Source organism: Ahaetulla prasina, chromosome 8, assembly GCF_028640845.1.
Source record: "Ahaetulla prasina isolate Xishuangbanna chromosome 8, ASM2864084v1, whole genome shotgun sequence".
Classification (NCBI taxonomy): Eukaryota; Metazoa; Chordata; class Lepidosauria; order Squamata; family Colubridae; genus Ahaetulla; species Ahaetulla prasina.
Genome location: NC_080546.1, coordinates 52,910,468 through 54,063,900, shown reverse-complemented (window position 1 = coordinate 54,063,900; position 1,153,433 = coordinate 52,910,468). Strand labels below are relative to the sequence as shown.

Here is a 1,153,433-nt window from a genome sequence, read left to right as displayed (position 1 = left end):
GACTCTGGAGAATTATGTGTGTTGGTACAATAAAGCAAGTGCTCCAGGTGGTGGGTCAAGAAATAAGTAGTTAGGGTCTCAGCATCAATTTCCCGCCCATTTCCATCCACCACCTAAAGCAGTTGCTTCATTTCCCTAGATCGGGGTGTCAAACTGGCGGCCCACGGGCCGGATATGTCATTTGCAGGCCACACCCACCCCATCTCCACAAAGGGAAAAAATGTCATGATACATGATGTGATGGCAACGTGACGCCACAAGTTTGACACACGTACCCTAGATGGTTAGATTCTTTAAACTCTAGTCTCTGAAAATGAATTAAGAAGAAATGCATTTTTATTCCTCACTTACTGCAAGCAAACAATTTGTTTCTTTGTTCCTGGATTGTAAATGTCAAGACAATTGACACTGAAAAATGAAGAAAGGAAAAGCCAACTAAATTCTTCCCGACAAACTCCATTCCAAAATAAAAACTCTTTTAACATTTACCTCTTTAGGAGTATTTTAACCACTCCTTTTTGCTTCTGGAATTACTTGTCACAGTTGGGGAAGGTATTTTGGCATAAGGGACAAATTGAATTCAGGCAAGAGCATCTGCCATCAGTAGTAAGGAATACCCCATTACAGCCATACAGACCCAACTGTATTTGCCTGGAGACAAGCACATACAAATGTTCCCATGGCAATTTGAATTCACTGACATCGGGTGGAAACTTGACAGCAGCACAGGGGCCATTTTCTTTCTGAGTGGAATCACAGAGGTGGTGAGAAGAGAGATAAAGGTTTTCTCTACAGAAGTATTGTCTCTTAATTAACCCTTAAAGCAAGCTTTTGTGACAACCACTGAAAAGAACAAGCTGTATGTGATCAAGGAAAGCTCTCATTTCTAATCAGCTATTAAACAAAAATATGTCTTCTATTTTTAAACAGCTTTAAAAAACAGTGCATTATATTCAGCCCATAATCCACCAGTTGGCTAGTCCTAAGAAATTCCAGGGTTACTGTATTATGAAAATTCACCTTAAGGAAGAGAAATTTCATGCACTTAAAGACAGAACACTGACATTTATGATTTTTTTTGAAAAAGTATAATTATTTCTGTATATTAAATAGAGGCTATCTTATAAAGCAACTGGGTGCTTTAACGAATGCCAATGTTAGTTAGTTTTAGTATGTTGCAACAGGTTGGTGATGTACAAAGTTAGATTAACAAGTGATGGAATTTATGTGATTTGAGTTTGTTTTCTATCAAGCCTGGCTGATGCTGCTATTTGTTGCCGCAAATTGTCTTCCTTGTTAGATTATGTAGTGGCTTGGAACAGAATTGCATGCAGTGCCTAGAACTCCGCTGTTATTTGGGCTGTTGCTGGACTGTTGGTTGGATTGTTGTCTACCTTGGAGCAACAGTTGGATAATTGGATTGCTGGGTGCATCAGGCATGTTGAACAGCTGAGTAGCAGTTGGTTATGGAATAATGGAAAGTGGTGCCTCTGGGGAAATAGAGGATGCCTGCAGCTGACTTGTGCAAAGTTGGTGAGCTCCAGGCTGGTGGCCACTTGGGAATTAATATAAAGTAGCATTTAGGAATAGTTAATAGGCTGAAGCAGTCCCAAGGACAGGTCAAGATACAATTTTTGACTTTGTCTTTGTAGCTATGCATTCATTCTCCTGTTCACCTGTGCAAACAGTTTGTCTTCTTCTGTGAACAGAGAGACTGTACAAATTTTTCCCTTTTTTAGTGAAAATTTAGAGAAAGTGATCATAGGGCAACTTCAAAAGGCCCTGATGAAGCAGTTTATCTGGATTCCTTTCAATCAGGATTTATGTCAGGATATGCAACTGAGATGGCATTGATCTCGCTCTTGAATTACCTCTGGCAGGAGCTGGATGGGGTAATGCATCCATCTTTGCTCTTCTTGACCTTTCATAGCCTTCAGTACCATCCACCATGGTATCCTCTGGACCAGGCTTGAGAGTTGGGAGTCGGTGGCAGTATTATACTGGTTCTCCTCCTTCCTCTGGGGCCAGTCCTAGTTGTTGTTGATGGCAGGGAGAGAGGCTCAGCCCACAGTCCCTGCTTTGTGGGGTGCCATAGTGCTTAGTCCTTTTTCCATTTTTATTCAACATATAGATGAGACAGCTGTAAGAGGTTATCAATGGTTTGAGATGAAATATCATCAGTATGCTCCAGTTCCATTAGACAAGAAATATTAGCTTGCGGAGATTGAGAGACAAGCCTTATTTGCCCTAGCACCTGCCCAACGGAATCCTTCCTCCTGAGACAATGATCCCCTGACCCTGCTGGCCTTTTGGAAGGTCTGGAAAATGTGATTATGGACCCGGGCATGGGATTTTGACTGTATGAAGGGCCACATTTTCTAATTATGTTAACATTTACAGATTATAATATTCCTTGGCTGTTATATGTATCTATTTTTTATTCTGCTTTAACTGCTTTAATTGATTTTATGATTGATTACCACACAGACTCACTTATTTGTGAAGGACAGATATGCAAATTAAATAAATAAATAAATACCATAAACTTTTCCACACAGTGATTTTTGCAGGTGGAGTAATGTATCAACTGTGCTAAATATGAGGAACTCAGCTGTTTATATTTTTCCATTGAAAAAATTCTCCACTTATTCTTACTTTACTTTCTTTAGTTACTTATTTCTCTAAAACAAGACTTCTCTTACCCTGTGACTGCTAACTTTGCTCTGAATCTTCTGTCAAAAGTAGTTTGAATTTCTAAAAGAACAATAACCACTCCTGATCTGACATAACAATTGTATATGTATGTTTAAAAGGAAAATTAAAGAGGAGTGTTTAGAGTTTTAAATTTTTATATTATGGTGTCATTTGAGACCTTTCACTAAAAAAAATAAAAAACTATAAATGGAAAGATTATCTATAAGAACTTGAATGTAGGATTATTGTAGGTCCTGTCAAAATAAATAGGAAAATATTTTTCAGTGTGTAATTATATGTCAAGATTTGGTAGCTAATGGACTTTTTGTAGGCACATCAAGGTCAGAAGAGCAATTACTGTTTATGAATTATTTGAAATCTTTTATAGCTTTTTCCAGTTTTATCGCATCTGTTTATATTAGACATCTTTGCCATTTCACATATTTCTTCCCCATTGTTTTCTGTAAGAGCATTGTAGAGCATTTTGTCAATTTTGCACTTGTTTGCAAAACCTTCCTTTATTTCACCAAAGAGCTTGCAATTAGCCCACTTCTTCCTATTGAGAAGCATCTTTGTAATAACAGCTTTCCTGGCAGATCTTTTGTTAGGCAGATTTTAAAATCAAGAGGCTACAAAGGATTGGGGGGAGGGGGAACCAGCCTTAGAAAAGTTCAGCAAATCCCCTTCAAGGTCATATCAGTGAAGATTATAGAGATTTTCTACTTCAGTAGGCATTGCAGTTTTGGTCTTTTCTAGGTGCTAATTTGGAACGATCAAATTAATAGAATAGAGTCAACTTTGCAGAAGATGATTCCTAAATCTAAGGAAGAGCCTGAAATCTTATTTTCCATGTTTAATAGTGTTTATTTTCTGTCTTTTTTCCCCCTGCAGCTTGCTTTATCACTTCCTTTGAAGCAGTTCACAGTATATACTTTGACAGCCACTGGTTGTGAGAAGTGTAAGACTGCAGCAAGCAACCCCATAGCCTAATCCATCCAGTCGCTGTTGGTCACTGATCCAGCTGCATGCATCAGCTTAGTACTCAAAAGGGCATGGTAATTCCCTCCTTCTGCTTTTTCTTTCTTCGAAGGCAAAATCTTCACCTGGTGTTTTTTATTCATGCATTCTAATTATGATGGTTGCCATCATCAGCCCTGTGGGTGACAGTAGAAATTCTGTGAGCCAAGACCTAATGCCACTGCTTGTTAAGCGACCATGTCAGACTGATTTTAGGGCCCATTTTGCAGTTCACCACAGGCCTATCTGAAAGCATCAGGAGCCTCTGTCTAGCAGGACAGACTCATTGTCTTTCTAAATGTCTCCTTCTGATAAGCAGCTCCAAATATCGTTTATTCATTGTGGATTTGAAGGCACAGTGGGGAACTTAGCTTGCAGAGCAGATACTAGAAAATGCTTAATATTTTCACTTGGTAGAAAGATAAATAATCCATTTTGAGATTGAATAAATGCAGTGCTATACTCTATTTCACTCTCACACAAATAAACTCTGCTTAGGTTGAAAAGTTTGAAATTAATATCAGAAATTTTAGAAGGCAATATGTTATTTAAAGAAACCGCTTTTACCTGCTGAAAGAATATGCTGGGAATTCTTATTTACAGCTGTTTGTAGATATTTTATTACAAAGATTCAAAAATTCCCTTATATTAGCATTTGAACTATGAAGGCTGCTTTATTAACAACAATCAATTTCAGGTATTGCTTTTTATTTATTCAAGTCCTATCAGCTTTTAATATTTAATATTTCTCACCTCTCCTTTAAAAAAGTTCATGAGAGTGGTGGGTGAAAATTACTTAATAAGATTCATTGTATGTATATTTTGAAGATGCTTAGAAATAATAGTCTTCATGTACAATACGTCATTTGTTTTAAAACTGGATGCATAAATGTTTTGATTAAGAGGAAAGGGTATTTGACACTTGTGGTGTGATTATGTTACAAATTCAATTTTGTCTAAAAATAACATAATGCTGCCACACTGCACAACTATACTCAGAATGAATGCCTGTGATCCACTGTGTAATTAGATGTAAGTTCCTCTGGAAAGCAGCCAATGGAAGTTACAGCATATCATTATGGTTATACTTAGGGCCTATTCTTTTGACCAATTCAGCCCTTTGGCAACTACACTTTTTAGGCAGCCTGAGATATCTTCCAGCCGTGTTGCCACAGGCTGAGCTGCACATTCATGTGCTGAATTAGCATAAAATATTAGCAGTTAAAAATGATGAGAAAATTCAACTGAGTTTAGTTTTCAGTTTGTGCTGAATTTTGTCCATAAGAATCTTATTAAAATCTGTTCTTATTCACCAAGTGTCTGAGCGCAGCCCAAAAATTCAGTTATGCATTAATTAATGTTATGCATTAATACTAAGCAGACATTAGCAAACAAACTTTTCATTATATCACAAGGGAAATTAGGATAAATGAACAAATGTTTGTAATTTAATACAACACAGCACTGATTAAAAGAGTCAGAAATGTGAGGAACTTTGATTACCATGAAAGCGTTTTTGGAGTGTCCCCTTATATAAGGAGTGATGCTAATTTGTATTTGTTGGTTCTGTCCTCTTGTGCAACACAGACATGCATTGTAGGAAGAAAGATTAAGAGTTGGCAGTTCTTCAGAGAAGATGGATACTTTCATCTTCATAGCAGTTATAAGTGCAATTATAAATTTGTCTCTTCCTCTATAGTTACAACATAACCGTCTCTATTCTATAATCAATTCTGTGTACTCATCAAAATCATGAGTTCATCTTTTTCTGTTTTACTCAAAACAGAAGGGCTCCGTAAGAGATTTCCAGTGAGCCATAAATGCAGATATTGTCTTTTCTCTCATTAAAGAAATCAATTTAGCCATCTCAGGATGTTAATTTTAAGAGAAGTTTTTATGACAAAAATAATGGGAAATTACGCTACTATTTCCTGGTGAATTGCTATCAAATTCTCTGCATGATTTCTGGTGCATTTTCTTTAAAAGGCATGTTCGGATCAGAAAGTACATGCACTCCACAGTTTATCAGACTGTGTTTAAAGGCTTCATCTTGCTGCAGGAATATAAAAACAGAATGAGACTATTGCCTTATACATTGTAAGCCGCCCTGAGTCTTCGGAGAAGGGCGGGGTATAAATGTAAAAAAAAACAACAACAACAACCTGTCCCAGTTTTTTAGCTATATGTGTTATCCACCAAAATTAAATCTATCATGATATGAATAGGCATGTAATGCTAGTTTCCATTTTCATGAGAAGTATTACATTTTGGAATACAGTATTAAATAAGCAATTGCAGATTTTGAATGAAGGGTTCATGACTGAGCCTTACCAAATCAGTATCACACTGGATATAAACTACTGCGCAGATTTCTGTCTACACATACAGAGGAGGTTTCCCATTAATAGGACAAAAAGTGGTTGGCATATGACATAAACAAGTTGAAAAACAAACATCCAATGTTGCAGTCAATATGAAACAGAAAGCAGTGATAACCGAAGTCCTGTGCATAAGCCTGGCTATTATAGGGGATAACTTTTTATTTCACCAGGCTGAACATTAAGTGCTATAAAGAAGTTCAAATTTGATTTCTTTTAATTTCAAGTTTGTATCCCTGAATGCCAATGCAAATCCCACTTTGCTCAATTTGATGTCATTTTAAATACATGATCAGAGAAATAGTCCCTGGCCCATAGCTAAGGTTCTCCATATACACTTATTTAGAAATAAATTATTGAAAAACATGTTTTCCTTCTCTACCCTTGTGATAGATTAAGGATTGAAAACCCTCTGAGCAGAGAGACTGCATCTGTGTTTTCTACAAATATAGGCATAATATAGGTGTACATATCCCAATGTCTTTGCCTAGGTGATGAATGAATGTATCTCTCATTGCTACAGAAGAGCATTATCTGTCAGCCCTCAGCTTTCCTGTAGAGAATTTGGGAATAGGTCCTTATGCTTATTTATGGTTTTTGTTAAGATTCATTAGATTTCAGTCCAATCAATTTTTAACAATCATTGTTTTTATATTGATTAGCAAAGATGTTGGACAATACATCAAGCAAGTCAGACATTTTACACCAAATTCCTTCCTTCCTTCCTTCCTTCCTTCCTTCCTTCCTTCATTCATTCATTCATTCATTCATTCATTCATTCAATCAATCTCTATAGACACCCATCTCAATCAAACACCTTGATTACAATTCCAAAAACAAAAAAACAGTAAAGATAATTTTAAAAACAATAAAAATGTCCCAAATAAATATATACAGTAGCCAAGATACTTGGCCAGTTAATAGTAAAACCAAGAAATAGGGCCCTTAACATTTTTAGCACCCCAGGCTCGGGAACAGAGCCAGGTTTTTAAAGGTTTATGAAAGGCCAACAAGGTTGGGTCCATTATAATCTCTGTGAGGAGGATATTCCACAGAGCAAGGGGCCAGATTAGAAATAGATTTGCTCACTCATAATATATGTTACTGCCTGAACACATTGCCTGAGTACAAGTTATTCTAATTAGAGAATGTTATTATATTTGAAATTAGCATTTAATACGAAGGCCCACTTTTCACTAGCATTAATTCATCTGCCTCAAGAGACATATGCATTTCTATTGAAGATACCTAAGTGCAGGTTCTTTTCCCATAAGTATATGTAATGCTGCATGAAATTTGGGCCATCCATCATGTATATGTAACACCTTCTGTTTATTGACCATAACTTACATTAATGAGAAAGGTATTTGCCAGAAGAAGAAAAAAGATGAGCTTCAGCATCTGTACCTGAATCTGAGCCACAGGGTTCAGATTATTAGTTGGCTAATTTATATAAAAATGTATTTGAATGTACATGTTATTAGTATAGTTACAAGCTTTTTGCTATCTATATTTCTGTAATGGAAAAAATATGAATCACTGTCATTGAATGTACATTTCTTTCAACACCAAAACATGCAATATACAAAGCTCTAAGACAATCGTGAAATGCGAAGGCAAGATGCAAACAGTGCTCTGGATTAATGGATGATTCATGATGTAGCTGTCCTGTGAATCATGCTCTCTTTCACTGCCCATTTCTGAACCTGCTATTTTCCCTCAATTATGTCTATTATGTACTCTACACACGCACAGACGCACACCACACACACACACACACACACACACACACACACACTTGTATACAAATACATAGGCATATTTAATTTAATGTAGGAGCAGATATTAAAAAATATTACATTCTCTCATGTGGTTTAATTGCTACTGTATCCTGTAAAAGAATTATTCACTAATCTTTCACGTTTAGCTTCATTCTTTTAATAGTTTTTCTGGTTGGCTGGTTGGTTAGTTAGTAAGCTTGTATATTTTAGGGAAACTACCTCTGAGTTTTCTGCTCCTAGTCAGAATTCACTCTCTCATAGCACTGTGAGTGGGCAAACTGTGATTAATTTTTCCCTGTGTTTTCAAGGTAGATCTGCCAGTCTATCTTAATCATTGCGCTTACTTTTTAAACTCCTCACTTTAAAATTTACGCCCCCCCCAAAGAAAAACCAACCCCAGAAGATATAACTAGTACCTGTTTTTTAAGAATTTGTCTGACTACATTGCTATAAATCACCTGTCTACAAAATAGAAATAGCACAAAATCCTTGTGAACATCTCAGTTCTGTTACCTTGTAACACCACAACATTGTCCAATGCAAACAGTTTTTTTAGTATTCACTCCCTGGCCAAATATGGCACATAATCCTCTTGTGAGTCACAGAGATTAGGAATGAGTCAGTTTGCATTGGAAACTGCAAAAATCTTAATACTCAAACTTTGTTGTATTCCTTTCTTTCCTTAAATTCAATTTACAAATATATCAAGGCAATATATCTTACCTATATTTTATACAATAGCATAATAGTACAGACATCTGATTTTGTGTACTAGTGGTATGTAATGAAAGTGGAAAAGTGCATATAATTTATCACAGTGACTACCTGGGAATTTTTGGCATTGAAACTGAATAAGCATAATTAAGTTCATATTGTCATCAGCAACTAGTCCAGTGGTGGGATGTTACTGGTTTGCATCGGTTCAGGAGGACCGGTAGCAGTAATTTGGGCTGGTTCGAAGAACCGTTAGTAATTGCTGGGTGGCCACACCCATGAATCGGCCCCACTCGCTCATCCCAGCAGCCCAATGCTTGTTCACCCCACTCCCCTCCACCCAGTCACTCCTCACTTATACTGTGTGGGTCCTCACTTGCAGCTTGCCTGCCTGAAGCACTGCGCTCCAAATGAGCGGCCCTGATCTGCCTGTCAGGTAAGCCTGCAAGTCGCAGCCTACCTAGCTGCCCCTGCCCACCCCCCATCCCAGCCTGCCTCCCCTACTCCCTTCCCCGTAGCCCTGCTATGCTTCCCTGCCTTCCATGCAGCCTTCCCAGTGTCCCTGAGACCAGCTTTTGAAGCCAGGCAAGCGGGCCTAGCCACGAGGACTGCCAGGAAGGCAGGCAAGCATGACAGGGCCACCTGGCTGTGGGGTAGAGAGCTAGCAGCTTACTCTCTTCCCCAAAGCCCTGCCATGCTTACCTGCATTCCACACTGCCTTCCCAGGGTCCTGGTGGCCAGCTTGCAAAGTCAGGCAAGCAGAAGGCCACATGGAAGGCAGGTAAGCATGGCAGGGCTGTGGGGAAGGAGCTAGCAGGCTTCTCCCTTGCCCGAAGCCCTGCCATGCTTGCCTGCCTGCCACACTGCCTTCCCAGTGTCCCCATGGCCAGTTTGCCACCCACTCCCACCCCGCTTCCCTTTTACCTTTCTTTAATGCACTCCGCTTCCCTCCCTAAACCTTAGGAGGCAGCATCCTCCACACCGCAAAGCCCTTAAAGTGGCTGCAGGAAGGGAAAAAGAAAAAAAAAAGCCTTGGCTTCTGAAGCCTCTCGAAGGAGACCTCCGTGTGTGTGTGTTTGGCAGCACTGAAGTGAGCCATTCAAAGGGAGCCTGCCAGGTAACCACGCTGGCTGCGATCGGCCCCTTGCCTTCCATTGCCACTGCCACCTCTGCATCTTCCTTCACTCTTCCAACAGAAGTTGGAGAGAAAAAGGCAGTTGCTTCACCAAGGGTTTTTCTGCGTTTCCATTCCAAGTCAGCTGCCTTCACTGGAAATGAGGAGAAACGCTTGGCGAAGCAACTGCCTTTTCCTCTCGACTTCTGTTGGCAGAGAGAAGGAAGATGCAGAGATGGCAGAGAAAGGTGAGGGGCTGATTGCAGCCGGCATGGTTACCCAGCAGGCTCCCTTTGCATGGCTCCCTTCAGCACCACCAAACACACACACAGAGGCCTCCTTCAAGAGGCTTCAAAAGTCGAAGCTTTTTTTTTTCTTTTTTCCCCTCCTGCAGCCGCCTCGAGGGCTTTGCGGTGCAGAGGACACCACTTCCCAAGGTTTGGGGAGGGAAGCAAGGCATGTTAAAGAAAGGTAAAAGGGAAGCGTGGTGAGGTAGGATTTGGTCCCCCCCCCTCGCGATCCTCTTCCAAGCACAGATGGTTCCTCATTTAATACCTGGTCCTGCACTTGACCTGGCCAGACAGAGCCCCACACACACACACCCTCCCTTCTATCCTTCCTTCTCCTGACAGGCTCCAGCAATTTGTCATGGGAGCCCTTAGCATACCTGCTCCCTTCCCAAGGTTATTTGGCCGCGTTTGTGTGCTGCAGGGGCTGGGTGGTTTTCTGGACTGTGCCACCCTGAGAGTGGGCCTTCTGATGTTTCAAAAGTGTGAGGGTGAGGTCCTTGCTGTGAAATCGGCCCCTAAAGCAGATGAAAGGAGTCTTTGGGCGCCAGGGTTACCCAGCCACCGAGCACTGGACTAAGGTCTGCCTTTCACCCCTCTGGTGAAGAATGGGGCTGCCTTCCCCGGTGCTTGGCTCTCGGGTGAAATTCCAGGGGGGGCATAGTGGCAGTTGGAGGAGCTGTTGGCTGGATCAGGTGACCCAGAGGGCTGCAGAGACCAAAGGTCTTTGTGGGGGGCGGGCTTTGTTGCTCAGGCCGAGAAGCGACGTGGGAGAGAGAGAGCCAGCTTTGCTGGCTGAGGAACTCTGGGAGTTGAAGTCCACAAGTCTAAAAGTTGCCAAGGTTGGAGACCCTTGCCCTAGACCATTTTAGGAGCAAAGTGGTGGGTTTTGCTGGCATTTCAGGAGGGAGGGAGAGAGAAATAGAAAAAGAGAGAGAGAAAGAAAGAGAAGGAAGGAAGGAGAGGGAGAGAAAAGAGAGAGAAAGAGACAAAAAGAGAAGAAAGAAAGAAAGAAAGAAAGAAAGAAAGAAAGAAAGAAAGAAAGAAAGGGGAAGGGAGAGAGAGAAAAGAGAGAGAGAAAGAAAAAGAGAAAGAAAGAAAGAGGAAGGGAGAGAGAGAAAAGAGAGAGAGAGAAAGTGAGAAAGAAAGAAGGAAGAGGAAGGAAGAGGAAGGGGAGGGAGAGAGAGAGAGAGAAGAGGAAGGAAAGACCACAAACCCTGGTACTAGATGTGGCTTCAGAAGATGCTTTGAAACAGGAAAGCAATCTAGGGCTGGAAGGGACCTTAGAGGCCATCTAGTCCAATCCTCTGCTCCAGCAGGAAACCTTACATCGTCTGAATTATTTTGGTGCCTCTAACAGAGAGGAAAATTGACAGAAAGGAGAAGGAGTTTACTAGGACAAGGCTGACATGCAGAGGAAGGCAGAGATAGTCCTTGACTTAATACCAGAATTGAGTCCAAAATTTTGGTTACTAAACAAGAGCATTGTTAAGTGAATTTCACCACATTTTACTCAATCCATGATCTCTCCTGGCTCTAACAGGCATGTGTAAGTTAGGGAAGAACATCTGAAGGTGTGCATAATATTCTAAATGTACAGAAGTTATAGTTAAATGTGTGGCAGAAAGTAGACTCTGGGTGTGTTTTTCTAAATGCAGTAAGGTTGAATGTGTATAGTTTTAGAAGAGGGGTGTGTGTGTGTGTGTGTGTGTACATACACATACAGTATATATAGTAGATAATGTATCTTTTTGTGTGCCTATACACACTATACTATGTAATATGTATGTACACATATGGCATATATACATAGGATTAAATAGTATATTTTGGATGTTCAATAGTAGTAAATAGACAGGGAAATTGTATCTTGTTGAGACCTTTGAAGCGAGGAGAGGCCAGGCACCCTAACCCTAACATTTGACATGAGTGACATCAAGTTGGCCACACCCACCCAGTCACATGACCATCAAGCCACACCCACCAAACAAGCCACGCCCACAGAACTGGTAGTAAAAAAATGTGGAATCCACCCCTGAACTAGTCACACAAAATTTTTGATTTTAACTCCCCAACCATTATTAAAGATATATTCTACAAGGCTTGTAGAATTTTAAAGCATAATTTGCACCCCTAATAAAACCCTCCTCTTCCTCCTTAAATCTCATTTTTTTCTCATTTTAGGTGAGTTTAGGTAGGTAATAAAATAGAGGCTTGAAGTCTTTACAGGGCCACAGTGTCACCAGCCATGCCCTCTATGACCTTCAAATACAACACGAAGACAAATTGCTGGCTAAGAAAGGTTGTTCATCCCTATAGTATATCAGAGAAACAGGACTGACTTTTCCATACAATTTCATTTGTCTTTCATGGCCATGTTCAAAATAGTATCCATTAATCTTCGTACCTATCCAATGCAGAAAGCACACTGGAATTTGTTAAAAGGAAGAAGTTGATGCTCAGGAAGATCAGGTATCCTAAAGGTTTTCCAGCATACCTTTGTACAAATAAGTGATTAAGGTAAAGGTAAAGGTTTCCCATGCACATATGTGCTAGTCGTTGCTGACCCTAGGGGGCGGTGCTCATCTCCGTTTCAAAGCCGAAGAGCCAGCGCTGTCCAAAGACTTCTCCGTGGTCATGTGGCCGGCATGACTCAACACCAAAGGTGCACGGAACGCTGTAATAAGTGATTAATGATCTGCAAACAAAGAGAAAATAGATGCTTCCAGTATCATGCCCATTGAGTTGGGTGAATTCCCTTTAAGATTTCCCAATTTTTGTATTAATCTTAAGGCTTTCTGAATATGAACATTGATTTTTTAAAAAAGGAATGCAATAGTGTCAGTGATCTGTTTTTCCAATAGAAAAGAAGACAAACTACTCAGAAGTTCTGGAATGAAATATTCATTCATTCATTCATTTCACTACTTACAATTAAATAAACTTTGAAGGAATAACTATAATTCTCAGGATGAGATAAATTGCCTGGTATTCTAAAATAAAAATGATAAATAAATAAATAAATACTGGTAATAAGAACTACTTTATAAATGTGGTGGAATTAAAGAATAAAAATAATAATAAGCAGCTAATGGCCAAATCTTTAAAGAATTTTTCAATAAATGTATTCAGTTTAAATCAACTTGTATCAAATAGCAGATATTCTAACAAATTGTGTCACATTTAAATTATGAATGATCTAGCTCAACAATGTTATAGTTATTTAATAAAAGAATTATCATTATTTGACCATTACTTTTACAAAGTTCCATAAAAATGTGATAGATATTATTTTCCATGTGTATTAGCTAAGCTAGGCAAGCAAATGATAATCCTGTACTGCTGTCCAGAGGACTTAAAGAATCTAGAAGAAATTTGCTGTAGTAAGAAAATAATACCTCTGAAGTACATGAGGGAATTAAAGTTTAACTAATCTAAGTCATGGAGAAGAATTCCAATTGCAAGAATCACAGACAATTAAAAAATTGAGGGAAAAAGTCTAAATACAGGAAATGTGTGGATTTTCTCTAATATAGACTGTCCCTGAAAACTAACATGCGTGGACCAAAACATTAACTAGGTTTCTATGATACTCTTATTTTCTTCCTTGTCTATGATTGGTTCTAACAATCATGATTATAAACTCAATTTCAAACTTAATCCACAGTAGTAAGAGAGCAGCAGCTATATTTCTTCTTCGATTCTGCATTATTGTGCTAGAAGCCAGTTACCTTTTTCAAGATGACCAACTCCCCATTTTTTAAGTTGGGCAGCTCTGCAGGGGTAAATAGTAAAGTTATCTAGCACTCGTGACTATTTGCAAACATTTTGCTGCCAAAGTTGCTTAGAGTTACCAAAGGTTTGTCACGTGGTGGAGTTCATGGTGTTCACTGGTAAATGTTTTCCTTGTAGACCAATTCAATAATTAGGATGGTCTATAGCATGATGCCACCTTTGGTCATGGCACATATCTGTTCTAATTCTTGCATAGGGATGGGTGATGCTGTAATTGGCTGGATCCAGAAATGGTCTATGTTCCACGTTAGAAGGTTGAATTGCCTGTGGCCTTGAATGAATTGATAGTTGGCAATAATCAGGAAGGAGATATCTATCCCATGACCATTATTTGTTGAACATCACAAGATTCAGTACTCTATTCAATACCTTCCGAAACTACTGGTGAGGTTATCCATAATTTCAGGATACACTATTTCCAATATATTAATGATACTAAAAGGTACATCATAGCATGGACCCTGCCAGTTACGTAGTGAAGATCTTGAATCCAAATGCTTGTTTTATCAACACTGTTTGCTCTGGAGTTCTTTCTTGAAGAAGTAGTACTCAGTGACTTGGGAAGTCCCTCTGGAGAGAGATGGAGGTCTTTCATTGGGAGGTACTTAATAGAATCTTTAATGTAGTAGAGTAGCTCAACAATTTTCTCAACAATTACATTTTCATCATTATCTCGCTGAACAACTACCATCCACTCTGCATAGGGTTGAGTTGGAAACTGGTTGGTACAAAATGCAGTTACCTACTTATTAACGAGAACTTGATGCCACAGATACATTAAACCTATGATGTGGCTCCTGCATTGGTTACTAGTATAGGTACATAAAGTTGTGACTTGGGCCTATAAAAACTCTGTGTGACTCATTGCTGAAGTATTTACAGAACCATTAGAGATGTCCCTGGGGGAGGGAAAGCAGTCAGTGCATCTTTAATGTGTATGTAAATATGAAATGTAAATAAATAAAATAAAATAAAAAGTAGGCTTATATAGTATAATAGCAATAGCAAAAGCACTTAGATTTATATACCGCTTCACAGTGCTTTACATCCCTCTCTAAGCAGTTTACAGAGTCAGTATATTGCCCCCAACAATCTGGGTCCTCAGTTAAATAAGTTACAGTAGTGGTTTCTTCCTCTGCTCAACATCCTTGGGTTCTTCTCTCACTAAATAAACAGACTGAATAAACAATTTGATGCAAATTATAGTTGCTAGAATAGCATATGTTTTGGTCTTAGTCCTTTCACAGAATTATTGTTGTGGTCAATGACTATTTCTTCTACACTGAAAGTTCTCAGTCAATGAAAAAAGTCCTGTCTTAAAGTCCTGTCTTAAAGTGGCCTGGCTCTAATAGGACAAAAAATCAAACCAAGTACTCTGCTCATTGGAACAGTTACATCACTCTGTCAGTGATCCGCCATTTTATAAATTCTCCCAACTATAGGGTTGAAGAATAGCAAAATGTTTTTCGACTGGGAAAAAAAATGGGAGGGGGGGGGAATTGTGACTTGAACATAGTTGGCACCATTACAGAATTTATACATTCAAAAGTGAAAGCTATAAAGTAGTCCTGAGCAAGAATTCTATTTCTTTTTATTACTATTTTGTAAGAATTTATCATAGTCATGATAAAAACTTGAGGCTGAATGAAGAAGTAGCAGAAGTGATAGAATTTTTATTCAGAAATAAGCTATGAGTTCAAAATGAAGAACACACTTTTTAAAATTTTATTTCAAGGTAAAGCAAAATATACTGTTTTTGTTCCACCTCAGGAACAAAACATGCTTTCTAAACTGTGCTACCTTCACAAATGCTTTATACTGTTCTGAGTACTGTGATTTGTGGCTTCTGATTTAAGATTCTTAAAACAAATCCTGCCTGGGCCAGTATACCAGTAGGAAATTGTTTTTGTCCCTATTGCTATTGGCTTAGGCTAGATGAGATGAGGGTGAAGTGCTGGAGTAAAGCAGTCAGCATTTAAAGGAGCATGAAGAGACATTCTGGATTCATTCTGTGCTGCAGAGAAAAAAAAAGGAAACTGCTGCGATAAATAGTTGTGACTAGACCAATACTACTCCTGCTGCTGCTGCTGCTATGGTAAGTGTATCTGGAGATTGCTCACCTCTGAAACAACATCTACTCAATTATAATTCTACTGCTCGGTTGTAGTTTAATAGTATACTGGTTGGTGGTTTGAAAGAAAAGAGATAAATTTCTACTTTCCGTTGTTCTTCAAATCATACTGAGCTGCTCAATCTTGTTTATACATGTTTAAAGCTGGTTATCATAGGAGCCCAACTATTTGCTTCAATTTCTGTGGCCATCTCATCATCATGACTCTGGGCAATTAACAGCAATTGAAAATACAAACTACAGCAAAATAATGGTTTCATGGTAACAAACCAAAAGCAATCTGTCAAACACAGTTCCTCAATATCAGCTGCAATTGTTCATGAATTGCACTTCATCATGTGAAATAGCCTTGACAGGCCTACACCACGTTTATTCTTTTAATAAATAGTCTCCCGTGGTCTTATTAAGAAATGTCATAGATTTAGTTATTATTTCTATTATATTGTGAAAATGAAGTGGATTCTAGACTAATTCTAGATTGATTTCAACCAACTAATGTTCTATTACTGGTACTATGACAAACCTATTGTTTGAGTTGGCATTTGATCTTGTTAGCAGTTTTTTTAACTGCCAAGAGAGTCAAACTCAATGATATTATACCCTTACTTCTTTTTTAGAAAAATTCATGGATGATCTCCAAGAAAAAAAATGGACTTAAAGGACAACCAAGTTCTGGAAACACAATTTTACATTGTAATAATGTGATGGATGAAACCATTGGCTAATGAATATGCATTATGAATATCAGCCTATATGACCCAAGTGTAAAGGAGATCATAAATACAATAATTTATTCTATTAGAAGACACTCCTGATTGTAGATGGCTCTTGTTAAAGAAGGAATGTCATACCTAGAAGAAACAGGTTGATATGCTCAGTAGATATTCAGCTCCCAGCAGCATGAATAGCTAAGATCTGTAAAGGGAATATGCTAGGCCAAGAATATAGCTCCACCCAGACTAGATGGTCTACCCCGTGAGGGGAACAGTAACGAGCATATATGGGTGTCAGGTGAAAGGTAGAGAGAAAAAAGACTACAGAGGTGGATCGAGCATACATGATAAGAACATGAGGGAGTATGTACCAATATAACGGGTGCGACCAAAGGCCTTAAAAAGAGCAAGTAGGGAGGGGTGGTTCCAGACCATTGAAATTATCTTGAAGGTGTAACCAGCGGCCTTGGAAAGAACATCAAGGGAGGAGTTACAATATATGGACGTGAGAAGCATGACTGTATGCTTGCGGTGGAAGGATAGAGAGTTTCACGGGCAGGGTTACAACATGGGACACCATTTGGAACAGGATAGTCATGGTTATTAATAACGGATATTCTCCCAGCATAAGATTCTTGGCAAGCCAAAATATATTAAACACCTTTATTTATTTATTTATTTATTTATTTATTTATTTATTTATTTATTTATTCAAATTTGTATACCGCCCTATCTCCCGAAGGACTCAGGGCGGTTCACAGGCACATAAAACATTTATATACAATTAAAATAACTATTAAAAAACTTATTCTAATGCCAAATATTAAAAATATAAATATAAATCTTAAAACCAAATTTAAACCCCTGTAAATTTAAAAATCTATAAATTTAAAATCTAAATTTAAAATCTAAAATCTAAGCCAGTCCTGCACAGATGAATAAATGCGTCTTAAGCTCATGACGGAAGGTTCGGAGGTCCGGAAGTTGACGGAGTCCTGGGGAGTTCGCTCCAGAGGGTGGGAGCCCCCACAGAGAAGGCCCTTCCCTGGCGCCGCCAGACGACACTGTCTAGCTGACGGCACCCTGAGGAGTCCCTCTGTGAGAGCGCACAGGTCGGTGAGAGGTATTCGGTAGCAGTAGGCGGTCCCAGAGATAACCCGCCCTATGCCATGGAGCGCTTTAAAGGTGGTTACCAACACCTTGAAGCGCACCCGAAGGCCACAGGTAGCCAGTGCAGTCAGCGCAGGTTAGGTGCCACGCGGGAGCCACGAGGGGCTCCCTCTATACCCCGCGCAGCCGCATTCTGAACTAACTGCAGCCTCCGGAGGCCCTTCAAGGGGAGCCCCATGTAGAGAGCATTGCAGTAATCCAGGCGAGATGTCACGAGGGCGTGAGTGACCGTGCATAGGGCATCCCGGTTCAGAAAGGCGAACTGGCGCACCAGGCGAACCTGGTAAAAGCTCTCCTGGAGACGGCTGTCAAATGATCTTCCAAAGACAGCCGCTCATCCAGGAGGACGCCCAAGTTGCGCACCCTCCATCGGGCCAATGACTGCCCAACAGTCAGCCGAGGACTCAGCTGACTGTACCGGGATGCCGCATCCACAGCCACTCTGTCTTGGAGGGATTGAGCTTGAGCCTGTTTCTCCCCATCCAGACCCGACGGCCTCCAAGCACCGGGACAACACTTCGATAGCTTCGCTGGGGTGGCCCGTGTGGAAAAGTACAGCTGGGTGTCATCAGCGACAGCTGGTACCTCACACCAAGCCACTGATGATCTCACCCAGCGGCTTCATATAGATGTTGAACAAAACGGGCGAGAGGATCGACCCCTGCGGCACCCCACAAGGGGGGCGCCGCGGCGCCGACCTCTGCCCCCGTCAACACTGCTCATGCACCGATCGGAGAGATAGGAGGAGAACCACCGATAAACGGTGCCTCCCACTCCCAATCCCCCCAATCGGCGCAGCAGGATACCATGGTCGATGGTATCAAAAGCCGCTGAGAGGTCTAACAGGACCAGGGCAGAGGAACATCCCCTATCCCTGGCCCTCCAGAGATCATCCACCAACGCGACCAAAGCCGTCTCAGTGCTGTAACCGGGCCGGAAGCCGGACTGGAACGGGTCTAGAGACCCGTCTTTAGAGACAACATAGTTGCTGCATTACTCAGGAAAAGAGTAATGCCTCAGTTAGTAGGATCTGTGATAACATTGAGCAGGAAAAATGTAAACCAGCAGATCTACTCTTCTTCTGGTCACTCAATACTTGCTTTTTGCAACAGTGTCCAAAGTGAAAGATTTTCCAGGTAGAGAGTGAAAATCCAGCTGAAGAAATTAGTAATAATGTTATCTGGAATTCTTATATATCAAATACACAAAAACATCCATGTTTGAATTATCTAGATAACTTGAGAATATTTTTACCTTGATCAGGGCAGTGAACTTTTTAGCTTCATGTTCAATACCATTTGCATATGATATAAAAACATCCAAAGTTATTAGTCTAGTCTGTATCTTAAATGAAAACTGGTCAGTTTTCCAGGTGCAGCTTTCCTTTTGTTGGCCTGCTATCTTGACACCAAGCTGGCCATTTGTTGTTAAATTATGGTACAAGCAGTTCTCATTGACTGAAGTTTTAAAACCACTTTTAGGCTCAGTTTTGGCCCCATGGTTTCTCTGTGGCTATACAATTGAGAGTAGTTTCATTGATTAGTATTATTATAGCCATTGTGTGAAGCTGAATGTACTGCAGTTATTTCTTTGTACAAAATGTCTCATGAAATTACACACAAGATATAAATCACAATTATACTTAGAAGATTGCTTGTATATTTGTAGATTTTTATGGTTATCACTATTTAGATTCAAACATAGAATCGACTGTAGAAATATCAATTATTTTTGAGATTTTATGAAATGTAATCATTAAATGTCACCCCAAATTAACTTAGATCAAGATATTGCTTATTAATGCAATTTAACAGGGATATTTCCTTATGCACTCTTGCTCTGACATAAATTTGATTTTTCATGTCATGGTGATAGTATTGTCAACCCACAAATCATAATGTACAATATTTATTAGAGTCCATATTATATTTTTATACAACATATTTCTATGAACAAGGAAGCATATTAGAAATAAATATTGGACTATCCTAAAATTTGCATTTTTCAATCCATTATTTCCAGCCTCTAAGGCTCTATCAAATATTGATGAAAATCTACTTTTTAAAAAATTAAAATATGTCTGAAAGGTAGCAAAAGATATCATAAGTTCTATTTGCATGAGATTTGGTTTTCCAGTCATCTGTCTTCCATAATTCTAAAAGCCTTAATACTATTATAACCATTTATTATCATAATGCCTTACCACTTCTTCATGGCAAATGTATCTTCTGGGGACTGGAATATTGTCTGTACATCCTCATAAGAGCTATGATGTGAAATATTTAGACTTACTGTGAATAGATATTTCAATGATTTACTGCAGGACAAAAATGTAACAGCAAAAGGAGGGCAATACTTTTAAAAACATGGCAAGAAAAGATTTTTAATTCTCCAGAATTCTTCACTGGGCAACAGTGAAGTTTCCCTATTGCTGATGCATAATCTGAATCTTGCTCTCTTTTAAACCAGATTGGTTTTATTTCCATATCCCAAGTATCACTTTTATATTGAATATATGGCAAATCTCATGCCCAGTTTAGCAAGTGCAATTTCTAAATCAAGGCAGTAAAAAATTAATTTGAGCAGTTGTTCTGTTTTGTTGTGCACTCTTTTACATTGCTATTTTGGTCAGTGTCTTTAATGTGTTTCCATGGCCATTGCAATGCATAAAATGGAACATTAATTTCCCTATGTGTTCCTGCAGGAAAAGGAAGGACTGAGATTGCCCTGTATCTAATTTCAATTGGTTTTATAGTGTAAGTAGGTTGCCTGATTCTCCTGCATTTATAAATGTCTCAAATATTAACTGTAATATAGACACTTGCATGAGCTAAGTTAAAATACAAAATTGGGGAGCAGGAGAAAAAACAAGCAAGTGAACCTTAAATGCTGACGATAAAAATAGAAAACGTGTACAAAAATATATATATATCATTAACACTTACTCTATATATAAAACGTCTACCCTGGTTGAATGCTGAAAAATATATCTAAAATGTCTGATGCGTTCTTCCCCCTCCCCCCACCCATTACGCAACAGGTGTGCAAGTAATTAGAATCTTTCCCATCTATATTTAATAAAAATAACATGTTGCATAGAAAAATATCACTAATATGGAAATCTATTGATCTATCAATCCATCAACCATTGATAGGAAATAAAAATGCCAACTTTTCTATTAATTTACATGATTTACTTAAAAGATCCTGTAAAATCCTCTGGAGGCCATCTTGCTATAGTGCTTTTAAGGCAATATTCATTCTTAACATCTACAGTCCTACTAACCATCCATGAGTTTCAAGGTAAAAATTTTTAGAAACTTGCTTATCTTTTATAGATAGTCCTCAACTTACAATAGGTCACTTAGAGACCATTTGGTTATGACAGACGCCCCAAAAGCTACTTATAGCCCATTCAAAGTTATGGTGGCTGTAGCACCTCCACAGTCATTAACCTTTACAACCAACTGTAGGGATGCTGCAGAACTCATCCACACATCCATCTCACCCAACTGGATCCCTACAGCCACACATCCTTCAAAAGGAGATCAAGCAGCTATAGCAGGGGCAAATCAGCTGAGACTGGTAAGCCTTCAACTTCCTTCCGACCCATCAAAAAAGGGGAGATCAGGCCATCTGGAATTTGCAAATTCTAACAAACAAGGGGAAACTGGATTGTGCAAACTCCAGCAAGCAAGGGAGGTTACAAGTCTCCAGCTTCCTTCTCTTTCAAGAGCTTGCAGGACTCAGGCTGTTCCAGGCCCAGCAACACCCAACTTACCATTTTGGTTTTTTTTGCACTTTCTAAGAAAGGCACCTAATAATATAGGATCAGCTTTCTTACAGACCTAGCTTCATGGTAAAATGTGTTATTCTACAAACCTGTAGGGGCTCCACAAATAAAGCTTTCTTAAAAAATGGAGCCTCAAAAAAAAAAACCTCTCTACAACAGGGGTGTCAAACTCAAGGCCCACCGGTTGGATCCGGCCCACGTGGTGCTTAGATCTGGCCTGCAGGGCCACCCTGGAAACAGCAAAGGACCAGCCCGTGGTGCCTCTGCCAGCAAAAACAGAACCATTTTTGCTGGCAGAAGGTTGCAGGAAGCCATCACATCTGGAAGTGAAGCTTGCCTGAGCTCCATTTTTGCTGGCAGAGTGCTTGGGCCACCATGGGTGCCCCTGACACGAGTGACATTGAGCTGCCTATGCTCACACTGGCCATGCCCATCCCAGCCCTCCAAGATCAAAGACTACCCTGATGCGGCCCGCAATGAAATTGAATTTGACACCTCTGCTCTACAACATAGTGAGTCCAGGGGTGAAATGTTCCCACTTCAGACCAGATTGGCCGATCCGATAGCAATGGCAGCGGATGTTTCGGAGAACCAGTAGCAAAAATCCCTGCCCCGCCCCATGCCCAGCTGAGCCACGTGATCATCAGAGGCTTTTTTTTTTACTTTTAAAAGCAATTTGTAACAACCTCTCCGGCCGAAGAGGTTGTAAAAAAATGCTTTTAAAGGGTTAAAACAAGGCTCTGACGATCCCAGCTGAGATGCCTGATCATCAGAGGTGTTTTTTTTACTTTTAAAAGTATTTTTAAAAGGTAAAAAAGCTGAAGCCTGCTAGTCAAAAAAAGGGGGGTGTAGGCAAAAAATGGGGGGGGTTCGTTTGAGAGAGTGTGAGAGAAAAGAAAGAGAGAGAGAGAGAGAAGGAAGGAAGGAGGGAGGGAGGGAGGAAAAAGGAGAGGAAGAAAGGACTATAAACCTGGCACTAAATGCAGCTTCAGAGGATAATTCAGGGCTGGAAGGGACCTGGAGGTCATCTAGTCCAACCCTGCTCCAGCAGGACATTGTTAGTGAATTTCTGTCTTTTGATCCCCTGGTCACATAGCCATGCCCACCCAGTCACATGACCCCACACACACCAAGCCACGCCCACCAAGCCATGCCCATAGAACTGGTAGGAAAGAAATTTAGATTTCACCACTGGTATAGACCCTATTGGAAAACAGGAGTTTGCCATAAGGCTGAGTCTATATGAAATTGCTCCTGTATTAAGCTAGCTGCCTCTCTTCAGAAGCTGCAGAAATCAGAAAGATTCTGTTAGGCCCCTGAGCAGAAGTACATTAACTATCCATACTAAATGAAGTATTAGGAAGCAAAGCAAAGCGGTACAAGTAAGACAGAAAGCAATGAGACATTCTTGGCCCAACTTTCCCACTTACAGTACACCTAAGTTTGGATATAACATCAGGCCCAAATCCAAATTTTTACCCTGACAGTCATCTTCCTGCCTGCAGCTAGCAACCACCAAACTGGCAGGCCATAAGCAGGTCTAATAAAAACAGGTCACAAGTTTACTTGGCAAGAGAAATCAGGGACTGAGACTGCTTTCTCCTCAATTTAGCTGTTTGCCAGGATCCACTGTTCTATTCTTGCCATCTAACAAACTGGCAAAATTGCTAAGCTGTGCACATGGCCCTTTGTGGCTTTTGGGGCTAGATCTGTTGAAAATAGAAAGGGCTTGTGACAGAACAGTGGAGCACGGCAGGGGATTAAACTGAGGAAGAAGCAGTCTTGTGGACTGACACAATTTATTGCAATTTGCAAATTACTATTATTATTTAGGTTTTTAACTATAAAGTACATCCAGCTTCTATTATCACAATGTGGAATTGAAACATTATAATCCAGGACAATCTTACTTCCTTCTAGTCGTGTTTAGAAAAATTACATAGCTTCTCTGCTGGTAATCAGCTAACACAAAACATGATTCAAAAAGCAGATTCGATTCTTGTACTCTAGGCTTGCGGTAAGGTTATTTGGATGTTGCTGTCCACAAATTGCTTGATATTAAACCAGTTGTTTGCCACATCAGCCCATGATCAGCATACTTCAGGAGACTGATCCTGGTATTCATGGACAACCAATAATAATGACTTTAAAGCAAGGGTGAAATGCTCCCAGTTCAGACCAGATTGAGCGATCCGGTAATGATTGTGGCAGGTAGTTCAGAGACCTGGTAGCAATGGTGGCACGAGGTTCCACCCACCCATCCGGGTGTCTTTTTTTTTAAAAAGGTAAAAAAAAGGCTCTGAAGATCATGCGCCACAGCTGTGATCATCAGAGCCTTTTTTTACCTTTTAAAAACATTTTTTTACAACCTTTTCAGAAGGAAGAAAGGAAGGGAAAAAGAGAGGAAGGAAGGACTACAAATCTGGCACTAGACACAGCTTCAGAGGATAATCCAGGGCTGGAAGGGACCTGGAGGTCATCTAGTCTGATCTGGCTCCAGCAGGACATTGTTAGTGAGTTTCTGTCTTTTGATCCCCCAGTCACATGGTTATATAGCCACACCCACCCAGTCACATGACACCCCCCACCAAGCCACGCCTACAGAACCAGTTGGAAAGAAATTTACATTTCACCACTGCTTTAAAGTATATTTTAAAAAGAAACAAAAGAAATCCTCATCTTAACATTTCATTTTATATTGTAAAATCAGCAAGTAAAAGGGAAAACTTCATTTCTGTACTTCTATAAAATTCAGTAGGGAAATATTTCTCTTCTTAAACTTGTACTAGTTGAGCTACTTGTAATATGTTCAACATTATATGCCAGAAGTTTTAATGGAATGGAATGAATGAATGAATGAGCTGGAAGAGACATTGGAGGTCTCCTAGTCCAGCCCCCTGCTCAAGCAGGAGAACCTATACAATTTCAGATAGGTGACTGTCTAGACTCTTCTTAAAAACATCCAGTGATGGAACACCCATGGTTTCTGGAGGCAAGCTGTTCCACTGGTTAATTGTCCTCACTGTTAGGAAGTTTCTCCTTAATTCCAAGTTGCTTCTCTCTGGTTAGTTTCCAGTGGAGTCCACTTCCATTGTTACTTGTCCTGCCCTCTGGTGCTTTGTAGAATAATTTGACCTACCTTCTTTGTGGCAGCCCCTCAAATACTGGAATACTGCTATCATGTCACCACTACTTCTTTTTTTCCTTAGACTAGCCAAACTCAAATCCTGCAGTTGTTCTTCATATGTTTTAGTCTCCAGGCCTTTGATCATCTTAGTTGCTCTTCTCTGATTTTTTTCCAAAGTCTCAACATCTTTTTTGTAGTATGAATCTTAACACATTTTCAATATTAAATGGTTGTGGACCTCTTTCAAATATGTTGTAACAAGCTACTGTACATTTTTTTGCCTTAAAACAAGCCTTTAAATGAATAAACACAATAAAGTCTATATCTCATACTATGTTGCATATCTTACCAGGTTTCTAAAAGGTAATCTGGCCTAATGTTCTGGTAAATTATGTTCTTTATTAAAATCAGCTATTCTTACAATTAGACGTTTGTAAGCAGATAATCTTTGTGTCTTCTTTTTTGTATTCTACTGTAAGCAAAATGCCAAGAAAGAAATCTAAAAGTTTAGAACAATAATATAGATTGACCAATTTCTTGATCAAGAGCACTGATTTGGGAATATCTGGTATTGTGTCCCTCTTTTTGACGTTACAGAATAAAAATCAGAGCTATAGCTGAAGTGGTGAGAACTTTAAATCCAAATAATCCAATCCTTTCACAGATACCCCACCCACCCACCCAAGAACAAGGCAAAAATTGTTGCTGCTGGTGGTGTTCTTTTATGTGATTTATATATCTGCCCATCTTACACAAGTGACTCAGGGTAGCTTAGAAGACAATAAGCTTGAGTGAGACAAACATCTACGCTCATTCTTTATTTATTCAACCTTAATGCAGAGTAGGTGAACAAAATGCATTGGATTTTTTTTTTAATTGGAGGAGGAAAATTTATTTTTATAGCCAGCCATCTCACAATAAAGGATCAAAATCAAGGGCAGAAACAGCCTATAATAACAACTAACAGCAACTGAGTAAACCATAGAAATATGTGTGATATCTAAACACGATACTGATACTGCTCTAATAGCTAGAAATGCAAATGATCTGCAAGCTCAAGTAATGGAGCACAGAGAAAAAGGTCCAGTTATAATGGCAATTCATTTGCCATTGGAAGGCCTGAAGGACCAGGATGGTGACAGATCACAATCTGGTCACAAAGACGTGATGTAAAATTAATGGCACATGATCAAATAGTAGTCCTTAATGGGTCTAAGTCTACATGGAGAGAAGTAAGCAGTGGAATGCCACAAGGTTCTGTCTTAGGCCCAGTACTCTTCAATATCTTCATAAACAACTTAGATGAGGGAATAGAAGGGGAACTCACCAAATTTGCAGATGATATCAAGCTGGCAGGAATAGCTAACACCCTAGAAGATAGGCTCAAGATCCAGATGTATCTCGACAGACTTGAACACTGAGCCCTATCTAACAAAATGAAATTCATTGTCAAGTCTTACACTTAGGTAAGAAAAAGCAAAAGTACACATATAAATTGGGGGAAACCAGGCTTAATAGCAGTGACTGTGAGAGGGATCTTGGAGTCTTAGTGGACAATCAGCTAAATATGAACCAGCAGTGTGCAGTGGCAGCTAAAAAGCCAATGCAATCCTAAACTGCATTAACAGAGGGATACAATCAAGATCAAGTGAGGTACTAATACTACTCTATAAAGCCCTAGTAAGACCTCACCTAGAGTACTGCATCCAGTTTTGGTCACCACACTATAAAAATGGTTTTGAGACTCTAGAAAAAGTGCAGACGAGAGCAACCAGGATGATTAGGGGACTGGAGACTAAAACATATGAAGAATGGTTACAGGAACTGGGCATGGCTAGTCTAGTGAAGCGAAGGACCAGGAGAGATATGATAGCTGTCTTCCAATACTCGAGGAGCTGCCACAGACAGGAGGGGGCCAAGCTGTTTTCCAAAGCACCTGAAGGCCAGACAAGGAATAATGGATGGAAACTGACCAAGAAGAGATTCAACCTAGAAATGAGGAGGAATTTTCTGACAATGAGAATAATCAACCAATGGAACAGCTTGCCTTCAGAAGCTCTGGGAGCTTCATCACTTGAGACTTTCAAGAAAAGATTGGACTGCCATTTCTCAGAAATGGTGTAGGGTCTCCTGCTTGAGGGGGGTTAGACTAGATGACCTATAAGGTCCCTTCCAACTCTGTTAATCTGTTAATCTATTAATCTATTATTAAACAATTATTTTACTTAATTCACTATTTCTATCTCAAAATCTTGGGTAAAAGTATTTTATATGGGTTTAGTTGGATTGGATTATATTTTTTGTTTGTTTTTAGCATACCACATCCAATATTATTCTGTATATATTTTCTAATAAGCTCCTAATTCAATAGGGTATATTGCTACTGTGTTGCTATAGTATCCTGGCCTAAAAGCATAGTGTCTAGGCTGTGTTGCCCTTCAGATTTGATTTTAAAAAGTGTTTCCAGTAAATCTAAAAGTATTGACACTGCATCTGTTGACAACTGCATCTTATTCTGAGATTGTGGGACTCACATCTGTAACTGTGGCACAATTCCAGGCATAGATATATTTAATTCCAGGATTTGGCAATAGGCATCATACATGTGTTCTAAAGCACTTCAAATTCAAAGGACTGCATAAACTGAATTTTCAGAATGCTTAAAATGGGCACTACTTCTTTCTCAATTGCCTTTATCTATTCAATTACATTGCATTTTTCTTCCTTTTTCTTCCATTTTGAATTCAAAATAGCATATATTTATTTCTGAGACAGATGTCCCAATTATTCTTCACTGTCATCCTACTTATTTGAGTTAAAGTTGGCTACATTTACTCCAGAAAGGAAAAATTATGCATACATTATTTGTAAGTTAGTCATAATATATGTATGTGATATATGGATAGCAGTTCTTAGATTCACAGTTGTAGAAAACACCCCCCCCCCAAGGAGCATCATTTTACAATATGGCCCTTGTAGTAACAAACTGTCAACAACTTTCTTGAATATTATTATGCCTATTACCATGCTAAATTTATCTGAGGATCATACAGTAATTGTGCATATAATTCAGTATTGGACAAATGTTTTTTCCTAAATAAGAAAGCCTTACCATGTAGAAATATTTACTGGTTTCTTACTTTGATAAGAGATAAAAAAGGATGATGCAAGCTATAACAATTCAATAAAATCTATTGCCTATGACACTGTTTCTTAATATTTTTGCTTTCAGGTACCTTTTCTACTTTTAAAAATTATAGAGGACCCCAAAAGAGCTTTTATTGATATGGGTAGTGTTTACCAACATTTATCATATTAAAAATTAAAATGGATATTTGTTGAATATTTATTGAATATTTATTTATAGCAAAAATATGATTAAATCCATTTGATAATCATAAAATATTTGGCTATTATATATTTGTGTGTGTGTGTATATATATATATATATATATATATATATATATATATATATATATATATATATATATATATACACACACAAATATATATATTTGTTTTCTGAGGTTTTCGCGGGTGTTTGTATATAGGTCTTTGGTTGTTCGGGTTTTCTCCGTAAAATTGGAAGTGTCTTGGCGACGCTTCGACGAAGTCTCATTCGTCATCTTCAGGCTTCAACCGTGCTTCTGGGAGCAATGTGTGATCGCAGCTGTTTCTTCCTTTTAACTGCTAGTGGGGTTTGAACTGATTGGGTGGGAGCTTGGCTGTGCTCTGATTGGATGGGGTTTTCTGTGCTCTGATTGGCTGGGGTGTGTCCTGTGTTGGTGGGGCTTGGTTGTGCTCAGTCTAATCTGTGCTGCAGGGGATTTGAGCTGGTGAGCTGCACTGCTGCTGTTTGGTTTCGTGGTCGTGCTACATCTTCGTAGTGGGTGTCAGTCTGCTGCATGTATGGATTGGAGGGGTTTGAAATGGTTAATGTTGCAGCTGCGGTCTGGCTTCTGGTCCTTGGTCGTGCTTCCTGATCAGTGTGGGTTTGGGTGTGCTTTCTGGGTGGATGTGGTGGTGACATCCTGTGTGGACCTCGTGAGTGTGGGTCTGGTGTCATTCCTCGTGTTAGGGACACGTTTGTCAATAAGGGCAGGTTTCCAAATGGCTGGTAGGCGGAGGTATCATCTCGTTTGTTCATGCTGTGTGGGCGTTTATCTCGATGGCTTCTCTGATTATTCTGTTGTTAAAGTGTTCAGTTTTGGCGATAGTTCTGGTCTTTTAAAGTCAATATCGTGTCCTGTGACTTTAAAGTGTTGGACCAGGGAAGAAGTTGGTTCCTCTTTTGAATGAGTTCTTGTGTTCTTCAATGCGTGCACTTATTCTTCTGTTGGTTTGTCCAATGTATGTGGTGGGGCAGGCGGTGCATGGGATTTCATATACTCCTTGATTTTCTAACTCAATTTTGTCTTTGGGGTTTCTTAGGATGGTGGGTATTTTTTGGTTTGTGCAGAATGCTGTCTTGATGTTATGTTTGTGGAGGATCTTGCTGATTCTGTCTGTGGTGCCTTTTATATATGGGAGGAGGGCTTTGCCATTTTCTTGTTCTCTGTCTTGGGTTTTAGTGGGGGTTCTTTTGGATTAGTTTGGTAATCTTATTTCTCTGGAATCCATTGGATGTTAGTACGTTTGTGAGAGTGTGTAGTTCGGTTTTTAGGTGTTGTTCGTCAGCTAAGCATTTTGTTCTAGAGATGAGTGTCTTGGCTACGGAGTTGATCTGTGCTGGGTGGTGGTGTGAGAGTGCATGCAGATAGCGGTTTGTGTGAGTTATATATATATCCATTTGATAATCATAAAATATTTGGCTATTATATATTTGGCTAACACGTTCTATTTTTAACAAATAAAAAATAATGAAAAGACTGACAAGTGTTTTGATTTTTTGCAAATATCATCCATATCTGGCTTATCCTGAGTTGAGAGGTCTTGGGGGACCCCAGGGGTGCTCAAACTCCACTTTAAGAAGCACTGGTTTGTGTAACAACTGCTTCAGAGTGATATATAATAATCCTCATGTGGGAAGTTAAAAAAAGAAGAAGAAATTGCTGGCTTCAGAAAGTAATGATTTTATTTACTAAGCTACAGCATGACATGAAAGTATAATCTTGTACAATACTATCCATGCTTTACTGGCAGTTGATAACAAAATTGCTTTGCTATATTTCTCACAGCGTTCTTCTACTGTGTTAATGGTCATCTATGGAAAGACAAATTTCAGTTTGCATTAAATCTTGCCATTACAGCAGGATCTACTGCAGTGGAAAGCATCCAGAGATGTGCAACTGATTGGTAATAAGATCTAGTTTACTTTATAGACAGATTGGAAGCTGCAACTGATAATTCCCTTGGCCACAATTTCATTTATATTATACAAAGATTTACCTTGATATTGATTTATTTAAAAATGTATATGCTGTAGACCAGTGATGGCTAACCATTTTTTCCTTGGGGGCCAAAACGTGTGTGCCCACAATTCAAGTCAAACAAGTTTAACCCTTGATTTTCTAACTCAATTTTGTCTTTGGGGTTTCTTAGGATGGTGGATATTTTTGGTTTGTGCAGAATGCTGTCTTGATGTTATGTTTGTGGAGGATCTTGCTGATTCTGTCTGTGGTGCCTTTTATATATGGGAGGAGGGCTGTGCCATTTTCTTGTTCTCTGTCTTGGGTTTTAGTGGGGGTTCTTTTGGATTAGTTTGGTAATCTTATTTCTCTGGAATCCATTGGATGTTAGTACGTTTGTGAGAGTGTGTAGTTCGGTTTTAGGTGTTGTTCGTCAGCTAAGCATTTTGTTCTAGAGATGAGTGTCTTGGCACGCCGACGAAGTCTCATTCGTCATCTTCAGGCTTCAGCTTCGTGCTTCTGGGAGGTTTCAGCTTCAGGCTTCAGCTTCGTGCTTCTTCTTGCTCCCAGAAGCACTAAGCTGAAGCCTGAAGATGACGAATGAGACTTCGAAACATCGCCAAGACACTTCCAATTTTACGCGGGAGAAAACCCGAATAACCAAAGACCTATATATATATATATATATATATATATATATATATATATATATATATATATATAATTTGATAATCATAAAATATTTGGCTATTATATATTTGGCTAACACGTTCTATTTTTAACAAATAAAAAATAATGAAAAGACTGACAAGTGTTTTGATTTTTTGCAAATATCATCCATATCTGGCTTATCCTGAGTTGAGAGGTCTTGGGGGACCCCAGGGGTGCTCAAACTCCACTTTAAGAAGCACTGGTTTGTGTAACAACTGCTTCAGAGTGATATATAATAATCCTCATGTGGGAAGTTAAAAAAAGAAGAAGAAATTGCTGGCTTCAGAAAGTAATGATTTTATTTACTAAGCTACAGCATGACATGAAAGTATAATCTTGTACAATACTATCCATGCTTTACTGGCAGTTGATAACAAAATTGCTTTGCTATATTTCTCACAGCGTTCTTCTACTGTGTTAATGGTCTTCTATGGAAAGACAAATTTCAGTTTGCATTAAATCTTGCCATTACAGCAGGATCTACTGCAGTGGAAAGCATCCAGAGATGTGCAACTGATTGGTAATAAGATCTAGTTTACTTTATAGACAGATTGGAAGCTGCAACTGATAATTCCCTTGGCCACAATTTCATTTATATTATACAAAGATTTACCTTGATATTGATTTATTTAAAAATGTATATGCTGTAGACCAGTGATGGCTAACCATTTTTTCCTTGGGGGCCAAAAACGTGTGTGCCCACACCCATTATGCAATGCCCCCTTGCATGCCCTGCCCCTCTGCACAAGTGTGAGCAAATCCCAACTCCTGGGATGGGCGGGGTGACATGGGCATGCACACACATCTCCCGCATGCATGGCAAAGACCCAAAAATCAGTTGGCCAGCAGGAGGCGTGCACGCATGCACGTTGGAGCTGACCTATGGGGACAGCTTGTGTGCCCACAGAAATGGTTCCGCGTGCCACCTGTGCCACCTGTGCCATAGATTCACTATCACGGCTGTAGACCAAGACAACCCAAGAAAGCAACAAAAATATGAAAAGAAAAAAGGTTTAATCTTATAATAAATTTAAATACAATACTAAAAAAACCAAGTAATATCATATAAAATAATACATGTAATTCAGCCATTCTAAAATATATTCCTTGGAAAGGGGTTCTTTGTGGCATTGACACTGCTGAAATTTGAAACTCTTCTAATTAAGAAACAGCTTGTATTTACTGTGTGAACATTTTTGGAGCAAAAAAGGATCATTATAAATGGACAGGGAACTTTTATTGTCAATTGTTGGCTAACATATGAAAGAGGAAAATGGTAGCAGTGGTGGAATGGAGTATCCTGTTGAAACATTAACTTGGTATGCTGAACTACAGAAAGAACATTTCTGTTAAGTGCAAATGCACTTCAACATTTTACTTCAGGAGTTGCTTGAGAGATTTTATAGTAATAGCTTATTAAAACCATGTTTTCTTGTTATATAAAATTGAGAATCAACAAAAATGTGTCTTATGTAGAATTGCTCCATTTCAGAAACTACTTAAGATGCACTAGCAAAAATGTTTTACAATTTGGGAGGCTGCAAAATTAACCATATTTATTGAATTTTAGATTATGGTCTGAATTACAAACCACATTTGATGCCTTACTTAAAACAACCATTCTTTTGTAATCATTAATGGCATTCTCAGTCTCATTTTGTATTTAATTTGTCCTGTCTATTAAAAGATATATCAAGGAGAAAATTGCAGTTCTGCTACAAGCACAAATAGGTAAATGGCAATTCTGATAAAATTGGTGCATTAAGAAGCCAAGGGATTCATATTAGCATACAAGACAATTCTGTATTTTGTTGTAGCACGAAGAAAAGACTTGTCATACACGTACCCAGAACAAATTCTAACTAGGACCTGCTGTCGATGTGACTGATGAAAACAACTTGACATTTAAATATTTCAACTGCCAGTTTATCACATGAGTGGATCCAGTGATTAGTTTCTTAAACAGATACTTACAAAGACAGAAACTGAAAGGGACTCATGTACTCAACAGAGTAAGTTGCAAAAGGAATAACAACATGTACACATTTGCTTAGATGATACAAAATTAGAATTATTTCTGTTTCGGGACAAATGATAGCAAAATAATTCCTGTCTGCCCTGGAGTGGAACTTTCCCTATAATCATGCATGTATAAGTGAGTATGTGCACACACACACACACATACAAACACACACACTTAAATCATAACATTAACTTACTGTTACCAAATATCACACTTATAAGGGTTAACTTACTTTATTTTAAATTGCTTTCTACACTACATATCAAATAATCTGTTCTAAGGTAGACTGAAACCATTTAATTTGCTACTTAGACAACCTGTGTCCTATTGTGTTATCTTTTCAGAGATATAGCCTTACCTAAACAGAAAAACAGGATGAAAAGGAAGGGCAAAAAAACTGTGGAAGCTGGAGTAACTTCCAACTTCTCACCAGCTTCCCCATTGAGTTCCCTTATGGGAATCTGGCAAGGAACATCAGAAATTTTCCTTCTTCCTCTCTCCATTTCCAGCAGGCAGGTAAGCTACTGTTGCTGGGTGGGAGAGGAAGCAGAGAATTGCAAGACTGGTTGGGAAACTGTCACAGAACGTAGAAAGTAAAGACCATAGCAGTATGGCGGCAGCAGCAGCCAGTAGCACTGAAGCAGCCATGACTTTTCCCAATTTCATTCCTTTGGGAGAAATGGGTCCTGGATTTTGGACATATTCCATATTAAGGTACCTTGGTTCAAAAATAGTTGCCCTTTTATGCAGCATTTTGCCCAGTTAAAGGTCATAACAATGAGATTTTTAGTAGTATATAGATATCTCAGTGCTATTAATCCACTTTAGGAATGAGGTGAAAGCTATATGCTGTGTGTGCCATTCCATAAAATTATAGAATACATCTTTCATATGTATACAATGTTGTCATCTCAATATAGGCTTTCATCTATGCTCTAAACTGTCAATGACTTAATAATGCAGTTATAATTCATCAATAGACTAGTCATCAGTTTTTTGTCAGGTCACCTCCTTCAACCAGTTGTTGGAGTTTTGGAAAAAAACAAGATGCATTATATATTCATGAACTATTAGACACAAGGACTTTAAGGACTGCCTTAAAGTGAAGAAATCCAGAACATTCATTCTTTTCCAATTTAAAAAACATTAATATGTCATTAAGGGGCGTGCATAAGAGCACAAAAGTGCCTACCGTTCCTGTCCTATTGTTTCCTTTCATTATATATACGCTTATATGTTGTATAGTTATTTCATGCTTATGCTTATGTTTACTGTTGTGACAAAATGAAATTTAAAAAAACACACAATAAGTCTCAATAATTTATTAAGTCTGCACTATTATTAATCTCTCATCATTCCTATCACCCATCTCCTCCCACTTACAACTGTATGACTGTAACCTTGTTGCTGGTATCGTTGCTGGTAAAGTGACTGTTTCCTAATATGATTTGATTGCTTATTTGTAGCCTATGACTTATCATTAAGTGTTGTATCATTAAGTGTTGAATTTGTACCCTAAGTGTTGTACCTTATGATTCTTAATGAATGTATCTTTCTTTTATCTACACTGAGAGCATATACACCAAGACAAATTTCTTGTGTGTCCAATCACACTTGGCCAATAAAGAATTCTATTCTATTCTTTAAAAAAATACATAAATGTATTTTCTTAGAAATCAGTTAAGGCTGCATTCTCACAATGTAGTTGCAAAATCATAGATAGACCATAATAATTACAAAGCAAATGTACTGGTAGAAAATGTATTAAGGTACTCTGAGTACTCAAGCGGATTGTACAATTGTAGGAAACTTTAAACAGAAGCATTATTACTTCTTACCTGGATACCTGTAGAGAAGAGACTACAAACTTATGATTGGTTATAGCTGAGAATATATTATCTCCTTTGTAAGCTTATCTAAGACCTTAAAAAGGGACACTCAATCTATGTGCAGTTGCGGCTATCTTTTTTATAGGCTATGACTAAGTATTTTTTATTTATTTATTTATTAGATTTTTATACCGCCCTTCTCCCAAAGGACTCAGGGCGGTGTACAGCCAAAATAAAAACAGTAACAAATACAATTAAAATAAACAATTAAAAAACTTATTATAAAGTTGGCCAAAAATTTAAAGCATATTAAAATTTAAAACCCATTTAAAATACATCCAAAAATTTAAAATTTAAAATTTAAGCCAACCCCGCATGGGTAAATAAATACGTCTTCAGCTCGCGGCAAAAGGTCCGAAGGTCGGGCAATTGGCGCAAGCCAGGGGGAAGTTCGTTCCAGAGAGTAGGAGCCCCCACAGAGAAGGCTCTTCCCCTGGGGGCTGCCAGCCGACATTGCTTGGCGGATGGCACCCTGAGAAGTCCCTCTCTGTGTGAGCGTACGGGTCGGTGGGAGGCATGAGGTAACAGCAGGCGGTCCCGTAAATACCCAGGCCCTAAGCCATGGAGCGCTTTAAAGGTAGTAACCAACACCTTAAAGTGCACCCGAAAGGCCACAGCCAGCCAGTGCAGTCTGCGCAGGAGTGGTGTTACACGGGCACTGCGTGCGGCTCCCTCCATAACCCGTGCAGCTGCATTCTGGACTAACTGAAGCCTCCGAGTGCACTTCAAGGGGAGCCCCATGTAGAGAGCATTGCAATAATCCAAGCGAGAGGTAACAAGAGCATGAGTGACCGTGCATAAGGCATCCCGGTCGAAGAAGGGGCGCAACTGGCGAACCAGACGAACCTGGTGAAAAGCTCCCCTGGAGACGGCCATCAAATGATCTTCAAACGACAGCCGTCCATCCAGGAGAACACCCAAGTTGCGCACCCTTTCCACTGGGGCCAATGACTCGCCCCCAACAGTCAGCTGCAACTGTACCGGGGTGCCAGCATCCACAGCCACTCCGTCTGTGTAGGCACTGTCCGAGAGTACCAAAGCTTAGGTTACACCAATGCTGTCCCTTCTTCTGTGCTGCCCTTCCTTCCAAATCATTCTGAAATGCACAAATCTTCACATAAGCAATAATGCCCTTTCGGGAGAAGGGCGGTATAGAAGTTTGATAAATAAATAAATAAATAAATAAAGTGGCACCATCAGTCAATATGGCCTAGGAGCACCATATACTGATGACACTGGTTAAAGAGCATAAATGTTTTAGTTGGCTTCTCAAATTATGTTTTTTAATATTTTCATTTCTATTATCTTGAAAATGCCCTCTTATCTTACGGAACATATGTGCTCAGATCCGCTGATGCTATGAAGATACAAAATATATAATTAAGTTCATTTTGAAATAAGTATGAGAAGCTGGGGGTGTGTTGCATGTTTTTAATAAAAGTAAGTGTGGAAAAATAAATCACTACTCTCTCCACCACCACCCTTTTTTCTTCTTTTAATTAGGCATTGTTGCTCACAATAAAAAGTTAAGATGCATATAAACTTTAATATTGTGTATTTCTATACAATATACAAATATGTACTATATTTCATAGGATACTCATGACTCCATTTTTAAGTATGGCTCCATTCCAAACGTCAGATAGCTGTGATATATCACTTATATTTTAGACATCCTAGTCTAGTTTCCAATATTCTAGATTTTAAAATACAAACTACAGATAGCAGCATCAACAAGGTCAAAAAAAGAAATGAGGACATAGAAGAGAATGACTGTAGAAGTTTACCTCTCATAACAAGAGCAAATCATATGGGGACAGAGTATCTCTAAGTGCTATGTTGTTATTCAGCATTGTTAATGTTAGCTGTGGATATACACAACAATGAACAGTATATTGGTTCCACTGTCCATATACAGTAATCCTTGACTTACAGAAGTTCATTTAGTGACCATTCCAAGTTACAACAGCACTGAAAAAAGTGACTTATGACCATTTTTCACATTATGTCAGTTGCAGCATAACCTGATCAAAATTCAGATGCTTGGCAACTGACTCATATTTATGACGGTTGCAGTGTCCCAGGGTCATGAGATTGCCTTTTGCAATCTTCTCAAAAGGAAAGTCAATGGGGAAGCCAGATTTACTTAACAACTGTGTTACTAAGTAAACTTCAGTGATTCACTTAACAGCTATGGCAAAAAAGGACATAAAATGGAGCAAACCTCACTTAAAAAAGGTCTCACTTAGTAGCAGAAATTTTGGGCACAATTGTCATAAGTTGAGGACTACCTGTAATTAAAAGGGAAAGAAAAGAAAAGAATTTAGCGAGAATTTTTAGAAAAAGGATTTAGAGATTAGAGAAGCTGGTAAGAAGGAATTTTCTTTTTAAGCTTTCAATGGTCTCTATTTTGTTTTCTATGTTTAAGACTGAATTTTTATCTTTGAATCTAAGATGAGTTGGGTAGATGCAATTTCTACCATGCCCTTGCTTTCTTAATATAGTTAATATAATATTGCATCGCAACTATTGCCCCTCTGCATTAAGTAGTTAACATAAAACTCTATGAATTTACCTCAGATATGATTTACATGTAGTCTTCATTTAGTAACCACTATTAGGACCAGCAACTCAGTCATTAAGTAAAGTGGTCATTAAGTGAAATTGTGACTATGCTTATGACTCAACTTTCCTTTGCTTTACAGACCTGAAAATATTATAAAAGTGAGGACTGGTCACAAAGTTACTTTTTAATCACTGTTGTAACTAAACAGTTGCTGTACAAGGCAGTCATTAAATGAGGATTTCTTGTCTCAGTTACTTTTTATGAAAGTTGAAACATTGATCCCTATATCTGTTCCAGTTTATATAAGGGCCTCTTGTGGCTCAACAGGCTAATGCAGTCTGTTATTAACACAGCTGCCTGCAATTACAATTACTGCAGGTTCGAGTCCCACCAGGCCCAAGGTTGACTCAGCCTTCCATCCTTTATAAGGTAGGTAAAATGAGGACCCAGATTGTTGGGGGGGCAATACAAGTTGACTTTGTATATAATATACAAATGGATGAGACTATTGCCTTACACAATGTAAGCCGCCCTGAGTCTTCGGAGAAGGGCGGGATATAAATTCAAAAAACAACAACCAAAAAACTGATGATGGCAGCATTCATGGCAAATGAAACTGGCTTTAACTTCTTCATCTGTTGCCAGTTTATGATCTATGCAGGTAGAAATTTTATCCAAGTAAAAAATAATTCATTTCATACATTTGCCTGTATCTGCTGAATAACACCAGCATTTTACATTCACAATGAAAATTTATTTTGCTTGTGCTTCAGTTCATGAAAACTTGGTTCAACCCAATTCACTTTTGAATTAAGAGCATTTCAGGTGGGCAGTCCTCTGGCGCCCAATTTCTGTTCTGTGCTTTGCAGTTCACTTCGGGATATGCATCAGTGGGCTTTTCTCAAAGAAAAAGTAGATTTCAGCTAAAGGGAAATTGGAGTCTTCTGAAGTATCCAAATGAATTGAAATCTTATTGCAACTTGTGAAAAATTTCAGAGAAAATTTCAATAGAACATAGTCACTATTTTTGCAAGAAGTTGATAGCTCCCTGTTCAGATGTTCCTTAGAACACCTGTAACACTGCACATTCCGATGCTGTTAGTAGTTGTACTATTATGGAAACCCAGTGTGTGCCCACAATTCAAGTCAAACAAGTTTAACCCTTGATTTCTGTAATTATTCCATTATGAATAATAACTCTTTACAACTCAGAATAGAAGGACATTTCCAAAATTTCCAGGCTGCTAGGAAATGTCATTTCAAATGAAGGGAAGCAGGAATACGGATGGTCTGTTTCCTCACCATATTTCCTTTATTTCTTTATTTTTAATTGCAAAATAATGTTAATTAAAGGTTTTAGTTATTCTGAAATTCAGCACATGCATCTCTACCGGAAAGAAAATAGGAAGCTGCAGTTCTGACAATTTTATAGGCTTACAGAAGCACACTGTTGCAAAAGTATTACTCTAATATTGGTTATATTTGTAGTGTGCTTTAAAACCAGATTTTGATAATTCCTTTATTGGATGGAAAAGGAGCACCCACTTGAGAAAGAATAATACTGATATTTTACTTTAATCTGGAAAACTAGAAATGAATTTAAGTCCACAGATTCCAGTCTCTGACTATTGTCATCTTTAGTTGTCTCATATCTTTATAGAGGTTGGCTAATGATAATGTATAATCCCTAAAGCAGGTTCATAGAAATTTATCAAGAGACCACAACCTCCCAACCTGTTCCACTTGTTGGTATCTATTGTGATACTGGTAAGAACACTAGACAAACAATTCCAATATGTAGGAGCCAAATCCTATCTGATCTCTATGTGAATTACTCTATATAATAACATGTATTAGTAGTATATGGGAGAGATCTTGGGAGACATGACAGAGGTAAGGACATGCCTAAGGTATGGAAATAGCATAGCCTGCAGCTGCATACTGGGTAGAGCAAGAGTCTCAGAAGGGACCCTCTCTGTTTCTCAGACTATATAAAGGTGACAATGGGAGAAATTTACTTTCCGAGTTGCATCATTTTGCTGTTGTGGTGGTGTTGATCTCTATTATAGTCTTCAATTTCATTACTCCATATTGAATAACTAATGATATAGAAACTACAGCCTGATGCATAATCAAGACTGAAAATGTACTTGAAAATGTACTTCAAGGAGCTCTACAATGGGCTTATTTATTAACGAGTTCTTATTGGTCAAGTGGGTTTTATGATACTTCTGAAAATTCTTTTTATTGGAACTTATATTCAAAAACTTCACATATCTGAAAAATATTTTTTCATACGTGGTTGCTAAGTTGCAAGGGAAACTTTTTTTTCTGTGATGTGGTGCACCTAATCCCTTTGAATGGACAGATTCATAATTGATAGACTTGAAATTGAACCCTTTCCAAATAAAAAAAATATGTAATAATTTTTTCTATATCTAGGTAGAAGGTTCAATTTCAAGTCTGTCTGAGTCCATTTAATGGTTTATGTACTCAGTACTCAGAAAATAGGTAGGTATATCTGTATTTTCATTGGTTGAAGACCCTTAAACATTTTATATATGAATATAATCTCGAGTTTTCTTGCTTGAGGAGCTTGCCATCTTGATTCATTGATGGGGAAACCCAATATTACTATTGTTGATAGTAAACTCCCTGCGAAAATATTCTGCGCTTCTATATTCTTACTAGAAATATTGGAATTCTTGAAAAGTTACAGAAATTGAAATTATGAAACCACTGAAGGAAATTATTGCATGTAATCACCATACCCTTTTCCTCACAGCTGGACTCTATGACAGTTTGATGGGTTTATTGCAGTTGGCATGGATTGCTTTGGCTAAACTAAATGGCAGCTAGTTCCCTTTCCTTTGATTGTGCTAAGATTAATGAAAAGCTTTTGAAGCAATAACTTTTTGTAGCTAGCATAAAAAAACATTTCCTAAATGGGTTGTGTTTTAAATACAGTATATACAGATTTTTCAAGATCGCTGGGCTATGGTAATGAAATTCTGTTAGGGTATTATTATTTTCCTACAGCAATATGAAAATTGAAACACAAGTTGATGGGAGTGATGTAGCTCACGTGCTTTTTTTCTTTCCACCAACAAATTTCATCATATTTTCCCAAACTATTACTACGTAAGTACTTGCAAACACATGAAAATAAAAGTTTTATAAATGCAAAAAAAAAAGTATCATAAGGTTTATATTTAAAATTACCTGTATTATTTATTTGTTATAAATGTATAAAATTATTATGCAAACTTTACTCTTCAAGTGTTGTTACATTGTAAGTTTTCCTATTATGTATCATTAAAAGCAGAAAATAAAGTACAATTACTATTCAAATTTTAGAATAGCAATTTCCCCTGAAAAGGGAATTAAAGATAACCCTGGCCCTATCCACTTATATCATGTTGCACTACATGCCTCACTTTATCACTCTACTCACTACAGCAAAGCATTCCCAAAGAAAGGGGTTAGAAAAAAAAATAATCCAATGCATAGCAGCTTTTTTTTTTTTTAAGAAAAGTGAAATCATTTGTTTGTCTCCGACTAAAGAACAAAATATTCTTGGTCTCCCTCACAGGCTAATGATCCTGTCAGGATCACTGAGGATCGTGAGGCCAGCCCTGAAGAGGGCACTTATTCTGGCCACAAGAAAAAGGCCAAGGCAGTTTCTAACAAGAACAAGCCTAACAAGCCCAGCAAGGCGGAGGAACGCCGCCACAGGGCACTTGAAAAGGTGATTGACAGGGCTCAATTCCTTAAGGATAATGCCCTATATAATTATTCTGGGCCATCAACTGCTCCATTAAGGGAGCTTAGTCCAATTGGAAAGGTTTTTCCTCAAACTGCTTCTACTGCTTGGTCTCCAGACCGTTCTATTAGGTCTGACCAGCGCTCTTCCACCAGTGTGGATGCACTTTTTCAGTCTGTCTCAGAACCAATAATCCATCGCTCCATCCATCCATTCGAAAATCCATAATTTTTTAATTCAGTGGCGTGCCAGTCAGCTGTAGATAAAAGGCTTGAGCCGTGGTGGGGAAGCTATTCAGCCTGGCGCGGAATAAACGTCACGCCTGAAAACTGCTGAGCAAACGCTCCTATGCAGTTGCAGATGCCCTCCCAGCTGGGATGATGGGCTTGGGGAGGAATGCTGCCCCCTCTCCCCTCAGGCACTGACAGCTGTCAGCCCTGTGCCGTCACAAGCGGCCTTCGGCGGCTACGGGCAAAAGCCCTCCTCGCCGGAACGAATCCTCCTATAAATCAGAAAACTCCACTTGCAAAGAGGCTGTATCCAAGGTACTAAAAAAATCAATACTTAGTAAGATAGTCTATCAAGAGAAGGTCTTAGCAGGGGTAGACACATCCAGTCCACTGCTTAGACCGAGTCGAAAAGCTGGAAGGCAAGAGAGGCGGGGCCAAAAGAAATAAGCAGACTCGGTCCTGATTGGCTAGACACGAGAGAAACCCAACCTGACCGGTGTTCCCACTGAATGGGAGAATAACTAGAACTATATCAAATGACATTAGAGCGAGTTAGTTCAAGTATATAGTCACATGTGGCAGTAATATACCTTGCTCCAACATTATGTATGCTTTCTTCAGAGCTTTTTGAATTATTGATTAGTGGAATTATTGCAGGGAGCATCAGTGTGCTCATCTATTTCAGTAGAGAGGATCAGACTTTCTATTAGTTCTTTTCATAATTCTACTAATTCTATCAGTTATTTTCATTGACATCAACAGAAGTTAAAGAACAACCCTGAATTCTGAGAAAAAGTAAAAAGCTATAGTAAATGTCCATGGTCATTAAAGGAAGCTGTCGTCATTCATTGAATAACATCATACATTTAGTTGAGAGATACAAATTTAGTTGAGAGATACAAATACAAAGTACACATATAGATTTATTTATTTTATTTTATTTATTTAAAATATTTTTATTTTTTATTCATTTATTTATTTATTTTATTTTGTCATAACAATATACACAAGCATCACACAAAAAGATTATATAATATGTAAACATATATGTGATGAGAAACAAGGCAGTATAAGCATATATATATATATATATATATAGGGGAAGAAACAATAGGACAGGAACGGTAGGCACGTTTGTGCCCTTAAAGTCCTCTTAGGAATGGGGTGAAGTCAACAGTGGATAGATTTTGGTTAAAGCTTTTGGAGTTATGAGAAGAGACCACGGAGTCGGGAAATGCATTCCAAGCACAGACAATTCTGTTACAGAAATCATATTTTCTGCAATCCAAATTGGAGCGGTTGACATTAAGTTTAAATCTATTGGTAGCTCTTGTATTATTGCAGTTGAAACTGAAGTAGTCATTAACAGGAAGGACATTACAATGGATGATTCTATGAGCTAAACCCAGGTCCTGTTGAAGGCGACGGAGTTCCAAGTTTTCTAAACCCAGGATTTCAAGTCTGGTGGGATAAGGTATTTTGTTGGTTACAGAGGAGTGGAGAACTCTTCTCGTAAAATACCTCTGGACACGCTCAACTGTATTGATGTCAGAAATGTGGTGAGGGTAATCAAGAATTGGCCTAGCAAATGTTTTATATATTCTAGTCAGTAGTTTGGTGTTTTTAGAAAAGAAGCTACGTAAGATTAGGTTAACAACTCTTAGAGCCTTTTTTGCTATGTAGTTGCAGTGGGCTTTGGCACTTAGATCAGTAGATATGAAAACTCCAAGGTCTTTGACAGGGTGGGGGTCATCTGTAAGATAATGTCATCAAGCATGTACTTAGTATTTGTTGTTTTTTTTCCAATATGTAAGACTGAGCATTTGCTGGTTGAGATTTGTAATTGCCAAATTTTAGACCAAGCGGTTAGATGATCAAGGCCTTTTTGAATGGTAGATGTATTGTCAGTGGTGTTAAACAGTTTGACATCATCAGCAAAGAGAACACAGTTACTTGAGATATGGTCACAAAGATCATTTATGTATAGTATAAAGAGAGTTGGTCCAAGAACGCTACCTTGAGGAACATCACTCTTGACAGGAACAGGATTTGATAGAGCATTACCAATTTTAACCACTTGTTGTCTGTTAGACAGAAAAAGAGATATCCAATTGTGTAGGGGTCCTGAAATGCCATAGGATTTTAATTTTAGAAGTAGTTTATCATGTACTACTGAGTCAAAAGCTTTGCAGAAGTCTATGTAGATTGCATCAATTGTTTTGCCTAGATCAAGATTTGTAGTCCATAAGTTTTTACAGTGGAGAAGTTGTAAGTTGCATGATAATTTTTTTCTGAAACCAAATTGTTTATTTGAGAGTAGGTTGTGTATTTCTAAGTGGAAGGTAATGGACTGGTTGATGATAGATTCCATTACTTTGCAGGTGACGCAGCATAGGGAGATTGGTCTGTAATTTTCAACTAAGCTGGGGTCGCCTTTATTGAAGATTGGAATGACTGTGGCTAGTGACCAAAGATTGGGATGGGAACTTCAAAGATTGGGTGAAACCTGGATTAATAGCAGTAATTGTGAGAGGGATCTTGGAGTCTTAGTGGACAATCAATTAAATATAAGCCAACAGTGTGCAGCAACAGCCAAAAAAGTCAATGCAATCCTAAATAGCATTAAGTTGCATGAATTAAGTTGCTAGTCTAGTAAAGAGAAGGACCAGGGGTGACATGATAGCAGTTTTCTAATATTTGAGGGCTGTCACAGAGAGGGAGGGGTCAATCTATTTTTCAAAGCACCTGAAGGCCAGTCAAGGAATAATGGATGGAAACTGATCAAGGAGCAATTCAATTTATTTATTTATTTATTTATTTATTTATTTATTTATTTATTTATTTATTTTATTAGATTTTTATACCGCCCTTCTCCCGAAGGACTCAGGGCGGTGTACAGCCAGAATAAAATACAGAATATATACAATTAAAAGAATTTAAAATAAACTATTACTAAACGGCCGATAATTTAAAAGATTTAAAAATTTAAAATATTACTAAAACCCCAATTTAAAATCAACTATTTATGCCAGTCCTGCTTGAATGAATAAATATGTTTTTAGCTCACGACGAAAGGTCCGAAGATCAGGCACTTGACGTAAGCCAGGGGGGAGTTCATTCCAGAGCGTCGGTGCTCCCACAGAGAAGGCCCTACTCCTGGGGGCCGCCAGCCGGCATTGTTTGGCGGATGGCACCCTGAGAAGGCCCTCTCTGTGAGAGCGTACGGGTCGATGGGAGGCATAAGGTAACAGCAGGCAGTCTCGTAAGTACCCGGGTCCTAAGCCATGTAGCGCTTTAAAGGTGGTAACCAGGATCTTGAAGCGCACCCGAAAGACTACAGGAAGCCAGTGCAGACTATGGAGCAGTGGTGTTACGTGGGAGCCACGAGCGGCTCCCATTACCACTCGCGCAGCTGCATTCTGGACTAACTGCAGCCTCCGGGTGCACCTCAAGGGCAGCCCCATGTAGAGAGCATTGCAATAATCCAGCCGAGACGTAACCAGAGCATGAGTGACTGTGCATAAGGCATCCCGGTCAAGGAAGGGACGCAACTGGCAAACCAAGCGAACTTGGTAAAAGGCCCTCCTGGTGACGACCGCCAGATGTTCATCAAAGGACAGCCGACCATCCAGGAGGACGCCCAAGTTGTGAACCACCTCCTTTGGGGCCACTAACTCGCCCCCAACAATTTAGAAATAAGGAGACATTTTCTGACAGTGAGAACAACTAACCAATGAGACAGCTTGTCTTCAGTTGTGAGTGCTTCATCACTGGAAGCTGTCAATAAAAGACTGCACAGCCATCTGTCAGAAATGGTATAGGGTCTCCTGTTTGAACAGGGGTTGGACTATGTGACCTACAAGGTACCTTCCAATTCTGTTATTCTATTCTATTCTGTTCTATTCTATTCTACTGTTCTGTTCTCTTCTGTTCTGTTCCATTCTAAATTGATTGTTCACCACTACCCTGTTTTCCCCAAAATAAGACATCCCCTGATAATAAGCCCAGTCGGGCTTTTGAGCGCATGGCAATAAGGCCAAGCACTTATTTCAGGGTTTAAAAGAATATAACATAAGGTAATCATATCACTAAAAAAAGAATAGCTTCTTTAAAAAGGGAAAATGGATAATTCAAGCAGTGCCACATTGCATTTTGACCTTCTACTCAGTTATTAGATATATCCTTTCAGGATATTAAAGGATATCTAGACAAGAATTAGAAGATTCAACAATAGAAATATAGACATTCTTCCCCCTAATCTTCAACCTTTTATTGAGTAGAATGAACTTATACATTGAATAGACAGTACCAAAGTAGATATCAGAGAACTTTGTGATGTAGTTAAAATGCTCTACAGTCAGAATGCTCTGATCCATATAATACTGTGTCAGATATAGGTTGCAAACTGAAACTCTTATAAGACCATTTAATATTTGGATGCCCCATCACAGAGTAGTCTATTAAAAAAGATTTTCCATCCCCCAATCCCCAGTCTTCTACCATTTATGTAAAATTCATCATCTTCTCTCTCCCTCTTTCTTTTTTTTTTTTTTTTTTTTTGTAGCAGGTAAATATATTGATGGAAAGTGCTTGGTAATATCCAAATAAGGCTTAAATAAACAAATAACAATAGGCATGCAAAAAAGAACATTCTTAATCTGTTGGCAAACATTTGAAAGTTTCTTATTACCATAATATTTTATAATGTTGTGATAAATATTTCCTATATATTTGATAATTTTTATAGGAAATGTCCCTGCATTCTCTTAAGTCAAGGGGCTTCACCAAAATAAACAGAATTAACCCTGTATCTAGAATCCCTTAATATGCTGTTGGAAAATCTATTCCTCAGAGTTTCCTTAATTCAAAATTTCTCTATTTTCAAAGACAGTTTTTCTTCATTTTTCTTGTACTTAATTTAAAATAATCTAAAAGGGCTTTTTAATCAATTTTTTTAAAAAAATGTGGTTTTCAAATATTTTTACTTTCTTACATTTTTCTTCATTTTTTATCCTTACACCCCTTTTTGGGGATCAGTTCAACCAGGATCAAAATCCTCCAGGCCCTTTCTACCTGAGAATCTGATAAGACCTCAGACACAGACATTCTCAATCTCTGTTCCATGCTTATGAACCATGTTTTAATCTGTTTAGTTTTATGGTGTTATATATTATTTTAACTATTGATTGGGTGCTTCCCAGAGATGGTTAGAAGATGACTGGCTATATAAAGGTACTAAATAGATGAATGGATTAATTAAAAATAAACTCCTTCCTTCCTAGGTTTCAGGAGAGCAGTTAACACCACTGGTTATTTCATCTAGTCCAAGAAGAAGAAATGTTTTGATTGTTAGGGCAAACTGGCAAACATAAAACTATGTTTCTTTTGCTTTTGTTTATTTATGTTGTGAATTTTGTCAATTTTGCAGTGAGTTTATTTATTATTTCTGGAGGGTTTTTCGTCTTTTTATAAAACTACTGATTGCTAGTCTCTAAAAATCTTCAGGAATGGGCAACGTAGAAATAAAAATATAATTATGGTAAGCATCTGACTTACATAGTTAGGAGCCTTGTGCTGAGGCTTTTAAACCACTATTTCCATTAACCCCATTAAACACAATAATTCCTCCTCTTCTTGTTACTGTTATTTTAAATGTTTTATAGCTGCCCATTCCCATAGATTCTGGGTGGCTTACAAATACAAAAACAATTAAAAATATACAACATCCCAAGCAGCATAGACTGCAACAATCATAAAAATAACAAATCAAATCAAACCCAACCGAGGACCCCACATACAACCCTCTGGCCTAACACCAAAGCCAGGCCTTAAGGCATTTTTTGGAACCCAAGGAAGAAGTCACTGCTTTTGTATCTTTGGTGGATGCTTTTTCAGAGGGTTGGAACCACAGCCGAGAAAGCATGTTTCCATGGTCCAGGAGGTCTTGGACACGACACTGGAGAAAACAGCCTGAGACCATATTCAGTGACCTATATTAAACACACTTGAGTTGCCAAATCTAGTCTTGACTCTGACATCTACTGATAAGACCTTTCTCAAAATGTCACTTGATATGGTGAAAGTTAAACAATATTCTACAGATATAAAGAATTTGGTATAAAGAGGAAAAAAAACCTCATTAATTATTTACGGAAAATATAAAATAAAACATTGTGTTATTCTACTCTCTGTATTCAAACCAAATATGTATTTCCATTAGTCATACTGAAAAAGAGTAAATGACCTTTAACTGACTTTATTGCTTCAAATATTTACACTTTTATCAGCTTAATTTCACACATTTATACTTTGTCAGAATCATTAATGTCATAATAATTACAACAATTATATGAATAATTTTTTTATGCATCACTGAAGAACTACTGTAAATGATAGGCGAAAACATGTACTAGAGTGACCTAGGAAATCAGTTCCAAGTTGTTCATTAGGAGCTTAAAAATATTTATTTTGGATGGATAGCATGTATTTCTGTATCCTGCTGACATATGACAGAATTAATAATCCAACACCAGTTTATTTAATGAGGGAAATAAATCGATATTTCATGTTACCTCCTCTGGGCAATTGGCAAAATGTCAACTTCTTAAGCATTTAAAAATACATTTGATTAATATGTTTAGAAATGAATGTTATTTTTCTTCAAATACACTTGATGCCAAAAATATGATTAAAGAAATGCAAGCAAGGCTAGAGATGTGATTGGTGCTGACCAAAATGTCAAAGTAAGGATATATGCTTATATAACGTATACTTATTTCATGCTTATGCGATATTGTTATTTGTTGTAACAAATAAATAAATAAAAATAAATAAATAAAATAAACATATAATAGGGATGGAAGAAGGGCAAGGAGAGTCATCCTAGCAAACACAGGTCCAAAAATCCAGAAGATAGTCACAGTTTAAGTGAAGGCTGTTTTATCCAAGAAGAGAGTTCATGGTCTCAAATTCCACTATGAAAGTTCAATGCGATGGAAAATAACATTATTTCCAGCAACTATCTCCACTCCCTTATAAAGCTCTCTAAAACCAGACCCTCAGTTGGTGTTCATTGTGGTTCTGATTCCTATTTTCTTTATACATGAATACACAATAAACATTTAATAAAAGCATAATATGGTTCAGTATATGTATTATTCCTCGTTAGTTTTTTAGACACCTAGACTGTTAGATTCGGGCAATAACGAGGCAGGAGACCAGGATAGTGACAACAGCTCTTTACTATATGGTGAACCCAGTGGCCAGTGCCCTGGAAAACCTCTCCTTATATACAGTTTAGCCGGTGGCTTCAACCAATCAGCAACGTGCTTTTTTCCCGCCAAAACTTTTAAAGATACATTACACTCCTTCCCTCCCAGAAAACACTTTACCACTATTTACATAATATTTACATCTTATTTTTCGACGTAATCACGCAAGTAGACTGGGCGTCTCCTGACTCTTTCAGACCTGCGCAATTCATTCTCTGGGAGTGAGTCGAGCTGGCCGGAGGGACTGTTTGTTCCTCTCAGCTCCTCCTCTAGGCCATCCGGCCCTGGATTATTTGCAGAGTCTTCTTCAGGATGAACCAGTTGGCGTCGCTGGACCTCCCGGCACTCAGATAAGTCCCGCGTTAGCCCCGGGTTTGAGTCAGCTGTGGATTCCAACATTGAATAGTCAGGGCATGTTTCGTCTGATTCTGTATTACCTGTTATGCGTTTTCTTATCTGGTCTATGTGGCGCTTCCATACCCGGCCATCCCCCAACTCTATTAGATATGACTTTGGTCCTGTTATTTCTAGGATTGTTCCTGCTAACCAGGTCGGGCCCTCGCTGTAGTTGTGTGCCCACACTAGGTCGCCTGTTGCCATCTCTCTTGTTTTACCGTGTGCCCCTTTGTAACCGTCTGGTGTGTAGTTTGGGTTTAAACGGTCTAGTGGGCACCTAAGCTTCCGACCCATTAATAGTTCGGCCGGGCTGCGGCCAGTTGTGACACAGGGGGTTCTGTGTTGGACTGCTAGGAATGTATCGATTTTTGTTTGCCAATCGCCTGGCTTGATTCTGGACAATGCTTCCTTTGCGCTCCGAACGAAACGTTCTGCAAGGCCGTTCGTCGCAGGGTGGAAAGGCGCCGAGAGGACGTGCCGGATGCCCTCCTCTGCCAAGTACCCCTCAAACTGGGTTGCCGTGAATTGCGGGCCGTTATCGGAGACTAAAGTGTCGGGCAACCCATGGGTTACAAATAGGTGCCGTAGGACTGAGATCACGGCCTCGGCTGTCATGGATCTCATAAGAATGATTTCCAGCCATTTGGAGTAGGCATCAACTACTACCAGAAAGGTTTGGCCGTGGAAGGGGCTGGCAAAATCGATATGGATCCTAGACCAGGGGCCCTGGGGTCTCTCCCATTCCCGAACCGGGGCCGTTGGGGGTAGCGGTCTGGACTCCTGGCAGGCCTGACATTTCCCTACCCTTTCAGCAATTTCTGAGTCCATTAAGGGCCACCACACATAGCTTCTTGCTAGACCCTTCATTCGCACGATCCCTGGGTGACCTTCGTGAAGGAGATCCAATACCTTTTTCCTCAATTTCTCCGGGATCACCACTCGATCCCCCCATAGCAGGCACCCCCCTTGGGCCGAGAGTTCCCCACGTTTTTTTACAAACTCTTTAAAACGCTCACCCGGCGCAGCGGGCCAACCTCTTTGTACCCAACCAATTACAGTTCTTATTGTAATGTCCTTATACGAAGCCCGAGCCACCTCTTTGGATGTGACTGGGCCAGAGTCCAAAGAGTCAATTAGCAGAACTGGTATCCCCGGAGTGGGGTCTTCGATAGTCTCTGGTAACGGGCATCTGCTCAGGGCGTCTGCATGCCCTAATTCCTTTCCTGGCCGGTGTAGTAATTTGTAAGAATACGCTGCCAGGAAGATAGTCCATCGGGTCAGTCTTGGCGAAAGTGCCACGGGCGTTGGCGGTCGCCTGCCAGCAGACCTAGCAAAGGTCTATGGTCCGTGATGATTTCAAAATCACGACCAAATACATACTCATGGAATTTCTTTACTCCTGAGACTATAGCCAAGGCTTCCTTATCAAGCTGGCTATAATTCCTTTCAGTTGATGACATGGTTCGGGAGTAGTATGCAATAGGGGCTTCTGTGCCATTTGGTAACCTGTGGCTGAGCACAGCCCCCACCCCATAGGGAGATGCATCGCAGCTTAACACTAATGGCAGCGTGCCATTGTATTGGATAAGGAGGCTATCACTCGTTAGGAGATTCTTTACCCCTTCGAATGCCCTAGCTTCCGCCTTTCCCCAAGACCATGCAGCCGTCTTTGCTAGTAATTTATGCAGCGGCTCGGCTACTGTTGCCTTATTCCTTAAGAATACTGCGTAGAAGTTGACCAGACCTAAGAATGCCTGTAACTCCGTTTTGGTCTTTGGAACCGGGGCCTTCCTGATGGCCCGTACCTTGCTCTCAGTGGGGTGAATCCCTTCCCTGTCTATCCGGTAGCCCAGGAATTCCACAGACTCAACCCCGATCTGGCATTTGTTTAGTTTAACCGTGAGACCGGCAGACCGGAAAATGCCCAAAACTTTTCGCAGCCTTGCCCCTAATTCTTCTAGATTCTCAGCGGATACCAGTACATCGTCAAAGTATGGTACCACCCCTGGTAGGCCCTGCAATAGCCGCTCCATCAGGTTCTGAAATAACCCTGGAGCCACACTAACCCCAAACTGTAACCGGGTACACTTAAAAGCCCCTCTGTGTGTCACAATTGTCTGCGCTTCGGCTGTGCTGCTATCTACGGGCAGCTGTTGATAGGCTTGGGCCAAGTCTAGCTTGGCAAAAACTTGCCCTTGCCCTATTGAGTGCAGTAAGTGCTGTACCACCGGAACGGGGTAAGCACTCTTTTGCAACGCTTTGTTAAGCGTTGCCTTGTAGTCAGCGCAAATCCGGACCGACCCGTCCGGTTTGACTGGGGTGACTATAGGGGTCTCCCACTTAGCATGGTCAACTGGCACTAGAATTCCCTGGTTTACTAGCTTGTCCAGTTCCCGGTCAATCCTGGGCTTTAGGGCGAATGGGACCCTTCTAGCCTTTAGACGGATAGGGGCAACTTGGGGGTCTAGGTTAAATGAGATAGGGGTCCCCGTGTACTTGCCCAGGCAGTCTCTGAAAACGTCCCCAAATTCTTTCACGAGTGCGTCTTTGAGGTCGACTTCGTTTCTGAAGATTCCAGTCACTCCCATGCCCAATGCTCGGAACCAGTCCAGTCCCAACAAGCTTGGCAGGGTCCCATCGACGATGGTGATGGGCAGAGTTTTCTTGTATTGTCCATACTCGACGTGGACGGACGTTACCCCTCGGACGGGGATGCGATTCCCCTGGTAGTCTTGTACCTTTAATTTCTGTGGTTGCAGTTTGCGCTTTGCGATGGCGGGTAAGGCTCTCACGAGAGTGTCCCAGGACATGATCGTGATCGATGAGCCGGTATCCACCTCCAATCGGCACGGCACCCCCTCAATCTTTGCCTTTGTAAAGATTTTTTTCTCTAGGCGAGTTGATGCGTGACCCACTCTCACGACAGTCTGATTCAACTTCGCGCCTTTTTTAAACTGACCACTCGCAGGCCGCTTCGCCGTTCCCGCGCTCTGATTGGCCGGTTTGAATTTTGGCGGAAGGTTGGGGAGCTCGACAGACCTGTGCTAGGTGCCCCTTCCTTTCGCATCGCCGACAAGTTGCATCTTTAAATCTGCATTGTTGTCGTTGGTGTTGCCCTCCGCAACTCGCGCAATCGCCCCGGTCGTCTTTCTCTGGCCTCCCGGTGTGGAAGACTCCTTCCTCCTCCTCACCGTCCGATTCGGCCTGGACCTCTTCATTGTGGACCGGGGTTGATTTCGCGCCAGCCGTTGGTGCGACCTGCTTTTGTAGGGTTTCCACCGCTTGGGTAGACATCTCGTGAGCCCTGGCTTCGTCCAAGGCGTTTGCCAGCGTTAGGTTGCTTTTAGACAGCAGCCGCCTCCGCAAACGGATGTCCCTGACCCCGCGGATGAGTTGCTCCAGCAATGCCTCGTCCAAGTCTCGGTACTGCAATGTTTTGAGGCTTTCCTCAGGGCGGCCATGTATGCGCTGATGGACTCGCCTTCTTGCTGTCTGCGCTCCCGAATTGAACCGTTGCACATACTTGGATGCCATTGGTGCAAAATGGGCTTTCAGTAAAGTCTGCAGAGTTTGCCACGGTACCGACTGTACCGGCGTTGGCTCAGCCAGGGATTCTGCGGTGTCGAAGACTTCTGGACCGCAGTGGCTCAGGAAATAGGCTCGTTTCCTGTTGTCTGAAACTCCTTGAAGTTCGTTCGCCTCGAGGAAACACTCGAAGCGAGCTATGTATGACCCCCATTTTTCCTTAGCTGGGTCGAATGGCGCTGGCGGTGTGTAGCCGGACATCGCTGCTTCCCGCCCTTGTTTTGCTGGGTTCGCGTCTTCCTGGTGAGTTCAGCTCTTTTCCTGGCGCTCTTAGCCTCGAGATCCCACCTTCGTCGCCAGTGTTAGATTCGGGCAATAACGAGGCAGGAGACCAGGATAGTGACAACAGCTCTTTACTATATGGTGAACCCAGCAACCAGTGCCCTGGAAAACCTCTCCTTATATACAGTTTAGCCGGTGGCTTCAACCAATCAGCAACATGCTTTTTTCCCGCCAAAACTTTTAAAGATACATTACACCCCTCATGATCCTCAGCCAGAGTCTCCCTTTCTCTGGGTGTCTGGACTGGAGGGGGCAGACTAGATGGCCTTCCAGTTCCCAGGGGGAGTCCAGGCTGGGGCTGCCGAGCCTCCGGAAGAGCCAAGTGGAGCCAGAGCTTCAGGGCTCCTCCTGGGCTCCGTTTGAAGTCCCCCACTGCATGGGAGCTCCCTGGGGAGGGGGGAGCTCTTGACACACACACACACACACAGAGACTCCCCTTCACCGTCTGAGGCAACCGACGCCCACCTTTCCTGGCCCTGAGAGGAAATCTCCATTTGTGGGTGGGGGCCCCAGTCCCCCCTCGGGGCTGGCTCTGCTAGACCACCGACCCCTGGAGGGAGAGGCTCCCCTGGAGGCCCCCCTTCTCCCCTCTGGCTCTTCCTGGGAGTTTCCCCCTTGGCTTCTCCCACTTTCAGCCCCCCCCCCGAAATAGAGCGGAGGAGCGGAGCTGGGTCGGGGCTTCAGCCCAGAGCCGGGAAAGTCCCCCGCAGCTTCTTCCCTTTTACAGCCGGTCCCAGCCTCTCCCCCCCACCCCAAGGCAGGAGGAGCTGGGTGGACGGAAGGCTTCGATTGGGGGGAGAAGGGAGAGGCAGACTCAAAGGCTGGAAGGGACCTTAGAGATCTTCTAGTCCAACCTCCTCCCACAAGGCGGGAGCCCTTAGACCAGCCCGGACAAACGGCTGTCCACTCTCTTCTTGAAGTGATGCAGCCCCCACAATTCCAGGTGGGGGGGTCGCTCCATTGATTAATCATTTCTCACGGTCAGGAAATCCCTCCTGATCACTTGAGGTCGGATCCCCCTCGGAGGCTTCGGACGATCCCATTTCGCCTTCCGGGCTGGTCGACCTTCTCTGGGCATCGGCTTCCGTCAGCTGAGGGGCCATCCTTGGAGACCCTGCCCAACTCCGGGATCTGCTTGTGAGATCCCAAGTGAGCGAGCGAGATCCCAAGGGCAGGAGCGGGACTCCAGTCGGTCTTCTCCTCTCCAGGAATGGTCGCAACTGGAGTTCCCCAAGCCGCCCAAAGCCCAGCCAAGACCCCCGATCCAGTGGGGAAATTGACATTCTTTTACGACCAGTTCTGTGGGCGTGGCGTGGTGGGCGTGGCAGGCAAGGATACTGCAAAATCCCCATTCCCACCCCACTCCTAGGGGAAGGATACTGCAAAATCTCCATTCCCTCCACACTCCTGGGGAAAGGATACTGCAAAATCTCCATTCCCACCCCACTCCTGGGGACAGGATACTGCAAAATCTCCATTCCCTCCACACTCCTGGGGAAAGGATACTGCAAAATCTCCATTCCCACCCCACTCTGCGGCCAACCAGAGGTGGTATTTGCCGGTTCTCCAAACTACTCAAAATTTCCGCTACTGGTTCTCCAGAACCTGTCAGAACCTGCTGGATTTCACCCCTGACCCGATCCCCCTTCTCTTCCGAGTCAAGCTGAGAATTCAGGAAGATCCCCCGTGTGAGCAGCGTCTCTTCCTCACCCCCCTCCCCAATTCTCAGCCAAAGGACCCTCGCCTCATAGTTTTTCTTCCCTCTAAAGTTTGTGCGTTTTTGTCCACAACTCCCTCCAACTTCCGTATGTGTGTTTGTACAAAACGTCTTTTGAACAGAAATATCCTTTCCAAATAAATGCAGCTTTTCCCACCTTTCCAAAGCTCTGCCTTGATTTGAAACCAACACTAACAACCTCCCTGACACGCCAGGAGGGAGAAGAAAAACTGCCTCAAACTCAAGTCCCCTAAAAGGATTTAAACTGCAGCTCCCTCAATCTCAAAAACATCTCTTTCCACTTATGACTGTATGACTATAATTTTGTTGCTGGCAATCCTTATGATTTATATTGATAATGTTATGAGAAAATATACGGCTAGAAAATGGTTCGCATTAAGCAAAGATGACTAGATAATAAAAATAATTATTTTAACCACTGTTCATGGGTTTTTACATGAAAATCTGATAGCACACTTATTGATAGCTGTTTCATGACCCTGCAAGTTAATTTTCCATTTAGAGCTGACAGTCCTATGCATTTTAAGCACTCCCTTAACCAAGAGATATAACTTTTACACATCCTTTAGCGTAACATGAAAGGGAGAGGATGGAAAGTGAGGAGAGGGTTGTTTATGAAAAATAGTCTATTTGGAAAATATACATACAAATTTTCCTTAACATACATTTTAAATATATAACAAGTGACCAGAGGAAGCTAAGTAATCTGAGTACAGATATAATGTACAATTCTGGCAATGCTTTGCATGGGATTATCCAAACATCGTAATTCTATCAAAGGTTGTAGGAATTAATATTGGGCAACAGACTTGTTTATTTATTTAAAAAATATTGAACATGGTTTCAATTGCATATAGTATCTTATGATAGAAGTGAAATAGGAAAAAATATAAAATGAGCCTACTTTATAATTATTGGTAGTGAAAAGTAATATAATACTGTTAATGAGTGAAAAATAGTATAAGCCCAAATAACATATATAATGAAAAAGAGGTGTCCCAAATGATAGACATCACTCCCAGAGTTTCCTTCCAATATCTAGCTCAGATACAGATTAAGATTCAAGAAGCTGGCATCCAGTACCTTAATTGAAAATACAAAAATTCTCTAAGCAAATGCTAATGAGAAGCGTGAAAGTACAACATAAATGCAATATCACTTCACCATTTATATTCCTAGCAGTTAGTCCTGAGAGAAATACTGCTTCCATTGCTGAAAGTAATCTATAGCCATTATAATTATTCCCCATGAATTTGTCTAATTATTGTCCCTGAATCTCTCTATATTTCACAGTTAGCTATACACTTTCTCAAGAACTGCCTTTTATCCATCTAGAATTTGCCAGTATTTAACTTGTGTGATTGACCTAGGGTTCTATAATTCTGATTAGCAAATAAAGAAGTATTACTATATATTTGCCCACATCACAAATGGTATAATTTTATATACATTTATTGTTAAGTTCGGGAAGTAACGAGGCTGGAGACCAGGGTAGTGACAACAGCTCTTTAATATAGGGTGAACCCAGCGACCTGGCTGGGGAAAAACCTCTCTTTATATACTGTTCCACTGGCGGCTTCAACCAATCAGCAACGTGCTTGATTCCCGCCAAAATATTTAAAGATACATAACACTCCTCCCCTCCCAGAAAACACTTTACCTCTATTTACATATTATTTACATGTTATTTTTCGACGTAGTCACGCAAATAACCTGGGCGTCTCCTGATTCTCTCAGACCTGCGCGGTTCAGATCTTGGTAGTGGGTTGAGCTGGTCGGAGGGGCTGTTTGCTCCTCCCAGCTCTTTTTCTAGGCCGTCCGGCCCTGGATTACTTGCAGACTCTTTTTCTAGGCCATCCGGCCCTGGATTACTTGCAGAGTTTTCCCTGCTGTTTCCATCGGGAACCTGATGGCGTCGCTGGACCTCCCGGAATTCAGCTAAGTCTTGCGCCTCCCCCGGGTTATGGTCAGCTGTGGGTTCAAAGAATGAGTGGTCATGATCTGTCTCATTTAGCTCGTGTTGTTCGGCTATTCGTTTCCTTATCTGATCTATGTGGCGCCTCCATACTTGGTTGTCTTGTAACTCGACTAAGTATGATTTTGGACCGGTTGCTTTTATGATTTGCCCTGCGAGCCAACTTGGGCCGTCCCCATAGTTGCGGGCCCACACTCGGTCGCCTATGCCCATTTCTCTCGTTTTTCCCAGTTCCCCCTTGTAACCCTCTGGTGTGTAATGGGGATTCAAACGGTCCAGTGGGCACCGGAGCTTCCGTCCCATCAACAATTCGGCTGGACTTCTGCCTGTAGCAGTGCTTGGGGTTCTATGCTGAATGGCCAGAAAGAAATCTATCTTTGTTTGCCAGTCCCCTGGCTTGAGCCTGGACAATGCCTCCTTAGCGCTCCAGACGGAACGCTCTGCAAGGCCATTCGACGCAGGGTGGAAAGGCGCAGAGAGGGCATGTCGGATGCCCTCATCTGCCAAGTATTCCTCAAACTGGGCTTCCGTGAATTGCGGGCCGTTGTCGGATACCAGCGTGTCAGGCAACCCGTGGGTTGCGAATAGGTGGCGCAGGGCTGCGATTACTGCCTCGGCTGTCATGGATTTCATGAGTATGATCTCCAACCATTTAGAGAAAGCGTCGACAACCACTAGGAAAGTTTGGCCGTGGAAAGGGCCAGCAAAATCAATGTGGATTCTTGACCAGGGCCCTTGGGGTTTTTCCCATTCCCTGACTGGGGCCGTTGGGGGTAGAGGTCTGGACTCTTGGCAAGCCTGGCATTTTCCTACCCTCTCAGCAATCTCTGAGTCCATGAGTGGCCACCACACATAGCTTCTTGCTAGCCCCTTCATCCTTACGATCCCTGGGTGACCCTCGTGGAGGAGGTCCAATACCCTTCCCCTCAATTTCTCCGGGATTACCACTCGATCGCCCCATAGCAGGCACCCCCCTTGAGCCGAGAGCTCCTCACGCTTTTTTACAAATTCCTTAAACCGTTCGCCCGGCGCAGCGGGCCACCCTCTTTGTACCCAACCGAGTACAGTCCTCAACGTAATGTCCCGGTATGACGCCCAAGCCACTTCCTTAGATGTGACTGGGCCAGAGTCCAAAGAGTCAATAAACAGGATGGGCGTCCCCGGAGTGGGGTCTTCGATCGCCCCTGGTAGTGGGCATCTGCTTAACGTGTCCGCATGCCCCACTTCTTTTCCCGGTCGATGCTGCAGCTTGTAAGAATAAGCGGCTAAGAAAATAGTCCATCGAGTCAATCGTGGCGAAAGTGCCACAGGCGTTGGGCGGTCGCCAGCCAGTATTCCTAACAGCGGTCTGTGGTCAGTCACAATTTCAAAGTCTCGCCCAAAAACATATTCGTGAAACTTTTTTACCCCTGACACAATTGCTAGCGCTTCCTTATCTAACTGGCTATAGTTCCTCTCTGTGGAGGACATCGTTCTGGAGTAGAAGGCTATAGGGGCTTCTGTGCCATTTGGCAGTCTGTGGCTGAGCACAGCCCCCACCCCGTAAGGGGAGGCATCGCAAACCAGCACTAATGGCAATGAGCTATGATACTGGATGAGGAGGCTATCGCTCGAGAGCAGGTTTTTTACTGCTTCGAAAGCCCTACTTTCCGACTTTCCCCAAGACCAAACAGTATTTTTCCCTAGAAGCTTATGCAGCGGTTCAGCAACGGTCGCTTTGTTTTTTAAAAACCGTAAAATTCACTAGCCCCAGGAATGCCTGTAGCTCTGTTTTGTTTTTGGGCGCTGGAGCCTTTCTGATTGCCTTGACTTTGCTCTCAGTGGGGTGAATTCCTTTCTTGTCTATTCGGTAGCCCAAGAATTCGACGGATTCTACCCCTATCTGGCATTTGTTCACCTTAACCTTTAGTCCGCTGACCGAAAATGCCCAGAACCTTTCTCAGACGCTCCCCAATTCCTCTCGTTTCTGCTGATATCAACACATCATCAGTAGGAACTACCCCTGGGAGCCCTTGCAGAAGTCGTTCCATCAAGTTTTGGAACAGCCCCGGTGCCACACTCACCCCAAATTGTAATCGGGTACACTTGAAGGCCCCCCTGTGAGTTACAATCGTTTGGGCTTCGGCTGTGTTGGCGTCTACGGGCAGTTGTTGGTAGGCTTGAGCCAAGTCTAACTTTGCAAAGACTTGCCCTTGCCCCAAAGAGTGCAGCAAGTGTTGCACCACGGGAACCGGGTAAGCGCTTTTCTGTAAGGCTTTGTTTAGCGTCGCCTTGTAGTCAGCGCAAATTCTAATTGACCCATCTGGTTTTACTGGGGTGACGATTGGCGTCTCCCACTTTGCGTGATCGACGGGCACCAAAATCCCCTGATTTATGAGCTTATCTAGCTCCTTGTCAATTTTTGGTTTAAGGGCAAAAGGGACTCTCCTTGCCTTTAACCTAATGGGAGCTACCTGGGGGTCTAAGTTGAAGGAAATAGGGGTCCCCTTGTACTTGCCCAGGCAGTCCTTGAAAACATCTTCGAACTCGTTCATGAGTATGTCTTTCAGGTTACAGTCACTTCTGTAGATGCCAGTCACTCCCATGCCCAGTGCACGAAACCAGTCTAGTCCCAACAAACTAGGCAGGGTCCCTTCGACGATCGTGATGGGCAGGGTCTTCTTGTGTGGTCCGTACTCGACTCGGACAGAGGTGGTCCCTCGAACAGGGATGCGATTCCCTTGGTAGTCGTGGACTCGTAGCCGTTGTGTTTGCAGGTGGCGCTTCGCGACTGATGGCAATGACTTCGCCAAAGTGTCCCAGGACATGATGGTGATCGCTGACCCGGTGTCCACTTCGAGTCGGCACCGTACTCCTTCTATTTTGGGTTTGGTGAAGATCTTCTTCTCCACCCGGGTTGAGGCGCGGCCTATGACCACAGTCGTTTGGTTCGAATCCGCGCCTTTTTTGTTTGAGCCAATCGCGGGTCGCCTTGCCGATCCCGCGCTCTGATTGGCCGATTTGAATTTTCGGCGGGAGGGTTGGGGAGCTCGACAGACTTGAGCTAGGTGCCCTTTCTTCTCGCACCGCTGACATGTTGCGTCCTTGAACTTGCAGCGTTGGCGCTGGTGTTGACCTCCGCAACTTCCGCATTCATCCCGGTCCTCTTGGCCCCGTTTCTCAGTTCGGCAAACCCCTTCCTCATCCTCACCGTCAGATTCGGTTTGGATCTCTTCTTGGTGCACCGGGGTTGACTTTGTGCTCGCCTTTGGTGTGAGAGGCTTTTGCAGGGTCTCCGCCGCTTGGGTGGACATTTCATGTGCTCTGGCTTCGTCCAGAGCGTTTGCCAGCGTCAGATTGCTTTTTGATAGCAGCCGCCTCCGCAAACGCATGTCTCTGACCCCCCTGATGAGTTGCTCCAGCAGCACCTCGTCCAGGTCTCGGTACCCACAGTCTTTGGAGGCTTTCCGCAGGGCGGCCATGTAGTCGCCGATGGATTCGCCCTCTAGCTGTCGGCGCTCTCCAAATTCAAAACGCCGCACGTATTTGGACGGCGTTGGCGCGAAATGGTTTTTTAGCAGGGTTTGCAGAATTTGCTACGATACCGATTGTACCGGCGTTGGCTCTGCCAGGGCTTCCGCGATGTCGATGACCTCGGGACCGCAGTGGCTCAAGAAGTATGCCCTTTTGCGGTTGTCTGGAACTCCTTGCAGCTCGTTGGCTTCTAGAAAGCTTTCGAAACGGGTCATGTACGTTCTCCATTTCTCTCTGGCTGGGTCAAACGGCGCGGGCGGAGTGTAGCTGGCCATCTCTGCGTTTCTGCCCTGTGTTTGCTGGGTTTGGTTCTTCCGTGCTTCAGCTCGGTTCTGGTGCTCCTTAGCCTCGAGATCCCACCTTCGTCGCCAGTGTTAAGTTCGGGAAGTAACGAGGCTGGAGACCAGGGTAGTGACAACAGCTCTTTAATATAGGGTGAACCCAGCGACCTGGCTGGGGAAAAACCTCTCTTTATATACTGTTCCACTGGCGGCTTCAACCAATCAGCAACGTGCTTGATTCCCGCCAAAATATTTAAAGATACATAACATTTATCATGTCCCTCCTTTCTCATATTTTCCCTAAATTAAACTCCCAAATGTCATAATCATTTTAGTTAGTTTTTTAATGTGGAGCAAACAAACTCTATGCATTATTTTAATATAATTGTATTATTTACTTATAATTATAATATTGGCAGTTTTATTTTACTTTTCAAATCCCTCAAAATAAAACAACTTGCCCTTTTTGTAAAAACTGTGTATGGATTGCTTCTAGGTGAAGAGATTGCTTACTTGGGGGAGGGTGGAACCAAGCATTCTCTGTAAGTAATCTCTCCTGTCCTTTATTCACTTTTTTTCCTTTTTCCCTGCTCTTATACGATGGAAATATTGAAGAAGAAGGGATTACAAGAAAGCACACAATCGGGAAGACACTAGACTGTTTGCATAGCATGCTCAGGGCTGCAGGCACCTACCCTATGTACTCTCCATGGTGTATTCTCCATTATGTGCCTTGAGATCTCTTCATCTCCAATTTCTCCACTGTGCAAGGGTAGAAAAAATAAAAACAACAGATAAGGCATAGGACAATACATACTTACAATAAATGTTGAACATGTAACTAAGTGATGCTGCAAAGGTCATAAATGCTGGCATTGATTGACAATTTATTTTTCAGTACTCTTGTAACTTTAAATCGTTACTGAACAAGGCAGTCAATGCAGTTAATGATTGCCAAAATTGGACTGCTCTGTGAGTTCCATATACAACTTCTTGTAAAAATATTTTTAACATTCAAATATGGTATCCTAAATGTTGGGAGTGCAGAGAATAAGGAAGATTATGTTGCTACATAAAAAAAAAAATTGTTGTCAATGCAACAAAGAGTAATGTAGTTGTTAAATCCAGAATACCTAGATTGGCTCAGACAGACATCTGAGGTACAGGTGCAATACAACTAGAAGGATTGCAGGAATGAATTCTATAGCATTTTAATAAAAGGTATGTAACAATTTCTAATGGCATATATATTGCATTAGTTATATTAGTTTCCCAAGTATTTTTAATTTTGTATCAAAAATCCTAAACACTTTGAGTTCAAGTTCTTTGAAGGGAATGATGTGATTTGTATCAATGATTCTATATTTTAAGATCAACAACAATGATTTTCTCAATTTTCAATTTCCTCTCTTCAGGTGTGGGATATGTACTAGAAACTTAATTTGTGTGAAGAATACTGATAGAATAGTTCTTTTTTCATGTAACATTTATACATTAAAGTTATATGTATCAAATAAATCATCTATGTATCTTATAAATATACAATACATCTAATACATGAAGTTAAATCCTTTCCCAACTTGCTGCTTGGGATAAATAAAAATATTTTAGGAATAGTTTTAAAAATAACATCTTTGTATCGATTAAAATATTTAAAATTATCACCTAGGTTTACTGCGAGCATTTCAGTTATATTGATACATTATATAGTAGTCTTTGGCTGATTATTCTCTCAGCATATTGCACTAGATTCCATTAGTAATTTTCAGTTTTGTGCTAAATTTTGGAATGTATTAGTGTTATGGAGACTAACAAACTATTATTTAACATAGATATACCTTATTATTCATTTTTTTCCATGTGATCTAGTATATCTGTTAGGTCTACAAAAATTAATTATACGTTCAAATTATTGTTATTTTAAAAGAAATATAATATTTAGACTGCAATTGTACAAAGCTTTGAAAATGTGTTTTAATTATATGATGATCCATTATTGAGGGAGCTTTATTGGTTGAGCTTTAGGGTATAGTTAAAGTGTGATTGTCACCTAATAATAATATATGGCTTGGAATAAAATTATTCCTGCAACCACCTCCTTTGAGTGTAATATTTATTTATTTATTTATTTATTTATTTATTATTTAAATTTTTATACCGCCCTTCTCCCGAAGGACTCAGGGCGGTTCACAGCCAGATAAAAAATACACAATACATTATAAATACAATTAAAAGACAATTAAAAAACTTATTAAATTGGCTAAGATTAAAAATTTAGGATAAAAACCCATTAAAAACCCATAGATTTAAAAAACTAACCCAGTCCAGCGCAGATGAATAAGTGAGTTTTAAGCTCGCGGTGAAAGGTTCGGAGGTCCGGAAGTTGACGGAGTCCTGGGGGGAGTTCGTTCCAGAGGGCGGGAGCCCCCACAGAGAAGGCCCTTCCCCTGGGCGTCGCCAGACGACACTGTCGCGCCGACGGCACCCTGAGGAGTCCCTCTCTGTGAGAGCGCACGGGTCGGTGAGAGGTATTCGGTAGCAGCAGGCGGTCCCGTAAATAGCCCGGCCCTATGCCATTTGCACTTTGAAAATGTTCACCAACACCTTGAAGCGCACCCGGAAGGCCACAGGTAGCCAGTGCAGCCTGCGCAGGATAGGTGTCACTCGGGAGCCACGAGGGGCTCCCTCTATCACCCGCGCAGCTGCATTCTGGACTAACTGTAGCCTCCGGATGCCCCTCAAGGGGAGCCCCATGTAGAGAGCATTGCAGTAGTCCAGACGAGACGTCACAAGGGCGTGAGTGACTGTGCACAAGGCATCCCGGTCTAGAAAGGGGCGCAACTGGCGCACCAGGAGAACCTGGTGGAAAGCTCTCCTGGAGACGGCCGTCAGGTGGTCTTCAAAAGACAGCCGTTCGTCCAGGAGAACGCCCAAGTTGCGCACCCTCTCCATCGGGGCCAATGACTCGCTCCCGACAGTCAGCCGTGGACTCAGCTGACTGTACCGGGATGCCGGCATCCACAGCCACTCCGTCTTGGAGGGATTGAGCTTGAGCCTGTTTCTCCCCATCCAGACCCGTACGGCTTCCAAACACCGGGACAGCACTTCGATAGCTTCATTGGGGTGGCCCGGTGTGGAAAAGTACAGCCGGGTGTCATCAGCGTACAGCTGGTACCTCACACCGAAGCCACTGATGATCTCACCCAGCGGTTTCATATAGATGTTGAACAGAAGGGGCGAGAGAATCGACCCCTGCGGCACCCCACAAGTGAGGCGCCGCGGGGTCGACCTCTGCCCCCCCATCAACACCGTCTGCGACTGGTCGGAGAGATAGGAGGAGAACCACCGATAAACGGTGCCTCTCACTCCCAATCCCTCCAACCGGCGCAGCAGGCTACCATGGTCGATGGTATCGAAAGCCGCTGAGAGGTCTAATAGGACCAGGGCAGAGGAACAACCCCTATCCTGGCCTCAGAGATCATCCACCAACGCGACCAAAGCCGTCTCAGTGCTGTAACCGGGTCGGAAGCCGGACTGGAACGGGTCCAGATAGACAGTTTCCTCCAGGTGCAGGGGAAACTGATATGCCACCATACTCTCTACAACCTTCGCCGCGAAGCGAAGGTTGGAGACCGGACGATAATTACCTAAAACAGCCGGGTCCAGGGAAGGCTTCTTGAGGAGGGGCCTCACCACCGCCTCTTTCAAGGCGGCCGGAAAGACTCCCTCCAACAAGGAAGCGCTCGTAATCCCCTGGAGCCAGCCTCGTGTCACTTCCTGAGTGGCCAGCACCAGCCAGGAGGGGCACGGGTCCAGTAAACACGTGGTGGCATTCAATCTACCCAGCAACCTGTCCATGTCCTCGGGAGTCACAGGGTCAAACTCATCCCAGACAACATCACCAAGACCGCCCTCAGATGCCCCGTCCGAATCGCCACAATTTTGGTCCAGACCGTCCCTAAGCTGAACGATTTTATCGTATAGATAACCGTTAAACTCCTCAGCACGTCCCTGCAACGGGTCATCCCGCTCCCCCTGGTGAAGGAGGGAGCGGGTCACCCGAAACAGGGCAGCTGGGCGGTTATCTGCCGACGCAATGAGGGAGGAGGCGTAGCAACGCCTCGCTTCCCTCAGTGCCACTAGGTAGGTCCTAGTGGTAAGAATTTTGGTAAGAATCAACTGAGAGACCATGTTGTGGTGCTTTCTTTTTGAGTTTGATGAAAGCGGATCCAAAGTCAAACCTTTCCTGTAGAGTACTGGTTAGTTGTTAGTAATAGGTTTAAACAGTTGATCACTTTGGGGCCTAAATGATACGACATGATCTTGGCCTCAAAGATAAAATAAATCTGAGCATCTGAAAGTATTGCCCGGCTGAAATATGCAAGAGGCCCGGAACGATAATAGCTTAAATCACATTCTAATAGGTAGCTTTAAAAAATGAAGACAATCCAACACTGTATAAACTGCAAAATTCTGAATTAAATCTAAAGGGTAGAACGAAAATGAAGAATACTCTATCAATAGGAGAACATTTGATCAGTTGTGAGTTGTCCTGAAAAGAAATAGGATGCAAAAATAAAGTAGAACATGTATGGATGGTATGAAGAGAGGACAACAGAGAAGAAATAAAAACATTTGGCATAATGATCCTACTATCTTTTATTATAAATATGTAGCTAATTTATATCTCATTTAGCCTTCCACACCTCTAAAAGAGTAGGTAGAGACAGTAGATGATCTGGTGTTGGGAGACACTGCGACACTGCAACAAATGAACCTGGGAGGAAAAGTTCACACTGCACAATATGTTTATTTAGTTGTATCCGGATTTATAAAAGAAAACAAAATCCACCGGTTTTCCGTACTTCTCTACTGCCTGTGTACACAATCTATTCATGGAAAGCATATATCATGATTAAGAGTAAGCCCTTCTATGTGCAAGGTATACAGGCATGTCATAGCTAATGCAGAAGTATGTGGTAAAAAAAGAATATTGGGTTTGCTGAGGAGACAGATTTTTGGTTTCCTTGCAATACACCTTTTACAGAATGCCGGAAAATCTCCAGGGACAAAATTCAGATTTTTCATAGATGTCATACCACTTATTATTTTATGGTATGGCCATGCTCAGAAAATTTGTAGCTCTAGAGTTATAATACTATGCCATAATTTGCAAAACTGTACTTCCTCAATAATCCTTATCTTCAGTTCTGCCTGTTCTTCAACCAGTGTTAATCTCAGGCAGTTTGATGTTGCTGCATCTTTCATATCCCAATTCCTGACTTTGTTTATCCTTTACTCATCCTTTACTCCACTTAAATAATATGGATGAAAGGACCCTTTGTTAATCTTCTGGAACAACTCATAATAGCTTTCTGATCTTTGGTGGCACTTTTAATTTGTTTTTTATCTTTTTAGACAGGTCAATATGCATTATGATTTTATAAATACATCACAAAGGTTTCAGCGATGATTATTTCTTTTTCTAAAGTTTCTGGATATGAAAATGATGAATATCATTTCTATAATATTAAAAATCACATGAATTAAATAAACAATGGTATCTCTTGTTTAAAAGTAAAACAAAAATTTGGCAGATCAAATGATTTCTTTGATTCCTATTTAAATCGTATAAATCTATTTGCAAACATTCCATTGAGGCTGTGAATGAAATATTTGTAAAGGGCATTGTCTCTTGTAATCGAGTCCTCCTCCTATAATAGTCACCACATTTGACTCTAAAAGGTCTCTAGGGAGAAAGATTAATTAGATTTAAATTGTGTTACAGAAAAATGTACTTTACATAGTTGCACTCTAGAAAGCATTATGGTGTTTCTTTAATGTGTTTAAAAATTCAAAAATGTTTTTAAAAGCCACTTAAAAAGTCAAGCTAAAGGCAAGCTAATGGAAAATCGTGTCATCCTTCAAATTGATGTATGCTCAGTTTCATGAGGCCTTACTCGTTGTATGATGTTAGGCAGATGCAAAAGAAATCTTTGTAAATGATCACTGAAGTTTTTCAAACAGGCCATTAGAATCAACAGAAAACTAGAGAAAAAACTCTTGCTGTTCTGCCGTGAATCCAGATTAAAGAGACAAGAAATATAAACACATTGAAAAGTAAGATCATGCAGTACATTTCGCACTAGCAGTTTATGGATTGTCTGAATGTAATTTATTTTTACATTTTTCATTTTTTTCATTCTCTTCCTTTTCTATGTAAACACAGATCATTCAAAAGGTGTCTTATCAAACTTTTAAAAATCTCAAATATTGAAGAAATGAAAAATTCCACCTAAAATCTCGCTGTGATCTTCTGCTATCTAATATGTTGTTATAGAAAGGTTCTGAAAGTCTAGCACTGATAATGTTACTTAACTGGGTAATGAAATGTTTGCAAGAAAATAACCAATCTCAGAGAGCACCAAGGACTCCTCAGTTCTGAAATAGTTTGAGCAAGTTTGAATGTTTTCTTGCTATAAAAATGCCATGTAGGTCTTTCAAACTATTATTACAGAAGAAGACCATTGTTGCTTTCCTCCCCCACAGTTTTCCTTACCATCACATGAAAGCAATCAGTGAATGTGCTGCTTTCCAACATTCCAAGACAGACATGTCTCTCCTATATATACAAGAACTTAGACCCATGTTTGGGGAATAAATACTGTAGAAATAATGGATATCCACTTCAAGAATTCAAGAGCATCATGTGACTGAAGAATATAATCTTCTATTATTTGAAGCCTGTATCTAACTTTACAAATCTATTTTTTTTTCCTGACAGAATACCCTTATGTCAATAGAGGTAGATGTAAAATTAGAAGGCTTGGCAAATTTAGAAAAGATGATTGTCTGTGACTTTGATCCCAGATCTTGGGTGTAAAATATATTGTTTGGGGCACAGAGTATGCTCCTGTATGCTGCTCTTGGAGGCAGAAGGTGTCTGCCTCATCTGCACTTATGGATCAGGGAAATGCTATGAGCATAGTTTACTTAGACTCAGTAAGGCATTTGATAAAATAGACCACAGTTTACTTCCTGGTGGGAAAGACAGTCCCACCAGACGGATTCACAATAGGCTGACTAACCAACCATATTAACCATGCAATCCTTAATGAAACTACATTTACATGGAGTGCAGCATGCAATTGGGTACCTCAAGTTTCTGTCTTAGGCCCAATAGCCTTCAATATTTTCATAAATGATCTATATAAGGGGGTAGAAGGGGAACTCATTAAATTTGCAGACAACATCAAGCTAGGTGGACTAGCTAACACTTTGGAAGACAAACTCAAGATTCAGAAGGATCTTGATAGATGGTTGGACTGTATCAAACCAAAGTAAGGTCCTATACTTAGACAAGAAAAATCAAATGCACAGGTATAGAATAGGTGGTACTTGCTCAACGGTAATAACTGTGATAAGTATCTAGGCATTCTAATGGACCACTACCTAAGAATGAGCAGTGTGGTAAACTGCCAAAAAAGCTAATGCAGTCCTTGGCTGCATAAGCAGAAGGATAGTATCAAGATCACATGAAGTGATAGTGCCTCTTTATTCTGCACTGCACTGGTAAGGCCACACTTATCTGTGTTTAGCTCTGGTCACTACAATAAAAAAAAGATGCTGAAACCCAGAAAAAGTACAGAGAAGAGCAACAATGATGATAAAGGGTCTGGAGGCTAAACTGTACAATGAAAGGTTGAGAGAACTAGTTATATCATTAATGAAGAGAAGAATTAGGGGTAACATGATAGCAGACTTCCAATACTTGAGGAGCTCTCACAGAGAAGACATAATTGACCTGTTCTGCAAAGCAGCAGAGGGCAGGACAAGAATATCATTAAAAAGATATCCATCCTAGAACTAAGGAGAAATTTCCTAATAGGGAGAATAATTCATCATTGGAAAAGGCTTATCTCCAGAAACTGGTGTTCCATCACTGGAAGTTTTCAGGAAGAGATTGGGCAATGATTTGTCCTGAATTGTATAAGGTATTCTGTTCAAGCAAGAGATTGGATTAGAAGACCTCCAAAGTTCTTCCAACCTTGTTATTCTATCTCTTATTGAAAACACCAAATGTCCCAAAACATTCATATATCTGAGAATTCTTCTGGACCCCAGGTAGATCCCTGAAGTGAATTTAGAAAGTGAATTTATTTCATTTTCTAAATTCACTGTTCAAAAACTATTCATTGTTTCAAAATGGGTTGTTTGTGGTCACAACCCAATGCCCCTTATCAGGTATGTCAGAAAAACATATTATTGCATGTGATAGATAGAAAGCAGATCAAAAACTTATATGAGGAACTGAAAGAAAGAAGGTGATGAGAATTGAAAAGATTCTGTAATTTTGGCTTTGTTATCTATATAATCCATTGGTCTGTTTTATTATGACACATGTTTTACCTGTCTGCCTTTCTCTGAAATCTAGAATTTTAAGGGGAATGAGATTGTAAGTAGGTGTTTATATGTGTGCATATTTCTCTGAATATTTCCAATTTGCTTTCTGTGAAATTGGTTGCTACTTTTTATGGGGGGGAATACATAATTTGAATTCCTATCTTGTTCTGATTTTTATGGCCATGTATCTTGTGTCTGCACTTTATCAATATACTTCCTGGGAAATGAGTATTGAAGTAGAAAACAGTAGATTTGAAATACTGGAATTGTATTATGGAACTCACATCATATTATTGCCTTATATTTTTGACTTTGGGGCAGCTTGTTTTTCTTTTGGCCTTCAAAATGTGCATTTTGAGAAATTAATGTTTTGTAATTCATTGCTATAGCTATGTTGTGAATAGATAAGCCTTTATGTCAGCCATTTTGTGACACTACCCACAATATTATTTCAGCATTCCTCCTTATGGACTTTTACTTTAAAAAAGAAAAAAATGAACTTGTAATTAATAGATTTCATTATTAGAAAGGGTGGACTATGGAAAGAAGGAAATTATGTTATAACCTTAGAGAGAGAGGATAATATTTAATATAAATATAAATGTAACTGCTAAGAAAATCAGACGTCACTTTTTTATAACTTTTTTCCTTCTATTTTTTATTTCTGTTCTCTGTTTCTTTCTCTGTACTTTTTTCTACTTTTCACTTTTCTTTACATTCCTTATTTTTCTTGTTAATTTTTCTTTGCTTTTATTCTTTTAAAAAATTTATTTAACAAAAATTATACACAGCAAATATTATACAAGCCTCATCATCCTAAAAGTGGGGGAACTGTATAAGACGCAAAGACTTTTCCACCCACTTTTTTGGGGGAGGGTGGAAGTGCATTTTATACTCCGAAAAATACGGTATTTATAACTTTTGGGATGACTTGGGATAGATAAGATGCCATGGTAAACTTTCAACTAGTGGATTATGATAACAGTTTAACACAGATTTTTGAAACATTAATTTTGTTTTGTTTTAGTATTATTATTCTTTCTGTTAATTACTTTGTCACTAATATATAGAAGACAGATCAATAATTTGCAAATAGATTTAGTAGTTTATTTTTTTTGGGAGGGCCTGTTTCACAAGGGGTGGGAAATAATGTTGTAGTAATGTATTAATTGGTATTCAACTAAAGGTGTATAGGGAGGGGGCTTGATGCATCTTTTTTTAATGTTTTGATTGTTTGGGGGTTTTGCCTTTTTTGCCCTTTTGTATTCATTTGGATTTTATTTGGAGTTTTTTTATTTTGTATTTTAACCTTGAACAAAATAAAATATACAATAATTTAAAAAAGAATCTGAATTAATAGTCAAAGCAAATATGTAGTAGATAAGAGACAAAGAGATTCTTGTGGGAATGAAGGTACCTGAGATTGATGATGCCTGATGAGGCATTTGATGCCTCCCTTGGGCTCAGCCTGATCATCTCCTATAATTCCCCTGCCATTAATCAGCTAAATCCATTCTTTAAACTTTATTTGTTCTTTTTTTTTGAAAAAGGCTACTTTGGTTCCTAAGGCTAAATCAAGCGATTTGGTAGGTAATGTAAAGGAATGTAGACACAACCTTTGGGAAGAAATTAATCAGTTAAGGGATGAGAAATGGCTCCCAAATCTATGAAAACAGAAAGTATAGGAAAGAAACATATTCTTTTGGGGCAGAGTTTTATCTTGCTTAGCAACAATAATTGGGATTGGGAACTCTGTCACTAAGCAATGCAACCATAGGGCACAACATTAGGTGACCATGCCAACTTATTATGCAGTTGCATAATAATATTATGGATGTCTCAGTTGCTGTCATTAGGCAAATCCCATATAGTCACAGTTCCCCACAACCATGTGATTACTACTTGCAACTTCCTGCAAGCCTTTCCATTGACTTTTTTGGCTGGGAAAGGGCAATTAAGGTCACAAATGGCAATCACATGACAGCAGGATGTTGTCACATTGTAATTGCAAGCCAGTTGCCAATCACCTAAATTACAATCATGTTATTGTGGGGATGCTGTGATAGCTACAGCTGTTATAACTCAGGTCATCTAGGCAGAAGCAGGCATGATAGAGTCCTTATTGCTCTGTTAACTACTACAACAAACAACCCTATCAACACCTGATAAGGCTCCACCCCACATTTCCCTGAAGACAGCCATCCTCAGTCCACCAAACAAAAGTCAGTAAATAATAAAACCAAGTTGCAAAGGCAGAGAGGAAGTCCAAAGAGAAGGTGCAACTCACGGGGCAAGATCTAGTCAAGGTCCAAAGGGCAAGGCAAGTCCACAGGATAAGGCAAGTCCACAAGGCAAAAGGCAGTCTGCAAGGCAAAGACAAAGCACAAATAGAAACACAAGTCAAGGCTGAGTTTTTCCAAAGCTGGGGGAGGTAAGGCAAAGCAAACAATTGTTCCTGACAGACACAAACTCCTCCGGCTTCTCCTTAAGTCAGCCAATGCTAGGTCTTCCTTATGGGGAGGGGCAGGGAGACCTTTTCCCGAGCAGCCTCACCCCCTCCTTTGAGCTTGCATCTAGTCTACTCTCCGTACCCTGAGATTGAGTGGGAGAGGCAGATATTCCTCATCAGAGGGGATTTGCTGCCTCTCAGCACCACTCCCTTTCTGCAGATGATCCTCCCCTGTATCTGTAGGGCAGGCAGTTTTATGTCTGATCGACCACCTCCCCCAATGCCTGAGGGCCTGGGAAAGCATCATCCTCAGTCCCTGGATTCTCCAAATATTCCCAGGGGCACAGGCCATCCCAGTCAGGCAGTCCCAGTTCCAACTCCAACTCTGAACCGAGATCTAATAGTTCCATGACTGCAGCTATGAGGATCAGTCATAAGTATTTCTCATTTAGCGCCATTCTAACTTCAAATAGCCATTGAATGAGTGGATGTTAAATGAGAATTATCAGCAGATGAATTTGATTTTTAGAGATACTTTATGATACTTGTTCAAAATTATTACACATAATCAAGCTTCACAAAAGTATGGCAATATAACCCTATTTTCTGATAACATTTCTTAAATATTTATTACTGACAGATCAATCTGAATGGATGTTAAGAAAGCACTGACTTATATATATATATATATATTATATAAGATCAGATGTGAATATTCTCCAAAGTACTTCTAAAACAAATATGAGAAATTTTAAAAATTTAAATGCCTATGATATCTATAATAAACAGAACTTTAATTAATATTATTTCATACTATGTGACAAGGTTGTTGTCATATAGGTTGCTTTAAAGGTTTTCATATTTAAGGGCATGTTGTTTTAAATATAGGTTTCCCACTGCATGTAATATTTCTTTCTACAGTACATTAATGAACAGTTGAGCAATATTCATAAAGAATATTTCATTGATATGTTGAAAACATAAGATGGTCATTATACGTGATTATAATAAAGTATTTACCAGATTTTAAAAACAGTAAACCACACAATACTCACTTATTACATAAGAAAACATGTTTTTAATATGAAATTTTAGAAATCGGTATATGTGCAACTAATATTCAGAAAGTAAATGTTAATCAGGGCACAAATATCATTATTTGAAAAATTACTAATGGCACAATAATATGAAAATCACCATTGACTGATCATCAGTCACAATCACAATGCCTATGATCTGCTGTTCAAGTGTGGGGAAGTGTTATTTAAATTGACTTATGTGTAATACATTGAATTTTGATAGTACATTTGAATTTTGAACTAATGTCCATCTGGATTTTACTTCCTAAACCCATTGCTTTTTTGTTCTGTCTTCTGCATGTAGCCCTTCAGATATTTGAAGATAGTTATAAGTTTCCCCACAATTTCCCCTCTCCAGGTTAACATACTCAAGAACTTCAACAATTCTTCCTTAATTATTTTTTAACTCCTTCCAAGCTCCTTATATTCTTGATTGTTATGTTCTGGTCATGTTCCAGTTTGCAGTATTCTTTGTAAAACATGACACCCAGAACTGAATCCATTTTTCCCTTGGTGCACAATAGAAAGGAATAATGATTTCTCTAGAATCAAAATATAGGATACAAAGGAAGTACAGGTAGTCCTTATGCTTAGTGACTACCATTTCCCCATGAGAAAGATTCATTCAATTAATTTCAAAAACCCATCTAGATCCTCAGTCCACTTATAACTTTCCAAAAACAATACGTATTCCTGGTCACTAATCTTTGCTGTAATGCCATCCACACTCATTCAAGGACATCTAGCTTTCCATGTCCTCATTGGAAATTTGCATATTACATAACATACCTGCATGAAGTGCAGTAGGTTTAGCGAACCTAGGGAAGACCATGACCAAATATCTAAAGATTTTTACCAGTATTCAACTACTGCATGTGCCTTCTAGTCCACACTGCCATAGTCAGCTTGTTTCAGAATATAGGTAGTCATTCTATAAAAGGACAAAGGAAGAGAAGAACATAACAAGCTACTTTTTAAATGGAATGAATAAGAACTGTTAATGATTTTTTTTTTACCTTTTTCTTTATCACAATGTTTCAGAAGAAAAGTTTATTGATTTTTTTTTCTCTTTTTGGTAGATTTTACAATTTAAGAATGGCTCTTAAGCAAACAGAACTAACTACTAAAATCTTGGAAACTTCTTCATTTCAAATATGGATATTTTTTTTATAGGAACTTTTGGAGGCTCATCTTTTCTTAATAAGTTTTTAAACAAGAGATTTTTACACCAATATATTAAAGATTGAAAATTCTTTATTGTTAGATGTTAAGCTGATTGGTGAGCAGATAGTGGAAAATGTGTAAGATAGAAGACAAGGGGAAGGAGAATGCTTAAGATGTGATTTTGATGGTATTTTTTTTTTAATATATATATATAGGGTTTAATTTTTACAACTGACTTATTTTGGGTATAAGGTGTTACTATTTGATATATGTGAGGTATAAAGGAATGGGAAGATGGAATATTGTTTAACTTTTGGAGGACAGATAGAAAAATTTATGAATGTAATATTGGTATTTGGTTAAATAGAATTTAATTGTTATAATTGATATATTTTGGATATAAGTTATAATTTTAATAATGTTATTTGACAGATGTAAAGTAAATTGAAGAAATATTAATATTAGCAATGTTATTTGATTTAACATAACATAACATAACATAACATCAGAGTTGGAAGGGACCTTGGAGGCCTTCTAGTCCAACCCCCTGCCCAGGCAGGAAACCCTACACCATCTCAGTCAGATGGTTATCCAACATTTTCTTAAAAATTTCCAGTGTTGGAGCATTCACAACTTCTGAAGGCAAGTCGTTCCACTTATTAATTGTTCTAACTGTCAGGAAATTTCTCCTTAGTTCTAAGTTGCTTCTTTCCTTGATCAGTTTCCACCCATTGCTTCTTGTTCTACCCTCAGGTGCTCTGGAGAACAGCCCAACTCCCACTTCTCTGTGGCAGCCCCTGAGATATTGGAACACTGCTATCATGTCTCCCCTGGTCCTTCTTTTTGTTAAACTAGACATGCCCAGTTCCTGCAACCGTTCTTCATATGTTTTATCCTCCAGTCCCCTAATCATCTTTGTTGCTCTTCTCTGCACGCTTTCTAGAGTCTCAACATCTTTTTACATCGTGGCGACCAAAACTGGATGCAATATTCCAAGTGTGGCCTTACCAAGGCATTATAAAGTGGTACTAGCACTTCACGTGATCTTGATTCTATCCTCTGTTTATGCAGCCCAGAACTGTGTTGGCTTTTTAACAGCTGCTGCACACTGCTGGCTCATATCTAGATGGTTATCCACTAGGACTCCAAGATCCCTCTCACAGGTACTACTATTGAGCAAGGTACCACATATACGGTACTGGTGCATTTTGTTTTTGGCCTAAATGTAGAACCTTACTTTTTCACTGTTGAATTTCATTTTGTTAGATAGCGCCCAATGTTCAAGTCTGTCAAGATCTTTCTGTAACTTGAGCCTATCTTCTGGAGTGTTGGCTATTCCTGCCAGCTTGGTGTCATCTGCAAATTTGATGAGTTCCCATCTATCCCTCGTCCAAGTCATTGATGAAGATGTTGAAGAGTACTGGGCCTAAAACAGAGCCTTGGGGTACTCCACTGCATACTTCCTCCATGTGGATGTAGTTCCGTTGAGGACTACACGTTGAGTGCGGTTGGTCAGCCAGTTACGAATCCATCTGGTGGTGGTGCTGTCTAACCCACATTTTTCTACTTTATCTAGTAGTAGGTTATGGTCTACTTTATCAAATGCTTTACTGAAGTCCAAGTAAATTATATCAACAGCATTCCTCTGGTCTACTAATTTTGTCATTTTGTCAAAGAATGCGATAAGATTAGTCTGGCATGATCTGTTTTGACAAACCCATGTTGGCTTTTGGTTATTACTTTGTTTGCTTCTAGGTGTTCGGTGATTCGTTGCTTGATTATCTTTCGAGAATCTTCCCCGGTATTGAGGTCAGACTGATAGGTCTGTAGTTTCCTGGATCTGTTTTTTTTCCTTTTTTGAAGATGGGAACTACATCAGCTCTTTTCCAGTCCTCTGGCAGCTCCCCTGTGCTCCAGGATCTTTGAAAGATATAGTTCAGTGGTTCTGAGATCACGTCTGCCAGTTCCTTCAGAACCTTGGGGTGTAATCCATCCGGTCCTGGTGATTTGAACTCGTCTAGGGTAGACAGGTGTTCACTTACCATTTTCTTCCCTATTTTAACTTGTGTTTCTAATCTGTTTTTTGTAGTGCTGTTTATTTATGTAAGTGATATTAAAGATATGAGAAGATAGAATATTGTTTATTTTTGGAGATTGGATAAAAATTTAAGAATTTAAGCCGGAAATATGAATTATATTTGGGAGACTGTTTAAGGAAGAAAGGTATATTATAAAAGAATTTCTGATGAATACTGGAAGATGGAATATCGTTTTGGTCTTGATCGATGAAGATTGGATATTAAAAACTATAAGATTCTGAAGACTTCAGGAGTGGAATGGATTGATATATATTTGGTGTTAATTGATGAAGATCGGATATTAAAAACTATGTATTTTATTGATGAACTGGAAATACTAATTTAATTGGAAGATTCTGAAGGTTTTAGGAGTGGAATGTACTGATATATAATGGACTGGAAGAAGAATGTACTTTTTTGTTTCTGGAAGGGGAGTTAAGGTCTTAGAGAGAGGAGTGACTATGGATTATGACTTATGTTGTATTTTAATTTATGATTGTTAATCTTATACCCTGTACTTTGTTCTGGGAAGTCTCGGGGGATGGGAGGAGGGAAGGGGAGAGGGGAGATGAAGGATCAATGTAAAGGAATGATTGAAGATATGTAATTAAGAAATAGAAATAATTTGAAATGAAATCGGGGCTGCTCAGCTGCCATTTCAGAAGGGAATGGAAAGGGAGAGGAGAGAGTGAAGGAAGAAAGTAGGTAGGAAAGAGAGAGGTAGAAAAGGGGGAAAGGAGAGGAAGAAGAAATGGGAAAGAGAGAGGGTTAGAAAGGGTGGAAGAGAAGAGTAGGGAAGGAGGATAGGATGTAGAAAAGTGAAGGAGAGGAAGGATGAAGAAAGTAGAAGAAAGTAGAGAAGGGAGGAGGAAAGGTTTGTTAAGGAAGGAAGTGGTAGCTGGGCAGGTCCGAATAAGTAACAAATGAAAGTTAATGACTAGTGTTGAATAAGAGACTGTATATTGAATAGGTTGTTTGAAAATGGAAATAAAACTTTTTTACAAAAAAAAAAGAATATAGGTAGTCATTGTTGAATGAACACTTGTTCAGTGATTGTTCAAAATTATATCAGCACTAACTGAGAGGAACATATGATGGCTCCTCTTATTTGAAGCTCTCACAGCATCCCCAGAGCCATGTGATTGCAATTCAGGCACTTGGCAACTGGCTCACAATTAAGACATCACAGTGTACTAAGGTCATGTAAGCACCATTTGTGACCTTCAATGTCAGCTTCTGACAAGCAAAGTCAATGGGAAAACTGGCAGGAAGTTGCAAATGCAATCATATTACCACAGGATGCTGTTACTATGCAGGATTCATTAATAATGGTAACTGGGACTGTGCAAATGCCATTAGTCAACCTAGTCATGTGACATTGAGCTTTATGACATCATTTAATGACAGAGTTGTCAGTTCCAATTACCGTAGTTAAATGAGAACTACCTGTGGTTGATCTCAAGTGCTTCCTCAGAGCAATAATTGATTAGGGTACTCAGGGTTTGTTGATTGAAATGTTTTTGAGAAAAAGTGGGTGTCAAACTCGGTTTCATGGGTGTCAAACTCACAGTATCACATTGCCATTATGTGGCATATCGCAATGTTTTTTCCTTTGCGGAGCTGGGGTAGGCATGGCCTGTGTGTGACGCATCAGGCCTACGGGCCGCCAGTTTGACACCTCTGGTCTACATCATCTACATACAGTAAATTGCAATTTGTAATTGTAATTTCTGAGGATAGTGCTCTAATTTAGTTGTTTTGGCTACAACAGAATTAATATAGAGATGAAACAAAGAGGGAAAATATTGTACAACCTTATTGCACTCTTGAGAATTCTCATAAAAGTCATGTATTAACAATAGTAACTTTTCATCTACAAAAAGGTATTTCTCAATTTACTCCACAACCTTTTTCTGGCAATAAAACCAAATGCAAACCTAAAGCCAATGAATGTTGTTATATAATGCAGAACCTGGCTTGGACAAATATTTTTCAGTCAAAGGTTGCAGTATGAGGACAAGGACAAGAACAGAATGCCCAACTCTACAGCCTGACAAAATATGCTCTAAATCGATCCAGTCAGCCAATTTATTGCATAGTTGTTTAGCATAGAGGTTACTTATAAGCAATTAGTACTGATGAACTAATTGCTTATAATCATTAAAAGATTGTATTTTATCCATTTGGATTAGTATTTTGAAAAATGTAGCCAATGAATCAGTGTGGAACAAATGTTCAGAAAACATTGCCCTTAAAATGCTGGCCAATTCACTTTCTTGGCACCACAGGCAGTTACAAAGTACAGAAATGTAAATATAAAAACTCCTAGATAATTTTACACTCATATAACAGTTATTTATAAATCTAAATAAAAAACTGTCCTTACTTACATAGGATGAAGATTCTCAGCATTGTATCAAATTCTGGACTCAAAATAGTATATTGTAGCCCTTTTTAATCATTTATAACTTAGTAGTTGTAAGTATAAAGGAAGAAATTAGCACATGCTATGTCCCATCTCCTCAATCTCTAAAGTTAAAAATGTAAATATAGTATATTTGGCTAAAAGAAGTTACAGTCCTCCATGAAATCAGAATTCTTTACAACTTCTAGTCCTGTAAGTGATCTTAAACTCATTCAGTTGGAGTGATTACAGAACATTCCTCTTCATGGTTAAGTTGGAGTGTTAGGTTAAATACCAAACTACATAGCTTTATCTCCCTAAACATCTCCATATGGCTACCCTGTTGTTTTGAAATCAATTAAAAGAAGCCTTACTGCTTTCATTTTGTGGTCCCATCTTGTCACTTTTATTCCCTCATAAATATTCAAGAAAGCAATAGGAGACCAAGTGTCCCCCCCACCCACCCAAAGAGCTTAGTGTTTTAGTAGCTCCCTATTTTGGACTACTTGAATGTTTTAATTAGACCTGTTCTTCTTTGCTGTTATTCAAGCATCAGATCATGGTTCATGGTTTGACTAAATCAAATTCTCATAAATTTGGTCTGTCAGTACCAAGACCTCAATGGGGAATTGTTGAATGAAAGAATGCTTCAGAAAAGGAAATGACTATGAATAAATCTATTTATTATTGCTTAGAAACTGGCATGTGGGACAAAGCTACTATTGACCTCACAACTTTCCAAGCTGTAAATATAAGACAATGACAAGGAAGAAATCAGTTTTGTTTAATCTTTTCTGATAACTTTTTATATATCTGTGCTTTATAGCAATATGGCATGCATTTGGATGAATTATAAGCAAGCTCCAGAGTAAGTAAAACCATGTCATTAAAAACAATTTGGACATGGGCTTTAAAACCCATCATTCCTAAAAAAGAAAATAGGCAAAAGGATTTCCCCCCCCTTTGAATTACATAATTTTTTCACTGTCCCTGTATTGCAGCCCTAACCTTTTAACAATTGTCCACCCCTGTATACATGCAGAGAATATGTTCATGAAATATAGATGATGCATCATTAATGAACAATTTCATCATAAAGTTTCAATATCCTTGGTTATTTTTTCTGTTTCTAATAAGTTACAAGTGTTTGGATGGACTACATTACACTTTGGTCTGTAGCAATATTTATATTCACATGCAGGTATAAGCAAAAATAATGTCTACGACAAATTAGCTTATGTAAACATTATAGTCACAACCCATGAGAGTTAGTTGCATCAAAGTCTCCCTTTGAAAGCAGTGGAACTAAAGTGCTTGGTTAAACAAGTTAAGTCCCATTGATTTCATCTCCTCATTACATGTACTGCTGTGCTAAATATCCTTGACCTTATACAGGCTCTGTGGGTTGTATCTTTTGCATACGGTGGTTTTTCTAACAACCTTTCTAGCCTGCCAGGAGCTCAGAACATTCAAATGATTTACAATCTTGTCTTCTGTGCAAATTGGAATCCTAGTTTTAAAGATGGGCAAAACTATTAAAAATATTTTCTAATATTTATACTAAAATGCCGCCATGCTCCAGGAAACGATACAGACAGCATAGATCATTATTGTGAGAAATGGATAAAGATACTCTGATACGACTGGAGAAGAGCTTTTTAAAAATGATTTTATCCCTAACACAGAGCAAAGTGGGCTGATCAAGTTTGCTCAGCAGGACTTTTTGGAAGAAGATTTTGAGGTACATTTAGTATCAAACTAGAATCAGATAAGATGCAACACTATTTATTGATACAGGATAGATTTGCATAAAATGAAAAAGAATTCTTAGGATAAATGCAGAATTTATATTTCCTATACATGTTTACTGTTATAAAATAGATAAAATTCTTATTTGTAATTACACATTATTAGTAAGAAAGGAGCAGAAAGACTTACTGCAATTCTGTCTGTTCAACTTGATGTTACCTTGTTGATTAGCACCCAACTATTTATTACTTACCTTTATATATACTTAGAAGCAGGACCTGATCTAGTTGTTCAGACTGCTCAGGACAAGTGGTTGTTATTATTGCTGCTGCTGTGTTGTTATTGTTATAATTGCCACTTTGTTGTGTTTTTATGTTGTTCACTATATTGTGAGACCATTCTTTGTTTATTATTTTTTCTCCTGTTTTCATGATTCTGCTTTGTGCAATCCATAAGATAATATTTTCTGGTAATCAGATAGCGTTAGAAACATACAGGCCTTCCTGCTTGTGATTGATTCCATCCTGTAATCCAGGCAGTCTGATATCTAATTTGTTCTCTTTTTTTGTTTATGAGCATGACAGAAATATTATGGTTATTCATTGTGTCTGTTTTCTCATTCTTATTCTGGCCATGTTAAACAGTTCCACTTATTCTTTAATTATATAAACCAAGAAGTATTTATTTATTTCCTAATAATTGCATATGATTATTATCATGTCAGGAAGAAACTATAAATAGTATTAAGGAGGGTAGATCATATTGATATTATATCATCACCACTGCAATTCTGTCACTTCTATATAGTCTTTGATATTGATACTTGATGGACATTATTACATTGATAGATACTTGATGGACATTACCTTACAGATGACCCCCACCCTGTTAAAGACCTTGGAGTTTTCATATCAAATGATCTAAGTGCCAAAGCCCACTGCAACTACATAGCAAAAAAGGCTCTAAGAGTTGTAAACCTAATCTTGCATAGCTTCTTTTCCAAAAACGCTACACTACTAACCAGAGCATATAAAACATTTGCTAGACCAATTCTAGAATACAGCTCACCTGTCTGGAACCCTCACCACATTTCTGACATCAATACAATTGAACGTGTCCAGAAATATTTTACAAGAAGAGTTCTCCATTCCTCTGAAAACAACAAAATACCTGTTGTGTCTTGTCCGCTCTCACCACAGCCGGGGTCTGCTTATCTGCTCCTGAACACGGAGGAATGTATGCCTCCCGGCCCCAGTTCTGGCTCCATGCCCAGACAAACTGCAGAGGAGGGGGCACCTCCCGGTCCCAGCCCTGGCTCCATGCCCAAGCAGGCTGCAGAGGAGGGAGCATCCCCTGGCCCCAGCCCTGGCTCCATGCCCAGGCAAACGGAGCAGCTAGACCCTCCCTCCTCCACAGCATGTGAGCCTGAGGAAAGTTTACTTCCAACAACAGCTGATTGGAGTGACCCTCGCATCAGAAGATTGGATAGGCGGAGGCAACAGAAGAAAGGGAGGGGCAGGCCTTAATGAGTGCTGAGTCATGGAGCCACACCCCATGGCCTATATAAAGGATCTGCTTTCTGGCAGTCTCTGAGTCAGGCAAAGTCGAACTTATCTTGCTGAAGTCACTTACTGGTCTCCTGCCTGCTCTGAGGACTTTGCTAGGACTTTGGGCAGAGCTGCAGAGGCAAGCCTGATTCGGATTTCCCTGACCCGGCCGTCAGCGGAGGAGTGGGACACGACAATACCTTATCCCACCAGACTTGAAATCCTAGGCTTAGAAAACTTGGAACTCCGTCGCCTTCGACAAGACCTAAGTTTAACTCATAGAATCATCTATTGTAATGTCCTTCCTGTTAAAGACTACTTCAGCTTTAATTGCAATAATACAAGAGCAACCAATAGATTTAAACTTAATGTTAACCGCTTTAATCTAGATTGTAGAAAATATGACTTCTGTAACAGAATCATCAGTGCTTGGAACACTTTACCTGACTCTGTGGTCTCTTCCCATAATCCCAAAAGCTTTAACCAAAAACTTTCTAATATTGACCTCACCCCATTCCTAAGAGGACCATAAGGGCACAAACGTGCATAAGAGCACAAACGTGCCTACCGTTCCTGTCCTATTGTTTTTTTCTTCTTCTTATATATATATATATGCTTATACCTACTAATATTCACTCATATATATGTTTATATACTATATAATCTTCTGTATGATACCTATATATATTGTTGTGACAAAATAAATAAATAAAATAAATAAATAAATATAAAAGACACAGCGTTCTTGATAATGTGCAAGTTCATTCCCTACAAAAAGTGTAACTATTCTGAGTGTTAGAATAGAATAGAATAGAATTTTATTGGCCAAGTGTGATTGGACACACAAGGAATTTGTCTTGGTGCATATGCTCTCAGTGTACATAAAAGAAAAGATACGATCATCAAGGTACAACATTTACAACACAATTGATGATCAATATATCAATATGTCAATATGTTTCAATATGTCTTAGATTTTAAGAGAAGAGCTAATAATCAGCCCTTCCTATAGGATAAAGTTTACAATCCGACAGCATGTGAAATGTCTTCAAAAGCTGTATCAGTACCTAAACACAATCTTTCTGCAAAAAAGAACCTTTAACATCTCTCATATCGTAATATAGAATCAAGTTGTTACAACCATACTCTAGAAAAATCTCTTCTAAATTGTGGAGATATGTAAACTGTTAAACATTTTTTAGCTGGAGCACTGATTAATGTTGTGCCACTCACTTCAATGTGCACATTTAAGAGATGTTACGTTGTCCTACTCCCACATTTTCATTGTCTATAAGAACAGAATGAAGCTCTATACCAGGTGAGGTAACTATTGATAAAAGAGAATATTTGTAGCTCAGGGTTGAAATGAGGGACCCTTGGTGCTCGCTGAGTTTGGTTGTTTTCTTGCAAACGTTTCATTACCCAAACTACATAACTTCTTCAACATTAATGGTGATTCAAAATTTGGATAATGAAACATCTGCAAGAAAGTTTCCAAGCTCAGGAAGCACCAAGAACCCCTCATGAGGAAACTATGTCTGTCAAAGTCAGCACTTGCTCAGCAGTCATATATTTAACTGACTGAGTCACATATATAATCTAGGATTCTACTTGATTTTCCTCAATGGTAATTAAGATAACAAAGTTTTGATTCTTATCTCCTAAGATTTGCATACGGGAGCTAGTAGCTATAAACTTGTAGCACTTTTCTCCGGTTGCCAAAAGGTCACAAAGGAATTATGGAGAGTAGTTGTCCGTTGATTGCTGATAGTGATATAACCTTTTATAGTTCTGCCAAAGGTAAGATAGCTTCTTCCACAGGTCTTGCACCATTGATTTTACTAATGTAATTATATCCCTAATATGTTGAGCTTGGATTGACATAATATAAGTCAGTTTCATAGTCCTGTTAACACAAATCTCCTCCCACAAATTGTGAGTTCAGTGCAGAATTAGGTATTGTCACTTAAGTATGAGTTAAAAAGCTGGATGTTATCTATATTGGCCATATGACTCCTGTCTGTCAGGAATTTGTGAGCACTGTTCTGTACAATTACCAATATGACTGAGGTTGATTTACATATTGCCTATCTTACAGCAGGTTTATCATACATGAAAACGGCTTCTGTAAACAAAGGGCTGGGATACTTAAATCCCAGATTCAGAGCAGTTTAAGGGATAAATATCAGTCTTATATATACAGAAGCTGTTGCCCAGAATTATGTAGTCCAAAAGGCATAGTTCAAGCCAGTTCTAGTATTCCATTATGATCTAAAGACTCTCCATACTTTATTTTCCATCTCTGAATTAAACATCCTTAGACGGGATTGGGGATTGACTGGGAAAGTCATAACAAATAAATTGAGATTGTGATGCATGTCAATATCCCTTACTGCCTTCATCTTTACAGAGTCCATTGATCATTATGATTAAAGAAAGTCCTCCCGTATATACTAAGATCCCAAAAGCAGTTATTTGCAAACATTCCTTCTTACTGGTACTGCCTGTGTTCTATTTTTCCCACTGAATTTTATGAGGCATGAACAATTATATTTTTTAGGAACTGCTGAAGTCTTACTATTCTCCCAAACCTTTCCTGTATATCATAAACCACGTATTAATGGTCTTCATTTGTTTCTGCTTTCTTTCTTACACTCACTTTTAAATTGAATATATAATTTTGCACTGTTTTAATTTACTGTTTATATTTTGCTTTTTCATTGCTGATGTAAAACACTTATAGATTTGAAACAAAAGGAATTTTTATATTTTTATTGTTATCATCAGAAGCTGAGAAGAAATTATGTTCCATGTATTAGCCCTACAGAAGTTATATCTTGAGACCTAGAATAATATAATTTTTATAGTAGAAAAACAAACTGATCTGTTATTTGTTTTGAATATATTCAGTAAATCTGGCTATATTAAATTATGTATTAGTTTAATAAAGGCAGGAAGATTCTAGAAGCATATTGTGGTAGCATGCTTTTTAATAAATATTTACCTAGAATAGCTATACCTTATCAATAATCATTGATAAGGTCAATAATCAATAATCAATAATCATTGATAAGGTCATCAATAATATTTTCAACATAATCTAAATTATTTTTGATACATATTTACATAGAGGTAATAATTTGATGCAATTTATTATTATTAATTTCTGTTTTAGGAATATTGCATTAATTTCTCATAATTTGGAAGTAAAATTTAAGTCAATCAATTTACAATCTCAGCATATGAATGTATTGTCCAATATGTCCTAGAAAACTTGATCAGAGCCTCATTTCAAAGATAGTTTTGAGCTGTAACAATATTGTGCAATGCAGTATCGCTCTATCGCTCTTTCTCTCTCTCTCTCTCTCTCTCTCTCTTTCTCTCTCTCTCTCTATCTATTGTATTGTGCATTATTGACTGACATCTCAATTTTAGATACATTCCTTGGACTTGCATTTTGCTTTCATGTAAATGTTTATGGGACAGCCATTTTTTTAAAGGCAACTAATTTCTTTCCAATGACATAAATATAGGATGTAATTGTTTGTCTGATTGATTTCAGTGGGACTAAACTGGCTTTAATCCAAGAAGTTTGACTTAATTGGGTCGCAGCTTGGGCTGCTGTTTTTCTTATATGCAACTCTAAATTCCATGGGTGAAAGTGATTCAATCTGTTTATTTCACTAATGCAAGTCAATCCAATTTTGGCTAATTACCAACGTGAAGCTCTCCAAATGACAAGAATTGTGTACATATTCATAGCTCTATTAGGCAAAGAGACTGAGTGTAATAAGACTCCCTTCATGTCTTTCTTAGATCACAGCTTGCAAGCTTTTGTTCAGTGTTGACACAGTGCTGTCTATGATTGATTTTTGGCATAGTATAAGTTTTTATCTATTTGGACCCTCCATCACCCTCTTGCTCACATTCTTTGTTATTCCTCTACCTCCTCCACTTTTTGATCAAATTGTCCCACAAAAGAGAACCATTAAAAAAAATACAAATTTGGAATAGAAGGCTTCACTTTAGTCATACCAGACGATAGTAAATTTGCTTTATAATTTGATGATAGCAAAGAGATACTTCCATGAAAAAATATTACAAAGAAAAAATAATAATATGAGAATGTTGACATACTGTAAGAATTGAATTTACTTACTTTAGAGAACTAAACTTTTTTTTATCATGTCATAATAGGTACTACGGTTGATTATCTAACTTATGGAGGTGAAATCCCTGAATTTTTACATTTTGCTTAAATCTCTGCAAGGATAAAGTAACAAAGAGTCTTGGACTTTAAGAGAGCTAATTTCAATAAACTTAGAGAGAGCTTGAGAAAGATTCCATGGATGAGAATCCTCAGGGGGAAAACAACTCAAGAAGCTTGGGAAATTTTGAAAAGTGAGCCTGGTGTCTCATGGGTCTCTTTGGACAGCTTTCTGGGAGTGATGGTTTCCCGACGGCGGTTGACGTCGTAATGAGGGCGACGACTGCGGGGATGACCCTCTACCTCCACATAAACATTGAATCATCTGGCCCTTCCTCCACCACCTGGGCCGTTGTCTACCTTTTTTGTCATCAAGGATTCCTTTCAGCCGGTTTCTGTCCCGTGTATTATATCATCTTTTTGAACAACTTGACCGACCAGGACTGCTTTTCCACCATTTCTCGTGATTTCTATGATATGATATATTCGTGGACGCAACCCTTTGGTTTACCAGACTTTTGTTATGCGAACATTTACAGCGGTCGACCTTCTTGCCCAGTGAGATTCCTCTCTCGCGCGGGTTTGGCCCTCCACATTATCGAGGGCCCATCTTGAGGACGGGTTTTGGAACCCCGAGAGGTGGCATGCTAAAAATAGGAGACTTAGGGGATTTTAAATTAATTGTTTTAACCAATTTTTTAAGGGGAGTTTTAATGGGAATTTTAAGGGGAGGGTGGAGATTGACGGGTTGGGGTTGGGGGGAGGGGAAGAATGGGGGGGAAACCTGTCGGGGAGGGAGCCAAGTCCAATGTGCGCTTGCGGCGTTAAGTCAGGTCCGAGGGTGGTGGGGGAGAGTTTCGTTCCAGCTTATCAGGGTTGTGCTATTGACACGGTAAGTGAGAGAGGCAGATATGGCAGAAGGGGGGGGCGCATCAGGTTTTGGGAGTACGGCCTCGCTATTTGAGAGCTATCCAGCCCCCCTGCTTTTTCCCGTTCCCCGGATGGCCAGAGTACTCGGGACTTGGGCCTCCGGCTGATGTTATGTAATGCAAGGTCCATGGTTAACAAAGCCCCCCTGATCTCAGATCTAATTCAGGAGGGGACCACAGATGTTATGGGCATTACGGAGACCTGGTTGGGCACGGAAGGGGGGGTTGCCCTAGTGGAGATGTGCCCACCAGGTTTCCGAGCATTCCATCAGTCGAGGGCCCAAGGTAGGGGTGGCAGGGAGGCGGTTATTATTAAAGAAAGCCTGGAACCGAGGGAGACCACTGTGCCTCAGATAGCTGGTTGTGAATCCCTCTATGTGAAGTGGGGCCGTAGGACTCAGGTGGGCTTGTTGATCACGTACCTGGCTCCTTGCTGCATGACAACAGCCCTGCCCGAGCTGTTGGAGTTGCTGGCCGGGTTGGCAGTTGAAACCTCTAGACTGTTGGTCATGGGGGATTTCAACTTGCAATCAACTGGCGTGGCATCCTCGACGGCCTGGGAGTTCATGGCTTCCATGACGGCCATGGACCTGACTCAATTAGTGGACGGCCCTACCCACATCGAGGGAGGCACTCTAAATCTGATTTTTGTCTCTGACCAGTGGGTGAATGATCTGATTTTAAACGATTTAGCTATCGAGCCTTTGTCATGGTCGGATCATTCTCTCCTTCGTCTGGACTTTTGGACCGCTACTCACCACTGCAGGGAGACAGAACCAATGCGTTGGTTCCGTCCCAGGCACCTGATGGACCCAGAGAGGTTCCTGATGGAGCTTGGGCCGTTACCCGAGAATCTGGCCTGCGGCACGACTGAAGAACTAGTCGCGGCCTGGGAACAGGCCGCGGCTGGAGCTTTGGACCGTGTTGTGCCTTTGCGGCCTCTGACCCGGCGCAGGTCTCAACCGGCTCCTTGGTTCTCCGAGGAGCTGAGGGAGATGAAACGCCAGAGAAGACACCTAGAGAGTGCCTGGAGATCCAGCCATTCTGAGGCTGACCGGACACTAATTAGGTCCTATAGTAGGACCTACCTAGTGGCATTGAGGGATGCGAAACATTCTTACGTTTCCTCCCTCATTGCGTCGGCAGATAACCGCCCAGCCGCCCTGTTTCGGGTGACCCGCTCTCTCCTTCAACAGGAGGGGCGGGAGGACCCATTACAAGGGCGTGCCGAGGAGTTTAACGGTTATCTATACGATAAAATCATTCAGCTTCGGAATGGATTGGATCAAAATTGGGTAGATCCAGGCGAGAGTTTCGAGACCTGTCTTGTTGAGACTGTTTGGGATAGTTTTGACCCTGTGACTCCCGAGGACATGGACAAGATGCTAGGAAGGTTGAATGCCACCACATGTTTACTGGACCCGTGCCCCTCCTGGTTGGTGCTGGCCACGCAGGAGGTGACACGAGGCTGGCTCCGGGGAATTACAAATGCTTCTTTGCGGGAGGGGGTCTTTCCTGCTGCCTTGAAAGAGGCAGTGGTGAGACCTCTTCTCAAGAAGCCTTCCCTGGACCCAGCTGTTTTAGGAAATTACCGTCCAGTCTCCAACCTTCATTTTACGGAGAAGGTTGTAGAGAGTGCGATGGCACGTCAATTACCCCAGTACCTGGATGAAACTGTCTATCTAGACCCATTCCAGTCTGGCTTCCGGCCCAGATACAGTACTGAGACGGCTTTGGTCGCGTTGGTGGATGATCTCTGGAGGGCCAGGGATAAGGGTTACTCCTCTGCCCTGGTCCTATTAGACCTCTCACCGGCTTTCGATACCATCAACCATGGTATCCTGCTGCGCCGGTTGGAGGGTTTGGGAGTGGGGGACACCGTTTATCGGTGGTTCTCCTCCTACCTCTCTGACCGGATGCAGATGGTGTTGACAGGGGGGCAGAGATCGACCCCAAGGTGCCTCATGTGTGGGGTGCCGCAGGGATCGATTCTCTCGCCCCTCCTGTTCAACATCTATATGAAGCCGCTGGGTGAGATCATCAGTGGTTTTGGGGTGAGGTACCAACTGTACGCTGATGACACGCAGCTGTACTTTTCCACCCCGGGCCACCCCAACGAAGCTGTCGAAGTGCTGTCCCGGTGTTTGGAAGCCGTACGGGTCTGGATGGGGAGAAACAGGCTCAAGCTTAATCCCTCCAAGACGGAGTGGCTGTGGATGCCGGCACCCCAGTACAGTCAGCCGCAGATGCGGCTGACTGTTGGGGGCGAGTCATTGGCCCCGATGGAAAGGGTGCGCAACTTGGGCGTGCTCCTGGATGGACGGTTGTCCTTTGAAGACCATTTGACGACCGTCTCCAGGAGAGCTTTTTATCAGGTTTGCCTGATCCGCCAGTTGCACCCCTTCCTGGACCGGGATGCCCTATGCACAGTCACTCATGCTCTCGTTACTTCTCGCTTGGACTATTGCAATGCTCTCTACATGGGGCTCCCCTTGAAGAGTACCCGGAGACTCCAGTTAGTCCAGAATGCAGCTGCGCGGGTTATTGAGGGAGCAGTTCGAAGCTCCCATGTAACATCTATCCTGCGCAGACTGCACTGGCTACCTGTCGTCTTCCGGGTGCGCTTCAAGGTATTGGTTACTACCTTTAAAGCGCTCCCGGGATACTTACGGGACCATCTACTGCCGTCCTCTATCTCCCAACGAGCGGTACGTTCTCACAGAGAGGGACTCCTCAGGGTGCCGTCAGCCAAACAATGTCGACTGGCGGCCCCCAGGGGGAGGGCCTTCTCTGTGGGGGCTCCTACCCTGTGGAATGAACTTCACCCTGGACTTTGACAACTATCTGACCTTAGGACCTTTCGCCGCGAACTTAAAACCTATTTATTCCGCCTTGCTGGACTGGCTTGATTTTTAAAATTTTTAATTTGATTTTATGGGTTTGAAATTTCTGTCAATTTTATAGGGCGTTATTATATTTTAAATTTGGCCATTTGAATAAGTTTTTTAAGGGTTGTTTTTTAGTATTGTATGTATCGTTTCTTTTGTATTTTATTTTGGCTGTTCACCGCCCTGAGTCCTTCGGGAGAACAAATACAAATTAAAATATTATTATTATTATTATTATTATTATTATTATTATTATTATTATTATTATTATTATTATTATTATTATTATTATTATTATTATAAAAGTGCAGTCTAGCACAATACCAATGAAGAAGAAAAATAATAGATCTCAAAAGAAACCAGCATGGATGCATAAAGAACTATCTGACAAATTGAAAGACAAAAAGGACGAATATAAAAAGTGGAAAGAGGAGTAAATAACTAAGGCAGAATATCAGCAAATAGCCCGAGCCTGTAAAGATGAAGTGAGGAAAGCTAAGGTTCACAATGAACAAAGGCTAGCGACAAAAGTAAAAAATAACAAAAAAAGCTTCTTCCAACAAATTAAAAACAAGAAAAAAGTCAAAGAAACAATTAGCCCATTGCTGGGGGAAAGTGGCAAGAAGATGACAAGCAACAGGGAGAAAGCAGATCTACTTAACTCATTTTTTGCATCTGTCTTTACACAAAAGGAAAAAAATCCAACCAATCAAAAACAGCACCACAAAAAACAGATTAGAAACACAAGTTAAAATAGGGAAGAAAATGGTAAGTGAACACCTGTCTACCCTAGATGAGTTCAAATCACCAGGACCGGATGGATTACACCCCAAAGTTCTGAAGGAACTGGCAGACGTGATCTCAGAACCACTGAACTATATCTTTCAAAGATCCTGGAGCACAGGGGAGCTGCCAGAGGACTGGAAAAGAGCTGATGTAGTTCCCATCTTCAAAAAAGGAAAAAAAAAACAGATCCAGGAAACTACAGACCTATCAGCCTGACCTCAATACCGGGGAAGATTCTGGAAAAGATAATCAAGCAACGAATCACCGAACACCTAGAAGCAAACAAAGTAATAACCAAAAGCCAACATGGGTTTGTCAAAAATAGATCATGCCAAACTAATCTTATTGCATTCTTTGACAAAGTGACAAAATTAGTAGACCAGAGGAATGCTGTCAATATAATTTACTTGGACTTCAGTAAAGCATTTGATAAAGTAGACCATAATCTATTACTAGATAAAATAGAAAAATGTGGGTTAGACAGCACCACCACCAGATGGATTCGTAACTGGCTGACTAACCGCACTCAACATGTAGTCCTCAATGGAACTACATCCACATGGAGGGAAGTATGCAGTGGAGTACCCCAAGGCTCTGTTTTAGGCCCAGTGCTCTTCAACATCTTCATCAATGACTTGGACGACAGGATAGATGGGGAACTCATCAAATTTGCAGATGACACCAAGCTGGCAGGAATAGCCAACACTCCAGAAGATAGGCTCAAGTTACAGAAAGATCTTGACAGACTTGAACATTGGGCACTATCTAACAAAATGAAATTCAACAGTGAAAAAAGTAAGGTTCTACATTTAGGCAAAAAAACCAAAATGCACAGTTACCGTATATGTGGTACCTTGCTCAACAGTAGTACCTGTGAGAGGGATCTTGGAGTCCTAGTGGATAACCATTTAGATATGAGCCAGCAGTGTGGAGCAGCTGCTAAAAAAGCCAACACAGTTCTGGGCTGCATAAACAGAGGGATAGAATCAAGATCACGTGAAGTGTTAATACCACTTGGTAAGGCCACACTTGGAATATTGCATTCAATTTTGGTCGCCACGATGTAAAAAAGATGTTGAGAATCTAGAAAGAGTGCAGAGAAGAGCAACAAAGATGATTAGGCGACTGGAGGCTAAAACATATGAAGAACGGTTGCAGGAACTCGGTATGTCTAGTTTAATAAAAAGAAGGACTAGGAGAGACATGATAGCAGTGTTCCAATATCTTAGGGGTTGCCACAAAGAAGAGGGAGTTGGGCTGTTCTCCAAAGCACCTGAGGGTAGAACAAGAAGCAATGAGTGGAAACTAATCAAGGAAAGAAGCAACTTAGAACTAAGGAGAAATTTCCTGACAGTTAGAATAATTAATAAGTGGAACGACTTGCCTGCAAAAGTTGTGAATGCTCCAACACTTGAAATTTTTAAGAAAATGTTGGATAACCATCCATCTGAGATGGTGTAGGGTTTCCTGCCTGGGCAGGGGGTTGGACTAGAAGGCCTCCAAGGTCTCGTCCAACTCTGTTATTATATTATATATTATAAATTTACAATTAAAGGTTTTTTTAACTTTCTTTCTTTCTTTCTTTCTTTCTTTCTTTCTTTCTTTCTTTCTTTCTTTCTTTCTTTCTTTCTTTCTTTCTTTCTTTCTGAAACCACCAGAGATTTTCATTCACATTTGAATGAAACTGCATAAATATACCATAAAGTTCCGGAATCTCTAGATATTTATGTATCCTATAAAAAGGCTAACCTTTTCAGAGAGTACAGTTGATGTAGTTTAACTTGGGGTTGGCAAAGATGAAAAACACCATGCAAGAATCTTTGAAGTACTTCAGATTCTCCAACATAGCATCAAATGCCCTTTTAAACATGTAATTAAAAAGGGCTTGGCAGAACTGCCTATCCTTATGTTTATCCTTAGAGATGGTCCTGTCTTTAATACAGATACTTAGATATATATAGCATATGCCTGCATTAATCTGATATTGGTAATGCGTCTCTGACATTGTAAGGCTTGGATACAGCTTAGATGCCAAGCAGCTTAATTATCAATTCAATTTCATTTTCAGAGAAATCTTTGAAAAATGAACTTATTTTGTAGTTCTTTAGAGCTTTGAGACTAACAGTTTTCAGTTGCTGAGAGCCATTACCTTATCTGGCTACCTACAAGCAATTTTTTTAACCAATTTTCCCCTTCCTTTCACAAGGCAAAATGCCATGATGTGTTACCACTTTCCACTCTGTTCTCTTTAGTCTTTCTGATTAGCATTGTTGTCATTTCCCCCCTTTCCGTGTGATAGGCAGTTGATGTTCATTTTTTTAGCTTGCTCTGCCTATGTATATGGCAGGGCACAATGAAGGTAGGAGCAAAATAGCTGGTGGCTGTCAGTTTTTCTGCCTTTCACTGACTAGCTAGACACTACTATCTAGCAATATGGGAGGATAGAATGCCAACAATAGTGACATTTACAAAGCAGGACAAATTACAGAAGAGTTTATGAAACACAAAACTGGCAGCTGGCAGAAATGTTAACAGGACCAAACATGATTAAAATTTTGTATCTTATAAATAGAAATTTATTGATTTTATTTCATACAATGTCAATTTTACTACTAAATTTTTCTCTTAATTTTGGGGAGAAATCTTCAACTTCATTTGTATTAGAGCATGCTTATCATTATTATTTTAAGACCAAAACTCTGTTTAATATAGATGAAAGACATAAAGTCTATCTTTGTTTTTATTAGTTTTTACAACTAACACACTGACTGTACTCCAATGGCTGATGCTTTGTGTTCAATTAGAATGCCAAAGGAGTATTAAAAATGCCAAAGATATTCATGCTGTCAGGTTTCACTATAATCTAAGCACTTTTGTGCCGATTTTACTTTGTAATTCATCCAGCAGCAATGAAGTCATAGTGGGGAAGGAATATCTAATCAATTCTATTCTAGCAACATCGACATGGTAGCTCAGATATATAATGAACAGTGGTGACAGACATTCTTCTGTTTGTTATAGAACCACTAAGACTTCACAAAACTAACATATTGCATAAAAACATGTGAACATGCAAACATTTTAAAAACTCCCAGGTGATATTTCTTTAGAGCCCAAACAAATTGAGACTTAGAAGTAGTACATAGAAACCAGATTGTGAAATAACCCTGTAGAAACAGCTGCACTAAACATTTCTTGGAGTTTCCTTATTAAACAGTGCTATTAAGAGCAACTAGAAATGCTAAATAATATAAGTCCTATAAGTAGGTAACATCTCATTTGTACCTATATAATACCTATATACCTATATACTGTAATACCTGTATAATAATATATACTTTTATACCTATCTGGCCAACTCAAATGAAAACACATTAGGTTCTACTGTAGAAAAATATTAACATTGGATTAATATTAACATTGAACCCAAATTATTCATACAATATTAGAGCAGGTTTACTACCTTTTAAACAAAGATGCTACAGATAGAAATTCAACTTGAATAGAAAACAGAGGAAGAGAGCAGAGAGATTTAAACTACCTATATAGCAACTAATGTGTACGATGTAGAAACGATAACAACTAATTTATAAGTTCATAAATTAGCATAAATTTGCATGGAGAAAAAATGGATTTTTCCCCTTTTTTTCTATTTCCAGAGTGAAAGGAAACGGTAATACTAAACCTCCATCATGATATTTGTATTATTGATGATTGATTGATTAATCTCTAAGGCTACCCACTATTTACTAAATCTGCACTATTAATCTTCTCATCGTTCCCATCACCCATCTCCTTCCACTTAATGACTCTAACTTGTTGCTTGTATCCTTACGATTTATACTGATATTGTTTCCTGATTGCTTATTTGTAGCCTATGACTATCATTAAGTGTTGTATCATAAAGTATTACATTTTTGCCCTATGACTATCATTAAGTGTTGTAAGTGTTGTACCTTGATGAAGGTATCTTTTCTTTTATGTACACTGAGAGCATATGCACAAAGACAAATTCCTTGTGTGTCCAATCACACTTGGCCAATAAAAATTCAATTCTATTCTATTCTATTCTATTCTATTCTATTCTATTCTATTCTATTCTATTCTATTCTATTCTATTCTATTCTAACCAAAGAACTTGAGGCAGCTTGCAAAGGTTAAAAACAGTAAGAACCCCAAATAAGCATCAAAAGTCAACCATTTGTGTAGTAATATAAGAAAAACTTGTCATTTTAATTGTCCAAATTTAAGGAAGATTAGTATACCACTTCATAAATAAAAACAACATTTTTTTTATGGTTAATTTCCAGTGTTATGATGTTGTAATATAACTCAGAAAGTAAAGGTGATTAAACACCTAGGTATCTATTTTCACTCTTCTTTGTCCTGGAAAGTTCAATCCTCTAATCTTATGCTCTATGCACAAGAAAAACTTTAACAAAGTAGCTGTTAAATATTGTGTTCATCTCCAAGCAAGTATTATGTGATCACATTTTGTGGATGTGAGGGTATTATCATCTTCATTTTGTCATGATCAGATCACTTCCTGGTTCAGTTGTAATTGACTGCTGTGGGGCTGGACCATTTGGAAGGCCGACCCTAGGTTTCTTGTTACTCCAATTTGTTCCAGTAATTGCTTGGGGATCATTCAAATCCAAAAAGTGCCCACTAACCAGTAGTCTTTTCCTTTTTGGAAAAGGTGGTTGAAATGGTAGTTCGGTATCAATTACGGAGTAACCTATGGAAGTGGATTATTTGAACTGTTATTAGTCAGGGTTAAGGCACAGACATGGAACAGATAGCATTGGCTACTGTATCATCCTTTTAGACCTCTCAGTGACTTTTGAAACCATTGACTATGGTATTCTTCTGGACCAGCTATGTGGGTTGGGAAATAGAAGCACAGGTTTCCATTCCTTCCTCAGCAGCCATATCAGTTGATTGGGTAGAAAACATCAGTATAGTCCTGCTGTCTTGACATAAATCAGTTCTCTCTCCTCTGTTATTTGACATTTATAACTTCAGTTTCTGGAGAGGTAATACAGAGGCTCAAGTCTAAAGTCTTCAGTATGCAGAAGATACACAGTCATATACTTCCCAAAATCCCCAAAGCTTTAACCAAAAACTATCTACTATTGACCTCACCCCATTCCTAAGAGGTCTGCAAGGGGCGTGCATAAGAGCACCAGCGTGCCTACCGTTCCTGTCCCAATGACCCCTTTGATTGTATCCAATTCATATAGTTATTTTATACTTATGCTTATATATATATGCTTATATATCGTATAGTTATTTCATGCTTATTTTTATATATACTGTTGTGACAAATAAATAAATAAATAAAAATAAATAAATAAATTCTGTGTCCCTATTTGTCAAAGTCTTATCGCAATGCCAGGAAGCAGTTGATCTGGGTGAGACAGAACAAGTTCAAATTGAACCCTAATAAGATGGAACCATTGTTGGTACATCATCCCTTTAGGCCCTTAGGTTGTCTTTGGATGAAACTGCATTGCCATTGAATAACCAAATTCACAGCTTTGGGGTTCTGCTGGACTTGTTATTTTTACTTGATCTGTAGTTAGAGGTTGTATCCAGGATAGATTTTGTCCAGTGTCTTCCCTTGAAGGTAGAGCAGACTAGGAAGCCAGTATGAATGCGAAAAATACTTTTATTTTACAATGACACAGGGGTGAAATGCTCCCGGTTCGCACCGGATTGCCCGATCTGCTAGCAATGGAGAACCAGTAGCAAAAATCCCTGCCCCCCCCCATGCCCAGCTGAGGCGTGTGATCATCAGAGATTTTTTTTTTTACTTTTAAAAGCATTTTAAAAGCTGAGTTGCCTAATCACCAGAACCCTTTTAAAACATTTTTTACAACCTCTTCGGCTGAAGAGGTTGTAGAAAAAATTCTTTTAAAAGTTAAAAAAAAAAGTTGGCCACACCCATCCAGTCACATTACCCCTCCCACCAAGTGAGACACACAGAACCGGTAGTAACAAATTTTACATTTTACCCCTGCAATGACACCTTGCAAATTGGAATAAGTTTCTCTCCTTCTTCCCTTTTTCTTCATGAGAACTAGGTAAAAAGGTAAAGGTTCCCCTCGCACATACGTGCTAGTCGTTGCCGACTCTAGGGGGCGGTACTCATCTCCGTTTCAAAGCCAAAGAGCCAGCGCTTTCTGAAGACATCTCCATGGTCATGTGGCCGGCATGACTCAACGCCAAAGGTGCACGGAACACTGTTACCTTCCCACCGAAGGTGATCCCTATTTTTTCTACTTGCATTTTTACGTGCTTTCGAAACTGCTAGGCTGGCAGAAGCTGGGACAAGTAACGGGAGCTCACCCTGTGTTGTGACTCCGGCTCCCGAGCCTGTCCTCATGGAGGAAGATGACTCTGAAAGTGAAGGGGAGGAGCTGACAAGGCCTCCTTCTCCAGGACCCTCCTTTCTGGCAATGCCTCAGGTTCCAGCTGAAGGGCCTCCCTCTCCAGGACCCTCTTTCTGGCAACGCCTCAGATTCCAGCTGAAGGCCAGGAGGAGGGCATGTCAGAGCACCCACTTATAGGGAGTGATGAAGATCAATCTTGGATTGATCCCAGGCAGCGTCGGAGGGAGAGGCAGCGCAGCAAAGGAAGAGGCGTGGAAGGGCCAGAGATTGCTGAGTCACTGAGCTATGCCCCACAGGGGATAAAAATGGGTGGGATTGCTCTGCAGGCTCTGTGATGGACAAAAACTGCATATCATGAGTTTCAGATGGAATATTTTTCGGAATTAAGGCTTGGATTTTGTGAATGACTTCTGACTACTCTTTGAACTCCTGGTTGCCCCAGCAATGGATTACAGATATGTTGACTCCTGTTTCTAGAGGTGATAAGAAACTTGGCAGGCATTTGGAAAGTACCTGCCAGAACTTTTATCTGCTAAAGGTATTCAGGTCGGCTTGTAAAACTAAATTACTGGTAGACGTCGTTTGCTCGTGTGTCATCCTATGTGAGGTGGGGGGGACCCAACACCCTGTTACACAGCAGCACTAGGTATTCGAACCGCTGAGCTGCCAACCTTTTGATCAACAAGCTCAACATCCTAGCCCCTGAGCCACCGCGTCCCTTCATGGGAACTAGGGAGGGTCAAAACTGAGAATCTTTCTCAAATTACATTTTTGCTCTGGACTCAGATTTCATTTATCTAACCATTTCCTTGTTTGTAGCTTGGTAACTCTTCAAGATAGCCTAGACAAGAAACATGATCAGAATGATCAGCACTATTTTTTTCTTCCATTCAGTTATGTCTGTTTCTCGGAGTTTGCTTGGATAAGTCCTTGCAGTTTTCTTGGCAAAGTTTTTCAGAAGAGGTTTGCCATTATCTCCTTCTTATAGCTGAAGGAAAATAACTGGCCCAAAGTAACACAGCTGGCTTGATTCCCAAGATTGGACTGGAACTCCTGGTTGCCCAGTTTCTAGGCCAACCCCTTAACTACTACTATAAAGGCTCTTATTTTTCTTGTAACGATTACATTAAAAAGAATCCTGTAAGAGTGAAAGTTTTTCTCCTTTTAGTTTCTAGAAAATTAGTGAGGCTCCCTTATGAAATGCTTCCCTTGCTTTTCCCCACCTGCAGGCTGAATTGCCTCTTTTCAAATTGAAGGTTGTAGACCTTCCTCTGTCTCCCAGGGTCATTCCCATATACTATCATTTTGTTCTTCCTTTTGTTCCTCAAAGTTATTCCTACTTCCCGTTATATCCAACTTTAGCTGATATTCCAATACAACTTTCTTAGTTGGAAAGGAGGATATGACAACAATAGGAGATTGATTCTCTCACCACCACATGTTTTAGATTGGAAAACATTCTACACCTTTACGCCATAAGCACCAGTTGATACAAAATGTGGCAGCAAACCAGCTCCTGGTGGGCACATATTACACCTATCTTGTGTATATTGACTTGGCTTCCTATTAGCTTCAAGGTACAGCTATTGCTTGTTTAAATCTGTAAAGCCCTATATGGCTTGATCCTGGGTTACTTGCAAGGCTGCATCTCTCCACTGGAGTCAGTCCAACAAATTCAATCATGCAAAAAGAAGAAGCTAGTTGTCCACCATTTCCAGGAGGTCAAGAAGGCCAAAACATTCACACAATGTGTTTCAGTACTGAGAACCTAGGAGGACACTACCACTGGTACTTATAGACACTTCCGCACTAAAAGATATAGGGCAGGAGAGTCAATAATGTCCTTTTTCTGGAATGTTTATGTACAAACACATTCAAACTGAATGTGAAACAGTTACATGTCTTTTTAACATGCTGTATCTATTATCTTTGGAGGAAACACTAATCTTTCTTCTAATCATAAATTACTAAGACTAAGGCATGTATGTGTTCCCTATTAAATGACCAAGAGCAAAAGGGACCAAGATCTCTAAGAAGATTGCTAAATTCTGTGCCATACAATAGTGGTTAGAAGCCATTGGGTCTGAACTTGATATAGGTATTTGATAAAGGTACTGGAATAAACTTACTTTTTTATACTGGATATTTTAACATTGTTTTCTTCCTTATCTTTTTAACTTGTGACTATAAATTCTTTAATAAAGTGTTAGTCTCCTTGAGAGCCATCAGTGTTGGAAGATTTGATATGAGTCAATCAATTTTTAAAACATCATTCTTATGTCCAAAAGTAAATGCCTTTTTTGAGAATGGAGCCTATCTGATAACAAATTAAAATATAATAAAATATAATTTTAATAAAATTAGCCAAAATTAGTGGTTAGGCTAATGAATAAAAAAATGAATGACTAGAAATGTGCCACTCTTACTAAACGTAGGCAACCAGGAGTTCCAGTCCAATCTTAGGAATCTTAGGCATCAGCTGAATGCTGGATTTAAAAAGGGTAATTTTATTTTTTATGACTCTCTCATACAAAGGAAACCCATTTATTTATCATAATAATAGTTTGCAAACAGTCTGTTCTAATCAGGGCAGAAGACTCTATTGAATTCCTCAATAATTAGTTTATAATTTGCATATACTGCAGAGTGTGTGTGAGTCCCAAAAGACAGTCAAAAACATGAAATGATGGAAGTCTTACATAAGAAAAAGATAAAATATTCATAGTTCATTGATTAGTGCACACTGAATCGGTCTTAATCAGTTTGTTATGACATTTACATAGTGAGTTTGCCTCTGAATAAAAGAGGCCAAATGCTCATGAGTTGTTGTGGATAAGTGAATAAATTAGCTGTTAATTACTAATACTGACATTATTGCAAGTACCTGTTTTTTTCTACTTCAGAATCTTTTTGAATTTTAGACTTGACTAATCTGTTTCAGAACTGTATTAACATCTGTCACCTATACAATTAATACAGTAGCTGAGATCTTGTATTATATAAGCAAAATTATTGAATACAACTAAAGTCTATGAACTTGTGTGTGTGTTAATACGGTTTATCACTATAGAGAGGTGGCAATTTGATATGGCAAATGAAATAAGTTGCTACTTATGAGCAAGGAATAAATTATGAGTATGAGAGAAAATAATAAAAGCTATATAAATAAACATAATTGAAAAGTAGAAATCAGACATCCAAATTAAATAGTCAAATATATGGTGTGGCAATATAAGGCTATAATCAAGGACAAGCTATTTCAGGAATTCCAACAGAGCAGATGGAAATTTACCTTTATATGAATCATTGGTTAAGTTTCCTATCTGAAAGTCAACTAGTCATTTGGAATCTGTAAGAATTCATCTGTGTTTTGGATATTAAAAGGAATATGAACCTTGTACTAGGAATATCAGGTCAACATAACCTTTTATTAAATTTACCAAGCATGTATAGCCTTAAGGTTGTAAATTATGCACACATTAGGGACTGAGGGTAGATATCAGCAAATCTGCTTTGGACAAAGACTTGATCCTTTTGATTATACTGAGAGTGAGGATTTTCCCCCAATACCTTTTATACTACTCATTATATTTATCCGTTTGTGAGAAATGTATTGAAAAAAAAACCTCTCGTAACGATCTCGTAGCTTAATTCAGATGAAAAACACGCTTGTTTCACTTTACCTGAATGACGAAGCTCTGTCACAAAATGTGGTTCTATTTGTACCATCTGCACAAGAGATTTGTCTTAGTCACATAGAAATGGAAAACTGTGGCACTATGGATTTCCTTATTTTAATTGCATTATAATTTTTAAGTTGTTTTGTTGTTTTATTCTTTGTGATACGGATGGCAGTAACTTCCTATGTTTAATAAGTAAACCTCAATCTCTATCACATGGGGGATGGTTGGTACACGTTTTTGAACATTCCATATATGACATAGTCTTTAAGGGTGCAGTACTGCTGATAGGATGGCATCCATCAACAGAATGCCATTTTACTTGCTTCTATTTATCTCACAATTTGTTCTAAAGTAATGTGGCATCTTCCAGAGCAGCATAGAGGCCAAAGGGCAGAGAAGTAGAATAAAGCACAGAAAGAAAACCAGTTCCTCAAGCAGATATCCATATGGAAAGTGTATTTAGAAAATATTACTATTTTCTATTGCTGCTTCCGCATGCCCCATTTTTGGCCTCTGCGCATCCTATTTTCGGCCTCTGCATGTCCCATTTTCGACCTGTTCCAGGTGGCGGGGACAGGTGGCAGCAGCAACCCCCCACCGCCTGGAACGGGCTGAAAATGGGGCACGCAGAGGCCAAAAATGATGCATGGAGGCTGAAAATGGGGTGCATGGAGGCAACGATAGGCAGCAGCGGCAATGGGTGGCGACAATGGCAATGGGCGGTGGTGATCTCCATAGCCTGGAACACCTGATAGGCAGTATTCTGGGAGGCAGATCCAACCACCAATCAGGCTGTGCTGAAGCTGACCACGCTGGTTGCTCAAGGAGGCAAATTGCTGGGAGGCAGAGGCTGAAGGGTGGGAACTGGCAGGTGGGTAGGGCTTCTGTAATATTTGTATGGACAGATATTTCCACCCACTTTGGTGGGGGGAGTGCATCTTATACACCGAAAAATACGGTATACAGGTTATAGAAAATGGAGTTTAGCATTAGAATTGAGTTACCAGAGATTTTCATATATTTTTTTCACAAAAAATCCTTATCACCACTTTGACAATATAACAGAAATCTCTACATTCCTAATGCTTAAATATGGCATTTATGTTTATAACATTTTCATTATCAATTAACATTTTCCTTCATACATTTGTTATTCAGTCATCAAGACTCAACAGAGAGCTGATGTCTTGGACAACCCATGAATTACACATTTCCTTAACTCCATATTTCCTTGATTCAGAAATGGTTCATTTTAAATATTAAAGTCAGTATTTGTGTATGTCATACCAACCTATAACTTATTACATTGTTCCTGATAATTGCAATTATAAATATTAATTATGGAGAACTTACAATTCAATTACATTTAACCCAAAACAAACAATTCTGAGACAAGAAATATTTTAGATGGTGGTATCGGGGCTTCCTTCCAGGTATTGCAATAAACACTTTCTTTCAATTCCACATTCACAAATAAATACAAGAAAGATAGATTTTTTAAATTTATTTTTTTGCTGAATTTACATTCTCAGGATCATATTTTTCAGGTAAACTGCTCAGGATCAAAATGCTTGATTCATTATATAAATGAACATTCTTGGCATATAAAGCATGTAAGGATGACTCTGTCTTCCAAAACCCAAATAATTTACACTTAAGCAATAATATTATTCTGAATTTTTTTTTTCAAATATTCCCTTCTCCCCATCCCCTGATGAGTACCAGCAAATTAAACATCAATCTCTCTCACTAGACTTCAGAGATCTACTAGGGGTTTTTTGTTGTTGCTTATTTATTGCTAACATAGTGTAAGCCGCCCTGAGTCTTCGGAGAAGGACGGGATATAAATGCAAATAAAAAAAAATTAAATATTTGGCAACAAAATAGCAAGCATTTTGCTGTTTGCTATAAAATATTACACTATGAGTGCAACTGGACCAAAGCCTTTGAAAAAGCCAGACAAAATAAATTAAAATAAGTTTAATTTGATCTGAACTACAGTCTTTTTTTTTTCATCAATGTAAAAAATTTTGAAGAACGGTGCAATGGAATAATCCAGAATAAAATGGCATTTCTTCACTTTATTTCATATGCAAAATTCGGCTATTCGTTTAAAGGAGTAAGGTTCTTCCTTCGTGGAAGAGCAACAAATTAATTTTCCAACACAATGAATTAATGGTGGGACAAGTGGGAGCAATTCCCAGTTTTTCAAGACATCTACAGTATGGTTTAGTTGCATGAATCACTGTCCCTAATGTAAGGAGAGCCCTGTTTATTTTGCCTTCAATCTGATTAACCTTGGTTTAATACAACTTTTGGGAAACAAATGGCACTTTTTTCACCCAACCAATAGACAACATAATACATAGTAGATTGTATTTCATCTGTAATCATTTAGTTCAATCTGTTCTAAAACCATATATTTTTTATCTACATCTTCACTAAATTAGACACAACAATTCCTTGTTGTATCCATTCAAAGTGCATTTATCACACTCAAGAGGAATGTTAGTAAAACAGTAATATCTGTAATGTCTTTTCCCCAAGATCCAAGAGATTGCTTCACCGATAATATACCTCCCTTTACTTTTGAAAGTTAGTAAGAATTCATTTTCCCTCCCATCCGCCTGCTCCTTCCATAATTATCCCCATGGCTTACATTCAACCTTTTAGTATTTTAGTTTCCTAAGGCTATGCATATTATACCAGCTTTTCCATCTTGGATAGAATCACCAGAGCTATCTTTGCAGACTGAGGTCTAATGGATCCACTCAGAAATTGAGATTCTTCCCTTGAGGTTATAGTTTGTCCAGTTATTACTCCAGAATGGCATACTTAATCTGTATCTTGTTCTCTCTGAAATCTTCTTTTATATGCTCTATGTACTTATATGTTTGCTAAGACAAATACCAGAATTGAGTATGTCAGCTAAGAAGGAAGTCAGATCTTGTAACTTCTCCTGTTTAAATATTTGTCATCTTGCCTAGAAGTGAACTGAGACACTTTGTTCACAAAGGTTTGACATTTGATTGCATACTGATGTAAGAAGCCTGAGTTTAGCTTCATTTAAGCGATTGCAGTCTTTATGACCATTCCAAATAAGTGAAATTTAAATGTATGTGGATTTCCTTTATTTATACAATAGATTAACAACGCACATTGAAGTTTAGATTTTTCATAAACTGTAAAGAATCCTTGATGTTGAATCAGACTGTTGATTACTGGCATGGACAGAGTTTTCTTGGGTGACAGTGTGGAAATACTTTGTTTTCATTTTGTTTTCATTTTCATCAAAATACTGTTTTAGAATAAATACATGTTGTATTTAGAATAAATAAATGTTGGATAACCATTTGTCTGAAATGGTGTAGGGTTTCCTGCCTGGGCAGGGGGTTGGACCAAGGTCCCTTCCAACTCTGTTGTTGTTGTTGTTGTTATTATTACTACTACTACTACTACTACTACTACTACTACTACTACTACTATTACTAGATTGTGCTGAGGAATGTGCTGCAGGAAATCCTTCTAGCATTTTCTTCCCATAGCTATTGCTTTAGGCTTGTGTTGCCAAGTAGATCTGGAAATGATGCAGTTTTTGAGTGAAAGAAAAGATGAATCCAATACTTTTAATTTTAAAGCAATTGTCTATTACATGTAGAAAAGAATTTGTACATATCCCAGATCCCCCCACAATGTTGTCTTTATGCAGCTACTTGTGTTTTCATAGTCTCCATTTTAGCTCTTAAAAATGCTAATTGATGTAGGGTTATACCATAATTCATGTTCATATAGTTGTTCTATTTAGTCATTTTCCAGGATAGGTATCTTTTAATTAAGATATAAACAATGTTCAAATACACATAGAACAATCAATTTTCACTTCACTAGCTGCATCTATCCCTCATCTTTAAAAGGTTAATCAACTAAAATAAAATTCGAAATGTAACTTTTAATCGGTTGCTATAAAATTATTTCCTCACTTCTGATTTTTATTAACTGTTTATTTTCCTCCTAAACCTTATGACATCAGACATAGGTTTCATTTTTAATGTCATTTATAATTTTATTGCATTTTTATTGTCTGTTTTGTTTTGTTTTGATATTATATTTGATGCTTCTCTTGAGGGCTGACTTAATGCTGGTTGTCCTTTCCAGTGATAAAACAAGTGCTCTCATGAGCAAATAAGAATGAAATCTGATAACTGGAAAAATGAGGAAGTTATATCTAAAATGTACCATGGCAAGTCAGAATGCTTCAAATTTTCTGTTCTTTTTTAAATAGACAACTGCAATAGAATTGTCTTTGAGGTAGCCTATATTTACTCTACAGTTCTCTCTCATCTTTTTCCACTACTCTGTGGTATACTTTGGATTGTTACCACTTGTAAAATGACATGTTTCTTTATGAAAGACAAATAGCCCTACCAATTCACTAAGCCCTAGTGTTTAGGAAATGTAACATAGTGAAACCATTTAAGGACTTTCTTTGGTGAGTTGTAGTTCTGGGGGAAAAAACTCATTTTCTAGCACAAAACTACTGCACAAATGTTATGGGAAAAGTTATAGAACTGAGATGTCTCTTTTTATATTAAAATTTAAACATAAACTATCTTCATCTATCTCTTTACTGACTGTCAATTATCTTGCTGCAAACGTTGTATCTGTTGAAAAGTCAGAGGACCATAGCAAATTAGTATATGTTTTCTTAAAATGCTGAGTCACATATTTCCATCTCCATGAATAATCTCGGCAATACAATTATTTAGAAACGGAGTTTCTAGAGCTAAGCCCCCTTTTGAAAAATGGAAGTTTGATGGATGGATGGATGGATGGGTCAATGGATTAGGTGCCTTGAAATTGATGTTAGCTCTTACTGACCATATAGATACCTCTCTCCAGGACAACTTTGTACAGTTCACTGTTGTAATTTAGTTCATCCACCTTATTGCTGGTCATCCTTCTTCCTACCAAATAAAATATTTTTACTTTATTTATTATTATGCATCTTCTCTTTTTCCCCGGAAAGGCATTGAAAACAGGTAAAACTGTTCATGTGTGCCTGTGTTTATATGCAAATCTATACTTATTTTGGTTGCAAAAGAATATTATTTAAAATGACTTCATTTTTCCTGGAAGAAAGACTAGCAAAATTCTTGTTGCAGCAGTGCACATTACATTTTCTCAGAAGGATGTATACTATTAATTTTGTGCTGTATTTTATTTATGGAATAGAAAATTTTCCCTGAAGTTCCTATTGAACAATTTTTATGCCAAGCATCCTCCTACAAATCTTTTGAAAGATAGAAAAATCTTTTTTTTCAGACAGGCATTCAGAGTGAGATAATAAGCTAAGTTGTGAATTTCCCCCCTGTATGCATTAGATTTTAGAAGACCAGTGTTAATGTTTTATATATTTTATTTTATTTTATTTTTGCAGTTTTATGGTTTTTATCTTAGCCTTTTGAAGTATATAAGAACAAGATTGAAATAAATAAAATATTGTTTCAAACCATTGCAAACATTCACTTATCATGAAGCAAATAACACATTCCTAGGCTTATGACTGAGAGAGCCCATATCCTGGTTTGATGGATGGATACATAGCATTCACTATGGGAATATACACCATAAATTTACAGAAATGAGGACAATAATATGTTCCCTCGATTTTTTTCATTAGAGCTGCCATAGGGAAAATGTTAACTGGGTTATACAAGTTGCTTTGCAGGAAATGGAAGGTTATCTCACATTTTTGAAAAAAGGATTATATTAAATCGTTCCTGGGAAAGTTGTCATTGCATCCCACAGTGCCCTTCGTAATTATTAGCCAGTTTAAGACAGCAATTTAACTTCAGGCTTCCTTAAATAATACTGAGTATCTAGATTCTTCCAATTTGATACAATTCTGGTTTTAGAAAGAAAATTGTATTTTTATTCAACTGATATTCAAAACTGAAATAATGTGTTAATAAAGGCATTTCTGGCTAAAATGAGACATGCCTTTAGAATATCAATGGACAGAAGACCAATCAAAGACAGAAAGTGTACACTGAAATACCATACAATATATATTTTAATATTCAAAATATCTCAGAAAACATTTCCTAATTACAAGAACTTTTAATAGCAGAAAATGAAATTAGATTAGCTTTTGGAAGCCTGCAGGGACTGACATAATAATACAGAAGTATAGCAAGCAACAGAAGAATCAGTCAAAGTTCTAATTAAGCTATGTCAGCAAATCTGGACAAAGACACTGTGGCCAAGAAGAGGTCAATCTATATTCCAAAATAAAGAGAGAGAGAAAAACAATTAGAGAATGTGAAAACTGTTACACAAAACTCTTAATTTCACATTCTTTGGGATCATCCAATAGAGAATAGAGCCATACATGGAAAAAAAATTGCAGATGTTCAAGCAGGCTTTAGAACAGATCAAGGAACACAGTATATTATTGTTGATGTCTACTGAATAGTTGATAAAGCTAAAAAATATAAAATCAGCATGTGCTTCATCGATTATAAAAAAAATCCTTCAGTTATGTAAAATGTAAAGCTGTGAGATGTGCTTAAAAAGGAGAGTCCCAAGAGTTCTCATTGTCCTCATGCAACACCTATGTACCTATGTAGTATAAGTCAGAAAGTCACGGTACATACTGACTGTAGGTTGTCAAAGGAATGAGACAAAGATGCTGTCAGTTTTGGAAGGCAATTTTTTTTATTTTTTTTATTTATTTATTTATTGCTTCTTAACTGCCACATATTCCTTGGAACCCTGACAGATGCATTCTCTCTCCTTATCTATTTAACCTATATTTTAAAAAGCTAGATTGGAAGAAGGTGAGCATGGTTTTAAAATTCAGGGGATCAGTAATCTGCACTATGGTGGTATCATTATTCTGATAGCCAAAAAAGAATCTGCAAGCTCTTGCAATAAATGTCAAAGAACACAATGAGAAAACGGAATTAAAATTAAAGATAAAGAAAATTAATAACAAATGCAGCATACAGTCTTAATTTACAAGGAAAATATTAAAGTGGTAGATAGCTTCTAATCAAGTAAAGGAGCTAGCAGCCAAGAAATGCTGCCACATATTAACACTTGGTAGAATAGCCAAGCCTGATGTCAGCTGGGTCTGCAGGCATGGCCTGTTGGGGGAAAGAGTCAGGAGAAGGAGGCCTCGTTATCACTATCGCTTGGCCTGCTTCTGGCTCCTGGAGCTGATCCAGGGAGGCCGGTGCTTCCGAGGTAAGTCCTGATGCCCTCCCCCCTCACTGTCCAAGTCACTTTCTGGCAGCAGGCCTGGCTCCAAGGCACTTTCGGGCATGGGGCCAGGTTCGGGGGCGGGAGCCACAACACAATGTACTAAAATACTTCTTATTTGTTTCTGTACCCAACTGGGTTGTTAGCTGTACTGTGTAAAGCTCTTGATGGTTTATGATCACGAGTTGTGGTGGCATAGTGGTTAGAATGCAGTATTGAAGGCTAATTCTGCTGACTGCAAGCAATTCGATTCTCACAGGCTCAGGATTGACTCAATCTTCCATCCTACCGAGGTCAGTAAAATAAGGACCCAGATTGTTGGGGGCAATAGGCTGACTCTGCTTAGAGAGGTCTGTAAAGCACTGTGAAGCGGTATATAGGTCTAAGTGCTATTGCTAATATAATTGTATTATGTTCATGAGAATCTTCCTATCTCTTTGACACAACAAAATTGAATGGTGGCTCAACAGACTAAGCAGTCTGTTATTAACACAGCTGCTTGCAATTACTGCAAGTTTAAGTCCCACCAGGCCCACGGTTGACTCAGCCTTCCATCCTTTATAAGGTAGGTAAAATGAGGACCCAGATTGTTGGGGGCAATAAAAAGTTGACTTTGTATATAATATACAAATGGATGAAGACTATTGCTTAACATAGTGTAAGCCGTCCTGAGTCTTCGGAGAAGGGCGGGATATAAATTCAAATTTTAAAAAATGTTGATGCATATATTCTTTGCACTACAACCTAACTGTAGGATTCTCCCTAGAAAGGACAAATGCTCCAATTTCTGCTTATTATGAAGCAACTGGGGGGGGGGGTTTGTCTGTCTTTTTTAATTTTTTTATCTGAGATCGTACTACAGTACTTCTCTTTCTGATTTTTCTACTTTTCTGATCATTTTATTGTATTACTAATTCCTTTTGTCATAGACTTATGTTTTTAAAATTATATATTTATCATATTTAGGGTCTTAACACAGAAACGGCCTTGGACTTTACATCAATTCTTATCTTGAGGCCTTCCCATAAAAGTTTTGAGCTAACTTATTTTCTATACAACCTTCAGAGATGGAAGTAAACATAGAAAATCTAAGGCTACGTACAGGTTAAAGTTGGATATGGCTCGAGCCAATGGGGTAATGTGATATTGTCTGGCTTGACACTCAGTTTAGGAACCAAAGTATTTTCACCAGAGAAGATGGCTAGGAGATGGAAAGGAATATGGGTGTCAAGCTGATGGCCCATGGGCCAGATGCGTCATGTGCATGCCCACCCCAGCTCCATAAATGGAAAAAAGTCACAATATGTCACATGATGGCAATGTGACACAGCGAGTTTGACATCCATGTGATAGTGGGAACACTCATATTCTCCACAGAGAGCTCCTCAAAAATAGTTCTGTTAAAAATACTTAAAAGGAGGCAGGAGTTTTCTTCAAAAAAGAACCTGGCTGCAGAAGAGTTCCTTACAACATCCTGGCTGGAGCTATTCCCAATTAAAGAAAAAAGGAAAGACATATTACTGAAAGAGATAGTAGCTATTGTTAACACTGCAGGGATAATATTCCCAATAAAGGTAAAATTCACAACAAACAATCCAAAACTATCTGCAGTGAATTAAGTATTTCCAGAGCTAGGGATACAATCTTTACAGGATCTCAAGTGGTCACATATAGCTTTAGTTTAGACATTATTTCTCTCAAAGAACAAGTACAAAAACATGTCTTTGCTGAAGGAGGTTACTTTATTATCGTTCAAGAATCAGAAAGCATCTGAAGGAAGACGATAACTGTACAATTGCTACTAAGGCAAAGCAATCTAAGCAAAAAAGTATGGAGGAAAAGTTTGGGGAAATGTAGTTACCTTAATGATTTTAATACAGGTATTTTGTACAGCTCCCATGAACAAAGCACTTTGTTTGAAGGATTGGCACACTCATGGCACAGCTCAAGTACAACTGAATTGAAAATTAGCTATTTGACTTACCTGTGTAAACTTACAAGCTTCCATTGTTCTTAGAGTAGCAATATTTTGTTTATAAATAATAAATTACTTTATCCTTTAGTCTCCTATACTGTATTTCAGAAAGTTAAACACTTTCTAAATTGTCATATCCAGGAAAAAAATGGCACATTTAATATATTGATACTCTGCATGATCAGTGCTTGGATTTGAACCCATTTGAGAACACCAGCATATTACAGTAATAACCTACAGAGCACTAGAGTTCTTAAAATCAAAAGAACATGAAAAAGGAATCTTTATCAATTCCAGCTGTGGATAGAAGACACATTTTAAAACATTAAAAGAACTTCCTTTCAAGACTACAGGTTCCTGCCTGTGTAGCAGACTCCCTACCATGTTCTCATTTAAGGGTCTGACATGACTGACTTCACCTGGAAAGTTACCCATTATTGGTTGGCAGTAGATAAATCCATCAAAAGATATTACAAATAAGTAGGAATATATCAGAAAACTGGGATTATCCTAGTTGTATCAGGGTGGAAATCAAATAGTTATCCGTTAATAGATTTTAAAAAAGGAAAACTATTTGGAAGTATATATTTTTTAAATTAGCATATTTAATCTGTGGCAGCAGATTCATTCATAAATTCATAAATGGTAGAATTTATTGATCATCCATTTTGGTCACTCTTTTTTTTCTCTTTTACATACAATGGTATTAAACCAGAGGAAAAGGAACTAGAAGATACCTTGTATTCAGTTGCATTCATTTATCTTTTTATTATTATTACTGGCAATTGCTAACAACCAGAGACAGCACAAAATAGTTTTGAAAGAAAAAACAAATAAACTCAAGAAGTGGAACCCAGTATAATGATAACATCAAAGAATAGAAGCAGTTTCTGCTGTCCTATATATCTTATCTTCTTATCCCAAATATATTCTTTCTTCAGTTTTGCCCTTTTCCTTACTAACTAATGGGTTCATCTACATGCTGGCAACAGGAAATCTATAGTGTGGTTACTAATAAGCAATGATACCAGTACTTTCAAGAAATTGTCTTAATATCTGCCACCATCTACACAGCTGTTAGTGTCTGGTTTCTCTGCCAGCAATGTCTGTGGAGCTGCCAGATAATTATATATGCTGGGACAAACAAGAAGGAAAATGGATATATTTTTTATTCCCTTTCCTGCTTTTCCTACATTTTCTTCGCCCCACACAAATCCTTATTTTTAGAATGATTTTATCTGCCTTGTCAGAATCATGAATCTATTCATAAAGACTGCTTATTATGAGGGGGTTGTTGTGGAGGCTTCCAAAGGTAGGCATAATATGCATCAGACAATAAACCTTGTAGTGGCAGCCTGCATTATATGATGAGTTTTGCCCTATTTGTGAACCAGCCAAAACATGACAATGTAGGTACAGTAGTTTGGCTAGCTATGAAGTTTTTATACCTAACTCAATTTTTAATAATCTTGCATATTTGTATTTATTTTCTATGTTCTTTTTGTTCTGACTTTACCATAACCTGCCCAAATGTCCATTTTAGCTAGGAGGCTATATTATAGATAAATAAGTAATCATGAGGTTGGAAACAACTATTTAAATCATAAGTTTAACCACAACAACTATGCTTTCTTCTTGTTGAATCTGCCTTCCTGTAACATAATGCATTCTTTGTATTATCTTTTTGGATAGTACAAAATAGAACTTCTTTCTACTTAATACCAGAAGGAAGGAAGTCTTATACCTTGAAGAGTGCTATCATGTTCTAACTATAGTCAAGGATGGACATTCCCAATTCTTCAACCTCTTTTTGTAGGATTTTCTTAGAACTTGATTAGATCTTGAATTCTCAAATTGTTTCTCAGAACTTCTCATTTTTTGAATGATTTGTAAAGTGTACATAATATTCAAAGTAACATATGATCCCTGCAGAATAAAGTGAAACTGTGCTTTCTCTTGATTTAGAACTTGCATTTCAGATGAGTCTGAAATTAAATTTGCCTTTACGTAGCCACATCATATTGCTAAATCCACCCATAAGCCAATGTTTTTGGATGAATCCAATGTTCAAGCGGAAAATACATTCTATGTAATTATATTTTATGTTTTCAAATTTTTTACATTTGTTTTATTAAATCTGTTTCTGTTATTTCCAGCCTTGTCCTCTAACTTTTATCAGCACCATTTACACACTTATCTCTTTATCTGAATGTAAATACCTCTCATGAATCAGGCCAAAACTTATCGTACTTCAAATGTTGCTTCTCTCAGCAACTACTCAGAATCTTCTGGGGTGATTTCAAGTAGCACATGGAAATATATATACATCTCTCCTTGAACAACAATAGAAAAGAATAATGCCCTGAAACCAAAATAATTTTGAATCTTCAATATTTCAGAAATTAGTTATCCTAGTCAAATTTATTCACAAATTTGATAGCCATGCTTTTTCCAACATTTCTTTTAAAATGTTAAAGATATAGCACCCAACTCTGAAGTTTGCACTACTCCATTTAATATCTTCCTTCAATTCAGTGAGGAACCATTTATGAATATTCATATTTTCAAGCCTATGAATCATGTATCTAGCTCATATTAAACGAGGTTGACAATGAGAATTTCATTAGCTACTTTGTCTGGAGTTTCATTCATATTGAGAAGTATTGAGCCTATAGTACTCTGAAATTATGGAAGTTAGTCAAAGAAAGAAACATGATAAAGTTCATCTAACAAGACTTGTTCTTGACAAGTTCATGCTGAAGTTTGGTAATTACTGCATTGTATTCAAGGTCCTTAAAGATCAGTAACTTTATGATTTGCTTGAAGAATCTTCTCAGGTATTAATGTCAAATTGTCTTTGGTTCCCCATATCTTTTGCTTCTCTTCTTTGAAGATAGAGGAATGCTCTTTTTTAGTAATTTTACTCACAATTCTCTATGCTTTTCTTAATGATACTACTTGACGATGGAGCTAAATTATCAGTTAATATAATACCCACAGTACAGTTCATGTGGGCCATTCAAAGTTTATAAGGATCCCTTAACTATAGTTTCTAACAGTCTCAGAATGACAGTCTTGCTCTGTCATTCTGCTTTTCAAAATTACCTGATGGCAATATCTTCTTCTCATAGGTGAGTGAACAGAAATAGCTTCTGAATATTTCCCCTTTTCTGTGTTATCTGTTTATCATTTGCCACCTTCACTGAACAACTGATTTGTTGTTCTTTTCTCTTTCTTTATTCTGAAGGGAAAAAAACAAAGACTCTTCCTAAATTTAGTGTGACAGCATCTTTATAGTTCCCCTCTATACATATCTTTCCTCAGTAGTCTTTCTATTTCCTAAAATATTCCAATTTTTTTTACATTTTCCCTAACATTTTAATGTAATTATACAGACATTTCCCCTTATTTTCTTTTCTCCTCTCCCTGGTATTTTTTATAGTAGTGCTTTCAACATATTTATTTATACATTTATTGTGCAGAAAAGAGCAACAAAGATGATTAGGGGACTCGAGGCTAAAATATATAAAAACCGGAATTGGGTATGCCTAGTTTAATGAAAAGAAGGATAGCTTTTTTTCCAAAATCTCAAGGACTGCCACAAAGAAGAATATGTCAAGCTATTCTCCAAAGCGCCTGAGGGCAGGCCAAGAAGCAATGGGTGGAAACCAGGAGTGGGTTCTATTTACCTTTACTACCGGTTCGCAATGGGACCGCACACGTTCTATTGGGAATATTTTCTCAATATTCCTGCCACTTTCAGTTCATTGATTCAGTCTTCCTATTGTAAAGTGTCAAATCGGAACTCTCAAATTGTCTTTTACCTTCTTCTACCTCTGAAGGAAAATGTCAACAAGTCAATCCAGAAATTTCAAGGAAATACCATGCTTTACAGAATTTCTCTTTCAACCTCCTTTGGGTATGCTTTATTAAGTTTGTTAAAGTTAGCTATAAGTTACATATTTAGCCATTATATTATCCTAAATCCAAATCAAATTAGGAATAATGACACATTATTACTCATATAGGAACTGTGAGTGAAGCAGTCTACAAGGAAAGGTATGATATCAGAAACTTCAAACAGCTGCATGAACCCATTTAGAGAGCACAGTTCCTTCAATATTTTGAGAAGAGAATCATTTTGCCAATGCATCTTGAAAAGCACACCAAATGTTCACACAGTTCTACAGATTTGTAAAAAAAAAAAAAAAGTCACCCCAGAAGGGTGGCAAAAAAATCAGAAAACTAGCAACAAAAAGACTGCATGTTTATAATAGTACTGGAGAGACAGAAGAGAATTCAATGGCCACCTCAATCTGTTAGGGGCTTAAGTCTTTTCCGCCTTCACCTTCTCCTGGAAATAGAGGAGAAAGGGGAGTGAAGATCTCTAAATGTAAACAATTTTGCTTTCGTTTTTTTTTAATATAATGAAGTTGAATACTATAATTTTTTGTTACATATTTTGCACCAGATTATGTTACTCAGACCATGTGCTCAGTGTTATAAATGCATCTGGCTATTTCACATTGTGTTAATTCTCCACTCCTCTGAATACAAAATACCTTATGCCACCAGACTTGAAATCTTGGGTTTAGAAAACTTAGAACTCCGCCGCCTTCGACAGGACCTGTGTTTAACTCATAGAATCATCTATTGCAATGTCCTTCCTGTTGAAGACTACTTCAGCTTCAATCATAACAATACAAGAGCAAACAATAGATTTAAACTCAATGTTAACTGTTTCAATCTTGACTGCAGAAAATATGACTTCTGTAACAGAGTTATTAGTGCTTGGAACATACTACCTGACTCTGTGTTCTCTTCTCAAAATCCCCAAAGCTTTAACCAAAAACTCTCTACTATTGACCTCCCCCCATTCCTAAGAGGTCTATAAGGGGCGTGCATAAGAGCACAAACGTGCCTACCGTTCCTGTCCTATTGTTTCCTTTCATTATATCCAATTAATATAGTTATCACATAGTTATGCTCATATATATGCTTATATATTATATAGTTATTTTCATGCTTATGCTTATATATACTGTTGTAACAAATAAAATAAATAAAAAAATAAAAAAAACACATCTAGGTAATGAATCTATCTATCAACCATAATATGAAATAAACACTGTGGAGAGGACTGCCTAAACGGGAAAGTTTGAACATTCCATTGAAACAAAGTGTTCAAGAGTTCTGTCATGATACAGATCCTTTAGGCCACTGGCTGAAATGGAAAATACTGCCATATGCCCTTTCTATTTCTATGTCTGTTTCATAGACACGGGTGATAAACACTGCTTCATCTTTAACCGTAGTGCAAAGAGAGCTCTATATGGGGACCAAAATGACACTATAGACAGATCTGAAAGGCTTCTAAAAATAATTTTTAAAATAGTGAAACTCTAAGAAAGGGAGAGAAGAATATGCAATCTCTTTAGACTCGCCCCAAGGTCAGTGGAATATGTGAATGACATGTCATATTTTGTGTGGGTATATCTTGTACCAGATAAACATTCTCAAACTTTAAACTGAGCAGAAGATCGTAGCATGTTTGTAATACAAATTAGTCTTATATACAAATCATAGAGAAACAGTAGCAGAAAAAGTTTGTACTCTGTAATAAAAGTATCCTCTTCGATCTGCCCACCCAAAATCTATGGTGATTGCTACAAAGGAAATCCACAAAAGGAAACATTTAGTGATGCATGGGTGAATATCAAAGGAAGAATAAGATCATTTTGAAAGTTATTCAGTGCTTGTGAGAAACTTTTGTTCCTTACATCCTATCTTTCTCTCAAATCGTCTTTTAAATTTGACCCAATTTCTGTATACGAGTACATTCAGATATTCATTTAGCTTTACATCCTTTACTCTATAATACTGAGCCTCTCAACATATGTCTGCTCACATAAAAAAAACCTGTCTATTGCCATTGCAAAGTGAAGGAAGAAAGGGGAAAGGATGCCTTATTGCACACTCTCAATTCTTCACCAATTCTGCAACATAGAATTTATTCCCTATCTTGGGAGTCACTTTGTATAAAGCCGTTCGCTTTTCAGATAATTTTTCTTCTCCATTTACTTTGGACAGAAAAGGGCTTTTCTTTCCCACATTGATCTGCTGAATAGCTGACAACATTCTGTATTGCTACGCATAAAAGGGAAGGAGTACCCCTGCAATGATTTCAATTCTCTACATAACTAAAGAAGTAATTGTTCTATACATGAATACACACCACTGCAACTTGAATCATTAAATAAACTAAATACTTTTATTTAGTTAGTTTAGTTATTTTATAACACTTCTATTTTTAAAAAACCTGAGTAGCTTGTTAAGATTGGTAGGTGTTCTTTAAATGTCTGGTATAACAATCACCCAATTTTTACAAGACAGTAATTTTCTATTATTACAACACAAAATATTTTAAATAACTTTTCTTTAAAAACTCACTAACATAATGCTGTAACAATTATACATGAATAATATCTTGAAGACAACTGAACCAATAAATATTTATATTAGTATTTTAATACTATATTTCAGAAAATAAGGACATTGTTTTCAGTCTATTTCTTATATGATATTTTGGTGGCAAACTTATCCTTTAACATTTTATGTTCCCCAATCCAGAAAATGCAGGTTTAAAACACAAAGCTGTTTAGTATTTTCTAAATTAGCTTATTCATTGATAGTTGCAGTTTTGAACAAGGCAGCTATCATAACCCTTACGTGGTCTCGCATATTTCTTGATCTTCATTATCATGCAGAACATAGAGCAAACTTAAAAATATCCCATATGAAATTAATGATTGATATATTTACCAACTGTAAAAGAACTGGGGGGGGGAAATCCTATGTATTATAACTGTTGGGGTGTGAAGTGTTGATTTGTTCTTCACGAATAGGTTTTTTTTTAATCATTTAATTATTCTTTTCCTTTTTGTCATATTGAAAACTTAAATTTAGCAGACATTTTTACAGAAGCCCTTTAGGACAAATCCAAGGCTTTTGAGATTTGCTTGTAACCAAGGCTGTACTCTTGGTCTATGTGTGTGTGCTTCTTCCTGTCCTTTATCAACTAACTGATCAATTAATTTAATTTGAATCAACTATGTGCTTCGATCGATCAGAATAGAGCTGGAAGGGACCTTGAAGGTCTTCTAGTTCAACCCCCTGCTCAAGCAGAAGACCATATACAATTTCAGACAGGTGGCTGTCCAGTCTTTGCTTCAAAAACCTCCAGTGATGAAGCACCTACAACTTCTGAAGGCAAGCTATTCCACTGATTGATTGTCCTCACTGTTGGGAACTTCCTTCTTAATTCTGGTTGCTTCTCTCCTTGAGTAGTTTCCATCCATTGTTTCTTATCTTATCTTCTGGTGCTTTGGAAAATAAGTTGACCCTGTCTTCTTTGTGGCAGCCCCTCAAATACTAGAATACTGCTATCATGTTACCCCTAGGCCTTCTTTTCTCTAGACTAGCCATACTCAATTCTTGCAACTGTTCTTCATATGTTTTTGTCTCCAGGCCCTTAATCATCTTTGTTGCTTTTCTTTGCACTTTTTCCAAAGTCTCAACATCTTTTTTTGTAACGTGATGACCAAAACTGGATTATCAATTACCATTACTTCTCATTACTTCTAAATGATTTGGCATAGACTATAAATTTTTCTGATATTCTGATTGGAAAACAAACGAATGTACAATTGAACTCATCCATACTACCCTGTACAATGCTGTTACAAATCTAGGTCTTGATCAACTAGTAACTAACAATACAAGACTTAACAACTGCCTTGACCTCATCTTCTGCAACAACGCAAACTCAATTTATGGACTACAAATAAAAGAACCCTTTTCCAACAGTGACCACAGCATGATAGACTTTTGTCTCAATATACGCCCTTACAATAATCTCCATAATAATGGTATACCAAACTACAATTTCAAAAAAGCCAACTATGATCTTATAGATACCGACCTCTCATCTCTTGACTGGCAAACTCTATTCTCTAACTGTATCACTGCTGAAGACCACTATAGCGTTTTCCTACTTGAAGTCAATAGAGTCATTAAACTATGCCTACCACAAACCACCACCAAAATCAGGAAAAACAAATTACCCATTTCAATAAAAAAGCTCCAATCCAAAAAAAAAAATCCCTCTGGTGAAAAAACAAAACTGGCTATGTAGCCAACTTTAAAAACCGCTACAAAAATATATGCCACCATATAAGGATTGAATGCACCAATTACCACATCAAACAAGAAGACGACCTTCTGCGCACAAAATGTTGGAAAATTGCAGATATTACAAGAAAGAATCTTGTTGTTCTCCAATTCTTTGGGAATAAAAATGGCAAAATGACTTCTGTACTTTAAATTATATTGTTGATTTAAAAAGTATACACACACACACACACACACACACACACACACACACATACACACATATATATATATACATACATACACACACACTCCATCTACCAATCAGGATGCAACCACAGAGCCAACCAACCCGCTCACAGCAACACTCCCCACCTCCCCACCAGTATTGATAGAGAGATGGCAGCTCCGACCACTCTTTGCTCGAGACGCACGAAGCCAAAGACACCAGCCTGAAGATGATGAGTGAGACCTCGTCGAAATATTGCCAAGGTACTCTCAACCTTACACGGGAAAAGACCCGAAAATGCCAAGACCTACATACCTATACCCGTGAAAACCTATGAAAACAAATATATATATATATATATATATATATATATATATATATATATATATATATATATATATATATATATATATATATATATATATATATATATATATATAATATATATATATATATATATATATATATATATATATATATATATATATATATATATATATTTATATATATATGTTTTCTGAGGTTTTCACGGGTGTTTGTATGTAGGTCTTTGGTTGTTCGGGTTTTCTCCCGTGTAAAATTGGAAGTGTCTTGGCGACGTTTCAACGAAGTCTCATTCATCATCTTCAGACTTCAGCTTCGTGCTTCTGGGAGCAATGTGTGATCACAGCTGTTTCTTCCTTTTAACTGCTAGTGGGGGTTTGAACTGATTGGGTGGAAGCTTGGCTGTGCTCTGATTGGATGGGGGTTTTTTTTGGTGCTCTGATTGGCTTGGGGTGTGTCCTGTTTGGGTGGGGGCTTGGTTGTGCTCAGTTTAGTCTGTGTTGCAGGGAGATTTGAGCTGGTGAGCTGCATAGCTGCTGTTCGGCTTTGTGGTCGTGCCACAAATATATATATATATATATATATATACACTTTAACAACAGAATAATCAGAGAAGCCATCGAGATAGAAAAACGCCCACACAGCATGAACAAAGAGATGATACCTCCGCCTACCAGCCATTTGAAACCTGCCCTTATTGACAAATGAGTCCCTAACACGAGGAATGACACCAGACCCACACTCACGAGGTCCACACAGGATATCACCACCACACATCCACCCAGAAAGCACACCCAAACCCACACTGATCAGGAAGCACGACCAAGGACCAGAAGCCAGACCGCAGCTGCAACATTAGCCACTTCAAACCCTCCAATCCATACATGCAGCAGACTGACACCCACTACGAAGATGTAGCACGACCACGAACACGAAGCCAAACAGCAGCAGTGCAGCTCACCAGCTCAAATCCCCTGCAGCACAGATTAGACTGAGCAACCAAGCCCCACCAACACAGGACACACCCCAGCCAATCAGAGCACAGAAAAACCCCAGCCAATCAGAGCACAGCCAAGCTCCACCCAATCAGTTCAAACCCCACTAGCAGTTAAAGGAAAAAGAGGCCTCTGACTGACGCTTTGCTGGGAGTATTGGGGAAGGAAACAGAACATTTTGTCCAAGACCTGACTAAAACATCTTCCACCAAAGATGGACCAGCAGCAGGTACAGCAGCAGTTACAGCAGCTACAAGCGGCTAATCAACAGCTCCAGCAGCAAGTGGCTCACTTGGCAGGCCAACTTGCTGCCAGGAATGTGCCTGCAGCCCCCCCCCCATCCTCCCACTCCTCCTCCTCGTCGCAAGTGCCCGATAACCGTGCCGGATAAGTTTTCTGGGCAGCCTGAGATGTTCCCGACCTTCTTGGGACAGTGCCAGCTCTACATGGCTATGAGGCCAGAGGATTTCCCAGACGACCGGGCTAAGGTGGCCTTCGTGATTAACCTTCTTTCCGGCTCGGCTGCTCGATGGGCCACGCCCCTCTTGCTCCAGGACAGCCCCCTGCTGGCGGACCAACAGCGTTTTTGGCAGCACCTGCGCACCATGTATGAGGACCCCGTTCGAATGCTGATGGCAACCAGGCGCCTTAAGGAACTCCGTCAAGGGAAACGCCCCCTGCAGGAGTACATCGCCGAATTTCGTCTTTTGTGCCAGGACTCTGACTGGAATGATGCAGCGCTGGTGGACGCGTTCCAGGAGGGACTCTCAGAGGAATTGCAAGACGAGCTGGCCCGGGTGGAGGCGCCGCGGACCCTCGACAACTTGGTGCATCTTTGTCTCCGCCTCGATGCCCGTCTGCAACGGCGACCGTCCCGTCGCACCCCCCGGGACCCGCCGTCGACATCTGCACCCCCACTTCCTGCACCACCAGCACCCCGGGTCGCCCCACGTTTTGTAACCGCTGCAGAAGAGCCCATGGAGTTGGGAGCGGCCAGACCTCGCCTGACAGCCCAGGAGCGGAACCGGAGGCGCCAAGGGGGATTGTGCCTGTACTGTGGGGAGCCCGGCCACTTCGCCGCTTCTTGCCCCAGAAAGCGGTGGGGCACGACGCCGTCCCCGAATCACAGCGTGACCAATCGGAAGCGGGCAGGCCCGACCGCGGGGAAACCCTAGGTCGAGCATGTACTAAGCCTCCACTGGACGTTGCGGAAGTAGACTCTGGGCCCCCTCGGCATCTGATTCTGGACACACGGATATGGTTGGGGAACCAGTGGGATGGGCTCCAGGCGCATGCGCTGGTGGACTCAGGGGCCACAACAAACTTTATGGACCAGGCCTTTGTGACCCAGTTTGCGGTCCCAGTGGTTCCGGTGGACCCTCCGATGCGGGAAGAGACAATTGATGGACGAGAACTGGTGTCCGGCCCATTAAATTTGCCACCCAGCCTTTGCGCCTGGCTATTGGGGACCATGAGGAGGCGATCCAGTTTTATGTCACGGCGGACCTTCATTTTCCCTTGGTCCTTGGGTTGGCCTGGCGGACCCACGATCCTCAGGTGGCCTGGTCGCGAACGCCATCTCTTTCCCGAGTCTGCAGTGCGTCGATCACATCCGCCACACCTGTGCCGGCCAGAACGTCCCCACCGCTGCCATCACCTTGCCTCCTGAGCTGATGGACTTCGCCCGGCGTGTTCAGCGAGAAGGAGGCGGACCGACTACCCCGCATCGGCCCCACGATTGCCCGTGGACCTTCTGCCCAACGCACCACTGCCTGTGGGACGCCTGTATTCCATGTCGGGCCGAGTTGGCCGCCTCAGGGACTTCCTGGACAAAAACCTGGCCCGAGGGTTCATCCGGCCTTCAAAGTCCCCTCTCTCGGCCCCGGTCCTCTTCGTGAAGAAGAAGACAGGGAACTTGCGCCTATGCTGTGATTACCGCCGGCTAAACGCCATTACGGTGCGGAATCACTACCCCCTGCCGCTCATCCCGGAGCTACTGGAGAGGTTGCGGGAGGCCACGATCTTCACCAAGCTCGATCTCCGGGGCCTACAACCTGGTGCGGATGCGAGAAGGAGGCGAATGGAAGACGGCATTCAGCACCCGATACGGACTCTACGAAAACTCTGTCTTGCCATATCGGTTGTCCAACGATGCCGCCGTTATCCAGCACTTCATGAACGGCTGGTTCCGAGACATGTTGGATCGGATCGTGGTTATCTACCTGAGCGACATCCTGATTTACTCCCGGTCCAGGGAAAGCCACCTTCGACACGCCGGTCTGGTTCTGCAACGCTATGGAGCAACAACTCAATGCGGCTGAGATATGCGTCTTCTTCCGGACTTCCATAGAATTCCTCGGGCATATCATCTCGCCCGAGGGCATAGCCATGGACCCATGTAAAGTAGAAGCTTTGTGTAGCTGGGAAGCCCCTCGTCGGGTGAAGGATGTTCAGCGCCTGCTGGGCTTCGCCAACTACTACCGGACCTTCATCCCGGGCTTCGCCACACTGACGGCTCCACTTACCCAGCTCCTCAGGAAGAAGGTTGCGTTCCGGTGGGGTCCCCCGCAGCAAGAAGCATTCACAGCCCTCAAGAAAGCCTTCATCACGGAACCCGTCCTGAGGCATCCCGACCCGCTCCGGCCTTTTGTGGTGGAAACGGACGCGTCCAATGTGGCTCTGGGAGCGGTGCTGCTACAGGCTCCGACGAATGGCGGCACACTTTTTCCCTGTGCTTACTACTCCCGGAAACTCAATCCTTCCGAGCGCAACTACACTATCTGGGAAAAAGAGTTGCTGGCTATCAAGGCTGCATTCGAGGCTTGGCGACACCATCTGGAGGGGGCCCGACATCAGGTGGAGGTCCGAACGGACCATCGGAATCTCGAGCACCTCACCACAGCTCGGAAGTTGAACCAGCGGCAGATCCGGTGGTCGTTGTTTTTTGCCCGGTTCAACTTCCGCGTGACCTACATTCCCAGCGGTCACAACCGGAGGGCGGATGCCCTGTCCCGCAAGCCAGAGTACCTCTGCGCCAAGGACCCCCTTCCTCCACGGACAGTGCTGCCGGCAGAAGCCTTGGCTGCAGCACGGGAGCCAGTGGACTTGCGGGCCCAGGTGCGAGAGGCGCAGCGCCAGGACGCCTGGTCGCAGCAAAGGAGAGCGGAGGTGGGCCCCACGTCTCCTTGGACCTTGGAGGAGGACTTACTCAAGTTTGGGCGATTATATGTGCCCACAGGACCACTCCGAGCCCTCGTCATGACCCAGTGCCACGACAACCCTGCAGCAGGACATTTTGGGTTCTTCAAGACCCTCCACCTGGTGACACGGACCTTTTGGTGGCCCCCAGTGCGGCATGATATACATGCCTACGTGACATCCTGCGTACCGTCCCGGCAAGCCAAGACCGCCACGGGGCACCTCCCGGCCCCTCCAGCCCTTGCCGACACCCGACAGACCCTGGGGGGCGATCTCTATGGACTTCCTGACAGACCTGCCGCCGTCCTCTGGGTTCACCACGGTGCTGGTGGTGGTGGACATGCTCACCAAGATGGCACACTTCATCCCATGCCGCGGGCTGCCCACAGCCGCAAAAACGGCCCGTCTCTTTCTGCAGCACATCTTCCGCCTCCATGGTCTACCGGACAGGGTGGTTTCGGACCGCGGAGTTCAGTTCACAGCCCGCTTCTGGAAGAGCCTGATGGCCGCGTTGGAGGTGCAGGTGTGTCTGTCGTCATCGCACCATCCGGAGACCGACGGGGGTACAGAGAAGGTCATCGGTATACTGGAACAGTATCTCCGTTGCTTCATCAACCAGCAACAGGACAACTGGGCCGACTACCTGTCCCTGGCGGAGTTTGCTTTTAACAACTCTCAGCACACCTCTACTCAGATGACCCCGTTCTTTGCCAATGTGGAGTACCATCCGCGGCTCTTCCCTCTGGCACTACCGGACTCTCCTGTTCCCGAAACGCAGACCTTCCTGACGGAATTGCATGCGGTCCAACAGTTGGTACGTCAGCAGCTGAATCGGGCAAAGGAGGACTACAAACGGTCCGCCGACCGCTCCCGACGGGCAACGCCCCCGCTGGCAGTTGGAGACCGGGTGTGGCTCTCCACCAAACACCTCCCGTCCGACCACCCGGTAAAGAAGTTGGACCACCGATTCATCGGCCCGTTCCCTGTCGAGGCAGTCATCAACCCGGTAGCCTACCGACTGACCCTGCCACGATCCATGCGGATCCACCCCGTTTTTCACCGGTCCCTTCTGGTTCCTGAGGCCACACCGAGTCCCCTTCGGTGCCCAACAGCACCCGTCACTGTCGCCGGGGGCGGATCGGAGGAATACGAAGTCCACAGCGTACGAGACTCCCGCTGGCTGAAGGGTCGTTTCCAATATTTGATCGCGTGGAAGGGATACGGGACTAATTTCTCCTGGGTAGATGCCTCCGACGTTCATGCCCCTGACCTGGTGCAGGCCTTCCATGAGCAGAACCCAGCCCGACCGCATCCCGATCGTCAGCCCCGGGGGAAGGGCCCTGCGGTGAGGGATAGTGTTGTGACCCAAGTTCCTGGACCCGGACTCCTGGACTCGGATGATTCAGAAAGTGAGGGAGAAGACCTGGCCAGCCCTGCTTCTCGTGAGCCCTTTCCCTCCCTGGCACCCACTCAAAGGGAGGAGGAGGGGCCGGCAAAGCCTGATTCCCTGGAGCCTCCTTCTGATTTGGCAACGCCCCAAGAACAGTTTTGGAGTGATGCAAGATTACGAAGACGTGACCGGCGTGCGCAGCAGCGGAAGAGTTGGGACAAAGCCAAGTCATAATTGTCATGCAGTGACATCTGCAGAGACTATAAATAGGAGGCGGGACTTCCTGGTTTTTTGTCTTGGACAAAGTAATGAATTTGCGCGGGCAATCTGTATCAACGGAGGGAAGAATATATTCGTGAGTAATTCTGGCCTTATCTGTAATTTCCTTGTTATCTCCAGAAACTTGGCAGGCCTGTGGGTAGACGTAGCCAGGACATTTATATATATGTAAATAAATCAGAAAAGAGGCCTCTGACTGACTCTTTGCTGGGAGTATTGGGGGAAGGGAAACAGAACAATATCATAAAGCTGGTCTCTCTGCTATGATTTATGCAATTTCTTATTTCTTGGTATTCCTCATTCCTATTTCATCGCTTCTTCTTCACCTTGCTTCTTTTTATATGGCTATATATGTCATATAACTTTCTTTCTATATCTAGAAGAAACATCTAGAGGCCACAGTGAATGGACAGTGAAGTAAGAAATGTGGTAGAATGGTACTGATAGAAAAGATATAAGGTCATTAAAGTAATGACAGGTTACACTACGAAATGTTCTTAATATCAATAAACATTTTACAGTGTAAGCATCTCTTCAATTGTTTGCTGGTCATTCCAAAGTTATTTTGGAATTTTGCCAAGAAGTCATTTGGATCTGTTAATGAAACCATCAGTATATCACATATTACGCTGGAAATTCCGGTAAGATTTACATGGGTTTATGCTACATTTCTAGCATGTTAATATATTCTTCCATAACTAGCTGAGGATGGTGATACATGGACATGCATACAGTTATACAAGAGTGGAATACGTTACGTGCAGATACTGCATATGATACAGATTGCAAATTAAATAATTTAATATTTAAATTGAACAGCAAGTAATATTTTCCTTGGCAAAGACAGCAGTTTTCTGATGAATGTTTTTAATTTAAAGAGATGTGTAGTACACAGTATAATAAAACTGACAGTTTGGGTTAAAGATGTTAGCCTCAATTCACATGAGGCTTTTGGAAAATTTCCAGGTTCACATTTATGGGAAAGAAGTCCACTAATTAACCCAACCAACTTTCTCCTTGTTTTAAATGATATCTTATTCCCAATGTAGCGGCTGTACTGCATGTTTGCCAAATTTTGGCATACTCAGAGTTATTATCCTAGTTAATATAATATTTATAAAAGACTCAAATATATTTGGAATGTAGGGAATTATAACTGCATTAAAATTAAATTGACAATATATTTCTTTCTACTGAATATATAATTAAGACATTTGAAATAATTTATTTTCTACCTTTAATACTACATTTTCTTTGTCCTTCCTTCCTTCCTTCCTTCCTTCCTTCCTTCCTTCCTTCCTTCCTTCCTTTCTTCCTTCCTTTTTTTTCCTTCCCTCCTTGCTATTTATTTTTGAGTCTTTAGGATACAGAGAAGATACTCTCAACTGGCAGGCAAGGAGCATTTACATTTCTTTCCATCCTGAAAAGATTGTTAGTACTACATTGTTGTTCGTATTTAATGTGGTTCCTGTCCCACTTCAGTCTCTTATCTACCTTTATTATTTATGAAATAACTGATAGTTTATGATGTAAACATATAAGTGTAAGAGAAGAGCAGGCAGAGTTGGGGGGGGCAGTTAAATGTAACATCAGCTTAGAGTCATTGCATTCCCTCAAGCACTCCAAATTCAACCATTCCTGAATTCAATTGGTGCCAATTTAGTGTGAACTTTTTGTTGACCAGATTCTTGTGTATAGGCTTGAATAAATCTTGAATAGGACGTAAATCTTGAAAAGTAAAGCAGAGCAGTATTTTATTTTGACTGATCACAGTATATGTGTGGCCCTCTTATCTGTGCTGGATGGATAAAATCATTTTCCTTTATTTCATTAAATTATCTTAAAACAGAATTCTTAAAAGTGTTTTACTTAATATATGTTACAAAATTAACTTTTTCAACTTATTTTTCTGCTCGTAACAAATTTAAATCTGGAAGGATCGTATCTCATGTTGGATAATATATTAATAGGGAGTTTAAAAATCTAATTCTCCAAAGTGAAGGAAACAAATACCCCTTGTGGGTTTTTCTATTTTTCATTGGCTAATCTTTGCCAATAATATGGAGAAAGAAAGGGAGTACCTGTTGAATGAAATAATGACAGAGAAAACCTTTTAAAAGATAATTAAAAGCATCATTACTGCAGAATGGCTAGTGATCTGGGAGTGTCTTTTAGGAAAGTCAGAGCTATTTCAATTAGCATTTTTAGGCATGAGAGAAAGAAATTCAGACCTTTACTATACAGATGAATTACAATTTTAAAAAAGAAAGTAAGCAGCTAATGAGTGCAACTGCATTTCGAGAACAGTCTTGGTCATTTCTTTTCTTTGAGATTAATATATTCTTCCCACTTTATTTTAGCATTCCATTCTTTACTAAAAAAAAATCACAGAAGTGTTTTTTAGAATTTTTAGAATTCTACTGCAGAAAATACTTTTATTCACAAATCATACTCAACCATAAACGACAGTGAGCAGATTCATACTTTATACTACATTAAAACCAACAAACCATAGGATGGCTTGGTGTAATGTGTTAATCCAGCCATAAAATAATAGGTCTCAGATTAATAACAGTAGGGAGTTCTGATAGCTGGTTCGTTAACAGAGGAAAGCCTAAAGCCTATAAAATGGTCCAAATCAGGAGAATAGTTCTTAGAAGAATGAGGTTAGACAGATTGAGATGAGCAGGAAGGAAAAAAAGAGAAAAATAGGGAAAAGAAAGTTATCTACATTTAGCTATTTAAACAGATAATGGATGGCTTTGAGTAAGATTCTGCTACCGTAGCAAAGTCTGGACTTGACATGGCTATATTTTGAATGAATGGCTTCTATTGTCATATGCTTCCTTGGCGAAAGAGGAATGTCTTTGCCATTTAGTACCTTTAGTTCTTTCCCCTAACATTCAATGAGCAAGAAGTTGATATCTTGTTCTCAGTGCTCCTTTGATGAGTTCTTTGACAGAAACCTACCCACTATATTAACCGTCTTTGCTCTGATTAATACAATTGGACCTTCTGCTTATTCTTGTCTCAGAGAAAGGAGAGTCAAAGGCCACTTGGAAAAGCATATTTTTTACCTGGACTAAGTTATAATTATAAAAGCTCACTAAGTGATATTAATGATTGGATTTAATGAATTATATCAACTCCGAGCAACAATATATTCAAAGATGACATGTTTAAAAATACTTGTCCAATCCAGGGGGAGAAAATATAGAAACAAAACAGGAAAAAAAAGAGGAAAGGGAGAACATTTCCTAAAATGAAAATATAATGCTTCCTTCAGGTTGAAATTGTCTACTTGGGACAGTATGGATATTAAACCATTAATTCTGAAAATATCCTGCTATATACTGAAGCTATGTGACACCATCTGACATTCTGGACACTGATTGAAACTGTTCTTCCCATACAGTCCTGTGGTAGATGGAAAAAAGCTTTTTCTATGCTCTATGATCTCTTGAAGGGGGTGCAATGGCTTGGCAGTTAAAGCCTGGGTTCAAGTTCCAATTGCCATGTAATGGGGTATGCTCCCATTACTTGCCCCAGCTCCTGCCCACCTAGCAGTTTGAAAGCATGCAAATATAATGAGATAAATAGTTACCACTTTGGTTCGTAAGGTAACAGTGTTCTGTGCACCTCAGTATATAGTCATGCTGGCCACCTGTCCACAGAAGTGTCTTTGGACAATGCTCAGCCAAGAAATGAAGATGAACACTGTGCCCTAGAGTCAGACATGACTGGACAGGGGAAATCCTTTACCTTTACCTATGATCTCTTGAGAAGAGCATAAGAGAGGAATATTCAGTTTTGGAATCCAGGTGAAATAATCTTACTCAGATAGATATGGCCTTGTCTACCATTCTGTAAACAAGAAATCCTTTATTTATATACTTTATTTGATCCCTTTTTATTATTGTCATTATTTTATTGCTTTTATTTTATGCTTGGTATAATCATTTTATATATTTTTCCAAATATGAGTTAATTTTTATATCTCATGGCTAGTTTAGGTTCACTGAATGCATGCATAGTCTAGGACTTTCTTAGTAATGGCATTTTATCTGCAGAACTCTTTCAGCTAATATTGAGTTAATTATTTTTTCTGCTTCAGCTTAAGACAGGATGCAATTATTTCAGTATTCTTTAGGGCTTAACTGTAGCTGACTTTCTGGACATCTTTGGGTTCTTTCTTTTTTTGAATTTCCTGATCAGTGATTATTTTTATTTTTTTGACATATGTAAGATTATACATATGTCTCTGGGTGTATGTGTTTGTACATGTGTATCTCTGGGTGAAAATATACTGAACATTTACATTACTGGTTCGTCAAATATTTGTGTTAAAATTAATACATAGAAAGAAATATAAACATACATGTAGTTGAAATTTTTTTGACTTTTACCGAGGTCTAATGACAAAACTACAAATCATCATATTTTTCAAATAATTTTGTTGTTGCTTTTTTATTGCAATTAAACTTTGATTTCATTGTTTTTCTTTAAATAAGAAAGGCCATGGGAATTGAGAATCACCTTTTTTATTTTGTAGCATATCCAGAATGCAATCAATTAAAAAAAATATTTTTGAACATGATTCTTCAAATATACTGTAATTTTCTTGTTTCATGTTTAATTGCTTATTATTTTATAGTAATTCATATTAATAATTATTATTATAGCAATGTCATTACTTTTTCCCATAATATTCACAAAAATACTTTCTAGGAGGCTTTCAACCTTGGTATTATGTGTTTCTGTACAAGTACAGTAATCCTTTATGTATAATGCTTCTGCTCTTTTGCTTGGTCTATTTCTTTTGAACAAATGATATCCCACCAATTTTTGCTAGTACCAACAATATTATACTTGCCACATGTACTAGGTCTTCAATTTCTCCCCATTTGTTCCCCATACTTTGAGCATTAGTGTACAGGTTTCTGATCCTTTTATGGCTCATCTTGTGTTTACATGCTGTGTCTCCTGTTTTTATATCTGAGTGCCCCTTCCTTCGTTGTTGTCAAATGTTCTTGTATTTACAATATATCATCAAAGTATTATGCATAAATAGTTCATTGCTTTTAATTTATTTGATTCTTTGCAACCAACACAGCCATAATGTTTCTCAGTCATCAGTTCTTATAAGTATTTGGTACATTCTATATAAATGCACTCTGCCTTGTTGCAAGCTTTGTATGTTATAAGCCTTGACATCCCCAGACAATTCTGAAAGGATAAAGCAAACTTGAATGTTTAGCCACTTTATCTTCAAGGACAGCATGTGTTACGATTCTAACTTAAAAACAATTAGTTTTCTCTAGATTTCAAACATAGCCTTGAAATATACTGTAGAAATCTTTTTATCCTTGCCTCAAGTAACTTTAAATGCCTTGAATAGTTCAACATCTTTTTGTTCATTTGATATAAATAACCTTATATCAATTATAACTTTCTCACTTTTGAGTATTGGCAAATTAAATTATCAAGAATAAAGACTGGCTAATCTTAATTTTTAAATGCTATTACAAATTTCCTTTAATAAATTTGATGGCAAAATCTCTCTTTTTGCGCTTTGTGTACTGAATAACATAATAAATGGAATATGATACTCTTACAGAATTCAGATATATTGTGAGTAAAATAATAAAATCTGAAAGAAAATATCTGTGACAATATCTGTATACTTCTTTTCATAAGAGAAAATCATGCCATGCACATAATAGCCCCTCTAAACAAAGAGACAGCTAATGCCCAAAGAATGAAGGCTGTGTGTTAAAAACATAAAAGGAAGTGGAATTTACATTGCAAACTCATTCAGAGTAGCTGCAGCCTGTGTTCATTCCCTTGATGTGCTACTGATATTAGTAAATCAAGTAAACCATTTCATTAAAATATTTTGAGTTAAAAATGCAATGTATTGAATTTATAGGAAATGTTTTGATTCAATTCTGTTTTTCACAAAACAGTTTCAAACTTGAAACAGTGGATAGGATTTTTGGGTTTTATTGAGTAGATTGATTTCTTGTTATAGAAATGGCTAGTTTATAATATTATGGAAAAGTAAAAAGTTGAGGTTTGATATTAATGCTTTATTCTACTGCAAGAGAGAGAATTGGAAGTCAGTGCTTTTCCCCCCCTTTCTCCCTCCCCTTCTCACTTTCCTTTCTCCTTCTCGTCCCTACTGCGTCCTACTATTTGCTTTTGTATTTTTGTATTCTATTCTATAATATAATAAAATGTTTTAAACAGGTGGTATTCATTTACTGGTTTGCAAATGTGAGTGCATGCTTGCGCTCTCTTTGCTTGTGCATGCCACGTCTGTGTATGCGCAGGACCTTCTGTGCATGTGCAGAGCATCAAAAATGGGACTTCATGATGTCTGGGAGGGTGGGCAGAGCCTCCCACAGCCGCCGCTACTGGTTTGCCCGAACTGGATAGAACTAGCTGAATACCACCACTGGTTTTAAACATTGAAACAGTGAATATGGTTTAGAACAGATAAGGAAGACATCCCAAACAAGACTTCTGAGATTCTTCCACATCCATTAATAATAGCTATGCTCTGGGCTAAGCAAAGGTGGGAGGCTTAGAAAGAAGAAATCAGAGTATTCCAAAGCACATGATAGACTTATTGAGGCATGATGATGATAATGATGGTGGTGGTGGTGATTACGATGATTTTACCTTATATTTTTTTTAAGTTGCAATCTCTTGTGTACAGAGAGCATTATGTAACTTAGGCTTTCTTGAGTTCTGAGCACTTTTTTAATTAATTTCTTTCCAACATGATACTGATTTTAAAAACATCAAAGTTATTACAGCTGTGCAATTCTTCAATTGTGTGTCATTCAAGTAGCAGGTATTTGCAGTGCTTTAAAGAATTCTAGCATTGTATATTTGCCTTCTGCAGCTGCCCCATGATCCCAAGGGGAAAAACACAACAGTGTAGATGCTGTTATTTTTATGCCCCACTTTCTCTGAAACAGGAGTAGAATCTAAAACTGGAGTAGATCCAAAGCTCTGGACAAACCTACTTGTTTCCTCAATTCTTCATAAAACATTTTTCAAAATTCATGTTGTGATGAAATGAATTCTCTTTATGGCAGAATTTCCAAAACTCTTCTTTGCTCTGCCCTTGTTAACTTACAATTCAACAACAGCCAGAAAGTCTCAGTAGCATCAGCACACCATAATTAAACTTTTTTGAATTTACATAACTACAATACAGAACAGTTTTCTTTATATCCCGTGTCCTGTACCCACTATAGTAGTATGCAGAACTTTGGATTCAAAAGGAAAGATTGCATTAAAAAATATGTGACCTTGCATGGAGCGCTTGTTGGCATTTCTTTAAACCAAGCATATCTTTTTTCCAGGATAATACTACAGTGCAGTCACACTATGCCAAGAAACTAAACCCCCATAAGGATTTCCCAACAGATGCTGTATACATTCCTTTCTCCAAAGCATGTTTCTTCTTGAAATCCAAAGTGTTCCACAACTCTAATGCATATAATTATTTAATAGAAAGCAAATGAAACACAAAAGACTATTTTGAGAACAATTAAAATTAGAAAAATTAGTTTCATTAGCCTCTGACTACAGATAAACTTAGCCTCAAAGATTCCTGAAGCTCGTCTGGGTCTCAGAGTTCCAACCTTTTCCTATAAGAATTGAGATTGCATTATAAAATTCATAAGTGATTTTCCAAGACTTTTTAAAAAGAAACATATATTGATGTTTAAAACGGAAATAATTGCTTCTTGCTTAGCAATGGTTTTCATTTATGAGTGTTTATCTGAGGCAAATCAAAAGTATGGTTAATCTAAGTTAAAAATGGGATCTTTAAATAGTTCTAATTATATTTTCTTTATATTTGTACATTTTAGTCACTTTGAATTTAACCAGTAACATTTCTACCAAAACCTAATGTTTATTGGCTGGTTTAAATTATTGTTATAAAATATCAGTTGAATGAAAAAATAAATTATGCTTTGGCTATTATTAAACTACATAAGTAAAAAGAGACCAGCAATGAAAAAGAGAATAATAGAGTTTATTTTTCTGTCAGGTCCCCATAGATCCCTATTAGGACCCTGCCATTCTGACACGGAGGGCCAGGATGGGCCTTTACAACCTTTTCCTGTTTCTGGCCTTTCTATCAGGGGTGAAATGCTCCCTGTTCGGACCGGCTTGCCCGATCCAGTAGCGATGGCGGCTGGTGGTTCGAAGAACTGGTAGCAAAAATCCCTGGCCCTGCCCCCTGCCCCAGCTGAGCCACGCCATCATCATTTTTTTTTTACTTTTAAAAGCATCTTTTCTTCAGCCAAAAAAAGGCTTTTAAAAGTAAAAAAAGCCTTTGATGATCGCGCAGCTCAGCTGGATCATCAGAACCCTTTAAAAGTTTTTTTAAAAATAATGTCTTCGGCTGAAGAGTTTGTAAAAACGAAAGGATTTAAAAGGCTCCTCTGGCGATCCCAGCTGAGTTGCCTGATCACCAGAACCTTTAAAAAACATGTTTTCTACAAGCTCTTCGGCCGAAGAGGTTGTTAAAACAATCATTTTAAGAGGTTCTGGGATTGTCAGAGTAGCTTTTAAAATCTTTTTTTCCTCTGGCGATCCCAGATGAGTTTCCTGATCATCACAGGCTTTTAAAATCATTTTTTAACAACCTCTTACAACAGCCCATGCCCACGCCCACCCAATCGTCCCCTCTTACCTAATTACTGCTCCTTGCTTTGTTTCAGCTGCTGCAATCAGTTGCATCAGCTAGCAACTGAATCTGCCTGCCTGCAATCCATTTCCTTGGTGAGCAACTCAATCTGCCTGCCTCCAATGTAAGTAAATGGGGGAAGCTTTAAAAAATATTTAATTGGGTTTTTTTTTAAGGAGTTGTTTTTTTTAGACAGCAATTTAAAGTTAAGGAAGTTTTAAATTTAGCTGCTTTTATCTAAAACAGGGGTCTCCAACCTTAGTAAATTTAAGGCTTGTGGACGTCAACTCCCAGAGTTCCTCAGCCAGCTTTCCTGGCTGAGGAACTCTAGGAGTTGAAGTCCACAAACCTTAAAGTTACTAAGGCTGGAGACCCCTGATCTAAAAAATATAAATAAAATAAAATAATAAAATAAAGTATTTGTGCAGCTTTCTGAGATTTGGTGTATTTCTGTAGTGTTTCACTCTAACTACACAAACACACAAAATCTCACAAAGCTGTATGTGGCATTTTGCATGTGTGTGTGTGAGCCAGTTGTGTTGTGTTGTGTATGTGTAAAGTGTGAAAGTTGGTTTTTGAGCTTTTGTGGCTGTGTGAGTTTTCTACTTGTTGCAGGGGCCATTTTGGGTGAAGTGCAGCTGCTTTTACATTGTGTGTGAGTCAGTTGTGTTGTGTTGTGTTATGTGTGTGTAAAGTGTGAAAGTTGGTTTTTGGTACCTCTTATTGTTTTGTATACTACATTTATTATTTTTATTATTTATTGTTATTGGCCATGCCCACCCAGTCATCTGACCACCAAGCCACGCCCATCAATTAAGCCATGCCCACAGAACCAGTAGGGAAAATTTTTAGATTTCACCCCTGCTTTCTATCACTTGTTGATGTACCTTCTTGGGAAAGAGATGGGGAGGGATAGGCCTGGGGCCATCTGTTTTGTCTCGGCTCCCAAGGAACTGGCAAAGCGGCACCTGAGAACAACTTCTTATCAGCTTCTCACAACAACTTTGCACCTGTGGATTGGCTCACCTCAGACTGGACATAGGGGAGGGTTTCTGCAACATTTAATCTAACGGTTCTGAGTGGGAATTTCAGATCCTGCCTTACTCTTCTTGCTATCACTATCTCCCAATAAAAGTTTCCTTTTGAAATATTATTTGTTTCAAGAGTTCTGCTTTCTTGTGGAGAGAGGAGAGGCAAGTCCTTACATTTTCCTTTTTTCAGATTAAACACAAGTAAAATCGAAGTCATTTTAAAGGAAAGATAATACTTTCAAGAAGATTATTATTATGGTTTGTCACACAGTCAACCAAATGTTTTGGCATTTTTATCTAAGGGCCAAGGATAGGTAGATGTTTTTGTGAAACATCTGGTGTGAAAGGTATTGTCACAGGATGTAGGCTGTTCCAAGTAAAGCTGCCTTTTGAAATTGACTAATGATGATTTGGTCAATACTAATTGTTATTCTTTTTTTTTTTTTTTTTTATTCAAAAAGTTTTTATTAGTCAAAAAAAGGTTTATACAAATACATATCAGGTATGGTAAATTTTCATTTTTCTTATCTAAAATAAGAATTTTACTCAAATTTTTTAACACATACAACAGCCATATGGCAAACAGGTGACACGAAGTAGCTAAGTTTACAAATTTTAAATACGTAATAAAGAAGAGTCAAGAATAAACAGAATATCGTACAAAAGAGAATAAGGAAAACCAACACAATCCCAAATATCTTTATCACTTCCTAGTTTTGGATCTCAGAACTCTGGGTTCAGCCTGACCCAACTCCAGGGCCGCAACAGCGGCAGCCGCTCGCCCCATGATCTATAACCTCCCTTCTTCAATTCCTGGGTCATCTGATTCCAGGAGGCTTTGTGTTCCTCCACATAGGCCGTAGCCTCCATAATTGTACTGATTTTTTCGTAATGCCCTCCCGGAAAATCATCAATCCCTCTGGCATCAGCCATCTGAAGCCCACTCCTTCTGGTACAATTTGCTTGACAAAAATAATATTTCTTTCTTTTTCACGTACCTGTCTGGGAATCTGCCTCAGAATGGCTATCTCCTGCCCCTGTAAATCAGTGCCCCACTCCTATGTTTTCTAAGAATTTCATCTCTCGCCTCTTCTCACAAATTTGACATGAACCTCTCTGGGAACTGCATGCGTGCGTGCATATTGCGAATTAACTCTATAAACTCGATCCACATCCCAATTCATGAAATCAACACCTCTCCCAAGAAATTCTCCCAACAATTTAGTCACAACATCTCTCAAGTCTTCTTGGTCCACTTCTTCCAAATTTTGAAACCTAAGGAAATAAGACATTTTATCCATCTGTAGTCCAAGCACAGCATTGCCTGTCGCCTCCTCTCTTTTCTGCACTGCCCGCATCTCACCCTCCAAACCTTCCACTTTCTGCTTGTTTTCTGCTGAAACTTGTTGAGTATCCTTTAAATCCTTTTGGATAGTCACAATTTCTGCTCTTATTTCATCCAATTTCTTGTCCATATTAGATAACTTTTCCAAAATTCTCTCCATCTCTCCAGCAGTTGGTCTCTGACCTTTTGCCATTAAGGAAAAAAAAATACAAAATCCTCAGGCAGGCACGGTATCCTTGTAATTTCCTCCGGATCCACCAGGGGGCACTCACAGGAGCAACGAGTCCAGAGTACAGTTAGTCAACCAGGAAGTCAAGGAAGTGATGCCACCAAAATTCTCATAGTGAAGGCGGAAGCTGGACGCCACCACTGTTCCCCAGAAGGAGGGGGGGCCTCAAACCTTCCCTCCTAAATTTCTCCATCACCTCTTCTCCAGAGCTCCACAAACCGGTAATCTTCTTATTTTAAGTTCTCCTCTCTCCAGAATAACTCGTGCTCTTCCAACCGCAGGGGAGAAAACCCCCGCACCGGAGCACTCCACCACATTTACCGATATTCCTTCCTTCTCCTCCTCAATTCTTCTCCGTTCCTGTTCACCACCAGGCTGCTGCAGTTATAATCCAATGCCCCGTGTCACGGCACAGCGCCCAGGCGACGACCAAAATAATGGCCGCGGCCTGTGGCCTCCAAACCCCGCCAAGCCTAGGACGCGCCAGCATCGGGTCCCCACAGTCCTGTATGTCGGCTGGGAGACCCTGGCGAGCCGTCTGCAAGCGGCAGGTGTCCTTTTCGGAACACCTGGCCCCTGAGGGCCTCGGCGGCGGCCGGATTCGGGCGCTGGAGGCAGGAGAAGCCTTCCAGACGTCCGTTGCCGCTGGACACCGGAAGTCGTCTCCATACTAATTGTTATTCTTATTATTGATTAAAACTCCAATTCGATTCACAGTTTGGGACTGGTAAAAACTTAATAGTTCAAGTCCTAACCAAGGACCTACGAGCTGTTAAGGTAGCATCTGAGTATATAGGCAGTTCCAAGTAGGGTGGTTTTTTGCAAAGTCAAAATATTTAGGTCTAATAAGTTCAAAAATTGCATGTATCTAGACAGCCCTTTGGGTGTTGCTCCAAGGGATCCTATTACTATTGGTACAACCATTGATTTCTTCCTCCATAGTTGCTCAACTTTAATTTGCAAATCACAATATTTTGTTATTTTTTCTAGTTGTTTCTCTTCAATTTGTGCATCAACTGGCATTGCAATATCAATCAACCAGACTTTTTTCTTTTTCATAATATTAATGTCAGGCATGTCATTAGCCAGATGTCTGTCTGTTTGGATCTGAAAGTCCCACAGGATCTTGAGTTGCTCATTTTCAAGAACTTTGTCAACTTGGTGTTTCCAGTAGTTTTTGCTGCATTCAAACCCAAACTTCTAGCAAAGCTTCCAATGTATAATTTTGGCAACTCGTTCATGATGTTGTAGATAATCAGTCTGTGAAATTTTGCTGCAGCCACTGATAAAGTGATCCACTGTTTCATCTTTCTTGTTGCATAAGGGCATTTGCTGTTGTTGCTGACATGTTAAATTTCTGTTTTCATGGAATTGGTCTGCAAGGCTTGTTCTTGGGCTGTCAAAATGAAGCCTCCAGTTCTTTCTTGAGCACCCCTGATTTCAACCATCTCCATGTTAGTTTTGTATCTGCCTTTCCTTCAATGTCTTTCAGATATTGACTGTGCATAGGTTTCTTTTTCCAGTTAAAACCTGATGCTCAATTATTCCCTTTTAATATTCTGCTTTCAATCTTGTTGTTTTCAATAGGTTTCCCTCATCCAGCAGAGGCGCTTTTGCTTTTTTTATGTAGTCATTTAAGCCGTGTTTTTCCTCTTCGACAGTTTGTTTTACCTGTAAGAGTCCTCTTCTATCCTGAGATCTAGGCAAGTACAATCAATCAACATCACTTTTTGGGTACAGAGCATGGTGCATTGTCATTAGTTTTCTTATCTTTTGATCTAACTTATCAAGTTCTAGCTGAGTCCAATCAATTGTTCCAATTGAGTTTCATTTTATAGGCACTGCCCAGGTGTTAATTGCCTTTATGATATTTTGTCCACTTAGCTTTGATCTCAAAATTTTCCGGACTCACTTTATGTATTTTGTTGAAGTAGCTTCCTCGACTTGGTTGTGCAACAGATCAGAGGTTTCCAAAACTCCTTGTACCCTTCTTCTGCTGTTACTGCTTTTATCAACGCTTCATTGTCAAATTCGAATCCATCATCTTCAACAATCTTTCCTGCCTAGAATAGAATAGAATAGAATAGAATAGAATAGAATAGAATAGAATAGAATTTTTTAATTGGCCAAGTGTGATTGGACACACAAGGAAATTGTCTTGGTGCATATGCTCTCAGTGTACATAAAAGAAAAGATACATTCATCAAGAATTCTAAGGTACAATACTTAATGATAATCATAGGGTACAAATAAGCAATCAGGAAACAATCAATATCAATATAAATCATAAGGATACAAACAACAAAGTCATACAGTCATAAGTGGAAGGAGATGGTGATGGGAACGATAACAGTAATTGTTGCATGTTTGTCAATACCAGATTGCATTTCAATGTCTCTGCTAAGCTCCTTTTCTTCAGTGAGCTCAGTTCAGCTTTTGTTATTCCAAACAATTTTAAATCATCCATGTAGAGAAAAATCAACCCAATTCATTAGCCATTGTCTGTTTTGTTCAAAATGCTTGTTAGTGGTACCATCGAAAGTATAAATAACAGAGGTGACAAATTTCTTCTCCATAGGCCCTCAGCTTAGTTTGCCATAGTTTCTTTTTTTTTAATTGAAAAAGTTTTACAAAAAATTTTTTACCACTTAATTCTACCCCATCCCCCCACCCCCCACCCTCCTCCCTCTCCCTTTCCCCCTCCCCTCCATCCTTCCCACCCCAGGACTTCCCAGAGCAGAATACAGGTTATTGCATGTGTAATGTATTACTGTAAGTTTTGGCGGGAGTTTTAGGCGGGAAATATCTCGTCCCTGATTGGTTGCAGCCTCAGGCTGAAGTGTATATAAGGAGAGGTTTTTCTCCAGAGTTTTGCTGGGTCACACTATATTAAAGAGCTGTTGTCACTAACCTGGTCTCCTGCCTCGTCAATACCCGAACTTAACATTGGCGACGAAGGTGGGATCTTGAGGCAGAGCACCAGAACAGAGCTGAACTCACTACGAGAATCAAACCCAGCAAGGTGATAGCGAATGCAGCGATGACCGGCTACACGCCACCCACTCCGTTTGACCCTGCCCAGGAAACATGGGGAATATATATGACCCGTTTGGAAAGTTTCCTGGAGGCAAGCGAGCTACAGGAGTCTCCGACAACCGCAAACGGGCTTACTTCATAAGCCACTGTGGGTCCGCAGTCATCGCCGTCGCAGAAGCCCTGGCGGAGCCAACACCGCTACACTCCGTGTCGTGGCAGACCCTTCAGACCCTCCTGAAGAATCACTCGCACCAGCCCGTCCAAATACGTTCGACGTGATGCGAGTTTGGGGGCGCAGGCAACAAGAAGGCGAGTCTATCAGCGACTACATGGCAGCCCTGAGACAAGCCTCCAAGCATTGCAGTACCGCGATCTGGACGAAGAGCTGCTGGAACAACTTATACGGGGTCAGAGACATCCGTTTGAGGAGACGGTTGCTAGCCAAGAGCAACCTGACATTGGCAAACGCCTGGGCGAAGCCAGAGCCCATGAGATGTCCAACCATGCAGCAGACACCTTGCAAAAGCGACTCACGCCGATGGCGGGCGCAAAGCCGAGCACAGTCCACCACGAAGAAACCTATCGTGAGTCAACCAGCGAAGAGGAGGAAGAAGTCCACTACACCGGAAAATCGACAAGGGAAGACCCGGAGGAATGCGGAAGCTGCGGGGGGCGACATCAGCGCCAAAGATGTAAGTTCAGGGACGCCATTTGCGGCGGTGTGAAAGGAAGGGCACCTGGCCCAAGTCTGCCGAGCACCCCAACCTTCCCGCCGAAAATTCAAATCGGCCAATCAGAGCGGCTCTGAGTCAGAGATGCAAACCCCACATTCCCGCCGAAATTTCAAACCAGCCAATCAGAGCGCGAAATCGGCAAGGCGACCCGCGATTGGCCAGGAAAGAAAGAGCGCGAAGTCAAACCGAATGACTGTTACCATAGACCACGCAGCTACCCGCATCGAAGAAAAGATCTTCACTAACCCAACAATTGAAGGCGTACCGTGCCGGCTGGAAGTAGACACAGGATCCGCCATCACAATCATGTCCTGGGACACTTTTGTGAAAGCCTTGCCGCACATCGCAAAGCGCAAGCTACAGAAACAACGGCTCCGGGTGCAGGATTACCAGGGCAACCGCATCCCTGTTCGAGGGACAACGACCGTCGAGGTCAAGTATGGAACATACGAAAAGACCCTGCCCATCACGTTAGTCGAGGGAACCTTGCCAAGTTTGCTGGGGCTAGACTGGTTCCGGCGTTGGGAGTGGGGGTGACTCGCGTCCACCGGAGCGGATGCACCCTGCAAACCGCCCTAATGGAGGAATTCGCAGACGTATTCGAGGACCGTTTAGGCAAGTACAAGGGGACCCCTATCTCCTTCAATTTAGACCCCCAAATAGCTCCCATTAGGTTAAAGGCAAGGAGGGTTCCTTTGCACTCAAACCTAAAATCGACAAAGAGTTAGATAAATTAGTCAGCCAGGGATACTAGTGCCAGTTGACCATGCCAAATGGGAGACGCCAATCGTCACCCTATAAAACCAGACGGGTCCATAAGAATTTGTGCTGATTACAAGGCTACCTTGAACAAAGCATTGCAAAAGAGCGCCTACCCAGTTCCAGTAGTGCAACACTTATTGCACTCACTAGGGCACGGACAAGTTTTCGCCAAATTAGACTTGGCACAAGCTACCAACAGCTACCCGTAGATGCTAGCACAGCTGAAGCCCAGACCATTGTAACGCACTGGGTGCCTTTAAGTGCACCCGGTTACAGTTTGGGGTGAGTGTGGCCCCGGGCTATTCCAAAATTTGATGGAGCGACTCTACAAGGGTTACCGGAGTCGTGCCCTATTTCGATGATGTGTTGGTATCAGGGAAGATTTAAGAGAACTGGGAAGCGATTAAGGAAAGTTTTGGCCATTTTAGGTCGGCAGGATTAAAAGTTAAAGCAAGCAAGTGTCAGATAGGGGTCGAATCTGTTGAATTTTTGGGTTATAGAATAGACAAAAAAGGGATTCACCCCACTGAGAGCAAAGTCAAGGCGATAAAGAGAGCCCCAGCACCCAAAAACAAGACAGAACTCCAGGCTTTCCTGGGTCTGGTAAACTTTTACGCCGTGTTTTTAAAAGACAAGGCAACCGTTGCTGAACCGCTGCATAAATTGCTTGGAAAAAACACTGTTTGGTCGTGGGGGAAGTCAGAGAATAGGGCATTTGAGGCAGTAAAAAGTTTGCTATCAAGCGATAGCCTGTTAATACAATACAATAACAGGCTGCCGTTAGTATTGGTTTGTGATGCGTCCCCCTATGGAGTAGGAGCTGTACTTAGCCACAGACTCCCAAACGGCACAGAAGTCCCTATAGCGTTCTATTCACGAACGATGTCCCCGGCTGAGAGAAATTACAGCCAGCTAGATAGGGAGGCTCTCGCAATAGTGTCAGGGTGAAAAAATTTCACGAATACGCTTTTGAGAGACTTTGACATTATCACTGACCACAGACCACTATTGGGCTTACTGGCTGGCGACCGCCCAACGCCAGTGGCACTATCACCCGACTGACCAGATGGACTATTTTTTGGCCGCCTACTCTACAAACTACAGCATCGACCTGGAAAAGAGCTGGGGCATGCGGACGACTGAGCAGATGCCCATTGCCCGGGAAATCGAGGACCCTACTCCGGCACCCCTGCTCTACTAATTGACTCTTGGGACTCTGGGCCAGTCACATCGCAGGAAGTGGCTCGGGCCTCCTACCGGGACGTTGTCTTAAGAACTGTAATCGGTTGGGTTCAAGGGATGGCCGCTGCGGGCGACCGTTTTAGAGAATTTGTAAAGAAAGAGGGAATTGTCTGTGCAAGGGGTGCCTGCTCTGGGGGATAGGGTGGTAGTTCCAGAGAAGCTGAGGAAAAAGTCCTGGAACTACTGCATGAGGGTCACCCAGGAATTGTAAGGATGAAGGGCTAGCCAGGAGCTATGTCTGGTGGCCCCTAATGGACAGGGAAATCGGTGACAGGGTTGGCCGATGCCAGGTATGTCAGGAATCCAGACCACTACCACCCACGGCCCCAGTGTTGGAGTGGGAGAAACCCCAAGGCCCTTGGTCCCGCATTCACATTGATTTTGCCGCCCTTCCACGGCCAAACATTTCTAATTGTGGTGGATGCATTCTCCAAATGGCTGGAGATCATCCTAATGAAATCCACAACCGCTGGAGCCGTCATCTCAGCACTAAAACACCTTTTCGCCACGCACGGGCTACCGGACACCCTCGTGTCCGATAACGCCCACAGTTCACCGCAGCATTATTTGAAGGGTACCTGGCTGAAGAGGGCATCCGACATGCCCTCTCAGCGCCTGCTCCACCCCGCGCCGAACGGCCTTGCTGAACGCTTTGTTCGAGTGCGAAAGAAGCGCTATCACGAAGCAGCCCCGAGACTGGCAGGCACAAATCGACGCATTCCTAACCGTCCAACACAGGACCCCTGTGTGGCCACCGCCGCAGCCCAGCCGAGCTATTAATGGGCGGAAGCTACGGTGCCCGCTAGACCGGCTACACCGAACTACGTGCAGGACGGGTTCAAAACAAAACCAGATAGAATCCGGAATTAAACATAGGAGACTCAGTGTGGGCACATAATTACAGCGACGGCCCAAACTGGAAGAGGGGATAGTCATAGACAAACGGGCCCCAAATCTTATCTAGTGGAAATAGACGATGGCAGAGTTTGGAGGCGCCACATAGATCAATTAAGAAACAGATTGAGCGATAAGGCAGAATTAGGCGAGAACAGCCCTGACTATGATTTAATTAACCCCACAGCTGACTGGAACCGAGAACAAACAGAAAGCATAGAACCAAACAGAGACTTATCTGAGTCAGGCGAGGTCCAGCGACACCCTCAGGCCCTCTAGAGGACAGCAGGTCCGAGCCGGCGACAATCCAGGGCCGGATGGCGGGAGGAGGAGCTCAGAGGAACGAAAAGTCCCTCCGGCAAGCTCGACTCAACTCCAGAAAGTGAACTGCGCAGGTCCGGGAGAGTCAGGAGACGCCCCACGTACCTGCAGGACTACGTAGAGAAGTAATATGCAAATATTGGCAAAGTGCCTTCTGGGAGGGAAGGAGTGTAATGTATTACTGTAAGTTTTGGCGGGAGTTTTAGGCGGGAAATATCTCGTCCCTGATTGGTTGCAGCCTCAGGCTGAAGTGTATATAAGGAGAGGTTTTTCTCCAGAGTTTTGCTGGGTCACACTATATTAAAGAGCTGTTGTCACTAACCTGGTCTCCTGCCTCGTCAATACCCGAACTTAACAGCATGTAACAAACATCAGCTAAATTACACCAATAAACCATAATCCATAATCTCTCCTCTCCCTTTGAAACCTTAACTCCCCTTTCCCATATAAACAAGTACATTAATACAATACAATTCTTACAATCACTCATAAACTATTTGGCACTTCAGTCTAATATTTGATTTAAATATAATCAATCCAATTTTTCATTCCAGTGTATATTTTTCTTGTAGGTAGTCTTCACGTACACGAAGAATATTCTTTTGAGTACACTAAAGTTTCTGTTTTCTTTCTTAAGTCCATTAAAGTTAGTCCAATCTTCAAGTATAAGCAGTATTCCATCTTCCAGTGTTTCAGTAACGAAAGTCCAACTACCAATATTAGATTTAAAGTCAATTTAGTCCTTATTATTCTTCAGAGTAATGTCTTATATAATCCACCAAGTTTAAAATTCTATCATACATATTAACAAATAATATTTTTAATCCTTAATACTCCATCTCTTATTCTATTTTTATCATTACCTTATTTAACCCCAAATCAAATTTTATCCAAAATAATTTATAGTACTACAATCACTCAGGTATTTAAATTATAAATTCAAACCATACCATTTAACTTTAATCCAGATTCTTCCCCATATTTCTATCACTATGTATTACCAAACCTTCGAATTATAAATTCAAATAATACCATTTACATTTAATCCTAATTATTTCCCCTATTTCCATCACTATAAATTACCAAATATTTTATAGCCATTTTTCATACATTCCCTAATAAAATATTTCTTTTTCTATTTTTATCAAGACACCCCCAGATCAAATAATACAGTTGTTAACGATTCAACCATATATAAACAAATAACCTCACATTATAAATTCAAACAAGTACAAATAATTTTTTTACAAATTCCAAATAACTATTCTTACAAAAACCATATATAAATTAATCTTTCTTCTTATATTATATTCAATTTCAATTATAATTTATCCTTTCCCATAAGAAAAAACTCTTTTCACGTAACGCTGTTTTTATTTCCTCTTTGTACCTCTTCAGCAATTACGGGCCCATCTTTATCTTGTGTTTGTTTTTCCTTCTCCCACCCTTTTGCCATCTCCTCTCCTGTTCTCATCTTAGCTTTTAACAATAAAGGATTTCCAGCCTCTAATACATTAGTATAAAAATCTCTTGCTTTGAGAACTGTACTAAGATAAAACTTTCTTCCTTTATAATTCACTGTTAATCCAGCTGGAACATCCCATCTATACTGTATCTGATGTTTCCTAACTTCTTCCACCAAAAAGGCAAACTCCTTTCTATTTCTTAACATTTTAGAAGGAATTTCTTTCATCACTAATACATCTTGTCCTAATATTTGAATTTTATTTTTATAAAATGCTTGTAAAATTCCATTCCTAATCTTCTTGTTTGTGAAATAAATCACGACATCTCTTGGTAACTGCCTTTGTTTAGCAATCCACGAGTTAACTCAATAAATTTTTTCGATATGAGCTTCAAGATCTACTGGATGCTCTCCATTTATACATGTAAAAGCCTGTACAAAAATCTCTTTTAAGTTCTCCTGCTTATTTTCCTTCAATCCTCTAACTCTCAAGGCATACTCCATCAATCTATATTGCAATATAACAATTTCTTCATCTGCCCTATCCATTTTACTCTGAACTTCCTCTGTTTTATTTTCCAAATTCAAGTTAAGTTGATTATTCTGGGCCTCCTCTATTTTCATTTCCAAATTCAAATTAGCTTGATTAATTTCTTCTATTCTTCCATCCAACTGAATCGTATTTTCTGCAATACATCGCAAAGCTGCCAGCACACTTTCACTCATATCCTTATTCCAAGGTTCCACCATATTTTTAAGTTCCAAGATTGCTTTTTCAGTTTTCTCTATTTTATTTCTCAGATTCAAATTAATTTGATTATTCTGAACCGCCTCTATTTTCTTTTCTAAATTCAAATTAACTTGATCAGTTTCTTCCATTCTTTCCTCCAACCAGATCATATTTTTTGAAAAACAGTGAGCTACTACCCCCACACATTCAGTCATATCTTTATTCTGAGCTTCCAGTGTGTTTTTAAGTTCCAATATTTTTTTTTCAATTTTACTAAATTTTTGATCTATGAGATCCTTTAGATATTCTTTCATATCTTCTTTTAGCTTATGTATTTGAACTGGCAAAACTTCAACGTCTTTAAAAGCACTTAACTTAGTTTGCATAAAAGCCATTTTTGTTAAACTTTAGGCTCTACAAAAGGAGAAGAGAAAAAAAAGGGAAAAGAAAAAAGGAAATCTTCAAATCTTCTCTTAAACACTGTAATTAAATTAATCAAATCATTTAAAATGATTTGGCTTAGCGTCTTCATGTAACTCCAGTGCAGACAGCTTAAACAAGCACTTCCTTTAACTTTTGTTTTCATGCCTTGTTATACTAGAGACGGCATTTCCTTTCTTCTTCTTAAATCATTCCAACCAAAAAAAAAGAAGAAAAATACATAATATAACTCGGTAGTTAAAAAATTGATACTTGCAACTGCCGGTACTCCTGATTTTGCTCTGTCTGCTTATTAATCCATTCCGAGTTTAAAATTGATGGCAGATGTGGTTGCGGCGTTTTGCTCTGCCTTCTGCAGAGGAGTCCCGGATCCAGAGCTTTCCGAGCTTGGGAGGGAGCCCTCACCCTCAAGCCTCCAGTATCATTCCTGGGGCTTTCCGGGGGCTCTACCTCAATTCGGTTGCTCATCTTTCCCTCTTCGCCCGAAGGAAAGGTTTCCGAGCTGCCAGACAGCTGATTTGCGCTGTCTGAGCGGCTCTACGAGATCGTGGGGCTGGTGGTCTAAAAAAGACCACCATCAATGACGCAGCGCCACCGGAAGTCCAGTTTGCCATTGTTTCATGGAAGTCTTCAGGAATTTCTGGATGTGCTGCTAATTCCAAAAATGTCTAAGCATTTCTCAATCCAGCTATGTGGAACAGAATCAAATGCTTTCTTATGGCCACGAAAAAATTCTTCGTCTTTTCTTTGAATTCTTCAAAATCACTTTATGAATTTATTGCTGTTGTTGTTGTTCATTGCACAGTCAGCCAGATGTTCAAATTGGGTTTGGCATTTTTGTCTACCTGTCAAGTCCTTACCAAGACTTGGGATAAGCGAATCTGGATGTTTGACAATGTTACAGATATCGTAGCAGGATGGATGTGTGTTGTGTCTTGCCCGCTCTCACAGCAGCCGGGGCCTTCTTATCTGCTCCCGAACACGGAGGAATGTATGCCTCCCAGCCTCAGTCCTGGCTCCATGCCCAGACAAGCTGAAGAGGAGGGGGCACCTCCCGGTCCCAGCCCTGGCTCCATGCCCAAGCAGGCTGCAGAGGAGGGAGCACCCCCCGGCCCCAGCCCTGGCTCCATGCCCAGGCAAACGGAGCAGCTAGACCCCTCCCCCTCCTCCACAGCATGTGAGCCTGAGGAAGGTTTATTTCCAACAGCTGCTGATTGGAGTGACCCTCGCATCAGAAGACTGGATAGACAGAGGTAACAGAAGGAAGGGAGGGGCAGGCCTTAATGAGTGCTGAGTCATGGAGCCACACCCCATGGCCTATATAAAGGATCTGCTTTCTGGCAGTCTCTGAGTCAGGCAAAGTCGAACTTATCTTGCTGAAGTCACTTTCTGGTCTCCTGCCTGCTCTGAGGACTTTGCTAGGACTTTGGGCAGAGCTGCAGAGGCAAGCCTGATTCGGATTTCCCTGACCCGGCCGTCAGCGGAGGAGTGGGACACGACAATTTTGTTCCAAGTAAAGCTGCCTTCTTCAATTGACAGATGGCAAATTTATCAATGTCTATGTTGTTCACATGGTGCTCTAGCTCTTGTGTGATTGCTACATTACTATTACTATTACTACCCTTACTAGCCTTTGCTATTTTTATTTGTAGGCAGTGGTGGGATTCAGCCAGTTCGCACCACTTCAGGAGAACCGGTTGTTAACTTTCTGAGCAGTTTGGTGAACTGGCTGTTGGAAGAAATCATTAGGGCAGAGAACCGGTTGTTAAATTACTTGAATCCCACCACTGTTTGTAGGTCTTGGTATTTTGTTATCTTTTTCAGTTCTTTCTCTTCTATTCCACTGTTTCATCCACTATCAATACTTTTTTGTCTTTCTTATTGACAACTGTTAAGTCCAGGGTGTTTTAAAAAGTTATGGAATTGACTTTGTAAAAAAATGAATTAGAAATTGTACTATGTGGCAATGATGAACATAATATTCCTATATTTATAAACTGTTAATGAAATTGAATTTGGACAATTGAGTATGTAAAACATTGCCTGAATCATTGGGCAAAAAATTTGGTGATAGTATAGTACTTGAACAATGGAACAAGGATTTTAAAATTTACATTAAGTTGTAACTTTAAAAAAAACTTTTATAAAATGATGTAATGCTGATATTTAACACTGGATAAATTGTCAAAAATGTATAAAGGTACTTCAAATATATGTTGGAAATGTAAATGTAAAGGATGAACTTTTTATCATTTTTGCTGGATCTGCAATAAAGGAAAGAAATATTGGGGTAGGTTTCATAACTTAATACAGATTAAGGTGAAGAGTAAGTGAATTTAAAGATAAAACCAGAGACTTTTCTTTGGGGCTTAATGGACAAAGAATTGAAAAAAATGGAACTTGTTCTGACCCAGCCTTAGCAAGTAATGATAAGCCACTTATTCATGAGTAAAAACAACCTCCTTTTAAAACAGGGTAGGAACAATCTTTTATTCTTGTGGATAAACAAAAATCAAACATAATTAGTACCAACAGACCTGGCCATGAAATCCCAATTGCTTGCTGTATCCTAAAAGCAAATGGTTGTCTGTGACAACTGGCCACTCCCAAACCCCTACTATTTATTTTCCAGCCAGGGAGGAGCTGACTAACATTCACATCTGCTTTTCCTTGAGTCAGCTTATTAATAATAATAATAATAATATTTTAATTTGTATACCGCCCTTCTCCCGAAGGACTCAGGATGGTGAACAGGCAAGTAAAATACAAACAGAAACATACACAATATTAAAACAACCCTTAAGAAACTTATTAAATTAGCCAGGAAATTTAAAATAACATTACACCGTATAAAATTACATAAATTTAAAACCCATTAAATTCAATTAAAATTTAAAAATCAGGCCAGTCCAGTCATACGAAATAAATAGGTTTTAAGTTCACGGCGAAAGGTCCTAAGGTCGGGTAATTGTCGAAGCCCAAGGGGAAGCTCGTTACACAGGGTGGGAGCCCCCACAGAGAAGGCCCTCCCCCTGGGGGCCGCCAGTCGACACTGTTTGACTGACGGCACCCTGAAGAGTCCCTCTCTGTGGGAGCGCACCAAACGCTGGGAGATAGAAGACGGCAGTAGACGGTCCCGTAAGTAACCCGCTCCTAAGCCATGGAGCGCTTTAAAGGTGGTAACCAATATCTTGAAGCGCACCCAGAAAACAACAGGTAGCCAGTGCAGTCTGCGCAGGATAGGTGTTACGTGGGAGCTCCGAACCGCTCCCTCAATAACCCACGCAGCCACATTCTGGACTAGCTGAAGTCTCCGAGTGCTCTTCAAGGGGAGCCCCATGTAGAGAGCATTGCAGTAGTCCAAGCGAGAGGTAACGAGAGCATGAGTGACCGTGCATAAGGCATCCCTGTCCAGGAAGGGACGCAATTGGTGGATCAGGCGAACCTGATAAAAAGCTCTCCTGGAGACAGTCATCAAATGATCTTCAAAGGACAACTGCCCATCCAGGAGCATGCCCAAGTTATGTACCCTCTCCATCGGGGCCAACGACTCGCCCCCGACGGACAGCCGCATCTGCAGCTGACTGTACCGGGGTGCCGGCATCCACAATCCGTCTTGGAGGGATTAAGTTTGAGCCTGTTCTTCCCCATCCAGACCCGTACGGCTTCCAAACACTGGGACAGCACTTCGACAGCTTCGCTGGGGTGGCCCGGGGTGGAAAAGTACAGCTGCATGTCATCAGCGTACAGTTGGTATCTCACCCCAAAACCACTGATGATCTCACCCAGCGGCTTCATGTAGATGTTGAACAGGAGGGGTGAGAGAGTCGATCTCTGCCCTCCTGTCAACACCGTCTGCGTCCGGTCAGAGAGGTAGGAGGAGAACCACCGATAAACGGTGCCTCCCACTCCCAACCCCTCCAACTGGCGCAGCAGGATACCATGGTCGATGGTATCAAAAGCCGCTGAGAGGTCTAATAGGACCAGGGCAGAGGAGTAACCCTTATCCCTGGCCCTCCAGAGATCATCCACTAGCGCGACCAAAGCTGTCTCTGTACTGTATCCGGGCCAAAAGCCGGACTGGAACGGGTCTAGATAGACAGCTTCATCCAGGTACTGGGGTAGCTGACATGCCACCGCACTCTCTACAACCTTCGCCGTGAAGCGAAGATTGGAGACTGGGCAGTAATTTCCTAAAACAGCTTATTGTTTTCCTTTGCTGTCCTCTCCTTTCCTCTCTGAGTATTCACATCTGGGATGGGCCCCATCTGTTCCCCCCACTCACTCAGCTCAGGCCCCAAAGACAGTTGCCCCTCCACCTGGGGGAGGACAGAAGGCACCGGCTCTGCCTCTGCCTCTGATAATGTTTCCTTATCAGAACTTTCCAAAGGCTCCGAAGCTGGCTCAGGCTCTCCCTCCACCTCCTCCTCATCTGACTATGCTAGCTCTGCTGGCAGTTAACAGGCCACAACACTTTGTTGTTATATATGCTGACAGCAGCAAGAATGCTTTACACATAAAAATGGAAAGACATTTTAATTCCCACTATGGATGACTGGCTGGAAAAACTTATGGAATTAGCAGAGATAGACAAACTGAATATGTTAATCAAGAAAATAATATATCTAATTTTGTTTGTATTTGGAAACCACTTCTGGGCTTTGTGCTTGAGAGGGAGAGAAAAAATGAAACTTTAACTTTAGGGTTTGCTGATTAGATAGGTTTATTGTTACAGAAATGACTAGTATATACTACTGTGATGGTCTCATCAGCCCAATTATTCTGGCTGGCAGGGTCCTAGAGGAGAGCCTTCTCTGCTGTAGCTCCTGCCCTCTGAACATCCTGCCCCTGATGTGAGGATGGCCCCAACCCTTCTATCTTTTCATAAGGGCCTAAAGGCATGGCTCTACCAATCAGTTTGGGGCCCCAGTGGACAAACAGCACAATGGAGGTAGTTGATTGAGTAATAATAGATCCCACCTCCCCACATTCCACACCCTGCCTTCCCCACGTGTCCTTGGTTTTAACTTATTAAACCAAAAATTTAACAAATAAACAAAAAATTAACAAATAAACCAACAATTTAACAAATAAAAAAATAAATACTATGTAAAAGTAAAAAGTTGAAGCACTACATTTTCTTCTCTTTTCTTTTCCCTCTCGTACTTTCTCATTGTTTTCAAATTTTTTGTATTTTATATTTTAATAAAATTCTTGAAAAAAATAATAAAATAAGTACAAATTGTCATTAGATGATCAGTGGTAAGTTGAGAACTACATATAGTTCAGAAGCTTGGATTGTCTTACAGAATGTGAAAATTCAAATGTACATATTTTATTAGATTTCTTTTATCCTGCCTTTATTTCTGTATAAGGTGGTAAACATACATAGTTGTCCTTCCTTTTCTCTCCTACTTTCCCAACAACAGCTTCATGAGTTGAACTGAGCTTAGAGAAAATGACTGGCCCAAAGTTATCCTGCCTAAAGCAGAATCAGAACTCGCAGTCTTGTGATTCTAGGCCAACACCTTAATTACTACACTAAACTGGCTGTGATTGGGGCTTTCTTGGGAAGGATTGAGGGAATAGTGATTGAGGGAATAGTGTCATTTTATCAGTCTGTTGTGTATAAGTTAAACCATGTCCTTGACTTCATAGTAGATTGTGTCCAGTTCCAGTGAACTATTAATAGTTCCTTCATTTGAATGCCAGATTTCCAGGAAATCTAATTGTTCTGCTGTCTACATAATCCTTTATTTCTGTATTTTCCAAGTTGTTCATAGTGAGGACATGACTGACTGTTAGGTATTTCTGATCTTGGTTCTTTGTTACAGTTAGGCATCCTCTGATTCTTTGGTACAATTGGTATCATCTCTACATGCTATAGATTTGACTATTAGGGCAGTTTTTCTGAAGAAGTGTATCTTTAATGTAGTATTTGAAACAAGATTAAATGAATAAATGAATGTGTTAAATCTAGTACCATGCCTTAAATAAATCATTGTTATTCGCTTTTAAAGGATGAATGGAAAATATTTTCCTAATAATTTACATTATAAAGTATAATATTCATAAAAATCAGTCTTTCTTCTGTTTATGCTGGCAAATCCATCTAAATCTTATGTAAACCAAGACATTCATAAGTGCATGCCAAAATGCAGATGGACTATGTTAAGCCAAAATGCAAAGAGGAGTCTGTCTAAAAATTTATTTTGTCTGCGTGCCATGTTACACTGAATCTGGACATAACTGTGCGTAAGGGGTTTTGAATACAGTCTCTGTGGACTTCATCCAACATCACATATGCAAGTTAATGACCAATTGTTATGTTTGGATGTTGCTAGCTCTTTTTGTTTTAATTGCTATTCTAACAATAAAATACAGGATTAATTAAACTCAAATCCCAGTTAATTGTGCAGGGTTCCTTTTTTTTCTTTTCTGGTGACAGTGATATTTTTTTTAAAACAACCCTACCCCATCATTCCTATGTTTGTTATAGTTTGGTAAAGTAGAACTTTATTATCTGTTTTATTTGGAATTAGGAAAAAGAGAATGCTGCAGAATTTTAATAGTGCATAGATCAGCAACTTAATCACGTTTATAATTGCTGTAAGTGACACTCATTTACAAAAATGATTAAAACTCCTATATCAAAATCATATGACAGTGGCGATGTTAGTTTATTAACCTCTGACCAAATAAATTGATCTGTGCAAATGAACTGAACTTAGGTCAGGAAAATGCATTATTTTAAAAATCTGGGATTTGATCAAGAAAGATAGGCAAAGCATAACAGTTACACAATATATTAAGAATTTTGATGAAAGATTTTAACTTAATAAGATTGTTTCCATATTTTTTTACAAGGTGCATTGTTTGTTCTGCAACGTCATTACTATTTTATCTAATAATTATATGGCCTTTTTCTTTATCTATCATTAATATTCATAGTCAGTTATGCCCTGGTCACCTCTAAGTTGGACTACCACAATGCACACTACCTGAGGCTGTCCTTGAAGAGGTTCAGCTGAACTTCAGCTGGGCCCAAATGCGAGAGCATAAGCAGTCTCTGGTAGAATTATGTTACATCTCTGCTTAGTGAGCTCATTCATTACAGTCTCTTTCTAAATTCAAGATGCTGTTGATGAGTTGGACAGGATTAGTTGAGGGACTGCTTTTCCCGGATTTAATTTGTATTACAAGATCCAGCAGAGAGGGCATGTTGCAGCTTTTATCAGCTAGGGAGATTCATTTGATGAGCCCTAGGCATTAGGCCTTTTCTATAATGTTGCCTATTTATGACGGATTTGTCTGAGTGCCAAGCTTCCAGGAATTTGTTCCCATTTTTGGATTTAACTTGCTCTAGAATGCTCACAGTTTCTCAGTTGAAACTGTGGTTGAGTCTGTCTATGTGTTGTGAAGTTAAGGAGTTTTCATCATGTCTCTGACTGCTAGTTGGTCTTCATAGATGCTCTCTGCTAGTCCTCTGCCTGCCATGCATAATGGCTGTTATAGTCCTTACGCTTTATGTTGTAGATGACTCCTGGTTTTTCTTCTTGGACTACTGGGTCTTTTGTTTTACTTAAAATGTTTTGGAGGGCTTTAATTGGTCATCTGCTATAGTTATGTTTTGTTGTAATAGTTTGTTCATTGTTTCTGAAATATTTTTGATGAATGGCAGTGCTATCCTTTGCATAGCTTGGTTGGTTATGCTGTGATGGGTTGAGTACTCAGGCACTTTTTGATAGTTGCATGGATATCCATTTTGTTGTACAATGTTGAATAGGCAGTATGTTTCCTTTTTCTAGTGTTCTCTATTGCTCAGTGCATTTGTGCTCATCCAACAGAGCTCATGTTATGGGAAATAGATAGTGGAGCACTTGGTTAGTATGTAGTTTTAAAAAAAGTAATTTTTTTATAGACTAGTGTTTCTAATTTGCCATCATTTCCACTGCTGATGAGGATATCAAGGAAGGATAGTGTGTTGTTTTATGACCCTTGTGAGTTTTATTCCTTTGAACATGTCAGTTGTTTTATGGATCTTCTCTATTTTTTATTAAAATGGAAGTGTCATCTATATACCAGATCCATATGTTTAGTTGTATGCATAAAAGTGCTACTGTTTCTAGATGTAGAATTACTGTTTATGCTGAGTCTTGAAAGTGGTGATTCCATAGGTGTTCCCCCACCCCTTTCGCTGCCTGCATAGATCTCGAGCACCTGCTCTTGTGCCATGGTGGCGGCCCATCTGCTCTCGCCCAGGTGCAGTGTCTGCATAGCGTGCGCTACCAAGGGCCTGCCACAGCAGCCCCAGCGCAAGCATCGCTGCCCGCAGCTTCCTTGGCAGGGTGGCCACCAGCGGCAAAGAGGCTTTTAGGCTTGGCTGGCAGTCGTGGAGGCCTGGCATGTCCTGCAGCTGGGCATGGGTCTCAGCGGGAATGGCTGAGGAGCTGCAGGTGTTGCTGATGCCACCGCTGTCACCTGCTGAGACCTGAGGCAAGAGTCCTGCAACGAGTTAGTGGCAGCAACAGATCTTATCAATTTCTTGCAATAATTGCAAGGCTGTGAGCTCCCAGCCAAAAGGCTGCAAATTAAGTTCTGGCAAGCAGTCTTCCATGCATGAAACACAATGAGCAAAATCTCCAGAAATACCAACTGTTGTCTCCTATGACAACCACTCCCCTTTCCTTCTATTTATTCCCCAGCCTGGGAGGGGCCTGGCACAGTGTCCACATGTGCTTTGCTTCAGGGGTGAAATCTAAAAATTTTCCCTACCGGTTCTGTGGGCGTGGCTTAATTGGTGGGCATGGCTTGGTGGTCAGATGCCTGGGTGGGCGTGGCCAATAACAATAAATAATAAAAATAATAAACAAAGTATAAAAAAACAATAAGAGGTACCAAAAACCAACTTTCACACTTTACAACACAACACAACACAACTGACTCACACACAATGTAAAAGCAGCTGCACTTCACACTTCACACAGCCACCAAAAGCTCAAAAACCAACTTTCACACTTTACACACACACAACCAAAACACACACACACACACACACACACACACACACACAATATGCCACATACAGCTTTCTGAGATTTTGTGTGTTTGTGTAGTTAGAGTGAAACACTACAGAAACACACCAAATCTCAGAAAGCTGCACAAATATTTTATTATTTTATTTTATTTTATTTTATTTTATTTTATTTTATTGTGGATTTCAAATCCCAGAGTTCCTCAGCCAGCAAAGCCAGCCAGTTGATCACCGAGGAAATAGATTAGCTAAGCGATTGATTCTGTCTGGCTGAAACTGAAACTGCTTTGCGGCTGGAAAGAGAGTCATGTGTTCATCAGTAATCAGGTAAGTGCCTTAGAATCTCTACTCTTACTTGTAGAAAACATGTTTTCTACGAGTACAAGTAAGGTTCTGCTGATGAGGAACTCAGGTGAGATTGCCAGAGGAGACTTTAATTTTTTTTTTTTAAAGTTTAAAGTCTCTGCCGATCTCAGCTGAGGGGTGGGATCCTCAAAGGCTTTTTGTTTTACTTTTAAAGGCCTGTTTCGGCTGAAGCAAAATCGGCTTTTAAAAGTAAAAAAAAATAAACCTCTGCAGATGGTGTGGCTCAGCAGAGGCGGGGGGTGGGGCCAGGGATTTTTGCTACCGGTCCTCTGAACCAGCAGCTGCCATCGCTACCAGATCGTGCGATCCGGTCTGATCCGGGAGCATTTCACCCCTGCTTTGCTTCCCGAGTCAACTCCTTGTCCTCTTTTGTTCACCTCTCCTAACTTGTCTGCCCATACATGCATCTGGAACAGGCCTCAGCTGTTCTTCCACCTCACTCATATCAGCCTCTAAAGGCAGCTGCCTCTCCAGTGGCTGGGAAATGTTGGACAGCCCTGGTTCTATCTCTGCATCCAGTGCAGAATATCCATCAGAGCCTTCCCCAGACTCCAGAACTGGCCCAAGTTCCTCCCCAACCTCCTCATTGTCCAAATCTGTTGCCTGGCAGCTGCCAGGCCACAACAGGAACTTAGTGGACAAGTATACCCTATCCCTACTTTGAATGGCTTAGATTCTACTCCCTTTTTGTCAGCTTGTGCTTTAAAGACTGCTCGGGCTTCGAGTCCTTTTCTTACTACCCTCCAGGTGTTTTACAGTTCTTGTATCCATGCTGTAAGGGATGGTATTGTAGCCTCCTCCACAGGTAATTCTGGCATCAGGTTGAAGTGGCCAGCTAGTTTTGAATCATGAGAATTTTGCATAAGGTTAAGGCTCTGACTAGCTGGGATGTACAACTTCCCTCCCAGCCACACCAGGATGTTTTTTAATAAACTAGTGTCTTTATGGATCTGGAACCATGTGTTGGTGAGAAGGGCATTGTCAGTTGGGAGATCTGTTTTTGCTTGTGCTCTGGTCATTACTTTGGCTGTTAGCTGAGAGGCTGGGAAAAGGGGTTTAGCTACTTCTGATTTTATGCTATTATATTGCGGCAATCTGGATAAGGCATCGACTAGGAAATTCTTCCCCCCAGAAAGGTACTTGAGGGTGAACTTTGGGGATAGTTTCTGTGGGGTCTTAAGGGCCTCCAGATTCTTGTGATTGATCCACAGCTGGAAAGGATTTTTACTCCTTTCCAGTAGTAAAATTCTACAGAATTTTACAGAAAATGCCTCCATGTGAAGAGGGCCCAGTGGACTGCATATTCCTCTTTCTCCCAGACAGCCCACCTCTGTTTGGTCTCTGTTAATTTTTTGGAGGTGTAGGCACATGGCTGTAACAGGCCCTGCTTGTTCTCTTGGAGGAAGACTGCCCCGACTGCTGCATCACTGGCATCTGCCTGAATGACAAAAGATTTCTCTGAGTCTGGGTGCTTCAGCACTGCTTCTGCTGAAAACAATCTCTTTAGCTTTTCAAAAGTCACTTGGCATTCCATGGTCCAGTTCACGGGTTGCCTCAATTTGGATTTATCACCCCCCTTGGCTTTTAACAGGTTGGTGATTGGGAGTGCAATTTGGGGAAAACACCGGGATAAATTGCCAATAGAAGTTAGCAAACCCCAGAAAACTTTGTAGCTGTCTACACATGCTGGAAGAGGCCCATTCAACCACTTCCCCCACTTGCTCCAGGTCCATTTCCACTCCTTCATGGGAGATTCTGTAACCTAAGTAGTCTATCCTTTCCTTGTGAAATTTGCACTTTGACAGCTTCACATAAAGCTTTGCAGCATGGAGTTTGTTTAGGACCACACGGACAAGTTTTACATGCTCCACATTGATTTTGGTGTAGATTAAAATGTCATCTAAATACACCAAAACTCCCTTGTAGAGGTGCTCATGGAGCACTTTGTTTGGTGTATTTTATGTGCACTTGCACGTGTGGAAATATGGGCCCATTGTTTTTCACCTGCCACTGTTCTTCTTTTGTGATTTGACCTTTCTTGAATAGACTATGGAGGGATCTTTGCATCAAGTTATCTGGTTTATGTATTGCATTAGTGTTCATTGGAATGTAGGTTTCTTTCACTTCCAGTATTTTTCTGGCTTTTTGTATGTATTATGATCTGTTCATGATAACCTTGGTTCAGTCTTTGTCTGCTAGGAGCATAATGAGAATTTTGTCCTTCTTTAGATTTTGAGGGCTGCTTTGTCCTATGCTTTGAGTTTGAATCTGAGTTCTTGTGGTTTGTGGTATGACTTTCTATACAGTATTTTCTTGTGTCTCTGTGAAAAATCCTGTGGTCTTAAATGTTGCTACTAAGGCTGCATAAAATTTTAACTGATCAACATCAACTGCGTTGTACTTGAGGTCTTTCTGGAGGATATTGTGTTCTGCAATGAATAGTGGTGACTGAATTTGTTGGCTACCTATTTAGCCACTTTAGATACTTCTTTGCTTCTTGGGTTTAACTTTAGCAGTTTGGTTAGTGTTTTATTTCCCCCTTTTCACCTTGTGTTAGAGACATAATCTTGATGGCGGTTGTCAGTATTTCTGTGTGTTCTGAGGTTATGTTTGTGCCGGTTGCTCCTTGAGATTATCTCTGGTATGCTGGCATTTGTTTAGTCTGAGGTGAGCATCCATGATCATTAGCCATTATCACTTTTTCAGCTGCTTTGCTAAGCTATTTCTCACACAGCTGTGCAGTTTGTTGGAGGTTATATCTAACACTTGTGGGCAGGGCATGGTATCTTAGCAATTTGTGCAGAAAAAAATAGTTGTTTCTTATCTGTGGAAAAGGCATCACACAACAAAAGAAAAGACCTTGTTTCTTTTTATTAAACTGATTTAAAATCTCAGGTTCAGATTTGAAAACATTCTTAATGTTTCTCAACACTTCAAACTGAGTTTTAAACAAATAATTATTTGATGTTTATTCAATTAATACTATGGTGCTCAGGCTGAAAAATAATAAAGTTCAAATGCAAAATAAATTAAAAGTATTGTAAAAGAAATAACTTTTTAACAAAATTACAAACCTTAAGAAATACAATATTATTATATAAAACATTTTATTAAATTCTAAAATAAACTTTACTGTAATAACATGTATTTTTTAAAAAAAGAATGCAGATATTCTAATTATGTTTTCTTGTTTTTGTGACAACAAAAACTCTTATGAGTTCCTTTAAAAGGGCCTCCTCTGCAGATCTTAAAGTTAGAATCCTAACAAAAGACACCGTTACTCAGATATTAATAATATAAAGCATTTGAAGCTTTAATTCCATACCTTGAATTGTACCTAGGATGTTTTTCCATTTTGGTATGATGTAGTTTGTAGCCTAGATGCCAAATTTTGCACCAGATAAAATCTCTTTGAGGATTGATCTTTAAAGAGTATAAAATAATAGTCTAAAAAAAACCTAAACGTTTGTGTACAAAGGTTAGCCAGTTCAAAGGATTCAAGTCCATAATGTTTTAACAACTTTCTGAAAAAAGTTTAGCTTTAAAGTAATTTTATTGAAAACAGTCAGATCATTAGTCTATACCCACAATTCTCTGAATAATATGTTCCTATTCTGATGCTCTCCAGATGTGTTCAGCTGTAACTTCCTCATTCTCACCCACTTTAACTTTTCAGATTATGAATGAATTGTTTAAAAAATCTATATTTGGTTACCTGCTAGTTAAAATACAAAATAATAAGCCCCTAATTAAGCTGCTCTCCTGCCATTATCCTGATAAATAAAAAGAAAATTATTTTAAATGTCAACAGCTAGTGAACCCAAACTTATTCAAAAGCATATATGTGCATTATGTTTTAAAGATTGGTCATGATGTCTAAAATATTATTGTCAAAGTATGCCTTTGCTACATAATTTGATTTATTCTTGATATAAATTTTAACAAAATGATTCATTGTGCATTTTAGTTATCATTAGCATTTGAGCAATTCTCTTCCTTTTGCAAATGACAAATAATACAAATTATACAAAGTGTCATCCTTTTAAAGTGAACTCTGTGTCTTTTTCCTAATTTAATATCTCAGTTGACATAACATATTTTCATATTATTCAGAAAGGTTTTAGAAACATATGACTCCAAAGCTAAGTACATCAAATGAATAATTCTGTGTGTTGAAGACTGTCCATCATTTGGAGGAATATACTGTCAATATGACTGTTCACAAAACTGTTTCAACTTGTTTGTATGAAACATTTAATATTTTGCAAAACATTTAATGTATTGCACATTTTGATACATTCGCAGTCTCTGATGAGAAAACATGCAATGTAACACATGCTAGCAATCTATCATCTAGATATCTGTAATCATGATCTTAGAAACTAATCTTGCCAATCAACACAATTTTTAAAGCCAGTCATTCATCTCCAATATTTTTCTTTTCTTAATCTGTCATATTCCATAGATAGGAATCTCATCTGAGCCCCCCATTCTTTAGCTTCCTTCCTTGATCTTGAATAGGCTGGGATGATACAATTATAATAATTTTTGGCGATGTAGTAATTGTTTCTCCCTGTGTGGATCAATATGAAGCATAATTGTCAGTGGACTTACTAAATCTCAGAAGTTATCATAGAATCACTAAGTTGAAATAGTCATTTAGACTATTCAAATTCAACTCCATTTCAATGCAGGAATTCAAATTAAGTCATCCCCTAATCTCTACTTTAAAATATACAGTGAAATAAAGTGGTTTCCTGGGAAATTAGTTCCACTGTTGAACTGCCCTTACTGATGGAGGGGTGTGTGTTTTCCCTACTGTTCAGTCAGAATCCGCTTCCTGTAATTTACACTCTAATTCCATTCTATTCCATATTCTGGAATGAAACTGTCTAAATCCTTACATTCTACAGGTATTATAACACCTGCCTCCTTAATTGTCTTTTCTCAAGATTAATCCTTTCCAACTTTTTCACAATTTCTTCATAAGATTTGTTTTCAGTTTCCTGATAACCTTCACTGCCATTATTTAAATTTACTCAAATTTCTCTGAATCTTTGAAGACTTGTGGTATCCATAACTGAATGCAACAGTCAAGATAGGATCTGATCAAAATAGAGTAGTACAAAATATTTAGCAAATTATCTTTTGTTGATGTAGTCTATATTTGCACTTGCCTTTTTTCACCCATATAATATTGCTGGCTTATTAAATTCAGTTGACAATCAGCTGCTGTTCAATATCTTTTTTCATAAATACTATTATCAAGCCAAGTATTTCATCCTATCTTTTTTTTAAAAATAGTACTTGTCTCTGTTAAATTCTATTGCATTAATTTTTACTCATTCTTTGAATTTATTAAGATCATTTTGAATTTTATTTCTGTCTTCTATGATAATAGGTATTCTACCAATTTTATAATCATATGTAGATTTTATAAGCATCTATATCTTGTCATCCAAATCATTAACAAAAATATTAATCAATACAGTATCCAAGCTGATCCTTGTATTGCAACACCCCATCTGATATTTGTCTTCAATTTGGAAAGGGACCACTGGTGAGCATTCTTTGAATACAATTTTGTAAGTGGTTATATATCTACTTAATATTCATGCAATCCATCCTACATTTAACTATTTTGCTAATCACCATGTCAGCATGTCAATAGGTGGGTTTATAAACTGCTTTGTTGAAACCAGTCTATGAAGAAAGTTAAGTGATTACAATTGAAATATGATTATTGTGGCAAGATTTGTTCTTGAGAACACCATGTTTAATTCTTGCAATTACTACATTGTTTTCAAGATAATTTCCGAACAATCTCTTTATGATCTATTTCAGAATTTTTAGATATTGATCAAACTGATTGGTTTGTACTTTGCAGGAATTTCTTTTCAAGATAGGATTTGCTCTCCATCAGTCATTTGGAACTTCAACAATGATGATACTCCTCAGATCCTTTTATACCAATTTTTCATTGGTGGATTTCAGGAGTTTAATAAAAAGTAAACTGATCCCATTCTGAGATTGATTTAGTTTAGTTTGCTATGTTTAGCTTTTTCATTTTATTACCTTTTAGTAATTTTACTAATAATTCATTTAACTGTATACAACCCTTAGATTTTTTTTAAATCATTCTTCTTTATTTTAATAAATGCTAATTTAAATGTGCTATTGCTGCAGTTATAAAATAGTGTGATTCTTTTGATCTTGATCTTTCAACAGTTTTCATTTCCATCAATATAATATCCTTTTGAACACCTCCAAGGATGAGAGGTTTGGAGCGTTACAGTCACAGTTTGTGGGAGTTGACCAGTAGACCCTTAATGGGAATGTTACAGAGCTCTACAATTTCCACACCCAATAGCCACATGAAACTGCCAAATAAAATATTCCATCAGCATGGAATCAGATTTCATGAGTATGTTTATGATGTCCAACTACCGTGTTTCCCCAAAAAGATAACTTACCCTAAAAACTAGCCCTGCAATGGCATTGCTCAGCCCCCTGCTCCATTGCGGCAGTGAGCAAGGAGAAGCGGGCTAGCAGCCACACGGGACCCTACATGGGGTTTCTAGAGACACCACCACAAGGCCAGATAGTTGTCAGGACATTGCTGGTCTGGCTGCGACCCCTCAGGTAACCTGGTGTGGAGTGTGGGCGGGCAGCTCTGTACCCCATGCCTTGCTTTGTCTTCCACCATCACCACTGCCTTGCTTTGTGCAAGCCCTAGAAGATAGATATTTTCAGGGAAACACAGTAACTTGCCATGTCCTCACCAGAAGTTGGAAGAAATCAGCTTTCTAAGTTCTTTCATGGGATAAAATGTGTTTCTAATGTTGACTTTCATCTGGAGCAGATCTTATAAAAATGGGGAAAAAGACTTGGTAATATGTATTTAAATATTAGCTAAAGATTAATTTTCATCCTTAAGATCTGATATATTTTATGCTGACAAATATTATTATTCATGGAAATGACAAATAGAAGTTACAAAAAATATGATTGTCAGCTGAAACACTGAAATCCCTGGGCAAGAACAGCTGTCATAGTTCTAAAATGAAAAATTATTGAAACAGAATTACCAACATATTTACGAACAGTAAGTTCCAACCAAGTGTACGATTGGGTCATACCAACATTTATGTTAAATGAGGGTTGTATCTTGACAAACTTACAATAATAAATTTCATAGAGTTTAATACTGTAGTGGTTTGATAGCTTGCCATCAGAAAGCTGTAGTATAAATTTCAAATAATCCTCTATGAAGAAAAGTTTTGCCCTTGCAAGGATGTAAGTATTAAATCTCAGGATCATGTTTTACTTTAATTTTTATGGTGACATTAAGTAATTAATACTAACACTTCTTCTTCAAACATTTCCTGGACAGATGGAATTTTATGTGTGGAAGCTTAGGATACTGAAATACCACTTGTTATTGCTAATTTTGTAACTGTACCTATGCAATCCAAGCTTTGCTAATAGGAATGGAGACTCAGCAAAATCATAGGCCCTTTTATTGCACATATTATATAGTGTTTTTGTATGGTCTGGGTCTATGACCTGTAATTGCTCCTTGCTTGCTAAGCAAATGTTATATTCGTTACTACAGTACTGAATAATATCATTTGTAACAGTAGCTGTGGCAGACATTAGGGAGCCTGTGAAAACTAGGAAAATGCAAAAAGAGAACTTTTAAAAATCTGTTTGCTTTACCTGAATATATGTACATTTTGATTCTGTAAATGAAAGGAACTCATAAATGAAAATAATTGACAACTGATTTTCTGGTGCAGAGGTTTGACGCCAGAGCAGTGAGAGAATTTTCCTTTCAAGTCTTCAATAGTTGCCAGTTTGGATTGAATCCCTGATAAACTGTTACCAAATCTTCCAATCCACAAAGAATGTTGTTAAACTGGTTTAGAGTCAGTGTAATGATGGAAGACGAGCAAGTCCAATATTGAGGGTACAATATAGAAATGTCTCCATTGCACATAAAACTAATAATAGGTAGGGATATTCAAATGAGGATCACAATTGAGCAGTTTTTGTCTTAGAAAGCTATAGATCCAATGGGCAGCAGAAACCATAAGCTGCAAAACTACTTAATGCAGGACATACCAGAGCAGAGCAGAACAGCTATGGTCTGTAAAATTAGTGTATAATAATTATGTATATCAATATCGGAGAATGCCTTCAATGGATACAGAATAAATGCAATCATATATTGATGCGCATAGTGCTTGCTTACTATTTTCAACAAACAATACTTACCGTGTTTTTTTTTAATGCTATAAAATGTAAAATTGACCTATTCGATTCCATTAAACATAGAATCATTAGTAGCATTTTTGCATATTTTAATTATGGAATAAAGCAGAACCTATGTGAAATAATAAAACTGATGAACTGCAGAACAGCTACCGCCATTATGTATCATTTATGTAATGGTAATATTAAATCTATCTATCTGTAAAGTGCACTCTAAACTAAAGCTAAGTTGCAGAGATTTTCCACAACTACAATAAATCTAAGACCAAAACTGAAGCCAAATATCTCATTCATGCCATTTTTTTATTCAATGAGTACACTCTACAATGCATTAAAATTTCCTATTACATACTTTATTATTATTTCAAAATTTTGAGAAAATATTAAAAATGACTACACAAAAAGCATTCTCATTGTTTGGTGGCAATATATTTCATGATGTCTGTGCTCACAGCTAAGACTTTTAAAGCAAACTATGGTAACTATATTTGCATTGTTTGCTTGTCTAAGCCTGATGACTCTGTATAGAATATCTATCTGAGATCCATTCAACTTCAAGAAATTGCTTATTGTGCCCTTCTTGTCACTAATGTGTCCAGAAAGCACAATATCATAGCTTTTGTTTCCACTATGTCTACCAAAAGATTTGTGTACTGATGGCAAATTCTGAATACAAATGAATTTGTGTCTTATATGTAAGAAATTGCCCGAATACCTGTACTTCATGCACTGCTGACTATTGTCAACATCTGACTGAATCTCAGCTATAAATCTTGAATTAGATACAGATCAGAGAATAAGCATAGATATGGCAAAATGTTCATAAAAATATGAATACTAAATAGTAAAATAAGGTCAAACTACAGTGAGTATTATAAAGCTATCACATGTTAAGTACCTAATTATATGACAGAGACAGCAATTGAATATAATTTTGCAGAACTCATTAATTCAAAGTATTATAGATTTATAATAATGATAACTTATTATCAAAGTTTTACTTTGACATTCAGTGTATATAACAAAAATAGAAACAGAACACTAAATAACAAGAGGGTTCAGCTGAGATCGAAAAGGCTAAATAAATAAGCACTTTTTATCTAGAAACAAAAGCAAAGTCGAGAACAGGCAATCTTACGGTAGAACACCTTCTGAAGTCATAGTATAACACTCCCAGACTCAGTTGTTGTTTAATTGATTGATTGATAGACTACCTAATTCCCAAACAACTCTAGGTGGCTTACAGTTAAGAACCAACATGTATAAGCATATATACTTAAAGAAAAGGGGATGCGGTGGCTCAGGGGCTAGGATGTTGAGCTTGTTGATCGAAAGGTCGGCAGCTCAGCGGTTCGAATCCCTAGTGCTGCCGTGTAACGGGGTGAGCTCCCATTACTTGTCCCAGCTTCTGCCAACCTAGCAGTTTCGAAAGCATGTAAAAATGCAAGTAGAAAAAATAGGGACCACCTTTGGTGGGAAGGTAACAGCGTTCCGTGCACCTTTGGCGTTGAGTCATGCCGGCCACATGACCACGGAGATGTCTTCGGACAGCGCTGGCTCTTCGGCTTTGAAACAGAGATGAGCATCGCCTAGAGTCGGCAATGACTAGCACGTATCTGCGAGGGGAACCTTTACCGTTACCTTATACTTAAAGAAAAGTCTTCAGGAAAAATCATAATATACGTGGATTTTTAAAGCTCAAAGTAGCACTTTTAGTTGTGACTAGAAATTGAAAGCAAGTATGTGCAGCTATTTCCACAATATTGAAATATGCTTGAAGTCAAAATTAAACGCATACAGTAGTTGCTGTGATTTGAGATAATTGCACTTTCAAAGCAGATTTAGTAGGCACTCCATGAAATGCCTGTGGCAACCAGGTGTTATAACCTTTTGTGAGTTCTTGGGAATTTGATTTAACACAAAGCATACAAGACAAATATTATTTTCTATATGTTTATTCATCAAACAGAGCAACACAAATCTCTAGTTTGAACCTAGGTAGCATTCCTTTAAGCCCACTGTTCTGCCTCCTAGCACAGATAACATCAGTAGTAAAGCAATCAGCAGCAGTAGTTCTACGGTTTAAAGTCCGTTATTTCTCTACAGGAAGCTTCTCTGAAACTATCTGCTCATGATAAAATCTATCTTGTTGTTTGTGTAGTGTACAGTTTTGGCTAAATGTGAATATTATTTATTTACCTATTTTCTATTTCAAGTAAGGGCAATTACACCATATGAATTTTTCTCTTTTAGGTGTCAGTATCTTTATCTGTCTGGCAGAATAAGGGCTCTCTGTCTCTCCACAAAAGCCATCTATGTAGATTTGTCCCACCACCGTCCCCTTTTTCTTTCAGTGAGTTTTTGGATTTTACCTTCTCATAGTCACTTCAGCAGTTTTTCAATATCTGGAAACAACAAATCTTCAACAACACCCACTATCTGGGTTCATCTTGATTTGCCAGCCATTACAATTCCATCTTTCCGCTTTCATCCCAGAAGCTATAACATCTTCATCTGTCATTTCTTTCGCTCCTGGTTAACTATAGCTACCACTTTTCATATGTGGTAATGCTGCAGGTATGAACATTATGAGAACCTTTTCTATCTCTCTTTACACTTGAATTCTGCTTCAAATACCTATGATAAATAGTTGTGACTAAACTTTTCCTAAATTGAGACAACAGTTAAGATGCTGTGAGTTCATTTCATCCGTGCTCAGTTTTTGTGACAGAATTTTTGTTGCTGCAGGACCTTCAACTGGGGTGATTATTTTCCTTTTCGTTATCAGTCTTTTGTATATTAGAAGTAAAGGCAATCACATATTACCTTTAAATTGCTTCTTGGTGTTTGAAGGGGATGATGTGAAACTGCTCTTGATTGATTGAATTAATTATCTCAGAATATAATCTAAATCACAGGATCATTGTGAGATTAAAATTGGAAGAGGTAATATACACCCAGAACAATTTCTTCTTTAGTCTTTCTGTTTCCTCTGGTTTCAGGTTAATTCAGTCTTTCAGTTTGATCAAATTTCTTCTTTCTAGCTTTCCTAAATAGGCTCTACATGAAATTTCAACATCATCTTATAGCACAGCTTGCTTATAACTCAGATACCAGTTCTAGAGGTTTTTTAGCTGTGTTCTTTCAAATTCAAAGGCTTCCTTGTGCCTAAGTTTTGTTCTCTTCAGCTTTAAAATACACTCCTTCTACTTATTTAACATTTCCCAAATGGCTGTCTAGCTGTCTTTTCTTATTTTAAAATATTCTAATTACCAATCTAATTCACTAATTTAAAAATATCATGTTTAAAGCAGAACCTTGAAATTACCTTTTCAGAGCCTCTATAACCAAGATAGCCAATTATTTCACTATAGAATAACATTATGTAGTAGCCAAACTAGATCATTCTCAGAAAACTAATACATTGCCAAAAAAAAAGAAAGATAAAATGTTTCTTCACAAGTTTATGTAGTACAGTATATGCTCTAACAAAGCAAATGCTGTCTTATTCCTTTTTTTTTTCCTTAAACGGGTTCTAGTCATGAAACATAACAGACTTCATGGATTGTTGAGGAAGATTATTATATGTGAGGTAGCCTAATCCTAAATATCCAAAATGACCAATATTTAACTGATATTAAGATGGCTGAGTATTATTTATTTCAAACTCCTTTCAATCAGAAAGAGATGGGATGTTTAGAGTCTCTTGGGTTTCCTATATTGGACTTTTCCAGACATTTTTTTCCTGACATTGTGAACATCCACCAATGGGAACCCCAAGATTGCCAGCACTAAGCATGCCACCTAGGCCACTGTCCAGATGCACGTCAATGTGCCTTATATTACCTGCACATAGCATGTTGAGGCAGGATATTTAGGGAAAACAACACTTCTAGAGTAGAACGCCTTAAACTCTATCTTAGCTGCAAGAGGAGATATAGAGGGGCATGCATTCATGTGCTTGAGAATTGGTGAACTGGAATCTTTGTACTAAGGTAAGGAAGCTGTGGATATTTGCACTAGGTCTCTCCTCTGCCTAGATGTGCATCCATTGATATACAACTACTTCCCATTTGAATTTCATTTTAGATAGGCAGGTAGTTTTCTTGGAAAACGATAGGTACACCCAGGGTGATTTTTTTCCCATATAATAAATTCCAGATACTCATGCTGAATTTCAAAGCCCAGAAATTTGTGTTAAGGATGGACATAGATCACCAGCTGATAAGAGGCCATTTGGACACAGCAGTATGCCTTGCTAACTTACCATTTGCTTCCACTTAGACATTTCAAATATAACTTCAGCATTTTATGACCTAGATATTCTTTCATTTTTGCATGGTTTTATAGCTTTGGGCATTTTCCCTAAGAAAACAGGGTTCTGGAATTTTATTATGTTGTCATATTATATATTATTTTTCCCCATATTCCATTTTTTCCTCATTCCATTTCACTGATTTTTACAAAACATCTTGGTGTCACTTTAATCCTTCCCTATTTTCATCTTCCTGTTCTACCAGCTCATTTTGCTATTCTCTTTCTGTCAATTCCCCTGGGAACCATGCTACCTCCAGCTTAACTTCGTGCTCTTTTTTTCTTTTCACCTAAATGTTGCTGATGCACAGACATATTAAACCCAAATAAATACATAGGAAGCTATTTTCATACAAGTGTATATTTGAAGGAGCATTTTCCCTCAGTCTTCAGAAGACTACAGATGCTCTTAGTAGAATTATCATTAATAAAATTAACAGTTTTATTAGTGAACTGATTACTCGTAAAGTGAGAAGTCATTTGCATTCATGCTGAGATTGTAATGTACTTATTTTCCATTTGTACAGTTGCAAAGAGATTGATTTTTTTTTCACCCATACTTAAATGCAACCACATTTACAGTACAATGGATACAGTTAATTCTAATAGATATTACTATGTATAAGGAACTTAAGTGATGTTCTTTACCCTTAAAGCAATCGAAATGTGACTAGTCTGGCTGTAGGGAAATGACAGTAGGGAACACAAGCTTCACATAGGTTTCCACTGCTCATGAGACAATTAATTTCCTCTGAGCTGGATTGGATAAGTAGGCTGAACAAAACTCTATTTGGAACCCGTTGCTTTAGATCAGATGAGGGCAAATGGTACATTGGTCTCTAACTATATTTGCAATGGATGAGCAAAAAAAATCTGACTTCCCGTTGTTTAGCAGTAGCAATAAAATGATGGTAAATTAATATCACCCTGGATTTAAATGAACTTTATATTTACTCTATGTTCACTCATAGAACCCTGTTTTAATTCACAGACATTTCCTTATTTCTAACCCCAGTTTACTTTGATGTTCTTAAAAAAAAAACACAGCAGAGATTCTGAATAGTTCTATTTAGAAAATCTTGTACCTAATCAGAATCAGTAATAACATAAAATAAAATACATTGATAAGCTGCAGTAGGATATAGTCAGCCTATACTTTATTTGATCTACTGCTATTCTCTTTTTGAAACAGTGTAAATATTTTTCCCCATGAAAATCCATGTTTCAGTGTTGTTTAAACTGAAACTGAAGTATTTCATATTCTGGTTTAATCACTCACCATTTTTTCACATAAAAAATGTTCATTCTTGCAAACAATTTATATTCAAGCTCTGAAGGACTACTATCCATCTTTCCCTAAATATATAATCAAAATGAATTATATTTGTTGGTGCTTGAAAACTATCCAGAGTTTTCAGATACAAAGAGAATCTGGATGTATTGTATCCATAACTTTGAGCAGCACAACAAAGCAAGTAAGAATACATTTAAACCTACTTTCAGAGCAGAATCACGTAGTTCTATGTTTCAGAGAGAGATGGATTTTTGCTGAAATAGTGAACCTCTTCAAATAATATTAAATACCTGATAATAAAAAAAATGAGAAAGAAAAAGACATAAAATTAGGATGGGCTACTTAGATATAAACAATTTTTTCATACATGATATATTTTAGTTTGGGCAATTGCAACCTATTGATAGCAGTGGAACATTATAAAATTTAGGGATTTATTTTTTAAAAAAGAAAGTTCATGCATAATGCCAAAAGCAACTTTGGCTTGCTTTGTTTGCTTTCACATTGAATGTGTATAAACAACTAAGCCATTGAAGGTATAATTTTAAAACCAAAAGTATGATCTAACCATTTGTTCAATGGTTGCTAGAAATAAGAAGTTTAGTATACAGGTAAACACCATAAATATATTTAAAATCCATTTATATCTGCATTATTTCCAGAAGCTTTCCTACTCTGGAACACAATTTTCTGTCTAAAAATTAAGGGAAATAATGTTTAGTAATGTTATGAAGAGTATCAGCTTGATTACACTGATTGTGGGGATACCTATATATTGTATGAACAACACTCTAGCCATTTCTTCCTTATTACTCAGGCTTCACTGTGCTATAATATTTACACTGGTTATCATAAATATCTTTGATACCTCATCGATAACATCTTCCAATAAGATATGCCTACAGGTGTGAACATTTTCCATTTCATAGCAGACACTAAAGTACAATTCAAAAGTGATACACCTGTGCAAAAAAGTATCCTATAGAGCTCATTATAAATTCAAATAAGATGAACTATATCTTAAATTCAAAGTGTTGTAGCTGTCTTTTTATTATTAAACATACTTTACATATTTACAACAGTCTGCCTTTACAAATTATATGAGTTTAATCTTTTAAACCTTTTATTAATGGCTGCTTCTCATGTAATTCTTTACCAACCCTGTTCTTTATAGATAATTAAAGTTTGATATTCCTACCCACAGTCATCAGCGCTCCTATTAAGAACTATTCTCCTTTGTTCTTGCTACAATAATCAGATGTCTATTCAATTCACTACTATTATAGATTCAGTATCAAATCCCATTTCCATATTTCCTCCAAGAATTATACATGGGTTAAATTATTGTATACACACTTCTTGCCCTTATTATTAAAAATATAGTTGTAATCTTTACCTTTCTCTTTTAAATTATCTAACTGTACCAGTTACACCATTGTACTCCTTTCTCATTGTGACTTGAGGAGAAAAGCACTTTTAAACTTATTTATTTATTTGCAATCTCATACTAATAAAAATAATGCACAAGGTCCTATAATTTTTTTTTTTAATGGATGGAAGTAATCCTTGATTGCAGCTGTAACGGTGTCTTACTAATGTCATTTTGTTTAAAGCTAATGGGAGTTGGAATATTACATTATCTAAAAGACTGCTTATTTCTAGTTTCAAACTTAGTGTGTGAATAAATAATAAAAATTTAAAAGGACACCTAATGGATTCAACTAGTTTCCAAAGGGTTCTTGGGAAAATTCCTAGCCCTATAGCAGACAATTCTATGTATTGAGTAATGAACATCTGACAACAGGAAGCAAATCAGATGCTGAACAGATGCCCCTGACCAGACCCTCTTTCTGGGTTTGGTTCACAGAAGCCCTTTGGGGAAAAGAAGCACAAGAAATGACACCTGGGGGGCCAGTGAAGAAGATAAAAAGTGAATCCAATTGAGCATGGGTACATGCCAAAATTCAGGGCACACTGTAGTGATAAGGGGTATGAAGCACTCGCATTCAGCAGGGTGGCAGTGAAGGAGCAATGGCTGGAGGCCGCACAGAGGTAGACCAGCTGAGCACAGAACAGAGCTCCCAGAGGAGCAACGGGTGGGGCAGCTAGTAAGACTGGCGGAGCACAGAACAGCCGGTGAGGAGCAGAGGAAGGCATAGAGGAAAGGGATAAGTATGGAGCAATTGAAGACAGGGACGATAGGGATAAATTTAAGGCAAGGAATAGAGAGCTAAAAGCAAACCATATAGTATCTTCAAAAAGCAGGCTGAGATTTCCTGCAAAAAGAGGTGTGACCCCCATTCAGCAAATATCAGATTTCTGTTCAGCATTCCCTTCCTTGCTGGGAAGAAAGCAGCCTTTGTCTTTGTTAAGCAGCCCTATCCTTTGTTATGTTGATGAAGCACAACTGTACTCTTTTAAGTTTTCAACATAAACTGCAAAATTCTTTTTTTGTTTTAAAACCAAGGTACACATTGCTACATACCTTTACAATAACTACAAGCTGATATCACATTTTTATTTTCAGCTGAAATATCTTTTTTTCTTTTAGCTGAGATTTTTTTTCATCTTTTATTCATCTGTAATTTTATATATTCATCTGCCATTTATTATACATCTGTAGATTACAAACTATACCTAGAGAAGATTTCAAACTATACCTAGAGAGCAATCTCTTGCATTTAAGCCCTACTCAACACTGAAAATTTTTAATTTGTTAATGAACGTTTAGAATTTTAAATTTTTAAATTTGAATTTTTTTCTAAATCTGTGATTAAATCTTTTACATTTTGAACATTTATAAACTATTAAAATACTTAATCCTTAAACAAACTAGTAAATAGAAACATAGTAATGAAAAAGAGACTGACACTGTTGTGATTTCTAAAATATATTTCATGTATGTGCTTATGCCCATAGAAGACCCGATTATACATGAACAAGTGTAAACTAAATGAATTACTGGAAGAACAAATAGAGTCTAGAGGCAACTCTATCCACTCTGAAATTCAACCTACAAAATGATTAACTCCAACCTAAATAAGAAAACTACATCCAAATTGAATATAATAAGGAACAAACAATTTCTAAAAGAAATTAATCTCTATATCAGGAATGTCAAACTCAAGGCCCATGGGCTGCATCTGGCCCACAGGGTGCTTAGATCTGCCCACAGGGCAGCCTGGAAATAGAAAAGGACTGGCCTGTGGTGCTTCTGCTAGCAAAAATGGGGGCTGGGGGGCTGCGTGCAACCCCCATGCCCCATTTTTGGCCTGGACAGCCTCCTGCAGCACTCTGCCAGTTTTGACCAGCAGGGTGCCACAGGACACATCTATTCCATCTTCCCCTGGCCAGCCCAAGGAGGACAACCATAATGCTGATCTGGCCCTTGAAGAAATCCAGTTTGATACCCCTGCTGTATATGAACCTTTAGAGGAAGATGGATGGAAACATGTCACTCACAGAAGCAAACAGCAACCAAGAACAATTATCCTGCTTTCTAGTCCAGTTCATTCCAATGCAGCTCCTTTGGAACTGAGCAATCAGTTTCACAGCATCCCCTTGCAAGAAAGCATAGAGACACGTAAAAAAGTGGCATCATCAAATGTTCCTGTGAAAAGAAGAAAAGTAGCCCAGACTTCCCTAGGTAAAAAAAGACAAGTATTGGTGATAGGAGATGCAATCTCAGGGGAACAGAACTAGCCATCTATAGGCCAGACATTCAATCTAGGCAGGTATGTTGTCTCCCTGGAACAAAAATCAAAGATGTGGTTGAGAACCTTACTAAAATAATCAAGCCCACAGATTACTACCCCTTTTTTCTCCTTCACATAAGGGTGAACAACCTGACAATGAACTTGAAAACAATGTTGAGTAGCTAGGCATGAAAGTTAAGGAGCAGACTAAAATACATGTGGTGTTTTAATCTGTACTTCCAACAAAAGGTCGACATCCAATGAGGAAACAAAGGATTTTAGAAATAAACCATTGGCTTAAGAGTTGGTGCTGTCAAGAGAACTTCAGATTCCTAGACTATGGTCTGCATTGTCTACATGAAGGGCTTTTGGCAAGGGATAGATTGCACTTCGCAAGAACTGGGAATAATTTATTTGGAAAATTACTGGCTCAATTTATCAGAAGGGCTTTAAACTCAAATTGAGGGGAGAGGCTGACCAATCCTTAGGATCTTTAGGACCTAATCCCCAGCATAAACCCCAAACAACCAAACAACCAAACAATGAGGTAGGAAGTGATAAGGAGGAAGAAAAACTCTGAAATAAAGTAGGAGATATAGGACTCATACTCAGGGTCTGCCATACAAGATTCAAATGCTCAAAGTTTGGGGAACAAACAGGGTGAACTTGAAGTACTAGTACACGAGGGCAGGTATGATATAGTTGCCATTAATGAAACTTGGTGGGATGAAGCTCATGACTGGAATGTATTGGTGGAAGGATACAAATTGTTCAAAAGAAATAGACCTAACAAAAGAAGAGGAGGAATCGCATTATATGTAAAAGATCACTACATCTCTACAGAAATGCACAAAATCAAGAATGAAAACCTCCTAGAATGCATACGGGTCAATATAAGAGGAAAAAAGTATGACATTGCCATAGGTGTATGCTACAGGCCACCCAACCAAGCAGAAGAAAGAGATGAACTTTTTGCTAACCAGTTACATGTAGAAAATACTAAAACTAAACTAGAATTAAAAGATTCTACGGAAACTGAGAATCTCTGTCCAGCCTGGCTATTATGAGCAGCAGGTGAAAAGATAATGGTATGTAGGAAAAGAGCCATAGCCTGGGGAATGGTTAGATAAAAGTCAACTTAGCCCACAGAAGAAATGGATATAGCTAACATCTCTGAAGGGACCCTTTCTAGTTTCTTGAATTGCAAGGGTATGAGGGGAAAATGTACTTTGAGATTTACAAGATTAATGATGTAACCCAGACAGAAAACATGCCCAGATGAACTAATTCTACTTTACTCTAAAGTTACATTAACAAAAATTTGCTTTCCTGTACATGGATGTTTCAAAATTTTCAAAACTTCCAAGAGTCATTTGATTATGTAAGATAGAAATCATATCAAATAACTAAAATGCATCTTTTTGTATCTCTTATTTTCATTATTTGGTGGATTGCGATATATGAGTATCTATATTTACAATAAGAGCATTAAAATCCTAGCAGAATATGTTTTACATGCAAATAGAGTACTGGATTGGTGTAGAAAATACACCACAGTAATAATGGGGGACTTTAACTACCCTAACATCAAGTGGCAGACAAACTTTACATCAAGGGGGAGATCCAACAGGTTCCTGACCAACCTAGTTGACAACTTAGTTATCCAAAAGGTAAAGTAGGAAATTAGAGAGACAGCTATACTGGACCTAATTCTTACTAACAGTGAACAAAGAAATAGACCTAATTATATTTTATCAATTCTGACATCAGTTCCAATTGGAATATATATGTAGCATACAGACCACTCATAGAATCCTCCAATCTCCCACCTGCCAGTAAGCTTTTTTGTTGTTGTTTTGTTTGTTTTTTCCTCATTATCATCACCAAGATGTGTCACATTCCTGGGCTGTAACTCTAGATTCCAGGATGGCCAACGGCAGATGTCATGAAGAATTTCATTATCATTCAGGCAGTAAAAATAAATTTGAAATATAGTATTGAAACTTACTTCTTTCAAAGTAATCAAGGAACAAATTAATTTAAAGTTGGAAAAGATAGAAACATCAACTGAGTTAAAAGTTGAACAACTTTAAGAGATAACTCAATTTAATTTAATGTGAGTGGGAAGATTTGTGTGCCTATATGTATATATCGGGTATCTACCTTGGCAACATTAAGACCTGTGGACTGCAACTCCCAGGATTCCCCAGCTATTTTCCTGGCTGGGGAATTCTGGAAGTTGAAGTTCACAAGTCTTAAAGTTGCCAAGTTTGGACTCTCCTAGTATATATGACTGTGTAGCTATATTTACTGCATCTATGTGATTATATACCAAATGCAGTCCTTTTCCTGTAAAGGATTATTATCTATTATCAATTACATCCTGCAAATGTCTGTCAAAATCTGATTTATGAACCTGAATTTCTAGTTCACCAAATCATAAATAGTTAAACTTTCTGATCAATGATTTGGTGTGACATCTGAAATAAATGTTTTGGATTTATATAAAAAGTAAAGTATCGTGGAAAAATGCTGATTTTTTTTCAGTCAACGCAAAAAAATCCATAAAATTACAAAGGAAAAATGAATGATTTTTTTCAGTCAACGCAAAAATCCATAAAATTACAAAGGAAAAATGAATGTTAACAAATGTAGAATCAGGCTGCAGCATTACAAAATTAACAAAAGTGAAGGGGGTCTGAATACTTTTTGAATGCACTGTATAAATAGATAAAGTGCTACATTATCTTGTGAATAAAAAAATACTAAAACTAAACTAGAATTAAAAGATTCTACGGAAACTGAGAATCTCTGTCCAGCCTGGCTATTATGAGCAGCAGGTGAAAAGATAATGGTATGTAGGAAAAGAGCCATAGCCTGGGGAATGGTTAGATAAAAGTCAACTTAGCCCACAGAAGAAATAAATAAATAAATAAATAAATAAATAAATAAATAAATAAAATAAACATCTCTGAAGGGACCCTTTCTAGTTTCTTGAATTGCAAGGGTATGAGGGGAAAATGTACTTTGAGATTTACAAGATTAATGATGTAACCCAGACAGAAAACATGCCCAGATGAACTAATTCTACTTTACTCTAAAGTTACATTAACAAAAATTTGCTTTCCTGTACATGGATGTTTCAAAATTTTCAAAACTTCCAAGAGTCATTTGATTGCGGTAAGATAGAAATCATATCAAATAACTAAAATGCATCTTTTTGTATCTCTTATTTTCATTATTTGGTGGATTGCGATATATGAGTATCTATATTTACAATAAGAGCATTAAAATCCTAGCAGAATATGTTTTACATGCAAATAGAGTACTGGATTGGTGTAGAAAATACTAAAGCTTTGTAGAATTTTGTATATAAAAATACCTCAGTTCAGCTATCAAGTAAAATTATGTTTTGATAACCATAAATAGTGGTTTGATTTCCAGTTTACAGAAAAACTGCAGCTAAAAGCTATTTGTCTCTTTATTTCCAGTCAGTTGATTTTTTTAATATTCAAATGATTTCTGACATAATAGACCTAATTATATTTTATCAATTCTGACATCAGTTCCAATTGGAATATATATGTAGCATACAGACCACTCATAGAATCCTCCAATCTCCCACCTGCCAGTAAGCTTTTTTTGTTGTTGTTCATTTTTGTTGTTGTTTTTGTTTGTTTTTTCCTCATTATCATCACCAAGATGTGTCACATTCCTGGGCTGTAACTCTAGATTCCAGGATGGCCAACGGCAGATGTCATGAAGAATTTCATTATCATTCAGGCAGTAAAAATAAATTTGAAATATAGTATTGAAACTTACTTCTTTCAAAGTAATCAAGGAACAAATTAATTTAAAGTTGGAAAAGATAGAAACATCAACTGAGTTAAAAGTTGAACAACTTTAAGAGATAACTCAATTTAATTTAATGTGTGAGTGGGAAGATTTGTGTGCCTATATGTATATATCGGGGTATCCTACCTTGGCAACATTAAGACCTGTGGACTGCAACTCCCAGGATTCCCCAGCTATTTTCCTGGCTGGGGAATTCTGGAAGTTGAAGTTCACAAGTCTTAAAGTTGCCAAGTTTGGACTCTCCTAGTATATATGACTGTGTAGCTATATTTACTGCATCTATGTGATTATATACCAAATGCAGTCCTTTTCCTGTAAAGGATTATTATCTATTATCAATTACATCCTGCAAATGTCTGTCAAAATCTGATTTATGAACCTGAATTTCTAGTTCACCAAATCATAAATAGTTAAACTTTCTGATCAATGATTTGGTGTGACATCTGAAATAAATGTTTTGGATTTATATAAAAAGTAAAGTATCGTGGAAAAATGCTGATTTTTTTTCAGTCAACGCAAAAAAATCCATAAAATTACAAAGGAAAAATGAATGATTTTTTTTTTACTTTTACCATTTTTCTTTTTCCTGTTTATTCAATAGTTTCAGTTGTATCTCTACTACTACTAGTTACTCAAGTTCTGCCATTCCTGAGGGCTGTATTTTTAAAATATAAAGCATTAGGTCATGTCAATTCAATATTTGTAAATTAGTAAGAAAACACACAAATTATTACCTTCCAATTTATTTTAAATATTTCATATTTTACTCTCTCATAGAGCCAATCTGGTGTCTAGTTGAAGTGCTGGCCTAAGAGCCTAGAAACCAGGAGACTATGAGTTCTAATCCCATTTTAGGCATGAAAACATGCTGGGTATCTTTGAGCCAGTCACTCTCTCTCAGCCCAGCCCCTCTTGCAAGGTTGTTTAGTAGGGAAAATAAGTACTATATTATATAAAGGAATATTATGTATATTTGTGACCTTAGTTACTTAAAAAGTAGTGAAGGTGGGATAAAAATATGTCATTTTTCTCAGGCTGTAATCCCTTTAAAGTGGTTTTGGCACTGCATATGAAATTAATTTTGGATGGATTAAAATATGCTTTAAATAATTTCAATTTTGTAAATTTATTAAAAAGAAAGAACCGGAATTCTTTCCAAGCCCTCTCTAAATTAACTCTTCTGAAGTCAAAGAGACTGGTTTTTGATGTTGCTTGTATCTGTTGCTTGTATTTGCATTGTACTGAATTCCAGTATAACATGGTCACTCTCCCGTAAAATTCTGGCAACTTCAACCCTCTCTATTTCTTTGTTCACTGTTAGTAAGAATTAGATCCAGTATAGCTGTCTCTCTAATTTCCTGCTTTAACTTTTGGATGACTAAGTTGTCAACTAGGTTGGTCAGGAACCTGTTGGATCTCCCCCTTGGTGTAAAGTTTGTCTGCCACTTGATGTTAGGGTAGTTAAAGTCCCCCATTATTACTGTGGTGTATTTTCTACATGTAACTGGTTAGCAAAAAGTTCATCTCTTTCTTCTGCTTGGTTGGGTGGCCTGTAGCATACACCTATGGCAATGTCATACTTTTTTCCTTTTATATTGACCCGTATGCATTCTAGGATCTTCAGATTTCTTTTACTATTGATTTGTGATTCTGTAAATCCTATGCATTTCATTTTCATTGCAGAAATATATTGTGTAATTTAATGCCCAAGGATTGTATTTGAATATATATTCTATAAATTGTTTTCAATGATTGCATTAAGGGCTACTATTTAGGTCTTGTTTTAACGATATTATAGATTAACTCAACTTGATTAAGATTTTGTCTTCATGTCAAAAATATGCTAGAAATCAATACAGTAGTCCCTGGAAATAAAATGAAGTCTCAATTATAAATTGTACTCTCAAACATCTGTGCTGTGGACATGCTCATTAATCTATTGTTGTGACAAAGAAAATGAACATTTTATAGAACAAAGTTCCTCTGGAATTTAAGCTTGCTATTCAGTAAAATATGAAGGTTTAAACGCTGCAAATGTTTGTGTAATTTCAAAAAATTTTGGTATGAAAGTTTCATTAAGGTATATAAACTAGTACTGTTGTCAGAAATGGCATTAAGTATTCAATAAGAGTAGACTTTATGCAATTAATAGCAATTAAAATTATACTTTTATGATGTCAGCCACCAACACTGGAAAGACGTAACTGCCCATAAGGACTTTTGTACCATAGCTTTCCCCTAAAACTGTCCAATTTATATGAAAAATGCCAAAAACACATCCCATACGGGTGCTATTATCTTCTAGGATTTCAAGAAGTAATCTATCTTATCCTGCATGTGCACATTAAGCTAATTTGCTTTAATTAGTTTTTTACCCACCCCTATTATGTTGATGCTAACCTTTGGAGATAGAGTTGTTAAATTTTTATTATAAAATCAGTACAAACATTCCATGCAAACCGTCTTGAAGGGAGACTGTTTTATTTGACTTGCTTCTCCATTCAAACTGCAGAATTTATCAACTGCCTTGAACTACTGTGGAACTTTAATAGTTAAATAGGAAATATTGAAAGTTTAACTTTCAACCATTGCAGGGAATTTCAGCCTGATTATAAATAATCAGTCAAGTTAGAAACATGTTACACTTTATTTGTATCAGTAATATAGGATGGAATGATAGGTTCTTTTTTGACTATCAGTGCTTCACTGTTAATCTGGTCTTTTAGCCAAACTTCATTTTTTTGTTACTGTATATTTGTCAGGTGCTGCAGTACAATCAAACATTCTAAATCTCACTAAACCCAGTGATACAGATTAGGAATGTAGAAGATTCTTTTCTTTATCTTCATTAATATCATTCACATTAAAAGTAATATTTTACATTTGCCAAATGATTTTTACATTTTTTCCCCTTCATTCAGGAAAGCAAGAACTCCTATGGAGATACAATCAGAAACAATTAAATTCAACAAACACATTTCAATCAACAATCAGTATAATACTTTGATAGAGAGCTTAATGAACAATAGGAATAGGATAACAATGAGCAATTTTGCATGAGTTCTTGTATCAGTGCATTGGAGTGAGAACATATGTTGAATTTGTTGACATAATGTTTGAATGTGTTTGTGAAATTATACATGGGTGTTATTCCACTAAATTAAATGAGAAATACTTGCATGGAACAAAATGAGAAACTAGGGATTTAAAATGCATTACTAATAGTTTTGCTTTGTCACCTTTACAAAAGTTAATGTATGTAGTACATTAAAACAGAATTGTCTTAAGGATCCTCATTTCTGGAGTTCAGGTACAAGAAAAGGGGTTTTTGTTTTTGTTTTGTTAATGAATTGATATTCTCAACAGCAGGCAATGAATTGGTTCACTAGATGAAACCACTAGTAGCTACAACATGGCCCTCAAGGGAAAATGGAATTTTTAGCTAGCACTATTCAAGTGCCTGATTGCTGATTAGATAGTTATCTGGGATGCATTCAAACTGCTGACATCAGTAGGGCAACTATCAATTAGCAATTGTGTGCTTGTATAGTGGTGCCTGTAGTATCACCTCTCCCTGGTTCTTAAAGGTAAATAGCTTCTTCCCCCCACCCCTCCTCAGTTGCTAAGCAGAGACTGCCAAGTGTTTTCTCAAGCAAACTGGTTCACTGATTACCATTCAGTCTCTTTTTAAAAGAGACTCACTAACTTTAGAAAACCTTCACCGTGACATAATTTGCCTCATCTGAAACTATGTTAGGGCCACATTTTTCATTTTGTTTGATAAAGTAAACTCTTTTTGTGTACAGCACTGCCAAGAAGAAAATCTGAAGTTTATTAAATATATATCAAGATCTTTTTTTTTTCATTTTAGAATAAGAAGATATATATTTATATAAGATGCCATATACATTTCATTGCAGAAAAAAAGGAAAAGAAAAAGTCCTGTCAAAATCCCTTTAAAAGTTATTGCAGCATTGTCTTCCAATTGTTGTTTTTCCCTTATTGAACTCAACACACATGGAAAACCTAACTGCCATCCAGGTGCAGCAAAATGTCAGCTGTAATTAAATCAGTTCAGTCATAGACTCTAGAAATATATAGTTAAATCTGCAAGAATCCAAATAAAGGGAAATGGTGGGGAGAGACATTTTTTTCTGGGAGATGGGTCATGAGGAAAGATTTTCTGAGAAAGGTTTTCTGCATGAAATCTGATAATAATATTATATATATATATATATATATATATATATATATATATATATATATATATATATATATATATATATATATATATATATATAATTATATAATATAATATATATAATATAACTATAAGGGGCGTGCATAAGAGCACAATAGTGCCTACCGTTCCTGTCCTATTGTTCCCTTCATTATTTCAAATTAATATTATTGATGCATATTTTTACTTATATATTTTCTTCAATACATGTTGTTTTATCTATGACAATTGTTTGTGTATACTGTTGTGACAAAATAAAAAATAAAAAATATTCTGTCCTTCTTTATATGCCACTGATGGGATAACTTATATTCAACACCAAAGTATTGGGGGGCGGGGTGAGGGCTAGAGGAAAGATTCATGTCATCCGGCTCTGCGTTTTGTGGCTAAACAAATGAACAAGGGAAAAACCTCATGGTTACATTTGTTGACTGTTATTTTATTTTTATTTATTTATTTATTTATTTTGTCACAACAATATATGTAAGTATCATACAGAAAGGTTATATAGTATATAAACATATATATGGGTAAATATTAGGAGGTATAAGCATATATATATATATAAGAAGAAGAAAAAAAAGCAATAGGACAGGAACGGTAGGCACGTTTGTGCGCTTATGCACGCCCCTTATGGGGTGAGGTCAATAGTAGAAAGTTTTAGGATAAAGTTTTTAGGATTATGGGAAGAGACCACAGAGTCAGGTAAAGTATTCCAAACACTGATGATTCTGTTACAGAAGTCATATTTTCTGCAATCTAGATTAAAGCAATTAACATTAAGTTTAAATCTATTGGTTGCTCTTGTATTATTGCAATTAAAGCTGAAGTAGTCTTTAACAGGAAGGACATTACAACAGATGATTCTATGAGTTAAACTTAGGTCTTGTCGAAGGCGATGGAGTTCCAAGTTTTCTAAGCCTAGGATTTCAAGTCTAGTGGGATAAGGTATTTTGTTGTTTACAGAGGAATGGAGAACTCTTCTTGTAAAATATTTCTGGATCAGTTTTAGAAGAGACTGCGGGATGGAGAAGTATAGAGAAATGTCCATGTATTTCTTTGTTGATTCAACTTTGTAAGTTTTAATCTACAAATATTTCAGATGATCACTTTATCAAACATTCCAGATGCCCCAATATGCAACATTTACTTATCCTGATGATATTGATTGGGTATAGTATAGGGTCATATGTAACTTTCTCACATGTTTTTCATAATTGCAGGAGGTTAAATGTCTGGACAAATTAACTTTCCTATCTTTTTATGAGAAAAACAGGCAAGACGCTTCCATGCTAAGATGCTATGTGGGACAGACAGTTTGGGCAGCAGGATCATTTACTGACAAAGTTGTTCAGCATGTATCTCACCTATTGCAGTCGATGCGATATAGGATAGCAGACTGGCAGCTACATGATACAGATATTTGAAAATTAATCTAATTGCATTTAATGCAATCCAAGCTTGGAAAATAGCAGGTGCTTCCTGCTGCTGCTGCCACTGCTGGTTACATATTTTGCTATCCCTATGAAACAATTGCTGCTGTTATCCCACTAAGAAGTAGGCCATGCGGAACGGTTATTGCCCTGTCATATCCTACCACAAGGAAGGCCAGCGGAAAGCAGTAGCACTTAATGGCCATGTAAGATTACAAAACACAATGCAAAGCACAATGTGTGAAATCTGTGATTTGGACAGAAGTTGGGGAGAATGAGCTGCTGTTTTAATAAGTCACCAATTATACATCCCATTTTTAATTTCTCCTCTGGGTCATAAGTTGGTTAGGGTGGGGTGACTAATTCTTATACCAATCACTTTCATAATATAATACCAAAAAGAGAAAAACTATTTTATAAAGTTGCAAAGTACCTTTCATATTTGTTATTTCAATGTCTAGGAGTAAAATTTTGAGCTTTAATAAAAATAGGCAAATGCTTCATTTTCTTAAACGTCTTTCAATGCCTTTTTACAATAGATTTTTATTCAAAGCTTTATTTTCTTGAATCTACAATTCTGGGATTCCTAGCATCTTATTGATTTAAGAATTAGTATTTTATTATTCTGATGCATAATGTTCTTATTACTATACTTATAAAAAGACATATTTATTGTTTCAGGGAATTACCGTATATACTCGAGTATAAGCCGAGTTTTTCAGCACGTTTTTTGTGCTGAAAAACGTCCCCTCGGCTTATACTCGGGTCTATACGGCTTATACTCGAGTTTTGTTTTTTTTTTAAGCCCCTCGGCTTATACTCGAGTATATACGGCTTATACTCGAGTTTTTTTTTTTCTTTTTTTCACATTTTTCCGGACAGGGAAGCCCTGCGGTGCAGTGAGAGGCGGGCGGGGAGCCGCCAGCCTTCTCAGCTGAGGGAGGGAGGGTTTCCCCAACCGGTAGGTGCCTCATTTCCCACCCTCGGCTTATACTCGAGTCCCCAGTTTACCCCAGTTTTTGGGTAAAATTGGGGACCTCGGCTTATACTCGGATCGGCTTATATTCGAGTATATACGGTATATGTTAACTTGTTGTACTTACATTCATAATACGAACAATTGGGTTATATTTCCGTTTCTGCAATGTGTAAATAAATAAAAATGAGACTTCATCAATGTACTTTTCATTTGTTAGAGCTAGCTGAATCTTGGTCTATAGCTGAGCCTAAAGGTAAAGTACTTTCTTTTACAGAAAATATATGAATGCCTAAAAGCAAGTTTGGCAACCTTAAAAACCAACGAATTAGATTTTATAAGGGGAATTTTGTTCAAAAGAGACACAATTTCCACAAAGACCAGTCCCACATTTTTGGGGTGTTCCATTTGATTGGTTCTAGTCCCCCAACTGCCATTCAAATAATAATGCACAGCTCTCTAGGGTAAGAACAAAAACTATACTTGCCATTATGGATAAAATTCTTGCCAGAAGAAATCAGGTTTTGAAAGATGTGTTAATAGTTCAAGATTCTCTAGGTTTTTTGTTCACTGCAAACCACAAGGGAAAGAGACCAATCTACCTTTTCTAATAGCTGGTGTTGGTTTTTGAATGTTGCTCTTTTGATAATTCTCACATGCATATAACCTGTTATCAGTCTGTTGTAATGATGATGTATCATCTCCATGATCTGCTTCTTTGCAGCCTAATATATTTGATAGCTAAAGTGAGCTTCTCTGCTTATAATTGGATGTTTGCTATTGATATGGATAATGGATCTCTCCTATGAAATGCAAACAGCAAATATGTGCTCAGCATGGAGGTAAATTAAGTACCTATGCTACCTGCGAATCAGCAGGTAGCTCAGCCTCATGACTTAAAATAAGGATGTATTTTTCGGGCATCTCAGCATATCTCTAATTGCAATTATATTTTATGCCCTTCTTGTCAGAATTCATAGAGGAGAGCTGTATGTATAAATACAAATATAAGCAGATGAGCATGAAAGGTTTTACTGACGATATAGCTGTGCTTAAAAATATACTGTATATTTATCAGTATCCAAATTCAAATCAGTTAATTTCATTTTAAAAATAATATTTTTATTAAACTAACAAAATACCATTTTAAAAATTATGAGTTTGCTGAAATATGTATTTTTATATTTTCACCTGCTACGATTGTCTGGTGGCTGTTTGTTGGTAGAATAAAATGACCAGTTTACAAGGCAAGAATATGCCAATTAGCAAGTAAAAAAGTATTGCCTTGAAATTTAGATTTCATTTAGCCATCAGATTGTTGTGAATTTATGTAAATTTGGGCTCCGTATATTATTTTATACATCTTGCATTTATAATAGAAAGAGCATTGTGTTTCTTCCTAGGGAAACTGCATTACTGTAGAAAAAAATAAAATGTTTTCACAATTACAAGTTACATTGCTGCCTGATTTTCATAAACCTTTCTTTTGCTGTCATTAGCCTTAATACATTAGTTAATAATAGACTGCCAAATCAAGTTTTCACACAATACATTTGGTTTTTGGGGGATTTTTTTAATGTAAAGATAGAAAGATGACAGCTATGTGCAAACCTGGTAAAATATTGACTTTATTTCTCAGGTTCTCAGTTCACTTTGAGGTCAAGGTTGAGAAGGGCAATAATATCTTGTAATTGTTATCAGTCATCATACTTGTCCAGGGCACTATTTCTCCCCCCCCCAAAAAAAAACCCCTTTATTGGATTTACAGACATTCCTCTTTTTGTTTGCCTTGCATCTCTCACCTTTCACAAGAAGCAAGAGAAAAAAAATTAACCCCACTGTCCCTAAGTGGTAGTAAAAAGATTCTTTAAAAATAGATGGACATGCATTTGATAATTAGCATAAGCTTTTCAAACATATCCTTGGTTTCGTTCAGCTAATCCTGTCACGGATATTGTACGGCAAGCCATCAAATCTTTCAAGTCTTATTCCTCACCCCACCTCCTTTTTTTCCCTTTAGCATTCTATAAGTGTGGGGGGGGGGGGAAACGAAGACTTGTCCCAAACCAAATACTTTCTTTTTTCTGTGAGGGTAACGTTTAATTTATTTTAGTAACCTGATTAGAACTGAATAGCCTATAAAATTAAACTCTGTTTGCTTTATATTAACTTTTACTAAGATATCACTATTAGCAATTTATAAAAAAATAAATTCTAATGTATACTAATTGGGCTTAATGTCATTACTGCAATTCTCCAAAGGCAAAACATTACCTCATTTTGTACTTTGTTCAGCATTTTGGAGGTGAACTTTGATTTAGGAAAAATGAATTGAAATAATTCTGCAAAAGATAAGAGTTCAGTAATTACAGTTAAATGATATATGCCAAATATTACAATGGACTATCGCATTTTCAGGACATATTACATGAAATGCCACTATCATTTAATTTTATTTAGTTTATATTTTTAATTTATTTAAGCCTTTTAAAATATTTTATTTAGTTGCAACTGTGCAAACAGTTGCTTGCCTTTGTTTCCAGAACTTTTTTATCTTTAGTCTGCCTACAAATTTAGTTAAGCTTTTCTTAACTAAGCTTTACTTTCATTCACTACCTTAATTCCACATATTCTAGGAATATACATTGTTCTTGGATTGAATTTTAAAAATATACTTCAGAGTCAGTTAAATACAAATAGAACACCTGGTCTACTGCTCTTTAAAGCAGCTTTCTCTTCCTGGGATACTGTGGTAAATGCAAATGATAACTGCTCAATCCTGTAAAAAAATGGCTGCTTTAAAAAGTTATAGCCAGGTACTAAGTTTGTACTGCAACGCATCTGTTTGCAGTTATGTAGCATATTCCTTAGAAAACATTTTAAAAAGCTAGAATCTTCAGTTGTATTTTCTCTTTTGGGAAATATATTAAATGGGAACATAATGGAATTTAATAACATCTCATAAATCAGTATTAAACAATGGGAATCTGAATCCCACTCCCCTTTTTTTCTTGCAATCCTTTTAATCAGTGGTGGATTTCAAATAATTTCACCACAGGTTTACTGAAAATGTGAGTGCGCATGTGCACAGCTTCCGCGCATGTGCACATACCCGGTGAGGCTCAACTGAGCAGCCTTTCGGGACCTGTTCCCCTCCATCTCTGCTCTCAGGGGCAGTGGCTCCTTCTCTCTGCACTGCTGGGAGAACGTCTTGTGCAATTTAGCAGCTGTGAATTTGTGTCTAAGCCCCATCCAGGCAGCACTGTGGCACAAAGAAGCAGCAGCCATGTTGAATGCTGTTTCTCTCAGCTCAGCCACAGCGCTTTCCAGATAGGACTTAGAGGAAAGCGGCGGCTCACAGCTGCTAAATTGCACAAGACGCTCTACCAGCAAGAGCAGCAGCAGAGAGAAGCAGCTGCCAACCCAGAGAGCACATGGAGCATCTCCACGAGAGACTGAGGCTCAGCAAGGGATGGAAGAAGTGGTTGCAAGATCTCCTCTGCAGAGCTTTCCAGATGGACTGTCCAGTCCATTCCCAAGCCACTTTGGCCCTTCTGTGTCCATGCTGCTGCCCCCGGCCACTCTTTGGCTTAGTGCAGCAGGCCACAGGCCAAATAAATTGCTTTGGCCTGGTGGGACATAGTTTGAGGCCAGAAGGGGGCAACTGCATGCGGGCAGAGGCCTGGGGCAAGGCCAGAACGGGAGAATGGCACATTCCTCGAGCTGACTGAGACAAACAGCGAGCAGGTGGAGGCTCAGGGGCAAGGCTAGAGCCAGGGAATGGCACATCCCCGGGCCCCGACCTGAGGCACAGGGCAAGTGGGCAGCATGCTTACCTTTGGTGAGCAGAGTAGGTGAGGAGCAGAGGCTCAGAGATTAGCTGGATCACATGGCAAAGACAAGATATATAAGGCATGGGGGTGGGTCAGGGGGCGGGGCCAGATGGTGGTGCGATTTGCCGGTTCTCTGAACTACTCAAAATTTCCATTACTGGCTCGCCCAAACCAGTCAGAACCGGCTGAATACCATCTCTGCTTTTAATCCTCTAAAATCATGATACTTAAATTCATAAGCAGATTGCAAAAGCGAGATATAAAATAGAAAAGTGTATTGGAACAACAGAGGACATGAGGTGGACCAGAGTACAGAAAAGCAACATATAAACTCATTATAATGTTCAATAAATGCAACATATTATAAAGGTACATATTAAAATATAATAATTATATAGATACATAAAATAAATATTTTACATATGTTAGTACCTAGATACTTAAAGTGGCCTAGAAGAGTTTTAGCAGAACAGAATACATCTTTGTCAAGATAATGCTGTGGTCAGCCAGCAGCCTGCGGAGCTGGCAACGGAGTCAGACAGTGATGAGGCTGAGGAAGAACATGGGAAGGCCCGGATGAGGGCTCTGTGTCGGAGGCAGAGATGGCGTCAGGGCCATCTGGGAATGATGTGCAGATTCCAGAGCCTCCAAAGGCTGACAGTGAGGCAGAGGAACAGGAGGAGCCTGTTCCTAATGCATGCATGAGAAAAGCTGCCAGAAGGCAAGAGCAGCTAAAGCAAAGAGGACGACTCGGGAGTAGGGCCAAGAGATTATAGGCCCCTCCCATAAGGCTTAAAAGTCCAGCAATGACGTTTGGGCTCTTTGTCGGAAAACAACGTTAATAGTCTTGCTCCTTGTCTTGCTGCATTTATTTCTTGTTGGTGTCTTCTGCTTTTGAACTTTTGCCAAGAAAAGCCTTTGGCAGTTTGCCTAATTAGACCAAGGTTGGTGATAAGACTGAAGAATTGTGTTATGAAGAATTTGCTTTGATTTAGTTTGGACGACGCTGAGAATGAGTTAATTCTCAGCTGTTCTAATAAAATCTGTTTGCTTTTGAACTGATTGTGTTTACTACTACCTGCTTGGGCCTGGGCCACAACATATAATTTGTTAGATTGCTTGTTCTGTCCCCCCCACCTCAGTCTGGGAAGCACGAGAAATGACTCAATTAGCCGGCAATTGAGTCCACGGCAGCTATCAGCTCTGGCAGCAACCCAGCGAGCGTCTGCCAAGGTTTTTCTGTTATCTTTCTTGATGCCGGTGTGTCAACCAGGAAATCAGGAATAAACAGCACTTCAGCTCAAGTTCTCTCTAGGCAGTTTGATTTATTCATCACGAAGCAGTATAGCAGCCCCTCCTGTTTTTATACCCTGTGGGGTGTGGCTCTGTGACTCATCACTTTCTAGGCCTGCCCCACCCCTTCTTCTGTTGTTCCCGCCTCTCTTGTCTATGAAACCTGGGATCTAACCAGGACTGATTGTCCTCAGCTGGGTCTGGAAGTTTCCTGGGTGGGGGGAGATACAGGAGACAGAGGCCTCGTCACCTCTTCCACCTGGCCTGCCTCTGGCTCCTGGAGCTGAGCCAGGGAAGCCGGCCCTGCAGAAGGGAGCCCTGACGGCCCTTCCCCCTCACTCTTGGAGTCACTCTCTGGCAGGGGGCCAGGCCCGGGGGGGGAGTCTGGAGCCACAACATTGCTAAGGTTTTTCTTTAAAATAAAAACCACATAAATGTCTGTGTATGTGCATGCATGTGTGTGTGTGTGTGCGTGTGTGTATATATACACATATACATATATGTATACATACACATACTTCATACATGGTATTTCCCATGATTTTACATAGAGGAAAAAAGAAACGAATGCTTGAATGATTACTGGAAAGAAGTACAGGGGAAAGGAGCTACAGGTAATCCTTGACCTATGACCATTTGGTCAGTGCCAGTTACAATGGCACTGAATATGGTGGCTATGATTGGTCCTCAAAGTTCCAGCCATCCCAACAATCACATGGTCACATGATCATGATCTGGGTGCTTGGCGACTCACTTGCACCTACAACTGATTTCTAAGTGCATCATGGTCACATGTTTGTCATTTGCACCCTTTCCTGCGAGCTTCCTCAGAAATGGTAAGTCTCTTCTACCCAGGCATCTTTCCACAGCTCTTGTGTGCTTGTCCTGCACTAACCATGTGTGCACCCCAGACACAACCTACATGACCATTGCCACGACTCCCTCATTCCTGTGTACCCTCCTTGACCTTCTTTATGCCCCCATGTGCTCTCACTGACGCGCATAGTATTCTCAAGTACCCTACTCAATTCACATGGCACATGCACTCCCTCACACCATTGCATATCCCTTTCACCCCGCGGCACTTCTCACACACCCTTCTCCAGTCTTCCCAATCTGTGGAGCACCTCTTGCTTCATTACACACATTGTTCAGCCTGTACTGTGCTTCTCATAAAACCCTTTGCATTCTTATACACCTTTCTCAATTCTTGTCAGGCACCTCTTGCACACTCCCTTTCAGTATAACACACGCTCCTTCCCAACCTGTGCCACATCTCTCATGTACCTTCTCATTGCTTAGCATTGCAATTGCTTAGGATGGAAATTCTCAACTGCCATCATAAATTGAAGTCTACTTGTACATCAAAACTATACAATTGAAAATTGTCTTAAAATGATATAAAATAAAACACACATGCTGTAAAGGAAGAAAGAAAATAGGAAAGGGGGAAGGGATAATTGCATTAAAAACTAAACAAATTCATATGAGAATGTGTTAGGCAAGAGTGGAACTAAAAACATTTTTAAATTAAATTAATTGACAACAATAAGAGAGCCAGGGAACACAATCACACAGAACCAAGATATGCCTAGGATTCGATAAGGTGTAACTGAAACAGCTATACACCAGATAAAATGGATGTAGAAAAAAAGCGCTAATAGTGGTCTGATTGAAGGTTTCTTCTGATCTCAGAACTGAGCACATATTTCCAGTATTTCCACTCTTGCCTTCTCACCATCTGTTATTGCAGATGACAAATTATGTTTTTCAATCTCCTTTTGTATAACTGCTATGGTGCTACTCTTTCAGTGTAGTGGAACCCCAAAACTGAATGTGGGAGATTGGTTTTATGGAGGACTTATGTTAGGGCATACTGGGTAACATAATATTTGTTCTGTGGAATCCTATGCATTATTTTGATTTTTGAAATAGGGAATAAAATTAAAAGCAAACACAGAACTTTATGCTTAAAGCAATTCTGTCAGATGTTGGTGGAAGAAATGTATTTTAACAGATTTTCTAAATGCAGAGAGAATGGGACCAAATATAATCCCAAAGAGAGTTTTTCATAATTTATGAGCAAGAGAGGAGAAGGCCCTCTCTTGCACGCCAGAAAACCTTGCCTCTAATCTTCTATGGTCTCTCCTGTAGCTTTTATGAGCCAGATTCATAACAAGAAACTGTTCTTTAATTATTCAAACTTCTGCCAACCTAGCAGTTTCGAAAGCACGTAAAAATGCAAGTAGAAAAAAAAAGGAACCACCTTTGGTGGGAAGGTAACAGCGTTCCGTGCGCCTTTGGCGTTGATTCATGCCAGCCACATGACCATAGAGACATCTTCGGACAGCGCTGGCTCTTCGGCTTTGAAACGGAGATGAGGACCGCCTCCTAGAGTCGGCAATGACTAGCACGTATGTGCGAGGGGAACCTTTACCTTTTTAAACCAGGGGTGTCAACCTCACGTCATCACGGCCATGTTATGTGACTTATTGGGACTTCCCCCCCCTTCGCTAAACCGGGTGTGGGCATGGCTAGCGTGTGATGCATCTGGCCCATGGGCCGGGAGTTTGACAGTCTGGCTCTAAACCAATTGGGGCTTTTAAGATCATTGCCAAGGCTTACATTCTTCCTGATAAAGTATTTCAGCTTCATATAATTGCTGCACCTTGCCCCCATCATCATCCTAGCTGTTCTATTTTGTACCAATTGAAAATTTCAGACATTTTTGGGTGATACATGGTGGTGGCCTCATCCAGAGTGTCTTACAGATTTCAAAACAGGATATAACCACTATGTGGATAACTTAGCAAATCCATATCAAACTATAGCTCCGTGATGGCAAACCTATTGCATGCGTGCCAGAGGTGGCACCCAGAGCCCTCACTGTGGGCATGTGCACCATTGCCAGCTGGTCTTCTGGTTTCTGGTGCACACATGCGCACCAGCCAGCTGGTCTTCGTAGATGCCGAGGTGCTGGAAAATGGCATGAAATGGCATAAAAAACAGGCTGTTTTCAGGCCATTTTCACATTGCTTTTCATGCCATTTTTTGGGGCCAAAAATGGCCCGAAAACACCCTGAAACGGCCTGAAAAATGCCCAAAAAACAGGTATCTGCACAAAGACCAGCTGTCTGGCACGTATGCATGTGCCAGAAACCCGAAGACCAGCTGGCCAGCTTTGGGTTTCCCACGGTCTGGTACGTGCGCACACACACATGCAGAAGGATGCACGTGGGTTCCATTCGGCACTCGGTGCCAAAAAGTTTCACCATCGCTTCTACAGCCCGTTTTATCATGAACACTGTTATCTCCCAAGAACAAGATCATGAGATATACCAGGTAAGCACTTAAATCAAAAAATAAATTCTGTATAATAGATACTTTACCACTACCACAATTTATTAACACTAATCAATAAATAAAAGAACTTTTAGGCTTAAAGAGGCCACCTTCACTTTCTTACTGCCATTTGATAGGAGAAAAGGTTTAACAAATCCTTTTCCAGCTACACACAGGATTACCAGATATCTGAACAAGCCAAGGGGGACATGGACAATTGGAAGGAGGACAAATCAGGAGAAAAGGAGGACATGGTGATCAACAAAAATTACAGCAAAAAACTTCCCCCAAAATGTACATGAGCCTACAGGTACCTGAAATTACTTTCTCCAGCATTAGAAAGATTGTTTTTTCAATCTCACAATGTGCTAGAGCCAGTTATAAGGCAAAAACCTTACACATGTAATTGATTAAGGTCTTGTCAATTTCAGGCAGCAGTATAAGCTGGCTGGAGAGTACTAATCAATTAATAGGGGAAGTGCTGTGCCACAGAGAAAAGCTGTTCAGGAAAACAGAAAATATTGATTTTAAGGGTATGCCTGTTAGACAGAGGACTTGAGAGGGAAATGAAATCCTTTTGCTGGACATCTAATAATTCTAGCTACATGTAGAGTGCATCCTGCACTATTACCTCCTCTTCACTTATTCACTGAACCTTCAGCTTCAGAGTTTTCAAGGGACAACTTCTTTTGCAGTTGTTTCTTCTATAGTAACCCCAACTATGGTAACTGCCATTCCTGGGTAGGGCTCATTTGAAGACTTAAGTCTAGGAAGTGGCTAGGCAGACAGCCTCTGTTGGAACATTTATTTATTTTTATTTTTATTTATTTATTTATTTTATTTTGTCACAACAATATATGTAGGTATCATACAAAAAATTATATAGTAAATAAACACATATATGGGTAAATATAAGGAGGTATAAGCATATATATAGGAAAAAGAAAAGAAAAACAATAGGACAGGAACGGTAGGCACGTTTGTGCGCTTATGCACGCCCCTTATGGTCCTCTTAGGAATGGGGTGAGGTCAATAGTAGAAAGTTTTTGGATAAAGCTTTTAGGATTATGGGAAGAGACCACAGAGTCAGGTAAAGTATTCCAAGCACTGATGATTCTGTTACAGAAGTCATATTTTCTGCAATCTAGATTAAAGCGGTTGACATTAAGTTTAAATCTATTAGTTGCTCTAGTATTATTGCAATTAAAGCTGAAGTAGTCTTTAACAGGAAGGACATTACAATAGATGATTCTGTGAGTTAAGCTTAGGTCTTGTCGAAGGCGACGGAGTTCCAAGTTTTCTAAGCCTAGGATTTCAAGTCTGGTGGGATAGGGTATTTTATTGTTTTCAGAGGAATGGAGAACTCTTCTTGTAAAACATGCACACAAAGGTCTAATCCTGCAAAAAAAACAAAAACAAAAGTTTTCTACAAGATAATAAGCAGGTGGGCTGAGAAACTGCCAGTCAAAAAATCCAGTACATTCTACTATCTACCTGGATTATGTAATAGACAGACTTCTTCTCATTATACATTTAAAGCAGGGTGTTACTTCAAGGCAATGTTCCTTTTAAACCCTGTTTTTTTAAAACACCATGCTTCAGGCCCTGACAGAAGACAGTTTATTCATTGCTTCTTAGCTATTTCTACATATGAATGTCCACAAGTTAAGGTATTTCCTTTAAACGAAAAGCAAATTATATGCTTTTATTTTATTTATAAACTAATGTATTTTCTTCATTCATATAAATGTGTTATGTTGAATAGATTATATATTATTACATAAAAACGCTGTTTAAGAATTAGGAATTTTCATCTAAAAAGGAAAGAGTGCAAGTTACTTTTTAAAATGTCATATGAACTGCATTTTATGTATTTATATTCTTTGCTCTTTTTTAAAGAAAAACTTACTAAATAATATACAAATTATCTATTTGCATTTTTATTCTTGTATTTTTGCTATTTTCTAATATTAACATATTCAGTTACTTTCTAGAATTCATGAAGTTTCTTGTAGACACTTACAAGATAATCACTAGAAATAGTAATGTTGCACAACTTTTTAACTTCAGTTAATCTAATTAGTAGCAAGCTACACATGAAAATGGAAAAGGCAAAAGGTCTTGATTATTCCTTGAATATTTTTGAACAGGTGTTCATACATATATCACAGGAAGGACAGCTCTTTCATGTTACCCTGTCATATGATACCAATTATTTTAAACGTGTGTGACAAATCATTGAGACATTATAAATGGGAGGTTGCATCTCAGCAGGTTTTACCAGTAATCCTGGTGAACCAGAAAGAAAGTGTGTGGGCAGAGCAGTATTGCAAGGAACAATATGCTGTGAAAATATTCTCATTCCTTAAGGAGACTTGCATTTTACTCAATGGAATGTTGTCATTAACTTTATGTATTTTGATTGTACTCTAACACAGAACCCTATGCATGTTTATGGAGGATTACATGTTTTAACATTTAGGGCAACATCACTACCTAAAGATCCAAGAATTTATATTTTTCTATAACATATAATTGCTGCGTAAAATGCTATTGTATCTGTAATCGGTTCCCTAGCTATTATTATGGATGTTTGCTAGCAATAGCTTTAGTAAAAGTATGCTAAGGAAGAAGAGAATTTTTGAAGCTTATTAAAACTGTATACACAGGTATGAACATTAGTAGAATGTAACCTACACAAAAGCAAAAAGTGAAAAAAAGAAAAAAGTTAAAGAAAAATGGGAAAGAAAAACAGATACAAAGAACTGGCTTCCAATGTTCTTCATGGAGCTATAAGTGCAATTATATTTTAGGTCTCTCTAAACTTATAGTATGATACTCTTCTTTGTTTAATCTCTCCTGCATAATCCTCAAAACCATAAATCACAAGGTGTTTTTTTTCATTTTTATGTAAAAAGTCCGTAAGAGCCTTCCAGTAACCAGTAAATGTAGATAATACCTTTTCTTTTTTTTAAAAAAATGTCATTTATACATTTTAGCAAAACTATCAACTTCACCAACCAGTCCTCCAGTGGGTAGTATCAAATCTTTCCATCTCTGTGCATGTAATAATCTCACCAGAGTAATTATATACTATATTGAAATAATACAGTATATGACTATATTCCATGACTTTTCATGACTTTTTTCTAACTATTTGTCCATCGTGCCTAGAAGGAAAATTTCTGGCTTCAATTGAACAATAATCTTGAAAACCCTCTGAATTAATATATGTATTTAAATCCTTTTACATGTACACCAAGCATGATAAAATATCCCTTTTTGTTATTCACATTTCCAACATACATTTGAAATGCCTTTATACATGCTTTTGCGTAATTGTTCTGGTACCAGTTTGGCATCAGAACCAGCTTGGTCTGGTAGTTAAGGTACCAGGATAGAAATTGGGAGACTGTGAGTTCTAGTCCCATTTTAGGCATGAATGTCAGCTGGATAACCTTGGACAAATCCAGGGGTCAGCAACCTTAAACACTCAAAGAGCCACAAAGGTCCTAACTAAAAGACCCCTGTGGAGCCGAACCCCACCATAGAGTCTCCTCCTAGCACAGCATCCTTTTTCCTCTACCTGTCCTAACTGAAAGCCCTATCAATTGTGGAGTGACCGTAAAACCCACCCCTTGCCATAGAGTCTCTTCCTGGTGCACCATGCTTTTCCTCCCAATAACCGGAAGCTCATCTCAAAATTGTGACAGCGACAGGGAGCTGCAGCAGAGGGATGAAAGAGCCACATGCAGCTCCAGAGCCACAGGTTGCTGACCCCTGGACTAGTCTCCCTCTGTCTCTCTGTCTCTCTGTCTCTGTCTCTCCCTCCCTCTCTCTCCCTCCCATAGTTTATTAACTCCCATAATTCTCTCCCCTTATTTTATATCTCTATTCAGCACCTCAGGAACTAAAGTAAACAAAAGTGGAGACATAGGACAACCTTGTCTTGTACCTTTTGAAATTCACAATGTTTTGTTAGTTTTTTATTTACAAGTATTTGTAGTTTTTGAAAAAAATATAAGTTGATCTTACCCATTCAATAAAATTGTTTCCAAGGTTCATGTGTTCCAGAACTCTAAACAAAAAAATCCAGTTCAAATTATCAAAGGCCTTCTCTGCATCTAAGAATATCAATGCTGCTTGTTTTTCATTATGTTGTTCCAAGTACTCCAAAATATCCAAAACATTTATTTTGTTTTGCAATTATCTTTTAGGTAAAAACTTGCAATGATCTTCGTGAAAAAAAAGTCTTGTAAAATTATCTTTAACTTTTCACCCAAAATGGTAGTAAACAATTTATAATCATTACTCAATATTTATTTTTAAAGTCATATCTGTGTCTCTAGATATTGGTGCTATATTAGCCTCTTTTTTGCTATCAAGCTTTCCATTCTTTGCAATAATATTCATCATTTGTGTAATGATTGTAAAAGCTCATCTTCAAAACATTTATGATAAGAAGCTGGCAACCCATCTGGATCAGATGTTTTTGTGTTTTTGTGTTTTTAATAGCTTCACAAGGTTCTCATATTGTTTAAAGTCAATTTAAAATTTGTTTCTGATTCTCTATAATCTTGGTAAATTCTTTGTTTTGCATAGTTCATCCTTACTCATTTATTTTCATCTTGCACTTTTAACATAGATAATTGCTTCTGTAAAGCTTAGTTTGGTGAGTAATAGGTATCATCCCTTGGATTTTTAAAAATTGTTTTTCCATTTTTTTTATTTCATCCGATTTATACTTTCTCTTGCTTTTTCTTTTAAATTTATTAGATATGTTGTATAAAATACCTTCTTACATAGCTTTACTTGTAACAATCCTTACTTCTGTGCCTTTAATAAGATTATTCTAAAAAAATTCCTTTAACTTTTTTTTACAGTCTTCCATGATGATTTCCTTTTGTAACAACATCTCATTCAATCTCACCTAAAACATACATTCTTTCTTTTCAAAGTTAAATTTATTGTATTCAAAGTAATGTAATGGTAATGTTTCCACATAATAAACATTATTAGCCAAAGTCTTAGACATCTTGAAAAAGATTTTTTCTGTCTTTCAGAAAAATAAGTATATTATTTTGAATCACCTTATTTATATCTCCATGCATCAACAAGCTATAAATTATATCCATTAAATTTTAAAAAATTGATAGTTTGCCCTGTGTATTTTTAAAAAGTTCTGCTTTTTTATAGGAAAACCATTTCATTCCAATCTCCCATGAAACATCAATTTTCATAAGAAAAATCCAATAATTTATCCATAAGTCCTTTGTAAAATACTATTTTATCTTCATTTAGGGCACAAATTCACAATATTAAAGTCTTAGCCCCCCCGTAGATTACTTCCACCCCAATTTATCTGCCATAATCATCAGTCAGCATAGATTTTGAATATAGCTGTATATATATATATATATTTATATACAAATAACTCCATTTTTCCTTCCTGCTAAAATAAATTCTTAAGTCAGATTTCTGTGATTCAAATGTTTTATAACTTTTTTTTTTCTAACACAGGTTTCTTTTAATCAGATTATGTCTTGCTTCAGCCTTTTCAGATAATGAAATTTATTTTTTCTCTTTTTGTTCCACTTATACTCTATGTTAAGAATTTATAATCCATGGTTAGGCCAAGATTTTTAAAAAGTCAATGCCTGTAGCATTCAACATAGAATTTTCTCATTGTTGTCTTGTTATATCTGTTGCGATATATATTTGTGAGTTATGTGTATTTATTAAAAATTATTTTCTGCATAGAATAATACAAACTACATTTGTGTTAAATATATCTGATGTGTTTAATATATCTTCTATAAATATTCCCAAACATACAAAAGATAGGCACTTTACACACTTATATAAAGCGTAATTATTAGTGGAAGGTAACAAGGGCAGATGATCAAAGCAGCATCAGCTAATTCAATTCAAGTTTCACCCCCTATTGTACTTGCAAACAAAAGGGGCAGAGCTTGTGTTGTGATGGTATAACAGAGTTTTTGGCATTTTGACAACAGTGATGGATCCTGCAGACATCTCCATAATTTACACAAAATGTTGTCTTATTAGGAATAATATTAGTTCTTAAAAACATACAAAATAAATGCAAAATTTATCTTTCAAACTCCTTGATGTTTTTTCCCTCTCTGTGTTAATGTATTTTACAGATTTAATGAATATAAGTATCTCAGAAGATACCTGGCATAAGCAGAAAACAAAGACAGAGTGAAAGGAGAAAAGGTAAGCTGATATTGATATATTTCAAACTGAATTATTTTTAGTAACAAGAGGCAAATCATAAAACTATGAAACTATTAATCCACCTTTAAAAATATGACTTTGCTTTATTTTCATTTTAATAACTGACAATCATTTGTGAAAAACAGATACGACTTTAAAGAGGAGCTAGACATTGTCAGTGAGTGTGATAGAGATAGAAGAAGGTTGGCTGTTTCAAAATAGAAATTTAAGTATTTAAGTATTTAACGGGCAAAGAAGACTTAATTGTTGACAACATGAGAATTCAATCAAGAGAAACTATTGGAAAAATACAGTTTAGAAGAGGAGAGGAATTTAGCAGTTTTCTCCAAACCATTATCCCAATGTAAATTTTTCTACTCTAGAACAGAATTTTTATGTTTCCCCCTTCAGGAATCACAGGGCAGAAAAATGAGTGAACATCATCATATTTTAATCCTGTAGGCATCTAAGTGGAGGAGAGCAATTTTGATCAGGAAACTAAGATAGAGTTTTTTCCCTTGCTGGATTAGGGCCCTTTGCAATTAGATTGAACTTGCAGGTCTTGATTATGCTGAGCAAAATTTATGAAATAAATTTATGAAATAACCATGGAGATTTGAAGGTGGTTTTATGATCCCTGCTCCACTCTCAATTAGTTTTCTCAAAACCTGACTAACTTAAGTGCAAACCTTGTGAACCTTGATAAATAGAATTCTATGAATTCAGTATATTTACTATTTCATTAACATATTTTTCAAAGCCTTATTTAAAACTGATGCAGAGTTTTACCTTCAAAAGTCACTGTAATTTCTGCATTGTCTGTTATTTCAATCATTCATTTTATCTAATCAACCAAACAACAAATTAGGTTGTTGCAGGAAAGTGAAGAAATTATTGATATGGGATTTTAGCAGTTCCTCCTCAGCAATATCAGCAGCACTGTTATTGCTGGAAAGATTCAGACTCCGGTTATTATTATGCAGATGAAATTGTTTTGTCAGAAAGTAGCTTCTTGGATGTGCCTATGCCTATGTTTGAGTATGTTCTTCTCTCTCTCCTCCCTCTCCCCCCTCTCTCTGTCTATCTTGCTGATTTCTCTATCCCTTCATTAGGTCTTACTGTTACGTTTAAAAGTAGATTATGGATGCACTGTGTAGTAGATATTATCCAACGGATGTTGAAGAGCAGATTTTCCATATATGCTCATGCTCTTATCCAAAGGCACCACTTTAATTTACGTTAAATCTTCTATTTTACAGTAGAATTATGGGTTGTTTTTTTTATAAAATGTGGATTACTGTGCCTCCCTGTTGTTGTGTTAAAATAAAATAAGCTTCACAAGGGAATGTTGCTTTCTCTATAAAATCTTTGACCACTAATTTTGCTAAATTGTATAGAAATGTAGTAGTTGATTCCTATAACCTAAAGATGGACAGGAGGTACCTGTCACAAACATATTGGACAAGAACTTTGTAAAGGAGTGAAATGTTTTTTTGTAAATAATAGAATAAGACTACAGTATTATAATTCAAAGATTAGAGTGGACAAATAGTTCTTAATTTAGCAACCATTCAAAGTCATGACAGACCTCTACAGGGGCACTTATAGTCCTATTTGGAAGTAGCCACCCGATCGCATGACCACATGTTGGGCACTTGGCACCCAGCCTGCATTTATAGTGGTCTGTGGCATCCCATGGTCATGTCACCATGTTATATTTCATTTTTGCCAAAAGCAAGCATTTGCTTCTCCTTTTTTTGGCAAAACTGGCCCATAGCAAACAATTGGTCCTTAACAACTGCAATGTTTGCTGAAGAACCACCACAAAGAAGTCATAAAATTACATGGGTGACCCGCTTCACAACCATCATGACTTAGGCTCCATTATTGTTGTAAATCAAGGATCACCTGTATTGAAGACATATAGTCATATCTATTCTATATTCATTTTGTAGCATTACTTACCCCAGTTTGGAAAATGAAATTTTATCACAATGTACCATGTTAGACTTTTTCCTGCAGATGGCCTAATTATACAAAAAGAATTTGTGCTTGAAAAATATTGTTAAATTAGGAGAAAAATTTCTTCAACTATCTATTCTCAATGTAACTCTGAATCTTGTAAAAAAATGTGTTTTCTAGTATTAATATTACATTATACTGCCCCGCAGAGCAAATTTCCTATAGAATAGTTTAAAATTATTGATGCTTCTATACTTACTAATAGGCATTATTGTACTTAATTTGGAATATCCTCTTTTAGGGACATTAGTGTTTGTGCTGCTATCTATATATTACTATATACTACATATAGAGTTCATCCAAAAACCAGGACCCATGTCTTCTATGGGATTGGGATTTGCCAAATTTGCGTCTGGTTTGGCACCATCATGGCTGCTTTAACAACATTTCCTAGAAACCTGTAGGTTGTATAACGCAAAGAAGGGGTATATCCCCATTGCCTTTTCACCTCCGTGCAGCCCCTGTTCCAAATAGGCTGGTGGGAAGACCCAGCAAACAAGCAGCTATTAGCTGCTTTGGAGTCAACCCAAAATTTGAAATCTCTTTAGAATAGAATAGAATAGAATAGAATAGAATAGAATTTTATTGGCCAAGTGTGATTGGACACACAAGGAATTTGTCTTGGTGCATATGCTCTTATGATGGTGCCCAGTGAAAAAAGAACAAGAAAACAACTCTACTGGCAAGTAAAGCTGGGAATGCTGGCATTTAACAGGTGAGCCTTCTTCCTCCTCAGAGAGATGAGGCCCTTGGCACAAGCCAAAATAGAGAGAGAGTTCACAGCTCCTTTTGTTTTCCCTTCTCCCCCCCCCCCAGCAAAAATGGCAAACAGTTCGGAGGAGGAGGCAGCTTTATCAGGGCTATTCTTAATATAGACATAAGCCTATATTATATGTGGAAAGAAGAATAACCTAATGAATCATGGGCTATCTAGTAAAATATATATTATATATAGAAGTACTTTCTTTTGTAAAACGTTATCAATAATACCTTCCATTTCCTTCATGCTTTGTCTAGTGACTATTTGTTTCTTCAGAAAAACAGCAATTTGTATGAGCACCAATATAAAAAGCATGTCGATCTTTAACTATCCATTCTTCAAACCTATCTCTTGTCAGTTATTGGAAAATTGCTCCTGTCTTATAGTGAATTTTCCTAGGGTTAGCATTTAGATTTAATAGCTAATGTAGAGACTTGAATGTTCTAGTGCCCCTGTGAGAGGCACATTGATCAGTAACTATTCATAACTGTCTACTTTCTGGGATGGATAAGTAGTTACATAGATATGCTGCATCCTAAGAAAATGAATACTATACAATCATTTCCTTACAAAAAAATAAAACTCAAAAATTTAGCTTACATCTGTCAGCCATAACAGCATAGAATTTTTTTAATTGTTACTGTGAGCTTGTGTATGTTTCTACTGTCACATATTTCTTTTTTAATACATATGTGGCTCAAAATCAAATATGACAGGGCTGAGCAATGTTTAAATCTCTGGTTGAAGTGAAGCTGCAATCCATCATAACCCTCCCTCCCTCCCTCTCTCCCTCTCTCCCTCTCTCTCCTTCTCTCCCTCCCTCTTCCCTGAATGAATTCTGGGCAGTAACCAGAAATAAAATATAATCAAACTATTTAAATCCAGTGCAAAAAATTGAGTCAAATCCCTTAAAGATCACATTGTTAATGTTCCAGACAAAACTATGCCAGAGCTCCATCAATATCCTGATCCCAGTGCTTGGTCTTAATAATCTTCTGAAAAGTTAAGGCGATTCCTCATGAGAGAAAGACATGCTTCCTGGGGCCAACTAGGTGACTCTGCTTCACTAATAGGACTTGGGGCATGCCGTGCCAGAAACAGACTTAGGAGAACCTAACCATATGTCCGCGATGGCGAACCTATGGCACATGTGCCACAGGTGGCATGCAGAGCCATATCTGTGGGCATGCGAGCATTGCCCTAGCTTAGCCAGCTGATTTTTGGGCCTTCTGGGTCCACCAGAAGTTGGGAAATGGGCTGTTTCCAGCCTCTGGAGCCTCCAGGGGGGTGAAAAAGGCTGTTTTGCCCTTCCCGGGCTCCTAGAAAGCCTCTCGAGCCCGGGGAGGGCAAAAAATGGGCCTTCTGGTCCTACCAGAAGTCAGGAAACTGGCCATTTCTGGCTTCTGGAGGGCCTCCAGGGGGTTGGATAAAGTCATTTTTGCCCTTCCCAGCCTCCTAGAAAGCCTCTTGAACCTGGGGAAAGCGAGAAACGGGCCTACTGGGCCCACCGGGCCATCGTGTACCAAAAGCAGGGGGAGCGGTGGGTCACACACACATGTACGGGGGCATATTGAATTATAGGTGTGGGCAGGTGCGCACGTGACCCTCCCGCGGTCCCCTCGTTTTTGGCATGCGATGGCAAAAAGGTTAGCCATCACTGCCCTATGTCTTTAAAGAGCTTTAAAGGTGACACTCTACCATAAACCAGTGCAGCTTGTATAACCGCAGGGCATCTCATGGTGAATGAGATAGTTTTCACATGCAGCCCCATATAGAGCTCATTACAATAGTTCAATAAGGAAATATGAAGATCATAAACTGTGCTTCCCAATTTCAGGATCAGATAACGTGTGATTGTACAAAAGCCCTCATGTCCATAATCTAGTCCTTGAGCAGAGCTATGAGTCCAGGAGAACCCCAGATTGCACACCAGCTTTGCCTTGCAGAATGTGATCCATCCAGTTAATAATGGAAAATCACTAGCTACAGGAGATCCTGAAAACTAAAGCCACTCAGTCTTTTTTATAATTTTTTTTCTTTTATCAACAAAAATAAAATAAAAAACAAAAAGGAACATCTAACACTAAGAACAAGAACAAAAATTCTTGTAGACAAAAAAAGAAAAAAACCCTCCAAATATCAAATAGATCTCAGATTGAACATAAAAAACCCACCCAGCTATATGCTGAAAAGTAAATTTTAAAAAATGGATAAGTTCTCCTCCCCTTACATAATGGGTCCACAAATAGTTATAAGCTTTCCTATCCTTATTTAACAAAAATAGTATGTTAAATAAACAAATATTCCAGATGGGGAAGTCTCTGTCTATAAAAAGCTCTCCAACCACTTTCAAGAGTCTTGCAAAGAGATGTTGACCTCATCCTAGATCCAGGTAACTATCTCCTCACAGGCTTCCTGTAGAAGCCAGAAGGATTGAGCCCACAAGTGGCAGAGGACATCCTAGATATCTACTTCATTAGGGGTTATAGGGCAAAAAAAAATAATCCCCAGTTAACATAGAAAGACAGCTCCTCAGTTATCTCCTGGAATCTAGCCATGTGGAATCAAGAACTGAGTGAATTGCCAACAAAGCAGATCACAGCAGCCAGATGGAGATCTTTAAATTGGCTTCTCCCCAAAATGAATTAGCCATGCTTAAAAAAGACTGTTGAATGACAGGATGCCAATGCAATAAGAGAGAAGTAAACACAGTTTGCTTCTCTTATCACGGTCAGATCCACTTTTTGTTTCCCTGCAATAACACTCTAAGAATTGTTTCTGTTTCTTCAATTCCCACAGATGCTTGAAAAACCAGTAAACCTTCAAAGATTGTCATCCACCACCTTTCTAGGGTAATTAGGCTGCTTGTCACCATTTTTGTTCTTAAAATGATTATTTGGGACATTCAATCAGGATATGCCTTTCTTTAAGTTAAATCTATCCTTTCATGTTCTCGCAAAGAATTAGTGAGCAATCACGTGATTACTCTTTAATTAGACATATATCTGAGGCAGCAGATCTTAAAATATTGAAACTATAATGACAATAATCTCACGGTACAAAATAGTTCATAAATAGCTAGAGAAGGGATAGTATAACTTGGATTTAATCTTTTAAATATTGTTAGTGTCTGGGTTCTTGATTGAATGCCCAGCTATAAAAATATACTGGGTCAAACATTCTGTACTTGTTTGGATTAATTACAAATGAAACTGGAAAGCAAATCACCAAATTCAAAGTTACTGCAACATGTAGATTCATTCTTAGAAAAACTTTCAGTCCAAATCTTTCTTTGTTTTCACAGATATGAGTGTTTTTATCATTGGCCATACCCACCACACCCTCGGTATAGCCAGTAGGTATCTTGGCAAACATCTTATGAAATTGACCATATCACAATCTCAACTTTCCAAGTATATGCTCTCCCATAAAAATGGTTGAAGATTCGTGCATTAGAAATGATAATATAGATTAAAAAGCCAGTAAATATACATTTTAGAATCACTCTTTAAAATATATTCATTGTTGTAAGACTGGGTGCTTCTTGAAGTGAATATTTTCATCAGGCTGAAATCATAGCTTTCCTCCATGTACTGTATGCATCCATTCATACAATATAGATTGTGCTACCACTGGTTAAATAGGTAATGGTTTGTTGCCAAAGTGAGTGAACCAAGGGCAGCTGTCACTGTCGTAATGGAGACCAGGAATTATCAAAGTGGTTATTTGCCCTGGGTATACCATATTAGGCAGCTGAATATGTGAAAATCTGTTTTAAATTCCCATATTGCCTCATTATGTTACTAGATTGAGCATTCAGAGGCTTTGTGGGAATTTAAAATGATAGCTCCCAGCCAGCTTTTGACTGTGTTTTTGCCACCCTGCCAAGAAAACCTGGCAACTTCAGTAGTGGCCCACCAGAGCACAATTTGTCCAACACCCCTTAAGCCTCAGTATCCACAATTTATTATTAAGACAAATCCTGTTTCTCTAAAAATATCTTCCAGTTCCTTGATTTTAAATCATTCTTTTGAAAAAGTCACATTCATTATAAAGGATGATTTTCATTATAACACATAGGCAAATTTTGTGAATTTTAGAAGAACTAGAATAATTAATAATCTGTACTACAGAAATGATTCAAAACCATATAACAGAAACAAGGATATGAAGATGCTGCAATGATCAAAACAGTCCTCCATTTAAAAAAAAATCCAATGCAAACATTAGCTTTGAGAGGATATAAAATATTGCTGAGAGTAAAGTACATGGCAAAGAATTAAACTTCATATCTCACCAGTGATTTCCTTCTACAATCTTTTTAAGGGTGTATTTGTGTATTTAATATATTTCTTATTAATAGTAGTATTTCTACCAATAGCCATTTTTATGGGATTTTTATTTATTTATTAATTATTTTAATTACTGAGATATTCCGTTTTGGTTTTTGATATACACAAATCAAAGTCAATTAGATTGGGGAAATTTATAAATAGTAAAAAAAATAACATCCATTTGGGACCATCTCTTCTTTTTAAACTTAAAGAGTAAGAGGCTACCACTCATCAAGTCTGAAAATGTTTTGACTGAGTGTCTTCTACTGTAAGTGTCCCCTCCCTGTTTGGCAGTTGCAGTTTTCAAGGAATTTCAACAATGAATGGTCCAATAACAATAGCTAGAGCCTTGCTAGCCATGGGGAGCCATGAGACACAAATGATAGAATCAAACCCAGCTCAGAGCTCATGACAGTATGGAAGGAAACTTTTTGGAGTCATTCAGGAACTGTGAAAAGCATTCTTAAGCCCTAGATGTGTTCTAGCAGAAGCTAGTTAGCATCTAACCAAAGATGCTTTAATTTGAATTCCTACAAATCAAATAAACAGATGGTTAGAGAAGATGCCCCATATATCCCTTCCAAGAAGATGCCCTATATAGCCCTTATGTTTCTTTGAAATTGTTAAATGCCCACAATTTCATATGTGAGCTGGAAAATTAATTCCTCAACTAACTTCATATTCAAAACAGAAATAATACAATGGAATTTAAATTACTGAAACATTTAATGTTTGCTGTTATCTTGTTAAGATATTTCAGCATGGTTACCAGAGAAAACTCTTAATCTATTCGGATATTTTTCAATGATTTGGATACTCTTTTTAATTGCAGAAATCCATCAATTACCCACTGGGTACTGGGAAATGATTTAAAGAATGTATTATATTATAGTTGGGTTCATAAACCCTGTGAGAATTTCTTAACACATGACACAGATTGAAAGATTATATACATACCTTAAATGCAGGTATAAAAAAGGGTAAAGTAGTTCAGAAAATATAAGATAAAAAGACTGCATTCAGGGGCTAAAAAAGCAAAATTTTGAAAGTTGTAAAATAGTTTATGTGTATAATTTTCATGACATTTCTCTTCAAGCAATAAAATTTTGTTTGCTTATCAAGATTTTAATCTATATTTTTTGCACAGGCCACCCTGCCACTCCTTCCCTGTGCCATTAAAATATTAAAATACAGTCAGTCTGTGTGCAAGAAATGAAGGTGACGGGGAAAAAACCTTGAAATCCACAGCAAAGATTAGTAATATCTGAAAGTGGTTTAGGATTCCTAGTGGGATTTCTCCCTCTTTTAATAACAAAGTGCAAAGGGAAAGAATATGCACAGCTTACTTGTCTTCTTATTTCTTTTGATCTGAAAGAACAATCAGATAAGGGTGATTTCTGAAGACAGTTGCCCCCAGTGATAACCATCATCATCAACAGGAGGCATTCAGGTACTGTCACTGGAGCCTTCCATGTTCAGAGGACGGGTATTTTATCTTTTTATAGTTAAAAACTACTGCTGGGTTTTCTGTTTATAGCATACATGTGGATGATGAGTGTGTAGAAGTAAAATGAACTTTGAAAAAGGAATAACGTCTGAACTTCAGAGACTGTCAGAAGCAAATCATAATTTAAGGTTAAGGTAGGAAATATCATGCACACACACAAAAATGCCTGTGTCCAATAATGGAATAAATAAACTAGTGTTATACAAAATACCTTATCCAGGATTTAGCTGACATTTTTTTCTTCTTATCTCAAATGTAAAAAAAAAAAAGGTGAACTCTGATTGATATTTATCTATAGACAACATGTAGATTGTCAAATGTTAGTGTCAGTTGAACTGAGAAAACTGAACATTGAAAGATTTTGCCAAGATAACTCATAATGTCCTCAAAATAGTGTTATGCGGGATATTTTCCTTGTTATATAGTCTCAGTATTAGGCATAGTTTTTCTGTTATATTATAGGCAAAAGTTAATTGGATTTTGTGTTATGATATGTATTGTCTATCCTACTCAACTTGCTACTTCAAAGCAGACATGCATTCCATTAATGAAAAAGATTTAGCATGTAAATACATATATTCCCACATTTATCCACATAACCAGCCAGCCACAGAATCGGACACTTCATTTCAGTCAATGACTGATAAAAATACTTTCAATAAAACAAACAAGCAAAATTAACCTGTAACATCAAAGACTGTTGATAATCATTGGCGGGTGAAACTTAGATATAATATAGCAGAATTTTGCTACTTTTACAGAAAAAGATTTGTCCTAGTTATTTAACAAATAATGCAAGTAAAAATTATTAAAGCACCCTGGAAATTTAATTTAAAAAGAACTAATCAGACTGTTGACAAGTGTCCTTGTAAAACTCTCAATCAGAAGACCATGGGCAGTATCGAGTTTTCTAAGGGGAACCAACCATATCTTGAATGAATTAGCCTTCATGCAACCATGTTTTCAGTCTGGAAGTAGCTGCAGAGCTCCATCACTACCATCGTATGTTAGATTATGTTGGATTGGGCAGACAAGAGGGCAGACATGTGGCAGTACATGGCTTAGTTCGCATCACAATGAAATGGAAACATGTTAAGGAGATATGCAATTCAATTAGACAATATCACAGAATTAAAACATTGAAATGTGCCACAAATGTATTTATTTTCCTTTGTACTATTGCTTATTTTAGCAATATGTGGCAGAAAAATAACTAGAGAAAAAAAATCCTGCATAATTATCTAGAGCTTATTCTGGTCCAGTAGAGATAACTTAATCAAGTAGTTATTTGCGACTTTTCTTTGGAGATTCTCAGTCATCCAGGTCATGGTTGTCCCAAGATGCTTTTCCAAGAGGCAACTGGACTTTCTTGTTTTTCTTTGAAGACGTTTTGCTTCTCATCCAAGAAGCTTCTTCAGCTTCCATTCCCCATCATCCAGTCAGAGCTGAAGAAGCTTCTTGGATGAGAAGCAAAACGTCTTCAAAGAAAAACAAGAAAATCCAGTTGCCTCTTGAAAAAGTACCTTTGGGACATATTTGCAACTTGATTTAAATCAGTTGTGATATGTTGACCAAATGTTTATGTTGTGTGTGTTTTTGTGAGAGTATGTGTGCTTGTGTGTGTGTATTCCATGACGATGAAATTACCATCTGCAATCTTCCCTGATGGCTTCCCATAAGCAAACTCAATGTGGATGCCAGCAGTCACTCAGGTGACTCTATCCCACCCTAATCTCTCTCATTTGCATACATTGTACCCTCTTATCACATTTGCTTACATGCGCATACACACTACCAGTGCCCACCTTCTCTGGGACTCTCTGGATTTGCACATGCTCCATGTGTTCCTTCCCCAGCCTCCTTGTGCTCACATTTGCATGTTCCTCCATAAACACCCAGTACCCTTCTTCCAGCTGTCGCTATGCTCATACACACATACACCCATGAGGCCCTTCCTTCCCGCATTTCCCTGGACTCACACACATGCATAAAACTGCAGTGACTTTCATCCCCAGCCTTTCTATGCTATATTGCAGCATCCCCTTCCCTAACACACACATGCATCACTAAGGAATGAAAACACGTGACATCACATTTTATGACAGCATTACTTATTTTTTAAAAATCCAGTTACAATTGACATCATAATTCAAGGATTGCTTTATTTAATTTGGAATCTTTGAAATGTGCCATGATTATTATTAACATTCCTTCTATTGTAATTTCATTCTTAGTTAGAATCCAAGGATGAAGTGATCCATTAGAGATGACCTGGGATCCAACTTAGCTAGTTATTTGGGAGCAATTTGATCCTGTTAGACCTGAGGAAGTGCACATGGTCTTCAGGGATGTTAGGGCAATGACTTGCTTATTAGATTAGGTAGTGGGAAAAGTTGTACTGCAACTTCAGATAATCCTGGATGAAATGGATTAACTGGATCCCTTTCAGTTAGAAAACAGGCTTGATTATGGGTCAGAGATGACATTGGCCACACTTGTAGGTGATCTCTGGTGGGAGCAGGATGGGGATAGTGCATCTCTCCTTGCTCTTCTTGACCTTTTGGAAGCTCTTGATACTATAGACCATGGTATCCTTTTGGAATGACTGCGGGAGTTGGGGCTTGGTAGCTCAGTGTTGCATTGGTTCATCTCCTTTTTTGAAGGCTAGTCCAAATCAACCAATAGGGAGTAAGATGCCCAGTTCACAGCTGCTCCTTTCTGGCATGCCAGAGATTTGGCACTCTCTCTGCTCCTTTTTAAAATCTACATGAAATTGTTGGGTAACAGCATCATCATAAGATGAGATATTATCAATTTGCCAATAATACCAAACTTTATATTTTCATCCTTAGTGACCCAAGTGATGATGCAGCTGTAACTCATGGTGCCTGAAGGCTGTGGGAGTTTGGATGGGGGACAGCAAGCTTCGGCTGAACCCTGATAAGATGGAGTGGCCTCGGGATCTGAGGGTTTATCATCCTTAGTTCTGAATCGGGTTGCACTATTCCAGACAGACCCTATGTGCAATCTAGGGATTCTCCTAGACTCACAATTCCTGCTCAAAGAAAAGGTGGCAATCATGGCTAGGAGAGCCTTTGTGCAACTTCATGTTGTTCACCAATTTCTGAATTTTGAGGCCCTGTGTGCAATCACTCATGTCCCAGTCATCACTCAGTTGGCTTACTGCAATGCATTCTACATGGAGTTACCCTTGAAGAGAATTTGGAAGCTACAACTGATGCAAAATGCAGCAACACAGGCAGCTCTGGAGGCCTCTTGGGTGGCACATGTGACACAGCTGCTACGCAGGATGCACTGCTTGCCAGTTTGCTTCTGGGTCCAATTCAAGATGTTGGTCATTACCTTTAAAATCCTTTATGGCATGTGTGCAGAATATCTGAGGATCTGTCTTATCATGATGGGATTAGCCTGCCCCATTTGTTCCAGTAGAAAAGGCCTACATTGGATCTTGTTTGAATAAAGAATTTCAGCTGACAAGGTCCAGGAAAAGAGCTTTTTCCGCTATGGCAGTATTCTCTGGAATATTCTCCCATTGGAAGTGAGGTCTGTCTCCATATGCCAGGCTTTCTGAAACAACCTGAAAATGTGGCTCTTTGTCCTGGCCTGGGGCCCTGATTTTTTATTAAATTGTAAGCTGTCCAAAATTGCAGTATTATTGAGATGGGCAGCATAAACATTTTATCAATTGGTCAGTAAAAATATTTGTTGTACCCTACTTGTTTGGTGAGATGGACAACTATTATCAGAAAATTGAAAACCTGGAAAGTTGTCTACCATCTCATGTCCCCAGTGCACTCTACGGTGTATCAACAAATACAAGTTCAGAGTAATATATAATGATTCACTTGTAATTTAATGAATTTTATCTTCAGGATAAACTGAAAAATCTTTAATACTTTGGTCCTGAAAGGCAACATTGTCAAAGACATATCTAAACTGTTACTGAAATTTATTTTCCTGAATATGTTTGGCCACATCTAATTCATAAAAATTACAGTGATCCATAGTAAAAACTAAATATTAATCAGTGGCTAAGCATTGCTTTTACAATTGCTTTTATATTGTTCTACAAAATCTAATTATCTGTTACTTTATTTGAAGCACAATACACATGAGTATCTATAGTCTACCATTCAATTCCCATTAAAAGTGTAGAATATTGTGATGATGAGAATCATGACACCTTACGGGAATATGCAGGTGTTCAATTGTGTGTATTATACACAGTCTGTCATTCCAGCAACATCCCACACTTAATTGCTCATATTTCTCATATCACACCTCTACTCATAGCTTCATTTATAAATCAGTACTATGCTCTCCGAAGGAATGGGCATGTAAACATTTTCTGATTTGCTAGTTCAGAAACACTGTGATATAATATGCTTCTGTGAGTTTTCTACATTTGTATCAATTGCACTCTTAAAATATTGTATTATACAAACATGAAACAGAATTAGATGACAATGAACTGACACAGTGTTTCAAGTACTACTATTAAAATAGAATTTTTTATCAGGTTCTATACTATAAAATAATGCTTATCAGAAAATAAACTATAGGAGGGAATGAGTTTCAAATTTCCCTTCATGGCTTGTATGAGCCTGATCACTATTGTACCACAGCTGGTGCTATATACATTTTTTAAAATATTTACATAAATTGCAAAGATGATGTTATCCCATTTGATTAAACTCTCAGTTATCCAGATGTGTACAATGGCCTCTCAAAAAACAACAGGCCACCTATGACAATTGGGTTGCTAGTGAATTATCATAGATTGAGTTATTATCCTGACATGTGACAAGTTTAAGTACTTAACAATGTACACTTTTCCTTTTCACTTTTCCCTCTTTGTCTATTTTTTAAATAAATTTTATTAAAAGTCTCAGAAAGAACATAAAAACTAACAAAAACTAATATGAATTCAAAAGAGCGAAAAAAAGGAAAGTGCAGTGAGAAAGAGTAAAAAGAAATAAAAAGAAGCTTCTGATTTCCTCTACAGAAAATACAAGTATTATTTCAAAATTATCTTTATGATTGTTTTAAAAGTTCACTTTTTTCTATAATCTATTTTTTCTACTCTCAAAACTGTAAGTGATAAGTGCATTTTCCCCCATTTCCTCCAAAAAGTCTGTAAGGGGTTTCCAATGAGCCATAAAATGTAAATATTATCTTTCTCAAAGAAATATAATTTATTTATTTATTTTTATTTATTTATTTATTTTATTCGATTTTTATACCGCCCTTCTCCTGAAGGACTCAGGGCGGTGTACAGCCAAATAAAAATCAACAATATACACTTTAAAACAAAACTAAAACATAACATATTGCAAAATGGCCAGAATTTAAAACAATTTAAAATACTAAAATATAAATAACCCCAGTTAAAATTAGTAAAACTTCTAAGCCATCTCTGCAAACTCAGTCATCATTCCTCTGTTGTGGTTAATATCAAAATTTCCTATTTCCCAATATTTTGCAAATAGTCAATAAAAAAATATATTCCTTCTCTTTTTCTTTTTCTTCAAGTGTTTTAAAAGGATGTTCCTACAGTTTAAAATATTAAAACTAATGAGGACAATCAAACAAGAACACTGAATATCATAAATGTATCACTTTCCTGCCCAAATATCAAATCTTGCATTTAGTAAGACACAGAAGACTTGTCATTCAACCATTGCTGATTATTTTGCCTGCCCCCATCGCACCCTGTTGAAATTTATACAGTACACAAAACTAAGTCAATTCTCCAGCAGTTATTACAATTCCTAGTCTCATTGAGTTATGTATAGATAAATGGATAATAATACTCAGTATAACAAAGATCATTGCAAGAGAGAATTATAACCTGTTCTGATATAATTTATAGACATGTATAATTCTGGCTTGTAAGCACTAAATTTCCATGGTATATAGTGCTTTGATATAGCATGTCTGACAAATATCTTAGAAAGTTAAACATGCATTTTGTAAAGAAAGACAATATGTTCTTCATTTGAAGTCTAGAGAAGCAAATCCTGGTATACATTTGAGATATTGATCTCATGTTATTTCATACCTTTATTTCTAGTACTAAATACTGTATGTGTCCTGCTTCTGACTTTAATTGCTTGTTCACTTGCACAGTTGCTATGAAACTTCACAATTTTCTCAAGGTTCAGAGATAACAAAATAATGCAAACAAGAACAGAATTTCTGACAGTAGCTTGTTCAAAAGATTTACTTGTACACAGAAGAATAATCCAGATTCATTCCAAGAGCCATTTTAGGATTGTCAGCAAATGCAAAGATCAAATGGCCAAGGTTTCTTACACAAATAAAATTTACAGAAACAGCAGGCAATAGCCAGATATCAAACTGTTGTTTCCAGAAAAGGAACATGCATCAGGACTCTTGATTAGCAACAGCTGGCTGCAGCCTGATTTAAGTTTAACAAGAAATTTCAGAAAATGTGTCTTCACTGCTCTGTATTCCTCACTACTTGGAGGAAGGGAGGCCTAGCATTATCCACATCTGCTGCCTACCATCCCTATGTTTGATCAGACTCAGATGATTCCTGACTTTGTGTCTCCTAAGGCTAGAATAGAATAGAATAGAATAGAATAGAATAGAATAGAATAGAATAGAATAGAATAGAATAGAATAGAATAGAATTTTTTATTGACCAAGTGTGATGGGACACACAAGGAATTTGTCTTGGTGCATATGCTCTCAGTGTACATAAAAGAAAAGATATGTTCATCTAGAAGTCTAAGATACCACACGATAGTCATAGAGTACAAATAAGCAATCAGGAAACAATCAATATCAATATAAATTGTAAGGCTACAAGCAACAAAGTTACAGTCATACAGTCATAAGTGGAAGGAAATGGATGATGGGAATGATGAGAAGATTAATAGTAGTGCAGATTTAGTAAATAGTTTGACAGTGTTGAAGGAATTATTTGTTTAGCAGAGTGATGACGTTCTGGAAGAAACTATTCTTGTGTCTAGTTGTTCTGATATGCAGTGCTCTGTAGCATCATTTTGAGGATAGGAGTTGAAACAGTTTATGTCTAGAATGTGAGAGGTCTGCAAATATTTTCACAGCCCTCTTTTTGACTTGTGCAGTATACAGGTCCTCAGTGGAAGGCAGGTTGGTAGCCATTGTTTTTTCTGAAGTTCTAATTATCCTCTAAAGTCTGTGTCTGTCTTGTTGGGTTGCAGACAGACTCAATAATTCCTCTGTAGAACTGTATCAGCAGCTGCTTGGGCAGTTTGAGCTTTCTGAGTTGGCGCAGAAAGAACATTCTTTGTTGTGCTTTTTTGATGATGTTTAGATGTTAGCTGACCATTTTAGATCTTGCGATATGGTAGAACCTAGAAATTTGAAGGTCTCTACTGTTGATTATGTGTTGTCTAGTATTGTAAGAGGTGGAAGTATGGAAGGATTTCTCCTAAAGTCTACCACCATTTCTACGGTTTTGAGTGTGTTCAGTTCCAGATTGTTCCGGTCACACCACGAGGCTAGTTGTTCAACCTCCTGTCTGTATGCAGATTCATCATTGTCTCGAATGAGACTGATCACTCTTGTGTCATCTGCGAACTTCAGTAGCTTAACAGATGGATCGTTAGAGATGCAGTCGTTGGTATACAGAGAGAAGAGAAGTGGGAAGAGCACACAGCCTTGGGGGGGGGGGCTGTGCTAATTGTATAGGTATCTGATGTGATTCTGCTTAGCTTCACCTGCTGCTTCCTGTTTGTTAGGAAGCTTATGATCCACTTACAAGTGTGTTCCGGTACCTGTAGTTGGTTTAGCTTAGTTAGAAGAGTGTCTGGAATGATAGTATTGAATGCTCAACTAAAGTCTACAAAGAGGACTCTCGCATAGGTCTTTGGAGATTCAAGATGTTGTAGTATGTAGTGCAGATCCATATTAACAGCATCATCTGTTGATCTATTTGCTCAGTATGCAAATTTCAAGGGGTCGAACAGCAGATCCGTGATAGTTTTCAAACGGTACAGCACTAGCATTTCAAAGGTTTTCATGACTACAGATGTTTATTTATTTATTATTTATTTTATTAAATTTTTATACCGCCCTTCTCCCGAAGGACTCAGGGCGGTGTACAGCCAGAATAAAAACAAAATATATACAATTTAAAACAACATTTAAAAAGAGCAAATTTTAAAGGCTGATTATTAAAATTTAGATTTAAAAATTTAAAAATATTAAGAATACCCAATTAGTTAGAGCAACTAGTCTGTATTCATTCAGTTCCTTGATGGTGGGCTTCTTCGGTACTGGGATGATAGTACAGTGTTTGAAGCAAGAAGAAACATAGCACATCTCTAGTGATTTATTGAAGATTCGGGTGAAGATGGAGGCCAATTGATCCTTTAAGTAAGGAGGAGTTATCTTGTCTGGGCCTGGAGCTTTTCCTGGCTTTTGTCTGTGAAATAGGTCTTGCACTTCCTTTTCTATGATCACTAGGGGTTGTGAACCCAATGGGTTGGGATCAGTTGTAGGAGGCTTGGCTGTTGTTGGTGTGTCTGAGGTGGGGGTTGTAGAGATAGGTGGCTGTAGTTTCCTTTCAAACCTGAAGTAAAACATGTTCAGGACATCTGCCAGTTGTTGATTTCCTTCAGCCTGAGAAGGAGGTTTGCCATAGCCATTGATATTTTTAAGAGTTTTCCACATGTTTGCTGATTTATTTGTTGAGAACTGATTCTTTAGCTTTTCAGAGTAGCTTCTTTTTGCTGCTCTGATCTCCCTTGGTAATACATTTCTGGCCTGATTGTAGAGTGTTTTATCACCTTTTCTGTAGGCTTCCTCTTTGGAACGACGTAGCTGCTTAAGTTTAGCTGTGAACCAAGGTTTGTTTTTACTGTATATTCACAAGTTCCTGGTGGGTACACATAGGTCTTCACAGAAACTGACATATGATGTTACAGTATCTGTGAGTTCATCTAGGTCTGCAGAGGTATCTTCGAAAATATTCCAATCAGTGCAGTCAAAGCAAGCCTGTAACTTTAACTTTGCCTCCTCAGTTCAGGACTTCATTGATTTAATTGTTGGTTTTGTGTAAGCAGGTACAAAGTGAATCATGCAATGATCAGAGTGTCCTGCAGCTGCTCGTGGTAAAGACTGATAAGCATCTTTTAGTGTTGTGTAGCAATGGTCTAAAGTATTCTTGCCTCTAGTGGGATAATTGACATGCTGAAAGTGTTTTGGTAGCTTTTTCCTTAAGTTTGCCTTGTTTGGATCTCCCAAACTAATGGCCAGTGAATCAGGGTATTTGGCCTCAGCCTCCATAATTTGGTCAACTAGAGTTCATAATGCCTTGTTTACACAGGCTTGTGGTGGGACATAAACAGCAATTAGAAGAAATGAGGAAAATTCACGAGGCGAATAGAAAGGTTTGCAGTTGATCATTAATGTATAGTGTATATAATATACAAATTCGTCACAGAATTTGTATATTATAGTTATATCCTAAGATCAGCTGTTGTTGATATATAAGCAGAAGCCTCCTCCCTTCTTCTTACCAGCTGTTTCAGTAATTCTGTCTGATCATTGAATCTGAAACCCTGGGATATGCAGGCTGCTATCTTTGATTGATTCATTTAACCAGGTTTCAGAGAAGCATAGAACTGCTGAATTGTAAAAATCAGAATTGTATCTGTTTAAGAGGAGTATTTCACCCATCTTATTAGCAAGTGAACATACATTGGTTAGGAAAATTGAAGGCAGAGGAGTTTTATTTCTCTTATTTTTAGCTTGCTTAGAATTCCCGCCCATTTACCTCTTCTCCTTTGCTTTCTCCGTTTGGTTTTTTTGGTAATCCATGGCTCCGGGGAAATTGCTTCTTACTGTGTTAGAATCTCCTCCGTGTTTGTAAAGACAGGTCGGGGTGAGATCACAGAAAGCTGCTCCTTAAAGAAATGTTGCTTAATTTTTAGCAGATGGTCTCTTGAGTAAGAAATCCGTAGTGAGTCACAGAGAATAATTAAAAATAAGAAAACCATTAGAGAGCATTTCACCGTAGCAGCCTTCAGCAGTGCCATCCACTTTCTTCTAGAGCAGCTTCTTCACATGCAGAGCCCTGGGCCATAACAATATGTATCAGTACACTGATCAGAATATTTTTTTCTTACAACTGAAATAATTATCCATAATTTTATTTCCAAGTATTCCATGGTGAAAGATTCTGTCATCCTTTTGTGATAGAGCATTATAAAAACATTTCTTATCAACAGATATTTTTCCTGGAGAACTGTGACTTGAAAAATGTCTCTTGAATCATATTTAGGCAGAATCTCAGAAAAATGTATTTACATAGGTTCTTTGGACTCCAAGAGGTGAGTTCCTTCAAGAAGACTCATCCAGTGTGATTTCAGACTTCCAGGGAAGAAAAATAATGAATGGTAAACTCTCCCCAAAACAAAACTGACAACTATGGTGGGGGTTTTCTTTTTAGTCTTTTATTTTTTAGTATGCATTATTTTTTATTTATGTAATTGTAATTTTTAGTAAAATTACTAATACAAAAGAAAAACCATCAAGTTTTATCTCAGTGCATGAATATTCTTAAAATTTTGTATTCTTGAGAAAGCTTATATAAAGTTTACAGGTGAATATCATTCAGATAAAATAAAAGTGTTATTATCATGCTAAAATAACATGCCTTCTTTTTAAAGAAAATTATTTGTTTTGACATTAAAACTCAAAGTAAAGAAAGGAAGGAAGGTAGTTATGCAAGTCATGAAAGGAAAAATCAGAACTGATATTCAGGCAGTACTATTATTAGGTCAATGCAGTTACCACAGTACAGGATATACATTTTTCACTGTGCTGAAATCTCTTAATCAGACAAATTGATTTGGAGGAAAAATAAAAAAGCACCTAAAGTTCAAGCTATGAAATTTCCATATAGCCACAGATTTAAAATGAAATGTAGAATTAAATCACGTTAGTCTCTAAAGTAATTTCACTTTTTGCATAGATTTTCAAATGTCTGCTGGCTTGAAAAACAAAACCTGATTTAAGTTTGCTAGCTGGCATAATGAATTGTTCAATAATGATTTTTCTATTATATTATTATTAGCTATCATATAGCTGTTAAGTTTTTGTTGTTGTTATTATCTTAATATGCCTCAAGCCAAAAGAATTCTACCAGTGTCCGAGGATGAGCGCACAAAATGTGCAAAAATAAAATCTTGCTAGATAACCCTTATGTGAATTTCAGTTCTTTTTTATGGATTTATTAGATGATGTGAATAGTCCTAATACTAGTGAATAGCCCTAGTCTGTTAGGTTCTTGTTAGAAGTACGTTAAACTACTTAGAGAATAGATCTTTGGATTGTAACATACTTTTTAAATTGTTTTATGATGCATTTTTAATTGCATGCCACCCAGAGTCATGTTCTGTGAGCAGTTATATAAATGTGATTTATAAATAAATATAACGAAATATTACAGAAATGAATAAGTAGCATTATATTTGATAACATTATATTATTGCAAGGTAATATTTTAAAACCAAGCACACTAAGCATTTCCTTGCCATAATGAGTGTGTATTGCAAGTTTAATGAGTTAAATAAACAGAGTTGTTAATTTTGAATTAATTATTCTAGGGGAGTAATTTAAAATCAAGCATTAATGTGGAATATGTGGCAACATTTTGGAATCTGCAAAGCACAATGAACTACATTTGACAGAGAGGTCTGATTTTACTCTGATACCTATCAAGCATTCAGACCACTTAAAAGATGTACACTTACAGGTAGTCCTCAATGTATGAATGTAATGGAGCCTGCTCATTCAATTTGTAACCCAAGGATTCATAGGAGTGAATTGCATAACTTGAACATGATCACTCCCTCCTTTTTCCCTCACATTTGCTAACTGAATGTGCAGCTCGTTAAGTGCATATGAGGTATCTAAGGGTGGGGAAGGCCATGGGAGGGGATTAGTGATGGAACAAGACACCTGCTTCAGACCATCCAAGGCTTCCCCCAACTCACTGAGATACCTCATTCTCCATCCCCTGCGGTCCCCATAATTGCTCCCCCCCCAACCTGCTGTGGCAGGTCACTTACCTTGTGAAGACCTGTCTCTTCTCCAGCCTCTCAGTTTCTTTGCCTGCTCCCAGTGAGTGGCGTTGCTCTAGGGGCTCCATTCTTTTCAGCAAAGGCCCTCCATTTTCAGCAGCAAAGGCTTTTTGCAAAGATGGCAACTATACTTCCTCCCAATACACCAGTGATGAAATGTAAAATTTGTTACTACCGGTTCTGTGGGCATGACTTGGTGGTGGGGGGGTATTGTGACTGGGTGGGCGTGGCTTTTTGTTTTTACTTTTAAAAGCATTTTTTCTACAACCTCTTCAGCCAAAGAGCTTGTTAAAAAAGGCTTTTAAAAGGCTCTGACGATCCCAGCTGAGTTACCTGATTGTCAGAGACTTTTGTCTTCTTTTAAAAGCATTTTTTTGCCTTTAAAAGAAAAAAAGGACTCTGACGATCAGGTAATTCAGCTAGGATCATCCGAACCTTTTAAAACTGTTTTTTTTTAATAATTTCTTCGGCCGAAGAGATTGTAAAAAAATGCTTTTAAAAGGCTCTGACCAGTTCTCAGAACCACCTGCCGCCATCGCTACTGGATCGGGCGATCCGGTCCAAACTGGGAGCATTTCACCCCTGTTGTGCACACTTGCTCCGTTTCTCTTCATCTCATTCAATTTAATTTTAAATGTATGGTCTCTGTTTATTGGTTTATGTTTTATGTGGTACTTTTACTGAATGTTTGTATGCTGCCTAGAATCAGCTTTAGTGAGATAGGTGGCATATAGGTTTAATAAATACATTTATAACTGAAATACATAATGACGGCAAATTATGAATATAAGCAATCAAGTTAAACTGTCTTATTAAAAAAATTAACTGCCCACAGAAATGTTAATTTGACTTCAATATTATATAAGAGACTAAATTAAAGCATAAATAAAAATGTGAAAGGAAATAACTATGATGGAATGTGCACCTGGGGAAGCAGCAGGCAAAGGGAGTTTTGGAAAAACAGAGCTTTTCTAGAGAAAAGCCCAGATCAAGAAACTGAGCTGGATGGGGGGAAAGAAGAGGTTCAAGATAACCATACCTTAGGGAGGCGTGTCCAGCGTCACGACGGAACGGACAAGAACCCCGAAAGCTCCAGGGTGAGTGCCGATAATCCCCTCAAAATGGGGGTCCGTCTCGGACCATAGTGCCCTGCAGGGGCAGCGAAGAATGAGGGAGCCGCTGGAGCGGACAGGGAAGTTGCAAATTCCCTGTAGCTCCGGCTTATTTCCCTCGACCCAGAGAGGAGGACCACAGCCACCACCAGCTGCTTGAAGTCAGGACAGCCACAAGAACGGGTAGGAGGATAAAGCACAAATATTGAATAAGATATTGAAGCCGGGTGAGTTAACACCAGCTCAGGAAGAGGCACTTAAGGCAATTATGCCAATAAGCATTAAAAGAAAAACTGGGAAACAGCGGCTAATTTAAACAGGAAATGAAAATGGAAGGAAATAATTAAAAATACCTAAAACCTGATAAAAGGTGGCTTGGAACTTATTTTTAGAGCTCTAATTGAATAGAAAAAACAGAGAAAATATGTTTTTCATTTAAAATTGACTTTGGAGAATTTTGGAAGATTTTATCAATTACTTAAAAACTTATAATCAAGAAGGAAAAAGAGTGGAAATAACTAGGATTTTGAAAATGGATTTTAATTGAGCTTTTCCCAGCTCTGCTACTCTTCACAAATTTGGATTTAAAGAATTATAATGTAACTATTTACAGGACTGAAAAGAGGCAACAAACTGAAACAAGTCTAGCTCCAAAATGGATACTTTGTTAATTGTGGATTGTAACTGCAGATTAAAGACTGACACCTAAAGGCAGAAAAAGAAATGCAGGAGGGAAATTCTTTGTGATTTCAGGACAATTTCAAAGGAGGATTTTAGTAACTAGATGGATGACCTTTAAGACTGATAACACCTAAGAACAAAATAGAAAACAACACTAAAGACTGACACCTAAAGGCAGAAGAAGAAATACAGGAGGGGAATGTCTTTGTAATTTCAGGACATTTCAAAGGAACACTTCTGCATCCAGATGGTTGACCTTTAAGATCAAAGAATAAAGTTGAAAACAATGGACAATAAGGGAAGTAGACAAATGTCATTTAAGCAAGAGCTGCTTGCAGCAATGATAGAGAAGAATATAAAAAGCACATTATAATAATGCAAAATTAAAATTTGTATTAAAGATTAGAGAATTATAAAAATGTTGAGGAGAGGAGGAACAGGGCAAACAAGGAATTTAATAAGTTAAGAAAATATGCAGATTTTAAGCACATCTAGTGAAATTGAAATACTTTGAGATAAAACTTCCAATAGAATATTTGAATAACTATGTGAGAAATGGGATAATGTTTGTTCCTTTTTATTTTGCTCTTTTTGTTTAGTTTATTATTTTAATACTTTTACTTGGAATGGGATTTTGAAATAAAGAAGTGATGGGAGACCTTTTAATTGAGGTGAGACTTAAAACAGGAGAGATTTTTATAGATAGTACTTTGTTTTTATTTCTTTTTGTTACGGGTCTTTGATAATATTAGGGATAAATATGGCTGTATTTGTTTAATGAAGAAGGGAGGGGCAAGAAAGGGGACAAAAATGTGGGAACTAGATTTGATTAAATGCTATTCAGGATAAAGGAGTGGAATAAATGTTTTGATAGAAATGGGCTATAATAAATTTGAAGAGGGGAAAGGGAAATATTGGATAAACAATACAATGAGGGGGTGAAATTTGAAATATGTCTAATTATGTACCTGACTGATATCTTATTCAACAAAGATCTGTATGTGGTTTTTTCTTTAAATTTTTTTTTTAAAAAACTGTTTTCAAAAAAAAAAGATAACCATACCCTAGAACAGGGGTCTCCAACCTTGGCAACTTTAAGCCTGGTGGATTTCAATTCCCAGAATTTCCCAGCCAGCAAAGCAATTCTGGGAGTTGAAGTCCACCAGGCTTAAAGTTGCCAAGGTTGGAGACCTCTGCCCTAGAATATCTCAGGATTGATTGATTGTTTGATTAAATTTGTGTGCGGTGCATCTCACTCTGTAAAGTGATTCATAGACTTCAGTTTGGCAAAATTCTGTCCATTAAATATAAGCAAATAAAGGATTGGACTCAATTGGATATAGCTACGTCATTTTTGATCTTAGGCCTGACAATATCATAGAATTAAAAGTAGTTCTAAACAGTTTTTTTTAAATCAATTTAGATGTTGTTTTATAAATGATTAATATTTATTTTTATTTTCCTAACGATATTGTTTTATTTCATAGAATACAATAAAAGTATTAATGCAAATAAAATTACAATATCAAATTAATGTTTAAAAAGCAACTAAAAACTGAAAAGATCATCAAAGACTTAACTGTAGTTACTAAAATAACAAGAAATAAATAAAAGATTTCATTTTGAGCCAACTATGAGCCAAGGTGGCACAGAGGTTAGAATGAAGTACTGCAACCTACTTCTGCTCACTGCTGGCTGCAGTTTGGCAGTTCAAGTCTCACCACGCTCAAGGCTGACTCAGCCTTCCATCCTTCTGAGGTCAGTAAAACAAGGACCCATATTGTTGGGGGCAATATGCTGATTCTGTAAACCGCTTAGAGAGAGCTCTATAGCACTGTGAAGCAGTATATAAGCCTAAGTACTATTGCTATTGCTTCTTTAAAAGGGCAGTTGAGCATGGGGGACAGAAGTCTTTTGTTGCTATCTTCCAAACCTCTTGGCTAAGGAATTTTTAAGATTGTCTCTACAGTTGTCTTTAATGAGATGACTGGTTATATAGCAGGATGTTGCTATATGTTTAGATATAACACTGAAGAAAATTTACAGCATAGCAAGATGCTGTTCATCAAATTCTGAGATTGATTGATTTTGATGACTTATGTGACTGCCTATCTCATACAATGACCCTAGATGGCTCACAATAGTAAAATACGTAGAGAGGATATTTTATATTAAAAGAGATTAGGTGTAAGATCTTATTAATTGGGGTAAAACTTACAGAATTAAATAGTTTAATGCTGTTAATAGCTTGTTGATAGGATTTTTTTGTATTTCTAACAAATCTCAACTAAATTGCAATATGAAAAAGATTAATCATCAGTGACAGAATTAGCATTTGAATTAGGCATACTGTAGTGTGATTTGGGTGACATAGAATAAGTGCGTCCATTAGATAGGCTTTATTTGAAATAAGTTGAGGAAGTTGTCATCAAACAATTACGAAAGAAAATAGTTACACAATACTGGTCATGCTCAAAAGAATTTAATATTTTTATATTTCCATGGTAGCAATATGCTTGATAATATTGTTGCACCCTATAAGTTCATCAGACTGATTAAAAAAAGAGGGAGACAATTTAAGATTAAAAGTTTAATCAGTAAAGTTTAATCCGAACTAAAAGTTGTATTTGAAAGGTGATAAAATACTGCATTGCTGCAAATCACTAATACTACAATCAGTGGTGAGTTGCTACCAGTTCTTCCCGGTTCGGGCAAACAGATAGCAGCAGTGGCAGGAGGCTCCGCCCACCCACCCAGACATCATCAAATATAATCTGCACATGTGCAGAAGCTTTGCGCATGAGCGAACCGATAGCAAAGGTAAGTGAAACCCACCCCTGACTACGATGGAGTTATTACTGTATTATGATAGTCATATTTACTAAATACATTTATTAAAGTCATATTTAGTTGGTGATATTTACTAAATACATATTTACTAAATACTAAATATTTCCTAAATTCCTTCTTTCATCCTTCTTCTTAGCTTTTTGAGTTGAAATATCATATGAAAGGATTTTTCTTGATTTAACTTTACCTAGATTTTAAAGACTCCAAAAGTCACATACTGATTGCCACATTCTGAATAATATTTTTATTTAATTGCTTACATAAAATTGGCAAAAAGGTGGATGTAAAGTAAATTTGTTAGTTGCAGCAAACACAATATTTTGGCAGCATGAGGTATCCAGAATTTTAGATAACAACTTTTGAAGTTCCCACTTCAGACATATTGTAATGTTAGTACTGTAGAAAAGTTTCATTCAGAGTATATTTCAAGTAATGTTTCTAGAGATTGGTGAATTTAGGAGACAAAAAAATATTGTTAAAACATGCAATTAATTTTTTAACTGATTTGTAAAACTAGTCTTCATGATCTTCAGTTATTAGACAATTTTTGACATGGACATTATTTCTCCAGGATTTTCTGTCAGTAGCTGGTTTTTTGAGTCCCTATAAACTAATGATTGTCATTGGTAATAGTATCTAATCATTTTATCTTCTATGACCCTCTTTTTTTGATTGCTTTCTATTTTTCCAAGCATCAGAATCTTTTCTAAGGATTTTGCATCATGTGTATTTTAGCTTTAATTTCATTATTAATATTTTCAGCAAGTACTCTGATTTTATTTCATCTACTATAAAATTATTTTTTTTTGATGTCCATGTTATTCTCAACAACTTTCTCCAGCAGTACAGTTTAAAATCACCAGATAAATTTGTTTAGCCTTTCTGTTGCTCCAGTTTTCCCAGCCATATGTAACAAATTAATGCAAAATTCTATTGAAACAATTACTTTTTTGTTAGGGAAGAATTAACATATTTTGAAGAAGTGCTATATCAAAGTAAATGGGATCCCTCCAAGGTTTTTACCTTCAGATTGGGTGAGTTACAATTAAGTGATCCAATCAGAAGTGTTGGAATTAGATTTGCAGCCAAATCACTTAAGTTGCTATTGTCTTTGAACTCAACTGGAATATAACACAGCTGTTGCTTTGGTAGCTCTTCACAGTAGGTTTCCAGTGCTGACAAGCTGAACAACTTATTTTCACCCTTAGTGTTCCGACACTGGTAGTGACTTTAGTTGAATAACAATTAAATGTGAATATGGTGTCATTTAACTTGTAATAACATAGACACACATTATCATTGCAATTCTAAAGAAAAAAAGCAGAAGTGTGATTTTGCAGACTTAAGAATAGTTTTGTCTTGTTGCTATGTGATATAAAGGTTTACCTCAGGGGTATATAAAAGATATAGTTGGTCCCATTTGAAATGCCAGATGCTACTTTATTATAACAAGAAAATGACAGTCAATTCCAATCAGAATTTACTGTGAACTTAAAGGCTGGAAGGACTTTGGCTAATCACTTATAATGTCAAATGAAAATTAAAGTATAAGGAAATTGAGTTAACACAACTTAAAAGTTTATATTCTTACTGGTTATATTAGAAGACCTACAATTTAATTAAATTATATGAAATGATTGGCCTTACTTGTATTACTACAATACATTCATATAATAGTTTTCTGATACATGCATATAGGTGGTAGCAGGATTCTTCGAGTTACTCTTTAAGAAAGACCTTTGGGAACTAAAAACAGGCTTGTAATATTAACCGGCTAGTTTTGTTCTGAGTATATTAGTTATGAAAGCCAAAATTTGCATATTGTTTTTACTTAAACCATTGAAATATTGTCAGTTTACACTACTAGGTCCGATAGTTGACATTCTCAGTTTTCTCTTCTTAAAATAGGATCTTTTCAACTATCAAGTCCTTCTTTTATTGATTATACTGCTTCTGTCTTTGGCTTAGTCTTTTTTCCTTATAGCTCAGGATTTTCTTCTCCTCCTCCCCCAGCCTTACCAAACAATGAAAGCAAAGAGAGCTGATTTATATTTATTCATAAAATGTTTCTAGTGGCCCAATTTCCCTTTATTTTTTGATAGGAAACCATGTGGAGCTTGCTCTGTAGCCTAAAATAAAGATTGGCAAGAAAATGAAACAAGACATAGCAAACTATATGTAACTAGAATTATAATAAAGCTATGGATCTAATATTATATACATAAAAAATGTGAATAAATAAATAAATAATTCTTTACTGATTATTGAAAGAATATATGAAAATTGTTTTGATAAAGTTTCAATAAAGTTAATTGGAATTTGATTATTTCCATGTCAGTTAAAACATCTAAAGGATATGAAAATATATATGATAGGAAAGAAGCAAAGCTATCAAGAGGTTAAGATTCTGTTAAAATAATACGTAATGAAAGGATCTTCCTACACTGTAGTTACAGGAGATGTGTAATGCTGGAAAATCCTTTCATTTGCTTGCAATACATTGGGTTTTTTTTCTGTTTAGCATAAGGCATTTTGCATTTCTTAGTAGTTTCTCCCCTCCACTCACTCTACAGCCATTTGTGTTAAGAAAACAAATTGATTGTTGGTGGATAATGCAAACATCGTATATGATCCAGGCTAATTTGAAGTTTCATTTTAGATTTAAATTGATGTTAAAATAAATATTGTGCATTGCACAAAAAGTATTTATATGATGCCTCAAAACATAACATCCTACTTTCACGTAACAATAAGTATAGAATTCTGTAATTAGTTTTAAATCTGGAATTTTTTTTCACAGACTCCCACCTTAGCAAGGGTGAAATTTTATATGATGTTTTGTTTTCTGAGAAGATCTGATTAAGCAGAGGAATTAATACTATACCTTTTCATCTAACATTAGTGGGAAATGAATTTATTCAGCTCTGCAAAGTGGCCTGAGGGGGTCATTTGTAATAAAATAGGTTTTCCACTTTTATGTGGGGATGGCATCATGCTGAAAACTAGATGTAATCTACATGAGGTTATATGCGCCATGTAAAAATATTTTAAGTCTCAGTTTGATTTATAGCAATAGATGTGTAAAGATATGACCTCTTGCCAGTCTCATCAGGTAGACTAGACAGGAAACACAACCAGATAAGCTACTTCTACTTTATTTTAAAACTGCATTAACAGAAATTTGAAGTCTGAAAGTACAATTCTCCTGCCATCTCATTTACAACTTGAGAAACTAGGGAGTATCCTTTCTGGACTTCTTGCCCTGCCCACAATCTACCTGCAGGCTATGCTTTCTCTTATCTGACGGTTCCCTAGGCAGCATCTCTTTGCCCCATCTCCCAAGGTCTTTACCACATACAGCTTTCTACCAATTTGTTTTTTGCAGCTTGCTGCAAAAAAGTGAAGCTTTGTAACTCCTAGAAGAGAATTAATTCTCCTATGAGATGAAATGTTCTGTCCAGTCTTGTTTCACAGTAGCTTTTAGAGCCTGACTGTACATTATTTGATTGTTCCTTGTTGCCAGAAGAGCTAGCAATTTTATTTAAATAACAATCATCCCCAAGCCTGTAGACCTTAAGCTTTGATCAAATATGCAGTGCATAACTTCTCTAATAGATACTGATGTAGCTCATATAGTCATGGTTACTGAAAAGTAAACCCCGTGAAGTAACTCAATAATTCCAATTTGCATTGGTGAAGGATTGTAAATCTCAGCATCTTATCCTGGATGTTAGATGGAACTGATAGGTGGATAGGCGTGCAATAGCAATTATATTCTGATTCTGTGCCATTTGAATCACATTCAGGTAATGTTTCTTATGTCTATAAAAAGCTGGATTGAAATAATTGCTTAGATTTGTATTAAAATAATTTTGATGAAATCTGATAAAATCATTGAGGAAATCAGATTAACAAATGAATTTTCACAGTCTTTGGCTTATCTGTTGTTGCCATTGGATTTCTGGAATTCTAGAGTTTTACATATTTTTGCAAAATACTTAAAAGTTTACCAAGTTTAACATTACCAAGTCTATTTTCCATTCCATTTTCTTTTTTCTTTTCTTTTTTTATATCCAGAAAGTACAGAATAAAGTATGCAGATAAAGTAGCTTTCCAGAAATGTGTGGAATAGATGAATAGATTTATTTATTAAAGTTGATGTATATATAGTTTCATAAATTCTTCAGTCAAAACTGAGTAGAAGATAAAAATCTCTTGAAATAGCAAATAACTCCAAAGCCAATCAATAGGATATAACAAAATTTAGGGGAAGTTATAATTTACCATTGCAACAAAATGTAAATAAAAGTATCTGGCCAGTCTAATGTGCTTAAAACTCATTGAACAAAAAGCAAGGAAAAGAAAGGGAAAACAAATGTGCATTATACATGGATTTCTGCAGTGTTTTGAAGTACTTTGTTGTACACAAAAAGCAATTGTCTTTTTTCAGTCTTGCTGTAAAACAGTTTTTTGATTAAACACTGTATATATTGTGTCTTCAATCTCGAGAATTGATTCATATCACATATATTAACATTTTAACTTCCATAAGTCTATTAAAATTAATGATGTCACATTGGGTTTAAAACAAAAATGGGGAATAAACAGTGGTGTTTCAGATCTTAAAACAGCATGAAATTGTCTGGCTGAAAGCTTCCAACTGCTAAAAATATTTTGAAGAATGTTATTTGATTCTGCTGTTTCTACTATAGGTTCATATGGTGTTTGCATATAAAGGCTTTCTTTATGGTGGTTCCTACAAAGTAAAATTACCCTAAAGTCCTCTGTCGTTTAATACCACAAGTATATTCCCTATACTTTTCTGGACTTAATATGCAAACTGTTTCCAGGTTCAGAGCTATAGTAATTCTAACGTAGGAACTGTAATATAGATGTTTTATGATATGTGGCTTATATTAAAGCAATAGGAAATAACATGTCAGTTTTCTCATTAGTAAATTGTTATAATAGCTTACATAAAATGAGACAGCCTATTAATATTTTCCTTAGATTCACATTTAAAAGAAAAATACTGCTATCTCTGTAAGTATCCTTACGATACAACAAAGAAATTCATTATATTAAAATGATCTGGCATGTCTAAACTAGCTTGAGCTATATGAAAATTTAAAGATATTGCTGAATATCCATTTTTTAATTTTAGTAAAATAATGAAAAGCATATTTTATTTTAACTTACAGTGTAAAAGCTAATTGATATGAAACTTATAGTTCTGCATATCTGTTGCAAGTTCTTTTGTGGTATTAAAAACCATTTTTCTTGTTACATATTTAACTTGCATTGGAAAAGCAATTTAAAATTCCTATCCAAACATCTACATTTGTGTTACCTGTCTAATCATGTCAAAAAAGCCTAGCCCAATTTTTAAACAATCTACTGCCAGGTTATAACATTTGCATTTTATTTTTACAGGCAATATAATGCAAATTAAACGAATTGGAGATAGCAATATCACAACATAAACTAGTTTTTTTTAAAAAAAGATTTTTACTTTGATAAAATAACTGCTGTATAGTATGAAAGAACATAGTGCTTGATCATTATTTAGGAAAATACTAAACGATATCAAAGATTTGGTCAAAAAGCAACACTAATTAATCTAACATTGTTCATGTTTCCCATATGTCTGTTATTCCTTTCTTGTGAACACAGAGTTCTTTGAAAACAATTATATAGTATTTGTGGTTTTAGTTCTCACTTGTATACTATATTCCTATTGTATTTCTACATGTTTCTCATATGTTTCTACATGTTTTCATGGGAATTGTACAAATAAAATAGGAATATAGTAGTTTATATAATTATAACCTACTATAGAAGTTTATAATATATGTCCATTACAGTTGGAAATACGTTCAAGATGGCTAGTTAAAAAGGAGAAAAGAAATAGCATTTAAAGAAATCTAGAAATGACATTTCATTTAAACACTTCCCACAATATCTGGGAAAAGTCAACAAATACTTTCCTTTTGCTGTAATTAAGTTGCATTTGTCTTTTAATTTTATTTTATTCTCACATTTCTACCTTACGTGTACTCCTTAGTATATCATTTTTTAATTTTATTTTTGTTCCCATACTATCAATCTATTGATCTATTGATTTCTTTCTTTCTTTCTTTCTCTCTCTCTCTCTTTCTTTTTTTTCTCGTAAATCTGTTTTGCAGAAATATATCTTCTTGATGCTTATTCTTAATATGTATTAGAACTTAGCGCAAAGAACTAAAAAACCCCACTGTGTTGCACACTATATTGTTCCGGAGGAATTCTTATGCATACTTCCCATTGTCTACCAGTTATGAAGCAAAGCTTTTCAACTGTAGTATGTTTCATCTTTTAAGCAAACCCACATACCAACATAACACAAGCACTTTGTCCCATAATGACTTTTTAGCTTCTACAGCACCTATATACTATGACTGCAGACTATATTAATATTAATGAAAAAATGGAAGTTTTAGATTTAGTGACTGTTGTTTCCTCCCTGCACCTCTCTTATGTTAAATCCATTAGCAGAGATGCATGTATATTAATAAATTAAAAAAAGAACAAAATGGGTCTCCATTCAGAAAATTGACCTTTGCAGTATTATGCCTTCATATGATCACAGTAATGTTTGAAATTGACCTGAATGCTGTTGTTATCTCATATTCAGCCATATAAAATTCTTATTTTATAAAATGCGTTTAATTATATTGATCTGCTTTTTATGTTTGATAAAATGTTTTGAACATTATTTTTATGAATATTATAATTACTAACAGAATTTAATAAGACACTTCTAATTATAAGTTTATTTTATTGTTCATTCAAAAAGTTCAACTCATTTCTATATAACCGTTGCAAAAAATAATAATAGGTGACGTAATCCCAATAGAGTTAATTTCCTATAGTTTACTTTCATAATTAGAGTTTACTTTAGGCTCTCAAAATTATGAAGCCCACCTTATGGTAGCAATATGGCATTAATTCTTAAATTTGGTAGATATTCAAATTTATGTTGACAACTGTAAAAATAACACCTGCATAATTGCTCCATTTATATTTCTTTTCATAATGAAGTAAGTAAATCTTTTATAGCATTCGCCACCACTTGTTTGCAAAATCTTTTATGTCAGTCTCTTGCTATTAAAAATGTGTTCACTATTAATTTTACATAAAGTTGTTCAATTCATAATTCTTGAAATTATATAAAAGTCACTTCATTTAAAAGCATTTTACAAGTGCAATTTTCAATGTGCACAAAATATATACATTGAGTGATAGTATATACATAAATATAATAGACAAAAGTATTGTAAAAATGTGCATTTGACTATAATTATGTGTATTAGGAGAAATGTACATGAAAATGTATCATGATTTTTGTATCATTTGTTTTAATTTTTAACTCATGCAGACGTAAGCTAAACAAAATTAATTGAGAAGTGAATTAAATAAAATGCACAGATTTGCCCACCCATATACTATAACAATTAGAATACAAATCTTCTTGAACCAGAAAACAAACATCCACACGTATGTACCTATATTTTAATTCCAATAAATATTGTAATGGTTGGAATAATGAATGCAAAAACAATGATGTTTTATAAAGTACCTGACCAGTTCCTAGAAAGAATAAATGCAAAGAGGTTTTTTAGTCACCAATATTTGGATGCACTAAATATACACAAAAAATTATATTATATTTGTGCATTTTCTCAAGGTAACTATTATGAAGTTGTTATATTTTTTTAAAAATCCTTCATATGCTCATGTTGTCCAGGTTATTTGGACTGGTTGATTCTGCCTGCTGTCCAGGTAGGTCAGAATGAACTCATATTTTTAGAAGCACTTTTTGAAAATTAAATGCTTGGGAAATTGCAATCTAAGTTGCATAATACTCAATGCATATGTTGAATATTATTTTTCTCTTGGTTGATATTCTCTTATTACTTATTGAATGCCTGACATGATACAAGATTTTCTTTTTACTTTTTGAAAATAAATTGTGTCAGTAGGCTATGATTTTGAACAGACAGGTTACATGAAAAGAGGGAGATTCCCCCCCCCCCCCCGTTGGTTATTTTTCATTGTATCCGTCTTCTGTTCAATATTTTTTCTTCACAAGTTCAAAAAAGGAGTTTAGGATTAAAATAGTCACCAAGGGTACAATGACATCCCCTTTCAATTCCCCCACTGAAATTGCAATCTTAAATAAGCTTGTAAGCCTCATTAAATATTTGTGTTTGTTATAAAATTGTATATTGCCCAATTTCATGGATTTGGGGTAGTTTACAAGCAAACCTTAACTGCTCTCTTCTGTATAATCTCTTTTGTTTCTAGTTTTTTTTCCCTTGATAACAATATAAAAAGCATTGTTTTAATAATGCATTATTATTATTATTATTATTATTATTATTATTATTATTATTATTATTATTATTATTATTATTATTATTATTATTATTATTATTATTATTATTATTATACTTGACTGAATTTCAATTTTATCTCATTAATCTTTATATGACTCCTAAATATCAGTACATGTTTTCCAATCTATGCAGAATCCTGAACAAAAAGGGCTACTATGATAAATAGCAGACAGGTGTTATGCTTGTGTGAGATCCAAAGTACTTCTAAATCCTTTTGAACTATATACAGCTGTAATTTATATTCATTCCTACCTACAGATCATACTATATTTGCTTGGCAGTTTGCCAACGTAAAAAACAGTCATCAAATTATATGATAAAATTATTCATATGTTTTTTATATATGTATATAATGGACTGGTCCTATGATGTATGTGAAATATTTGCACATCCTAAAGAGATTAATTGAAACATTTATGTATGAAGAAAACTTATTAATGTAAATAATTAAAATCAAAATCAGTTTCCATTAATTAAGTACCACTTGACTGTATTTTTTCTTTCCCCTACAATTCAGTAATTCTGTTATTAAGAAGCCACAGTTAAGATATTAAATATAATTATAAATGAAAGTGTAGAGAATTGTTCTTTACATGTTAATAAGAATAGAGCTCTTGACTATTTCCCACTGCTTATGCTGAACATACTATCACCTCTTCAAGAAAGCCTTTGGCTTTGAGAAAGTGACTACTGCTCTCTGCCTGCAGTCTTACCTTCTGTCTTCTGTCAGTAACACCAAAGGAAAGAGGCCCCTTCATACAACCTGGGGAAAATTCAGTCTCTTGAAGCTTATTCCTTCCTCTTAAGGACTCATTAGGTATTATACTACAATTAGAGCAATACTTATGTGAGCATATAATGGTAATTGCCTAACTAATAATCTGTATTAATGGAAACAGAAAAAGAATGTCCCCTTTGATACCTGAGTGATTTCTGTTAATCCAGGATATTTATAGTATTCTTCCCATCCACCTTTTTTTTTCATTCATTTTTTCCCTTCTCTTGCTATATTTTGCTTAAAATGAGTAGGTATGGTTCCTTAGCACCAAACAATAATACATTGTTTATAAATATTGTGACCCAGGGGAATCTACAATGTATGATTACCTCTATCAGCAAAGACAGTTGTTCTTTTTCTAAACCCTCTTTTTCACTACTTCAAACTATCTGTTCACATGTAAGCAAAATAAAATGTCTTAGCTCATTCAGGCTTCACAAGTTATTTTCATGTTTTCTGTTTTTTTATCCATGCTGTACTAATCATTAATGTCTGAGTAACCAAAAATAGTATTGATAGATTATCATAATAGAATTAAATAGTGAATCCCCCAGTTGTACTTATTAACAGCCACACTTCTGTTATGGAAAATAAATGTTCATATTAAATAAATTATTTGTTGACCATTGTGTTTTGAAGCCTAAGTTTTCAATATAAAAGTTTAAATGCTTTTATTTATAAATGAATACATTAGTAGCACTGTGTTAGTGTATGTTCATACCTGAAAGAAAGTATCATAATTAATTGAGATTCTTTTCTGAATAAACAAGTATAGATTTGTGTTCCGAAGCAATATCTTCAAAGCAATAGCAGGTGGCTCAGTGGCTAAGACACTGAGCTTGTCAGTCAGAAAGGTCAGCAGTTCTGACGTTCGAATCCCTAGTACAGGTCTCCTGTGTGAGCAGAGGGTTGGACTAGATGACCTCCAAGGTCCCTTCCAACTCTGTTATTGTTAATTTAAACCTGCAATTGCAATTAAATTTAATTTTTAAAACTTGGAAGTAACTATGATCTGTAAAAGTTCATTGATAGTACTGTTTTGATTAGCTTATCAATGAATATCTAATATGTTAAACAAAAGTGAACAGTTACTCTTATTTTTTTCTTTATTCAAAATATTTGCTAACTTTTGTGATCACTTGCAATCATAATTCTCTCTTATAGCCAACGTGTTTTTTCCTAGAACAATAATTACAGTAATTGCTGAATAAGGGGTTAATACAAAATGTAAACTATGGTATTTAATGGAGTAATTTAAGACCAGATAAAAAATATAGCATCCCACATATTTCTCCATAATTGTACAGTCCTCCAGAGATAATGGATATCATTATCAACGGCGCCTGTCCTAGGAAACTTGGCAAGGTTATGATTGTTTGTTACAGCTTTGGTTATATTAACATACACATTAATATTTATAAATATTTGATGTCATGTTAATTTTTCATATAAGATGATTTATGTAATGTTGTTGTGTTCTGTTAGAGGGCATTTACTGTAGGCTTCAGAACGGAACTGGATTGATGCATGTTCTTTAAGGGAACTTGACTATATATTACTGTACATATGTATGATGAATCATTCCAGAGAAAAGTGACCCAAAAATAAATTATATAAATTGTAGAAAAGTGCCATTAACATTTTAAATAAAACATCATGAAAAAGACCACACTAACTATTTCATACGTGTTATTAAATAGCATGCTTTTCTATCAAAAAGAGCTGAATTTAGTGATTTTTTTGTTTAACTAATGTATTACAAATATTTCACACACATTTCTTTAAGGTGCTGAAAACTTAAATTAAATTAATATAAAACAAGAATAAATTCTATTCTGATAGGATCCAAAGGAATGAATAAAATAATATCTATTGTTTCAACTGAATTACTTATTAATACTAGAATAGTGAAAATCATAAAAGTATGAAAAATGTACAATGCTCAGTTTCTCATTACTCCATGAACATTAGCATTTTACAGTAGAGTTAGAACTAAGATAGTTTGTAGAAAGTTGGGGAATTAAGTCAGTGGCAAGAAGACTGGTTTTAGTCATATATTTATATAAACATATTAATCATTTTACATCAGGCAGGAAACCTGATGTTTGAAAATTATTTTTATAGTATTATGTTAAAAGTAATGTCAAGAAGCTTCCAGCCTATGAGCCAGGTGCATCTCACCAGACCTCCTCATTATTAAATATGCTGATGCCCGACTACATATCCCCCCTCTTGAGAGTCTCTCGGAAGAGTAAGGGAAACTTTTCTAGATCATACAGAGATCTTTAAATCAGCACTTTCCAAAAGCTTTCTTTGTGCATTGCCTTTGTTGCTTGCAGTGCTTCCTGAAGAAATTATTTCCTCTTTATTGCTCCTCAGCAGCAGCTAAAAAAGAAGGCTATATAGCTAGGGCAATTTGTCTCTTCTCGAGACTACTTTCTCAAGAAATGAAATTCGATTCCTCAATTAAAATTAGGCATTTGATAACCAGGAAACAGAGAATAATACAGAACAAACTGAGGGAAATTTAGCATTTGGCCCTGGGGTTCCTGGTATTATTGAGAACTATGAACTGCCCTTGATTGTAAGTGTATGTATTTGAGTGAGTTGGTCTGACACACTTAACTAAAATTAGCATGTAGTTTCAAGTTTTCTTGAATAAAATTATTTTCCTTGAGTTAAAAAGTTCCCCAGTTTTGATTTAGAAGGCTCTATACAATTTTTGCATCTGTATCTGTTATAGGTTGCATGGAGTGGAGGGAGAGGATGCATCATATATATGCACCATAATGCTATTACACAAATGATACATTTGATGTACTTGAGACTAGATATGATACAATGGCAACTTATTTAGTTTTTGTAGTTTGTTTAACTTTTTAAAAAAAGTTTAATTATTTTCTAAATACTAATATGGTTTTAAAACCAAATTCGGATTGTTCACATTCTGAGCTCTAAATAAGTGGATAAAATGCAGCATCCTTTTTTGGGTTGAAGACTATATTCTTTTGAGAACAATTTTGATAGGATCATGTCAGTGATGGGGTAGAGTGGAAAAAGTGGTGGGGTGGCAAAATCAAGATGATCTCAATAACTTTTGTTCTCTTTTAACACCCAGCTTTGTCATTCTGACATCCCTTTCTGTATCTTTCTGATATACAGCCTACTCTCTTGTATCTTTTGTCTTAAGGCAGTACGCTGCCAGAAAGGACAAATAATTTTTTTGTATTATTTTTAAGGACTACATAAAATTAGATCTACATCCACAGGATGCCCATGCTTTAATAATTCCAATTAATGGAATTCTGTGCTTCTTTATGTGTAAGATAAACACTATTCCTAATCAACATCAAGAAAGAGCTTTAAACCCCATTCCCTAACAATCAAAATTGCTCATTTCCTGCTGTTTGTAGAGAGGGGTGGGGGAAATACCTTACCCATAGGGATAACTGACTGGGTAACCTGAAAGCCTCTCTTCCCACTGATTATGATTGGATTCACTGGTAAAGAAAACTGCCTCCTAAAAACCTACTGAAAATTTCAGCAGCAGTTTGTTTAATTAATTGCTCTATGTGTATTTGCCACCAGCCAAGACAGATTTTTTTATCAGGATCCTTTACAACAATCTGAAACAGGTTTACTAATCTAAATACTACTTTCTAAATCTAAATGTCCACTTTCCATCTAATGACACACTGAAAATGTAATAAGTAAAAGTGTTCTAGTGGTGGTGTTGGAATGAGAAAAGTACTCATGGTAAATGATAAAATCACCTAACAACAGTAATAAATTGGTATCAAAGACAACTGTCTTTCTGCCTTTGTCTTCTGGAAAGATGATAATGTTTTGATCCCAAAGCATTAAGGCTTTTTTTTTCTTTTGCTTTATGGTGGCCCAGTTTTTGTTCTTGTGGGGGGGGGCGGTTACATGTATGAGGGACATACATTTTCATGGATCTGATTGGAGAATTCAATTCTTTTGAATGCTGTTTCTAATGCTGCAAATAATTCTTCACAGGACTAGTTTCCTGGGGCATGAAAAATCCAAGACAGTCTATGACAATGTACACAGCTGCTCAGACACAACAGTATAACAAAAATGATGCTTGAACCAATAGGCCTTCTCAGCAGGAAATATCAATGTAAGCATCAGGTACTGAAAAGCCTTGATATATTCATGTAGATTAGCAAAATAGGCTAAGATTCAAGCACTCAGAAAAGGCTAAATTATATTCAAATAATATGCTAATTTGGGTTCCAATATTGGGATTTTTTTCAAAGACTTGAAAAGAGTGGGAGAGTCATGAACATTCCCTTCTATCCACATATTTTTGCATATTTAAATAATATCTGCAAGAGAAGAATTGTTTGTTTTCCTTTTCTTTATGTTTTAGCAGTGTTCATATTCTTGTATGCATGGGGAGATATAGTAGTCATGATTAAGATGTGTCTATACGGAAATAGCCTCCTGGAAATTGAACATGCCGGTTTGGAGATAACTAAAAATTTGTGAATTAAAGGGTGAGAATTTCTTTCTGCCCGGTAACCAATAATGTAAGCATAGTTCATAAGAACTAGTATTTTCAGAATAAAACTATCAGCAAAGAGCTGCAGGAATTGGCTCTCCAGGAATCTCAAGAGAAAGACTTATTTCCTTCTGCTTGCCAAATGGATATTCAGAATAACCATATAATTAATATTCTGAATTGCCTGCCATATTTATCTGTCTTTCCACTAAAAAGCTTGACTTCTATTAAAAAAATACCAAAATCTCTTCTTTTTTTGACTGGATTATAATCCATATGTTGAACAGTCTAAATAAATAAAACTACAAATTTTCTGCAAAAGGAAGGAAGGAAGGGAGGGAGGGAGGGACGGAGGGAGGGTGGGAGGGATAATTAGATAATGTCAAGAGTAAATATAGTCTTTGACATACAACCCGTCATTTAACAACCATTTGTCACAATCGCCTTGGAGTGGGAGCTTTTAGCCCCCTGATCTAAAATGTTGTGCTGGTCATGACTGCATTTTGGGTACTTAGCAATCTATTTGCATATACAATTGGTTGTCAAGTGGCCTGAGATCATGTGAATGACATTTACAATATTCTCTGCTGGGGGGGGGGTTTGCAAGTGAAGGAGGTGTTAGATTTGGGCCTGTCAGAAAGGTTCTGGAGGAGAGGAGAAAGTGCTAGCAAACACCAGCATTCTTTCCAAAAGCCGGTGCTGGCATTTGCTGGCATTTTTACCAGATTTGGGCTCTGGGGACTATTTTCTGTAATAGTCATTCAATATTATTTGTAGTCACACCAATATAAGTTACTTGAATTAATATATCTGTCCTATTATGTTCTGTTCTGTTCTCCTTTCCTACTTTATAGGAATACTGAAAGAAAAGCTACATTCAGCAGTGTCCACAGATATGGGCAAAGGGGTCAGACTGACAAAAGCAGTGTTATGGTGCTTCAACCTGTTTTCCATGTATATTGAAACATACGTAGAAGAGGCAAGGCTGGCAGCAGGATGCTGTAACACTTGTTTTTATCATTCTGAAAAAAGCAGTGTGATCCTGCAGATCTAACTGAGGTTAGATTTGCTGGGTTTTTTTAATCATTTTCTTTAGTCAAATATGTTAGTGGGATGTCAGTAGAAATACAATTCAAAACTTATTCAGACATATTTATAAAAAACACATACCATAGGAGTGCAGGAACACATGGCAAAGTTATAAGCAGTTGTGGAATTCAGCCAGTTTGCACAGTTTCCGGAGAACCGGTTGTTAACTTTCTGAGCAGTTTGGCAAACTGGTTGTTGAAAGAAATCATTAGGGCAGAGAACCAGTTACTAAATTACTTGAATCCCACCACTGGTTATATAATAAAAAAATAATTGGTGTGGTATTTCCAATTCGTAATAGGATAATCGTGCTTCTGTAGATATCTGTATGTTTCTAATTCTTTGAAAGAAGAGAGCAACTGGTATATGTTTATGGTATAGTAGTAACTACTAATGACATGCAATCTTATCTTTCCTCACTTTTAGCTTCATCATCTATTCCCTCTTTTACACATAATCTAATAGTTGATGAATATTCAACACAGTAAAAGTTTGTTTATTGCGTACTGTAAAATATGACCCTTCCAGCCAATTGGCAAGTTGCATTGCTGACATTCATGTTTTCTAATGGAAGCAGCAGATTTCTGTGCAGAATAACCTTTATAACTTTCTTCTTCCATGATCAGTATGATTATAGAAATGATTGCCCCGTTCCTTGAAAATACCGTTTCACAGAATATATTGGTTTTTCAACTGGATTTGAATGAAAGAAGGAAAAATAAAAATAAGGCTGCATTTTGCTTTGATTTTCTTTACATAATGTTTCTTACAAAGCAGACACAGAGAAGTCTTCAATAAAAGCTGGTAAAAATGTAATCCTTCTATCAGTAAGACCACCCTATTACAGTATTGCTATGTAAAGAAAACAGCTGCTATTAATTTAATAAAATATTTACATTTCAGAAAGAACTTTTAGATGATAATACATTTTTTGGAAAATACACCTCTAAAGTTCCACTTAAGCTCATCAGTTTGCATTGTTGTTGCTATATGTGTACATTTAGAAAAATGATATTTTATTAAAATATTTGACTACTCAAGCTAATTTCATCTATGTCGGGGTGTCAAACTCAATTTCATTGAGGGCGACTTCCGGTTTGGCACCGTAGGTGATGGCGGTGATCTTTATGATCACCAACCTCTGGATTATGTGGAATCGCTAGGACAGCTTAAATCTGCTGTCCAGCGGTTCGGAAAACCCCCTCTTCGGGAGAAGGAGAAGGGGTGAGCTGAGGGCAGAGGTTGAATTTCCCTAAAGCCCCTGAGAAAAAAGGGGTTTGAAGGGTTAAGTTCCCTCCAGTAACCCGAAGTGCTCCAGATCCGAGGATTCTTCTGCTTTGGCGGAACCAATCACCACGACCAAACGCCGAGATTTATTTTGGACAATAAAGGATTATACCGGACAGAACGAAAGTGGGAGAACTTTATGCAAGTAGCCAAGCCGATTCCCCGATACTTTGTAACAAGCTTGAAAACAGTAAAAAAATGGAAGCAAATTGTTAACAAGTTAACGAGTGGAAAGCGAAAGTGATACTTTCAGCGTTTGTCTGCAGTTGGTAATTTGCATGTTACTTGCTGCTTTTACTCTTTAACTCTTTGCTGCCTGCTGATAGAATCTAGGGGAGATTTTTAAATACTGCTTTAAAAGACTGTGTTTCTTAGAGGTTAAGAAGATTTAAAGTGAATATTAAGTTGGAAATAAATAAATAAATAATTTTATAGAAGATGGCAGCCAAACAATTAAAGTCTACTGTAACAAAGAGCTCTGGAACTTTATCAGCTGGTGCCTCTCCAGCTCATACAGCAGAGACTAGAACATTGAATTTAGAGGCGTTACAAGAGAACTTAAAAGGCTTTATAGAAGAAAAATTTAAAGTAATAACTGATGAGATGTCTGAAATGAAAGAGCAGATATCAGAAATTCAAGTGGGAAATAAAGAAGTTAAAGAAGGATTTGTAATGGCAGTACAAGTTTGGCAACGAATGTGATTTTATTGGAAGAGGAGGTTGAAGAAATTAAGCAACATAATTTAAAATTAGAAAATAAAATGGATGAATTTCAAAGTAAAATGGAAAAACAGAGGATGAAATAGTTTTGATACAATATAGAAATATGGAATTTGCTCTTAGAATTCGAGGTTTGAAAGAAAATAAGGAAGAGAATTTAAGGAAATTTTTCTGAAGTATTTGCTGAGATATTAGCAGCTCGTCCAGCAGATGTGGCTTATCAAATTGATAAAATATATCGTGTGAACTCTTGGATAGCAAGGCAAAAAAAGTTGCCAAGGGATGTTGTTATTTATTTTACAAACAGAACAGTGAGAAATCAGATTTTGCAAGCTTCATATAAGGGGGAGAAGATTCAGATTGCTGGTCAAGATATTTTGATATTAAAGGAAATTCCACCAAAAATGTTAAGGGCTAGGAAGGAATTTGCCTTCCTGGTGAATGAACTTAAAAAACATCAGATTGAATATAGATGGGATATTCCAACTGGTATAATAGTATATTATGCAGGGAAAGTACATCATTTCAATACGGTTGGAAAAGCAAGAGAATTTTATGTTGAGGTATTAAAAGTTGGAAGTCTTCCCCCATTGGAAGCTAGAAGAAGGGAGGCTGAAGTGAAGGAAAGAGAAGTGAAGCAGGTACAAGAACAGATTGTGATGGAAGAAGATTTATTACAAGTGTTGGAAATACCTACGACGGGTTTAGATTCAAAAGAACAAAGGCTGACAAGAGCTGCTGCTAAACGCAAGGAACAAGAGATGAAGGCACAACAACAACTGGCAACTACTACAACGGAAACAGTGGGAGGAGCAAGGCCTAAAGTAAAATGTGATCTGCGGCTGGTGTTCCAAAAGTTTCCTTCGGCCGATAATGGCAATTAAACTATTATCTTGGAATGTTAATGGCCTGAATTCACCGCAGAAGAGAAGGAAAGTATTTCATTATTTGAAACAATTTAAAAATGACATTACCTGTTCAATTTCATTGAGGGCCACATCAGGGTTGTGTTTGACTTTGGGGAGGCTGGGGGTGTGTGGCTGGGGGGGGGGTATGGCCAGCTCGATGTCACTCATTGAGGCTCTATTTTCGGCCACAATGGCCTCCTGTAGCTCTCTGCCAGTAAAAACAGGTCGCACGTGGCTCACCCAGACTCCATTTTCACTGGCAGAGGCACAACAGGCTGGTCCTTTTCTGTTTCTAGGGAGGGCCCGCGGGCCAGATCTAAGCATCCCGCAGGCCAGATCCTTGTTTATATATACTTGATGAAGATAATTATAAGGAAGTATCAATACAGGTAATAAAGGTAGACCTTGACTTACAATCACATTTGAGACTAGAACTTCTGTCACTAAGCAGTGTGCTTGCTAAATGCCCAACTTTATGATATGTTTTGCCACAATCATTAAGTGAATCATGTAGTTGTTAAACATATGCAGCTTTCTTGGTTGACTTGTCATGTCATCTGAGCACGCTGCAGCCATTGCTACCAAACACCAGAAGTTTGGTCATGAGATAGTTGTGATGCTATGATGGTAAAGTGGAACAATTTATGAGTAAGTAAATCATTTTTCTCAGTGCATCATAACTTTGAATGGTCATTTAATGAATGGGGTTATAAGTCGAGGACTACCTGTAACATTAATACCTGTAATGTGATCGAAAAATTTCATATTATTTTAAGCCTATAAATAGAGTCAATAAACTCTTATCTAACTATTCCACATTTATTTTTATTTAATAGGTTTTTTAGTTGTGTTTTCTGAATATAATTCAGGAATGGGAATTACCACTGAGTAGGTGAGACGCATTGTCTGAGATCCATCAGTCTGAAAAAGTTCTTCAAGCCCTTTTCAAGAAAGACTTTTTTCTCTCTTATTTTCCAAAGCCTTCATCTTGAATACAAGAAAATACCAGTCCTTTTCTCTCTATTCAGATTAAGGGATTGAATATGATAGACAAGGGACTGATTAGGAGGTAGTTTGGGAAACAATCCAACCTATCCTGATTCCTTATTCTGAGGTTTACAGCACAAACATTGAAATTTGAAATTAATATTAATAAAATAATATTGAGCAGAAATAATTTAAATGAAATTGAATGTAAGAAAAATCCAATTTCAAAGTAATCGTTAGCAAGAATTGACATAAAACTTTGCAATTAAAAATAAAAAAATGTAATTGGTAAAAACATGACTGAGTCTAACCAACAAACTACAGAGAAATGAAAGCATCCAAGCACTTATTCTACAACCACCATTTTTGGGTTGTAAAACTGGGTCTTTGTATCTCTTTGCTGATATCTAGATTTTTTTTTTAATCTAGAATTGGTTGAAAATGTCTAATAATTACACTGTGATTTCCATCAAATTCAAATCCCACAGCTGTTTTTGGTGTAAATTACAACTAGATTTTCCAGGATTTAGAAACCAGTTGAACACAGTTGTTGGTAACAGAAAAGTGAGCTTTTCATCTAATGAAGTAAGCTGTAGGTCATAAAAGCTTGTGTCTTTTAATAAAATAAAACATATTAGACCCAAAAAGATGCTATTAAACTCTTTCTGATTTTAGGCATTTCTGACATATTTCAGCCACTACATTCCCAGTGCAAAATGTTAAATTTACTGTGGAGACAAAGGGATTGTGTTGATTTTTTATTGCTTCAGAATGAGGGCACAATTTTATTATGCCACCGAGATTCATGATTGCCAAGTTTTGGCTGCTTTCCATTCTTAATATTATATTAGTAGTGAAAATTGTTTAAATAATAGGTTATGGGACACTAGATATTTCTTTTAGAAGCTCTCTTATACCAATTATTGTGCCACAGTTACTATGTCATCTAGATTTATAGATGGAATAGTCTACCTTATTTGTTTCCAGAATAATAAAATATTTGACATTCATATGAAATAAGGTTTAGCTTTAAGAGTTATAGAACTTTAATAGGACTCAAATATTCATTTATTCTTGGTAAAAGTTAGATGAATCTGTTCTTTACATGAATGCAAATTATATTTCTAGCCCACTTACTCCAACAAAACAGCAAATATTTATTTATTCCAAATTTAATAGTACTGCCTTGTTGGGATCACTGCTCCTTCTTCTTGGTTATATTTATCAGATAGGTTTGTTGCTTCTGTCAGCTCTTATTTTTTCAAGCATTTCAATTATCTGTTAGAGATCAAATATCAAAATAAAAGCTGGGCCCTGCATTTATCAGAGCTTGTAGATACCTTTATTTCAGGGATACAACTTGGTGGGTGTTAAGTTCGGGAAGTAACGAGGCTGGAGACCAGGGTAGTGACAACAGCTCTTTAATATATGGTGAACCCAGCAACGTGGCTGGGGAAAAACCTCTCCTTATATACTGTTTAACCGGCGGCTTCAACCAATCAGCAACGTGCTTGTTTCCCGCCAAAACATTTAAAGATACATAACACTCCTCCCCTCCCAGAAAACACTTTACCTATATTTACATATTATTTACATGTTATTTTTCGACGTAGTCACGCAAATAACCTGGGCGTCTCCTGATTCTTTCGGACCTGCGCGGTTCAGTCCTTGGGAGTGGGTTGAGCTGGTCGGAGGGGCTGTTTGCTCCTCCCAGCTCTTTTGCTAGGCCATCCGGCCCTGGATTACTTGCAGACTCTTTTTCTAGGCCATCCGCCTGGATTAATTGCAGAGTCGTCCCTGCTGTTTCCGGGAACCTGATGGCGCCGCTGGACCTCCTGGGACTCAGCTAAGTCTTGCGCCTCCGGTTTGGTCAGCTGTGGGTTCAAATAATGGGGTGGTCATTCTGTTTCATTTAGCTCGGATTGTTCGCTATTCGTTTCTTATCTGATCTATGTGGCGCCTCCATACTCGGTTGTCTTGTAACTCACTAAGTATGACTTTGGACCGTTGCTTTTATGATTTTCCTGCTAGCCAACTTGGGCCGTCCCCATAGTTGCGGGCCCACACTCGTCGCCTATGCCCATTTCTCTGGTTTTCCAGTTCCCCTTGTAACCTCTGGTGTGTAGTGGGGTTCAAGCGGTCAGTGGGCACCGAGCTTCCGTCCATCAATAATTCGGCTGGGCTTCTGCCTGTTGCAGTGCTGGGGTTCTATGCTGAACGGCCAGAAAGAAATCTATCTTTGTTTGCCAGTCGCCTGGCTTGAGTCTGACAATGCCTCCAGCGCCCGGACGGAACGCTCTGCAAGGCCATTCGACGCAGGGTGGAAAGGCGAGAGGGCATGTCGGATGCCCTCATCTGCCAAGTATTCCTCAAACTGGCTGCCGTGAATTGCGGGCCGTTATCGGATACCAGCGTGTCGGGCAACCCGTGGGTTGCAAATAGGTGCCGAGGGCTGCGATTACGCCTCGGCTGTCATGGATTTCTCATGAGAATGATTTCCAGCCATTTAGAGAAGGCGCCGATTACCACTAGGAAGGTTTGGCCGTGGAAGGGCCAGCAAAATCAATGTGGATTCTCGACCAGGGCCCTTGGGGTTTTCCCATTCCCTGACTGGGGCCGTTGGGGTAGGGTCTGGACTCTTGGCAAGCCTGGCATTTCCTACCCTTTCAGCAATTTCTGAGTCCATTAAGGGCCACCACACATAGCTTCGCTAGCCCCTTCATCCTTACGATCCCTGGGTGACCTCGTGGAGAAGGTCCAATACCTTTCCCTCAATTTCTCCGGGATCACCACGATCTCCCCATAGCAGGCACCCCTTGAGCCGACAGTTCCCCACGTTTTTTCAAATTCCTTAAAGCGCTCGCCCGGTATGACCACCCTCTTTGTACCCAACCGAGTACAGTCCTCAAAATAATGTCCGGTATGATGCCCGAGCCACCTCCTTAGATGTGATTGGGCCAGAGTCCAAAGAGTCAATTAGCAGGATGGGCGTCCCCGGAGTGGGGTCTTCGATCGCCCCTGGTAGTGGGCATCTGCTTAAAGCGTCCGCATGCCCCACTTCTTTTCCTGGTCGATGCTGCAGCTTGTAGGAATAGGCGTAAGAAGATAGTCCATCTGGTCAATCGTGGCGAAGTGCCACAGGCATTGGGCGATCGCCAGCCAGTATGCCTAACAGCGTTCTATGGTCAGTAACAATTTCAAAGTCTCTACCAAAAACGTATTCATGAAACTTTTTTACCCCTGACACAATTGCTAGCGCTTCCTTATCCAACTGGCTATAGTTCCTCTCTGTCGAGGACATCGTTCTGGAGTAGAAAGCTATTGGGGCTTCTGTGCCATTTGAAGTCTGTGGCTGAGCACAGCCCCCACCCGTAAGGGGAGGCACGCAAACCAGTAATAATGGCAATGAGCTATGATACTGGATCAGTAGGCTATATCGCTCGAGTAGGTTTTTACTGCTTCAAAGCCCTAGCTTCCGACTTTCCCCAAGACCAAACAGTATTCTTTCCCAGAAGCTTATGTAGCTGCTCAGCAACGGTCGCTTGTTTTTAAAAACCGTAAAATTCACTAGCCCCAGGAATGCCTGTAGCTCTGTTTTGTTTTTGGGCGCTGGAGCCTTTCTTATTGCCTTGACTTGCTCTCAGTGGGTGAATTCTCTTGTCTATTCTGTAGCCCAAGAACTCACGGATTCTACCCTATCTGGCATTTGTTCACCTTAACTTTAGTCCGCTGACCGGAAAATGCCCAGAACTTTCTCAAACGCCCCCAATTCCTCTAAATTTTGGCTGATATCAATACATCATCAAGTAGGGGACTACCCTGGAGCCCTTGCAGAAGTCGCTCCATTAAATTGCCACTCACCCCAAATTGTAATCGGTACACTTGAAAGCACCTGTGAGTTACAATCGTTTGGGCTTCGCTGTACTACGGCAGTTGTTGATAGGCTTGAGCCAAGTCTAACTTTGCAAAGACTTGCCCTTGCCCCAGCGAGAGTGCAGCAAGTGTTGCACCACGGAACTGGTAAGCGCTTTCTGTAAGGCTTTGTTTAACGCCGCCTTGTAGTCAGCGCAGATTCTAACTGACCCATCTGGTTTTACTGGGGTGACGATTGGTGCCTCCCACTTTGCGATCGACTGGCACCAGAATCCCTGATTTATGAGCTTATCTATCTCCTTGTCAATCTTAGGTTTAGGGCAAAAGGACCTCCTTGCCTTTAACCTAATGGGGGCTACCTGGGGTCTAAGTTGAAGGAAATAGGGGTCCCCTTGTACTTGCCCAGGCAGTCCTTGAAGACATCTTGAACTCGTTCATGAGTGTGTCTTTCAGGTTACAGTCACTTCTGTAGATATCTGTATGTTTCTAATTCTTTGAAAGAAGAGAGCAACTGGTATATGTTTATGGTATAGTAGTAACTACTAATGACATGCAATCTTATCTTTCTCACTTTTAGCTTCATCATCTATTCCTCTTTACACATAATCTAATAGTTGATGAATATTCAACACAGTAAAAGTTTGTTTATTGCACTGTAAAATATGACCCTTCCAGCCAATTGGCAAGTTGCATTGCTGACATTCATGTTTTCTAATGGAAGCAGCAGATTTCTGTGCAGAATAACCTTTATAACTTTCTTCTTCCATGATCAGTATGATTATAGAAATGATTGCCCCGTTCCTTGAAAATACCGTTTCACAGAATATATTGGTTTTTCAACTGGATTTGAATGAAAGAAGGAAAAATAAAAATAAGGCTGCATTTTGCTTTGATTTTCTTTACATAATGTTTCTTACAAAGCAGACACAGAGAAGTCTTCAATAAAAGCTGGTAAAAATGTAATCCTTCTATCAGTAAGACCACCCTATTACAGTATTGCTATGTAAAGAAAACAGCTGCTATTAATTTAATAAAATATTTACATTTCAGAAAGAACTTTTAGATGATAATACATTTTTTGGAAAATACACCTCTAAAGTTCCACTTAAGCTCATCAGTTTGCATTGTTGTTGCTATATGTGTACATTTAGAAAAATGATATTTTATTAAAATATTTGAATACTCAAGCTAATTTCATCTATGTCGGGGTGTCAAACTCAATTTCATTGAGGGCCACATCAGGGTTGTGTTTGACTTTGGGGAGGCTGGGGGTGTGTGGCTGGGGGGGGGATATGGCCAGCTCGATGTCACTCATTGAGGCTCTATTTTCTGCCACAATGGCCTCCTGTAGCTCTCTGCCAGTAAAAACAGGTCGCACATGGCTCACCCAGACTCCATTTTCACTGGCAGAGGCACAACAGGCTGGTCCTTTTCTGTTTCTAGGGAGGGCCCGCGGGCCAGATCTAAGCATCCTGCAGGCCAGATCCTTGTTTATATATACTTGATGAAGATAATTATAAGGAAGTATCAATACAGGTAATAAAGGTAGACCTTGACTTACAATCACATTTGAGACTAGAACTTCTGTCACTAAGCAGTGTGCTTGCTAAATGCCCAACTTTATGATATGTTTTGCCACAATCATTAAGTGAATCATGTAGTTGTTAAACATATGCAGCTTTCTTGGTTGACTTGTCATGTCATCTGAGCACGCTGCAGCCATTGTAAATACATGCTACCAAACATCAGAAGTTTGGTCATGAGATAGTTGTGATGCTATGATGGTAAAGTGGAACAATTTATGAGTAAGTAAATCATTTTTCTCAGTGCATCATAACTTTGAATGGTCATTTAATGAATGGGGTTATAAGTCGAGGACTACCTGTAACATTAATACCTGTAATGTGATCGAAAAATTTCATATTATTTTAAGCCTATAAATAGAGTCAATAAACTCTTATCTAACTATTCCACATTTATTTTTATTTAATAGGTTTTTTAGTTGTGTTTTCTGAATATAATTCAGGAATGGGAATTACCACTGAGTAGGTGAGACGCATTGTCTGAGATCCATCAGTCTGAAAAAGTTCTTCAAGCCCTTTTCAAGAAAGACTTTTTTCTCTCTTATTTTCCAAAGCCTTCATCCTGAATACAAGAAAATACCAGTCCTTTTCTCTCTATTCAGATTAAGGGATTGAATATGATAGACAAGGGACTGATTAGGAGGTAGTTTGGGAAACAATCCAACCTATCCTGATTCCTTATTCTGAGGTTTACAGCACAAACATTGAAATTTGAAATTAATATTAATAAAATAATATTGAGCAGAAATAATTTAAATGAAATTGAATGTAAGAAAAATCCAATTTCAAAGTAATCGTTAGCAAGAATTGACATAAAACTTTGCAATTAAAAATAAAAAAATGTAATTGGTAAAAACATGACTGAGTCTAACCAACAAACTACAGAGAAATGAAAGCATCCAAGCACTTATTCTACAACCACCATTCTTGGGTTGCAAAAACTGGGTCTTTGTATCTCTTTGCTGATATCTAGATTTTTTTTTTAATCTAGAATTGGTTGAAAATGTCTAATAATTACACTGTGATTTCCATCAAATTCAAATCCCACAGCTGTTTTTGGTGTAAATTACAACTAGATTTTCCAGGATTTAGAAACCAGTTGAACACAGTTGTTGGTAACAGAAAAGTGAGCTTTTCATCTAATGAAGTAAGCTGTAGGTCATAAAAGCTTGTGTCTTTTAATAAAATAAAACATATTAGACCCAAAAAGATGCTATTAAACTCTTTCTGATTTTAGGCATTTCTGACATATTTCAGCCAATACATTCCCAGTGCAAAATGTTAAATTTACTGTGGAGACAAAGGGATTGTGTTGATTTTTTATTGCTTCAGAATGAGGGCACAATTTTATTATGCCACCGAGATTCATGATTGCCAAGTTTTGGCTGCTTTCCATTCTCAATATTATATTAGTAGTGAAAATTGTTTAAATAATAGGTTATGGGACACTAGATATTTCTTTTAGAAGCTCTCTTATACCAATTATTGTGCCACAGTTACTATGTCATCTAGATTTATAGATGGAATAGTCTACCTTATTTGTTTCCAGAATAATAAAATATTTGACATTCATATGAAATAAGGTTTAGCTTTAAGAGTTATAGAACTTTAATAGGACTCAAATATTCATTTATTCTTGGTAAAAGTTAGATGAATCTGTTCTTTACATGAATGCAAATTATATTTCTAGCCCACTTACTCCAACAAAACAGCAAATATTTATTTATTCCAAATTTAATAGTACTGCCTTGTTGGGATCACTGCTCCTTCTTCTTGGTTATATTTATCAGATAGGTTTGTTGCTTCTGTCAGCTCTTATTTTTTCAAGCATTTCAATTATCTGTTAGAGATCAAATATCAAAATAAAAGCTGGGCCCTGCATTTATCAGAGCTTGTAGATACCTTTATTTCAGGGATACAACTTGGTGGGCCTTCCACTGTTCACAGAATGGATGAACCAAATATTCTGCTTTTTTTGTGTAGCAAATGTTGTGTCCTTTTCTGTAGTTTTTGGAGGAAAAGCTCCAAAAAGGGAGCATGAGAGGCAAAGTAGATCTAAGATTTCCAGATTCTTAAAATTACATTCAAAATGGAACCAATCATTTGGAATACAGCATAAAGCCTTTCTATGGTCCACAAGTTGTTTTCTTAATTCTTATTGGTTATATTTTATATATAAAATATCACACTGTTTTAATTTGTACCATTCACATAGCAGCTTAAAGCATTTAAAAACAATGCATTAAAATATTTAACAATAAAATAGCAGAGTAAAAAATTCACAGTCATAAAATATTCAATAAAAGTTTTAAAGCAGAGGGAAAAAAGAGGTTCTATTTGCAGATGGACACACTTCCATTCTGGTCTTCTGAGGTAAAAAAAAAAGTGCCAGTGGTTATAGCCACTGAACAGAACTTTTCTATTTTCTTAATTTTTGCCTTAGTTGAAACAGAAAAGACCCTTTACTTAGGGTAGTTTGGAAGAAGTGGTCCCTGAAGTATCAAAGATTGAAACTCTCTACTGTTTTATATCATAAAAAGCAATAATAAACTTTTTTGAATTGTACCAGAAACTCATTGCTTGTTGGACATTTCTATCACCACTCTTCTACCACCCCCTGGATTTCACTGTAGCTGCATACATTATAATCTCCTTAAATTAGTCCTGGTGATTATTTAGTGACTGCCTTATACAGTAGAACCACTGGTCACAACCATAATTCGTTCCATAACTTTGGTCGCAAACCAATTTTGTCACAACCCAAACCTAATTTTGGAAATTTGGCACTTACAAAAAAAATGGCGCGGAAGGAGAAATCAACCACGAAATTTTGTGTGTGTGTGAATTTTTTGGTCAGAACCTGATTTGGTCCTGGTCAGAAGCGTTCATGACCAGAGTTTCTACTGTATGTGACTGTATGCAGTTATGACAGTGATGAAAAGGTAATTCTGTGACCAATCCTCCATTTACAACCTTTGCAGCAGGGGTGAAATGCTCCCAGATCGGACCGGATCACCCGATCTGGTAGCGATGGGGGCGGGTGGTTCAGAGAACAAGTAGCAAAAATCCCTGCCCCCCCCCGGCCCATGCCCAGCTGAGCCGTGCGATCATCAGAGGGTTTTTTTTTACTTTTAAAAGCATTTTTTCGGCCAAAGAAAAAATGCTTTTAAAAGTTTAAAAAAAGCCTCCGATGATTGCACAGCTCAGCTAGGTGCTAGCCAAAAAATGGGTGGGGGGTGGGGGAAGAGTCCATTTTTCCTACCAGCAGGCTCTGCTAGCCAAACCAAAAAACGGTAGGAGGGGGAGTCCATTTTTCTTCCCAGCAGGCTTCCCTGAAATTTCCCTAAAGCCTGCTGAGAGGAAAAATGGACTCTCCCCCGCCATTTTTGTGTTTGCCTAGCAGAGCCTGCTGGGAAGAAAAACGGACTCCCCCCCCCATTTTTTGGTTTAGCTAGCAGAGCCTGCTGAGAGGAAAACGGGGTGTGGGGGGGTTCGTTTTTGAGAGAGAGAGAAGAGAAAGAGGAAGGAAGGAAGGAAGGAAGGAAGGAAGGAAGGAAGGAAGGAAGGAAGGAAGGAAGGAAGGAAGGAAGGAAGGAAGGAAGGAAGGAGTACAAACCTGGCACTAGACGCAGCTTCAAAGGATAATCCAGGGCTGGAAGGGACCTGGAGGTCATCTAGTCCAACCCTGCTCCAGCAGGACATTGCTAGTGAGTTTCTGTCTTTTGATCCCCCAGTCACATAGCCATGCCCATCCAGTCACATGACCCCCCACCAAGCCACGCCCACAGAACCGGTAGCAAAAAAAATTAGATTTCACCCCTGCTATGCAGGTCTGTAAAGCACAGGAAAGCTGAAGTAGGATAATAAACATGGTCACAGTTTCACTTAGTGACCAATCGCTTGATAATCAATCTATCGGATTCAATTATGGTTGGCAAATGAGAACTATCTGTTATATCCATTTGCATTTCATTTAAATACTTTTTCAATACACTTCAACTAAATTTAGAAATGTGGTTGTCTTTCTATTAATGTAGGAAAATTCTAGTTTTCTGCCCTTTTTTAATCTATACTTTCTGTTATAGTATTCTAACTAAATATTAGTGAATTTGTGAATTATTGACAGAAACATATTTCTTTTCTGGAACAGTTTTGTCTGCCATTCTCTGTTCTTCCTATTCTCAGAAACATCTGTTCATGTTTCTTTATATTGACCACTATACTCAGGATCCTAAATTTGTATCAATAAGACTACCATGTATCAATGTGTACCTAATAAGTCATCCATGGGGAATTGTTGTGCCAAATCTAATCCTGACAAAAAGAATTTATCTGATTATCCTAGTTCAGCGGTTTATTTTCCGCAAAACAATAGTGTAACTCAATAAGGACTTGTCTCCCATTAGAATAAGATCTATTATAACCTGACAATTTATCATTAAAATGGAAAGTAGTATTTAGAGCAAAGATCCAACTTATATTGACTGATTTTATGTGAATTTTCCTCTTTTACAATTAGATCTTTTATGTTTGAAATAAATTTAAAAGGTAATTTGTATGAAAATTAAAAAATATTCATAATCAAACAGGTTTATTACATTTTACAGGTGTGGGGAAATTAAAAGACATTTGTGTTAAATGTCAGGGTTTTCTTCCAGATTTATTAAATATTAAATATATATCATTTAATATATATATATATATATATATATATATATATATATATATATATATATATATATATATATATATATATATATATATATATATATATATATTATATATATAATATTATTATATAATAATATATAATATATATATTATTATATATATATATATATATTATTTAAATATATAATATTTAAAATGCATCTTGTATCTCACTGATTATATAATTTAGTATTTTATAGAATCCTATATTTTTGTACATCTCCAATTACATCAAAGGACTTCTTTTTTTTTCATTTTAAAGAAGAAACAAATCCTTTTCTTTGTATCTTCTAAAGTCTTATATGTTGGACCTAAGGAGGGAAATTATATATGTACATTGTTATAGGCTACTAAATAAAAGAATATAAAGCAATCCTATCTAAAGAGACATAAATCTTCTCATACCTCAGATTTGTGCATTTTATATAATGACATTGTATTATCACCCAGGTAGGTGGCAAAATCTTGCTGACCTTGAATTTTGAAAGACAAGCAAGATCAGACCTAGTTGGTACTTGGCTAGAAAATAACCATGAAATCCCCAATCTAAAGACTTTTGGGTAACAGATGTCCTCAAAGAAAACATTGGCCAATGAGTTATGTTGTATTGCCAGAAAATTACGCAATAGCCTCCTTGAAGTCGCCCAAAGTTGAGCTCAGCTGAGTCTGCATCTCTACTGTCAACACAACTTTCTTCAGAGTATTGTAGAACATGAGCTACATGCCAGGCTGCGTACTTTCTGAATCCACATTAACTTGTCAGGATTTGAATCTAGATCATTCAGAGACAGATTTATGATCTTGCCCACACATGGAGGTTGATTACCCCACACCCTCTCCCTTTCTATATGCAGTATTTTGAAACAAAGAAAGATGTTGAGAATTGAGATTGGGAAGATCAGTCTCTGAAATGAGCAAAATAGAATGCTCCGGGATTACCTGGAAAGAGGATCTAGGAATAATTGAGACACAGGGAAATCTGTTATAGGCAACAATTACCTATGGTAAGAGAAATAAAAACATATTGCTATTATCTTATGTGAGATTATTTTTCATTTCTTTTTTATTTGGTGTGATGTTTAATTGAATGCCCCTGGTATTTATTGTATCTATGCAAGTTTAATTATATGCTTGATGCAGCTTGGTATCCAAGTAGCAGATCCATTACACGGTGTGATCACTTCTGAACTTTTATTTCTTCTTTATAGTTTTTATGGAAGATTTCTTTAAGGTATTATTTATGATTTTATCTGTATTCCACCCCAAATTAATTGTTTTGTTGCATTATAAGATGTGAATAATACATTGTAGAATACAGATAGAGGTACAGATGCAGATAATAGCTTAGTAAATTTCTAAAATGTTAATGAAGATAACATTGCTTGAATTGTACAATTAATGCTTAAATATGACATTGATAAACAGTTGCAAAAAAGATTAATTTGATTAAATATTTGTCATAGAACTATGCTGTTAGTTTCACTGCTTTATATTCTCCAAGTTTAAATTCCCAGTCAGATATTGTTAATGCTGAATCTTTCTTCACAGCACTGTATTTTTATTTCATGCACCACTGAATGTTTTTACATATGACTACCCAAGGTTAAAAATGAATTTACATTCCCTTTTTTCTTTTTCTTAATAAATAAGTTGAATTTAAATTATATCTGGTGAAATTGATCTAACAGGAGAAAAAACTATTTGCCCTAATCTGATGACTAAAAGCTACAAGAGCCAAGTGATGGTGCTATGGAATGTATTTAATTATTATTTTTCCTTCAATTTGTCAGTAAGGCTGATAGATTGTGAGATTCCTGTATGCTGACAGTGGGGAGAATCTCACATAAAGTGGCACTTCCAGGTATCTGGTGGCAACATTTCACCTTAGCGCTCAGCTCTGCTGCTACAATCTTGTAGTTTCATATTAATATAACTTGTCTTACTTGAATCAGACAACTATCTACTTGTTAATTTGTGATTGACAACTGTTTGATTTTCTTTGTCATGCATTGAGAAATTAATTTGTACTGTTCTAACTAGAAATCTGCAGATGGCAATTGATTTTGGCACCTCAAAAATGTAAAATGTTTTTTTAAAAAACTACATGCCATTGAAATACTTGGAATGATTTCCTTTACTGAGTACCTACCTACCTACTTATAAGATTTTAATGAGAACAAGGCATGATTTCCAAATAAATGTGAGCCCAGAATTACTTTCTGAATAAATAATCTGAATTTTAAAAAGTGTATGTATGTATGTATGTATGTATGTATGTATGTATGTATGTATGTATGTATGTTATGTATGTATAAATTAAATGCTCTCCCAGGAATGTAAATGCTGATATAGGCCGAAAAGATGCCGATACCTTTTCAAGATATGTATAGAACTAAAATTCTAAAAAACAGATTTGTTAATTGGAAAATTTATATTATGTATTAGCTATACTTTTCAGATTTTATGCATTACAGTGCAATTCTTATGCTGCAATTCAGAAAGCAGATACTTCCTAAGTTTCCAAAAATATGTCTTTGGAACTGCTGCTAAGCAAGTAGTGAGTTCACTGTTGGCTCACCTTGTTTCCAGCAATATCTTGGAGGAAATCAATAGGCAGATCCATGTATGAAAATATCAATCCATAGAGATGAGAAGAAATGGGAGAACAAATAATGGGGGGAAAGTTGTTCCCACCTAGCAAATTCGTTATGCTTCCTGTGCCTTATGAAACACTGTTAAATTATTCAGTTGACGCTCTGGATGGGCAATATTCATTTAAGGACTTTTAGTACTGAAAGAGCATTAAGGTACATTATCTCATGAGCTGACATTAACTTTATATCATTGAAACTAGGACAGTCCATGTCCATCTAATACAGCAAAGTGCTTTTTCACTTTGTATAATTTTTCACGATTTCTCAAGAATTAAGTACCTCTTTTTTACTCGTAATCTACACAATATGAAAATGAAAGCAGTAATCTGTGATGTACTAAACTTTTAAAGCATAGAGATTTCAGCAACTTGCGCTTAACTGACTTGATCAAACATCTTTTACATTTAAAAGCTTCATATTATATTCTATTAAGTACAATTTACAAAAAAATTACAATATAGAGGAAACATAACTATTGTAGAATACTAAATTTATGTTAGATTCAGTATGTCCTCCAATATAATAGAAACCACTGCATAGCAAATGTCAATTTCCCTAACAAGTCCAGAACTTGGAATTATTTCCTTTTAGCAATTCACTGAAGGAATGATGTTGTGCAAACCCACAAAAGTATATTAAAAGTGAAGCTGTGTGTCATGCCAATCTGTGCTATAATTCCTGCATCTAATAACGGTAGATAGGGACTTCAGAAATGTGTGCATGGAAAAATAAAAATGCTTAAGATTGAGCACAATCTTTAAAATTTATATAACAAAAAAATTTAAGATGACTCACAAATTGATCCAAAATTTGGGATTTAGGACACATCCTTGATTGGAACCAAAGACCAATGCAACTAATTTAATTTGTCCAATAAAAGTTTGGATGTATTGCCTCTGTTAACCCTTAACTAACTAACCCTTAGTTCCTTATGCAAAGTTTTTATGACATGGAAGGAATTTCCCAAAGTAATTCACTACAATACTGAAAATAAAGACTCCTTTTCTTAACATGACCTCATCCAAAAAAATCCAAAAATGGCTCTTTGAGTCCCAGCCACTATTTTAAAGGAGACTTAATACATTTGTTTCATTGAACTGCCATTAGTGTTTATGCTTATAATCAACTCCTCCTACTGAATGCATAACTTTCTACAGTGCTATTTTAATATGCTAAAGATTCAAGAATATCCTGATATTTTATAACCATTTTTATTTCAAAACTGTTATTATTGTTATTGAAAGCCCATTTGATATAATACAGAGTTTGCAAAAATTCAGATTTATACATTATAGGTATTTAACTATACTGAATCTTTTAGGCAAGTATTTTGGCTTTCAGTTCAATTTGCAGCATATGCCACATATGGATTACTGCAATGCTCTCTACATGGGGCTCCCCTTGAGGAGCACCCGGAGACTCCAGGTAGTTCAGAATGCGGCTGCGCGGGTGATAGAGGGAGCCCCTCGTGGCTCCCATGTAACACCTCTCCTGCGCAGACTGCACTGGCTGCCTGTGGCCTTCCAGGTGCGCTTCAAGGTTTTGGTAATGATCTTCAAAGCGCTCCATGGCATAGGGCCGGGCTACTTACAGGACCGTCTGCTGCCACCGATTGCCTCTCACCGACCTGTGCGCTCTCACGGAGAGGGACTCCTCAGGGTGCCGTCGGCCAGGCAGTGCCGACTGGCAACACCCAGGGGAAGGGCCTTTTCTGTGGGGGCCCCCACCCTCTGGAACGAGCTTCCCCCAGGACTTCGCCAACTTCCTGACCTTCGAACCTTCCGCCGCGAGCTTAAGACACATCTATTTATTTGCGCAGGACTGGACTAGAATTTTTAAATGTTTTAATGGGGTTTTATTATTTATATTCCTATTTTAAATATTCGGCCTTATGTAATAAGTTTTTTAAATTGGTGTTTTATTCTGTATATATGTGTTTTATATGGCTGTAAACCGCCCTGAGTCCCTGGGGAGATAGGGCGATATAAAAGTGCGAACAAATAAATAAATAAATAAATAAATGATTTTGTTATTTTTAGGGTCAGCAGAAGCATGTCTAAAGGAAACACTATCATGAATCAAGAATGCCTTGCCAATTCTTACTACCTGCTTCCTGAATGCTCTGTGTTATTGTCACTCATCCTACATAGATGCACTCCAATAATTAATAGTAAACGGGGTGGAGAGAACTTTTTAATGGTCCCCAAGTCAAGATCTTTTAAAAAAAAAGTTCCCATGAGCGAAGTATGTTAGCTTTTTTCAAGAAAAAGAAAAGGAATGAATTACATTTTTCTTCTTGTCCTTTAAATGAATAGCATAGTTTGGGTGAAATTATCAGGCAATTGCATGCCTTTTATGCAGATAATGCTATTTGATGAAAGCGGTGTTTTGATCTGCTAAGGATAATACAGATCCAGGGTTGGATTCATTGGTAAGAGTAAAGCTGTCTTCTGTGATAACTTCATCTCAGCATGAGGTCAGACGGGGAAAACTGGGATGGGGGATTAAAAAATGACACAGTCGGAGCAGTATTCAGTTCCCTGCTGTGCTCCTGGCTGCACACTATAGCTTATGTTTCTGATCTGTTATGGTATTGTCTGCTTTTCTCTCCCAGCGCAGAAAGAGATTGCTTAAAAGTTTTCTTTCCTTTTTTCCTGCTAGAGGGATTAGTTCAGTGCAGCTTTTTTAATTAAAGAAACTGTATCTTTTTCAAGGCAATTTAAGGCTGCAGTAGAAGGCCATCAGCATTCATAACTTAGTACTATTAACTATAACAAAGAGTAGCTGTACCTATTAAATTTTAAAATAGGATCCAATCTGTGAAATTTTAGGGTTAATAATGACTACTCACACAAAATAAGTTGCACTGAATGAATTATTGTCCAGAACTAGTAACTTCAAATATTGTACATAGTATTCAGCTAAGTTTACTTTATGAAATCCCCAGGGCAAGAGTGCTTTAATTGCATAAATAAGTGAAAACAATTTGGAGTGCTTTTCTCCTTTGCTGAAAACTTTCAGGGGGTATCTCTCAATTTAAACACTGTGAGTTGATCTACCAGGAACACTTAAATTGTTTTGTACTAATAAAAATATATTTGCAGTTTGATTTCACCAAAGGTAATAGGTAGAAGCCTCAAATATTTCAGGTAAGGCCCTCTGATTATCATTTTTCCAAGGTGCTTGGATTGCAACATAAGCAGCTTCTCTTAAATTCCTTGTCAGGTCAGATAGAAACAGTTCTCTTGGCAATTAATGAACAGAATATATTGCCTCAGAGAACAAAGCAGAAGGACTAAGTCCTATCAACTGAATCTTTTTATGTGGAAAAACAATATGTTATTAAAGTTCACCAGATGCTAAAACAATATTTCAAGCTCAACAAAAAGAAAATAATAGTGTATACTTTTCTCTCAATTTTTCCCTTTTGGCATTTCAATCAAGCTGGTATGTATGTTGCTGTAAATCCTGTTTCACTGTATGGGCTTTGAGAGGAAGAATTTTATTTACAACTGGTGGCTAATGATGCTACTTCTTATTTTTTTTTTCACCTAAGAATAAAGTAGGAAAAGAAGATTAGAAAGCAACCTTCATGGGGACTTTGAAGAATGCAACTGAAAATACAAGTATAAATTATAAAATATAAATAGATAGTAGTATAAATTAGTAGTTACTATTAAAAACGGTATAAATTGTACTTAATTGATATTAATACCTTAACTATGAAGAATGATGACACTTCATATTCATGTTTTATAATTTTTGTATTAATCCTTGCAGTAGCTCTGTGGCACTGCATTCCCATATTCTGACTAAGAGGTTGAGCCTGAGCAAGAACAATTTGCCCAAAGAACTATGTTACTTCACCACGTGCACTAAATCAGTAGCTGAGTAATGGGTTTTACTTCCTTGACCTACTTTGTGTTCCCATCATAGAAATTCTGTGCAGGGCTCTGGCTATAATATATATGACAATAGATCTTCTGAAATTTATTTCATTTTTAACTAGATGAAAGATTAGAAAAGAGACCTCTGGTCCATGTTTACTAAATGTTCGCAATTAGGTTTTTTTCTTGAATGGTGATATAGAATGAAAAGGAAGATGAGATGTAAATAGTACACCTAAGTATTTTGCTAAGGTTGCAGTTGATGTATTGAGGACTTTGCTGACAATCATGCTTGACATGACAATCATTAAAACATAAACACATATGTTTTATCTGAGATGCTCATTCTCATCCCCCCCCCTTTCATAATATGTAAGGACTTCCTTAATTTTTGTCCACTGTTAATAGTTTATCAATAAACATTTACCCAGGACTATATTCATTTAATATAACTGTGTGTGTGTAAAGGAATATATATCCCAATACTCATTTTCAATAAAGTAAAGACCAGCACGGTATATGGCAATATAGATGATACTTTAGTTTAAAATTAATATATTCAAGGAAACATCAATTAACAACAAGGGCAAAAAAAATAAAAAACCCAGCATATAAACATTTATCAGACACTATTCAATTAAAATATCTATGGCTGAAATAAAAGTGTCTTGGGTGAGAAAGCATGTTAAAGTTGCTTCTAGGTATACAAATTTAAGGAAATACATACCCAAATTGGTTTCTGCTGATGAAAAGGTTGTTTCCTTTGAAGTCTTATATTCACCTAACCTGAAATACGTAAGATTTAAAAACTGGGCAATTAAGAAATCTTACATGTAAAAATGCAACATTGTTTTTGATTGGTGGCAGGAGCTTTTCAGTTATGACCCCACAACTATGAAAATTGTTTTATTTTCAGTTTGGAAGCAACTGAAAACATCTTGGCTTTAGAATTCTATTAGGAATTCTATAGTTGGATAGCTTTTACATTTAGCTTTTGTATTATGTATCTACATTGCTTAAATAGGATTTGTATTTTATTTCAGTATTTGTAATAAATTGCCTCGTGAATATTTTCGTGAAAGGATAAACTAGAAGTATATAATGGATAAATCAGTAAATAATTAAGATTACTAAAGTTGTATCTGTAAAAAAACAGCCATGTTATTTTAAAAACAACTCGCATGGGTTCCCAGTCTATTACAGTGCATGCAAGTAAAAAACAGGAGAAATATTTTGATTATTTTCTTCTTTCATGCTGTGTGTAGACTACGTCAGATTGGTTCTTTTATGAAGCCATAGTAAAGAGGGTCAACTTTTGGGTGAAACTAAAGTATTTCACTTTCTCCAAAGGTCAGCTTATACAGTATACTTGTGTATGCAGTGTAACACAAAGTAATGTAGGAAAAAAATGTGACCCCATTTAAAGGTTGATTTGTATAACCAGTACATTCAATGACTCTAGAATCAGTGTATATACACGATTCTAGTTTGCCTTAATTAAGGTAATTAAGACATATTCCTCATTGCAGACAGCCATTTAATTTTATGGTTTCTCAGCATTCAGATTAGAATACTTGTTTTCTAATATTATCACAATGATTGTGTGACCTATATGAATTATTTGAAATATGATAGGCAGCTTTTAATGTAATGTTCTTCTTGTATACATTTTTATGACTCTTCACTTAATAATGCAATAAACTGGACATTTCAGTAGATTGAAACTTACTGGTGTAATTCTGCTTTATTTCACTTCAACCTATTTATTAATATGTTTATTAATTAGCAACCAATTTTCCACTTCTAGCTGAACAATTGTTTTAAAATTTCATTTATTTAATTGGCTTAAATTGTAATACAAAATAACATCAAAGATTAGTCTTTTTTAGCTGGTGTATATTGTGCAATCATACTTTTTCCTTAAAATTCTGTTGCCTTCTCAATCCATTTTATGATGATATTCTTAGGATTCATTATACAAGGAACTTGCAGAGTCAAAAAGGAATACAAGTAGATTATACAAGATCTTTAGATAGGTAGAGAGGCTTGTCTCATAGGAATGCTCCTATAATTAGGCATAAACAAACACCTATACCGTGCCTTTCCTCTTTTTTCTGTTAAAGTTAGTAACAGTAATTATAATTAGAAAGAGAGTACATTTTGAAAATGTTTGTGCAGGCTGAAACCCCACCAATCTAGAGAAATACTCTCAGACCTTTGCAAACAAGCCAAAAGGCAAAGATTAAAGGGGAGACAGAAAAATATAACTTAGCTATAATTTTTCAAAGAAAGTCATAAACAGGAGCCCAGATCGATCCAATTCAGGAATATAGAAACATGAACCTAATAGTACCAAGAACAAATGAGAATTGTAACTCACATTATAGTCAGCCAATAAGATGGATGGAGCATCTAAACCAAGACTCTCACCACTCCCCTTTCATTTCTGTTTTAATATTATGCTTTATCCTTACCAACAGCAAGCATGAGCACTTTAGCTCCCACCCAGGAAATCTTCGATCTTACAGTTTTTAACCAGAACTTGACACAGACCCCAAAGCAAACTTAGCAGTAAGAAATAATTTCCTCCTATGTGAGTTGTCTTACTATTCTATTTTAGATATGATTTCTTTACAAGCATTTGAGTGCCTGCAAACATTTGAGCAGACATACGGCAAAAGGATCAAAGTACTTTCAGACAGATAGACAAAGTAGATTGAGATACACATCAAAAAGAAGGGTCACATTAAGGCAACATTTTAGGTCTGGAGAAGATGTAATAGTGCCTGGCATTTTTCCTCCCATTTTCATTTCACAAGTAACTTCCAGTAGGCAAAGCCAAGGTCCTTGTATTCACATCCAATCTTGTGGTTTGCTTTCAATGACTTTGTGAAGTCAAAGGAATGGTAGATGCTTCTTGCCATTTTATGCAAAAGTGTGTGTGTGTGTGTGAGAGAGAGAGAGAGAGAGAGAGACAGACAGACAGACAGACAGACTTTCGCCTATTAACTATACAAGTTTATTTGCAATGCTGGTGAACAGAGAAAGGAAACAGGCAGTACAGACTGGTCTGCTGAGAATATATTTCTTAAACGTTGTTTTTTAAGTTTAGGCACGTCTATTGGCAGATTATAACAGGATATTAGCTAGATAAGATTTGAAAGAAACGTGACTTAACACCCTTCAAATTAGCTTAAAGGCTAAATCATAATTAAAGTCCGGTAAGCCTCATCCTCCACTACAGTATTAAACATTTCCTCCGATCCTCCACGCATTACTTGAAGTAAGTCCGAGAGATCTCGAAAAGACGTTAGAGTTGGGCTGTCCGCGCCGGTATCGGAATAACTTCAAGACTTTTCTTTTGCAGGGGTACGTGGGCAAAGGGAATGGGGCTTCCATGATAGCTCTCTGTACATCAGTCGATACAATCCCAGGAATATTCGGAGGAAATGCGAGGGAACCGAGGGCATCTCTAGTCGCCCACTGCCCAGGCGGTGGTAGCAAGGTGCTTTCCCGGAACTCAGTGGCATTTCAAGAGTTGGCTGCGGTTTTCTTTTTACACCGAGACATGCACTCACCGCCTCTCCCCTCAGTCACGTCCTGAACTACTTCTGGGAATCCAGAAATTTCTTAGCAGAATTTCCTCAGCTTCAAATGCTTCCCCGCGCTAGTGATTTTGTCAGGAAGGCTTCGACGGGTTTCAGATTCTAAAACACTGGGAGCTCCGGAGTAACTTGCTATTTTTTTGGGGGGGGGGAAGGAACTTCGAAGTTTGCTTTTCCCCAACTGGGAGACTCTTCCTCCTCCTCCTGTTCCACCCCCCTTTAAAGGTCTCCATTTCACCACCGGCGTGGGATACAGCCTCAGACTTACTTCACCTCTCATGGCCAGCACTCAAAATCTGAATACTATTTTGAATTAAACGAGTTGGCAAGCCTGCAACTTTTATGCTCGGATTATTAGAGATCTCTAGCGTTAAGCATACTGGCGAAGGGACGGCGGTAGTTAAAATTGCATGTTTTGCACTTGTATTTTGTATGTGTGCACGCGCCTATGTTTGTACGTGTGTTTGAAATCCTTACACTGTACTCCAACCATTTCTGTTTTCCTTCTCTGAAAAGGTAATATGTGGTCAGAGCGATTTTTTCTTTAGTTACCCAACCGGCAAAGTAGTGGCTGATTTGAGTCGCTGCCGCTGCCGCAAGTCATAACCGAGCAATATAATTAAACTTAAAAACAGTTTATTTCTATCTTCGTTTGCTCTGCTGAACTGCCACCATAACTCAAGCAGTAGCATTTTTCCCTCGCTTTTCCTTTTATTTCTAACATCGAATCTGAGTAAGAGTTCTGTGAATCAAGGAACCTAATTCTCTGCTCTGCAGCATATCGTTCTCCAGAAAGTTTCCAGTCCGCTTTTTCTCTAATGTTCTTCAAACGGGAAAAAGCCCAGGGAGGGATGGGGGGGACAAAGTGGGAAAACGAATAGGAAAGTCCGTCCTTTCAAATGCATTACAGTGTTGTGGAACAAGTGTAAACCTATTTGGTTAGATGTTAGTCTTTGTTCTCAAATTAATGGGCTTAGTTACCATTACAGCCTGTGTAAGAACGACGAAGGATGCTTTGTTTTTCAAGACGATGTGCCTTGAGAGGTATAGAAGTACCCAGAAAGCTGAAGATGAGAAAAAAACGGAGTGCACTTTGTTTTTCTTGGGACGGAGAGGGAGGCGCAACTTGAGAAGCGGCGGTCAGCTAAATTACAACTGACTTTGACTGTAGTTCTTCAGAAGCGGCTGCCCAGTTTCACTGAGTCGCAGCTTCGGTATTTCAGAAGAAAATACTTCCTAACCACTTTGTTAGAATGAGGCCGGTGTGAGGAGCCACCTTGTCAGGGCACACCCACCAAATCAAGCCACTCTCGAGTGAGCAACATTCCTGTTGAATTCGCGACCAAGCTGTGATCTAGAGAGTGGCCACTTCAGGAACTGTTTGGCCATTGCCGCTCTCTAGGATACTGTTTCCAAACGCAACCTGGAATTCCCCCGCGGCCTCCCCTTCAAGTACCAACCAGGCCCAACTTTGCTTGTTTTCAGAGCCCAGACGTAGGAAAGGCAGCCGAGTTCACGATAGGGATACTTCACTTCGCTCATTCTAGCTCATCCACAAGCAGTTTTCAAACGGAGACTTGGGTGCGAACAGCGCCAGGCAATAGGGGAGGGGGGGGGAGTTGCGGTTCCTTTTGCTTCCTCTGCACTTGCAAGTAAACGTAAGTTAATTTCCCTCTTACTTAGGACTAAGTCTCGCTGACCCGTGGATCTTATTTCTGAATAGACTTCTATGAAGCCGCTTTGTTAAGTCCCGGCGTCATTAGAACGGAGCACGAAGTGCGCGGAGAACTCGCTGCCTTAATTACAGCCCACTTTTTTTGCTTCATCAATCTCTCGGGCAATCATTTGTTCTCCCACCCTCGCTATAATAACTCAGCTGACCTAACATGCCCAGCCTATGTAAGAGTCGAGGGGAATTAAAATGTAGACGTTAAACTAAACTAAAGAAGTATTGGCGAACAATAGCAAAGCTCCTTCCCTTGCCCTGAGAAAGCCGAGTCAACTGCAAACATTTAGCCCATTTATTCCCTTTCTTTTCTTTAGGACGTACAAATCAAATTACGGGGGAGGGGGGAAGCTCACAAAGAAGCACCAGCCTCGTGTCCTAATAGCAAGCGGCGCATCCAAAGCCTTTTTTTGGTGGGGGGGGGAGCGTCGGGGATTGCGGGCGAATATATAATGAAGCGGTCTAAGTTCATTAGTGTTTGCAATCAGCGGCACGCAGACACCCTCATCAGGGCAGAAAGCTGCGAAGAGCCATTCATCAGTGTGAAGTGTTGTTCATGGATGACCCCTAAATCATAGCACTAGTAGTAGATGCACTGATTGGACACAGCATGGGAGACTCAGCACTTTGTATTAACCAACAGAGGCGGCGGGGATGAGAATGGGGGGCGACGCGAAAGTGGTTCAGTCCAAATGACAGGAGGCGGCAGCAAAAGAGGCGACGCGTTGCACAAAACTTAGGCGGGGAGAGCAGTTGCGAGCTTGCCAAATGCCGAAGCAGAGGAGCCGAGAATTATAAATGGTCAACTGCATTCTTCGCTGCCCGCGCTGGGGAGATGGATCTCCCCGCGCGTTATGGTAGGCGCCTCTTTCTTGCGTGTGCATCCCTCTCGCTCCCTAATAAGGGAGGCAGGGGCTGAAGCGACCGCCGCCGAGCCTATTCTCCCTTCGGGGTAGCCCCCCCGCTCAGCTTAGATTCGCCTGGCTGCCGCTGCCGTTGCTCCTCCCCCTCCCCCCCCCCGGCTTCTGTGGCACTTTATTGGGGGAGCGTACTCTTCCTTTCCACCTCCCTTCTTTCGAGGACGGGCGAAAATAATAACAGTGACAACAACACTAAACTCTCGTGTCGGTGGAAGGGACGCAGCTCTGGAAGCTGCGGAGTGTGAATTCCCGAGGAGGCTCCTCTCTTTCCTTTCCCCCCCCCCGCTGCCCCCTCGCCCGGCAGGACCGGGCACGGAACTTGCACCACTTCTCTCTTTTTTCCTCCCACCCCTCCTGCCCTTCCCGTACGACGTCCCCAGTTCGGTTGGCCAAGCGGGCAGTGCTGCCGTTCGCCTGGGCGCTCTCGGGCTGACTGAGGAGAGAGAGGAGGAGGGAAAGTCCGAGTTGAGGCGCCTCGGTAAGTGGCTCCGTCTTTGTCGGTCCTAGTGCCCGCGGGCCCCTCTGAGAACCGGAGGAGTTGCGGCGAATAGCCGGGGAGGGTTCGAGGGACTCCCGGGCGGCTCTTTCTAACCTTTCCCAGTTCTCTGACCTAAAATCCTGCCTGCTTGGTGGAGCTTTACCCGCGACCTGCCTCAGGTGGGGCTTCCGTCGCTCTGGAGTTGCCCGGAAACTTTTTTTTCCCCCTCCCTCCCTCTCCTGCTTATCTTTGGGCTTTTATACCGAGGCTCTTTGCCGGCGGCAGGGCTGCCGAGAGCATTCAGTTCTTGTCCCAGAGAAAAAGGGGAGAAATGAGGGTGCAGTTGGGGGATTGGCTGGGGTGGGTGGGTAGGAAGGAAGGAGCTTCCCCGGCTCGTCCTCTTGGTGTCAGATCTGCTCGGCGAAAGAGATTGCCAGGACCTGTAGAAAGTATAGATCTGGTCTGGAATGGAAAAGGGAAACTCCCAAAAAACAAAAAACCCAACAACGGAAAGTGTTGGAGAGGTCGCTAATTCAACTTGATCTCCTCAACTCCTAGAGTGATGAGAGAGCAGCACTGACGTGACCGGACGGACCCATCTGTTGAAATCCGCGTTGCTTTTGTTATTCCATCGGTGTTCCAGGTCTCAGTCGGAGGATTTGGCACTTTAAAATTCAGCAGGTTGCCCTTTGGTGGCGAACTGCTCCAAACGCCACACGCGTTACTTAACCGAAGCATTTCCTTCTAAGCCAGTTATAGTCTAGCTTCCAGAGCTGTTGGACTGGGGTGTTCCACATAATGACAGTACGAATATGACTGCTATAGAATTTTTATCACGTTTGCCTTCGCCCCCAGTTTATTAGTTCAGGTATGAAGAAGGCAGAAGGTTTGTAAAAGCCTGTTTTGCTTTAACTTCTGTAGTTGTGTGTGTGTGTATTTTATGGTGAGGTTTGATTTTGTTCTTACCTTAAGAAAATGTGTCAAATCTTTTATAGGCAGTACTGAATCCCTGGATAGGTTATCTATTTTCCAAATTAAACATTTATTGTTTTTGCCTAGTTTTTTTATACTTCCCGGGTCAAACACACAAGTGTATTTATCTATTGAATATATAGATTATTTCTGTAGTATTTATTTGCATCAAACTTAATAAATTGGCTATAATTAACAGATTGTTAACTTTCAATTATGCAGCATAAGAAACTAAAATTTTGTAATAAAATCATAAAAAGATATCTAGATATAAATATGGATATTTAATACATGACTGTTGTTGCTGTTTACAGAATTCCAGTGACCCAATCTTACTGTCCTTTGCTATATATTCAGTTAATTTACACACACACACACACACACACACACACGTGTGTTTGTGTATGTGTGTATGTATGTATGTATGTATGTATGTATGTATATGTATATGTAAACCTTAATAAGTTAGGCTAACTTCGGTGACTTAGTGTCAGAATGTTTGCTTTCCTAGCCAAACATCTGCTATTCTAATATGAACTTGAATGTTCTGTTGACTGAAGAAACACATTTAGTTAAAGCTGTTTCTGTAAACTTTGAACAGTAGTTTAAAATCTAATGTCAGAATATATATTTAGCTAGATTTATTGTTAAAGCCATTAGGCCATAGTAGGAATTCTTAAAAGATGAATACACAACCTACCTCATTACCTAGATAACCTTACCAGTTACTTTTTTTCATGTGTAAAAGAAGAGTGATTACTCTATTCAGCTTGTGTCCATGTGCAAGAAACTGAATTGATTAGCTTGAACTCTGTAGTGTCCATTGGAAGGGTGTATGATACTTGGCTTAAATGTATAAGTATAAACAAAGACTGACTGTAACTTTTGTATATTTAAAAAAAGGAAAAATTCTTAAATGTGTTGTATATAAAGCATAGGGAACATTATAGTAGGGTTATATGTAAGGAAATATTGAAAAAAATACCAATTCTGAACCTTCAGTTGTTTATTTTGGCAGAATTTTCCTTCAGGTGTGTTTGTATTTGAAAATAATAGGTTGAATAAGGAAATGATGTATATATCTAGCAAAGGACTAATCTTGCAGGAGTACTCATAATCCAGTTAGTAAGGTATTAATATTTCATTTATTTTTTTAATCAAAATAGAGTTATTGTGGCTTAAAGATTGAAAAAAGATATTTGGAACTAATATACCCAGACATTCTGATTTTTTTTTTAAAAAATGTCAGGTCAAAAATGTCAGAAGAATACTGAGATTTTTAAAAGCTTATTGGCTGCCATATTTAGCACCACCCTAAACGAGTAAACATGGAGTTAAATGTTGTTATAATGCAAGGATATAAGGGGGGGGGAGGTAACCAGTGTATTTTATCCTAAGCATAAACCAAGATTCCTGTTTTGCCAGTGTGTAAGTCAAGTCTGATACATGATTTGGAAAAGAAAGGCCTTGCATATGATGCTACTTTGAAATGTATAGATGACAAACCAAACAAATATTTAACTTAGCTTTAGGGAAAACTATTTAACTATGATTCTTTGGGAAAAATGCTTAACGTATTGTTACTACAGTTACTTTCCTGGTGTTTTAAATAGAATTAGACAAAAACATGGTAGAAAAATGCTGAGATCTCTGCAAACTCCCATGTAATTGACTATTGAGAATTTTTATGAGATACATTATAGCTTTTCATCACTAATATATTACAAAAAACAATATTTGCACAAAAAATAAATTTCAGAAATCTTGATGTTTTTTTCTTCCCTCATCTGTTTCTATAAAGTTTATTTTAATAGATATAGCTATAAAAAGGTTCTTAACAGAAGATTGAGAAAAGTAGCCTCTTTAATTGTTAAATTACACTATCTTTCATAAAAGATATGTTTATCATATCTTTAAAATAATGCTAAATTTTGAATTCAAAACATTGAATTATCTTAGTTGTATGTGATATTTAAAGAGGTAACTTAATATTCAACCTAATACAAATTTTTAGTGTTTTATATATAAATCAGTGCTATTTAGTGAAATATTTTGTTTTTGACAATTTTTCAGAAATTGTTGAAAGTCATATTTGGATTGTCAAATACGTTTTTAAGAAGTTGATTTTGAAAGTTGCTAAATATGGACAGCGAAGATGCATAGAAAGATCCTGGAATTTTTTTTCTAGTTGAAAAACTGTATGTTTTAAAATATGATTTACTTTTAACATTTCTGGGTTTTTTAATAATAAAGATGGAAACTTCTGAATAATAGTATAATGGAAACATTTCAAATGTATTGTTTTATATCATAAAAGTATGCATAAATACCTGCTTTTATGCTGAATTAACTTGTATAATAGCAAAATGGTTACATTTTGAAGTCACTTGTTTGAAAATAAGTGTTAAAGATTTTAGGATTTTTTTCAGACTGCTGTGTCATGCAACTCTCATCTTCCTGGAATCTTAACTGTCATAGAAAAACTGAGAAAATATTTTTTTTAAGAAAGAACAGTTTGTTTAATATTTAAGTTGATCTTTAATTCACAATTAAGCTGATTTATTAAGCCAAACATGATCAATTTAAGAAACTGATAATCTTATTATGCACTTACACTTATCACAAAATAAACATTTCCAAGAATAATATAAAAACAGTAGCAATTGAAATCACCTGTTATTCATAAATTAACTGTTAACACTACTTTGCAGTGTTGGTAGTCTGTGTAGCAATGAAAAGGTACAGTTTTTAATTCTTTCCTAGAAACAGTAAGGATAGTTGGTGTTCTCATTCCTGCTGTGAAATTTGCATATTTCTTCTTTCTCTCTGTTCTTGTCTCAGCTCTGGCAGTACTTGGTTACAAATAATATTTTTTAATGATATTGGTAACTATATACAATTCATTTAAAATATCCTTTTCCGGGAAAAATTAAAATCTATATTTTTTTAAAAAAAATCAGAGGGTACAATACTATAGTTCTAACAAAGTAGGTATTTAAATGTTTCTAAATGTGAGTCTTTTCAGTCACGTGGTATAGGATAATATTTTGTATTATATATGTTGAGGTATAATTTTTAGATATGAGTCTCAGAATATTTTATTTTGAAAAAATAACAGATATTTTGAAAACTGCTGTTTATTTATATAGACCATATAAATATTAAAACAGTAAAATGGATCCTGACTGACTTCTTTTAGAACCCAGTATTTCAATAGAAAATATATATATAATAAACATGTAGCATTGCTTTGCGTTTTCATACTGAATATGTATGTATGCATGCATGCATGTATGTATGTATGTATGTATGTATAATGTATAGCATCCTGCCCCCCAAACTAAATAAACTGGGTATAAAACTGTTTAGAGTATCTCTATTAGATAAATGTTTTGTTCATTCTATAGTTGGTACTTGTATATTGAGGGTATTGAAATATCTTAAAAAAGGTATAAATGGTATAAAAGTATACAGTTAACTTAAATTGATTTTTATACTGAAACAGTTAAGTTGATCACAGAAATCTAACTTCTTATTTATTCTGTGTGAATATCAAGATATGGGCAGGGTAAAGAAATCTTTATACTTACGCATTTATTATGACACAAACTCAGAAGACAAGTTTATTTATTTGATCATATAAGTTGATAATTTCTCCAAATGTTATTTCTTTCATTACTTCAGAATGCTAAGTTATTCTATTAATTAGCGGTGATATACTATTGGATCGTAAAGCTGAAAAAAGTGATTAAATTCAGACTTGATAAATAAAAACAACCACTTACATTGATATTCATGAAAGAACTTAAAACTAAGTATAATGTTTGCATTACCTGAATTAATTGTAAAGGCACATACTTTTGTTCATTTTTGTATTTTATGTTACAAGGAAATACAAAGGATAAAAATACGGCAAAATGTCCATATGAACAAAGGTTCTTTTAAAATTAAAATTTGTGACTGAATAACCCTGAATTTGTGCAATAAATTGTGTGTTTTTGGTTTTATCTTACTGAATTTCTACTTTGAAGATATGTTATTATTTGGAAGACTGTTTTAACACATATTGATATAAATTGAGAATACATATAAATAGGTAACTGGGGTGTAATCTTCATTTGAAGAAATGAAATCTCTTGTACTGTTGTGTTTGGAAGATCATAGTTTGTGTCATAAATATTATTTAAAATGCCCACAGTGCTATAACATTTCTGGTTTGTTCGTAAGTCTCTTTCAAAATATTAATAAGGTGCACACTAAGCTATCACATAAACTAGAGGCTACTTTTCTCAGAACCTTACTTAAACCTGAAAACTCAGTTTTGTTGATTTTTCAAAAAAACCCACCACAGCCCTATAATGTACTTAATATAGCATTAAGGTTGTAAACTGGTACATACCTTTCTGGCAGTAAGTATCTTTCAATTAAACTGATATTACCTTTGAGAAGACATACACAGGAATGCTTTATTAAATGATGAAACAACCCTAATGTGTGCCTATCTCCCTCTTTACTCCCACTTTGCCAAGCTGTATAAATACTTTTATTCAGCTTTTGACATTTAATGATGGTGGCCTATTAGTATTTTATTTTTTAGGTTTTTATCATTTGGGAGGAAAATTGTACTTTCACTGGTGTGGTTTATTGTATAAGTTATTTTATGTTTTTATACATTTGGAATATGTTATATTGGCAATGCAAAAATACTGTACATAAACATATCCTATGTAAAGTGATGAAAAGTTCTGTGAATCAAGCACAATGAAGAATGGCTATATAAAAATATTTAATAATTAAACAATATAATGGATTTAAAGGTGAAGAATGTATTCCAAGGCCAAATAATTTAAGCAGACTTTGTTTACTGTGTCATATTGAATTTAATAGGTCTTCATTCTGAAAAAAATGTTTGGATTCTTGCAGGATATTCTTTCAGCATTGTTTGTTTGCCATATAATGGCTGCAATAAAATTTAGGATCCATTGGTTGTAACAGGATATAGTGGAACTCTTTGTCAGTTGAGGGTCAGCGTTCCTCAGGATAGATGTTAGATGTGTCATCAATTGCCATCCAGCATCAAGACTGAGAAGTTAAACTGAGGGTCATCAACTGTTTTAATAAGTTTTGCCTAATTCTTATCTAACCATATTGTGTTGTATGCTAAACAGTCTTATACTGAGTGCAAGCTGGACTTCTAATCAGACAATATCAGTAAGCGATGAACTGAAGAACAACCATACATGCCAGTGATACTGAACACAGCCATATATCTATTTAATAGGGATGTAAGTTACAGTTGGGTCCTAACATGTTGCTACTATTGCATTATGCATTATAAGTTTTAAAATTAGAGTTACTATATAAATAAAAAGACCCCTGTTTTATTTACAATTTGTTCTGTGCAGTGATGTAAAGAAACAAAGATTTCAAATCAAGTTATATATATATATATATATATATATATATTGTATTAAAAAATCATTTTTGTGAGAGGAATTTTTTGTTCCTTAGATGTTAAAATTGATATTTATGTATATAGTGGTTTATTAGAATGAACAATGAACCAAAAAGAGTTTGGTTCAGTTTATATGTAGAGTTATTGGTGGCCTTCGCCACTAAATCACATCTTCCATATCATGTTTATAATGTTAATAATAACCCTGGCTTTTAAAGTAAGACTTTAAAGACTTTCAAAGAATTGCTAGTGGGAATCACCCTACCGTCACTAGTAGGACATCAAATTATAGATAGTCATAATGTATAGCAGATGCATAATATAGGTTTTGACATTATGGGATAACATTTTTTTCATTTCCAAGTTGACTTTGTGGAGTGTTGTATTGCTTTTTCATTTCTAAGTATCTAATATGAATCATTAGTGCAATTTTATATAACACTGTAGATTTTAAAGTAAAGATTGTGAATTTTAAAGTTTAAATGATATAAGGAATTGCTTTTACACAAATTATTCAACAAAATAAGTTTAAGGTATTCTTTCTGTGTATTTTAAAACTATTGTCTTAATTCATTTTGAAAGTAGAAGAAATATATGGTGCTTTATTAATCACTAAAATTGGTTGAATTTTATTGTTAGAAAACTAACAACAAACTTTATTGCTTTGGTAACTGTTCCTAATTATAATGGTATGTGTTTCAAGACAGTCAGAATATTTTCCTAAATTTATAATCTGGTAATGGTGAATTTTAAACGCTTAAAACAATATGCCACTAATTCCTCAAAAGTGAACAATATTTTAATTGCTTATATGACCAAATATATTGACATTTATATTAAATTGCAATTTACTGAACAGTTAATTTAAGAGGTTAGACATATTTATTCAGCAAAGCATTCTTGCACTTTACAGTTATTAAAATACAGATTCAGTTACCAGTGGTCTTTCCTTGTCTATGATTTGTATGTTGACTAAAACATCCACTATGAAAATAAAATCTAGTAGAGGAGTTCTAATTTTCCTAAATAGCTTTAAATAGATATCAATAATATAATTTAAGACATAATTGAATATAGACATGAAATTACTGCATTGTAGTTATTTTGCTAGTCAGTTCTGTTATAATCTATACTATGTTTTGTTTTACAAAGCATTAATAGTTCATAATACAAGCTTCCTTTATTCCTGCAATGAATTCAGAAATCAAATATTTTATCAAAACTGAAATTGAAAGCCAGTTGCTTCTCTTTAAAATAACATTTTTAATGATTTGTTAGTATTATTAAAATTTAATTGAGGTAAGGATTATCATTTTATACAATGATCTATGACATACTGCAGCAGAAATTCCATATAGTCAGAGGAATCTTATATTCTAATTTTGGGTGGAGTAATGGAGGAGGAGTAGAATCTATTGGAAGTTTTTTTTATTTAACAGACATCCTATCACACTCTGTATAACATGCAGTTACTCTTGGTTGGTTCATATGGCAAGTAACACTAAAAATTTAGAGTGGAACCATCATAAACTGCTGATTCTCCATTCATGTTACATTCTCCATGTTTTCATGTTACATTCTCCAATGTAACATGAAATGCTGAAAAACAAGGCTAAAATTTTACAGAACAAAATACAGTATTAGGACTTCAGGTGAGATCTTGGTTTTAGTTTTCTTTTATTTATGGTAGTTTAATAAAAAGTTGTTAACTTATCAGAATAAATTGTGTAAATTTTATGTTTAGTGTGACTTAATACATATTAATTTGATAGTGGGAAACAGTTCACAGGAATCTAGTCTTTATACAGTATTTTATAATTTTGAATTCTTTTGAAGTAGCTATATAGATTCATAAGCTAAATGACAAAATGGGATTTTCTGATCGATGTACAGTTAATATATGAAGACATAACCGTACTATATTTTAGTTAATGATATATTTCTTTTTTTCCCTGTTTTTATGAAGCTTTGGGTTCAGGAAAATTGTGTTGATTTTGATAGGTAATGGAAGCTAAAAACATCATATAATTCACCCTTTGAGGAGGCATTATTTTTCATTTTAAATTAAATGAATTAAAATACATATATATCAGTATTCTGTTGATATTTATTTAGAATTAAGACTCTATGCTCAGTAATAACTAAGTAACTCAGTAACCTTATGGAATTAAATCCATTTGAACTTGCTGCCATTGCCGCTGAATACTTTTTTCAAGTGTAGATAATAAATTCTAACACTTCTATGATTTCCAAATTTTATTATAGTCTAATAAGTAATGATGTAAATAATTTCAAAATATTTAGCATTTTAATGAATTTTTGATGTATTAAAATGGAAAAGTGAAATTTTTGTGATAAGCTAAATAAGAGTTGCAAGATCTTCTTGAAAATGTTAGTTCATAGAATTGTATAAGAGGATAAAGTATTTTATCCATTTGTAATGTCTGAAGTGGAAAACCTTTAAATAATGGAATCATTGAATCTAGTATAAGATGGATAATTTTTGTTATATTTCGTAATATCAAAAAACTTGCAAAAATATTATAATTATATATAATTATATTATAATTAAATGTGGCAGCATAAATGTTCTTAGCTTGTGAATGAAAAATTGTCTTAATATATTTATACAGAGAGAAAGAAATGTACACATATCCTTGAACTATAATAACTTATAACTATACTTCTAAAGCTTTGTTGTGGCTGAAAATATTTTAAAAGTGACCTTCATAATGGCTTACAATATTTTATAGAATAAATGTTCTGCAGGAAGTCATATCCATGATGCATTATTTTAATTAGAGAAAAATTGAGTAGAGAACATAGGAGTTTTTAGATGTATTTTTGTTGTATCCTTTTACTTTAATCTTTTGCAGCAGGTAAAAGCAGGTAGCAACCAAACAGTTAAATGTCTTTAGTCTATCACTGTACTGTAAAAAATAATCTATCACAGTTTGGTAACAATTATGGCAGGATAAATCTACAATTATTTCTTAAGAATAAATATTATTTTGGTGATTTTTTTTGTCTTTAGGATTGGAATGATTTAGCTCAGATTTTTATGCCTTAATTATTACTTGTGCTTAACTGAGATGCAATTAAACTATATTTATGCTACTTGTTTTAAATGTGAACTGAAATATCTTGATGTAAAATAACTTTCTGTGGAATTATACATTGTTTCTTATGTTCTGATATAATATAATATAATGATAGAATGCAGTCTTATGCAGGTTTAATAAATTTGTTTCCCAATAAGAATTCTTTTTTAAAAAAGTATTTTTTGTAGCACATATATGAGTAATGTGATTAAGCCATTTAGTTTTCTACTTGAAGTATAAAGAAAAGAATACTCTGTACTTGTGGTACAGAGTTGTTTCCATTCTTTATCTTGATTAAGTTGATCTTACATGTATGCCGCAAAAGGCTTTGTTTTGGTGAGTAGGCATAAGTCAACTTCTAACCAATAGGGATTGCAATATTTATGATATTAATGCATGTTGCTATAGTTCCATGAGAATAATGTACTAGAAAATATATTACTGAATAGTAACTTCGTAAATGGAATGATGTGAAGGACTAAAGGGAAATTTCTGGGATTAAGACTTTGAGTCACAGGAATATAGGCCTCCCCCCACCCCATGCACTCATTTTATTGAATTTTTAAAATACATGTGATTTGTAGAAACATTTCTGATCCTTAGAGTAATGATATGGGAAAAATAATATGCAATTCCTTTAAAGCTAATGATATGAAAGTGATATATATTCAAGGAGATTTCAAAAAAGGAAATGGGGATACTGAGTAGCTAAAATGTATTGAATATTGTAACTCTGTTGTAATATCTTGGTAGAATACTTGGTAGAGTGCCAGTACATTTTTGTGTATAGCTATGCTGAAAATATTTTGAAGAGATTTAGCAAAGTATCTGTACTGAAGAAATACCTCAGTTTAGTTATCAAGTCACAAGGCCTCTCCTGCTATTATACAGAAAGAAGAAATTGTGTCAGGTAACTGATTTAAGCAAATGTCTTTCTCTGCCTGAGTATTGATTTGCTCAATATTATGGAAGATGAAGTCTCCAGAAACCAACTTATGGTAACATTGGTTTCATTTTAGAAATATGTAGATAGCTTATTGATTGATTAGTTTTATAACCATATTAAAAAATAATGGTAAAATACAAGGTCTATTTCCAAAATGAAATAGATAAGAGAGAATATGATAAAATATATGTGTGTTAAATGCAAACAGTCACTGTTCAGATAGTTGAATACATTGCCTTTACACAATACCCCAATCTGTTTAATGTAACAGATTTTTAGCTGAACTGCCTTCTGCCTAAACTTAGCTCTCCTGATAACAATGTATATGTTAGAGGTCAGGAGGAAATAGGACAATATGTGACTCAGATGTTTTTTGTTTTTTAGTCATCCAGTTTAAATTAATTTTTATTGGACCAATAATTCCATGTCTAGAATTTGACTGATTTTTTAACTGAGTGTCCAAACTTCAGATTCAGCTTTATATATATTTCCCAGACATGTCCAGGCTGTGATTCAGTAAGCTGGTAGAGCCTCATATTATGGAAGACATTTCAGCTTTTAAAGGCTTTTTAGGAATGGAATATGCCATTTCCTCTAGGTAGTATTCTCTGAGCTAAAATGATGCACTGGCCCAGGTCTCAGATTTTGTTTTATTTTGATTTTTTTTAAATTCATGAGGAATAAGCTGGTATATTCAGCTTTCCAAGATAAGTCTTAACCTCCACGCAACAGGAAAAATAAAACAGGTTATTTTTTTATTTAAACTCCAGGCATTCAGAAGGGATTTTCTGGGAGCCACAGAAGTATTGACAGGATACTTAGTGCCTACTGGCCATTCATTTTGCAAATGTGCCGTAACAAGCTGGATACTATTTTTATTGTCTATGAAACATTCTAGATATATCAGTCAAAATATAATTCAGAAATAATTGTTTACATGAAAATATTTAAATTCATACATTTTTCAGTTCAGTCTAGCAGATTGGTCATGCTGCTGATCCTGTCAGGTAAAGAATGTCAGCTGGCAGGTATAGAAGAGGGGCCATTTGTGCCGTAGCCTCTGCCTTGTGGGATATCTTCCCCTCAGAGATTAGAATGGCCCCAAACTTGTTGCCCTTTTGTAAGGTTTTACAACTTATTGTATTCCTGAACTTAGGGTGCTCAGTGTGTTGAAGGGCTCATTTCTTGGCTTTACTATTAACTGGCCAAGTATCTTGGCCAAGTATATTTATTTTGATTATTGTTTATTGTTTTATTTGCTTCATAGTTTGGAATTGTACCAGGGTCATTGATTGAGATGGTGGCTGTAGAAATTGAATTAGTTAAATAATAAATAAGTGTTACTACTAAAACAAATCCTCTATCTTTTTTCATTAGTGTGCGAATACAGTGAGTTAGTTTGGATGACTTAAAATTTCTGGCAGGATTTTCAACTTTGGAAACTGAAAGCCCAATTCATTATTTTGGAAACTGAAAGTAACCCAATTTCAACAAGCTTCAAAAGAGATTGTCAAAATAGATGTGAAATGGGTCTGCTATCCAAGAAATACAAGGTTTTGGCCAAAGGTGTATGAAATTCATGTTTTGTCATGTGGCTATTTTATTTTAAAAAGTATTTAGAAATAAGCACTGTTTACTTTGTAAGCTTTATCCTTAAGGTAAGTGTCCGAAAATTAGGAGCTTGAAAAATTCTTACGTATATTTAAATTAGTATATAGAATATTACCTACTTAATATAAACAGAATTTTATTTCAAGGGCTCCTTTATGGAAGGGAATTTATATCGCTGTAATCAATATATGGATTATTTCTTATCTGCAGAAGATATCCACAGTAATTTATTAGATACAATCTTATACCAAGAGTCCACTTGTTTTCAAGTGCTGCATAATTGAATAAAAAAGTTCTACCTTTTTTATCTCTATTTCTCACAAAAAAAATATTACTATCTACATAAAGTTCTGAACAAATTTCAACTGAATTTTTAATATTTGTTTGATTTCAGTCACAATCTATCGTACATGTGAATCTTATACTATTGAATTATATGTATGCATTATAAACTTTTGAGTTCAAATTTGAGCTTCTTGATGAAACTTAGTTTAAAGGTTAGCTTAAATTGTATTAAGTTATTCTTTTGTTTATATTTATCATCAGTATTGTTTTGTTTATAGTTTTATCAAATGTCTGGTCCAAGAATTGCTGTTAGAACAAATATATGATTTTAACCTGCCCTAATATTGTTACTGAATATTTTCAAGTGAAATAAATTACCTAATTATATGACATTAAGGTATTAAAGACTATAAAAGGTTCTTACACCAATATATAAAGCAAAAAAAAATCTGTTTTGAGCGACATCATTTTGGAATGCAAACAGATGCTATATTTTTCTATAAGCTATCAAAATAGTATATAGTTGGCTAGTAAGAGGGTTTTAAAACACACACATTTGCAAAGCTCACATCAGACTAACAAGCATATTTTAAGTACAATAATATTTAAAGTGGTTCAAAGTGACCTGAGCCAAGTAGCATGGTTGGTATGAGAGTTGGTAGTGCCTTCTTTCCTATTGTTATGAAGTTAGAGCAGTGATGGCCAACCTTTTAGGGACTGAGTGCCCAAACTGCAACACAAAACCCACTTATTTATTGCAAAGTGCCAACACGACAATTTAACCTGATCTCTACCTAATTTAATCTGATTACTACCTAAAATGATAAACAATGCAGAGTTCAGCTAATTGTTCTAAGAAAAACGTGATAAATGCATTTTTATGCCCCTTCATTTTTTTTCTGCTTTTGAAATATTACGTTTAGCAACAATAAAGAAGAAAAAAAATTGTAATATAATTTATCTTTCCCTCCTTCTCTTTCTTTCCCTCCCTCCTTCCCTTTCTCTCTCTATCTCTCCCCCCTCTCTCTTTCCCTCTCTGTTTTTCTCTTTCTCTCTCTTCCTCCCTCCCGCCCTCTCTCTCTCTGCCTCCCACTGTTTCTCTCTCTACCCCCCCTTGTGTGGCGGGAAGGAATTCCTGAACTGGTGCTGGGTGGTGGGAATGACATCCAAAGGCTGACAAACCCAGGAGCAGCGCGCCCACGCTCAGCTGGCTGGTGGGGAGGCAGGGCATCCCAACACAGGCAGCTCTGCAGGAAAAGAAACTGCTTTTTTTGCCGAGCCAAGCCAAGTCAGGGTCTCATTGTGGCTCCGCATCATAATGGGCTTCAGGAGGAGGACAAGACCCTGTCTCCCCCATTGTGAAGCGTGCTAGTGAAAAAGTTTCACTCAATCAATTCCAACTTCATGAGATCTTTTTCACGAGAAGTTGGAATTGATTGAAATGCGACAGAGAAATGCAATGGAGAAATGCTGGGGTGATGGCGCACATGCCCACAGAGAGGGCTCTGAATGCCATGTCTGGCATGCGTGCCATAGGTTCACCATCACAGGATTAGAGGTTATCTTATTGGCTGTTTTCTCTATAAATCAGGGTATAGCAAGAAGTCACTGGATGCAAAGTTTTAATTTCCATCGTCATTTTTCCATAATATTGTGTATATTTATTTCAAAATATTCACATATAAAAAGAGCTCTGATGGTACAGTGGTTAGAATGCAGTATTGCAGACAAACACTGTCCATAGACTGGAATTCAATCCTGAGGGACTGAAAGTTGTCTCAGAATTCCATCCTTCTGAGGTCAGTAAAATGAAGACCCAGATTCTTGGAGCAATATGCTGACATTGTAAACTGCTCAAAGAGTGCTGTAAAGCACTGGGGTGGGGAGGGGTTATATAAGTCTAAGTGCTATTGCTGTTGCTTTTAAAATAGGAATATAAATCTGTTCCTGAACAAAATCTAAACAATGGGCTGCGTAATCCATATTTATAAACAGTCAATGTCTTGGAATTTTAATTAAATTTTATTATTGTACAATATTCAGTCAATGCTTACTTTCAGGTCTTAAATTAGGCTCTAATAGTACTAGAGCAGGGGTAGTCAACCTTTTTATACCTATCGCCCACTTTTGTATCTCTGTTAGTACTAAAATTTTCTAACCGCCCTCGGGTTCCACAGTAATGCGTCATGTATCATCGTCTGCGCATGCCTCTCGCGCATCGTGGATTGGGTTGGGGGGGTGCCGGCTACCAGCTCTGCTTGTCTGTTACAACTGAGTGGTATGGAAGGAGATGTGCGAGCTATTCTGGAACGAGGCTCTTCTGTTTGCGGTCGCAGTATAGCGCCATTTAGTTTCACTTATGTAACATGAACTAAACTTATGCGCGGGCGATACAAATAGTATATTTTCAGAAATTTAAATTGTCATGGGGAATTTTATAAAAGCCTAATGAAAATGTTTTTAAATAATGCTCAGAATTTTTTTTAAAAGTCAATTAAATTAAAAAAAAGGAAAGTGCTTCAGTATTGAACAAAACCCCTACCACCCACCATGAAAGCTGGAATGCCCACTAGTGGGCGGTAGAGACCAGGTTGACTACCACTGTACTAGAGGTTTCATCTCTTCTAAATTCCTGACAATATTGCTTTTTTAAAAAATGAATATTAACATGCATGGCTTATCTGTAAATGATTAGGAATATAAAATTCAGCAGATTATTTTTTGCATGTTCAAAATGTAGTTCTAGAAGTTCTAGAAATGTAGCTCTAGAAGCTATGCAATAAACATGTCAGAAAATAATGTGTGAATATGTTAATATATTTAATATAACTTCTTCAAATCAAATTGAAAGTACACCATATGAAATGTGTTAACATAAATGGATTAATAATTTTTCCAGTTGTGTAAAAATATAATCAGTTACTTGGTAGCTAGTGAGATGCGTAATGTTCCCAAAAAGTACTTAGAAACATATCCTGCCTTTGATAATGAGATGGAGTTTTTATAATTACCAATAAATGCTTTTAACTAAACATATTTTTATTTAAATATTATTTTTAAAGTTAAAACTATTTTTAAATATTTCCATGAAAAGTTTTGTAAAAAAATTGAACATTCCCAAACCTAACTTCTGAATGTATTGTGTTTTGTCATATAGAACTGAAAACATATTTAACAAAACTGGTAAATGACTGTTTCTTAGAAGTGCAAAATAAAGATGAGTAAATACAGAATTTGATATGACAGAATAATATAATTTAAAAGCTAGTGATGGTGACCATTGTTCTTCTAGCCTGTCACTTCAGAAATATTCTGTTCAGAAAGATTTACAGCAATTCATTGAACTGTTTCATATTATAATTAGCTTGTGTGTATGTATACACTTGCTTGGTATTAAGTTAACGCCTGAAAATACATTTCAAACAATAAAAAAGTAATTGCTTTATATGTATCTCCTAAAAAATGAAATCTGTATCTCTCTATGTATTTACATAAACAGAAAGGCAGAGTGTAGAAAAAGTAAAAATGTAGAAAACGAGGGCCAAAAATGAATCAAAGCAACTGCATTCAAGTTTTATCTAATATCAAGATGGCACTTTAAAGCTTGCTGTGTAATAAATAGTGATTTTATCTATTAAATACCTTTGCAAGTTGATAATTTTCACAAATAAATCTGATTTAAATTGCATTTGCACTAATAAAACATCTGAAATAACAAACCTTAACAATCCTGTCTCTCGGCAGTTTGTCTAATTTCCTTTCAAAGATATCCAAGTTGAGCATTTACGCTTTTTCATAGTGCTTTGTGCTAATTATTTTGATTACCCTTTTCAAAATTTGCCATGTTTGTTTATATATCCATTATACTTCTATCATTTCTAAGGCAACAAAGAACAAATATAGAAGTAAAAAATGTTATAAACAAAAACGCAAAGCAAAGCACTTTATAATACACAAAACTAAAGTCATTCAGTTCATTCTTGCAGAAGATATGTGTTTTAACTTCCCTTCAAAAAATGTAGAAAATGAGGGCCAAATATTCTTTTTGAAAGGGTGAAGTTTATAGCTTGGTTAGAACACTTATTCAGAATGAGATATTGTTAACTGAATATACACTATGTCAGATCTTTGAAACCTGGAAGCATACAGTAATCTAAAATAATAGAACAAGTTATGATGTCCAGAGAAGAATAAATTATTACAAGTACAATTACATCACAGTTCCTTGCTGAAATAATACATGATCTAAAATTGAGTAAATAGATTGTATCAGACATTTTTTGGGAGTCAACTTTCTTGCAAAAGACACCATGTAAAATAATTTTAGCAACTTTAGGAAAACCTTAGTAGTAGTTTAAATATTCCATTCTGGTTCAATCCACATTAGAATGGATGATGTACCTACAGATTTGTGACTGAATTGCCATTTATTATGTTCAGTCCCCTTTCTGTTTACAAAACCTGAAGGACATGTCTCATTTATAACTTGGGCATTTTTAGTATCAGTTTGATTTAGCACATGGGCAGTTCTGTGTTTATTCTTTAATACCAATAATTTTGTGTCTTAGGGTAATATTAATGATTAGATCAGGGCATAGTGTTATTTCATTTAAAATATATTTCATTTAATCACATTGGTTACTTATTAAATTCAAAGGGATTAGATTCAGGGCAAGTTTAGATTTTTATAAAGATTGTATGATGTTTACAGGATTTTTTAAAAAATAATTTCCTAATAATCTCCAGACTGGAACACTTACTGTTATATGTGAACCCAGTTGTTGGTGAAATGAGTTATGGCTAATGTCAAAGTAATTTATCATTACATTGCTATTAAAACTACTCTATAACTAACTCAGCCTCTTTAAAACCAGAGCTAAATAATTCTTTAAAAATTTATTGCTTGAAATGTTTCAAAGAGGAAAGGATCTTGGGGAACTTATTCTGTGCCTCAAGATCCCTCCCTGATCAGTCACTATTAGTTTATACAGTAGTAATCTAAGGTATTCTTTTTTCAATGCATCAACATGGATTTTCAGTGCTTATCTAAAAGCATTTATAAACAGGAGTTTACTGAGAAAAGGTAGTAGCATACTTTTTAATTGTAACGTAAGAATCCTGTTCTTTAGTTTGTCTTTATATATTATAATATTACTCAGGAGCCTTTGGAGAAGAATCAAAAGGTTTTATGTAATATACATTGCTTCATGTTTATTCTCTCAAAGAAAGTTATTAGGTTAGGGAAATAAAGTGTTATTTTGCAAAAAGCATGTAATTTTCAAAAGTACTTCAGACATAAAAGCATTTTTAATGTTACTGTAGCCAAACTCTAAACTAACATTGCTATAGGATACATATAATCCTGGTCCAAAAACCCAGGAATTAATCATGGGGATTGGTGGTTGTTTCAGGTGATTAAATATCAAATTAACTGTTGAGACGAGAACCATGAAAGTGAACTGGTCTGCCAGTTTATTCTTGGCATCTTTCTTATACTAAATTCCAGTTAATCGTTACCCGATACTGGTCATCTTAAGTTCATTTTATAATTAGGCATTTAAGAACTGTGTCATTCTTCTCGTTTAGAAGCTGGCTGCTTCTGTTGTTTTACATAAATTTCAATTATCAATATATAGGTTTTAGGAAGGTTAACAAAAATTTCAAATGTTTTGCTGAATCTCACTATATCGTGTTCTCTGAGGTCAAATATAACTATAACTTTTTATGGCCACCCATCTCATATGAAGTGATTCTGGGCAACTTGCAACATTTACATTTTTTAAAAAAGTAAGTTTGTTAAATTTCTATGGCCATCCATCTCAGTCAATGAGGCAGGGCAGCTTACAATTCAAATATATAAAAATAATTAAAATAGTCATTATTAAAAGTACAACCATCAATACAGGATTGAGTAAACAATACCTAACAATAAGACCATCTTAGAATATAGAACCCCAAGATCTGATGACAAAAACAGGTCTTGAGGGACTTACAGAATATTAACAGGGATATTAAGCAGATATTGGTGCTGCATTTGTTGTATGCTGCTCTTAGGTATTAACTGATATTTGTGTTGAATTTAGGGAGGATAGTGTTATATCTTTGTTTTTTTCTGGTGTTATAAACTGGGTCCTGGTGTTTCCCCAGGAATATACGAAATTTATTATACAGATAGAAAGCCACTAGGGGGAGACTCCTCTCAACTGAAGGTTGAAGGTGAAGGTGATTGGGGAACACCAGTATTGGCAACAAATGCAAATTGTTCACTGTAGATGCCAACCAACTGAAACTCATTACCACTATATTACATATAAAATTATGAAAGAGTATCCCATCAAACTGTTCACCAATAAATTTGCTAAGCATTTTAAGTAAGCAGTATGCATACCACCTTTTTGAAAAATCAATGGATTGGATGTTGCAAGATAGTATTTTGGCAGTGATGCAAACTGATTTCAGGGAAGAATGAACAACTTTCAATCAATGCCCAGTCCTTCCTTATTTAGCTGACAGATACATCTCCTGAACTCTGGACAATTTTTATATTGCTTGCATTGATAACAAAATAGCCTTTGATTCAAAACCCAGAATAGGCTTTGGGAGAAGTTGCTGCTTTCTCCGCTGAATGGTCCTAATTTTGAATATAAAATTGTGGGAAAGTAGGTTTGTTGGCATCTTTCTAGGGCATTCTTTTTTTTCATCTTTAATTACTATTAAAAATACTGCATCCAGTTTGGGTCACCACATTACAAAAAAGATATTGAGACTTTGGAAAAAGTGCAAATAAGAGCAATTAAGATGAATAAAAACATGGAGACTAAAACATATGAAGAATGGCTGCAGGATTTGGGTTTGATTAGTCTAAAGAAAAGAAGAATTAGGGGTGTCATGATAGCAGTATTCCAGTATTTGAGGGACTGCCACAAAGAAGAGTGGGTCAAACTATTCTACAAAGCACCAGAGGGCAGTATGGTTGTTAACTAATCAAGGAGAGAAGCAACTTAGAATTAAAGAGAAACTTCCTAATAGTGAGGACAAATAACCAGTGGAACGGCTTGCCTTCAGATGTTGTGGTGCTTCATCACTGGAAGTTTTTAAGAAGAGATTGGACAGTCACTTGTCTGAAATGGTATAGGATCTCCTGCTTGAGCAGGGGGCTAGACTAAAAGAACTCCAAGGTCCGTTCCAGATTCTATTCCTATTCCTGTTCCTATTCCTATTCCTATTCCTATTCTAAGTCATAGGAGGGCCCTTGTTTTAAACAGATTTGATGGTTGTTTCTCATCATTGATTAAACATTTAAAAACAATAGTTTTCAACAGCATCTCTGCCCTTGCTGCACCCAGTAAGTTAAACCGATCAATTGTAGTTCCTTAAAGGTGGCATTTTGTTCAAAATTTTGTTCAGTTGCTATTGCCAACTGCCATGCTTAATGTTTCTATTCAATTTGTAATACTATTTGTGTATGATTTGCATGTGTATGGGCCTTCAAGTAAGTATTCCTAATGACTGACTGGATTAGCCCTTGCAGTTTTGGCAAAATTTTAGAAGTGGTTTTCCATTCTCTTCTTCCTAGAACTGAGAGAGACAGTACTGGTTCATACTGACCCAGCTGGCTTTTACACTACTCAGTTGTCTATAATACTATTTACTTAGTCTAGCTTTTAATAGATAAAACTTTTCATAAAGTACATTTTCAGTTATTTGTTATGTATTTCTTTATACAAATTGTCAGATTTTATTTTACTTTATAAAAGAATATTTAAGAAGACTAAATAATAATGTAAGGACAGTTAGATGCAGCATTGTTGTCCTTTCTGGTTTTTGGTAATATAAAGATACATTTATGCTGTAATACAAACTTCCAGCATTTTTCCACTAGTTCTTGCTAACAGTCATCCCTTCCATTGGGGCCAAGAATATTTAATCCTGCAATGCTGACATATATAGCGCAGAGCCATGTCAGCTACAGCTGTTTCCAAACATCAGTAACAAAATTATAGATAGGTTTTGAAGCTTCCATTGTGGAAATGAATACATCTGAGGATTCAACTTGCTGACGGTGTTTATGTAATTTAATCTTACCATCTGGAAGAGAGTAAACATTTTTCAGAAAATTAAAGTTAAAAAATACACCTCTTGTGGTTTAAAATTTAGTTAACTTCATTAAAATTACAAGTTCATTAGGCCATGCATGGAAGGTTATTATTCAAAACCATTTAGACCATGATTTGATACCAATTTGTTTGTTTAAAAAAATCTTTGAAATCATTTGTTACAATTTTTTTTTACATCAAGAACTGGCTAAACTCTGTTTTTATTTAAAATGCAGTTAATGATTATGTTTGTATTAGACTGTGTTCCTTCAACATTCTCAGTAATTTCACTGACTTTAGGTACATTTACAATATAATCTTTATACATGGAAAGTTATTGGTGATTAACCAAGTTTAGCCTGTTAAAAATAAACATTATATATTAATATTCTTTATTTTGCAAGCAGTTTTAAATTGATTTATCAATTTCTATGTTTTGTATTGTTTTTTTTTACAAACATCTCAATTATAACAAAAGGAAAAAAAGTCTCTAGGCAAAGTAAATTTATTATAACCTAAATCTTCAAAATCTTATAGATTTTGAATTTTTAGAATATAAAAAAGCTGATACATTTCTGCTTCACTTCTTGATTTTTAGTGATATTTTATTTTATTTATGTGCTGCCCATCTCATCTGAGCAGCTTACAAACATTAAAACCAGTCAATATTAAAAGAAAACAATAATAACAAAAAGTTCACATCTGCCTATCCAAGGTCTTTAGGAAAGACTTGATAGGCAGACAAAAATGCCAGTCTGAATATGTAACTGATTGCAATGAATCATAATAATGGTAGTTCATCATTAAAAGAATAAAAGAAGGGGGGAAGAAAGGAACATTAAGACCATGGGGTGAGGTGGAGTCTTCTCTCAATCTTCTAACCATGTCCAGAGAGACACCCCACCCCCATTAGGGCCCAAGGCCAGTTGGCAGAATCAGGTCTTCAGGTCCTTATATAAGATTAGGAGAGTCACCTGAGGGAGTATGATGTTACAGAGGGCAGGAGCCATGGCAGAGAAGGGTCTTCTCCTGGACCCTGCTGGCTGGAATTCCTTGACCAAGGGCATGCGTAGCATGTCCTCTATGCCTACATGGGTAGGGCAGGCCAAACCCTGCCCTGTGCCAAAGGTGAGACATTTCCTCAGATAGCCTGGGCCATGATATGCAGGGTTTGAAAGATTATAACCTATACATTGAATTGCACCCAGAAGTAAACTAGCAGCCAGTGCACCTCATGCAACTGTAATGTAACATAGGCTAGTCTGAGCCCTCTGAGAATTGTCTGCACTGCCTATTCTGCACCAGTTGGTGCTTCCAAATACTCTTCAGGGGTAGCCTTCTGTAGAGGGGATTGTAATAGTCTTGGCATGAGATGTCTTGGGCTTGAGTGACTGAGTGCAGGGACTTCTGATTCAGCAAGTGGTGCACAATGAGAAGTTTTGCAAAAGATCTCCTAGGCACAATTGCCATCTGGTCTTTGAGCAGGAGTTCATGCATCCAGGAGAACCCCCAAATTGCACACTAGGTCTGTCTGGAATAGTGCATCCAGAACTGAATGTGTTAAAAGTCCCAGCTATAATGGCAGCCTTGAAGATCCAAAGAAAAAGATGGTTCCATTCTTAACATAGAATCAAATATCGTATTTTTCAGAGTATAACTAAACCTTAGTTTATGGGAAGAAAAATAGGGGAAAAAATTCTGCCTGCCAGGTATTCATCTGGCTAGCATCTTTAGCCTGGTCAGCTTCAGCACATTAATTCGCTCACTGGTTTTGAGGTTGGGGCTGGTTGGGGCTAAAAAACAGCTTCTAAAGCACAGCTGATTGTCGGAGGGAGCAGCAATTAGAAAAGCAAGCAAAGCAAAGAAAATCGCTTTGCTCATGTTGGGGCTGAAAAACAGCTTCAAAAGCACAGCTGATTGTCGGAGGAAGCTCCAGTGAGTAAAGCAGATGCGGAAGGGGTAAGAGAAGGCAGCAGCTGTTCTGGATAGTCATTTTGGGCACAGCGTGACACATTTTCAGCCTCCAAACACATTGCATTTTTGGGCAGCGATCGACAGCAATGTGCTTTGGCGATCCCTGCAGCCTAAAGGGCTCTCAAATGGAGCGTTGGAGGCTGAAAATGTGACACGCAGAACCCAAAAACAAGCCATTGTCGGTAGCAATCTCTGCAGCCATGAAGAGCATGCGCGGAGGCCAAAGGGTGGGGGCCGGCAGGTGGGTGGGGTTACATTTGGAGTATAAAACGCACCCAAATTTTCTGCCACTTCTAGGAAGGAAACAAGTACATCTTATACTCCGAAAAATACGGTGTTAGTCTGTATCAGACTACATGGTTTTTAGAACATTAGGGCAGCTTTTCAAATAAATAAATTTAAAAGTAAGAAACTTTGGAAGTATATTTTCCTGATAAACATGAATAGTAGTGTCATTGCTGCTGAGCATGAATAGAGAAATCTTATTTTCTGTTTATGAAATAAAGAATCCTTTTGCAGATTTACTCTAAATAACAGTTAATCAGTTAACATAAGACTTCTTTATTGCTCTTATGTATGTTACTGTATCATATAAGCTTACAAAAACCACAAAACTAAACTTGTGAATATTTCAGAAAATCAAATAGAACTTGAATAAAAAGAAAAACAAATGCTTGATATTTTGGAACATAATTAGAAAGAAAAGCATAATCTACTTTGAATCTAATTCAAACACATGTTGGACCGTGAGTTCAGTATTATGCATGTTCTTGGGGTATTGTTGTCATAGAACAGAACAGAACTCTTTATTGGCCAAGTGTGATTGGACACACAAGGAATTTGTCTTGGTGCATACGCTCTCGGTGTACATAAAAGAAAAGATACTGAAGAAAAGAAAAGTCTTCAATTTCTTTCATCCAGGAGAACAGGAATGTTGTGAGGATTATGGTTCAATGTGGCAACAAGAAGGACTTAACATCCCTGAAAATGAAAATTCCTGCCAAGAAGATTAAGCTAGCTTTTCCCCCCCTGTTTTTATGTATCTGCTCAATTGTTTGATAAAAAGATGGGTTATAAATTCTGCCAAATAAATAGTCACTATAAAATCAGTAGAAAAGTATATACTTTGGAATAAACACTCAAACCAGCCAGATATAATTTTCTTAATACTATATAAAACAATTTCACTCAGCCAACAAATGCTCTTTGAAACTGCACTGAACTCTTAAATTTGAGGATTTTAGCATGAGATTATCCTAATATTTTGCTTAAGTTTATATTAATTATATATGCTATTTCCATCTTTATATTTAAAAGTTTGTGCTTGTAATATTGTTTTAATGTATAAAATATTATAGTAAAACAATAGTTGAGTGTTAAAATTAATATGTATATTTTCCCAAATATATTACTAGTAAAAGGTTCTAATAACTGGTGAAGATAAATCAGTTAGGAATGGCTTCTAAAGTAGATATGTATCTCAAGAAATGCACCGGCTTTATAATGCTTCTGATTTGCACAGCTTTAATTTATGCTTGAAATGGAAATTAATTAGTAAAATATGACTGTTGACATGATAGTTGTCCACAAAATTTTTCATATTTCTCTGATGGTTTTATGGTAGCTGGGACAGATTGATATTGTCACTATTTCAGCTTTTGTCCCCAGGAGTAGGCAAAGAGATGACATAAAATATCCTTTAATATTGTGACTTGATCCTTTGTGGAAATTCCCAATATAGCTATACCAAAATCCATAGAGAGTGATCTGTACTTTTGCAATTACACTTAATTCCTGCTACTGAATTTAATTAATAATGGAATATGATTAGTCCATTAGAGTTGGGTGGCTTATAAATTAAAATAATTTTTAAAGAAAAATTTGTAAGAGCTGAGGATTCAGCACAGTTTTATCAAAATGTAGAATTTTTTTGATGAAACGTTTTTAGACTTTATTGTGGTAAGTATTACTGTAAGCATTAATGCCAACCAGTATTTGCATTCATGCAACTTTGTCACATAATACAAGAAAATCACTTGAGTTACTGAGTCTTTGTCAGAAATATTTCCAAGGTACAAGTTTCTGTATTGGTTTCTGCATTCTGTTTTGCAGAGAAGAATTACTTTTGACACTGAAAGAAACTCTAATTGTTAAACTTTACACAAAGACTTATCAGGAAATGACAACTTTCCAAACAATCCTTTATTCAGTCTTTATTTTGACTTGGCAGAAGATTCTTTAGATTAAATTGTTGCCCATTACAGAGCAAAAAACCTAAAAGCTCTTACACTAAAAAAGGTAAGTTTTAGGTTTCTTATTTCCTCCTTTACTAGTTAAATGATATTTGATAGTTTCTAAGTGATTTTCTTGGTGGCCTTGAATGTCTAAGATAAGTTTACATATTAGTTTTCTCTAACCTGGGAATCTGGACAGCATATTAAAAAGCAGAGACATAACCTTGATGACAAAGTTCTGTACAGTCAAAGCTCTATTGTTTTCTCAGTAGTAACATGGCTGTGAGAGTTGGACCATAGGAAAGGCTGAGGGCTGAAGAATTGATGCTTTCAAATTGTATTGGAGAAAACTCTTGAAAGTCCCTTGGACTGAAAGAGATCAAAACAGTTAATCCTAATCCACCCTCTCTATTTTTTGAAGGTGAAGCTCAAATACATTGGCCACCAAATGAGAAGAGAGGACTCATTGGAGAAAACTCTGGTGTTGGAAATGATTGACATCAATAAGAGAAGGGGATGTCAGAGAATGAGATGGTTAGATAGTGTCATCAATGCAGTGGCATCAATTTGGGCAGACTCCAGAAACAGCGGAGGACAGGAAGATGTGCTGTAGTCCATGGGTGTGTTGGGCATAACTTAGTGACTGAACAACCTGGGAATTCTGATTTTTACCCTTCATCTTAAGGTTTATTCTACTTTCTCAAAATCTCAAAGGATTACTGCAATGGGCTACCCCTGAAGACTACCTGGAAACTTCAATTGATCCAGAATGCACCAGCATGCTTAGTAATGAGGACCACTAGGTTTGTCAGTATAACACCTTTGTTACATTGGCTGGCAATGGCTTCTAGTTTTTTATGGGTGATAACTCAGGGTGCTGGTTATCATTTTTAAAACCCTCTATAGCATGGGGCCAAATTGGGTGCCCAATTCCCTTCTTTTAGTAATGTGTTGCTGGAAGGCATTGGGCTACTCCTCCAGTTTCAATATTTTCCATTGGAGCTTATGAGATCTTCCATCTTCCAGAACTCTTTGTCATCTCTCTGACCAAGGACATCAGAAAGGCAGGTGGAATTTCAATTTCTTTTTTTATTACAGTAAGCAAAAATCTCCCTCTTTTCAGGTGTAGCCATAGTTCCTCTTTCATACTAAGATTGTGAGATTTCCCAGGAGATATATACCTTTTTCCTGACTAAATCACCATTCTGGAACTCTTCCTCTTATCTTTAAGAGCTCACTTGTACAGCTGTTTACCTTGTAGTCTCCTTTAGATGTACATCAACCTGTCTCCTCCGCCGCAAAGTGAAGGGGTGCTAATAATCATCTGGCTTTCTAGACAGTTGTATGAAGAGAAGAAACCCAGTAGAAAGCTTGCTATTGTTTCTAACGTTATTTTTAGAAAGAATAGTCTTTTTAATGAGGATGATCAGAACAGTTGTAGGGCATTTTGATACAAGTCAGTTTCACCATTCAGAGATGGCGAGAAGATTCCATGAGAAAATTATAAACTCCTGAATTGGTGGATGGCTGTAAAGCATATGGCAGCAGGGAAAGGTAGTAGCTACTTACGGCCTAGAATAGCAACATCCAAGTAAAGTCTGTAAATAGGGAACGTATACATTTGTCATTTGGAAATGTTTGTATAGATGTTGCATTTTTATATCTGCAAATGTCCATTCTGGCTAGTGGGTATTCAAAAAGCAAAGCACAGAACAGAAAGTTGGGAGGAAAGTTTGGGAGGTGTATGAGGCACCTCATCTGCAACCTACTCTTACCCATCAACCCCTTCGCAGCATAGTATGTGGAGACACCTGCACACCGTTTTGGGCAACTCTTATGCTTAATTCAACTGTAGAATATCAGACCAATTATCCTGCTGAAAGTTTATATGACAGCAAATATACTGCTGTCTCCTCTATTTCTCCATCTTACTGTGGATGAAGGGCAAATGAAAAATGGAGCTTGATCTTTAATAGTTGAAATAAAAATTTCTAAAATTATGTATTAAATCTATTAGAAATCAGAGAAGCAGTCTAATTATAGTATTAGAAAACTTACTGAATGAACATATAAACTCTTTTGAGGTAATGGGAAGACTACAACATGGAATGAAATTTAGCACACAGAAGGTCATTTATAAAGTCCAAGGAAATAGGATGCAACATTTAGGGCCATCTCACCTGTGCCATTGAAACTGAGAAAGGCTGCATATTAGCCCCACTCTTACTCAATTTCTATATCATCTCCTTGTTGCACCTTGGAACCAGAGTGTTTGAATGGATTAGGTGTCATAATTAGGCAACAAGGTTCTTCATTTCTGACATTGTTACTGTCTGACATTATGCCTTCAGGGGCAGGTTTTCTTGATGTCTGACATTGTGCCTCCATGGGCAGGTTTTCTATAGTTCAGCTATGGGGTCCACTTTTAACAGAGGTGTCCACGTAAAGTCCCTGAAAATATGCAGATGTGACAGAACAACATGGATGGACTATTGCTTTGGGAGTTTAATATGGTATTCCAGAATTAGGCTGAGTCTTTGGATTTGATTTTTAATTTGAACAATAAAATAAGCTACAATTGTATTAAAAAAACCCACAAAATATTAAATGCTGCTATTTAAAAATGAATTTTGCAAATATTATAACAAGGGATTTTTATCAGTTGAAATAAAATACTGTCAGAAATGCCAAATATGAATCTTAAATTAGAAATAGGAGTTATGTCTTTTAGAGCAAATTAGGTTATATAAATAACTTTTATCTTTCAATACCTTGCCTTGGTGTCTAGAGATCCTGTGTTTTTATCTACAGGCTGTTGGGGTCTGGCTTGGGAACAGTAGGCTTCAGCTCAACTCAAATAAGCCTGAGTGGCTTTGAGTTTTAGGATCTTCTGGGAAATTTCCATCTCTTATTCTGGATGTAGTCGCATTTGTCCCAAACAGATAGTATATGCAATCTGGCAGTTCTCTTGGATTCATGGCTCCTGTTTAAAAAGCAAGTGGCCAGAAGGACCTTAGCACAGCTTCATGTTGTTTGCCAGTTCCACCTGTTCCTGAACTGAGTGGCTCTGCTCATAGTCATTCGTGCCTTAATCATCTTGTGATTCGATTACTGTGAAATGCTCTATTTGGAGCTACCCTAGACTTGGACATTTTACAACCCTGGGGCCATATTTGATTGTCCCTGCCTGGCCTGCAGCAGCGAAAGGCAACAAGGGGATGTGGACGATGGGTGGCAGTGGAAGGATGGCATTTGGCATATGTGATACCTCCAATTTGTGAGCTTCATTTGCTAACCTTGTGTTTCGTAGTGCAATACAGGTTGCTGGTAGTTACCCTTAAGGTGCTTTATGGTTTGGGGCCTAGTTACTTACAGGACCATCTCTTTCCAGTGTGATCTACCTGTCCTGTAAATCTATTAGGAGAGGAATTCTCCAGGTCCCATTTATAAGAGCATTCCATCTGGCAGGAAGACAGTCTTTTCTGCTATGGCACCTGCTATCTAAAATATCATCCCCCTGATATTACCTTTGCTGGCTTTTTGTAAGTAAATAAAAATCTGGATTTGCTATTTATTCTGAGACACTGAAAATATGGGTGAGCCCATTTAGCAATAGAAATAGCAATAGCACTTAAAGTTGTATATTGCCTCATAGTGCTCTAGAGCCCTCTATAAATGGTTTACAGAGTCAGTGTATTGCCTGCAACAAGCAGGATCCTCATTTTACCAGCCTCAGAAGGATGGAAGGCAGAGCAACCTTTGGTCAGAATCAAACTCTTGGCAGTGAGAATTGAGCCACCACAGCTCTTGGTTTCGTGGTTAATTTGAAAGCTAGATGCTACAAATTTTCTCAGTAGCTATTTCATGCTGTTTATGTTGTTCATAAATTTTGATTTTTTGTTTTTATTTTGTTTTAATTGTTAGCTGTCCAGAATTTTTTAAATGAAATAAGCAGCCATATACATTTATTAAATAAGACAGCATTTGTTTGAGTCATAAATATAGCTGGGTTGTCTTATCATCCAATCTTTGCCTGTTTCAATGCATTGTTTCAGGTATATTTTATAAATAAAATTATTATACTGGAAACATTTTATCTAGATGAAAATAGTTTTTAAATTAAGTTTTACTTATGAATTAAATTTATGCTTCATTTTCAGAGAGAGTTGTCATTCATGCAGCTGCTTTTGTATTATATATAGCAGCATGCTCACAGATATCTAATGATAATGTTATAGGCATCTGGCTGCTATTGCCTGAAGTAGTATGACATTACTAGTACTTGAAAAATGAAAACTATATATGAAAGTATATGTATTCTTCAAGTTAAGCATGACTCCTGGTGACTTCATGAACATATCCTTGTACTTATTCTTAGTAATTTCAATATAGATAGTATATATATTTGTATTGTTGTTTTCTCTATTTTTTTTAATTCTCTAGTTAAATTCATAGTGTTATGAATTCTTGTGAACTATAACTCCAAATACTAAACTACGTATGCCTCTATGTAGCTTTTAAGTAGCTTTTAAGCCAAATAATGGATTTAACTTAATAATATGCAGTAAAATTAAACGTTTGGTAAAGTTGCAAAAATACAATTGCTTTAAAATTATCATAAAATATTTTTGTTTATTTAAAATAGTTTATTTATTATTTCTGTAGCCAGAATACAGACTTACTCTAGTTATAACTGAAATGCCTTAATCTATGTGTACAAAAATGTTAGCATTTTCAAATTGTGATTTAAAAATTAAAAAGATTAATTTGACTTAAATGGAAGGTTGAATGTCATTCCATCATTTCATTGGGCTATGGAAATATTTTTAGGAAGTACTGATTTCCTGTACTATTGCTCCTCAAAACTAAAGCAGATGCAACCATTTAAAGGCTTCGTATGGGTGTTTCAAAACTTCTTGGTAGGTTCTTGGCCTGCCCACAAGTTGTGCCTAACAGCAAGGGGAGGCTCTGAGCAGCTGTTCCTGGTTTTGAAACAAAGAGTTGCTCTGAGTAACAGATCATGTGTTGATTTATTCTTGAGTGAATATTTGTACAATTGTTAGCTTTACAGCTGAAATGAAGATATCTAGCAACCTTTGTAACACTAGTGGCAGTAATCAATAATTTAATATATTTATATGGCTGGTCATTCAATGTGACTGGATAGCACAGAACCACTAAATGAAAAATTATACATACCACTAAAGCAAACAAAAAAAATTAGGTGATAACCAGCACTAACATAACTTATATATAACCAATTTGGAATTCCAGTTTGGAACTTTACTCATCCTAATTAAGTTAATTAATTAAGACCAACTCTATATTTTGGGAGAGGAACAGTCCAAAAGTTTCTAGACACTGGAACAAAATCCTGACAGTTTTAATTGGGTGGCCAGTTATTGATATACTTAGTGAACGTTAAATTGAAAAGTCTAGGAATCAAAGTTGCATGAAATTCCAAAGAAAGATATGAACCTGTCGAGACTGTGGTTAAAAACATGGGGGTGGGGAAAGGACTGCAATCTTCTTAGCATATTTCATTCTAAGAATTTGTTGCCATAGCTATTGTATCAATTATGAATTGCCCCAAGTTGTTGAAAAATGGTGGACAGAGAATGGAATATAGAACTTTGAATTTAAAATAATTATATCAGTTCTTACATATTGCATATCTTACATATACATACCATGTTTCCTGGAAAATATGACCTCCCCTGAAAATAAACCTTCCCCCCAAAATAAGCAGTCCCCTGAAAATAAACCCTCCCCAAAAATATTTAAATGCATGCACAGCCGTTCCCTGCCATTTCCTCTGGTTAGGGTTTGGGAGACAGAGCTGGAAATCAGGGTAAGACTGCAAGAGGAGCTCCATCTTGCTCCACATGCCCCAAAATAAGACTTTCCCAAAAATAAGGCCAAGCGCTTATTTTGGGGTTCAAAAAAATATAAGACAGGGTCTTATTTTCAGGGAAACACGGTATTTCCTTGGTGAACTTTCAAAAGTTTGGTATTGTTTCATATCAACATGAAAGTACCCCAGACCTTAAATTAACATGTGAGAGCTGCTTTTTATTTATAACTACCCACATATATACTGACTTCTCAAATTAAACTAATTTCTTAGCTGGTCAGTGATGCATTGCTTTGGCTATCAGAATAAATTTTAAAATTGTACTCTCTCAACTGGAGTTGACAAAAACCATGAAAGCATATCTGATTCTGTGCTGTTTATTTATACAATATTTAAAAATGGAACATGTTCAGAAAATGGAGTAATGCTTTGTCAAGTATTCTTTAGTGTACTGGAATGCAATTTTGAGATCTGAAATCTAGAACTCTGTAATGCAACATGACTAATAGAAAACAAACTTAGTCATGTCCTGAATATAGAATTCTGTGTTAAAATTTGTTTAAAATTTGAAATTAATGAAGGTCATGTCATCTTCTAGGATCAATTCTAGTTCTTTGTTAAAATATCGGTTAAAAACTCCATGTATTACATTATTTAAACTATTATGAGATATGTGGTCTTCATATTATAGTTTGGTGAATTTGTAGATTTTTTTTACATTCAATTTAGAATTATATTTATCTGTTCTTTTAATGAGGCAGAACTTCCCAAACTGTCATCTCATTTATGAAACACCCGATTCTTAATTTCCCTTTCAACTAACCTGATTATTCTAGAGCAGGGATGTCAAACCAGGGGTGAAATGCTCCCGGTTCGGACCGGATCAGTTGATCCGGTAGCAATAGTGGCAGGTGGTTTGGAGAACAGGTAGCAAAAATCCTGCCCCCTATGCCCAGCTGAGCCACGCAATTTCTTTCTTTTTTTTAACTTTTAAAAGCATTTTAAAAGATGAAAAAGCTGAAGCCTGCTAGGCAAAAAATAGTGGGGTGTAGGCAAAATTTGGGGGTGGGGTGGCGGGGTTTGAGAGAGAGAGAGAAAGGAAGGAAGGAAGGAAGGAAGAAGGAAGGAAGGAAGGAAGAGAAAGAGAAAGAGAAAGAAAGAGAAAGAGAAAGAGAAAGAAAGAAAGGGGGGAGGGAAGGAGGGAAGGAGGACTACAAACCTGGCACTAGACGCAGTTTCAGAGGATAATCCAGGGCTGGAAGGGACCTGGAGATCATCTAGTCCAACCCTACTCCAGCAGGATATTGTTAGTGAATTTCTGTCTTTTGATCCCCCAGTCACATAGCCATGCCCACCCAGTTGCATGGCCCCCCACCAAGTTAAGCCCACCAAGCCACGCCCAGCAACCAGTAGGAAAGAAATTTAGATTTCACCACTGTGTCAAACTCATGTTATCCCATCGTTGTCAAGTGATGTATTGGGACTTTTTTTCCTCTTCGCTAAACCGGGCCTGGGCGTGGCCATCACGTAACATATCTAGCCCATGGACGGGAGTTTGACAGCCCTGTTCTAGAGGTTGACATACTTTTGCCATGCAAAATGTAGCTTTGGATCATTTTACCCAATAAAGAAATGAACAAGCATGTTTGTTTAATTGGGTTCTTTTCATCTGATTTTTGGACTTGTGTAGAGAACAGCCCACTTTTGCAGAAATATTAAAAATTCAAGAGGGTTCACAAATCTGTAAGCATCATTGTATGTGAACATGAAATCAGTGAATATTTAAAATGTTACTTACAATATTAATGATCATGTATTGCATGGTCTCTAATCTATGAGCAATTGCAGTTGCCAGCTATTTGAAAAGTGATTATTTCATTATATAGTAGGCCTTTATATGACAAATCTGATGTGTTGAAGACTCATTTTCATTAACAAACAAATAATAAAAAAGCAATATACTAGGGAGTTGAATGATTTTTTAAAACACATTTACGGTACTTTCTTTTATCAACAAGAATAAAATACAAAACAGAAAAATGAACATCCAATACTAACAATGAGAAAAAAATATTGTGTACAAAAAAGAAAAAAAAACCATATGAAATTGATCTAATATTAAAACATAAAAAAATCCATCCCAGCTGGATGCTGAAAAGTAAATTAAAAAAAACACCTGATAGATTTAACAAAAATATTATATTGAATAAACAAATATTCCACACTGAAAATCTATCCAAAAATCAAATTGACCCAATCTAATCATAATATATATATAAAAAAAGGGAAAAAAACAGCAGGTTAGCCCAAACATTACACTAATCTTTAAACATCTGTTGTTGTATTTAATACGTAGAAAGTCCACAAAAGGCTTCCAACTCTGATAAAGTTACCTAGTCCAGGGGTCTCCAACCTTGGCAACTTTAAGCCTGGCGGACTTCAACTCCCAGAATTCCCCAGCCAGTTTTGCTGGGAATTCCCCAGCCAGTTTTGCTGGGAATTTTGGGAGTTGAAATCCGCCAGGCTTAAAGTTGCCAAGGTTGGAGACCCCTGACCTAGTCCGTTGTCTCTAATCACTTAAGGCACTTAACTTTGCCATCTCTGCTAATTCAGTCAATTTTAAAATCCACTCTTCAAGAGGTAGCATCTCTTTTCCTTTCCAATGCTTACCAAGTACAATCCTTGCAGCAGTCACTGTGTAAAGAGCACCAAAAATTATTTTTCAATTGGTTTATCCATAATCCCTAAAAGAAAAGCTTCAGGTTTTATTAATATTTTATTTTAAATATTTTATGCATTATCATTATTATGTTTATCAAGTATGATTTAACTTATTTATAAGACCATCACATATGATAAAATGTACCTGGATTTTGTTTCAATTAGTTTTATTGATTAGCTTATAAGCCATATCAAAGTACAAGCTGCAAACACATATCACCAATAAAATCTTATGCAAACAATTTAAAATAAAAGTAGGGTAAAATACAATAGTTATAGGATAAAATACAATATAATTTATTATATAAATATATAAAATAGAATAAGATAACATAAAATTATATTTTGGTGTCACCCTTACAATCTACCCCAATCAGTCCCACATATGCAGATCTCAACCAAACCATTTTGTTTAAGTACTATGCTGTGTTAAATGTTATTTTCAGGTTCTGGCCGCACATAAAGTAAGTTGTTTTGATATGGGGATCCCAGCAGGTCATTTGTTTGTCATACGAACCAAGGTACCTGTCTCTCAACCCCTTATACAAGCAACAGTCAAATAGGATGTGAGCCAGGTCTTCTACCTCTGCTGCTCTGCAAATGCAGATACGCTCATTGTAGGGTATAGAATGGAATCTCCCATATCTGACCATTGTGTCAAGCTGTTCGAATCTCTCTCACATAAATATCTCCCTAAGATGTTTTGGCAATTGTAACTTCAAATAGATGTCTACTTGAAAAGTACGCTTGTATTTACTCAGCTATTTTAAGTTACCCACCTTACTAAGGATAGCTATATCATTTTGTGCTTCTATATTCTTAATTCTTTGGGGATCTCTTTTTTTTAAATTGTTCTCCTGTTATGCAAGAGACAGGAAAGCCACAGCTTCTTACAAAATTTATTAGTTTGGTGATCCAGGAGATTTGTGATTGTAATTTTATTTGCTCTAGTAGACATAACTTTGGGAGTCTTATCAATTCCCATTTCATTGACTTTGCACCAGTAGTTATATGCTCTAATTTTGGATAGTGCATGAATTGTATGAATCCCCAATTCACCTCTAACTGCTGCAGCAGATGTTCTTGGATCTACACCCAAAATACGTCTCAATGCTGGGGACTGTGTTTGTTCTGGGACTGTGGTTGAATATAGAACTCAAACCTCTGCTCCATACAAGAGTATAGGGGATAACCTTAGCTTTGTATACTTTAATTAATGAGGCTAGGGAACCCGGGTAACTATGGTTCTTTAGTTTAAGCAGTAAATTCAAAAGGGCATTAGCTCTAAGGTACTCCGTTGATGATGGCAAGCCCAAGATCCAGTCTTGGAAAAGGTTATGCCTAAATATACAAAGGTGTTAGTTAACCTGTTCAATTGTTCACCATATTAATTGCCCCCTATGTCTCTGATGATGTTTTCTAAACACCATTATTTTCTATTTAGATTTACTAATGATTAGGAAGTTATCCTGGCAATAAGAGCTGAATCTTCTTACTAGCCTATGTAATCTACTAGTGAATATGATAATAAAATCATATCATCCGCATAAAGCAAGCTGTTATAGTAAGTATTTAGGATTTTGTTAGAAATTTCTTTCTTTGACATATTCATCTTCCAGATTCATCTTAAGTAACATTTTATATACTTTAGCAATTAGGTCATCTGCAGAGAATAAGTTGATATCCAGTTCAGTTTTAGCTCCTGCAAAAACAAAAGTTGTTTTTTTTTGTCAAGTTTAAATCTTTCAAAAATTCTGTAATAATTAAACCAATTACAACAAATCCCTCACGTAAAGTTGTTCTATTGTTTTTATCTTAAGTCCCTTTTCAAATATCAACAAAACCCGGTATGTCACCCATTTACATTCCAATAGCATCTATTTTTTATGTAATGGTTCATGGTGACTGACACATGGGGTGATACCGAAAGTGGCACATTGTCAACTAATCTTTTATATTTCCACCATACATGCCCAGTCGATTACCTAATAATATGGTTTCTTAAAACCAGAGTTAACTTTTACTTTGTTATACTACAAGTTAGCATGCCACCCAAATCTCAAATCAGAGCCTTCGAAGTCTGACAGCCTTAAGTTTTTCAAAGTTAGCTAATCTTTTAACCATACCAAACAAGCATCATAATCTAATCCTAGATCTGGCAAATCCAGGTCTCTCTCTCTCTTTTTTTTTTTAGCATTCTGTAAAAGCTTACATTTAAATTCTTGTTTTTTTTTATTTTATCAAATAAATTTAAATATCTTTCTACCACTTTTAAAGAAGAATCTTTAATCAATATCAATATAGACTGGAATAAAAATAACTATTTAATTTAATTATTTTTTTATCTAGCTGGTACAGTTCTACAAAAGAATTATTGAGTCTGTCATTTGTACTTCTATAACTGTCTGGTTTATATAGCAACTAAACAAGATAAGTACAGACTTCAACGGATAGCTAGCACTGCAGAAAAAACAATTGCAATCAACTTGCCTTCCATTAAGGACCTGTATACCGCATGAGCCAGAAAGAGGCTTTTGCCTCTTTCTCCATTTTGTCTCACATCCTGGACATACCGGTAAATTGTTTCATCGTCTCCCCTCAGGATGCTGCTATAGGGCATTGCATGCCAAAACTAGACCAAAGACAGTCCCCCCCGCCATGCCATCACTCTGCTAAACATCTAATTCCCACAGCACTGTCTTATGCCTAAGGATATCTAACCATGTCGTAGGGCTATATTATATCCTTCTCATATTTCCTATTGCCTGCTCCTATTAGTATCATGACTATTTTGTTAATTTATGATTTTATTTTATGATTTATGATTTATTACTTTGTTGCTTGTATGTACACTGAGAACTTATGCACCAGAGACAAATTCCTTGTGTGTCCAATCACACTTAGCCAATAAAGAATATTCTATATTTTATTCTAGATAGTATGTTCATCTTAATTACTGAAATTCTTCCCATCAATGACAAATTTAGTTTTTCCCTTCTCTTTAAATCCAACTTTATCTTCTTTTTAGCGTAATTATGTTTATATAACTTAGAATTTTCATCAATAAGAATCACCCCCAAATACTGTATTTTTTTCACAACTTTAAAACCAGTTTCCAATTTCTTCTGGTCTTTCACATACATATATCTTGGTCAATAGGAGCTGGATGTTTTGATCAGTTGTTAACAGTAATTTTTTTCTAAAAAACCCTTTAAGAGCTAGACAAGCTGCATTTGCAGAAATGTATCAAATTTCTCACAATCTTTCAACACTTAAAGGAGAAGACGACAAAATTCCGTTATTTTTTTAGTGTTAAATGCCACTTGCATACTAATTTTAATGATGTTTTGGAACTGTCAAGAACTTCTTTTTATTGGCTGCTGATTCTGGAGCCTTTTCAGTGAAAGTCAGATATTATGAGAGAGAGAAAGAGAGATTTCAAACTTGAGTGTTAGTTAAACTAAGCACCTCTAGTTTGCATGGTATGGTAACTTAAATCTGAAACCTACAAGTCTTTATATTCCCAAATCATATTATTTATATAATTTGCAGACAATATAAATTCTGCTCCAAATATGAGAAAAGTGAGAAATGGAAGATGGTAAAATGTGTTCTAAAATTTGAAAGATGGGTAGGTAAATTGATGGGTAGGTAGTATTACCTTTCTAGGATGACAATATGAGGATGGACATAATCGTTCCGTCTATGACAGGCAGTCTAATAACAATTTATGGTATTTATGCTTTGCCCTGATTATGTGCTTTAAATTGAACATATGATAGACACTGAGCATGGGTTTTGCTAGTTCTCTCTCCTTTAACTCTTTTTTAAAAATATTAGAAAATCTGGAATGTTTGCATGTTGATAATTATATACAATTATATAATTATATATAAGGTTAATCTGCATTTGAGTTTATATTTGACTGTATAGTAGGTAATTAAAATTAAAAAATACTTAGAATTCTTGTTTTATTATGGCTATACACTCTAGATATAATATTTTAATGTGCTTCATTTTCCAATATTAGTTTTCCCCTGTAGCTATTATTAAGCTTTTTATTATTAGTATACTAAAAGATTTTTAAAAGAAACATTTCAATAATAATCATGAGAAATCCTGAAGTTTCATTATCATAAATATAATGAGATTTCAGTAGAAGAGAATATTTGCTGCTCAGGGTTGAATTGAGATTTGTTTTATTTATTATGAAGTCTGATGTGTGATAACATGTAATTCAAAAATTTGGGAGTTAAGTAATCTGTACAGATAATTCTGTGTTATTTGAATAAAAAGCATTTTCTCTAGCATATAATTATGCCCCATGCTATCCATTAAGTTCAATCTATTGTATTAGCTGTGTCCAGTCAAAATTAGCTAAGGGAAATAATAATAATAATAATAATAATAATAATAATAATAATAATAATAATAATAATAATAATAATAATAATAATAATAATATCACAGTTGGAAGGGACCTTGGAGGTCTTCTAGTCCAACCCCTGCCCAGGCAGGAAACCCTACACCATTTCAGACAAATGGCTATCCAACATTTTCTTAAAAATTTCCAGTGTTGGAGCATTTACAACTTCTGCAGGCAAGTTGTTCCACTGATTAATTGTTCTAACTGCTTCTCTCCTTGATTAGTTTCCACCCATTGCTGCTTCTCCTACCCTCAGGTGCTTTGGAGAATAGTTTGACTCCCTCTTCTTTGTGGCAACCCCTGAGATATTGGAACACTGCTATCATGTCTCCCCTAGTCCTTCTTTTCATTAAACTAGGCATACCCATTTCCTGCAACCGTTCTTCATATATTTTAGCCTCCAGTCCCCTAATCATCTTTGTTGCTCTTCTCTGCACTCTTTCTAGAATCTCAACATCCTTTTTACATCGTGGCAACCAGTGGTGGGATTCAAATAATTTAACAACCGGTTCTCTGCCCTAATGATTTCTTCCAACAACCAGTTCAGCAAACTGCTCAGAAAGTTAACAACCAGTTCTCCCGAAGTGGTGCGAACTGGCTGAATCCCACCACTGGTGGCGACCAAAACTGAATGCAATATTCCAAGTGTGGCCTTACCAAGGCATTATAAAGTGGTATTAACACTTCACGTGATCTTGATTCTATTTATTTATTTATTTATTTATTTATTTATTTTATTCGATTTTTATACCGCCCTTCTCCCGAAGGACTCAGGGCGGTGTACAGCCATATAAAAAATCCACAATATACACATTAAAACAAGATTAAAACCAACAAATTACAAGGTGGCCGAAATTTAAAAGCAATTTAACAAACCTTAAAATATAAATTACCCCAATTAAAATTTAATAAAACTTTTAAGCCAGTCCCGCTTGAATAAATAGGTGCGTTTTCAGTTCACGGCGAAAAGTCCGAAGATCAGGCACTTGACATAAACCAGGGGGAAGTTTGTTCCAGAGCGTAGGAGCACCAACAGAGAAGGCCCTGCCCCTGGGGGCCGTCAGCCAACATTGTTTGGCGGATGGCACCCTGAGAAGGCCCTCTCTGTGTGAGCGTACAGGTCGGTGGGAGGCATGAGGTAACAGCAGGCGGTCCCGTAAGAACCCGGGCCCTAAGCCATGGAGCGCTTTAAAGGTGGTAACCAAAATCTTAAAGCGCACCCGAAAGACCACAGGAAGCCAGTGCAGACTGTGCAGGAGTGGCGTTACATGGGAGCAACGAGTGGCTCCCGTTACTACCCGCGCAGCCGCATTCTGGACTAGCTGCAGCCTCCGGGTGCACTTCAAGGGCAGCCCATGTAGAGAGCATTGCAATAATCCAAACGGGAAATGACAAGAGCATGAGTGACCGTGCATAAGGCATCCTGGTCAAGGAAGGGGCGCAACTGGCGAACCAAGCGTACTTTGTAAAAGGCCCTCTTGGAGACGGCCGCCAAATGATCGTCAAACGACAGCCGCCCATCCAAGAGGACACCCAAGTTGCGCACCCTTTCCATTGGGGCCAATAACTCGCCCCCTACAGTCAGCCGCGGCTGCAGCTGACTGTACCGGGGTGCCGGCATCCACAGCCACTCCGTCTTGGAGGGATTGAGCTTGAGTCTGTTTCTCCTCATCCAGACACCAGGATAGCACTTCGACAGCTTCGTTGGGGTGGTCTGGGGTGGAGAAGTACAGCTGCGTGTCATCAGCGTACAGATGATAACTCACCCTCTATCCCTCTGTTTATGCAGCCCAGAACTGTGTTGGCTTTTTTGGCAGCTGCATAGATATAGATATATAGATATATAGATATATATATAGATATAGATATAGATATAGATATAATATATGAGCTGTCCATATAAAACCATATTGGTCATATAACATTGTTCCAAATTCATCAGTAAGATGGTCAGCAAATTGAGTTTTATTTGGAGCATAATAAACCAGCATCTTGATAGAGTAGGAAAACGGGATTTTTTCATAATTAGAATAGCAATATTCTTGCATTGCAACGGTTTTTTTAAAATAAAACTGATCGTTAGTGTATGTTTAAGAAGGGATCCTGTCTCTTTTTATGGTTGGTATCTTGTAGGAATACAGTGTTGGGTTAAATCTAATAGCTTTTTGTAGCAGTTTCCAAACTGTTACACCTCAAGGATACTTTTTTAACTGGCACAAGTATAAAAAGGAACAATTTAAAGGTATAAAATATCTATAGAAGTCATATCTATAGAAGTCATACATATATTTCACACTCATATCAATTACCACATGTTTCTCACAGCAGCTAACAGTGAAACATAACTCTAAATATAGTTAAAATACAAGTTTCTAATAGAGGCTAGCTCCCTCACTCTCTACAGAGTAGTAGTACTCTTTATTTATTTATCAAATTTATTTATTGCCCATCTCAGTTCAGGCAACTTACTATTAATAAAATAGTGACCTGGCAAACAGTGGCAAAGTAAAGTAATAAAACCCAAAAATGAAGACGTGAATAAAACATAATGACTAGAATTATGAACAAAGATAAACTAGATTAAATTATTTTATACTGGAGAGAAAGTCATTAAATTGACTCATTTCTTGAGGAAAAGATTAGCTAAATAGCTAGTTAATGTTAGTTACAGCTTACTTTTCATAAATGATAAAAATATCAAATATTATGGTCAGATAAAAGCAAAGCAGCAGAAAAAAACTAAAGAAATTGATAGCATTACAGACTAGACAGAAGTAAATCAGATAGCAGACATTGCCAGTATTGAACCTAAAACCAACTTACATCAATCATAATCAAAATTTGGCAACCTTTGTGGAGATTTCTATAGACCTACTAACAAAAATAGAGCATTATCGTCATCCTACAACTGAAGTGGGAAGTTAGCAGAGGCCTTAATAATTTACAGCACTATGATGTATAAGAAGGACAGTATAATAGAATATGCAAAAATGTCTTGATTGCTGCTTCTAGGAAAATGCACAAATAATCTTATGGCAGTGTATTGTTTAAACTTTATTTCAAGACCATTGATAGAAAAGTATTGAGTCTATACAGGGCAATGAATAATAAGCAAGGAGAAAGGTTTATTCCATTTATAAGAATCTTTGCTTCTCTCTGTGCAAGTCCTACTTAGACTTGCAGTTAAACTTCATGGATTGCTTTCTCAAGTCTGGAATAATCAAACATTGATCTGATATGCCATAATAATTTGGATTGAAGGCTAAGGGTTTTTTCCCAAGTAGCAAGCTCATCGGCTAAGATCAGTTGAGTCAAAGAATTATTTGGAAAGATTAATTTTAACCAATAACTAAGGAAGTCATATTGGGGTATTTTCAGGAAGCTGAGTTTTCATCAAGCATATGCTTTGGGATATCATTATGCATGCTCTGCTGCTCCTAGTGTGCAGCTTCATGGCCCAAGTGGACAAAGGGTTAAGATTGCAACATATACTTCATCATTTGTCTTCCCCTCCCTCTTCCTAAATATGCTAATGATCTCATACTAGTATCTTTGGAGAAAAAATTGAGTTCCAGCTGAAGATAACTAGCCACATAATGAGCAACATATTGTAGAGTCTGATTATGATGGCCTTGAGGGGATTTTTCAGAAGCCTTCACAGAAACAACAAGGTGTTAGAAGCATTCCTTAAGCCTCAGAAATGGGATAATATTAGAAAGATGCTTAAGCTTGTTCCACCATACCCATGGTATATAAGAAGGCAGAAGGTAAAACACAAGCAGACTTGCAAGATTTTATTACTATAGTGTGTCACATTTCAATAAAGAACTCTAGACTTTCTGTGCAATTGGTTTCCTGGTCTACCGTGTTGGGTTAACACATATAGTATAATACACAAGATATTACATTTGTATTGCTTTCAATACTTTTTTGTCTTTAAAAGTTCAAAGATTTATTTTATAATAAAACAGAAGACTCAATACCTTGACCCTAAATAATTTAACTGTAACAGGGATGAAATAGTTGCTATTGTAGCTAACAAATCAAATTTTGACATTGGAAAAACTCTGTCCTTCAGCTGTGGTTGAATCTCCCTCCTCCCCCACAAATAAAAAAACCCACAACTATTATGAATCACAAAATCATCTGTGTGTGTGTGTGTGTGTGTGTGTGTGTTTTCCCATCAAGCCAGTACACTGATATTTCTGCTGGAACAAAGAAATGTATCCAGATTATAAATTTAGCAGTATTGTTTATTTAGAGAGTATTGTTTTACCCAGCTCTAATTATTCTTTAGTACTGGTTAATTAAATGAAACCTCAAGTTCTTTGAAACATAAAAGCTTGCATGAAATTCATGCCTTCTTCAATTAATCAGTGAAATTCCAAAGTTTTTTTTGTTTATATTAGGTATGCTCTCTGGATATAAGCATTGAAACAGCTCTAGTTATATGCCTTTTTATTCCCTCATTGTATTCCTTATTTTTGTTCTTTGTTATGTTAAAGGTAATGTATTACTTTAATAAGCTCAGTTGTGAATTCTGTATTTTTGAGTAAAGTATTCCTTTTGTATGTTGAGTGTATTTATTGATGACCTTCAAAACTAGGCATGGGTCTTTAATCTGAGTAATTTAAAAAAATGAACACATTCTTGTGTTGGAATCTCATAGATTCTAATATTTGATCTGCTGTTGTGATTTTCCAGATTTTGAAGGTTTGATTGTAGATCTATAATGGTTTCTATGGTATATTCAAAAGCTTTTTTTTCTGTCTCACAGGAGAAAGAGTCATCCAGTGCAGAGGCCGCCATATCTTCTGTCATTTTTGTGATGGCTTTATACAGTTTCCTGCCTCCTTGAAGTTCTTTTTAAAGCTGTTAGAAAGAAGCTTTGAGTAATTGTCTAGTGAGTTATCAACCTTAGCTGTTCCGCTTTTTAAGGCTTTAGGGACAGAGGGAATGATATTTGCAAAAGAAACTAGTAAAAGCTAGTAGAAGGTGAAGGTCTATCTTTTGATTAAAAACAACAAAAATCTTAAGTTTTATCTTTAGGATGATCCAGTATGTTCTATTCTATATTGTGAAAATATGTAAAGTGAAAAATGAAAGAAATATGCTGTGCTTAATAGGAAAAGTGTGGTTACAAGGAGAGTTTAAGACTTATGTCCTTATCTTAGTTGAATGCTAGTCAAGTAATTATTCCTCTTCCATATTATTTAGATTGCTTCTCTGACACCTATCTAACCCTAAATTATCCATGCTTATTTCTCAAAACTATATGCCCTGTTTATATTTACATATCATGCAAAGCTATAAAATGCATTGATTACTTTTACCTAGCATAGGTTAATTTACTTATATGGCTGAATTTACATTAAATTATGGTCTCTTTTAACTATGGTTTATTGAATAGGCTATAATATAGTACTTTATTCAGAAAATAAAATAAGATTTAATTAACTAAATTGTAGCATTATGCGCAGGAACCATGTATTTGTGCTATGCACCTGTTCCCACTCCAGCACTGCCATAGAGAGAAAATCTAAAGAGGTTATACATAAGCATATGATAATATATAAAGCATGATTAGGGTCAACCATAAAACTAATTGAAAATTCTTTGAGCTGTTTTGAGTTCAAAGCTTTGAAGCTCTTTTAAAACTGTGCCAAAACAGGATGGAAAGGTAACTAACCTAAAACTTAAATCATACTGCAAAATCTTATTGTAGCATCTCATTCAGATAAGTATTACTAATTCAGATTGGTTAGTGGGAACATACAAAATAAATAAGGTAACATCTTTTTCAGTTTCATATAATCACATCACACATAGTAAGAAAGTATATCTAGAAAGGGAGTATTTATTAAGGTTTGCTGTTCATTATTCTTAAAATGATATGTTCAAATTTAATCTATATGGAAAATTTGACTGGGAACTTTTTGTAATAAACAGGATGGGTTCTTTAATAAGTATGTAGCTTGGGCTGTGGATTGGTGTGTGCACGCTCCTAAATTGTTTGCCAGTTGAAGAAATAGTGGCTTCTATGATTTGTGTCCTTTCTTTAACAGGATGTCTTGTCATTGTTTATACACTGGTGATCTCATATTTAGTTAATTGTAATGTACTTGGTAATGAGGCTGCAGCTAATACAGATTGCAGCATTTTGATTCCTGGATGTGGTATCTGTACTTGGATATTGCATAGGGTTTTTTTTAGTTATAGAGCTATATTGCATCTGGGGTAAATGCCCCTAAGTATCTTGGGACTAGGGTATGAAACCGAATTCTTTTTACAATATAAATCTGCACAATTAATAATATCATTAGAAGCGTTTCAGAATGGTTTGCACAATCAGTCCATCTTCCTTTGATCTGACAGAGAACAGCAATACAGATGTTCCATTATGTCATGCCTTCATTTACAAGGTTTTACCTGACTTCTGCTTGCCCCTCTGGGGGAGGAGGAATTTCTGTGTTTTCATATTGTATATTCTAAGCATTGTTTTCAATTACACTGACCACAAGGAGGCACTTTGTGATTGGCTTTCCGTTTACTGAAACTCTTCAGGCATAGCTACATGCATCTGAAAAGTCTCAATAAGGATGAAACCAGTGATGCAGCACCTCCTGGTGATGAAAGTAACATCAAAGAAGCCCAGCTATTTAATTTTCTGTTTGGCTCTTCTCCTTGGATCTAGGACAACTCAACATGGCCAGCTCACCTCTGACATCTCGCCAGGGGTGGACTGCTGTGGGTTCCCAAGGGTCCAGGAGAACCTCTAGTTAAGATTCTGTGCAGTTTGGCAAACCCCCAAATCCCACTCCTGGCTGGCCCCACCCACCCCGCCTTTCCCAGGAGTTCCCCCGTGGCTTGTTTTGGATACAGGTAAATGCAGGGCGTGTGTGAAGGCTTGGAGAGGGTGGAAAACGGGCCTACTGGAAGTTCAGGAAGGCTGGAAACAGGCCTCTGGAGCCTGGGGAGGCCGTTTTCGCCCTCCCGGAGGCTTGAGGAAAGCCTCTGGAGCCCAGGGAGGGCATTTTTTGCCCAGGGAGGGCAAAAACACCTCCCACCATGGTGCAGGAAGCCGACTAGGCCACACCCAAAATGACTACATTTACTACTACATACTACCAACCGGGCAGAGAACTCCTTGCTGAAAATTTTTGAAGTGTACCCTTGCATCTCGCTGCCACCAAGTCACTGCAGAACAACTCCACATGGCCAAAATTAAAGCGTATGGTATTCCATATAGTTGGACCATAAGAAAGGCTGAGCACCAAAGAATTGAGGCCTTTGAACTCTTGTGCTGGAGAAGACTCCTGCGAGTTCTTTGGACTGCAAGGCGAACAACTAGAGGAGATCAACCCTGACTGCTCTTTAGAAGGCCAGATCCTGAAGATGAAACTGAAATACTTTGGCCACCTAATGAGCAGGAAGGACTCACTGGAGAAGAGCCTAACGCTGGGAAAGATTGAGGCAAAAGAAGAAAGGGACGACAGAGAATGAGGTGGCTGGATGGAGACACTGAAGCAATAGGCATGAGTTTAAATGGACTCCAGAGGATGATAGAGGATAGGAAGGCCTGGAGGAACGTTGTCCATGGGGTCACAATGGGTTGGACATGACTTCGCAACTAGCAACAACAAATTCCATATAGCAGGTTTAAGTCTAGATCTCTTCTTCTCACTAGTGAAAACTGAAACTGACTTTGGAGGAGGAGAAAGAAGAAGAGCTACTGAAAAATTGTGCTTCCCACTCCAACCCCCTAAGCCAGTCCAAAGGGATACCATGAGCAGTGATACTAAAAAGCTACAGGTACCGGAACAGACTTGTAAGTGGATCACAAGCTTCCTAACAAACAGGAAGCAGCAGGTGAAGCTAAGCAAGATCACATCAAATACCTGTACAATTAGCACAGGGCCCCCCCAAGGCTGTGTGCTTGCCCCACTTCTCTTCTCTCTGTATACCGATGGCTGCATCTCCAACGATCCATCTGTTAAGCTGCTGAAGTTCGCAGATGACACAAGAGTGATTGGTCTCATTCAAGACAATGACGAATCCACATATAGACAAGAGGTCGAACGACTAGCCTTGTGGTGCAATCAAAACAATCTGGAACTGAACAAACTCAAAACCGTAGAAATGGTGGTAGACTTTAGGAGAAACCCTTCCATACTTCCACCTCTCACAATACTAGACAACACAGTATCAACAGTAGAAACCTTTAAATTTCTAGGTTCTATCATATCGCAAGATCTAAAATGGACAGCCAACATCAAAAACATCATGAAAAAAGGACAACAAAGAATGTTCTTTCTGCGCCAACTCAGTAAGCTCAAACTGCCCAAGGAGCTGCTGATTCAGTTCTACAGAGGAATTACTGAGTCTGTCATTTGCACCTCTATAACTGTCTGGTTTGTTTCTGCAACCCAACAAGAAAAACACAGACTTCAGAGGATAATTAGAACTGCAGAAAAAATAATTGCTACCAACCTGCCTTCCATTGAAGACCTGTATACTGCACGAATCAAGAAAAGGGCCGTGAAAATATTTACAGACCCCTCGCATCCTGGATATAAACTGTTTCAACTCCTACCCTCGAAACGACGCTATAGAGCACTGCACACCAGAACAACTAGACACAAGAACAGTTTTTTCCCGAAGGTCACCACTCTGCTAAACAAATAATTCCATCACTCTGCTAAACAAATAATTTCCCGAAGGCCATCACTCTGCTAAACAAATAATTCCATCAACACTGTCAAACTATTTACTGAATCTGCACTACTATTAATCTTCTCATAGTTCCCATCACCAATCTCTTTCCACTTATGACTGTATGACTGTAACTTGTTGCTGGTAATCCTTATGATTTATATTGATATACTGATCATCAATCGTGTTGTAAATGTTGTATCTTGATGAATGTATCTTTTCTTTTATGTACACTGAGAGCATATGCACCAAGACAAATTCCTTGTGTGTCCAATCACACTTGGCCAATAAAAAATTCTATTCTATTCTAAAAGCCACTGAGTGAACCAGTGACACCATCCCAAAACTCTCCAAAGGTATCATCAAAAGCTTCAAATGCTGATTTGGCACTATAACCCTGCTTATCCATCCTCTCATCCTCTTTTCCTAAAAATGGAAGGTTGAAGACTGGATGGAAATTATCCAGTCCTGTGGTATCTTTCACGGCCTCTTTCAAAGCATGCAAAAAAGTCCCATCCCACAAAAAAGCATTCACCACAGGATCCAACCATTTATCAGCTAATGGGAGGCTTTGAAGAAAAGATATAGATCTAAAACACAGAACATAGAGCCTCAGAACCCTGTCCATTTCCTCAGGATCAATCAAAGATTGTCTCTAAATAAGGAGGGAAGAATGTGCCTCAGTAAGTATATAGGACCTGTCCAGCCAGAATTGATCCTGAGAGGATCTGAACAATATTCAGCAGCTGCTTAAAATAAAGATCCTGCACGAGTTCCCCAGGCCTTCCTTATTAAGATGGGTCCTAGTAATTAAGAACAGGACTGCTGGATAGCTATTTATATTTGTAGATGAGATAGGAACAGAAAAATAAGCTTGTTTTCCTGCATTTATCACTATATAAATCAAATCTTTACAAAAGGTCTTATTGGTTTTTAATAAGAGTCTGTCTTCTTCCAGAAATTCTCTACACCCATTTCATCTCATACAATTGTTCAGAAAACTAGAGGGCTTCTGGCATTCATGAACACAGGTTGTCCTCATATGCATGATTGAATCCAAGCTACTCCAGTCTGCAATTAAGGTGTTAGTCCTCCACAGGACGTCAGCAAGAGAAGTTGGACATTGCCTGGAAGGACTGCAGCAATATGTTTCACATATTTTGTCTCTCAAATGATGTCAGATAATAAAGTCCGTCCCATTATCAAGACATCTTGATGAGGCACCTGGCATTCTTTTGCTAAATATGTTTTATTTTTATTTGCACCAATTTGTGATATGCCAGCTGACTTATGCCAGCAGTGATTTATCTGAACAACTCAGATACAGGTAACCCTAGACTTATGGCCATTCGTTTGACTCTTCAAAGTTACAATGGTGCTAAAAATGTGACTTACAACCTGTCTTTGCACTTATGACTTGAATTATCTCTGCAGTCATGTGATTAAAGTTGATGCTTGACAACCTGCATACATTAACAATGGCTGCAATATCTTGGGGTCATATGGTCACTATTTACATCCTTTCCAGGGGGCTTCTAACAAGCAAAGTAAATGGGAAAGCTGGATTCACTTAATGAACACATGATTCACTTGACAACCATGGTGATTTCCTCATTGGCCATGTCAATAAAGGTAGTAAAATCAGACACATTTAACTGTCCCATCACTTAGCAATGGAAGTTCCATTCTGAATTGTGGTCACAAGAGCTATCTGTACTGGTTCCTCAAAACAAATTTTACCATTTTTATAAATGGTCGTTCCCTTGCAGTATCCTTCTTTCCCTTTTGATTGTCCTCCATGGATGAAGAATAGATAAACTCACCAAAAATTTGAATTTCTTCTAGATTTTCTAAGAACATGTGGGACAATTTTATTTTTTCTTTTGATATAATAATTATATCCATCACGGATCCGCTGTTAGACTCCCTGCAATTTGCATACCAAGCAAATAAATAGATCGACAGATGATGCTGTTAATATGGATCTGCAATACATCCTACAACATCTTGAATATCCTAAGAGCTACGCAAGGGTCCTCTTTGTATACTTCAGTTCAGCATTCAATACCATCATACTGGACATTCTTCTAACTAAACTAAATCAGCTAGCAGTACCTGAACACACTTGTAAGTGGATCACAAGCTTCCTAAAAGACAGGAAGCAGCAGGTGAAGCTAGGCAAAATCACATCAGATACCTGTACAATTAGCACAGGAGCCCACAAGGCTGTGTGCTGTCTCCACTTCTCTCTATATACCAATGACTGCATCTCTAACAATCCATCTGTTAAACTACTGAAGATGACACAACAGTGATCAGTCTCATTCAAGACAATGATGAATCCGCATGCAGACGGGAGGTTGAACAACTAGCCTCGTGGTGCGACCCAAACAATCTGGAACTGAACACACTCAAAAGCGTAGAAATGGTGGTAGACTTTAGGAGAAATCCTTCTACCATCTCTCACAATACTAGACAACACAGTATCAACAGTAGAGACCTTCACATTTCTAGGTTCTACCATATCTCATGACCTAAAATGAACAGCCAACATCAAAAACATCATCAAAAAAGCACAACAAAGTATGTTCTTTCTGCGCCAACTCAGGAAGCTCGAACTGCCCAAGATACAATTCTATAGAGGAATTATTGAGTCTGTCATCTGCACCTCTATAACTGTCTGGTTTGGTCTGCTACCCTACAAGACAGACACAGACTTCAGAGGATAATTAGAACTGCAGAAAAAACAATTACTACCAACCTGTCTTCCATTGAGGACCTGTATAGTGCAGGAGTCAAAAAGAGGACTGTGAAAATATTTACAGATCCCCCGCATCCTGGACATAAATTGTCTCAACTCCTATCCTCAAAATGATGCTATAGAGCACTCCACACCAGAAAAACTAGACACAAGAACAGTTTTTTCCCAAATGCCATCACTCTGCTAAACAAATAATTCTCTCAAATTGTCAAACTATTCACTAAGGTTGCATTACTATTATTCCTATCACCCATCTCCTTCCACTTATGGCTGTATGACTGTAACTGGTTGCTGTATCCTTACAATTTATACTAATTGTTTCCTAGTATGATTTGAATGCTTATTTGTACGCTATGACTATCATTAAGTGTTGTACCTTATGGTTCTTGACAAATGTATCTTGTCTTTTTATGTGCATTGAGAGCGTATGCACCAAAGACAAATTCCTTGTGTGTCCAATCACACTTGGCCAATAAAGAATTCTTTCTTTCTTTCTTTCTATCTATCTATCTATCTATCTATCTATCTATCTATCTATCTATCTATCTATCTATCTATCTATCAAAAGAGATTGTCATTGGCCTCAGTAAGTTTTAGAAATCGTTTTGTCATATTTCTGATTCTTGCTAAAAGCACATTTCATGTACTAATAGTCCAATCATTCTACATTTATTCGATTCTGTACAGTACTGATGAATCAAACTACCACAACTATTGAAGAGTAGTTATTCATAAAAGAATAGAATTACGTACACTGCCTTTGTTCTTTTTGTTTCCTATCTGTGATGCTTTGGACCCCCTTTTCCTCCCAGGTACTATAAAACCATTTCTAAGTTTTATTAGTGCAGAATATCTTTTACACTCTTGGCTTTGCTTATTATTCTCATCTACTGAATTAGCTTCTTCTGTCAAATTTTTATTTATTTATTTATTTATTTCGATTTTTATACCGCCCTTCTCCCGAAGGACTCAGGGCGGTGTACAGCCAAATAAAATTCAATATATAAACATTAAGAGAAAGTTAAAAAAACATATTATAATGTGGCCCAAATTTTAAAACAAATTTAAATCTTAAAATATAAATAACCCCAGTAAAATTTCAATCCAGTCCCGCTTGAATAAATAGGTGCGTTTTCAGCTCATGGCGAAAGGTCCGAAGATCAGACACTTGACGTAAGCCAGGGGGAAGTTCATTCCAAAGCGTAGGAGCGTTTCGCCTCCCTCATTGCCACTAGGTAGGTCTTAGTAAAAGAACTCACTAGTGTCCGATCAGCCTCGGGCAGCTAGACCTCCAGGTACTCTCTAGGCGTCTTCTCCGGCGTTTCATCTCCCTCAGCTCCTCAGAGAACCAGGGAGCCAAGTGAGATCTCGCCGGGTCAGAGGCATCAAAGGCACGACACGGTCCAAAGCCCCAGCCAGCCCGCTCCCAGGCCGCAACTAGTTCTTCAGTCGTGCCGTGGGCAAGATCCTCAGGAAAGGCGCCTGGGGCGGAACCAACGCATTGGCTCCGTCTCCCTGCGGTGGTGAGCGGCGGTCTGAAAGTCCAGGCGAAGGAGAAAATGATCCGACCATGACACGGTTCCGTCACTAAATCTCCTAATACCAGATCATTAATCCACTGTCCAGAGATAAAAATCAGATCTAGTGTGCCTCCCCATGTGTAGGGCCATCAATTACTTGAATCAGGTCCATGGCCGTCATGGAAGCCTGGAACTCCTGAGCAAATTACACAAAATTCAAAGTCAAATACTAATATGAAAATATTTACAGATCCCCTGCATCCTGGACATAAATTGTCTCAACTCCTATCCTCAAAATGATGCTATAGAGCACTCCACACCAGAAAAACTAGACACAAGAACAGTTTTTTCCCAAATGCCATCACTCTGCTAAACAAATAATTCTCTCAAATTGTCAAACTATTCACTAAGGTTGCATTACTATTATTCCTATCACCCATCTCCTTCCACTTATGGCTGTATGACTGTAACTGGTTGCTGTATCCTTACAATTTATACTAATTGTTTCCTAGTATGATTTGAATGCTTATTTGTACGCTATGACTATCATTAAGTGTTGTACCTTATGGTTCTTGACAAATGTATCTTGTCTTTTTATGTGCATTGAGAGCGTATGCACCAAAGACAAATTCCGTGTGTGTCCAATCACACTTGGCCAATAAAGAATTCTTTCTTTCTTTTTTTTGTTTCCTCACCAAAAATGTAGGTGTGTCTTATAGTCTGGAGCGTCTTATACTCCGAAAAATACGGTATATAGATATCTCAATTTTTCTACTCAAGGAAGGTCTTGAGTAGAAAATATTTATTCTACAATTGACAGAATGCTATGGAAATCAGTTTTGTGTCAAATATGAAAACACAATTCTTAACATGAATTGTTAAGTAGAATTCAGGGTTCTATAACTTTAATTATTATTTTCTTTTACTGTCATGAATGCATCCTAGAAATGATCATAGACCTTTACATAGAAATGTATCTTCTGAATTTCAGCCCAAGAATAAGATAGAGGGTAAGGCTCTTCTTATCTCCTACTTTCTTTTGATCCCAGAGTTCTAAAGTTTCTATTTAATCCACAAACATCAATAAATCATTACATAAGCATTGTACTTATATGTCAGTGTTTGTAATCACACTCTGATCTTGAGATTTAAAAAGGAAAAAAGAGGAGTTTTGTTATGAAAATGTACTGTAGATTTGGGAAAATTTGAGATATCTTGCTGGTATTTAGTGTATTCCAGACAAATCATCTTGCTTTCGTGATTGGGAACTTTTTGTAATAAACAGGATGAGTTCTTTAATAAATATCTAGCTTGGGGTATGAGTTGGTGTGCACATGCTCCTAAATTGCTTGCCATTTGAAGAAATAGTGGCTTCTATGATTTGTGTCCTTTCTTTAACAGGATGTCTTGTCATTGTTTATACACTAGTGATCTCATATTTAGTTAATTGTAATGTACTTGGTAATGAGGCTGCAGTAAATGTCCCTAAGTATCTTGGGACTAGGGTATGAAACCGAATTCTTTTTACAATATAATTCTGCACAATTAATAATATCATTAGAAGCGTTTCAGAATGGTATGCACGATCAGTCCATCTTCCTTTGATCTGACAGAGGACAGCAATACAGATGTTCCATTGTGTCATGCCCTCATTTACAAGGTTTTACATGACTTCCACATTCTCCTCTGGGGGAGGAGGAATTTCTGTGTTTTCATATTGTATATTCTAAGCATTGTTTTCAATTACACGGACCACAAGGAGGCACTTTGTGATTGGCTTTCTGTTTACTGAAACTCTTCAGGCATAGCTACATGCAGTGGTGGGATTCAATTTTTTTAACAACCGGTTCTGTGGGCGTGGCTTATTTTGGGGTGTGGCTAGCTGGTCATGTGACCGGGTGGGCGTGGCTGGCTGGTCATGTGACCGGGTGGGCGTGGCTGGCTGGTCATGTGACTGGGTGGGTGTGGCTTTGGGCATAGAAACTACTCAGAGGGCTAAAAAAGTCATTTTTGACCAGTCCTCGCACTTTTGACCGGTCGTCACACTTATGACCATCCTCACATTAATGGCCATTGCAGCATTTTTAGCAACCATGTCACTCATTTCACAACTGCTTCTCTTCACCACGGTTACAAGATAGGGCGGAAAATGTAAAATGTGCAGTCGTAGGTGTGAGGACAGGTCAAAAATAACTTTTTCAGCCCTCTGAGAAGTCCCTATGCACAAAATGCTGCAAACAGGCATAAATGATGACCGGTCATAAGTGTGAGGACTGGTCAAAGGGCGAGAGAATCGACCCCTGCGGCACCCCACAAGTGAGGCGCCTCGCGGTCGATCTCTGCCCCCTGTCAACACCTTCTGCGACTGGTCGGAGAGATAGGAGGAGAACCACCGATAAACGGTGCCTCCCACTCCCAACCCCTCCAACCGGTGCAGCAAGATACCATGGTCGATGGTATCGAAAGCCGCTGAGAGGTCTAATAGGACCAGGGCAGAGGAACAACCCCTATCCCTGGCCCTCCAGAGGTCATCCACCAACGCGACCAAAGCTGTCTCCGTACTGTGACCGGACCGGAAGCCGGACTGGAACAGGTCTAGATAGACAGCTTCATCCAGGTACCGGGGGAGCTGCCATGCAACCACACTCTCTACAACCTTCGCCAGAAAGCGAAGGTTGGAGACTGGACGATAATTTCCCAAAATAGCTGGGTCCAGGGAAGGCTTCTTGAGGAGGGGTCTCACCACCGCCTCTTTCAAGGCGTGAGGAAAACCCCTTCCAACAATGAAGTATTTATAATTCCCCGGAGCCAGCCTCGTGTCACTTCCTGAGTAGCCAGCACCAGCCAGGAAGGACACGGGTCCAGTAAACATGTGGTCGCATGTAGCCTCCCCAGTAACCTGTCCACGTCCTCGAGAGCCACAGTCTCAAACTCATCCCAAATAACCTCAACAAGACGTGCCTCTGCCATCCCACTTGGATCATCACAATTTTGGTCTAAACTACCCCGAAGCTGAACGATTTTATCGTATAGATAACCGTTAAACTCCTCGGCACGTCCCTGCAGGGGGTCATCCCGCCCCCCCTGTTGAAGGAGGGAGCGAGTCACCCGAAACAGGGCGGCCGGGCGGTTATCTGCCGATGCAATGAGGGTGGAAACGTAGGAACGTTTCGTCTCCCTCATTGCCACTAGGTAGGTCTTAGTAAAAGAACTCACTAGTGTCCGATCAGCCTCGGAACGGCTAGACCTCCAGGTACTCTCTAGGCATCTTCTCCGGCATTTCATCTCCCTCAGCTCCTCAGAGAACCAGGGAGCCAAGTGAGATCTACGCCGGGTCAGAGGCCTCAAAGGCACGACACGGTCCAAAGCCCCAGCCGCGGCCCGCTCCCAGGCCGCAACTAGTTCTTCAGTCGTGCCGTGGGCAAGATCCTCAGGAAACGGCCCAAGCTCCATCCGGAACCTCTCCGGGTCCATCAGGCGCCTGGGACGGAACCAACGCATTGGCTCCGTCTCCCTGCGGTGGTGAGCGGCGGTCTGAAAGTCCAGGCGAAGGAGAAAATGATCCGACCATGACACCGGTTCCGTTACTAAATCTCCTAATACCAGATCATTAATCCACTGTCCAGAGATAAAAATCAGATCTAGTGTGCCTCCCCCCATGTGTGTAGGGCCATCAATTACTTGAATCAGGTCCATGGCCGTCATGGAAGCCTGGAACTCCTGAGCTACCGTCGATGACAAGCCGGCCAAGTTGAAGTCCCCCATGACCAGAAGTCTGGGAGTCTTAACTGCCACCCCGGCAAGCACCTCCAGCAACTCAGGCAGGGCTGTAGTCACGCAGCAAGGAGCCAGGTATGCGATCAACAGACCCATCTGATTCCTATGACCCCACTTCACAAGGAGGGATTCACAACCAGCTATCTGAGGCACAGTGGACTCCCTCGGCTCTAGACTTTCTTTAATCACAACCGCCACCCCGCCACCCCTACCTTGGGCCCTCGGCTGATGAAATGCGCGAAAACCCGGAGGGCACAGTTCAACCAGGGGAACTCCCCCCTCTGTGCCCAACCAGGTCTCTGTAATGCCCGTAAAGTCCGCGGACTCCCTCTGTATGAGATCGTAAATCAAGGGAGCCTTATTTACCACGGACCGGGCATTGCACAGCATCAGCCGAAGACCCAAGCTCTGAGGATCCTGGCCAACCGGGGAATGAGTAAGGACTGAGGGGCCGGAGCACGTGATCGCCTTTAAACATCGAGCACGTGCTCCCAGGGAACGATACGGCCCCCTGCCTCCGCCATATCTGCCTCTCTATAATCTTCTTATAATGCCTTCAAATTTGTTTGTTTGTTTTGTTTTCTGATCTGGGTAATTTCCATTTCCTTTATTCAGTCCTTTGACCTTTCTTTAAGGACTGTTACAAGCGTGCACTTCTCCAGTTGTGTGTCATAGTGATTTTCAGCAGAAACATAAACAAGCTGCAAATAATTTATGTATTTAGCTTCATTTTTTTCAAGAAACCTTTTTTTTGTAGGCATGTTTTCATCTCTAAGGTTAACTAAATTCCCAAATTTGAATTTTAAAAAATCTCCCTAGATACCACTGACAAATTCCCATTTATTTTCTCAGCAACTTTGGTTTTAAGAATCTGGCTGCCTTTTGTTGGTCGGTTGGTTGGTTGGTTTATCAGATTTATATAGCTACCCATATTATAAATGTGACTGTGGGTGTCGTAAAATAAAAATAAAGAACACATCTTAAATAGCCTTTAAAAAGAATGAAACATATATTCATGTCCTCTGCTTCTTCAGTAGGAAGCTTTCGATCATGACCTTTTTACATCTGAATACTGAATTGCTATTTTTCATATTTCATGTTTATATTTAATATGAAAATATTTCATTTTGATTTGGACATAGTGTTTATTAGTACGTTACTACTTTTTTCAATGTTAATATGTAGATGAAGTATAAAAAATTAAAAGTTCTGATTTTTGTATTTATCAATAAAATAAGCTTTACTAGAATTAATACAATATTTTGCTATATAGGTTTTCCAGGATTCTGCCTTTTCTGCATATCCTGCTCTGTAAAACCTACCGTATAAATAATTTATAATAAATAAACAATCTTATGCTTGCCTTATCTGTTCTTCTTCCTTGAATTTAAGACTTTGAAGTTCAGTAAATAATTTATGACACTTATTAGAGTAGATGAGTCAAGCAGTATCCTTGATCCTAGATGTTTTCTGTCATTGTTTCTGAGGAATACTTCAACATAATCTCTCTGATAAACAGGGTGTTGGAGAAAATGGCATAATATATTATAGAACATGATTTATATAATAGGAATGCATTTTTTTCTTACTGTGATGATAGCAAACTAATTTGACTTTGTATCTTCATATTTTAAAATACATGAAATAGAGAATTTCTGGCTATTAAAAAAGATTGGTGTGCCATTTTAAAACAATGTTTAAATAAATTTTGAAACTATCATAGACTGAAATGCATAATTTTGACTATATGAAGTTTCAAATAAAATTTTTGAAGGCATCTTACTGAATACAGGTCTTGTACATATTCAAACAAAGTGTGCTAATTGTCAAACTCTCAAAATAGCTGTGGTAATTAAAATATGGTTTGATCTGAAAATTGAGTGAAAAATAATCATAAAAATACATTATTTAATTTGGTTTAGTTTGGTCTTGGTTTGATTCATTTGAAATAAATGGAATAGCATTTTTATTCCTATTACATTTACAAAGAAGCAATTTGTCCATTAGTGAGTTAGGTTTAAATATACTATTTTAAAGTAATAACTACTGTATAAGATGCACATTTTTCCCACCTAAAAGGGGGTGAAAATTTGGGTGCGTCTTATACACCGAATGTAGCCTTGCCCACCCTCTGGCCCCCACCCTTTGGCTTCTGCCTCCCAGCAATTTACTTCCTTGCAGCAAGCAGCAAGAAGAAACAGCCCGTTTCAGTTTCAGCATAGCCTAATTAGCACAAGTTGATTGTCCGTTGGATTGGCCTCCTGACTCTCAGCTGTTTCAGGCTGCAGGAATTGCCACTGCCTATTGCTGCGCAGGCCTCTGCTGCTTGCTGAAAGGAGGTAAATTGCTGGGAGCAGATTTTTTTTGTGTGTGTGTGCTAATCAAGCTATGCTGAAAATGAAAATGAAAGTAGGCTGTTTGCTATTTGCTGCAACGAGGCAAAATTGCTGGGAGGCAGAGGCAGATTTCTTTCTTTTTTTTTTGTTTTCCTCACCAAAAATGTAGGTGTGTCTTATAGTCTGGAGCGTCTTATACTCCGAAAAATACGGTATATAGATATCTCAATTTTTCTACTCAAGGAAGGTCTTGAGTAGAAAATATTTATTCTACAATTGACAGAATGCTATGGAAATCAGTTTTGTGTCAAATATGAAAACACAATTCTTAACATGAATTGTTAAGTAGAATTCAGGGTTCTATAACTTTAATTATTATTTTCTTTTACTGTCATGAATGCATCCTAGAAATGATCATAGACCTTTACATAGAAATGTATCTTCTGAATTTCAGCCCAAGAATAAGATAGAGGGTAAGGCTCTTCTTATCTCCTACTTTCTTTTGATCCCAGAGTTCTAAAGTTTCTATTTAATCCACAAACATCAATAAATCATTACATAAGCATTGTACTTATATGTCAGTGTTTGTAATCACACTCTGATCTTGAGATTTAAGAAGGAAAAAAGAGGAGTTTTGTTATGAAAATGTACTGTAGATTTGGGAAAATTTGAGATATCTTGCTGGTATTTACTGTATTCCAGACAAATCATCTTGCTTTCGTGATTGGGAACTTTTTGTAATAAACAGGATGAGTTCTTTAATAAATATCTAGCTTGGGGTATGAGTTGGTGTGCACATGCTCCTAAATTGCTTGCCATTTGAAGAAATAGTGGCTTCTATGATTTGTGTCCTTTCTTTAACAGGATGTCTTGTCATTGTTTATACACTGGTGATCTCATATTTAGTTAATTGTAATGTACTTGGTAATGAGGCTGCAGTAAATGTCCCTAAGTATCTTGGGACTAGGGTATGAAACCGAATTCTTTTTACAATATAATTCTGCACAATTAATAATATCATTAGAAGCGTTTCAGAATGGTATGCACGATCAGTCCATCTTCCTTTGATCTGACAGAGGACAGCAATACAGATGTTCCATTGTGTCATGCCCTCATTTACAAGGTTTTACATGACTTCCGCATTCTCCTCTGGGGGAGGAGGAATTTCTGTGTTTTCATATTGTATATTCTAAGCATTGTTTTCAATTACACTGACCACAAGGAGGCACTTTGTGATTGGCTTTCTGTTTACTGAAACTCTTCAGGCATAGCTACATGCAGTGGTGGGATTCAATTTTTTTAACAACCGGTTCTGTGGGCATGGCTTATTTTGGGGTGTGGCTGGCTGGTCATGTGACCCCTCCACCCCTACCCTGGGCCCTCGGCTGATGGAATGCACGGAAACCCGGTGGGCACATCTCGACCAGGGGCACGCCCCCTTCAGTACCCAACCAGGTCTCCGTAACGCCTATAATATCCGTGGCACCCCCCTGAATCAGATCATATATTAGGGGGGCCTTATTGGCCACGGACCGTGCGTTGCATAACATCAGACGAAGGCCCAGGCTCTGAGAGTCTTGACCATCCGGGGAACGGGTGAAGTCAGGGGGATCGGGGCACGCGATCGCCTGCATACATCGAACGCGTGACCCCTTGTATCGATACGATCCCCCCCTTCCGCCATATCTGCCCCTCCCACTTACCGTGCTAATAGACTCACCCTCACACAAAGGAACACATTCCCCCCCCATAACCTCCGAACCCATTTGACAGTCGCCACGAGCATGCGCTGGAACTGGTTTCCCTCCCGGCGGGCTACCCCCATCCCCCGCCCTACCCCTCCCACCCCTTAAAATTGCCCTGTCTAAAAACCCCCAAAGGCTCTTTCTTCTCGCATGCCACCTCTGTGGGTCCCAAGACCCGTCATTGAGGCCGGCCCTTGGTAGCGATATGGGCCATTCCTGCGAGGCGGGGGCACCTCGCAGGCGCAAGAGTTCATGTACAGTGTAGCGCATAGAAAAAGTGCGAATCGACGAGGGATGCTAAGATGGTAAAATCCCAAAGAGATAAAATGGTGAATCTTCCAGCGGGAGTCCAGTTGGTAAAAGGACAAATGGAGCAGGAACCGGATAGCGATGACAGAGCAGGAACAGACAGGCCGGCAATCTCCATAGTGTGCCTATGGGGGCTAGTTCTACAAGGTCTCAGTCACGTAGAAGTGGCTATCGGTCTGTCCGGGTCCATAGACCAGTCCAAGCTATTCCAATCCAGTCCAATCCTCTCCATAACCCGCAGATGGACATACATGACCAACCAGTTTAGATGATCCAAAGTCCGGTATGGGGGGGGGGAAGGGGAGGTAAAAATACGATGGAGCAAGCCAGGCCTCCAAGGGCCATTTGATGACACGCAAAACAGGCCACAAGAGGGGACAAACCTCAGCCATGGATCCGGCCTCCTCTCCCACGAGGCCTCACCGCCGCTGGAGTCGCCGCTGGGATCGCCGCTGGGATCGCCGCTGGGATCGCCGCTGGGATCGCCGCTGGGATCGCCGCTGGGATCGCCGCTGGGATCGCCGCTGGGATCGCCGCTGGGATCGCCGCTGGGATCGCCGCTGGGATCGCCGCTGGGATCGCCGCTGGGATCGCCGCTGGGATCGCCGCTGGGATCGCCGCTGGGATCGCCGCTGGGATCGCCGCTGGGATCGCCGCTGGGATCGCCGCTGGGATCGCCGCTGGGATCGCCGCTGGGATCGCCGCTGGGATCGCCGCTGGAATCGCCGCTGGAATCGCCGCTGGAGTCGCCGCTGGGATCGCCACTGGGGCAGGGCCAAAATCGCCACTGGGGCAGGGCCGGAGCAGGGCCGGAGCCGAGGCCGGAGCCCGCAACAAGCAGCAGGCCTCCCTCGCCTCCCTCGCGTCAAGCAGCAGGCCTCCCTCGCCTCTCTCGCCTCCCTCGCGTCCTCGCCGCCTCGCCGCCTCCAAGATGGCCACCCCTTCCGGATCGCCACTCCGTCCCTCGGCCCGTTCTCGGCTGCCGCATGTCCCGAGAGGCCACAAACCTCTCCAGCGGCAGCCGGATAGATCATACCCACGCCGAGGGACCGGAGAAGCCTGGTGAGTCAGTCGAAGTCTCCATTCCCTGGGAAAGCCACCATCGCCGATTCGAGCTCTTCTAAGCCGCCACCATCCTCGCGCATGCGCAGAGCCTTTTAAAATGCATCACAGTAATTGTCAATTACACCTGCCCAGAGAGTCATCTCAGTTCTTCCACAATTGTTGTGGCTGAATTTATAACCTGGCCTCTAAGTTAACTCAGTTTCTGAACAATAAATCGGCTGGGTTCATGCCACATTCTGAGCCCCCCAAAAACTACTTGCATCCAGTTACAACTCCAAGCTGGAGAAAGCTAAAGGGTGTGTGTGTTAGCGGGAGAGAAATATGAGCAAGGAATCAAATAGTTTGGGGGGGGGGTTAAGAAGAAACAAAGATAAGAAGGGAGAAGAAAGAAAACTCATGTTGCCGGAGGGAGCAGAAGTACCAGCTGTTTGGGAAGAACGGAGGGAAAGAAATGCAGGAGAAGAGATGGGGGGGGCTACGATGAGGACGGAGACCGCAGTGAGTGATGGCTGGCTGAAGCCAGAAGTCATTGCAAAAAAGGATGCTGCCTAAGGAGCTGGCGATGCCGCTGGGCCAAGGAGAAGGGGTGGGGGGAGAACGGGAAAAGTGGGGGGAGGGCTGGAGGACGAGGGGCTGAGTAGGAGGGAGAGAGAAATATCGAAAGGGGGGCTTCAAAAGGAGGGGGCGAGGAGAGGGGCGATGAAGAGTAGAAGAAAAGGGAGGGCTTGGCTCAGGATGGGCGCGGGGAAGGGAAGAAGCGCTGGTGGCTGGTGGAGGAGTGCAAGGGGCTTCGCTCCTTCTATGCCCACTACCCCTCCTTCCTTCCTCCCTTCCTCCCTCCCTTCCCTCCCTCCCTCTGCGGCCTGCATTCTTCTCCACTTCCCACGCCCCTCTTTTGCACCCAGGTCGAGGCAGAATTAGCAAGCCGCGCCTCAGGCCGGCTCCGGCTCCCCTTCCTCCTCCCGCCCCCGCCCCCATCACCACCACCGGCCTTCCCTTCCCTTCCTGAAGCCAGGGTCTCCCCGAGCTGGGCCATGACCGAGTCAGCTCATCCCCATCACGCCGAGGCTGGGTCCGCCACGTAAGGAGATGAAGCCGAACGCATCTTGACAGGCGAAGGGGGCGGGGAATCGGCGGCGGTGGGAAGGAGGGAGTGCGAGCGGCTGCGCATGAGCCCGGTGGCACCAAAAGCTATGGGGAGAGAGGAGGTGGGGGGTTTTACCGTGCTGAGGGCTCACAGCCTAGCGGAGTGTAGAAGCTGCAGCAGCTCCCTGCTTGTCAGGGTGATGGAAGTGGCTGCTAAATTGTGGGGGGGAAATTGAATGGAAAAAGCTGGGATGAAGATGCCCCTCCCCACCTTTACTGTCGGCAGCCGCATGGCGCTTGGATCGGGTGAGCTGTGAGGCCACCATACAAGCATCTCTCTAGCCAGCGATTAAAGCGCCTTGCTGGCCACATGACCAGTGAGGCGCTTTAATCGCTGGCTAGAGAGACGCCTGGATGGAGGCCTGCTTCGGTCGGCGGCCTCGCAGCCCACCCAATCCAAGCACCACATGGCCACCGACAGACACCGGTAAGTAATGGTGGGGAGGGGAGGGGCAAGGGGCGGGGCGAACCGACAATTTAACAAATGGTTTGGCCGAACCGTCTAGAACTGGTAGAATCCCACCACTGGCTACATGCATCTGAAAAGTCTCAATAAGGATGAAACCAGTGATGCAGCACCTCCTGATGATGAAAGTTAGTAACATCAAAGAAGCCCAGCTATTTAATTTGCTGATTGGCTCTTCTCCTTGGATCTAGGACAACTCAACATGGCCAGCTCACCTCTGCCATCTCGCTGCCATCAAGTCAGTGCAGAATAACTCCACATGGCCAACTCACCATGGGGACAACTTGCTGAGGGGACAATTCTTTGCAGGTGTCCAGAGGGAAAGCTTGGTGAGGGAGTGGATGTGGAGCAGGCAGAGCACATTGGGGTGAGTGGTGGCAAGGCAGCAATGGTCAGGAGATTTCCATATTCATAAGCCCTGCCATCGCCACCACCAGGCTCTGAGTAGAAGAGGCCTCAGATACTGGCAGTGGTCAGGTGGTGGGGAGACAGCAGTTTATAGATAGTTCTTGGGGAAATTGTATTATGTACTATGGTTTTTTTTATCTGTCTAACTGGGTAGAATACCCTGCTAGGCCTGATAAATGGAGAAACAGTTTAGTAGTATACAGTAGTAACTTGTGCCTTATGACTAGTACAATTACTAAATCATATAAATATAAATTTACCTGTATAGGATTGAAGAAGACGCAGAAGCTGCAATAGGTACAAATTGCTGTGGCCAGATTGTTCTTTGGAAAAATCTATTATTGCAGAATTATTCCTAGTTGCCATCTAATTATCAGAAGTAATAATATTAATTTTTAAGCTATGTGACTTCTAGCTGTTTTAGACTTTAGAAATGTCTGACGTTAAGCGTATTCTTGTACACTACCCAGAATAATATCTTGAGCCAGGCTACGTATCTGCTTCTTTCACAAGCCAGATTCTTTGGCTGAAAATTCAGGTAATGAATGGTATAGATGGATTATTATGTTAAATATTGTGACACTTTATATTTTAAAGTATATTTTAATATTCCTACTGATTCTTGCTTATATTCTAGGGAAATCAGGCTACTTGGACTCATTTTATTTAGGATTCAGGTCTGGACTTGGGATATAGACAGAGTTCTGTTGAATTATCTTCATCAGGTTTTTGATGGGAATAAGCCTTTGTTGGGTCTATTAGACAGTTCATCAATTTTTATACCATCAATTTTCTATATATTTTATTGGACTGCCTTTAAGAGTTGGGGCATTGCTTTGCAATGGTTTCATTCTTCCCACAGTGAGCAATTCCATTCAATATTATTGGGAGAGGAGAGTTCATTCAAAAATCAATTGAATTATGAGACATACCTTTTAAAAAATATTTTTTTATTTTAATGTTTTAAATGTGCGTTCTAAATTTTTCAGACTTAGAAAGTCATTGTTTAGTGCTTCAAATTTTTGATAAGAATTGCATGCCAAGAAGTAATTTATATTAAAAATGTTTAGTTTTGCTGAAGGCTTTTGAAAATAAATTGCTTTTTACAACTCCAATTAATATATTTGTTTAATTACCAATGTAATTTTAATACAATGTTGTAAAAATCAAATTTTAATCATTTTCAAGTTTGTTCTTTCATGAAGTTGGGAATGTAACTATTGGCAGAACCAGTAGCCAATATGAAAAAGTCTAACTTAATTCTACCAAAAGAATTCCTTATACTTTGCTATATATACAGATGTTAAAGTTTATCTTCATATTTTGCTAACAACATAATTCATCTTAATAAAGATATGAAGAATTAACTAATATGAAAAAAGACTAGAAAAAAGCAATGTATAAGGATTATATATTCTTTTATAATCATCCTCATAAGCTACATTTACAAGAATAGCAATACTTGATTTGAGTCAAACTTTTGCCCTGAATGTACACTTTAAAGCTCATTTTATTGCTCTCTGTACTTTTTCTAATAAATATATATTTTATTAGTTTACAGTACACTGACTTTAGTAAGACATAAGAGTTTGTCTGAAGAAATCTCAAAGACCATTCCGTTATAAATTAGATACCATATTAAGCTTCACAATTTGCCCTAAAAATTGGGGGTATATTTGGATGGCATGTTTCTGCTGAAAGAACTGCTTATGTGAATGGAAATGTTAAATAAATAATTTTTCCTTCCCCTTATAATCATTTCCGCAGTCTCAAATGTTTCTTAGAGGGATCTTCCAGCCTTTGAAAACCAACTTTGAGATAATGCTACAGTGGGAAGAAAGAAAGAAATCTATTGACGTGTCATTGGCTTTGATCAAAGTGATAAAAAGGAGTTTTGAAATGTTTCTAGAGATTGGTCATGGAATGAAATAATTCCACATCTTCCTTTATTCAAACAGTTGTATCAGATTTTATGACCATAGCCAAACCTGGTGTATGTATGTATATGTATATGTGCACACATATTACATACGAATACATCTGTATAAAAATCCTATTTTTATAACTATGTTTTTGGTTTTACTTATTTTTTACATCCTTTTTCTCATTTTTTTCTATTTTGTTTAAATAGATGTATTTTTTTGTTTAAATAATTGTATTTTTTTTAAAAAAAGTTTATTGTAGCTACTCTTGAGTCACTTTTTACAGATTATTTTACTGTTTTTTTAAAAAGGGGAAGCTTGCAAGCTGCAGATCACTAGTATCTTGCATTATTTACAGAAATATTTTTGGAAACCTGTAGCAGTTTCATATGCATTGTTATAAAACAAATGTTGAATGGATACAGTGCTGGTTTTTGTTTGGAACTTAAACAACATGCGAGAAAGATGAAAAAAGCTAAGTAGCGGAAGATCACATCCTTGGGACTAATTGCAAAGAGAAAGAATCTCACCATCAAAATTCCTGCTTGTCAGATTGTTCACTACAAATGAGAATGAGAATAAACTGGAAAGCTTTACAGTTATTTGGAAAGGACTTCTCCAAAATAATATAAGGGGAAGATCATCTGTAACATATCGGTTGCAAGCAAACCCTTAGCTTCAAGTTATGGGCTCTAAAGCCCCATAATTTAGTGCCACCAACATTTGGCAAATTACAGTTACTGAAAGTGATAGTGTTATTGATATACAATAGTTTAAGTGTATTCTTCACTTTTTTTCTTCCTCTGTCAATCTTTACACTGCTTTGTTGGGATACAATTTCCCCTCCTTCCTTTTTTTTTTTTTTGGCAGTATATATAGTGGAAACCAACGCCAAATATTAGGGTTTCTTTTTCAACATGTTACTGCTTTCTTATTTTCTAATTCTTGAATGCCTGTTTACTTAGTGCTATTGGACATCAAACTAAAATAGATTCAGCAAAGTTAGAAGAGAGAACTAGATTGGGCCATGCATATGAGGATTTTCATCCCCAATTGTATGGCAAATGGGAGATGGGAGAAGGAAAGTGAAATGAAGAGTGGTTACACATTCTGGAGAGAGAGAGAGAGAGAGAAGTTCCCTGAGGGTGGGCTCCAGCATGAACCTGAACACTTGGAAGAATAAACTTTTGGTCCTGGTGACCGACTCAAATTGGATCCTGAACAGTGATAAATATAACTGAAAACTGTCACTAGCTTTTAAAGTTTTCTGGGAAAACATTTTGCCTAGGGATGAAATTAAAAATCATTCTATTTTTCCATTCTTCATTGCAACACTGACTGGCTTTGATGAAGACTCTAATCGAGGACCAGAAATTAGGCAGAAATCATCTTGCAGTTCTTTATAAAATGGCATGACTTGGGGCAGTCAATTTCCTATATACTGTTTGTAATTAATAATTAATATTTTGGATATGTTATTGAAAATTGTTGTGTTCCTGGGGTTTTTAAAACAGCCCACATTTTCTAAAATTCTATAGGTTTGATTCTTTTTCTGACTGTACTGAAAAATTAACTGTGAAGACAGATGCTGGTATTTCTGCTTGGTCCTTATTTTCTTATCTATGTGTGTAAGTAAAAACCTTGGAAATCTGTTTGCTAAATCATCTGGTAAATAGTCTTGCTGATGACTGCAGAGTTGCTCTGGGGCTGCTGTTGTTAAGTACTTATTACAGGAATCCAACCGGGTAAATTAAGAAACCTGTGTTTTTGCTTGTTATTTCAAGACTTTTATGCTTGGCTTCTGAAAAGCCCCTTACAGGACCTCATGACCTAAAAAAAGGCTTGCTGTTTTGTAGTCAGGGATTGCCTTGTGAAATCTGAATCACTGACCTGGCAACAATGAAAATTATTACCTCCAAGGGAGAGTTTAGCTTTTGTTATTCTTTAATGCAGTGTTTGAATGTCTAATATTAAAAATGTATGTGTAAAATAACTATGCAGCATTGAAGGTAGTTTTAGAAAAGCACATTAATAGATACATCTAAATGAATTTTTCCACATTTCTTTTACATTTCACTGTGAATGGTTGTTAACAATTTTCTGATTTTCAGTACAAATAAATTTGTTTTATACATGTTTAATCATAAAAAACAGGAGATTGAAACATTTGGAAATTTAGTGAAATAAGATTATGTGTAATATTAATGCTTGGAACCTTATGGATATCTAAGAGAAGTAAATATATATAATGATAAACCTACAGGAACTTCAGCAATTTACTCTGTGTGTGTGTATATATTTGTAAGCAAATACTTATAAGTAAATAAAGCAGGAAAGACATAGGGTTGAAATAAAGCAATAAAATAATAAAATAATTAAAATAATTAAAATAATTAAAATAATTAAAATAATTAAAATAAGAATATAAAATGAAGAGCAAGAGCACCTTATTAGTAAGATTCCCTCACTTTCTGCATATTTTTTCCCTGAATTCATAGTGGGAAGGTTTTAATAGAAAATGGAGAAAACTTCAGAATTTTTCTTCTTGTTATATTGCACATTCAATCTCTTTTTGCCTGATATAGCTAGGAAATAGTTGGAAAGAATCTTTTATTATGAATGCATTCAACATTTTTCATCACTGTTTTTATTCCAGTATTAAGCAAACACTGTAATTCACTGCTTTTTACCCTCTTTGTGTCAACTGCCTTAACTTACTCTCTAATTTTTTCTCTGTATTTAGTGACAAATAAAATTGAGTAATATTTGCCACATACAATTTTCTCTTTGTTTTTAAATATTTCAGTTCAGTTGTTTCTCATTTTTCGGTTATCATGTTAAAAGAAAGTTGAATTATGAAGTAGTATAACTCCTGAGAAAATTACACAAAATTCAAAGTCAAATACTAATATGAATAATCACAACCTATGCTGTAATTTTATTTTTAATGAAGTGATATGTACTAAGATCAATACAGACTTATTATCTGCGTCAGTGAAGTAATGCACTTTCTGAAAGATACAATATAGTACATCCTTTATAATGCAAGAAACCTTTATGTAGAAAACATCAATATCAAGAAAAATAGTGAATATATTGCCATATTTTTGAAATTAATGATGGTTTAAAAATTTATCCGGTATATTTTAGAGTAGTTTGTTGCCAATAAGGATAGAAAATTTCTAGAGCACTCTGTATACTTCCAGATGACCTACTGCTATAAGATGCTATTTACTCACCCAGTGGATAGAGGACTATCAAGGGCCTCTTCTCTCTGCTCAGGAAGTTACTACTGATGACAGATTGATATTAATAATGCAATAATCTTTGCATTTTGTGTTCGTTTGTATGATATAAGATTATCCTATTAAAGGAGCTGATTGAAACTGCATGCATAAAGATAAACCTTTTTTCACAAACACAGATTTTTCACTGCTGTGGTATTAAAGATAAGATACAGATATTTAGGGATATGGCTAGAGATCCTATTGGTGCTAGATTTTTCGTTTTTGCTGCCGTAGTGAAATAATGGTTGATGGCATACATACCAGTAGTAGTTTCTGAATATTTTGTTAGAATATTATAGTTTTATGTTTCTATTATAAAAATTGAAACTTAATGAAGACCCATAATTTTATCATTTTAAAGTACATAAGATTTTAAATTATAAGCCCTAGTTTTTGGATAAAATTGGAAGACAAATGGAATGAAATATTTTATTATATCATTTGCATAGTTCCAAGTATATTTCAGATTTTGATTGAAAATTCTCTTTAATTTAATTGTATACTAATGTACTACATACAGATTGATTTAAGCTATCTGACATAAGGAGAGCTACTACTTTTGGGGAAAAAATGAGGCCATATGTTTCTTAGGTATTAAAAACATTGATTACATTTATAAGAATAATGTAAGTGCTGCAATACTGAAAAGAAATCATTAGTCCGTTATATACAACTGTATTACTCATATGTAATTGTGGTTGTATAAAACGGCTGCCATGTATTCTAAATGCAATCTATATTTCAATAGGTAGAACATATAAATTCCTTACATATTCCCTTCTTTTTCATCTTGACAAAATCACAGTGTATTCTATGCTTTTCAGATCTACTGTATGTATAAAAAAAGGTAAAGGAGTCCCTGAGGATTTTACTCCGCTAGTTGCCAACTATAGGGGCCAGTGCTCATCTCTATTTAAAGGCCATTGAGCCAGCACTGTCCAAAGATATTTCTGCAGTCATGTGGCCAGCATGATATCATGGAGTGTTTTTATCTTCCCACTGAAATGGTACCTATTTATCTACTTGCATTTGCATCCTTTTGAACTGCTACATCGGCAGGATCTGGGGTGAGGACAGGAGCTTACCCGTCGCAAACTCCCTCTTGCCACCTTCTATTTGGGGTGCTACAAGGCTTAATACTCTCTTCTCCTATTAAATGTCTACATGAGGCTGCTGGGTGAGCTAATTATCACTATGGGTAGGAAAGGTATCATCTATTCCCAATCCTGTAAACATCTCATCCAGTTGCCTGGAGGCTGTGAGAATTTAAATTGGGAACAACAGGCTTCAGCTGAAGCCAGGCAAGATTAAGTGGGTTCACATTTGGGGGCCTTCCAGTTTTAGGACTCTGCCACCTTTAGTGTTGGATGGGATAGCACTGTCCCAGAAAATTCAACGAGATATTTAGGGTTCTCCTTGACTCACAACCACTGCTTGAAGAGTAGCAGATGTGATTTGTGCTGTGTCCTGATTAGTTGCTATCCTGTTCCTGGATTGGGGAGGGGCTTTGTTCACTGTCACTCATGTCCAACTCACCTTCTTTTTGGACTTCTATAATTTGCTCCACATTGGGCAGAGTATATAAAAGCTTTGGTTGGTGCAAAATCTAGTGGTCTGGTCACTTATATGTGCCCATTGAATATTACATTACCACTGTGCTCCACAAACTGTGTTGGTTATTATTTAGTTTCTCGGTCCAGTTTAAGGTACTGTTTTTGATCTTCATGGCATAGAAGAACTAATTATATCTGCTCACCTTATCCAATCTGGCAGAGAAGGCATGCTGTGGAACCTGTCTGCTAGAGGATTATACATGGTGAGTCCCTTCTTTCCCATGGCACCCATCTTATCGAATATTCTCCCCCTGGAAGTGAGGTTAGCTTCATCCTGCAAATCTTTGGGTATGCCATTAGGCCAAGGGGTCCTAAGGAACAGGCATATCTTGCTATGGTTCCTTTCATATGATTAACATCCTTTGCTGGGGTGCTTTTTATAATTTGTGTTGTTTTTAATGATGACTGTGTTTATATACTTATATATAATTTTCTTTCAAATTAACTGTTGTATACTGCCCAGACTCATGCTTTTGTAGAATGGAAGGTCCTAAAAAGATAGATACCGATAGATAGAGAGATGGAGAGATGGAGACAGACAGACAGACAACAATATTCATACAGTTCTAATTTACATGTAGGTTTGTATTAATGACATGACAATCAGGAAAAATTTACAGCTGGAGGTTGGGGAGGACAGGAGCAAGTTGTGGAGGGGGAAGGTGGGATTTTCTCTAATCCATCACTCTAATCAGATAATAGATGATAGATGCCTGTCAGAACAATCCAGTTGGAGTAATAATGGAAATTTACTCTTGCCATTGCTGCCATAGTTAGAACTACCAATATATCTCACTGTCTATCCTTGTAATTAGAGCTAAATTGGAGTTTAAAGAATTCAGTGCGGACAGACACGGAAGCTCATTCTCCTGTTTATTGTCAGTCACCTCCTTTTATTGCCATTAGGGACTTCCATGCCACATTCTTCCATTTCCTCCTTAAATCCACAGGGTCATAGGATTTTTCCTAGCCTAGATTTGAGAACTGCTGGAAAATGCTTCACCCATAGTCCAGATACATAATGGATATTTATGGAAGAATAAATTCAGTAGGAATGGTTTTTTTAAAAAAAAACAATTTCAAGTAGTAATAACAAAGTATATTGGTTTAAGAAACCAAAGATCCATATGCTAGTATTATATTCACCATCAAGCAGAGGTGGATGTCACACACTGTAACAACTGGTTCGCCCAGAACCAAAAATGTGAGCGTGCACCCCTTCTGCCATCAAGTGCATATACATAAAAACAAAGGCCAGTCAGATACCAGGGCAGTGATGATGAACCTTTTGGGCTCAGTGTGTCAAAACTCTGGAAAATGCCTAACTTGACTTTGCTGGCATGTGACCCTGTTCAAACAAACAAAAGAGAAACAATTAACTTTCCCCGTATAGGCCGCTCTGAACAATGGGCAAAGTAATTTCTGAGCAGAAGTAGAGACCTGGGCCTTGACTTCAGCTCTATTATCACTGCTGCCACTCAAAAAGGCTTACTTATGCCATTCCCCAAGGTGCAGTTGCCCCATGGCCCAGTACTCCCCAAGAAGTGGCTGTGCACCACTTATTTTCAGGCAGTATTCCTTTTCTGTTGACAGCCTCCCCACAGTCTACCTGAGGCTGCTCCGAGTCACATGAAGTCTTTGTTCTTGAAACAGTTTGGGAGAATGCTCTTCTGCAAGCTCTGCAGCATATGAAATCTGCATGAAAGCATATCCCTGTCTCACATAATTTTTAGAGGGTCAGGAGACTATTGTGTTAGGGAAATGGAAACCACCTGGTTCAAAGACAGAAATGGAAAATTAGCTCCAATGAATTCAAAAATTGAATTCAAGTAACTAAACTTATGAGTGATACAACCATGTTGTAAACAATTATTTTTCATAAAATATTTTCAAGAAGCAAATAATATTTTCCAATGAAAATATTTTAATGCAGAATGACTGAAATGGAGACAGTATAATCTTAATGATTGGACTTCTTATTAGCATGAAATCACCAGACATATAAATGGTGTTCGTGATAATGTTTTATGATATTTTATGACAAAATTGCTAGCTAATAGCATAAACTTTTATTGTTTGCTAAAAATATTTAGAAGATATTTTTAAAAAGTACTTTCTATTCTACTGACTACTAATGGAATTGCTTAAATATATCAGAGACCTTACATTATACAGTGAAGCATTCAAATTATATTTGAGTATTTATGCTCAGTATTATTTGTGTAATTGTATTTGTATCTTTTAATACAGGTATCATGTCTTTGATTTCATAGATAAGTCTCTAAATGTTTCATTTTAATTCTTTTAAAAAAATAAAAAATTGTACCAAGTTAAACATTTTCTCCTTTTTTTAAATCTCAGTTTATAAATCTACATATGCAATGTCTATTATATAAACTCAAATGTTCTTTTGATTGTCATGTTTCATAGTTTCATTATTACAATACTTTGACACAATTCTCAATTGTAATTTTACATTTAATTTTCAAATATGTTAGGAAAAAATGCCATATTTTTCTACTATTAAAATTTCATTCAGAAAAGCACAGGTTTTCAGTGACATTATTTCAGGTGTATGATTTTTTCACTAATGTGACAATTTCATTATTCTCAAATAGAATAGATTCCTTCTGAGCAATGTGTGGAATGAAGAAATCTTGATTTCACAGTTCTGCTGTTATTTTTTTACTCACGCCTCTAGTGTCTTTCTACACGTATGTGGAATTCCAAGGAAAAATTTGAAATGAGTTATTTTTTTATTAAGACCAGCAACCGGCAAGTCTCAACAGACATTAAACTAGAAATTGAGTAATAAAAGTAACGTTAAAAAACAATACATGTAAGAACCGGTAAGTGATCATAGCATTTGAAGAAGTACCCAGTGAAGAAGTACCTAGTACCTATAGTGAGAGTACCTAGTGAAAATGAATTGCATATCCTAAACATATAATTTAGAAGACATTTCTAAAATTGATCCAAATATATACAAAATAAAGGAGAAAAAATAAAAAAAAGAAACCTTTAGTTATACCAATTTTTCAACTAATTGGTATAAGGCTATGAGAAATAGCCCTAATTGGTTTTTCCTAGCAAAAGTGTGCTGCTTCTCTTCTTGGAAGAAGCGTAGCCAATGTGAGTACTAGTCATTTTATAGTCACAGTCCTCTTTAATTCTCCTTATTCCCTTTCAAATCTTTGGTCATTTAATATCAGGAGCAAATCTAGAAGTGCTGCATTATAGTCTTGTAGTGGGAACTCTTTTACTATATATGATGAAATTTCCACTTGTTTCCTCTTGAAACTATAATTTTTAATTTTTGGAGCACTGCTGCAGACAAAACCAAGTTGTTCAATATCAGATTTGGTCAAAATTCTCAGGTTGGCTACCTGAGCAGTACACATTAAGAAAAAAAGAAAGCATCATAAAATAGTGCTGTAACAAAATACAGTTAGTAGATGTTAAACACATAATAATTAACATTTTGGATCGATAACTATAAATCTTGTTTAACTTTCTCATAGTTCAGTTTAGACTTAGCTGTAAAATCCTACGATTTTTTCCTATTTCTTGCTTATTCAGTCCGATATATGTAATGTTTACCTCTGATGAAACTATATGTTCAGTATCACTTCAAACAGTCTTGTGTTTCTTTCTTGCTAGTGATAAGATTAATTTTAAGAAGATTAAGAAATTGTGTGGTATTGTTTTGAAATCAAATATACTATTATTTTCTGCTAGAAATGGATAGATTACAAAACTAACCGTAAGAGCAAAACTAACAGTAAACCAAATATCTATTCTATACAGTTCCCTGATTTGATACAGACTTCCAAGAAATTAATACTTATTCAAAATTTAATCAGTTAAGATAACAATTCCTAAAAGACACTTATAATACTCGGAATTGATTATTTGTAAATATATCTTTTGGAATATACCTTGAAATTAATTATGACAATATCACTATCTCATTCTGGTTTTGTGAATTTTATTTCTTTGTCATCCACCATATAATATTCATATAATTATATTTTCAGTATTGTCTTTCTGAACTGTGTTGCCTATTAATTATTCTTCTAAGCCAAAGACAAAGAGACAATAATATATGTAAATGCAATAATGTAGTTCCTTATAAAGTAATTTTCAATCAAGACTGTTCCTCTTGAAAAACCTAAACTTTATAGCTGGTTTATAGTTCTTTTATAATCCCCATATACAGTAGAAAGATCTTAATTGTTTTCTATTCAAATTATTGTTTTCATTTATTTTTTAATTTGTTCATTTTGATTTTAATCATATTTTATCTTCTTGATTGAGCCATTTAGAGATCTTTGTAACAGCAAAATGTTTCCATTAACCCCTGACAGTTATTTTAAAAATATTATGCATATAAATTATCAAAATATAAACAATTTCTAAGAACTGCTCCAGGGATTCTGCTTATACATCTTTGTAAATTAATTATAATTTGAGCAGGTATCAATGTTGATCAAATACAAAAAATGAATTATATTAATTTACCAAAAGATTTTACAACCAAAATGTTAGTGAAAATGTTGGAAATGTTACCTCATATGAATTCTTAATTAAGAAAGCAAACTATTAAAGCAAATTGGAAAGGAGACAATGAAATAGTAATGATGCTTTCAAGCTTTAGACCATAATCGATTTTTTTGACATTCTTGTATTTGTTAGCAAGGTATGTTGGAAAGTGGAAAAACTATAAAAGTAAAGATATAAATTAGAAATTTTGCTTAGAAAGGTGGCAATCTTAAGATAACATTCTGTTAGATATTATAATAGTTTGTTTTTCCTCTAGTCAGAGACAGGCTGCCTTTTGACCAATGGTAGAATGGTTTATTAATTCTGCAAGTATGAGCTCTTTTAGAAGTTCAGAACTATATCAGATATAACTCTAGTACTTCACTGAATCACTCTTTCTCAGCCAAAACCATCTCATAGGGTTGAGATGGAATATGAGATGGAATGAGAAAGTATAAGGATGGAATATGGAAAAGGGTGCAGAATCCTAATGAATTCTGATAAAATTTCACTCTCAGTATTATAAGATTCATATTATACAGACAAGTCCTGAAACATTAAAGTTGCTTAACCACAAGCAAAGCTACAGGAAGTTCATAGCCTAAACCGCAGACTGCTTGACAGGAAACTTAACTTAGATCGCTTTGCCAGATACCTGTGACCTATTTAGCAATAGGACACATGAAATAAGCTTATAGCAACATTTAAGGGGGGCCAACTGAGATAGTGGGCTGTCAATAAGCCAATCATGCTCTGATATACGCCTGTACAACCATATAGAGAAAGATGTCTTTTTTCTTTTCCTGTTTCCTGTATTGTCTTAAGTATAAAGATAAGTACATCAGAACACCCCGGTGTTCAGTGTGTCATATTCTCATATAGCCACTGATCCTGCGCATAAAATAAACCTGCTCTGTTCATCTAGGAATTCTCTATGAGTCCTTTAATTCTATAACACAGTGGTTGTTGTGGGGAAAAGTTATAGAAGGTAAATGCTATGTAACTTTCGTGTACCTTCTTGAACTTCTGGAGAAAAGGGAAAATATATCATTTAAGCCAGGCATACTCAACTCGTGGCCTTGGACAGCTAGTAGCCCCATAAGATTTTGTGTGATTCATATACATTAGCTATATTACATGTAGCTCATGTATATCACACATAAACAAATTAAGGGAAATATTGAAAAGAAATCTTCATTTTTCACAGATCAGAATAGGAACTCCAATGTTTTCAGTGATAGCTCACTTTTTAAATATTGCCTTTAGCAGATCAGCACCTAAAGCATATATAAGAACTTTCTATGATAGCAAATAGGTATTTGAATCTAAATTTTATTTTCTTCCTCTGGTTGTATACAGTCATTAAATGTACAAATTTAAATATATTCTTAAAACTTATGCTAGTAATATATTTTCTGTCTTTCAACATCGAGTATATTATGATATTCCTTTCTAACATGTTCACAAGAAAATTAAACACTTTAGCAGAACTTCCATCTTTTGATGTTATGAAATAAATAAATAAATAATTGATTCAGTTTGCAAGCCCTCTTACAAAAAAATCTAGCTGGCAATTTTTTTACCTAGTGAAAGATTTATTATTAGTCAAAACTTGTATTTTAAAAAGTTTCCCTAATTTTTATGTAACTTTCATATCTATCATATAGTAATTTTTAGCTTTTCTATATATTTTTATTTGATATTTCTAGTTTATAAATTTAGAGGATATAGTAATTTCAACTCTCAAAGGTTTTTTATTTTTTTACATTCCCACTTCTCAGCTTCTCTTTCTGAAAAGTCAACCTCCTTTTTTCATTTAATTTAAATTATCTGTATTCTGAATGAGAAATGAAATCCCAAATTTGAAAATGAACAATTGAGCTGAAAGGCAATTTCAAAGTTACGAATAATGCAGTAAAGGAATATACTAGGACAAAAAGTATGGGTTTATATTAATGTCCAAATAATTTTGGTTTTATATGCTTGGTGGTGGTTTTTTTTAATTTATCCCTTTAGCAGTATTCTTCCTTCAGTTAATGAAACAATAACTAGATTAGTTAGATCTGTTATGCGTCATGGAAAACCTTGAGGTTAAATTGGGAATGCTTCCAACGTATATCTTGAGTAAATTAAGTTTTTGATTGTTTTGATGAGATATAATTGCTTAAACATGACAGTTAATTTATGAGTATATTCTAAAATGTAGGCTTTAAAGAAGGTATGTTACCTTGGTAATACAATGTCTTCAGTGCTGGAGGCATTTACTTCAAATTTAACTACAGTCTCCATATTTTATAGGGTACCAATATATAATTTTTTGAGGAGTTAGCAGTATTTTATGTTTTGAAAAGAGGTTTTGCAACCGATGGCCTTTCCTATCAAACATTTTTGGTCAAATTATGAACTAGTTTTTTACTTAAAAAAATAAGTACGTATAAATTGCTGTCTTTTTAAAAATTTGACCTGGGGGTATTAAATGTATTAGGGAGATATAATGTTATGATTAGTCATCAATGTTCTTTATTCTTCTCAATGTTTAAGTAATCCAAATGCTTATTACAGTAGTTACTCTGAAGGAATACAGTTTGGAACTAAGTTTAAAGATTACGGTACTTGACCGATAAAGAGATTTCTCGTATAACATCAAATCTCTAAACATACTTACATTTGTGAGTGATTTATTCAAGAGAAGGTTCTGTGCTATGAATAAAAAATTATTGTACATTTTATTGATATTTAAATTAAAAACTTTCTTTTGCAGTAATTTATTTAAAAATTGAGATAGTCTTGCTTGACATACTTAATTTAAGAAGACACTTGGACTAGTTATTTTTCTTACCTTGTTACACATCTCATTTGCAATTAATTCTTGATCTTGCATTCAGGTATTCAGGAAAACATTGTTTCTCCTTGTATTCCCCTTCTCTAGATTCCCTTTTCCTAGATTTGTATGTCATAATAAATATATATGGATACCAGATTCAAGTTAATGGTTGATTTCTTCACTTCTCCATTGTTTTAAGTGTCTCAATTTAATTTGCTATGCCAGATTATCCTTCATATTGTGAGAAAAATGTGACTTTTCACTATTCAGTACTAAAATATGGAAATGTATTTAAAATACTGCTATTTCAAAGAACATAGCATACTTAACTAAATCTTAGAGCAGTGATGGGTTCCAAAATATTTTACTACCGGTTCTGTGGGCGTGGCTTATTTGGTGGATGTGGCTTGATGGTCATATGATGGTGGGAGTGGCTTGGTAGTCATGTGACTGGGCATATGTGACTGGGTGGTCATGTGACTGGATGGGTGTGGCTTGGTGTTTATGTGACTGGGTGGTCAAGGGTTAAGGTTAGGATGCCTGGCCTCTCGTTGCCTCAAAGGCCTCAACGAAATACAATTTCCCTGTCTATTTATTTACTACTACTTAACATCCAAAATATACTATTTAATTTAATCCTATGTATATATGCCATATGTGTGCATGCATATTACATAGTATAGGGTGTGTTTAAGCACACAAAAAGATATCTACTATCTACTATATTATCTACTATATATACTGTATGCATATGTACACACACACACACACACACACAGCTCTTCTAAAACTATACACATTCAACCTCACTTATTACATTTAGAAAAACACACCCAGAGTCCACTTTCTGCCACACATTTAACTATAACTTTTTTTTTTATTTCATTTTGTCACAACAGTATACACAAACATTGTCATAAGTAAAAAAAACATATGAAGAATACATATATATATATATGCCTGGTTCGGCAGTTACGCCCCTTCCTTGATCGGGATGCCTTGTGCACAGTCACTCACGCGCTCGTTACCTCTCGCTTGGATTATTGTAATGCTCTCTACATGGGGCTCCCCTTGAAGTGCACTCGGAGGCTTCAGTTAGTCCAGAATGCAGCTGCGCGGGTGATAGAGGAGCTTGGCGTAGCTCCACGTAACACCGCTCCTGCGCAGACTGCACTGGCTACCTGTGGCCTCGAGTGCACTTAATGCTGGTTACGACCTTTAAAGCGCTCCATGGCTTAGGCCTGGGTACTTACAGGACCGCCTGCTGTTACCACATGCCTCCCACCGACCCGTGCGCTCTCACAGAGGGACTTCTCAGGTGCCGTCCGCCAAGCAATGTCGGCTGGCGGCCCCAGAGGAAGGGCCTTCTCTGTGGGGCTCCACACTGGAACGAGCTTCCCCAAGCTTACGTCAAATACCTGACCTTGGACTTTCCGGAACTGAAGACTTATCTTTTCATTCGCTGGCTAAATTTTAAATTTTATATTTTAAATTTTAAATTTTAAATTACATAAATTTTATCGATTTTAAATTTTCTATTAATTTTAAATGGGGTTTGGTTTTATAAATTTAAGGTTTTAGGCTAATTATAATAAGTTTTTTAATTCGTATTTTAAATGGTATATTGTGGTGTTCTGTATTTTATTGTTGCCTGTACACCGCCCTGAGTCCTTCGGGAGAAGGGCGGTATAAAAATCAAATAAATAAATAAATAAATAAATAAATAAGTAAAGAATATGCATCAGCTATATTAATTTGATATAATGAAGGGAACAATAGGACAGGAACAGTAGGCACTTTTGTGCTCTTATGCACGCCCCTTATAGTCCTCTTAGGAATTTTGTACACACATCTTCAGATGTTCTTCCCTAGCTTGCACATGACTGTTAGAGCCAGGAGAGGTCATGGATTGAGTAAAATGTGATGAAACTCACTTAACAACACTCTTGCTTAGCAACCAAAATTTTGGGCTCAATTGTAGTCATAAGTCAAGGAGTATCTCTGCCTTCCTCTGCATAGCAGCCTTGTCCTAATAAACTCCTTTTCCTTTCTGGCAATTTTCCTCTCTGTTAGAGGCACCAAAACAATCCAGAAGTTACAAGGTTTCTGTCGTGTCCCACTCCTCCGCTGACAGCTGGGTCAGGGAAATCCGAATCAGGCTTGCCTCTGCAGCTCTGCCCAAAGTCCTAGCAAAGTCCTCAGAGCAGGCAGGAGACCAGTAAGTGACTTCAGCAAGATAAGTTTGACTTTTGCCTGACTCAGAGACTGCCAGAAAGTAGATCCTTTATATAGGCCATGGGGTGTGGCTCCATGACTCAGCACTCATTAAGGCCTGCCCCTCCCTTCCCTCTGTTGCCTCCGCCTATCCAATCTTCTGATGCGAGGATTACTCCAATCAGATGTTGGGAATAAACCCTCCTCAGGCTCACATGCTGTGGAGGAGGGGGAGGGGTCTAGCTGCTCCGTTTGCCTGGGCATGGAGTCAGGGCTGGGGCCGGGAGATTCTCCTTCTTCTGCAGTTTGTGTGGGCATGGAGCCAGGACTTGGGCCGGGAGGCATACATTCCTCAGTGTTCGGGAGCAGGTAAGAAGGCCCTGGCTGCTCTCAGGGCGGGCAAGACACAACACTTTCCTGCTGGAGCAGGCGGTTGGATTAGCTGGCGTCCAAGGTTCCTTCCAGCCCTAGATTGCTGCCCTGTTTCAAAACGTCTTCTGAAGCCACGTCTAGTGCCAGGGTTTGCGGTCCTTCCTTCCTCTTCTTTCTCTCTCTCTCTTTCTCTTTTTCTTTCTTTCCTCTCTTCCTCTTTCCTTCTTTCTCTTTCTTTTTCTTCCTTTGTCTCTTTCTCTCTTTTTTTCTTTCTCTCCCTTCCTTTCTCCTTTTTCTTTCTTTCTTTCTCTTTTTTCCTAACCCTAACCCTTCCTCTTTCTTTCTTTCGCTTTTTCTTTCTTTGTCTTCCTTCCTTCCTTCCTTCCTTTCTTTCTTTCTTTTCTCTCTCTCTCCCTCTTTCCTTTTCTCTTTCTTTCTCTTTCTCTTTCTTTCTCTTTTCCCCTGTCTTTCTCTCTCTTTCTCTCTCTCTCCCTCCCTCCCTCCCTACCCTTCCTCCTGAAATGCCAGCAAAACCCACCACTTTGCTCCTAAAGTGGTCTAGGGCAAGGGTCTCCAACCTTGGCAACTTTTAGACTTGTGGACTTCAACTCCCAGAGTTGAACTCTGGGAGTTGAAGTCTACAACTCTTAAAGTTGCCAAGATTGGAGATCCCTGCCCTAGAGGAACAATCCACATCACTTAAAAAAAAAAAAAAGCAACCCGTGTCACATCTGTTTTAGGGGAGGAGGTTCAATTCATTGCCCAGTTAAAGACTGAAATGAAATACTCCAGGCTGACAGCATTGTTTCCTATAACATTCGGCTCCAGATCAGATTGGGCTTTTTTCTTTTTTTTGTTTTGCATGAAGGAGGAACATGGAGCAAAGGAAAAAAAAGAGCCTCCAATTTCTGACAGATGCTGAAGCAGCCATCTCTGGTGCTGGATGCTGGGTATGCCTCTTTTTTTCCTCGGACTGCTACCTCTTTGCGGCAAGGGTTGCTTTTTACAGCGTGACAAGGAACAAGGAACAGCGCCTGTAGCCTTGGCTGCTGCTGCTGCCTTACCACGCAGAGGTTCAGCAAAGCCTCGCCGAAATGCCATATCCACTCAGGGATGCTTTCTCTGAGCCTCCATCAAATGCCATGATACGAAGAGAAAATCTTCTCCATGGGAAAACTATTGTATATCTTTAGCTTTATTAACTGTGTCCTCCACCCCATGTCAGTTCCTGTTATGGTGAAAAATGAAGGGTCGGAAATACTTCAAGACCATTAATTCAAGGAAATTATTGTTAAAAAATATGATTGTCTGTTGTGAAATTGTTTTACTATTTTTGCCCATTATGCATTTTACCATAAATCTTTTTTTTGTTCAGTTCTTTCAAGATGCCTTTTTTATAGACAATAGTTCTAAATTGAATTAAGAAAAGCTGTAAAAAAAAGTAGTAAGGTTCTTCAGAAAAAGGTTTGTTTTTTTCACTGTGCTATCTGTGCTCCCTCCCCTCCCCCCCCCAAGTCTTGGTATGCTGTCTTATCATGATTTGGGAAGCAGAGTAGTTTCCTGAAATGGATGAGTGAAGAACATTGGGACTGTTTGCTAAGAGGATAGATTTCCAGCAGGTTCACCCAAGGCATGGAGGTCACCCCAGCTGCCTAGCTAATATCGGAAGAAGCTTTAGAAAGATGATCACTTTAGTGACAATACCAACAGTATTAAATCCTTTTTACGGGAAAAAGGAATGTTAAACCACTCCTGTATTTTTGTCAAGATAATTACATGATAGAACATATAAAATAATTGATGATACTGTGCCGAATAATGAGCTCCTCACTTCAACTGGCATTCAGAGAACTAGAGGAATTTTGGAATAAACTTAAAGAAGTTGTAAAGAATGAATGTGATAAGAGACTGCCAAAATGAAGGAAAAAATGAAATCAAGCTGGAAGGGTGAAAAAGCAGTGATATTTGAATATGTGGAAATACCGAAAAGAGAAGACAAAGCCAAGAAAGAAGTTAACAAAGAATTTTAGAGATTTTTAGAGAAACAGAATCACAACATCTGAAAAGACACTGAAGATAGAAAAAGACATGGAAGTTTTTCAAAAGATCTCTGACTCAAAAGGAGGTTTGAACTTTGAATTGATATCCTAAAAGATGTCAACTTGGAGAATGAACATGGCCAATAGATTCGACGAAACCATTATACAATACAAAAATAAGGAAATAGAACAGTGTTGTACAAACTATTGTAAAGTATTCTTAATTTCACATTCTAACTAAAAGGTGTCAAACTGGATTTCTTTGCGGGCCAGATCAGAATTGTAGTTCTCTGGGAGGTGAAGAACGGATGGATGCCTCCTGCAGCACTCTGCTGGCCAAAATGGGGTTTGAGGGAGCCCCGTACATTCCCCCTGTGCCTCATTTTTGACCTCCCTGGCCTCCTGCAGCACTCTGCCAGGCAAAAACTGGCTGCGCAGAGGTACCACAGCCCGTTTTGGCCAGCAGAAGCATCGCAGGCTGGTCCTTCGATATTTCCAGGCTGGCCCTGCTCGCCAGATTTAAGCACTCTGTGGCGCTTGATTTGACACCCATAATATTACTCTAACTAAATAATGCTTAAGATCACTCAATACAGATGAAAGTCTTCTATGAAAAAAGAGATGCCACATGTTCAAGCTGACACAGAAAATATCAAAAAACATTGGATATTATTTCTGATGTATGTTGGGTACTCCATTTATTTTTCCAGTCTATAATCTGAATAAGGAACATTGAATTGGAAGAATATGAGTGTGATTTTAAAACTGGAGAAAGAAACATAAATTGTACACAGGCCAAAGCCCCTTTCTGAGAGAGATGGGCAATTAAGAAGTATGAAACAAACAATTAAATAACCAATCAACCAACCTAGTCGGTGCTGATACAGCCTGATAGCTGAGGAGGAACTGCAAAGTCTAGTAATTAAAGCCAAAGAACATAGTTTAAAATGGGACTAAGATTAGATATAAAGAATATACACTGCTCAAAAAAATAAAGGGAACACAAAAATAAGACATCCTAGATCTGAATGCATGAAATATTCTTATTAAACACTTTGTTCATTACATAGGTGAATGTGCTGACAAAACACAATCACACAAAAATTATCAATGGAAATCAAATTGAGCAACTCATGGAGGTCTGGATTTGGAGTTAATTAAACAAGTCAAAATGAGGCTCAGTAGTGCGTGTGGCCTCCACGTGCCTGTATGACCTCTCTACAATGCCTGGGCATGCTCCTGATGAGGTGGTGGATGGTCTCCTGAGGGATCTCCTCCCATACCTAGACTAAAGCATCTCCCAACTCCTGGACAGTCTGTGGTGCAACGTGGCGTTGGTAGATGGAGCGAGACATGATGTCCCAGATGTGCTCAATTGGATTCTGGGAATGGGCAGGCCAGTCCATAGCATCAATGCCTTTGTCTTGCAGAAACTGCTGACACACTCCAGCCACATGAGGTGTAGCATTGTCTTGCATTAGGAGGAACCCAGGGCCAACTGCACCAGCATATGGTCTCACAAGGGGTCTGAGAATCTCATCCCAGTACCTAATGGCAGTCAGGCTACCTCTGGTGAGCACATGGAGGGCTGTGTGGCCCCCTAAAGAAATGCCATCCCACACCATTACTGACCCATGGCCAAACCGGTCATGCTGGAAGATGTTGCAGGCAGCAGAATGTTCTCCACGGCATCTCCAGACCCTGTCACGTTTGTCACATGTGCTCAGTGTGAACCTGCTTTCATCTGTAAAGAGCACAGGGCGCTAGTGGTGAAGTTGCCAATCTTGGTGGTCTCTGGCAAATGCCAAATGTCTTGCACGGTGTTGGGCTGTAAGCACAGCCCCCACCTGTGGACGTTGGGCCCTCATATCACCCTCATGGAGTCTGTTTCTGACCGTTTGAGCAGCCACATGACATTTGTGACCCTCTGGAGGTTATTTTGCAGGGCTCTGGCAGTGCTCCTCCTGTCCCTCCTTGTACAAAGGCAGAGGTAGTGGTCCTGCTGCTGGGTTCTTGCCCTCCTACGGTCTCTTCCACGTCTCCTGATGTACTGGCCTGTCTCCTGGTAGCGTCTCCATGCTCTGGACACTACGCTGACAGACACAGCAAACCTTCTTGCCACAGCTCGCATTGATGTGCCATCCTGGATGAGCTTCCCTACCTGAGCCACTTGTGTGGGTTGTAGACTCCATCTCATGCTACCACTAGAGTGACAGCACCGCCAGCATTCAAAAGTTACCAAACCATCAGCCAGAAAGCATAGGAACTGAGAAGTGGACTGTAGTCACCACCTGCAGAACCACTCCTTTATTGGGGATGTCTTGCTAACTGCCTATGCTTTCCACCTGTTGTCTATTCCATGTGCACAACAGCATGTGGAATTGATTGTCAATCAGTGTTGCTACCTAAGCGGACAGTTTGATTTCACAGAAGTGTGATTGACTTGGAGTTACATTGTGTTGTTTAAGTGTTCCCTTTATTTTTTTGAGCAGCTTATTTTCTACATGAAGATCTGTCCTTAACCTATTCTTTCAACTCTCCCAATGGTCCACTTATTGCCAGTCTGAGTCTATTCACCTTACTGCTGAGCATCCTCTACTCTTTTCTTCTACTTTCCCAGAATAATTGTTCAAAGTGAATTTGACTCTAGTTACTGGTGCTTCAAGTGAGAACTCTGGGTTGATAAGGTGCTTGACATATATTTAATTGTTCTTTGATTCAGAACATTAATATATTTTTAGTTAGCTCTTGTAATGTGGGATTCCAGTTATTGCTAATATGTAAGTGATGTATGGTATTTTCAGATAGCAAAGATCCAACATTTCTTTCAATTTAAAACCAAATATTTCACTACCTGTACTAAGGTTTTCATCTCTGCTCTCTTTGTTAGAAGTGTTAGGTTTATACAATAGATGTTTAAAATGTTATTTATAGTTCCAGACATTTTTAACATCCTTTAAGTGTCTTTGCAGGGTCTGTTGCTCTTGAACTATGCTAAGCTGTGAAGCAACTAGTGTTTTATTCCTTTTTCAAAGTGTCACTCTGAAGAATAGTTAACATGTATACAAGTTCAATACATAAAGTTCAATACATAAAGAAACACAAATTTTGGATGTAGCTCAAATCCATTAATTAAGTTTTGGGCTAGGCAGATTTTCTGGATTGAATAGAATTCTATGTCACATGAAACTCAGTCTCTTTGATGGCTACATTCAGGGTGTGGAAATATTTATTCTAGAAAACTTCTATTTTGTTTGATAGTATCAGACATTTGATACTGATACTTTGATATATTCTTTTCATGTGTAGAGCACATGCTGACTTATCTAGTTCACATGAAAGTTGTGGATATCACATGCCTTCTAAATAAACTCCTACAATAGGGCTGGAGAGGAAGCAGTGGTTCTGGTCCTGCTTGGTAACGGTGAAATTTGAACATAAATTTGCCAAATTTAGACTGCCAAGTATAAAATTGAAGGCCACATTGCTAGGATAGAATTCTGAAAACTTTGCCTATTTTATATGCAGACCAGATGCTCAGGAAATCTCAGTTTCAAGGTGTGGATGAAAAAATGCAAATGTGCTGGGCAAAGAGAAATGTTTTGGGACAAACTGACTCTGTATGAGATAAGATCATGTTGTTTACAGCCAAAAGATCCAAAGAGCAAGGTACAAATATTTAACACATATTAGATAAAAAGTTTTAACAACTTTTTTACGATGCTTTAATCCCTTGTTTTGGGGTGGGGTTGGAACTGAGCATTTAACATCCTTATTGATATGTTGCTAAAGACCTTTTTATTAAAATGTTGCTGTTCCTGTGATTTTGGAATTTTATCAGCAAATAAAATATTGACGTATTTGGAACGAACTCTTTCTGGTAATGATTTTAAAGTAGGCTAGGTAATATTCTGCTGAAAACTCTTACAAAATTCATGATGTAATAAAATATGATTACCACATCTCATGGTCTGTACCAATCTTGTACCAGGGACAATATCTTAACCGAATGTTATATTTTGAAATCTACTGTAAACTGGTAGCATTAATCTGGCTTTTGAAAAGAGCTTTCTGTATTTACTTAAATGTAAGCACCTGGACCATTTCAGTCATTAGATGCACAGCTGGAATAGTGAACTACATAGACACAGGCAGAAGTAAAAGCCCTGGATAGAAAACCAATTCTTTCATCCACACAGTGACATTGACAGACTACTTACCGTGTTTCCCCGAGTTTCTTTTGACCCCCAAAATAAGGGCTTGGCCTTATCTGGGGGGGGTGTCTTATTATTTTGGGAGTGCCGGAGGCGGTGAGTGTGGGACTGGATGTCCCATCGCTCCTGTCACCTTCCCTCCCTGTTTTTCACACCGGCTGAGCAGCCCAACACGTCCCACCCCACTCCAATGGCAACAGATGCTTCCCTTCCCCACCGTCTCTTTATAAGAGGGGTGGCAGATGGGGCGGGGGAGGAGTGAGACACATGGAGCGAGGTGTGGTTCCTCTTCTCCTCCCCTTGCCGGTCATGACAGGGCTCCTGCCCCTCGCCTAGCCACTTACCCCCTTTAGGGATGCAGTTTGTGAGTGGAAGGTACGGTGAGTGAGAAGCAGAATGCGCGTCTTATCTTTCCACTTCTGTCACGTTCCTCACCATTGTGTCCAGGGAAACATGCTGTAAAAGAAAAACTACTCGTGAGTTGAATCAAACTTCTTGAATTCGCAAGAAGGTCTTCTTTTACAGCATGTTTCCCTGGACATAAAGGCCAGGAAAGCGATGGAGCATGAAAGGTAAGATGCACATCTCACGGCCCGACACATCCCACCCCACCCCAATGGCAAGAGCAGCCTGGCTGCTACCCTTGCCCTGCCGTCTCTTTATAGAGAGGGGTGGTAGGGTGGGGGAGAAGCAAGACATGTGGAATGAGATGTGGCTCCCCTTGCCGTCTCTTCCTCCCCGCCCTTGCCAGACATGACAGAGTTCCTGTCCCTTGCTTAGCCAGCCAGCCTCTTTAGAGATGCAATTTGGAGGTGACAGGTGGGATGGGCAAGAAGTGGGACACAGGTCTTACCTTTCAAGCTCCATCGCTTTCCTTGCCACTATGGCCAGGGAAACACGCTGTAAAAGAAGACCTTCTCGCAAGTTCGAGAAGTTTGATTGAGTTTGATTGAACTTGTGAGAAGGTCTTCTTTTACGGTGTGTTTCCCTGGACACAACGGCGAGGAAAGTGATGGAGCTTGAAAGGTAAGACGCTTATCCTGCTTCCACCCACCCTACCTGCCGCCCCCAAATTGCATCCCTAAAGAGGGGCAGGTGGCTAAGCAAGGGGCAGGAGCCCTGTCATGGCCGGCGAGGGGGGGAGAAGAGACGGAAAGGGGAGCCACATCTCCCTCCACGTGTCTTGCTTTTCCTTTGCCCTATCACCCCTCTCGATAAAGAGATGGCGGGGAAGGGAAGCAGGCAGGCTACTGTTGCCATTGGGGTGAGGTGGGACGTGTTGGGCTGCTTGGCTGGTGTGAAGAACAGGGAGGGGAGGGCATTTCCCCACCTTCCCCCGATCCAGCCTCGCCTGCTCAACTCATTTCGGTTGCGCGGCAAGCAACCAGAGGAAATGGCGGGACCGGCTATGCATACAAAGCCAGAACTGAAAAGATGGTAACGGGCAGCAAATGTTTTCTCTGCTGAGAAGCTGAAGAAACTGTATCATCTAGTTAGTGCTTAAATAAGATTGCAGAGAGTGATTACAAGCAACAGCATGACAAACTTGCAACAATGGTGCACTGGAATATTTACAAGAAATACCATTTCCCTGAAAGCAAGAAATGATGGAACCACAAAATAGATGAAGTAAAAGAAAAATTATAAGATAAAGTACTTTGGAATTTTAGGATTCAAATAAATAGGTATCTGCCATATCATACCCCAGATTTAATAATTGTTGATAAAGTAGACTACAACTTACTAAATAATAAAATAGAAAAATGTGGATTAGACAACATCACCATCAGATGGATTCATAACTGGCTGACCAACTGTACTCAGTGTGTAGTCCTCGATGGAACTGCATCTAAATGGAGGGAAGTATGCAGTGGGATGCCTTATCTAACAAAATGTAATGGTGAAAAAAGTAAAGTTCTATATTTGGTCAAGAAAAAACCCAATGAACATGTATAGTATGGGTCAGTGATGGCTAACCTTTTTGCCATCGCATGCCAGGAGGGGGGAGAGGGGGGGTTGTGTTCATGCATGCCCACACCCATAATTCTATGTGCCCTGCCCCCGTGTATGCACACACGACATCCCCTCCGCTCCTCCTCTGCTTCTGGCACATGATGACCCAGTAGGCCCGTTTTTCTCTCTCATCTGGGTCCAGAGCCTCTCTATGAGTCTGGGGAGGGCGAAAATGGCCTTCCCCACCCTCCCGGAGGCCCTCTGGAGGCCAGAAATGGCCCATTTCCCAACTTCCGCTTGGACAGGACTCCTAGCCAGGTGAGAGAGAAAACCGGCCTTCCCCACCATCACCCAGACCCTCCGGAGACAGGAAACAGCCTGTTTCCCTACTTCTGGTGGACCCAGAAGTCCCAAAAATCAGAGCTTGTGTGCCCACTGATATGGCTGTATGTGCCACCTGTGGCATGTGTGCCATAGGTTTACCATCACGGGTATTGGTGGTATCTGACCCAACAGTAGTAATTGTGTAAGAGATGGACCATCACTTCAATATGGCCAGCAGTTTGCTTCAGATGCCAAAAAAGCCAACACTGCATTAACAGAGGGATAGAATGAAGATCATGTGAAGGGTTAATACCATTTTGTATTGCCTAATGACCACACTTAGAATACTGCATCCAGTTTTGATTGCCACAATGTAAAAAGATATGGAGACTGTAGAAAGAGTACAGAGAAGAGCAACAAAGGTGATTGGAAGCTAAAACAAAGAACGGTTGCTGGAATTGGGTACGTCTAGTTTAATGAAAAAAAGGATTAAGGGTGACATGATACTAGTGTTCCAAATTTAAGGGGCTGCCACAAAGAATGGGGAGTCAACCTATTCTACAAAGCACCTGAAGGCAGGACAAGAAGCAAAGCATGGAAACTAATCAAGGAGGGAAGCAAGCTAGAATTAAGAAGAAAATTCCAGACAGAACAATTAATAGAACAACTTGCTTCCAGAAGTTGTGGATGCTCCAATGCTGGTTTTTAAAAAGAGATTGAACAAGCATTTGTCTGAATTGGTAAAGGGTTTCCTACCAGAGCAGGGAGTTGGACTAAAAGATCTCCAAGGTCCCTTCCATCTCTGTTATTATGTTATTTTGTTCTGATGCAAAAGACAAAAAAGTCTTGATAGTGGATATGGCAATAGCACTTAGACTTATATACTGCTTCACAATGTTTTACAACTCTCTCTAAGCCATTTACAAAGTCAGCATATTGCCCCCAACAATTTGGGTCCTCATTTAACAACCTTGGAAGGATGGAAGGCTGAATCAACCTTGTATCAAATATGGATTGAACTCCTGGCAGTCAACAGAATTAGCCTGCAATACTGCATTTTAACCACTGCATCACCTGGAGACAAGAGAAAGAATTGAGACAAAATTACAAAATACAGGATCTGCAAATAGAAGTAAAATGACTGTGCCGAAAGAAAATTAAAAATAGTCCCCAAAATAATAAGCACATTAGGTGCAATCCCAAAACATCTGGAGAACCACTTGAACAATACTGGCATTGACAAAATCCCCATCAGCCAATTGCCAAACTTTACTTGAAACAGTTACTTCTAACTATTACCTTTAACAACATCTGACTATCCCAGATCCTTCAGAAGGACTCGATAAATGAATAAAAATGCTAAATCCAATCTAAACATCTTTCTGACTGCAACCATTCATCATAATAAACACAGAGGTCATTATTTCTTTGTTTCCAATCTTCACATATTTGTGATTTTTCTTACGGAAGTCTTTCATCCTTAAGCCCAATTGTCATCAGATGTCCAGGAACTCCAGCACATGGCATGGTCCTTGTTGATCCAGGTGACAACTGATCCAGTGTTGGTTTTTGTAAATTACATTTCACTATATTATGCATGAGAAAAGCACTGTTCATTTTATATCCTCTGATAATACTTTTAATATCATTGCACAACATCTACCTATCATAGGTCCTTGGGAAGGATTTGATAGAGAGCTAAAAATGCCAAATCCAATCTAAACCTCTGGCTGGCTATACAACCTGTTCTGACCCAGCCTTAGCAGAAGCAAGAAACAGACTCCTTGTCACGAAAACCCCCTCTTTATTTACCTCTTGTGAATTAATTGCATTCACCCACTGAAAAGTCCAGGCAATAGTCCTTTGAGTTAACTGCAGTAACAGACCTTAACAGTTCCGTGTGATAATTGCAAGGCTGGGAACTCCCAGCCGAAAGGCTGCAAATTAAGTTCTGGCAAGGAGTCTTTATGGCATGAAACACAATGAGCAAAATCTTCAGAAATATGAACTGTTGTCTCTTACGACAACCACTCCCCTTTCCTTCTATTTATTCCCCAGTCAGGGAGGGGCCATTCATTGTCCATGTGAGCTTTGCTTCCTGAGTTGACTCCTTGTTCTCTGTTGTTCACCTCTCCTAACTGCTCTGCACATACGTGCATCTGGAACAGGCCCCAGCTGTTCTTCCTCCTCACTCATATCAGCCTCCAAAGGCAGCTGCTTCTCCAGGGAGTGGGAAATGTTGGACAGCCCTGGTTCTATCTCTGTGTTTGACACAGAGCATCCATCAGAGCCTTCCCCAGACTCCAGAACTGGCCAAAGTTCCTCCCCAACCTCCTCTTCATCCGAGTCTGCCACCATCTCCGCTGGCTGCTAGTGAGCCACAACACAACCAACATTGAGTGCAAACTGAGTTAGGCCTTGCTTCTTATATAAAGTTGGAATAAAATTTACAAATTAGATCTATGGTTGGGTTTGTCAACTTGAAAATAATTCTGAAGATAATCTTGAGATTGTGAGAGAAATGGATCCATGAAATAGAGATATTTGTATGATAATGGGAGATTTGAGAAACCAAATATCTACATGCGATAAATGTACAAAGAAATCAAAGTTCCAGACACCATAAATGTTAGAATAATTGATCTTGGAATTGATAAGAAGGGACTTTAGATTTAATCCTAAAGCAAATGATGGTGACTGGTTGCAAAAGTGACCACAACTATTCCTTAATGACCACAACTGGGACCACAATCTTGGACATTGAGCAAAGCAGTCTTTAAGCGAGATGCCCACAATACTGCTTTGCTCAGCAACTATAAATCCTGACATTCCTGATTGTGGTCATTAAGTTAATCAAGTCCCAGGGGAGGAGAATGGAATACCTCAGGATTCTGTGGAGTTCCTGAGAAGCCCAGCAAAAATTGTTCATGAGTTGGAGGTGTGCTACTGTTTGGCATGAGTGCAGAGAGTTGGTAAAAGAAGAGGCAGCCAGCTCTGGAAACCTTAGTTGCCCCTTCCTGGTTTAACAACATGGCAAAAATTCCAAATGCCTGAGAAGCTCCATGGGCAAGGTGTGAAGGGGCCACTCTCCCACAAGGACCAAGTATCTGGGAAGCTCCAGCCACCCCAGCCCAGCCTTGCTTGAGGGCCAGTGCTCACAGTGTGTATTACTCTTGACCATCCTGATCTCAAGCAATTCTGAGCTAGTGCTTCCCAGGTATTTCGCTCTTTGTGTGTAGGGGATGGCTGTTCTGCAAATTACCCTTGGAGTTTAATAGCATAGATGCAAAAGACAGGTGGATGGGGGGAGTTGCAGCACCCATGTGATCCTATGGGCACATGGCCAAGTGCCTGAATTTTCATCACCTGACCATAGGATACTGTAACAGATATAACTTCAGGCACAGATGGTAAGTCTCTTCATTCAGCACTGTCATAATTTCAAGCAGTTGCTGAGCAATCATTAAGCAAGGATTACCTGTGTATGATATTATCTTTTGAACAGGAAGTGCTAGCAGCACCCAAGGAAAACAGATTTAATTACAAAAAAAATTAGGAGCAAGAAGGTATTGGGACTGTCTTTGAACACCATCCAGAAGTTACAGCTGGTCCAGAATATGGTGGCATGCCCAATGTTGGATACCCCTATGTTCACCCATATTGCACGACCCTCACTTAATCTCAGTTTTCTTTCAGGTACAAGTCAAGGTGCTTGTTATTACCTTTAAATCCATAAATGGCACTGAGCCAGGTTATCTGTGGGACTGTTTCTCGATGAGAGCATCTGCCAAATCAAATAGAGTAGGCTGCTCCAGGTTCCTTCTCTTAAATGGTTGCCATCTAGTGGGATCAAGGGAGCATGTGTTTCCCATGATAGCCTCTGCCTTGTGAAATACTCTTCTCCTTGATGTCAAGCAACCTCCTCTCCCAATCCTCTTAATCTTTCAGAAAGCTGTAAAGAACTCCCTCTTTCCCAAGCATTGGGTTATAGTAAAGTTAGAGCTGGAACATGTTTGTGTTTGTTGCATCGAAGAGAACCTCAGAAGAATGTGGAAATTACTGAGAAATAAAATTCTCTTTATTTCAGAATATGTAGGACAGATACATGAGCCTTGATTGACTTTTCAAGGAAGGAATCAAAACAACTAAAGCAAATTTAGATAGTGGGGGAAAAAGATACTGTGGGCATATTGAAAATCTACATAGTGACAAATCACTGGGTCCTTATAGTATCCACCTGAGAGTTTTTAAAGACCTCTAACAGTGAAATTGCTGACCTCTTAGCAAAAAAATGACTTGCCCCTCGAATTAGGCCCAGTGCCAAAGGACTGGAAGGTAGCCAGTGATACCATTTCTTAAAAAGGAACTCAGGGGAGGTTTGAGAAGTAATAGGCCAGTCAGTTTAACATCTGTTCCAGGCAAACTGGTGGAAATGATAAAGGAAAAATAAGCACAAGCCTTCTGGAAGGATAATCAGTATGAATTCTAAAAAGGTAAAGGCTGCCTCACCATCCTTCTACTGTAGACTTTTTTTCACTGCCGAGAGGCATGTGGAAATGTTCCTGTTAATACTGTACATTTGGATTTTCCAGAAGCTTTGACAAGGCTTCTCATCAAAGGCTCTTGAATGAGCTTAAAAGTCATGGGTTAAGAGGGCCTGTCTCTTTATGGATTGCCAATTGTTTAAAAAACAGAAAGCAAAGCACTGGCAGTTTTCTAGATGATATTAATAAGAAATGTCCCCAAAGGATCTCTGTGGAAATCAGTTTTTTCCAATATTTTCATAAATTAACTTGGCATAAGTATAAGCAGTTAGCTTATTGGTATGCAGGATGATGAAAAAGTTAAGATGGTAAAAAACTGTAGAAAGGATGTCCTGAAACTAGGTGAATGGTTAACATAGCAAATAGTAAATGAAAAGTAATAAACATTTGTATAAAATCCCTGTTAATTTATACATACTAACAATTTAAACTATATTTTTCCCCCAACTGTAATACGGTCTTTGACCAACATGTGCAATATACATTAAATGCATTAAGCGTACATTAAAATAACAATTAAAAAGTTAAGCTACGGTAGTTAGAAGGAAAGGAAAATATTTAAAGGTATCAAAGGAATGCAATTTTACTGAATATTTGTTGCCTGACTCTTGAAGCAGCAAGGCAAAATTTTTCTATATTATGGGTAGTTTCCTTATGATTTGCTACAAGATAGGGGACATATCACTGATTATCTGTGCCTTGGAGATAACTTTATGAGGGGCTGAATTTATACACCTCAAAGGTTAAAGTAGAAATTACAGTGCAATAGGTCATGCTGAATATCCTCTATCGCCCTATGGTGTGAGAATCAAAAGGGAATGTCATTCATGGAAGGGAATGTTTTGATATTTATGGTATCTGCTGAAGGAAATGTATAGAATCTAGCTGGAGCAATAGAGCAATAGAGCAATAGAGCAATAGAGCAAATCTGTTATTATGAAGCATTGGCAGTGATCGGTTGGCTTGGTGATAAAAGACTGCTAAGCTGATATGTTGCCATTCTGTTTCAAGGATCTTCTCCTTTAAAGAACATTTACCTCTTCAGATTCAGTGCTGTCTGAACATAGAAGCTACCTGCCTCCAAAAACCTTGTACAAAAGAACAGCTGTGGAGAAATGGCATATTTCTATCTCCTCCTTGCAAAGCCCTATTAACATGAGAAACAGAATAATGGGATAATATGGGCCTTCCCCTGATCCAGCAGAATATTTATTTTGTTCTTCAGTTTCTGTGTTTTTATATATTCTCATCTAAGGGTTATGGAGCTTTATATATGAAATATCTTTTCTATCAACTTACAACTGAGATAAGAATATTTAACAGAATATGGCTTGCTACTGAACAGGATGGCTGCTTGAGGGAGTTTTTTTCTTTGACTTATTGGGATATATTTAAATATAAATTTGGATGACTTTATTTTAATCATTCCACATACAATTGAAAAAACAGGGGAATGAAAATAATGTGCAAATTATCATCCCAAAGAAAGAACCTCTTCAGAGCTGAAGAAGCTTCTTGGATGAGAAGAAAAATATCTTCAAAGAAAAACCAGAAAGTCCAGTTGAAAAAGCACCTTTGGGACAACCATGATCTAGATGACTGAGAATTTCCATAAACATTTTGCGAATTATCTTGTTGATAAGCAACTTAAAACTCATATTCTCAATAAAAGAGTGGTACAATTTCACTGTCTTTCATTCACAAGAAGAAAGACAACTGGGACCAGAAAAGAAGACAAAACCAAACAACAAAAAATGTTTTTTTGTATACTCAGAAAAATGCCTATTTGTTGTTCAGTTCTAGTTTTAATATACACTTCATATCCAAAGAATACTGGATGGTGTAATTGATGTCAATCTTAACTTGACTTTATTCTCACATAAAATACAATTGATGCACATTTTGAACAATTTCTTGCTACTGGAATATAAAAATATAAGAGTTCAAATACACCACAAAACTAGCAAAAATAACTCTGTGTCTGCACGAAATATTTGGGCAGGCACTCCTGGAATTTGTTAATTAACTTTAACTAATTCACAACCAAAAGAATACATTTGTGATTTTACTAAACTAAATTATTTTTAAACTCACAAAAGAACATCAATAGCTTATAAAAAGAAAGAGGCACAACCCAGCATTCCTGCAACAGAAAGAAAAGTATTCCAGACTTCCCTAGGAATAAAAAGGTGTATATTGGTGATAGGAGATTCAGTTTTAGAAAACAGAAACTTTAGTCTGCAGACCAGGCAATCAATCTAGGGAGGCATATTGACTCCCTGGCGCAAAAATCAAAAATTTAACTGAGTACGTTACTAAAATAATGAATCCTATGGAGTACTACCCCTTTTTTCTCCCACATGTGGGGACCAATGGCACAACAATGATTCTGAAAACAATAACGAGATTATAAACAGCTAGAGAAGAAAGTTAAAGAATTAGGAGCACGTGGTGTTTTCATATATACTTCCAACAAAAGGAACATCCAATGAGAGAGCAAAGAATTTTAGAAATGAACTACTGGCGAAGTTCAACAGAACTTCGGTTTCCTAGACCATGGTCTGCATTACCTACATGAAGGCTTACTGGCAAGGGATGGACTGCATCTTACAAGAACTGGAAACAATATATTGGGGAAGCAACTGGCTCATCTAATCAAAAGGGCATTAAACTAAAATTAAGGGGGGGAGGGGCAGCAATCTTAATTTTGAATTAGAATTCTAATTCATATTAATTTAGAACCTAATTCCAAGCAAAAACCACTAGATAACCAATCACATAAGGAGGTAGGGAGCAAAAAGAAGAAATTAAACAAGAAAATCATAATGAAGTAGAGAGTAATGGAAAGGATGGAAATCCAAGGTAAAAAGTAGGAGCTGTAAGAAATGTACTCAAGACCCATAAAAGGGCTCAAATACCTGTATATTAATACTCAAAGTTCGGGGAACAAACAGGGTGAACTTGAAGTATTAGTACATGAAGGTAGATATAGTTGCCATTACTAAAACTTGGTGGGATGAACCTCATGACTGGAATGTACTGATGGAAAGATACAAACTGTTCAAAAGAAACAGACCTAACAAAAGAGGAGGTGGAGTTGCATTATATAATAAAGATCATTACATCTGTACAGAAATACACAAAACTAAGGATGAAAACCTCCTAGAATCCATATAGGTCAATATAAAAGAGAAAAATGACATTGCTATAGGCATATACTACAGGCCACCCAACTACGCAGAAGAAATAGATGAGCTCTTTGTTAATCAATGAACAAATGTATGTAGCAAACATACCACAGTAGTAATGGGAAACTTTAACTACCCTGATATCATCTTGGACACAAACTCTGCAGCAAGTGGGAGATCAAACAGATTCTTAACCAACTTAGATAACAACTTTGTCATTCAAAAGGTAGAGGAGGGAACTAAAGGAAAAGCTAAACTGGATTTAATTCTTACTAATAGAGAAGAAGTGATAGAGGGAGTTGAAGTTGCTGGAATTTTGGGCGAGAGTGACATCTTATTGGAATTCAATATAATGCAAACACAAGCAATAGAATATAATCCAAGCAGTATCTTGAACTATAAAAGAGCTGACTTTAACAAACTCCGAGAGACTAAGCAAAATTTCATGGTTAAAAGTCCTAAAGGGGAAAGCAACTCAAGAAAACGTGGGAAGCACTGAAAAAGATGATCATAAAAGCCCAGTCCCAACATAATACCACTGAAAAAGAAAAACAAGAAATCCAAGAAGAAACCAACATGGTTGCACAAAAAATACTCTGATAAACTGAAAGACAAAAAGGATAAGTACAAAAAATATCAGCAGATAGCCCGAATCTGCAAAAATGAAGTCAGAAAAGCAAAGGCTCAGAATGAACAAAGACTTACAAAAAAGTCAAAGATAATAAAAAAAATTCTTTCACCATATCGTGTAATAACAAGAAAAAAGCCAAAGAAACAGTCGATCCATTAAAGAGAGAAGATGGCAAGGAAGTAACAGGCGGTAGAGAGAAAGCAGAGCTGCTTAACTCATTCTTGCATCAGCCTTCACACAAAAAGAAGCTATAGCCAACCTACCAAAATCATAACTGTAAAAGGCAGACTAGAAATAAAAATTAAAATCTAGCACAAATCATAATCCATAATCATTCCTTAAAACCTCCACTCCCCTTCCAGAGACAAAGAAGATACTTTTCTTCCAATCCATTATATATCAGACCATTCCACTCCTAGAGTTCTCAGAAGTTTCCGATTGAGTTAGTGTTTGTTCTTGAATAAAGTACATAATTTTTAATATCCAACCTTCATCAATCAATATCAAAACAACGTTCCATCTTCCAATATTCACCAAGGGTTCTTCTAAAATGTCTTTCTTCCTTAAGCAGTCTCTCAAAAATAGTTCATATTTCCAACTTAGTTTCTTTAATTTTTCTGTCCAACCTTCAAGGGTAAGCAATAGTCCATCTTTTCACATCTTTAACATTTATATATACGACAAATAATATTACAAATATCCAAAATATCAATTGTAATAGTTAAAATCTTCACTTTACCTTATATCAAATAACATTATTAAAATTACACCTATAACTTATCCAAAATATATCTATTATAACAATTACATTCTAATTAACATTACATCCATCTCTTAAATATAATATTTAGTCCAAATTCCTAAATTTTACTATCTATCCTCCAAAATTAAACAATATTCCATCTTCCTATTCCTTTATACCTTAAATATATCAAATAGTACCCCTAAAATTACACATTTATATCCACAATAAATCATTTACAAAAATTAACCATAATCATATATAATAGAGTTAAACATTCTCCTCCTTCTTCTGTCTTACACATTTTCCACCATCTATTCACCATTCAACTTAACATCTGTTAATAAAGAATTCCCAATCTTTAATACATTAGTATAAAAATCTCGTGCTTTACAGATTGTGTTGAGAAAATACTTTCTTCCTTTATAATTCAGTGTTAAACCAACTGGAACCTCCCATCTAAAATATATCTGATGTTTCTTAAGCTCATCCACCAGAAAGGCAAATTCTTTTCTCTTTCTTAACATTTTAGGAGGAATTTCCTTCATCATTATTATATCTTGTCCTAATATTTGAAATTTATTTTTATAAAATGCTTGCAAAATTCCATACCTAATCCTCTTATTTGTAAAATAAATAACCACATCTCTCGGTAAACACTTCTGCCTTGCCCACCAAGAATTAACACGATAAATTTTTTCAATATTAACTTCAAAATCTTCTGGTTCCATTCCTCTATCTGAGCAAAGGCCTGAATAAAAATCTCTTTCAAATTTTCTCCTTTACCCTCTTAATCCTCTCACCCTTATAGCATATTCCATTAATTTATATTGTAATATAACCCTTTCTTCCTCTGCCTTATCAGCCTTAACCTGAATATCATCTATTTTATTTTCTAAATTCAAATTAATTTGAACTTCATCTATTTTCCTTTGCAAATCTAAATTAATTTGGTTAAATTCATTCAGTCTTTCTTCTGTCTGTGTACTAGATAACAATAATGGGGTAATTGATTCCTTTAATTTTTTCATCTCCCTGCTCTGCTCTTCCATCAAATCTTTAAAATCCAGTATTTCTTTCTCCATTTCATTAAATTTTTGATCTATTTCTGAAAGATGAGCCTCCATAAGCTCCTGTAAAAAATTCCTTAGACTTTCTTTAATATCCTCTCTCAATTTCCGTACCTGAAGTGAAGAAATTTCCAATATTTTAGAAGTGGTTAAATCTCTTTGCTTAAAAGCCATTTTTAAACTAAGTAATATCAAAAAGAAGAAAAAAGAAAGGGGGGAATAAAAAGAAAAAAAAAACCCAATAAGTTTTTCTTCTTAAACACTGTAAGAAAAAGATAATAAAAAAAAAAGAATAGATTTTTTAAAAAAAGAATTCCATTTAAAAAAAAAATCTTGTTATTTTCTTCTTAAAGGTTCCACGCCAACAATTGTAATCAGCATTTCCTTAGCTTTCACTTTCAAAACACAAAACGCCATCTTTCTTCATTTCCACTCTTGAATACGAATAACTTCTCTGTCAGGGAGTTAAAATCATCTTACAATCCAATGCCGGCCCTCCTGCAATCGGCTTTTTCCGTGTTGACAGTTTATCAAATAATCCTCTCCAGTCACGGAGATGGACGCTGCGTTTTGTTCTGCTTTTGCAGAAGCGTTCTGGATTCTGGAGCTTTTTTTGAACTATAGAAGGAGCGTTCCCAACAAACCACCAGAAATCATTCTGGGGCTTTTCTTGGGGGCTCAACTTCAGTTCAAATGCTCATCTCCTCCCTCCCTCCAAGGGCAGAGATTTACGAGCTGTTGACAGCAGATTAACGCTGTCTAAACAGCTCTCACAGAATCACAAAGAATGGGCGGACTGAGATCGCCCGCCATTAACACAGCGGCTGGAATGTAGTGATAGAAGAATACAAACTATTCAAAAGAAATAGACCTAACAAAAGAAGAGGTGGAGTTGCATTATATATAAAAGATCATACAGCTCTACACAAAACCAAAGATGAAAGCATCTTAGAATCCATATGGGTCAATATAAAAGGGGAAAAAAGAGTGGCATTGCTCTAAGAGTATATTACAGACCACCCAACCAAGTAGAAGAAGTAGATGAACTCTTTGCTAACCAATTAACAAATGTATGTAGGAAACATACCAGATTAGTAATGGGAGACTTTAACTACCCTGATATCACTGGGAGACAAATTGTGCAGCAAGTGGAAGACCGAACAGATTTCTAACCAACTTAGCTGACAACTTTGTCATCCAAAAGCTAGAGGAGGGAACTAGAGAAAAAGCTATGCTGCATCTAATTCTTACTAATAGGGAAGAAATCATAGAGGGAGTTGAAGTTGCTGGAACCTTGGGCGAGAGTGACCATGTCATATTGGAATTCAATATGATGAAAACACAAGCGACAGAATATAATCTAACCAGTGTCTTAAACTTTAAAACAGCTGATTTTTAAAAACTCAGAGACAGCCTAAGCAAAATTTCATGGATAAAAATCCTAAAAGGGGAAAACAACTCAAGAAGCATGGGAAACAATGAAAAATATGGTCATAAAAGCACAGTCCAACATAACAATATTTCAAAAGAAAAACAAGAAATCCAAGAAAAACCAGCTTGATTGCACAAAGATCTCTCTGATAAACTGAAAGACAAAAAGGATAAATACAAGAAATTGAAAAAGGGATAGATAATTAAGGCAGAATATCAGCAAAAAGCCTGAATCTGAAAAGATGAAGTCAGAAAAACAGAATGACAAAGACTTGCAATGAAAGTCAAAGATAATACCAAAAAAGTTTCTTTCAACATATAAATAACAAGAAAACAGTTAAGGAAACAATTGGTCCACTAAAGAGAGAAGACGGCAAGGAAGTAACCAGCATTAGAGAGAAAACTGAGCTGCTTAACTCATTCTTTGCATCAGTCTTCATGCAAAAAGAAACCATAACCCAACCTACCAAAAACAGAACTGTAAAATACAGATGAGAAATAAAAATTAAAATAAGGAAGAAAATGGCAAGATAACACCTGACTGATCTTGATGAAGATTAATCACTGGGACCTAATGGATTACATCCCAGAGTTCTGAATAAGCTGGCTGATGTTATCTCAGAACCATTCTACCATATCTTTCAAAAATCCTGGAGCACCGGGAATTACCAGGGGATTGGAAAAGAGGTGCTGTGGTTCCCATCTTCAAAAAAGGAAGGAAAAAAAACCCCAGACCCAGGAAACTATAGACCAATCAGCCTAACTATAGACCAATCAATATCTGGGAAGATACTGGAAAAAATAATCAAAAAAACAAATTCGTGAACATCAAGAAACAAATAAAGTTATAATTAGTAGCCAGCAGGGATTTGTTAAAAACAGATCATGCCAAACCAATCTTATTTCATTTTTTGACAAAGTGACTAAATTAGTAGATCAGCAAAATGCTGTGGACATAATATATTTAGACTGCAAAATAGACCACAGCCTTCTTGGTAAACTAGAAAAATATGGGATAGACAGCATCAGCATCAGATGGATTTGTAACTGGCTGACAAACCGTACCCAACAAGTAGTCCTTAATGGCACTATGCCTTCATGGAGGGAAGTTAGCAGTGGGGTACCACAAGCTTCTGTCTTAGTCCCAGTACTCTTCAATATCCTCATAAATGACTTAGATGAGGGAATAGAAGGGGAATTCATCAAATTTGCAGATGACACTAAGCTGATAGAAATAGCCAATACTCCAGAAGACAAGCTCAGGATCCAAAAAGATTCTGACGGACTTGAACAATGAGTCCTATTCAACAATATAAAAATTAATGTAGAGAAAAACAAGGTTTTATACCTAGGCAGGAAAAGCCTAAGGCACTACAGAGTAGGCAAAACCTGGCTCAAAAACAGTAAATGTGAGAGGGATCTTAGAGTCCTAGTGGACAATCTCTTAAAACTGAGCCAGCAGAATATGGCAGCAGTCAAAAAAGTGAATACAATCCATTGTTGTATAAACAGAGGCATAGAATCAAAATCATGTGAAGTATTAGTACTGCTTTATAAAGTCTTAGTAAGGCCACACCTGGAATACTGCATCCAGTTTTGGTCATCACATTGCAAAAAAGATGTTGAGACTTTGGAAAAAGTGTAAAGAAGAGCAACTAATGTGATTAAAGACCTGGAGAAAAAAACATATGAAGATCGGTTGCAGGAATTGGGTATGGCCAGCCTAAAGAAAAGAAGGACTAGGAATGACATGATAGCAGTATTCCAATATTTGGGGGGCTGCCCAGCGGTGAAATCCCTGAACTGAATTCACTGAACTGAATTCACTGAACTGGTAGCACCGGCGGCAGGAGGCTCCGCCCACCCTCCGGGACATCATTACATCCCTTTTTTTACCATCTGTGCATGCGCAGAAGAAGCACACACGTGCTCCCGGATACTCCCCAAACTGGTAGCAAAGATAAGTGGATTTCACCACTGGGGCTGCCACAAAGAAGAGAGTCAACTTATGTTCCAAAGCACAAGAAGGCAAGACAAGAAACAATGGATAGAAACTAATCAAAGAGAGAAGCCACCTGGAATTAAGGACAAACTTCCTAACAGGACAATTAACCAGTGGAACAGCTTACCTTCATCTTACACTTCAGAAGTTGTAGTATTTCATCACTGCAGGTTTTTAAGAAAAACTGGACTGCCACTTGTCTGAAATAGTATACGGTCCACTGCTTGAGCAGGGGATTGGACTAGAATCTATTGGACTAGAATCTAGAATCTATAAGACTATTGCCTTACACACTGTAAGCCGCCCTGAGTTTTCGGAGAAGGGCGGGATATAAATGTAAAAAAAAAAGAAGAAGAAGAAGAAGACCTCCAAGGTTCCTTCCAGCTCTATTCTAATTAATTTTGAAGTTACTATTGCCAAACTTTTAAACATGCTGTACAGATAGTATTTGAATTGCAACCATAATTAAATCTGGAATTATGATTGTAAGTTATGGCGGTTGTTAAGCAGGTTATCAAGTGACTGTCCAATTTACGATCTTTTTGCATCTTTTTGTATCTTTCATTTAGGGAATGACATGGCAGTTAATTGAATATTAAGATTATTAATTGAATCCATTTTATTCAATGGACTTTTTTGCTGGAAACCAGATATAAACACTTGTAACTGGCAAAAGCTGTCAAAAATTGAAGTCATGTAATGTAAATGACTACAAATATAAGCCAGTTATCAAGCACCCAAAATGTGATCATGGGACTATGGGTATATGTGTGTGCAGTCATCAGAACCCTGAAACTGGGTTGTAAATACATTTTTGGGAATTCCTCGTAATTTGACCAGGAGGACAAACTGTATATCCTTTTTCTTAAGGTCCTCCTGACCTCCAATCCTCCTACATTGCTTTTTATAGCTTCAACATTACAAAAACCTGTATCAGATTCTAAAATGGAACCAATTTCCCTTTCTGCTCTAGATGTTATCTTATTTGCAGTGGCAGCATGGGAAATGCCAAGTTGGTATTTGCAAAGTGATGTTTTATGTAGTAATTCAGTCATTCAGAATGGAGAGAACAATGTAGTAACTTCAGAACAGGTGCTTTAGCCTCATCCTTGCACATGCTAACTAAAAGGATCAAGCATAGTAACATTGTGGCAGTTGTCTTGCGCCCTTATTCATACACACCCCTTACAATTGATGTACATATTTTTTTCTCAGTGTATATAGTCTTATTGGTTTTAAATATTTGACAGATTTTAAAGGAAGCTGGTACTGGGGTTTATAATCATTGAAGTCTTTCATCTGTCTATTCCTTTATTTTCTGTACAATACACTAAATTGACTAACTGCTGTTAAGAAGCTGTTAAAACATTCACATCCAACACTAGGAGTATCATACAATCAAACTGGTGTCAAGTTAGAAATTTTAGTGGCTAAGAATATGGAAGAGACTGACCTTGTTCTCTGCATGTTAGCTTTACACTGAATGAAACAGATGGCATTTTGAATTATTCACATCAGTGAAAGCTTAGCACTGGTGACAGCAATAGAACATGCAGACATGTTTTTATATCTTTTTTGTCCAAATGTCTGACCTGCTAACACTAGAAAGATTTTCTTAAATTTGTTCATTCTTATGAGATATTCCCACTTTTTTTGCATAATATTTCAGTTGGTCCAAAAGAGTCAATTAAGATTAAGCATTTTTCCATTATTCCCTAGGACACGCCATAATGATTTATAATATAATGGGTGATACTACAAAGAAATCAATTCAGAATTTTAGACGGTGAAAGATTTTACTATATTCTGATTAAATTTGTTTTCTAGCTGGACCATAGTTCTGTATTTCTTGCTTCATTTTATTATGATGCAAGTATAGCATATTGTTTAGTTTTTCTACAAAACAAAGTAAACTGAAAATGATAGCAGGTTAGAGTAAAAATTTCTAAAAGTTGAGGAGTCGATCTTTAGATTATGTTCTGACTCCTGTTTTGCTTGATATAAGGCCCTTCTTAACTGGTGACTGATAAATGTCTAATTTGATAAAAGATATGGATGGTCTACAACTCCTTTGAATTATTTTATATTTTATTACAATATTTTCTATTATGGTTCACACAGTCAGCCAGATGCACAGTCACACAGTCAGCCAGATGTTTAAACATGTTACATAATATTGAATGCATCTTTTTGGCGAATGTTACAAGATTTTTGTGTGTGACTGTGACCTGTTGAGAAGTTGTATTTTCCATATTTTTACACTTATCTTTGCATTACTGGTTACTGGTTAGAACTGAGTTCCTGTCTGGGCTTAATTTGAGTTATATCTCATCTACGTGAAATCCTGACAAGTAATTGTTTTAAACTAATGATGCTAAATTGTGGTACAAATTATGTTGTGAACAGCAACAATAACATCAGGCAGAAAGCCATTAGTTGTATCTTTAAGAAAGCTTGCAGTCTCCAATCTACTTTGTAAAATTTAATCTGTGTCTCCTTGAATACAAAATGTATCAGGCCTACAAAAAAGCCACATTTATTATAAAATTGAACTTCCTATGAAGAGATTATGGCAATATTCAACCTTTTTAGTTAACAAAAAAGAGAAAAGGAGGGAGGAAAGAGAGAGAGAGAGAGAGAGAGAGAGAGAGAGAGAATGAATTCAAGTAATAAATCCTATTTAAAAGAGAATAGAGATTTCTAAGGACTGGTTCCAAAACTCATAGCCACTGTTATAACCATTTCAGATGTTACAGTACTAGCAATGGTAATAATTTCATATATCATTGTTTTATATAAGGTTTATTTTTAGATAAAATTTACTTTTTACATATTTTATTCCATAATAGACATACATTGTCAATAATTTTTGTAGATCAACTGTTCTGGTAAATGAGAACAATAATCTAGCTTTAACTGAAGTCTTAATATAATGCCAAATAAGTCTGAATTGAATTTATGTTTATTTGATATTCTGACTTCAGAAGCCAGCATGGGAGAAACAGTAATTAAAAAATAGCCTAATATGGCTTTGTAAATGAGAGTCAATATTTGAAAAAAAGGGTTAAAGACCTGTCATAATTGCCCACCTAAAGGAGTTTGGCAACCTCTTTTCTCTATACATATTGTGCTTTCATTCTGATTAAAACCTGTTACTCAGGTTTTTCTATGGGAGTGAGTTGCTGTCTACAACCATGTATGGTGTGCTTTTTTCTAAGCACACCATACATGTGTGATAGCCTATATCACACATGTATCTTTTTATATAGGCTATAAAATAGCCTATATAGAAATATACATGAGAACATGCATGTATATAGAAAGATACATGCATACCCTTTATTCATTTTTCATATAGAGTTGTTCCAGCTTTTTAATCAGATATTTACAACCCCCTCCCCAATTCTTAGTGTATTTTTACCCAAAAAAATTGATTGTCATGTTATATTTTTTTACTTTTTGGCTTTTATAAGCATGAGTAGAAATTATATTGATCTTAATCCCCACCTTAAATCCAAAGGGAGTTCATTGTTAAATTAGATTAAGTTTGGCACTATAAAGTCAAGGTAATGATTGGGGCAGTTGGAGCAGATTACTAGAATTTTTCTTCTAAAAATGCTATTTTACTGTTGAAGATATACAAGGATGAACTAGCCATTAAATTTACTATCTGCTATCATGCAGCTTTGTGACAAGTACTTCATTTTTTTATAATTACATCAAAAAGAATTTATCTTTGCCAATTCATCCTGCCTGCATAAGTTCTTCTGAAGGACTCTTGACAGTATAACAATAAGTAGATCAGAGCTGGAATCCTCTTCACTTTGACTTGTATGCAGTTTGGTAATTCATGTGTTAGTGGATTACAGACAGTAGCAATTATTCAAGTTTATCTACAACTTAAGTTGTTTTGTCTTTCCTATTCAGTGTGTTTATTAATTAATATTCATAAACCACAAGCCCATTCTGGTAGGGAAAGTGTATGATCCTGGGAGGAATAAGTGAAGAATGCTAGGAGTGTATGCCAAGAGTATATGAATTCTAGAAGGTTCATCCAAGGTTTGAAGGCCATCCCCGTACTCAGCTAAATCAAGGAGGCACCAATATTGAATGGCAGAAATATAGCAGAATGCTGGAGGGAGAAGATCACTTTAGTGACAACAGCAAAGTATTTAGATTTTCTTTTGAATAGTCATTAAGTGAATGCCATGGGCATTTTTTGCCAAAAACTGAAAGTATGCACCAGCAACCAGCAAAAATTAGCAAATTGCTCTCATGTGAGTGTGGGGCTCTGCAAATAGCTGCAATGGTGAACTGTTGTCAAGCATCCAAAATACAATCATATGACTTCAGGGTATGTGTGCAACCATTGTAACTCTGAAAATGGACTGTAAGTATCTCCAGGAAGGCCTATAATATCTTTAAATAGTTGTTACAAGACCCGTCATAACTGAAATTTTGTACTGTAGAGATATGGAAATACAAGATAATTTAGAAGACATTCCCTATTTACAAGAACTTCTGGTATTAGAAAATAGAAATTAGATCACGACACTGGTCATTACCAAGTCAGAAAGCTACAGCAGTTGATGGAATATATGCAAAAGTATGGCAAGGAACAGAAGCAGAATAATTAAAGGATCTAACCAAGGTATGCCAAAGAAATCTGGTCAAAACACAGTAAAAAAGGTCAATCTATCTTCCAATACCAAGAAAGGAGATTTAATAATATACTGTTAACTATGATTTATTTATTTATTTATTTATTTATTTATTTATTTATTTATTTATTTATTAGATTTCTAGACTGCCCTTCTCCCGAAGGACTCAGGGCGGTGTACAGCCTTAATTAAAATACATAGATACACAATACAAATCCCAAATTTAAAATACATTTAAAATAAAATATTTAACCGGCCAATTTAAAACTAAAATGGTCAAAGACCGATATAAAACCCTAAAATATAAAATTATAAATAGATTAATACAATTAAAATTCAATTAAAATTAAGTTAGACTAAAATATTAAATTTAAATAATATTTAGGCTAGTCCCGCCCGATTGAATAGCAGAGTCTTCAGTTCCCACTTGAAGGTACGGAGATCGGGAAGTTGGCGTAACCCTGGAGGTAAGTCATTCCATAGGGTCGGTGCTGCCACAGAGAAGGCTCTGATAACCTTAAATTTTCCAGGAAAATAATGCTTGTGAAAATTCAGTGGAGGTTAGGGCTTTACATGGGAAGGAAGATGTCAGTTATTCATTTGACGTTGGACAAGTCTAAAGAACATGAGACTTCACTGCTAATACTTGTCATAGAATACTTTGGGCCAGTCACTCTTTTTCTGCCCAACCTATCTCACAGGGTTATTGTTGTGGGGAAAATAGGAGCATGAAATAGTATTCTGTATGTTTACGGTCTTGACTTACTTATAAAATAATAAAGCTGAGATAAAAATCTAATAAACAATAAACAATACAAAAAGATGTCAGTAGGTGCTTCATTGATTATAGAAAAAACTTTACTTGGTAGTCATTTTAGATTGTTAAAAACATGGCAATACAAAATATCTCATTGTTATCACACCAAGCCCATTATACGCAGTGAAAGAAGTCACAGTATAGACAGCACATGGCAACATATTGTAGATTGACTCCATGTTGGCAGAGAAGTGAGGAAAGGCTATATATTATTGCCTTATTTACTCAGCTAATAGACAGAATATATATATATATTGAGGGAAAGTGGACTGGAAGAAAGTGAGCATGATTTTAAAATTGGAGAAAGAAATATCAATAATCTGTGCTATGCTGATGGTACTTCTCTGATAGCAAAATCTGCAAATGCAAATAATGAAAGTCAGTGAGCACAATGAAAATATGGGACCATGATTAAAAACAAATTAATGACAGCAGGTTCAGCAATCAGACTTACAATAATCAGTCAATCCATTTAGGCATATCAGTCTGTTTTAATAGTATTTCATTACAACGTAAGTAATTAATTACAACCTAATATGTAAAAAATATAGAGGAAATACGCTTCTACTTCTATGTTGATTAAATAAGTAAAAATCACATTTCATTTCCCTATTAATAAAAAAGTACCATTGAATAAATGCCTTACATTGCATTTCAAACTATTATCAAATGTTTGACAAATGATGATTTCTAAATGTGCTCCTGAATGTTCCTTTTTTTTTTTTTTTTGCCATAGTAATATGTCTTTTATTTGCTCCTCTATAAGTGTCTCAAGTTTGGAGCCACCCAGAATATAAAATGAGTGACTATATAAATATTTTAGGTAAATCAATCAGTTGTATTGTTAATTAGTTGTCAGTTTCATAAAAAGTTATGATTACTAGCTCATTTTCAAATCTGTAACTTTGTCAAAAAACAAAATTAAAAAGAGGGAGTAGGGAGTACATATAATTGACATGAATTAGTATAATTGTCTTTATAGATGGTTTCTTGCTTGTATGTTTAACTTTTCAGCAACTATATTTTATGAAATGACATATTTTAATACAACTATTTTAAAGAAATATAAAAATATATTTGGATATAGATTCAGAAGTAAACCTAATAGCGTTCAGGCTTACATAATTAATTTAGATTCAGTAATATTTATCTTTTAGGAAAACAAATTATGTATTTTATACTTAATTGATTCTGAAATCTAAGGGTAGCTGAGGTCTTCTGGAAATTTTCTTAGAATGGACTACCACAGGGCATTTTTAGATTAAGAACACCACCATTAAGTATACTTCATATTTGTGTATAATAGGATAGGCTTCTGATATTGACTAATGGTAATATATTAAGAGTCATCAGTTTAGCAAAAAGACGCTACAGATTGCCTTATGCACTTATTCAGAAAATGATTTCTTGAGTCACTTGATTTGTGACATATATCACTTTAAGTCAATGAAGTGAAAATTCTATCATTTTTTCATGTGTTTTAAATTTTTCTGAGTGTTTACTTGTAATAGGTTTTATGGATGATTAGTTATATGAATTGTTTCAGGAGGGGTTCCCCTCCTAGTGGGACCATTTATTACATTTTTTATAAACTTCAATTTACATTTAAACATTTCATGATAAAGCACTGGTACTACTTTCTTTTTCTTTCTTTAAATTATTTGTGATAACATATAAACATTGCAGGAATAATCTTTTTCTTAAAAACAAATTAGTCTAGTTGGCTCTGATTAATTACCATTCCATAAATAAGCTTAAGAGACTGAAATCATATTTTAGCTTCAAAATAAGAATAGAATTGTTTGTTTTTTGGATTCTGTTTAATTGCTCTTTTCTAAAAAGTTGAAATGGTCATTTTATCTCATTTTATTAATTAATGCCCTTACTAGGGTGCAGGAATATTCTACATAAGGTATGTCCAACCTATGACCTACAGGCCACAAGTGGCCCTGGACAGCAAGTTATGTGGCTCCACAAGATTGTAAACTTTTTGATGATATTTATACGTATATATTAATGATGATATATATTTTATAAGTAACCCAAGACAATTCAGTGCAGTCCATTACATGATGGAACCAAAGTGTTATATGAACCACAAATTCCTCAATATTTTTATAACTTGTGTGAGAAGTAAATGGAATGCTTATTAAATTAACAGATGACACTAAATTGAGTGACGTAGTTAATGCATGGCAAAATGCTATTTATACGTTATTTTTTAAATGTTGGAAATGATAGAATGAACTTTAATAGGTACAGGTGCAATATTTTTCAGTTACAAACACAGCTAAAAGACCCAGAAAGAACGCACTTCAGAAGAACAGACACAAAAGAACGAGATGAAGTTTGCAAAAATGCACATTGACAAACCATGGTCTTTATGAGAGAATATGCTTTGAACAGATAAAACAAATATAGAGGTTTTTAATAAGCCATATCCGGTGGTGAAATCTGAACCAGTTCACTACCAGTTTTCTGACTGCGCATGCGCGCTGCGCGCATTCTCAGTGCACACCACACACCAAATGCAAGGTGTGCACACGTACAGTGCACGCCAAAAGGAGACAGAGTAAGAAGAACAGCGCATGGGGGGTGATCAGCTGTGGCGCACAATCTTTTTTTTTACTTTTAAAAGCATTTTTTTTACAACCTAATCGGCCAAATAGGTTGTAAAAAATGCTTTTAAAAGTAAAAAAAAAAGGCTCTGACAATCGTGCGGCTCAGCTATGATCGTCAGAGCCTTTTTTTTACTTTTTAAAAGAAGCGGCAAGCGGGCGACCAGGTGATTGGGTGTGCATGTGCGAGGGGCCAGGGATTTTTGCTACCGGTTCTCTGAACCACCGATCGCCATCGCTATCGGATCAGCCGATCCGGTCTGAACCAGGAGTATTTCACCCCTGGTCATATCCCTCTAGACCCATAGAATATGCTTTTAAAGAAAAGAACACCCTCCCTATTGGAAACATGGAAGACACCCCAAAATAGTATAAGATTGCTTGGCTGCCTCCAATATATAATGCTGCCTCAACACTTTGAATGTTTACAGAGTATAATGAAATCAGAAGATTATTAAGGCATTCCAGAGTGAAACATAAAATCCAGTATTAGAAAGTTCTGTTTTAGTTATTTGTTATAGCTCCTCCACCAGGATAATGACCCAAATCAGATTATATAATGCTGGTTGGCACCTATAAAACTCTACGTGGTGGGTGGGTCTGGTTATTTGAGGTAGTGACTATCCTCCATATTATCTGCTTGGCCAATTCATCTAGCAGGCTTGGTGCCCTCTGGATTTAATTAATTAAACAATGTCATCTGACAAGATCCTGGAAGTGTGCCTTCTTGATAGCAATGCCTTCCCAGCTCGAATGGATCTCACACTACCTGCTATTTCAAAGAGCCTTAAATGCTGGGCTTTTCACCCAGATAGGATAAATGACCCCCTTTCTTCTTTTTTATTCCCCTCAGGATTTCTTTTCTTTTGTTCTGTTTTGTGCTGTTTTGTTTTGAGGATTTTTTTTTTGGTATTGATTTCTGTTCTTAAATGTAATTTACAATTGTAAACTGCCCAATCACTGGGAATAAGATGGTATATAAATTATGTTTCATCACCCAGTCAGCCAACTGTTTAGACTAACCATAATTTATTAAACTTCTATGCTACCTGCTGCTGCTGCTGCTACTACTACTATTGTTATTATTGTTATTGATTTAATCTTCAATTTGATTCACAGTCTGGGACTGGTAAAAATAAGTTTAAGTCCTAACTGAGGACCTAAGAGCTGTTAAAGTAGCATCTGAGTATTATAGGCTGTTCCAAGTAGTGTGGTTTTTTGCAAAGTAAGACTATTTAGGTCTAATGAGTTCAACGTTTCCAGATATCTAGATGGTACAGCCATTTATTTCTTCCTCCATAGTCGCTCAACTTCAATTTGCAAATCACGATATTTCATTATTTTTTAAAACTTTCTCTTCAATTCGTGCATCACCTGCACGATTGCAATACCTGGTATTGCAATATTAATGAATCAGACTTTTTTCTTTTCCACAATAGTAATGTCAAGCGTGTTGTGGGCCAGATGTCTCCCTGCTTGGATTCAAAAGTCCCACAAGTTCTTGACCTGTTCATTTTCAAGAGCTTTGTCAACTTGGTGTTTCCAGTAATTTTTGCTGCATTCAAACCCAAACTTCTGGCAAGGCTTCCAGTGTGTTAATTTTGGCAACTTGATTTCGATGTTGTACATAATCAGTCTGTGAAATTTTGCTGCAGCCACTGGCAAAATCATCCACTGATGATTATTTTTATTTTTATTATTATATTATATTTTATTATTTTTTTATTTTACTATACTTTATTATATTACTGTTATTATTGTTTGTCACACAATCAATTAGATATTTAGACTGGATTTGGCATTATTATTCATCTGTTGAGTCTTCTCAAGGTCTTGGGATAAGCAGGATGTAAATTGTTCCAAGTAAAGCTGTCTTTTGCAATTGACTGATGGTGATTTTGTTAATGTAATGCTGATGGTATTCAACTGATGCTGCTGATGTTTTCAAATTGCACCCAATGCACCTATTGCAATTGATACTATCTAGGTTTGCCTTCTATTGCCACCTTTGTTCACATTTTTTTTGCAGATATTTGTGTTTTATGGTTTTTTCCAGTTCTTTTTCTTCTATTCTGCAGTCCCCAGATACTGCAGTGTCCATTATCCCTACTTTTTGATCTTTCTTCTTGACAGTTCTTAAGTCTGGGATGTTATATGACAGATACCACATATTGTTTGAGTTCTAAAATCCCAGAGCACTTTGGTTTCTTCGTTTTCCATTTTGTGGTCCTGCTAGTTCTTGCTTGCAGGCAAATCGTATTTCTTGCAGATATTCCAATGCATCATTGTTGTTACTTTGTCATGTCATTGTTTGCAGTCAGTCTGTTCAATCTTCTTGATGCAGCTAACTAGGTGGTACGTTATTTCTTTAACTTCTTTGCAGAGACAGAATTTGCTCTCTGTTGCTATCATCTCCTTTCTTCAATTTAGTCTGGCTGCCAATTGACTCATTGTTTAAGTGGGGTCTTGTCTCCACCCCTCAGTGTGACTGTGGTGTTCCTTGACTAAATATCCATCACATTGTGTCCAAATGTCCATTAAGAGCTTACACTGGCCCAGTGTCTGATTTTTTCAACATAGACCACCCTGTCCTTGAATGGCTGGGTGGATTGGACATTAACATTTGAACTACTATAAGCCCATGTATTTGCCATCTGCTAAATAAATAAAATCTCATTTCTGGCTTTGTATCTATTGGTTCTTAAGGCTTGATGTTGTGCAGCCAAAATTAACCCTTCTGTCTTGTTTTAAAGTTTTTCTGCTCTTGCAAGGTCTTCTGGTTATCTACTACTTTGTGTGTGTGTGTGTGTGTGTGTGTGTGTGTGTGTGTTTGTATGTTTACTAGTCAAGTAATACCTTGTCTTGCCATGTCTCTTTTCTAGTCTTCATTTGATTTTTCTTGTAGGTCAGTTTGGTATCTCCAGTAGTCAGTAAGCCTTCTTGATATACCATCTTAAGTGTACAGTACGTTCTTCAGTGTCCTTCAGATATTCTTCCAATGCCCTGTTTCTTCTTCAGTTGTGTGGTGTATCCATCTCCACCTATTTTCCGTGGTAAATAGCCTGTCAACGTCATTGCCTAGTTGAAGAGCATGATTGTTATTATTCATTGTTATTATTTTTCTAGTCTTTCTACTCAGGGCGTTTAGTTCTGCCTGAGTCCAGTCTACTATTACAGCAGTGTATCTAATGACTGGAATTACACAGGTATTAGTTGGCTTGATAATATTTCCTCTCCTGAATTTTGACTTTAAGGTCTTCTTCACTCTGGTGATGTACTCATTTTAAACTCCTTCTTGACTTTGATGTGTTTGATATTGTTAGCTTGAAGGATGCCCAGGTATTTTTAGTGATCGTCCTCAGACTCTTGATGTTACTTTCATAGGGCATCTTGAGTCTTTCAGTTTTCACAATTTCTCTGCTATTGATGGTGAGGGTGACATATTTGACCAGTCCAACTCCATTGCAATATCTTGGCTGTATATACAGTATGAACAGCGTTGAGCAATGATTGCTTTTCAAATGGTGGTTTTCCATGCAATTTGATCCATAGTAAATAACTGAGTGTGTATTTGATGGTATAACTGAGCTTTTCTACCTCTTTTTACCAATAATATAGTTATTTTTTTTTCTATTTGATCCATTTGGTGATGTCCATGTTTATGGGTGTAATTTTGATTGTTTAATGGCAATATTAGGAATGAAGAAATAATTGGAATTTGCTAAGTCATATTTCTACTACATGTTGGTTTCCTAAACCATACAATCCAACTATATTTTCCTCCTTAATTGCAACTGTGGCATTCCTGTCTCTAATCATACTAGGCTTTCAAGTTATGTCAATTTCAGATTGAATTTGATGAAATTCTCATCTACCTTCTCTTCACATGCATCAATGGGTTGGAACTTAACTTGAATATTATTACATTCATGAGCTGACCATGAAGTGTAACTGTTATTGTATTCAATTGTTGATTGCATTGAAGCCATTGCCTTCTCCCACATATAGTAGTCTTTGCTTAGCAAACACTTTTATTTATTTATTTAGCAAACACTTTTATTTATTTATTTATCATACGTGGACTGGCAATATAAATTAACATTTTAACTAGATTAGTAGAACCCAATAAAATATAAATGTTAAAAAGATCTATATTCAAATATCAATGTCTAGACCATTTAACTATTGAAGTGCAGCATCATTTATATTATACAAATCAGATATTGGACCGATAAATGTCCTCAGCTTACAATATGATCTACAGTTTGATGTGGGATCCCCTGCAGGCACACTGAGGATATTATGCCCCATTTATAGAGAGTCATGGCAGATACCATATGAAGAGCAAACTTTATTCAGAATTGTCCATTGCTGACACGGTGGTTCAAGCCTGGCAGCTTTTTTGTGGGGCCATTTATATGTCTTCCTATATCTGGGCATTCATCAACCCATTTGTCTTTTCAGTGGGAATTGATGTTAAAGCTTATTTATTTTATTTGTTTGTCAAACATGTACAAGATAACAAGTATAGGTATGAACATAAACATGAACAAAGGAAGTAAATACAGAAAAATGTGGGCACTAAGACAGGGATGATAGGCATGCTGGTGCACTTATGCATGCCCCCTTTATGGACCTCTTAAGAATAGGGTGAGGTCCACGATAGACAGTTTGAGATTGAAGCTGTGAGGGTTTGAGGCTGTAACAAAGGAGTTGGGTAGAGCATTCCAGGCATTGACCACTCTGTTGCTGAAGTTGTATTTTCTGCAATCGAGTTTGAGGCGGTTTACTTTGAGTTTGTATCGATCGTTTGCCAGTGTATTATTGTGGTTGAAGATGAAGAAGTTGTTGACAGGCAAGACATTGTAGCAGAGAATTTTGTGTAGTATGCTTAGATCAGATTGCAGGCAGCACAATTCCAGATTGTCCAAGCCCAAAATTTCAAGCTTGGAGGCATAGGGAATTCCATTGTGAGTAGAGGTATGGCGTACTCTTCTTGAGAAATACCCCTGAACCACCTCAATCGTGTTAATGTTCGATATACAGTGGGGGTTCCAGGTAGGCAAGCTGTATTCAAGAATTGGTCTGGCAAAGGTTTTGTATGCCCTAGTTAGCAATACAAGTTACCAGAGAAGAAGCCTCACAAAATTAGGTTAACAACTCTTAATGCCTTTTTGGCAATACTGTTACAGTGAGCTCTGGGGCTTAGATCTTTTGAAATGAGTATTTCTAGGTCCTTGATATAGGGACACGGTGGCTCAGGGGCTAGGACGTTGAGCTGTCGATCGAAAGGTTGGCAGCTCGACAGTTCTAATCCTAGTGCTGCCATGTAACGGGGTGAGCTCCCGTTACTTGTCTCAGTTTCTGCTAACCTAGCAGTTTCGAAAGCACGTAAAAATTCAAGTAGAAAAAATAGGGACCACTTTTGGTGGGAAGGTAACAGTGTTCCATGCGCCTTTGGCATTGAGTCATGCCGGCCACATGACCACGGAGACGTCTTTGGACAGCGCTGGCTCTTCGGCTTTGAAACGGAGATGAGCACCGCCCCCTAGAGTCAGCAACGACTAGCACATATGTGCGAGGGGAACCTTTACCTTTACCATTAGGTCCTTGAGAGAGTGAGGTTCATCTATTGGGTGGATTGTTTCCACCCAACTTGTATTTGGTGTTCTGATTTTTATTGCCAAAGTGTAGGACAGAGCATTTATTAATTGAAATTTTGAGTTGCCAATTATGCAACCATTCAGACACATAGTCAAGGTTGCTTTGTAGGGCAGCAGCATTGTCAGTGGTGTTAAATAATTTTGTCATCAGCGAAGAGAATGCAGTTGCTTTTAAAATGATTGCATAGGTTGTTGATATAAAGCAGAAAGAGTGTGGGTCCTAAAACACTGCCTTGGGGGACACTGCTGTTAACTGGTGCCAGATTTGATAGGGTCCTCCCTACTTTGAATATTCGTTGCCTGTTTGTTGTTGGGCAAATGTGCAAGTGCCAGTGGGGGCTACCTGGATTTGAGTCTTCCTGCTAATAAATGAGGAAGGTTGCTATGCACCAGTAGGAGTGAGTTGTTCATAACTTTTGCCTTCTTCAGTGCTATGTGGTCAGAACAGGAAGCCAGCAAGTTGGACTTACTAGAATTACTTAGCAAACATAATTAGGATTGTTAACCTTTGTTGCTAAGCATTGCAGTTGCTAAGCAGAAAAAATGATATGACCAGAGTAGACTTTTGACATCACTTCCCATTTGATTGTTATATCACATGATTACAGTTTACAATTTTGGCTGCTGCTGTCAAGCCATTTTTTTCCAGGTTTGGCTTCTTGTGGCAGAGTGGGAGCAAACGGGCTGATCTCAGGAATCCCCAAGGAATCCTTCATTGACTGGCCAGGAAAATGTTAGTTGACCAATTAGGAATTCTTTCTGGTTAAGTAAACAGCCCCAGAGAAATCTGCATCTCCTTTTAAAATGAATCTGCCAAAGGGCCCTGTTGAACACCTTTCCAGCCCTGCGCATTTGGCGGAGCCGGAGGTACAGGACTAATACCTGGATGTCAGCAGAGCAGCTGGTCCTCACAGCAAGCATGCCAGGAAGAAGTGGAGGTAGTGGGCTTTCTCTCGCAGATGCACTATGCCTTCGGCCTGGAACCCCGCACAGGCTACCTGGGCATGCCACGTTTCCTCCATGAGAAGCTTCAAACCTAAAGCAAGACAAGGCCTGCTGCAATTCACTTGTCCTAATCGTGAGTTTTCCTGCACTGAATTTCTCGTAGTGAGTTGTCCTGTAGTGAGTTAGCTGTGGCGAATTGAATAGAGTAAGATGGACAGGGCAAGTTGTCCCATTCCAATTCATACCATGTCTGACAAATGGAAAGCAAATATTAAACTGCATTATGTTTTTTAAGCAAAAAGCTTAAAATAATAGTTTATATATCTGATAGAAAAAAGAACATGGGAGATATAAATTTAATGCTAGAACTGCCTATGGGTTATTTGAGGTGGCAAATTTTATTTCCCCAACTGTTTCTGTGTGACTTACTCCCTAGAACTGAAATTTAAATATGCTCCTGCAGCAAAGAGACATCTACCTTACACAGAATATAAAAGAACATATGATGTATTTATCTTTATATACAGTTCTAGATATATGTGCTTGAAGAATTCAAATAAATATGTAAGAAATCTTGTTTGTTTAGCACAAGGAAGATTATATTTCCTATGTTTGCTCTATCGTGAAAACTGAAACTGGCCTCACAAGTGAAAACTTTCACAAATGAACAAGTGAAAAATATAAAAAATATAAAAAATATAATATATATATATATAATATAAAAATATATATTTATATATATATTACAATAATATAAAAAATATAAAAATATATAATATTAAAAATATTAAAAAATATTAAAAAAATATAAAAAATATAAAAAATATTTTAAAAAAGTGAAAAATATACAAATAGGATGAAACTATTGCCTTACACAATGTAAGCCGCCTTGAGTCTTCGGAGAAGGGCGGGATATAAATGTAAATTAAAAAAAAACTTTCATGTGTAGAAGGATTTTTTAATTACTTTAAACTATTTCAAATTGTTATGTGGACATAATATTAAGGGCTTGCTTGTTTCAGACATGTAAATTGTATTGTAATTCCATGCATTACCTATACTAAAGAAATAAACTAAATATACTAAAGTAAATTAAATGTGTATATTCATAAATAGGTTTATATTTTATGGATTAAAAGTAACCCAATTCATTATTAAAATTCATTAAAATTACTACTATTTTATACAGCCCCTTATTTCATCCCAGTATATTCATAGTACAGACTCAATATTTTCAGTATCTAAGGATTGCCTCTCCCCTCTAACTTAAGAAAGTGAAAACTCTTGAAAGGGAGTATTTCAAAAGGAACCTTTTATTAAGGAGAAGTGACAGCAATGGATTCAAAGCAACGTCTGAATACCCTTAGGCAAGACAAGTAGGATTAAAGCAGGAAAGACCCCTTCCTTTAGCCAGAATGAAGATTTTAGCCAATACACAAGTGTGAAGATGTTTTCTTTACCAGCTGCCCTGAGAACCGGATAAGCATGGATTCCCATTGCTATCCTCCATTATCCTTTAAAGTGAAACAGCCCACATGGCCATCATAAACATTCTCCAAAGGTAAGGAGACCTCAAGGCGCTTCGGCACCAGGATATAGGTTGTAAAATATCTGTTGACACAGGCAATACTAATAAATCAAATTCAAGCCCTCCCCACTTCCCCCCCCCCAATTGAATGGCAGTATCTCTTTTAGGGATCTGACATCACAACAGAGATAAATATGTAAATGAAAATATGCTGAAATTTTACTATGGCATCAGTTTTGCTTTTAAATCAAAGACATATAATTTTCAGCGAATTATTTTGCCATGAGTAGGGACTAGAGATTAAAAAACTGTAACTTCTATTCTCCAAATTGGATTATATTTTTCATTAGTTTATTCTGTTAAAACATGCTTTGATTTTTTACAGAAGAAAAAAACTTACTTTTAAAAAAGTTCACAAGATGAAAATATCATGCATTAATGAGATAATTCTATCTGTCTGCCTGTCTGCCTATCTAATTAGTTTCAGGATTCTCAGTGTTAGAAAGTCAAGAGAACATTGTACTCTTGTATTCTTGAATCTGCTTTCCTTCTGACTTTTAAGTTTCAAAATTAAATACTGGTTTAAATTTAGGAGAAATGCATGCTTTGTAGTTTTGTTATATATTTTTGTAGTTTCTACTTCATATGATGAAAAAAGTATTTTTTCTGATCTGCTTGTATTTCTAAATCTATATTAGACGGTTTTTCACATGGGAAAACATTGTCTTCTTTTTCAACTTCTGCTAGAAGTCTGTGAATAATATCTGGGTAATTCGGTGATGGAAATTTCAAGTTTCACATTGAGATAGTGACAATTTTCCCAAGTTTTGGTCTTGCCATTTTGAGGGCCCTCCCAGGTCATACAGAATGCTATCAAGACTTATGAAGAAGCAAAGCATCTATAACAAATTTTCAGTATTTCAAGAAGTGGCACTTCATTTGCAATATTTTCACAATTGTCTATAGCATAGTACAGTGATGGCTAACCTTTTTGCCAGTGCATCCCAAAAGCAGGGGTAGTGCAGGAGATCACACGTTCACATGCCCACACCCATAATTCAATGCTCCCGTGCCCCACCCCCCATGCATGCACATGCGAGCCCCTGTGCTCCCCTATGCATGCATGCACGACCTCACCTGCACCCCATTTTAGGCCTAGCAGGCCTTCCTGAAGCCTCTGGAGGCCGGAAACGTCCCATTTCCAGTCTTCTGTTAGGCCCGTTTTTCGCCCTCCCAAGGCTCCAGAGGCTTTCTTGGAGCCTGAGGAAGGCAAAAATGGCCTCCCCTCCAGAGGTCCTCTGGAGAATGGAAATGGCCCATTTCCTGACTTCCAGTGGACCCAGAAGGCCCGTTTTTTACCCTCCCTTGGCTCCAGAAGCTTTTCTGGAGCCTGGGGAGGGCAAAAACGGCCTCCCAGAGCCTCCAGGTGAGCCCTATACTTACCTGGCAGCCAAAATGGGCCATGTGGAGACTCCTGGGAGGGGAGGGATGGCATGGGCAGGGCCAGGCAAAAATCAGCTGGCCGGCACATGCATGTGCGCTGGAGCTGAGCGAGGGCAACGACTTGCGTGCCATAGATTCACCATCACAGGCATAGTATATGTGCTATGTACATTGTACATAGTACATAATTGAGAATTTACATTGAATTCTATATGAAAGTATAGCCTGTATAATTTGAATACTACTATAGTATTTTTTCCTATTTTCTCAAACTTTCTTACAAATGCAGGGAATATAATTCATTCTTTAATATAACAGCTACAATTATATTTCATAAATAATAACCATTTTTAGTGTTTCTTTGTGTGTTGATAGGAGAGAAAGTATAAATGCATCCTACCTTTCTCCCATTAATTATATTTGATAAAAGAATAAGAAAGGATAACAATTTAAGAAAATAAATGTGTTCAGTTTGACAGAATCATGTCAAGTATGATATTGTCTGGAAAGGTAGAATATGATGTTTTAAACACACTAGATACATGAATAAATTCTTTCACCTATTTAACTATACGTTGTCAGTGGCCTATAATAAAAGAATATTTAATGTTAATGCCTACTTCAACATACATTCTGTGTATGCTTTTTCCCATGCACATTCTCAGTCAATTGCAAGTTTCCCAGATGGACAGTGAAGACAAATTGAAACTTGTCTTTTTTATACTCCATGCACGCACAATCAGCATAGGAAATGAGCAAATGTTCCCCTTTATTTTTGTATGCAGCCTTGGCAGTAGTTAATCCCATATATGAGAGACCTGTAGAAGTACCTGTGCAGAATTTTATAGCTGTCAGAAGGGATAGAAATATCCACCTAGTTTTAACCAGATATTTCATCTCGATCTAAAAGTAGAATAAAATTTATTTATTCTGAGTTAATCAAGATTACAAATTAAATATTAAATTGTAATTCTATGATGTAGCATGTCAGATGTTTATATGCTTGCTTACTGGAATATAGTACTTCTGAAAAACATTAAAGATTTATAATATGAAAAAGTATACTCCATTGAAATTTTTGTCTTTTTCAACATATTCAACATTCCTAAATTTGATCTTCATTTCAGCAAGATAAAGAGGATATGACAGAACAAATATGCACCCTTCACATTTTGTAATCTATTGTGTAATCTAAGTAAACATAAATTAATATTTCGTACATGGAAGAAGTAAGTACATAATGTTAAACATCTCAAATTAGAAGCAGGTGCATCAGATCAGGTTCATGGTTAAGAGAAAGAACCTGTCTCACTTAAACCTCAGCATTTAGTTTGATTTGCTGTTTGTTGCTGAAGTGTGTGGTATCATTATGTCTATACTGAAAGAGCTCTTTGAGACCTACAACCCTGGAAATGGACTTTTAAAAATTGCAAAATTTGAACAGACCAATCAAACCAAGTTCAGAACACAAGATACTAAAAGACATCTCTAAGAAGTCCAGAATTTCATCACATGATCTACAGGTAGCTCAAGCCATTATTAAAGTCAAAGTGTATGAGGCTCTCATCAGAAAGAAGCTACACAAACTAGAAAATGTTTGAGTGCCAAAAGGAAATTTTGCTGTCCAGAAAGAACATCAGGGCAAGAGTAAGTCTTGCTCATGAACACCTAGACAATGTGCTTTGGACAGGTAAAATAAATATAATTTATCAATAGTACCAGAAGACTTGTTAGAAAACCAAGTCAGCATTTTATCAAAAGAACCTAATACCAATTGTAAAGCATAGTGGTGAAAATACTATGATTTCAGGCTGCTTTGCTACATCTTCTTGGGCAGCTCACCACTATAGATTTCACTAGGAATACTTCATTATATCAAAAGGTGCTTGATGATATTGTGAAATATAAGACCAGGTTTTATTTTGGGGAAACAACAGTAAATAATGACTGGGGGGGGAAATGGAGGGCTCTGGAATGGTCAGATCAAAGCACAGATCTAAATCCCATCAAGATGCTGTCAACTTTTCAATTTTTGTTCAATTACATTACATTTATATAATGCTTAATCAAAAAAAAATATTGGAGTGTCCAGATCTTAAAAAATTAGAAAAATTTTTACATGGAGTGTACTTACTTTTTCACATCCCTAATCTTCCCAGGTATTGTCTTCATCACTTTATTTGAAAATCTGAATCTGCTTTGCAAGAAATTAGCCTTTTGATTATAATACCTGGATTGTTAAAGCTATTCCAATTACTCACGTGAAATAGCTTGCAATTTTTAACTATTAATTCTTATCTCAAAGAGGTTTTAACCCTAAAAACATTGACATATGTTAAATTCATTGATTTCTGTGAGAAAGAAATCAGGAATTATCCATAATTAAACAATGAAGAATTTTCAGTTGCAGCTAAGAAAGTACTATTTAATAACAAATTTTATTTTATGAATTTTATTTTATTTTATGAATTTTTATAAAATTTTATTTTATTTTATTTTATAAAATTTTATTTTATGAATTATAAAATTTCATAAAATTTTATTAATTTTACGAATACACATCTGTAAGAGAAAGAGTGGTCACATAAGAAAGATCAGCTAAACCCAGAAGACATGCAGTGGTACGCCAGTTGCGCCCCTTTCTGGACCGGGATGCCCTATGCACGGTCACTCACGCACTCGTGACGTCTAGCCTGGATTACTGCAATGCTCTCTACATGGGGCTCCCCTTGAAGGGCATCCGGAGGCTACAGTTAGTCCAGAATGCGGCTGCGCGGGTGATAGATGGAGCCCTCGTGGCTCCGCATAACACCATCCTGCCCAGACTGCACTGGCTACCTGTGGCCTTCCGGGTGCGCTTCAAGGTTTTGGTGACCACCTTTAAAGCGCTCCATGACATTGGGCCGGGTTATTTACGGGACCGCCTACTGCTACCGAATACCTCTCACCGACCCGTGCGCTCTCATAGAGAGGGTCTCCTCAGGGTGCCGTCAGCGAGGCAATGTCGTCTGGTGACGCCCAGGGGAAGGGCCTTCTCTGTGGGGGCTCCCACCCTCTGGAACGAACTACCCCCCGGACTTCGTCAGCTTCCGGACCTTCGGACCTTCCGCCGTGGGCTTAAAACATACTTATTTAATTGTGCAGGACTGAGCTAGATTTTAAATTTATGGGTTTTAATTGGGTTTTATTTTTATATTTTAATTAACGGGCTTTTAGAATAAGTTTTTTAATTGCTTTTATATTGTATTTATGTGTTTTTAAGTGCCTGTGAACCGCCCTGAGTCCTTCGGGAGATAGGGCGGTATATAAATATGATTAAATAAATAAATAAATAAATAAATAAGTGTGTGCACAATTATTAGGCAGGTTGTATTTTGTAGGATTAATACAACTAAAGTGCACTCGGTCAATCCAAAATGTTAATAAACCTCAAACCTGAATAATTAGGAAAGTAAAAGTGAGGTTTTGGCTTTTTTAGGAGAATATCTATGTATGCCAACTATTGGGCACACAAGTTCTCAATAGGCTTTAGATCAGATGAGGAAGGGGGCTGTGTCATTATTTAAGAAGTTTAAAAGCCACACAGTGGAGTACTTTCCTATACCACTTCTTGAAGACAGTGTCTTCTAAAAACTGGCAGTAGGTTTAGGAGTTGATTTTGAGTCCATCTTCAGCCCAAAAGCTCCAACTAGCTCATTCTTAATAATACCAGCTCATACCAGTACCCCACCTCTACCTTGTTGGCATCTGAGTCGAAGTGGAGCTCGGTGCCTGTTACCGATCCATTTGGTCTGTCAAGAATCACTCTCATCTCATCAGTCCATATAACCTTTGAAAAATCTGATATTTCAGATATTTCTTGGCCCAGTCTTGCTGTTTCAATTTATGTGTCTTGTTCAGTGGTGGTTGAGTTTCAGCCTTTCTTACCTTGGCCATGTCTCTGAGCACTGAACATATTGTATTTCTGGGCACTCCAGATAGGTTGCAGTTCTGAAATATGACAGCACTCGAGGATAATGGGTTCCTAGTAGCTTCATGTTTGATTCTTCTCAAATCTTTGGCAGTCCATGTGTGTCTTTTTTTCTCAACCCATTTCTTGCAAACCTGTTGACTATTTGCAACAAAACATGTGATGGTTCTGTGATCATCCGAATATCTTAGTAATTTCAAGAGTGCTGCATCCCTCTGAAATTTTTACAATTTACAATTTTTGACTTTTCAGAGTCAGTGAAATCTCTTTTTTTGGCCCATTTTGGCTGAGGAAACGAAGCTGCTTAATAATTATGCACACCTTGATATACGGTATTGATCTCCTTAGGCCACACCCTCCCTCATTACACAAATACATATCACCTGATAAGCTTATATCCACTAAGCATTCAAGTTTATACAGCTTGGCGTTGGAAAATATGCATTAAAATGATGATATGGTCAAAATACTCACTTGCCTAATAATTGTAGGTTAACCTACACATGTAGGTTAATTCATTACAGTTTTCCTAATACTGTTTCTACAGTATTACGTTTCTACACATAAGATTTATCTAAAATATTTATTGTACCTGACTGAAAGCAAAACTATTTAAAAATTAAAGCTAAGAACTAACAAAATGGCACATAAATGTGTGTCTGTGTGTGTGTATTGATATATTGTGAGAAATAGCATATCAGCTGGGTTTCTTTGGGAAGTACAGTTTTTCTAGAATTTGAAGAAAACTCTTAATTTGCATGACCCAAAAATAGGAATAACTTTCTCTTAAACTGTAACAGTAACAAAATGTTACCTTAAAATCTTTGTTGAGCCTGAACTAAAACACATCTGGGTGGAAAGAATGAAGTTATTACCAGTTTAGAAGAAAGACTTAGACAACACAACATATTTGACATATTCTCCACATAGCCTGGAGAAAGAACTTCAACTAGAATAAGTACATAAAATATAATTGGTATTGTGTAAGGGTTTATTTATTTGAAATTTGCACAAACCTCTAGATAGCTTTAAAAGTTGGAAATTGAAAAGGAGTCCCATTTCTCCTTCATGATGGTATTTGGTTATGGAAAGAATGAATAAACTTATACACATGTGAGTTGATAGAATACATATAATATAGAATCTATTTCCAACATATGCTCTATTTAATTCTGTTCCAGGTGAATAATTGAATGTATAGAAGAATTCCAGGTGGTATTATCTGACGTGCATACAGAAGGAATGAAGCATGGATGTGAAAGAACGCAGACCTTATTGCTCCCTGACAAAGAGCAGAAGAGACAAGGAAAGGCGTTATACAAATTCTTCCACAGAAAATGAAGAATGCAGAGTGCCTACTCAGAAGTCCTATAGTTCAAGTGAAACCTTGAAAGCTTTTGATCATGATTCTTCCAGACTGCTGTATGGAAATCGGGTAAAAGATTTAGTCCCCAGGGAATCTGATGAATATACCAGACAAGGTAGGCAATTAGCATAAATCTCCTTTATGAATGTATACATTATCCTTTGTGTGGTCCATTTTCTTATGCCAGTAATATGAATGATTCACTAATGGTATATTATATTGCTACCATATTTGTCTCAAACTTTAATGTGATTATTCATGTTAATACTTATTTACTATCTGTGTGCCTTATCAGTGTAAGAAAGCTAAATATTTTGGGGAACTCTTCAGAACATACACATTGTTGTTTCTAGGTTATGATACACACATGCAGTTACCTGATCTCCAAAAACCACCTGGAAAGGGATTTGATAGTTGACAAGTTAATTGAAAAAGTGTTTTGGTTTCCATATCAAGTAGATTAATATATTGTATGATATCATATAATATTGTATCAGATAGATAGATAGTAGAAGTGGTATTCAGCAGGTTCTGACCAGTTCTGGAGAACCGGTAGTGGAAATTTTGAGTAGTTCGGAGAACCGATAAATACCACTTCTGACTAGCCCCACCCCATCTATTCTCTGCCTCCTAAGTCCCAGCTGATAGGGAAGAAATGAGAACTTAACAGTAACCTTTGCAGACAAACTCTTCATGATGCCTTTATCATGATAGAACTTCTTTGCCTAACTGGATTTCCAAAATTTGAATATCACATCTTATGACAGACTATTCATTTAAGTTGTCCCCAGAAATTTTAGGAGAAGTCCTCATCTCCATTTCATAAGCACTGTCTGGAGACATTTCCACAGATATGTGGCCAGCATAACAACACACCGCAGCAAAGAGCATATGCCAAAACATAGAACACTTATCTTCCTGCATCCTTAAATGTACTCCCTATTCATCCACTTGCATTTGCATGCTTTTGAACTGCTAGGTTGGTAGGAGCTGCGTCAAGTGATGGTAGCTCACTCCATCTTGCGGCACTTGGGTCTCAAACTGTCAAACTATAGATCTTTAACAGTCTGGATGGACCTTCTCCAGGATGATTTATCCCTAATCTGGCTTCAGATCTTCTTATGGTGTATCCATCACTGGTGCAATTGAGTCCATTCAAATTACTCCTGGTCACTTTAAAGAATATGATAATTTAAACTATCCTTATACTCTTGTTAGATTTTATTTACCTGTCCTTTCCCCTTATATCAAAATTTGATATAATTGCAGAATAACAAAGCTAAATAAAGAAGCTAAATAAAGAAGTGTGAACAATTTGACTCAGTGTGTGTTTGTTGGAAAATCCTTCCATCTTTACCAAAATTCTATACAAAGTTCCATTAATATTTCATAGCCATACTGTCATAGTCATAACGTCATGGAAATAACAAGAAATATGTGAATGATTGAATATTACATATTCTGTATATAAAAATGCATCCCTTCTGGCCCCTTTGTCCCTTTTGATTTCTTTTTAGTTTATTTATTATAATATACTGTCATACTCATCATACTTAGAAAATACAGTTGTGGGTAGCTGACTATAGTCTGGCATTTGTTCTATTTTTCTCCTGAACTGTGCATCATCACTCAGGGAAAAAAGAGTGAGGTGGAGGTGGTACTATCATATATGTGTGTATATAGAATTAAATATTTTGTTTATGTGATATGTAGGTGTTAATTTATTTTGTGAGTCCTTTACAGATAAAGTTTGTAACTGGGCTAGGAACCCAGAAACTATGAATTCTAGTTCCACCTTAGGTGCAAAATCAGCTGGGTGACCTGGGACCAGTTTCTCTTGGCCCTGAATGGGAAACCACTTGCAAAAAAAAAAACCTTGCAAAAGAAAATTGTAGGAATTAGTTCAGACAGTCACCAGGAATCAACAATGCTTTGAAGGCTCACAAACATGTATTAATTTCTTTTGTGAGTTCTTTGTCAGTTAGGTTTGCATTATGTATAGTATGCATTTGCTTTATGTAATTGCTTTCCTCCACACTTTGTTCTTCTAATTTCAGGAGTCTGCTTTCTGCAAGATGCATACTTCATAATTGTTCATAATCATCATGAATTTTTTTTCTGAACGGGTAGATGATGTAAGGCATAGCAAGGGTTGCCAAAAAGTCACAAATCCTCTCAAAATTTGAAGTATGTCATTGAACTAGGAAGGTTGGGAAAGACGGGAATGGTTCTGTGAGCAAGTTCTAGTACTATTGATACTTTTGATAAGATTGAATTGCAGATCTTGTGTAATAAACTATTAGTCTAACACTTCTCCATCTGGTTTTCTCAGAGACATTACATTTTGATGATGTAAGATTAAAGTATTGTATGTTTATGCAATTTTAAAACAAAGCCTGCCCAAATTATTGGAATATGTCAGTTAATAAGAGGAAAAAATTGACACTGTCATTTTTCAGTTGTAGTTGTCTCATTTTTTTCTCTAAGTTGACATACTTTTGCTGCATTTACTGTAGTGAATACATTTCTTCAGTTTTAGAATGCTACTCTGTGAAATTATTCAGTTATTTGTATTTAAAAAGTGACATATTGATGCACTAGGTAGAATGTACTTTGTTATATCAAATTATACTGCATTCTTTACAAAAGATGTTCTATACTGTGTGCTCAATTATTAGGCAAGGTTTATTTTGAAGGTTTAATTTTATTCTTGAACAACTACAGTACTCTTGGTCAATCCAAAATGTTAATATACTTCAAACCTGAACATTTAAGAAAGTAAAAGTGAGATTTTGACTTTCTTAGGAGAATATCTATGTGTGCACAATTATTGGGCAACTATTAATGTGCAGAATTATTATGCAACTAAATGAAAAATGAAAATTTGCCAATCTCACTCATTTATTTGCATCTGTTAAGTGAGAATAATAAATAAACAACTCAAAATGTACAAATAAACATTTCTGGCATTAAAAAAAATCAGCCACCCTTCTTTTCAATAACAGTCATAAGCCTTTCATTCATGGAGTCTTGTCAGTTTCTTGATTCCCTCATTACACAAATACACATCTCCTGATATGCTTATATCCACTAAGCATTCAAGTTTATACAGCTTAGAAGTAGAAAATATGCATAAAAATGATGATATGGTCAATATACTCACTTGTGTAATAATTGTGCACACAGTGTATTTCTTTAACCAGTATAGTATATGTACTGTAGATTTTTGAAATGCCAGTTTTTGATACATTTTCAATTACAACATATGGTCTGTCTGGTTTACTGATTGACATGGTTTATTTAATAGTATAGTAATATTTAATAGATATAGGCTCTGTGCATGCGCAAGTATGGCAGTTTGTTAGAGGAGTCGGAATCGGCGTTGGATGATTTTCCCAGGATGGTGGACTTTGGGTGACTCACCAAGCTGCTCCTGTCCCTCGGTCTACTGTATCATCTTCCTGGCTGCCGCAGGAGAGGTTTTCTGACCCTCTCGGATTTGCGGCGACCGAGAATGGGCCGAGGGAAGAGCGGCGAATTGGATGATGGCAGCCTTCTTCGGGGCGCGAGGGAGGCCCGCTGTTTGCTGCAGGCTCCGGCCTCGATTTCGGCCCGACTCCAGCTGCGGCATTACTTCCGGCCCGGTTGGCCCATCGGCGCTTTGTTGCGCCTGGCGAGGCCATGGTGGGCCACGAGGCGTCTTTTCCAGCGGCGTCCTCTGCTCCGCGGTTCCATCGGCGGTGGGCATGGTGAGGCCGCGGTGGGAGATGAGGCCTGAGGCGAGGCTTGAGGCGTGGCTGCGGTTTGTTTCCCCTCTATTGGCACTTTCCATCGTGTTTTCCATCTGGTCCTCTATTGATGGCCTGTCTCCCTCCCCCATCGGACTTCTGAACATCGAAGGGGCGAAGGATTGTTCCTAGCCTATAGTTGCCCGCCCCTGACTTTCGATCATTGAAGGGGTGAAGGTCTTCCCGGCCTGCATTTGCCTTCTCTGCCTGGTTTTTCATCTATCCGATCTGGCTCCCTGCCACGTTGGGACCTGTGGCCTTTTGGAGTCAGTAGCCAGCTGTGGACAGGTTTTGGCCTTAGCAGCCCGCTTTCAGAGTATTTGGTGGAGGGGGCGATATGACAGGCTTCGGTGGAGAAATTGACAACGGACATCGATGGTGGGGACTGTGATGCCATCCATTTTGTACCCCATGGGTTTCTGGACTGGACTATGGACAGACTGATAGTAATTTCTACCTTATTAAGATCTTTCTGTAGGAACTTTATCCATAGGTTTACCATGGAGGCTGTCGGTCTACCTGCTTTGGTTTTATCATCTTTATTACCTGTTTCCAGCTTTTATCTGTCCTACTTGACAACTGGACATCCATTGACATCCATCATTTGTTAACGCTCTACCACCTGGGATTTTGCCATCTTATCATCTTTCACCGATTCGTACTTTTCTATGCGTTATGCTGCACATGAACTCTTGCGCCTGCGAGGTGCCCCCGCCTCGCAGGAATGGCCCGCTTCGTTACCGAGGGCCGGCCTCAATGACGGGTCTTGGGACCCACAGAGGTGGCATGCGAAGAGGAAGAGCCTTTGAGGGTTTTTAGATAGGGCACTTTTAAGGGGTGGGAGGGTAAGGGTGGGTGTTGGGGGAAACCCGTCGGGTGGGGGTCCAGTTCCTGCGCATGCTCGTGGCGGTAAGTTAATAGGTTCAAGGGTCACGGGGGGAGTTTGTGTTCCAACGGTTGAGGGTGGTCCTATTTGCACGGTAAGGGGGAGGGGCAGATATGGCAGAAGTGGGGGCTCATATCGTTCTATGGGGGCGCGCGCTCGATGTTTGCAGGCGATCGTGCGCCCCGAACCCTCAGACTTCTCCCGTTCCCCGGATGGTCAAAACCCTCAGAGCCCGGGCCTTCGGCTGATGTTGTGCAACGCACGGTCCATGGCCAATAAGGCCCCCCTAATTTATGACCTTATCCAGGGGGGTGCCGCGGACTTTATGGGCGTTACGGAGACCTGGTTGGGCGCAGAAGGGGGCGTGCCCCTTGTTCAAATGTGCCCGCCGGGTTTCCGAGCATTCCATCAGCCGAGGACCCAGGGTAGGGGTGGAGGGGTGGCGATTGTGATTAGAGAGAGTCTGGAGCTGAGGGAAGACCACTGTACCTCAGATTGCCGGGTGTGAATCCCTCTTTGTGAGGTGGGGTCATAGATGTCAGATGGGCTTGTTTGTCACGTACCTGGCTCCTTGTGGCGTGGCAGCAGCCCTGCCCGAGCTCCTGGAGGTGCTTACTGGAGTGGCGGTGGAGACCCCCAGACTTATTGTCATGGGGGACTTTAACTTGCCATCGACCGGCATGTCATCTTCGGCTGCTCGGGAGTTCACGGCTTCCATGACGGCCTTGGACATGACTCAAGTAGTTGATGGCCCTACTCATAGTGGGGGTGGCACTCTGGATTTGATTTTCATCTCTGGTCAGTGGTTGAAGGATCTGGACTTGAGGGATTTAGTCATTGAGCCTTTGTCATGGTCAGATCACTTCCTCCTTCGCCTAGACTTTCTGACCGCCACTCAACACCGCAGGGAGACGGAACCAATACGTTGGTTCCGTCCCAGGCGCCTGATGGACCCGGAGAGGTTCCAGACGGAGCTTGGGCCGTTTCCTGAGGGTCTGGCTCACGGCACAGCCGAGGAACTTGTTGCGGCTTGGGAACTTGTCGCGGCTTGGGAACGAGCCGCGGCGAGGGCCTTGGATCGTGTCGTGCCTTTGCGGCCTCTGACCCGGCGTAGGTCTCAACCAGCTCCCTGGTACTCCGAGGAGCTGAGGGGGATGAAACGCCGGAGAAGACGCCTAGAGAGTTCCTGGAGGTCCAGTCGTTCGGAGGCTGATCGGACACTAGTTAGGTCCTATACTAGGGTCTACCTAGTGGCAATGAGGGAAGCGAGACGTTGCTACGTCTCCTCCCTCATTGTGTCGGCAGATAACCGCCCGGCCGCCCTGTTTCGGGTAACTCGCTCTCTCCTTCAATAGGGAGAGCGGGATGACCCGTTGCAGGGACGTGCTGAGGAGTTTAGTGGTTATCTATACGACAAAACCGCTCAGCTTCGGGACGGTCTGGACCAAAATTGGGTAGATCCAGGTGGGATGTCTGAGAGCCATCTTGTTGAGATTGTTTGGGATGAGTTTGACCCTGTGGCTCCCGAGGACATGGACAGGTTACTGGGTAGGTTGAATGCCACCACATGTTTACTGGACCCGTGTCCCTCCTGGTTGGTGCTGGCCGCACAGGATGTGACACGAGGCTGGCTCCAGGGGCTTACAAATGCTTCTTTGTTGGAGGGGGTCTTTCCGGCCACCTTGAAAGAGACGGTGGTGAGGCCTCTCCTCAAGAAGCCTTCTCTGGACCCAGCTGTGTTAGGTAATTATCGTCCGGTCTCCAACCTTCGCTTCGCGGCGAAGGTTGTAGAGAGTGTGGTGGCATGTCAGCTACCTCGGTATCTGGAGGAAACTGTCTATCTAGACCCGTTCCAGTCCGGTTTCCGGCCCGGTTACAGCACTGAGACGGCTTTGGTCACGTTGGTGGATGATCTCTGGAGGGCCAGGGATAGGGGTTATTCCTCTGCCTTGGTCCTATTAGACCTCTCAGCGGCTTTTGATACCATCGACCATGGTATCCTGCTGCACCGGTTGGAGGGATTGGGAGTGGGAGGCACTGTTTATCGGTAGTTCTCCTCCTATCTCTCCGATCGGTCGCAGATGGTGTTGACGGGGGGGGCAGAGGTCGGCCCCGAGACGCCTCACTTGTGGGGTGCCTCAGGGGTTGATTCTCTCGCCCCTCTTGTTCAACATCTATATGAAGCCGCTGGGTGAGATCATCAGTGGTTTCGGTGTGAGGTACCAGCTGTACGCTGACGACACTCAGCTGTACTTTTCCACACCAGACCACCCCAACGAAGCTATCGAGGTGTTGTCCCGGTGTCTGGAAGCCGTACGAGTCTGAATGGGGAGAAACAGGCTCAAGCTCAATCCCTCCAAGACAGAGTGGCTGTGGATGCCGGCATCCCGGTACAGTCAGCTGCAGCCGCGGCTGACTGTTGGGGGCGAGTCATTGGCCCCAATGGAGAGGGTACGCAACTTGGGCGTCCTCCTGGATGGACGGCTGTCTTTTGAAGATCATTTGATGGCCGTCTCCAGGAGAGCTTTTCACCAGATTCGCCTGGTTCGCCAGTTGCGCCCCTTTCTAGACCGGGATGCCTTATGCACGGTCACTCATGCTCTCGTGACATCTCGTCTGGACTACTGCAATGCTCTCTACATGGGGCTCCCCTTTAGGAGCACCCGGAGACTCCAGGTAGTTCAGAATGCGGCTCCTCGTGGCTCCCATGTAACACCTCTCCTGCGCAGACTGCACTGGCTGCCTGTGGTTTTCCGGGTGCGCTTCAAGGTTTTGGTAATGATCTTCAAAGCGCTCCATGGCATAGGGCCGGGTTACTTACGGGACCGTCTGCTGCCACCGAATGCCTCCCACCGGCCCGTGCGCTCTCACAGGGAGGGACTCCTCAGGGTGCCGTCGGCCAGGCAGTGCCGACTGGCGACGCCCAGGGGAAGGGCCTTTTCTGTGGGGGCTCCCACCCTCTGGAACGAGCTTCCCCCAGGACTTCGTCAACTTCCTGACCTTTGAACCTTCCGCCGCGAGCTTAAGACACATCTATTTATTTGCGCAGGACTGGACTTGATTTTTTAAATTTTAAATGTTTAAATTTTAAATTTGGTTTTAAATCGGGTTTTATTATTTATATTTCTATTTTAAATATTCAGCCTATATAATAAGTTTTTTAGATTAATGTTTTACTCTGTATATTTATGTGTTTTTATATGGCTGTACACCGCCCTGAGTCCCTAGGGAGATAGGGCGGTATAAAAGTATGAACAATCAATCAATCAATCAATCAATCAATCAATCAATAGTGATCAAAAGTGTTTGAAATGGTTTATTGGCAGATTTAAATAATTTATTCATAGCTTGTTCACAATATTTCACTAAGAACTAAAAAGAATTTGTTCCAGTAGTTTAGTGCTTAGAATCTCATATAGATTTGAATAAAAGTAAATATTCCAATATTTAAATATTCTATTTACATAGGTTCTTCAAAAAAACATTTACTGTGTGTGTGAATTTTTAGGATTAAGAATGACTGATAAATCCATTGGAGAAAATTGTTTAGGCTCATATTTATGTCATATTTGTTATTAGACATGCTGAAGAAACCTGATTTGAACCTCCTTTTTAATAAACTTTCCTTTCCCCCCTCCAAAACAGGGTTTTAAAATTGAAAAAAGAGCTTGGTTGAATGATTTAAATGACTTTTGAAATCTAAATTACTTTGTCCGTTTCAGACCCTGAACAAGGAAGATCACAGTGTGTGCTTCATAAAGTTTGGTTTTAGGTAAATTTGGATAGAAATGATTTGGAAATTGGGATAAAGTGATAGATCTGAATGTTAAAATGGGTGTTGGATAGAATAAGTAGTTTGAAGCAGGGGTGAAATGCTCCCGGATCGGACAGGATCGCACGATCCGGTAGCGATGGCAGCTGCTGGTTCAGAGGACCAGTAGCAATAATCCCTGGCCCCGCCCCCCCTGCCTCTGCTGAGCCGCACCATCTGCAGAGGTGTTTTTTTTTTACTTTTAAAAGCCGGTTTTGCTTCAGCGGAAACCTGCCTTTAAAAGTAAAAAAAAGCCTTTGAGGATCCCGCCCCTCAGCTGAGACCGGCAGCTTTTAAACTTAAAAATTAAAATTAAAGGCTACTCTGGGGATCTCACCTGAGTTCCTCATCAGCAGAACCTTAAAAATCATGTTTTCTGTAGAAAACATGTAGAAAAACTCCTTTTAAAAGAGTCTAAGCCACTTACCTGATTACTGATCGACCTCATGGCTTTTCTCACAGCCTGAAAGCCCCAGTTTCGCTTTTAGCACCAGACAGAACTAATCTAAACTTAGCTAATCTATTCCACCACTGAGTGATTAATGCTGTCTGGTTGAGGAACTCTGGGAATTGAAGTCCACAATAAAATAAAATAAAATAAAATAATAAAATAAAATATTTGTGCAGCTTTCTGAGATTTGATGTGTTTCTGTAATGTTTCACTCTAACTACACAAACACACAAAATCTCAGAAAGCTGTATGTGGTATTTTGTGTGTGTGTGTGTGTGTGTCAGTTGTGTGTGTGTAAAGTGTGAAAGTTGGTTTTTGAGCTTTTTGTGGCTGTGTGAAGTGTGAAGTACAGCTGCTTTTACATTGTGTGTGAGTCAGTTGTGTTGTGTGTGTGTAAAGTGTGAAAGTTGGTTTTTGAACTTTTTGTGGCTGTGTGAAGTGTGAAGTGCAGCTGCTTTTACATTGTGTGTGAATCAGTTGTGTTGTGTTGTGTTGTGTGTGTGTAAAGTGTGAATGTTGGTTTTTGGTACCTCTTATTGTTTTTTTATACTTTCTTTATTATTTTTATTATTTATTGTTATTGGCCACGCCCACCCAGTCATCTGACCACCAAGCCACACCCACCAATTAAGCCACACCCACATAACTGGTAGGGAAAATTTTTAGATTTCACCCCTGGTTTGAAGATATGTATCCTGTTTTTAAGCTTCATTGGATGGAAAAAGAAATTAAATCAAATTAGGAAATAAACAAAGATAAATATGTATTTTTATGTGAACTTTGATGAATTAGTTCCTGCTTAGTTACAGATGTGGGACTACATAGACGTAGTAAGCAAATGAAAGGCAAAATGAGTCTGTAGAGACCTAAATTATATTACTCAGAATAAAGAAATCTACTTGTAAGTAGTATTGACCAAATTTAGCCCAACAACCAAAAGATTTATCAGATCCTTCAAACTGTTAGATAGATAAGGAAAAAAAGAAAAATATTCGTATAATTTTATATGAATATATATATAAGCAGGTTTTGGTATGTTCGGGTCTTTTCATGATTTATTACATCATGATTTATTACATTATTACATTATATTACTTTATATTACATCACTATTATAATCATCCAAAAGAACAAACTAAGCATTATTCAGGCTTAGCTTAATTGATCCAGTAGAAGAAAGACTCATGGTTGAATTAGTATATCACCAATCACCAATCATCTGTTGATGACTTTTGGGAAGGTAGTTTTTCCATGCTAGTAATTGAGATTTGAATTCTCATGTTAGAGAATATGTTAATTCTAATTTAGGAGTCAATCAACAAGTGATGCTGTTCAAATAATGGATGTCTTCAGTTCAAATTTTATGTATGTAGCAGTTATGCTATAATATCCCAGTTACAAAAGTGAAATCAAAATTAAAAGAAAACAAAGTCCAAACATATGCTTGTGTCAGTACCAGAATTATTAATAAATTTCTGACTAGAAACAGCTGCAAACCAGGGAAAATTTTCTCTGTCCCCAAGATTATCTTTAGTAGATGACAAAAGAAAAATTATTTTATTATGGTCTGAGAAATAAACTTCATTCTCAAGATAGGTGACAGAATTTTTCCCAAGGCTTTAAAAAAGTTAGGTCAGTGAAGCAGATAGTTCCTCACTCACATTTGATTCATATGGACAAAGGTATCAGTCAAGGCTATGGTTTTCCCAGTTGCAATGTATGGATGTGAAGGTTGGACCATAAGAAAGGCTGAGCGCCAAAGAATTGAGGCCTTTGAACTCTGGTGCTGGAGAAGACTCCTGCGAGTCCCTTGGACTGCAAGGCAAACAAACAAGTCAGTCCTAGAGGAGATCAACCCTGACTGCTCTTTAGAAGGCCAGATCCTGAAGATGAAACTGAAATACTTTGGCCACCTAATGAGAAGGAAGGATTTACTGGAGAAGAGCCTAATGCTGGGAAAGATTGAGGGCAAAAGAAGAAGGGGACGACAGAGAACGAGGTGGCTGGATGGCGATGGGTCGGACACGACTTCGCAACTAACAACAACAACATAAATTAAAAGAAAACTATAAGAAATATTTATAAGGAACTGCCAATAGCATATGCTTTATTCTCAATTGAATTAAACCTTACAATATTAGAACATTCTACTTTTAAGTATATTTTTATAACAAATTTCATTTTTAACTATAGGAAATCATGGTGAGGTACAATCATCTAATTTGGCTGTAAAATTATAACCATGCTTCCTTATGACTTTCTGGGCATTAAAAGGAAAACGCTGATCCTCAGGGGCCTAAATGGAGAGCCCATAAACTAATAGTAGTTATGGACAAATGTGACCCAAGTATGTAATCTTAGATTAGCTTGCAGTTATTCCAATCAACTTTTTTTGTGGGGGGTGATGGAGTGCAACAGTTTTAGCAATAGTTTAAAGAGTCACTGCTCTTTACATAAGTTAGCCTGATCTACGCTCAGAGAAAAGAGGTTGAATTACATCATTTCAGGATTATGTTCTGATAGATTTTGAGAAGGTTACAAGCCCCAAATCAAAGCTTTACTTTAAGTTGATGAAGTCTGAGCATTCCTGTAGAATATGGAGAAACAGATAAAAGCAGTGGTGATATTGCACCTACAGTATCCCTCTATCTTAGCATCTGTTATACATTTGGCAGGCTGAAAGGGTTAACCATATTTTAAATTCCCCAAACATTTATAATTAGCAATGTACCTAATTCAATTTCAATTAAATATAAAAAGATAACATATTTGATAGCTGAAGTTAATATGTCATATTAGGTGGAATTGCAAGATGGTTTATATATTTCTTCAGTCATATTTAGAGAAAATGCCAAAATAGTAAAGTATAATCTGCCTTAGAACTTCATTATATTTATATAAAGACTTATGAATCAGGATCTACATATGAAAAATAGGATCATAGCCATTCAGTTTGGGAACAAACAGACTTTTATCATTTATTTGTTTATTCAACTTATTTATATAGCCCATATCACAAAATTTGGCTGGGTGGCATACAATATATAAACAATAATAAACATAAAATACTACGTAACACCAGAAAAGCAAGAAAGACTACTTTCACTTAATATCACACACAACCATTCTTCAGGTTCATAATGGGAAGAATCCAACAAGGTTAATAGAAAATCCATGTCTTGAGGGCTTTCTGGAAAACAAGTATAATCTCACCTCAGGATGAATGATATTCCATAGGACAGGGGCCACAGTAGAAGAAGCATGCCATCATAGATCCTGCCACATATACGTTTTTAGCCAACTGGACTCTTGGCATACCCCTCCTGCTCATCCTGATGGGATGATAGATGTAACTGGAAAGAGAGGCTCCCTTTAACTATGCGATGTAGGGCTTTAAATGTCTTGTTTTTATGTTTTGCATTGTGATCTGCTAATAGTCACAAAATTGAAACTGGTGGCTCTATACAGTACTTTCAGAAAGTATTCAGATCGCCTTCACTTTTATCAATTTTGTTATGCTTCATCTTAGTTCTACAGTTGTTGAAAAAAAAAATTCATTAATCTGCACGCAGTACCCCAAAGTGACAAAGTGAAAACAGAGTTTTAGAAATGTCTGTAAATTTATTAAAAGGAAAAAAAACCCAGAAATATCACATTGGCATAGGTATTTAGACCCTTTACTCAGTACTTTGTTGAAACACCTTTGGCAGCAATAACAGCCCTGAGTCTTTTTGGGTATGACGCAACAAGTTTTGCACACCTGGATTGAGGGACTTTCTGCCATTCTTCATTGCAAATCTTCTCAAGCTCAATCAGATTGGATGGCGGTTGATGGACAGCCATTTTCAGGTCCCTCCAGAGATGTTCAATAGGATTCAAGTCTCTGTGTTGTCTTGGCTGTGTGCTTAGGTTTGTTGTCATGATGGAAAGTGAACCTTCGGCCCAGTCTGAGGTCCTGAGCACTGTTGGTATGATATTGGGCAGGTGATGAGCAGTGCCTGGTTTCCTCCAGATATAATGTTTATAATTGAGGCCAAACAGTTCAATCTTGGTTTCATCAGACCAGAAAATCTTGTTCCTCATAGTCTGAGTTTGCTTTTTTGCAAACTAAAAGTGGGCTTTCATGTTTTGCACTAAGGAGAGGCTTCCCTCTAACCACTCTGCCATTAAGCCCAGATTGGTGGATGGCTGCAGAGATGGTTGTCCTTCGGGAATTCTGTCCCATCTCCACATAGGGTCACAGGAGCTCAGTCAGAATGACCATTGGGTTCTTGGTCTTACTATAGCCCTTCTCCACTGATTGCTCAATTTGACCCGGCAATCAGCTCTTGGAAGAGTCCTGGTTGTGCCAAACCTCTTCCATTTGAGAATTATGGAGGCCACTGTGCTTTTAGGAACCTTCAGCGAGGCAGACATTGTAGCATCCCCCAGATCTGCTCTTGCAATAGTTACGTCTCTGAGTTCTGCAGGCAGTTCCTTTGACCTCATGGCTTTTGCTCTGCTACAGTATGCATTGTGAGGCCTTCTATACAGAGGTGTGTGCCTTTCCAAAAGTCCAATCAATTTAATATACCACAGGTGGACACCAGTCAAGGTGAAGCAATATGTCAGCAATGATCAAGAGAAATGGGAGACACCAGAGCTAAATTTCAAATGTTGTTGCAAAGGATCTGAATACTTATGCTGAAGTAATATTTCAGGTTCTTTTAACATATTTTAAGCGTCTGGAAGGCTAACCTCATTTCAGAGGGAATGATAGTCCAGAAGGCAGGGACTACAGCAGAAAAAGTATACCATCTAGGTCCTGCCAAATGGAGCTCCTTTGGAAATAGGATCCACATGATCCTCCTCCTGCCTGACCTGATGGGATGGCAGAATTGGAAGGAGGCAGTCCCTCAAATAAACTGGTCCTATGCCATGTAAGGATTTAAAGTCAAAACTAGCACCTTGAATTGCATCTAGAAATAAACTGGCAAGCAATAAAAGTTGTGGAACAGAGATAGAATATGTGCTCTCCTAGAGGCATACAAAACTTGTTCATGTAGCTGCATTCTGCACCAAATAAAGCTTATGAATAACTTCAAGTGCAGCCTCATACAGAGCATATTAGAATGATTTCTTCTACAACTGACCAGAGAATGAGTAACTATGAATAGAGCCTCGTGGTACAGGAAAGCACAGAACTTGCACACAAAGACACCCCTAACCTCAAGTGCCCCTCGGTCCTTGAGCAGGAGCTGTGAATCTAGAAGGACTTCTAATTGTGCACTGGGTCTGTTTGGGGCAGTACCACTCCATGCAGGATCAAAGATGGTAAAATGTCATATCCAGATGGCTTCAAACCCCAGAGCCATTGCCTGTGTTGAGTTGAAACCTGTTGTTCTCTACTCAGACCTCTACAGCTTTCAGGTTTAGGGACAGGACATCAACAATATCACTTACTTTGCATAGGATGAAGATATATAATTGAATATCTATAATTGAATATCATCAGGGGTAAGATTCAGCAGGTTCAGACCGGTTTTGTTGAACCAGATGTTAATTTTAATCTGGTTTGCCGAACCAGTTGTTCCAAGGACTGGCTGACCCTGCCCATCCCACCCCGCCCCTCCCAGGAGTCTCCACATGGCCCGTTTGGGATGCCAGATAAGTGCAGGTCATGCACGGAGGCTCTGGGAGGGCAAAAAACAGGCCTACCGGAAGTCTGGAAACAAGCCTGTTTCCGGCCTCTGGAGAGCCTCCAATGCCTTGGAGAGGTCATTTTTACCCTCCCAGTGGCTTGAGGAAAGCCTCGAGCCTGGGGAGGGTGAAAAACTGGCCTACCGGAAGTACTGGAAGTCTGGAAATGGACCCATTTCCTGCCTCCAGAGCCCCAGGGGATTTCACCCTCCTGGAAACTTCAGGAAAGCCTCCAGAGCCTGGGGAAGGCAAAAAATGGGCCTACCGGAAGTACCAGAAGTCAGGAAACAGCCCATTTCTGGCCTCCAGAGGGCCTCCAGTGCCCAGGGGAGGCCATTTTTGCCCTTCTGGAGGCTCGAGGAAAGCCTCCAAAGCCTGGGAGGGCAAAAATGTCCATCACCATCCCCGCCATGTTGCAGGAGGCCAAGTAGGCCATACCCCTATGGCCATGCCAACCCAGCAACCGGGCAGCTAACTGGTTGCTGAATTTTTTCAATCCCATCCCTGAATATCATCAACATATTGATGATGTCTCACCCTACGGTGATGGATGATCTCACCCAATGGGTGAGATCATCCATCACCGTAGGGTGAGACATCATATGAACCAATGGGTTCATATAGATGTTAATTAGGAGTTTGGAGAGTACCAAACTCTGTGGAACTCCACAAAGTAGAAGCTGGGGATGGTCAACAAAATATCAAATGATCCAACTTTCAGCTCTCATCTAAGAGGATACTCAGTTCATACTGGTTGAGGAGGAAGGAGAGCACACCATTCAAAACTTTATTACCAAGCCAACAGCTAGGTGATATCTGGACATCAGATTTAATTGGCTCTAAAATGGTCACCACATTATCTCTTCATGATTCTGATCGTCTAGACAAAAATGACCCAAAAGAGACAAATCCTATGATAGGTCTAAGGTACCAGCCTTCTTTTGCTGCTATTCTCTTTCAGATCCACCAGACACACTCTTTAGACATCACATTGTGTCAGGGGAGTTCTTAAAGTCCCAGGCTAAATTTTGGGACCACAAAGTACACAGTGATAATTGTTAAGGGCCAGGAAATCCTGTGGCTGTTTCCTGTTTTGTCCATAGCACCTCTGCAACCACAAATGGCCATTGCAAGTACAAATGCTGACAAAAATTCGCCAAGCAATCCTGAAAAACAGAGCACACCTCTCATGCCTTTATATCTGAGCCTCCAATAATAGTTTCTGACATTACTGCGATGTTCACCCAACCACAAGCCATCACTACACTGGCCCACCAAACCGCCTCATCTACCAGAATGGCTCAAAAAAATCTCTACTTTTGTGGTAAATGACATGCGCCTCTGCTCCCCATAGCACACAGTTAGGATGCTTGGTCCAGTTGATCTAGCCCGGGAATCAATCTGTATATATCAATTGAAAAATGGGTCAAAAAGGGCAAGCAAATGGAGAAACTCACCCACTAGTTGGATAATCTAATCTCTCATCTTTATTTCTCTCAAACCCTTTGCTACACACAAAACACTTTTAAAAACATAGCTGCCCCTCTAACACAAAGAGACACATCCTTCACTGTTGTAGCCATCTTTTTGCAAACCAGTACCCTTTACAAAACAACTATTTGACAATTGTTTATATAGATCAAGTCTATCTTCTACCTCCTGGGATTTGTCTGACCAAGAAAAGGAACAGCTATAATTACATACTGTGTATTAAAATTACTGTGTACTTTAGCTATGTACTCTCCATCTGGAATGGTATAATGCTTCTAATCAGAGTTTGGCAGCACCTGGATCTTGATAGTGATCTTTCTTCATTATAGCATTTCAGTGGTTCCCCAGTTTCTTAATCCAATGTATATATTTTGCATGTGTAGATTAATTTTGAAGATTAGTAGTTTCTACCTTTTGGTGCCAATTATCTCATTTTGAATTATAAAAGAAATAAATTACAGGCATGTGGCTGTGACCAATGACAAAACCCATTTGACAAAATATACCTGCTAGGATTAGCATGTAAGTACAAGATGGGCTACCTAACTTGGTATTGGAGCTTAATAACAGTTGTAAAAATGGTTCTGAAATAATAGCATATTGCAAACTGAAAATGAGTCAGCATTTTTATATGGTTGTAAAGAAGTAAAATGCTTTTTTACATTGAATCCCAGAAGTGTAGTTTCCACTTTATAATACATTATTCTGTATTGATCTGATCTCATCTTGAGTACTGCATCCAATTCTGAATATGATACTTAGGAAGGATTCAGACACATTGGAATGCATTCAGATGAGAGCAATAAAGGAAGATTAGGGAATAGAAATTAAGTCTCTATTATAGTTTTTATTAAGACAGATTGAAGGAGTAGGGAATAAGAACACTCTTCAAATACCTGAAAGTATATCACACAGAAAGTGGTCAAGATGTACTTTCTAGAATGCCTGACACAAAATAATGTATGTACGTTATTTTATAAGTAGGCAGTGAATGTTAGAAAAAAGAGTGAGAGTAATTTGATAATAGAACAAATTATGCCCTAAACCTGCCTTCCTCTAACTGATGAAATCAAGGAGGCGTTCTTATAGAAGAGCTCAAATACAGTAACAGGTAGGATGATGTCAAGCTCCAAGAAAATCAAGATATCGAGAAAGTTCAAATGGATATAAATATTTATTGCTAGCTTAAGCTCTCTACAAGAATGTGAACTACTAATGACCAAGGGAAATTAGCGGAAGATAGAAGGAATTCAAGATGGGCTGGACTTAGATGTCTTGTGGGCACGAAGGGACTCATGATTGATGATGCGTTTGATCCCTCCCTTGGCCTGGTCATTTCCTACAGATAGATTCCTGCTGAGATCTGTAAAGCACTAGACCCAAATTCCTTGCAGGCATTCCAAGACATCTTGGAAGATACTTTGCCCATTGAAGAGATAACTGATGACTTTTGTGATTCGCTCATTGTGGCTTTCTAAAATAAGGGAAATAAATCAGATCACACTCTTGCCCATCATATGGAAAACCTTTGCCTTCATTGTCATAAACAAACTTTTCACTGTCTCAGAAAGAAACCTCCCAGAGGTGCTGGTTGACTTTTGGCCAAAGCAAAGTATAGAAGACATTATATTTGTTGTAAGGCAAGTCCAGGTGAGGTGAATTAAGCAGAGCAAGCCCCTTTACTCTCTCTTCATTGACCCAATGCAGGCATTTGACACTGTAACCTGTCTGGCAGCTCTTTGGATCATTCTGAGATGTTACGGATGTCTGAGGAAATCCCTGAAGTTGACTCAACCACTACATCATGGAGTGGCAGGACAGGTTTTTTTTTACAATGGTGTTATATCAACTGCATTTGCCATTTCCAAAGGGGGTAAAACAGGGTTGTCTGCTAGCTGCAGTCCTATTCAATCTGTTCTTCATCTGCATCTTCTTACATCTTGTCAGGGTCCGAAGGAGGAACTCTATGTCAGATATCAAATGGACAACTCTTTTTAACTTTCACTGCTTGAATGTGCAGATAAGTGCCTCTACACAGTCATTCAAAAATTGTTTGCTTATGGTTGTGCTCTTGACTCACAAAGACAGCAGTTACAGTTCATGGCTAACAAATTCTCAGAAGCTGCTATGCTTTTCATCCTAATTATCAGCCTGAACAAGACTGAAATACTTCACCAGCCCATACCAAACCCATAGAAACAAAAATTAACAACACCTACCTGACAAAAAAACAGCTTCAAATACATGGGAACCATCATCTTGAGCGATTGGTCTTTGAACAAAGTAATTGATTCCAAAATAAGCAAGGCCAACCAGACACAATGGTTGTTATGTCCTAGAATGCTCAGTCAACGCAACATCTCCACAAAGCTAAAAGCTACAGAGCTATGGTTTCCCTTTCCTCCTATATGGATGTGAGTTTTGGACTTTATCAAACAATTGGAGAAATTTGAGATGTGCATTCTCCATTCTTTTTGGCATTCATTGGCAAGAATGTGTATCTAACATGGACATCTTGGATCATGCAGAGTTCATCAGCATTGGTCCCTTATCATCTGAGCCCTGATGAGATTGGTGGGACAGGTCGTCAGAATGGATCAGTGGTGGGTTGCTACTGGTTGTCCCTGGTTCTTGCGAACTGGTAGTAAAAATTTTGAGTAGTTCGAAGAACCAGTAAATACCACCTCTCTCTGGTCCCGCCCCCAATCTATTCACTGCCTCCCAACTCCCAGCTGATCGGCTAGAAGGAAAAAATCAGGGCTCACTTGACAAAGAAGAGGGGGGAAAAACAAGACACCGTCACTTTAAATTGAGAAGCCAAGAAGTCTCCCAACGGATCTGCTAGAATGAAAAAATTAGGACTTGCTTCTCAGCCAGGAGATCACTTGGCAAAGAAGGGGGGGGAAAAGACATGGTTGCTTTAAATTGATGCAGCTGCTGGAAGGAGGTTGTTACTTGCAGAAGTGAAGTGACATTCAGCAGTTTGTTTCTGGGTCAGCTGAACAACAAACTGGATAAGAGGTTCCATGGTTTTATGGTTCTATGTTTTTGAAGTTTTCGGGTTTGTGCAACATGGGCTTTATGTTTCTAAAAAGATTTGGATGATTCCATTGTGAAATATCCTGTCTTGAATGAGTTTTCTGCCTGCTTGTAAATGGAGCCGAACTTCCGGTTTCCACTTTCTATTATCTCTAAGCTGTTTTCCAGTGCGCTGCTTGGATAATCCATGGATGGGTTATTCATCAGCTTCTGTTAGAGACTGAGTGCTGGGTTTTTTAAAATTCTTCTCGTGGCCCCGCCTTCCCTGCTCGTGTGCCTGTCAGTTTGTTTCACTCAGTCGAGCTAGACGAAAGCACTTTTCACTGCTCTGACAATTTGACAGAATGATCTTATTGCTGAATAGTTTTTTTCTTTATTTTTAATTAGTTTTATTTTGGGATATAGGGACTGAAGTATTCTTTCCTTTTTTTGGTCTGATTTGCCTTTTCTTCTTACAAAGTTTCCTTTATGCAGCTAGCAGGAATGTGGAATGAGTATCAGGCAGGTTCCTTGTGAGCAGCTTGATTTTTCCTTGCTTTTCTGGGAGCCTTTTCTTATGAGTAATATTTTATTTGGGGAAATGAAGAAGAGGGAGTTTGATTCCTTCCCAGAGCAGGCTAGTGGGGTGGGGAGGGAATGGAGATTTTGCAGTATCCTTCCCCTGTCACACCCACCAGGCCACGCCCACCAAGCCACACCCACAGAACAAGTAGTAAAAAAAATTGAAACCCACCACTGCATGTCTATCTTAATACGCTATTCCTGGTATGTGATGTTTTGTATACATACAGAAAAAGAAGCATTCTTGTAATCTTTGACTTTTAGGCTTGCTGTCAAACATCAGCCATAATACTAATGACTGTTTTGAACAATATGCAGGTTGTATTATATGAATGTCTGTTTTATATGTGAAATTATGACTGAAATATTTCTGCACCTATATTAGTTCACACTGACAGGAAGTTTCTTCTTAGTTTTAGGTTACTTCTCTCTTTGTTCAGTTTCCATCCATTGCTTCTTGTTTTGTCTTCTGGTGCTTTGGAAAATACATTGCCCCCCCCCCTTCTTTCTGGCAGTCCCTTAAAAGCCTGTTGCCTATCATACTCTTGGGCAAAGCATGTGAGCCATTTCCTCCTTTCAGTGGTCCATGAAAGTGCATCTATAGTATGTACCTAATAAAGTAGAAAAAAGGTGAGCAACATTTTTACAGAACTATAGATACGTTGAGGCTGGATGTGACAAGGAATAGCTGGGAGGGGAGGGGCCAGGCGAGGCACCCCTTGATGTGACATTGAATTGGCCATGCCTACCCAGCCATCTGACCATCAAGCCATGCCCACAAAATAAGCCATGCCCACAGAACCGGTAGTAAAAAAAATTAGAACCCACCCCTGGAATGGATGACTGCTGCATATTTTGCCAATTGCTGTGCAATCTACTGGAGTCTAGGTAGAGAACTCAACTGTTCAAGGGCTACAAAGCAGAGGTGGGTTTCAGCAGGTTCGGACCAGTTCCAGAGAACCGATAGTGGAAATTTTGAGTAGTTCAGAGAACTGGTAGTAAAAATTCTGACTGGCCCTGCCCCCATCTATTCTCTGCCTCTCAAGTCCCAGCTGATTGGGAGGAAATGGGGATTTTGCAATAACCTTCCCCTGCTACACCCACCAAGCCACACCTCACCCACCAAACCACGGCCACAGAACCGGTAGTAAAAAAAATTGAATTCCACCACTGCTACAAAGACACTATGAAAGAAAGCTTACATCACTGTGACATCCAGTCAAAGAAGCAGCAGCTGCTGACAGAACCTGCTGGCGAACTCTGCTATGAAGCCTCCACCAGTTTTGAAGATAGGCACAACGAAACACTGATAGAAAATTGTGAGCATTGTCAGGAACTGCAAAGCCACCTCTGTGTCCACAGATAACTACATACCCCAGATCCGAAGGACTACCTTATATAATATGGCCAAAATTTGAAAAGATCCTTAAAACCAATACAAAAATGCAAACGGAAAAGAAGCCAATTAATGAATGTGTATTGAAGAATATTAGGATTTTTCAGAGAAATTAGACAATTAAAACTGATATACATACACAATGAAGTAATGCGAAATGGGGCAGATGTTTTATGTATATTTTTCCAAGTTGTGTATGTTGCTTTCTCTTTTATGTCCTAATTATTAAATTATGTTCTTTATGCTTGTACTTTAAACACACATCTTGTGAATAGGTAAAATATTTATTCTAAGTAATGTCTCTTTTGTTTATTTATATTATGCATTAATATAGCACATTTTATTTATTTTGCTTTTTATTCCAGTCCAGAAAACTGTAGTAAAACTCAATCCCAAAATACATTAGTAGTAGAACAAATATATTTTAACATTATATGTTAAATTTGTAACTTTACAAGTGACTTTCTTTAATAAACAAATGTATTTGTTTATTGATCAATAAACAAATATATTAAATATGCAATAATATGTATTTTTAATCTAAAATAAGGATAGCAAAGTATAGCAGTTGTTACAACTAGTCTGCACAGTAAACTGGATGAGGATTTACTCAAATCTGTTCTGCATTTGTCTTTGTGATAAAGTGAACTTATTCACTTTGAATCTGATGTTATTCCTGTGTTTGGTACACATTTTATTATATGATATTTTCTTTGGCTAAAGTCTGGTGTTCAATATGGGATCATAATAACTGTAACTTGCTTCTGGATTTTATTTATTGTTCTCTCAAATATGCTCAAGAATATTTTGAATAAACCATTTCTTGGTATTGTCTTTCATGCTTCATAGTTTGGGAATAAAGCATAGTGCTGGAGGCCCAGGAAATATTGATAAATACTATATTTAAATATGTGGAATAGTAATACATTCTATACATATATGCAGCATTTAAATATGATGAATTGATTGATAAACATGGATATTTTTCAGTTGATAGACCAAAGAACATTTGTTTAATTAATTTCAATAGAATGAAAAAGGAATAGGAAATATAAAATTATTTATGATTATAAGAACAAATTAAAAATAAGAATAAATTTTATTTTGTATAATTTAAATAAAAATGTCCACATGTTATTAGTACTGCTTTATAAAGCTTTAGTAAGGCCACACCTGGAATACTGCATCCAGTTTTGGTAATCACATTGCAAAAAAGATGTTGAGACTTTGGAAAAAGTGTAAAGAAGAGCAACTAATGTGATTAAAGGTCTGAAGAGAAAAACTTATGAAGAACGGTTGCAGGAATTGTGTATAGCTAGTTTAGAAAAAAGAAGGACTAGAGGTGATATGATAGCAGTATTCCAGTATATGAGGGGCTGCCACAAAGATGAGGAGATCAACTTATTTTCCAAACCACAAGGCAGGACAAGAAACAATGGATGGAAACTAATCAAGGAGAGAAGCAACCTGGAATTAAGGAGACACTTTCTAACAGAACAATTAACCAGTGGAACAGCCTGCCTTCAGAAGTTGTAGGTGCTTCATCACTGGAGGGCTTTAAAAAGAAACTGGACAGCCACTTGTCTGAAATGGTACAGGGCTTCCTGCTTGATCAGGATTAGAAGACCTTCCAGCTCTATTCTGATTGATTGATTGATTGATTGATTGATTGATAGATTGATAGATAACAACATGTCAGCTAATGCTTAAAAATCAGTCTTGAATATTCAGAATATATTTTCCTATGAAGCTTCTTGCTGCCTTTCTAATATTCAAATTAGTAAATGTATGTACTTGATCTTTGGCAGTTTTATTTTCTAAAGATAGGTTGCTAGATACACCATTATGCTAAAAAATAAACTAAGCATTTTTAGCATATAGCATATTTGGAGAAACAGACTTCCAGTCTGAATGTATATGCTATTGCTTGAAAGTCAAAAATTAAATTGTAAAGCTGTGATTGACAGCTTACATAGGTGAATATTATATTTGTGAATTCGCAAGAAGAATTATAAACATACACACTTTAAATTTGGTTTTATACATTATACCAGGCCATACAAATTTTTGTCTTAGATATAAGCACAGTGATTGTTGTTTGTAAAGAGTGTTTTATAGCTTGGTGAAATATGTCAGTGTATCTCTTAATGTACATTTTCAAGTTATAATAGCATTACCCCCTAGACATAGAGTAAAATATCTGTTTTGAATTTAAGTTATGCTAATCTTATATGTCAGGTGTCATTTGATTGCAGTAGAAAGTTTCATTGAATGAATGAATGAATGAATGAATGAATGAATGAATATTCTATTCATTCTGTTCTCAAACAATATTGTCACTTTTGTAATTTAGAACTAACAAATCAAACTGTACAACAGCTAAACATTAGTGATGATATGGCAGTAATTTAGTGAATGTGCAGAGAATTCTAGATTTTAATCTTTAAACAGCCAACAGTAAACTATATAGTGTGATTCTTGTTTAAACGTTTTATTGTTTACTGATTCACCCTAATAGCCTTCACACAGTTTACTTTCCATTACGGACTATTTAGTGTTGAGACACTTATCTTTTTCCCTCCATGCATTTTTATTCTGTTATGTACGTGCAACATAGTGATAAGTACTCTTTGATTTGTAGATAATTGCAGCAGCTGTTTACATTATTTATGAGTGTCTTAGAATCCATTTACAATCCTGACTCAGATAAAACTGATTGCAACAACTGATAAGACCACAACAATAAAGTAATTAACTGGCTCAGTTAAAAGCTGCCTAGTCTGGGGCATTAACTCTGTTTGCATTTCATGAACCATGTATTCAGTTTTCTGTCCTTTTTGAATCTGCTCACTTCAATAATATTGTTAGGTATACATATATTTACATTTGCCATAAAAAGGCATGTAAGAACAACATTAGATTACTTGTGGGAAATAATTTTTTGAAAAAGCGATTAGTATTATTTTTACTGTTTTATTCTCTACTTTTCTTTTAAAAGTATGTGAAGTAACTTTCAAACATTAAAAAAACCCTTTGAAAGATAATGGTAGTGAGATGGTTAAGGGAATTTTTGTTGCTCCTGGATTTGCAGTAGCTTATGGTGGACACTGATTATATTCCTTTTTTTTAACAATCTTTTACCAATCAGCTTGAGGAACAGGATGGCTGCATGTTCTCAGTCCTTGTAGATTTGCAGTGATATATATGAATACTTTGTAGGGATTGAAGAATGGAAGCAGTAACGGTGTGAAATGAAGAAAATTAAAAGGTTCATCACATAATGGCAGAATTTAAAATTGACATATGAACTATAGCCATGTGGATTTTAGCAACAACATTTTAAATATTATTGTACTGAAAAAACGTATATAGTTAATGTGATCTTAATTTAATTACTCTGTTTCTAAGAAAATAAAAAGATTCTTATGTTTTGTTTTTCTTCCCTTATTAGGACAGAATTTTACCCTAAGACAGTTAGGAGTTTGTGAACCAGCAACTCGAAGAGGACTGGCATTTTGTGCTGAAATGGGGCTTCCCCACAGAGGTTACTCTATCAGTGCAGGGTCAGATGCTGACACTGAAAATGAAGGAGTGATGTCTCCAGAGCACGCCATGAGACTATGGGGCAGGGGGGTCAAATCAGGCCGCAGCTCCTGTCTCTCAAGTCGTTCCAACTCAGCTCTTACTTTAACTGATACAGAGCATGAAAACAAGTCCGACAGTGAGAATGGTAAGTTTGTCTTTATGTCTAAAGTTAAAAATCTATTCTAAAACTTTATGCATGAAATACAATTTTTTATTATAATTTAAACAAACATTTAAACAAAATATATGGAAATAGAATTCCTTTGTAAATTTTACTCAATTAATTGTTAAAATAACAAGATTATTCTGGATTAGGTAAAACACAGTCTGCAGGTGATATAAGAACACTGAAGTATTATCTCTAATTGCTTTTTCATCCACATGGCTTCATAATTTTGTGGTAGCATATATGCTTTGGTTGAAGAAAGCCCTATATAGATAATAATAGATACATCTGTCAAATGCCTGACAGCCTGACAGCCTGACAGCATAAAACACTTTCATAAGAAATATAAATTAGAAGAGTTTGAACAAAAGAAGTTTCCTGATGAACCCAATCCTTATTTTTGATGTGTTTGAACTGTGTCCCTAAAATATAGACTTTTATTTAAAAAATCATCTTTTTTTAGAATTGTATAGTAATTTAGGTCATACATATTCCTGTATTTTTGAAAGACACATGGCCTGCAGAAATAAAGGTAGAGCTTTTCCCAGCCTGGAATAGAGGTTGCATTTCCTTTATAAATCTAAACTAATAATGATTTTGCAAACTCTAATAATTTCACTGGCAATAGGAATATTAGTGCTTTTAAAAAAAATAAGATATATTTTGGAACAAAATATATTTTGTTGGAACAAAATAAATTTGCATCCCAGTTTTATCCCATAATATAGCTATTCTGGAAACAATGAGAATAAACTTTATACATACATACATACGTGTGTGTGTGTGTGTGTGTGTAATAAAAATGGAATACTAATTAAAGTAAGATTGTTGAAAATTTCTGTTTTTTTCTAATTTAGTGCAAGAGTTAGAGACAAAAATCACTGCAGAGTAATATGATGAGAAGCAATTTTTGTTGCTCTTAGCAGTCTTCGGTACAAAAGAAAAAAATAGAATCAGGATTAGGGTTAAATCAAGTAAAAGTAAATTAACTTCTTTAATAGTGTATTGTGTAAGATTACAGAAAGTGTTTGGAGAATACTTATTTTCATTCTTATATTATGAGTTGCAAGATTTAGGGAAGTTATATTTTATTTAGGATTTTTGTTAATGTTTCTAAATTACATTTTTCACATGATAAACCTTAAAATTGAGTCTATTGAGTGATCGTGGAAAGTTGGCCTAAAATATTGATTAAACTCTGAATGGAATATTATTAATAATTTTCTGACCAAGATAAAATTGTTGGGATTTCATATGTAACTTATGCATGATTTTATGTGTTGGGAGAGATATGAATGGGGATATGCATGTTTTGGAAGAGATAAAAAACCATTATAGATTCTTGTAATAATATAGATATATCAATTTTCATATGACAGAAAAAGTAAGTAAATCTTTTCTTTGAGATGATAACATTTAAATTTAAATATATGCCACATCAAAAGTAGCTAACATTGATGTTTGAGCATTTTTCTTTAGTTTGTAATATCATGCAAAGCTGTCTAATTTTATAAGAACTAGATCTGCTGCTTTTATTCACAATAGCAGTTCAGCTTACTTGGGAATAATTCCTCCTAAAACAGATAAATCAACTGTTGATTTTCTGGGAATATCCTTCTTTAATTCTTTTAGCTCATTAAGGATTCAGCAATCTAGTTCTGGATATTCTATTCCTTAGACAACTTTTACCTTGTGTTGTGGATTGAAACACTTGCAATCTTCACCAGCATAGTTTAATTTGAATGTATGGAGGATTTAGAAATGATCCCAAATGAGCCTTATTATATAGTAAATACATACTTTGTTCTCCAATGGAAGCTGTTATATTACTGTAATTTTCAAAATTATTGAGTACTCTCAAATACAGTATTTCATTCTGCTTTGGATTGAATATAGCATATATTTATGGGAATATACATCAGATTAATTTAATTTCTGTTAATTGTGTAAGTGATACAGTTGTCTTATTCTCACTTTAACCATATTAAGAGGTGTGCCTCAGAAGCATGCAAATGATTTATGCTTGTGAGTTGAAAACATCTCAAAGTGAAAGTGACAATTTCAAGATGTTAAGGCAAAATTATTTTTATAAATATCATGTAAATGAAATGTAGATACTATATATATTAGAACTAAGTCATAAAGTTAATATCAGAACAGGAGTTCAGACACATACATCGAATTCATTTCACTTTTTTTTACAAACCTAATATGCACTCTAAATTCTTTCTTCCTCTCAGTGTTCTCTTCCTCTTCTCCATTATTATCCTTTGTTGTTGCTTTTTAACCTATTTAACTTTCTCAAATCATTATTCTTTTCTTTGTTTTATTCCATAGCTCTTTCCCATCTATTTACCCACACCTTGGTTCTCCCTTTGTTCCAAGTATTTTGTAGGAGAAGAAATGAAATATAGGACAACTATATTTGTAGGAGAAATCTGCGACTGTAGGGAGTAAGAAGAAGGACAAAAAGGAGTAAAATGGTTTTTTAAAATCTGGAATATCCAGATGATATTTACAAGTGACTCAGTGAAAGACCTCTGAAGTATGAGGAAAATGAAGAAGTGTAACAGTTCTAAGATTCTGTTGCTACAACCACTTTCAATAGAAGTACTTTTATTTTTTGAGTGGAGTTGATTGTATGGTCTATATATAAGTGGAGCTGACAATGATATGATGTGAATTTTGCATTTTTATTGATTTATTTGATAGATTTATATAATACTTTTGTAAAGACCTCTATATGACTTACATCCGTATCTTCATTTGATTCCCACAACTCTGGGGAGGAAGGATGAACCGAAGGATGAAGAGACTGACCAATCCAAAATTGTTTAATAAATTTTCATGGCTAAGCATGCACTTGACCCTGGATACCCCTGGTCTGAATTTTAACACATTAACCACTATATCACAATTGCTCTTGCTTGGTGTTCTTGTTTTAGTAACATCAGTCTTAATAAGCTTGGGTAACTCAGTATTGAAAATACATTTGCTTAGATCTAGACTAGCAATATACTTACAGTTGTTTTCCCCAAGTGATATTAGGTTTGTGACATAAATATAAATATTGCATCGGACATATAACAAAGTTCTAGAGTCTCTGTAATATCAGAACAAGGTTCTAATTGTATCGTATAAATTGTGCAAGTATTATTAATGAAAATTATTGGTTTCTAGCTTCTTAATATGTGGGGTCAATCCTGTTTCAAAGGTAGTAAATTCCACTGTCAATAGGTTGTGCAAACTTAAAATTTTATATGAACAACTTCTCTGAGTGAGATTTAGCATGAATGTTGTTTGTGAATCTGAAATCTACTAGTTTTATATAATACAACTTGGTGCAGTTCTACTTTCCTTGTTGTTTTCCTTTTTTAAATTGCTTTTTAATTAATAGAAAAAGAGCAAAAGCCAAAGATAATAATGATGGGGATACATACATGTCAAAGAGAAGATAAATAAACATAAGTGCATTAACAAAAAAAATGAAAAAATAACAAAGAAAACCAACCCATAGTATGATATTAGTCATATTAGTCAACATATTTGTCAAATTTGTATGACTACACTGTTAAATCCATTTTATTCTGTATAAATGAGTTCAATATTTCATTATAGACTTGTCTATACAAAGTCTGTATCAAGTGCAGGAAATCAAGAATCTAGGCAGTTCAAATGAATATAGGTTTATTGTATGCTAAAGCTCTCTACAATAATCTGAACTACTAACAGTCAAAGCAATTGGCAGTCAACAAGAGTCAACAGCATTCAAGGTGGGTTGGACTTAGATCTCTTGAGCGTGAAGAGACTCGAGTCTGATGATGCATTTGAAACCCACCCCCCAGGCTCAGCCTGGTCATCTCCTACAGTCTACATCTATAGGCAATCCACTTGTAAGGGCAAGTGAAATTAAGTCTTTTCAGTGGTGGGTTGCTCCCGGTTGGTCCAGTTCTATAGAACTGGTAGCAAAATTGGCGGGAGGCTCCACCCACCTGCCACGACATCATCATGGGTGATTTGCGCATGCACAGAAGCGCGCACGTCCCATTGCGAACCAGTAGTAAAGGTAAGTAGAACCCACCCCTGGTACTCTTGCTTTAGAAGTTAAGATACTCTGCCATTCTCTGGTAATATAGGAATTTTTATTTATTATTCCACTCATTTCTTCATATTTCCATAACAAATTGATTGGTTGATAACAAATATCTATAAAAATATCATTTTTAGTTTTAAAGATTTAACATGTTGTTGTATCTCTTATGTGTCAGAAGTTGAAATGCTGCTGGTCTAAATAATATTGTTAATAAATATATTTGTAAATAGTGCAATAGAGATTATATAATTTTAGTATATTTGGATTCTAATACTGGCAATCCAACCATATGTTTATTCCAAAGTTGCCCAATTTGGAAAATTAACACCAATTTTCATTTTACAATTATTCTATTTTGCTGTGGCTTGAGGAAAATCATCCAAAAATGTCCAGAAATCCTTTTCCAGTAAAAATGATTAAGAGAGGAAGTAGGCAAATCCAGCCTTATGAAAAGCTCCAACTTCAGCTTGGCAAAGCTGTGTCTCACAAATCCCCTTGCTCTAGAACCTGGTGGGGATTGGTATTTTATGATCCCATCTTGGAGAGTATTTGTAAGGAGCCTGTGGGTGATCCCAAGTCCTCTCTTTCTTCAGAAAGGGTTTCAGGGATCCACTTTCCACTGTGATCGTAAGTTCCACTAAAAGTGAAGCTGTCTTCATCCACCAATATTCTCCAAAATTAATTTTTATTTGGAAATAAGCAATGAAAACATGATTCGATTGTTAATTTTGAACAGCTTTCAAATGGATTTTTGGGAAACAAGACTATTAAAAAGTTCAAGAATATTTCCTGCTATTTGTTTAAAATCTTATTAAAAATATATGAAGATCTGAGTTCAAATGTAAAAAATCTGTTTCTGAGAAATGTTCTGGATGAAAGAAAAACATGATAGAGGAGGCTAGATGAAGGCTAGTTATTAGAGGCAATCAGAAAAAAATTAAAGATTATAATTAAAGGAGAATTCCAACTAATACAGAATGGAGAAAAAAATTAACTCTGGAACAATTTAAGGATATTGGCAACAATGTATCCACTACTTATTCTTTAGACTGTCTCATACAATAGAAATGGGCTTAAAAGAAGAGATAGAAAAGGATAGTGCTGAAAATTAGATTCTTAGATATAGATTTAAAACTAACAGAAAACTAGTACCGAAAAATATGCTATACAAGACCAACACATGAAATAGCTAAAGTTTCAATAGTTGAAAGGGACAAACAAATAATAACTAGAAGAATAAGTTGAATATGTGGATCTTAACTCAGAAAACTAACTTAGATAATTTTCTTACTTTAGATTTACAAAATAGATGTAAAGAAAAGAATTATGAAATTTATACACAAACACATGCACTTACTTAAAGGACTTATACTGATAAGATTGAAAAGTGAGGTTTTTATTTCCCAAAAGATAAAAGATGAGGTATGGAATGAAGATGGTTTTGGTTGATATATTAGAGAAGGTATTAAGCTTTTGGAAATGTTTATACTTGTTTTTGTGAAAGCAGAAGTTATTTCTTTACATTTTTTTGTTTTTATTTTCTTATTGCTTAAGTGCCAGAAATCAGGAAGGCCAGGCAATTCAGATGGGTATAAAAAAGTATTGCAAGCTTAAGCTCTCTAAAAGAATGTGTACTACTAATGGTCCAAGCAAATTGGCAGTAAAATAGAGTCAATGGAATTCAAGATGGGCTGGATCTCTTGTGGTCGCAGAGGGACTCGTGACTGATGATGCATTTGATCTCGTGTAAGGTTGAGAGTATCTTGGCGACGTTCGACGAGGTTTCACTCATCATCTTCAGGCTGGTGCCTTCGGCTTCGTGCTTGTGTGAGCAAAGCATGGTTGGAGCTGCCGTCTCTCTATAAATACTGATGGGGAGGTGGGGAGTGTTGCTGTGAGTGGGTTGGTTGGCTGTGTGGTTGCATCTTGATTATTTTTTTTTGTCACAACAGTATAGACAAACAAATGTCATAGATAAAACAGCATGTCTTGAAGTATATATATATATGTATGTATAATATATATATATATATATATATATATATATATATATATATATATATATAATTAAAATTATGCATCAACTATAGCAGCGTTTCTCAAATAGTGGGGCGCGCCCCCCAGGGGGGGCGCGAGGCTCCGTAAAGGGGGGCGCGTTTGACCTCGGCAAACAAGCTAAGCCCCGTGTTTATGTCTCTGTATCCAATCAGAGAACAACGGGAGCATCTGATTGGCTGTCCAAAACCCTTGTGACACGAGCCTGTCAGAGCCATCTTTAGTGTGGGACTGCCAGTACACGTGACTGCGCATGCTCCTCCCTTTCAAGGAGAAAAACGCCTGAAAGAAAGTCGCGCGGGGGAGGGGGGGCGCGAAAAATGTTTTCTTCTTCCTAGGGGGGCATGACAGAAAATAATTGAGAAGCACTGAACTATAGTAATTGGATATAATGAAGGGAACAATAAGACAGGAACGGCAGGCACATCTGTGCTCTTATGCACGCCCCTTATAGTCCTCTCAGGAATGGGGTGAGGTCAATAGTAGACTGGTAGATGGAGTGGGTGTTTGCAGATTAGTCGAGGTGGGGAGTGTTGCTGTGAACAGGTTGGTTGGCTGTGTGGTTGCATCTTGATTGGTAGATGGAGTAGGTGTTTGCAGATTGGTCGGCTGTTTCATAGCATCCTGTGTGGGTGTGGTCCTAGTCTTTTGTTCCTGAGCTTTGGTGTTGTGGCCTTTGGAGTTCTGTAATGTGATGTCTTGAGAAGATGGCTGTGATGCAGCATCCCAGGTTTTGGTTTGGCTCCAAGTCCGAGGTCTTGTCATGTGTTCCTGGAGTGTGTCAGCTTGCTTTGTGTGGAGATCGGAGGGGGGCGTAGCAGCCAGTGGTGCCAGCATGGTCTGGCTTCTGGATGGTGGTTGTCTTTCATCTGTGGGGTGGGTTTGGATTTGAATCTGGTGAGGATGATTGGTGGTGGTGTTGTGTGTTATCCTGGGTCCGGTGTCAATTTTCGTGGCTGGGACTCGTTTGTTGACCAAGGCTAGTTTCCAGATGTCTGGTAGGTGGGAGGTGTCGTCCCATTTCTTCATGTTGTGGGGGTGTTTCTCTATTTCGATGGCTTCTATAATTATTCTCTTGTTATAATGTTCAGTTTTGGAGATTAATTTGGTTTCTTCAAAATCAATTTCATGTCCTGTGGTTTTAAGGTGCTGGAAAAGGGAGGAGGTTTTTTCTTCTTTTCTGACTGCGTCAGAATATATTTTCTGATATCTATATCCTTTTCCCCTTCTTTTTTCCTTTTTGTACTTTCTATTCTTGTTTATATTTTTCTTATTTTTTATTAGATTTTTATCCTTTTGATTTTAAAGTTCAATAGAAAAATATTACAAAAAAGAAAAAAGAAAATTAACATTAAAAATTGTTGGCTTCCAATAGTTAATATAATTGCATTTTCTGTAAAGATATACTCTGATTGTTTTCTGAGGTTTTCACGGGTGTTTGTATGTAGGTCTTTGGTTGTTCGGGTTTTCTCCCATGTAAAATTGGAAGTGACTTCGTCGAAACGTTGCCAAGACACTTCCAATTTTACACGGGAGAAAACCCGAACAACCAAAGACCTACATATACTCTGATTATATATATAATCAAGAAACCCATAGAAATTTTGTAAACAAAGAATTTATTTTCTGAAAATATTTTTCTATCTGTATTTTGTCAGTTTTTACCTAGTATACTAAACAAGAAGTTGAAAGTTGTTTTTATATTATCTGAATATTCATTATATCCATATATAATATTGATGTTGACGGATGGTTTTCAGGTACATGCGAAAGAAACATTTTTTAATGTTTCTCTTTTTATCTGTTGGATTCTGAACAGATTTTAGCAGTGTAGCTTTTCCATTAAATCCAAAATGATTATTACATATTATAGGAAGAATTTAAATCTTTACTCACAAAACAGCTACCAGAATGAAATACTTTAATACAGTGAATACTCAGCAACATTCTTGTAAACGTTTTACTTTAAGTGCCTGTCTAAGGCAGTGATGGCTTTTTCCGGACTGAGTGGCCAAAGTGTGCGCACGTATATGTGCATCTGAACCCTCAAAAGGGAATGCGTGCACACCAGCTGTGCATGCGTCATACCCCCACACATGCGTGCGTGGCCCCTTGCAGATGCATGTACGGCTCCCACACGTGCCCTATCCCCCCCTCAGTTTTTAGAAAGATAATTCATATTTGTATTGTTCATGTTATTCCTTTCCTGACATTTACATTTACAGTACGTTTAACACATTCAAACTGAAAATATAATATTGTTCCTATAATCATATTTCCGTGTTCATGTGGCCAGCATGACTTTATGCCAAGGCGCACATAATACTGTTACCTTCTCACAGAAGTGGTACCTATTTATCTACTTGCATCTGCATGCTTTTGAACTGCTACGTGGCAGGAGCTGGGATAAGTAAAAGGAGCTCACCCCATGGTATGGCTTTTGTATCTTGAACTTTGGCTGTCAGCCTTCCAGCTGAGAAGCTAAGCACCTTTAACCACGGAGCTACCATACCTCCTTCTCCCCTTTTGCCAATATTATTTTGGAGCACAAGATTTTTTAAAAGAGTGATGCATCTTATCATTTTTTTAAAAAAAATCTAATGGGACAAATTATTAATACTACTGTGCTAATAAACATTGTGACAATAGTTGCCCTGCTGTGTTCTTTGATGAATTCTGCCTTATGCATTGAACTTAAACAAAATCACAAAATGGACAGATTTTTAGATATTACTTTACAGAAAACAGATACAGTGGTACTTCTGTTCTCATTGTTAATTGGTTCCAGGAGGCATGATGAATATCAAAAATGATGAGTACCAACAATTTTTTCCCATAAGGAATATTGTAGTGAGTCACAACACAGCCAGCACCGACAAGTTCTAATTTATATGTTGAATACCAACAAACGATGAGTACCAGAATGTTGTGTCAAAATGGGTTGAGTACCAAATTCGATGAGTTTCAAAGCAGTTGAGAACCAAAGTACCACTGTATATGTAAATATTATACGTTCAGTTAGTTATCTGTGCTGGTCTAAGTGTATACTTCTCTTACAAACATATCCATAATGTATGAAATTTAGCTCTTATTTCTGCAATTCCATCCATCACCTTGTACACTTTCATTCACAAGTTTTAAAGTTAAAAAAAGTTACAAATTTGGCAGCTGTGTGCCCTTGCAGAATGCCTCTGTCACATGTCACATAGTAGAGGCTGACCATCTAATTTGTTGCAATGGAAAAAATGTTGCCTAAATAAATGTCTTATGCACACTTAGTTTATCAGAGATTTGTTAGTAAAAGGCTTAGGGTGTATTAATTCCTAGGTTTGAAAGAGGTTTAAATCAACCATGTCATCTATGTTGCAACATTTTCAATGCAGCTTTTATGCATTATTTAAAATAAGATCCTATGTGTAACCATAAAGCTAGCTTAAAATGAATCTATTATTTATTATGGCTTTTGTAATAGCAATTCAGTTTCTGGTATGAATATTGCTTGCCTTCCACTTGTGGAAATAGGTGTCCATATCAAACTGAATGAATTAATAAATAAATAAATATTTTGAATGTTGTGCTATGAGATGACAAAATGCTGAAGATACTTTTCTGTTATTTACTGATTTAAAATTAAACTGATGCAGTTGGGGGAAATGCACAAATGACATTGATGGACCTGTTTTTTAAAAAAAATGATTAGCAAAAATGAGATTGAAAAACTATATGTTAATATTTTATGCGAAATAATACTTAAAAATATTTTTTATTGAAAAAAAAAATACCCCTTCTGGCTAATTTAGCTTTCTTTCACTTTTTTCTTTTTGATAGTGTATAATTTATTGCTACTCAGTTTCATTCATTAAAAAGTATTTTGGATGTGTACTTGACATTAACACAATCTCTCATTACTTTCTAAATTTAAAAGTTTAATTTTTGATACTGCAGTAAAAGAAAACTGTACTACACACCTATAGAATTTAGGATGACGTTTTGTTTTTATTTTTAGTGTTTTTGATGTCCTTTAAAAAAAATCACAGACCTAGCAGTAAAATGGTTTTAATTAATGAATCAGATAGTAGCAAACCTGCTGATTCAGGATTGTTGATATAACTATTACTGGACCAGATTCATACAGTATCATCTGCCTTTAATTATATAATATGCTACTTATTTATATTCTACTTATATAAATTATTAACATCTGATTAAACCTTGGAATACATTAATACTTATAATTCCTTGTGATTACACAGTGACCTGATCACTCTGATGTGCATTTGACAGACCAAATTCCACCAATTTTGGTTTTCAATCCTAGTTAACGAAGCTGATTTTTCTCAATAAGCCCTAATTGATTTACAGCCATGGTAGCTGAAATGTCACGTTTTCCCATTTGAATTTATCAATAATTTTACAGTTCCTTTTATAATGTCTTTACATGGAAATAAATTTTGTTCTCTATGTGGAACACTTCCTATTCTTTTGCAGCATTCTAATTATGGAATATCTATTTTGGGATATCAGAATTATTCTCTCTGTTAAACTTTAGTACATTACTTCAAATGCTCTATGGATGCAGGAGCTATATTCATTATATCAAATAATGAAATAATATGTATTTCTGCTAGTAAATGTAAATATTCCATATGAGCCTTAAACCTTTATCTCCTAGTCTAGAGGAGATAAAGAGGAAGACAGGTTCAGATCTTGAATTTAGTTGAATCTATGCTCTTTTCATCATCAGAAAAAGAAAGAGGCATTTAAATATAAGTAGTTCTCAACTTCCAACTAATTCGGACTAGAAATACAGTCATTACGTTTGTAAGGCAAAGCACTCACATTACCAGATATAATATTCTGTCCTTCTTACAAATGCCACAGTCACTGAACTCTGTGGTTGTTAAAAAAAACCATTTATTTTAGTGGGCATTGTTTGCCAAAACCTGGCACAAATATTGCAAATTGTGGTCACGTGACCACATAACACCATGATTAACACTAGGCAGCTAACCTGCCTGACATGTGGTCATATGACTATCAGGGGAGCAGTTCAACCACTTACAATGGCTGGGGTGCTTTATAGGCTGTAAAGCACCCATTCTGTGACTGTTATAACTTTAAAACATCATAAAACAATTGGTAATAAGTGAGGGCTACTTGCATACTTTAGATGAGGGGTGTCAAACTCAAGGCCCGTGGGCCAGATAAATCTGGCCTGTGGGACCACCCTGGAAACAGCGAAGGACCAGCCCATAGTTCCTCTGCCAGCAAATACAGCGTGGGCTTCCTGAGCTCTGTTTTCACTGGCAGAGGATTGCAGGAATCCGTTGCAGCCAAAAACGGAGCTCAGGAGCCCATTTTCACTGGCAAAGCGCTCGGGCCACCACATGTGCCAACATAAGTGACGTCGAGCTCCCCCCCCCCCAAGGACAAACACAATCCTAATGCAGCCCTCAATAAAACCAAGTTTGATACCCCTGCCTTAGATTATCTCATCAGAGGGCCTCTGGTGGCTCAACAGACTAAGACAGTCTGTTATTAACACAGCTGCTTGCAATTACTGCAAGTTCCAGTCCCACCAGGCCCAAGGTTGACTCAGCCTTCCATCCTTTATAAGGTAGGTAAAATGAGGACCCAGATTGTTGGGAGCAATAAGTTGACTTTGTATATAATATACAAATGGATGAAGACTATTGCTTAACACAGTGTAAGCCGCCCTGAGTCTTCGGAGAAGGGCGGGATATAAATGCAAATAAAAAAAATAAAAAAATAAAAAATAAAAAAAATAAAAAAAATCAGTTAAGTGGACGAAAAATGAATTATAATATTATAATGAATGTATATAAATATAATATATTAATACTATAGATATTTATAAAGATGCTATATGAGCAATTGTGTTTTCACATAGGCCTTTTTCTTTTTTTTTGAGATTGACTAGATGTTTTTTAAATTATGTAATCTCAAAGTGCTTCTCTACAGGTAATCTTTGTATGCTCATGGTAGATCAAAACATTTTTACTTATATTTTCTAGCCTTTTTTATTGACTGTTAATGGAATACCAATTAGTTTTTCTGGGAGACAAAAGACAACTGCAAAGAAATAAGTCCTTCCTTACAGGAAGTATGAAATTTGAGAATTATTTAATTTTTTTCATCTATGCACTTCAGTGGTGGGTTGCCAGCGGTTCGGACCGGTTCTTGAGAACCATTGGCAAAAATCTGGCCAAGTTCGCAGAACTGGTTACGATCCCCAGCTGGCCACCACCACCCCCAACCAGTTCCCTTGGCTGAAGAGGTTGTAAAAACAAAAGGTTTTAAAAGGCTCCTCTGGTGATTCCAGCTGAATTATCTGATCACCAGAACCTTTAAAAAACATGTTTTCTATAAGCTCTTCAGCTGAAGAGCTTGTTAATACAATCCTTTTAAGAGGTTCTGGGCTGCAATGAGGCAACTTCACCTGGGATCGTCAGAGGAGCCTTTTAAAACCTTTTTTTTCCTCTGGCATCCCAGCTGAGTTTCCTGATCATCGCAGGCTTTTAAAATCACTTTTTTACAACATCTTAAAACAGTCCCCACCCATGCCCACCCAATCCCCCCTCCTCACTTACCTATAATGGCTGCTCCTTTCAGGCTTGCAAAGCCATGGCTTCTACAATCAGTTGCATCAGCTAGCAACTGAATCTGCCTGCCTGCAATCTATCTCCTCAGTGAGCAACTGAATCTGCCTGCCTCAATTGGGTAAGTAAACTGTTAAAAAATAGTTAATTAGGGTTTTTTTAAGGAGTTGGTTTTTAGACAGCAATTTAAAGTTAAGGAAGTTTTAAATTTAGCTACTTTTATCTAAAACAAGGGTCTCCAATCTTAGTAACATTAAGGCTTGTGGACTTAAACTCCCAGAGTTCCTCAGCCAGCTTTCCTGGCTGAGGAACTCTGAGAGTTAAAGTCCACAAACCTTAAAGTTACTAAGGTTGGAGACCCCTGATCTAAAAAATATAAATAAAATAAAATAATAAAATAAAATATTTGTGCAGCTTTCTGAGATTTGGTGTGTTTCTGTAGTGTTTCACTCTAACTACACAAACACACAGAATCTCACAAAGCTGTATGTGGCATTTTGTGTGAGTGTCTGTGTGTGTGAGTCAGTTCTGTTGTGTTTTATGTGTATAAAGTGTGAAAGTTGGTTTTTGAGGTTTTTTGTGGCTGTGTGAGGTTCCTGATTGTTGCAGGGGCCATTTTGGGTGAAGTGCAGCTGCTTTTACATTGTATGTGAGTCAGTTGTATTGTGTGGTGTTGTGTGTGTGTAAAGTGTGAAAGTTGATTTTTGAGCTTTTTGTGGCTGTGTGAGTTTCCTGCTTGTTGCAGGGGCCATTTTGGGTGAAGTGCAGCTGCTTTTACATTGTGTGTGAGTCAGTTGTGTTGTGTTGTGTGTGTGTGTAAAGTGTGAAAGTTGGTTTTTCTTACCTCTTATTGTTTTGTATACTTTGTTTATTATTTTTATTATTTATTGTTATTGGCCATGCTCACCCAGTCACGACGGCCAAGCCACTCTCACCCAGTCACATGATCGCCAAGCCACGCCCAGTGTCACATGACCATCAAGCCACACCCACAAAATAAGCCACGCCCACAGAACTGGTAGTAAAAAAATTTAGAAACCACCCCTGATGCACTTGCCTGAGCAGGCAGTTCTTATAATTAATTCTTGGTTAAGTGAAACAAGGTCTAAGTCAGTGATGGCTAACCTTTTTGCCATTGTGTGCCAGGAGGGGGGGGTTGGGCGGGTGTCGCCTACACACATTCCCACACCCATAATACTATGCACCCCATGCATGCATGCGCAACTCCCCCCACTCCTGGCACGTGATGGCCCAGTAGGCCTGTTTTTCTCTCTCACCTGGCTCCAGAGCACCTCTATCAGTCTTGGGAGAGTGAAAACTGCCTTTCCCACCCCCCTGGAGCCCTCTGGAGACCAGAAATGGCCCGTTTACCAACTTCCAGTTGGACAGAAAGTGACTTTTTTGCTGTCCCCAGCCTCCAGAGATTCTTAGAGAGGCTCTGGAGTCAGATGAGTGAGAAAAACACCACCACCAAGGCCCTCTGGAGGCAGGAAACAGCCTGTTTCCCTACTTCTGGTGGGCCCAAAAGGCCTGAAAATAAGCCTGCATACACTGGAGCTGAGCTCGCATGCCCACTGATATGGCTGTGTGTGCCACCTGTGGCACGCGTGCCATAGGTTCGCCATCACGGTTCTAAGTGATAACGCTCTGATCTATGTTATATAATATAAAGGAATCAGAATACCAATAATTATAATATTCTTTAGTCTTTTGAAATTCTAACAATTTAGAAAGAATTATTAAACCTCAGAAATTCAGTTATAGCATAATGTAGATAAAAATAAAATATTTCTTTCATTCCATGTGATTGAACGACAAGCATTAGAAAACAATTCCATTACTCACATTTCAGTAATTTTTATGTGGAGAGCAGTGCTTCTATGGGAAATGGATTTTAAATTTGCCCTTTATGAGAAATTTTGTTTCCATCTCAGCAGAAACAGACAAAGTATGGGTTTATTATAACGTACAATAAGTTTCATTGTTTATAATTGGCATTATTTACAAAATGCAAGTGTTAACAAAGAAAACAATCCTAATAATCTTAAATATTGCTATTTAATTTCTTTGGCAATCTATGAACAGAACGCTTACTTCAGCTACCATGTCAGAATGTAGTTTGCTCTCAGATCAGCACCCAATATAGAGACAAAAAGGATTATATATGATAATATATCCTCTTAGAATAACATGCATAGTACATGTTCCAGCACGAAATAAATAGAAGGGTTAACACAAAGAGATTCTCATTTTCTCAGATGTGAACTGATTGCCAAGTTTATAATAAGTGAGCATATGGCCTTCAAATGAATTTCCCATATTCATATCCCTACACAGTGTCTTCTATTGACATAAATGTGCATACACACACTTTGCTGTCTACCATTGGATGGTCAGTGATGTTTTTAGCCCACTTTTACTTATAATATTTGAAATACAACCCAGAGTTTCTGGGAGTCAGGTAGTATGTAAATTTAATACATTATTATTATACACAACAATCTGAAATCATAGCTGCCAGTTCTTTTGCTGGAGTTGGCTAGGATGTGTAATATGGCCTTTTGTAATTGACCAGTGGAAATTTTGTCAATGCACATCATCATCATCATCATTATTATTAACTTTTTTATTCATTAAATGTGAAACTCAGTCAAATGAACATTCAAAAATGTGTCACAAATACAATCGACTGGTACTAATGGTTGATATGGGTTGCTGCCAGCGTCCTAGGTATCAATCAAGTATCTTCTTAAAATATATGATGTTCTAAGTAGTGCAGTTTTTTGCAGTTCCGCTGGTGATGCAGCATAAAGAAATTGGTCTATAATTTTCAACTAGTCTGGGCTCTCCTTTTTTGAAAACAGGGATGACCGTGGTTAGTGACCATAGTTTGGGAAGGGAGCTGGTCCTGAAGGATTTTTCAAAAATTATGCTTAGGGGTTTTGCTATAACAGTGGAAATCTTTTTTAAGAAGTATGCACATAGACCATCAAGTCCAATAGATAGAGATGGTTTCAGTCTGCAAAGGGCCTTTTCAACATTATCCTCTGTGAAATCTATTTGTGTTAGATCATTGTAATCATTGTTGGTATGACTTGGGAATGTTGGGTATGAGCCATTACTGTTAACAAAGACTGAGCCGAAGAATGTGTTAAAGAAGTTTGCTTTAACTGTTTCATCATTACATTCTTTACCGTTAGATCCTTTTAGGGGTGGGATGGATCTCGAGTCTTTATGTTTGTTGTTTACAAAATTATAGAAAGCGCGATTAGATTTTGTGCACAGAAGGTCTTCTTGTTTGATGTGGTAATTGGTGCATTCAATTTTTATTTGATGGCATATATTTTTGTAGCGGTTTTTAAAGTTGGCTACATAGCCAGTTTTATTTTTTTGCCAGAGGGATTTTTTTTTTTTTTGGATTGGAGCTTTTTTATTGAAATGGGTAATTTGTTTTTCCTGATCTTGGTGGTGGTTTGTGGTACGTATAGTTTAATGACTCTATTGACTTCAAGTAGGAAAATACTATAGTGGTCTTCAGCAGTGATACAGTTAGAGAATAGAATTTGCAGTCAAGAGATGAGAGGTCGGTGTCTATAAGATCATAGTTGGCTTTTTTGAAATTGTAGTTTGGTATACCATTATTATGGAGATTATTGTAAGGGCGTATATTGAGACAAAAGTCTATCATGCTGTGGTCACTGTTGGAAAAGGGTTCTTTTATTTGTAATCCATAAATTGAGTTTGCGTTGTTGCAGAAAATGAGGTCAAGGCAGTTGTTGAGTCTTGTATTATTAGTTACTAGTTGATCAAGACTTAGATTTGTAACAGCATTGTACAAGGTAATATGGATGGGTTCAGTTGTACATTCATTTGTTATCCAATTAATAAGAGGTATGTGGAGGTCACCCATGAAGATGAGAGGATAAGGGCAAGAGGCAGCCCATGTTAGTAGTGTGGTTAACATGTTCGCATGTGCAATATCATAGTCGGGGGCTCTGTAGCATAGCAAGAAGCGAAGTTTGATGTTAAGGGACAGTTCACAAACAATAGTTTCTAGAAGAGAGAGTTTATGTGCAACTTGAATATTTTTTAGATTCAGTGACTTTTTGTAAAAGATAGCCACTCCACCTCCTCTGCGAGTTTCACGATCGGACCAGAAAACATGATATTCTCTGTCTGAAACTATTTGAGGTCTGTCTTTAGTTCACATGCAATGAATAATTTGGCCCTAATTCATTATAATGAATAATGTCCCCACTTGAGCATCTCAATGTTGTTCAACAAGATGCTTACAAACTCTTTAAGATACAGTATGCTCAAAACATGCTCTGCAGTTGAGGAATGTAAGGGCCCTTCTCAGTGAGGCACTATAATATTAGCTACTGAGTACTGAGAGGCTTCTATGTTTTATTTATTTATTTATTTTATTAGATTTATAAACCGCCCTTCTCCCGAAGGACTCAGGGCGGTGTACAGCTAAAGTAAAAAGAAAAAATGTACAGTTAAAATAAAATTAAAAAACTTATTATACAGTGTGGCCGAAATTAAAATAGTTAAAAAATCTAAAAAACCCCATTTAAAACCAGAGAGAAATTTAAAATTTAAAACTAAACAATTTAAGAAAGCCCCGCACGAACAAACAGATATGTTTTCAGTTCGCGGCGAAAAGTCCAAAGGTCAGGTATTTGACGTAAACCAGGGGGAAGTTCATTCCAAAGAGTCGGAGCCCCCACAGAGAAGGATCTTCCCCTGGGGGCCGCCAGCCGACATTGTCTGGCGGATGGCACCCTGAGAAGGCCCTCTCTGTGCGAGCGTACGGGTCGGTGGGAGGCATGAGGTAACAGAAGGCGGTCCCGTAAGTACCCAGGTCCCAAGCCATGGAGCGCTTTAAAGGTGGTAACCAGAACCTTGAAATGCACCCGAAAGGCAACAGGAAGCCAGTGCAGTTCGCGCAGGAGAGGTGTCACGTGGGAGCTACGTGAGACTCCCTCTATCACCCGCGCAGCTGCATTCTGGACCAACTGAAACCTCCGAGTGCATCTCAAGGGGAGCCCCATGTAGAGAGCATTGCAATAATCCAGGCGGGAGGTAACAAGGCAATTATACCAAGATGAAAATTTAAATAATTGTACTGCAGTGGCATCTTTTTTGGCATTCCTTTCAGAAACCTTATTTCTAGGTTTTTTTCTTCTTTTCCAAACTTAGTGTTTTTCAAAATGTTAATAAGGGTAAAATTAAAATAAAAAATTCCAGAAAATTGGCTACTTTTAAAAGCGATACCTATGCATAAACAAATTAAGGTCCATACTCTAGTTTCTTTCTCTTTTGATGTAAAGAGCTGGAAGCTTTTGTCATTTTTGAAGGCAAGAAAGTCTGCATTTCTTTCATTTTTAAATATTTTTTTCAAATGTGAGTAGTAACTCTCATGTTTCTTATTCCATGAATAATATAATAAATTATAACATTGAAAGAAGGAGTGGAATTACTGACATCTAGAAAGAGAAAAGGACTTAAACAACCTAACTATGAGTACCTAGGTAATTTACATTTCTAGTTAAATTTTAGATCCAGAATAAACAGTGTTTGTCTTCTATTCCAGATTTATTATTTTAAATAAATGGGCACAGAAAGAAGGCCCCTGATCAAGATAGCAGCTGATTAAGTTGGGAGTGTAAGAGGTATTTAAATCGGTAAAAGGTTTCTTGTTTAAGTTTCATTTCTAAATTAAGGGTATAGCCTTGGCTACTGCATGATCTCAGGAAAAAACTATACTGCTTTAAAGAATTACAGGTGCTGCCTATATATACTTACATTATCTCCCTTTAAATTGAAATAGCATTATGCTTCAAAAATTATATTAAGATTAGTTTTAAAACCACAAATTTAGTTTTTAATTATAAATCATTTTTATATATAATCAGGCGGACATACTGTGTTGTTTTAGAGTATTGGTCAGGCATCTAGATTCAAGTCTAATCTGAACCTCCCTTGGCACCAGTGTCTCTCAGCTCAACTTGACTCAGAAGGGTTGTTGTGGGGAGCGTGTGTGCAATGAAAGGAGGATATAATGTACATTCTCTTGAGGCCCCGATCTAAAGGTGGGATATAAATACATCATCCAACATGTCTCTACTAAGTTGGGGAAATTGAGATTTGCTTTTCCTGATAATGCAAAATAGACAGTGATGTGCTATGACAGCCTCCCTCGCCGCTTTGCAGCATGTGAACTGAAAAGGGAAAGTACACACTTCGCACCAAAATCCTACTTAATGTGTTAAAGTAGCTTAAATCTTCCTATTATTCTGTGCATTTATAAAGGGATCAATATAGTCTCTAATAGTTTTTGAAAGACCAGTCTACTTATCTACTGAAATCATCTCTACATCTACTTAAGATGTTTTTTTATAATTTGGTACACCTTTAGATATATATTTTTTAATCCTCATATATTCTCCCTTAGGAAACAATTGAAGCATATTTTTAAAGAAGCTTGTGGATTGTAGGTTTTATTACATTAATAGATTTTTAAAAGTTAGATGGGTTTTTTTGCTACTGTGTTGATAGTTAAAGGGGATTTCTACTGAGAGTATCATGTAGGACAGTTAAGACAAAGATAAAGACATATTTAAAATTTTAATATTGAAGAAGACGATCAGGAGGAAAAAGTTACTAAGACATTCCCCTATGCTCCCATTAATTTGTATATTATCAAGGACCTGGTTATGAATATGGTTACTGAAGTAGGCATGTAATAAACAGAATATAATTGAATTTTCAATCTTTTATCATGAGGGAATAATTTTCTTATAAGACCTCTGCTCTGTCTTCTAGCTAATTGTCAGCAGTTATTCAACATTACTACATAAATGTCATCAAATTGTGCTAGCCTTACCCTCTATCCAAAAAGTTATTACAAAATGAATCCATAGCTCTACAGTACATAGTATTTTAATTATTTTAATCAAATATCTTTGTTGGAACGTAGCACTTGATCTAAAGCTGCATAATCTTCAGATGAGCTGGTTTTTTCTGTGGTCATTTTACGTGAAGAACTCACCCATGTGAATTGAAAAGTATAATATAGTTTAGGAATACTTTTCAGTGTTGAAAATCCTAGTTGAATGCCTGGTATATTCACCTACATGGATATTATAAAAATGTCTGAATCATGGCTCTGTTTTTAGTTATTTTGCAGTGCTTGGTTAGAGGTTGAGGAATTTGATCCCATTTGATATGTATAGAATGTACTTTTCTGTAGTAACAGGAACCTTCAAGCAATACATATTAGAATACAAGAGTCTCAACTATAACACTTACACTTTTCCTTGACATGCTTTATCTGGAATAAGGTTTTTTGGCTGGAGGAATATCCATTAATTTTAGTCCTTACTATTTTAACTTTTAACTCTAGTCTTTAATATAGTGCAAAGCAATCTTACTACCAACTCCCTTGTTTGTAGGAACTAGATCAAATCTTTATGAGAATAAAACAGTGGCTTTCTGTTGGCTATGATTTTATTCTTCATTTAGACAAGTGAAATGACTTTTCAGATTTTGTAAACCTTGTTAGTCATTTTAACAACCAAACATGAGAAATTATAGCTATCTTCCTTTTTTTTCAGCTGTACCCATATAATCTCAGCAGTATTAGTATTAGGTAAAGTGTTAGATTAGAGGCAGGGAAAACTTTGTTTTAGTCCGTGGTACGACAGAAGCTCACCTGTGACTTTCTCAGCTCAACCTTCTTTATAGGGTTTACGTTGCATATATTTAAATAAAAGATACACCCTATAACTATACCGGTTAAATGTCAATAAGATCCCTGACAAACCTGTATAAATAATTAAGAAAAAAACTCAAACATTTTGCATATTTAGGGAAGCAATTATACTAATAGTGAAAGGTTAAAAAAGACAATAGGTGCATATGCCATTTATTTACAAACATCTATAAGCTTTTACCTGAAAGTTGGACTAGGTAATCAATTAAAAAACGCATAAAGCTTACACAATTAAAAAAAATCATTTGCACATCTTCATAGAAACAACTTTTTAATTTTGCTCCTCCAGGAATGTATTTCACATAAATATGCAGTAAGTATATAATCATGATCTTAGAGGAAATTATAACTTATTAAAATGATAATTTAAAAAAATGTTTCATTTAAAAAATATTACTTAACTTTTGAGCTTATGCAGGACTTACAATGCTTATAGCGAGAATGTAATATAAAAATTATAAACTATAATTATTATAGATAAACTATTTTTATCTATTTAGCTAATCCATTTTAGATGACAATTTTACTCTTTTTACATGTGAGGAGTTCAAATGAGTTGATTTCATAAAGTCTGAATTGATTCCATATTCGCCAGCCATCTTGCTCGGCATTTTTTAAATGAAGATTTTGAGAATAGAAATATTCTTCTTTAAAACAGTCATTTCTGTTTTTCACAACTCCCATTCTTGTTGGACTAGTGATATAAACAGCATTTGAATCTTCAAGATCATTTGACTTACAGCATACAAGGAAAATTAAGAATACACTGAAAGTAGGTAAAACAAAATAAGACAATTATGTAGTTTGGAACAACAGAGGACAAGTTCCATCTGAATGAATAAAGGTTGATACTTGGTACTAGAAAATCCACAGAACTCAGATTCTTTGGAAGCCTTGTCTTGAAACTTCAGATTACAGTTTGGTTTTATTTTGCCCTTTGTTTGTATGACTTGTTCCAGCAAAGTGGAAAGACAGAAAAACTTTGCTGTACAATGGATCAGTCAATCTGGACATTGTCATCATGTAATTGATAATATAAATAAAAGCAAGGAAGCAAGAAATAGGGAAGGGATCACACATATATATATTCATTGACTATTTTTGCCAATAGAAATCCAATACAGCTGTGCACACTATTTCAGGCAAGGTGCTTTGCAATGCGCACAAGCACAAGCAAAGCACTCGTCTTTGAATAATTTAAACAGTTTTGTTCACTGATAAGAGAAATCAAATTTAGGTACTGGAGTATAGTTTATTTTAGATGAGATTGCATTATCAGGTTTGAAGCTTGGAAATGCTCTTAGAGACTTAACTTTCAGTTCAGCAGCAATAGTAAGGAGTCTGATTGGGTATGACAATAATTATGCATGCATTTTTCCATCACAGATCACTGCAAGATATTCTATTTGCTATTATCCACAAAGTGGGTTTGTAAGCTTTAACTGAAAAGTCTGCTACTAAGACACAGTACCAAGATTATATTACTCCCATTGTCAATGGCACTGATTGTCAGGTGTTTCTCCAGGCATAATTGAAGGCATTGGCTTAATTAATTAAAATCTTTAAATCTCACTTCTGGGGTGACGTCACAATGGTGCGGTTCAGGAGAGCAGGGCTCCATTCTTTAGGACCAATTTTTCACATCTGGAAGCAGACAGAGGCAAGGTCCGACCCTGGAGGGGTTGGCATTGTAGAGGGAGTACTCTAGGGGTGATGGGGGGAAGAGTGATACCCCGTTGTGGAAGGAGGAACCCCTTGATTTCACCACGAAAGAGACCAGATGTAATGGCTAGGTCTGGAGGCGTGATGGCCTGACTGATTAGTGAAGGAAGAAAAGAGTGAAAAGCAGTGAGAAGTATTGGTGGACAGTGACAGGATAAAGGGGAAAAGGCGGTGCTTTGGCAGTGGGAGCAGAGTATTGTGAAGACAGCAAAAAAAAGAGGGAGAGAGATCGGACGATTTGATTGAGAAGAGTGTTGGAAAATTGTATTAAATATTGAGGTTGAATCGGTGGTGACTGGAATTGAGTGATTAGTGACTGTGGACATATAGACTGGGATGTTAAGGCTGGGAGAATGAAAAGAAGTGACAGTGACTGGGCAGATTAGCAGGAGCTGACATCTTGAATTTTGGACTTGGAAAGTGGAGAGTGGAGGCAGTGCAAATGGTATAGCGAGACCAAAGAGAGAAGGACCTCTTTAAAATTGGTGAAAGATCGGTGGCCAGCTGTGTATATCGACCACTTATTAATATTTTTTACTGTGGACATTTATACCTATTATTTACCATATAACTTACTTATAATATTTATATATTCTATATTTTACAGATAGATAAACTTATATAGTGAGTAGAAGGAACTATTGGAATGATTTTGATATATAAACTTAGTTTTAAATAATCAAATAATTTATACTTTGACTATACATTTCTTTATATAAATTTTTTTTATTTCCATTTTCCAACATCGTATTTATGTACAGTCTGTTATCCATCATTAATCATTAATTTTTATTTATTGCTGATTCGGGCCTGCCAACTGCCACTTCCTTTCTTCACCACCTCTCTCTACTACTTTCCCCTCCTTCATCTCCTTCATTTTATTACTTCCTCTCCTCCTTCTCCACTCCTCCCTTCTTCTACCCTTTCTAACCTTCTTATTCCCCTCCTCCTTCTCAACTCTTTCCTACCTACTTTCTTCCCTCCTTCTACTCCTCTGTCCCTTTCTTTCTGAAATGGCAGTTGGGCAGCCCCAATATCATTTCAAATTTTAATTTCATGTCTTCAATCATTACTGTACATTAATAACCAATCCATGTATCATTTTCCCCCCCTTCCCCCACCCTCCCCCCTCCTCCCCCCTTCCGCCCCAGACTTCCCAGAGCAAATACCGGGTATTATGACCAACAATCACAAGCTAAAGTATACAAAATATACATAAACTCCCACCCCTCTCTAAAACTTTAAATCCCATCACAAGAGATAAGAAAGAATAAGAAAAAAGAAAAAAGAAAAAGAACAATACCAATACAATCATCCCTTCACATATTACTTCTTCTTACAGTCCATTTTTTAAATTAGTCCATCTTCTCAAATTCAAATTTTCTCCACTTGTATATTCCTTCAAATTTCATAAGTCCATTTCTTAAATTACAGTCCATCTTCTCGAGCTCAAATTTTCATCACTTATATATTTCTTCCATTGTAATAACATTTATTGTCCGATCTTCCAATATTACTCCATTAGTCAAATATCATTACGAATAAAGTCTCTCAGATACAATATTTCCAACTTAATTTCATAACTTTTACTGTCTATAAACGTATCAATTAAAACGAATAATCATTTAAGTTACATCCACAATATAACAGTAAACAATTAACATCATTACATCCACAACATTATCTAAATTCATAAATTTTACTTTCCATCCTTCACAATTAAATAATATCATCCCATAGGTTTATACCTTACAAATAACAATTTATATCCTAAACAAATCAATTCTAGAAATTAATCATAATCATCATATTCACATCTTAAACATTCCCCCCCTCTCCTATTCTATTTTCCATCATCTCCAAACCAGTTAACTTAGCATCTAACAACAAAGGATTCCCACTCTTTAAAACATTAATATAGAAATGTCTTTCTATCTCTAAAAGTCACTGACAAACCCATTGGAACTTCCCATCTAAAATATATCTGATGTTTCTTAAATTCATCCACTAAAAAAGCAAATTCTCTTCTCTTTCTTAACATTTTAGGAGGAATTTCCTTCATCATTTTTATATCTTGTCCCAATATTTGAAATTTATTTTTATAAAAGGCTTGCAAGTTTTCATACCTAAACTTTTTAGTTGTAAAATAAATAACCACATCCCTCGGTAATCTATTTTGTCTTGCCCACCAAGAATTAACATGATAAATTCTTTCAATATTAATCTCAAAGTCTTCTGGCTCCACACCCTTTATCTGAGCAAAAGCTTGCGTAAAAATCTTTTAAATTTTCCTTCCTACTTTCCCTCAACCCCCTCACCCTTATAGCATATTCCATTAATCTATATTGTAATATTACTCTTTCTTCATCTGCCCTATCTATCTTTGTTTGTATATCTTCCATCCTATTATCTAAGTTCCAGTTGTTTTGATTCTTTTGAATTTCCTCTATTTTCCTTTGCAACTCTAAATTAGCTTTATTAATTTCTTCCAAACTATCCTCCATCTGAATACAAGACGTTAATATTTGCGAAATTGCATCCTTTATCATTTTCATTTCCCTCTTCTACTCTTCCACCACTTCCTTAAAATCCAACATCTCTTTCTCTATTTCATCAAATTTTTGATCTATTTCTGAAAAACGAGTCTCCAGAAACTCCTGTAAAAAAAATCTTAATTCTTCTTTAATTTCTTCTTTTAATTTTTGTATCTGAACTGAAGAAATTTCAAAGTTTTTAGTGGCTTCTGGTACTATTTGCTTAAAAGACACTTTTTAAAATATATAACCTACCCAGTAACAGAGGACAAAAAGGGGTTAAAAAGGAAAGATTCAAAAAACTTTTCTTCTAAATCATTATAATCCCAAAGAAGAAGAAAAAATATAAATCATAAAATTCTCATTTCTTCCATTTAGTCAGTATCTTCTTGCATATCTCCTAGTTCCACACTAGCTGTTAATAAGCATTTCCTTAACTTTCGTTTCCAATACACAAATCGCCATTTGCTCGCATTCCATAAAACGCCATTTGCATTCTTCTCTTCTATCTTCGCAACAAATGTATCCTCTATTAGGGGCTTGCAGTCTTCTTACAAACAAATGCTAGAACTCCAGTTTCTGTTACAATCCATCACAAATCAATTTCTGCCGTGGAGATTGGACGCTACGTTTTTTCCTGCCAAAAGGCAGATGCCCTCCGAGTCTGGAGCTTTTTTCAGGCTTTGGAAGGAGCACTCCCCTCAAGCCTCCAGAAACTTTTCTGGGGCTTCTCTGGGTGGCTCAACTTCAGCCCGAATGCTCATCTCTCCCTCTTTGCCCGAGGGGGAGATTTACAAGCTGCCCGACAGCTGATTGACGCTGTCCTGGCAGCTCTACAGACTACGGTGTTAGCAGTCTAAAAAAGACTGCCATCAACGAAGCGGACCAAACCGGAAGCCAACTATACATTCCTTAATGATTATATGTTATTTTGCTTGTGTATTATTAAATGAACTTAGAATTGATAATTAGAACGGTAAAATTAATTGTAGAATTTGACTAATAGTTAACTAATTTTGGAGAGTAGTTATATGATATAGAATAGAAAGAATCTTTATTAGAAGACAGCTCCTTGAGGACAGAAAGAATAGGTACTTTATGGTATTGTGGAGGAAGTTCCTCAAGAGTCTAAATATGACAAGTACGGCGACAAGGAGATATGTTGGGAGGAGAGAAAGCAGGATCCTCAATGACTCTACATTCATTGAATTTACAATCTATGCAGTCGACATTGAATATGATTCAGGAGGTGATCTTGAAAACACAAGAGTCAATTGGGAAGAACCATAAGTAACAGAAGAACGACATGGGAGAAGTGAAAGAGGATATAAGAAAACTAGATGATAGAATGGGAGAAATACAAGAGACAATGGCTAAAAACGAACAGAAAATAAAGTTGGTGGAGGTAAGAACAGAGCAAACAGAGAAGAAATTGGAAGATACTGAAAAAAGATTGATGGCAGTAAACAGAGAGCTCGAAGAGACAATAACACACCTTGAATTAGATAAATCTGCGTTCTATCTAAGATTCCAAAACATAACAGAAAATAAAGAAGATCTTATGAATATTATGATGGACTTGTTGGCTGATAATTTGCAGGTGAACAACAGGAAAGAGAGGGGGCAAGGTCAAGGACACAATGAGAAATAAGATCGAGGAAAGGAACGAGGGCTACTAACAAACAATAATATGGAACAAGAAATCAAATTAATCTCAATTAAAATGGTTTAAGTTTTCTGGCTAAAAGGAGGCAAAAAAATACTAAATGAAATTATTTACTCAGATCAAAATGGTTTTTTGCCCAATGGATATATAAGAAATAATTACAAGGATTATTATGAATTCATTAGAATACTATGAGGCACATCCAGAAAAGTAGCTGGCATTAATGTTTGTAGATGCTCAAAAAGCGTTTGACAATTTAAATTGGAACTTTCTTATTAATCAATTAAAACTTATGAACGTTGGAGAAAAATTTACGGGGATGAACTGAGCGATCTATTCGAATCAATTAGCGAAAATAATTATAAATGGGGAAACAATGAAGGAGATTAGTATAATTAAAGGGGTAAGACAGGAATGTCCCTTGTCCCCCTTTTTGTTTATATTATCATTGGAGACATTACTGATACTAATTAGACAAAACCGAACAATAAAGGGATTGAAAATCAAACAGGAGGATTATAAGGTTCAAGCTTTCACAGATGATCTGGCTTTTATTATGGAAGACCCTTTGGAGATGGGACCCATCCTGGTGCATGAAATTGAAGAATTTGGTTAAGTGGCCGGGCTCAAAATAAAGAAAAAATTAAAATTCTGACTAAGAACCTTACAAAAATACAAAATGAGGAATTGGAAGAGAAATTAGGGATTCATATTGTTAAAAAAGTGAAGTATCTTGGAATTTGGTTAATGGCTAAATACTCGACAATAAAAGAGGACAACTATGATAAATTGGTACAACAGATACAAAAAGACTTAGACAATTGAGCAAAATTACAAGTATCTTTAATTGGTAGAATCGCTGCAATAAAAATGAACATATTAACCAAATTGTTATATCTTTTCCAAACAATACTAATTAGATTGGGGAAAACATTCTTTGAAGAATTAAATAAAATAATAGGTAAATTCATTTGATTGGGAAAAAAAGCCTGAATAAAACTTAAACTTTTACAGGACTCTAGAACCAAAGGAGTCTTTGGCCTCCCAGATTGGGAAGTATACTATCAAGCAATGGCAGCAATGTGGCTTAAAGATTGGGTCCAATTAAATAACAAGAGGGTATTAACTCTAGAAGGCCATGATCTTCAATTGGGATGGCATGCGTTTCTGTGGGAAGGAAAGAATAAAATTCATACATACTTTCAGAGAGATCTAGTGCGAAATGCCTTGATAAATATTTGGGATAAATTAAAAGAAACCACTATATCAGTGATGGCTAACCTTTTTGCCATCGCGTGCCAGGAGGTGTGGGGTGGGGAAGGATTGCGCATGCCCACACCCATAATTCTATGTTCCCCACCACCATGCTTGCGTGCACGACCCCCCCACTCCTGGCACGTGATGGCCTGGTGTCAAACGGACAAAAAGGACCCGTTTGACAACTTCCAGTCCTGGAAGCTTTCAAATGGGCTGTTTCTGGCATTTGGAAGACCTCGGGGGGGTGGGGAAGGCCGTTTTTACTGTCCCCAGACTCCAGAGAGGCCCTGGAGCCAGGTGAGAGAGAATAACAGGCCTTTCCCATCTACCCCCAGGCCCTCTGGAGGCAAGAAACAGCCTGTTTCTCTACTTCTGGTGGGCCCAGACAGAAGACCCAAAAATCAGCTGGCCGGCGCACACATGCGTGCTGGAGCTGAGCTCACATGCCCACTGATATGACTACACATGCCACCTGTGGCACCACATGCCATAGGTTCGCCATCATGGCACTATATGAAAGTTGCAATTTGGATTTCAACAATGGAGGCAATAATTTATCAAAATGTATTAGACGTAAATAAAGCGGTAAGGTATTTGGAATTGCTAGATGAACAAGGAAATCTAAAAATGGAGCAAGATCTCAGGAATCAGGGAATAAAAATTGACTGGTGGCCTTACCTGCAAATTAGAACAAAATCTTAAAAAACTTGGGAACGATATGGCATTTATGGAAAACAATTGGAACTTGACAAAATACTATTAGAAACAGGGGAGAAAACCATTACCAAAATGTATAATTTTTTATTAAGATTTAAAATGGAAGAAGAAAATGTGAAAGAGACAACGATCAGTTGGGCAAGAAATTTTGGACATACTATTCAATTAGATCAATGGGATAAATTATGGGAGAGAAACTACAAACTAATGATGTCAGCTGCTTATAAGGAGAACCTCTATAAAATGTTTTCCCAATAGCATTTACCACCAGCCAGATTGGCCAAGATGTTCTCAATCCAATCACCGGAAAGCTATAGATAACGACATGGAAAAGCTGTTATAAGTGTAAATTTGTGTCTTGTGTTTTGTGTTTTAAATGTTGGAAGATTCAATAAATATTATTTTAAAAAAAGAATAAAATCTCTAAATTGTTTATTTAACCATTTGAGGACTTGCCTATTTTACTGTGAACCTATCAGATCTTTAAAATATGCAGAAGATACTCTCTTAAAAATATTTCTAGTTCAAAGACTGCAGAGAAGATGACCTTTTATTTTATTTTATTTATTTTATTTTGTCACAACAATATATATATAAGTATCATACAAAAAGATTATATAGTATATAAACATATATATGAGTGAATATTAGTAGGTAAAAGCATATATATATATAAGAAGAAGAAGAAGAAGAAAAACAATAGGACAGGAACGGTAGGCACGTTTGTGCTCTTATGCACGCCCCTTATGGTCCTCTTAGGAATGGGGTGAGGTCAATATTAGAAAGTTTTTGGTTAAAGCTTTTAGGATTATGGGAAGAGACCACAGAGTCAGGTAAAGTGTTCCAAGCACTGATGATTCTGTTACAGAAGTCATATTTTCTGCAATCTAGATTAAAGCAGTTAACATTAAGTTTAAATCTATTGGTTGCTCTTGTATTATTGCAATTAAAGCTGAAGTAGTCTTTAACAGGAAGGACATTACAATAGATGATTCTATGAGTTAAATTTAGGTCTGGTTTTCCTGTTTTCCCCACAAACTATGAAATGCACTGTCTCAGGACAAAGAGGGCTAAAAGGAGGTGAAAAGAACAAAAAATGAACAAATAAACCAAATTGTAAATTGTGTGCACACACACAGGCTCATGCATAAATGAGAGATAGTCATCATCTCGACTAACTATCCATTATAATTCCCAAATTCTATTTCCTGGGTAGTTACGATATGCCAGATTCAGAGACATTTACACTTATTTCAGTTGAACTATATTTGCCATGGCTGACTAGGCAGTTTTTAAAAAGTTCTTCATAAACCCCTTTGGTATTATTTACAAACTTTGGCAAACTTTGCTTTTATTTACTGCTCCCTGGCTACTTACCCTCAAGTCAAAATCTCTTATGAAGATTTTTTATGAAAAATCTTTTATGAAGTTAAAAAGCAGCAGTCCAACATAGTTTCTTGTTTTATGCTTGCATAATAGTAGTTAGTCACCTTGCCTTCTGTCAATTTCTTATCCTTTTGCCTTTGATTATTCCAAACACCAGGATCTTTTCCATTGTTTTTACATTTTTGGACTTTACTCCAAAAATACTTGTGCTTCCAATGATCCAATAGTTTTACTTTTGTTAGTGTATGATTTGTTCTGCAATTTTCTGCAAAACGGTTAAAAGACATTTTATCTTTTTGCTGATAAACCAAATTTCAATGTAACAACTGAGAAAAACATATGTAATTTTAATATGTTAAATATGTTTAATATGTTTAAAATGTTAATTAATTTTAACATTTGTCTATATGTGCACAGTCTTTTTTCCAAATACCAGATGTCTCCTTATTTCATGACTACAGTGATTATTTCTGTGAAATTTTGGACCTAGGAAAATAATTATTACTTAACATTCTTTCCCCCCTATATTTGCACCAAATTGGCACTGCTTGTTGCCAATTAATTAATTAATTAATTTTAGTGGTGTTTTTTTTTCTAAAGAGGAGACTGGCTTTTTCACTCTCTTTTGTTTGACCTTTAACACAATATTTCTTAAATGTGCTTTCCTTCAACATATTCAGGGTTTTGGATGTTTTTCCTTACAATTTTAGTTTCAGTTTCTAATCCTTCTAGTCCTTAATAATTCATTAAAGATGTGTTCTTGTATCTCATGACCATTTAGTTTAATGGGAATCTTTATTTAAGACTTCTTAAAAATCTTGGTATATGGTGTACACCACATATACCATATCAATTGTGGCTTATGATTTCCCAGGTCCCAATTTCAGTTCCTTTTTTAAAAAATGATGTCATATTGGCCACCTTCCATTCCTATGGTATTAAACTTCATTTTGCCAGGATCTCAGCAAGATTACATTTAATTTATTTAATCTTTCTCAGCAGGTCCCATCAAGGATCCAATGGATCCTTCCTGAGGATATAGATATTTGCTCTATGTTACTTGTATTAATTAAAACAAATTAAAAATTCATTTAGTTAACTATTATAGTATTATAGACTACAACATTACACCATCTTGTTTTGCATGTAATGCAATAAAATTATTGTTCTTCATAATTAACAATATTGCATTTCTAGTACCATACAAGAGTTGTTAAGAATAGAAAAGAAGAGCTTTTAAATATGCTGCTGTAGACTTGAAATACTTTTGGTTAAAATGTTTTCAAATTATTCATCTCATTTATATCAAAGTAACCAAACCTGTTATTGAAATATAAAGAATAGGAATCCCTGTCACTTCAGAAATTTTATTAATGTAACATTGATTAATTTACAAATCCCAAAGTGAGAAAAATTGATAGAAATAGTATCCATGGGAGTGACCACATGCCTTTAAATACCGTATATACTCGAGTATAAGCCGAGTTTTTCAGCACGTTTTTTGTGCTGAAAAACGTCCCCTCGGCTTATACTCGGGTCTATACGGCTTATACTCGAGTTTTTTTTTTTTTAAGCCCCTCGGCTTATACTCGAGTATATACGGCTTATACTCGAGTTTTTTTTTTTCTTTTTTTCACATTTTACCGGATGGCGCGGGGAAGCCCTGCCGGTGCAGTGAGAGGCGGGCGGGGAGCCGCCAGCCTTCTCAGCTGAGGGAGGGAGGGTTTCCCCAACCGATAGGTGCCTCATTTCCCACCCTCGGCTTATACTCGAGTCCCCAGTTTACCCCAGTTTTTGGGGTAAAATTGGGGACCTCGGCTTATACTCGGATCGGCTTATATTCGAGTATATACGGTATTTGATATTATGATTTTCTAAATTGGAGATCACAATTTATTCGTCTTTATTGGTCATTTCAGTGGCTTCCATTCCAGGATTAAATATTAAATGGTGGCAAATAATTCACTATATAATTCTAATATAATTCTGTTTTGACATTAGAAACCTTTTTGAAGCTTCTACAGGAATTCTATGTATCTAAAACATCAAAAATAATTGTACTGATGATCTATATTGTAAAAATAATCTCAAAACAACATTATAATGTTGATTTATATCACTGAATTGCATTCTAAAATAAATGAGTGAATATAACAAATTTCTTTATGAATAGGATTGTTAATGGAGCCTTTTCTGAAATACATAATAAAAATCTAAGCAACTGGAAAGCTCTGTAGAGAGAAGTGGAAAAAACCATGTTCCAGCAATAATTGACTTGAGCCTAAAATCCTTTTTTTTAAAGTTTTATCTATTTTAAATAATTCAGTGTTTAACTTTTTCACAATGGTAATAATAATAGGCCTAACTAGGGAATAGCTTCATGTCATTGCTTTATATTTAGTTTAACTTTATAATAGCATATCCTGTGAAACCATAGTTATTATAAATTACAACCACTGGGGGAAATGTTTCTTGACAGAGGGTGTTTTCAAACGTTACAGTAAGATTTCTGATTTCTTCTGGGATGATCAGTGTAATATCTTTGATCTTTCTAGCTTCACTTTTTCTGCCAATAGGAATGGATAAATAAATACATTACAAATACTTCCATGGTTTGTATACCAGAATAGATGAACAAGGCTCCTGCTTTTCTTCTTCCCAAAAGCTGGTAATCTATTCCTGGGAATAAGGAGTATGAGACAGGGTTCTTGACTAGGGGAGTCCTTGGTGTTGCCTGTACTTGGTTGTTTTCTTGCACATGTTTCATTCTTTCCCTTTGGTTCTTAATTTGCCTCTCATGATTAAAAAAATAATGGCAGGAGAATTTAAACAAGATTAATTTAGGAACTACATATTTAAACTGTTTACACATTTCAGTCAATACTCCAACTTTCTATCTTTCCATAATAATAAGAATGCAGGTTCAGAGATATAGTTATCCATAATATATTATTTAGATATTTGTTTTAATGCAGCATCATACATGAATATTGAATTATTTCCTCCTGTAGTTTTTTATGTTTGTCTACAGCAAGTGATAGTGCCTAGCCAAACTTTACCAATCCCCCATACTTGGTAATGTCAGAACCTAATATTTTAAGGAAGGGCTATAGGATAGACTGGGGAGGAGGAGAAAACATTTTAGAAGAAATTATTACAAACCACTTCTATATTGCTGCCTTGAAAACTACAATTATGTGTTCCCATTGCCACTAAGAATTCAGCTCTGCTCTCCGCAGCTATTACCTTAATTGCACATTATCAGCTGAGGCACCTTTTTCAAAACATTGCTATGTTTCATTATATTGGGAAAAAGTAATTCTGTTAATACAAGAGTGATAGAAGTAAATCATGATTCTTTTGACTTTCTCCCCAAACTCCCTGCAAGGACATGACTACATGAGTACCCACCACAAAAGAAAAGGGTTTCTGGAAACAGAGGGAAGAATGAGAAAGAAGGGAGAACAGTGATCATCTTCCCACCACCCATATCATTATCACCATGGTCCTCTGAATCAGCCCCTAGAAGTCTGCATGTTTTTTAATTATTAATAATGATTTCATTTATAATTGCTTGAAGGTACTTCAAAAGGTGTTTATTTCTATTAATATATGTTGAAGATTAATTATCTTGAATATTGCTTAGTTGCTTTTCAACAGTATAGTGAGATAGGAAAGCTCATGTAGTACAGTCTAATGGTTTAAATAGCTTTTTTGAAATCAGGAATTCTTATTTGTTTATGCATAAACTTGGTCATAGAATAATAGAGTTGGAAGAGACCTTGGAAGTCTTCTAATCCAATCTCCTGCTTGAATAGGAGACCATATATCATTTCAGATAAATGGTTGTCCAGTCTCTTTTTGAAAGCCTCCAGTGATGGCAAGCTATTCCATTGGTTGATTGCTTTCACCATTAAGAAATTTCTCCTTAGTTCTAGGTTGCTTATCTCCTTGGTTAGTTTCCATCCATTATTTCTTCTCTTGCCTTTTGGTGCTTTGGAAAATGAACCCCTCATCTTTGTAGGAGCCCCTAAAATATTGGAACAATGCTATCATGTATCCTGTAGTCCTTCTTTTTATTAAACTAGATATATCCAATTCCAGTAACTTTTTTCGTACATTTTAGGGTCCAGCCCCTAATAATTGTTGTTGCTCTTCTCTGCACTCTTTCTAGAGTCTTACCATCTTTTTTATATTGTTGTGAACAGAACTGGATGCAGTATTCCAAGTTTGGTCTTAGTATATTATTAAGGCATTTTAAAGAGGTACTAACATTTCACACAATCTTGATTCTGTCTCTCTATTAATACAACCTAGGATGGTATTGGCTTTTTTGGCTGTTGCTGCACCCTCTTGGCTCATAGTTAAGTGATTGTCCACTAGAACTCCAAGATCCATCTCACAGTTACAGGCATTAGGCCTAGTTTCATCTAGTCAGTATATATACCATTGGTTTGTCTTGCCTAAGTGTAAAATGTTATTTTCATCTACATTGAATTTCATTTTATTAGATAGGATCCAATGTTCAAGTCAATCAAGATCTTGATGGACCCTGAGCTTGTCTTCTCGGATGTTGGCTAGGGTTAGTATTGTCTGCAAATTTGATGAGTTCCCCTTCAATTTGTTTTCTCAGGTTTGCACACAAACAGTAATTCAGGAATAATAAAGTCTACTTAATATTATTTTAAAAGTCTATGAAATATTTAGGGGAGTTTGAATTAGTATTACTAGTTTGTAACTGTATAGTAGTAATCAACTTTTTAAGCCTTGGGTGAATGCCTTTTGTATGCCCTATCTTTTGTTTTCAGAAAGTTGGGTTTGGTTGGTTTTTTTTGGAATATGAGACAATATATGCTTTATTGATGCTATAGATATCTGTCAGCATTTGTAAGGATAATATTTTGAGATATATATTAGAATTCTCCAGGCAAGAAAACTTAAATATTAATCATTTCAATATTTAAAAGAAGCTTAGAACAAGTCAGCATTGTTAATCAATGACTGCAATAAAGATTTTATTCAAACTATTTTAACATGAATTTGTATAGACAGAACTAAGGATTATGGATTAAACAGTACCACAAAAACAAAAATATTACCAGAACATGATTTTTGGAGTGATAACATTATACATAAAATAAATGCCATCAGCTTAAATTCTATTATCAAAGACAATGGTCACATGATGGTGAAATTTAGCTTTAGCTTTTGAGTTATTCTTCTATAAGTTTAATATGTGTTTACATTATTATTATTAGTTGTGTATAATATCTCAAATGTGCATTGCTTAGAAACCTTCCTATGTTTCCTACTTCTTAAGCTAAAAATGCTGCAGTACTTCTTGTTTACCTTTGTATTCATACTTTTATAATTTGACCAATTGTTTAGAGACATTTGTTTTTCACCCTCTGTTGGATTTTTTCAAATTTCCAAAAAATAATTTAAGTGTTTTAAAAATGGACCGATGGATTAGTTTATAGGCTTTAAGAAAAGAAGAGCTGTTTTTATTATCAAAATGAAACATTGTAGTCAGCATTCTTTCTGTTCCACAATGACAAGAAAAAGATAATCAGGTATGTGACATATTCGGAGCATGTTGTCTTTCCTATTGTTTGATTGATTTTTTTATAAGGTTGCCAATCTTCTATGCATCTTGTAGTAGCGAATTCCATAATTTCATATAAACTAAAATATATATTCAAATACCTCCACTTTCCTCAAAACATGCATTACAATGCTGACAAAAAATAAGTTTTATAACCTTTCTCTTCACTCTCTTATGGGTAAATTAGACACTATTATTATGCCAAATAATTTTTCAATCTCCCATAATTTAATTTTATTGAAAGATGATGTATTCTAGTAGAATAAACATATTTTGTATTGTCTGTGAAGATTCTCAGTCATCCAAGTCACAATTGCCTCAAAGGTGTTTTTGCAAAAGGCAACTGGATTGTTTTTTTCCTTGAAGAAAAAGAAAAAAATGTTTTGTGTCTCATCCAAGAAGCTTTAACGGTTGTGATGGAAGAAGGAATTCCATTGAGATATATTATTATTTATACCTGTTTTCTTTTTTATCATAGCCCATTTATTATACTTTTTTTCTAGATTACCAGCCTTCAAAGTTAATCATAAAGGATCTCCGGTTTCCTGCATATTATAGCTAGCCTATTCTGTACCATTAAAACTTTCAAATCCTATTTTGAATTGAAATGACTATCATAGATACATTTGATAATATATCCAATTTATTTGAGATATTATATTGACAGCTGATTTTCAGTTTTGTTCCAAATGATCTCTAAAAATAGGTTTTATCTTCTTATTGCAGATGATAATTTGTTCCACATTTTTAACTAGGCTTTTTATCAATATATTTTTCTCTTTCAGTTACCATCAGTTCAGAATTTAGTTCAAAATGTTGCCTTTGAATATAGTACATTTATTGTCAGTTAATCACATTGCTATTTTTTGTGACTATTATCCCAATTTGGAGACAGCTTCTAGAAATCTTTGCCACATTGTTTTAAGTCCTCCTAAATAATTAATTGCACGTAATACCTCAGAAGAACAAATTAAGAAGTATTGTTCCCAGTGAATTTCTTCCTATCAGAGAAATTTGAGATGGCCAAATCATCCAAAGCATTTTTGTTGGATTGCAAGGTTGGTTTGGTTTTGATTATAAAAAGTAATTAATTTTTCATTTAGTAATTTCTTTTTAAAAGAAGGCAGGATAGAAAAGATAGTTATTTACCACCAGAAGTGATAAAAACATTACTTTCTACACATTCAAAATAAACAAACAGCTTTCCCTAAATCTCTGCTGCCCTCACTTCATTGTATTTACTATTTTTAAGCCTACTGTTCCATCCATAAAGCAAACTGTTTTTGGAAACAATTTCCAATCCAAGCAAAAAATGATCTTAGTATTGTAGAACAGTTTGTAATACAGTGTCAAATTTTCCATCTGTTAACATTTTTGGAACATCCTCATGCAGAGATTTATCCAGACAGTTAATCTTTGGGTATGGATAGTCTGTCATTTGGGTTAATGATGCTTTCCACATTTTATCTTAATGCTCTTAAAAATGCATTCTTAAAAATTCATTTTTTATTCAGCATTGTTGGATTTATTTTTTTATTTTTTAATATAAATGATTTCTCATTGCTCATTAACAATACAGATGTGCCTTATTATTGTAGTTTTGTGTAATATACAAAAATTGTTAAGACTTTTATCACTTCTCTGTGATATGATTCTATTGTTCTGGCTCGACAGTTTTCTACTTACATATAATATATATTCATTAATATATATTATAAACGATTCAGAAGGGCACATCATGAAACCATCTATATGGAACATTGAAGTCACTGCATCTTTCAAAATCCAGGCATAACTTTTTAAAGCCATTTGCTGCAGTGGTGGGTTTCAAAATTTTTTACTACCAGTTCTGTGGGTGTGGCTTGGTGGGTGTGGCTTGATAGGTGTGGCAGGGGAAGGATACTGTAAAATCTCCATTCCTTCCCCACTCCAGAGGAAATTTACTGCAAAATCCCCATTCCGTCCCAATCAGCTGGGACTTGGGAACAGAAAATAGATGGGGGCAGGGCCAGTCAGATTTTTTACTATCGATTCTCCAAACTACTCAAAATTTCTGCTACCAGTTCTCCAGAACTGGTCAGAACCTGCTGAAACCCACCTCTGATTTGCTGGTCTTCTAAGTACACATGGTGCATATTCACTTCTAGTTCCTCCATTTTTGTAATCTGTTTACAACAGTTACATTATGAGAGGATGCCATTTGGAGTTAAATCTGTAATAACTTCTCCTATGAATGATTGCAACTACTTTTATTTAAAGCAGCAATCCTAACTTATATTGATATTTGGTCCTCATTACCTACAATTTCTGTTTAGCAAGGTATATTAGTATTTGAAAAGTGTTCGGTACAGTAAATCCCCAGATTAAAAACAAATTAATTCAAAGACAATCCATGATGACGAACAGTGCCTATTTTAGCAACATTCAGCTAAAATACACAAAAATTCAACTTAAATACACAATGCTTCAAGTAATTTATACAAAACTGCATACATATATACATACTCACCATTATACAATAATATTTTTCTGGCTTACATACACATTTGACTTAAGGACAGTTCTTGAAAATGGAACTAAAATGAAAGAGGAAGGTGTGTTGGATATGTTTGCCACCTTGGGTTATTTGTAAAAATAATAAAGGCGGGATAATGAATGAATGTATGAATTGATTGACTGATTAATTAATTAATTAATGAGGTAGGCATCTTAGATGCAGTCCCGAAACAATTGGAGCACCCCCTGAACACTATCAGCATTGACGGATTCCACTCAGTCAATTGCAAAAGGCAGCTTTACTTGGAACAGGTTACATCCTGCGATGATATCTGTAACACCATCAAATATCCACATCTCACTATCCCAGGTCCTTGGGAAGGACTTGATACTGGAAAAAAAGGCCAAATCCAGTCTAAATATCTAGCTAACTGTGCAACAAATAATAATTAAAAAATAATAACTTGTTCTTAAACTGGGGGTAATCTCTACCCAAAATTTAATGTATTTCAAAAAAACTGAACTCCATATTGATTAAACTTAGCATTCAGCAGTCACGATTACATTACATAAAATTTTTCAATTGTAATAAGTCTGAGCAGTCTTAATTTTAAAATGTACACTTCTTTTTTCTTATTAAATTTCAAAAAACAAGTACAGTGCCTGCTTAACCAAATATGCAGAACAAAATTTGAGTGAGGGTTACATTAATTTAGGATTGCAGCATTCTTGCTGTTCTAGAGCAGAGGTCTCCAACCTTGGTCCCTTTAAGACTTGTGGACTTCGACTCCCAGAGCTTTGCTGGTTGCGGGACTCTGGGAGTCGAAGTCCACAAGTCTTAAAGGGACCAAGGTTGGAGACCCCCGTACTAGAGTATTGATCACTCAAGTGGGGTGGTGGGAGTGTAAATGCTACTTTTCATGATGATTCATTACTTTCCAACTGAAGAAAGCAATTAAGTAAGTTCATTATTATGGCCACTTTTATTTTTTCATCCCATGTTCTGATTTATATTTGCATCCATTTTCATATATATTTAACAGTCTAACATTGAGGTTACATATGGAGATTTATCACATATTTGATTTGGTCTTTTATGAAGCTTTGTTAGATAAAATGATAAGGCAGATCCTTAGGGTGCCAATATCTAGCATGGATGACACATGGCTAATTAAAGTATTCAAGCACAATCAAGCCAACTTTGGAGAGTGAAATCCCACCAAAGTCAGTAAAGTATATCACCCAAAATAATAAGTATATGAAGCCTCCATTCCTTAACCCAAGTAAATACTTTTTAAGTATTCAGCATTTAAGCCAATAAATCAGAGTTGTAGTTTTCAATTGTAACAATACATTGCAGCTGCCTGTTTACTATTATGGTATAAGAGTGCATCATTTACATTTGCTGTTGCCTGGCCAAATTGTTCTTTTGAAATCATATATGAAAAGAATTAAATAGATCAGTTCAGAAAGGAGAACACTAGGAATAATACAAAAATAAAGTTCTTGCTTAGCTGTTAAAATATGTACAGTATGACTGAAATTAGAAAATTATTAGGAACAAAGAAAACAAGATGAGATAACTTTTATTGTTATTGTTGACTTGAACACCCTGGCACACTTTAAAAATGAAATTCTATTGCCTGCTCATGAAAGGAAGGGAGGGAGGGAGGGAGGGAGGGAGGGAGGAAGGAAGGAAGGAAGGAAGGAAGGAAGAAAGAAAGAAAGAAAGAAAGAAAGAAAGAAAGAAAGAAAGAAAGAAAGAAGAAATGTATATGTGTGAGTACACACATACACACACATATCCATACACATATATAAACACACACATAAATATTATATGTGTACACGTATACACATACAGTACACATATATATTAATCACTGTCCATTTTGAATACATAGTGGAAAGAGGAAACTTGAGAGTTCACAAGGTTGATACTATATGGAACAAAGCTGTGACTGTATCTAGATGTTCTGCTTTGGATACCTTCTCCCAGAAGATAATGTTCTGCTTTGGACACCACAAAGCCTTCTCCCAGAAGATAACAAGGAAAACTGGTCATGGAGATGATGTGTAGTGTCCCTAACAATACTGTGAACTATGATCAAACAGTGCTTATATGCCATATCCTGGATAGACAGAAGGGAACTGCCAATAATCTTCTCTGCCATCTTTACCACTCTGTACCATCTTCCTGTCCAATGCAATAATGCTTCCAAACCAGACTGTAATGCAATATGACAGGATGCTCTCAATCATCCCTCTATAGAAAGTGGTAAGGACAGGGGAAGGAAGATGTACTCTTCTGATGCAATGCAGAAAATGCAGGCGCTGCTGTATTCACTTCATTATTGAGTGACCAAGCTAACCTACTCGTTGGTTGCATACTCAGAAACCTGATGCTACTAACCACCTCCACAGTTGAATCATTAATACACAGAGCTGTATGGCTGTGCCTTTCTTTTTCTGAAATCAACAATGATTTCTTTTGTTTTTTCTACATTTAAAATGAAGCTGTTTCTATTTCACAAGTTCACCAAACCCTCTATCTCCTTGTGGTAATCACCCTCACTGTCTTCCTGAATAAGGCCCACTACTGTTGTATCAACCTTATAATTCACAATATGGTTGATGGGAAACCTTGCATGTTCATCTTTTTTAATGTTTAAGTAGCACAGTCAATTTAGATAAATTCCAATTTTTCTTCTCAATATTAAATGATACTTCTGAGTATACAAGTGATTTTATGCTTTCAAATTGTGTGAACTAGGAAATAGATATTTAAGCTTTCCCCCTTTAGCCATATTGGTGAAAGGTTTGATTGTATTTAAGTTAAATTTATTTTCAGGTTCCTTATAAACTGGAAAAATAAACCTCAGCCAGCAAAGGCAGTAACCAAGTTTGTTTATCCTGATATCGGTACTAACTGACCACCTTAAACGTATTACAGAAAGGAATCTTTGTTGGAGCTGACGCTCCATGCTCCCCATCATCTTTTAAGCAGCATACAGCTCCACTCCAGTGCAATTACTCAATTATCCAATTAACCCGTATCATCCTCCTCCTCCCTCCCCAATCTATCACAAGCCGCTTCAGTTGTTCCCCGCTGCTCCGTCTTTCCTTAAAGTGATGGATGGTGATAAGCTGCTTCAGCGCATGACCCTGACATCATCTAGATATGTGGCTGGGAAGTCGAAGTGAGAGACAAGCCTCAGGGCTGACTATCCAGGAAAGCAGGACAGAGGAAGGGTCGTTGGCGAAAGTATGCAGCAGCGGAATGGCAGCCCCAAGTACCATCGCAGGCTGAGACTGACATTTATATTTCTTACTACAGATACTCATGGAGTAGAAATTAGTTCTCACATTACTAACATATTCATAGGAACTATGAAAAAAAAACACAGTTCGGTGAAATGTCATCTCTGTTATACCAAATAGTATTTTTCTTGTAATGCTTAGATAGCCCAGTCAATTTAGTTAAATTGCAATTTTATATTCTCAATACTGAATGGTACTTCTGAGCATATAAATGACTGTATGGTTTAAAACTGCATAACCTAGGAAGTTTATATTTAACCTCTGCTACTTCTTAGCCAGTGTTTGAGTATGTTTAAGTTAAAATTGTTTTCCTTAATACAGATATTTGTGGATTAGAAATTAATTCTCACATTAGCAACATTATATTTTAGTTTATGATCTGATATTTCAAAAAAAAAATTAGAAATTATAATTTATTATTATTTAATTTTTTATTTATTTTCTTGCTGTTACTTTCTTAATAGTATCCCATATATAAAAAAACCTTAGGGTGCCGTCAGCCAAACAATGTCGGCTGGCGGCTCCCAGGGGAAGAGCATTCTCTGTGGGGGCACCTGCCCTGTGGAATGAACTACCTGTGGGGCTACGTGTACTCCCCGATCTCCGGACCTTTAAGCGCAAGCTCAAGACTTTTCTCTTTCATCAAGCAGGGCTGGCCTAATGGCAATTTTAACGGGGTTTTAATCGGGTTGTTTTTTATAATTTTATCCTATTATTTTTAAATTTTCAGCCAAATGGAATCAGATTTTTAAAGATATTGTATTTTAACTTTTGTGTATTTGTTTTATTCTGGCTGTAAACTGCCCTGAGTCTTCGGAGAAGGGCTGTATATAAATATGAATAATAAATAAATAAAATAAATAAATAAATATCACCTACATTGGGTTATGTTTTGGTTGCTTAACAGTACACTAACACTAATAAAATACTAGCAAGTAAATCACATCAAGAAATCTTTTAAAATAAATATTTAAATAAATATTAGTTCTTAAGGCAGAGAGGTTTGTGATTGGTACCAAGAGCTATTCCTGGAGTATAGATTGCTCCAAGACTGAACAGATTTCCTGTTCAAATACCTGGGGAAGTAGGTTGCTGAAAATGCACTGAGGAGCTCATCTACCATCATTAAATTCCTTAAGATGAGAGATGGCTACTATATACTTGCAGCTCTCAAATTACTTCAAGCCAATATCACAACTTCTCTATGAAGTGCAATTAGGGCCCTTTTCCATTGTTGCACAATTAGAATTTGTACAAAATGATTTTTAACATCAACCTTTCAAGTGTCTAATTGTGTCTCTGATTTCATGAAAGTGGAGGTTAGAGTGTGGGTAATCATGCTCAACTATTGACTCAAGCTATCTTTTTAACATGCTTTTGCCTGATTAACAATGAATGATTTTTAGTCAACATGGAAACGGGAAGTAGCAACTAAAATTGTATCTTTGAGCTTCTCTCCAGGTCTTGTACTTAGAGTGAATATGGTCAGGTAAAACACTGATTGAACAGTATATAGCAAACACAGAACTCCAATTGGAGCAAGCCAGGCCCTAAACATTATTGCCAGTGAATCCGACAGTAACTTTGCCACCCCAACCATGCCTAACTAAACTGTACTTACACATAGAAGACTCTCTACTCTGGCATGATTTCATCCCTTTTCTTCAGGTATCCTTGAAGGCCAATAAAGAAAGTACCTAGAAAGATAAGGTGGCTCTGGACTCATAGAAACGGCAGATTTAGATTTCTATTTTTACTCTTGATCTATCCTTTATGCTTTTTTAATACCCCATCTTAATTATGCTGGTCTATAAAATATTTTAATTGATTAGTATCTGGTAGCCATGCTGAATTAGTTGTTGACACTTTAAAGTGGATGAGATATATATCATTGTCAAAACATTGAACAAAATATTAATGGATAGCATTTAAATGTTTTAAATTCATATAAAGAGTGTTTAGGAAACAGTAAAACCTCAGTTTACCAGATCTTGATGCAAGGAATTCCTCATTCAGTATGCCACATTAAATAATGCAAAGTATATTATTGGCATGATTTGTGTGATATCATTATGCAAGTGGTATAATTTGTTTTGTTTGTGAAATGTCATCATCATGTATGTGATACTCTTAAGTTAAACTATTTAATGGTAATTATTTCCAGTTGAATTTATTGAAATAAGCATATTAAGCTGACCATACTCTGGAGTATTTTGAACATTCCTAAGCATGTGGTTGGGAATAAATGCTAGTGCTTACCATGTTGGTTCCTAGCTAGGATTCAGTATTTTAAAAAATGTATTCTGAAATGCTACTTAGGATGACTCTCAAGAAGAAGTAGTAGCTAGAAGAATAGTAATAGATGCTGAATTAGTGGGAGATGAAGACATTGAAGACATTGATGGAAATAAATAATTGTAGCTTCCAACATTTTAAGAAGACATTCTTGAGCATTAGTTGATAATTTGGAACCACCATCTCATATTACTTTGAATCCTCTCCAAGTCTTATTACATTTTTAATAGTAGTGAATTGGACATATACAGTATTTCCATGCCAACTTATCCAATACAATTATCAAGTATTTTGATAGTTATTTAATCATTTGAAGGTAATGGTACAAGTGGAGTTAAATATAAACAAGGATTTATTTTACATGACAAAGTTTACAGTTTTTTTAATATTCTAATGATATAATCTTCCATATATTAAGAGGCATGAGAATTAGTATATTTGGAATTAGTATAATTTTGTCCATTTGTTTAGAAAATATCAACTGGCTGATGACCTAAATGTGTTCTACTGTATGTTTGAGAAGAGATAATTGTCATCTATCACTACCTACCTCGCCCAAGATACACCAAGTAGTCAATCTTCTTTCACCTATCTACATCCTCCATCTTCCTCCATAGGCCCACCTCTGGTGATCTCAGGAAAAGATGTTTGAGGTCTGTTTCAAAAGATTGGAAAAGCACCATTCCCAGACTGAGCAACTGCTTCTTGTTTGAAAGCCTGTGCTAAACAACTGGTCCCCATCTTCACATGGATTTTTAATAAATCACTGGAGATGTGTTATGTCCCTTCTTATTTCAAATATCATCCTGGTTCCTAACAAATCCTCCATCAGGAGCTGAATGACTATAGGCTGGTTGTTCTGATATTTGTAGCACTAACCTCTCAAAATCAGCTTTGAGAGGTTACTGCTGACCCACCTGAAAGTTATCATAGATCTGCTGTTAGACTCCCTTTGAGTTTGCCTACTGAGCAAATAGATCAACAGTTAATGCTGTCAATATGATACTGCACCAGGGGTGAAATGCTAGAGGTTTGGACTGGTTTGGCAGAACCAATAGTGGTGGTGGCGCGTGTTTCGGAAACCTGGTAGCAGCGGTAGCACGAGGCTCTGCCCACCTGCCTGGACATTGTTGCTTCCTTGTTTTAACCAGGAAGTAACCTGTTTTTGACCCTCTGTCCATGCGCAGAGGGGCCAAGTATGCACGTGACTCGTGTCACGAGTGAAGCGAGCCCGCACACGCAGAGCGCACACATCCGAACCGGTAGGGAAGGTAAGTAGATTTCACCCCTGTACTGCACTATATCTTACAACATCTAGAATCTCTGGGGACCTATGTACAGGTCCTTTTTATAGACTTTAGCTCATCATTCAGTACCATCATTCTAGAAATTGTTCACTCTAAACTGATTCAGGTCACTGTGCCTATTCATACTTGCAGGTGGATCAGAAGCTTTTTGATAGATAGGATGTAGCAGGTGAAGCTAGGGAAAATTACATCTAGTACCCAGGCAATGAGCACAGGAACCTCTGATGGATGCTTTCTCCATTGCTCTCCTCTCTATATATACCAGAAGTCCTCAAACTTGGCAGCTTTAAGACATGTGGACTTCAACTCCCAGAATTCTCCAGCCAGCTATGCTATGCTTCAATTCTGGGAATTGAAGTCCACATGTCTTAAAGCTGCCAAATTTGAAGACTTCTGCTCTATACCAATGAGTACATCTCAAGGTAACCTTCTATTAAAACATTGATGTTTGCAGATAATACAATGGTCATTGGCCTCATTCAAGATTGTGATGATATAGAGAGGAATTTGAACAACTCGCCCTGTGGTGCAGCTGGAACAATCTGGAGCTGAACATGCTTAAAACTATAAAGATGAGAGTGGATTTTAGGAAGAGTCCTTCTATTCTACCACCTCTTACTATATTTGATAGCACAGTATAAGCTGTAGTATCCTTCAAGTTTTGAGGTTCTATAATCTCCCAGAATTTAAAGTGGACACTTAACAATAGAACTATCATTTCAAAAGTACAACAAAGTATGTTCTTCCAGCATCAATTCATGAAGTTCACACTGCCTCAGGAGCTGTTGGTACAGTTTTATAGAATAATTATTGAGTCATTTGTTCTTCTGTAACTGTCTGATTTGGTTTGGCAACCAAAGATGACAGATACAGATGTCAATGGATAGTTAGAACTCCAGAAAGAACAACTGCAGCCAGCTTGCTTTCCATAGATGATCTGTATATTGCATGGGTCAGAAGGAGGGCTGAGAAAATATCTGCAGACCCCTCACATCCTGGACATACTGTTTTAACCTCCCCTCGGGATGCTGCTTTAGGGCACTGACCCCAAAACAACTAGACACAAGGAAAGTTTCTTCCCTTGTGCCATCACTCTGCTGAACACCTAATTCTCACAGTACTGTCTAATGTCTGTGTACATTTACCTATGTTGTATGGCTGTAGCATCATTATTATCCTTCCTTACTAACCCTTACTGGTATTGTTATGATTATTGTTACTTTGTTGCTTTGCATGTGCACTGAGAACTTCTGCACAGGAGAATTCTTTGTGCTTCTAGTCACACTTGGCCAAATAAAGAATTCTGTTCTGTTCTGTTCTGTTCTGTTCTATTCTATTCTATTCTATTCTATCCTATCCTATCCTATCCTATCCTATCCTATCCTATCCTATCCTATCCTATCCTATCCTATTCTCTCTACTCTAGTTTTTTTTAAATACTCTAGAGCAGGGCTGTCAAACTCATGGCCCGCAGGCTGGATGCGTCACCCGCTGGCCATGCCCACACCCATTTTAGCAAAGGGGAAAACAGTCGTAATATGTCACATCATGCTGCTGTGGCACTGCGAGTTTGACACTCTTATTCTAGAGATATAATTTTTCCCTATTTTAAGAGGCATGAGAATTACTATATTTGAAATTCGTACAATATTCATACATTTGTTTAGAAAATATCTTACTAGTAACTTATTGTTAGCTCTGGAAACATTTGATAGTAGCATTTTTTTATATAATAGTTCTCATGGCACAGGAAATATGTTGCATATAAAATGTATATTTTTCCTGTTTATTTAGAATCAAGTGCATTAAACTAAATTATAGTTACGTCTTGAACTATTTTGATAGTATGTAATAAGACACTGGGTGTTCTTTGCCACTTTTAAAATGCCTTCAATTTCCAGGAAGGTTCAGTCCCTCTAAATGCAACTTTGATGTTATGATTTTCTCAACAGGCACTGCTCAGTCCACCCTATGTTGGAATACTGCATATCATGATGAGGATCTAATCCTGATTGGAGATACTGAATGCCACGAAAATACAAGTAAATAAGAATAAAGATAATGATATAAGTAAATAATAGTAAAATGCTGCTTCGCACGTTTATTACAATTCAGTAACCTTATATTATCTTTATGATAAAAATTGGGTTTTAGCACCTAAACTTACAATTAAATATAGTTTTTACAACAGGAAATTATTGTCTGAATTGTCTTGCTAGGAACTTATGCCAGTAAAAATAAGTGTGTCCTGAAATACAGTGCTAGAATTAAGATTAGGTATCTGCTACGGTATATTTACTGATCAATATCTTTTAAATGTCTATTGACTTGGATAACATACAATCCATAGAAACATTTTGAATATTGTATCTGTTTATTGCACTTTCTCTAGACTATAGTAACAATTCTGTTTTCAACATCTTAATAACGCATGATTTCACCACCAAAATTTTAAAGCAAAATGCCTATGATTTTTCATATTTTTTACACAAATAACATAAATAATGATTGCAATAAGCATCTGGGAGGCAACAGATTTCTACTGCTCACATTCAAATTCCGCAAACTGTGATTTAAGCTCTGTTTGTTGGGGAGGTGGAGGAACAAAGGTAGAAGTTAAAATAATTTTCTTTCCAAATTTCCTGATTATATTCTAACAATTGTTGTACAGGCAAAATGCCTTTTGATAACCTTGAGTATATCCATTTGTGTACAAGGTTCTATAGGATCAGTTGTTATAAAATATTTTGCATGGCAATTATGTTTTCCTTTTTCAGTTGGAATGTTAATTTTGTGAAGAATACACAAACTCTATTTTGGGGGGATAGTTTCAGTATTTCTGTGAAAAGAAGTATTTTCTGAAACTTAACATGTTTGCATGTAACTTGTTAGTCCATTCCCATACACACACACACAAACATAATATGCACATACTATGTGTGTGTGTGTGTGTGTGTCTACATGCATACATAAATACATATGAAATATGGCAGCTCAGCAGTTAAAGATGCTGAGCTTGTCAGCTGGAAAGGTTTAAGACCCGAATATCACACAAAGGGGTGAGCTCCCATTACTTGCCCCAGCTGCTTTCCTGCTTCAAAAGCATGTAAATGTGAGTAGATAAATAGGTACCACTTTGGTGGGAAGATAACAGCATTGGCATATAGTCATGCTGGTCATATGACCATTGTTTTTGGACAATACTGGCTCCCTCGGCTAAGGAAAAGAAATGAGCACCACCCCTTACTGTCAGAAATGACTGGATAGGGAAAACATTTACACATACTCATGCACATAGGCAGAAGAAAAGTAATTCTACTGAGTATAAAATCCAATACAACATAGAACATTTTATAGTATTGTCCAGGCCAAGGTCAGTTTAAAATTTCGACAGTGATGAGATATGACCTGGGACTTCATAAGGTATCAGAGATCACTTATTGCAGTCTGAAATAACCATATTCCTACTAGTAAAAAAGCCATTCCTGCTGTTAAGATTACAGTTGCCAACTATGTGCTACATTTTAATTCAAATGTAGATATAATCCTAATTGTAAACAAGGTCAGCAAATGTTGCCACTTGTAGGGGTTATACATTTAAAACTGAAATACACATTCACACACTATAATTATTTTATAGCAACATTTTTTCCCCAAATTTATGTTGATTTTCTAACAGAAAATAAGATTAATCACTAAAAATAACATTTTAAGAATGGATATAGAGCCATTAAAATCTTACATGGATGGTTATTAAAATCTGTATTGATTTTCATTTATTTATTAAATTGATCTTGCCTTTCATGACTATATTATCTTAGTTCTTGATTCTTATAAAATGTTATTGTGGATCATAATGACCTATGCACTATGGATGAAATTTAACCGTTGCTGTTACTATGTTGTTTATTTATTTTGATTTTATTACTATTGTTTTCAAATTTTAAAATAAGTGAGAAAGACTAGGGTACAGAAATTCATAAATGTTCACTATATCTAGAACTGAGTTTAATAAAAGGGAACATAAAGATTTTTTTCTACAGTTTTAAAATTTTAATATAACAAAAAAAAAAAGAATGAGGTCATAAGCGTCTGGGAATAGATGTTAATCTTTTCCTACTGTGAGTGAGATTTCATGTCTTAGAATATTTGACAAGAAATTCATCTGTGGGTAGTTTCTGACAATAAAAAAGTCTCCTGTGAAATGGGTGGGTTGATAATATATCCCAAATATATGATTACTCTGGCTTGGTTTTTCTGTCTGGAAATACTGTTTCTCTTATGCTATTTATTCATACCCACCATAATAAAAATGTACTTGGTAATTTACAACCAAGTTTATACAGTAAAAAAGCTATTTAAAAATTAAATAAAAGTGTAATGCAAACTAAAAATCCACCTAATGCACACAAATTTAACTCATAACCAATGGCATCACTTTGCACCCCAGAGCTTGGTTTTTAAAGAAAAAGCACTTCTATTAAGACCAACCACATGGAGGAGGAGGAGGAGATAGTAAAGACTTTTTCACAATTTATACATGCTAACAGACAATAGTGTATATTTGCCTCCATTCCCTCGATTTTCCCCAATTGGGGGACCACTCACAAATTCCTCTAATTTACACAAAGGGGTTCTTTTATTTATTTATTTATTTATTTTGTCACAACAATATATATAAGTATCATACAGAAAAGATTATATAGTGTATAAACATATATATGAGTAAATATTAGGAGGAATAAGCATATATATGTGTGTGTGTGTGTGTGTGTGTGTGTGTGTGTGTGTGTGTGTGTGTGAGAAGGAGAAAAAGAAGAACAATAGGACAGGAACGGTAGGCACGTTTGTGCTCTTATGCATGCCCCTTATGGTCCTCTTTGGGGGTGAGGTCAATATTAGAAAGTTTTTGGTTAAAGCTTTTAGGATTATGGGAAGAGACCACAGAGTCAGGTAAAGTATTCCAAGCACTGATGATTCTGTTACAGAAGTCATATTTTCTGCAATCTAGATTAAAGCGGTTAACATTAAGTTTAAATCTATTGGTTGCTCTTGTATTATTGCAATTAAAGCTGAAGTAGTCTTTAACAGGAAGGACATTACAATAGATGATTCTATGAGTTAAACTTAGGTCTTATCAAAGGCGACAGAGTTCCAAGTTTTCTAAGCCTAGGATTTCAAGTCTGGTGGGATAAGGTATTTTGTTGTTTTCAGAGGAATGAAGAACTCTTCTTGTAAAATATTTCTGGAGACGCTCAATTGTATTGATGTCAGAAATGTGGTGAGGGTTCCAGACAGGCGAGCTGTATTTTAGAATTGGTCTAGCAAATGTTTTATATGCTCTGGTTAGTAGTGTAGTGTTTTTGGAAAAGAAGCTACGCAAGATTAGGTTTACAACTCTTAGAGCCTTTTTTGCTATGTACTTGCAGTGGGCTTTGGCACTTAGATCATTTGATATGAAAACTCCAAGGTCTTTAACAGGGTGGGGGTCATCTGCAAGGTAATGTCCATCAAGTATGTACTTAGTGTTTGGATCCTTTTTTCCAATATGTAAGACTGAGCATTTGCTGAGCATTTTTCCATCCATTCAATTGTGCCCAATTCTCAGAGACTGTCTGGACAAGTCCCTGTAGTTTTTTTGGCAAGGTTTTCAGAAATAGCTTGCCATTGCCTCCTTCCTAGGACTCAGAGAAAGTGACAGGCCCAAGATTATCCAGATGGCTTTGAACTAAGGGAGGATTAGAACTCACAGTCTTGCTCTAACCACTGCACCAAACTGGCTCTTGCATGAATAAGACAGATCAAAATCTTTTGCAAAAGATGCTCCTCCATATACTCCAATACTAAGTCATAAAATGTTTTAAAGAGCCAAATTAGCACTTTAAACTTTATCAGAAGCGGATGGGAAACCAGCTCAGGTTCTGGCGAACTGGTGAAACTTGTACATATTGGTGAATATCAACAAATGAACTGTGCATTCTGAACCAATTAAACTTCTAAGTGGTTTTTTGAAAGTCTCATATAGAATACATTATGATGAGGAATGAGTTATATTTGCTGTTTAATGTATGTGTGCATTGTTATGTATGCCACAAAACCTTTACCAGAGTGACCCATTTCCTTACTTTTGTAGATTTTATATACTAATATTTTTAAGCAATTATTATTATTATTATTATTATTATTATTATTATTATTATTATTATTATTATTATTATTATTATTATTATTATTATTATTTATTTATTTATTTGATTTTTATACCGCCCTTCTCCCGAAGGACTCAGGGCAGTGTACAGGCAAGATAAAACCAACAATACAATATACAGGTTAAAATACCATTTAAAAAACTTATTTAGATTAGCCTGAAAATTAAAATTTGCCGTAAACTAAAAACCCCGTTTAAAAATTAATAAAATTTCACATTAAAAAATCCAATTTAAGCCATCCCCGCGGAATGTCCGAAGATCAGGTATTTGGCGTAAACCCGGGGGAAGCTCGTTCCAGAGTGTGGGAGCCCCCACAGAGAAGGCCCTTCCCCTGGGGGCCGCCAGCCGGCATTGTTTGGCGGATGGCACCCTGAGAAGTCCCTCTCTATGGGAGCGTACGGGTCGGTGGGAGGCGTGTGGTAACAGCAGGCGGTCCCGTAAGTACCCAGGTCCTAAGCCATGGAGCGCTTTAAAGGTCGTAACCAACACCTTAAAGTGCACTCGGAAGGCCACAGGCAGCCAGTGCAGTCTGCGCAGGAGCGGTGTTACATGGGAGCTACGCGTAGCTCCCTCTATCACCCGCGCAGCTGCATTCTGGACTAACTGAAGCCTCCGAGTGCACTTCAAGGGGAGCCCCATGTAGAGAGCATTACAGTAATCCAAGCGAGAGGTAACGAGCGCATGAGTGACTGTGCATAAGGCATCCCGATCAAGGAAGGGGCGCAACTGCCGAACCAGGCGAACCTGGTGGAAGGCCCTCCTGGAGACGGCCGTCAAATGATCTTCAAACAACAGCCGATCATCCAGGAGGACACCTAAGTTGCGCACCCTATCCTTTGGGGCCAGTAACTCGCCTCCGACAGCCAGCTGCGGCTGCAGCTGACTGAATCAGGATGCCGGCATCCACAGCCACTCCGTCTTGGAGGGATTAAGCTTGAGCCTGTTTCTCCCCATCCAGACCATGTCTGTGAATCTTTTATCTTTAAACCTGAAAAATGTATAAATTTTACTCTTCATTTATGTTTTCTTGCATGTGATACTAGTCTGAAATCTTCTAATTTTGTAGTGCATTTTTTGGTTATTATTAGCTTTCCTAAAAGTGATGTCAAGGAACCTTTTCAACTAGAAACTTCTAAGACTGCTTGTTGCTTAATTCATCAGTTAAACATGGTTGGATTTTTTCCCAAGTATTTAACTTCTCTTGTCTGACACACCCAAGCATTAGGATCTAAAGCTATTTTGCTGATCTTGCATATATAATATATGGCATTTCTGGATATAATATTTTGCAAGTTCTTGATTTTTACCTTTTTAACTAGTAAACAGTTTAGGTTTTGTTTGGACAACCTTTGTTTCCCGGTGTTGCTAGTGCTGTTATACTTAATGCCTATAGTATCTGCCCAGCTGACTGCTTTATCGGGATTGGCATGGTTCAGATTCCATTGATTAAATAGTGCTAGCAATTGGAACCCCGGAAGTGCATCTTTTCTGTCAAAGTGCCTGCTCGTTGAAATAAGATTTCCCTGAAATTTGAATGGTTTCCACCCTAATGCTACTTTGAGGGGCTTTATTCTTTGCCCAGGACTTTGGAGGAGTCCATTAAGGCTCCTTTCTTCCTTTTCTCCATTTTTCACATTTTTAGGTTAGCATCTAAAACTCCAGTAGCCTCTGGGTATTCACTAGCTTCAATTGTATATGCATAGCTGAATTTTGGCTAGCATTAAATGCAATTTGGTATCAATTTATACATTGTACTAAGTAACATTTCACATTATTCAAATTTGCACTAATCTTCACCTACCTGTATTGAATTGACTTTAATCTCTGATCCTAAAATTCCTGATCTTAAAGGGCAATTACATAAGTTGTTTATATAAAATATATGAATTAATGCAACTGAATATCCCATGGATTGTGTAACTTGGGAGCATATTAATTCATAGTAATATAAGCATATTAATTCATAGTAATATAAGCAAAATGACTGACAGCTGTCTTTATAGGCAGAGCAAAAAGAGTTTTCTACTATTAACAACTCAATTGAATGTAAACAATATGTAACAAAATTTGAAGACACATGTAATTCTATATAACTTTTATATTTTATATTTTTTTACATTGTGTTTGCTTGTGTATATGTTAGTGAATGAGAGGGGGGATTGTTTTGTATAATAAAGCTTGGAAATAGATAGCCACATGGATATAGGTATATAGAATATTAATAATAAACAACAGAAGTAATGAAGTATCTCTTAATACAATCTAGTCCTTTAATTGTTGAATATTCAACAACTATATTTTTATGCAAAACAAATTTCATGACAATAAAATAAAAAAGCCTGTCTTCAGATTCTGTTCAGCTATTCAAAAATTAAATTAGTCATTTTACATTATATTGGAATTTGTTACTCCTCTTTCATAGAACTAATTATTTTGGCTGAGTCCGAACCCCTGCTCCATGCAGGAATACAAATTAAAGTTACCTCATAAACTACTATCTAACGCTACTTAAACATTACTACCATTTCTCTGAGCAATTAATTCTAGTATCAAGTTGCTTTTTGTACTATAAATCAAATTGTAATGTTTACCTAACAGACAACATTTTTTTCAGCACAGAAACAATTGGACCTATGTCTTTATGCATCAAGCATTACCCTGATTTTCTGATACCTTTCCTTTGTAAATTATTCTATTTTTGAGGATGCCTTGTTAAAATAACATTAATTCAGATTTTTTTTTCCCCCTGAGTCACTGGAAGAGAAAACCACAAGTACTTTGTACCTGTATTACATATACAGGAAGTTCTCAGTTATCATTCAGTGATCATTCAAAGTTACAATGGCACTGAATCTATGGTGCTTATGACCAGTTTTGAGGTTCCAACCATCCTAGCATTCTGGCAGTCTCATGATTACAATCTAGGCATTTAGCAACTGGCTCATGCTTACAATGATTGCAGCACCAGTGTTGACGTGTTTATGAACCTTCCCTATCTGCTTCCCAAAACCAAATTCATTGAGGAAGCCATTAGAGAAGATCACAAGTTGCTTGGATATGTCTCCCTGACCTGTGCATCCTCTCCAAGCTGCTTTGTGCTCTTGCCTTACCTCACTGGCCAGCCAGACATCCTTGCACACCATTGCATACCCAGAGCCTCACTAAATTTGCACTCCACCTCTCTGGCCATTTGCAGCCTTTGAGCACCTTCCCTGAGCCTCTCACATCACATACTGTATGCTTCTTTTCCATCCAGCAGCAACCACTGTAGCCCTGCCACACTCTTGCCACATTTCCCCCAAACCCACTTGGGTTCTCACATTCTCTCTCACCTAGTAATAGACCCAAAGCCTCTGATATTCTTGCACTGTACCTCTCTTCCACCTTCAAGCAGCCCCCTTCAGAGCCTTGTTGCACCTATCTCACCATCTACATACCTTCCCTGAACGTCACTGCGTTCATAGCACACCTCTCCCACCACTCATTCATCCTTGAGTATCTTGTTGCACTGGCAACAACCATCCCAAGCCTTGCTGTATTTGTGTCATGCCTCTCTTGCCACTTGTGGGCCTCCTTGGATCCTCTCCCATCTGGTAGCAGCCACTTACCTATCTGCCAGCCTGCTTGCAAATTGCCTGGGACTTGCAACTTCCTGCTGGCTTCCCCACTGACTTTGGTTGTTAAAACTGACAGAAAGTTGCAAGAGGTGCTTGCTTAATGACCCACAGTCCTCACTTAGTGATAGCAATGGGGAGTGCAAGGATTGCCAACCCAAGGATTGATTATCATCCGGTTGCACTTATGTCCATCCTTATGAAATGTTTTGAAAGGCTGATAAAGGACTTTATTGTATCCAGCCTCCCTCCAGTGTTTGATTCACTTCAATTTGCTTACCATCCAAATCATTCCACAGAGGATGCTATTTCCTCTGTTCTCCATCTGAGCTTGGCACATTTAGAGGAAAGAGATACTCGTGTGCAAATACTATTTGTGATCTTTAATTCAGCATTTAATATGATCATTCCTCAGCATTTAGTAGACAAACTGGGCCATTTAGGATTCAATACTCCTTTGTGCAACTGAATTCTTGATTTTCTCAGTGATGGGCCCCAGTATGTGTGAGTTGGGACTAATATTTCTAATACCATGTTCTTGAGGACAGGTTCTTTTCAGGGCTATGTCCTAACTCTGTTATTGTTCAGCCTGCTGACCCATGACTGTTGTGCAAGGTTTGCTACCAACTACCGTATATTGTGAATTATTCAGATGAATAATGGGCCTTATTAAAGATGGTGGGCCTCATTCAGGATGATAATGAAGATGATTACCAGGAGAGAAGGCAGATGATTTGATTAGTTGTTGTAATAAAAACAGCCTAGTTTTAAATGTAGGAAAAACAAAAGAGATCATTATCAATTTCAGAAAAGACAGGCACATCCATACACCTCTGTGTATTAATGATTCAACTGTGGAGGTGATTAGTAGTATCAAGTTTCTAAGTATTCAGCTGATAAGCAGGTTAGCTTGGTCACTCAACAGTGAGACACTGGTGAAAGGGGCACAGCAGTGCCTGCATTTTCTGCATCATATGAGAAGAGCACATCTTCCTTCCCCTGTCCTTACCACTTTCTATAGAAGAACAATTGAAAGCATCCTGTCATATTGCATTACTTTGTGGTTTGAAAGTATTATTGTTTTTGGACAGGAAAGCTGTGTAGAAACTGGTGAGGATGGCAGAAAAGATTATTGGAAGTTCACTTACTTCTGTCTAGGACATAGCATATAAGGGCTGCTTGACCAGTTTCTGCAGTTTTGTCAGGGATGCTACACATCCTTTCCACGACTGGTTTTCTTTGTTACCATCTCAGAGGAGGCTTCCTGGTATCCGAAGCAGAACAACAAGATTCTCTAATAGCTTTGTACCATATAGTATCAACCTTGTTAACTCTCAAAACTCCTTTTTCCACTATGTATTCAAAATGGACTGTAATTAATATATTTATATGTATGTGCGTATACACACAAACACACACACACACACACACACGTTATCTTATATCATCTAGCAGTGGAAATTCTGGTACAAATTTCTGTTTTACATGCAAATGCATTAGATAAACACTAAGTTACCATATAATGTCTAAGCTGTAATTTCACATAAAACCACCTCCAAGGTTTATTTTAAATTTATAATAAACACTAGAAGAATTGAATGTATTTTTCTAGTATTCTTAAAAGAACTGATGCCTATTTTGTATTTAAATTAGTGTAGATCCAGTTTTACTAAAATGGCAATAATTAAACAGGCAGTAAAAAGCCATAATCAATTTATAGGACTTGCTAAAATAAGTAAACATTTTTTATACAAGTATAGAAACATTGTAGGTTATTGTTTGAGAATATCAATTTTATAAAGATAAATCAGTAAAAAAAAATACTGATTTTGAGACAGAGATGCCACTCACTTAAAATATCCATTGTATGGTAGTATTTTATGAATATGGTCATTGATAACTCCAAGGACCAAATATTATATCAAATTTGGTCTTGTAGTCTTTTGTATAAATTAGCATACTTTTCAAATTCTTCATATGTCAAGAAACTTTTAAGGAAAAACTTTAGAGAATGGCCATTTAGATTCTAATGGCCAATGCAAAATTACATTCGATTATTAAAGATTCCAATTTTTAAAGACACAATACTTATTACATGTCATTTTATTCTAGATGATGAAAGTTTATTAACAGTTCAATAGACAACTAATAAAGTATAAATTTCTTTGGTTTTCCATTTTAATTCATCAACTGTTAAAAGGAGAACAGTCTTTCAAGTGCTTTACTTTTAACATGAAGCTCTAGCATGTTTTGGATTCAGTTTTATAGTTATAAAATTTGCTACAGTAATTGCCAAATAATAATATTTATTATTTTTTCAATAGTAGTATTTAGTATTTATTGAATTTTTATACCTCCCTTCTCCCGAAGAACTCAGGGCGGTTCACAGCCAAGATAAAAACAAAGATAATATACAGATACAACAATAATTAAAAAACTTATTAGATGTATGGCCAAATTAAAACATTTAAAACCTTAAAAACCCCATAAAATTTGTATCAAATATTAAAATATTAAAAATATTAAAAACTATTTAAAATTCCTATGCCAGTCCTGCGCGAATAAACAAATAGGTCTTCAGCTCGCGGCGGAAGGTCCGAAGGTCAGGCAGTTGACGAAGTCCAGGGGGAAGTTCGTTCTAGAGGTGGGAGTCCCCACAGAGAAGGCCCTTCCCCTGGGGGCCGCCAGCCGACATTGCTTGGCGGATGGCACCCTGAGAAGTCCCTCTCTATGGGAGCGTACGGGTCAGTGGGAGGCATTCGGTAGCAGCAGGCAGACCCATAAGTACCCTGGCCCTAAGCCATGGAGCGCTTTAAAGGTAGTAACCAAAACCTTAAATTTGGCACCCGAAAGACCACAGGTAGCCAGTGCAGCCTGTGCAGGAGTGGTGTTACATGGGAGCCATGTGCGGCTCCCTCTATCACCCGCGCAGCTGCATTCTGAACCAACTGGAGCCTCCGGGTACTCTTCAAGGGGAGCTCCATGTAGAGAGCATTGCAGTAATCCAAGCGAGAGGTAACAAGAGCATGAATGACCGTGCAAAGGGCATCCCGGTCAAGGAAGGGGCGCAACTGGCAAATCAGGCAAACCTGATAAAAAGCTCTCCTGGAGACGGTCGTCAAGTGATGTTCAAATGACAACCGTCCATCCAGGAGAACGCCCAAGTTGCGCACCTTCTCCACCGGGACCAATGATTCGCCCCCAACAGCGGCTGCAGCTGACTGTACCGGGGTGCCAGCATCCACAGCCATTCCGTCTTGGAGGGATTGAACTTGAGCCTGTTTCTCCCCATCCAGACCCGTACGGCTTCCAGGCACCGGGACAGCACTTCAATAGCTTCGTTGGGGTGGCCTGGGGTGGAAAAGTACAGCTGCATATCGTCAGCGTACAGTTGGTACCTCACCCCAAAGCCACATGATCTCACCCAGCGGCTTCATATAGATGTTGAACAGGAGAGGCGAGAGGATCGACCCCTGCAGCACCCCACAAGTGAGGCGCCTCACGGTTGATCTCAGTATGATTTTCTAATTTTCTCTATGCCAATTTGAAAGGAAACACCTTTTCCATATAACAGGATTTTGTTTTGAGGCCCGTTTTTTGTTGTTCTTGTTGTTAATGCTACTCCCCTTCCTTTTTTCCGATAAGAAAATGTTTTGTCTAGAAATTTTAGGAAACTGAAACTCATTAAAAAGCAGATTTTAGCACTGCAAGTCCCATTATCATTCTTTATGTTGTGACCCAGGGGTGAGTTCTACTTACCTTTACTACCAGTTCAGAACTGCATGCACAGATCACCAAATGTGACATCAGGGCGGGTGGGCGGAGCCTCCTGCTGTTTTTACTACCGGTTCGCAAAAACTGGAGAAAGCAAGAAGATTGTCAATATTTTCAAAAAAATTTCATTTATAAGAGTATGTGAATGCTAAAAGAAACCATATGGAAATGAATATAAATATATAGAGGTAAACAAGCTAATATTAATTTCACTTTGCTTTGTATGATTGTATGGATGTTTTTCTTGTGCTTTATGGCTAAAAAACAACAGATGACTAAATATTAAACAAAACATTATTTGAAATCCTTAGTAAGAAATAGAAATTAATCTTGCCTTCTAGTGAGATGACAGAATCATGAAAATAACAATAAAAATATACACGTACATTGTAGAAAATTAACGCGCTACTCTCCTTTATCAAATATTTTATATGTGATATAGCAGTAAAACAGAAACATATATTTATATAGGCACCTACATGTATCCTTAGCGGAAACGATTTAGAAATTAATTATTCTCCAAATGTTATCTTTATAAAATCATTTTCATCATACTTTAGAATCAAGATAAGCTTAATTTTTACAGGGATTTTCAATCATGCCAAGGACTTCACTTGCTATGGGGTTGCATGCTAGAAGGGAAGAAATCTCCAAAATGGAAATTAAGTGAATAAGGTCAGGGTGAACACTAATTTTATCTACAAATCAAATTTATATGATTATTCTCTATGTATTTATTTGTGTATTTATCATTTTATCTAACAAATTAATAATTACAGTATAAGTAATTATTGCTAGCAATATCTGGAGGACTCTGTAACCACACCAAGGTAGCAGGGATGAGATGAATACAGCATTAGGGGATCTGCTTTATTATAAGGGCTTTAATCAGCCTTAACTGACATATTCCTCACTTCCATTTCTTTTGGCAAGTATGGCAGGCAGTTGGGAACTCTTTTCTTATACATAGTGTAGCATTGCATCTGAATCCAAAACCATAGGTAAACCTGCCTGTGCTCTCTCAAACCACATTAACTATATAACTTAATTTGAAATGAGTGTATTTCAAACAAAAAGTAGTCAACCTTAGCTACAGTTTATTAATTTGAATGAAATTTGAATTTAAGATTAAGCTTCTATATTTACGGTCACAACAGAGGTAGATGGAGGCCCAATCCAGGACACCATAGCTATTATTGTCATAGGAAGCCTTAATTTACTGATGATCAAATACAGTAATGAATTAAATAAGCATGAGCTGTATACCATATTTGAAAAGCTAGTGTGTGTAATAACTTAGGTTGATAAATAACCATAATGGTTTACAGGATATATGATTCAAACATTAATTTTTTGCTTTATGTTCACCTAGAACTACTTGCGTAAGTATTTAGTTCTGTGACTTATGTACTACACAGGAAGAGTTATTTCTTGTTAATAATATATAAAGATAGTACAAATTGCTTTGCCAGCATTAGATGGTCTCTCTCTAATATTCCATTATACTGGAAGTCTTTCCAGTTAGCATAAGAACAGTTCATTTCATTTCATAAATTAGTTTTATTAACACAAAACTAAACCTTTTGAGTCTACAGTCTTAGCAAAAACAATAGAGCTTGACCAAAAATCTAAAGCCCTAAAGGTGATTAGAAGAATAGATATAAATTAAAAATAACATACTTTATTACATCTTAAATGTGAATTCACGTAAAATAGCTATATCATGTAGGCAGAGAATATTCTTACTTATGACCAAGAATTTTGATACTATTGGAGAAAATAGTATTTGCATTTTTTTATGTTTTGTATTCTAAGTAAATGATAGGATTGTTGCATAATTTTCACAGAATAAAATAGATAAACTCTAACTGCCAAATTAGGAGTGTAGCTCCTGAAAACATTTAACCAGGGCATTTATTGAACAAAAACAGATAAAAATGCATCCAACACTGCAACATTGTAATTGGCTTTGACAGCTTTTTGCACTGTGATGCCTAACTCTAGGTCTTGTTTTTTTATACAGCTTATATGAGTAAGAGCAGGTGTTTATCAGTAATGGAGCTTTTGAGTTTGGCCCATAAATCCACAAAAACTATGTACAGATGCTATTTAGAATTTCATCTCTTAGGGGTTATAAAATCAGACAGTGATTTACTTGGAATATCCCATCTCTAGAAGATGCATCAGGTAAAAAAATAAAATTCATAAGATTGGAGCTGCCATGAATGATTTTAGACAAATATGTAGGATATATTATAAGAATGATAATCAAAAGAATTAAGAAATATAATGAATGGTGAGCATATTAGTGCCATATAGATAAATGATAAAAAGACAGGTACAGATCACCAAAAAAAGTTTATAATTGCAGTGGGTTGATTCCTTTCTACATGTATCTTTTTTCAGTTTTTATGCTAAGTCTACATTTATATAATTTTCTAGAGCTATTAAAATTAATCTCTCATCAAATTCTATAATCACTTTAACCCTATTGCCAACTTCAGCCTAGAATTACCAAACAAGTATACTTCTGTAGTTCTGCCCCTAAGAGGGCCGCTAGAATCCAGTTCCCTCTTCCTTTTCTCCAGGCAATTAGACTCTTTCCCGTTCTCAGTCACTCACTTGACTCCTCAGTGTTTCTCCCATTGCTCTTGCTCTGACCTCCACCCACTGGCGATTGTTTGTCTGCTTGCGCCGTCTGCTCAGCTTGCCTCTGCTGTCCTCTGGCCATTGGTTCACTTGCTCAACCAGCTCAGCTCACCTCCGCCACCCTATGGCATGTCCAGCTCCTCTCTGGTTACTAGCCTGCTCACTGTGATCACTGGATTGCTCACTTGCCCCCTCTGGTCACTGGCTTGATCACTTTGGTTACTGGCTCATTCACTTTCCTGGCTGCCTTTTCTTTATTACCTGCCATGTTTTACAATTAGGTCCACTGATGTACTAGTTCTTTTCCTTTTATTTTGAATGTATCTTAATCTTTTTGTTATTTTTAGCATCCTTTGCTAATATTGTCTTACTCTAAACTTTTATCTTCCTAATACCATCTGTCTTCTTCAATGACTTAGCTTTCTTTCTCTTTTCTATATCTCTCGCTTTGTTTTCAGACCCTCACTCAGGATTTTGTTTAACTACATTGGCCTCTTCTGCTATCCTTATTATAATTATTTGCTTTTAGTATTTCCTTCCATTGACAAACATTAAATCTGGTAGCTAATCCTCTTGTATTCCTTCAGTTTTGAAGAACAAAGTTGTCAGCAAGACAGATCCAGAATAGTCTTTATGTTATGCTTGGCAAACCCCTCAATAAATGTCATGAACTTGAGTTCATGCCTTTTTAGAAAGTCTACATTTTAATTTATGAACAGGAATAGATATTCTTAACATACAGTGCATGAACATCTTTACTCTCTTCCCTTTCATTGGAATAATATGGCCTTTAATTACTTTTTTCTAGTCATGACAGACATTCCACCAAGTCTCCATTACAGTTATTCAATAGTATTTGCCCCTCTAAATATGTAAGTATAAAATATATCTTGTATATTTCACATATACAAGTCCCAGTTTTGCCATTTTTTTCCAAATTATTTCCTCAATCCCAGTAGCACAACAGCAATGAATCAGACATTCTTGTTTTTGATTACTGTTATATCAACATATAAATCAAAGTTCTTGTCTATTTGGATTTTAAAATTCCACAAGATCTTAATAAATTTATTTTCTAAAACCTTACCTTGATGGTCTCGCTTGTTCTTGCTACATTTAAATCCAAGCTGCCAACAAAGTTTCCAATGAATAATTTTAGCAACTTGAAATTTTGTTGCAGTGAATGATCAAATAGTCAACAGTTTCATCCTTCCTCATCCTGTATTAAATTTCAAATATTAAAAATTGTTAACAATTATTTCTTAAGGTAGATTTGAATTTGTCATTTTGAATATTTCTAGGAAAGAGTGATTGTTGATTTGTAAATATAGTATTGTTATATTTCCCTCCTTGCTGCAAGAGAAATCTAAACATGCTAGAATTGTTTTTGGGCTAAGGTAATGTATAAGCTAAAGTGTTGATAGTTTGGAAAAGATGATAGTCCAACTTCAAAGATCCTTGGCAATCAGAAAGTGAGGACTAGTGCAATGGGAGGGGAACAGAGTGGTAGTTTTTCAGCAGTACCCACTTTTGCAGTGGAGTAATTATTATTGTCTGTTATTGAGGTTTGAAAGCCAAATATAATAAAACCATTTATCTAATAAATCCAATAGTAATAGGGGACTTTAACTACCCTGACATCAATGGTGGGTTTCATATTTTTTTAATACCGGTTCTGTGGGTGTGGCTTGGTGGGCGTGGCATGGCTTGGTGGGCATGGCTTGGTGGATGTGGCAGGGGAAGGATACTGTAAAATCTCCATTCCCTACCCAATCCAGGGGAAGGTTATTGCAAAATCCCCATTTCCTCCCAATCAGCTGGGACTTGGGAGGCAGAAAATAGATGGGGCGGGGCCAGTCAGAATTTTTACTATGGTTCTCTGAAATACTCAAAATTTCCTCTACCAGTTCTCCAGAACTGGTCAGAACCTGCTGAAACCCACCTCTGCCTGACATCAACTGGGAGACAAATACTGCACCAAGTGGAAGATCAAATAAGACAAACCTAGCAGACCACTTTGTCTTCCAAAAAGTAGAGAAGGAAACTAGGGGCCTTGTAAGGTAGATGACACTGGAAATATTTGCCAATCACTTTGAATATTACTCAGTTCCATGATTAGTTGCTTGATAAATTATAATATTCCATTAATGTGTTGGGTTATGATTCCAGTGTTAAGAAATCAGTTATGCAAAAGTTGAGCAGATGGAGGATATTATTTGGCAAAAGGAGGTATTTATTCTTTCCTTTAATACCCATCTTTTGATACCCATCTTTTATTATGATTTTCTAACCTTTCTCAAAGAGGTACAGAATTTTTGTTTCCTAAAAATAGTAACAGTGCTCACAAAAACCATGCAGTACTAGCACAAGTTACATTCCATGTTTTTATTAGTTCGGTTGTTTAGAAATAGAGATCAGAGAAATAAAAATTGTTGGTTGAGAGGATGATCACTTGATTGTATGAATACTTCAGTATAGATAATTAGAAAAAGTTTATGGGATAAATTAGGTAGTCTTGTGGATTAAAGTAATAGAAATGAAATGAGATGTAATAGTACAAATTAGAAGAATATTAAAAGAAAGTATTTGGAAGCCCTTGGGAGTTAATAATGAGTTTTTCTGTTATCTATGGTGAACTGGAAGCTGAAAGCAACAGGAAAAGACAAGACCTGGGGTCTTATTTAATCACAAAATGATTATAAGCTACTACGGTATGCTATTGTAAAAAACAACGAATGAAGTTTTATAGTGTGTCAAACCTAATTTTTATAATAGCAAAAGGGACAAGTTAGATAGTACAGTTTTATTATGGTCAATTACCAGCTTACAATTAAAATAAAAATTTAGTAGATTTAAAAAAAACAACATAAGAAACACTATAGTAATGCTTCAAAGCTGAATAAATAGTGAATGATGCATATAGAGATAAGCAATTTAGCAACTGCCAGGTAAATATTAGGATTTATCAGTCAGTAGTTAGTATGGGTAGAATTTACTACCCATACTAAGAATAGAGAGAAAATACTACCTGTATTCTCTGAAGAATAGAATAAATTAACAGGACCTGCTAATCCCTATAAACTATAGAGACCAAGGAAAATTTGAAAGGAATAGGTCAAGAGATAAGTAAAAGGAACTGAAGCATTTTTTAATTTCAAAAAAGCCATATAACATTTGAAGGGGACTTGCTGTAGGTATACGCCTCCCTAATTAATTGAACTATAAGAAGCAGGAGGAGTTATAGCATAATCAGACCTGCAAGATTCTGTTATAATTACTAATCTCAATAAAAGTTTTTTTTAGCCTTCCTGATTTCCTGGTCTAGTTCAGTGGCGGCTTTCAATTTTTTTTACTACCGGTTCTGTGGCCATGGCTTGGTGGACATTGCAGGAGAAAGATACTGTAAAATCTCCATTCCCTCCCCAATCCAGGGGAAGCTGAGTCCCAGGAGGCAGAGAATAGATGGGGCGGGTCTAGCCAGAATTTTTACCGGTTCTCCGAACTACTCAAAATTTCTGCTACCAGTTCTCCAGAACTGGTCAGAACCTGCTGACACCCACCTCTGGTCTAGTCCATCTGAAATAAAATTAGTAATACAGAATTATATGACTCAAAGATACCTGAACCACGGGGATATCAGTTTTCAAAATAAAAATGCTGGGAAATCCATCATGCAAAACCAAAGAAGCAGACTGTTAAATCTTGGAACAGATGCATACATATTTTGAAACAATTCTGTTAAGAATCCAAGCTAATATTGACCTATTTTAAAATAATTCAAGAAGTTGTCATCAGTTTGGCAACTGCCTGAAAAGTCTTTTGGCATTGCCAAAACTTAAAACAAAAATATTATAATTCAATATGTTTTATTTATCTGAATGTTAAATAATTTTTAAAAATAATTGGGCAAGACCTATTAAAGAAAATATATGATGCTAGGTTCTGATCTTCAAAAAGTAAAAAGCTGCAGTTTTTTTGTTGTTTGTTTATTAAATTTCTAACAAATTTGGGAGCAGCAATAATAGACAAAATGTTATAATGTTTTAAATATAGTTTGTTCTCTATGAGTATCTCATACAGAATCTGATGGATAAATGTAGTTTCAAATATATTACAGGACAGGACATCAGGACAGAATAACCCTCCTCTCTTTATATGGAAAAGTTTAAAGTTGTGGTCATATTCTTCTGGATGTAAATAGTAGAATATTTGTGCTTATTTTGTGACAGGGAGGTATGAAAAAACAAGCCAGGGTCTTTATAAATAAATATCCAGCGCTAGTCCAATTAACTTATTAGATCTATATCTTTGAATGTTATTTTGCAAAAATGGTTACCCTGATTTTCTGGAGGTTAACAATTAGCTTTTTGCCAAAGATAGGTGGAAACTTCAGTGTCCTTATCATGTGCCCTTATTATACAAGATTCTGCATTGTCAGTGTGTAGTACAATTGGAATTATTTTATTGCCAGAAAAGGATAAAGACTTGGCTCAGGAAATGTTTTCACAATTAAGTAAATATATAAATTGAAAGAAGGTAGACTAAATATATTCCAGCCTCACCATTAGGGTAATTATATAGTCCAGCAAATTATCATGAGGAGTATACCTAAAACTCTAATACCGTAGTATATAACATTTTGGTAAACATTAACAGGTTTTTATCTGTCTGGGCCAAGTTTGACCCATAGTCTCTCTATAGATTTTAGATTAAAGATCAACTATACAAAAGCCACATAGAAAATTCCTCTGGGAATCACTATGCTTTTTTTCTGCCAGATGATAAAGAACAAAGCATTAGTCTAGACCTGCTCTGTACAGATTCAAGAGGGTAAAAGTAAATATTTTGCATATAATTGATCAATTGTGCCTAAGTATAATAATAAAGTTAGGAACAGTTGGATGTGTACAACACATCCTCAGTGTTGTAAAATAGACTGGAAATTATGTCCTTTCCTTAGGGTGATGGGCTTCACTATTGATAGCTCCCCCACCAAAAAGGGCTGCCAAAATATTCAGTTGTGATTCCTTTAATGCTAGAAAAATGATCTGGCTTTTGCTTCAGAGCAGCAGCTATGTGATCTGGAGTTGGTAGATATTGCCATCTATCTGTTGTCATGAATTGATCATTACTGGTAATGTTGGAGTTTACCACAGCATACATCCTTCCACAGGGAAGCAGGGTCTACTCTGTTTGCCTGTCCCAGGAACCTAATGGATTCCTTTGGGTTTTAGAGGGAGCTTGAGGTTTTTCTTGAGATTTTGATAACAAGTTTTAACTGCGTTATTGGCACCCCTCCCCCCCTGCATGTTTTCATAGGCAGATGAAGTGATAGAAGAGACAGCTAGATCACCACTGGTGGAGAAGTAGGAATGAATGTGACCAGATGCAAGTGACAGTCTTTGTTACAGCTTTTCCTTATGAAGTTATGACAATAAGGCTGGTAAAAAAAGCTTGTATCTCTGTCTTTATTAATTCCTCCAAGTGTTGGCCAACAGTCATATTCAGGACAAGCCAGTCTTTTCTGGGTCAAGGGGGACTGGTAAAGTACTTGTAAGGGTTGCTGTGAGGACTGTTATGGACACTTGGCTAGTAAAATCATTCAACTCCCTGCAAATTGCATTTCAGTTGAGCAGGTCTTCTGGAGATAATTGAGGCACATTCTTATGATGTTATGTGTTAGTCCCAAGGAAATGGACATGATTCTCAAAGCTTTAGGTAAATCCATGTATGTATTCCATACCCCTCTGGCTGGTTAAAGCCACCAGAGAGAGAGCACTTCGGTGCACTCATGCAGTGGTAAATGCATCAAGAGACACCATCTTTGAATCCAGCCAATATGGACAATTTTATCCAGTTTCCAATGTTCACCTTTTAGCTTGTGTAGTGAGTTTGAGGTAGGAATTGTGCTCCATTGTGCTCTCCTTGATCACTCAGTGACCTTCCGTGTCATTGACTGTAAACTGAGGGATTGGGAGTGGGACATACCAGTTCTTCTTCCTCCAAGGCCAGTTCCAGTTGATGTTGGTGAAAAGGAATGGTGAAATCCAGTATGTCTCATGGTTCTAGCCTTTGTCCTTCTCAATATCTAGAAGCTATTGGGGAGATTCCTATCAGTACATGGTGAGGTATAATCAATATGCAGTTAATGCCCAATTGTATATCTTTATCCCCAATCATCCAAGTGAAGTTATTAAGGTTCTTTCTCAATGCCTGGAGGCTATAAATGAGGAAAAACCTTGCCAAGAATGAAGGATTATCAGATTTGAAATCCCAACCCCCCAACCCACCCCGATCCAGGAGTTGGAGCTTTCCCTCTTTAGTTCTGGATGAAATTGCACTGTCCCATACAGATTTGGTGCACAATCTGAAACTACTCTTGCACCTTAAAGAGCAGGAGCCTTTGCATAATTACAATTAAATTGTATAAAAATTGAATAAATAAAATAATAAAAATAATAATAACAATGGGATGGGATGGGATGGGATGGGATGGGATGGGATGGGATGGGATGGGATGGGATGGGATGGACTAGAATAGAATAGAATAGAATAGAATAGAATAGAATAGAATAGAATAGAATAGAATTCTTTATTGGCTAAGTTTGATTAGACACACAAATATTTGTCTCCCGTGTATAAGCTCACAGTCCACATATAAACAGCAAGTAATTGGTCATAAGTCATACATCATAGTTACAGTCATTAATCATGTTACAAACAAGCAATTGATAAGTTGTAAGAAACCAATAGGAAAAGATAGTAGAAAAAAATGGGAAAAGATGAGAAATGAGACAGTGCTCTGAGAATTAAGTGTATAGCAGATTGATGGCATGGGGGGGGAGCTATATTTATGTCTATTTGTTATGGCATGCAATGCTCTATAGCAGCGTCCTGAGGGGAGAAGTTGAAATAGATTATGTACAAATGTGAGTAATGTGTAGATATTTTCTCAGCCCTCTTTCTGGTTTGTGCAGTATACAGATCATCAGTGGATGGCAGGCTGGTTTTTTTCTGCAGTTCTCACTATCTGTTGAAATCCATACCTGCCCTGTTTGATTGCTGTGCCAAACCAGACAATTATTGAGGTACAAATGACAGACTCAATAATTCCTCTAAAGAACTGTATCAGCAGATCCTTGGGCAATCTGAGTTTTCTGAGTTGATACAGGAGGAACATCCTTGTTGTGCCTTTTTAATGATGGTTCTAATGTTAAGTGTCCATTTCAAGTCCTTGGAGATAATGTATCAATTGTGCCCATTTCTGGAGAAGGAGACCCTGTTCATGATCACTAACATCTTATTTGCCTCCTGATTGGACTACTGTAACATGGTTTATACAGCGCCATCCTTGAGAACTTCAGTTGACCCATAATGCAATTGCAGGTATAACATGACTGTATTTCATTTTGCCCTTGCAACACTGCTACTTCATGAACCGTACTGCTTCCAACTGACTTACATTGGATTCAGGATGCTGGTTATCACCTTTAAAGCCCTACGGGGCATGGGATACGGGTAGCTGATTAATATCCTTTACTTCTGCTTTAAATACACATGGCGAAATGGGCGTTTGGAGTACAGTCTCTCTACTCGTTTACCATGAAAACCTGATGCAAGAATATTTTGGAATTTTTTTTACAGAACCTAGGATCTATAAAATAATTTAGAGAAAAACCTGACCACTTGATATAAAGAAAGTGTTCATTACACTACCAAAAGCTATGTGATTTTTTAAAAGACAATATGGAAATACAATATGAACTTGTCATTTGTCCTTCGTTGTAAAAAATGTTAAAATGTTTATAGCTTATTTTAATGCTTGGAGAGAATGGAGATTAACAGGTGAATTGATATGAAATAATGTAAGAGCTGCCGTAAAGGCCTTTTAGCTTCTTCTATCAAACCTGTGCTTTATTCTACTGCATGGATGACTGGGGTCTATTGAGAATTTCTGAACATATAATTTTGCAATGAATGGATTATGACTTGACAGTGTGCCAGTATCAGCTTGGTCAATGCTGCTGAGCAAATTTGAGAATGAAGGTGCAAAAAGGTTTAACATCAAGAGTATCTTTCACTCTGCCAGGTTTTGTCAATTTTAGTATGAACATGATTTTGCTCAAATTATCTAAATGGGCAGGGGCACTCTTCTGAGAGCATCACCTGCTCTTTTATATTAAAATGGAGACTTAAGGGGAAAGATAACATTACTGTTTATAGAGTCATAAAGTCCCCTGGTGTTTCTGGATTACGGCCATGTTTTGCTGGCTACGTTCTGATAGTGTGTTTCACAAAATAAGCTTGGGGGGTTTTTTTTGGTTTTTTTTTTTGTTTGTTTTGTAAAAATACTTCTTTTAGTTAGCCAGTCTTTGGTCTGAATTCAACTACATTGGAAAATATTCACTGTTTAGGATCAATTTCATAACTAATTAGGTGACAAATAATGCAACCAAGAAGCAGCCTCTGCTTATAGACAAGCTAAGGCAATTTTGGGCAGAATATTTCCAGAGGAGTAGCTATGTTATTTTTTGCAGCATTTATTAATAATACAATTTCAAATATTAACAAACTTAATATCTCAAAGGTTTGGGGCCATTTGGGGTAGGTGAGAATAAAAAAAACTTTCATTCTAAATTAGTATGCTTTTGGTGCAGTTAAATAGTACAGCTAAGAATTTTAGTTCATATGCTGACAAGAGAGGAATCAAGAGATAAGAAATATCTGGGTGCTTGCTTTTTTTTTGACAGGATTGGAAGGTCAGTTTTTGCTTGAAGCAACTGACATTCTGTTTGCTTTATCCATGGATGGTGAGTATATAGATTATCCTGAAAGCATGCTCATAGTTCAAACAGACAGACACAACTACACATCTCAAATGGAACTCTTCAGTGCTAGCTTTTCTGATCTTGAGATACAGTATAGTATCTGAATAATGATAATGAATATCTTCAGCATTGCATCTATGTTTGTCTATGATAATTTCTACAGAAATAGATAAGAAACTCCTTTTTAATAGGAGTCAGGAATTATTATAAGCATTTTGGTTGTTCAGGCTTTTTCAGAAATTAAGAAAAGATAACATGTAATTTACTGAGTGTAATACAATTCTAGCATTACTTCCTAGAGTCAGTAAAGGAGCAATAGAGATGCCTGAAGGTTAATATATCTGTATATGCCTAGCTGTGTTAATATAGTGTTTTGAAAGAATCTTTTAATTCACAAAAAAAGATTGGATAAACAACTAACATTTTGCAAATCACCTGCTTCTCGCATCCCCTTTCTTTCCGACTGTGCCTCCAGGCATGATAGAGAGCTGCAGTTCAGTCTGATCGTTTTAAAATGCTCAATGACAAAAAAAAAAAGAAGCGGGGGCAATAGAATAATATAGAAGGGTAGGTGACTAATATACCTTCCAATGATAAGGCATTCATTCTGTGAGAACACCTACAACATATACTTAAAATTTCAAATGTATATTCCAATTTTATTTAACAGTACTATTACAAAGATAAAATAATAAAAATAAAACTAGAAAATGCAGAAAAGAACAAAATAGAAAAATGGAAAAGAAAGAAAAAATAAGAATAAAGAAAAACAAATATATAAAGAAATTATTTCTGCCTTCATCACAACAAATATAAACTATTTTAGTAAATTAGCATCTCTTCTTAAAATACAAGAAATCTTTATCCCATCTATTTATAAACACCTCCTTAAAGCCTTATTGTTCTGTCCTGATCCGTATACCTTCATTAAGGATTAGCAGATAACAAATACATATCTTAACCTTGCTTAAATAAACCAACTTTATATTCCTTCCTTTTACTTTTAACAGTCTTTCATCCCTTCAAATAATATTCTAGAATTTGATTTCTTTTCATTTTATTATGCCCTTTCTTACAAAATTCTTCAAAACTTTAACAAGCTCCTTTTGTAAATCCAATATAAGAGTGTTATCCAGCTCACTTTTTTGGTTTGTTGTTTGTATCTTCCTTTTAATTATGAAGACATCAGCCAGCTTCATTTGTATGTCCATTGCAGCATTTTTAAATCCAATTACAGATCAATCTAAATCTTCTTTGGTAAAATCTGTTCATCTTCCATAACATATTTTAAACACAGTCCTTCTATAGAGGCAGACACTCTTAAAATTAACTTCTGGTTCCACTGTTCAAAACTATCTTCTAGTATGTTCAGTGTTAAAATATTTTGCTCCATTATGTATTAGTAAGTCAAATTTAAGTGTTCTTCTCCTTTAATTGCAATCTTTAGTTCCTTCTGGTTCCTTCTACTGTTCAACTTTCAAAGTCTTATCCTATCATATTTTTAAGAGAATTTAGAACAAAAGCATTTTCCCATGGGAAAGTTTCTTATAATTAATAGAAAATCTTTTTTCAAGACCATCTGGGCTGTTAATTTGTAACTTTCCAAAATCATCTAATCATTCTAATAATTCTAATCATCCTTTTGCTGTTTATTTTAAAAAGTTTATTTTAAAAGAAAAAAAATAAAATTCTTCAACTTGTATTTAAAAGTTATTTTGCTAAGGATTGAAGGCAACTTGCCTGGTTCTGTAAAACCTGTCAATCCAAAGTTTCCTCATATCTGAAAAACAATTAATAAGCAATCACCGACAGTGATTAGAAAGGGAAGAATGTAAACCCAGTGTCAGTTTGAGGAAAAAAAATAACTATTCTCTCATTTCCCAGATCCCTAAACCTGCTGGTAATTCCTTTCTTGCAGTCTCCCTGTGAGGAGCAACTGCCTGGAGCACTTCCAGGCTACTTCAAGTAGTATACTTGACTGGAGAGGAGTTAAGAGCTGAATTACTCATCAGTCTACACTTCATTCTGCTGTGGCTATCAGCTTTACTTTTAACAGATCCATCTTAGCTTCACCATTTCTTCCCCTAAAGTCTAATTTCCAAATGTATATTCTAATTTATCCTGAATACTGAGGTATGTGTATATATCACACACACACACTCACTCACACACTCTCACACACACTTTTATTTGGATTGGTTTTTGTTACTTAAGCTAGCAGATATTTTATATATATGAACTGATATGTAATCTAACAAAGTTGATGTTGAAATGGCTCCCTGAAATTAATAATAGAGGTATAAATTATGAGTGTATGCTAAATCTCCTTTTGTTTAAAAAAAAGGTCTAGTTCCTTGGTCTAGAAGCCATGATTGAAGCAAACTAAACATATTTCTACAACATCCTACACTCCCCTGTCCACACCCACAGGCATTTTCTTAAGAGCCTGAAGACCTGGCTTTGCCAGTTGACCTGGGGACCCAATGGGGGAATACCACACTGGAGATGACTAATAAAAGACCTTACCTCACCATGCAGTCTGCTCTTCCCCCACCTATCTTTCAATCATATTGCTGTAATTTCATTATTATTTTTTTATTGTTTTACTATTGTTAAATTTACATTTTTATAATTTTATATTTTTACAGCTGCAAGCTATCTAGAGTAGCCCCAAAGTAAGATGGACAGCACATAAATTTAATATTATTATTGTTGTTGTTGTTGTTATTATTATTATTATTATTATTGTTGTTGTTATTATTTCAGATTGCAGAATTAGGCCATATACAAACTTACATAGTTGTGCTTACTAAGAAAGGCTATGCAAGGTCACAGATGCTCTTTTTTCTTTATAATGGTCAGAGGGAAGGATAAATGTTAGTGTTGTGCATCCCAGCACAGAAAATATAATTGTTTTACTATGGTATATTGATAGACCAATGCAAATTTATTATATCACATTGCTCTAATTTGCCGAAAAAGGTATTACTAAAATCCACCAATTTCCAAAAGGCTGAAGCAGAAAAATGAAAAGTTGCCTCTGCCTGTCCCATATATCTCCTAAGTTATCTGTCATCCAGAGAAGTGTGGGAGAATCAATTTTAACTAATATGCAAGTGTAGTTTGTAAGGTAAAGCAAGATTTGTGAGGTTTTGGCAATGTTATTTTGTTGATTCCCCATCCCCCCATGAAATCACAAGGGCCTTGTAATAATGATGAAATACATGTACATCAAATCTCCATCTATTCTTTCTCCCATCTTTTTTATTTTAGAAACATTTATTTTGTCTTTGTCCTTTTCATAATTTTATTTTGCCCATTAGCTATCTCTGTACCATAACTTCCTTTCATCTTCTGATAATCTTTTCATAATACATTGCTTCATATAATTTATTTCTGTAGGTCTTTCCATCTGCCATAATCCTTTTGTCCAGGACCATAGTAGCTTTCCCAATGGCATTGAGAGGTTTCTGCCTGCTCTTTCTTTGACTTTACCAGAGCCTCCAGCCTTTATAAGATGGAGCTTGTCAGAACTATGATGTCTTAATACTGTTCTATAAACAAAAAAAACTAGGTTTATGCTAGATCAGAATAAGTTTGGGTTAATTTAAGGAAATTAAAATGTAACCATGATAAATGACCTTTGTTCTTTATTCTTATAATTTACTTGAAAGCCAAAAGCAAAGAATTAAATCATTTTAACATTGTCGTTTCATAATTATGACTACTAGTTAAATAATCTATCTATATTAATTGGGAAGAATTGTGTTATTTAGTAGTGTTAGTTGTAGACACTTTTTAGATAATTTTGAGTTTCTCTATTTTAAATTTTAAATATTTTAAATATTTGATGTTTTCATGCACTGAATATTTTGGGAATTTAAGGAGATCACTGACAGTTGAAGAGATGTTAGTAAATTATCTTTATATTGGTGATTGCCTGACTTCTGAATAGATAATCAAAAAAGCTGTCATAGAATGTTCATAAATACATGGGTATTTATGAATCTAAATTGTATTTTGAATTATTTGAAAATATTTCCAAATTTGGGAAATTCTTAGTAACATACACATAAAGAACAACATAAAGAACAGAGAATTTCAAAATGTGAGGATATTCATTTTGAAAAAAATAATTTTAAACCTCAAACGTATGAAAATTGCCCCTCCAACTCATATGAAACTAGTGGAAAAACATAATAGAGACAAACTTAATTTACATGTAGTAGTAAATATGTTGTTTACCTGCAGAAAGTTGAGATGAAACAATTAAATGAACAAGCAAAGAAAAGGTTTTCTTCACTTGTTCATCTAATCTAAGAAACCATCTAAGAAATCATATAAATTATACAATCAAGGAAAAAAATTATAAATGATAAAAAACAGGTAAATAACAAAGCATTTACAAATATGATAAAGCTATGATTTTCCATGTTCATGAGAAATTTATTCAATGATTAATGTATTAATCCTAAAAATCAGTTAATTCAGAAAAAATATTAGGAATACCAAGCAATTCAGTATACATCATAGAATAAAATTGTGAGATTATGAATTATGAGGTTTTTAAAGGAAAAATTTAAAAGCAAAATGTTTAAATGTTCCTGTTGTAAATTAGTGGCAAGAGCTGTACAGCCCCCTGTTGGTTGATCAGGTTTGGGTGGGGGAATAAACATTAATTGAGCAATGTGCACACATGAGCTAATTCGTACACAGTGTTCATGCCAATAATTGATGTGTTAATTGAGGTTGATTTTAACCAAATAATTTAGACGGAACAGTATTAGAAAGTTAAATTTAACTAAATAAAAACACTTGATCAAACATTTGAACAATTGCCCTGTTCCTCCAGAAGAATCAGTGCTTGACTTGCACTGATTCTTTCTCCACTCAACCAGGTGAAAGAGAACCAAGATCTGTTAATAGTCCCACCGTTTATGACTAAGATCTGGGGCTGCAGGTATTCCAAAGGCAAAAGGCCTTTTTCCTGTTTATTCTTCTGGATCCACAACCCTGTAACCTTCAAAAATATTGCCATAGGCTTCCAATGGGTTTTCTTTACTTCCTGGGGATAAACCCTTCTTTATAGCAATATTTTGGATAGTTTCTGTTTTTTATGTTTCATCTCAGCTCTTTTAAATTTTTGTAAAATTCCAACTCTCAGATTCTGTATTTTCAGTGCTGATAGATCTGTGTCAATAATTCTCAAGAGAATTACACATGTATATATTAAAAATGAATCCTGTTCTTTAATCCATTTTGCATTTTCTGCACCAGCTCAAAACACTTTTATTAGGGCTCCTATATTTGGTCTGCAGAAATCTGGAGGACCTGGCAAGAGAGACTTGGACGGGATGGCCCTTTTTGTTTTCTTTTTTGTGGCCCTTTGCTATTTGTTGGTTATCCTGATTTCTGCAGCCAGAAATGGTAGCCTAACATAATATAAACTAGATCGATGCAACGTTACAGGATCAGAAAGGCAAATGCTACGGGATCAGATAATCAGTTTGTGATTACCACGTATCTTTAAGGCTGTTTGTTGTCTGAGGAGCGCAGAAGCCTGAACCCGCCAGGCACGGATCTCGAGCCTTAAATTTGCGAATCTTTCACAGCCCCCAGTCAAAGGAGTTCTCCAAGGCGCCCATTGGGAAGAACTGACTTCTGCAATTTCAGACTGTCGGAGAAAATAATTCTTAACGCTCAAAGCATTAAGTACTTTGAGAGATGCATACTCGCTTAAAAAAAAGAAGAACAACCCAAGCATCCACCTTCATCAGATACTTGATTTATTGTCCTTTTTATAATATTACACTTTTGCTCTGCCACAAAAGACCAATTTTATTTTGCTTTCCAAAGCTTTCCCCGTTCCGGCTGCTCTTTATGCAATAGGTGCTGATGTGATGCAGTCCTTCAGTGCGATAGCTTATCTTGGGGTCGGGGGCTCCGCCAGTCTCTGCACTCAACTGAAAGAAGCGGGGAGGTTCGTTTGGGGGAGACGAAAAAGCGCGAGCGGCTTTGGCCGTGCTCAGAACTCCATCCTCCTACGGCAGTCCGAGGAAGTGGGGAGAACGAGGCGCCCCGTGGCTTGGCAAGGGTTAAGCGATGGCAACCCCGCCCCCCTCCCCTGCTTGGATGTAAACAGAGGAGCCTCAGCCTATCATGTCTGATTGCTGTTCGGTGCCTGAAGAGAAAGCCAGGCTCTGTAACATGATACATTATAGACTGATTCAACTTGGAAGGGCTGCGCTCAGCTCGTCACATCCAGAAGGCGGAATCACCACGGAAAGGTGGGTGACTGAAAAGCTACCCTTCTTTGACCTTACAGCCGAGCCGGGATAAAGTGCGAATACTTACTTCGAGAAGATCCACTTAAAACATTCAAAAACAGAAGCGCTAGTGCTGCTGTAGGTAAATGTGCGGATTTTTCTCCCCTTCTCCTTTTATGTGTGTTTGTTCCGATGCGGTGTTACAGAATGGGAGGAGGAGGCTGCTCTTCTCTTGGAATCGGTGCAGAGGCAATATTAGCGTTGGAAATGAGGTGGCTTGTTAACCCCTGAAGAGCTAGATGGAGATCTAGCAAAGGCGAAGCTTAACTTTACCTATTTCTCAATGTGCTAATGCTCTTACAAAAAGCTCTCCGGTTACTTAAGCGGCTCTTCTTTTCGTACAGGACTTTAACATTCAAAGAATTCTTGAACTGGTATGTTGATTAAAAAAAAAAAAAAAACAACCCGCAAATTATTGCATCTAGAATAGCACATCTAGTCTTCACCGCTTTCTGATATAGCCAAAATTGGGTTGAGTTCCTTAGGCTTTTGGACTTGATTGGTGCGAACGTGTAGAGGCATTCTCAAAGGGTAGTAAATATTTCTAATAAAGGAATCGGCTGCGTGTAAAAATAACGGACCTCACCGTATAGCCCTGTTTAGCATACTGCTGTTTTTTTAAATAGTAATAATTAAAGAGAAAAAGTAATTAAATATATAAATCCAACTTTATAAACGCAAATATAGTGTACTTTTATATAATATCCGAAAATGTTTATTTAGAAATAATTATTAAGTATTGCCAGGAAATCTAGGACATTTACTATGCTACTTGCAAAGGGGGAGTGCATGTCGTATTTTCCACTCCACACTTGCAAATCCAATGTTCTTATTTATAATTCTCGTTTCTTTTTTCTCATAACTGACATGGAATATGCAGACTATGTGATCTTGTCACAAAGTCATTCTGTTTATAAAGCTTAATATAATTGCATTCATTGCCCCAAAATTGTGTAGCTGTAGACTTGATCCCTTTCCACTGAAGTGGAAATACTTTCAGTAATTGAAAACAGATTCATGTCTGGAATTGTATAAACCACAGTTCTTGTTTTCAAAAATAAATCTTTTGTTCTCCAATTCTGAATGTTTGACTAAAAATTCATTGTTAAAAATTCATTGTTTTGTACAATCTTTATGAAATGAGAAATATTTAAAAGAAAACATAAGAATTCATCTGATTTTGAACAGCCATTCAGTAATCATAAAATATGTATTGATTTAAAAAAAAAACTTATACTAACATCTCATGTTATATGAATTTAAAGCAGTACTTTTAATTTATTTTATCATTTCCTCAATGCAAGTGGAAGTACATACTGATTTAAAAGTGGGGAACCTTTAGAGGATTTGATGGGATACTGGTCTACTTCACTACAGACCTAGACAGCTGCTCTTAATTAACTTTGCCTCAGTTTCCTGGACATCACTCTTGAAAATTACTCTTTCCAAGATGTTTTTTAGTTAGTTCAAGAATAGTTCAGTTTAAACTTCATGGGCCTTCAGGCAAAAACTAATCCCTGCAAACTAACCTGTTCAGGAATTTGAAAAGCAGAGAACAATAGACTTATTTTACTGCAGAACTAGAAAGAAACAAAATAAATGAATAAAATTATGTAGGAAAAGTTGCTAGTTGGAATATTCTGTGCATAGCATAGTGTACATTATGCTTATTATATCATGGAATGAATCACTATTACTTTTTTATATATAATAATGCAAAAAGGTGTGTGCACATTTTTGCATTATATATAACTGCTAACGCTTCTAAATACTATTTGATGGCCTACTGAATAGTTGATTTTGAAATTACTGTGCAGAAATAGCACAACGTATAGAAAAACATTTAGATGGACATTTTCTTCCTTCATTTTAATATATCTAAACATTCATGATAATGAAATAATTTATATATCTATTTTATGTATTTTCCTTGTTGCAAATATTTCTAGAGAAAAGTACCAGTTAATTCAATTTATTTGTAATTAGGAATAAGACAAAACAGCTTGTTTAGACATTTCTTTTCATCTATATCTTTATCTGTCTGTCTTTTTACCTATACATATAATAAATATGGTGAAAGTTTGCATTTCCTTCCATAGAATGCTGAAGAAGCAGATTCAAAAAAGTGGGATCTAAAATGAATGCATTTTACACATTGTGATAATAGCTGTCTAAATACAATGATCTGGATAATTAATGCCACATGACGTATTGCATGTTTCACTCAGGTATTCATTCCTCTATAGAAGAGAATGGTTGCTAAGTATCCATCACCACTGGAAGTAATATAAAATGACAGAATTTTAGATCCATATTTTTGCATTTGTTACTATGTAATTAGTAGAGGAAAGAATTTCAGAATTAAGAATTACATTTTGAAATACAAATTGGTAACTCGTACTTTTAAGTAATATTTCTACAAACATATGCTGGTTAGTGAAACACAATATGGCCATTTTTAATATGAACTTTGTTATTCCCATACTATAACAAAGTGTTAATGTGAGAGAGCACAATCTACTGTAAAGATTTTCAGTTGACCTGCTTAAATCACACTGAAAAGAATGAATAGACCAACAGCAAACCTTAGTAAGCAGAACCCTATTTGAAAAGCCTATAAGCCTATATATTTTATTTTAGATTGGAAAGGTTAGAAATAATTATTATTATTTTTATATTGATAACTCTTGAAGTCATATGTTGATAATATTAATCAAAATAGTTGCTTTCCAGATCTTTTTTTATTCTAAATCCTGAAAGCTGGAATTTGAAATGTTTAAAAATCACTATTTAGATTGATTAATCTTCTAAATATCATTGTTTATTAAAACTTAAATACGTAAAGTTATACTAAATCTTTTTCTGTTGGGGAAAGGTTGAGACATTCATATATTAGAAGTACATCCCCATTTTTTTGTATATGCATTCTGTTCAGAGCTGTAATTGCAGAGCTAAAGAGAAATATGTGTTGCATACACATGTACATATTTAAGTATATAAAATCCTTTAGAATTGTTGGAGAACCAATTGTATATTTTAATTCTGTAGTTTGAAAGTCTGCGTACGTTCAAAAGTATCCAGAAAAGGATGGATGTGTGTGTGTGTGTGTGTGTGTGTGAATGCATTATAGGTATATGTATGTAGGTATATATTTTACATACATGCACACAAATATAAATTTACAATCAGACATCATGGGAAGCCATATTTCATATTGAATATCCAAGATGGAGAACCAAATTTACAATTGTTTGATAGGGTCATGTGAAATCAAATGGAATAAAGCCCACTACTAAATATAAATTAATTTTTTGGATCCTAAATAAATTCATAAGTATAAAGCTGCCTGAATTTTAATGGATTTTATTTCCATACCAAATGCCTTTAGGATTAGATAGTAGTTGATTCATGTGATTTTGTTTTACTATATTTATAGAATAAACAGCAAGCAACAAATTGCTTTAAGAAAATTATCTTCAGAATCTTCATTAGCTTCACTTTTTAATGCTTTATAATTGTAAATAATTATAGTATTTTTTTCATCTTGTAATATTTTTATTTAACATCTGTAAAGAAATAACAGTATAGCTACCACTTGTGTATGAGTGAGCACAAGAAACATTACAGTAGAAACTATTTCTCAAAATTTCAAAATTATTTTTGAGCAATAGAAAATTAGAATAAGAAAAGGAAATAATTTGGATAGCTATTCAGAAAATCACTTGATTATGGACCAATTTGAATATAAATTTAGGCTTGCTTTGTTTTGGAAAACAAGAAAACTATGCTTTTACTAAATATTACAGATTTTTATTTCTATTTTTATATCATTTTCTAATACTTGATTCTACTGATTTTTAACTAAGTTGCTTTTTATGTTTATTGATTTTCTTTTTAGACTTTTCTCTCAAACTATAACTTACAATATGTTGAACATATTTTAGGCCCAGCTTCTGTTGACTGTGATTAGCTGTGCAGTTCTCAGGTTTTTGGCTATAATCCCTGAAGTGAATTATAGCCTAAACTAACAAACAGGATTTGGTAAAACTTTGGAGATAATTTTGGTTATTTTTTAATATATTATAGCCCTCTCAAAAACATATATTCAGTCAAAAGGCATAGTGGAATTTTAAAAAATAAGTGGGTAAAAGACTCAACCTAACTATAAATATGTACAGTGTTTTCTTTTTTTGTTTTTAGTTTGTAGATTAGATGTGAACTTATTAAAGAATTAGGATGTGCTGCTTTATATAGATTCTACATTAAACTCTTGAACAGTTGTTTATGTTAATTTTTATACTATACTATTAGTGTACCTCAAAATAAGTAGTATTTTATACTGCTATTTCTAATGTTATAATTTTTATTGAACATACTCACTTTTAGTCATAAACCATTCTTTCCTGGGAACTGTAAAATGTAGCTGAGAGCATTTTTAATAGTTCTTTTTAAGTAAAACGAAACTACCTTATGAGACAAAGTTGACATTTTTAAGACATTTCATTAATTTTGTTGCATAAATGTTATACTGTCCATTATTGCAAAACACACAACAATGTGCCCTGAAAAGTTTGTCTTTCAAATTTTTGTGATAGTAAAGCTAGCTAGAATATCTCATTAATTCTGAAAGACCAAAGTGGTTAAACAAGTTGTTTAAATTTATGATGAGACTCAATGCAAATGCAAGTGAGGTAAATAAATAAATAAGCAGAAGAGTGATTGGTGAAGATAAACTTTGTATGGCTTTTTATTGTAGTTCCATTAGGCCTGTGTTATTGCTGTCATAGAATTCAACTTGTTGTTTTAGTTTTTTATTCCTCTTGGTTATACTTAATTAATAAGTTGAAAATAGAAGTAGATATTTTCTTTCTATGCTTTATTACTCAAAAAATGATTTTCTTTAACTTTTCAAGCTGAGACCAATTGATCAGTTTATATATACTCTAAAGATAACAATTCATTATCATATACTTACTGCCATTTTTCATATATGGAAAAGATAATATTAGCTGTTTTAGTTGCCCATGTAAGATTTTCATCTACAAATATGAAAGTATGATTACTTGGAGATTATTCAAGTTAATATTGAATCAGTATTAAAATAAGGCTGTTCCTATTTAATAATATTTAAAAGCAATATTTAAAAACAGATTGTATTTGCACTTCTAGGCATGGACGTTATAAATTCTGGCACTTTAATTGAAACTTAAACATAACAGACTTAACTAGTTTCCTTCCAAATTTCAGAAGTCATTTGGGCGTTTTTGTGAACTTTAGATTCACAAACCATGTTTAGCCAATTCTGAGTGACAGATGAATTTTCATTAAAATCTTAACTGACTTCACTTATCAGATATCTTAAAAGTATTTGAAAGCTATAGTATCTCAGCTTTCAGGAGAATATTTAAATAGTTTATTAAATGAATATGACCCAGATGCTTAAAAACTTTGTACTGTTAGCTGTAGTTGTTACACACATATAAAGTTATCTTCAATATTGAATAAACTACAGTTGAATTATTTAAATTAAAAAATACAGTGTAATTAATAATGTTGAACAGAATGTAACTTGGATAAAATTATTTTATGAAGTAATTCAGATTTGTTTTTCAATCATAAAAATATTCCATTATGAACAGAGATTATTGGAATCATTTTCATTTTTTATACTGAAGGAGAAAAATTATCACTAATTAAACATATTTCTTAACTTCGTTAATTAGCTGGAAATGTATTACCTGAGGCACTGGGCTTTATATGGCTGTTTAAAAGCTTTGGATACAGACCTTAAAATCCCTCTCAATGTTGTCCACATTGTAATTTTCTTAATTTAATAGATTGGAAAAAACATACATACTAGTAATTAGTAATAATTATGTTAATGATTATTTTTAGTTATTATCCCAATCTTGTTTACCGTCGATAGGGCAATTTCTAAGATGGTGCAAAAGTCTAAATGTGCATCTCCATCTGAAAAATGTTGCATAACCTGAATCAGACTAAAATGAGACACTCCCATTAGTATAGGTATATGGTTGACATTCAGTTTCCATTATTAATCCATAAAAAATGAAATCCTCCATTGGAGAAGCTCTCTTCAAAAGACTTTTACAGATAATGCTACATTATGGTTTTAGTATAGAGAAGTACCATCCATACACTAATAACTGTGTGCTAATAACATTTTATATAGAAAGTTCAGCAATAACAACAAAATTCCTGACTTTTTGACATTTTCTGCTGAGCTGTAGACTTTCCAGGAGAATATTGATCAATAACAACATCAATATATCACCACAAGTGGGGTAATAAGTTTCAGAAAAACATTAAAATACATTAAAGGATTGTTATACAAATGTTAATATATAAACAATTACTGAACATCCCTGCTTCCCATCAACTTTTGGTTTAACTATGTATGTTTCATATTTTTGAGTATGCTATTTGGGGATAATTTTGTTCCTATTTGATATACTAATAGAGGGAACTAAAATGAGTGTAAATATTGTAGATAATTATAAAAGAAATAGGTGATAATTCTATGCAGACAGAAGGCATATTAGTAGACCAACTGATGTCTCTATAGCGTTTAATGTGTGACATTTATATATATGTAATAAAGCTTTGTGGTTTTTTTTCAACAATTCAATATTTAAACTTGAAGAAAGAAAAATATGTCTAAATATAAATACAAAACATAAGCTGATATAAATTAAGAACAGTTGCAGATATGTTTTAAAAATAAAAGAAGCAATAAAATAATAGTAATGAAAAGTAATAAATTAATATATTAACGTTAAGAATACTCTTGAGGTCAGTATGAGGGAAAGAACCTAAAATTATTTAGGAATTAAAAGTAAATTATTTATTAGAAAAAATATTTAAAAGCTGAATTGGTCATCACAGTTATATTTTGAAGCAATATAGTTAGGAAACTACTGAAAGAAACTTGCAATGGTACAAAAATTTGGAGAAGATTCCATTTTTAAAACATTATTGTTAGATAGTGAGAGTTGTCTCAAGGGAATTGGAGCATGAAGGCTTTGAAGATTGCACAGTGCAGCATACTGAGAATGAGGAATACGGCCTCCCCCCCTCCCCCCCCCCACAAAATAAGGCCTTTTAGTATCTGCATAATTAGCATGCCATAGTCCTACACACACAAATAATATTGAAGTTCATGGATTTAGCTCTTTGAGCATACATTAGAATTGAAACAAACATTTAAAAAATAAGATGGAATAGAATTATAAACATACATAAGACTTTTTTCAAAGTGCCATTAATTGTACTGATTACAGTAAGCAATTGATGCTTCCCAGAAATTTAGATGAACGTTTTTAAGCAACCCTAGGTACAGTTGAATGTATTCTATTGATTGTATGCAGCATAAGATAGTGAGCATATATTTTGTAGGAGAGCTGTGTAGGCAAAAATCAGGAACTTTGTAGCACCCTTTCAAATTAACAATTTTAATAAAAGACCTAATTTTTTGTCTCATGAAAGCTTGTGCCTTTTGATAACATTTGTCAATCTGCAGAGGGACCACTAATCTCCTTCTGATTTTTAAATGTATACTTATGTGTATATCTGTCTTAATTTTGCCAGGCCTATTATTCTAAAAATAGATTCCTTTTAAAATTAAAAATGTAGATATGGTTCATGTGTTTGATTAGTGAAAAATATTATTTACTGATATATTATTATTTTTGTCTGTAGATCACGTGTGGAATTGTTCAGGATTCTGTTTTTTTATAATTCTTACCAGGGATCATTGTGAAATCTAACAGTACTACAGTTGAAATTAATTTTTATTTATTTATTTATTTATTTATTTATATGTGTGTGTGTGTGTGTGTGTGTAGGTCTTTGGTGTGTAGGTCTTTGGTTATTCGGGTTTTCTCCCGCGTAAAATTGGAAGTGTCTTGGTGACGTTTCGACGAAGTCTCACTCGTCATCTTCAGGCTTCAGCTTCGTGCTTCTGGGAGCAATGTGTGATTGCAGCTGTTTCTTCCTTTTTAACTGCTAGCAGTTAAAAAGGAAGAAACAGCTGCAATCACACATTGCTCCCAGAAGCACGAAGCTGAAGCCTGAAGATGACGAATAAGACTTCGTCGAAACGTCGCCAAGACACTTCCAATTTTACGCGGGAGAAAACCCAAATAACCAAAGACCTACATACAAACACCCGCGAAAACCTCAGAATATATATATATGTTTTAGGAAAGTGCCATACTCAAAGTACAAACCAAAAATTATGGAGTAAAAAAAGTATAGACCTTACATTACTGGTTTTAGAATGTCAAATGATGTATATCTTCATTCTGCAATGCTGTAGTTGCTTTCTCGGCAGTAAGCTGAATTCAGGTCAGAGGATCTTTTTTTACCGAAAAACTTACTTGGGGTTTGGTATTGCTTAGTGTTCTATTATTAGTAATCTAAAGTTCTGGAATTAGTGGGTACATTTATTTGTCATTAGAGTGTATGTCTAATTAAACGTAACATAACAAGAAAGTTGTCTTGCTCAGATATATTCAAAATTCAATCTCCAATTCTAGTATAATGTTGGCAGTAATGAAGTTTGTGTGCCTGTATACAAATTTTGAATGAAAGCTGTGAGGGATTTCCCCCCACCCCCAAATTTACTTATCAACATTCTAATATAGTATAATGGAAACTAGATTTTTTACATCAAAATTATTAGTCATTGAACAGAGTAATGAATATTTTATTGATCCTCACCGGCTCAAGGTTGACTCAGCCTTCCATCCTTCTGAGGTCGGTAAAATGAGGACCCAGATAGTTGGGAGCAGTATGCTAACTCTGTAAATCACTTAGAGAAGGCTGTAAAGCACTGTTAAGTGTTATATAAGTCTAAGTATTATTGCTAGTACTATTTAGCTGATATATGTATATGTACATATGTATGTATTGTATATGTTTTTGCTTAAGTAGCTGTTAGCAGACTTATTTGGACAACATTATAATTCACAAGCCATAATTTTCCTGAATGTATTTTTGTATCTAACTGGAAAAAAAATAGCAAAAAGTCCCTTTCAGTAGACATCTTAAGATCCTCAAATAATTATTTTCTAAGGCAATTCTAGGTCATTCTTGCTAAATAAGTTCAGATTTTGTTGGGTCAAACAAGCCATATAATTAGTATTTTGCTTTTGAGAAAGCACATCCTAAAGTTTAAAAATGCTAAAGGACCTGAAGGTCAGAAGATCATCATTTTTGTACAATGATAAAACATTAATAAGATTCCTTATTAATTTTTATTTCTAAGTAGTCTTTTATTCAAAATTTTATATGTGGGTAAAATCTAACAATGCACAAATAAAAACTTTTTTCACCTCCAAATGCTCTTACAACTCTTTCATACAAGCTTCCCAATCAACTTCTGCTAATTTCTTTCTGTGCTCCTGCGATTTATTTGTACCTTAGTCCAGAGAAAGTAATGCTTTGATGCAATTCAGCTGGTGGGAGGAAAAGAGAGTTTCAAATGAGAATTTCATTTCTCATTTGTTCAAGTGTTATATCCTTTACAATACTTTTCATTGAATGCTATCCGAGTTGTCTGTGGCATTTATTTTGAAGTTGCAAGCAAAGTTTGTGTGCTATGGTTGCAAACACACATGGAAAAAAATGAGACAGCTTTCAAAACTTACAAAGGAGGCTTGCAAGAGACATGACTGTTTTAATGCTTCGAAATGATTCATTCTTGCTAATGTATTTGAAGACATTTTTAAAATACTTTCCACAGCCCGCAATGATTAAAAAAATGTCTTTAAACTTTATAGGTACTAGACTTGAATTTCAGTTTTTGTAGAACGTATTCGATTTTTTTAACCTGTGATAGTAATTTAGTTTTATATAAGATTATTATAGTGAGCATTTAAAAAGTAATTATCTACTTTCTACAATTTTTCGATAAGATAAAAACTTATCTTTATCCTTTGAAACAATTCCTAGCTGTTACATAATGTTGAAGTATTTTCTAAATAATTCGTTGGAAAACTGAATGAGAAAATCCTTCTTAGAGGATTGGTTCATCCTGTTTGTTATGGTTGTCAAAACATTAGAGGCAGAGAAAACTTAGATCTTGGTAGAAGAGAATTCTAAGATTAAAAGGGGAAGAAAAGTATATCTTCATCAGCAGAGAATCACTTTTACTTTGGAGGTTTCTCAGCTTTTGAAATAGGAATGAATTTGACTGTGTATACACTGAATCCAAACTTCCTTATTTCTCTTTTTTGGACTGGGCATCAAATCTGTAGTGGTGTGGGTATTATTCCTTCATATTGGTTTCATTAGAATAACAATTTAAATAAGTCAAACCACTGATTGGGAGGGAAAGACATTAGATCTTGCCCAGCTATTAATGAGTTAATAAAGCATGCAAAATTGTGATCTCCCATATAGATGATCAATTTGTTTTGGCTGCCTTGTGCTTTTCCCCACAAAAAGATCAATGCATAGCTTGAATCAAAACAGTAGTTGATTTTTAAAAATATAATTTAATTTTAATTTAATTCCATTAAAAATTAAATTGATTAATTTTAAAAATTAAAATTAAATAGTTGACTTAAATATTGTTGAAATAACCTATTTTTCATAAGGAGCTCAGTAGTATATAAGGTAGTCCTTGATTTACAACAACAATTCAGCCCAAAATTTCTGTTTCTAAGTGAGACATTTTACTTCATTTTACAATCTATCTTGCCACATTTGTTAAGTAAATCACAGCAGTTAAGTTAGTAACATGGTTGTTAAGGGAATCTGTCTTCACTGTTGACTGTTGACTGTTGCTTGACTTTGCTTGTCATAAGATTGTCATAAGATGATCACATGTCTCTAGGACACTGCAATCAAAAATATGAGTCAGTTACCAAATGTCTGAATTTTGATCACGTGATGCTGCAAGGTTGTAAATTGAAAAATGGTCAGAAGTCACTTTTTTCAGTGTTTTTGTAACTCCAAACAGTCACTAAACAAACTTGTAAGTCAAGGACAATACTATTTGTATTGTCTTCCTTCTCGAAACATGAGTTAGGTTTGGCTGAGAGCATGATGAACTCAAAGGTGAGCTTTAGAATGAGGGTCAGTTTGATCCCAGGTCTTAACCCTAATCCTAACCCTGTTCCTAGACTAATATCTTATCCCTTAAATAATAATGCATGTAAATCATAGGGAATGTAAATAGCTATATTTAAAATAGGTAATTTTTAGGAAAGTTTTTTCCCCACAACTTACTTTGATTATTGGCAGGAATTTTACTGTACATTCTGTGAAAAGGTTTAGATTTTTAATGTTAATATCAGTGTGTCAGAGCATTGTCTAGCATAGAATTTCTTTGAAAAAGTGAAAAAATGTTCTCAGATTACTGCTAAAGCAGCATTATATAGAACACTTTATTGTTCATTAACTTTGTAATAGGCACCAATCTTTATGAGTTTGCTTTCTAGGAAGAGAGCTCTATAGTTGCCAAAATTTGGGAAGAATCTGGCAATATTTTTTCTAGACTAATATTATTGTTACTGCTTCTCAAGAATAAGCTGTAGCTCACAGAATCTTGTGATTTTTAACAATTTGTTATTCTCAGAAAGTGCTATCACATTGTTTCTGACATAAAAGTCTGCTTGAGAATTGTGGAATAGATACAAAAGTGCCCAACCTCCAGTCTGTGGACTGATACCAGTCCATAGCCTATTGAGAACTGGATCACTCAAGTGGCAAACTCACAAAGCTTCATTTGTGCATGATCTAATTTTCACACATGAAACCATTTCCCCCAGCCACCATTGCTGGTCCATGGAGCCAGAAAGGTTGGGGACTGCTGTTCTACACAACAAAAGCCTTAAATGTGTTCTTACGATTTGCTTGAAATTAACTGAACTATGATTTAATCACATCAGTTTTCTGGGTTCATACAACATGAACCATAAATGAACCACAGAGATACAAGACATACAAGACAACAGGCTGATAATGTAATTGGATAGCTTATGGGTTGCTGTGCTAATATAGCAGAGATATCCAGAGTAATTCAGTTCAGCTTTATAGTTAAGTGAAAATTTAAACTGAAGTTTTTTCTAACATTAATAGTACCTCACTAGTTCTTGAAAATTTATAACACAAGAAAATCTGCAAGCAAAGAAAGCCACTATCTCCTTGTCTTTCCTTCCAAAGTGAAAGAATTTTAGTTTTCAAGACTGCTTAAGCAATGGTATAGATCTATTGAAAGAATACTCAGGATAGTTTCATGTTGACATAGGCTGTAATAATTTTTAAATAATTTGTTCTTTAAGCCTTTATTGATTTAGAGTGATTAAATAAAGACATGTGATACTTCAAATAAAGCGGCTATGCAAATCCTATGAAAAAGGTGCTTTGCAACATGAAAAAAAAGACACAGCAAGGTGGGCTATGAATGAACTCATAAACAGAATGGTCAGAAGCTGCTTTAAAAGTAGCCATTTGGGCCTGTAAAAAGGCAATTTTAAGAGAAGCCATTTGCTCTTCTGCATATTGCCAAGCAGTTCTTTCTGAGTATTTGCATAGATTTACGGTGTGTTCCCTATATAGACAGCCGTGTGGAATTAAAAATAAAATTGAACTTGCTGTTAGATTTCCTTGGTAAACATCTCAAGAGTATCCTGATTTAAAAAAACAAAACAAAACCAAAGTATATAGTTTAGATATTTTATTGCATATTTTTCTTGTCACAGAAGTCCCTTTTCATTGTTACTTTTTTTAACCAAATTATTATTACATTTGTAAGGCCACACACACACACACACACACCCATGACAACTCTGAATGCAATTAGTATTAAAACAGAATTAAGCAACATACAACAAAGAAAAAATGATGGACTCTACCTTGTAAAACAAATACCTTGTCTAATATGCAGTATTCCCACAAGAGGACCATCACCTTATATAGCTTGAAGCCTGGGAAAAAGCCTGAGGGCAGGCACAATGACAGAGAAGGCCTGCTTGTAGGGCCCAACATATGATACTGTTAAATTGACAGGATTTGAAATATGTCAGCTATTTCAAATCAAACAGGATTGGTAGACACTGTAGGCAGCAATCAGTCGCTCAAATAGACCAGCACTATGCTATGTTTATGGGTAAATTGAACCCAGAAACACATTGGTGCAAGAGATAACTGCCCATTCTGCCCTCCTTAGGGTTTTCAAGGGCATTGAAATACATTGCAGTAGTCCACACAGGGTGGCCAAACCATGAATGATTGTCTAGGGGCCTTCCAGATCCAGAAACGGGTGCAATATGCTACCACCTTCTTCAGTAGATGCTGTGAATCTAGAAAATTTACAAAAGCATTCATTTTGATGATTTGGTGTCTTTAGTACTCTACTCTGCCTGCATACAACAGTAGTTCTGAAAAAGCTGACTCAGATATCCTTTCTTGTTATGTATCTGAGTTAAATTTCATGCAAAGGATTTCTTGAGCTCTCTTCCATTTGTATCATAGATTAATACATTCCTACTGATATTTTATTATATATTTCTCTTTTCAAGCAGAATGGGATTCATTGAACTGTGTGGCTAATCCAAGAGTATTTTTCGATTGCAGTACTGGTAGTCCTCAATTTACAACAGTTCGTTTAGTGACCATTCAAAATTACAATAGCACTGAAAAAAGTGACTTATGGCCATTTTTCACACTTACGACCATTGCAATGTCCTCATGGTCACATAATCAAAATTCAGACACTTGGCAACTGACTCATATTTATGACACTTGAAGTGGCCAGAGTCATGTGATCAACTTTTGCGATCTTCTGATGAGCAAATTCAACGGAGAAGTCAGATTCACTTAGCAACCATGTTACTAACTTAACAACTGCAGTGATTTACTTAACAACGGTGGCAAGAAAATTTGTGAAGTGCGGCAAAACCCACTCAACAACTGACTAACTTAGCAACAAAAAATTGGGTTGAATTGTGCTCGTAAGATGAGGACTACCTATATTTTGCCAGTTGCCCAACTCCTTGTTTGTTCTGATTCTTTTGATTTAGTTTTTCATATACAGGCTTTTTGGATGTGCCAATAATTTCCTTTATAATGATTTTTGGATTATTGCAAACTGCAGGATAACTAAACATCTCTAATACTGTGGCAATCACTTTATGTGATACATTAGACATATTTGTGAATGAACAGGATTCTGCTTTGGTCCATTAAACTGCAATTCAGCGAAGTAAGGGAATCTAAACAATTTCAGTGTACCGATATTTTATTATTCTGGTACTTGTTATTTTTAAGTAGTCTTATTTCTACGTAATTGAAACTTCTGAATTGTTACAGATTCACCTATTTGTCTTGCCAGTGCTCACTTTTGCTTTCCAGTGTCGTCCTCCTTCAATCTTATAGGCTTTTACTTCGTTATAAAATAAATTTTGTTCCATTGCTGAAATTTAGCATATTTTAGTGAAGGGGCAAAACACAATAATATTTAATATTTTATCTCTACTGGATAAAGTTTTAATATGAGATTCATAGTAAAACATTTTATTATGTTAAGCTATTCTGTCTTTTCTACATTTCTCCTGGCTTAAACATAGTCTACATAATCATACTTTGACCAGATATCAAAATACTAACTTGGCTCATATATCATGATAAGCCAAAATATACTTAGCTATATTAGTTTATATTATATAATATTTTTCCATCCAAAAGAACATATTATCTCTGACTAGCTCTAAAGAGACTTTGTGTATTTTGTCTTGATTATACCACTTATCACCTTAATAATCACCATGATTATTTTACTATTTTATTTGCCAATCTCATTTTTTTTTATTTACATTTATAACCCGCCCTTCTCCGTAGACTCAGGGCGGCTTACAGTGTTTAAGGCAATAGTCTCATTCTATTTGTATATTTACAAAGTCAACTTATTGCCCCCCCAACAATCTGGGTCCTCATTTTACCTACCTTATAAAGGATGGAAAACTGAGTCAACCTTGGGCCTGGTGGGACTAGAACCTGCAGTAATTGCAGGCAGCTGTGTTTTAATAACAGGCTATCTTACAGCCTGAGCCACCACGGCCCTTATTCTAGAATTATTCTAGAAAACTATCTATAAAAACAAAAAAATACATAATGTTATAAAAATATAACTCTGGTTTACTGAAGCACATTTAAATAGTACTAATTTGAAATTTGACAGCTGTATTACTTGTATAATTAGCTTTGATGTTTCAGTAGTGGGACAGAGGAACAAAATAATCGAGAGTAAATGAAATATTCCTTTAATTTTTGTGTTTACAATCATTTTGGAAATAGGAGTGTTTCAGAGGAAAAAGGAAATAACATTTAATTTTTTTACAAGGTCTAAAACTGCTTAGTATTTTAAAAAATTTCCAGGATCTAGTAGAATAATCCCATTTCATCAGACAATAAATTAGAAGTCCTCTAACAGCAGTCAAGATGGAAATACCACTGGAAAAAGCAACTTGATCATGAATAAGGATGCAAATGAGCATACAGTCATCATAAAGGAACAATATGAATTTCCTAAGTCATAATTTTAGCATAATAGTTTGTAAACATTGGTTTATGGCATAGTATTTGTAAACTATCTGCAGCAAATTATGTCCCTAAGTATTGAGAAGTAGGTCAAAGATTTTCTTTCAAAATTACATTTCTCAGTGACCGTAAGATTCTGTGTAGTTGTGGTATATGAGAATTTATCTCCTTAGTATCGCAGTTGGGCCTAATTTGTATTTTTTTTCTCACTAACTTTAATTTCTTATAAATAAAGCTATGCTAAGTTGCTCATAATTTATTTTATAGTTCTTCTGATCCTTTTCATGGCTAAGGCCTAAGCTGTACAATATTCTTAGTTTCAGTTAGTTTCAGTTCATATCAGACAAATAGAGGAATTGGAATTTAAAATCTTCCCGTTTGTTCTAGTACTAATTTCAGGCTGACCCAACACATTGTTAGCTTTAGATACTTTTTCATAATGGAAGACCTTTTCAGTTGCTTCATGGAAAAATAGCTAAGCATTTTTGAGGTAGGTACAAAGGAAATAAAGACAATCTCACAAAGAAGGAATCTTCCAAATCCAGTCATTCACCATCCATTTCAAGACCAATTCTGTTTGTTCTGTCCCTATAATACGCCTGTCAAACTTGTATAGGCTGGAGTTAACGATGAAAGAAAGACTACTTCATAGAGGAACGCTGAGAATATCAGCTTCACTTTGTGATGGATCTGGAATTATGTAAAACTGTGACATACAAAGCTGGTTAAATCTGTCATGTATATTGTTTGTGAAGTTTTTTTTCATGGTAATTTATAATTTATAAAATAAGTGCAAAATTGTTATTGTATCAAATTGGAAAAATATATTAAAGTACTTATAAATTATATTACTTTCATTTATATATTGTATACTCAAATTGTAACTGTGGTAAGAAAATACAATTAAATTCTAAAATAGTTAGGACTTCTCTAAGAATTGACCAGAAGATGTATAGAATTTTTAAACTTATAAGCCTTTTTAACATTGTCTGAATCTTTTTGTTAGTGTTACATTATGCTATGCTTAGCTATTTGCTTTTCATTCATATTTACTGGATCTAAAACTATCTGCTTTGGATTTCTAATATAATGTAGCAGAGTATATCCTGTATTGAATCACAAGCATTATCTTTTTGTGAAGAAGTGTTCAGTAAACACAATCTCACCAAATTACTTTTTAATCAAGTATGTTTCATAGTTGTTGCTATAGCAATTATCATATTAGTACACACCTACCTGAAGGATAACATTGCTGTATAGTTAGCAGTTCTTTTGAGTATTCTGTCCCAACTCCTTCAGTTAAAAACTTTGTAAAATCATGCTTTAGAAAAGTGTTTCACTACCGGGTGTATACTGGCAATTTCAATAGTGCTAATAGTCTACTTGTTACAGTAAAAATATTCTAGGTGATAAAACAAGATTAAGCAAGTTTTTCTTAAAAAGACTGTACTGTATATGTAAACACATGTATGTTTTTTTTCTCCTGCCCTGAGCGATGCCCAAATGTTAGAGTAGCTATTATCTGACGGCTTTGTGCAATAAAGGAAACTATATTATATTGAATTTATGGTTAATTCTTTAGAGGTTTTCAGAAACTTTATGTATTCCTAAGGATATTTTGATGCATATGGATATGTTCATTGCATGTGATAACTAATACTGTCAAACGATTGTTTCCAATAAATCCACAAATTCACTTTATTGCCACTTGGATGACTGAATGCAGGCAGGAATATCAGTACATATTCATTTTTATTTTGATGGTAATGTCCTTCAATTGATAAAAATTGTACAGATAGATTTCATTCATGAAATTATCTTTAACAATAATTTTTAAAATCACAAAAGCAAAATTGGTGCCATTCCAAGTAAAATTTTGGTACTGAATTATTGATCTTATAAAATTAGGTAAATTAATTTTATTTCAATCTTTTTTACATCTTCCCTTCTAATGGGGACTTACTTTTATATATTCATAGAATGTCTGCCTTAAATGACAAGTGCTAACAGGCAATGTTAATTTATATAGTTTTCTTTATTATGTGTTCATATTGGTTGCTGTAATTTATTTATTATTCCCTAAACAGATGGGAGTTTAAGATTTTAACGGCTAAAGCATATTGGAAAAAAGAGAATATATTGAATTCTTTGTCAAGAAGAAAAAGAGACACATAAAATAGAAAATGTCATTCTAAATACGTGTAGGTGGGATAGAAAAGATGGATCATACATTGACCTGCCAAATATGACAGCCATTCTATAATCTGTGTATGACAGATGAGTACATATAAAATCTGCTTCTTTTTTGTCACTCTCGATTTATTATAGACAGTTTTAACTTTGCTGCAGGCTGCAGCAGCTGTTGGAACAAATATTAATGATGTGATAATGAGTTGCACAAAATTTAAGAGTACATTAAGATTATTTAGGCCTGAATCCCTCTTACTCTATCAGATAAACTTTTACAGTTGGAAATTCTTGGATCTACTGCTATAAGTGTATATACCTAATATTCAAAACGTACTATGTTAGATCCTGTAGATTGTCTATTTTATCATACAGATCATTAAATTAAACAAAGAACTAGCTTCTATTAAATTTTGTGCAACACATTATCACAGTGGTGTCAAACTTGATTTCATTGAGGGCAATATCTGGGTTCTGTTTGACCTCAGGGTTGTGGGTGGTGATGGCCAGGGTGGACCTGGCCAGCTCAGTATCACTCATGGCGGGGGCACCTGTGGTGGCCATGTGCTAAGGCAGGATTTCCCTCAGACCCTCCCTTCACTCTCATTATAATCTTATAACATAATAACAGAGTTGGAAGGGACCTTGGAGGTCTTCTAGTCCAACCCCCTGCCCAGGCAGGAAACCCTACACCATTTCAGACAAATGGCTATCCAACATTTTTTAAAAAAAATTCCAGTGTTGGAGCATTCACAAATTCTGGAGGCAAGTTGTTTCACTTATTGATTGTTCTAACTGTCAGGAAATTTCTCCTTAGTTCTAAGTTGCTTCTCTCCTTGTTTAGTTTCCACCCATTGCTTCTTGTCCTGCCTTCAGGTGCTTTGGAGAATAGCTTGACTCCCTCTTCTTTGTGGCAGCCCCTGAGATATTGGAACACTGCTATCATGTCTCCCCAGTCCTTTTTTTCATTAAACTAGGCATACCAAGTTCCTGCAACCGTTCTTCATATGTTTTAGCCTCCAGTCCCCTAATCATCTTTGTTGCTCTTCTCTGCACTCTTTCTAGAGTCTCAATATCTTTTTTACATCGTGGTAACCAAAACTGAATGCAGTATTCCAAGTATGGCCTTACCAAGGCATTATAAAGTGGTATTAACTCTTCACGTGATCTTGATTCTAACCCTCTGTTTATGCCACCCAGAACTGTATTGGCTTTTTTGGCAGCTGCTGCACACTGCTGGCTCATATCCAAATGGTTGTCCACTAGGACTCCAAGATCCCTCTCATAGTTACTACTAATGAGCAAGGTACCACACATACGGTAACTGTGCATTTTGATTTTTTTGCCTAAATGTAGAACCTTATTTTTTTTACTGTTGAATTTCATTTTGTTAGTTAGCGCCCAATGTTCAAGTTTGTTAAGATCCTTCTGTATCTTGAACCTATCTTCTGGAGTGTTGGCTATTCCTGCCATCTTGGTGTCATCTGCAAATTTGATGAGTTCCCCATCTATCCCCTTGTCCAAGTCATTGATGAAGATTTTAATAGAATTCTACTCTTTTTTTCAGAAAAAATGTCTGTTTTCAGTATATTTTTAAGAGATTTTTCCTGTATCTTATCAGACTTCACTTTAAGAATAGAACTGAAGAGATTTTAAAATGATCTATTGGCGTAGAGCAAGAAATTCTCTTTAAGGAACTCTTAATAAGGAAGGTTGAATAATTGGATCAGTGAAACTACCAGATGAAGGCTCCTTAGAAGAAAATATCCTAGTTCTAACTTTTAATTTTATGATTCTATGAAGTATTTAATAAATTTCTCCTGCATACACATACTTTCAATCATACCCAAGAGATGTAGAGAAAGAATTTGTGGAATCAACATTTTCCATGAAAACGCTTCAACTTGAGCTTAGTTTAAAACCGCCTATCAGCTGTTCCAGGCTGCAGGGATCGGCACTGGCCGGCACTGGCCGTCGCTGCTGCCGCCTATCGCCACCTCCCCATGCTCTATATTTGGCCTCCGCATGTCCCATTTTTGGCCCTTTCCAGGCAGTGGGGATCACTAAGTGAAACTGCAACTACTTTTACTTCAGCTTTCTTTTGCTTTACAGACTTAAAAAAGTCATAAATGCAAATATTAGTCATAAATTTACTTTTTCATCACTGTCATAACTGCAAATTGATGCAAATGAGGACAATACCCTCATTTATGTATAAAAAAAACCCCTTACATTTGATATTCTAGTTACATTTTTTGATTACTTACAGCAAAGTTTATTAAATCTTTGGAGTTTTAGTTACATTTTAGACAATCTCTCATGCCCTAGTCACTTCACAATTGGATTATTGTAATATATTATACATGATGCTTCACCTGAAGACAATCTGCAAATGAAAGCTGTTCCAGAATACAGCAGGATGGGCAGTCAAAATCACTCTATTACGAATCACATATGAAAAATATAAAACCTATTAATTATATTTCCAGCATTTTTAAAGAAAGAATTAATTCATTTTGGCAGTCAGCACTGAAGTAATGTACCAGTGATAAAACATCTTTTACTAATTTTCTTTAAGTATGATCTCCAAGTCCAATCATCAAAGCTTTACCTTGAACTAGTCACTTCTGAGCTCAACTCACTTTACATGGTTGTTGTGGGGAAAATAAAAGAAAGAAGGTGTGCTGTATACATTCACTGCTTTGAGTTATTTGTAAAAATAATAAAGATGGGATACAAATAAATAAAGTATTCAATTAAATTTTATATTCATTGCGTCCATTGGAATTCTCACTGTTGCATATGTATAAGAGGGTTCTAGTTCTGCATCAATTTAATAATCCATTTTTAACTTGTTTTGATTCTGAATCATACTTCAGTAGTAATTTATCAATGTACCTAGTAGATGTTCTGTATTAATCGTTATAAGATTTTTAAATTCAGCCAAATATTTCAGTGTTCCTCCTTGTTTGTATAGTGCAGCGCTACCTATTTCAGGATAAAAAATTATCAAATATAGTTGAGCATTACAGGTAGTCCTGTAATGTGACAGTTTAGTGACCGTTCAAAGTTACGACACAAAATATGACATGACTGTTTTTCACAGTTATGACCTTTACAAGGTTGTGTTTGACCTTGGAGGGCCAGGGGTGGTGGTGTATGGCCAGGGTGGGTGTGGTCATAATGGCCAGGGTAGGTATGGCTGGGGTGGGCATTTTACACAGGCTCAAGATACATTTTTCTTCTTTCTTTCCGCAGTTCTTTACTATAACCATTTTCCTATCTCTTCTAGCAGATATTAATAACAAACATTTGTTACTTATTTTTTCATACTCCACTAAACTTTTTATTTCTAAATTTATATCCCATTGTTTAATAGCAAATTGCTTTTCCAGGCAGAAAAGCTATTTATACTATTGTATTTTTATTATTCAACTAATAATAAAAATACAATACCATAAGTTACATGATAATATAACATCTAACAGCAGAGGTAAATTTCCAGGATAGTAAATCGAAATAGCTGACAATTATAGATTGTTGATTGTAGAGGCTTCCGGTTGACGTCGTGGTGAGATCGGACATGGAAAGTGGGTCTCCGTGCCAAATTCTCCCCGTTGGTGGACTCCAAAAGGAGCCAAAGCCTCCTTGAAAGGGTGATGAAGCAAAGAGGGACACCCTGCAAGGTCTTGGAATGTCGCAGCTCTCCTGCTTGACCCAGGGCTTACTTTTCCCCTCAGCCACAACAAGAAGAGACAGCCTAAGATGGCTTCCACGAAGTTTGGACAACCGATGGCCATCTAAGCTTTGAGCTGGAGCAGATTCTGATGAACAATGTGGAACTGGGTGAGAGGATTTTTTCTTACCTGAAAGTTAATCACAAAAGATAACTCTAGGATTTACTCAGAACTGTCTGTTAAAGTGGCGACCAAACACTTTGAGAAAACTACCAGACTGGAAGGAAAGGATTAAAGAGAGGGGAAATTTTTTTTCTTCAAAACATAGGAAACTGGACTCTCAAATTGGGAAGATATGACATTGGGATGGCAATTTAAAATGCTGGAATTACAGATTGAAAACAGATATAGTATACTGCTACTGTAATTGAATGACAATTTAAAATCATTAAAAGCAGATTTTTAGTAATAACACTGAAAAGTAAAGTGAGTGTGCCACCTGCTGGTGAAAGGAAAATATACAAGCCTGGGAGTGCCCATTTAAAGGACTGTGAAAATATTTACTGGACTATATACATCTACCCTATGACCACTGGAGATTTAAATGTGAGCATAAGGAAGACACTTAATTAAAGTGACCTCTGATTGTTAAGTTATATGATTGAATCTATAAAGGTGATTTAAGGAGGCTCGGATAACTCCCTGGAGTATGTAAATGGAACTGACTGACTACTTATGAAACATAAAGAACTATGATTAGCAGATACTTTGAAGAGTAACCTCAGGTTTGAACAAATGGTTCTTGGGCTATTGTCCAAAAGTGGAATTTATTAAAACAAGATAAGATGCAACATAAGGAGGTAACGAGTGGAACTTGGAACGAGAACGAGATGGACTGGATGTTTCAAAACATAAAGGATATGATACAGAAAGAACTTAAGGCGATTATGAAACTAGTGGATGGCATAGATCAAAAACTGGAAAATATTATACAAAAGACAATGAGTAATGACTAAGATGCCCAGGAAAGGAAGGAGCTACCAGAAGGAACAGAGGGGAAAAAACAGAATTGAGGAATCAACGAAAAGAAGATAACGAGGAGTCATTAATAAAATTAATAATGTTTGATGAATCAAACCAGGGGGGAAACATTCTAAGAGAACTGAAAAGAGAACAGGAGGAGCAGGAAGATACTTGGGGAAGGGAGACAGGGATCCAGGCTGATAATTTTAAAGCTAGATAGTGGAAGAGGGTAGGGATGGGAGAAACACTTAGATTGACTAGGCACAGTCAGTGCCTAGATTGACGAGGCACAGTGATGTACACACAGATACAGACAGATAAAGATTTAAGAGAAGAATATGGGAGGCAAGTCAAAAAAAGAATAAGAATTAAAGTATTGATGTGGGGAATGAATGATGGATAGAAGGCAGATAGGAAAAAGAAGAAAGAAAAAAATATTTTTCTTTCCTTTTTTTATAAGGGTGGCAGGAGGAGAAATTAGAATAAAGATAGGAATGTGTTCAATAAGAGGCATTACTTGTATATGTATCTTTACATAATGAAACAAAAGTAATAATAAAATGGGAAAATTAGAGACTGAATGATGGTATTACTAAGTGAGCTTAATATGGTGATTGGTAAACATTGAGCAATTAAATAAAAAAACATTTTTAAATATAAACATATATTTAAATATAAACATGTTTATCAATACTAGAATTATATGGATTGGATGAAATCAAAGAATATGAATAGTATTTTGCATGTTTAAATAATATTGTAATTGGCGTTAGAATAGTATTTTGAAACATTGAATAATGAAACAATGAAGGATAGTATTTCAATATAAACAAAGAGTGTTTAAATAATAAGATTTGCAATGGAATAATAGAGTGAAATAATGAGTACTAAAATGATGAAAGAACATATTTTAATATAAACAGATATATTAATAGTGGAATTATATAGATTGGATGAATGTAAAGAATGTGCATAGAATTAATTTGCATGCTTAACTAATATTATGATTGGTATTAGAATTGTATATTTAAATATTGAACAATGAAATAATGAAGGATAGGATTGCCATACATTGTTGTAAATGTTGTACCTTGATGAACGTATCTTTTCTTTTATGTACACTGAGAGCATATGCACCAAGACAAATTCCTTGTGTATCCAATCACACTTGGCCAATAAAAATTCTATTCTATTCTATTCTATTCTATTCTATTCTATTCTATTCTATTCTATTCTATTCTATTCTATTCTATTTAATATAATGGTGACATGAATAAAAGTTAGAATAAAGACAGAAATAAGAGAAAGGGGGAATATGATTATACACATTTTTATAAATAATATGAAATAATGAAAGATAATTTGATACAAAAGTGTATTACTACTAGAAATATATAAGCTGGATGAATGTGATAACTATGATTAATAATATTATTTTGTCTGTACTAAAACGTATGCACCCAGGTGTCACACTGTTCATGCATTGATATGTATATGTAATATAAAATAAAAAACTTGATAAAAATAGATTGTTGATTGTAGATTAAATGGACCTACAGTATGCAAAATCTGGCATTAAACTGGAGAAGAGAAGAGAAGAGAAGAGAAGAGAAGAGAAGAGAAGAGAAGAGAAGAGAAGAGAAGAGAATTTTATTGGCCAAGTGTGATTGGACACACAAGAAATTTGTCTTGGTGCATATGCTCTCAGTGTACATAAAAGAAAAGATACCTTCATCAAGGTACAACACTTACAACACTTAATGATAGTCATAGGGTACAAATTTAACACTTAATGATACAAAACTTAATGATAGTCATAGGGTACAAATAAGCAATCAGGTAACAATATCAATATAAATCATAAGGATACCAGGAACAAAGTTACAGTCATACAGTCATAAGTGGAAAGAGATTGGTGATGAGAACTATGAGAAGATTAATAGTAGTGCAGATTTAGTAAATAGTTTGACAGTGTTGAGGGAATTATTTGTTTAGCAGAGTGATGGCCTTTGGGAAAAAACTGTTCTTGTGTTTAGTTGTTCTGGTGTGCAGTGCTCTATAGTGTCGTTTTGAGGGTAGGAGTTGAAACAGTTTATGTCCTGGATGTGAGGGATATGTAAATATTTTCACGGCCGTCTTCTTTATTCGTGCATTATACAGGTCCTCAATGGAAGGCAGGTTGGTAGCAATTGTTTTTTCTGCAGCTCTAATTATTCTCTGAAGTCTCTGTCTGTCTTGTTGGGTTATAGAACCAAACCAGACAGTTTTAGAGGTGCAGATGACAGACTCAATAATTCCTCTGTAGAACTGGATCAGCAGCTCCTTGGGCAGTTTGAGCTTTCTCATTATTTGTTGTCCTTTTTTGATGAAGTTTTTGATGTTAGTTGTCCATTTTAGATCTTGCGATATGATAGAACCTAGAAATTTAAAGGTTTCTACTGTTGATACTGTGTTGTCTAGTATTGTGAGAGGTGGAAGTATGGAAGGGTTTCTCCTAAAGTCTACCTCTATTGCTACGGTTTTGAGTGTGTTCAGTTTCAGCTTGTTTTGGTCGCACCACGAGGCTAGTCGTTCGACCTCCCATCTGTATGCGGATTCATCATTGTCTCAAATGAGACCGATCACTGTTGTGTCATCTGCGAACTTCAGTACTTTAACAGATGGAACGTTGGAGATGCAGTCATTAGTTTATAGAGAGAAGAGAAGTGGGGAGAGCACACAGCCTTAGGGGGAGGGCTGTGCTAATTGTACAGGTATCTGATGTGATCCTGCTTAGCTTCACCTGCTGCTTCCTGTTTGTTAGGAAGCTTGTGATCCACTTACAGGTCTGTTCCGGTACTTGTAGCTGGTTTAGCTTAGTTAGAAGAGTGTCTGGAATGATGGTATTGAATGCTGAACTAAAGTCTACAAAAAGGACCCTTGCATAGGTCTTTGGAGATTCAAGATGTTGTAGTATGTAGTGCAGAGCCATATTAACAGCATCATCTGTTGATCTATTTGCTCGGTATGCAAATTGCAAGGGGTCTAGCAGCGGATCCGTGATGGTTTTCAAGTGGGACAACACTAGCCTTTCTAAGGTTTTCATGACTACAGATGTTAAAACAACTGGTCTGTAGTCATTCAGTTCCTTGATGGTGGGCTTCTTTGGCACTGGGATGATGGTAGCAAGAAGGAACATAACACATCTCTAGTGATCTGTAGTATTCTGTAGTATTAACATAGGATGTTGCTTGTTTTCTATCCAGATCAGGCACTTATTTGAGGCCACATAATTATAATCCAGTCTAATTGAGTCTTCCTGCAGCACTCTGCTGGCTAAAAATGGGCTGCGTGGAGGCCCTGCATGGCCCATTTTTGGCCTGCAGAGTGCTTCTGGAGGCAAAAAATGGGCCATGTGGGGACCTCCTGCGTGCACACACACACACACACACACATACAAACCCGCCACTCATTTTGGCCAGCAGAGGCACCACGAGCCGGTCCTTTGATATTTCCAGGCTGGAACTGTGGGCCAGATTTAAGCACCCACAGGTCTTGAGTTTGACACCCTTGCTCTAGGAGATCTTGTTCAATTGAGTTATTTGGGCATATGGAAATAAAATTCATTCTGAACTATACTCTAAGCAGGTAACTTGATAATAGTCTATACTTTTAGACCACTAGGCCACACTGAGTCCTTCGGGAGAAGGGCGGTATAGAAATCAAATAAATAAATAAATAAATAAATTATTCTCTTATGTACTTCAGTTTCTTTTCTTACCATTGGAAGGCATTTTGGGGGTGGTGGTGAAATCAAGGTGAGTCAGAAAGAGAAAGGCCTGTTGCAAGCCAAGAGCTTATGTTGTAAGCTGCTAGTATGTTACCAGCTTGGATAAGGCCACCTTTTTACCTTATCAATACAATTTAAAATATGTATAATATCATTTCTCATATATCTCTTCAGAATAAAGCCCATATAGTTAAGATGCATTATTTCAAGTAAAAGGTCACTTAATCTTTTAGCAAGAATTACCGTAAAAAGTTTATAATCTACATTCAGTAGAGAGCTAAAACTATATGCTTCAGGACGGATAGAATATTTTCCTTCTTTATATATCAAAGAAATGAAAGCTCTTTCTTTCTATGATGAAAGAATTTCTTGGCATAGCTAAATCTAATTCATTATTTGAGTTAAAGGTTTCATCAGAATTTCTTGGAAAGTTTTGTAAAAATTGCAGAAATACTTTCAGTCCTAGAGCTTTATTCAGTTTCATGTTTATTGCTTCTTTGATCTCATTTTCAGTTATAGGTTAATTAATAACTTCTATGTTGATTTGTAAATTTTTATAGTAATATGCCTTTTAGGTATAATTCACCATTTGCAACATGGGTTTTTTGTTTGTTGTATTATTTCAGGTATAATTAATGAATTGCTGTATCATGAAGAAATGATTCTAAAATAACAGGATAAGCAGTTACTAAGGTTACACATTCCCAGCTCTATAGTTAAGATAGAATCAATTCATTTTGACCACAAAGTATTATTGAACTTGTTCACAACTCAGCACCAATTTTTTGTTTACCTTGCTTAAACAAGTGGTCTTGATTAACAATCACTCGTTCAGCAACTATTTTTATGATCATGTTGATCAAGTGCTTCTTATGGCCAGTTCTCAAAGTTACAACTATCAGAACATCCTGTTGTGGTCCGCCAGCAGCCTGCGGAGCTGGCAACGGAGTCGGACAGTGATGAGGCTGAGGTGAGGCCAGAGCCATCGGGGAGTGAGGTGTGGACTCCAGAGCCTCCAAAGACTGATAGTAGTGAGGCAGAGGAACAGGAGGAGCCTGTTCCTAATGCATGCATGAGAAGAGCTGCCAGAAAGCAAGAGCAGCTCAAGCAAAACGGACAACTTGGGAGTAGGGCCAAGAGATGATTGGCCCCTCCCATAAGGCTTAAAACAGACCAGCAACGGCGTTTGGCTTTGCTGGAAAACAATGTTGGTAGCTTCATCTTCTGCTTTGTCTACATCTTGCATTTATTTTTGTGACTTCAGTACGTTTGCCAAGAAAGGCCTTTGGCAGTTTGCCTAACTGGACCAAGGTTTGCGATAGGACTGAGGAACTTGTGTTGGGAGGAATTTGTTTTAATTTAGTTGAACTACGCTGGGAATGAAGTAATTCTCAGCTGTTCGAATAAAGTTTGTTTGTTTCTTTCCCAGACTGAGTTTCCTACTACATACTTGGGCCTGGGTCACAACACATCCTTGCAGGCATGTGATTAAAATCTGTGTGATTGCAATCTGTGTGCTTGGCACCCGATTCACAATTACAATGTTGTGGCATTGTATGATCATGCGATCATCATATGAAACCTACAGGCAATCAATGGGAAAGCCAGCAGCAGGTTACAAATGGCAAACATATAACATCTTCATTTAACGACCCATGATGATTCACTTAACATGGACAACCAAAAGAGCTGGAATTACCATTGCTAAGCGACACAGTCATATGATGTTTACACTTTACTACTGTGTCACTTAGCAGTGGAAATTCCAGTTGTTAAATGAGGACTATCTGTTTTATAAAGGAGCAACATTGGAGTCATCTGTGTGAACCCAGTAAATGCAGATAAGTAAACAATCTTGTCTGTTTTCAGTCCTATCTTATCTATTCAGTCTGATCTATCTTAGTTTTCCTCCAGTTGCACTCCAACTATATTATATTAATTTAATTACTCAAATCTCCCCATTCAAGCGACTAATCTGTCTCCATGAGGGGGCTTTCTCCATATTTATAGATTAACTTCAGCATCAATAGTTATTTAAGTTTTGGCAAATTGAACCATCACATTTTGGAAAACACCCAGATTGTTTTTTCTTTGTAATGATTAAAAATAAGAATCCTAATATATCAAAGATCCTATTATTTTATTTCTGGATTTGCATGCCTTCTGGAATACTTGTTTTGACCTGTTTCTTGTTCCTGGGTTGGATATTTTATTTGGGTATTTTTTAATTTTGTTTTTGTTTGCATTTTTGTTCCTTCGAATCAGTATTGCCTACTGCTTGAAGTAGTCCCTAGAGCCGTGATGACGAACCTTTTCCAGACTGAGTGCCCAAAGCCTGCGTGTGCCCAAACCCCCAAAATGCAATGTGCTGCCCCCCCCACACGTATCCCACCCCACATGCGCGGCAGAGACCCAATAATCCAGCTGGCTGCCGGGAAGTGTGTGCACATGCACGGCCGAGCTGAACTGGGGCAATGGCTCACATGCCCACAGAGATGGTGCTGCATGCCACCTGTGGCACGCGTGCCATAGGTTCGCCATCAAGGCCTAGAGTTTTCTTGGTAATATTTTTGGAAATGCTAGGGCTGAGAAAGGGTGCTTGGCCAAGGTTACCTAGCTGGCTTCATGTCTAAGATGGGACTAGAACACAAGGTCTCCTGATTCCTGACCTAGTGCCATAAGCATTACAATATACTGGACTGGCTGGTTTTTTGTTTTTTGCTTTAATCTTTCTTAAAATATATAGACATCTGGAACATCACAAAGTCTGTATAGTATGGCAACATACATGTTCTTTGAATTGAATAGTTGAATAGTTTGGTTGTGCTAAAGATAAAAAAAGTTTCTCAGAAATACAGCTGATTTTACATAGCTCCTATCTTGAAATTTTTAGATTTGTTCTCCTTCAGTAACTTCCTCAAATTTAACCTTCAATTTTACTTCAGGCAAAATTCAGTGAGAACTGGTTGACTCAAATTACTGTTTTGAGAACAGTAATTCCTTTTACTTAGTTTGAATGTACTATAGAAATTCCTATAGTACTAATGGGATTGATGTATTAATTTTATATTTAGGACAAACTGTCCCTTCCTTTTTGTCCCATTATTTGATAGTCAAATAATTCTTGGCAGTTTCTGTCGTTCTTAGAAATTATGTTCATTAGTCCTAAATAAAGGCAGCTAAATAAATTTTTGTTTCCTTTTGAATTCTATGAAAAATGTAAATACTCACATTTTTAAAAATAAAAAATGTTTATCATTTTAAGATAAAGTTCCGGATCTATAGAATTATAAAATAGCACAGTAAACTTCTTCATAGGGAAGTAAATTTGTACTTATTACATCTGTAAAATTCACAGGTTAATAATAAGATACAGAATGTATGTTGCTAATGTTGACTAGCATCTTGTGACTTGTTACAAGCAAATGGATTTTTATGAACTTGTCATTTCCCCCCCAAAATTATATATTGAGGGAATTATTCTAGGTTATTTGATATCTAGGTTGAAATTCAGTGCTCCATCTATATAATGCCTTAAAAACTGAAACCTATTTTATTGCTTGTAATTCACCATAATGTAATTTTGCTAATATAATATATGTGCTGTTGTCACAGTTCTCAGTAATATTTCAGATCTTCAGCAAAGATGTATAGTAAGAGCAATGTTCCACGCTATCAGTATAGTCAGACAGTATTACTTTGTCTGCATTTTCTATTCTAATGGCTATGTTTAATTCTCATTGATAGATAAATACAATATTTCTGGAATAATGAAAAATGTTTTCTATCCCTCATTAATTCATTAATGTTAGATAATAAACTATACTTTTATGGCTATCTGAACTTGAAACATAAGATGATGGTTTGCTCTTTAAAGTTTTCAATATTGCAATTATGTATGAAGCTTATTAGATTTGTATGCCAGATGACGGTCAGTGACTGCTTTCATTTCAGTAAGATTCTAAAGTATTTGGGTCGCTGCATAGTGAAATACTTTTAGGTGTGTTTCTCTCATAAGAACTTTCTGTGTGAAAGAACTATATCAAGTAACAAAATGAAAATACGAAAGTTAAGACGTTTTTTTTGTAAGTCTATTTGGGGATGTTGATCATGAATTTATATACTGCAAAAGAAATAAACTAAAAATTCCTAGTGGCTTTATTCTACTCATATAGATTCCACCGTAACAGTACAGAAGCTGTTTGTCATCTTCCATATCAAATTCTATAGTTCAACTACTAGGGTATAAAAAAACCACATTGAAATTTAATAATTTAAATTAGGTAACTCTCCAGATATGTGGGAATAAAATTTCAGAGGCCCTATTTGCTATGAATTCTGGGATATTTGCTCAAATTTAAAGGTCACTGGGTTGTAAAATGCTCTGGTGTGTCTGTGTGTGTGGAGAGGGAGTGAGTGAGTGAGTGTGAGAGTGTATTTGTTATAAATAATGAACATGATGTAAGGCGAGCTTTTGTATATGTGTTCATACATCCAGAAGATATTTCTGGGAAAGTGAAGTTGGCAGATAAAATAAAACAGATTGTTTCAGTGCTTTGATGGGGCATGAAAGACAAATGTATTACTTTTTTTGCTGCAGTAATTCTTTGTTACAACATTGACAATTAAGAGTTTCTCCAAAATAGTTCTGCTCTGAAGGACACATGTACTTTACAGCATGAGTCTAGTTAAGTAGAGAGTTAATTTTTTGTTGGAATGACATACTAGTTAATGAAATAAAATAACAGATTTATCACTAATTTATTTAAATTATTATAATTTTTTTCTTTTAGTGATGTTACAAGTAGTTCTTGCTAAACTATCATTCATTCAGCAGCTATTCAAATTTGTGGCAATGCTGAACAAGTGGTACTTGCGACTGGTTGTCAAAGTTCCAACCATCACAACACCCTCACATTCACGTGATGCAATTCAAGCATTTGGCAACCAGCTTGCACTTAACAACAGTTGCTGGGTCTCAGAATCATGTGATCACCATTTGCAGCCTTTCCTGTCAGCTTCCCACAAGCAAAATCAATGGAGATTCCGTAAATTGCTTTCAAGACCTTCCGGATCTTGTACTCTGTAGAGCTTACAGCACCTGCCACCAACATTCCATAGTGCACACTCACCTAGCTGTATTAATGCAGAACTACAGACCATCATAATTACAAGCTGTTTGCCAAGCACCAGAATCATATCACATAATTGAGGGGGCACAACAATAACTGCACCATGAAGCCTTTGGCCATTTATAGTACCATCTATAAAATATACGTCATATTATTCCTCTAATATATCTGGAAAAAAGCTCAGCTGGTCAGAGTGTAATATATCTTTTATACATAAGTATATACTTATATTTTGTTAAAAGATTTTTTAAAATAATACAGATATAAGAAAAGAAAAGCAAGTAAAGAAGAATAGTGAATAAGAAAATAGAAAACAATAGAAGGAGGGGGGAAGGAAAAAAAATGTTATAAAGAGGCAGCTTCCAGTCTTTTTAACAGTAGTTAAATAAAGACATTTTCAATAAGATAAAAACAGTGCAAATATTAAAGAAGAAAGTGAAAAATAGTGAATAAATACAAAAGAAAATACAAAAGAAAAGATTATAAATTTTATTTATTTATATCCCATCTTTATTATTTTTACAAATAACTCCTTATCTTAATTGCTTCCATCATGTGGATACCCATTTCTTGAGCTCATAACAACCGTTTTGCTTTCACCATTCTCAGTATTTTAGCATCCTGAAAATTTGACAGCGTATTATTTATCCCCTAAATCAAGATCATTAATGATCAATTTTTTAAAAATACTAATTTTAGTACAGATGGTCGATGAACTGCCATTTTTTACTTATCTTCATTGAAAAAGTCCTTTTTTTTAGCCATTTAATATTTCATAAAAAGATGGGTCTTCTTAGCCTGTAGCTGCTAAACTTAATTAAGAGCCTTTGACCAGGACATTTGTCAAAACTTTTTGAAAATCCAAATCCACTTATAATTCTATTTCAATCCTGAGAAAATTGTAGATCAACAAATAAAATTTACCTTTATTGAATGTGTGGCATTTTCTTTCAAGGTTTGGTTCTCTATAGTCAGTTTTTTAAAAAAAGTTATTAAGACAAAATTATTTTAAATTGATATTTAGCTGACCAGCTTAAAATTTTCCAGATATTCCTTGATCTCTTTTTGAAGCTGTCTCTTGGACTTTATAACTTGTATCGTCTGCAGTAAAGACCAGGCCAAAGAATTCATTCTCTGTGGTTGTATGTTTGCTTGCAGACATTTCTTCACCCAACTAGGTAACATCATCTGTGCTTAGTTGGGACTGCACAAATTCTGACATTAAATTAATTACTAGGACACTTAGCTAATGATAGCATCATCAACTTCCGTACAAAAAACAGAACCCAAAAAGGAGAAGTGCATGTTTGCATGAAGTTCGCAACAGGACTCTATAAGTAAAGCATGGTTTTGAAATATCAGATTCTGTATTAGGATGGATAAGTACCAGCTGTGCTAGGGCAGAGCCTGACAGCAAATGTGTATATAAGGCTTTACCTAGTGCAACTGAGTGCTCGAATGACTTCCTGCTAATGCTCATTCTAGTGAGCCTCAGACTGTATTATGTACAATTATGTATGACTTCTGGAATCCTTGATCTGCTTCACCTTAACTGTGTTATTCCCTTGCCCTTTGAATCAAGCTCAGCAGTGTCTTGATCCAAATTGAGTAAGACTGACAGTCTTGCCTTGTGTATTAATTAAGAATGCTTAATTAATTTATGACTTGCTGAAAGCCAGGTCACATTTAGAACTTAGTTTCTAACCTCCTGTTCATCTTTAGGGTTGATGGGTAAGGGAATTTGCTTGTTATTATATTTAAAAAATTTAAAACAATAATACAATCCAAAATGATTTCACGGATAAAATATTAGTTATCATCTGACCAACAATGGTACTGAAAACATAGGAAGGATGTCTCTGAAATAAATATATTCCTGTGTATTACTAAAGCTTTGTTAGGAGCAAGTGCTTCACCAACAAAAGGATATGTCTAAAAAGTTGAATTTAATTTATTTTAGTTATTGGTTGCACAAAAACCAATGGTAGTGACCTGAAGGTCACTGAGAAATATGGTCAGTTTGAAGTCTCCCTTTAGTAGCAATTAAGGCCACTTCTATTGTTTTGAAAACAAAACTTCTAGTTTAGGAGTCAAAAACTTGTTGAGAAATAAAGGAGTGAAAAGTAAGCTCCATCAGACCTATTAAATGTTTTAATATTTTTATTTATCTTGTTTTTATGATGGTGTAAACCACCTAGAGTTGATTGATAATGTAATGGGTGGCCTATCAATTGAAAAATTTAAATAAATAGATAAATACATATAATTATAAATTATTTTTGTATTCAAAAACTATTTGAAATATCTATGAATAGCAGAAAGGACAACCTAATGATAAATAAGTAATAGTGCCTGAATAGTACAGGTAGTTCTCAACTTACAACCACAATTGAGCCAAAAATTTCTGTTACACATTTGTCAACACATTTGTTAAGTGAGTTTTGCCCCGTTTTATGACCTTTCTTGCCACAGTTGTTATGTGAATCACTGTAGTTGATAAGTTGGTAACCTGGTTGTTAAGTAAATCTGGTTCCTCCCATTGACTTTGTTTGTAAGAAGTTCGCAAAAGGTGATCACATGACCTTGGAATATAGCAATGGTCATAAATATGAACCAATTGCCAAGCATCTGAATTTTGATCACATGATAATGGGGATGCTGCAAAGGTTGTAACTATGAAAAATGGTCATGTCTCATTTTTCAATGTCATAACTTTGAATGGTCACTAAGTAAGTAAGTCGAGGACTACCTGTATTTGAGAAAGCTGTGCAAACCAATTGAAGGAGGTATTTCAATCTCTCTATGCTGCGTCACCTGTAAAGTTATGGAATCTATCATCAACCAATCCATTATCCTCCACCTGGAAACAAACAACCTACTCTCTAATAAACAATTTGGTTTCAGAAAAAAATTATCATGTAACTTACAACTTCTTCACTGCAAAAACATATGGACTACAAATCTTGATCAAGGCAAAACAATAGATGCAATTTACATAGACTTCTGTAAAGCTTTTCACTCAGTGGTAAAAGACAAACTTCTCCTAAAACTAAAATCCTACGGCATCTCGGGATCCCTCCACAATTGGATATCAGCGTTCCTGTCAAACAGACAACAAGTGGTCAAAATAGGCAGTGCCCTATCAAATCCTGTTCCTGTCAATAGCAGCGTTCCCCAAGGCAGTGTTCTTGGACCAACACTCTTCATATTATACATTAATGATCTCTGTGACCATATTAAAAGTAATTGTGTTCTTTTCGCTGATGATATCAAAGTGTTAAAAATACAGCTACCCTTCAAAAAGACCTTGACTTTGTGTCGGAATGGTCAAAAACTTGGCAACTCTTAAAACTTAATGTAAACCGCTTTAATCTAGATTGCAGAAAATATGACTTCTGCAACAGAATCATCAGTGCTTGGAATACTTTACCTGACTCTGGTCTCTTCCCATAATCCTAAAAGCTTTAACCAAAAACTTTCTACTATTGACCTCACCCCATTCCTAAGAGGACCATAAGGGGCGTGCATAAGCGCACAAATGTGCCTACCGTTCCTGTCCTATTGTTTTTCTTTTCTTCTTCCTATATATGTTTATATGTGTATATACTATATAATCTTTTTGTATGATGTTGTGACAAAATAAATAAATAAATAAATAAACTCCAAATCTCAACCAGCAAATGCTCTGTCTTACACATTGGAAAAAAGAATCTAAATACTAAATACAAACTCGATGGACATTACCTTACAGATGACCCCCACTCTGTTAAAGAGCTTGGAGTTTTCATATCCAATGATCTAAGTGCCAAAGCCCACTGCAACTACATCGCAAAAAAGGCTTTAAGAGTTGTAAACCTAATCTTATGTAGCTTCTTCTCCAGAAACACTACACTACTACACAGAGTTTATAAAACATTTGCTAGACAAATTCTTGAATACAGCTCGCCTGTCTGGAACCCATACCACATTTCAGACATCAATACAATTGAACGTGTCCAGAAATATTTTACAAGAAGAGTTCTCCACTCCTCTGAATACAACAAAATACCTTATGCCACCAGACTTGAAATCTTAGGTTTAGAAAACTTAGAACTCCACCGCCTTCAACAGGACCTGTGTTTAACTCATAGAATTATCTATTGCAATGTCCTTCCTGTTGAAGACTACTTCAGCTTCAATCACAACAATACAAGAGCAAACAATAGATTTAAACTTAATGTTAACCACTTCAATCTTGATTGCAGAAAATATGACTTCTGTAACAGAGTTGTTAATGCTTGGAACAGACTACCTGTTCTGTTTCCCTTCCCCCAATACTCCCAGCAAAGAGTCAGTCAGAGGCCTCTTTTCTGATTTATTTACATATATATAAATGTCCTGGCTACGTCTACCCACGGGCCTGCCAAGTTTCTGGAGATAACAAGGAAATTACAGATAAGGCCAGAATTACTCACGAATATATTCTTCCCTCCGTTGATACAGATTGCCCGCCCAAATTCATTACTTTGTCCAAGACAAAAAACCAGGAAGTCCCGCCTCCTATTTATAGTCTCTGCAGATGTCACTGCATGACAATTATGACTTGGCTTTGTCCCAACTCTTCCGCTGCTGCGCACGCTGATCACGTCTTCGTAATCTTGCATCACTCCAAAACTGTTCTTGGGGCGTTGCCAAATCAGAAGGAGGCTCCATGGAATCAGGCTTTGCCGGCCCCTCCTCCTCCCTTTGAGTGGGTGCCAGGGAGGGAAAGGGCTCACGAGAAGCAGGGCTGGCCAGGTCTTCTCCCTCACTTTCTGAATCATCCGAGTCCAGGAGTCCGGGTCCAGGAACTTGGGTCACAACACTACCTGACTCTGTGGTCTCTTCTCAAAATCTCCAAAGCTTTAACCAAAAACTGTCTACTATTGACCTTACCCCATTCCTAAGAGGTCTGTAAGGGGCGTGCATAAGAGCACAAATGTTCCTACCGTTCCTGTCCTACTGTTTCCTTTCATTATATCCAATTAATATAGTTATTACATACTTATGCTTATATATACTGTATGCTTATATATTATATAGTTATTTTCATGCTTATGCATATATATACTGTTGTGACAAATAAAATAAATAAATAAAAAATAAAATATTTACATTATAGCATAGACCCAGATAATGCAAGAATGGGTTTTATTACTTAGGTACATTGATTTAAACAAAATTTGATATCTCATCAATGCTTGACTATTATTTTTTAAATAATAAAATAAATAGGAAGTAAAGAAAATGAAAATGAAGCTTCTCTAGAAAAATAGGTATCAAAGAATTTTATAAACAGTATTATACTGTATATCCAGATTAAGGATCCATAATCAAAATTTGCTGTATAATATATTTAATGATCATATTAGACAACCTTATCTCTGAAATAATAAATGTGTTAAAAATGAAACAAAGCTTTAAAATTAGGTTGTAATGTTATAGTACAATTTCAAGTATTTTATACTTTGAAAGCATTAAATCAATCATTAGTCACATAGAACTTTATGCATTCCAAGAGAAATCTTTCCTATTTTCCCCCATTTATTAAAAATATCAAAGTAAGTAAACTAGTAATTTCAGTCCTTGGCAAGAATTATCAAGAATAATTTCTGCTGTGAAGGCAAAATCACTATAATTCTTCTTTCTCCTGACATTTGAGATTAAGAAGATACCGCAAGATAACTTTTTTTAAAATCAAGACTGTAGCTTAAGTTTCCTCTAAATACTTAAGTTTTCATGCTGTAAGTTAAATTGACATTTATTTAAATATTCATAGCTATTTGTGATTTCTCACTTCTACTTTAGAGACAAGGGAAGTCTACGTTAGTTGCATTGTTTTGCAGCTGAACAGACACCATCTACCTTAGACCTTGCTGGTAAAATATCTTTGTTATCTTCAATCCTCATATCCTCTGCATTGTTTAGAAAATGTCCCGGGACATTCTCTTTTTCAAATCTTCAGTAAATAATTGTGTGGATCTTACCAGGCAGCTTTCTATAGGGTACTTTGCAGTTGCCTTCAAATCAGCCTCCATTATGATTAAACCACCCTACCCAATTCAGAGTTACCAAACATAATTGCTGTCTGCTGTAAGTAACAACACATTTTCCACAGCCACTGTTTTTTAGATCCATTTTAGGATTTTCCAACCTTTACACACCTTCATCAAAATTTTCATCTCCAGATGTTATTGTTAGATTTCTCTTGGTGTTTTTTTTTAAAATACTTTGATAACAGCTCAATAGCCTTTTGCTGTACTCTGAAAAGGTTATTTTATGAGAAATTGCACAAATCCTTAAACTTAACTTCTTTTGTCAGCTACTGAACAACAAACTTTTGATTGGCTATTTATGAACAATTATCAGAAACCATGGCTGGATGCAGTTTGTCTAGAGTCTCAGGAAGTTCTTCAGTTATCATCTAGGAATCAGATGTATCCATTGAAGAGCTGAAATGAACTGACTGAATAGCCCCCTCTTCCTTTTAGAGATTGGTGGCACTGGTCAACTCCATAACAAACAGAAATTGACAAATAAAAGGTATTCATTTATTTCAATTCACACCATGGTGTATATGCTGTAAGCCAAAAACCATGTTTATTCTCTGGACAATTTCATGTGTTGCACCCCTGATATTAGGACAAGCTGTTAGTTGTATGGTAACCATGAATTTCCAAAATGCCTCCAATCCCAAATTCAAGGAAGGCAAGTTGAAATCACACTGAGGCCAAGCAGTTTGGGAGATATGTTGCTGTACAGAATAGGGGTAGTAGAAAAGCAGCATTCCCTATTTGCTTTTTAAACCCAACTTAAAAGAAAGGCTCAGACACAACTATCTGCAGAACTTTACCTTTAAACACCTGCAGATCTTCCGGTATCATTGTTACCACTACACTTCATACATTCTGGGCTTGGGGCTAATGCCAAACCCAAAATCCAGATAAGGAGATTTCTGAGAAGAGAACACCTCCTTCCTCAACCATAACAGGATTCAGTAAAGCTAGCCAGGTCTGTCCTCAGACATCCATAGTCTGATAAAGGGTATAGAGTGGTTTATTACCATGAGGACTGGCAAGCAGCAGCAGCTGCTGCCGCCGCCAAAGACTGACTTCTGCAAGAATTTGGCTCTCACACTGAGGTCTGAAGGCCTGAAGTATAATTGGTCTCAGATATCCAATTTCCATTTCCCCGAGAGCTGCCCACTTTCTCCCTCCATGTGTTCTGTCTATTACTACATCAGTCTTTATCCTTTATTTTATCTCTCCCCTAAGGTCCATTATCTTTAGCCCCCGATCCTATCTGAAAAAGGCTTTCCAATATCAAACTCCATCCCTCTTTCTAACCACTTCAACCAAGGGCGGAATTGACTGGATTATTTAGAAGCTTGTGCAAGAGATTGGAATTGTATCTGTCTTCTTTGGTTATGGTACTTGCAAAAAAAATATTTCCTACAAGAATTCACTCTCACCCATGACTGTAGTGAAAAAAAAATCCTTGATCAGTTATTCTAGGTGCCCACTTTCTTGCAAATAGCACTTTCTCTAATACACCCTTTCCACAACTCACTTTTGCTAACTTGCAGTATTTAACCCTATATTTAATATATATTTAATTTTTACTCCTAATTAATTACTTCTTCCTCTGGTATCAACTCTTGACTAAATCCTTGAAGAAACCTGGTCACAGCTATCTTATTAATAGATTTTAACAACTTTTTCCTATCCGGTTTTAAGTAAAAAACTTCATGACTAATTTGATATTTAATACTTCATTCATGTTCTTTGAAATTAGAGTCGTGCCTTTTATGACATAAGAATATTCTTCTAGCCAGTGATTACTGCAATTGCTAGGAACATTGATATTACTATATTTTTTAGCTTGGTTCTTCTGGAATCCTGTCAAAGATAATCTGCATAATGGGAAGAACAGTATTATACTCGTAGCTCTCTGCTTTTTGCTTTTTTTATTTGAAGAAAAATCAGAAACAATTGATTGAGATGATTTAACATAATTTTCACAGAAAAGGATATCCATGAACACTAAGGAATTTGTGAAGGAAAAGTGGCAAAAGCTGTCCTTTATATTTTGAAATTGATATTTGTGAGGGAAAAAGAGATAGTATGAATTGTCCGGGTAAACTATAAAACCCATTCTGTGATCTCCCCCTGATAATACTGCTCATTATGTTAAACAGTGTTGCTCTTAAACCCTCTGTAGTTTTCATTTTATGTGCATTGGCCTTCATTTGCTGAAATGCTTCAAGTTCACAGCGCTAAAGTCATTTTGAAAACAGGATGTAATTACAAAGGTTTCTTATGCTTACCCACTGCTTTTTGGGACCAATGTAATTATCATTACATGTGGATACTGTAAATTGAATATCCCTTGCCTAATTACATTAAACTCAAGGGTTAGCTGTTTAAGCATCCAAATAAAAAAAGTTCACCCTTTGCTACAAACTGTAGAATTGGTCTGTTAGTTAAGTTGACCTTTAAAGCTCAGCATTTACATGATATTGTCAGGTGTACATTATAAAGATAGCTTATAATGAGATCTGTAATGAGTAACCCAGTTATAATGGACTTTTCTAAAAGTTCATTTATTCAGCGTTTTCTAATGACAGGATGAGATTAAAGTTTTAATCTGTATATGTCAAGCCCTTTTAAGGATTGAATTTCACTGTTCTTTGTTCAATTGCTGAAAATAGTTTAATATTACAGCTCAAGCAGCACAACTTGACATTACTATAAATGTAATGAATTAGCCCTGCTATTTAATCTATTGAAAAAAATGTGTTTACTTTGATGTGTAATTTTCTATCTCTTACTCTAAAAAACACATAGAAAGACATTAACTGTATATGTATTCAGCAACATGAATTCTTTACATTTTTGTGTGACCTAATTTTAGCTGTAATATGCTATGTTGTTATAAATGTGATACTGATAATTTGATACTTTATTAAGAAAAACAGATAATTCTTTTTTCTACAGAGAATTATTATTTGATGGATTTCTGCTTGTGTAGTCATTAAAACATTATTCATAAATAACACCTATTTAGTGTTGTTTTCTGACTTCATTAAAATTATGCCATTCCACAGCTGAAGCTTTTTCCCCCCCAAGTGTACTTCCTGCTGAGTATCTTTTATGAGTTTTCACTTGAAAAACAACAGTCTGCTTTATCTGGGACATGTAGCAAAGCATGCATTATAAAATAATGTTTATATTGTACTGACTAGTATTTCGATGATACAAAATAAGAGTATCAAAATAAGCAGGTAGGACGGAGAACTGCAATAACCTAACAGTTTTGTTTTTTTATGTATTAATCTGCTGTCACACGCTCTTATTATACTCTTAGTATAATTATACTTTGTTGATTTAATTACAAATTATTTTGTCTTCAATATTCTCTGTTAGTTGTAAAGTTATTCATGTTAATATTTCATGTTCTGCAAATTTTATTAAAATTTAACATATGAATATGTATTTTTATAAAATAATGTATTATAAACCTTACATATGGAAATTGTTCATATTAAGTTTACCTATAAATATGGAGCAGTTTCATAATATCAGAAATTGAACATTAACATACCAAAATAGAGAAAGATATGGTAGAGATTTAACCAAAGCTGCTAAGTAGTATTAACAATGGAGATAAATTATTTCATTCTAAGGAAATACAAAGAATTTTGAGACAAACTGGCTCTCAGCAAATACAGTGCAATCCACAAAGTCCTTTTTTCTACTGATTTTTGGCTCATCTATAAGATATAAGGATCCAAAAATAATTTTCCATCTCTTGGTGAGCATCTTGCCTGGAAAACTGTGAAATCTGACCCTACATTGCTAACAATTTTACTTCCAAGTACATTAAATTATAGTGGGGCTTTCAATGATGTAGCCAGATCAGCTGCATATCCCTACCTGTCTATGAAGTTTCTCACCCATGCGTACCCCTACCTTTATTTTCTGCTGTAGTTATTCGATGCGCATGGAATAATGCCAAAATGACATAGCTATGTGATACAAACTTGGTACAGCTAGGTTGGTTGCCTCACTTGTTATAACTTCTACCCAGTTATTTGCTGCTCTGCTTTGGGAATTGCTGACATAGTTCTTCTCACATTCAATTAACAGCTCTATCAAAGGAATTCCATGATGAAGTGCAGTTGCGTTTAAAAATGTCACCAGTGGAAAATAACATTAAACCCCAATCCTCCAAAGTGGACATAGAAACTAAAGCAGAGAAGTGAAACAATGCAAAGCCTTGCTGGAAGTCAGCATACGACTGCATTAGCCAAAGTTAGGCAATATCTGTGCAGGACAAGATACAAAATGTTGGTTAGCTTGCCATACAAAATTTTATTTACTATGATATATACCAGGGACCAACCTTGTACTTTTTAAATCAGTGGCACAAGTTTTCCCAACATTTAAGTTAGGTGAACCAATACATTCTTATTATGACACTGCAGCATTTTACTATATATTCAAGGGCAGAAAGATAGTTCAGATCACAGATGTAACACCTTTCTGTGAGTGCACTATGCATTATATGCACAGAAATGATTGTGTTTGCAAACTAGACAGACTTTTTATACTGCCTTCCATTTAAAAAAAATCTCAATTTAATTTAATTTATTTATTAATTATTAATAATTAATTATTATTTAATTTATTTTAATTTAAATTAAAAGCACTAGGCTAAAACAAAACATACTTTAACAAGTGTTTAGCTTTAGCTTTTATTTTGAGAAAGAATAAGTTTGCAATCTTAAAAGTTTCTTATTACTGGGACTGAAATTCATATAAACTTCAATATTAATATACCTCTATGTATGTATGAGAGGCACAATGGCCCAGCAGTTAAAAACACTGAGATTGTCACTTGAAAACCGATAGAGATTCAAGCGTCACAAGACATGGTGACTCCCATTATTTGCCCCTCCTTCTGCTCACCTAGCAGTTCAAAAGCATGCAAATGTGAAATAGGTACCACTAAATAGGTGGATACCTATTTATGTAGGGAATAGGGAAGGTAGCAGCATTCTGTATGCTTTGGGACATAGTCATGCTGGCCACACAACCATGGAAATGTCTTTGGACAATTCTGACTGCCTCAGCTAAGAAACAGAAATGAGCTCCGCCCACTAGAATTGGGCACAACTGAAAGGGGAAACCTTTACCATTTGCTTTACATGTATGTACCGTGTTTCTCCGAAAATAAGACCCTGTCTGTTGTGGCTCCAGCTCCCCCTGGGCCTGGCCCCCTGCCAGAGAGTGACTCAGAGAGTGAGGGGGAAGGGCCGTGAGGGCTTCCTTCTGCAGGGCCGGCTTCCCTGGCTCAGCTCCAGGAGCCATAGGCAGGCCAGGTGGAAGAGGTGATGAGGCCTCTGTCTCCTGTATCTCCCCTCGCCAGGAAATGCTTCCAGACCCAGCTGAGGACAATCAGTCCTGGTTAGATCCCAGGTTTCATGGACAAGAGAAGCGGGAACAACAGAAGCAGGGGTGGAGCAGGCCCAGAAAGTGCTGAGTCACAGAGCCACACCACACAGGGTATAAAAGCAGGAGGGGCTGCTATACTGCTTCGTGGCGAACAAATCAAACTGCCTAGAGAGAACTTGAGCTGAAGTGCTGTTTATTCCTGACTTCCTGGTTGACATGCTGGCATCAAGAAAGATAACAGAAAAACCTTGGCAGACGCTCGCTGGGTTGCTGCCAGAGCTGATAGTTGCCGTGGACTCAATTGCCAGCTAATTGAGTCATTTCTCGTGCCTCCTGGACTGGGGGGGGGGGACAGAACACTGTCTTATATTTTTTTGGACCCTGAAATTAGGGCTTGATGTTATTATTTTGGGGGTGTTCTGTCTCCTTCCCCACTTCAGACCCACGAGCTGGCCTTCAGCCAGTGGATTCACAGCTCTTACCAGTCCTGGCAGAGAAATCGCAGCTGCCTGCCAAAGTTCAAACAAATGACTCACGTAGCAAGACTTTCAGCTCTTTTTGAAATGGTTCAGAAAGCTAAACTTTTGCTTGCCGTGGAGTGACAGCAGCCCCAAAGCTCCTTATATATCCTGTGGGGAGCCCCACCCTTCCTTTTGATGATGCCATCTCTCTAATCTTCTGAAGCGCGGGTCAAGCCAAGCTTGATTATTATTATCAGCTGGGTCTGAAGGCGTAGCCTGGGGAAGGGAGGAATCGGGATGACGGCCTCATTACATCCTCTGACTGGTCTGGTTCTGGCTCCTGGAGCCGAGCCAAAGGAATCGGTGCTCCCGAGGTAAGCCTTACCGGCCCTTCCCCCTCACTTTCTGAGTCACTTTCGGGCATGGGGCCAGGTTCAGGGGCTGGAGTCACAACAAGGGGTGCAAGAGGCGGCGAGCGTGACCACCTCATGGCTGCTGCTGTGTTGCACTGTTGTGGGAGTGTAACACAGCAGCTCATCAGTTGTTTGCTGGGGCAACCAAAGGTGGGAATCTCCCTGGCATTCTTGGCACTCGCTTGCCTCCCATCCATCCCCCTTGCTTGCAAATTCCCACCCTGTTCCTGCCTCTCCACCAGGTAGCCTCCAGCAGCCCCAAACACTCAAAGCCTGCACCTGCCCGGCTCCCTTTTCCACAGCACACAGCTCTTTATTGAGGGGGGTGGCATGTGGGGCAGAGAGATGCATGGAGGAAGACGGGGCTTGCTCCTCTTGCCGTCTCTTCTCCCCCCTGCTCACCAGGGGCCAGGCAGATGTGTGACACACTGCCTTGCAGCAGGCAAACACATAGGGTAAAACCAAACTTCTCCCAAGTTCGAGAAATTTGATTGAACTTGTGAAGTTTTTTTTACCCTACATGTTTGCCTGCAGACAACAGTGAGACACGTGACAGAACTGCAAGTCAGGTAAGATGACTCCACGTGCCCCAATGGTACCGTAACAGCAGCCTGGCTACTGCCCTTCCCCACCATCTCTTTGTCGAAGGGGGTGGCAGGTAAGAGGGGGAGAAGTGAGACGCGTGGAGCTTGACGGGGCTCCTCTTGCTGTCTCTTCTCCCCCTCTCGCTGGGCGTGGCAGGGCTTCGTGCCCTGCCCAGATTGGATGCAATTTGGTGGTGGCAGGTGGGGAGGGGTGGGGCTGGGGAGACACGAAATGTGCGTCTTACCTGCCTTGCAGTTCTATCACATGCCTCACCTTTGTCTGCAGGCAACACATTGTAGGGTAAAACCAAACTTCTCGTGAGTTTGAGAAGTTTGATTGAACTCGTGAGTATTTTTTTACCCAACAACGTGTTTGCCTGCAGACAACAGTGAGACATGTGACAGAGCTACAAGGCAGGTAAGACACATCTCACATATCCCCAGCCCCACCCCTCCCCACCTGCCACCCCCAAATTGCATCCAATTTGGGCAGAGGCAGGAAGCTCTGCCATGCTGGGAGAGAGGGGGAGAGGAGACGGCAAGAGGAGCGAGCCCTGTTTCACTCCATGTGTCTCGCTTCTCCCTCACCCCCCTCGATAAAGAGCCTGGCACTGTGGAAAAGGGAGCTGGGCGGGCGCAGGCTTTGGGCATCTAGGGCTGCCGGGAGTTGCCCGGTGGAGAGGCAGGAGCAGGGCGGACATTTGTAAGCAATCACTTCCCCTTTGCCTTCTCTATCAAAAGCGCTCCTTGGGCGCAGCCACTTTTGCAGCAGGAGACTCGTGCCTTGCACCAGATCGCTTGGCCTCCTGCTGCAGAAGTGGGCACCATTCATGGCAAAAACGGCCATGCTTGCTGGAGGCCCCGGCTGGAGCGGCACCCATGAGCAGCTGTTCCATGGATCAAATTGCCTGCTGTGACTGTCACCATTAGGTAAGGTGGGTGCAAGACGTGTGGGGTTTGTCGCTTGGCTTCTGGCTTCTTTTGCAGCCACAATTGGCTGCAAAAGCGGCCGTGCTTGCTGGAGGCAGCGACCTGAGCGGTACCCGCGAATCAGCTGTGAATGGCAACCCGATCCAATTAAGGGGCCGAGAAGCCTTGAGGTGACCAGGGAAGGGAAGAACTTCCTCCTGTGCTGGCCACGACCACCCCGTTACTAGGGCTTATTTTGGGGGGAGGGCATTTATTTACGCCCACCCCAAAAATCAGGCTTAGGCCTTATTTTTGGGTCATGCCCTATTTTCGGGAAAACACGGTATATATTCAATCTCAGTGCTCTTAGTATCTTGCATTATACAAATAAAATTTCAAGATACCTCTGTTTTAAATTGACTTTAAGCTAGACTCTATTTTTACTTTTAATTTACAAAATAAAACTGTTCTAAAATAATTTAACATTCTTATGATACTTGTAATTTCCATGAAGTAGCTCCGGTAAACCTCTTTTTATTTCAGTTTAAAAGAGTTTTCCGTGTCGGTCTTTTGATACATTATTTATATGTCATAAATTGTCTTAATATAATGATAGATTCTAAAAGCTGTGTTTGGATATTACAAATGTTTTTGAAATGGACTTCATAAGTAAACTAATTCTACAATTTTGTGACCCAAATCTTAAATTTTAAAAAAGGATTATTAAATTGTAAACTGTCAAGTTCAGCAATTTTTTAAAGCTGTGCAAGGTCTATATAGTACATAATGGAATGCTGCTAACAGTAGAAATGTAATAAATGAGCATCGCTACTTTAAAATTTTAAACCATTTGCTAGAGATTCCTGATACAATTTTCCTGGGACATTTTCCTCTCTTGCCTGTCAGACAGAAGTTCTCACACCTTTTCACAATGACCAGACTCATTTGATGAGTAGATTGAGTAGATCAGATCAAATGTTTTACTTTGAAAAGTGAAGCCTTGTCGGTATATTCAGCCTAATCCAAGCATCAACTGTGTGGGATTGTTTTACCTCTTATTGTTTAGATATTTCTCAGCTGCATTTTTCTTTCAAGCTAGTTCCAATACAATATTTAAATACCTTTTCTAGAATAGATTTTTAGGTTCATATACAAGAGCTAATTAAGAACATCAGTGCTGCCATTTCACAAATTCTCTAAACTTTTTGACTATAATCTGTTTCGTATAAAACTCCATGTATCTAAACTAAGCCACTTTAACTATTTCTTCCTGCTTTTTATCCCTCATTTTCATATGCTTCTGCCTCTTTTTGGCCAGATGCTGTTGAAATATATGAACTTGTGTAAAGTTTTCACATCTCCTTTTCTTACCAATTTCCTTTTTAGGACTCTTTATCTGCTGAACAGCAGATTTTAAATTATTTCTACAGCTGAAGAGGTTGTAGAAAAAGTGCTTTTAAGGGATTCTGACGATTCCAGCTGAATTGCCTGATCGCCAGAACCCTTTAAAAGCCTTTTTTTACAGCCTCTTCAAGCGAAGAAGTTGTAGAAAAAGATTCTTTTAAAAGTAAAAAAAACCCCAGTCACATTACAACCCCCCCCCGCTACGCCCATAGAACTGGTAGTAATAAATTTTACATTTCACCCCTGTATAGAGCCTTTAGGAACAGCAGCTGGAAGTGCAGTTGCTCATAAGATTAATAAACAGAGTTATTTGTTCCCTATGTTCCCTATGGCCACTAGTATTTATAATCAGATGTTAATTGTACATAAGTATTAAAATCTGTAATTAGTTCAGTGCTATGTGTAAATGTTGTCCACACTATAACATAGATGTGAGAATTAATTATGTCAGAAAAAATGAGGTCTATAACATGAGAAGAGGTTACATACATCTTTGTGTTAAAACAAGAGAAATAAATTGAGTCAAGTATAGATAGGTGAGAGGAAGAGAAAATTGGGAAAGTTGTAGTTAGAAAAAGTGGTAATTTTTAATAAAAGAGATGAGAAACTCAAGAGAGATTAGATGTAAAGGAAATGCATAGCTTGCAATAAAAAGGTATTGAGCAGTATAATGTACAGTACTGTATAAATGCAAAGCTATAGTTAGATTTGTTTTCTGTTATTTTGGCCTTAAATTTTAGTCACTGCTACTTATTCGTTACACTTTGCATAATGCTTATTGCTCAAAACAGAGTAGTCTGATGGGTTTGAATGAATTGTGATGTAGTTGAGAATATTCAACCTTCAGAAAGAATGGAGAATATACTTAACCATTGGTATGTGTGCTTATTCTAGACTTTATAGAAAAAGTGCATTGGAATTGACAATGAAAGGTGAGTTTTTCCCCTCAATGTATGTTGTTTGGAAGATACATTTAATATTAGATATTTCCTAACAAACTTTGCACATTTCTAAGCCTTTTAGCTCAATTATTGTATACAGTTTGTGGTTACATCTTATATGTGTTTTATATTAAAATGGTTCTTTCAATGTTATACAAAAGAGATGGGAGAATGTACTTGTTACAGATTAAAAAGTGTTTAAGAAATATTTTTTATGATAGGCAAGAATATTTTAATAATATTCTGACTACATGTTTTTTTCACTATAAACTTTTTGAGTACTATATAATTTTAAAAAATACATATGTTTATATTTTAGTTCTCCTGAGTAATTGTGAATTTGCTCATGCGAAAAAGACCATATTTCCTAGCTACCATATTACATTTTAAAATATATAAGAATATAATGTCAGAATCAAGTATACTGGCTTATTAGAAAAGGTTTATTCTTTTTTTAAAGAAGCTAACATAATTATATTCTATGCATAGTCCAAGATTATGGTTCTTCTGTATTTTACTTCATGAGAATGGATAGTGAGACAATTTGCAATTATTGAAATTTATATGAGTATACTACTCTAGATGCCATGATGGACTGAATTTTATCTAAGATATTTTACTGGCTCCAAATAAGACAGAACGATCAGTTGATAAAATATCTATTATGGTTAGGAGTATTTCTTCTCTGAATTATGATATTTTTAGTCAGGGAGTACTACTAAGAATTGTAATGAAAAATTAGGAATTGTATTCCTAATATTTTTCCCTATCGGTGGCTGGTGTGACAGTTGTATCCTTTCTTAGGAGTTTAGTCTGGTTATATAGATTTTCATCTGCTTAGTTTGTAATTTGCTAAATTTCAGGAGAGCAAAAGGCTTGCCTGAAGCCTTCAGGCATTCTTGCAGTCCTCAGGTTGGGCACAAATTAAGTTTTTGGGATTGGTTGCTTGGTTGCTTGCATTCTAGGGAAGTTTTAACTAGCAAAAGGAGTTTCTTGAATCTATTAGAAGCTTAAGATGCACATTATGTTCCCTAACCCTGTATCAGATTAGCTCATCCTTTAATTTTTCCTTAAAGCTCATTTATCTTACAGCTCAAAGTTCCAAAAATAGACCATTGGCCCACCTATTATGATTTTCCTTTTCAGCTGTTCTTCAGGAAGAAATGGCTGCAGTTTTCCTCCTTTATCGGTAGAGGCCACTGAAATATTGAAAAACAGGAGATTATGTGCTACTGTGCCCTCTACAGATGAAAGCAAAAGTGCAGTTTCTTTTGTATGTATATGTGATCAGTACCAACACCCTGTGAGCAAAACATACACCAAAAAAAATCAAATACAATTTTAAGATTGTATAATGTAACATAATGTTACATTATGTTAACACATTTGGTCCCTATGCACATAACCAGGTCTTCAAGGCCTTACAAAAGATCAACAGGGACAGGGCCATCCTAATCTGTGGAGGAAAATGTACCAGCTGGACCAAATTGTACAGATAGAAAGTGGTAATATGCTATGTTTCTTTTAAAAATGTTTTAAGAAATGCTTCAGGTATCACATAAGAAAGTATCTCACTGCTGTTCTGCAAGGTAGTCTACTTTTTTACATTACTTATTTACATTGTTTTTCTCTTTTTATTTGCATGCATGTGTTTATAACCTTAATTTTTTAATTTTATTTTTTTTAAAAAATATAACATTGTGTTATAATATTTGTGTAAACAGATGAATAGTGGCATCACCAGGATAAATTGTCAAAGAATTTCTTTATCATTATTAATTGAAGTAGCTAATGTTCCAAAAAGAAATAAACTAGACTGAAAAGCTTGGAAGATTCAGGAATGAAATTGCTGTATATAAAATAATATTTGGAAAAAACTCTGAAGGGTAGTTTTTATATTCTCTTAAGATCTCATAAAACACTATTTTAGTTTTAATCAAAAGCAATTGTAAATAATTAGTCAGAGAACCTTTAAAGAAGCTGGCTCAGAATGGAAAGATTCCTAGGTTTCATAAGGTTGTTTTTTTAATGCAAGAATTGTCTTCTTTATCTATTTACAAGTAAAATTCTCATTGTTATGAACTTTGAGTGAAATGGTTATCATAAGGCAACAATTTTTGAACCAAAGTACCTCAAATGAGCTAACTTACAAAAGGTATCCCAAATATTGTACTCATGAGTCCCAAGGGAATGAAATTTGAGGAAGCTGTGCCTGCTTCAGTGCTACTATGCTGTTGCTGCAGTTACATGATCTTCCTTTTTGACATTAGGAGCCAGGGCAGTGCAAGGGTTAGAATGCAGTATTGCAGAATAATTATTTCCACAGCCAGGAGTTTTATTCTGATTAGCTCAAAGTTGACTCAACCTAACTGATTGTATGATATAAATGGAATAAGATGAAGACAATGTTAATAACTAAAATATAGGAGGGGAGATTTGAGAAATATACATAATAAATGAGAAAATCGGGGTTGTCTGGACACCAGAAATATTGAAAATAAATACAGCAATGGAGAGAGATAAGAAGAAGGAGAGAGATGGAAAGGGAGAAGGAGGGAGAGAGAAAGAAGAAAGGGAAAAGGAGAGGAGGAAAGGTAGGGGAAATAAGAGTAAGAGAGAAGGTTAGATAGGGAGGAAGTAGGGTGGAGGGGGAGAAAGGAAGGGGAAGTAGAGAAGGAGTAGGAGAGAAGAAAGTAGGTAGGAAGAAAGGAGAGAGGGAAAGAAGTGAGAGGAGAAGAAAGGACTGCTGTGAAAAGGAAAAGATGAAATGGAAGAAAGACAACCCCGAATATATTTGAATATATTAGGATAAAAACTGAAATAGTTAAAAAAAAAGAACGAAAGGGAATGAACACGAATAAAAATGGAGAACTTAGAACTTGAGAGCGAAAGAAGATGTGACTTAATAAAATGAGCAAGGAAATATTACGAAATGAATAAAAACTATGAAAAAAGAATATTTTGGCAAAAACTTTAACTAAGTAAAATATATTTGAATATATTGAATTGTATAAGATATGATATGGCCAATACTGTGTTCATAAATTATGTATGTGTGTAAGGGGGGAAACTAAAAAATCAATAAAAACTTGTTCTAAAAAAAAAAGGTTGACTCAACCTTCCATCCTTTCAAGGTTAGTAAAATGAGGATCCAAACTATTGGGTGCAATGTGCTGACATTGTAAACCACTCAGAGACTGCTTTAAAGCACTATGGAGTCTTAAGTGCTGTTGGGAAGGGAGGATTCTGAAGCTCCCTGCCAGCTTCCCACAAGGAAAGTTTATGGGGAAGCCAGAAGGAAGCAGAATTTGTTCCCAGTCCCATTGCCTCTTTGCCCACCCACAGTGATTCTGTTTCTCTGTTTAGGTAAGGTAAGGTAAGGAAATATCTCTCGACAGGGCACAGGTTGTCTGGTTCTACTTAATTGCTTATAAACAACGTCAACAAAGACATTATGGAGGTTTTTTTTTACTGGCCCATGCCATGCACCATGAAATATTAAATAAAATGCAAACCCTAACACATTTCCTTGTGTTTAACGAGATTCCTATTTCATTCTGTCTAACTGTGCGGGCTTTCTCTTAGAAACAGAACAATTTGTTATCCTTTTTTTATCCAATTTGTTATGCTTTTTTATAAGCAGCATTGGGATGTCAAGTTAGTCTAACTCAGGGGTAGTCAACCTTTTTATACCTACTGCCCACTTTTGTATCTCTGTTAGTAGTAAAATTTTCTAACCGCCCACCGGTTCCACAGTAATGCACTGTGTATCATCATCTGTGCATGCCTCTTGCGCATTGTGGCTTGGGTTTGGGGGGAAGCGCCGGCTACCAGCTCTGCTTGTCTGTTACAGCTGGGTGGTGTGGGGGGAGATGCGCGAGCTATTCTGGGATGAGGCTCTTTTGTTTGCGATCACACTCTGGTGCCATTTAGTTTCACTTACGTAATGTGAACTAAACTTATGCACAGGCGATACAAATAGTATATTTTCAGAAATTTTAATTGTCACGAGGAATTTTATGAAAACCTAATGAAAATATTTTTAAATAATGCTATGAAATTTTTTTTAAAGTCAATTAAATTTAAAAAAAGGAAAGTGCTTCAGTATCAGACAAAACCCCTACCGCCCACCATGGAAAGCTGGAATGCCCACTAGTGGGCAGTAGGGACCAGGTTGACTACCACTGGTCTAACTGAATATGCATTAGACACTCCAGCAGGTTCACTTCCTCTTTACCTTTAACATTTTAGAATATTTAGCAGAAAAAGGTTCACAGAATTCATTGTTCTTTTCAGTTGGAGATAAACCTCAATCCATTAAAATGAAATTTAATTAACCTAGTTTGATCAAATAATTGGCTTAAACATTTATAAAGAAAATAATTCTGAACTTCCAGTTGGCTGTTTTAGTTAACTTCAGTCAACACTTGCTTTAGCTTTTTGATTTCTTTTACCCTTTTACTGTAAGATTACAGTAGATATTCAGTGAAGTATTAAGGAATTTAAGTTTACACTTTGCATAATTGAAAGGAATGTATATGATTAATGTTACTTAGGGAACTATAGAAACTTGTTCTTTTTCTAGACATATTTCAAACCAAATAAAGAATCACAAATATGTAAAAAATGAAAAGATTTGAAACTAAAAATAAATAACAAGATTCAATACATGGGGTCTAGTACAGAGGTGGTATTCAACAGGTTCTGACCAATTCTGGAGAACCGGTAGTGGAAATTTTGAGTAGTTTGGAGAATTGTTAAATACCACCTCTGACTGGCCCCGCCCCATCTATTCTCTGCCTCCCGAGTCCCAGCTGATCGAGAGAAAATGGGGATTTTGCAGTAACCTTCCCCTGGAGTGGGGAGGGAATGGAGATTTTACAGTATCCTTCCCCTGCCACACCCACCAAGCCATGCCCACAGAACTGGTAGTAAAAAAAAATTGAATCCCACCACTGGTCTGGTAGTATCTCTCATGATCACAATCTGAGTTTAGGAAGAATGATCAAAGGAAACTGAACTGACTGCAAAAGAAAGGTAGAATCTTTTCATGGGATTGGTAATGGAATATAAAAGAATCAGAAACTCACTATACATGCTCAGGATGAACTAAGGATGCAGTTGCAGCAAAGGTATCTTATTTTCTGGTGTGGGTATTGGAACATTGTTTCTTTGGAAGCAATACTATTGCTGTGAGTTCAAATATTGACCATATTATTTCTTTTCACAAGACTGATAGCATTGCACGCTCATTGGTGAACATGCAATTTCTCCAGTATCTTAGATATAAAATACAGCTATCTAGATTTTAGATACAGCTACAAACATAAGTTATCATTGAAAATTCATTGGAATTCATAGGTACCTGAAATCTTTTAAGTATATTTTTGACAAGGTTTAATTGGTCATTAACCATTATGCTAAAAAATAACAGAGTACGTATCCTATAATTAACATTTGTCTGAAGAAGTCTCCATTGTAACAAATGTGTAATAACGAATGATCTCTAACTATCCTAACTTAGGTAATAAGTGTTTGTTAGCGTATTTCCCAGAGGGAGAGATTCACGCTAAATACAATGTTTGCTCAGTATTAAAGCAGTTGATAACAAGGTCTGTGCAGTTACAAATAATAGTGCTTTGTGTGCGATCTGCCACAACACTTTTCAGTAATGCTATTTGCATGTAGGCTTTTAATTAACATATAACTGTCACCACAGGTTGACTACAGAAGGCTCTTGTATCCAGCAGAGAGATAAATGCCAATGTCACGTTACATGGGTTGGATAGCATACAGGAGGTCTATAATATAAAATGGATTTATAATTAAAAGCTACTCATTACAAAGTTATAAAAGAAAGAATGCCAGCAACCTGGCAATTTCATAGTAGAAGAGTATCATATTTACCTGAAAGGAAGATAAGCTTAAATTTAAAATGATTTTTCCTCCAAAAGTAAGAATTGCAGTAAAAACCACACCTCTAGGATCGAGTATATAGTCCTGGCCAGCATGCTTCAAAGAATAATTCATATAAGCTGATCAGGAAATAGTCGAAAGAATTGGTTATATTTTAGCCTTGGGAAAATTGATGGGATTATATTCTTCAAAATAGCTGAAAAGGAGGATGGTACAGATGCTTAGAGTATATTTTCTGTCATTCTGCAGCACACAACTTGGAATACTAGCTTTAACTTAAGGAAGAGAGATTTCTCTGGGTTGATATTTAGTTTTTCCCCCCCCCCAAGATCATAGCTTAATGTCATTTTAGAAAATCCATTCCGAGAAATACTTTTCTAGTTTTCTTTATTTTGGCAGAAAGATCTTGTTTCTTGTTCAGCAAAGAAAGTCTTAAAATAATCATACCTGGTCCACCTTCTCATCCTTCTGTTCCTCTGGCAGTTCTAGCTCCTCAATTTGTCATCCATACTGAGCTTTGTCTCCCCTCTGCCACAATCTGGAGACCCCAATACCACTTCACAGAGTACATCAGTGAACAGAAATTCCTGGAGGATAATACTTTTCAGAGAGAGAAGATTCAAGATACCAACTGTGTGGCCCAGCCAACTAGGACCACTGTTGCTAGGAAACCCACCAGGTCAGGTGACCTGGCAGTTCCTTTTTCTTCAAGATCTTCATCCAGCTTACAAGTCTGCAGCACTTGATGGACAGCATCCTGAAACCCTAAAAAATGTTGTGCAAAACATTATTTGTGTGCAATTGATAGATGGAAACTTGATAATCCTGCTATAACCATTCTGCCATTTCTTGGCAAGGCAATGAACATTAGTTGTATAATTATTTAACCTATGAATCTAGAACAAGACCATCAAGCCTCAAGATTCATACCCAAATTAGTATTTTTAAACTGAATGAAAATATGATGGAAACATGAAATGCAACAAATGTAACAAACTTTTTTAAAATGCAACATATACAACTGATTTCTGCATTTAATTATTTAGGGAATGAAACATTTAATAAAGATAATCCCTTCCACAATGAATTTTAGAAAACTGTAAACGTTTCCATCACATACTATCATAATTTTGTTTAGCTATAATTTACCAAAATATTTTTTTAAATAATTACACGAAGGTAAGCAATTTCTGAACTATTGTGTGTGTTATCCTATTTTTTTTTAATATTTTTTCCTCAGGTCCTCCCATGCCATCTTCTTCATCTAGTCAATCCGTTATTGAACATTTACATTCCCCTCCTCCATCTCCAAATCTCCATGACAACCAGAGATGGTTGCTAAGTACTAGTGCTATCCAGCCAGTTCAGGACTCTGACACTGATGAGGACTATACTGCCAGCTCTTACCTAGTACAGACCGGTCCTGTTTCAGTTTTTGCCTCAGGTCATGGTAAGAATAGGACATCTTGTCCATAGTTTTTCTATTGCATCTTAAAATAAAATACTCTGACAAAACATTAATTGTTTTTACTTTATTTTTGAAAACGTATATGAAATAATATAAATTTATTTTATTTATTAAACAGAAAAAAGTAGGAGAACTGAATTACCTTTAACTTTTCCAATATTAAAATAAAAAATACTAATCTAGATACAGTAGAGTTCTAATTAGAGCAGGAGATATTCTTAACTATAGAGATTTTTGGAACTTGTCAACATTTGTCTAACAGTACTGTTCAATGTCTACTCAGAAGTAAACAGGATTACATTAATTGAGGTTTATTCCCTGTGAAGTTTGTTTATAGTGACAGCCTTAGCTTTTATAATTTAAAGTAGACCTTTCAGAATGTTTGCGATCTAAGTTAGTTACGACTAATTAAAGTTCTACTGCTTACAGTAGGCTTATATAGGTACATACTACCTGACTGAAAGGAACAGGTTTCTCTGCTCAATTCTCCCCAAATTTTCTTTTTTAGATCCTTAGAAATGCCCTACAAAAAACCAGTAGACTCTCTTGAGAAAAGGGGCATGGAAAAAGGAAAGGAGATTTTTGCAAAATGAGTTACATATTTTATCTAAGAGTTGCTTTAACATGTAATATATCTCCTTTCCCCAGTGTAGAGCTCACCTTATTGAAGCTTCCACAATACTGTATACATTATTTTCAGGGGACCAGCAGGCTGCCATTGAAAAGAATGAGGGAAAAACCTGTCAAGCTGTCTACATGTGCCTACATCTGTATCCAATATCATAACTTTCATAATGTTCATAATTGTTGGAAGTTAATAAGTTTAGTAAACATAAGTATTTGTGGAAATTCCAATTCAAGTATTTTATCTTTTGTACATGACAGTTCTCAGAAGTTTTATAATTCCATATAAAGTATTGCTTTAACTGATCATCTATTTTCTTCTAAAAAACAGACATCCTAGAAAATCCAGCACTGAAGGAATATTTGTGTCATCTTTTATCAATCACAAAGAACAAAGAAAATAATGCTGCAACTTTGAGTTAGATCAGTTGTTGTTTGTTAAATGGTTTCATCTTTTACTGCATTATGCTATTATTAAGAGCATATAATCAGGCCAGTAAGGGATACTTAATTTATTATTTCCAATTCAGCACTACTAAGTATAATTTTCCTCCTAATAATATTGCATTCAGCTAAACAGGGCTGTCAAACTCACGTCATCACAGCGGCGTCACATGACGTATCCGGACTTTTCCCCCCTTCACTAAACCGAGTTTGGGTGTGGCCAGCACATGCTCATCCAACCCGTGGGCCGGGAGTTTGACAGCCCTGCGCTAAACAGCACACAAGACAACAGGTTTTTTTTTTAATTCAACCAATCCCAATATTTCAGGAATAGCTAACTTTTGCTTTTAATGTATTTATTCCAACCCTTGTTCAGTAGTAGAATTAAAAGGAACCTCAATAATCATCTAATCTTATTCCTCATTCAGACTAGAATTTACTAAAGCATTTCATAGATCTAGCTATCCAATCTCCGTTTAAAGTCCCCCAGTGAAAGTGAACATACCAGTTTATGAGGCAAGCTATTGCATTTATTGGTAGCTCTTACCATAAGAGAAAAATAATGCTAACATCTAACTTGAATCCATCTTTCAATGTTATTTCAAATCATAGGTTGTGCTCCTGGTCCTGGCAGATAGTAGATAACAAAAAATTTCCTTTTTTGTATAACAATTCTTTAGATATCTGAAGACTGTTATCTTATTTCTTCTTCTAAGTCTTTTTTCCTGCTAAACCCATCTAGTTCCTTTAACTGACATTATAGGATTTAGCTTCCAGTCCCTCATAATTTTACTAGTCACTTTTGAACTCATTTGATGATGTCCATTATAGATTGTAGTGGCTAGAATTGTAATGTAGCCTGATCAGAGTAGGGTGGGGTAGGGTCAATTACTTCTATGAACTATGAAGGAGGTCACTTATAAGACTAAATTATTGTATTTGGTGATCATCTGGAAATATTAACTGATACGAAATGCAGCAGCCTGTTAGTGTTACTATCATGCTGAAGGAGGTACAGTGCTAGTGTATTTTCTAATACAATTCAAGATTCAGATTAAATTAAATCCATCAGGGACTGGGTATTTCTGATATTCTCTTTCCAAAATAGACTCTGTCCACGCAAAGAACATCTTACAAATATCCCTACTTAATTTGAAGTATTTTGCATTCAGCTAAACAGGGCTGTCAAACTCACGTCATCACAGCGGCGTCACATGACGTATCCGGACTTTTCCCCCCTTCACTAAACCGAGTTTGGGTGTGGCCAGCACATGCTCATCCAACCCGTGGGCCGGGAGTTTGACAGCCCTGCGCTAAACAGCACACAAGACAACAGGTTTTTTTAATTCAACCAATCCCAATATTTCAGGAATAGCTAACTTTGCTTTTAATGTATTTATTCCAACCCTTGTTCAGTAGTAGAATTAAAAGGAACCTCAATAATCATCTAATCTTATTCCTCATTCAGACTAGAATTTACTAAAGCATTTCATAGATCTAGCTATCCAATCTCCGTTTAAAGTCCCCCAGTGAAAGTGAACATACCAGTTTATGAGGCAAGCTATTGCATTTATTGGTAGCTCTTACCATAAGAGAAAAATAATGCTAACATCTAACTTGAATCCATCTTTCAATGTTATTTCAAATCATAGGTTGTGCTCCTGGTCCTGGCAGATAGTAGATAACAAAAAATTTCCTTTTTTGTATAACAATTCTTTAGATATCTGAAGACTGTTATCTTATTTCTTCTTCTAAGTCTTTTTTCCTGCTAAACCCATCTAGTTCCTTTAACTGACATTATAGGATTTAGCTTCCAGTCCCTCATAATTTTACTAGTCACTTTTGAACTCATTTGATGATGTCCATTAGTCAAATTGAGAACTTGTTTTTCTTCAAGTAGCCTATGAAAGTGAAATCTTCATCAAAAATACAAATTTTGGATGGGTCCACGTCCTAAATTATAGTACAGGAATGGTTTCCACTTTGAATTAAATTCCATGCCATGTGTTTAGGGGTCATTTGAAGTCTCATATCTGTTTCTTCATGTGACTACTACCCTTTCAGAATTGCCATTGGAACAAAGTAAGAGCCAGATGGTTTATGACAAAGGGTAGTTTATACAAATATAATAAGTACATTCTTCTTCACATTAAATTTCAAACTATTTTCCGCATCAAATTCCTTAAACCAACAAGCACCAACCAGCATTTCTACTATATCATCAGATTGGTTTAGGGTGGAGATGTACAGTTGTATGCGAAAGTCAAGGCACCTCTAGCCAAATTGTTTCAATTAATTCCTTAGCAAGATAGAAGCAGGAACAGAAGTTTGAACTTTATTTTAGTCTGGTTTTATAACATCTCTTTTAGCAGAAATAAATATTTTTGCTTTTAATGTATTTATTCCAACCCTATAGTTTATACAAATATAATAAGTACATTCTTCTTCACATTAAATTTCAAACTATTTTCCGCATCAAATTCCTTAAACCAACAAGCACCAACCAGCATTTCTACTATATCATCAGATTGGTTTAGGGTGGAGATGTACAGTTGTATGCGAAAGTCAAGGCACCTCTAGCCAAATTGTTTCAATTAATTCCTTAGCAAGATAGAAGCAGGAACAGAAGTTTGAACTTTATTTTAGTCTGGTTTTATAACATCTCTTTTAGCAGAAATAAATATTTTTACATACCGTATATACTCGAGTATAAGCCGAGTTTTTCAGCACATTTTTTGTGCTGAAAAACGTCCCCTCGGCTTATACTCGGGTCTATACGGCTTATACTCAAGTTTTTTTTTTAAAGCCCTCGCTTATACTCGAGTATATACGGCTTATACTCAAGTTTTTTTTTTTTAATTCAACCAATCCCAATATTTCAGGAATAGCTAACTTTTGCTTTTAATGTATTTATTCCAACCCTTGTTCAGTAGTAGAATTAAAAGGAACCTCAATAATCATCTAATCTTATTCCTCATTCAGACTAGAATTTACTAAAGCATTTCATAGATCTAGCTATCCAATCTCCGTTTAAAGTCCCCCAGTGAAAGTGAACATACCAGTTTATGAGGCAAGCTATTGCATTTATTGGTAGCTCTTACCATAAGAGAAAAATAATGCTAACATCTAACTTGAATCCATCTTTCAATGTTATTTCAAATCATAGGTTGTGCTCCTGGTCCTGGCAGATAGTAGATAACAAAAAATTTCCTTTTTTGTATAACAATTCTTTAGATATCTGAAGACTGTTATCTTATTTCTTCTTCTAAGTCTTTTTTCCTGCTAAACCCATCTAGTTCCTTTAACTGACATTATAGGATTTAGCTTCCAGTCCCTCATAATTTTACTAGTCACTTTTGAACTCATTTGATGATGTCCATTATAGATTGTAGTGGCTAGAATTGTAATGTAGCCTGATCAGAGTAGGGTGGGGTAGGGTCAATTACTTCTATGAACTATGAAGGAGGTCACTTATAAGACTAAATTATTGTATTTGGTGATCATCTGGAAATATTAACTGATACGAAATGCAGCAGCCTGTTAGTGTTACTATCATGCTGAAGGAGGTACAGTGCTAGTGTATTTTCTAATACAATTCAAGATTCAGATTAAATTAAATCCATCAGGGACTGGGTATTTCTGATATTCTCTTTCCAAAATAGACTCTGTCCACGCAAAGAACATCTTACAAATATCCCTACTTAATTTGAAGTATTTTGGTAGACTGTTTTAAAAGGTATTCAGAGATTGATTAATCTTTTCTATTAGAATTTCCATTGGGAAGTATTGGCTCTTAAAGCAACAATACTTCAGGCTTTCACCATTATACTTTAAGCAAAGATAAATTTTTAAGTGAGATTAGAGAATTATGGTCAATACAGTATTAATTATATAAAATTATATGCAATACAATTAAGTCAAATTGAGAACTTGTTTTTCTTCAAGTAGCCTATGAAAGTGAAATCTTTCATCAAAAAATACAAATTTTGGATGGGTCCACGTCCTAAATTATAGTACAGGAATGGTTTCCACTTTGAATTAAATTCCATGCCATGTGTTTAGGGGTCATTTGAAGTCTCATATCTGTTTCTTCATGTGACTACTACCCTTTCAGAATTGCCATTGGAACAAAGTAAGAGCCAGATGGTTTATGACAAAGGGTAGTTTATACAAATATAATAAGTACATTCTTCTTCACATTAAATTTCAAACTATTTTCCGCATCAAATTCCTTAAACCAACAAGCACCAACCAGCATTTCTACTATATCATCAGATTGGTTTAGGGTGGAGATGTACAGTTGTATGCGAAAGTCAAGGCACCTCTAGCCAAATTGTTTCAATTAATTCCTTAGCAAGATAGAAGCAGGAACAGAAGTTTGAACTTTATTTTAGTCTGGTTTTATAACATCTCTTTTAGCAGAAATAAATATTTTTACATATTTTCCTGCTGTCTTATTTATAAATATATTCCTAGTGCTTTCTTAGTTTCTTAAAAATCTTCCTGTACTTGCTTTTGGGATTTCCCACCTACTCTTCCTTATAAAATTTTATATAATTCTGCTATACCGGTAGTATTTCTAAAATATTCTTAGGTCTTGCATGTAATGCATGTTGAGATTTTTTTTCTCATAAACTTCTGGGTGCTGAAGGTAATTCCAAACCCCTTAGTTCTAAATACTTAATTATTGATGTGGATTTGAATATTTCAAATTGTTATCTTGCTGAATATCAAACCTTTTTCAACCTCAGTTTCTTCACTGTCTTTGGCATATTAGATTGCTTTTCAGGGAAAATTCTGCTAGAACTTTTCCAAATCAATCTGCAAAACAGAAGCCATAAATCATTCCAACCAACCTGCTGAGAAGCTTAGTTGACACAGGGGTACTCCTCAGATCCATAGGCCAGCATTGTTTTTATAACAGTTATTTGAATGAAAGAGTTATTGGAAACCTTTTCTTCAAAAATCCTTGTTTCATTGATTGATGTTCTGACTATGCCATGGTTCAGATCAATAAACAAGGAATGCTTTGAATATGGGCGTGGTTAACAAGTATTTATATAAAAACAGCCAGTGTTGTTTGGTTGTCTAGGTAACAAAGGAAGATAAAGGAAAATATTGAGAATTTTGTGTTAACAATATGTTATTCTGTCTGTAATTTTGTAGTCTTGAATCCTGACGAATTATTTTGTGGCCTATTTCACAGCAACCAAACTGTAGAAATGTAGCAGAAATTTGGAATTACATTATTTCTTGTTATTGCTCCTATAAAATACAGTGCAATTCATTTCTGATTGTAATTAGATTGTAGCCTTCAGTGTGTTCTTTTTCATGTGAATGAAAAAGTATTGAGAGTATTGTAATTTTGATGCGTTTGTCTTTGTTTTATATTTTTTGCTTTTGTGTATTGTGTTTTTGTTGTATTGTGTAATTTAACTTTTGGAAATTTAATAAATATTATTTTTTTAAAAAAGAAAAAAAATAGTATTCCATGGGTTAGTGAACTATGTCAATTACTAGTTAATCACATTGGAAGTCTGATGAATATTTGCAGAAAATGTTTTCTTGTTAATTGAGTACATGTAAAGTACATTTCATTTATACACATGAAAGAAAGCTTATGTGGTGGAGAGTATGTGGAGGCACAGGTCAATTATTTTTTATCCCAATTTGGGAATTATTAGTAAGTAAATAAAAGGATATGTGATTTCATCCAGTTCTCTGTTGGAAAAAAATATATTTTCCTAATTTGCATTGAAAATAACTGTTACAATTATGATGTTATTGCACAAAGGATGCAATTATGTAATGATGTATGTATGATATCTTATGGAAATGCATAAGTTGCCAGTCACATCTACCCGACCCATCAGAATGAGGAGGCAGGGAATGTTGCAGGTCCCATCCCTGAGGGAGATACACCTGGTGGGACCCAGAAGGCCCTTCTCTGTGGTTTCCTTAATAAATAGTGATTAAACCAATATGAACATTATTGGACTTTTTGTGAAAAACTAAAATTAACAATTGATCTGGGGCTTTGATGATTAGATATGGGATTATGAAAATGATGTAGACAAATGTTAATATTAGAGTAAGAGTTTGGTCTATTTTTTACTTACATTGGTACCCAAGAAAGTTGGAAGTAATTCTTTTTCAGTTTTCCTTCTTTTCTTCTTTCTTTGTTACACTTTCACTCTTTTTCTTTCCTGAGTCTTTTCTTTTTTCAAATCTGTTTTTATTTGTTTCTCTCTTAGCTTTGTATTTTTTTGATGTATGAAGGATCAAAGACTCAGCCGTTATAATTCTACATTCCTTATTTACAGAAATCATCAAAATTTAGAATTAAATCCACTGGGAGCTATCTTATATAAGGCAGACTCTGAGTCCCTGTAACCAAAAAGTGTTTATCAATAGAAGAGAATATTTGTAGCTCAGGGTTGAACTGTAAGGTCCTTGGTACTCTCTGAGCTTGTTGGTTTTCTTGCAGATGTTTCATTACCAAACTAGATAACTTCATCAGTACTAGAAGGGAGTGGAGTTTGCACTTATTTTCATATACTAGTGGCTTACCCTGTCAGTGGTAAGTGATCAGTTGCTTCACAAAAAGTGTTTTGAATGGAGCTGGGTCTCTATAGCCTCAGGCAGAGAAGGGCTATTCTACACCCCTCCCTCAAATGTTCTTTAAAATGTTCTTTAAAATACTTTAAAATTCTTTAAAATGTTCTTTAAAATTTCCCAGCATTCCTTTTGGAACCTCCAACATACAAACTGCGGTTACTCATCCTAAAATGAATCCTCTTTACCTGGAGCTTCAAAATTTGCTGTTTGCTGGGAAGGTGTGTAGCTAAAAGTCTGTCTACATTTAGTCTACATCTGATTTTGGTGATATTTCTTCATAACCAAACAAAAGTGTATTTTCTGTGTAGTTCACACACATTGCTCGCTGGATCTGAATGTCACAAAGCAAAACCCACATTTTGTAATTAACCCCCGCACCCCATTTTGGCTGGCAGAATGCTGCACGAGGCAGAATGCTGTTACACCCATCCTGGCCATGCCCACTCCTGGCCACACCCACTCCCTGCCAGTCCTTCGAGGGCAAACACAACCCTTCTGTTCTGTTCTGTTCTATTCTATTCTATTCTATTCTATTCTATTCTAATTTTCTCCTTCCTAAATCTGATTGAGAATGACTGGCTTAAAGGCACCCAATTCGATGCATAAGGTTGAACTCATTTTCTTCTGGTTTCTTGCTTGGTGCCTTAATCCGGCACCAGCCTCACTGTAATCAAGTTTGACACCCCGGATTAAGGCACCAAGCAAGAAACCAGAAGAAAATGAGTTCAACCTTATGCATCGAATTGGGTGCCTTTAAGCCAGTCATTCTCAATCAGATTTAGGAAGGAGAAAATTAGAATAGAATAGAATAGAATAGAACAGAACAGAACAGAACAGAACAGAACAGAACAGAACAGAACAGAATAATAACTTTGTTGTCACTTTGAATGTACACTAATTGGCATACATTAAAATTAAATTTCATTGCATACAACTCTCAAAGGGTCACCACCTCCAACATACCCTGCATAAACATAACTAAATAAACAAATAAATACAAAATTATGTATATACATACACATAATTACTATATAGATAATAATATATAGCAGTGATGGCTAACCTTTTTGCCATTGCATGCCAGGATGAGGGGGAAGGTTTGTGCGTGCATATGCCCACACCCATAATTCTATGCACCCCACGCATGTGCGTGCAGCCCCCATCCCTCCTGCTCCTGGCACGCGATGGCCTAGTAGGCCTGTTTTTCTTTCTCACCTGGCTCCAGAGCCTCTCTTTGCATCTGAGGAGAGCAAAAACAACCTTTTCCACCCCCTCAGAAGCCCTCCGGAGGCCCAAAACAGCCCATTTCCCAACGTCGGTTGGACAGGAAGTGACTTTTTTGCTGTCCCCAGTCTCCAGAGCCTCTCTAGGAGACTGGAGGCTGGGGACAGCAAAAAACCTCACTTCCTGTCCAACCGGACGTTGGGAAACGGGCCATTTTGGGCCCTGGAGGGCCTGGGGAAGGGTGTTTTTGCCCTCCCTAGATGCATAGAGAGCCAGGTGAAAAAGAAAAACAGGCTTTCCACAGCCACGCACACCCCAGGCCCTCTGGAGGCAGGGAACAGCCTGTTTCCCTACTTCTTGTGGGCCCAGAAGGCCTGAAAATCATCTGGCTGATGTGAGCATGCTCGCTGGAGCTGAGCTGGGATGCCTACTGATATGGCTACGCATGCCACCCATAGCATAATATATTATATTATACCGTGTTTCTCCAAAATAAGATCCTGTCTTATATTTTTTGAACCCTGAAATAAGCGCTTGGCCTTATTGCTATGCACTCAAAAGCCCTATTGGGCTTATTATCAGGAGATGTCTTATTTTGGGAGCAACAGTTATTATATTATATTAATAATTATTATTTATTATATGCATTTGTCATCATTTCGGGAAAACAATGGATGCATATATATATGTATGTATGTATGTATGTGTATATATATATATATATATATATATATATATATATATGTAGGTCTTTGGTTGTTTGGGTTTTCTCCCATGTAAAATTGGAAATGTCTTGGCAACGTTTCAACGAAGTCTCATTCGTCATCTTCAGGCTTCAGCTTCGTGCTTCTGGGAGCAATGTGTGATTGCAGCTGTTTCTTCCTTTTTAACTGCTAGTGGGGGTTTGAACTGATTGGGTGGGAGCTTGGCTGTGCTCTGATTGGATGGGGGTTTTTTTGTGCTCTGATTGGCTGGGGGTGTGTCCTGTTTGGGTGGGGGCTTGGTTGTGCTCAGATTAGTCTGAGTTGCAGGGGGATTTGAGTTGGTGAGCTGCATTGCTGTTGTTTGGCTTCGTGTTCGTGATCGTGCTACATCTTCATAGTGGGTGTCAGTCTGCTGCATGTATGGATTGGAGGGGTTTGAAATGGCTAATGTTGCAGCTGCAGTCTGGCTTCTGGTCCTTGGTCGTGCTTCATGATCAGTGTGGGTTTGGGTCTGCTTTCTGGGTGGATGTGTGGTGGTGACATCCTGTGTGGACCTCGTGAGTGTGGGTCTGGTGTCATTCCTCGTGTTAGGGACTCATTTGTCAATAAGGGCGGGTTTCCAAATGGCTGGTAGGCGGGAGGTATCATCTCGTTTGTTCATGCTGTGTGGGCGTTTTTCTATTTCGATGGCTTCTCTGATTATTCTGTTGTTAAAGTGTTCAGTTTTGGCGATAGTTCTGGACCGGCTGTCCAGTGTGCATGTGTGCCGGAACCCAGAAGAGCAGCTGGCCGCGACACACATGTACACAGGCCAGCTGCTTTCTTCCAAGTTCTGACGCGCACATATGGACTCCAGTTTTGGCACTCGGTACCGAAAAGGTTAGCCATCACTGGCTTAGAAGGAATGTCTTCCAAAGTTCTAGATTATTTCTTGGCTTCTGCAAATGTACAAACGCATATATAGATAAATGTTTCTTGACTCATCAAAAGGCTTTCATATAATACTAGTGTCATTTTTAAAGGGCTAGGTTTTCTAGGAGAGCTTCTTTATACAAAATTTGTTCCGTGTTTTATATCTGGTATTCTCTTCCATGTTGCATATGCAACTTCATAAAGAAGTAATAAAATGAGATTTGCAAATGTGTTTATATATTGGAAAAATATTAATTAGGATGGTGCAAACTTAGTAAAATGAAACATGCCTATTTGATGTCTATTTTTCCCTGAAATATGTAAAATTTATACAAGTTTTTTAATTTTCACTAGCACAGAGACGTTTGAAGCATATTTCTGGAACTGCGACAATCCTGGGTATTGTATTATCTACATACAAAGATCAATATTTTTTAAAATTTCTTTGTTCAAAGAAATTTCCTTTGTGCAGGAAAAGAGAATAACTTTTAAAAATTAATAAACCTTTCCAAGTCCTTCCCAATTTATTTTTTCTGACTCTTTCTTATAATTGACTTGATTAATCTATCTTGTTCTTAGCCTGCCAAAAAACTGTCAGCATTGCACTTCCAATGCAAAAAAAGTGTACAGTTCTGTTTAATTAAGTTGTTCTGCCAAAATCAAATTAAAGTTCCCCCTCATTTTAACTCCGTCTCACCAAAATCAAATTATACAAAGTGGTGGGCAATTAGTTATAATAAAAGAATTGGATATTAAATTTGCTTTCCATTTTTTTTAAAAAAGTATTTTCGATCTTTTATTTGAGTGAGATGCTAAAAACAATTATTTATTTCCCAGTTGTAACTACACCATTCTATTTGCCTCAGTATAATTCCAAGAAGGGTTATCTGCCTGTTGACAATAGAAATTTAGAATAAAACATGCAATTCACAAGTGCTCATCATCATGAAAACCAATCATGAAAACTATCATCATGAAAACTGATAGTGATAATCATATTTTACATTTACATTTGAAGTATAAGAATTAACCAGAAAGATACATTTTCAAATAATGAATGTTTATGAAATGTTAAGATTGCTGTTTAATTAAAGTCTATAAGAAAATTCTGACCTTGGGAGTAGGGAAGGAATGAGTAAACTGTTAAGAGTGAACTTTCAGAAAATAATTCTGAGAAGAAAAAGTTCCTAAAAGCTATTACAATAAACCCATATTTGTTTTCTTTAGAACAATGTGGGGCAGAGAGAAATTTGGGACAGCTAAAGTAATTTTGTTAGGACTGGAAACCCTAATGGATTTTTTTAAAAAATGAACTAATGAATTATGGTTTTATGATTAGACAGGATAGATTATAGAAAGAAGAAAATAGATTAAGAGATAAATTTATAATTGTACTTACAACTGTTGTAAGGATCAGAAATCACTAGTTTGTAACTTTTTATTTTCTTTCCTATTTCTCTTTTACTTTCTTTCCATTTCTTATTTTTTTAGCTTTCTCTTTCATTTCTTTTTTTACTTTATATTAGTTTTAATAAAACTAATACAACCTTAATAAAATTATATGAAAATAAAATAATCATCCAGATTAAGTTGCTCCTGGCTAGTTTTATTTTACCCAAAAGAAACTCTTTCTGGGCTGCTGTATTCTGATCTTTACTGTGACACCAGGCCTGGATCACCTTTCTGCAAAAAGTATTTATTTTATTTATTTCGTATGGTGTAGCAAAACACAGCATAGTGCATGAAATTCAAAATTTGGCTTCTGCAAGAATTTGGCTTCTGTAAGAAAAAGTAAAGGTGTTATAACTTTGGATATGCAGATCTGGCTTACATATGCACAGTGGGCTTCGGTCAGAGTATGGGTTGATAATTTTTTTAATGGAGGTGTTACAGCGTAACAGAAGATCAGACACTATGTAGTCTAAATCCTACAATGGATTCAAACAAATGCATACCTATCTTCATTAAAAGAAAACAATTTAAGCAGAAAACATACAATAGTCATTTAAATCTATTCCTTATCACTGGATAGACAGTTCCACTATAATACCATATTGGCTTTTGAAGTTATAGAAGTAGGCCGGAGGCTTCAACTGGTCCAGAATGCAGCCGCGCGGGTGATAGTGGGAGCGGCTCGAGGCTCCCATATAACACCTATCCTGCGCGGGCTGCACTGGCTTCTGGTTGTCTACCGGGTGCAATTTAAGGTGTTAGTGACCGTCTTTAAAACGCTCCATGGCTCAGGACTGGGGACTGCCTGCTGCCACCGGTGGCCTCCCATCGACCAGTGCGCTCCCATAGAGAGGGTCTCCTCAGGGTGCCGTCGGCCAGACAATGTCGACTGGCGACCCCCAGGGGGAGGGCCTTCTCTGTGTGGGCCCCAGCCGTCTGGAACGAACTACCTCCAACGTTGCGCCAACTCTCTGACCTCCAAGCCTTCCGGCGTGAGCTGAAGACTCTTTTATTTCATCGAGCAGGACTGGCCTAATAGTTTTTAATAGTTTTAATTAGTTTTTTAATGGGTTTTAGCAAATTTTTACATTTCGGCCAATTTAAAATTATTTTTTAAAATTGCTCTTAACTTTTGTATTATTGCTTTTACTTGGCTGTAAACTGCCCTGAGTCCTTCGGGAGAAGGGCGGTATAAAAGTTGAAATAATAAATAAATAAATAAGTAAGTAAGTAAGTAAGTAAGTAAGTAGGCTTAGTGTAGGTGGAGTAAGGCAGAAATCTTCCCTATATGGGTAGTTCTCAAATTATCACCAGAATTGGGAACTTAATTTTCATTGTAAATTTCATTGTAACTTAATTTTCATTGGCAGTTGTAAGTCAAATCGAACCCAATTTTTCAGCAGTTTTTACTGGGGTGGTTAAGCAATTGTTATAGAATACAATAGAATAGATTTTTTTATTGGCCAAGTCTGATTGGACACACAAGGAATTTGTCTTGGTGCATATGCTCTCAGTGTACATAAAAGATACCTTCATCAAGGTACAACATTTACAACACAAATGATGGTCATTATATCAATATAAATCATAAGGATTACCAGCAACAAAGTTAGAGTCATACAGTCATAAATGGAAAGCGTTTGGTGATGGGAACGATGAGAAGATTAATAGTAGTACAGATTTAGTAAATAGTTTGACAGTGTTGAGGGAATTATTTGTTTAGCAGAGTTTAGCAGAGTTTAGCCTTCGGGAAGAAACTGTTCTTGTGTCTAGTTGTTCTGGTGTGCGGTGCTCTATAGCGTCGTTTTGAGGGTAGGAGTTGAAACAGTTTATGTCCAGGATGTGAGGGATCTGTAAATATTTTCATGGCCCTCTTGATTCATGCAGTATACAGGTCCTCAATGGAAGGCAGGTTGGTAGAAATTATTTTTTCTGCAGTGAGAATCAGGCAATCATTAAACAAATCCAGCTTTCCCCAATAGATGTTTTTTGATAGAAATTGGCAAAAAAAATGTTGCAAACCATGATCATGTGATTATAGGATGCTGCAACTGGTCATCAATGTGAGCCATTTACCAAGCACTCAAATTGTGATCATGTGATCACAGGGGAGGCTCAGCAGACATGTAACTATAGGTCGAAACTATAGGTCATTTTTTCTAAAGCAATAAATAAACAGTCATAGGTTGAACGTCTATACCAAATTGCCTCTGCAGTTAAAATTGACATAGTAAAGAGCTTGAGAGTGTAGCCTTCACTGTGTCCTGAATTTCTATAACAATGTAGTATGTTAGGGATAAATGGAGAATGAGTTAGGCATAGTAGTTAAGGTGTCAGGCTAGAGACTGGGAGACTGGGAGTTCTAGTCCCACCATAAGCACAAAGGCAGATAATAACTTTGGACCAATCGCACACTCTTAGCTCTAGGAAGGGGACACACTACTTCTAAAATGCCTTGCCAAGAAAAGGGACTGTATTGAATGCTTGAATAGAATGGGGAAAAAAGGATAACATTGCTACAACTGCCAGACTACAAAGCCAATATAAACTTCCCATTTCCACATAGTATGGGTAGTAGAAGCAAAATGATCCAAAAAAAAAGATGGACAGAATAATGTTTGTTTGGGTTTTTTTTAATTTATATGCCACTTAAATATAGGTAGTACTTATTTTGACTAAGGTAAAAACATTTAATATGAAAAGAACCTTTCTGAATTGGACCAAAAGCACACTGAGTCCTATTTCCCATATTTAGCATGGTAGAAACATGTTAGGCCGAATCCAAGAACAATATTCAACCAAAGTTCAGCACTATATTTTCTTATACAAGTAGTCGTTGACTTGCAACGACAATTGAACCCAGAATTGCCATTGCTAAGGAACGCAGTTGTTAAGTGAGTTTTGTCCCTTTACGATCTTTTTGCCACAGTTAAGCAAATCATTGCTGAGTGTTAAGTGAATCATGTCATAATTTGAATCTGGCTTCCCCATTGATTTTGCTTGTCAGAAGCCGACTGGGAAGGTTACATATGGTGATCACATGAGCCTAGTGCTTTAACTTCCATTTTGTTCTTCTCCCTTCATTAACATTCCCCAATGCCAATTGGCTGCCATTTCCTCGCCGGGACTTTTGAAATTTTTTAAAAGACTTCTTTTTTACCTGTGAGTTGGCCAATATTCCGTGCAAAACACTGCACCTGCACAAATCTTATTCTGGTTGCGCCAGCTTCATGACAGTTGTAATGGCTGCTGCCCCACCGCTTGATCTAAGAGTTTCCTCCGACCTCCGAGGAACTTGCCTGTTCCTTTTAGTCATCCAAGGGGCCTCTCCTTCTTTTCCGTCCCTACAAGACAGATCCGCTCCAAAGACCCCACAACAGTGCTTTGGCTGGATTTTCGCAAGACTCATCGGAGTCTGCTATTTTCCAGCCAGTCTTGCTGTGACACTTACGGTTCTTCATCCCATAGTTCTAAAGGAACTGGCAGATGTTATCTCAGAACCCTGGTACCATATCTTTCAAAAATCCTGGAGCACCGGGGAACCACCTAAGGGTTGGAAAAGTGCTGATGTGGTTCCCATCTTCATAAAAGGGAAAAAAATATCGAGGAAACTATAGAGCAACCAGCCAAACATCAATACATGGGAAGATACTGGAAAAGATAATAATAAAAAAAAAACAGATCTAGAAACATCTAGAAACAAATAAAGTTATAATTAGAAGCCAGCATGGATTTGTTAAAAACAGATCATGCCAAACCAATCTTATTTCATTCTTTGACAAAGTGACTAAATTAGTAGACCAGCAAAATGCTGTGGACATAATATACTCAGATTTCAGTAAGGCATTCGACAAAGTACACCACAACCTATTTTTTGATAAGCTAGGAAAATGTGGGATAGACATTGACAAACTCTACAAACTGTACAAGTAGTTCTTTATGTTATTACATCAGCATGGAGGGATGGGTGCCAAAAGGTTCAGTCTTAATCCCAGTACTCTTCAATATCTTCATAAATGACTTAGGTGAGGGAATAGAAGGGGAACTCATCAAATTTGCAGATGACACTAAGGTACCAGGAATAGCTAACACCCCAGAAGACAAGCTCAGTATCTTTAAAAAAATCTTGACGGACTTGAACAATGGGCCCTACCCAACAACATGAAATTTAATGTGAAGAAAAGCAAGGTGTTTCACCCTTAGGCAGAAAAAACTAACAGTATAGGTACAGATTAAGTGAAACCTGGCTAAAAAACAGTAACTGTGTGAGTGACCTTGGAGTCTAGTGGATGATCACCTAAATAGGAGCCAGCAGTGTGCAACAGCAGCAGCCAAAAAAGCTAATACAATCCTTGGCTGTATAAACAGGTATAGAATCAAAATCACATGAAGTTTAGTACCCTTTATAAAACCTTAGGAAAACCACACCTGGAATACTGCATTCAGTTTTGGTCACCACATTACAAAAAAGACATTGAGACTTTGGAAAAAGTGCAAAGAAGGGCAATTAGAATGATTAAAGGCCGGGGGATTAAAACATGAAGAACAGTTGAAGGAACTGGTTATGGCTAGTCTAGAGAAAAGAAGGACTAAGGAGGTGACATGATAGCAATATTCCAATATTTGAAGACGGCAGCTTATTCTCCAAAGCACCAAAAGACAAGAGAAGAAATAATGGATGGAAACTAATCAAGGAGAGAAGCAACTTGGAATTAAGGAGAAACTTGCTAACAGTGAGAACAATTAACCAATGGAAAAGCTTACCTTCAGAAGTTGTGTTTCATCATTGGAGGTTTTTAAGAAGAGACTGGACTTGTCTCGAATTGTATAGGGTCTCCTGCTTGAGCAGGGGATTGGACTAGAAGACCTCCAACATCCCCTTACAGTTCTATTCTGATTGATTGATTCATTCATTCATTGAAATATAGCCATGGTGAAATTATAAAATTGATAATTATTTGTGTTAACAGTTATTTAACTCGTTTTTTAACTAGATCTGTCAAATTACTAATTTTAGATTTAGTGATGGCAACAATAAGGACTTTAGAAAGCTACATTTTAAGAAAAGCATATATATTAGCAAATTATGTCGTGAATGTTGTTCTGTAATAAACAAGATTGATAAATATGAAATCTAGATCTGCTTAAAAATAATTGCTAGTTCAAGTTGAGCTTCTATTCTTGAGGTTTAGTCCTGTTAATGCTAATTCATCACTTTTAAATACAGAAGAAAATCATTTATACTTGGCTTGTTTCTACACTGCTTTGAAAATAATAGATAGAAATAAGAACAGTGCTAAAACAGAATAATTTGTATTAGCCTAAAGTAGATGATAATATAATTTCCACAACTGTAATAATTAGAAATAGATTGTTAAAACCACAGAGGAAACATATTCCAAAAACCTTTATATATGAAAGTATTTCAGATAGTCACCTTGCCTGGGTTTAGTATCCTATTTATAGTAAGCTTTACCCTAGGAGGGAAAAATAAGGAAAAATTATTCTGCTCCAAAATTCTCAGTTTTGCTTAGGGATGGTTTCCCTCAAGCCTGGTTAAAATTAATTCTCACATAAAATGTCCAGTTAGGATTAGAATTAATTTCCTTTGTTAAAAACTAGCTGAAAGGCTAAATTTGAAATTTTTATGGATAGTGGAAGTCTTCCATTTTAGCTTAGTTTTACTCTTAGCAAATATTTAGGGAAAAATTATGCTGATCCAATATCTGCATTTAGTTTAAGTTTCCTTGACATCTCAGCTAAAACTGGCAAACAAATTCAGGGTGATTTTTAATGACTAGTGGGAATTTTATATTCTATTTTTTACTAGATTTTTTTATTGAAAAGAAAAATAGGGAATATTTATGCTGCAACAAAAATTATGCAGTTGGTTTAGGGTTTTCTTGATCCCAGTCTAAAAACTAGCAGAACGGGTGAAAGACACATGCAGTCACTCACTCATGTTTCTGATTTAACATACTCTTACAAAAAAAGATTTCAGTCCTAGAAAAATAATTACGGAAAAATACATAAGGACCCAATATATACAGTTGGCAGCCTTGAAGGTTCTGCCAAAAATAGCAGGTAGGTTAAAGTCAGGATTTCTTTATGGATAGTGCATTTCTTATATTTCTTAATTTCCTTGGTTTTGGTTGTTGAGAATAATTCATAGAAAATATATTGTGACAATACCAATGAAGAAGAAAAATAACAGCTCTTAAAAGAAACCAGCACAGCTGCATAAAGAACTCTCGGACAAATTGAATGACGAAAAGGATAAGTATAAAAAGTGGGAAAAGGGGCACATAACTAAGACAGAATATCAGCAAATAGCCTGAGCCTGCAAAGATGAAGTGAGGAAAACTAAGGCTCACAACGAACAAAGGCTTGTGACAAAATTTAAAAATGACCAAAAAAGCTTCTTCCAATAAGTTAAAAACAAGAAAAAAGTCAAGGAAACAATTGGTCCATTGCTGGGAAAAAGTGCCAAGAAGATGACAAGCAACAGGACAAAGCAGAACTACTTATTGTATTTTTCGGAATAATAAGACGCACCGGAGTATAAGACACACCTTAATTTTTGGGGAGGAAAACAAGAAAAAAAGAATTCTGCCTCTGCCTACCAGCATCAGGATTAGCTGCATCCTCACTTCCACTCGATTTTGATAATGAGCAGCACAGAACGTTTTATCTGTTTATCACTCCACACATTTAACTGGAGTGAGTAGGGTGGGGGATGATTTTCATGGGGGCAGAAGAGGGACTTGGCACCGAAAGGCTCCGCTCCCGAGACACCCTCTGTCTTCCTATCTATAGGTATTGAAAGCCTGGCTTTCTTCCTTCTTCGGTCTGGATTACGGTACCTTTGTATTTTGTAGGAAGCATGACTTTCTTTCCCAGTTACTCAGAGGCTTTGGTTTAAAGTGGCGCTGCTTTACGTCACCCTCCTCCTCCTCCTCTTGTCGTGTCCCCCTCCCCCTCCGACGACCGGGTCTAGGAAGTCTGTATCAAGCATGGCCACGAAGCCTCTGCAGCTTTGCCAAATTCCTTTCAGATTTCTCAGGGCAGGCAGGAATCCAAGATGTGACTTCAGCAAACCAGATGAGACTTTGCTTGACTCAAAGTTGCTTGACTCAAGCTGATCCTTTATATAGGCTGTGGGATGTGGCTCCATGACTCAGCACTTATCCAGGCCTGCCCCTCCGTTCCTTCTGCTGACGTCGCCTCTCAGATCTCTGGAAGCGGGGATCCGTCCACTGTGAATTCCCTTCCTCTGGATCTGCTGCCGGTAATTCTAGCACGTGGCTGGCTCCCTGCTCACACGCTGTAGGAGTGAGGTTTGTTTGTTCATTCCTGACATTCTGTCCGGGCATGGGGCCAAGGCTGGGGGCTGGAGGCATGCCAGGCCATTCCTCTTCATTATCAGACTCTGAATCTGATAGCAGGCCCGGGAGGGACAGGAGGGGCCCGGCTGAGGAGAGGAGGGAGGGCGAGGCACAACACCTCCTGCAAGCGAGAAGCCAGGAAAGAGGGCGTTGATAACTGAGAATTTCTTTTCTGGAAAACTTAATGGGGTGCTCCTGCAATCTGCAGGGACTCCTCACTTTCCCAAAGAGACCCCTCATATGCTCTGTGGGGAGGGTTGGGGAACAGCTGAGGAATAAACCTCTTCAGGACAGTCTGGGGGAGAATCTGCCCAGTGGCTTTGATGAACAAGTGGGCACCATGGTTTGTGGCTGGTCCCCACCTCTGGCCACCCAGCGGGCATCTCAGGGTAGACAATGGCCACAATGACTTTACTCCCCAGCGATGTGAGGAGCTGCCACTGCCACCACCACCTAAGTCCTCTCGGCGCCTGAGAGCTGAGCCGGAGCCCCTAAAGCGAAATGTCCCTCCTTTCCAGCCACCACCGCCCATTGGCCTGATTCTTGACACAATTCACAGAGCCACATTTCAAGCAGTGGCCAGTTCCCCTGCAATGTTCATTGAGGAACCGGGAACCGTTTTTGGATTTAAGGAGGGAATCTCAGCGCTGCTGCCTGAAAATGCTTTCCTCCCCTTTGCACATTGCAGAGCCGCAGGCCCTCCTTCTCCTTCTCAGCAGACTTATTTTCTCTTTCCTCCTGGCCAGATCCACTGCCTGAAATGCAATGCATTTTTTCCCTCAGCATGCCCCGTTTTTGGAATTGGGAAGGAAAGCGTTTTCAGGCAGCAGACCCGCGATCCCCTTCCCAATTCCAGAAATGGGGCATGTAGAGGCTAGAAAAGTGCATCGCATTTCAGGCCAGGAAAAAGAGAAGGTGAGTCTGCTGAGGAGGAGGAGGGCCTATGGCTCTGCAATGTGCAACGGGGAGGAAAGCATTTTCAGGTGGCAGCACTGAGATTCCCTTCCCAAATCAAAAAATGGTTCCCAGTTCCCCGATGCACATTGCAGGGGAACCGGTCACTGCCTGAAACAATTGCATCACGGAATCGGGCCAATGGGCAATGGTGGCTGGAAAGAAGGGACGTTTCACTTTAGGGGTTCCCACTCGACTTGGCTCCTGGGTGTGGAGAGGGCTTAAGCAGTGGTGGCGGCTCCTCACATTGCTGGGGAGTGAAGTCATTGTGGCAATTGTCTGCCCTGAGCTGCCTGCTGGGTAACCAGAGGAAGACCAGCCATGAACCGTGGGGCCTGCCTTGTTCACCAAAGCTGCTAGGCAGATTCCTTCCCCCCCAGACCATCCCAAAGAGGTCGCCCTCCCTCCTCTCCACAGCCGGGTCCCTCCCATCTCCTGCTATCTGAGTCAGAGTCTGATAATGAAGAGGAACGGCCTGGCATGCCTTCAGCCCCCAGCCTTGGCCCCATTCCCGGACAGAATGTCAGGAATGAGCAAACAAACCTCCCTTCTACAACGTGTGAGCACGAAGCCAGCCACGTGCTAGAATTGCCGGCAGCAGATCAGGAGGACGGAAGGTCACAGTGGACGGATCCCCGCTTCCAAAGAATGGAGAGATGATGTCAGCAAAAGGAACGGAGGGGCAGACCTGGATAAGTGCTGAGTCATGGAGCCACACCCCATGGGCTATATAAAGGACCAGCTTGAGTCAAGCATTTGAGTCAAGCAAAGTCTCATCTGGCTTGCTGAAGTCACACCTTGGATTCCTGCCTGCCCTGAGAACTCTGAAAGGAATTTGGCAAAGCTGCAGAGGCTTCGTGGCCACGCTTGATACAGACTTCCCAGACCCGGCCGTCAGAGGGGGAGGGGGACACGACAAGAGGTTTGTTCCTCAGGCTGTGCCCCGATCCAGATCCCTACTGCCTGGAACCGCCCCCAAATGTCTGAAGGGTGGGGGGCGGCGGGTGGGCAGGGCTACATTCAGACTAAAAGATGTACCCAGATTTTCACCATCTTTTTTGGGGTAAAAATGTATGTCTTCTACTCCCAAAAATACTGTAATTCACTTTTTGCATCTATATTTATACAAAGAAAAAACAGTCCAACCTAACAAAAACAGCACCACAAAAAAAAGATTAGGAACACAAGTTAAAATGAGAAGAAAATGGTAAGTGAGCACCTGTCTACCCTAGACGAGTTCAAGTCACCAGGACCAGATGTATTACATCCCAAGGTTCTGAAGGAACTGGCAGACAAGGTCTCAGAACCACTGAACTGTATCTTTCAAAGATCCTGGAGCACAGGGGAACTGCCAGAGGACTGGAAAAGAGCTGATGTAGTTCCCATCTTCAAAAAAGGAAAAAAGATAGATTCAGGAAACTACAGACCTATCAGCCTAACCTCAATACCAGGGAAGATTCTGGAAAATCAACCAAAATGCACAGTACCGTATATGTGGTATCTTGCTCAATAGTAGTAACTGTGAGAGGGATCTTGGGGTCCTAGTGGATAACCATTTAGATATAAGCCAGCAGTGTGCTGCAGCTGCCAAAAAAGCCAACACAGTTCTAGGCTGCATAAACAGCGGGATAGAATCAAGATCACATGAAGTGTGAATACCACTTTATAATGCCTTGGTAAGGCTACACTTGGAATACTATATCCAATTTTGGTCACCACGATGTAAAAAAGATGTTGAGACTGTACAAAGAGTGCAGAGAAGAATAACAAAGATGATTAGGCGACTGGAGGATAAAACATATAAAAAATGGCTGCTGGAACTGGATATATCTAGTCTTACGAAAAGAAGGACTAGAGTGACATGATAGAAGTGTTCCAATATCTCAGTGATTGTCACAAAGAAGAGGGAGTCAAACTATTTTCCAGAGCACCTGACGGTAGAACAAAAAGCAATGGGTGGAAACTAATCAAGGAGAGAAACAAGTTAGAATTAAGGAGAAATTTCCTGACAGGTAGAACAATTAATCATTGGAACAACTTGCCTCCAGAAGTTGTAAATGCTCCAACAGTGGAAGTTTTTAAGAAGAGATTAGATAACCATTTGTCTGAAGTGGTGTAGAGTTTCCTGCCTAAGCAGGGGGTTGGACTAGAAGACCTCTAAGGTCCCTTCCAACTCTTGTTATTTTATTTGTAACCAAATATATTCCCTTAGGCATAGTATTAATCTTCCATGTGCTAAAAACTAGGAGTATGGTTACATTTAGGATGATTTTTTTTTAAAGGATACTAGAGTCCTATATTTTTATTTTGGATGAGTTTTACTCCTGGAAGCACAATTTGAGCAAACATATAATCAACAATAATCTGCAACTGAGGTTAGGTTTGAGGCTCTTTGCAGTTTATGGTAAAAGTTACTTGAGGGTTAGATTCTGGATAATTTTTTTTGCATAGTATAAATCTTGCATTTCTGTTTCACATCAGTTTTTCTCCTTGAGAGATTATTAGAATAAAATTTGTTGTAAAGAAGGGGTTTCATTGAAGTCTGGACTAAAAATTAATTGGACTGATTCAAAGGTTTTTCCCCCCCAGTAACAATTTAATTTTTTTCTTTTTTGTCATTTCAACTCACAGACAATTTTTTTGGAAAAATACTTCACAACTAATATTCTCCAATTATGGTCGATGTTAAGCTTCTATGAATGAAAAGTATTTCCATTGGTAAAAAACTTGGGGGTTCACTGGGAAGCTATGCTGATAAAACTGAATTTAGAACTTTGTTAAAAAATAATTACTGGTTTATATTTGGCTAAAAGGCTAGCCTCCTTATTTCTGGTTAATCCTATTCACTTAGAGGACCTGTATTGGGCTTTCCCCTTAAATGCTTTTAGGAAAGGATATGAAATTAAAACAGCATTAAGGCAGTAAATAATTGTTATTGATACAGAGATAAATAATGAAATTTTTACACATGCATTATGGCAACATTTTGTTGACATCTTGAAGGCAGGATATTTTGAACTTCCTTTTATAGTAAAATATTGAAGAACACTTACCATGGTTTGATTTAATATCCTTTCCTTTGCATTTTCTTGGCATATCTAGAAGTGGGTATTAAAAAGATACAATACAGGTTCCCTTTTGGGGAAGATATATTTGAAATACTAGATTATGTTTTCTTTTTGGAAAAGGTTTCTACAATACTTAGTTATATCCTATAATTTGTAACTTCCTTACTTTTTCAAAGATTTTTATGTTAGCTGTTTAACTTACAGACCAGAATTCTACAATTGTATGAAAAGATACAAAATTATGTCTGGGTGTTGTTAAGCCATGGTGTATTTGTTGAGATAACAATTGTTGTTTTTAATCATTTAGTTGTGTCTGACTTTTGGTGACTTTATAGGCATGTGCCCTCCATGCTACCCTTTCAACCTTAGCTTCTTTCAATTGTTGTATGTTCAACTTTTCATCAGATTTGATGTTATCAAGCCAGTGTGTTCTTTGTTTGCCCCCTTCTTCTTTGTCTACACGTAACACGGCCAAAGTAAATCAGACGTAGTCTGATGACTTTAGTTTCTAGTGATGTGTCTGATTTTATACACCTCTCTGTTAGTTACTTTGGCTGTCGATGTTTTATGCAATAATTTACACCAGCACCACAGTTCAAAGAAGCCAATTCTTCTAACAACTATTCTTAGTCTCCAACTCTTACTCCCATACATCATTGTAGGGAGGTTTATTGTTCTAAATAGCCTGCTTTTGTATTTATATCAACATCTCTGCTTTTCCAGATCTTATTCATGCTAACCATTCCAATGCGGCTTAAGGTTATCTTGCATTTGATTTCAGAAGTAGAACTGCCCTTGTGAACAATTTTGGTTCCAAGGAAGATAAATTCTGAAACTAATTCAATTTCCTCCTTGTTGATTTTAAATGTCTCATGTCCATCTGCAGCTGTTATTATTATCTTTGTTTTCCTGATGTTAAGACTTAATCCTACTATTTAATTTCATCCTTGATTATTATACACCTCTCTGTTAGTTACTTTGGCTGTCGATGTTTTATGCAATAATTTACACCAGCACCACAGTTCAAAGAAGCCAATTCTTCTAACAACTATTCTTAGTCTCAACTCTTACTCCCATACATCATTGTAGGGAGGTTTATTGTTCTAAATAGCCTGCTTTTGTATTTATATCAACATCTCTGCTTTTCCAGATCTTATTCATGCTAACCATTCCAATGCGGCTTAAGGTTATCTTGCATTTGATTTCAGAAGTAGAACTGCCCTTGTGAACAATTTTGGTTCCAAGGAAGATAAATTCTGAAACTAATTCAATTTCCTCCTTGTTGATTTTAAATGTCTCATGTCCATCTGCAGCTGTTATTATTATCTTTGTTTTCCTGATGTTAAGACTTAATCCTACTATTTAATTTCATCCTTGATTTTTATACACGTCTCTGATTCATTCTTGACCTCAAATTATTTATAGTTCTTCCACCAATCTTCACTCACCATCAGGCACTTCCAGATCTAATTTCTGCATGATCACTTCAGCATACAGATTGAACAAAAAAGGTGAAAAATACATCCCTGTCTAACTCCCTGAACCAATCTGTGTTGCCATAGAGTGTTCTCATTGTTGCCTCCTGATCAGTCAGGTGGGTTGGAACACCAAGATCATGCAAAGCTGCCCATAGCTTATTGTATTTTACACAGTCAAAAACTTTTTGTAAAGTCTTGATCAATGATATTCTGTAGCTTCTGTTTAATGATTTTTAACAGAATCTTTCTCGCATAAAAATCATTGCAATTGTGCAATAGTTGGAGCAGTTTCTGACATCCCCTTTCTTTACTAATGGAATAAAAACAGATATTTTCCAGTCCTGAGGCCATTGACATGTAGTTCATATTGCTTGATACAGGGCTGTAATGTTAACTGGCACTGGTCTTAGTAATTCCACAGGTATTCCATCAGTATCTGGGGCTTTCCACTTTGGCAATTTCTCCATGGCCCATTCTACATCTTCTTTCAAGATGCATAGTTCTTTATTAATTGGGCTGTCATTGTTGTCATCTTGATGGTAAGTCAAACTGCTATAGAGTCCTTCCATATATTCTTTCCATCCGTTCTTGATCTTCTGCTGGTCACTTAATACAATTCCATTGTAATAACTGTAGTTTAACAGTTCCTTGCCATGCTGAAAGAAATAAGAATTAGATGTAGTTAAACAGAGTAATGATCCATAATGCTTGTTAGAGTTTATATTATCAAATTAAATTTGAATTTTATATTCTTTGGATTTTAGGGTGCATAAACTTGAGCATTGGTCCCTAATGGTAAGGAATTTTGTGCCAAATTGATCAAATGATCAAGACATTTTGGATACGTTTAGCCTAGTGCATGAAGTTTTAGGCTATCCCATTTTAAATACCAGGCCAAGAGAAAGTTGAGAAAGTAGGTTGAAGGGGAAATGAATCTGCCTCTGCAAATAAAGAAGGTGGGCAAATATTAGTCATGTTGAAAGTGATAATATCTGCTCTATCCAAGAAACCTATTCTGAACCTTCATTAATATTAATTCAAACATTAAATAATTCTAGGTGATTTCTTTCCTTTGAATACTATTGTTCTGTAAATATGAAAGAGTTGCCAAAAGAATATGGAATATATCTGTATAAACGCTGCTAAGAGTTTGGCTATACATTTCAGATTTTCTTTAACCTTTCAGATTCTTTATTTTAGCACTGCTTACCAACTAATACATTAGAATATTGTTGAATGTCAAAATATTTTTAAAATCAAAGAACAATAATTGGCCACTTTGAAGTCTTAGACTTTACAATTACAATAACTATGATTTTCTCAAGAAAACCATCAAATGCAGTATGAGCATTTCAAAGGCTATTTTACAGCCAGATTTATGGGTATCTCCATTTTAAAGGGATTTTTTTTCCTTAACATTGTTTTAATAAAATATTGGTAAAATTAAACTGAAAACATTCAGCCAAAAATAACAATGACAATAACCTTTCACCTTGTTCTCCAGTAAAAACTAGATAGTTTTGAAAGAATAAAATTTTCTGCTCTTACATCTTTCAAGAGATTTCTCAATTTAGTATCTTTGTCTGAATGCACTATTGACATGAATCTTGCTGTCACTAACCCATTAAGAACACTCTGAAATAGTATCCTTGGTTTTTAAAGAATACAGAGTTTTGACTTGAAGGCACATCAACCTTCTTCCCCCATCCTAGCTCAAGGAGTCCTATTGTCAGACGCAGTGGCCATGAAAGCAGCAATTTTACAGCACAAAAACTCCAATAACATTTACTGCGGTTGGCTGAAATTGAAATGCACACAGACATTGCTCAGTCTTTTTTTAAGCACCAGTTTCCCTTGGCTTCTTGACAGTTTGTGCATTTCAAAGAGACAAATCCTTTAAGAGGAAAGAGTTTTCCTTATAACTTGCTGTGGGGTAAACGGACCATTCAGGCATAGTTTATTGCATTACATAGTTGACTGTGTGCTGCCAAATGAAACACCATAATTGGCAGAATTATTTTGATCATTGGAATTCATAAATATCAGATAACTTTATAAGCCGGAAGAAAAGGATTTGAAAATATATAATTTATCACAAAATAGTGCCCTGTTAGTAAAAACAGTTTAGCCATTTTTTTTTCTTCTATGACAAAATAATAGCTGCTTAAAAATAAGGGGAATTCATTAATTTAGAATGTATTGAACATATTTGATTGAAAACTTTTAAAAGTCTGCAGTTATTTCTGGAAAATATTAATAAAATCTACTTCCTTTTTTCCTTCCCTTATGAATTCTTATTTCTGCTTTTCTGACTACTTGCTTAGCCATAGGTTATTATATGCTTTAATACAAAAATTGCTTAATTTTTATCAGGATCTTAACTATAATTAGGCCCTGCAACTTGATCGTTAAACAGAGCGCTTTCTAGATGAAATTACAATTTTGCTTATAGTCTTACTTCAGCTTTCCTTTTCTTTTCAAGCCTGTGAAGGTCATAAATGTGAGGATTGGTTGTAAAGTTACTTTTTAAATACCATTTTAAGTTTAAATGGTTTTTAAAAAGGCAGTTCCTAAATGAATGTTTTCTGTAGTTACCTCATCTTTTTAAAGTAACAAAAACAAGAGTCTGATCAAACCTGCCTACAGATTCCTTGCATTTAAAAGTTCACTTAACTTTAGCATAGAAAATGGGATTATATTTTTAAATTTATTTTAATTCATTCTTAAATTACTTTGATATTTTATTATATTAATCTCTTTCTTTGCTTTCTGTTTTTATACCCAACACATTTCCCACTTTTGTTTTCAAAAGAAAGGAGTAATGCTTTGGATGCTATTTAGATAAATTCATAGATGCTTGTTGTTCATGTCTCATAAATTGAAGGATAGCATTTTATAGAAATTGAAATATATCACTTGAAATGGTGCATGAGAAGCTAGTGTGGAATTTAATTTTATAAAAGAATGTGTATTTTTTTTTAAGAAAATAGTCAGCTTTCTAGTAATTAAGGATCTATAGAATACTTATTGTATGAAAGACATCCTATAGACACAAATTGCATGCTAGTGAGAAATTGTCTTTTATATTTCATGTCATCAATGTGATTGAATTATTTAAAGAGTTCAGTTGACACATTTGATTTTAATGTTACCAAGAGTTATTGTTATGCTGTCTGAATATAAAATAGCATGATTTGGTTATTATTGAATAAAACTGCAGCATTTGACTCATACAATTGCTTCAGATAGCTGTCAGTATAGTTTGCCAAAATATTAAAATGATCGTTTTTTATTTGTATAAATTGAGTGCTTTATCAGAAATATATCCAGTGTCTGAATATATCATTTCTGTGTTTGCTCACTGACTCTTAATATACTTGCAAACATTTTCTGTACCAATTTTAAATGATATCTAAGATAATTTTACTTTTCTCAGTTGTTTAGGAATAGCTTCAGCTCTGCAGAGTTGGAAAAAGATAAGAATAAAAATAACCTTGAAACTCATAGCCACCATGTGCCTGTAGCGAAAATGCTTCAGAAACCAAGTGAAGCACTTCTAATGAATTGTGCTTTTGATTCTTTGAATCTGCACAGCATCTCCATCACGTTTTTACAGTTGGACTCTTGCTGTAATTGCTACTGGGATGAAGTGCACACCATGGGGTGTTGAAACTAAGTACTTGCATTGTTGTGCTTCCCAAATATATATGACATAGTAGGAACAACAGACTAAATAAATTTCACACTTGTATATCTTCATATTCTTCACTTATTTGTGATATACTGCTGATTTGTCAGCAGGCACTCTAGGAAGAGGTGATAAAACCAACAAATCTTAAAGGTGTTTCTGAAAGCTGCTACATAACCTTTGAGTACAAAAGTCTTGTTGTAATGCTACAAGAGCATAATATTAGGTATAAATCTTGAATTGTATATATTAGAATGATGACGATAGGACAAATTTGTGCTAAAAATAATTTGTAGCTCTTCATGAAATTCTAATTTTTTTTAAAGCTATCTTTTTATTACTAACTTTGGAAGCCTCACTGGTTTAATTCAGAATAATTAAAATATTGCAATATAATAAAATGAAATATAATACTATTATAATATTATTTAAATTAATTCCTGGAATTAATTTAAATAATACTTGAATAATGTAATATATAATGAGCATACAAAATGGGATGGACAAAAATATAAAAAAATTATATTAATGTTATTCAGTTGAATTACTTACAATTACTGTTTTAAAGAGCAAGCCAATAGTTACTTTTCTTTAGTGATTATTCAAAACATATAATACAACAATTGTGTGTATGTTTAAATAAATAGGTATATATATGTGTTGTACTTTTGTATAAAATTGTGCCAAAGTAAGACAAAGAAATTAAGCCATGAGATTAAAAAATTTGAAAGGAAAACTATTTTAATGTAATTTAGACCAACACCCTTTATTTTATCTCTCTGTGCCTTCCTATCTTTGCAAACTATATCTCCATGCGCTATTTCATATATTGCTTTTCCTCATTTCTTTGTTTGACAATCTCACCAACTCAATTCAATTGTAACTTTCTCAGTTTATGCCTTCAATCCATTCATTCCTTGATGTTTGCTTAGCTAATATGCCCTTTACAAATTTCTTGGTCTTTCATCAATAGTAAGTTGACCAGTCATACTTTTCAATTCATTCCTTTTCCATGTGTCTAAATAGATACACTTATGCTGAAATCAGATGTTCAAAACAAAGAGAACTTTTGGGAATATATTTCTAAATATTTTAAACATTCAAATTTCTAATCATACAAATTCTTATTCAGTCTCTGGATGAGCCAGTAATTTTTTGTACTCTCTTGTCTTGTTTACATTGATCTATTTACCGTACTTTTTGGAGAATAAGATGCACTTTCCCCCCCACAAAAGAGGATGGAAATGTTGGTGCGTCTTATACACCGAATACAGCCAGGGAGGGCAAAAAAATTTTTTTCCTTGCTTATCTCTTCTAAATCATGGTGCGTCTTGTACACCAGTGTGTCTTATGGTCCAAAAAATATGGTATCTCACCTAAAAAAACCTTTCCCCCCATAGATTACATAGATTAGGAATATTGCACAATATTCTACTCCTGGTTCTAAAATTATCACCCCTCATTGGCTTATAATATACAATTTTGAGAATTTTGTATTTCATATGCACCACAAAATTCTAGATGTGCTCCAAGGATGTGAAGACATACAGCATGTATAGGTAATTATAAAGTACTGCTCTATATACTTGCAGTTAAGGCCATCCACGGAGAAGCTGAACCAATTTTGGGGTGTATTTGGAACCTAAAATTCTAGGTTTATTTGCAAGTATGTGTGGTATACATTATGTAAACACCTATTTCAGATTGTTTGTTTTTACTATGCACAAATAATTTTAATAGTTTCTTTAGAAATTGTATCTTAGAATATAGTGCCATGGCAAGTTGATGTTTTACAAGGAAATTCGTGGCTGAATGCTGGATGCATACCAGCAAAATCTATTTAGAGCAGAAGTAGTCAACCCTTTTATACCTATTGCCCACTTTTGTATCTCTGTTAGTAGTACAATTTTCTAACCGCCCACCGGTTCCACAGTAATGCGCCGTGTATTGTCATCTGCGCATGCCTCTCGCGCATCATGGATTAGGTTTTAGGGGAGGCACCGGCTACCAGCTCTGCTTGTCTGTTACAGCTGGGTGGTGTGGGGGGAGATGCATGAGCTATTCTGGGACGAGGCTCTTTTGTTTGCAGTCGCACTATAGCGCCATTTAGTTTCACGTACGTAACATGAACTAAACTTATGCATAGGCAATACAAATAGTATATTTTCATCAATTTAAATTGTCACGGGAAATTTTATGAAAACCTAATGAAAATGTTTTTAAATAATGCTATGAATTTTTAAAAAAAATTAAATTAAAAAAAAGGAAAGTGCTTCAGTATTGGACAAAACCCTACCGCCCACCATGAAAGCTGGAACACCCACTAGTGGGCGGTAGGAACCAGGTTGACTACCACTGATTTAGAGGAAGGAGAGATTGTTGAAATGACTCATGATTCTGGACCTTCGTACCTTAGGAGTAGACAGCAGGCGTTGTTGTTTACCTAGTGTCTTATGAGTTAGGTGTTAACCTTATCATCATCCGAGCCTGCCACCAGCTCAGCTGGTGGGCCACAACGTTGTTTACCTCATGTCTTATGAGTTAGGTGGCTGAGAGTCGAGGAATATCTTTAAGCTCATACTCATAACACAGCCTTTTAAGAACATAAAGTTCACCTGAGCCCCATTTCTTAATCCTGTTTTTAGATTATTACTAATTTTTTTGTACTAGAAATGATTAAGACTTTTCAGATTACCAAGGTTTTACTGAATTCTTCAGGTAAATTACCTTCTCCTCGGAGTAAGATGTTTTAAACATGACTTTAAAAGCTCTGGAAAATATTCTTTGGATTAAACAGCAAAGGGGTGCATAGAGTATGGATTGGATTTTGGATTAAGCCTTGACAGACATAATTGAAATTACAGGTAGTCCTCAATTATTCCTTCAGTGACCCTTCAGTGGCATTGAAAAAAATTGCATCCACTCTTTCCACTTAAACAATTGCAGCATCCCATGACCACCTGATCAAAATGTGGGCACTTGGCAACTGGCATCTATTTACAATGGTTGCAACATTCCAAGGTCATATATTTGCCATTTGAAACATTTTTAGCTGGCTTCGACAAACAAGTCAATGGGGAAAGCTGGATTTGCTTGACTGTGGGATTTGCTTAACAAGGTATTGTTGCTCAGATTGACTTGGAAGCATTGGGCCTCTATAGAAATTGAATAAATAAATAAACTGCAGGGATTAGTTTAATAAACCTGATAAGAAAGGAGGTAAAATTAGGTGTGACTCATTTAACAACCACCATGTTTAGCAACAGAAAGTGTTTGTCCCAATTGTGGTCCTAAGTCAAGGATTACCTGTATAGTTGTTATTTAATCAAAAGTATTCTTCCCACAGGAAATGATTCTTTGGGTTCTTTTAACAAGAAACATGATAATGGGACCTTGAAGATTTGACACTAAAGGGAGGTAGCAGATTATACATTCACTTTATACATTCACAGAGACATAACAAATCAATGTCTTTGAATATTGATCTTCAAAATTACTTGATATAATAGAACTATAGATAAGTATAGATCCTTATTTCCCAGATAAGGAAAACAAGTGAAAATACTATAAATAATACTTCTGTTAGCAGGATTCCTTCCTCATACTTAACTGCAATGTAGGAAGTTAAACAGTAATCAGTATATTTCAGGCTTTTTTTTTTCAAGTGTCTTTATTGATTGGAGAGAGGACCAAGATGGGATAACTGGAACACAGAATTTACATATATGCATGTAATGTAGATGGAAGTGCTAAGAAGTGAACAAGCTGTTAACTATATATCCATATTGTTTAAGATTCCCCTTGACTTTAATCCCTGGGTATGAAAAGCTGGTGATTTCTTTAGCTAATAGCTAAAATATTTTTTATTTTAAAAATTATAGAATACTATAATTCTGATCAATGTCTATTCATGCTCTTTTTCTAAAGCTAATTGCTTCTCTTCCACAACAAAATTAGGTAGAAAGAGCAGATTGATCCTGTTATGTATTAACAGTTGTGCCTTTAAATATTTGAGCGGGAAATCAGCACGTTGCTGATTGGACGAAGCCTCCAGCAGAACTGTATAAAAGGAGAGGTTTTTCCCCCAGCCTGTTGCTGGGTTCACCATATATTAAAGAGCTGTTGTCACTACCCTGGTCTCCAGCCTCGTTACTTCCCGAACTTAACATTGGCGACGAGGGTGGGATCTCGAGGCTAAGGAGAACCAGAACCGAGCTGAAGCACGCTAGTTCCGAACCCAGCAAACTCAGGGCAGAAACGCGGAAATGGCAAACACGCCACCCGCACCGCATAACCCGGCAAGGAGAAATGGGGAACATATATGACCCGCTTCAAAGCTTTCTAGAAGCCAACGAACTACAGGATCCCTGATAACCGCAAACGGGCTTACTTCCTAAGCCATTGCGGGCCCGAGGTAATCGAGATTGCGGAAGCCCTGGCAGAGCCAACGCCGATACAATCGGTATCGTGGCCGACTCTGCAGACTTTGCTGAAGAACCATTTCGCACCGACGCCGTCCAAATACGTGCAGCGGTTCGAATTCGGAGAACGTAGACAGATGGAGGGCGAGTCCATCGGTGACTACATGGCCGCGTTGAGAAGAGCGTCCAAGGACTGTGGATACCGAGACTTAGACGAAGTGCTACTCGAGCAACTCATCCGAGGGGTCAAGGACATCCGCCTACGGCGACGACTGCTAGCCAGGAGCAACCTGACACTAGCCACCGCCCTGGACGAGGCCAGAGCACACGAAATGTCTACTAAAGCAGCAGAGACTCTGCAAAAGCCTCTTCAATCCAAGGCGAGCGCAAAGCCAACGCCAGTACACCAGGAGGAGATTCAGTCCGAATCCGAAGGTGAGGGCGAGGATGAGGAAGAGGTCTGCCGGACCGAGAAGCGCGACACTGAGGACCGTGACGAGTGCGGAAGCTGCGGAGGGCAGCATCAGCGCCAACGCTGCAGGTTTAAAGACGCAACATGCCGGCGGTGTGGGAAGAAAGGACACTTAGCTCAGGTTTGCAGAGCGGCCCAACCTTCCGCCGAAAATTCAAATCGAATCAAAACGCTGAACCGGAAAGGCGGCCCGCGATTGGTTCAAACAAGAAAGGCGCCAAGTCTAACCAAACGACTGTCATTATAGGCCGCTACCAACCAAAGTGGAAAAGAAGATTTTACAAAGCCCAAGATCGAGGGAGTACGGTGCAGGCTTGAAGTAGACACGGGATCAGCGATCACCATCATGTCCTGGGACACCCTGGCGAAGTCACTGCCGTCCGTCAAGCGCCATTTGCAAGCACAGCGGCTACGAGTGCACGACTACCAGGGAATCGCATCCCTGTTCGAGGGACCACCTCCGTCCGAGTCGAGTACGGCCTCACAAAAAGACCCTGCCCATCACGATCGCCGAAGGAACTCTGCCCAGTCTGTTGGGACTAGACTGGTTTCGTGCCCTGGGCATGGGAGTGACTGGCATCTACAGAAGTGACTGCAATTTGAAAGACATTCTCTTTAACGAGTTCAAGATGTCTTCAAGGACTGCCTGGGCAAGTACAAGGGGACCCCTATTTCCTTCAACTTAGACCCCAGGTAGCCCCCATTAGGCTTAAGGCGAGGAGAGTCCTTTGCCCTAAAACCAAAATTGATAAGGAGCTGGACAAGCTCATAAATCAGGGGGTTTTGGTGCCAGTCGATCACGCAAAGTGGGAGACGCCAATCGTCACCCCAATCAAGTCGGACGGGTCAATTAGAATTTGCGCTGACTACAAGGCGACGCTTAACAAAGCCTTACAGAAAAGCGCACCGGTTCCCGTGGTGCAACATTTATTGCACTCTTGGGGCAAGGGCAAGTCTTTGCAAAGTTAGACTTGGCCCAAGCCTACCAACAACTGCCAGTAGACGCCCGCACAGCCAAGCCCAAACGATTGTGACGCACAGGGGGCATTCAAGTGCACCCGATTGCAATTTGGGGTTAGTGTGGCACCAGGGCTGTTCCAAAACCTGATGGAACGACTACTGCAAGGGCTCCCAGGGTAGTTCCTACTGATGATGTCCTAATTTCAGGGAAAACATGGAGGAATTGGGGGAGCGGTTAAGAAAGGTCTTGAGCATTTTCCGGACAGCCGGATTAAAAGTCAAGACAAATAAATGTCAGATAGGGGTCGAATCGGTCGATTTCTTGGGGTACCGGATAGACAAGAAAGGAATTCACCCTACTGAGAGCAAGGTTAAGGCAATTAGGAAGGCTCCAGCGCCCAAAAACAAAGCAGAGCTGCAGGCATTCCTGGGATTGGTTAATTTTACGGTCTTTTAAAGAACAAAGCAACTGCTATGGAACCGCTGCATAGGCTCTTAGGGAAAAATACTGTTTGGTCTTGGGGAAAGTCAGAAAATAGGGCTTTTGAAGCAGTAAAGAACCTGCTCTCAAGTGATAGCCTGCTCATCCAATATCACGACTCACTACCCCTAGTGCTGGTTTGCGATCGTCCCTTATGGGGTGGGGCTGTACCCAGCCATAGACTTCCAAACGGCACAGAAGCCCCTATAGCGTTCTACTCTAGAACGATGTCCTCCCCAGAGAGGAACTACAGCCAATTAGACAAAGAAGCATTAGCCATTGTATCAGGGGTCAAAAAATTCCATGAGTATGTCTTTGGGCGGAATTTTGAAATCGTGACTGACCACAGACCGTTATTGGGACTACTGGCTGGCGACCGCCAACGCCTGTGGCACTGTCGCCACGCTTGACTCGATGGACTATATTTTTAGCCGCTTACTCATACAAGCTGCAGCATCGACCGGGAAAGAAGTGGGCATGCAGACGCTTTGAGCCGATGCCCACTGCCAGGGGCGATCAAGACCCCACTCCGGGACACCCATCCTCCTTATTGACTCGTTGGACTCTGGCCCAGTCACATCAAAGGAAGTGGCTCGGCATCATACCGGGACATTGTGTTAAGGACTGTACTCGGTTGGGTACAGAGAGGGTGGCCGCTGCGCCGGGCTAACGGTTCAAAGAATTTGTTAAGAAACGTGATGAGCTCTCGGCTCAAGGGGTGCCTGTTATGGGGTGATCGTGTAATAATTCCTGTTAAGTTAAGGGCAAGGTATTGGACCTCCTCCACGAGGGTCACCCAGGCATCGTAAGGATGAAGGGGTTAGCTAGAAGCTATGTATGGTGGCCACTCATGGACGCAGAGATTGCTGAGAGGGTAGGGAAATGCCAAGCTTGCCAAGAGTCCAGACCGCTACCTCCAACAGCCCCAGTCAGAGAATGGGAAAAGCCCCAAGGGCCTTGGTCAAGAATCCACATTGACTTTGCTGGCCCTTTCACGGCCAAACATTCCTAGTGGTGGTGGACGATTTTCCAAATGGTTAGAGATCATACTTATGAAGTCCACCACAGCCGAAACAGTAATCGCAACCCTGCGCCACCTATTCGCAACTCACGGGTTGCCGGACACTCTGGTGTCCGACAATGGGCCCCAATTCACGGCAGCCCAGTTTGAAGAGTACCTGGCAGAGGAAGGCATCCGACATGCCCTCTCTGCACCTTTCCACCCTGCGTCGAATGGCCTTGCAGAGCGTTCCGTCCGGAGCGCTAAGGAGGCATTGTCCAGGCTCAAGCCAGGTGACTGGCAAACAAAAATAGACTTTTTCCTAGCCGTCCAGCATAGAACCCCAAGCACAGCCACTGGGAAAAGCCCAGCCGAATTGCTAATGGGACGAAACTCCGTGCCCACTTGATCGCTTGAACCCCATTACACACCCGAGGGTTACAAGGGGAGCTAGAAAAACAAGGAAATGAGCATAGGCGACCGGTGTGGGCCCGAAACTATGGGGACGGCCCTAGTTGGCTCGCAGGACAAGTAACAAGAGTAACAGGGCCAAAATCGTATGTGGTAGAGCTACCAGACAACCGAATGTGGCGGCGCCACATAGATCAGTTAAGGAAACGAATAACTGACCAAACCAACCAACAGAGACAGGTAATGACCAATACCACTTTGAATCCACAGCTGACAATGACCCGGGGGAGGCGCAAGACTTAGCTGAGGTCCCAGAGTTCCAGCGACGCCATCAGGTCCCCGAGGGAAACAGCAAGGAAAATCCAAAATTAATCCAAAGCCGGATGGCCAAGAAAAGAGTCGGCCAATAATCCAGAGCCCGATGGCCCAGAGAAAGAGCTGGGAGGAGAAAACAGCCCTCCGACCAGCTCAAACACCACCCAGAACTGAACCGCAGGTCAGAAAGAACTAGGAGACGCCCAGGTTATTTGCGTGACTACGTCGAAAAATAACATGTAAATAAATATGTAAATAAGACCAAGTGTTTTCTGGGAGGGGAGGAGTGTTATGTATTAACAGTTGTGCCTTTAAATATTTGAGCGGGAAATCAGCACGTTGCTGATTGGACGAAGCCTCCAGCAGAACTGTATAAAAGGAGAGGTTTTTCCCCCAGCCTGTTGCTGGGTTCACCATATATTAAAGAGCTGTTGTCACTACCCTGGTCTCCAGCCTCGTTACTTCCCGAACTTAACAGATCCCTTTTATTTTCATATCTCATCTTGTACTTTAAAAAGCATATTTAGTTCAGGAGAGATTGAATTGAAAATCCCTCCTGCTTATTTGTTCAGATCTTTCTCTTTCCAGATCAGACAAATTTAGAAGCCAGGTGAGTGTATAGACTGAACCTGTCAGCTACCAATTATAATCTCCTATTACAGGCACTCTATTGTTTCATGCGTAGCTTGTTTTAAAAGATAAGATAAATTATGGCTCACTTACCAGTAAGCCAGGAGCATGGGCATGAAACTCTTTGATCTTAACAAGCAAGAATGCCCAGTGTGCCAAGGTAAATTGTTCTGCAGCCGCTAAATTTGGTTGACTGAAAAAGGTGGTATGGATTTTTGGAAAAGAGATTTTGTATTCTATAGCTTTGGATTACATTTCTCTCCCATTATATCTTAAAGCTAAAGAAAGTTTAAGAGACTCCCTAAATATCTTTGCACTAATTTGAGCTTGTACATTTACTGTGATCATTTCAATAAGTATCAAGTCAATTTTTACTCCCCTCCTTTGTTTCTGTAGAGAATTTCCTTGTGAATGAATAGTTAAAGCCTGCATATATCTAACTGACCTGAAAATATACTATTGCTGTAAGATAGGAAGATTTTCTTCCTAAGGCCTTCATGGTTTATTCTGCTTTTTTTAAGTACTCAAAATTAAATACTTCTGTCACTCTAGAAGTGAAAAAAGAATTAATTCCCTTTTCTTGTTGTCTACAAGAAGAGCAAAAAGAAGAAGCAATTTGTGCAAAGAGTCTGAGAATGCTTTCTTTCACATCTTGGCTGTTGAAACTTGATTTTTTAAAAATATTGCTGAACAGACTTGGAGAAAATGGAAAATACAGACATTATCAATTTACTATGCTCATTCCTAAACTGTTATAGAATGCACATAACTTTGAGAAGGGCAAACTGAAAGCAGAGTTTACTTCTAAATATAATTCTTTATATAGCTGGACTTTTAAATTCATGATAGGTAATTATTAATCACCTAAATATAACTAGAAGCTAATTTTAAGTATAATTCTGATATGCATAATTGCTTAAATGTAAGGTAGATTTTACAAGTGATAAGCACAAAATAGCATTTGCCTAGCAAGGTAATATAGAATCTGTAGATTATTATATAACTAGTTTAAAATATGAATCTGCTCTTTTAGATAGATAGCCCTCTGTCAATCTGCATTTCTTGTTATACAGAATTTGCATTAATTTCAGTAAGCATTCTAGAATATTCTCATATGAGCTCATAAAGCAGCAAAACCAGGTGGGTTCTACTTTATAAAGGTAGTCCTCGACTTATGACCACAATTGAACCCAAAATTTATGTTGTTAAATAAGAAATTTGTTAAGTGAGTTTTGCCCCATTTTCTTGCCACATGTTAACTGAATCACTGCAGTTTTTTATATTAAAATTTTTTACCACAATTTTAACAAGTATTTACCCTCCTCCTCCCTCCACCCCCCACCCTCCCCTCACCTCCCCCCCAGACTTCCCAGAGCAAATACAGGGTATAGCATTTACCAATCATAAGCTAAAATACGCTAATTATTCATCCATCCCTCCCCTAGAACCATAACTTCCTTATTTCATATAAAAGGAAAAAAAAGAAAAAAGAATACTGTATACAAATACAATTATTACTTTCTGCTCATTCATATGCTATTACTGCAGTTGTTAAATTAGTATCATGGCTGTTAAGTTGAACCTGGTTTCCCCATTGACTTTGATTTTCAGAAGGTTGCAAAAGGTGATCATTTGACACTGGGACACTGCAACTGTCATAAATGAGTTAGTTGTCAAGCATCCACATATAAATCACGTGGCCATAGGGTGCTGAATGGTGACAAGTGTGAAAAATGGTCATGTCACTTTTTTCAGTGTTGTAACTCTGAACTGTCACTAAATGAACTGTGATAAGTCAAGGAGTACCTGTACTATCTTACATTTGCTTGTCTTCTCAGTAAGGCAGATCTGTTAAATTTTTGAACTTGTAAAACAAATGTGTTATTTTGTTTCTATTTAATAGAAATCACAAGTATTTTCCTTCTCTCTTTTCTTTTGTATATTCCTTTCTTAAACATGGGATTTTCATAGGATTAATTAAATTTCCACTGTTAAAATATACCTTAATAGTAAACCCCACAGAGAGCCAGTTAGGTGTAGTGACTAAAGTGCCAGGCTAGAAACTGGCCAACTACTGTTAGTTCTTGCCTTAGGCACAAAGTCAGCTGGGGCCTTCATTTCCCTTAGTTCCTGGAAGCAAGCAATGACAAACCACTTACAAAATATTGCCAGGAAAACTGCAAAAAGGCAGTCTCCAGTAATAAAGACTGACTCAAAGGCACACACCCCCAAAAAACAACTGGATTGTGATGATGAGCAGATGGGATTGCCAGCCCTTCAAGGTAGGCAAGGTCAAAAAACAAGCAGGGCAGAGATTCCACAATGTTCTTTATGACTGTGGAGTTGAATATCAAAATTTTAAAAGCCTGTCAGAGTTTCTCTTGGCTCATCTTATTCTAAACAAAATCAAGATAAGTTTTTGTTGATTTTTTTGTCATGCTTTCTACTTCTGCAGTACTAGCCTATTTGGGGGGAAAGCTCTCTTTTAACTGTTCACATATTCTTTCCTCATTCCCAAGGCCAAGCATAAAGGTGTTGAAGAGAAAACAGCTGCCTAACCATTCCCCCTGTTGTTTGGAATGCTCACCCCAGTGCTAATTAATAATTAACAAGAACGGAATTAATGTTGTATATGTGTGTATGTATATCTATCCATCCACCCACACATCCATCCATCCATTCATTGGAGTGGAAGGAATTAGAAGACAGTAAGTAGGCACAATGGGGAATTTTTATTTATTTATTTATTTATCAAACTTATATACCGCACCATCTCCCGTAGGACTCAGGGCGGTTCACAGGCATATTAAAAACAATATAACAAATAAACATTAAAACCCAGTTAAAACTAAATATTATCATGGCCTGATCACTAAAACAGTAAAAACCGGTAAAACCCCCATTAAAATTTAGCTAAAACATTTTATTCTTAGGCTAGTCCCGCACGCTGAAATAATAGAGTCTTCAGTTCATGTCTGAAGGTCCGGAGGTCGGGGAGTTATCGTAATCCCGGAGGAAGCTCGTTCCACAGGGCTGGTGCCGCCACAGAGAAGGCCCTCCCCCTGGGGGTTGCCAACCTACATTGTTTGGTCGACGGCACCCTGAGGAGGCCCACTCTGTGGGAGTGCACAGGTCGTTGGGAGGCAATCAGTGACAGAAGGCTGTCTCGAAGGTATCCCGGTCCTAAGCCATGGAGCGCTTTAAAGGTGGTAACCAAAACCTTAAATTGCACCTGGAAGACTACCGGTAGCCAGTGTAGGCCACGCAGGATAGGTGTTATATGGGAGCAGCGCAGTGCTCCCTTTATCACCCGCGCGACCGCGTTCTGGACTAACTGGAGCCTCCGGGTGCTCTTCAAGGGGAGCCCCATGTAGAGAGCATTGCAATAGTCCAGGCAGGAAGTGACGAGGGCGTGAGTGACCGTGCGTAAGGCGTCCCGGTCAAGGAAGGGGCGCAACTGGCGGATCAGGTGGACCTGATAAAAAGCTCCCCTGGCGACGGCTGTCAAATGATCCTCTAAGGACAGCCAATCGTCTAGGAGAACGCCTAAGTTGCGCACTCCCTCCCTGGGGGTCAGTACTTCCTCCCCCACAGTCAGCGATGGTGTAAGCTGACTGTACCGGGACGCCGGCACCCACAGCCACTCTGTCTTGGAAGGGTTGAGTCGGAGCCTGTTCCTCCCCATCCAGACCCGCACGGCCTCAAGACACCGGCCCATCACCTCAACGGCTTCATTGGGGTGGTCCGGGGTGGAAATGTACAGCTGAGTATCATCAGCGTACAGATGATAATCCACCCCGAAACCACGGATAACCTCACCCAGCGGCTTCATATAGATGTTGAACAGGAGAGGTGAGAGAACAGACTCCTGAGGCACCCCACAAGTGAGGTGCCTTGGGGCCGACCTCTGCCCCCCTGCCAACACCATCTGCGAACGGTCAGAGAGATAGGAGGAGAACCACCGATAAACGGTGCCTCCCACTCCCAATCTCCCCAACCGTCGCAGCAGGATACTATGGTCGATGGTATCAAAAGCCGCCGAGAGATCTAATAGAACCAGGACAGAGGAACAACCCCTGTCCCGGGCTCTCCAGAGGTCATCCACCAACGCGACCAAAACCATCTCGGTGCTGTAACCGGGTCTGAAACCAGACTGGAACGGGTCCAGATAGACAGTTTCCTCCAGGTGTTGAGGAAGCTGATTTGCCACCACACTCTCAACAACCTTCGCTAAGAAGTGAAGATTGGAGACTGGACGATAGTTCGCTAAAACAGCCGGGTCCAGGGAGGGCTTCTTGAGGAGGGGCCTCACCACCGCCTCTTTCAAAGCGGCGGGGAAGACACACTCCAACAAAGAAGCGTTGGTAACTTCCTGGAGCCAGCCTCGTGTAACCTCCCGAATGGCCAGCACCATCCAGGAGGGAAACGGATCCAATAAACATGTGGTGGAGTTCAACCTACCCAACAACCTGTCCATGTCCTCAGGAGTCACAGGATCGAACTCAGCCCAGATAACATTCTCAAGACTTGTCTCCGCCATCCCACCTGAATCTATCCAATCAGTGTCCAAGCCGTCCCGAATCTGAGCGATTTTATCAGACAGATACTGAACAAAGAGCCTCCTGCATGAGCAGGGAGCGGGTCACCCTAAACAGGGTGGCTGGGCGATTATCTGCCGATGCGATGAGTGCGGAGAAATAGTTATGTTTCGCCACCCTGATCGCCACTAGGTAGGTCTGAATATATGACCTTACTAGTGTTCAGTCAGGTTTGGAGCGGCTGGACCTCCAGGCGCTCTCTAGGCTTCTTTTCCGGCGCTTCATCTCTCTCAGCTCCTTGTTATACCAACGAGCTGGTCGAGTTCGTCGCTGGGTCAGAAGCCGCAAAGGCACGACGCGGTCTAAGGCACCAGCGGCCGCCTCATCCCAGGCGGCCGCCAGCTCCTCAGCCGAGCCGTGGGCTAACTCCCTCGGAAATGGCCCAAGCTCCGTCAGAAACCTCTCAGGGTCCATCAGGCGCCTGGGACGGAACCATTGAACTGGTTCCGTCTCCCTGCGGTGAGGTGTAGCGGTCCGAAAGTCTAGCTGAAGGAGTAAATGATCTGACCATGACAAGGGTTGGGATATTAATTCCCCTAACTCCAGATCATTTAGCCACTGTCCCGAGACGAAAATCAAGTCCAGTGTGTTACCCCCAACGTGGGTGGGGACCGCAACTACCTGGGTCAGGTCCAAGGCCGTCATGGAAGCCATGAACTCCCGAGCTACCATTGACAAATCGCCCGCCAACGGCAAGTTGAAATCCCCCATGACCATAAGTCTGGGGGTCTCAACCACCGTCCCGGCTATCATCTCCAGCAGCTCGGGCAGGGCTGCCGTCACGTAGCAAGGAGCCAGGTACGTGATCAGCAAGCCCACCTGCACCCCCCCAGCCCCACCTCACGAAGAGGGTTTCACAACTGGCTATCTGCGGGACAGCAACCTCCCTCGGATCCAGACTCGTTAATAACAACCGCTACCCCCCCACCCCTACCCTGGGCCCTCGGTTAATGAAACGCACGGAAACCCGGCGGGCACATCTCAGTGAGGGGAACCCCCCCCTCCGTGCCCAGCCAGGTCTCCATAATGCCCATTAGGTCCGCTCCCCCCTCTTGAATAAGATCGAATATGAGGGGGGCCTTATTCATGACAGACCTGGCATTACATAACATCAACCGAAGGTCCAGGTTCCGGGGGATATAACCACTCGGGACCTGAGTGAAGCCTAGGGGCCCGGAGTGCGGTATCGCTTTCAAACAGCGAGAACGCACTCCCCGAACATGATACGAGCCCCTGCTTATTAATAGACATCTCTCAGCAAACAGTTGGTGTGTTCCTCACTGTATGCTTGCTTACTCTCTCTAATATCTTCCTTTCCAATCTCTCCACTCTGGGGGTGGGGCAAAAGAAGATTGCGTACAGAAATAGTTTAGTGAGCACCTTATTTTCCAGGGGGGATGAAAGGAGAAGAGAGACTGGGTTTGTCACACAATGGAGAATGCACCAGCTGTTTGCCTAGTGCGCTGCTGGTTTTCAATGTTTATTCTCCATTGTGTATCTATTTGCTCTCTTCCAATCCCTTCCTCTCCACTCTCAAGTGAGGAAGAAAATAAAAAGGTCAGACACAGAACAATGTGCACTGACTGCAATGGTGATCACATGGCTGGGGGATGCTGCAAAGTTCATAAATTGATTGTAAAGTTTCAGCATTGTTGTAACCTTGGATAATCGCTGAACATGTGGTTGATAAGCAAGGATTACCAGTATTGTTCAGCACTCTTATATGGTAAATAAATAGAAAGAAGCTAATATGTAATTTCTTGTCTTCCAATAAAACTCTTTATTTTATCACTTAAAAATGTATGGTTTTTAAAAGTTTCTCTATTTTCTAACAGTTTAAATGAAATAAAATGTTAAAAATATTAGACAATGCTGTTCTTTAAAAACGAAAATATGTTTTTACTAAAGTTACATAGTGAGATGGAATATAAATGTATTCATTTATCTTCCTTTCATGCAATATGCAGAACTTTTTATGACAGTGAATTGGAAGGAAGAAGCTTTGCAGAATTTAAACTGCAGTGCTAGATAATTCTAATGCTAATATAAAGGAGGTTTGTTTCCTTCATAGTGTAAAGTGTAACGCTTAAACACTCTGGGGGCATTTCCAAGTTTACACACATTTTAAAATTGTGCTAATTGTATGTCTCATCAAACTTGATGTTTAAACTTAGAAGATAAAATTTGAATTGCATCCTGAGCTCCATTTTGTCTTTCTTTGACCTATTTTGTCAGCATCACAGTAAAAGAGTTTGATAGATCTGATAGGTAATCTGGAATTAAGGAGAAGCTTCCTAACAGAACAATTAACTAGTATAACAGCTTGCCTTCAGAAGTTGTGAGTGCTTCATCACTGGAGGTTTTTAAGAAGAGACCGAACAGCCATTTTTCTCAAATTGTATAGGGTCTCCTGCTTGAGCAGGGGGTTGGAGTAGAAGACCTCCAAGGTCGCTTCCAGCTCTATTCTGATTAGATTAGGATTTTGGTTTTTATTTTAATATTGTATGGCTGAGCCACAGTTTTTCATTTTGTACTGACTTTAATATTCACCATTGTAGAGAGCCCTTTGGCTTTCAATAGACAAAATGTTAAAGTCAATTTGAAATTAATTCAGCCAACGTAATCTTAACTCATAAAAGCATAAATAGTGGGAAGATAAATACTGTATTTTCATTTCTTCTCTTTCTTTAAGGAAAAAATAATTATTGAATTTAAAGAACATCTGTGTTTTTTTCTTTTTTGTTTACATAATTTGTTATTTATTCAAAAATATTGAATAATATCTCTCTTAAAAACATTTTGAGCAATTTATTCACCTTACTGCATTTTAGTTAAGAGAGTAAAATATAAATATTTAATCTTCTTTGATGGTTCAGACATTGGACATAATAATTACATTGTGCAGCAGTGGTCATTTCATTATTTAAAAGGAGCTCCATTCTGTAAATTGAAACAAATTAAATCTGAAGAGAAGTTGTTCTAATTATCTTGGCATTTTAAACTTACTCGGATTTGTACATTGTTTCTTGCTATAAGACTAGAGAGCTCATTATTACAAAATTCACATTTTTTATGAAATGTAAATATGATTTTGGATACTGAAATATGACCCAGCCTGATGTGCAGTTGCATACGAAGTATCTATGAACAAGAAAATATTCTGTATTTTAAACATGTGAATTTCAATTTATTTTGTTGTCTTCTGAAAAATGTTTCAGAAGCATAACAAGTTTATTAAACTTGTATTATTCTTTTTTATTTTCAATAAAACATTTAAATAACACATATATCTTATTTTAAATATGTATTATCTTTTGTCAAATAACTCCATTGAATCTCGATATTCTTTATTTATTTAGGACATTTATGTCTCCTGAAAAGATACACAGTTGATTTCAATAAAAGTTAAGTTTTATAAGTAAGCCAACAACAGACACAAGTAGTTTTCAGGGGTTGAGCAGAATTATTAAATTGGGAGTTAAATGTTTTTTCCATATGCTGTAATCATAAAAATCAGCATTCTTGCTAGTTCACCAATAATACCTTATATCACAAGGAAGTTCTTTTGCTTGTTAAGAATAATTCTCTATTATGAAATTATTTGTAACATATTTGAATGCAAAACTAAAATAACCTGCCACTGTAAATATTGTAATGGTTAATTCAAATACAGTAATGATAGCATGTAAGAAATTGAAGTACCCACTATATTTTTTGGTAAAAGTTCCGTGATTTCAAAAATGATCATACAAAGTGAAAGTATGTCATATATTTACGAGTTTATAGGAATCACTACATTCAATTTAAAGATTCCAAGAACAAAACTTACTATGAAACTATATTTTATGCAATAATGGTTTGTTTAGTTCATTACATTCTAGTGTATTTGATAGGTTAAAAATAATCAGAACACTGAAGACTATTATAATTTTCTTTTTTGAATAATTCTGTGAAGCAGACATCATAGTTATAGTCCCAATCTTTTATATCGTTAGCTTAAAAACTTCAATAAAGTCAGTGAAATCATACATCAGAACATAAAGCCCTTTGGAGACCAAATCCTCAGTCTAACCATAATATTTTAGACTCTTCCATGTTTGATCTTGATTCAGTTCTGTATTGCTTGGAAACGGGAAAGCTGATAGATTACTAGGTTTGGAATCAAAATCCAGGTTAAATCTTGAATATTTTTAATATCTTTCTATTGAAATGTTGATGCCAAAATTCCTGATTCCACTTCAATGCAGTTTTTTTCTGCATCAAATATTGGAGAGGAAACAGAAAACAAGAGCCAAACTGAAATGATATTGCATGATGTTCTTGGACCAACACTCTTCATACTATACATAAATGATCTTTGTGACCATATCTCAAGTAATTGTGTTCTCTTTGCTGACGATGTCAAACTATTTAACACCACAGACAATACATCTACCATTCAAAAAGACCTTGATCATCTAATCCCTTGGTCTAAAACTTGGCAATTCCAAATCTCAACCAGCAAATGCTCAGTCTTACATATTGGAAAAAAGAACCCAAACACTAAGTACATACTTGATGGACGTTACCTACAGATGACCCCCCACCCTGTTAAAGACCTTGGAGTTTTCATATCAAATGATCTAAGTGCCAAAACCCACTGCAAGTACATAGCAAAAAAGGCTCTAAGAGTTGTAAACCTAATCTTGCGTAGCTTCTTTTCCAAAAACACTACACTACTAACCAGAGCATATGAAACATTTGCTAGACCAATTCTAGAATACAGCTCGCCTGTCTGGAACCCTCACCACATTTCTGACATCAATACAATTGAACATGTCCAGAAATATTTTACAAGAAGAGTTCTTCACTCCTTTGAATGCAACAAAATACCTTATCCCACCAGACTTGAAATCCTAGGCTTAGAAAATTTAGAACTCCGTCACCTTCGACAAGACCTAAGTTTAACTCATAGAATCATCTATTGTTATGTCCTTCCTGTTAAAGACTAATTCAGCTTTAATTGCAATAATACAAGAGCAACCAATAGATTTAAACTTAATGTTAACTGCTTTAATCTAGATTGCAGAAAATATGACTTCTGTAATAGAATCATCAGTGCTTGGAACACTTTACCTGACTCTGTGGTCTCTTCCCATAATCCCAAAAGCTTTAACCAAAAACTTTCTACTATTGACCTCACCCCATTCCTAAGAGGACCATAAGGAGCATGCATAAGAGCACAAACGTGCCTACCGTTCCTGTCCTATTGTTTTTCTTTTTTTTTTTCATATATATATATAGATAGATAGATAGATAGATAGATAGATAGATAGATAGATAGATAGATAGATAGATAGATATAGATATATAGATATACACATATACATACATACATACATACATACATACATACATACACATACACATACACACACACACACACACACACACACACACACACATATATATATATATATATATATATATATATATATATATATATATATATATATAGGTCTTTGGTTGTTCGGGTTTTCTCCCGTGTAAAATTGGAAGTGTCTTGGCGACGTTTCGACGAAGTCTCATTCGTCATCTTCAGGCTTCAGCTTCGTGCTTCTGGGAGCAATGTGTGATTGCAGCTTCTGGGAGCAATGTGTGATTGGCACCCCCAGCCAACCAGAGCACAAAAAAACCCCATCCAATCAGAGCACAGCCAAGCTCCCACCCAATCAGTTCAAACCCCCACTAGCAGTTAAAAAGGAAGAAACAGCTGTAATCACACATTGCTCCCAGAAGCACAAAGCTGAAGCCTGAAGATGACAATAGAGACTTCGTCGAAACGTCGCCAAGACACTTCAAATTTTACGCGGGAGAAAACCCGAATAACCAAAGACCTACATACAAACACCCGCGAAAACCTCAGAAAACAAATATATATATATATATATATATATGCTTATACCTCCTAATATTCCCTCATATATACGTTTATATACTATATAATCTTTTTGTGTGATGCTTATATATATTGTTGTTACAAATAAAATAAATAAAAATAAATAAATAAATGTTTGGCTTAAATATGAGTGTAATGACCAATTATTGATGGAGAAAATTACAGGGTCCTTATATTGCTTTCTCTGTATAATAAAAGTGTATACTTTGTTCATTCAGTAATAGTATATCCACACAGTTATATGGCAACAAATGTGTAATCTGGGCATACTGATGTAGATATAGTTCAAAGATATTTAATTAGTAGCCCACCATTAGTTTTATAAACTGAAGGTAATTTAAATCTTCAACTTGGCATATCACCTCCCCCTCAAAAAGTGCACCTATGGATGTATATGGCCTGCTAGCAATACTTTTGTTACTTTGGTCTTCCTGTGGGACTCTCAGTTTGCAAATGTTCACAGCATCCACTTCCCCTCATAAATTCCTGAAATTCCTCCCCAAAGAGATCATAATCTTCAATATGCCATATTAAGGATAATGTGGTTCTTCAGCTGATGAAAATTGCCCACTGTTTTGACCTAGGCTTCCTGAGAAGGCATAAATCACAATTGTAATACCAAAAACCTCCTTTATTGAAACAGTTGTGGATTATGGTCATTCACAGCCTGTAATGATTCACAAACAGTCTGTGAAGATTCCGAAACATTTCTGCTCGAGTTGACACAGTCTTTCAGGGTAATGTTGATAAGCACTGACCTTTATCTCCCTTGAAATGCTGCCAGAGACCTAATTGTCAATTAGTTTTGCAAGGCCAAACAGAGCACAGAGTCAAATGGACTTCCCAGAGCTTGAACTGACTATATGAACTAATTGCTTCCTGAAAAGGCTCACGTCCATTTGCTCCTCTTTTATGTCTTATGGGAAGGGTCAATCATCTCCAAGCCTTACTCCCGAGTTGCCCTTTTTTCTTAATTTTTCTTGCCTTCTGGCAGCTCTGCGCATGCACACACTGGGAACAGGCTCATAGTGTTCTTCTGCCCGCTGATGTCAGATTCCAGAGGCAGCACACGGCCCTGGCCCCCTCTCTGCCTCCGACGCAGAGCCTTGTCCAAGCCTTCCCCAGACTCCAGGACTGGCCCACGTTCCTCCCCAACCTCCTCACTGTCCAAATCTCCTGCCAGCTCTGCTAGCCGCTGGTGGGCCACAACTCTCACTCCCTACTCTATATTAGTCTTCTGTTTTTAAGTCTATATGATTTACCATAAATGTCTAAACCTATTTAGTATACTTCTGACCAGTTCATATCACTGAAATTAGTAACTGTTATGGTCCTTTTCAGAAACTGAGTATCATATTTTTTCACTATAATATTGGATCTAAAACAATTGTCATGTGTACATGGTATGAAAATTGAGGCGTTATCAGTGGAGGAAGGATTGCTATGGATAAGTGATTTTGATTAATTATTGGTAATATAAGCTTGGCCTGCATATTTTACTACTAAAGTTGATAGAAGTCTTGTCTATTTAGAAGTATTTTCAACACTTCCCAACTACACTATCCATAGCATTGACAGTCTACATTATGAAGAAGAATCTTCTTTGCTGTGGTATAGATGCTGGCATATACATGGTAGTCATATTACTATGATTAATTATTCTTGACTCATGACAGCAAAAAATAATATATGTATATCTGTGGGTTTCAATTTTTTTACTACCGGTTCTGTGGATGTGGTTTGGTGGGCATGGCAGGGGAAGGATACTGTAAAATCTCTATTCCCTCCTCAATCCAGGGGAAGGTTACTGCAAAATCTCCATTTCCTCCCGGGAAATGGGATTCAGGAGACAGAGAATAGACGGGGATCGGGCCAGTCAGAGGTGGTATTTACTGGTTCTCTGAACTACTCAAAATTTCCACTACCGGTTCTCCAGAACAGGTCAGAACCTGCAGAAACCCACCTCTGATGTATATGCATTATGTGGACAGTCATGGATTTTGAGGACTTAACCTAATTTAAATCCCCCCCCCCATTCATAGATTGTAGGACTGTGTGTGGCCTGCCAGTATTATGTTTGCTACTGCTTCCACTCAACTTCACTGCTTATCAGTGCATTATCAACTCATCAGTTTTATAGAATTGTGATTTTATCTTACAAAGATAATTTATACAGTGAAACATATATTTGCTATGTATACTTCAGCTTTGGTTGAATGAGATTGCTGAACTACTTTTAACTGGTATGTAGCAAATATATGATATATTTTATATTCTGAATGCCTAAACAATGTATTTTTTCCTGCCCTAGTTAGATTAATGTAGTTGTTCGCTTCCATGATCCTTCATTTTGTTGAATATGTGCCTTTTTCTAATCATTCATTGTAGCTGTTGTCTTGAAACCATTTAGGCTGAATATTTTTTTCCCCTCTTTATTTAGCATCAAAATGGAACTGTCAGCCAAACACCTAGAATATACTTGGCCACAGCTGCTTCAGAATCACTCAACAACTGACTGACATTTCACTAAGATTGAAAAGAATCTTTCACATGTATCAATTAGACCTGCCAAAACTTGGCTTTGAAAGGCGCTCCAGCATCCCTAATAGCTATATGGAATGAATAGGTTTTGACAGCTGTGGCTTGCCCCGTCATTGCAGCAATGTGACAGGAAAAACTGCACCTTCTGAACATTTGTCTGCCACACAATTATGAAAGTTATAGTAATTGACCACCTTAGACTCAAGTGTAAAACTGCTTACATAGTTTTTGCCTGTGGTCCATTATTTCTATCTCGGAAGACTCAAGTGTTCAAATAAAAATCTTGGATCACTAATGTAACATTAGTCACAACAATAAGACAACATGCATCTGGCAGAAATAGATGCTAGTGCAGTGTAATCTTTCCCATGTTAAAGGATCGCTCATCTGGAGCACTGTTCTGGAACTATTCCATATGCAGGAGCTTTATAGAAAGAATAGACATCAATATTGATCCATTGCCAAGACTATTGGATGCTTTTCAGTATGATTATATCTTGATTGTATAAGGCCTGTTGCCTTTTCTTCTCTAATAACCACTCTGATTCTCACTTGGAGTTTTCAACAGCACTCTTATCTGGTCAAATAGTAACATACAAACTAGAGAGCTCATTTTTGTAGGAAAATAGTGTAGTTTGCATTACGTCAAGGTAATTATTAGGAATTTACATGCTTTGAAAATAATTTGAAAGAAATGTTTCACACAAAAATGCAGCCAGAATACATCTCTGATCTTTACATGAAATCTCCCCAAATAGAATACCAAATAATTTTTAAGTTACTTATCTTTTTTTTCTGGCCTGTCAAAACTCTGAAAAAAGTTGGGCTTCTTTAATTAATTTGTAGAGGTGAAATTTGCACAGTTACATTTTGTTAAACTATACAATAAAAATACAGTTCACTGTGATTTATTTTACAGTAGCCCTAGGCTTAGTTCCTCGCTGACCTATTTCAAAGCAAACCCTGCTGAAATGGCAGCAGGGAAGTTTGATTAGCAATTAAAAATAAATATATAAAATCAGAGAAGTATAGGACTATGCCTTTCTTCACTGGGAATTTACAGTTGCCATAAAGGGAGTTCTAGATGTCTCGTCTCCTCTCCTCCATTAAATAAAGTAATGAGTAAAATGATTTCACTTTCACCTCCTTTGTATCACTGGTGCTTTTACTGCTTAAAAGGAGGGGGGAATATGATCTTGAAATACTGGGATACTGTACTATAAAATGGTAGTGTATAAGTATCCAAGATTTTGCTAAACAAAACTGCACTGAAAAAACAGACGTGTAAAGTATGAATAAGCACATAGCAAAAATATTAGTCTCTTCAGACAGGAGGCAAAATTAGTATTCTATATATAGAGATGTAAGATGTGGTTTCCTGTTGTGCAACTGATCATTTTATATATATTTTCATATAATGATGAAAGTTAATTCTCTACTGACTGATAATTAACTTCTAATCTAAATCAGATAAAGTTTTAAGTAGATTCTTTTTAAAAGCTGTTGTGAGCTTTAGTCTTTTAAATTATCCTGAAGCCCTAAAGCTTTCTATACTGATTTTAATCACATGCACTAACACCCACTGGTGTTGATAAGGGCAAAGCTGATTAATTGTATGCTACCTGAATAATAACATATTCTTTATATGCGTCATATGCTTTTGTTGAAGTATTTCTAAGCCAAATTCCAAGAAAAGGTTGAGAATGTTTTACATTTTTAATTTTGGTCATGCTTAAACTGTGCATATTTGTTTTCCACTTTACATTTTTAGTCTGAAACAATTAAGTGAGGATCAATTTGATACCTATAAGAAAAAAAAACCTTTTGTACATAAGGCAGAAACATACCTGGTCTATAATATCTGCCATGTATTTCTGTTATATATGCAAGGTAAAAAAATCTTAAATATAGAATATAAGACATTTTGAAAACTAATGCTAGTTATCCTGCCTGGGATTATCTTTTATTGTTGTTGAAGACATAACATCTTTATACCATTGTTGTGATTGCAAGATTCTCTGATTACCTGTGATTCACTTTGAAACATAGTTATATCACATAGTGTGAAATTGGAAAATCTGTTCTATATGTGTTCTAATGGATGTAACGGTCATTAAGTATATGAGTCTTCTGACGTTGTAATCAGATGTGATTCAGTCTGTTAAATATCCATGAAGCAACATCTGCTTCACAGAGTGACCTTCTGCTAGAGGATAGTTAGCATCTATTAGCAGATCATAGTGCAGATCTGCCTGATTTGAAAGGCACTAAACTAGGATAATCTCCTGCTGTTTAGCAGCAAAATTGCAATAATTTATTGCAGTAAAATGAAGCTTGTTTTTTTTCCTTTTAAAAGTCTTAATTACATAATTATAGGGGATATATACAAAAACATATTTTGTTGAAATTGCCTGTTTAATTTCAAAATTGGCTTTTTTAAAAAAAACTAAGATCACATTAGAGGATATGTCATGATTTCCTGTATAGATATTGATAAGTCATTAAAAACTGAAATAAATTAAAGCCAAAAGTAGTTGTACCATCTGCTGTATATTAATTAGATCTTTGCCTACTAAGGGTAAAGTTTTAAAGAATGTAATTGAAGACAACTAATAGAATATATGCTAATATTTTAGAAAATGGGATATTAGTTTATGCTTTAGCTTTAGCAAAGATAAGGATGATCTATAACAAACTTTAATTTTCTTTCTTCTCAGAGCAACCTCCAAATAACCAAGGCCAGTCGACCCTGCAACCTTTGCCACCTTCTCACAAGCAGCATTCAGCACAGAATCACCCATCTATCACCTCCCTTAACAGAAATTCACTGACAAATAGGAGGAACCAGAGTCCGGCCCCGCCGGCTGCTTTGCCCGCCGAGCTGCAAACCACACCCGAGTCGGTCCAGCTGCAGGACAGCTGGGTCCTTGGCAGTAATGTGCCACTGGAAAGCAGGTAATCCTTTAGGACCTTTAAGACTACAGTTATGCTCAGCATACTAGAAATCTGGAATTTGTGCTTCCCTTGTTCTGTTAGCACAGCTGGAATTTTAATTTACCATAGCCACATTTGGTGCTACCACCTTGTCCCAATCTGACATTTAAATTTAATTCTTCTCATATATACAGGGTTAACACTAGCCAGCATGGAGTATATGCAGTTTGGGGTTAGTTTACTGTATAAACCAACACTTCGTGGTAGTTTTAGAGCTGTGAAGGAATGCAGACTTGATCTTGGGTATGATGAAGGAAGGAGCAAGCTATTAAGGGGAAGGGCATTCAAAAATATTATTCAATCCAGAGAAAGAGAAAAGCATAAGCTAGAGCAGAGATAAAACCTGACAAATTTTCAAAGTTCTGTTATTCTACCATACAACAATAAAGATAACAATAAATTCTTGCAATCCCTGTTTCTTGATCATTTCTAAAGGTTTAGCACAGGCCATTGTCTCTAAGGTCACTGTATTGTCATTAACTTGATGCATGTAATTTCTACTTCATTTTTTTTACATATGCTGGTCTAATGGTCAGACAACTCTTAATTTTCATCAATAATGTTTCATCTTTGGTAAATAAGAATTAGATTAGAAAGATGATGGTGGTTCTATTACAGAAGTTTGCATGTATTTGTTTTATTTATTTACCGTCTCCGTCATAGAGCAACTTTTAGCAATGTAGATACTTTCTGCTTTTTAAATTTTGCATATGATTCTTATTATTTCTTGTCTTTTGATTTGTATTTGGTGGCATTCTTTTTGTCTGTTTTTCCTGATTGCCACTGCAACAACAAAAAGTTTGTGGCACATTAAAGGCTAGCAGTTTATTATCACATAAGCTTTATCACAATCCACTTGTAAGATATATGGAGTCTAGTCTTGATAAAGCAAATGTTATAAAACAACTGTTAAGCATGGGGAAGGGAAATAGAAGAAGAAAAATAGTGAAAAGAGAAGTGAGTGAATTATTTTAGATAATGGTCCTAAACAAAGCATTATTTCATTGATCACATATGTATTTTGGGACACTACAATGGAAGTTCAAGAACCAGCTTATATAGAAAATCCATTGATTGCTTTATAAGAAGAAGGTAAGGCACAAATCATATTAATAAAATAAGTCGATGCTGTCATTCTCATACGGAACATATCAGACAATCAAATGTTTAAAATTAAGCCATACAAAACAAACATACCCATTTTAACAGTCCATTGAAGACTTGCTAAAGGATTTACCTATGCTTTTCTCAAATTATGAAGCTATCCAATTAGGGGTTTTTTTTTGAAGAAAGAAAGGATAAACTGATCCAGGAATAATTACTTAGAAGACAAACTGAAAAGAAAACAACAAAACACTATTTGTTGCCATAGAGCAGCCAAGAAAAATCACTGAACTCTTATCAGCAATGTTCTATAGCCACAGAACGCATAATTTATGTTTTCTAAAATACTGAAAGCCCTAAACCTTTTGGTTTTTTCTTTATTACCGTTTTAATTCTCCCTATTGCTATCGCAACAGATTTGGTTCTGCTTTAGTTAATGACATTTTATTAATTAAACTTCTGCAGTTGCCTATTTAACCAAAATGAACTTTAAGTGGTAAACATAATGTTAGGACAAAAGCTACAAACATGGATTTTTGTCCCAGAATGAACTATTTATAACATTTGGGATGATTCAGGATAGTTAAGATGCTGTGGTAAATTTTCTATGAGTGGGTTACGATAACAGTTTGTTAACAGAGTTTTGAAACATTAATTTTGTTCTGTTTCATTATTATTGTTTTTCCTGCTAACTACTTTGTCATTAATATAACACATAAAAGACAGGTCAACAAGTTGTAAATAGATTTAGTAGTTAAAAATTTTTGGGAGGGTCTGTTTCGCAAGTGGTGGGAACTAATGTTGTACTGAATATTAGTCAGTATTCAACTAGAAGGGATAATAGGTGCATAATGTGTTTGTTGGAGTTTGCAGCAATCCAACCATCACACAAGTAAATAATTCAGCAGGATTCATTTATATAAGAAACTTCTTTATATACAATACCATACAGCAGAAGCCAGAACCAGAACTCAGAATCCAAAGTACAGAATCAATAATCACAGAAGCTATAGAATCACAGATGCACTCATATATATACACATCAGTGAACCTGAGCCACGTCCAAACAGTCCCCATTGGCTCACCTGTTACCATTTCCAATTCATTACCTCTTATACACTGACTTATACATTGTTGTGTTTTTTGATGTATCTTTTTTAACGTTCTAACTATTTTGTGTGTTTTTTTCCTGTTATAGCTTCTTGGGGGGTTTTTCAGGGTTTTTATTTTGTACTTTAACTTTGTTCTGAGTAAAATAAATATATATTTTAAAATAATTAAAATCCGTTCCTTCTTTCAATCTGCAATCAGATTTAAAAAAGCATTAGAGAGGGCCCCTATTTGAGGGTCCCATGCTCAACAACCAAAGCACTCAACCAATAGCCGGTCTAAAGAGTCAAGAACCAAGGTACATTCTGCTTAGCATGATGCTATAATCTCCCAGGTGCCTGTGTACTAGGAGAAATTTGGGCACACCTGGAGAAACATCTCCCAGAAAGATGGCTTGAGAGATGACTCAGAGGGAATATACACTAGAGTTCACAATATTGAAAGTTCACAAGAAAGTAAATTCATCCTAGAAGAAGCATAAATATTTCAGGATACAGGGAACAATAAATAATTATCAGAATGAGCATGCCCAATAATATGTTTTTTCTGATATTTGTTCAGTGAAAATGAAAATCCTGAAGCTTGGGTCCTGGGAATACATTCTTCAGTCCTCTCTTTGTTGACTGATAAATTAATTGTCATGGTCATCTGAAGGTTTGGGTTCATTAAGCTGCAATTTATATCTAAGATCCCAAGTTCAGTTTTGACTATTGGCAGTTTTTATACTTAAAATAATGGGGGAAATGTTTTTTGAGATTTTTAAAAAAGTGTGTTTGGGAACAGAGGTGGGTTTCAGCAGGTTCTGACCAATTCTGAAGAACTGGTAGCAGAAATTTTGTGTAGTTTGGAGAACTGGTAAATACCACCTCTGACTGGCCCTGCCCCCATCTGTTCTCTGCCTCCTGAGTCCCAGGAAATGGAGATTTTGCAGTAACCTTCCCCTGGAATGGAGACGGAATGGAGATTTTACAGTATCCTTCCCTGCCACGCCCACCAAGCCACATCCACTAAGCCATGCCACGCCCACCAAGCCACATCCACAGAACCGGCAGTAAAAAAATTTAAAAACCCACCACTGTTTGGGAAGAATTTAAATATATGTAATACTTATTTTTAGAAATATTTATTTAGAAAAAATTATATCCACTTCTAGATCAAAAGTCAGCAAAAGTAAACAAGTATATGAATAAAAGAACCAAGTCCTTCTTTCCTTTTCTGAAAATTGTCACCGCCTATAGAAGAAAAGAAAATCATTTTTTTCCACTGAGAGTTACATTGCACAGCTTGTCCTAAAGGAATTTAATGATAGAAATTGTCATTTCTTTTCCATTTTAAATATAATTTAAAATAATAAGAAATATTGATTAATCCTTTTTAAAAGAGTTTTGAAAAAACACTTTTTTCTCAGATGCAATAGTAGAATTAATTTAGTTTAATTTTTCCCAAGATAGTCATGGATCTTTTTAAAATATAGACATAGTATGACTAAATCTGATGTGTTGTTCATCTTTCATTTTACTGTAATACAGTGGATTGAATTGGCCTTGTTTTCAGATTGGTCAGAAATACCAGTGATGTGCCTTTCAGAATTTCAGTCTGGAAAGCAGTAATCCAGTGTGCGTTACAAGTTGTGATATGACTTAGCATTTTACACAGGCAGTTAATGTATAGGTAGTCCTCCAGGTATGACAGGTCTGTACTAATATCTAAAAGGTTTATATTTATCTAAGGTAAATATGGCATTTGGTTTAAAAGAAAAAAAACTTTTTTTTTGTTTTTGTTTACATTTATACCCCGCCCTTCTCCGAAGACTCAGGGCAGCTTACAATGTATAAGGCAATAGTCTCATTCTATTTGTATATTTTTTTTTACAAAGTCAACTTATTGCCCCCCCAACAATCTGGGTCCTCATTTTACCTACCTTATAAAGGGTGGAAGGCTGAGTCAACCTTGGGCCGGGCTCGAACCTGCAGTAATTGCAGGCTCTGTGTTCTAATAACAGGCTTCTCTATTGCCTGAGCTATCCCGGCCCTCAGTATATTGCCTATCATAGTATTTTTTTTTCTGTTTTCTTCTTTTATTTGAAATATACACTTTTACCCAAAAATATCTCTGTTCTAAACAGCTCATAAAAATATTAAAAATTAATATACTGTATCATCTAGTTAAAAGCAAGATTAAAGCAACACCTAAAAATCTTATAACAGTTATCAATAGCATAATCAAATCATTTTTTTAAATTTAGCCACAGTTGAGGCTATATAAAGAAGAAATCACAGCTAAGCTCTTTCATATAGCTATTGCTGTTTCATATTAATTAAGCTCATTATGCTTCTTAAGATAGTGGCATACCTAAGAGGAACTTAAAGGGTATCAGATTCATGAGAATGAATGTTTTTTAACACTGCAAAATTTCAAATCATTCAAGATTTAAAGTTTTCAGATGCACTCAGAAAAAATCTAGTAGTGATGACAACTTAGCAATGTAGAAACTGAGTTACTATTTTTTTTGTACTATAAAAAATGTCCATTCTCCATAGTTTGGTGATGGGAGTGCTAGGATGGATTATTGTAGGCTCTAGTTCTATGGACTGAGTTGAATCTTCTGAGGTTCCACCTCCCTGGTGACGTTCCTCAGTTTTTTCAACTCAGTCTCAGTTTATGGACGCATTTTCCTTCACTCCGTAGCTTAGGAGCTGAGCTTTGAATAATTCCCTGGACTTCTATTTTTTTTTCCTTTTACTGATTTGACTTGAACTGGGTGCCTTACAGCTGGGGAGGGGTCTTTTTTTTAAAAATTTCTTTTTGTCACAACAGAATACACAAACATTGTCATAAATAAAACAATGTATCTTGAAGAATATATATATATATATATAAGTAAAAAAAATGCATCAACTATATTAATTTGATATAATGAAGGGAACAATAAGACAGGAACGGTAGGCACTTTTGTGCTCTTATGCACGCCCCTTATAGTCCTCTTAGGAATGGGGTGAGGTCAATAGTAGACAGTTTTTGGTTGAAGATTTTGGGATTTTGAGTAGAGACTATGGAGTCAGGTAATGAGTTCCAAGCATTAACAACTCTGTTACAGAAGTCATATTTTCTGCAATCAAGTTTGAATCGATTGACATTAAGCTTGAATCTATTTTTTGCTCTTGTAATATTGCGATTGAAGCTGAAGTAGTCTTTTATAGGAAGGATATTGCAATAGATGATTTTGTGTGTTAAACACAGGTCATGTCGAAGTCGAAGGAGTTGTAAGTTTTCTAATCCCAGGATTTCAAGTTGTTGTTTTCGGAGGAGCGAAGAACTCTTCTAGTAAAATATTTCTGGACTCATTCTATTGTATTTATGTCAGAGATGTGATATGGGTTCCAGACGGATGAGCTGTATTCAAGAATAGGTCTGGCAAATGTTTTGTATGCTCTAGTTAGTAGTGTAAAGTTTTTGGAAAAGAAGCTGCGTAAAATTAGGTTTACAACTCTTAGAGCCTTTTTTGCTATGTAGTTGCAGTGGGCTTTGGCATTAAGGTCATTTGATATGACAACTCCAAGATCTTTGACAGGGTGGGGTCGTCAGTAAGGTAATGACCATCAAGTTTGTACTTGTTGATAGGATTCTTTTTTCCAATATGTAAGACTGAGCATTTGCTGGTTGAGATTTGGAGTTGCCAAGTCTTAGACCAATCGGAAATTAAGTCGAGGTCTTCTTGAAGGGTAGAAGTATTATTAGTGGTATTAAATAGTTTGACATCATCAGCAAAGAGAACACAATAACTTGAGATGAGGTCATAGAGATCATTTATGTATAGTATGAAGAGTGTTGGTCCAAGAACACTACCTTGGGGAACGCCACTTTTGACAGGAACAGGATTTGATATAGCGTTGCCAATTTTGACCACTTGTTGTCTGTTTGACAGGAAACATGGCTACGTGGCTACGGATTTGAGCTGGGGGGTGGCCCACTTTTGGCGCCTCCCACCCTCTCCGTTCCCCGCAGCTACCATCACTGGTGTTGGGGATGCTGATTTGCGGGTGCTCGCTCCGCGCATTGCGGCTGGGCTCTGCTGTGTTGGATCACCTGGATCAAAGCTGCAGGAGCCGCACCAGCCTCCTAGAGCCTTGGTGTGGTTTCCCTTGCTCCACTATTGCTTGCCGCCATATCAGCTGTAGAGCGGGCTCCTCTCTTGCCGCTGACAGCTGCTGGAGTTTATACGGCCGTGCCAGCCTCTCACAGCCTGGGTGGGGACCAATCAAAACTATTCTATGTGTTCATAATCCTATGAGTATAGAAATAATATTTTTAAGATTGAAGAGGGATTTAAAAAATAAATTAACCAATACCCATAATTCAGTTTATAGACTAGAACAGGGCTAGTCAAACTTTTTATACTTACCGCCCACTTTTGTATCTCTGTTAGTAGTAAAATTTTCTAACCACCCACCGGTTCCACAGTCATGGTGATTTATAAAGTAGGGAAGTAACTTTATAAAATTTATAATTTGACAATTTGACAAAACCCCTACCACCCACCATGAAAGCTGGAACGCCCACTAGTGGGCGGTAGGGACCAGGTTGACTACCACTGGACTAGAACTAAGACACATCTAACAGTGTGCTGTCATTAAAATCTTACAAATATCCAGTACTTCACACTCACATTTAATGTGTTCTTCCCTTTAAAGCAGTTATTTCACAATACCAATCCATTTTCATAATCACAATTTAACAGAAATCAGCAGATGTATATTTATATATTTCTTATGGAAATCCAAGTTACAGGTAATTGGCAGATTTGAAATACTTTATTTGAAATTATTGTTAGAAGGTATTAATATAGTAACAGAAATGTGAGATGTATAAGCTTTTAGTTTTGAATTTCTATGAACAGGGGTTGCCTCCTGGTGTGAAACATGTCCTAAGATAATAACCCATCAGTTCAGAAACATAATAGATTTTAGAATTCAGCAGCCTGTCTGCCTGAAGAGATCATTTATCATCCTTACTAATATACAACATAGCAGATAGAATTTTTGTTAAAATGGCTGGGGTACAGTGTTTCTGTAAGAAAGCAGGAGAACAAAAAGTGCAATTTCTGACCTCCCCGTGGTCTGGTCAAATATTGAACATGGCCCCCGTGCAACCTCCTTTCCTATAAACTGCCTATGCATTTTGCATCCATTTTCCCTTTCATTTCATTGCTGTTTTTTCTCTCTGCTTTTTCAAGTCTGATTTTATCATTATCCTGCTCCCTCTATTTCTGGTCTACTCAGTATGAGAACCCTTCTGGTATGATTGGAACAATTAGATGTAAAGCTTACAAAGGTGTTCTGAATTTGAACCATTTTATGCATCTCTCATCTCATTATTTTAAGTATTTATCAAATGGCTCTGTTGATCAGAATAGGAAAAGTTGGCTAAATTGTCTTTTCTTCTGAAACAAAAATAGTTGAATTTTTTGTTATGTGTTTAAATAACTTGATAGTCTTAAAAGGTATAGTGTAGCAGAAAATCTGTTAGTCTTACATTAATAGTAATATTACTAATATTTGTAAGCAAGAATCACAAGAGAATATCTTATATCTCTGTATAGTTCATAAAGCATAAGCTACATATTCTTACTATAAGAAGCTTATTTCTTGGCAGCTAAATGAAACCCAGGATAGAGAAATAGTCAGTACTACCATGCATTTCAAAAAAAGAAAAAAAACCTTCCAAATTAATTCCTGTAATTTCAATTCTCATTTATGCATAGGAGAAAGTCTAGCTTTCTGTTTTAACTATAGTAAAGGAACAGAGTTTTATATACATATAATATATCTCCTTTGCTGCTTCTGGGAATTTAAAGAATTAGTATAGCTCCCAAGTTTGTGTCTAAATATTCAAATACTACATTACTGCAACATCAGCAGTAATGGGATTTTGTGCACTAGCAGTCATTTTCCTACTTGAGATGAGGTAATATGAAGTGTTTGTATGCATTCTATGTATAATTACATGCATTGAAACTACGACACTTAAACCTACATAGAAGGCAATATTAGACACATCAATACAAAGCAAGCAACAGATACTGTCTTTTCATTGTTCATTCTAATCCGAAATGTTCGGTGGTAATTTTCTTTTTTAAACGTATAATCAAACTAGTAGAATACTTTTCTGCTGCAAATTTCTTCTACTGAATGGTTTTTGTATATACTTGATTATCTAATTTACCATTCTTAAATGTAGGTTCATTGGGATAAAAAGACATTAAAAGTAAGAAAAGAAAGCTGCTTAAGGCTGTATTCTGGGGATTTTATTGAAACTCTAGTTTTTTTCAATTTTATATACAATACATATATTCTTCTGTGAAACAAAACATACATTACTCCCCAGATTACAAAAGTACAAGCTCATTTCTTGGAATGAATGGTACATGTGGTTCATGAATAGCCTGCTGGGGGGGAAAGGAGAAAATAAAAGTGGCTAATTAAATACCTTTTTAAAAATGCAATAACATTAAGTTTACCAACACTAGGTTTACACTTTTAAAACATGAAACTTTTAAAATGCTGCTAGAAACTACTTGCTGACTTTCAAGGGCAGATTGCCAATGAAAAATAAGGAAATATAGGGATCATCCAAAATCAGGATTTTGACTGCAAGTAAACCATAACTTAGTGGCATTTTCAACAGCCTATAGCAATAATTTATCATAGAATCATGAGACTAGAAGGGGCCTTGGAGGTCTTCTAATCCAGCACCCTGTCCAAGGCAGGAAACCTTTATAATGGTTGTCCAACCTTTTTTCCCCCAAAACCTGCAGCAATGGAGAGCACACAACTCCAGCAGGCAAGCTGTTCCACTAATTAATCATTTTCAAGAAAATATTGGACAAACATTTGCCTGAGATGGTATAAAGATTCCTGCCTTGGGCAGGGAGTTGGACTAGAAGGCCTCCAAGATCCCTTCCAGCTGTATGATTGTATGATTATTCGGTTGATTTTGTGATACGTCCTTCCTTTAAACACTTTAGGTTAAATAGTTATTTTTAAAATACAGGACACTGAGAAATCATTTAAACAGAGGTTCAGCAACAAGTCTATTTCAATAGATATAATTGATTAATTATTTAGTTGCATTTCCGGAGTCTCAGCTGAAGAAGTATTTTTCTTGCCCATTAGTGATGCCCAGTGTTGAAATTTAGGAAATATCCTAAGGCATAGAACACAGACTTCATCCACTAAGAGCTCCAAATTATCTCTAAAAGAACACATTTGATCCACTTGCTTGAGTCTTTATCAAGTGGAAATTTCTGGTTATATGAAGATGTACAGAGTTGAATGACTGAAGGCTAATCTAGAACTGTAATAAAGCTTATGCTGTGCAGTGCAAGTGCAAGTGCAGTGTAAATGCAGTGAAATAATTGCTAGCTGTGACTTGACCAAAAAGCAATAAACTGACATCTAGCATAGGAAATTGATGGCATTTTTTCCAGAAGTGAAGGAGTAAATATTCAAGAGGGAGAAGCCTGGATGCATTATCCTTACTTTTACTTGGGGACTGAGAAGGTACCTATTTGTCAAATGAAGAGCTCTGTGTGTTGTTTTTCTGTCAAACAGAACAATCACTCACTACATTCCACATGTGAGCTTCTAAATGAATGTCTATATCTGTCATGCAAGCCCATATTGATGAAAAATGAAAGGTCCTTTTTTGTCATTATAAAGTTTGTGCAACAGAGATGTACAACCTGAGGTGCCAGAACCAAGTACAACCCTCTAGTATCTTGGATGTAATTCCAATTCAAAACTTGCTTCCAAATAATAATTTTGGGGTGATTTTTACTATAAGGATTAAACTGTAAATACAGAATTAGAAAATGATAGTTTTAACTGTAGTTAAATTTAATTATGCATGTAAGTTATGTAAACATAAATTAAGATTTTGTTTAGGTCAGCCCACTGCTTTTTGGAGACCATCGCCTGGCATTTCATTCAAATACCAAATATAGCCCTTAGTTTGTCATAGGTTCTTCTTTTCCATTGTATTAGGTTCCATTATTATATACTTAGATTGGCCCAGACTCAAGAGACACAAAAACACTGAAATCTAGACATGTGTTTTCTTATATCTCCCTGTAAGAATTGGGATGATACTTTTTAAAAAAAATGAAGATAACAAAAGGGAAATATAAAACAAATCTGTATGTGAGGTTTTTTTTAATTGCTTGTTCTGCCTTAATTCCTCTCTCTGAAATTGCTTCTGTTTTTTTCTTGTTACCAGCTACAGTGTAGAGTACAACTCTCCACATTGTGCATTTATACTTGCACTTTTCCTTGCTGTGTCTCTATACTTCTTTTCCTCTGGTATACTCCCTTTAAAGAAAAAATCTTTTTTTTTTTAAATTTGGCTGTTTTTAGTCTGTTTTCTTGTGGATGCAGACTGTTCAGAATATGTGTATCGTCCCTTCTCTCCCATCTCTTCTCACGCCTATTTCAAGGTTGCAGTTGTATTGACAACTGTGCCAATCTGATGCTGGGGAGAAAGCTCAAATAGAGGAATAAGCAGCATAGATAACTTGTGATTTTTCTAAGCAGCCTTTCACATACCTCGATCCTTTAAAGAAAAAATAATCAACAGAATCTTTGATTTTTGCTTGTTTGCTTGTTGTTCACATCATTAGTGCAACTTCACTGTCTTTAAGAAGTCACAATGATATTTTGCTCTCCAGCTTGATGTGCAGTATTAAATCAGTATGTATGTTCAGATATCATCTGGTCAGTCATGAATTGGTATCTTTTATTTGTTATAGCTAAGTGAATGGTTGATGATCGGTTATCACAGAGAAGTCCTGATTCCATAGATAAATCCAGAGTATTGATTGCCTATTTTAGCACGTATGCTTCTTTTTTAACTGTATTATATTTTTGTATTCTTAGTAAGGCTGCTTCAAGAGATAGGTAGTCTATTTATGGTCTTCAATAAGGGTTGCTCCTAAAGCCTACATTAGAGGCATCTATCTGAGGACAAAGGGTTGGGTAAAATCTAATTCTTTTAATACTGGTTTATCATACTGTGCATTTTTTATTTTATCAAATGATTCTGGGCATTCTTTAATCCACTTAATTTATGTGAGTTCTGCTTTTTATTGTTAAATTTGTGAGGGGTTGAACCAAAGTAGAAAAATGAGGAATGGCCTTTAGTAATACCCCACTACTCCTAAGAAAAATTAGACTTCTTTCTTTGTTTCAGAGGCTTCAACCTTTCGGAATCCTTTGGAGGTTTCAGGGTTCAACCTTCCCTTGTTCAAGTTCTAGCTGCCCTTCCCACAGAACCCTAAATATTAGCTTTCTTGATATCCAGATGACACTTTTCGGGATTTATGATTTATGATTAGATCAGCTTTTCTTAAACTATCAGGTACTAACAGGTGTTGAAGGTGTGTTTCCCCAGTGATAGATGAGAATATCATCTAGATACACAGTGTACCATGTCCCTTTACCAGGTAGGATTTATTCATAAGACACTGGAAAGTGGATAGTGTCCCATATAGCCTAAAAAGTATTGTCTTGAATTGAGAGAGGCCTTGTGGGGTGGCAACTGTGTCTCTTTTGAATGATTTTCCAGTAGAATTTGCAATATCCTTTGGGTAAGTCCAAATATAATAAATAGTGGTTCCATCTAGGCCATCCAAAAGGCCATCAACTTGGGTCATATAATATTTCAAATTTTGCCACTCAGTTTATTTGCAGGAAAGCTACACAAAATCATATTTCTTCATTTGATTTTGTCAGTAATATGATTGGAGAACACCAGTGACTTACAGATGGTTCTATAATTTTTGAGCATCTTATCTACTTCACTTTATTAAGTTGGTTGCCTACAGGTTTCCAGAACATCTAGAAATTTTTTTAGATATTCTGGGAACCTGTGGGTATGCTGTTGAATAGGTTGGGTTTCTCCCTTTCTGTACTATGTTCTTTTATCCATTAATCCTGGTTGCATGTTTAACATATTTTAAAGTCACTTAATGTCTTTTCTGTACCTTTTGTTTGATTTGCAGATAAATTGAATTGAATTGAATTTTATTTATTTATTTTGCAAATTTATATGGCTAACTCATGGTGACTCCAGGTTTTATACAGAAATAAAGCCCCAAACATAAAATCCAGTAAACCTTGCCCCTTGCAACAACAATCAAACAAACCCTTTGATGAGCTCCCCATCACCCTGGGATGTTCAGGTCACTACCAAACCTATGTCTTCTAAAAGAGCATCAAGGTGGAGGCCAATCTTAATTACACAGGGATGATGTTCCATTAGGAATGAACCACCATGGAGAAGAACCTGAAGGAGGTCTATCTAGGTCCTAGTACATAGACCTCCTTAAGAAAAGGGGCTTTAACATACAGGCCATGTAGGGCTTTAAACGTGACAGTCAGCATCCTGAATTAGACCCAGAAGCAAATCAGCAACTAGTGCAACTCCTGCACAAGAGATAACATATGTTACCTCTCTTGCACAAAACCATGTGGGCCATTGTTAATATGTACCTTTCCATACGATTATATCCCAAGCTTGATCGAACAGTTCTGGTTTCCTTTCTTTTAATGCAAATAAAGTTGCCTCAAGTTCAGTTTTATCAAGCCATTTCTTTACGAGATTAGCATAATAGATTTTCCCTTTATTCAAGTTCAAATTCATAATTCACTGGCTCAGTTATTCTTATTAGACCTTGCTGTTTAGTTTGCAATTTGTTCTTTTACTAGGTAATAACAATAATACCTGGTTTCTCACATTGAATTGCTTTGATTTTAAACCTTTATCATACTGCCTCTTTTGTTTTTTCCTGGCTGTTTGTTACTATTTCTGGCCAATATGTCCTTGTGCATTTAACCGTTTTCTCTGAGTTAATATATATTCTATTAAGTTCTTAATACCTTCTAAGTTTTCACACCAGCCTTCTTAGTAAGGTCCGATCCCCTTCCTCCTGGTTGCCTCCCATAACTGGCTATGGGATTTCCTTATGTGTGTAATCAGGTATCCTAAATAATTATGAAGCACAGCCCTCAGAGTCTGTTTCATTCTTTCAGAGAGACTGTCTTTTGGGGATGATAAGGACTGGTATGCATCCCTTTTATCCCTAAATCAGCATAAAGCAGATTTAGGGATAAAACTAAGCAGAGCTGATTGGAAATTAGATCATTAACTGTGAACATTTTCTTTGGTATGCCTATCCCACTAAAGATTTTGACCAATTCCTATACTATTTTTTTTAATAGTCACATTTATTAATGGAATTGTTTCTGGATAGCGAGTTGCATAGTTGAATACAGTTAGGATAATAAATCTCTATCCATATGTCCAGGCTGCTGTTCCACATCATCCCCCTGTTATATATTCTTGCTACAGAACTTTTTTTTATTTCATTTTTGTCTATAATGAATATGGAGAATATGTTTTGTGACATTTCTCAAGCAAGATGATGACACCGCAAGTAATAATGCACCATTACTCTTAGTTCTAGAATATGAAGAACTGATTGGCCTGGTCCCCTTGCTGTATTTTAGTAGTCACCCAATAATTGGTTATCTCTACTCTTAGCTGGGATGCAGTGGCTTAGTGGGTAAGACGCTGAGCTTGTCAATTGAAAGGTCGGTAGTTCAGCGGTTCGAATCCCTAGTTCCGCATAATGGGGTGAGCTCCCGTTACTTGTCCCAGCTTCTGCCAATCTAGCAGTTCGAAAGCATGTAAAAAATGCAAGTAGAAAAATAGGGACCACCTTTGGTGGGAAGGTAATAGTGTTCCGTGCGCCTTTGGTGTTGAGTCATGCTGGCCACATGACCATGGAGATGTCTTCGGACAGCGCTGGCTCTTCGGCTTTGAAATGGAGATGAGCACTGCCCCCTAGAGTTGGGAACGGCTAGCACGTATGTGCGAGGGGAACCTTTACCTTTTTATTCTTAGCTAAAAATATCAGCAATATTTTTAGGGTTTATTTTTACCACGCTCTGAACAAGAATAAATCATTTCTCATTCTTTTCCAAGAAAATTGCCTGCAGAACTATGGGAATGTATAGTGTACAATAATATATTTTTATACATATCATTTAGAGTTGACTAAAGAAGACATCAATATATCAATATTACGTCCAATAGATTTGGGGTGTGGGAATTTCAGCAGCTTTTTAAAAATGCATGTAAGATATTTCTGTTGTTGGCACTTTTTTGCCCAAACCTAGTCTATAAAAGAATTTTACTAGATGACAGCACAACCTGACCTTGGATCATCTCAAAAAGTTAATTACTGATTCTCCTGGTTATTATATGTACTATGATATTAAAAAAACATTGATATAGTCTAGACTGAAAACTGATAGAACATCACAGAAGAGGGCAGTATTGACCTTTCCATTTTAAAATTATTTTTTAAAACTATATATAGTATATTAGATTTATATCCGGTCGCCATCTGTTTTCTCACAATGCCAAACCTGTTAGGTGGATTGGAGAATGTCAAGAAACCCACGTATGAAGATATGAGAGTTATTTTTACATATTCAGAAGTATAAAAACAAATAGGTCATATCATTACCAAAATATGGAAAAAATGGAAACCATATTACTTAAAGACCTTAACTGGTAGCAAGTCTGGGAAAGATATTAAAAAATTGAACAGTAATTGAAATGTAAATAGAATTCTCACTTGATATTTAGTAGTCGCTGGCATTCTTTCATAATGACTTCATAGTTTTACGGCAATAAATCTGCTTTTTTGAGCTGTCGTGACCTACAAAATATATTCTTGCAGTATTTTGTTTTGAATTTTGAATAGAATTTATTGGCCAAGTGTGATTGGACACACAAGGAATTTGTCTTGGTGCATATGCTCTCAGTGTACATAAAAGAAAAGATACGTTCATCAAGGTACAACATTTACAACACAATTGATGATCAATGTATCAATATAAATCATAAGGATTGCCAGCAACAAGTTATAGTCATACAGTCATAAAGGAAAGAGATTGGTGATGGGAACTATGAAACGATTAATAGTAGTGCAGATTCAGTAAATAGTCTGACAGTGTTGAGGGAATTATTTGTTTAGCAGAGTGATGGCCTTCGGGGAAAAACTGTTCTTGTGTCTAGTTGTTCTGGTGTGCAGTGCTCTATAGCGTCGTTTTGAGGGTAGGAGTTGAAACAGTTTATGTCCAGGATGCGAGGGATCTGCAAATATTTTCACAGCCCTCCTTGATTCGTGCAGTATACAGGTCCTCAATGGAAGGCAGGTTGGTAGCAATTATTTTTAAAACTATATATAGTATATTAGATTTATATCCGGTCGCCATCTGTTTTCTCACAATGCCAAACCTGTTAGGTGGATTGGAGAATGTCAAGAAACCCACGTATGAAGGTATGAGAGTTATTTTTACATATTCAGAAGTATAAAAACAAATAGGTCATATCATTACCAAAATATGGAAAAAATGGAAACCATATTACTTAAAAACCTTAACTGGTAGCAAGTCTGGGAAAGATATTAAAAAATTGAACAGTGATTGAAATGTAAATAGAATTCTCACTTGATATTTAGTAGTCGCTGGCATTCTTTCATAATGACTTCATAGTTTTACGGCAATAAATCTGCTTTTTTGAGCTGTCGTGACCTACAAAATATATTCTTGCAGTATTTTGTTTTGAATTTTGAATAGAATTTATTGGCCAAGTGTGATTGGACACACAAGGAATTTGTCTTGGTGCATATGCTCTCAGTGTACATAAAAGAAAAGATACGTTCATCAAGGTACAACATTTACAACACAATTGATGATCAATATATCAATATAAATCATAAGGATTGCCAGCAACAAGTTATAGTCATACAGTCATAAGTGGAAAGAGATTGGTGATGGGAACTATGAAACGATTAATAGTAGTGCAGATTCAGTAAATAGTCTGACAGTGTTGAGGGAATTATTTGTTTAGCAGAGTGATGGCCTTCAGGAAAAAACTGTTCTTGTGTCTAGTTGTTCTGGTGTGCAGTGCTCTATAGCGTCGTTTTGAGGGTAGGAGTTTAAACAGTTTATGTCCAGGATGCGAGGGATCTGCAAATATTTTCACGGCCCTCCTTGATTCGTGCAGTATACAGGTCCTCAATGGAAGGCAGGTTGGTAGCAATTATTTTTTCTGCAGTCCTAATTATCCTCTGAAGTCTGTGTTTTTCTTGTTGGGTTGCAGAACCGAACCAGACAGTTATAGAGGTGCAAATGACAGACTCAATAATTCCTCTGTAGAATTGGATCAGCAGCTCCTTGGGCAGTTTGAGCTTACTGAGTTGGCGCAGAAAGAACATTCTTTGTTGTCCTTTTTTAATGATGTTTTTGATGTTAGCTGTCCATTTGAGATCTTGCGATATGATAGAACCCAGAAATTTGAAGGTTTCTACTGTTGATACTGTGTTGTCAAGTATTGTGAGAGGTGGAAGTATGGAAGGGTTTCTCCTAAAGTCTACCACCATTTCTACGATTTTGAGTGTGTTCAGTTCCAGATTGTTTTGGTTGCACCACAAGGCTAGTCGTTCAACCTCTCGTCTATATGCGGATTCGTCATTGTCTCGAATGAGACTGATCACTGTTGTGTCATCTGCGAACTTCAGTAGCTTAACAGATGGATCATTGGAGATGCAGTCATTGGTATACAGAGAGAAGAGAAGTGGGGAGAGCACACAGCCTTGGGGGGCTCCTATGCTAATTGTACAGGTATTTGATGTGATCTTGCATAGCTTCACTTGCTGCTTCCTGTTTGTTAGGAAGCTTGTGATCCACTTACAAATCTGTTCCGGTACCTGTAGCTGGTTTAGCTTAGTTAGAAGAATGTCTGGAATGATGGTATTGAATGCTGAACTAAAGTCTACAAAAAGGACCCTTGCATAGGTCTTTGGAGACTCAAGATGTTGTAGGATGTAGTGCAGCTGAGAGGTTCCTGACAGAAGTCAACAGGAGACTAGATTGGCCTATAGAACATTTATCTTTATCTTATCATGTAAGAAATTTATTTTCTTATTCTTGAACTCATGGGGCTTTCATAATATAGGGAATATTTATCCAGTTGGTGGTACAAACTATACACTGTTTTGCTGGATATATAAAGTTTTACATGTTCTTTAGAAAATGTTTCCAATTAATTTGATTTAACAATCCTCTTAGAAAATCATGTTGGAAACAGCATTAGTCAACAATTCTAATAACTTTTTCCACACAGTACTTGATACCTGCAGCGAAAATATTTAATATCATGTTTAAAACTATTCCTATCTAAGAAGGATTAAATAAGTACACAGGGAAATATAATAGATAACACATTAAGAAAATAATATAAAGCATTTTACAAATTAGTTTGTGTAGATTTTAAATGTATGTATTTTTTTTTTCTGCAGGCATTTCCTATTCAAAACAGGAACAGGGACAACACCACTGTTCAGTACTGCAACACCGGGTTACACAATGGCATCTGGCTCAGTTTATTCCCCTCCTACACGACCATTACCTAGAAACACCTTATCAAGAAGTGCTTTTAAATTTAAGAAGTCTTCAAAGTACTGTAGCTGGAAATGTACAGCCCTCTGTGCTGTTGGGGTGTCTGTGCTTCTGGCAATACTACTATCTTATTTTATAGGTAAGCTTTCCTTTTTATGTTCATTATAAACCTGTATTCCAGTACTGCTGGAGGTAAAGATCTAGATATAGATCTGGAACTAAAAATATAGAGTCAGCACCACACTTGCAGTTTAAAGATAACTTACTAGCAATTGCTGGAAACCATGTATTTCCATGTAAAAAATTACATGGAATAGGAAATATCTGCATTTTATATTTTCCTGCAAAAATGGCATCTGAAATGTCATTTTAAAAAATTGAAGTATAATTTAGGAATGTTTTTATTTTATAAAGGTTGCCTATAATTCAGCCGCCATCTTTATATTAAAAGTATTGGGTATAACCAAAATATTTTGGCTATACACAAAACATTTTCCTTCCAGCAAAAAGCCTGTATATCTTTACTTTTAAAAATGTCACTTACATATAAATAATGAAAAGCATTGCTTAATTCTTCTTTCTTTTTCCCATGCTTTAAAGCATTATTTTATTGAATAAGTTACTCATGATTGCTTGTGTTGTACAGTGATGGCTAACCTTTTTGCCATCGTGTGCCAGGAGGGGGGGGCGGGGTCATGTGCATGCCCACACCCATAATTCTATGCACCACACCCCCGCATATGCGTGCATGACACCTCATCCCTCTGCTCCTGGCACGCGATGGCCTGATAGGCCTGTTTTTCTCTCTCACCTGGCCCCAGAGCTTTTCTAGGAGTTGGGGGGGGTGCAAAAATGGCCATCCCCAACCCCGCCCCCCAGAGGTCCTCCATGGGATTGGAAGTTGGCAAACAGGCCATTTTCATAAAGTGACCAGATTTCAGCGGTGGCAAAGCGGGACACCATTGGGGGGAGGCTGCGCATGCGCGCTGAGTCTTGCCACCTCCCTGAAGGAGGAGGAGTGGCTGCTGCTTCTCCACTCTTCCAGGCAGACTCGGCTCTCCTCTCGGCTCTTCCAGGCAGGCTTGGCTCTCCTTGGCTCTCCTCTCAGCTCTTCTCTTCCTCTCAGGTGAAGTCAAGCGGCATCTCTCCTCCTTCTCGTGCCCCCTTCTCCGCCACTCCCCCTTCTCCGCCTCCTCCTCTTGCGTTGCCGCCTTCCATTTTCAAAATGAGAGAAAGAAAAAAAATTGGGACTTTTTGGAATTGCTGCGGGACGCGGGACAAATTATTAAAAAGCAGGACTGTCCCACCAAAAGTGGAACATCTGGTCACTATACATTTTCAGCCTCCAGAGGACCTTTGAGTGGTGCAGACTGCTAAGACAGTCTGTGATTAACAGCATCTGCTTGCAATTACTGCAGGTTCAAGTCCCACCAGGCCCAAGGTTGACTCAGCCTTCCATCCTTTTGTCCTCCTCTGACAGCCGGGTCGGGGAAGTCTGTATCAAGCGTGGCCACAGAGCCTCTGCAGCTTTGCCAAAGTTCTGTCAGAGTTCTCAGGGCAGGCAGGAGTCCAAGATGTGACTTCAGCAATCCAAATTAGACTTTGCCTGACTCAAAGAATGCCAGAAAGCAGATCCTTTATATAGGCCATGGGGTGTGGCTCCATGACACAGCACTTATCCAGGCCTGCCCCTCCCTTCCTTTTGCTGACGTCGCCTCTCCATTCTCCGGAAGCGTGGATCCGTCCACCCTCCAGCTGCCGGCAATTCCAGCTCGTGACTGGTTTCAGGTTCCTCATGTTCACATGCTGTGGGGGAGGGGTTTATTTGCTCGGTTTGTCCGGGCATGGTGCCAGGACCGGGGGTGGGAAGCATGCCAGGCCATTCGTCTTGCTTGGTCTGTCCGGGCATGGTGCCAGGACTGGGGGCTGGAGGCATGCCAGGCCCTTCGTCTGCATTATCAGTCTCTGGCTGAGATAACAGGAGATGAGAGGGGCCCGGCTGCGGAGAGGGGGGTGGGCGAGACACAACACCTTTATAAGGTAGGTAAAATGAGGACCCAGATTGTTGGGGGCAATAAGTTGACTTTGTATATAATATACAAATGGATGAAGACTATTGCTTGACATAGTGTAAGCCGCCCTGAGTCTTCGGAGAAGGGCGGGATATAAATGCAAATAAAAAAAAAGTTTCTAAGTATAAATAGGGACACTTTAACTGCATATTTAGATATTCAATGTCTGACATTAGTGGCATTTAAATGTGCCCAAATGTACTCTGATGTATATAATTACATTACCTGAAGCTCTGCAAGGTCAAGAGTATGGAATAAGGTTGGACCAGAGGTGCATTTCAGCAGGTTCTGACCAGTTCTGGAGAACTGGTAGTGGAAATTTTGAGTAGTTTGGAGAACCGGTAGTAAAAATTCTGAGTGGCCTCGCCCCCATCTATTCTCTGTCTTCCGAGTCCCAGCTGATCGGGAAGAAATGGGGATTTTGCAGTAACCTTCCCCTGCCATGCCCACCAAAGCAGGCCATATCCACCAAGCCACACCCACAGAACCGGTATTAAAAATGTTTGAAACCCATCACTGGGTTGGACTATATATCAAACTAACATTCATAAAAAACAAAACATAACATTGTGTCTATCTATGCCTTATCACTTTGCTGTTTGTATGTACACTGAGAGCTTATGCACTGGAGACAAATTCCTTGTGTGTCCAATCACACTTGTGGTTGATTAAAACTGATCTAAATTTTAATCATATTATTGTTTTAAGTAAATTATTGTTTTTAATAAATAATGTAATTAAGTTAAGGTATATTGTAAATTGCAAGTTTCCTATTAATTTGTAGGCATTTAAATACATTCTGTTATTGTATTGTAGATATTTAATGGTACTTTTTCTCATCCTTAGTTTCAAAGCAAACTAATATAAGTTTGCCTTATATTTTGAAATACACTAAGTTTTCTAAGCAGTGGTTAAAAGGGGTGGAGATAAGGATTGTTTAGTCTCTATAGTTCCTAATGCCTTTTATTTCATACTTGGCATTGTGTTAAGCATATATTTTGCTGTAAGCATACATTAAATTTGTAATTCTTATTCAGCAAAGATAACATTCTTTTCTTTGAAAGAAAAACAATAAAAAGCTGCATATTTTCAAAAGAAAGGGAACTTATTAAATCTTTGTTCTTGCCTTCTAATTATTGATACTATCTAGGGCTCCTAACCTTCATTGAACAGACCTTAATGTTTACAATCTCCTATATTTTGGAAGGAGGGGTTATCGCTGAAATAATCATCTTAAACCTCTGGAGTGCTCATTGATATTCATGGATGTACTCTGTTAATTTTTTGCGGGTTTGTCCTACATAATGTCTGTAAAAGTCCTTATGTTGTATGTTGTTGGTATGGTATGTTGTAGTTTGTTTGTTTTTTTCCTTCTGGGGCTACAGGATCTTTTGGTTTACTTAAGATGTTTTGGAGGGCTTTAATTGGTTTGTGTGCTACGGTGATGCCTTGCAGTCGTTGTTTATTGGTGGTTTCTGAGAAATTTTTAATGTAAAAATCTGTTTGTTGTTTCTGATATGTATCATACTAGCAGTTAGAAAACATGATGAAAATTCCTTAATCTGAGCAGAATGAATCATAGTTTCAACCGGGAAATGGCGCATCCAACAGCAAGCTAAATCCAAAATGCTAGGAAATTGGCATTCAGATGAATCAGCCATCAATGGATATTTGGAGATAAACCACATTTACACACTATTTTAAAGAGTCAACAGTTTTTGGTAAAAAAAAAAAGCTAAGAAGAAAGCAAAAAGATCAGACTATATCTCTTTCAGCAACCAACACAGATGAGTAGGGATTAACACAGATAAACAATCAGCAAAGAACAATAGCCTAATCGAGGAACTTTCAAGGAGAAAGCCACACCTCCATGAACACTGGTAGGGCAAGCTACGGTATTTAAGCAAGCCACTTCAGCAGCAGTTAAGCAAGCTAACTCAGCAGCACTGACGTGCTTTAAACATATCTATTTAAGCCGCGAGCTTAAAACATATCTATTCATCTGCGCAGGACTGGACTAGATTTTAAATTTATATTGGCTTTAATGGGTTTTATTATTTATATTGTTCTTTTTTAATTATTTGGCTGTGTAGAATAAGTTTTTTAATTGATATTTTATTCTGTATTTATATGTACCTTTTTATTTGCCTGTGAACCGCCCTGAGTCCCTAGGGAGATAGGGCAGTATACAAATACGATAAATAAATAAATAAATAAATAAATAAATAAATAAATAAATAAATAAATAAATAAATAAATAAATAAATAAATAAATAAATAAGCCAGTAATGAAATCTCAGAGAGCATCAAAGACTCCACAATTCAAATCTTAGCTACATATTTTTTGTCTTTTAATAATCTTAAAACTTTTGGAGTTTTAAAGCACCTAACTTCTTTTTATTACTTTTTAAAAATAAACCTAACCATTTCTACAACTTTTGAATAATTTGCTTCTACTAATTTGTGCTATTTTGCTGCTATCTGGGGTGCCTCTGGAACTGCAGAATATGGTTTTGGGGTGCAAATGTAGTTGTCTGAGATTTCCTACTATGAGGAAACTATAAACAAACTGGAAAACGAAAAGGTTAGATTCTTTAATCTGTTTTATAATTCCTAGTAAGAAATCAGTGAGAAACAAGCTTTTCTGGCATTTTTCAGGGCATATCTTCCCATGTGGTTACAGAATATTGTCACATTTGGAATATTGGAAAAGAAACTCTGTTATAACTAGATTCAGTCTATGCAGTGATTTAAATTTTGTTAGGCATGAGAAACTGTATATAAAAAGTCTGGGTACTTACAATTCCTGTAAACATCTCTCCATGACAACCACAAGAGATTGTTCTCTTCAAAATATGAAAAAATTATGTCTTACTTGACCTTAAATCTGATACAGTTTCTTTTGGCAAGCTATTAGCTCTTTTCTTCATGTTATGAGGATATCCTTCATCTAAACTTTCAATTCACTTGTATAATTCCACAATAATTTTTTGCTCTTACTTTTTTCCTGGATATGAACATACTACTTTCTAAGATACCCACTTTCAAATCATATAAACACGTCTGCTGCTAGATTGCAGAATGTTTAATATATATATATATATCATTTCCTACTTAGAAATTTAGAAGATCTTATAGCTCTGGAGTCACAATTGGTCCTGTGCTTCTCTTATTATGGAGTTTCAGCCCAAGCCCCAGCTCCTTTGGGGAAAATGTGTACGTTCTTACTTGATAACATTGTCCTTAGCAGTACAGCTACTTTTTCAGAAACTAGAATTGTAATTGGTTGTTCAACTAAAGCAAGTGCTCCACAGCAGAAGGACTCTGTTATTTCTTCTGCTTAAAAAGATAGTTAATATTCCTGCTTACCAATTGTTTCTGATAGGCAGTGAAAAATAACTTTTCAATAACTCATGGAAGGAATAACAACCTGCAATTTAATACATCTCCATCTTGCCAAAAGTTTTCACTGTTACTGAGTTCTGTGCATATTCCTACTCAGTTAGCTCACAAATCCAACAAAGGAGGCAGTCAGCAGGCTTGAACCACCTCCAGAAGATGTCAACCAAGTCTTTGCAGAGACTCTTTTTTAATTGAAGTGGAAGCAGTCTTCTATTGATCAGTGTGTCAGAGCATCCAACCATTTGGGCAATTGTCAGATTCCTTGCCTTGACAGTATACTATAATGGGATTAAACGTTGCATTTTTTAAACTACTCAAATATCTATCCATCTAGTTTCTGAATATGTTCCATTGGAATAATAAAATCACTGAAAGTTTTTTTTCCAATTTTCATCAAAGTATGCAAGGAAAAATTTGATTTAAAAGCAATATTTGAAACCTTGTTGTTTCAATAAATTACAGTTTTTCATAAGTGACCCTCAGTTCAGCTCATCAGGGAGATTTATCAGCTTTGATATGGCATTAACTTTTTCCATATTTCTTTTTGTTCCATGCCACATGTTTTCTTTATTTTATCAATTGAAACTATTCCAGTACAAGGAAGTCTACTTATCATTAGTCAAAGATCATGGCTTCAGCGATCTTGCTCTTCACCCAAAAGAAGTATATTCGCATTATGATTGTTTTGTGCTTCTTTCAAATATATCACAGTTGTACTGATTTCAGGTTAATTTTTCTCTCTAGATGCAAATACAGGTAACTTTCCTTGGAAGTTTGCAATATCATGTCTATAAAATACCCATTGTGATAAATCTGATCTTCCATCAAGATTCATTAATTTACTAATCATTCTTGTTCCATGGACATGACATTCCTTCTCTAGCCACTCCTATTTTGCTAGACCCATATAAATCTCAATCCTGCAGAGCTCTGCTTCAAAATATTATTACTTCTGTCCTTTGATAACTCTATCTCTATACCTGTTCCTCCGATGACTGGATACATACCATCTGCATCTATTCAATCTGTTGTGTTCAGCAGGGATGAGATTGGGAGGGGCAGGGTGGTAATTTGTTAGACTTTGGGTTAGAAGATGAATCTTTGGAAATCACATTGAATCAAGATATGGTAATTCAAAACAAATAAGGCCAAGATGAATATAATTTCAGGCTTTGCATAGGATGAGAGCGATCACACTGAGTAACAATATATGCAGTGAGCATGACCAACAATATGTGAATGTAAACCAATGTTCATGCAGCTGAAGAAAAAAGCAGTCCTAGGCTGCCTCGTCAGAATCATAGTATCAAGAGAAAGAGAATCCTTGCTATTGTATCTTCTACATTGTTCAGATCAGATCTAAAACATTTCATGTCCATGGCACAACATTTTAAGAAAAATGTTGACAAACTGAAGCATGCCAGAGGAAAACACCAAGATGATAAAATTCTGGAACAACAACAAAACTTGTGAGGAATGGTTGAAAAACTATCACTGTAGAAGCGAGTTGGGTAGCATATAAATACTGTATATAAAATAAAAATTAAATAAATTATATCTGCTTAGTTTAGTGTTCCTCCTGAATGCCAACTCAACCTGTAATAAAGCTATATTGTTATATGATCAGCATCTCTGGATGGTAGATTAAAGTCCCTGAGAACCATTAGCCTAGGGTTCTCTGTGAATCAATTTTAAAATTTGCTAAATAAATAAATAATATATTCATACACTATGATAATAGATGAGTCAGCCAATCAGGTTTGCATCACCAAATCCTGGATGGACCAGACAGGGGAAGATTCCTCTTAGAAATAACCTACCTGGGTTTGGGGACTGGCATAAGGAAGAGGAAGTGGGGCACCTGCGGTCGCCGAGGCAGGACTGAGGGGATCCATTGTTTCCAGGGGAGAAGGCGAGACCAGGGAGAGGGCCAAACCCTCCAGAGGAGCCTAATTGTCCCTGTCAGGCCACGTGGAGAACCCCCAGATGGTGGAGGAGGCTGTCCAGTGCCCTAGGAAGCAGAGGGCAAGCACCAAGCCTGGCCCTTGACTTCCCAAGGGATCAGGACCCCACAGACCAAACCAGATCAGCTTCCTCCTCAAGGCTGCTGCTGCTGCTATTTGCTGTCCTTGGCCAGGTTGCTCATGGTGTGGGTCAGAAGGAGGCTCACTCGCTCTCCACGTGAGGAGACCCGGCTTTGTAGCCAAAGCATCTTCAACAATAGGAAGATCCTATCCACTCCTTTTTCTGTGGATAAAAGACCCCAAACTTGGAATGTGGTGTGTGTGTGTGTTTGCATGCACATGCTTAGCTGCCAGCAGTTTGGGGAGGTGAGCTTGTTGTCCCCACGTCTAGTTAACCAGTACAACTTGTTCTGGGCCAACCCAGTCATCCCAACTCAGACACGCACAGTGAGCAGTATCAAGCTGGCTATGCCCACCTAGTCGTGGCCACGCAGCTGCAACCACCAGCCATACCTACTCAGCCATGCCCATCTGGCCACTGTGAGTCATCATAGTCCCCTGTCACTGCATAATAGTGAAGCACAAGCAAGCATAAGGTGACAGCTGACAGGGTGGTTGGGCTTCAGCTCCAAAAGAAGGGAGGGAGGGAAGGAGGGAGAGAAAGGAAGGAAGGAAGGAAGGAGGGAGAGAAAGGAAGGAAGGAAGGAAGGAAGGAAGGAAGGAAGGAAGGAAGGAAGGAAAGCTTTAGTGGGTGCAGTGGGGTCTGGCAACTTAGTTATTAGGTGTAATGGTCTCTAAGTAAAAATCATGTGACCATGATCATGATCAGTTTTTCTCTGCATGGTACTTGAACTGAGGTTCTTTCTCTTGCTTATTTATCCCATACATTTTTGCATGGGATAAATAAGCAAATGAAAATAAGAGCAGATTGACACTGTGCAGATCATAAAAGTAAGGTAACTGAGTTTTTTAAGGACTATTGTAACTTTTGACGGGCCACTAAACTAGGCAGTTGCTAAGTGAGGACTGCCTGTATTTCACCTAATAGCATTATAAATGTGAAATCTGATACTTAAGGCTACAGTTTCAAGGTCTGGATTCTGTAAAGCAATTTATATAATGTAGTGGACTATGCTTGCTCATATGTGCAGTTAATAATATGAGTCATTTAGTGTGAAATAATTTAATTTAGCTTCTTTCAAAATGGCATACATTAAACAAACAGTGGAATAAGAAATTTTTGACAGAAAAATCAGATGTTAACAACTTAGATGACAAGTCACATTTGAAGACCCAGTTAATGACCATTTCTAATGTAGTGTAAATGTTTTACTATAATTGAGTTATGTGTCAGTATATATTAATAAAGTAAAGGTTCAAAGTTAATTAGAATTTTACACTGTAATGAAAACTGGGCAAATGTTAATTTACATTCACAAAACACTTACCCAGGTAATTAACAAATAGGCACACTGTGATATAATTGATACAGTCATACCTTCTAGCATAAATTCAAGATTTCTTTTAAAAAACCTTAATAGATTGTATTATGTTCGTGTATTTAAAAAAGAAAATGAAAAAAGCTTAGTAAAGTTGAGGTATTAACTATATATGTTATTGCAGAGAGCACTTTAGATTAAGAAACATTTTTTGCTAGAAAAAAGCATTGTATTTGCAACCTTTCAGCTATTATGACCATTTAGCTCAGTGATAGATGTGCATATGAGAATAGTTTTTCTTAATGTTTACAATATGTCTTTCAATTCAACAGATGAAGCCCTCCATAAGTCTAAATTAGAATATATCCCGTGTAAATTGATCTGTCCCGTTCTGTTTCAGACCATACCATATTGAATGTAAAGGTCTACAAAGAGTTCTTAGTTATTTCAATTAAAAATAAAGGAAGCCACTGTTTGTGATTGTGAAATTCAATAAAAGAAGATGTGGCATCCTAGAGATTTTTACTTGCATTCAGAACATCTGAAAATGAGAGTATGGAAAAGAAACAGATAAAAGAAAGACTAGTATACCTGCTGTGTATTCCTCCTCACCTTGATTTTTTACAGATTCAGGAATTAGAGAAGGACAAAGGGATAGAAACAAAATAAAAAAGCATTTATTATTGCTATGCCCTATGATCTTAGATTTGTAAATGCATGTAAATAAAATATAAATGCATGTAAATAAAACATCATAAATATATCATCTTAATAAATTAACATACTTTTTCCTTTGAACAAGCAAGAGAGAGAAACCGAAGGAACTAATTCTATGCATTTTAAGTATATTTAAATGCAACTGAATACTGATTTTCAGCCAACATGTTTTTAAAAATAAATTCAATCTTGAATAATCCCTTTTTAAGCTTAATTCAATTTAATTTAATAATCCTATTTAATGCTGCACTGCATTGGGGTTTTAATGCAGAAAAGTCCTCTTTTTCTCCTAACCCTTGACATAATAACCCAATCATTTCATGGTATGGATTAATATACTACATTAGAGAGAAAACTGGTTGAGTTTCTTTGTATCAAATATAAATGGAATATTTAACTTCTTATGAAGTTAAAAAAAAATACAGTGGATGCACTTTATCTGGCTTACTTCTTTTATTTGCTCCAAAGGCAAAAATCAGTATTTTAACCAGTATTCCTAACTTGGACAAAAACACCCAACACCTTATAGCAGGGCTCTCCAACCTTGGTCCCTTTAAGACTTGTGGACTTTAACTCCCAGAGTCCCTCAGCCAGCAAAGCTGTCTGAGGAACTCTGGGAGTTGAAGTCTACAAGTCATAAAGGGACCAAGGTTGGAGACCCCTGCCCTATCGTAATACATTCATCAAAACTTCCTATAGGACATAGGACAAGAAACGCTTACCCAACAGTTTCACAAAACCAAGATCATCTGTTAGAACAAATGACGTACAGAAGGAACAAATCGAAAGTTGTATGATAAAGTGGATACACAACTTGGAGTACAACAAAGAAAGAGTTATGGAAGAAAATTAAGTTTTCTCTAGGCTACAATTTAAGAAAACTCGGTATACAGTAAAATGTTTTACTGACGGCAAATGACTTTGCCAGTAATTAAAATAGATAAATCTTGTAACAATAAATGTTAAAAATACCATAACCAAGAAAAAACCAGGGGTGAAATGCTCCCGGATCGGATGGGATTGCACGATCTGGTAGCAATGGCGGCAGCTGGTTCGGAGGACCGGTAGCAAAAATCCCTGGCCCTGCCCCCCCCGGCCTCTGCTGAGCCGTACCATCTGCAGAGTTTTTTGGTTTTTTTTTACTTTTAAAAGCTGGTTTTCCTTCAGCCGAAACAGAATCAATCGTTCAGCTAATCTATTTCAGTGATCAACTGGCTGGCTTTGCTGACTGAGGAACTCTGGGATTTGAAGTCCACAATAAAATAATAAAATAAAACATCATAAATATATCATCTTAATAAATTAACATACTTATTTAATTGTGCAGGACTGAGCTAGATTTTAATTTACGGGCTGGCTTTGCTGACTGAGGAACTCTGGGATTTGAAGTCCACAATAAAATAAAATAAAATAATAAAATAAAATATTTGTGCAGCTTTCTGAGATTTGGTGTGTTTCTGTAGTGTTTCACTCTAACTATACAAACACAGGAAATCTCAGAAAGCTGTATGTGGCATATTGTGTGTGTGTGTGTGTGTGTGGTGTGTGTGTAAAGTGTGAAAGTTGGTTTTTGAGCTTTTTGTGGCTGTGTGAAGTGTGAAGTGCAGCTGCTTTTACATTGTGTGTGAGTCAGTTGTGTTGTGTTGTGTGTGTGTAAAATGTGAAAGTTGGTTTTTGAGCTTTTTGTGGCTATGTGAAGTGTGAAGTGCAGCTGCTTTTACATTGTGTGTGAGTCAGTTGTGTTCTGTTGTGTGTGTGTAAAGTGTGAAAGTTGGTTTTTGGTACCTCTTATTGTTTTTTTATACTTTGTTTATTATTTTTATTATTTATTTTTATTGGCCACGCCCACCAAGTCATCTGACCACCAAGCCACGCCCACCCATTAAGCCACACTCACAGAACCGGTAGGGAAAATTTTTAGATTTCACCTCTGGAAAAAACATTTTATCATGTATGATGGTCATGTAAAGAAACTCAAACAAACTGAAAAGAAATAAAGCAAAATATTTTGAATATTGTAAAAATTAAATTTGTGTTGAAATATTTCTATTATGTATAATTTTGGAAAATATAAATGCATGTAAATAAAATAATAATAAAATAATAAAATAAAATATAAATGCATGTAAATAAAATATAAATGCATGTAAATAAAATAATAAAATAAAATATAAATGCATGTAAATAAAATAAAATATAAATGAAAAATACCACAAATATTAAGATACATGTTCATAGCTGCAAGAACAAATTTGGACAACATTTTTCCTGGAAAACCAAAATTGGAAAACCGACAGCACTGACCAGTGTTATCCATATTAAAAGTCTAACCAGATTTAAGCAGGAATGTGTCTTATAAACTACATCAGACATCAAGACAAACTTAGGTATATTCTAGAGAAAGTGTTATGTTCCTAGAGAAAAATGCATTAAAAATAATAGATGACATAATTTAAACAGAAATTAGCAATGTTTTAATATAATGTACAAATATTTAGGTTGGCATTGGGAAACAAATGGAAGCACCTCTGGAAAAAACTTCTAAGATTTTTTACTTGCATTCAGAACATCTGAAAATGAGAGTATGGAAAAGAAACAGATAAAAGAAAGACTAGTATACCTGCTGTGTATTCCTCCTCACCTTGATTTTTACAGATTCAGGAATTAGAGAAGGACAAAGGTATAGAAACAAAATAAAAAGCATTTATTATTGCTATCCCTATGATCTTAGATTTGTAAATGCATGTAAATAAAACATGTTTCTAAGTAAGAGTAGAGATTCTAAGGCACTTACCTGATCACTGATGGACGCATGGCCACAGCCCGAAAGCAGTTTCAGTTTCAGCCAACATGTTTTTAAAATAAAATATAAATGCATGTAAATAAAACATCATAAATATATCATCTTAATAAATTAACATACTTATTTAATTGTGCAGGACTGAGCTAGATTTTAATTTACGGTTTTTAAATTGGGTTTTATTTTCATATTTTTAATTTAGGCTTTTAGAATAAGTTTTTTAACTGTTTTTAGATTGTATTTACCTGTTTTTTAAATGCCTGTAAACCGCCCTGAGTCCTTTGGGAGATAGGGCGGTATATAAATTTAAACAATAAAATAATAATAAAATAATAAATAAAACATGTTTTCTACAAGTAAGAGTAGAGATTCTAAGGCACTTACCTGATTACTGATGAACGCATGGCCACAGCCCGAAAGCAGTTTCAGTTTCAGCCAAACAGAATCAATCGTTCAGCTAATCTATTTCCTCAGTGATCAACTGGCTGGCTTTGCTGACTGAGGAACTCTGGGATTTGAAGTCCACAATAAAATAAAATAAAATAATAAAATAAAATATTTGTGCAGCTTTCTGAGATTTGGTGTGTTTCTGTAGTGTTTCACTCTAACTATACAAACACAGGAAATCTCAGAAAGCTGTATGTGGCATATTGTGTGTGTGTGTGTGTGTGTGTGTTGTGTGTGTGTAAAGTGTGAAAGTTGGTTTTTGAGCTTTTTGTGGCTGTGTGAAGTGTGAAGTGCAGCTGCTTTTACATTGTGTGTGAGTCAGTTGTGTTGTGTTGTGTGTGTGTAAAATGTGAAAGTTGGTTTTTGAGCTTTTTGTGGCTATGTGAAGTGTGAAGTGCAGCTGCTTTTACATTGTGTGTCAGTTGTGTTCTGTTGTGTGTGTGTAAAGTGTGAAAGTTGGTTTTTGGTACCTCTTATTGTTTTTTTATACTTTGTTTATTATTTTTATTATTTATTTTTATTGGCCACGCCCACCAAGTCATCTGACCACCAAGCCACGCCCACCCATTAAGCCACGCTCACAGAACCGGTAGGGAAAATTTTTAGATTTCACCTCTGGAAAAAACATTTTATCATGTATGATGGCCATGTAAAGAAACTCAAACAAACTGAAAAGAAATAAAGCAAAATATTTTGAATATTGTAAAAATTAAATTTGTGTTGAAATATTTCTATTATGTATAATTTTGGAAAATATAAATGAAAAATACCACAAATATTAAGATACATGTTCATAGCTGCAAGAACAAATTTGGACAACATTTTTCCTGGAAAACCAAAATTGGAAAACCGACAGCACTGACCAGTGTTATCCATATTAAAAGTCTAACCAGATTTAAGCAGGAATGTGTCTTATAAACTACATCAGACATCAAGACAAACTTAGGTATATTCTAGAGAAAGTGTTATGTTCCTAGAGAAAAATGCATTAAAAATAATAGATGACATAATTTAAACAGAAATTAGCAATGTTTTAATATAATGTACAAATATTTAGGTTGGCATTGGGAAACAAATGGAAGCACCTCTGGGAAAAAAACTTCTAAGATTTTTTTACTTTATAGCTGTTATTCTTTACACTTTGTATAACTTTTGTATCTTTAGCTTTCTAAAAATCTGTCAAAATCTCAAAAGGGAAAAAAAAACAAGAACAAATGAATAGCCTACTAATCTAAGTATTAGAACCATCCAAGTTTACTTCATCAAAAGGAGAATCATCTTCAAAACGAAGAGAAAATGTCAAAATCTAAGCAATCTTTCCTTGTTGGTAAGATTGAAATCAGGCCAAGGAAGAATAAATATTTTTATTAAATGGAAAATGGAAACTTCCTGGAAAGATCCGTTTTCCTATAATGTCCTTCCTCATAATTAGACAGAAGCAAAGAGGCAGACCTCATCTGAAGCTGTGAAACTTTTTTGTTTTCTTAAAAAAGTAAAAAAAAAAAAATTCTCACAAGAGCTCATTTAACAAAAGAAAGGGGATCATCACTGATGAGCAAGAAAGTGGCATTTTCTATTTTCAGCCTCAACTCTCATTTCTACTATATTTTAGGGTGATGAGGAATCTGTTTAGAAATTCTTTGTTCCTTAATGAGAGAAGTTGCTAGCTTATAGGGACGTCCTGAAAAGTCTGTAGCAGTGTACCATAAAAGATAAGTTTTCCCTCCCAGTGATCAGGGAGCTCTTCTAATAATTCCAAGTAATTTGCTGGGCTACCAACATATCAAAAGCTTTCTGAAGTAGAAAGACCAGCTTACTGAAGAAAGTAGACCAGCTTTGAGTAGATGTTGGAAGAACCCTGTGATCCTTCTAGAAAAATTAGAAGGAACAATCGAATTTTGAATAACTTCATCTATTTTATTTAAACTGAAGAGCCCCTTAAATTTTCAAATACGAATGACCATTAATTGTAATAATTTTCTTGTTTAAAAGAGTATACCTTCAGAATATACTTTTAGACTACTTCTTTTGCATGTAGATACATTTTAAACTTACTGTAAGACTTTCCTTACTTATGAATTATTTATTAGTTTATGAGAAAGAGTGCAGTATGATTAACATGTTGCCGTAAATTCTTGATCATAATTGATGGGATGGGAATGTTTATTACAAAGATAGAGGTTGAGAAAATAAAGATATCTTTGTAATCAATCACTTTGTTATTGTTAGTTGCGAAGTCATGTCCGACCCATCGCGGACCCATGGACAACATTCCTCCAGGCCTTCCTGTCCTCTACCATCCTCTGGAGTCCATTTAAACTCATGCCTACTGCTTCAGTGACTCCATCCAGCCACCTCGTTCTCTGTCGTCCCATTCTTCTTTTGCCCTCAATCTTTCCCAGCATTAGGCTCTTCTCCAGTGAGTCCTTCTTTCTCATTAGGTGGCCAAAGTATTTCAGTTTCATCTTCAGGATCTGGCCTTCTAAAGAGCAGTCAGGGTTGATCTCCTCTAGAACTGACTTGTTTGTTCGCCTTGCAGTCCAAGGGACTCGCAGGAGTCTTCTCCAGCACCAGAGTTCAAAGGCCTCAATTCTTTAGTGCTCAGCCTTTCTTATAGTCCAACTTTCACAGCCATACATTGCAACTGGGAAAACCATAGCTTTGACTATACGCACCTTTGTTGGCAGGGTGATGTCTCTGCTTTTTAGTACGCTGTCTAGATTTGCCATTGCTTTCCTCCCCAGGAGCAAGCGTCTTTTAATTTCTTGGCTGCAGTCCCCATCTGCGGTGATCTTGGAGCCCAGGAAAATAAAATCTGTCACTACCTCCATTTCTTCACCATCTATCTGCCAGGAATTGAAAGGGACGGATGCCATGATTTTAGTTTTCTTAATGCTGAGTTTCAAGCCAACTTTTGCACTCTCCTCCTTCACCCGCATCAAGAGACTCTTTAGTTCCATCTGCATATCTGAGGTTGTTGATATTTCTTCCAGCAATCTTAATTCCAATTTTTGATTCATCTAGCCCCGCCTTTCTCATGATGTGTTCTGCATATAAGTTAAATAGGCAGGGTGATAGTATACAGCCTTGCCGGACTCCTTTCCCAATTTTGAACCAATCAGTGGTTCCGTGTCCAGTTCTCCCTGTGGCTTCTTGACCTGCATACAGGTTTCTCAAGAGACAAATAAGATGGTCTGGTACTCCCATTTCTTTAAGAACTTGCCACAATTTGTTGTGATCCACACAATCAAAGGCTTTAGCATAGTCAATGAAGCAGAAGTAGATGTTTTTCTGGAACTCCCTAGCTTTCTCCATGATCCAGCGTATGTTGGCAATTTGATCTCTAGTTCCTCTGCCTCTACGAAATCCTGCCTGTACTTCTGGTAGTTCTCGATCCACATATTGCTGGAGCCTAGCTTGTAGGATTTTAAGCATAACCTTACTAGCATGTGAAATGAGTGCAATGGTGTGATAGTTTGAACATTCTTTGGCATTGCCTTTCTTTGGAATTGGAATGTAAACTGACCTTTTCCAATCCTGTGGCCATTGTTGAGTTTTCCAAATTTGCTGGCAAATTGGGTGTAGCACTTTTACTGCGTCTTTTAAGATTTTGAGTAGCTCAGCTGGAATACTGTCTCCTCCACTAGCTTTGTTGTTGCTCAGATTTCCTAAGGCCCATTTGACTTCACATTCTAGGATGTCTGGCTCAAGGTCAGTGACCACCCCATCGTGGTTATCAGGGATGTTAAGCTCATTCTTGTATAGTTCTTCTGTGTAATTTTGCCACCTCTTCTTAATCTATTCTGCCTCTGTTAGGTCCCTGCCATTTTGGTCTTTTATCATGCCCATCTTTGCATGAAACGTTCCCTTCATATCTCCAATTTTCTTGAATAGATCTCTGGTCCTCCCTATTCTATTGTTTTCTTCTATTTCTTTGCACTGTTCATTTAAGAATGCATTCTTATCTCTTCTAGCTATTCTCTGGAATTCTGCATTCAACTGGGTGTATCTTTCTCTTTCTCCCTTGCCTTTCACTTCCCTTCTTTCCTCAGCTATTTTCAGAGCTTCCTCAGACAGCCATTTTGCTTTCTTGCATTTCTTTTTCTTTGGAATGGTTTTAGTTGCTACCTCTTGTACAATGTTGGGAACCTCCGTCCATAGCTCATCAGGCACTCTGTCTATCAGATCTAATTCTTTAAATCTATTTGTCACCTTTACTGTATATTCATCAGGGATATGATTTAGTTCATACCTGAGTGGCCTGGTGCTTTTCCCTACTTTCTTTAGTTTAAGCCTAAATTTTACAAGAAGAAGCTCATGATCTGAGCCACAGTCAGCTCCTGGTCTTGTTTTTACTGACTGTATAGAGCTTCTCCATCTTTGGCTGCAGAGCACATAGTCAATCTGATTTCTGTGTTGACCATCTGGTGATGTCCATGTGTAGAGTTGTCTCTTAGGTTGTTGGAAAAGAGTGTTTGCTATGACCATTGTATTGTCTTGACAGAATTCTATCAGCCTGTGCCCTGCTTTATTTTGTACTCCAAGGCCATACTTGCCTGTTATTCTGGTTATCTTTTGGCTTCCTACTTTAGCATTCCAATCTCCCATGATGATAAGGACATCATTTTTTGGTGTTAATTTTATAAGGTTTTGTAGGGCTTCATAGAACCAGTCAATGTCATCCTCTTCAGCACCAGTGGTTAGGGCGTAGACTTGGACTACTGTGATATTGAATGGTTTGCCTTGGATTCGGACTGAGATCATTCTGTCATTTTGGGGATTGTATCCCAGTATTGCTTTTCCTACTTTTTTATTGATTATGAAGGCCACTCCATTTCTTCTGAGGGATTCATGCCCACAGTAGTATACCTGATAGTCATCTGAATTAAATTTGCCCATTCCTCAATCACTATTTTAATAAAATATCTTCCAAAATTGTGTATTATGGTTAATTGTGGTTAAAAAGTATGGTAAATAAAAGAGTTCATAAAATCTTTGAATAAGTGTATTCATGAAATTGAAACTATTAAATTTTGGGCTTGGAATCAATTCTAAGTGGAACATTGTATTTAAAATTCCTGGACTGGTTGATTGTGATGAATAAAAGTTCAAATAGATTAAGTATTCGGTGTACTCCCAAAATAAATTGAAAAATTTCAGATATGTCAATTTGTATGTAGACCTTGCTTACTGACTGCCTTATTCAGTGACCGAAGTTACGGTGCTGAAATAATAACTTTACTACCAATACCCACATTTATAACCTACAGTTTCCCTGAGTTACATGATCACCATTACTGAATGTGTTTTCCTATACCTGACCCATTGTTTTTCTCCCCACCCTGCAGAATGGAGAGATTGGAGAGGAAGGAATTACAAGATAGTAAGCAGGCACATAGTAGGGATACATATCAGAAGAATGTGGCAATGTTTGCAGCTCTGAGCCCAGTGTATTCCATGTTTGTCTGCTTGCTCTCTCGTAATCCCTTATCTTAATCTCTGCAGGCCGGGAAGAGAGGAAAAAGTGGTCAGGAACAAGATACACTGCCTATAGAAATTGCTAGAGTTTTTTCTTCCTTCCCCTTCTTCTCTCACAGAGTGGAGCGTTCTTAATCAAGCAAAGGAGAGAACAACAAAAAAGCAAGCAATTTCTGTAGACAATCTCTTCTGAGCCTGACCTATTTTTGTCTTCCCCTTCCCGACACATAGAGCCATGAGTACATAAAGCTAAAATCAGCAGGATATTAAAGTATGCACTCAAACTAACGTGATTCTCACCACTCAATTCTTGCTATACCACCTTCTCCTGTAGGGGAGGATGAGGGAGGTTGTGTGTTTGTTTGGGAGGGCGGGTGATGAGCAAAGAATGCCAGAAGAATATATATTGTCATCTGGAGAGTATTTTCAGCAGAGACACCCAGGGCAAGATGATTATCCCAGCTACCTAGTTGAAGAAGAAGGCATCTGTTTTGGGCTACATTTGCTGAAAGCATTTAGTAACAATGAAAAAGGCGTAATTGATTTAGATAGACAATATAACGCTAAATAAGGACTTCTCATGTTGACATGCTGCAGAGGAAGAACTGAAAATCCTTCAGAGTACTAATAGTGGTTTTGATGTGGCTAAATTAAAGCGTTGGGGAAATCTATATGCTGATATCAACAGGAAAAGAAAATCTTATGATGCAAAGACATAATTATAGTAGAAACATTGAATGAAGAAGCATGGACATGGAAGAACTCAGTGAAAGATGAAGTAATTTAATTACAAAGTGATGTCTCCTCTGCAAGCTCCAAGTTAAGCTAAAGTGGAAGAACAAAGCCAACCATTTTCCACTATATTTTCTTCCAATCTTTATTTTCAAGGAGAACATTAAATCACTAAAATCCCCAGCCACATTGATTGAGAACCAGAGGAATTGTAGAATGAATCCTAAGTTGTTGTTAAGGGTAAATGTAAAAAGAGATTGCCAGAGATGAAGAAACAGAACAAGGTAAAGTAGATGGAAATCATGGAAATTGCCAAGAAGAGAAAGAACAAAGACAAAAAAAGACAAATTTCTCAAGAAGGAACTTAACGAAGAGTTTTGGAGAGCTTTCAAGAGAGACAAGGAGCAGTACTATAGCAACATCAGTAAAGATGTTGAAATGGAAGCAGATGTGGGAAAACAAGGAAACCTTTTGAACTCGAGATTCCAACCTTGAATTGGTATCATAGGAATGCCAATGGATAGAGAGTAACTGACTCAAAGATTAAAGATGGATACAGTGTAATTAAATTCTGTACAACAGATATGTTGAAATCCAAAATACCTTAAGAACTTTTAGTATTGTTTTAAAAAATAAAGTTGAACAACCCTTTGGTCATTATCAAATCAGAAGGCTACAGAAACTGATGGCCTATCTATAGAAATATGGCAAGCCAGAAAAGAAGAATCAAACTATGTCAGAAAATCTGGAGAATTCACACAGTGGCGATTAGATTGGAAGAAGTTAGTCTAGATACCAATGTCAATGGAAGAAGTATAATATTTTTAATTTCATAGTCAAAATTATTAATTTTAATTTCAAAGCAAAATTATTCTTAGGATTTTCCAAAAGAGGAAAAAAACTGGTTTAGAAAAGACAGAGGAAATACTATTTCTGATGCATGCTGGATAACTGAGAAACCAAAGAATGTCAAAAAGATGTCAATATATGCTTTATTGATTGTAGAAAAGCCTTTGATTGTGTCAGTAGTGTAAAGCTGTCAGATGTTTTTAGAAAAATGGGACCTGGAATACATCATTGTCCTTCATCAAAAACCATACACAATCAAGGAAGATGCAGTCTAGATGGAATTTGATAAAACAAACTGGCTTCAAATTGTCAGGAGGGAGACAGTATTTTCCTAGAGTGGTTTTGCAATGGAGGAAGAAATATCAATAATCTGCTAATGGTAGCTCATGCACTCTGATAGGTAAAAATGCTAATAATCTGCAAGCTCTAGTTATGAAAGACAAGAGAGGGACGGATGGCGATATATGTATGTAGGTATGCATGTATGTATGTATACACATATGTATATGTGTATATACACATACACAGAAATTTTCATGTCTGTTTGTCTGTAACCTTCAGTTGGGAAAAAGGTAGGACAATTTTTGAAGTAAGGTATCTCATATGGGCTGATTTATAGAATGTGTCCAAAATCCAGGACCTATGACTCTTATGGAATACTTAGGAAACCTGTAAGATATAGAAAATATAAAGTCTTGACAGACTTAATTTTGGAAAATATTTGTAGTTCAGAGTTGAAATCAGAGTTGAAATCAGTAGGTAACATCACTGATGATGTTACCTACATGGGTAATGAAATGTCTGTGTGATGACCCAGGGTGTGGCACGAAAGCAACACAACCAGAGAACAGGTCTAACTCCCCTTTATTGCTCCAACTGTGTCCCCAAACATTCCCATATTCACTACAAGTCCTGGAGCAAAGCTCTCATACCCACCTTCAGAAGCCTCTGGCTGCAAGTAGTCCAGTAAACCAGGTTAATCAAAACAGCAACCAGGGTCAGCAGTCCAATAAGCAAGGTTAGCTAAACAGTAACCAGAGCAAGAAGTTCAACAATGCAGGCAAACTGGCAAGTCCCATAAGACAGGGTATAGCAATCTCCAGGCTTTGGCAAGTACACATGAGGCTCCACAGATTCAACGCTTGTTCCCAACAAATGCTTCTCCCACCGGCACCTCCTTACATCTCAGTCCCCACGCATGCCTTGTGAAAGGGGGCGGGGCATTCTCCCTCGTAGCCGGCTCAATCTGTGTTGATCTCCCCGTCTTCTCTTCCCTCCTTGCTCTCAGATCAAGAGGGGGTTGTCCTTGCTCTTCTCCTGAGCTCTCCCTGTCTGCAGGCCTTACTAATTCAGAAAGGCCTTGCCTGGACTGACTCTGCCCTTCCTCAGTTTCCTCCAAGGCCAACGGAGCTCCATCTTTGTCCGTTCTTGTTCCAGCTCATCTTTCCCCGCGGATTCAGACTCCGACCGGGGGGGGAAGGAATGACAATCTGCAAGAAAACCGCAACAATACACAAGCACACAATAGATTTAAACTTAAAGTGAACCGCTCCAAAGTTGATTGCAGAAAATATGACTTCAGTAACAAGTTGTTAATGCACTACCTGACTCTGTGGTCTCTTCCCAAAATCCCCAAAGCTTTAACCAAAAACTATCTACTATTGACCTCACCCCATTCCTAAGAGGTCTATAAGGGGCGTGCATAAGAGCACCAGCGTGCCTACCATTCCTGTCCTAGTGTTCCCTTTGATTGTATCAAATTCGTATAGTTATTTCATGCTTATGCTTATATACGTATACTGTTGTGACAAATAAATAAGTAAGTAAGTAAGTAAGTAAGTAGGTAAGTAAAGTAAAGTAAAGTAAAATAGTCAACCTCAGAGAGCACCAAGGACCCCTATTTAATTTTCCCTCTCTCAAGTCTCTACTTGCTTTCTGTTTTATTATGATGTCTTCTTCCCCTCCAGGAGCTCAGTTTTTGATACTGGAATGTCTCCAAGTTTTCTCCCAGCTATTTTGCTGCCAAGCAAAATCTTTAATTCACAAAGTTCTGCAGTCCAGCATCAGAATCCCATCTTCAAAAGCTGCTCTAGGCTTTTCCTCCCAGTCTTCCTCCATGTTCCTGAGCTGGAACAATGAATTACAGGGTGGGTTTTGACAGAAGTACAAAGAATAAGATTGTGTAGTAATATAGACAGTTTCTTTTTAGTTGCTCCATTTATAAAATAATTTGGGTTCACCTTTATATTGTAATTACAAATATAACTATAAATTGTTAATTAATTTAGCACAATGAAATGTGTATAAAAACAGATTAAAAGGTAAGTGGCTGTTAAAGCATAAGAGCAAATGAATAGCTACCAAGCAGGTCTAAAATTATAAACAGTGAGATTTTTCAATTTTGAAAGATAGATTTTCAAATGACCATTTTTTTTTTATTTTTACAAAATTACTTTCTGGATTTGGGTAGCACAACTAATAGAATCTTTTCTTCTGATTCCATAATAAAGAAATAAATCAGTTATCAGAACAAAATTAACATTTTTCTGAAATCACTAAAAATATTGTGGGTATGTTTTTGTATGTGGGCATGTGTGTTTGTATCTGTGCATCCATCATTTTAATTTCAAAAAAAAAGTTGCAATTCTACTATATACTCCTATGGAATCTAAAATAATCTAAATCTTATGTATTATGAGGCACAATTTTAATTTTAATAATACTTTGTGAATATGTATTTTGTAAGAAACTTGAGACATAGATTGAACATATAAAATGCACTATAAACCAGTGATTATACTGCAGGGCACACACACATTTAAGATAGATTTCAAATGCTAAAAGTACTCAAAAAATAGTTACATAGTACTTTCTTCTTTCAAACATTCAAAATATATTATTTTTCCCTCCTTGTCTTTTCACTTTTCTATAACCGTTCTCAACATGTTTAGTTCAAACTGTTTCCTGATGAAACAGGAAAGATATTTAATGAATAAACAGGTCAGGGCACTTTTAAGAAATCAAATTTAAAGGAAAAGTTTTTGCTGCTATTCAGTAGGATATTTTTGATGATCACTATAAAATATTAGGTGTGGAAAGAATATGTTTTACTATAACAGAAGTATAACAGACAGCTCTCATGGAAGCACTTCACATACTTACATTGAATATGCCTTTCATTATGGTGGTAAAGGCTAATAATTTAACCTATGTATTATTGAGTAGAGCTTTCAGAAATAATTGAGTTCACCATAATTTATTTCTGAGTTTGTACATACTGACTTGCAGTTACTCTGAGGCTGTGAGTACATTTGATTCTCCCTTGGAATAGTGTGATAAATACACCTACCAGTGTTAAAAAAATAATAACAGCACATTCAATAAATTTGATATGAACTCATATATAAATTGCATTTTTCCAATCTATAGAAAAGTTTGCTGTAATCAGATTCTTTTTAATGTGCATTTCATTTGCAATTTCATGTTTCTATTTCATGTTCCGGTAGAATAATAGTCCAAGCGGGTATAAAATAATTCAGTTCCTTTTATTACATTATATTATATTATTATGGAATATTTGTTGTAATTGTTGCTTCCATCTTATTATGGAATATTAAAGAATTGCATTCTCTGTATCATTTGTGAATTGTAACATGCCATGCAAATGTTATTACAAAATAGGGAATTTTAGCTAACTCTATATTTGAATGTTACATTCATTTGACCTTGCTATATCTGACTCCATAAATCTTTCTAATAGATTTCATTACTTTAAGTCATTAACATGTGAAAAAGCTATTTATCATGCATATTTTCAATATGCCCAGCCATTGCACAATTATCCTTGTAGCTTGACATGCACATACAAGTTTGTTTGACTTTTCTAAAATTATTAGTGAACTAATTTATGACATCTTTTAAAGAAATATATTTCAAATATGAAATTTTGAAAACCTACTGGCATTTACAGGTTTTTCCTTCTATGCTAATTATCTAATATCAAATAGAATAGAATAGAATAGAATTTTTATTGGCCAAGTGTGATTGGACACACAAGGAATTTGTCTTGGTGCATATGCTCTCAGTGTACATAAAAGAAAAGATACGTTCATCAAGGTACAACATTTACAAAACAATTGATGGTCAATATATCAATATAAATCATAAGGATTGCCAGCAACAAGTTATAGTCATACAGTCATAAATGGAAAGAGATTGGTGATGGGAACTATGAGAAGATTAAATTAAATTAATTTAAATTAGCTTTGTAAACTGTCTTAGCTGGACCATGTGGAAAGGGATATAATGCAGATGCTTTGCTGTATTCATAACATAACATAACATAACATAACATAACATAACATAACATAACATAACATAACATAACATAACATAACAACAGAGTTGGAAGGGACCTTGGAGGCCTTCTAGTCCAACCCCCTGCCCAGGCAGGAAACCCTATACCATCTCAGACAGATGGTTATCCAACATTTTCTTAAAAATTTCCAGTGTTGGAGCATTCACAACTTCTGCAGGCAAGTCGTTCCACTTATTAATTGTTCTAACTGTCAGGAAATTTCTCCTTAGTTCTAAGTTGCTTCTTTCTTTGATCAGTTTCCACCTATTGCTTCTTGTTCTACCCTCAGGTGCTTTGGAGAATAGCCCGACTCCCTCTTCTTTGTGGCAACCCCTGAGATATTGGAACACTACTATCATGTCTCCCCTAGTCCTTCTTTTTATTAAACTAGACATACCCAGTTCCTGCAACCGTTCTTCATATGTTTTAGCCTCCAGTCCCCTAATCATCTTTGTTGCTCTTCTCTGCACTCTTTCTAGAGTCTCAACATCTTTTAAATATCTTTTTTACTGAAGTCCAAGTACTCATTGTAGTCTGTGTGTTTAGTTTGCTGCATTTAAAAGAAAAGAGAAAAGCTGAAAAAACAATGGATGTAAACTTCATCTCTGGTTATGTCTTAATATTTTTTTGTTTATCTGCAGTTCGGTTACAATGTGTGTTTATTATATTTTAGGGCTGGGATAGCATTGTGTTGTGTTATAATCAGATAGAAGCCATGCAGGAGATATTTAATTGCTGCATTTTCATTTTTTTAAAAAAATAGAAGCATTTTCTATAAATATTTGAAAGACACAAATTAAATATCGAAATTCTGTTACATGCTTCTTTGGTACTCATTGTAGTCTGTGTGTTTAGTTTGCTGCATTTAAAAGAAAAGAGAAAAGCTGAAAAAACAATGGATGTAAACTTCATCTCTGGTTATGTCTTAATATTTTTTTGTTTATCTGCAGTTCGGTTACAATGTGTGTGTATTATATTTTAGGGCTGGGATAGCATTGTGTTATAATCAGATAGAAGCCATGCAGGAGATATTTAATTGCTGCATTTTCATTTTTTTAAAAAAATAGAAGCATTTTCTATAAATATTTGAAAGACACAAATTAAATATCGAAATTCTGTTACATGCTTCTTTGGTAATGAACCTGCCCATCTATTTAGATCAATGGAAAATGCCCATACTGCAAGAAACTCAATTACTATGTGGGAAAGTACTTTCTCTTTTATAGTTCCCAGGCTATGGAATGAGCTCGAAGGAAGTGATAATAAGAAATAGCTTTTACCAAGGTTTTAATTATTAATTATTTTAAATGACTGATTTTAATTTTGATTTTGTCTTTGTTATGCTTTGTATTTTTCATTGTAGTAAACTATCTTGAGCCTTCAAGATGGTTGTATTGTCTACAAGCTGTGGTTGCCACTTTCCACATTTTTGTTTTTGATTAATCTTAAACATTTTCATAATCATTTTATTTGCATGAATTGTCATTGTTTTTTAACTTATGAGCTGCTCAGAATCACATTAGTGAGATGCACTGCTATGCAAATAAACAAACAAACAAACAAACACTTTGAAAAAAAAAGACCAAGATAATTCTAGCAGTGTTCAGGAAATAATATTCAGTCAGGTGAGTTGCATTGGAAATAAGGAAGAATAAATATCAAGATCTATAAGAGAAAAGAAAATCAAAATCTGAGCCAAAGGCCTTTATATGTAACATAAAGAATACAAAGGAAAGCCATTGAAGAATCTTACATTAATAGCACCAGTAGTTACAGCATCCAAAGTATATTCTGTGGAACTACCATTTATATTATTTTCTAAGATGATGATACAGAAAAGAGTTTCATCTATATTTTTTCTATTATTGAAAAGAAAAACTATTTAAGCAATTCGTGAAGGAACAACTTGAAAGAATACAAATGTTTTCATTGACATTAGAAGGCTATAGCTTGATGAACGTTGTACTGTGACGTTTCATTATAGTGAAAACATTGCAGGAATCATGGTATAAATAGTGGCATTCCATTCTCACTATCACTTCTTTCAAATTATAGATGATCTAGAAGTTCTACAAAACTTGAATGTATACATGGTAATCTAGATAACAAAGCTAAGAATTGGGAGCCCAGAAACGGGCGCCGTGGAAACTTTTGTTAATCAACTGAAATGAATTCCTGAACTATTGACCAATCTTTATCTTCATGTGCTACAGTAATGCGCTACTCTCCCAAGCTAAGATATTAAAATTTATCCCTGGCAAAATAAAAAAAAAATTCTATTTTCTGCAGCTGAAAAAAATGTTTTTACAATGGACATTGACAGTACAATAGATTGGTAAAAATACAGTACAGTTCATAGATTGAACCTCCTGGAAAAAAAGTTTTAAATTGTTCCCTACAGATACAAAACACTAATCGATATGAAGAGGCATCATGCCATTAAGGTGTCAATCCATTAAAAGAAAGCCCAAAATCTGTAGTTCAGTCATACTTTTATTAGGATCAATAAATGACTCAGATATTTTGAGTTCTCTAGGACTTTTCTTCTGGCAAAGTGTCATGAATGATGGAAGGCAAAGTAACAGGAAAGTTCAGTGAGACCAAATGGATCAACAATAAGCACAGTTCAAATTCAAAGTGTAAAATGTAGGCTGTGTTCCATGTATTATCCATAGAAGTTTTCACTGCATTGTATAAGATTAACCCTATCTTTAAAGGACAACAAAAATAATTGCTGCCTTCAATGCTTTGTTTTCACATCAAGGGAAAAAGCATATTTTTCCTTGTATAGTTTAGGAACTTAGTTCAGTGATCTCAGTTTGTTTTGAGCCAGAAGCTAATTGAGATATGTTTGCTTGAGCCTACACGTAAGGTTTATTGGCTGTTATTTATTCTGTTTCCTGATTTTTTTGTACACAATCTTAAAAGAATTAAAATCATGTTCAGAAGGGAACATTCTGTACTTCTTCATTTAATTTAAAAGGTATGTTCCTTTTTATTCAACAGTGTAGTATTTATTCCCAAATAAATGTGTTTAACCTCAGACCAAAGAAGCAAACTTCTTTTGTTTCTGGACATGCAAATAATGTTGTGTTTACACTGATTTTAAATGCAAAAGTGTATGTACTTAAAGCATTCATTTTTTTAAAATATAGTTGTCAGTATAATAAATCAGGAATGTAGATGCAATTATAAAGGTATAATGAAATTGGAGTGGAACTGTATATTTTAAAATGAAAATCATTTTTGTCATCTAAAGATGGGTTGGGAAGACAAAGTAACTACCTAAATCACAGGTGGAAATTACTAAAATTTCCATTTCAGAAGGTAAGTGAGTGGGTTACGTTTTGCTTCTATTTCTATTAAATGGGGAATTATGTACTAGGGATATTCTGCATTATTGTTTCATGGCTAAAATTAATTTCTAATGACTTTTTATATGTCCTTTTAAACATATCTGACATCACTTTATTTCCTAAACCAAAAACGAAGTAAAACAATTAAGAGTTTATTCAAATATTCATTTATATTGTATTTTAAAATATGAATGTTGGCTATAGAATAACATGTAAATGTATTCACTGCTCATTATAGTTTTTTTCTCCTAATATAACTAGTGAAATGATATATTTTCTTTACCAATAGCAATGCATCTATTTGGCCTTAACTGGCAGTTACAACAGACTGAAAATGACACGTTTGAAAATGGAAAAGTGAATTCTGAAACTGTGCCAACACACACTGTATCATTACCTTCTGGTGAAAATGGTAAGAGAACACATAATATGAATTTAGGTTTTTTTTAATTCCGATGTATCAAGTTTTTAAATATTCTCTGTTATTAGAAATCTAAAACTATAGTTTTCTAAAGCTTTCTGAATGATCTTGAGCTAGGCCCTCATTCTCAACCCAACTCTCCCAGGATTCTTTTGAGGAAAACAGGCAGGAACATTATGTACATCATTTAAATTGTACAAAACAGAGGTGCAATATAAGTCTAATAAAATAAAAAATAAGAAAATACTTTGAACATTTTAAAAAGGGAAAACCAATTATTGTGTGTATCTGATATTAAATATAGTTGTTTTTTAAATAGCAATAGCACTTAGACTTATATACCAATTCATAGTATTTACAGCCCTCTCTAATTGGTTTACAGAGTCAGCATATGGCCCCCAACAATCTGTGTCCTCATTTTACCAACCATGGAAAGATGGAAGGCTGAGTCAACCTTGAGCTGATCAGGATTGAATTGCTGCAGGTGGCAGAGTTAGCCTGCAATACTGCATTCTAACCAGTGGTGGGATTCAAGTAATTTAACAACTGGTTCTCTGCTCTAATGATTTCGTCCAATAACCAGTTCATCTAACTGCTCAGAAAGTTAACAACTGGTTCTCCCGAAGTGGTGCGAACTGGCTGAATCCCACCACTGATTCTAACCACTGTGCCACCAAGGCTCATAGTTGTATAGTTGTAAAGTAATTCAAATCCCATCATGATTAGGACTCTTATACACCCATATAGGCTTAAACTGGAGACAGTGCTAACAGTATTCAGGAGCATATTTATTGATGTCTTTCCAGATACCAATTCTTCTGGATTATAGATACAAGCAAATTGGTTCTCTTTTGTTTTTTCCAGTTCTTTTTAAAGTAGTGTTTTCCTATACGTGGTAGCAGTATCCCGTGTTCTTTTAATATAACTATATACAGCAAAGGATGTTGAATTTTTGCCAAACCATGTACATATATTTTTCAGTGAGGATATGCATCTTCTGCCAGTGCTGCATTTTTCATGAATCTTTCCTTTATGTTATGAACTGAAATAGTTATTTCTTATTGCACATTATCTGTCCTTTATGTCTTTTCATGCATAGTAGAGGTTTCCTTCAAATTAGACCACAATTGGGCTGCAACTTCCTTCCCCTAAGCAAGACAATTGTTAAATGAGTTGCACCTAATTTTAATGACTTTTTTTGCCACAGTTGTTAGGTGATTCATATAGTTGTTTAGTGAATCTGGCTTCCCATTGACTTTGCTTGTCAGAAGCCGTCTGGGAAGGTCACAAATGGCAATTACATGACTCTTGGATGCTTCAGTCATCATAAATACATGCTGATTGCCAAGTCCTGAAATTTTCATCACATGAGTGGAAGGTTGCCACAATGGCCGTATGTTGTACAAGTCATTCTTTTCAGCACCATCATAACTTTGAACAGTCACTAAATGAATGATCATAAGTCAAGGACTACTTGTATGTCATTTTCTGGGTGTAGGAATAATAGATGGCAGTTGGCATCTTTTATTCATCAGTAAATATTTTATTGAGATAGCTTCAAAGAAGAAAAAAAGTGTTATACCACAATTTTTGAGATCCTGAATGTCTGCAGATAAGAAAAGGAATTTTGAAGATTCCTAGATTTCTGTTGTTTATTAGTCTTAGTAGTATTAACTTTAAAAAAATCAGTAATACTGATTTTTTTTTGTTTCAGTATAAGGTATACTTCTATGTTTCTATGTCAAATCAAATAAGTTATACTGACATCTGGGAGTGAATTTACACTGTAACAATCTTTTAAGTCATTCTTTTTCTCTTTGCCCTGTTTTCATGTCTGATCTTGACAAATAGTTCAGAAAATAATGGGAACACATGAGGGAGTCAATAAATAGCCAGAAGTCAAAACAGGGCACCACATGACCAGAAATAAATAGGAGTCAATGTGTTATATGAATCAAAACTGGAGGACAAGTTCCAAATGCCAAAGTAATTGAGGATTAGGAAAAATACTTTATTTTGTTGTATCCTAGTAATACAACTCAGTCCTTGGGATACATCAGTAACCAATTACTTTCCAATACCTCTTCTATTCCTGCCCATTTTAGTTTAAGTAATTTCAGGAATGTAAATTAATTTTTCTCTAAATTGTCTCCTAGATCCTCAACCTCTGCCTATCTGTAAAAATATGTATTTGCTATCATGGTTTCAGAGACTTCCAAATATTTCAGGCTGAAATTCACATAAGTCTGCCCAACATCCTGTTAAGCTATTCTTAAATAAGATAGCTAGCCTTCTTTTCCAATTCCGTCCTATTTCAGCTAATAATGGATTTTTTTTATTTTCAGTTCTCCTTTGAAATAGCATGCATATTGAGCTGGCTCCTGTTCATTCAGTATCTCTTAAATTAGAACTGCATTGTAGTCGAAGGATATTAAGAGAAGAGCTTTGGAATTTTGATTTCATTAACTGAGGTGGAAATATACCTTAAAATTAAAAAAAACCTGATAATTTTCCTGGCAATCTTTTAATTGGGAACTTTGCCCACACACTCAATTGATTTTATACTGCTGTGGAGTATGTCCTTGAAATTTTGGAAAAAGCAAATCAGTATATTGATTTGAGACAGCCTTCAGTAACTAATAGGATCTAAACCTTTTCTGAATGTCTTGTGGATCTTTCCAGATAATCCAGCCAGTGTTTTTGTCAAGGCCCTATTCTTGGGATAGCGAGGTAAGACAGGCTACTGATACAATTGCACTTAAGCATTATTAGTTAAACATTAATCACCCAGAGTTGCTGGAAGTTGGTAACATACAAATTTAATAACTTGCATCACTTTCTTCATTATTGTGGAAGCCAGAAGACCTCCTGAACACTGACAGGAAATGTAGCTGCTCAAGAGAGAACTAGAACATAAAGGATAGAAAATTTGCCATGAATACAATAAACCGGTGTTAAAACATATTACAATACCTGCTGTGAAATTAAAAGCTGCAGATAAGCCTTTTGTGCCACCACTGTTGCATCTTTGAGTAGATAACTAAAGGACTCACCTGTTTTGATGTGTGGGAGCAAATAGACAGTTATTGTAATTTATTTGCAAGGTATTTGAAGGATAAAATCATTTATTTACATGCTGTCAGAATGCCAAAAATTAATTCTAGTTCAAATTAGATGTTCATTGTTTCAACCTAGTACAATTTTATGAGATCAGTTTTAGCAACTTGTGCATCCAATCATATGCCCTGGTATACCTGTCCTTCATAGCTGATTTAGTCTTGTCAGAAGGCCTTGACTAAGTGAATCCATGTATGGTAAATGAGTTTCCCATCAGGCTTATGCATCAGAATTTGGCATTAGTTTCTAGACACTGGTGACATTAGAGTTGGAGGAATAAAATTGGTCTACAAAGAAGCTACTTTTCAGTTCCATTGGCATAGTTTTCCTGTAAACCTCAGCTTTTTTTCCCTCTTTGTCCTTCAAAAGATTCTAAAAAGAGCTTTAAAAAGATTTTGTAGAATAATATGCCTTGTGTAGTTGGATATTATATTGGTTCTGCTCCTAGTAACTTGTATATAGCTTTTCACTTCTTTCATTTATTATTTATTTGGTACCGTTTTCTCCATCATGGAGTGTGCAGTATATGATCTTGTAGATTCTCCTTAATAACTGCAGTATTCCTCAACACCATCTTTTTTGTATTTAGATTGTTTTCATTTGTATCTAGAAGGCCATATTTCTGTTCCCTTCTGTTGTTCAACATCTATATGATGCTTTTGATAGATCATTAGGAGGTTAGGAGTTATCAGTATGCCAAAAGCACCCAGATCAATTCCGCTGTATATATCATTGAAGATAACAGAGAATAGGCAGGTCTAAATTAATATTTTTCAAACTTGGCAACTTTAAGATGTGTGGACTTCAACTCCCATAATTCTTCAGTCAGCATGGGAGATGAAGTCCATATATTTATTAATTAAACTTTTATATTTATTAATTAAACTTTTATACCGCCCTTCTCCCGAAGGACTCATATATCTTGAAGCTGACAAGTTTGAGAAGTCTACACTGATACATAGCTGCATTGGTTTCTGAATGAAGGTTAATAAATAAGAGCGAATCCTTACAAGACATTCCCTTGTAAAGAAATTGAGGAATTTCTATGGTTTGGATGGGATTACAGTTCTGAAGGAGCAAGTTCATAACCTGGCAGTCTTACCACTATCACAGATAAACTCTACATTATGAGTAGTGGGCGGCAGTTCTAGTTAATTTGCAAGCTCCCTCTTTATGTTACAGTGATAACCAGGCCAGAGAGGGCTCTTGCAATGTAATATATATAGGCTGCATTCAAAATTGACCCAAAAGCATAGCTATTACAAAAACTCTAGCAAAGTTGCTGAACTGTACAGTCTACCATAATGTTATTCGGAAAGAACTGCAGTGACTGTCAGGTTTAGAGTACATGTAATGACATAAGATCTGTTTGGTATAGAACATGGATATATGATGCTCTCTTTTCATGTGTGTACTTCCTACCAAAGAAGTAAGCATGCCATATGTTCCATGACCAATCTTAATACAAAAAACCCAGTTACGGAGTTTCTTCCTTGTTCAGTTATAGTCAAAACCAAGCTTTTTAACCTTCTGGAGACAGCTGAAGGTTTACTCAGACATTTGGTTTAATTGGTGCTACTTTATCTGTCTAGATTAGATTGCTATTCTTGTTTTATGTGTTACATTTAATGGTTGTTAGAGCTATTGAATTATCATTATTATTGTTTTTTTAACTCATTGTGAATTATTTGTTATTCTTGTAACAAATCGTAGCCTGCTTTGAAATTGTTTTTAATATGAATGTACTAAATATATAATGACACAAATGTGTTAATATGGTTGCATCAGTCTTCTTCTTGCCTTTATTTTTTTTATACAGGGTAAGATTTATAAACACATATAGATAAAATTGCATTCTGTGAATGATTTTGGGTATAAAATAAAATGCTAATGTAAATTAGTAAGAACACAATTAATTTATTTGTTTTTTAATTTAATATGTATTTTAATGGTAATTTAAAAATCAAAAGATATGAAGACAATTTAAACTGGAATCTCACTGCTTCAGGAAAAATGATAGAGAACAGAAACATCAAGCTTTAAAGGTCTTCTGCTAGGAAAAACCCTATCTCTGAGTGAAGCTTTTTCAGCGTCTTCTTAATTATTCTGTGGAAGGCAAGATGGAAAACTCATAAATTGATTACTGTGGTTTTTGTGGCCTGTTTATCTTTCTTTAAAGTGTTTCCGACTATATTTGAGTCATATCAGAGTTGCACATCTCCCTCCCTTTGGGTATTATATGCTTTCTTAAAACTTGTATTAATGTATTCTCTTCAATACATTTTTTCTGTTTTTCAAATAATTTTTCTTGAAGTTTTAACTTTAATAATAAAATATAATACAGACTAAAGAAAAAGAATATAAAGATGCTAGACAACCAAAACAAAAATGGTAAGAAATGAAAAAAACTAAGAAAGCAACTTCCCACCTTCATCCCAAGTATAAGCAATTTCACCATCTCTTCTCTTCCTCTTAATTAACAAATACAAAACTCTTTATCCCATAAGTCAAATCATCCCATAACTTAATTCTTAAATATTGGCAAATCCAGCAAGCAATGTGTGCTGTCCTGCTCGCTCACATGTACACATAATGGTGGTTTAGTGGGTTTATTAATATTCCCCAGCAGTTCTCTTCATCAAAAATCCAGAACTGCCCAGTTTAAGTCCAGCCAAAAGCAAACCAATGCTAGTTCATAGAACAATGAGTCCACAAGGCACTTGAAAGTTTTCCAGAAAAGATAAATCCACCAGACAAAATTAAATCCACAACACAGGAGGATTCACAAGGCAAGAAAAATCTAGTGTTCGCAAGGCACAATCCAAAGTCATCATCAAATCCAAAGGCAAGAATCACAACAACTAGGAAACACAGCACTAGGAAATGAACACATTGTTCCCAACATTGTCTCTATCTGGATGAGCTGTGGTAGCACAGTGGTTAGAATGGAGTACTGCAGGCTACTTCTGCTGACTGCCAGCTGCCTGCAATTTGGCAGTTTGAATATCATCAGCCTTAAAGTTGACTCAGCCTTCATTCTTTCTGAGGTTAGTAAAATGAGGACCCAGATTGTTGGGGCCAATATGCTGACCCTGTAAACTGCTGACCCTGTAAACATACTGTAAAGTGGTATATGAGTCTAAATGCTAAGTGTTATCTGTCTGCTCTGCTAAATAGCCAGCTTCTAGTGCAGCCCATCAAGAAAGGAAAGACTGCCTCCTCACAAGTAATCAGGCTGACCTTCATTGCTTCTGCCTTTTATCTGCCTTACGTGTTCTCAGATCAGGTGCAGAAGGCAGTTCCAATTCCACCTCTCTGATCAGCTGCAGCTGCATGCTATCCCCACCTGAAGCATCAGTACTGTCCTGCTGCAGCTGTGCTTCAGCCAAATCACTCTCAGCCGGCTGCTTGTCCAGTTTCTCTTCCATCAACCGCTCACCTTTACTTGTACTCACAGCCCCTGCCTCAGAGCCATTGATCAACTCACCTCCTGATGTTCCTGCGATTGGTTCATCCCCCTCAGAATTGATATCCAGAGAGGCATCTGGGGGAATCATCTCATCTCTTAAGCATAAGCAAATCCATGACTTTTTTTCAGTCCATGTCAGTAAGGCCAAAAAGAACTGCCCAAAATATTATGACCCATATAAACCATGATCAAGTATGCCAACTTTATATTCCTACCTTTTGCATAAATTAATCTTGTTCCTTAATCCACTGAAATGATTATTGATCTTAATTTTTTTCAGAACTGTGACAAGTCTCTTTCTAAGTCCAGCAAGAAAAAAAAAATTCCAATTGTTCTCTTGGATTGACATTTTTATTTCCTTCTTAATTTTTAAAGCCTTATCCAGTTTTTTTTCCTAAAGCAGTAATAAAAGCTTGTTCATATTGCTCTCATACTTAAATCAGATGTGTTTGTTGTAAATTCTTTTTTCTATAACAGCTTCTTTTAGAAAAACTGTTTATAAGAATACAGAAAGTAGCTGATGTTGTTGAAATCCCATTACAATTCTTCAGAAAAATCTCTGAATGCCATTACAATTTGTCTATTTTGTTGTTTCCAAAATCAATAACAATTTTTCTTCTCCAAAAATGCTTTCATTCTTTAAAATTAATTGTATAAAGTCTTAATATTTAAAATAAAATATTCTACTGTTTTCTATAGCCAAAATAGCCTTGATTTTTGATGTTTATTTTAAATTCTTAAACTTATAAAGTACTCTTTCATTTTCTTATATTAAGGATTGAAAGCAGTCACCCAGTATTTCCAATTCTTTTCATTTTGAAGGTGTCTAACTTCTTTAAAGTAGTTAGTTAATAGGCAATTTCCTAAAGTGATTAGCAAAGGAAATGTGTGTGCAGCTGGAGCAAGACTAGTAAATTCTCTAATCTCCTGATTCTTCCAGAGACTGCTGCCTTGCAGCCTCTCTCATGAGACATCTGTATGTACCCTCCCTCTTCCTCCAGAGAGGGTTAAAGGAGTCAATCTGCTTGTCCGCTCCTTTTATTCATTTTGTCACAACAGTATACACAAACATCGACATAAAAAAATAACACATCATAAAAGAAATATATATATATATATATATATATATATATATATATATATATATATATATATATATATATATATATATAAGTAAAAGTATGCAACAGCTATGTTAATTTGATATAATGAAGGGAACAATAGGACAGGAACGGTAGGCACTTTTGTGCTCTTATGCACACCCCTTATAGTCCTCTTAGGAATGGGCTGAGGTCAATAGTAGACAGTTTTTGGTTGAAGATTTTGGGGTTTTGAGTAGAGACTATGGAATCAGGCAATGAGTTCCAAGCGTTAACAACTCTGCTATAGAAGTCATATTTTCTGCAATCAAGTTTGAAGCGGTTGACATTAAGTTTGAATCTATTGTTTGCTCTTGTATTATTGAGATTGAAGCTGAAATAGTCTTTTGCAGGAAGGATATTGCAATAGATGGTTTTGTGTGTTAAACACAGGTCATGTCGAAGTCGGCGGAGTTCTGTTTTCTAATCCCAGGATTTCAAGCCTGGTGGTATAAGGTATTTTGTTGTTTTCGGAGGAGTGAAGAACTCTTCTAGTAAAATATTTCTGGACGTGTTCGATTGTATTAATGTCAGAGATGTGGTATGGGTTCCAGACGGATGAGCTACAGTTGTTGTTTTTGGCTGTGCTTTCTCAAAGCTGTCTTCAGTCTGTCATGTTCCTGAGGAAATCCCTTCAGTTCATTTTTTTCTAGATGATATATGAAAGTCAAACACAGTACTAATTTTTGTATGGGGGCTTTTCAGACTGAAATCATGTAACAGGATTATATTTTATTGACTTTTTCTGATGTTCTCCTTTCTAAGTTAATTCAGTTTAGGCTAACAAATCAATATTTTTTAAAATGAAAACTTGATTTAAATGGCTAATGAATAGAACATTTGCTATATCATTTTGTATAAATATGTTTTCCTGTTCACATTTTATATATGAACTTTGTGTAACTTTGAAGCAAAACAGAAGCTCTTATAATCAATTTTCTATTCATCATAGTTTCAAAAGAGGTGTGAAATTATTTAGTTTCTTATCTCTAGTATTTCTAGAGTCTAGATATTCAGACTAAGAAAATGTTTTCTATATTTCTTTTTACATCAAAACATGTTCTTATTTCAGTATCCATTATCTCTATCCTATAGAGTGGCTTCCTACTTACGTAAAAGAATGGAAAAACCTTCTGGGTATTTAACACAAAACCACAAATTAAAACAAGAGCTACAGCTAACCATTTAGACTGGAAAGTGTGGTTAAAGATTGGAACTTTTAATTGCTGTTGTTTATCTTTTAAATATTTGGAAATAGTTTTCCCAATGAAATTTTTTCTATAAAAGTTTCTATAAAAATCAGTATAAAGAGATGATTATAAGTTATGGGGAAGTTATAATTTAATAAAAATAATACTTTAGAATGGCTATGTTTAATTAGAAAATTGCTATGTTAATATTTTGTAACATTTCAAGAAAATTGTTAAGATATTAAGTGTGTTTCATAGGAAAAGGACAAATTCCCTTATTTTTTCAATCTTTAGGTATTCATAAATAGAAGAGATTTCTCAATTTTGGAAATGGGAATGTCAACAAGCTCTGTGATTCTTAATTTTTCATCTCAAGACAAGAATAAACACGATAGCAATCCATGCTGTCTAGTAACAGTCAACCAACTTTCAGAAAAACAGGCAAAAATATTTAAAAAGTTTTGTAACGCCTTATTAAAATAAACAACAGAGGCAATTGTTTCTTGTATAGCAAGACAGGTATTATTGACCTTGGAGGGATACAAATTGAAAGGAATATGTTCTTTTTTAAAAAAAGAACATGCTAATCTTCCATATTTCCTTTCAGTTATCTCCAGGACAGGGTACTAAGTAGAAAAGGAATCACATCAGTCTACCAACACCAATGGAGATACATTCAAAAATACTTTAAACTTCTGTTTCCCTATTTTAGTGTACATTGCCTAAATGTTCCCAACAGTCAGGAATATGACTGTATTTACTTTGTAAGATTTCATGTAGTTTTTGTTTTTTTATGGCCAAACTGCAAAACCACCCAAAAGAAAAATGTATAACTTCTGTTTATTGAAATGTTAACACCAAAAAGAGAGATATGGCAATAAGACTTATTGGATAAAAGAAAAAAGAAAGGAAAATATGGATCCTGCAGAAAAAAAGGAAGGAAGGAAGGAGATCAACAATTATTTCAAATGAGGGTGTTTGTGAGTTTTTTTTGCAAAATTAATATTGAATTGGAAATGTACATGTATATACATGTATATACATGTATATACACATGCAACCCTGAACTTAATAAACTACCGTAGTCCAAATTAAGCAACATGTTGTCCTTTCCTGTTAAAAACTACTTCAAAGATTTGACAGAATTTAATTCCAGAGCATGATTATCATCAAAATTCGAGTAAGTGAACCAGACACTATACAAAGAGTTAGTCTTTGCAAACCCATATGAAATTAAGTAGTTTCACAAGAATCTCATCCAGCAAGAGCATCACTAAGGCTCTGGTTGGGAACTAGAAGTGATAGCGAGCTGAAACATCATGACATTTTATCTTGGACATTTTTCTGAAGTCTTGTGAACCAGTGTCATTCTAATATGACCACTTCAGTAAGTTATTCATTTACTCAGAATGATATCTAAATAATTCATAACAAGATGCATTCATTTTCAGTAATAGCAGCATAGATGATTCCAGTCAACCTCCAAGTTCAACTATTAAAAACCCATACAAATCTGTTAGAGGTTTACATAAACCTAAACAAATGAGTTATATTTCAGAAGTTCCACTGGACTGTTCTGAGTGGTCTGCACTGTTCTACTAACAGTAGAAATGGAAATAATCTCTAGTTAGCTACAAATTCCTATAGGTGTCAGCATTGCTGGAATCTGTGTTAATCTCCAATAGCCATCAATACTGATTTACATTTTGTATTAATATGATATAAAGTTATATATATAGCATAAATACAGCTCTCTTCTCACACAATATCTAGTTTTCCCTTCTGTCTTCTGCTTTCCATGCTATTCTCTTCCTGCTTCAATCATCCTTTATTTCTAAAGAATAATTTATCCAGGTAACAGGAAACCTGAGAAGAATCATTTCAGTATTTAAAGAGACCTCACTTTAAATGAGGGTGGGAAGTTCCTCTAAAAGTTTCCAAAATAATGCATTTTCCAGACTTAGTATTAAAATCAGCTGAAATCTGTGTAGCTCTTGCTTCCTTGATCTTTTCCACTTGTATGAGGCTTGGCAGAGGACATCTTGCTATATGGGGTCTTATCGTTCCTCTCTGAAACGTTGCTTGACCTCCCTAATTCTTTTCTGCATATAAACAATTCCATAAACTTTTGGGAATGAACATTTTGACGAAGTTGAACACACACACACACACACACACACACACGAAGAGAGTTAACACTATGTTATTCTTTGAGAAATTTAAGAGATTAATTCGAACTAGAAACATTTTCTCTTTTATCTTGTTCTTGACGCTTAGCATACTATTTTTAAGAAAAAGGTTTGAACTACTGTCTTCAAATCCCCATCATCTATATCTCTGTGAAAGTTACACAGTGTTTTTTTTTCCCCTTAATCCACTTCACACTGAAGAAACATATTACTGCTGTGTACACTGACCGTGAAATAGACACTTAATCAACGCACCCTCCATCCTATTATTTATTTTTTTGGAATATTTTTAAATTTTCTTCTCTTGACTGTTAAGACAACAGTACGTTGTCCTGTAGTTGGCAATGACTAGCAGACTAAAATCCACAAGGACTCAATTTCCTTTTTTTAACCATTAAGGTTTGTCACATACTAAATTTATATTGATACATGAATTGGATATATGTGGTCTAAATTTTCCAAGTTTAATAATAAAACAAATTCAACTGAAAATTAGGAGCATTGTTATTTAACTTCTTTTTCCTAAATGTATTTTTTTCACTGCAGTGGTTTTTATTTAGTACAGGAGACTGATGTTTATCTGAATTAGGGATGTTTTAAACAGATGTTTAAAACTTTTTAAAGTTTTAAACATCTGTAAACACATTGATGTTCTAAAACATGTTTCATTATTATCTCTGGTTATTTCTGTTAAATTTGTTTTAATTAGATAATGGTAGCATGCACTTTTAAATGATGTTTGTAAATATTGTTAATGCTGTACAGGAAACAGAGAACAGACTTATGAGATAGAAATATATGTTTTATTCTGAATAGTTTTGTTATCTACTCTAGATTAATTCAAAACTGGTTTTACAGTATATGAAGGTACCTCTTATTGTTCTCACTAGCACTTGAGACTGTTTAATTAAATAAAACACATAAAAACCAAGAGAGTAGAAGTATTTCAAATAGCAAACAGAACAAAAGAAGCACATCTGCAGCATGTGAAGAAATATTTGCATATGTAGCACGATAGTGAATTTTACAAATGTAAGGCTTTGTCTTAATAATCTTTAATTCTGTGTATCTATGACACATACCACTTCATGGATCACTGCCTTGTTGTGGCAAAGGGGCTTTTGTAGCTCAGTGAAGCTATGAGCTATGCCGTGCAGGGCCACTCAAGACGGACAGGTCATAGCAGAGAGCTCTGACAAAACGCAATCCACTGGAGAAGGAAATGGCAACACACTCCGGTATTTTTGCCATGAAAACCCCAGAGAGAGTACCAAAAGACAAAAAGATATGACGCTGGAAGGTGAGCCCCTCAGGTCAGAAGGTATCCAATATGCTACTAGGGAAGAGCAGAGGGCTAGTACTAGTAGCACCAGAAAGAATGAAGCGAATGGGTCAAAGCCAAAAGGATGCTCAGCTGTGGATGCATCTGGTGGTGAAAGGAAAGTCTGATGCTGTAAAGATTTTTTCTCCATAGGAACCTGGAATGAAAGATCCATGAATCGAGGAAAGCTGGATGTGGTCAAATGAGATGACAAGACTGAACATTGACATCTTTTTATCGCTGAATCAGCGATAAAATGGACAGGAATGGGTGAATTTAATTCAGATGACCATCAGGTATACTACTGTGAGCAAAAATCCCTCAGAAGAAATGGAGTAGCCTTCATAATCAATAAAACAGTAGGAAAAGCAATACTGGGATACAATCCCCAAAATGACAGAATGATCTCAGTTCGAATCAAGACAAACCATTCAATATCACAGTAGTCCAAGTCTATGCCCTAACCACTGGTGCTGAAGAGGATGACATTGACTGGTTCTATGAAGCCCTACAAAACCTTATAAAATTAACACCAAAAAATGATGTCCTTATCATCATGGGGAATTGGAATGCTAAAGTAGGATGCCAAAAGATAACCAGATTAACAGGCAAGTTTGGCCTTGGAGTACAAAATGAAACAGGGCACAAGCTGGTAGAATTTTGTCAAGAAAATACGATGGTCATAGCAAACACTCTTTTCCAGCAACCCAAGAGATGACTGTACACATGGATATCACCAGATGGTCAACACAGAAATCAGATTGACTATGTGCTCTGCAGCCAAAGATGGAGAAGCTCTATATAGTCAGTAAAAACAAGACTAGGAGCTGACTGAGGCTCAGATCATGAACTTCTCGTTGCAAAATTTAGGCTTAAATTGCAGAAAGTAGGGAAAAGCACTAGGCCACTCGGGTGTGAACTAAATCATATCCCTGATGAATATATAGAGGTGACAAATAGATTTAAGGAATTAGATTTGATAGAGAAATATGGACGGAGGTCCACAACATTGTACAAGAGGTAGCAACTAAAACCATCCCAAAGAAAAAGAAATGCAAGAAAGCAAAGTGGCTTTCTGAGGAAGCTTTACAAATAGCTCAGGGAAAACGGAAAGCGAAAGGCAAGGGAGAAAGAGACAACCAATTGAATGCACAATTCCAGAGAATAGCTAGAAGAGATAAGAATGCCTTCTTAGAAATGGTACAAATAGTTTGAAAATAGAAGAATGAAACAGACTCAGACACAGTAAAAAATTGATGAACTAAAATGTATAGAGTATAAGAACTTTGTAGTGATAAGTAGTGTAAATGGTCACAGTTCTGCACAAAGATTTTCTTTTTGCATTTTTGTAATTTTGTATTGCTGTAATTACGTTTTTGTCTTTTTGTTTGTTTTAAAATTAATAAAATATGGTTAAAAAAGAATGCCTTCTTAAATGAACAGTGCAAAGAACTTTTCTTTAAGAAAATTGAAGATATGAAGGAAACGTTTCATGCAAAGATGGGCATGGTAAAGGACCAAAATGGCAGGGACCTAACAGAGGCAGAAGAGGTGGCAAAATTGCACAGAAGAATTATACAAAAAGGAACTTAAAGTCCCTGATAATCACGATGTGGTGGTCACTGACCTCGAGCCAGACATCCTGGAATGTGAAGTCAAATGGGCCTTAGAAAATCTGAGCAACAACAAAGCTAGTGGAGGAGACAGTATTCCAGCTGACCTATTCAAGATCTTGAAAAATGATGCAGTAAAAGTGCTACATTCAATTTGCAACAGTGGCCACAGGATTGGAACAGGTCAGTTTACATTCCAGTTCCAAAGAAGGGCAATGCCAAAGAATGTTCAAACTACTGCACCATTGCAGTCATTTCACATGCTAGCAAAGTTATGCTAAAAATCCTACAAGCTAGGCTTCAGCAGTATGTGAACCGAGAACTGCCAGAAGTACAAGCATGATTTCGAAGAGGCAGAGGAACTAGAGATCAAATTGCCAACATACGCTGGATCATGGAGAAAGCTAGGAGTTCCAGAAAAACATCTACTTCTGCTTCATTGACTATGCTAAAGCCTTTGATTGTGTGGATCACAGCAAATTGTGGCAAGTTCTTAAAGAGATGGGAGTACCAAACCATCTTATTTGTCTTGTGAGAAACCTATATGTGGGTCAAGAAGCAACAGGGAGAACTGGACACGGAATCACTGATTTGTTCAAAATTGGGAAAGGAGTCTGGCAGGGCTGTATACTGTCACCCTGCCTATTTAACTTATATGCAGAGCACATCATGAGAAAGGTGGGGCTAGATGAATCTCACATTGTAATTAAGATTTCCGGGAGAAATATCAACAACCTCAGATATGCAGATGATACCACTCTAATGGCAGAAAGTGAAGAGGAACTAAAGAGCCTCTTGATGTGGGAGAGTGCAAAAGTTGTCTTGAAACTCAACATTAAGAAAACTAAGATTGTGGCATCCAGGCCTCTCAATTCCTGGCAAATAGATGGGGAAGAAATGGAGGTAGTGACAGATTTTATTTTCCCTGGCTCCAAGATCATCGCAGATGGGGACTACAGCCAAGAAATTAAAAGACGCTTCTGGGGAGGAAAACTATGGCAAATCTAGACAGCATACTAAAAAGCAGAGACATGACTCTGCCAACAAAAGTGCATATAATCAAGGCTATGGTTTTCCTAGTTGCAATGTATGGCTGTGAAAGTTGGACCATAAGAAAGTCTGAGCACCAAAGAATTGAGGCCTTTGAACTATGGTGCTGGAGAAGACTCCTGAGAGTCCCTTGGACTGCAAGGCGATCAAACCGGTCAGTCCTAGGGGAGATCAACCCTGATTGCTCTTTAGAAGGCCAGACTCTGAAGATGAAAGTCAGATACTTTGGCCACCTAATGAGAAGGAAGGACTCACTGGAGAAGAGCGTAACGCTGGGAACGATTGAAGGCAAAAGGAGAACGGGATGACAGAGAATGAAGTGGCCTGATGGAGTCACTGAAGCAGGCGGCGTGAGATTAAATGGACTCCGGAGGATGGTAGAGGAGAGGACGGCCTGGAGGAATGTTGTCCATGGGTCGCGATGGGTCAGACATGATTTCACAACTAACAACAACATTACACATAAGAACTGCTACTTTACATGATAATTTCATAGAAAGTTCCGCTTTGTGGCTACAGAATAACAGTTATAATTGTGCTATGTTCTTTCTGATTACTGGAATACGTTTGTTATTCTTGTGCTAGTCTATACAACATATGTCTAGATAAACAAAGTGTGAATTCTTTTTTGTTCAGATAAATACATTAAATGGAAGGCGAAGCTTTCTTAATATACAAATGTTTACTGTTGTAAGTTTTGTAGTGTTAAACAGAGCTTAAGATTTCTACTAATTGTTTTACTTACCTGTTTATATAAGAATTAGCCTCTCTGTCTGTGAGTTTGTGTCTGTGTGTCTAAATGTGTTTATAAAAATATAATCCTATATAAAAATTATAGAGTTAATATTTTGCCTAACAAAATTAGACATGCAATAGGTAAATAGTTAATAAAAACAAATAAAAATTTAATCATTATCAAAATGAAAATATAGTGCATTCTATAACATTTTATTAAAAGTGGAAGTTGTAGTATTTGAGTTTGAAAACATTTAAGTACATTTCTTTAATCTGTTTTTTTTTTCTTCAGTAATTTCCTCAAATCTTTAACGTTCGCTGAATGATGTAGCTTAGTTGAAACTAATCTAAATGTTTGACAACTTACTGAAAAAATTAATAAAAGCTAATATTTTATATTTTTAAATTTTCAGGTAAATTAGGATTTACACAGGAAAATAACACTATAGATTCTGGAGAACTTGATATAGGCCAAAGAGCAACGCAAGATGTTCCACCTGGGATCTTCTGGCGGTCACAAGTCTTTATTGATCAACCACAGTTTCTAAAATTCAATATCTCCCTTCAGAAAGATGCTTTGATTGGAGTATATGGCCGAAAAGGTTTACCACCTTCACATACACAAGTAAGAATTGTTTTTAATGAAAGTAATATTCATAACATCACATCTTTAGAAATGATTATTTTGGGTTTCAAAATTTTATAGTTTATTTATTATTTCATATATTGTGCCAAGGTATAATATTGGCCCTTCTGAATTATAATTTTACAGCACATACTTATGCTTTCAAAAAGATCAGAACACCCAAACATGTGAGCTGTCACACATGCAAATATATACTTCCCTGGTTCATAGAAAAATAACATACATTTTTTTCCAGAAATCTTAAGATAAATTATGTGATAAGATATAACTGCCACATTTTAATAATACTTTAATATGAGATAAACTTGATTACGTTTAGAATTATTTTTTAAATATTTTAACAAAAAGCATGTTATTTCTTAATAAAAATCAAAGAAACTTGAGATCAGATTAGGATTTTTATAAATAACATGTTTATTCATTTCATCCTTCAAAAACCTTTATGATTGCATTTACTTTATTTTCATTTTCCTGTTGCTATATTGCTGTAAGAAGTGACATTTTGCAGCTTTTGTGTGCGTATGTTTGTACCAATATTCCCTGATGTAGCTGAATGACTACCTCTTACATTTTGTGTCTGTGTCAGAACAATCTTAGTTGCACAGCTCTGTTTTCTCAGACATCACAAACAAATCAGCCTGAAGTAATTGATAGTGGTTGACCATTCAAAAATAGTCAATGGTAGTTTCGAGTTGGTATGACACATTCTTAGAATGTTGGTTTTACTGCAACAAGGCAGTCAATATGTTTATCCAAAGAAACTACAAAATAACAGATGACTTTGGTACTTTAAACAAAAATGAATAAATTCTTGAGGCACTTGTCTAAATCTAACACATATAAGGAGTTTGTAAAAATTATAATTTGCTACAAATAGCAGCCAGTAGCACTAACTCTGCAACAAAGATTTCCAAATTTTATTTTAATAAAAGATAGTTCCAATGCTCATTGAATGCTTATAACTTAATACATGTTGTTATTTCCAGTGTTGCTGCCAAGATCTGGAAGAAAGTTATTATGATAAAATAAGGCAGTTGAAAAACAAAAAGGAAAAAGGTGTATGCTGTTCACTGCTGCTTTTTGAATTTTTTAAAAGAGCTCTGTGACTGCTGAGTCAGCAGGATTGTTGTTTTTTTAGTACCATTAATCAGGCTAGTGCTACTTCACAATCATATAAAGAGAAATAAAATAAACCATTATAAACAAATCCTGTAAATGAACTGCCTCAGTCAGCCAGTCATTGAGTATTGAGACACAATGATTGTCATTACAAAGTTTCTCTTCTAAAGTCTGCTGCCTTGTTTTCACTTAAAAATCTGAGCTATATAGACTATACAGGCAAAAAAGCAATGAGGAAACCCAGCAGTGACACTGACATAGTGAACTAAACTAACTAACATTTGAACTAACAATAGGAATCTTACTTTTGGGATGTGAAGGGAGTAAGTAGACTAAGAAAGAATCTTTCTGTGCAGAAAACCATAAGAAAAACTACTCAAAAGATAACTATTTTAAGCAAGGTAGTTGGCTTTAAAAGTTTCAATCCCTGACTAATAAGTTCTAGTGGTCAGTGGATTTATAATCCTTTTCCCTCTGATATCAGCAAAATGATAAATGATGGCTAATACCTTCCCTGATGTATTTAAGGCTTCTGCTTCAGTCCTGACAGGCTCATAATAAATTGCAGCTTGTGGCCAGTTTTGAATAGGGAGCAAAATCTCAGGGTAATATTTGAGAGAGCAAGCAATCTCCGTTCATGGTCACCCATTGAGCTATCAGCAAACTGTCTGTAACTCAGAGTTACTTGACACATAACTCGTCTTTAAAGACAATTTATTTTCCATCACTCCGATGGTCATATGGAAAACTTCCAGTAAAATTACCTTTCATGTTAATGGTATGTCAAACAAATATATTTTAATGATATTTAAAGGTAGATTCTATTCTCCTTCAGATATTTCTTTTTATTTCTTTTTATTGTTTGTCTTTTTATTACTGTTGCTAGCCAATCAGAGTTGTATACCACAAATAGGTGGCTTTATAAATCTTACGTATAAATAAATAGCCATACCATAAAAAGTATAAATTTGGCTATCTACCCTCACTTACCTGGTTAAAAGCAAGACCAAACTATACAATATTTGGAAGGGAAACATTTTTTCTAGCATACACGTTTAAAATCATTTAAGATTTTACAGATTAAAATCAATTTCGTTTTACAATCACAGGGGCCAAATTTCAAATGACATATCCTTCTTTTCCTTGAAACTTGATCAGACATGGAGATAAGAAGTAAAATTACAATAATGCACATTGGTTTTAGAGTAAGTAAGTGTACTGTTAATAAGCAGGGTACAAGAGAATCCTGAAAATGAAAGTACAATGCCTCTGAATTTGTCCTTTTAAAGAAAACTTTATTCTTAATATTCCAATATTCATTTTTATTTTCAATCACATAATTTAGATGAACATAGTCTTTGTTATGTATAAAATATAAATGTACTACATATATAAAATGTATAAATGTACCCAGACACTGCCAGTGAACTGTGCTCTTCTTGCCCAGCCCTGATTTCTATGTATGCATTATATTATTACACTGCAGACAAGTGTAAAAAATATCCAGGCAAAGTAATGCAGTTTCATACTCTTAAGCTTTGAAAGGCTTCTCCTCTTTTTTCACAATTTGCAGAATATATTAATAATTAACAAAGAAATTACGTTTAATTTTGTGTAATAATTTTGGAAAAGTTTATTTTGCATAAACATTTGATAATCAATTGGTTTCTTTAAAAAAACACTGGCAGCAGTGTTGTATTTAAACCAAAATAACAACTTTCTTATTTATATTTGTTTTCTTATGATTTTAAAACAGAAATGTATAGTCACCATGTTTTTGACAATGGATTGATTGTTCAAACTATTAATCCACAGCATCCATGTATTCTCTATTTTTATATTCTTAGCTGTGTCCAAATATTGTTGTTTATCTTTAGCAAAATACAAATCAATATGATGCACTTCAGCCATGAATGCTTTTTTAAATATTTCCAGGTTATTTTAAAAGATGCTACTCAAGTTGTGTGTTACACATTTCATTAGCAATTAAAGCAACAGAAGTCTTATTTTGACATATTTTTAAAATGATATATTTATTACTGTGAACAATGTAACTATAGTTTTGAAAATTAATTACATAATGCATGGATACGTAATGTAGCATGTGATTCATTTTCCCCCCTTGCAGTATGATTTTGTAGAACTTTTGGATGGGAGCCGATTGATTGCAAAGGAGCAGCGTAACCTTCTTGAGACAGAGAGAGCAGGCAGACAGACAAGATCTGTTAGCCTTCATGAAGCAGGGTTCATTCAGTATTTGGATGCTGGGATCTGGCACCTGGCTTTTTACAATGATGGAAAAAATGCAGAGCAAGTGTCTTTTAATACAATTGTTATAGGTAAGTAGAGTAATCACAATATTCTTTAAGAATTAACATTTTGAATATCTCAAAATTTCTAAACTTCAAATTTTCTAACATAACTTTTCTAACTATACATAATTATTAAACAAGAAGTACAATTCCATGTTAATTACAGACACAAGATATGAAATGTAGTAAAAAATGTGACATATAAAGCTTGTAAAATTTTATTCAAATGTGTTAGATTTTTATTTAAGTATTTTTATTTATTCTCTTGAAGGCACACATACATTAGGTATATGATTTCTAAGGGTATGATAATTTACTAACATCTATAGGTTATATAAAGAGGGATTTTTCGCTGCTTTATTTCAGTGCACTGATTGCTGCCTGTTAGAATTTTCTTCTTTTGGTAATTTCAGAGTCTGTGGTTGAATGCCCTAGAAATTGCCATGGAAACGGAGAATGTGTTTCAGGATCATGCCATTGTTTTGCTGGCTTTCTTGGCCCCGATTGTTCAAGAGGTATATAAACTGAATTCTTTCTTAAATAAGTTCAAATAAGAAGCAGAAAAAACAAGTAGTTACTAAGAAGCAAGAAAAAAGATTTTGAAGTACAACTTGTCAAGATGTACCTCTGCCTCTAAAGCTTGATTGAAAAGAATTACGTTAAGTTTTCTGTCATGTTTTATTTCACAGCAGCCTGCCCAGTATTGTGTAGTGGCAATGGACAATACTCCAAAGGACGTTGTTTATGCTATAGTGGTTGGAAGGGTACGGAGTGTGATGTGCCTACCACCCAGTGCATTGACCCTCAATGTGGAGGTCGTGGGATTTGTATTATGGGCTCTTGTGCCTGCAACTCTGGTTACAAAGGAGAAAACTGTGAAGAAGGTAAATAAGCAAATATTGATTTAGGATTGAACTATTATACACTATACACTATATTCCACTACAGCATATTATTGATCTAAACATAAGATAACATTAAGTAGATACCATGATGTTTTAATTTCAACAGAAACAAGTATTTCTGTGTGTTTCATTCATACATACAGTCTTTCAAGCAGGTTAAATACAGAACGTAGGACTTATATATTCTAGAATAGTGAACTTTAATTGCTTTATTGATCTATAAGTGCAAGTTAATCTGTTTTAAGAGCACTGAAAGTAGAAAAAAATAAATTCTTGATAAAATACAGATTTTTTAAAAATATATTTTTTAACCTTGATTAAATAAATAACTGAAATGACTGATTTAAGAGTATTACCACTACAGTTGTATAAACCTTGTGTTGTATCAAGTGAATAATTACAAAACTCTTTCTACTGGAGGGGAAAAAAGTGTGGTCATTTTTGCTGGATTTATTTAGACAGAGAAAGCACAACTTTCCACTCTCAATCAAATTGATTTTATTGATCAGCACACACAAAGTAATACAATTAAGTCTCTGGAATTAAATTTTCAGACCATTGACCCTACAAGTGTAACGTTTTATTGAGTCAAATTGCTAAATTAAATCTCATCATCTAAAGCACATTAAAGGGAATTAAGAAAGATAGAGCTGTGCAACTCATTTATTTCCTAAATAGGCTGTGGGTCAACCTGTAGCCTGCCTGCTTTTTTGGATCGGACAAGTACATTTCTAGGTTGGATTAATTTCTGTTGTCTTTTTGCATTTCTTCCTTTCTTCTTCACCTTCTTTTTTGTTTTGCTACACATAGCCAAATTCTCCCTAACATCAGCAAAGAAATATTGTGATACTTGGAAAAGGAAAACAACAATTTGTCTTTCCCCCATTTCATGGAAAATATTAATTTACACAGCAGACAAAATAATTATTTAACGGAACATAAACAGTATAACTTAAATAACTGCATTGTTCTATTAATATTCAAAGGTTCTTAAAGAATAAGAAATGAATAAGAGGGTATTAAAAATAGTATGCCACAACTGGGGTCTAAAAGTAAAAACTGGTGTGTCCAAAACTGAAATTTAATCTTGTTAGAAAACTGAAGAAAAGTGTAAATAGATTTAGCATTTGGGAAATATAAAAAGCAATTAAGGTTTTTTGATTGTATGATAGATTATGAGTATGATAGATTATGATAGATTATAAGTCAATGCAGATTCCTGTTGACAATCTATTGTTCAAAATATTTACTAATTTTGAACAATATTTACTAATATTACTATTATTCTTCTCATCCTTCCTATTACCTATCTCCTCCCATTTATGACTATAACCATATTGCTTGTATCCTTGTGATTTATACTGTTTTATGTGTTTCCTAGTATGATTTGATTGCTTATTAGTAACCTATGACTATCACTAAGTGCTATATCTTATGATTCTTGATGAATGTATTTTTTTTCTTTTTATGTACACTGAGTATATGCACCAAAGACAAATTTCTTGTGTGTCCAATCACACTTGGCCAATAAAGAATTCTATTCTATTCCTATTCTAGGATCATACCATATAACTAGGCCTTTTGGTTTATTTCCAAAGTGACACAGCATTAGCACTGAGCTTGACAGTATTTTCTATTTTTATATATTATATTGTATTTAACTTGTCTATAACACTTATTCATATATTTCCTTTGGCTGGAGAATTACTCATTGGGACATGTCACAAGTTGTCTAGTGTTCAGCATAATAGCTTTAAAGTGCCTTTTTCTTTAAATTCAAAATCAATATTGCAGAAACAAGGTTCTCTCCTTTGATGGTATCAAGCTTTTCAAGGCAAATTCAGCAAAAAAAGAACCACTTGGATTTCCAGAAATACCTTTATTGCTAGTGTGGAATTATAACAGAACTTGAAAGCCTACCAAAATAGTTCTCTACCTCAGCCTATACCTAGCATAATTAAGAACAGTAAATTAGTCCTTTCTCACATTTTCCCCTTTCAGGAATCTTTTTGGTAATTGTCAGGCTCCTTTTTCCTTGTTCCCAGAGTCTGTTACATATTTTATGAGAGGTGAACTTTGGCTTTTCTGCTGTACCATCCACGAACTCAGAAAATTGCCCAGTATGGGCTCAGAGCATCCTAAAATATTTGTGCTGCCTAATCCCAAATAGTGAAAAAAGAACTGAGTGTGTGATTCACTCTATTATCTGCTTCAGAGCCTTACCATATTTGTCGCTTCAGATATTGCAGCCACAGAATGTAAATCTACCACTTAGTACTATGCAGTCTTAAGGCTGATTTAGAGTTGCTCACAACTACCTAAGTTCGTCACCACATGTCTATGCTGCAAAAGGGTTGATGGGTAAGCAGAGATTATAAGATGTTCAGTGGGCAGGAGCAACAGCAAAGAAGACCCTCCTCCTGGACCCTGCCAGCCAGACCTGCAGCATGTCTCCTCTGCCGGCGCAAATGGTATGTGCCAATGTCAGTGGGATGAGATGGTCCCTCAAGTAACCTGGACCCATGCCATGAAGGACTTTAAAGGTGATTACCAACACCTTGAACTGCACATAGGATAGGATAGGATAGGATAGGATAGGATAGGATAGGATAGGATAGGATAGGATAGGATAGGATAGAATTCTTTATTGGCCAAGTGTGATTGGACACACAAGGAATTTGTCTTTGGTGCATATGCTCTCAGTGTACATAAAAAGACAAGATACATTTATCAAGAATCATAAGGTACAACACTTAGTGATAGTCATAGGGTACAAATAAGCAATCAGGAAACAATCAATATCAATATAAATAATAAGAATATAAGCAATAAAGTTACAGTCATGCAGTCGTAAGTGGGAGGAGATGGGTGATGGAAATGATGAGAAGATTAATAGTACTAGTAATGCAGCCTTAGTGAATAGTTTGACAGTGTTGAGGGAATTATTTGTTTAGCAGAGTGATGGCGTTCAGGAAAAAACTCTTCTTTTTGTTTTTGTTTTTTTATTGAAAGAGTTTTATAAAAAAACAAAAACATTTTCCCCCTTTTTTCCCCCTCCCTCCCAAAAAAACAAAAAACAAAAACAAAACACCCCCCTCCCTCCCCCACCCCCCGGCTTCCCGGGTCAATCACAAGGTAAAGTTATACATAAACCAAACATAGAATAAAATTTTCCCTTCCAATCCAAACAACCACATCCAAAGCTTTTCGTCTCCCAACCCCCTCCCCATTACATAAAATAACTTTCTAATTATTCAAAGGCAATCTGATATTTCTTAATCTGATATCTGTTTTGTAAATAATCAATCCATTTTTCCATTCAATTAAATATCTTTCCTGCGTATTGTCTTTTAAAACGCTGAGATTTTAGCCATCTCAGCCAAATTAATAACTTTCAATATCCATTCTTCTATTGTAGGTATCTCTTCTTCTTCCAGTATTGTCCAATCAACAGTCTTGCTGCTGTTATTAAGTTCAAAATCAATTTAGTCTCAATCCCTGTACAATCCGTTATAATTCCAAAAGGAAAAATTGTGGCAGGAACTTTATCTTCTTCTTCAGTACATTTTGAATAATCCACCAAATTCTTATCCAAAAGACCTTAATTTTCTTGCAAGTCCACCAAATATGAAAATATGTAGCATCATCACAATCACACCTCCAACATTTCGCTTGGATATTAGGATACATACATGATAATTTTTTGGGATCTAAATGCCATCTATAAAACATCTTATAAAAATTTTCCTTAAATTCTGTGCTTGTGTAAACTTAACATTTCTAACCCAGATTTTCTCCCATGTTTCCAACATTATTGGTTCCTGAATATTCTGTGCCCATTTTATCATACAATCCTTTACCAAATCCTTTTCCGAATCTATTTCAAGCAACACATTATACAATCTCTTTATATGCTCCTGGGTCTGATTTCTAATTTGCTTTATTAAATTTTCCTCCCTTTGCATTATACCAATTTTTGATCTTCTTTCCATCTAGCACTTATTTGCCCATATTGAAACCAAGTATAATTCCTCCTTCTTCATTTTAATACCTGTAATGATTTTAATTGCAATCTACCTCCTTCAGCATACAAAAGTTCTTTATATGTAATCATTTCCTGTTTCTGTTCTATATTTATATTCTCTATTGCATGTCTAGGGCTCGCCCATATAGGAATCTTGTAATCTAATTTATAGGAATATTTATTCCAGACCAAAAGAGCACTTCTCAACACATGATTCTTAAAAGCCCTATCCACTTTTTTCCATAAAATAAGTACGCATGCCATCCATATAACAAGTCATAACCTTCTATATTCAAAATTCTTTCCTCTGTTAAGTTAAACCAGTCACTTATTACTGAAAGGGTTACTGCTTCATAATATAGTTTAAAGTTAGGCATTCTTAAACCACCTCTTTCCCGTGAATCCTGTATTATTTTCATTTTAACCTCGCCTTTTACCCTGCCATATAAATTTATTAATCCCACTCTGCCAATCTTCCAAATTTTTATCCTTTTTAATTATAGGTATCATCTGGAACAGAAACAAAAATCTAGGTAACACATTCATTTTAATAGCCGCAATCCTTCCCAATAGGGATAACTGCAATTTCTTCCAGCCACTCATATCATTCTGAACTTTTTGCCATAGCAAGTCATAATTATTCTTATAAAGTTTCTTGTTCGATGAGCTAATATAGACCCCTAAATATTTAACCTTTTTTACTACCTCAAATCCTGTCATTTCCTCTAGTTTTTGTTTCTGTTGTATAGACATATTTTTAATTATCACTTTTGTTTTATTCTGATTTATTTTAAATCCTGATACCTTTCCATATTTATCAATTACTTCCAACAAAAATCTACTTGAATTTATAGGATTCGTTAACGTAACCACTACATCATCTGCAAAAGCTCTAACTTTGTACTCATATTGTCTAATCTTAATTCCTCTATTTTCATTAATTTCGTATTTTATCTAATAATGGTTCCAGAGTCAAAACAAACAATAATGGTGATAAGGGACATCCCTGTCTTGTTCCTTTCGCAATCTTAATAACTTCTGTCAAACTACCATTTACTATAATCTGTGCTGTTTGCTCTCCATAAATCGCTTTAATTATTCTAATAAAACAGTCTCCAAATTGCATTTTCTCTATTAATTTAAATAAAAAATCCCAATGCAATCGATCAAAGGCTTTCTCTGCATCCAAAAAAATAAGTGCCGCTGAAGTATTCTTCTTTTCCAAATATTCCAATATATTAATAATCTGTCTAACATTATTCCTCATCTGCCTCCCTTTTATAAAACCAGATTGATCAGTATGAATTCTTTGTTGTAAAACTAACATTAATCTATTTGCTATTATTTTTACAAAAATCTTATAATCATTATTTAAAAGTGAAATCGGCCTATAGTTACCAGGTTTAGAGCAGTCTTGCTCCTCTTCGGTATCAGTGAAATAAAAGATGTTTTCCATGACGGGGTATTCCCACCCTAATTGTATCTGATTAAATAATTCTTTAAGTGGGCCTAATATTTCATCCTGTGTTTTTTATAATAAGTTGCTGTAAGACCATCTGTACCAGGGTTTTCCCATTTTAATTGTTTAATTGCCTCCACTATTTCTCCAGTAGCTATCGGCCGGTTCAGCTCCTCCTCTGTTCTAATGTTAGAATATTCACCTTATAATCTTTCAAATAATCATAAATGTCCCTATCCAATATTTTGTCTTTTGCATATAGTGCAGTATAAAATTCTGAGAATGCCTTTTAATTTTATCCTGTTGGTATATCTCTTTACCTTTATATTCTATTTTTTGTATGACACGTGCTTTCTGTTTCTTCCTTAAATTATATGCCAACCATCTCCCAGGTTTATTTGCATTACAAAAGGTATTATGTTTAGCATATTGTATATTCGTTGCCACCTGGTCTGCCATTAACATATTAAATTGACTCTGTAATATTTTTATAGCCTCTTTAAGTTTATGATCTTGTGGGTTTTGAATTAATAACTGTTGCTTCCTTTGAATTTCTTCTTCCAAATATCTACGCTGCCTTTGTTTATTATTCCTTTGCCTGTTGTCCAAGTAAATCAATATCCTCTAATAAACGCTTTGCTCGCTTCCCACACAGTTCCTATAGGTGTCCCTTTGTACATATTAAAATCAAAAAATTCTTTTAACTGTTTCTTACAATAAGTTACATTATCCTCATATCTAAACAGATTTTCATTCAACCTCCATGTTCTACCACCTTTTTTCCCTTGTAATAATTCCATCCATACTGGGCTATGGTCAGTTAAACACCTCGGAAATATCTTCGCTTTTCTTCACCCTAGAAAGCAAGTCATTAGAAATTAAAATAAAATCAATGCGTGAAAAGATTGATGCCTATCAGAAAAAAGTAAAATCTCTCTCATCTGGATTCCGTAACCTCCATATATCTCTAAACTCAAAGTCTTCCATCATTTCAAAAAAGGATTTTGGTAATTTTGCATGTATAGGTATCTTCTTGGAGGAGGTTCTCTTATCCCTTCTTGTATCAATTACTCCATTCCAGTCTCCTAATAAAATAAACGAACTATAATCCCAGAGGGTCAACCTCTCATGTAACATTTTGTAAAACTTTTCTTGTTGCTGATTAGGTGCATAAATACCTATCAACAAAGTCTATTTTGCATCTATCACCAGTTCAATAGCAATAAATCTTCCTTGAATATCTGCCTCAATTAGCTTAGCTGGTAAATCCTTCCTGATATATACAACAATTCCATGCTTCTTTTCCAAAGCTGATGCAACAAAATGGTTACCCAATTTTGAATTAATTAAATATTTTTGGTCTGATAATTTTATATGTGTCTCTTGCAAACAAATCACATCATTTTTAAATTGTTTCAAGTAGTGAAATATTTTCCTTCTTTTCTGAGCTGAATTCAAGCCATTAACATTCCATGACAAGATTCTATTTGCCATTACTGGCCTCCTGAAGCTTTGAAGCAGACAACGGAAGCTCCTCCTCCGGTATCTTCCGTCTAGCTCCTCCCACAGCTTCCATAATGGGATCCTGACTTTTACTTTGAGACTGTTGCTCTTCTTTACGCTTAAGGGCCCTCTTGTCACCCTTTACTCTTGTGGTTCCTCTAATACTGGCAGCAATAAAGGCTCTTGGGTCACCACGCCTTCTTGAGTCTCTTGAAGTTTTTCTATCACTTCTATTTCGACTTTCCAAACTGGAGGAAAGAAAACCTTTGGCTTTTAAACAGAGTCAATTCTATATCTCCTTCCTTGATAGAATAGTGTCAGTCCAACTGGCACCTCCCATCTGAATTGAATCTGATGTTTTTTAAGTTCTTGTGTAAAAAAAGCAAATTCCTTCCTGTCTCTTAACATCTTTGAAGGAATCTCTTTCAACACCTTCAACTCCTGTTCTCCAATTTTTAAAGTTGTCTGATATGAAACTTGCAGAATTTGATTTCTCATAGTCCTTTTCACAAAATAAACCACAATGTCCCGAGGAAGCTTTCTCTGTCTTGCAATCCAAGAATTAACTCTATATATTTTATCAATTTGGTAAGCTACCTCTTGGGGGTCCGCTTCAATAAATTCAGCCAATGCTTCTGATATAATTTTTCTTAAGTCTTCTCCACGCTCTTCTCGCATACCACGAATTCTAAGAGCTCCTTCCATAAGTTTATATTGTAATATCACAACCTGATCTTCATTTTGATCCACTTTTTTCTGAACACCTTTCATTTCATCTTCTAAATACTTATTTGACTGAGAGATCTGTTGCATTTCCACTTCCAATCCTTCAATTTTTACTCAGTCCTTGAACTGCCATAAGAATATCTTCTCTTATTTTTGCATTAAAATTCTCCATCATCTCTTTTTGCCTATCTTCAGAAAGTTTTAATTGTTCTTTCAATATTTCCTCAAGACTTGGTTCAGATCCCCTTCTTCCAGAAGGCTTTAAAGGTTTAGCTGCCATTCTGTCTTCAAAAGAATCAGGAATTCAAACTTAATAACTCTCCTTCCCTCCTTTCAGTATAAAAAAACTCTGTTTGTAACAATCCACAAGTAACGCTGCTTCATCGTACTAAAAAATTTTTACTTTCACTTTTAGACGCCATTTTAAAAGTCAATTAATCAAAGACAAAGAAAGGTTTCAAGTTTCAAAAAGGGAGTCGGTACTTGCCGTGCTGATTCTGCATCAAAGATCGAACGCTTGTGAAATTCCCGTCTGCTTGGAATATCAATCAATTTAATAAGTCCTCTAGAGCAGAAGCGACATTCCTCTCCTTTTTCCTGATAAAACAGGGGCGTGCTGAAGTTGGAAGGAGTGGAATTCGGTGGGGTCATAAATCCAGGAAAATTCGCTCTTGAGAGCAAACCCCCTGTCAGACCTGCCACTCTTCCACAATTCTGATAACCTCTTTCACCCAGAGATTATGCTAAGCTCAGTGAACAGTGATTTATTTTCTGTTTCACTGACTTTTACAATCTTCTAACACGGAGTGCTCTGTTAGAGCACCCAACAGGAGGGTGACGTCACTGGAAGCCCAGGAAAAAACTCTTCTTATGTGAAGCAGTCTGCCTGGTAACCAATGCAACTCATGGAGCAGTGGTGTTACAGGGGCCATTCTTGGGGCCACCAAAACTACCCGTACTGCTGTACTCTCTACCTGCTAAAGCTTCTGAGTGTTCTTCAAGGGTAGCCCATATAAAGCGTATTACAATAGTCCAGTCAATTAGCAACTATCCAAAGATATGACAATGCAGTCCCTCAGATACATGATCACCATTACAGACACTAAGCAGGTACACAATAGAAAATACATATCTAAAGCAGTATATTTAGTTTCAAACCGGTAAGCACAGTCATGGTCAATTTGCTTTGGCACTGATTTTAGGTCCCAGTTGTAGTCCCTAAACAAGGACTACATGTACTGACCAATTTTTAATTCCAAAATAAATATATTCCTTACTAATCTGACTTTGTATTGCTCTATGCAGAGAAGGTTTTTTAAGCCTTTCTTTCTTTACATCCATTTTCTTTCTTAAATTTATTCCTCCTGAGCCTTTCCATCACCGAAGAATTATTCAACTGGAAGATGCTTTTTCTCTGTAGATGAGTTTTAACACAAAAGACAAATAGAATCAGCTACTATGTAAATTGTACTTCACTCTTTAGGCATAGATTTTGGGGATATCAGGAAATTAAACATATAATGGAGACATGAAAGAGAATTAGGGAGGACAAGTTTAATATGATACTAAGTTACCAACTGTTTCTGTTTTAGTTATTTAAAGATTTTATTTATTAACCATCTTGCCTATGTAACTCTCTGTTCTGTTATATATTCAATGACAGAGACACATATGTCTTTTTCCAGGCCTCCTGGAAAACATATAGAACATATAGCTTTGCATTATATTATCCTGATGTTATCTCTGAGGATGAGTTTGGGTTCCCTCTTTTCATTTTTCAGTACCTAATAAGATTCATGATTCATTTTTTTAGTCTATTCAGTCTATTTAGTCTATTAGTCTATATGAGGAATATAGCCTGGCAAAAAATAGTGAACTTACAGATGCCAAACTTTTTTTCCAGCTGATTGTTTAGATCCAGTCTGTTCAAATCATGGTGTATGTATCCACGGAGAGTGTCACTGTAATCCAGGTTGGGGTGGTAACAACTGTGAAATACTGAAGACAATGTGTCCGGACCAATGCTCTGGCCATGGCACGTATCTACAAGAAAGTGGCACTTGTAATTGTGATTCTAATTGGACTGGCCCTGATTGCTCTAATGGTAAGAATTTTGGAGATATTATTTTGTGCTAATAATATTAAAAACTTCCAAAATTCTGTAGTGCTGATTTGATTAATTTATAAATACCACTAAAGCCTACCATTTATGTAAGTATTGGCAAGACTAAAAAGAAAGTTTTTATTTTCCATAAACACAGTTTCTTGTATCAACAACTACAGTTAACTTATTTACAATTAGCATTAAGTTGTTAGTTTTAACTTGTAATATACAATCTGTAGTACCCCCATTTCATATCATCTGAAAATTGCTCGGAATACAACTACCAAAATAGTATTGTATCAATGGCCAAACGTTTAAAATATTAAGCTATTACAGTACTTTTCTATATATGCTAAATCATCAGTAGCATCAATTGAATTGATGTTATAATGCACACTTAAATATTTTCATATTAAACTATCTCCTTGTCAATGCCACCAATTAAAGTCAATGTACAGGAATGTATGATAAAATTGGCAGAAATGCAAACAAAAAACCGAATTCTATATATTTCAAAGACAACTTGAGCTATGTTCAGGCTTTCAGAAAATATATGGGAAGAGAGGAAATATGAATATATGTTTTGACTGAATGCTTTGTTTCGGAAAGTTCTGCAAGAAAACAGTAAACACAGAAGGCACCATATAATCTCGATCCAACTTTCCATGTATGTGTTCATCAGTTCTACTCCACCTTCATTCAGATCTATTATATCCTTTCCCTTTTTTCTTAGTGTTACAAATATATATCTAATTTTTCTTTCATTGATAGTGACTTGTTAATTTATGCTCTTTAAAATTTTATACTCATGACATTCCAAGTCAAAAATTTTCATATCCCATAGTCATTAACAGATGGGTGAGTAAGTATTGATCTTGCCACCTGTCATGACTTAATTTATCAAGGATTTTGCATTGTTTTATAGAAAGCTAAAAAGTAGTTTAGGTTACCAGTCTTAGTCATATCCATTTCGCATGTAGCATTCCCTGTTAACAGTAAGGACACAATGCATACTTGTTATAATGTATTTTTTGCCTCAAATTTAATCAAAGCTCAGTTTAATCCCAGACATTCTTAATCTAAAAATTAACTTGGAAATCAGCATACATTTGCTCATATTTCATCAACTAGGAAATTAAACTACTTTTGAAATTAATTGAATGTTGCAAATAACTTTTCAAAAACATTAAGAATTATGTTATTTGAAATTATTTCCATCCAATCAAATGAAGATGTTTTAGTTTAGAAAAATTGTTAACATCCCAAAGGAGAAACGTATAAGCTGTTTTGTTCCCTTTTCCTTGGTGGTTGTCCATTAATTAGCTCTCCAATTCCAGTTTTTCTAAATTAACCCTAATTAATAAGCTCATTACAAAGACTGGCACACCTTGCTTTAAAGCAGATCTGCTAAAAGCTGATAAACACCTTCTCTTTAATGAAAAATTGATTAGAGTGAGGAGAAAAGGCAAGTCTTTGGAAAACGAGTGTATTCTGAAGTTAATCTATCCAAACATCTTATAACAAAAAAAAATCCAATTCATAACATAAAACATGATAGGAGGAAAGCTTTGCAGGTCAATATTCATTCTGACACATATACTGTCAACATACTTAATTGTATATTTGATGTTCTACAGTGCTTTGAAATAGATAAAGTAGTCAAGGTGAATGAATCTTTTTCAGACTTTTATGTTTTTTACACCTCAATATCTATCACAAATAATTTCTTTTTAGGATTGGTGTTCTGGTTTATAAACAGGAAATTATTCCAGGAGACTTCAACTGTGTCCTTCGGTTATGTTAAATTGTATTTTTCATGAAAACAAAAGAAAAAACCCAAGTATTTTTTTATGTTTTACAGAGTAATATAATTATCTACCCTTTATTGTTAAACAGTTAGTTGTATTTTCCTGTTTCGTAGTGAAATTTAAGTTAATCATCCTTGCATAGCCTTCTCTTCTGTCATTTAAGACATAAAACTGTTAGTGCTGAAAAGCAAATTTCCAAGTAACAAACATTTTTCATACGCAGTATAAAGGTCATTAACATTGTACAACTAAGACTTCATTGTTCAAAATGGTTCTATTGATCAGTAATTGTAATAAGGCTTAAAATAAATGGAGCTTCAAAATACAAAAATGGCAAGAAAAATCACAACTTATAACTATAATCAAGAGAAAGGTTGCTGTATGGATATACCTTTCATCCCAATCTCAAATATTCACCCCGCATAGAAAAGAAATTCTTGCTACAATGATACAGTAGAGGATGTTAGTATTTTTTAAATGATAAAGAAGATACATCTCTGAAACATTATTTTGCTGCTTGTATATTGCCTATACAAAGCCTTTGTACTTAACATTTTTGAGATTATAAATACCATACATTTATTTTAAAAAATGCAACCACTGCTATTTTTAAAAATAATATGAGGGTCAGAAACCCACCTCATCTTAAGAAAAACGTCTATGTGGAATTTACCACTGATAGTGTTACTTAACTCTATTGAATTAACTGAATTTAAGCAAAAGATATGTATGATTCTAAAATCTTATGAATTCACATTGTATAGTATTTAGTCAAATATTAACATTGTAGTGTTTTAACTTTTAAGTGTTTTAAAAACATATGTTTGCATTACAATCCCATTTTTCAGAACATGTAACACTGTTTACTGAAAATAATCTACAAAGACTCATAAATTTACACGTGTATAATTTCAGAGTACTCTTAAGCAATATGTAATTAAAAAATGGTCACATATTAAAAGAACTCAGCTAAGGGAACAAATCAGTAGAGAGATATTACTAGATCTGCTGAATAAATAATCAAGTATTAGGAAAGATATAACACCTGAATCACATGAAATTAATTGCTTGATTTAATTTTCAAAGAGTTCATATAGTTGAATTTTGGAGCTTAACTAATTATTGTGCTCTTTTTCCTTCTGCCTTTTTCCTTCTCTTTTCATCTACCACATTCTTTATTCCTGTCTCAGAAATCTGCTCTGTTGACTGTGGTGCTCACGGTGTCTGCATGGGTGGAACATGTCGATGTGAAGAAGGTTGGGCTGGAGCATCTTGCAATCAAAGAGCATGCCATCCTCGGTGTGCCGAACATGGAACTTGTAAAGATGGGAAATGTGAATGCAACCAAGGCTGGAATGGCGAGCACTGCACAATTGGTATGTTAGCAAAGACTTCTTAGTACTGAACTTAAAAAGTATGTGTCTCTCTGAAACTGAATATTGTTTATTGAAGCTTATTTCTTCAACATAATATTTTCATTTACATCTTTGTAAAGAAATATGTTTTTTAAAAAATAAAAAAGAAAGCAAGTATATAATATAAATAGCCTTTGTAAATATCTTGTCACAAATAGGAAGGACAAGAATTTCATTTTACATTTACTAAATTTTCTGTTTAGATTCAGAAGATAAAATTAGAGAAAATTTGCTTTCACTGCTTGGACTTTTAAATCTCTAGCTAAATGAGTTAATGTTCACTGGCTTTTTCTAATTTTAGGCAATAATAGAATACCTAATGTTAATGTTATAAAAAGAAAAGGAAAAGAAAAAAAATACTATATATAAGGAAATATGAAACTTGGCTGCAAAATAGCCTAGCAGTCTGACATTGTTTTTGTTATGTTGTATGTGTGTAAAGTGTGAAAGTTGGTTTTTGATACCTCTTATTGTTTTTTATACTTTGTTTATTATTTTTATTATTTATTGTTATTGGCCATGCCCACCCAGTCATCTGACCACCTAGTCATCTGACTACCAATTAAGCCGCGCCCACAGAACCAGTAGGGAAAATTTTTAGATTTCACCCCTGATTCATATATAAAGAGAAAATGAGCCCAAGTTTACAAATATGTTAGTCATCTTCTGCCATGATGGATTAAAAAGGCACAAAAACAGATTTGCTATCCTCTTCTATATTAATAAGGAGCATTTAAGAAATAAAACAAACATTTCAATTGATATGGTTCTTGACAAAACTACTTTTTGAAATTCCAAGAATAATAGTGTGGTTACCAGTTACAAACTGACAATATAAAACTTTACACAAACTGTAAGAAAACAGTTCTTGAGACTGAAAATTGCAGACATGCTGTGAGTATGTTAGTACAAGGAAATTGATATATATGAAAAGGCAGAATGTTCAAAAATACAGCTGGTCTTGCATTCTACAAGGTATGCAAGAAAAAAATGCAATCTATTACAATTGTAGGTTCAAATTCAGAATTATTCTTACTGCTGCAGAATTACAAAATGATGAGTAGGCATTTTGTAGGAAAAAATAAAGAACTGTCAGCATGGAACTTGGACTAGCTCATAAAAGGACAATATTTTTATAATAAAATAGAATATCTCGGTAAATAGAAACATAATCTGTGAAATTTGAAAATACTAGGTATTGCATAAGAAACAGAAGATATATGAACTGAATTCATAGTAGTATAATGCTAGTAATTACAATTAAGGGAAACAAATTGTCTCTATGCCAATTTACATTCAGGTTATGAGACAGTTTAACTGAACTGAACATAAAATATGTGTGCAATCATATTATGGTATGCAGTCATCTAATTAATGATTTAACATGCGCACAAATTACGGTAGAAGGTCACATTCATAGAAGCTACTCTATTTGAATTACATTCTTCATTTATACTCCTACTCTATGTTATTTTGGAAAAAAACTTGTTTTCCTTTTTCATTATGTTCATACAGCAACTTTAGACGTTGAATGGTATTGTGATAAAACAACTATCTTTTTATATAATATTAAAATAATTAACATATACAACTATGTTAACAATATAATTTAATATAAAAAGCAAGGGGGAAAGTAGAGAAATGGCCTGGAAAACTGTATAGACTAATTTCGCATTTAAGGAAACCCTTGCTGCAAATTAAGTGTAGGGTTATTTTTCCAATGTTAGAGACAGTAATTCTTTTAGCCATCCTCTAAATGTTAATATCCACAATTATTTATATTTGATAAACTCCATATATTATTGGATTGATAACCAAGAAGAACATATGTATCTTTAATGAACAATTGTCAATTATAAAGTCATATTAACAATCCTATATATTGCAGCCCAAAATATAATGTGACAAAAATATGACCCTAACCCTTTAATATTTCAATTTCTGAATTGCAGTGTAATTGCAACCAACTTTTATTGAAGCTTTTCCATTTGTTTTTCAATCTAAATTGTGCAGCTTACAGTGCATTCTGAAAGTATTCAGACCCCCATCATTTTTGTCAATTTTGTTACACTGCAGTCTGATTCTACAGTTGTTGAAATTAATTTTTTCTCATTAATGTACACTCAGTTCCCCATAACATCAAAGAATTTTATAAATGTTTGTAAATTTATTAAAAATAAAAAACTGAAATATGATGGCGTAAGCATTCAGACCCTTTGCAACAACACTTGAAATTTAGCTCAGGTGCCTCTCATTCTTCTTGATTATTGCTGATATATTCCTACACCTTGATTGGAGTCCATCTGTGGTAAATTAAATTGATTGGACATAATTTGGAAAGGCACATACCTCTATAGAAAGCCTCACAGCTGACAGTGTATACTGTAGCAGAGCAAAAGCCATGAGGTCAAGGGAACTGCTTGAAGAGCTCAAAGAGGATTATTGCAAGGCACAGATCTGGAAAAGGCTACAGTAAAAATTTCTGCTGCATTGAAGGTTCTTAAGAGCACAGTGGCATCCATAATTTTTAAATGGAAGAAGTTTGGCACAACTAGGATTTTCCAAGAGCTGGTTACCCAATCAGGGGAGAAGGACCTTAGTAAGAGAGTAAGAGAACTGGACTCCAATCAAGGTGTAGGAACATGTTGGCAACGATGCAGAGAAATGAGAGGCACAAGAGATTAGTGAGAAACAAAATGAATTTCAGTATCTGTAGAATCAGGCTGCAGCATAGCAAAATTGACAAAAGTGAAGAAGGTCTGAATGCATTGTATATGTTATAATAAAGGTGGAAAGAATTCTGAAGGATTTATCTTGATCTGATTTTTTTTAATATCTCAAAAATCTGGCATTTTAATAGGTGTTAGACTTTCTACATCCATGGATATTGTTGTTATATAATAGCAGTAGACAAATATTTCAATCTGTGTTTAAGGATTGTTTTAATTAAATGATAAATCACTGAACTCATTTGAATTACAGTATTCCAGTTTCATGAACTTATGCAATTGACGGTATATCAGTACAAAATTGGAAATTCGCATCTGTATTTTAATTATAACAAGTAAAATAAATAAAAAATAGCACTTTTCTAAATCTGGATTGATTTCAAATATATTGGATTGCATAAGAGTTAAGTTGCTCTGCAGCAGCAAAATTCCCTTAAGGCTTTTCTATGACTTAATTTGTGCAATAGAGTACATTTGCAACAGTATTCTAATAAATTATCACTTTGGCAGTGATAGTTATTGAAACATCACACAGCTCTACCATCAGCTCATTCTATTTTTCAGTACCATATGTCTATGGAGACTCTCAGTCATCCACGTCATGTTTGTCCCAAAGGTGCTTTTTTAAGAGGCAACTGGACTTTCGTTGTTTTTTCTTTAAGATGTTTTGTTTCTCATACAAGAAGTTTCTCCAGTTCTAACTAAATGGTGGGGAATAGAAGGGAATAAAGTAGAATATTCTTTGCAGTCATCTGGTCATTAGCACTCTTTCAGAGAGTAGGAGAGAAGCTCAGGACGATTTTCAGCTAAAACAACAGACATGCACGCTTTAAACCCAAGAATACACTGAGGCAGAAACTTGTCCACATCAAGGATAAAACACCCAGACACAAACTGAGCAATGTGATATAATGCAGTACAATGCAGAAAGAAGTGTAGATCTGTACATTGGAGAAACAAAACAACCACTTCACAAGCAAATGACACAACATAGGAGAACAAACCCATCAGGACAACATTCAGCAGTCCATCTGCATTTGAAAGACAAAGGCCACTCTTTTGAAGACAGCAAAGTCCACATTCCGGTTTGAAACAGGGATCAAAGAGGCCATCTACATTAAAATTGAACAGCCCTCTCTTAACAGAAGGGGAGAGATACAATATCATCTATCTCCTGCTTACAACAGAGTCCTTTCAGCAGTTCCAAGGAGGTTCCACCCATTTGCATATCCAGATCACTCTGAGGGCAGAGATAAACCTCCAAGTAGCCTTAATGACTCTCAGCAAGAGTGCTAACAACCAGATGACTGCAAGGCAGGGGTGAAATCTAAAAAAATTTCCCTACCAGTTCTGTGGGTGTGGTTTAATCGATGGGCATGGCTTGGTGGTAAGGTGACCAGGTGGGCGTGGCCAATAACAATAAATAATAAAAATAATAAACAAAATACACAAAACAATAAGAGGTACCAAAACCCAACTTTCACACTTTACACACACACAACACAACACTACAAATTCACATACAATGTAAAAGCAGCTGCACTTCACCCAAAATGGCCCCTGCAACAAGCAGGAACCTCACACAGCCACAAAAAGCCACAAAACCAACTTTCACACTTTACACACAACACAACACAACTGATACACACAAAATGCCACATACAGCTTTGTGAGATTTTGTGTATTTGTGTAGTTAGAAACACTGTGCAGTGAAACACTACAGAAACACACCAAATCTCAGAAAGCTGCACAAATATTTTATTATTTTATTTTATTTACAGTATATTTTTAGATAAAAGCAGCTAAATTTAAAACTTCCTTAACTTTAAATTGCTATGTCTAAAAATTTTTTTAAAAAAACCCCAATTAACTATTTTTTTTAAGCTTCCCCCCCAAAAAAAAACCCCCAGGTATTTACCTAATTCAAGGGAAAAGGCAGGCAGATTGAATTGCTCACCGATGAGATGGATTGCAGGCAGGCAGAGTTGCTATCTGATGCAATTGATTGCAGCAGCCGAAGCAAAGCCGAATAGCGAGCGAGACCGAAAGAAGCAGGAAGCTGCCAAGTAGGCAAGTGGGGACCAGGCGATTGGGTGGGCATGGGTGGGTGGGGGCAAGGATTTTTGCTACCGGTTCTCCGAACTACCCGCCCTCATCGCTACTGGATTGCCCGATCCGGTCCGAACCGGGAGCATTTCACCCCTGCTGCAAAGAATAGAAATCGTTCCATTCTCCACCATTCAGTCAGAACTGATGAAGCTTCTTGGATCAGAAGAGAAATGTTTTCAAGGAAAAAGAAAGAAAGTCCAATTGCCTCTTGAGAAGCACAATTTGGTTCAATGCCATATGATATATGTTTAATGTATCGGTCATTGTATCTAATCCTTAATTCTTATACCAGTAGATCAACACTAGAATGTTAGAATATTCATTGAATTATTGCCTGGAAATCTAATTTTCTATTCCTTAAGTGTTGTTAGTACAGTGTCAGTTATTGCTGAAATTTATGCAAAAAACAAGGTGTTTTTTTAAAAAGCTAATCTTAAAACATGAAATATTATGTTTGGTAGAAATACCTTATAATGGGTATGATTACACAAATATAAATAAGAATGCATTATCTCTCACTGAAAATAATGTCACTATTATGATCTGTATAAGGTAATCAGTAATAAAACAGCACACTGAGTACCAATTAAGGACCATGAAATCATTAGCTCACCCTGATTTAAACAAAAAATGATGGGAATAAATGGATTTAATATAGGCTTCTTTGCAAGTTATAACTTCAATAACAATTGAAATTAGCATATGTAAATCTAATGATCCAAGGATACTGATTTACATCTTTAAATGTACATTGATGATTAATGAAAACTCTTCTGTTAGCCTTCGTGGAGATCTCTTAAAAAAATTTACTAGTAAATGAAAACTTTGTGCTAGTGTAACAACATTTTGTAAGCAAAATTACAGAGAAAGATTTTATTTTATTTATTTACATTTTAGTATAAATGGGTACTGATTAAATATCAGTAAATTTCCAAAATTTTCCCAGTATTCAAATTAGAGTTTCTGATTGGTGCAGTTTCAACCAGTTCAGCATATTTTACCCAAGGTTTGTAATACAGAAAATTTATGTTTATAATTTTATCAGATATTACATATCTAAAGAAATGAATCTGATTTTTATAGTAAAGTTTTGTGATGTTCATGAAGGAATGCTTATAGTTGAGAAGTATATATAATATACTTTTTCTGCCTTTTACTTCTTTGCACAATTCCAGCAGTGTTTCCATTACAAAACTCCAAAACCCTGTTTATTCTCAAAAAGCACATGTTCTGCAATTCCGGTGCTTCATGGCATTTCGGTCAAAGTTTCCTTTTCCATGAGACTAAAAATACTTCTTTTCAATAACTACATGGTCCTTCTATGGGCAACTTACCTATGTGGTTATTATTTGATATGGTGTTGTATTATTAATCAGTTTATGTAATTGAACTTTTCACATTCCAAAGAAGTAATGACTCAGTAGGCAGTTTAGCATTCTTCTTCTATTCCATCATGTTCCTTTTAGCACATTCATGTTCCTGCTTACATACAGCATTTCATCCTCACGGCAGTCTTAAGACACCCATCCTTTTTCCTTTCTCCTTTCATTGCATCCATTAGTTTCATACCTTTGGTTATAAACTCACTGTTTTGATTGTCATTTGTCATTTGATTGTGGATAGCATTGAAGTGGATAGCAATGTTTCCCTAATGCAGTAAAGATAATGTATATAATCTGTTAATACATAAACTTTTATTATTTTATTAATTTTTAAAGATCATATCAATTCAGATCTTAGGTTTGCATTTTAAAAACACAATAGAAGCTGAACTTGAGAAATAATATAATCCATTTGTCCATTGTTGACAGAGATCATCTTTTTCAATCTTCTTAGCTTGAGATTCTCAGGAATTTCTTGCCAGGTGTTCATGCAGCAGCCAAATACTATGTTTTATATTAATTTGATCTTTTGTTTGTTTGTTTATTCAAATTTGTTGTAACTGCCCAACTGTAGGTAGTGTACAAACCCAAAAACTCCCTAAAAACGGATAAAATAAAAACACACAGACAGCCCAGACTAAAACAATCTAAAAGCAATTCAAAACAAACAAAGCAAAACAGCTGTCCCATCCCCCATCCCACCCAAAAGACCAATGCCTGGGATCAGTGCCTGCTTTTAAGAATTTTTGGAACCCTTGGAAAAAGGAGACCACCTTATCTCTAGAGAGATGTCCTTCCAGAGGGTGGGGGGCCATATCAGAAAAGCAGTGCTTCCTCAATGTCACAAAATAATAGAGGGAACCTGGAATGCACCCACCCTCAGAACTTAATTGGGAGGGCGGAAGCAATTTGAGATTAACAGGTATCCAGATTCTATACTACACAGGTAATTAATAAATAGTTGCCTAGGAAACTTTAATAAGCTTGATTCATGATAATCATTTTATTTCTGGATGTTGATATCCATTATTGTGATTGTTGAATAATATCCAAAAAAAAAGAACAATACAATATCATGCATAGTTATATAAATTACATTCAATATATAATAACTGAAAAATAAGGCCTGTTATACTTACGTAAATTGCAACATACTGTTATTTAACCATTGCCAAACCTGTGAAAAAATACACTAGGCTTTATGTGAAATGGTAATTGACCATTGTAAAACATCTTGAATTTTTGAAAATATGCTGCATGCCAAAATTATATTGCTTTTATCTAAAACCTTGACTCAGTTTCAAATTTTAAACAATTAGTTTCATCTGTACTACTACCAGTAAGAATGATGTGTTTTGTTTTGCATAATTAGCTGCATAATTCACAGAAATTGACAGTTCTCAAAATGGAGGGAGTAAAAAATGCCGTCTCCCAAGAATCCATATTGAAAATAGGTCTTTCTGAGTTATTTATGAATTACCTGAATAAAGGGGTAAGCAGTAAAATTCTCCTGTTTGTGAATCACACAAAATTATCCAAGGCAGCAATAAAAATGTTAATTGGAAAAGCTGCAGAATTGTTTTCCAAAATGAAAATGGCAGCTATTATTCAGAGTAAGTAATGTGATCACCTGAGGAGATTATAAAGAAAAAGCTTAATTTCTCATATACAACAGTGGAATATAAACAATTATTTACTGACCAGAAAAAGGATTTACTGAGGCGGTTGTTGTAGATAACTCAGAGCTATGAAAACAATGGATTCTGTATTAAGGATCATTGTAAAAACACAGGATTTAAAATCAAATTGAAATGCCTTTAAACAGCTCTATAACGCAGCTATACACTTAGAGTACTAGGTATAGTTTTCATCAACACACTGCTAGAATAAACAGATGTAGAAAAGGAAAATCTGAATGTTTCTGAACAGTTTTCTTTCAAAAAAAGTTTAGGACATATAGAATTATTTAATTTAGAAAAATATGACTAAGGAAAGCTATGATAGAGATTATCAAGTATGGCTATAAAAGAAAGAAATTTCTTTCTCAATAGCAAAAACTAAATCTAAGCTCCAATTTAGCTAAATGGTGAAAAATTGGTACAAATACAGGGAAATAATTCTTTACCCAGTGAGTGAAAACTATGCTTCTACAAGATACATCAATGGCCACCAACTTAGAAAATTTTACAGGAGGATTAAAAAAATTCAGAGCGACACTTTCACTGATAAGTGGTCATAAGAAAGTACTTTTTTCTGACTCAAAGGCAATCTTCTGAATAGCAATTGTTGAAAGTACAAGAGTGAGAACAACTTTTTCATGATTTCATGTAGATGTCTGGAAAGAAAAAGGAGATATACCAAACTTTTCCTCGTCTATTAAGTATTTTATAACAGAACTGTACAATTCTATGAAATATTGACTTTCAGTTGGCCTTGACAACAGAAGTCACAAACCATATAAGTGCACTACAATTAAAATTCTTCATGCTTTTCAATGGATGTAGCTATAAAAAGGTATAACCAATATATCTGAAATCTAGACGTAGATTTTAATTGCTGAATGTTTATATGATTATTTACAATAAAAAGTATACTGCTCTGAAAGGAAGGACAACTCTTTTCAGTAAATCACTACTTTTTCTATTTGTGAATTCTGAAAATTTTCATCCTTTATTATTGTTCTTAAATGTCTGTTTTTTTTTTCTTTTTAATTCTCAAGCTCACTATTTGGATAAAATAGTTAAAGGTACTGTATATTTGCTCTTACTTGACATGGTTCCATGTATCTCTACATGCCTTCATATATCTTGGTGTATATTATAGTGGTCATTCCATTAGACTTGGCAAGTGCAACGTATTCATACTCATTGAATTACAGATTTCATTCATGTTACTTTCCATATGACTTGGATAAGAGAAGACTTAATGTTTTTGTTATCTGTTAACATTTTTACTAAGCAGTTTGTTAAGTTTCACAATATGTGTATAAATAGATTCACTTTGATGTTCTCAAATGCTGAAGATTAGAAGTATTTATTGTTTGTGGTGTCTTTAAGTGTCCCAACTTTGTTGTTGGAACAGACGTTCAATTATTCATGTATGAAAAAATATGAGAAGGCCCCCTGACCTGGAAATTTATAATAGAAACAGGAGTTCAGGTCTGATATGAAGGAAAAGTGGGAGACATTTAATGCTTAAACTCTGAATTTTGCATTCAAGTATCTTGACATATTTTTTTAATAGTATCCACTAAAATTAACCATTAAACTTTTATTACTTCAAAGAAAAAATGTAAGAAAATCTGTGCAATATATGAAATCTCTTTTACTTACGAAGTTGAAAGCCACTAAACAGCAAATATTTTCATATCTTCAGTTGTTGGTAGAAGTCTGGCTATTTAATTTATTTATTTTTATTATCATCAGTGCTCCCCTTTTTTCCAGATTGCCTTTCTTCTATTCCTTATTTGTGCTTTTTCATTAGAGTATGGCAATATCCAGGCTTTCGTAGAATTCTTGTTAATTGCATCAAATTGTCTGCAATACTTGATGATAGGACAGATAAAGCTGTGTATCCTATATAGTAATCAAGTGGAAAAAATTATTTCAAAACTAAAATATATCCTCTGTGTGTATAGTTAAAATGTGCAGGTGGCAAAAAAATGCTAAAGAAAAAGCAGGTCAAATATAATCTCAGCCAGGTAGGATTACATGACATCCATAACAATAATTTCACCATACCTGGTCATGAGATGTTACTATATGCCATTTCAATGAAATTATTGTTTAATTTGTACTAATGTAGATAAATAAAGGCATACATTTATAATTATTTTAGTCTAAGACATAGGAACAGATTCTCTCATTAATATTATCAATCTCCTGGAAAGAATCCTGTTCTAGAACCCAGAAATATAGTCAGAAAAAAATGGCACATTTTACATATTAATGTGGTGGAATAAAAATTAAGTCCTAAAATCTTATTGATTATAATTCTGCTTTATTTGCTTATGTGAATGTCTTACAACACTCATAGATAAGGAATACTAGAATTTTACATACCTATATTTATATAAACTGTCATCATTCTCATACAGGTCATGTTGGCTGCATGCCAGGTTTTCATCAATATGAATTGACAAATACTGTTTTTGATGTAATGTTAGATTTAAAAATAGATCTTGGATATATTAAATAATTTTAATTGTTTCCCAAATTTTCCCTCCTTGGCCATAAAAGCAGACAAGATAGGATATAAAGGTAACAGAACAAAAGCCTTAGGGAGATTGTCACAAAAAAATTATAATCACTCTCCGCTCTGTCTTGAAGCACGTCACTACCGTGTTTTTGTTCAGTCTATCAATGTTTTATTGTGGTCCTTATGGTATTTCATTTTGTCCGTCCTAAATACTCAAATACGCACAGCTATTACATTTAGTTGGAAATCTTGTTGGTCCTGTCCCATCCGTATGCAGCCTGAATCCTAATGTTTGTTAGACTAGATGCTAAGCTGCTTCACTATTTCCTGAGCTTTGCTTATTCTGTGGAAAGGAATGTATTTTTGGCATAAAGTATAGTCATAAAATTGACATATACTTTGTGCAATTATTTAAAGCACTGTAATTTCACATGAATATACGGCAACTCTGAGACCAGATGAAATTAACATCTCTTTTATTGAGTACTAAGGAACATACCTTCCTTTGAATTTTAAAAATACTTCTTTAAAACAAGGAGTTTAACAAAATCTACATAAGTAACTTGTGATACAAATATATCAAATCATTATTCTTAAGAATAGAAGCACTATTGTTTTATCTTGAGACTATGTTGTATGCTGTGATGCTGTTGCCTGCTGTTTCACTAAAGAAAATGAAAATATGATTTTGTCTGGCCTGCAGGTATTTAGTGGTTTCTTAGATATATTTCCTGCCTGCACAGGTAAGTGGTGTCTCAAAGTGTCAGACAAATCAAAGATGCCACTTAGTTAAGAATAAGAATCCTAGTTAATGTTGCTGTTACTCTCCATGTGCAATTACAGTATTTGTGCTGTTCTGAAGGCCTGTTCCCAGTAAGTGTCCCCTGTTTGTATTATAATTAGATTGAAATATTTTTGCAATATTTAAATCACATGGAGTATCCTTTTTGTCTGTTTTAACAGAGGGATGCCCTGGCCTGTGTAATAGTAATGGAAGATGTACTCTTGACCAAAATGGCTGGCATTGTGTTTGTCAGCCTGGATGGAGGGGAGCAGGATGTGATGTCGCCATGGAAACTTTATGTACTGACAGCAAAGACAACGAAGGAGGTAGGAGGTGTAGAGCAAAATTCTTGCACTGCGAAAAAAAATGTAAAATTATTGGCTTCTTAATCAGGTGAACAAAATACTGCTGTGAGACTGATACAGAGCTTTTACTACCTGGGATGAGATACATGCAGAAATGTGCTTCAACATTTATTGCCTTCATTTTGTATGCTATCAAATCCTTAAGTGCTAGTTACAGCAAGCAAAATGTGTACATCAAAACCCATTAGTGAACATTAGATTATAAGTGGTAATATATCTATCAAAGACCAAATACAATAATCAAATGAATTTTATTATAAAAGTGCATACCAACAAAAATGGTTGTGAAATCCATTTTCAGATTAAGTTTTGGAAAAGTTACAGGAATATGCTAAGAAATAGCTTCATAAAAGTTTCTCTTTTTTAACTGCCCTTTATCAGCAATAGTGTCATCCCTAATACTACATAGAGGCTGTCCTCAACTTATGATCATTGATTCCAACCACATCACTTAGCAACATAAATGCCGGTCTCAATTGCCGTTCTAAGTCAAAGACTACCTATAACTGTGTATTAACTATATTTTTCAACGTTTCCACCAATTTGTTTAAAATTGAGGTCCATTACCCATTTTGAATCTTCCCAACTTTCATATTCCTGATAGAAGCAAAAGTATTCTGGTTCCCAAATTACATTCAAATCTTTATTTCTCTTTCCCTTTCATATGGGCCATATCATAACTTCCTTTCCTGGTTTTTCAAATTGTTCTTCTCAGTATGCCTGGATAAAGCTTTTAATTTTTCCCTACCTCTTCCAGCCTCTTCTTGCCTGTCCTCTGTTTCTTAAATCATTATAGTTACATTTTCACCTTGCATGTTTAAGAGGATACTGAGGTACATTTCTAGTTAACCATTTTGTCATATCTTTATATTTTATTTAATTGCCCAAGACAAGGTGAAATGCCTATGTGACTTTAGGTCTGAATAAAGTCCAATTGTTTTGTAGCAAGTTTTAGTTGTTCTGCATTTACCATATGAGTAATTTTAAGTTCTGGCCTATCCACACATTCAGCAACAATGGAAAACTATGGAACATTAAATGTAGTTGGACCATCATGCGCTATAGTCAGAATCTAAATATAAGTGAAAATATAAATATAGATGCACTTTCTGTAATAACAAAAGTATCTAATACACAAAACTATTAGGAAAGTAACGTATCTATAAGGATGACAGTTTAATATTAGATTGAATTAAATACATGGTAAAACTCTGATCTCAGAGCATAACAATTTTAATCATCTGCCATGATACTGATTTCTAGTGTTACTTAATATTGTGTAAAATCTTGAGGTTAAAAATTGAAAATTATAAGAAAACAATAGATTATGCCACTTATTAGCATAATAAATTTTAATTTCTGTAATAATCAAATAAACAGTATGGACATTGATTTTCCTTATGCAGAAACACCATCCTGCCCAGCAATATTAGTAGGTGTGATTTAGTATTCATGCAAATGGTCCTACTGAGTGTCATTATGTGTGTCAAGGAACTAAATAAAAATCTATTACTTTAATTTCTTCTTTGTCTCTAGGTAGATAATACTTCTGCAAAAGATATTACCAAATTGTTGAATTACATTGATAAACATTACAAAATCTACCCTACTGAATTCAAAATTTCCCCCCCCAAAATGTAAAATTCATCTTCTTATTAAAAAAAATCATAGCCAGTGACTCACACAAATTTATCACTGTTTACTCAATTAAATATCCCTAAATTGACATGTGAAAAAAAATAATCCAGTAGGAAAATTAGAGTCACGTAGGTGAGATGGGTTGTGTTCCATCTTAAAAGATGCAGAAATAAAAAACGTAGCCATGTTGGAAAATAGAGGGGGGGATAAAACCCATAGAATGGCAGTGTTGTTATTGTCACAGATATATCACAAAATGCCGAACTGTTATTTTACTTCTTCAGATTTTAAACTGTCTCATACTAAGTTGTAAGACAGATTTGACAAGTGAGGTCACAGACTCTTAAGTAGCTTTTTCTATTGAAAAGTGATGGGACTAGAATGCAGTTTAAAGCAAAACAAAACACACATGTATTTATCATGCATTTCAACTGTACCTTGTGCTAGCCAGTTTATTTTAGTCCTACCAAGCTTATCAAGTATTAAAGCAACTAGAGATCTATCGTAGCAAGTTTGAAAATGAAAATAGAACAAATAAAATAGAATGATCATTACATTTTTTCTTATTCTTCACCATCTCAGTTTCTAAAATCAGAATAAAAAACTTGAATTCCCATATCCTATTGTACAACTATGAATAAACCTTATCTGTACTGAGTAAACCCAAGATCAGTGCAAAATCCCTTTAATTTTTATCTTGTCAACTACTAATTTAAGGAATAAAAATATACCAGAGTCCTAATTAAAATAAGTCTCAAACTGTGAGATGAGCAGCATATAATTTTTTTTTTTTGTTTACATTTATATCCCGCCCTTCTCCGAAGACTCAGGGCGGCTTACAGTGTATAAGGCAATAGTCTCATTCTATTTGTATATTTTTACAAAGTCAACTTATTGCCCCCCCAACAATCTGGGTCCTCATTTTACCTACCTTATAAAGGATGGAAGGCTGAGTCAACCTTGGGCCGGGCTCGAACCTGCAGTAATTGCAGGCTACTGTGTTCTTAATAACAGGCTTTACCAGCGTGAGCTAAACCAGCCCTTATTTATTTTAACCGGCCCTTATTTATTTTAATAATAAATAAAAAGAAAAATTACTTTATTAATGAAATAAGACCCAGGTAGTTTCAGATTCTGTTTGGTAAGTTTCAAATCACAGCAAATCTACAACAAATCAAATGCTGCTATAGTATATACAAATGAAAGAATTAAGAGAACTTATAAATAGCTCTACTTGACAGGCAGTTTGTGAATTTATTTGTTTGCTTTATTTGAAGCTATATAGTGTGGCAAGGGCATTCACAATGTGATACATGTCATCTAATCCTTTCACTGCTTTCCAGCAATATATATGTATGTAAATGTTAATATTATTTAGGCTGCTTAATATTTAATAATAATGACCATTGTTTTTGGTTATCTTCTTTGGGGTTATTTTTATCCTTTTCTTATTTGAAAGGTTTCAGATAGCTCCTGACTATTCTATACTTTTTCTCTGAACAGTTTCCAGATATATTCTGAACTATAAGATCAAAAACATTAAAAATATTCAAGAAGTGGATGACATATATTTTAAATGGGGATAATTGTGCAAAGTGATTCTCATTAACACTTTCAGTTGCAATTAACTATATATAATAATCATAATTTAGTAGATGTGAACATTTTAAAGTTTTTGTTTGATATCTTTTTTTATTCAGAATTTTTTAATTAAAAAATGGAATAAGAATCCATTGTTGGTCCTGACTACAAAGGTGCTGTGATATTTCTACCAGTAGAAGCATTTTACTTCTGTTTTTGTTTTTTTTACACAGTAGCAATATAAAATTTGGAAAAAGTACTAGGCATATAAAATATATAGACAGATATTTTTTCATTTAGAGGAAACCATATTCGTAACTATCCATCACTCACTTCGGCAAACATCTGATAAACTTTATAAAAATATAAGAAACAGCAAAATGGCTTGGTTCTGTATTTTGTCTGATGAAAAGGAGATTAATTTCCTGATTAATATGAGAAGAGAGCCCTACAAAAATGTATCTACAATTGATTAGTTCAGAAGATGTCAGTTTCATACAATTTTGTTATCACAATCCACATTCTAGATTTATATTTGCTTTTTCTCCAGTAACAAAGGTAAAATATTAAATGTTAGCTTTTATTTTGATAAATGTTGTAAATGTCTTCAGTTTCAAAAAGACAAATTTAAGTTTATCCCACTGTACATCTTAAGAATCAATATGCCAGATACCAAATTTAGGTAAAAACAGATTATAAAAAGAACATGTTTTTCACAGCAAAAACAGAACAATTGATTGTACATATTTCCTTCTCTTATTCTGAGGCCAGTCTTAGATTGAATCTGATGCTGGTTTAGTTGTTAGTGATAACTATAGGAACTGTAGTCTTAGTCTTGTGCTCTGTAGTTTATACAAGCCTATGAGTTCCAGCAAAGTTCTTTCATTTTCTTTCATATTTCCTTATTATTTTTCCCTTCTTTATTACCCATCTCTTCCTTTCTTGAAGACAAGATACAAGCAAATCCACTCATATTGAAGAACTTTTGTGATAGCTGTGGTAAACTAGAGTTCACCTCTAGCAGCACACCAATGGTCTACTTGTTTCTCAGCAAACTCAAACTCTAAGGACATGGCCAGCAATATTCAGAGTGGCCAGAAGGCCTGTTAGCATTCTTCTACAAAGTCAAATGGTTCTAGGGGGTGAAAGCTGATGGTCCCAGTGGTCCATTTCCCAAATCCTCTGCCACTAATTTCCTGACTTGGTGCTGTGAGGAAGGCCAGTCCAGCTGTGACTTCAATAAATTACATCTACTGTAGGGATTATCCTTCAAAAATAAGACATACAGGTAGTCCTTGATCTGTTACTATAAGGAAGCATGCCCATTATGGTCACAAGTCATCATGGTCGTTAAGCGAGATGCTCACATTACTGCCTTACTTAATAACCCCATTCCATTTCTTCTCAATGTGGTTATTAAATGACCATGCAGGTTATTAGGGAGTGCAAGATGTCTTTGGGGTGGAAGAGACTGTGGGAAACCTAGCGCAGGCCCAAGTCTGCACTCCCCAACTCATGCATGGCCTGTTCCAAATATTCCAAAGCCTTCCCTATCCCCTGAGGCACCTCATGCTGCTGTTCCCATTGCTTGTGATCCCCGCAGTCCTTAGGCTTGCTTCCCTACCCAGCTGGGTCCCAAACTTTCTTTTCCACACAACTGGGTCCCCACAGACCCAGAGCCTGCTTCCCACTCCACTGGGTCCCACATCCTTTTCCTCACCCCTATCTCCAATCAATCACTTATCTTTTCAGTGCCTTAGATACCTTCTTGCCACACAGTGTCCCTACACACAGAGGGACAGAGCCACCAGGCTTCCATTGTGTAGGGAGGCCGAGGAGTGGAACAGCCTGCTCATTTCCCAGTGGAAGCCCCTCCCAGAAGCAGATGCAGCCACAATTCATCAAAATGGGGCCTGCTTCCAGAAAGGCACATATAGCCACCACTATGTTCACAGGCTATGTGGCAGATTGGCTGCTGCAGTACTAAAAAAGGAAGTGACTGTATGGTGATGAGAGTGGGAACAGATGAGACCCAGAAAGGTGGGAAGGATCCAGCAGGATTGGAAGCAGGCTCAAGACTTGAGGAAACCCAACAGGATAAGAGGGGGAGATAGCTGGTGGGGGGCACTGAAGTGTCCCTGTGGGTCAGTCATAAGTGTGGTGGATTGCCAAATGCCCAGGTTTTGTTCAGATGATGTGGAAGCACTGCAGCAACTGTAACTTTGAGTAAGGATTGTAAGCCCCCTTCGTTCAGAGCTGTCATAATTTCAAATGGTCACTGAATGAATGGTCATAAGTCAAGAACTACCTGTACTATCTTGGAACTCTCCAGCCTTGTGCAATCAAGAAGGGAGAAAGGAAAAAACAAGAATACTCCCCTCTTTCATTTTTCTCACATTATCTTGGTCTGGTTTTTTTACATCTCAAAAACCTGGTATTTTATCCAGGATTTATAGACTTTCTATATCCACTGTATGACTGTGGGGTGCCCTAAATATACATGCATAGTTAGTTAGTAATAACAGATGTGTTAACTAATATACATTTATGTGGAATCCTTAATGCTGTCTGAGTTTGGTTGTTTGCTTGCAGACATTTCATTACCTAACTACGGTAGATAACAAGTGTGAGTGATTGTGGACTTTGCTCCCTGTTTTTATACAGTATCTTGTCCTGCCAATGTTGACATGGAATTGGATTTCTCTTTGGTAGTTCCCTCATTGGGGAATTGTTTTGTCCTTGATTGTTTGTCTGGTGTTAGTCCTGCCTATTTAGATGTTAGCTGCTGGAGAGGATGTGTTCTTGTCTTTTTCTTTATTTCTTAGGTTTTTTTCTTTTTGTTATTGCTTTTGTTTTTCCTTCTTAGCCAACCAAGTTCATAGAAAACACACCAAGGACACTACAGTTAAATTGTGAGCTTCATATCTTCTCTTCTATTTGAATATATGATATGTATTTCACAACATATTCCTCAAACTGCATTGAGACATGTGGCAATTATATTTGGACCCTATATATAAATTATTTAGATAGCATAGAATCCGGTATGCCTTTGCCATTTATTGAAATTCTCCATTGATTAATTGAAGGAGGACTGTTGCCTCTTACATAATGTCAAAATCTGGTGAATCTACAGGAATAGATATGTTGGAAAAAGGAAGGTGAAATGGTATGTTTATCCCAAAGACGAGAAGTTTAAATGACTAAAAGTTGTCAAATACCATATTTCTCCAAAAACACGACCCATCCCAATAAAAAGCCCAGTCCTCTGTCCCATTGTCTCTCGGCTTGTCTGCAACTGTGCCAAAGAAACACCAGCACAGGGCGTCTGGATCCCCTGCCTCCCCCTTGCCTCTGCCTGTTGCTGGTGCTGTCGCACAAGTTTCCAGCCAGCCTCCCATGAGCCAGGCAGCTGGGATCGTCTCTCCCCCCCCCCAATGCCTGTGCCTTCCATTGCTGATGGTGCAGGGGGGAGGGGGGGGAGGGGAGAGAGAGAGAGGGAGAGAGATCTGATCCAACCTCCGAGAGTTGGTCAAAGCTGGCAGCGATGTGCTGTCTCTCTCTCTCTCTCTCTCTCTCACACACACACACACACACACACACACACACACAAACAGATCTCTCAACCCCTTCACCAGCGCAGCAACATCCCTTCACTAACCTGCTTTCCAGCTCCATTCTCCACTGCGCTTGCAAGGCAAGAAAAGTAGTCTGTGGGACTACAATTTAAAAAAAAGTTCAGACCTTTCAACTTCTCACAAAAAAAAAATCTCACGAGGTTGGAAGATAAAAAAATACAGTAGTTCAGACCTTCCAACTTCACAAGATTGGGGTTTTTTTTGGTGTGAAGTTAGTAACAGAGTTGGAAGGGATCTTGGAGGTCATCTAGTCCAAGCCCCTGCTCACGTAGGAGGCCTGTACCAGGGATTCAAACTGCCGACCTTTCTGATCGAAGTTGGAAGGTCTGAACTTTTTTTTTTAACTGTAGTCCCACAAACTACTTTTCTTGACCTGTACATGCAGCAGAGAACGGAGCTGGAAAGCTGGTTAGTGAAGGGATGTAGCTGCCCTGGGGTGGGGTGGGGATGAGGGTTTGCCATGGGTGGCCTGGCTAAAAGGCCTTCAGGTAAGGTGGTGCGGGACGCATGGGGCAGCTCCGCACCCCCTGCCTTGCTTCATCCTCCATCCCCCTATCGCCCCCCCCCCACTGAGCCGGTTTGAAGATTCCTGTTCTGGGCAAAGAGTAGCCTTAGAAGACCTCCAAGGTTTCTCCAACTCTGATTCTGTTAGGAAAAAGAATGACAAACATCTCTGTGCCTGAGCAAATGCACATTTATACAATATTAGATTCAGTACATAATGGAAAAATTAATGAGCATGCATTGGCAAAGTTTCTGTAACTTCTATTCATAAATATTTTCCAGAATTTTCCATGGAGTTAATGTTATCAACATTTCATTGCAGTGCATCTTTTAAAAACAGTATTATATTTTCAGTCTTAAAAAATACGTTTAATGGTTTTGTATAGATGGAGGTTCAAATTGAAGTATATAAATGATAATTTACTGAATGAGACTGTATGCAGTATACTGTATCTGATTGACTGATTGATTGATTACATGCTATTCAAGTGACGTCATCTCTTAGTAATCATATACATATATTGACAGATGACAATCTGTCCCTAATCTGGTTTTTCAGGCTTCCAACAGTGCACACATTGGCACTGTAACTAAATCCATCAGTCTTTTTTATCTGGGTACATTTGATTCATTTTTAGGGATATATCAATAGGCATGTAATAATTTGCATGTACTATTAATTGTGAGATTAATTTTTATAGAGCTAGATTTTTTGTTCTCAGATAAGTAACTTTTTGTTCTCACTTAACCCATTTCTGAAACTGCAATCTCAGTTCATTATTTTAAAGAACTGAGATTGCAGTTTCAGAAATGGTTTTTTTTTCCAAATCATCATTCACTCTGTTTTTCATTGAAAGTAAAAAATATCATCCAGATTATCTTTTTAACATAAGAGACTAAATCAAATGTAATTTGGATGTTTTAATAAGCTGCTTGAAACAGAGAAATGTTGATATTTTCATAATGCTTCACAGTGAATTTTAAGTCATAAAGTGATAGTGGGGAGTTACTTCTGTGAAAACACCTGTTATGGCGTTGTGTAAATTAAGCTATTTCAGTTTATTCAAAAAGCTGATTAAAATATTATTTTTAGTATTATAAATGGACACAGCAACACTACAATTAGTCTTTTACATAATGTCTTTAAGAGCAGGTTAATTTAGCATGTTTTCATTGCTGCCATTTAACTTAGTTAATACCTAGGAACTTTAAAAAGCAGGTTCTGCTACATTTTTAATCTTGAGTAGTAAATGTCTTTAGATACTGGCTGAATATTTAAGGATAAGGTTTTGAAGACTAAAGGCCATAACAAGAAAGGCAATAACATCACACAATTGGGCAAGATTGTGGTTTTATAGCAGGAATTTTTGTGGGTTTTGAACATTGCGTTTCATAAATATTTCAGTGTGTTAAGCTAATGCAACAGCATTCATTGCTTTTATCTTATTCTTGCTGAAAATTAGCAGAAAAATGCATCTTGAAAATGTTATACTGAACAATTCTTGTTCTAAAAAATTGCATAATAAATAAGAAAGAGAAAGAAAGAAAGAAAGAAAGAAAGAAAGAAAGAAAGAAAGAAAGAAAGAAAGAAAGATTGATTTGAGGACTACATGCCAGCTACTAATTGTCCATCAAATTTCATGCCAACTACTAAATGTCCATCAATATTCTGGACATTTTAAATCGTTCTCAACAAATTATGGTCATATTACTTATGTAGCATAGTCACATCTCTTTTAAATACCAAAAATCTTTTTTTCTAATAACATGGAGAGGTTTCGTCACAGAGCTCATACTTTATGATAAAAATTTTCTAATATTTCTAAATATACATTTGGGATTTGAGACATACTTTTCTGATGGAGCACATAACTTGCATACAGGAACTAAATCTTGGGTTAATTGATACAGTGGAGAAAGATGCCCTTTTCTAAACCTCTGAAGAGCTCTTTCCCACCAGTGTAGACATGATTGGACTAGGTCAATTCAAACTTTGATTCAATATATGGGAGCTTTCTTTGTCCCTAAATATCAATATTTTATTTAATCATACCAATGGGTTTTGAAGAAATCTTGACTATTGGACACTTTTAATAAATAAATGGTGACATTGCTCAACAGTTTTAAAGAAAAAATGTCATTAATTCTGTAATGATTTCTGTTCTTTATTTGGTTATTATGAAATATATTTTAAAAACATATACTGAATTATTTTGAAGTCATTATTTTGCTATAGTATATGACTTACTCTCTTAAAAAATACTTCGGCATTCTCTTCTCAGAAACATTTGTACATTCTTCTTCAGAAGAAGAATCTGTGTGGCTCTTGAGTTATATGCCCTGTAGAGAGCTTCATATATTGTTCCTAATTCCTTTTTAGTGTAAAATTTGTTTCTTCAGTGATACGTGGTTCAAGAAAGAGCGTATATTATTAATAACATGTATTTGCCTTCTTCCTTATATGACATAATCTAAATTCTTCCAGTAGTGGTGTGTCTGAAAAGGCTTCTGCATCTTATCAAATATTGATACTGTATATATTAACATAGAGAACTATGGTGTAATAATTAAGGCACCAGGCTAGAAGCCAGGAGACTATGAGTTCTAGTCCCACGTTGGATACCAAGCCAGCTGGGTGACCATGGGCTACTCACTTTCTCTCAGTCCTCTGATGGAGACAGTGTCAAATTCCTTTTGTAAAACCTGGATAAGAAAACCTTAGGGAGTTGTCCAGGAAGTTGCAAACAGTTAGATAGGATTGAATGGGAGAAAGAGAGAGAGAGTGTGCGCGCACACAACATACACACACACAAAAAACAAAAACAAACACATTCTCTGAATAGCAAGAGGTGCAGGTATTTCTTACGTTCTTAGTTTGCCTGTGTTTCATTCATCCAATCAGAAATATGGTTGTTTCTTTGAGAGCATCTCAGAGCAAGAATTGCCAGTGAACTGTTGCCACTAAGGTGGATTTTTACTAACAGTCAAAATTTCTGGAGAAGGTTATAACTCTGTTTAGTGGTTTTAGCTTATTTAAGTGTTATTATTTAAATGTTGTACCTTGATGAACGTATCTTTTCTTTTATGTACACTGAGAGCATATGCACCAAGACAAATTCCTTGTGTGTCCAATCACACTTGGCCAATAAAATTCTATTCTATTCTATTCTATTCTAATATGTGTGTGTGTGTGCACGTACATACACATGCACATGAACTACAGAGAGCACACATAAATACAGGAAGGGAGGGGGAGGGAAGGAGAAAGAGTTGCAACATTACTTCCCAATTACTGTTCAGTACAAGAATGGAGTGGAATAAGAATGGAATGGAATGGAATGGAATATTCTATTCTTCATTGGCCAAATGTGATTGGCCACACAAAGTAACATAATCCTAAAATACCAATAGTAGAAGATAATAGGAAAGACGAGAAGGATAATAGTTATACAGCCCTACCACATGGATAAATATCTTTTGACATAAGACAATGCTGTGGGAATTAGGTGTTCAGTAGGTATAAAATCAAATCAAATAAATAAATAAATAAATAAATAAATAAATAAACTCTGAGAGGAGGAATTGAAACAGTTCATGTCCAGGATGTGGTGGGTTTGTAAATATTTTGTCAGCCCTCTTTCTGGTTCATGCAGTATACAGGTCCTCAATGGAAGGCAGGCTGCTTGCAATTGCTTTTTCTGTAGTCCTAACTGCACTTGTCCTGTTTGGTTGCTGCACCAAATCAGATAGTTATAGAAGTACAGATGACGGATTTAATAATTCCTCTGTAGAGCTGGATCAGCAGCTCCTTGGGCAGTCTGAGTTTTCTGAGTTGATGCAGGAAATACATTCTGTGTTGTGCCTTTTCAATGATGGTTCTAATGTTACGTGTCCATTTCAAGTCCTGGGAAATTATAAGACCCAGAAATTTTAAGGTATCTTCTGTTTGATATTGTAAGAGGTGGTAGAATATGAGGGCTCTTCCTAAAATCAACTCTCATCTCTACAGTTTTAAATGTATTCAACTCCAGATTGTTCCAACTACACCATAGGGCCAGTTGTTTAACCTCCTGTCTATATACAGATTCATCACAGTCTCAATTGATACCAATGACTTTTGTATCATCTGCAACCTTCAGTACTTTAAGACAGCAATCCTTCAAGATGCAGTCATTGGTATAGAGCTGTGATGGTGAACCTAGGGCACACGTGCCAGAAGTGGCATGTAGAGCCATCTCTCCAGGCATGTGAGCCATCGCCCATTGCTCTTCCGGTTTCTGGCATGCCAGCCAGCTGGTCTTCATGTGTGTGGGAGCACCGGTGTACACCAAGACGATGATCTTCCACTTTCTGGCACACACATGTGCACCAGCAAACTGATCTTTGCACTTGCATACATGCCAGAAGCCGGAAGACTAGGTGGCTGGTGTGCATGCGCGTGCCAAAAGCTGGGAGATCATCTTCCTGGTGCGCACATGCATGCCGGGCAGCTGCTCTTCTGGTTTCCGGTGCGTGCATGTGCACCAACCAGCTGGTTTTCATGCACGCCACAAAGCAGAAGAACAGGTGGCACATCGGAAACTGGAAGACCATCTTCCCGGCACACGCATGTGCACAGGGCAGTTGCTCTTCCGATTTTTGGCACGGTTGCGCTCCCGTTTCAGCACTTAGTGCCAAAAAGATTCGCCAACACTAGTATAGAGAGGAAAGACTAATGGAGAGAGCACACAGCTCGGGGAGCAGGAGCTCTTGTGCTAATTGTTTTGAGTTTTCAATGTGATTTTACCTGCTGCTTTCTATCTGCTAGAAAGTTTATAATCCACCTACAAATATGGTTAGGTACAGCTAGCAGAGTCACACTGGAGAGAAGAATTTCTGGAATGATGGTATTGAATGCCAAGCTGAAGTCTACAAAAAGGACCCTTGCATAAGTCCTTGGGCATTCAAGATGTAGTCCAGTGCAATGTTAACAGCATCATCCACCAATCTGTTTACATAGTAGGCAAATTGCAAAGAGTCTAGCAGTGGATCCATAATGATTTTCAGGTGGACCAACACTAACCTTTCAAAAGTTTTCATAACTATTGATGTCAGAGCAACCAATCTGTAGTCATTCAGCTCCTTGATGGAGGGTTTCTTGGCCAGTGATATGATAGTAGAGCATTTGAAGCAAGAAGGGGCATAACACATCTCCATTTATTTTTTTTTTATTTATTTATTTAGTTTAGTTTATTAAAGAAGCAGGTGAAGATGAGGGCCAGTTGATTAGCACCAGTAGTGGACTCCTCTTTCTTACCTTCACTACCGGTTCGGAACTGGGAGTGTGCACTTGCTTTACACATGTGTGGCGCTTCTGAACATGCACAGAACCTTCTGCACATGTGCAGAGCATCCATGATGATGTCCGGGCGGGTGATCGGAGACTCCTGCTGTCGCACTACTGGTTCGCCCGAACAAGGGTGAACCAGTAGAAACCCACCATTGATTAGCACAGACTTTCAAGAAAGAAGGAATTACTCTGTCTGGGCCTGGTGTTTTTCCAGTCTTTTCTCTGTGAAACAGAGACCCCACACCTCTTTTTCTAGGATCACTAAAGGAAGGTGATAAGTTCTTTACCTACTCCGAGCTCCCTACTCTTTTTAAGAAGCTAAACTTCTAATTTTATTTCATATTACATTCAATACAGCAATCATGTACTTGCTCTTTAGAAAAAAAATACTAATAAGTATTGCTGTTTTTCTTTTGACTTTTTTGTCTGTAGATGGATTAGTTGACTGCATGGATCCTGACTGCTGTTTGCAGAGTTCCTGCCAAAACCAGCCTTACTGTCGAGGATTGCCTGACCCACAAGATATTATTAGCCAAAGTCTGCAATCACCATCTCAGCAAGCTGCTAAATCCTTTTATGATCGGATCAGTTTTCTTATAGGACCAGAAAGCACGCATGTTATTCCTGGGGAAAGCCCATTCAATAAGAGGTGACTGTATCATTGTACTATTAAATAAAAAGTAATGTCTTAAGAACTTTTTTTACATTTCTGATGCTCTATTTTTTCCCCCAGGATAGTTGGAAACTTTCAAACTTTGAAGTCGAACTGTGTGGCTATTATATATAAAATTTCAGTCTGTTTACACACCTTTTCTTGTTTGAGATGTCTACGTTCTAGTAGGATATTAGGGTTCTGCAAATCTTACTCACCCAACTGATTTGAGTTAGCGCTGCTGGAAGTATATCATACATGTGAAAATACTTCTGAAGGGAAGGCAGTAATGCACTTTTAAAACAAAACTCAATGCATAATATAAATTATGAATTATTTTAGTAACACTGTGAACTCTATAACAGCACAGTGCATAAACTGCCTGTAGAGAGTTTATTCAGCAGTTGTACATTTCAAAATAATCTGGTAACAGAAAGCAGGTATTCTGTGCCTTATTGAGAGAAAGTAGTAATTTATACTAAAGGTCTTCTATTTGGAATAATTTAGCTGCATTAATCCGGATTGACACAGGTATTGATTAAAAGTATTAGAGAAATGTTTCTTAAGACTCCCATAAATTCTGTATTTTGCATCTCCCAAAGATGCAAAATTTCTTGCCTAAAGAGCTTGCCTAAAAAGAAACTAGCAAAACATTTTTCTTTGGAAAAGTGCAAAAGTTAGGTCCTGATTTTAAAACATATTACTAATTTATTCATTTTACCCAATGACTCAGAATGCTTTGATTGCAATTCAGAAAACCTTGTATTTGAAATCAGAGAATTGTACACAGTAGTAGGCATTTACAGTAGTGTTCTCCTGTTGTAGCATATCATATAAATTGAAAAAAATGCATACATACATATGTCCATATGTACCACAAATTGAAATTTATAGAATTAATAACATTTTTATTTAATAGCTCAGTAGTATTTGAAGAAAAAAATCATGTAATTTATGTATGGTGCATTGCTTCTTGAACTTTTCCTATTGGCTATTGATTTTGAGGTGTTGATTTTCTGATTGAATGAAATCTTCTACCAAATGATTGTACTCATATTTGCAGTTAGAAAGGAAGATGCCACAGTTGAAAATGCTAAAGCTCAAATTCTAAATACATTCAACATGGAATTAACATTTCAAATTCAATAAATTAAATGTAGTAATCATACACAGGATTACACTATAAATTACTGCATAGCGAATAACATTTCCATAGAAAGAAATATACCGGATCTGAAAAGGACCTTTAGCAACAAAATATAGTGGGCAAAGCTGTATTTACTTGATGCAACTTTTGGGTATTCAGATATTGCATGTTCACATACATTAAAGTGTTAACAGAAAGAGTCACTATAAGTAAATAAGAATTTGAAATGAAGTTGAAATTAAATTGCATATAATGCTGTGAAACTAATATAATTTAATGTTTATTGTTGGACAAAGTCTAGTTTGTAAGATTTCTGAATGATCTAAATTTGTGTCTTTCTCCACAGTCTTGCATCTGTTATAAGGGGTCAAGTATTAACAGCAGATGGAACACCACTAATTGGAGTTAATGTCTCTTTTTTACATTATCCTGACTTTGGTTATACAATCACTCGTCAAGATGGAATGTAAGTTTTTTCATGCACCTGAAATATGGCAGTTTTCATTCTTCTATCTATATATCAGAATCATTGCACCGATAGGTTGCAAGATAGCTAACTATTGTAAATTTGAAAATGTCAGTTTTGGAAGGCAATTTTCTTTTTGCTTCTTAACTGCCACATATTTTAGCTGGGGAAGTTGGGAGGGAGTTGTTGGAGTGGTAGAAAGTTAGTCATAACAACATTCCGTATTCAAGGACTTTTACCTGCATCTGATGTAGACTGCCTGAAGACTGTATCCAATTGAGTGTGAAGAGTTGATTGGACAATGTGATGAACTTGTGGGTGTGGGGCAGGGCTGTGAACTGTCAACTGGGTGTGGAAAACCTGGAAGCTTTCAGTTTCGGGTTTTCCCAGCTGTGCCAACATAACATCTCTAATAAATTGGAACTTTGAGGAACCTCAAGCCTCAGAGCCTTATTTCATTGGGGGTGATCCTTGGAACCCTGACAGAAATTGGTTGGACTTTGATAAGTGACCACCAGGAGGAATCAGATTTATCAGCTACATTGGGAAGCAAAAAAAACTGGTTTGCACAAGTATCAAACCTGTGCTAAGAAAACTGCATAAATATGTTCCTGAAGTCACAAGGAGTTGTGCTTAACTTAGAAGAGTTATTACCATTAAATCTTAATTGTATATATCAGTTGGAAAGCTGTAAATTTAAGATGTATTACTAAATAATTATCTGGTTTACCTAGGTTTGACTTGGTGGCAAATGGTGGTGCATCATTGACTTTAGTGTTTGAACGATCACCATTCCTTACTCAGTACCATACAGTCTGGATTCCATGGAACGTCTTCTATGTCATGGACACCCTTGTTATGAAGAAGGAGGAGAATGACATTCCTAGCTGTGATCTAAGTGGATTTGTAAAACCAAATCCCGTAATTGTATCATCACCTTTATCTACCTTGTTCAGGATCTCCCCCGAAGATAGCCCTATTATTCCTGAGACACAGGTAAACTGCCATTTAAGTGTAAATATCTTTGCATTCAAATAATTGAAATATTATTTTAAAGTCATTAAAATAACAAAAACAATAATATATAATTTGTATTGGTCTTATCATTGTGCTGGTTAAAAACTTTCCACTTTATCAATTCCTAAGTATTTATCAATACTCAGCTAATGTCTTAACCTTTCTATAGTTCATTTTGACCCTTCAAGTCTCGTTAGTTTCATTTTAGAGTTATGTGATCCCAAGTCACTCCTGTTTCCTGACACTTTGTCTTACCATTTTCTGAACAAACAATTATGTGACACCTAATAGTTAATTTGCCTAAAAGAAATCTCAAAGTATTCAGCGCTCTTCAAATGCTTTTGGGCTTCTGGCCATTATAAATGTGAAAATAATATACTGATTTCTGTTATCTATTTTTTTTCTAAATTTTTTGCACCTTTATCCTCATATCAGCAGATTCAGAGTGGTGAGACTATTTTATTTAATATTAAATTTATATCTTCCCTTTTTGTTTATTCCAGTACTCATGGTGGCCTACAGTAATAGAAACATAAAATGTAAATCTTAATAAAATTAATAAAGGTAATTACAAAAACCAACATTAAAATCAACCATTTAAATAAAGAGATATTTTTGGCATCTTCCTTAATAGTAAGAGAGGGTCAGCTAGACCTCCTTCAGAACATATTCCATAGACTGGCAGCCACACAAGAATAGATCCTTTTCCATGCCAAATGTTGGGCTGCAAGGACATCTTCAACAGTGTTTCTCCTCTAAGTTACAGAGAAAATTCATATGGTAGAACAGTTCCACAGATAATCAGGCCTAAGCCATTTAGGACTTTTTAAATGAACACTAGCACCATATATAGTGCTTGATGAATAACTGGTAACCAGTGCAGATCTTTATTTACAGGAAACATTTGATTTCTGTTCCTGAGTCGCCTCATTGTAATTTATCAGCATTTCTCATATAAAGTGCATTGCAATGCCGTAATCAATACATGTTGCATCTGTTCATATGTTCGACTAGATCAGGAAGACCTTGCTGTAATTATGGAGATTCAGTCCTTTATTTGAAAGCAGTAGGAGGATTATTGACCCATCCAAGATCAGCTTCTCCTTAATTCCAAAGTCTCCGTTTCTTTTTCCCAACATTTCCATCTAGCCTGGATTTAATTTCAATCTGTTCTTCGTTATATAGCCATTATTGAGATTAGGCTATGCTCAAGGGTATTGATTGCCTCCTTGATATTAAAAGATAGGGAGTTTGAGTTCTCGCTTTACGCATGAGACCAGGCTTCAAACTATCCTACTTCAGGTACATTATGCAAAAACCCGCTTCCAAAAGCTGTTTGGAAAATCTATTGCTGGAAAAGGTGAAAGTAAAGAGAAGATGAGAACCAGCAGCAAGGTGGATGGACTCAGTCACAGTGGCAGTGAGTACACTGTAAGACCTAATAGAACAAATTTTCATGAAGAAAATCTTCGTATTGCCAAGAATTTAAAATAACTTGATGGCAGATGATTGATTTTTTAAAAAATACAAAGCTCCATACCAGCAGTTTCAGATTTTAAACAGCATAGGAGACAAAATAGAACCTGTGAACAATGATGCAAATATCAGTTATCATGAAGATGACAGTGGCTATCATTTTGTCATCAGCAGAAATTTCAGTGTCATCTGTATACATGAGGTTGGTGATGAACGCTCCTTGGCTAAATTCAATTCCACGCCTATTTATGAAAACTTTTCTTACGGTGGAATATTGTAGCAATAAATTGCAGCAATACAATAGCAGTGGATACAAGATGCATATGTGGCATTAAAATATAAGACACATCAAGCACTGTAATCAGGAACTGCCCTTTGTTATGATAACTGTACTTTTCTAATGAGACAAGACCTCCAGAGCATCACTTGGGGTCAAGATACAATGCTGCTTATCATGAAAATACTACTTAAGCCTGGGTTGAGGCATAACTTCACCCAGTGAAGTTGTCTTCATCTAAAAGTTAAACAAGAGATATGAGAGCATCAACCCCAGAAGCCTGCCTTCTCTATTATGGTCCTATGCCCTCTGGAATAGAATCTGAGATCTGTGTGTTTCTTACTGTGATGACATTCCAGGAGGCTTTGAAATTATGGTTGTTTTCCCAGACCTTAGGGTAGAATATTTGTGGAGCCTGTCGGTTATGTTTTCAATTTGACAGAATGTACTTGTCTAGAACCACAACATCTTCTTTCTAGTAGTTCTTTTTATTTTTTCTAATGTTTTCATATAACCCCTTGGAGTCACTTTGGAGTTGGACAGCCTCTGCATTTCATATATTAATAAAATAAAGTTCTGAGGCAACCTATAAACCACAGGCTTTGCAGTGGTTTTGCACTCATCTCTCCTATCATCACCAATTGGAAAGAACCATAGTTCTCTAAAGATTAGGTGGAGGCAGAGAAATAAGCAGTTTTACTGCACCCACTGTTGTGGAATCAGATTTCAAATGGGCCCTGAAAATGCTCCCACTCCATGTTTGATCTCATTCAAAAGGGAAGTTTCTCCATTTGTTCATCAATCTTATATTGGATTTCTTGTTGTGGAAGGTGACAGTGTTCCATTAACAGGAGCCATGCACCCCAAAGCATATATGGATTTGAAGAATGGATCTGAGTAGTAGAGTAATATTTATATAGCACATTTCCTCCAAGGGAATGCATATGCTTTCCACCCTCAAGAGCAGATATTTCCTTTTACTTTGATGATACCAATGCTCAGTCTAAATCCAGCTTTTGGGGGAAAAAATTCTGGTGTTTAATAATTAATAATATGCAGGCCTAACAAAGCTATATCCCAGTTGCTATAAAAAAATTCTTGCAACTCTGAAAAGTATAGTATTTATTTTGTTTCAGAAGCTACCCGACTTGATTTGAGGTTTATAGTTCTCTTTTTAGAAAATTTTTCATCTTAATGAGGAATTTTGGTAGCTTTATAGCTGAAATTTAAACTTCTAATTTGTAATGTTTTTTTTTCAACTGAGTTGGAATTGCCTTAAAAAAGCAATTGACTGCTTGCCTTGTTGTTTGCATGAACTTTTAATGAAAAGAAAGTGTTTTTAAAAGTTTAAAATGTTTCTTATATCAATGAACATCGATCAAAATAATAAGTAAACTTCCCTAAGCTAAGCAATATTTTAAACATTTTCATGTTAGTAACAACCATATAAAATATAATTGTAATATTTGGAACTAAATTCTATAGGAATTAAAAGTTACAAAATTAAAGATGTTGTATTTGTATTTTAAAATAAGGAACTTTCAAGCTTCATGTACAATACACATTTTCACTGGTATCAATAGAAAAACCTCTTATGTGAAGGAATCTTGCCTTACTTTTAATTTTTTTAAGAATTACATGTTAAATTCCATATTCTTTTTAAAAAGATTACATTTCTATAAATGAATACTTCTCCTTTAAGCTTTTTACCCATTTATGCTTAATCTTGCTTTAGTCTACTGTTGTAATGTGGGAATAACCTTGAGAGATAAAGGGAAGACATGCTGCATAGGGAATGATCATACCCGCAAGAGGAGAGGAGCCTGCAAGTGCTTAACAGTCAGAAAAAGAAATCTAGGAAGGACTCACCATAATTGATCAGGCTGTTGAAAGTGACAATGAGAGATTTGTACTTTCAGATTTGCAATTCTATTAATGTAGCCATACAATAAAGTAGTATTAGCTCATCTGGTTCTGTTTCCTGTCTGGTTTACTTGGGAGGACTGACAATTGTAGTACTCTTCTTAATTTATTTTACAATGAGCATTTGATTTTTTTAAAATTACAAAATGACATGCAATCAAACAAATGGGGATTGTAAAACTTTTCCTACTCTATGTATTACTAAATTCTTATCTATATACATCAAAGCAACAAACAATTATTCTGAAAACCCCAGAAGTCATACTACTTTGCACTCAATAGATGAGTGCAAAGAGGCCAGTCCATCATTAAAAATATAAATCATAGATGCCACTACAGCGAGCGACATCATGAGTCCCTCCAAAATCATAGCCAAACTAAGTCCAATTATCCAGGAATTCACAAAGATATTTAAAGGATAAGACTAATATATCAGCAATATATAATATACCAGATTTATTAGATATAGAAAAAGTAAAGATAAAGGCCAGTTTGGTGTAGCAGTTAAAGGCATTGAGCTAAACACCATGAAACTGCGAGCTCTAGTTATTTTTTAAGCATGGTGATATCTTTAGACCAATCACTGTCTATCTACTCTAGGAAGAAGATAGTGGCTAACCAAGAAAATTGGGTAAACATATCCAAATAATCTTCAGGATTCAAAACTGACTTGAAAGCATGTATGCATGTGCACAAACACACACACACACAAAAGCCATAACTCAGAGTGATAGATACTGCTGAAGTAATGGTCTACTTCAATGGATACAAGACAATTTATATGAAATCACGTTATTAAGGTTATGTGTTCTTTTCTGGCAAAAACAATTGGAAATTTTTGCCAGCATAGTCTTCTTCCAATAGTAGTATAAGGGTTTTAGGTTGTTGTGATACTGATCATATAATCTAGACAAATGTTAGTTTAAATTTCATGTTGATTAATCATCATTAATTGAGAATGTTATTGAAGACATACTATGTCAAATAGGTAAGTTAAATTTTCTGTAAACTTTCAGTCCAGATTAGTTTAAAAGAAAAAGTTTTAAGTCTAATTAAATGCAGTCTCAAATTTTATCAACATTCGTATAATATGAGTTATTTTTGATACTGCTATATTTGCTATGGTTCCATAGAGAATATTTTTCTAAAAGTATCTACACTTGTACATCTTGATAAAACTATTAAATTGTATTTCAAAATTCCAGTAAATCATATAAAACTCATATAGTACATCATATAAAACTGAATAGTATATTACTATTCTTAAATGATTGATACAAAACTAGGTTTACAGCTATAGTAATTATCCAATTATGTGCACTAAACAAATAGCAAACTCGGGTTAATTTGTCAATTTTTTTTCATATTTTAGGTGCTCCATGAAGAAACTGCAATACCAGGAACTGATCTGAAATTGTCATACTTAAGCTCCCGAGCGGCGGGGTATAAATCTGTACTTAAGATCACAATGACACAGTCTGTGATACCATTTAATTTAATGAAAGTTCATCTTATGGTGGCAGTAGTAGGAAGACTTTTCCAAAAATGGTTCCCTGCATCCCCAAATTTGGCTTATACATTTATATGGGATAAAACTGATGCATATAATCAAAAGGTCTATGGTTTATCTGAAGCTGTTGGTAGGTTTTGTTTGTTATCAGGTTCTTTTGAATACACTAATATTATGTAGCAAAAATTATATTCAGTAGTATAATTCATGGTGGATACATTCTATAGAAAAAACCAAAATTATGCTGTAAATTAAATACAGTATTGCAGTCTGTTATACAAATCAAATGTAATTTTTATGTACAAATACAGAACTATGAAAGGAATAATCATACTAATTTTGTAACTATTGTATTGATTGTGATAAACTGTTATTTTTACATTGGGGAAAGTAATAGAAATAGCTGCATTGAGTGAATCATTTCTAATGCTAACTTACATGAAGAAACATACATTTGTTTTTGCAGAAAAAGCCTTATGCAGCCATGGTGTTTTCAAAATTGCCTGAAATTTGCTATTCAGCATCTGATACTTCACAACACATGGAGCCACTTATTTCAAGGGAACATCAGTATATCAATATATGAGAGCTTCTAGTTTTAATTATTCAGTACATTAATTAAATCTTCAGATACTGATAAAAAATTGCTAATTAAATGTCCAGACCTGAAAATAAGCAAACCCAAGATGTCTGAATATGCAAATAAACAGTTATTTACATATTTATTTATTTATTCATTCTATTTATACCATTCCTTCTCTCCAGGAGCTGACAGTAGACTATATAATGCTCCCTTCTCCAGTATTCTTATAATAATGATATGTGATAGGTTGGGCTAAGCAATTGTGAAACTCCAAAATGTCCAATGAATATCCACAGCTGGATCCTTCTAGTCCTAATCCATCATCTTAATTAATGTAGCACACAATTATTCCACACATATAATGGATGTGAAAAAAGTTTTATTTAAACTTATTCTAGCATAAAATTCTGTTGAGGTCTTTCTGAAGTAAGACACAGGAGATGACAAACAGTAGAAATGTGCATCCATATTGGATATATTCAACTTCTCTATTTTCGAAATAAAATTTATATGATTATAGCTACCTCCTTTGGTAGACCAAATCAGTGGATGGAATAGACAATTTTTAAAACTGTACCAATTAATACTGACACAATTTTCAGAGGACTGACAGTTATAGAATTACAAGAAAACTAATTAAATGTTTGATAGTTTCAAACACAATTACTTTGGTCAGAATTTTTAGGATCTGTTTTATCCTGTGCAGGTTCAAATCCAACTTTAGCCTTGGAAACTTACTGGGTGAGTTTAGGCCAGATGCTCATAGCACAACCTAACTCATAAAATGGTGGGAAAATAGCAGAGGATATGCTACCTTGAGTTCATGGAGGAAAGGTGGAATATAGCAAATGGATAAATATTATATTCCATAATACCTTTTGCCCTACAAAATATATTGGTTTTCATATAATCTTTTTATTATACTTTTTACTGAATTTGATTAATGAGAATAGTAATTGTGATCTTTGTATCTGTAAATGAGTAACTATTATTTTTTATTGGATTCTGAATCAAGCCATGCCAGCCTTCATGTCATATTTTAAAAGAAATCATTTAATTTTTTGAATTTAATTTCAAAATCTTTAATTTCAGAATTTGTGGGTACCACATTGCCAGCTTCTGTTTGGATTTATAGTTTTCTATATTATATTGTTAGTGCTTAAACAATTTTTTATTTAAATGTCAACATTTAAACATTAAAATTAATCAGATAAAATAGTTAAAAGCCTTTCACGGTCACTCTATATTAATACTGTAAATGAAAATAAATTAATCATGACTATCTTGCATTGTATTGCATTAGTTTATAGTAAAATAATTATGTTATTATTTATTTCAGTATCTGTTGGTTATGAATATGAATCTTGTTTGGATCTAACACTGTGGGAAAAACGGACAGCCATTCTACAAGGTTATGAACTGGATGCCTCCAACATGGGTGGATGGACACTGGACAAACACCATGTATTAGATGTTCAAAATGGTGAGTATTATTAATCTTATAATGTTATGTAGTGCATCTTAATTGAAAAGCATAAAACCCCAGATTCCAAGTCTGAACATTAAGCACCTTAAAAAAAATGTTTACAGGCTTTCTCTTGGAGAATGCTGTTTTTTCCAATAATGTGATTAATTCATTACTCTGAAACACAGAAACATGTATTCAGAAATTACAGTTCTCCTTTATTTTAAAATTCAAATTTACAAGCATACTTTAACCCACATAAACACCATGACAATATTTTCTTTTTCGTAGTACATATGAAAATACTGTATTGCTCTTTGCTGCCTCTCTAATTTCCATGCAATATAGCAGTACATTTTCACTCTTTTATCTGATTATATCTCTCCAAACATACTCTATGCAAAGTATTCAAACAAAAAAACTGTCTGTGTATGATAGAGAGAGAGGGAGAGAGAAAGTGAAATAAATCATAAGAGGTTGGTAAAGGAATATGTCCTCCTTAAGAAAATATCTGTATGAGCAATAAAACTAGACACCCGCTTGATGGCAAATAATCAAATAGAAATAATGCTGATTTAATAGGGAAATAAGTAAAATGTTGGCCCTTTCTCAAGAGATGGTATCCTACCCCTTTTAAATGGGCTGTTAACCATGAAACAATACAAAACGAAGAAGCTATCCAGTCAATGCCGTAACCCATGTAAGGTAAAAGAAATTGATGGCCAAGAACTTATTCATGCAATCATGTTTATATATATATATATATATATATATATATATATATATATATATATATATATATATATATATGTATATATGTATTGGCTTAGAGTAAATATGTGGTAGGTTTTTATATGGATATCTTGAATGACTGCAATAGTCTAATGTTCATCTTTGTCTTGTTTATATTAAAAGAGAGATGTGAAGGGAAAAAAATTCAGTGTAATGAGGACACGTGTAAATCAGATGGTATAGTGCTAACCTCTAGGAAACATGATTAAATTTATAGAACTCATGTATTGAAGTAACATTGCAGGTTTCCTGATTGTTATAAAGGATGTAATCATAGAAGTAGGGTTCAGATTCCAGTAGTGTACTTTTCTCCTAAGTGCTTATGAGGAACTGAATTCCATATAGTGTAATGATGTAGTCTTCTATATAGTCTTCTGGGAGGGAGGGAGGGAGGTGGTGGGTGGGTGGAAGATAGATAGATAGATAGATAGATAGATAGATAGATAGATAGATAGATAGATAGATAGATAGATAATACGTTTAGTAGTGTATGAAATATTTACCTAATGAAAATAAAGTAGCTTGGATTGTGAAACTTCGTAAATATATTTTACTGGTAATCATAAAGTATAATAATTATCATGAATTTCAATTTTAAATTTTGTACAGTCAGTGAAACCAGTATTACTATACAGTACAAAGTGATGTGTACATTGCATGATTTAAATTAGATTGAGATTTATAATGAAACAAATGTTACAATAATAGCTCACTGTTCCTGCAGCAGACTTAGATTGACTCATTAATCTTGATAATAATGAGGAAAGAAGTCTGTCGAACAGACAGCATTAATTGTGAAAGTGTACATTAGGCACATATCTTTCTTCCCCACATTTCCTGTGAAGGTCATAAAAAATGATGCTGGCAAGATACTTTGTCTTTTTCCAATGATTGTTGATGCCTTTGAGCAGAACTAGGTTTAAAAGGCAGGTGGCCTGCAAAAGCATTTTTGTCGTGTTTGACATCTGAGAACCTAACTGCAAACACATTATAAAACCAGACTCTGCAACCCAAAGTAAATTATTATAAAACCATTTTGCAATGTGAAATTGGGGCTGTCAGAAAACTCCTCTACAGTAATAACATACTAATACAAGATTTTGACTCGTATCAGCACATATATTTGTAGTTTATTCCAAGAAAAGAAAGAATGTGAAAACATTTCTCCAATCCAACATTCAGCCAAAACTAAAAGAGAAAATCTGCATGCAAATGAATTCTGCAGTTCTCTTTCATATAGCAGACTGAGAAGCAGTTTATGCAGAGACGCAATCAACATACCAGCTCTCTGGAACAAAAGAAGACAAACATAGATGTGGATTCTGTCTAGAAACAGAAGAGTATTGCTAACTGGGGTTACACGCACATAGCTCTTGTTCTTGGTAACCAGCTGTACAGCAGCTGTTTGCATATGTTTTTCTGCTTCCACATATTTGGCTTATTATATGTAACATTACAAACCTAGATAGAAAATAATGTAAGAGGGATTCATTATGGATTTATGAAGATCCTTGTTTTTCTTATTATTGAATTAGCTGTAAATATGAATGGTTGAGACAAATATTTAACTATACCTTAACTATACATAAAGTTACAGTTGGAATTGAAAGGACAATGCCAATGGGATTCTAAAAGTTTGTTTCTTGGTATGTGCTCACAATACTTAATGAATAAACTAATGCTGAATTTCATTGGGATGTGTTCAGATGCACTATTCATATATTAGCATCCATTAAATGCAATCACACTGTGAAATTTTAAGTTTACTTTATTTAAAATGTATCTGGTTATTAAAAGTTATTACAGAGACAAGGGGGATCATGTTTCTGGCTTTTTTTTAAAGGAATCCTGTATAAAGGCAATGGGGAAAATCAGTTTATCTCTCAGCAACCACCAGTTGTCAGTAGTATAATGGGTAATGGCCGACGGCGCAGCATTTCTTGCCCAAGTTGCAATGGTCAAGCAGATGGCAATAAACTCTTGGCTCCAGTTGCCCTAGCTTGTGGAATTGATGGAAGCCTGTATGTAGGAGATTTCAACTATGTTCGACGGATATTCCCATCTGGAAATGTAACAAGTGTACTTGAACTAAGGTATATTTTCCCCTAATTTTAAATACCTAATTTTTAGAATGCGATTGTGATGATTCAGTAGTGTCTCTTTGCCCATCAGAATATAAAAATACAAATGGTATCAAAATATTATTTTATTCACACAGCTAGAAAACCATTTAATATCTCATAACCATTCAGGTGGCCATACCAATGTGTGGCTACAGTGTTTGACTATTACTGGGGAAGCTAAGTTTGGGTCTTTTTTCAGCCATAAAAATTAACTTAAAAATTAAAATTGAATCAGTGTTTCTCTCTCAGCCCAAATGATTTCACAGGTTGGTTGTTGTGGGAAAAAATTGGAGGATGGAGCATTGTGTATGCCACCTGGAGCTCCCAGAAAAAAGGCAGGATATCAATATAACTAACAAATTAATACATAAAATTAAGGCTAAAATCTTACTAGCAACCTTACCAATTTTTTGTTCCTTTAACTTTTTCCTTCTAATACTGTTCTCTTTGCTCTTTCCTCTTTTGCCTACCTACCAAGAAATAAAGATTTTAGACATAGGTAAGCATTTTAAGCATGTTTTAAGCTATTATTGGCTTTAAATGAGTAAATAAGGTACTACAAAAACTACTTCAAACATTTGAATAAAATAATAGTAAAACTATTCTGAGATAAATCTTAGTAAGTATAAGGTAAAAACTTGCTACTGTTCATTATTAATCAACTTTCACACCCCAGTTTAACTTGTTACATTTTAAAGTATGACTCTTTTGAAAAATGTAATGTTTAAAACAGATAAAACAGTGATTCATTATCTTTATATATTTCTGATTGTTTTTAAGGTATTGGCTATGTTTTATTTCAATATTTGCTGTCTTCATTCTGCTATACCCATCACCCACCTCATTGTCTTTTGGGCATCCTCAATACCATTGACAGAGACTGCCATGCTGCCTTTTTATATGGAATCCATTTACACATTTGATTGCTGCGCATCAAGGCTTGCAGTAATCTAGATACATAGTTGAGCATTGTACAAACATGTCTGGTTTTCAACAGAATAGATCAGAGAATGTTTTAGCGCTTTGATGGACAATCTGATATACAAAATTTAATCTCTGGCATCTCAAATGTGTCTGAAGCTCTTAACATTGGAATGGAATGGAATGGAATTGGGAACAGGAAGAAGAACAGAACTCTTTCTTTGGCCAAGTGTGACTAGACACACAAGGAATTTGTCTCCGGTACAGAAGATATTAGAGAGAATCTACTTTTCTGTTTATAATTTTTTTTAAAAAGAATTAAAATAGTTCGAATCCCACTTTCTTTATGAGGTGTTTTAATGATATACATGAGTTTCCCATTTCTCCAATCATAAATTGCTACAAAAGGTAGCTTTCATTAAAATATATATTCCTTGAGTTGTTCTCTCTCATCTTAAAAATAACAATATTTGGATTAGTATGTGTTCACTTTCTTTTTCAGTGTATGTGGTTTTTTTTTTGTAATAAAGCTAAGTCAAATTCCACTATTTTGTGCAAGTTAAATATTCTTTGATTTAAATTTAGTTAATTTAAATTTCTCTGTGTAAACTGTGTAAAATTATTATCCAGAGCTGAATTTTATATCTGAATAAAGCTTTTATTTGTCTTTAGACAAAGTCTAAGCACTTTAGTGAGAAGTTATACATGAAAAGGCATACATTTGATCCATTATATTATTTACTGTAACCATCATTATTTTATCTTAAAGAATTTTCAAAAATATATTTTCCAGTTAAGAGGCTTCTGATCAAATCCAGACATACCATTTCTTAAAATAAAAATCAGAACAAGCTGTCAGAATCTTTAGTGCATTGCCAAAACCTGCTCACAATTTAAAAGTACTTAGAATGGCTCCAATTTAGGCTTTTATTGTTCAATTGCCCCGATGCATTAATCACATTTTACTTAAACTTAAACTAATTATATTTTCCATCCAGATTTCTGTTTCTATTAAAATGACATATTAATAATTATTCAAAACGTGTCCCTACTTCAAACCATAATTTAGTCACAACTTGTTTATGTTAACCCCTAACACCCTTTGCCAACAATATTACATGCAATGTGTTATTCTAACACTGTTATATTTATATTTATGAAATACTAAGCAATATTTTTTGTGAACAGATGCTCTGATATCACCAAATCTATTGAATACATGTTAGTAGCACATTTGCAAATAAATTAGAAATTGATCTGACGGATACTAAGGCTTTGTGCATTAGTAGGCAGTCTAATATTATCAGCTATATATTTATTCTTTTATGCCATAACTTAGATCTATTGTTACTGATGCAGCTAGTTAAACTTTTGGATTGTATCTTTGAGCAGTAGATATATTCAATAAAGTTATTTACTCATTAGGAAAGAAAACTTTTTCTCCAAAATGTATTGAGCTTTGAAGAAAAGCTCCAAAACTGTATATTCTTTTATTTCATAGGAAAACATGGCATATTTAGGGTTTTTAAAATGCTGTGATATTTTGAAAAAAGCTGGATTTACTCACAAATATGTCTAATATATGGAATTATGCTGAGTGATAAGAAGGTGCTTTTTGATCAGAAGAAAACACAATATTTATCAGTAATGGATCATGTATTCAAATGGCTTAGATTTATGAGAAAATATTGAGAACAAAAGAGCAATCTAAGTGAAGAAATCCAGATATGATTATTTGAAACTAACATTTCAAATATGTTATAGATGTCTTAGAATTATAAACAATTATAGTTTTAAAAGAAAAAGATCACAAAATAATTAATTTGATCCAAATATTAAGACAAATGACAGTATGTGCCTATACAACTAGACCAATTGTACTCAAAGTATTGTCTTTGCCAAGTTAATTATTTTAAAATTTCTCTAATTTCTAATAGAGATTCTAATGGGATATATCTATCAATAGATATAGCCCATATAAACCAAAGCTTTTGGAGTCTTCTATTATTTTTTATAATGTAAAAGGATACTAAATGTTCAAGAACCGCTGAATTAGACAAACAAAAATAGTGATGAGGGATTATAATCATACTAAAAAAAACTTGTTTTCCTTTTTGCAGCAGTAATCCCGCTCATAGATACTATCTTGCAACTGATCCAGTCACAGGAGAATTGTATGTTTCTGATACAAATACAAGACGGATTTATCGTCCAAAATCACTTACAGGAGCAAAAGATCTGACAAAAAATGCTGATGTAGTAGCAGGGACTGGAGAACAGTGCCTTCCATTTGATGAAGCACGATGTGGCGATGGTGGCAAGGCTCTAGAAGCTACTCTGATGAGTCCAAAAGGTGGAGGAAATTGAAAATTTATGAAGAGAAAAATACACAATATTAGTCAGCACTCATGATAACATTTAACACTGTCTAGTTGTTTATTCAATCCTCTACTTATATGTAGTTTTCTGAATGGAAGAACCTTCTAAAAGTAAAGTTGCAAAAATGAAGTCTTTGATTTCCTATCATTAATAATTTGTCTTTCATTATCATGCCTTATGAATATTTTTTACCTTCTATCAAGGATGTCCATGGAAACCTGGAATGATACCTAAAAGATGGCATGTTTATGATGCCATAATTGTGCAAAAACCATAATTACATGCTTGCATCATAAATGTATTGCAAGTACGTAAATCATGTCAATTGCATGATTGCATCATTATGCATATGTCATCATTTGTCCATCTATGGTCATGTATGCATGCTATAAAGACTTTGTATCCAGGGAACCATGAAGGGTTCAATGCTTAACAAACTGCAACAAGCAATGTTTTATTTCAATATTTGCTGTCTTCATTCTGCTATACCCATCACCCACCTCATTGTCTTTGGGCATCCTCAATACCATTGACAGAGACTGCCATGCTGCCTTTTATATGGAATCCATTTACACATTTGATTGCTGCATCAAGGCTTGCAGTAATCTAGATACATAGTTGAGCATTGTACAAACATGTCTGGTTTTCAACAGAATAGATCAGAGAATGTTTTAGCGCTTTGATGGAGGGTGTTTTCCTGCCGCCTTGAAAGAGGCGGTGGTGAGAACCCCTCCTCAAGAAGCCTTCCTTGACCCAACTAGTTTAGCAAATTATCGTCCGGTCTCCAACCTTCGCTTTTTGGCAAAGGTTGTCGAGAGTGTGGTTGCACGACAGTTGCCCCAGTACCTGGATGAAACTGTCTATCTTGATCCATTCCAGTCCGGTTTCCGGCCTGGTCACAGCACGGAAACAGCCTTGGTCGCGCTGGTTGATGATCTCTTGAGGGCTCGGGACAGAGGTTGTTCCTCTGTCTTGGTCCTATTAGATCTCTCAGCGGCTTTTGATACCATCGATCATGGTACCCTGCTGCGCCGACTCGAGGACTTGGAGTGAGTGGCACTGTTCATCGGTGGTTCTCCTCCTACCTCTCCGACGGCATGAGCGGTGTTGACGGGGACAGAGATCGACCCCAAGGCGCCTCTTATGTGGGGTGCCGCAAGGTCGGTTCTCTCGCCTCTTCTGTTCAACATCTATATGAAGCCGCTGGGTGAGATCATCCGTGGTCTTGGGGTGAGTTGTCATCTATCGCTGATGATACTCAGCTCTATATTTCCACCCCTAACCACCCCAACGAGGCTGTTGAAGTGATGTCCCAGTGCCTGAAGCTCTTAACATTGGAATGGAATTGGGAACAGGAAGAAGAACAGAACTCTTTCTTTGGCCAAGTGTGACTAGACACACAAGGAATTTGTCTCGGTACAGAAGATATTAGAGAGAATCTACTTTTCTGTTTATAATTTTAAAAAGAATTAAAATAGTTCGAATCCCACTTTCTTTATGAGGTGTTTTAATGATATACATGAGTTTCCCATTTCTCCAATCATAAATTGCTACAAAAGGTAGCTTTCATTAAAATATATATTCCTTGAGTTGTTCTCTCTCATCTTAAAATAAAAATCAGAACAAGCTGTCAGAATCTTTAGTGCATTGCCAAAACCTGCTCACAATTTAAAAGTACTTAGAATGGCTCCAATTTAGGCTTTTATTGTTCAATTGCCCGATGCATTAATCACATTTTACTTAAACTTAAACTAATTATATTTTCCATCCAGATTTCTGTTTCTATTAAAATGACATATTAATAATTATTCAAAACGTGTCCCTACTTCAAACATTTGAATAAAATAATAGTAAAACTATTCTGAGATAAATCTTAGTAAGTATAAGGTAAAAACTTGCTACTGTTCATTATTAATCAACTTTCACACCCCAGTTTAACTTGTTACATTTTAAAGTATGACTCTTTTGAAAAATGTAATGTTTAAAACAGATAAAACAGTGATTCATTATCTTTATATATTTCTGATTGTTTTTAAGGTATTGGCTATGTTTTATTTCAATATTTGCTGTCTTCATTCTGCTATACCCATCACCCACCTCATTGTCTTTTGGGCATCCTCAATACCATTGACAGAGACTGCCATGCTGCCTTTTTATATGGAATCCATTTACACATTTGATTGCTGCATCAAGGCTTGCAGTAATCTAGATACATAGTTGAGCATTGTACAAACATGTCTGGTTTTCAACAGAATAGATCAGAGAATGTTTTAGCGCTTTGATGGACAATCTGATATACAAAATTTAATCTCTGGCATCTCAAATGTGTCTGAAGCTCTTAACATTGGAATGGAATTGGGAACAGGAAGAAGAACAGAACTCTTTCTTTGGCCAAGTGTGACTAGACACACAAGGAATTTGTCTCGGTACAGAAGATATTAGAGAGAATCTACTTTTCTGTTTATAATTTTAAAAAGAATTAAAATAGTTCGAATCCCACTTTCTTTATGAGGTGTTTTAATGATATACATGAGTTTCCCATTTCTCCAATCATAAATTGCTACAAAGGTAGCTTTCATTAAAATATATATTCCTTGAGTTGTTCTCTCTCATCTTAAAATAAAAATCAGAACAAGCTGTCAGAATCTTTAGTGCATTGCCAAAACCTGCTCACAATTTAAAAGTACTTAGAATGGCTCCAATTTAGGCTTTTATTGTTCAATTGCCCGATGCATTAATCACATTTTACTTAAACTTAAACTAATTATATTTTCCAGTTAAGAGGCTTCTGATCAAATCCAGACATACCATTTCTTAAAATAAAAATCAGAACAAGCTGTCAGAATCTTTAGTGCATTGCCAAAACCTGCTCACAATTTAAAAGTACTTAGAATGGCTCCAATTTAGGCTTTTATTGTTCAATTGCCCGATGCATTAATCACATTTTACTTAAACTTAAACTAATTATATTTTCCAGTTAAGAGGCTTCTGATCAAATCCAGACATACCATTTCTTAAAATAAAAATCAGAACAAGCTGTCAGAATCTTTAGTGCATTGCCAAAACCTGCTCACAATTTAAAAGTACTTAGAATGGCTCCAATTTAGGCTTTTATTGTTCAATTGCCCGATGCATTAATCACATTTTACTTAAACTTAAACTAATTATATTTTCCAGTTAAGAGGCTTCTGATCAAATCCAGACATACCATTTCTTAAAATAAAAATCAGAACAAGCTGTCAGAATCTTTAGTGCATTGCCAAAACCTGCTCACAATTTAAAAGTACTTAGAATGGCTCCAATTTAGGCTTTTATTGTTCAATTGCCCCGATGCATTAATCACATTTTACTTAAACTTAAACTAATTATATTTTCCAGTTAAGAGGCTTCTGATCAAATCCAGACATACCATTTCTTAAAATAACAATATTTGGATTAGTATGTGTTCACTTTCTTTTCAGTGTATGTGGTTTTTTTTGTAATAAAGCTAAGTCAAATTCCACTATTTTGTGCAAGTTAAATATTCTTTGATTTAAATTTAGTTAATTTAAAATTTCTCTGTGTAAACTGTGTAAAATTATTATCCAGAGCTGAATTTTATATCTGAATAAAGCTTTTATTTGTCTTTAGACAAAGTCTAAGCACTTTAGTGAGAAGTTATACATGAAAAGGCATACATTTGATCCATTATATTATTTACTGTAACCATCATTATTTTATCTTAAAGAATTTTCAAAAATATATTTTCCAGTTAAGAGGCTTCTGATCAAATCCAGACATACCATTTCTTAAAATAAAAATCAGAACAAGCTGTCAGAATCTTTAGTGCATTGCCAAAACCTGCTCACAATTTAAAAGTACTTAGAATGGCTCCAATTTAGGCTTTTATTGTTCAATTGCCCCGATGCATTAATCACATTTTACTTAAACTTAAACTAATTATATTTTCCATCCAGATTTCTGTTTCTATTAAAATGACATATTAATAATTATTCAAAACGTGTCCCTACTTCAAACCATAATTTAGTCACAACTTGTTTATGTTAACCCCTAACACCCTTTGCCAACAATATTACATGCAATGTGTTATTCTAACACTGTTATATTTATATTTATGAAATACTAAGCAGTATTTTTTGTGAACAGATGCTCTGATATCACCAAATCTATTGAATACATGTTAGTAGCACATTTGCAAATAAATTAGAAATTGATCTGACGGATACTAAGGCTTTGTGCATTAGTAGGCAGTCTAATATTATCAGCTATATATTTATTCTTTTATGCCATAACTTAGATCTATTGTTACTGATGCAGCTAGTTAAACTTTTGGATTGTATCTTTGAGCAGTAGATATATTCAATAAAGTTATTTACTCATTAGGAAAGAAAACTTTTTCTCCAAAATGTATTGAGCTTTGAAGAAAAGCTCCAAAACTGTATATTCTTTTATTTCATAGGAAAACATGGCATATTTAGGGGTTTTTAAAATGCTGTGATATTTTGAAAAAAGCTGGATTTACTCACAAATATGTCTAATATATGGAATTATGCTGAGTGATAAGAAGGTGCTTTTTGATCAGAAGAAAACACAATATTTATCAGTAATGGATCATGTATTCAAATGGCTTAGATTTATGAGAAAATATTGAGAACAAAAGAGCAATCTAAGTGAAGAAATCCAGATATGATTATTTGAAACTAACATTTCAAATATGTTATAGATGTCTTAGAATTATAAACAATTATAGTTTTAAAAGAAAAAGATCACAAAATAATTAATTTGATCCAAATATTAAGACAAATGACAGTATGTGCCTATACAACTAGACCAATTGTACTCAAAGTATTGTCTTTGCCAAGTTAATTATTTTAAAATTTCTAATTTCTAATAGAGATTCTAATGGGATATATCTATCAATAGATATAGCCCATATAAACCAAAGCTTTTGGAGTCTTCTATTATTTTTTATAATGTAAAAGGATACTAAATGTTCAAGAACCGCTGAATTAGACAAACAAAAATAGTGATGAGGGATTATAATCATACTAAAAAAAACTTGTTTTCCTTTTTGCAGCAGTAATCCCGCTCATAGATACTATCTTGCAACTGATCCAGTCACAGGAGAATTGTATGTTTCTGATACAAATACAAGACGGATTTATCGTCCAAAATCACTTACAGGAGCAAAAGATCTGACAAAAAATGCTGATGTAGTAGCAGGGACTGGAGAACAGTGCCTTCCATTTGATGAAGCACGATGTGGCGATGGTGGCAAGGCTGTAGAAGCTACTCTGATGAGTCCAAAAGGTGGAGGAAATTGAAAATTTATGAAGAGAAAAATACACAATATTAGTCAGCACTCATGATAACATTTAACACTGTCTACTTGTTTATTCAATCCTCTACTTATATGTAGTTTTCTGAATGGAAGAACCTTCTAAAAGTAAAGTTGCAAAAATGAAGTCTTTGATTTCCTATCATTATTATTTATTTATTTATTATTTAAATTTCTATACCGCCCTTCTCCCGAAGGACTAATTTGTCTTTCATTATCATGCCTTATGAATATTTTTTACCTTCTATCAAGGATGTCCATGGAAACCTGGAATGATACCTAAAAGATGGCATGTTTATGATGCCATAATTGTGCAAAAACCATAATTACATGCTTGCATCATAAATGTATTGCAAGTACGTAAATCATGTCAATTGCATGATTGCATCATTATGCATATGTCATCATATGTCCATCTATGGTCATGTATGCATGCTATAAAGACTTTGTATCCAGGGAACCATGAAGGGTTCAATGCTTAACAAACTGCAACAAGCAATGTTTTATTTTCATACATGATATGCCAGCATACTAGATACATCTGGTTAGAATCCAGTTCTATTAAATCTTTAGAATCATTCTTGGTGTTTAATGAAAAGACATAAGAAGCAGTGTATAAATAGAAGAGGAAAAATGTTGATCGTTATAATTTGAAAGAAAATCATATCGTATATGCTTGTTTGTTTGTTTTACTGAAGGAGTGGCAGTAGATAAGAATGGATTAATCTATTTTGTTGATGGGACTATGATCAGGAAAGTGGACCAAAATGGAATAATATCAACATTACTTGGTTCAAATGATCTGACTTCCGCACGACCATTAACATGTGACACCAGCATGCATATCAGCCAGGTACTTTTAACAAAGATCTTTTTTCTTTTGAGATAAGTCATTTTCCCTTGAAACAGCCTGTGTAGTTCACACAATAACAACATCAGCATCTTCTTTGTCAATCCACTAATGAAAAAATAAGTACAGTTATAAATGAATAGATTGTTCATTCATTCATCCATCCAGGTCTAATCTATTCATTCACATGTCTTTCCAGCAAATAAAATTCCTGGCAGGAAAGAAAGAACTTTTTAAAGATTTTTATATTATGGAATTTTCTTGCATTTATTTATGCCTTCTGTGAATTCTAGACAATTTAAAAACTCAGCAATAAATTTTGTGTTAAGATATTTATAGTTATTTTAACTTTGATCATTCCTTAAAATAAAATTTACTGTCTTATACAAGAGCATTGTGTTGAATTTAGTGCCCCTGGGAACAAACTTCAGTTGTTATTTATTATTTAATTCTACAATATGTAAATCATCCAAGTGAAACAATTATAAAAGCAAAGATTTTATACCCTTCAAGGTGGATTGTAACAATGATTGCACATGTATTAACAGATCTATTAGAAAACTACAAGTACAAACCAGTGGTGGGTTGCTCCCGGTTTGCTCCGGTTCTGGAGAGCCGGTAGTAAAAATCTGCTGGCGTTCGGAGAACCGGTAGTAATGGCTGGCTGGCCACGCCCCCAAACCAGTTCCCCAATCATCAGAGGTTTGTTTTTTTACTTTTAAAAGCATCTTTTCTTCAGCCAAAAAAAGGCTTTTAAAAGTAAAAAAAACACCTCTGACGATCGCGCGGCTCAGCAGGGATCATCAGAACCCTTTAGGTTTTTTTTTAACAACCTCTTCAGTTGAAGAGGTTGTTAAAACAAAAGGTTTTAAAAGGGTCCTCTGGCGATCCCAGCTGAGTTAAGAGGTTCTGGGCTGCAATTAGGCAACTTCAGTTGGGATCGTCAGAGGAGCCTTTTAAAATCTTTTTTTCCTCTGGCCCACCCAATCCCTTCTCCTCACTTACACAATTATTGCTCCTTTCGGGCTCGCTTTCCTTTGGCTTCTGCAATCAGTTGCATCAGCTAGCAACTGAATCTGCCTGCCTGCCTGCAATTCATCTCCTCAGTGCCTTTGCTGGCTGAGGAACTCTGGGAGTTGAAGTGCACAAACCTTAAAGTTACTAAGGTTGGAGACCCCTGATCTAAAAAATATAAATAAAACAAAATAATAAAATATTTGTGCAGCTTTTTGAGATTTGGTGTGTTTCTGCCATGTTTCAGTCTAACTACACAAACACACAGAATCTTACAAACCTGTATGAGGCATTTTGTGTGTGTGTGTGTTTTTGTGTGAATCAGTTGTGTTGTGTGTGTGTGTAAAGTGTGAAAGTTGGTTTTTGAGGTTTTTGTGGCTGTGTGAGGTTCCTGCTTGTTGCAGGGGCCATTTTGGGTGAAGTGCAGCTGCTTTTACACTGTGTATGAGTCAGTTGTGCTGTGTTGTGTTGTATGTGTGTAAAGTGTGAAAGTTGGTTTTTGAGCTTTTTGTGGCTGCATGAGGTTCCTGCTTGTTGCAGGGGCCATTTTGGGTGAAGTGCAGCTGCTTTTACACTGTGTGTGAGTCTGTTGTGTTGTGTTGTGTGTGTGTCCCTTCGCAAGGACTTGGAGGCAGCTCCTCTGAGGAAAAGAGGCGGCGGCAAAGCTCTAGCTGTCCTCCGGGAGAAATTGCCCTGTCTCTGCAACATTGGTCATGTGACTGAGTGGGCATGTCCAACTTGATGTCACTCACAGGAAGGTGCTGCCCAACCTTGCCCTGAGTGACTTCAAGTTGGCCATGCCCACTCAGTCACATGACCACCAAGCCATGCCCACCAAATAAGCCACGCCCACAGAACCAGTAATAAAAAAATTTGGAATCCACCCCTGGTACAAACATTTATTCATTATTCTAGTGTGCTACAAACATTTTTTTAACTTATTTATTTGCTTGCTTGCTGCTTCTTTGCTGTGCTGCAGAAGGTCAAAAGCTAATGTAAAAAATCAGAACTGTATACTCGAAAGCAATTTAACACATGACCAAAATCAGCAAAAACTATCAAACTTCATAAATCAGCATGTTTATCAAAACCTATTCTTTTCTGAGCATAACTCAGATGCTGTACCTCCTAATCAGATTTATAATTGTGATGGCATAGATTTTGCAACTTTCTAAGATATTTTGCTAGACTAATGTTTTAATAAAAGGCTCACAAATTGATATAATTTTAAATATTGCCTTTTTTCAGTACAGTTTCTCTATCATTTTTCTTTGCATTGCTGGGTTTGTAGGAAGACAAGCTCTTAATATTGTGTGGGAGTTAGACCTAAAGACCCCATTTGTTTCCACAGAACCACATTTAAACAAATCTACCATTGAACTTTTAACAGATTAATAGAATTGGAAGGGACTTTATAGGAGGGGTGATATGCTCCCGATTCAGACCGGATTGCCCGATCCGGTAGTGATGGTGGCAGGTGGTTTGGAAAACTGGTAGCAAAACTCCCTGCTCACCCCCACATGCCCAGCTGAGCTGCACGATCATTAGAGGGTTTTTTTTTTACTTTTAAAAGCATTTTTTCTTCAGCTGAAAAAATGCTTTTAAAAGTTAAAAAAAGCCTCTGATGATCGCGCGGCTCAGCTGGGATCATCATAGCCTTTTAAAAGCAATTTTCTACAACCTCTTTGTCCGAAAAGGTTGTAAAAAATGCTTTTAAACGCCTCTGACGATCAGGCAACTCAGCTGGGATCGCCAGATGCTTTTAAAAGCATTTTTTCAGCTGAAGAGGTTGTAGAAAAAATTCTTTTAAAAGTAAAAAAAAAGAAAAGAAAAGTTGGTCATGCCCACCAAGTCACATTACCCTCCATCACCACCATCCCATGCCCACAGAACCAGTAGTAACAAATTTTACATTTCACCACTGCCTTGTAGATCATCCAATCCACACCCAAGCAGGAGACCCTACGCTATTTCTAACAAATGGCAGTCCAGTCTTTTCCAGTGATGAAGCTCACACAATTTATTTTTTTAATTCTTTCATTCATACAGGTCCAGTCTCTAAAATCAAGTTGCATTGTTTCCAGACTGTTCATTGTTTTTAATTTTAGTCTAATTGTTTTCACTTAAATTAACCCATTTAAATTGTTGAGTAATACCATTCTCAATAATCCCATGCAATTAAAAGAAAACAGACAAGTATTCCAAAAGTAGCAACTAGAGCTATTTTAAATTTCATTCAGAAAATTTATTTGTCTAAAGCCAGGTTAACTAATGTGTTAATAAATTGTTCTTGTTTTGATAAGGTACGTCTGGAGTGGCCAACAGATTTAGCTATCAACCCAATGGATAACTCCATATATGTTCTAGATAACAACGTAGTGCTTCAAATTACAGAAAATCGGCAAGTCCGTATAGCTGCTGGAAGACCAATGCACTGCCAGGTTCCTGGTGTGGAATATACAGTGGGAAAACATGCAGTACAAACTACCTTAGAATCAGCCACGGCTATTGCTTTATCTTATAATGGGGTGCTTTACATTACAGAAACAGATGAAAAAAAGATAAACAGAATAAGACAAGTAACAACTGATGGAGAAATCTCATTAGTTGCTGGAATACCTTCTGAATGTGACTGCAAAAATGATGTTAACTGTGACTGCTATCAAAATGGTGATGGCTATGCTAAAGATGCCAAACTCAGTGCCCCGTCTTCCTTAGCTGTATCACCCGATGGAACACTGTATATTGCAGATCTTGGAAATATACGAATAAGAGCTGTGTCAAAGAACAAACCATTGCTGAATTCCATGAACTTTTATGAAGTTGCCTCTCCAACTGATCAGGAGCTCTATATCTTTGATGTCAATGGCACTCATCAGTACACAATGAGTTTAGTCACAGGAGATTATCTGTACAATTTTAGCTACAATAATGACAATGATATAACTGCAGTTACTGACAGCAATGGAAATACTCTTCGTATTAGGCGTGACCCCAATCGGATGCCAGTAAGGGTAGTATCTCCAGACAATCAAGTCATCTGGTTAACCATAGGAACCAACGGTTGCTTAAAAAATATGATAGCACAAGGACAGGAACTAGTCTTGTTTACATATCATGGCAACAGTGGACTCCTAGCAACTAGAAGTGATGAAATTGGATGGACAACATTTTTTGAGTAAGTATAAGTTTAATGTGTACCATTTTGAAGTATTGCACAGGTTGGTGTAATTGAATTTTATGTATATTAATAAGACTGATAAAACAACTATTATAAGAGGAATTGTGCACACAAAACAGAATACATGATCTTCCTAATAAGAAATCCAGAGTAATGCTGTAACCAAAGCTGATAACCAGGCAAAGTCAGTCAATCCCATTTGTGTACTATAGAAAAACAGCCAGCTTAATATTATTTTGACATGTAGTGCCAAACTAATCTGAGGTAGAAAGTATGAAAACAAGGTTTGTTGTTTCCTGTAACAACAATTACAGGTGTGTCAAACTCAATTTCATTGAGGTCCACATCAGGGTTGTGTTTGACCTCAGGGGGCTGGCATGGGCGTGGTCAACTCAGCATCATTCATGTCAGGGGCCTCTGTGGTAGCCCAAACACTTTGCCAGTGAAAATGGGCTCCCAAGCTCCATTTTCAGCTGCAACAGCCTCCTGCAACCTCTGCCAGTGAAAATGGAGCTCAGGAGGCCATGGGTGGCCCTTCCGAGCTCCGTTTTCGCTAGTAGAGACATTGTGGGCCAGTCCTTCACTGTTTCCAGGTGCCCCTGCGGGCGGGAGCTAAGCACTCCAGTCAGACCTTGAGTTTGACATCCCTGCTGTAGTGTGTTGAGCAGCTGCCCATAATTGTTTACTCTGGTTCTGGGACAGTTGCTTTCCTCAGCAAAATCTCAGCTTCTGTTATCTCAATTATTCTACGCATGTTCTTATGAAAAGCAATTCAGATTATTCAGAACTCTGCTGGATTGGGTCCCAGATCCATCTAATTCAGCATGGATTAGATTCATGTATCATTTCCATGTATAGCTAGCCAGACACTACCTAGGAAACACACAGTCAGATTCTGAATGGAACAGCATCTTTTTCTGTGTACCTCAGAAAAGTGCTATGACTTATAACTTACAATAGCTGTCGAAAGACTGTTGCATCAATATAATGTTCCTATTGCAATACTAGCAAAAGAGACATAAACCTAAATGTCCAGTCTAAAAAGGAATAGTGGAAATAACTTAGACTTAAACATTACTAGGCAGCAATAAAAAAAGAGACAGGAATGGAAGTTGGTTTTTAAGTTGATATAGTACAGGATGTGAAAGAAGACCATGGAATAAGAATGAAGACATTCAAAAGACAATAGAAGAAATTTAAAGGGCAGAAGAAGGATGTGCTATAATCGTAAAAATACGAAATTAGGTGAGTTGAAACATTAAACCGCCCATTTAAATAGATTAGGGAATTAAATAAGCACTAATGGAGATATTTAGAAGCATATTGCCAACCCTATGTTAATTTAAAGAAATCAAAGAAACTTCCCTTCCCTTTCCAGTATAGCCACTAATAAGCATCTCAAAGTTTTCTGTTTTTGTCCTAAACAATATGACACACTATAGGGGAAAGAAATAATTGGAATCATTTCTTCCATGCACTTTACTATGCAGGCTGAGTCCTATAATTGCTCCTAACATGTAACTTCTCCTGTTATTCAAAAAGTCCATTTGACTGTCAGGTCAATTTTTATAGGTATGATAATAGAAAATTTATCTTTGAATCCAAATATAGTTTTTCTTTTGTTATAAGAAGCCATCAAGAAATTCCTATTATTCAGGCATATAGCTTCTTTCCAAAAAACAACTGAAGTATGATTCTATTATGTAAATCAGTCAAACATCCTTTTCAATAAATGTATGAGGACTGGTATTTTTTAATGCATTTAGACATTCACCTGTTTATCATGGAATCTAAATATAAAATTAAGTCAAAATACATGGAAAAGTATGATCAAAATGAAAATAAAATCTTGCTTTGATCCTACTTCACAATTCAAATAATCAAACCATATTCTGTTTTATTTTTACATTTTCTTTTACAAAGTATGTGCTGCCAATGCTTTTGTAGTTCTTGGTGGCTTACAAACACTGATATAAAAGCCAAAGTAAAAAGCCATTAAAGCCCATTTAAGAAGGCCTTAAAAATTCTAAAGAACTCTTTAGAACGCTAGGAGATCTCAGTAAAATATGTTAAGCCCCTTCCAGAACTATAACAATTACAATAGCAAATTGTTCTCACAATAGAAAAAACAGAATTAGCAAAAAGAATGGTGCAAGCTATATAGAAATTAGCAATTCTTCAAGTAACCTGGGCCCAAGCTATATAAGATTTTATACACCATACTGAGCACATTGACTTGAGCTCATGAAGCAATTGTTAACCAGTACAGCTGGTTTCTTATTTCCTACAAGTATCATTCATCATCCAAATTATTGCATTATGGAGCAATTGGAGTTTCAAACCTATTTTATTATGCCAATTCAAAAAAAGTACTTTGCAAATTCTATCCTCGCAGAATGTACCTACTATATCAGCCAGTGCTGATAAAAGGTCCATCTTGCTTCTAAAATAATGTGGCTTTCTAGCACCAGTATCAGACCCAAGAGGGCCTAGCAGCTGTACATTTGATCCTTATGAAGTCTAGAGCCAAGAAAGGAAGCACTTGTACCTTGTCTGAATTCTGGTCACCGTCATTGTTTTAAGTTTGGAGATGAAGGAAATGTCACCTGTGCTTGGGACTGGCTATTTGGGATCCTAGTAGAGAATTGTGCCCATGTTCAAATGTTGTGGAGAGCAACCAACACAGTAGATGGGATACAATTAAGGAGAGCCTTATGCATTGATCTCCTTTTACACAGTTAAACTTTATGATTTAGTCAATATCTGGACCATAGTCTTAATTATTTTCTATTTCCTCTATTCTTTTAATTTTTGTTCATATTTTAGGTGCTTATTTTTAATTGTTTTATTATTAGCTATTGTTGAAAATAAAGAATTAAAAATAAAATACAGATTTATGTTCATTGCAAATTAGATTCATGAACAGCTATTTGACGGCGAAACTTTCTAACTAAATATGTATCAGTCACATTAAAAACTAATTCGCATTTTATTTCCAATGAAAAATGTTAAACTGCAGGAAGTCCTTCCCATGTCAAGAAAAGGTTAAACCTGTTCATTAAACATGCTGTCCTACTGATTATACAATTTCAGCAACACTGAGATGCCATAGTAAAATACACGATATTTTTTTCCAACAGGGGGGCAAGATAAACATAGCAAGACATTTAGTAGATTGAGTTTTATGTCCTCAGCAGTAACATTTGAACTGACATTTAAATTAGTTAACTGAGATGCAGAAGGATCCAACTCTATTTCCTGATGGATGAATTCTATTGGGGAGTGGAGGTTGGTATTCTGAAACATGAAATTCCTGGCAGACAATTCAGACTCTCCCTTCATATAGTCTAGAGTCCCTGCATTAATCTCCAAACTTTCTTGTTGAGTCTGAAGTGTCAATTAACTTTACCACTAAACATCCAGATAAAAGTTTCAATTGTTCTAGGGTTGTCTATTGGAATGCTGAGCTATGAAATACAGTAGTCCATGAACTATATGTTATCCATAAACCTTTTCAGAATCACTGTATTTTTTTATCCATAATCTTTTTACATTTGTTCTAGAAATAATGCATGTCCTGGTGTCGTAATTATAGAAAAGTAATATTGCCATGGGAATAATCTGCAGAACCATCCCTTTCAATATATCATAGCAAAATGGCAAAAGGAATTCCATTGTAAAATCTCAGGGGTTTAGATATATGTTTGCCTCTGGTCTGAGTTAGTGTAGATCTCCCCCGCCTTCCAATATTTAGGGAACGTTTTGAATATCTCAGTTTTACCTCATTTCTTTGTTCAAAAATGTAGGAGAAACTAATAGGATCATCTATATAGTATTATATACAGTATACTTAGAATTCTTAATTAGTAAAGAACGCTATGAGAGATTTGCATTTTATTGGTAATTTTCATAGGTTGACAGTAAATAAAATTTCCAGCAACAGTACTGCAAATGAAAAGAGTCAGATTGGTGTAATGGTTAAGGCATCAGAGTAGAAACCATGAGACTGTTGAGTTCTAGTCCCAGCCTAGGCAAAGCCATCTGGGTGATTGTGGGTTACTGGGCTAGTCGCTTTCTTTCAGCCTGAGGGAGGAGGCATTGGCAAACCACTTATAAGAAACTTTGCCAAGAAAACTCAGGGACTTGTCCAGGTAGTTGCAAAAAACTGACTTAAAGGAACAAAAAACCCTCTTGAAAATAATACTTATACTTTACTAGCTCTGAGGCAATGAATACAAAAATAGAACTGTTTGATTTTGTGAGACAGCAACTGTCTCATGTCCGTGCTTTTTGCAGATGCTATGATACAAAATATTATTGTGAATAGGCGTGGAAGGCCCTAAAACTTCATATTAGAATATTTGCCATTTAGAATATATACCATGTGATTGCAAATACCTATTTAAAATATGCAGATATGAAAAACTAATGAGTAGCTGTTAGAATATAGTGACCAGATTTTAACATTGGTAAAGTGGGACACCATTGGGGGGGGGTTCCTAAATTTTTTAGTACCGGTTCTGTGGGCGTGGCTTATTTTGGGGTGTGGCTTGGTGGACATGTGACTGGGTGGGCATGGCTAGCTGCTCATGTGACTGGGTGGCCCTGGCTATGGGCATAGAAACTACTCAGAGGGCTAAAAAAAGTAATTTCTGACCGGTCCTCGCACTTATGACCATCCTCACATTTATGCCCATTGCAGCATTTTTAACAACCATGTCACTTATTTCACAACTGCTTCTCTTCACCACGGTTACAAGATAGGGTGCAAAATGTAAAATGTGAGGACAGTTGTAGGTGTGAGGACCAGTCAAAAGTGTAAGGACAGGTCAAAAATAACTTTTTCAGTCCTCCGAGTAGTCCCTACGCACAAAATGCTGCAACAGGGATAAATGATGACCGGTCATAAGTGTGAGAACCTGTCAGAAATCACTTATTTCAGCCGTCTGGGTAGTCCCTATGCACATAGGGACTACCCAGAGGACTGAAAAAAGTGATTTCTGACAGGTTCTCGCACTTTTGATCAGTCCTCACACTTATGACCGGTCATCATTTATCCCTGTTGCAGCATTTTTAATAACCATGTCACTCATGTCACAACTGCGGTGCTTCATGTGACTGGGTGGGCATGTCCGGGTGGTCATGTGAGATAGCTTCTTTGCCCTAATGACTGTTTGCTGCAATGTTCTTAAGTGTGAAAAAACAGTCATAAGTCACTTTTTCAGTGCCATGCTTGTTAAACCAATTACCAGAACAAATCCATTCTCCCTCCCTCTTTCTCTCCATCTCTTTCTCCACCTTTCTCTCTTTCTCTCCTTAATCTCTTTCTCACTCCCTCTCTTTCTCTCAATCTTTCTCTCTTTAATCTCTCTTTCTCCCTCCTTCTCTCTCTCCCCCTTTCTCGTCTTCATCTTTCTCCTTCTATCCTTCATCTCTTTTTCTCTCCTTCATTTTTCTCTCCATCTTTCTCTCCTTCATCTCTCTTTCTCCCTCCCTCTCTTTCTCTCCAACTTTCTCTCCCCCTTTCTCTCCTTCATCTTTCTCCCTCCTCTTTCTCTCCATCACTCTTTCTCCAGATGGGGTAGGGTAGGCTGGTGCTGCGTGGGTGGAGGCAGCCGCAGGACAGTCCTGCTGGGTGGACAGCAGGCCGAGGCGATTGACACACGCTTCGCAGCCCAGTCCAGGCGCGGAGACCTTCCTCCTCCTGCGGGAACCGAGCGACACCCCCGGGCCTTCCCACGCACCCACCTTGCTCGGCTGCTCCCCGCCGGTGGGACGGGCTTGGCTTGAGGGAACTTCGTCCGCCAGGAGAGTCGAACAGGGCCTGGGCGGAGCAGGAACACGCCTCCGTCTCCCTAGCAACACCCAATTGCCAGCCTGCCCCATCTGCGCAACCAATGGCAAAGCTCTCTTTTTGAGAGGCGGCCAGAGGGAGCCAATCGCAGTGCAGCATGGGAAGCCGTGGCTGGGAATCCTGGGAGTTGAAGTCCACGTGTCTTGAAAGTTGTTGCCTCCGCAGGAAAAAGCGGGGCTTTTTAAAAAAGCAGCGGGATGCGGGACAAATTTGCCAAAAGCGGGACTGTCCCGCCAAAAGCGGGACGTCTGGTCAGCTTACGTTAGAACATAAGATGATTATTATGATTCACTTTAGGTTCATTTTATTCTATTACTATGGCTGTGTTATACAACACATTTGATTTGGTTTTAATCAACACATTTTTCTGAATTTTCACATTACATTACATTAAATCATATACTAACCACATGGATGGGTTCACATAGTACAAAACTGACCAAGTTTTCCAAATTTATATGAACATAGCCACAAATTTTGCAGCATACCTGCTTGACCATGTTATCTGAGTGTCTGATTCTTTTTTGCCACATAAATATTTCTGACCCAATCAGAATCAGCATCTGGTTCAATTTAGGTATATAGTAGCATTATGTGATATTTTTTCCCTGAATTCTATTAAACCAAAATTGGAAACCTAGGTTACCAAGGCAAACAAAGTTGGTTAACATTTGGATTATGAGAAAATACTAGGGTTAAATCTAAAACTAGCTTAGGTTATTGGAAGAACATTGCAGAACAGGAGAAGTAAAGCATTCCTGTATTGGTGCCAAAATATGTCAGTTTTGTCCCAGGAATTATCCAGAGTTGAGTTTTATTCAAAAGGGTCGTCCTCCCTATAAAAACAAATATTAAAATTATCAATTAGCAAATAAGTACTATTTTCATTGTGTTTCCAAAGGCTGTTCATCTTGCAAGCCATTCAACATTGCAATTAAAAATTTAAAAAGCTGTTTACTTATCTGCTGCAAGGTCAGGTGAATACTGTATTATCATTCAGTCCTAATTATTCTCTGCTAAATATTCCTGTAATTATATATTGGATTCCAAAGCAAGTCAGGTTTTGCATTCTAAATAACCCATTATATCTCTAACAAAATTCTTCCCTTTCTTCCACATTTGTTTGGCTCAGATTATTCAAATACGAAATTTCTCTGATATGTGCCTGACAGTTTGAAGGAAGATTTGATATTAATTGTGTTTTGAGAGCTGTATCAAGAGTAAACTGTGAAATCCCATAATGAAATGGTGTTTGATCTTTCTGTCTGATATCTACTACTTTAAAATACAATTATTTCTGTATTCTTATTGCTGTAGTTACATTATCTTGAATTTAGTGAAGCAGAAATGAAATGGACTGAGCAAATAATTTTAATCCATTGCATAGCCCCAAATTAATCGTATTGAACACATTAAATAAAAGAACATGTATCTGACATTAAAAATCATACACATCACAGATTATTAAAAATTATTGGGCAAATGAATTCATTTTCACAATCAGTAGTGATTGTTGTTGCATTGAGATTGTAATACAGATAGATACAGACCGCCATACAGACATTCTACTGGCAGAATATAATATGGCAAAAAGCCATACTGATACAGTTTTTAACATCTACCTTTTAACTTTGAACAAAAATATTTTGTTTCCTCCTGTATATTTAAAGAACATTTTAATCTGTAGCTGTTGTTACAATTCTAGTAGAACTAGATTGTGTGTATCTCTTTCAGGTCATGTAATCTAATTTTTTTTAACTTCCCTCTCAATCGATCTAGTACTGCAGCCTGGGGTTACCTGCTATAGGCCAGGTTTTATGTAAACCATAAATGCAATGCTGCATTTATTCCAACTTTGTATGTACAATTCACCACCTTAGATTTAAGGATTTGGACAATAAAATTGGAACCATATTCCATATTAACAACTCCATGTAATCGACAAACCAAATAACTAAATCGCACACAGATTTCAGAAGAGTAACTTTAGTGATAATCAGGGATAAAATCATAATTTAAAAAATGATAAGATTAAATTTCCATCTGCACATATAAGGAGAGTCAAGTAAGGTTCAGTCTCTTTGAAAGTTTTTTCAACAATCCCCAAATCTAGGCTGCTTTTTCTCTTCTCACAAAAGCTAGACCAGAGGCCCCTGGCCACAGACTGATACTTGACCTACCAGGAACCAAGCCATGCAAGCAAGCGAAGCCCTATTCACGCATACACAGGATCTAGGGAGCATTCAAAACCACGCTGCCCTGGTCTGCAAAAAACTGCCCTCCATGGAGCTGGTCCCTAGTGCCCAAAAGGTTGGAGGCTGCTGAGCTAGACTCTTCCTACCCTGCTTCTTTCCCAATCTTTAATAGCTAATTTGATTTTGATAGAAGAAATCCCTGTGTATATTTTGATAGGGTAAATATATACAGGTGTAAAGGGGGCAAAAATTCCGAAGGTATAGAAGTTGTGCCATTTACTAAAAAATCTGCACTCCTTTTCTCAATGCTAGTTAGAACCATTGTCACAGTGAAATACCCTGTGGCTGATAAACTAAAAATTGAATTAATGAAGTGGACTTTAGATGGTGATACTTTTAAACTTTTAAACCCAACCTGAGTTAATTTTGCATATTTAGCATTATACAGCTAATTTAGCTGATTAAAGGGCTAAAAAGGTTATCTAGTGTTAACATATTCTCTGCCTGATACGATGGAAATATACTAGCTGTCAATTTGCAATGACGCCAGGTTCTAAGTGCTTTTGTTGACATATAACTGCTATATCGGCCAGGATTTTATTTAGTTGATGGATCCCATCCTTTCCATATCAGTTAGGAATGCAATATCCAATAAAAATGTCTTCTTACGAGATTATCCTTGTCAGTGATGTGTTATGTATCAATCCATAACAAAATATTTTCTAAAAAGACAGTAGCTTCCTCCATGACTTTCTGGCTTGTAAACATTTGGCATTAACCGAAAACCATTAATTGAATTGATGCTGCTGAATATCTTGTTACACCTGTTGTCTATTTTTAAAGTGTTGCAGTTTTATGGTTTTAAGAAGTTAAAAATTTAGAGTTTTGATCCCATTTGTGCATTTTCTTTAAGGTTGTGAGGTAATGAAAGATGATAATAGATCCTTATGCTGACTTTGATTTTAACAAATGAAAACATTGCGTCCATATAACAAGCGTATGTATGTATGTATGTATGTATGTATGTATGTATGTATGTATACACCAGTATTTATAGAGTGACGGCAGCTCCGACTACACTTTGTTCACACAAGCACAAGACGTAAGCACCAGCCTGAAAATGACGAGTGAGACCTCGTTGAAACATTGCCAAGATACTCTCAACCTTACATGGGAAAAGACCCAAATACACCAAGACCTACATACCTATACCCGTGAAAACCTACGAATGTGTGTGTATGTGTGTGTGTGTAGGTCTTGGCGTATTCGGGTCTTTTCCCATGTAAGATTGAGTGTATCTTGGCGACGTTTCGACGAGATCTCACTTGTCATCTTCAGGCTGGTGCTTATGGCTTCGTGCTTGTGCGAGCAAAGCGTGGTCGGAGCTGCTGTCTCTCTATAAATACTGGTGGGGAGGTGGGGAGTGTTGGCTTTGTTGCTGTAAGCAGGTTGGTTGGCTGTGTTGTTACATCTTGATTGGTTGGTGGAGTTGATATTTGCAGATTAGTTGGCTGTTTCATAGCATCCTGTGTGTGTGTGGTCCTACTTGTGTGCCCATTAGTCTTCTGTGTTGTAACGACCTGGGCAATGGGCTGTGAGGTAACATCCTGAGCTCTAGTCTTGTGACATCCTGAGTCTTGTGCTGTAACATCCAGGGTGGTAAAGCTATAAGCACCAGCCTGAAGATGACGATTGATACCTCGTTGAAATGTCGCCAAGATACTCTCAACCTTACACGGGAAAAGACCCGAATACGCCAAGACCTACACACCTATACCCATGAAAATCTATGAAAACATATATATATATATACATACATACATACATGCATACATGCATACATACATAGACACCTACTTACTGAATTATTACACTAAAGACATTAGAAAAGCCTGTGTCATTCCCAAATATAAAATTACAATAATACAAACCTTCAGAGCACCTAATTAAATTTAACATATATTTAGAATATCTCAATATACATTGTGAGGGAACTCTAAGCTCCTGGCTTGTAAGAGATAAGTAAATGTTATTATCTAGAAAAAGAAGAGATCATTATTTTCAAAATCAACAAAGCGAACTTCAAAAAGTACCTTTAAAAACTGCTTATTAAAGTATTCCTGGAAATTTATTGTGCTTGACATATTTTGAAGAAAATAATGTAACCCCGAATGAAAAGAAATTGTGAAATGGGACATTTTATTTCCCAGAAGTAAAAAATGAAATGAAATAAAGGGAAGCAAAATACCTTTTTGCTGATGTTGTAGCTTTCAAGTTGAACCCAATCCAATTCAGGAATACAGCAATGACATATACATTGAAAGTTTTAAAAAAGCAGATGTGTTTATTTAATCACTATTGTTTTGAAATAGTGTGGAAATCAGTTCATACTTTTAACAACGTTACATGCTTTTTTAATGAAGTTTGTTAATGTGTTATGGGTAAATGTAACAATTTAAAAAATAAATAGGTATCTCAGATAATTTAGCGCTGGAACACCCAAGTTTGGTATTCTTCTCTTTTTTTAAAAAAAAAGATTAGCTGAAAACATTTTGTACACCTAATAAGCCAATGAATATTTTACCAGATTTTTTTAAAAAATTGCCTGTTAACCATGCAAAATAAATGCATATTTCTACATAATAACTAAGAAGCAGGATATTTTCTTTGATATGTAATTACTGCACACTTGATTTTAGCCAAAGGCCAAAAAGTAATACTCTGGTTTTTTTTCAGATTGTATAAATTGTTCAACTTTTTTTATATATATACATAAGAATATATTTTCAGTGCAAAATTTGTGGAGCAAGTGCACAAGCAGTATTGTACAAAAGTCTCTCATGTTTAATTTTGCGTCCTAAAAATAAAAATGTCAGTATATGCCAAATAACTATAAACCTATGGAAAAGTTGATATATTTTCTGTCAAATATGTAGACAGATGCTCTAAAGATTCTCTACCAATAGATTAATTAAGTTCAGCTGAATATGAATTTTCATATTCATAATGATTATCTTGAAAAGCAAGATCAAGTTTTTCATCAAATAAATAGACAATTGTAACTGAAGTGGTCCTCGATTTATGACAATTGGACCCAGAATTGTGGTCACTAAGCAATTAAATTATTAAGTGAGTCATCCTGTAACCAGACCCAGTTTTACAACCATTTTTACCATGGTCATTAAGCAAATCACATGGTCATTAAGTGAATCACATGGTCATTAAGTATATATGGCTTCCCCAATTGACTTTGCTTGCTGGAAGCCAGCTGGGAAGGTCAGATCATGATCATATGATTGCAAGACACTGCAATTATCATGAATGTGAGCCAGTTGCCAAGCACCCCTATTGTGATCGTGTGACTATGGGGGTGGTGTGATTGTCATAATGTGAAAGACAGGTTGTAGATTATTTTTTTGATGCCATTGTAACTTTGAACATTGTTAAAAGCTTGTAAAGCAAGGATTACCTGTAGTTTTGTTCATCCTGTTGTGAACCATTTCAGATCTACTCTTTTAAATATCTGTCACCATTCATTAACAATGTATAAATATATTTCAATCTTAATCACATTATCTAATTTTCCTCTGTAATTTTCACATGATTTTGCAGACCAAATACGTAGCTTAAAAATTATTTTATTGAAATGTCTCTGATTTTTTATTGTCTGGTACTAGACATGTTTATAAGATATGCTCAGAGCTATAAGTAGACTGTCCATCAATCCAAAGAGGAATTCCTGGATGAGAATTAAAATTTAGAAAGGCATGTTAGCAATGTCTTTAGCTGGAATAGAAAAGTAATGGTATCAAGAAATTGACTCCTTAAAATGCATGTAGATATAAAGAAAGGAGAAATGGCTTAGACAGAAGAACATGAGATAGCATAAAAGCAACTAAGAAGCATATACTGTACATGATATGACTTTTAATGAGGAATTATTTTGCACTTCTTTTATCCAGTACAAAAATCTGTGTAGTACAGAAAGAACACAATAGCAGTGATACCATTTTGTAGGATTTAATAGGGTTGATGCCCAGTCAAAAAAGTAGCTTTTACAAAAGTAGATCATGTCTTTTCTCTGTTGCTTGCCATGTTAGAGCCATTCCATGTCCAGCACTATAAATCTTAACCCTAATTGCTCTCAACATTAACAGGTTGTTTCTTGCAGTGAATTCTTTAGCATATTTCAGAGTTACATTGCAATTCTCTAGACCTCCAGCTCTATTATATTCAAGTAAACAAGGGTAGGTACCGGTAGAATCCTCTAAAACTGTTTTCTCTCTAGCTGTGTTTTATTAATGCTTTTTAATATGCAAGTGCTGTTTGCATTTATTTTACAGAGAAATAAAATAATTAATAAACATAGCCAAGATAATTCATTTTAACCTGGTTGTGAATTTTATTAAATTAAGTTTTGAAACCTTTTAGAATGATCCATCCAGATCCAGTTGTGAAATTAGTGAAATTTACAGCTTGTCCCTTAGAATGAACAATTAATAATAAAATGAAAGATAACTTTTTAATTATTTTTAATTGTGCATATCCAGCATTTTAAAGAGCTTCCACTGAGTCTATTTGTGTGATCCATTGTTGATTACAGGATTTAAGTTATATTAGTAGTCACAAATTGTTTGCAAAGAAAGAAAAATGCATCCATGCAGGGAATAACACAGCAGTTGTGCGTTAGCTATCAATCCAGTCTGGTATTTAGAGTAGCAGGAAACACTTAGATAATCTATGTGTGACTGACTACAGTATGTCAGGTACATAGCCTTTGTGTGCTGCTTTTCAGTAGCAGGTAAGGTGAATCATCTCAATCCTCCTACTTGAAAATATAGGGACAATGATGAGAACAAGAGGGCACATGGCTGGTATTTCTTTATTTCTTCATAATAAACTCTCAAAATAAGCATGTGTCTGATATCAGCCTGCCTATACTCTGTTTTTTAACCTCTGTATTTATATAAGACTAGCTTTACTTAAATATTATATGTAGGACAAAGAATTACTTGAAAAGCACTGCAGATCAAAGTGGGAGTTTTTCTCAATACACAGCCTTAAAGATGCAGTCTGCTAAAAATTATCTTGTAGCAGAGATTTTACTACAGGAAACAGCTGTACTAATTTGCAAATGATCACATTTATTGTGACTTTTAAAAAAGAAATATTATTAAATACTTGAAAAAAAATATGAAATTACATACATACATAGAAGGTGACCAGTTCCAGCATATTTTGTTATTTCCTCTATTTCTGAATTTCAAGAAACTGTATGTATATTATTGCTTTATGCAAATTATCCTCACAAAGGATATCTATTTGTATCAATCTGGGTGTAAGAATATTGAGTACAATAATCACTCAGGAAATAAACATATGCAGTATTGTAATAGACTGGGTGTCGGCAACCTGCGGCTCCCGAGCCGCATGTGGCTCTTTGACCCCTCTCCTGTGACTCTCTGCCAACCTGGTCCTATGACTGCTGTCCACCCTGAGACAGTGGCACAACCGGGCTGTGGCCGATGCCAACCTCGCTAATACAAGGGCTGGTGGGGTGGGAATGAGATCTGGGAAAAGAGTCCGATGGAAAGGGGGACAGGTCCACAGCTGAGGAACAAGCACAAGCTGTGGTGGAGGCTTCACCGAAGACCCTCCTCCTTCTCATGCGATCCCCTGGCCAGCTGTTGCGTGGCCGGGAGGGCGCACATGAGCGGGGATACCCTCAATTGAGAAGAGAGTGGGCAGGTTGAAAGGCTGACAGGTGAGCATCTTTGGCGAGGGCTCTCCAGCTTTCTCTGAGCTTGATGCCTGAGGTGGGCATGTGAGGTTTGACAGGGCCAGCCCCCTTTTCCCACTGCCCTGAGCTTCTTTACTTCTCCAGCTGAGTGGTGCCATCAGCGGTGTTGATTGATAGAGAGGGAGGGAGAGAGAGAGAAGGTGAGAAAGAGAGAGAAATAAGAAAATGATGGAGGGAGAGAATAGAGAGAGAAACAAATGAGAGAGAAGGAGGAGAGGAAAAGAGGGAGAGGGGAAAAAACAAATAAAAGGGAGAGAGAAAGAGAAATGAGAAAATGATGGAAGAGAGAATGATAGAGGGAAAAGAGAGGGAAACATGAGAGAGAGAAGGGGAAAGAGGGAGAGGAAAAAGAAAAACAGAAATGAGAGGGAGAGAGAGAGAAATGAGAAAATGATGGCAGAGTGAGAGAGGAAAAAGAGAAACAAATGAGAGAGAAGGAGGAGAGAGGAGAGAATGAGAGAGAGAAGGGGGAGAGAAAGAAAGAGAGAGGGGGAGAAGAAAAAGAGAGAAAAACAGAAATGAGAGGGAGGGAGGGGAGAAAGAGAGAGATTTATTTTCCACAGAAGATACCAGGAGACACAAAACCTGGGTAGGCGTGGCTGGGGGTGTCATGTAGGGTAGGGGTGGAGGGGTGGCGGTTGCTATTAAAGAGAGTCTAGAGCCGAGGGAGACCACTGTACCTCAGATTGCCGGGTGTGAATCCCTCTTTGTGAGGTGGGGTCATAGATGTCAGATGGGCTTGCTGGTCGCGTACCTGGCTCCTTGCTGCGTGACAGCTGCCCTGCCCGAGCTCCTGGAGGTGCTTGCCGGGGTGGCAGTGGAGACCCCCAGACTTTTAGTCATGGGGGACTTTAACTTGCCATCTGCCGGCTCGTCATCGACGGTAGCCCGGGAGTTCCTGGCCTCCATGACGGCCTTGGACCTGACTCAAGTAGTGGATGGCCCCACTCACATCGGGGGAGGCACACTGGACCTGATTTTTGTCTCTGGTCAGTGGTTGAGAGATCTGGACTTAAAGGAAATAGTCATTGAACCTTTGTCATGGTCAGATCACTCTCTCCTTCGCCTGGACTTTCTGACCGCTACCCAACACCGCAGGGAGACGGAACCATTACGGTGGTACCGTCCCAGGCGCCTGATGGACCCAGAGAGGTTTCGGACGGGGCTTGGGCCACTTCCTGAGGTCTGGCTCACGGCACGGCAGAGGAACTAGCTGCAGCGTGGGGACGGGCTGCGGCTGGGCCTTTAGACCGTGTCGTGCCTTTCCGCCCTCTGACCCGGCGCAGATCCCAACCGGCTCCTTGGTTCTCCGAGGAGCTGAGGGGGATGAAACGCCGGAGAAGACGCCTAGAGAGTTCCTGGAGGTCCAGCCGTTCAGAGGCTGATCGGACACTAGTTAGATCCTATACCAGGACCTACCTAGTGGCACTGAGGGAAGCGAGGCGGGTCTTCGCCTCCTCCCTCATTGCGTCGGCAGATAACCGCCCAGCTGCCCTGTTTCGGGTGACCCGCTCCCTCCTTCACCAGGGGGAGCGGGATGACCCGTTGCGGGGACGTGCTGAGGAGTTTAACGGTTATCTATACGATAAAATCGTTCAGCTTAGGGACGGTCTGGACCAAAATTGTGGCGATTCAGACGAGGTATCTGAGAGCGGTCTTGGTGATGTTGTGTGGGATGAGTTTGACCCTGTGACTCCCGAGGACATGGACAGGTTGCTGGGTAGATTGAATGCCACCACGTGTTTACTGGACCCGTGCCCCTCCTGGCTGGTGCTGGCCACTCAGGAGGTGACACGAGGCTGGCTCCAGGGGATTACGAGTCCTTCCTTGTTGGAGGGAGTCTTTCCGGCCGCCTTGAAAGAGGCGGTGGTGAGGCCCCTCCTCAAGAAGCCTTCCCTGGACCCGGCTGTTTTAGGTAATTATCGTCCGGTCTCCAACCTTCGCTTCGCGGCGAAGGTTGTAGAGAGTATGGTGGCATATCAGTTTCCCCTGCACCTGGAGGAAACTGTCTATCTGGACCCGTTCCAGTCCGGCTTCCGACCCGGTTACAGCACTGAGACGGCTTTGGTCGCGTTGGTGGATGATCTCTGGAGGGCCAGGGATAGGGGTTATTCCTCTGCCCTGGTCCTATTAGACCTCTCAGCGGCTTTTGATACCATCGACCATGGTATCCTGCTGCGCCGGTTGGGGGGGTTGGGAGTGGGAGGCACCGTTTATCGGTGGTTCTCCTCCTATCTCTCCGACCGGTCGCAGACGGTGTTGACGGGGGGGCAGAGGTCGACCCCACGGCGCCTCACTTGTGGGGTGCCGCAGGGGTCGATTCTCTCGCCCCTTCTGTTCAACATCTATATGAAGCCGCTGGGTGAGATCATCAGTGGCTTCGGTGTGAGGTACCAGCTGTACGCTGATGACACCCAGCTGTACTTTTCCACACCGGACCACCCCAATGAAGCTATCGAAGTGCTGTCCCGGTGTTTGGAAGCCGTACGGGTCTGGATGGGGAGAAACAGGCTCAAGCTCAATCCATCCAAGACGGAGTGGCTGTGGATGCCGGCATCCCGCACAGTCAGCTGAGTCCGCGGCTGCCTCTCGGGAGCGAGTCATTGGCCCCGATGGAGAGGGTGCGTAATTTGGGCGTTCTCCTGGATGCACGGCTGTCTTTTGAAGATCATTTGACGGCCGTCTCCAGGAGAGCTTTCCACCAGGTTCGCCTGGTGCGCCAGTTGCGCCTTTCTAGACCGGGATGCCTTGTGCACAGTCACCACGCCCTTGTGACGCCTCGCCTGGACTACTGCAATGCTCTCTACATGGGGCTCCCTGAAGGGCATCCGAGGCTGCAGTTGGTCCAGAATGCAGCTGCGCTGGTGATAGAGGAGCCCTCGTGGCTCCCGAGTGACACCTATCCTGCGCAGGCTGCACTGGCTACCTGTGGCCTTCCGGTGCGCTTCAAGGTGTTGGTGAACGCCTTTAAAGCGCCCATGGCATAGGGCGGGTTACTTACGGGACCGCCTGCTGCTACCAAATACCTCTCACCGACCCGTGCGCTCTCACAGAGAGGGACTCCTCAGGGTGCCGTCGGCGCGACAATGTCGTCTGGCGACACCCAGGGGACGGGCCTTCTCTGTGGGGGCCCCCCCCCTCTGGAACGAGCTCCCCCCCGGACTTCGTCAACTTCCGGACCTCAACCTTTCATGAGCTCAAAACTTACTTATTTATCTGCGCTGGACTGGGTTAGTTTTTTAAGTTATGGGTTTTTAAATGGGTTTTACTTCCAAATTTTAATTATGGCCAATTTAAATAAGTTTTTTATTAGTATTTTAATTGTATGTATTGTGCATTTTACTTGGCTGTGAACCGCCCTGAGTCCTTCGGGAGAAGGGCGGTATACAAATTTAAATAATAAATAAAATAAATAAATGTGACTGGGTGGGAGTGATGTTGAGTTGGCCACGCCCAGTGGTGGGTTTCTGTTGGTTCAGGCGAACTGGTAGTGGCGGGAAGATCCGCTCATCCGCCTGGAGGTCATCACAGACATCGCACACTCCCGAATTCAAACCGGTAGCGAAGGTAAGTGGAACTCACTACTGGCCATGCCCACCCAGGTTTTGTGGCTCCCAGGGTTTTCTTTTATGTGGTTGCAGACCCCTGTAATAAACAAACCATGAAAGAAAAGGAGATTAAGTGTACAGGGAGCAGGATCATTCGATACTGTAATATTTGGTTAAAGTGCCACTTGTTTCTTTTATATTAAGATTTTTATCTTTTTCTATTCAATTTTTTGTTTCCAGTGAATGCATCACAATGGCCCTACAGTAATGCTACTCCTATCACAGCTTATTGTTGTATCATTAAGAATGTGATGCTGTCAAGAATGTATATGAACAAAGTTCACTCTCTTCATAAACGGATAAGCCGCATGCTAAATTAAACAGAAAAAAAAATCAAAATGGATATAACATTTGTATCAAACTGAATTAAATCTACCCTTATTATAAAAAAGTGAATTTGGAACATAAAACAATTAATCCCTACTAAAGATATTCCTTTTAAATAGCAAATTAGATTGTAGTAGGATTTGGTCATAGTCCAAAGAGACATCTATGCAGGCTTGAGAGCCATTGGGGTTTTTTCCCCCTCTACCAAGCTTCCTTTATATATTGAAAAAGATTTTAATAAATTTAACAAATTCTTCATTTTTTCATTGTGCATAATTCAGGCACAAAATCTCAAAATTCCTCACAATGTTATCAGCAGAAATTTCTATTTTGAGTCAGTGAGTAAAAAAATTCATTCTTGCGTTTGTTTGTTTGTTTGTTTGTTTGTTTGTTTCTATAAATTGTTTTAGCTATGACAGTGAAGGCAGATTGACCAATGTCACATTTCCAACTGGAGTAGTCACTAATCTACATGGAGAAATGGAAAGGGCTATTACTGTTGACATTGAATCATCTAGCAGAGAAGATGATGTCAGCATCACTTCAAATCTATCCTCAATTGATTCTTTCTATACAATGGTCCAAGGTACGTTAACAAATTAAATGAAGCAATAATCTTCAAGAGAAAAAAATGAATTAAAAGAAAAAACACTGTTATATGTATTACAAGTTGTGATGAAAACTAGCCTGAAAGGGAGGTTAGCTAGTTGTGTTTTGTATAGGTATTGGGTTAAAGCCTTAATCTTCTATAATATACATACCTATTTAGAAGAAAATTCAACTGAATAAAGTCATTAATTCTATGATTGTGTCTCTAATTTTTATGATTACACTTTCACTAGTTGTGGATGCAATTTGCAAGTAAAAGTTTAAAAAATATTTAGTTACATTGATTAAAACCTTGTATATACATTCTATTTCTAAAATGATTCTAAAATATATGTAGATGTAAAAATAATGCTTCTTACGGCATATATTTGTCATACATTGGAATATGCATCAAGAAGTCAGATAATGCTGAAAGGTCATAACCAAAAAATTAAAATTTTAATGTTTAATGTTTTAAATGGTTTAAAATTAAAACACTTGTATTTTTTAATGCGACTGAATGTTGCATTAATGTTGACTTGGTTTGTGCTATGAATAATTTTTTATGAAAAATCTTGGTTTAGAAATACATCTTTGCTGGGTTTCATTTCAGATCAGTTAAGAAATAGCTACCAGATTGGATATGATGGGTCTCTCAGAATCATTTATGCCAGTGGCCTGGATACACACTACCAAACAGAACCACATGTTTTAGCAGGTACAGCCAACCCAACTGTAGCAAAAAGAAATATGACTCTTCCTGGAGAAAATGGACAGAATTTAGTGGAGTGGAGATTTCGAAAAGAACAAGCACAAGGCAAAGTGAATGTGTTTGGCCGTAAACTCAGAGTAAGTTACATCTCTAATGCATTTTTAGTTTAAGATGAATAGTACAGAAGACCTACTGACAGCTTTCACTGCTTCAAATGACCTTTTTTTTTCTTTTAGCAAGTCTTCTAAGACCAATAAAATAAAAAGGGAAAGGAATAATCCTTGCTTATATAATTTAAAGTTAACAATGCCTCGGAAAGGAATATCCTAATTCATATTGTTCTATTTATTTCCGGATTTATAATCTTCAGTTTTTACCATTAGCATTACACACTAAATATGAAATCCTTCCCATACAACCCTATCTTTTCTGCAGATACATAGAGTGATCATTTTAGATGAGGTCGCGTTAACAGTGTTTTAAATTAATCTTAAACATTAAGCTGTAGTCATCAACTATATAATTACTTACTTTTTAAAAAAGGAAGTTTATAACCCTAGGTGTGTTTCATTTCACTGAATGTATGAAATGTGGGCTCTCCCTGTAGTATGTATGTTGGTTTGTGAGCTAGTGTCCAGGTTAGAGATACTAGCTTTCATACCAAAGGACTTCAAGCATGCTTGGGAAATAATTGGGCTTTATCAGTGTTTGTAGCATACTATCTGAAATCTTCAGTAGTCAAAATTGACCTATAGTGTCTCTAGTTTTAGCAGGAGCTCTTACATATGGAAAGATGTTAGTAAAACTGGTAACCTAATCAGCATTGTCTCAATCTCATTTGAATGTTCTATTGAAAAGCCTCAATTTACCAACACCCTGATAGGCAACAGAGGTCAGTATCCATGAGTCTATCTAGTCACAGCCATGGCATGTGAAAGATTGCAAACTGGAACCTAAAAGCATAAATGGCAAAGGCATGAATTAACAAGAGTGATGTTATTATATATGCTTATGAAATTAAGAATGGAATGGTGTTGATAAGTATAAGTAGGGAGGTTTTAATTAATAAAAAGGCTTAAATGAATACCAGAAAGTATGCATTTATGTCATGTTAGTTGTTGAGGTTGCTGAAAGTAAAATTCGTAGGTTGGTGATAATTACATATTATTTTCCAGTGAATGAAAATAAGAGAGAAGGTTTGGAAAAATTGTGCAACGTATTGAATGAATGCAATCCAGGGGGAAAATATTCTGTTAGATGATGGTGACATGAATAGATGGTAGGAAAAAGGCAATAGAGCATAGAAAAAATGTTACTGCCATTTGGACATCAAAGAATAAAACATTCTGTTCAACCTATATTTACAAAAAGGTCGGTTTTCAACATGTCATTGAAGCAGAATGCACAGGGAAAGTAAATGATTCAAAAAATGTAACTGATATAATTGTTTATTATTACAAACTGAGACATTAGTGAAGGATATAGGGGAGATGAGAAGTTATGAATGTGGGGCAAGCCATTATTTGAAAACATCAAAAGTGAATCAGGAAAAAAAATATGCATGGAAAAAAGGAAGTTAATGTATGAGAGTAAGTATATGACTACAAGAACTAAATGTATGAGTTGTATCTGAAAAGCTGGCAGAATATAAATTAATCTCTCAGGAGAATGAATGGAAGTGAATATTTTTTTTTCATTTTGTCACAAGAAGTATACACAAACATTGTCATAAGTAAAAAAAAACATATCATGAAGAAAATATATATATATAATATATATAAGTAAAGAATATGCATTAGCTATATCAATTTGATATAATAAAGGGTACAATAGGTCAGGAACAGTAGGCACTTTTGTGCTCTTATGCACGCCCTTATAGTCCTTTTAGGAATGGGGTGAGGTCAATAGTAGACAGTTTTTGGTTGAAGATTTTGGGATTTTGAGTAGAGACTATGGAGTCAGGTAATGAGTTCCAAGCATTAACAATAATATATGGAGAAAGGATTTGAAGTTGCCCTGAATTAAGTGAGAATTACACACACTGGGTGGAAGTGACAATAGTACCACAGAATGTGGGGGTTACTCTAATGAAGAGAATGCCAAGGGCTTTTAAGAGAAAGGTCTTTGCAAATAGTGCTGCTGAGGGAATGTTAACATGTTCACACATTGTGTGAGTAAGGGTAAAAGCATCATCTCTTTATACTTTGAGCAAGGATTTGAATCAAAGTAACATTGATTGGCTTGGACCTTGGTGAAAATTTGCTAAAAATGGGAAAGGAATGTAACATTTTAAGTGATACAAGCGCTGCTAGAAAGAAAAATAGACAGTATGTAATGTGCATATAATATGAAATAAATTTGTGTATAAGAACTGGCTTCTAGCTATTTTGATATGTGGGAACTGAAATTTGGATAGGTCAGAAACAAAAATAAGTTGAATGCAGTAGGAATGGGGTATTCAAATAAATGTATGGTAAAACAAAAGGTGGTAGGATAAAGAATTAATGAGTGTCAAAAGAATGTGAATACAGATGTCAGTGACTAGCACAAAGTGAAGGTTAGTAAGATGGTTTCATCAGAAGGGGAAATTGAAAGAGGGTCCAATTATAGAAAATACATCTGAAGAAGAATGAATGGGTCAAGAGCAATTGGAAGGCTGAGAAAATTGTAGTTGGATGGAGTGAATAAGGTCTTGAAAAAAGAGACAAGTTTTGAGTGTAAAGAAGTGGTGCACAAATGTGCTAAAAGCAAGAGTGATTTGCAAGAATAAAAGGTATATGGAGAGCTATAGTGAATAATTTGGTATAAACTAGATTTAGATACAATTCTTTTTACTTTTTGCATTTTTCTTATCTTAACTATGGTTTACTGTTCCTTACTGCTTTTCTGCAGTTTCCAGAAAAGCATGCATTTATGTAATGCACATGTACTTTGAAAGCATTCAAAAACATTTCTTATCAAAACAAGATGAAAAGAAATATGTTGCAAACAATTCTTATTGACCCTCACTTTTGAATACTTCAATCAAATTACAGTTGCCTAGAAGATTATTGTAAAAGATTTTGAACAGCGGGACCCCAACTTGGAATAGATTTTTCTATCTGTATTCAGATAATTAAAGACTAGAAATCCAGCATCCTTGTTAAAATGCTTTCCTTTTAAAAACTTCTGGAATATGATCAGAAAACTTTGGACCTTTTGTTTCTATTGCCCAACAAAAACCATTCTTTGTATCTCTAGACTATCTAACAAAATAAATACTTTAGTTTAAAGATATTACCATCTTTCTCCTGAAAAGTTCCAGAACTAATGTCATTAATCCATTTTTCAATAGAATTCTGTTTTCTAAATATAGCGGATGTCTTTATAGGATTTTGACATAGTGAAACCTGACACTAAAATGAAAAATAGAACTGCAAATTCAAAACAGACAGTAAAATTATGAAAAGAATGGAATATAACAGAATTGAAATTAAAATGCAACTCATTATTGTTCTTTTTTGTAAGAAAAAATACAAATGCTTATACTTTACATTGTGTATTATAAGATTTTTTTTTGTACAACTGAAAAGCATTACTTTTCATTGCTCCTTGCTTCAGTGAATTGCAGAAAATATCCAACATCCTGGTCCTAATGATATTTATTTGTAAATGTCTTCTGCTGTAGAATTTATCAATATATAATAAGTGAGGTGTTTTTTTTTAAAATGTGGCATTTGGCTAGATAATTCTACAGTCCTTGGCTATTAGGTCAAAATATCAAAATTCGATTTTATTTATGAAAGTCTGAATAATGTATTATCTGTTTTAAGAATATTACTTTTCCCAGGGTTTAAATATTTCTTTCAGGCTTCAAACAATGCAGCTCAGAGGATCCATTAGTCTGAGAAATTCTTCCCGAAAATTCTTCATATTACATTATGTGTGTAATATAATTTATCTTATAAAATTAGAAAGTAAATGAACATTCAAATTTTCTTGACTTATCTATTCGTGTCTATTTTTGATGATCTATTTGAAAAGCTGTTCTTATATTTCACCAACATGTTGTTGGCCTTTTATTTTGATTTTTCATTATTATAGTGATAATTCTACTATATCTTTATAATTTCCTCTGTAAATCTTGTTGAGTATTGTAAAAGATCTCAATGTATATATTGTTGAATTATATTAACATTTAACTAAATTCTATCAGCATTAATTGAAAACATTTTGAATAAAATGTCAGTGCATCTTTATTTAATGAAACCTTTTAAAATGGCAACCTAATCCCTGGCTATTATACTAAGAAGTTGCTAAATTAGTTTACTGACAAAAAAAATCAATCATTGTAAATGGTCTTTAAACAATGGTATTCAAACAGTGGCTGATTCTATAAAGAAATAATAAGCAGCTCAGTGCCCCTTCCCTCACATTATTTATTTTGTTGTCTTATTTGTTTCATAAAAGGTTAATGGTAGGAACCTCCTTTCAGTTGACTTTGATCGGACTTCAAAGACAGAGAAGATTTATGATGATCACCGTAAATTTCTACTGAGAATCGCCTATGATACTTCAGGACATCCAACTCTCTGGTTCCCAAGCAGCAAGCTTATGGCTGTCAATGTTACCTATTCATCTACAGGTCAAATTGGTAGCATCCAACGAGGCACCACTAGTGAAAAAGTAGATTATGATGGACAGGGAAGGATTGTATCTAGAGTATTTGCTGATGGTAAAACATGGAGCTACACGTATCTTGAAAAGGTACTCAACTATTAGTTGAAATGTTGGTTTGCAGTTCTATTAAAGAATTATTTCCGCATAAAATGTTAAAAATGATTGCTGCATGATATTTGCCATTTTAGGCAGAGAAAACTGTGTGTGTGTATGTGCGCACACTTTCCTCCAAGATCTTGCAGTAACACATATGATTTTTATAGTTCATTCCCCTGCAAAGTGATTACTCAGCTGAACATTACTGTTCAGCCAAGTAATGAACAGTAATGATTGATCCTACTCATCCAGTAAACTTTCTAATTTTGTGGTCATTTGAACCCTGGTCTCTTTGGTCCTAGCTCACATCTTCACTGTTGCACTGTGTTTACGGAAAATCCATCCCAGAAAATTGATTGAGATATACAGTATGTAAGATAAATTTGATTTCCTAGAATTTACTAGCTTGTTGTCTGTGGATACAATTTCATGGAATTTAATTATGTCATTGAAATCACACGGAATGATTATACATTTCTAGGATTTCAAAGAGATTGAAGCGCATTTAGGTGGCAAGCAGAGTCATTTGTATTTGGAGATACTCTTTATAAGCAGTCATGTTAACCTAACACTTTTCTCAATGTTGTAGTGATTGTTTATTTAATATTATATTTTTTCAAATGAAGTTACCCTTAAGAATGTCTGTTAACACAAATAAAAACAGTGGTAGCTTTGCCAGGCTAAATCTGAAAAGGGAATATAAAAACATTTTCCAAACATTTTTTTCACTTTGCACCAAGAAAGAACAGCATATTCACTATCAAGTCAAATTTATGAAAGTTCTAAACTGCAGCATAAATGTAACGATTTAAACAATGATTTTTCTGTGTGTATATGTGTTTCTATCTTTGTCTCTTACACACACATATGCATACACACAAATACTAATGTGTTTTTTCACATTTGTCCAGCAAAGTTGGTTATTTATTCTTGGCTCAGAATTGTGGGGGGAGGGTTGTCCAAAATGAAATATGGTATTAAACCAGTGCTGCATACTTAATTATATACTCCCTAGCATGGCAATACTGAACAAAGCATAAGAAGTCTTTTATCATTATTTAATTTGATGTCCTTTAGTGGGACAGAGTAGAATTTGCCTTAGGTGGAAACAGCTACCGACAGTGACAGATGCTGAGAGTTTTATACATCTTCATGTGAGTAATATAAAATAACAGTGGTAGTGATGTGTAATGCCAAAGCTTTACAAAAGGAATCATTTGGTGACTAATTAACTCTGCAAAATTTGATGTAAATAACAAGCCAATTGCTTCACCCATCTGACAAATAGATATAAAAGAGGAGGTTCAGGGATCTTCAGGCTAGTAAAATTCTCAGTAAATTATCTCTAATTACAGGAGTAAAATTGTCTCCTCCATATGTTGTTCCCTTCTTGAGTTGCTGGCTTAAGACAGCCTCACTTTTGTTGGTATTAAACATGACTTATCCCAGTCCATTGACAATCTGCTGTTTGGCATTGAGTACTTGATAAAAGGATGACTCAGTCACAACAAGAACACATTAGGAATCTGGAGTGACTCATTATAGATCCTCTTGCAATTAAGTATCCAAATGAATTAGGCAATTACCAATATGTAAGGTCAAGAATTACTCAATTTGAATAATGATGATTTAGTAAAAAAAAACAAAAAAACAGTGTTGCTAGTCTACCAATAGTTTTGACACTTGATTAAACTCTGTTTTCTTTTTCAGTCAATGGTTCTCTTACTGCATAGCCAACGGCAATATATCTTTGAATATGACTTACTGGATCGGCTTTCTGCAATAACCATGCCCAGTGTAGCTCGCCACACTATGCAGACTATCCGTTCTATTGGCTACTATCGGAACATCTATAATCCTCCAGAAAGCAATGCCTCTGTCATCATGGACTACAATGAAGAAGGACAGCTGTTACAAACTGCTTTCTTGGGCACAAGCCGGAGAGTCTTGTTCAAATATCGAAGACAGACCAGGCTTTCTGAAATTCTATATGATAGCACAAGAGTGAGTTTTACTTATGATGAGACAGCAGGAGTTCTGAAAACAGTAAACCTCCAGAGTGATGGCTTTATTTGCACCATTAGATACAGGCAAATTGGTCCATTGATTGACAGGCAGATTTTCCGCTTTAGTGAAGATGGAATGGTAAATGCCCGATTTGACTACAGCTATGACAATAGCTTCAGAGTGACTAGCATGCAAGGTGTTATCAATGAAACTCCATTGCCTATTGATCTCTACCAGTTTGATGACATATCTGGAAAAGTTGAGCAGTTTGGAAAATTTGGGGTTATTTATTATGATATTAATCAGATAATTTCAACAGCTGTAATGACTTACACAAAACACTTTGATGCTCATGGTCGCATAAAGGAAATTCAGTATGAAATATTCCGTTCACTTATGTACTGGATTACAATTCAATATGACAACATGGGCCGAGTAACTAAAAGAGAAATTAAAATAGGCCCATTTGCTAACACTACCAAGTACGGTTATGAATATGATGTTGATGGCCAGCTACAGACAGTTTACCTTAATGAGAAAATAATGTGGCGCTACAACTATGATTTGAATGGCAATCTCCACTTGTTGAATCCAAGTAATAGTGCTCGATTGACACCACTGCGATACGATCTGAGGGACAGAATCACTCGACTTGGTGATGTTCAATACCGGTTAGATGAAGATGGATTCCTGCGACAGAGGGGCACTGAGATATTTGAATACAGTTCAAAGGGCCTCCTTACCAGAGTTTATAGCAAAGGCAGTGGATGGACAGTGATATATCGTTATGATGGACTTGGAAGACGTGTTTCCAGTAAAACCAGCCTGGGACAGCATCTTCAATTTTTTTATGCAGATCTCACATATCCAACAAGAATAACTCATGTGTATAATCACTCAAGCTCTGAAATCACCTCTCTCTATTATGACTTGCAAGGACATTTATTTGCCATGGAGATTAGCAGTGGAGATGAGTTCTATATCGCCTCAGACAACACTGGAACCCCGCTGGCTGTTTTCAGTAGTAATGGTCTCATGCTGAAGCAGATTCAGTATACTGCCTACGGCGAAATCTATTTTGATTCTAACCTCGATTTCCAGTTGGTGATAGGATTCCATGGAGGTCTTTATGACCCACTAACCAAATTAATTCATTTTGGTCAAAGAGATTATGACATATTGGCAGGCCGTTGGACTACACCTGATATTGAAATTTGGAAAAAAATAGGGAAAGATCCAGCTCCTTTTAACCTGTACATGTTTAGAAATAACAATCCAGCCAGCCGAATACACGATGTGAAAGATTATATCACAGGTAAATATGTACATTTAATAAAGTACAATTTTCTGTTGTTTTTATTAAATTATATTATACATGTATATCACCTTGGAATTACAGCATCTGATATATAAAAGTATATAGAGTATATATATAGTAGGAATATACTTTGTTAAGGTAAAAATGTATGTGTATTCTACCTTGCTTCATATAAGTGAGAAGTATACACAGTTAGGTAAAATAGTAAATAAGTATTTCATTTTTCTTAATTAGATCTATCTGAGATCTTGTGATGGTGTCTTTTTTTTACCCAGGGAAGAATTTCATTGTAATCAATGATAGATGTAGTAACTTAATAGACAATAAGACTTATCAAAAATCCTCATAATAGGCCTTGTTCCCTGTCTCTATAGAATATTTTATCTCTTAGAGGATTCAAAAGAAAATGGGGTTTTGATGTTTCCGTTTGACTAAATGGTTACTATGGCAACAGTTTATAAGTCTGCAAATTCATTGTATATTATGAGTGCTATTTTGCCAGATGGCCAATATATCTAGGAAACATGTGAGGATTTTTTGCTTGCATGATAACACCTTGGATCTTTAAAAGAAAAGTTTTCCAAGCAGTTGTGTGTCAGTGGGAAAAATAATGTACAAACATTCCTTCTTGCTATTTATGGTTGTAGGTTTATCTGTAGTTTAAGTAGTAATGCTTTTTGATTTACGTAGCTCTGCTACGTTTTCAAGTACTTCATAGAAAGGCCTTAAACTAAGAAATTTGGTATTTTAATGTTTAACCATTTTTGAATCCAAAAACTTAATTCACAATATACTTGCATTTTGTTTATAAATATATATTTGGACACCATTGTATTCCTTTGTAATTTATTTTCTTTCAAAGAAATGGATACAAGTTCATTGTAAATCACTTGAAATATTAATGCCAGCTGCTCTCAGTATCTAAGAACTATGCTTCACTTTTTCAGTGAATTAGTTGCATAATTTATTTACCTAATTATAACACACTTATATGATCCTACCATGTACTAGAAAGAATCATGCTATTCGTACATTCCTGCTTAATATATCTACATTGCAGTAACATTAGGGATAAGTTGCAGTTGCACTTTGGACTTACATAATTGGAACATAAGATCAAATATATTCCAAATTAGGATCGTTAAGATCTTATTAATTCACTAAAGAGGCTTTTTTTCTAAAAGGTGTCCAAATACTTTTTTTCCCCAATAGTCGTGATCATCTATTCATAGCAGTATTCTTTCTCTTCCTCTTCCTCTTCTGTTCCTCGTTGTCTTGCAATAGTTGAATTCATGGGATTCGAGGATCTAGTGCTCTCCCTATATTTATTAAGCAGATAGCCTTATCTGCATAAAGAAATTATGTGGATCACATGGAATCATCTATAATAGATCATAGATTATTGCTGCAGATTATTCTGAATTGTATAAATAGTGCATTTAAAAACTAGCTTCACTAGATTCCTTTCTCTGGGTCATTGGTTGTATATAAATGAGGACAACTTTTAAACAAATAAACTACAGCCCTGCCATGGATTTTCTCTTCCAAATATATCTTAAAGCTCAGAGCATTATCCAGCTCACCGCCATTCATTCAAATTATGCTGTGTTAAATTCAATCGCATATTGAGGGACACGTGACATTTTTCTAACTTACTTTATAATTGCTTTCTAGATGTTAACAGCTGGCTGGTGACATTTGGTTTTCATCTGCACAATGCAATCCCAGGTTTCCCTGTCCCTAAATTTGATTTAACTGAGCCCTCCTATGAACTTGTGAAGAGCCAGCAATGGGATGATGTACCGGTAAGAAAAAAATAAGGAACATTAAATTGCAACAAAATATAGTAAAAGGTTCTATTAGAGTATTGAAAAATCCTCAGGGGCATACATTGAATTTTTAAAAATTAAAACATATTATAGAGATGTTTCTTGATACACTTTTGTCCCAAACTATATAACAGATGTTAATTCTGTAGGGAATTTTTTGTCCAATAACTAAAGACTAGGCTTAAATTTTAACATTTCCTAAATTGAATTGAGAGGGAGGAAATGATTAATCAATAAATAATCGTATTTTAAAATCCTTTTTTTCCCTTCAAATTATAACATTCCCAGTGGATGCTATAGAGATTGGATTGATAGCAGCACCCTGCCTCCAGGCTAAAAGTGAACAATGTAATAAAAAATAGAATGTGAAAGAAACAGAATAACAGGTGATATAAATTATGCATATTGTACAGCAGTACAATTTTACTTGTCTTTAATATTAACTGTGTTTTATATGTGAAGATAAAATATTGAATATAAAATCACCCCAGGTAAAATGTTTTACTTTATATGGAGCCCAAACTTAAACTCCTTGTTTTAAAAAATATATTACCAAACAGAAGTATAAAACTAAATCATTTACAAAAATCCTTTGTACCATTTAAGGAAAATAGCAATTATAAATTTTATTCAGAAATCAAAAATCCATTTACCCTCAAATTCTCAGTACCAGCAATAAATGACAAACGTTAAATAGCTGTTAACCTTTCAGGTGTATTCTGAAGGCTCTCTGTGACTTTCCAGGATATTAAAATAAAGAGTCAAAATAATTTCATGTGATATAAATCCAGAAACATTGTGTTGATGCTTTTACAGAAGAAATCCTAGTACTATCATTATAAAAATACGTATAATTTCTTTTCTCTGCATACAAAAACTAACAAAAGTGATATGAAGGATTCACCCAGGACCTTTTCCCAAAATGGATATTAAACCTTGGGATAAGTTATCTGGTGCAATTGCTGCTGTCAATATTTATTTAATACATTTGAAGTTCTGATGTAAAAACGTTGTAGAGAAAACTGCAACTTGCTCAATTTATCTTTTTTACTCATAGCTCATTTCTTCATTTTGCGAGTTCTCTCAGATCTTGTTCAAGATCAAATATAGGCAAAATGTGACAATGAGATCATTGAGGCCTTTTATTGATGGGGCCACGCCCATCAGTGGTCCAAGATGCCTGTTTCCCTGTTGAAGAATGTAAAGGGAGCACAAAGACACAATGCACGGTGTCGAGAGAATGAAGGGAGGCAGACCCCAAAGGCATTATCATAACAGTGGACAGGAGAGATTAGGAAGGAATAAGTAGAAAATGAAGTCATAAAAGAGAATGTAAGACAGGAAATAGAGAAGAAACTCACGTAGTATGTATCTGCATGCATGCATCTTTAAAACCTCTGAAAGTCCACCAGGACTTGTAGCTTAAGCCCTCATAGCAATTTAAAATCGAATTTCTATTGTGACGTGAATATCAAAAACAGGTGTTTGTATCCTAATGGTATATCTGGATACTTACTGCTAAATCAAAAGGCAAAAGTTGTGAAATTAAAGATGTAGAACTTTTAAACCAGTGGAGAAAATTATTTCACAGATCTAGCAGTTGAAAATGTAATGTATTACTGTGAGATAGATTAGGTAAAGAGATAGTAGTGGTCCAAAGCTACTATCATATCACATTGCGGCCCAAGGGTACGGACACTGCGCTCTTATAGCGAAGTTCATCACAAGTTCCTGCATCTGGTACATTTTTATGTGTGCAGATACAAAAGTTCAGAGATTTCAGGGAGGACCTTACATTCCCTTTCTGGATGAAGTTATAGCACCATGATGGCGAACCTATGGCACACATGCCAGAGGTGGCACTCAGAGCCCTCTGTGGGCACGTGCGCTGTTGCCAGTTGCTCTTCTGGTTTCCAGAGCGTGCATGCGCCACGGCCAACTGATCATCACGCATGCTGGAAATCCAAAGACCAGGTGGTTGGTGGCCACATGCGCACTGGCCAGCTGGTCTTCAGGTTTCCAGGGCCTCCGGCACATGTGAAGACCAGCTAGCCGGTGTGCATGCACACGCCATAAACCAGGCGACCAGAAGATAAGCTAGTTTTTGAGTTTCTGGGGCGCCAGGGTGCATTCCAGTTTGGGCGCTCAGTACCGAAAAGGTTCGCCATTACTGTTATAGCATTTAAAAAGTCCTGATAATAAATAGATAATGCCAAATATAGTTGAACCAAATATATAAGCAAGCATAAAACTCTCATGGTAGACCTTCTTTCATTTCTGCAATGAAATCACTAAATGAAAGCTCAAGAAAATTACTTATAGGAATACAGGTAATACTTATTTTGGTAATTAATTAATCAAAGATGTTTTTGTTTTTAATTCTTTAGCAAATCAATTTACTGCATTCATCTTCCTATCTGAACAATATTTTACTTTTCTACACTTTCATGGTGTATATATTAACATAAGAAAGACTGATGTAAAAAACTAGTGAAGCATAGTAAATTTCTGCATTCAATGTTTCTAATTTTATTTTGATTGGTTAATGATCACAATAAGGTCGATTAACTGCACTTTTCTTTGGAGTGATTCAGTGCTACTTTTTAAACTTCAAAAATGGTAATAAATGTTGAAATATATCAAGCAACGAAGAACTTATAAGAATGGAATCCAGTCTGTGAATTCAATTAGCTGCAGCAATGTCATTGTGGCCTATCATGTTGTCAGCTGCAGGCACCATGCCAATAAATGCTTGACTGTTGGAATTTATAGGCTTGTAAAAAAAAATCTGTCTTTTCTTGTTTTCAGCCAATTTCTGGAGTGCAACAAGAAGTGGCAAGGGAAGCAAAGGCTTTCCTATCTCTAGGAAAGATGGCAGAAGTCCAGATCAGCAAGCGCAGACCTGGTAGTGAGAAATCCTGGTTGTGGTTTGCAACTGTGAAATCTTTGATTGGTAAAGGAGTAATGCTTGCTGTCAATCAAGGCAAAGTACAGACCAATGTGCTTAACATTGCAAATGAGGATTGTATCAAAGTGGCAGCTGTTCTGAATAGTGCATACTACCTGGAAAACCTGCACTTCACTGTTGAAGGAAAGGACACACATTATTTCATTAAAACCACTTCACCTGAGAGTGACCTGGGCACGTTGAGATTGACAAGTGGCCGGAAGGCACTGGAGAATGGCATCAATGTCACAGTTTCTCAGTCCACCACTGTAGTGAATGGCAGGACTCGTAGGTTTGCTGATGTTGAAATGCAGTACGGTGCACTGGCTCTCCATGTCCGCTATGGCATGACGCTTGATGAGGAGAAGGCACGGATATTAGAACAGGCTAGGCAAAGGGCTCTCTCCAATGCCTGGGCCAGAGAACAGCAACGTGTGAGAGATGGAGAGGAAGGGGCCAGGCTATGGACAGAAGGGGAAAAGAGGCAACTTTTGAGTGCTGGAAAAGTTCAAGGATATGATGGGTACTATGTACTCTCTGTTGAGCAATACCCCGAATTAGCTGACAGTGCTAACAATATACAATTTCTTAGGCAAAGTGAGATTGGAAAGAGGTAACACATTGGTTGAGTTTGGCCTGCCAAAGAGACGGACCCTGTGCCAGTGTCTTCTAAGAGGGGAGACCAAATAGTTTGCTGCATTATTACTTGAGCCTACATATACATCTTTGCTCAGATTTTTCTGTAGCACAATCTGAATGGACTCTACAACAAAGAGAGAGCCTTCCAGAAGAATGATAATATTAAAAAGAAAAACTGGAGATGTGGTGTTTTTTTTCTGAATGACCTTAAAGGTGATCTGCTTTAAAGAATATGTTTACATATGCATATCGCTGCACTCAAGCTGGACTGAAAGTACTAAAAAGAAAGATCTAAAGCGTTTCCAACTGGCTCAGTATTCCAGTAATTAAGAAAGAAAGCGATAACAGTGTTTCCAAATATTACTAAATTGTTGACTTTTACTTACAAGAATTAGTCTTTTTTCCTCCTCCTCCTCCTCCTCCTCCTCCCCCTTCCTCCTCCTCTCCTCTCCTGCTCACTCCCTTTCTCTGCCTAGGATGTGGTATATAATCTCTGTTCATGTTAAGCGGGGGACAAGACTCTTTGTGTATGGACACCCCAATGGCTTTAACAGTGCTGCTTTTTGAAAGGACACTGGCACAAGCAATTTATTCTACAATCAAAATTTGGTAATGGATTTTACGGTGATCATGGGGTTTACCTTGGGGAAAATGGCAAATAGAATTCTTGTCACAGAGAAGCAAAGGAAGCTTGATTTTTTTGTAAATTATGTGAGACAAGTTGTTTATGGATTTTTATATGAATTACAATTTACTGTACATCAAATATTAGTCTCAGAGGAGTTAATTTATGTAAAGTGTTTAAAAAAGTTTATACTTAAATAAAATAATAAAAATATGCAGTGTGTGAATTTTTTAAAAGAATTGCACCTTTTATTATGTTATAGCTGTACAGTATTAAAAGGTATAATGTAGAGATATAACAGTGTACAACAGTTGGATAGAAGTGTTAATATTTTTGTATTAACTTTAACATGGTGTGTTTTTCTCTGGATTACTTCTGAGAAAGGATGGAGAAATCACAGACTAGAAGGAAACGGAGTTGCCGCTCTTTTTCCTTTCTCTCCGCTCTCTCTCTCTCTCTTTCTCTCCCCCCCCCCCCCGCTTGAGCCCTGGCAAGCATGGTTTCATCAGTCACTGCTAAAAGGAAGGAAGAACAATTCAGCAAGACTCATTTGTTACCATAAAAGACTTTTGTAAGCTGGACATGCCTTGTTCTCTTTCAGAGCTCAAGGTGTAATTATTCTTTTCACAGCTTTCTAATGTGCGGGTTTTTTTAAAAAAATATAGGATGTGAAGTTGTGTTATGTCATAAAAGGAACATTTCCATACTTCTTTACACAGGAGTAAATTCCTTTGTGGGATTTATTTTTGATGAATAAATTTAGGACTGCAAGCTCAGATATTTAGTGGTTCATGAAGGCAAGTTGAATCTGTTCTAAACATACAGAATTGGTTCTTACAATATGTTTAACTGAGTCAGCTGGCGGATAATTTTATCATGGAAATACTATATCTGGTCAACAAATTCATATTGGAATTTATAAACATGGGGTAATTAGCTATTTGTCTTTTGAGGATTAAGCAACATCCTATAGAATCCTCATAAAACAGGGTCTTTTTAGGTAATTCTATGGAGAAAATGAGAAACAAGCAAAAAATGGACAGAAAACAAGTAAGAAGCTCCCCATGATGACATTGTTTGTTTGTTTTTTGTCACAACATTATATACAAGCACATACATTGAAAGGAAACAATAGGACAGGAATGGTAGGCACTTTTGTGCACTTATGCACGCCCCTTACAGTCCTCTTAGGAATGGGGTGAGGTCAATGGTAGACAGTTTTTGGTTGAAGCTTTTGGGAGTTGGAGAGGAGACCACAGAGTCAGGAAGTGTATTCCAAGCATTAACTCTGTTACAGAAGTCATATTTTCTGCAATCAAGATGGAAGCAGTTAACATTAAGTTTGAATCTATTGTTTGCTCTTGTATTATTGCAATTGAAGCTGAAGTAGTCTTTAACAGGAAGGACATTGCAATAGATGATTCTGTGTGTTAAACACAGGTCTTGTCGGAGTCGGCGGAGTTCTAAATTTTCTAATCCCAGGATTTCAAGTCTGGTGGTATAAGGTATTTTGTTGTTTACAGAGGAGCGGAGAACTCTTCTTGTAAAATATTTCTGGACGCGTTCAATTGTATTAATGTCAGAGATGTGGTATGGGTTCCAGACAGGTGAGCTGTATTCAAGAATGGGTCTGGCAAATGTTTTGTATGCTCTGGTTAGTAGTGTAGAGTTTTTGGAAAAGAAGCTGCGTAAAATTAGATTTACAACTCTTAGAGCCTTTTTTGCTATGTAGTTGCAGTGAGCTTTGGCACTTAGATCATTTGACATGAAAACTCCAAGGTCTTTAACAGGGTGGGGGTCATCTGTAAGGTAATGTCCATTAAGTTAGTACTTAGTGTTTGGGTTGTTTTTTCCAATATGTAAGACTGAGCATTTGCTGGTTGAGATTTGGAGTTGCCAAGTTTTAGACCAATCGGATACAAAGTCAAGGTCTTTTTGAAGGGTAGTAGTATTGTTGGTGGTGTTAAATAGTTTGACATCATCAGCAAAGAGAACACAATAACTTGAGATATGGTCACAGAGATCATTTATGTATAGTATGAAGAGCGTTGGTCCAAGAACGCTGCCTTGAGGAATGCCACTTTTGACAGGGACAGGATTTGATAGAGCATTGCCAATTTTGACCACTTGTTGTCTGTTTGACAGGAAAGCAGTTATCCAATTGTGAAGAGGTCCTGAAATGCCGTAGGATTTTAGTTTTAGGAGATGTTTATCATGTGCTACTGAGTCAAAAGCTTTGCAGAAGTCTATGTAGATTGCATCTATTGCTTTCCCTTGATCAAGATTAGTAGTCCATATGTTTTTGCAGTGGAGAAGTTGTAAGTTACATGATAATTTTTTTCTGAAACCAAATTGTTTATTAGAGATTAGGTTGTTTGTTTCGAGGTGGAGGGTAATGGATTGGTTGATGATAGATTCCATTACTTTGCAGGTGACGCAGCATAAAGAGATTGGTCTGTAATTTTCAACTAGGCTGGGATCTCCTTTTTTGAAGATAGGGATGATTGTGGCTAGAGACCAAAGTTTGGGAAAGGAGTTTGTGCGCAGAAGATCTTCTTCTTGCTTTGTGTGGTAAATAGTGCATTCAGTTTATATTGTTGTGGGGTTCTTACATTTTTAGACCAACTTGCAAAGGACAGGACAAAGAAACCTGCCTCCCAGCCATCCTGATTATTGCCAATGTGTGCTGGTAAGAGAGCAATAACTGAGTTGCTTGTGTCTGGTAACTTGTGAGTCTTTGTGGTTTGTTTAGTTTTGGTTTGGTTTTCTGCATGTGTGAAAAAGACATACTCAATTCTCTTCTGGAAGAAAGAAAAAAATAGAATTCTATCTGGGGAGATGGAACAAAAAGGAAGTTATCCTATCAAGTAAAAAAAATAGAAAAAAACATCCAAGAAATTGATAATTTTAGGATACTATCTAATCAGCATTTATGGGTATCTTAATGTTTAAGACTTGCCTATAAAGACACATGTTAGGACCTGAGATGTGCTGATAGAAGAATTTAATGTAAACCATGTATAATTTTCTTAAACCAGGTTATAGTATTAGATCTCTCCTGTTGAATACCTGAAAACACCAACCAAAAGGAATATTTCTGAATAGTTTCTAAATATATCTCCATCATTGATAAAATCCAGGATGGAACATAATTTTTATGCCAAATGCCAGCCTCACACAGTGTCGGTCCAGCACTTCCTTGTTAACAAATCAATAAAAATACCTGTCTCAAGAAGTTTTAACATACTTAAAAATTCTGTAATGACTACCTTTTCACATTTTTCTAGTTAGTTTGTTAGGGTAGAAGTTTATGTAAAAACTTGAAATGCTTAGCTTCCATTTAAAAAAAACCCTTCAGGTACAAAAAAATATCGGCAGTTTCTGATAACCCTCTTATGAAAAAACACATTAAAACAAATATTTTGATCCCCAATCCTTTTTTATAAGTATAATAATACAACTTAACTTGCAATTGAGCTGAATGTTGCATGATTTGAAAATACATTTAAACTTTTTATCGGTATTAGTATTGCATAATTTATATGTGGGAAGGAAAAAGGAAAATCTCAAAGGCCTAATTTCTCTCTTACAAATAGTCTTTGTACTATTTTCAGCAGCATATATTCAAAAATATTTATTTGGGGAAAACTAGTCCATTTTCACTTTTCTGTGCTAAAATGTCAAGATAGAAATGCCAGTTAAATATATCTGAAACATGTAAAGAAATTACAGATGAAATTTTTTAAAATTGTTTTCTAATTGCTTTCTGCACTGAGATTCTGTAATAGACTTGTGCTTTCAATTACACAATGTGTATCTTGTCAAAAGAATTATGGAATGATCAAGCAAGCCACAGTAGTGTTATTTACTTGCTTCCCGTTGGACACAACTATAGAATAACAATCTAGACATTTAGAACAAAAAAGTTATTTTATTACATTTAAAGTGTAAATAAATGTTGTTATTTTACAAACACAGAGAATCCAAATTTAGAAATCAGAATTTAAAAAATGCTGATCAGTGCCATTATTTCCTATCTAAGTTCAAATCTCAGTACAGCCGGTCTATAGTTCTGTGGGTAGAATTGCAGAGGAGTTTTTTGAAAGCACTGGGTTTTCTGCTGTTTTGGGCTCATACTGGAAATACAGTAATATGCTGTTTAATAGAAACACTGCAACAGATCTGGTGTATGACAAGTTGGAATAGCACTAAGATTTCTGTTGATGTGTCCTTGTGCTTTCACAAATAACCAGAACGTTTATCTGTTAGCTCAAATTGAATGATGGCCAATTAACCTTTTTCATAAGTTTTTAGTAGATCTTTTTCATACTGTAAAAAAAAATCTGCTATGTTCCTACATGACATAGTGACTGTGGGAAAAATGTAAACTAAATAAGTTTTTTTTTAAATTAAAAACTGTATTAAAGTAATTAGCCTTTGAAAATTCAGAGTATTTTAGGCAAAGCCAGTCAAAATGTTTTCATGCAATTTTGAAATGTATTTTTTGTCCAATTTGTATTGTTCTTTTCATTTGCCTTCCAAACTTTATATGTATCCAGAAGTTTTCCACAACTTGATGACTATAGATTGCATCTAGGCTTTCCAATAAAAGCCAAGCCAATGTGTCTGCGTTTAAATTTGTTTTCTTAACTATGTTTGTCAGACAATCTAACTGCTATTACTTTTTGTTTAAACTTGTAGATACAAAGTGATCTGTTTGTACTAGTATTGATTTATTTGCTCCACAATTGGGAATGGTTTCTCCGCACCTTCTGCCAATGTCTCAAACTGCTAGTTCAGCAAGGCAAACCGTGGCAGGTGTCTCCAGAGACCTACTTTACAGAAGCATTAACTAAGTTAAGCTCTGCAAATTAAAAAAAAGACAATTGAAGCTGTGTCTCTCATGCTAAAAATAACAAGATTCATTTAATTAACCAATTAATTGGTGCAGGAACCTTTCACTGGGAAGTGGTATCTTCAAATCATTCAGTATGTTTTATGTATAATGATAGCATATTTTGATGTGAATTGGAAGAGGGGCATTGCAATATGCCTCCTTGTATAGAAAGCTGCAGTTTGATAACGTCAGGCAAATACAAACCATGTTACTTGTCTGTTACACATAACCCTACAAATATATACATACTCCAACAACAGAAATTAGTTCTTCATTTTAAATGGAAAAAGACTGTCAATACGCTTATAGCTTTTTGCAAGTAATGAATGATTTATTAATCATTCCAATTTGTACATCGTTTTAGGATGTTCATTGTCTAATTATAATCCTTATGGGTGGGTCTATAATATCAGCTCATATTTTAGATGAGGGGACTGAATGATGGCAACTTATTTTATGGCCATCTAAAAAATTCACAAATGACATAAGACATAATTCAATTCTTCTTGATTTATATCATTTAATGTAGGTGTCTCGACTGTAATTCTATGTCAGCCATTAGGAGATACGTGAAAGAAAATAGTGATTTCTTTAAAAAAAAGTTATGTTTTAGAACAAAGTGTAGTCCCAAATATTAATAGCAGAGACAGTAAAAGTTATTAAAGCATACTTTATTATAAATTTATAAATCTTAGCAAAATCCCCAAAAGTAACAATATTTCAGCAAAAAAAATGAAAGTTAACAATTGGTTTAATAAGATAGACTTCTTACCAAGCAATTTCTATGCCTTGGTACAACATACACCATTCCCAACTCAAAACAATCATTGGGTTAATATAGTGCCATAAGATCAGTTATAAAAACCCATTTCCAGGATAGAGGCTCAAATGAAGGCAAGGAATAACAGTTTGAATATATATTACACTGATTCATGAACAAGTTTAATGGTATCTATCGCACAGTTATGTTCATTAAAATCAAATGTCAAAATTGTCAGGATCACTTGTAACTAACTTCTTCAGGGTTTTTTATTTTTATTATTGGGGCATTTTGAGGGTCCAGGTTAATTCACATAACTAGATAGGATGTGTTAAGTAGCTTCTGTATAAAAGACAGGTTCACTGCTTTGGAAATCTAACCCAACCCATGTTGTCTCGCTGCAATGCCCTGACATTATTTTCACGCTTAGCATCAGGCAAGAGAAGTGTGTTGATCAGCTTATTACCACTCCGATTTAGCTCGCATTCCATGTCAAAGTTCTATTAGATACTGAAGTTTTCATTGTCCTCTGAGAGGCCAAACCTATCAAATGTGCATTTTAAAAGCATGTTTTTAACTAGCCTTTTTTTTTTAAGCAGTCTAGAGAACAGCCAATCCTTGTCTGGCAAGCAGTACAGAATCCTTCCACACGCCTTCTGCATTCTGACAGCACCAGCAACAGCCAAAAGCACAATATAAAAGGTGCTCTTTACAGAGACCTATTGCAACTATCTGCAGTTGTTTCATTAAGGAAAGGAATCGTGGTTTTTGCCGATAAAAAAACGTGTGTGTGTGTGGCATTAGGGCAACATGGTGATTTCAGAAGGCACATGCATGGGCATAAATGTCACACCTGTTGTATCTTCTTGAATCAAAATCATTTTTATTGGATCTCACGATTCAAGCTGCATAAATCTATGAAAGAATGTGGGTTCTTTAAGGAATTTTAATTTGAGCCTATCAGTAAGCTCCAAAACACCTTTTCCCTTTCCCCTTTCCCCTTTCCCCTTTTGTATTCTGATTGTTGCACGGCCCTATGGAAGGCATTCTTTAACCCTAAAATGAATCAGCTATCCCAAATTAGACAATAGGCCAGCTAAATTCTGTGCAACAAGGCTTTCTATCTGAGAAAGCACCCCAGTTAAGCATACTTTTCCACTTAGGGCCCAGTACAAAAATCATCACCAGCATTTATTTATTATTTTATTTTATTTTATTTGTCAAGCATGTATTTTATGATAGATACAAGTGTAAACATAACTATAATACATGAAAAGGATATGAATAAAATAAAACATTAGGACAGGGACGGTAGGCACGTTGCTGCGCTTATGCACTCGTCTTACAGACCTCTTAGGAATGGGGTGAGGTCTATAGTAGACAGTCTAAGATTAAACTTTTGGGGAAGAAACCACAGAGTCAGGTAGTGCATTCCAGGGCAACTCTGTTACTGAAATCGTATTTTCTGCAGTCTAATTTGGATCGGTTTACCATGAGTTTGTATCTATTGTGTGCTCTTGTATTGTTTTGGTTGAAGCTGAAGTTTATAAACAAGGCATTGGCTTCAGAAGGAAAATATAATTCAAAACCTGCAAAGAAGACCACAGTTACAACAAATAACTGTTTTGATGTTTTTTCCAAGTTCTTGCACACTGAACATAACATTTACACTTTCTTTTCCGTTAAAATTTGCTGACACTCTACAAACAAATTCAAAGGTCTCGACAACCAAAAGGAAACTTTCTTCAACTGTACTTTATAAGGATCACAAAAATAATAAAGTTAGTTAAATTTTGACATTTAGCGGTGGCTGACATTTTTAGCATTAAAGGGGGGCTTTTATACTCACTGACCAATCTTCTGAGTTTGAAATGTTTGGTAATTAACACTACAAATTGTGCAGGAGTTAGAACAACCATCTTCTAAATATTTACTTAGCTCTACATGCAGTATTTTTTGCATTTATATATATGTTAATCTTCAATATGTAAAAAGCATGTATTTCAATGCAAAAAAAAACACACAACCAGACAGATTATCAGAAACCTGAGGTGCTATAAATTTAGTGTTCAAAGCTAAATTTAGGGTTGGCATGCTCCAAATTTATCCAATTAAGGAGTATCAGGACCCTGGAAGTGCCCCTTCCCTGTACCAGGAGCTTCCCTGTGGAAGAAGGTTCCACCTGAGAGTCAGATACTCCCATCCAGCTTGTATTTTGGAGGCCTTCAAAACCTGGATGATGAGAATAATCGAAAGCCCCATTTAGGCTGTTCAGATCTTGCTTTTTGCTTCTGTCTGATTTTTACTATCTTACCATCTTTGATTCTTGTTCCTTGTTGTATGTTTTATAGTTTTTGTTTAATAATTTTTACTTGTGAACTTCCCAGAGTCATTGGTTTTTTATGAACCCTAAGTAGCTTAACTGACTTTTTGGTGCAAAATATAAAGGAAGAATTTGTCTGAAGTATTAAGAGAGATGTGAATATGGAAACAAATAAGCATTTTAGACATAAACAAGATGCATTCATATGTACCTCCCAGTATGTGCACATCTCCTCCATAAACAACCTTTCATTTCATATCAGTACAGAAGCAAAAAAATATAAGACAGGGTCTTATTTTGGGGAAAACACGGTAGTCAGTTTCAGAGCACTAATTAAAAATACAACAATTACAGCAGAATCTCTCTCTTTCCCCCCAGTATCTATCATCTATCTCTCTGTGTGTATTGCTAATTGATTGATAATTAGTAGGATCAAACGTACCACATTTTTAACATTGGGAAAATTAAGCCAATCTTTGGGGATACAGAAAAAATTGCTTATAGCAGTGAAAACAGGACAGAACAGAACAAAATAATTTTATTTGGCCAAGTGTGATTAGACAGACAAGGAATTTGCCTCCGGTACAAAAGCTCTCCGTGTACATGCAAAGCAACAGAGTAATAATAATCATAATACAAATAAGAGGGGAAGAGTAGAGAAGATGTGAAGGATAATAATAGTACCACAGCCATACAACATGAATAAATAAACATTTTTAGACATAAGACAGTGCTGTGGGAATTAGGTGTTCAGCAGGGTGATGGCATTAGGGGAAAACTGTCCCTGTATCTAGTTGTTTTGGCATACAATGCCCTATAGTGGTATCCTGAGAGAAGAAGTTGAAACACTTTATGTCCAGGATGTAATAGTGGCTACCAAATGTTCAGCAAGATGACCACCAAGCTGTACTTATTGTTAGAAATCCAATGCTTTACATTTTTTCACCTGAGCTATCAATTTAGGGTGAGACTATGGGCCATTTAGTCATTTACTGGCAGGATACGTGCATCTTCTAGAAATGCTTTAAATAAGCCATAGAAGAGCCCAATCTGTCTCAAGGACTATTAAATTAATGCTATTTGTAGAGCTGAATCTTGATAAAGATTGTGATATAAAGTGCCAGACTAGACAAACTTTATAGTTCAGAACCCAATATAACCAGGTCCAGTTTTCTAATTTATGGTTTGGTTTCTTCTCTATTAATACTTTTTATAGCCGCCCCCTTTTTTTTTTAAGAAAAAAAAAGTTGCATATGAAAGAGTAAACTAGGGTTTTCTGTGCTCTCAAACTAAGTTTGGATCAATTGCTAGACTGATATAAAGGAGAAAGTGATTGAAAATAATCAAAGAGAAAACATAGAACTATGGAGAAATTTTCTGATAGAATAATTAATCAATGGAACAACTTGCCTCCAGAAGTTGTGGACACAACTTCAAACCAACACTGGAGATTTTTATGAAGAGATTGGACAACCATTTGTCTGAAATGGTATAGGGTTTTCTCGTTGAGCAAAGGGTTAGAGCAGAAGACCTTCAAGGTCCCTTCCCATTCTATTATTCTGTTATTCTGATTGGACTGTAAATTAGGCAAGACTAATGATTTGCTGAAAAAAATTGAATTTCATGAGCATTGTTACTTGCAGTTATAGACTGTCTCAAAGAATTAGCAATCAGATCATTAAAAAATTGAATTGAGACTGTGGACAATTGAGCAAGACATAGGTCAGTCACTAGTCACTACTTGAATGAATGTTAGCAGTAGGGGTTAATTTTGTTTTACTAATTTATCCACAAGCAGTCAGCGGTTACTCTCTAGGCCAGGGGTGTCAAACTCATGTCATCAAGGTGGCATCATGTGACATATTGAGACTTTCCCCCCCTTCACTAACCTGAGTGTGGGCATGGCCAGCATGTCACACATCTGGCCCACGGGCCAGGAGTTTGACAACCCTGCTCTAGACAAAACAGAAAAAAAACACCTCTGCAAGATGTGAAATTAGTAATTTTAACATGTAACCTTGACTAGATCTAGATCAGTGGTAGTCAACCTGGTCCCTACCACCCACTAGTGGGCGTTCCAGCTTTCATGGTGGGCGGTAGGGGTTTTGTCCGATACTGAAGCACTTTCCTTTTTTTTAATTTCATTGACTTTTTAAAAAAAATTCATAGCACTATTTAAAAACATTTTCATTAGGTTTTCATAAAATTCCCCATGACAATTTAAATTTCTGAAAATATGCTATTTGTATCATCCATGCATAAGTTTAGTTCACATTACGTAAGTGAAACTAAATGGCGCTATAGTGCGACTGCAAACAAAACAGCCTCGTCCCAGAATAGCTCACGCATCTCCCCCCCGAACCGGTGGGCAGTTAGAAAATTTTACTACTAACAGAGATACAAAAGTGGGCAGTAGGTATAAAAAGATTGACTACCTCTGATCTAGATCATAAAATAATGGGTTTGTTTGAATGAGCATGTGTATCATTTGGAGACAAGAATTTAAATTATACACACGGACGTTAGCTGAAGTATTTACAAAATACTGGAGTTGAAACCAAATAATTTTAAATACCTTTTTGGAGTTTTGGTGGAAAGATTCATTTCTAATTTTTAAAAAAAAATGAGAGAGAAGGAGAGACTATGATAACTCTCTGTCTTTCTGAAAGAGGAAATTTTTTTGTTATTAAAGTTTAATTTAGTAAATATTCATATTTCAGTAACCCAACTTAAAAATACATCATTTCTAAATGTAAAGCTTTCAGCAATATAATGTTAATATTAAAGGGATCCATTAAGAAGAGGTGGGGGCAATGGTGATATTCTTGATTGCTCCATCAGGCTCTTAACTGCAGCTATATTGCATCGTTTAAAATGTCACATATTGAAAAACAACTAGATCTTCAGAGGCTTTATCTTAACATTATTACATAAACATTCTTGTAGTGAGTACCAACAAAACATTCCAGGAGGTAAAATTACAAGATCTAATTAACCTGAGACATGTAGGAACAGAAAACCCAGGCTTGACCCCCTGAGAACGTGCTGTTTCCATCCTTCACTGAAATCGTCCCGATACAATTTAGTAGGCAATGAAAGCAATGGGTTTTCCGCAGGAATTACTTAAAAACCTATCTGGTTTAATAGAAAATGGGAGTGTTTCACTAGGTTGTTTGCTTTAAAACCACTTGAGAAAATTCTACAGGAGAGACAAAGCTGTCCTTTACATCTCTGTCAAAAGATTGTTTTTCAGTCATAATCCATGTAAGAACTCAATTGTGCTCTTTTTAATTGTTACGTGTTCTGGCTATAAGCATTAAATGGCCTCTGTGCCAAATATCAGCACAACCTGAATCGTGGAAAGCATCCCCAAAATCACCCAATACCTCTGAGATCTCTTGTGCGGAAAAGTCATGTGGAGGAACAATTTAAACTGATCTCTCTCTCTATAATGGAGCAATTTTGTGCACCTGCGCCTAAAATATTAAGCAAAAGCCTTCCATTTGTTTCTGTTACCATGAAATCATGGAGCGGCTCTTGAAATGTCATTTGTATGGCAGCCCATGAGCTAGCAAGTTCCTTGCCTTCCAAAATATTGTGCCACCACGAATGGTTTAATAATGCCTTGCCCTTTTCTTGCCACACTTTCACGTTGTGCTTCCATTTCTGAACATAAAACATATAAGAGGAGAGCATGACTGATGGTAGCACCTGCCCAATTTTTACTTGAGTTAAACTGGAATAAGCCTAATTAATACTTACAGTAGGAGCTGGCTGGGGAATTCTGGGAGTTGAAGTCCACCAGGCTTAAAGTTGCCAAGGTTGGAGACCCCTGCTCCAGAGAATCCTACAGCTTGTGGAAAACTGGGGGGGGGGGGGAGGCGGGGAGAGAAATGTTGCAGAAGGCAGCATTTCTATATATCCTAAATAAAAGACAAAAGGAACCGACCATGATGTGCATGAGAACTCATGGAAAGTGAGAAGTGTTTCCAGCTGAAACGATATTATAGCCATCCTTCTGCAGCTGTGAGGCAGGGTAATAACTAGGAAAAAAGGAGCTTTGAAAATAGGAAGGCATGAAGAGAGAGAAGGATTTGACTCCCCTCTGTTTGCCATGTACGTTTCCCTTTAATTGCCTCCCAAGATGACACTTGATAGGACTGCAGTGGCAAATTGATTCGGCACACTCATTTGACATAATTACATCTAGTTTAGTCCTGACTGCAGTAAAGCTAGTCTCAACACAGTGCAAAGAACTGCGGCTCTTAACAGCAACGCCAATATCTTTCCCTAAAAAAGTCATTTCTAGAGGTTCTAAGCTGTAGTTACTGCAAGCATAAACTGGAAATAGTAGAGAAATATCAGCACATTTTATCAGAGCACCAGTGAGCCTCCCTGTCTAAAGAAGCCTCCCGCCTTGATCCATTCTGAAACTTCACATTGCAGACTAGCAGTTCAAAATAGCCTTGTCACTTCCTGTTTCAACTATTTAAGTAAAGGTAAAGGTTCCCCTCACACACATGTGCTAGTCGTTCCCGACTCTAGGGAGCAGTGCTCATCTCTGTTTCTAAGCCAAAGAGCCAGTGCTGTCCGAAGACATCTCCGTGGTCATGTGGTCGGCATGACTAAATGCCAAAGGAGCACGGAACGCTGTTACCTTCCCTCCCAATAGGTGGTCCTATTTTTTTATGGTTGCATTTTTTATGTGCTTTTGAACTGCTAGGTTGGCAGAAGCTGAGACTAGTAACAGGAGCTCACACCGTTACGGGGCACTAGGGATTTGAACTCCTGAACTGCTGACCTTTTAATCAACGAGCTCAGCATCTTAGCCACTGAGCCACCACATCCCTTAGCCAGCTATTTACAAGTTGTTAAATACATTGAAATAACTGAACAGGTTCTCTCTCTCTCTCCCTCTGCCTCCCCACTCTCTCTCTCCCTCTTCCCCCCTTCTCCCTCTCCCTCTCCCACTCTCTCTCTCTGCCTCCTCCCACCTCTCTCTCTCTCACACACACACACACACACACCATTTTATCTGGACTTGATTGATTCTGGGCTTTAGAAATGCTGATTTTAAAAAAGACGAAATTAAAAATTAAAAATAAACCACTTATGGAAGAGCTTAATGTTTAAAAGACTTGCTGAAAATTTCTCCCATTTTTAGCCTTCAAAACTGACAAACTTTATTGAGAAAAACTGGAAACAGGCTGAAAGTGGAAAAATCAACCTACGGTAATACCCAGATGAAAACATTAGTTCAACATGCTTCTTTCAGCGACAGTAGCTGCTTGGGGTACTATCCAAAATGGAACTTTGACTTGAACCTGCATGATTTGCCCTGATATCGACAATAGGAGAGAGGAAGCTGTGGTCTTTGGGAAAAACTTGGATTTTGAATATTTATTAAATTGCATGGATTCCCAGTGGATTAGGGAAGCTGTTACATATAAATGTGTTTCTCTACAAACTATGAAGAGGGTTGTACCCCATAAGAAACCTTATATCTACGCCATATGCATCCTACCAGAAATATGACACCAGCACCCCTTAGTGGTCAGGAGAATTTGGAAGATAGTTTGGGAAGAAGGGGGGAGGGAAAACCTCATTCAATTTGAGCCAAGAGTGCTTTTTCTTTTTTTGCTATTGTTTGAAGAATTCTAATTATCCTGCATTTTAACAGCTTAGCACTGCCCACAGAGTTTCACAAATAAAGGCTATTACTGCTACTTCATGCTTCAGCTCACTGATTTCTGGGCCTTGCGAAGAGGAAAAAAGCCTTAAGATCTCTTTTCACCCCAAGCAAAAACTTTATGGAACAGATTCTTTTCATCTGCTAGATCAAAATGGAGCTGCTGCCAAGAATTGTTTTTCTGGTCAGATGAATGTAGCAGGTCCCAGCATGAACTACCCCTGCTGCCATTTAGCTGTTCAGGCTACAAATTGCCAAACAGCAAAGAGGCCAAAGAAACTTTAAAAATTCAGACAGAGAAAGGAAGATTAATTTGTAGTATTAACCATGTAAAAGTGGAAGCTTGTAAGAGACATGAAGCTGTCACCTACTGTTTGTCTCTTTAAAAATTTAGATTCAGATGAGCAAAAAAAACCCAGATTGATGTGCATCTCAACCTCTCCTTACTAACTACATAATAAACACCTGGGAGTTTCCAAATCACTTCAGAAGCCAGGAATAATACAAGTTGTTTTGATTTTGATAACACTTTGATTTTGTTCAATATTGTAATTTTTTGTGCTTATGTCCAATGATGTTGGAGGTGAGCCAAAGCTACACGATGGCAGTCATGGCCAGATGATCAAAGGATTTATACATCCATGTAACATTAACACACAAAAGGACAGGACCTCTTGATTTTCTAATCCCATCCTACCTCACAGATCCATAGCAAGTCATTTTATAATCATAGTTTTGCCAAATTGAATGTATTCATTTGAAATACAAATGCACAAGACAGTGCTTTAGCTTCTTCCAAGGGGGTCCATATAGTACTTGGCAAATTAAATAAGCTAAACTTCCATCATAATAATCTTGCCACTTCAGAGAGGAAGCCAATGACAAGTATCTCACTCTGAGGTTGGTTGGTTGATTGGTTGGTTGGTTGGCTGCTTGCTTGCTAGCTTGTAGATGTTTCATTACCAAACTAGGTAACATCATCATGAGTTTGACTAGTTGGGTAATGAATCGTTTTGAAACAAGCAAACCAAGCTTCTTGATCAAGGCAAGCAATAGATGCAATCTACATAGACTTCTGTAAAGCTTTTGACTTAGTAGTACATGATAAACTTCTCCTAAAACTAAAATCCTACGGCATTTCAGGACCTCTTCACAATTGGATAAATGCCTTCCTGTCAAACAGACAACAAGTGGTCAAAATTGGCAACGCTCTATCAAATCCTGTTCCTGTCAAAAGTGGCGTTCCCCAAGGCAGCATTCTTGGACGAACTCTCTTCATACTATACCTAAATGATCTCTGTGACCTTATCTCAAATTATTGTGTTCTCTTTGCTGACAATGTCAAACTATTTAACACCACCAACAATACTTCTACCCTTCAAAAAGACCTTGACTTTGTATCCGATTGGTCTTAAACTTGGCAACTTCAAATCTCAACCAGCAAATGCTCAGTCTTACATATTGGGAAAAAGAACCCTACCACTAAGTACAAGCTTGATGGACATTACTTTACAGATGACCCCCACCCTGTTAAAGACCTTGGAGTTTTCATATCAAATGACCTAAGTGCCAAAGCCCACTGCAACTACATAACAAAAAAAGCTCTAAGAGTTGTAAACCTAATTGTATGCAGCTTCTTTTCCAAAAACTCTACACTACTAACCAGAGCATACAAAACATTTGCTAGACCTATTCTTGAATACAGCTCACCTGTCTGGAACCCATACCACATCTCAGACATTAATACAATTGAACACGTCCAGAAATATTTTACAAGAAGAATTCTCCGCTCCTCTGAAAACAACAAAGTACCTTATACCACCAGACTTGAAATCCTGGGATTAGAAAACTTAGAACTCCACCGACTCTGACAAGACCTGTGTTTAACACACAAAATCATTTATTGCAATATCCTTCCTGTTAAAGACTACTTCAGCTTCAATCGCATTAATACAAGAGCAAACAACAGATTCAAACTTAATGTTAACCGTTTCCATCTTGATTGCAGAAAATATGACTTCTGTAACAGAGTTGTTAATGCTTGGAATACACTATCTGGCTCTGTGGTCTCTTCTCAAAATCCCAAAATCTTCAACCAAAAACTGTCTACTATTGACCTCACCCCATTCCTAAGAGGACTATAAGGGGCATGCATAAGAGCACAAAAGTGCCTACCGTTCCTGTCCTATTGTTCCCTTTCATTATATCAAATTAATATTTTTGCTTATATATATTCATATTTTAGCCTATATTTTATATTTGATACATATTTTAGCCTATATATATGTTTATATGATATGTTGTTGTTTTATGTCAATGTTTGCGTATACTGTTGTGACAAAATAAATAAATAAATAAATAAATAAATAAACTCAGATGCTACCAAGAACACTATAGTTCCACCTTGAGTTGCAGACAGTCTCTTCTATAGGAACAACAAAAACAACATACAACTAGCTTTGAGAGGCCATACTTAATCATGGAAACATGGATAGGCTTTCTCACCTAACTTTAAGGATGGAATAACCTTCTGCCTTTCTCTACCTAACAATCACACTAGAAATCTTTGCCATTAAGAAAAAAAACTCTCTTTGAGGCATTTTAGCCCACTGCTATTTTTTAAAGAGGTATTTAATATTTAGCTGCTGATTAATTCCTATGAATCATTTTAACTGGACACCAATTTAAAACTCAGGGTTGACTACCTTGTTGACTCCCAGGTTCCTAGAAAGGTGACTTTCACCCACATTTTCTCTATCCACATTTTTAACACTGTGTTTTTAACAGTGTTATTCCTGGACATAAATTGTTTCAACTCCTACTCTCAAAACAACACTATAGAGCACTGCACACCAAAACAACTAGACACAAGAACAGTTTTTCCATGAATGCCATCATGGAACAAATAATTCCATCAACACTGTCAAACTATTCACTAAGTCTGCATTACTATTACTATTAGTCTTCTCATCATTCCTATCACCCATCTCCTCCCACTTATGAGTGCATGACTGTAACTTTGTTGCTTGTATCCTTATGATTGATATTGTTTCCTAGTATGATTTGATTGCTTATTTGTACTCTATGACTATCATTAAGTGTTGTACCTTCTGATTCTTGACAAATCTTGTCTTTTTATGTACACTGAGAGCATATGCACCAAAGACAAATTCCTTGTGTGTCCAATCACACTTGGCCAATAAAGAATTCTATTCTATTCTATTCTATTCTATTCTATTCTATTCTATTCTATTCTATTCTATTCTATTCTATTCTATTCTTACTTTCTAGCAGCCCAGTCTTGTCCACCCCATTCTAGTCTACACCAATGTCCTTCTTCTAATTGGTGGCCTTTCCAATCTTGCAGGGGCCTCCCCCCACCTCCTGCCTTCAGGGACAATTTGGGGCTTGGCTGCCTTCTATGAAAGGCTGGACCTTGTTTTGTTTTTGATTTTTAACAGTTTCAGTGATGGAAGTGAAATGCGGGTTACTGTCTTGATTGAATTCTTTTTAACAGGTTCAGCAGACTAATGGCCATTTTGATGCTGATGATAACGATGATGGTGGTTATTACTAACTGAAATTACCAAGCATTGGATCGTATTTCCCAGCCTAGCTCAGGTGACAAAAAGAGCAATAAACCTGTGGGAGGTTTTCCCTTCTGAACTAGCCTCAAAAGTGGCCGACAGAAAGGAAGCGATTGGTACTTCCTTTCCTGGGATGGTTGGGATCCAGCAAATCCACCAGCTATATTGGCTGTGGTCTTAAGAGAACTCCTGGCCATCATAGTGATCAAGTGAGGAAGGGATGAAATTTGGAAGAGGATTTCTCAAGTCAGCTTCATTTCTAGATAGTTAAGCAAGTAGCTGAAGGTCGTGTTGCAGAAAATGAAATATATGATATACTGTTTTAAACAAATAACATGCATAACTTGGTTTGAGATGAAAGGAAACCCCTCAGCCTGATGGCTTTTCTTAATCTTGCATGGACTCTGACCAAAAGAACCCACAGATTTTACTGTAGGAAGCTTGCTCATCCAGCCATCAGCTGTAGTAGAAATAGCTTCACAAAAATTCTTCTTCACCACTTTCTTTCTCTCACATTGGTTAAAAGGCTTGGCTCTAAACACAACACATTTCCAGACAGCCATATTAATTTGCCAGCACCACCTCCGGGCATTTCTCTCAACACAATAGCCATCCCATATGTAGCAATTATTTATGCCTCCCTCCTCCACTTGTCACTTCCACTTAGGAGGTCACTGCAATTTTACATTTTTAATCCTGAATCTACTGTGGCTGCCAGTAGAGGAGCAAATGCCTTTGGGGTTTTGCAGTCCAGAGTCTGTCTGCTTTTGCCCACCCAAACTGTCCCCTCCGCTTGGTTAGTCATTACTCAGGAGCTGCAGTGAAACTTATCTATGATGTGTCAGACTTGGCCAGGATGATGAAGTTGGCAGGACAACAGATTGGCATCTAAAAGACTTACTATACATTGTGGAGGTGAGTGACAGAAGGTGCTTAGGTTTCCCAGGCAGGAAGGTGGAGATGATGAGCTCTCCTCTGCTACCTCTAATGGTTGACATGCTCATCGGTGAAAGCGGTGTAGCATTCCCACTTTTCCCTATTGGAAAAGGCTAGACAAGGCAGCAGCATCCTATGTTATTTGAACACTGAAAAGGCTTAGGAAATACAAAGCCTAGTGGTCTGGAAAAGACTCACAATGGTGCGCCTGAGGCAGGAGAAAGGTTTTGCTTTGGATTTTTGATTTCCTGAAATATCGCTAACAGCACATCATCAGTATTGTACTGCGGCAATTATGTCTTTTTATAGCACATCGCTTCCTAACGTGAGATACAAATTAAAGTCTAAACATACCAATCCTTCTAGAAGATTGCTGTTAAACTGTCTCCAACCAAGTGTCCATATACACATACTGCACTAAAGCCATTTAATTTGCTTAACATCAGTTCACTTGCAATTAATATGCCTGCCATAACAAGGCCCATAAAATCGCTAGCAGTAGGGGAGTGAAATGATTATAACATTTTTCCCCTTTCAGCAATACCCATCTATTATCTGAGCTCTGTCAAATCTTTTTAAAGGTAGAAATAAGAAGCTGAGCAGCATCTGAACAGCTGTTGTTTACTGAAGCAATAATTAGTAACAGGGATGGCATTAAAGTACCTGCTACCTGAAATAACAGCAAAACAGCAGATGAACACACACACGTGTGTCCCCGACCTCCTGGCTAGACAAACCAAAACAACTAACAATACAAAGAATAGGCTGCTGCTGAGATTACTTAATTTGTTTTATTAAACATTCAAAAGCTTCCCAGATGATTCTGCTCATTTAAGACAGACCTGCTTGGTGCCACATAATTAAATTCAAGTCATCCCACTTGACTCTACTATGCTTCTCTGGATAATTACTAGTTCAGTACAAGTATCTTTGGATTCAGGCAGATATTCCAGTCCATCTTCAGAAGATAATATTTGAGCTGAGAATATTTAATAAATTAAAATAGAGATAAAACAAGCAAGCTTGGGGGGGGAAAAACACCAATCCATGGTATCCATAGCCAGATCAAGCTAGGCAATTTGGAGCACAAATCAAGACTGAAAAGTATTGTATATGTTCCAGAGACAAATAACCTTTTTTTTTGTTTTCAGATATATTGGACATTTGGACAAGCCTGTCATTCCCAGCTAACACATTTGAAAGCCTTGACTTGGGAGAGCAAACAGTGCAGAAGCAATTTGGACATTTGTTACTGAATATTGTTTGCTTTAAATGAATTAGTGCTACTAATTAGCTAAGCAGCCGATGAGTGGGCAAGTATTTCTTTGATGACTAAAGATCTCCCTTTAGTGTTGAAGGAGACAACAGGAGAGCACAAGACAACTTATTTTTCTATCCTGTATATACTTTAAGAAGATGGCAATTCTTAGCTGACTAGAGTTGGTTTAATGTATCTCCCATTAATGAATGTTGGATCTGGGTCTTACGTGGAAGATCACCAGGAACTTCAAGGCACTGTAAGAAAGCAAGAAAATGGAAAAAAAAATTCTTAGGAGAAGCAACCTATCTGAATCTGAGTTGCCAAGAAAAATACTTGGATGGAACCATATCGTCAATACAAACTGATCTTTACAACTAAAGTCTTGTGTGAGAGAAAATAGGATTTAGGGACCGAAAAAGGAATAAAGAAAGACGGGAACTAGAAAAGAGGTACTTTGTGATTTGCAGATTCTTTGAGAAATGTGTTGTTTTGGCAGACTGACAACTGCTTAACAATGTGCATGCAGTTTGCTTCAACATTACAAAAACTGATTTGTAAAACATCACACATGACAAGAGCCATGAATCTCTAATGCTTCCTTCTCCAAAGAAAGATAAACCTGAGCAGCATTGCCTCACTTTACTTAGAAAGTGAAAAGCATATTCAGTCCTATGGCCAACTAGCCCATAGTAGCCACCATTCTTTTAAAGCAGTGTTTTTCAAACTTGATAACTTTAAGACGTGTAGATTCCAATACCCAGAATTTGGCAGCCAGTAGAAGGAATTCTGGGAGTTGAAGTTCACATATCTTAAAGTTGCCAAGTTATTTTATAAAGCTCCTTTAAATAATCTTTAAAAGAAAATCAACCTTTTTAAACATTATCTAAAATAATTCAGTACTAAAGCTAAGCTTAGAGCTTTCATACTCTTCCGGTGAAAATAAATGGTTGTCAATCTTGTTATTATGGAAAATCCATGAGAATGATTCCAACCTGTTCTGGGAAATGAGAGGAGTGTTTTCCTTTTTATTTCACAGAAGACTCCTGAACCCATATAGCACATATTCATGCAATCCCAGTTCAGAAATTACCAGTTCTGGAAGATCTGAACCAATCCTGATCCTAAGAACAACAAGACAATACAATTACTATGTGGTGCTTATTTAGTCAAGGAAAAATCAAACTGGTAACTTTCTAACCTATGTTGTAACATTGAGTAGAAGTCATTATGAAATTGGCTACATATGAAATTGACTAGATATGAAATTCACTAGATATGAATTGTAAAATTGATTAGAAACAGGCACACTCAGGAAATTAATGGCATTTAAAGCCCAATTTGTATCAACCAGAGATTGGCAATGTGGTAACCATGGACACTGATGTAAAACAGACATCTCCTATCACACCTGACAATCTTCCTGCCCACCTGACTTTGTATTGTTAAAACTTAATAAGGAATTATAATAAATGGGAAGCTAGTATGCTACAAAGTGCCATCCTCTAAAATCAACATTTAAAAGTCTAAATTCTGAGAAAATAAAGCAGTGGTTCTGTCTGCTTAGTAGAGAGCCCACATATTAGTAGGGAGACATAGATGGGTTCAATGTTAGGGAACATACTAGCAGACTACAAGGAATGCCTCAGAGCAACTTTGTCAGTTTGAATTTTAACCGATCACAATAGCTGGAAAAGGGGCTGGTTAGCAAGAAGATAGGAGATTAATATTCCAATACATCAGTACATCTTTCCTTCCTCTGGATGACTGATATTTCCATGTCAAACAACAAAAAAGTACATAGTTTCTCTCAAAGTCAAAGCCAAAATACCAATAAGGTCCAGTGCTCAGTATCTATACAGTAGGGGTGCCAAACTCGCATTGTCACAGCATTGTCACATGGCATATCGGGACTTTTCCCCCCTTTGCTAAACTGGGTGGGGGAGGGGCCAGCACATGACGCATCCAGCCCATGGGCCAAGAGTTTGACATCCCTGCTATACAGGGATGGGAGCCAGACCCCATAGCAAACTTTGGCAGCCAATAGAAGCTAGATAAATCTCTGGCCCTGACTGCATCATTATCAGCCTTGTCACTGAGACCAGTGTGACTTGTTCCATCCTGACCCAATCGCCCCAAGTCACCCACGCCCAGTGAGCTGTATCCAGCTGCCCATGCCGAGCCAGCCATGCCCACCTCGCCGCTGTGAGTCATAGTCTTACATGCAACTGGCCCTTTGAGGGCAACCATAATGCTGATGCGGCTCTCAGTGAAATTGAGTTTGACACCCCTGCTGTAAATGTTTATATAGCAAGCCTTGGGTCAGGACAAGAGGGAAGCTACCACTTTAATGACAGAACAACTAAAGACAACTTCGCAGGGCCTCCTTAACAGGGTGAAAATGAGACACTGGCAATATTATGAGTACATATCCCTTAACATAGTGTGATAGACAGATGCAATTCTACCCTTTATCTATCTTGGCTTTAAGAAACGAATTGCACAGATTATTAGAGTAAAAACAGCATCTGTGGGAGCAAACAGCATCTGGTGGAAAAGAACGAAATAGAGATTATCCTATTCATGAAGAAACACCCATTTTATATCAGTGGGACTATCAAGGCAGGTCTCTGGTGAACAATTCAGGATCTCACTTAAGAGAATGAGCAGGAAAGCCCCAAAACAGAGGATGGTTGGCTTTTTGTCTTTTGAAATTAGTGAAATTCATTATTGTTGAGAAGATTCCCTGTTAGTCTATTAAAGCAGAGTCTAACATTTATGTATCATTAAAATAAGATGATATATAACATATGTATTGGGCTATTAAAATTACAGTTGTTGGAAATCTACTAATTTCTTTTTCATCAGATATGTTCATAATATTTGGCCAACACAAGCATACATTTTCCTGCATTAGAGTGAAAAAATGTGCAAAACTGTACGGGAAATAGATTTAACCACTCATCCATTAATCCAAGATGCATAAATATCAATGAGAGTTAAAGACACTCAAGATAATAAAGAACTATGTTGTCACAAGATGAAGCAGGGGCTGCCTGCAGTTCAATCATGTTTCAATTAACTTTTAGAGAGAAGCAACTCAAAATATTTTCTGAAGCCTGTCCTATCTCTCAGTCAGAATCAGACAAAATTTAAGTAAACACACAGCTAGTGACAGCATTGAGCAGCAAAAAGGAACTCCTTGATAACCTGAAATTAAGGTGTATAAAGTAACCTGGAGTGCATAGTATTGTGTAGCAGATAGCTTGATATGATGGAAAGAATGCATGGAGTGAGAATCACTAAAGTTAAGAGTCTAAGTTTTGTAGAAAAATGTCTTGATGCTGCTGTCTGCATAAGGGGAAAAAAAGCTTTATTTAGGAAATAACATGGTGATAGAAAAGCCACAGTTACTTAAGTCAAGCTATAGTTTTAGTCGGAGATAGACTAAATTATTATGGTTTATCCTGGAGCCTGTAATGTTTTCCCTTCCATTATGGAAAGAAAGTGTGCACGTGAGAACTTGCAGTGTATAGTTGAGAGACAGAAAATTGAACTGAGAAAAGAATCAAATAATGAAGGCCCTGAGAAAATCAGTTCAACTCCAACCCAATATATGTTATGTAGAGGCATGCAAAGTATGGTGCTTAGACAGGAAGTTCTTCTGTGAACTATCTCTACATCAATTGTCTCCAGCAGTTTATAGGTTTATATGTACAGAAAGCTGGTACATGCAAGGTTTAACTCCAGCACACAACTTAGATAGGATTCATGAAACCATACAGTGCCTTGGAACCCTCAAGATGAGCAGCCATTGCACCGTAAGAAATAGAGTGGCATTATTTCTTCAGAAATGTGAAGAGCAAAGTAGCTTCAAAAATGACCTTCTCTTTGAGAAGTTGCTCCTTGAGAGGAAGTTGGAGAATCTTGTTTCTTCTGAATGGACTTTTCTGCTTGGTGTCTGCCTTGAGTGGTAGGCTATTGGAATTTATTGGTATGCTAATAGGGTATGCTAACAGGAAAGACTACCAAAAATTCTCCTTTTTTTATATATCAGATAGAATCAAGACAGTTATTTTGAATTTTTTCTTTTTGCTTATTGCCTTTCCCTGCTGAGATTTCATTTACTGTCCCTTTTAACTTTTGCAGTTTTCACATTCCTTTGCTCTCTCTGCCTTCCACCACAGCAGTGTTTTTCAACATGGAGAACTTTAAAATGTATGGACTTCAACTCCTAGAATTCCTCAGTCAGTATGCTGGGTTATCTTAAAAATGTCAAGGTTTGGAAACATTGCACTATAGTAGAGGTACATCAACCTGGCAGAGAATCTCTATACGCAGTCTTTGATTTATGAATACAATTGAGCCCAACATTTCTATTGCTAAGGAAGATGGTTGTTAAGTGAATCTGGCTTCCCCATTGACTTTGCTTATCAGAAGGTCGCAAAAGGGGATCACATGATCCCAGGATATTGCAACCGTCATAAATATGAGACAGTTTCCAAGCATCTGAAATTTGTTGCAAAAGCTGTAAGTGTGAAAAACGGTCATAAGTCACTTTTTTTCAGTGCCATTATAGCTTCGAACAGACACGAACTATTGTTGTAAGTGGAGGACTACCTGTAGTCAGAATTGCCTGCATACTTTCTATTGGCACAAGGGATGCAATAACAATTTAAAAAAAACAGAAATCTATATCCAAGATGATTATAAAGATGTGTCCTTTGTTTTTCAATATATAAGGACCTTGGAGTCTGTGTATTTGTCCCATATGTAGTCTGCCGACACAACAAAGCATACTGTTAATTTGCTATAAGGGTTTCTATTGCCACAATTAGGCACTTTATTTATTTCTTTCTTTTTTTTTTAGAATAGAATAGAATTTTATTGGCCAAGTGTGATTGGACACACAAGGAATTTGTCTTGGTGCATATGCTCTCAGTGTACATAAAAAAAAAGATACGTTCATCAAGGTACAACATTTACAACACAATTGATGATCAATATATCAATATAAATCATAAGGATTGCCAGCAACAAGTTATAGTCATACAGTCATAAGTGGAAAGAGATGGGTGATGGGAACTATGAAACGATTAATAGTAGTGCAGATTCAGTAAATAGTCTGACAGTGTTGAGGGAATTATTTGTTTAGCAGAGTGATGGCCTTCGGGAAAAAACTGTTCTTGTGTCTAGTTGTTCTGGTGTGCAGTGCTCTATAGCGTCGTTTTGAGGGTAGGAGTTGAAACAGTTTATGTCCAGGATGCAAGGGATCTGCAAATATTTTCACGGCCCTCTTCTTGATTCATGCAGTATACAGGTCCTCAATGGAAGGCAGGTTGGTAGCAATTATTTTTTCTGCCGTTCTAATTATCCTCTGAAGTCTGTGTTTTTCTTGTTGGGTTGCAGAACCGAACCAGACAGTTATAGAGGTGCAAATGACAGACTCAATAATTCCTCTGTAGAATTTTCTAGAAATCCTTTTGGATCCTTGACTGTGTTCTAAACTACAGAATTAAAAGCAGATGAAACGTACACTTCCTTGAGTACTAGAATACCAAGCTTACACGGTCCAGCTTTATCTATTAAAAATTCAAAAATAAGAAGAAACCAAGTAGATTAATTTTGCCTGGCTTGAGGATATCTTGAGTAAAATGCTCTCTTTCAGATAATCTGTCTTGACTTTCCCTTTTTCTTCTCAAAACTATTTTTTGCAGAAAAAAAAGGGAGAAACTACAGCTCTACACCATTGTGCCCAAATCTTGGTGTCCCAAAAATTATTAGAAAAATTTGGTTTGATTGAGTCTAACTATCAGATATTCTACGATATTACCATAATGTATAATATTTCAACGGAATCAAACGTTTCTTAGATTCCGATTACAGCTTCTCCTTTACATATTTTTTTTTAATCCTTTATTGTTACTGTTCACCTTCATGTCATTCACTAAAAAAAATGTGTGAAGTTTCTGGGTTGTGCGGCACTTCTCTGAATGAGAGAAAAATCTAATCTTCAAAAAGGAAATCGTGTCAGTCACTGATTAAAGTGCAGCTTTAGCCTGCTACTTCAACACAACCCTTTGCATCTCATAGGGCACCACCTGAGTTGAAGCATGTCAAAATTCAAAGGCTTCCAAACCAGCAAGTTAATCATCAGAACGCTGAAAACTTAATAGCTTGTTATTTAAAGTACAAAATGCAATTGAAATATATGCAGTAAATCCAACTATTTACCTGGACTTTGTCATTTTATTATTTTATTGAGTTTTAATATATTGCTTGGTCCTGTTAAAACCTGACATTGATCTCCTCCAAGAGAATGCAATGATGAAACAGTCAAAGCAAACCTCTTCAACATTTTCTTTGGCTCAGTTTTTGTTAACTCCGATAACACATATCCAACATTCCACAAACGAACCAGCAATGACTATGATGATTTAACTCATATAGATTTCACAGAAGACAACATTGGTAAAGCTCTTCACAACTTAAAACCATCGCTTTCTATTGGACCCGATGGACTATGTGCATATTTCTTAAAAAAACTTTCCATTAATATAGCTGAACCCCTAAGTATTATCTTTGATAAAGCTTTCACTACCAGTTCTCTTCCCAAACTTTGGTCACTAGCCACAGTCATCCCCATCTTCAAAAAAGGAGACCCCAGCTTAGTCGAAAACTACAGACCGATCTACCTTTGCTGCGTCACCTGCAAAGTCATGGAATCTATCATCAATCAATCCATTACCTCACACTTAGAAACTAACAACCTACTCTCCAACAAACAATTTGATTTCAGGAAAAAGTTATCATGTAACTTACAACTTCTCCACTGCAAAAACATATGGACTTCAAATCTAGATCAAGGCAAATCAATAGATGCAATCTACATAGACTTCTGCAAAGCTTTTGACTCAGTAGTACACGATAAACTTCTCCTTAAACTAACATCCTATGGCATCTCAGGACCCCTCCACAAATGGATATCTGCTTTTCTGTCTAACAGACAACAAGTGGTCAAAATTGGCAATGCTTTATCAAATCCTGTTCCTGTCAAGAGTGGCGTTCCTCAAGGCAGCGTCCTTGGACCAACACTCTTTATTCTATACATTAATGATCTTTGTGACCATATCTCAAGTAATTGTGTTCTCTTTGCTGACGATGTCAAACTATTTAACACCACAGACAACACTTCTATCATTCAAAACGACCTTGACCATCTAACCGCTTGGTCTAAAATTGGCAGCTCAAATTTCAACCAGCAAATGCTCAGTCTTACATATAGGAAAAAGAACTCTAAAACTAAGTACATACTAGATGGACATTACCTTACAGACGACCCCATCCCGTTAAAGACCTTGGAGTTTTCATGTCAAATGATCTAAGTGCCAAAGCCCACTGCAACTACATAGCAAAAAAGCTCTAAGAGTTGTAAACCTAATTTTGCGTAGCTTCTTTTCCAAAACACCACACTACTAACCAGAGCATATAAAACATTTGCTAGACCAATTCTAGAATACAGCTCACCTGTTTGGAACCCTCACCACATCTCTGACATCAATACAATTGAACGTGTCCAGAAATATTTTACAAGAAGAGTTCTCCATTCCTCTGAAAACAACAAAATACCTTATCCCACCAGACTTGAAATCCTAGGCTTAGAAAACTTGGAACTCCGTCGCCGACAAGACCTAAGTTTAACTCACAGAATCATCTATTGTAATGTCCTTCCTGTAAAAGACTACTTCAGCTTTAATTGCAATAATACAAGGGCAACCAATAGATTTAAACTTAATGTAAACCGCTTTAATCTAGATTGCAGAAAATATGACTTCTGCAACAGAATCATCAGTGCTTGGAATACTTTACCTGACTCTGTGGTCTCTTCCCATAATCCTAAAAGCTTTAACCAAAAACTTTCTACTATTGACCTCACCCCATTCCTAAGAGGACCATAAGGGGCGTGCATAAGCGCACAAACGTGCCTACCGTTCCTGTCCTATTGTTTTTCTTTTCTTCTTCCTATATATGTTTATATGTGTATATACTATATAATCTTTTTGTATGATGTTGTGACAAAATAAATAAATAAATAAATAAATAGAAGAGAAACAAGTACGAAGTGAGATGACCACCATGCCTGTCACTTTAAAACAAACACCTTAAAAACTCTAGTAGCAATCATTCCCTTTCCTGGTCGGTAATTGAAATGTAACATTGAAGCATGGGGAGGTCTTCTTGACCCAAAGCAGGAGCAGATGAAACTAAATGCTCCCCAGATCCAAAGAGCAAAACATATGCAAATTCCTGCCCCCATAATTATTAGGGACAGTCAGGGAATTATTCATCTATTCCAGAAAGGCACACCTTCCAAGTTGTAATTGGACAGAGATATCAGCATTACAGAACAATAACAGGGCAGCCTGAATAGTATAAATGCTGTGCATGTGCATTCCGCTCCAGAAAAACGCCCTCCTCTGCAGATTGAGCAGGGGGAAAGCAAAGACGCTAATGGCTACCTGCTCTGCACACCCTCCCCCCCAAAGAGCACTCTGTGTTTAATAAGTTGATGGGTCTTTGTCAGCAAGTCCATCCAAGCTAATACTCTGTGTTTGCCAATGAATAGTTCGGGTCAATGGCATTTTCAATGACCTGCATACCTATCACAGCTAATGCAGTTTCATGTTAGCAAAAGGGTAAGCTGAGGTGAGGGAATTTGCGGGGAGTACTCAAAACTTTTGTTAGTTAGTCAATATATCAAACTAATGGGGTCATTCTCCCAAGCAGAATTTTACTGCATCGTAATTTTTGTGTTGAATATGTGTTGTATATGCTTCTTTAATTTTTATTTGGGGTTTTGTGTGTATCCTGTTCTGAACTCTTCATTTTAACATCTCATAATACATCTGCAAAATAAATATATAGATAGGGAAATCCTTAAATCTGTTGCTGTATTGGGTCTCCAAAATTCATAAAACTGCCCCTGATTTTATGCTGATGAAATGAGAATAGGACTGGCTCTAGATTATGCTTCTAGACACACTCTATTGCCTGTGCCTTGGAGAGAACCGGCCATTTTACTTCTACTGTATTTTAAGTGTAGGCAAGAGAAACAGAATTATTTCCAGATCACACTTTCAGGACAATCAGATTGCCCCCAAATGTAAATTTCACTAACTTTGTACTCCCATGGTACTGAGTTAATTAAATGTGCAATTACAAGTGCTTAGCTTTTCAAGATATGATGGAGAGCAGATCTCGCTAAAGCTTCATATTGACTTTTTAATGCATATTGTATTGCTAGGTACAATAACATCACTGTTAGAAAGAAGGCAGCTTACATACATCAGAACATCTATGAGCAATTTTCGGTAGATGTATTTACAATGAAGGAACTAAGGAAGTCAAGCAGTAGTTTTTCTGGAACTGTTATCAATGTCCATGTTGGTGGTCATGAATCAATGTTTTGTTTATTGCCAAGTCTTCAAGTGCTGCAGGTTTTTTTGTTGTTGTTATTTGATAATCTTTACTTTCATTTTATTTACTGAGTACCTCAAACTAACAAAAATACCAACATTGGCCATCATTAGAAGTTCAAAAGAGAATTGATCCCAACTGACTAAGGAGATGAGAAGGAATGGTGGCATCAACTGTATTTTATTCACAATACAGCTTAATACAAATAATTCTTGAATTCTCTGAGCTTGTTTTTCCTTTCCCAAAGGAAAAAAAATACCATCTCCCTTCTCTCATCCTGGCATAACTTCATAAATATTTGTTCCTGTTTCACAACTGATGAAGGGGCACAATTAAGCACAATACCAAAATCCTTTTATCAAGATACTGTTTCTTATACCCAGAGACCAGCTTGGTGAATTATTTTTCATTGATGCATTACTGTCCGAAAGTCATCCCATTTTCTTACATTGAAATAGTTGCTCTTCTATTCTATGTCCTTAAAAATAGATATTTAATGGAAAAATGTAGTCTACAGGTAGAAGTAGCAACCTGCTTTTTAATAATTTATTCATACCTAAAGGGCCACTGTTCAGTAATGTGACTTAGCTTAATTATATTTCAGTATTCCACATTCACATCAAGGCAGATCAGAATAGAAGAAACAGATTGCTGAAATTCATAACAAAGACAATCTACTTTTCCTTAAACCCTTTTCCAATAAGACCAAAAGAGGTAGAAAGTAGTAAGAAAATTTCTGTAGGACATATAAACACATAATTGAAATGCAGGTTGTGACATGTGACCTATCTGTAGCATACTAAGGTCAGTTTTCATCTGTTAAAGCTTATTACAGCATGTTTTTAATAGACGTATAATTATAGTCCATTATTATTGTACTACTCAGTACACCATGCGCTACTAAGTACTGCATATTATTGTAACATATGGCTCTTTCAAAACACCACAGGAGTATTTCTATTAGGAAAGAAATAAAGTGGTTGGTAACAAGGGTTCCATGTACTCCAAGCAGTTCTTATCAGGTCCTGTTTTGAATGGATCGCCTTTTTTTAATGTCTATAGACACTGAAAATACATTAACACTCCATACATGCATATACCACCTTATACAACATATAAATTGACAAATCTAGCATCTAATAACATTTTCGAAATATACAGTAATCTGGTCAGATTCAGGACTCTCTAAACCTATTTAAATTAGAAAAAAAGGGAATGGCTTGGGTGATCTTGCAGGCCTTTATAAACAATAGATTGATTCCAAGCACCAATTCGTTTTTCTCTAAGTGCTTATAGATTAGTTATTTGCTTTGTTATATGAACGTCAGAAGTACAGAAATCAAACAGGTTTGAGGTTTATATATTGGTTATTCACCCATTATATCTGGTAAATTAGTCCACATCAGCCTCAGTCAGAGTGAAGTCTTTTGTGTTCTGGAGTCCTTTTTAAGTGTGAAATCCATGTATTAAATTTATAAAATAAGATAGCATTGCTGCCCTCCGCCCAGAGGTGATATTCAGCCAGTTTGGACTGGCTCAGGTGAACTGGTAGCAAAAATTTTAATTGGTTCACTGAACTGGCAAATACCACCTCTGGCTGCCGCTGGCCGCGCCCTCCTGCTTGCCCGCCTGCCCACTCACCCCGCCTGCCTGCCTGCCTACCCCTGCCCCACCCCACCCTATACATGTTGCCTTTGCCACGAGGCCCAGCTATTCACCTCACCTCCGCCACTCTGCTCGCCAAAGATAAGCATGCTGCCCACTCACCCTTCACCTTGGGTCAGGGCGGGGGCCCAGGGACAAGCCATTCCCCAGCTCTGGCCTTCTCTGGGGCCTCCACCCACATGCCACCTACTCGCCCTTCACCTCAGATCAGGGGCGTGCCAGTCCCTGGCTCTGGCCTTCCCCAGGGCCTCCACCTGCATGCCGCCCACTCACTCTGCCTCGCTCACCTTCATCTGCACCTTTGGGGACCACGTGGCGGGGAGACATGGCGAGGCTCGGCTGCCTTTCGTGAGAAGTGTAATGTATCTTTAAGAGTTGTGGAAGGAAAACTGAGCGGGAAAAAGCACGTTGCTGATTGGATGAAGCCTCTGGCTAAACTGTATATAAAGAGAGGGTTTTCCCAGCCCGGGTTGCTGGGTTCACCATATAGTAAAGAGCTGTTGTCACTATCCTGGTCTCCTGCCTCGTTATTGCCCGAATCTAACACTGGCGACGAAGGTGGGATCTCGAGGCTAAGAGCGCCAGGAAAAAAGCTGAAGTCACCAGGAAGACGCGAACCCAGCAAACAAGGGGCGGAAAGCAGCGATGTCGAGCTACACACCGCCAGCGCCATTCGACCCAGCTAAGGAAAATGGGGTCATACATGGCTCGTTTGAGTGCTTCCTCGATGAACGAACTTCAAGGAGTCTCAGACAACAGGAAGCGGCGTATTTCCTGAGCCACTGCAGTCCAGAGGTTTTCGACACGCAGAATCATTGGCGAATAACGCGTACAATCGGTGCCATGGCAGACTCTACAGACCATATTGAAAGCCCATTATGCACCAACGCCGTCCAAGTATGTGCACGCGCTGCAATTCAGGGAGCGTAGGCAGCAAGAGGGCGAGTCCATCAGCGCATACATGGCAGCCCTGAGGAAAGCCACGAGCCATTGCGAGTTCCAAGACTTGGACGAGGCATTGCTAGAGCAACTCATTCGTGGGGTCAGGGACATCCGTTTGCGACGGCGGCTGCTGTCCAAAAGCAACTTGACGCTGGCAAACGCCTTGGATGAAGCCAGGGCTAATGAGATGTCTACCCACGCGGCGGAAACCCTACAAAAGCAGGTCGCACCAACAGCTGGTGCGAAATCAACCCCGGTCCACAATGAAGAGGTCCAGGCCGAGTCGGACGGTGAGGAGGAAGGAGTCTTCCACACCGGGAGGCCGGAGAAAGAAGACCGGGGTGACTGCGCGAGCTGTGGAGGGCAACACCAACGACAACAATGCAAATTCAAGGATGCGACTTGTCGGCGGTGCGAAAGGAAGGGGCACCTAGCACAGGTCTGTCGAGCACCCCAACCTTCCCCCCAAAAATTCAAACCGACCAATCAGAGCGCGGGAACGGCGAAGCGGCCCGTGATTGGTCAATTCAAAAAAGGCGCGAAGTTGAATCAGACTGTCGTGAGAGTGGGTCACGCAGCAACACGCCTAGAGAAAAAAATCTTTACGAAAACAAAGATTGAGGGGGTGCCGTGCCGATTGGAGGTGGACACCGGCTCGGCGATCACAATCATGTCCTGGGACACTCTCGTGAAAGCCGTACCCGCCATCGCAAAGCGCAAGCTGAAAACACAGAAATTAAAGGTACAAGACTACCAAGGGAATCGCATCCCTGTTCGAGGGGTAACGTCCGTCCACGTCGAGTATGGACAATACAAGAAAACCCTGCCCATCACCATAGTCGAAGGGACCCTGCCAAGCTTGATGGGACTGGACTGGTTCCGAGCATTGGGCATGGGAGTGACGGGAATCTTCAGAAACGAAGTCAACCTCAAACACGCACTCATGAAGGAATTTGGGGACGTTTTCAGAGACTGCCTGGGCAAGTACACGGGGACCCCTATTTTGTTTAACTTAGACCCACAAGTTGCCCCTATTCGTTTAAAGGCTAGGAGGGTCCCGTTCGCCCTAAAGCCCAGGATTGACCGGGAACTGGATAAACTAGTAAACCAGGGAATTCTAGTGCCAGTTGACCATGCTAAGTGGGAGACCCCTATAGTCACCCCAGTCAAACCGGACGGCTCGGTCCGGATTTGCGCTGACTATAAGGCAACGCTTAACAAAGCGTTGCAAAGAGTCTTACCCGTCGGTGGTACAGCACTTACTACACTCAATGGGGCAAGGGCAGGTTTTGCCAAGCTAGACTTGGCCCAAGCCTATCAACAGCTGCCTGTAGATAACAGCACAGCCAAGCGCAGACAATTGTGACTCACAGAGGGCTTTTAAGTGTACCCGGTTACAGTTTGGGGTTAGTGTGGCTCCAGGGTTATTTCAGAACCTAATGGGCGGCTATTGCAGGGACTACCAGGGTGGTACCATACTTTGACGATGTACTGGTATCCGCTGAGAATCTAGAGGAATTAGGGTAAGGCTGCGAAAAGTTTTGGGCATTTTCCGGTCTGCGGTCTCAAAGTTAAATTGAACAAATGCCAGATCGGGGTTGAATCAGTGGAATTCCTAGGCTACCGGCTAGACAGAAAAGGGATTCACCCCACTGAAAGCAAGGTACGGGCCATCAGGAAGGCCCCGGTTCCAAAGAACAAAACGGAGTTGCAGGCATTCTTAGGTCTGGTTAATTTCACGGTATTTTTAAAAATAAGGCAACAGTAGCCGAGCCGCTCATAAATTACTAGCAAAGACGGCTGCATGGTCTTGGGGAAAGGCGGAAGCTAGGGCATTCGAAGGGGTAAAGAATCTCCTATCGAGTGATAGCCTCCTTATCCAATACAATGGCACGCTGCCATTAGTGTTAAGCTGCGATGCATCTCCCTATGGGGTGGGGGCTGTGCTCAGCCACAGGTTGCCAAATGGCACAGAAGCCCCTATTGCATACTACTCCCGAACCATGTCATCAGCTGAAAGGAATTATAGCCAGCTTGATAAGGAAGCCTTGGCTATAGTCTCCGGAGTAAAGAAATTCCATGAATATGTATTTGGTCGTGATTTCGAAATCATCACGGACCATAGACCTTTGCTAAGCCTGTTGGCAGGCGACCAACGCCCGTGGCACTTTCGCCCAGACTGACCAGATGGACTATCTTTCTAGCGGCGTATTCTTACAAACTACTACACCGGCCAGGGAAGGAATTAGGGCATGCAGACGCCCTGAGCAGATGCCCGTTACCAGAGACTATCGAAGACCCCACTCCGGGGACACCAGTTCTGCTAATTGACTCTTTGGACTCTGGCCCAGTCACATCCAAAGAGGTGGCTCGGGTTCAGATAAGGACATTACAATAAGGACTGTAATTGGTTGGGTACAAGAGGTTGGCCGCTGCCGGCGGCGTTTTAAAGAATTTGTAAAAACGTGGGAACTCTCAGCTCAAGGGGTGCCTGCTATGGGGGATCGAGTGGTGATCCCGGAGAAATTGAGGAAAAGGTATTGGAGCTCCTTCACGAAGGCCACCCAGGGATCGTGAGAATGAAGGGTCTAGCGAGAAGCTATGTGTGGTGGCCCTTAATGGACACGGAAATTGCTGAAAGGGTAGGGAAATGCCAGGCCTGCCAGGAGTCCAGACCGCTACCCCCAACGGCCCCGATTCGGGAATGGGAGAGACCCCAGGGCCCTTGGTCTAGGATCCATATCGATTTTGCCGGCCCCTTCCACGGCCAAACCTTTCTGGTAGTAGTCGATGCCTACTCCAAATGGCTGGAAATCATTCTCATGAGATCCATGACAGCCGAGGCCGTGATTTCAGTCCTACGGCACCTATTTGTAACCCACGGGTTGCCCGACACGTTAGTCTCCGATAACGGCCCGCAATTCACGGCAACCCAGTTTGAGGGGTACTTGGCAGAGGAGGGCATCCGACATGTCCTCTCGGCGCCTTTCCGCCCCCCGACGCACGGCCTTGCAGAACGTTTCGTTCGGAGCGCAAAGGAAGCATTGTCAGAATCAGGCCAGGCGATTGGCAAACAAAATCGATACATTCCTAGCAGTCCAACACAGAACCCCTGTGTAACAACTGGCCGCAGCCCGGCAGAGCTATTATTGGGCCAGAAGCTTAGGTGCCCACTAGACCGTGTAAACCCAAACTACACACCAGACGGTTACAAAGGGGCACACGGTAAAACAAGAGGGATGGCAGTAGGCGACCTAGTGTGGGCACACAACTACAGCGAGGGCCCGACCTGGTTAGCAGGAAAAATCCTAGAGATAACAGGACCAAAATCATATCTAGTAGAGATAGAGGATGGCCGGGTATGGAAGCGCCACATAGACCAAATAAGGAAACGATAACCGTAAATCAGAATCAGACAAACAGGCCCTGACTATCAATGTTTGAATCCACAGCTGACTCAAACCCGGGCAAACGCGGACTTATCTGAGTTCCAGGAGGTCCAGCGACGCCAACCGGTTCCTCCTGAAAACAGCAGGGACGACTCTGCAAATAATCCAGGGCCGGATGGCCTAGAGGAGGAGCTGAGAGGAACAAACAGTCCCTCCGGTCAGCTCGACTCACTCCCAGAAAATGAATTGCGCAGGTCCGAAAGAGTCAGGAGACGCCCAGTCTACTTGCGTGATTACGTTGAAAAATAAGATGTTAATTCTATGTAAATATTGGTAAAGTGTTCTCTGGGAGGGAAGGAGTGTAATGTATCTTTAAGAGTTGTGGAGGGAAAACTGAGCGGGAAAAAGCACGTTGCTGATTGGATGAAGCCTCTGGCTAAACTGTATATAAAGAGAGGGTTTTCCCAGCCCGGGTTGCTGGGTTCACCATATAGTAAAGAGTTGTTGTCACTATCCTGGTCTCCTGCCTCGTTATTGCCCGAATCTAACAAGAAGCCTCCAGCCATCAGTAGTTTTCTGCTGTCTTCCAAGCAGCTCCACTACAACGCCATCCCTCCGATGCAGCAAGCCGTTCTCCTGGCCAGGTCTGGCCATGAGCGGCACTGGCAGGCAATGGGATGTGCGTTCATGGCTGGCACAAAGAACAGGGCTGCAACGGTGGCGATGGGACTTCAGGCTTCTTTTTCAGCCTATAGTTTTTGGCGCAAGAAGCCTCCAGCCGCTGCCTCTTTGCCAGCCGGAACTGAGCTAGAAGTGGCAGCTGGAGGCTTCTTGCACCAAAAAAGAGATGGTGGCTGCAGGCTTCTTGTGCCAAAAATTACAAAACCTGCAGTCCAAAAAAGAGGCCTGAAGCCCCGTCACTGCTGTCGCCACCCTCTTCTTCATGCCAGTTATGTGGGTGTAGCTTTGTTGGAGGTCATGTGACTGAGTGGGCATGGCCAACTCAATGTCATTCACAAAGCTGCTGCCCCACCTTGCCATGAGTGACATTGAGTTGGCCACGCCCACTAAGTCACATGAACCCCCCCCTACCAAGCCATGCCCACAGAACTGGTAAAACAATTTGAATCCCACCACTGCCTCCGCCCTGTTTAACCGTTTGTTTACAATCTGGCTCCTATAGACAAAAGGAAATTTTTGGTCCCCAACAGCATCATAATAGCACCTTAGGGTCATAAAGTAATTAGTAACTTGACATGGAGATAGGTAGCGAACATTGTCTATGGAATTAAATAGCCCCCATTTTTATGCATCTTTACGGGAAGCTATTTGCAAGAACTAAGCTAGTTTGTTCCATTTCTGAATGCATCACAAATAACCATGAAAATCCCTAGAAAAGTACCAAAGAAGCAGTATTAGAAAGCCATTTTTGAGAGAGTATAAATTGTTACATTTTGGTGAATAGGATTTGACAAAATTTCCGAGTAGCTAATAAATAAAGTGCCATATTTTTATACAGATTAGACAAAGTATCTTCCATGTCTATAACTTCTGTATAAAAGGGAGATTAACAGCTAAATTTATTCTTATCATTGTGTTTTCATTTGAAATATGTCTTCCGTTGTCTTCTAGGTAGAGGTAAAATCTCTTCTTGTTTGAAAAATGGCAACTTCTCTTACAGGCTGACAGAATAGTTAATAAGAAGCTATTCAAGTATGTTTTGAAAATGTATTTTATTTAAAACTGAATCATTCACAAAAGAATGTTATAAAGATGTAGCACAGTTTTCTTTAGTATTTGTTAAATTGTAAATTGTGCAGTGAACAATTTATCAAATTGAATGTGATCTTTCATTTAGCTACTTGAAAGATTGCAAATGATTAGTTTGCCATCAAAAATAGTCTCTCCTTCTTTGACTTCTGCCATGTTCTTGCATTTTCTACTATGCATGGTAAAGGAATCACACAGAAATAAAGTTGGCTACAAATCAAGATCACCTAATCTTCTTCTGGACATAATGGTATAATTTTTTAAAAATGAAAGAATTCACACAGGTCACTTACACAGAATTATGTTGTGGTTACTGGTACCGTACAATCAAAAACATTGAGATGTGGGTTTTTTCCCCCTATGCCTTCATGCCCCTCCTCAAAATATCACATCTCTCTTTCTATCTCAAATGTTTTCTCTAAGGCTTCAAGGTGTAAAGGCTTTCAACTATAATAATGCAAAGTATAAAATCAGAAATTCTCAAATATTAGTTTGAAGACTCTGAGGAATTTCAGCAATGATAAAATTGCTTAAAAATCGAGTGAAAAAACAAGCAAGAGATCACTAGCTTCACCTATCTTGCTGAAACTTGCAAGATCATAATAAACATTTTTATACAAATTATTGGACAAAAGGCATTATTTGAGAGGCCTACATAAAAGTATATTCTGCGTTTCACACAGACACCTTTTAAATCAATGCTTTGCTTCTAGAAAGTATGCCTTGTGGCCAGCATAATTTTCATTTAAATCTTAATTAAATATCATACTACGTAGCATTTCTATTATCACTTAATACTTCTCTTAAATTGCATGAAATTTCTCATATAGAGAAATTTTTGAATGATTGCAACAGTTGCCTTCTGAGAGGTCTTCTATACCTTCTCCTGTGCACCTCCCATTCTCCATAATGGTAAAAAATGGATCATCCTTCCAAGTGTCTTCAGATTATATAATGTTCTGTCACACCATTTTTCATATCTTATAAAAGAAACAAGGCAGACATCCCTACTTGTTAAATCAGTGGTATAGCCAACCTAGCATTGTGAGTTGCTAGTTCCCTGACAGTCTCACTGTTTTGTAAATCTTGATATCTCACAATTTTTCAGATAAAACAATCATTTTACTGAACTGAAATGCATAGCTTGATTGTCTATAAACTATACAGGCTTGATATACAAGTCTGAATACACCACACACACACACACACACACACCCCGATTTTGGCATCCAAAAGTAAGTTTTGTTATAGTCACATTCTCAGCCCTGCTTCCAGATCTTGTCCTTAAAGCAATTAGGAACCCTTAATGCACCTTGGGAGCTCCAAATGAACTTTTTAGGCTAGGCTCCAAACAGAAGCTGAGGGAAGCTGCAGATGTTTCTAGCCTTCATTTTCTCTCCCAACAATTGCTTTAATGGGTTGGAATTCCTGGGAGACAATTTGACTTTTGCTCAGACTCATGCCACTCATGCTTTTTAAAATGCTGATTGTGCAAAAGCATAACGCTGTCAACAACCTGTATTCAGTAGTATTTCAAGTAAGGAAATAAAAGGCCATCTGATCTGTCAAGATTTTGACCTGGAGATTTTGTTTGGAAAATAAAAAGCAAAAATCTTCTTGCAGAATCAATAGTCAAATCGATACCAGGCCGTCCCGCCGAAAGCTCAGTTCAACAGTGGGCTTCTTTCCACTTCCCCGCTCCCTCATTACAGCAATCATCCATTAAAGGGAATGGATGATACATGCATTGCCAGGACCGCATCTTTGGTAAGTGTTTCTGTAACAATAGAGTAATGATTATTTTGCAGTATTGCATTTTAATAATTAAAATGAAGCACTGAACATTATGCCTGCTACTCTGTGGGAAATGCTTCCCAGTAACTAGGGCCCTAAGAAAGCATAATTTACATTAGCAAAGAGATGCTTCCACAGAATAAAAGCCTAAGGTGAAAATGTAAAGGTGACCCTGACTTATTCACCCTCTTTCTCAAGTAGAATCAACAATCAAGGCTTTAAAACATGTTTTCCCCCCTCAAGGAATTATTGTATTTCCACAGCTGCATTATGTGCCTAGGAAGAATATTATCCTAAAGCATCAGTGAGGTTAGAAGAGAGAACAGATCTCCCTCCCCGCCACAAAAAAGGAAGACTATAGAAGAGTTTTATAAAATGCAATTTTAAAGGTGCAAGATTTCTTTTTTAACAGATTGTAGCCAATGAAGAAGTCACAAGTCATGGTCCTGTTTCAACATTTTTTGCTTTGTGTATCATCTGTGAAATGTTATTCTATTGTAAAATGTATTTTCTGTGTTACGCCCACCATTGATTTCTGTAGCTTTAACACTTAAAAGTGACTATTTCACAATTCACTTATTACGACCAGACATATGAGAGGATAGGTCACTGATCCAAACCAGGGGTCTCCAACCTTGGTCATTTTAAGACTTGTGGACTTCAACTCTCAGAGTTCCTCAGCCAGCAAAGCAAAGCTGGCTGAGGAACTCTGGGAGTTGAAATCCACAAGTCTTAAAGTGACCAAGGTTGGAGACCCCTGATCTAAACCATTAACAGTTATCTAGAAAATAAATTTTAAACAAGTGTTATTGGTCATGCTAAAAATGCTGAATCTTCTCTTTTAGAGAACTACTACAGACAGAAGAGCTCTATCTTCACTTACATCTAATACCAGCTTCAGTCATTATTAATACTAGAGCTGCCATATTTCAAACTTCCTCCTTTTTTATTATAATGAGCACAACCATTCGTCTTCCTACAGGTTCTAAAAGTAATTTCTAAAACTAAACAGAAGTGGACGTGTCATTGCTTGAATTAGAGACCACCTGAGAAGCTTACACATCATCTTGACTTCCATTATCAGATTAATCATTATGGCATCCAACATTACACAAAATTCTGTTCTAGAGGATTAATTTCCACAAAGATTGTGAGCAATTAAGAAACATTAAGCATTCCTTCAAAACAGCAGGAAAATCTCCAACTGCTTCTTGCCTTCCCTGATTCCCACACAAATGAGAGAAGCAGCTTATTTCACAAAGCCCTTGACCAAATTAATGGGAGAAGGAGTTAATAATGAATACATACAATGGCTGACTATTAAGTGAAGTCACTATTTTGGGCCTTTTCCAAATGACTGGATTTTTTAAATATTATGGTGAAGCTAATACATTCAGAAACAATTCAGCACAATTTCTCCTCTTGAAAAGAACATGAATGTTCTTCTGGACCATAATACTACTTCAGGATACCTTTTTAAAAAATAACTCCATTAAGATTACAATTGTTAAAGTAAAAACTAATTCAAATTACAAAAAGTATGTGTGTGTCTGTATATGTGTGTGTATGTATATATAAAATAAAAAATATGAGGTGCAGGATAAATGGAAAAAAGGAAGAAAAAAAATAGAAAAAAATAACTTCACCCTTTTGGGATACCTCCCTAATTACAAACAATTTTAATAAATTATCAACATATTTTAAGATGCAACCAATTTACTCTTTTCATTATTCATCTCTCGACTATTAACAAAATCTTAAAGCGTCATCACTTCTCAGCAAAAGTCCATTAAGGGCTACCAGAAATAACTACATAACTATTTTAACCTTAATCAAATCAGCCAATGCTATATTCCTTCCCCACACTTTTAACTATCTTAGATTTTAATCGTTAAAATTGATTTATTTTTATCATCTTTTTGTCTTCTCTTAGCAAATCATTCAAAGCTTTAACAGATCTTTTTTGTAAAACCAGTAAAACATTATTCTGAATTGATATGTATATATCCTTTCTAAATATCATGACATCACTCAGTTTCATTTGTATATTCAGTATATCTTTTTGCATTCTTATTGCTTGTCATATTTATATTTCACATTCTCTGCTATAGACGGTGTCACATTCAAAAAAAGGTCATCTAGCTCACCATGAATCTTCTCCAGAAGTCCCAGAATTGAGGGTCCTTAAGGTCAAAGATTTGGGGAAATGGCAAGGCTTTCTCCTGATGTTAATTTCACCAGAATCTGGGAGAGAAGAGAGGAAATTGCTAGAGTTAAAAATTGACAAAACTTTGCTTTTGTAAGTTGTATTAAGTATCTTGAATCAGACATTGTTCAAATACCAATGTCTAGCTATATAACCACTGAAGCATAGCATCATTTATATAAATGTAGAGATAGATAGATGACTGATAGATAGATAATAGATAGATAGATAGATAGATAGATAGATAGATAGATAGATAGATAGATAGACACACAGAGAGAGAGATATTGGTAGATATAGATATAATTAGATGAGAGAGAGGAGAGAGAGAGAGGAGAGAGAGAGAGAGAAAGAAAGAGAGAGAGAGAGAATCATTCTCATATTGTCATTAATTAGGTGCCAGGTTCCGGTGTATAAAGAAAATGCCACACACACAAATGATGGTTTGAACTAACTAACAGCAATACAGGAAGATTTTGTTGGAACTAATGCTTTGTACTCTCCACCACCTTATAAAGCTTTATCACCCAGGTGACCCTTAACCCAGCTCCTTCCTAGTCATTAATCATTGTTCCATTAGATACTACAATTAGGCATTACTCCCACACGCTCCCAGCCCACTGGCCACTCCTCTAGATAGGCCAGCATTCCAGCCATTTCTAAGCCTCTCCCGATTAGTCATCATTATAGCCATTTCCAAACTTCTCTGTAACTTTCAGTCTCTCAGCCTCTCAGCCACCCTCAACAGCTGCTCAGTCAGCAGCTCCCAACTGCACTCACTGCCAAGTCCATTCAGAAATGTTTGCTGCCAGTCCGAGTGCCTTAAACGTCCAGAGGAGGTTGCCACAGTGATGACCACATCATCAAGCGGCACCTGCAGCTGATGAGTGGTGAGGGTGCAAGCCAGGAGAGGGATCTTCACATTGCTTGGTGGCCAGGAAGTAAGCTGAGGAGCCTGGGTGCCATGAGAGCTGCCATGTTACCAGAACCTCCATACCCACTGGAATGGCAGCCCCAACACAGGGCCGCATGTTGGGGATAACATTTGGTCTTAATGAATTGCACTTCAAACATGTTATATAGCTGTGCTGAACCATAACTAAGTAGACATGTGGTGGAAGGAATTTCATGGGAACTTCAAGAACTATGGTATAATTTCAAGAAGGTGGCAGATAATTTGTGAATGAACCTGTGTAAATTGATAATGTGCATTAAAGCGAAGAGGGAATGATTATTACAGCAGATGAAAATGCATATGCAATAGGCTCCAGTGACGTCACCCTCCTGCTGGGTGCTCAAACAGAGCACTCCGTGTTAGAAGATTGTAAAAGTCAGTGAAACAGAAAATAAATCACTGTTCACTGAGCTTAGCATAATCTCTGGGTGAAAGAGATTATCAGAATTGTGGAAGAGTGGCAGGTCTGACAGGGGGTTTGCTCTTAAGAGCGAATTTTCCTGGATTTATGACCCCACAATTCCACTCCTTCCAACTTCACGCCCTGTTTTTATCAGGAAAAGGAGAGGAATGTTGCTTCTGCTCTAGAGAACTTATTAAATTGATTGATATTCCAAGCAGACGGAATTTCACAAGCGTCAACTTTGATGTAGAATCAGCACGGCAAGTACCGACTTTTGAAATTTGAAACCTTTCTTTGTCTTTGATTAATTGACTTTTAAAATGGCGTCTAAAAGTGAAAGTAAAATTTTTAGTACGATGAAGCAGCGTTACTTGTGGATTGTTACAAACGGAGTTTTTATACTGAAAGGAGGGAAGGAAAGTTATTAAGTTTGAATTCCTGATTCTTTTGAAGACAGAATGGCAGCTAAACCTTTAAAGCCTTCTGGAAGAAGGGATCTGAACCAAGTCTTGAGGAAATATTGAAAGAACAATTAAAACTTTCTGAAGATAGGCAAAAAGAGATGATGGAGAATTTTAATGCAAAAATAAGAGAAGATATTCTCATGGCAGTTCAAGGACTGAGTAAAAAAATTGAGGGATTGGAAGTGGAAATGCAACAGATCTCTCAGTCAAATAAGCATTTAGAAGATGAAATGAAAGGTGTTCAGAAAAAAGTGGATCAAAATGAAGATCAGGTTGTGATATTACAATATAAACTTATGGAAGGAGCTCTTAGAATTCGTGGTATGCAAGAAGAGCGAGGAGAAGACTTAAGAAAAATTATATCAGAAGCATTGGCTGAATTTATTGAAGCGGACCCCAAGAGGTAGCTTACCAAATTGATAAAATATATAGAGTTAATTCTTGGATTGCAAGACAGAGAAAGCTTCCTCGGGACATTGTGGTTTATTTTGTGAAAAGGACTATGAGAAATCAAATTCTGCAAGTTTCATATCAGACAACTTTAAAAATTGGAGAACAGGAGTTGAAGGTGTTGAAAGAGATTATCAGAATTGTGGAAGAGTGGCAGGTCTGACAGGGGTTTGCTCTTAAGAGCGAATTTTCCTGGATTTATGACCCCACCAATTCCACTCCTTCCAACTTCAGCACGCCCTGTTTTTATCAGGAAAAGGAGAGGAATGTTGCTTCTGCTCTAGAGAACTTATTAAATTGATTGATATTCCAAGCAGACGGAATTTCACAAGCGTCAACTTTGATGTAGAATCAGCACGGCAAGTACCGACTCCTTTTGAAATTTGAAACCTTTCTTTGTCTTTGATTAATTGACTTTTAAAATGGCGTCTAAAAGTGAAAGTAAAATTTTTAGTACGATGAAGCAGCGTTATGTGGATTGTTACAAACGGAGTTTTTATACTGAAAGGAGGGAAGGAGAGTTATTAAGTTTGAATTCCTGATTCTTTTGAAGACAGAATGGCAGCTAAACCTTTAAAGCCTTCTGGAAGAAGGGATCTGAACCAAGTCTTGAGGAAATATTGAAAGAACAATTAAAACTTTCTGAAGATAGGCAAAAGAGATGATGGAGAATTTTAATGCAAAAATAAGAGAAGATATTCTTATGGCAGTTCAAGGACTGAGTAAAAATTGAAGGATTGGAAGAGGAAATGCAACAGATCTCTCAGTCAAATAAGTATTTAGAAGATGAAATGAAAGGTGTTCAGAAAAAAGTGGATCAAAATGAAGATCAGGTTGTGATATTACAATATAAACTTATGGAAGGAGCTCTTAGAATTGTGGTATGCAAGAAGAGCGTGGAGAAGACTTAAGAAAAATTATATCAGAAGCATTGGCTGAATTTATTGAAGCGGACCCCAAGAGGTAGCTTACCAAATTGATAAAATATATAGAGTTAATTCTTGGATTGCAAGACAGAGAAAGCTTCCTCGGGACATTGTGGTTTATTTTGTGAAAAGGACTATGAGAAATCAAATTCTGCAAGTTTCATATCAGACAACTTTAAAAATTGGAGAACAGGAGTTGAAGGTGTTGAAAGAGATTCCTTCAAAGATGTTAAGAGACAGGAAGCAATTTGCTTTTTTTACACAAGAACTTAAAAAACATCAGATTCAATTCAGATGGGAGGTGCCAGTTGGACTGACACTATTCTATCAAGGAAGGAGATATAGAATTGACACTGTTTTAAAGGCAAAGGATTTTCTTTCTACAGTTTTGAAAGTCGAAATAGAAGTGATAGAAAAACTTCAAGAGACTCAAGAAGGCGTGGTGACCCAAGAGCCTTTATTGCTGCCAGTATTAGAGGAACCACAAGAGCAAAGGGTGACAAGAGGAGCCCTTAAGCGTAAAGAAGAGCAACAGTCTCAAAGTAAAAGTCAGGATCCCATTATGGAAGCTGTGGGAGGAGCTAGACGGAAGATACCGGAGGAGGAGCTTCCGTTGTCTGCTTCAAAGCTTCAGGAGGCCAGTAATGGCAAATAGAATCTTGTCATGGAATGTTAATGGCTTGAATTCAGCTCAGAAAAGAAGGAAAATATTTCACTACTTGAAACAATTAAAATGATGTGATTTGTTTGCAAGAGACACATATAAAATTATCAGACCAAAAATATTTAATTAATTCAAAATTGGGTAACCATTTTGTTGCATCAGCTTTGGAAAAGAAGCATGGAATTGTTGTATATATCAGGAAGGATATACCAGCTAAGTTAATTGAGGCAGATATTCAAGGAAGATTTATTGCTATTGAACTGGTGATAGATGTAAAAGACTTTGTTGATAGGTATTTATGCACCTAATCAGCAACAAGAAAAGTTTTACAAAATGTTACATGAGAGGTTGACCCTCTGGGATTATAGTTCGTTTATTTTATTAGGAGACTGGAATGGAGTAATTGATACAAGAAGGATAAGAGAACCTCCTCCAAGAAGATACCTATACATGCAAAATTACCAAAATCTTTTTGAAATGATGGAAGACTTTGAGTTTAGAGATATATGGAGGTTACGGAATCCAGATGAGAGAGATTTTACTTTTTTCTGATAGGCATCAATCTTTTCACGCATTGATTTTATTTTAATTTCTAATGACTTGCTTTCTAGGGTGAAGAAACGAAGATATTTCGAGGTGTTTAACTGACCATAGCCCAGTATGGATGGAATTATTACAAGGGAAAAAGGTGGTAGAACATGGAGGTTGAATGAAAATCTGTTTAGATATGAGGATAATGTAACTTATTGTAAGAAACAGTTAAAAGAATTTTTGATTTTAATATGTACAAAGGGACACCTATAGGAACTGTGTGGGAAGCGAGCAAAGCGTTTATTAGAGGATATTGATTTTATTTGGACAACAGGCAAAGGAATAATAAACAAAGGCAGCGAGATATTTGGAAGAAGAAATTCAAAGGAAGCAACAGTTATTAATTCAAAACCCACAAGATCATAAACTTAAAGAGGCTATAAAATATTACAGAGTCAATTTAATATGTTAATGGCAGACCAGGTGGCAACGAATATACAATATGCTAAACATAATACCTTTTGTAATGCAAATAAACCTGGGAGATGGTTGGCATATAATTTAAGGAAGAAACAGAAAGCACGTGTCATACAAAAATAGAATATAAAGGTAAAGAGACATATCAACAGGATAAAATTAAAAGGCATTCTCAGAATTTTATACTGCACTATATGCAAAAGACAAAATATTGGATAGGGACATTTATGATTATTTGAAAGATTATAAGGTGAATATTCTAACATTAGAACAGAGGAGGAGCTGAACCGCCGATAGCTACTGGAGAAATAGTGGAGGCAATTAAACAATTAAAATGGGAAAACCCTGGTACAGATGGTCTTACAGCAACTTATTATAAAAACACAGGATGAAATATTAGGCCCACTTAAAGAATTATTTAATCAGATACAATTAGGAGTGGAATACCCCGTCATGGAAAACATCTTTTATTTCACTGATACCAAAGAGGAGCAAGACTGCTCTAAACCTGGTAACTATAGGCCGATTTCACTTTTAAATAATGATTATAAGATTTTGTAAAATAATAGCAAATAGATTAATGTTAGTTTTACAACAAAGAATTCATACTGATCAATCTGGTTTTATAAAAGGGAGGCAGATGAGGAATAATGTTAGACAGATTATTAATATATTGGAATATTTGGAAAAGAAGAATACTTCAGCGGCACTTATTTTTTTGGATGCAGAGAAAGCCTTTGATCGATTGCATTGGGATTTTTTATTTAAATTAATAGAGAAAATGCAATTTGGAGACTGTTTTATTAGAATAATTAAAGCGATTTATGGAGAGCAAACAGCACAGATTATAGTAAATGGTAGTTTGACAGAAGTTATTAAGATTGCGAAAGGAACAAGACAGGGATGTCCCTTATCACCATTATTGTTTGTTTTGACTCTGGAACCATTATTAGATAAAATACGAGAATTAATGAAAATAGAGGAATTAAGATTAGACAATATGAGTACAAAGTTAGAGCTTTTGCAGATGATGTAGTGGTTACGTTAATGAATCCTATAAATTCAAGTAGATTTTGTTGGAAGTAATTGATAAATATGGAAAGGTATCAGGATTTAAAATAAATCAGAATAAAACAAAAGTGATAATTAAAAATATGTCTATACAACAGAAACAAAAACTAGAGGAAATGACAGGATTTGAGGTAGTAAAAAGGTTAAATATTTAGGGTCTATATTAGCTCATCGAACAAGAAACTTTATAAGAATAATTATGACTTGCTATGGCAAAAGTTCAGAATGATATGAATGGCTGGAAGAAATTGCAGTTATCCCTATTGGGAAGGATTGCTATTAAAATGAATGTGTTACCTAGATTTTGTTTCTGTTCCAGATGATACCTATAATTAAAAAGGATAAAAATTTGGAAGATTGGCAGAGATTGCCCTCACTTCCGCCATATCTGCCTCTCCCACTAACCAAACAGATGGAACCACCCTCATCATCAGGAACATCACCCTCCCCCAGAACCCTCGGACCTATTAAAACCCCGCCGAGAGCACGCACAGTGACTGGCCCCTCCCTCGGCGGACTACCCCCAGCACCCGCCCTTACCCTCCCTCCCCTTAAAAATTCCCTATCTAAAAATCCCCACAGGTTCTTTTTACGCACATGCCACCTCTGTGGGACCCAAGACCTGTCATTGAGGCTGGCCCTCGATAATGTAGGGGGCCATTCCTGCGAGGCGGGGGCACCTCGCAGGCGCAAGAGTTCAATTGAGGAATACCGCATAATAAAAATCGGCGAAACGATGGCTCCATCTCGAAATTGGCTAAAAAGATAATATAAAATTAATTCTCATTTAAGGACGGACATATAATAATACAAAATAGACAGTCATGATGGTATCTCCTGGACACTATCCGGACCAAGGTCTTAATTCGGTCCGATAGAATAGAATAGAATTTTATTGGCCAAGTGTGATTGGACACACAAGGAATTTGTGTGCATATGCTCTCAGTGTACATAAAAGAAAAGATACTTTCATCAAGATACAACATTTACAACACAATTGATGATCAATATATCAATATAAATCATAAGGATTGCCAGCAACAAGTTATAGTCATACAGTCATAAGTGTAAAGAGATTGGTGATGGGAACTATGAAACGATTAATAGTAGTGCAGATTCAGTAAATAGTCTGACAGTATTGAGGGAATTATTTGTTTAGCAGAGTGATGGCCTTCGGGAAAAAACTGTTCTTGTGTCTAGTTGTTCTGGTGATGAATATGAGCTCTTAAGTGCAGGATAAAATAGTATGAGAGAGTCCAAAGCCAAGTCCTCAAGATGAGAGAAAGGGTGGGGTTGGTGTTTCATTTCCATCAACGATGTAAATTGCTGTCTCCCAGACAAGTCTCCCCTCAGTTCCTGATAACCCACAAAGGGGTAAAAAATGGCCATAAGAATCACAAAAGGCCAGGAAACTGTTGTGTCTTGCCCGCCCTCAGAGCAGCCGGGGCCTTCTTACCTGCTCCCGCACACTGAGGAATGTATGCCTCCCGGTCCCAGTCCTGGCTCCATGCCCACACAAACTGCAGAAGGAGAATCTCCCTGCCCCAGCCCTGACTCCATGCCCAGGCAAACGGAGCAGCTAGACCCCTCCCCCTCCTCCACAGCAGGTGAGCCTGAGGAGGGTTTATTACCAACAGCTGATTGGTGTGACCCTCGCATCAGAAGATTGGAGAGGCGGAGGCTACAGAGGGAAGGGAGGGGCAGGCCTTAATGAGTGCTGAGTCATGGAGCCACACCCCATGGCCTATATAAAGGATCTACTTTCTGGCAGTCTCTGAGTCAGGCAAAAGTCAAACTTATCTTGCTGAAGTCACTTACTGGTCTCCTGCCTGCTCTGGGACTTTGGGCAGAGCTGCAGAGGCACGCCTGATTCGGATTTCCCGGACCCAGCCGTCAGCGGAGGAGTGGGACACGACATCTTGCCTGACTCCTGACACATCTACAAGATGGATCAGCAACAGCTGGCGCTGATTGTGCAGCAGCTACAAACAGACAACCAGCAACTGCAACAGCAAGTCGCCCAGCTGACTGCTCAACTGGCTGCTGGGAATGCCCCAGCAGTCCAACCTCCTCCTCCTCCTCCTCCTCAGCGCCACAGCCCGGTACCGGTGCCGGAGAAGTTCTCAGGACGGATGGAGATGTTCCCGGCCTTCATGGCCCAGTGCCAGACCTACATGGCAATGCGGCCGGGGGACTTTCCAGATGACCGGGCCAGGGTGGCCTTCGTGATGAACCTGTTGTCTGGCCAGGCTGCGCAGTGGGCCACGCCCTTGGTGCTCAGGGACAGCCCCTTGCTGGCGGACTACCAGGGTTCTGGGGGCAACTACGCCTGATGTATGAAGACCCTGTGCGGGCCCAGACGGCTGCCTGGCGCCTCGGAGAGATCCAACAAGGGCCCCGCCCCCTCCGGGAGTACATCGCGGAATTCCGGTTGCTGTGCCATGATTCGGACTGGAACGACACGGCACTAGCGGGCCGCATTCAAGAGGGCCTTTCGGAAGAGCCCCAGTACGAGCTGGCTCGGGTGGAGGCGCCGCGGACCCTCATTGACCTGGTGCCCCTCTGCCTGCGCCTCGACACCCGTCTCCAGCAACGCCCATCCTGTCGCCGCCAGCAACCGTCAAAGACCGTCGCCCTCCCTCGACCCGTGCCGACCCGTCCGGGCCACCCGCGCCGTGGCGCCGCCGAGGAGCCCATGGAGTTAGGGCAGCCAGGCCTCGCCTGGGCCCAGGAGCGGAGCGGGCGCCAAGGGGCTGTGCTTGTACTGTGGGAGCCCGGCCATTTCGCCGCATGCCCCAGGAAGCGGCGGAGCACGTCGCCCGTCCCGAATCCCGGCCTGGCCAGTCGGGAAACGGGGCAGGCCCGGCCCAGGGGAAACCCTAGGCCGGGCACGGACCAAGCCCCCGCCAGACATGGCCGACGTGGGCCCCGGGCCCCCTCGGCACCTGATTTTGGACACCCGGGTGTGGGTGGGTGACCGGCCGGAAGGGATCCCGGCACACGCGCTGGTAGATTCGGGGGCCACCACGAACTTTATGGACCGGGCCTTCGTGGACCATTTTGGTGTCCCCTTGGTTCCGGTAGACCCTCCGATGAGCGTCGAGACCATCGACGGGAGGGAGCTGGTGGCCGGACCCATTAACCGCCACGCAGCCCTTGCGCCCCGCCATCGGGGACCACGAGGAGGCGATTCGCTTCTACGTGACGGCGGACCTCCACTTCCCAGTGATCCTCGGACTGGCCTGGCTGCGGACGCACGACCCTCAGGTGGCCTGGTCGCGGAACGCCATCTCGTTTCCCAGCCTGCAGTGTGTCGACCACATCCGCCACACCTGCGCCGGCCAGGGCGTCTTCCCCCCCGCCGGCGCCCTGCCCCCGGGGCTGCAGGGCTTCCCTGGCGTCTTCAGCGAAAGGAGGCGGACCGCTTACCCCCGCACCGGCCCTACGACTGCCCCGTGGACCTGCAACCCGGCGCCCCGCTGCCCACGGGGCGCCTGTATTCCATGTCCGAGCCCGAGTTGGCCGCCCTCAGGGACTTTCTGGACAAAAATCTGGCCCGAGGGTTCATCCGGCCTTCCAAGTCCCCTCTGTCGGCCCCGGTCCTCTTCGTAAAAAAGAAGACGGGGGATTTGCGCCTGTGTTGCGACTACCGCCGGCTGAACGCCATCACGGTGCGGAATCGCTACCCCCTGCCGCTCATCCCGGAGCTGATGGACCGGCTGCGGGAGGCCTCCATCTTTACCAAGCTCGACCTCCGGGGGGCCTACAACCTGGTGCGGATGCGTGAAGGGGACGAGTGGAAGGCGGCGTTCGGCACCCGGTACGGACACTACGAGTACACGGTCATGCCGTTCGGGCTGACCAACGCCCCCGCCGTCTTCCAACATTTTATGAACGATGTGTTCCGGGACATGTTGGATCGGTTCGTGGTGATCTACCTGAACGACATCCTGGTCTACTCCCGGTCCAGGGAAAGTCACCTCCAGCACCTCCGCCTGGTCCTGCAGCGCCTGCGGGAGCACCAGCTCTACGCCAAGCTGGAGAAGTGTTTTTTCCTCCGGTCGTCCATTGAGTTCCTCGGGCACATCCTCTCACCCGAGGGGATCGCCATGGACCCGCGCAAGGTGGAGGCCCTGAGCAGCTGGGAAGCCCCGCGTCGGGTGAAGGATGTCCAGCGGCTGCTGGGCTTCGCCAATTACTATCGGACCTTCATCCCGGGCTTCGCCACGCTGACGGCTCCGCTCACCCAGCTCCTTCAGAAGAAGGTCCCGTTCCGGTGGGGTCCCCCGCAGGAGGAAGCCTTCACGGCTCTCAGGAAGGCTTTCGTCACGGAGCCCATCCTGCGACATCCCGACCCGCACCGGCCTTTCGTGGTGGAGACGGACGCCTCCAACGTCGCCCTCGGAGCGGTGCTGCTACAGGCCCCGGCGGATGGCGGCACTCTTTTTCCCTGCGCGTACTACTCGCGGAAGCTCAACCCTTCCGAGCGCAACTATACCATCTGGGAAAAGGAGTTGCTGGCTATCAAGGCCGCGTTCGAGGCGTGGCGGCACCACCTGGAGGGGGCCCGGCATCAGGTGGAGGTCCGAACGGACCATCGGAACCTCGAACATCTCACCACGGCTCGGAAGTTGAACCAGCGGCAGATCCGTGGTCGCTGTTCTTTGCCCGGTTCAACTTCCGCGTCACCTATATCCCCAGTGGCCACAACCGGAGGGCGGACGCCCTGTCCCGTAAGCCGGAGTACCTGAGCGCCCAAGACCCTCTTCCTCCACGGACTGTACTGCCGGCGGAAGCCTTGGCCGCCGCCCGGGAACCGGTGGACTTACGGGCCCAGGTGCGAGGCGCAGCCCCAAGACGCCTGGTCCCAGCAGCGGCGAGCGGAGGCGGGCCCCACGTCTCCGTGGACATTGGAAGACGACGTACTCAAGTTCCGGGGGCGGTTGTATGTGCCCACGGGGCCGCTCCGGTCCCTCGTCCTGACCCAGTGCCACGACAACCCTGCCGCGGGCCATTTCGGGTTTTTCAAGACTCTCAACCTGGTAACGCGGACCTTCTGGTGGCCCCGGGTGCGGCATGATGTCCATGCCTATGTGACGCCCTGCGTGCCGTGCCGGCAAGCCAAGGCCGCCACGGGGCCCCTCCCGGTCTCCTCCAGCCCTTGCCGACTCCTGACAGACCCTGGGGCGATTTCCATGGACTTCCTGACGGACCTGCCGCCCCTCGGGTTCACCACGGTGCTGGTGGTGGTGGACATGCTCACCAAGATGGCACACTTCATCCCGTGCCGCGGGCTGCCCACCGCCACCAAGACGGCCCGTCTCTTCTTGCAGCACGCCTTCCGCCTCCACGGCCTGCCGGACAGGGTGGTGTCGGACCGTGGGGTGCAGTTCACGGCCCGCTTTTGGAAGAGCCTGATGGCCGCATTGGAGGTGCAGGTGTGCCTGTCGTCGGCGCACCATCCGGAGACCGACGGCGGACGGAGAAGATCATTGGTGTCCTGGAACAGTACCTCCGTGCTTCGTGAACCAACAGCAGGACAACTGGGCGATTACCTGTCCCTGGCGGAGTTCGCATTCAACAACTCCCACCCCACCTCCACCCAGACCACCCCGTTCCTGGCCAACTTGGGGTACCATCCGCGGCTCTTCCGTCTGGCGCCCCCGGACTCCCCGGTTCCCGAGTCACAGTCCTTTCTCTCCGAGTTGCACGCGGTCCAGCAGATGGTGCGTCGGCAGCTGAATCGGGCGAAGGAGGACTACAAGCGGTCGCCGATCGTTCGACGGGCAACACCCCGCTGGTGGTCGGAGACCGCGTGGCTCTCCACAGCATCTCCCGTCCGACCGCCGGCGAAGAAACTGGACCACCGTTCATCGGTCCGTTCCCGTCGGCGGTCATCAATCCGGTGGCCTACCGATTGACCCTGCCGCGTTCCATGCGGATCCATCCCGTCTTCCATCGGTCCTTGCTGGTCCCTGAGGCCCGCCGTCTCCCTCCGGCGCCCGGCGCCACCCGTCGCTGTCGACGAGGACGGGGCGGAGGAGTACGAGGTGCACAGCATACGCGACTCCCGCTGGCTGAAGGGGCGCGTCCAATACCTGGGGGCGGGGCAAGGGTACGGGACCGGGGTCACCTGGGGCCATGCCTCCGGCGTCACGCCCGGACCTGGTGCGGGCCTTCCACGAGCAGAACCCGGCCCGACCGCATCCCGATCGTCAGCCCCGGGGGAAGGGCCCTGCGGTGAGGGATAGTGTTGTGTCTTGCCCGCCCTCAGAGCAGCCGGGGCCTTCTTACCTGCTCCCGCACACTGAGGAATGTATGCCTCCGGTCCCAGTCCTGGCTCCATGCCCACACAAACTGCAGAAGGAGAATCTCCTGCCCCAGCCCTGACTCCATGCCCAGGCAAACGGAGCAGCTAGACCCTCCCTCCTCCACAGCAGGTGAGCCTGAGGAGGGTTTATTACCAATAGCTGATTGGTGTGACCCTCGCATCAGAAGATTGGAGAGGCGGAGGCTACAGAGGGAAGGGAGGGGCAGGCCTTAATGAGTGCTGAGTCATGGAGCCACACCCCATGGCCTATATAAAGGATCTACTTTCTGGCAGTCTCTGAGTCAGGCAAAAGTCAAACTTATCTTGCTGAAGTCACTTACTGGTCTCCTGCCTGCTCTGAGGACTTTGCTAGGACTTTGGGCAGAGCTGCAGAGGCACGCCTGATTCGGATTTCCCGGACCCAGCCGTCAGCGGAGGAGTGGGACACGACAGAAACTGTCGATGATATCACAGTGTCAGGAACAAGAACAGGCCAGGAACAGACCAGGGTAGCTCCAGTTGTCTTACTCTCTGCCGGCCTCAGGCAGTCGTCCGACAACCAGCTCCAAATTCGTCCAGCCATGCCAGCCAGGGGTCGCTCCATCTCCATCGCCAATCCCCTGAAATGTCCGGGTCCAGAACGATCCAGAGACCAGGTCTCTCCAAGTCTCTCCAAAACCTCTAGGAGGCCTCCCAGAAAGGCCAGGCCTCCCCCGAGGGGCCGAAGGACCGGAGGAAACAGGGACGCCTAAAAGGAAGTAGAGGCCGTAACAGGCCGTAGCAGGCCACAGTAGGCCGCAGTAGGCCGCCAGGATGAATAAAGGCCGCAGAAGAGTAAATCGATGAAACCTTCGTGGCCAAAGCCCCATGATGGAAACAACCAAAGCAGAAGCAGAAGGTGGGAAAGTGGCAAAAGCTGTCCAAAACGCCAGAACTGCTGCTGCTCCAATTCACCACTTCCCCCCCCGCTGCAGTTCGAATTCGCAGCCGGGGGAAAGGGCCCAAAACAGCACGGCTGGAGTAAAAACAGGCCGGCTCACCACCCCCGCCGGTGCCACAAACATGGCCGCCGCCATCCGCTGCTCACCTTCCCAGATCCGTTCCCGGCAACCGTGGGGCTTAAGAGATCCGAAAACCTCTCCCACGGCTGCCCGAAAGATAGAACAGCAGATCGGGGGCATGGGCGGCTAAGCAGGCGACCAGGGGCGCTGCCTTCTCGATGGAGCCGCGAAAACCGCCGACGCCGATCCTCAGGGCGCTGCCATCTTGCGCATGCGCAGGGTGTGTCTCTTGGTAATAAAAATATATATAAAATTCCATGATACAGATAATAGCTAATATATAATAATGTAAAGCAATAAAAACAATAAAACTTTTAAATCTAAACTATGTAAATCCTTAATAAGTACCTAATTTTATTAAGTAAACTTTATTGGGAAATGTTCTAACTTGCTTCTAGAAGGCTAAGGAGTGCCTGAGTTAATCTAATTTACTAGAGGAGACTATTCCACAATACAAGCACATGTTGTGTCTTGTCCGCTCTCACCGCAGCCGGGGTCTGCTTATCTGCTGCCAAACACGGAGGAATGTATGCCTCCCGGCCCCAGTTCTGGCTCCATGCCCAGACAAGCTGCAGAGGAGGGGGCACCTCCCGGTCCCAACCCTGGCTCCATGCCCAAGCAGGCTGCAGAGGAGGGAGCATCCCCCGGCCCCAGCCCTGGCTCCATGCCCAGGCAAACGGAGCAGCTAGACCCCTCCCCCTCCTCCACAGCATGTGAGCCTGAGGAAAGTTTACTTCCAACAGCTGATTGGAGTGACCCTTGCATCAGAAGATTGGATAGGCTGAGGCAACAGAAGGAAGGGAGGGGCAGGCCTTAATGAGTGCTGAGTCATGGAGCCACACCCCATGGCCTATATAAAGGATCTGCTTTCTGGCAGTCTCTGAGTCAGGCAAAGTCGAACTTATCTTGCTGAAGTCACTTACTGGTCTCCTGCCTGCTCTGAGGACTTTGCTAGGACTTTGGGCAGAGCTGCAGAGGCAAGCCTGATTCGGATTTCCCTGACCCGGCCGTCAGCGGAGGAGTGGGACACGACAGCACATCTTCTTAGCCTGCTAATTTCATGGCAGTACAGAATTACAAGTAATTTTCCACAAAATGTTTTTATTGGGTGGGACTGTTCTAGTTGAAGAAGGCAGTCCTGGTGGTACCTCTTCCTCAAACCATTTAACAGTCTTTAGCCGTGGTGGTGAATCTATGGTACATGTGCCACAGGTGGCACACAGCGCCCGCTCTGTGGGCAGGCAAGCGGTCGCCCCAGTTCAGCTGCACTGTTCATGCACGCACACCTCCCGCTGGCCAACTGGTCTTCAGGACTCTCCCGTACATGTGTGGGGGCGAGGCGCATGCAGGGGCCCATGCATGCATGCATTGGGGGTGAAGCACATGTGCAGGGACAGCACATGCATTGCATTTTGGGGGTTTGGACGCGCTTTGGGTGCTCAGTCCAGAAAAGGTTAGCCATTATTGCTTTATAAGGTACAATCAACAATTTAAATTGCACCTGGAAATCTCTTGGTAATAATTCAGAGCCCACGATATTGGTGTAATGTACTTTTATTAGTTTTAGTAGAAAAATCTATGCCTGAAACACTAGAGAAAACTAGAGCACATCCCAGTCTGTCTGAACAAGCATCAGACAGCACTGTTAAAGGAACTAGGGTCCTCCAGCCAGGGATGAAATGCTACCGGTTCGCTCCAGTTTGGGCGAACCAGTAGTAAAAAAAACGCTACTAGTTCAGGTGAACCGGTAGTTAGCTGCCGGTTCACTTGAACCAGCAGTTTAAAAAGCTACCAGTTCAGGCAAACCAGTATTTCCGATGATCAGCTGTGCAGCGGGGTTTAGCTTTGTTAGAAAACAGGAAATCTTGCTTTCTAGCAAAGCTAAATCATGCGCCACAGCTGATCCCCCCTTGCTTCTACTTACCTTCCCAAGCCTCCTTTTGGTGCGTACTGAGTATGTGCGCAGAGCACGCATTTGGCGCATGCTTTGCATGCACATGCAGCGTGTTTAGGGCACGCTGCGTATGCACATGTAGTGTGCATTTGGCATGCAGCGTGCATGTGCAGCCAGCGAACTGATAGCAAACCGTTTGAATTTCACCACTGCCTCCAGCTGCGGTATTTGAAAAAGACTTCCAGGATATTGTGATAGAGTGTTCTTTATTTCATCATGCTCAAATAAATAAATTCCTTTTGCATTGCAAATATATTTTGCAAACGAATACATATTGGTATGATGCAATTTGATATCAATTTTTTAAACTTATCAAGAACTTCTTTCCTGTAACCTCTCTACCTTCCAGAAATACGAAATTCAATTTTGCATGCTCCGCATTGAATTGTTTCTGAGCTTCGTACAATTGCATTCTACATTGCAAATGGTTGTTCAGTTGGCATAAATTGAAATAAGTAAGATAAAGGATGTTGTTTTAATCTAGGAAACTACTCAGTGAAGTGCTTGCCATGTTTTTATGTGCAGGTTTCATTAAAAAGCCCAGGTATTATTAGGTTTTGCATTATCAGTAGCAGACTTATTAATGCTTCATGAACAAATGAAAAGAGCCATTGAATGTCTATTAAAGTGTAACAAAATTACCCCAACAAGGAAATGGTTTCATAGCAAAGGTATAACAATTAGTAGCTATTTAGATCAAATATTTTACATCTACCTTAACAATGAATTATTTCCAGATCCACTTCCATTAAGGTACCCATGTTACTAACTGAGATTGAAAATAAATTTTCTTCTCCTGTTTTCTCTAAATCCAGTATTGCAATAAATAGCAGAATGGAGAATGGGGGAAAATCTGTATATATAAATCTGTGTGTGTGTGTGTGTGTGTGTGTGTGTATGTATATGTACTGTATAATGTATACATACTTCCATATTCTCCAGGATAATTAGAAGGTAGACTATAAATGCAATGTGTGGTGTTCACTATGGTGGTGATTACTCATTTAGGCATAAAGGTCATCATTTGAAATTGCACCATCATTAGTGATGGATATTCATACCCAGTTGTAAGGCACCTTTAAGAGAGAAAGTTTCTTTTGGACAACTTTATTTAGAATAGAGTGGCTCTGGAAGTAGATGTCCAAATTACATTTGCTAGGGTGATTTAGGTTATGTAAGAGACAGCTTTTCCAGCCTGTTACTCCTCACATGGTGACTATATCAGAAAGCCACAATAGATATTTTTCTTCTGTTTGTTTGTGTATTGTTTTTTAATGGATTGTAGAATTTTGGAGTGTTTCTGTCTCATCATCTTTTTCCTCCGTCCTCTCTTTTTTCTTTGCTGGATAACAAATAGCACTGAATTCAACAAATGCATACAAATGGCCTCCATTACAATTTTAATGTCCTCATGGAATTGGAATGAAAGAAAAGCTTAATATAAATCTTCTTTAAATAACCAGAACATTAATTCAGACGGGGACCTCACCACCAAGGCTGAGCTGGAGAGTTCACCGTCTGCTGTCCTTCTCATAAATTAATTGAGGTCGCTTGGTGAACAGCGAATCCTGGAAGGAGCGTATCTGTCAAGATTGCAGATTGCTTTTTTTTCCCTCTGAGTTTGCAAAAAGTCACAACTTACATTACCTTCATTATGTCAATAAGAATGGCTTTCCAGTTGGAAAGAAATGTGTGCTTTATTCCGTGAGGCCCAAGATTTATAGAAAAAGCAATTTCCTTTCACAGCCAAGTCACAACAATTCCCATCCCCACACAAAAAATGTCATTTCACGTTTCTCATTGTCACCTTTTTCTGACAAACGTATATTCTTTCAGCTTCATGTGTACTGAAGAATTGTGACATTTAATGGCCAAGTAAGGTTAATCATAGGTGAGTGCATATACTGGATGGATATTGCTAGGAGAGAGGTATCCTCTGGCTTCAGAGAAATTGAATGATCTGGGTATGTGATCTGATGTCTCACACAATTCTGCAAACACGGGGAGCTAATATTTCAATTCCATCTTGGGAGGCTGAAAATCCACCTCAGAATGTTACAATACCCAAGGACTGCGACCTAAAAGATGAGGAAGGTAAGAGATACATATCACGCCCTCAAGTCCTCGTAGGCTGCTGCTTCTCTTCCTGACTTTCACCACCACTGTGCACTTTCAGGCAAGTGTAGAACAGCTTCTGGGGTAGCTTTAATTTATTAGTTTCTGTCACAATCCTGAACATTATGTGCACTGACCTTGTACTTGGATACGTGGATGCAAATAGGCAGTTTTCTCAGGGCAAAGTGCTCTATTAGCATTCATTAATGCTAATGTTACTCCTCGATATAACATAAAACTCTTAATGCCAAGTTATTTGCTGAGGAGCAATATAAAAATTGCTACTCCACAGCGAGTCTAAGCCACCTGCTGATCCAAATCAGCAAGGAGATAATGAAGTGCATGTCTGCTTCCTTTCATTACATAGTGACTCTCTGAAAAGAACTGCAGTTCCAAGGCTGTCTCCTGAGGCTTTATGAGAGGCCTGAGACAAATGAGTTTCCTCCCTGTCTTCCTGCAGGCCAGAATTGTTTGATCTCACTATCCAGTTCTCAGAATGGCTAGTTTAATTTTTTTTACTTCTATATTATTTGATTCCTTTTTCCACTGCTTCCTTACAGAACAGCCACATTCAAATAAAAGCTCTTGTTTTCTTTTGCCCGTGGCTTCTTTCTGGTCGATCTGAGTACTTTCTCTATAACTCCCAGGGAAATGCCCTTTTCTGTAAATTACTCTGAACTCTCTGTTTTAGTCAAGTGTGGATCAAGTTATTATCACAGGCACATAAGCAAGATGAAGCCACTGGTTTTAGAACTTAGCAATGGACCTCTTTCTTTATAGTTATGTAAAACTTAGTTTGATTCTTCCTCCAACTAGCACTGACCCAAAGGCCAGAAATAAAGAAGAAGGAACTCAAACTAAACTTGTATTTCCCCTGTTTCATTGTTTTATGTTTTAAGGCTTATGAGATCAAGTCATTACAGTTAGCGCATACTGCTAAGTTCACAGAGATAGGGAAGGACAGGTAAGAGAGAAATTTGTCACTGAGTGGAAATTTCAGTCTGGATCTTCTCAAATACATAAACTACGGGAGTTGTCCCAAAGATACTTTTTTCAAGAGGGAACTGAACTTTGTTTTTCTTTGAAGACATTTCATTTCTCATCCAAGAAGCTTCTTCAGCTCTGGAGCTGAAAAAGCTTCTTGGATGAGAAACAAAACGTCTTCAAAGAAAAACAAGAAAATCTAATTGCCTCTTGAAAAAAAGCACCTTTGGGACAATCATGACCTGGATGACTGACAATCTCCATAAGGACTAGAGTAGTTATTCTGAACAACTAAATTTGTTTTGGAATTTCTTTTATAATTTTTGGCTTAGCAGTAACCAAAGCCAAAATATATTACATTTCTTCATAAGTTGCAGCAAACAATATCCCCCTTTTGTCCAAGATGCACTGCTGCATAAACCCCATATATATATACTTTCCTCCAATATGAATTTCATACTTTTTGACTTATTAAAGGACAAGGAAACCTGACATTTCCATATCCCTGCATCTCTACCTAAGGGTTATCTGTTATAGAAGCATGCCTCAGCCTTGGCAATTTTGAGATAGGTGGAGACTTCAACTCCCAGAATATAGGAAAAACCTGAAGTCAAAAGACTTTTTATCTCCATCCTGGCAAACTTAGCTTGTTTACTTAGGATTGTTTTTAAAATTAAATTTTCTCCATTCCTGTTTTGTGCTATAAATTCTGAGAGGAGTTATCTTGTCTGCTTTGGCAGGAGATATATGCTTCACAGGTGCTGTTGGCAAAGACATGTCTAGGAGGGGCACCCTTTCTGCCATGGTGCCTGACCCTGCTGGCCTTTCACAAGGCTTTGAAAACTTGGTTTTGTGTCTGGACCTTTTGCTTCACTTTGTTGAGTGTCATTTTATGATACTTGAATGCTGTTTGCTTTTATTTTTACATTGTGTATTTTATGTGCTTTATCTATTTTATTACAAATCACCTAGAGTCACGTATGTGAAATTGGCAGCTATATTACTCAAGTAAATAAATACAAATACACACATACTCCAGAATATCTGTGTATGTTCAGTGACTTGCAAAACCCACAGAATATTGAGTGTCAGTGGAAAAATAAATACAAGGGACGAAGAGAAAATTGGGGTTCCACTGGCTTGCAATATTCCTGTACTGACATGGCTGACTGGCTGTAATATAGTTTGAATAGAAGGATTCCTACATTTCTTCTTGTTGTACAATTCTTATAATATTTAATTCCTAATACTAACATAAAAAAACAGAATGGTAAAATACTATAGGTGGATACCAATTTATTGAGGGCTGTTGTAAATTGTCCAACTCTTTGTGGTTTGATATTGCATAGTATTGGTTTTAGTTAGTTTGTAGAATTACATAACTTTGTAGAGCAGAAATATATGAATAGATGTAAATCATTCATTTGGAAGGTATTTTGAACGTTCTTAAGCTTACTGAACAACTAATGTTGTTGCTATTACAAGAACAAAGAATATGCTAACAACTCTGTTTTTTCCTGTTTAATGCCTTCTATCACCATGAAATAGTGGAGTGTAGCAGCTATGTGTGATGTGAACAATATTGCCAAGTTACTGCTAAATACAAGTGACAGAGTTCCTTAAGTTAACAGTACATTGGAGATAGCCAATTGATTTAGACTACTACTTCTTATTTTAATTGCTTACAAAACACTAACAAGCTCTGATAAGATTCAGCCCCAGCTGTGATGCTTTGTAGCTTCACATCATGATGCTGCATTTTCTCACCATGACTCTGCATCATCATGCCATGAAAGTAATTACAATACTATTTATTTATTTTATTGCAAGCACTAATATTATTCCCAGTACAATATTTAACAGTTTGAACAGTGCTTGTGTTTTTAAATGTAGATCATCAGGTCTTCAGAATGAGCATCAAATAAACATGATAGTGAGAGCAAACAAATTTTATTCAGGAGTCGTGTGGTTGCTGAGTTTGGAACAATTTTTACTGACCTTGTTGATTTGAATTTATATTGCTTTGGGTTTTCATTATGCTGTTTGAATATGTGCTTATGTATTTTATTTTATCACATTTGTAAGTCACTGTAAGACGCCTTTGGATTAGTCAGCATGATATTAAATATTAGAAATACAAATGTAAATACTGTTTTACTTGCAATGAATTTAGCACAGCAGCCAAATTGTTGGCGAATATGCCTAAAAGCTGAGTGCATGTTTTCTGCAATCAGTTTTCATATCTGAAACATGAAATGTAATCAAACATAATATGGTATCTAAATCAAGACACAAACATATTTTCAGCAATATTAGCAATTAGGCTTAGCACAATTGCTAGTAAATATAGAAAGAACATTAAATCTTTATTAAAAGACGTTTGGTTTCTGAACCAATAAGAAGGGCATTAAATAAAACCTTCCCTGGTAAAAGCCTTTAGCTGGATGCAGCTAAAGAATTTCAGATCTACATTTCTAAACTTATTTAACTAACAATTACAGCACCATAAAAGAATAAAGGTGAATCCATTTCTTTAGTAAAACTATATAAACACATAATATTAATGGGTCTATTATAATTAGGGAACATTATAAAGTTTATTTGCTAGAGATGTGACAGCCTCATCGAAGAAAAACTTCAAAATAATCATGGAAAAAAAAATAAAGTACATAGAAAGACACAGAGCTAATAATTGGAGTTAATAAATTAAAATGTATGGATTTAAATATGGAATCAAAAGATGTGGATGATCAAACAGAATATATTGTATGAAATAAAAGTTTAAAATACTTAAGGTTTTCATTCTTTCATATCACCAAGTTATTAAAATTAATTTCAACTCTTTTATAAATCAAATCATTAAAAAAATCAAGTATAAACAAATAACAATCTAGGAAAGATTTCAGTCATAAATATTAAATTATTACCCAAATATTTATTTTAGTCTCTTCCTGTGCATATTTCCACATAATAATTGGCAGGCAGGTAAAATATTACAAATACTAGATTAAATAAAAAAGCTATATATAGCTATTTAGAAAATCAAAAGGTGTCCCAAATATTACATCCTATAATGAAGTATCCTGTTGAAACAATTCATTATATTAATTTTTTTTTTTTTATTGGCCAAGTGTGATTGGACACACAAGGAATTTGTCTTGGTGCATATGCTCTCAGTGTACATAAAAGAAAAGATACGTTCATCAAGGTACAACATTTACAACACAATTGATGATCAATATATCAATGTAAATCATAAGGATTGCCAGCAACAAGTTATAGTCATACAGTCATAAGTGGAAAGAGATGGGTGATGGGAACTATGAAACGATTAATAGTAGTGCAGATTCAGTAAATAGTCTGACAGTGTTGAGGGAATTATTTGTTTAGCAGAGTGATGGCCTTCGGGAAAAAACTGTTCTTGTGTCTAGTTGTTCTGGTGTGCAGTGCTCTATAGCGTCGTTTTGAGGGTAGGAGTTGAAACAGTTTATGTCCAGGATGCGAGGGATCTGCAAATATTTTCACGGCCCTCTTCTTGATTCGTGCAGTATACAGGTCCTCAATGGAAGGCAAGTTGGTAGCAATTATTTTTTCTGCAGTTCTAATTATCCTCTGAAGTCTGTGTTTTTCTTGTTGGGTTGCAGAACCGAACCAGACAGTTATAGAGGTGCAAATGACAGACTCAATAATTCCTCTGTAGAATTGGATCAGCAGCTCCTTGGGCAGTTTGAGCTTACTGAGTTGGCGCAGAAAGAACATTCTTTGTTGTCCTTTTTTAATGATGTTTTTGATGTTAGCTGTCCATTTGAGATCTTGCGATATGATAGAACCCAGAAATTTGAAGGTTTCTACTGTTGATACTGTTAATAAATTGATTCTACTGTTAATAAATGATGATAAAGAGAAAAAATAAATATGGAGCTAAAATAAGGCAGCACAACTTATGTAGCCTTCCTTTTCATCACTTAAAGAATATACTAAGACTTTGTAGCTCATCAGTATATGGAATAACTGTATATATGTATGTGTATATATACATATAAAATCAGTGGCATCCGGGCTACTTATGTAATGCCATATAATCGTAATATATCCTTAAACTGTTGCTGAAGATTCAAGGAAAAACCATTCACTTACATTTACAGTAGAATGACCCAAATTGCTGGAGCTTCAGTGTGGGGCTTAGATGTTTCAGAGCATGTCTCAGACTCCTGCCCTAATAATGATATCTAGTGGGTATACTAGTTAACCCAATAACTAAGTTCAGACAATGTATCATTGCAACATTGCCCAAATGTTAAAAACTTTGCACGAGTTTCTTTCCAACTAGTTGTCAATGCAAATGTAGCTTTATGATTTTATTTACAGATTCTAAAACACTGAGGCTAAGGAATTGCTTGTATTGCTTTCTGTTAAGCATAATATCTTACATTAGATTATCAATCAGAAGGTTTGGACTTCAGCTTCAAGCTGAAACATTGGCCAAACAATTAAGAACATGAACACTGAAAACAATGCAGTAGATCAGGGGTCTCCAATCTTAGTAACTTTAAGGTTTGTGGACTTCAACTCCCAGAGTTCCTCACCCAGCAAAGCTGGCTGAGGAACTCTGGGAGTTGAAGTCTACAAGCCTTAAAGTTACTAAGGTTGGAGACCCCTGCGGTAGATGACTATTAGGATATTGGTACATAGTGCAACATGTCCAAAAGATACAGAGCTTGTATAATACCAGTGCAACATTGCTTTCATAAGTTGCACCTTATTGACCTTCCCAATGGAAGCACATTGTAGAGTTTTATATATTGGGTGATTTGATTGAGCCATGCAGGTTTATTACGAAACATTTCAAATTTTTTGAAGTGATGTTAAGCCCAAATTGTAAGAATCAGTCAACAATGTAATGTCTCTTTTGAAAATTCTATGTTGCTCATTTATTCATCATTACTTTGTAAAGTCATGTTTCTAATAAAAAAATAAATATATTGTGTTCTCATATGTGTTACATGATAATAATAGTCATCAATATTCAAGACAATGATAAAAAGTAATAAATGGGGGAAAACTCTTTGAGTAGTTATATTATACTATAGAAGTTATTATACTTTGAGAATTATAATGTGCTTAACAGATTTGGCAAAATTATCATTAATTTTAGAAGTGTTAATGTCAACTGTCCAGCTAGCAAATCCAAAAAAAAGAACTCCTGGGATATTGTTCTTCCCAAAAAGTAAAACTTTAAAGATAGAACTTTATTAGAATCACTCTTGATAATTATATACATTTCTTTCTCAATTGGTAAGAAATAATCCATATTATTATATCAACTTTTTCAGAGATTACAGCAAAAATATTTATAGAAACACCTATACGTATATTATTATATACTATATTATATATTATCATATAATATTATATATATATATTATATTATATATTATTCATCATATAATTATGTTTTTATCTGGCTGTAAACCACCCTGAGTCCTTCGGGAGAAGGGTGGTATATAAATTTAATAAATAAATAAATAAATAAATAAGTCAGGGAATCATAATAAGGAAGCAGAAGGGAAGAGAAAAGGAGCCTGCCCTTTGTATCCAGTGCTGTCTACATTACAAGGTTGTCAAGTTATGCTAAAAAATTCAATATGGTGGCCATGATGGTTTAATCAAACTTCTGCTTGATCATCATCAAGCAGTTGATCATCACTGCCATCTAGCCATCACTGCCATAATGAACTAGCACAGAAGATCAGGGGAGGGGGGGAACTAGAAGAATTAAGTTTTAACTACAAGAACTAAAGTGTATTACTCACTGGTATACTCCTAGTATTTTTCCAATGGACTCCTTCTCCATTGCATGCTGTTATAGGTAGTCCTCAACTTACAGCAGTTCATTTACTGACTATTCAAAGTTACAATGGCACTGAAAAATGTGACTTATGACCGTTTTTCACAATTCCAACTTTTGCAGCATCCTCATGATCATGTGATCAAAATTCAGATGCTTGGCAACTGGTTCATATGTATGACCATTATTTTGCCCAAGATCATTTTGTTGACTTTGCTTGCGACCTTCTCACAGAAGTCAATGGGGAAGCAAGGCTCATTTAACAACTGGATTGCTAACTTATCAACTGCAATGATTCATTTAACAACTGTGGCAAGAAAAGTCATAAAAAGGGGCAAAACTCACTTAACAGCAGAAATCTGGGGCTCAGCTGTGGTTGTAAGTTGAGGACTATCTGTATTATTCTTATAGCATTGGATGTTGACTTGGTACAGCAGGACGAGTCTTATATTCTGTTCAAAAAATACGTATCAGGCATCACTAAGCACAGATTAATTATATTCCAACTTTTGGGACGACAGTTAACATGTGTACTTATGCTCTGCAGATTCAAAGCACATTAATAGACCACCTCAAAAAGATATCAGAATATTTGGTTTAATTTAAATAGTCCATAGCCTTCTCTTCAGAGTAATGGCTCCTATCTGATGCCAAAATAGTATTTTGGGGATGCTGCCAAATTAGCTAATAGACCTATGGTTGTGCTTTTCAGTGCAGACACGATTTATATTTATAAAAAGCCAAGGAAGAGGGCTTTGGGCCTTTGCTTCGAACTATAATGAGCAAAGCTTTTTTTAAAAAGCTATAGCATTCATTAAGAAACTACAAAACAGGGGCGTAAGGATGCTCAATCAAATTGAGCAGAATAAGTTTTTAATATTTCAGGACTCCCCTCTCCCCAGAATGTTTTAGCTCTTTAGGTTATCCTTAATGTATTCGTTGCCAAACATGGTAACTATATTCTGGCTACATTGAAATTATTTAGAACTAATTAACTAGCCAGGTTTTATATAAATCTCAAATTGGTATTTATAAGGACTATCAACCTCTATGGGTTGTATTTGTCAGACTTTTTAAGTGCTTTATTTAGGATGCTCCCTGGGTATTTCAAATATCACACTGCCTATAGAAACAGGGCTGGTCTCATTGATGTTAGAATTTTGCTCTACCATTTATATTTTTGGTTCTACTTTTCCCCAAAACCCATGCCAGTACCATCTCTAGTTAAGATGACTTTAAATCCTCAGATAACATTAGTCAAAGTTAGTAAAAGTTATTCATTTATGAATCCAAGGGGAAAAACACGATTGGTTTTTTGTCTATAGTAGTTTGTTTTCTTTATTTAGCAGCATTTTTGAAAGTAAAGCCAGGCATTGCAAAATGTTGTTTCTATGAGCAAACGTGAGCTTAAATGGACTTCAGAGGATGGTAGAGGACAGGAAAGTCTGGAGGAACGTTGTCCATGGGGTCGAGATGGGTCAGACACGACTTTGCAACTAACAACAACAACGAGCAAACTGTAAAAAAATCAGAGAAATTATTTAGATCATAAGTTTTGTTCTTTAGGTAGAGACAGACGAGAACTGTCTACAAAAATGAAAAATTCTGTGCCATAGCAATCACCCCCCAGAAGTCTTACTAGTGGCGCCCACGGTTCTCATATTAGCTTGTAACATTTTTTGCTACTTTTTACTATTAATGATATTAATATTGTCATTACTGTTTTACTTTCTTCCTCTTGGTTTTTATACTTGGCTCTTAGTAGCAAAATAAGAATTATTTCTGAGTTCTTATTCTATGATTGTCCAAGTAATAAATGACAAATATCAATGTTTGACAAGTTCAGATGTTGTGTGTGTCCATAAATTCTTGAAATAATTTAATTTTTTTTAATCTGCTATAATTTGTACTGTTTGTAGTAGAGTGGAGTATAAATTTAATTAAAAGTCAGTTAAAAGAACAGCTAGTATTAATATGTATCATATTTCTAACAATTTTCATGCACCAGTAAGTTCAGCATTTTCAAATGAATGTCAGCAGAAATTGGTTTATAACAGAAGTTCCCCAAATACCATTTCTGATGGCCTTAGCTACTATTAATACTTATACATGCGGTTCTTATGGTATAGTTGATACTGAAATTATTTACACTAGATATCCCACAAGAGACATTTAGATAGCCAGAGAGAGATTGCTCCTGAGGCAGTAGAGCATGAATTTGTCATCTGAAAACAAAAGCTGTAACCATGAATGCCGCTGTCGCTGTTGTTGTGTGCTGCTTTGTTAGCAATCAAACAAGCAAAAGGAAGCAAAAACAAAAACAACCAAGCAGAATATCAGGAAAAACTAGACAAGAAACACATCTGGGAAAACAAATCTTCCAGCCCTTGTCGGCTATTATTGGAAGAAAGTGATGCGTTACACCTCAGAATGTACTCATGAAGTCAGGAAGAGTGAGTTATGGCTGCCCTTAACAATTTAGCAACTAAGAAAACAACATCTTACCTGGGCAATCGCTCTCCTAAAGTAATAATTTCACCCATTCAAATATTTTTATGAGATAGTGACTGGTTTCCTTGTCTCCCTGCACAGATAATAAGTTCACATTGTCTCTCTTGGAATGAATCCCACTGGCCTTTGCTAGAAGGTGTTGGTCTATAAATCATTTCTAAAAACCTATCTATTTTTTTAACCATTGCTATAAATCTACATATAGTTATGTGAAAAGAATGTTATATTTTGCATTTGTACACACGCTAATAAAATCTAAAAGACATAGGGACCATCCAATGGATCTATGGGTTTTAATAAGTTGGATTTGCAAACAAAGAAAAAAGGCAATATTGTCAACGTATTTCAATTAAACTTACCCATCTTCATATTGCTTCATTCAATCTCCAATGTTAAGAAAGGAAGCGATCCCTAAGCCATATACGATAGATATTATAAGTAAAGTACAGTATAAGTATTATAGGTAAAGTTTGTCTCAGCAGCTACTAGAAAACTTGGAATCTATTACTAATTAATTTTTTGCAGTCCCTAGCTACAATATCATGGTTATTTTTCTGTCCATTTTTTTTTCAAATGCTGTCCACAAAGCTAAAGAAGGCTCTTCTTGTTCAACCCATGTGCTACCCACTTCTGCTAATGTTAATTTCAAATGTACTAGAAAACTATTCAACTATTTTCAGATCAGTTCAGATTTCAGATTATAAACATGGATATGTTTCTATGTTTCTGAGGCTAGAACTTGCAGAGAAGCACCTTGTTCTTGTTCTTTTGGCCACTTGCTGTGCATAAAAACTGCCAGCTGATTGATGTGTGGTTTGCCATCCAGAATTTATGAAAGTAAATGTAAGTTTTCTCTTTGTGCTTCTTTGCTTTCATGGTGACAAAATGCTATTGCCTTCCAAAGTCCTAATGCCACCTGTTTTGCAGTTGGATTCCTTTATTTGATTATCCTAGCTACTGAGATTCCATTGTTACAGTGGAACCTCGGCAGCCAGAAGCAAGGAACTAGGGTGAACCAAGAATGGGAGCATGGAAACATTCTCATTTCTGAAGTATATGGATATTATCCCTCCAACACGAAGATATGTAACAGTTAGAAACCGTCATTATGATGCTATAGGTTGTGATTATGATTATGACGCAAAGGGAAATTCATTGGCTCCCACTCCTGGGATTACATTTGCCTATAGTATACCTTGATTTCCATGAATTTCTTTATGGGTGCACAAAATATTTTCATATCGTATTATTTATCCTCTCTTTCTTTTGCACCAGTTATTTTTGAACAACTTGCATTTTAATTATTACCTTCCTGTACCAGGAGCTCAAATTAACATTGCTTATTATTTCAACTTCAGTAATACTCTATTGTGAGATATGCTGGGCATTCTTATGCCTTTGCCACTTCTCTAAGTCCTTATCTTTAGTAGTTAGCTTTGCATTTATCTCAGGTTTTTGTTTCCATCCTCCATACGATTTGATTAAAAGCTCCCTTGATTAGGATTGCCATGCTTTGGCTAAATGCAATTTTCCCAGTCCTTGAGAAGTATAGCTTTTGCCAGAAGTAAATTATTAAGAAAGCTCTTTGACCAGGGTCCAAAAATTGAAGCTTTTATGTTGGCAACATCTGTCTAGAAAACCACAGACTTGTAGTGACTCATATCTACCAAAGGCTTACTGCAGTACATATATTTATCATTCTCCATTTCTTCAACAGAGCTCAAATACTTGCCAAATGCTTTCTAAGACCAGATATGCCTAATCAGAGTTATATTCTTTAAAAGTATATCCTTCTTCCAAGGCTCAAGAATAAACTGTGTGAGGGATGGAGACAAAAAAAATCAAAATATAGATCATTTTAAATACGATCATTGGGATTTAGTCCTATGATCTAACAGAACTGGAATGGAATTAAATGTAAAATGTGCAATCTTGTAAAAGGACATCTGCAACAATTACAGATTTCTTGCTCAAAATGATTGCTAGGTAATATCTTATATCTTTAAAATGCACTACAATAAATTAAAATCTATCTTATTTTTCTGAAAGAAATGTCTAGCACAAAATAAAGCATATATAGGTAATTCCCGGGTTATGAGTGTTCCCTTAGCAAACAAAGTTACATGATCAGCGCCCCCTAGTGTTTACGAACAAGTCCCATGAATCTTGCAGCACCATAGCAGTTGTTCGCTTTTATGAACAACAGCAGAGGCTCTGCAACATTCATCCTGTACTTTGCCAACTTTTCTGTTTAGGCCTGGGCAGAGCCACTCCTCTGAACCTCCATTTTGGCCTGCAAAGTGCTGGGTGATGCTTGCGCACACCAAAATAGAACTGCAGAGGGACAAGTGCGGCTGAGAGTGGAGAGGAGACAGCTTGCTAGATCTTCGCACAGGAAGTGACCCAGCATGGCAGGTTGGGGGAGGAACCAATTGTGGGGAGCATGAAGTATTTCAGTGGGTTGGGGACGCCTTGGGTGATCTTAAGCAGGTGGTGTGTTCCATCACTAGCCCACCCTGCCATGGACTTCCCCACCCTGAAATATCTCACGTGCACTTAACGATTAGCAAATGTGTGGGTGAAAGGAGGGAGTGATCCCGTTCAAGGTACGAGATTCACTTCCACGAATCCTCGGTTACGAATGGAATGGGCAGGCTCCATTACATTCGTAACTTCAAGACTACCTGTAGTGAGCACTTATTGGTTTATTTGCCACATTTATATACCTCCCATCTATTGACTGACCAGTTTACAAATAAAAAACTGTAAAATCCATACAAAAGATAAAAAGATAAAGTTAGAAAGACAGAGTTAAAAGAGCAAAGTTTAAAAAACATGCTAATCACTTCCTCTATTATTAGCATGCCTGCACAGCTCTATATTCTTGAGGAAGGTGGCCAACCTTCTCCATATTATGCTCACTTTGAGCTAGGCTGGAGCAGTGGTGAAATCCAAATTTTTTTACTACTGGTTCTGTGGGCGTGGCTTGGTGGGCATGGCAGGGGAAGGATACTGCAAAATCCCTATTTCCTCCCCACTCCTGGGGGAAGGATATTGCAAAATCTCCATCCCCATCCCACTCTGGGGCCAGCAAGAGATGGTATTTGCCGGTTCTCCGAACTACTCAAAATTTCCGCTACCGGTTCTCCAGAACCTGTCAGAACCTGCTGGATTTCACCCCTGGGCTGGAGATAACAGGGCACTGAGAAAGAACATTCAACTGATAGCAGATGACTATTTAGAAAGTTTTACAAGATAGCTTTTGCACAAAAATTAGCACATCTAAGGAGTCAAGTTGAAAGAAGAATGCATCTTTAGTCATATTATTTTTCTTATATTTCAGACAACTCTAGATGTTAACTTGGTACCAGTCATGCTTCATTTTAAAGAAAAACAAAATTACCTGTAAAATCCCAAGGTTTATCAACATAATTTCCATACTGGCATATGTTGAGTTAATACAGTATCAATATTATATTAGTCTTCTGGGTATTTATCAATGATTTCAATTGTTAAGATTTTTTTTCACCGTTGTAAATTTAGAACAAGAATTAGTAAATATTTTACATGTTTTCTCTCCTGTTATTTATTGAAGGAAAAATTGGTAATCCTTCATAATTTTGCTACTTAAAACACAATTGTATATTATTTGATGTACAATACATAGTTTGTATTATGAGAAGAGTGCTTTACAGTATCCTGCTTGGCACACATTCCTCATTAAAAGTCCTTTATTCTGTCCAGGTCCATTCAATTATTAGGCGTGTGTTTGTATTTTTATCATGTATTATGCATATGCTTTTTAAGCATAGCCATTAGTCTTAATTTTAAAGCTTAAACTGCTATTTAATTAACATTCATTTTGGCTGCAATCCTAAATTATTTTTCATGAAATAATTCTACTATATCTATTATAGACAGAACACAACAAAGAATTAAGTGTCCTGTAATCATTCAGCTTAAACATATTTCTTCCTTTCTTTTTCTTATCCATCTATCCATCCATCCATCCATCCATCTGCTGGTAGTAAACTCAATCTTTACCTTGCTATAGGGTGATTATGAACATGCAGACATGGTGTATATTATTAAAACCTGAAAGGGTGAAGATATAGGCGTCTATCCTTCAGGATACTTGGCACCAGGGTGAAGTGGCACTGATATTTAAGACAGCATAGCGGTGATCAAAGGGACAGGACAGGGATATTGAGAACACTGTGCTCAACAGGATCCCTCCCTAAAGTGCTCAGATGTTAGAGTCTGTTCAATAACTTCATAATCCATGCTGCAAGGCTGGGCCAGGTTCATGATCCTTAATAGCCACTATTACAGGGGTGAAATGCTACTGGTTCGGGTCAGTTCGCCTGAAACAGTAGTAAAAAGTGCTACTGGTTCGCCGAACTGGTAGTAAAAATGTAAAAAAAAAAGTTCCAACGATCAGCTGAGAGACACGCGATTGTTGGAACTTTTTGTTTTTTACTTTTTTAGCATTTTTTTACTACCGGTTCTCTGGAACCGGTAGTTAAAAATGCTTTAAAGTAAAAAAAAAAAAGTTCCGATGATCGCGCGTCTCTCAGCTGATTGTCGGAAGGTGGTTTTTTTTTTTTTACTTTTTAGGCATTTTTTTACTACCTATTCACCTGAGCCAGTAGTAAAAAATGCTTTTAAAAAGTTTTTAAAAAGGTTCCCAAAATTGCGCGCTACAGCTGATCACACACTGTTCTACTTACCTTCCCAAGCCTCCTTTTGGCGCGGACTGCACATGTGCACATGCAGCTCACGTTTTCCGGGTACTGCACATGTGCGCTTGTTTGCTGTGTACTGTGCATGTACATGTACAACACGCATTTGGTGCACAGCGCAGCCAGCGAACCAATACTAAACTGGTTCAGATTTCACCACTGCACCATTATCTTATCTGAAGTAATCTTAGGCCTGATATGAAAGGGCAAAAAGCTTCCTAATTGATAGGTACCCATGACTGTATGAAGTGAAAGGGACGATTTGGAGAGTTCACCCCTAGCACATTATCTATTGAGATGATTTATGGCAAATACCTGGGAAGGTTCCCAGTGATCTTACTAATAGTTCCATTGAATGATTGATTGCCTATTGGCATCTAAGAATGATTTGGGCATTTGGCAACATCGTTCTTGAGCAACCTGTCTTGGGTACTGAACTCTGATGGTCCCTTGGTATACTGAGGAATACCAGGAGAAAAAGTGTTAGAATTAACAACTAGTAAATAGAAGAGAAAAAGGAAAGACTGACCAAACACAGTATGAGCTCATGTTCAAGCCTAAATCAAGGCAATAAAGAAGGTGAAATGCTTTATTGTGTTGGACTATTGGACAGCTGATAGTACCATGTTTATGGTAGCCTTTTCAGGAAGGAATATCAAACAGCGCTCCTGCCTGACCTCTGTTACCAGTTTGACAGTGTTTGGTTGATAAAATCATTCAGATTTACAAGTTTCTTGTCTCTTCAAGGGAATAATCCAATGTGATTACTGGGGCAGTATCTTGGTTAATCTTTGATTTCTTTTGGCCTCTAAGTATAAAATGTTTTCTAGTATGTTCTCATCAATGAATAGTTTGGATCCATGCCCTTAAGACTCTTTTGAATGCAGGATGGTATGGCATTGGATACTTCTATGTGGTTATTGTATACATCCCTGTTTTTGGATTTCTGAAACTTTTGAATTTATTCCAAAGGATTCCAAAGGCAACTTAATCTAAGTTGCCTAGTCTGACTAATTTATGGATATTTGTTTTTCTTTTATTTATTTTAACCATGGATTTGTAACTGTTTCTTAACTGCAAACTATCAAGGTCTAATGATTGCAGCAGGCATCAATTGAAAGATATAAATTTCTGTGCTCCATTGTGATCTTTTAACTACAAACATTAGCACTATCGAGCTCAGGTGGAAGGGGGGATTATATCTGGCTCCTTCTTTGCCCAAGAGAGGTATTAAAAACTAACTTTTCTTTCATTTATGGATCACCTAAGTTAGACATAGATTGTTGTACATCTGAGACCTAACATGAATTGAATATTGCATTTAAACTTACAGCTGTGATTTTCTCTACATGCAGAGGTGCCATCTGGTCATAACTACACTGCTGTCATTTATCATTATGTTCTAATACATTCATATTAACATAAAACCCCACTACGCAAAATATGTGGTATTGAATTGTTACTAAAGGACTAGCAATCTTCCTATATATATGTCAAGATACAAAAGGATTCTACCAGTGAGTAGAGCATAAAAATTGCAATTGAATTTGAAAATCTGATAACTCCGAGAAAATATGGCCATCAGTTATACTGCATATAGATCATCAGACACAGATTAAATTCTGAATTTATATACACCTTTTCTATATTCATATCAAAGTAGTTACCAAATCTATGGTAATGAAAGAAATTTATTTTATTTTCCTTCACTCATGCGTTGTTTCTGTAAACGAAACAATGATTGCACACAAGTTTTTATCCTGCATTTCTTCAGTATAGTTATATCAGAATGATGTAAAAGTTAACTTCATTTCCCATGTTAATTCAAACCTTCTTTCCAGACCCTGGAAAAATCAGACATGTTTTAATGAATATTGCTCCTGGCTTCTTTTCAGTAAAAGGCTCCACGCTCCCTCTCCACAAACTGTCTGTCTCCTGTGCAGCAGTCATTGAGTTTTTTTTCCTCCCCCAAATCAAAACAGACAGCCCATACAGGTAGACATATTCTTGCATTGCTTACTCCTCACATCTCTACATGCCCAGCTGAGATGCCTGCAGTCCTAGATGGATGGAATACAGCATAGAAAAAGGCATTTGCCTGATATGTGTACAAGAACACATCTTCAACAAAGCTTGTTTCTCCAGAGAATGCAATAAAAGCTCAAGGACTGTAGGACTTGTGTTCTCTTTAAAGTGAAAAGAAAAACATTTCCCAAAGCATTTTGTTGTGTGTGCGCGTGTGTCTATGGATTTAATGCAAAAGCCTAAGATATGCATGTGTTTGTACTAGTACTGAAGTTCTGATACAAAAATTAAGGGTATATAGTTTTGTTTCTTTGGATCAATACTTTTCAAACTTGTCAGCCTTACAATGTGTGGACTTCAGCTCCCCTAATTCCCTAGCACAGGAATTCTGGAAGTTGCTCCACACTTAATATTAACAAGTTTGAAAAACACTGCTTTAGGTGGTGGTTCTCTTCCTCTTTTCTTTTTCTGTTTGCACCAATCTCCTTCAATAGAATCAGAATTTTGGAATCTACAGATAAGAAGGAAAGGAAAATTGGACAATACAGTAACAGGACTGATATTTTAAAATGGTTTATAAGTAGTGTTCTAGAACTTCTGTTGAAATCACACATCTGTGCTATTCATTAAACCATCTATCTCTTCTTTCGGGGTCTTCCATGTGGACCTGCAAAAAAGATGCTACTGCTTTAAGAATCACATTAATGAGTCACTAATGTGGAAAAGTGGTGGGACATGTTGTATGGTAGCAGAAAGTTGTTATAGTCACACTTACAGGGTTTTTTTTCCTTCCCATATTCAAAGTATACATGGTCCTAGCAGTTATTTTATTCCCTTCTAAAATATAACAAAAATAAAATTAGTTAAAAGTAAAGGTTCCCTTTGCACATACATGCTAGTCGTTCCCAACTCTAGGGGGCAATGCTCATCTGTTTCAAAGCCAAAGAGCCAGTGCTGTCCGAAGATGTCTCCGTGGTCATGTGGCCAGCATGACTCAATGCCAAAGGCGCACGGAACGCTGTTACCTTCCCACCAAAGGTGGTCCCTATTTTTTCTACTTGCATTTTTTACGTGCTTTCGAACTGCTAGGTTGGCAGAAGCTGGGACAAGTAACGGGAGCTCACCATTACACGGCAGCACTAGGGATTCAAACCACTGAACTGCCGACCTTTCGATCGACAAGGTCAGCATCTTAGCCCCTGAGCCACCGCGTTACTGCATTATAAAAGTTAAGATACTTCAGAATAGAAATCAATACCAAGGGGTTGTTATGTTAGGTTGCCATTGTTTATTAGCTGATTCTGATTCATAGGAAATACTGGTCTTTTTCCATATGATTTCCAATCAAAGGCCATACCTGAGATTGCCTTGGACTTCTTTTCCTTCTCTCACAAGTGCAGGATTCTTTTTTTGGGTCGCTTGAAAGTTGATCCATTGGTTTTAACAAGAATTGACCAACTGGCTTCCTATTTTGTTGACCTATATCTTCCATTTGCCTTCTAATATGCTCTGATTGCATTGAGATAGATGATTGGTTTGACTTATCAGTTTATATTGTAATTTAGCTTTAAATTCAAGTTTCTTAACCAAATAACTCACCGCAGCAATGTGTTTGGAATAAAAGCTGTGGGTTTTTCTGAATAGAATTGTAATCCATGCCTACCTTTAATTTGAGGGTGCAAGTACTTTGTATTCCTTCTAATTAAAGGTATAATGGGAAGAGTATAAAGATTGTGCCAGTAATTAATTAAATTCCATGTACATGTATTTTATTCTTTAGTCTTTATTCAGGATAGTATACACTTACTTTATTGGACATAAAGAAATGTCAAAAGTAGCCTATTTCAAGCCTGAAAAAAAGTTTTTCAATTTTCCTCCTTATAACATGGTATCTTTGAAGATCAACACAGGAATATTATAGTCACACTGGGATTCAGGGTCTTTATTGCCTGTCTCTCCTTTGAATGTAGCAAGCACTATTGAAAAGTACAAACCCTTTGTGTTATGTATTGGTAATGACAGTCGGCAACATTCCTCTTTGTTTCAAGTCATGATGCTATAGTTGTTAATTAATGTCTTACAAACCTAACCTTGTATATATATGGAATGTTTCCTTCAATAGGTAGCCACTTACAAGCACACTATCAACAGAAATTCCCCTGATTCCCAGTTTGGGACAACACAATTCCACTCATCCTCCAGATCAGAAGAACTACCAATAGAGCAATCAGACATTTAATGTGTACAGGCTTTGATTAATCTTAGCCTTCTTGACTCATAATGATAGCTATAGGTAGAAGTCTTAAAAAGGCAAAGACAATCTGCTATCTTGCTTTTTAAAACATGGTAGACTTCTTAATGGAAGTGTGTACTTTAAATATTTATTTGTTCTGGATATAAAGAATGTAAAGAGCATTCTTCTCACGCTATTAGTAAATCTATAATCCCTTGATAATACAAATGTCCGAAGTGAGAGACCAAAGCATCTGGAAATGTTGAATTGTTTGATGCACTGGTAATACTTGGCGTGGAAATTGCCATATATTGGCCATGAAGAACATTTATTTATAGCAAATTTTCCAACGATTTTTTTCTGTCAATTGCTATGCATGTCATTTGGATTATGAAACAGGCAAACAGTACCTCTTTAGGTAAATTGGACTAAAACTCCCAGAAATCTTAATTATTGGCTATGACAGTGATGATGAACCTTTTCGGCACCTAATACCCAAACTGGAGCGTGAGTACGCTGGAACCCCGAAGACCAGCTGGCTGGTACACATGACTGGTCTTCAGTTCCAGCACTCCAGCATGTGCAAAGATCAGCTGAGTGGCGCCATGTGTACGCTGGAAACCAGAAGAGCAGCTGGTGACAGCGCACGTGCCCACAGAGAGGGCTCTGCGTGCTACCTCTGGCATGTGTGTGTTGTGGTCCGCCAGCAGCTTGCAGACCTAGCAACAGAGTCCGACAGTGAGGAGGCTGGGGAGGACAATGGGCCAGTCCTGGAGTCAGGGGAAGGACTGGACGAGGGCTCTGCGTCAGAGGCAGAGATGGGGCCAGGACCATCTGGGAGCAATGCGCGGACTCCAGAGCATCCAGAGAGGCAGAGGAACAGGAGGAGCCTGTTCCTAGTGCATGCATGAGAAGAGCTGCCAGATGGCAAGAGCAGCTGAAGCAAAAAGGATGACTTGGGAGTAAGGCCAGAAGATGATTGGCCACTCCCATAAGGCTTAAAAGAGCAGCAACGAGCCGTTGGGTTCTTTGTGGAAAAGCAACGTTGATTTCAGTGCTTCTTGTCAGTGTCTCTTGAACTTTGTGGGGTTTTTGCCAAGAAAAGCCTTTGGCAGGTTGCCAAAGACATCAAAGGTTGGTGATAAGGCCGCAGGACTGTTTATGAAGAATTTGTTTTGGACTAAGCTGAGAATGAATTAATTCTCAGCTGTTTGGATAAAATAAGTTTATTTAGGACTAATTGTGTTTGGTAATCACTACTTGGGCCTCGGTTACCACAGTGTGCCATAGGTTCATCATCATGGGGCTATGATATATTGAATTCAAAAAACTATCACTCCAAATTTTAAATTGTTTTGCTAATTCCCTGCTTGCAGAATTTTAAAATCTTGTGAAATATATTGGCTTACTATTCATAGAAAGCTAACAGAAATGCTTATTTCAGTGCTCAGCTTTGGATCACTAAGTCCTTTCTATTTCACATTTTAAATTAAAAGTGCGTTCCTTGAAAGCCAAAGTTTCTGAACCATTACCATTTTAAGAATGTAATCTATTTTCTAGCTACATTAGCAATTTGTTTCCTATTTCCTTAGTTGTACATAGAATCTATTCCTGTCATGAAAAGTTGATAATATTCATACATTTTCCACTAACCGTAAGATCTTTCTCAGGATATTTTGGCCAATTACACTTATTGGTGTGAAAAAGGGTATGACAATAATAGCAGATTATATGATTTACATTTGCCTAACCCAGGGGTCGGCAACCCGCAGCTCCAGGGCCACAAGCGACTCTGGGCCCTCTGCCACAGCTCCCTGTGCCATCACTGGCACACTCGCCCCATCCCTCTTCCTCTCCCAAAGTGGCAGGAAGTGAAGGCTGCCTTATGCATAAATGTGGTGTGAAGGCAGGTATAAGGCAGCTTCACTCCTGCACTTCCCTCCCCCCACATAACCCCCCCCCCCGGCTGGCTGTGGCTGAGCTGGGACCGTGCGGAGAGACTCCCTGTAAGCGAGCCACTGCCCACCCTACACGTGCCTTTCCTGAGCTTTGGTGCTTGTTTGAGGAGGGCCTCCCCGCACATGTACACGCTCCCTGCTCAGCCACAGCTATTCTGGGCATCCTGAGAGGAAGAGGGTTGCCAGAGAGTGCAGGAGCAAAGCTGCCCTGTGCCTGCCTTCGCGTCACATTTGTACATAAGGCAGCCTTCGCTTCCTGCCATTTCAGGCTGGAGTCTCCTTGTGTATGCAAACGCTCCTGGCTCAGCCACAGCCGGCCAGGGAGTTACGAGAGGAGTGGGGACAGGAGGATGGTCACCCAAAGGGAGGAGGGAGACACACACAGAGAGACACATAGAGAGACACATAAGAGTGATACATAGAGAGGGGGAGGGAAGGGGAGAGGGAGGAAAGGGGAGAGGGAGAGAGAGACAGAGAATAGTTTTGTGGCTGGGTAGGCATGGCTAGGTGGTCATGTGACTGGGAGTTAGTGACAGGGCCGGTTTAGCTCACGCTGGTAAAGCCTGTTATTAAGGCTTATTAAGGCTTATTAAGAACACAGTAGCCTGCAATTACTGCAGGTTCGAGCCCGGCCCAAGGTTGACTCAGCCTTCCATCCTTTATAAGGTAGGTAAAATGAGGACCCAGATTGTTGGGGGCAATAAGTTGACTTTGTAAAAATATACAAGAGAGAGAGACAATAGTTTTGTGGCTGGGTAGGCATGGCTAGGTGGTCATGTGACTGGGAGTTAGTGACATTGAGCTGGCCACGCCCACCCAGTTTTGTGGCTCCCAGTGTCTTTTTCCTGTAGGAAAGAGGTCCAAATGGCTCTTTGAGAGTTTAAGGTTGCCGACCCCTGGCCTAACCAATAGTTTATGGATAACCAAAATACCACCAATCTCAGTATAGACCTACACTAGATATACTTCCACAGACAGAAGGCTATAAGTTTAATGAAGAAACAAAATCCAAAGAAAATCTTTTACTGCTCTAATATTGTACAGTATATTTAATCTAGTATTTCTTTACTGACAAAAGGCATTGACTAGATCTTTTCTCTTTCAGTTTAGGAACAATACTCCAGAACTAAACAGTATTTACATTTCTTTAATGAAATTAGCCCTCTATTCAAAGAATGGCTCTCCAAATGTAACTGGATTCTACTAAACATGACTGGTATGAACAGTTATTGAAGGTATTGCCTTATTTAATTATACAACAAATATTATAATGGCAAGGGAATATATTAGGTTTTTGATATATCTTTCAGCATTCAACCAGGATTGATTTTTTCTTATGTTTAATGTTAAGATGTATTTGTTACTTGTTTTTTTGTCACATGGTTTTTTGTTGCTAGTGTTGGATGTTTGTTAGTTTATTTTTATTTCCCCCCCTTCTTTTTTTGTATTTTATCTTTAGTGATAAAAGAATAAACATGGTTTTTCTTTAAAAAAATAAAATATAGTTTTTGTATGACCACAGAAATACTATGATTTAGAACCAAGCACAGTGAGTAATATAATAAAAATTATATTTCACAAAGATTTTAATAGACATTTTATAATGCTGATATTGTGCCATATTAAAAAATGCTCAACACACAGAATTTCAATACAAATATACATACCAAACTTCACAAAACATTTTTTAAAATGAAATAATTTGAGTATCTAAATAACTATTTGTTGTCAAAATCAAATAAAAAAACCTATACGGAAATCTTGTGAAAGCTTTAATCAATGTTTCTTAAACTTAATGCTAATTTTAACAAACCAAAGCAAGCTAAAACCATGGTCCATTTGGCATATGTAGCCTCAATATGGATTAAGCCTGTTCATTTCCCTTAGAAGAAAATACTGACTTAGAGGCTAGTTTTAACATTGCAAATTATTAGATTGTCTCCCAGAATTTTAGATCAATGGACAAATTACTTTTTAGGGTATAAAAATCAGCTCCAAAGAAGTTCTTATTGGTTCTGATGATTTATTCACATCCTCTAAGAAAAGTAAGATGTTTGGGGGCAGTGGGGCAAAGGGGGATGAAAGCTACTGTAAAATTTTATTCAATGCAAAACATTTTCAAATGTAAATCATATAAAGAAGCAATTAAGTAGCTGAAGATTTCAAAGTGTTAAAGTACTAGTTATATAACTGTCTAGCCAGTCTGAATTAAATTAAGCTAGGACATGTGTTCCCACAGTTGTATGCTGCTGAAGAGATTCTTCAACAGTTCTTGTACAGTCAATATTCACAGAATATGAATTGTAATTTTATTTCCCTTCAAGTCAGATGAGTTCTTGGCTAATTGACACAATATATTGAATGCCTTTTGCATTGTTTACCCACTAATACTAATCTCACACAGAGTTTCATTCACAGAAGATTTAGTAAAATCCTGGAAGTCAAAGTTTAAACGTATAGCAGAAAAAGCACAAATGTTCAAGTTCTGACACATTCCTTAGATGTCTGCTTAAACTGTAGTGGCTATTAAAAAGTTATGCCTAACTTCAAGATGAAAGGCATTAGCAGCTTCTAAGAAAAGGATAATCACACTCTTCTGGAGATTTAATTAGATGTAACTCACAGAGGCTTTTGACTTGGTTTGCTGTTAATTGAATCAAAATCAATGATGATCTTGCTGCACTTTGGTTTGAATTTTCTAAAAACAACAAAGAGAGAGGAATATTAGCTAGTGAAGTAGTTAAACATTTTGTTTGCTTTGGCTCCCAACTAAATTTTAAGAAGGAAAAAGCATATCCTTGGATTCATTCTATGTTTTATCTCTATAGGAGCCAATTATAGTGCACCATACTGAGAGATACCCGGACAAAAAAGACTAAGACAAAAAGACACATGGGGTTGCTTAGTCTGTATGTTCTTCAGCTATTGGAGTTCATAAATTAGAAAGGAGTTAGAAGGATTTCTAACAACTTAGCTACAGGGGGTAGCATCTCTGTAACATTTTATATGTTCTTTCCATGCCAATTTTTAATAGGAAATTTCCAAAGTTTGCTTCTTGTAGTCTTAAAGGAAAGGCAGAAAACACCACATTATGCAAGGGGGATAAAATACAAACTACTGAAGCTAGAATCATTTTAGAACTGTAAAATTAATACCATCACCATAGTTCATCCTTTTACATCATTAGAGCATCTGCTGCAGCAATTAGCAAGAGAGGTATTGGGGGACTTTGTATATATTTTACAATCTACTAGTAAACAGAAGAATATGCAAATAACGTGGATTTAGTGTCTCATTAAGCTTGACAATTCAGTACTAGAGATTCATTAAACCTAGCCAAACCCTCACAAATCATTACAAAAGGCAAAAATAGTCAATAATGAAGGATATGCTTGGGAGAATGACTATACACAAACTTTATCCAACCAATTGGTCAGAAATACTTGGAGGCATGCCAGCCACAGACAAATTTTAGAAAGATCTCATAACAGAATGACTTGTGCTCCTGCTGTAATAAATGTGTCTCTTACACACATACCACATTCATGCAACATTTTATCACTTCATGTTTCTACTTCAGTAAATTAGGGTAAAATTGTCTGTCAGAACTATTGAACTTACAAAATTCTCTAATTTTCAAATTCTGAAGACTGAAAAATAAAGATTTCTATCACATTAATAGTTTGCCTCCCAGTGCCTTTGAAATTCTACCTTCACTTCGTAACACTATAGCTTTAAAGAAAGACATTTACAAGAAATGGTTTTAGAAATTGCTTTAGTCTGATTTTATTTTTGAGATAAAACTGTTTCCATTTGGACTTGTTTTATTTAAATCTATTTTTATTTAATAAAAAAATATTTTGCAGATAAAAATGAGTTTTGAAGCATATACAACAGATAAGCTTATCCTTACATGGACATTATTGAGACGTTATAAACATCAGAAATAATCCTCAATCTTAGAAGCATCACTTGTCAATTGCTATACATTCAATGTAAACCTTACATTATCTACTTACCAAGCGTATTTTCATGCTGTCACTTTAAAATATGAGAAATTGTGTCATTGTTAAGCTAATGACATACAGCTCTGATTCAAATCTGAATAAAATGTTGCCATGCATAACCAAGTCCAAGACACTGCAGTTCAAAGTTTGAATGCAGAGTAAATGAAAGCAAATAGGCTACAACTGAATCCTGGAGGGTCTGAAATTCTGTGCATAGGTAGTTCTCAGGTCCTGTGGGTAGTTATTGGTTTCTTTGTTTGTTTTTTGGATGGAGTTGCATTCTCCATGAAGGAACAGGTATGTAGCCTAGAACTGCTAATAGATTCAGCTTTGTCAGTGGAGATCCAAAGCAACTTTTGTGACTAAGGGCACCTGTTGGCAGTGTGTGCTTCTGCCTGCATGAGCATGCATAGCCATCTTGCTTTGCCAGTCAATCCAATGGAAGTATTATCTATGTATCTGTGTAGGCAACCTAGAAAACTGCAGCCAGCCTGAGCCTTTCAGAACACCTGTTTCAACATCTCACGGATGGCTGCTTTGTTCATACTAATATGCTCTGCAAAGTGTCCTTCATCCAGACCTTCTCTTGATTTTGTCACATCCCACAATTAAAATTATTTTTCAAAACTATCTTTTTAAAAATGGTTTCTATAAAAGTTTTTACTTTATTTATAATAATCATTGTAAATTAATTTGGGATAGTTTAATTAAAAAGCAATAAAGTGTTGTTAATAAAATTATCTCTCATTTTCTATTTCTGACACCCTCTTTTTTTCCTTTTCCACAATAGATGGTAGGCTGTTGGGCTAAGGGCAGATTGCTCATTAGAGGCATAACTTTATCTTTTGTAAAAGACTTTGCCAGATTTGAAGGCTGCATAAGACACCTGGGCTACTCACTTTAGACCTAGATGTCCATTTTGGCTTTATAGGTCTATATCTTCACAGCCATTTTCTTTATAGATTGAAATCTTTTTTAGTTACACAAGGAATATGGCCCTGTTTACGGTAACTAATGCAGTCATAATACATTTGCTGAAGCACAAAATTTTACTAATGTTTGTTGTTTGTGAACAGTATGTGTTTCTTTTTTTAGCAGAACAGAGGCTATTGTTTCTACAATAATTCCTTGTATTTTTGCTTATTAAGTCCCAATCATAAGCCACTTTTCTCTGCAGACAAGTTTGCTATATTTTTCAAAGAAACTAAATCTAACCTACAATTTTCTGCATGCTTTGGTTGTATCAAAACCATAGCAGCGTATCCAATACAAGAAAATCGGTCCATGAAAAACAGCTCATCTCTGCTTGTTCGGTATAATAAGAATGCTCTGGAAAAAATTCACAACAATCGATCACTTTCCCATTATTGTCCCAGCCCTACTTTTAGTGTTAATAACATTACTATCCTAACTTACACCATTCTGTATATAAAAGGGAAAAGAGAAATTATTGAAGTCAAGCAACAGATTCCTTCAGAATTTTAAGACAAAGCAATAGCATACAAAAGGAAGATTGGGGATAGGGGGTGGATGGGTGGGTTAAGGATTTATATCTCCATGTGTTGACTCACATGTACAAAATTCCAGCTAGATCAAACAAGCGCCGTGCAGCTATCATTTCCGGAGTATCGTGATATTTATCAGACATAAAAATGACTTCTTTTATCCCTAGAACAGTGGGGAAAAAACAGAATTGAAAACAAAAACATCAAGTACAAGCCAAGCTACAGCAGTTCATTTAGACATGTAGACAAAAAAAATCCTGTTAAGAGATGTTCAATAAAGTTTCCATGCAGCTAAAGAAGAGGGGGAAAAAACATACTCTTGTACAAATCTCTACATGCCAAAGGCAGCAACATGAGTTCTGTTGATCACTGACATTATATTTGAATTACTGCAAAGGGAACAGTTACAGATTTCTTTGGTATAAACCCCTAGTATGTTTGCCTCCATAGTCGAGCTAGGAATATTCCCCATGTTAAAAACATCACCTGTAAATTAGTATCCTGTTCAATGAAACTCCTATATTGCCTATGTATCCCATTTACTTTAACTCAACTACTGAATGTAACCAGTTAAAATGCAGCATGCTGATCCTGCACATTATAAACAAGCTAAAATAGGTCATCTAACATGATAGCAACAACTACAATCAGCATGACAGATCTGGATCATGCATTCTGTAATTTAGATGTTGCTATAAATAAAAATATCTTTGGAAAGGAGCAGTGTTGTTAATGAGGCAAAAAATTGTACTTGTAGCCTCAAGGCTATAGGGCTTTAAAAAGGGGGAAATATAGTATTAGGATTTCAAGGGCTGTAATACAAATAAATTATTTTTTGTCTTTACTTAAGCAACTGTTGAAGGATATACCGTATTTCTGGCTTGAAAATAAGCAGTTGGGCTTATTTTTGGTGAGGTCTTTTTTTTTTTTTTTTGAGGTGCAGGTGGCAGCGAGTGTGGTCACCAAAGTGAGCAAAGAATGGACTTATCCAGTGACACTCATAGAAAAAAACCGAAGTGGAAAATGGTTGCTGTTGCTTCTGCCCTGCCATTGCTCACATGCCAACCAGAACCTCTAAAAGGCATATAAACTGTTTTCCTCTTTTTCTATTATGGTATCAGATGAGCCTTTTCGGTGGCATTAACTCCTGGCTCTAGTTTTCAGTAGTTTTGGGTGATGGTTTGTCTTAGACACTTAAAAGAGTAGCCCGTTGCCTACCAGGTGGCTACAGTTTGCCCCTGGAGTTAATATAAAACTTGCTTCATCATTGCCAAAATTCACTTTTGCCATTGCTGCACCTACTGCTGCCCCTTCCCCCCAAGCAAACCCACTCCACCCCACTTTTTGTGTCACTTCGGGTTCGTGCTCTGCTTTACTGCAGTTGCACACACACATATGGCTCCCAGGCCCACCTCGCTGTTCATGCGCCTGCAGAGAAAACGGCCCAGGGGCCTTGCCTGCGGAATGCAATACTGCTACCCTTGGCGCACACTGTGAATCAGAGAGTGCACTGACTGACTGGCTACTTTAAGGAATGCGCAGTATGCAAGAGGCAGAAGCAACTATTCCATGTGACGGGGGCCCATGTCTGCGGCGGGCACAGAAGCATGCACGTTTTGAGCCATCACGCATGGTCCAGAGGCAAAAAGCACTTGGTAACGTGTGGCTAGACGCCGAATAGCCATCGTTGCGTGGGAACGGCTCGGTGTCTTCCGATTTAGTTGTTTTGACTCCCCCTTCCTCTGCTCGGTTGCATGTTCTCTGTATGTTTTTCCCCTAACTCTTGTTCTCTCTCACTTGCTGGGCAGTGGTTGAGACCGCTGGTAGTTAAGATCAAATTTGCTGTTGCTTAAGTCGTGGACAGTAGCAGCAGCAAGCAGCAGTGGTAGTATTGGGTAGATCAATGAAGGGACATTTATGGCAGGCTGGCCAGCAGAACGATTGGCACGGCTTTGCTGCCACCTGTGACTCCAGGAGAGGGAGGGAGGACAGGCGCATTGCATGAGAGACTCAGCCCGGGGAGAAGGGGGTGGAGGTAGAGCAGGTGGAGGCGTTGAGCCAGCAGCCAGCTGCCGGAGCAGAGACCCGTCCCAAAAGCCAGGGAGAGAGAGGTGACGAATCTCACAATGACTCATTTCTGGTGGAGTTTGGGTGAGAAAAAGAAAGACTTCTATTGCTTCTGCTGCAAACCATGGTCTCTGCCTGCTCCATAGCCACACGGTCACTGCAGAACAGAGGGGCCCTCGGCTGCAAAGTTGCCTGGTGCTGTGGACAGGGTTGGGGCTAGCAAGAGTGCGCTGGAAATATCTCTAGGCATCTGGAGACAGAACTCCCGGCCCTCGCTCAATCAGGTGATCCGCGGGCCGCAGTTAAGAGGCCCAGCAGCCATGAGGTGACTAGGGAAGGGAAGGGCTGCCTCCTGTCCTGGCCATGCCCACCCCTTTCACTAGGGCTTATTTTTGGGGTAGGGCATATATTAGTTCCACTCCCAAAAATTTGGGCTAGGCCTTACTTTTTGAATAGGTCATATTTTCGGGGAAACGCCATATTAAAAAACTGTAGACAGATGCCATACATTCAGCAACAAACTGTAAATATGAAACTGCTGCTACCAAAACATATTGTACTTAAGTTTGCATTTCTGTATGCAGATGAGTAAGCTACTACTGTCCATCTGTGAACACAGAACCACAGTTTTTCTCTGAAGAACATAATTTTGCACACTTCCGATACAAATTCAAAAGGGCCGTGGATAGCTCAGGCTGGTAAAAGCCTGTTATTAAGAACACAAAGCCTGCAATTACTGCAGGTTCAAGCCCGGCCCAGGGTTGACTCAGCCTTCCATCCTTTATAAGGTAGGTAAAATGAGGACCCAGATTGTTGGGGGGGGCAATAAGTTGACTTTGTAAAAATATACAAATAGAATGAGACTATTGCCTTATACACTGTAAGCCGCCCTGAGTCTTCGGAGAAGGGCGGGGTATAAATGTAAACAAAAAAAAAAATCCTTCTAACTGCTGCTTCCAACTCTCTCTATCTCATCACTAACTGTCAGAGCCAAACTTAATTCTGCTCATATCTTACTCTGTCAAAAGGTTATATTAACATAAAAAGGTAAAGGTTTATTTCCCGTCTAGTCGTATCCAACACTAGGAGCGGTGCTCATCTCCATTTCTTAATCAAGGGAGCCGGCCAAAGACACCTCTATGGTCATGTGGCCAGCATGACTATACTCCAAAGTGCATGGAAAGCTGTTACCTTCCCACTGAAGTGATATGTATTTATCTACTTGCATGCTTCCGAACTGCTAAGTGGGCAGGAGCTGAGAAGAATAATGGGACCTCACTCCACTGTGTGGCAATAATATCCTGCAAGAAGCACTCATAGAGACAAATGCTACGTCTGCAAAGGAGTCTTCAAATCAGTGTTTTTCAAATTTAGCAACTTTATAAAAAAAAACTAGTTTAAATTTTGGCTGATTTAACTGTTACTGCTTACACACAGTGACAAATGAGTACCAATTGATCTGGAGTATTTTGGAATCCCCCCCCCCATTCTATATTCTATGACTCAACAGTGAAGTTATCAGTACAATTTCTTTAGACTTTACAGATGATAATGAAAGAAAGTTCAGCTTGATGAATTCAAACTGAAATCTTTGCGACTACATGGGCACTTCAGTATAGTCCACATTCTTTGCTGAAACACAAAGTTGTTTCTCATTGTTTTCACTTGAATGCAGGAGGGGCCATGATTTGTCACATAGGGTAGTGAAGACTAGGAACCCCAAGCCCCCTTTTGGTCTTTCATGCTTTACAATTGGTGCTGCTCCAATTGTAAATGAATGAAATCCATTTATAGCAGTTCCCCAGCGGTCCAAATTAACTGAACAGTGTCATGGCAGGAGAGGAAGTCAAAACAAATCATCCAGCCACATTCCAGATTAGGATGTTATAGTGATCAAATGGATATCAAACAAATGCGCAAAGAGCCAGGGGCTGAGTGGATAATTTTTGTAGTAGCTTCTCCCTTTGAGATCCTATTCTTCCTATTTTGCCATCTTTTTGTCTGCCGAGCTTCCCTTCTTTTGAAGGGGCAGTGGAGCTTATTCTGGCAAAGAGACCACAGAATCAAAGCAGCATGGGGAGCAAATTAGGGGTTACTAGTGCTCACCAGTAATCCATGTTTGCTGCCCATTCCTCTTTAGCAAGGGGAACATCCTCTGCCTTATCCAGTGAGAGAAAGATAGGGAGAGAGCTGTTTATCCTGAGAATCAGGTTCCTGCAAGGGCAGGATAGATTGGAAGCAGATGAGTGTATGCCTTCAGGTTGTGTTTTTGGAGAGTTTGGCTGAAATTTGTTTTGCTTGTGAGGCAGTTCCTTCTGAGTATTTTTCAATATAACTGAAATGGAGCTTCAGAGGAGTCACTATCAATGTCATTATCACTGTTACTGGTGAAATAGTTATAGTGTGCTGACAGTTTTCTACTTATCTGAGTCAAAGAAAAGACAGCAGCGGGAGATGATTTGAGCATCTCAATAGGGCAGATGTGTAAAGTTGGTGCTGGACTTCCATATCATTACCAAAGGGGGTAGTGGTGTTAGGATTGTTGTTTTGATTGTCGGCTAGTTTCTTCCTCAGATTAATGAGTTCTGTGTTTATATTCTTGCTCTTGACAAGTCTGTCAAAATTACTTTTGGAGCCTACGTTTTTTATCTGCAGGGTTCTGATCATTTGTCACTTTTCTAGTGATGAGATCACGGACTAACTCATTCTTAAAGACTGACAATTTGGATGTAGTGAGTCTGCCACAGAAATTCACTCATTTGTATACCTCTAGAAGGGAGAGATTATTGTTTGAAATCCAGGAATAATTGCTTAGCATTTCTTGAGCTAGGTAAGTGATGAAAAAGTTTCAAATCAGTTTCTCTATTTTGGCAGTTTAGGAGCTGAGATAGGGAAGTCACAATAGTCTTCTGGCACTTCCAGCTATGAGCATTCCGATGTATTTCTAGGAGTTGCTTTTTCTGTATGAAGGTAGTTGGGTGCTTCTAGATGCACAGTTGACATGGGACAGCATGACCAGCTTCTGCTGCCAATTTAACCCCCGATAGCCATGGAAGATTTGCAGATCAAGCATTTGTTGGAAGTTGTCATTTATCCATTGCAGTATGAAAACCAATCCATTTGTTCTGCAGACAAAAGGCAGACCTTATGGTAAAAGGGGAATAGTATAGCTGTAAGGGGAGTGGGGTGCAGGAGACTTACTCCAGAAAACTATTCTCACTACTTCCCTGCTTCTGGGGAGTGACTTGCACTAAAGCTTTGGAGGCTTGGTGGAGGCAGATGCTCTTATTCCTGGCTTTTGTTTGTCAAATTCTTTGGAGATAAAGGCGATTCTGAGGTTGTAGATCTGCTACTGACATTTTTGATTGCCTCTGCAGTGGGGAGATAGGACTCAGTCCTCCTATCCGTTTTTTCTGCTTTGTTGGATTTATCATTACTGGGAGTTGTCCAGCTTCTTTTCTTACCTCTGTATGCCATTTTTAGGTTGAAGGACTGTGTCAAAGTGGTGAGAGGATGTAAATTCATTTCAGGGGCTGCTAGGTTGTTTCCATCTTGTCTCCTCTCTCTCATGTTTTAAATACGAGCAGGAAACTAAACAAGGAATGGGACTATGAAGATGTGAGCAACGAATTTGTTCTCCATCCCTATGATGCATACCTTTTTTTCTTTTAAGTGAAGTTAAGTAAAGGATTCACTCTTTGAAAAGATGACTGCATGGGAAATTTGCTAAAATTGTCAGACCTGTAGTCTACCAAGCTACTACTGTGCATATTGACTGATAGTGATTCCTTTTTATTCAGGTGGACTTATTTTCCCCAGAACTAATTGGAAATGTCAGGAATTTAAATAGATATCATTTTTATACCACGCATGATCTCTACCAATGATCTACAAAATCTCTCCAGGTAAAGAACTGGAGACAATGGAGTCATAAGGGCAAAGAACGACTACCACTGATGACAGGAGATGGTCTGACTCTCACTGCCAAGGAACCTGTAGAGATGTACAATAAGCACAACTCCAGATGGCTAAGAAACATACACGACTTTTCTCTGAACATTGTCACAAGGACGGACATTTTACCAGTATCTAATAATCGGATGAAAGTCCCAACTGTCACACTTGCACAACTGTAGCGAGGGCAAAAATGTGTAACTATTGTAATGAGAAAAAGAGAGAGAGAGATCCTGGAAGTCTTATGACATTTATGACAAAAGAGATAAAAATCTTCAAGTGCTAACCATGTCTGATATTCAAATTAAAATGTAACATAGATATTCCCAGGAGATCTTATGTCACACAAAGTTTATTCTTCCATCTCCTCCCCTTACATTCTATGCACAGTGTCAGCAATGCAAACCGACAGTAATGATATGCAACGTCTGCATAGTTTCTTGGCAGCTGTTGGTCTAGAAAGTTAAAAACTTAAATTAAAAACAAGTAAGAATCACAGAGGATGCAATCAGTATGGGAAAACCTGGCACCAGTCAAGGATAAAAAAAATACAAGGAGTAACTTAAAGATTGATAGTGCAATTAATTTAGATCTAAACAGCGGCACTTGTAATGATGTGTCCAAACAGGCAGCACGCTAATACCAAAAATAAAGCTGGCCCTTTTCTTACCTGCCTGGATGATAAGCTTTGCACATTCATTACATGGAAACAGAGCAACATATATGCTGCAGCCTTTCACATCGGCAGAATTCTTGTTCATTATGGCATTCAGTTCAGCATGACATACTGATTAAAGAAAAAAGATTTCAACAAATATTATTATGTGTGTTCATTAAAGAACATCATCAATCTAAAACTTAACTAAGTGTTAACTGCAAATGCCCAATTCCTTCCAGAAGCAAACACCAATACAATTTGTCACACAAGAGAAATTTAGCAAGGGAGACAGAAGAGAAATTCTTCAGAAAACCAAGATCAATGGAGGTCAAGTGGTCTGGCCAGACTAGTAATGAGGAATGAAATAATTAAGAACATTAAAAGGACCATTCACCAACACCTACAGGACAAGTCAAGGCCACAGGCTGAACGCTAAGTAATTTCAGCCATCCTAAGTGTGCCAATATGTCATAGCACTATTGCTCCCAGAGAGTATCTAATTGCCTACATAAAGGAGCTCATTTAGGGGCTAACATGCATGGATACATTCTTTTGATGAGGCACGTGTACGTTGTATTCCTAAAAATGAGAGTTATGACAAAAAATCAAGCACTGTTGTCCTCCAAATAAGGTAACTGGCAACTAGGGCACAGAAAAGCAGAAAGAACACCATTTAGAAAATTATTCTGCCCTGTTACTACTATTATTAATGCCCAGTAAGAATTCTGAAACACAATTAAGGGAGTTATTTGATAACCAGGCCATCATAAACAATCTGAAAATGAATATTTATAAATTCCAGGAGGCACAAGTCTTTATAAAGAAACTATAAATTTATCAGGAAAAAATATATTCTTTTGGCAGTATATGTGTTAAAACAAATTAGCAATGATTTGCCTATTTGTGATCACTGTCTGCAAGCAAAGTCTTCGCTATCTAAAAGCCAAAGCTGGCAAGTTCAATGATTTGCAGCATGTTCAGTGGGACTGGAAATCACTTTAGTTTCACACATTGTTTGATATAGTGGCAGCAGGAGCTGCTGCCTCTGATGTACAAAACCAGTTCTGTAATTTTTTGGGTGTTGGTCTATGTAGTCAAATTCTTTAGATTTTTCTCAAGATCACTGAGAACCAGAATCCTGTGGAGCAAAGATTTATTATGCTGCTATGATATTGCCATGCAAAGCAAATTCTATGTGCATGATGTATAATCAAGCTCAGCTTGTCACTATGATTCTCCCTTGCACCTACCCAACCCCTTCCACCCACTAACTGAACTGATAATTCCCACATTTCCTAGTCAGAACAGTAATTGCCAGCTGAGAGTTTCAGAAGCTGCTGTCCAAAAATATACACTTAACTATATCTGTAAAATATCAGACTGGGGAAACTTTGGCTAGTAAACTGTAGTTAATATTTTTAAAATGCATATATTGCCATTTTGAATATTTACAATTTTATGGGAACTTAAAGAGTGTTTTTTCTAAGTACCATTAAACAATCCATGATCTGTTGGGTCATCCTTTCAGATATATTTCCTTACCTTAACAGAGAAGCAAGATGACCATGGGTGAGCGAAACAACTGGGAGCGGGAATGACTTCCAACCAGCTTCTCCATTGACTTTGTTTGTGGGAAGCTGGCAGGAAGCATTGGAAGTCACAATCATGTGATTGAAGCAAACTCAGTGATGTTACAGTGGCTACAACTTTGCAAATATAACTGATGTGAACATTCTTGAAATTTCATTTACACAAGTGTAATGGGTCCCAGATTTTGTATACATTCTTTAAGTAAATGGATTTGAGGTACACCAATTCAAAAAAACTTTGCACTATGATGCACCATTTGGGCTACTTGAAGTTTTCAGACAGATGAGTTTTAGTAGTATATAGACCAGGGGTGTCAAACTCATGTTGTCACATTGTTATGTGATGCATTGTGACTTTCCCCCCCTTCGCTAAACAAGGGATGGGCTTGGCCAGCCCATGATGCATCTGGCCCGCGAGTTTGACACCCGATATAGATATTTTATTAGTTTGCCTATATAATCAGTAAAACTTACTTTCATTGCACTAGTTCTAAACAATGATTTAGAGATTCATTTTAGGAAATTAATATTATAACCATTCTAAATTCACATTCTGTTAGGAAGAGAAAATACTAAAAATCAACATTTATACTATATTTTGTCTTTTGCAGAAAATAAATGTTGCCTGGCATTAAATCTGGCATTAAAGTATGCAATGATTTTCTCTATTAATGCTGAGGAAAACAATTAAGTCTCAACTGGAGCCCAAAATGTGTGATATGAGAACAGAAACATGTGATTGAAATTATTGAAATTCATGTTATAACCTAAAAAGAGAACGTTGATAAAATGATGTACCATTGGTATATGATTCCAAAAAAAATATCTAGAATGTAGTCATGTGAAAAAGAAAGTACAGCCTCTTTGATGATTTTATATATCAGGACATAGTAAAAAAAAAAATCTCATCCTTAGCAGTTCTTAAAAATAGGTAAGTACAAGCTCAGAAGAACAACGACGTATTATAACATAGCATCATTTATTTATACTCGAGTCCCAGTTTACCCCAGTTTTGGGGTAAATTGGGACCTCGGCTTATACTCGAGTCCCAGTTTACCCCAGTTTTGGGGTAAATTGGGACCTCGGCTTATACTCGAGTATATACGGCTTATACTCGAGTTTTTTTTTTTTCTTCTTTTTTTCACATTATACCGGATGGCGCAAACTTGGCGGGCTTTTGCATTAGCGCGGGGAAGCCCTGCCGGTGCAGTGAGAGGGCAGGGCGGGGGAGCCGCCAGCCTTCTCGGCTGAGGGAGGGAGGGTTTCCCCGACCGGTAGCTGCCTCATTTCCCACCCTCGGCTTATACTCGAGTCCCCAGTTTACCCCAGTTTTTGGGGGTAAAATTGGGGACCTCGGCTTATACTCGGATCGGCTTATATTCGAGTATATACGGTATTTTAGAAAAAGAAAGCCAAAATGGAGAAGCCATGTGTGAAAAACGAAGTACATGTTATGTTCTCCTCACCTCCGTCCGAACGATGGCTTAATTAGCCGGCTCTTATCAGCTCTGGCAGCAAAAGAGCCAGCGTCTGCCAAGGGCACTCGTTGGCTGCCAAGACGCTGGTGAATTACAACCTTCAGCTCTAGTCAATCCGTGGATTTGCCCGATACAAAGAGACACACCAGCTCTTGCTGCCTTTTATATCCTGTGGGGTGTGGCTCCATGACTCAGCACTTCCTAGGCCTGCCCCTCCCCTGCTTCTGTTGTTCTCTTCTCTCCTGCCTACGAAACCTGGGATTGAGCCAAGCCTGATTGCTGTCAGCTGGGTCTGCAGGCGTGGCCTGGGGGGGGGAGAGTCAGGGGAAGGAGGCCTCGTTATCTCTTTCGCTTGTCCTGCTTCTGGCTCCTGGAGCTGATCCAGGGAGGCCGGTGCTTCTGAGGTAAGTCCTGATGGCCCTTCCCCCTCACTGTCCAAATCACTTTCTGGCAGCAGGCCTGGCTCCAAGGCACTTTCGGGCATGGGGCCAGGTTCGGGGGCGGGAGCCACAACAGTACATCTTTACTGCTTCTATATGTATAAAGAATCTAAGTAGCAGCCAGGTGCTGCTAATCAAGTGTCCTTGATCGGTTGATTATCAGCAAGTGTGACTACTTCTGTAAAAGTTGAAGTTTTAGGAATTTGCTGGTTTCGAGCACTGAGGTATGTGTAACCCATGTCAAAGAGGAATAATCTTAGAGAAGCAATTGTTGCCCATCAATCTGGGAAAGGTTATGAGACCATTTCCAAACAATTTAAAGTCCATCATTCTTCAATCAGGAAGATTATTTACAAGTAGAAAACATTCAAGACAGTTGCCAATCTTCCCAGGAATGGATGTCCCAGCAAAGGTCAGACTATGTAATATATCAGAGAAATTTAAAAAGAAAGACCAAGAGTTACATCTCAGACTCTACAGGCCTCAGTTAGCTTGTTAAATATTGAAGTTCATGACAGTACAATTAGAAAAAGACTGAACAAGTATGGTTTGTTTGGAAGGGTTGCCAGGAGAAAGCCTCTTCTCTCTAAAAAGAACATGGCAGCATATCTTAGATTTGCAAAATTTCATCTGAACAAATCACAAGAATTCTGGAACACTGTCCTTTGGAGAGATGAGACTAAAGTGGAGGTGTTTGGCCATAATGCACAGTGCCAAGTTTGGCTAAACCGAACATAGCATATCAGCACAAATATATCAACCATCAAGCGGGGTGGGTGGGGTGGAGGAATGATGATTTGGGCTTGTTTTGTAGCCACAGCACGTGGACACCTTGCAGTCATTGAGTGGACCATGAACTCCTCTGCATACTAAAGTATTCTAGAGTCAAATGTAAAGCCATCTGTCCAAAAGCTAAAATTTGGCTGACACTAGATCATGCAACAAGACAATGATCCCAAGCATACCAGCAAATCTACAACATAATGGCTTAAAAAGAAAAACATTAAGGTATTGCAATGGCCTAGTCAAAGTCCAGACCTCAACCAGATTGAAATGCTGTGGTGGGACCTCAAGAGAGCTGTGAATAAACGATCGCCCAGAAACCTCAATGAATTGAAACAATGTTGTAAAGAAGAGCGGGCCAAAAATCCTCCACAACAAGTGAGAGACTGATAAAGTCAGACAGAAAACGATTATTTCAAGTTAGTGCTGCCAAAGGTAGTTATATAAGCTATTGAATCATAAGGTGTACTTAGTTTTTCGTACGTGGCTTTCTTTTTGTAAAATAAATGATGACATGGTATAAATATGTCACACGTTGTTGTTCACCTGAGGTTATATTTTCCTACTTTTAAGAGCTGCTAGGGAGCAGATGATTTTTACTGTCCTCATACATAAAACTATAGAACTCAAAAAAGGTGTACTTTTTCAAATGACAGTATAAAGGTAATTTCAAAATTTATTTTGGAAATATGATAATTTTATCATGCTTGGTGGGCTTGTAAAAACCCCCAGAAAATTCAAATACCATATACCACAGGTCCTCAAACTTTTTAAACAGGGGGCCAATTCACAGTCCCTCACACTGTTGGACAGCTGAACTATAGTTTGAGCTGCCTAATGATGCCTGGGTGGGCGTGGCTAGGGGGTCATGTGACTGGGTGGGTTGGCTAGTGATCATGTTACTGGGTAGGCATGGCCAATTTAGCAGTCCATTTTGCCTTTGTCCTTTCTAAGCTGTACTTGCTCAGCCTAAGGCAGGGGTGTCAAACTCAATTTTATTGAGGGCCATCTCAGCATTGTGGCTGTCCTCCAAGGCTGTGGTGGTCGCGACCAACTGGGTGTGGCCTAGGGGTGTGGCTCACTTAACATCGCTTGCATGCGTGGTGCCTGTGGGTTGGGAAGGGAATCCAGGGGTCTCCAGTGTATGGGGCGGTGGGCTCGTCCTGCAGGATGAGGTGAGGCAGGGTGAGGGGCAGCTACAGCCAGAAACCTGCTGGCCGTGTGTTCGCCGCCCTTTGTGTGTAGGGGGAATGGTTTCCGAATGGACACAGCCTGCCGTCCCCTCAGCTGGTGCATGCTGCAGCTCCAGAGCTCGCTGCCAGCATGGGGCTGGCTGTCCAAGCAGAAAGTGGAGGCAGAGGGAAGGAATGTGATGCGGACCACTGGATGCGCTTACTATGTCCCACTCTGTTTTGGCTTGCGATTGGAGAGCAGGTCACCGCTGGTCATCTTCTCAGCCCTTGGCCTGTGCATGGAGTGTGTTCTCCTCATGCACCTGACTGCAGCAGCGGGTGCACGAGAGGGGTGCTTCACCAGCAGGTCCTGCAGGAAGTGGGGGAGGGTACGGCATTTCCCCATCCGCTACCAGACCCAACTCATGGCCCCTGGCCAGGCTTCCCCAAAGCATGGCGAGGCGAAAGGTAGGAAGCAGCGCCCATCCCAAGACTGTAGAAAGAGGGCCTTTGAGCCCCAGGCAGCAGTTTGGGCAGCGCCCTGCTGACTTTTCTGCTTGCGCGAAGGAAAGCTCCGCTACCAAACTGCGCCTTCCCAGAATGCTGGCCATGTGGGGAATTTGGCTGCAACCCTCAGCTCGGAACAGAGATGTGGTGGTGGGGGCTGCAAGATAGAAAACTGCCTTCAGTCCAGGGAGGGACCGCAGCTAGGTCGGTTGGGCAGCACCCCGAAAGCACTGTGGAGCTGCTGCCTCGCAGAGCAGGGCTCGGCTCTCCCTGCAGAGCAGTCCCAGTGAAGGAGGTAAGTCATTGGGGGTCTATACCCCTGGCAGCTCCTGGGTGGCAACTCCGCTACCACTCGGCAGACCCACCCAGCCCGAAGGAGGCGAAGCAGCCAGCTAGAAAAGCATGTTCCCCTCGCTTACCCAACACACCTTGGCACCACCGAGGCTGCCAGCAGCTCACGCAGGTCCATTAGGCCACTGCTGTTGCCGCCTGGAGCACCAGGTCCGCCCAGCCCGAAGAAGGCAAAGCGACCAGCTAGAAAGGCTGAATAGAGGTGGTAAAGCACGCCCAGACCCAGCAGGCCAAATGGCCACCGTGAGTGGGAAAAGCCAGATCCTCATCCCTGGCTTCCCAGGCCCAGCAGAGATGGGGGAGGCACGTGATCCTGGCTGGGCTTGGGTAGCGATAGGATTGATGGGGATCAAACTTTCTCTGGCCATGACGCTCTGGGCAGCAACAGCTTAATGGACCGGCGTGAGCTACCGGCAGCCTCAGTGGTGCCAAGGTGCATCAAATGCATGATGGGAACATGCTTCATGTGCGGGTCAAGGGCAACACCAGCAAGGGGGCCAAGGAGGTGACCAGTGGCAACCTGCTCTTTAACTGCAAGCCAAGAGACGGGATGGAGTAGGCAGCAGCCATCCTACACTTTCCTCCCCTTGTTTTCACTCATAGTGGCAGCAGTAGCCAAAGGCAGAGGCACAGGGAAGAGGCATATGGTCCGGCCTGCTCAATGCACTGAACAGCCACCTGCCCTGTCCCAGCCACATGGGATGGAGCAGGCACGTCCAGTGGTCTGCATCACGTGCTCCCCCCCCGCCTGCTGCCGGTGCCAGTACTGCTGGCGCCATGCCTGTTTCTTGGAGGACCAGCCGCAGAGTCCCTGCTCCCGGACACCTGCACCTTGGCAGATGCTGCACTTTTTGTCACTCCTTTTACATCCTTGGCTGCCGCAGCTGCCACCAAACAAAATAAAACAATATGCCCTTTAGAAATAAAGAAAAAGCAAATCAGAATCACAACAATCATACCAGAGATCAATTTGGATTAAATTCCAGAAACATGCTTTGGAATGTTTCCACAGTTGCTAGCTAACCTTAGGAAAATACACTACTCATTTTAAGATTTGGAGACTTGAATGACATCTTTGGAATTGAATCCAAAATACTGTAGAGCTTTCATTTATACATTAAGGTCATCCAGGATGAATTGGATATTCACCTTGGATTTTAAGATTATTGGGAATGCCTCCCAGGACACCCTTCACATGGTGTACTTTTGCTATAACATGATTTTTTCCCCAAATCTTGAGTAGACATTCTTAGCATCTCAAATTACTCTGATAGAAGTATGAAACAGACACATGGGTAACAGACCACTCAATACAATAGGAAATCCAAGTACATCAAGGTTAGATGGTCAGAATGCACATCATACATTGAGGCAAAGCCATTATCTCTGAATAGTAGTAAGATTATTTTAGTCCAAAAATCTAAATGTCAGATACACCAAATAATAGAAAAGATGGGACAAAAATCACCAAAAATCCCTCAAAGAAATTAAGAACAACAAAACAGAAAACTGGACTTACCATGCAGTTCCTTTTCTTACCATGGCGAATATTCATAGCTGGACCACTTTTCCTCTTGCTCAGGTAGATAGGATGAAAGTATTTTATTCTATGCTCCACAGATAGAAGAAGAGAACAATTTCCAGACTAGTTAAGGAATTGACAAAGAACACCAGAAAGAACTACACAAGATTGAAGTGGAAAAAAGATAAGATACTAGATGTATTTAGCAAAAAAGAAAAAGTGTTGTTTTCACTAAAATATAATAAACCATCCATCAACAGAAGAAAAAGGAATTTCACCTGTCAGCTTGGGCTACAAAATCTCAAGTGAAAATGGCAAAAAGATGGTAAGTGTAGGGTAATCTTTGCCTTGTAGAAGGTAGTTACATTGAATGTGGGCCTCTTCTGTTGTTCCAAGATAACAAAAACCACTGAGAACTAACAGGATGATCATACACTTTATTATTTTTGTTGTTTTCTTTGCTTCTTTGCCAATGTTTTGTCACAGGACAGTGACCTTTTTGGTACCCCCCACCGGTGCACGTGCCCCACCCCTCACCCCATTTTGGCTTTCCAGGCCCAAAATGGGATACGCCCCCCCGCACCCCATTTTGGGCCTGGAAAGCCTCCTGCACCAACCTGCACCCCCCCACACGCATGTGCCCCGCTCGGTGCATGCACGGCAGAGACCTGAAGACCAACTGGCCGGCGGGAGGCACACGGGCATGCGCGGTGGAGCTAAGCTGTAGCAATGGCTGGCGTGCCTGCAGAGGGGGCTCTGCATGCCACCTGTGGCACACATACCATAGTTCGCCATCAGTCATAGGGTATTCCTTCAGATACCTAGGATTTCATTAGGACACAGACCGAAAGCAGTTCTTTTGGATTCTTTTCCCCCATTGATTATGGAAACATATCAGAACTGCTGGTATTAATTTTGTTTTCCCCCATTCTAATTCTACAAGCAGAATTAAAAATTAATTAGCATCCAATGCTCAATTCTTGCTAACACCACTACTTTACTTTTTAAACTGCCTTTCAGCGAGAATATTTTTGTCACTACTGTTTAATATCAATCTAACACTTCTCCAACTACATATATTTGATAGCAGTAGCGATGTTCTAATATATATGTGAACATGGCGATTTCTAATTACTTTAGGAGAGAATATTTGTAGTTCAGGGTTGAACTATAGGGTCCTTAGTGTTTTCTGAGTTTGCAGACATTTCTGCATTTTCTTGCAGACGTTTCATTATCCAACTAGATAACATTTTCAGTGCATCGAATTACTTGTTATCTATTTAAATCCTATTGTAGATATGAAGGAAGGATAAAATATTAGCCTCTCATCTTTCTCTTTCAGACTGACTGATAGAACATCCAACTTTATGATAACTCCAGTTAGTTTAGATATATCAGCCAGTATTTCTCTATACTAAAACAGCAAATCTTCAATTGTCATGTCTAGCTTGGGCCAGCCATTAGGCCTCTTCTATTACAATTCGTTCTATTCATAGAGTTGTTTTCTGGGAGTCCACTTCTAATGCCTTCAACAACCCCTTCTTTTTCTACAAGTGCATTCTCCTATGAGAAAATAACTCCCAATCCTTGCTTCTCTTATCAACTACCTAGCACAAAGAACTTGTTTGGGTATCTATATGAATATATGAAAAGCCAGACATGGCTGAATACAAGATGTCTGTCCATCCTTCTGCAGAAGTAACTATACTTGGTCATAGTCAAAATCTAAAAACTTGCCAAAACATCTGTGCCTGATTTGGATTATATACTGGGTCCTAAGCTAAAAATCACTGTGCATGGTGACTGCCCTATGCTCAGCCATTAAGGCCAGATTGATTGTGGGGGAAGATCACTTTTCAGAGACCCACAGATGAGGAAGCACTGAACATGGAAGGGGAAAGTTCAATGAGAAAACATGTTATCTACATCTACATTAGTCCAGTTTGAAGTGGCCCTGTCAATCAAAAAGAACATTATGTCCTATTCCACAGGTCTCTCGGCTGCTTGAGGATAGCCCCATAATTCCACTACCTGAATAGGTAAAAAAAATGGTCCTTTGGGCAAGAATGAGAAAAAGCTACCTGGGTGAGTACTTATTCTGGTAAAACCCAGGCGTAAGAATGACAGCCCCAACTATCTGAGACTTCTGCTGTGTCCATGGAAGTCTTATAGGAAGGAAAAAGAAAGGAAAAAATCAACAGAAATTGAGAAAGGAGAAAGTTTAATTTAGAGGTTTTATAGCAGTCTGCTTACAAACAGACAGGAAATGTTTGGGAGGTTACTCTCATCCCTGCCATGTAGGAGCTATAAAATAAAATATTTTGATCCTGCCTAAAAGGTGACAGTCACTTCCGATAGTATTGCCTTGTTCTTCCATCAGGAAAAATAAAGACCTAATTTAATCATTACATTCCTTACCATAGGGATATTTTGTGTTGAGTTTATTATCTGCTGTTCTTGTCCAAGGCAAAAGATCATCACTGCATCCATTAGGCATCCCATTGTATCCAATTCCAACAATCTTGTTTTCTGAATTCACAATGCAAGCACCAACCTAAAACAGAGCATCTAGTTTACTGTTTCACTCCTGTATCCATTTACCTATTGACTATGGCTCAGAAGGGTACAAGTAACACAGGAATATTAATTGATATATCAAATTTTGAGGCTGCCCTATTCCATGATGTCTGGCTCAACATTAGTCCAAATGATATTATATTTATTTATAGGTGCCGACAACCAACCTGAAGAACTACAGACCAACTATAAATATATATGGCTCCATAATCACCTATCTCAGCCTCCGGAGAACAACCAACCAGATCTTTAACAATTTCCAAAAGATAGGGAGTCACATGAATCTCGGCAGGGATGGGAGAGAAAGAGCTACAACACTGTAGGTGCACTTCCTAGATTCCCTAAGATGACATGGTTTACTCAATGGAACCTGGAGCACACCTACCTGCATTCATGCACTTCTAGCATTAGAGGCTCAGGTTTTCTCAATGTGCCTTAAAAGTTGGTACTTTAACTGCAGAACTTCCTAGACAGAAACAACCTATTTGATTTTTATCCATGTATACAATGCTTTGAATATATGATGACTTTTCAAGCCTGCCAATAAGTTACAATTGCAAACACAACTGCAAAATTTTAGCAGGTGCTAAATCAAACTATTAAATGCACATCTGATCAGTATTTCCAAAATCGTACTGGTTTCTGGAGAAAAATCAGAATATTGCTAATAACAGTCACATAAATTAAGACCTTATTGCAAGAATTGGAGTGGAGTCACTGCGGTGAGGCAGGTGTCAGGGTATGGATGGCCTGGTTGTGGGGGCACATGGGGCAGCACTACCCTCCCCAACTCATCTTGTGGCCGCGGCACTGACAACCAGATGGAATGGGTGGGTGGCTTGCTGCGCAGGCTCTTAAGTAGGGCTTATTTTGGGGGTAAGGCTTATATTAGGCACACACATAAAACATGCTAGGGCTTATTTTCAAGATAGGTCTTATAAGTTTTGGAGACAGATCTAGTCTATCTAGAAATAAACTCAAATGAATTCAATTCAATGTGATTAGGATAGTTTGCCTAAGACTTCAGCTTCATTGCCTTATCTTAGTCTGCCCAAATACCATCTTCCTACCTGAGAATTTGGATCCTTGCTTCTTTGTGCTGACAAGAATGCTACAGCCATGAAATATTCAGGCCACTCCAAGTAATCATCTCGTTTTTTACAGGTCATCTCACAAGCATACCTACAGAAATTACACAATGACAATAAATGGTTATGGTTTGCATGAACTAAGATTTTTTAAAAGAAATTAAAACCTGTACAAGAAGCACTTTGACCTCAGTGTTTGAATCTGCAGAAATAAATCAATTATTGCCATACAGCAGAATGGCACCAGATTTTAATTAAGTACAACTAAAAGAGCAGAATCTGACCTTGAAGGTTACAGACTCAAATAAAAACTTTAAATAGTTGGAAATATTGGTGTTTTATATCTGCCTAGTGGCAGATATAACATTACTGAAACATTTCTTTTCAGACCAAAAGGCCAAAAGGAGACTGAATTATCTCATTTAAAACTGCAATTTATAGTGTTTAAGTCATGCAATGTTAACTATTATCTATCCCTCAATATTATCTTCTTTGGAAAAATATGGAAAAGGTTACCTTACTTGCCCCAACATTACTGACATTAAGTTGTTTGAATAAAGATACCATCAGCCAGCTATTCTTACAGCAAGCATCTGATGCAGTTTCATTTGTTACAGCTAAAAATAAACACTGAACATGAAATAGCTTTTTCCTGAATATTCTTAGAGTGTCAATGCCTGCTAATAATGATTTTCAATTATACTGCTCATAAGCCATGTTGATAACATATAATCCAATGTCAGAAGTCAAGTGTTCCATTTTGACTGCTTTTGTGGTAGAGACTAATAATGGCCCCTTTTTTACTTTGCATTTTAGCAAACATGAATAAGCAGATAGAACAATGACCCCAAAAAGTAGCATTTAAATAAACTCAATTTTTCAAAGCATTATATTCTTCCAAAGAGAATAATCCATGTGCACTATTTTCTAATTCTCTAGATAAATAAATACAGGTTTCCTGAGAGTTGAAAGTGGGTTATGATTTGTAAAATATTTTGCTATTCATGTTCTACAGACATAAAAACCCAGGAAAATATTTATACTGATTCAAATTCTGCCTGCACTGTACAATGTGAGCAGCTGTATTGTTCCAACTCTCTAAAAACCCATCTTAATGGAAGCTCTCAGAAAGCCAACCTCATTTGATGCCATTCACCCTTGTATCTAAAATTCAGTTTGCAGATTTTATATCCATCAGCATTTATATCCATTCTCCAATGTCGATATTAATACTTCTTTCATTTACTGATCCTTAGAAAACATCTACATAGATTTTTCATTTTAGAAAGCAGAAACACATGTAAAAGTTCCTACAAAACTGAATTGCAAGGATTGTGGAGTGCATTCTTTTATTTCACCTAAGATATTTGTAATATTTTGTTTATGCCTATACTATACTATAGTATAGTATATAAAGACTATACTAAAAATAGATTAACATGGTGAGCATTTGTCCTCACACTAATCAGAAGTTGAACCTGATTTGAGAGCACCAGTCACTGAAGTTTTTTAAGAACATGATAAGCAATTCTTACAATTAAATTGAAAGATGCATACAACATAATTATGGATTTTTCCTGCTGCACAAGTGAGCTCTGCTTTCCCCAAGCATAAGCTTTGGTCCCCAAACATAAGCTTATTTACTAGAAACTTCTGTATTGGAAAATGTATATGATCATCCATATTATATAAAAAACTCTGGGAGCTAATCAACAGAGATAGATAGATAGATAGATAGATAGATAGATAGATAGATAGATAGATAGATAGATAGATAGATAGATAGATAGATAGATATCCCACCAAACGGCCTAAGAGCATCCTCTCAAAAACACAAGTGGTGTCACTTCCCATTCTGGCTCAACTGCTAAGGGAAGTGCCTTCTGATTAAAAGCTGAGTACCGTACATTAATCTGTTCTTTAAATGGTGCATCTGCCCTTGGATCTAGTTAGTTTTTCTTAAATCTCTGCATACAGAAAGCATTCCAAACATTTCCTAAACACTTTCTGCTTGGCATTGTCAGTTACTTTATAAAAATTAGTTGAAAACCAAAAGAAGGTTTTACATCATACAGAGAAGTTTGATGCAGAGTATCTCCAATATGTCCTGTACAAATGCCTCCTTCTAAAAAAGTATCCCCAAATTTGGTTCAGAAAAAGAAGATGTGTTCACATAACATGATAGACTATGCTACAATGGTGTTGGCCAGTTTGTGGTCCAGTATCTGTAAAACCAAGTCACTTTCTTAGTATATTGTTTAAATTGGACCATCATACTTCTGTTACATACTAACTTCTATTTGTATGTTATGTAGGCATCTTTTGTTAATCTGGTTTTAGAGTTTAATATGTAATATGAACCCTATCACGGTGTAACAACAAGCCATACATCTGTAGCGAGCTCATATTTTTCTCGTGAAGCAATATCTTTTCTGATCTTAAGAGAAATACTTCCACTAATGAAGAACGATGTTGCTTTTCAATGTTTTTTCCTTAGGGAAACCCATCTGAAGAACAATCATTACTTTATCATAAAATAAGATGTAAGATACACTCTAGAAATTGGACTTAGATAAAAAGCTAGTCAAGATGAGGCCATTTCTTCATTATTTTATGATAGCGGATCAGTTTAAACACTCAGGTGAGCCTAATCTTGACATTAAATCAGTCATTGTTGTAATGAGTTGAGCATTTCAGATTTTACAATGGTTGGATTCAAAAAACATATTTCCCCACCAGAACATATTTAAGTAATTCTTAAGTTTAAAATCTTCATAAGATTACTTTTTAGGATCAAGTCTGATTTGCAGAATTCTTAGAATCTATCCTTTTTTCATTACTGCATAAATCAGCTTGCTTTCCTTTTTAAGTTTGAAGCATAAGATACAAATGTTTCATAAAATAAACATTCAGCAATGCAATTTCAGGTTAAATTAGTTTAGATTATGTATCTGTTTGTAGCCTACCTTTATTGTTTTTACAAACAACTCAAGAACATACAACAACATACCATACCTTCTTCCTCACATTTTCCCCACAATTACAACCCTGTAAATTATGAAGTATGTTGGACAGAAAATGACTAGTCCAAAGTCACCCAAGCTTGGCTTTTATGGTCAAAGCAGGACTTGAACTCATAATCTCCCGCTTCCGTAACTGGTGCCTTAACCACTAGTGACTAGACCAAGGATGTCAAATTCACGTCATCACATGACGTAATGTACTTTTCCCCCTTTGCTAAACCTGGCGTGGGTGTGGCCAGTGCATGACTCATCTGGCCTGCAGGACACAAGTTTGACAGCCCTGCATTAGACCAAACTCAAACTGAAAGTAAAACAATATGAATACATTTAAAGCTGTTAGGTTAAATTCTGAGCTTGCATATGTGGAAGAAGAACTCTTATCTCATTTTTAGGACTGTCATCCCACTTTCTCATTGTTCTGTTTGTTTAGATCAGAGCAAATCAGAACTAGCATTTTCTTATAATCGTGAAAACTTGTGTTTGAAATCCACAAAGGTACAGAAAGCAAGCATTCAATATATTTTGCTCAACTTTGTTTAGTTAAATGCATGTATCTCATAACCTATGTAAATTTCAACTCTTTACTACTGCTTATTTATTTTATTTTATTTATTTATTTTCGTCAAGCATGTATTTTATGACAGATACAAGTGTAAACATAATTATAAACACATGTAAAGGGTATGAATAAAAGAAAACATTACGACAGGGATGGTAGGCACGTTGGTGCGCTTATGCACACCCCTTACAGACCTCTTAGGAGTGGGGTGAGGTCTACAATAGACAGTCTAAGGTAAAAGTTTTGGGGATTTGGGGAAGAAACCACAGTCAGGTAGTGCATTCCAGGCATTGACAACTCTATTACTGAAGTCTTATTTTCTGCAGTCTAGTTTGGATCGGTTTACTATGAGTTTGTATCTATTGTGTGCTCTTGTATTGTTTTGGTTGAAGATGAAGTATTCATTGGCTGGTAGGACATTGTAGCAGATGATTTTGTGTACTAATTTCTATACTACATTTCTGTACTACACCTAAAAGAAGTTGATTCTACATCTGTAAAAGATGCTTTAATTTTTTTTATTATTCTAATTTTAGAAAAAAGGAAATTCTGAAAAGTTATTGAACAAGAAAATTTCAGAAATCAAAGACCTCCAGCAACATAATATTTAACACTAATCTTATATTTAATCCCTAGCAATTTAACCCACTGAAGGAAATGCCTTTTCTCCAAGTTGCAAACAACCACAATTCTTTAGATTTGACAACAGCAGGCTGCATAAAGTATTGCTTTTGGTCAGGGTTTCCTGCCAGGCAGAGCAACAAAACTGTCTGTGCACTGCATTCCCAAGCAGACACAAGCATGATAAGTAATTTTCCTCCAGACATAAAGGAAGCCATACTTGTATGCAAGTTACTTAAATACAAGTCTCTGGGTGTTAACATTTCATTGTGTGCTCTAATAGCGAACTGATTTTTCAGGCTTGTGGTATTATGTTGGAGTAGTAGATACTCCCATTCTAAATTCTAGTTCTAAATTCTAATTCTAAATGATCGTAAATCCTTCTGTAATTCAATTTTCAGTAATAATCAAGACATTACACACTACTTTATAGTCTGTGAACTCTATAACCATATAATAAAGATCACTTTGTCCACAACACTCAATGAGACCACCAAATACATTTAGCAAGTGCTTAAAATTTGTATTTGAATCTCAACCTAAGTTCTGCAATGAAATGTTACGGTTAAACAAAAAGATTGTTTCAGCCAGCCATCAAGCCATACCAGCTCCAGCATATGCCATTCAATTCTTTCTTCTCCCAGGCCCACCAATTAATAAGCTTACTTCTCACAGGACTTTTTTCCCCCCCTTTGCTCTTACTATTTCTTTCTCCCAATATTCTTTTACTTCACAAACTTGGGATTCAGCGGGGTTTGTTCATTCTTAACTCGAATAATGAAAAAACGGGAGCCTACAAAATACGGTAGGTTACCCTGGGATCCGCATGTGCCTCAGTGTGTTTATGAATGCACACTTCTGGTTCTCTCCCGTCTCCTGCATTGCGGGCATCTAAAATCAAAAGGGACCTGCACAAAATATAGTGAAGAGGCTGCTTCTGCTTAATTCATTAAAGTAGTGAGGCAAGAGGAGAAAATTAAAAAGAAAGTTTCAGAGAAAGGAATACATGGTTTCCCCGGGGTATGTGTGTACGTTAAGTAGCTTTTGAGGGATCCGATTCAATTGCCCAAGCAAATACAAGCGTGTATAGAAGGGTGGAGGGGATTCGGGGAAAAGGCATAGGTCTAAGTAGCCATGGTGGATGCACAAGTGAGTGTAAACGGAGAGAATAGAGTTATGCGAATCCGCAACCCGTGCCCCTACCCATTGGGGGTGCTGGTCTGCAGCTGACCGTCAGCGTTCATCGCGTCTTTATCCACGTCGGGAACAAATTACGGTCCCACCGGCGTCCGCCTCCCAACAGAGAAACCCGCCTTGCAGCTTGGCGCCAAAACGGGAATCAAAATTGGCGGGAAAGGAAGGCGGAGTTCGACTGGAAAGCCCCGCCTCCTTTGGATACTCAAACGGCACATCCTGGAGGGCTAAGCGTCCTCGCGGACTACATTTTCCAGAATGCATTGCTGCGCCGATCTTGTCGGGCCACTTGGGGAGGAAAGTTGCAGCGCAAGGGAAGTTTGTGCGGTGCAGACGGGAAGGCACTAAGACTTTTATGTACTAAAATGTAATTGAATGGTACAATTGGTTCAGTAACCTTTACATCCTGTTCTCCAAGAATATTCTTGATTTAACCTCAGTCAGACTATACCACATAATTCCTCGTGGTTTTAGCCAACATAGGGTCTGGAAATTGTAGGAATTGTCATCTTGACTTCCCTAACTTTTTAGGCTACATTTAGAGAATGTAAAGAATTCTCTAGAGAAACAGCTTGGTCCTTTATTTTAGGATTTTGTGCTCTTGTGGGCCCTATAAGTTATTTGCAAGCGTATTGCACTTGATTGTATCCTATTCCTTTCCTGGCCATTCCTTAGTACAAGTATGCAACTGATTTAATCTGTAAACCTATTCCATATATTAACGAAAGGAAACAATAGGACAGGAACGGTAGGCACGCTTGTGCTCTTATGCACACCCCTTGCAGACCTCTTAGGAATGGGGTGAGGTCAATAGTAGACAGTTTTTGGTTGAAGCTTTGGGGATTTTGGGAAGAGACCACAGAGTCAGGTAGTATATTCCAAGTATTAACAACTCTGTTACTGAAGTCATATTTTCTGCAATCAAGATTGGAGCTGTTAACATTAAGTTTGAATCTATTGTGTGCTCGTGTATTGTTGCAATTGAAGCTGAAGTAGTCTTCAACAGGAAGGACATTGTAATAGATGATTCTATGAGTTAAACTCAGGTCATGCCGTAGGCGGCGTAGTTCTAAATTTTCTAAACCCAGGATTTCAAGTCTGGTGGCATAAAGTATTTTGTTGTATACAGAGGAGTGGAGAACTCTTCTTGTAAAATATTTCTGGACACATTCAATTGTATTGATGTCAGAAATGTGGTATGGGTTCCAGACAGTTGAGCTATATTCGAGAATTGGTCTAGCAAATGTTTTATATGCTCTGGTTAGTAGTGTAGTTTTTTGGAGAAGAAGCTACGCAAGATTAGGTTTACAACTCTTAAAGTCTTTTTTGCAATGTAGTTGCAGTGGGCTTTGGCACTTAAATCATTTGATACGAAAACTCCAAGGTCTTTAACAGGGTGGGGGTCATCTGTAAGGTAATATCCATCAAGCTTGTACTTAGTGTTTAGGTTCTTTTTTCCAATATGTAAGACTGAGCATTTGCTGGTTGAGATTTGGAGTTGCCAAGTTTTAGACCATTCAGATACAAAGTCAAGGTCTTTTTGAAGGGTAGCTGTATTGTTGGTGGTGTTAAATAGTTTGACATCGTCAGCAAAGAGAACACAATTACTTCTAATATGGTCACAGAGATCATTAATGTATAATATGAAGAGTGTTGGTCCAAGAACGCTGCCTTGAGGAACACCACTTTTAACAGGAACAGGATTTGATAGAGCATTGCCGATTTTGACCTCTTGTTGTCTGTTTGACAGGAAAGCTGTTATCCAATTGTGGAGGGGTCCTGAGATACCGTAGGATTTTATTGCAAGTATTAGAAAAAAAGAATCACTTTATCACATGGTGACAGAATTGGGCTCTTGTTGCTTAAAAAGGGGGCGGAAATGGTTGACCCTATTGTTTAGAAACTGAGAGTGAAGACTTAGGCATAGTAGGGCTACCATATTTGAGCCACAAAGATAAAGTTTTTGGGTATCATCTAGTGGTATAATTTTTTACAGAGTAGATACTATAACTAAATATTTGGGAAATGAGAAAGACTTTTTTTCTCCACTATTGATTTACAGTGCTATCCACCATTTCTGCATCAGGGAAATACTGCAGTTTTAAAGTTGGTGATCTGGTTTTTTGACTTCATCCTCTCTGGCTTCTGTTGCATCTTTGGTGCTGAAATGTGTTATAGTGCTTTCACTATTCAGTGTGCCAATACTACACTTGAAGTTATCTTCTTTCTAATGTTTCTGCACAAATCAATGAGTTGTAAAAAGAATGGGTCTCCTGCTTTATTCTGATATCATTTCTGATTTGAACAGATCAGCTTTGCAACTCAAATTGAGAGGGCAAATGCTAGAAGAGAAATGCCAGCAAATGCTATGAGTACCGTAGCTGGGCTTCAGAAATCTGGATGATGATTTGATAGTAGAAAATATGAAACTTTTCACACCCATGTAGTGATCTGGATTTTGCAACCTAAATATAGTACCTCTAGCAAATGCTGATTATGAATAGAAGGAAGAAGTCTTGGCTACACTTGAGATGTCCACATCTGTGGCAACATTCAGAAGCAGGATCTAACTATTTCAAAAAGAGAATGCAAAATAAAATGGATCCCCAGTTGCTGTAATGGGACCCTCTTGATTTAATCAAGAAAAAAAATGCTTATTTTGTATTATCTACCATACAGAATGATGACAAAAGACCGAATAGCAGTACCTGAGATCACATTGCTAACATCCAGTGGATAATGGAAAAAGTAAGGGAATTCTAAAATATATTTATTTTAATTTATTGATAATACAAATGCTTTTGATTATGTAGATCACAAGAAAGTATGGGTTGTCCTTAAAAATATAGGCGCAGCAGGCTATTTCACCTGTTTATATGATTATAGTTAAAATAGAATATGTAACAATTCAGATTATTTAATTTAGATCCATATATTGTGAGAAATGGTAGATTAGAAAAAATAGGATTTTGAATTAAAATATAAGAAATATCAGCTGTGGATAATACCACTTTGATGGATGGATGGATGGAAAGAAGACTAGGAATATCTTGTTGAAGGTGCAGCTCAAAATTGGGAAGGGGGAATTTTTGACTTTAGAAAGGTACTGTCTGCTTTTATTTCTTGTCTATTTGCATTAAGCTGGCATTGCTTGTCAATAGAAAAAATAAAGGCAGACATCATTCTAAAGTCAAAAATGTACAAGGATGGTAACTGTAGCTGTGAAATAAACAAAAACGTTACTTGGGAGGAAGACTGCCAAGTAGACAATATTAAAGTGCAGAGATTATAACAAAGATTTTTATAGACAAGGTTTTCTCTATTATAACATGTAGCTTTGAAAGCTGAATGAAGAAAAAATATGCCTTTGAAAAAGTGGAAGCTGGAAAAATGTGGAGCATACCTCTAGCTGCAAGAACAATTTTATTCTGTACTAGATAAAGGAAAGAGAGTACTCACTGGAAATGCTAAGAATGAAGCTAAAGCTCAGCTATTTTGGACATATAATGTGAAGCCAATAAAAAAAGAGGCTGACAGGCAAGGTGGCTAGATATTATCATTGATTACACAAGTATCAGTTTACAAGGACCAAAGAAGACCATCCTGGTGAACTAATGTCTATCAAGATATAAATAGTTGGAACAACCGAACAAGTTAGATAAGATTAGCACGGGGTAATTATAGAAAAATATTAGGATTGCAGAGACATAATGCTGCTGATTGAAATTATGAGTACAACTGGCCAGATTAGGTAGTACAGATCTGGCTGAATAGTATACACAGCACTCTTGTTCAAGAGAACAGCTGAAGATGAGCATCAAGGAAGCTGCTTTTGCCCCCATAAAAACACCAACATCTAAGATAGTGACCATTGTGCCTAATGCGCAGTCTGCACTGGCTACCTGTGGACTTTCGGGTGCGCTTCAAAGTGTTGGTTACCACCTTTAAAGCGCTCCATGGCTTAGGGCCCGGGTACTTACGGGACCGCCTGCTGTTACCTTATGCCTCCCACCGACCCATACGCTCACACAGAGAGGGTCTTCTCAGGGTGCCGTCCGCCAAGCAATGTCGGCGGGCGGCCCCCAGGGGAAGGGCCTTCTCTGTTGGAGCACCTACCCTCTGGAACGAACTTCCCCCTGGTTTGCGTTAATTACCTGACCTTCGGACCTTTCGCTGTGAATTGAAAATGCATTTGTTTATCCAAGCGGGACTGGCTTAATTTTTTAAATTTTTTGAATTTTAATAATTTTAATTGGGGTATTTTATTTATGGGTCAAATTTGACGGTTTTAAATTTTCGGCCACTAATAGAATATGTTATTTTAACTGTTGTTTTAATCTGTATATTGTATTGTTTTAAATCTGGCTGTGCACCGCCCTGAGTCCTTCGGGAGAAGAGCGGTATAAAAATCTAAATAATAAATAAATAATAATAATTAATAAATAAATAAATAATGGCAAACAACCCATGATGGGGGCTAAACTAGATTTTACAACAGATTACTCTTATATGTGAGTCCATTTGCTGTTAGGTTCATATAATATAGGAACCAGGGCATTTGAAACATAATAAAGACAGGGTGCCTCCTTTTTGCCACCTATTACTGTCTAAAATGAGTCATTCAGTTATTTGTTTTAAATCAATTTGGCATAACCCACTGTGTAATGCTATGTATTGTATATTTATTTAATGCAAGTAGTAATTAATCTGCAATGATGCGGTTGTGGTATGTATTAAGATGGTATTTTTCATACATGAGCAGGTTTTGGTACAGCATATACATGTACTGCCATAATTACAAATTTGCAGAAGACATTGAGTGAATACACTCAATGGAACGTGTTGATGACTTGGGGCGGCAAGAAAAAGAGATGTTGTCTAGGAAACAATCAGACAAGAAAAGAGCTTCTTGATGATTGAGAAAGAAACTTAGGAAGGACCTATCCTAATTCATCCGATGTTTAAAGTGAGAGCAGGAAGTTTGTACCTTCAGAGTTGCAGGATTCTGTTAATGCAGCCTTACAATAAAGTAGATTTAGCTGATCTAGTTTTGTTTACATCTGATATACCCAGAGTGCTGATAATAACTTTATTAAATATGATTACTTGAAGTAGAATGTGTGAGCTGATTGCCTGAGAAACGTTGTGTTTTAAGAAGCGCATCTTAAGAATTGTTAAGGCAATACCTGTAGAGATGAATTTTTGCTAAACAATCATAAATGCAAGCTATCTCTGTGCTTCACCTTCAAATGATATGTAAATCTATTATCAATTGAGCCACAATGCTAGATAAGGAAATATGTAATAGGTACTTCTCAAAATGGCTGTAGGCATTCATTGTTATCATTCTAGAAGTTTTCCTTCCTCCCTGAAGGTACACACTTTTATAAGTCAGGGAATGTACAATCTGGGTTGCATTCTTTGGAACATGACATCCAAAAACTCCATGTAGCACCCTTGTAGCCTTGTGAGAACTCTGCCCCATGCTGCCTGGATGAGGTGGCAGAGCAACCACATTCTGGCAGCAATCTCATTTTGCCTGTGTCAAGGAGATTAAAAATGGGATGAAGGCCTCACTCCATGATAAATTGGAAGCTTGCCCACTCACTACTATCAAAGAGAAGCTCATTCTTTATAAAAAAAAATCACACAAATCCATTTATCATTTTAAGGGGTCACAGCATCACAATGTTTAAGAACCCCTGCCATAACCTTTACAGAGTTAGAAAAGGAGGATGTTAATCTCTAACTGGGACTGAGACAACGTTACTAAAACATGCCTCTTTAAAGCCACCTTTACACTAAGGCTGTGTTTTGAAGTATAGGTGAAGGCAACATAAATCTCAGATAATTTCTTTGCCCTTTTCTTTCTTTTTTTTTTAAAAAGCTCTTTCATTGTTTGATTTATTCTTTGCTCTAGAAATAAAAGATACTTGAAAGGAAAAGAAATACTTCATATCTGTGCAGTGGTGATTTCTATAAGTGTAAAAAGTTTGAGCGGCAGCCATTTGCAAAGAAAGTTGCTTTATGTGAAGAGAATAATGATCTAATCTATTTAGTTATAATGTGCCATCAAGTCAGTTTCATCCCTTAGCAACCACACAGGTAGGCCTTCTCCAGAATTATCTGCTACCAACCTGGACCTTTCAAGTCTTCCAACAGCAATACCCCTTGCCATGTAAGCAAGTCTATTTGCCTTGCTGCTGGTCATATTTCTTCTACTTTTTCTAGCATTATAGATTTTTTAAGAGGTCTTTTCATAATGCGTGAAAAATATTATAAACATTTGCACCTCAGGTGAGAACTCTGGATTGATTCGTTCTGTGATCTACGGTAGATTGTTGCTGTTCTTGGCTATTCATAATATCCTCAGGAGTTTTCTCCAACGCCAAAAGTTCAAAAGCATCAATATTCTTTCTATCTTGCTTCTTCAAAGTCCAAATTCTACTTCTATAATGTGCCACAGGGCGGGGGAAACAATTTCCTGTGTGATTCTGATCTTTAAAGATATAGACAAGCCTCAGCATTTGAATTTCTTTTAATGAAGTGTCCGTTGCTACGCTACTATTATTCTGCAGCTTATTTCTTGATTGTGGGTTCTTTTACTGAAGATGGCAGATTCTAAAAAGCAGAAGCTGTCCAGCAGTTCAATATTATCAGCAGTTTGAGGTTGCCCAGATGAGGAAACAGACTCCATAAGTATACTATAACTATACTTCATTGAGTTATACTATAGTAATAGAACCTTGCAAGTCTGATTACATTTTCTTTCCCCATTTCCTCCCACAGGGAGTCAGATGGAGTCAGTCTAAGTATTTTTCTAATACTTCTTGTTTCTAAGGCTCAAGGCCTGCTTCTACACATTGTGTCTTTGCAATTTTTCTGAATAGTTTCACCATCTACATGACTTTCTATGATACCTTCAGTGTCACTTCTGAGGCTGGATTGCTGGACCCATTCTTTGTAGTTTCCTCTTCTTTCTATGTAATCTCAGTTCCATATTTTTAATGTGTCCCTTGGCTTTCATTAGTAGAGCTTCTGGATTACTTTGATTTTCAGCTACCAGGGTAGTGTCATTAGCGTAGGACAGGTTATTGATGTGTCTTCCTCCTTTTAAAACCATGTGCATATTCTTCCAATCTAGGCTTCCTCTCTCTCTCTCTCTCTCTCTCTCTCTCTCTCTCTCTCTCTCTCTCTCTATATATATATATATATATATATATATATATATATATATATATATATATATATGTTTAAATATATATAAACAACTTCAGCCCTACACAGAATCCATCACCTCACACGTACAAAACTCATTCCACTTCATAGAAGCAATAAAGAAACAAAACCTACCACCCAGCGACCTACTCGTGAGCTTCGATGTCATATCCCTCTTCATCAAAGTGCCATTTAAAGAAGCCTTGACAGCTATCCAAAACAAATACAACCCCCCCAAACACATCCTAGATCTAACCAACCACTGCCTAACCAACACATACTTCATCCATAATGGACAAAGATACAAACAGATAGAAGGAGCACTCATGGGATCACCCCTCTCACCCGTCATCGCAAACCTATACATGGAATATTTTGAAACCAACGCTTTAGATGAATTTGAACTCAAACCCAAACTCTGGCTTAAATACGTAGATGACACTTTCGTAATTTGGCCACATGGCAAGGAGAAACTGGACAACTTCCTCACACATCTCAACAGCCTACACCCCAAAATACAATTCACTATGGAAATAGAAGCTAACAGCCAACTTCCCTTTCTGGACGTCCTAATCTACAAAAAAATCAACGGCCCCCTAGGACACAGCATCTACCGGAAAAACACACACACCAACCGCTACTTAAACGCACAATCACATCACCACCCTGCACAGATCAACTCCGTAGCCAGAACCAAACTGACAAAGACCACCTGAAAACTGAATTACATACTCTCACAAACGTATTAATCTCCAACGGATTCCAAAGAAACACAATTACCAATCTAATCCAAAGGGAGACACTGCCCAAGAACCAAGACACAGAACAAGACAACGGCATTGCCCTCTTCCCATACATCAAAGGCACCACAGATAAAATCAGCAAAATTCTTCACAAACACAACATCAAGACAGCCTTCTGCACAGACCAAAAAATAGCCAACATCTTAAGAAACCCCAAAGACAAGATCCATCTAGAAAACCAAGGAGTCTATGAAATACCATGCAAAGTCTGCCCAGCTATATACATTGGACAAACTAATAAGAGTGAGTGAAGATGATGACTGAGACCTCATCGAAATGTCGCCAAGATACTCTCAACCTTACACGGGAAAAGACCCGAATATGCCAAGACCTACATACCTATACCTGTGAAAACCTACGAAAACGTGTGTGTGTGTGTGTGTGCGCGCACACACACACACACACACACACATAATTGAATGAGTAAGGGAGGAGTACAACTTTAATACAAATACAGTTTAATATAGAGACTAATTGCAAGCAATAGTTCATTGCATTTTTTTCTTATATATTGCCCATTGTCAAAAAACAAAGTTAAATATTTCCATTTTATCTATAAAAATATGTATATCTCAGTTTTTTATTCCAGAACCTTTAAGGTAACTCACAATCATAAATAGAAATGCATTAGCTTACCCAAAAAGAGGTCATAATTAAAACTGTGTTCTATTGACTTGCTTCTTTTTATAGCAAGTGATTATGGAGAAACTAGAAATTATTGGTGTTTCTTCCCAACCTGTTTGAGACTTCACAATTATTAATTTTATGCTCACAGAGATTAAGTCTTAATTGTTCTACTAAAGATGATTACCTAGTGATTAGCTTTATAGTGATTAGCTTTCAAGAACAAGAAGTCACTTTCTGTATAACATTTATGTACCATAATAGAGAGGTAGATGCTCTTATTAAGTACATCGATTGTGGATATTCTGGTGAGTCTACTATTGAATGCAAAAATGATTATGCTGCTGATGATAATGATGCAAAAAAGATTCTGATTTTAAAGAAATACGTATGTATGTATGTATGTATGTATGTATGTATGTATATATATGTGTGTGTGTGTATATATATATGTTTTTGTAGGTTTTCATGGGTATAAGTATGTAGGTCTTGGCATATTCGAGACTTTTCCAGTGTAAGGTTGAGAGTATCTTGGTGACGTTTCGACGAGGTCTCACTCATCATCTTCAGGCTGGTGCTTTCGGCTTCGTGCTTGTGCGAGCAAAGCGTGGTCAGAGCTGCCGTCTCTCTATAAATACTGTTAGGGGAGATGGGGAGTGTTGCTGTGAGTGGGTTGGTTGGCTGTGGTTGCATCTTGATTGGTAGATGGAGTGGGTGTTTGCAGATTGGTCGGCTGTTTCGTAGCATCCTGTGTGGGTGTTGTCCTAGTCTTTTGTTCCTGAGCTTTGGTGTTGTGGCCTCTGGAGTTCTGTGATGTGATGTCTTGAGCAGACGGCTGTGATGCAGCATCCCGGGTTTTGGTTTGGCTCCGAGTCCAAGGTCTTGTCATGTGTTCCTGGCGTGTGTCAGCTTGCTTTGTGTGGGGTTCGGAGGGGGGCACAGCAGCCAGTGGTGCCAGCATGGTCTGGCTTCTGGATGGTGGTTGTGTTTCGTCTGTGGAATGGGTTTGGGTTTGAATCTGGTGAGGATGATTGGTGGTGGCGTTGTGTGTTATCCTGGGTACAGTGTCAATTTTCGTGGCTGGGACTCGTTTGTTGACTAAAGCTAGTTTCCAGATGTCTGGTAGGCGGGAGGTGTCATCCTATTTGTTCATGTTGTGGGGGTGTTTCTCTATTTTGATGGCTTCCATAATTATTCTCTTGTTATAGTGTTCAGTTTTGGAGATTAATTTGGTTCCTTCAAAATCAATTTCATTCCTGTGGTTTTAAAGTGCTGGAAAAGGGAGGAGGTTTTTTCTTTTTTTCTGACTGTATTCTTGTGTTCCGTAATGCATGCATTTATTCTCCTATTAGTTTGTCCAATGTTTGTGGCTGGGCAGATTTTGCATGTTATTTAATAGACCTTGGTTTTCTAGATGGATCCAGCAGCTCTGACCACGCTTTGCTTGCACAAGCACGAAGCTGAAAGCACCAGCCTGAAGATGATGAGTGAGACCTCATCGAAACGTCGCCAAGATACTCTCAACCTTACATGGGAAAAGACCGCCAAGAACTACACACACGCGCGTGCGTGTTAAGACAAGTGAAGTAAGAAGGTTTTGGTATATACTGGATGACATAAAATTGATATGAGGAAAGCATGCTCAATTAAGAGCCTGTCCATATACTGTTCCCTCTTTTTCTAGAGGGAAGATGTTCCATTCACCATGCATGTCCGCTAATCACATTTATCTCATTTTACACAAATAAGACAATTCAAAATATTTTATGTGGAAGTGATATTTCCATTTTATGCCAGCACAAGACATTCCATGTGGACAATCTAGGCTTTAGATAACATAGTCAGGATTGGCAATCAGTTTGGATTCTATTGATCCAGACATTTTGGGATGAGATCTCCCCTTCACTCCACTCATGGGGCTCTGCTTCAATTCTGTAGCACTGTTTGGGTTGTGAGGGAATCCTGGATTTCATAGCCGCCCTCGCCCCCATGCTCCCCCCCAACCCCCCGTGCGTGCATGCGTGACACCCTCTGCGCATGCACACACAATCCCCCGCCCCCCCGGACATGCACGCAGGCTCCCGTGCATGCACGGCAGAGACCTAAAAATCAGCTGGCCAGTGGGAGGTGTGCATGCATGTGGGGTGGTGCTGAGCTGGGCAATGGCTTATGCAGTGAGATGGGCATTACTTAACATAGAGACCTTTCCTAGAAGAGGGTAAGATGTGAACTGACCATAAGAACCAACAGGCACTGAAATACTCTCCTTCCGAAAAATTGTCATCCAAATTCAACTTCACACTGAAGTACTTTCCTGGGGGAAAGAACTTCCTAACAGATGCCCTGTCTAGATTGCCCTGATATAACAGCACCAAAGAGGAGATAGTGAGCTCCATCATCCCCTCTAGCCAGATAGCAGCACCAGTCACAACCAGTAAGGCAAAACCTGACTTGGCTAATGACCTAACCCAGGCAATGAAACAGCCCTAGCCAAGGATGAGTGGTTTACAAATCATAAGAAGGAGGTCTCCCTATGCAATGGTCTCGCATGGGTCGACAGTAAACTGTGTGCCCATCAGCCAAAGGCTCATAATTTTACAAAGAAGCCATGATTCTAATCCACATATGGCATTGTGGTTTTGTGAAAACCCTGCAACTCATTAGATGTCAATTTTGGTATAGAGGGATACGTGTCTAGTCTTTGTGCATCAGCAAAATAACATGCCAGTAAACCATAGGGGTTATTGCAACCATTCGCTAACCCTGCAGTGCCCTAGAAAGAGGTCTCCATGGACTTTATTGTGGAATTATCAGAGAGCTCAGGAAATACCGTTATTTGGGTTACCACCAACCTATTTTCAAAACAGGTACATTTCATAGCATACTCCAAGATCCCATCCACACAAACCCTTACAAAACTGTTTGATCAACACAACTATCATCTACTTGGCACTCCCAAGAGGATTATCTCTGATGGGTGCAAGTCACTTCCCAATTCTGGCAAGAATTCCTAAAATTACTAGGGACCACCCTGGGCTTCAGCTCCTCACACCACCCTCAAAGCCAACAAAGACTAATGGCACCTGTGAACATACTAACAGTGTATTGGAACAATACCTCAGGTGTTATAAATTATCAACAAGACCATTGGGCAGACCGGCTTCATTCGCAGAGGTAGTCTACAACAATTCAGTACATAGCAGCACTGGTTTCCGGGTTGCTACCAGCCGAGAAATTGCTGCCATGCTGTAATTCCCACAGGAATTTCCTCCATGCCTCTCACTAGCCAAATGGCTAAAACAACTGCAAATTACATGGCCCTTAGTATGCAAAGCATTGGATTCAGCCAGGGAGACATATAACAAATATGCTGATAAAAAGAGGTTCCATAGAAAAAATAAGAAATCAGGGAGGGAGTGTACCTATCCACTAAGTACATGCAATTTAGATAACCTTCAAAAAACCAAGAATGAAATTTATAGGTCCTTTCCCTATTGTGAGAATTGTCAACCCAGTACAGACAAACTAAAATTACCAAAAAAACTGAAGAAAATACATCCTGTCTTCCACCATAGTCTTCGGAAGCCAGTGAAAACCTCACCATTACAGCTGCTGGCAGAAGCCCGTCCTCCCAATCTCGTTGAAAGTGGACAACACTTTGAAGTAAAAGAAATCTTAGATTCACATCTCCACAGAGGCAAACTCCAATACCTAATTTCATGGAAACATTTTCCCTCATCTGAAGCTGAATGGGTGCCGGGTGCATGTGCAAGCGCTGAAAACTCTTGCATAAATTTCATGATCAATATCTGGACAAACCACACTCAATAATTAACATTTTAAAATTTTCCATGATACCCAATACATCAATTGCATTGTGTGGAAAAAATTATGTGGATGTACCCAAGAGCATGCCACAATTTAGTATGTTTCCCAGAGACCAAAACCTGAAGAGCACTTAAGTAGCAGCTGCATCTCAGCAGCAGAAATCAGGGAGATTCCCATATTACAGTCAAGGGAGACAAATTCTCTGCTGCCACTTAGTTGGTAAGTTGCATGGTTAGATAATGACAGCAGAGCAGGATCCAATCTAGAAGTACAGTCAGAATGTGCAACAGACCCTCCAAGATTTAGAACTATAAGTATCTCTCCCAGTTCTGGAAAGCTTGGTTATCAAATAACTATATATACGCATAGTAGAATCATCATGGTTAAAAACTGACATACTTGAAGACTTCCATGCTAAGAAAGGTTGCTTTACCTCAGGTAGAATGATTAGATAGCTACACTAACTTTATCTTCTTAATTGTGTATGAAAACCAAGAAGGTGCATTCTTTATATGGATTAATATTACCTAATTCCAGATCCTTTGGTGAGCATTTCTTTCTCAGATCTTATAAGATGAACTTTTTCTCAAATCTTCCATCCTAGAACATGGAATGCAAAACAAAGAATACAAAACAAAGGATTCATGCCAGACTGACTTTTCCCTCAGCAGAATGTCTAAATAAGTACTTTATTCCTATTCATTGAATGCCCCATTAATTTAGGTGTCGCATAAGTATATTTTCCTTCCTATGAAGAACTCAGAGTAGGGAGTTGCCACTGTTATCTTTCAATGATAATGTACAGTCATTGGGATGAGCTAAAATGACTATAGGAGAAATAAGAGATCCCATATCTTTCAGTTAAAGTCTTTCTATCTATTCCATGATCTGCTTTTTATTCATCCCTGATCTTCTGAGCTTTGCAGTATGGCTCATGAGTACATGAGTGAACAGAAAGGATGAACGGTTTTTCAAATCAATCTAATAAACTGAAGCAACTCAAAATGAGTCACTCTTAAGCAACAGGATATCTATCATATGGCATCCTGTGGTACCTTTTTGTGGTGCAATTTAATGGCTTAATAATAGGTTGAACAAATAATTTGAAGTGCTTGTTTCCTCTCTGGCAATCTTTCCGCTCTGGTATCACCCCCATTTGGGGGGCAAGGGAGATGCCTGATTCTTCTTGCTAATAGGAGACAGAATGAGCCTTCAAACAAAAATCATCTTGTGCACAGACAATTTTGGTTTTCAAATCTCATTCAGCTTTGTAGCACACCAGGTGTTCTCAATATCAAGTCACTATCTCTGGCAAGTCTGAGTAGATGAAAAAAGATAGCCAATATTTGCTACCATAAAGTCGGAGAAAGAGCTACAGAAACATGATCAATCAATATTTTTTTTAGCATCACAATAAGAATACATATATATATATATATATATATATATATATATATCTATCTATCTATCTATCTATCTATCTATCTATCTATCTATCTATCTATCTATCTATCTATCACTGGAGGTTACATTGTAATTTACAGGGATAGATAGAAGACAAAATACAGTAGATGAAATGCTGCCTTTGGAGAATGACCTCTACTTGTGAAAGAATAATTCCAAAGAATGAGGGCTATTAATCGGAGGTGAAATCCAGCAGGTTCTGACAGGTTCTGGAGAACCGATAGTAGAAATTTTGAATAGTAGTGGAAATTTTGAGTAGTTCAGAGAATCGGCAAATACCACCTCTGACTGGCCCTAGAGTGGGGTGGGAATGGGGATTTTGCAGTATCCTTCCCCTGCCACGCCCACCAAGTCACGCCTGCCACTCCATGCCCACCAAGTCACGCCCACTTTCAAATCAGGATACATTCAGTGGTAGGATTCAAATATTTTAACAACAGGTTCTGTGGGCATGACTAAGTGGGTGTGGCTAAGTGGTCATGTGACTGGGTGGGCATGGCTAGTTGGTCATATGTCTAAGTGGGTGTGGCCAACTTGCCATCATTTCTTTGCCCTAATTACTGTTTTAAGTATAAAAAAGATATACCAAAAGGTAGTTTATTTATATGTATTTAATACTTAAGTAAGACTAAAGACACAAAACTAGATATTGTTACAAGAGTTTTACAATATGAATGAAAAACTATACAAAACTATACAAGTTTTACAATATGAAAAGCTATTTATTCAAAACTACACGAGTTTTACAATATGAATGAAATACTATTTATTCAAAACTAATACAAGTTTTACAATATTTATATTTTTTCTTAGGATTGTTTGAAATTTAAAATCAGGTTTCTCAGTTCATTAGTTCATTAGTTCCACTTTTTTATATTTAATCATAGAGCCAAAGCTATCTAAATGCATTCTTAATTAAATGAGTATTCCATCTTCCTATTTTAGTGTTTATAAAGTATGGAGCAGTATAAAAAGAAAATTAAGTTCTAATTGTACTTAAAGGCTCATTTTTAAAGTTATTTTCATTTAATATTTAAAATGCTGTTTCAATACTTCAAATGAAATAATTTAAGGAAACCTTTGTCTTTGTTTACATGCCTAGCAACAGCCTTTATGCAAAACTCCCACACATTTTAAACTTAATGGTAATTATTGTGCATAACAAACATCCTGTTTGTTATGAACAAATTCTTCCTGAAACAGCTGAGATAAATAATATTTTAAATCTCCCTCTACCTCAAGGCTTGTTCTGCTTCTGAAGTGGCCGAGGAGGAGGCGGATCTTCTACCAGTAGCCTGAGACGGTCGGGAGCAGCAGGTCGAGGCAGTTGGTCAGCTGGGCAGGAGGCGGGCACAGGCCTCTGCACACAGAGATGATCCGACCGGGGTAGGCCGCTTTTGCCTGGGCAGGTGCAGATCCACCACCCTTCCCAGCCTCGCTGTTGTGTCTTGTCCGCTCTCACCGCAGCCGGGGTCTGCTTATCTGCTCCCAAACACGGAGGAATGTATGCCTCCCGGTCCCAGTCTTGGCTCCATGCCCAGACAAGCTGCAGAGGAGGGGGCACCTCCCGGTCCCAGCCCTGGCTCCATGCCCAAGCAGGCTGCAGAGGAGGGAGCATCCCCCGGCCCCAGCCCTGGCTCCATGCCCAGGCAAACGGAGCAACTAGACCCCTCCCCCTCCTCCACAGCATGTGAGCCTGAGGAAAGTTTATTTCCAACAGCTGCTGATTGGAGTGACCCTCGCATCAGAAGATTGGATAGGCGGAGGCAACAGAAGGAAGGGAGGGGCAGGCCTTAATGAATGCTGAGTCATGGAGCCACACCCCATGGCCTATATAAAGGATCTGCTTTCTGGCAGTCTCTGAGTCCGGCAAAGTCGAACTTATCTTGCTGAAGTCACTTACTGGTCTCCTGCCTGCTCTGAGGACTTTGCTAGGACTTTGGGCAGAGCTGCAGAGGCAAGCCTGATTCGGATTTCCCTGACCCGGCCGTCAGCGGAGGAGTGGGACACGACACTCGCTTCCCCAAGGGGGTACCTGGCTGTGCTTATCAATTCTGCTACTGGAGCAGTCGGAGGTGGGCGTTCAGGCCGGCTGCAGGGCAAGGCAATACAAATGGGGTAGGTAGGCCACTGCGGGTGCAGGCCTACAGGGCTGGCTGCAGGGTGAAGTGATCAGATGGGATAGGTCAGGGTTCTGCAACCTTAAACACTCAACCTTAAACATTCAACCTTAAACACTCAACCTTAAACACATGTAAACACTTAAACACAACCTTAAACCTGGGTGGGCATTGCCAACTCCATATCACTTACTCCCACCCAGTCACATGACCACCCACAATCACGCCTACCCATGTTTTGTGGCTCCCAGTATTTTCTTTTAAACAGGTATCTCTGTGTCTCTCTTTCTCTCATCTCTTTCTCTCCCTCATCTCTCTTTCTCTCCCCTCTATCTTTCTCTCCCTCATCTCTCTTTCTCTCCCTCATCTCCGCTCTCACTCTCTCACTCTCTTTCTTCCTCTCCCACCCAGGCAGTGGTGGTGGCGACATACCTACTGCACCATTGGGTAGGACCTTGGCCTGGAGGTGGCACCTTAGGCCTGCGCCCCACTGCACTTGCGCCCGCCTGACTACTGCTCCCAACTCTGGCTGCTCTAACTATACCTAACAATGGGGCAGATGGCATCCCTCCTCCTCTCACTCTCTTCCTCTCCCCCCCGGGCGGTGGCAGTGGCAGCGTACCTACCAGAACATTGGGTTGTCCCTCGGCCTAGAGGTAGCATCTTAGGCCTGCGCCCCACTGCGTGTACTCCCACCTGACTGCACCTGTGGCCGGCTCTGGCTGCTCTTACTGCGCTTCACAATGGGGCAGATGGTGTCCCTCTTCCTCTTCCTCCTCTTCCTGGAGCCCATTACAATGCAGAGCATCAGCTGCAGCCAGGCCAGCCAGTGTTCTGGGGTGGAGAAAAGTTGCGTGTCTCCCCCAGCGACCAGATGGGGTAGGGTAAATTGGTTCCGCATGGGTGGGAGGCAGAACAGTTATGCTAGGTTGGCGGCAGGCCAAGGTGCTTGGATGCATCCAAGCACCTCACTGGCCACCCCATCCAAGCGCCGACTGTGGCCTACCCCCATCCAAGCACCTTGCTACTGGGTGGTGGCTGCATAGCCAGCGAGGTACTTAGATGGGGTGGCCAGTGAGATGCTTGGATGGGGTGGGATGGCCAGCGAGGAGTTTGGATGGGGTGGCCAGTGAAGAGCTTGGGTCGGGTGGCTAGCGAGGCCCTTGGATCAGGTGGCTACCAAGGCATTTAGATGAGATGACCAGTGAGGCACTTGGATGGGGTGGGATGGCCAGCAAGGCGCTTGGATGGGGTGGTCAGCGAGGCACTTGGATGGGGTGGCTAGCGAGGTGCTTGGATGGGGTAGCCAGCGGCTTGCGGCCACCCCATCCAAGCCCTTCACTAGCCACCCAGCCACCAGTCACTAGCAAGGCAATTGGATGTGGGGTAGGCCGCGGCCAGCAGCTGGGCAGGCAGAGATTGACCACCTTTCCCAGCCCCGCTTCCCCGAGGGTGGCACTCGGCTGTACTTGCCTGTTCTGTTGCTGGAGCAGTCAGAGGCAGTCTGAGGTGGGCGTTCAGGAGCAGAGTGGGAGGCTGCCGCATCGTAGGCCACGGCAAAGGTAGGCGAGCAGGCTGGGTCATGTGGTCGAGGCAAGGGAGCCAAAGAATAGCTGCAGCTATGCCTCAGTGTGTCACTAAGGAAAGCTGTGCGACACTGCGAGCAAGGCCAATAAATAGTGGTGGGAAGAGGCGAGGGGTGGGCGAGCCAGCAATTTAACAAACGGTTTGGTGTGCTGTGAGACCAATAAATAGTGGTGGGGAGGGGGGAGGGGCAGACAAGCCAGCAATTTAAGAAACAGTTTGGTGTGCTGCAAGGCCAATGAATCATGGTGGGGAGGGGAGGGGTGAGGGGAGGGGCGAGCCAGCAATTTAACAAACCACCTAGAACCAGCAGAATATCACCACTGGATATATTCTATGTCAACATATACATCAGGAATGTCTGCAGGATATGGTTAAGAAACTCTAAGTGGTAGTAACAATGATATAATTGAATGCAAATGGGTAGGAAACCTTCTTGGGACTGCTGAAATGATCCTGTGTTCTTGATCCTACCCTCTTGCATAGATGTAAGTCATATTGGAAGAAAAGACAGGGATGAAAAGACATACACAGGGATGAAATAACTTTTTGATATCTAGGAATCTTGTAGGCATGACTAAAGGCTGCAGTTGGAATGATTATGCAAAACAGGTGATGTCAGCATTTCATGAATACATTTACTTAGAGTTTGGAGTTGTTTGTATTGTACACATTATCTTAAGCTCTTTTAGGCCAAGCTTCATGACGTCAGCTAAAACATTACATTAGACTGAGGGTATAACAAATTATCACATTGGGTGGTCTGCTTCCTGGATATGCATGAACTGTACCACTCTTTCAAGAAATGCATTGTTATACTGTATTTTAGAAATAAATATCTTGTTCAAGCTCTGTCAAAAAATAGTTCACAATACATCAAGATTTAATTCCCCCCTTTTAAAGTTGCTTTATTTATTATCTTTTTGTATAAATTAATAATCTAGTTATTCCACCATAAGAGTGCAAGAGTGCATGTATTTCATTTAGGAAGAATATACAATGAATAGACTGATATCATTTTAACTGTTTATCCAAAAGCCAACAAAGACTTTTTTTAAAAGCAGCAGTCAGCCTTTAATTTCCCTTTTCTAATTTTCATATCATGTATCACGTTAGAGATTAAAGCAAAAGAAATAGATTGGGTTTGCCTTCCATTTGCCCCAAATTAAGATTACCAAAATAATGTGGCTGTAGCCCCTCCCCCATATGAAGGACTTCTATAAATGTCACATCATCTGTGATGTGCATAGGTGCATAGATTATTGTCAACCATAAATATATGTAGAAATTTCATGCAACTATTAAGGAAAGCTTATGCAACAATATAATATGGCATAATATAATATATAACCTGATGATCCCCAGATTATAATAATATAATGGGATTGTCATGTGTGTTGGGCTTAGTTTCTGGGTGTTATGTGAATTTCGTTGTATGGTATACTGTGTATATACGTACAGTGACAATAAACTTTACAATATATGTTAGTCTTTCAGATGCAATAGGACTTCTGGGCTGTTTTTAATTTTTTTTCTATAGCATAAAATGCTCTCCTGCTACCATTTTATCCTCCAGCTGGGACTGGTAAAATTGCTGTTGGGAAAGGCAGTGCTTTTGGAAGTTTGCTTCTTTCTCCTTAAGAGATACTGACACCATTTTTTCTAAACAAAAGAAAGCTTTCAAATAAAGAGCCAGATACAGGATTTTATCCAATACAGCAGGGATGTCAAATTCGCGTCGTCACAGCATTGTCACATGACGGTTTGTGACTTTTCCCCACTTCGCTAAACCAGATGTGGGTGTGGCCAGCATGTGATGCATCTGGTCCGTGGGCTGTGAGTTTGAAAGCCCTGCAATATAGTATCTTTTCATAGGAGGTGGCTTTAAAAAGACTGAGGTACATCAAGGTAGAATGGCAGGGGTGAAATGCTCCCAGTTCGGATCAGATTGCCCGGTAGCAATGGCGGTGGGTGGTTCGGAGAACCGGTAACAAAAATCCCTGGCTCCGCCCCCTGCCCCAGCTGAGCAGCGCGATCATCAGAGGTTTTTGTTGCTGTTGTTTTATTTTTAAAAGCAGTTTTTCTTCGGCCGAAAAAATGCTTTTAAAAGTAAAAAAAAGTCTTTGATGATTGAGCGGCTCAGCTGGGATCGTCAGGACCCTTTAAAAGCTTTTTTTTAACAACCTCTTCAAAGAGGTTGTAAAAAAAAAAGCTTTTAAAAAGCTCCTCTGGCGATCCCAGCTGAGTTGCCTGATTGCCAGAACCTTTAAAAAGCATGTTTTCTACAAGCTCTTAAGCCAAAGAGGTTGTTTAAAAAATCCTTTTAAGAGGTTCTGGCAATCAGGCAACTTCAGCTGGGATTGTCAGAGGAGCCTTTTAAAAGCTTTTTTTCCTTTGGCGATCCCAGCTGAGTTGCCTGATCATCACAGGCTTTTAAAATCACATTTTTACAACCTTTTACAACAGCCCCCACCCATGCCCCCACAATCGCTCAGTCCCCACTTGCCTGATTGCTGCTTCTTTCGGGCTCGCAAAGCCTTGCTTCGGCTGCTGCAATCAATTTTATTTATTTATTTATTTATTTCGATTTTTATACCGCCCTTCTCCCGGAGGACTCAGGGCAGTGTACAGCCAAGTAAAAATTCAATATATAAACATTAAAAAGAGGTTAAAAAGAAATATTATAATGTGGCCGAAATTTTAAAACCATTTAAAATCTTAAAACATAAATACCCCAATAAAATTTCAATCCAGTCCCGCTTGAATAATTAGGTGCGTTTTCAGCTCACGCCAAAAGGTCCGAAGATCAGGCAATTGACGTAAACCGGGGGGAAGTTCATTCCAGAGCGTAGGAGCTCCAACAGAGAAGGCCCTTCCCCTGGGGGCCGCCAGCCGACATTGCTTGGCGGACGGCACCCTGAGAAGGCCCTCTCTGTGTGAGCGTACGGGTCGGTGGGAGGCACAAGGTAACAGCAGGCGGTCCCGTAACAGCAGGCGGTCCCGTAAGTAAATTGCATCAGCTAGCAACTGAATCTGCCTGCCTGCAATCCATCTCATTGGTGAGCAACTCAATCTGCCTGCCTCTAATTGGGTAAGTAATGGGGGGGGGGGTAGTTTTAAAAAATAGTTAATTGGATTTTTTTTAAGGAGGTTTTTTTCAGACAGCAATTTAAAGTTAAGGAAGTTTTAAATTTAGCTGCTTTTATCTAAAAAATATAAATAAAATAAAATAATAAAATAAAATATTTGTGCAGCTTTCTGAGATTTGGTGTTTTGGTAATGTTTCACTCTAACTACACAAACACACAAAATCTCACAAAGCTGTATGTGCATTTTGTGTGTGTGAGAGAGACTGTTGTGTTTTGTTGTGTGTGTGTAAAGTGTGAAAGTTGGTTTTTGAGCTTTTTGTGGCTGTGTGAGGTTCCTGCTTGTTGCAGGGGCCGTTTTGGGTGAGGTGCAGCTGCTTTTACATTGTGTGCGAGTCAGTTATGTTGTGTTGTGTTGTGTGTGTGTAAAGTGTGAAATTTGGTTTTTGGTACCTCTTATTGTTCTGTGTACTTTGTTTATTATTTTTATTATTTATTGTTATTGGCCACGCCCATCAGGTCACCTGACTACCAAACCACGCCCACCAATTAAGCCACACCCACAGAACCGGTAGGGGAAATTTTTAGATTTCACCCCTGTAGAATGGCCATCATTATATGCAGTGTAAGGTTTAAGGGCTGCAATTACAAAATACTATTTCCACTGCCTGCCCTCTTTTCCTCCCTCTCTTAGTCATCCTGACCACATTCTTCCCAGCTGGCAAGCCATTCCAAAGCCCAAGGAACTTGGGGCTGCCTTGTCCAGCTCCTCACCACATTCCTTCAAAGCCAACAAGGCCACGCCCTCAACCTCTGTCGGCCCCAGCTCTGGCCCATCCTCCTCGCTCACTCAGTCTCCAATGGAGCCATGACAAAAATACTATTGCTAAGCATGAAGAAACTGTTTCTACCTACCAATCTTTGAAGAGATCCATTACATCAAAAATGAATATTATTTCTTTCACAGTAGTATTTACATATTTCTTTATAACAGCTAGTTTAAAAACAAATGACATTCTAATTCTTAAGATCTATATCAAGATCTGAGATCTGCTCATGGGCTCCCATTCTTCTTTAGAAAGAATCTCTCTTCAGGCATTGTCTCAAAGTAATTTAATCTAAAGTACACTTTTACCTATACACCAGTCTTTCTGAGAGCAATTTTGCATTGCAGCCTCAGCTGCTTGTGTTCCATGTTGCTCCCAACTATTTCCTAAGCAAATTTCAGGATTACAATGAGTTGGCAACAGGCTGTGCTAGGGCATATTTTATGCAACTTAGACTAAAATGTATTTCCACCTATATTTTCAATTATTTGCTAATAGCCTGTTTTAAACTAAAAATTAGAAGTGACAAAGTTCTCATTTATTGCATTACATGTTCCCATTACATATTAATTCTATGAATTTTCTGAAACTATAAAAAGCCACCTAACATATTATTTTAAAGTATTTTACCATTAATACTGAATAAATGTTTGGATTTTTTTTCTTGATTTATTAAATCCTTACCTGGCATCTTAAAAAATGGGCCAAGAATAAGTAAAACTCATATTGTGTGCGTCTGTAGGTGGACATATAACTTTGCCTTATCTAATATTGACCAAGACATTATAGCTGTTTTAAAAATGTTCCTGATTAGATGTTATATCTGTAGCTCCATAAATATACCACAATTATAATATCAAGAAACTATTCTTTGGTTAAAAATATTTTTAGCTGGATTTTTAAAAGGGGTTTTTATGTGATATTCTGTAATGTTTAAAGGTCTAAGCCTAAGGTCTAAAACTTGGAGCCTCTAAAATGTACTAGCACAATCAAACAATAACAGAACAGCATTGTGGAAATCTGGATTTATCTAGTCCACTGGAATCAATATCAAGCAGTATTTCTCTCTGAAAGAAATTCAGTCTGACAGAAAGGAATAGGAGCAATATTAGGAAAGTGAGACCATAACTAAAGAGCTGTATATAGTGACAAAGTAAAATGTTATCTAGGTACTCTGATAGTTTATTACCAGTGTTGCAAGTCACTAAACTTCCTAAGCCATATCCAACAATTTTGACAGCAATTTATAAGCTAACAATGGTAACAAGGGAATAAGGTGCTTTAATGTACTAGCTATTTACAGAAATACCCGGGTTCAAACATGGTTTAGGATATAAATGAAATAGGATTGCTTATCTCAGCCTGCTCTCTAGTGGACAGTGGCACAAAAACTAAGACAGAAACAAGAGTATCCAAATAGAAATAAACCTCATTTTTTTCTATATTATTACTGCATGCATGCCTTCCTCTCCTGATTTAAGTTCAGGAGAAATACATGCCCTGCTAATTAAACTGATCATATAGTAATATCATCATATAGTAATATAGTAATATAGTAATCATATAGTAATATCATCATGGAGGCTGAAGCCAAACACCCTGATTCACTGGCCATTGTTTTGGGAGATCTAAACAAGGCAAACTTAAGGAAAGAACTACCAAAATACTTTCAGCATGTCAATTGTCCCACCAGAGGCAAGAATACTCTAGACCACTGCTACACAACACTAAAAGATGCCTATCGGTCTTTACCACGTGCAGCTGTAGGACACTCTGATCATTGCATGATTCACCTTGTACCTGCTTACAGGCAAAGACTTAAAGCCATAAAACCAATAATTAAATCAGTGAAAACCTGGATGGAGGAATCAGAATTAAAGCTACAGGCATGTTTTGACTGCACTGATTGGAATATTTTTAAAGATACCTCTGCAGACCTGGATGAACTCACAGATACTGTAACATCATATGTCAGCTTCTGTGAAGACCTATGTGTACCTACAAGGAACTTGCGAATACACAGTAATAACAAACCTTGGTTTACACCTAAACTTAAGCAGCTACGACATTCCAAAGAGGAAGCCTACAGAAAAGGTGATAAAATGCTGTACAATCAGGCCAGAAATGCACTAACAAGGGAGATAAGAGCAGCAAAAAGAAGCTACTCTGAAAAGCTAAAGAATCAGTTTTCAGCAAATGAACCAGCAAACATGTGGAAAACTCTTAGAAATATCACCAGCTATGGCAAACCTCCTTCCCAGGCTGAAGGTAATCAACAACTGGCAGATGACCTGAATGAGTTTTACTGCAGGTTTGAAAGGAAACTACAGCCACCTATCTCCACAACCCCCATCTCAGACACACCAACAACAGCCAAGCCTCCTACAACTGACCCCATTTCATTGGGTTCACAACCCCTAGTGATCACAGAAAAGGAAGTGCAGGACTTATTTCACAGACAAAAGCCAGGAAAAGCTCCAGGCCCAGAAGATAACTCCTTCTTGCTTAAAAGTCTGTGCTGACCAATTGGCCCCATCTTCACCCATATTTTCAATAAATCACTAGAGATGTGCTATGTTCCTTCTTGCTTCAAATGATGGTAGCATCATCCCAGTGCCGAAGAAGCCCACCATCAAGGAACTGAATGACTACAGACCAGTTGCTTTAACATCTGTAGTCATGAAAACCTTTGAAAGGCTAGTGCTTTCCTACTTGAAAACCATCACGGATCGCTGTTAGACCCCTTGCAATTTGCATACCAAGCAAATAGATCAACAGATGATGCTGTTAATATGGCTCTGCACTACATCCTACAACATCTTGGGTCTCCAAAGACCTATGCAAGGGTCCTTTTTGTAGACTTTAGTTCAGCATTCAATACCATCATTCCAGACATTCTTCTAACTAAGCTAAACCAGCTACAGGTACCGGAACAGACTTCATCACAAGCTTTTGTTATGATCACAAGCTTCCTAACAAATAGGAAGCAGCAGGTGAAGCTAAGCAAGATCACATCAAATACCTGTACAATTAGCACAGGCCCCCCCCAAGGCTGTGTGCTCTCCCCACTTCTCTTTTCTCTGTATACCAATGACTGCATCTCCAATGATCCATCTGTTAAGCTACTGAAGTTCGCAAAAACCAGAACAGTGATTGGTCTCATTCGAGACAATGACGAATCCACATATAGACGAGAGGTCGAACGACTAGCCTTGTGGTGCAACCAAAACAATCTGGAACTGAACACACTCAAAACCGTAGAAATGGTGGTAGACTTTAGGAGAAACCTTTCCATACTTCCACCTCTCACAATACTAGACAACACAGTATCAACAGTAGAAACCTTCAAATTTCTAGGTTCTATCATATCGCAAGATCTAAAATGGACAGCGAACATCAAAAACATCATCAAAAAGGACAACAAAGAATGTTCTTTCTGCGCCAACTCAGTAAGCTCAAACTGCCCAAGGAGCTGCTGATCCAATTCTACAGAGGAATTATTGAGTCTGTCATTTGCACCTCTATAACTGTCTGGTTCGGTTCTGCAACCCAACAAGAAAAACACAGACTTCAGAGGATAATTAGAACTGCAGAAAAAATAATTGCTACCAACTTGCCTTCCATTGAGGACCTGTATACTGCACGAATCAAGAAGAGGGCCGTGAAAATATTTGCAGATCCCTCGCATCCTGGACATAAACTGTTTCAACTCCTACCCTCAAAACGACGCTATAGAGCACTGCACACCAGAACAACTAGACACAAGAACAGTTTTTTCCCGAAGGCCATCACTCTGCTAAACAAATAATTCCCTCAACACTGTCAGACTATTTACTGAATCTGCACTACTATTAATCGTTTCATAGTTCCCATCGCCAATCTCTTTCCACTTATGACTGTATGACTATAACTTGTTGCTGGCAATCCTTATGATTTATATTGATATATTGATCATCAATTGTGTTGTAAATGTTGTACCTTGATGAACATATCTTTTCTTTTATGTACACTGAGAGCATATGCACCAAGACAAATTCCTTGTGTGTCCAATCACACTTGGCCAATAAAAAAAAAATTCTATCACTTGGTAATGATTCTCTGATTGTCAAAACTTACACAGCAAGTCACCACCAATAAAATGTCGATTTTACTAATCCAAAACTGCAATGGTTTTAAGGGCTATCAATAATAACAAGACAAGAAGTTCAATATATCTTTTGAGTGGTATTATTGTCACAGTGAACTTTCCTGCAATCTCTTTTGAAAAAAAAATAACTACCTATATGAGAAAAAAAATGCTGCTGCTTTAAGAGTTGTGTTTCCTTTAATTAGCTGATATCTTAAATTAGCAGTGCCTTTTTTCTACCACCTGTGCAAGCTTGAAAAAAACAAAAAGGAGCTGCTTTAATTTATAGTGGAGAGGTGCTGTGCTTATACTGTATGGGGCCTTAAGCACTTCTTAATCATTTTCTTCAAAGTACGCTTAGTCCTACTAGAAAATTCTGTAGAACAGGGATGTCAAGCACAATTAAAAGAAAATCAAGCAAAATCAAAACTTCCAAGCTGTTACCAGTTTTTTATACTAATGTGAATAATTATAATATTATTATGTATGAGTGAGCTAGGTGCAGATATATAATGGAAAGCAATAATGAATTTTGTTTGAATATAACGTAATATCAGAAACTTTGGAAGAGAGATGCCATTAAAAGTTATATTATGGTTGGAAAACAAGACTAAATACATGACATTAATTTTTCAGTCAATAGACCCCAGGCTCTAACATTTTTGCAGCAAGCAAACCATCGAGACAGATAAATGGAATAGAATAGAATAGCATAGCATAGAATAGAATAGAGTAGAGTAGAGTAGAGTAGAGTAGAGTAGAATAGAATAGAATAGAATAGAATAGAATTTTTTATTGGCCAAGTGTGATTGGACACACAAGGAATTTGTCTTGGTGCATATGCTCCCAGTGTACATGAAAGAAAAGATACCTTCATCAAGGTATAACACTTACAACACTTAATGATGGTCATAGGGTACAAATTTAACACTTAATGATAATCATAGGGTACAAATAAGCAATCAGGAAACAATATCAATATATTAAGTTATTGTGTCACAACTGTACAAATTTTGAAATCATCGGGCAAACCTTCTGTCAGTCCCCAACCTGGTCCCTTTAAGCAAGAATGACCCTCGACCAAATGGATTACAGTATAGCAAAGCCAGAACTGAAGTTTGCGCAATAAACTTTCCTAGTTAACTTTCCCCATTCAGTTCCTCCCCCTTGCTGGTCCCTTATTGTCCAATAATATTTGAATAAATTGTTTTGGGAACTGTCTCTTCAGCAGTAGGCTAGTTGATGAGCCATTGCATTCCATTCTCAGTGCTTTGACCTTGTGATGGTGTCTCTGGGAGAGCGTGACCAGAGCATTTCCGGTGGCGCTTTCGCCAGTGGCGTCTCTCTTCGGCGGCGGTAGCAGCCTGGCCTGGCAGCGGACTGGCCTGGCAGCGGACTGGCCTGGCAGCGGACTGGCATGGCCTGGCCTGGCCTGATTCGGTGGCCAGCGTCGGCGTCAGCGTCTTGAGCCGGGGGTGGGGACCCTGTGGAGATCTTGGGTCCCCCGCCACCTTGGGTGAGAGCCCCCCCCCCAGCCTGGTGGGTAAGGAGGGCTCTGGACGGCCTCGTCGGGGGGCCAACTAGAGCGTTTCTTCTCTGGCGGCGCCCTGGCTTGGTTGGGCGGCACCGGCGTTAGCGGCACCGGCATCGGTCGTGGACGGAAGATGACGCCCGGACGTTGGCAGCGGAGTTCCCCCCAGGTGGAGCCGAGATGGAGCCCATGGAGTCTGTGAAATTGGAGGACTCGCCCTTCCCCCCCCAGACCACCCTTGGATTACCCATAGAATATCATCGAGCCTCAGTTTGTTGCCATCGGCAGCCAAATTAGTGGCTGCAATTTTCGAGGCTCGATGGGGATGGGGGTGATCTGTTGTGGTGCTGAGTGACTGAATAAGGCAGTGACTATTTCATCTACCGCCTGAGACTGAGACTGAGACGGATGTCCATCGACTTTCCCCACCCGGGGATATCCTGACTGTCCAGGATGGGTCTGCTTGCCATGCTTCTCTTTCATCATGTGGACATTTTCAGCGGCTGACCTTCTTGCCCTGCGAGATTCCCCTCTCTCACGGGTTTGGTCGTCCACGTTATCGAGGGCCTATCTTGAGGACGGGTTTTGGAATCCCGAGAGATGGCATGCCAAGAATAGGAGACTTAGGGGATTTTTAATTAACTGTTTTAACTGGTTTTTTAAGGGGAGTTTTAATGGGAATTTTACGGGGAGGGTGGAAACTGACGGGTTTGGGTTGTGGGGGGAGGGGGAAAGGGTGGGGAGGAAATCCGTCGGGGAGAGAGCCAAGTCCAGTATGCGTTCGTGGCGTTAAGTTAGGTCCGAGGGAGGTGGGGGAGGGTTTCGTTCCAGCTTATCAGGGTTGTGCTATTGATACGGTAAGTGGGAGAGGCAGAAATGGCAGAAGGGGGGGCACATCAGGTTTTGGGAGTACGCTCTCGCTATTTAAGAGCGATCACGTGCTCCGGCCCCCCCGCTTCTTCCCATTCCCCGGGTGACCAGAGTACTCGGGACTTGGGCCTCTGGCTGATGTTATGCAATGCAAGGTCCGTGGTTAACAAAGCCCCCCTGATCTCAGATCTAATTCAGGAGGGGTCCACGGACATTATGGGCATTACGGAGACCTGGTTGGGCGCGGAAGGGGGGTTTCCCCTAGTGGAGATGTGCCCACCAGGTTTCCGAGCATTCCATCAGCCGAGGGCCCAAGGTAGGGGTGGCGGGGTGGCGGTTATTATTAATGAAAGCCTGGAACCGAGGGAGACCACTGTGCCTCAGATAACTGGTTGTGAATCCCTCTATGTGAAGTGGGGTCGTAGGACTCAGGTGGGCTTGTTAATCACGTACCTGGCTCCTTGCTGCGTGACAACAGCCCTGACCGAGCTGTTGGAGTTGTTGGCCGGGTTGTCAGTTGAAACCCCTAGACTGTTGGTCATGGGGGATTTCAACTTGCCATCAACTGGCGTGGCATCCTCGACGGCTCGGGAGTTCATGGCTTCCATGACGGCCATGGACCTGACTCAATTAGTGGACGGCCCTACCCACATCGGGGGAGGCACTCTAGATCTGATTTTTGTCTCTGGCCAGTGGGCAAATGATCTGATTTTAAATGATTTCGTTATTTAGCCTTTGTCATGGTCAGATCATTCTCTTCTTTGTCTGGACTTTCAGACTGCTACTCACCACCGCAGGGAGACAGAGCCAATGCGTTGGTTCCGTCCCAGGCGCTTGATGGACCCAGAGAGGTTCCTGACGGAGCTTGGGCCGTTTCCCGAGAACCTGGCCCGCGGCACGACTGAAGAACTAGTCGCGGCCTGGGAACAGGACGTGGCTGGAGTTTGGACCGTGTCGTGCCTTTGCGGCCTCTGACCCGGCGCAGGTCTCAACCAGCTCCTTGGTTTTCCGAGGAGCTGAGGGAGATGAAACGCCGGAGGAGACGCCTAGAGAGTGTCTGGAGATCCAGCCATTCTGAGGCTGACCGGACACTAGTCAGGTCCTATAGTAGGACCTACCTAGTGGCATTGAGGGAAGCGAAGCGTTTTTACGTTTCCTCCCTCATTGCATCGGCAGACAACCGCCCGGCTGCCCTGTTTCGGGTCACCCGCTCTCTCCTTCAACAGGAGGGGCGGGAGGACCCATTACAAGGGCGTGCCGAGGAGTTTAACGGTTATCTATACGATAAAATCGTTCAGCTTCGGGATGGATTGGATCAAAATTGGGTAGATCCAGGCGAGAGTTTCGAGACACATCTTGTTGAGACCGTTTGGGATAGTTTTGATCCTGTGACTCCCGAGGACATGGACAGGTTGCTGGGAAGGTTGAATGCCACCACATGTTTACTGGACCCATGCCCCTCCTGGTTGGTGCTGGCTACGCAGGAGGTGACACGAGGCTGGCTCCGGGAGATTACAAATGCTTCTTTGCGGGATGGGGTCTTTCCCACTGCCTTGAAAGAGGTGGTGGGGAGACCTCTCCTCAAGAAGCCTTCCCTGGACCCAGCTGTTTTAGGAAATTACCGTCCAGTCTCCAACCTTCGTTTTACGGCGAAGGTTGTAGAGAGTGCGGTGGCACATCAATTACCCGAGTACCTGGATGAAGCTGTCTATCTAGACCCGTTCCAGTCCGGCTTCCGGCCCGGATACAGTACGGAGACAGCTTTGGTCATGTTGGAGGATGATCTCTGGAGGGCCAGGGATAAGGGTTACTCCTCTGCCCTGGTCCTATTAGATCTCTCAGCGGCTTTCAATACCATCAACCATGGTATCCTGCTGCGCCGGTTGGAGGGTTTGGGAGTGGGAGGCACTGTTTATCGGTGGTTCTCCTCCTACCTCTCTGACTGGACGCAGATGGTGTTGACAGGGGGGCAGAGATCGACCCCGAGGCGCCTCATGTGTGGGGTGCCGCAGGGATCGATTCTCTCGCCCCTCCTGTTCAACATTTATATGAAGCCGCTGGGTGAGATCATCAGTGGTTTTGGGGTGAGATACCAACTGTACGCTGATGATCCACAGCTGTACTTTTCCACCCCAGGCCACCCCAATGAAGCTGTCGAAGTACTGTCCCGGTGTCTGGAAGCCGTACGGGTCTGGATGGGGAGGAACAGGCTCAAGCTTAACCCCTCCAAGACGGAGTGGCTGTGGATGCCAGCACCCTGGTACAGTCAGCTGCAGCCGCGGCTGACTGTTGGGGACGAGTCATTGGCCCCGATGAAAAGGGTGCGCAACTTGGGCGTTCTCCTGGATGGACGGTTGTCTTTCGAAGACCATTTGACGACCGTCTCCAGGAGAGCTTTTTATCAGGTCCACCTGATTCGCCAGTTGCGCCCCTTCCTGGACCGGGATGCCCTATGCACGGTCACTCATGCTCTCGTGACCTCTCGCTTGGACTATTGCAATGCTCTCCACATGGGGCTCCCCTTGAAGAGCACCCGGAGACTCCAGTTAGTCCAGAATGCAGCTGCGCGGGTGATAGAGGGAGCTCCACGTAACTCCCATGTAACACCCATCCTGCGCAGACTACACTGGCTGCCTGTTGTCTTCCGGGTGCGCTTCAAGGTATTGGTGACTACCTTCAAAGCGCTCCATGGCTTAGGACCAGGATATTTATGGGACCGTCTACTGCCATCTTCTATCTCCCAGCGACCGGTGCGTTCTCACAGAGAGGGACTCCTTAGGGTGCCGTCAGCCAAACAATGTCGACTGGCGGCCCCCAGGGGGAGGGCCTTCTCTGTGGGGGCTCCTACCCTGTGGAATGAACTTCCCCCAGGACTTCGTCAACTATCCGACCTTCGGACCTTTCGCCGCGAACTTAAAACCTATCTATTCCGTCTAGCTGGACTGGCTTGATTTTAAAATTTTAATTTGCTTTTATGGGTTTTTAATTTCTGTAAATTTTTATAGGGTGTTATTGTATTTTAAAATTTTTGGCCAATTGAATAAGTTTTTTAAGGGATGTTCTTAATATTATATGTATTGTTCTCTTTGTATTTTATTCTGGCTGTGCACCGCCCTGAGTCTTTCGGGAGAAGGGCAGTATACAAATTAAAATATTATTATTATTATTATTATTATTATTATTATTATTATTATTATTATTATTATTATTATTATTATTATTATTATTATTAAAAACTTTCTATCACATTTCAGTGAGACAAATTGGAAGGTGTAATTTTTACTTTTAAACCACAGTTTTCAGTTAAATTCTGTGCAGAAGGGAAGGGGATTTCTGGAAAAATTGAAATAAGAATTGGAGAAAATTCTAATGGAGTTATCAGAGAAGACTACACAAAATCTCTAACAAGTGCAGCAAAAAACTGGAAGAGATGGTACTGAACTAGGCACTACAGGGATCAATTTTTCTACATTTGAGGCTTGGTTATGGATGTCAAATGCTGAATGTGAAATATAAATGGAGCATATGCTCCTCAAAAGAGTTTTTGCAGACTGTTTCTAATGGGCCAAAATGTTATATATCTAGAAATGTGATATAAATTATTTGAGGATAACTTGGGCTCCTGTGAGCTCAGGCTTTTAGCACTAAAGCTGAAAGAAATAATAAAGCCATGTGTCTTTTTGCTAATTATGCAATTTTAAAAAATCTGTTAATGTAAGACAATTTTTGATTGATGTCATGTTCTATTGCCAGCTGGCATTAAACATTGTATTTTTAAGTTTTTCCCCACTTTTCTTTTGGAAAAGAAAGAAGTTGATGAGCTGCTAACCTAAATGAATAGAATAGATAGGTATTTGATTAAAGTCCTGCTGCTTTTATTCAGCATATTATTTAGCTTAGATTGCTTTTAAAATCTAATTTGCAGAATAATGCAAACAGTAATGCACAATGTATTGTATCTTTATTTCTATTATCTATAAAAGTTTACATTTAATAAAGCATCTTTAATGTAACAAAATGGTGAAACAGAATTTTTAATGTTTTCTCTGTATTTGTAGAGTGTGCAAATTTATATTCCCTGTAGCAGATGTAAAGGAGCAGGGTTACTTGTTAATGTCATGATAGCTAATTACATTAAAACTACTTTAACCATTAACAACAGCAGCAACTTACTATGAGATCAGAGTGGAGTTGGAAGTGAATCAGCTGATCCAATCCAATCCAATCTCCATGGTCAATTGTGATCAGTTAGGAAAATATGAAAACTAGATTAGATATCTAAGATTCTGATTATCATTCAGTTCGTCTATATTATTCATAGAGATTGTAGTTTCAGTCAACATTGTGAGAATTTTACAAAACCAGTAATCTATATTTGTAACTGCAGGCTACACAGTAAGACCAGGTATAAAAGCAAAGTGAGAAGGTTGCTAAGTAGTATAATTCTTGTTGTAGAATGATAAATATGAAGAGAGATTAAGGCAATGGAAAACTTGAGTTTTAGCAGAGAAACAGTATTTTCTGTTGTTAAAATGTGCTATAATTCTGGGTATAGTCATAAAAGTCTTTCTTACTACCCTATATTCCAGCCTTCCCATTTTCTGATTGCTAATGAGAGCTTACATTTTTAAACGTTTCCCCATACATTGTTACTCATATTATTGTAAATATAATTACATGAAATAATGGAATAGAAAAAGGAAGATACTTTGGAAGTTTAATTCAGCCTACAAATCATCATAATCTTCAATTCAGGATATATCTCTGACAGACAGCTGTTCAGTCTCTATTTAAAATCTCTCCCTTCCCCCATCAATCTCTATTTGGGCAGCAATTGTGACTGACAGTTTATCGTCATTGCGGTTGCCTAGTCACTAGAACAGCCACATGGCTATGCCTAGAGAATAAAAACAGATAATTTACTTCTATTAATCCTCCCCTCACCATCAAAATATACTCTTTGTTTTGCTCCATTCAAAAGACAGGTTTCCATGTTAAGTCACATGAATGCTCCTGTTCATTTGACATAGTGGATTTCAATTTATTGCAGCCTAACACTAGCAGGAAGGAACATAGCTGAGTCAATGCCTACAATGCTCTGATATCTCTTAAAGCTATATTTTATTGTTTATTCATGGATCACAATATTTTCAGTATGAATAGAGCATTGATGGTTTGAAAACCATTGAATTACCATGAGCTTTCTGATTTTTCCTGTGATTTTTTTTAAAAAGTCAAGTAGTGCAGCATTTCAGTTTTTCCAGTCTCCTGAAAAGCATTCCTGTAGGTTTTGAATCAGCAACTTTCTATTTATAAGGCAAGAGTTAAGGCCATTGTACTATCAATAATATTCTTGAGAAGGTTACTCTAAAAGATTTTAGAAGAAACAGAACAATAAGAAAGGGTTTTTTTAAAAAAAACAACCAACAAAAGCTTACCCTGGATATATGTACATTTTGATGCTTTAACTTTGCATCTATAAATTCAATTTAACTGACCAGAAAGATTAATCCACAGTCGATGTTCTGGAACAAAAAGAGGGCAGAGGAGAAAAAGAACTGCAAATATGAAAACATGCTAATCTGTAATCCAGACTGAGTATCTTCCAAGTTGTTATTAAAGTGTCTTAAATGTCAACAAAATTTTCTTAAACTAGTTTAGAGTCAAGATGACATGACCACAGGGCAAAAACAATTTAAATGATATGTGGGGATATGCCCTGAATTGTATATTCCAGTCCTGTAGAAAAAATGTGGGGATTTCTATTTAGCATAATGTTTTAGTCTGAGCACAAATAAATCCCAGTTTAAATAATTATCAGTGTTTTATATATATCCAATTTCAATGTCATTCAAGTCAGAAATTGGTATTGCGAAGAACAAGTGTTTATTAATTTTATAATGGGTCTCCTTCATATCATAAAATCATTTTTCCAAAAATTGAAAAAGTTTGTTTCAGCGTTTGTAACATAGATGAACCCAATTTGAAATAACATCTGGATTTTTTTTTTTTAGGAAGAAAAAAACAATACAATGCAAACAAATTGTATATTTGTATATAATGATGTAATAAGCAACAAAATCTAGAAGCTGCCATAAGTATCTATTCTAGAAATCTAGGCAAAACTATGCATCAGTTTGTACTATTGTGCCCAAATAAAAATGTTTAACCTATTATCTTCATGCTGTAGCAATTAATGCTGATTTTGAGAGAATGGAATAGCTTCAGACTCTCAAACTAGATATTTTCTATGATATACTAGTGCATTTCACAGGCTGTTTTCTACTCTTTCCTGAATTTTTCCCCCTTGTATTTCTAACGGAGCTCATTGCTGTTGTCTTAGATTAGGGGTTAGTGATGAAGAGAAATCAGTAAGCAAAGAATACTATTTAACTTTGAAATACAATTACTGCCACATATATTACAATCACTCCAAATCAGAATTTGTCTGTAAATCAGACACCTTACTATTTGGCTTAACTAGGTTTGATAGAAATGTTTCATACTCTTCACAGGGCATAGAATCGTTATTGCAAGCTACAATGACATTATGTTAAAGTGCTGATTTCCCTCTGTCAGTGGAAGGATTCAATTCCTTCTTGTATTCAAGGCAGCATAATTCATTATTTTTTCCTTTGAACAGATTTGTGCTTCATAATCTGCTTGCATTCAGGAAGATGCTGAAGATTGAGTTGTTCCAGAGAGCATTCTAACCAGATTGAGCCATCTTCTGTTTTACTTTTCTTGCATTGCTATTTTACAATTATTAAGGTTTGGGTTTATTTTTATGCCCATTGTGGATGTTTTAAAGCATTTGTTTATGCCACATAAGCCGCTAAGACTGAAATAGATTACAGTAGAGTAATGCAATAAAGAAATTGTTTTGATGCCAAGAAGTTGCTTGTTGACCTAGCTGACATCACTTTGTTGAGAACCACTATACTCTGCTTACATCATTCACATATGTATAGCGTTAACTGTTAATTTGGTCCTTGGCTATACAAACAGAGTCTCTAGATCAGTCTTGCTTACTTTGGCTGCCTTCAGTCCTCAGAATTCACAATATTCCTGATAGGTTCCCAACTTAGGTGCAGCTCTGTTCAATTTATTCTATTTCACTATAGTTCTTGGAAATCCAATCACATTTTTTCAGAATTCCTTCAGATATGAACATCACAATGTTCCTGATGAGAACAAAGACTTAATCTAATCAAGCTATTTGTTCCCTATGCAACTAAATGCCACATGGCATAAATGAGCACAGTAAATGCCCGGTTCATGCTCAGATGTAACTTGTATTCATAGGCATTAAATATAATGTGATGTCCATCAAAATTAGCAGCTATTGGTAGTTTTATGTGCCATGAATGTATTCAATCTTGTTGGCCATTTTTAAATCCTTGGTATGGTATATAACTGTTTTTTTTTGGTCTTCTGAATTTTTCTTGTTTTTAACTGAATAATCTCACCTTTTAATATTATATAAGAAGGGAGGGAAAGAAAGACTTCTACCTATTCATATTGGCCACAAGATTGCCAATTTTTATACTTCTGTATCTATTTTCTAAGCTAAAGTGGTACAGATATTATTTACCTTAAATGTAGCTATTAATTAGTATGCCTTATTCATAATTTCATGATTATATTCTTTAATCTTTAGGGGTTTCTCTACATATCAGTCAGTACCTAAGAATGGAAGTAGTGTCATTTCCTCTCTTTTTGGCTCCTATTCAAAAGCAGCCCTTTGGATTAATTTGACTGCCACAGGAGGTCCAGTTACTGGAAGGCTATTGATATCCTTACTTTCTGTTATTTCTCCTGTAGTGCTATTTTGGTTATTTTTACAGATAAATGATTGGGCTTATCTTGGGAGCTTAATACTTTTATGACATTTTCAGTTCTGCTGATAGTAATTTCAAATTAAGTTCCTTCATAAATTCAGTGCATCACAAATCTCAATGAAAAAGAATTCTCATCTTGTGATCCAACTGTGTTTAAACAAATGAAATATACTTCAGTCTTAAATATGATTCTATAAATTTGGAAAAAATGAGTGTATGGTTCAATAATTCCCATAACTCTAGATTGATATTCAGTTTAAAGTCTTCCTTCTTCTCCAAATAGTCTACTCTCTCTCTCTTTCTCTCTCTGTGTAGTCATCCATTTCACACAACATGACTGGGCAGCATACAATAAAAAAAACCTATAAAAGGACAATCTTAAAAAACATTCAACAAATAAATCATTAATATTATTATTTAAAAGAATAAGAGGGAGCATTAAATCACAATTTCCTTGAGACTGGGGAGCCTGTTAACAGAATCAAGTTGTGAGGTACCAATTATTACTAGTGCCATCATAGCTGTCTTCATATAAGCACTGCTAAAGACTTTTAATGTTATATACATACATATGGCATTTATTCTTTGGTTAACATTTGTCCCATCACTCTCTACTTCCATGTTAGGAGTTCAAATGCACAGGAGCAGAATGATGTTGCCCCATTCAACTAAAGATCTCTTACTTGGTTTTAAAAGTGTTCTTGGTGCTGAGCCATGATTGGCTTTGGGGTCAGTGGAATCCTGTGGGTCTTTGGGCTGTGTTGGGATAGAAGCATCTGGAAAAATGATCTGAGATACAGCAGTAACTTCAGTGGGAGTACTTAAAAGTTAAGCCACCTGTTTTAAACACTGATGAGCACTTCATATCAGCAGAAATGAACTGCAACACAAGCATAATTTTTCTGTTCGTGTAGGATTGCCAGGAGAAGAGAATTTAGGACTACGGAAATCCTGTCTCCCTTGGATAGGTGCTAAGACACGGATATGGTTGCACTGCATGATTAAAATTTTGCTGACATCACATTTTATGATTTTTTTTCTCCTCTCCCCTCCCCTTGGCTTTTAATTAATTGGACATTTACATGAAAGTGGAATCTTTGTTTCTTAGGAGCTCATCTGCTTCTGAACTTGTCACAAGCAGAATGGTATATTTTCAGGTGAGCAATAAGGAGAAGGAACAGATGTGCTCTTAAGAAACAAAGATCTTTTTGAATGCAAATTTAGTTCTAATAAAAGCAGGTGAAGATAAAAACAGAAAATACATTCTACAGAAAGTAATGGCATTTTTAAAAGAGACAATGGTGTCTCACAAGAGCAATCTCAGTGCGGAGTGTTAAAATTTAAAACAGAGAATAAAACATAAAAGCACAGTATAATATCAAAGGCATATGAGACTCTGGAGAAGAATGAAGTAGGAAGGATTATGACTTTTATTGGCCTCAGTCCCACTGGTGAAAATATTCCTTTTATTTATTTTTTAAAAAATCAAAACCAGAACCCAAAGAATTCTATTAAGCTTACAAACAGATACTGGTTTAATACAGTATCTTTTTTGGGATAAAGACTTAGACAAAATACACTCACGCATATTCTACATTATTAGCAAGATACTGGTAGGTGGCAGATAGATATTATCTATTTGGCAAGCTTTTCTGTTAGTCAAAATTAGCCTATCATATTTTTTTGCTCCTCACTGTTTGTCATCCAAATATTTGTAACCCATTTATGAAAACCTTGGTCAAATTAATAGTAACAGAAAAGTTTGAATACTGGAAATACATAGTGTTCCATGATAGTGGTATATTTGTTCTCTGCAATAACCATATTGTAGTATCGCACAGGGTACTGGAGCAAATTAAAACTACAACTCCATGGTGAGTTGCAGATAGCAGACTGCTTGTGACTCAAGAGTCCTTTCCATTTTCCCTATGAAAGTCCTAGTAGAGTCATTTTCTTTTCTGAAAAACTTTTCCCACTCTCCTAAACTCCCCATCGGCAAGTTATTATATCTGCAAAGATGATTGCATTATGGTGTCTGTGTTTATATATTATTCTGAATTAATAATAGCTACTATTGGCCACTTGTGTTTCATTTACAAACAGGAAAATAATAACAGGGAAAGCAACCAAGTCTTGACTCTTTGGACGCTGAAATTATTAAACCTCTGAATGCTGTCTAGGGAGAATAATTATTCCATTGTATCATAGTCATAAACCAAAGAATTGGGGAAGCTTAAATGAAGGCATCTATTATATTGCTAGCATCTTAAAACTCAAAAGCAGCAATAAGAGCTTCTCCATTCATCCAACCTGACCCAAAGTGAACATGTCTCTTTTACTGCCAATTCACTAATGCCACTAATGCCCTACCCTATGTAGGGTACTTGTGTTTTGGACAGAACCCCTATTTCATTGTTAAGACAGAATAGGGGTTTAAAATGCAATCTCCCTACATTGATCAGCAGCACTTTAATACTGATATGTAGAAAATCTGTGGCAAAGCAGCTGATTCAGATTGTACCATTTAAAGATGTGTAAAGAAGATAGGGTTGGAGTGGAATTAAATCAAATAATGGAGGGACCATTATTCTTTTGAGTACAGAAACATTCCAAAGAAAATAAAGATGATGGCTGCCAGATGGTGGATATTGCTACTGGCCATGACAAAAAAAAAAGAAAATGAAGAAAAAGCTGGGGCAGGAGGGGGGAGCATGAAATGTATATCAAGTAGAAAACTAAAGCAGTCTTAACCAATAAGTAACAAACTAAATGCAATTTTAATGGAATAGTGCTATTAACACCTAATTATCGGCAGTAGAAAGATCTGAGAGTATCAATAACAAGTAATTGCATTTATCTCTGCAAAAATAATGGCCCCAGTGCTGTAAGATTGACATAATAGCCACACAGAGGAGAAAGTACTGGCAAGTATGCAAAGTTTGGGAAGGATCTAAACAAGCCTGGAGCTTATGGGGACTGGAATTTGGAATCAAATCCCTCTGAATGGAATGCCTGTAGTTTGGGAACATTCTGGCCAATATTCTATTCATATCTTTCAAAGTGACATCCTTAAAGCCTTGACTAGAGTTCACCTGATGGAACAGGAGCAGATTGAATATATAATTCCAAAAAAAAAAATCCTTCCACATTTATGAACTGAAAATATTAACACTAATAAAATGGGAAAACAAGAGTCCCATTTGGCATGGCTTCATTCTGTAGAAAAGGCAAACATTTGCACATGACAAATCACAAATGGATAAAAGCTCCAATGAGAACTTCATAAGCCATCTGCTAGTTGCCTAATGAGGCCAGTAACTACCATTGTTTACAGTCAAACACTGGGGGTCATGGATTTTTGCTATAATGAAAGAGTCAGTGCATCACTGCTGAAAGAAAAAGAGTATTTATCCTTGCAGAAGGCTAATTATAAATACAATAAAAGAACAAATTATTCTTCCCAAAATCTGCTCAGGTCTATAGAGAAATTGAATTTGGAAGGCAGGATACAAAATCATGAAGTCTGTTCTTTTCCATTGGTCCTAAATTCTGATGACGCAAACTAAATCATGGCTTTTTTTCTTTCCATAATCTGCAAGAATTATTTTCTTTTAAACCTTAGGAGCTCCATGTTCTTTTCATAATGTTTTGAATCTAGATTTTTTTTGGGGGAGAATGGGTGGGTTACAGGTATCAGGGTTTTTCCGTCTTCATGGCAACAAAAGGGCCAATTCTATTTGTGTTGACATGGTTAACCACAAAACAGAATATTATCTATTCATTTAATTTTAACATGTACATGTAGGAGCCAAAGATGGTTTACACAGTATTTCTCTCAAGTTTTTCTGTGGTGAAGTAAGTTGAACTGAGAGTGATTATCCCTGAATGAGCTTTTGTGTCTGAGAATGAACTTAAGTCTGCATCTTCCATACCTTATTTATTTATTTCAATAAATCTTCCAGAAAAAAAACACCTAAAGGGTAATAGAAAATAAAAGTAAAGCCTTCTTCAAGTTAAGCTGAACTCGTGAATATTTTAAAAGTTTTTTTTTAGCAACAATATGGAAGTAGTGTCAATGTGATTTATCAGTACTTTTCTTCCTGGATATTTTTCAACTTCTCAGTGTTGCCTGCAGCCCTGATTTCCAGAGCTAAGTACTACTCTGTGATGATCCAATGTAGCTTTTCAAAATATATATTACTTAAATATTTTAAGATATTTATGTAATGTCCACCAATAAAAAATAGGGAGTAAGATGTTGGACTAGGAACATCTTACTCAACCATAGAAACTCACTAAATGAGTTTCTAGAGTTTTGAGGAATTAGATTGTGCTAATCATTCTCAGTCCAACTTACGTTACTTATTTACTTACTTATTTTATATGCTGCCTATTTCACTGATAAGGTGACTCTAATAGGGAAAATCAACTGGAAGAAATTAACTGGAAGAAAGATGTGGTGTAAATTTAAACTAATGCTGTTATGGCATATTATTCAAACTGACAATTTAAAGACTGAATTTAAAGCTAAAATGAAGCCAATTATGTAATGTATAAAAATGTAGAAACAATTAGGTTTTTGATCAGTCTGATCTGTTTCAGGTGAACTTCAAGAGCCCATCTGTAATCAAATCTTCAATCTAAAAGAAAAATCCTGCAACTTTAGGGATTAAGCTGAATCATTTCTCAATGATTTAAAAAATATATTCCATTATTAAAATGTTTTAAAATCATGAGAGTCATGATACAAAGATTCTTCAAGAGATATTCTGTAAGACTACAGACGTAAATTTGCATTTTGACTGCCAGAGAACTGAAGGAATCAATGTTTCATATACTAACTGGAAAAGTGTAGATGCCGTGCATTCTGAAAAAAAATAATCATGAAGTACAATTATGGAGTTCAGAACCAGAATGTGTGATCTTTCAGAATCTCTTCCAAGTTGATGATTTTACCCTCTTCCTGTAAGCAAGTTTCCCTTTTCAGTATATTGTTTGGTCATTCCTATTCAAAGCCTTGAATTTGTTTGTAGTCTTTACAAAGCTGCTCTATTTTATTTTATAGAGTACAGCTGATGGCTTTAAGAGCAACCAATTGCTGTGATGATTTTAGAAGGCAAGAACTATAGCTTCTCTCTTATCTTTTTTTGGTGGGAAATCATGTCATTTCTGTTTATGTGTCCATGCCTGTACTCTGAACAAAGACAGACATCCTTTCGTGGCTGGAAACGACATTGTTTTTTTTCTTTTTTAGCTGATACAAATTGCACAGGTCTTGGTAGTGATGTAGTAACATTACGGGGAGAGTAGGCCACGAATATGGAGAGTGTTTTTCAATTTGGTGTTACTTTGTTTGTATAAAAGGTCGACAAAGGTTAAACACCTCTATTTTATTGCTTATTTTAAAAAGGGGGAGGAACCACTTCAATTTAGAAGGGCCATCAAATTTTGTAGCTAGAATGGTTTCCAAATTGCTTAACTGTGGTTATGAAAGATAGAATAGCAATTTTGGAGGCATATTGCATTTTAAGACCATACAAACATTTTAAAATACTGTCTGCTAAAAAAAACACAATGAGAACAATAAATCTATGACAGTAGAATATGAAACTGTCTCAATCTATGCTTAATATATAAATAGCTATTCTTCCAGAGAGAGAACTGATTCCAAAATACCACATTTCAAAAAGTTCTCATCACTGTGCCTACTAGGAAGCCCATGGCAATACTCAGGCTACCTGATAGGATGGTTCATAGCTGATTCCTGTTCAAGTAATTTATCACAGTGTCTCCATAGGTTGTGTTATGGGACAACATATTCAGCCCTGAATTCTAAGAAAGCAATAGTTTTGTGCACAGTGGACAACTTGTACTAGCCGAGCCTGCAGTGGTGAATATTTGTGCATTTTGGATGAATTGTCCATATTACATGTATAAAAAAAGAAACTACTGCAGTTATTATTTATGATGAACCAACCAGTAAACTCTATGAAGTATTCATTCTCATATATATATATATATATATATATATATATATATATATATATATATATATATATATATATATATATATATATATATATATATGTTTTCTGTTTTTTCATTTTAAATTTGTTAGGAAATACTTTTAAATTCATAAGCCAAATTTTACTAAATTAGAAACTGCTATCAAGCCACTAGAGAATTTGTTAGATTCTATTTTATAAAGAACATAAGATAAAGATCTTGCATTGTAATTAGATAATCAAAATATAAGCCACTTATTAGAATAATGACTTGGTCCTGGTCTCCCTTCTTCTCCTTGTGCCTATTTAATTGTTTTCTCTATAAAATGCATGAGACAATACTTATTTACCTAAATTACAGGGAAATGTGTGGGGATGTACTTATCTAAATTATAGGAGTCCTTCAAGGATTAATTAGTTAATTAACGTTTGCAAACTCCTTGAAATGGGGGAAATGTAATCAGTGAGTGTCAATTATTAAATCACAGGTTCATCTAGCTTTGCAACTGAACCCCTAATAAAGTAAGTTACATAATAGTTTCAGGTTTGAAAAGCCACTCTTACTGTCTAAAAGATATAAAGGTTTTAATTAGCAACAGTTCTGGAAAGTGCTTTTCAAGAGAAAAAATACTACTAAATATTATTAAGGTTTTCCCTGAAGAAAACAATAACAAAATATAAACTCTCAAGATATAACTGCTATTCTGGGATCTATTACCTAAGGGTTTATTCAGTGGGAATATTAAGTGTATTTGACAAGTTTTTCCTGCAAATAATTATATTTATTGCATAAATGGTAAAAAGCAAAAATTGTGTGCAATATAAGTGCTATAATTTTAAACAATGTTCAAAAGCAGTAGATTAAAGAACCATTCCTATTGGGGAAAAAAATCTAATGTATCTTAAGGCACTGCTGCAGACACTTTTAACATATATTATTCTGCCTGTGCAGTGCATAGTAATACTGAATTCTTAATGCTACAGTGGAAATAAAAGGGAACAGCAGAGGATTTAATCCAGTCTCTCATGGTTGCAGCTTTACATATGAGACATTCCAGTATACTTAACAGAATTCCTTTCCTTGGCTATAAACACAGATGTCCCTAAGGTTCTCTTGAATGAACAGGAAGTCTCGCATCCCCATTATCTTCTACTCGCAGAACATGAGTTCCTTGCATTGAGAAAAAAAAGGGGAGAGAGCGATGGACTTAGATGCACAAAGTCTCCCACTCACTGCTTTTGCTGAAGCTCCCTTAGCATGGCTTATATGATTGAAATGGGGACAATTGAAGAGAGAAGACATAGACTTTATTAATCTTCTGTCCCTATCTTTAAGTTCCTGATTTTTTTGGAAAACTGGCAAAAGTTAAGTTCATCTTGAAGAAGACTCCTTTCTAATACAGTATCAGTTTTCCAAAAAAAAATAGCTAAATGAAAATGTCCATGAAACTGGCAAAAGTTAAGTTCATCTTGAAGAAGACTCCTTTTTAATACAGTATCAGTTTCATGGACATTTTCATTTAACTATCTGGCTAATAGTATGGAAGGAGCTTGACATTGTTCCTGAAGACAGAGAAATTATTCTAGCCTAAAGCCATGATATTACCTGGAGATTTCCCTTTCAAGTATTAACTGATTCTGCTTAGCTTCTGAACTCAGTAAAATCCATCAAATAGTGATATCATGCATCTTTATGATGCAAAGGATGGGTTTATCATTTCCTCTTGAAAGTAAGATAATATGATAATTACTCTCCTTAAAAGTTCATGACTGAAATTATGGCTTGTATGGTTGATTGATGATTGATTAACTACAAATGCTGTAAAATAAATAGCTGAGCTGATAAAAACCAAATAACCTGAAAAAAAGTTGTAGTCTGCAAAACATCAGTATTGATTCCAAGAAAACTATATGTATGTGTCCATGTAATTACTGAAAGTTTTACCTTGATATATACATTAAATGTCTATAGGAATTTTTTAAAATATCAAATGAAGACTTCTATTTATATATTTATTGGTGCCTGTGTTATCAATCCGTTCTCTTAATTCTTCCCCAGTACTACTTGAAAATTACATTCTTAATTCAGTTGGACTCCAATACAGAGGATTCTTTTATAGAAAAAATAAATTTTAGATATTGAATTGATTCATAGAACATGCATGCCAGACCCTATCCTGATTTTTTGAAGCTAGTAGAGGAATTAATGTAAATTTTTTTCTTATTCAGATATGGAAATTGTAAATCATATAATTAATTGCAAGAAAAGAAAATAGTAAATGAGATATCTGCACTGAGCCTGCATTATTTATTTTACAGATCATGCATATAATTACAAAGATTCTTTGGATTAGAATGTGTATTACTTGGAGAAAATGTTACTTTTTCATGCTAAAATAAATTTATTTCTTTACACAGTAGGGCAAATTCAGTATTTGGAAACCAGAATTAGCTAACAGGAATTTTCCCTCTGCTTTTTCTATTATATATGGTGGGTAGTCTCATGAAATAATGATAATTAAAATGTGGTGTATTAAATTAAACTGGTATGTTGTATAAAATTTGTATGAAAAGCTTTAAAAAGATTTAGATTGCTTGACATTCTCTGGACAATGTCCCTTAACTTCCTTCACTTTCTATTATTCTTTACTTTTTGTTCTTCTACTGTACGTTAACAAACAGACTCATGTAATCTTTCTATACTGATTAAGTTATCTGTTGCACTGAACAAAGTGTAGAGCCCCATTTGTTGATCCATCAGGTCCATTTCAACTACTTCAGCTCTGACTGGAAGATTAGCGGATCACTAGCAGACTTCAATAAGGCAGTGTATATCATAAGATTTGGAAAAAAATAAAAATAAAAATCTTGATCATAAAAATCTTCACTCCTGAGCAATATTACTTCATTGCACTATTTGAAGAAAAAAATGATAAAATCTCCTATCTAAAGAACAAAGCTATTCCTATGTTTTTGAACTATACCTAATTTGTACTTCATTAAGACAAAAAGTAAACAGCATGGTGGCTCTCCTCGTTAGAACATTGGAGGTTCATGGGGCAGGGTGAGTTAATAATAATAATATCAAGTTGGAAGGGGCCTTAGAGATCTTCCAGTCCAACCCCCTGCCCAGGCAGGAAACTCTACACCATTTCAGACAAATGGCTATCCAGCATTTTCTTAAAAATTTCCAGTGTTGGAGCAATTACAACTTCTGCAGGCAAGTTATTCCACTGATTAATTGTTCTAACTGTCAGGAAATTTCTCCTTAGTTCTAGGTTGCTTCTCTCTTGATTAGTTTCCACCCATTGCTTCTTGTTCTACCCCCAGGTGCATTGGAGAATAGTTTGACTCCCTCTTCTTTGTGGCAACCCCTGAGATATTGGAACACTGCTATCATGTCTCCCCTAGTCCTTCTTTTCATTAAACCAGGCATACTGAGTTCCTGCAACCGTTCTTCATATGTTTTAGCCTCCAGTCCCCTAATCATCTTTGTTGCTCTTCTCTAGAGTCTCTTTCTAGAGTCTCAACATCCTTTTTACATCATGGTGACCAAAACTGAATGCAATATTCCAAGTGTGGCCTCACCAAGGCATTATTAAAGTGGTATTAACACTTCACAAGATCTTAAGTCTATCCCTCTGTTTATGCAGCCCAGAACTGTGCTGGCTTTTTTGGCAGCTGCTGCACACTGCTGGCTCATATCTAAATGGTTGTCCAATAGGACTCCAAGATCCCTCTCACAGATACTACTATTGAGCAAGGTACCACATATACGGTACCTGTGCATTTTGTTTTTTTGGCCTAAATGTAGAACCTTACTTTTTTCACTGTTGAATTTCATTTTGTTAGATAGTGCCCAATGTTCAAGTCTGTCAAGATCTGTATCTTGAGCCTATCTTCTGGAGTGTTGGCTATTCCTGCCAGCTTTTCATCCTTTGCTCCAGCTCCTGCAGGGGACATGAAAAGAGCCCCCAACTGGACATCGCCCGGGCAACAGTGATGTCACCACTTAATCTTTTCAACCCAGAAGTGCCTCTATGCTTTTAACACAAGTGCAAAAGGCAAAAAGTAGAAATTGGGAACTTACTTTTGATAAAATAAGATTACAGAGATTATGGGAAACAATTTGTGCATTACTGATCATACTGAAGAAAAGAAAGAAAATTATATTCCCCGATTTCTTTCAGAAATAAGATGGAAGATACTGATACATTATTGGAACACTTTAGTTAAATAAAAAAGCTTCAGTATATCATTATTTAATATATCTATTATTATCCATTGTTTCTTTTTTTGTATTTTTCTCTATTTAGTGTGGTGATGAAAATAAATAAGATACTGATTAGTAGACTTATTAAAAAAACAGATGGACAACTTAGCAGATATTGGTAGAAAGACAGTACATAGCTTGTACTCTATTGTGCATAGGCTTTGGGGGAGTGGCAAATGATGAAATATGGATTTTGATGTCACAAAACAAGATATCGCAATGTAAATATGAAAGATGCTTGTGCTGTAATAATTTAACATACATTTGATCATTTTGACCTATTGATTAGGAAACCGTGCCAATGATTTCTTGACAAGATATAATGTATATTAAAAGAAGTGAAAATGTCTTTTGCTTGATTCTGCCCACTTTGTTATATGGAAGTGAAGATTGTGTATGATAGTATAAACAAAAAAGTAACCTGAACACAGTGGAATGGGGTGTATGTAGTAAAATAAAGAAATAAAGAAATGTCTTAATAAAGAGATAGGGTGGAGAATGATTGATGCACAAATGTAGATTTAATTCAAATGTGAGGTCAAAAGTCACACAGAATGAATGAGGACCCAATTACACAAAATGTACGAAGGAGTAATTCATAAAGAAAGAGGACAGAAGGGCAATCTAGAAAGAAGTCACACAGATGGAGCATAGAAAGAAAGAAAATTAAGAAAGAGAAATGTACAAAATGGTTGTATGGGCAAGATGAAAGTGAACAAGGGCACTATTAATAAGTCAAGAGTGGCCATAACCACATGACTGAAGTCCACATATATTTTCTACTTGCATTGTGATATATATATAAAGGGATGCTGCCTCCTTGACTTTTTTAACCTCTCCCCACGGGTATCCCTGTAAGGAAGAATGGCTTACAAAGATGCAAGTTATGGGGAATATACTGAACAGTATCAGTATAGTCTATGTTTAGCTAGATTTTTAAAAATCTCCTGCCTATAATTTCTTTTGTTCACTATTTCTCAGTCTTTGCCTTCACTTCTCTCAATTCTAGTTATGTATTTATGTATAGCTGTAACAGTATAATAATATTATAACAGCATGATAAATTATCAATAAATATGTGAAAGATCAGTATTATATTGTTTTTCCTTGTCATCCTTTGCTTACCTTCATCTCTAGTATTTCTTATTCATTTATATTATATTTATATTTACATTAATTGTAGCCTCTGACTATCATTAAGTGTTGTATCATTAAGTGTTATATTTGTACCCTATGACTATCATTAAGTGTTGTAAGTGTTGCACCTTGATGAAGGTATGTTTTATGTACAATGAGAGCATTTTTTTTTTAAATTTACATTTATATCCCGCCCTTCTCCGAAGACTCAGGGCGGCTTACAGTGTATAAGGCAATAGTCTCATTCTATTTGTATATTTTTACAAAGTCAACTTATTGCCCCCCCAACAATCTGGGTCCTCATTTTACCTACCTTATAAAGGATGGAAGGCTGAGTCAACCTTGGGCCGGGCTTGAACCTGCAGTAATTACAGGCTGCTGTGTTTTAATAACAGGCTTCTACAGCCTGAGCTACCACGGCCCCTGCACCAAGACAAATTCCTTGTGTGTCCAATCAACACGTGGCCAATAAAAAAAAAATCTAAAAAAAATTCTATTTTTTTTTATATATTGCACTTAGAAATCACTAATCTCACTCACAGAGTAAATCTGAGCAGTGTACAAATAGGTGTAAAAATCTATATATAGATATTATAGGAGAAGGCAGTTGAAAACAAGAATAAAATAAAAAATAAGCTAGGGAGCAGCTTTAGGGCACTAATCAGCCCTATGGCTGTATGCTCCTCTGCAGGCCATAGGTGACTAGGCAGTCTTCAGATATTTCCAAACCACTAGGAGACTAGGGGTCCTCTTCATATCTGCTGGAAAATGTTCCAAAGGACAGGGGCAACGATGGAGAAAATTCTTTTCCTGGACTCCACCAGTCAGAATTCTTTAATTGATGGGGACTGCAGCATTTATGTTTAAAATTTGCTTTGTAAATGTTAATTTCAGTACTATGTGTTAATAAAAGGAAAGGGGGTAATAGCAAATAATAAATAAGGCAGGAATAGAATGATCAGTGTTGACCTGCAACATGTATGGCAACACATTTTTTTTCTACATTTGGCATTCTTGCAGCCCAGATGTAATAGTCCTGAATAGAAATAAAATTTGAATTTATGTAATGTAAAGATTACAGCCATATATATTATCATTAAAATAACTACTATGTTGCCACAAACCTATCTTTGCAGTATTGAATACTAAGGTTTGTAGCTCCAAACTAGGTAACTACTTTCACTTTTTTCTTATTATAAAAAGTGGAGCTTTGGGGTAACAGCAGGCATTGTAACTGTTGCAATCTGGCACACAATAATCTCATTTATATGCTGTATCAGTCTTTATCATTTTTATCATACAGACTTTGGGAAGAATTGTAGCTTAGACTATTATATGGAGAATGGGTAGATATTGTCACAAAATATTGTCATAAAATATAATAAAACTCATTACATTTTTGTATATTTGATTAACTTCTGGGATATACATGTGTGGGTGTTTGTACATTAAAATGAACAGCTTTTAAAGGGTTTTTTAAAATAAATTGAATGAGTAAATTGTATGGAAAATTCCAGAGAACTAGGCTGTGGAATGTTGTATTACTGTAGCTATTCTCGAATTTCCTAAGAAGGGACTAGAAGAATCATAATAGTGAATGAGCACACAAGCTTGTGGAAATTTTGAGTGTCTGTTCTCCTCAATTGGTCTCTGATTTTTGAAGTAATTGTTACTTTTGAAATGAAATACTATGGGATTTTTATTTGTTCAGAGACAGGATTTCCCAGAACTGTGGGTACTATTTTTTTCCACTCTGTGCTTTCCATTATTTATATCCACAACTGAGCTACAACTTGTGTAGTAGTAGAATTAACACTAGGCATATTGGCAGTATATCAATGTTAATTCAATATGGTTTGTCCCAAGATATAAATGTCTATTGATCTCCTTCTACCAAAACTTCAGCAGAGGGTAGAGGTCACAACTCCCAGCATGAATACACAGATTAAAGTTCTTAAAATTGCACCTCAACACATCTGGGGAATGCTAAACTGGGTGATGCAGTCGATTAGTCTCAAGTACTAATTCCACCTGTTTGTTACAGGACTACTAACTCTGTCTTCCTATTAAAGCTAAGCTTTATGTTAAAATGTTTCTTTGCTGAAAGCACACCTATAAATAATTCACTGCCCTGCTCGTAAACAAAAATAATATAAAGACAAGACATTACGGTGAAGAAAAACAGTTTTCGCAGTTCTGATTTCAGTGTATCTGTGAATATTTCACTATTCCGGCAGCCACTTGGGAAAACATGAAGTCTTCTGGAAAATAGAACTATCTCCTTAGGTGCTGAATTGACAGGAAAGCAGTAACCACTATAATGACAGGGGTATGTGTGTGTGGGGGGGGGGAAATCATCGGAGCCGAAAATTATTAGATTTTCACCATCAACTCTACGGAAAAACTGTAGAATGGGAGAAATACGTTGTTTATTTTGAAAAAGTTGCGCACCTCTCACCTTTTTCTCCTTTTGGAATTTACGCTCCTCCCCACCCCCCACTTTTCCAAGCGACTTTTTAAAAAGTCACTAGGAGAACGTACACTGCTCAGTTCTGCCCCCCTTCCGTCTCTCCCAATCTGTCCCACTCATGGTTCTCTCCCCCCACCACCCACCGGGCTGTGCGTGCTCGCGCGTGCCTCTTCCTCCCCCGCAGCACATTCTTGCAGGACGGGGGCTCTTCCAGTCTTTCCTTCGAGTAGCGGGGTGGCGCGGAGAGGGTTAAAGCTCAGGAATGCACCCGCCAGGAATGTGCATGCAGATGAGATGGATGCTAATCTCATGCTAATGAGTGGCTGCCGCCGCCGCCGCCGCCGCCGCCGCCGCTCGGGACTGAGCCGGTTCTCCCCCTCCCCCCGGAACATAAGCAGCGCCTCGTCTTAGCCTGGACCCCCTGACCCCCTGCTGCCAATACGGAATAAGGCCCGAAGGCGGAGGCTCCGTTCAGACATGGTGGACTGAAACTCAGGAGAGTTTCCTGGCCCGTTGCACGATTCTGCCTCCCTCCACCCGCCCAGAGCTCCAGGGGAAGGAGGGGGCGTCTTTTCCCGCTTCCCTCCTTTTCTTTCTTGTTTGCTGTCCCTATGGAGCAGCTATACCCCGACTTCGACCATGCCTAGAAAAATGGGGAATGGGCAATTGCCCTTACCCGACGGCTGGGAGGAGGCGAGGGATTACGATGGGAAAGTCTTCTACATCGACCACAACACCAAGCAGACCAGCTGGATCGACCCTAGAGACAGGTGGGTGTAGATCGCCTCTCCAAATCCCAGTGCGCGAAGAGGAGGGGGTTGAACCGGAGTTGGGGGGGGGGAGGGGGAAATTGGCGTCAGGCGCATTTGTCCTCCTAAACTTTTAGGAGGAGTTGAGTTTGTCCCCCCCCCACTTCTCTAGTCCCCTCCCCGGTGTAAGGGAGAGCCTCTCATAGTTACATAATAAAGATAGTGATAACAACAACAACAACAACCTGCTGTTGAAGAAAAGGGAAGTGTTCCCTTCCGCCCCAGCATTATCTTGGAAGGAGGAGGAGGAGGGTGGTACCGTGCAAGTTTGTGTATTTCTGGCATGCGTTGTCTGGCAAGGAAGGGTGTGTATTGGAGACAGAGAGGGAAAGTGACTCTGTAGGCTGCAAAGTGAGAAAGAGGTCGTAAGAAAAGGCAAGAACTCCGGTGAACAGTCTCTTTCTTGTGACTGGAACCAAACACGGATCAATTTGTCGATCCTGATTTTATTTAATGAGTATGTGTTGAAATGTTTCCCATCATACTATGATTTGCCTATAGAACTGAAACAGGTTCTCTTTTATAAAACTCCTAAGTGAAGTTATGGGATTTTTAAAAACAGGTTCTGAGTTAAATATATATATATTTAATTTTCATAAAAGCCCTTGAAATCTCTTTCTGGGGCTATTAAAAGAATTGGGTCAAGTTAGAGGATTTTTAAACATAGTTTTCTCTTTACATACTACAGCACAAAGAAAAAAGATGCTGGATCTCCAGAGAAATTGGTATTCTGGGGTTTGAAAATTTGGGTAGAATATAAACCATCTCCCTGATGAAAAGGTAAAATATATTTAACAAATCCTCTAGGTACACAATTAAAAGGGTGAAATTAGTTAGGCCATTTGCTCATCTATTTTTGGGAACGGAAGATTTCAACTGTAATGGATTTTAACGTTTTTTTATTTTTCTGAAAACCTGGTTTAAAGCAGACAAAAGCATGTTGCCTTGTTCTGAGCCTCAGATTTGTACCACCTCATCTTTTCAAGGTGAAGCTCTTGTAATGAAATTGAGAGAAGGCTAATCAGGCCTGGCACTTGAGTTTTTAGAAGTAGGCCTCAACTGAATCCTTTTCTCTCTCCTGGTCTCCCCAGATTAATAAGAAGAGAGATTTATTAAAATAAGAGAGGAAGTTTAAACATTTCTTTAAAAATAGAGGGGAAAGTCTATATTAATTTTACAATAGAATGCCTCATATTTAATACTTTTTATGAAGAAAGTAATTTTCTTTTAATTGCCACCACCACAATTAAGTGATACTGAAATCTAAGAGATTACTTAAATTAAGGAAAATATTGCTGTAGTATATACTGTAACGTTCATTAACATACATAATTCTTCTCTCACTTTTCAGACTTATGTGCTGCTTAACTTTATTAAACTAATAAAAATCCAGTATCGCTTAACTAATAAAAGCCATTAGAAATTTATGTCACAAACCATGCTGAATGATTAATGAAGGACTTGTTTTAAATTTCCTGGTAAATAAGAAAGGATAGCTGTAACATTTCTGATAGTATCAGAGTCAGGGTGCTTCTATATGAAAGTTGTTATATGCCTTGCTGCTGTCTCAGAACTTCTTCCCTGATGAATGGATTAATAAAATGGATTTATATTTAGAAATGTTGATATGACAATTTACATTACATTGTTTCTGAAAACTTAGAACTTATTAAACAAATAGAAACAATCCTTGACATGATTGGGCATTCAAGTATACACATACTTAGTATTTTAACTTATTCAGCATTTCAATTGTTTCATTTTAGCTGATCTTACAACTTTTTATAGAGTAAGCATATATTTTTCTGAAAACAAATACAGTATATAGTGCACATTCAGATTTCTTGATATTCAGACTAAAACTAAATACTGATTTGTTATGTTGGCTAAAATGTGACTACAATTAATCCTACTTTTGGGTTTTCTTTTCACCTAGAACTACAAATACAACTCTATAATCATTTTTTTCAATAAATAAAAGACATATAACTTATATTTTGTGATAATGAGGCTTGAAATAACTACTATTTCATTAATGTCCTTATTTAAGAAGACTTGAGACATTTTCAGTCCTTAGCTTGACTGTATTTTCTTTCAGAAAAGCTAATGAAGTGAAGTCCTTGTTTAAATAGTGTAGGAGACAGTGTTTGGAGTAACTCTATTAATGCCTGTCAATCTCTTTGCTCACTGTTACAAAACAAACAGAAAGAGGTTGTACTTGGTACTTGAGATAATCGATAACTAATGTATAGGTCTTGACTTCAGACAAAATTATGTACAAAAAGAAGGAAAAGTAGGTAATTCATTCCCTTTTATCTGAATTCAATATATACATAGTTTGATTCTCATTCTTCTATAATACACAGTCTATTTAACAGGTGAACTTCCTATTTTAATTCTATGAATTAACTTTGAAATTAAAGTTTATCATGCAATTTACTCCCAAGAAAATATACACAAATGTATACCATCATGCAGGTTTGTTTTGTATAGTTACACAGAAGTAAAGAATCTACTTTCAACCCTTATTAGGTATTTTGGATCATAGTTGGCATATTTTTAGATGCAGACTTATTCATACTAGTGTAATTTGGATTATTATTATCTATTCTATCTGAGGCTGCTTTGTAAACCACATGGAAACAACACCATTGCAGCAGCTTGTATTATTATGGAATGGATCCATTGTGATTTGCTTATAAACTACACTAGTGCTGCAACTGCACTGATTACCAGTTTGCTTTGAAATAAATTCAAGGTGCACATCACTTTTTCGGCCTTCACATGCTCTGTTTTATACCCGTTCCAGGCTGGGAGATTGCCACAACACATCGCCACCGATCACTGCCTCTGTGCATCATGTTTTCGGCCTCCACACACCCTGTTTTTGGCCTCAGCATGTCGCATTTTTGGCTGGTTCCAGGCGGCAGGGATCGCCACCACCGCCAATCCCTGCTGCCTGGAACATGCTGAAAATGCAACACATGGAGGCCAAAACGGGGCATGGAGAGGCTGAACATGCCCAGAGGTCAAAAATGCAATGTGCATAGGTGGGGATCTGCGGCGATGTGCTGTGGCAATCCTTGCAGCCTGGAACGGGTCTAAAATGGGGCTTGTGGAAGCCAAAAACATGGCTGCATAAACAGAGTGATAGAATCAAGAGCATGTGAAAAGTCAATGCCTTGGTAAGGCCACACTTGGAATACTGCATTCAGTTTTGGTTGCCACAATGTAAAAAAAATGTTGAGACTCTAGAAAAAGAGCAGAGAAGAGCAAGAAAGTTGATTGGGGACTGGAGGCTAAAACATATAAAGAAAGGTTGCTGGAACTGGGTATGTCTAGTCTGATACAAAGAAGGACTAGAGGTAACATGATAGCAGTGTTCCAATATCTCAGAGGCTACCACAAAGAAGAAGGAGTCAAGTTACTCTCCAAAGCACCTGAGGGTAAGACAAAAAGCAATGGGTGGAAACTAACCAAGGACAGAAGTAACTTAGAACTAAGGAGAAATTTCCTGACAGTTAGAACAATTAATCAGTGGAACAACTTGCTTCCAGAGGTTGTGAATGCTCCAACACTGGAATTTTTAAGAAGAGATTGGATAATCATTTGATTATCTTTGATTTTTTTCTATATTTTTTATTTTTTTGCATTTCTATCTATTTCTGTCTGTATTCTGATTCCCTTTCTAGTCTCTTTTTTGACTGGTAGCATTTGGTTAGTTGTTTTTTTTAAATTGCTTTCAGAAATCTTAATAAAGTTATAAAAAAATAAACAAATTACAGGATCAATTAAACCTGCAAATGAAGTAGTATCAATAACAGACATTCAAAATCTGTTCTTCAACCAGAATGACATAAATCATAAACTGATCCTTTATGCTTGGGTATAGGAAACATGAGGTTGCAAAATAAATACTTTGCACATCTTAATTTAGCGGCTGATTTTAAGGTTGAAATTATTGATCTATATCAATGTTTCTCAAATTTGGCAACTTTAAGATGGGTGGATTTCAACTCCCTAGCCTCCACCCTCTGGAAATTGAAATCTCTCCCTCTTATAAGTTGCTAAGTTTAAGAAACACTGATCAATACTTTTAGACTAAGAATAATATAGACTAAGTAACTGGGCGTAAGCAATTTTTTGTGGCTTTTGCTGTAATCTTGGGAACTAGAAACTGAATGCAATACATTCTGATAACCTGTACAAAAATCACCTAACATAATTGGGCATACTGTTATCTGTAAATAGCATCTCCTTTGTTTTGGGGATTGTCAATTTGGTTTCTTTCATGCAGTGTTCGAGGTTTCTTGTTTTTCTCAAAGCAGCAGCCTGTTAGTGTTCAGGAAGAATAACTTATAAGAGCCCAAAGTGATATATGAAATAGATTTTATCAGTGTTGAGAAAAAAGAGAAAGTTTAATAATTCACAGTAACAATGGAATGGAATTCTAAAAAGATGGTGTGCTGCTCCTTTTCACTTGAGTTACTTATAGTATAAAACTTCAGTTCTAAAGCAAACATGCAATTTAGTATCATGATTTATGGTCATGCACTTTTCTTAAAAGGGAAATCCATAATTCTGTTGCAGGGTGTACATTATTCATTAGGATTAGGATATCTCCCATTAAAGCTTTGTGAATGACATGAATAACTATTTGTTTAAAACCCTCCTGTAGTACTACTATGTAATTCAGCTACTTTAGCTTCAAGAAAAACATGTCTTCTTGATATTATAGGTATAAGTGTTGGTCATACTTAATTTAATAATTTTGACAGAGTTGAAGCCAAGTTCAGCACAGTTCTTTTGATTTACACATAAAAAGCCAAAGTACTTATTTATTGGGCAGATAAGACTATAAATGCAAATATATAGATAGATAGTCCTACCACCACAATTGGAACTGGTTTTCCAATCATAAATTATTGTGGTTGTAAGTTGAGGCACTCATGTGAGCGAACCCAACATTATGATACTTTTTGCAGCATGACAAAACTAAAGAAAACTAACTGGTCAGAATATAACACTTTTAGGTGATAAAATGAGATGTATAGGAGTTCTGAGATGAGGTGCAAAATGTGTAATCCATGAGACATATTGAAATAGGTAAGGTGTGTAGAGTCAATTCTATAGCTAGTTTTTTCATTTGCTGTTTTTTGCTTGCTGTTTCTCTTGAGTCTTTTCCACATTGGAAAATCTTTCTAGAATCAAGGAGCTACAAGAACACTTTCGGTAATTTAGATAATTTCTTCGTTTACATATTTTGGGGACAAAATACATTGATCAGCACTATGTACATCTAATTATTTGTGTGAAATTAAAAAAACTTTTTGTAAGGAGATGGAAATATAAATATAATAAAAATATAAAAAAGAATAATTGTATTCAAGCTTTGCAAATGTACTGTTGCAAATGTCTTGTGGTGATTGAGGACAAAGATCCTGTAAATTTTGTTTTAAAAGTTTTCAATCTTAAAAAACAAACTAAACCTAGTCATGGTCTGTTGCATGGTTGGCATGCATCCATGGAGTGCAAAACGAGTGGTGGGAAGCAGCAGCCAGTCTCAATAGAATAGAATAGAATAGAATTTTTTATTGGCCAAGTGCGATTGGACACAAGGAATTTGTCTTGGTGCATATGCTCTCAGTGTACATAAAAGAAAAGATACGTTCATCAAGGTACAACATTTACAACACAAATGATGGTCAATATATCAATATAAATCATAAGGATTGCCAGCAAAAAAGTTACAGTCATACAGTCATAAGTGGAAAGAGATTGGTGATGGGAATGATGAAAAGATTAATAGTAGTGCAGATTTAGTAAATGTTGAAGGAATTATTTGTTTAGCAGAGTGATGGCCTTCGGGAAAAAGCTGTTCTTGTGTCTAGTTGTTCTGTTGTGCAGGGCTCTATAGCGTCGTTTTGAGGGTAGGAGTTGAAACAGTTTATGTCCTGGATGTGAGGGATCTGTAAATATTTTCACGGCCCTCTTCTTGATTCGTGCAGTATACAGGTCCTCAATGGAAGGCAGGTTGGTAGCAATTATTTTTTCTGCAGTTCTAATTATCCTCTGAAGTCTGTGTATATGTGCATACTGACTAGCATAGAGCAAATTGCATTGAAGGGATACTGAAAACGTGCTGATATCTAAGTCTTATCTGGATTTCTTGCAGCCCAGATCTGGTAACTCTAATATGCAACTTGCTGGTGTTTCTTTGTCCCTGAACTGCTTCTGCTGTAGTTTTTTCCTAAAAGCAACTTGTGTGTGAAATCCCCCAGCACAAGAAATGGTCTATTCCTTCAATGTAGCTACTAGGTCTTTACTTCATCGTCAACTTCAAACCCTTTATTAATACTGGCATTTATTAATACCAATATTAATAAACTACTTGATATGCTGCAGGGTTAATTTGAATTTGGGTGCTTTGCTAGATAACTCAGAGCAAAGAGCTATGTTTTCCCCCTTCCCATGTGTCTGCTAATTCCCTTCACAGTCATCGTCATTGGGATAGGTGACCCTATTTGAGAGGTGCATCTTAGGCTTAGAGGGTTCTACCTATGTCTTAGCACATTATATAAAGCTTATTTTGAAATGTTTTTTTCTACAGGAAGTGAAAAGTAAAAGAAGTTCCCTCTCATAAATCATACATCAACAGTTGCAATATTTTTCCTTTAGAAAAAACAATAAATTTTGTCTCCTTTCAGAGAAGATTCAGGCATTTCTACCTAATGGTAGCAACAGCTTTTAATGAACAGATATATAGTTTTATTGTTAATGGTTTTCATATTTTTATAGGCTTTAAATTTTATATAATGTAAGCTTTCCAGACTGGCAGGAACAGGCAACATTCAAATGTGAAAAAATAAATACTTCAATTCTATGGGTTTAAACTGTATTGTCCAATTTCTCCATTTTCTAAATGAACCAGCAACAATTTTTGGAAGGCAAGAATGGACGATGATGTTTCTTTATGCTCACTCTTCCTATTGTAAATGCAATCTTGCAAATTTTTGCTGTGGTTTTTCTAATGTATTTGAACTTTAGAAGGGAAATTCGGGCGGGAACAAGCACGTTGCTGATTGGCTGATGCCTCAGCCAAAATAGTATTTAAAGAAGGGTTTTTGCCTGTTGTTTTTTCGCTGGGATCACAATAAACCAAAGAGCTGTTGTCACTTGTATCGTCTCCTGCCTCTTCATTGCCCGAACTTAACAGTGGCGACGAGGATGGGATGTTGAGGCAGTGAGACTAGGAAAAGAGCTGAAGGAGTAACGGATTCGCAACCCAGCCAGTATCAAGAGCGGGTACATAGCGATGTCTAGCTATACGCCGCCAGCGCCATTTGACCCAGCCAAGGCGAAATGGGGGTCGTACATGGCTCGTTTCGAGTGTTTCCTCGAAGCAAATGAACTGCAAGGAGTTTCGGATAATCGGAAGCGCGCTTACTTCCTGAGCCACTGTGGACCAGAAGTCTTCGATACCGCCGAATCGCTGTCGGAACCAACGCCGGTACAGTCGGTACCATGGCAAACGCTTCAAACGACACTACGAGCACACTACGCGCCGGTGCCATCAAAATTTGTTCAACGGTTCGAGTTGAGGCAAAGCGTTCAGCAAGAGGGCGAATCGATAAGCGTGTACATGGCCGCATTAAGAAAAGCCGCGAACCACTGTGAGTACCGAGATTTGGAGGACTCTTTACTAGAACAACTCATTTGTGGGGTCAGGGACATCCGACTACAGAGGCGGCTGCTGTCCAAAAGCAACCTAACCCTGGCGATAGCCCTGGATGAGGCCAGGGCACACGAGATGTCCACCAAAGCGGCAGAAACCTTACAAAAGCCAAACACGCCAAATGCCGGGGCGAAAACAACGCCAGTCCACAGCGAGGAGATCCAGGCCGAATCGGAGGGTGAAGAAGAGGAAGAGGTTTTCCACACCGGGAGGCCGGAGAGAGGCGACCGGGATGAGTGCGTAAGCTGCAGGGGCCAACACCAACGACAAAATTGCAGGTTCAAGGACGCAATTTGCCGGCGGTGTGAAAAGAAAGGACACATAGCTCAGGCCTGCCGAGATCCTCAACCTTCCCGCCCAAAATTCAAACCGGCCAATCAGCAGAGCGCCGGAGCAGCGAAACGGCCTGGGATTGGTCCGTTCAAAAAAGGCACAAAGTTGAATCAGACCACTGTAAGAGTGGGCCACGCATCGACACAACTAGAAAAGAAGATATTCACCCAGACACATATCGAAGGAGTGCCGTGTAAGATGGAGGTGGATACCGGCTCATCAATCACGATTATGTCTTGGGACACCATCGCGAGGGACCTGCCGGACGTCGTGAAACGCCAGCTGCAGACCCAAAAGCTGAGAGTGCAAGACTACCAGGGAAACCGAATCCCTGTTTGAGGAGTCACGTCCGTCAGAATGAAATATGGACATTTCAAGAAAACCCTGCCGATCACCATCGTAGATGGGAACCTACCCAGTTTGCTAGGTCTGGACTGGTTCAGAGCCTTGGGCATGGAAGTAACTGGGGTTCACAGGAGCGGAGTCAACCTAAAGGATGAATTGCTGAAAGAATTCGAGGACGTCTTCCAAGACTGCCTGGGCAAGTACGTGGGGACTCCCATTTCATTCAATTTGGACCCCCAGGTTGCCCCCATTAGGTTAAAGGCTAGGAGAGTCCCGTTCGCCCTTAAGCCCAAGATAGACAGGGAACTAGACAAACTAGTAAACCAGGGTATATTAGTCCCCGTCGACCAGTCAAACCGGACGGATCAGTCCGGATTTGCGCTGACTATAAGGCAACGCTTAACAAAACATTGCAAAAGAGTGCATACCCCGTTCCCGTGGTGCAACATTTATTGCATTCGTTAGGTCAGGGACAGGTTTTCGCCAAATTCGATCTGGCTCAAGCCTACCAACAATTACCAGTAGACAATGGCACAGCCGAAGCGCAGATGATTGTCACACATCGAGGCACTTTTAAGTGCACTCGACTTCAATTTGGAGTTAGTGTAGCCCCCGGGTTATTCCAAAACCTAATGGAACGACTCCTACAGGGTCTACCGGGAGTAGTTCCATATTTCGACGATGTACTGGTATCAGCAGAGAACTTAGAAGAGTTAGGGGTCAAACTACGGAAGGTCTTGGGCATTTTCAGGTCTGCGGGGCTTAAGGTTAAACTCAACAAATGCCAGATAGGAGTTGAATCTGTAGAATTCCTGGGTTACCGGATAGACAGAGAAGGCATCCACCCAACTGAGAGCAAAGTGCGAGCCATTAGAAAGGCTCCTGCTCCAAAAAACAAGACAGAATTACAAGCATTTCTGGGGCTGGTAAATTTCTATGCGGTATTCTTAAAAAATAAGGCAACAGTAGCCGAACCGCTACATAAACTGCTAGCGAAAAAAGCTGTTTGGACTTGGGGCAGGGTTGAGGCTAGGGCATTTGAAGGCGTTAAGAATCTATTGTCCAGCGATAGCCTCCTAATCCAGTACAATGGGACGCTGCCACTAGTATTAGTTTGTGATGCATCACCCTACGGGGTAGGGGCTGTTCTCAGCCATAGGTTACCGAACGGATCAGAAGCCCCTATAGCATATTTTTCCCGCACGATGTCCGCAGCAGAAAGGAACTACAGCCAACTAGACAGGGAGGCCCTGGCCATAGTTTCGGGGGTTAAAAAGTTCCATGAGTACCTATTTGGGCGGCAATTCAAAATAGTCACAGACCACAGACCATTGTTGGGACTCTTGGCGGGGGACCGTCCAACACCGGTTGCACTATCACCCAGGCTGACCCGTTGGACTATTTTCCTGGCAGCATACTCGTACAAATTGTCTCACCGCCCGGGAAAGGAATTGGGACATGCGGATGCTCTAAGTAGATGCCCGTTACCAGAGACTATCGAAGACCCGACCCCAGGGACGCCAGTCTTACTAATTGACTCTTTGGACTCAGGCCCAGTCACATCTACGGAAGTGACTAGGGCATCTTACAAAGACGTTGTCATTAGAACTGTGATCGGTTGGGTGCAGAGGGGATGGCCCACTGCACCGGGGGATCGGTTCAAAGACTTTACGAAAAAACGTTCGGAACTGTCGGTACAAGGGGGTTGTCTGTTATGGGGGGATAGAGTGGTTATTCCGGAAAAATTACGAGGGCATGTGTTGGAACTGTTGCATGTGGGACACCCGGGGATTGTAAGGATGAAAAGCCTAGCGAGGAGTTACGTGTGGTGGTCACAAATGGATAAAGATATTAGCAACCGGGTAGGAAAATGCCAAGCATGCCAAGAATCAAGGCCACTACCCCCAACAGCCCCCATAAGGGATTGGGAGAAACCCCAGGGTCCTTGGTCCAGGATCCATATAGATTTTGCCGGGCCGTTCCATGGGCAGACCTTTTTAATTGTGGTAGATGCCTACTCGAAGTGGTTAGAAATCCTGCTCATGAAAAGCACAACAGTGGAAGCTGTAATCACAGTATTGAGGCATCTATTTGTAATACACGGGTTGCCTCATACCCTAGTGTCCGACAATGGCCCACAATTCACGGCCACCCAGTTTGAGGGGTACTTAGCGGAAGAGGGCATCCGACATGTCCTCTCGGCGCCTTTCCACCTGGCGACGAACGGACTTGCAGAACGATTCGTTCGCAGTGCCAAGGAAGCGCTATCTAGAATAAGCCCTGGAGATTGGCAAGCCAAAATCGATACCTTCTTGGCAGTACAACATAGAACCCCCGGTGTGACCACCGGCCGCAGCCCATCAGAATTATTGATGGGTAGGAAACTCAGGTGCCCCTTAGATCGGTTAAACCCAACATACTCTCCCAATGGGTACCAAGGTATAAAGGAAAAAACCAGAGCAATGACAACAGGTGACCCAGTTTGGGCACATAACTATGGTGAAGGCCCAGTGTGGCTAAAAGGAACAATTACAGGAGTAACAGGACCAAAATCATATGTAGTGGACATGGGGGATGGCCGAGTGTGGAGATGCCACATAGATCAATTAAGGAAAAGAGTACAAAACAATCCAGAAACCAAACAACCAGACCCTGACTACCCAATATTTGAACCAACAGCTAACTCAACCCCGAGGCGATCGGAGGACTTATCTGAGTTTGAAGAAGTCCAGCGACGCCAACCGGCTCCTCCAGAAGACTGCAGGGATGACTCTGCCAATAATCCAGGGCCGGAGGGCCCAGAGGAGGAGCTGGGAGGAACAAACAGTCCCTCCGACCAGCTCGACTCACTCCCAGAGAATGGATTGCGCAGGTCAAAAAGAGTTAGGAGACGCCCTGTCTACCTGCGTGACTACGTGGAAAAATAACATGCAAATTCTATGTAAATAGTGGTACAATGCGTCTGGGAGGGGAGGAGTGTAATGTATTTGAACTTTAGGAGGGAAATTCGGGCGGGAACAAGCACGTTGCTGATTGGCTGATGCCTCAGCCAAAATAGTATTTAAAGAGGGGGTTTTGCCTGTTGTTTTTTCGCTGGGATCACAATAAACCAAAGAGCTGTTGTCACTTGTATTGTCTCCTGCCTCTTCATTGCCCGAACTTAACAGTTTTGAACTATTCTTTTCCCTACACAGTTAGTCCTAGACTTACGACCACAGTTATGACCGAATTTTGATTGTAAGTCATTGCAGTTGTAAGTCAAAGCACCACATAATCGGACTTGATTTTATGATCATTTTTATGACAGTCATTAACTAAGTCTCCATGGTTATTAAGTGAACTATGTTGTTTTAAGTGGGAACCCATTTTATTCAATGGAATTTTTTTGCTGCTTTTTGCTAGAAAATGGCAATAAACAGCAAAACTTGATCATGTAACCGCAGGACACTACAACATGTTGTAAATGTGAGCCACTTACCAAGGACCCAAAATGTGATTGTGTATCCTAGAGGATGGTGCAGCACAATAGAAATTTTAAGAACAGGGTACAAGTAACCTTTTATAAGACCATTGTAACTTCAAACAGTTGTTAACTCACTACTTGTAAGTCACTGATTACCTGTATGTTGTCTTGAGAGCTCCTATTTGTTGGCTAGTGGTTGTTGTTTTTTTGGTTACAGACTTGACCTCTGCACTTCATTGGCTACTTTGCAGGGGTAGAAACACACATTAATTGAGTTAATTTGTTTCTAATGACTTTTAAAACCCTGTAGAAAGATCTCTCTTTCTTGCTTTCTCCTAGCTAATTTTCCTAATTCTCTCATTTTTAAAAATAATAATAATACCAGCAATATACTGTTTCGTTTTTCTCTGTCACTTGAGATAATGTGTTAAGGTGCCATTTTGAAGGGAAAGGTTGAACAGTTACCAATTACATAAATTCTCTTCCTTCATTCAACTATGTAATGCAGCAATCTACCTTGAAACAATTTCTGAAGCAGTTATATGCACTTTGTAAATGAACAGCTGCTTTAACTATTAAAAAAAAAAGCTTAAGAAGTGCCCACATGGTTAGATATACGAAAGGTGTTCACTAATATTTTGTGCCACATACAGTAAAGCAAGCTAGACACCTTTTGGATATTTAGAACAAAAATGGGTGTGTAATAGCTGTTGCTCTCCAACAGTTAATATTTGAAAAACACTTTGTGATTCATTAAGCAATATAATTCATAGAACAGATATTAAGACTAATAATTGATAGGCTGCCCTCTATGAATTTGTTCAGTCCTCTGTTACATTTGTAAAAAATAGTCATTGTTATATCTGATGGGACTGGAAGACATTTAACTGTGGGATTGGAAAATATGACAATTCAGAAGTAGTAGTGGCACATGGTTACTTGAGAAGTTTCAGTACATTGTGCAAATGCATATAGCTAATATATCTTGATTTTCGTTCCACTGTAAACAAGCCTGAGATTAAATTCTTGATATAAGATTTATGAATTAACTTTTGATGTTCTTAAGTCATGGAAGGAGTTGATGGCTGATAAATGTTAAATGGGTAGGTTCAGTCCTTCCAGTGCATATAATGACTATATTAAAAAGGATGGGTCCTCTATAACTGGTTTTAATTATTACTGTGTTTTTTTGGACTGTAAGACGCTCCAGACTATAAGATAAACATTAGCTTGAGAAGAGGAAAATAAGAAAAAAAAATCTGCCTCTGCCTCCCAGCATCTATCTGTTATTCATCTGGTTAGCATCCTTGCAGCAAACAGCCTGGTCAGCTTCAGCACGTTATTGCAGCGCCGGCTCATGGCTTGTCAGGGTTCTGCTCCATTGTGCCCATCACTAGTCAACTGAACTGAGCTGCTGCCGCCGCTGGGGAACACTGGAGCCTTCACCGCTTTCCCCGCAGCCGGGCCCATCTTATCTGCTTCCGAACGCTGAGGAATGTCCTAGCATGCCTCCCGGCCCCAGCCTTGGCTCCATGCCCAGACAGGCCGAAGAAGAAGTGCCTTCAGCCCCCAGCCCTGGCTCCATGCCCAGGCAAATGGAGCAACTAGACCCCGACCCCTCCCCCACAGCATGTGAGCCTGAGGAAGGTCAATTACCAACAGCTGCAGACTGGAGTGACCCTCGCTTCAGGATAGGCGGCCTCAACAGAAGGAAGGGAGGGGCAGGCCTGGATAAGTGCTGAGTTATGGAGCCACACCCCATGGCCTATATAAAGGATCTGCTTTCTGGCATTCTCTGAGTCAGGCAAAGTCTACCTTATCTTGCTGAAGTCACTTTCTGGTCTCCTGCCTGCCTTGAGAACTTTGCTAGGACTTTGGCAGAGCTGCAGAGGCACGCCTCATTCAGATTTCCCTGACCCGGCTGTCAGCGGGGGAGTGGAACATGACAGGATCAGCCTCCTGGAATACCACTGATCAGCCGTTCTAGGTGATGCGGCCCATTCACCGTGACCCATTTGCCACTGCTGCTCGTTTCCCGCGGCCTGTTCACCACTGATCACCGCAATTGGCGAATGGGCAGCAGCAGCGATCCCCGCTACCTAGAACAGTTGATTGGTGCTGCACCAACCCCCCTCCCTCCACCGCAAAATTAGCTCTATAAGACGCACTGACATTTCCACCTAGTTTTGTGGGGGTGAAGTGCATCTTATAGTCTGAAAAATACGGTAATTCTTTTCTTAGAGTCAACTGTATTGCCAACAAAGATATACCCTCCTCTTTATTAAGATCAATGCTGTACACAAAATGGTAAAGATTTTAAAATAAATAAAGGAATGCTGTGGAGATTAATAATAATCTGATTCATTTCATCAAACATTCCTAAAATATTATTCAGATGATTAGAGACTTCATTATGGACAATAAAAAGAAATAAAACTTTAACACTTTTTGGTAGACTTTAACGTAACTAAAAGTTACTTTAATGTAACTATAAGAGGGACGTGGTGGCTCAGCGGCTAAGATGCTGAGCTTGTTGATCGAAAGGTCAGCAGTTCAGTGGTTCCAATCCCTAGTGCTGCATAATGGGGTGAGCTCCCATTACTTGTCCCGACCTAGCAGTTCAAAAGCACGTAAAAAATGCAAGTAGAAAAATAGGGATCACCTTGGTGGGAAGGTAACAGCGTTCCGTGTACTTTTGGCATTTTGTCATGCTGGCCACATGACCACAGAGACATCTTCAGACAGCGCTGGCTCTTTAGCATTGAAACGGAGATGGGCACTGCCCCCTAGAGTTGGGAACAACTAGCATATATGTGCAAGGGGAACCTTTACTTTTAACGTAACTAAATTGCAATTTAATTGTAACTAACATAATATTTAGAGGTACTGAACCAAAAAGAGGATTTTATTATTATTATAAAGAGCCAAATATTATTATGAGTCAATGATGGCACAGTAGTTAGAATGCAGTATTGCAGGCTACCTCTGCTGACTTCCCGCTGCCAGCAGTTTGGCAGTTCGAGTCTCACTGACAAGGCTGACTCAGCCTTTCATCCTTCCAAGGTTTAAAATGAAAACCCAGATCATTGGGGGCAATATGCTTACTCTGTAAACTACTTAGAGTGGGCTATAAAGCACTATGAAGCGGTATATAGGTCTAAATGCTATTGCTATTTTTACAATATTCATAGAGTTTTTTCTTTATCATATACAGTATATTGTTTATTTATAATATTAAATCATTTTTTAAAAATTGAAAACTAGAAAGTTCTAAAGTTTTTGTGGTTATCTTTAATTATATTTGGTATTTACATCATCTTTTCTTCATGGAATCCAGGATGGTGTATATTCTTTGTGCCTATTTTATTCTCAAAGAATAACCTTTTATGATCCAAGATGGCTCCGCCGAAGTCTGCTTCGATGAAATGCTCTCTAACGGTTTTTAATTTTTTATTATTCTCTGCGACTCACTACAGATTTCATACTCATGAGACCATCTGCTAAAAATTAAGTAACGTTTCTTTAAGGAGCAGCTTTTTGTGATCTCAAACCCCGACCCCATCTTTACAAACACGGGGGAGATTCTAACACAGGAAGAAGCAATTTCCCTGGAGCCATGGATTACCAAAACAAAAACAAAAACAAAAACTGAGGAAATGAAGAAGGAGAGGTAAAAGGGTGGGAATTTTAAACAGGTTAAGGAATAGGAGAAATAAAACTCCTCTGCTTGAATTTTCCTAATCAACGTACATTCCCTTGCTAATAAAATGGATGAAATACTCCTTTTAAACAGATACAATTCTGATTTTTACAATTCAGTAGCCCTATGCTTCTCTGAAACCTGGTTAAATGAATTAATTGAAGATAGCAGCCTGCATACCCCAGGGTTTCAGATTCAACGATCAGACAGAATTGCAGAAACATCTAGTAAAAAGAAGGGAGGAGATTTATGCTTACATATCAACAACAGCTGGTCTCAGGATATAACTATAATATATAAATTCTGTGACAAAAACTTAGACATTAATTATCAACTGCAAACCATACTCTTCATCTCGTGAATTTTCCTCATTTCTTCTAATTGCTGTTTATGTCCCACCACAAACCTGTGTAAACAAGGCATTACAAACTCTAGCTGACCAAATTATGGAGGCTGAAGCCAAATACCCCGATTCATAGGCCATTATTTTGGAAGATCTAAACAAGGCAAACTTAAGAAAAAAGCTACCAAAATACTTTCAGCATGTCAATTGTCCCACTAGAGGCAAGAATACTTTAGACTATTGCTAAAGTAATGCTAGGTCTTTACCACGAGCAGCTGTAGGACATTCTGTTCATTGCATGATTCACCTTGTACCTGCTTACAGGCAAAGATTTAAAACCACAAAACCAACAATTGAATCAGTGAACATCTGGACTGAGGAGGCAAAGTTAAAGCTACAGGCTTGCTTTGACTGCACTGATTGGAATATTTTTGAAGATACCTCTGTAGACCTGGATGAACTCACAGATACTGTAACATCATATATCAGCTTCTGTTAAGACCTATGTGTACCGACCAAGAACTTGTGAATATAAAGTAAAAACAAACCTTGGTTCACAGCTAAACTTAAGCAGCTACATCGTTCCAAAGAGGAAGCCTACAGAAAAGGTGATAAAATGCTGTACAGTCAGGCCAGAAATGTATTAATAAGGGAGATCAGAGCAGCAAAATGAAGCTACTCTGAAAAACTAAAGAATCAATTCTCAACAAAGCTATGGCAAACCTCCTTCCCAGGCTGAAGGAAATCAACAACTGGCAAATGACATGAACGTGTTTTACTGCAGGTTTGAAAGGAAACTACAGCCACCTATCTCTACAACCCCCATCTTAGACAGAGCAACAACAGCCAAGCCTCCTACAACTGACCCCGTCCCATTGGGTTCACAACCCCTAGTGATCACAGAAAAGGAACTGCAAGACCTGTTTCACAGGCAAAAGCCAGGAAAAGCTCCAGGCCCAGACAAGATAACACTTTCTTACTTAAAAGTCTGTGCTGACCAATTGGCCCCCATCTTCACCTGAATCTTCAATAAATCGCTAGAGATGTACTATGTTCCTTCTTGCTTCAAATGCTCTACTATCATCCCAGTGCCGAAGAAGCCCACCATCAAGGAGCTGAATGTTAGAGATGGTTACTCTAACACCTGTAGTCATGAAAACCTTTGAAAGGCTAATGCTGTCCCACTTGAAAACCATCACGGATCTGCTGTTAGACCCCTTGCAATTTGCAAGCAAATAGATTAACAGATGATGCTTTTAATATGGCTCTGCATTACATCCTACAACTTCTTGAATCTCCAAAGACCTACATAAGGGTCCTCTTTGTAGACTTTAGTTCAGCATTCAATACCATTATTCCAGACACTCTTCTAACTAAGCTAAACCAGCTACAGGTACCTGAACAGATTTGTAAGTGGATCATAAGCTTCCTAACAACCAGGAAGCAGCACGTAAAGCTAAGCAGAATCACATCAGATACCTGTACACAGGGCCCCCCTCAAGGCTGTTTGCTCTCCCGACTTCTCTTCTCTCTGTATACTAATGACTGCATCTCTAACGATCCATCTGTTAAACTACTGAAGTTCACAGATGACACAACAGTGATCGGTCTCATCGGAGACAACGATGAATCCGCATACAGATGGGAGGTTGAACAACTAGCCTCATGGTGCAACCAAAACAATCTGAAACTGAACACACTCAAAACCGTACAAATGGTGGTAGACTTTAGGAGAAACCTTTCCATACTTCCACCTCTTACAATACTAGACAACACAGTATCAACAGTAGAGACCTTCAAATTTCTAGTTTCTACCATATCGCAAGTTCTAAAATGGACAGCTAACATCAAAAACATCATCAAAAAAATACAAGAAAGAATATTCTTTCTGCACCAACTCAGAATGCTCAAACTGCCCAAGGAGCTGCTAATACAGTTCTACAGAGGAATTATTGAGTCTGTCATCTGCACCTCTATAACTGTCTGGTTTGGTTCTGCAACCCAACAAGCAGACACAGACTTCAGAGGATAATTAGAACTGCAGAAAAAATAATTGCTACTAACCTGCCTTCCATTGAAGACCTGTATACTGCACAAGTCAAAAAGAGGGCTGTGAAAATATTTATACATGGACATAAATTTTTTCAACTGCTACCCTCAAAATGACGCTATAGAGAACTGCACACCAGAACAACTAGACACAAGAACAGTTTTTCCCAAACACCATCACTCTGCTAAATAAATAATTCCCTCAACACTGTCAAACTGTTTACTAAGTCTGCATTACTATTAATCTTCTCTTCGTTCCCATCACCCATCTCCTTCCACTTATGACTGTATCTGTAACTTTGTTGCTTGTATCCTCACGATTTATATTTATATTTATATTGATTGTTTCTTGATCGCTTATTTGTACCCTATGACTATCATTAAGTGTTGTACCTTAGAATTCTTGATGAACGTATCTTTTCTTTTATGTACACTGAGAGCATATGAACCAAGAAAAATTCCTTGTGTGTCGAATCACACTTCTATTCTATTCTATTCTATTTTATTTTGATGTATGGTAGATTAAACTGAAAGATAGAGGCTACCCTAGAGCTATGCAAGGAACTTTTTAACTGAATATGGTTAAAAATTATAATCAGAAATTTCTTATCAAACATTTCCTAAACAAATGATTATTACATGAATGAATAATAAAACTTTTAACATTTGAGATTGAAATTATTATTGAACAAAATGGAGTCAGACTGATTTTGATTTATAGTTGCAATATTGTTTATATTTAATTTTATTAAAATTGTATTCTATTTGATATTTATTTTCCCTCCACAGATGTATTTTCTTTCTGGACAGTAGAGTAGGTGAAGTTTGTCTGTTTTCATTATTCTCCTGGCAGTTGATAGGTTTGTTGGTAAAGCAACTATAATGAACATTATGATGGAAGAGTTAGGTATTGTTTTATCTATCCTAATAGGCATAGTCTTACCAATATTTGTTGTTGTGTTTAGAAGTTCACTCTGTTTTGTCTCTGTTTCCGTAAACAGTATATCCAACTGTATTGTCTGCTAACTCATGATGATTGATATTTTTTCAATAGCTTTCCATTGGCCTGTATATCTGCCATCCTGAATTGCAGACTGGAAGGTCTACCTTGTGTTAGCTTTTTATACCATCCACACAATTTCTTTTATTTTAGGTTTTTTTTTGTTTACATTTATATCCCGCCCTTCTCCGAAGACTCAGGGCGGCTTACAGTGTATAGTTATTTAGTTCAAGCCATTGTTTTTATTTTACTGTTAACTATTAATCATTTACATTTATTCATAATTTGCTGTTATGTAAAATGATATATTGTGTATGATTTTAGCCACCTGTGTAATCTAAAGCCTATATCAAAATCATTAACCATAAAGACTACAAAGAGACATACATATCCATGAAAAGTTGAGTATAATAATTTCACTAGGTGATAACTGTCATAGATCAGGACTAGAATAACCAAGGAAAGACTTGAAGGGTTTCATGTACAATATATATGAAAGTCACCTAATTTAAACATTGTATTTTATGTTATAAGGAAACATTTTCTTTTGTATCAAATTAGTAATTTGTCTCAGTTTTCAAGTATCATTTTGATAGACCTTTACATAATGAAGACTAGAATTATATATTGCCTCAGAAATCCGTATTTCCAAACGAGCGCATAGTATGTTTGGTTGAACTAAGCCAGAAAGTAGTAGAAATTGCTGTGATTAAAAAGCAAAATATATGAATCCAGGGCTATGCCAAAGGAGGAAAAAATCCTATTATATTGCTAAAATCCAGCTCATAAGCAAAAACCACATAAATGTAATCCCAAGACTGTAAATCTAGGTTTCCCTATCTTTCCAACACTCAAAAGTAATTCCCATGTTTCTAATTCCAATAATTCTTTAGGTATTGATAAGGTCTACTTTTTTACTACATGTGTAATTCATGTTACATTCTCATCTGTAGTATATTGATCTCTGTATACATATTGTTTCATGACAATAATAAGACAAATCCACATACTATGAGTAATACTTTTGTAGTTTGAATGAAGTATATAAAGATTATAGCTCTGAAACTTTCGACCCAAGAGCAACTAAAAAATATAAGAAACAGACCCATTTGGCATATGAGAGAGGTTATAATTCCTGCAAATTTACATGTTTAAATTACTTTTGGCAAAAGCAGGGTAAAAATTCAGGATTCTCATTTGAAAAGCTTTATGGGACCTGATCCAATTCACAGTAGACACCATATCTCCTTCCCCCTCCTTTTTCCCCTTTAACTACCAGCAAAAAAAAAAAAAAGCAAGCTACTGATTTTGTTTTCAGGCACTAATTTGTTATAGTACAGTGGCTTCTCCTAGCCATTCTGCAGCTGATAAGTAGCAATAAAACAGTAAAAAGAGGCTTGGCTTAAGGTATTGCTAGGCATTTTCAAGTGAGCTCTTCTGACTATGGATGAAACCTTACATGGACTAAACATAAGTATTGCTATTCCTAAATTCAAAAAATAAGTCAAATATGATGGCTGGCATTTTCTTAATTTATTATTTATTTTTATTTTTTATTTTATTTTATTTTATTATTATTTATTTTATTTTTATTATTTATTTTTATTTATTGACCTCACCCCATTCCTAAGAGGACCATAAGGGGCATGCATAAGCGCACAAACGTGCCTACCATTCCTGTCCTATTGTTTTTCTTTTCTTCTTCCTATATATATATATGCTCATACCTCCTAATATTTACTCATATATATGTTTATATGCTATATAATCTTGTTGTATGATGTTGTGACAAAATAAATAAATAAATAAATAAATTATTAGGAAATAATAAATTCCCTCTCTTTTGTCTTCTCTTGTGTTGGATAAATTTGTCCCACAATGCTCACCTATTTTCTTCAGAAATTTTGTCTCAAGAGTTTTTTGCCCCATCTTTAAAAGACAATGCTGTCTAAGGTTAATTTTGGCTTGCCAGCCACTACAGCTTCAGCTTTCCTTCTTCTTCTTCTCAGAATACTTTTTTTAGTCTTCAGCTTTCCCATTCTCTTTGCCTCACCGTGGTTTCTCATCATAGAAATCTTTTATCTTTCTCTGTATTCTGTTTTTCTTGCTGTTGTTCATAAACCTTTATTAACTCACTCGGCCATAGAGAGACTACCTCCTTTAACTCCATTGCTTTGACTCTTCAATCAGCATATTTGGACCTTAAATTAAAAGAAAAAAATTCTCAAACCTCTCCAAAAAAAGAAAAACAAAAAAACCCCTTTTCTTTATTATTCCTTGCTGCTGGGAGCCTGAAACGAGGCGAAAGAGAGTGCCACTCAGCTGAGCTGCTAGAGCAATGGTGGCCATTTTTTTTGGTCATTTTGCCGAATCCAAGCCTTGCAGGATCGTCCAGACTGCCTGGGACATTGCTGGACCTTCAAAATCGTGAGTTGCAGCCAGCGGAGTGCAGGAGAAGCTGTGGTGTCGGCTTCGCGCTTGCAGGGGTGGAGAAAGATCCGTGTTGTCGGATGCAAGCTCCCCCTGCCAATGCTGCGGTGACTAGGTGCCTGAGAAGCAGTGGTGTCTGCTTCGCGCCATAAATTTGGGGACCCCCCCCCCTTTGCACCCCTCCACGCAGCTTAAAGGCACTTTTCAAGCCGTGGTGTCGGCTTGGTGCTAATCAGCCCTTTTCCTCTCATCTCATTCCAGGATTCTTTCTTCAATTTTTCTTGTAGTTCATTACATTTTTGGTGACAAAAATGTATTTCCTTAGATTGAAATTATACTTGAAAACAGTATTTCTCTTCAGAATATAATTTTACATTTTAAATACTTTTAAATACTAACATGATTTGGGGTTTGAATGTTTGCCTTACGTTACAACTCTACTTACAAATTATTAAAAAACACAAAATAATGATGTTTTAAGTATTTAATGTTTTAAAATTCATCATTTATTATTTAAATAAGTAAATTAAATAAACTTTAGCCAAATTAAATAAAATATTTATTATTTTAAGTATTTAAGTATTTCCTTAAAGTTTAAGAAATTGAAATGGAAAGATGGAATGATGTGGAATTATTTGCAGTGGAAGATCATCGAAGTGAAGCCTCTTCAAAGTATGTGATGAACCTGTTGGATTGCAGTTTGGAGGAGTAGGAGTAGGAGTAACCATCTGACGGGGATGGCACACCCTTCCCAGAATGTCCGGAAATTCCCATGGCTGAAGACATTGCAGTCCTGGGCACATCCAGCATTAGGAAGGGAGGCCGACTGGACAGGGAGCCACCTACTGGAGAGGATCAGATGTGGAGGATCAGTGGTGATGACAGGCTACAGATCACCTCTGATGAGGGGCAGCTGTCTCCCCTGCCCGATCCACAGGTGCAGAGAGCAGAGCAGAGGGACGCATAGAGGAGGTCAGAGAGGTTGCTCATGAGGAAATAGCCATGTCCCACTCACAAGGAACACCTGGAAGGGACAATTTCGCTGGATGCTGGGGGAAGGAATGTTTATGGGAACACCTTCCCAGCTTTTCTGCATGCTGCCTCATGAATATTGGTTTGTGTTTCTTGAGTCTGAACTTCGGACTTCATTATGTACTTTGGACTGGGCTCTATGACTTCAGCCTCTGGGGCTGTGCTTTGTTGTTGTTTTTTTTGGAATCCTGGGCTTTGTGTTGTGGACTTGGTAATTGTGGCTATTGGGACTTCTCTCTTTGCCTTGTGGGTCACCTAGGATATAGTTCCTGGTACTAGGACTGAGGGAAAACTGCAGGCTAGGATAGAGCTTCATTGGCACTATTGGTGGGCTGTTTGATGCAGTGTTAATTGTGCAATAAATGGACTACGCTTGACCTCTGCTTTGCCAGCATGACTTGGGTCAGATATTTATTTATTAAGCTGAGTATTACCACCAAAAATGGATACACGTCTTCAAAGTACCACTTTACATTTCAAGTTAAAATCCAGGATTTTGTGGGTGGGAAAAATTTGTCTAAATTCAGCAGAATGTGTCTTCTCCCTTTAAAGACTCAAGCATTGGTATTAATGTTGGTGTACACATTCTGAATGTTTCATCTTTCCTATCTGTTTTCAAAGGAACAGAGAACAAGATATGATAGTGGCAAATTGCAGTGGTTAAAAAATTATAGTGAATTACGGCTGGTACATATATGTTAATAGTTACTAGTTTAAAATTTAATATTTATTCTGTTAAATTCATGCTATCTTTAAAATAGAAGGAAAATGGGATGCAAACCACAAAATAAATTATAAAATGGTGTACGTGTTAGGTATTTAAAATGGGGTAAACACACAGTACTATAAATCTTATCTCCATAGCCAACACAAATTCCACAATCTGTATCAAGAAAACCAACAGTGAATAACCCTTCGGTTATACTGGCTAATGTAAGCTTTTACTAGTACAGGTGTAATCTATTTGCAATACACAAACTCCTGCTCTAAAGCTGATAATTCCCCAAATAAATTGCTTTAGACATATAAATCATATGAAAATACGACTTTGGTATAAAAGATAAAATCAGTGGATCATAGCCAGTTTATTAACATTGACATGAAATTGTCCTAAAATGGGCTATCCTTATATATAAAGCAATTGCACCTAAAATGTTTGAGAAGCTGAGAAACTTCTTTAACTATTGGTTGGGAGAATTATTTTATTTATTTTTTTATTTTATTTATTTTGCCACAACAATATATGTAGGAATCATACAAAAGATTATATAGTATATAAACATATATGGGTAAATATAAGGAGGTATAAGCATATATATAGAAAGAAGAAAAGAAAAACAATAGGACAGGAACGGTAGGCACGTTTGTGCGCTTATGCACGCTCCTTATGGTCCTCTTAGGAATGGGGTGAGGTCAATAGTAGAAAGTTTTTGGATAAAGCTTTTAGGATTATGGGAAGAGACCACAGAGTCAGGTAAAGTGTTCCAAGCACTGATGATTCTGTTACAGAAGTCATATTTTCTGCAATCTAGATTAAAGCGGTTGACATTAAGTTTAAATCTATTAGTTGCTCTAGTATTATTGCAATTAAAGCTGAAGTAGTCTTTAACCGGAAGGACATTACAATAGATGATTCTGTGAGTTAAGCTTAGGTCTTGTCGAAGGCGACGGAGTTCCAAGTTTTCTAAGCCTAGGATTTCAAGTCTGGTGGGATAGGGTATTCTATTGTTTTCAGAGGAATGGAGAACTCTTCTTGTAAAATATTTCTGGACACGTTCAATTGTATTGATGTCAGAGATGTGGTGAGGGTTCCAAACAGGCGAGCTGTATTCTAGAATTGGTCTAGCAAATGTTTTATATGCTCTGGTTAATAGTGTGGTGTTTTTGGAAAAGAAACTACGCAAGATTAGGTTTACAACTCTTAGAGCCCTTTTTGCTATGTAATTGCAGTGGGCTTTGGCATTTAGATCATTTGACATGAAAACTCCAAGGTCTTTAACGGGATGGGGGTCGTCTGTAAGGTAATGTCCATCTAGTATGTACTTAGTTTTTGGGTTCTTTTTTCCTATATGTAAGACTGAGCATTTGCTGGTTGAAATTTGGAGCTGCCAATTTTTAGACCAAGCGGTTAGATGATCAAGGTCGTTTTGAATGATAGAAGTATTGTCTGTGATGTTAAATAGTTTGACATCATCAGCAAAGAGAACACAATTACTTGAGATATGGTCACAAAGATCATTAATGTATAGTATAAAGAGTGTTGGTCCAAGAACGCTGCCTTGAGGAACGCCACTCTTGACAGGAACAGGATTTGATAGAGCATTGCCAATTTTGACCACTTGTTGTCTGTTAGACAGAAAAGCAGATATCCATTTGTGGAGGGGTCCTGAGATGCCATAGGATATTAGTTTTAGGAGAAGTTTATCGTGTACTACTGAGTCGAAAGCTTTGCAGAAGTCTATGTAGATTGCATCTATTGATTTGCCTTGATCAAGATTTGAAGTCCATATGTTTTTGCAGTGCAGAAGTTGTAAGTTACATGATAATTTTTTTCTGAAACCAAATTGTTTGTTGGAGAGTAGGTTGTTTGTTTCTAAGTATGAGGTATTGGATTGGTTGATGATAGATTGTCTTGGGAACAAGAGAAAGACCTCACCCCTTGCCATTCCTGCATATCCAACACACTACCCTCTTCCTATTTTCTCCAGGGCAACTCTGTGAAGTGATTTGGGCTAAAGTGAATAGTCCAAGGTCATCCAGCTGGCTTTCATGGTTAAGGCAGGATTAGAACACACAGTCTTCTGTTTTCTAGCTTGATGCCTTAACCACCAGACTTTACCAAGATCACCATCCAAAGCATTTTGTACTCTTATGAGATTCAATTCATTTGCCTGTCTGAAGATCAGCATTGGGTAAAGACTGCTTTATAGTCTGTTTGGAAAAGTTATTTCCCTTATATTTTTCTTCCCTGTTTGAGGTATATTTGCAATTTGTTCCTGGAGACTATAGGAAAAGCTAAAGAACAACAAAAACCACTTGTGATGACTATAGTACTTCCACTCAATCAAATAAAACTTTCCTTAGCTATATCAAACAATATTATATTTTAATTTCTTTCGTGAAACAGGATGACAGGAACATTTAAAAAACAAGGGTAGTTTCACTTCCTCTGACAAGACTCAACAAGCCAGCCTCTTGTTACTGATGAACCTCTATTGTATAGATGAGGGTCCCTAATCCAGTTCCATGGACCGGTGCCGGGCTGGGGCATGCCAGCAACTGAACTGCACAAACAAGCAAAGCCCCATCCTCAATAATAATGATTATTATTAAGGAATCAATTTGTGTTCACAAAATATTTGGAGAAATAGGCAAAATAAAATAAACACATGTAAAGTGGAAACTGGAAACCTGTAAACAGTGTAAAATGTTTCTTTATTTATGCAAAATAAAGCTGAAAAAAGCTCATCTGCCCCAAGGATGCCTCCAGTCTCACTTTGCACAGAGAAGAGAAAAGGTCAGAGGCAATATAAGAAGGTTCACAAGCTGCATGTCTAATTTCTTCTAGGAGCCTAATGAGAGTATCTTGCCTGAGGACTCCCTCAGTCTTGAAGCAGGAGCTCTGGATCACTGTGACCCCAGCAAAGTCAACTTTTTGAGCATTCTCAACTACTTTTACAAAACCTTGAGAAGAATTTTACTTTATGAAATAGCTTGTTTTGGCCACTTCTCTGTTTCTTCACATAAAATCTGAAATGACTGTTTTTTTTAGCATATATGCTTTGGTTAATAATAATTTTATTTTCAGTGCATACAAACCAAGGTTTTGATATCCCTGGGAGATCTATTTTTTGGTATATATGAGCTTTTTAAGAAGCAGAAATAATACTACTGGTTAACTGTATCACATTAAACCTGCTCATTTTTAGCATGAATTGAGAGATTATACATATTTTTAAAAGGGATACATTTGTATTACAAAAGTATATTTCTAACCATCTTTTTAGCTAATAAGTCTTCTTTCTTGGTTCATTTTAAATTGTTCATGTTTTCTAAATCATGAAATATTTCATTTTCTGTAACTCCTAGTTATATTCCTTATAGTGACCTACCATGTCTACAGCGCCTCAGTTTCAGCACTGCGTCAGCATTAAACAAATTAGCTTTTATTCTCTTAATGTAGAAGATTTACTTTGCTAATTGTTAGCTCTCAAGTATACATTTCCATTATCCTCAGATAAGAGAGTTCAGGGAAGAGGAAGACTAGGGAGTTTCATGACTGAGACCAATTGGGACGAATCAAGATCTAAGCTTTTATGGCATCTGTCTACAAATATGGTAATAATATAGACAGTTATTTCCCAGTGCCTTTCCTTTTTAATATATTATAGTCATGGCAGTCTTACAGTCCTAAAAAACTATGTATCTACAGCCATTGGTCCTATATGTGATTCCTCCTATATCCTTCAGGGCAACTAGAGTTGGGGCCCATGTGCTAGATTTTTGGCATATGTCAGTCCTTACATTATATTAACAGACATTTGCAAGACTGAAAATATTTCTCCTTTCTTTTCCTTCAACTTTGGAAAACTGGAGAAGATTCTTTCAGAAACATTTCCCATGTCATTCCCTTTCTGTGGGTTGAAACATCTTTTATATATGGAAATCTTCACAGCATACGAAAGAGAAGCCCTTTTCATTTCTATGTAAACCGAACACTTGCAATAATTTTGACAGGATGGGAAAATTAACATTATCTCAAATCTTAATTTTAAACCAATGTATGTGATTGTATATCAGAGGGGATTCAGATCTTTAGTAATAATTTTGTAACCTTTTCCAGATTTATAGACAACAATGACTTCTTTATTGAGCTATCCAGAAATTTATTTTGAATGAAACATGATGTGCCTGAAATTTGTGTGGTAGGAACTTCACTATGATAACAGGAATCAGAGAAAATGTGAAATTTAGATAGCTGCATATAAAAGTTCAGGCATCATTGCTCAGTTGTTTGCTACAGTGAAACCCTAAGTGAACCAAAACTGACCCAGCCTGTACATAGTATAAAGTTAAACATGACATTTTTCTGCAAATTTCAGTGCATACATTCATTCAAGTGCATATACATTCAAAATAAGAAAAGAATGAAAATGACAGGTGCAAATTTTCTTATTTTAAACCTGTAAAAATCTGCACATAAATAGTACAGGTAGTTTTTGACTTACGACAGGTTACTTAGCATTTGAAGTTACAATGAACCTCCCTGGGGGTACTTAAGACCCAAGATTTGAAGTTCTGACACTCCTTCCTCCCATGGTCATTTCAGGCGCTCAGCAACTTAATGGCCATTTGCAGCATCTCATAGTCATATGACTGCATGTTACAACAATTTTATTGAAAACTTAAGATTTACATTTTGGCAAAACTGATTCTTAGTGAACCATTGGTTTGCTTACCAACCACCACAAAAAAGATTATAAAACTGGGTCAGTCATGTGGGTGACTCAATATAAAACTGTCATGAGATACTGCCTATAATAGACAGACTCCATGTGAGGACTACTTGTAAGCATTCAAATATGCAGAACATTTTCTTGTTTAGCTTTGTGTTGTGTAGCCTCCACCTATTAGTTTACCAGTTGTCTAATAATTTGCATGCAACTTTATATTTTTTTTAAAAAATAATGTATTAGCTGCCAACTCTAGTGGATTCTGGATGGCATATAAAATCAGAAAAAACCTAAAAACAGATGAAAGTATCAAACCCAAGAGACAGTCCAGGCTAAAAAAAAAACCTTACATACAACAAAAATCAAACAAAACAGGTGCCCTACAAAAATAATAATACATCAACTCTAGGCCAGGTTTTCTGAGCTTTCTGGAACTCTAGGACAAGTCCACATCTCTGGGTGGAGGGTGTGATAGACAAGGCTTCCTTGATCTTATACTCTGCTAACACATACTGGATGGGTAGAAACTATTGGAGGCAAATGTTCCCTCTGTTCAGATCCTATGGCATACAGGGCTTTATAAGTAACAACCTGTATGGTGGGACGGGCCTAAATTTTCCCTGATTGTTTAAGGATATACACTGCTGGCCCTAGATTCCTCTTTGAATGAATTGATTGAAGGACATTTGCCGGGGGTGGGGTGGGGGTGGAGGAGCAGTGATTATCATTTCCTATGTTTACATTGCGTATTGCATACTTTTTAAAAATTACCAGTAGATAAATGAAATTGAGACTTTGTTGTCAGTTGATTACTCATGTTCTTTCTATATCACAATGACCAACATGAAGTCCTGATAACATTCACGGTAAAGATTTATCAAAATTCAAACAATCTTATATCCAGTATTTCTCCTATCCAAAGGAGAAAGAATACTCCATAGAACTGGAAAATGCTTAATGGATTTGTCTGACTCTCAGATGTAGCATTGTTTTTCTATGATTTATTGCACCATAATATTGTAAATGATAGTGATTCTAAAAATCAATTTTATTTAAGAAATCATACTAAAAACAAACATTAACAAAAGCTGCATTTTCAAAAAAAAAAACTAGCACATTGGATATGCAATGATATTTTATTAAAATATAAATATTTTAGTTCATTGTTCATTATATAGTTTTGCAGATACTCAAGAGTCAGTTGTTTCATATAATTATTTTAATACATCTATTATTGTTTACATTACATATACAAATACATATTCAATTAATTGGAATACCTCTCCACATAATGGCTTCTATATTTCTGCTTCTTCAGAGGTTTCATCTGGAAAGCTCAAAGGTCACATCATTGGTTTATAGCTATGGACTGATGCCTACATAGGGAAATTCCTAGCATTCCGTTTGTCTACCATTGAGACCTTATATTCATCTCATATAGAGTACTGGTTTTTTTCAGGCATTCAGTAAAATTGGCAAGAGCTAAAACAAAGCTCAACAAAATATTTTCTCCACTTTGAACCAAGTGTTTGACATAAATTTCTTTTGTGGTCTGAAAATGTAAATTTCACATGCCTATACATGCCTAACTAACTTATCTCAGTCTTCAGAAATGTGTAGCAAAAACTTTAGTAGGTTTTTCTTATGGAAGATAATTACTGACTCAACAGAGAAAAAAGCCACAATTTGTCATACATTTTTTTTAAACGATTCCCTTGTTTGCCAGGTTCCAGAAGCTAATGTTTAACCCTGCTTAGCAACTGCCTAAGATAAAAAAAATAAATGTATGACTTTCTTCATTCTCTCCCCCTCAATCATTGTTTTTATTTATTAAAGCCTTAATGATACAACTCCAAAAAACAAATACATTGAACTCATTTGAAAAAAATAGAAATAAAGAAATATTTTCATAAATATTATTTAACTGAATGACTGAAACTCATGTTTATGGTAAAATTTAAATACATTAAAATTATTAAATGTAACTATAAATATAGATGTAAAAATAACTTTTAAACCATTTTTGCCATAGGTATCCAAAAAGTAGAGGATCCTAAATTAAAGATATTCTTTTTTTAAAAAAATTAAAATCTTTATGAAGATAATCTTATCTTCTTTATTTTATAAACTAGGGTTACAAAGTTCTATAAAACCATGCTTGAAGATTTTTCCTCAGACAATTGTGTGTGAGTGTGTAAATGTACCTGAAAAGAAATAAAGCTATTATAAAAACATTGAGTATTGAAGTTAATTGCCTGTAAAATAGGCATCGCATTTGCAAAATTACTTGGTCTCTTATCTGCATGTATACACAAATGCAGAATAGATACTTGGAAAGATTGGAAATCTGGGGCCAGAAAATAAAAATCAATGGATGCCTATTCGTAGAACTGCCAAACTTACTAGGGCTTTCTAGTTTCCAGGGAAATATTCATTGGTGGTTGCACAATTGATCTGTTTAGCTCAGTTTACTCAATTTAAACTGGGAAAGGCTGAAGAATAGATTCTTCTGCTTGCAACAAGAAAATGTCTTGATAGAGATCTTTGTGCTGGACTAAGAAGCAGAAGAAAGTAATGTATGCTTATTCTGTATTAACTTCCATTGAGTTCAGTAGTTCTTATTTCAGAAAATAAACATTGTTCACAGGCTACGTATGTACAGTGGAGACTTTCTCCATCTATTGACATTTTCTACCAACTGAAGATTTTGATCTTTCCATCTTAAATAGAGAGCATCCACTATAGATTTTCATTCTCTACAGTGCAGTACAATTAACAATTTCAAAAAGTGATTAAGAAGAGAAGCCTGCAATCTTGTGTCCTTTTTAAAGGTTCTGAACTGAGGTTTGGGCTACAATAACATTATCTCATTTCCCAGTGCTCTAAACATGCCGCATGCTGCTATTTTGTGGTCTCCTCAAAAGGAGAAGCTGTCTGGAGCACTTGTGGACTTGTCTAGAGAGGAGTCACAAAGTATTGGTCTACTCGTGGACTCTCCAATCTGGTGTGGTCATTGGCTCCTCTTTCAGCAGAGAGCAGGTCAGTAGTGGGCTATTTAGTTTTGCTTTGTCTGCTCACTTTTGAGATTATGCTTCTTGCAGGATGCCATTCAAAGCTGAAGGGTGGTTTTGTACTCCAAAATTGTACAAACCTGCTAATACAAGTGTAATAGCACAGTTGAGCCTTTTTTTATAGCTGCAAAACGTATCAATAGAAAACAACAAATAATTAGTCAATTTTTAGAATTTTGGAATTCTAATTATTCATACTATTAGAATATTTAAAAATATATCACAGAATTATTAAACAAAACATTTTAAAATAAAAATAGCAATATATGCAGGAATAAATTTCATCACTGTTTAATAATGGCAACATCTTCCATTCTTTAAATGTAGAAAGGAAGCTTTAGTAAGTGGTGACATTTCTCACACTGTTTAAATTAATATTTAAAAACTAAGCATTGATTTATTGTCATCACAAGCATAACTGCAGCCAGAGAACAAATATATTTTGCACTTTTCCTATTTTTCTTTCGTCAGCAATACTTTTCAAAATATGTCGGCCAGTGTGGGATTTTTGCTTCAACAATTCTCTGAATAGGGCACAAATTTAAGCAGAATCAAAGTTTTGGTATTTTTCTAAATCATTTATTGATTATGTGCCATCAAGTTGGTATCAACTCCTAGCAACCAGATAGGTAGATTTTTTCCAGGATGATCTGTTCTATTCTGGTCCTTCAGTTTTTCCAACAGTGTATCCGTTGACACTGTTTAATTAGTCTATCAATCTTTCTGCTGGTCTTCCTGTTCTTTTCTTCCCTTCCATCTTTCCCAGCATTAAAGATTTCTCAAGAGTGCTAGATCTTTGCATAATATATTCATAATATGATAATTTAAGCCTGGTCATTTGTGCCTGGAATGAGAATTCTGAACTTTATTTGTTCAGTTATCCATTTTTTTGTTTTCTTAGTTACTCATAGTATCCTCGAGAGTCTTCTCCAACTCCAAAATTCAAATATGTCAATTTTTTAAAACCTCCTGCTTGAACAGTCCAACTTTTGCTTCCATTGAATGTCACAGAAAAAACATTGCTTTCTTAATTCTGACAATGAGATAGTCTGGGATTCCCATTTTCTCTAATCACAATCCACAGCTTGATATGGTTGACATAATTGAAAGGCTTTCTCTAACCAATAAATTATCATTTTAATTCTCAGTTATCTAGCATGCATGAGCAAAAATGCCTTTTGTTACTTAGGATTTTCTAAAGTCAGTTTGAAGATCTGGCATCTCCTTTCCATATCTGTATTGGATGATTTTAAACGTTATTTTGCTAGCATGTGAAATTAAGGATAATGTATTATAATTTGTACACTCTGTTAAATCTATTTCTTTGGAATTAATACAGTATATAGACTGACTTCTTTCAATCTATTGGACCCTGCATCGTTCTCTGGATTTCGTGACATAGCTTGGATGGAACATTTATGGATGCTACTTCTGTTACTTGTCATATTCTGTAGGTACTGCATCAATTCCTATAGCCTTCTAAGTTGATGGTGACTGGAGTTCTAGTACTATAGGAAGTATCTTCTAAATATCTTGGATATTGACATCTGTGTTCTATAAATCATCTTTGAATCAGTTACCATCTGTCCTTTGGTGTGCTTTAGCATATTGGTAGTCCTTATTTAGTGACTGACTTCTACAGAGATTGTTGGTTACAATGCTGATAAGCATCACCATCATTCAAAGCAACTTTGAGACCAATCCTTATATTTATGTCCTTTGCAGGCTTGTAAAACAAAGAAGAAAGCTAAAGTAAGATTAAAAGCACAGTCTCAATTTCACTTAACAACATCCCACCTAACGATCAGGTCGCTGGTCCAGTTGTAAGTTGCTAAATGAAAACTACCTAAACTGATAAATGGTTTGAAACCACCTTCTGAGTTTGGAGATCTTTTGGAGGATTTTTCTTGTTTTTCTATTTACAGATGTTCTTATAATAATACTACTTATCTCTTCTCATAATTCTCCTAAATTCTTTCCTGATACTTTTTTGTCTTTCTTGGCTTTGGCTTCTCTTCACAGCAATTTCCGTGTTTTGTTCTGACCATGCCTTCTGTTGTTTCGTGATCTTTGGCTGTTTCTGTTCATATTAATCTTTAGCTACTTTTTTGATTTCATCCCATAGTTCCTCTGGTTCTGTATCAAAAAGGTTCAGGATTTCAAAACACTTCTTGAAGTTGTTCTTGAAAATGGTATGTATTTTCTCAAGATCACGTCATAGAAATGGATTGGCTTTCTTTTTCCATTTTTGCTAGAATGAAACTTGCAAACAAGGTGCAGTTTGTGATCTGTTACATAGTCAGCCCCTGGCAATGTCTTTGTTACTATACCTGAATTTTTCTACCTTCTTGTACCAATATAGTTACAGCCACAGATTTCTGTGTACTCCATCCAATAATGTGTGTGTGTGTATGTGTGTGTGTACACACCCACACACCCACCATTTTGATTGTTGGAAGATTATGTTGGCAGTTAAAAAGTAATTGATTAGAAAAATTGTTGTCACCTCTTGCTTCATTTTAATTTCCTAAGCCAGTGGAAATTACTTTTACTCACCAAGTGCTGAACAGTTCCGTGCTTCGCATGCTTTGCGTGTGCTTGTGCCATCCGTGCTAACACGTGGCTCCTCCCCATGCACTGTGTGCACAACCGCATCATCTGCACATGCACACAGCTTTTGTGTGTGTCCCACCATGCACTGTGTGTGCAATTGCACCATCTGTGCATGTGTGTGGTTTTCACATGCGCAGTGCACACACAAACACCATCTGCGCATGCACGTGCTGTTCACCAGTACTCTTGTGCACATGCACAAACACGTGCACATGCACAAGAGAGCTCCAAAGACCAGCTGCATTCCCTGAATTGCATGCATGCGCACCAGAGGCCCAAACACCAGCTGGGGCACGTGCACATGTGCAGCTACAGGTGAGTTGGGCGACAGTTTGCATGCCCAGGAAAATAGCTCTGCGTGCCACTTCCGGCACACATGCCATAGGCTCGCCATCACGGTCCTAAACTATACAATCCAACTGTGTTTTTAATCTTTCTTCATTTTTGGCATTCCAATTTCCAACAAGAAGTTGTACATTTTACTTTCATATTCTGTTGATTTCAGATTAAACCTGATCAAAAACTTGTCAGATTCTTTCTTATTAGTCTAAATAAGATTATTCAGTCATTGAGAGAATTGTACCCAAGTACTGTCCTTGCTAAGTCACATTTTTCAGCACTATCATAAATTTGAATGATCTCTAAATGAATGGTTGTAATACAAGTATTACCCGTATGGATTTCAGAACATAGAGGTTTTTTCTTTCCTGAAACAATTTTATTTCATTCAAAAAGTTAAAATACAAAACCTGAAAGAAAAAAAATTAAGGAGAGACAAAACTAAACTAAACAAAAACATTGACAAAATGTGAATTTTAAAAAAGGACAAAACACATATTACCCCTCCTAGTTGGACTATCTATTGCAACAAATCTATTGCAATAATAATAGCTTTTCCCTATTGCAAAGCGAATCCAAAATTTAGAAGCTTCTACATCTATTTTCAACCCAATTGACCTGTCATATGAAAGAAAAAATAGTTAATAGGTTAAACAACAGTGCAGTTAAAAGTTCAAAGCACTCTGTTAACAATGAGTTATTGTAATTTACTTGTAGAAAGTCTATACACTTTCTTATTTACCACAGATAACCAGATTATTATCTCTGATCAGTCCAGCATCAAATACCCTTGTTTGGTTCTTAATAGTGAAAACTTTCTTTAGGTTTTTAATTGGGATTTTTCTCAACAATCATATCTCTTTTTCAAAGTTTGTAAGTCTCTGTTGTAAACATCTTTGCAACACACATTGTTGAACAATTCTCCCTGAGTGTACAACATTCCTCTTCTCAAGAAAGTCCAGCCCATCCTTCATCACATTCATTATCTCAACATTTCTTATATTTGTATTCTTTTCAATCTTTTATGGCAGGTTATATTTTTGAAACCAAACACTTTTTTCTTCCGATCTGACAGCAACATATCAGATTCCAATTCCTCAAATTGCAAATCAGAGCCAGCTGTTATTTCCTGCTTTCAGATATCATTTTGTGTTTGCATATCTGTTTTGACCCATCCAATTTTTTGTTTATGTGTTCAAATAAAACCTGTAAGTTGGAGGACATTCTTTTTTTAGTTGCTGCCCAAAATATTTTATCTCTTTTTAGAGGCATGAGAAATGAATGAAAGGATGAAAGAAGCAGATAAGTGTAACTGCTTCCACAGGGAAAGTGTAACTGCTTCCACCACCCCAGCTTAAAAAAAGGGGAATTTTTCCATCAAAAATTAAGAGATAAATATCAAGGCTCTTTTCTTAAAAAAAAAAAAAAGCTCGAAGGACCAAATTTATAGTATAATCCTGTGTAAATGTAAGTCCCATTGCAACTTCATTACAGCTAAAAAATAATTTAAAATTATAGAATAGAATAGAATAGAATAGAATAGAATAGAATAGAATAGAATAGAATTATTTATTGGCCAAGTGTGATTGGACACACAAGGAATTTGTCCTTGGTGCATATGCTCTCAGTGTACATAAAAGGAAAAAAAGGAAAAAAAATACATTCATCAAGAATCATAAAATACAACACCTAGTGATAATCATCGGTTACTAATAAGCAATCAAATCATACTAGAAGACAAACAGAACAATATAAATCGTAAAAATACAAGCAACAAAGTTTTCTGTGGACCACCAAAATTTTCTCGCGGACCAGCAGTGGTCCACGGACCACCAGTCGCTGCCGTATAGCATCGTTTTGAGGGTAGAAGTTGAAACAATTCATGTCCCGGATGTCAGGGGTCTGCAGATATTTTCTCAGCCCTCTTTTTGATTTGTGCAGTATACAGGTCCTCACTGGAAGGCAGGTTGGTAGCAATTGTTTGAAAAAGCAGGAAAAAAAGTTGTAAAAATCCAGCAAGGGCTTATAAAATAGCCAGAAGTCAACTAGTTATAAATCAAAAGATTGTAAAGCTTCAAAAAGTGCAGTTAAAACCCAGGCGTGCTTAAGAAAAATGAGCAGCTAAAGGCAAAAGGTGGCAGGAGACCAGACTTTCTGATTCCTCCTAACTGAAAATTGCAGGGACCTAGACCCCCTTTTCTCCATTAGTGCACGGTCATCTGAAGGTTGTCTTGGGTCCTTCCTAGTCTCCCCTTCAAAGGATGGGGAGCAAAGCCACCAAATAACCAGCTTTGGTGTCAAAATCAGCTATCAGTGAGAGAAAAAGAATCTCTGTACATTCAGCATGCCATCATGGGGGTGATGCTGATCATAGGGTTTTTAATCAATAATAATTAAGGTAATAAATTCATATATCATGGCATACTGTGATTTTTTTTTGTTTCTGACTAACTAAAAATCTTTTATCAGTGCTGTAAAATGTTTTAATGTGGTAATCTTATGTACACGGTGATATGTATTTGAAATTTCTGCTCAAGTTTATCCAAGTCGCTGAAGTAGTTTGATGCCTCAGTGAGAAAAACTCACATTATTTCCAGCTCTGGCCTTTAAATTTGTTGCTTTGCTCTAAAAGACTTCAAAAATATTTTAAAATACCATTTGCAAAAAAATGATGTATGTTAAAACAGATTTAAGCTAAAAAATGATTAATAACCTGATGAAATGTCTAGTCCCCACTCATAATGCCCCTTGTGTAATTGCAACATAAAGTCTTGTAAATAGAGAATATTTTTTCCCCACCCCCACCTACCCCTTGCGAAAATGCAGAAAATCCTAGCCATATGTAGCTGTCAGTTAAAGAACAATGATTTGATAGCATTAGGAGTTGCCATCTGGAGGCACGTTCGACAGTTCCATAGCCTTAGTGTGACCTGCTAACGTTTGTATCCAATAGTTTCTACCAGGAATTAACCTTAAATGTATCTGGGTGGTGAATTCCAGACTGCTTCCTACATTGCATTCTTTGGACATAAAGCATTTTCGTGGAAAGAAAAGCTCAAGGCCATCTCAAAATTGATATAGCCTGCTAAGAGAAAGAACAAGATTGTGTTGCATCTTGCTTCAGTTCCTTGTATTGAGCTGCTGATTGAATTTTACATCAGCACAGTACTGACAAAACAGGAGGTATCCACTGCCATATTTATAAATAGGAATATAGTTTAGAAGATAGAAAACAAGCTGAATAGGACATACAGATGTCTTCTTCCAAAGAGGAAGACATATAGAAGCTGCCAGTATTGTGCCCTCAATGTCTCATTTTGAGGCTAGCACCTCAACTTTGCCAAAAGATAGGACCAACTCCAGAAAATAACAGAATAATAGAGTTGGAATGGACCTTGGAGGTTTTCTAGTCCAAACTCCTGCTCAAGCAGGAGACCTTATACCATTTTAGAAAAGTGGCTGTGCAGTCTCTTCTCAAAAACCTCCAGTGATGGATCACCCACAACTTCTGAAAGCAAGTTGTTGCACTGATTAATTGTAACTGTCAGAAAATTTCTCCTTATTTCTAGGTTGACCCTCTCCTTGATTAGTTTTCATCCATTGCTACTTGTTCTGAGTCATCACAATAATGTGTTTTTACATTTTTTGTTGTGCAAATATGACAAATATAAATGTGCTGTCATTGACACATGATGAAAAATGAAACAATTTTTACACTCTTTTTAAATGAAAAAGCTTTGCTATAAAATGGGCAGTTCTGCAGTTCATCTGAAGTATTAACAATATAGTACATTGTGTGACTGTTGCCTAGCTAGTTCACTTTGGTTTGTACAGACCAGTTACTAAATATTTTAATTCTTCTTGAAGTGCCTCATAGAATAAACAAATTGGAAGGTTTCTTAGTGCAGGATTCACTTGACATTTGACCCTATAGCCTCCAGTTGGAATTCTAGATGTGCTGGATTGTGAATGCACTCATTATGGGAAGATCATAGTGCCAATAGGCACTGTCTTAATGCAGTGTGCTGATGTAGAACATTATTTTTTAGCCTTTTATACCAGTAGTCCTTGATTTACAAGCACTTGTTTAGTGACCATTTGAAGATACAATAGCACTGAAAAAAGTGACTTAGGACCACTTTTCACACTCAAGACCATTGTAGTGTGGAAACACCCCCCTCCCGAAGAATAAAATATTTTGGGAAATATTTAAAAAGGCAGGATATAATATTTCCCTTAAATGAGAAATGGGAAAACCCTTAAAGAAGGCAGAAACCAGTCCCAATTTTTCTGCCCCAAGCAGAAACTGAGGAAGCCAGCTTTTATAAATGCAGGTTTGGTAATCCATTCAGAAAGGCTGGGTCAAGACAGAAACTCAGATAAGCAACAAACAAAAGGTTGACAAAATTAGCTCAGACAAACACCTAGGATTTGCATTTCCCCTTTTACCTATAGGGTAAAAGGTATAAAAACCCACCCACTCTCAACTCCATTTTCAGCTGCCCCAGAACCGCAAACCCTAATGGTTCTGTTCACCAATAAATGGACCTTCTTTCCAGTTAGCTTCCAGCCTCCAATTTGTTTCCAGCGCCTCTCTCCCAGCTTGGAACTGGACTTGGATATTTCTTCCAACAGTAGCATCCCCATGGTCATATGATCAAAATTCAGGCACTTGGCAATTGGCATCTAATTAATGCAGCTGCACTGTCCTGGAGTCATGTGATCACCATTTGTAACCTTTCAGGCTTACTTCCGACAAACGAAGTCAATGGAGAAAGCCAGATTCACTCAATGACCACATGATTCACTTAACAACTGCAGTGATTCGCTTAACAACTCTAGTAAAAAAGATCATAAACTGGGACAAAACTCAACAACTGTCTTGCTTAGCAGCAGAAATGTTGGGCTCAGTTATGATGATAAGTTCGGGACTTGTATTGAATTATTTTCATATCTACCAGAGATATAAAAGCTCTTGTTTTGTGTATATTTGCCAGCAGAGGTGGGTTCTACTTGCCTTTACTACTGGTTCACAACGCGGCCGCACGCATGCACCTAGAAGCTTCCTGATGACGTCTGGGTCAGTGGGCAGAGCCTCCTGCCGGTTTTACTATTGGTTCTTGCGAACCGGTCCGAACCGGGGGCAACCCACCACTGATTTGCCAGTTGAAACAACTGAGGATGGGAATGAATTAAACCTAAACTATTGTTGTTTTTAATGACATCTTTATCTATGTGAAAGTCATAAATTGAAAATATTACTCTGTAATGAATTATAAGATTAATAGCCAATTCCATGGAATGTTAGGAAAAGAACATTAATGATAATAGCATGCTGACATACATAGTTAACCTTTTAAAAATGCAAGTCACAATATTTCTTCCCCATTCCACTGGTGGATGATTTCTGAATTTATGTGAGAATGATAGCAAAAAGTATGTTTATTAATGAGCTTGAAATAGTTTATCTTGCCTGGGTGTCCTCTTTATAAATTGGTCTATTGGGGCTAATTTGCTGCAAAATGTTTTGATCAATTGGTGCACATTTTTCTTACTAAGTCTAAAACAACGTTCTGCTGTTAATCACAACTGCCCTCTATGGTTTATAAACTCTGGGTAGAGAACTAAAGCCTTGCTCTGACTCCTGCTGCTCCACCCAGGGACTGATTCATTGCCCTCCTTTTGCTTTTGCTGCCCAACTACAATTTATTTGTCAGTTTATTTATACCTGGATGTATGGCAGAGTTTTCATAAGTGGGGAAAGTAGCATTAAAAGGAGAAAAATGCCATATTTTATCCAGGTCCCTTTTAGCAACTTCCTTTTATAAATTAATTTACAATTGTTCAAAATAAGGCTGTACCAATATAAAACAAATATATATTTATGAACACATACAAGAACAAATATATATTTATGAGCAGATAATATTGTGTTATTATACATTCATTTATTGACAGTTGAAAAAATGTGCCTGCAGGGAATCAGAATTAGAAAATGCCTAAGATGTGAGAGATGAGCAAAAATATTCATTTTACAAAACATGTGTTTTCTGTTTCCCATTAGCTACAATCTGAACAAATGCAGACTTGTGTTACCTTCAGCAATTTGTTTAGAGGAAGAATCTAAATTACATGTGTACATCAGTGTTAAGATGAAGCCTTGTTGCATTATTGCCTTCCTATAATGTTGCAAACATTTTAGGATTCTGTTTAATTTGGCTTTGTGGGAAGAAATATCCATCTGGTTCAGTTCCAAGCTGGGAAAAAGACACTGGAAACATGGAGGGTGATTGGAAATATGGTTTATTGCAGTGGTGAAATCTGAACCGGTTTATTACCGGTTTGTTGGTTGCACATGCGTGGTGCGTGCCAAATGCGCACTGCGCACGCACATACACAATATGCACCAGATGCGAGCTGCGAGCAAAAAGGAGGCTTGGGAAGATAAGTAGAACATCACAGGGGTGGGATGGGTGGGTGATCAGCTCTAGCGCGCAATCATGGGAACCTTTTTAAAAACTTTTTAAAAGCATTTTTTACTACCGGCTTGGGCGAATAGGTAGTAAAAAAATTCTTTAAAAAAGTAAAAAAAAGGCTCCAAATGATCCCACAGCACACTGTGATCATTGGAGCTTTTTTTACTTTTTTAAAGAATTTGTTTAGTACTTATTCGCCCAAGCCAGTAGTAAAAAAATGCCTAAAAATAATAAAAAAGTTCCAACGATCAGCTGAGCAATGCGCAATCGTCGGAACCTTTTTTTTTTTTACTTTTTAAAGCATTTTTAACTACAGATTCTGGAGAACCGATAGTAAAAAAAAATGCTAAAAAGTATAAAAAAAAAATTCTGACGATCGCGCGTCGCTCAGCTGATCATTGGAATTTTTTTTTTACATTTTTACTACCAGTTCGGCGAACCAGTAGCATTTTTTACTACCGGTTTGGGCAAACCGGCCCAAACTGGTAGCATTTCACCCCTGGTTTATTGATGAAGCAGAACCACATGGATTTGCAGTTCTGGGCAGCTGACAAAATGGAGTTGACTGGGGTGGGGTGGGTTTATACCTACTTTGGGATTTGCACTTGAGCTTCCTGTTCCTGTGCAAGAACATATATTCTATTGGCTATTGTCAGATTCCTATGGGGTCATGTAGGTGTCATAGATGGCTCTATAGGCAAAAGAAGAAATACAAATCTTAGGTGTTTGTCTGAGCTAATCTGGTCAGCCTCTGGTTTATTGTTTATCTGAGCTCCCAGATAAAGTTTGGACTGCTCTGGGATGGTGCAATGAAGGGGTTTGTCTTCTGAAAGGGTGTTGGGTAATTGCTATTGTGGTTTAATGGCTTTCGTCCTGTTTTGGATCTTGAGTGAGGGGATTGCTTCTAATCTTACCATTCTGCCTTTGTTCAGACTTTGCTGCAGGGAGTTTCAAAATAGCCTGTCCTGAATGGATTTCTGCCTGAGTATTTGCTTTGCCTATGAATAGAGCTATCTAGATACTTGTTTTCCTCTTTCAATAATCTCTTTATCTTTTAAGTGCTGATATCTGCTGTGGACTATTAAGGAAAGTGGGGGCTGTTTTCTGCCTGTAAAGAAACATATTTCTTCATTTCTCTCTTTTGGGAAATACAATATTCTGCCTTTTTAAATATTCCCTAAAATATTTCATTCTTCTAGGGGGGTAGCCGCTGACTTTCTAAGCTTCTTATAGTTGCTAGTTGTGTTTTACGCCCAGTTCCTCATTAAAGCTCCATTATATTAGCTGCTTGTTCGAACTATGAGATGTATGAGAGCCTCTTTCTGAAACTTTACTTTGAATGTTTCATCTTTGCTAATTTCTATTTAATCAGAGGAAGAATTGATTTCAAAGGGGAGATTGTGTACTTTCCTGTCTTCCAAATAAATGTATAATAATTTCTTGACACACACAGACATAGACCCCAAATTATTTCACTTTTTAATGGTTATTTGTATATATTTTACCAGTATACTAGTATAACTGTATATATAAAATTACATATGTGCAATATTATATTCAATTCTCTGTATACTAACCAGGGGTGAAATCTAAACATTTTCCCTATCAGTTCTGTGGGCGTGGCTTAATTGGTGGGTGTGGCTTGGTGGTCAGATGACTGGGTTGGCGTGGCCAATAACAATAAATAATAAAAATAATAAAGTATAAAAAATAATAGATACCAAAAACCTATTTATTTATTTACCACACTTTATACACACACAACACAACACAACACAATTGACTCATAAACAATGTAAAAGCAGCTGCACTTCACACTTCACACAGCCACAAAAAGCTCAAAAACCAACTTAAACACTTTACACACACACAACACAACACAACACAACTGACACACACACACACACAAAATGCCACATACAGCTTTGTGAGATTTTGTGTGTCTGTATAGTTACAGTGAAACACTACAGAAACACACCAAATCTCAGAAAGCTGCACAAATATTTTATTTTATTATTTTATTTTATTTATATTTTTTAGATCGGGGTCTCCAACCTTAGTAACTTTAAGGTTTGTGGACTTCAATTCCCAGAGTTCCTCAGCCAGCAAAACAGGCAGTTTCAGTTGCTAGCAGATTCAGGCAGATGGATTTTACACAGGCATATTCATCTGCCTGAATCTGCTAGCAACTGAAACTGCCTGTTTTGCTGATGCTTTGCCAGCCCAAAAGGAACAGGGATAAGGTAAGTGGGGAAGGGGCAATTGGGTGGGCATGGGCTGTGATTTTAAAAGCTTGTGATGATCAGGAAAGTCAAATGGGATCGCCAGAGGAAAAAAAAGTTTTTAAAAGGCTCCTCTGATGATCCCATGAGGCTTGCCTTGTGGCAGCCCAGAACCTTTTAAAGGATGTTTTCTACAAGCTCTTCGGCCGAAGAGCTTGTAGAAAACATGTTTTTTAAGGTTCTGGTGATGAGGAATTCAGGTGAGATTGCCAGAGGAGCCTTTTAAACCTTTTTTTTTTCAACCTCTTCGGCTGAAGAGGTTTGTTTTGTTTTGTTTCGTTTTTAAAAAAGAGTTTAAAGGCTCTGTCGATCTCAGCTGAGCCACGGGAGCCTCAAAGGCTTTTTTTTTACTTTTAAAGGCATGTTTTCAGCTGAAGAAAAACTGCTTTTAAAAGTAAAAAAAACCCTCTGCTGATGGTGCGGCTCAGCAGAGGCAGTGGGGGCGGGGACAGGGATTTTTGCCGCCGGTTCTCCGAACCAGCAGCTGCCATCGTTACCAGATCGGGCAAACCGGTCCAAAACGGGAGCATTTCACCCCTGATACTAACCCATGATTAGATCTTGTTTTGCCAACAGGTGCAAACTAGAGTTCTAGAGATTTGGGGGGGGGGATGAAGAAAAAAAATGAGCATCCCTATCTAGTACCTTTTTCCTGCCCCAGAGGAGATGAAAGAATGTTATTTGGCTTAGTTTGTAACTGGGGGAGGTAAAGGTATAGGATAACAGCATATGATTCAAAGCTTTAAAAGTGCTTTAGATTGCATTTTTAAATAATCTGTTTTCATTTTTAAAAAACAAACACTTTTTCTATCAGAGTTACAGCACCTGGCTTTAATTATTTAGAGCTATGAAATTTGTTGGCAGCTAAATTGTTTGCAGTCAGATGCTAACAAATTAACCAGCTTTACTGGAGTGGATAAGAGTGGCAATCACATCTTTTACTAAAACAGCCAATCCCCATTAATAAGGAAGATTAGATGTTACTATAATTCAGGTTCTGATATTACATTTGACCAGTAGAGGGATGACTATATTATGGGCATTGCAGATTGAGAGAGAGAGACTTAATGTGGTATGTTGCAAAGCATTCTGATACAGGGAAAGAAAGTTGTGGGCTAACATATGTTTTATACCCTTCAGTGGGAAATCTATATATTATCAGATTTTCCATTCTTCATCATTTCAACCTCTTCTTTTAATCTCATTTTCCTGTTAAGGCTGCTAAATAAAATTTATTTTTCTCAGGAGCCAACTGAGGTAGATCCAGGGAGGAAAGAACTCCTGTTATAATAGAACTTCTGCTTTGTATATTAATGTGCGAAGTTTTTACATTCACAGTACAATGTTTATCTTCAAATAATGGAACAAAACTCTTGAATTATTGCATGCAGTATCAAATAGCGTATTTAATTTTGTTTTAAGCGTTTGTGTTGCAAATATATACATGCAAATATATACATGTGAGGGACACAATGGCTCAGTGGCTAAGATGCTGAGCTTGTCGATTGAAAGGTCGGCAATTCAGCAGTTCGAATCCCTAGTGCCGCATAATGGGGTGAGCTCCTGCTACTTGTCCCAGCTTCTGCCAACTTAACAGTTCAAAAACACGTAAAAAATGCAAGTAGAAAAATAGGGACCACCTTTGGTGGGAAGGTAACAGCGTTCCATGCACCTTTGGCTTTAATCATGCTGGCCACATGACCATGGAGACAGTTTTGGCAGAGCTGGCTCTTTGGCTTTGAAACGGAGATGAACACCGCCCTGTAGAGTTGGGAATGACTAGCACATATGTGTGAGGGGAACCTTTACCTTTTATATACATGTGAACTCTGCCTTGGAAAAGAGTAGACAAGGTTGTGGGAAGAGGAGGTTGCAAAGTGAGTAAGTCCTTAATTACTTTATTTTTTAAAGGATAGGCATATGTATCAATGTTATTGTGTATAAAAACTTGACAGCTTCTACATAATGTGACAATTGCTTGTCTTTCTGTTGTGAAGTCATCTGTACTTCAAAATCTTTGTTAGGATATTATCTTTTGAGAATATACTGTTGTAAAGGTATTGCAGTTCCCAGTATTTCTTACATTGGAATTGTTGAGAATTGTAGTTCAACAATCTCTCTCTCTCTCTCTCCATATACATATGCATATGCATATATTGATATACGTATACATACATTTATGAGTAGTTGTATATTTGCTCTCAAAGATTGATTAGATATGTGCATTTGTGTTGTCTCTGTGAGAGAGTGTCTAATCATAGGATCTGTATATATTGCCTCTGTGCATGTATGAATGTTTCTGTTGTCCCCTCAATGGCGTCTCAGTATTTGTATGTGTGCAGTGGAAAACACAGGATAGGCTCTATATATTCTGTCCTGGGTCATGTAAACAGGGAGGTGGGGGTTTAGAAAGGAGCACTTAGCATTAGGGGAATTTTAGAATTTTTCCTCTAAACCTCCAGCCTGATTTACATTCTATACCATTTTAACCCAATTTTTGTTTCACTGGATGAAATTATCCTCCTGATAGAAAGACTTCCAAACACCATTACATAATTTCTTTCCAACATTCCTTGTGAAATGAAGAGAGGGGGAGAGAGGGGGAAATAAAACAGTAGTGGAGGAGGGGAAAGACAACCTTATAATCCTTCATGTGCTAATGGTTCTTAGAAGTTATGCAAAATAATTTGATATGGATCGTCTTTTTCACAAGCATGAGTTTTTCATTTGTAGCAAGATCTAAATATGTCCAATTTTTTGTGAACTGCCTAGAGAGATTTTTACTAGCAATCCAGTTTGGTTTCCTAGTTTTGTATTTCTCTTCTTTATCTGTTTTACTCTGTATTCCCATGCAGCAGTGTATGGATAACAGAAGTGATTGCTTGCAGAAGGCTTTGGAAAATTGAGCTGAGGGCTATAGTTTGCCCACTTCTGTTGTGATTTAAGAGCTGTCCAGTCGAAGTACATTTTGTAGATAAAAATCAGATGAGAGAATGCAATCCTTGAAATTTCTCATCAGTAAATATGATGGGTACTATCTTCCCTGATGAAATACATTAGTCTCATCAGCACATAACTTCAACCTCTAATGTGGTTTGTTTGGTTTGGGATTAGTGTGATACGTGATCAGATCCATTACAATTTAGCATTATATTACAACTTAGTGTTATATGGATTGCATTCCCTCCAGAGTTGTATTCAATTGCCACTCTTTATGCTTTTAGGGAAGGAATCAAGTTCTTCAGGGCTTTTCAATTAAGTTACTTTTAACAGCAGTTTTAATTGTTTCTGTGACATTCTAATTGCTTATGATTTGTTGTTTAGTTTTAATTGCCATGGGTGCTGCTAGCAAATAAATAAAAACACCGACAAGTAGACATTACTTGTTCAATGAAACAAGATTTTAAAAATCCTGGTTTAATATTATATATAAACAGAGCTGGTATTTGACAATACCTTTTCTATTGTATCCTGCTGTGTTTGTAGTGTTATCATGCAATGATTGCATCAAAGAATCCTGTCATGTAAATGGGTCTAAATTTTGTTATTAAAAGAATACACTGGATCCTTTCCTAAAATGTCAGCATATCTTTCCTGTTTAATTTCAGTCTGTTCAAATCCAGTGTGTTTTGTGATTGGAGGATGACAATAACCATGTTTTTAATTCATTTTTTCTTCCAATTAATGAGGCCAAATCTCAGTCAAACAGACTTTTATCCTAGTTGGGCTGTTAGACATACTGTTCCCTGACCTGTTTGGATGATGAGACATGCTGTTTCTTGACATCCTAACTGCAGCGATAATTGGAAACAAAGGAAGGATTTAATGTTTTATAGCTTCCTTGTGCAAAACAAGATGAGAAAATGGCTGAAACTGATCATATGCCTTTTCTCAGTGTTCATCCTAATTAAAGTTACTTCACACTGTTATATGGAATCCTAGGAGATAAACAATATTACTATTGCTTCCTTTCATTCAGAAGAATTCTGAATATTAGAGAACCTTTTTGACATGTTTATAGTATACATGTTGCTTTTTCATATTGAAGAACATAATCAAATGCGTCAAGTTTTAATTAACTGATCTTGTATTCATACTTTATTGTTGGTTATGCTCTGATAATTAGTCTATTTAATTGCTGAATATATTTTTCCATATCACTGTTTTATTTTATTTTTTTAAACTCTAATTAATAGGGTATTTTATACATTAAACAAAAAAGTAGACGAACACCCACCCACCCACCAAGGGTAATTTCAATAAAGGGATTACATTGTCTGAGCTTTGAAGCTAAGTAAGGTCAAACCTGATCATTATTTGGATAAAAGACTTCCAGGCGCACTACACAGATTCTAGACTAGATTATGAAATAGGGAAAAGATTCATGGAAGAAGATAGGAAAACATATGCTGACATTTTAGGTTAAGATAAAAGCTCTTCGCAAACTGAAACCATCCCTATCTATTGGACCTGATGGACTATGTGCATACTTCTTAAAAAAGATTTCCACTAATATAGCAGAACCCTTAAGCATAATCTTTGAAAAAGCTTTCACGACCAGTTCCCTTTCCAAACTTTGGTCACTTGCCACGATCATCCCTATCTTCAAAAAAGGAGACCCCCCGCCTAGTTGAAAATTACAGACCTATCTCTCTTTGCTGTGTCGCCTGCAAAGTAATGGAATCTATCAGCAACCAATCCATTACCCTCCATTTAGAATCAAACAACCTACTCTCTAATAAACAATTTGGTTTCAGAAAAAAATTATCATGTAATTTACAACTTCTTCACTGCAAAAACATATGGACTACAAATCTTGATCAGGGCAAAGCAATAGATGCAATCTACATAGACTTCTGTAAAGCTTTTGACTCAGTAGTACATGATAAACTTCTCCTAAAACTAAAATCCTACGGCATCTCAGGACCCCTCCACAATTGGATTACAGCTTTTCTATCGAAGACAACAAGTGGTCAAAATTGGCAATGCTCTATCAAATCCTGTTCCTGTTAAAAGTGGCGTTCCCCAAGGCAGCGTTCTTGGACCAACACTCTTCATATTATACATTAATGATCTCTGTGACCATATTACAAGTAATTGTGTTCTCTTTGCTGACGATGTCAAACTATTTAACACCACCGACAATACAGCTATCCTCCAAAAAGACCTTGACTTTTTATCTGAATGGTCAAAAACTTGGCAACTCCAAATCTCAACCAGCAAATGCTCAGTCTTACATATTGGAAAAAAGAACCTTTAATATATATTATTGTGTCCTTGAAAATTTTGATGACCTAGACAAGGCAGAATGATTCAGCAATGATCTGAACTATAAAAAAAGTTGACCAATATTATTATATCAGCATAGATGAATTCTGTAGGAATTCTCTAGAGCAGTGATGTTGAACCTTTTTCTTGTGGCATGCTAGAAGTGTGAATGTGCGTGCGCAACAGCACGCATGCGTGCCAGCACCCATAATGCAATGCAAACTCTCCCACATGCACATGTACACATGACCCCCATGTGCTCCCCCACGCATGCGCTTCACATTGCGCATGCACATCCCGCACATGGGCTTCGCCCCCCCGCGCCCAACTGGAAAGTCGTTATTCTGAGGCAGAACCGATTCTTGCTGTGTCTGTATGCAGTGAGCTTTCTGGTGAGCTGGTGAGGCTGCGCAGTTACCACAGCGGCTTATAAAGCTCGGGCTGAGCCTGTGAGCCACCAGGTCTGGAGCTGGCAGCAGCCGCTTCCCTGGCAGTGGCAGGAGCAGCTGGCGGGGGAAAGAGGATGGTGGCAGGCTGCGGCAGCAGGCCATTCGTGTTGGCTAAGAGGCAGTGGTAATTCCTCCTCCTGCCAGTCTCGCACTCCGGGCAGTGTCCAACCAGCCATACTTGGCCTCCCCCTGTGGTAGCCCATGTGGATCCTGGGCAGCGCAAGTTTGGTGCCTTTCCTCATGGTGGCAGTGACAAGGCAGGCAGGCAGCCGGGCGCAGGGGAGCGACTAGTGGCAGTGCTCCTGGATGGCAAAGTCCTGAGGCTGCATGCGGCAATGACGGCATGGCCAGTGCACACGTGCGCTAAGACATTAAGGCCAGCTGATTGTCATGTGCACATGCGTATCAGTAAGCAGCAGACTAGCTGGCTGGTGCACATGCATGCCTTAGAAACCCGGAAGAGGAATGGGAAATGCCACATGTACCGGGCAACATGGCTCTGCGTGCCACTTCCAGCATGCGTGCCATAGGTTCGCCAACACAGCTCTAGAGTCTAGAACCATACTGGGAAACTAAATGTTTGGATTTCACCTACTGACACTAAATTTTTTTGCAAGTGCCAGCAATACATACTTTACTTAATTAAAGGAACACTGAATATTCTAAGTGTATAGGTGTAAATGAAGAGTTTCCCTCTATGTGCTAATAGTTGATTGTGTTGGTAAGGAATTTTAAGAAATCAGATTAGCTTTTGTTTGCATACAGTACAATGAAATATTTTCTCAATAATCTTTGTAACACTCTCTCAGGATCTGGCTTCAGCATACTAATCAATTTGAAATATAGCAATCCATCTTATATCTTTATCATACACTTTAAGGTATGATTGAAAACTAGCACATTACACATTAATTGAGACTTAAATTAATTCTTTTCTGCAAGATCTGATATCATATGAAAATAGAATTGAGAGAGATTGGAAGCTAAATTCTGTGAAGAGTCTGTCAACACATGAATGCCTTTACAGCTCCCATGTCAAGAATAGGTTATATATTAAACTCTAATCAAGCCCTCCTTTTTAGATGTGTGTATTTATATCTGATCTGTGGTTAAAGTTTCCTTTACTCAATTGGAAGTGCTTAATTTTTTTCCTTTAGCAACGGAATATTATCCCCATTTTTTGGTCCCTAATTGATTCAGTGCTGTTTTTTTCATTCTGAACCTCACTTCATACAATATAAAATTCTTACATGAAAGCACCTGCCTAAAAATTTAGATCTTGGTGTATGTATGTAAATTGAAATTCATGATATTCTAATAACTTACAGCCTGAGCCGTGGTGGCTCAGGCTGTAAGATAGCCTGTTATTAAAACACAGCTGCCTGCAATTACTGCAGGTTCTAGTCCCACCAGTCCCAAGGTTGACTCAGCCTTCGATCCTTTATAAGGTAGGTAAAATGAGGACCCAGATTGTTGGGGGGGCAATAAGTTGACTTTGTAAATATACAAATAGAATGAGACTATTGCCTTACACACTGTAAGCCGCCCTGAGTCTTCGGAGAAGGGTGGGATATAAATGTAAATTTAAAAAAAAACTATATATATTACTGTGTTTACACAGGATGGAATCTTTCTCAACTTTGCTTATCCTACACAATGATTTTACAATTTTCTGAACAGGGGTTTTTACATTTTCTCAAGGACATTTGTTCACAGCCCTATGTTTTTAGGACCATGACTCTTCTCTGGAAAACTTTTTTCAGACCCTGTGACTCAGTTCCTAATAATATGAGTGCTTTGTATCATAACTACAAGGATACCCTCCTCCACCATTTTAATTTTTTCCTTGCATAAAGCAGGGGGCAAAGTATCAGTCTACCAGTTCAGTCAGTGCATGTGATTAGTGATGCTCCTTTATGATCAATTGTCTGTTCAGGATTACCACTAAAAAAATTATCTGCTTTAAAAAAGTTTTCTCACTCTTTCTTTATTTTTATTTTTTTTTTGCTAAGGATTTTAAAGTATGCTGTTCAGCCAGTATAGTTGTTGAACTTTCTCCCTTTTCTGTTCATCTTGGAGAATAAGAATTGAGAGGATTACTTAAAGTGAACATACTGAAATGTAATTATCTTGTGAGAATCTTTCCCATATATAAAATAGTAAGTTGTCAAGGCATCAGATTTTTAAGCATCGTTACCAAGCCTCCTAGTTGGTTAGTAAGTCACAATAGTGAAGTACTGCCATAGTTTGGAGATTAAACATTAGGCAGGCAACTGTACAAAAGGAAATTCTCTTTAGTCAGAATTTCTCTCCTATCTTTGTCTGGCTGGCTATTTGGGACAAACCCTTTATAGCTTTTTACTTCACACCCATAAATTGTAAACTTGCATTCAAGTCATTTTGAAGCCTCTTCTGGTTCTCCTTACTCAGCTCTTTGTCTCATTCATCCACCGTTCTTTGGTTCCACTCTGCCTCATTTTTTGTAGACTCTACATTGTGTTCACTTCTCCAATCCATCTTTTTCTTCTATTTCCACTTCTGTCTTTATTCAACATGCACTTTTTTTGTATTTTATCTGTATCCGCTGAGTTGATTCTCTCTAGTGTTAAAAGAAGACCTTCTTTTCTTTTCCTTCTCTTTTATGTTCTCCACTTTCTTTCCAATTTTATTTCTCCTCACTAGTACATTTTTCCTCTATACAATATCTGCACATTTGCTCTCTCTTTCTTTTCATTTATAACTTCATTTATACAAAAAACTCCTTGCTTTCTGAAAGGCTCTTTCATGCCAAAACATCTTTGCAATAAACTATTTTCACAGCACTTTTATTATGAGCTTGGACAAGGAAAAGGTTTGAACTGAGGAGCAGAGAAGAGAAAATAGTCCTGTCTTCAAACAGGAGTAAAAAGAGGATCCAGAGAACAACCAACTGGTTAGCTTGTTGAGAAAATTCTGCAACCAAGTTTTCAGTCATCAGTTTGTAGGCATTTAGAGAATAATAGATTGCATAATAGAAGCAGGTATAAGATTGTAAAGAATAAATATGCCAAATATTTGAGATCTCTCTCTCTCTCTCTCCATATGCATATGCATATACTGATATACATATACATACATTTATGAGTAGTTGTATATTTGCTCTCAAAGATTGATTAGGTATATGTATTTGTATTGTCTCTGTGAGAGAGTGTCTAATCATGGGGACTGTATATATTGCCTCTGCATGTATGAATGTTTCTGTTGTCCCCCCCGCTTTCCCTCTCCTTCTTTCCCCCTCTCTCCTTGGTGTGACCATCATAAGAGAGATATTTTTCAATGACTTTAAGGGTCTTGGAATTCCATTATATCCTCAAGGCACGCAGCAAAAAGTCAACACATTTCTCTCCTACCACCACCACCGCCACTACCCTCTATTTCTTCCCACACCTGAGGACAGGCTGGTATTCTTTCCCTTGCAAAGCCTGTACAGCCATCTTATTCAGCTTTTGAGATTTCCAGCAATTGTTCTTCATCCCAAAGCATATATGGGGGAAGCTCTGGAATCTGTTCTGAAACTCCAGGGGGAAAAAAACTGTTCTTAACAAGCATGACCCTTTATATCACATTTCTTTATCTTTCTGTTGCTTCCACCTGGTATCTTCTATCTTCTGAAATATTTTGTGCTATTGTTCTTTTGCAAATGTCTTATCCTATCCCATAATTCTTCATTTTCCTTGATAACAGAATAACAGAGTTGGAAGAGACCTTGGAAGACTTGTAGTCCAATCCGTGCTCAAGCAGGGGACCCTATACCCGTGATGGTGAACCTTTAACGTTCCTGCGTGCTGGCCTGCGTGCCAGAAGTGGCACAGGAAACCATCCCACGAGGTATGCGCGGCCCTACTGCCTTCGTGCACGCGGGAGCGCCAGTACCTAGAAGAGTGGCAGTCCATCGCACATGCGCGAGCCGGCACCCAAACACCTGGATACCAGCATGGAAGCTCACCCGACGAACAGCTGGCCAACCCGGAAGGTTGGGTGCCGGCTGGCGCATGTGTGCCGGAACACTGCTCTTCTGTGTTCCACTGCTCCCGCGCATGCGATGACCAGCTGACTGGCATGTGTGTGATCACAGGATCACAGAAGAGGAGCCAGTGAGGCTGCGCTCTTCGTCGTGGGATAGTTTCGCGTGCCGCTTCCAGCACATGTGCCATAGGTTTGCCGACACTGCCCTATATCATTCCAGACTTCTTAAAAGCCTCCAGTGATGGAGTACCCACAACTTCTGAAGGCAAGCTGTTCCTTGGTTAACTGTTCTCACTGTTAGGAAATTTCTCCTTAATTCTAGTTAGCTTCTCTGATCTCTCCTTGATTAGTTTCCATCAATTTTTTCTTGGCTTGCCTTCTGGTGCTTTGGAAAATAGGTTGACCCATTCTTCCTTGTGGGAGCCCCTCAAATATTGGAATACTGCTATCATGTCACTCTTGTCTTTCCTTTACTAGACCCAATTCCTGCAACCGTTGTTCATATATTTTAGCCTTCAGCCTTCTAATCATCTTGCTTTTTTTTGCATTCTTTCCAGAGTCTCAACATCTTTTTTATAATATGGTGACCAAAATGGATGCAGTATCCTAAATGTGATTTTACTAAAGCATTTTACTAATGTTTTATGAAGCGGTACTAGTACATCATGTGATCTTGATTCTATCCCTCTGTTAATGCAGCCAAGGATTGTATTGGCTTTTTTGGCTGCTGCCACACATTGCTAGCTCATATTTAAGTGATTGTCCACTAGGACTCTAAGATCCTTTTCACAGTTACTGCTGTTGAGTCAGGTTTCACCTAATCTGTACCTGTATATTTGGTTTTTCTTACCTAAGTGTAAAATCTTACATTTCTCACCGTTGAATTTTATTTTGTTAGATAGGGCCCAGTGTTCAAGTCCGTTGAGATCCATCTGGATTTTGAGTCTATCTTCTGGGGTGTTTACTATTCCTGCCAGTTTAGTGTCATCTACAAATTTGATGAGTTCCCTTTTTGTTCCCTCATCTAAATAGTTTATGAAGGTGTTAAAGAGGGCTGGGCCTAAAATGGAACCTTGGGATACCCCACTGCTTACTTCCCTCCACTGTAGATAAACTGGAGGTTTGTCTCTAGCCTTTTTATCTTTTCTTCCACGGGGAACCAGTTAGCCTCTACTTGCAGCATTTATATATGGCACATCCTCTGCAGGTCACAAGCATCATTCTACATGCATGTTATTCAGATTAGGAGAATAATTAGAAGAATAAAAGGAAAAATGTTTTCCTGTTGATGTCTACTATCATCTTCCATTTGTTCTCCCTGTACACTTACCAAGATTCTATGATTAGGGCAAGCAATAGATGGCTGTATATTGTATGATTACAGGGGCAGACTTACCACTCATTGAATCTACTTCTGTTCTCTATTTCCAATCAAAGGTCAAAAGGTAGCATTTTTAAAAAAAAATTCTCAGCCATGATGGCATGTGATGCTTTTTATTTATACAAAGACCATGAAGAATTTAAAATCAGAGACAAGGTGAGTTAGAGACAATGGCTCTACCTTGAAGGAATTGAAAAACACCCTGAATTTTCCAGTTGTGCATTGGCTTCAGGATTTGTAGAGTTAGAGCACAGCCCAAGAGAGCTGTAATGAAAAAGAATTCAGTGCTGGGAATTATTAAGAAAAAAATATGCAAAAATAAAACAGTTATGTTCAGTTAAAAATAAAATGCAGGAAAGAGCATAGGATATCCTTTCTGCATACTGATCTTTTTTTAAAAAAAGCATTTAGGCCTTGTCAATGTTTCTTAATCAACCTTTTCTCACTTATTCTTTAAAGTGGAGATATTGAACAGGGTAGTGCCTGAAGAGGCACTTCTGAATTAAATTGCTTAATTTTCTCTATGTCTGTATCTAGGAAAAAATTCTATAATCTTAATTCAATTATTTTGTTATTTTGTTTTTAGGTTAACAAAGCCATTATCCTTTGCAGACTGTGTCGGAGATGAGCTACCATGGGGATGGGAAGCTGCATATGATCGTCAGATTGGTGTCTACTATATCGATCACATAAACCGTAAGTGTTTTCTGTAAGTGCTGTATTGATTATATAAGAAGGCTTATCCAGATTAGACTCTGCTGTTAGACTCTTAACAAGGACTTGAAAACAGAAGATTTCTTATGAGACAGTTGAAACTCCCCACAGCAATTCACTTGGTTTATTTTCTTAGGAAAAACATTATAGTTTCTACTGCTGCTACTTTTCCTCCTACTTCATTTTCTTAGTGCTGTATATCCTATCAAGTGGATTTCAGAATTACTTAGCATAATCTATTAACCTTAAACTTTCATGTTACCAATTAAAACATTATGTTTTCTGTTTGTGCAAGGAGCTCCCCAGGTTTTGACAAAACATTCTAATTAATCCCGCAAATCTACTTTTTTCTCAATGAGAAAATCAGGAGATATTGAAGAACCTTCTAAGAAATACATTCATGCAAAATTGCATTACAGTTATATCGAATTCCCTATGTTCTTGTTCTTTAGGCTTTTAGTAGGATTGTAGAGATGGTCAAAGTGGCAGCAAACAAATAAAAAAGAAGTTGTAACAGCAATCTGATGGAAATCTCAAAAGTTTTCTGAACAGTAATAAATAATACTTTTAAAAATCTTTAGGTGGAAAAGAAGCTATTAGATTCAGAACTGGTCAACTATATCCTAAAATAGTATAGGTAGTCCTCACTTAATAATGATAACTGGGACCAACAACTCCATTGCTAAATGACACAGTTATGACAGCACTTGCTGTAGTTCCAGTTACTGCTGTTAGGCAAATCCTGCATAATTGCATCGTCCCACATGATCGTTGTTTGTGACTTTCTACCAGCTTCCCCATTAACTTTGCTTGTCGGAAGCCAGCAGTGAAAATCGCAAATGGTGATCATGTGACAATGGGACATTATGACCATTATAATTGCAAGCCTGTTGCCAAGCAATTGAATTATGATCACCTGACTGCAGGGATGCTGCAACATCCATATCTATGAGGAACAGTCATAAGTCTTCCTCATTCAGTGCTGTTGTAATTTTGAACAATTAGTCATTCAGCAAGGAATACTGGTACAGTGAGGATTAAATCTAAATCTAGTCATAAAATTGTAGGGCAGGAGGGATGAGGATGGAAGAGGACCAAAGTGGCCAGAAACCTGAGCAGTTGCCTCCACTTGTATTAATATGTCTACTGACATAACTTTCCTCCTCCTCATTTGCATAATTTACTATAAATGTGAGAGGTATACAGTCCTACAGTGGTGCAATACAATGTTATTCTTGGATGAGTTCTGATAGATTTCATGAAATATCTAAGAGACAGTATGGAATGGAGATTAAAGTGTTACGCTAGTGGGCAACCCAGGACATAGTCTAATCTCAGCCATGGAAACTTACTGTGTTATATTGACCCAATTACTCTCATTTAGCTAATCTATCTAATTGACTGTTGTTGAGGAAAAAAATTAGAGTAAGGAAATGCTTTGTATGCGTCTTGAACTCCTGTTACAAAAAATGAGATCTAAATCTAATAAAAAATTAAGTCATTTGTAAAAATCCATAGAGGCAATTAGTTAATTGATGTTATTAATTTTAATTTTAATTCATTATATGATTTTTAGAGGGCATGATGGCTTAACAGTTAAAGATACTGACTTGTCACAGCCCAGGTTCGAGATCAGAGTTCCATGTGATGGGGTGACCTCCCATTGCTTGCCCCAGCTCCTGCCAACCTAGCAGAATGAAAGCATGCAAATGCAAGTAGATAAATAGGTACCACTTTGGTGGGAAGGTAACAGTATTCCATGCACCGCAGTGTATAGTCATGCTGGCCACATGACTACAAAAGTATCTTTGGACAATACTGACTCCCTCGGCTAAGAAACAGAGATGAATATTGCTCCCTAGGACATGACTGGCAGGCGAAACCTTTACCTTTATCTTTATATTATTTTTAACTACTTTGAATACTCATCAGAATAAAAATTCAGGGAATAATTTATTTATTTATTTATTTATTAATCAAACTTATATACCGCACCATCTCCCGTAGGACTCAGGGCGGTTCACAGGCATATTAAAACGATATAATAAATAAACATTAAAAACCCAATTAAAACTAAATATTATGATAGCCAGATCACTAAAAACGGTAAAAAATCAGTTAAAAACCCATTAAAATTTAGCTAAAACATTTTATTCTTAGGCTAGTCGAACTCCCCACTGGCTTACGTCAACTGCCTGATCTTCGGACCTTTCGTCGTGAGCTTAAAACATATTTATTCATTCAAGCAGGACTGGCATAAATAGTTGATTTTAAATTGGCGTTTTAATAATATCTTAAATTTTTAAATGTTTTAATTATTGGCTGTATAGTAATAGTTCATTTTAAATTCTTTTAATTGTATATATTCTGTGTTTTTATTCTGGCTGTACACCGCCCTGAGTCCTTCGGGAGAAGGGCGGTATAGAAATTTAATAAAATAAAATAAAAATAAATAAATAAATAAATAGTCCAGCGCGCTGAAATAATAAAGTCTTCAGTTCACGTCTGAAGGTCCGGAGGTCGGGGAGTTGTCGTAATCCCGGAGGAAGCTTGTTCCACAGGGCAGGTGCCGCCACAGAGAAGGCCCTCCCCCTGGGGGTCGCCAACCTACACTGCCTGGTCGACGGCACCCTGAGGAGGCCCACTCTGTGGGAGCGCACGGGTCGTTGGGAGGCAATCGGTGGCAGGAGGCAGTCTCGAAGGTATCCCGGTCCTAAGCCATGGAGCGCTTTAAAGATGGTAACCAAAACCTTGAATTGCACCCGGAAGGCTACCAGTAGCCAGTGTAGACCGCGCAGGATGGGTGTTATATGGGAGCAACGCGGTGCTCCCTCTATCACCCGCGCGGCCGCATTCTGGACTAACTGGAGCCTCCGGGTGCTCTTCAAGGGGAGCCCCATGTAGAGAGCATTGCAATAGTCCAGGCGGGAAGTGACGAGGGCGTGAGTGACCGTGCGTAAGGCGTCCCGGTCAAGGAAGGGGCGCAACTGGCGAATCAGGTGAACCTGATAAAATGCTCCCCTGGCGACGGCTGTCAAGGACAGTCGATCGTCCAGGAGAACGCCTAAGTTGCGCACTCCCTCCCTGGGGGTCAGTACTTCCTCCCCCACGGTCAGCGATGGTGTAAGCTGACTGTACCGGGATGCCGGCACCCACAGCTACTCTGTCTTGGAAGGGTTGAGTCGGAGCCTGTTCTTCCCCATCCAGACCCGCACGGCCTCAAGACACCGGCCCATCACCTCAACGGCTTCATTGGGGTGGTTCGGGGTGGAAATGTACAGCTGAGTATCATCAGCGTACAGATGATAATCCACCCCGAAACCACGGATAACCTCACCCAGCGGCTTCATATAGATGTTGAACAGGAGAGGCGAGAGAACAGACCCCCTGAGGCACCCCACAAGTGAGGCGCCTTGGGGTCGACCTCTGCCCCCCTGCCAACACTGTCTGCGAACGGTCGGAAAGATAGGAGGAGAACCACCGATAAACGGTGCCTCCCACCCCCAATCCCTCCAACCGTTGCAGCAGGATACCATGGTCGATGGTATCAAAAGCCGCCGAGAGATCTAATAGCACCAGGACAGAGGAACAACCCCTGTCCCGGGCTCTCCAGAGGTCATCCATCAACGCGACCAAAGCTGTCTCGGTGCTGTATCCGGGTCTGAAACCAGACTGGAATGGGTCCAGATAGACAGTTTCCTCCAGGTGTTGAGGAAGCTGATATGCCACCACACTCTCAACAACCTTCGCTAAGAAGCGAACGTTGGAGACTGGACGGTAGTTCGCTAAGACAGCCGGGTCCAGGGAGGGCTTCTTGAGGAGGGGCCTCACCACAGCCTCTTTCAAAGCGGCGGGGAAAACACCCTCCAACAAAGAAGCGTTGGTAATTCCCTGGAGCCAGCCTCGTGTAACCTCCCGAGTGGCCAGTACCATCCAGGAGGGACATGGGTCCAATAAACATGTGGTGGAATTCAACCTACCCAACAACCTGTCCATGTCATCAGGAGACACAGGATCGAACTCAGCCCAGATAACATTCTCAAGACTCGTCTCCGCCATCCCACCTGGATCTATCCAATCAGTGTCCAGGCCATCCCGAATCTGAGCGATTTTATCAGACAGATACTGAACAAAATCCTCAGCACGTCCCTGCAAGGGGTCCTCCCGAGCCTCCTGCGTAAGCAGGGAGCGGGTCACCCTAAACAGGGTGGCTGGGCGATTATCTGCCGCTGCGATGAGTGCAGAGAAATAGTTATGTTTCGCCGCCCTGATCGCCACTAGATAGGTCTGAATATATGACCTCGCTAGTGTTCGGTCAGGTTCGGAGCGGCTGGACCTCCAGGCGCTCTCTAGGCTTCTTTTCCGGCGCTTCATCTCTCTCAGCTCCTCGTTATACCAAGGAGCTGGTCGAGTTCGTCGCCGGGTCAGAAGCCGCAAAGGCACAACGCGGTCTAAGGCGGCAGCGGCCGCCTCATCCCAGGCAGCCGCCAGCTCCTCAGCCGAGCCGTGGGCTAACTCCCTCGGAAATGGCCCAAGCTCTGTCAGAAACCTCTTGAATGAATAGATGAAAGAATTAACATAACTTCTTCTATCACCCAAAATAGATTAGAAGTATTATAGAATAGAATAGAATAGAATAGAATAGAATAGAATAGAATAGAATAGAATAGAATAGAATAGAATAGAATAGAATAGAATAGAATTTTTTATTGGCCAAGTGTGATTGGACACACAAGGAATTTGTCTTGGTGCATATGCTCTCAGTGTATATAAAAGAAAAGATACGTTCATCAAGGTACAACATTTACAACACAAACGATGAGAAGCTTAATAGTAGTGCAGGTTTAGTAAATAGTTTGACAGTGTTGAGGGAATTATTTGTTTAGCAGAATGATGGCCTTCGGGAAAAAATTGTTCTTGTGTCTAGTTGTTCTGGTGTGCAGTGCTCTATAGCATCGTTTTGAGGGTAGGAGTTGAAACAGTTTATGTCCTGGATGTGAGGGATCTGTAAATATTTTCACGGCCCTCTTCTTGATTCGTGCAGTATACAGGTCCTCAGTGGAAGGTAGGTTGGTAGCAATTATTTTTTCTGCAGTTCTAATTATCCTCTGAAGTCTGTGTCTTTCTTGTTGGGTTGCAGAACCGAATCAGACAGTTATAGAGGTGCAAATGACAGACTCAATAATTCCTCTATAGAACTGAATCAGCAGCTCCTTGGGCAGTTTGAGCTTACTGAGTTGGCGCAGAAAGAACATTCTTTGTTGTCCTTTTTTGATGGTGTTTTTGATGTTAGCTGTCCATTTTAGATCTTGCGATATGATAGAACCTAGAAATTTAAAGGTTTCTACTGTTGATACTGTGTTGTCTAGTATTGTGAGAGGTGGAAGTACGGAAGGGTTTCTCCTAAAGTCTACCACCATTTCTACGGTTTTGAGTGTGTTCAGTTCCAGATTGTTTTGGTTGCACCACAAGGCTAGTCGTTCGATCTCTCGTCTATATGCGGATTTGTCATTGTCTCGAATGAGACCAATCACTGTTGTGTCATCTGCGAACTTCAGTAGCTTAACAAATGGGTCATTGGAGATGCAGTCATTGGTATACAGAGAGAAGAGAAGTGGGGAGAGCACACAGCCTTGGGGGGCCCCTGTGCTAATTGTACAGGTATTTGATGTGATCTTGCTTAGCTTCACCTGCTGCTTCCTGTTTGTTAGGAAGCTTGTAATATAGTGAATGACAGCAATTTCATTATTTAAAGAAAACACCAGAATAAGAATGTGAGTTGTTACAATATTTTAATGGAATTGATTCAAATAAATACTCAAAAGTTGACAAAAGTAATTACCGTATATACTCGAGTATAAGCCGAGTTTTTCAGCACGTTTTTTGTGCTGAAAAACGTCCCCTCGGCTTATACTCGGGTCTATACGGCTTATACTCGAGTTTTTTTTTTAAGCCCCTCGGCTTATACTCGAGTATATACGGCTTATACTCGAGTTTTTTTTCTTCTTCACATTTTACCGGACGGCTGGGAAGCCCTGCCGGTGCAGTGAGAGGCGGGCGGGGAGCCGCCAGCCTTCTCAGCTGAGGAGGAGGGTTTCAACCGGTAGGTGCCTCATTTCCCACCCTCGGCTTATACTCGAGTCCCCAGTTTACCCCAGTTTTTGGGGTAAAATTGGGGACCTCGGCTTATACTCGGATCGGCTTATATTCGAGTATATACGGTATATACTTAGAGTTACAGATTAAAAAGGACAGCAATAGACTAGCTGAGAAATATTGTTCCAGAATATTAGACTTTACATTAATTGTAAAATCAAATGTTTTAGAGATCTTACACCACATTCTTAAGGCTTAGAAGATGAGCAAATAGTAATAGTATGGATTATACATAGATAAATAAAATAGCTAGATTGGAATTTGGTTACACTTTGAATTTTGATTTGCTTTTGTTTTCATAGGCCCTAACCATTAGAACAGAATGCAAATATTTGTGGAGAATTATCTCCTCACCTGCTGTGGGCTTTTGGGAAAAGAGGGACTTCAGCTTTTAGTAAATGCATTTTGAGGAGGGTGGTAGATTGGTGTGTCGTTCCCCCCCCCCCCGTTAAACTGGTTTTTCCTCATCCTTTCAGAATGAAGAATCAGATACTTAAAGCATTCTCAGTGATACATTAATCCATTTGATGTTGCAATTTGAGTGATTTTTTTCTGGAGTGCAGTCACCATCGGTATGTTGGCTATAGGAGTGGTGCTCTTAAGAGAACACCCTTTGTTTGAGTTAGTGGAAGGTAAGCTGCCTGTGATAAGGGTCAGAGGCAGGTCACATGTCTTACATGCTAAAATTGAGATTATAGCTTTTAATTCACCTGACTGGAATGCAATAGACTGATAATTATGAACTGCACTGCTCAAGAGTTTACAAAATGTTTCATTAAAGTTTAACTGTAGAAATAGTGATTTAAGGGAAGCTACATTTTTACCTGTGTAATAATATATGTTTGGACTGGCAGTTACTGCTGCAACTGTTAAGGATTGTACAGTTTCAAATCCAGAAATATTTCCCTCGTGCTTTTTTTTAGTCTATGAAGGACTTGCTTATTAAAAGAAACCTCTTAATCTTCCCTAAGAAAATAATTCATACCAAACTTTCCTGTAGCCCACATTGTTTTGTGGCAGCTTATGAACTGTAATGTCATGGCTAAGATTGAAAGTTATAAAATGTTATTTCAGTTATGATGTGTAAATTACAATTTCACTTTGTTTAACCACTATTTACTGAATAAACCATACAGCAATTAGTGGATTTGTTCAAAATGTTAATGTTGGAAAAAATGTAGAAGTTGGATTAGTTTCTGTTCACCTAAGGATTCATTGGAAAATATAATTTGTTTATGCTTAAACTTTTACATGCAATTCAGACTCCCCCAAAATAGACTAGAAGTATTATAATTATATAATAAGGTTTATGGCCAAATAAGCCACTTTTAACGTATGTTAAAACATGTTTAACATGTATTGCTTCTTGAAGTTCTCCATAGTGTTGGAGACAGCAGCCAGGCATGGGTTGTAATCGTCTATTCAGATGAAGGACTGAGTCTGTCAGTGTTGTTAAGTCCCGCCCCTGTTGCTAGGGGCTTCCAGCTTTTTAAAAAAATTATTATTAAAAAAGTTTTACAAAGTTTTCCCCCTTTCCCCTCCCCGACGCCCCTCTCCCGACGCCCCTGACGCCCTTCCCCGACACCCCTCCCTCCCTCCACAACCCTCCCCCAACCTTCCCCAACATCCCGGAACAAACACAAGGAATAGTTAAAAATAAAACAAACATATGCTTAAAAATTTTCCCTCCTAACTCAATTATACTCCTACAATTCTCATCAAATCCTAACCTCCCCCAAAACAATCAGAAATAATACATCCTAATCATTCAAAGGCAGTCTGATAACTCTTAGTCTTATATCTGCTTTGAATATAGTCAATCCATTTTTTTCCATTCGTTTAAATATCTTTCTTGTGTATTGTCTTTCAGAAAGGCTGAGATTTTTGCCATCTCAGCCAAATTGGTAACTTTCAATATCCATTCTTCTATTGTGGGTACTTCTTTTTTCTTCCAATACTGTCCTATTAGTAATCTTGCTGCTGTTATTAGATTTAAAATCAGTTTAGTCTCAATTACTGTAGAGTCTGTAATAATTCCCAGCAGAAAAAATTGCGGCAGGAACTTTATTTTATTTATTTATTTATTTATTTGATTTTTATACCGCCCTTCTCCTGAAGGACTCAGGGCGGTTTACAGCCGACATAAAAATAAATTTATAAATAGAATTAAAAACATTTAAAAAATCTTATTATATTTGGCTAACCCCATTTATCTTCTTTTTCAAAACATTTTGTAAAATCCACCAAATTTTTATCCAAAAAGCCTTAATATTCTTACAAGTCCACCAAATATGGAAATATGTAGCGTCATCACAATTACATCTCCAACATTTTGCTTCCATATCTGGATATATACACGATAGTTTCTTTGGATCTAAATGTCATCTATAAAACATTTTATAAAAATTTTCCCTTAAATTCTGTACCTGCATAAATTTAACATTTCTAACCCAAATATTTTCCCAAGTATCCAATAATATTGGCTCCTGAAAATTTTGTGCCCACTTTATCATACAGTCTTTTACCAAGTCCCTTTCAGAATCAATTTCAAGTAACACATTATACAATCTCTTTATATGCTCCTGAGAATGATTTCTAATTTGCTTTACCAAATTTTCCTCATTCTGGACTATACCAATTTTCTGATCTTCCTTCCATCTAGCACGTAGTTGCCCATATTGAAACCAAGTATAATTTTTCCCTTCTTCTTTTAATACGTGCAAAGATTTTAATTGCAAACTACCTCTTTCAGTATATAAAAGATCTTTATATATAGTCATTTCCTGATTCTGTTCTAAATTTATAGTCTCTATTGTATGTCTAGGACTTGCCCACATAGGAACATTGTAATTTAATTTATAAAAATATTTCTTCCAGACACGCAAGACAGCAATTCTTAACACATGATTCTTAAAAGCCTTATCCACTTTTTTATCATAAATTAAATATGCATGCCATCCATATAGCAAGTCATAACCTTTTATGTTCAGGATTCTTTCCTCCGTTAAATTAAACCAATCACTTATTGCAGAGAGAGCAGCTGCTTCATAGTATAATTTAAAATTAGGCATTTTTAAATCTCCCCTTTCCCGGGAATCTTGAATTATTTTCATTTTAACCCTTGCTTTTTTACCTTCCCATATAATTTATTAATTCCAGTCTGCCATTCCTCCAAATTCTTATCTTTCTTAATTATTGGTATCATCTGAAAGAGGAATAAGAATCTAGGTAAAACTTTCATTTTGATAGCAGCTATTCTCCCCAGCAATGATAATTGCAATTTTTTTCAAACAATCAACTCCTTTTGAACTTTTTGCCATAGAACCTCATAATTATTCTTGTACAATTTTACACATGATGATGTAATATAAACCCCTAAATATTTAACCTTTTTTACAATTTCAAATCCTGTTATCTCCTCTAATTTTTCTTTCTGTTGTCTGGTCATATTTTTTATTATCACTTTTGTTTTATTCTGATTTACCTTAAACCCTGAAACTTTTCCATATCGATCAATTATTTCCAACAGAGATATACTTGAATTTATAGGGTTTGTTAAAGTAATCACCAAATCATCTGCAGAACTCTCAGTTTATATTCATGTTGTCTAACTTTGATTCCCTCTATCTCCTTTGCTTCTCATATTTTATCCAATAATGGCTCCAGAGTCAAAATAAACAACAATGGTGATAAAGGACATCCCTTTCTTGTTCCTTTCGCAATCTTCAAAGCTTCTTTTAAGCTACCATTAATTATTATCTGAGCTGTTTGCTCTCCATAAATTGCCCTAATTATTCTTACAAAACCATCTCCAAATTGCATTTTTTCGATTAATTTAAATAAAAAATCCCAGTGTAATCAATCAAAAGCTTTCTCTGCATCGAGAAAGATAAATGCTGCTGGAATAAAATTTTTGTTTTCTAAATATTCCAATAAGTTAACAATCTGCCTAACATTATTCCTCATCTGTCTCCCTTTTATGAATCCAGATTGATCAGGATGAATTCTTCGTTGTAAAACTAACATTAATCTATTAGCTATTATTTTAACAAATAATAGATAGATGATGTCACATCCCTCCCTCTCTGTTGAGAGAGAGCTGTTCAATTTTGACATAGATGGGCTCTTTGACCCCTCTTTCAAACCAATGGTCCTCTCTGTCCAAAATGTGGACTTTGTTGCATTCAAAAGAGTGGCCTTTGTCTTTTAAATGCAGATGGACTGCTGAATATAGTCCTATTGGGTTTATTCTCCTATGTTGTGCCATGCGTTTATGAATTGGTTGTTTTGTATGGCATGACATGGTGGGAATCAAAATATTGATCTGTGTGTGTGGGTTTTCTGTAAACTTCAATGTTAAAGCTTCTGTCTTCCTTAATGAATACACATTAAGGAAAACAGAAGCCTTAACACTGAAGTTTAAGGAAACCATCACACATAGATCAATATTTACATTTTGATTCCCACCACCAACTGGAGCAAAAAATGGGAATCATCAGAAGCCTACGCCACTGAGCTGAAGGCCTGCCTACCAGCAAAGATGGGAAAGAAAAAGAACTAAAACTCATAAAGGAAGCCCTCAGAACATCTGGCTATCCCAAATGGGACTTCATCAAATCTCGAAAAAGACCCTACATGAGCTCCTCCATAACAAACAACAAAGATAACAAAAAAGGAAGCAATGTTGTCATTCCATATTGGAAAAGCTAAGGAGGATCTTCAGCCAACACAACATACATGCACGCTTCAAACCCAAGAATACACTAAGGCAGAAGCTTGTCCACCCCAAGGATAAAACACCCAGACACAAACTGAGCAATGTGGTATATGCACTACAATGCAGTGAGCCATGTGCTGATCTGAACATTGGGGAAACAAAACATTCATAAATGCATGGCATAGCATACAAGAATAAACCCATCAGGGCTAGATTCAGCAGTCAATCTGCATTTAAAAGACAAAGGCCATTCTTTTGAAGACAGCAAAGTTCACATTTTGGACAGAGAGGACCGCTGGTTTGAAAGAGGAATCAAAGAGCCCATCCATGTCAAAATTAAACAGCCCTCTCTCAGCAGAGAGTGAGGTATACAACATCATCTATCTCTAGTCTACAACACAGTCCTTTCCACAGTTCCAAGAAGGCTCCACCCAATTGCACCTCTCAGGTGACCCTGATGACACAGATAAACCTTCAAGTGACCTTAACACTCACTAAAAGAATGTAAATGACGAGATGTCTGCAAGGAATATAATCCTTCCATTCCCTACCATCCAGTCAGAGCTGAAGAAGCTTCTTGAATGAGAAGCGAAAAATCCTCAAAAAAACCCCAAAAAGTCTGGTTGCCTCTTGAAAAGCACCTTTGGGACAACTATGACCTGGATGACTGAGAATCTCCTTAAACAATTCCATATTTTTGTCATATTTTATTCTTTTGAGTAGCATATATAAATTTTGGAAGATAATTAATGCTTTTTCGAGGGAAGTGGTAATACTTTTTGTCTTAAAGAAGTGGAATATCCCTGCTGAAAAAGCCACCTCTCAGTCTGGCAGTATTATACAATTTCTGCCCAGTTACCTATTTTCCATTTATAAAGCAAAATTTCACAAAAGGTGGTTAGAAGAGAATTAGATGACGTTTGTTATGTTAAACCATTTTAGAAAGGCATCAGACCTGCATATGGGGAAGAAATGGCATTGTTTGCTCTTGTAGATGATCTCCACTGGACTCTAGGTGAACACAGTTACCTGATCCTATTAAAACTCTCGGTAGTCCTCAGGGATTACTTGTAGTGGTTTGAAATGTTCTTTTGCAGTGTTTTTACTTCTTCCTAATGAGGACATTTCTATGGCTGGGTGAGTACTGAAGCCCTTGCTTACACCTATGTTTAAATTTGGCTCTCTCCTGTAAGCCAAGAATGGGCAATTAATTTTCCCAAGGGGCCACATGAGGAACTGGGACTGTTGTGCAGGGCCAAACTGATAGCTCCTGGCTGTGTTCTGCCCACTCACCTGCAAGGCTACACTTTGACTGAGGCAGTGGGTTACCGTGCCTGAGTTCCTTCATGTGATGACCACCATTGCCACCTCCTCAGGCTGCTTCAGGTGAGGGAGGAGTGTTGTGCAGGCACAGAAAAGCATTCCTCCTCTCACCGCCTACAGCCACCAGCCAACTGAAGGAGCACATGGCAATTGCACAGAGCTGGACCTGGCTCGACTTCTTCTACCCGCTGCAGTGAACTTATTTATATTTGATTTCTAATTTTTCAACTGACCTCACATAGGCCAGAATAAGGATAGCCAAAGGGCTGGATGTGGCCCAGGGGCTGCAAAATGCCAGGTCTAAGCCAGGAATCCCCAACTCCCAGGCTATAGTCCACTATTGGGCTGCCACCTGTTTGAAACTGGGCCATGCAAACAATAGACAAGCAAGTGTGTGTGAAGCTCCACTCATCTGACTGGCAGGCAAGGGCATGGCTGGAAAGCTCTACTCTTGCGAACGATGGGTGGGCCCTTGTGCTCTTGCATGAAGCTCCACTCGATTAAGTGGAAGGCACTCATGCTCATGTGCAAAACTCCCCTCATGTGAGCAATGGGCGCTTGTGTACAAAGTTCCATTTGCGCAAATGGAGTTTTGCATGTGAGCACTCTCTGCTTGCGCAAGTGGAGCTTCACGCATGAACGCAAATGCCCTCTGCTTGTGGGTGAAGCTCCATTTCCACAAGTGGACAGTGCAGGCACCTGCCTCTCGCAAAAATGGAGCTGCGCGCATGTGTGTGAGCCTATCAATCACACGCTCCTCCCCTCCCTCCCTGTGCCAGGGCATCAAGCTGGAAAGGTTGGGGACCACTGGTCTAAGCTGTTTAACCCATGAAGTTCCAAATGGAGATCTGTCTGTTTTTATTTAGTAGGGCTATTTTATTGTAAATTGAATCAGTAAAACTAGGTAGTAGTTACATGGAGCCTTTTATAACTGTGTGACAATATTTTTATTATAATTGTAAATACTGTATATTATGGTAGGCATTAATTTTAATTTTTTTGTATACTTTTACTTGGTGGTTAATACTTGTTTATTTATTTTTACTGTTGTTAAATTGTGCCTCAGTGAGAAGTGCAATATAAATGCATTGCTTTGCTTGTTTCTTTAGTTTGAGATGAGACATCTAATATATGCTGGTAATGTTCAGTTACATATCTCTGTTATGGGTTGAACAAGGGATACAAGAAATGTGGCCACCTGGTGTCTGAAGGCTATAAGAATTTGATGGGGTAAAATATGTTGAAATAGGTCACTGGCAAGACCAAGTTCCTAATCACGCTTGTTTTGGACTGTGACATACAGTATCGTCCCTGAAGGAACAGGCCCATGACTTCAGAGCTCTCTTGGATTCACAACTTTTGATTGAACAGCAAAACCTGGAGTGGCCTTTGCACAGCTGGAACTGGTACATCAGTTTGCAGCCCTTTTTGGATTGAAAGTAACAGATAGTCATGCCCTCTTAAACTCAAGACTGGTTTTATTGCATTACTGTTGTGAAATGAACAGCTGAAGGAAGGAAGTCCTGGTGGGTGAAGTTAAGAGATATGGCAGTCTGGATTTTATAGGTGGGAGGATCCATATGAAGTCAAACACTTGGGCCTATATCTGGTTTCCTGAAGGAAAGCAGGCAGTCTAGCGACATTCTTGTATTACAGTGGAGTCAACAATAAGGAACCTCCAAGTCTGAGTTCCAGAGCCACTTGATTGTGTCTGACAATTATGCATTACCAGGCCGGTTTAGCTCTGCCTGGTAAGGCCTGTTATTAAGAACACAAAGCCTGCAATTACTGCAGGTTCGAGCCCGGCCCAAGGTTGACTCAGCCTTCCATCCTTTATAAGGTAGGTAAAATGAGGACCCAGATTGTTGGGGGGGCAATAAGTTGACTTTGTAAATATATACAAATAGAATGAGACTATTGCCCTATACATTGTAAGCCGCCCTGAGTCTTCGGAGAAGGGCGGGGTATAAATGTAAACAAAAAAAAAATAAAAAAAAATTATTTGACACTGCCTTTGAAGAAAGCTTCCATAGGTGCAGATCCAGTGGTGGATTGCTCCTGGTTCAGTCCGGTTCTTATGAACTGGTACTAAAAGCAGCGGGAGGCTCCGCCCCCCCTCCCAGACATCATCATGGACGATCTGCACGTGCACAGAAGCGCATGTGTGCTCCCATGCGAACCAGTAGTAAAGGTAAGTAGAACCCACCCCTGTGCAGAACATGGTAATCCATTTTCTGATCGGTTAGAGTGCTGCATCAGAGCATCACGTATTTTGTGGCCCCTGGATTGATTGCCAATATGTTTCTGATGCAATTCTAATTATTGGTTTTGATTTATAAAGTCCTTTATGGCACTAGCCCATGTTATCCAATACCATTTTTTTTTTGCAGGTAGAATTAATCTGCCTGTGCAACTATCTTGAGAGAAAAATGTTTTGGATTCTGTCTCCTTGAGATGGGGGAAGAGACAGTGCTTTTCTGCAGCCTTTTTATCTGTTCAGACAGCTCACCCTTTGAGGGCTGGTAGAATGTCATACATTTTGGCATTCAGGCAGACAGTAAAGATCAACCCTCAATTATTTGGGCTTAAATTGTGTTTTTCATGGGGTCATTTAAGTATTCATTTGTTTGCTTTGATTTATTATTCTTAGCCTATTATAGTTTTAGGATTTCAAATGAGATGCCCAGGAACTGGGCATGAGTGAGTAAGATACTGTATAAATTTCTCAAGTTCCATGACTACAATTTGCAATTTGTCAGAAAACCACAAATTTCCTATGACTTAGTTTGGTCTAACAGCTAGAGCTGGCACAGGTCTCACTAAAATAGCTTAGCTAGAGAAAAGTTTTTATTGCAAGCAAGATTGAAACTGATAGCCAAATCTGGCCCTAGGTTCTGCCTCGGTTTACCTTCCCAATAAGCAACCGAGTTGGAAGATCATTTAAAAACAGTTTATTGGGATACCCTGATAAAGTGGGATCTCTCTATGAAAAAGGAGAGGGAGAACTCCAAACCTCATGTTACATTCCTTTTTAGAGTTAACACAACAAAGAAAATGCAAGAGGAAAGTTGATTGCACAGGATAAAAGTAACCTCCCCTTTGCATAGAAAATCAGCTACATGTAGTCAAACATGTTACATATTTGCACCCCATAATATCACGCATGTTCATTAAATGGAGGTCTGAAATCAGAAAGTGTGTAAATTGTAAGGAAAAAAATTGTTTGGAGTTCACAAAAGAGATAAACCAGACCCCAATTTGCACTAACAATCTTTTTCTTATCTGGAGCTAGTCTCCAACCTGTTTATCAGTTTGGGAATGTTAAAAGCTATGTCAGCCCTGGGTTGCCAGCCACGCCAGGGCTGCCATTCAGGCGGGGAAGGAGAGTGTCAGTTGGAACGCATGTCCACCCCTGCTGAGGACTACACCTGCCGAACACCTGCCGACAGCCCACAAGCCTCACAGCTGAGCCATGCAGAGGTCGTATACTCCGCGGTCCTGCTGCCGAACTGCAGAGAGAGCAAGCATATCCTCGAAAGGCCTGCTACATCTACGGAGCCCACAGAAGGCCAGCTGGGCCACGGGCTTCGTACACAGCTGATGCACGGCCAAACAGATGGATGGCAGAGCGCGCATAGGTGCAGGGAACCTACCATGCTGGAAACAAGCATGTGTCAGGGCGTGCCAGATGGAAAGCTGTGCAGCTGCAAAGATGCTGGCAAAATAGCAGCATGAGGGGTGGGAATTATATGGGGTGGGGGCCAAGGGGTGGAACCGTGGGGCCACGGCTTTGTGGGGGTGGGGTAGAGGGCATTTAAGGGGTGGAGACAGGGGTGAAATGTTACCAGATCGGACCTGATTAGGCAAGTAGGTAGCGGAGATTGGGGCTGTTCGGAGAATCAGTAGCAATCTCTGGCTGGCCTCGCCCCCAAACCAGTCTGCAGCCCGCAGCCATGTGTGAAGGCAAGCAAGTGGAAGGCAGGAAACTGAGGAAAGCATGGCAGGGCTGCAGGGAGAGGATCTAGAAGGTAAGCCAATGCTGGCAAAGGGGGGGGAAGGGAAAACCACTGTGCTCAACATCAGGGGGACCTGGCAAGGCTCACTCGCCTTTTGGACGTAGCGCGCTTGGCTTTTGCGCTTGGCTTCTGTGGGGCCTTTGGCTGACTGCCGCCTGCTTGCCTTCCCTCCCACCCCCTCATCCAGTCCATGATGGGTAACGCACCATTTCTGGGCTGGGCCATCCACCTTCAGGTCCCTGAAGGGTAGGGTGTGCTCTGCTGCTGCTGCTGCCGTCGGCACCATGGCTGCACAGGAAAACTCCCCAGCGCAGCACAGTTTCGGAATGGCGGGGGAGCCCAGGCAAGCTCTGCTGCTGCCACCGCTGCCACTATTGCTGCTGCATCTGGGCAGAAAAACTCCCCAGGAAGGGCTCTATGTACCCAGACCAGGGGTGTGTATGTGTGGGTGTGTGTTTACGTGTGAGAGAGAGTGAGAGAGATAGAGAAAGAGAGAGAGAAAGAAAGAGGAAGGGAGAGAGAGACAAGAGAAAGAAAAAAGAAAGAAAGAAAGAAAGAAAGAAAGAAAGAAAGAAAGAAAGAAAGAAAGAAAGCTTATGACCACAATTTTCCCCCAAGTTTTGGTTGCTAAACAAGAGCATTGTACGTGAGTTTCACCACATTTTACAAGTTGGCCACACACACACGTGGTCACATGACCACCAAGCCATGCCCACCAAGCCATGCCCACAGAACCGGTAGCAAAAAAAATTAGTTTTCACCCCTGGGTGGAGGGTTAAACCACAGTAGCACTAACTTTGTTTTCCTTATCGTTTGTCACTCTGTGCCGGGTTTCCAGATTGCCAGATAAAAAGTACCCAATTAACTTTATTGTCTACATTTCTTGTCTGCTAAATGCCAGAACGTGACAGTAAGTTAGTGCTCCTTATTTTTCCATACAAACCTAGCCAGCATCTCAACCTCTGGAGTTGCAAGGAGGGAGGGAAGCTGCAGAGGATGGCAGTGGGAATGGAGGCCGGGATGGATGGTGCAGTGATTGAGAAGCCATCCATCCTGGAAGCCTTGTCAACACTACAAGACAACCCTGCCCTGGATGTGTGTCTCAAAAAATGAGACGGCTCAAGCCAACCCACAGCCAGTCAGGAGCCATCTTTGTCTATGAGGGATGCAGGGGAATGGTGGAAGAGTTCATCGGTGGCTGCAGATTCTGGGTTTCCATTGCCCATGCTGACCCTATCTGGTAGCCATTTAACGCAATGGTGGGAGAGGCGCCTGACAGAGGAGTACGATGAAGGGGAATGGAGCTACTCCACTGCATTGGGCAGCCAAATCATAGACTGGCTGAGAGAAATTTAGAGAGGCCAGTTTACAAAACAGCGGGTCCTGGGACAGTGGGAGCCGGGGGGGAGGGATTTGACCCGGCTAGCTGGCCAAGATCCCCCGCTATCAACCCAACAACCAATGGCTCCACCTGCCATCTTCTGCTTGGCCAGGCCAAAGTTGCAACTGGAGGTAGTTCAAGAACGTGCTAGGGAGCACGTGAGGGGACAGCTGCCGGAGCCTGACTCCACTGCCGGACACCTGAGTTACTACCTAGGGGAATCAACAAAGGGGGGAAGTGGTCATCAGTGGTTGCCTCCCAGTGTTGCTAGTCCACCGCCGGCGCATGCTTGGCCGGCTGGGGTCGGGCATAGGTAAGAGGCCCTGCCACCCTGGAACCCCCCCAGCGCTGTGAGTGATGTTCGACGGCAGTCCAGATAAGGTGGCTCTCTTTTTATGCTTGGTGATAGACTGCTGTGACCCAGGCCCAAGTAGGTAGTAGTAAACTCAGTCAGTTTAAAAACAAACAAACTTTATTAGAACAGCTGAGAATTAACTCATTCTCTGCGTAGTCCAAACTAATCAAAGCAAATTCTTCCTAGCACAATTCTTCAGTCTTATCACCAACCTTGGTCTGATTAGGCAAACTGCCAAAGGCTTTTCTTGGCAAAAGTTCAAAAACAGAAGACGTCAACAAGAAATAAATGCAGCAAGACAAGGCTATCAATGTTGTTTTCTGGCAAAAAGCCCAAACGCCATTGCTGGTCTTTTAAGCCTTATGTGTTGTGCCTCGCTCACCGCCCCACCCCCCCGCCGCAGCCAGGCCCCTCTCATCTCCTGCTATCTCAGCCAGAGACTGATAGTACAGAAGAATGTCCTGGCATGCCTCCAGCCCCCAGCCTTGGCACCATGCCCGGACAAACCGAGCAAACGAACCTCCCTCCGATAGCATGTGCACCTGAAGCCAGCCACGAGCTGGGATTACCGGCAGCTGGGGATGAAACGATGCAATGTATAGATCCAACTTTGACAGAACTTTGGCAAAGCTGCAGAGGCTCTGCAGAAGCCACGCTTGATACGGACTTCCCCGACCCGGCCATCAGAGGAGGAGTGGGACACGACATTATGAGAGGGGCCAATCATCTCTTGGCCCTACTCCCAAGTTGGTTTGCTTTAGCTGCTCTTGTCTTCTGGCAGCTCTTCTCATGCATGCATTAGGAACAGGAGGAGCCTGTTCCTCTGCCTCACTACTGTCAGCCTCTGGAGGCTCCAGAGTCCGCATATCACTTCCCAATGGCCCTGGCCCCACCTCTGCCTCCGACGCAGAGCCCTCATCCAGGCCTTCCCCAGCTTCCAGGATTGGCCCATGTTCTTCCTCAGCCTCATCGCTGTCCGACTCAATTGCCAGCTCCGCAGGCTGCTGGCGGACCACAACACAGACCACCTGGATTGATATGCACACCTTTACACTTCCCAGTGGGCCATAGCAGTGGTGCTGGATGATGAGGCCGCCGACTGGGTGGCCGACCTATGTAGCAAACATGGCCGGGAATTGGGAAATGTCAGCCTGTTCTTGGAGGCATTGCGTGACAGATTTTAAGACCATACCATGGCCCAGAAGGTGGAGGGAGAGATGCTGGCGTTATGGCAAAGAGGCAGGCCAATCGTGGACTATATCCATGAATTCCAACTGCTGTCCGATAAGCGGTGGGGTTAGCCAGGATGGCTGCTGGTGCACCAATTTAAGAAAGGCCTTTGCCGCATGGTGTACCAGGCCTGTGTCTACCGGGGCTTGCCTCCCCACTTGGGTGCCTGGTACCAAGCAATTACGGAACTGGAGGTGGAGCTACATGACTATAGGTCGAAATGGGAAGTGCCCATGAGGCCAGGATGGTGGAGCCTCTGCCTCTTGAGTGGCCCACTTATGCTATGTTTTCAGTGTGGGAAACCGGGCCACTGGACAGCTGAATGCACCGCCCCTGCTCCAAAAGCAAGGACAGGCCAGTTAGGGACAGGGACAGGAACGTTGAGGAAGACCCCCAAGAAAACTCCAGAGAAGTCCCAAGTGCCAAGCTAATAAACCAAACATCATTTTAAAAGAGAGAAAATAAATCAAATTAAAATACAAACTAATTATGTTAGCAATTTACAAAATCCATGTCATGTGCCTCTCAAAACCATATGGAGTGAAACTTTGTAGCCCTTACTATATCTTACATTTATTTTTTGTGAAGAAAGACAAAATGGCCACAGTCAATAAATGCTGGGAAAAGGTAGCAGGGAGGAATTGCAGAACATGTAAAATCTGGACCTATTCTCTAGGAACATGAACTTGTTTGCTATTGCTATCTTTTAGGATGTTTTTTCACCAATTTGACTTTATAGCCATGGATTTCTGAGTGGTATACTTATACCACTTATGATATAATAGTCTAAATATTAACCAGATGTAATCCAGCATAATGTTAACCAAAGTCAGATATATGGGGCTGTTATGACTTCAAAACCATAGCTTGACTAAATATGTGCCTCCCAGTATGTGAGATTGCAGAAAGAATAATTTGTATCTGTGCATAGGATGCCAGTCAGAGTGCAAGCTCTGCAGCAAATATTCTTTTTATGCAGCTGAAGTAACAGAGATTAGGCAATATTAACAATTTCCAATGGAATAGTCTTATTAGTCCTTCGCAGTAGAATCCCCAAAGAATCTTGTAATGCCTTGAAATTAGCAAGTCTAATTTTGGTTGAGCACAACCTACCAGTACTTCATCAGAAACACAATCTGCTTCATCAAGTGCCATTAAATCACTCATTCTGCCATCACTTAAACATATTAATCAATAACCTCTGAGTGTTTTCTTTGCTGTCTCTGGAACTATAAGGTAGACATCCTAATTTTAAAAGGCTTAATTCCATTGCTACTGCACAGTTAGTCTTTTACCTAACGCTATTATTCATGTTTAAAACAAGTCTTTTATTTTACACGAAAGGAAAGCTCATCACTCATTACTTGCAATAAGCACATAAGAATTTTATTAGAATCAGAAGCAGGAAAGAAAATGGATCCAACAGTTTAGAACTATCTTCAAGAATAAGAATATTGTTAATGATCCTCAGGAAAACTATATTTTATTCAAAGCAGTTAGCTCAAAGAATTGTTATCAGTTCCATGTTATAGCATTTCTGTTTAGCTTAAGACAGTAAGGAGAAATACTCTTCATTACAGAGTGATTTTTACCTTTAATTTTCTCCAGATTGATTGCAGTACCTTACAGCAGAGTTGCCCAACCTTTCTGAGTTGGTGGTCTGGAGTCGGGGGGGAGGGGGAAAGAGGTTTTGTGGGAGGGCAGGCACCCACTTGAGTGGGGCCGAGAGCACCCGCAATGCTCACACGAGTAAGGCCGCCAGCGCTCGCTCGTGTGAGTAGAGCCTTGAGCGCTCACATGAGTGGGGCCCCAAGCACCCACAACAGTTGTGCGAGTGGGGCCTCGAGCGGTCGCCATGTGCAAGTGGGACTGGGCACGCATGCGCACACACCAGCCAGCCACTCACGCAGTGCAGTTGCAAATAGGCTGTGTCCCGGTAGTGGGCCATGGCTCAGAGGTTGAAGACCCCTGCCTTACAGTGTTAGATTGTATTGATCATTTTTTGTATTTGCCCAATTTTATGAAGAAAAAGTGTTTTTTTCCTAAAGAAGAATGTGTCATTTATAGATATGAGTGTTAGCAATTGTTAAAAATGCCACAGAATAAGATATTTCTGTTATCACTGTTAGTCTTAAAGTGTTCCTAGTAATAGCAGTTCTGCTATAACTAGAGTGCTAATTGCCCTGCTACCTAAGGAAACCTGAATTATGTCTGACCCATCTCAATTGCTTTTATCTGAAGGAAAGCAAGGTTGCGGGAAATGTTCTGCAGATGCTCACAGTGTGTCATATTCAGCTTTCAGTTAGCGATCTTGAAGTGGAAGTGAAACCTTTTTCTTTAATGCAGACAGAACTGGCATTCATCCTGCTGCTTCATGGATATAGAAGTGCATTAGCCTGCTGTTAGGAATGGATGGCCTGCAAAATCTCCATGAGGCTGAAATTCTTCCATATAGCCTTAATTCATATACCTGTTGGCCATGCTGTTTCTCTGAACAGCTGCAGAATGAAAATCATCTTTAGAAAACATGCTTTAGAAATAGTTCTTGTAAAGATCCTTATTTTTTTTTCCTAACCTAGTATGTATTTATTTCAGAGTTCCTTGCCAGGTTTTCAAATTTTGGATGGCCATATCTGATTTTGTTTTCTTCACATTCAGAGACAAGTGTTGTGGCTGTATGAGCTCTCACAGAGAGGTGGAAATAAATATAATGCTTGATTTTGAGTCAGTTAGTACTGAATCCCCATCCCTGTCACTTGCCTCGAAAGTGCTTTGTCCTTGTCCAGCAATCACAAGGACGGTGTTGCTGTGGGCCACGTTTTAGGACTCTGCGGGCTATTCTTGCAGTTTGGGCCACATATTGAGCAATCTCAACTTAAACCTACTGGGCAATTACCTGAAATGTGTTCAGATATGGTTTTCTCTTTTAAGATTATTTTCTATTACAGTTAGTGCTGTTCTTAAAGTAGAATCGCAGCAAATACATCAGTTCCCTGACTTTAGTCTCTTTGACTATTGATTTGTTATAAGTCTCATTTGCTACTTTGTGTTTGCTTCTATTAAACAAACTTATTTTGCATATATAGGCACAACTAGCTTGAAAAGATATAGGAACAAGATATAGCCTGTTTTGTTTAGAATTCTTCTAAAATTTTGGGTTTCAGTTTCCTTCTCAGAATGTTCAGTGGATAGACACAAGGTGCCCCACTTTTACCATTCCAGATGAAATATGAGAGGCACAATTTAGTATCTTTAATGCACAAGGAGAAATCAAATTAAATCAATCATAAATTTAGTTAACCAACTTAAACCAGGAAAGTGCCTGGTAATGATTACCTAATATCCGTAACCTAGATTGGTGGACTCTAGTACTAGTCTTCCTTTTCTGTTTTATTGATTAGACTACAATGGTTCCAAAAGGTTGGGGGCACATCTCTTATGATTTCTATTTATAAAGAGGGGAAAAGAGACTTATCAGATAATTATCAATTTATTAAGAATCATCAGCAAACTGTACAGTAAATGTAAATGCAAAATTGATGGTTTGTTTGAAAATAACAAATCCTCACAGACAAACAGATTGGCTTTAGAGCTCATCATTCCCTGTATATCCTGTTGTCATCCTATAACAGTGATGGCTAGCATTTTCCGTACTGAGTGCCCAAAGCGTGTTCTTGCACAAATGCACGTGCGTGCCTAAAGCGCCTGTGTGAATGCACTCATGCACCTGAACCGCCAAAATGCAATGTGAGCATGCACCTGAACCCCCAAAATGCAATGTGTGTGTGTGGCCCCCTGCATGCTCCCCGCATGCGTGCACCCCCCCACGTGCCCAGCCCCCCCCGCTCATGCGTGCACCCTTGGAGTGCCCCCCATGCATGCACACAGCCCCCCGCATGCGCAACAGAGACCCAAAGACCAGCTGGCCAGCAGGAGGCGCACGTGCATTTGGTTGACCAATAGAACAGCCTTGACCTTTTCCCCAATGTTAGTTCAAGGGCATATGTGTACCAGTGATGTCATTCTATATCATCTCCACTTTGGTCTCATCCGTTCAAAAGATAGTGTTCCAGAATTCTTGTGGATTGTTTAAATGCAACTTTGTAAATCTAAGCCATGCTGCCATGTTCTTTTTAAAGAGAAGAGGCTTTCTCCTGGCAACCCTCCCAACAAACCATACTTGTTAAATCTTTTTCTAATTGTACTGTCATGAACTTCAATATTTAAGAAGTTAATTGAGGCATGTAGTGTCTCAGATGTAACTCTTGGATTTTTTGCAATTTCTCTGAGCATTGCATGATCCAACCTTGGGGTGAATTTGCTGGGACATCCATTCTTTGGAAGATTGGCAACAGTCTTGAATCTTTTGCACTTGTGAATAATCATCCGCACTATAGAACAGGGGTGTCAAACTTGTGTCATCATGTGGGGGGGGGACTTTTCCCCCCTTCACTAAACTGGGCAGGGGCGGAGCTAGCATGTGATGCATCTGACCTGTGGGTCATGAGTTTGACACCCCTGCTGTAGAACAATGACTTTAAATAAATTGTAAATGGGCTTACAACTCTTCCCAGATTGATGTGCAGTTGCTTCTCTAAGATCATTGATGATTTCTTTACTTTTTGGCATTGTGTTAACACATATCTCAATGCTGGAGACTAGCAAACTCCTAAAACTTCAGCTTTTATAGAGGTAGTCACACTTGCTGATGATCAATTGATCAAAGGTACTTGATTAGCAGCATCTGGCTGCCACTTAGCCTCTTCATAGCTATGGAAGAGAAAAGATGTATTTAGTTTTTCACACATGGCTTCTCCATTTTGGCTTTCTTTTTGTAAAATAATGAAGTAACCCCAGCTCTACAAAGGCAAAAAAAATCGCAATATGTCACATGACATCACATGATGCGATCAAGTTTGACACCTGTAGCATTTCCAGGTACCCTGAAATTCAGCTCCTGATTATTCAAATGGAGATATATGAACAATTCTCTGGTCTCTTTATTGCTCTTGAAATAACAATGAATTCAGATGGCAAGTATGAATTAGTATCAGAGCCTAATACAGTTTAACTCATCCTGCTGAAAATTGTTCTTTCTTCTTGCTGCAAATATAATTTTTCACAAGAAAAAGCAAAACAAAAAAAGCCCATCCCAGTTTCAATAAGGAGAGAGATTTTAGGGAAGAACAGCAGGGAAGGTCTAGATATTACAAATGAACCAAAAATTGATAAAATACGAAACATCATTTCAAATTACAAATTAACAACCTTTGACCCTAGTGAAATAACTGAAGTCTCCAGAGATGGACCTGAATTCAAATACAACGATGGTTCAGTAGCACCCAAATTCTGTAGAATCATATGCAAAAATGAAACCAGCAAAAGAAATCTCATTTATACTATAAACACAATTGCCAGAAACAACCTCAGCTACAACAAACTTAGAGCTAGACCAGACTTATCATTCCTACAACGTATTAGATCCCGTGAACTTCGTTTAGAGCTCAAACGACGACAAGGAGAAACTAACCTTTACATTGACTATCGTGCTGACTGCATAAAAACAAAATCCTTCAATCAAACCCCCATCACTCAACCACACTCCAATCAAATCATTCAACCATCCACCAAACAAGGCATCCATCCATCTATAAATCGAAACACCCATTCACCCATCGATCAACCTGCAAATCCTCAACCACCCATTCAAAACCTTCAATCATCCAATGATCAACCACTCATTGCTCAACCAACCTACATTCCACCACCTGTTACAAAAAACCCTCAATCAACTACCAATCAAAACTAGGTATGCACGCCCCTTACCTCTCCTACACTAAATACTACAGGTCTCAATTGTAAATTAATAAATGCAAGAAGTATTGTAAACAAATTACCTGAATTTATCCTCTTAGTAAACAATGGTACATTTGACATCATATTTGTTTGCGAAACATGGCTAAACTCATCCTTCAATGACTCTATTATTTCAAACAAAGAATACCAAGTCCTTCGATCAGATCGTGAACACCGCAGAGGTAGGGGAGTAGCTATTTTTTACAAAAAAATCACTGAACTTAAAAAATATTCAAGTTGCACACAAACTCTCTCTACCTGAAACTATTGTATGTGACCTGTCCACCAACACCACACTTAGATTCATACTATGCTAGAGAGCCCCTGACTACGACATCGCTCATGCAAATATGTTAACCTCACTACTAACATGGGCTACCTCTTGCCCATATCCTCTCATCTGCAATGCTCTCTACATGGGGCTCCCCTTGAAGGGCATCCGGAGGCTGCAGTTAGTCCAGAATGCAGCTGCGCGGGTGATAGATGGAGCCCCTCGTGGCTCCCGTATAACACCCATCCTGCGCAGACTGCACTGGCTACCTGTGGCCTTCCGGGTGCGCTTCAAGGTTCTGGTGACCACCTTTAAAGCGCTCCATGGCATTGGGCCGGGTTATTTACGGGATCGCCTACTGCTACCGAATACCTCTCACCGACCCGTGCGCTCTCACAGAGAGGGTCTCCTCAGGGTGCCGTCAGCGAGGCAATGTCGTTTGGCGACGCCCAGGGGAAGGGCCTTCTGTGGGGCTCCCACCCTTTGGAACGAACTACCCCCCGGACTCCGTCAGCTTCCGGACCTTCGGACCTTCCGCCGCGGGCTTAAAACATACTTATTTAATTGTGCAGGACTGAGCTAGATTTTAAATTTCTGGGTTTTAATTGGGTTTTATTTGTATATTTTAATTAACGGGCTTTAAAATAAGTTTTTTAATTGTTTTTATTCTGTATTTATATGTTTTTAAGCGCCTGTGAACCGCCCTGAGTCCTTCGGGAGATAGGGCGGTATATAAATATGATTAATAAATAAATAAATAAATAAATCTTTCTGGGAGACCTAAATCTACCTTCTATAAACTGGATAACAAATGAATGTACAACTGAACCAGTCCATACTACACTATACAACGCAGTTACAAACCTAGGTCTTGAACAACTAGTAACTAACAATTCTAGACTCATGAACTGCCTTGAACTCATCTTTTGTAATAATGCGAACTCAATTTATGGACTACAAGTAAAAGAACCCTTTTCCAACAGTGACCACTGCATGATAGACTTTTATCTAAACATACGCCCTTGCATAAATCATCACAACAATAGTAATCCAAACTACAATTTTAAAAAAGCCAACTATGACCTTATAAACAATGATCTCTCATTTCTTGACTGGCAAAATCTATTCTCAACCTGTATCACTACTATAAAGTATTCCTACTTGAAATCAATAAAATCATCAAACTATATCTACCACAAATCACCACCAAAATCAAAAAGAAAAGCAAATTTCCCATATCAATAAAAAAGCTGCAATCCAAAAAAAAATCCCTCTGGAAAAAAACCAAATAGGGTTATGTAGCAAACTTCAAAAACCATTACAAGAATATTTGCAACCAAATAAAAACAGAATGTAACACTTACCACACCAAACAAGAAGAAGACCTTCTACGCACTAATTCCAATCGTGCTTTCTATAATTTTGTGAACAATAAACTTAAAGAAACAAGATCCATCCCACCACTAAAAGAACCTAACGGCAAAGAATGTACTGACGAAACAGTTAAAGCAAACCTCTTTAACACATTCTTCGGCTCAGTCTTTGTAAACAGTGATGGCTCATATCCAACATTCCCCAATCGTACCAAAAATGTTAACAACGACTTAACTCATATAAACATCACAGAAGAAAACAACGACCTAACACATATAGACTTCACAGAAGATAATGTTGAAAAAGCCCTTCGCAACCTGAAACCATCATTATCTATTGGACCAGATGGACTATGTGCATACTTTTTAAAAAAACTTTCAATTAATATAGATTTATTTATTTATTTTATTAATCGAACTTATATACCGCACCATCTCCCGTAGGACTCAGGGCGGTTCACAGGCATATTAAAACAGTACAATAAATAAACATTAAAACCCAATTAAAACTAGATAATATCATGGCCTGATCACTAAACTAGATGAACCCTTAAGCATAATCTTTAATAAAGCCTTCAAAACTAGTTCCCTTCCAAAACTCTGGTCTCTAGCCACAGTCATCCCTATCTTCAAAAAAGGAGATCCAGGCCTAGTGGAAAATTACAGACCTATCTCTCTATGCTGTGTCTCATGCAAAGTAATGGAATCTATCATAAACCAATCCATTACACTCCACCTTGAAACAAACAATCTTCTCTCTAATAAACAATTTGGTTTCAGAAAAAAATTGTCTTGTAACTTACAACTTCTTCATTGCAAAAACATATGGACTACCAACCTTGATCAAGGTAAAGCAATAGATCCAATCTACATAGACTTCTGCAAAGCTTTTGATTCAGTAGTACATGATAAACTACTCCTCAAACTAAAATCCTACGGCATTTCGGGACCTCTTCACAATTGGATAAACACCTTCCTGTCAAACAGTGGTCAAAATTGGCAACGCTATATCAAATCCTGTTCCTGTCAAAAGTGGCGTTCCCCAAGGTAGTGTTCTTGGTCCAACGCTCTTCATACTATACATAAATGATCTCTGTGACCTCATCTCAAGTTATTGTGTTCTCTTTGCTGATGATGTCAAACTATTTAATACCACTAACAATAGTTCTACCATTCAAGAAGACCTCGACTTAGTTTCCGATTGGTCTAAAACTTGGCAACTCCAAATCTCTACCAGCAAATGCTCAGTCTTACATATTGGAAAAAAGAATCCTATCAACAAATACAAACTTGATGGTCATTACCTTACTGACGATCCTCACCCTGTCAAAGATCTTGGAGTTCTCATATCAAATGACCTAAATGCCAAAGCCCACTGCAACTACATAGCAAAAAAGGCTGTAAAAGTAGTAAACCTAATTTTACGCAGCTTCTTTTCCAAAAACTCTACACTTCTAACTAGAGCATACAAAACATTTGCCAGACCTATTCTTGAATACAGCTCATCAGTCTGGAACCCACACCACATCTCTGACATAAATACAATAGAACGCGTCCAGAAATATTTTACTAGAAGAGTTCTTCACTCCTCCGAAAACAACAAAATACATTATACCACCAGGCTTGAAATCCTGGGATTAGAAAACTTACAACTCCGTCGACTTCGACATGACCTGTGTTTAACACACAAAATCATCTATTGCAATATCCTTCCTGTAAATGACTACTTCAGCTTCAATCGCAATATTACAAGAGCAAAAAATAGATTCAAGCTTAATGTCAACCGCTTCAAACTTTTTTTTTTTTATTCAAAAAGTTTTACAAAATTTTTCCCCCCCTTTCCCCCCCTCCTCCCCCCTCCCTTCGCAACCCCCCTCCCCCCCCCCGACTTCCCGGAACGAGCACAAGGTATAGTTAAAATAAAACAAACATATGCTAAAAATTTTCGTCCCAACTTAATTATACCCTACAATCATCAATTCCTAACTTCCCCAAAAGCAATCAAAATAATACATCATAATCATTCAAAACAGTCTGATAACTCTTAGTCTGATATCTACGTTGAATATAGTCAATCCATTTTTTCCATTCCTTTAAGTATCTTTCTTGCGTATTGTCTTTCAAAAAGGCTGATATCTTCGCCATCTCAGCCAAATTGGCAACTTTCAATATCCATTCTTCTATTGTTGGTACTTCTTTTTTCTTCCAATATTGTCCTATTAGTAATCTTGCTGCAGTTATTAGATTTAAAATCAATTTAGTCTCAATTACTGTACAATCCGTAATAATTCCCAACAAGAAAAATTGCGGCAGGAACTTTATCTTCTTTTTCAAAACATTTTGTAAAATCCACCAAATTTTTATCCAAAAGGCCTTTATGTCCTTACAAGTCCACCAAATGTGAAAATATGTAGCGTCATCACAATTACATCTCCAACATTTTGCTTGCATTTCTGGATACATACACGATAATTTCTTAGGATCTAAGTGCCATCTATAAAACATTTTATAAAAATTTTCCCTCAGATTCTGTGCCTGCGTGAATTTAACATTTCTAACCCAAATTTTTTCCCACGTTTCCAATAATATTGGCTCCTGAAAATTTTGTGCCCACTTTATCATACAGTCCTTTACCAAGTCCCTTTCAGAATCTATTTCAAGTAACACATTATACAATTTCTTTATATGCTCCTGAGACTGATTTCTAATTTGCTTTACCAAATTTCCCTCGTTCTGCTCTATACCAATTTTCTGATCTCCCTTCCATTTAGCACGTAGTTGCTCATATTGAAACCAAGTATAATTTTTCCCTTCCCCTCTTAATACTTGCAGAGATTTTAACTGCAAATTACCTCTTTCAGTATACAAAAGATCTTTATACGTAATCATTTCCTGATTCTGTTCTATGTTTATATTTTCTACTGTATGTCTAGGACTTGCCCATATAGGAACCTTATAATTTAGTTTATAAGAGTATTTTTTCCAAACACGCAGAAGGGCATTTCTTAGCACATGATTTTTAAAGGCCTTATCCACTTTTTTGTCATAAATTAAATATGCATGCCATCCATATAGCAAATCATAACCTTCTATATTCAAAATTCTGTCCTCTGTTAAATTAAACCAATCACTTATTGCAGAGAGAACAGCTGCTTCATAATATAATTTAAAATTAGGCATTTTTAAACCTCCCCTTTCCCGAGAATCTTGAATTATTTTCATTTTAACCCTAGCTTTTTACCTTCCCATATAAATTTGTTAATTCCTTCTGCCATTCCTCAAGATTCTTATCTTTCTTAATTATTGGTATCATCTGAAAGAGGAATAAAAATCTAGGTAAAACATTCATTTTAATAGCAGCAATTCTCCCAGCAAAGATAATTGCAATTTTTCCAAACAATCAACTCCTTCTGAACTTTTGCCATAAAACCTCATAGTTATTCTTATACAATTTCACATTTGACGACGTAATATAAACCCTAAGTACTTAACCTTCTTTACAATTTCAAATCCTGTTACTTCCTCTAGTTTTTCTTTCTGTTGTCTGGCCATATTTTTATTATCACTTTTGTCTTTTCTGATTTACCTTAAACCCTGAGACATTCCCATATTGATCAATTATTTCCAACAAAGATTTACTAGAATTTATAGGGTTTGTTAAAGTAATCACCAAATCATCTGCAAAAGCTCTTAACTTATATTCATATTGTCTAACTCTAATTCCTCTATCTCCTTTACTTCTCGTATTTTATCCAATAATGGTTCTAGAGTTAAAATAAACAATAATGGTGATAAAGGACATCCCTGTCTTGTTCCTTTCGCAATCTTAAAAGGTTCTGTTAAGCTACCATTGATTATAATCTGTGCTGTTTGCTCTCCATAAATTGCCCTAATTATTCTTAAAAAACCATCTCCAAATTGCATCTTTTCTACTAATTTAAATAAAAATCCCAATGCAATCGATCAAAAGCTTTCTCTGCATCGAGAAAATAAATGCTGCTGGAATAAAATTTTTCTTTTCTAAGTACTCCAGTAAATTAACAATCTGCCTAACATTATTCCTCATCTGTCTCCCTTTTATAAATCCAGATTGATCATTATGAATTCTTCGCTGCAGAATCAACATTAATCTATTAGCTATTATTTTAACAAAAATCTTATAATCATTATTTAAAAGTGAGATTGGCCTATAATTCCCAGGTTTAGAACAATCCTGTTCCTCTTTTGGTATCAATGAAATAAAAGAGGTTCTCCATGAGGGGGGAATTCCCCCTCCTAGTTGTATCTGATTAAATAATTCCTTAAGTGGACCTAACATCTCATCCTGTAAATTCCTATAATAACTAACTGTGAGCCCATCCGTACCAGTTTTCCCCATTTTTAATTGTTTAATTACCAAAATAATTTCTTCCGAGGTTATAGGCCGATTCAGTTCATCCGTTTGTTCTAAAGTTAAATTTTTAACCTTATATTCCTTCAAATAATTATCAATATCCCTATTCAATATATTATCTTTAAGATATAAATTTGTATAATATTCTAAAAAAGCTTTTTTAATTTTATCCTGTTGATATCTCTCTTTACCTTTATATTCTATTTTTTCTATAGTACGTTGTTTTTGTCTTTTCCTTAAAGTGTATGCTAACCACCTACCAGGTCTATTTGCATTACAAAAGTATTATGTTTGGCATATTGTATATTTGTTGCCACCTGATCAGCCATTATCATATTAAATTGATTCTGTAGTAACTTTATTGCATCTTTAAGTTTTTGATCATGTGGATTATGTATTAATAATTGTTGTTTCTTATAAATTTCCTCTTCTAAATACCTACGCTGTCTTTGTTGCTTATTTCTCTGTCTATTATTAAGATATATTAATACACCTCTCATAAAAGCTTTACTGGAGTCCCAAACCATTTCTATCGATGTTTCATTATTCAAATTATAATCAAAAAATTCTTTCATCTGCTTTTTACATTGATTTACATTATCCTGATATCTAAACAAATTTTCATTTAATCTCCAAGTTCTTCTACCCTCTTTTCCATATTGCAATTCCATCCAAACAGGACTATGATCAGACAAACATCTTGGAAATATCTTAGTTTTCTTCACCCTAAAAAGCAAATCATTAGAAATTAAAATAAAATCAATACGTGAGAAGGATTGATGCCTATCAGAGCAAAAAGTATAGTCTCTTTCCTCCAAATTCCGCAGTCTCCATACATCTCTTAACTCAAAATCTTCTATCATATCAAAAAAGGATTTAGGCAGCTTTGCATGTGCAGGTATCTTCTTGGAAGAAATTCTCTTGTCCTTTCGTGTATCTATTACTCCATTCCAATCTCCCAATATAATGCACGATTTATAATCCCATAGATCAACTTATCATATAACATTCTATAAATTTTCTTGTTGCTGATTGGGTGCATATATACCAAGCAAGAGAGTCCTTTTGTTTCTATTGTAAGTTCAATAGCAATATATCTTCCGTGAATATCTGCCTCTATTAACTTGGCTGGTATATCTTTTCTCAAATAAACCACTATGCCATGTTTTTCTCCAAAGCTGAAGCAACAAAATGTTTACCTAACTTTGAGTTTATTAGGTACTTTTGATCTGATAATTTAATATGCTTTCTTGTAAGCAAATAACATCATTTTAAATTGTTTCAAATAATGAAATATTTTTCTTCTCTTCTGAGCTGAGTTCAAACCATTGACATTCCAAGTCAAGATTTTATTTGCCATTACTGGGCTGCTGAAGCCTTTGAGCAATCAACTGAAGATCGTCCTCCGTATCTTGGCCGTGCTCCTCCCACCGCTTCTGTAGCAGAATCCTGAACTTTACTTTGAGTTTGTTGCTCCTTTTCTTTACGCTTAAGGGCTCCCCTCGTCAGTCTTTGTTCTTGTGGTTGTTCCTCTGATGGTAACATCACTGGAATCACCTCAGCTTCCACACCCATTTGAGTCTCTTGAATTCTTTTTTCTATTATTTCTATTTCAAATTTCAGCACTGTAGAAAGAAAATCTTTGGCCTTAAGCACTGTGTCAATACGATATCTCCTTCCTTGATAATACACTGTCAAGCCAACTGGAACCTCCCATCTAAATTGAATCTGGTATTTCTTAAGTTCTTGTGTGAAAAATGTAAAGTCCTTTCTATCCCTTAACATCTTGGGAGGAATCTCTTTCAAAACCTTCAACTCCTGTTCACCTATTTTCAAGTTTTTCTGAAAAGCAACTTGCAAAATTTGATTCCTCACTGTTCTTTTCAAAAAATAAACCACGATGTCTCTAGGAAGTTTCTTTTGCCTAGCAATCCAAGAATTAACTCTATAAATTTTGTCAATTTGATAAGCAACCTCTTGTGGATCAAGTTCAATAAATTCAGCCAGAGCTTCTGATAAAAATTTTTTTAAATCTTCCCCTTTCTCCTCATTCAAACCCCTAATTCTCAGAGCTCCTTCCATCATTCTATACTGCATCACCACCACTTGATCTTCATTTTTATCCAATTTGATTTGCATTCCCCCCATTCTATTTTCTATTTGTTGATTTGACTGAACAATTTCTTGCACCTCCTCCTCCACCACCTCCAGTCTTTTGCCAAACCTTGAAAAGCCATCAAGATATCTTCTCTTATTTTTATTATTCTCTTATTTCTTCTCTTATTTTCTCATTATTATCCATAATCTCCTTAAACCTTTCTTCAGACACTTTCCTTGCTCTTTAATCAGATCTTCTAAAGCTGGTTCAGAACCCTTCTGCCCCAGTCTTAGGTGGTTTAGTAGCCATTTCAGTTTTAAAATTCACAAAATATAAGTCTAGAAACTTCTCTTTTCCCTTTAAGTATAGGAGAGCTCAGTTCACTTCATTAAAATCCACACATAACATTTCTTATCTTCTTAGTTGCACAGACTGTTTGAAATTCCATTCGTCACTTTCACTCCCGTTCAGGCGCCATCTTTAAGAGTCAATTAAAACAAAGGAAAAAAAGTTTCTCTTTTTTAAAAGAAGTCAGGAAATCAAAAATACTTGCAATCCAATAATTGTCCGCTGGCACTCATTCCGTCTGCTTAAAGAGATCCATAAAGATAAGACAATTAGCAGAGATGGACACTTTCTTCTTTTCCTGCTTTTGCAGGCACGCACTGAAGTCGGAGGGCAGGAATATCTATGGGACCCGTCGACCCTTCGAGGCTCTGCTTAATTAAAACAAAGCCTCTGGGGAGGTCTACCAACATTTCCTGCTGCTCTTATCTTTCCCCTTTCATCCAGGGAAAAAGATTAAAGCCGGCTTTTCCTGGCTTTTACGATGTTCAGTGCGGAGCCCCTTTAATTAGGGGCTCAGCGAAGAGGTGGAGCCACCCGGAAGTCAACCGCTTCAAACTTGATTGCAGAAAATATGACTTCTGCAACAGAGCTGTTAATGCTTGGAACTCATTTTTTTTTTCTTTTATCACAATAGTATACACAAACAATCGTCATAGATAAAACAACATATTTTGAAGAAAATATACATATATGTATAAAAATATGCATCAACTATATCAATTTGATATGATGAAGGGAACAATAGGACAGGAACAGTAGGCACTTTTGTGCTCTTATGCACGCCCCTTATAGCCCTCTTAGAAATGGGGTGAGGTCAATAATAGACAGTTTTTGGTTGAAGATTTTGGGATTTTGAGTAGAGACTATGGAGTCAGGTAATGAGTTCCAAGCATTAACAACTCTGTTAAATCTGAAATGTCAAGTTAGAGCTTTGGCTACGGGCGTGGCCATGACCGTGGTGGGGTAAGGACCTTTCCTTCACTTCACAGGGCTTAATAATGAAGATTTATGAGGATTAATGCTGTTTGGAATGCACCGTTATGGATGAAAGTTAATAAATCGTGAAATGGAAGTGTTAATAGCCCAGCAGACTGAATTTAAAACTGGTAGGTCATCTGAAACTGCTTGAATTAAGGAGTTTTTACTGCGTGGGATGACCGAACTGGCAGATACAATGAGTTTGGAATAAACTGCTGTCTTTTGCTTTCCTTATTATAATTATTGTGTTCTGTGTTAAATGCTGAGGCTAAGAAATATCAAAGACTGAATTTGCTAATGAGAAGAATTTTAATTGAAGAGATCGATCTTTTGTGCTGGACTGACTGGCTGACTGGCTGAAGAAGCTTTTATTAGGTGGATAATTTTTTTTTTAATTATTTTTCTTTTGAGAGGAAATTAATAGCTTGTTTATATTACAGAAAACAAAAAAAGGACTTTGTTTTGAAGTTCAAGCTGGTTTGTTTTTTTTTTTTCTCTGCCGACGTGGAGAAAAAATGGCGCTGATTAAGCTGTGAGGTAATTGTGTTTCTCTGTGGAGTGAATATGACTCATAAGTTACTGATAAGCTACTAACGAGTGCAAATAAGCCGTTTCGCTTCAATTAAAAGATTGTCGTCCCTTGATCTTCATCAAGACCCTCTGTAAAATTGGTTTGACTGCTGTCCTTTGATCTTCACTAAGACTCTTTGTAAAATTGGAATCCCAGTTTGAGAAATTTTTGTTTTTTTTTTCAAAATGACTCAACAACTTTCAGAAACGCAGCAAATTGCTGCAGCTTTAAATAAAATTGGGGAAAAAATAGCAGCACTATCAGAGCGTATAGATAATTTGACATTTAAACTGACATCCGAAGTGCAAAATTTAAAGCAAGATATGGATGATAACTTTGTTAAACAAAAAGAGGAAATGACAATGATTAAAGATGAAATGGAGCAGCTGCATGTGCATGAGGCAAAAGCAGATCGGCAAATTGGCAAAATATTTTATAAAAATGAGCAGCAAGATAAGAGAATTTGTCTTTTGGAGGAAGAGATGCGGAAATATAATTTTGTTATCAGAGGAATCTCGGAAGAAAGGGAAGATAAATTGAAACAGCGGGTTTTGAAATGGATTAATGATTTGGATACGCAACTTACGTTCACAATAGCAGACCTGGCAAGCGTTTTTAGAATTGGATATAGAAGGCAAAATGGTTCTAACAGGAATGTGCTTGTCAGGTTCGCAAATCTTGGTGATAAGTTGGAAGTTATGGCCAAGTTAAGAGAGTTGGGAGATGCTTTGAAGTTTGAAGGGAAGACTATTCAAGTCTTCCCGGATATATCAAGAGAAGAAAGGGCATGGAGATTTTTTTTAAAACCAATTACAAAAGTTTTGAGAGATAATGGAATTAAATACAATTGGAGGCCACCACAACAATTGAAATTTTTATAAAGGAAGGATGCATAATCACCCCAGATATAGATGCATTATTATATTTACGGAGCTTGGACTGATTGAGATGGAGGATTTAATGGAGATAAAAGATCAAATGCTTCAGATGGGTGGAACATACGTGGAAACATCAATCTCAGAAGAAGAAAAAGGGGCTATTGGAGGGCAAGACTCCAAAGGGTTAAAGAGGAAAGAAATATCACCTGTGTTGGTTGAACAGAAGAAGAGTCGTGAGGATACAGTAGGAGAAGAAGCAGATAAGAGTCTTGGAAAATATGAAGCTGAATGCGGGTCATCGCTATCTTTTTTTTTGAGTGATGAATTTAAATAGACAGCCCGAAAGAAGTGCCCCGGGCATTGGCACGTCCCTCTCCCCATTCTCTTTATAGAGGCGAAACCGATGAGGATGTGGGGAAGAAGATTGTTTGTACTTTATTGTTGTTTTGTTTTGTCTTTTTGTTTTCTTATTGTTGTTTATATGGTAGTTTAATGTCGGGTGGTGGGGGCACAGAAAGGAAGATGCGGGATAGGATTAAAAATTTATATTTTAAATGGGAGTTATAAAAATAATGTCATGGAATGTGAAGGGTACAGGAATCAGATTAAAAGAAGAAGATTGGAGCTTAAGATTAAAAGGATTTACCAGACATTTTATTTTTACAAGAAACTCATCAGAAATCTGAAGATTCAAATAGAATGTATATAAAAGGTATGCAAATATATGAAAAGCATTTGGAACTTCAAAAGCTAGAGGAGTTGCAACACTGATATCAGATAGGGTGTACTTTGAAAACATAAGGTAATTTTGGATGAAGATGGAAGATATGTAATAATTGTTGGAAATCTTAATGAGGAAAAAGTGACACTTGTTAATTTATATTTACCGAATGAAAACAAAGAGAATTTCTTGAAAAATAACAAAATTTTGGAGAATGAAAGTGTAGGAAAGTAATTGTGGCTGGGGATTTTAATTTAATCAGAGATAAAATAGACAGTACTAATCCCACCCGCTGTGGAGGAGCAAATAAACTGGGGATTTTAAATATGTGGATGCTTCAAACGCGTGGTTGATGTGTGGAGAGAGGTTAAAGGAATTGAGAGAGTATACACTTTTTTCTAAGATATATAATACATATTCTAGAATTGATTATATTTTTCTTTCTAAAGATTTGTTGAATAATGTGGATAAGGTAGATGTGGAATTTTAAAGATTCTGATCATGCAGAAGTTATGGTGGACTTAGATTTTAATTTTGAGAAAAAGAAGCTATTGGAGATATGACGAGAAATTGTATAAAATGAAAAGGATAAAAATGGATACTTAAAAATTGGAGGAAAGTTGGAGATTAAATGATAACGGGGAGGTTAAATTTGAAATTGTTTGGGATGCGATGAAAGCGGTGTTTAGAGGGGAGAGTATTAAATTATCAAGTAGGAAATATAAAAATTATAAAATTAAAATGGAAAGAGATAAAAATAAGATTAAAGAATTGGAAAATCAATTTTTGCTTACTAAAGAAAAAAATTCTTCAGGAGCTTAATATGTTAAGAAATAAAATGATAGAAGAAGATACAGAGTTAGTAAAAGAAATTTGAGATTTTAAATAGGAATTTTTTGAATTTAGTAATAGAAATTCTAAATTATTGGCAAAGATGGCGAAAGATAAAAGAGAGAGAGAAATTGGAGTTTTGATAGATGATAGAGGTATAAGATGTTATAAAAAATTAGAGAAATGTGAAGTGGTTAGAAACTTTTTTCAGAATCTATATTCAAAGAAATCAATTAATCGGGGAAAATTGCAGAGTTATTTAGAAAAGTATGTGGTGAAAATTGATCAAACATATAAGGAATTGATGGAAGAAGATATAACACAAGATGAGATTAATGGAATAATACAAAAATTAAAATTAGGGAAAGCTCCAGGTGAGGATGGATTACCTGTTGAGTTTTATAAAGAATTTAAAGAATTAATAATACCAAGACTGCAAAAATTATTCAATGGAATATTACATGGTGGGGAAGTACCTTCGTCATGGAATAGAACGGTGATATCCCTAATTCCTAAACCAGATAAAGATTTAGAAAGGATTGAGTCCTATCGGCCCATTTCTTTAATTAATCAGGATGCAAAGATATTTACTGCTATTATAAGTAATAGATTAAATAGATTTATAGATAGATATATAAGTTATAATCAAGTAGGCTTTGTGAAGGGTAGATACATGAGTGATATTGTTAGAAGAGTATTAAATATTATAGATGTAGCTGAATATAATGGTGATAAAATTGGTATAGTATCATTGGATATTTTTAAAGCTTTTGATTCTGTACAATGGGAAACAATTAAAGTAATTGTGGAGGCTTTAGGCTTTGGTAATAAGTTTATACATGTTATTTCAAAATTGTACCAAAAGAGCAGTGCAAGAGTGAAGGTGAATGGAATATTAACTGAAGAGATAAAATTAGAAGCTGGTACGAGACAAGGATGTCCCCTGTCCCCAACATTATTTTTATTGGCTATGGAAATATTGACAAAAATGATAGAAAAAGATGAAGAACTAGAAGGATATAAGGGGTATAAGATAAATTTGTATGCGGATGATACTTTAATTATTTTGAAAATGTAGAGAAAGATTTGAAAAGATATATAAGCATTTGATAGAATTTGAAGAAATGACAGGATTGAAAGTAAATTGGTCAAAGTCAGAATTATTGATGGATAGTAATGGTAATGAGTCTGAGAATATGCAAGAGCAATTTGGGATAAGGATTAAAACACATTGAAATATTTGGGTATAGTGCTTTCACTTAAGGTTAAAGAATTGAAAAAAATTATGATGTGGTGATTAACGAAATTGAGAAGAAGATAGATAAATATAAAATTTTAAAGTTGTCTTGGTTTGGTAGAATTGCAATGTGTAAGATGATGCTGCTGCCCAAGTTCAACTTTTTATTCGAGATGCTACCACTAAATCTGACAGAGAAAGATATTGAAGGATATCAGAAAAACTGGATAAATTTTGCAATGGTGGCAAAAGACCCAGATTAGTGAAGAAAATGTGGTATCAAAATCAAAAGGAAGGTGGATTAGGAATCCCCAAATTATTTAATTATTATTGTGCGTATGGTATCCGGATAGTGGTAAAAATACTTAAAGGTGAAGATAATTATTGGAGAGATTTAGAGTTAAGGGATATAGAAATTTGGATCAAGGTGGTTTTAGATAAAGCAAATTTAAAATGTGTAAGTAGAAGTTATTGGTTAAAGGATTAAGTAAAATGTGGAACAAATTTGTTAAAATTTTAATTCGGATATAATCTTTTGGGGAGACAACTGGAATTTGGCGATTAAAAATAATATAAAACGTAATGAAGTGATTAAAGAGGAAAATATAGAAATTATTAAAGATTGGATAAAAGTTATGGGAAATGAAAGGAGGAATAAAGAAATTATTGAAAAATTAGGGTTAAGTTGGTTTGAAAAATACAGATAGAAAATGGACAAAAAACTAAAGGAAAATTATTCGATAAATAGATGTGAAACTGAATTTGAATATTTAGTATCTCGGATTATGAAAGATGAAATTGGGCTAAAGGGACTCGTTAGTAGGGTTTATAAGATTATAAATTCTGATGAAAAATTACAAAGAGTGATGAGGACAAATTGGGAAAAAGATCTTAATATTGAAATACCAGAATCAGATTGGAATGTGAATTGCAAGAGTAGAATTATGAGAACTTTATCTATAAGGATTAAAGAGCACAATTATAAAGTTGTTTGAAATGGTATTTGACTCCAGTAAGATTGTCACAAATGGATAAAAAACTAGTAAAAATGTTGGAGATGTGAGATGGAATTGGGGACTTATGAACATATGTGGTATAATTGTGATAAGGTTAAAAGTTTTGGCAACAATTGGAGAAAATGATATTTGAAATGATGGGGAAAGTAATAGCATTGAGAGTGGAAACTATATTATTGTTGGTAATTAAGGAAATAGAAATAACAAAATATGAAAAAGAATTGATTAGAATAATGATTATAATAGGTAGAATTATAATAGCTAGATATTGGAAACTGGATGTGATTTTTAGAATAGAAGAGTGGAATTTTGAAATGTGGAAATTAGCTTTAAATGATAAAATGACATGTGATATTAAAATTAGAAGTGGTGTGTATAAAGAAGATATTTTCTGGAAGACTTGGAAACCATTTGTGGACTTTGCGCTTGGAACATTGGACGCTTCAGTACCTGTACCTCGAGAACGTGGATTTTGGCAATCATGAGGATATATCCGAAGACCCAAATCTTCCTTTTATGTATAGCACAAGGGTGTAATAATGTATTTTCTTTTTGTTTGTTTGTTGCAAAAAAAAAAAAAATAATAATAAAAAAAAAAAAAAAAGAGCTTTGGCTACTAGGTCAATCTATCAATTCTTTATTTCAGCATAAAAACAAAGCAAAACAGAAACAGTCTAGGAGCCACACCATACAGACAGCATCAATTTTGATTACTTTCTATTTGTGGGTATGATATACAGCGAGTTTAGTGAGATAGTTAAGGCATTAGTTTAGAAAGTAGGAGGCTGTGAGTTCTAGTCCTGCCTGAGGCCCAAAGCCACCTGAGTGACCTTGAGAGAGTGACTAGTCACTCTCACAAAGCCCTAGGAAGCAGGCAATGGTGAAGTACTTCTGAAAAATTTTACCCTGAAAATTGAAGCGACTTATCCAGGCACTCACTAGGAATCATCACTGATTTGAAGGTATAAATATAGTGCATATATCTATATAATATATAGACATAATAACATACTATCGTTAAACAAAAGGGACCTGGAAATTTTGCTTAGAATAACCTACAAGATGAGAGTAAAATTATGGTGTTGTTCAAAAAAGTGACCTTGTCGGTAACCAGAGTTACATGGCGAAAGTCTGGAAAACATACTCAGATGAGGCCAGCTCTGTCAAGTTTTAATAGCTGTAGGATACAATTTAGCAATATCCAAGAAGCCTTATTGGTCTAAAAAGAGGATGTGCATGTAAAAAGAATTTGTATACCTGTAGTATTTTGATATATGAAGGTAAATGAAACAAACCTGAATTCCTGATAGTAGCTGCAATATAAAAAAACACAAGCAGCAGATTCCAGATGGCAAGTATGAATTAGTATCAGAGCCTAATACAGTTTAACTCATCCTGCTGAAAATTGTTCTTCCTTCTTGCTGAAAATATAATTTTTCAAAAGAAGAAAAAGCAAAACAAAAAAAAGCCCATCCCAGTTTCAATAAAGAAAGAGATTTTAGGGAAGAACAGCAGGGAAGATTGATTGGCACTCCAAGGTCTGTTTTGTATCCCATCTTCCGCAAGCAGGATTTTATAACTTTAAAAAAAAGGTCTACATATCTCTTGTCTGACAGCTAAAGCTTGGCCAACATTGGGTCATGCAACAAGATAATGATTCCAAGCACACCAGCAAATCTACAACAGAGTGGCTGAAAAATAAAAGCATCAAGATGCTGCAGTGGCCTAGTCAAAGTCCAGATCTCAACCTGATTGAAATGCTGTGTGAGAGAAAGAGAGAGCTGTGCATAAACAAATGCCTACAAACCTCAATAAATTGAAGCAATGTTGTAAAGAAGAGTGGATCAAAATTCCTCCACAATGATGTGAGAGACTGATAAAATCATACAGAATATGATTACTTCAAGTTAGTGCTGCCAAAAGTAATTCTATTGAATCATAAGGTGTACTTAGTTTTTCACATATGGCTTCTCCATTTTAGCTTTTTTTTGGTGAAATATATGATGACATGGTGTAATATGTCACTTGTTGTCATTTACCTGAGGTTATATTTACCTACTTCTAAGAATTGCTAAAGACCATATGATTTTTACTATGTCCTGACACATAAAACCATAGAACTCAAAGAGGAAGTACTTTCATTCTCACATGACTGTACACACACACACACACACACACACACACACACACACACACAAATACCTACATTATTTATATAGAGAAGAACACTTGATTTCACTTAGGAATAAACATTAGAAAGTTGAGCTGGCTTACTTTTCTTTTCTGAACCTGTAAAAATGCAAGTGCTTTTTTTCTCTGTTTCTTTGAATTTTGAAAGCACTGTTCCACAGAAATGTGCACACCTAAAATATATTTTGTTAGCATTGACAAAGAAAAGACGTTCTGATTATTACTCTCGCTCTCTTTAGAGCTACTGTCTTATTTTCATTTGCTTCTTGAATTCACATCAAAATGTAGCACTAGAAATATTAAGTGTGTGGAACTATCAAGCATTATTGGCAGTTTTTACCACCAGGGACCTTTCTCTGCTACAGCAGAAGCTAACCAAACATATATTTAAAGACTATTGTAGCATATTTGAATTACTGTTTGCTCTGGATAATTTAAGTAGTCAAAAGTAGAGAAAAGTGTCTTAGTGGGGGATGTGTAACTAATTTATTGGGGTGAGAGGAACTTAAATCAGTAGCTTAGATTAATGCCTTCTTGAGAGTTGTGAAGATGTAAAATATCTCCTAAGAGTTATATGCTATAATGCTTTTCATCAACTGAAATTGAACTCATTGACTGAAATCTGTTAGAAATATGAATCTTTTGCTGAAATTCCCTAGCTGTTAAAGCTTTAAAAAAAAAGATTAGCAGAGTTAAGGGGACCCCACTGAAATTCTGTTGTATAGTTCTTATAATTTATATATGAGACAAAAGAGAAAATCCGTATTGTATAGGTCTTTGCGTATTACTTGGGAATCTAAGTTTACACTGAACAAGTTGGCATTAATTTTTAATCTAACAATGCAATGTTTTTAGTGCAGTGTTTAAAGTTTACTAAAAGTTTTCTTCAGGGGGGGCGTGGCCATGACCGTGGTGGGGTGAGGACCTTTCCTTCACTTCACAGGGCTTATTAATGAAGATTTATGAGGATTTACGTGTTTGGAATGCACCGTTACGGATGAAAGTTAATAAATCGTGAAGTGAAAGTGTTAACAGCCCAGCAGACTGAATTTAAAACTGGTAGGTCATCTGAAACTGTTTGAATTATGGAGTTTTTACAGAGTGGGGGTGACCAGCCGGCCGGCAGACACGATTGAGTTTGGAATAAATTGCTGTCTTTCGCTTTTGCTATTACAAACATTCTGTGTTTTACTGCTGAGGCCAAGGTGTGAATATTAAAGACTGAATTTGTTAATGAGAAGAGTTTAATTGAAGATTAAATTGATCTTTTGTGTGGGAAAACTTGACCGGAGCAGCAGGATTTTACTGGGCGTTGTCTTCTAATGGACTATTTTTTTTAAGAGGAAATTAACAGCTTGTTTATGCGCTTTTATGATCACAGATAACAAAAGGAAAGAATTTTTCTCTGAAGTTTAAGTTGGAATGAAGCAGTAAATTTTTTTTCTTTTTCCTTTGCTGACGTGGAGAAAAAATGGCGCTGATTATTGTTTGAAAGCTGTGAAGTTATCTGTGCTCTCTGTGGAGTGACTATGAATCACAAGCTGTTGAGAGATAAACTTTCGAGTGCAAAATAAGCCGCTTCGGCTTCAATTAAAAAATTGCTGTCCCTTGATCTTCATTAAGACCCTCTGCAAAAGTGGTTTGAAATACTAGTTTGAAAACTTTTTAAAATGACTCAACAACCTTCAGAAATGCAGCAAGTTGCTGCGGCTTTAAACAAAATTGGAGAAAAAATAGCAGGATTATCGGAGCGTATGGATAATTTGACATTGGAAATGAAAAAAATGAAACAAGAAATGAATGAAAATTTTGCAAAGCAAACAGTGGAAATGACAATTATTAAAGATGAACTTGAGCAGATTCATGTACATGAGGCAAAGGTGGACCGGCAAATTGGTGAAATATTTTACAAAAATGAGCAGCAAGACAAGAGAATTTGTCTCCTGGAAGAAGAGATGAGGAAATATAATTTGGTTATTCGAGGGATTCAAGAAGAAAAGGTAGATAAATTGAAATAGCAGGTTTTAAAATGGATTAATGATCTCGACACGCAAATAACGTTTACAATAGCAGATCTGGCAAGTGTTTTTAGAATTGGATATAGAAGGCAAAATGGTTCCATCAGGAATGTGCTTGTCAGGTTTGCAAATCTTGGTGATAAGCTGGAAGTTATGGCCAAGGTGAGAGAGATGGGAGATGCTTTGAAGTTTGAAGGGAAGACTATTCAAGTCTTCCCGGATATATCAAGAGAAGAAAGGGCATGGATATTTTTTTAAAAACCAATTACAAAGGTTTTGAGAGATAACGGAATTAAATATAATTGGAGGCCACCACAACAATTGAAATTTTTTTATAAAGGAAGGATGCATACAATTACCCCGGACATAGATGCAATACTATATTTACAGGAGCTTGGACAAGGAGGAGGATTTAATGGAGATAAAAGATCAAATGCTTAAGATGGGTGGAATACATGTGGAACATCAACACCAGAAGAAGAAAAAGGGGCTATTGGGGGGCAAGACCTTAAAGGGTTAGAGGAAGGAAATCTCACCTGTGTTGGTCGAACAGAAGAAAAGTCGTGAAGATACAGTAGGAGAAGAAGTAGATAAGAGTCTTGGAAAATACGAAGCTGAATGCGGGAGAGAGCTACCACTTTCTTTTTTCTTGAGTGATGAATTTAAATAGACAGCCCGAAAGAAGTGACCCGGACATTGGCACGTCCCCTCTCCCCCATTCTCTTTATAGAGGCGAAACCGATGAGGATGTGGGGGAAGAAGATTGTTTGTTTTTTATTGTTTGTTTTGTCTTTTGTCTTTTTTTGGTTTTTTTATTGCTTTTTTTATGTTAAATGTCTGTTATATGGGAGTTTAATGTTGGGTTTTGGGCACAGAAAGGAAGAGGCGGGGCTAGGATTGAAAAATTTACAGTTTAAATGGGAGTCATAAAAATAATGTCATGGAATGTGAAGGGTACAGGGAATCAGATTAAAAGAAGAAGATTGGAATTTAAGATTAAAAGAGATTTACCAGATATTTTATTTTTACAAGAAACCCATCAGAAATCTGAAGATTCAAATAGAATGTATATAAAAGGTATGCAAATATATGAAAAAGCATTTGGAACTTCAAAAGCCAAAGGAGTTGCAACATTGATATCAGATAGGGTGTATTTTGAAAAACATCAGGTAATTTTGGATGAAGATGGAAGATATGTAATAATTGTGGGAAATCAAAAACAAAAAACAAAAAAAAAGTTTTCTTCAGTGCTGAATATCTAAATGCATGGTATTTTAATCTTGAAATTTTCAGTGCAGTTTCAGAATTCTTTCCTCTGTTGTTGTTTTATTCAACAATAAGGAAGGCAACATTTTGATTTCTATTTATTTTCATTTCCAATAGCAGAGATAGGAAGCAAATGAGGTTTGCACCTCATTTGCAAACCTCACACTAGATTTCCTGCACCTTTGATCTTATTACAAAATAAAAGTTTCTGGATTGATTATGGAGTTGTCTCTCTTTTCTGATCCTTTCAAACTGCTTGGGCAAGCAACTGTTAAACACAAGGTAATGCCAGTGCTTAAAATGCATTTTGGATTGATACAGATGTGACTTATATAGACTCCAGTCTGAATAAACTCTCAAGAAATAGTTTTGCAGACAATTTATCTACATAAATTCACACATTTTCCAGTACAGTTGAATGATGGCACTTTTATTTTCTCTATTAAAGTTTGCTTTTATTTTCCTAAATAGGATTCTAATAAATGAAACAAAGAGCAAGAAATAAAGCTATTTACAAATAATTGGAAACAACAAAATCTCAAAAAAGCACTAGTTATTGCCTGGTCTGAGTTGATATTGTACTCTTTGAATCAGCTTAAAATATGTGTCAAAACATACAAGTAAAAATGATTATTTTCTCTAAGACATGTACAAATGTTTTCCTAAGGTATTTGATAAATAAATGTCAATACCTAATAACAATGTGTTCCTTATGCATGTACCCAAATAAAAGTGGATAAAAATTTTTGATTTTTGTTTTTGTTTTTAGATTTAAGACACTAACAGATTTAAGGGGTCTTAATTGAATGGAAGGGTTTTTTTTTTGTTTTTTATTTTATTTTGTCACAACAGTATACACAAACATCAACATAAAACAACAACACATCATATAAGCATATATATGAGCAAAAGTATGCAACAACTGTATTAATTTGATATAATGAAAGGAAACAATAGGATAGGAACGGTAGGCACTTTTGTGCTCTTATGCACCTCCCTTATAGTCCTCTTAGGAATGGGGTGAGGTCAATAGTAGACATTTTTTGGTTAAAGCTTTTGGGATTTTGAGAAGAAACCAGAGTGTCAGGTAGTGTGTTCCAAGCGTTAACAACTCTTCTACAAAAGTCATATTTTCTGCAATCAAGATTGAAGTGGTTAACATTAAGTTTAAATCTATTGTTTGCTCTTGTATTATTGCGTTTGAAGCTGAAGTAGTCTTTAACAGAAAGGACATTGCAATAGATGATTCTATGTGTTAAACACAGGTCTTGTCGGAGTCGGCGGAGTTCTATGTTTTCTAATCCCAGGATTTCAAGTCTGGTGGCATAAGGTATTTTGTTGTATTCAGAGGAGTGGAGAACTCTTCTTGTAAAATATTTCTGGACACGTTCAATTGTATTGATTTCTGAAATGTGGTATGGGTTCCAGACAGGCGAGCTATATTCAAAAATTGGTCTAGCAAATGTTTTGTAAGCTCTAGTTAGTAGTGTAGTGTTTCTGGAGAAGAAGCTACGTAAGATTAGGTTTACAACTCTTAATGCCTTTTTTGCGATGTAGTTGTAGTGGGCTTTGGCACTTACATCATTTGATATGAAAACTCCAAGGTCTTTAACAGGGTGGGGGGTCATCTGTAAGGTAATGTTCATCAAGCATGTACTTAGTGTTTGGGTTTTTTTTCCAATATGTAAGACTGAGCATTTGCTGGTTGAGATTTGGAGTTGCCAAGTTTTAGACCAATCGGATACAAAGTCAAGGTCTTTTTGAAGGGTAGTAGTATTGTTGGTGGTGTTGAATAATTTGACATCGTCAGCAAAGAGAACACAATAACTTGAGATAAGGTCATAGAGATCATTTATATGTAGTATGAAGAGTGTTGGTCCAAGAACGCTGCCTTGAGGAATGCCACTTTTGACAGGAACAGAATTTGATAGAGCATTGCCAATTTTGACCACTTGTTGTCTGTTTGACAGGAAAGCAGTTATCCAATTGTGAACAGGTCCTGAAATGCCGTAGGATTTTAGTTTTAGGAGAAGTTTATCATGTACTACTGAGTCGAAAGCTTTGCAGAAGTCTATGTAGATTGCATCTATTGCTTTGCCTTGATCAAGATTAGTAGTCCATATGTTTTTGCAGTGGAGAAGTTGTAAGTTACATGATAATTTTTTTCTGAAACCAAATTGTTTATTAGAGAGTAGGTTGTTTGTTTTGAGGTGGAGGGTAATGGATTGGTTGATGATAGATTCCATTACTTTGCAGGTGACACAGCAAAGAGAGATTGGTCTGTAATTTTCAACTAGGCTGGGATCTCCTTTTTTGAAGATAGGGATGACTGTGGCTAAAGACCAAAGTTTGGGAAGGGAACTAGTCATGAAAGCTGTATCAAAGATTATGCTTAGGGGTTCTGCTATATTACTGGAAAGTTTTTTTAAGAAGCATGCACATAGTCCATCAGGCCCAATAGATAAAGATGGTTTCAGGTTGCGAAGAGCTTTTTCAACATTATCTTCTGTGAAGTCTATATGTGTTAAGTCGTTGTACTCATTGTTGGTACGATTGGGGAATGTTGGATATGAGCCATCACTGTTAACAAAGACTGAGCCAAAGAATGTGTTTAAGAGGTTTGCTTTAACTGTTTCATCATTACATTCTTTGCCCTTAGATTCTTTTAGTGGTGGGATGGATCTTGATTCTTTAAGTTTATTGTTCACAAAATTATAAAAAGCACGAATTGAATTTGTGCGCAGAAGGTCTTCTTCTTGCTTGATGTGGTAAATGGTACATTTAGTTTTTATTTGGTTGCAAATATTTCTGTAGCGGTTTTTGAAGTTTGCTACATAGCCCTTTTTGTTTCTTCTCCAGAGGGTTTTTTTTTTTTTGGATTGAAGCTTTTTTATTGATATGGGTAATTTGCTTTTTTTTATTTTGGTGGTGATTTGTGATACATATAGTTTGATGATTCTATTGATTTCAAGTAGGAAAACTTTATAGTGGTCTTCTGCAGTGATACAGGTTGAGAACAGATTTTGCCAGTCAAGAGATGAGAGGTCATTGTTTATAAGGTCATAGTTGGCTTTTTTGAAATTGTAGTTAGGAGTACTATTACTATGATTATTTATGTTTTCTTGTTGTTCCTTTACAGAAACTACACAGATAGAAGATCCAAGAAAGCAGTGGCGACAAGAACAAGAAAAAATGTTAAAAGATTATCTTACTGTAGCTCAAGATGCGCTTAGCACTAAGAAAGAACTTTTCCATGTGAAAGAGCAGAGGCTGGCTCTTGCCTTGGGTGAATATGTACGGCTGAATGATGTTTACAAGGAAAAATCAAGCTCTTATACAAGTCGTATGTATCAAAGACATATGTATAATATGTGAAATATACTATCCCTCTCTTTTCATGTTTTTTAACTTGCATTTCTCGATTCAAAAGATCTGGGTGATCTTCAAGAAACAATTGTGGCCAGCCCTAGTTAAACTATCCCAGTCCTGGGAGCTGCAGCAACTGATTTGGGGAGGGTAAATCAGAGGGTTCTCATTTACTAACCAGTTCAGTTTTACAGAGAATTTGAACATTTCTTTATCTGCATCAAATACATACTGGTAGTCCTCCAATTACAACCACAATTGGGCCTGTAATATTAGTCGTTGAGCAAAATGGTCTTAAATGAGATGCTACATGACTGCTTTACTCAATGACTGTATTCCCTGCTTTTCTAGTTGCAATTGTTAAGTGGAGTGCCTGGGCCTCCCACCACATTCAGGAAGCCTTCTATCTCTTCCCATTGGTCTCTGCTCCATTGGGAAAAACAATCACAAGAATTATGGCATTCGTTAGTGTTTTCACCAGATTTGAGGCCCATTCCTCCAGCACACCAAAGGATTTCACATCCACAGTAAACCAAGGGCGGGGGGAATCTTTTGGTACACTTGAAGAATGGACCTCAAATCTGGCAAAACTGCAAACAAATGCCATCGTTCTGAAAGGCTCAGAATGCTGATGTTAGCTAGCATTTTTCCATCTGAAAGGACAGAAATCTGTTTATTGATTTATTATTTCTAAAATTTATTGGCTGCCCATCTTACCTCAAGGTAACTCTAGATAGCTTACAATCATAAAAGATAAAAATTATAAAAACTAAAAATATAAATAAGTTAGTACAAAAAAATCAAACACTGCAGCGCAATTAAAAGATGGGGAGGGTGGAAGCAGGATGGTGGAGAGGTGGGATCTGATGTTAATCAACCACATACACTGTGGTGCTCACCATTGGAGCTCCAGGAGTCAGGTCTTTAGGCTCTTACAGAAGGTTAGGAAAATGGGAGCTGAGATGTTCCAGAGGGCAGGTGCAATGACAGAGAAGGCCCTCCTCCTCCTATTTCAAGGGTTGCTTTATGGGAATAAAAGTAGGTGCATACACCACTAATAGCTCTTAGAGAAAATGAGTAAATAAAGGTAATAAACAAATAATGCTATCCACATGATAAAAGTGAAAATACTTTGAATAATTGCTCCTTACATTTTATAGTTTTCATTGTAATATAGTAACCAATCTTTTATTTTGCTTTTTATAACTGTGTTGAACTACTGTTTTGAATATTTTAGGGAATTGAAACATAAAATGATATCCCAAACGGTTCATTATTTTTTCCCCCTTATTCCCCTAATAAGTTTTCTCAAGCTCCTCTTCCAGCACAAAGTATGATCCTGATATTCTGAAAGCAGAAATCTCCACTACAAGATTAAGGGTAAGGATGCTTTGAAATCTCCCAATAACTCAACTAAATTGTCTACATATACAAGCCTATATTTTTGTGGACATTTGTAATGCTAATAATTTTAAAAGTAATACTTGCTTTAGAGCTTGTTCATGATCAACATATGGAGACAAGTATTAAACCAAAGATATCCACTTAAGGATTTATGTTCTGAAATGAACATTGTCTAATGTGCCCATTTGGAAATTTTTGTCCTTTTTATAGATTCTATTTCCCTCCTTTCCTCTGCCCACACATTGATGCCTGTCAGCAGTCCTCCCCTGATCTTATTTGTGCTCTTTTTCTCTTAAGCTATTTCCCTATGGCTATATTGATGATAAGTCCTCTTTTGAATAAGAATAGCTTCCTTAGACATACAGGCTTTGACAAGTTAACTTAGCAAGCGAATATGAATTTCACGGTAAATGATGTTATCCAAATAAAGATACCTCTTTTAATCCAGCATATCTCTCATACCAGATGCTTGTCATGAACATTAGGACAATAGAATTCCTTGGTGTTCAGCAAATGCTAACAATGGTTTATTTACATGAGGTCATGGTGCTGACTTTATTGAAACACAAGTTATGCCAGTGTTCAGAGCCGAACAGTGGTACACATATATGAAGAATTATTTTCAGACCAATTAATTATTTATGAATAGTTCATTTTCACAATATTAGTAAGCATTAGCATATCCACAGTGGTAATAGTCCTTTTTTCTGTAGAAATGAATTCTGAACACTAATAGGCAAATCTAGAGATAGCGTTCATGTCCAATCTATGTAGGTCTGCTGGAGAAAGCAATGACCTATAAAAGCATATCTTTTGACCTGCTCATCATGTTTATTAGAATTTAATAAGAACATTAGTTATATACATAGCTTTCTGGTTTGTAATTGCTGACTGCTAGCACCCTTGGTAAATGAATTTGAATGTCATTGAAAATAGCAATAAAAAACCAACAACGTTGGACTACTGTTTGACTAAATATTTAAATTTTTGAGATAACTAGTGTTTTAAGATACAATATGTTTAGTAGAATGTCTAAACCATAATGTACATATACAGTATGTGCGGCAGGATTCAAGTAGTTCCCTCACAATTTTAGTACATATAGCCAATCACCTGATACGTAGTTGTGGTTCTTATTGGGCCTCTTATTTTTTTTTCTCCATGTTGAAACAAAATAATTTTTCCCCCTATTTAAAGGATTTCCTCCTTTTTCCATTTAGAATCGATGGTTGCTGTCAGTCTTTTCTTGTGTAAAAAAAAATCTGCAGAGAGAAGAATAGTCCTGAAGATTTAGTTAAGAAGGTTTTATTTATTCATTTGTATGATTTATAAAGTTAATTGTCTCACAGCAGACAAAGATTAAAGCCACCATTACAGAATACAACCCTTCATTTCCTTTTTAAAACAACAACCCTCAAAACAACAACAACAACAAAACTGACATCACCAGGGGAGCTCACCTAACCTCTTGGCCCAAACATCTAGGGAAACAGGTCTTACAAAAGAAGTATTACAAAAGAAGAAGAGGATTGGGGCATCTATATCTTGGAAGGGAGGATGCTGCTCCACAGGGGAGGTATAGTCACAGAAAAGTAGTTAAAGCAGCGGTGTCCAACCTTGGCAACTTTAAGAGTTGTGGACTTCAATCCCAGAATTCTAGGATTTGAAGTCCACAAGTCTTAAAATTGCTAAGATTGGACACCCCTGAATTAAAGGGAACAGCTTTCCTGTCCTATGATGCTGTCTATAGCTGTGGATCATTTTAACATTATAAATTAGAGGATGTTGAATCAAGTCAGCAGGAACTTGAAAGAAAAACATTTTTTCCACAGAATATCATGTGATAAATTCGATTTCATGTGGTCTTACATGTATGGTGGTAATATTAAAAAAGCAGAAACAAGGACAATTCGAGATACCAGGTATTGTTTATTGTTCATGTTTAACGGTGCTAATTATTCTAAACTATTTTACACTATCTTAAAAGCAATGTCTTAAACTTCTTATTTTTACATACAAGGTTAAAAAACTGAAGCGGGAACTCTTGCAGATGAAGCAAGAATTATTATATAAGGAGCAAGGCTATGAAACATTGCAACAGTGAGTATATGAAAATAATTGAAATTGACTTAAATAATTCATCCCATAGGTTAGAACTAAATCAAATAGAATAATTATTTCTCTTGAAATAGGTGAGAAAAATCTACAACCAATTGCCTATAGAAAATCTAACCATCTTTAAAATGCCCTGTTATTAAGAAAGAAAAGCAGAAAGCTGTTTAAAACGTGTAAAAAGTGAAAGAATTGAATAGGTCCCTGTCTGCCACTTGTGTGATGGAGAAAAGCAAAAAAGCAGCAAAAAAAGACAAGAGAAGCAATATTGCAGGCTGGTTATTTGGCACCATGCGCCCTTTAAGTATAATTAGACCTTTACTGAATATTTAACTGTCATGGAAAAGGACAAGCTTCAGTGAGAAGGTTGAAACCGAGGAAAGATGGGGCTGAAATAAATCAGAAATTGGAGAAATCCCATGTTCTTTTTGCTCCACTGATCTTTGCATTCCCTAAGTGCCTGCTCACTGTACTTGTATTTGGCAAAGTTTAGACAAGCATAATACGAATATCTGTTTGAAGACTGCCCTGCCCAAAAGGAAAAGTCAATCATCTAAATTGGCTGGGTGGCAAATAAATAGCAGCTATATTAACTCTGATGGCATATTACAGAATACCCAGTGGTAAATAAATGTACTTAAAAGAAAGTTGAGCAGATTTCTTGCAAGTGTTCCTTTTTTATTTTTTTTAAATGGTTAAGAATTTAAATCTTCCTGTAATCCCTATTACTATACCAAATGATCTTAAAATATGAAATTAAACAGAATTAAAGTTTAAACAATTCACAACCGCAGACTTTTAAAATTTAAATAAACGTTGGAGATAATAAAAAATGCTCGTATTTTTTTGTTCCCAGTTTGCTTTTTCTTTTAAAGCATAAGTATACCTAAGGCTTTAGAATTTCTGCTTCTATTAAAATTAAACTTAGTCCAACACACTGGTTGTGTTACATTAATGTAAAATGAAATGTTGTTTGAAAACCAACTTGCTTGCAAGTAATTTCACTAGGAAACCAAAGCAAGTTTGAGAAACATTCAGCAGCGTACAACAAATAAACAATGAACATTTGTTATGAAAATTGTAGCTGTCAGTTTATGACTAGCACTAATTCTATTTATTGAAAGCAGGGAGTCAGAATACATTTTATATTGTAAAGACCCTTTATTCATTTCTGCCATATCTGTTATAAAAATAGTTGAAACTTAAAATGTAATACTTTGAAGCAATAGCAAGCAAAAACTGCAGTATGCTGGAAAAGCTCTGATTCATATCACTTGTTTTTATGTGCAGTTAATCCAGGTTGGATGATAATGCAGCAAAAATCAAACATGATTAGGAAGTAAATACTGTGCTGTCAATAGCATATTTAAATAGGATCCAGGTGTAGAGCATGCTTAACATAATGTTAAATTCTGGTTTAGTGTTACAAGCTTTGGACTAGTGGTTTCCCTTCTTTTCTCTAGTTTGGGGTAGGTAAATTAATCTCCATCATATATGTCGTTTAACTGATAATATTTTAATCTCCTATTTACACAACAACTAGACATCTCTGTTTCCCGCAATAGAGTGCAAAGGCTCTTTTCTTTAATGAAATTTAACACGTCAAATTATGTGGATAATTTTGCTCTAAGCTAATTCTTGAGTAATTATTTTTTTAATTGGAAGCCCATAATAAAGTCAAGAAAAGATTTTATTTCCAGTGCAAAAATCCTCTGTAAGAGTATATGTAAGCCCTTTCAAGTTTTAAACTGTTTGTGAATCTTCTCCTTGGAAAATATAACTTGGTAAAGTAAGAATGATAGATTATATTGGAAAAAAGAAAACCATGGCATTCCTTCTTATAGAAGGACTAGCAGATCCTGAGGGAAAAGTGAAAAGAGGGATCATCCTAAAATCACTACGTAGCCACAAATGAACTCTGTCCAACATCCTTTGACTGCTGTTGATTTACCCTCAGTCCTCAGCTAAACAGCCAATCTAGTCATAGTGGATCTTTTCACAAAAATGGCTCACTTCACCCCTTATAAAGGGTTGCTTACTGCCAAGGAAACGGCTCAGCTCTTTTTGAATCACATCTATCAATATAGAGGCATGGTCTCCGGAGTTGTCTCCACTAGAGGAAGTCAACTTGCTTCCAGATTTTGGAGGGCACTGGTCCCATTTTTGAATGTTCAGGTTATCTTGTCTTCAGCTTACCATTCTGGAATGAATGGCAAGGCAGATACCACCCTCCATGAAAGTGCATCCAGTTTTTCATTGATCTTTGTTGGTCAAAGATAAATCCCCTAGCACCTTACACTCCTGGCACCCACTCTCACTGTCTGTAATTGTGAAAGGAGAAAAGGAATACCAAGTATAAGAAATCCAGGATTCTAGGCAAAGGGGCAAAAGCACACAATATCTGATCCATTGGAAAAGGTACTCTGAATCTCAATGAACTGGGACAATAGCAGGTATGTCTATGCCACCTGACTTGATTCAGCAGTTTCATCATTTTTTGACCAAACTACTGTCTCCCTCACTTCACCATGTGAGGACTCTGTAGCTGAAAGGATTAACCAGTCCAGTGGTGGGATTCAAGTAATTTAACAACCGGTTCTCTGCCCTAATGATTTCTTCCAACAACCACTTTGCCAAACTGCTCAGAAAGTTAACAACCGGTTCTCTCAAACTGGTGCGAACTGGCTGAATCCCACCACTGAACCAGTATCAGTGGGCATATCCAGGGGGAAACAGAATGATGCCATGGAAGAAGGGGGAGACTATTTTTGAAGGGGAGGGTGGTGTAGGAAAAGGAGTGACAGAACCAGGGGTAGGGGTGAAAAGAGGAATCAGCCTAGAAACCCTATGTAGCCACAAACGAACTAAGTCTACCCTCCCCGCCCTCACTACCATTGACCCTTATCTAACTCTAACCAAGTGCTGACCATTAGTTGAGAAGATTCCTGTGCATGGGCTTTTAGCAATAAATCAGTTAAATTGAACCTTCACATGTGAACCTGATCTTTCACACCTGACATTCCTTTAGTGATGCTGTTTTCTTTTTATTATTTATTTTATTGAAGCACATACTTTTAATTGTTCCTATTGGATTGCTGTTTTTCTTGCTTAATTCTACTATTTAGTATAGTGATTGAAATTAATTTTTATCAGATCTGTTTTGGTTATGAATAGAGATATTTATTGTAAATTTTAAAAATCTTTTAAAATTCCAATTATTTTTTTAAACTGTGCCTCTGGGAGTTAATGTTATAGATGCAGATGAATACTTTAAAATAATTGATCAATAATATGTAAAACACCACATAATTCTTTTTGCTTTCATTCTTTGAGGAAAATACGTTACACTAGAGATACTAAAGTCTAATCTATGCAGTAATATCAGCATTTAATTTTGGGAGGAGATCTTAGTTCAAGTTACTCAGTATGACTTAGTATTTTGTGGGAAGCAGGCCAGGAAATGATAAGTTTAAAAAATCCTAGATTACTGTATGTGTAATAAATTGGTCTAACAAATCAAAAATAATATTACGGAGATTATAATCATTTCTAATTTCAGTAACCTCCATTTACCTATCTTACAATGTAGAATATATTTTAGGGAGATGTGGATGTAGGTGTATGTATGTATGTATGTACGTATGTATGTACATTTCTTCCTGTTAACCTGTAGTATTTGGATGAAAATGGAATCTGATTCAGATGTATGACAAAACTTTTTAGTCTATAGAAAAGTAAAAGTAGGAAAAAGAGATTGGATATTTACATTTGTTCATACTTTCTTGGTAAATTTTGACTTCATAATATTGTTTTAATTATAAAATATCAGGTAATTTAATCAAATGAACCCTAAGAAGACAAATCTATGAATAATGACAGACCTTTTCTTCCTTTAAGGGAAGAAAGTTAATACTGTAACTATATTGCAGCATAGGCATTTGACCAACTTAGGTAGATACACACTATGAACTTTATTAAACTTGTGCAATACTATGTTATTTCCTCAGAAGCAAAATTCACTTGGATTAAAAAGGTTTTTTCCTAGGGAGGTACATATAAGAATGTAGCTTTAATTTCTGGGTGATTTGAAGCTTTGTGCTGTCAGTTTGCCAAAGATCTCTATTCCCACCTATCTATTGTAGGGATAGAATTTGGAAAGATTAAAGTACTCTCTGATGCTCCTATATTTTGATTGAAAATAGTCGCTATTTATGGAAGGTAATATTATTAGAATTGCCTGTTTCTCTTTCCCTCGATCGGTTATTCGTCTAAATGCCAGGAATAAATTCTTTTTTTTAAAGAATTATTATCAATGTACTATTTTACAGAATTGACCAAAAAATGTCTGGAGGCCAGAATGGATATGAGTTAAGTGAAGCTAAAGCTGTTATGAATGAATTGAAGTCTATCCAAAAAGCTATAAGCTCTGGTGAAAAAGAAAAGCAAGATTTAATGAAGGTATTTTAATATCATTTTTGTTCAGCACTTGTTGTGGTGGTCTTTTGGGAATAAGGGTACATTAGGCCCTAACAGCCATCATAATAAGTAAGAGAGGTGGTTTCTAAGGTCTTATTAAATTTGTAGAAAAGAATAAAAGAGAGAGATTAAGTTACAGAACTGGATCTTGGAAACTGGATATGTGTATCTTAGTATCTCCCATATACGTTTGGTAGGGTGGGGGTATTTTGACTGCATTGTTTTATTGATTACAGAGTTATGAGCATATCTTTTGGCCTTGTAAAATGTTTGCTGATTGCCATTTTCATTTCCAGGCTTTGGAAACCATTGCAAGATAGCATTGAAATAGCTACCTAAAGTTTCCTTTAGTTAGGTCTTTTTAAATATCTTGTTTGAGAGACAAAGTGGAGAATGCATGCACCAAGTTGTCTTTCAAAATAGATATGGTAAATGTTGATGAACAATTATAAGATATTCCTTTCTAAATTATTCTCTCTCTTGCCTATGCATTTCTTGTGGTGGTGTTCTTTTGTAATAACAAAGCTGCAATGATGTGTTGTTGTTGTTCCCAGAGCCTTGCAAAGTTGAGAGAAAGATTCCTTCTTGGTCAAACTATTGCCCAATCAGAATCAGATTTGAGATGCAGCCTGGCACATTCCCAACAGTCTCTCTCTAAGCAAACTTTGGATGCAGGGTCTCAGACAGACATTTCTGGTGATGTATGTTTTTCCTATTATTTAAAGGTGGGGATTAAAAAAAACTATGGAACACTCTTGAAGAGATCTAAGTCAAATGTTAGTCGATATATCAAGAACATTCTAGAGAATGGCTCTCATGTTTCACTCTCAAAAGGCACTCCTTTCTTTGTGCTGCAGAAATTCTACTAAGTGATAGGGATGTGTCAGATTTTCTAGATGGGATATTTGGAATGCGGGTTATCTACAAATAGTATCTATGTCATTATCATTAATAAGCAGAACTGGAATAAAATTTTCTGGTTTGCAAATTTTTTTCTTGTGTTTTTTCAGATATGAATTTTATTCTAGAATATTATTGTAATCCAAGTTGGTTTTAATTTAGCAAAGTAGCTACAACAGTCATATTAAAAACTTCCAATTTTTTCTTATTCACATGAAACTAAACCTTTACTATACTATGGAATACATCATCATCTTCTATTATTTATTTTAAGAATTTCATTGGACATCTTTCCTCCCTTCCCCTGCCTTCTTTTCCCCTGCCTTCTGATATCCCCTGATATCCTGAATTTAGATTAACAATGTGAGATTCAGTCTAACCACATCTCCCTCTCCCCTCCAGATTTTGTTAGAGCTTATTGGTATCACTTTCCAAAAACATTTTAATTTAATCTGAAGTCATTTTTGAAGTCATCGAACACATTATGTCAAGTAGATCTTATCAAAAATGACATATATTCATTGAATATTGATGTATATAAATATAAGTGAACCTTATTTATTTTTTCTCCAAAAAGCAATGATCAAACCCTAAAGTCCAATTTTAAAAAGTCCAATTTAGTCACTTTAAAATATTTCTCAGTGACTGGGATGATTGCCATAGGTTTATATTCACAAATGTTTTCCAAACTTTGGTCTATTTCTTAAGGTGGAATCATAAAAGGCTCTGTGAATGATTGGATTTTCTTAGAAGCAGCCCATACTTAAATGTGGTTTTTAACAATTTCAGTCTCATTGAAGTCCTTCTTTGAGCTTCATCGATCTCTTAAGTTCTGAGTTCAAAGTGCTAAGCAACAACTTGGGATTAAATGGAGGTTCAAAGTTGGCCTTAATAGAACTGTACCTTCTTCTGTTAAAATATATCCTAAGGTTATTTAATAATAATAAACATATATTCTTTTAGAAAACGTTTGAATTAGCTGTTGAGCTGACAAAACAGCTATTAGTGTTTTGAAATGTGTTTCTATTTAATTTAGCTTATTTAGCTAAATAAATCAAATTATTTCATGTTTCCTTAATGATATATGCTGTGAGATGGTGATTCTTTCAACAGGTCAGTGTAAAGAACATGGCCAATTTAGCTGAAAAGGTCAGATTGAGTCTTCAGTATGAAGAAGCTAAAAGAAGGTAAAAAAAGAGTTTATTTCTTTGTTACAATATACATTTTGTATCTCAGTCTATAAAGCCATGTAGCCAATATAATGCTTGCAGTGACATCTACTGGATGCATCTCTTGAAAACATAGTTTAATATTCTTATCAGGATCATTTATTTGTGTATATTGGATCATTTATTTTTGTATATTGGACTATTAGTGAATACTCGGAGCTATTTTGTTTCCACTAACAAAAGAATTGTAAGCAAAAGAATGTGAACCAAATTAAACAGCAAATTCAGGGAAATAGGTTATTACTAGCAGTTTCCTCACTTGCAAAACAAACACTTTACACTTCAAAACTGCTTGTAGGTTTAGGTGATAATAGGAAAATTAGGATATATAAACTAGTGGCGTTAAGAACATAATCTTAATTGTAATGACATAAAATGTAACACAGCAATCTTAAATTCAATATTAGAACCAAGGTGCATAATACATACCGCATACTCAAAGGCAATGTTAGATCTGAATAAAGTGAGCTTTTCAACCTAAAAAGGAATCACAATTGTTTTCAGATAACATGGGAAATCCTTATTGATATCTATAGAAATTGCAGATGATGAAAAAATTACTACTTGAAATGTTAAAAAGCAACAAAAATGTTCCTAGAACTCATAATTGAATAGGTAGTCCTAGATCTTCAGTCATGCTTTCAGTGACTGTTTGAAGTTGCGGATAGCACTGGACAAATGTGGCTATACCTGGTCCTTGGAGTTCTGGCCATCCCAGCACCCCTGCAGTTATGTGATCACAATCTGGGCATCTGGCAATCAGTTCACACTTATAACCAATTGATAAACACATGATTGCTATTTGCAACCTTCACTGCCATCCTCCTGAGAAAGTTAATTGGGGAACTGGCAGGGAAGGTTGCAAATCACTAGGATAAATATCCCCTCCCACACATTCTGCTCTAGCCACTTCTGTGTTCATGCCATACCCTTCTGCGCTGTCCCTGATTCATACTGCTTCCTCATACACCCTTGCCAATCCACTCTTGCTCAGTCTCCCTGACTCACTTTTATAAATAACTCAAAGCAGTGAACATACATAATTCTCCTTCCTCCTTCTATTTTCCACACACAACAATCCTGTGAGGTGGGTTGGGCTGAGAGAGAGTGACCAGCCCAGAATCACTGAGTCAGCTTACAGTCTCCTAGGATTTAGGCCAGCACTTCAACCACAATACCAAACTGACTGTTTACTGTCGCCTTCTCTATTGATTCTGCTAGTCACAAACCAGTTGCAAAGACCCAAATGGTGATCATGTAAATGTGTAAATGCCTGTTAGTTGCAAGTGCCTGAATATCAATCATGTGACCGCATGGGTGTCACATGAGTTTTCAATTCAAAGATTGGTTGCAAAATTGGTTTTTCAGTGCTGTCATAACAGTCACTACACAAGGCGGTAGGTCTACATGTACAATAATGTAAATGATACAGCATAAATAATACTTTCAGTTCATCATCTTTTTTCTCATCACATTAATAAATTGAGAATATTGTTTCTAAAAGGCTTCAGGAAGCCTTCAACATCCTATTCAAAACATTTAAATGGTTCAAATATATGTAGAAACCTGCCATTAAAATAAAATTTGGAATTGACAAGCAGTGTCAGTCGAGAAGACTTGAAAACTTAATTCAGTGATCAAGTACAATATTAAAGGCAAGTCATCCTCTATAAGAAGCTAAGAAGCATGCTCTGGTAGCTGGAGAGATGATCAGTCAGTAACAATTACTGATAAGTAACATTTTAAAGAAGAAAAAAACTCTTTGAGACACCATCCCACCTTGCATGTCATTGAATACGGTAGTAGTCAGGGTTATTTCTAGCCAGGCTTGGCTAAATATGAACCATTGATAAAATGAAATAAACCTGATGCATTCCATCAGTATGGGCCTTTATTTAGTAAGCAAGAATGATTTTATTTCTTTCCATGTTAGTTATACATAGCTTTTAGAACTGCCGCTTAGCTATTTAAGAAATCAAAATAAGAAGGCTAAGCTGTAAATATTAATACTACATAGTAGACACCAACTTAAATGGCTTTAAAAGTGATTATATAATCAATGGATTATAAATGCCTTAATGGTTACATTAGACCTCCATATATTTCCTGTAATATCATAATCCATGAGTAAGAATACTGGTGTACTCATGACCTTTTGTTAAGTTTCACTGAGGGGGGGGCACTATGTAAATGGGATAGTGGATCAGATTTTTGGTTTAGTCTATGCCAACATTTTGTATTTTTATGCTGGAAAGAATTTGAAACATTATCTCTTTAGGAGAACATTCCATAAAATGAATGTCAGAGAAGGCTGACAGCTGCTATTTTCATGTGGTAGTAATTATAAAATGAAACCCTTTGTTCATTAAAAGTTTTCATTATCTTGCAATTAAAAACTTATCAATTGGTAAATCACTTTGTAATAAAACCAACCATCATGTGAATACTGCACTTCACTCGACTCTCAGGAACTTACCAAGGGTTCTTATTTTTCCTGTCCCTAATTGTTAACTAAGATAACCCTGAACAGATCAGATTATAGATCTAGTTTGGTGTAGTGGTTAAGGTGCTGGGAGTTCTAGTCTAGTTCTAATCCCACTTTAGACATGAAACCTCACTGGATGACTTAGGGCCAGACGCAGTCTCTCAACCAATCCACCTCATAGCATTGTTGTGTTGTTGTTTTTTATGTATAAAAATAATAAAGGTGATATAAAATCAAATAAATGATAAATGATATGAATTTGATTCATTCACTTCATGTGAAAAGAGCTGCACACTATCTTATCCTCTGGCCTTTAACTCCACCAAATGTCTATGGTACAGTGAAAAACTTGGTCAGAATTAAGGATGCTACATGATACGTTTATTTAAAATATTTTTATATATTGACTTGCTAGAAAAATGAGGTACGATGGCTCAGTGGCTTAATGAAACTGGATATGGTCTCCACTCTGGTGGTTCAAGTCTTAGCACTGCATGGTGAGGTCAGCTCCCATCAGCTCAGCTTCTGCCCACCTAGCAGTTCAAAAGCATGTTCTATGCAAATAGATAAATAGGTACCACTTTGGTGGAGAGACAACCCGATGCTTCATGCAGCAGTTAAAATCCTGCTGGCCCCGAACCTTCCAGGTTGCGACACCTGTTCACAAGGTGGAAGGAGAGGGCCTTGGATGTTGCTGCAGGAAAAGCCACTCATCTTTCTTTCTGGTGCAAAGCTAGCTCACCTCCTATGGTGCACCTTGGGAAGCACACAAGTGTGTACCTAACAGAGTTGTTAAACAGGCAGCTAAACTACTACTCTGCATTAGCATTGTAAAAATGCTAAATAAATAAATAAGCAGAAAAATAATTAGAAATGCTCTGCATGATTTCGGCTTGCGTTTGTTAAAGGTAAAGGTTCCCCTTGCACATATGTGCTAGTCGTTCCCAACTCTAGGGGGCGGTGCTCATCTCTGTTTCAAAGCCAAAGAGCCAGCGCTGTCCGAAGCGCTGTCAGTGGTCATGTGGCCGGCATGGCTAAACACCAAAGGCGCATGGAACGCTGTTACCTTCCCACCAAAGGTGGTCCCTATTTTTCTACTTGCATATTTTACATGCTTTCAAACTGCTAGGTTGGCAGAAGCTGGGACAAGTAAAAGGAGCTCACCCTGTTACGTGGAACTAGGGATTCGAACTGCTGAATTGCTGACCTTTCGATCGACAAGCTCAGCATCTTAGCCACTGAGCCACCACATCCCAATTATTTTATTATTATTTTATTATTATTATGCATTTGTTAGGCTTCATATAATATAGGTGCTACTGTATTATGGAGCTCCTGACAGTGGAGGAGGCAAGGAGATAAGAGACCTTCTCACTTTTCCTTTGTTTTTGTCCTATTGAAGTCCTTCTTTATCTGTTCTTTGTGTCTGTCTGTCTGTCTCTTTTAGAATGGCAAACTTAAAAATAGAACTTTCTAAGTTAAAAGGTGAAGCTTGGCCTGGGGCACTAGAAATTGAGAAGGAAAAATTGATGCTGATAAATGAAAAGGAAGAGCTTCTGAAAGAACTTCAATTTGTCACCTCATGTAAACGCACGCAAGATGAATTGAAGCATTTAGAAGCAGAAAGGAAGAGACTGGAAGAGGAACTATCTATGAAAAGCACACCTAGTGATGAACTTACAGAGAGGTATAGAAAAAAATCATTTCCCTCTATCATTTATTTATTCCTTCATCTTAACCTTTATACTTACTGGAGAGTCTGAGTTGTGCCCTAATGGGCCATTTTCTTTCAGTAGCTGTTCTATGTACATTTTAATTAAATTTAAAATTAGTCTAGTGGGCAGTAATACAGAAAGACCTTCACACTGTGACAGAATTCACAGAGTTCATATTACTTCAAGCTCTCTGTTGTTCTTCATTTGCGACCAGCATGAAAATAGCAAGTCCTGATGTTAAATAGCTGAAGGAAGTCAGCAGAGTGCAATATATCATTGGCAAGTTTTGGGATAATAGCTGAGACCTTATGAACTTCTTACTGCAAATATTATTCTCATTGCTTCTGCACTGGAGCCACTTATAGTTGATAGAGATGTTTTTCCACACACATGCAAAGGAGTTAACTAAATTCAGAAGGTATATACTAGGGCAGCTGGACTCTATTCATTTATATCAAGGTCCACACGGAGATTATTTAGCCTTCTAGAATAAAGTATATTTTTAAAAAGAAAATGGATTGGAAAACCATAGAATGTTAAGAATTGCAGATTGGGTTTATGTTAATTAAGAACATGTTTATAAAACCTTAAGTACTGCATATAAATGTTTAACTTTTGATAAATGGAGAGAAATGGAGAACTGTAGAAGTGTCACCTTTTATCTGCTGTGCCCTTTTTGCACACTGATCATGCTCTTACAGGATATGCCATGGGTTTTTGCATTCTGTCTGTAAATGCAGCCTATTTCCTTCTATTCTCTGCTAATGAAGAAAAGACAAGGAGAGGTTTGTATAGTTGCTGTGCACAAATAAGGTAGATATTTTAAACCTTGATTTAAACACATTTCTGGCTTGTTTGGATGCCATAAATGTAATCCTTGGCTTGGATGTTATATCAAGCTGTCTAGTTTGTTTACCCTCTTATGTAAAGAGAAGGTTAATAAGCAGCATGCAATTTGATCTTCTTGACTTGTTGGTATGTTAAGACATTGTCCTTGGCTTACTGTATTATCATGAGTTAAAGATGACCATGGTAATTATAATTAAAGTAAATACTTATAATTTAAAGTCATGAAATTTTAAAAACTGTGGTGAAATATACTAGTGTTGGCTTCCATGGCTGGTATCTGTTACCCTGTGTTTCCCTGAAAATAAGACCCGGGTTTATATCTTTTAAAGAATCCAAAATAAGCACTAGGGCTTATTTTGGGGGGTGTCTTATTTTTTTTCCATCTACAGGAAGTCCACTTCTGCTTGCTCGAGGCCCCAATGGAGCAGGCAAGCCGAGAGACGGTAGGACGGAGTGGGCGGGTGGCCATGGGAGGCTCATCTTTACATGGCAACACCAACAGCAGATGGAGGCAGAGGTACAGGGGGAAGGCATGCAATCCGGATGGGCCTCAGGCAAGCTGAGAGATAGTGGGATGGAGTGGGCGGCCGGCCATGGGTGGCTTATTTTCTCATCTCTTGGCTTGCCCATGGCCAGCGTGGAGTGTCGGGATCACCTGCCTTCCCCCCATGTGCCTCTGCCTCCATCTGGTGCCAGTGCCACCATATGAAGACAAATCTCCCACAGCCGGCCACCTGCTCTAGCCCACCTACTCTTGGCTTTCCTGTGGCATGGCCAGGTTGCCTGCCTTCCCCCCACCTCTGCCTTTGCCTGCTGCTCGGACAGATAATCAACTCACCTGCGCTGCACAGTCTGCAGCTGCTGCTGGACACCACCATCCCTCGCACCCTCGCCATCTCCAATGCTGCCACACCCATCCCCCCAGGCTGATGACGGTCTTCACTGGGGCTTTTTGGGGGGGTAGGGCTTATATTAGGCACATGCTTAAAATCAGGCATGAGCTTATTTTCGTGATTGGTCTTATTTTTGGGGAGACTTATTTTTTATCTTTCTGACATTTCACTGGCAACTGTGACTGGGATCTTCAGAGGCAAGGTGGTCTGCTAGCAAAACAGGTAAATCTGCTTCTGAATGTGGATCTATGGCAAATTAGACATTCCTGAAAGGGTGGGAATAGCATTGTGGTGGATAACAGTGGACAGGCAGTGAATTTCTTTTACCAGATAAGGAAAGAAAGTGAGATATCCCACTTGCACTCTGGACAGATGTTACAGGAACTGGTTTTTTGTGATGAACTCATGAATTGAGCAGCTGGGAGCTGAAGCATTTCAGTCAAGCTCACAGCTCTAATGCCTCTTTTATGGACACAAGGTTAGCAGAAGCCTCACTTTCTTAAACAGTTTCAGTTGTAATCAATTAATAGCTAACGAGCTTTTCTAAGCAGTAGGCTAAGAGAAATTCACTTGTTGAGTCAACATTTTTTCTGGATTAAAAGAAAAAGCCAGGTTTCAAAGATTTAAAAATGTTGGCAAAAGGCTCAACAAGGATTGGATGTAAGAAAGTTTAAAATGGAAAAAGAGGTTAGTAATTTTTGATTATTATAAAAAAAGGTTACTTTTTGATGAAAATGCTTTTGAACAAATTGGAATTAGATCAGAACTTTATGGAATTTTTTTTTTGTTTATTATTAAAAAGTACAAACAATTGATGGATTTTAGAAAACAGAAGATGAAGGTAATTTGAGCCAGAGGGGGATGCTAACTATAACCATGGAATGCCATTTGAGAGAAAAGTATTAAGAGCTGAGGAAGAAAACAAAGGAAACTTGCAAAAAAAGTGGGGGGGAGGAGATGATTGAGAGAGAACAGTGCACCACTCATTTTTGACTCAGTCTGAATCCTCTGCTTATTTCAGCTTTGCTTATCTTTCGGCTAATGAAATTCAAAGCAGTTTTTGCATGAACACTTTCATTAGTGGAGCAACTGGTTTCATGTGGTTTGTGCATAAATTGAAGCAACCATGCTTGGTCTGGATATGAATTGAAACAGTGGGTAACAGCTAGAAGAACCTAATGCTTTTGATGCCACTGATAATAAGGAAAGGAGTCCCGGGAAAGGGGAGGTTTAAAAATGCCTAATTTTAAATTATACTATGAAGCAGCTGCTCTCTCTGTAATAAGTGATTGGTTTAAATTAACGGAGGAAAGAATTTTGAATATAGAAGGTTATGATTTGCTATATGGATGGCATGCATATTTAATTTATGACAAAAAAGTGGATAAGGCCTTTAAAAATCATGTGTTAAGAACTGCTCTTCTGCGTGTTTGGAAAAAATACTCTTACAAACTAAATTATAAGGTTCCTATATGGGCAAGTCCTAGACATACAATAGAGAATATAAATATAGAACAGAATCAGGAAATGATTACATATAAAGATCTTTTGTATACTGAAAGAGGTAATTTGCAATTAAAATCTCTGCACGTACTAAAGAAGAAGGAAAAATTATACTTGGTTTCAATATGAGCAACTACGTGCTAGATGGAAGGAAGATCAGAAAATTGGTATAGAGCAGAACGAGGGAAATTTGGTAAAGCAAATTAGAAATCAGTCTCAGGAGCATATAAAGAGATTGTATAATGTGTTACTTGAAATAGATTCTGAAAGGGACTTGGTAAAGGACTGTATGATAAAGTGGGCACAAAATTTTCAGGAGCCAATATTATTGGAAATTTGGGGAAAAAATTGGGTTAAAAATGTTAAATTCATGCAGGCACAGAATCTGAGGGAAAATTTTTATAAAATGTTTTATAGATGGCACTTAGATCCTAAGAAATTATCGTGTACCCAGATATGCAAGCAAAATGTTGGAGATGTAATTGTGATGATGCTACATATTTTCATATTTGATGGACTTGTAAGGATATAAAGGCCTTTTGGATAAAAATTTGGTGGATTTTACAAAATGTTTTGAAAAAGAAGATAAAGTTCCTGCCGCAATTTTTTTTGTTGGGAATTATTACGGATTGTACAGTAATTGAGACTAAATTGATTTTAAATCTAATAACTGCAGCAAGATTACTAATAGGACAATATTGGAAGAAAAAAGAAGTACCTACAATAGAAGAATGGATATTGAAAGTTGCCAATTTGGCTGAGATGGCGAAGATATCAGCCTTTTTGAAAGACAATACGCAAGAAAGATACTTAAAGGAATGGAAAAAATGGATTGACTATATTCAACGTAGATATCAGACTAAGAGTTATCAGACTGTTTTTGAATGATTATGATGTATTATTTTTGATTGTTTTCGGGGGAAGTTAGGAATTGATGATTGTAGGGGTATAATTAAGTTGGGACGAAAATTTTTTAGCATATGTTTGTTTTATTTTTAACTATACCTTGTGCTCGTTCCAGGAAGTCGGGGGGGGGAGGGGGGTTGTGAAGGGGGGGGGAAGGGGGGAAAATTTTCTGTAAAACTTTTTGAATAAAAAAAAAAAAATAAGGAAAGGAGTGAAATATGAAATTGGGGAGGTTCCAACCATTCACGTTGCTTTCGTATAGCCCGGACCCTTTTCATCACATAGCCACAGATTGCAATGGTTGAAGGAAAGCAGAGGAAAAAAGACACAGGAAAAGAATCAGGAAGAAGATGGGTTGATGAAATGCATTCAAGGACACTGTATTAATAGCTCTGCTGTGAGGTAAAGGAGGGACAGAAAGGAAGGCACTGGGCTAGTGGAATATGCCACAGTGAGAATTTTTGAGACCATCAAGGAATAAATTGTATAAAATAATCAATATTAGTTCCATGTATCATACCTCCTATCTAACCTCCATGGGATTAGAATGCAGTACTGCAGGCTACTTTTGCTGACTGCTGATTATCAGCAGTTTGGTAGTTCGAATCTCACCAGGCTCAAGGTTGACTCAGCCTTCCATCCTTTGGAGGTCAGTAAAATGAGCACCCAGGTTGTTGGGGGCAATTTGCTGACTCTGTAAACAGCTTAGAGAGGGCTGTAAAGCACTGAAGCTGTATATAAGTCTAAGTATATAAAGTGTATATATATATATATATATATATATATATATATATATATATATATATATATATATATATATATATATAGGTCTTTGGTTATTCGGGTTTTCTCCCGCGTAAAATTGGAAGTGTCTTGGCGACGTTTCGACGAAGTCTCATTCGTCATCTTCAGGCTTCAGCTTCGTGCTTCTGGGAGCAATGTGCGATTGCAGCTGTTTCTTCCTTTTTAAACGGCACAGCCCTCCTCCCATATATAAAAGGCACCACAGACAGAATCAGCAAGATCCTCCACAAACATAACATCAAGACAGCATTCTGCACAAACCAAAAAATATCCACCATCCTAAGAAACCCCAAAGACAAAATTGAGTTAGAAAATCAAGGAGTATATGAAATCCCATGCACTGCCTGCCCCACCACATACATTGGACAAACCAACAGAAGAATAAGTGCACGCATTGAAGAACACAAGAACTCAGTCAAAAAAGAGGAACCAACTTCTTCCATGGTCCAACACCTTAAAGCCACAGGACACGATATTGACTTTAAAAAGACCAGAACTATCGCCAAAACTGAACACTTTAACAACAGAATAATCAGAGAAGCCATCGAGATAGAAAAATGCCCACACAGCATGAACAAACGAGATGATACCTCCCGCCTACCAGCCATTTGGAAACCCGCCCTTATTGACAAACGAGTCCTTAACACGAGGAATGACACCAGACCCACACTCACGAGGTCCACACAGGATGTCACCACCACACATCCACCCAGAAAGCAGACCCAAACCCACACTGATCAGGAAGCACGACCAAGGACCAGAAGCCAGACCGCAGCTGCAACATTAGCCATTTCAAACCCCTCCAATCCATACATGCAGCAGACTGATACCCACTACGAAGATGTAGCATAACCACGACCACGAAGCCAAACAGCAGCGGTGCAGCTCACCAGCTCAAATCCCCCTGCAACTCAGACTAATCTGAGCACAACCAAGCCCCCACCCAAACAGGACACACCCCCAGCCAATCAGAGCACAAAAAAACCCCCATCCAATCAGACCACAGCCAAGCTCCCACCCAATCAGTTCAAACCCCCACTAGCAGTTAAAAAGGAAGAAACAGCTGCAATCACACATTGCTCCCAGAAGCACGAAGCTGAAGCCTGAAGATGACGAATGAGACTTCGTCGAAACGTCGCCAAGACACTTCCAATTTTACGTGGGAGAAAACCCGAATAACCAAAGACCTACATACAAACACCCGCGAAAACCTCAGAAAACAAATATATATATATATATATATATATATATATATATATGTCTTTGGTTGTTCGGGTTTTCTCCCGTGTAAAATTGGAAGAGTCTTTACGCGGGAGAAAACCCGAATAATCAAAGACCTACATACAAATACCCGCGAAAACCTCAGAAAACAAATATATATATATATATATATGTCTTTGGTTATTCGGGTTTTCTCCCGCGTAAAATTGGAAGTGTCTTTACGCGGGAGAAAACCCGAATAACCAAAGACCTACATACAAACACCCGCGAAAACCTCAGAAAACAAATATATATATATATATATATATGTCTTTGGTTATTCGAGTTTTCTCCCGCGTAAAATTGGAAGTGTCTTGGCGACGTTTCGACGGAGTCTCATTCGTCATCTTCAGGCTTCAGCTTCATGCTTCTGGGAGCAATGTGTGATTGCAGCTGTTTCTTCCTTTTTAACTGCTAGTGGGGGTTTGAACTGATTGGGTGGGAGCTTGGCTGTGGTCTGATTGGATGGGGGTTTTTTTGTGCTCTGATTGGCTGGGGGTGTGTCCTGTTTGGGTGGGGGCTTGGTTGTGCTCAGATTAGTCTGAGTTGCAGGGGATTTGAGCTGGTGAGCTGCACCGCTGCTGTTTGGCTTCGTGGTCGTGCTACATCTTCATAGTGGGTGTCAGTCTGCTGCATGTATGGATTGGAGGGGTTTGAAATGGCTAATGTTGCAGCTGCGGTCTGGCTTCTGGTCCTTGGTCGGGCTTCCTGATCAGTGTGGGTTTGGGTCTGCTTTCTGGGTGGATGTGGTGGTGACATCCTGTGTGGACCTCGTGAGTGTGGGTCTGGTGTCATTCCTCGTGTTAAGGACTCGCTTGTCAATAAGGGCGGGTTTCCAAATGGCTGGTAGGCGGAGGTATCATCTCGCTTGTTCATGCTGTGTGGCATTTTTCATCTCGATGGCTTCTCTGATTATTCTGTTGTTAAAGTGTTCAGTTTTGGCGATAGTTCTGGTCTTTTAAAGTCAATATCGTGTCCTGTGGCTTTAAGGTGTTGGACCATGGAAGAAGTTGGTTCCTCTTTTTTGACTGAGTTCTTGTGTTCTTCAATGCGTGCACTTATTCTTCTGTTGGTTTGTCCAATGTATGTGGTGGGGCAGGCAGTGCATGGGATTTCATATACTCCTTGATTTTCTAACTCAATTTTGTCTTTGGGGTTTCTTAGGATGGTGGATATTTTTTGGTTTGTGCAGAATGCTGTCTTGATGTTATGTTTGTGGAGGATCTTGCTGATTCTGTCTGTGGTGCCTTTTATATATGGGAGGAGGGCTGTGCCGTTTTCTTGTTCTCTGTCTTGGATTTTAGTGGGGGGTTCTTTATGGATTAATTTGGTAATCTTATTTCTTTGGAATCCATTGGATGTTAGTATGTTAGTGAGAGTGTGTAGTTCAGTTTTTAGGTGTTTGTCAGCTAAGCATTTTGTTCTGGAGATGAGTGTCTTGGCTATGGAGTTGATCTGTGCTGGGTGGTGATGTGAGAGTGCGTGCAGATAGCGGTTTGTGTGTGTTTTCTTCTGGTAGATGGTGTGTCCTAGGGAGCCATTGGATTTCCTGTAGACTAAAACATCCAGGAAGGGAAGTTGGTTGTTAGCTTCTGTTTCCATGGTGAATTGTATTATGGGGTGTAGGCTGTTGAGGTGTATGAGGAAGTTGTCCAGTTTTTCTTTCCCGTGTGGCTAGATTATGAAGGTCTACATATCTGAGCCAGAGTTTGGGTTTGTGGTCAGATTTTTCTAGAGCTTGGGTTTCAAAGTGTTCCATGTAGAGGTTTGCAATGACAGGTGAGAGGGGTGATCCCATGGGTGCTCCTTCTGTTTGTTTGTATCTTTGTCCTTTATAGATGAAGAATGTGTTGGATAGGCAGTGATTGGTCAGATCTAGGATGTGCTTGGGGGGGTTATATTTGTTTTGGATGGCTGTTAAGGCTTCTTTGATTGGCACTTGGGTGAAGGGGGATATGATATCGAAGCTCACGAGTAGATCGCTGGGCTGTAAATTTTGTTTCTTTATGATCTGTATGAACTGGAATGAGTTTTTTACGTGTGAGGTGATGGATTCTGCATAGGGCTGTAGTTGTTTGGCGAGAAATTTGGCTAGGTTTTGTAGAGGTGAGCCTATGGAGCTGACTATGGGTCTAAGTGGGAATTCCTTCTTTGTTTATCTTGGGGAGACCATATAGCTTAGGGCATCTGGATGATTTCTCTCTGGGAATGATTTTTGCTGGATTTCTTCGCTGATGGGGGAGGCTTTTATTTTGGATTTGGTGGTTTTTTTCTAGGTAGGTGGTGGGATCTGTGTTTAGGGGTTTGTATGTGGAGTCTTGGAGTAGATTGGTTAATTTGGTTTGGTAGTCAGATATGTTCATAACCACCGTGGCATTGCCCTTGTCTACTGGTAGGATTATTATGCTGGTGTCTTCTTTCAGGTTAAGTACTGCTGTCTGTTCCTCTTTGGGTAAGTTGCTTTTGGGTGGCTTGCTGGTGCAGAGGATGTTGGTGATTTTGAGCCTGATTCTGTTAGCGTCATCAGGGTTGATTTTGGTCAGGCTGGTTTCAACTCCACATATAATGGTTTCAGTGGGGATGTGTTTGGGAGCGACTGCAAAGTTGAATCCTTTGGAAAGGACATCAGTTTCGGCTTTGGTGAGAATCCTATCTGAGATGTTATGCACTGTTTGTTTCCTGTGTAGCTGTTGGGGGGGAGGGGTTTGTTTCTGGCGTTCTTGTAGTCTTCGGAGTTTGTTGGTGTGTGTCTCTGTCTTGAGGGTGGTCTGTGTTTCAGCTCTCCAGACGGCGAGTTCTTTGGATTTGTCCCAAAGTGCGGGGTGGATCTTGTTGCTGAGTTTGAGGTGAAGTGCGAGGAGATCTTTGTTGATTCGATCTAGGAGGAATCTTTTTGTGTGAAGTTCATTTCTGATTAGGGCCAATTCTGTTCTTTTTAGGATGCGTTTGGTGGCTGCAGAGTTGGAGTGGAATTTCAATTGGAAGCATGTGGGGATTAAATTTTGATCTCGGCAGTTGTGTAGGAATGCGAGGTCACATAAAATGGAAGCTCTCTGGACTTCTAGTTTTTCATAGGTCCTGGTCAGATGGTGTATATATAGTATATATATATAAAAATAAATAAATATAAATAAATATAAAATATAAATATATGTATATAAAGTATATAAAGTATATATAAGTCTAAGTATATAAAGAAGGGGTGAAGTATATAAAGAAGGGATGATGTATATAAAGAAGGGCTTTGCCGACTCACCATGAAATATTTTTGGAATCTTCAGGGTTTTGTTTTGACTGAAACTAGGAACAACAAAAATTTTCAAAGCTTTTACTTTGTCCAACCTGCAGCTGATCCAGAAGAATTTCATAGAACCTCCAGATTGCAATTTGTTTCTTTAACTTTCAAAATAAGACACATCTTCTGCTTCGTACCATTCCATCTTCAGCTCTTAGCAGATTAGCCCTGACCAAATGGCTAATCTTTGGTGTAGTGATTAAGGCACCAGGCTAGAAATCATGAAACCATGAGTTGTAGTCTCACTTAAGATAAAGCCATCTGGGTGACTTTGTGCTAGTTACTTTCTCTCAGCCATGACAAAAAGGAAACGGCAAACTACTTCTGAAATATTTGGTTTAGATCTTTTTCTGCAGCAAAAAGATAACAGTCTGGTGTGTGTGTGTGTGTTTATGCATATGTAAAATCGTTACAAAAATGAACAAATCTTAAAGTTAGCAAGTTAAATATTTTAACAAAAGTGTCACAAATGATTTGTGGCAGGTAAGAATACCAAAGACTAAACAATTGAAGAGCCTCTTGAAAAAGGAACATATGTCTTCCCTAACTCTTATTTGCACATAATGCATATAGAACTTGATAACTTTAAATCTATTGACATGGATTTTTCACTCAATGACTAATAATTATATATAGTTCTTTTTTGGGGGTATAAGCAAATATTTGAGAAAAAGAACAATTGAAACTAAGTATTAGCTTAGCATTCTTATGCCTCTTCTCATATAGCCGATTCTGTGACAGTTGCTTTTGTGTTATTTCAGCCTTATTAAATTTGGCTTTCCAAGCATAGATGAAACATTACCCAGAGGAGAAAATAAACATGGGTGGGTGGGAGGGGCATTCATCTTTGCTTTTGTGGTTTTTTAATTGTTGCCCTTAAAATTGCGCTTAGAATATAATTTATGAATGTTCTTAAGAAAAATAATTTCATCTTACTTTCTTTCTCCCTCCTCTTTATAGCATACTTTTGTTTATTGAACAGATTTTTATAGCTCATACACAGTGACTCCTGCTGGCATAAAACAATAAAAAGCCACCCAAAAAAATATTTTATTTATTTATTTATTTATTTTGTCACATAGTATATATAAGCATAAGCATGAAATAACTATACAATATATAAGCATATATTATTATAATAATAATAATAATAATAATAATAATAATAATAATAATAATAATAATAATAATAATAATAATAATAATAATATTTTAATTTGTATACTGCCCTTCTCCCGAAGGACTCAGGGCGGTGAACAGGCAGATAAAATATAGATACACACAATAATTAAAAACATCCCTTAAAAAACTAATTTAAATGCCCAAAATGTTAAAAAACGTACTCCCCCGTAAAATCACAAAATTTTAAAAACCCATCCAATAAAAATAAAAATCAGGCTAGTCCAGCCATACGAAATAAATAAGTTTTAAGTTCGCGGCGAAAGGTCCTAAGGTCAGGTAATTGCCGAAGTCCGAGGGGAAGTTCGTTCCACAGGGTCAGAGCTCCCACAGAGAAGGCCCTCCTCCTGGGGGCCGCCAGTCGACACTGTTTGGCTGACGGCACCCTGAGGAGTCCCTCTCTGTGGGAGCGTACCGGACGATGGGAGATAGAAGCCGGCAGTAGACGGTCCCGTAGATAGCCCGGTCCTAAGCCATGGAGCGCTTTAAAGGTCGTAACCAATACCTTGAAGCGCACCCGGAAAACAACAGGTAGCCAGTGCAGTCTGCGCAGGATAGGTGTTATGTGGGAGCTCCGAGACGCTCCCTCAATAACCCGTGCAGCCGCGTTCTGAACTAGCTGAAGTCTCCGGGTGCTCTTCAAGGGGAGCCCCATGTAGAGAGCATTGCAGTAGTCCAGGCGAGAGGTAACGAGAGCATGAGTGACTGTGCATAAGGCATCCCGGTCCAGGAAGGGATGCAACTGGAGGATCAGGCGAACCTGATAAAATGCTCTCCTGGAGACGGTCACCAAATGGTCTTCAAAGGACAACCGACCATCCAGGAGCATGCCCAAGTTGTGTACCTTCTCCATCGGGGCCAATGATTCACCCCCGACAGACAGCCGCATCTGCAGCTGACTGTACCGAGGTGCCGGCATCCACAGCCACTCCGTCTTGGAGGGATTAAGTTTGAGCCTGTTCCTCCCCATCCAGACCCGTACGGCTTCCAGACACCGGGACAGCACTTCGACAGCTTCACTGGGGTGGCCCGGGGTGGAAAAGTACAGCTGGGTGTCATCAGCGTACAGTTGGTATCTCACCCCAAAGCCACTGATGATCTCACCCAGCGGCTTCATATAGATGTTGAACAGGAAGGGTGAGAGAATCGACCCCTGCGGCACCCCACACATGAGGCACCTTGGAGTCGATCTCTGCCCCCCTGTCAACACCGTCTGCGTCCGATCAGAGGTAGGAGGAGAACCACCAATAAACGGTGCCTCCCACTCCCAACCCCTCCAACCGGCGCAGCAGGATACCATGGTCGATGGTATCAAAAGCCGCTGAGAGGTCTAATAGGACCAGGGCAGAGGAGTAATCCCTATCCCTGGCCCTCCAGAGATCATCCACCAGTGCAACCAAAGCTGTCTCCGTACTGTATCCGGGCCGGAAGCCGGACTGGAACGGGTCTAGATAGACAGCTTCATCCAGGTACTGGGGTAGCTGACATGCCACCACACTCTCTACAACCTTCGCCGTGGCGAAGATTGAGACTGGCCGGTAGTTCCTAAAACAGCTGGGTCCAGGAAGGCTTCTTGAGGAGGGTCTCACCACCGCCTCTTTCAAGGCTGCGGGAAAGACCCCCTCCCGCAAAGAAGCATTTGTAATCCCCTGGAGCCAGCCTCGTGTCACCTCCTGAGTAGCCAGTACTAACCAGGAGGGGCACAGATCCAGTAAACATGTGGTGGCGTTCAGCCTACCCAGCAACCTGGCCATGTCCTCGGGAGTTACAGGATCAAAGTCATCCCAAACCACCTCAACAAGACGGGCCTCAGAACCCTCGCCTGGATCTACCCAATTTTGATCCAATCCGTCCCGAAGCTGAACGATTTTGTCGTATAGATAACCGTTAAACTCCTCGGCACGCCCTTGTAGGGGTCCTCCGCCCCTCCTGTTGAAGGAGCGAGCGGTCACCCAAACAGGGCGGCCGGGCGGTTATCTGCCGACGCAATGAGGGAGGAACGAGAACGCTTCGCAACCCTCATTGCCACTAGGTAGGTTCTACTATAGGACCTAACTAGTGTCCGGTCAGCCTCAGAGCGGCTGGATCTCCAGGCACTCTCTAGGCGTCTTCTCCGGCGCTTCATCTCCCTCAGCTCCTCGGAGAACCAAGGAGCTGGTTGAGACCGACGCCGGGTCAGAGGCCGCAAAGGCACGACACGGTCCAAAGCTCCAGCCGCGGCCCGTTCCCAGGCCGCAACTAGCTCTTCAGTCGAGTCGTGGGCCAGGTGCTCGGGAAACGGCCCAAGCTCCGTCAGGAACCTCTCCGGGTCCATCAGGCGCCTGGGACGGAATCAGCGCATTGGTTCCGTCTCCCTGCGGTGGTGGGTAGCGGTCAGAAAGTCTAGACGAAGGAGAAAATGATCTGACCATGACAAAGGTTCAACAACTAAATCATCCCATTAGACCACTGGCCAGAGATAAAAATCAGGTCTAGGGTACCTCCCCCGACGTGGGTAGGGCCGTCAATTAACTGAATCAGGTCCATGGCCGTCATGGAAGCCATGAACTCCTGAGCTGCCGAGGATGCTACGCCGGCTGATGGCAAATTGAAATCCCCCATGACCAACAGTCTGGGGGTTTCAACTGCCAACCCGGCCAGCAACTCCAACAGCTCAGGCAGGGCTGTAGTCACACAGCAAGGAGCCAGGTATGTGATCAACAAGCCCACCTGAGTTCTACGACCCCACTTCATGAAGAGGGATTCACACCCAGCTATCTGAGGCACAGTGGTTTCCCTCGGCTCAAGACTCTCCTTAATGATAACCGCCACCCCTCCACCCCTACCCTGGGCCCTCGGCTGATGGAATGCTCGGAAGCCTGGTGGGCACATCTCCACTAGGGGGACCCCCCCTTCGGTGCCCAGCCAGGTCTCCGTAATGCCCATAACGTCCGTGGTCCCTTCCTGAATAAGATCTGAAATCAGGGGGGCTTTATTAACCGCGGACCTGGCATTACATAACATCAGCCGGAGGCCCAGGTCCCAATTACCCTGGCCACTCGGGTCATGGGAAATTGTCCATATATAAGTATGAGTATGTAATAATTATATTAAATAGATATGACGAAAGGAAACAATAGGACAGGAATGGTAGGTCCGCTTGTGCTCTTATGCACGCCCCTTACAGACCTTTTAGGAATGGGGTGAGGTCAATAGTAGATAGTTTTTGGTTGAAGTTTTGGGGATTTTGGGAAGAGACCACAGAGTCAGGTAGTGTATTCCAAGCATTAACAACTCTGTTATAGGAGTCATATTTTCTGCAATCAAGTTTGGAGCGGTTAACATTAAGCTTAAATCTATTGTGTGCTCGTGTATTGTTGCAATTGAAGCTGAAGTAGTCTCCGACAGGAAGGACATTGTAATAGATGATTCTATGAGTTAAACTCAAGTCATGCGAAGGCGGCGTAGTTCTAAATTTTCTAACCCCAGGATTTCAAATCTGGTGGCATAAGGTATTTTGTTGTATACAGAGGAGTGGAGAACTCTTCTTGTAAAATATTTCTGGACACGTTCAATTGTATTGATGTCAGAAATGTGGTATGGGTTCCAAACAGTTGAGCTGTATTCAAGAATTGGTCTAGCAAATGTTTTATATGCTCTGGTTAGTAGTGTAGTGTTTTTGGAGAAGAAGCTACGCAAGATTAGGTTTACAACTCTTAATGCCTTTTTTGCGATGTAGTTGCAGTGGGCTTTGGCACTTACATCATTTGATATGAAAACTCCAAGGTCTTTAACAGGGTGGGAATCATCTGTAAGCAGTGGTGGGATTCAAGGAATTTAACAACCAATTCTCTACCTTAATGATTTCTTCCAACAACCAGTTTGCCAAACTGCTCAGAAAGTTAACAACCGGTTCTCCCGAAGTGGTGCAAACTGGCTGAATCCCACCACTGTCTGTAAGGTAATGTCCATCAAGCTTGTACTTAGTGTTTTGGTTCTTTTTTCCAATATGTAAGACTGAGCATTTGCTGGTTGAGATTTGGAGTTGCCAAATTTTATACCATTCAGATACAAAGTCAAGGTCTTCTTGAAGAGTAGCTGTATTGTTGGTGGTGTAAAATAGTTTGACATCATCAGCAAGAGAACACAATTGCTTGTAAAATGGTCACAGAGATCATTAATGTATAATATGAAGAGTGTTGGTCCAAGAACGCTGCCTTGGGGAATGCCACTTTTGACAGGAACAGGATTTGATAGAGCATTGCCAATTTGACCACTTGTTGTCTGTTTGACAGGAAAGCTGTTATCCAATTGTGGAGGGGTCCTGAGATGCCGTAGGATTTTAGTTTGAGGAGAAGTTTATCATGTACTATTGAGTCAAAAGCTTTACAGAAGTCTATGTAGATTGCATCTATTGTTTTGCACTGATCAAGATTTGTACTCCATATGTTTTTGCAGTGAAGAAGTTGTAAGTTACATGATAAATTTTTTCTGAAACCAAATTGTTTATTAGAGAGTAGGTTGTTTGTTTCTAGGTGGAGGGTAATGGATTGGTTGATGATAGATTCCATTACTTTGCAGGTGACACAGTATAGAGAGATAGGTCTGTAATTTTCAACTAGGCTGGGGTCTCCTTTTTTGAAGACAGGGATGACCGTGGCTAAAGACCAAAGTTTGGGAAGGGAACTGGTCGTGAAAGCTTTTTCAAAGATTATGCTTAGGGGGTTCTGCTATATTATTGGAAATTAAGAAGCATGCACATAGTCCATCAGGTCCAATAGATAGGGATGGTTTCAGTTTGCGAAGAGCTTTACCAACATTATCTTCTGTGAAATCTATATGTGTTAGGTCGTTGTACTCATTGTTGGTACGATTGGGGAGTGTCGGGTATAAGCCATTACTGTTAACAAAGACTGAGCCAAAGAATGTGTTGAAGAGGTTTGCTTTAACTGTTTCATCATTATATTTTTTGCCATTAGAATCTTTTAGTGGTGGGATGGATCTCGAGTCTTTAAGTTTGTTGTTCACAAAATTATAAAAAGGACGACTAGAATTTGTGCGCAGAAGGTCTTCTTCTTGCTTGGTGTGGTAATTGGTGCATTCAGTTTTTATTTGGTTGCATATATTTCTGTAGCGGTTTTTGAAGTTTGCTACATAGCCCTTTTTGTTTCTTCTCCAGAGGGATTTTTTTTTTTTGATTGAAGCTTTTTTATTGATATGGGTAATTTTTTTTTTCTGATTTTGTTGGTGGTTTGTGGTATGTAAAGATTAATGACTCTATTGACTTCAAGAAGGAAAACTTTATAGTGGTCTTCTGCAGTGATACAGGTTGAGAACAGATTTTGCCAGTCAAGAGATGAGGGGTTGTTGTTTATAAGGTCATAGTTGGCTTTTTTGAAATTGTAGTTTGTAATACCATTATTATGACGATTTATGTAAGGGCGTTTATTGAGACAAAGGTCTATCATGCTGTGGTCGCTGTTGGAGAAGGGTTCTTTTATTTGTAGTCCATAAATTGAGTTTGTGTTGTTGCAGAAAATGAGGTTCTTCAGGTTCTTTTCCTATTAACATTACATATAGTATATAATTTTCATTGCTCAAGTATATTAAAATCTGTGTTTTGATATCCAAGATATATTTTTTACTACATTCAGTTTTCCCCCCTTAATGATCAGGATTCGTGAATTAAATATTTGTTTTCTCTCAGTGTCAGTGCTACTTTGACTTCCTTGATTAAGTCTTTGATATTATTTAATATAAGGTAAAGAGTAGCTGATTGTTTTATACCTTCTCTACTTTTTCAAGAAGGAAATTATCAGAAAAATAGGGTAGGAATTTTCCAAAAAGGACATGTATGAAAGGACTTTCTTTCCAAATAGATGTTGATATAATTGAAGTCCTCCATCGCTACAATTCCATGTCTCTTTGAAGATCTGCTTATTTTTAAATGTAGCATCTTCATCTTCTCTTGATTGAATGAGCAACAATAGACCCTTATAATATCTTTTAATCTAAAAATTCTCTACAACTGTGGATATATCCTACCTTTCTACTTTTTCAGCCACTTTCAAACAAATTGTATCCTTCAAATCATATGCAATTCAGTATTGAATATTCCTTCATTTGGCAACTATTGTCAACCCAGCCTCTCAATTGTTGTAGACTGCTTTTTGTGATATATAGACAGTAGAATGGAAAGTTAAATTGTTAAATTTAAGTTCAAAATGAAATCTATTCTTGTTCAGAAGAGTGCTTCAGACCTCTGCAACACTGGCTTTTCTGAAATCCAGAAATACTACTAAAATATTTTTTATAATAAAATATGACTCCAAATTTTACTAATTATATTGTTTAGGTTAATCTCTGGTTTGTTCATTTGTGGCAGCAAAAGAGGAAGTCTGGAAATAAGATGAAAATAAGAGCTTCCAAACTCCTGTAGCTTTGCTGAAAGAAAATGGGAAAGAGTTACTAGTATTATTATCTGTTTACAAATATGTGAAGTCACAGCTGCCAGTTCTTAGCTGGTATTGGCATTCATACTCATTGAGTTCTTCCCAAGGACCTAGAATGTTGTAATAATGTATTGGCATAGTATATATGCAGATCCAAACAATATGGCCTTTTGCAATTTACAGAAGGACAATTTGTCAATGTGCATATTTTTTAAGTGCCATCCAAGAATTTTTGGTATTGGCACCCTGTGTGTCAATATGAGACCATCACAGCCAATTTAGGCCATATTCTTTCAATTTCAGTTTTCAGATCTTAATATTTTGTGATTCCCCCACCCGCCAATTCTTTGTTTTCCTTTCTACTAGCAATAACACTTAGACTTATATTCCATAGTGCTTTGCGGTTTATAACATCTGCATATTGCCTCCAACAATCTGGGTCATTTTACTGGCCATGGAAGGCTGAATCAACCTTAAGCTCATCAGAATCAAACTCCAGACAATGGGCAGTATTTTCCTGCAATACTGCATTCTAATCATTGTGCCACCATGGCTCATACTATCCCCTGGTATTGCCACATCAATTATCCATACTTTCTTCTTTTCAGTCACAGTTAGATCTGAGTATTATGAGTCAAAACTGAATTCAGAAATCCTACGATATTTCAACCTTCTCATTTTCAACTACTTTTCCAATTATATTATTACAGTTTTCACTACTGGTGCATGATGATCTTTACAGTTGTTCTAGTGAATCATTTTGGTGTATGTGTTATGTCATTGTTTATAATCAGTCTGAGTAATCTTTTTGCAAGAGCTGAATATATGGTCTACTATTTCTTCTGCTCCTTTGCACTACTTTTTCTTTGATTTTGATGGTTCTTCAGTTCTGGCCTTAATTACATCAGTTTGAATAGCTTTATTTTAAATCATTCTTTTTTTTCCTTTTTTCATGTCAAACAACTCATTCAATGTACAGTTATATACAATTAGTCGGGCTTGCCCAGTCACCACCACCCTTTTTAATACTCTTCCCTCTTCTACCTTCTTTTACTTTCCAGACCTTCCTCTCCTTCTCTTATCTACATCCTCTCCTCCCTCTACCCTACACCTTCCTTCTCCCTCTTCTACCCCTCTTCCTTCCTCTTCTCCTCTTTCCTACCTCCTACTCTCTCTTTTCTCCCTCTCCACCGTTCTAAAATGGTAACTGGGCAGACCCGACCCTACATTAATGATATTTATACATCTTCAATAATCCCTGTACATTAACCATCACTCCATCTCTAGCCTCAACCCCCCAATTCCCCTCCCCCTTACCCCCCACCCCCCACCCCGACTTCCCAGAACAAAATGCAGGGTATCAAAACTAACAATCATAATCTAAAATAATTCCTAAATTATAATCTCTAGTCTCTCCACACTTAATCACACTCTCAATTCCCCTCTCCTTCAGAAATATATCTAATACAAAATATTTCCTAAATTTACTCATATGCTATTCGATATTTTTTTATCTGATACTTATTTTGAATATAATCAATCCACATTTTCCATTCTAAAATATATTTTTCTTGTGTATAGTCTTTCAAGTAAGCAGAGATTTTTGCCATTTCTGCCAGATTTGATACTTTAAGTGTCCATTCTTCAATTGTAGGTAATTCTTAATCGTTCGTGATTTCTGTTTTTTCCTTATTAAATAGGCAAGCCATCTTCCTGGCTTATTGGCATTATTAAACGTATTATGTTTTACATATTGTAAATTAATTGCTACTTGATCTGCCATCAACATATTAAACATCTTAATATATTTATTGATTCTTTTATTTTACTATTTCCTGGGCTATTTATCAATAATTGTTCTTTCTTTTTAATTTCCTCTTCCAGTTCCTTTTTCTTTTTCTGCAATTTATTTTTGTATTTAATATTCATTTGTATAAGATTTCCTCTCATATAAGCCTTGCTGGCGTCCCAAATCATCTCTATAGATGTCTCTTTTTTCATATTCATAATAAAAAATTCTTTCATTTGCTTTTTACATTCATTTACATTTTGTTCATATTTAAACAAATTCTCATTCAACCTCCATGATCTCCTAGCCTCCTTTTCCCGATCAAATTCAATCCAAACCGGACTATGATCAGATAGAGTTCTTGAACAAATCTTAGTCTTCTTCACTCTAGAATACAAATCATTAGTAATCAAAATAAAATCAATCCTCGAAAATGATTGGTGCCTGTCAGAAAAGAAGGTAAAATCCCTCTCTTCTGTATTATGTTCTCTCCAAATATCTCTTAATTCCAAGTCCTCCATCATTTCAAAAAAAGCCTTTGGTAATTTCGGCTTGATATCTTCCTTAAACTTTTTGTCTTTTGAGTATCCAACACACCATTCCAATCACCCATTAATATATATGATTTATAATCCCAAAATACTATTCTTTTATGTAAAACTTGAAAAAAATTTCTTGTTGTTGATTCGGAGCATAAACTCCTATTAATAATGTCTTCTTTCCCTCCAACAAAAGTTCAATAGCAATGTATCTTCCTTGCTTATCCACCTCAATTAATTTTGCTGATATATCCTTCTTTATATATATAACTAAACCATTTTTTTTCCAAAGAGGAGGCAACAAAATGTACTCCCAGTTTTGAATTTATCAAATATTTCTGGTCTAAAGATCTAATATGTGTTTCTTGTAAACAGGTAATGTCATTTTTAAATTGTTTCAAATAGTGAAATACTTTCCTTCTCTTCTGCGGTGAATTCAAACCATTAACATTCCAAGATAATAGTTTAATTGCCATTATCGGCCAAAGGAAACTTTTGGAACACTAGCCGCAGATCACATTTTGCTTTAGGCCTTGCTCCTCCCACTGTTTCCGTTGTAGTAGTTGCCAGTTGTTGTTGTGCCTTCATCTCTTGTTCCTTGCGTTTAGCAGCAGCTCTTGTCAGCCTTTGTTCTTTTGAGTCTGAACCCGTTGTAGGTATTTCCAACACTTGTAATAAATCTTCTTCCATCACAATCTGTTCTTGTACCTGCTTCACTTCTCTTTCCTTCACTTCAATCTCCCTTCTTCTAGCTTCCAATGGAGGAAGACTTCCAACTTTTAATGCCTCAACATAAAATTCTCTTGCTTTTCCAACTGTATTGAGACGATATACTTTCCCTGCATAATATACTATTATACCAGTTGGAATATCCCATCTATATTCAATCTAACGTTTTTTAAGTTCATTCACCAGGAAGGCAAATTCCTTCCTAGCCCTTAACATTTTTGGTGGAATTTCCTTTAATATTAAAATATCTTGACCAACAACCTGAATCTTCTCCCCCTTATATGAGGCTTGCAAAATCTGATTTCTCACTGTTCTATTTGTAAAATAAATAACAACATCCCTTGCAACTTTTTTTGCCTTGCTATCCAAGAATTCACACGATATATTTTATCAATTTGATAAGCCACATCTGCTGGACGAGCTGCTAATATCTTAGCAAATACTTCAGAAAAAATTTCCCTTAAATTCTCTTCTTTATTCTCTTTCAAACCACGGATTCTTAGAGCAAATTCCATATTTCTATATTGTATCAAAACTATTTCATCATCTGTTTTTTCCATTTTACTTTGAAATTCAGCCATTTTATTTTCTAATTTTGAATTATGTTGCTTAATTTCTTCAACTTCCTCTTCTAATAAAATCACATTTGTTGCCAAACTTTGTACTGCAATTACAAATCCTTCCTTAACTTCTTTATTTCCCACTTGAATTTCTAATATCTGCTCTTTCATTTCAGACATCTCATCAGTTATTACTTTAAATTTTTCTTGCATAAAGTCTTTTAAGTTCTCTTGTACCGCCTCTAAGTTTAATGTTCTAGTCTCTGCTGTATGAGCTGGAGAAGCACCAGCTGATGAAATTCCAGAGCCCTTTATTACAGTAGACTTTAATTGTTTGGCTGCCATCTTCTATAAAATTATTTATTTATTTCCAACTTAATATTCACTTTAAATCTTCTTAACCTCTGAGAAACACAGTCTTTTAAAGCAATATTTAAAAATCTCCCCTAGATTCTATCAGCAGGCAGCAAAGAGTTAAAGAGTTAAAGTAGCAAATAACATGCAATTTACCAGCAGCAGACAGCAAACCCTAAAAGTATCACTTTCGCTTTCCACTCGTTAACTTGTTAACAATTCGCCTCCATTTTCTTGCTGTTTTCAAGCTTGTTACAAAGTAACGGGGAATTGGCTTGGCTACTTGCATAAAGTTCTCCCACTTTCGTTCTGTCCGGTATAATCCTTTATTGTCCAAAATAAATCTCGGTGTTTGGTCGTGGTGATTGGTTCCGCCAAAGCAGAAAAATCCTCGGATCTGGAGCACTTCGGGTTGCTGGAGGGAACTTAACCCTTCAAACCCCTTTTTTCTCAGGGGCTTTAGGGAAATTCTACCTCTGCCCTCAGCTCACCATCTCTTCTTCTCCCGAAGAGAGGGTTTTTCGAACTGCTGGACTGCAGATTTAAGCTGTCCTAGCGATTCCACATAATCCAGAGGTTGGTGATCGTAAATATCACCGCCATCACCTACGGTGCCAAACAGGAAGTCTGAATAGCTTACTCTTAAGCAGCTAAAATCCAGCCTTCAAGGTTTTTTTTTAATTGTTCCAGTTGAAAGCCATTGCCAGCTTTTATCTTTATCTACTTTCATCTCAGTCTCTTATAGAAATTGACCACGTAATGCTTTTCCTTGTCAGCTTTCTAAACATTATTTAGAGGTTCATGTTTCATTTCCTGCACATTCAATAAGTTCTAATTTTTAATTTACATCAATGCTTGTTGTTGATTGTCTTTGACATAATCAGTCTGTGCATGTTTTTCTTCTTTGACAGTTATTTGACTTGAAGTAAACTTCTGCTTCATTTCTGCGGGCGGGTATAATCTATCTATATAATTGCAGGGATGTAGTACATAGTGAATAGTCATGAATTTTCTTTTCTTTTTTTTTTCAGTCTAAATTGCCTGGTTCACTTTGTGTATCATATCACATGTATGACCCAGTCATTGATGGTTTTGATGGTATTTCCATCATTCAATTTTACCTTCAGCCCTTTGCTCAGTGTATTATAATTAACATCATCCATTACTATTTAATTATTACATAAATTCCATAAATTATTACGTAAATTATTTATCAAAAACAGAATTTCATGTACCAGATATTTCAGATAGGTGTATGTAGTATTATATGTAAATGATGCCGTGATTGTATCACTATTACATATAAGACATATAAGGACATTTCAATCCATGCTCTTCTTCTATAGGAAATACCAGTATCCACAACTGAGATGAACTACAAAAAAAAAACAACAACCCAAAGATCATGGTGTTTGCAAAAAGACTCCAAAGCCTAAAGTGGATTATTAATAGGCAAAGACTTGAGCAAGTTCCATATTTTAATTATTCAGCAATTATGTTCTCTTCAATTGGAAATTGGAAAGTTCGTTTCTTTATAGGCAGAAGGTTGAAAGTTTTTTCTCTTTTTTTCATTCAAGGCTGCCATTAAGCTTTTTATAGTCAGACATCTAGCATGATTCAGTGCAGCTGGATTAGGAAATAAGACACCTGTATTTGAGAATATTTTGGTCCAGGTTTTGAACAAAACAAAAGTATTTCAAGTGGGTGGTGTGTCTCAATATATCACTGCAATTACAGGCTGGCTTAATAATGCAATAATATATCATAATTTTTGTAGAAAACTGAATTTCTCAATGTTGTTATATTCGGGAGAGGGGGGAACAGGTTGGACAATATCCAAATGGGAGTTTTCTGTCTGTTTATGATAGATATAACTGAGATAGATAGATAGTGAAACAAAAAGTAAGAGATAGGAGTACAAGGACAGTACCTTATTGAGAATATCGTTCTCAAGAATTGGCTGTATCCAGCCCACGTCTTTAGAAATATTGCAAATTTATTTAGTAGCTCACCAGCTCGTTCAGGATAAATAATTTGTAATTATAAACAGGCTTAGAGAGATTTTGCCTAAAAGACAAGCATAATAGATGTCGGATACCTTCAAATGATTATTAGCTAATGGACTGCACAGTCCAACATTGACTAAATAGATCACCTATAACTTTCATTTGATCAGTTAATTTTTAGCAGACTGAGAATTATTATATCCTTACCCATTAACCAGGGCTAATATATTTCCAGAATCATTTCATGGTCAGAATCTGAGAAAGAGAACAAAATGAAAATATTTTGAAGGATTTTCAGACCCTCCAAAAGAATGAATGTGTATTGGACATTCACTAACACTAATCAATTAAATATATTAATGGTATAGTACAAATATACTTCTGTACCATAATCTTTCAGTTGCCCTGAAAATTTCCATTTGGCTTGTGACTTGGTTGAACTTAAATAAGTTGCCTTCAGCTTTTTGTCATTGTGCTTTTAAAACAAGGTTCTCTTTGCAATATATATGCATTTATATATTGACAAACTTTTTTATCTTCTAGGTTGAAATTAGAAGATAGAAAGAATAAATTGGTTAAAAAACTTGAAGAAACTAGTCATCTAACCACCCATTTACATTCCCAGCTTAAAAGGTGAGGTAACTTTGTTTATGCCAGATTTCTGGCAAATAATAATAACAGTTTGTCCAAAACTACTGTTGGCATACTGTATTTCTGAATTGTCTATTTTGATTTAAGTGGAATATGAACTTGGAAGCCTGTCTTACAAAAATGTCTTCTTACTAAAAGTTTGGTTATCTATTGTATAAATTCTGAACTACAAGTTTTTTGCCCAGCAAAGAATATATATGACTGATCAGTTGTAGCCCTTTCCCTATATTATTCAAGCTACATTAGTGGAAAATTGTGAAACAAATAGGTTGGCTGTTTCTTCTATGAGTAGCAATCAGTTTTGCACATGGAAACATTGTCAAAGAAAGGTCATAAAACAAGGCAAAATTCACTTCTCAATTATTTGATTAGCAACAGAAATTTTGGGCTCAATTGTGGTCATAAGTCGAGAACTACCTAAACCATTTAGGCAAAAATGAAATATATAAATCATGTATATAAGTAAATTGCATCTTACTTCAAATGCTCATTTTTTCAACACATCTGTGCACAGTTGCAAATGACAATCACTAAGGAATAGTTTATATTAATGTTCTTTTTATTGATTTCATAGTGCCGTCTTTCTTTAAGGGCAGCACTGCACTAATGTGATTCCATTTATTGAGAGAGCATTTACTGTGATTAATAACCAGTGAACAAAACAGTATTTCCTTAAACTCAGAAATGTCCCTGTTTAATGAAAATCCTTTTGTTTTCCTTTCTCTTCAGGTATTATGTATTATTTGTTCATATACTTGAATGGTCCTTGAATGGCTGGATGGACTGGACATTAACATTTGAACCACTATAAGTCCATGTATTTGCCATGTGCTAAATAAAGAAATATTCACATACTTTTACCCACCAACGGAGTAGAAAATACCAGAATGGGAAAAATAGGGTATCTCAAACAGTGATCTAAAACTATCTAAATTTAGATAGGAGTTGTGGATTGCTAAATACAAAACTACTTTCTTATTGTTCCAATTGTATTTTTTAATGTGTCCTCATGAAACTGTTACTGTATCAGCAATATTTTAAAGTGGTAGAGATTGTCACACAATTTTGTGCAGTATTACACAAAAATTAATATATTTAAAAATTAGGAGTTTTTTTTAAAAAAAGAATTATAATTAAAATAACTGCATTTTTATATGTTTTTTTTTAAATGCCATCTAAGGAAGTCATGTTGCTGCAATAGTTAATACTCTGTCATCTGGAATTTCTTTTGGTAGTATTCAGACATTGCGAAATGTGTTCCTTTTAAAAGAGATTATATTTGTCAATTTCATGACTAACATGGATTAAATTTTAAGTTTTACCTGTGATTTGAGATCATCTGAATATACTGCTGATAGAATAGAATGACAGCTCTTTGCTTCTTTGTTGCAGCCTCTCTGCCAGTACGTTATCTGTGTCTTCAGGGAGCAGTTTGGGATCCTTAGCATCTAGTCGAGGGTCCCTGAATACATCTAGTAGGGGGTCGCTGAATTCTCTTAACTCTACAGATCTCTACTACAACCAAGGTGATCAACCTGTAGATTTAGACTATCAATATAAATTGGATTTCATATTACAAGAGAAATGTGGTTATATTCCTTCTGGCCCTATTACTACCATTCATGAAAATGAAGTGGTCAGCTCCCATGAGAAAATGGGATATAGTGACTCTTCCAGTTCTTTGGCAGCAAGTCATGCACCCAAGATAACTGAACCTCCTAAATCTGTCACATCGTTCTCTTCAAGATCTTCCCTTTCATCATTATCTCCTCCTGAATCACCTTTGGTTTTAGAAGGTGGCTTTTCAGTCTCTCCTCAAGATTCTCCGTTACATCATTTCAACACAGACTTTGAGGACTGCGATTTACCCAGTGACTTTACAGGTATTACTACCTGTGAGAAACAAATATTGCTGGATTCTGAAACTAGAATGTCTTCTCAATCACTTAATGATAAATATCGCAATGAAAGTGTTTCACAGAGCATATCACATTCAAGAAATACAGGTAAATATGTTTTGCTATTCAAACTCAGCCAATTCTCCCTCTCTGGATTGAACTGAGTTTCTGAACCTTAGCAGCCAATATGTCCTCAAAAAAATTGTGCTTTTTTTTCTGATAAGATGATAGGTCACTGTCAACAAATAAAAACATTAGCTCAGCACATCACTTCTATATGAAACTTTAAGAAGTAAGACTAGATAAGAAAAATCCAGGGAGATTAAACTTGAGAAACTACTATAAAGTGGGTGGAATTCTAAAAATTTTGGTGAAATAGCAATAGCAAACAAGCAAACAAAAAAACCAGGCAGTAAATGTACTAGAAAGGATATCACAGCAAAAGGGAGATATGAAATAGTGGTGAATATCTGTAGCTTGGGTGTAGGATGAAAGTAAAGGCTCGGAGAATGAACCTTCACTCTCATAGGAAGATATACTAACAATAGAGGCACTGAGACAGAGACACTGGATAACTTTATAACAGGAAGATGTTCACAAAACCAGTGAGCTGCCATGGGCAGAATAGAATCCCTTGAGGGCCAGTGCTGTTGATAATATCTTCACTATTCTGTAGTTTCAAACAGCTCATTTAACAGCACAGGTAGGGAAGCTTGTGCCCCAAATCTATATAAAGATCTGATCTTAAGCTGCACATCATTTTCCCTACATTTTCTACAATCTGTTTCTATCTATTAATTACTGAAGTTAAAATAATCAGGTATCTATGTGGGTTTAATAGTCCTTCCCTGCTGCAGTGAAACTTCGAGAAAAAGATAAATTCTTCCAGTCTGGCAGCCTATTGAGGTATCTGCTGACCTATTTGCAAAAAGGAATTAAAAATAAGGAAGACATTTTAAAAGATAAATAACACTTTTATTATAGCTTGATTTTTCTTCATTACTGTTCACCTCATTAAATGAATAAAGTATGATGCTGAGAGATGAGAATATACTATCCATGGTTTCAAGGACTGGCCGAAGGCGGGGGGATGAATTGGCATGTTGCAGAGAAAGGTATCAGTGTATATTGAAAGCAGTCATTCAAAAAAAAGTGTGAATGTGACATAACCATTCTAGAAATCTTATAAATTCATTAGTATGGTAAGTATTGTTTAGTGGATTAACAAAATCAATATTTTAAATATAATTTAAATCTAGCTATTTTAATGACGTTAGTCTTAATTCTGCTGAAAAATACCCACTTGTAAAGCAATCACAGTGTTCTATGGAGTTCCAAATATTCCTTCATTTTCCAGAGTATTCGTTTTATCGCACAGTATGCATGCCTTTCAGCCTTCCAATTTTGTGACTGACCAAGGAGTTTCCATTTCTGTCTGCAATTTCTGCATTTCATTTCTCTCTTACTCTATTATTTACTTAGCCATAGTTATTTGTTTGTGTGAATTATTTGTATGCTGCTTCTTAAAGTAATTCTAGGCAGTCTACAACAATGTATTAAAAACATCCGTAAAATCCAAGTATTACAAATCTTTTTTAAAATCTTCAGAAATCTAATGTAGTTCAGATTTAATCCCCCCTTAATTCCTCAGGGTTGTATGCATTTCTTCCTCATATTAATATATCTAATGAAGCACCACAAGCTCTACAACAAACTTTATCACAATAAATAAATGCTGCAAGATTCTTTACTTTAACAGACAGTTCTTTGAGAACTGTAATGTAAGCTGGTGTACAAATAATCACACAAGGTGATGTCTCAAATTTGGGAGCAGCTGGCTATTCAGAACTTAAGTAAACTGCATGAATTTGTTGTGAGTGAATTTGGATTTGTTACTTGGCATCACAAGATCTTTAGTTTTATTTATTTTTGCAAGATCAAAACAATTTGTCCTTTAAATGTACCAAAAGGATATAGAAAGAAAGAGAAGATTGTTGTATCTTTGTATCTTAAAGGAAGTCATTGTTTCTCAAAGGAAGTCATTATCCCATTGCCCTATTTAAAATCAGGAAGGAGGGACAGCCAGAGGAGCTACTGCAGGGATGGAAATAGGAAACAGGAAGAAAACCAATAACAGCCATTTTCCCCACTGTAAAATGTGTCCAAAAATGAACATATTTTTAAGTATAAACCATTCTGGAGATGTCATGGTATAGAACTTTCTTAGAATGTACTTGTTATACTTGTGGTTGAGATTAAACTTTTAGCAGTAGCACTTAGACTTACATACTGCTTTACAGTGCTTCACAGCACTCTGTAAGTGGTTTACAGAGTCAGCATATTGCCCCCAACAATTTGGGTCCTCATTTTACCCACCTCTGAAGGATGGAAGGCTGAGTCAACCTTGAGCCTGGTAAGATTTGAACTGCCAGATTGCAGGCAGCTGGCAAATAGCAGAAGTATATAACATGATGAAATCCATGACAGAAATATTCTAAACAATGCTAGATTAGTTTTAATAGTGGTAAGTGATGCCCATGGCTGCCAGCAAGGACCATTTTCTTCTTGTACCAGCTGCTACTTCAGTAAGCTTTTTGATAGCTATGAATTATTCTTTTGCATATTTCACCTGTGTTGTTTACTAAGAACTTGATTTATCAGTATATTGATTTAAGCAGATCGAAGATGCATGTTCAAAATCTTTTTGCTCCTTTACCCCAAGTTTTTGAATAATGTATTGCCATATTTTGGTTAAATATTTCAACCAAATATATACCTTTTCACATGCAATTCTTTTAGTTAGAAATCGCTGTTATTTAGTTACATGTGTAGAAATAAAAACATTATATATAGTGGCGAAACTACATTTCATAGTGTCCTTCAATCAAATGGTGTTCCCAAAACAATAATAAGAATGAGTAATAACAACTGGGCCTCTGGTGGCTCAGACTGGTAAGACAGTCTGTTATTAACAGCAGCTGCTTGCAATTACTGCAGGTTCAAGTCCCACCAGGCCCAAGGTTGACTCAGCCTTCCATCCTTTATAAGGTAGGTAAAATGAGGACCCAGATTGTTGGGAGCAATAAGTTGACTTTGTATATAATATACAAATGGATGAAGACTATTGCTTGACATAGTGTAAGCCACCCTGAGTCTTCGGAGAAGGGCGGGATATAAATACAAAAAAAACCAACAATAATAATGAATGAGTAATAACATGTAACATACAGTATTGCTCAAAGTCTCTCTTGAGCGAAGCCTGACCTCTTGGTGGCTACATGAACATGCCATCCTATTTGCTTGGTAAAATACAGGATGTCTTTTTAATTTCCTAATGAAGTTTGCCACTCTGTGGTTTCCTGATGGTTCCCTTTAAGTACAGACGAGTTGGGACCCTTGTTTGCTTTCCCAAAATCAGCTGAGAGTGGCTAGTTACTGTCACTTGCTGTCTCAGTTAAATAATTAAAATATGTAAATTTAAAAGCATGGGGAAATAAGAAAGGACTGTTTGCCATAAAGACAGTATAATGGATGCCATGAGAGGCAATTCTAGAAACCCTGGTCCAGCAGCAACCTGCCTCAGTTCAAATGGCAATAATACCCAGAGCAGCAATGAACTCAAAGCCAAAAGAAGCAGATTGTAGGAACAGGTGTTCCCTCAAGTATTTCAACTCAAGCCATTGTACTTTGAAAGTAAGCACCAATATCTTTAACTCTGCTCTTTGTGGCTAGAATAAAAGATGGAACTCCACTGACTCCGACATGATCTGTGTTTAACACACAGAATCATCTATTGTAATATCCTTCCTGTAAAAGACTACTTCAGCTTCAATTGCAACAATACAAGAGCAAACAATAGATTTAAACTTAATGTCAACCGTTTCAAACTTGATTGCAGAAAATATGACTTTTGTAACAGAGTTGTTAACGCTTGGAACTCACTACCTGACTCTATAGTCTCTACTCAAAACCCCAAAATCTTCAACCAAAAACTGTCTACTATTGAACTCACCCCATTTCTAAGAGGACTATAAGGGGGGTGCATAAGAGCACAAAAGTGCCTACCGTTCCTGTCCTATTGTTTTCTTCATTATAGTATTATGCATACTTTTACTTATACTTTTACTTATATATACTTTTTCTCTCATGGTGAATTATTGTTTATGTTGATGATTGTATATACTGTTGTAACAAAATAAATAAAAAAGAAGTGCCATTGACATTGTTGCTTAATTATGTAGGTTGATGTTGGGAACTTTGGGATTAAAGTACATTGTTTAGCAAGCAAATATTTGTAGTGAAAGAGGCTGGTTTACACTTCTGACACTGTGTCACTTGCCAGCTTGTTCAAACTTGGCTCCCAGTATTGACAGTCTGCCATTTGCTCATTTCCCTGAGTAAAATGAAGGGACGGGGAAACTTTGCAATGCATACAATAATATTTCAGTGCTTAGCTTCAGCTTAACACACTTGGTGAATGTACTAGATATGAAATGGTACATTCTGTAGCTTATCACAAAGTTGCTAACAGTATAGAATCTGCAGATGGTTGAGGACAGATACTTTTGGGATAGAAGTTTTTTTCATTTAGCTTACAGGGAAAGGGATGAGGAAGATTGTAGATGTCTACTTTTTACAGCATGAGACTTTAATTGGCAAACTCTAACCTTCTCTAGTTCTCATTCAGCAATAATTCTCCAGTGTGATGGACCATTTCTACCATATACTATATATACATCAATTGGAACATAGTAGAGTTTCATTTTTGTTTCCCAAATCATAAATGTATATGATTAAAATATATATAATCTAATAATCCAAAAAGGATGTTATGATTGGTTTTACATCCTATCAAAACAAAGGAGAGAAAGAGTGATGATTTAAAGGGACCATGAATATGCCACTTTTGGTGTAGTGGTTAAAGCACCAGCCTAAAAACTGAGACCATGAATTCAAGTTCTGTCTAAGGTATGAGACCAGTTGAGTGACCTTGGGCCAGTCCTTCTCTTTCAGCCATAGGAAGTAGGCAGGAGGAAAACCCATGAAATCTTGCAAAGACAACTGCAGTCATCAGGAGTCAATACTGACATGAAGGGACAATAAATAATTATTCCCATCACCCTTGTTTTGCCGATTCTTCCCCTGATACACAAAATGTGGTCTCATTCTGAGGTTTGGAGTTATCCCACTTGTGAACATGCGTTCAAAAATATAAAACATACATTCACAAATATAAATGATTTGTCATTAATAACAATTATTAGATTAGTTAATTATCACATCAGTTGGCAGCAGCTATAGTGGTCAACTTTTAGGGTCAAGGGGCTTTGAGACCATGTTGACTCCTAGCAGCTGCCTGAATGAATCCCTGCTGTTTTCTTGACAATGGTTTTAGATTTGGTTTGCCATTGTCATCTTTCTAGGCTAAGAGGGAGGGACCCTCAAAGTCAGTCCGTCTGGTTTCCTGTGGGTGGGACTAGAACTCATGGTCTGTCAGCCTTTAACCTTGTACCTTAAGCTAAGCAGGGCCAGCTGTGGCCAATTCTTTAACATAGACCATCAGGAAATTTTACTATAGGTTAACCTAGATTGTAAAACAACAACAACAACACATGATTGTTCATGGAAATTCCAAAATGGGATGTTGCTTGTTTTTAGTTTGAGAGGGAGAAGAAAGTGAAATGTCAGAGAACAATTTGGAACATAGCAGTACAATTGCATGTATATTAATTCAGAATTACCCATTACATTTAGAGGACATGATTGCATAAATAGGTTTTACCTAATTCTTAAAACTACAAAGCCCCCATATTTCAGTCAATAGTAATGTTGATGATTATTAAAAATTACTTTGAGACTTTTATTTCTGTATTTATAATGTACATTACTCATTATACAAACTCTTAATTTCCTGAATTCGGTAAAAGTTCTTTAACTGTCATTGGAAAAAAATTATTCATTACACCATCTTCTCCAATTTAAAATTCCTGAACTTGCAAGGTTCTCACTTAATTACAGACCTACTGAGGGATTGAATATGCCAATTCAATGCAATGCAGTTACTTAAGTTCTGAATAGCCAGTTGCTCTCAAATTTGAGACATCGCTTTGTGTGATTATTTGTACACCAGGCATTATTACAGGCCTACAGATGGACTAAATGTGCCAATGCAGGTAAAGAGCACCAGGTTACAAAGGTTATTATAGTCCCTGTTTCATAATCAATCGAATGCAATGAAAAGCTTCGTAAAAGTTATCTAAATATTTGGATTATGTCCAGTTTCAAATTTATATCTTGTAATTCTACTGATTTTGATAGATCAGTAAAACCTAGTCTTTAGTTTTGCTCACATTGAAATCAATCAGTTCTAGACTTGGTTTGAACAGAGCTTTGATAATGCTGCGTATGCTTGTATTTTCTCTGCATCTTTATTTCAGGCAGAGGAAACTTTGTCTCCTGCACACAGCATTTTTTCTGTGCAAAGTATCTTTTGGAATAACAGATTTAGAACAACTGTAAAGTTCTTTCATAGATAGACTCTGTCATTGTCAAAGTCGATTCCAGACCGCTGTGCTTATTCCTGAGAGTAATCAATAAATCATGTCATCACCTTCACCTCTCTCAAAGTGGTGAAAGAAAAAGCACTTCATCATCAAGGAAAAAGCATCCCTACTGCTATAAATGAAAGGAAAAATGCAGCAATCAATCCTCTAATCTGAAGCCTTAAAATTTAAACATCTTAACAAGATGTAAAGTCATGACTCAGGAGGGGGGTGTAATGCATACCAATATATTTAGTTTTTTGATAGATAAAAGAACTCCATGCACTTGCAAGTTATTACATTACAATGTGCTGCTTGCATTGATTGTACTATGGTTTCTGCAGGAAAACTAGCAAGAATTGAAATTTGAAATCAGGAGAAAGAAACTTGAATTTTCTCTTAAATTTTGTGGTAGAGTCCTAGATTCTGTCACTGGTGAATCCAAAACAGAATTGGAATTTGTATCTTACAATATAGAAATTTCAGAAAGGATTTTTTTAAAAAAACACCTTAAAGTATTTAGAATCTAATCTGCTTGTTGTCAAAAGTCTTTAGTTTATTAAGACACTCTGGCATTCCGTTTGAGAGCACTCTCAAACTTTGTGCTTTGCAGTGTTTCTCCAATATGATTGAAATGGCAACAATGAAAATGAGAAAGATTTCTGAATAAAAGTGAACTTAACTTTGGTAGCCATTTTAAGCCATAACTGTTTAATTCTCAGAAGTTCTACAATTTTGTATAGATGTTCTGATGAAATCATATGTTCCTATTTCCTATTAAGCAGTAGTTTGGGACTTGCATTACAGTTTAAAACGTTTGTTGCTTGAGATAAAAATGCATGTTCTTATACTGTGTGTGCAAAAATCAAGAAATTTCAATAGTAGCTATGGAGCAAAATTGCAACTATATGTCTGCGTAGCAGGTTAACAGTTGGACGATGAGATAGAGTGCATAAAGATAGTTCTGTTGCCAAAAAATCCATTGAGCTCAGCACTGTTGGCTCTGAAAATAGTCCCTTACTCTGAAATTGCCAACTTATTCTACCTAATACTAGGACCTGTCTCAATTGACAAATTCTCCTCTTGCATTTTTGATTTTGAGAAGAGGAAAAATTGATGGGTGAATGATAGGGATCCTTACTTTTAAGAGTTACAGAAAAGTACCGTAATGTTTTGCTTCTTTCAGCCTTATAAAATGCACATAGTGGTAAAGAAACTTCATTCTAAATCTGAACAATTTGAATACTGTTTCAATACATGTAATTCTTGTGATGAAATTTAGTTACACTTTTGGAATCCAGAATCTTCTATGTCAGTTTGACCAGGAGTTGAGAATGCTTTTCTTATTCACAGCCTAAAATAAAGGTTCTTTCTTTTACCTAGGTATTGACTTTTCAAGAAGAACAAGAACTCATTTGCTTGATGAGAAAACAGGCTGTGTCTCTGCTGCTGTATCTGATGAGTCCATGGCTGGAGACAGTGGTGTATATGAAGCTTCTGTAAAACAGTAGGTTTTTAAGCCAGGAATATTCCTATTTGTCAGAAAACAAAATTAACAGTACATTCAAACATTTGGCTTTGTACCCTCCAGCAATTTTGGAACAAATCAAACAGATAGGGCAAGGGATAATTAAAAAAAAGATTCAGAGAAATTAACAATCAGGAGAATAAAAAATCAGTGGAACAGAATAAGCATTCTCCTATGCTTATGTCACCTTAAAATCTGTGTAAATATGTATTAATATCAACACTGGAAAACATTCTCCATAGACCTAATTTAAATTTTAAAACCGTACAATTGAAGAGTTCAAGAACTGATCAGTCCTCATTATGGAACATTCTAATATGTTTAGAAAATAATTAAGTATTCAGATAAATTTTTAACAAGACTTAATTATGCAGGCATTTAAAATGGAGAGTACAAGCTTTAATTTATTGAAGGACAATATCATTTAAATAAGGCACAATAATTTTATTTTATTTTATTTAAAAAAATTATTTGCCGCCCATCTCATATCCAACAACTCTGGGCGGTTTACAGCATAAAACATTAAAGAAAAAAGACATTAAAATTAAAAGTCATGGCACACAACAGATAAAATTCACAATTGCAAACTGTTAAAACCAGATGGGGAGATAGGATTAGATATTAATTAATCAACCACCTCCAGTATGAAGCTCCCCTATTGGGTCCCAAGCCACTTGAGGCTCTTTCAAAATTATAGGAGAGTGGGATGTTCTAAAGGGCAGGAGCCACAACAGAGAAGGCTCTCCTCTTGGAGCCCATCAGCTGAAATTCCTTGGCTGAAAGGATCTGCAGCGTGCCCCCTCTGCCAGCACAGGTGGTACGGGCCACTCCCATCAGGATGAGACAGTACCTCAAGTAAGGTTAACGAACACAGCAAAAGTAATTCATTAATTTAAGCAAAGAAAAAGAAAACAGAAAATTTGTTCCAATATTTACCTAAAAATTCCAATGTAATCTTATATCCCAGTGTAGTAATTTCAAATATATGAGATCGTGTCTGTACAAACTAATACATTTTATTGTCTTTTTTTCAAATTCCATTTGTTTGTAATCAAAGTATGTAAACTAGTTTCATTTTATATAGCCAAACAATATGCAGATCATGTAAATTATTGAAATCTTAAAGGATGGGACCTTCAAATAAATCGCTGTTAGTGAGATAATATTTACATTGTTTCCTAAATATCACACTTCAACAGCTTCAGTATTCATGAAGAAAACTCTCCACACAAATTTATTTCTATGTAATAAAAATAAAATATATTAACGTTCAAAAAAATAAAATGTTGACCAGCATTTACCAATTATGGGCTCAAATATGTTTGACCTCAATTCCCAGTTGGCAAAAGTATTTCTACCATTGCTATTGATCTATCTTAAACTCTGTTCCTAGACCCAATAGCAATGAAGAAGTCGCATGTAGTGAAAATGATACCACAATGCTGGAAACGGCTCAAGTACAAATAGGACTCCGGTGAGTCACTACATATATTAAGATATTAAGTTTCTAATGACCATGGTAAATATGTAATGTCTAATGCAGGTTTTTTCCCCTCATCTTAACAGATATGATACAAAGAGCTCAAGTTTTGTGATCGTTATAATGCAGTTACAAAATCTTCAGGCTCTTTCAATATCCCCTGGTAACAAAATGTAAGTAAAATGCTTTTTTGACAATGGTACTTTTTGAAGTCTAGGAATTCATTATTAAGCATTTACCTTTTCAGGAAATCAAAGTGCATTTATAACATGCAGGTTGCAGGGAGCATAGATATGTCAGCTTGAATCTTCTTCCATCTTTTAAGTGCTGCAAGTGTTGGCTGCTAGAATGTGCATCCAACCAACTACTTTCATCTGGATTATCAGTGCTTTCATGAGCCTATTAGACATCTGCTGGCTAATTGGAGCACAGGATATGATTCATTCTTAGCTACTGTAGGTCAGGAATATACCATTTTTATTTTATTCAGAAAATTAAAATATAAAATACAAATGAAAAATAATTAAACAGACAAAACAAAACTGGATTTTTAAAAATGTGGTTAAAAAGAAAACAAAAGACAAAAACATGTATTTCCCCCCTAGTTGAACACTGACAAATTTATTACAACAATAAAAGCTTCCCCCTATCCTTCCAAAATTTATAACCTTCTACATCTATTTGCAACCCAACTGACCTGCCATATATTACATATATGAAAGAAAAAATAGTTACTAGGTTAAACAGCAGTGAAGTTAAAGTTCAAAGTACTCTGTTAACAGTGCTTTCTGTTAACAGTCTGTTATTGTATTTACTCATACAAAGTCTGCACGGTTTCTTATTTACCACAAATAACCCAATTATTATCTCTGATCAATCCAGGATCAAATACCCTTATGTGGTTCTTAATAATGAAACCTTTCCTTAAGTTTTTAATTGGGAACTTTCCCAACAATTGCATTTCATTTCCAAAGTTCGTAAGTCTCTGTTATAAATATCTCTGCAACATCCATTGCTGAATAATTCTTCTTGACAGGAATGAAAAGGATGGAAATTTGCCACATTAACATGTTCTTTTCTTTTTATATTTCTCAAGTTTATCCACAATAGTTTTCTTGAAGTCTTCCTTTGCTTTTGTGGTTTATTCTGTAAAGCAAGGGTCCCCAACTCCCAGGCCACAGATCAGTATCAGTCCACGATCTATAAGGAACTGAGCCACACAGGTAGTGGCCAAGCAAGCAAAGCTTTATCTGAGCATGTGCAGGATCTAGGTTGCACGTGAAACCATCTCCTCCCTGCAATCTGTGGAAAAATGGTCTTTCACAAAATTGCTGTCTGGTGCCAGAAAAATCGGGGAACCACTGCTGTAAAGAATGACTGCATATTACTGAACCACATAAAAATGTATGCAGTTTCTGAATGGAAAAAAAACCCTGACCAATATAAGATTATGTTCTCCTTTTTCCTGAAAATCTCTTTCTTATTCTTCCTTTCTTTTCTCAAAAACTCTTTCTCTTCAGTCCAGAAACATACAGATAATCCGTGACATATGACTGATTGCTTAATGGCAAGGGTGAAATGTTCCCGGTTCGGACCAGATCGCCCGATCCGGTAGCAATGGTGGTGGTGGTTCGGAGAACTGGTACCTAAAATTCCTGCCCCGCTCCATTGCACAGCTGAGCTGCATGATCCAGGGGTGAAATGCTCACGGTTCAGACCGGATTGCCTGATCCAGTAGCGATGGTGGCGGATGGTTCAGAGAACTGGTAACAAAAATCCCTCCCTCCCCCCCACATGCCCAGCTGAGCCGTGTGATCATCAAAAGTTTTTCTTTTTTACTTTTAAAAGCATTTTTCCTTTGGCCAAAAAAATGCTTTTAAAAGTAAAAAAAAAAGCTGGGATCGTCAGAACCCTTTAAAAGCACTTTTTTACAACCTCTTGGGCCAAAGAGGTTATAGAAAAAATGCTTTTAAAAGGCTCCTCTGTCGATCCCAGCTGAGTTTCCTGATCATCAGAGGCTTTTAAAAGCATTTTTACAATCTCTTCAGCCGAAGAGGTTGTAGTTTTTTCCTGCTTTTAAAAGTAAAAAAAAACAGTTGGCCACGCCCACCCAGTCACATTACCACCCAAATTAGAGAAATTGAAGCTGGATATAATTTGCTTGCAAGAAGTACATATTAAAAAACAACATGAACAAGTATTAATACAACCAAAGTTAGGGAAAGTATTTACCTCACTACCACAATGTAAGAAAAGAGGAATAGCTTTATATATAAAAGAGACAATTAGGGCAACTTTAATATATTCAGATGAGAATGGTAGAATTTTGATGTTGAAAATAATAGATGATAATACAAAAATACTTTTCATAACGTTATATGCCCCTAATGAAAATCAAGAAGATTTCTATAGGAAATTATACATGAAGATTGTTGACTTGGACTATGAAAATATCTGTATCCTTGTCAACTTCAATGATGTAGTTGATGCTAAGTTGGACTATAAAACACAAAAAACAATGAGGCAAAAGAAAAACCCTTCCAAAATCTTTTTTAAAAATGCTAGAGGAAATGAATCTGAAAGATGTGTGGAGAGAAAGGAGTCAAGAGAATAGACAATATGCTTTTTATTCAAATAAACATTTGTCCTGGTCTAGAATAGATATGATATGAATGACAACAGAAATGACTTTTAATATAGAAAAATATTACATAGAAGCTAATACCTGGGCGGACCATAACCCCATGGCGGGTTATGGAAAGGCCAAAGGAAAAGTTCAGATAGACTTTAAATACTATGATTTTAAAAGATAAAGAGTTTGTACAAAAAATAGAGAAGGAATTGACCTTTTTATTTAAGGAAAATAAAAAGGAAGATACCTCAATCCAAAATTGTTGGGATACAATGAAAGTATATACAAGAGGCTTGATAATAGACTATGTAAGGAGAAGAAACCTTAAGAAAAGGCAAACCTTTAAAATACTGGAAAGTGACTATAAGAAACTGGAGCAAGATTTACAAAAATTTCCAGAGAGAAAAGATATTAAAATGAGAATGGATTTAATTAAACATAAAATGGCTTTAACTGAAAAAGAAGAACTAGCACAAAAAATCAAAGGGGCAAAACAGAATTATTTTGAAAATGCCAATAAGCCAGGTAGATGGTTAGCTTATAAACTGGAAAAAGAGAAAGAAAATCATAGAATACTACAGCTAGTGGATAATAAAAGCCAGACTCAATATATGAATGAAGAGAAGAAAAAAATTGTTCAAAATTTTTATAGGGAATTATACGAAAAAGAGGAAATTGATGAGGAGAATGTGAAACATTATTTACAAAAAGCAAATTTACCTCAGATTCCTAAAGACATGGAAATGATGCTGGAGGGGAATATAACAATGATGGAACTAAGGCAAGCGTTTAAAAAACAGAAAAGTGGAAAAGCATCTGGCCCAGATGGATTGCCAGCTGAATACTATGTGACTTTTCAAGAACAGTTGAGCCTTCCGCTACTAGACGTCATGAATGAAGTGATGCTAAAGAAAAAAATAACTGAGACCTGGAGAGAGGCTTACATTACACTTATCCTGAAAGAGGACACTGACTTAAAACAAATTAAAAATTATAGACCAATATCTCTGCTAAACTTGGATTACAAAATTTTTGCTTTAACATTGGCAGAAAGACTTAAACAATACTTCAATAAGTTTATCCATCTTGATCAAAATGGATTTCTGCCTAAAAGACATATTAAAAACAATATGAGAATAATATTGGATACTTTAGAATATTATGAGGCCCATCCCGAAAAACAGATGGCCTTGATCTTTTTGGATGCACAAAAAGCCTTTGACAATGTTCATTGGTGAATTGATTGAAGCGATTCAAATTAAAAAAGGGACAAGACAAGGTTGCCCACTGTCAGCACTGCTGTTTGTGCTGACATTGGAAGTATTAAAAAGAAGTGTTAGAAAGGAAAGAGAGATAAAAGGTATGAAAATTCAAAAGGAAGAATATAACCTTCAAGCTTTTGCTAATGATTTGGTTTTTATTATTGAGGATCTGTTAGAATCTATAATTTGTCTGATAGACAAAATAGGAGAATTTGGGAAAATTGCAGGCTTGAAAATTAATAAAGATAAAACGAAGATTTTGACAAAAAATATGTTAATGAAACAAAAAATTGAACTAGCAGAACACTCAGAGATGCAAATTACAAATAAAGTTAAATATTTGGGGATATATTTGATTGCAAGGTGTAGCACATTGAAAGAGAACAATTATAGTAGACTCAAACAGCAGATTGTGACAGATCTGGCAAAATGGAAACATTTGCAATTATCACTGCTTGGAAGAATATCAACAATTAAGATGAATATATTACCTAGAATTTTGTATTTGTTCCAGACAATTCCAATTAAATTGGGGAGAATATACTTTGAGGAATTGAATAAAATGATGTTGAAATATATTTGGCAAGGCCAAAAAGCGGGGATAAAATTAAAATTATTACAAGATGTGAGAACAAGAAGGGGCTTTGGGCTACCCAACTGGAAATTGTACTATCAAGCGGGAATTGTGGATTGAAGAATGGATAACTCTAAGAAACAGTAGAATATTGACTTTGGAAGGCCATGATTTGTTATTGGGATGGCATGCCTTTTTATGGTATGGGCAAGCTAAAACACAGGGATATTGTAGAAGACACCTTGTAAGAGAGACGTTGTTATCAAACTGGGAGAAGATAAAGAAAAGCCATTTCTTAAAAATTCCAATTTGGGTATCATCCACTGAAGCATTCTCATATCCAATAATATTTAGAAAGGAACAAATTGTTAGGTACAATGAATTTTTGAATGAAAAGGGTGAGTTAAAAACTAAACTAGAACTAGAAGCAGAAGGTATAAAAATGAATTGGTTTTCTTATTTGCAAATACATGCCAGATATGATAAAGATTCTAAAACAGAAGGCTTCTATAATAACATAACACATTTTGATAAGATTTTAATAGGTACAGATTATAACTTAATTAGGAAATTGTATGGATATTTATTAGAGGTCAAATTGGAGGAAGAACAAGTAAAAGAGACAATGATTGCCTGGGGGAAGAATTTTGGTTATGGGATAGATTTAGAGGCATGGCAGAAATTATGGATGTATAATTATAAAATGACAATGTCTACAGCATATAAGGAGAATTTGTACAAGATGTTTTACAGGTGGCATCTATCCCCAACAAGAATTGCCAGAATGTTTAAGGACAAATCCAAAAAATGTTAGCAGTGTCATCAGATACCTGGATCATATTACCATATTTATTTTATTTATTTATTTATTTATCAAACTTCTATACCGCCCTTCTCCCGAAGGACTCAGGGCGGTGTACAGCCTTCATTTAAAACAATTAATATACATATTAAAATAACAATTAAAAAACTTATTCAATAAAAGGCCAAATTAAAACCGTCGATTGACCATAAAAATACACAATAAAATTACCATTAAAAGTTTAAAATTTAAATTTAAAATTTAAAAAATCAGGCCAGTCCCGCTTGTATAAATAAATAAGTTTTCAGTTCCCGGCGGAAGGTCCGAAGGTCAGGCAATTGGCGTAAACCGGGGGGAAGTTCGTTCCAGAGAGTAGGTGCTCCCACAGAGAAGGACCTTCCCCTGGGGGCCGCCAGCCAACATTGCTTGGCGGACGGCACCCTGAGAAGACCCTCTCTGTGAGAGCGTACAGGTCGGTGGGAGGCATGTGGAAACAGCAGGCGGTCCCGTAAGTACCCGGGCCCTAAGCCATGGAGCGCTTTGAAGGTGGTAACCAAAACCTTGGTTTATATGGTGGACATGCGTTGAAGCAAAAAAATATTGGACTAAAATACACACATGGTTGGAGAAAATGATTAATAAACATATAGAATTTAAGACAGAAGTTTTTCTGTTGGGAATTATACCTGAAATATATAGTAGAGATTTAAAATATTTGATTGTGAATATTATTACAGCAGCAAGGATTGTGTTTGCTAAAAATTGGAAAAATGAGAAATTACTTTTGCAAGACAAAATTATTAGGAAGATGATGGAATGTGCAGAAATGAGCAAATTGACATTTGAAATTAGAGAACAAGAAGATAAGCAATATTATAAAATATGGGATTTATTTTATCAATGGTTAGAAGGAAAGATATGTTAGAAAAGAGTTTAAAAAGGTTGAGGTTAAGAGAAGTAATTTGAATTAAATTAATTTAGAATGGAATGAATAATGTTATTAGATAAAACACCATTGTTTAATTAAAAATTAATTGAGTAAGAGATTTGGACAATGTAAGACAGATGAATGAAAGAGATGTTTACTTTGAAATTGCACAAGAAGTTATGTAAACACCCCACCAACACATTGTAATTGGATCGATGAGATTTTTATGTTTGTTTGTTGTAAAAAAATAAAAATTTTTAATAAAAAGAACCAGCAGTAACAAATTTTATATTTCACCCCTGGCATGATCATCAGAGGGTTTTTTTTTTTAACTTTTAAAAGCATTTTTATTTGGCTGAAAAAATGCTTTTAAAAGTAAAAAAAAGCCTATGATGATCGTATGGCTCAGCTGGGTGCTAGCAAAAAAATGGGGGGGGAGTCCATTTTTCCTCCCAGCAGGCTTCCCTGAAGCCTGCTAGCCAAACCAAAAAATGGGGGGGGCGGGGAGTCCGTTTTTGAGAGAGAGAGAGAAAGAAAGGAGGAAGGGAGGCAGGGAAGGAAGGAAGGAGAAGAGGAAGGAAAGAGTACAAACCTGGCACTAGACGCAGCTTCAGAGGATAATCCAGGGCTGGAAGGGACTTGCAAGTCATCTAGTCCAACCCTGCTCCAGCAGGACATTGTTAATGAGTTTTTGTCTTTTGATCCCCCAGTCACATGGTTACATAGCCACGCCCATTCAGTCACATAATCCCCCACCAAACCATGCCCACCAAGCCACGCCCACAAAACCGGTAGGAAAAAAAATTAGATTTCACCCCTGCTTAATGGCTATTCACATTTAAGATAGCCACAGAAAAAGTACTTTTTTGCTGTAAAGCACCTTCCAGACATTATAAATGATTGCACTCTCCCCTCCCCGTGATCACATATTGGATGCTTGGCAAAGACCTGGAATCCTGCGATCACCTGACTATAATTTGCTTTCTTTTATTTCCACCATTTGAACAAATGGATTCACTTAAAGACCGCCATGTTCATTTGCCTGCTAGGGGAGGAAATATCATAAAAACACTTCTGGTCAATTGGGTGCTTCCACCTATGAGCGTAATGACATGATCAGATTTCCATTCCCAATTGCAGTCACAAGTTGAAGACTATCAGTTCCATTTCCTGATTTCCTCAAATCAGGGCCGGTGAATAGCGCAGGCTGGTAAAGCCTGTTATTAAGAACACAAAGCCTGCAATTACTGCAGGTTCAAGCCCGGCCCAAGGTTGACTCAGCCTTCCATCCTTTATAAGGTAGGTAAAATGAGGACCCAGATTGTTGGGGGGGCAATAAGTTGACTTTGTAAAAATATACAAATAGAATGAGACTATTGCCTTATACACTGTAAGCCGCCCTGAGTCTTCGGAGAAGGGCGGGGTATAAATGTAAACAAAAAATAATAATAATAATCTTGTCTGCTGTGATAAGGTTTTTAAGTTTTGTGGATTTGTGGATTTGTATTCCATGCCTCTCCACAGCAACTGTCAAAAGGCAGGTAGGAAGGTGTACTTGAATCTAGCTAAATTAAAACAGAGTCAAATGGGTAAAATACATCAGCTTTTTCATCTTTTATAATCATTAATTCCAACCGTGCCTTTTATAATTTTGTTAACAATAAACTTAAAGACTCAAGATCCATCCCACCACTGAAAAATTCTAACGGCAAAGAATGCAATGACAAAACAGTTAAAGCAAACCTCTTCAACATATTCTTTGGCTCAGTTTTTGTTAACAGCGATGGCACATATCCAACATTCCCAAATCCTACCAGCAATGAGTATGACGACTTAACACATATAGATTTCACAGAACATAATGTTGGAAAAGCTCTTCATAACTTGAAACCATTGCTATCTATTGGACCCGATGGACTATGTGCATACTTCTTAAAAAAACTTTCCACTAATATAGCAGAACCCCTAAGCATAATCTTTGATAAAGCTTTCACGACCAGTTCTCTTCCCAAACTTTGGTCACTAGCCACAGTCATCCCAATCTTCAAAAAAGGAGACCCTAGCTTAGTTGAAAATTACAGACCTATCTCTCTATACTGTGTCACCTGCAAAGTAATGGAATCTATCATCAACCAATCCATTACCCTCCACCTAGAAACAAACAACCTACTCTCTAATAAACAATTTGGTTTCAGAAAAAACCCTGTTAAAGACCTTGGAGTTTTCATATCAAATGATTTAAGTGCCAAAGCCCACTGCAACTACATAGCAAAAAAGGCTCTAAGAGTTGTAAACCTAATCTTGCATAGCTTCTTTTCCAAAAACACTACACTACTAACCAGAGCATATAAAACATTCGCTAGACCAATTCTAGAATACAGCTCGCCTGTCTGGAACCCTCACCACATTTCTGACATCAATACAATTGAAATGTCCAGAAATATTTTACAAGAAGAGTTCTTCAATCCTCTGAAAACAACAAAATACCTTATCCCACCAGACTTGAAATCCTAGGCTTAGAAAACTCCGTCGCCTTTGACAAGACCTAAGTTTAACTCATAGAATCATCTATTGTAATGTCCGTCCTGTTAAAGACTACTTCAGCTTTAATTGCAATAATACAAGAGCAACCAATAGATTTAAACTTAATGTTAACCGCTTTAATCTAGATTGCAGAAAATGTAACTTCTATAACAGAATCATCAGTGCTTGGAACACTTTACCTGACTCTGTGGTCTCTTCCCATAATCCCAAAAGCTTTAACCAAAAACTTTCTACTATTGACCTCACCCCATTCCTAAGAGGACCATAAGGGGCGTGCATAAGAGCACAAACGGGCCTACCGTTCCTGTCCTATTGTTTTTCTTTTTTCTTCTTATATATATATATATATGCTTATACCTCCTAATATTTCCTCATATATATGTTTATATACTATATAACATTTTTGTGTGATGCTTATATATATTGTTGTGACAAATAAATAAATAAATTAAGTCAGGAACATTTTGACTTTTTGGCTTTTAATAGACTCCAAGAAATACTCTTTAAATAAAATCCATTTAACAATGAGCAGAAAGTGAGCAACAGTACTTCTCCAGAAGGAGCTGTTCTTGAAGTGAACAAACTTTTGTGTTGGGTTTGAGATTTGTATGCTACCTGGAGACATTTTAAGCATTCATTGTCTGAATGTCTGAGTTGTATTTGCATTTCAAAGAAAACACAGTTTCATTTTCTCATTTGAAGAGCAAAACATGAAATTCTGCTTTTACTGGGAGCACTTATTTCAGTTTAGATGGTTTAATCTCTACAAATATTGATAAATTGTGAGAGCTACTATTTACACAGCAATATGATACTGGTCTGCTCCCCAACTTCATTTCACATTGGAAAATGTTGCATGAGCTTGAAAAAAAAATAGGAAAGCCACAGATCTTCATTGACATGTGTCTGATTTTGTTTTCACATTCCCTCTTTTGTTTTCAACAATACATGAAAAGTACTCCCATATTGCTAAATTGTAATGTGGAAATAAGTAGCCATATCATGATATGATGTTGACACAGCATACCTTTGTCATTTTGACAATAATTGGAAGTAAAACCGTACATTGTCTCTCATAAAATAGATATGAATCAAATTCAGTTACTCCAGACAGATAGCTAGCTGCCTAATCTCTATCTAAGAACATTCAACGAAGCTTATCAATTCCATGAGTAATCATACTAGAGATGTTTCTCTTACTTGTTACAAAGTTTTTCTGACATTAGTCAGAATGTGCCTTCATGTAATAATCAGTTCATTATTCTGAATCCTGCATCCTTTCAGTTATCTTTTCTCAAGTTCATTCCAACTCCCATGATGGAATTTACCTCCCACTTGGAAGTTTGAGAGATCAATCCTAGATAGCAGTACATTTTTCTCTCATAGGGCGCAACGAAAAAATACCTGCTGCAAACTGTATGGCATCATGAAGGGCATCCGGCCAGTAAACATTCAGCTCCATCCAGTCATTCTGACTCTACCCCAAATTAAAGGATTACAGGGTTGTAAAAAGGGAGTGAGTTTTTAAAAAAAAATATTTTTATTAAACATATCTTAAAAAACAAAAATAAATTTTTGACAATTTTTTCTTTTCAACAAGTTCGCGTCAGTAACAAATTTCTTACTTATAAATTTTTTCTCCCTTATTTTAATGTATCTTTTATACATATATTTCTAATATTAATTTATTTATTTACCTATATACATTTAAATAACCGTGTACACAATTTCATTTCTACAATTTTTGTTTTCTCCTATTTGTTACTGTATTTCTACTCTTATTTCAACCATTATTTAATCTTTCCTTGTCTTTTTTCTTTTTCCTCCAACCATTTATACCATTTCTCCCATACTAGGTAATATTCTGTTTCCTCTTTTTCTTGTATCTCCTTTGTAAGCTTATCCATTTCTGCACATTCCAAAACTTTTCTGATCAAATTGTCTTCGGTTGGTATATTGTTATTTTTCCAATTCTGTGCGTAAATTATTCTTGCTGCTGATTATATGAATAATTAAATATTGTATTTCTTTTTCATATGATCCCGGAAGAATTCCTAATAAAAATGTTTCTGTCCTCATCTCTATATGTTGTTTGCTTATCTCTTCTAGTTGTGATTTAATTTTGGTCCAACATTGTTTTGCTTTATGACAGGACCACCACATGTGGTAATACATTCCCTTTTGCTGTTTACATTTCCAGCACATTGGTGAGGCATTGGGGAACATCTTTGCCAGTCTAGCTGGTGGCAAGTGCCACCTATAGAATATTTTATACATGTTTTCTTTATAGGATACAGACATTGTCAGTTTATAATCTTGGTTCCATATTTTCTCCCATTTGTCCAATTCAATGTTGTATCAAGAATTTTTTACCCAAATTATCATATTTTCCTTTACTACCTCCCCTTCCAATTTGTATCTTAATAAATAATTATATATATTTTTTATCTATTTATCTTCTGTGCCTTGGATGATTTATCTAATTCATGTACTTCTCTTTGGAATCCGTATTGTATCAAATCTGTCTTATATCTAGATTTTATTTACGTGTAAAGCCACCAATCAATGTCTGTACCCTGTTCTTTTAATTCCTGACTTGTTTTCAGTTCCCCTTGACTATTTAGCAAATCTTTGTATCTTTTCATTTTGTCAATGTCCAATGCATTTGGGTAAAAGGAAGTGGGTTTTTTTATGCTTTGGAAATTGCATTTCCACTGATGCAGCCTAAAACTGTATTTGTGTTTTTTACATCTTTCGTTTTCAGTAAACTTTTTCAGAAGTTCTGTTACTATCCTATAAACTCTGCATTTAGTTTTTGCTTTCTAATTCCAATTAAAACATTTTTGTTTGTTTGTTTGTTTAGCCAATGATCAGCAACATTAAAAAAGGAAATAAAAGACAACAATTACAACCAGGATTGACAGGGAGAATTTGATGTAATTACTGTATATATCAGCAACTATAAAATAAATCAACTGTGGTATAGCTGAACATCCATATTACAATAATAACATACTTATTTACGTAACACTAATAAATCTAATCTAATAAAAGTATGCATTAAAATATATGTCCTTTAAAATTATTCAGAATTTGGCTACTGTGTGAGTGGAGTTTGGATTTGGGTCCTGGAGAAGATGGTGCGCATAGAAATTATCTGCTCTTCCAAGAAATCTCTCTAATAGAGGGAGTATGTACATTGATCTGATGTCCCTGTAGAGCTCACAGCACAATAAGACATGTGAGATGTCTTCAAATTTTCCATTGTCACATGTACACATTCATGTGCTATTGAGGTTTTATCATATCTGCCCTGCAGGAGTGCTGAGAGGAGAAAACATAAAGTTCCTTCATTTCCCTCAGGATGCAGTGACTTGTGCTTCCTGCAGAGATGTTCAAGTGACACAGAATACTGTTGTAGCAATTATTTGCAGTATTGTTTATCCTGAGCAGTACTGGCAGGAAAGGATCATTGTTAGTAGACTTGATAAGTCTTGGAAATTGTTCTGTCATGTTCCTAACCCTGGCATCTGACAGACAGAAGACTTTACAAGCCAATTGGTTGATTTGTCATACATTTATTTTAATTCCCTGTAGTGGTAAATCATTAAGTACTGTGACTCTTCTAGAGATTTACCCATAAACCCCCAGAGAATGTGCTTTCCTGCTGTTTTCAAAAAAGGAGGAAAGTTTGTTTTGAAAACTGATTCACAATGCACCTGTTATTGTGACAAAGCCAGTAGAGTTGCTACTCTCACACAAGCATTGCTCCTACCGCTGTTGACTATAGCAGCAATGCTCTCACCTGTCAATGACAGGAGCATTGTGGAAATGAGGCAGGAACTTTTCCTTCCCTTCTGATTTAGTGGGAGAATTTATTAGGGACTGAACTTCGAAACTCCCCAGCATGGTAAGTCTCCTGTTTGCTGGCTTAGTGAGCTCACCTCCTCAAATCAAGCTGCTTTATATTCATCTTACAGATTCTGCTTGTTCTGTAGGAAGCCACTTGTATCTGACAGGACCCACACCTTGCAATTGGCATTTGTTAATGTGAAATAAATAGAAACTCAAACTTAGTGTATCTATGAGGGAAGGAAGAAGCTTATATTTCCTGCCTATCATCATCTCCATCATTTTCTCATCCTTAAATGGGAAAAATATGTTTATGTCATTTCTAAATAAATATATTGCATAACATAATATGGAAAGACACCTTAAGGTGAATTTAAGTTATCTTTCTGTTATTTTTCTTCTTACCTTTAGATATTTTAGACTTGCACTTCTTTATCTTTCTGTTATTTTTCTTCTTACCTTTAGATATTTTAGACTTGCACTTCTTCCACCTTCAACTGACATCAGCTGTCTATTCCGTACGAAGTTCCATCTTGCTACTGAACCTCTTTTATTTAGTGAGATGTTCAGAACAGTTCTTTCCCAGGAAGCCTTGCAGAAAAAAACTTTAAGAGTAGATATCTGCTCTGTCAGTAAAAGTCACCAAGAAGAATGTCTAGTAAGTATCCTTGCTTAATATTTTGATTTATTTTGATCGTTTTCTTCCTTTTTGGAATCTATAAGAGTCTTTTTGAGTACTGTATTAACAATCTTTATGGATCTGAGCATAATCACCAGGGTGGTTTAAATGTGATTTCCCCCATTTGCACTTCATGTTTTATTTCCTATGCTATGTTTTGCACTGTTTCTAGGCCTGCACTGTGGGCTGGTCTAGAAACGACAGCTAATCTAATATATAGCAACTCAACTGCTGATTGGAATACTATAGATACATCACACCTATACCAAAACATCTATATTACCTGTCATTCTACTAATAAACAGATTCAAGATGATGAAATTAATATTGGTCCTAAAAAGGGAGCATGTTATCTTAGCATCCTCAAGTACTGTATGTAATATTCCTGGCACTTAAGGTTCTCGAGGCGAGGTCCTGCATTCTGTATCACACGCAGCATAAGTAAACCTTCTCAGCAGTCGTCTGCAGAGCATTACTCCAATAGAGCCATTTACTCCTTTAAAAATCCATTCTTCTTTTTAGGGGAGCTTTTCACCAATCATTTCATTTTTATTAATATTTTAGTCCTTTTAATAACTAGTGTTCTAGCACTGTTTTATAGCATTAACTCTTTCTGGTATTAATGCAAATGAGAAATGGTATACAAATATTTAAATAAATAGAAATAATTGAATTTACTTTCCTTGCCCCATTTACTTGAGAGGCTAAATGCTTGAATAGTTTTTCACACTCAAGATAATGAAGGAAGCACTTCTGATGCCACTGCAGAGAAAAACTGCAAGGCTTTGGTGGTTATAGGCTTCATTTAAATGAGGAAAGGAAGAAGATAAATATTTTCTTTATGGGTTTTATGATGATGCAATTTCCTAGGTTAATATTTACTGTGGTGAACCTTTTCAAAGAGCAGTCAGGACATACAATTTGGCCAATTGAATGTCTATAACTTCCATCTATCCATAACTGTTGCTTAATTTATTTGAAAGTGTTTAGCAGTGATTTTGGTCCATGGAAACTACGGTTACTCTTTTTGAAAAGTGTTCAGGAAATTTAACAATCCCATGTTTGGTATTTCCCATGCGAGGGCATTGAACCTAGGACCTCATTCATGCAAAATTTGTATCAGACTTCAGTGGCAAAGGTGCATCCAGCAAAAATTTTCCACTTGTTGTATATAACGTTATTATAGTTAGAAGCAGACTTTTCATTTTTCTTAATATTCTTCATGTTATTATTCCTACCTGTAGTTAATTGTAAAATGGAAGTGTACTGATTAATAATTTCAGACATTGACAGAATATAAATTGATGGTGCCCAAGGCATTTTTATACAATAAAGCTATCAAAGACTCTAGATATGAGCTTAAATTTTCTTTTCTTGAATATAAGGCCATTTTTTTCCTCATGAATAAGATGGACTGAGGCCAACTATATTTTGCCTCAGGCATTAACCTAGCTTTCTCCTGCATTGATCTATTGTACTATAGATCAGGTTTATAGTGTATAACTGTTTTCTTTTTGGATATGTGTTGTATATCTGATCTATAATTAATCAAATGATCTATTTTTTTTAAATATACCCCTTAAACTTCCATTTTAATGCAGATTGAGCAACAAGTAAGAACAAAAACAAAAATTTTACCAAATAAAATCACCAGATAAATATCAATATCATAATCTTTTCTGTTTTCACCTGCAACTCCTGACTACTCTCTTGGCACTTTAATGCTTTACATCCTTTTATCTTACAAGCCAAGGACTCTTGTGCCCTTAATCCCTCAAGATTTATCATGAACCAGAATTACTTTAACACTTGTGCCAACTGCTCCAAGTAAATCCCATTCATCTTCCCTCTTTCTTTATCTTTGTGATTTCCCCTTCACTTTCATTTTAAAACATGTTTCTGCAATTTCCCTCTTGAAAGATAGATGAATCCTATTCATCAGGCTTTTATAGAATGGCTATCTCACACATTGCATTATAACCATAATAAAAAGTGTATCACATGGAAAGTCTTCCTTGCTTAATACTTATAAAACTTAGTTGCATTGTTATTTGACTTCAGTTATAATATTAATTTTAAATGTTGTATTTGAATCCAAAAGATATAAATATATAAATGAAGTTTTTAATAATTCTAATATAAAAAGGCTTTGGAGAATAATTTTTGACTGCTGAAACACATAAAACATTTCAATGATATTTGTTTTTATATAAATTAAAATTCTGTAACAAATATACATTGTTTTGTAGGGTGGAATCCAGATAAGTCTGGGAGATGTGTCGTTTTCAAATGAGATAGCAACTTTGTGGTATAATTTGCTATCTTCTAAGCACACTGCTGGAAAAAGGAATGTGAAGCCAAAGAAATATTCAGTCTTTGTGGCAGCCAATCCATCACCTGGTTCCTTGGTAAGTTGATCGCTAGAAAAAACAGTGGCACCAGTTAAATAGTTGTGCTACATTATTATGTGTAGCCTCCAGTTGCTATATGTCTCATTATCATAAATAGAAGTATAATTAGGCTTCTGGTTGACTTTTTCTGCTTGCAGCAATGGCTAAACAAACAATGAACGTTATAAATGAATTGCTAAATCTTGATTATGAGGAAAGCAATAAGCCAGAGTTCCTTGTCAGAATGTATTGCTAAAAAACAGAAGCAAATGCAGTCAAGCTTATGTACAACTTCTTCATTGTAAGGAACAGGGTACTTATTTTAACATTCTAACATTATTTGTTGGAGTATAAGGGAATCACATGTAAAATGCATATTGCTACATTGAACTTTTTTTGTCAGTAGTTTGTTCACTTGTGTAATATAATAGTTAAGGAGTTTGAAAGGACTGCAAAGACTCAGGTTCAAGTCCATTGTCAGGCAACTCACTGACTAATTTTGGACCACTTTTTCTCTTTTAATCCAACCTATATCATAGTACATTGTTCATTGTACATTGAACACCTACAAGCAAATAAAGGTATAACCAGTAGTCAACATGAGTTCATCAAAAATAGATCATGCTAAACAAATCTTATTTCATTCTTCGACAAAGTGACTAAATGCTGTGGACATTGTATATTTAGATTTCAGGAAAACATTTGATAAAGTGGAACATAGCCTACTTCTTGGCAAGTTAGAAAAATGTGGTATACGTAGCACCATCACCAGATGTGTCTGTAACTGACTGACAAATCATACTCAATGTGTAGTCCTCAACAGAACTACATCTACATGGAGGGAAGTAAGCAGTGGGGTACTCCAAGCTTCCGTTTTTGGCCCAATACTCTTAAATATCTTCATAAATTATCCAGATGTGGGACTAGATGGGGAACTCATAAAAATCTGGAGTTGACACCAAGCTGGCAGTAATAGCCAACAGACCAGAAGACAAGTTCAAGATCAAATAGATCTTGACAGACCTGGACAAAGGGACCGATATAACAAAAAGAAATTCAGCATAGATAAAAGAAAAACTATCTGTATAGATAAAGATTAGCTGAAACTTGGCTTAGTACTAATAATTGTGAGAGGAATTGGACAATTACTTAAATATGAGCCAACAGTATTGTACAGCAGCCAAAAACGCAAATGCAATCCTACTCTCAATCCTTTCCAACTCTGGAAAAGTGCAGAGAAGAGCAACAAAAATAGTTAGGGGGCATATGAAGAATGACTACAAGAATTGGGTATGTTTAGTGTAATGAAAAGAAGGACTAGGGGAGACATGATAGCAATCTTCCAATATTTGAGTGGCTCCTACAAAGACAAGGAAGTGTCAAACTATTTTCCAAAGCAACAAAAGGCAAGGTGAGAAACAATGGATGAAAACTAAGGAGAAGCAACATAGAACTAAGGAGAAATTTCCTAACCGTGAGAACGATCAACCAATGGAACAACTAACCTTCAGAAATTGTGGGTGCTCCATCACTGGAGGCTTTCGAAAAGAGACTGGAAAATTATTTATCCGAAATGGTATAAGGTCTCCTACTCAAGCAGGGAGTTAGACTAGAAGACTTCCAAGTTCTCTTCCAACTCTATTATTCTATGTTCTGAGTTTCATTGTGGGGAAACATTGGAGGAAGGAATGCTATGTATGCCACTGTGAGTTCCTAGACGAAAGATGAAATATCAATCAATCAATCAAATAAATCAATAGATGAAGAATAGTGAAATATAACTGCTCTTCCTAAATGTTAACTTTCTGCTGGCAAGCAGCTGATTATTTTTTTCACAGAATGTACAGTAACATAAATGTTTATGGTCTACTCTATTTTCCCCATTTTAATTTCATTGTACTTGAGCGTTTATTCCAAACAACTAAATGTAGGTTAATGCAGTACTTCATTTACACCAGACTTCATATCAGTGAATATATTTTTCTGTTTCCTTTGAATGATAGGGAATGAAAACAAAATATTGTTTTAAAGAATGTACATGCAAAATCTAGGTCATATGAATCTCATAATATGGACAATTTCCAGTTTTAGACTGGAAAATCAATTGTAAAATCTAGATTAATGATTTGTAAATGCCAGAAACCAATATAACTTGTTGCTTTTGCTTACAATTTGTGAATTAGAACTTAGTCTTTAGTGATCTGCATGTCAGTATTTTTGTTGTCTATGCCATTTTTGAAAAGAATTTTATTTATTATATTTAAATATAAAGTTTTGTTATAGGGTATGATTTTCATAATATATGTAATGAATTCTAAGATGATGTCATGCAGCAATTCAAGTTTTAAATCAGTCTTGAGTGTTTCATGATGTAATCCTACTCTCTGTAGATCCTTGTGTGCTTGTTAAATTTAATCTGAAAAGTTTCAGCAGCCTTGTGATTTTTCTTGGCTCAGTCCATCTATACAATCATTACAGACCAGGTGTATTACTGGCATTACTTCTTACATATGTTAGTATAAGTAAAGCTGCTTTCCATGTCTTTGTTAGGATGCGGTCTCAGCATTGTTGGAAAGGACATCAGCTGAGCTGCAAGCTGTAGAACAAGAATTGGCAGAGAAAGAAGAGGAAGGGGAGGAGGAGGAGGAGGAGGAAGAGGAGGAAGCACAGAATACCCAGGGAACACAAAGTTCTGAGGAAGACTGGTAAGCTGAACTCTTTTTATTTTTTTTTATTTTTTTTTTATTTTTTTTTGTTTACATTTATACCCCGCCCTTCTCCGAAGACTCAGGGCGGCTTACAGTGTATAAGGCAATAGTCTCATTCTATTTGTATATTTTTACAAAGTCAACTTATTGCCCCCCCCAACAATCTGGGTCCTCATTTTACCTACCTTATAAAGGATGGAAGGCTGAGTCAACCTTGGGCTGGGCTTGAACCTGCAGTAATTGCAGGCTTTGTGTTCTTAATAACAGGCTTTACCAGCCTGCGCTATTCACCGGCCTTTTTTATTATTTATTGGTCATTCACAAAATAGCATTTAAAAATACGAAGCATAAAAAAGCAAAATACAGAAAATGTTGCTTGTCCTCCGCAGTAGGTAGATAAGAAAGATAGGAAGAAAATCTATTATTCCTTAGGCAATTTAGGGAGGAATATTTTTTCTGCTGTTTTGCTCAGTGACAGAAACACATCACAAATATTATAGGGAAAGCAACAAGGAAAATAATGAATAATATTAGTTTCTATTCAGCTTGGCGAATGGAGCCATGCTGTTGTCCAATCCAATGTTCGGGTTCTGTTTTCATATCTCAAAAGGATACGGCCTGGTGAATATGCATAATCATTCTCCTTAAATAGGAGCTAGCAAATAAGGAGAGCATGCATCTAGCTAACAAAATATAGACTATGTACAAAAGGTATGAACTGGGAATGTGTCCTGTCTATATTTTGCTTTTGTTATCATGAGCTTCCTCTATTTTTGATCAGAACAAAGATTCATATAGTATCTTACTTCTGATAAGTTTAAGGCGGGCATGAAGGCAGTAGACTTTTCTTGCCTCTTCTCTTTTAAGAAATGTCTATTGGTAGCATTTGTCTCTGAAAATGTGAATCAATTGTTTCTAAGCAGCCTTTTGTTAACCACAATTTGGAATGTGGATCTTTCATGAAACATATAATCCAATATGTGTCAATTTACTTGGATTAACAAGTTTTTATATAGAAACATCCTAGCTTTTTTCCCCCAAATTTACCATGTGGAGAATTAACTGTGTTAAAAAATACAGGTGCAGGGTGTATAAAAAATACAAACTTTTAGCTACTTTGGTCAAAATCAGTGGTGGGTTCCTACCGGTTCTGCCCACTTCTACTGAATAGGTAGTAGCTTTAGGGACTAGTTCTCCCAACCAGTTGTAAAGGCAGTCTGGCCACGCCCCTGAACTGGTTCTCCGGTCGCTGCTTGCTCACCCACCCAACATGATCATCAGACAGTAAGCTAACCAGAGCTGGGAAGTGGCTGGCTGGCAAAGAACCTTCTCAGCCACCTTGGCACAGGGCGCTGAAAAGTCCTTCAGCTGGTGAGAAGAAAGCTGCGCATGCGCAAAGATGGCAGCAGTGATTGGAGGTCTTTTTGGCGCCCTGTACCAGCGGCTGGGTAGAAAAGAAGCCTCTCGGCTTCCAAGTTCAGCAGCAGGCTTGGTCCTTTCACAGGGTCACTTTTCTCCGTGTCTGAGAAAAATCATAAGGCGCGGAGCAGCCTTTAAGGAGAAAGTCGGCATAGCCACCTAGATGAGGTAAAAAAAACCAAACCACTGAGGGAAGGAGCCCCCCCCCCCAAACCTGCTGGCATTGCAGCCGCACCCCCTCCCTGCAGCTTGGAGCTCCAAGTGGAAGAGATCCTCTGCTGTTGTGAAGAAGCAGCAGCTCCGGGTGCACCATGCCCACTTTGTTCTCTTTGAGAGCAACTTTGCAAAGCTGCTCTCAGAGAATGAAGCAGGCCTGATGCACCTGGAGCTGCCGCTTCTTCACAACAGCCAAGGATGGAAGAATTCACTCAGGAACGATGCCAGCGAGGAAGGTGGCCGAATCCTCTGCATAGCCCGAGGTCTCTGGGATGAGTAAACAAGTGTGGGGAGGCAAAGGAGACCGAACTCGGCCCCCCATGTGTTACACCCCCCCAGCCTTCGCCTGCACCTCCGTGCTGCCAGCATCTCCCTAAGCCGCCACTGTTGGAGCTGCACCTCCATGCCATTTTCGGGCACCCAACAGGGACTGGGGCAGCCCGGTAAGTTGGGTGCCCGAAAATGGCATGGAGGCTCCCTGCAGTTCCTCGGCTCGTCTGGGCTGCAGCTGAGTCCTCTGCCCTGAGCCAGTGAATGGAGGCAGCCAGATCTTTCCGGATTTGACTTGGAGGAAAGCGCAGCTCATGGCTGCTACATTTTGTTATGCTGCACTAGCGAAGGAGAAGAAACAGCCAGTGGATAGCACAGAGTTGCTCCAATCCACGTGTTCTCCAGGTCAGCGGCTGTTTCTCTCCTTTGTTACTCTTTATGGGAAAGTGTTTGGCGCAGCACAGCAAAATTTAACATCCATGAGCCGTGCTTTCCTCTAAGCGCTGTGGGCTGCAGAGGGAAACAGGAGCTTTTCTCTGCACAGAGTTTTCAGATGAGACTTAGAGGAAAGCACAGCTCATGGCTGTTAAATTTCGTTGTGCTGCACAAACGCTTTCCCATAAAGAGTAACGAAAGAGAAAAACAGCCACTGACCTACAGAACACGTGGATTGGAGCAGCTCTGTGCTCTACACTGGCTGTTTCTTCCCCTTCGCTAGTTCAGCACAGCGAAATGTAGCAGCCATGAGCTGCGCTTTCCTCCAAGTCAAATTTGGAAAGATCTGGCTGGGGAGGGGTGCCTCTGTCCGCCGGCTCAGGGCAGAGGACTCAGCTGCAGCCCAGATGAGCCGAGGAACTGTGGGGGCCTCTCATGTGTTGCACCCCCCTCCCTTCACCCAGACCTTCGCGCTGGCAGCATCTTCCGAAGCTGCCACTGTTGGAGTTGCAAAAGAGACGGGGGCAGCCCAGTAAGCTGGGCACCTGAAAATGCCACAGAAGCACGGGCGAAGGCTGGGAGTGGGGTGCAACATGCAGGAGGCTCCCCGCAGTTCCTTGGCTTGTCTGGGCTGCAGCTGAGTCTGCTGCTGAACCGGTGGAGGCTGCGCAGCAAGAGCAACGGAGGGAAAGTCAAGATGACCACTGCCACCCCACTGCGTCCTGCCCTGGATATGGGGCTGGAGTGTCCAAAAAAAGTGTCAAAAAGTCCCAAAAAATTTCGCCACTGTTTTGGTGGGCGTGGCTTGGTGGTGGGGGTCATGTGACTGAGTGTGAGAGTGACATGAAGTTGGCCACACTCACTCAGTCATCTCTCCCCCATCTAGCCACACCCACAGAACCGGTAGTAAAAAAAATTAGAACCCATCCCTGGTCAAAATGTATGTTTCAATGAATCCCTAAGTGAACAAAAGCTGACATGATCTCAACATGATATCATTCTTCAAATTTCAATGTATTCCTACCATTTGTATGCTGCATAGTCAGAGTAAGAAAAAAGGGTATGTGACAGGTGCAGACATTTCATTATAGTTGATTCAATTTTTGGACCTTCCTTTTACTATAAAGTTGTTTGAAAGGTGATTGACTTGTTGGGCTATAATTAGCTGGATGAGATATTTCCACAGATGAATGGATGCCCTGACTTTTTATCCACTCAGGATATTGTTGTTATTTTATCTATTTGCAATATCCATGGGCTCAACTAAGTGACTATGCAGAGGGTGCTATATCTATCTTCAGAAATAATCTTGAATATCAAATTTACATTTAATTTTATGATGTTCTAACACAGGGATCTCCAACCTTGACAACTTTAAGACTTGTGGACTTCAACTCCCAGAGTTCCTCGGCCAGCAAAGCTGACTTGAAGTCCACAAGTGTTAAAGTTGTCAAGGTTGGAGAGCCCTGTTCTAACACAGTAAATTTATAACAGATCTTTGTGCTTTTTCCAAAGAAGAGAATTCTGAAACAATAGGAATATTTCAGTAAAAGTTTATTTCTGGCCAAAATAAGTTGTTGATAATGTCACATTAATGAATATTAGGTTCCAAATATGCTGGTATTTTTTCCCCCCAAATACCTTAGTAAATTAAGGGTAGATTTCTTTTCACAGGGTAGGAATACTGGCAGAGGTATCCAGAGAAATGAATGAAGAAGAGAATAAAATCAAAGAGACTGAAGAAGCCAAATGCACAGATAGCAAGAGAATGAGCTTTAATTTGGAACACGCAGGTGGTACTGAACATGAGAAAGGCAGCAACCTCACAGAAGTGGATCTCAACAAAGAAACAATAGTATCCCCAATACTGGTGAGTATTTTAAATTACATTTCCTATATGGCCCAGAATGCCTTTTATAGCTGAGCCATAATATTTGTCATTGCAAACTTCTCCAGACGTTTTCAGTTAAATGTACAAACTTAGTATAGCATTTAATATATGTAGTGATTTTGAACTGGTACTTTACAGACTAGGAAATGTTTTTGTTGCATAGTACAAAAAAGAGAAGCAGCAAAGAAAAAAAGTCCTTAGAGCAGCCACAGAAAAATATTTAGCTTGCTAGTTAACATTTAATGCTTATTTGTTCGATAATTCATGTTTAATAATGGATGTTTTAAATATTTAATAAGTTATTTAATGTTTAAATTATACTAGCATACACACTTAATATTTTTATTTTTGCAACTGTTTTGAAGTTTTAATAACAAGGGCCAAGCTCTTAAAAACAGTGCTAGAAAGGGAGGGGGGTTATATATGTGATGGATGGATGAATCAGTTCATTTTCAGTCCATGAACTATAAATTTTGCATACGCTCATTTGTAAATCTGTTATGCCCTACTCCCTCTTTAAACTGAAATGCTTTAAAATAATCCATATAAAAATCTGTATTTAAATATTTACATTTGGCTATATTTTTCTCAAAAAAATATATTTTATATGTTTGCAATTTTTTTAAGCCTGGAATTTAAAACTGCAATACAACATTTAGAAAATTATGGAAATTGAAATTCACCAGAAAGTGTGAACCAATTTGTTTCTCTTCAAATGTACATTGTTCAGGCATTCTGTATGCTAGAAGCCTAAATACTGGTATTTAATCCAAGAACGTTAGAGGTAATCTTTGACTTGTGATCATTGGGACCAGAATTTCTGTTGCTAAGCAAGGCACTGGTTAAGTGAGTCGCGCCCGATTTTATGACCCTTTTTGCCACCGTTGTTAAGTGAATCATTGCAGTTAAGTAAATCGTGCAAGAGAATCTGGCTTCTCCCATTGACTTTGCTTGTCAGAAACTGGCTTGAATCACATGAAATTAGTTTAGTCGAGTTTTTTCTTTGGGAAAGGCTGTAGTCAAAAATCGAGTTCAAGTATTGATACATAGTCCTACGTTCAGTCCATGTGTAGCTAGTGAAGATTCTTCATGAAACCCTGGACAGTCATTGCCAGTTACTCTAGATGGAAACCACAAGGTCCCAGCCATTATGTCAATGACAAGAAATGTTGGAAATTGTAGTTCAACAGCAGGAAGACTACAGATGCCATACTATGATGTTGAACAAGACAGTTTTGTTGCTTTTTATGTTTTTATGTTTATTTGTTAATAGCTATTTTGCCAGTATAATTTCATCACTTCTGAATAAGATGATAAGATTCCTAAAAATGCAGTAATAATCATCATTTAAAACAAAGCCTAGTTTTAGTTTTAAATGGACAAGGGATGTGTTTGTTTAGAATGAATTCATTTTAAGAATCCTGAAAAGATTTTTTCTAATATATGGTGCTTTATCTAGTACGATGTGTCCAGATAAAAGAAAGATTTTTGTAGAGCACTAAATGCCTGTCTACTTTTTATTTCTTAAGAAATTAATGTATTTTGAACCTTGGTTTTTTGTTTTGAATTTAACTTATTAGTGTCCTAATGGCATAAATTGATATAACTTGGTGAGCAGGTTCTGGTTTTCAGTATTAGAAATGATGTATAATATATCCACAGGTTGATAGAGAAACAAATACAGAAGATAAGATTGAGTATGTAGCTATACAACCCAAGGACAAAGCCAGCCTGAAGTCTCAACAGCATCCTTTTGTCAGAAACAGCATGATAGTACGTTCACAGACGTTCTCTCCAGGCGAGCGGAACCAGTACATCTGTAGGGTAAGATAAAGAGTGTTCTCAATGAACTCTTACTAACTAAAGACTCATTTAATTTCTTTGGCAGTGGCTCATTGCTGGCAGTGGGCCACCTCTAGAGAACTTAGTGTCCATCTGTCAGCTGTGAGGCTATGAAAATTATTGCTTTCACCTATAAAATAATGTGTAACTTCTCAGCTATTTGGATGTTAGCATTTATCTCTTTGTATTAAGCTAGAATAAAATTGTCGTAATTAACATTCCTTTACTCTTCCTCTCTTCCACTTAGTGACATGCAAACACATGGTTTGAACAGGATGCTAAGGCATGAATTGTTTAACCATGATTTACTGAAGACAATCGCAATTGACTGTGTTTGCACCATATGCTACAGTTAGTGGAATATATGAACCCAGTCATTCTTTCTCAATAGTCATGTGTAGAATTGGCTTGCAGACACCAAAAATAATTTTTTCATGTTTTTTTTATTTTTTACTGTTGATACCAATTTCAGTGCAAATATTTATATTCATTTTGCTGTTTTATGACATGTCTAGCAGCATGTAATTTTTGAAATATGATTTGCCAAATGAAAATAGCACTTATTCTAAGAATACTTTCCCAAAGAAAGCAAGAAAGAAGGTTTAACAAATTAGAATCTATCTGCTTTTTGAATTTCATGACAAAAATGAAATACTTCAAATAAAGTTGCTGTGTGCTCTGTGCATGCGTAATCTGAAACAATATGTTCACACCACAGGGACAAAATATCAAAAACTGTGTGCTGCAGATGAGTCATCAAGTAATCTGCTTTTCAGTATTTTCAACATTTATTTGTCCTCCAATGCAAAAGACGGTTCTTCATTGTAGTCTCAGTGAATCATTCCTATTGGTATCTGGCCTTGCACAGTGCTCTTTTGAGAATTTTCTAAAGCTGAAAGAGACTTGTGTATTTGTCTTCCATTGTCCTTGCAGTTTATCTTTGACTGCAGTAGTAGTACCCCTCCAGGAGTTCTCTGACACTGTAACAGTGATTTTTTTCTCCTGATACACACATCTACTCAAAGGAAACCATGTGATCCAGACTCTCCTCCTCAGGCTGTTACAAAACAGAATGGAAAAAGTGATCATTTCCTGAAAGGGCTTCATAGTGGAATGAATTCTTCCATCCAAACTCCCTCCAGTACCAGGATGATCAATTAGTCTCAACCAAGATCTGTAAAAATCAAAAAATCAAATGTAAGAAGAAAAAGACAATCAAGGACAATCACTTTGTATGGTCCAGATTTTCAGTATCAGCCTCCTGCCTCCTTTTATTTGTGCTTTCATTTATTTAATAATGGGAATCCTTGTTAGATGAAACCTCTTTCTCCTCTCAGATCACTCACACATTTCATTCCATACTGGAAGCAATTTGGGATTTATCTGGTATGTGTTCATAGCAATCAGTCCAGTTGAAAAATAAAATTCCTAATGACAATACTCACTGCATATATCATCCCCTTGGGCCATGTCAATCCTAGATCATACCCTTCCAAGTAGGATGCCACATTGTTGCCATTAGTAACACAAAAAACAGTACTGTTAACAGCATCTGTCTCATTAAAAATCAAGAAGTGAATATTTTTTCTGTATATTAAGTTATTGGTGTTTGAACTGTGACTTTTTATCAGTATTGCATTAATTATCTCATGCAAAACTGTAGTCAAATCCAGCAGAATATGCAGTTATTTTTGCTAGTTTTAATACCAGTAGCTTTTTTATTTAGCTCTACCCACTCTGTTTCAATTACTGTCTATTCTATTTTGACAGCTGAATAGAAGCGATAGCGATAGCTCAACATTGGCCAAAAGAACTCTCTTTGTGAGAAATTCCACAGAACGGCAGAGCTTGAGAGTCAAAAGGGTAGGTGTTGTTTGACCATTTATTGCTCATTTCATAAAGGTTTATTTATAAAACATGGTTCTGCATGTTACACAGATTGGTGTGCATGCATGTACAATCTCTTATTGAAGATGTAGATCATTATCTTGCCTCTTCTCTTATTCCAAGGTTGTATTCTGGTAAACAAAAAAATAAAGATTTATTTATTTGAGAACAAGAAGTAGCAAAAAAAGTTTCTTGACATTGCATTTCTGCTTTTCTCAGAACTTTCAGAGTAAAACTGTAGGCATCTGAAGGATTTTTCCAGGATAGGAGTAAGGCTGCAATATAGGGGATGATCATAACTTATAGTTAGTTTGCCACAATATACTTTCCAGTTGTTTTTGTATGTGGAGTTGTCCAGTTGTTTCTGGCAATCCTTTTCATAAATTTGACAATGCCACCCAATTTGTCAAGAAAAATGTGGGACTTGGACACAAAAAACCTGCTACATGTTAGTTCAGATCTTTGTCCAAGTTCACTATTGTTTACCCTTTCTCCCCAGAGATATAGATTGGAATCTTTCCCAGCCTTACTTGGAGAGATTAAGGATTAAAGCTAAGCATGCAAAGCAAAGATTCTGCAACTGAATGGAAATCTTTCCTCCAAATTAGACATTTATCACAGCAGTCAAATTCTGTTTAGCTTAATTTAACTTTATATTTCAATTTTGAGGCCACCTGATTTCACCACAAGTCTGAACAATTTATAATTAAAAAGAACCATAAAGATAACTACATATATCAAAGAAATTGAGGTGGAGAGAAATGTACTTGGCCAGAATTTTAATTTTCACATTGTTCATCAGATACTTTTTTTCATCAGCTAACAAATTTATACTTGTAGCTATTCTTAGAATTGTGTTTTGTTCCAGGAACTGTGAATGTTATATCCTCTTACACATTTAATTAAAAAAGGGAGAGATTGTCTCAGATAGTGTCAGAGAACAGGCCTGTCATTTCCAGTTCTAGTGACATAGCAGACTGGAGAGCTGCTACTAAGATTAATAGATCCATCTCAAACAAGATATATTCTTTTATTTTTTTTTCAGACTGTAAAGCTAACATCCAGACAATTTACTTCCAAATATATCCCAAGAAAACTGATATGTCCTCAAACAATGTTTTATTGTTATAGATTTATGGTTAATTTCAATTACATGGAACCCTTCCTGATTAGTTAAAAGGCAGAACAAGCTAATCACTTTGAGCACCATTTGTGAAGGAAAGGTGGAATGCAAATTTAACAAAAAAATAAATACATCCCTTGGCTTTCTTTAACTGTGTAATGATGTATTTAGCACAAATTTACCCATAGGCTTGCTTTCTAAAATAAATTCAAGAGTTTCATAACTTTATAACAGAATTCTTTACAGTACATGACAATACATGAATTTCAGAGCAGCTAGCATTAAGAGAGAGAGAAGCAACCCTGAAAATCCAAATTTTTCCTTTTTACTTAACACTATATATGCATACACCAGAACCTTCCCTCAATCTTTAATAAATTGCTGCTAGAGTTGCACTGCTAAATTGCAGTGTTCCCACTAATATTTCCCCAAGCAAAAACCGTTCTAGGAGACTGGGTAGCAAACAGAATTAATAGCAAAAGTCCTTTGGCCATTGTTTCATTTACTCCAGCATTCTGTCATGGAATGGCCCATGGAAAGCTTACAAGCTTGGACTGCAGGGCTATAACTCTCTTTTCCTGATGTTGTCCAACCAAATGCAGTTAAGGCATGCTACTTAAGGATTGAGGGGGTAATAAAAAACTATCCCTATTCATGGTCGTTGATTGCATGATCCTCCGTGAACCTGTCTAATCCCTTTTAAGAAATCTTCCAACTTGACAATCTTCCATAACCGCTAGTGGTGAATTCCAGTACAACTATTATAAAATATTTTCCTCCTGTTGGTCCTGAATCTTCTCTATAACTTTATATAACTTTTTTTTCTCTCCCATAAATAGGCATAGCATTAGAGGTCTAACTTTGAGGGCGGGTAGAACTCAGAATCTCTCAGCTTTTGCCCTGCCATTTGCTATAGTAATGTATTTTACTTGCATGCATTAGCAAGATGTTCGCAATCTTTTTTAAAAAGTCAGCCTTCTTTAAAATCTCAGAGTTAGAAATATTACAAGCTCCTATTTCTCCTCCCCACCCCCGAGGAATACCCCTTATCATAGTTATACCAAAAATGTTTTGTTTTGATATTGAAATAAAGTTTAAAGATGTTGCAGAATATGTTTTTACTGTATTATCTCATTTATGTTGCCTAAGGAAAATTGTTTGACAGGTTCTTATCTTATAGGGGTTGAAAAATATTTCAGTTCTATAAAAACAACTGCAGACTAGCTGCCCCTTAGAGTTTAGTCTGCTGCAACTTCATTTGTACAAAAATAGTATCTTAGTGCCCATAGCAAATTTGTTATGTTTCACACGAGTATTGGCCTGTTCACATACAGTGCATGTATTATATTATATTCTTATTTTCTGGAATTCCTGACAACTATAGCCTACTTGCCAGTCCAACTTGCGAAGAGCAGTGCGAGAGCGCCTGGTGCGTACTTCTCTTGACTTGGAGCTGGATCTTCAGGCATCCCGGACCCGTCAGAGTCGCCTGAATGATGAACTACAGACACTTCGTGCTCTTAGACAGAAGTTAGAAGAGATGAAAGCAACAGGGCAGACGGACCTTCCTCCATGTATTTTGGAAGATGAAAGATTCCAAAAGCTTTTGAAGCAAGCCGAAAAAGAGGTATGAACATGAACTAACTAATAAAGAAGCAAGTATGATGTTTTAGTGTCTGAATGTGCAGTTTTAACCAAGTGTTCATATAAAATTGAAAAGCTGTATACTATCTCTATATTACTGGTATTATTTTTTTTCCCTGTTGCCAGGTACTGATTTGCATGAGTTTCAGTGGTTTTAAATGTTCAGAAGTCAGTGGCTTATTGTCTTAGAAGAGCGCAGGCATTTAAACAAATTGCTCAGAAAAATGGATACTGGTTTAATGTGGTAAAGCGGTTTTTTCCCCATCCCATGCAGCCTATAGTGGGTTTTTTACTGAGAACTTTCCTGTTTTTTCTAACACTTCAGAACTTATTAGTATATAGGAGTCCTAGTGGATAACCATTTAGATATGAGCCAGCAGTGTGCAGCAGCTGCTAAAAAAGCCAACGCAGTTCTGGGCTGCATAAACAGAGGGATAGAATCAAGATCACGTGAAGTGTTAGTGCCACTTTATAATGCCTTGGTAAGGCCACACTTGGAATATTGCATCCAGTTTTGGTTGCCACGATGTAAAAAAGATGTTGAGACACTAGAAAGAGTGCAGAGAAGAGCAACAAAGATGATTAGGGGACTGGAGGCTAAAACATATGAAGAACGGTTGCAGGAATTGGGTATGTTTAGTTTAATAAAAAGAAGGACTAGGGGAGACATGATAGCAGTGTTCCAATATCTCAGGGGTTGCCACAAAGAAGAGGGAGTCGGGCTGTTCTCCAAAGCACTTGAGGGTAGAACAAGAAGCAATGGGTGGAAACTGATCAAAGAAAGAAGCAACTTAGAACTAAGGAGAAATTTCCTGACAGTTAGAACAATTAATAAGTGGAACGACTTGCCTGCAGAAGTTGTGAATGCTCCAACACTGGAAATTTTTAAGAAAATGTTGGATAACCATCTGACTGAGATGGTGTAGGGTTTCCTGCCTGGGCAGGGGGTTGGACTAGAAGGCCTCCAAGGTCCCTTCCAACTCTGTTGTTATATTATATTATATTATATTATATTATATTATATTATATTATATTATATTATATTATATTATATTATATTATATTATATTATATTATATTATATTATATTATAGTTCAAATTATTGAGTGCAATAATTATGATGGTACTAAAAATTAATTTAGTAATTAAATGCATTTGAATATCAATAATCACAGAATTGCCTTAGGAGGATTAATTTTAGATGTTACAGGGTCTCAGGAGGTTTGTATATTTAACCAAGAGGATAGCTACTTTTTTTGGGGGGGAGTTATTTCCATTCTGTCTTTAAGAAACTGCTTCCTAGTTTTTAAAAACATTTAAGAATATGGCAGAGCTGGTTGTAAAACTATTGCCTTCTAAATATAGAAAGATCATGTTGCCTCAAATTTAGGAAAACAACATAATTAAAGCTGGGGTTTTTTATTAAACAACTTTCTATTTCTATAAATGACTAAATATAAATGACTAAATGAAGCTAAAACAATAAATACTTAAAACAATAGTCAATACTGATTATTTAAAATCTTAAAAACTATAAAAACAGAGCTAAAACTAAGAAATAATAGACAAAGGAATGTTAATAGTAATGGAACTACCTCACTAGTTCATCCATCTCCTTGGGGTCCCCAGGCCTGCTAGTTTAACTTGAGGGACTTTCAGAAGCATAAGGCCAATCTCACTTTAGAGATGAAGATCCCACAATATGGATACCACAGCAGAAATATTCCACTGCCAAGGGCCCACCAAATGTTGTTCCCTAGACAGTGGGGTATCATCAGCCCCATGATGGCCTGTTGCCTTATCCACACCTCATTTACTTTATGAGAACAGGATTTCTGGTTTTAAAATGACTGGACCAGATTGGAAATGAACACTCTTACAGTGCAAAATCTGTTTTAATATTTTCATGGTCCTGTACATCTCTGAATAGTTAAAAAGCATTCACGTAGTGCCATCTTCAGTTGTAATATGTTTACAGAAGCAAGCCTACCATGGAAATACTGTACATCATCCTATCCTGGCAAAATCTTGCTTAATAAGTGATTTGCCTTTCTAGCAGGAAAAGAAATATATACATTTTTGCTGATACAATTAAAGCGTGTTTGACATATAGACGATCCAGAACACAAGTTGTCCTCAATTTACAACTATAATTGGGGTCAGAATTTCCATTGCTATAGAAGGCAGTTGTTAAATGAATTGTGCCTGATTTGATGACCCTTTTTTGCCATGGTGCTTAAGGAAATCACTGCAGTTGTTAAGTGAATCAAGTAGTCATTAAGTGAAGCCATTTTCCTCCATTTACTATGCTTGTTGGAAGCCAGTAAAAAGGGCACAAATGGTGAGCATATGATCCTGAAATAGTGCAACTATCGTAAATACATGCTAGTTGCCAAGCACTCAAATTTTGATCACATAACTGTGAGTATTTTGCAGTGGTCAAAAGTGTGAGTTATAAGTCACGTTTTTCACAGCCATTGTAACTTTGAATGGTCACTAAACAAAGAGATGTTGAGGACTACCTGGACGCCTCTATATTCCATACTCAATATTTTTAAAAATATCTCCCCCCCACTCATATCCTCATCTCTTGAAACCTAGATTGGTTTTTGTTAGTTAGTTGAGCAAAAAATTTACCCTGTCCCATGCTAGACTGGCTTGTTTGGACAGAAAAAAATAATAATTTACTGACATGACTTCATCAATATGAGCTTATTCTTAAACTGCACTGATGATGCCCACAATCATCTTAGCTCAAAGGCCCAGTGAAATAAGGTTGTTTTCCTATGCTATAAAAAAAAACCAGGAAAGTGGAGCCTCATGATCTTATGGCAGAAGAAAATTCCATAAAATGGGGCCTGCTATAGAAAATTCCTGTTGTCTTACCCACAGTTCATTTATGTTATGAGAAGAGGAGTCTCTCTCTTTGTAAATGACCAGACCAGATTTGAAATGCACATGATAGCAGGGCAAGATCTGTTTTAAATATTTTCATGATTGTCTACTGCTTTGAATAGTTCAAAAGCATTCCTAGGGTGCCCTCTTCAGTTGCAATTTGTTTACAGAGGCAGCCTACTGCAGAAATACTGTACCTATTACAATGCCAAAGTCAGTAAACACTTTAAAGCCTTTTAATATACTAATATAAAAAGTTAAGGGAAGTATTAAAGCACTGGAGTACTCTATTAACACAAAAGGAGGGCATTTAACAAAACCAATCAACATCACAGGAAGCAGATAAAAATATAATTTAGACTGTGTATTATATACTTTTAATTGTCAGAAAGAAATTAAACCCTTGGCTAAAAACTGATTATAAAATTCCACTTGTATTTGTTTCTTAGTTCATCCAAAGGATAATTAGATAGTTTATTGGGTATGCAAAGCCACTTTGCCATACAAGTTTTTTTTGTGACCTGCTGTCTTTTTTAGATGCTGTTAATCCATCTACAGGTGCTAATAGGAAAGGTTGGCATGCTAATAGAGCTTCTATTTGGGACATCACTTTCTGGTGTACAAACATTTGCCCACGGATTACAGCGCATTAAAGAAACTGTCAAGAATTAGGTAGACCTTTCATTCATTCAACATCTTAATTAAATCAGACCAAAGTCATTTGAATTGCCGTGCCAAGATGCCTTTCCTTTTATTTGTGCCGAAGATGGTTTACAAGGTGCTTACTTCAGTCCTCTATAATATTATGAGTTATTAAATGTGGCTTGTAATTTTTTTTATTAGGCTGAACAGTCAAAGGAGAAAAAGAAACAGGGATTAAATGCAGAAAAATTGATGAGGAAAGCTTCAAAAGACGTGTGCCGATTACGAGAGCAAAGTCAGAAAGTGCCATTACAGGTGCAATCTTTCAGGTGAGGAGAATTTGTATCTCTATGTGCTTTGTAAAACTGTTCAGCAATTTCTACAATGAAATTTTCAGTTTCACTGTGCAGCATATAGTTCTAGAATTAGACAGCTCTGTGGTAAATTTCACCACAGTTTCAATCATTTACAAGATAAATTAATTCAAATGTTCTGAAGTAAATAATCAAAGATCCAAGATTTAGCTTTGCGGTCCCATGTCCTAAACCGACTCTTTGGATAAAAAACTAGTTTTTTTCAATAACAAGTAAAATATTCTTGTTTTATGTCTATTGTCTATTAAAAATAAATTCACCGTAATTTTCCTGAAATATTTATAGTGTGGGCAAAGGATTGTATCAGTCCTGGCATATGAATGTGATAAATTGAATGCATAGGTATTATATTCAGAGATAGCTTAAAGAAATATATCTACTATTTCTATCGGGAATAGATTAGAGAAAAAAGTTTGGTCGATCTTAGGACATTTCTGTCCAATTAACAAGAAATTATTTATACCAGAAATTGTTTACACTTGTTTTCAGCATCCTGACTGTCAATAGTCAGTTTTCCCCAAGTAATTCACCTGGCTAGAGACTGACGACCAGAATAAAGTTCTATCTGTCTGTCTTTCTCTGATGTAAAAGTGGTTACAGGTCAAATTAAAACCATGGCCATTTTGGTTATTGGAAAACTTCCCTGACCTCTTCCCTAAATGTTAGCCAATCTTCTTTGTAACCACTAGCTAAGGGAATTGTTACTGTACAGGATTAAGAGAGCCTATTCACAGTAAATGCTTTTACCTCCCTGACCCAGCCCCCAAGATGGCTGGAAAGAAATGTCCTAACAATGGATCTTCCATCTTGGAGACCACCTGCTGCTGAGGAGGCTGAAGTCAGACTAACGTAATTTGGCAGGAAAGTAGTATTTTCCATCAGAAAACAGAAAAAGATTGAAATGAACTTCTTATGTTAGATAAATGTCTTCAGAGGGTCAGTGACCTGCAGTTGGCCTACTGCAAGACTCTTCCTTTCCATCTGACCATGGGGCTCTGTGTGTCCCTGGCCATTTCTGCTTCGGCTACTGCAGAGAACAGAAGAGTTAGAGTGTTTTGTTTTGATTTTGTCTCAAGAAATACTGAACTTGTATAAGTTTCTTCTAGGATGTCACCAGTCCCATTGGTAAGCTCCAGCTGGAAAATTGTCCAGTGTCTGGTCATTTCCCCACTCAGAATTTGGTGTGGTGGTCCCCATGAAAACAAAAGATGGGATCAGGTCATTGCATCCTTGTGGATCATAGTGATTGTCTGCCTCCAGAATTACCAGGCAACTCCAAGATCTGGTCAAAATTGCTCCCTCCGTGATGGATCTAGTCTACAAAAATTCTTCTGCCCCATACAACCTTAAGGTTGCTACCTGCCTCTCCTTTTCCCAATTCCACTCCCTCTCAACCCCACCCTTCTTGGCTAATGAACCCATCTAACCACTGTCATTCCCCACCATAGATCCTAGTAACTATTCTCAATTGGTGTTGCTTCCAGTCGTGTAGTAATTAAAGCGGCTAGCCTCACCATCCATTTCTACATCTGCATTCCTCTCTTTCCATGTCCAAAAAGCCCAATTCCAAGTGGGGGACTGATCATGCCTGCCAACACTCCAAGTCTGCACACAGAAAAAAAGACCACTTCAGTGAACAGGAGCCTGGACCAGATCCCAGACAGCAAAATACCTGAGCTCTAGCAGGGCTCAGGACAGTGACTCAAGCTGTCTCTGTTCCAATTGACCCAGCTCTCTCTAGCCATATCTCAGGTTTCCACTCTGCACTGCTTCTTGCAGCAAAAGTGGAGCAAAGGTGACAAGGGACTTAGTGGCATTGCTGCACTGGATCTACTCTGTTATCATGCATAAAGATAGACCCTCTAGTCCAGGGTTGTCAAACTCCCGGCCTATGGGCTGGATGCATCACGTGCTGGTCACACCTACACCCAGTTTAGCAAAGGGCAAAAAAGTCCCGATACATCTCATCACGCCACCATGACAATGTGAGTTTGATACCCCTGCTCTAGACAAACCTTGCCATCCTTACCAGCTAGCACAAACAGAAATCTGGCGCCAGTTAAGGTAGACAAGAACCTCCTCCACCACTGTTACATTTCAAATGCTGCCCAAGTACTTAACACAATCCAATGTGGTGGGCAATGAAGCTGACTCTGCTGGATTGCATATCTCATTGCACTCTCCTCTATATTGACTTCCCTGGTTACTAAGTGCCTCCTGCCTCCATCTCTTCTGTTTCCTTGGAAGGCAATACACTTGTAATCTCATTTTTTTCATCTGTCCAATCCACAAAGCAGACTCCCAAAACAAATCCCAACTCTTGGTGTGTAAAATCAACATTTATGTTCTTATTCATCATGTTGCCTTCCTGGTTGTGTCTCCCATACCTTTCTAAACTAGTTAAGTGGCCTATCACAAAGCTAAATATTTTTAAAGAAATATCATTTGAGCACTGCCCACCTTGAACTCAGTTAAATTGTATTTCTAATCACTGTATGTTAAAAACCTAAGGATTTGTTATATAATACTTCGATGCAAATTGTCATTTGCTTCTTTATTTTTTTATCTTCTAGTATTGGAGTCCATTATAAATTAAACACATTTTTGTTTCCCTTATATTTATTTTTAAGGGAGAAGATGGCATACTTCACAAGAGCAAAAATAAGCATACCAGCTCTACCAGCTGATGATGTCTAACAATATTTTGCATCAAAGGTGTTGTTCATTTTTTAATTAAATGCTTTTATACTATTGTTCTACAATCTTTTAAAGACATATTTTTGAATTCAATTGTAGATATTGTTTATAAAATATATACATTATGCTCTAATGTAACATTTCAGATGTGCAAACTGTTCTCTTTGTCTTTTCTCTAGAAATATAAAGCAAAATATACATTGATATACCAATGAGACTAACTTTGTACAGTTTGTATATGTAAAAACAAAGGAAATCCTAGTATATATGAACTGCACTGCTGCTCTATATCATGCAATGTGTCCCATATGTTTCATTTCCCAGCTTACTTTTTTACCCACAAGGGCAGACTGTGAAAATGGCTATTGAGCCATCTAATAGGTTTTGAAAAAAAGAGTGGTGATAGTAGTAGTAGTAGTAGTAGTAGTAGTAGTAGTAGTAGTAGTAATAGTGTGTACATAGCTTTCAGAAAATGTGAGTCCTCTTCCATGCCAGCAGGTCTGTCTAGTGCAGTGATGGCAAACCTTTTCATCACTGAGTGCCGAAAAGGGAGAGCACACATGCACATATTGATTGCAACCCGGAAGAGGGACTGCCCAGGGCGCATGCGCGCGCCCAAAAATGAACTTTCCATTTCAGCTACTGAACTTCTGGTTTCAGCCAGCTACTCTTCTGGGTTTCTGGTGCACATGCGTATGCGACGATCAGCTGGCCAGCGCACATGCTCACGCAGGAAAATGGAAGACCACCTCTTCTCGTTTCCGGCACTGCAGCATGCAAAAAGGCCAGCTGATCGTCCCGCATGCATCTGCGCCATAAACCTGGAAGAGTTAACAGGCGATGCCGCAAGTGTCAGGCAACATAGCTCCACGTGGCACTTCAGGCACGTGTTCCATAGGTGCCATCATGGGTCTAGTGCATACAGGTTCTGTTTAGATTTCGGCTGTCTACATGGGAACTTTCAACTTTTTTTTGTTTGTTTGTTTGAATGAAGGAAGAGGCCTAGAATATTCAGGCCCTGAATTTGGGGCTGTATTTCAGATCTCACTGTATCTAAGAGCTTGGAGAGAATACAAGGGAAGTACGTATAACCCTCTATGTGTTGAAATTGATAATACCCAAATGGCAGCTGTTTAGAAAAATGGACTCAAATTCAATTTTAAACCTGAGAATTCAAAGGATGAAATATATGTAAATATATCTAGTAAGAGCTTATTAAAATAGTTACATTCATGGAGCCCAAACAGATCCATTTTCACCAGAACTGTTCTTAACAAATTTATTTCTCTAAGGCAGTGTTTCTCAACCTTGGCAACATTAAGCTGTGTGGAGTTCAACTCCCAGAATGCTGGGGAAATCTTGGAAATGAATCTGACATATCTTAAAATTGCCAAAGTTGAGAAACACTGATCTAAGCACCCATTGTATACTATTGTTATAGAGATTTCTTCTAAGAAACCTTGATAATGAGCACTTAAAATAATATTAGTTGGGTTAAGATTAAATAGACCATGTAAATTGGTTCCTAAATTAATTATGGCACAATAAGGATTAAACATGGTCAATAACCTTAGCTTGTTTAACCAGCAACAGGTTTAATACAAAGTGATTTTTAAAAATTGGTTATTCGCCAAAATCAGTTTCTGGCTACAAGTTTACAGTAGATACTAGGCAAAGTATTTGAAAAGGGTCTATGACAGTTTGCCACAGCCAACTTGAGGCCAACTTGCCATGACCAACTCACCACGGACAGCTCACCTTCGCCAACATGCTGCAGCCAACTCATTGTGGGACAAGAGTTACACTAATATCAAAGAAATTGTGGAAAAGAAAGGATGAAAAAGGATGGAAAGAATGAAGTGTGAATGGCAAAATTTTTTTTAAAAATATTTAATTTAAATAATTAAATTGAATTGTTAAATTGCCATAGAGCAAGTTGTCCTCTGGTGAGTTGGCTGTGGTGAATTGTCCCGCAGCGAGTTGGCCATGTAAATTGGCCATGCTGAGTTGACTGTGGTGAGTTGGCTGTGGCAAGATGTCCCATTCTGATTTGAAAAGGTGCTTCACAAGCACATGTGGGCGCATCTGAAATCCCACCCCACCCCGCTTTATTAAATTGCTGAGGAAACTACTGCACATCTACTAGGAGGCTCAAGTTGGAAGTAGTTGCTTTATCAATCATCCTTCTATGTAGAGGTACTTTTCTAGCTGACCTTCAGTTGTCGTGCATGTATACACACGTGCAGTGTCTGTGACCATGTTTAAAGTCTAGAAAATCTGTGCCAAAACTTTGGAAGGATCTCTTCAAGAACTTTTGCGTCATTCAGTCCATCAAAGCGTTTTGCATAGCCATAGTATAGGCACAGGTTTTCTTGGCATCCTCACTTCCCCTGGTAATTCTCATCTGATAACCAGGTACTGATTAGTTTTGATGTCATCCTCATGGAACACAGTGATTAATGCCTTGTTTCAGCGGTGATGTCACAGTTTTGTAGATCAGACCAAAGCAAGGCATCTAATTACTTAAGAAAGGATTGAAGAGCTAATAGTGATAAGTGTCTTTACTAAATTAAATCTGCATGCCATACTCCCCACTGACGAAAATAGAACTTCTCAGTTTATAAGATCAGGCTATTTAAACAATGTAGCTATTGCTTCCAAGTTATGGAACATAAGATAATGAGAGCATAAAAGTTATTTAGGCTGTTTTAAAGCCATTTGATGAAAGTGACACATAGTTCTGTATGTGATACATATTCACATATACACAAAAAAAGAACCAAGGAAACAAAAAGACTTCTACTAATTGTGTACTTGTTCATTTTGCAACATAATTGTATATTGACATGCTGTATTTTATTTTTCAAGGATATAATAGTATTGTTGAAAAAAATAGGAGAACATTTACAGTATGTTCATTGCCATCCTTAGAATTACAGAAGGAAATAAATTATTGTGTCTTAATTTATTTTTGTAAATCTCCCAAAGGGTCCTATTGTTATGCATAACTATATGTAATTATTCAGATCTTTTCAATATTACTTCTACTTGGAAGTAGGAAACTGCTTAATATTTCCTAGGTGTCCCTCTTTTTTTAAATCCATCTTTTAGAAGTGAACTAAACATGTACATGCCATTTACTCTGTAAAGGTCAATGTCTAAAAGCTGAAGTCGCAAAGTTATTTAATATAGAAATGAAGGCTGATAATTTCAGCTTCTCAGTTTGACATTACAGTATAATAATGTTTTAGAATGATATATAGAGTTGTATCTTGTGATTTATTTATTTTCAGTCTTATTTATGTACAGTACATCTTAATATAGTTCAGTTCTGTGCATTTAAATTTGCGGGTTAAAGAAAGCTACTGTGCAAATTGTTTTTGGGACACATGCAAATATATCTCCCTCTTTCTCTTCTGAAGGTATGCCACAATATTTAGAGAGAAACAAAAAGAATAATATATTGGCAAGACAAATTTTGTTGGGTGTTTATTAAAAGGATCTTCCATCCATCCCTTCTTTCACATGCTAAAATTGCAGCAACCTCAATTAATACTTAAGAAAACATTCTGAAGTCCTGGAAGTCTTACACAAAGTCTGTTTAGCATTTGAAACAATTTTGAAAACCGTGATCATAGACAAATACCAGTCAAGTCTCATACAACACTAATATCATTTTTATCATAAAAGTTACCTATCAGAGAATAGAACAAATGTAATCATATCTTGATTATCATTACTTCAGTACAATCCTGCACGTTATATTATAAGTATTATACAATATTGTTTAGCCAAATGAACAAAGTGTTAGCAAATCTTTTATTGGAGAAACTAAACTTCAATTTTTAAACAGTTATTTTATATTTAAGTATTAAATGCTCAGAACTGAACTCAATATTTAATCAGGTTGTATCACAAATGTCTTCTATCCTAATATTGTCTGTATATGTATACATCACCAGATTAACCTTTGTCTCTGCACTTTTCAATTGTTTCAATGATTTGGAAAAATACAGTTTTTTAACAGTAACTTTTGCATGCTTCTATTCTTTACCAATACCAGTTAAATCAAGTTTATGTGATTTGTGCAAATGTTCACATAAAACATTCACCAATAATGGTGGTCCATTAATCAGCATTATGGATGGGTGGTTTCTTGAGTAACAATGATTATGCAAGCTGTACTTGTGTAAGTGAGGTCCTACCAAACAATAATCCATGACGGTGAATGGTTTTTTTTCTGATTTTACACACTAAAATATAATATAAAACTGACTGGATCTGAAACTCTGAAATGCAGCAAGTCCATGCTCTGTTTTTATTATATATTACTAATACAGATTTTCATGGAAACTGAGGTCCATCCCTATTTTCAGAATGGTAAATAGACTTTGTAATACAGAGAAGTCATTTTTAAAAATACATTTTATGACACTGGAAATCTGAACACTTCCAATATTAACAGATATGTATATGATATATAAGGTAATAACATCTTAAATCTGTTTAAATGATACATTGAAATGTATCTATTTAACTAATAATACAAATCAAACTATATAAATGTAGATTATGCTAAAAAGAAATAGATGTAATTTTCATCCTAAATTTAATATACTTGGTAGATTTTTTTTTAGTTTAAAATGATTTAGCTACTGTCAAAAAGACTAACTCTTCTGTGCATTTCTACTATGGCCTAACAAAAAAAATATATGATCAATTCTGTGCAGAAAAGTAAAAATGCACTGGTAACCAATGAATGGTGTGTTCCCATATTCCCATCTGACAGTTATCTTTTGAGTAGTCTCCTATCAAATTTCAACAGTGGGCATACTTCAAAGCAATAGAGCACATCATTGCTTATACAACTAGCACTTTTCGTAGCTTTTACTCTTGATGTTCTGTCATCAGACAACTTTCCATTTGTGAAGAGTGTTAAAATTCTGTAAACCTTGACTTCTTTAGGCAAAGCTAAAAGAAAAAAAAAACGTTTTACATTATATCCTTTCTTCCCTTTTCACATTACCTATGTAGCTTTCCAGAGCACTTTCCTTCATTTCATAAAAAAATAAGGCAATTCTAGCCTTGTAAGCTACTTAATAGGTTTAACAATATTTTCTTATAAAATACCATTAACTTTTCCATTAAGCAATATAATCAGAAGTATGCAGGATTTAGCATTTGTGAATATACTGATAGAGTTTGAGTTGAGGAGCAGTGAAGAAATGTTATGTTATTACTATCTGTAAATAGGTACTGTAAATGTTCTCACATTTAGATTGTTTGTTCTTTCCAATGACATTTTAATAGAGAAAAATGACAAATCGTGATTTAAAAAGTATTAAACTTATAAGATCCATTCTACACTGAGAATACAGTTCAAATATTAATATTTTACTTCTATTTAGGAAACAACAGTCAATCCTTACTTGGATAGATTTAACTACATAATTGAATTCATATTCATTCAGAAGCAAATCCACAGAGTTCAATAATGTTTTTCTCCAGATAAGTACAAATATAATTAACCTAACACTCTTAAATTTGTAAATTCAATTATGTAACTTGGAGCTGCTTAATAAAAGACATTACACATTATAAATGGATGGCACAGAAGCAATCCAGTTTTTAAAAGATGTAAACAAAAAGAATGCTGTCATCACACAGTAAAATTAATACAGTCTGTCTCAGACTTTAGAAAGTATATTGGGATCATATATACCTAACACTCAAATATCAACACATAACACAGCAGAACTGATTCTTCACAATACCAGTATTTCACATCTAATTAAAATATTTTTTTAGCTACTCCCTTATATCTTAAAAATAGGTAGAGGGAACAACATACAAATAAGGGGGGAAAACCTTGGTGTTTTCCATGCTTTAAGATGAATCCTAGTCTGTAGATACAATTAGAATCTATTAACCAATATTGCTAACTGAAGGTTTATTTAAAGATTTTGCTGCACATTTGAATTTGTATCAGAAAGTTTAAATGAAAATAGTCTTTGAATTTTAAAACAGTAGAGAAACAAAAACAACTATTTCTGAAAATCAAATACCAAACTTAGCAGGGTATGATTGTGTAATATGAGGATTCATATTTTTATGACTTATTTGAGCTTTGGATATTTTTGTTTTTACAGTACATTTTAAGTTGAAGTAGACAGAAATATATGATGATGTTTTCTATAGTCATTTTAATCTACTCTTGTTGTGAAGCCAGCATTTTCAGCCTTGTAATAAGAAGGATAACACTACTCTTGAAATAAAAAGTTCAGGAAAAATATTAGAAACTCAAGTGTAATTAATCGAGTAAGGAACAAAGCGTCCTTTAATCTTAATTGGAATAGGTTCTGCACACTGTGTTTAAGTACATGAAAGGAAAAATAGGCTCTCCTGTGTCTCTCAGACTCTTAGACTTTGGGGTCTGTTGTTACTTTCCAAGTGTTGACAAGCATCTAGCACACCTGCCACTGTATAATGGACCGAGGACGACTGAGTATCAACAGAACAGACGCTGCAATTTAGCAATGAGCCTCCAAAAATGAGACAGAATCCAGCAAACCAGCCGATAAAAAGTGCTTCCCCAAAGTCCCACCTCGGAACGATGTCTGGAATAGTTTCATCCCAAAATTCCTGCACAGTGGTATGAGCAACCCAAGACACTGGGACTAAGGCTGCAGCTCCTGATATCCAGCAGAATATTCCTCCCAGCAACAATAACCGCTTCTTTAAATCCTGTTGTTGTTCTCCAATCTTTAAACAATCCAATCCAAAACTTGAGAGTAAGAGACCAGAAAGTCCTAATCCATTGGATATGAACATCAGAATCCTAGAAATTTGGAGCTCGGGGGGTAAAGCTAAAAAAGAATCAAATTCTTTGCACTGCATTCCCCCTTCTTCGTGGACCACACAAGCTTGCCAGAGTCCCATTGTCCAGATCTCCAATTCATTCAATTCTAAATTGAGATTTTTCCACTGAGGTAAGTAAGTAGTGAGGCAGGATAAGACCCATCCTAACAGGCAAAATAAAATCCCTGCTAACTGCATTATGGTTCGGTTCACTAAAGCCATTGTAAAGGATGCGATCGACTGGCTGGAAAATCTTTTGGCCCGGTTTTTTGGAACTTTGACTTTATATAGTGGCTGCAGCTCCGATGATGGTTGTGCTCTTTGCTCTCCTGAATATAAGCTTTAGCTATTAACCCTTTAAGAACTTTGAAACATGTTTTTGTTCTTCCTGAATATAAGGTTTCTTGCAAAGGACGAAGGACTCTGCTTAACCATGAGTTGGGTTTTGTGATAAGGATTTGATCTGTTACCTTTCAATTTGCTTGGTAAAATTATATCCCAATGCCTGATGATTGCAAGTCTGAGGATGAACAAAGAAAGCTCTATGACCCCTCACCTAAAAAAAACAACAGAAATCTTTGTGCTTCAATACGGATTAATTAGATTTTAAGTGGTGATAAAAAAAACAGGTCTGTCTGCAACAGGACTTCATTGTAATAGCTAAATTTGAGATTTCAGGGCTTCAAATCAAGGCCTTGTAGAGAAAGGCATCCTGTTTTTCTACCTTCTGTACTACTATACTTCCTTAGTTAAATGTATACATTAAGACTTATCTTTCATTCTCATCATTTTTCTGCAAAGAAAGCTTTGAGATATATTGATTTTCTGGCCTGTCTGAAGTTACTTTTAAATGGGCTTTCTTTACATCTGAGTATTTCAAGAACAAAAGGTTTGGTGTAGTGGTTAAGATGTCGACCTAGAAAGCAGCAAACTATGAGTTTCAGTCCCACCTTAGGCATGAAAAACCAGGGGTCTGACTTTGAGCCAATCACACACTCTCAACCCAACTCATATCACAGGTTATTGTTGTGGGAAGGAGTATTGGTACGTTTGCTGCTTTGAGTTGCATGTGAAATAATATGCAAGATAAAAATCTTTTTCAGAAATAGAAGTTTGACCTAACAACTGATGTCTAGCAGTATTCAAGAATCTACCATTGACAAGGATTATTCATTAACAGGTTTTTAATATAAATCTTAGAGATCGAGAGAGAGACATTTGTGACTGTTTGGTAATCCATTTCCTCAACAGTTATAACTAAGGTCTCATTCATTTATATTACTTTCACAAAAACACCTTAAACCTTTTTACTAGGAGTATAAAGAATGAGCTATGCAAATTAGGGCATGCATGTACAATTGATGTTCTTATTTTAGTAATGTGCTTACACTTGCTGCTAACACATAGGAAAAGCAGCCTCTTCACCATCAAGAATGTTAACCCAATACAGAGAATGTACTTTAGATTAAGAATTGTGTCTTTGCTTTATTTCATTCTGCAGTGGCAGCTAGCAAAAGTGGCTTAAATGGCTTTAATTCATTTCAAAAACATCCTTTAAGTTAAAGATAAGAGAGGAAGAATTTCACAATTTCTGCTTCTTCTTCATAATATTGGCAATGATAGCAAATTTTGTCCTGTTTTGTGCCCAGCCTTTCTTGCAGGGTTGTGGTAGATCTCACAGAAATAGTAGGTTTTTTTGTAGAGTTCATGGTATTGCCCTGCTATTGAGCAAAGGATTACGGTTGCATATGTAAATAGCGAGTGAAGCCAGGAATGTAGGCTTCACTCAGGTCCAGTTTAGCCGGACATCTGCATCCCCGCCGCTGATTGGTGGATTCAAATGGTGGGAAAAGTAAAGCAATGCCAGCGGCTGAATCGGTGGACAGCTCCCTTTAAAAGGAAGCACTGCCGGCTAAGTCTTTGCAGAAGTTACTGACTTGAAATAAAGAGCTGAAGTTATTTCCTGTTGTCCTGCCTCTTCATTGATTCCCACAACACAACACTGGCGATGAAGGTGAGATCTTGAGGAGGACAAAGGACTCGGAGCTGACCAGACGGAGCAACCACGTGGCATCTGCCATTATCAACAGCAGCTGAACCACTGCATCGATACCAAGGATGACCTCCTATGCTCCACCAGCTCTATTCAACCCGGCTAAGGAAACATAGAAGAAATACATGCTTCGATTCCATTGTTTCCTGGAAGCCAACGACTTGCTAGGACTGTCAGACAACAGGAAAAGGGTGCTTTTCCTGAGCTATTGTGGACACGAAAACCTTGACATGGCCGAAGCCATTTCGGAACCCACTGACTGCAGACTGTGTCGTGGCTGATGTTGCAAGAAGCACTCCAGGCTCACTACGCTCCCGTACCCTCTCCAATGGTATATAAGCACGAATTTTACCATTGGAATCAAGAAGAAGGTGAGACTATAAATCAATATGTTGCAGCAGTAAGGAAGACTGCGGCGTGCTGTGAATTCAGCAACATAGAGGAGGCTATGATGGATAGATTGGTTTTCGGACTCAGAGACCTACAATTGCAAAGACGATTGCTATCCAGGCTGAACCTCACATTCAAGATTGCTTTAGAAGAAGCACGAGCAGCAGAAGCCATGGACCAAATGGCAGCTGCAATCCAGAAGACAGGGAACACAAATGGGAAGCCGAAAACCACCAGCGTGAACCAGGAAAGCTGGGAAACTGAGGAATCTACCAATGAGGACAAGGACATCCATCGGCTGCGGTCCGAAAGGAGGACCCCTAGACCCGAGACAAGGGAGAGACCACCAATGTGTGCCGGCTGTGGAGAAAACTATCCCAGAGCAACTTGCAGATTCCAGGAGGTGATGTCGTGTCCCACTCCTCCGCTGACGGCCGGGTCAGGGAAATCCGAATCAGGCTTGCCTCTGCAGCTCTGCCCAAAGTCCTAGCAAAGTCCTCAGAGCAGGCAGGAGACCAGTAAGTGACTTCAGCAAGATAAGTTCGACTTTTGCCTGACTCAGAGACTGCCAGAAAGCAGATCCTGAGATCCTGAGCAGATGTGAGAGGAAAAGGCACATCGCCAGAGCGTGTCGTGCTCAGCCAGCCATGTACCAACCATGACAGACCATGTGGCAACTAAAAGCCCAGCCAGACCTGGAAGACGCAGTTTCAAAGAAACAGACGCTGGAAAGGATAGAACCAGGGATACCAAGAAAGCCATCAGACAACTATCAGCCATTCCAGCAGCAACAAAGCAAAGAAAATCCACTTTGAGGTACGCATCAAAGAGCACCCATGTAAGATGGAGGTGGACATGGGATCGTACCTGACCATCGTATCCTGGAAAATGATAAAGGAAGCAGTCCCCAGAGTAAGAAAGGCACAGCTAAAACCACAAAAAGTGGTTTTAAAGGACTATCAAGGGAACCAGATCCCAGTCCTCGGAAGCGGCTCCTTTCAAATTAATTTCAAAGAATTCTCCAGCCAGCTGCAGATGACCATTGTGGACAATGACCTACCGAGTCTGTTGGGGCTGGAGTGATTTGAGGCTCTGGGCCTGGGCATGATGGGCATCCACACAATCCAAGATTGGGGGTCTTAATGAGGACTTAATGAAGGCATTTGCAGATGTTTTCAATGGGACTTTTGGGCAAGTACATGAGGAAACCAATATCGTTTAACCTTGACCCCAGTGTAGCTCCAATTAGAATGAAGCCCAGGAGGGTCCTCTTTGCTCTCCAGCCCAAGATAGACATCCAATTAGATAAGCCAATTCCACAAGGGATCTTAGAGCCAGTAGACCACGCAAAATGGGAGACCCCGATACTCACCCCAATGAAACCGGATGGATCTGTCCACGTCTGCGCAGACTATAAGTGTACAATGAATAAGTGTACCCTGAATAAGGCTCTACAACAATACGCATACCCAGTCCCAGTGGTCCAACATCTGTTGCACTTACTTGGACAAGGAAAAATATTTGCAAAACTTAATTTGGCACAAGCATATCAGCAACTGCTGGTAGATGACACCACGGCAGAAGCTCAAACAATTGTGACTCACCACAGGGCATTCAAATGCCACAGATTGCAATTTGGGGTAAACGTGGCCTCCGGGCTATTTCAAAGTATAATGGAACGCCTATTACAGGGCATTCCGGGAGTAGTTCCATATTCAATAATGTCCTCATATCAGTGGGCAACAAAGAAGAATTACTAAAGAGGACGAGAAACATTGAGGTGATTCCAAGAAATGGGGTTGAAAGTGAATAGAATAAGAATAAGAATAAGAATAGAATAGAATAGACTAGACTAGACTAGACTAGACTAGACTAGACTAGAATAGAATAGAATAGAATAGAATAGAATAGAATAGATTTTTTTATTGGCCAAGTGTGATTGGACACACAAGGAATTTGTCTTGGTGCATATGCTCTCAGCGTACATAAAAGAAAAGATTATCAAGAATTCTAAGGTACAACACTTAATGATAGTCATAGGGTACAAATAAGCAATCAGGAAACAATCAATATCAATATAAATCGTAAGGATACAAGCAACAACAGAGAATAGAGAAAAATGTAAAATAGCCATGCCAAAGGTTGAATTCTTAGGATGTCTCATTGATGGTTCAGGGATCCACTCCACTCAAAGCAAAATTAAAGCTATTAAGGAAGCCCCCACACCGCAAAATCAGAGTTACAAGTGTTTCTTGGACTTTTAAATTTTTACAGTATTTTCTTGCTACAGAAGGCAATGGTTGCCGAACCATTGCATAGATTGTTAGATAAGAAAACCAATTGGAAGTGGGGATGGAAGGAAGCCACCACCTTCGCAAAGTAAAGAACTTATCTTCACAGAGTTTCCTTATTCAATATAATGAAACATTGCCCCTCACATTAATATGCGATACATCACCGTTTGGAATAGGAGCAGTGCTCAGCCATAAAATGCCGAATGGGACAGAAGCACCTATTGCATTCTATTCAAAAACACTGTCATCAGCGGAAAGGAATTACGGACAGTTAGATAAGGAAGTGTTGGCCATGGTAGCGGGGGTCAAGCATTTCCACAAATATTTGTATGGAAGGGACTTTGATTTGGTCACCAATCATAAACTGTTACTGGGAATTATTGTGGGGCCCGCCCAACACCAAATACATTATCCCCACGGACGATAAGGTGGACAATTTTCCTAGCGGCTTACAACTACAGATTAAGACACAGACCCGGCAAGGACATTGGACATGCAGATGCCCTCAGCCAATGCCCGCTCCTGGACTTAGTAGAAGACCCTGCACCAGTCGCACCCGTCTTTCTCATCAAGGACTTTGCAGCAAGCCCAGTTACAGCAATGGAAATAGCGGGTCAGTCGGCAAAGGACAAAGTCCTCTGAAAAGTTTTGAGCTGGGGGTGGAAGGGGTGGCCAGAGGAACCTTGGGGGGAGGAATTCAAACTGTTTGTAAATAGAAAATGGGAATTGTCAGCACAGAAGGGGTACCTATTGTGGGGAGACAGGGTGGTAATTCCACAAAAGCTAAGGGAACAGGTGTTAGAGACGCTTCATGGGGGTCATCCCAGGATAGTGCGAATGAAAGCTCTGGCTAGGAGTTATGTGTAGTGCCCCAACATGGATGGGGACATTACTGAGTGGGTGGCAATATGCATCCGCTGTCAGGAGTCTAGGCCAGTGCCACCCCAGGCACCCATAAGAGAGTGGGACAAACCGAGGGGATCATGGTTGAGATTGCATATAGATTTAATGGGACCAGTCCAAGGCCAAACATTCTTGATCATTGTAGATGCATACTCAAAATGGTTAGAGGTCAATTTGATGCCAAACATAATGGCCAAGATGTTGAGAAAGGTATTTTCCACCCACGGGTTACCTGATGTCCTGGTCTTAGACAATGGGGCACAATTTATCGCCAGACAATTCGAGATTTTTTTAGCAGGACAAGGCATACGGCATGCATTGGTTGTGCCATACAATCCAGCTAGTAATGGGCAGGCCGAACAAATGGTTAGAGCGACCAAAGAATCATTAGCGAGAATGGGCCCTGGTGATTGGCAAGCCAAAATAGACGAATTCCTGTTAATGCAACGTATAACCCCTAGTGCAACCATGAATAGGAGTCCATCTGAGTTACTCATGGGAAGAAAGCTAAGATCCCCGTTAGACAGACTGCACCCCAATTATAGCACAGACATCCCCATCGATTCTACCAGTAAGGTCAGGAACTTCCAGTTAGGGGATCTAGTATATGCTCACAATTATGTAGGGAACCCTGCCTGGTTAAAGGCAAAAATAATTAACATTACGGGTCCCAAGTCATACCAGGTAGAACTAGAGGATGGAAAAGTTTGGAGAAGGCACATAAATCAACTCCGGGGCTGAATAGGGAACTTGAGCCTAAGACAGTTCGAAAATAATCTAAATAATAAATCTAAATAATAAATAATAATAAAAATAATCAGCACCTAACTGAACGTGAAACAACCATAGGAATAGACAGTGTCCTGCCCCGAGCAGGATACAAAACAAACATAGATTGCGGCCTACACTACCCAGACACAGGGGACCTACTCTCAAGCCCAAGGGAAACCACACTCCCACCTTTAGAGCCAAGCATCCAGCAATGAGACTCTGGGGAAGTAAGCCAGGTTGGGTCTGCCACACCCACAGAAAGTTTCCAGGTGGTTCCATGCCAGGGAGCAGGAGCAGCAGCAGTCCTGACTACCCAGGCCACCGCCACTAACTTGAATGAACCGCGCAGGTCAGGCAGGAACCATCAACGCCCTGCCTACTTACGTGACTACGTGTTGTAGACCCCAATGATTGGGTAAGACTATTCCAGAGGGGAGGGGTGTTACATATGGAAATAGCGAGTGAAGCCAGGGATGTAGGCTTCACTCAGGTCTGAGTTTAGCCAGACATTTGCATGCCTGCCGCTGATTGCTGGATTCAAATGGTGGGAAAAGTAAAGCGTTGTCAGTGGCTGAATCAGTGGACAGCTCCCTTTAAAAGGGAGTGCTGTGGGCTAAGCCTTTGCAGAAGTTACTGACTTGAAATAAAGAGTTGAAGTTACTTCCTGTCGTCCTGCCTCTTCATTGATTCCCACAACACAACACTTACAACTAGGTTTCAGTATAATGTTTGCTTAGTGAAGTTTTAGAATTGCATTGTCTTTAAGGAAATTGAACCTTTGCAAGATAGAAATTCTGTTTGATCAAAATCAAACACATTCTCATCACTTCCAGGATAGATTACTGCAATCTACTTTATCTGGTGCTGCCCTTGAAGACTATTTGGAAACTGCAATTGGAGCAAAATATTGTGGGCTGCGTTTCTAGTGAATAAGAGCTACAACAGCTCTAAAACACCAGTAGGCTTTGGAGTACAACTCATAATGCTGGCTCTAGCTATAAGGCCCATCACAGCTTAGCTATCAAACACAGTCCAGTTTGTCTCCTGCAAATAGACATCTTATGCTCTCATCTTGTAGAGGGATGTTAAAGTCAATGCTTCTGCTCTGCAGTGCTGGAAGTACCTCTTTTCTGAGATTTAGTTAGTGCCCATGCTGATGTCCTTTGGAAAGGATGTAAAGACAATGTAATTCAAGAATTATTTGTTATGGTCACCGATCAGCCCCTACAGAGATATAGATTATTCTTAACTGATGCAATTGTTTTAACAGCTTTATTTTGTTCTTGTTTTTTATAACCTAATATATGAACCACTGGGAACCACACAGAGCTATAGAAATATTGTAAGTAAGTAAATAAATAAATCTATCTAACAGGATGCAAATGCAAACAAAAAATAACCTTTCACCAGTAATGCTGTAGGCTGCGTTGTGAACTTCTGAAATTCTGTACAAAATCCTGTAGTTTGTGGTAAGGAACTAGAGTCTCAGAAAAATCCGATGAACATATGAAATGCTTAAAGGTTAAAATTACACCTCTAATAATATTAGAAATGTTGGTTGTGCTTACATTAATTTTGGTATACATTTATTTGTTTTTCTCCTTATATCTAGACTAGCCATTAGAAGTTGTTATCCTAAAAAGATTTCATTATATAGAATATGACACAATTCTCTTTAAGGTGAGCCTAAGAATAATTAGCATTGTGATTGCTCTCTTGGAAATGCTGAGAACATAATACACTCCTGTAATGAGAGTTGACTGTGCGTTGCTGTGGTTAGCATGGAAGTCACATGAAGTCTTCTTCAAGTTGAGCTCAACCTTATTTATATGAAATCTTTGTTGCAGCTTGTTTTCTTCTTTGTTTGTTTTCTTCTTTGCTTCCAATCCTCAATTCTCTCCAATTTGTTGTTATTCTCTTTAAAATATTTAGAATGCACCTGAAGTCTCACTTTTAGATTCCCCACTCTAAATTACATGTTTTGCAACCATTTGGTTTATCTCCAGCAGCAGTAACCTGGGGTAGAGTTAAAAAGAGAGAGAGAGAGAGAGAGAGAGAGAAGATGATAGCCAAAACTGCACAAATCAAGTCCCATCCTTCTTTTATGTGTTGCTGCACATTACCCTGGTTCCCAGAATTACATGCCTAGGCATCTGTTCCTCCCATCATCCTCTCAGTGCCTGTAGCTGCACAAAAATCCTGGCATGTATTGAAGCTGATACCTAGTTTTAAATTTGTAATCAAAAACTGGAGCCCAGAAAATAGCTTGTAGCTGCTGTGTGCTCCCAAATAACCATGAGATCCTTCCTTCAAAATAAAACTGCCTTGTGTCTGATTCCTTATCTTTCTCCTCGCTCTAAATTTAAAGCTTCTATTCCACATGGTTTATTATCACTACCAACACTTGGGTCCTCAAGGAGTTCCTCCAAAACATCATGTTATTTCTTTAATGTTTCCACAGTTTTTCTTTTGAAAATGTTAATTGGCCTGCTTTTATTGTTTTTTTCTGACATTGTCAGTATTATCCAATTCACAAGTTCATATTCTAGGATTAAAAGAATATTCAGCCCTGCTTTGTTCTCTGAGATATCTGGAATGAAATCTGTTATACAATGATTACTCTGAGTAATCAAACGTTAATTTTCTCTAGCTAAAGTAGTTATATATTCATTTTGCAGAAATGCAGTGTACAATGGACAATATGCCCATCACATGTCTGGGAAAGGGCCTGGTATTCCACATTTATCATGCCACGTGAATAAATATGAACTGCATACATGTAACATGTGCTCATCTTTAGCGATATTGAATGCTAGTGATGATGTTGAATAACATTGCTGGTGATATGGCTGCTACTTCTGCTGGTGTGGCTACTGCTGTTATATGAAAAATTATTGATGAAATATTGCACAGATATTCAAAATAACTGTTCTATATATTTTATGTGGGTTAGTTATACTCAGTGGTGTGCTGCTAAATGTTCAAAAATCAGCTCTGCTAGCTCCATTGCTGCTGCCACACAGCATCACTGGATGAGGAAGAGCTGACTGGCACTCTAGATGTCAAGGCTCAGCTCTGCTCTCAGCAGATTAACAAAATGGCAGAAAATTAATTAACAGCACTCATGACCTGATGTAAGTTGCACACTACTAGTTATATTCATTGAATATTAAACAAATCCATTGAGGATACCTTCACCCCCAGAGGATATGTGGCATTGATATTGCAACAGATAAACCGTTGTCCCTGTTACTTTTTCAGTATAATCCAGCTCTTGTTTTTAAGATCTCTGAAAAAAGAAACAAGCTTTTTTTTTTTCTGTCAAGGGTGTATTTGGGAAGAGGCTGAGTCAAACTACCTTGAATGATCATTGCCCCCGGGTCTCACAGTCTTAAGTGTTAGATCCAATTAGTATAACTAAGTTGTAAGTGAATAATCAAATAAGTTTTCAGTGTTTATTGTCCGTAAGTCAACTAAACGGAATCTTTGAGGAACCTTCTCCAGATTGTCTTGATATCTTGATTATGAGGTTGAAGAAGCCCTGAGCCAGTGCTTTATTTTGTGAGACCACCACCTACTTTGACTTTTTCATTCAGAGGTATTTGGATTTTGAGTTGTTATGTAAGATGATGCTTGGTTTGTTGCATTTGATCTGTAGATATTTCATGCAGCCAAAGGAACACTTGAAGGCACCATCATGCATATGTAAGATCCCCCTTTCATACAGAAGCAGTATTTTCTGCTCTACTAGTAAAACACAAAGGTTAGTATAGTCAAAATCCCATTTGTAACGCACTGTTTACACATGATGAATAGTCCATTCGTTTGATGACAGCATACAACAATGTGAATGGAAATAATGAAGTTCATGGAGAAGGGCCAAAAATTTTTTCCAGGGGCAGAAAAAAAGGAGGACTTGAGATCTTTTGAAACTTGATGAAAGGAAGTCATGAGAGGATACGAGACAGGACTGACATTGTTAAGTACTTCATTGTAACTGGAAATATTTGAAAAACTCAAACCACCAAAACCAACTGAAATATTCGCTAAAAGGGGAAAAGACAGCTATATTCAGCGAGAGCAAGACAATACTTTTGATATGTCTGCCAAGGTCAATCAAAGAATGTTAGATTTAAAAGATAATGCCAAAAACAATCTGTTCAAGGTCCAACAGCAGCAGTCCTTCCATCCATCTATCCATCCATCAATCTCCCTTCAGGATGGTGAAATGAAAAAAAATCCAAGTGTGACTTTATTGAAGTGTCTTACAAAAATACAGCAAATTGAAACATACCAAAGATTATTTGAAAGACTAGCAACAGTATGTATTCAATAATTAATATTGTACCCTTGTGACTCTGTATAGCCTCGGGCATCAGAAATAGATCTTCCATTCAAAGAGACAGTGTGAAAGTCTTTTAACAGAAAAAGTAAAAGAATTTCTTTACCAGAAGAGAAAGAAAATGCTACGGTCTTAAAACTTTATATAAGTGGCACCACAGGACATTACAAGAACAAAAGTGTGACTTCCTAGAGCATCTTGATCTTCTGAGTGTAATGTTTTTACCAGGTCATTTTCTTGCCTTTGCCTCCTTCAGAGGAAGTAAGTGGAAAGCTACAATAGCAAAAAACTACAATCAATGCTTCTAAAATGTGTGTTTGAACAAGCTTGGTGTTAAAAGTACATTTTTGTTTCAAACCAGATAGATGGCCATCATTTCAGTTTTCTTCTGTTCAAAAATACACTGATATTAAATGATAATAACATAAAATTAACAAGGAATACCATAAAGATACTTTTTACAGGCATCCAAGAAATCTTTGGACTAGAGGTTTAGAAAATGATAGCTCCCACTACCGAATTGCTTATATTGTGAGATGAAAAAGGACTGAGGGAGCTTTAAATGAAAAAAAAAACTAATAATTTGAACTTTATATCCACATTTCAAATATTTTATTATTATAAATTGTTTTTAAAATGAGCAAGGATTATTTGTAGTTTTGTTTTTTTGTGAGCAAGCTAAATGTCTTTGCCATCTTAAAATGGAAAATAGAAGAAAATGTAGCACAAACCTAAAATAGACTTAACATAGACCCCCCCCCAGCCTGCATCAAATTCTGGCTATACTAATATATACGTGCAAGCTTAGCATCATCAGTCCATTCTCTGCAGCTGTTGGCCATCCCCAAACCATTGAGCTAGGCCATTAAATGCATTGCTTCAGACGTTAAAAAGTTATTCACCCATATTAAGAAGTCTTGTTTGCTTAAAGCTAGCTTTTGTTTTGATCATTGCAAAAATCTTTAGGCAACTCTTCTATGTGTAACTATTTAATGAATTCATAAGAGACAGTATAGAATCGTCCCAATTGGCCCTATGCCCTAATCATGTTTATTTTGCTGTCATTGTCAAAGAGGGAAACAATGTAAAGATCTGCTTAGGCAGAAGTCTTCCATGTACATAGGTTTCCTTATTAGCATTTTTCCTCATGTGGAATAATCCTATTTTAAGTCTGTACAAATATTCAAAATATTGAATGTGCTTCATGCTGAATACATGGTAATGCTCATGGTATATGATAGTGAGCGCATTGCCATTCTATAGGAACCAAGGATTTTCTCATAATGTAGAATCTTAAACTGTAAATACAGTGGCCATCATTCATAGGTTGAATGATTCCAGCAGATTCCATTCTGATATGGACAAGCAAAATTTATGGCATAAATGAACCAGAAGAGAATAACATATAGATTTGGTTAGGGCATAGAGTTAACTATATAATTTCTGGTAATGTTTTGTTAGAGGCTAAGAGTTTCAGAGTTACTACTGGATGTGATACCACAAATACTTCAATCTTTGCTTGGTTTCCCTCCTTACAAATATCTATAAATATGACCAGCCGCACTGAGGATTTCTGCCGAAAATTAAAGAGTGTTTTTCTGATGTGATTTGCAAATCACGCAGAGGCTTGGGAAGAAAGTAGAAGTGCCACAGTGCTGACTCAAAAAGAAAAATACAGGTAGTCCTTGTCTTACAACAGTTTGTTTAGTGACTGTTTGAAGTTACAACAGCACCGAAAGAAGTGACTTATTACCATTTTTCATACTTACTGTTGGATTGGGTAAAGGAGGAGACCCGAGACCAGACCAGTGACAACAGCTCTTTTATTTAGAGTGAGACTTCAGCAAAAAATACAGGCAGGATGCTCCTCTTTTATACACACCTGAAGTCAGGTGGCAACCAATAGGATTTGAATCTTTTCCCGCTGAAATTTCCCACCAATGGGAGCACACACAACACTCTTTCCCCCTCCCAGAATGCACTTTGCCTTTAACTTGCATAAATTAGCATACATAATCACACAAATAGTTAGGGTGTTCCCGGTGTCTACTTGACATGCACGGTTCAATTTTGGCGGGGAAAGCATGCTGGTCGGAGGTGTTTTCTGTTCCTCCCAGCTCTTCCATTGGGGGGGCCCTGAGTTTTGGATTATTGGCGGCTATTTCTTCAAACCCTTGTGGATTACTAGCTGATGGGTTGGTGGTGGACTCTATTGGCGGCTCAGAACAACCCTGGACACCAAAGTCTTCAGATAAGTCATCCAGATTTCTCGGGCTTGAGTTAGCTGTTGGAACAATTTGGTTGTAGTTAGGGCCTGGTTGTTTTTGGGCTGTTCTTTTACAGATTTGGTCAATATGCCTCCGTTCGATTCTCCCATTCCCCACGTTTACCCTATATGATCTGGTGCCGTTTTTTTCAATGATTTGGCCGGCTATCCATGCTGGCCCTTCAGAGTAATTTCTTGTGAAAACCAGCTCACCAATTTGGAATTCCCTGATCCCTTCCCCTCCCCCTTGGTACCCATCAGGGGAGTAATTAGGGTTGAGGCGGTCAAGGGTGCATCTCAGTTTGCGTCCCATTCAGCCGGGCTTGAGCCCGTGGCTGGACATGGTGTGCTGTGTTGGGCCGTTAGGAATGTATCAATTCGCTCCTGCCAGTCCCTGGGCCCAATCGTGCCAAAGCTTCCTTGGTGGCTTGCACAAATCTTTCAGCCAAACCATTCATGCTCGGTTTCTGTGGAGCTGAGAGGGCATGGCGGATACCCAATTCAGCCAAATAACTTTCGAATTGTAATGCAGTAAATTGGGGACCATTGTCAGAGACCAGGGTGTCCGGAAGCCCATGGGTGGCAAAAAGCTTCCGGAGCACTCTGATGACTGCTTCGGTTGTCGTCGATTTCATTATGAAAACCTCTAACCATTTTGAGTAAGCATCTACAACTATCAGGAAGTATTTCCCATGAAATGGGCCGGCAAAATCAATGTGGATACGGGACCAAGGGTTCCTGGGTCGTTCCCATTCTCTTATGGAACCGGGGGGGGGGCGGTTCTGGATTCTTGGCAAGGGGTGCACTTGGCAACCCATTGTTTGATGTCCTTATCTAGTTGGGGCCATCACACGTAACTTCTGGTGAGACCTTTCATGCGGACTATCCCAGGATGGCTTTCATGCAACATTTCTAAGACCCTAGTCCGTAGTGCCGTTGGCACGACCACCCTATCTCCCCACAACAAACACCCCCCTTGTGTGGCAAGTTAATTTTGTTTGTTACTAAAGTCCTTGAATTCCTCTGACAGTTCGCCTTTTGGCCACCCCCTTTGGAAACAATCCATGACAGTTTTAATAATGATGTCGCGCCACGAAGCCTAAGACTGCAGAAGTCAAGGGCCCCATAGAGTCAATAAGCAGTGCCGGTCTTCCCAGGGTCGGGAGCAGGTATCTGCTCAGAGCATCAGCATGGGTTACATCCTTGCCAGGGCGGTGGACCAACGTATAGTTATATGCTGCCAAAAACAGCCCATCTTGTTAGTCTGGGTGATAATGCAATGGGCATGGGACGGTCCCCCGCCAACAGTCCTAGCAGCAGACGATGGTCAGTAATGAGTTCTAAATGTCTCCCAAAAAGATATTCATGGAACTTCTTCACTCCTGCTACCGCGGCTAGGGCTTGTCTAGTTGACTGTAGTTCCGCTCGGGGCTAGACAGGGTCCTGGAAAAATATGCGATGGGTCCCTCGGAGCCATTTGGCAGCCGATGACTTAAAACGGCACCCACTCCAAAAGGAGATGCGTCACAAACAAGTATCAGGGCAGAGTCTGGTTGTATTGTATTAAGAGACTGTCTTCAGTTAGGAGTTTCTTAACTTCTGAAAATGCCGTTGCTTCCTTCTTGTCCCAAACCCACGGCTGCTTGTTTGCTAATAACCTATGAAGGAGTTCAGCTACTGTAGCTTTTTGTTTGAGGAAGACGGAGTAGAAATTGAGGAGGCCCAGGAAAGCTTGTAGCTCGGTTTTGTCCCTAGGGGTCAGTGCTTCCTTGATTGCTTTAACCTTGGATTCAGTGGGGTGGATGCCTGCCTGGTCTATTCTGTAGCCCAGGAATTCGACAGATTGTACCCCAATTTGGCATTTGTCCTTTTTTAGTTTTAGTCCTGCGTTTCGGAAAATGGTCAGGACTTCTTGTAGGTGAGATGTTAATTGTTGATAATGGTCAGCCGATATTAGGACATCATCAAAATAGGGCACTACCCCAGGGATTCCTTGCAACAGTCTCTCCCTTAGGTTTTGCAATAGCCCCGGTGCCATGCTGACTCCGAATTGTAACCGGGTGCATTTGAATGCCCCCCTGTGGGTCACTGTTGTTTGTGCTTCTGCTGTGGTATTGTCAATGGGTAGTTGCTGGTACGCCTGGGCCAGGTCAAGTTTTGCAAAAAAAAAAATTCCTGGACCCAGAGAATGTAGTAAATGTTGCACGACTGGCACCGGGTAGGTGCTCTTCTGCAGTGCCTTGTTTAGGGTTGCCTTGTAGTCCACGCAGATGCGGATAGACCCATCTGATTTTATGAGGGTCACTATGGGAGTTTCCCAATGAGCATGGTCGATGGGAACAAGTATCCCCTGCTGGACTAATTTGTCCAGTTCCTTGTCTATTTTAGGTTTAAGGGCAAAGGAAATCCTCCTTGCTTTAAGTCTAACTGGTGCTATCCCAGGGTCTAGGTTGAAAGTAATAGGGGTCCCCACATACTTGCCCAGAGTCCTGGTGAAAACGTCTTGTAACTCGCGAAGTAGGTCATCCTTCCGGTATCTGCAGTTTGTCTGAATCTCCAAAACCCCATAGAGGACGATTCCTAGGGGTCAGATCCAGTCCCAACCCATGAGGCTTGGGAGATCACCCCGGACGATGGTGACTGGTAGCTTCTCTCTGTATTGACCGTAAATGATGTTTACGGTGGCAATGCCTTCTACGGGGACCCTGTTCCCTTGGAAATCATGAACTTGCAGCCTCTGCGCTTGTGGATGGTTTTTCTTGATGTGTGGTAGCGATTTTCAGACTGTGTTCCATGACATTATGGTGATGGGTGATCCTGTGTCAACCTCCATCTTGATCTGCTGTCCATCCACGCTGACCTCCGTGAATGTTTTGTCTCTGGGCTTTGCATGGGCACTTCCGATAGTGACTTGACTTGAATTTGCGCTCTTTTTGTGGCAGCCATTTTGTTCGCACGTACGCAGTGGTTGCTGGCCATTTGGCTTCTTCTCTACTCGATCTCTATGACAGGAAAGTTGAATTGACAGCATGGCCCGGCAAACATGGGCCAGATGGCCTTTCTTCCTGCAGCGGCAAGTAGCATTACGGAAACGGCAGTTGTTCCTGTGGTGTTCGCCCCCGCAGCTGGCACACATTAACCTGAAGTTTCTGGGGAGGTGCTCTGTTTGGAATACCTCTGCTTCCTCAATCTCATCATCCCCGGCCTCCGATAAACTTACTTCTGGTAATTCGCTTTGAACTGTCCTGTTGTTCTGTCCCCCACCAACCACAACCAAGAAGACACGCGAGCTGACTATAACTGCCAGAAATCTATTCCTACGACAGATATCTGTTCTGGCAACAAACCTGCGATTGTCTGCCAAGTTCTCTTATCTCCTCAGAAGCCAGCGTAACTGCAGTTCATTGCTGGAGCAACCAAGAGTTCAGAAATAAACAGAAATCCAGAAGCCAAATTCTTAGTCTCGAAATATTGCAGCCAAAGTTTCCAAGAGTCAATTTTTGTCCGTCACAAGAAGCTATAGAGCAGCTCCTCCCGCTTTTATACCCTGTGGGGTGTGGCTCTGTGACTCAGCACTCTCTAGGCCTGCCCCACCCCTTCTTTTGTTGTTCCCGCCTCTCCTTTCTGCGATGCCTGGGATTTAACCAGGACTGATTATCAGCAGCTGTGTCTTGAGGTGTTGCCTGGGAGGGGGAAGGTGCGGGAGAAAGAGGGCTGTCATCTCCTCCACCTGGCCTGCCTCTGGAATCTGGAGCGGAGCCAGAGAGGAAGGTCCTGCAGAGGGAAGCCCTGTCGGCTCTTCCCGCTCACTCTCTGAGTCACTCTCTGCCAAGAGGCCAGGCTCAGGAGCCGAAGACACAACACCCGTGGTGGATCGGGGCAGTCGTCGGGGCTCTGCTTACACCAGGCTGCTGCATGTTCGCGGCGGCTTTGTTGGACAGCTCATATCCCTTAGCTTCCTCGATTGCGACCTGCCATGTGAGGTCGTGTTTCAAAAGTAGTTGCTGCCGCAGGGTGATGTCTCTGATTCTGCACAGGGATTGTTCTAGTAGGGCATCATCTAGGAATCCCCTGTAATCGCCCAGGAATGCCGCTTGTCTGAGAGCGGCGACGAAGTCATTTATAGACTCCCCTTCTAGCTGGAATCATTGCCAAAATTCATATTGTTGGGCAAATTTTGATGAAGTTGGTGCATCATGGGAGCATAGGATGTCCTTCAGGGTCGACCAGTTGACCGCCTGGACCGGGGATGGAGCCGTTAGGGCCACCGTTACTCAGAAAACTGTCCACAGTTATGGAGGAACAGCACTCTTTTTCAGTTGTCCGGTAGCCCATGGTTGTCGTTTGCTTTGAGGAAACAGTTGAACCTTGTCATGAACAGCTCCCATGATTCTTCCGCCAGATTGAATGGCTTCAGATTGTTTGCGGCTTTTGACATTTCAGAACCTTTCCTTTGTTCTGGTGGCTGGTCTATTCGGAAGGGTCTTGGGTCGTCCTATCCCACCTTCGTCGCCAATGTTGAATTGGGTAAAGGAGGAGACCCTAGACCAGACCAGTGACAACAGCTCTTTTATTTAGAGTGAGACTTCAGCAAAAATACAGGCAGGATGCTCCTCTTTTATACACACCTGAAGCCAGGTGGCAACCAATAGGATTTGAATCTTTTCCTGCTGAAATTTCCCACCAATGGGAGCATACACAACACTTACAATTGTTGTAGCATTCCCATGATCACGTGATCAAAATTCAAATGCTTGGCAATGGACTCATATTTTGACTGTTGCCATGGCCAGGGTCACGTGATTGCCTTTTGTGATCTTCTGATAAACAAAGTCAACAAGGAAGCCACATTCACTTAACAACCATGCTACCAACTGAACAACTGCAGTGATTCACTTAACTATGGGAAGGAAGCAACAGAAATGTTGGCCTCAGTTGTGGTCATAAGTTGAGGACTACCTGTAAAAGCACTGTGGTGTCTGTGAATGCCATGGCAGCCTGAATAGAATTTTTTAAAGCATAGAGATAAAAGATGAATGATTCAGCTTGAAATATCTCTGACTATAGTGAAAGAAACAAACAGCTTATATGAAGAACTGCTTAGATTTTTTAAATCTCCGGCCTTTGTGCTCTTCAAATACAACATAAGTTTTTAAGGATAAGCCACTCAACTATTTTTTCCCTTGTTCAAAAGAGACAACTCGGAATCCGTCTTCTTTAACCACTTAAAATATATCACAACTATCAGATTTCAGTGTTGGTTAACACAGAACAAGTCCACTTGATTTATCTCAGTTTTGTGAATGGTTTAAAAACATTCCCACATTCTAAATTGTTTTTAGCAAGCTTTGCATTCTTTCACATGAACATTAATGTTTTCATGAATTTGTGGTAATAAGAAGCCTTTCATTTCTTCAGAATATATACAAAATAGATTAGAATGTTTATTCAAAACCAACTGACAGAAAGTACCAACCCTTAGCATTTATTTGCATTTATAAAAGGATATAAAGTATTTCATTTTATTTTTCTCTTATCTGAAGTACATAGTATTACATTTGCATTTCAAAAAGTGCATCTTGCCCAGATTAATTCAGGCAATACATCAAAAGAACAAGAAAAAGAATGGCTGAACTGAACAAACCTAGAGTTAGAATCAAGTTTTGTAGAGAAGTGATTGGCTGTTATATGATACAATATATCACATTCTTACCATACCTATTGGTGCAAATGAATTTGCGCTGAGATAACAGATATAGCAAGATTATCTGTGCTTCCAATTAACTAAGTTTGTATAGGTAGGCTTTACAGACAGCATCTCTGGGGGAAAAATTGCTAAAATATAGCAGAAAATTCAGTTATTTTTCTTGATAATCAGATTTAACACCAAATCTAGTAATTTGGTGTTGAGATAAAAATACAACCTATTTCAATCAAACAGAGTCACAGCTTGTATAGCCCTTAAGCATTGGCAGTACTGTATTTTCTTTGCCAGCCAGCTAGCTTGCTACACCTGGAAGCAAAGGCCTGGCAAAGTCCATCTTATCAATCAAGATGCTCTAATAGAATGAGGCATTGGTAGTGGCACAAGAGCATTCAGTAGCTGTGACTTATATGCATGTTTACTTTAGGACTGGATAAGGCACATGAAAATATCTTATCCTCTTTCCCCACATTATAGCAAGAGTATAAATAATGGGAATGTAATTGGAACCTCAGGATGAAGGCTTCGTGTCTCTCCTTGCCCTCCCAAGTCTGCTGGGTTTTCACTCTCTGAAAATCTTCACTGTTTTTAGAAAGCAGCTTTCTCAGCAGAGGAGAAAGAAGATTCTGTGATTTGAGCAATCTTTTATTTATTGTCTGCTTGACCTTTCCAATATGAGACACCCTCTAAATTATTTATAAAGTCAATAATATGATATAATTTTAAAAGAGTAAACAAATACCTCCAGTAAGGTGATAAACAGCCAAACGAGTGGATATTAATTGCTCTTAAACATTAGAGCAGTGCTGTCTGGTTGTTGGATGACTAAAGGCGTTGCTGAATGAATATGCCCAAAGCAACCTTCCTATTCCAATATAGCTGGAGGGTGCCAGATTGCGGAAAGAAAGGCTTTAGGAAGAAGAGAACGCAACATAGAAAAAAAAATCCATTACTCTCCAAGAATCAATTGAGTAACTTCCAAAGGTGAGTACAACTGGTTAAACCATTCAGAAGAGGGTGTTCTTCCTGCTACAAGATGATTTGTTTTGGGGACGTGGGAAGAGAAATCTTCACCTTCCATTTATTCAGAAATGTGGAATCTCTTAGAGAGTATTAAATATTTTTCCCAGGTTTCTTGCCTGGAGTTGCCTTTTAAGAGATAAACTACCAACAAGCTCCCTTACAACCTATTAGTTGTTTATGTTTAGCATTTAATTCAGTAGTCTCCCAGGTACCTGGCAATTCCAGATTGCTACCTTCAACAACTGCAGGGCAATGTTAACTATTTAACACTACCAACAATATAGCTACCCTTCAAAAAGACCTTGGGTCAGAATGGTCTAAAACCTGGCAACTCCAAATCTCAACCAGTAAATGCTCTTTCTTACACATTGGAAAAAAGAATCTAAACACTAAATACAAACTCGACGGACATTATCTTAAAGATGACCCCCCCGTCAAAGACCTTGGAGTCTTCATATCCAATGATCTAAGTGCCAAAGCCCACTGCAACTACATCGCAAAAAAGGCATTAAAGTTGTACACCTAATCTTACATACCTTCTTCTCCAGAAACACTACAATACTAACCAACGCTTACAAAACATTTGCTAGACCAATTCCTGAATACAGCTCGCCTGTCTGGAACCCATACCACATTTCAGACATCAATACAATTGAACGTGTCCAGAAATATTTTACAAGAAGAGTTCTCCACTCCTCTGAATACAACAAAATACCTTATGCCACCAGACTTGAAATCTTGGGTTTAGAAAACTTAGAACTCCGCCGCCTTCGACAGGACCTATGTTTAACTCATAGAATCATCTATTGCAATGTCCTTCCTGTTGAAGATTACTTCAGCTTCAATCACAACAATACAAGAGCAAACAATAGATTTAAACTTAATGTTAACCGCTTCAATCTTGATTGCAGAAAATATGACTTCAGTAACAGAGTTATTAATACTTGGAACCCACTATCTGACTCTGTGGTCTCTACTCAAAATCCCCAAACCTTTAACCAAAAACTGTCTACTATTGACCTCACCCCATTCCTAAGAGGTCTATAAGGGGCGTGCATAAGAGCACAATGCCTACCGTTTCTATCCTACTGTTTCCTTTCATTATATCCAATTTATATAGTTATTACATGCTTATATAAATGCTTATATGTTATATAGTTGCTTCATGCTTATGCTTATGTATGCTGTTATGACAAATAAAAAAATAAAAAAATGTGATCTTGGCAAAAACTATATTTGCTTTAAGTCACCCAAAGGCACTAAAGGAGCACTCCTGCATTATCCAAAACCACTTTTTCTCATTCAGCTATGAAGTACTACATAGTGCTAATATATTAGATATATTAATATCCTGCAAATCCAGTAAACTTACTATGTTTTTATGCCTTTGAGTCACTGTTAACTCCTGGTAAATGCCTGGCAAAACTTTACTGGCAAGACTTCAGAAGTGGTTTGCCATTGATTGTTCCCAGGACTGACAAAGACAAACTGGCCCAAGGCCACTCAGCTGGCTTTGTGTCTCCCTTTTTCTATCCTGATGCCTTACCCCTACACTAAACTGGCTTGAGTTTACTATAAGCAGAAGTCAATCTGGATTTCACCTATTATTTTTATTTATGTTGTAATTATGGTATATCAGTTTGAAAGACATAGTGGGCCTGTTCTTGCCTCATTGGGAGATTGGTTTATGTAGAAAGTTGTGTATTGTATTCCCACTATACAGTAGATCAAGGGTATGAAACTGGTGGCCTGCGGGCTGGATGTGTCACATGCAGGACACACCCACCCCAACTCCCCAAAGGGAAAAAATATTGTGAAACATCACATGACGGCAACATGACGGTGTGAGTTTGACACCCATGGCGCAGATGATTAACCAACAGAAATTGCATGGAATAATTCATAGTTTATTAGTTCATTTCCTGAATGCATCCTGAAAGTTAGGTTAGATTTGGCTTAACTAATCTTGATTTACTTCAATACAACCGTACAAAAGGATAATTGTATCCACATAGATTTGGCATGACTTTTCCTGGATTAAGTGAAATGCAGAGAAATTACATGCCCCAATTTGGGGTGATCTGATGGCTGTCACTGTCTTTCAAAATGAAATGGCCTACTGGTTGTCAGTTTAAGATTTGTGGAAGGAGTCTGAGTTTTCTAAAATGTTGATACTATTCGCATTCTTCACTCCACTTCACTGCAACTCCTTTTTAGAAATAGGTTTCCTTTTCTTTCCTACCCAAACTCTCATCATATGACTCCACAGCTGCTGCTACGAAAGGAGCAATATTAAGTCATTAGAAAGCACAGCTGGGCATTACACTGGGGCCATTTATATGAAAAGAGGATCTTGCTTTAATTAATCTCCTGCTGTTGTACCTGCCAGATCTGAAGTCAAGTGCCAGTGGGTGGATGGGTCACTGGGAAATTTATGCTTTCAGGTGCAGAATAAGAAGCCTCTTATTTCATTATTATCCTACCAGAGCTGTGAGGAATCACTCCTGTTATATTAAAAAGTCATTTCTTACAGAAAAGAAACATTGGCGATGAATGGGATTTGAAAACTGTACACAATTACCTTTTGTAATCTGTGTTCCAGTAGAGCGATTGGTTCAATGGCATGAATTGAGACCACCCCTGTTTCTAGAGTTAATGTTAAGGAAAAAAAATGGGAAAAAAGTAGTGTCAAAAAAACCTACTTCCCTGACACGTTTGATGAAAATAAGGCCTCTTGTTCTCACAAATTTCCCCTTGTTTATTGGGGGTGGGAGGAACACTATCCCATTAGCAATTTCTGCAACATGTCATTTGACTTTTAAATGCTTTATAAAATATTTGCCTTTAAAAAGAGTAAAGGAAGGTCTAAAGCCAGTTTATGAACATATTGACAGTAAGCAGAAAAGATGCTGGTGCTAAGCTGAGGTAATGGAGAACTTTAAAATTGACTACAAGGATTATCCGTCCATGATATATCTGACAAACATGGCAAGTTTAGTTTCCAGGCGTTACATTTCTCACACATCATATCCTCAAATTTTCAGTTTCTGAGTATAGAAAAAGCTACAATTTTCAAGAAAGACAGTACATTTAGCAAACTTATAGGAAATGAAGAATCTAGGAATTGAAACAAACCAAATTTAGTTACACAAATAGAATATTCCTTTCTGGAATGGTTATTATATTTACTTCTTTTCTTACTTTAGAGACACACCACATGTTTTATTAATTTATGCAAAGCTGTTTCTGCTTCATATCTAATAATTTAACTGGGTTACCTTGGAAGAGTTCATTGACATCTGAACTGTGATGACTTTTCAGTTAAGAAAGTCTTTGATCTTTTTTTTACCTTTATATATTATGATTTAGTTACACACAATGGTTAAGTTGTAATGAATGAGGAGATTCAAATTTTAACTTTTTATAGGGATCATATGTTTGGAAAACTACCACACAACTGTTTAATATTTAATTAATCTTTCTTTAAGTTATGGTTAGTCACACAGCTGAAAAAGATCTCTGCTAAATATGTGTTAATTAGTGAGGACATTTTTTGTTAATACGATTCTCTCCGAATATGTTACATGCCACATTTTTCAATTAATATGGCACATTCAAGGACAAATTGTCTTAAGGTATTTGGAAAGAGGCATCCACAAGAGGTCAAAAAACACCAAGATGGCACAGATGCAACTGTACAATCAAAGCTCTGCACATAAAAAAGAGATGGGCTTCAGTCATATATAACTGTAGGTACAGATCTATGCAGTTCCTCTCCTGATATTCCAGAAGTCTTTTTAAAAATTGCCTTCTTTCTTTGGCCTTGGGATATGGTGCTAGATGGTTTGTTTGTTTGTTTGTTTTTTGTTATATGGGATAAGGCTGTCTGAACACTTGATTTTCTCTTTATTATTTTTATGGGTTTCAACTGTGGGCCACTTAGAATCATTCTGGAATCAGACGGTTGGATGATGCTGATGCTGATAGTGATGATGATACCATCTTGACTGATTTGACCTGTCCTACAAACCTACCTGTCCTGCCTCTGGGGCAGCAAATTAGGGAAGGCTGCGATAATCAATACAATGTTATTTGGATCAATGATCTGACTTACAAGTTCCAATGCTATGGAATTGGAAATAAAATTCCTATATTTTGATCAATCCAATCAATCCTATTAAAAATGCTATTAAAAAATCATATAGGACAGGGGTGTCAAACTCATATTGTCACGGCAGCATCCCTGGGAATGGGCATGGCCATCACGTGACACATCCAGCCCGCAGGCTGGGAGCTTGACAGCCCTGATATACGACATTAACTTAAATCACCTTTAAAGAAGGAGGGTTAAAAATGTGATACATGTATTATTGAATATAATATACCTCAAATAAGAAAAAGCAAAATTATCTTGTTGTTCTTATTGTTCTATAATGAATGCTACAAAAAATTACAACTTATTTTTTTTATGTCGCTCTAAAGGCAAACATGAAATGCTGTTATCTTTGCTTTATATTCTTGAATGCTATCATAGTGTGACTGTTATGTTCAAAACAATGATATTTTTAAAGCATTCTGGGTTCTTCAAAATTATACTGTTTTGCTTTTTGGAGCCCTATAGTATCTATCTACACCTTGCTTTAGCAAAGAATTATTTTTCATGACTGCTAATTTGGGTGGAAAATATTTAATTAACTTTTGTTTGAAAATGTCTGCATTGCAAGAAAACTTATCAAAGGAAAGAAAGCACTTCCTTGAAATTGAATGAACTGGAACGCATGATAATGCACATGCTTAGAGATAACCCGTAGGGGGGAAAGGAACCCATTTTATAAACACAACCTTGTTATTGTTGTAATAGAATTTAAAGTGAAATAAAAGTGCTAGGCATCAACTTGTATAAATTCCAAAGCCTGTGATTGAAAAAGTAAACTGATACATACTGCCTATCTATAGGAAACGTAATCTCTTCCTTTTCGGAATAACAGCCCTCATTAGTTGCATTCACAAGAGAGCAGCTTTCTTCTGAATGGGGAGGAAGAATGTCCCGCTTGCTTAAGATTGCAGGATGAATGGGGTTTTTTTGCAAGATGGTCACTTCTTACAGGGTTGGCTTTCCACTGGCACATGCTCTGTAAAGGTACAGACCAGATCTTCTTCTTGGTGCTTGAAAAATAAATATCAAAAGTTTTCAGAGGATTGCTCCAAGTGCTCTAAAGATAAAAAAAAAGATGAGTCATAAATAAATTCAGTCTAGTTTTTCTTGTTAACTGATAAAAGGCTTAATAGGAGTTGCAGTCTAGTCCAAAAATAGCAATAACAACTCCTCTTTTCCTAAGATGGCAAAAACTATTGTTTCGACAGAAAAATACTATCTGCAAATAAATAGGTGCAAATAAATAGGTTTGTTAGTTTATACACAGGACTTATAGAAGACTTATTGGTCTTCTGTCTCCTCAAAATGGTAAATCTCTAATAGGAGGCAAGGCAGACATATCGTGTCCAGTAAGAACCCTAACCCTAACCCTAATACTTCAAGGATACAACAGCATACATTCCTGAAGTAAATTTACTTCCTTGAAGCAACATTTTCTTCTCCATCCGTATAATCGCACTGGGGCAGGAATATAATAAAAATAGCTTATATTTGCAAACTTCTGTTTATGATCAACAGATAAACAGAAATTCATCTCACACAAGTATCAGGCTAGTGTTGTGGTCTGCCAGCAGCCTGTGGAGTTGGTGGTGGACTCAGACAGTGATGAGGCTGAAGAAGAACATGGGCCAGTCCTAGAGGCTGGGGAAGGCCTGGATGAGGGCTCTGCGTTGGAAGCAGAGATGGGACCAGGGCCATCTGGGAGTGATGTGCGGACTCTGGAGCCTCCAGAGGCTGACAGTAGTGAGGCAGAGGAACAGGAGGAGGCTGTTCCTAATGCATGCATGAGAAGAGCTGCCAGAAGGCAAGAGCAGCTAAAGCAAAGAAGACGACTCGGGAGTAGGGCCAAGAGATGATTGGCCCCTCCCATAAGGCTTAAAAGACCAGCAATGGTGTTTGGGCTCTTTGCCGGAAAACAATGTTGATAGACTTACTCCTTGTCTTGCTGCATTTATTTCTTGTCTTCTGCTTTTGAACTTTTGCCAAAAAAAGTCTTTGGCAGTTTGCCTAATTAGACCAAGGTTGGTGATAAGACTGAAGACTTGTGTTATGAAGAATTTGTTTTAATTTAGTTTGGACTACACTGAGAATGAGTTAATTCTCAGCTGTTCTAATAAAGTCTGTTTGTTTTTGAACTGAGTGGATCTACTACTACCGACTTGGGCCTGGGTCACAACAGCTTCATCTGGAAAGCATCCTAGAAGGGATTGAAACTGCATAGATGTAATGTCATAATAGATCTTGTACCAGCATAATAGCACAATGCTTCATACATCACAGATAAGGGCAGTGAAAAAATAAGATATGGCAGAAATAATGAAATAAGAATTTCAATTGTCCCAACCTAAGCTACAGAACTGGATTGGCCTTCAATTGATGTCGTTTTGGTGATGGTCCATCTATAGTCACATAGCTGCATGCTCAGGGTTATTGTAATCATCCAGAAAGCTGGATTTTATTTAAAAAAACATTAATGGTACATGTTATGATGCCACTACTGCATTTTTTGTTGATTATTAATTATTGTCTGTTATGGGGCACGATTCTTTTTTTTAGTAGTAGTGCAACAGGACTGAAACGAGCAGTCAAGTAGCAGACTTACTACTCCTTACTTTTATTATTAGGTTGAAATCCTACTTATCCTAACAGAGAGTCATAAGAACAGAGGAAAAACCTTAACAAAGCCTTGTAGCTGAGAAATAAGTGAGATAATATTCATGGTAAGAAAATAGAATGTCATCTCTTATGGAGATGCAGGAGGACATAAACTTAAACAACCAACATGAGCATTACAAATATGATACTGCATGTGGCTAAAAATATAATGTCATGGTTGAAAGATTGTGGGAAGTCTATGACAGGTTTATTCACTAACAAGATCCTTCAAGACAAAATAGTGTCTGTATCATCTAAATCTCACTAATGCAGTTCATACCTGGTTGGAATTCCAGAACAGTCAGTCAGACTGGATTGATGGAAATCCTAATATATGAAATGGTAGCCATGCCAAAAGTTAATTAATGAGGTCGCTGCCCAGCAACCTTTCCTTTTCATATTGTTCATAAGCTCTGGACATTTATGCAGTTTCCAGGTTTACATAAAAATTAATTCACTGAAATGTGCCTACTTAATTCTAACAATTGAATGGAAGAAAATAAATCTCATGGCATTTTAGGATTATACTAAGGAGGTCTAAAGCATTGGTACTACAGTATCATGGTTTGTAATAATAATTTCCATTATTTTTGTTCAAGTTTTGAAATATCTTTGCTGTAAATGTATCAGATAATCAATTCTATTATTTTTAACTGTATCTCTTTTGACTCTATGTAAAAGGAGCATTATGTAAGGTATGTATATTCCCAAAGATTACATGCAGAATAATTGAACTGAATCACAAAACAGCATTTTCTGACTGAATGCAAACTATATTTGCCCTTAATTTCAGCATTATAGTGATTACAATTTATAAGTCTACAATTGTATTTGAAGATGGCTCTAGGTACTTTTTACACAGAGCAGGAGACCTACAATAAGGCATAAAACCTCTTCAATTAGAACATTTTCTTGAAAGTCTGATTTTTGCTTTCACAGAAAATAAGCAGGCGTGGGATAAAATCCCTCTTTCTTCTGACTTTATTAAACTGAGATTTGAGGTTGACAACTATAAATTAACTAGCCCTGATGACTTCTATACAAAAAGTAAATGAATTTAATTTATAAGTTTACTTACTTATAATCAAGTGACCATAATTAACAAAGAAAAGAGTTGCCATTGTATTTTATTAATAATGAAAATGTAGTGGTCTTAAGATTTTTTGACATGTTTCAATTTGTGTTATTATAGATTTTAATTATTTAATTAGGATTATGAGAGCTTTTAAAAAAACTAGTTCCATTATCAGCAGTCTGCTTATATATCCTCTGATATATGAAGCATCTCCGAAAAACTGAGAAATATTTTGCTCTAGTTCCAGGTCATCCTCATCTTTTTTGAGTCCTGCACCCCTCCAATTTTTTTCTCTTTAGAATACCTGTGGTGCAGGACAGACTTACTGGCTACTTCTTACATTTGTCAGAGACATCAGATACTTAGAACAACACTATAATGCTGAGATATAATTACTATGTCCTAATTTTAAATGTGTTTGTTGTCTTCCACATAAAGAATGCTAAAAGTGAAGAAAGGCAGAAGTAGAAGATCAAGACCACTTCACCAAGGAGGCCACTCTTAATGATCTGGGCGTAAAGGAGTTTAGCAGTTGGAACATCTATATCCCAACAACCCCGCTCTTCTCACCTAATCAATCTACTCTATAGGGTCCTCCTAACCTGCTTGCCCAGACTGAAGAAGCTACTTAGATAAGCACCAAAACATTTCAAATCAACAAGAAAAGTCCAGTTACTATGACTCAATGTCCAGTCAGCTATATATAGCTCAACTAAAAAACTTCTACAGGAGGTCCCATCAGCTTAGAAATAGGATTATTCCTTAGCTGATTTTGGGCACTTCTACACAATCACTGGGACCATTCCAAAGTAGCTATTACTCCAAAGTAGCTCAAAGCGAAACTTTTTTTATAGCTTCAAAATTCCAAGACTGTGCAGCACTTAAGAGCTATTCAGCATTCGCCTCTTATTGCAATGAACAGCACTAAAAAAAAGTACAATCCAAGTGATATTCTGCCTTCTGAGCTACTGCTGATACTTCCTCTCACCCCTCATTATACAACAAAAAAGAAAATACATTTCTAGCTTCTCCCTCCTCGTTTCTATGTATGTTTTTTTGAGTTGCTTGGAAAAAAATATCCTTCAGTAATTACAATGAGGAAAACTTGCAAATCTGAGTTTCTTCTGCATTTAAAAGTCTCTTGCAAGCTATAAAGAGGAAACAAGAGCATCCTTGAAACTTTCTTAGCAGCCGCTATGGGAACTTAAGAGGAGAAGAGGGGGAAATATATTTTAAACAATAGGCCCAGATAGACACTATGAACAAGAGGCTGGAACTCAGTTACCAGAATGCGAGCTAACTGGGGATGTCTAAACAAAGAGCAACATAGCTCTCCCAAACTCTTGCTTTCTGGATATGCTGAAAATCAATAAAGCTGGAATCCAATATATCTGAAAAATATTGGATTGGACAAAGTTGATCTAGCCCTCTAAAGGAAAACATGCATCAATCAAGTGGGGAAATCGATCTGTATCCATTATTTTCCTTTTTGTAAGGAATGCTTTAGGCAGCCAATAGAGAATAGTGGCTTAAGAGCAATATTTCATGCCAGTCCTAACCTTTAATTTATAAATTACAAAAAAAATAAATCTTCGTACCAGACTAAAAGTGATCATCGGTATATTATCATCATCGCACAAGATACGGAAAATACATGTCTAGACTTCTGATTAACTTTTATATATAGATATAAAAATAATCAGGTCTGATGAATGCTAGTGGAGATACTATAAATATTTTGATTCGGAGTTAGTGTTTCCTCATTACATGTTATGAATGTGTGTGCAGACACATGTTTAACTATATAAAAATGCAAGAGAAGAAAATGCCTTAGAGCTGATGTTACTCTAGATGTCAGTTCTCAGATGCAATTTGTACCATTTTATTGAGAAATATCTAGTTTCTTGAATGTATTGAATAAGCAGGATCATTTACAGCATTCTGCAAACTACTAGGCACGCAACAGCAATTGTGAATTAATAAATCATACACACACACATGGAGAACCTTCTGTGGCAAAACATAATTCTTACAATTCTATTTCTCTTGATACTACAGCAGTATTATTCAAGTATATCTGTTCTATCCTTTCTTAGACAAATGCACAAAAATCAAACCTACTCTGGAATCAGGCTACTGTTCAAGTTGGCAACAATTAATTATTCACAGGCCTTCCAGGGCTTCCCTATATCACTGTTTTCTAAACAGTGTCCCATTTCTGTATCAATGATGACTATTTTTCCTAGGTTGTGCTGCTTTATGTTTATCTATATTAAATCTTATTTCATTTACTTCCATCCATCTCACTCAACTTTTGTCCTTAGCAACCATTCTTAAGACTAAAGAAAATGTTACATGGAACTATGTTGCTTTTGGGATATATTACTGGGAGGAAAGCTAACAATTGATCAGACTGTTTTGCTTTAAAAAAAAAAACTCTCAGAAGGTCAATTCTGTTCCACCTGAATTTGCCACTGACTGTAATGATCACACACAAATATCTTTCCATCTCCCTCACATGGTTTCCTGGAGCCTGTCCATTATCATAATGTAAAATGTACTTTATTCTCTGAAAATTGTTAGAGGATGAAAATTAAATATACCGTATATACTCGAATATAAGCCGATCCGAGTATAAGCCGAGGTCCCCAATTTTACCCCAAAAACTGGGGTAAACTGGGGACTCGAGTATAAGCCGAGGGTGGGAAATGAGGCACCTACCGGTTGGGGAAACCCTCCCTCCCTCAGCTGAGAAGGCTGGCGGCTCCCCCGCCCCGCCCTCTCACTGCACCGGCAGGGCTTCCCCGCGCCGTCCGGTAAAATGTGAAAAAAAGAAAAAAAAAAACTCGAGTATAAGCCGTATATACTCGAGTATAAGCCGAGGGGCTTAAAAAAAAACAAAACTCGAGTATAAGCCGTATAGACCCGAGTATAAGCCGAGGGGATGTTTTTCAGCACAAAAAACGTGCTGAAAAACTCGGCTTATACTCGAGTATATACGGTATATAATTTGTATTTCAAATTGCCAACTACTAGCAGTTCTTGGATCAGTTTTATTTTTTATAACAACAAAGATTAAATACCTTTTGTTGCAGTACCCAGCATAGTTAATTTAGTTCATTCTGCCCAGAAAAGCAGTTTTCTCCCCTTGGTTTCCCCCCATGATAGATGATAGAGAGAGAGAGATACAGTGGTGGGATTCAGCCAGTTTGCACCCCTTCCGGAGAAACGGTTGTTAACTTTCTGAGCAGCTTGGCAAACTGCTTGTTTGAAGAAATCATTAGGGCAGAGAACCGGTTGTTAAATTACTTGAATCCCACCACTAGATAGATAGATAGATAGATAGATAGATAGATAGATAGATAGATAGATAGATAGATAGATCTAAGATAGATAGATAGATCTAAGATAGATCTAATAGATAGATAGATAGATAGATAGATAGATAGATAGATAGATAGATAGATAGATAGATAGATATCAAAGCTTTGCTTGAAATTCAGTATTGGCAGTAAGCAATGAGGAAAATGGAACATAAAAATCCAGAATTAGTTTGAGTAAAGGTATTTTGACCCCTGTATTTTTTTCTCCTCTAACTCAGTGGAGTCATATCATTGTTTGGCCTATTAATATCTGAGGCTCTCTGCCTAGCAACTCCAACCAGTGCTGCCTTACACCTACTTAGTTGCAAGAGACAGAAGAAACATAAGGATGAGCTGCCATCAAGACAGAGGTCAGATAAAAAAAATCAGAGTCTGAGCTGGAATTGTAATCTGAGTAACCGTCTCATATTCAACCTTTTCTAATTCTCACAGTGATAAAGTGGAGGGGGAAAGCACACTGAGACTTAAACGATTATTTTATTATAACCTAATAATAACAGTAGTGTTAGACTGGATTATTGGTTTCCTAATCTGGTTACTTCAAAGGGCTGACATCATTACTGCAAATCCCAGACAATACAAATCTGATCAAATAGTTTATTAAATGAGGTATGCAAAATACTTCAAATTCAAAACTTTTCCAAAGTGAAACATCTGTTCTGATCTCTTCAGAAATGTTTTGAACCTGTTTCAATCTTACCTGATTTGCTCTGGTATTAAAAACATTTTAATTCAAAATATTTTTTGTATATTTCCAGTTATTATTATTTTTAAATCAGTAGACATGTGGACAGAGGGAAAGCTTTGCCATGATTCTTTGGGTTAGGAAGATGTTCAGTTCTCAAGAATGTAGCAGTCGTGTGAGCCATTTTGTTTCAAACTATTATTATTATTATTATTATTATTATTATTATTATTATTATTATTATTATTATTATTATTATTATTTGGCAAAAAGATTAACAGGTAGTGATGAACGTTGCCTGGAAGACATTTCAAGGTGCACAATGTTAACATACATTACTCTTAAATGCTTAAAAATGAATCTAGCTATTTTAATATTAAAATTCTTTTCCCCCAGTAACCTTCCACATCTTAGGGTGGACTGTTGGATTAAACTGGGAAAACCCAGGTAAAAGTCCTGGGTTTTCCCAGTTTAATCCAACACTTAAACACAACACCACAGTGACTGTTACAATCATATGCAGCTCCATTTTCTTAGCCTAGTCAATTGTTCTCAAAGCAATAGACCAACTGAACAAACCAATTAAGGCACTGATTAATGTATTGTTCATGAATAGACACATACTTCTAGCTGCTAAAAGCCAGTTCAAGCAAAAAGATATTACAGTATTTTCAAGATGTAGCAAAGCTTTAAGGAATGGAGATGTTAGGGTGCCCAAACCTTGTGGAATTGCCACCAAAATATGAATATATGTAGCAACCTTTGCAATGCGGATATGACAGCACAGATGATTCAGTCAAAGAGCATGACTGACTCTGAATGCAGGTAAAGATAGTCCTTAATTTACAACCATAATTGGAACTAGAATTTCCATCGCTAAGCGATGCAATCCTGAAGTGAGTCATCCTGTGATTGTGCCTGATTTTAATGAGTTTTGCCATGGTCATTAAGCAAATCCGGAATCCCCGTTGACTTTACTTGTCAGAAGCTAGCTGAGAAGGTAGCAAATGGTGATAAAATGACTCTGGGATGTTGCAACCATCATACATATCAATTGTCAAGAACCTGAACCATGATCATGTAACTGTGATGGTCATAAATGATGTAGCAACTGGCCGTAAATCTCTTTTTCAGTGCTGTTATAAGCAAATGGTCGCTAAACAAATGGTCATAAGTCAAGGACTACCTGTAGATCTCATTTATTGACTGCCTTGTTTAGAGACCATTTGAAGTTATGACAGGGATGAAAAAGTAATTTATGTCCATTCTCACATTTACAACTTTTTATGTCTGTAGAGCAAGGGAAAGCTGAAGTAACATCATAAGCAGAGTCATTGTTTGCGACCGCTTCACAATGACTTAGTTGCTGATCCAAATTGTGGTAGCTAAACCAGGGCTGCCTGTAAGATCCGTTTCTTATTTATTCTGGAAGCACAGAAGATTCTGGAGAACTAGTTTTCATGCTGCTAGAATAAAGACTCAAACCTGTGTGATCTTGTAAGTACCTTCAGTTTTTACAGTACTTTAAATTACTCACTGAAATGTTTGGTTCCAAAAAGGAAATTGTCTGTTAGAGATAAGGTCCAAAATGCAGTATTTTCACATTTTTCAAGATGGCTTTGTTCATAGGATGTCTGACAATTTGTATGTCTGGGTGTATCTTTTTATTTAGGGTTCCTTTTCTCAGCCTGCACTGACATGAAATTAATGAAATACAATATCAGGATTTTTTTAAAAGGAAAAAAATATATTTAACCACCCCCTCCATATATTCAATCCAGAGCATTGTAGTCAGGAAGAGCAGAGTGAGAGTGGATCATTGATGAAAGAAATAGCTTCAAGTGTCAGACTGCTAAGATTCAACATAATATGTTGAATCAAGACGTATGAATCACAGCCTGTCACGTGCTGCAGCTTTTACAAAGAAAAAAAGAGGCATCTGTCAAGTTGTCAGAAGTAGTTAAAAAAAGACATTATTGATTCTGATATGACTCTCCAATTCAATTTTCAACATGCCAAACAACCAGTTCCTACTCCATAGATAAACTGTGTTGTTATTATTATTATTATTATTATTTATTTAATTTTTATACCGCCCTTCTCCCGAAGGACTCAGGGCGGTGTACAGGCAAGATAAAACCAACATTACAATATACAGGTTAAAATACCATTTAAAAAACTTATTTAGATTAGCCTGAAAATTAAAATTTACCGTAAACTAAAAAACCCGTTTAAAAATTAATAAAATTTCACATTAAAAAATCCAATTTAAGCCAGCCCCGCGCGGATAAAGAGATGTGTCTTCAGTTCGCGACGGAATGTCCGAAGGTCAGGTATTTGGCGTAAACCCGGGGGAAGCTCATTCCAGAGTGTGGGAGCTCCCACAGAGAAGGCCCTTCCCCTGGGGGCCGCCAGCTGGCATTGTTTGGCGGACAGCACCCTGAGAAGTCCCTCTCTATGGGAGCGTACGGGTCGGTGGGAGGCGTGTGGTAACAGCAGGCGGTCCCGTAAGTACCCGGGTCCTAAGCCATGGAGCGCTTTAAAGGTCGTAACCAACACCTTAAAGTGCACTCGGAAGGCCACAGGCAGCCAGTGCAGTCTGCGCAGGAGCGGTGTTACATGGGAGCTACATGTAGCTCCCTCTATCACCCGCGCAGCTGCATTCTGGACTAACTGAAGCCGAGTGCACTTCAAGGGGAGCCCCATGTAGAGAGCATTACAGTAATCCAAGCGAGAGGTAACGAGCGCATGAGTGACTGTGCATAAGGCATCCCGATCAAGGAAGGGGCGCAACTGCCGAACCAGGCGAACCTGGTGGAAGGCCCTCCTGGAGACGGCCGTCAAATGATCTTCAAACGACAGCCGATCATCCAGGAGGACACCTAAGTTGCGCACCCTATCCTTTGGGGCCAATGTTCCCTTTTACTCAGCTGTAACTATGTCTCTTTAAAATTTGTGATAAGTAAAAGTAGTGCAAACAACATACTTTCTCCTTTCAACCTCCTTTTCAATAGTCAGCAGTTCATGCTTACATATTTTTTCCTGGCAGAAACAGTGGAAAATAATTAGCTGAAGATATAATCTCGAAGGTTTGTTGAAAATAGATGAAAAAATATCAAGCTTCATTTTCTTTGTTTTTCAGTTGTTACTTTAATAATCACCCCTCCTGTTGCTTGTTCTAACAAACACAAGGAAGAAAATGAATGGAACAAAAGATACCAGAATCTCAATATCAGTATACTATTAATGTTCACTTTTTTCTTAAAATACTGCAGGTGTCAAAAGTTTGATCCAGCCTTGCTTCAGTATATTATGTTGCATAGCTGTCTATTGACTTGCCATGAGCTAATTTTGTTTTATAAAATCTCTCTCATCCTCCTAACAGTCAAAATTATTGAAAGAGGAACAGGAAAAAGCATTGCTGTTGTCTGTTCATCTATTTAACATAGTTTTCTAAAGATTTGGTGAAAATATTTATTAATCAAATAAAATTGATTAATTATTGATTGAAATATATTTTGGTAATCTGCCTTGAAAAGTCTCGAGTAACTTTAAAATGTTCAGAAACAGTGTATTCATATTTAAGTCAGTAAAATAAAACTCCTTTCCTTTTTGATTCACATATGTGAATGAGATATGTGAAAAATTCACAAATGTGAATTTTTAGTAGTGTTTCCCTCCTCCCCACATCCTACCCCACCCGAATTCAAGCATAGCCCTTCCTAATTGGAAGTTTATCACCCAAGCAAGGCTTTTAAGCAAACCTTGTAATGACCTCCCTGGACTGCTGCGGATAAGTAGGAATGTCACCTTCTATCAAATTAAAAGGCAAGAGATTAAAATGAAGATGTGTGAAAAATTGGTGCAAGCAATCAGAGAAAAATCTCACCTATTTTGGGGCAACTTGGTTGTCAACGCAAACCAATTTCAGGAGGCAAATTATAATCCCACCAGCAAAATGGGTCAAACATTTTAGTAATTTTAGTGCTGCCTCAAGCAAGACAGGTCCCCTGAAACTAGCTAAATTGTTTCCTGGTTGATCCCCAGTTTCACTCTGGGAAAGCTCCAAATCTATAACCTGACTGAGAAATAATAACACTTCTATAGGAGGTTTGATTCCTGTCAAATTTATAAAAATAAGTATACTGATTTTTTGTTCCCTAAGGATTTTATAAAAAATAGGTGATATAAACCCCAGATTTATAAAAGTTGGGCTTCCAGGATGGAGAAAACAATTCACAGCATAGCTTTGATAGAGACTATCTCCTCCCTAGCACCCTTAATATACTGAAGATTTTACAATCAATATAGATCAGTTCAGTCGAAATCATGGCAAGTTCATGCTCTTTATAAGATAATGATTACAGTAATAAAATATAGTAAGGAAGAGATTGAATCCCCAATAGTTTCAATTCTCTTAGTTTACTTGACTCCTATTTTAAACTCCTCAGCACAAAGGGAGCTGAGTTATAAAACTAAGCACTTTATTTAGGATTAGTTTTCTTTCTTTATGCTAGTAACATGATAGCTCCTAGCTTCATCTATTTCAGGATAGAGTGTGGGGAGGAGTATCCCTGGATAATCTGTTTCACTATTTCACCAATATGTAAAGTGTCCTTTGCATTCCATGTACTTCCCCATCCAACTTTTTAGGAAGATTGCAGAATAGCAGTGTATGAGGAAGTGGATGTATCTGGATCAGCCTAAAAGAGCCAGTAAGTGTCTCTCTGAGCCAGTGGTGCTATTCAGCCAGTTCTATCCAGTTCGGGAAAACTGGAAGCAGCGGTTGCAGGAGGCTCCATCTACCCGACATCATCATTATGTCCTGTTTTTGACGCTCTATGCATGTGCAGAAGGTTCTGCGCATGCACGGAGGTGACGTGTGCTCCAATTTGCAAACCGGTAGCGAAGGTAAGTGAATGCCACCCCTGCTCTAAGGCCGTATGAAGAGATGGTTTGTATACCCCTTGCAGCTGTCATTGGATGCAGTTAGCTTAAAGAGAGAAAAGCCTTCTGTAATGTATGTTTATCTCATTCATGGGTTGAGATGAGATAAAAATAGTACCATATGGACAAATCCTATTGATTGCAAGTGGGGAAAAGATCCTCTCTCTGTGTGTGTATGTTTCTATGCAGCCCAGGTAACTCTGGGACCATAAAGCCACACCACAAACTTAATAGTAACATGCATTTTCCAATCAGTATCTCCATAGTTGGTTTCTATAAGAGGGCAAAGGTCTCAGATGTTGAAAGGATGATCTTATTATTCATTCCAAAAAAAAGTTAATGTAATGCTGACATTCTACTGCTCTACTATTGACTTAAGTCACAAGTATCCATATTAATGCAGTTTGTACCCCATACTAAGTCTGTGGATGGTTCTGAGAAGCAAACTGTTCAAGATAATTAACTAGATCAAGCCACAATTAAAGCTATGAGAGTTTTAGATTGGTTCTGCGCATGCGCAAGATGGCGCAGCGCTGAAGATTCGGCTTCGGCGTTTGTGAGGCCCTCCGAGGATGGCAACGCCTGAGCCGCCTGCCTAGCTTCCTGCTGCCCCCGGCCTAGATTACCATCTGTCCGGCAGCCGTGGGAGAGGTCTTCGGACATTTTCGTGCCCATGGCTGCTGAGAACGGGGCCGGGTAAGCAGGCGGTGGATTCCGGCGGTCATGTTTTTTCGGGCCCGGTGGTGGGGCGATGAATCGGCGTTTTTTCAGCCGGTTTTTTTTCGGCCGATTTTTTCAGTCGGTACTTTCAGCTTGCTCTTCGGGATCTGGTCTGCTTCCTGCTAGTCTGCTTCCTGGCTTTTACATCTTTTGGCTTCCTGGCTGTGCTGTGTCGTCCAGGTCCGGGTCCTCTTGCTGTGATCTGGACGATAGTGATAGCGGAGATGTTCCATCTGTCTCCTTGCCACGTTGTCCATGGCCTTCCCTGCTGCCAGACCGCGATCTTGGAACCCTTCATATCCTCCAGCCTCTCGGAGAGGTTCAGCCCGCTGGACAGGCTTGGCCTCTTGGAAGGAGAGATTTGGAGAGACCTGGCCTCCGGAATGGTTAGGATGTACTAGGGGGTGATGGAGTTGGAGGGACCCCTGGATAGTACTTTCTGACCATGCTTGGAGGTGGTTTGTTGGAGGACTGCGGGGGAGGCGATGGAGGTATTCTGGATTTGTCCCCTTGTAGCCCCCCTGACGGTTTAACATCAGCTACGCCTCTTCTCGGCCTTTTTGGGATTCTTTGGCCGCTGTTGGTCCTATTGGGACTTTTAGGAATAGGTAGTAGATTCGCCTGGGGGACGGAGGTCGACATTGCTTATGACCGGAGCACCCCCACTTCTTACTCCAGGATGTTTGGATTAGGCACCTGACAGTTTACCATCTGGACTGTCCTTTGTTTTCCATTCTATGCCTGTCCTCATCCGGGACTACCATCATTTTGGACTACCATCATTTGTCATCATTCTATGCCTGCCCGTATTCAGGACTACCATTATTCTGGACTACCATCATTTTGTCATCATTCTTGCCATTCGGAGATTTAACGCCGATTTTATCTTCAG

At 37.6% G+C, this 1,153,433-nt stretch overlaps 4 protein-coding genes and 1 long non-coding RNA gene across 18 annotated transcripts; 3 read left to right on the top strand and 2 right to left on the bottom strand.

The window, feature by feature from the left end:
* Positions 1-264,346: 264,346 nt before the first annotated feature.
* Positions 264,347-766,511, top strand: TENM3 (teneurin transmembrane protein 3). 4 transcript variants are annotated; one of them, XM_058192837.1, is made up of 31 exons: positions 264,347-264,556; positions 388,215-388,514; positions 412,953-413,231; positions 460,059-460,148; positions 544,204-544,413; positions 597,467-597,704; positions 615,385-615,623; positions 643,387-643,509; positions 659,755-659,966; positions 663,235-663,445; positions 663,832-663,933; positions 664,108-664,302; positions 673,939-674,139; positions 677,138-677,323; positions 688,743-688,889; positions 702,051-702,267; positions 703,764-703,883; positions 704,618-704,879; positions 709,949-710,216; positions 712,009-712,152; positions 714,770-715,019; positions 715,528-715,548; positions 718,091-718,323; positions 724,386-724,540; positions 727,855-728,729; positions 746,927-747,102; positions 747,718-747,953; positions 752,266-752,562; positions 754,282-755,893; positions 757,571-757,701; positions 760,534-766,511. In XM_058192837.1, exons 2-31 carry the CDS (start codon positions 388,283-388,285, stop codon positions 761,287-761,289), a joined length of 8,418 nt encoding a protein of 2,805 aa, XP_058048820.1. In that variant the 5' UTR covers positions 264,347-264,556; positions 388,215-388,282; the 3' UTR covers positions 761,290-766,511. The 4 variants fall into 4 exon arrangements, with proteins under 4 accessions (XP_058048820.1, XP_058048822.1, XP_058048821.1 ...); XM_058192839.1 differs by lacking the exons at positions 264,347-264,556; positions 388,215-388,514; positions 412,953-413,231; positions 460,059-460,148 and adding an exon at positions 489,394-489,584; XM_058192838.1 differs by lacking the exons at positions 264,347-264,556; positions 388,215-388,514; positions 412,953-413,231; positions 460,059-460,148 and adding an exon at positions 489,394-489,588.
* Positions 766,512-802,642: 36,131 nt separating this feature from the next.
* On the bottom strand, positions 802,643-920,020 carry DCTD (dCMP deaminase). 6 transcript variants are annotated; one of them, XR_009156279.1, is made up of 8 exons: positions 869,416-869,551; positions 863,992-864,103; positions 862,763-862,898; positions 852,515-852,631; positions 845,890-845,986; positions 842,935-843,009; positions 827,188-828,359; positions 823,957-824,854 (listed from the first exon to the last, which is right to left on the bottom strand). XR_009156279.1 is itself a non-coding variant. In XM_058192851.1 (8 exons), the coding sequence occupies exons 1-7, from the start codon at positions 869,454-869,456 to the stop codon at positions 829,746-829,748; spliced, it is 597 nt and encodes a 198-aa protein (XP_058048834.1). In that variant the 5' UTR covers positions 869,457-869,551; the 3' UTR covers positions 828,269-828,359; positions 829,713-829,745. The 6 variants fall into 6 exon arrangements, 5 of the variants coding, with proteins under 5 accessions (XP_058048835.1, XP_058048831.1, XP_058048830.1 ...); XM_058192851.1 differs by lacking the exon at positions 823,957-824,854 and adding an exon at positions 829,713-829,764 and having other exon boundaries at positions 828,269-828,359; XM_058192852.1 differs by lacking the exons at positions 823,957-824,854; positions 827,188-828,359 and adding an exon at positions 802,643-802,667.
* On the top strand, positions 869,686-887,146 carry LOC131203025 (uncharacterized). Of its 2 annotated transcripts, XR_009156281.1 has the most exons (5): positions 869,686-869,773; positions 872,086-872,154; positions 879,466-879,637; positions 884,586-884,729; positions 885,064-887,146. It is a non-coding gene; the product is annotated as an uncharacterized LOC131203025 (long non-coding RNA). The 2 variants fall into 2 exon arrangements; XR_009156280.1 differs by lacking the exon at positions 885,064-887,146 and having other exon boundaries at positions 884,586-885,018.
* WWC2 (WW and C2 domain containing 2) lies at positions 919,433-1,112,346 on the top strand. 5 transcript variants are annotated; one of them, XM_058192844.1, is made up of 24 exons: positions 919,853-919,983; positions 972,127-972,270; positions 974,376-974,485; positions 1,022,866-1,023,069; positions 1,024,396-1,024,472; positions 1,026,517-1,026,596; positions 1,030,937-1,031,066; positions 1,031,639-1,031,785; positions 1,033,098-1,033,171; positions 1,037,146-1,037,385; positions 1,061,054-1,061,143; positions 1,062,554-1,063,167; positions 1,070,985-1,071,108; positions 1,072,523-1,072,603; positions 1,072,696-1,072,782; positions 1,085,669-1,085,861; positions 1,088,132-1,088,290; positions 1,090,823-1,090,977; positions 1,094,995-1,095,190; positions 1,096,874-1,097,035; positions 1,098,824-1,098,916; positions 1,101,448-1,101,690; positions 1,105,447-1,105,574; positions 1,108,250-1,112,346. In XM_058192844.1, the coding sequence occupies exons 4-24, from the start codon at positions 1,022,919-1,022,921 to the stop codon at positions 1,108,314-1,108,316; spliced, it is 3,291 nt and encodes a 1,096-aa protein (XP_058048827.1). In that variant the 5' UTR covers positions 919,853-919,983; positions 972,127-972,270; positions 974,376-974,485; positions 1,022,866-1,022,918; the 3' UTR covers positions 1,108,317-1,112,346. The 5 variants fall into 5 exon arrangements, with proteins under 5 accessions (XP_058048825.1, XP_058048828.1, XP_058048827.1 ...); XM_058192843.1 differs by lacking the exon at positions 972,127-972,270 and adding an exon at positions 920,711-920,802 and having other exon boundaries at positions 919,855-919,983; XM_058192842.1 differs by lacking the exon at positions 972,127-972,270 and having other exon boundaries at positions 919,433-919,983.
* Positions 1,112,347-1,114,727: 2,381 nt separating this feature from the next.
* On the bottom strand, positions 1,114,728-1,115,425 carry LOC131203024 (claudin-22-like). The gene has a single exon (XM_058192853.1). The coding sequence runs from the start codon at positions 1,115,394-1,115,396 to the stop codon at positions 1,114,728-1,114,730; it is 669 nt and encodes a 222-aa protein (XP_058048836.1). The 5' UTR covers positions 1,115,397-1,115,425.
* Between the last annotated feature and the right edge of the window lie 38,008 nt (positions 1,115,426-1,153,433).

What these genes read in the sequence shown, in the direction of transcription:
- TENM3 (XM_058192837.1), top strand. Translation starts at nt 388,283, where the DNA reads ATGGATGTGAAAGAACGCAGACCTTATTGCTCCCTGACAAAGAGCAGA. An exon ending in TACCACCTTCACATACACAA is followed by an intron (nt 659,967 to 663,234) that starts GTAAGAATTGTT and finishes CCCCCCTTGCAG; the next exon opens with TATGATTTTGTAGAACTTTT. An exon ending in TGGTTTATCTGAAGCTGTTG is followed by an intron (nt 710,217 to 712,008) that starts GTAGGTTTTGTT and finishes TATTTATTTCAG; the next exon opens with TATCTGTTGGTTATGAATAT.
- DCTD (XM_058192847.1), bottom strand. Translation starts at nt 869,456, where the DNA reads ATGAACGCTGACGGTCAGCTGCAGACCAGCACCCCCAATGG. An exon ending in CAACACAAAATATCCCTATG is followed by an intron (nt 852,632 to 862,762) that starts GTAAGGAATGTA and finishes TTCTTTAATCAG; the next exon opens with TATGTCATGCTGAACTGAAT. An exon ending in AAACCAAGTCAAAAGCCTCT is followed by an intron (nt 828,360 to 842,934) that starts GTGAGTTACATC and finishes ATTTTTTTACAG; the next exon opens with TTTGCTCGTTGTTGTTGTTA.
- WWC2 (XM_058192842.1), top strand. Translation starts at nt 919,853, where the DNA reads ATGCCTAGAAAAATGGGGAATGGGCAATTGCCCTTACCCGACGGCTGG. An exon ending in TGGATCGACCCTAGAGACAG is followed by an intron (nt 919,984 to 974,375) that starts GTGGGTGTAGAT and finishes TTTTGTTTTTAG; the next exon opens with GTTAACAAAGCCATTATCCT. An exon ending in TTACATTCCCAGCTTAAAAG is followed by an intron (nt 1,061,144 to 1,062,553) that starts GTGAGGTAACTT and finishes TCTTTGTTGCAG; the next exon opens with CCTCTCTGCCAGTACGTTAT.
- LOC131203024 (XM_058192853.1), bottom strand. Translation starts at nt 1,115,396, where the DNA reads ATGGCTTTAGTGAACCGAACCATAATGCAGTTAGCAGGGATTTTATTT.